The sequence below is a fragment of the Meriones unguiculatus genome, chromosome 2 (assembly GCF_030254825.1).
Source record: "Meriones unguiculatus strain TT.TT164.6M chromosome 2, Bangor_MerUng_6.1, whole genome shotgun sequence".
Taxonomy (NCBI): Eukaryota; Metazoa; Chordata; class Mammalia; order Rodentia; family Muridae; genus Meriones; species Meriones unguiculatus.
The window spans coordinates 179,990,020-181,143,452 of record NC_083350.1 but is presented as its reverse complement, the minus strand read 5'-3'; the positions used below and the strand labels follow the sequence as shown (position 1 = coordinate 181,143,452).

Here is a 1,153,433-nt window from a genome sequence, read left to right as displayed (position 1 = left end):
GAGATTCCATCTTACAGTTGTCACAATGGCTAAGTTCAATAACCCAAGTGACAGCACATGCTAGCACTGATGTGGAGCAAAGAGAACACTACTTTATTGCTTGTGGGAAAGCGAATTTGTACTGTCACTCTGAATGTTGCAGTTCCTTGAAACACTGGGAATGTTATGACCCAAAGGATTGAGCATATACTCAAAGGATTCTTAATTCTACCACAAGAACACTTGCTCAACTATGTCCATAACAGTCTTATTCATAATATCCAGAAACTGGAAATAATCTAGATATCTCTCAACTGAAGAAAGGATAAAGAAAATGTACACTTACACATTGAAATATTACTCAGCTGTTAAAATAATGATATTTGACATTTGTGGGCAAATAGATAGAAGTAAAAAAAATAATAATTCTGAGTGATGTAACCAAGACCCAGAAAGATAAATATTGTATATACTCATTTGTACATTAGCTGTAAAATAAAGTATACTCATGTTATAATCTGCAGACCCAGAAAGGTTATGTAACAAGGAGAGCTTAAGGGGGGGGGTACATGGATATCCTTAGGGAGAGGAAATAGAATAGAGTTTGCAGGTAGACTGTGGAAAGGAGGTGTGGGTTTGGAGGGATCAACTGGAAATGAGTAATGAGAGAGAGAGATAGACAGACAGACAGACAGAGGAGAGTATGGGGAGAGGCCTGGACTTGGAGAGCATTTGGGCATTATGTGGAAACCCAATGCAGGAAAATCTCCTTGGGATACCAACGCAGCAACAAAGCCCTCAGCCTATAATCTGTCCCACCTTCAAGACGTGCTAGAGCAATGGTGGCTCAGAGCTTGAAGGAGTGGCCAACCACTGACTGTTCTAATTAGAAGCCTAAGACTTGAGAGGTAGCCCAACGCCGGACACTGCCTGGCTGAGTAGGAACTATAGACTGGTTATGTTAGAGACCTAATGTAGAACCAAATACAGCTAGCAAAGAAAACAATGACATGAAATTATGCCTAATGATTTTCATCTATACTCATAAAGCAATGCCTAGTCAGCCCCATTGTTACCCCTGGTAGCAGATGGGAGTGAATCCAGAGACGCACAGCCAAACATCTAAGTAGAAAAACAGCCCAGCTTGGCAGGCTCCATCATGTTCTTCCACTTGGAGTTGGGAAAAGATCATAGAAGTAGGATAGGAGGAATTTGGGGAGCCAGAGTGGTCGAAGACAAGGAGAGAGCAAAGCCGAGTAAACAGCTAAGCTGAGTTCACAGGGCTCACAGAGACTGAAACGGCAACACTGAAGCCCACATTGACTTGTACTAGGTCCTTATATATACATGTTTATGGTGTTCTGGGGTGAGGTGAGGACTCCTGACAGGGGCAGTGAAGTTGTCTCTGACTCTTCTGCTTGCTTTTAGGGCCCATTTTCTCTTACTAGATTGCCTCAATGAGCCTTGATTTGAAGGTTTCTGTCTGGGCTTGTTGTATCTTGTGCTGTATTGGTTGATGTCCCTTGGAGGCTTGCTCTTTTCTAGGAGGAGGGGGGTTGTTTTTCATTTTATTTTAATTTTTCAAAAATGTTTTCTCAGGAGAGCGCTCAAGGAAGGGTATAGAGTTGGGTGGATTAGGAGGTGGGGAGGATATGAGAGAAGTTGAAGAGAGGAAACTATAATCAGAATATAGTGTATGAAAAAATCTATTTTCAATAAAAAACAATAAAATATCAAGTAAAACTTTAATTTTCAATATGTCAGGAGAGTTGGAAATGTACTACTCCACTTAATAAAACTAAAGCCAGCATGTCATCTTGTTTTCCAAAAATTTAAATCTCCAGATATACATGTATACTTTTCATTGCTTCAAGTGGTTCTATTAATATAGTTGTTAAGAGGTATCGTTAAATAATGAAATTATCCAAACAAAAAGTATTGAAATAAAGATGGAAATCCAATAGTTCAGGGATAATAAGTGTAACAAGAGTACACCCCGATATACAAGATAAATCAGCAGTTAGTATTCCGTGCTCGTAGACACGTACAGGGCAGAAACCCACTATTCGGATATGGAACTGTCCTAGCATGAGCGATTTTTTGCTTGGTCCTTTATATTTGTAACACCCAAGAGTGGAGCACAAGGTGATGAGAACTGTGTTACAGAGGTCCTCAGGATGAATGACAGGTAAGAGGTATTCAGTTGAACTGAGCAAGAAGTGTGTGGATGTGACATTCCTGAGCCTGTTCTGGTTCCAGTATCACTGTCCAGTTCATCTAAATGAACAACAAAGCTTCAAACTCAAGTATTTGTAATGTTTTGACAACTAAAATTCTTCAGTATTTTGCAAACACTTGAAACAATAAAAATACACAGAAATCAAATATTTTTGAGGACAGTATACAGACCATGATCTGTATACATAATCATGTATAGTTTTTTGACTCATGGTGTGAAGTAGATTTATAAAGTGACATTAATCCTAAGAAGGAAGGTGACCCAGTTTTGAAAAACCTGAAAAATGCTAATGAAAAAGTAAATATTTTCAACTTCAGAAAACTTGCAGCTATCAGAGTATTCTCCCATTCATCATGTACCTTTTCATAGAAGTGTATCAGTGTTCTACCGAGAAAAAAACAATGACATAAAAATATATAGCAGAAATCAACGGTAGATGGATCTGATTACTATTGGGTGTTGAGAACAAAAGATGTGCTTTTTCTATACTTAGTTTGCTGACAGTGTCAGCAGGTGGATATTGGCCACAGAGGACTATTTTTATCACAGAACTAGCAAGCACTAGACACTCACTTGTGGTTTCCTGGGCATGTTGTTTGTCAGAAATTAATTTTGAAATACCACTTTTGTTTATAATATTTTATAATTCTTAGATATTTCTAATTTTCTTGTGTGATTTTTTTTTTCATTTGATGCAGAAAACAGAATGCAATTAAGATTTATAACAGGAAAATTTTGGAACCAATGAGATTCAAATACTTTATAATTTATAATGCTCTCATGTGTATAAAATACTTTTAAGAAAAAAGGAGAAAGGAGGCAGCACTAAGAAAAATATCTGGTCCTAAAGTACAACAATAAATAAGTGGCTGATTTGGAAGAATCAGCACCAATTAATGTCATTTATGTAGGAAAACTGTGTGAAAAATAACAGAAGTCATATTTTGTCCAAACGGATGAAGGTGTTTAAAATCATCCTCCATCTCTTCTTTCCCCAGAATATTCATGGATGTGTATGCATCCCTATGTACACATATATGTATATTTATGTTGAAAACTTCTCACTTAAATAATCAATGTATAAAAATATAGAGAAACAAAAATACGTGTGTACCTACATTTATATTTATGTGAGAGTTTGTGCACGAATATGTGTATGTTTGTGAGTGTGTGTGTGGTTGTGTGTCATTTGAGCAAAGTTGTGGATGAAATACACTGTTGATTTATATTCCAATGCAAGTGTCTCATGGCAAAATAGATAGATTTGTAGTAGATGGATGGATACCTCATAGTTGGCAAAGGCTTGAAGATACCTGAAGGGAAGGAAACAAAGAAAAAAAGATTCTTTGGGTAATTTAAAAGATCGGTTAGGGCTGCAGAAGATGCAATAGTGTGAGATGGAAAAGGGTGAGGCTGGGGTAACATAGAAAGTTAACATTTAAGTTCTTCAATTAGCTGGAATTTGTGAGTATCTACTAACCGATTGCTATTCCAGTGCTTTTAGTGCAAGCAATTTATATTTCTGGTTTAATAGTGCTTTTTATTCCTAAAGGAATACCTATGATTTTGATACTTTAAAATTCAACAGGCATCATTCAATGGCATTGGTGAATGTTTTATATACATTTTAAAATGTATGCATATTCCAGTGGCATTTTGTGATGATCTGTAAGGTCAGTTTTCGTGATGGTGTTTTTCCTCCACCTCATACACTTAATTTTTAATAAAATATTGAATAATTCTATAATTCAATGTATAATTTATTCAAATTTTTCTTTCTATTTATCTTTCTATTTCTTGTATCCTGTAGCTCTAGTATCAGTTGCTTGCATACTTAAACTGTGTTCCTTTATAAAGTAAAATCATACTAAGTTCATATTTGATACTACACTATCATCTGAAACCTGTCTACCTCATTTGTTTAATGTTGAATGTGCATTTGGTTCATTTTATCTGACTTAAAATATGTAGCTGGCAGTGGTGGTGCACATGCCAGTATTCCCAGTACTCGGGGAGGCAGAGTCAGGCAGATCTCTGTAAGTTCGAGGCCAGCCTTGTCTATAAAGAGAGTCCAGTCAAGGCTGTCAGAGAAACCCTGTCTTAAAAAAACAAAAGAGAGAGAGAGAGAGAAAGAAAAAGAAAAACTCAAATAAACAAAAGCAAAACAAACAAACAAATGTATATTTACAAAGCTCCTGAAATTTTTTTTTTCCAATGCAGTTTATTCAGGAACCTTGAACAATCATCTGACCCTGGGGAAAGCCAGCCCACAGCTTAGATAGCCTCTGGGTAGCCAACCCAGGCGTGCCACGGGGGCAATGCAGATAGGTCCACATACATGGAAGCAAGCCAGATCCTCAGCCTTAGCCAAATGTGGAGTTGTTCGTGACAGAGAGCACTCACCATCGGGAAGGTGGAAGGCGGAAACCAGCTCCATCTTTAAGGCATAGTATTCCGCAGCTCTCTACAGTTCCCCCTTTTTGTTTTAGACGCATCAGGCAAGAGTAGAGGTCTGATCTCTGATATTAGAAATAAATTGGGACTTTGTACAGATGTTCATTTAGGTGTCACCCACCCAAAGAGCATCAGACCCGTCCGATACCTTTTTCTCAGAGGCGGGACCTGGGGCATCAACCCGCATGCTATCAGACATGCTCTTCTCTGGGTCAAAAGTGGCTGACCCTGAGTGCAGTGCTTAGCCTCGCATCCTGAGCGTATCATTTTGGCTTTTTATGGTAGCCAACTATGTTTGGGGAGACTGTCCTGCTTCAATGGCTGTAGAGGCCTGAATGGTCATGGCTGCATTACGCTGTTGTGAGACTTTTTTATACATATACAAAATGCATTCTGGTTACTTTCTTCCCTAACTCTATCTTAGACTTTTTATGTCCACTTAAATTTCCATTTCTCCCACTTATCATTTCCTAGATCTGTGATTTTTTTTTAAGAGATTTTCTTTGTCGCCTTGGCTGTCCTGCATGTTCTTTGTAGACCAGGCTGTCCTTGAACTCACAGAAGTTTGCCTTCTCTGCCTCCTCTAGTGCTGGAACTGAAGGCATGTGCCACCTCGCCTGGCTGTGGCCCATTTACCTTAACCAGAGACATTAATCTAAACACAAGATTGAGACTGTCGATTTTAGTCTGATGGAATATCAGTGGATACACAGCTAAAGGCAATGGCTTTCTCCCTCCATGAATCTATCCATAGTTCAGCAGTATGGGCCCTGTGAGTCCCTTCTCCATCCTTGCTTGACTAGTAATGGACTTACCTTGGCCTGACTCAGTGCAGTTAACTTTAGTAATTGAGGAGATTTATTATTATTATTGTTATTATTATTATTATTACTATTATTGTAAAGGCTATGCATTGCCCATTTTCTGTGATCATGCATCACTTATTGTCATACTTTTACTCATCCATGCAACTTTCATTCACTGTAGCTCACTCGAAATAAGCTTCATTTCTCAAGACTGAAAGCAATGATTGTGAATATACACATACATATTTAGAAGGTGGTTTGCTGCTACGTCAATTTACCTAAATGATAGTATTAGGCCCCCTTCTAGAACCCATGACTCCCTGCTGTGGGCTTTTGAGTAAGTTTACAGTACCACATAATAATTTCTTCTTGTAGGGTTGTCCTCAGATCTAAACAATGAGCAGTGTGTTACCTGCTTAACAACTGTGCAGCCTTGAACACATGGAAACATCCTTCCTGGCAGGTTGATCTTGCAGCTCATAAAGTTCTTGTCTAGGTAAAACCATAGAGTTCTTTTGTCATCTTCACTCATGACACAACTAGCCTCCATGGAGGAACCTTCCATCCGAGTACCGCTTAGTCTACTTGCACCATGTAAACAAGGCTTGTGGTATCTTCAACAACAGGTTATTCTCATCCAGTTCTTGTGGACCAAGAGGAGCAGTAATATTGGTATTGTTTTAGGATCCTGCAAACACACCCTGAACAAGAACACATAAAGAGTTATCCCACGCCTGGAACTGGAGATTTGTTTGCTAAACTTCAAGGATGACCTATGTCAGCCATGTGAGAGATCTCTTTCTTTTTTAATTTTAGTTTGGCTCCAGTCCTGAGTGTATGTTTCTGTATGCTGTTTCTTGATTTTAAATTATAATTTAATTATTTATTTATTTATTTATTTTTCAATGCAGTTTATTCAGGAACCATGAACAATCATCTGACCCTGGGGAAAGCCAGCCCACAGCTTAAATAGCCTCTGGGTAGCCAACCCCAGCGTGCCACGTGAGCAATGCAGATAGGTCCACATACACGGAAGCAAGCCAGATCCTCAGCCTTAGCCAAATGTGGAGTTTTTTGTGACAGAGAGCACTCACCATCGGGAAGGTGGAAGGCAGAAACCAGCTCCATCTTTCAGGCGCGGCATTACGCAGCTCTCTACAGTTCCCCCTTTTTGTTTTAGATGCATCAGGCAAGAGTAGAGGTCTAATCTCTGATATTAGAAATAAATTGGGACTATTAATAAAGAAAAATAAATTATTTTGAAAATTTGAGTTAACACAAAGGAAATGCTATGACAAAAATTACATACCATTATTCAGCAAGTTTTCAGTTTGTATTCCCCAAGCAATTTCCCCCAAACTGAATATTGTCATTTGTCACTAACACTGATTCTTTTTTTTTCAAGGATTTAAAAAAAAAATCTTATTGTTATTATCATTTTTTTACAATCCATTCCCTTTGTATCATGGGCACAGCCACCTCTCTCATCTCCTCACAGTACTACCCACTCTCCCTCCCTCCCTCGAACATGCCCCTCCCCTAGTCAACTGGTAGGGGAGGTCCACATCCCCCACTATCAGACCCCAGGCCACCAGTTCCCACTAGGACACCTGGATTCTTGACCCCTGTGGCCAGCAAAGCCACCTTGCCAGGAAAAGGGAATCAAACAGCAGGCAACTGAGTTCATGCCAGAGACAGCCCCTGTTTCCTTTCACTAGGAAACTCCTATGAATACCAAGCTGCCCATGGGCCATACCTGAGAAGGGGTACAGGTCCTTAGGTCTTAAAAGTTTAAAATTAATGTATTTCACTATTCGCTGTTTTCTTCTTTCTTCTTTGCTGTCTTCTTTACATCTTTAGTGTCTAGGAATACATATGTGTGCCCATACCTTCCATATTTTGTGACATAAATATTTTTAAGTGTATATCATGGTCACTTGAAAGTTATTAATTATTAAACTTTCAGGTTCAACGCAGAAAATGTATTATATTCTTCACTAGTTTTGTTTACACTGGAAGAAAGATGAAAGGATGACCATGTAGGACCCAGATGTAGATTTAGCCAATAAAGCTTGAAGGAAACCTCTGTCTACTACTAGGAAAACCTACTGAAAAAAATATGGTTAAAGTCCATCCAGAGCTGGTGCTTCCCTTTGCTTTTTAAGGATATGCATGAGAAGGAATTTTGTGTATATTGAAGTCCTCACCAAACAGCCATACAGGCATGCAATGCCCTTCAAATGTCTTGTAAAGCAGATACAGTCCATGTAGCTTTTCTTTGTATAGTGCTGCAATTATTTTATGTTTCAATTTCCATGGCTCTACTGGTGTTATTGATCAGGGGAAGTGCAAAGCAATAAGAGAGAAGAGAATACAATAATTGACGCTAGTTCTTTTTCTCCTAACTCTAGTGAGTATATTTCACAAGAGTATCTTTATATTCCTTAAATTCTGCTACATGTTATTTTTATGAGTTTCTTTACATGCATGTCTGGGGACTACATGCATACAGAAGACAAAGGTTTGGTATCAGATACCTGGAACTGGAGGTACAGATGATCATAAGCTGCTATGTGAGTGCTAGGAAGAAAACTTGGGTTATTTGCAAGAACATCAAGATCTCTTAACAGCCTAAATATTTGTTAGAGAAAACCACAATTCTGGACTACATTTTAAAAACTACCAGAAATGAAGAAACAATGGTTTGTTTTCTAACCCTACGTCTAGGAGACATTCCTGTAGTGGTTTCTTAACAGTGCCATCAATAGTGTTAGTCTGGTTTCCAGTGAAGTGTGAATGAATCTTACGTTGTATATTTAGGTATATTTATTTATAGAAGCTAAATGTGCAATTAGCATGTCCAGAGGAGGTAAAGTGGGTGTCAGCTTGAGCCCATTAAGTGTCATCTAATCAAATTCAAGAATTAATGCTCCCAGCACGTTGGATCTCCTGGAGATGAATTGGCTAAGGTGTGAAATGGAGAGGTGGATAAATTGAAAATCTTTTTTTGTACCAGATAATAGGATCTCAGGTTATTCTCATTGCAGATGAGCTTAAAGGCACTTTGGATAATAATATGTTAAAGAAATAAGATAAATGCCTTCTTGACCTGACTCATTATTTAATAATGGCCAAATTTCATAATCATGACCAGCTTGGAATTGTATGCCATTTATGGATAATCATATTACTTAAAATATGAAAATTTTGAAAACTATATTTAATCGTTATGCTTGTGATTATTTATTTTGCAACTTCTCTGATCACTGTTCTTTGCCACTTGTCTGGTAACCCTATAAATCCAGTTCACTTTTAAAATTCTGGAAGTGGACCTAAATATAGTTTTCAAAATAAAGTAATATGATTATCCATACATGGAATACAATCCCAAGCTGGTTATGATTGTGAAATTTGGCCATTATTAAATAATGAGTCAGATTCTTTCAAGTTCTCTACCCAGCAGGGTATTGAAGCAGATGTTGAGACTCATAGCCAAACTTTGGGCAGAGTGCAGGGAATCTTATGGAAGAACAGGGAGATAGAAAGACCTGGAGGAAACAGGAGCTCCACAAGGAGACCAGGAGGGCCAAAAACTGTGGGTCAGGGGTCTTTTCTGAGATGGATACTCCAACCAAGGACCATTCATGGAAATAACCTAGAACCCCTTCTCTTATGTAGCCCATGGGCAGCTCAGTCTCCAGTGGGCTAGTAAGGGGAAAAGAGGGAATCACTGCCATGAACTCAGTTGCCTGCTCTTTAATCACCTTCCCCTGGAGAAGTGACCTTACTATGCTACAGAAAAAGAGAATCCAGATAGTCCTGATGAGACCTGATAGGCTAGGGTCAGATAGTAGGGGAGGAAGATCCTCCCCTATCAGTGGACTAGGGGAAGGAAATGGAGGGAGGAAAGTGGAAGGGAATGTGAGACTGGAGGAGATGAGTGAGGGGGCTACTGGACTAAAACAGAAAATATGTAGTTGAAATGAATTATTTCCTAACTTGGAACACAGAAACCTTGTGAGACTTAAGGTCATGTAATATTCCTGTTTGACCTGGTGGCACATTTGATTGTCAGACAAAGCCTTCATTGAGTGAGACAATCTGAAGAGCTAAAACTCTGTCTGAGAAAGGTGATTACATAGTTCAGTTTTCCATTAATTCAAACATGGGCATCTGTAGGACTATATATATGGCAACCACTGATCAAGAATAGGAGTTTCATAAGCATAAGAAAATGATATCCATAAATGTTAATCAGGGTAAATAAAAGTTTTTAACCTATTACAAATTTTGTCTTGTACCTAATTTTTTTAAAAAAGGAGAAAGGTCGTACCAATAACTTTAACATAGGGAATAGCAATATTCAATTTGCTTTTTTGTTGCTCTTACCAAAAGCAACTTGAGGTGGAAAAAGATTATTTCCTTCTGTATTTCCAGGCAAAGCCCATGACCAAGGGAAGTCATGGCAGCCGTTTGAGCAGAAATCTGGAGAAAGGAGCTGAAGCAGAGAGCACGGCGCAGCGCGGCTTCCTGGGTTGCTCTCTGTTATGTTCACTTGGTGTTCTTATACAGCCCGGACCACCTGCCTCGAGAGGACTGGCGTCTCTCACGATGACCATTAATCAAGGCAGACCTGGAAAGATGAGGCAACAAGCCCAAGTTTCCGGGGCAATTATTCAATTAGCAAGCATTCCTCACAGGTGACTCTACTTGTTTCTCATTGATGAGAGCTCCCCAGCTCCCACTGTATTCCAGTATCTGCTCATGCAGTAATCCCTGCCTCTATATTATGACTACACATAACTGATTTGGCATTTTCCTGATATTTAAAATGACAAATATGCATTATAAGTCACTGGAATTAGACTACATTATGCGTTTTAAACTGTAACTTCCACAGTATATTCTTTGTATGCACACCCTACACAATTCCTCAGACCTTTCAAGCAAAATCCTACTCTGCAGGCAGAATTCCAGGTATCTGCTCTCATTCCTACATGGAAGTATCATTCTATAGGTAGTTATCCTATTTGTATTCTTTTTTTAGTCTTTATTTTTTATTAATTACAGTTTATTCACTTTGTATCCACCCATAAGCCCCTCCCTCCTTCCCTCCCGGTCCCACCCTCCCTCCTCCTTCGCGCATGCCCCTCCCCAGTCCACTGATAGGGGAGGTCCTCTTCTCCTTCCTTCTGATCTTAGTCTATGAGATCACATCAGGAATGGCTGCATTGTCATCTTCTGTGACCTGGTAAGGCTGCTCCCCCCTCAGGGGGAGGTGATCAAAGAGCAGGCCAATCAGATTATGTCAGAGGCAGTCCCTCTTCCCATTTTGTATTCTTATATAAGTTAGAATCTTTGATTTTATTTTAATACCTTTGTAATTAAATCCTAAAACTATGATTTTTAAAAACAAACAAACCCTATGCGTTACTTTTTGAGTTCAGATTTCTTGGTTCATCTTCCTAAATGTACTTGCTATAATAGGTGCTATCACCCTTAAGCATATAAATATCCATGAGCAATTTTTTTTGCAGTATGCATTTATTTATAAATAATTTTTGTGGCTTTTTAAAGTTGATTTTCCATAAATGTAGAAATTGGAGTTCCTAAATCACACTTTGATTTGGTCTGTATTTGTTTCTACTAGCCCTATAAAATGACATTTTTATTTCTGAAGCCTCTACTATTTCTGATGAGTAAATGGAAATTCATGGCACTGTTTCCTGGTATACAACATTTTCCCAGAACTTACTTAATATTATCTTTGATTTCCTTTTTTATTTACTTGAATATGTGTTTTGACTCATTTCTCTTATGCTTAGGAAATTACTCTCATTTTTCTTCACAGAGTGTTCTAACCTGTCCATAGTTTTTATTTTTATTTTTATTTTGGAACTCTTGTTCTATATACACTAAACTGGCTTATTCACTCAATTGCCAGCTATTTTGTGTATTTTTCTTTCAATGTTATTTTTCTGTATTATTTAGCTAGAATAATTTCTGGGAGCATACAAGTTTTATTTTAGTTATTGTAACTATCATTTTAATATTTTTCTTCTTTTTGTAGGTGCCATTTCCCTGACAATATTATATATAATTACACATGCATATAAATACTTGTATATATTATCTAATGTGTTATGAAATGTACTAGTAATTTTTTTTTCAATGCAGTTTATTCAGGAACCTTGAACAATCCTCGGACCCTGGGGAAAGCCAGCCCACAGCTTAAATAGCCTCTGGGTAGCCAACCCAGGCGTGCCATGTGGGCAATGCAGATAGGTCCACATACATGGAAGCAAGCCAGATCCTCAGCCTTAGCCAAATGTAGAATTGTTCGTGACAGAGAGCACTCATCATCGGGAAAGTGGAAGGCGGAAACCAGCTCCATCTTTCAGGCGCGGCATTACGCAGCTCTCTACAGTTCCCCGTTTTTGTTTTAGACAAGAGTAGAGGTTTTAAGTGTTGGGAAGACCCCACATTTACAGGGACTTTTAACTAGGCTAAAACTGGCTGTCTGCTTTACCTAAAAGTAAGGTATTGCTGGTTGATTTTCTACTGATTATTTTATTAGCTGATAGTCACAGTGTCCAATTTTCTTGCAAGTCTAGATTTTTAAATTATTTTGTGATAAATATTGCCCATGAGATATTATATAGACTCATTAATGTGCTGATTCTTGAAGCACACTTTTTTTTCTCTTTTACAGGTTAATTACTAGATAGATACTTAATCCTCACAGAGACTTTTTAATGTACTTTGGGATGAATTATGAAAAAAAAAAAAAAAACTAAAGTGGTTTTTGATACACCAAACTTCTTTCTGGTGTCTATACTAGTTATAATGCAAGTTAGATGATATTAATAATATACCTCCGCTGTGGCTAGGTTCCACTATTTTGCTTCTTGTGTTTCTAAATCAACCCAAAGTCTCCTGCCATTGCTGTATGCTAATCCTGCAATCTTATATTATATATGTGAATTCTAATCCATAGATTTAGGACTCTGCAGAAACCTCATTTTTGTTTCTGCTCTGAAATTACCCTCATTGGTGGCTTTACCAATAGCCTATAGCTGCTTAAGTAAAAGTAATTCTATCTTTTCCTTCTCATCCCTGTTTTCACTGCAGTTCTGCTTAGAGAGCAGCTTATATAAGCAGCAAATTTGTACTGACAGAGAGATGGGTGATTGTGGACCTCATCCTTTCAATTTTCACGAAAATCAAAGTTCACATTATTGTGCTGTTGAATGGTTGGATATGCAGATTATGCAATGATAATATGATTTGTTTCATTTTTTAATTATTTAGAGTTGGGCATGTAGGCTACTGCTATTCTATCATTTGTAGAAATGAATCCCAGTGTTCAAGTATAATATTGAGTTCTATTAAAGTATATGGGACTCAAATGTGACTACGGAAGAAGACAACCACAAAAAAAAATTAATAATTCACATAGAAACAGAAGATAATGATCATGTATGCCTGTTTTTGTGCTAACAAAGAAACAATAAATAATGCTTAAGTTTGTCTAAAATAGATTATAGTAATCAAAAATCAGGTGAGGATTTTAAAATACTATGCTTATTTCTCATTGACTAAAATAAAAATGAATATGAGGACAGTAATACCTTGCTAGCTCCTATGTAACAGAGACAACCACAAACTAAAAGAGCAATTCAACCCTACACACAAATCAAAAGATGGTGAAAAAACAACACAAAGGAAAGTATTTTCTCCTTTTTAACCTGCTTTCTAACTCTGTAGACAAAGTATATAATGTTATACAGTGAACTAGAATTTCCTTTCTATTTCTACTCGTTATATAATAATTGATAGATTTTTAGCTTACATGACAAAATGTTTGCTTTACTCTTTATTTGAGGGTTTCATGTAATCTTAAGTCATTTAAACGAATACATCATTTTTATGTTCAAAATGTTAATGAAATCAGTTTAATATTGAACAGAGTAGTTGATGTGAATTTTTTTTTTTGACTTAGACTTTTATCTGAGTGTTTTTTTTGGTAAATGTTTGAAAAGAGTGTATGTACAAGGTTCTGGTCCACCTCCTATTTCTTCACTGAACTGAGGATACTTATAAGTCACTGCCCCCAACATTATAAAAGGCACAAAACTGTCCACTAGTGCTCCGGTCTAAAGTTTTCCAGCAACGTTTTCTGCTTTGCCGTAGAGCCAATATTGAACCTTAGAATGATATTCAACATGTGTGTAGAACTATCTATTTAATTTGGTCTAATGAATAAGTAGTCATTTTAAAAATGAGACCAGTGGTGATAAGCCAAGAGGTTGGTATAATTTTGAATTTCATTTTCTCCGTCACCATGAGTGTGGTGTGATACATGCATCTCACTGGGCTCCTCAAGGTACTTAAGTTCTCAACTATCGAATGAGATTGTCTGCATCTGAAAAGGATTAATCTATGCATACTTGGAGAGCATGGCTTATGGTCTCATTTGGAAGATGGCAAGGTAAAATGTGCATCAAAATAGTGTTGAGACACAGTGGTCCATACCCCGTGTAACTTATCCTACAATGTGCTGTACTTATCTTTATATAGTAAGGCACTGAGTTTTGCCATAGATCATTGTGCTGGTTAGTTTGATGTCAACTTGACACAAGCTGGAGGAGTAAATTAAAGGAAGCCTCAACTGAGAAAATTTCCTCTGTATGTTCGGGCTGTAGGCAAACAAGCCTGTTGGGCATTTTTTAAAATAGTGATCAATGTGATAAGGGCCGGTGAGGTGCTGGTGTGGCCACACCTGGGCTCCTACTCCTGGGTTCTATAAGAAAGCAGCTGAGCAAACCATGGGAATCAAGCCATAAGCCGCATGCTTCTACGGTCTCTGCATTTGCTCCCACCTCCAGGCTTCTGCACTGCTTGAGTTCCTGACCTTACTAGTTTTGATTGGGACTTGCTATATGCAACTGAGAATATAAATCCTCTTCTGCCCAAGTTGCTTTTCATCATGCTGTTTTTTTCACAGCAATAGTAACTCTAAGTAAGACAATCAAACACTCTACTATACAAAATGAGCCAGTATTTTTAACATTCAGCTCTTTGCTATGCATTATGCTTTCTACATACTTTGAAAGTTTTTCTTTGCAGAGTTGCTGACACTTTACATTATTCATAAAGTTTTCACATCAAAATTTAAGTAGAAAGGTTCATTTTTCTAAGATGATTCTTGCTTAGTTTTATTTCGCACCACTCCACATTTTATGGCACAATATAAAATATTATAGGACAGCAGCATCCATGAATCATTTAGTGTCCTAGAATATATGAACATAATTGCCATCTAAGACAATAGGAAATACATTTAAAATCTTCAAAAACTCTCAGAATTCAGTGAGCATATCTTAAATCCGAAAAATATATCCTGCTCACAGAAATCTTCATCATGGTGTAATGAACGAGAGAATGTAGATTGTGTAATTCAATAATTATCTGCATTAAAAAATATACAGAACTCAGAGCAAAATAGTTATTTAATAGAGGAATAACTTCTATTCTTAATACTCAGAATGCTTGATATATTATGTGAGTTAGCCCAGTGTATTCCTCTGTGGTAAGATACACTTTACTTCAAGATTTCTTTGAGTTCATCTACAAGAAATGGGGAATTAAAACTGAAGATGCAATACTTGTTTCCATCATGAATCATACCTCATTGTAATGCACACTTTTACATACACATTTAAAATATATCCATCATCAATTTTTATGTTTTACATGAAAAAGTGGCTCATACTGCAAATAGGTAATAACTTAACAGATTATGTAGAAATGAATGGCACAAATGTGTTGATATCCATTTATTTTACAAGTACGCAGCAGTTCTATTCATCAAACAATCATCACCTTCAAACTCTTCCTTACCCGTTCATCACTGACTCTTATTAATAAACAAAGATGTGAGGGATGGAGTCTGGCTCCAGTGGGTTCTAGGGAACCAAGAATAGAGATGTGGCATCAACATAATAAAGGCAATGACCACCAGATTGCTGTTAAGGAGATGTCCCTGAATAGCTCAAGCCTCAAAGTATTCGTTTCACTTCAAAACCACAAGGCATACAAATTCAGTTTTATTTCATAAAATATGTTCCAAGAAACTAAGTAATAATTTTCTGGAAGTTTGTTTTTAAAAGTTTGCTTCTATAAGCTTTATTTTTCTTAGGCTCATATTTACACTTACAGCCTCATAGTCAAACACATATCCATGGTCACTGTGGTTAGCACACCTAGCTGGTATCCTATGTAATGAACTTTGCATGTTTTAAATCTGAATCTTGATTATATCTATATCTCTGTCCTGCACAACCACAGCCAAGATAAGGAAATTTATCTTTGTTGGTTGACTTTGGCCTGGTTGACTCCTGTTTTGTGACTGCCTGAGGTTCTGGTAACCTTCACAGATGAGCTCTTTTTTCCTGAACTAAAATCTTCAGGTTTATGTGTATTTATCAACTTCTCTGATTCATTCTTGAAAGGGCTACTTTTTGAGTCAGAGAATTCTGTGTGCTTTTCTGAAAATAATTATGTTCTTAAGGGACTGTATTGTCCCTATTTTTTCTTGCTTAAAACTTTTCTGGATTTTGAGTTGCTTCAGAAACATTATCTCAATGCAGTCATATAATTTTAATAAATCCACCTTAGAGTTATTAACTGATTTCTCAGAAAAATGACAAGTGTACAATCATGTGATTGTCATAGTTAAACCAAAAGACAAGCCTTGAAAACATTCATATTAAGAGTAATGAAAAAGATAGTGATGGTGGGAGCATTTTGACATGATATTAAATGTTATATACAACAATCCTATATCCAACATCATACTAAACAGAAAAATCTCAAAATTATCTCTTCCATGATTAGGAACAAGACAGTGGTATTCACTCTATAAAGTTCTGTTCAATATAAAGCTTGATGTCTTACCATTTTTCTTGTTCTCATAATTTTATTGATCAAGAAATATATACATACACACACATATGTAATCTGTTTTGGTAAAGTCCTTCATTCTCTCCCCTATGATCCTTTTCTATTACTTCTGCCATAGTTTTCTTCCAGTCTTATGTGTTTTCTTGCCTAGGTATCCATCAACTGATGAATGAGTAGTGAATTGTGGTACACATACACAATGGAATATTAATAAGTTGTAAGAAAATAAATTATTAAATTCTCAGGTGATGACAGAAGTAGAAACCATCATTCTGAGGTAAACTGAACCATGAAAGGCAAGAACAAAAAAGAATTATGAAGATATTTCTATTGTGCCATTGCCATGCCCATTTCCAACAAGTAAAAGAAAAAGCTAACAAAAGCACTCACAGTGTGACACAAAGGAAAAGGATCACCCCACAGCCAGTCCCAGGAAAATCAGCCACGGCTACAAATTCTGTCAGACCAGTCTTTGCCAGCTATACAGGACCTTCTCCTCAGGTGCTTTCTACAGGGAGAAGGCATCGGCGAAACACTTGCCTGCTGTTTCCTGGAATAGAGCCATGGTTTCCACCATGTGGAAAAAAAATATAAAGATTATGCAGTTTCCAACATGATTTTTAAAATATAGAGAAAATTCTTATCTGGTTTTTGTAACAAACATAACTAATTATTCCTTGTGTTTTTGTTTTTTCTTTTTTGTTTGTTTGTTTGTTTTTCCTTTTCTAGTGTCTCAGAATATGAGTAGAATTAGTCAGGAATAAGGTCCCCACTGAGGGATAGCTAAGGGAATTGGAAGTAAAGTCTGGAGTATTAAGCAATATTGTGGGTGAGATTAAATGCCACTGTTCATCTTGCATGTGTTCATAAACTGATGATTCCTTTCTTCAGATATATTTTCATACAGGAGTTCAAAATGTGTGTTATTAGCTTTGGGTGAGGCATGAATGGTTTCTTTGCTATTTCAGACTTCATATCTGAGGGCTCCACATCCTCTGATTACTATCTTTACAATACAGGGTCCAAGACCCTGTATTGTAAATGGCAAAAGAGCAACTTGAAATTGAATGTGATGACACATTGTAACAAAGTTGACCAATACTTGTTGAGAAAAATCATGAGCATTGCTTTATTTACATGCCTCAATTTAGCTATATATCACTTGTATTAAGGCAATAGGAAGGCTTTTTTATGATTATAATAAAATTTTAATGAGGAATTAATTTTAAGTGTCTTTGATTTTCTCTTAAAAATAAAAAACTCAAAAAAAAAAGTTAGTTCTTTTTCTATTAGATTCACTGACATAAGTGAATGATTCCTGATCTCCGAATGGGGAATTCCAAACGAGAGACATACCGGAAATTACACAGACAGAAAAAGATTTTTAGAAAGTACTTTCTTACCACAATATGCTGGTTTTTACTGAGAATACCGACCCCTCACAAGCTCATATATTTAAGTGTTTCATTCCCAGTTGGTACAACCTTGTTGGAAGGATGAGGAGAAGGGGCATTGTTGGAAGAGATGCATCATTGGGGATAGACTCCTAGGCTTCCAAACCCCACAGTACACCAGCTTGGTCTCTCTGTGCCTCTTGCTTGTAGCGGAGATATAAACTTTCAGCTACTGCTACAGCGCCACATCTGCCTGCTTGCTGTTGTTCTCTCAACAGTGATAGTGATGGACTCTAATCCAGCGAAACTGTAATCCCCAGACAAACTGTTTATTTCTATGATTTGCGGTGGTCATATTGTCTCTTCACTTCAATAGAAAATTAACTAAGACAAACATAATTTAAAATAGCATTAAACGAAGTTTGAAAATTATGAAAAAGGTATTGGATATCTTACATAGAGAAGTATTAAAAATAACAGGAAGAACTAAAAACGTTCTTAATATGTCTATGCTTCCAGTATTTGTGCTTCTGAATAATTGGAATTAACAAAAATGAAACAGTATGATAAGGTTACATACAAGACTTTAGTAAAGAACAAAAAGAGCCTCCCTGAAATGTATCTGATATGTATGATTTGATACCTTGATATGATAGCTAAATTAATACGTTTATAATGTATTATAGACTCAGACAAATCCTCTCTTAAAAATTATTTTATATTCTCTTTACCAGAATTCATCCTTCTGCACATAGTATACTTAAAGGATGTATTCTTCTGTTTTCACTAAATGGATAGCAACAAGAGTGATCTGTAATGACACACACACAAAAAAGACAGAATTACAAATGTTCATCAGATTTTGGGGTCACTTATGTACACAGTCACATCATCTGCAAATAGTAATACTTCGACTTCTTCCTTTTTGACTTGCTTCCCCTTCATCTTCTTTAGTTGTCTATTACTCTAGCTACAAGTTCAAGCAGTATGAAGAGATATTAAGAGCAGGCAGCCTTGCTTTGATTTCAGTGGGACTGATTTAAGTTTCTCTCCATTTTCTCTCCGTTTACTCTGATGTTGGCTATAGGCTTGCTGTGTATTTCCTTTATTATGTTTAGGTATGTGCCTTGTATCGCTGATCTCTCCAAGACTTCAAACAGGAAAGGATGTTGGAATGTGTCAAATGCTTTTTCAGCATGTAAAGAGATGATCATGTAGAAGATCATCCCGAGTGAAGTAACCCAGAACTAGAGAGACACTTATCATGTATACCGACTTATAAGCACATATTAGCCATATAATATATAGGATAAACATTCTAAAATCTACAGACATAAAGAAGTTAAATAACAAGGAGGACCCTCGGGAAGATGCTTAATTCTCCTTCAGAAAACATAGAACCTCTGCTCAGATGTAACCCATGGCAGCTCAGTTTCCAAGTGGGTACCCTAGTAAGGGGAACAGGGACTGCCTCTGACATGAACTCAGTGGCTGGCTCTTTGACCCCTCACCCCCACGAGGGACGAGCAGCCTTGCTAGGTCACAGAGAGGACATTGCAGCCAGTCCTGACGAGATCTGATAAGCTTGGGTCAGATGGAAGGGGAGGAGGACCTCCCCTATCAGTGGACTTAGAGAAGGGTAGGGAGGAGATGAGGAAGGAAGGAATTGGGACAGAATGAGGGAGGAGGCTACAGCTAGGATACAAAGTAAATAAACTGTAATTAGTCTAAAAATTAATTTAAAAAAAAGAAAAACAGGATTAGCATTGGAAGTGGCTAAAGAGAGGGATGCCTACTGTAGACATGCTTTGAAAAACTCCACCCATCGCGGACCGCAGCATATGCAGACTCACGGCCAAACTTTGGGCAAAGTAGGGAGTCTTACAGAAGAACACAGGGAATAGAAGGACCAGAGGGGACAGGAACTCCACAAGGAGACAAAGTCAAAATTCCTGGGCCCAGGGGGACATGCAGAGACTGGTGCATCAACAGAAGAACCTTTCATGGAAAGGACCTAGACCTCCTGCTCAGATGTATCCCATGGGCAGCTCAGTCTCCATGTGGTGTCCCTAGTAAGGGGGGCAGGACTCTCTCTAACATGAACTCAGTTGGGTTGTTTGGTCTTTGATCACTTTCTACTGGCAGGGCAACACTGATAGCCAACAGAGGAAGAGGATCCAGGCAGTCCTGAAGAGACTTGATGGACTAGAGTCAGATAAGACAGAAGGAGGCCTCCCTCTTACAGTGAAATAAGGGAGGAGTATGGTAGGGCAAGGAGGAGGTAAGGGAAGGGGCCATTTTCGGGATATGAAGTGAATAAATTGTAAAAACTAAATAAAATAAATAAAATAAAATAAAAACATTCATAAATAAGACAGTAAAATGCTCAAAAAACAACTTTGGAAGAAAAATAAACTTCTAAGAAAAACAAATATTTCAGAATTACATGTAATATAATCATGATAATGTTGTAAATTGACTCTTCATTTAACCAGTCATTAATCAAAGCAGTCACTACGTATGCAAAATCACATATCCAAGCAAATAAGCCTTCTCTCCCTTTTTTAATTAAATTTTTATTTTTTATATTAATTATTGTTTATTCACCTTGTATCCCAGCTGTAGTTCTCTCCCTCCTCCCCTCCCAATCTCACCCTCTCTCCGTCATCTCCTCCTATGACCCTCTCCAAGTCCACGGATAGGGATAGGGGAGGTTCTACTCCCCTTCTATCTGAACCTAGCTTATCTGGTCTCATCCGAACTGACTGCATTGTCCTCCTCTGTTTTAACTGTTCTGTTTTCCTTCTATCTTAAGGGATTCTGGATTTTTTACCTCAGTGTGTTCACTGAAAATTTTCAGGGTGGAATTCTGACTCTGAGGATTACTTTTCTACATTTTCCCTATGCAAAATTAGTAACATACATCCAAGAGCCTCTACTAGATATCACAAACTAGGTTAATAGAAAATCTTAGAAAATTTAACATCTCCGAAGTAGGAAAAAAAAAAAAAAGAAAATCAGAGATGAACCTAAGGTCTTAGAACAAAAGCAGATTAATTATGAGTACATTAAGCAGAGTTTAGAAAACAATTAGGATACTTTAGGGAATCACGAAGACAAAAGCAACAGAGTAAAAAAAATGTAAGTGTGTGACCCAATTCTGCCATAAACTCTGACCATTATCATCTGTATGTAACAAAGATGGGTTTCATATTTCCCACAGTTCGGGAAAAAAAAATACATATATATAACCTAATCCTAATTATGGATGCCTGATCTCTTTTTCTCTAAAGAGCACTTACTTTTAACTTACTTTTAAAAGCTTGCTCATAAATTATTTGTATGCTCTTTGATATGTATGAGCTTCAATTTTTTTTTCAAGATTTACAGTCTAGGCATGTGTTTCTCAAGGACTTGAAAACCTTACTTTTAGTAGGAAACATGTTATGGAAAGGGCTATAAACCTAATTGTTTTTTAGTTCTAAGAATTTCATGGAATTTTGTTTTGGGTAGTGGAAATGTGCATTAAATAAATTTAAAATACATTTCCATTCTATATGTGTATTCTACCTTGTAACTTTAATATCCTGAGTTGTGTTGATTTGGGGGTATGCTTAATTTTGGTATACTATGTTTTTATTAATTAAAAGTTTTTATTAATAGTATTTATAAAATCTAAAATAGAGTAGATGCAATGTCCAAATTTAGCTGTCTACATTATTACAAAATTCTCCAATTAAGTGCCTGTCAATTGTACATGAATTGCTTTCCTTGGAAATTTCATTATATGATACAATATTCAACTAAAAAATAAATAAATAAAATCTGTAGCCCTCCTTTATACAAGTGATTAAAGGGTTGAGAAAGAAATTAGGGAAACAACACCCTTCACAATATCCACAAATAGTATAAAATATCTAGGGGTAACTCTTAAAAAGCAAGTGAAAGAATTGTATGACAAGTTCAAGTCTTTGAAGAATATATCAAAAGATGGAAAAATTTCCCATGCTCATGGGTCAGTAGGATTAACATAGTGAAAATGCCCATCTTACCAAAAGCAATCTACAGCTTCAACACAATACCCATCAAAATTCCAGCATAATTCTTTACAGACTTAAAAGAATAATAGTCAATTTCATATGGAAAATTAAAAAGCCAAAGACAGTTAAACAATCCTGTATAATAAAAGAACTTCTATAATATCACTATCTCTGATGTTAAGCTTTACTACAGAGTAATAAATAATAATAATAATAATAATAATAATAATAATAATAATCATCTCTGTGGTTTAGTGTAAAAACAGAAACTTGGATCAATGGATTTAAATCTAAGATCTAATAGTAAATCCATACTCCTATGAATACTTGATTTTTGACAAAGAAGCCAAAATTATACAATAAAAAAATCTTCAACAAATGATGTTCATTTAACTGGATATTTGCATGCAGAAGAATGCAAATAGTTCAATATCTATCACCATGAATAATACTCAAGTCCAAATTGATCAAAGAACTCAATATAAAACAAGAAAAACTGAATCTGAGAAAAGAAATTGGGGAATAACCTTGAACTCATTGACATAGGAGACCACTTCCTGAACAGAACAACAATAATTCAGGCACTAAGATCAACAATTAATAAATGAGACCTCAACAAATTTAAAAGCTTCTGCAAGGCAAAGGACACCATCAGTAGGATAAAATCAAAAGCATCCTACAGAATTGATAAAGATCTTCACCAACTCCACATTCAACAGAGGGCTAATTTCCAAAACACATAAAAAACTCAAGAAGCAAGACATAAGCAAACAAAATAATCCATTTTAAATGTGTGGTACATATCTAAACATTGAATTCTCACCAGAGGAATCTCAAATGGCCAAGAAGCACTTAAAGATATCTTCAACAACAAGTGTTAGCTGCCAGGGAATACAAATGAAAACAATTCTGAGATTCATGGTACACCTGCCAGAATAGCTAAGATCAGAAAACAATTGACAGCTCATGCTGCTGAGGATGTGGAGTGAGGGGAACACTCCTCCATTGTTGGTGGGAGTGTCAACTTCTACAGCCACTTTGGAAATCAATATGGTCTTTTCCAAGACCTAGCTCTACCATTTCTGGGTGTATTACAAAGAACAATTTATCCTACTCTAAGGACAATTTATAGCAACTTTGTTCATAAACCCAGAAACTCAAAACAATCTCAATGTCCCTAAACTGAATAACAAATAAAGAAAATGTGATACATTTACACAATGGAGTATTACTTAACTATTAAAAAAATAAAAAAATACATCATGAAATTTGTAGGTAAATGGATGGAAGTAGCAATAATCATGCTGAGTTATGTAATTCAGACCAAGAAAGACAAACATGATATGTCAATGCACTTATAAGTAAATATTAGCTTTAAATACAAAGTAATCATTCTATAATTCACAGATGCAGAGAAGCTCACTGACAAGGAGAGCTCAAGGAAGAAGGCACAGATTTCATGTGTACAATGGGGGAAGATGGGGATGGAAGCAGAAGGGTTTCAGGTAGAGATGCATGGAGGAAGAGAATTATGGTTAGAGTCAACTGGAATTGGGCCCTTTGAGACACAAGGTAAAAACCTAGTGCAGTGGAAAGTCCCTGGAATCTATAAGGGTGATCCAACCAAAGGCTTCTAGTGATGAGGCATATGGAACACACTGTCTTCTGTAACCAGGCAAGGCTTCTAGTGGTAGGAGTGGGATTATCTGTGGACCCACAACAAACCTTCAACCTACAATTTGCCCTCCTTAAAAGATGTGCTGGGGTAAAGCTGACAAAAACAAAACAAAACAAAAAACAACAAACAAACAAACAAAAAGCTGTGGGAATGACTACCCTCTGACTGGTCCAGCTTTATAACCATGCCATAAGAGAAGTCCACCTCTGACACTACTTGTGGAACCTGGGCCCCAAGGTTGTAGCGTGGATATCTAGAATAGAACTAAAGACAAGTGGCAAAAATGAAAATTTAAAAAAATATTCCTCACAATATTCTGCAATACTCATAGACTGGTGTCTAGCCCAATTGTCATCAGAGAGGAATCATCTCGTAACAGATGGACAGATGCACAGACTCACAGCCAAACTAGGCAGAGCTCAGAGAATCATGAGAAAGAGTGAGGATAAAGGATTGTAGAAGACAGAGGGGTCAAGGACATCACAAGAGAACCCACAGAATCAACTAACCTGGGTTCAAAGCGGGTCACGGAGACTCAACTGCCAACCAGAGAACCTGCATAGGACTGACCTAGGCCCTCTGCACACATGTGACAGTTGTCCAGCTTGGTGTTCTTATGGCAGTTCTAACAGTGGGAGCAGGGGCTGTCTCTGACCCTTTTGCAAGCTTTTGGGACCCATTTCCTTATACTGGTTTGCTTCATCTAGCCTTAATATGAAGGCAGGTGCCTAGTCTTACTTCCAGTTGATGTGACAATGTTTGGTGGATACCCATGGGAAACCTGCCCTTTTCTGAAGAGAAACAGAGAAGCAGTTTGTAAGAGGGGCAGAGGAGAAGCAGGAAGGGGAGAGGGAAGAGACTGGGAGTAGATGAGGGAGCATAAACGACAGTCAGGATGTAAAAAATACTAATAAAATTTTTAAATAAGGTAACTCAGTCAGGCTTCACCCTAAAGCTAAGAAATGGTAGTCTTCGAATAATTCTATATTTGAAAAGAAACAAGAAAACAATTTGAGAATGAAAACTAACATAAGTTTAGGAGTTATTTAAAATATACTACACATGATATTTTCCATATTTGCTTTTAATCAAGACAAATGATTCATGAGCAAACTCTATAGAATATATTTGATATGTATTTGCTCACATGGAAGGACTGATACATTATGGATAATCATATGCACTTCAGTAATGCAAAATACTAGACCTTTATATTTCTGAGTCACCTATCATGCTAAGCAAGGCACCTGTAGGCATTGTGTGGCTATATTCAAAAGATATTTCTCTATGGCTGTGACTGTTGAATCTTGCTAATATACCCCCCAAAGCATAAAACTCACTGAGAGGTTTTTGTTTTATATTTTCACCAATTTCCTTCAGAGTCTAGGAGTATATTTTATTATCAGAAATATGTTACACATTTGTCTGTATACTATGATATAGGAGAGACTTCAGAAGGTTGTTTATCTAATACACAATTGTCAAAAACAGTCAAGTTTCACTCTATCTGGAGATTATTTCAATCTTTGTGATGATATATGTTTTGCTTTTTTAAATTATATATTATTTTATGAATTATAATTTATTCACTTTGTATCCCAGCTGTAGACCCCTCTCTCATTCCCTCCCACTCCTATCCTCCCTCCCTCATCTCCTTCTTTGCCCTTCTCCCAGTTCACTGATAGGAGAGGTCCTGCTCCTCTTCCCTCTCACCCTTGCCTATCGGGTCTCATCAGGACTGGATGCATTGACTTCTTCTGTGACTTGGTAAGGCTGCTCACCCCTCAGAGGGAGGTGATCAAAAAGCCAGCTTCTGAGTTCCTGTCAAAGACTGTCCCTGTTCCCATTACTACTGTGCCCACTTGGAGACTGATCTGCCATGGGCTAAATCTGTGCAGGGGTTCTAGATTTTCTCCATGCATGGTCCTTGGTTGGAGTATCAGTCTTCAAAAAGATGCCTGGGCCCAGATGGTTTTGGTTCTGTTGTGCACCTTGTGGAGTTCCTGTCCCCTCCAGGTCTTTCTATCTCCCCCTTCTTTTTTTTTTTTTTTTTTTTTTTCAATGCACTTTATTCAGGAACACTGAACAATCCTCAGACCCCGGGGAAAGCCAGCCCACAGCTTAAATAGCCTCTGGGTAGCCAACCCAGGCGTGCCACGGGGGCAATGCAGATAGGTCCACATACATGGAAGCAAGCCAGATCCTTGGCCTTAGCCAAATGTGGAGTTGTTCGTGACAGAGAGCACTCACCATCGGGAAGGTGGAAGGCGGAAACCAGCTCCATCTTTAAGGCATAGCATTCCGCAGCTCTCTACAGTTCCCCCTTTTTGTTTTAGACGCATCAGGCAAGAGTAGAGGTCTGATCTCTGATATTAGAAATAAATTGGGACTTCGTACTGATGTTCATTTAGGTGTCATCCACCCAAAGAGCATCAGACCCGTCCAATACCTTTTTCTCAGAGGCGGGACCTGGGGCATCAACCTGCATGCAATCAGACATGCTCTTCTCTGGGTCCAAAGCAGCTGACCCTGAGTGCAGTGCTTAGCCTCGCATCCTGAGCGTATCATTTTAGCTTTTTATGGTATCCAACCATGCTTGGGCAGACTGTCCTGCTTCAATGGCTGTAAAGGCCTGAATGATCATGGCTGCATCACACTGTTGTGAGACTCTAATCTTGCATATATACCACAGGCAAACCAAGGAGACCAACACCAGAAGGCCTGCTAACACTCCCATGCCCGCCCATTCCTTCAGATGATTCATGGCTGCAGCAATCCATGTTGATAATCCTGTGGCTAGTCCTGCATCCACTCCGGTAGAATTTACTGTGACAATGGCCACTCTCAGCTGCTCCATCGTAGTATCGAATTCTCCAGTCCAATTACCTAAAATATAGCTCGACAATTGTTTAGACAGATTTGCAGCGCAGGAAAAATTCTCATGTTGTATGCTAGTGACACAAAGTCCAGCATACTTTCATTGACAGCCAGGTTGAGCGATTTGCCATAGGGTATCAATTTGCTCCTGCAAGAGGTCAATCCTCTGATTGAACACCGTCAAGCTTCCTTTTAGTTGAGCATTAATTCCTTTATGTACAACTAAGGCATGAGCTACATTGGCTAAATGATTATTCAGGGTCTGAGCAGTCTGCCCAGTATGACTCATGGCTAATGCCCTGGTGGTAGCTCCAACAGCCGTCAATGAGATGGTAGTAACAATGGTGGCTGTAGTTCCAAGATCCCTTTTCTGTCTGAAGAGAGTCATAGCGTGAGGGGCATCAATGGGCATAGGCACCCAGTGAGGCATGCGAGTAACCAGGGCATACCTAAATTTACTAGCATTCCAGCATTGGGCAAAAAAGCAAGTATCATTACCACAATTACTTGGCTCTATCTGGCTAATAATGAATAAAAATGGGGGATATAGACAAACAGGTGTGGGCTTATAGGAAATATTATGAGAAGCCTTAACCCCTCGTTGGAACATCCTGCGTCAGTTCTAGAACTAGCAGTGGTGGTGTCCGAGGTCTGAGTAGGTTCAGGAGAACATTGCCACCAGGGGCGAGACGTGCTCCATGCCAATTGACGAACTCCATGTTTTCCTCCAATTTTGAAAGTCATTTAAGGTTCTTAAATTATTTTTTTCCCTTTTTTCTTAAATTTTTCATCAATTACACTTTATTCATTCTGCATCCCCCCATAAGCCCCTCCCTCCTCCCATCCCAATCCCACCCTCCCTCCTCCCTCTGCTTGCATGCCACTCCCCAAGTCCACTAATAGGGGAGGTTCTCAAGGAAGTCAAAGACTTGTATGAAAAAAATTTCAAATCTCTGAAGAAAGAATTAGAAGAAGATATGAGAAGATGGAAAGATCTCCCCCTTCTTATATAAGATTCCCTGCACTCTGCCTAAAGTTTGCTATGAGTCTCAGCATCTGCTTTGATACCTTGCTGGGTAGTTTTTCAGAGGTCTTCTGTGTAGGCTTCTGTCCTGTTCCCTGTTTCTCCCTTTTTTGATGTCTGTCCCATTTGCCTTACTGAGTTAGGACTGATCATCTTACACAGGGTCCTCCTTTTTTGTTTAATGATTTTTATTTTTTTACATTAATCACAGGTTATTTACATTGTATCCCAGCTGTAGCCCCCTTCCTCATTCCCTCCCAATCCCAGTATCCCTCCCTCATCTCCTCCCTGCCCCTATCTAAGTCCACTCCTAGGGGAGGTCCTCTTCCCCTTCCATCTGACCCTAGCTTATCAGGTATCATCAGAACTGGCTGCCATGTCCTCCTCTGTGGCCTAGCAAGGCTGCTCTTGCTTAGCTTCTTTAGTTGTCCAAAGTTTAGTGACAATACATGCTGTAGAGGAAGTGGAGAAAGGGAACCTCTCCTCCATTGCTGGTGGGAATGTAAACTTTTACAGCCACTTTGGCACTTTCTTAGACAATTAGGAATAGTGCTTCCTCAGGATCCCGCTATAACACCCCTTGGCATATATCCAAAATATGCTCAAGTACACAAGGACATTTGGTCAACCATGTTCCTAGCAATTTTATTTGTAATAGCCAGAATCTGGGAACAACCCAGATGTCCCTCAGTTGAGGAATAGATGCAGAAATTGTGGTACATTTACACAATGGAATACTACTCAGCAATTAAAAACAAGAAAATCATGAAATTTGCAGGCAATTGGACAGAACTAAAAAAGATCATCCTGAGTGATGTATTCCAAAAGCAGTAAGTCACACATGGTATATACTCACTTTTAAGTGGATACCAGACATATAATATAGGATAAACATACTAAAATCTGTGAACCTAAATAAGATATGTGTTTTAAACCATTCCTCTGAAGGCAAAGACAGCATAATCTCAATTAAACTGTCTGTGTAATAATGTTAATATAAAACTCTATTTCTGTTCATTAGCTTATATTATCATATATTTAACCTCAATACTTTACATTTAACTCAAACAACTTAATTTACCAGGGCAAATAACAAGGAAACATGCACGTGTTGAAGAAAGAGCAGATTACAATAACATTTGGTTAGAATGCCAATTTGCATATTTTGCCTGGAAAATTCTATCAAAATGAGCCCACCCACATCTAACAGTGCCCATAATAAAAACAGTTAAGTGACCAGAAGAGAATACTGGGAAGAATAATTAATCCCCTGAAGAAGCATCTTTTTGCTCTCATCATTGTCTCTATTCACATCTGTTTCGACATAAGTAAATATGCCTTTTACATGATGTTAAGAAAACAGAACTTGTTGCTTACTCTGGAGAGTCCCTCAGCTTGTCAATAATTTTCTTCTTAGAACTTAATGAGAAGCTTTAAATTTCAGGAAGAATGTTTTTCCTTTGGGGATTTTATGAAGACTTTACAGCAATTTACTCCCAGACAGTATTTCAGAGCACCACTGTGACAGAATTGCCACTAAGTAATTTTACCAAAGTAATCTGTAATGACATACTGCTGTAAAATTTATACTGATCTTAATAATATGAACTGACAAATATCAATCTTCAGAAATATTAGCACAACATTACTATGTTGTTGAATTTCAGATCCTACTTTTACTAATTTTCCTTTATCAATAATTCAGTCAAAATTAATTTTGCTAAAGACCTAACTGATTTTATTGTAAACTATATTGTGATAGACACTTTTATATCCACGAAAACTCTTTGTTTGTACTACTTAACTCACTTGTTTTCAGGTAAACATTGAAGGTATAAGATGAACTATTAAGGACCAAGTTTTGAGTTCTTACATCAAAGTAATTGAATCATATTATCAGAGCTAATAACTTAAATGCAATAATATGATTTCGTCAGATCATTCATTGCTTTCACTCTTTTATGCATTTAAATGATTTGTGTTACTTATGTATTTCCTTTGTATGCACCAAATAATGCTAAAATAATACAAGAGAAAGACAGACTTGAGACTCAGAACTTTTCTTATAATAATAAGTATACCTCATAATACAGTTCAAAGGCTAACCCTTGGAGAAGTTGTTTTGCTACCGTGAAATGCAGGTAAGCACACATTGAGCACAGCACTTATGAACATGGATTCTGGAAGAAGTTTATGAACTTCCACTCTGAGATATAATGGATAGTGTCTACATGACTTGACTCACCTGTTAACTACTATTCAGGGCACACTTAGTCTCTGTATGCCCTTTCTATTTTGTGAGGAAAAAATAATAGTATTTTAATTTGAAAGAAACCTTAAATTATATGGCATGACCATAATTACGTAGACATTTATTTTCTGGAAACCAGCTCCTATGTATCCCAGGCTAGACTTGAAGATATGTAAACTGGAATGATTACTGGTCTTTCTGTATCTTCCACCTACTAAAATTATATTTATGTAGCGCTGTTTATCTCCTGAAGGCCCTGTGCATGATAGAAAAGCACTCTGCCCACTTAATTATACTCCTAGCCTGTTTATATAAACTTTAGAAATAAAGAAAACAAACCTAGGGTAGACTCAGTATAGAAAGCTCTAATGATAGGGACTAACTGGGAATAAAGAGTAAAAGTTTTCAGTGGTAAATAAACATGTATTGGATCATGATACAGCAGTGAGCAATACAAAGGTCCTCATTAGTCAAAAGTCATCACTTATTTTTCATGATGTATCTTAATTCTTTATATGTCAATTTTCTTTAAGTTTTCTACATGTGATAAAATGTGCATTCATCTTTTTAAGCATAGAATAAATTCATCATAAAACTGAAGCAATGGATGAGTGCAGTGCATAGGAAGGACTTGACTGGCAAGTGGAACTTAACTCTTGGTAGTTCACTGTTTAATGATAGGAAAACATGAAACAATATTCCCCTAAACATTTGTTTGAGAAGATGTATGTAATCAAACTAAACAGTCAACAGCTATAACACTATTGATCCAAAATACTTAATTGTTTGCAGTTGTCAAATGGGGAAAGATGACCAATTAAAAATACAGTGACTAAGCACAGCATCTTACCAATGTCAGACATTGTATTTCACCTAAAACTTGCCAGATACGAGGAGCTATCAGGGTTTTCAACTTCTGAGATCTCAGTGGAGTCATTTTCATTCCACTGTGAAATGTGATTACTTATCCAGAACAATTTGAAAATCTAGAGACCGGTAAAATAATTTCTCTTTGGTCTCTTTATAGAGTTGCATATAAATACAGAGCCTCTGTGATATTTTGTTTTATGTTGTATTAGCTGTGGATCAAACAGGTACACCCCACTGAGCTCTTCGATTACATCTTGATAAAAACTAAGAGTTCTTCACCACTATACTTCAGGCCACAGGTAATTTCCTTTGAATCCTCACAGAGTCCAGCAATTTTACACTCTTCACTTGAGGGAGCCACTTCTGATGTTAAAACAAAACAAAAATAAAGTGTTAGAAAAGGGTTCAGTGTGGATGGAAAGTTACTTCCCTCCACAGACTGCACTGATCGACTTTACAGCTGTGAAGTCTACAGGAAAGGTAGCAATCAAATGTTTTCTAAAGCCTTTTTTCAATAGCTCTGTTCAGTCACTGAAGTTTGCCTTATGTCATTAAGTATGAAGAAAATAAGCAAACAAAAATTCCAATTAGTTTGACTGCATTACTGTACCAATAAAATATGCTGTTAATTGGCAAGGAACACGGAAATATGTTTCTATTTGCCTCTAGATGCATGCCAAAGAAACAAGCATGATGGGGTGGTGATAGCAGAGGCAGCACACACCTTTAATCGCAGCACTCTGTGGCCATAGGCAGGCTGAGCACTGTGAGTTCAAGGTCAGAGGTCAGCCTAGTCTACAGAGCAAGTTGGGCAGACAAGGCTACACTAAAGAAACCTTTCTCAAAAAACAAACAAACTAAAGCAAAACTCAACAATAACAAAAAAGAAAATAAGCATTCATTTGCATTTATCTGTGAATGGATGTAGAACATGTACAACACTAACCATATTCTATACTGTTGTGGTTCATTACAGAATGAAGCATGACGGGTACACATATTTATTGTGAAATACTGCTTGCTATGTGGCTTTCCTTTTTTTTAACATAGCATTTTTCTTGATTTTCTGGGATTTCAGATCATGCACCCCAAACACACTCACTTCTCAGTCCTTCCATGTCTGCCTCCCACCCATAAAATTCCCACAAAAAATAAAAATAAGAAACAATAAAATAGAAAAAAAAGTCTATTTCATGTTATCCATATACTTAATGGCGCAAGGTCAAACTCTCAGGGCCTGGCCCTTGCATAGAACTGCTTCTTTCCCTCCCATATGCCCACCAGAAGTCAGAAGTTGTGGAGAGCTATACTTCAACAAATCCACCACACTCTATAAAGAGTCCTCTTCAGTGGCATCCTGTCTGAGCTATTACTTTTGGTGGGAGGAGTCGGGTGAATAGGAGGAATCAGAGAAACCTTCTATGACCCCCCCTCTCTACTGCACAACTGCGGTCATCTATATCAGAGCAGAAGTTGCCTCCTTGCTCTCCAGTCAGTGGCAGCACAGATCATAGGCTTCCATGTAGTTTCTGGAAACAGCAGACTCTGGACATGGCCCCCACTCAGTACAACCACGGATCCAGACAAGGTCCTTGAAGTCAGCAGGGACCAGAGACATCAACGTGGCTTCAGGCTGCAGCACAGACCAGAGACCAGTGGCCCTGGGTGATAACAGGGACACAGACAACAATATCCCACCTGTTCGGGCAAATGCTGCATATGGCTTGCTTCCACCAAGCTTAGTATGACGGTCACGGCCTGGGGGCTATGTGGATTTCTTACGATAAGGAAACAATACCTGGCATATTGTTGAAAACTGTTTCTTCTTGTCCTTCAGAGGACCTTGCAAATTTGTCTGTTTTTAGGGTCAAGGTCTTTCGCATTCAGCAATTAACTTATGACCAGTTAAGATGCAAAGCAAACCTAAGTACTTGCTTTTATACAGAAGAAATAACTGGTGTTCAGTGTTTTCCTTTGAATATGCATTTCTCTGTGTTTACATACCAGGGTAGTGATTAAGAAAATGTTCATTCATCCACATAATAATTCTCTGTTGTGTGTTCTTTTTGAAAAAATAGTGAAAGATTAATTCCGTTCCAACCAGATGAAGAGAGTCACTTTCTTTTTTCTCTGAAAACAAACTTAATTAAAAGAAAAACAAATAAAATAATTGGTGTTTTCCAAATATTTATCAGACATCAAATATAGGACTGTAAATATCTGTGGAAGGTTCACGAAGATGCATGTTGGAGTCAGACAGAGCTTAGATTGGCTCTAATCTGTGTGACGACCTTAGAGAAACACTCTCCATTGAACAATTTGTCTGACTTTTGGTAATTTCTGTAATAGTTAAATTAACAGGCAAATCAGTAAAATACCTGCTGTCATTTCACCATTATTTTGTTTACTTTTCTTAAAAAGCTTAAACCATTCAGCCATGGGAAGCATAGTAGTTATCCAGGAAAACAAAGCAAAACATAACAAAACAAGAAAGACAAACAAACAAACAAAACAAAGCTTCCATGTAGGTGATCTTGGGACAGAAAACTAGAGGCCCACTTTTGTAGGGTTTCAGTCTTACAGATAAAGGAATTTTAAAATAGACTCAGAAGAAAGCTTGAGATCTACTTTTGTTTTAGAGTTTGAGAGAAAAACAACAGAAGTAGAAAGCTGTAATTACAACTGCTACCATGAGGAGGTATGTGGACAAGAAGATAAGGATAGCCAAGCATTTGGGATTTGAGATGATAAAAGTAGGCAAGCTCAGCCTTGGAAGTCTGTAAGCCCAGAACGTGGTGAAGGACTATGGACACCAAGAATGTCAGAGTAAGCAAACTTGGACCACTGCATAGAAAATGGAGAAAAAGGTTTTTTGATAATGGAAAAGTTATAGATTTTGAGTTACAGCTCAGAAATAAAGACAATTGTAGCAGCTTTGTCAGCAATGAGAGTGAGCAGGGCCTCCTGGGATATTATTGACACAAAAATAAAGTCTTTATCTCAAACTATAAGAAAGAGTTTATTCTGGAGCCAAATATGAGTGACCACGACATGGGAACATATATTTAATTACCTAAATACTATCTTCTTAGGTGAATTCATTTTCATTAACGTTTCATAGAGAAAGAACTAAAAAGAATCACCAAACAAGACTCTGTGTGTGTGTGTGTGTGTGTGTGTAGATATCAGGTTAAAAAGTTACAGAAAATCAAAAAAATCTTTGCTATAGGCCTCAGAGTTTATCTGATTATCTTCATAGTATTTAAGTTCACAGAAATTAGGAGCTTGTTTATACATTCAGAAGATAACTTAAAGAAAAGTTATAAAGAACTCAGGAGAAACACGAGTCGAACAATGGAAGGCAATTGAATGGAATGAGATAGTTTAAATGATTTGTCTTCTAGGTTCTAGGTTCTAGCTATTACAAATTGAAGTACTATGAACATACTTGAGCAAATGTCCCTGGAGAATGGTGGAGCATCTTTCAAATGTATGCCCAGGAATGATATAGCTGGTTCATCAGGTAGCACTATTCTCGATTTTCTGAGAAAGCACCAAATTGATTTCCAAAGTGGTTGTACAAGTTTTCATTCCCATCAGCAATGGAGAAGGGTTCCCCTTTCTCCACATCCTCTCCAGCATGTGTGGTCACTTGAATCATTGATCTTAGCCATAGATCATAGGGTGTAGATGGAATCTCAGAATTGCTTTGATTTTCATTTCCCTGATGGCTAAGGACATTAAGAATTTGGGAGGAGACGAGAGATGGAGGGGAGAATTTGGAGGGGATGAGGGAAGGAGCTACAGCTGGAATACAAAATGAAAAAATAGTAATAAATAAAATATTTTTTTAAAAAAGAAGAAAAAAAATAAATTAATTAAAAAAGAAAAAGATCAAAGTGAGGAAATAAAGGATGGATAAAATGAAAAAAAAAGAAAACTCTGTAAGTGTTTGTAATTTGATATTCCTCTGTTGAGAATTCTATATTTAGCACTGTACCCGATTTTTTTAAACTAAACAAACAAGGGGGATCTAGGAAATATGCTTAATTCTCATTCAGAAAGGAAAACAGGTAGACACTGGAAGCAGAAAAAGAGAGGAAACAGGACTGGAGCCTACTACAGATGTTCTCTAAAAGACTCCAACCAGCAGGGGATAGAGGCAGCTGCAGAGACTCACAGCCAAAATTTGGAGAGAGTGTAGAGAGTCTTATGAAAGAAAAGGTACATAAGAAGATCTGGATGTGACAGAAGGACTTACCAATCAGTGGACTGGGGAAGAGGGATGGGGATGGAGAAAGATGGAGGGCTGTACCATTAGGAAATGAGGGAGGGGGCTCCAACTGGGATACAAAATGAATAAATTGTAAATAAGAAAAAGAAAAAGAAGAAGAAAGAATAAAAAAAAATAACTGGACTTCTAACCTGTAACATTCTCTTTCATTAAAATCAGAGGAGTTCTGTTAAATTAAATACCTATTTTTTTTTTAACAAAGATGAATTCAATTCACATTGTACAAACATTCATCTCATTAAGGGGTTAATTTTTCCATGTTTTCTTCAGCATTTCTTTAGGTAAACCAGTTTTTATAAGTGATTTGTGTTATCTAGGTGATAGAAAGACATATTTGCATCAATATTTTTCTTTGTTTGAAACTGGATCTCACTCTGTGTCCCAGGGTGTCCTAAATCTTACTGTTTTTACCAGAGTAGACTCCAACTTGCAGTGATTCTCCTGGCTCAGCCTCCACAACTACAGGATTGGAAGCTTGAATCCTTGCTATGTTAGTTGCTATGCTTTCATCTGAAGTAAGTCAGAGAAGATGGATACTAGTTTGCAGTTTTTAAGCTGTTGGGCAGGGTAGAATGCCATGTTTCCATGCTGAGCCTGAGATATAATCCAGGTATTATTTTTTTGACCCCAAATCAAGTAACAGTGAAGACTGAAGAGAATTAAAGAAGAATTTCTATTTTCCTAGAAGGAAAAGCTTTGCTTAAATGGGCTTCAGCAATGCCCTGTTTACTTTGTTTTCCTTGAGTTCACATCATTTAAGTCCTAAAGAGAGATCACTGTGATGCTGCCTCTATTCCTTAAGTCTGTATTTCAAATTATTAGGAAAAGCATTATGATATTTTTAATTTCATAAAACTATTCAGTTATTAGGAAATTACGGAGTAGGAACTACCACCAATTTTGAGGGCTGGAGATAAGGGTGAAATTCATCCCCCAAATTATTCAATTCTATTAATTGTCTAACTAACCACCTGTTTCACTACTACTTCAGTCTTTTAAGTCTGTGTAAATGTATTGGTGATCCTACATCAACTCCCTGGAAGAAAAAAAAAGTTATTCAAAAGAGAGATATTATGCAACTCTTCTATCAGATCGTTGGTTTTCACTTGCAACATTCATGTGCTTATCAGTCATGCAGGACAGGGGAGCCTGAAGCTGACCCTCAAATAAAAAGTACAGCAGGTTTCTATTTTATTCCTGAGTCAGAAAACGAAGAGAGCATGGGTAGTTATACATAGGCTGAAGTATTATACCTGGCAACTTGTAAAACACACATTATCAAGTAGCCTAAGTTCCTGACTCACAACCCAGGGCCTAATGGCCTTTATAGTAGCCTTCCTGTTCATGTAGAGCATACCAAGAGCCTGAAACCAGAAGGTACTAAGGCAGCTTCTGACTTGTACCTTTCTCTTTGGTATCATCTTATGAACTCCTGCACAGTGATGTTTGAGCAGCATCTTCCCTTGGTCTTACTCCTGACCCTAGGGAGTTCCTCTTTAACTCTTGAAACTAGCTGATGTAACCTCATGAAACTTCTGCCTCCACTCTTTGTCATCCAGGGTGAAACAATTCAGTGTATGACAGTGCACTAGCATCCCTGGTTCTCCCAGGATTTGACAAATGACCACAAAGAATGAGTACCTGTACCAACCATCTCTCCACTGCTCTGTTGGACAGTGGGTCATGGATCTCTCTCATTCATCTTGGATATTCAACTGTCATTAAGAATATCTAATGTGGCAGCATATAATAAGACTCACATAAGCTGGCTGTGGCTGGTCTTATTCTATCCATCTCCTCTTCGGGAGTGGAAAGGAATATTGGTTAGCCACCAATTTGGTAATCTGTCAGAGTGCTTTCCACATTCAGTGGATAACAGAAGTATTGTGTGTGGTCAAGGCCACCCAATGAAAAAGGGAAGGTCTTTTAGCAGACTCAGACTGCACCCCTAAGAATGTGAATCTGGAATAATGTCTCTGTTTCTCTACACCCTGACCCCTTTCTTCTGGAACAGGGATTCCTCTGAGACTCACTCAGCAATCATCTTTCACTACACTTCTGTGGGGTGCCTCTTCTAATGGATGATCTGAGGTTTCCCTATTTACAATGAAACAATACGCTCTCTCACCAGGAAGAGATATCTTCCCTATCCTTTTCCAACTCCTGATAGAGAATCATGGTATCAACTTCTACACCTGCAAAATCTAGTATTTCTTTACACCTAGCTGGTAAAAGAAACAGGACATGTGTCAGGTTCCTACCTGTACAAGAGTTTACTCTGGGTCTCATAACCCTACACCAGATAAACTGCAGAAAGAGAAGGACCATCTTCACCCTGAGACTGAATCAGAAGATGAATTTTTCATGGCCACTTAATACATTGGCAATGAGTATCAGAAATATTGTCACGAGTCACTCTTCTGTGTAAGAAGTTAATTTGGACCAGGTGGGTAAGACTACTTACCTGTGCCATAAGAAACTTCCATTTGTATATCTTTGCTTCCTTATGCAATGACTCCGTCCATTTCTCCTTGGTACTAAAATCTGATTAACAGTCCACCTACTGTTATATACTACTGCATATATGTTTTACTCCTGCTGGCAACTTAAGAATTCTCTGGCAGTATACCTTTGTTCTTTGCTAGAAAAACTGTAACAGACAACGTAGTATGGATAAAGTAGAAAGTTTGAATGTAAAGCTCAAGAGTCCTTTCCCTGCATGGCTTGTTGGTACTAGAGTGCAATTGTGCTGGAATTCCTCAATCCAATCAATTCCCAAGGACATCATTAATTAAGCAGTGGATCCCTTCATGGCTTACACTTAGCAGGGAGTCAGAGGATGCCTCGACTCCAATTGATAGAACAGGATAAAAGAACATCTTTCCCCCTTTGGTGTTTTACAGCCAGGAAACTGAATCAAAGTCCAAATCTGTTTCTCCTGCCTTGATATGCATACTTAGGTACTAGGACAATTCGTACCCTTTATCCAGAACAAAATGTAAATGATGTTTTACTTTGTATTGGTCTAAATACAAATTAGGAGATGGAGAAAATGACCCTTCCAGAGGGATAATGTTATGAGTGTGAAAGAATAAGACATTTCAGAATATGCTGCCTAAACCAAAAATACCTGGACCTTGTCCTAACTTTCAACAGAATCAATGGATATTGGACCATCCTAAAGGATGAAGCCCCAGAGGGAGAAGAAGCAAGCTCATCCTGGTCAAGAAAGAATGGAACTTAAGGTGCACAGGAACATCCTAAAATTCCTCTATGAATATCTTTACATGAACCCAGTTAATCCTGTTCATGGAGAAATTAGCTTTAACTATTTTGCCAGATATGGGCACCTTCCTAACTCTTCAACACTTGAACTCTGCTGTTCTTCCTGATAGTAAAATCCTGGTAATGGTCCCAGGAAAGCTAATGACTTACTACCTCAATGAGGAAGTCTGAAAGAAAATTGTCCCCCATAGGCTCATGCACTTGAAAACTTGGTCCCTAGTTGGTGATTCTGTTTGGGATTGTTATAGAAATGTTTGGAGGTATAGTCTGATTTGCTTTAGGAAGAAAGTAACTGAAGGCAAACTTTGGGGTTTTATGACCTGGATCCATTATTATGTTCTCTCCAGGAATAGAACTTCCTTTTTGGTGGTGAAATGTTATCAGCCATCCTCTGCAGTTTGATACCATGTTTTCTCTGCTATGATATTCTCTATTTATTTAAACAAAATATATGTTTTTGTTGTTTTTTAGAGTGTTTCATCATAGCAATATAAGACTAAACAATGCATAAGTTGGTACTTCGAGTAGTTTGCTAGTGGTAAACCTGTATATCTTGAAGCTGTGGCTTGGTTTTCTTGGAAAAATGTGGATGCCTGTGGAACTTTAGACTACAAAATCCACCAATGAACAATTCTGGTAGATGCATAGAAGACAGAATTTCAGAAGTATATATAAAAGTTAAAGGACTAGATCATGAGGTTTCAGAGATGAGTCTAATTGTATAAAAGGTAGAGAGTGTTTATTTGATATTTTGGCAGATAATCTAGTTGCATTCTGCACATTTCCTGAGAATTTGCCTGAGGCACAATTAGAAAGTGATTGACTAGGAGATTCACGATGACAGCACCCAGCTCACTGTATCTGAGTAGCAGAGGATCAGAGACTGAGAACCAAGTGAGTGACTGGCTGCTGGTACCAAAATGCCAATGCCTGAGTTTCCCAGATGCACAGTTTCAAGACCCTCATGGACAGCTCCAGGCTCTAAGAGACACATGGTCCTTGGCTCCCAGCACTCAGCTCCTTCTGCCTACTGACTACTGAGTTCCAGAAATTGATATCTTTAGCATCCAGACCCCCAAACTCCTCCTGCTTCCCCAAGGACAGCTCCTGGATAAAAAGGACAGGGTCCCAACCTTACTGGTCCACAGTATTATCTATCCCCTGGTGGAGATGGTCAGAACAATAAAAGCAGACAGGGTCCTGTTCTAAGATGATGGTGCCAAGGGGAGTCTGAGTTCCAGGAATGCTGTGTCTGCAGGGTCAGCAAGTTGCTATGCTTCAAAAAAACTAGCATCAGTTCATATTTTGAGAAAAGAGAGGGTCCTGAGCATCATACAAGCACTATACCACCTTCAGATCAAAGATCTCAACATAAAACCAGACATACTAAATTGGTTAGAAGAACAAGTGGGGAAGAGCCTAGAACTCATTGGTACAGGAGACAACTTCCTGAGAAGAACACCAGCAGCACAGACTCTAAGATCAACAATCAATAAATGGACCTTGTGAAGCTGAAAATCTTCTGTAAAGTAAAGGACACTGTCATCAGAACAAAACAACAGCCTACAGACTGGGAAAGGATCTTCACCAACCCTCTATCTGACAGAGGGCTAATATCCATATTAGCAACTTAACAGCACACCCCAAAGGTTTAGAAAAAAAGAAGCAACCACTTGCAATAGAAATAGACAGCAGGAGATAAACTCAGGGATGAAATCAATAAATGAGAATAATACAAAGCATCATGCAAAGCAAGAGTTGAATTTTTGAGAAAATCAACAAGACAAACTAAAAGTATTAATTTATAAAAATCAGACATAAAAGGGGGACATAACAACAGATACTGAAGAAATTCAAAGAATCATTAAGTACTCAAAAAAATTGGAAAATATAAATGACATGGAAAATTTCTATAAAGATTCCACTTATCAAAGTTAAATTAAATCAGGTAAACAAGTTAAATAGTCCTATAACCCATAAGGAAAGAAAAGTAGTCATCGAATATCTCCTATCTCCCCCAAAATAAACAAAAACAAAACAAGAAAAATGGCCAGAGATAGATGGTTTCAGTGCAGAATTCAGCCAAACTTTCAAAGATGTGGTAAAACTCCTCAAACTATTCCATAAAATAGAAACAGAAGATTGCCAAACTCATTCTGTGAGTCACCTTGATATATAAACAACACAAAGACTCAACAAAGACAGAAAATTTCAGACCAATTTCACTTACGAACATTGATGCAATGATATGCAAGAAAATACAAACAGAATCCAAGAACATATCAAAAATTTCATCCACCATGATCAAATAAGATTCATTCCAGCCATGCAGCAGTGTTTCAATATATGCAAAAGCATCAACATTATTGTCTTGAATGTTTTCGAACAGTGAGGAAATTTGTGTAGGAATTTAATAAATTGTATTCACCATTGCTATTTCAGGAGGAGTCACAGGATTTTTTTAACTGATTTTTTAAAATTTTGATTATTAGTTACATTTTATTAACTCTGTATCCCAGCTATATCCTGCTCCCTCATTCCCTCCCAATCTCACCCTCCCTCCCTCATCTCCTCCTTGTCCCTTTCGAAGTCTACTGCTTGGAGAGGACCTCCTCCCCTTTCATCTGACCCTGTTTTATCAGGTATCTTGAGGACTGGCTGCAAAGTCCTTCTCTACTCCCCTCGGAGAGACACAGAGAGTAAAACTTTAGGAGGAATAATAAGAACATTATTGATACTATCCTAGATAATAATAATGATTCTGAATTCTTCTGTACCTGGTTTCATATTTAGACATTATATCCTAAGATAAAAACAAAGAAAACATAAACTATTAGAATTTGTGAATTAAGAATGCATTAATTCTTCAAGCCATTAAATATTGTAAGATGCTAAAAGAAAAGGCATCAACATAATCTACTATATAAACAAACTGAAAGAAAAAATGACACATAATCATCTCATTAGATGCCAAAAAAACATTCAACAAAATCCAACACCCCTTCATGTCAAAAGTCTTGGAAAAATCAGGGATATAAGGCACATACCTAAACATAATATAAAGTCAACATACAATAAAGCAACATAAAATTAAATGGAGAGAAAATTAAAGCAAACCCACTGAAATCAGGGACAAGGTAAGGCTGCCTACTCTTACCCCATATCTCTTGTACTTGAAATTATAGCCAGAGCAATAAGACAACTAATGGAGATCAAGGGGACAGAAACTGAAAAGGAAGAAGTCAAACTATCACTATTCTCAGATGACTTGAAAGTATATATAAGTGACCTGAAAAATTCCACCAGAAGACTTCTGCAGCTGATAAACAACTTTAGCAAAGTAGCTGGATACAAAATTAATTAAAAAAAATTAACAGCCCACCTGTATAGAAATGATAAACAGGCTGAGAAAAAAATTAGGAAAAGTACACCCTTCACAATAGCTACAAGTAATATAAAGTATTTTGGTGTAACTCTAATCAAGAAAGTCAAAGACCTGTATGACAAGATCCTCATGTCTCTGAAGTAAGAAACTGAAGAAGCTATCAGAAGATGGAAGATATCCTATGCTCATGGAGTGGTGGGATTAACATAATAAAAATAGCCATCTTACCAAAAACAATTACAGATTCAATAAAATCCACATGAAAATATCAACACAATTATTTACAGAGCTTGAAAGAACAGTTATAAACTTCACATAGAAAACAAACAAAACAGAATGGAAAAAGCAATCCTATATTATTAAAGAACTTCTGGAAGTATATCCACTCTTGACTTCAAGCTTTACTACAGAGCAGTAATAATAAAAAATGCATGGTACTTCCATAGTAATAGACTGGTTGATCAATGGAGTCAAATTAAAGACCCAGAAATAAGCCCAAACACCTACAGTCACTTGATATTTGACAGTGAAGCCAACACCACACAGTGGAAAAAAGACAGCATCTTCAACAAATAGTGCTGGTCTAACTGGATGTCTACATGTAGAAAAGTGCAAATAGATCTATATTTGTCACTGTTCACAAAACTTAATTCTAAGTGGATCAAAAACTTCAACATAAAACCAGATACACTCAATCTATTACAAGAGAAAGTGGGGAAGATCTTGAACTCATTGGCACAGGAGACCCCTTCGGGAACAGAACACCAACAGCTCAGGCTCTAAGATTAACAGTTAATAAATGGGACCTCATGAAACTGAAAAGCTTCTACAAGTACACTGTTAACAGATTGAAATGACTATCTATGGATTGACGGATGTGTTTGGGGGGAACTCTTCACCAATCTTACATCTGACAGAGAACTACCAGTAAAAATATATATAAAGAAATTGGACACCACCAAATGAAATAACCCAATTAAAATTTGAGGTGCAGTGCTAAACACAGAATACTCAACAGAGGAATATCAAATGGTTGAAAAGCACTTAAAGAAATGCTCCAAAATACACTCCACTGTACAGTAAAGACACTTGCTCAGCTATGTTCGTAGCAGTTTTATTCATAGTAGCTGTAATCTGTAAACAACCTTAATTTCCTTTAACTGAAGAATGAATAAAGAAACTGTGGCACATTTACACAATGGAATACACAAGCTGGTGAGGATTTGGAGAAAGGGTACCCTCCTCCATTGCTCTTGGGAATGCAAACTTGTAACACCACTTTGGAAATCAATCAGGTACTTTCTCAGAAAATTAAAAATAGCTCTACACAAGACCCAGATATATCCCTTCTGGACATATACCCAAAAGATGCTCTACCATTCAACAAGGACTCTTATATTTAACTATGTTCACAGCAGCTTTATTTGCAATAGCCAGAATCTGGAAACAACTCAGATGTCCCTCAATTGAGGAATGGATACAGAAATTGTGGTATATTTACTCAATGGAATACTACTCATCTATTAAAAACAAAGAAATAATGAAATTTGCAGGCAAATGGATGGAAATAGAAAAGATCATCCTGAGTGAGGTAACCCAGACTCAGAAACACACACATGGTTTGTATGTTCTCACTCATACCTGAGTTTTAGCCATATAGTACAGGTTAAGCATACTACGAGGCACAGACCCAAAACAATAACATTGAGGATCCAAAGGAGGATGCGTAAATTTCCCTTGGGAGGAGAGATAGAATAGTCAGAGGTAGAGGCTGAAGAGAGGGAACATGGTAGGAGAGGGGATAAAGTTAGTTAAAAGGGTGAAGAACAGACTTAAGGGATGTAATGGTGAGAGGACAGAAGGCCTGTAGAAAAAAGAGAAACTGAGGGTGGGGCTATCTCTGTTACAAGATAGAGACCTATGTCAGGGAAAGCTCCTGAGAGGAAATGAGGGATAATCAAGCAGATAATCCTAGTAGCAGGGTTTATGAAGAGAGAGACATCCTCTAAGTAAACAGGACTCCTAGTGGCGGGGGAGGGGAGGTGAACACCTATCCACCCACAAAAACTTTAATCCAAAATATACTCTGCCTACAAAATGTACAGGGATAAACACAGAACAGAGATTGAGGGAATATCCAATCAATGCCTGGCCCGACATGAGACCCACAGTATGAGTGAGAGCCAAACTATGACAGTATTAATGTTACTTTGCTATGCTTGCTATGCTTGCTGAGAGCAGCCTAGCATAGCTGTTCTCTGAGAACCTCTACCCAGCAGTGGATTGAAACAGATTGTGAAACTCACAGCCAAACTTTGGATGAAATTTACGGAATATTGTGGAAAAGTGTGGGGGGATAATTGGAGGACCTAGGGGAAACAGGAGCTCTAAAAGAAAGCCAACAAAGTCCACTAACCAGGACACCGAGGGGCTTGCAGAGACTGAAGCACCAACCAAGGACCTTGGCTGGACTGGACCTAAGCCCACCTACACAGATGTAGCCAATGGGCTGCTCGGGCTTCCTGTGGGTATCCTAGCAATGGATGGCAGACTGACTCTGACATGGATTCTGCTGCCTGCTTTTTGATCACTTCCCACTGGCAGGGCTGCCTTCCCAGATCACAGGGGAGCTGCTGAATACAAGGTGTAAAACCACCATAGAGACTGAAACCAAACCACCAAAACCTTATAAAGCAAACAAATGAATAAAACACAAAACAAGAAAAAATCCAGGCCTGAAACAGGTGTGGTAAAGATTTGACCTCCCACAAAACTCATGATTCTTTTCTCTTTCAAAACAAGCTGAACTGTCTGGCATTAAATTCATACATTTGTGCCTTTAGCTCATGACATTTATAAATTATGAGAATTAAGGAAAAATCAGACTTTTAAGTTCTGTAATTCCAATTTGGCTAAACAAAAAGAAATTTATTTTCTATAATGATTTCTACTTTCTAAATTCCTTGAAATGCAAGAAAGTTGAGGTTTTGATTTTGTGAACAGACCGCACAGGTATGGATCATTAAGTACACAACAGTGTTTTTGTTAAAATCAGCTAGTATTTACACCAAAGCAGAGGAAGTATTCATACAGTTCTGCACTTTCCTGATCAAGAAGAGCATTGTACACTATTTTACGATTATCACCGTGCATGGTTTTGGATAAATCCACAGTGACTTTTACCATGAATATCATTTATGATTTTCAAACAATAACAACTTTCCAGAAATGTACTTATTTTCAAATGATGTCTACTTGTTCACTGCAATACTCAGGATGACAAAGAAAATTATAAAATTATTAGAAATAAAATAATATGCCTAAAATCATTCATGTAATTAAAATAATTTGAACTTAATTTTGCAAATCAAATTTTGCTTTATTGGGGCAATACTCTAAGCTACTCATTTTCTGAAGTCTACTAGGTAACAATTGTTCTTTTCCTACTATGCATTTTATTTCATATGGAATATAGACTTTAATTCTATATCATAATAAAATTCTCATTTAATGGTTACTACTACTTGCTGGGTAGAGAATATAAATGAAAAATTATTCCAATTAGTTTTCAGAAAATCTATAAACGACATTAATACTACACTTTATATTATAGTAAGGAATTCACAGAGGTCATAGGCTTTATCATGATCCTGCAACCAATGTGAGGAAGATTCATTATTCAAAACCGAGTCTAACTTATAGTAAAGCATTTGATATAATCATCACACAATAAAGCATCCCAATCTGGATCCAAAAATGTAAATCTTGTGTCTTTAAGAAATGCTTCTTACCCAGAGTTGTCCTTCTTGCTTAGCTTCTTTAGGTGTACAGATTTTAATATGTTTATACTATAGTATATGTCTAAACACTTACAAGTGAGTATATACCGTGTGCATCTTTCTGCTTCTGGGATACCTCACTCAGGATGATCTTTTATAGTTCCCACCATTTGCCTGCAAATTTCATGATTTCCTTCTTCTTAATTGCTGAGTAGTGTTCCATTGTCTAAATGTACCACAATTTCTGTATCCATTCCTCAACTGAGGAATATCTGGGTTGTCTCCAGAATCTGGCTATTATGAATAAAGTTGCTACAAACATGGTTGAGCAAATGTCCTTGTTGTATACTTAAGCATCTTTTGGATTTATGCTTAGAAAGGCAAACAGAATGGATATCAGAATAGGGAGAAAACAGAGAACAGGACAGGAGCCTACCACAGAGGGACTCTGAAAGACTACCCTGAAGGGTTTTAAAGAAGATTCTGAGACTCATAGCTAAAGTTTGGGCAGAATACAGGGAATCTTTTGAAACAAGGGAGAGATAGAAAGATCTGGAGGAGACAGGAGCTCCACAAGGAAAGCAACAAAACCAAAAAATCTGGGCACAGGTGTCTTTTCTGAGACTGATCCTCCAACCTAGGACAATGCATGGAGATAACCTAGAACCCCTGCTCAGATGTAGTCCATGGCAACTCAGTGTTCAAGTGGATTCCCTGGTAAGGGGAACAGGGACTGTCTCTGACATGAATTTAGTGGGTGGCTCTTTGGTCACCTCCCTCTGAGGGGTGAGCAGCCTTGCCAGGCTACAGAGAAAGACAATGCAGCCACTCCTGATGAGACCTGATAGGCTAGGCTCAGAGGGAAGGAGAGGAAGACTCCCCTATCAGTGGACTAGGAGAGGGGTATGGGAGGAGATGAAGGAGGAAGGGTAGGATTGGAAAGGGATGAGATAGGGGGCTACAGCTGGGATACAAAGTAAATAAACTTAATTAATAAAACAATAAAAATTAAAAAAATAAAAAAGAAATGCTTCTATAACATAGAAGAGTGCACACACCTTTAGTTCTAGCAATTGGGGAGCCAGAGAGAGGCAAATCTCTGTGAGTTTGAGGCCAGCTTGTACTAAAAGCAAGTCCAGGATAGCCAAGGCTACCCAGAGAAACCGTGTTTTGAAAAACAAAACAAAACAAACAAACAAACAAACATCCAACCAACCAAACAAAATAATAATAATTCAAGCAAGAAAGAAAACAAGAAATACTTCTGCAGCATGAGCTGGCACTTACCTCTTCTCTCGCAGACAATTTATTAGTTATACAACAAACAATTATGATTTCTAGCTTTTATGGCTCCATTAGAAATATTTGAGAAGTGAGAAGCCGAAAAGGCAAGCCATCCCTTTCTCTGTTGCTTCTTTAGAATAATCTAGGCTGTTAAAATAGTCTCATTTGCTGATAACTTTCTTTTTTTTTCAATGCAGTTTATTCAGGAACCTTGAACAATCATCTGACCCTGGGTAAAGCCAGCCCACAGCTTAAATAGCCTCTGGGTAGCCAACCCCAGCGTGCCACGTGGGCAATGCAGATAGGTCCACATACATGGAAGCAAGCCAGATCCTCAGCCTTAGCCAAATGTGGAGTTGTTTGTGACAGAGAGCACTCACCATCGGGAAGGTGGAAGGCGGGAACCAGCTCCATCTTTAGGACTAATCTGAAGATTTTTTTAGGCAAGCAACATGAATTTTTGGACTTTTATACTTTGAATCATGCAAATAAAAAGATCGGCTCATATTTGAAAGTGTAAATGATTTCTTAATTAGGCCATCAGCTCAGATGTTTTATAACAATAGTGTAAATCTAATATTTCATGCTAAGTAACTATGGAAATTTCATGATGAAAGATATGTTGGAGCATTCAATAAGACATGACAAGGAAAGGTAAAATGTTTATTTCAATTACCCACTATGGGGTTCTGACTTTATTTATGTCCATTATTGTAAAAAGACATCACAAACAAAACATGTTAACAGAAAATTAAAGTTAAATCAAGTATGTAGGGAATGATGTAGCATGATTAAATATTCTCAAACTTAACTACGTTATACAATTAAAAATGTATATATTTGTGCCACATTTCTTACATCTTGACAGTAAATGACCAACCATAAACAAAGCTAGCAAACAGTTATACATGTCCAAACATAATTATAAGGAGAGAGTTCACATTTTCATTGCCATTCTTAAAAATAATCCCTTTGATGCTTATATTATACAGAGCATTAACTGCACCTAACATCACATTCACGTGTGATTCACTGCAGTTTTGTCAGGACTGTAGTGCTACGTCTAAACCCAAATCTCAAGTCATGACCTAAAAGTTAGACTTTGGAGACTGTTAACACCAAATCTGTTTGTTTCTCTTTCCAGTGTGGTCTCATTGAACTTTCTTCTGCTTTTCCCTACTACTTATTTGCCTAGTTGGGATACTGAAGAGCAAGCCTCCTCATTAATTCCTTGTTTTGCAAAGCTATTGTAATACACTCTATAATGGTACATAAAGTACCACAATGTTTTGCTGCAGCTTCTGTATGTGTTGTGTGACAATCTAGTTAAATCAGTATACCAATCTCCTTGAATTTTTACCTTTTTTTTTTTTTCTAGTTCAGTCCTCTTACTGGCTTCACAGATTTTGTTTTATTTTATTTTTACAAGTTATACATTTTATATCTTGATTGTAGCCCCCTCCCTCATCACCTCCTGGTCCCACTCTTGCTCCCTTCTTTCCCTATCTCCTTCCCCTAGTCTGCTGAATGGTGGATTCCTCCACCTCTACCATCTGACCCTATCTTATAAAGTCTCATCAGGACTTCCTGGATCCTCTTTTTCTTTGGCCTAGAAAGGCCACACCACCAGGGGGAAGTGATCAAAGATCATACAAAGGAGTTCATATCAGAGAACTCCTGCTCCCCTTACTTGGGAATCCACATTTAGACTGGGCTGCTGATGGGCTATGTCTGAGCAGGGCATCAAGGTCCTCTCCATGCATGGTCCTTGGTTGCTGCATCAGTCTATGCCAGTCACCCTGGACCCAGAGTTTTTGGTTTTGTTGGTCTCTATGTGGAGCTCCTGTCTCCTCCAGGTCCTGCTATCCTCCACATCTCCCTCCTTCTTCCATAAGACTCAAATTTCAATTGACATGGAAGGCGAGTTCTACAGAATAGATAGCACAGAGCACACTGTATGTAGGTCCCTCCTCCAGGTGCTTGTCTTTTTCATATTTGTACTTCTGATCACTTACCTGTGGCTTGTGTTTAAATGGGTCAGGAAAATTATAAACAAAAAGACAAAATTTACGTTATGTTTCTAGTTTCAATTGGAAAGATCCATTTAGGAGACTACGAGTGGCCATGGATGTGTGATGCCAACAAAGCAACAAAAAAATTGAATAGAAAATTGAAAACAGAGCTGGATGTTTTGGAAGGATGGGAAAGGCAACCAGAATGTAGTCCTGTAGCTAAGAATTTCTCCTCTGATCCAAACTGTTAACTCTCTTTGTTTCACAGATACATACAGACAGGTTAGCAACTGTTTCATTTTCTCCGTGAGAAAATGCCAAGACATCAGTGAGAAATATTTTCTGTGTTCACTTCCAAAGAGTCACTATTTCACACCATAATTATATTAATGCCCACCAAGGACAGAAAATGAATGTTCGAGTTATCAGCCTTGACTGAATTAAAAGCCTAGAACTTTTGGGAAGTAAGAACCTTGATCAAGACAGCCACCTGCTTTGAATCATTGCTGGTGTTTACAGAGCCCTTTGATTTTCTCTAAATGACTCCCGAGTGTCTGGGCTGCTGATGCTACACCCAAAGACTGACTGCATTGTAACTTGTGACCTTCACTCATTCTTAAATCCATTATATAAGTTGGCTTTTATGTAATGGAAAAGCTGCAGCTTTTCTCATGCTCTCATGTACACACTCAAGCTCAGGTGAAGCTGCCTTTCTTACCTATAATAGTAGGCTCTCATTGCTCATATTTAAATGTATATTTATTTAACTATATATGTATATAAATATATGTATGTATTTATTTATCCATATGCATGTATAAATATGTATTTGAAAGATTTGTTGTGATTCGTTAATCTCCTGTCTAAACTCCTGCAAATACTTAACTCCCTTTCAGTTGTTTTCCTCTGGTGAATTGTTCTAGTCACAGCTTGTGTAAAATATAAGAAATAAACAAAGCAAAATACCCACTCCTTCAGATTTTTTCTCCTGTATTATTCTGAAACCTCTGAAAATGAGTCTAGTAAATATTTTTTTCTTCATATTCTGTGTTATTATGTTCTTCTGGGAATAAATGATGTCAAAATGTCCCTTCTGTATTTTTTCTTTTGTTTTTCTACTGCTTAAATTTCCTTGCATTTAAAATAAGTTTTAAAATTTCAGTCAGTCCTCTATTTGTCACTTTCAAGAGGATTTAGATAAATCATTTATTTCAATTGACAAATAATTATGTCTGCTTACAGAATAAAACACAGAGATGTTTGCTTTGTTACAGGTGCACATTGAACAATGGCTGAATCATGTAATTAACTTCACCTGCTACTTAATATACTATTTGTTTCATGGTAAACACATTCCAAATTTATACTCTTAGCTATTTTTGAATACATTAAAATATCCATAATCATTCTGCTGTACACATAGTTTTCAGGATGTACTTGTTCTCTCTTAACCCCATTTACCAGCACTTCTTCACAGTCCAGCCTTCCTTGGGGATTCTAGTTACAACTCTGATCTCAGCTTCAGTAAGTTTCATTATTTTACATTCAACCATTAAATACCTACCATATCTGCCTGGAACAATGCTTTTCTGGCCCCCTCACACTTTGCAAGTGGAATTTCTTCATCTTTTTTGTCACTGCTCCAGATGTGGTGGTCCAATGAGAATAAAGCAAACAATGAATCAGACTAAAGTCTCATGCAATAGCCAACCCTATCAGAGCCTCAGACAAGTCATATTCTGAGGACTAAGAAAAGTCACATGAGAAAAGTTCTCAAGAGTTCAAGCTGTATATATAATGGAGAGAAAAGCTACACATTTTTTCCATAAAGGATAGTTTAAATATTTAAGTAAATAACAGCAGCATGCAATGATGAGTTAGGCTGAGTTAACTCACTCCTATCTGCCACACCCGGGAGAACAGAGACACAGTCCAAGAACAACTGTTTGTTTTGGAGAAACTAGGGTCCCAAGACTCTTGTTTTCTAGGAGTGTTCTTATAAGCACTTAGGTTTTGGCTCACAAAATTCTGTTGCCTAACAATGTTCTGACAACAGTGACAATTTTAGCTGACTCTGTCTCTGGGCTGTCATATCTAACCTTACAGGAAACTTCTGCATGCAGCAACTTCTTTGAGATACTGCAAGAATTTTCTTAAACATACTTAAGCACAAGATTCCTGAATACAGTGAATCCATCTTAGGGCACTCACTGGACATTTTCTGAGTAATTCTTTACAGTCTGTTACCTGAAACAGAGTTTTCCCTCTTTTGGAAAAAAAAAAAATCATGATTCAGTTGCATGGTCACCTCAGTTTAAATTAGTGAGTTGAAATTAAACAAGATATCCTAACTAAAAACACTTGACAGTGGCATGATTAAAGTCTCCCTTACAAGAAGTTGTCAGTCTTTATAGAGTGTGGGAATTAGATTTAGCTTTCCACAGTTGTGAAGCATCTTACAATGAGGAGTGGTGGTGGAGGCACTATGGTGAGTCAGCTGTTTCTTTTATTATATCCTCTACATTCCAGTGCTGGAAGTGGAGGCATGTAAACCCTTCCTCTTGTTTATGTGGGCTTCATGCAGGCTAGACAATCACCGTACCAGCTAAGCTATATTCTCATCGCAAAATACGTGTTTTGAGAAATCATTACAATCAGAGAACATTACTTGTAAATGTACAAACACATTATAGTAAAAAAGATTAATATCTGAACACACAGTACATCAAATAAAGCTACAAAGGTCTCTATGAATCCTTCAATAAAATAAAAAAAAAATCACATAAAGCCAAGAAAGTGTGAAAGAGGTGTCTGTGTGATTTTCTCCCTCTTAATGTACACCTGCTACTTACAACCACATTGACAAGCAACATGTTTTATACATTTAATTTTTATTTCTGGGAATAAGCACAATCCAAATAAAATTTTAAAAAGAAGAAAAATGTTATAAAACTAAATATAAATTTTTATTAGTTGAAAATAACAGCAAAAGATGTGTTAAAAACAGCAATGAAAAGATATGTTCTAGAATTATTTTTAGTAGAAAATAATTTCCTGGGTTTTACATTTTTGTGGGTTTTAATATGTCTTATTTACACTTTGCTGTGGCAATTGTGTTAGGCATTCTTAATAATGGCTGACATTTTGAAAATTAAAAGATGTACAAAGTCATATTATGGAATATATATATATATATCTTGAAATCTAAGAATTATAGTAGTAAGACCAGTTTCTTTGCACTTAATTTCAATTTAATTTGAGGAAGTAAATGCTAGCATTTTCTAGTGGAAGCAATGTCTTTTTTTAAATTTTCAATATAAGTATGTTATATGCCATTGAGCTTATTCATCATATGATAATTCTACTTAAAATGTCACTATTATACAAATATTGACTGTCACAGATTAGATGCTTGTATTGTTTACTAAAATATTATTTACTCTGGAGCTTTGGGCGTTAAAAGTTGCATATGCACATTCCAGTGAATCATCTTATCTTGCAGACGCATTTTAAATATGTGATTCAAAGAGTCCTTGCCGTGAACCATGTAAAAGCTTAATAAACGTATTTTTAATAATGTTTGTGGATTATCATTCAATATATTTCGCAAATAAACCGTTACATTTTTCATAGTGAGAGAAGTTTGCATATCCTATTGGTGTATAATAATTTCAAAGTTTAATGTCTTGAGACAGATAAATGTCATTAGTTTCTTGTTGAAAATCTTCAGAAGAAACTTGATGTATGCTAACTTTCAAATTTAAAAAAAAAAAAGAAAAAGAAAAACTACTGTTTGTTCAGAATTGGTGAAAAAGAGATAAAGAAGGCACTCAGGGGGATATTGGAGTTCCAGCATCCACTTTTGGATGAGAACATAAGCTCAATCCATCCTTGGGTCAGGCATTCAAATTATGCTTCTAATATGTCTGACATAATCACTTATTAATTATTGTTCATGTTTTATCAACTGCATCTTAAACTTTTACTATCATATATTTAAACCAAGACCAGATCAACTATCTGATCTTATACAAACCCATTCTCTTAATTTTTTATTTTAATTTTATATTAATTACATTTATTTACTTTGTATCCCAGCTGTAGCCCCCTTCTTCATTCCCTCCCAATTCCACCCTCCCTCTCTTATCTCCTCCCATGATAGGGGAGGTCCTCTTTCCCTTCCACCTGACCCTAGCCTATCAGGTCTCATCAGGTCTGGCTGCAGTGTCTTCCTTTCGGGGCTGGTAAGGCTGCTCCTTGCTCAGGGGGAGGTGATCAAAGAGCCAGAATAGCTAAGATGAAAAACTCAAGTGACATTCTCTTCATCTTTATGTTAATACTTTATATATATAAGAAAGATATTTGTTGTTTAAAACATTGTGATGGTACATGCTCACTTATAAGTGGATATTAGTCATATAATATAGGATAAGCATACTAAAAACCATAATCCTAAAGAAGTTAAGCAACAAGGAGAACTCTTGGGAAGATTCTTAACCCTCATTCAGAAGGGCAGACAGGATAGATATTAGAAGAGGGAGAAGACAGAAAATAGGACAGGGCCAACCTCAGAGGGCCTCTGAAAGACTTTAACCAGCAGGGTATTGAAGCAGATCCTGAGACTCAAAGTTAACCTTTGGGCAGAGTGCAGGGAATCTTATGGAAGAAGGGGGAGATAGAAAGACCTGGAGGGAACAGGAGCTTCACAAGGAGACCAACAGAACCAAAAAATCTGGCCCAGGGGGCTCCTGTAGAGACTGATGAATTAGCCAAGGACCAGGCATGGAGAGGATATAGACCCCCTGCTAAGATGTAGCTGATAGGCAGCTCAGTCTCCACATGGGTTCCCTAGTAAGGGGAGCAGGAACAGTCTCTGGCATGAACTTGGTTGCCTGTTCTTTTGATCACCTCACCCTGGCAGGTTTTCCTTACTAGTCCACAGAGAAAGAGGATACAGACAGTCCAGTTGAGACCTGATAGGCTTCGTTGAGATAGGAGGGAAGGAGGAACACCCCATCAGTGAGCTAGAGGTAGGGAATAGAGGGGAAGGGAAGATAGTTCTGGGAGCAGAAGAGGGATGGGGCTACAGCAGAGATACAAAGAGAATAAATTGTAATTAATAATAATAATAATATTTAAAAAAAACCATTGTGATTGCAATTTAGAAATCTTTCATCATAACACAACTCCTCAGCCTATTTGATTTGTATTGTCTGAATCAATCTATGATTGGAATTTGAGAGAAAACTCAATTAGAAATCACATGCTTTGTCTGGCCTCAATGGAAGAGGATGCACTTAGTCCTGATGTGACTGGATGTCTCTGGATGAGTTGGTATGCGGAAAAGTTCCCCTTTTCTCAGGAGAGAGGACAGGGAAGGGTAAGAGGGTGGGACTGAAAGTAGAGGAGGGAAGGGGTGCGTTCAGGATGTAAAGTGAATAAGTTTTTAAAAATCATGAAATTCATGCCATGCAACAAGGGCTTTCTGATAATCTTTCTTTCAGCACACTTATAACCACTCTTCTTTGATAAAGTGATGGGTTCCATAAGCAAGTGCTGAAACTGACCAAAGTATTTCCAGAGGGCCAGGATCTAATTCATCTTTTAGTTTACAGCTATTACATACCACATAAAACCATTATTGTTTTAGCCTAAGATGGCCTGATTTTTCTTTTACTACCACCCCAATGTTAAATTGGAAAGACAATGAATGAAAGATGAAACTCCCCTCCTCCTTCAATAGGTAGGTTTAAATACAAATAACAAAAGTTGTGCTCATTCTTCTTCATGCATATCAGTTCTCACTGATTAACAACAGCAGGAAAAACACAGGAACAAGTGAGAATCCTGTTTTCTGTGTGTACCTACTTCTGCTTAGTGACTCTGTCTCCTTTCTTTCAGTTTGGTTAATCCATTATCACTTGGAAATGGATAAACCTAATCTGTTTTCCAGAATTTACATATGTCTCTCATACAAGTGTGACTTATATTCTCACACTTCTGCTGTGAAGACTACATTCAGCAAGTTATTCATGACACTCTCTTTACACAGAAAGAATATCCTTATGCCTTAGAAGATTAAAGATGTATGCTTCTGGCAGTCACTGTTTACATATTTCAAAAAATGCAATAGAAATGCAATGCCAGCTGATAAAAATATTTTGATTGGAAAATGAACCTAAATGCAATTTGCCTTTTTTAATTGTCTGGAATATATGGCACATTACAAATCAATAAAAGCCAGAAACTAATATTACCCATATGCTTTTGCCATTTCAGGTACAAACTTGTATTACAAATGACCCTCTATTATTTTCTGTTTAGTATTATATCTGCATATTGTCTTATTTTGGCATTAAGTAGAGTGATATGTAATAATGATGAGGATACAATTCTTGTTATATGAAGTTATTTGAACGATATAAAAGACAATGATAATATAGTCAGAAGGATAGGGTTAGCCACCTATCAAAAGAAAAACACTTAATAAGATTTAAAAATTTTAAAAATTGAGCACTAGAAATTCACAGAAATAAGTAAAACCATCTTTGAGAATCAGTTGGCTCTGACACACTGCCAGCTAACTCAGGAAACACTGGAAATCTGACCATCCAATGAGACTCAATGGTGATAAAAGCATAACCCACCACAAAGGGACAGCCATGGATGACTGTCCAGGATTCTAAAAGCTGGAGAACTTGCATGAGAGAGTGTAGATGAGAGCCAACATTCAACCCAGCCTGCTTTCATACCCCCATCTCAACCTCAGATATCTCTTCTACACACATCCAGCTTATTTATGTAACACACACTGTCATTTTCTCAAGTTAACTCTGCCTCATGCTCTATATTACTTTCTTTCTTTAAAGACAGCATCTTCAACAAATGGTGCTGGACCAACTGGATGTCTACATGCAGAAAAATGAAAATAGATACATATTTATCACCCTGCACAAAACTAAAGTCAAAGTGGATCAAGGACCTCAACATAAAACCAGATAATCTAAATCAATTGGAAAAAAAAAGTGGGGAACAGCCTAGAACTCATTGGCACAGGGGAAAACTTCCTGAACAGAACACCAACAGCACAGCCTCTAAGAGCAACAATCAATAAATGGGACCTCATGAAACTGAAAAGCTTCTGCAAAGCAAAGGAGACCATCACCAAAACAAAGCGACTGCCTACAGATTGGGAAAGAATCTTCACCAACCCTTTATCTGACAGAGGACTCATATCCAGTATATACAAAGAACTAAAGAAGCTGAAAAGCAGCAAACCAAGTAATCCAATTAAAAAATGGGGAACAGAGCTAAACAGAGAATTCTCGACAGAGGAATATTGAATGGCAGAGAAACACTTAAAGAAATGCTCAACCTCATTAGCCATCAGGGAAATGCAAATCAAAACGACCCTGAGATATCACCTTACACCCATCAGAATGGCCAAGATGAAAAACTCAAGCGACAACACATGCTGGAGAGGTTGTGGAGAAAGGGGAACCCTCCTCCACTGCTGGTGGTAATGTAAACTGGTACAGCCACTCTGGAAATCTATCTGGCACTTTCTAAGACAATTAGGAATAGTGCTTCCTCAAGACCCAGCTATACCACTGCTAGGTATATACCCAAAGTTTGTTCAAGTACACAAAAAGGATACTTGCTCAACCATGTTTATAGCAGCTTTATTTGTAATAGCCAGAACCTGGAAACGACCCAGATGTCCATCAACGGAGGAATGGGTACAGAAATTGTGCTATTTTTACACAATGGAATACTACTCAGCAATCAAAAAGGAGGAAATCATGAAATTTGCAGGCAAATGGTGGGATCTAGAAAAGATCATTCTGAGTGAAGTATCCCAGAAGGAGAAAGACAAACATGGTATATACTCACTTATATAGACTTATAAGATATGATAAACATAATGAAATCTATACACCTAAAAAAGAAAATCAAGAGAGCGGGCATGGGGTAAGATGATCAATCCTCATTTAGAAAGACAGATGGGATGTGCATTGAACGTATGACAGGAGTCTACTGAGTGCATCTGAAAGACTCTAACTAGCAGTGTTTTCAAAGCAAAGACTCATGACCAAACCTTTGGCAGAGTACAGGGAATCATAAGAAAGAAGAGGAGTTAATCTGATGGGGAAAGGATAGGAGCTCCTCAAGGACCAAATATATCTGGGCACAGGGTCTTTTCTGAGACTGACATTCAACCAAGGACCATGTATGGATATAACCTAGAACCTCCACTCAGATGTAGCCTGTGGTAGCTCAGTAACCAATTGGTTTCCCAAAGTGAGGGGAACAAGGACTATTTCTAACAGGAACTCAATGACTGGCTCTTTGGTCTCCCCACCCCCGAAGGGAGGAGCAGTCCTGTTAGGCCACAGAGGAGGGCTTTGCAGCCAGTCCTGAAGATACCTGATAAAACAGGATCAGATGAATGGGGAGGAGGTCCCCCCCTATCAGTGGACTTGGAAAGGGGCACGGTGGACATGAGGGAGGGAGGGAGGGAGGAAGGGAGGGACTGGGAGGGAATGAGGTAGCAGGACACAGCTGGGATACAGAGTTAATAAAATGTAACTGATAAGAAAAAAATAAAAAAAAAAGAAGAAAAAAATGTGAATGTTGAAGAGGCAAGGTAGATGGCTTACAGGTCACAGCACCTAACCATTGCCTGTAATTGCATCATCAGCTGATCCAAAATATTGTATTTCCATGCAGGAGTCCATAGAATTAATATCAGCAAACTGGCACTTCTTTTTTCACCAGAAACATTTAAAAACCAGAAGGCTAATAATTTTATTGATATATTACAAGTTCTGAAAGACCACAGCTGTCAAAACAGAATACTATACCTAGCAAAACTGACATATTTAGTCAAGAAAGACGAATGGATATTTATAATAAATGTGAACACTTAACTAGCTCTACAGATGATATTTAAAGGATTTTTTTTCAAACTAAGGAGAATAATAAACATAATGAAAAGTCTTCAGAAAAAAAAATCAGATAAAAAAATGTTAGAACATTAGTCAAACAAATGTGGTTTAGGAAAAAGTTGAGCAAAACAGAGAAATCTCAGATATAAGTATCAGAAACCAACTGAAGGAATTCTTAGAATTTTGGTTGGCTAATTTAGAAAACCTTAAGCATATTACAAAGTATGTTTCTAGTAATAACAGTGCTGTTTCATAATGCACAGAGGACACCAGCAAATGACTATTAAAAGGCTAAAAGTGGACCATGATAATCTGGTTCTGTATTTCCAACATTCCAAGCTACCTACATCATTTAAGTTATAACCAGTCAATCAGTATTTTACTAACAGCCCCTTTCCAGGTACTCTAATTTGTATACCATGTATATCTCTAGAAATAACTAATTCAAGGGAGAAAGAACCATACACATAGTATGTTTGTGTGTGTGTGAGAGAGATACAAAGATATATACATACGTATAGGTACAGGCAGGCAGGCAGACAGACAGACAGAAGAAACAAAAAAAGGGACAGGGACAGCGGGCAGGAAATGACCTAGGTTGGGCTATCAAACCTCAATGTTCATTTCCAGTTTAATATTTCTCCAACACAGCTCCACCCCCTAAAAGTTTTATAAATTTTCAAAAAAGTACCACCAAGTAAGTAGTACACAAGTTCATGAGCCTATGGGAGCCATCTTTCAGAAAATCACTAAACATCCCAAGTACTTAAGTAATAAATTCACAGCCAATTTTTCAATCATTTTTATTGCACACTAAAATTGTACATTTTACTTGTCATCTACTTCTTGATATACATACTTCAAAAGCTTGGGTACATATTCATGAACATGTATGATTTAGGTATGTATTAAGAGGCTATAAGTACACCTGTATAAACTGAGGTAAATTTAATTTTTCAAGACATATTATCATAACATCTTTTGGTCTATGTGAAGCTACATAAATCTTAAAATACTATTTGTTAATGTAAAACAACATTGATTGTTCTCATAAGATACAACTTTTATTAAGTTATGTGATTTAACATTAGCTATGTGGAGTTAGGTAATAATTTTATTCCAAAACACATTCTGCAAACAAAATTCTATTTCATTTTTCATATAGTCATGAGTATAAGGAGCTATAGAAGGTAAAATGGTTTAAGATAATCAAAATACCTATGTGTAGTGTAATTTACATTAAAATTTCTTTTTATAGACAAATATATTTTCAAAAACAATCTTATTTGTAGTACAGCTGTGATATATTTAAAGTGATGGATATATATGATTGTAAAAGATCTTTGTGTTAAATTAATTTTCACAGCGGTAAAATTTAAAGTACATATAAGATTATTCTCTGTGTAATTAAAATTTTTATGATATTATATCTTAAGATACTAATTAACATATACAAATTTTAACAGGTGTATCCTATATTATATGTCTAATATCCACTTATGAGTGGGTGTATACCCTGTGTGTCTTTTAGCTTCTGAGATACCTCATTCAGGATGATCTTTTCCAGTTCCCACCATTTACCTACAAATTTCATGGTTTTCTTGTTTTTATTGCTGAGTAACATTCCATTGTGTAGATATACCACAATTTCTGTATCCATTCCTCAGTTGAGGGGCATCTGAGTTGCTTCCATCTTCTGCCTATTACAAATAATGCTGCTACAAACATGGTTGAGCAAATGTCCTTATTGTGTACTTGAGCCTCTTTTGGATACATGCCGAGGAGTGGTATAGCTGGATCTTGAGGAAGCACTATTCATAATTGTCTGAGAAAGTGCCAGGTTGATTTCCAAAGAGGTTGTACAAGTTTATATTCCCACCAGCAATGGAGGAGGGTTTCCCTTTCTCCACAACCTCTCCAGCATGTGTTGTCACATGAGTTTTTGATCTTAGTCATTCTGATGGGTGTAAGGTGAAATCTTAGGGTTGGACTCTGGCTAAATGCTCAAACCCCATACAGAAAGGCAAAGAGGATGGACATCAGAAGGAGAAAACAGGGAATAGTACAGGAGCCTGCCATAGAGGGCCTCTGAAAGGCTCTACCCTGGAGGGTATCAAAGCAGTTGCTGAGACTTATGGCCAACCTTTGGGCAGAGTGCAGGGAATTTCATGAAAGAAGTAAGAAATAATAAGACCTGGAGAGGACAGAAGCTCCACAAGGAGAGCAATAAAACCAAAGAGTCTGGACACAGGGGTCTTTTCTGAGACTGATACTCCAGCCAAGGACAATTGATAGAAATAACCTTAGAACCCCTGCACAGATGTAACCCATGACAGTTCAGTGTTCAAGTGGGTTCCATAGTAATGGGAACAGGGACTGTCTCTGACATGAATTGATTGGCCTGCTCTTTGATCACCTCCCTCTGAGGGGTGAGCAGCCTTACTAGGCCACAGAGGAAGACAATGCAACCACTTCTGATGAGACCTGAAAGACTAGGATCAGAAGGAAGGAGAGGAGGACCTCCCCTATCAGTGGACTTGGGGAGGGGCATATGTGGAGAAGGAGGAGGAAGGGTGAGATTGTGAAGGGTGGAGAGAGAGGGTCACGGGGGGATACAAAGTGAATAAAGTGAAAGTAATAAATTTTAAAAAGACAAAAATTAATATCTAATAAATTTTAATGTGTTAAATTAATCTGCAAACCTATTGCCCAACTTTTTGCAATCCTCTATTTAAAAAGTACGTTCATAAAGTTTATTTTCTTCTCTAACTTAAAAAGCAGAGGATGAAATATTATTTTAAAACCAATTTGTTGCTATTTGCTTGACATCCCGAAAGGTATATAGTTAATCAGGTTAGACCCTTGGACTTTGAAATCTATCTTATATTTGGCTGATGTCTAAAATAATGACTTTGAAAGTAAAGATTTTGATTAAAAGTAGTTTACTGCTATGCAATAAATATTAGATAAACAGTTTAAGTATATATGACAGTTGATTGATATGAGTAAATCTGTAAAATCTGCAGCATCTGTTTTTAATCAATTTTGGTATGGACTATTTATATGAATACATATGTGTACATATTCTGCATGTGTTATGTTTCTATATTATTTATCTTGTTCTGATTTTGGCTCATAAGTCAAAGATCACATATTATTAGATCACATGATTTAATACTGTTAAGTTACCCAACATTCATTTAAAATTATAGAAGTAAAACTATAAAAGAGAAAACAAAAATAGATCTGATCTAATAGGCTTAGAGAAGATATTATTTAGTTTAATGTTATCATAGATGATTCTAAAAGTGGTCTGAAAATAATCTCTATTCCTTTGAAAATTACACTGACTATAATGATTCCTATTTCAGAATAAATTTTTCACCTCATGTACAATTACTCTAATTGGGGCATGGACCTTTAATTTCTGCTATCCTAGAATCCAAAAACTGTGAAAATGACTTTGTTATATACTTTCAGCTTTCCTTGAGTAATTAATATGCTTAAAGAACAAAGATTCTGTTTTATCAAGACAACTGCTTATAATTTCTGATGAATGTATTAAGCTTCTAATTAAAGAAAACTGTCTTAAAGAGAATTGGAATTTATTTTAAACTTTGTTTCTATGAAGTCTTATCTGTGTTATACAAGAGCTAAATTTTTACTCTGATCTGTTCTTTGGTAATGGAACCATTTATCTTCTGGGTGTTCAATAATCATGCTTGTAGGCCAAAGCCAATGATTGTATGATTGTACCTGGACTAAAATGGTAACTTGTCCCTGCCCCCAAGTCAAATAGATCCCAAGGGAAACGATACAATAGGACCCCTGTTAGGTGACTCTATAACTCTAGTGACTCATAAGTCCTCTTTATCACAAAAGCCTGGGAGACTAAAAGCTTGTCTGCACACATTTTCTGTAAGTTAGTGCTCATGCTGTAAGAGAAGGGAAAACAGAGAAAAATGCCCTCACTGATTACCAATTGAATAACTTTGAGTTTCTTTAATGCTGGATAAAATTCTACTGTGAATATATACGAGACACTCATTTTCTATTTTTGTTTGTTTGTTTTAATTTATCTTTTATTAATTATAGTTTTCCGTTTGTATACCACCTATAGCCCCTCCCAATCCCCCTTCCCTCCCTCATCTCCTCTCATGCACTTCACCAAGTCCACTAATAGGGGAGGTCCTCCTCCCCTTCCCTTCGACCCTAGCCTATCAGGTCTCACCAGGACTGGCTGCACTGTCTTCCTCCATGCCCAGGTGAGGGTGCTTCCCCCTCAGGTGGAGGTGATCAGAGAGCCAGCCACTGAGTTCATGTCAAAGACAGTTTCTCTTGCCATTACTAGAGAACTCAGATACTGAGCTGCGTTGGGATACATCTGTGCAGGAGTTCTAGGTTTTCTCCATGCATGGTCCTTGTTGGAGTATCAGTCTCATAAAAGACCCTTGAGCCCAGATTTCTTGGTTGTGTTGCTCTCCTTGTGGAGCTCCTGTCCCCTCCAGGTCGTTCTATCTACGGCTTCTTTCATAAGATTCCCTGCACTCTGCCCAAAGTTTGGCTAGGAGTCTCAGCATCTAATTTGATACCCTGCTGGGTAGATCTTTCAGATTCCATTTGTGGTAGGCTCCTATCCTGTTCCCTGTTTTCTCCTTCTTCCAATGTCTATCCCATTTGCCTTTCTGAGTGAGTATTGATCATCTTATCCAGGGTCCTCCTTCTAGCTCACCTTCTTTAGGTGTACAGATTTTAGTATTAGAAATATAATAGTGGATAAACATACTAAAGTCTGTACAGGCACTCATTTTCCATTCATCAGTTAGTGAACATTCAGGTTGGTTCCATTTCCTCCCTGTTGTAAGCAGAGTGAAATAAACACGGATGTTACGTGTGTTTATGGTATGGTGCAAGGCCCTTTGAGTATATTCCTAGGAGTGGTGTACCTGGAGAGTACGGGTAGGTGTGCATTATGAGAAGTCTCTACATTGCTTACCATACTGGCCAGACTGCTTTGTGTATCCCTTGGCACTGATTCTCAGGTAGTCCTACCTCGCATACCTGTCAAAATCTGCTGTTCTTCGCTTTTTATGATAACCTTTTTACCTTGAATAAAGCAGATTATCAAATTAACTTTCATTTGCAACGTTGTTTGGCTAATCATGCTCACTAGTTCTACAAATACTTTATTGTTATGTTTCTTTCCTTCTTCTAACTACCTTCTTAGTTCAGTGCCCAATTGTTTTTTTTTAATTTTTTTGGAAGTTTTATATTTTGGTTTTTAATTTAGCAGTTCTTTCTATGCTACATGTTCACCCCCAGTCTGCAGTATACTAGCGAGGATGTCACCTGTTGTGTAGACTTTTCCGTTTGGGAAACTGAAACTCTTCAATTTCATGGTATACCATTTGTCAATTCTTGTATGTATTTCTTTGTACTGAGCTTTCTATTGAAAAGTATGTTTTTTTTCCTTTTGTATGTTTTTAACATCTCTGTAAAAAACTAAGCACCCAGAGCATTGTGGTTTTAATAATGAGTTCTATATATTTTTTTTACACTCATGCCTGTGTCTTTATACAGGGCTGATATGTTTTTATTACTATAGGTATGGTATAATTTCAGATCAGATATGATATATTTTACTTAGTTTTGCTTAGGTTAGTTGTTGGGTTTTTATCTTCAATATCAATATTTTTATTGTTTTTCCAATATGCTACATAAAATTAATGTTCCAGTCTTGACCAAGATTACATTGACTTTGTATCTATTTTCTAATATTAATTATTACAACCCAGGAACATGAGAGGCTTTTCCATTCTCTGGTGTCTTCATTAATTTATATTTTCAATTTATTTAACCTTTCATTGAAGAAGTATTTTATTTCCCAGGATTGGTTTCTTCTTAGGTACTTTTTACTATAGGGGGTGATATTGTGAAAGTGATGTTTTTCATGATTTTTTTTCAAAAACTTTAGTGTGAGCCTATAAGAAATTGGCTGATTCACTTAGAATGTTTATTATATGTAAATAAATTCTGTTGGAAGCAATACAAACTTGTAACTATGAAATCATGTATTCTGTAGATAAGTATAATTTATTTTTTTTCTTTCATATATATAACTATACATGTGTTTGTACATGAAAGTATATATATATATATTTGTTTTTCTTGGTGTCCAAGTCTTCAAACACTACAATATATGAGTGAAAGAAAGAGGACACACTTGCCTTACTTATTTTAAAGAAAGTTATTTGAGTTTTTGCACACGTAGTAGAATGTTGCCTATAAAAACCATCATCTATTATTTAGAGGTATGTTCCATCTTCTCCAAATTTCCTCAGGACTTATATCATGAATTCCCATTGAACTTTCTTAAATGTATTCACTGAATCTGTAGAGGTAATCTTGTGATGTTCATTCTTAAATTCATTATGAAAGACGTTACATTGATTTATTTGTATATGTAGATCTAATTTTTGCTGTTGTATTTGCTGAGCTGAAACTAACTTGGTCATTGTGTATTATCTTCGTACTGAGCTGTAAATTCAGTTTGCAGTAGGTTTTGAGCAATTTTATATCTATGTTCGTAAGGAAAATTGGTTTATATTTTTATTTTCTTATGTGTTTATCAAAATAAGTTATTGGAAAATATTGGCCTTATATAATGAGTTTGGTAGTGCTCCTTCCTTTTCTATTGTGTAGAATAGTTTGAGAAATGTTGACATTACATCTTCCCTAAAATTTACATAAGGTAATCAGATAATCTATACACACCTTAGCTTTTCTCTGTTTTAAGCCATAATTACTAATTCAATATATGTGTTATTTGTCCATTTAAATTTTTATACCTTCTGAGTATATTTTTAGTAGGTTATTAGATGTAAAAATTTAGATCCATATTTATCACCCTGCACAAAACTAAAGTCCAAGTGGATCAAAGACCTCAACATAAAACCAGATACTCTAAATCGGTTAGAAGAAAAAGTGGGGAAGAGCCTAGCACTCATTGGCACAGGAGACTACTTCCTGAACAGAACACCAACAGCACAGGCTCTAAGAGCAACAATCAATAAATGGACCTCATGAAACTGAAAAGCTTCTATAAAGCAAAAGACACTGTCATGAGAACAAAACGACAGCCTACAGATTGGGAAAGGATCTTCACCAACCCTATATCTGACATAGGGCTATTATCCAGCATATATAAAGAACTAAAGAAGTTAAAAAGCAATAAATCAGGTAATCCAATTAAAAAAATGGTATATGAGAGTTCCTCCTCTCCTTCCTTCTGATCTTATTCTATCAGATCACATCAGGAATAGCTGCATTGTCATCTTCTGTGCCCTGGTAAGACTGCTCTCCCCTCAGCGGGAGGTGATCAAGAAACAGGCCTATCAAGTTCTATCAGTAGACTTGGGGAGGGGCATGAGCAAAGAAGAGGAAAGTAGGGTGGGACTGGGAGGGGAGGAGGGCAGGGCTTATGGGGGGATACAAAGTGAATAATAAACTGTAATTAATAATAAAAGAAATTAAAAAGGTTTAACTAGAAAAAAATGGGGTATGGAGCTAAACATAGAATTCTCTGTAGAGGAATATAGAATGGCAGAGAAACACTTAAAGAGATGCTCAACATCCTTAGCTATCAGAGAGATGCAAATCAAAACGATCCTGATATTTCACCTTACACCCATCAAAATGGCTAAAATAAAAAACTCAAATGACAACACATGCTGGAGAGGTTGTGGAGAAAGGGGAACTGTCCCCCACTGCTAGTGGGAATGTAAACTGGTACAAACACTTTGGAAGTCAATCTGGTGCTTTCTCAGACAATTAGGAATAGTGCTTCCTCAAGACCCAGCTATAGCACTGCTAGGTATATACCCAAAATTTGCTCAAGTACACAACAAGGACATTTGTTCAACCATGTTTGTAGCAGCTTTATTTGTAATAGCCAGAACCTGGAAACAACCCAGATATCCATCAACAGAAACTGGGGTATTTTTACACAATGGAATACTACTCAGCAATCAAAAAGGAGGAAATCATGAAATTTTCAGGCAAATGGTGGGATCTAGAAAAGATCATTCTGAGTGAAGTATCCCAGAAGGAGAAAGACACGCATGGTATATACTCTGTATATACTCACTTATATAGACCTATAAGATAAGATAAACATAACGGAATCTATACACCTAAACAAAATAAACAAGAAAGAGGACCCAGGGTAAGATGATCAACCCTCACTTAGAAAGACAAATGGGATGTGCATTGGACATAGGAGAAAACAAGTAACAGGCCAGGAGCCTGCCACAGAAGGCCTCTGAAAGACTCTACCTAGCAGAGTATAAAAGCAGATACTAAGACTTATAACCAAACCTTTGCAGAGTTCAGGGAATCATATGAAAGAAGGCAAAGTTAGTATGACGAGGAAAGGATAGGAGCTCCACAAGGACCAAATATATCTGGGCACAGGATTATTACCTGAGACTGTTTCTCCAACCAAGGACCATGTATGGATATAACCTACAACCCCTGCTTGGATGTAGCCTGTGGTAGCTCAGTAAACAATTGGTTTCCCATGGTAATGGGAACAGGGACTATTTCTGCCATGAACTCAATGGCAGGCTCTTTGACCTCCCCACACCCCAAGGAAGGGGTAGTCCTGATAGGCAACAGAGGAGGACTTTGCAGCCAGTACCAAAGATACCTGATAAAACAGGGTTAGATGAAAGGAGAGGAGGTCCTCCCCAATCAGTGGACTTGGAAAGGGGCAGGGAGAAGATGAAGGAGAGAGGATGGGTTTGGGAGGGATTAAGGGAGTGGGATATAGTTGGGATACAGAGTTATTAAAATGTAACTAATAATAAAAGTAAAAATAAAAGCAAAAAAATGTAAAAATTTATAAATGCGTTGAGCATTTTCTAAATTTTGGGGATGTTTTTCTCAATGTAGTTCCTGGATATTTGGCTTTGAGTTGAGTTATTTTCTTAACATCTCCACTATCACCTCTATTTTTCTTGAGAGATAAATCAGTGTTGCTCTTCTTATGATGGTGACAGAGCAGAGAAAGAGAGAGAAGCACACACACACACACACACACAGAGAGAGAGAGAGAGAGAGAGAGAGAGAGAGAGAGAATAGATGCTAGGGACTGGATATAATCACCAAATCATTTATGGATTTATAGATTCAATCCTCATGTTGCAATTACTTCCCCAAAGCTCAACTATCATCCAAACACTAAGCACATAGTTTGAAAGACAGTTTAAACAAACCAAAGTAGATTTATTTTACATTTTTTTTCTGTTGTTGCAAGACTAAATATGTTACTTTTATCTGTTAAGTTATCAGTTTATAACTCAGGGACAGATTTTAAATTCCAAGAAAATACTTGATACTTGGCTTATATTTTCCTACCACAATTGTGTTTGAAGGAATGTTCTGTATCTTACGCAGGGCCACTGGATAATGAACTAGTTGAAATATAAAAAGGACATGAGAATTTTCCTCCTGGCAGCAAGACTTTTTTACTTGTGGAAAAGAAGGTAATGCAGTAATGCTCTGGTAACCAGGTAAACGATTTCTATCTACATCCAGTCGCTCCTTTTATTTTTCTTCTGATTCAAAAAATATTCAAGTTTATTAGCCACCATGAACACTAAAAATAAAAGAATGTGTTTCCTGCCATCATGAATGTTATCATATGTAGCTTGAGGACAGTGGCATAAGACACTGGGATTTTTATTTTATTTTATTGCAATTTCAAAGCCATTCCATTTTATTAATTTATTTTTTATTAATTACAATTTATTAACGTCATATCTATCTGTAGCCCCTCCTCAAAGCCATTCTTTTACTTCCTTTTCACATCTCTTCATAATATGAAAAAGGAAGAACCTATACACCTAGATACGTTAAGTCACTAGAGTGAAAGTGTAACGACTTCTCACACTGCTTTTTTAAATTATTTTTTTATTAATTATAGTTTATTCACTAGTTTATTCACTTTCTTTCCAGCTGTAGCCCCCTCTCTTATCCCCTTCCAATCCCATCTCCCTCCCTCATCTCATTCCATGCCCCTCCCCAAGTCTACTGATAGGGGAGGTCCTCCTCTATCTGACCCTAGCCTATCAGGTCTTGTCAGGACTGGCTCCACTGTCTTCCTCTGTAGCCTGGTAAGGTTGCCCCACCCCCTCAGGGGGAGGTGATCAAAGAGTAGGCTATGGAGTTCATATCAGAGACAGTCCCTGTTCTCCTTACTAGGGTACCCACTTGGACACTGAGCTGCCATGAGCTACATCTGTGCAGGGGTTCTAAGGTTATCTCTATCAATGGTGCTTGGTTGGAGTATCAGTCTCAGACCCCTGGGCACAAACATTTTGGTTCTGTTGTTCTCCTTGTGGAGCTCCAGACCCTTCCCCCTTCTTTCATAAGCTTCCCTGCACTCTGCCTAAAGTTTGGCTATGAGTCTCAGCATCTGCTTTGATACTTCCCTTTGATATTTAGATAATGGGGATTACTTGTAGGATTTCTAACTCACTGAACTGAATGGGAAGCACACCTACAAAACTGCTGAATTTAAATGAAGGAAATGAATTAGTATAGCCATATCTAACTAAATAAACACACAAAATAAACAAGTAACAACAAAATAAAACCCTGGGAAGCAGTGCCAATGATCTGAAGTTACCTAATATTAAGTTGCTTTCTTCACAGCATCTACTAAGTCCACACTATATATAACATTCCTGATCTTTTTAAACATGTTTCTTTTGTTCCACAAAGATGTAATCTTTGTGTTGAGGTTACTTTGTATACTCACAGAATATTAAGGTTTTGATCAATCAGAGATGTCAGAAAAAAAGTCTTTGTAAAATATATTTTCCTTATATGTGTTTGAATAGGTTCAGACTTAGTTCTGACTCAGTTTGCTTATATAAATATTTTTATATTGCTTTAAAGTATGTTTTATAGTTATAATCTTATACATTAATAATATTTTGTATGAAATTATTTTTCTGTTACTAAATAATCTACTGATAAAAAATATCTATTGTATTTCATAAAATCTAGTATAAAGTATTCCAGAAAATAATTCATACTCTTTTCATGTGTTGAAATAAACAATGATTGTGTTATATTTTAAAAATTAATGAAATTAGAGAATATTAGCTACTGATACATAACCATTCTAAATCTGTACTGAGAGAAAAATTGTACCTAAATGAATATATTTAAGCCTGTATCACCACATAATACATCAGCCAGATTGTGGTTTTAGAACAATTCTAAATGATTAAAGATGCATTATTCATACATATGACAAAGAATACAAATATAATATGAAATATAACCTGCACAGCTCCACATCATTTTTAAAAGAAAATAGAAAGTAAAACCATTTTTTTTAACAGAGAAAAATCCTAAAATCTCAGATGACAAAGAATTTACTTTATTGCTGTTAGGTGCAGAAATTAAACAATGAAAAATGAAAACCTTCTTATCTGTCAAAATAATTATGCTCATAATGAAGATAGAATATGAAAGCAAGGATGTTTATAGCATCACTCTTGATTCAATGAGTGCACAAAAGCTTTAAATAACCATTATCATCATGCTTTACACAGTTAATGATTTAGCCTAACATCATAGCACTATAAAACAGCACATACCTGAATGCCAGTGTCAATTACAACACTGCATTTGAAGAATGAGTTCAGAACGAAAGATTTGTCCCATTTTTATTATAACATTAAATCCAGAGGAAAAACAATCAACAGCAAGATGATTTTAAGGATGTGTGAATTTTATAGGTTTTTGTTACATGTTTACAGTGATTTAAAAAAAAAAAAAACAAGACATAACATATGCAACGTTAAATATAAAATACCTTTTGTTTTGTTTTTTACATTTTGGTTGTTTGTTTTCAACATGTGCGTGTCTGCGGGGCTTTTTCTTCCTTCTTATTTATTTATTTATCTATCTGTATATTTATCTAGTTATTTATTTATTTATTTGTTTGTTTTTACAATTTATTCTCTTTGTATCCCAGTTCTAGCCTCTTCCCTTGTTTCCTCCCAGTCCTACCCTCCCTACCTCTTCTTTCCCTTTCCCTGTCCCCTAGCCAGTGAGGGAGGAAATCCTCCTTCTCTTACTGTTTCACTCTAGCCTATGAGGTCCCATCAGGACTGCCTGGATCCTCTTCCTCTGTGGGCTGGCTAGGTCTCCCCACCAGGGAGAAGTGATAAAGGAGCAGGCAATGGAGTTCATGTCAGAGATGTCTCCTCGCTGCTTACTAGGGAACCCACATGGAGACTGAGCTGTCTATAGGCTACATCTGGGCAAGGGAGCCTGTGCACTCTCTAGGCAGGTCTTTCATTGATGTATCCCCTCTGGGTTCAGCTTTTTTGCCTCTGTTGGTCTCCTCCTAAGGCTCCTGTCCTCTCCAGGTCCTTCTATCTCCCCCTTCTTCCATGAGACTCTGTAGACTGTCCAAAGTTTCTCAGCGGGCGGGCCACTGTACCAAGGTTTGGCTGTTAGTCTCTGCATCTGCTTTGATCCCCTGCTGGGTGGAGTCTTAGAGGAGATGTGTGGTAGGTTCCTGTCCTGTTCTCTCCAACTGCTTCCAGAGTCTATCCTGCTTGCCCTCTGAATGAGAATTAATCCTCTTCCCTAGGATCCTCTTGTTGTTTAACTTCTTTAAGTCTGTAAACCTGACCTAATATATTTTAATGCAAAAAAACTAAGGAAAATAACATGAATTTTTTGTTTTTGGTTTTTTTGTTTGTTTTTGAAGAGTCAAATGTGTAAGTATTTTGATGTCAGTTTTAATTGTTCATAAGGTTGTGAATCTTATTTTTTCATGGCAGTTCTGTAACTTTCTTACTCAGCATTTACTTCTCATTCACTTTGACTATCTATAGATATTTATATGTGTTAACTGGGACAAAAGCTACCAAGCATAGCTCTTGTTTCGTTCAATCACATCCTCATTACATTTCCTGATAAGAGTGCCTGCTTATGATGTATAATATCCCTTATTCATTTGCCTCAGATGGCTTTATAAATGCACACATCTGTATTACTGACTTCTGTCATGGCAAAATTTTGGTTTTCCTTGAGTGTCTGAAGGGCATGCTTCTTAACGCCCACTCCGGGATGTAACTGTTGTGACAAACAGGCCTATTTCTTCTAGATGCTGCTCTTCATGCAAGCCGTTCTGCTTGGCACTAGTTGGGAAAGCTGGTCATATAGTTTTAATGCTTTGTTTTTAGGTGTAAAAAATATCATTTAAAAGAATCACCCCACAAAAAATTAATTTATTAAAATATCCAATTATTTGCAAAGAGATGTTGAATGCACTGTTGGCTTCTCTGTGACACTTTTTTTAAAATTTATACTCCAACTTATAAGACAATTATATATAATATCTAGCATTTGTTTTAAGGCCCTTATTTTCTGCCATGTGCTATGCTATTCTAGATTCTAGATACAAATTTGTTGAAGACAGATTTGGCTGTAAGGAGACAGACAAATGTATCAATGAAGACCATGAAGACCAAATGAAGACCATGAGCCTGTGTCAATGTGAGTCATTGTAATGGAACGCTTACATTCTTCATGAGAAAGAAATGCAAATTTTAGATGATGAAGGAAAAGAACATGCACTTAACAGAGAAGATATTTGTAATGCCAGAATGTACAAGATGAACAGGTACATTTTGTAATGAAAAAGGTAAGAGAGAATTAAGAAATGAGGCATGGCATAAAATGGGTTGCACCATTCTGCATCATAGCCCTAAAGAAGCTGTGTTAGAAGGCTCATGAGTTCATAGATATCTTGGACTTCAAAAGTAAAGAGAAATAAAAGAAGAAAGTGGATATATGTCAAATAGAATTGCACTGGCAGTATAAATACCTGTATGATTTAAGGTAAGCATTTTAACACTACTTTTTAGAAAAAAATATGTTTGCTTATCTGGGTAAAATAGATGAAGATGCAAGAAGTATAAAATATGAATCAAATCTCGTGTTTAAGCTAAAATAGTAAGAGGGGATAAAAAAATAAATAAATGAGCCAACCAAGGATATTGAGATTACAGAGTGTCACAATGACTAAAATGTGAAATTTGAAGGTGAGTATGCAGGAGAAATATAAAAAGGGAACAAGATTTCTAAGTGTCCAGGATAGTCAGTGGGAAGAAGTGGGACATTCTTGAACATGACAAATTCGGGGTCAGTGTGTGTTTGAGAGACATCATTTTGAGATTGAAATACATTCTATCTTAGCTGCCAAAGTGATGTTTCAGTGGAAATGTCGGGTGGACTCTGCGACAAAAGACAGACTTGGAATTAGGTTTATAGTTATCAGTACTGATCCTACGTTCCAATTAATTCACTAAAAAGAAAACTAGAAATGTACTAGAAATAACTAAGAAAAAATGTGAGGTGATTCACAATGAAGGAAAATGTTTTAATTTATCATTTTAGAAGTTTTGATTCATAGTTGGTTGGTAGGTCTTGTTTCTTTTGGACTGTGTTGGAACAAAAGTGCCCACTTCACCACAAGGAAGCAAAGGAGAAGAAAAGCAAAAAGTCTGGGGTTCCACTGTTACCTGGGACGGCACATGCAGTTTCCTAATGACCTCCTGCTTGGCCTTACCTTTTGAGTCTCTTAACAATTATTTGGAGCAATAACACCAGCTTAGAGGCTGAGATATACTGTTTCTTTTCTGAACATCAAAGTTCTAAAATATATCAATACTTTAAACAACCACATACATCTCAGCAATTGATTCTCACTGTATCTCAATGCTAGATCCTGAGCATTTGGGACAATGTTATTCTCTGAGAAAATATAAAGAAAGAAAGGCTGTAGGAGCAATGATGCAAAGGAAACAGATGAAAATAACCGCACAGCATTTCTGTGATAATTAGTGAAAAGGGGTTTTATCTGGCTCCAAATGTTACAAATGTCCATTATTTGTCTAGGTAAAACTAAGATACAGTTATGTATAATATAGTATATTTTTATAATATATAGGAATAGATAGATAATGTGTATATAGCTATATATGTATGCATTTATATATACCTTAACTAGATTCGTACAAGTATATACAATAACTATATAGGAGATCCATAGAATAATCACAAACTTGTGTCTATATATATATCATAACTATAAAAGTTTGTTATAATAACTTGAAACATACATTTCATAAGTGATAGAAAGTAACCTTCAAATATCTTGAAAACATATTTGAATAAATCTGATAGGACTTTTATTTATTCAGCTCATTTTAAATATTATTCTCTCCTGTTGCTCCAACATACAGACTAAATTGGCACACTCTCCTTTTAGTCAAATTCTTCTTTATCCGGTCCACTTTTTACCTAATCCAGACAACTTTGAAATATACAATGGCATAAAATTTCAATCCACTGACACAAGTTTCAAACCTGTTGTGAGTTCTTTTTTTTTTCTTCAGAATAAAGATGTCTCTTGCATAAAAAGAAGTCAACATAATCTTAGTTTGCATCTGACTTACTTTAGAAAAAAGAAAATTGTGCTTCTCCAGTATTATACAATGATTTTTCATAATGTATGCAGAATGAATAGAATAAGAGCAATCTATACCTCCTCATAAGAGCCTTTTATGTGTCCTGAATGAAGATTTGCTCTCTCATAAACAACAGATGATTATTTTATGATCTAATAGCTGTAGCCATCTGAGTGCACAGCTTCAATAGCTGATGACATGAGGCTGCTTGAAGTCTTCAATCAAGAAAAACCCCAGAGTCCTCAGGTCATAAAAAGTGCACTGCAATTAGGGTTTCCACTGGAGAAAATAGCTTAATCTTATTCCATTTATAAATAACAAAGGGAACAGTGACAGCAATTTATCATCACTCAGTGCCAAAGAAATACATAGAAGAGAATGAGCAGAAATACAAACTCCTGAAGGCTGTGTGCCAGCTCTCACTGTTGGTTTAGATCTCCAAATTTGCTTGCATTTCATTTGCTATTGAAAAAAAAAAAAAACTGAAACATCCTAGCTTTATTTGGGTGTAACTGAGAAAAGCAGACACATTCAAGATGTGCAATTTTTTGACATTGTGTACATTTTGGAGTGATTTTCAATACCAAGCAGGTTAACGTGGGCATTGCTTCACCTGTTTACCTAGGGGCATGTGTTTCTGCCAGGAGTCTTATAAAGTGTCTAAATCTGAAGCTCAATGGCAACCCACCTGGAACTTGCTTGTTTCCTTTCTCCTAAGCACTAGTCTATGACCACATAATAAAAACCCTGTCTAAAAACTCACCCTCTTGGTGCCCCTAAATTTTATTCTTGGAATTTGCAAGATCAATCTAGAAGACCAATCTAGAAGCACAGAGTGACTTTGGTGATTTTTGTTTTTCGGAGAGAGCCTAGGCCCCAAAATTATGGCTCACCTGAGACATGCACAAAAAAAAATATTTCACTTACATGGCCCCTCTTTTCTCCTTTATCAGTAGATAAGTTAGGGTCTTAGTTAGAGGGCTGGATTTTCAAACTCTGAAGTACAGGCTGCCTTGAAATTCGCTATGTTGGTCAAAACAGAATTGCTCAGATCCTCCTGTCTCAGCGTCCTTGGTATTATGTTTATTATAGAGATGAACAGTCAATCTAGGCACTACCTTCTTATTTTTAACAAATTTAACATCAACTGCAAAATTCCTTATAGCTACATTCTAATATATGTAGGATGAATAACTATTAAAGAAATTAAATATTGTTCTTTAAGTAAGATATACATGGGGTATTTCAAAATTGTGTTATAATTTTCTGCTTACGTTTTAAGATACAAAAACACATTTAAGCTATTGAAATGTTACCTAATTTTCTTTGCTTGTGCATGCAGTAATTTCGTTTTTTATGTTATTTTCTTATTTAAAGCCACTCTGACACTCCTCAGGCAATTCTGCACACCACTTCTTTTGGAACTGTCGAAGTTGCTCAGAAAAATCACTTGACGTGCAGACAAGTACACTAGTACATTGAAGTGCTCACCATGTGCATCTTCACTCAGACATAGGACATGTTCACCGCAGTGCAACCTCATCATGGTGCACAAGCCTGGGATTGCTAGCTCTTAGTGTGAGGCATTGCCAAGCATTCCCTCAAAGTGTGTATCTAGTTGTTTATTTATTGATCGGTCTACATGTTTTCATCTGGCACAAGAGCAAAGCTGATGTACATTCACTCTCAGAGGGCAGGACATACCCATTTCATCTCTTTCAGTGAAGAAATTACAATTGAATGGAGAATTTTTTTTTCACCTTTTAAGACTAAACCCCAATGTCATCGCCCACCCCATACCATACATATGCTTCCAGACCCTGGTGCTGTAGAGCCCATCTGGATAGTCTTTGGGCCTGTGTGACCACACAGGGTTAATCAGCACAGTGGGGAGAAATTCCGGAAATAAGGGTAGTCAGCCATATGGGGAATCCTTGAGACCTTTCTACTGAATCAAAAGAAAAATAAAATCTTGAAATAAGTATTCTGGCAGGTTGCATTTAAAATAATATTTCAGTGAATTACACAAAAACAGAAGTATATCAAAAATTTCCTAGTACCCTTTCCAGACTTTGCAAGAAACTAGTGAAAACAAACCTTTTGAGGAGTTAGCTTTCACTGTAAATCAAGGGTTCTATATCATTTGTATCACTAACTGACAGGTGAAATTCCAAATGATACCTATAATCTTAAGAATTTCCATAGATGTCTTTCTGTAGTTGGTAGTGAATTTAATGAGGGTTAGAAAATGTTATATTTTCCCAATAGTCCACTGCAGAGCAAATAAGGTTCCTATACTAGTATTGGAATTCTTTTTATTTTTCCCATAAATTAGTAAAACTGCATTTATGGTGTTTTCTTATATGTTTGGTTTAGAAAGTTCTGAAAAGAAACATGGATGCTATGAAAACAAAATATTTAAAACATTCAATAAAATATACCAAATTAAAAACAAACTTTTTATTTTATAGCATTTTTTACCAACTCCCCAAAAGGCAAGAAATTGCTTTGTCTGGCATCTAATTTTCTATATGAATATTGAAAGTCTATTCAGGTGTGAGAGGTAGCATAGTGGCAGAGTAGTTGTTTAGTGATTATGAGGCCTTGGGTCTAATTCCTATTAACAACACCTTACAGCTTTCCGCATCCCAGACAAGGAGAAAGGAGGGAAGCCCTACTGGACCAGAGAGATAGTTTAGCAGGTAATTACACTTTTCCCTGAACATTAGGTCCCACGTAGTGAAAGAGTAAAGAGACTTTTATAATTTGTCTTTTGTCTGCCTCTACCTATACATGTTCCTTTGAACCATGTCCCATCCTCTATGATAAGGAAATAAGTAAGGAAATAACTAACTAAGTCATTCAATAAGTAATTATTTTTAAAGTAAAAATGTATTATCCTTATCAAACCTTTACAATCTGTGTCTTCTATATCTCCTTACCTTTTTATTGTAAGAATCCTGTTTGTTTTCCCATCATCCAGGACTTTTTTTTTTAATTCTTTATTAATTACATCCCCCCCGTGGTTCCCTCCTTCCTCCCATCCCAATCCCTCCCTTCCTCCACCGTCTACATGCATGCCCCTCCCCAAGTCCACTGATTACGTATCCATTCTGTTAATCTGTGTCTTTTTATTGGAGAGTTGAGTCCATTGATGTTGAGAGAGATTAATGACCAGTGGCTGTTAGATCTCTTGATTTTGATGTTGGCTGTGGTCATCAGGTTGTGTGCTTGGTTGCTTTTTGTTTTACTGAAGTGAGGTTATTTATTTCCTGTGTTTTCTTGAATGTAGCTAGCTTTCTTGGGTTGTATTTTTCCCTTCCAGTGTCTTCTGTAATGCTGGATTTGTTTGTAGGTATTGTTGAAATTTGTTTTTGTCATTGAATATCTTGTTTTCTCCATCTATGAGGACTGAGAGTTTTGCTGGGTATAGTAGCCTGGGCTGACATCTGTGTTCTCTTAGGGTCTGTATGATATCCGTCCAGGCCCTTCTGGCTTTCATAGTCTCTGTTGAAAAGTCAGGTGTGATTCTAATGGGTTTGCCATTATATGTTACTTGGCCTTTTTCCCTTGCAGCTTTTAGTATTTTTTCTTTGTTCTGTATACTTACTGTTTTGATTATTATGTGGCGGGAGGATTTTCTTTTCTGGTGAAATTTGTTGGGTGTTCTGTAGGCCTCATGTATTCTAATTGGCCTCTCCTTTAGCTTGGGGAAATTTTCTTCAATGATTTTGTTGAAAATATTTTCTGGGCCTTGGAGAAGGGAGTCTTCTTTTTCCTCTATACCTATTATTCTTAGGTTTTGTCTTTTCATATTGTCTTGCATTTCTTGGATGGTCTGTGTCAGGAATTTTTCGGATTTAACATTTTCTTTGACAGATACATCGATTTCTTCCATTGTATCTTCTATAACTGAGATTCTTTCTTCCATCTCTTGTAGTCTGTTGGTTATGCTTACCTCTGTAGTTCCTGTTTTGTTCCCTAGATTCTTCCTTTCCATTATTTCTTCCATTTGTGTTTTCTTTAATTTTTCCAATTCTATCTTCAGGTCTTGAGTTGTTTTGTTTACTTCCTTCACCTGTCTGATTGTACTTTCCTGTTTTTCTTTTAGTTCCTTCAACTCTGTTTCTATCATTTCATTCAGTGTTTTAAGCATTTCCTTTCTAAAGGCCATAAACTGTTTGGCTGCAGCTTCCTCTATTTCTTTACGGATGGCAATATTCTGTTTGAGTTTATTTTCCTCTATGTCTTTACGAATCTTATTTGTTTCCTCTGTTATCATCTTCATGAGCATACTTGTTAGGTCATCTTCTTGGATTTCAGTTATGGTGGGGTGTCCAGGGCTACTTGCCCCTGGGTAAATGGGTTCTGGAGATGCCATATTGCTCTGTCTTTTGTTGCTTGAGCTTTTACGCTGGCCTCTACCCATTGTGTTATCTTAGGTGTTTGGGGTTATTTTCTGGTGGTTCCTGGGGATCCTGTGGTGGAGAGAATCCCCTTTGCAGAAAGCTGGTTTTTCCTGAAGGATGTCTTCTCAGTTTTTTGGGTATAGTCCCTGGATGGCTGGTGTTTTTTCAGGAGTTGCTCACCTCAGGGATATAGACCTGAGTGGTAACTGTGGTCTTTGTTAGTCGAGAGGGTTCTCCTCTCACCCAGGGAAGTCCTGAGGGCAGCTGCCCTGTTTCTGGGTTTCTTGTTGCAAATTTAATGATCAGCTGCTGTGACCCAGTTGGACATCAGGCGCGCCTCAACTGTTTGTGCTTGTGTCTGGAGCACAGCTGAGTGCTGGCGCCTCGGCCCCACTAGACTGCTAGACTTTTTCTAGGGAAGGATTGGGTGATTTAGATCAGTACAGTTTCCTTCCTTCCCTGTAGATTCTCTGGAGACATGGACTTCTAGTGTCTTTTTTTGCCCTGGTGCACACTGCTCAGTGTCCGCCAGCTGGCTGGCCGCAGAAATTGCCTGTGCCTGGAGCACAGCTGTGTGATGGCGCTCAGTCTCTGCCAGCTGTCTGGGGTGCAGAAATTGCCTGTGTCTGCCTTTGCGGCTTTTGGGAGCCTGAGTGGCTCCCTAAGCTGGGTAATTTTCCGGGGACCTTTTCAGGTTGGGGGTGAGCTGAGTGCTCTGAGATCAGACCCACTGTTTCTATCTCCGGTGGCGAATCAGGCGTGCAGGCAGGCAGGGCTCTGTGCTGGAACCTGGGTCCCAGGCTCTGGCTCCGGGCTGGCTCCTGGGGTGCCCGTGGAACCCACCCGAGTCTTTTCCAGGGGATGTCTGGGTGACCTAAGGCCGGTCCCAATCGTTTCCTGTACCCTGGGGTTATCTCTCGATTGAAAATTCCAGTCTCTGATAGTGTGGTGCCCATGGTTCAGTCTGGGACCATGACCGGAGACACTGGCTTGTGGCTCTGGGCTGGGGCTGGGGCTGGCGGCCGGCAGCCAAGCGTCTTGCGGAACCGGGATCTCTTCCGCCGTTTAGCCGGGTGAGTTAAAAGCTGATTGAATCCCCCACCGTGGGGTATCCTCTCACCTGGGAAACACAATGACTGTGTTTTATGGCCGAGAGTTCTGATTGCTGGTCACTGTGCTGATACTGCTGTGCTGCTGCTCAGAATGAGAGTCCTCCCGGCTCCGCCATCTTGCCCCTCCCGCCCAAGTCCACTGATAAGGGAGGTCTTCTTTCTCTTCCTTCTGATCCTAGTCAATTAGGTCTCATCAGGAGTGGCTGCATTGTCTTCTTCTGTGGCCTGGTACAGCTGCTTCCCCCTCAGGGGCAGCTAATTAAAGATCAGGCCAATCAGTTCATGTCAGAGACAGTCCCTGTTCCTATTGCAATGGAACCCACTTGCATACTGAACTGCCATGGGCTACATCTGTGCAGGGGTCTTAGGTTATCTCCATGCATAGTCCTTGGTTGGAGTATCAGTCTCAGGAAAGACCCCTGTGCTCAGAGTTTTTGGTTCTGGTGCTCTCCTTGTGGAGTTCCTGTCTTCTCCAGATCTTATTGTTTCCCTCTTCTTTCATAAGAATCCCTGCAGTCTGCCCAAAGGTTGCCCATAAGTCTCAGCATCTGCATTGGTAGTCTGCAGGGCAGAGCCTTTCAGAGGTCTTCTGTGGCAGGCTCCTGACTTGTTCCCTCTTTTCTCTTTCTTCTGATGTCCATCCTCTTTGCCTTTCTGGATAGAAATTGAGCATTTTAGCAAGAGTCCTCCCTCTTGATTAGTTTCTTTAGGTGTACATATTTTAGTAGGTTTATGCTACATTATATGTCTATATGAGTGAGTATATACCGTGTGCATCTTTTGGCTTCTGGGATAGCTCACTCGGGATGATGTTTTCCAGATCCCACCATTTACCTGCAAATTTCATGATTTCCTTGTTTTTTATTGCTGATAATATTCCATTGTGTAGATATACCACAATTTGTGCATCCATTCCTCTACCTCTTCCACTGCTGGTGGGAATGTAAACTTGTACAACCACTCTCGAAAGCAATTTGGCCCTTTCTCAGACAACTAGGAATAGCGCTTCCTCAAGATTTAGCTATACCACTCCTAGGCATATACCCAAATGAGTCTCAAGTACAAAAAAAGGACATTTGCTCAACCATGATTGTAGCAGCCTTATTTGTAATAGCCAGAAGCTGGAAACAGCCCATATGCCCTTCAGTGGAGGAATGGATACACAAATTGTGATATATCCTATTGTAATTTTAAGAAACCAATGACATTTATTTATTGTTATATAAATTACTTCTTTTATTTTTTGAGATTATAACAGTATTATATCATTTTGCCTTCATTTTCTTTTCTCCTGAATTTACCAGATACCTTTCCTTGCTTTCTTTTAGATTCACGGCCTCTTTTTAATTAATTGCTGTTACATACTTATGTACATGAATACACACATATATGCATGCTTAAGTATATAAATAAAACCCTCTTGGTCTTTATAATGCTATTCTTAATGGGTTTTTTTGTTTTGTTTTGTTTTGTTTTGTTTTGTTTTGTTTTCTTTAGGGCAGATCAGTTGGTATTGAATAACCAGTTGGTAAGCTATTCTTTGGTGAAGACTATTTATTCGGCTCTCAGCATTCCTTAAAAGAAAAATGAAATCATGAACTGTGCTTGTAAATGAATGGAAGTAGAAAAGGTTATATTGAGCGAGATAGCCATAGTCAGAAAAAAAAAATATTGTCTGTCTTCTCTCATATGAGGTGCCTAGCTCCAAATCTTCATTTATGAGGGCATATTCAATAGTAGCTGCAGAAACAAGGAAAGTAAAACGTGACCAGTAGGAGGATGTCATTCACTCATTATTTAATTAATTTAGTTATGTAACAAATGTTGATTAAAAGCAACTGTATGCTTATTCTAAGTGTCAATATCAGACTGAGATTTGGAGTCATAATCAATGAAATAACCATAGATGCTCATTCACTGAATAGTTTTGTAAGATACAGACACTTCTGTGGTAGTTACATTCCTACAGTCACAGCACTCAGAAGAGTGGGCAGTAAGAAGTACATTTGCCAGTTTTCATTCAAAATTGATTCTGATATGTCTTATCTTTATTTTCATCATATGTAAAAATAAAATTACCGAGAGAGAATGAAAAGAAAAAAAAAGAATGTCTAAAGATAATAAGCTAGTTGTATTTTCACCTTGAATTGAAACTTTTTAAGTGAATTTAACATAGAAGTACATGAAATAAGTTTTTCTTAAATAAGGCACTAAAATAAAAAAAAATTCTAAGAATTTTAAAATGCCTATTACATTGTTTGAGAATATTACCTTAAAAATGCCATGAGTTTTTTTTTTTTTTTTGTCTATGAGTATTGTTTTGGTCTAGGCTAGACTGATCCCTTTATGCCATACTTGATGCAATGTTTTAAATATGAGCCACTTACTGGGGAGCATTTTTAGAATCTATAGTGATACAGTGACAAAAAGAATAGTGAAAAAAGAAAAACACTGAGTGATAGAATGATGGTGACTTTTTCTTTGAAATATTGGACTGAACATAAGAAGCATTTCAAAATTGCTTCACCGAGCAGAACCTTATATCCTGCAAATTAGGCTATTGGGGTCCAGTCATATCTCCTCAATTACCCTCAAAAGCCACACAGAGACATACAGAAGCTTTTCTGCCCATGAAACTAGACAGACAAATTAAAGTCATGCTCCAAACAGCTCTTAAATAGACTGTACATCCAGGACTTTTTGTTCTGGAATGTTCCACTCCTTTTTTTCAGAGTAATTCCTACCTTCATTAACTATCCCTTTAACAGCACATTATTGATGTTTTACTCTTTCCATTTCGCCTTCTAAGGGCAAGGAACTTATGCCCTAAAAATTAGGTCCACTGCAGTACCACTGCAAACTCATAGAGATAAAGGCTTGTACGTTCACTCTTGTACCAATAATCTATCTTCCCAGTGACATGAAAAATGTTTAGACTATGACTGTTTAATCAACAAACAAGAACTATACACATTAATAGAAACAACATAGTTAATTATAACTTTTACCCTCTGCAAATCATTTCTGGGCTGCCTCTGCTCTACAAAACAGATTTTCTTCTTTTTCTTTCAATTTCTCTAATTAAGTAAGCCTAGCTTATACATTTGAAAATCATTTTTTTTTCTGTAATAAAAGAAATGTAAATTCACTATAAATATACAAAGTGTTCACACACATTTGTTTTAATGTTGTTTTCTGGTTTAATCTCCGTATACTGACCTAGTTATGTTGAGTCGGTATTAAATAATCTTTAAAATACACCTCATTCATAGTAGTTACATTATAGAACATGAATGGAAATGCCTGCCTGTCTCATAAATTGTCAAAAACTGTAGGTGATAGCATGTTTAATGAAACAACATGACAGAGGCTGCAAGGAGGCTAAATGAGGACCTGACAGCTTCAGAATTCAGTGACAGGTGGCAGAAAACTGGGATGTGAAGAAGACAGCACTCCCTGTTTAAAAAAATAACTATCCTTTGTTTAACGAACTGGTAGCTTAGTCGATAGCTTGACATGAGCATTGTTGGAGAACTGCACCATGAGGGAAAAGCTGAGAAGGCCAGAATGAACAAAAAGTCATAGAAAGTCCTGCATTTCTAGCAAACTATGTATTGGTAAGCATGGTAACAGAGAATATTATGAGCATCCTGTATCTTCAGATACAACAGTGAATAAGAGTTGACACCTTAGTCTAAAATGTCAGAGTCTCTGACTCCATTTGTGAGTTTTCTCCAAGCAGGTTCTAACTTACAGATGCTACATTAAGGTGTCAGATTCACATGGACTTATTTGTACACATATAATACTAAATCATTTTTTTTAACATATGGCTAGTCTGGGTTTCTTGGATAAAATTTATTGAAGAAACTGTATTTTTTTTAATCCAATATTGTTTTTGGCACTTTTGTCAAACTGGTGGTTGTAGCTGTGTAGCTTTATTTTTTGGGGTCTCCATCCTATGTTATCCGTCTACATGTTTGATTTTTGTTTGATTGTTTGTTTTTATCTACAAGTACTGTACAATTCATAGTACTATGGCTCTATAGTGTAATCTGAGATCAGACATTGTACTATTTCTGGTGTTTTTATTTTAGTTTATTTGTTTTGGCTGATTGAGGCCTTCTGTACTCTCACGTGAATTTTAGCTTTTTTTGTTTGTTTTGTTTTTGCTGCTTTTATCAGAGCATAATTAAAATTTTGAGACATTTAATTTTTATGTCACTTCCAATAACACATGGCAGTTCAGTGTCCAAGTGGGTTACATAGTAATGTGAAGAGGGACTGCCTCTGACATAATCTGATTGGCCTGCTCTTTGATCACCTCCCCCTGAGGGGGTAGCAGCCTTACCAGGCCACAGTAGAGGACAATGCAGCCACTTTTGATGAGAACTGATAGACTAAGATCAGAAAGGAGAGGAGAACCTCCCTTATCAGTGGACTTGGGGAGGGAGGTGCATGCATGCAGAAAGGGGAGGGAGGGTGGTATCAGGAGGGGAAGAGGGAGGGGCTTATGGGAGGATACAAAATGAATAAAGTTTAATTAATAAAAAATTAAAAAAAGAAAAAGAAATTAGGTAAAATTACATGTAATTAACAATAACGACAGAAATTCAAAGTATTTAGAAAAAAATAGAAACTTCTGATCAATAATTAAGAATATCTTTTCATTTTCTAATATAGTCTTCAGATTCTGTGTTGTTATAATGTTTTGGGAAAGAGGTCTTACATCTGATTTATAGGTACATCTCTAGATAGATGTTTGCTTCAAAATTAATGTTATAAGTCTAATATCCATTTATAAGTGAGTATATACCATGTGTGTCTTTCTGCTTCTGAGATACCTCACTCAGGATGATCTTTTCTAGTTACCACCATTTGCCTGCAAATTTCATGATTTCCCTGTTTTTAATTGCTGAGTAGTATTCCACTGTGCAAATACATCACAATTTCTATATCCATTCCTCAATTGATGGACATCTTTCTTGTTTCCAGATTCTGGTTATAACGAATAAAGCTGCTATGAACATGGATGAGCAAATGTCCTTGTCGTGTACCTGAGCATACTTTGGATATATGCCTAGGAGTGTATAGCTGGATCTTGTGGTAGGACAATTCCTAATTGTCTGAGAAAGCGCCAGACTGATTTCCAAAGTTGTTGTTCAAGTTTACATTCCCAGTGGCAATGGAGGAGGGTTCCCCCTTCGTATAATATAGGATAATCATACTAAAATCTGTACACCTAAAGACACTAACCAAGAAGGAGGACCCTTAGTAAGTCAGATGTTCAATCCTCATTCAGAAAGGAAAACAGGATGGACATCAGGAGAGGGTGAAAACAAAGAACAAGACAGGAGCCTGCAACAGAGGGCTTCTGGAAGACTACTCAGCTGGGTATTGAATCAGATGCTGAGACTCATAGCCAAAATTTGGGCAGAGTGCAGGGAATCTTATGAAACAAGGGAGAGATAGAAAGATCTGGAGGGGACAGGAGCTCCACAAGAAGAACAACAGAACCAGAAAATCTGGTCCCAGGGATCTTTCCAAAGACTGATAATCCAACCAAGGACCATGCATAGAGATAACCTAGAACCCGTGAACAGATTTAGCCAATGGCAGTTCAGCCTCTAAGAGGTTACCCTAGTAAGGAAAATAGGGACTGTCTCTGACATGAACTCAGTGGCTGTCTCTTTGATCACCTCCCCTGGGAAGAGTAAAGGTTTCTCAGGCCATAGAGGAAGATAATGCAGGCAGTCCTAATAAGACCTGATAAGCTAGGTTCAGATGGAAGGAGAGGAGGTCCTTCCCTATCAGTGGACTTGTGGAGGGGTATGGGAGAAAAAGAAGGAAGGGTGGAATTGGGAGTGAAGGAAGAAGAGGTTACAAGGGGATGCAAAGTGAATAAGTTGTAAAAAATAAATTAATTAATTAAAATTAATGTTAATGAAATGTTTCCCAGTTTATTGGTTAATAAGTAGGTAACTGGTATTAAAGAAACTTTTTTCTTTTTTAATTTTTTATTTTATCATGTTTTACAATTTATTCATGTGTATCTCAATTGTACCCACTCACTTTTCTCATTTTGGTCCCATCTCCCAACCTCTTTCTCCTTCCCTAGTCCACTGAAAGAGGGAGTCCTCCTCCCCTACTATCTGACCAGAGCCTATTAAGTCTCATCAAGACTGTCTGGATCCTCTTCTGTGTTCTGATATGGTCATGACACTACGGGGAAGTGATCAAAGAGCAGGCAACTGAGTTCATGTTACAGACTGCCCCTGATTCCCTAGACTGAGTCTATGGGCTCATCGGAGCAGGACGTCTATGTCCTCTCCATGTATGGTCCTTGGTTGACACATCAGTCTCTGTGCGGGTGGCATATCCTTCTCAATTATTGCTACACTGTTTGTAATAGCTGGGAAACAGACCCTAGATTCTAATCAACGGATGAGTAAGTGGAGAAATGTGGTACACATATAAAATGGAATTTAATTCATCGATAATGGAAAATTTAATCATGGAAATTTCAGGAAAATGAATGGAACTAGAAATTATTGTGTTAAACACAATAATCCAAAATTAGAAAGAAAAGCACTTCATGACTTTTCTTGGGAATGAAAGTTCCCAGAAAGAAACTGCAGCTTCAGCTGGACCTTCTGCAAGGCTAATTACTGATTGGAACGTCAATGCCTTATTGGGAGATTTGGAAGTCGAAGATCTGTAGCCTAATTACAATTCATTGTGGGCTAAGTTTAGCCTTTTACACAGCCATTTCTTGCTTACCTCTTTGTGGGACCTAATATTCTCTGACTCACCAATAAAATCTATTTAGAATGAATTAAACAAGATCACATTTCCACCAACCAAAAGCCTAACGATGCCACTAGGTAACATTTGAGGCCACAAGCAGAGGTTTCCTGACTTTTCTTCAATCTCTATATTTAATGTTTCCATCACTGTATTTTAAAAGTGCCTGGATTTATGATTTTCTGCTGGGTTACTACAAAGAACATCAAACTGTTACCACACTAGAGTATGAAATATGAGGTTACCAAAATCTATATTTCCTGGCTATTTTCACACATGTTTAGGACTTGAATAACTAATTTTTAAACCTCTTTAAGGTAAAAGTTGTGATTTTTTGTGAGGAGAGTCTGTCAGTTGCCTCTCAATAAGGTGTTCTATTTTGTGAGAGTGAGCATGTGTATGTGCCTGTGTGTGTGTATGTGTGTGTGTGTGTGTGTGTGTGTGTGTGTGTGTGTGTGTGCGTGCATGTGTCTGTGTGTCTGTGGTATGTGTGTGTGTCTGTGGTATGTGTGTATGTGTGTGTGTGTGTGTGTGTATGTGTGTAATTAGAAGGGGATCATGAGATAACAATAAGCTATCTTGAAAGAAGGGAATCAATGAGAGAATAATAGAGTATATAAAATTTGTAGACAGAAATAAGGTATAACAAATGGTACCATATAAAAAAGACTGGGGGATCATGAAGGTGAATGGCAAAGGGGGGGCAATCAAGAAATATGTAGATATAGATATAGATGAGATGAATATATATATTATATGATATAGTATATATGATGAAAATGTCAAAATTAAGCTCATTATTTTGTCACTAGCTTAAATATGTAACTAAGAAAGAAAAAGGTGATTGTTATTTGGAGCAGTGGAAGTGAAAGCATAAGAGATCTATTCACAATAATTTTTTTTTTCCTGAGAAGCAGTCCAGTCATGGAACAATTAGAAATGTTACATGTAAAACTTAATATTTAGACAGTGAATACAAAACAGTTTTGCAGGGATTGCCAAATATTAGCATGTGTATAGTTGCAGTGATGTAACAGCTGACAGTCCATAGATGAACTGTATTTCATTCAATCACCCAAGCTCTGAAAACCTCCTGCATGGGGCAGAACTCTTGGTGTCCTGTGGAACTGTTGGGCGAACGATGGAGTTCCTGTCCTGGAGGGGACAGGAACCCCACTAGAAGACCAACAGAGACAACTAATCCAGTCCCCATGGGGGCTTACAAAGACTGAGACATCAGCTAAAGAGCTTGCCTGATCTAGACCAGGTAGCCCTGCACACACGTAGCAGACAGGCAGCTTAGTCTTCATACGGGGTGGCTGACAAGTGTGAGTGTGTGTGTGTGTGTGTGTGTGTGTGTGTGTGTGTGTGTGTGGCGGGGGGAGGTTCTAACATGTATTCTATTGCCTGCTTTTGGTTCATTTCTCCCTGGCAGCACTACCTTTCCTGGCCTTAGGGGATAAAGATATGCTCAGTCCTGGTGTGACATGTGCTGGAGAAGGTTAATGTGGGGAGAGGAGAGCTGCCATTTTCTGAGGGGACAGAGAGAGGGGAAGGGGACAGGAGGGCAAATAGGGAGGGACTGCATGTGGGGAGAGAGGGGACACCCTTGGGACCAAAGTAAATAAACTAATATAAAATTAAAAAATAAGAAACTGAGAAAGGTACAAAATGTGTTCATGATCATAAAAAGTCACTAAAGACCTCACCATGGCACTTAGCCCTCTTTCTTTCTTGGAGGCTGGCCACAGGCAAGTAATGACACAACACCAGGCTCTTCCTTTTGTCCCCAAGAACAAAGTATCTCTATTCCTCTAACAATCCTTGCGTCTGTAGCATTCCCTCTAACAGACACAAGAACCCAGTAACTTCAGTTTCTGCCTTCTAGGCTCAGTTCCATGCCTGTTACATAATGAAAAACAAGATCCAACCACTTTTGAAATGTTGGAAATGCAGTCACTGAGAAGAGAACCTATATCAACAGGTTGGCAGTTGATGGGTGACAGATTGAACCTACAGGTTCTTGAACAAATCTAAATGAAACTAAAGCTCAGCCAGGAAACATTTATCCAGAGCAAACAATAGAACTGTTTGCTGACTCCGGTTTGTTGACTCCAGCCTGGTGTACAGTGTGTGTGCAGAAGTCTCTGTTCCTGTCTGTGTGCCTCTGTACATGTTTTAATGCTTTCTACTTGAAGAGCTCTGTGGAACTTAGTGGGCATGAAAACACATAAAGAACTCCTTGACTTGGGATAAAAATTGCCATTTAATAATGCTATTTGGAAAAACTGATCACAAATGTAAGCAGTCTCTAATACAGTTACTTAAAAAAAATAGGAATCTGGAATCTCCATCGAAAATAGATTTTTGAAAAGTCTGTTTTTTTTCCAAAGTGTGTGCAGTATGACATATTTTACATGATCACTCAGGGATTAAAACTCAATTGAATGAGTTGCATGCATGGTATATTTCTTGTGCTTTGCTTCCATGGCCTGTCAAAAGAAGGCCTGGTATTTGCAATGTATCAAAGAAAATCCCTGCTCTTTGCAACTAACTGAAATAATAATCATTAAATTTGCAGGCAAATGGTGGGAACTGGAAAGGATCATCCTGAGTGAGCTGTCCCAGAAGCAGAAAGACACACAGGGTATCTACTCACTCATATAGACATATAGGATAAACCTACTAAAATCTGTAAACCTAAAGAAACTTATCAAGAGGGAGGACCCTGACGAAAATGTTCAATCCCTATCCCGAAAGGCAAAGAGGATGGACATCAGAAGAAGGAGAAAACAGGAAACAAGTTAGGAACCTGCCACAGAGGGCCTCTGAAAGGGTCTGCCCTACAGACTATCAAAGCAGATGCTGAGACTTATGACCAACTGTTGGGCAGAATGCATGGAATCTTATTAAAGAAGTGGGAAATAGTAAGATCTGGAGAGAACAGGAACTCCAAAAGGAAAGCAACAGAACCAGAAAATTTGAACACAGGGGTCTTTCCTCAGACTCATACTCCAACCAAGCACCATGGATGGAGATAACCTAGAACCCCTGCACAGATGTAGCCCATGGCAGTTCAGTGTCCAAATAGGTTACATAGTAATGGGAACAGGAACTGCCTCTGACATAACTGATTGGCCTGCTCTTTAATCACCTTCTCCTGAGGTGGGAGCAGCCTTACCAGGCCACAGAAGAAGACAATGCAGTCACTCCTGATGAGACCTGATAGACTAGGATCAGAGGGAAGGGGTTGAGGCCTTCCCCTATCAGTGGACTTGGGGAGGGGCATTCATGAAGAAGGGAGAGGAAAGGTGGGATTAGGAGGGGAGGAGGGAAGGGCTTATGGGGGGATACAAAGTGAATAAAGTGTAATTAATAAATGTTAAAAAAAGAAAAAATGCAAAATATTAAAAAAAGAAATAAGAATGCGCTTCATAGTCACTGGTGATGGCTACATTAACAATAGTGGGAACTATTTTGTGAGGCTAACAGGAACTTCTGACAATGAGGTTTAAAATCTCTCATTCCTCGTGCACTAGCTTTAAGTTATGTGATTATTAAGACTTCCTCAGACTACAAGGCTAGCACCATTTGTTGCTTGATTCACTAACCTTATCCTGCTACCATTGTAGTCACTTATGAATGTCACTTGATAGTTTGCTTCTGTCTGTTCTCATCAAGTTTATTACATGAAATTATGAATTTTAATGTGAGTGTTTCCTAGCTGGAAGATAATTTGCATAGCAGTAACATTTTCCTATTCCTTTTTTCCCATTTCTGAGCCCCTTTTAATTTTATTTTCCCTTTTTATTAAAAATAGATTATTTTCTTAAAAATATATCCTAATTACAATTTCCTGCCATCCCTATGCTCCTCCAAGTTGATCAAGCCTCCTCTTCCATTCAAATTCAATCTCTTTCTGTCTCTCATTAGAAAAGAGCAGGCTTCTGTGTCCCCTACAACATGCTAGTGCCACAAGATTGTGTGTTTTGTATGTGTCTAAGTGAAGAGTCTACACTTTCTCACTGCTTTTACTGGAACAGCTCGAATCTTTTCAAGGTGCAGTTAAACATACACACTCCAGTTTCATCACCTTTTTCAACATTCTTCTTGCATTCATGTTGCTTTCTTTTCTCTATTCAGTCTTTTAAATTATATTAGAATCATCCTGCTATCATTTTTACCGACATGACATAGATTCAATAGATTAATAATGGCATGGCTCCATATTCAGACTCTGAAGAAAAGCCCAGGACTCAGGTATAAAGAGCCTTCATACACTCCTGGAGGAAGGGTAAACTAATGTAGTCTCCATGGAAACCAATTCAGTTAGCATATGATTCAGCTGTACCTTGTTCTCCTGGGGTTCCTCATCCCCTCAGGCTCTTACCCTCTTTCTGCCACCTCTCCTACAGTGTTTTCTAAGCTCTGGGGATGGATTTTATGGAGACATCTAAGGCATTGATCTATGAGTATAGTAGTGTATCATTAGAAAAGGAATCATTTTATCAATACCATTTTTTTTTTGTGGGCTTCAAGAACAACCAGACATTAATTGGTTACTCCAATCGGCTTTGCGACACAGCAGTGCTAGTGTATGTTTCAGACAGGACAGCATTGTAGATCAAAGGTCTTGTGGCTGGCTTGTTTCTCTTTTGGAAGCTGGCAGAGTACTTTCCCTTACCAAAGATACTAGAACACAGGAATGAAAGTTCTGTGTAGGCACCAGCTCTGTCTCCTCACGCATACTGAGTCTTTAAAAACAAGATCTTTGCATTATTTGCCAAGTACTTGCTTAGAATGACTCATTGCTATTCCCACTGGACAGAAGGAGTCGCTCATCTTGAGAGTTGGCCATCAAACCTTCAGATCTAGCTCAAATGAGTGAGGCCAGTGCCGAAAGACGGTCCAAATGATGAATTGCCTGAGTACCCTTGAACTTAAATCTTCTGAATCTAATCTCTCTCAAAATAGCATGTGTTATCCCTCTGTCAGATAGGGGGTTGATGAAGATCCTTTCCCAATCTTTAAGCAGTCATTTTGTTCTGACAACAGTGTCCATTGTATCACAGAAGCAGAAAGACACACAGGTCATATACTCATTCATAAGTGGATATTAGACGTATAATATAGGATAAACATATGAAAATTTGTACACCTAAGGAAGCTAATCAGGAAGGAGGACTCTGACTAAGATGCTCAATCCCCATTCAGAAAGGCAAAGATGGACATGAGAAGAGGGGGAAAACAGAGAACAGGACAGGAGCCTACCAAAGAGGGCCTCTGAAAGGCTCAACCCTGCAGGGTATCCAGGTAGATGCTGGGATTCATAGCCAAACTTTGGGAAGAGTGCAGGGAATCTTATGAAAGAAGTGGGAAACAGTAAGATCTGGAGAGGACAGGAGCTCCACAAGGAGAGCAACAGAACCAAAATATCTGAGCACAGGGATCTTTCCTGAGACTGATAACCCAACCAAGGACTCTACATGGAGATAACCTAAGACCCCTGCACAGATGTAGCCCATGGCAGTTGAGTATCCAAGTAGATTTCATAGTAATGGGGACAGGGACTGTCTCTGACAGGAACTGATTGGCCTGCTCTTTAATTACCTCCCCCTGAGGGGGAATCGGCTTTACCAGGCTACAGAAGACAATGCAGCCACTCCTGATGAGACCTGTTAGACTAAGATCAGAATGAAGGGGTGGAGGACCTCCCTTATCAGTGGACTGGGAGAGGGACACAGGGGGGGAATAGAGAGAGTGGGATTGCTAGGGGAGGAGAGAGGGAGGTACAGGGCGGATACAAAGTGAATACACTGTAATTAATAAAAACAAAAATAATTAAATAAAAAAGAAAATAAAAAGAAAAAACACTGGTGTCAAAACGAAATATATCATTTTACGTTTTTTACTGAAAAAAATAGCATGATTTGAAATATGATTATTTTTAATTTTTCTTTATGTTTAATGATCTGTTTATCAGTAGATATATTATGAGTTGTGTATGTGATTTAGCTCTGATATTTTTAATTAAACATAAAAACATTACTGAGAGAAATCACTTTTTAATCATAAATATGAATTTGTGGTAAGCATTCATTGACCATTACAAATTCCAAAGTTCAATATATACCAGTACAAAGACAAGTCATGCCCAATTCCATGATTGTTATTCTTTCTTTAAATATCAACAAAGCAGAGTTTATAAAGATTGATATGTTGACCCAGTTTTGACCTATGGGCATCTCCACAGATTTTAAACTTAATGTTTAACAAATTCTCTCTCATAAAGGGAACTATGAATGCCACTACAAAGTGCACTGTGAAAACCAATATTCATAATTCTTGGAACTTCCATTCCATAGGGGGTAAAGATCTTGTGTAGTTGATTATGCCTTCGATTATTTAATGTTAATAAACTGCCAGACATAAACATGAGGTGCTAAACAACATACAATGGATATTAGAGGAACAGTAGGAGTCTCAAGAGAGATCAAGAGGGGAGAATAGAAGAATGATCAGAGAACAAGTATGTAGAGATGGGAGTAATGATGAAAACAGGCTGCAATGAAGGACTGTGCAGCCTCAGGAGAAGTAAAGCAAACCTTTCTAAGAAGCCCACAGTGCTACTGAGCACTCAGACTAATGACTTCAAGCATTAAACTATGGTGAGTGCTCTCTGTCAGGAACAACTCCACATTTGGCTAAGGCCGAGGATCTGGCTTGCTTCCATGTATGTGGACCTATCTGCATTGCCCCCGTGGCATGCCTGGGTTGGCTACCCAGAGGCTATTTAAGCTGTGGGCTGGCTTTCCCCGGGGTCCGAGGATTGTTCAATGTTCCTGAATAAACTGCATTGAAAAAAAAAAAAAAAAAAAAAAAAAAAACAAACAACAGCTAAAAAAAAAAAAAAAAAAAAAAAAAAAAAAAAAAAAAAAAAAAAACTTTTGTCTAGCAAAACTATTCAAACTTTCTTTTGGAATGTTCACTTTTAACTATCATAAAGCATTTATTGGGGGATATGATTCAGTACATGTTCATTATCATCACAGAACCGTGGCTTCCTCAAAACATACCTATTAAGGCTCATAATAATTATAGCCATAGGAAAATAAAAAGACAAGATAAAACATTTTTCTGTACTTTAAAACCTGTCTCTTAAGGTATGAGTTTATTTGCAAATGAATCTTTTATAGTAGTCTCTAAGGAACTTGAAATACTTCTGCTCTTTGTCTTTCACAGGTGAGAAGTCTCAAGTGTCTTCTACCACAATTTCACTTGAGCTTTTCCTAGCCCTTCAAGCAGGTAAAGCAGAATTGAGGAGCTTTTATATTCATCACTTAGCACAAGTTTAATGTATGTAACATTGAAAGAATCATGAAAAATTGGATTGAGATTGCCTTTAAAAAGCACTTACGAGGTCTTTGTTATAGCTCAGAAATTTGCTTAATAGAGGCTATCTTATTGATATTTATAGTTATTACAAATACTTTAATTTCAAGAAAATTTGCTTAAACTCATATTGATTCACATTTAGAAATATTTTATTACTTTTATGAATAAATGGGGAATGTGAAGCTTAAAGTGAAACGCTATTTTTTTAAATTACAAGGAGTCTACTTTGACGGCACAACATAGTCCACAGATTGTGTGGCTTATAAACAGCAGGGATGTAATTCCACATTTGGAAGCTGACAAATCAGCCAAAGTTTCTGGAAGTGTTCCTCTCCTCTCAAGTTCGTCTACATGCTGTGGTGAAAGTGGTCATCCAGCAAAATGCTCACATGGCAAAGGAGAGAAACTGGGCATATATCCAAAAGAGGCTCAAGTACACAAAAAGGATATTTGTTCAACCATGTTTGTAGCAGCTTTATTTGTAATAGCCAGAAGCTGGAAACAACCCAGATGCCCCTCAACTGAAGAATGGATGCAGAAATTGTGGTACATCTACACAATGGAATATTACTCAGCAATGAAAAATAAGGAAATCATGAAATTTGCAGGTAAATGGTGGGATCTGGAAAGGATCATCCTGAGTGAGTTGTCCCAGAAGCAAAAAGACACACATGGTATATACTCACTCATATAGACATACAACATAGGACAAACCCACTAAAACCTGTGCATCTAAAGAAACTAAGCAAGAGAGAGGACCCTAACTAAAATGTCCAATCCCCATCCGGAAAGGCAAAGAGGATGGACATCAGAAGAAGAAATAAACAGGAAACAACCTAGGAACCTACCACAGAGGGCCTCTGAAAGCCTCTGCCCTTCAGACTATCAAAGCAGATGCTGAGCCTGATGGGCAACTGTTGGGCAGGTGAACGGAATTTTAGGTAAGAACTGGGAAATAGTAAGAACTGGAGAGGACAGGGACTCCACAAGGAGAGCAACAGAACAAGAAAATTTGAACACAGGGAACTTCCCAGAGACTCATACTCCAACTAAGGACTATTCATGGAGATAACCCAGAACCCCTGCACAGATGTAGCCCAGGGCAGATCAGAGTCCAATTGGGTTACATAGTAATGTGAAGAGGGACTGCCTCTGACATAATCTGATTGGCCTGCTCTTTGATCACCTCCCTCTGGGGGGAGCAGCCTTACCAGGCCATAGTAGAGGACAATGCAGCCACTTTTGATGTGAACTGACAGACTAAGATCAGAAAGGAGAGGAGAACCTCCCCTATTAGTGGACTTGGGGAGTGGCATGCAAGCAGAGGGAGGAGGGAGGGTGGGATTGGGAGGGGAGGAGGGAGGGGCTTATGGGGGGATGCAGTATGAATAAAGCGTAATTGATGAAAAATTAAAAAAAAAAAAAAAAAGAATTCCAGTGCCATTCAGAATCTCAACCATCATAAGTTAACCAGTCTCCTCAAGTCTCATCTCCTGGTCTTATTAACGTGTGTTACGATTGCAAGACGAATTGACATGACAGTGGTGTGCATGTTACTTTGTGTTAGTTACTATGAGTGCATAAGAATTTATGTCACTAATGTGACCAAACATTCATTGGCGTTATTTTTGTACCTTTATGCAATCACTATTAAAACATGAAAGATTGTTTTGAATACATGATTATATTTGTCATGGAATTTTGAAACTTAGTTGAGATCGGAATGGTCTTACTAAATGACTATGTACTTAATGGACAGTTAGTTTCACGTCCCTCCTCCCCCCCCCTTGGGAAGCTCAGAAATAACTATGGTTTGAATAATCCACTGGATTTATATATCAGTCAAATCACAGACATACTCTTTCAGGAATTGCTTGTCAATTATTAATGTTGCCAAATGCATATGCATTGGAATCAATATACAAGGACACGGACTAATTTGGTAAGCTCTGTATGTGGGGAAAAATCAATCTTTTATTGACCTAACAACATTCCTACTTTTTTTCTGAATTTCAAACAAAAACTTAATTTTTCTCTTTGTTCAGTGGCCAAGGCCTCTTTCCAGTATTTGTGTTTAGGGGATATATTCAGTTAGTCAAATTGTCAGTTGATAATTTTCAGTGAGCATTTTGTCTTTATGTGTGCTCCAAAATCTTTGATTAAAGAACATCAGGAAATAGGGTGAAGGCTAAGTCAACAGGGAATAAGAATCTAAGGAGAGTGCTTTGCTTTATAAACATGAATGTCCTTCTACCTCCCATGTGCTTATATTCTAAGGTGAAGAAGCTATGAAGATTTCTATCTATTACAATATATATATATAGCAGGGTTTATATTTCTACAAGACAAGATGCCTCAATACATGATCCACTTTATCCATACCCAAGTGTTAGAATTTCCAAATCCCTCTGCTGTGGCCAAGATCCATGCCCCTCACTGCCAGAAGGCCCAGCCAGAGATCTTTTGATTCGATCAAATGTATTTTTCTGTCAACTCAGGAAAAATAATTTTGGTTATAATTGTTATAATCTTTTAATAAATTAATAAATATATGGTCAGATTGAAGAACCCTGAAGATTCCTGACACAATACACCAAATTTTAGTGTCATTTCTCTACCACCCCTGGCATACCATTGTCTTCATGGATCCTCTTGCTGCTGCTATAATTTGTCAGTGGAAACATTTAATTATCAATTTTATGGCTTGTCAGACTTTGAGAGCATTTGCAGATGTAGTGATGGCCATGAGTCCTTCAAAGTAATTGACAGCGCTGACCTCATTCAGTGATTGATGATGGCTACCTGGATCCGACTCCCCACCCATTAAGCCTGGGTCCTGAGCCTATAGTTTGTAAGTAATTTGCTCATCTACTGAAACCATATTTGAGAATAAAACATTAGTATATTTGAGTTCTACTGTTTTCTTCAAAAACCAGGTCCAGAATGATCTTGAACATATGTTTTGGATCTCGCCACACTCATATGACTTTTTCATTGACATGTAGTCCCTACTTCAAACTGAGGAGTTCCTGGCTATGGAGCTTTCTGTAGAGATCAACTCATCTGTTCTGTACCTATAGACCAACCACGCTCAGTTCAAAAGACTTTGGGGTTTATGCACTGGAGCTACTGTAAACCATATCATTTCCCACATTGCTCAAGGCTGTGCTCTGATGCCCGATGTTCATGATATGGACTTGCTGTCCTGTGCCACAGTATGATGAGGCACACAAGTTTAACAGCCCAGTCCAGTTCCTGAAACTTCTCAATATCGCCTGTGTGGTCCAATGCTGGATGGCCGGAACCAATTCATTTTATTATGCTTTTAGGGCACAATTTAAAAACCAATGTTGATACTGTTGGTTTTGAATACAGGTTCATTAATTTTCTATTGCCAAAAAGAATTTTATAGCATAAAAATCTATTAAATAATAGGACAAATCTCATGAAGTATAAATTAGCATAAGAAAGTTAACTTTGTCTTTAGCTAGCCAAACTTAACCAAAATCTCCAGGGTTTTTATCCTTATAAGTGCCATGAGCATTTTACTCCCTAACTTAACTTAGGCAAGCCAGTACCACAAAATTTGAAGCCTTTGATGTATATTGCCAGTAGTACATTCAAGTAAAAAGGATTTTTTTCAGACATTCTAGGTGGTTTGTTTATAGTCTCAGTGTGTCAGAGGATGACCTTTCATGCTTTACATCTGAAATTCTAGAAACTCTATAGCAGAACTCTAAGACAGAAATGTTTCCTGCAACGAATTTCCTGGTGTGATGTTCAAATGAGAAATACTTTCCTACTTTATTATGCATAATTAATAAAATTTATGTTATAGTTCAATTATATATTTCATTTATCTAATTAAACCTTTTCGGAAATATGAACATATTCTTGAACCTAAGACAACAATTACATGGCCACCAATGAAATATAGTAGGGTACTTTGAAAATATTTAAAAACTGTTGACACTTATTTCAGCTAATTTACAAACAAGGTCAATGAATATTTATCATTATTTTCTGAAGTGTTAATTTAAATGTTTTCCCTGAATATATTTAGTTTATAAGCATCAATAACCATTTTAGCAAGAAAGCTTTATCCAATTATAAAAGTTAGTTAGAAAGCAATCTCATGCAAATAATTGCTGTTTTTCCCCTTTGTGCGTCCTTATAGTACAATACTCCTGGGTAGAAAATGAAATGTAAAACATAAAAGTTAATTTACTAATGCAAAAATTTACAAGCTTATTTAGCCTTTTATTCCTGGGTGATTAATATTTGTTTCCTCAGTCTTGAGTTATATAAAGTACATTGAATTTTCTACTAGAATAAAGAAATGTATGAAAACTTCCAGTAACTGCTGATAGAAACCACTTCCTAGAAATGACAGTTTTAGATTAGGGAGCCTCTATGGATGGCAGATAGAGTGAGAAGGAGAACATTTCAAAATTAAAGGAATTTCATGCAAAAAAAAATGTTTAGGTATAAAGTGTTCAGGTCAGTTTTACATAGTATAATAATAAAATATGAATATTATATTATATTTACACAGTGAAATTAATCTACCAAGATATGCATCCTTGTAGATATTGCATCCAGATCCATGGAATACTTAGTGCTTATTCTACTGTGTAAGTATTCCTATTTTTTTTTTTTTAAGATCTTCATAATAAAACATGAGAAAATTGGGAGGGAACAACATACTAAATAGTTATATCATTAAAATAAATTTTAAAATATATATTCTTCTCTTATACATTGCTTCCTGACCACAGTTTGCCCTCACTTTAATGCTCCCAGTCCCTCCTCCCCCCTCCCTTGTTTGACAGATCCACTCCTCTTCCATTTCCCTTCAAGAAAAAAAAAAAAAAAAAAAAGCAGGCATCCCTGAGATAGTCATTGAACAGGGCCTAAACAGATGTAATAAGTCTGAGCACACACCCACATATTAAGGCTGGATGAGGCAACCCAGCATGAGAATAGCCCCAGTGCTTTCAACAGAGTCAAAGACAACCTGCACTCCAACAGGAACACCAAGCTGTACAACCATAAGCTGTATACAGAGGACCTAGCTCAGACCCATACAGGATCTGTGTTTGTTGCTTTAGTCTCTGTGTGAGCCTTGCTTATTTGACTCTGTGGACCATGGTCTTGTGGTGCCCTCAACATCTCTGTATTCTCTCTCTATATTTTTTTCTTCCTCTTTTCAATGTCCCTCTGCCTTTGCCTAATATTTAGCTGTGGGTCTCTGTATCTGCTTCCATATGTATTAGATGTTCCTCCCCCCAACCCCCGATGGAAACTGTGCAAGACACTGATCTATGAGTATAGCAGAGTAGCATTAGAAATCCTTTCACTGCTGTTTGTTTGTTTGCCAGTCTTGTTTGGTTCTATCCTGGGTCTCTAGGCTATCCTGCTTCTAGCTCCTGACCATCCATGCCATGTCAGGCAGGGCTCCCTCAAGTTTATAGCAGTAATTTGTTGGCCACTTCCACAGGTTCTGTAACCACATCTTGCAGACAAGACAGATTGTACATTGAAGCTTTTGTGGCTGGGTTGATGTTCCAGTCCCACTGCTGGGAGCTTTGCGTGGTGATAGAAGATTGTCCCCTCTCCTATGAGACCATGCTAGGGCAGCTCTCATGGATTCCAGGGAGCTTCCTCTGCACCAGGTTTCTACAGCACCCCCAAATGCCTTCCGGTTTTCTCTCCCAGTAACCTCTCTCTCTACTCCCCACCCTCCAAACTCTCACTCTGTCTAATCCATCTTGTTCCCATTCCACGTACCCTAGCCCACCAGCAAAATCTATTTTATTTTCTCATCCCACGTATCTATCTTTAAGCGAAAACATTCTCATTAGGGATATCTTAAGCCATGTAAGAATTTATCCCACCTCAGGTTTGAATATAACCTTGTAGTCTGTCTTAATAATGCAGACACAAGTCACCCTATGCTAAATTGACAGAGGACACACAGAGATGGCATCAGTTAACCACTACACAGAGGATCTCTGAAAGGCTCTGCCCTGCAGACTATCAAAGCTGATGCTAAGACTTATGGGAAACCTTTTGGTGGAGTGCAGGGAATCTTAGGAAAGAAGTGGGAAACAGTAAGATCTGGAGAAGACAGGAACTCCACAGGAGAGCAACAGAACCAAAAATCTGAGCACAGGGGTCTTTCCTGAGACTGATACTCCAACCAAGGACTATGCATGGAGATACCCTAAGACCCCTGCACAGATGTAGTTCAGTATTCAAGTGGGTTCCATAGTAAGAGGAACAGGGACTGTCTCAGATGTGAACTGATTGGTCTGTTCTTTAATTACCTACCCCTGAGGGGGAAACAGCCTTATCAGGCCACAGAAGAAGACAATGTAGCCACTCCTGATGAGACCTAATTGACTAGGATCAGAAGGAAGGAAAAAAAGACCTCCACTATCAGTGGACTTATGCACAAGTCCTATCAGGGGCACATGTGCAGAGGGGGAAGGAAGAGAGGGATTGGGATGGGAGGAGGGAGGGAACCACAGGGGGGATACAAAGTGAATAAAGTGTAATTAATAAAGAATAAAAAAAAGAAATTCATTCCTCTTGCGAAGAAATAGACATCATCATTATATTGGACACAGTAAATGTTAAGATCCCACATGTTTCTCCTCAGGTATTATAACTTTGCTACTATGTACTATGTACTAATTCCATTTTATCTAAATAAGCTCAGATATTTTTAAGTGATTATGAGAAACAAAGAAAACTGAACTACAGTTATGAAGATCAGGTCAAATCAAATAGTATATCTATTCTATTCACAAAATTGCATACTAAAATGTATATTGCTGCAAACATAATTACTGCACTACAAAATATAGAGTGATTTTTTTTTCAATGCAGTTTATTGAACAATCCTCGGACCCTGGGGAAAGCCAGCCCACAGCTTAAATAGCCTCTGGGTAGCCAACCCAGGCGTGCCACGTGGGCAATGCAGATAGGTCCATATACATGGAAGCAAGCCAGATCCTCAGCCTTAGCCAAATGTGGAATTGTTTGTAGAGTGATTATTTTAAGACAAATAGTTATGCAGGATACCACGGATAGCTGAAACACAAAGGAAAAATTTTCTTTCTTTGATGTGTGGTATGCTAAGATGAGCCACGCTAACAGAAACACTATGAACTAATACTGGCTTCCTAAGGCTTTCAGCTATGGAAAAGAGAGCTGACTGGCAGCACAATTATCAACATCTTAAGATGAAATGAGTACACAGAGTTGTGAGCAAAACAGCTAGGTCTTGTCATCATTGAACACAGATTGCCTTTTTTTGGGGGGGGCGCTTTCTCAATAAATGTATTTATATAGAATTATTTTTACCTCACCTAAAACTGATTATAGACTCAGATTTCTGTCCCATGTATTGCTTCTCTACCACCTTGGACATAAATTTTAAAGTACGGTTGCTCTTATAGGCTGTGTTATGTTCAAAGAGCTAACACTATAAACTCTTGTTTTAAATTCACACGCAGGTTTGGGTTACTTTTCCTTTTCAACCTGGTTTGACACAAATCTCATTAGTGCTGTGTATTATGCCAAGATTGGCTTGAAAGACAATTGTATTGATCAATTTACAGGTATAAAACTATATTCAATTCATATAAAGTTTAGTCTCAGAGATTAAAATTCATGCTATCTTTATGACACAAATGTTATTGCTATAAGTGAGAATCTTATATATGATATAAAATCAAATTTTACTTCTCTACATATTCTCATTTCCTACTTAAAAACAGTTAACAGATTTGTTTTTATTTTTGCAGGTATCGCTATTATATATATGCTCATATAGTGGTTATGGCTAATAATTCAATTCTATTATTTAGTATTGTATCATCTTATTTTCATTACATTATGCAGTATTTCAGGTAAAACTTAATGCAATTAATACACTGACCTTTTGTGACTTTTCATCTTGTCTATTAGTGAAACCATCTCATACATATTAACGGTCACTACCGTGACATACATGACATAGGTCACAGGCATTCCTGTGAATGTGCCATAATATTTTGATCAGCTACGGCTGAACTTTCCCATCGAGTTTTGCCACATAGTTTTACACTTGGTGCTTGGCTTACCCGTTATTCCTGCAACAGCAATGAGTACTCTTACTCTAAGTCCCTGAATGAGACATGAGGACGTTTTCATGTCAAGTGTTGCCTCCTGAGGCCCAGAGTTCTGCAGTTGGAGAATTTATACTAACTTGACTCACAAATTCCCAACATGAAAAATTCTAAATACACTTTTATAAACATGAGCCTCTCAGTAGACATTCTGTCAGGAACTTCTTTTCATCACATCTTCAGGGCATTAAATTAATTGACTAATTAGGATTTTCTTGTCACAGTTCTGCAAATATTAATTTTTACTTCTATTTTCATAAAATCTGTGGCTGTCAGTTTAACATTTTAACAGTGCCATTGTCTTTAAGACACGTGATATCACCCAAATAGTCTATATCTTATCTACAAGGGAACTCTTCAAGATTACTAATGATGGAACAATAAAGATAACCAAATGAAGTTTTTTTAAAGAAGAGGTTATTGCTAGGACTTTGCTATGAGAAATAATAAGGAGAGTGTTTTAAATTGAAATCAAAGTGTATTTGAAAATAACTTTTGAATAATGAAATAATAAACATTAATAAAGATAATTAAATCATAACCAAAATGTGACACTTCTATTTCATATTTTTCTTTTTATGAATAAAAACACAGTTGTGTGAAATAATCAAAATAAAGCTGCATTGATTAGTTACAGTAGACATAGATGTAATTTGTATGATATAATTGACAGAGAAAGGAGGTAGACAGTAAACCTACATTAGTTAAAGGTGTATGTTTGACCTGTCACGGAAGCATGAAACTGACACGCTACCTACTGCACTAACAAGGCACCTCCTGTCATGGGAGCATAATACGGAGAGCTGGAAAGGAGGAGTAATGTGGACGGAAATGTAGGACCCACAATCACTTGAAGTAAAGGTAGAGAACAGGATTCAGTGTAGCGCTTGTACCAGTAGGACTTACCAGAAACAACAACAAAACTAAGAAAACCTTTCTTCTTGCCTCTCTTTCTTGTCACAAAGGCCTGTGCTGTAAGGGGGGAGGGCTGTCCCTGTCACTCTCTCAGCACTACTCTGGGAAACTCAAAGCAAATGCCATGGGACTGCGGTGGGCTCGTCCTCAAGTAAGCCCTGAAGTACCAATGAAAGAGAAGACAGTTGTCACCAGTAGACTGATAGCTCCTGAAAGCCTCCTGTCCTTGGTCTGGTTTATATTCTTTTATACACTAAAGGCATTAGGTGAGATGAAAATATTTAAGCAAGACTGTACAAAAGTAAAGGTGGCATCCATCGGCAGGTTGCTAAGGGCAACAAACCCTTGTTTCAGCTATTCCTCCATGTGGTTGTGTTCCACGTGCCAAGTGAAATCATGCTCAGCACGTAGGCAGTACAAGCAGTGCTTAAAGTAAACAGCTGAAGACATCAGTATCTTCTAACTGGTCTTTTCTATCTTATTCTACTTCAGGAAAATTCCTGAAAGTTGGCCAGCAGAAAATGCTAGACTATTGGACAGTGTGTAACCAGTGCTCCAAAGATCAGTAAGGTAGAACCCTAGTGAGAGGCAAGGAACACAGCAGAGCTTGCGTACATGGGAAGTGTGCAATGGGACAGAGCCTAAAATGATTGACACTTGATGAACCTTTGCTTCACATCAAGCCTTTACTGCACCTTCACTGTATGCCTACTTACCATAGAAAATGATTGCTGTTGAAAATAATACTTAGGGCCCTGAACACCAGTCCAGCAGGGATGTAAGGCTCATGGTTCCTATGTTACACCCAGTAAATGTTCAACAAATGGCAGCTATTTTTACTACTATTATCACTACTTACATGATGGTGTTAAGATAAAAGAGCACAGGATCAGGGAATGAAGTGGAGATGTCGTAAGCTGCTTCAATTGTCTGTGTTACCAGAGCGTTCCTGCATCTCTCTTTAGAGCACCATGAATTCATAAGATTAGAAAGCATCAAATAGTACAAAGGAGTGAGTTTGGTTGGAAAAAAAGAAAAGAAGCAAATACAATGAAAATTCCAGGAGAGCATCACTGAACTGATGAAGAATGTTAATAACTGCGAGATGTCTGAGGGCTTCAGCACATTTCAGCAACTTACCAAAGAAGGACTTCGTTCTAATAATGCTTTTCCTAAGGTGAAACATTATTTATCAAAATATTTAAATTGGCATTCAAAAAATCTTTGATGTCGTTGTTTTAGATTATGTTAAGTTAGTTTGAAATATCTTCAAAATAATATATTTGCTATTTTCACTTTTTAAATTCACATATCTTTGCAGTAATATATATATATATATATATATATATATTTCTGTTTTGTTTGCCAATATCCAAAATTGATAATGATAGCCATCAAAAATCTCATATAACTGGTGAAGAATAGAGGCTTCCAGATTCATGCAAAATTCTCGGGTGTCTGGGAGAGCTGTCTGCTTTTCTCTGTGGAAGGGAGGGCATGCACAGCTGATCCCACTCAGAGATAAAACCACTACAGTTTATACACCCGATTCCTCTTCATGCTTGCAGAGAAATCTCTGCCAAGGTGAAGTGAAGGGAAAATAGGCGAGGAAGAAAGGCTAGCAAAGACCCATTTTTCATGGCATTCCTTTAACAAAATACAAAGATTCAGAATCTGTACTCAGCAGACAGTAAATCACTTGGGAGCTACCTTTATCCTCGCAGACAACAGTGGAAGACTAAAGTTCCAAAAGCGCTTTTACTGCACATGTATAGACTCAAGATAAGCACACAATTTCCTCCAAATCCTCACTAAAAAATTAATGAACAGCCTGATAATGAGACCCTTTCCTCTGCAAGCCGAGTCAGGAAGTTATTTCTTTCACAACAGCAGTGCGAAGTGAGCTGGGCAACTGAGCACTCAAACTTCAGATAGAGGCTTTAAATGCCAATCAGGGTTGTCTTTCTTCACTGACATTTTGAGAGAAACAAAACAACTGAGAACACCTTCCTCCCATGATGGCTGGACAGACACAGTAAATGACATCCATTTCTACTTTGAGACTGGCTTTTTTTTTTTTTTTTTGCTTTATATGGAAATAAGATCATTATTAGATAGAAAGAACTTATGCTTAGCAATGGAAAACTGAAATGTTTTTATTTCTTAGAAAACAATGGAATAAATGGGACTGAGTAAACTTTAGAGAATTTGAAGGAAATATGAAAGTCATCACCTATCTTTAAATCTGTAAGAACTTGAAATTAGAGATATTTGTTGTTTTTTCAAAGTAGTTCAGTAATGAGCAATGTAACCTATATTTCCTAACATAAAATGCTGCCTTGTATACTTCTCAAATATCATGCAGTACCTTAGTTATAAATTATGCTGTAGCATTTGCTCTCATTCTGTAATCTCCGTTCCTCAGGGGCTATCACATTGAGAGATGTCTCCTTCAGCCACAGTGAACATAAAGGTGGTCACCATTAGTAGCATATTTTCACTTGAACTTCACCAAAAATTTTTAAAATTGCGGTTATATACTCATGTGTCCACTACTGTGTCATTGTGATATCTGAGTCTGGATTCTTTGCAGGATCTGACATGCAGGTGCAAACCGATCTTCCCACCTGCAGCAGAAGTGGATGCACACACCAGGGTGGACCACTCCCTTGGTTGTTGGTGTTTCAGGACAAGAACAGAAACTGTGCTGAGTTTGAAATGATTCCTTGTTCTTTAGAGAATTTTGGAAAAAATTCGATTTTGGTCAAACATATGAACACAAAGTTAAACTGAGACTTAATGCCCAAATGTTGATTATTTTCTGTTGGACTTTGAGCAAGAATTAACAGATTTCCTCATATAATGAAATCAATATAAGATCTACAGAAAAGCAACATTGACTCATCCTGTTGTCTCCTAAAAGACGAAATTTTGTTAAAACGTAAAAAATAAGTATTAAATGGAATTGCAGCCCAGGAATATCAGCTTAGAAGGGAGAAAATATAGTTACTACTGTTATAAACAGTAGCTGTTGTCTCTACTGCCATTCTTAAGTCAGACAAAGGTGTCTTTATCCTTGGCTTTATATTCTCTGTGCTGTTGTGTATCATCTTCATTTCCAAAGGGAGAATGAAGTTTGCGTTGGTGAATAGCATCTTAATACTTAGAACAACAGGAATTTGGGCCAAATGTTATAATTCACTGTCCTTGTACATTTTGGCTTTTGGATAATATAAACTATATAGATATTGTGCAATATATATATATATATCTTCTGAGTATTTATTTGATTATTCAATCTGAATTCTTCCAAGGCACTCCTCACTCAAGGCGATAATGATAGATGATAAGACATATCTTCTTTAACCCCTGCCAGTGGCTTTGCCCCAGCACAGAAGCATTGGCAGATTTATGCTGCATCAGTAAGTGAACATAAACAAAGTAAGATGTTTTATTTTACAGTGGTTAGAGAAGCTTGTTATAAAAATAAAACATAGAGTTCTGATTGATTGTTTTATATTCACTGAGTAGGGTGTGAGGTTGGCTACATATTTCATTGCAAATTAAATATCACTAATATTCTTGAAAACATTTATTTCTTCTACTCCTGCTGACTTGAAAAATAGACGTCTGGGTTAAATATATCCAGAGGATGTACCTACCATTAGTTTAGATGGTGAGTGCAACAAACAATGTATTGATGTTGTTTGGGAAAAAATGAACATAGTCATGCAAGTCATTGTCATTTTCTCTGTCATTAACAGTGTTTGTCTGAGGAGACTTCAGGCAGTAAAATTTGGAAAGCTACTTTTTTTGTTGTTGTTGATAAAACATTCTAGACCAGTGTTTCTCAACCTTCAGTAATGCTACTATCCTTATTATAGTTTCTCATGTTGTGATTCTCAACCATAAATTATTTTTCTTGCTACTTCATAATTTTGCTACTGTTATGAAACATCACACAAATACTTACGGAGATTGAGGTTTGTAAAAGGAGTCATGACCTACATGTTGAGAACCACTGTTCTAGGCCAAGTTACATATATAAAGAAAGGAAAATCATTCACTAAGAGTTTAGTGTGTACCTATTTATTCAGATTGTTTTTACATATAATTCTCTTTTCTTAGTCTCCAAGTTTTAGGAATGTCTCAATCACTATTCTATTGCTGTAAAGAGATACTATGATTAAGGCAACTCTTTAAAAGTATTTCATGGGGTCTTGCTTACAGTTTCAGCAACAAAGTTTATTATCATCATGGTAGAGAGCATGGGGGAAGGGAGCCAGAGTGGTGCTAGAGAGGAAGCTGAGAGCTACAACATGAACAGCAAGAAACATGACCAGCAGAAAGAGCAAAACTCCCCTGACTGGGCCTTGGAGATCCCAAAGCCCACACCCAGTAACATTCGTCCTCTAACAAGACCACATCTACTTCAACAAAGCCAAACCTTTTAATCCTAATTCTTTCAAACAGTTCTACTCCCTGATAAACAAGCATTTAAATGCCTTGGGTTCATTGATTCTTTGAATTATTTTATTTGTTTCTAATTTATTGATTTCAGCCCTGAATTTGATTATTTCCAGCTGTCTACACCTCTTGGGTATGTTTGCTTGAATAGCACTTCCTCAAGATCCAGCTATACCACTCCTAGGCATATATCCAAAAGATGCTCAAGTATTCAACAAGGACGTTTGCTCCACCATGTTTGTAGCAGATTTATTTGTAATAGCCAGAAGCTGAAAACCACCCAGATACCCCTCAACTGAGGAATGGATACAGAAACTGTGGTACATCTACATAATGGAATATTATTCAGGATTAAAAAACAAGGAAATCATGAAATTTTCAGGTAAATGGTGGAAGCTGGAAAAGATCATCCTGAGTGAGGTATCCCAGAAGAAGGAAGACACACAGGATATATACTCACTCGTAAGTGGATATTAGACATATAATATAGGATAAACCTACTAAAATCTTTACACTTAAAGAAACTAATCAAGAAGGAAGACTCTGACTAAAATGCTCAATCCCTATTCGGAAAGGCAAAAAGGATGGATAACAGAGGAAGGAGAAAACAGGGAATAGGACAGGAGCATGCCACAGAGGGCCTCTGAAAGACTCTACCCTGCAGAGTATCAAAGCAGATGCTGAGACTTATGGCCAACCTTTGGGTAGAGTGCAGGGAATATTATGAAATTAGTGGGAAATAGTAAGATCTGGAGATGACAGGAACTCCACAAGGAGAAAAACAGAACCAAAAATATCTGGCCAGAGTGGTCTTTTCTGAAACTGATACTCCAGCCAAGGACCACTCATGGAGATGGCCTGGAACCCCTGCACAGAGGTAGCCTATGACAGTTCAGTATCCAAATGGCCTCCATAATATTGGGGATAGGGACTGTCTCTGACATAAACTCAGTGGCTGGCTCTTTGATCACCTCCTCCTGAGTGGGGAACACCCTTATCGGAACACAGAGGACCACAATGCAGCTAGTCCTCATGAAACCTGATAGATTAGAATCAGAAGGAAGGGGAGGAAGACCTCCCTTATCAGTGGCCTGGGGGAGGGGCATGGATAAAGAAGGGAAAGGGAGTGTGAGACTGGGAGGGGATGAGGGAGGGAGCTACAGGGGGGATACAAAGTGAATAAATTGTAATTAATAATAATAATAATAATAATAATAATAATAATAATGAGTTTCCAGAAAAAAATGTATAAGCTTATGGGGGATATTGTTATTCAAACCACCACAGAAATGTATATATGTTTTATATATGGATATATACAGACACACACAAACATAATGCTTAACCTTTTAATTCATGATCATTTCCATATTTCATTGTTTGTTTAGACTATTTTGGAATTCACATACATTTACTAAGTAAAATCTGAAGGAAGCCATTTGTTGTTAAAATCGGAACCCTTGTTATTCTATTAGAAACAACTGAAAGTAACCTTGATGTACTTATCAGCAATTGAGGAGCAGCTGTCACATCGACCTTTGTCTCAGTCAAACATTAACTAGTCATAATTGGTGCCTGCTGTAAAACCAAGTTTATGTATGGGGTTGTGTGTTATTGGAACCTGTTATTCTTTGCCAACTCTTTTTCTCAGCAGCACTTGGAGGGAGATCCAACATTGTTGTCTCTGTGGCTTCCATGGTCAACTTGTTTCATTGGTTAGTGCTTCCAGTGACTTGGAGAAAAGCTCCCTCCACAGTTCTGAAATTTCAGCTTTCCTAGACATTCCCTCTCAGGTCTCACAAGACCTCTCTGCTCCTCTTTCCTTGAAGGGAACATTACACAGTAAAGTGGTCGACTGTAATCCATTTTAAACTGTACACTAACTTGAGAAACCCGACATATGGGCTTGCTATAAACTTGATATGATTTTTGTTCAAAGTTTTGCCTGAGTTTACAATTATAACAAGGCATATGTAAAAATTTTTAAACATGCCTAAGCAACAATTATTAGTTACATTCAATAAGTATATTTGTAATTATACATACATAATTTCTTGCTGGCAAAAAATGTAGTTTTGACTTTGCGATTTTGAGCAAGAATGAAACTGAGAAAGTAGAACTCAATTATCTTTACTTCCCCACCACTATAAATCTTTATGTTTACTTCAGTGACAGAACAATATGATGCCACTGCTGTTATTCACACATATTTCTGTTCACACTATCGTGTCCATATTTTCCTGGCTTCCCTCAACTAAAAGTAATTATTTTCATGAACTAAACATTTCACCTGCCATTGTCCTGTAAGAGGAAGACAATGCAGCCACTCCTGATGACACCTGACAGTCTAGGATCAGATGGAAGAGGAGGTGGACCTCCCCAATCAGTGGACTGGGGAGGGGCATGGGTGGAGAAGAGAGAGAGAGGGAGGGAGGGTGTGATTGGGAGCTGATGAAGGAGGGAGGCTACAGGTGGGACAGAAAGTGAATAAATTGTAATTAATAATAAATAAATAAATAAATAAATAAATAAATAAATATTACAATAAAAGCAATGAGCGCATTAGCAGTCTCATACACAGCAGCTTTTGGTTCTGAGCTGCCTTGCGCAAACCCCATTATTCAACATGGAACAGAGTCTTAGTTACAGAAAAACTCTCTGTCTTTTGCATTTGTGAACTTCCTTTGCCCATTGTACTACTACACCCACAGCTCTGAAATGGAGTTTCATCCAGCTTGACGTGCTCCCTAACTTAAATACTCAACTCCAGGCAATGAATTTTAAAACATAGTGGGAGCTGATAGCAGTCCTGGTGTTCCCCTCCCTTCTCTGAGTTTCCCACTACATTGAGGCCTTAAGTGGTGGCATCCCATAAGTCAAGTCTCCTATTATTTGTATGTCTTCAAGAGTTGATGGTCACTGGGCTATCACTCTCTCACATCTCAACTAACTTAACAAGTCTTTCTAGCCAAGCTAAACTACACATGCCTCTTGGAAACAGAGAAGTTTTCCGTGTAATGCTTTTCTGCCAGACCTGTCTTCCTTAATCGGGCTGTCCTCTCAGTTCTTGCACTGTTCCACCCCACCTGCCCCTGGTGTTCTTACCCTGGAGGTTTCTTTTCCTAAGATTTAGGCATAAAGTGAGATATGATCAAATGCACTACATTATGTTTCATAAATCTCCTAAATGATCCACTCTGGAGGCAGGATAAGCAGCATGCAAAACAATTTTAAGACGTATTTAAACATGACTTCCAGAGGTGTAGCTTCTTATTTTGAACAACAGGAGGTAATAGTTTATAGGAAGCTAATAATTACTAGCCAATGATTGTAAGACTAGTTCATCTTCTAAAAAAAAAAAAAAACAGTAACACTGATTACAAGGCCACCTAAGCTGCTCCTCATGCACACATGCCGAGCAACTGTTAATTTCTCAGCCAATTTCCTGGCCTATTGATTCAGTCCACACATTTTCTACAATTTTATGCAGATAAAAATGAGACAGTTGCATTACATGATGTTTGTGTGTGACACCTGTTTCTTCCATGTGATTTTCTTCTGAAAGCAAAAGTCCTTTTACAAGGTTTGAAGTAAATCAATTATAATATGTGTGATTTGTGCTTACATTTTGGCTTTATTTTGTAAAATGTTGGAATAGCAATAGTAATTTAAAATTTTAAAACAGAAAACACATATATTTAAGAAAGATATACAAAATTAATGTCTATAGTTAAAAGCAATTGCTTAATCATTTCATTATTCAAAAATAATCTGATGTGAATTCTATTTTATGGTTTCATGACTCTTTTTTAATTCAACTAATTATTTTCATCACACCTTTGAAGTCTGTTGAAAAGAATGGAAATATTAGACATCTGAATGCAGCATTCTGTAATGATAACATCAACTTTAGGTGGTTTTGAACATGTTTCTTCTGCTTTTTTTTTTCAAGAAAATATCTGTATCCAAGCATCAATATTCCTCTGTAATAAGTCTCTTCAGGTATGCACAGAATCATACATTGGGGTACAGAGAATTCTTAACAATGTTCATATCATTTTTATGTCAGAAAGGTTCAGGAAACCATCATCAACCATCACATATATGTATCTGGGTTTAATCACCAATATGTTCTGTGTTGCCATTACTGAAAAAAAAAAATAAGAAATATCTACTTACTCTGTAGCCTAAACCAAGGACTTTATTACATCATCACATTTATTGGAAATGTAACTAATATAAATTGTCTACAGATATAAATCCATCAATTGTGAAGTACCTTGATGTACTACAAATTCTGACTGAGGCTCCCTATATAGTTGTATGAATAATCTATCAAAATTATTCTAAGAATCTGAAAAAGACACATTACATACATATAAATATCAAATAAGAGATTAATTATGTTTTTGCAATACTATAAAAGAAAATAATTAGTCAGACCCCTGGTATTTTGACCATACTGAAGTCAAAGGCCTCAAACTCCTCATCAGTATATGGGCATCACAAATAAGACTTAGTAGTTTAAAAGAAAAGTGTGTGTTTGTGTGTGTGTGTGTGCGTGTGTGTGTGTATTGATTTAGTAGGCATGATGGATCTCAGAGGTGTTGGCAAAAATGTGAATGTGATCCAAATTCCCAGAGCAAAATTCTCTCTATTTTTTCCTCAAGAAACTAAATTTGTAAATCAATAATGCTATATAGCTCTGGACAATAAAATTTGAGAAATCTATACATCAAAACTTGGCAGATTTCTATTGGTCATCTCTTTTGAATCCTTGTATGAAATGGAGTAAAAGAAACCAGGCTCAATAATTAATAATGGGTCTTCTAAGTGGAACTGACCACTACAAATAGAATTCCAGTTGAACTATATACAATATATCCTCAAAAACGATAAATCAGTGTTTTACTACAATAAAAAATATTGATCTGAAATAAGATAAAATCACACAAATTCTTGATTTCCATTTATACTTCTTCAAAACTGAAATAGAATTATTGAGTAAATAAATTACTCTTTTACTTTCTATATACTATATTTCACAGACACAAAAAGTCCTCTGAGGCAGAGAGGAAATTTTTGTCTTGAGTTAGATAACATGAACAGATTCCTTCATTTATTTTGATTTGGTTACATGGGTTTGTTTATGTGTAAAATTAAAATTTCCCAAACAAAAATTAAATAGTTTTTTAAAATAATTTTTATATTAATCACAGGTTATTTAGTTTGTATCCCAGCCTTAGCCCCCTCTCTCATTTCCTCCCAATCCCACCCTTCCTCCCTCATCTCCTCCCTGTTCCTTTCCAACTTCATTGATAGGGGAGGTCCTCATCCCCTTTCATCTGACCCTAGATTATCTGGTATCTTCAGGACTGGCTACAATGTCCTCCTCTGTGGCCTAGCAAGGCTGCTCATCCCCCGGGGGTGGGGAGGAGGTCAAAGAGCCAGCCATTGAGTTCATGTTAGAAATAGTCCCTGTTCCCCTTACTAGGAAACACTCTTGGATACTGAGCTACCATGGGCTACATCGGAGCAGAGGTTCTAGGTTAAATCCATACATGGACCTTGGTTGGAAATACAGTCTCATAAAAGACCCCTGTGCTCTGATATATTTGGTCCTTGTGGAGCTCTTCCTGCCCTCTCCAGGTCATACTAACTCCCCCTTCTTTTATTTGATTCCCTGTACTCTGCTGAAGATTTGGTTATGAGTCTCAGCATCTCCTGTTAGGTAATCTTTCAGAGACCCTCTGTGGTAGGCTCCTGTCCTGTTACTTGTTTTCTCCTACTTCCAATGTCCATCCCATTTGTCTTTCTAAGTGAGGATTGGTCATCTTACCCCGAAGCTACAACACTCCTAGGCATATATTCAAAAGCTGCTCAAGTACACAACAAGGACATTTGCTTAACCATATTTGTAGCAGCTTTATTTGTAATAGCCAGAAACTGGAAACAACCCAGATGTCCATCAATGGAGGAATGGATACAGAAATTATGGTACTTTTACACAATGGAACAGTACATACTACTCAGCAATTAAAAACAAGGAAATCATGAAACTTGTTGGGAAATGGTGGGATCTAGAAAAGATCATTCTGAGTAAGGTATGCCAGGAACAGAAAGAAACACATAGTATATACTCACTTATAAGTGGGTACTAGACCTATAAGATAGGATAAACCTACTAAAATCTGTACACCTAAAGAAGATAAATAAAGTTTTAATTACTAGAAAAGACAGTCCCGAGGTACTTCAGAAACAGGAATACACACACGGTATATACTCACCTATAAGTGGATATTAGAAATATAATATAGGATAAACATACTAAAATCTGTACACCTAAAAAAGCTAAGCAAGAAGGAGGACCCTTGGTAAAATGATCAACCCTCACTTAGAAAGGCCAACAGGACAGACATAGGAAGAGGGAGACAACAGGGACCATGACAGGAGCCTACCACAGAGGAGCTCTGAAAGACTCTAACCAGCAAGGTATCAAAGCAGAGAGCCAAACTTTGGACAGAGTGCAGGGAAACTTATGGAAGAATGGGGAAGATATGAAGACCTGGGGGGGGGGGGACGGGAGCTCCACAAGGAGAAAAACTGAACCAAGAAATCTGGGCCCAGAGGTCTTTTCTGAGATTGATGCTTCAACCAAGGACCATGCATGAAGATAACCTAGACCCCTGCGCAGATGTAGCCCATGGGAGATCAGTGTCCAAGTGGATATCCTAGTAAGGGAAACAGGGGTTGTCTATGACATGAATTCAGTGGCTGGTTCTTTGATCAGCTACACCTGACGGGGGAATCAGCCTTACCAGGCCATAGAGGAAGACAACGCAGCCAGATCTGATGAGACCTGATATGGTAGGGTCAGAAGGAATGTGTGATGGACCTCCCCTACTAGTGGATTTTGACAGGAGCATGGGATGAGATGACAGAGGAAGGGTGGGATTGGGAGTGGATTCAGGAAGGGCTATAGCTGGGATACAAAGTGAATAAACTATAATCAATAAAAAATAAATTAATTTTTAAAAGAAGAAAAAAATGAATTAATTAAGAAAATTTATGTAGTTATAATGTTTCCAAAGCCTAAAGTACTTTTTGTCCAAGTACTGTGTTTTTTATTTCCTCCAAACTGAAATGTCTCCTATTTGTGGAAGAAAGGGAAAGCCAGAAGTTTTAGAAAGTAAGAAAAATGACAGTGTTCACAGGTTCATTACTAAATTTTGCTCCTGCAAGTTTTAGGTGATAAAGCTCCCGTGAGTACATGTTTCTATAAGAGATTCTTCACAAAGCTCCTGTAAACAACTACAAGAAATTTATTTTGACAAGAAGCTAGATATGGGTGAAAAAAAAACCTTTCTTTATTTCATCAGTTTATTCCTTAAATTGTCATTATACTAATATAATATACTAATAATGTCATTATAATATGTATATCTGTTATATATGTATATATAGTGCCTCTCTCTCTCTTTCGCTCTCCGTGTCTCCCTGTTTCTTGAGAAATGGTTTTCCTGTCTAGCCTTAGCTGTCCTAGACTGGCTTTGTAGATCAGGCTGCCCTTGAACTCAGAGAGATCGGCCTGCTTCTGCCTCCCTGAGTGCTGGAAATACAGGCATGCACCAGTGCTCCTAACTATATTGTTTCCCTCAATCCTTTCAAAACAAGTAAAGAAATACAGTGTAAATTTGGGGCAATTTGCTGTGAATTATACGATAGCATAAGTTTTAATTTTAAGCCTGTCAGATGTGCTTCAGCAGATGTGACAAGCGGGGAAGGGAAATAGAACTCTTGCTTGGATTCCATATGTAACTATGCAGATGAATCCTGTTACTCTTGTGATAAGTTTTAGCACATATATTCCATTGAATGTGATGAACTTAACCCAGCATTAGCCTTTTTTCTATGCTGCAATCCTGTTCCGATAAGTGTAAGTTCTAAAGTGCATTGGTAATGATTTTCTAGAGAAAATGTCATGGATGTGTGGTCTCAGGGTGGAATTCTGTATTTTTCTCACTTGTGAAAGGCAATGGAGATGGTGTTGAAATGCTGGAATGATGTATATGAGGGAAGTGAGAACACTCAGCCTGGAGCACAATAAGCGTAGTGTGTTAACTTCTTTTCCCATTCTCCACACACTGGTGCTGGAGTGATTTCCTAGGGGATTTCCAAAGCAATCCTCCCTAAAAAACACTGCGAGAGAAGGCTCGGAGTTTGTCTGTTACAATCAGCCCCTAGTCCCTAATTTACCTGCCATCTTCCTACACTCCTCGGCTCATTATCTAGATTTGATATTTAGTTTTTAAGCATCTATGTTTATTTGCATCTTATGACAGCGCTGCTTCATGGATAAAAGTATCTCTTCATTGGCAAGAGTCAATAGTACTGAGCGGATTTGGCTGACAAAAGAGACTTCAAAAGAATGCAAAACACCTGAACAAAGTAGAAACCCTTGAAATAAAATCTGTGCACAGTTCTGGAATATTTCCAAAACAAACCTTTCTTTTTCTTCCTTTCCACAAAGAAAACCAGTCAAGTTAGAACAAATGGTAGCATAAATGGTTGGAAATACACGACACAGAAACATTTTTGCTCTTCTCAAAGACCAGTTGCTCTTGATGTACTCCTTCCCAGTTTCACAGATTTTAACCTCCCTCTGCAAATATACTTCAAACACAGGTGCTGTATTATGTATCACTGTGGTTCACTTGCAAATGAGATATATTGTAACTTAAAGTAAGTGACCAACTTCTAAGGACTGCAGTTTTTGAATTTGGTGAACTTGAAAATGTAGCATTCCAGGTGTATGTGCCTGATGCTTAGACCCTTGTGACAGGCATTGAAGCAAAGTATGATATCCATATCGTGCATAATGATGGGAATTTATTCTAAAAGCACGTACGAGTGCTTTTGTCGTTTAGAATATCACAGCATCTTACTGAAGCACACTGTTCGCACGGGACCTCTGCCCCATGTGGTCTGTTATTAACTGAGAAGTGATTATGTAGGGCCTGTATGAATTTCAGGCTATACGATAAATTAATTTTTCTACTGTTCATGGTAAAAATATTGCAATATTAAAAAAAAAACCTCCACTGGGAATATCAGCTATATGATACTCCGTAAATATGAGTGCAATTTAAAGGGATTTAATATTGTGATATGGATGATAATGTGCATTATTTCATGATTAGGGAATAGAAAGAGGTTATTAAGAATAGTAGAAAAACAAAGCTGGCTGAACAGAATGTGAGGAGAGATTTGATTCAAAATTCAAGGGTCACACAACCATTTAGAACTGCTTGTTTCATTTGTCAAAATCCACCAAATAAATCCTTTCCCCAAACCATAATTTTTTAACCACTGTATGTCCATAAAAAGGATTAATATAAACCATATAAAATAAGATTATTTTGATTAATATTCTGAACTTCAAAGTATTTGGACCACAAATATAAAGAAGATAAATATTTTAAAAAGACAGTATTTTTTTTTTTATTTGTCTGTTATTTAATTCTACAGAACCTGTTTTTTTTTTTTTTTCAATGCAGTTTATTCAGGAACATTGAACAATCCTCGGACCCCGGGGAAAGCCAGCCCACAGCTTAAATAGCCTCTGGGTAGCCAACCCAGGCGTGCCACGGGGGCAATGAAGATAGGTCCACATACATGGAAGCAAGCCAGATCCTCGGCCTTAGCCAAATGTGGAGTTGTTCATGACAGAGAGCACTCACCATCGGGAAGGTGGAAGGCGGAAACCAGCTCCATCTTTAAGGCATAGCATTCCGCAGCTCTCTACAGTTCCCCTTTTTGTTTTAGACGCATCAGGCAAGAGTAGAGGTCTGATCTCTGATATTAGAAATAAATTGGGACTTTGTACAGATGTTCATTTAGGTGTCATCCACCCAAAGAGCATCAGACCCGTCCGATACCTTTTTCTCAGAGGCGGGACCTGGGGCATCAACCTGCATGCAATCAGACATGCTCTTCTCTGGGTCCAAAGCGGCTGACCCTGAGTGCAGTGCTTAGCCTCGCATCCTGAGCGTATCATTTTAGCTTTTTATGGTATCCAACCATGCTTGGGGAGAATGTCCTGCTTCAATGGCTGTAAAGGCCTGAATGATCATGGCTGCATCACACTGTTGTGAGACTCTAATCTTGCATATATACCACAGGCAAACCAAGGAGACCAACACCAGAAGGCCTGCTAACACTCCCATTCCCGCCCATTCCTTCAGATGATTCATGGCTGCAGCAATCCATGTTGATAATCCTGTGGCTAGTCCTGCGTCCACTCTGGTAGAATTTACTGTGACAATGGCCACTCTCAGCTGCTCCATCGTAGTATCGAATTCTCCAGTCCAATTACCTAAAATATAGCTCGACAATTGTTTAGACAGATTTGCAGCACAGGAAAAATTCTCATGTTTTATGCTAGTGACACAAAGTCCAGCATACTTTCATTGACAGCCAGGTTGAGCGATTTGCCATAGGGTATCAATTTGCTCCTGCAAGAGGTCAATCCTCTGATTGAACACCATCAAGCTTCCTTTTAGTTGAGCATTAATTCCTTTATGTACAACTAAGGCATGAGCTACATTGGCTAAATGATTATTCAGGGTCTGAGCAGTCTGCCCAGTATGACTCATGGCTAATGCCCTGGTGGTAGCTCCAACAGCCGTCAATGAGATGGTAGTAACAATGGTGGCTGTAGTTCCAAGATCCCTTTTCTGTCTGAAGAGAGTCATAGCGTGAGGGGCATCAATGGGCACAGGCACCCAGTGAGGCATGCGAGTAACCAGGGCATACCTAAATTTACTAGCATTCCAGCATTGGGCAAAAAAGCAAACAAAGTACCCCAAAAATTACTCTGATAGTGAACACACTAGTCATAGGCTGCTCCTATGATTTGGGGAATATTAGTAATTTACAGAGGGAAAACTATATTTGTGCCTAGTATCATGTAACTTCTTTATTTTTCTTTCTTTTTTAATTCATTATTTATTACAATTGATTCACTTTGTACCCCAACTGTTGCCCCCTCTCTCATTCCCTCCCAATCCTACTCTTCCTCCTTCTTCTCCCCTTTGGCCCCTCTCCTAGTCCACTGATAGGGGAGGACCTCCTCCCTTTCTATGTGACCCTAGCCTATCAAGTCCAATAAGGACTGGCTGCATTGTCTTCCTCTGTGACCTGGTAAGGCTGCACCACCAGGGGGAGGTCATCAGAGAGCCAGCCACTGAGTTCATAGCAGAGATACCCCTGCTCCCCTTGTTAGGCAACCCAATTGGAGAATGAGTCTATGGGCTACATCAGAGCAGGAGTTTTAGATCCTGTCCATGCATGGTCCTTGGTTGATGTATCAGTCTCTGCACGAACCCCTGGGCCCAATTGTTTTTTGTTTGTTTGTTTTTAGGCTCTGTTGGTCCTCTTTGGAGCTCCTATTTCCTCCAGGTCTTTCTATCTCCTCCTTATTTTATAAAATCCCCTGCTCTTTGCCCAAAGTTTGACTATGAGTCTCAGCTCTGCTTCAATACCTTGATCAGTAGAGTCTTTCAAAGGCCCTCTGTGGTAGACTCCTGTCCTTTTCACAGTCTTCTCCTGCTTCTGATGTCCATCGCATTTGTCTTTCCGAGTGAGGATTGAGCATGTTCCCTAGGGTCTTCCTTGTTGTTTAGCTCTTTAGGAGTATAGATTTTAATATGTTTATTGTATATTTTATTCTAATAACCACTTATGAGTGAGTACATACCATGTGTGTCTTTATGCTTCTGGGTTACCTCACTCAAGATGATCTTTCCCACAATTTGCCTGCAAATTTCTTTTTTTTTTTTTTTTATCAATGAGTAGTATTCCATTGTGTAAATGTACCACAATTTTTTTATAGATCCCTCCTTTGAGTAGCATCTAGGTTGTTTCCAGATGCTCGCAATCATGAATAGAGCTGCTAAGAACATGGCTGAACAAATATCCTTGTTGTATACTTGAGCATACTTTGGATATATGCTTAGAAGTGGTATAGCTGGATTTTGAGGTAGCACAATTCGTAATTGTCTGAGAAAGTGGCAATTGATATCAAAAGTGATTGTACAAGTTTACATTCCTACCAGCAGTGGAGGAGGGTTCCTTTTTCTCCACATCCTCTCCAGCATGTACTTGTCACTTGAGATTTTTATCTTAGCCAGTCTGATGGGTGTGAGGTGAAATCTCAGGATCATTTTGATTTGCATTTTCCTAATAACTAAAGACATTGAACATTTATTTAAGTGTTTCTCTGCCATTCAGTATTTCTCTATTGAGAATTCTCTATTTAGCTCTGTATCCCATTTTTTAATTGGATTACTTGGTTTGTTGGTGTTTAACTTCTTAAGTTCTCTATATATTATGGGTATTAGTCCTCTGTCAAATAAAGTAGATTAAAAACCTAAAACCAGACACACAAAACCTGTTACAAGAAAAAGTGGGGAAGAGCCTTGACCTCATTGGCCCAGGAGACAACTTTCTGAACAAAACACCAACAACTCAGGCTCTAAGATCAATAATCAATAAATGGGACCTCATGAAACAGAAAGGCTTATATAAAGCAAAGGACACTGTGTTCAGAACAAAATGACGGCCTATACAGACTGGGAAAGAATCATGTTACTTCTAAAGGGAATTTTTTTCCCCTGGATATTTTTTTTCTATATGCTAAGTAATAAGTTATCAGCATTAAGACTTAAAACAAATATGAACTTAGTGTCCAGACTTCCTAATGTTTGTACAAAATTAATTACTTTTGATAACTAAGTCAGTAATACTAAATGAGAGCTATATGAAACAACCCCAAAAATCCTTATGTAAATTCAAAACCAGAGACTTCTGCCAGATATAGATTTTATAATTAGCTTTTCTTTATCTTTACAACTTTGGAAAGCATGATAAACATGAGGAAAGCCTTATTTTTTAAAAATCTCACAGCAAAGACTATAAATCATACACTAATGTGATCTGAAACCACATGATGCTATTTAGCTGAATATAAACAATAAGCAATCTACCCAAACAACACCTGCAATTTAAGTATTTACATACCTAATAAAAACATTTACTTTATATTTTTAAAATATTGCAAACTTTAGAAAAACCCTAGACTTAGATTGATATCAAGGTTACACGCAGTCAAGTGACACTGTGGGATATTTCATGAACTCTTGAGATGAGTGCAGGAAAACCAACATTTTAACAATTCTTCCCATCCATAAATATAAAGTGTTGCTTTATTTACATACAAATTTATTTCATTAAATTTTCTTCTTGTTTTCAATAATGCCTTATATATAGTTGGCTAAATTTTAAGTTTTAATGCTCAAATTTTTAATGCTGTTTTAGACTGATGTTTTTTTCTCAATAATTAAAATTTCCATTTAAAGTACACATTAAGTTCTATTTCTATGTGTTGGCTTTGTATTCCTCAACCCTACAGAAATTATTATTCTGAATGTGTCCAGGGACTCTTAAGATCCTCTGCATAGAAGATAATGTTTCCTGCGAATATAGTTTTGCCTTTTATTCATATGTCTATGCCTTTTATTTATTTTTCTTGCCTAATTTCGCTAGTAAAAATGTTTTATATAGGTTAAGGGTCTCAATTTGTCCTGAGATTCAACTGTCTAGCAATTTTGTTGAGGTTAAAACCTTCTTTTTTAAATTCTTTATTAGTTACACTTTATTCACTTTGTATCCCCCCTGTGGTTCCCTCCCTCCTCCCATCCCAATCCCTTCCTTCCTCTGCCCTCTGCATGCATGTCCCTCCCCAAGTCCACTGATAAGGGAGGTCTTCTTTTCCTTCCTTCTGATCCTAGTCAATTAGGTCTCATCAGGAGTAGCTGCATTGTCTTCTGTGTCCTGGTAATGTTGCTTCCCCCACAGGGGGAGGTAATTAAAGAACAGGCCAATCAGTTCATTTCAGAGACAGTCCCTGTTCCTATTACAATGGAACCAACTTGTATACTGAAATGCTGGTCTAACTGGATGTCTACATGTAGAAAAATGCAAATAGATCCATACTTATCACCCTGCACCAAACTAAAGTCCAAGTGGATCAAAGAACCCAACATAAAACCAGACACACTAAACCACTTAGAAGAAAAAGTGGGGAAGAGCTTTGAACTCATTGGTACAGGAGACAACTTCCTTAACAGAACACCAACAGCACAGGCTCTAAGAGTAACAATCAATAAATGGGACCTCACTGAAATTGAAAAGCTTCCGTAAAGCAAAGGACACTGTCGCCAGAACAAAACGACAGCCTACAGATCGGGAAAGGATCTTCACCAACCCTATATCTGACAGAGGACTAGAATCCAGTATATATAAAGAACTCAAGAAGTTAAACAGCAAAAAAATCAAGTAATCCAATTAAAAAATGGGGTACAGAGCTAAACAGAGAATTCTCAATAGAGAAATATCAAATGGCAGAGAAACACTTAAAGAAATGCTCAACCTCATTAGCCATCAGGAAATTGCAAATCAAAACAACCCTGAGGTTTCACCTTACACCCATCAGAATGGCTAAGATCAAAAACTCAAGAGACAACACATGCTGGAAAGGTTTGGAGAAAGGGGAACCCTCCTCCACTGCTGATGGGAATGTAAACTTGTACAACCACTCTAGAAAGCAATCTAGCGCTTTCTCAGACAACTAGGAATAGCGCTTCCTCAAGATCCAGCTATCCCACTCCTAGGCATATACCCAAAAGAGGCTCAAGTACACAATAAGGACATTTGCTTAAACATGTTTGTAGCAGTCTTATTTGTAATAAAACCTTCTTAAGACTAGCCAGCCCACAGAGAAAGATGATCCAGAGGGTCCTGATGAGACCTGATAGGCTAGGGTCAGACAGTGAAGGAGGACCTCAGCTATCAGTGCACTAAGGGAGAGGGAGAGGGGAGAAAAAGGAAGGGAAGGTGGGACTGGAAGGAGATGAGGGAAGGAGGGCTAAAATCAGTATACAAAGTAAAGAAATTGTGAATTAAAAATAAATACATTAATTAATTAGTTAATTAAAAATAACAACAAAATATACCTTTTGAAGACTTAACGTATAAAGGGCCAAGCATCCTGTGTTAAGCAGAGGACAGCAGAACTCTCTAGAATAAAAAGAACAGCTGAGCTACCAAGAAAAGTCTAAGATTCACAGAGTCGCCTGGAAAGGATGCTTACTCTCAGCTGCTGAGTTGCCTGAAGGCTGGACACTGTAAGGTTCCTCGGTTTTGCCAGCTGCTATCCATATTCATGTGGGCTGTGTTGATACAACTGTCCTTGGAACATCTAAGTTCCTGTAAGTATTCCCTTGCCAATATTCCTGTAAGTTATCCCCCACCCCCCAAAAAACATAATTTTTCATCAAATTAAAATTTGGTGATGTCTGTACTATGGTTTGCTGCCATTTGCCTAGCTGAGGTTGTATGAGTTAGTGAGTGTGTGTGTGTGTGTGTGTATGTTTGTGTGTGTTGTGTCTCTCTGAGGAAACGCTCTCACACAGTAGATATATAAACAGTGTATGCATACAACTGATTGTTTTGTATGCAATTTATTACAAGGACTTGGCCTACACGATTGCGGAAGTGGCCTCCATGCACACTAGTACCCTGGAGATGTTGGGGAAGAACTGCTGTTGCATTCTTTAAGCAGATTTTATTTCCTTCCCTCCTAAACCCAGACTTTGCTTACAGAGTCATTGGAAAGTAGCCCTTTGAGCAGCAATACCAGCTGAGACTGAGGTAGGCAATTTTCACTCTCCATTAAATTCTCAACTTCCACGTCCAACCCTGCATCATACCTATTACAGCGGCATGCCCAGCCACTATTCACACTCTGTGGACACTGTGCTGGACCTTTGGAAAGACCCAGCTTTTCTATTTCCTGTTTCTTCTCTCAGTCCGCCTTCCTGTCTGAACCCAATATCAACAAACACTTTAGACCCAGCACTCCAGGAACCACATCTGGAAGGGAGTCAGCCTTTGCTCCTAGTCACCTCTGTTCTTCTCTGCCACCCATGAAAGTAAACCAATAAGGGAAGGGGAATAAATACCTGGTAAAGGAGAAAATAGTGGGAAATATAGCTAAAAGGAAGATACATTTGTGGAATCCCATGGGAACACTCCACAGTCAAAGTTTCTTAAACTAAATAGATATATGAAAAAAAAATTAAATCACCAAATAGTAATGGAGAGCAAGCAGCAACCAGACCATTTCTAATCACCAAATGAACGCTCTAGTGCCAGAGCTGGATTACATCTAACTGGGCCATTGGCCAAACCCATGGAATTTCCCCAATAATGTAGGCTATTACCAAATAGCCTTCACAAACCCATAATAAAAGCCCTATTGCTAAAGAAAATACTTACATAACTCATTGAATGTTAAGAAGTTGAGCTGGTACCTATCTAGAATCCTAACCCCTTCTGACTAGTGTTCATGGAACTAAAAGGTCTATCAGAGGAGAAAATAATACACCAAGTCAGCTACAAACCCTTTGATCTAGAGTTATGCTCTGCCTCCAAGATACACTGGTGAAACAGTGGCAAAAAGAGGTGGGAGTAAGTAAACACTTTCTGGTTGCATTTACGGTCTACTCCATGAGATTGATGTCATGCTTGACACTAATCAGGTGGTCAAAACCGCAGATAGATAGGTCATCAAACTGGAGAAAAACAAATGCCACTGTTCTGCTAAAGTAACATAGCAACAAAATGACTCATAACAATGTTCTTCAATACCCTTAGATCAGAGTGTGAGCGACTATGAGACAAACACAAAGTCCTAAATGGTATGTCTTTTTTTTTCAGCATTTAGGGAGTTCTGTAGAAAACACAGAAATATTGTTAGAGCCAGAGGGTTGGAATACACCAAGTAAAGTGCCTTCCATACACAGTAGGACAGGACTAAGTATTTATGAACTAACAGAGCCACATAGGCAGAACCTGAACAGTTAGTTATAAGCTGGATTGGATCCCAGTGCTGAGAGAGGAAGTAGACTTAAGACCATCTCCTTATTTTTAAATGGATTACTTGATTTGTTGCTGTTTAAATTCTTGAGGTCTTTATATATACTTGATAATAGTCTTCTGTCATATATAGGGTTGGTGAAGATCCGTTCCCAATCTGTAGATAATTGTTTTGTTCTAATGACAGTGTCCTTTTCAGTTTTATGAGGTCCCATTTATTGATTGTTGGACTTAGAGCCTGTGCTGTTGGTGTTCTATTCAGGAAGTTGTCTCCTGTGCCAATGATTTCAAGGCTCTTCCCCACTTTTACTTCTAAGCGGTTTAGTGTGTCTGGTTTTATATTAAGGTCTTTGATCCACTTGGACTTTAGTTTTGTGCAGGGTCATAAGTATGGATCTATTTGCATTCTTTTATATGTAGACTTCCAGTTACACCAGCAACATTTGCTGAAGTTAAACAGCAACAAATGAAGTAATCCAATTAAAAAATGGGGTACAGAGCTAAACAGAGAATTCTCAATAGAGGAATAGCGAATGGCAGAGAAACACTTGAAGAAATGCTCAACCTCATTAGCCATCAGGGAATTGCAAATCAAAACGAACCTGAGATTTCACTTTACACCCATCAGAATGACTAAGATCAAAAACTCAAGTGAAAACACATGCTGGAAAGGTTTGGAGAAAGGGGAACCCTCCTCCACTGCTGATGGGAATGTAAATTTGTACAGCCACTCTGGAAAGCAATCTGGTGCTTCCTCAGACAACTAGGAATAGCGCTTCCTCAAGATCCAGCTATACCACTCCTAGGCATATACCCAAAAGAGGCTCAAGTACACAATAAGGACATTTGCTCAACCATGTTCATAGCAGCCTTATTTGTAATAGCCAGAACCTGGAAACAGCCCAGATGCCCCTCAGTGGAGGAATGGATACAGAAATTGTGGTACATCTACACAATGGAATATTACTCAGCAATAAAAAACAAGGAAATCATGAAATTTGCAGGTAAATAGTGGGATCTGGAAAAGATCATCCTTAGTGAGCTATAACAGAAGCAGAATGACATACATGATATATACTCACTCATATAGACATATAATATAGGATAAACCTATTAAAATCTGTATACCTAAAGAAACTAATCAAGAGGGAGGTCTCTTGCTAAAATGCTCAATCCCTATCCAGAAAAGCAAAGAGGATGGACATCAGAAGGAGAAAAGAGGGAACAAGTCAGGAGCCTGACACAAAGGACCTCTGAAAGGCTCTGCCATGCCGACTCTCAAAGCAGATGCTGAGACTTATGGGAAACCTTTGGGTAGAGTGCAGGGAATCTTATGAAAGAAGTAGGAAACAGTAAGATCTGGAGAGGACAGGAACTCCACAAGGAGAGCAACAGAACCAAAAAATCTGAGCACAGTGTTTTTACTTGAGATTGATACTCCAACCAAGGACTATGCATGGAGATAACCTAAGACCCCTGCACAGATGTAGCCCATGGCAGTTCAGTATCCAAGTGGGTTTCATTGTAATAGGAACAGGGACTGCCTCTCATGCGAACTGTTTGGCCTACTCTTTAATTACCTCCCCCTGAGGGGGAAGCAGCCTTACCAGTCCACAGAAGAAGACAATGCAGCCACTTCTGATGAGACCAAATTCACTAGGGTCAGAAGGAAGGAAAAGAAGACCTCCTCTATCAGTGGATTTGGGGAGGAGCATGCATGCAGAGGGTGGAGGAAGGGAGGGATTGGGATGAGAGGAGGGAGGGAACCACAGGGGGGGGATACAAAGTGAATATAAAGAATTGCGAAAAAAAAAAGGACATATCCCTAACACAGAAGCTCAGTCCAAACCAGATTCATCACAATGAAAAAACAGTTTTCTTCAAGGGAGCATCACTATGTATTCATACTTAAGGAAGGTCTCATATCCAAATGTAGAGGACCTACACACACACACACAAAAAAAAAAAAAAAAAAAAAAAAAAAAAAAAAAAAAAAAAAAAAAAAAAAAAACCTTAGTGGTATTCTTGTTTTTAATTTTTTTTTATAAGACTTAGGGCATTTATTAACCTTGCTGGCCTTTTGCCTACATATTTTATGACTTCCTATTTTCTTTTTTTTATGGGTTCTCTGTATGTGTGCATGTGTATGTGTTCCTGACAAGTGACTCATATCTTTTTTTTAATTTATTTATTTTTTTTTACTATTAATTACACTTTATTCATTATGCATTCCCCCATAAGCCCCTCCCTCCTCCCCTCCTGATCCCACCTCCCTCATGCATGCCCATCTCCAAGTCCACTGATAGGGGAGGTTCTTCTCTCCTGTCTGATCTTAGTCTGTCAGATCACATCAGGAGTGGCTGCATTGTCATCTTCTGTGGCCTGGTAAGGCTGCTCCCCCCTCAGGGGGAGGTGATCAAAGAGCAGGCCAATCAGATTATGTCAGAGGCAGTTCCTCTTTCCACTACTATGTAACCCACTAGGACACTGGACTATCATGTGCTACATCTGTACAGGGGTTCTAGGTTATCTCCATGAATAGTCCTTGGTTGGGGTATGAGTCTCTGGGAAGTTCCCTGTGTTCAAGTTTTCTGGTTCTGTTGCTCTCCTTCTGTGGTTCCACTCCTCTCCAGCTCTTACTATTTCCCACTTCTTACATAAGATTTCATGCACTCTGCCCAACAGTTGGCCATAAGTCTCAGCATCTGCTTTGATTGTGTGCAGGGCAGAGGCTTTCAGAGGCCCTCTGTGACAGGTTCCTAGGTTGTTTCCTGTTTTCTTCTTCTAATGTCCAGCCTCTTTGCCTTTCACGATGGGGATTGAGCATTTTAGTCAGGGTCCTCTCTCCTGCTTAGTTTATTTAGATGTACAGTTTTTAGTAGGTATATACTATGTTATGTTTATATGAGTGAGTATACATCATGTGTGTCTTTCTGCTTCTGGGACAGCTCACTCAGGATGATCCTTTCCAGGTCCCACCATTTACCTACAAATTTCATGATTTCCTTATTTTTCATTGCTGAGTAATATTCCATTGTGTAGATGTACCACAATTTCTGCATACATTCTTCAGTTGAGGGGCATCTGGGCTGTTTCCAGCTTCTGGCTATTACAAATAAAGCTGCTACAAACATGGTTGAGCAAATGTCCTTATTGTGTAGGCTGGGTCTTGAGGAAGCACTATTCCTAGTTGTCTGAGAAAGCGCCAGATTGCTTTCTAGAGTGGTTGTACAAGTTTACATTCCCACCAGCAGTGAAGGAGGGTTCCCCTTTCTCCACAACCTCTCCAGCATGTGTTGTCACATGAGTTTTAATCTTGGCCATTCTGATGGGTGTAAGGTGAAATCTCATGGTAGTTTTGATTTGCATTTCTCTAACGGCTAATGAGGTTGAGCATTTCTTTAAGTGTTTCTCTGCAGTTTGATATTCCTCTACAGAGAATTCTCTCTTTAGCTCAGTTCCCCATTTTTTAATTGGATTACTTGGTTTGCTGCTTTTCAGCTTCTTTAGTTCTTTATATATACTGGATATGAGTCCTCTATCAGAGAGAGGGTGGTGAAGAATCTTTCCCAATCTGTAGGCAGTCGTTTTGTTTTGATGAGTCTCATTTGATTTAGAGAAGCTTTTCAGCTTCATGAGGTCCCATTTGTTGATTGTTGCTCTTAGACCCTGTGCTTTTGGTGTTCTGTTCAGGAAGTTGTCTCCTGTGCCAATGAGTTCAAGGGTATTCCCCACTTTTTTTTCTAATCAATTTAATGTGTCTTGTTTTATGTTGAGGTCTTTGATACACTTGGACTTTAGTTTTGTGCAGGGTTATAAGTATGGATCTATTTTCATTTTTTTACATGTAGACATCCAGTTGGACCAACACCATTTGTTAAAGATCTTGTCTTTTCTCCATTGTATGGTTTTGGCATCTTTTTCAAAGATCAGGTGTCCATAAGTGTGTGGGTTTATTTCTGGGTCCTCTGTTCAGTTCCACTGATCCACCATTCTGTTTCTATGCCAGTACCATGCAGTTTTCATTACTGTTGCTCTATAGTACAACTTAAGATCAGGGATGGAGATACCTCCAGAAGATCTTTTATTGTTGAGGATTGTTTTAGCAATTCTGGGTTTCTTGTTATTTCATATGAAGTTGAGAATTTTTCTTTCTAGGTCTGTAAAGAATTGTGTTGGTAATTTGACGGGAATTGCATTGAATCTGTAGATTGCTTTTGGTAAGATGGCCATTTTTACTATGTTAATCCTGCCAAGACATGAGCATGGGAGATCTTTCCATCTTCTGATATCTTCTTCTAATTCTTTCTTCAGAGACTTGATTTTTTTTTTCATACAAGTCTTTGATTTGCTTTGTTAGGGTTACTTCAAGGTACTTTATGTCATTTGTGGCTATTGTGAAGGGTGTTGTTTCCTTAATTTCTCTCTCAGCCCTTTTGTCTTTTGTATAAAGGAGGGATACTAATTTTTTTGAATTAATTTTATATCCAGCCACATTGCTGAAGGTGTTTATCAGCTGTACGAATTCCCTGGTAGAGTTTTCAGGGTCACTCATGTATACTGAATCATATCTTTAAATGCTTAATTATCAGGGAGCAGCACTACCTAAGAAGAATTAGTAGGTGTATGCTTCCTGGATGAAATGTGTCACTAGGGGCAGGCTTTTAGGTTCTTAATGTCTTGAGCCAGGCTCAGTGTCTGTACTTTCTTGCTGCCAACAGATGCAGATGGAGAATTCTCAGGTACTTTTAAATCAGTGTTTACCAATGGGCCACCAAGCTCCTCACCACGATGATAGTAGGCTGAACATCTGAAAGAGTAACCGAGCCCCAATTAAATTCTTTCATTTCTATTTAGGGTTACTATTGCTGTAATGAAACTCAATGTGACCTAAGCAACTTAGGAAGAAAGGGTTTATTTGACTTATGCTTCCATGTCACATTTCTTCATCAAAGAATGTCGGGACAGGAATTCAAGCAGGTCAGGAACCCAGAGACAGGAGCTAATGTAGAGGCCATGGAGGGGTGCTGTTAACTAGCTTGATCCTCATAACTTGCTTAGCCTCTTTTCTTATGGAACACAGCATCACCAGCCCAGAGATGGACCATCCAAAATTAGCTGGGCCCTCCTCCATAAATTACTACTTAAGAAAATGCCCCACAGGCTTGCGTACAGCCTGATCATATGGAGACATTTTCCCAACAGAGGCTCAGTCCTCTAGCTTGTGGCAAGTTGGTATAAAACTAGCCAGGACACTTTCTGTTATAAGAATTGCCATGGTGTCTCTTCACAGTGATAGAACAATAACCGCAACAGTGACCTTCTCTAAAAGCCAATACCTTAAACAAATATTGCAGATATCTCATTTACAGAACAGGTTCACCTTGTTGCCTAGTTCTAGAGGTTTCCATCCATGATTACATGACTATTATTGCTCTGCTTGAGAAACATCATGGAAGAAGAGGTGGCAGAAGTGATAACCTCATGACTAGGAAAAGAAAGAAGAGACTGGTGCATGTCACCAAGGGCCTAAAGACCATGATAAAGCTTCTGCCTCCTCCTCCAAACACCTCCCTGGGAATCATGCATTATCCCATTGTTCTGCAGAAAACATTTAAGGTCCTTTTTTATCCATATTACATAATGCCTTTTTGACAGTGCACAGCTTCACTGTCTCACAGATCACCTTTGAATTAGCTAAAGAAATAAAACTCACCCTTACAGGCCACCCTTTGTAGTCAGTATCATTCGTGTAGTCTACCTCACTTTCACACACCTAAACATGGATGTCACCTTTACGTGAGTACCACCGTCTCTCATGCATGTTTTTATTTTTCTGTATGCATTTGTTTTAATATTCCCTTCATTTACATCTCTTTATTTATCAATGTCAGTTCCTTCTTAGGTCTTTTGGCATTTTAGTTCATACCCTTTAAGTATGTCTTTAGGACTGTATTACTAAGCCTGTGCCTTTTGGTCAGTGAAATAAAAATTAAAATATAGCTTTGTACATCGAAATCATTGTGAGAATAATCAAGATCTCTCTACTCATCACCAAAATATGGAATGCTAAGAAAAAGATAACTGAGATATTTGCCAACATGACTACATTCAAAAGTATTATTTCACATTTCCAGTCATATTTCTAGGCTGAGAAAAATAGTTGTCACTAGGTGCAGCATAATATCCTCTCACTCTTCTCAGATGCTGCCCTCTCCCTGCTGGAAGCTTCTCTGGTCCCATATGACTTCTGAGCTTATTTCCTTTAGAAGCACACATTGTAATTCCCGTTCATTACAATGTGATTGAAAGCAATATTATGTCAAATTCTATTCATTTTAGATGAGCTATCTGTGTCAGAATTATAAATCTTTTTAAATAAACAAGGCCATTTTCAGCCTGCCAGTCAGCTCTTCTCTGATAGCTATTTTCACAGTCAGAGCATGGCCCTGGGTAGATTTTCTCTTTACCTCATTTGACTACTTGATTGTGCTCATTTAGATAGAGATTTCAAGAACAACTACAAATACGATTGGACAAAATGTTCAAATGTGTAAATTACATTTTAAAAAATTAGAACATTTTTCAGTCTAAAATAATACATTTGCATGAAGATAAAGTCAGTATCCATTAAAAGGACAAATGTTGAAGCTTCAGTTTGAATTGAGTTTTAACTGAATTGAATGTTACACATACATAATCACACCATTTTGAATATAAATGAAGTTGAAGGTGCTGAAAACAGAACAAAGTTTGAAGTGTAAAAGCATATGAGGTCACATACCATATTTTGTTATGTGGGTGGAAAATATTTCTCATTTCTCAGGTTCAAGGTTCATTTTCATAACTTCATGTTCATAACTACAGATGATATGAGAGCACTAAACAACAGTCCCATTGGGAATAAACTTTAGATTTTAATCAAGCACTCGGGGTATTTGATTTATGCATTCCTATCATTGCCTCACCCTCAATAAAATAATCACAAACCAAATCCAAGAACACATCAAATACATCAAACAACATGATCAAGTAGACTTCATTCCAGGAATGCTGGGTTGGTTTAACATGAAAATCCATCAACATAATCCACCATATAAACAACCTGAAAGAAAGAAAGCAAAATAAAACATGGTCATCTCATTAGATGCTGAAAAACCTTTGACAAAATCCAATACCCTTTCATGATAAAAGTATTGCAGAGATCAGGGATACAAACCACATACCTAAGCATAATAAAAGCAATACAAAGTAAGCCAATAGCCAATATCAAATTAAATTTAAATAAATTCAAAGCAAGTCCACTAAATTCAGGGACAACACAAGGGTGACCACTCTCTCCTTATCAATTTAATATAGCACATGAAATTCTAGCTCAATCAATAAGACAACTAAATGACATCAGTAGGATAACAATTAGAAAGGAAGAAGCCAAAATATCCCTATTTTCAGATGAAATGACAGTATATAAAAGGTAGCCCTTACCTATAGTAGTTCTATGTGGTTCTACCATAGAACTACATCCGATGAACAACTTTAGCAAAGTGGCTGGATTCAAAATTAACTTAATTAATCAGTAATCCTCTGGTGATATAAAGTCACAGATAATTATATAAAAATTATACTCTATATCTTACAGCTTATGTTTAGAACAGTTATCTTTTCTTCATTAATATAACCAAATTGTATTCTATAAATTAATAAATAATCTTAGATATAATGTTTGTCTATATGTAGCAATCCTTTATAAACATATGAAATATAGCAAGTAGCATAGAATCTCTAGAGAAATAATATCTATCTGAATTTTGCTATCAGTCACAGGAACCTATCATTAACCTATCATTACATCACTTAAATTTTAAATAGCTGAAAAGTCCTTGCTCTGAGTTTCTCTTTGAAAAAGAAACTTAAACAGAGCACAGTTACTTACATTTTTTATGGAAGTGAAGAATCACCTTTCCTCTTGACAATCATGGCAGTTTCCTGGCCTCTTTTCTTCATTAGACTTACTAAAATTTGATCACATCAGCCAACTTTGTCTAGTACTTTATTGGCTCTCCCACTCATGGTTACACAACTTGTATATCTAATACCTATATGTTAATCTATGTAATTCATTTTTCTTTATCAACAATATATAATCACATCACTCTTCCAGTTTTTCCTTGTTTTTCATAAAAAATATACTTTGAAACTTTCATATATGTTTTAAATGCATTTTTTTATTATATTTACCACAAATGCCTCACAACTACTTCTACCAGATCCATCCTCATTGCCCATCCTCTATCAATATTATGTGCTCTTTATTTAGTTTATTTGCTTGTTTATTTAGGGTTTATTTTTAAAATACAAATTTCTAAACAGATTGATAAAAAATAAAAGAGAAAACACAAATTAAGTCAAAATTGTCAATAAAAAGACAACAGAACTAATAGAATGTCACCACCTAGAGATTATAAACAGCAAAAGAAAGTATTATTTAAAACTTTGAGCCAAAATGATCAATAATTCAAATTAAGTACATCATTTTTATGAACTATACAAACTAACAATGTTACTTAATATAAAACTATAAGTAGTACCTTCCCAATTAGAATTCAGTTAAAAAGCTTATAAAGAAAACCCAAAGTCCCAACGATAAAAGAATAAACAATAACGAGTTTGCATCAAATCCTTAAAAAAGAGAGTTAAAGTGTACTTGACAATGCACCCTTTGGACAACATGGCTGATTATATAGCATAGAAACAACAAACTATAGAAATAAACAAGCAAAAATTTGATCTAGAAATCCAGAGAAAGAAAAATGCAGCACAGTGGCTACGTTCTTTTTTTTTTAATTCTTTATTAATTACACTTTATTTACTTTGTATCCCGTCTGTGGTTCTCTCCCTCCTCCCAATCCAATCCCTCCCTTCCTCCACCCTCTGCATGCATACCCCTCCCCAAGTCCACTGATAAGGGAGGTCTTCTTTTCCTTCCTTCTGATCCTAGTCAATTAGGTCTCATCAGGAGTGGCTGCATTGTTTATTTAGTTTTTAATGTCAAATTTGTACAGCCCATATAGTTACTCATTAGTCAGCATCTATTAGAGCCTCAATAGGTCAATATACCATGACATTTCCATATTTAGAAGTTATCGACCGTCAACAAATCCTCAGGTGATGTTGTAGGGCTCTTGAGACCCTAACTCCTTCATACTGGAAGGTTGATTGTCTTGTCTTGACACACACACAGCTGTTGTGAGGTTGTGTGTGCAGGAGTCTATTTATGTCTACTCATTCCTGACCTATGACTCTTAAAATCTTCCTACAAAGGTTCATGACCCATGAGGGAAGTGGTACTTATATCCAGTGGTATTTTATTTGCCCGTAAAAATGATGAAATAATTAATTTGGAAGTTAGACTGATAGAGCTAGAAAAATCAGTGAAGTAACAGACCCAGAAATACATACACCCTATTACTCAGTCATGGGTACATCTTAGCTGAAAACTTTAGATTGATTTGTTTAATTTAGAGTAGCTGTAGAATGCAGGAAACTAGAAAGGGTGTATGAATGGATAGAGTGAAGAAAAATCTTAAGGAAGATATCAGTAAAACATAGCTGATACGAAGGGAAATGGGAATAAAGGATAAAGTGATATCAGTGGGGAGAGAGATGGAAAGGATTTTAAAAAAACAAGTGAAAACCTATTGTTTTGTGAGCTTCCTATATGTAGCTACACACTGGGTATTATAATCATCCAAGAGCCAAAATGTTGATAACTAAAGACCTTTCCATGAAACCATCATACACCTAGTCCACAATCTTATAAAACATTCTACAAAAATAGCTTCGGATTACCATCCTCAAATAAGTGTTACAAAAACACATGCAGTGATTCAGGAAAGTTATATTACAATGTCAAAATAGAAAAGGTTTATGTGTGCAAGCTTGGTCCAGTGTTTGAAAATCATTTAACTCAGCATGTCAGAAAATTACAGAGGAAAAAAACCACATGATTATGTCAATAAATGTGGAAAACACCCTTGACAAAAATCTATATGCATAATAAAAAAGAACCAGACTGGAGTTTCCACAATGCTATGCAGAATAGCTGCAAGCACTCTGAAGCTAGTGTCATATTTACTGAGAAAATGAGTCTTTCTGACCAAAACGAGGAAAAGACAAACAGGCCACTCTTAGTATTTCTAGGCCCACAACTGTCTTAAATTATGCAATACAAGAAGAAATAAATGGTCTCCTGAAATGGGAAGAAAGAGGTAATATTTTATTTGTTTTTAGATGAAATTCACATCTATGTTGATACCCAAAATATTAAAAATAGTTTTGAAACTGGAGGCATAATCCACTGCCTTGGACCGCTTGGCTCGCTGTTAGTTTTCAATCCAATAAATGATTCTAGTAAAGCTGCAGAATACAAAGTTAGTTAATATACAAAAAACAATCTTGGGTAATTAGTTAAAATTGCCCAAGGCTCCTGCCAAAGACTAGAGTTCAAGTCCCACACACTACATTAGGGAGCTCAAAAATACTTGTAACTGTATCGTTATGGAAATCCATCAAGCTTCTCTTGCTTCTACAGGCATTTAGAAGCAATGCCTTAATAGATATCCTAATAGATAATAAATTAAAAAACATAATTTTATTTATAAAATCCAATTCTTTTCTAATTAGCAAAAGAAAAATGAGTATAATTCCCAAAACAGGACCGTCCTCAAAAATAAATACATGTAGTATATATTCACATAAAAAACACAATTCTTTAAAAAATGCTTAGGCATAAATCTTATAAAATTTATGCCTCATCTACAGGGGGAGTATATAAAATTCTGATACCTGAAATTATCTATATAAATGGAAAAACGTTTTGTGCTCAAAGGAAAATCAAAAATTTTAAAATCCTAGTCATTTGCAATTTATTTGCAATCACAGCCAAAACCATCATTTAATTTTTTTGTCTATTGATGAACTTATCTTTAAACTACACAGAAAACTTAAAATGAAAAATAGAATATCTAATAAGATGTTAAAATTTAAAGATGGTAACAAAATTTGAAAAATTGGACACAGCCCAGTTTCAAACTTTAGCATAAAACTATACCAATTTAGACAGTGTGTATTTTATGAAAGTTTATTCAAATAGCTCAAATCGAAAATAGAAGATGGGGAAGATTTTGACACAAATAACGCCAATGACAATAAGGTTGGGAAGATTCAGGCTTAAAAAAAAATTAAAAACACTAATCTATAGTATATCTTTCAAAAATGTTTCTTAAAATAAATCAAAGACCTTGTTGTAAAGCTAAATAATAATCTAGAATGTCATGTATAACAAATTTAACAATATTATTTAAAATATGATCATGAATGAAAATGAATATCAACTGAATTTCACTTAAGAATGATATCTATAAAAAAATTATTTTATTTCCCAGAGACTCATACTCCAACCAAGGACTATTCATGGAGATAACCTAGAACCCCTGCACAGATGTAGCACATGACAGTTCAGTGTCCAAGTGGGTTACATAGTAATGGGAAAAGGGACTGCCTCTGACATAATCTGATTGGCCTGCTCTTTGATCACCATCACCTCCCCCTGAAGGTGGAGCAGCCTTACCAGGGCACAGAAGATGACAATGCAGCCACTCCTGTTGTGATCTGATAGACGAAGATCAGAAGGAAGGAGAGGAAGACCTCTCCTATCAGTGGACTTGGGGAGGGGCATGCATGAAAAATGGGGAGGGAGGGTGGAATCAGGAGGGGAGGAGGGAGGGACTTATGGGGGGATACAAAGTGAATAAAGTGTAATTAATAAGAAAAAAATAAAAAAATATTTTAAGTACATGAAAAGTGAGAAGGAGAGAAGGTTGAAGAGATGACTCAGTATTTATAAACACTTATCACTCTTGCTGGAGACCTGGAATTGCTTCCCAGCACCCACAGTGAGTTTTACAAACATCCATACCTCCACCAAGAGATCTTATACACTCTTTTGTTTTTTTAATATGTAATGTATCTATTTTTTATTAATTACATCATTCACTTTGTATTCCAGCTGTATCCCCCTCCCTCATGCCCTCCCAACCCCACCCTCCCTTTGTCTTCTCCTCCCTTGCCCCTCCTCAAGTCCCCTGATATAGGAGGTCCTGCTCCTCTTCCATCTGACCCTAGCCTATCAGGTCTCATCAGGACTTCCTGCATTGTCTTCCTCTGTGGCCTAGTAAGGCTGCTCCCCCTTCAGGGGGAGGTGATCAAAGAGCAAGGCCATGAGTTCATGTCAGAAATGGTCCCTGGTCCTATTATTGGGGGACCCACTGGGAGATTAAGCTTCCATGGGCCACCTCTGTGCAGGGATTCTAGCTTATCTCCATGAATGGTCCCTGGTTGGAGTATCATTCTCAGAAAAGACACTTGTGCCAGATTTTTTGGTTTGCTGCTCTCCTTGTGGAGCTTTTGCCCCCCTCCAGGTCTTTCCATTTTCCCCGTTTTTTCACAAGATTCCCTGCACTCTGCCCAAAGCTATGAGTCTCAGGATGTGCTTTGATACCTTACTGGGTAGTCTTTATTTCAGAGGCTCTCTGTGGTAGGCTGCTATCCTGTTCCCTGTTTTCTCCCTCTTCTGATGTCCATCCTGTTTGCCTTTCTGAGTGAGGATTAATGATCTTACTCAGGGTCCTCCTTCTTGCTTCTAGCTTCTTTAGGTGAACAGATTTTAATATGTTTATTCTATATTATATGTCTAACATCCACATATGAGTGAGTATTTACCATGTGTGTCTTTCTCTTTCTGGGATACCTCACTCGGGATGATCTTTTCCAGTTCCCACCATTTTCCTGCAAATTTCACTACTTCCTTGTGTTTAATGCTGAGTAGTATTCCATTGTGTAATAGTACCACAATTTCTGTATCCATTCCTCAGCTGAGGGGCATCTGGGTTGTTTCCAGATTCTGGCTGTTATGAATAAAGCTGCTACGAATATGATTGAGCAAATATCCTTGTTTCATACTTGAGCATATTTTGGACATATGAATAGGAGTGGTATAGCTGGATCTTGAGGTAGCACTATTCCTAATTGTCTGAGAAAGCGCCAGATTGGTATCCAAAGTGATTGTACAAGTTTACATTCTCACCAGCATTGGAGGAGTGTTTCCCTTTCTCCATATCCTCTCCTGCATATGTTGTGCCTTGAGTTTTTGATCTTAGCCATTCTGATGGGTTTCAGGTGAAATCTCAGGGTCATTTTGATTTGCATTTCCCTCACGACTAAGGACATTGAGCATTTCTTTTTTTTTTTTTTTTTTTTTTTTTTTTCTTTTTTCAATGCAGTTTATTCAGGAACCTTGAACAATCATCTGACCCTGGGGAAAGCCAGCCCACAGCTTAAATAGCCTCTGGGTAGCCAACCCCAGCATGCCATGTGGGCAATGCAGATAGGTCCACATACATGGAAGCAAGCCAGATCCTCAGCCTTAGCCAAATGTGGAATTGTTCGTGACAGAGAGCACTCACCATCGGGAAGGTGGAAGGCAGAAACCAGCTCCATCTTTAAGGCACAGCATTCCGCAGCTCTCTATAGTTCCTCCTTTTTGTTTTAGACGCATCAGGCAAGAGTAGAGGTCTGATCTCTGATATTAGAAATAAATTGGGACTTTGTACTGATGTTCATTTAGGTGTCATCCACCCAAAGAGCATCAGACCCGTCTGATACCTTTTTCTCGGAGGCGGGACCTGGGGCATCAACCCGCATGCAATCAGACATGCTCTTCTCTGGGTCCAAAGCGGCTGACCCTGAGTGCAGTGCTTAGCCTCGCATCCTGAGCATGACATTTTAGCTTTTTATGGTAGCCAACCATGCTTGGGGAGACTGTCCTGTTTCAATGGCTGTAAAGGCCTGAATGGTCATGGCTGCATTACGCTGTTGTGAGACTCTAATCTTGCATATATACCACAGGCAAACCAAGGAGACCAACACCAGAAGGCCTGCTAACGCTCGCATGCCCGCCCATTCCTTCAGATGATTCATGGCTGCAGCAATCCATGATGATAATCCTGTGGCTAGTCCTGCGTCCACCCTGGTAGAATTTACCGTGACAATGGCCACTCTCAGCTGCTCCATCGTAGTATCGAATTCTCCAGCCCAATTACCTAAAATATAGCTAGACAATTGTTTAGACAGATTTGCAGCACAGGGAAAATTCTCATGTTGTATGCTAGTGACTCAAAGTCCAGCATACTTTCATTGACAGCCAAGTTGAGCGATTTGCCATAGGGTATCAATTTGCTCCTGCACGAGGAGCATTTCTTTAAGTGTTTCTCTGCCATTCAATATTTCTCTATTGAGAATTTTCTGTTTAACTCTATACCCCATATTTTAATTGGATTACTCGATTTGTTGCTTTTTAACTTCTTGAGTTCTTTATATATTCTGGATATTAGCCCTGTGTCAGATAGAGGTTTGGTGAAGATCCTTTCCCAGTCTGTATGCTGTCGTTTTGTTTTGATAATAGCGTTCTTTGTTTTACAGACGCTTTTCAGTTTCATGAGGTTCATTTAGTGATTTTTAATCTTAGGGCCTGTGCTGTTGGTGTTCTGTTCAGAAAGTTGTCTCCTCTGCCAATGAGTTCAAGGCTCTTCCCCACTTTTTATTCTAACCAGTTTAGTATGTCTGGTTTTATGTTGGGGTCTTTGATCTACTCAGCCTTTAGTTTTATGCAGGGTGATAAATATGGGTCTATTTGCATTTTTCTACATGTAGACATCCTACATCCAGTCAGCCTAGCACTACACTCCCTTTTGTTTAGCTTATGTAACCAGACTCACTGGTGGTTCATATACATACATTAGAATTAGCAAACATGGCTTTCCATAAACTCTTCATAAGTAAAATCTTTCCATAAACTCTTCATACAATACTACAGTCAATGATTTAGCATAAATTCACACATTTGGACATTTTCTTTCTAAATAAAAACATTATAGTATTTCTATTGTTGTGATAAAACATCATGAAGTAACTTGGGGAGGAAAGTGTTTATTTGTCTTACAGTTGTAGTCCAACATGAAGAGAAGTCAGGGCAGAAATTCAAGTTAGGGAAGAATGTGATGAAGAGGTCATGACAAAAAAAATAAAAAATGCTTATAGCACCCATGGCAACCAGCCCATGAGTCTCATTCTCACAATAGATTGAACCCAACCTAATAATCAATAATAATCTAGAATGCAATATAGGCATGCCTTATGGGCCAACCATATAGAAGCATTTTCTCAGTTATTTCTTCTACAACGTGACCCTTAGCTCATGTCAAGTTGACCTAAAATTATCCATCACCATTACCATGTGCACTGCCTGAATTTTTGTTCACTATAAAGATTTGTCTTTCCTACTGTCATTCGTACTTGTCTCAAAAAATAAAAGCTGTCGTGCTATAAGTGAACACTTTTGGGGTGGTACTTGCATCTAGTGAAAAGCCATATTTAAGAGAGGCACATGTCTTGCTTCCTCAATCAACTGGTTTTGGGCACACCCCAAAAGAGATGCTTAGGAAAAAAAAGAGCATTGTAGCAAGAGGAGGAATTAGAGGCAATGGGCAGCTTCTCCATATAACTTACTGTGTCTCTCCAATATCCCCTGTTGTGATTATATACATATCATTTCCATTTGATGATGGATTGCTGTTTTTAATAAACAAGTTTATGATTTGATTGACCAGAGAACACCCAGATCAGCTTACATGATAACTTGATATTCCATCATCAAACATTCAGATTTCAGTATGGCTCTCTTATAGAGAAAACAGTTGTCTGGAAATGACAGCAGAAACTTGTTCCAATATCTCAATAGCCTTAACTGAAAGCAAATATGAGAGTCTGTTAAAATTCCCAAACATCTTTTATTTCTGCCATTGAAACCTCAAGTACAATTAGGTTTAGTACCATGAATTCCTAGTGACAGAATAGCCTGTAATGACAGCGTAGACCTGTTGAAGAGCCTTCTCATTTTCTGAGTCCCACTCAAAACCAGTGACTTTCCAAGTCACTTGGCAAATGTGCTGTCACAACAATTACAGGTAAGAAATGTGTAGATCCATATCCAAACAGAACTGATAAGTATTGTACTTCTTTCATTAACATCCAAAGGCTAAAGAAACTGGGTTCTGATGTCAGTAAAGTATAGCATCCATAGTGTGTAGCTATTTCCTTTGATATAAAACACTCCATCTTAGAGAGGAAACTTGTTCAGGCAAGGGATCTTCCAAAGGAGTGTGTGTGAAACATTCCATCCTGTATGTAATTTCTGTAAGTTCAAGAAGTACCTCAACTGCTGCAGAAAGTACATGAAATCAACCAGACTTACCAGACTTCTCTATCTATAAGCATATAAAAGAAGGAATGCATACAGAAAGGGGGGGGGTAGGGTAGAATCAGGAGGGGCTTGTGGGGGGATACAAAATGAATAAAGTGTAATTAATAAAAGTTAAAAAAAAGGAGGAATGATCGCTGAGGAAACACTCTCAGAGTAGGTGGACTTTCTGGAAGAGGCAGATTAGCCAAACTGCCTAGAAGAGCCTGAGAGTAAACAAGGAACCTAAAAACCATTATAGCCAACACTTAGAGTCACTTGCAAGTTGGGTAGTGAGCTTTCCTTTTATAGCTTCAATGAGTCCCACTCATACTAAAGTGGTTTTTTAGTGACATAGCTATCATTGAGTCATTTTTCCTCTGTTAAGTAACCCCAATCATCTCATTGGCTCATTTTGATTTTTCACTGGCTTCCAATTTAGGGAGAGCAGGTGTTTGCTCATGTTTCCCCAGGAGAAACATCACACAATAAAGTGTGTCACCAGCCATAAACTAGATGCAGTCCTCAACAAGAAGGATTGTTGAGTAGGCAGAGGTAGTCCTTATTTTTTCTCAGATTTTTTTTTAATTTGGACATATTTCTTAATTGACTCTGATCTAATCAAAGTGACTAGGACCTTGGTTACCCATCACAATGCTAATAAATGTGACATCAATATCAGTAGACCAACCCCTTCCCTCTCTTTTCTGAACAACACTCGGTGACACACATCCTAATCTACTGTGACTCAGAAGGCCCAGAAAACTAGACTAGAAATCCTGGAAGTCATGAGGCAAAGGAAATAATCCCCATTTTAAGGAGATATTTCTTGGGAATTTTATCACAGTAATAGAAAGCTGACTAAAACAAGGTTGTTTAAAATTCTTCCTTTTACTACTTAGAAGTATGGTGAGCAAGTTATTAAACTTGTTCTTCTTTTTTGTTTATAAAACAAGGAAAAACAATAGATGTCCAAGAGAAATTTGAATGTATTAAGACATGGTCATCAGAAATTTGTTGTTTGTTTTAGATAGTCTCTTTTTAAAATTTATTTATTTATTTTCTCTCTGCTGGGCTCTATCCACATTTCTTTGACACAGTGGTTAATTTCAGCCACATGATCACTTCAGAGTACAGCACTATATAAGTACTATTCAAACAGTAGTCTATAGGACTTTGTCTATATTGTTTTAGTAGCATTCTTCACTGAAAGCTATAGAATGTATTATTTACTGTTTCTTTTATCCCAAAATAGAGTTAGTTAAATGCTATGCAGCCACAAATTATTCATTCAATCTTGCTCTCCAACACTACATTTATCACAGAAAATATGTGATTGTACACTTGTAATCTCAGGATTTTAAAGATAGGAAAAGGAGAGCTGCATGTTTCAGACAGCCTAGATTAAATAATAAGATTTTATCTTAAACGTTTCTGTGTGGAGGGGTGAAAAATTTGTCATGGAATAACATTAAGAGAAATGCATGACCCACTAATCACAGTATAAAAGTATTCATATGGAGAAGTAGTTTATTTCAAGTCATATTTAAATACTAAAATTTTTGTCAAAGATATCTAGGAATAATCTTTTTTAATGAAAAGTTAATAAATACAAAATTTATATTTTTAAATTGCCTGTATGCCACAATTGAACCTCGGTGTTATTAGTGATTTATGAAGAGAATAAATGCACTTGGAATGAAAAATCAGTTTTAAAGTGAATTAATGATCATACATTTAACGTACTGATATGAATAAAAATGTACAAAAGCTTAATGGGCTATGGGAAGGAGGAAAAAAAAAAAGCTTTTCGCCCCAGAGTCCAGTTGAAGACTCTTAGCAGCCGAAATTACAGCACAATTGACAACATTTTCTGTTGTGGTTACTTACATACGGACAATATATATTTTGTAAATATATTTTCAAATAATAATATTAAAGCTGGAGTGACTCATGCTTAATGCCAAAGGCCTTTCTCCTTGCCCGGCTCTAAGGTGCAGTTCCTTAGGAATCTCACCAGAAGCACTATTTGCAGTTAGCAGTGTGATTTCATGCCCTAGCCGGACATGTAGCTCTCCCCTTCATGTTAGTCCATCACAATCCTACCCGACATGTCTGTGTCCATGGTATGATTTCACTGATGCAAGAGAGGACAGAGAGAAAACCTTCTTAGCAATGCTTTGAGCTACAACTTGAAAGCTACAAAGAATGCTTTACATGGATGTTTTTAAGACACTTCGGTGTCGTGTTCAGTAACCTCAACCCATGCTCTTGGGTGTATTTTATTAGTTACCCGAGGGCCTCGCTTTTTATTAACCCTGTGAGTAAATCTATGTTAAAGATTTCTCTTTTTAATATGCTTCAACTTTGCTTCATACTGGCTTGTCCTCAAATTCTATTTGTGGCAAATCAAAGGTCCATCTTTGAGTGGAGGTCACTAAAGGATAATAGAGGTCTTCAGATCTCTTGAAGCAGCTGTAGGCTCTATCTCCTAATGCACAGCCACTAACAAAGTGAGGGGGCCTGTGAACAGTGTCTGAAAGTTCCCCTTGCTGTGTTGTCTTTCTTCACCCTCATTCTCATGATAGCTACAAATGCATCCTGCCCCCACCAACGCTGTTTTAAAAAAAATCAGAGGATCTCTGGCACCAGCAGATACCAGTCACTATCTCACAAAACAGAGGCAGTTCAATAAAGTGAGTGAACGTGGTTGGGTGTGTTACACATAACAGAAACAATAATTATACCAAATACAAATAAACCACAGAAAAATCACATAGCTAAAAAACCCACTGCTAAGTCTAGCTTGTGGATTAAACAACAAACAAAACAAAACAAAAGGTTAAGTCAAATTTCATAGATGGTAAACAAAAATCTATAGAACAAAAGTGATGTTATGAATGAAATAACTCAGAGGGTTAGCTTCAGTATGAAAAAATCTATTACAGAAGGTGATACTGTGACCACTCAGATGGCTTCATCACTCCTCTCCAAATTCTTCAAGAATGGTTAACAGTAGGCTATTCAGTGACCATCTACAGCAATCCCTATGGAATCATCATAGCTCATAGCTTGCCAAAGGCTGTTAAATCAATCCTTCTGCCTCACGCAGTTTAAATACAGTAAGACAACCCTGGAAAGCGATATGTAGGCTTAGATTTTCATCAAACCTACTTTATTTAGAGTTCCCAAATGCTACTACTTCCCTTCCACCCACTGGACAGAGATAGGGGAGAAAGAAGGTTATTAGGTAAAGGGGGTTGTAGAACATTTTAGAAGTAGTGCTTTGGGATGAGTCTATTCTTCATTTTCCAAATAACAGCAGTCCAGTCCAAAGGCCAATACCAAGCAGCAACATGAATCAACATGATTTAAAAAATTGGGACAAGTCAGCGAAATCCACAAGACTCAATAACTAATCCTTTGGGATGAGTCCACTCTTCATTGTGTGGATACCAGCAGCCCGGTCCAAAGGCCAACACCAAGCAGCAAAATTAATCAGAATGATTCAGAAAATCGGGACAAGTCAGTGAAAGCCACAAGACTCAGTTGGAGTGCCTGGAGAAGTTCTCTGGAACATTTCTCTCTTAAAAGTCAAGTGTCAAAGCGATGTCTCTCTGTCTGTGGGCTTCTATGTATCTCCTCTCCTCCAAGTCCATCCAAGAATGTTCTCAGCTGGCCAAAGTCGCACCCTGCTCATGAGAGAGTGGACAGCGAAACATCATGTGCCCCTTACAAGATATCATATTACTCAACTGAAACTTCAAAGAAAAAAGAAACTTCCATTTCAGTGATATCTTAACCTTTTCATATAGATGCACATTTTCGTGAAGGCTGAAAATGTAACGGGAGCTCAGTAAAGTTTCATAGCTTCATTTTTTACGTATTGTAGGCTTTTTTCATATAAAGAAAAAGGGTCTCTACACATGAGTGTCTGCATTGCAGGAACTTGTAATCTTTTATTGACTTTTTATGTAGCATTTTATTTACTTTTTGTTTAGTATGTTAATATTGTATAAAATAACATTTATAAAGCCATGCATGTTGTAGAATCACTCAGTTAAATCATAAGTATCCCCTCACATACTTATTTTCTTTAAAAATATTTAACATATATTCTGAAAGCAGTTATTAGGCACATGGAATATATTTATTGGAAGTAATCATTGTTTTCAATGAGTTTCTGGACTGTGTTTCTCCTGTCTGGACAGAAGTTTACCTTTAACTGGTGGCTTATCCACACACACTCCAGCTCTTGCTGTAAAGAGGGTCATTCTACTCTTGACTACTCTCAGCTCATGCTTTTAATATCTCACATAAGTGGAGTCAGGCCATATTCGTCTAGCTAGGTCAGCTTTATTTGTCCTAATCCTAACGTCCTCCGGTTTCATCTGTGCTATCACAAGCAGCACAGCTTTTTTTTTTTTTTTTTAGGTGAACCAAAGAGTTTTATTAAGGTTTATTGCAGGAATGTTTGTAAGGAGTTATTTACAGAAGCAGAAATGGCTCAAAGGCAATTGCACCACAAAAACCCACCCTACCATGGTGACAGTTTATGAAATTGAAATATGGAAACCAGTACACATGTATGGCCTGCAAGTAGCACAAGTAGCATGAGTGTCCTTTCCAAGTGGCTCAGTTGATTGAGCACCTTCCCGAATGTCACTCTCAGTTAACCCCAGCCACTTGGATAAAGCAAGGATGATCCAAGCAGCCTGAAAGAAGGGAATACCAGCAGAACTGTTCAGAAGAAACAAAGGCAGCACAGCTTTTTAAGACAAAAATGTTCTTGGTTGTGGATCATACTCCTTTCTATTTTAATTTATCTGAGAAACTTTTATAATTTATTCATTTGAGGTTGTACTAATTTATACCTCCATTGCTATGGCTTTGTATTAAAGGTGTGATCCTCAGGTCCTTGGGACGAAGATTTTACTGGCCATGCTGTAGACTGTTTATGGAATGTCATTAAGATTTGGGGCATTTCAGAGTCCTGGCTTTCTTCTTCAACTTTGCTTTTTGTCTTATGACCATAGCACTTTGCCTCACCTGTTCCACCCTTGTGCTCCTCTTGGGACAGACTAGCTGCTTGATAGGCCGGAGCCACTGTACATTGTGATTATTATGGAAAAATGGTACTCACCAGTGTAGGTGTTCTCTTTAGTCTTCATCCTTGCGGATACTTAGTACAACTTGTGTTTTGGGAGAAAAATCTTCAAATTCTTGGTCATTACTGATATTGAACACTTTTCTTGCAGTTTCCTATTCTGTCTCTTTTGAGATACGTTATTTTCATGCCTTTGCCCATTTCTTAATCAATTGTTTCTTTTTTTTTTGCCATTGTGTTGAGTTCCTTAACTATTTTGAGCATTAACTCATAATTACCCATGTGCTTACAAATATTTTTTCCATTCCTAGGTTGGCTCTTTACTTAGTTCATCTACTTGCTGTGAAGAATCTTTTAACTTGATGGACTCATTCATTTTCATTTCTTAATAGTCTTTATTTTAATTTAAAATATAATTACATCATTTTGACCTTTTATTTCCTCCCTCCAACCTTTCACATGTCCTCTCTACTTCCTTTTTCTTCCTCTAAAATTTAGAGCCCTCTCTTTGTTGTTTATTATTACTTCACACACATATACACATACACATCTATAAATATACCATCTGAGATCTTTTGCTGTTGCTTGAACATACATGGTATAAGGGATGAACATTTGGTCTTGCATAATTAATTAGGGCCTCTCCCCCTAATTGCCTAGGGTTTGTGGTCTAGAATGACCCCCCACCATGAGATTTACATGTTAGCACGTCTACAAAAAAGCTTTGCAGCAGATAGGAACCAGTATACAAAAACACAGCTTGCCAAAGTGATTGTGGATTGCTCGGCCCCAGTGGATACATCCACAACACAACTCATGGACCTAGGACCCAGAGTTCATGAGGATGTGGTGTAGAACAGATTGTAAGGGGATGAAGAGATACTGTGAGGTTGTATCTCCTGGAAGAGACAGAGAAGCGGTGCCTCTGATATCTCAACCATAGGGCTGTCTAACAGTCCTAAATAACTACAATACAAAGAGTCATTTATTTATTTTTATGAGAGCAAATAGCTGCCTGTGCTCCTCAGGACACATCTAAAACCTGTTGACCAACACCAATCTTAGGAAGCTTATCGGCCTAAGCAAGTCAGTCTTTCGAGTTTTGTCTTTTTATTTGTATCACATTATTTCCAAGATATAAGCCTAGTGCATTCATTTTTAGTTAAGGACTTGTTCTGTCCTAACAATAATCCTACTATGGGGCTATATTATACTACATACTGAGAAACTTACTCCAACTAGGACTTATGAAAAATTTCTAAAAGAAAATTTACTAGCCTTGAGAGCTGTGACAAAATTTAACATACACATACAGACTGTCAAAATGCTTCATTATTTAAGAAATATTACAATGCATTCGATTAATACTAGTGAAATCAAGTAATAGAATATTTTCCTGCTAATTCAGGGCTACTTATAAAGCTTGCAACCCCTGATTAAGAATGCTTAATTTTTTTTTCTTTCATTTACTTAACACGTATTCTAGAACAAAGAACCTGAAATGATTATAAAGCCTTGGGTTTGGAAACTTACTGATGTTCTAGTCACTAGAGTTTTCAGTTTTATTTTTATTTTAAGTTTGTGTGTGGATGGGGGGTACATCTGCATTCTATTTGTGTGTGTGTGTGTGAAAAATGGAAGGCTGTGTGTATCAATTTATTTCATTCTCTATTATATTTTCTTGAGACAGCCTCCCTCTAAACCTGGATTTATGTGGAAAGCCAGACAGCCCTAGTGATGCTGCCGTCCTCAGCATCCATAGCCCTGAGTTTGCAGGTTCATCCTTCACCAAGCCCTATGTGAGGTGAGGATTCGAGGTCAGGTTCTTCATGCTTTCACAGAAAATCCTCTTAGCTTCCATATTCCTGGACTCTAGAGTCAAAATTTGTTTTAAAAAAATTAAATTATTTTGATGAAATATTAGAAATGAATGAAACTCACTTGAAATGCTTCTTTTGTAGTTTGGAGGAGGTTTTTAAGAAAAGACAACACTAAACAATTGAGAATACTTAAAAACCATAGATATCCAGGAGATTTACCACTGTTAAGTTTTTACCTTGGATAACCTTATTTTTCTGTGCTGTCATTTTATCAGATAAGAACACAAGACTTTAAAATGAGATTAACCTTAAATGTGTTGTTTATGTAATGCATTGGGAGATACTTATTAATACTAGGACCTCTGTGATTATATCTCCCTCTCTAATAATACACATATATTTACATATTATTTTGACTACTGTACATTTTATCTTACTTAAGAGAACCTTATTTTATTAATAGCATAGGTAACAGAGAATGAATATATCACTATGGTGCTAATCTACAGTAGTTTTTTGTTATTTTCTCTAAGTAAAATACTATTCTAATATTCCTCTGTAGTCACTATCATTCTTTTCTCCATGAAATTAATTAAATTGATTTTAAATATCAATGCTATTATAAGAAAAATAGAAACAAATAAATAAAAATTACTCAGTGTATTTCTAAATAGGTTTAGGGATTTGCTTTGTGTGTCATATGGTCTTGGGATCAGTCCCATCACAGCAAAAATAGAGAAAGAAAGAAAGAAAAAAAGAAAGAAAGAAAGAAAGAAAGAAAGAAAGAAAGAAAAAGAAAAGCTAATGATTTTAACAAAAAGCAATTTGGCTATGCAATAGCACTCTGTGGATCTTGTATTATCATTTCTAAAAGGAAACATGTAGTTTTTATTGCAAAGAGAAGTAATGCTTAGGAAGTATTCCTGAACGAAAATAAAGTCATACAACCCCCTTCTTCATTGAATATTTAAGGCTGTCAATCACTGTAAGTGGAAAGACTTAGGGATGAGCCTGAGCTGGGAAAGACAATTTCTCAAACAGAGTTTAGAATAAACAAGAAGCGATACTTCAAGAAGCCATGCTGAGTTCTCTGAAAGAGCCTTTGTCTAGCTCACAACCAACAGCCCTGAACAGCATTCCTCTGCTGTATAAGTCAAATTTAATATCACTCTTTCATAAGAAATATTAAAAGTGCATTACCTGCAAAGCAGAGGGACTAGCTTAGTTTCAGAACATCCAAAGATTTTCTTGAGTCTCCCCAATTTCCCCACTTTACAGGATGGGAGAAACAGCATGAGCCAACACCTGGAGTAAAACACTAATGAAAAGCAGGTGCAAGACTGATGCTTTGCTCTGTGTCTACCTAGGAAGAAAGTGTAGGAATAAAATGCTTCTCTGTGATGTAGGAAAAAATTATAGCAATCATGAGGGAAATATAGGTGATTCTTTTAAAGTTATACTTGAAATGTCTTCAGATAGCATATTCTAGAAGATATTTTGATTTGAACTTTTATTTCTCACTGATCAAATGCTTTCCTTCTGCTTCTGAATAAAGTTAATTACTGATGTTTGGATTTTATGTGGTCACTGAATGATATAATGTAAATAGAGTAATGTAAATGATATAATTTACATTATATTGTATATATAATTTACAAATAATGTATATATAATTATATTGTATATATAATTTACAAATAATGTAAATGATATAATTTAAATAGAGTTAGAGAAATAGTTGCCATTGAGATTCAAGAATTTAGGAAGAAATAAAAACAAACCTCTACTAGGAATCTCAGCTAGAGGCACCCCCATATCTTCCCAGGAGCCTTCCCTGTGGCAGGTCTCCAGCATGTCTCAAAAGACGTCCCCACCCATGGTTTCTCTTCTCTCTGCGAGCTCTCTGTCCTTTCACCCCCAGTCTCCCCATATCTGATCCCCACCCTCACTTCTCTTTTCACATCCTCTCTGAGCTTGTTCTCTCTCTTCAACTACTTCCATTTCTGTTGTCATTCTCCTGAGAGAGATTCAATCATCCTTCCTTAGGCCCTCCGTATTAGCTTCTTTACGTCAGTGAATTATAATGTGGTTATCCTGCACCATATATCCACTTATAAGTGAGTACATGCCTTGTATATTTTCTGGGTCTGGGTTACCTCACTCAGGATGGTGTTTTCTAGTTCCATCCATTTGCCTGCAGATTTCATGATTTCCTTGTTTTTAATGCCATGCTCTAACCAGACAAGACTCCTTGAGGAAGAAAGGGAACACCAACCCAGGCACAAAAACTTTGACTCAAAATTTATCCTTCCCTACAAGATATGCAGGGATAAAGACAGAGCAGAGATCGAGGGAATGCCCAACTAATGCCTGGCCGAACCTAAGTCCCATCCTATGGGAGAGAGCTAACCACTGATGTTATTAATGACACTCTGCTATGCTTGCAGACTGGGGCCTAGCCTAGCCTAGCTATCTTCTGAGAGGCTCCACCAACAGCAGATCAAAACAGATGCTGAGACTCTAAAAATTGGGCAGAGCACAGAGAGTCTTGTGGAAGAGTGGAAGGAAGGATAAAAAGATCCAGAGGTTACAGGAGCTCCACAAAAAGACAAACAGAGGCCTAGACTAACCTGGGCCCAAGAAGTTTGTGATGACTAAAGTAAAGACTGTTGGGATCCTTTTTAAAAATATTTTTAATATTAATTACAGTTTATTAACTTTGTTTCCCAGCTGTATCCCGCTCCCATTCCCTCCCACTCCCACCCTCTCTTCCTCATCTCCTCCTTGCACCTTTCCATATCCACTGATAGGGGAGGTCCTCTTCCTATTTCATATGACCCTACCTTATCAGGTATCTTCAGGCCTGGCTGCAAAACACTCCTCTGTGGCCTAGCAGGGCAAAAGTAGGCATCTCTATGGCCGCCCCAAGGGATCCGATGAACTGGTTATCTGGCATCTGTGAGGACACCTGCAGAACACCTGAAACTACCTGCACATGCTCTGGGTTGCCTTATAAGAGAACTTGAATCCCCTCCTCTCTCTTTCTCTCCTGCCTGTCCAGAGAGGGTCTCTGTGACCCTTCCTCTTCCCCTAATAAACCTCCCACATGGAAATAGTCATGTAGCATGATTTGTGAACCCGCCATGTCACTCTTTTGCACAATCCTATCACTGACAAATTACCAAACGTGGACTGGAACTATGTACCTTATAGGCAGCTTGGTCTTCCTGTGGGTTCCCTAATAAAGGGAGCAGTGGGGACTGTCTCTGACATTGACTCTGTTGCTTGCCTTTCAATTGCTTTCCCCTGGTGGGGCTGCCTTACTAGGCTGCTGTGGAAGAGGATGCTCTCAGTCCTGATGTAACTTGATGTGTTAGGGTGATTTGGTAGGGGGACTCCCTTTTCTGAGAGGTAGGGAAGGGGAAAGTGGAAGATGGAGGGAGGGACTATGCAAAGTGAATAAATCAATATTTTTTTAAAAAAATAATTAGTTGTTAAGAAAAGGCAGGACATCCCTGAGTGAGCTATCTGAGAAGCAGAAAGACGCACACGGTATATACTCACTCATATAGTCATATAATATAGGATAAAGCTACTAAAATCTGTACACCTAAAGAAACTAATCAAGAGGGAGGACTCATGCTAAAATGCTCAATCCCTATCCAGAAAGGCAAAGAGGATGGACATCAGAAGAAGGAGAAAACAGGAAACAAGTTAGGAACCTGCCACAGAGGGCCTCTGAAAGGCTCTGCCCTGCAGACTATCAAAGCAGATGCTGAGACTTATGACCAACTGTTGGGCAGAATGCATGGAATCTTATGTAAGAAGTGGGAAATAGTAAGATCTGGAGAGGACAGGAACTCCACAAGGAGAGCAACAGAACCAAAAAATCTGAGCACAGGGTTCTTACCTGAGACTGATACTCTAACCAAGGACCATGCATGGAGATAACCTAAGACCCCTGTACAGTTGTAGCACATGATAGTCCAGTGTCCAAGTGGGTTACATAGTAGTGGAAAGAGGAACTACCTCTGACATGAACTGATTGGCCTGCTCTTTGATCATCTCCCCCTGAGGGGGGAGCAGCCTTACCAGGCCAGAGAAGAAGACAATGCAGCCACTCCTGATGAGACCTAATTGACTAGGATCAGAAGGAAGGAAAAGAAGTCCTACCCTATCAGTGGACTTGGGGAGGGGCATGCATGCAGAGGGTGGAAGAAGGGAGGGATTGGGACGGGAGGAGGGAGGGAACCGTAGGGGGGATACAAAGTGAATAAAGTGTAATTAATAAAGAATTTAACAAAAAGATTGTAAGAAATAAAAAAGTAGTGAAAAAAAAGTCAGGACAATGAAATAACAATCACCAATTAGAATATTTGCCTTAGTAGGACAATAGGTCTACAACATTTACAAATAGACATTTAACTGTTTCAAGAACAGTACTAGTGATCACACAGAGACTCATTCTTGGCTGTAAAATTGCACATCACACATAGATAACAAAATGGGTTTCGTGAAAACAAGTAGATGCGCACGTTCTCAAGATTGTTCAAGCGACTTTCACCTTTTATGTCTTTTCATGTGTATCATACTGGTGAAGAATAGCTGAAACAGAATTTAAAAACCTCTCTGTCACTTTATTTACTGACAGTAAAGATATAATGCATATTGTAAAATCAGAGCACATGCCAAGCCTGGTGACACACACTTTTAACACCTGCACTGAAGACAGTCTCAGGTGGGTCTCTGTGAGTTGCACATGGCTTAGGAGAGCCAGGCTGCCTGAGACCCTGCCTCAGAATAAAATAAAATAAAATAAATAAAATGAAATAGAGCCATTATCAGTTACTTTTCATGAATTTTGTATGCATGTTTTTAAAACTGAAGAATTTTGAGTGATATATAAAATTCAGACACACAGCTCTATACATCTCTTTTCACACTAAATATAGTTTTGAACCTGTCATTTAAGTTTCTTGCTTATAAGTAGTCATTTAAAAAATTTTAATGTACGTACTTGAGCTGGCTACTCTGAGTATATGTGTTTGAAGGACAGTTTGAAGGATGATGTAGTTTCACTGAAAGCCCAAAGATGACAGTGAACATATACTTCTCTGTCACTAATAATTTCCATCTCCATTAATAATCTAAATGAATATGATATGCTGACCCAAATGAATGATTTTCTGCAGTTGAATCTAAATGAGAACAGTTGCGTTCTGGGTCTGTATATTTTGGGTTTATGGACGACTCCGGACTCTATTATCTTGACCAAACTGAAATTCCAAACTCAGTTAGAATATGAAAATACCCAGAACTTCAAAATGCTGCAAGTAGATTTCAAAAGGGTGAGTAACGACAGGATAACTCTAATGGAAATGAATATAGATGAGATATCTAGTTCAGGACCCACTACTCCCAAGACTCAGGGATCACTGCAGAACAGGGTGCACGTGGAAGAGACAGAAAGCCCAGAGGCAGTGGACAACTACAGAGAAATAGATTTGCACTGAAAAGGCAGGTCAGGACATGCAAAGCAATTCACATGTGTTTATAGCTGCCAGACAAGGTTGAGAAACCTAGTGGCTCCTTCTCTTGTAGCTTCTGATTTGAATAAGCCAAAGAAACCTCTCAGTGCTAGCAGTGTGGTGTCACAGAGAATCACTGCAACACAGAGAACTACTTTCACTCCTAAGAGTGGCACAAGACTAGTGAGGAAAAACTCCTGCTGTGGGCAACTGGGCAAGTTCATTGGTGCAGTAGGCCAGCACTGAAGCTTGCGGCTGACAACTGGACAAAGAGATTTTAGTTTGGAAAGCTGAGAAACATGAATTGTTTGGCATGAGAGTGAGAGGGAAAGCAATCCTGTATTGCAGAATATTATAGATATTGTACGACACTGATGGGAGCTTTGTTATACCTGATGAAGAGTTCTCAAAGGAAGAACAAGAGTACTGAAGGAGCTGGACCATCAGAGCAACATCTGGATTCTTCACTGGAAAGTCTGTGCTTAACTATTAAGTACTTCCTGTTATTATTCTAAGAGGACTGACTGGTTTCTTTTCATAAGCAAAATTCAGCTCTTCTTAAAAGTGAGCTTTGCTAATTGCCATCTACTGCCAATGTAAGGTTCTCTGATGAAACCTGAAAAAAAAAAAGACCCCCACAAATGTTTAATATGCAGAGAATAGAAGACCATAGGATGTTCAGCCCTAAATGAGACATCTACAACACAACTCTTCCTCCCAAGGCACAGGGATCATCGCAGAAGTAGTGTGTGTGTGTCTCTCTGTGTGTAAGAGCCTGATAAACAGTAGGGATGGACAACTGCGGAGAAATAGCTTTGCTCAGACAGAACTGGACAATCATACACAAAAACTCACAGTGGCTGTGACTGAATGTACAAGACCCACAGATATAGTGGGTCTACAGTCTAAATAAATTCCCATCATAGACAGGGAAGGGGTCCATGAAGCCACACAACTAGGTGAGGAATTATGGGCAATTATTGCTTACCTTCCTTTAAACATATGGCCTCTGAGAAGCTATCCATTCATTCTCCAGTAAATAGCCCTATACCTGTCGATTCACATACTCATGACACAGAATGAACACAGTGGGTTTAAAAGAGAATGCATGGAATTAAAAGAGCACAATGGTGTTTTTTAATCTATTTGGTTCACCTGCCCAACAAAGAAGCAGTCAATAGGGTTCTGTGTGTATGCTGGTCAAGCTGATTGATTGAGAAAATATTTTTATGAAATATATTTAAGTGGACACCACAGACAAATGTAAAGACTCTATTAAATTTTAAGCTGACATGGAATCTTCGCAGAGAACGTTTTAACAAGTACATGTCCTAAGAATATGTGAGCTTCCATATTTCTTCCATATTTCATATGTAGTATGTAACATGACATAATATATATCTTTTCTTCCTTTTGTGCATGGAAAGGAAGGCTCAGACTTTAGACATTTTGGAACCTCTTTCAGGTCTTCCTCATAGTCAAAGTTTTTATCCAGTAAGAAAGTCTGAAAAGTTGCTCTGTAAAGCCATTTGGTGCAATGGTCAGTTGCATCCATCTTAACAGGAAGCAGCATGGTTACAGAACTGAAAAGAGAGTGTGTTGAGATTCTTAGATATTTAAGATGAAAAACACAATGAAAATTTAGCATTGTTCTGATGATATTCCCAACTATCCTCCAAATTCTTATGTAGTATATTTGGGGAAATGGGATGCATAGTGTTTTATTTGTTTGTTAATATGACAGCATTTTGTGGGATTTGTCCATATCTCTGGGATTTCAAAGGGTATCAAGTCTGATGTTGGTGTCGTTTAAATTACACTCCATAAATTTCTCTGCTTGGGTCCCTTTAACTTGCAGGATTCTCCTGCGCATTTTAAGTTTTCTGCTGATTGTTAGAAGTACAGCATGTAGGTGACCATGCTTTCGTATTATGCTAGATCTCTACTGAAGTAACTGATCAATGAAGACCAGCATTACCTTGGGATTTACAAAGCAGTTTATAACTGTCCATTGATATCTGAAGATGTTTTTCCAGCACTCTCATCTCTTTGGAGATAATATTCACTAGTGTATTTCAAAATGTAACTTTTTTTTTTATTTCCCCAAAACTACAGTATTGTTACTGAATTAATCAATGGGTTAAAATACTTAGTTCTTTAACTGCTGCTCTACACAGAACACTTCTAGACCAGTAGAATTCTTCAAAATGCCTTATCCTAAGCTGAGATTGTTCAGTACCTGATGTGTTTTTATTGATTTGGTTTTAGGGCTAGCTTAAAGTATAATGTGTGTGCAACATAGGTATTTTGTGGCAGTTTATTCTATAGTTCATGTTCCTTGTAGAATTTAAAGAAATCCCAGTTCAGTGATTAAGAAGCCAAAAGGAAGCAAATTACTAGTAATTGATTATACATACACACATTTTAAATTAGACAAGCTGAGAAGAGTAATTATAGCATGTAGTATTTCAAAACATAAATGCAAAATGATATAAAAATTGACATGTGTGAGAAAGAACACTCTCACTCTGTAATAACAAACTCATGAGACCACTAAAAATGAGGTGATTTTTATTATTTCATCATCCTTCAGAATCAGGAGTCAGCACAGACAAAAGCAAAACACCAGTAGTCTGTTTCCATTCCTTTCTTTCTTTCTCTTTCTTTCTTTCTTTCTTTCTTTCTTTCTTTCTTTCTTTCTTTCTTTCTTTCTTTCTTTCTTTCTTCCTTCCTTCCTTCCTTCCTTCCTTCCTTCCTTCCTTCCTTCCTTCCTTCCTTTCTTTCTTTCTTTCTTTCTTTCTTTCTTTCTTTCTTTCTTTCTTTCTTTCCTTATTTTTTCCAAGACATGGTTTCTCTGTGTAACCCTGGAACTCATGCTATAGACCAGAATGGCTTCAAATTTAGAGACTTACCTACCTCTGCCTCCAGAGCGCTGGCATTAAAGGAGTGTGCCACCACTACCCGACTAAATTTTTTTTGTTTTGTTTTGTTTTAGATTTAGTTCATGTGTGTGAGTGTTTCACCTGCATATATGTATGTGCAGCATGTGCATGCCTGCTTCTCATGGGGTCAAAAGAAGGTGTCATATCATCTGGAACTAGAGTTACAGATGGCTATGAGCCACCATGTGGATGCTGGGAATTGAACCTCCATCCTCTGCAAGATCAACAAGTGCTCTTAACCACTGAGCTATTCTAAATAAATGTGTATATTATAAAAATACACATCATTACTATGTATACACTTTTAAACAGTAATTTTTAGATTTTTTTTGTTACAAAATATAAATGCCTTCAAATCCATATAGGCAAGGTACTTCAGAGACTTATGGTATACAATATTTACCCTATTCTCCACTCCTAAATTCTTAGTCTCCTGGCCTGGAGATCCTCTCCCTTTCCTGATTACTGGGCTCACTTTATTTACTAGAGTGCTTCTAACTTTTCAACCCTAAGACTGAGAGCCCCTAAATAAGTGCACAGTAGCTGCCACCAGGGAAGTCAGGATTCTCATGGCCCCTGCTGAACTGACACTCTTTGATGAGTCCTAAGCACATCTCATTCAGAAAATGGACCATAATGATTATTTTCATCATTTGTTGCTCAGTTATTTTCCAGACTGCTACACTGGGATTAAAATGTACCCCACACTGTTTTAGCAAACACCTTAAAGTCTACTAAACACTATTCAACCAGAGGCAACAGCAGATACTACAGACTTACTATTTTCTGGGGTTACACAAATCATAGTAGAGGAAGTTGGTATCTAATATCTCAATGAGATATTTGTTTCTCTGTTTAAAAACATTCAACAGAACCCCACTGTCTCAAAAACACAAAAATAAACATAAAACCTTCAACAGATGCCCAAATGCTTCAATAAAACAACAAATTTGCTCAACAGAACTCAACAAATTGGCATGGCCTATCAATGGCTCAGAGATTCCAAAAGATGAAACCACTTACAAAATAGCAGTTGCCAAATGTTCAGAAAGAATCCAAAAAGCTCAAAGGTCCCCCCCTCCCCCACCCATAATGCAAAGGTACCAACAGGGAGAAACCTACCAAACATACGACTTTATTGAGAGCCTTGTCACAGAAGCCAAAACCCAATTTGCCTTCTGTAGGTCAAAAGCAGCTGATGCTGGTTAAAGTGTAAAGATTAGAAAAATCTTTAGAATAAAGTGATTGCAGCAGCCTCATGGCAATGGTGTCTCCTCTTCATAAGGGTCAAAGTGCTGCAAGTGGTTGACATCCAAAATGTGTCTTCTGTGACAGGACTTGACACAATCATGCTTTCATGAGATACATGGAGAAATTCCAGTGTCTTGGGAACTATGGTTTCACTAGCTGATACTGAAAAAGAATGGTGCAGAATCTTGCTTTAAAACATCTTCATTCCTGCTAAGATGGCTACTAGATCAACGAAGTACAGCAGAGATCAGCCGAATTTCAGAATACATATCTCTGTTTCTTTAGCCGTTAATATTGTTGGATTCCTACATAGCAATATCATTTCTAAGTATTCTACTATTAATAACATCTCACGATCCTATGAAGCTAGGGGCCATCTAGCTTTATCATTAAATGACAGTGGTTATGTTGCTCATCTTGTCCTGTAAGTTCCCTTTTTGTATTTTTAATTTTTTTTATTAATTATTTATTACAATTTATTCACTTTGTATCCCAGCTGTGGCCCTCTCCCTTGTCCCCCCTTTCCTCCTTCTTCTCCCATGTCCCTTCCTCAGTCCACTGATAAGGAGGCCCTCCATCCATTCTATCTGACCTTAGAGTATCAGGTCTCATCAGGACTGGTTGCATTGTCTTTCTCTGTGGCCTGGCAAGGCTGCATCCCCTCAGGGGGAGGTGATCAAAGAGCCTGTCACTGAGTTCATGTCAAATACAGCCCCTGCTAACCACTTAGACACTGAGCTGCTGTGGGCTACATCTGTGCAGGGGTTCTAGGTTATCTCCATGTATGGTTCTTGGTTGGAGTATTAGTCTAAGAAAAGAAACCTGTGCCCAGTTTTTTTTCATTCAGAAAGGCAAATGGGATAGACATAGGAAGAGGAGAAAACAGGGAACAGGACAGGAGCCACCACAGAGAGCCTCTGAAAGACTCCACCCTGCAGGGTATTAAAACAGAAGCTGAGACTCATAGCCAAACTTTGGGCAGAGTGCAGGGAATCATATGAAAGAATGGGAGATGAAAGACCTGGAAGGGACAGGAGTTCCTCAATGTAGATTAAATACAGAGCAAATTATAATAGTGTTCCAAAATGCCATGGTACCCAGTTAATTGTGGCAGTAGAGCCTTTTTATGTTAATTGGAACAGCTGGACAAAGAATGGGATACTTTCTTAGTACCCAACTGGTGCCTAGCTCCACAGAATGTCAGCTTTATGCTATTGTTCCAGCACGATACATGACTGCTTGCTGCCACACTTCCCACAACGTGGTCATAGACTAGATCTTCTCTAACTCTGATTCCTCCTGCTGTTTCATTATAGCAATAGAACAGTACCTAAGACAACCACTAAACATAGAGGAACTTAGGGTAGCAGCAATAAGTAGTTAACAAAGACTTGAAAACTTTTGGTTAAAAAATTTCAATTTCTTATCCTTCTAAATCTCTTTAGTAATCCTGTTTAATTTAATTTAATCTATAGTAAATTATATCATGAGTAAAATATCAAAGCACATTAACTACGGGGAACTATTATTCGGTTACCACCTGTAGGTCAGATCTGGAACTCCACAAATGTTATTCTTAGATAAATTGTTAGTTAGTCATTGTATTTGTACTTCGGGCAGGGAGAACTAATAACCTCTATTGACATAAGGATTATTACTCTTTGTTAGGGGATACGGAATAATAATTTTTATAGTAAGAACTAAAACATTCTACATTTTAAAACACATTCAGGTGTTTTGTAAACATACCTGGCTCCTGTCATTCTCACGTCCTAAATTCTAAGCATAAGCAATTATTCTTACACTTGTACTATATTTCCCATGATTCTGTGAAATGAAAAGGATCATTTCACATTAATCAGAGAAAAATTCAGAAAGATAAGTTTTTTTTTTTTTAAACCAACATTTAGCATAATGACTATGAACTTCAATGTAAATGCAAACTTCCACCTTAATCTCTTAAATTGGATTTTTTTTCTTGGACTGTGGATTCATTTTTTTATAGTTTTTAATTATTGTTACTACTACTGCTGCTGCTACTACTACAATTTATTCATTTTGTATCCAGGCTGTGACCCCTCCCTTGTCTCCTCCCAATCCCACCCACCTTCCCTATTCTCTCCCTCTTCCCCTCCCCTAATCCACTGATAGGGGAGGTCCTCCTTCCCTTCTATCTGACCTTACCCTCATCAGGACTGTCTGAATCTTCTTTCTCTGTGGCCTAGTAAGGCCTCTGAAAGCCTCTACCCAGCAAGGTATATCAAAGGAGATGCTGTGACACATAGCCAAACTTTGGGCAGAGTGCAGGCAATCTGATAGAAGAAGGGGGAGACAGAAGCCTGGAAGGGACAGGAGCTCTACAAGGAGACCAACAGCCAAAAAAATCTGAGTCCAGGGGGGACTGCAGACACTAATGAACAACTCAGGAACATGCACAAAGAGGACCTACACAGCCTGTTTAGAGGTGCCCAGAGGCATCTCATTCTCCATGTGGGCTCCTTAGTAAGAGAAACAGTGACAGTCACTGGCATAAACTTGGTTGCTTGCTCTTTGATCACCTCCCCCCTGGCAAGGACTGTGGATTCTTACTTTAAAGACCAGGAAGCTAAGGAAACAGTCTAATTTGTTCATGTGCTAGCTAAGACATGATTTATAATATAATTAATTTTTATATAGAAATGATCTCTAATCTATAAATACACAAAGAACTACAAAAAAAACCACAATACATGACTCTGAACATTTTGGTGTGATCTCTTCATATAATTTTTAGTTTTGTTGTATTAATGGAGGAAGGATCTGTTGGAGTTACAGTCAATATTGACAGCTGTATTCTCAGCATTATGTATGTACGTACGATGGTGTTATAATTCAAATTGTCAAATAGCACATTCATTTAGACATGTGGCGTGGTAAGTATTACATTTAATACCGAATCAATAGTGTCATTTTATTTTTAAGTGCTAACAGCACAGGTCAATAAATATTGTTTATTGGCCTGACCATTCATAACAATTCTAGAATAAATCCTGCTGATAGAAGTTTTCCAAAGAAAATTAACAATGCTAGTCTCTGTCACCTTCTAATCCGAGAAGCAAAGATATATTGCACTGCCTTTTTAGAAATGCAAAAAAAAAAAAAAAAAAAAAAACACAAAAAGCCCCAGCAGCTACACTGAGTCTGTAAAAGTCTGCTAACCTAGAAGTAGTTGACACTACATGATTTAAAATAAGAGCAAAATCACTGCGGGTAAAAGAAAATACATTGCATGTTAATTGGGTTTTGTGCCTAAGCTGAGAAAATTTGTATTGATATTGCAAATTTCTAAGATTACAGTCACTTTACTTATTTTTCTTAAAAGAAAGAAAGAAGCCATGAAAGAGTAAGTTTTTGAAAGCATTGCTTCTATACAGAATTCAACTTAAAGTGTTTTGTCTTCAGGTCACAAAGTAGCATGCCCTTTCAAAAAAAAAATCATAGTTTTTAAAACATTGTAGAGTTACAAATATTATTATCTCTAAGGTGACTTGAATTACATTCGTTTTTCCATGTTCACATATTTTTTGGCCTTCAAATTATATGACTCTTCTGACCAGAAATTTTTATCTGCCGTTCTCAGACAGCTCTGACATCTCTTGTTTCTTTCACATGTTCTAGCCCCTCCAGGAGCTGCATTTATGACTTTAATTTTCACTGTCATGTTCTTTTCAAATGGAATAAAAACTAACCTTTGAAATACAGTAGCAGGAATCATTGACTATGTTACTTTAATTGGCTTACTCAAAACAAAAACAGTGACTACTTATTTTTAACACAATAAGAGAAATGCTTGTAATATAGGAATTTGATTACCATTCTACCCTCTATTAAAATTCAAATCATACTTTAATTTCAAATGTCTCTGAAGAGAATCTGAACTTTAAAAACATGAGTTACATAACAGTTATGTTTATTTTAATACATCCCTAGATGAAAAGAATTAAACTATCCAAATACATAAAGAAATATTGATAATGTAAAAGTCTTTTATTTCTTTGAGAAACTTGAAGATTAATTACTATATGAATTTTTTCATTTATATGCTATTTTGAAACCCTGAAAACATAATCTCTTATAATTGATCTTTTATTTTACATTTTATTTTAAATGGTGTGTGTGTGTGTTTTATGGCATAGTATGTTTTATGTTTCAGGGGGATTGACAGCAAAGACCTCTACCTACTGAACAGTCTTAGTAAATCTGATTTCTTTTATTTAAAAAAAGTACCTGTTAAATGATATAATTTGAAAAATAAGAGTAAAGATTACATTAAATGGAATACCTGATATAATGAAATCTGAAATATTTATTTGGATGTGGTCATGATAGGACTCTTTTCGTCTGTTTTATGTTGATATGATAAAATGTTCTGACTAAGAGTGAATTGCTAAAGTACAGATTTATTTCATCTTATGGGTTCCAATCCATCATGGAGAAAAGACAAAGCAAGTAATGCAGGCAGGAACTTGAAGGAGATGCCACAGAACCATATAGGATGTCTGCTTACTGGCTTGATCATCCACCTTCTTATACAACTCAGGACTGCCTACACTGGGTAACCCTAATCACAGCAGGCCAGGTCCTCCTCCATCAATTATCATTAACAAAAATGCCCTCACAGACAGTATCTACAGGCCAATCTGATGAAGGCAATTCTTCAATTTGGGTTCCCTTTCCCCAGTATGACAAGTCGACGACCAAGAGTAACTAACACTATTACCCAAGTTTAGAGTGAGAATATGGAAGGATGGATTTCAAAAAGAAGGAAATACAGTTTAATGTTTGTACTTGGAAGATAATCTTCAAACCCAGTCCTCTCTGAGTGTAGTGATACAATCACTGATCTCAGCACTTGGGGCATGGTGGAAAGTTGATCAGGAATTTGAAAGCCATTGAAGATTATATCTTGAAGTTGAGGCTGGCAATTCTTCTTATGTCATGATACCTTGAATTATGGAGAAATGAGTAAAATTTAAATACTAAGCATAAAGTAGTGAAAGCTTGATTTTTATTCAAAATAAAATATGAAACTTCTTAGGAAAAATATAGATTCTCTGGAGCACTTTCTTGATGAAAGTTGTAATTTTTCCAACAGAACATTGCCTGTTCCCCACTTTCTCCTCAGGCTGAAGCACTACATAAATGGATCAATTTTATATATAAAACATCTTTCCAAATTTAAGCATTTTCCCTCAAAATATTTTGGGCTAGAAAAATAGAATTTATTCCCTGAGGAAATAAAAAATATATTATCAAGAGACTGCTTGAAACATGGATACAGATACAACCTTATTTCTTCCTCTTCTTACTTGGATAATGAGATCACATAGAGGCTAGCCAGGTTCAACTGTGACTGGACTGCAGAATTTGTTGAATGTGACTGGTCATCTTAACTCATGAACCACAACAGAGACTTACTTATGCTGTTACAGTTTGTGTTGACATATATTAGTGTAGGTATTGAAAATTCATATCTCCAGGATGAAAAAAAAAAAACTATGCAGATAATAGCAGGATACTGCAGGCATCTAAAATGTGTGCCCTTGGTGCAGTGGTCAGATAGTGGGCAGTAAGAAACTTCATATTGCTGGTTTTGTATCTGAAGAAAAGTGTTTTTATTTATGTTATGGTAAAATATGCAGTGAAAATGTTATCTAGAAAGAAGGAAACTACGCACCTTGCAATCCCTCCTCTGGGACAAGGGATGCCACACATGATTGTGTATTAGCTACCATTAGTACTTTTGTTGAGTTACTCAGTTTAAGGCAAGAAAAGATGTTATTTCTTGTTCAAACAAACTCAAGCATAAAATGAATACAGAAAAAAAGAAAGCCAAGGATAAGTGTGAGATGAGCTTATTCACTGTGAGATAATCACTGGTTGGGCCAACATCTATATTTCTTTCTGACATGTAATTCTGATGTGATGTATACATTCAGATTGGGTATGTTATAGTCTGAAGCATTCTCTAAAATAGCTTAGACAACTTATGACTTACACCCATAAAAATTTTGGAAAAGAGCTTTTGAACTCCAACTCATAACAGACATTGACTATGTATGAATCTCTAGAAAATGTTTAAGAGAAAGGCAGTGTCTTAGTTTCTTCTGTGATGGTGTAACGCAATGTCTGGGACTCAATCCTTCATGGAAAAAGAGAATTACTCACTTGTCATTTAGACAGGGAATGTCTCGGAATAAGGTCTGGAATCTGAGCTGAACCTCTGTTTGCTGCCCCATGACAAGTACAAGATTGGGTAGGGCTGTGTGTGTGAGTGTGTGTGTGTGTGTGTGTGTGTGAGTAAGGGGGTGGTGAACCAAACATGGCTGGTCTTTCTTATATTGTGATGTCACTATCATAATGATGAAGTTTGTCAATATGTTGGAGAAGGGGCTTTGGCAGTTCCTACGTGATTTTTGGTTGTCTTGAACAAATAACTGAATAGACACAGAAATAATAACGGAAGTGTGGATTTATTAGAACTGAAAAGGAAAGCATAAGTACATTTCAAGGTGGGCTTGAACAAATGTGTCACTCAAGAGCTCAGTTTTTCAGTGAGAGGGTTTTTGATTACTCAAGGAAGGGAGGAAGTTCACTGAGGGGTGAACCTTTATTTGGCTCTCAGAGGTGATTGATTTTCATTGTTTGTTAGAACTTTTCCACCATCCTTGGGGTAGTCTGAGACTAACCAAGGAATTTTTTTAATCTGGTTACTGTATCCCAGAGTTAACTTTCCAGTGACCCAGTCATGTGTATCTGGCCCTTCCTTCCTGTCTCACATTGACTCTGTCTTCAGACCATACTTGCTCATTAGCCCCATCTCCCAAAACTGTTGTATTGGGAATTACATTTCCAGGGCAGGTTTTTTGAAGGACACATTCAAACCATAGCTGCAATGACTCACTTGGTTTTTATTTGCTTTGCCAGTTCTGCAAACACAGTGTCAAGACTTGTAGGGCAAAGCTTAGAAAGACTTTTGTATTTTTTATATTCTTTGTTTGATAAGGCAATAACAAGTTTTGCAGCTCTACTGTGATATCTAACACCTGAATGCTCACATATTATCAGGCAATTTTTAACTCAAGAACTTAAAATTAATTTCCCATAGGATGACAAATTCTATAATGAAAAGTTGGACTATTAAAATATTTAAATTATATTCTTAAGAAAATATTTTCTACCATATCTTTTCTAAGACATCATAGATCTTTCTCGGATATATTGCAATAAACTTTTCATTTATTTCCACTTTAAGCAGACTTATTAGCCAACAGTTGTACAAAGCTTAACACAAAAGCATGGGTATAATATAGCTTAAAAGATTTCAGTCTAATAGTAGATTTAAAACAAGTTGCTAAAGTATTCTTCAATACAGAAAAAAACAACAGTGAAATTTTTTCACTTTTGTCTTGATTCTGCCTTGGTGTTTACATGAGACAGACACTGCTTTCTTGTTCTTTTGTTCACCATCTGTATTATTTTTATTTGTCCACTAGGAATAAATAACACCTGTACATATTAGTGAATGACCAAAGCAATATGTGAAAATAATGTTTTTTGAGGTCCTGCTTATGTTTGAATCTTAAAAATGATGTATACATAGCTTGAAGGTCAGTCTTGGCTGAAGGACTATTGTTTGAAAGGGAAGTGTCTATATGGTAGAGTGTTCATGGCTTAAAGTTGAAGAGATACAGCAGAATATTCAAACCCACTAGCAATCATAGGAATGGCTAATAACATAATTTGAAAAAAATCATCCTACATAAAACTTCAGTCTTTATATCTCATTTCTCAGAGTGTTTATCATGGTTTTCTAAACGTTTCTTGTAATTTGTCCACTGTTCTTAGGATGGGCTTCTTGAGGTTACTGTTTTAGAATAGAACAGCAGGAATGTACAAATCTACCTTTACTAAAATTAGAAACGCTTTTTTTAGGAATCCAATCATGATAAAGTGGCATAATGATGATAGTGGAAATAAAATCACTGTAAAGTGCTCATGCTGAATAAATGACTTGATTTTTGATAAACACATAATGAAGAACCCAAGGAACAGAGTCTTAATATTTTCAGGTTTATAATATGATCATCTCTTTAATGTTTCCATGACCAACAAACACCCAAAAGAAATTGAGGAAATTCATTTATTTTTTTTATTCTATAATAAAGGGAAAACACACACACATACACACACAAGCAGCAACAAGGGTCAAAGCAGCAGGAAAGCAGAAAAACATTCAGTCTGAAGATATGTTATTAATGTAACATACACACGTGCTCGCACACAGACACACATGCTTGCACACACACAAATTGTTTCTATGATTTTTTTTCTGTGCTATTTTCTTTAGGCATAATGTGAGCGTGGACCTGTTCCGTTAGAGTAGCTGGGTTTGCTTACATCAGAGGCTAGTGACACTGTTGCATGGAGGTTTGTGGGGACTCCTCAGTAGTGTATTTGCCAATACATTGAGCATGGCATTTCCCAGTGATACAGATGCCTTTTAATCAACTATGTTTCTACACACAACCCCCAACAAATTCTTTGATTCACCAAGGTGGATGTAGAGGGACTCCTTTCTTGGGTATGTTGGTAACCTTTCTATGTCAGGTGAATACAGACCCTATTGACATCGGCGAGGGATGTATTGTTGTATAATATATTTACATAATCTGTGCATATTTTTCTTTAGCTCTGTATGTGCATTAAATCTCTCTTCATTATTGCATTCACATGGAACTTCTTTGCTACAGCAAACTAAATTATAGCAGTATTATATTGATGGAAAAATTACCTGCTCCTAATATTACTTTAGTATTAGAAATACTATCTTATTATGCTATATCAAAATAGATTTTAAATGTTTCATCACAGATTGAACTGTTTTTAATATGCTTTACATTTTACTTTTCTTTGATTTTTGAATATCCCAGAATCTTATTTGGTTATATGCGGAGACCACTTGTTTGTCAGGCTGCTTTGTTACTGAGTTTTCAGAGAAACATGTTTCACCTTGGCCTTCACCTGGAGACAGAGATAAGCAGGATGTTTTGCCAAGTTCTGTTCCTTTTGCTCTGTGTGAGGATCACACAGATGGGTGGGTGAAGGTAAAGTTTGACTTCTTGATGAACCCCTTCATTGTATGAGGTGCTTTGCTCTTACTAAAGAAAAGGCATAAACCATGTGTGACAGTTTCTACTGACAGCCCTTTCGAATTGACCCCGCGTGTAGTGTATTATCATTTCTTCTTTAATCAACACTCCCCACTTGAACTTTTAGACGCTGCCTATGGGCTTCAGCAGTTTGGTGCCAGACAGGGAACCTAAGAGGTGGGGAAGAGGTGAAGGACACTGCAGTGTTGGCAAGCACAAACCATGAATAAAGAGAAATTGGCACAATGAGTAAAACTAGAGAGTAAAAATGGGAAAAGGCAGTAGCCTCATGTTTTTGTTTTTGTTTTTTTTAATACGGTGCTACATTTATTAAAAAAAATCCATCAAAAGAAAGTCATACAGAAAAAAAGAAGTAAGATTGTTTACCTTTTTTGTTTGTTTGTTTTAATCACAGGTCATCCACTTGTATCCCAGCTGAAGCCCCCTCCCTCTTTCCCTCCCAATCCCACCCTTCCTGCCCCCTTCCAAGTCCACTGATAGGGGGGGACCTCCTCCCCTTCCATCTGATCCTAGTCTATCAAGTATCTTAAGGACTGGCTGCAATGTCCTTATCTGTGGCCAAGCAAAGTTGCTCCTCCCTCGGGGGGGGAGGGGAGATCAACAAGCCAGTCTATGAGTTAATGTCAGAAATAATTCTTGTTCCCCTTATTATTGAACCCACTTGGATACTGAGCTACCATGGGCTACATCTGAGCAGGGGTTTTAAGTTATATCCATGCATGATCCTTTGTTAGAGAAACAGTCTCATAGAAGACCCTTGTGCCCTGATATATTTGGTCCTGTGGAGCTCCTGTCCCCCTGTAGCTCATACTAACTCCCCCTTCTTTCATATGATTCCCTTCACTCTGCCCAAGGTTTGGTTATGAGTCTCAGCATCTGCTTTGATGCACTGCTAAGTAATGTCTTTCAGGTGCCTTCTACAGTAGGCTCCTGTCCTGTTACTTGTTTTCTCCTACTTCCAATGTCAATCCTCTTTGTCTTTCTAAGTGAGGATTGATCATCTTATCCCTGGTCCTCCTTCTTGTTTATATTTTTAGGTGTACAGATTTTAGTGTATTTATCCTATCTTACAGGTCTAGTACACACTTATAAGTGAGTAAATACTGTGTGTGTCTTTCTACTCCTGGGATACCTCACTCAGGATGATCTTTTCTAGATCCCACCATTTGCCTGAAAAATTCATGATTTCCTTGTTTTTAATTGCTGAGTAGTATTCCATTGTGTAAAAGTACCACAATTTCTGTATCCATTCCTCCATTGATGGACATCTGGGTTGTTTCCAGATTCTGGCTATTATGAATAAAGCTGCTACTACAACCCACCATTTGCCTGCAAAATTCATGATGTCCTTTCTTTTTTTTTAATTGCTGAGTAGTATTCCATTGTGTAAAATACCACAATGTCTGTATCCATTCCTCCATTGATGGACATCTGGGTTGTTTCCAGATTCTGGCTATTATGAATAAAGCTGCTACTACAAACATGGTTGAGCAAAGGTCGTTGGTTTGTACTTGAGCATCTTTTGGTTATATGCCTAGGAGTGGTATAGCTGGATCTTAAGAAAGCAGTATTCCTAATTGTCTGAGAAATCATTAAATTGATTTCTAAAGTGAGTGTAGAAGTTTACATTCCCACCAGCAATGGAGGAGGGTTCCCCTTTCTCCTCAACCTCTCCAGCATGTATTTTCACTTGAGTATTTATCTTAGCCATTCTGATGGGTGTAAAGTGAAATCTCAGGGTCGTTTTGATTTGCATCTCTCTGATGGGTAAGGATGTTAAGCATCTCTTTAAGTGTTTCTCTGACATTCTATATTCTTCTACAGAGAATTCTCTGTTTAGCTCTGTGCCCCATTTCTTAATTGGATTGCTTGAATTATTGCCTTTTAACTTCTTTAGTTCTTTATGTATTCCGGATATCAGCCCTCTGTCAGATATAGGGTTGGTGAAGATCCTTTTCCAATCTGTAGGTTGTCGTTTTGTTCTGACAACAGTGTACTTTGCTTTACAGAAGCTTTTCAGTTTCATGAGATCCCGTTTATTGATTGTTGCTCTTAGAGCCTGTGCTGATGGTATTCTGTTCAGGAAGTTGTCTCCTGTGCCTCTTCCCCACTTTTTCTTCTAAGAGGTTTAGTGTATCTGGTTTTATATTGAGGTCTTTGATCAACTTGAACTTTAGTTTTGTGCAGGTTGATAAATATGGATCTATTTGCATTTTTCTGCATGTAGACATCCAGATGGACCAGCACCATTTGTTGAAGATGCTGTCTTTTTTCCATTGATTGTTTGCATTTATTTTTAAAATTAATGTATTTTTTATTAATTACAGTTTATTCACTTTGTATCCCAGCTGTAGCCCTCTCTGTCATCCCCTCCCAACCCCACCCTTCCTCATCTTCTTCCATGCCCCTCCCTAAATCCACTGATAGGGGAGGTCCTTCTTCTCTTCCCTCTATCCCTATCCTATCAAGTCTCATCAGGAGTGGCTGCATTGTCTTCCTCTGTTGCCTGCTAAGGCTGCTCCCCAATTAGTGGCAGATGATCAAAGAGCCAGCCACAGAGTTCATGTCAGAGACAGTCCATGTTCCCATTACTAAGAAATTCACTTGGACACTGAGCTGCCCGGGCTACATCTGTAAAGGGTTCTAGATTATCTCCATGCATAATTCTTGGTTAGCGTATCAGTCTCAGAAAAGACCCCTGTGCCCAGATTTTTTAGTTCTGTTGCTCTCCTTGTGGAACTCCTTTCCTCTCCAGGTCTTTCTATCTCCCCCTACATTCATAAGATTCCCTGCACTCTCCCCAAAGTTTTGCTATGAATCTCAGCATCTGCTTTGATACTCTGCTGGGTAGAGTCTTTCAGAGGCACTCTGTGGTAGACTCCTGTCATGTTCACTGTTTTCTCCCTCTTCTGATGTCCCTCCCATTTGCCTTTCTGAGTGAGGATTGATCATCTTACCTAGAGCTCTCCTTCTTGCTTAGCTTCTTCAGGTGTACAGATTTTATGTTTATTTTATGTTTCATTTTTATGTGTACTTATCCTGTATTATAAGCCTCATGTGTTTTGTACGGAATTTAATTAGAGATCATCTGTGTATGTGGCACCAGACTGAGAAAGTGAAACTTTAAGGGTTAGTGGGACAAAATGAGATTAAACCATCATCCCCTCCTGATGACAATAATTTCTTGTTAGGAGAAGACTTTGAAGATGATTTAGATCCTGATGAGGTTGCAGAGTTGGAGGAAGATGCAGCTAAGTATTATTCTGAGAGATACTCTCTGATTCAGGTTATGAATACTTAAAAAAAATGAGCCTTAGCAAAAAGAAATAAAGTCAAGTTGGGGCTTGGAGGAAATAAACAGAAAAATTGGAGAATTAACTACTAGGGAAAATAGGTTCAACCCTCCACTCCAACTCCATCATTGTTTGCAAGCTTGGATCCTCCTTCTCTGACAGCTACAGTTGCTATAACACAAAAGGGGAGCCTTTTCATTTGTCCCTGTGAGAGCAACTGTATCCCTATAAAGTTTCTTTAGAACATTCCCTTCATCCATTCAAAACTGTCAAAAAGCAGAATTGTGTGTTTAGTAACAACTGGTTCTAAGCATCAGAACCTTCCACGAAGTTAGAGTTAATATTTGTCTTCTTAGCCAGTATTTCTGATGAAGTTGTAATATGCAGCTGGTCCTGAACAGGTAATATATTTTTCTAATGTTTTTATCTTATGTACTACTTATGCCAGTTTTTAACTTGTACTGTGAATAAAGATCCTCTTATAAACAAATGTGTTACTGTGAAAGAAGCTGAATGAGGTGCCTGGAAGGAATATTATAATATTTATTGACTTTAAATATTTTCATTGTAAAATGTGACCATTAGAGATTCAGTATATATCATCAAGCTTGTCATTATTCTCCTGGTTGAAGTACACATTAGGAGTCAAAGCTTCAGAGGAAATCATTATCTGTCTTTATGTGTAATATAACTCATCTCTCAAAATGCTTTTCTTCTGTTTTATTTCAAAAGGAAGCATTCTTCCTATGTTTGGCTTCCTGCTGTTTAGAATAGTCTGCTTATATTAAAAAAATGAAGCTGTTATAAGTATACTGGATAAAAAAATCTTGTGAGGAATCTTGGAACTTCATTCCATCTGCTTCCCTAGATCATTGGATATTCCTGGGTCAGTACAACCCCCTCAGAGGCCTACTTATAAAGGCCCTCAGTGCATTTCTGTGTCTGCAGACTTAAGATGTTTGTCTTTCTAAAACTCCATATTCCACAACATGGATAAATTAGGAAATGTTTTCTTTCTGCAATCTCCCTTTATTGAGTGAAGGCTGTTTAAATGCTGTATTCTTTGTGGCTACACAGCCTCTAATTTATATGTTCCTTCACAGCTCCTAAAACTTTCCTAATTTATGAAAAATATTGTCAGTTTGACAACTTATAAAATGCAAAATAGATAAGCTTCTAAGAATATCTGTGAGAGATTATCTAGACTAGATTAATGAAGACTTACCCTGTATGTTTGCACCAAAATTTAGTTGACATAGTTCCTGGACTATACAACAAAAAAGCAATCTATAGCCCTGATTTAATTTCTCTGTGCTTCCTGTTTATTAATCCAATGTGGCCAGTATGCTGAAGAGTCTTTCAACATAACTTCCTCCCGTGTTGTAATGTTCACTTAGACTGTGAACTAAATTAGATCATCCCTTTCTTGGTTTGCCGTTGTCAGGCACTATGCCATATCAAGACATGTAACAAATATAACATTTGAAGATTATTTATTGATTAATGTTATATAAAATATTTTATATGTGCACTATAAATAGAACAAGATGGCACACTTGAAAAAATTAACTTGTATATATATATATATACAATTGTATAATATATATATATATATATATATATATGTATAATTTAAAAATAACATTGGACCAGGAGAGATAGCACATATAAATATTTCCAATCACCGTGAGTTCAAAGCAAGGTTGGAGTATATCAATAGTCAGATCCTGTATCACAAGACAAAAAAATAATAATAATGGGATTTTCTCACATTTTATTCTAATTTGTAAAACATGACACTTACTTTATAAGGTTATTATACAAATCAATTGCAATAATTTCTACAAATATAAGACTTAATGATCTCCTTGTTTCACTTCATAGTTCTGTAAATAGTAACTATTATAACACATGTGGGCTACCATGGTAAAGCAACTGATAGTTACTGACAGTTTCATCACTTGCACTGTATACATAGAAATCTGTTCAGTTGGACAGGATGTTATATTTCATTTTATTTTTTTATGAACTTGAACAGACACTTACTAAAAAATGTCAAAAATATTATTTTCCTAAAACTGTCAGCAGTATCTGAAAACAATATTAAGATTGTGGTTAAATTTTTTGACCATATTATGCATTTTTTAAATTCTTTATTAATTATACTTTATTCACTTTGTATCCCCCTGTGGTTCCCTTCCTCCTCCTGTCCCAATCCCTCCCTTCCTCCACCCTCTGCATGCATGCCCCTCCCCAAGTCCACTGATAGGGGGGGACTTCTTTTCCTTCCTTCTGATCCTAGTCCATTACGTCTCATCAGGAGTGGCTGCACTGTCTTCTTCTGTGGCCTGGTAATGCTGCTTCCCCCTCAGGGGGAGGTAATTAAAGAGCAGGCCAATCAGTTCATGTCAGAGACAGTCCCTGTTCCCATTACTATGGAACCCACTTGGATACTGAACTGCCATGGGCTACATCTGTGCAGGGGTCTTAGATTATCTCCACGCATGGTCCTTGGTTGGAATATCAGTCTCAGGAAAGACCCCTGTGCTCAGATTTTTTGGTTCTGTTGCTCTCCTTGTGGAGTTCCTGTCCTCTCCAGATCTTACTGTTTCCCACTTCTTTCCTAAGATTCCTTGCACTCTGCCCAAAGGTTGCCCATAAGTCTCAGCATCTGCATTGATAGTCTGCAGGGCAGAACCTTTCAGAGGTCCTCTGTGTTGGGCTCCTGACTTGTTGCCTCTTTCCTCCTTCTCTTGATGTCTATCCTCTTACATTTCTGGATAGGAATTGAGCATTTTGGCAAGAGTCCTCCCTCTTGATTAGTTTCTTTTTAAGTGTATAGATTTTAGAAGGTTTATCCTATATTGTATGTCTATATGAGTGAGTTTATACCATGCGTATCTTTCTAGGATAGCTCCATATTATGCATTTTAACCTGCCAGTTCATATATCTAATTTTTCTTTATTTATTATCTTTATATTAACTACCATTTATTTACTTTGTATCCCAGCTGTAGCCCTCTCCCTCATTCCCTCCCAATCCCACCCTCCCTCCCTTATCTCCTTCCTGCCCCTCTCTATGTCCACTGATCTGATGGGGGAGGTCCTTCTCCCCTTCCATCTGATCCTAGCTTATCAGGTATCTTTAGGGCTGGCTACAATGTCCTCTTTCTTCTGTGGCCTAGCAAGGCTACTCCTCCCTCGGGGGGAGGGAAGGGGGGAGGTCAAAGAGCCAGCCATTGAGTTCATGTAGAAGACAGTCCCTGTTCCCCTAACCTGGGAACCCATTAGGATACTGAGCTGCAATGGGCTCTATCTGGGCAGGGTTCTAGGTTATATCCATGCATGGTCCTTGGGTGGACAAACACTCTCAGAAAAGACCCTTGGGCCCAGATATATTTGGTCCTTATTGAGCTCCTTTCCTCTCCAGGTTGTATTAAATACCCCTTCTTTCATATGATTCCCTGTACTCTGCCAAAGGTTTGGTTATGAGTCTCAGCATCTGTTTTGATACACTGTTACACAGAGTTTTTCACGGGCCCTCTGCGGTAGGCTCCTGTCCTGTTACTTGTTTTCTCCTATGTCCAATGCACCTCCCATTTGTCTTTCTAAGTGATGACTGATCATCTTACCCAGGGTCTTCTTTCTTGTTTATCTTCTTTAGGTGTACAGATTTAGTATATTTATCCTATCTTATAGGTCTAGTACCCACTTATAAGTGAGTATATACCATGATTGTCTTTCTGCTTCTGGGATAACTCACTCAGGATGATCTTTTCTAGATCCCACCATTTGCCTGCAAACTTCATGATTTCCTTGTTTTTAATTGCTGAGTAGTATTCCATTGTGTAAAAGTACCACAATTTCTGTATCCATTCCACCGTTGATGGACATCTGGGTTGTTTCCTGGTTCTTTGTACAACCACTCTGGAAAGGAATCTGGCACTTTCTCAGACAACTAGGAATAGCGCTTCCTCAAGATCCAGCTATACCACCCCTAGGCATTTATCCAAAAGATGCTCAAGTACACAACAAGGACATTTGCTTAACCATTTTGTAGCAGCTTTATTCATATATCTAAAATTTTTACAGATTTTTAAGGCATAAATCTGAGTTTGTGGCTGTATAGCATCATGTGCAGGTAGGTACCTTTGCACACAAAAATCAAAAGGAGGTATCTGATATACTGGTGCTACAGTTACAGGCTCTACGAACCAAGTTCAGGCTCTGTAACAGCAGTTTATTATGCCCTGAGCCATCTTTCCAGCCTCTACTTAAACTTTAAGAGATAAAAATATGCAAAAGCTGATGTGTTACTTCCCCAATAGGAATGTTCTGTAAACTTTCTTCCTGGAATTTAAGGGGAACCAGTAGTATCTTAGAGTCATTGGCTCCACAGAGTTCTTATGTGAGATTTGTCTGCTAGCTTGGTCCACCACTGCCACACAGGAAAGATGCCTGTTTGCCAAAATGGACACTTTGTTTTTTCAGAGTAGCTTTGTATTGATAATCTTTCTCTATAAAGTAAATTCTTTAAAAGAATTGCTTGATTCTTCCCCTTCCCACAAGAGAAGTTTCTCTCTGTAGCCTCTTGTGTCCTAGACCTCATTCTATAGTCTAGGTTGACCTTGGATTTAAAAAAAAAAAAATCACTCATGTCTGTCTACCCATACTGGCTTTAAATTCCTGTGCCAACATACATGGCTTGATTCTTTTATTTTTCCTTAACTTTTTAATACATAGGTCTTAGAGGATTCTGTCTCACTTTGATTGCAAGCACATTGATAGTATGTATAAGCCGTAATGTACCAGCCCACTTTCCTCATCACAAGTCTATACTGTTAATTGTTACCTTATGATACTCAACAACAATTACTGAAAGTATTTATCAGTGTTTCTGTCTGTAGTCAGGCTTTGTGGCTTTGTTATTGGGTTCTTTTCCCTACCACCCTTCTCCATCCAAAACCTTCCAATCCCCCAGCACTAGGTAGAAAAGGAAGAAGAAAAGAGAAGAAAGGGGGAGAGCTCTTCAGACAGCTTCTTCCTACATAGGGGCCCCTAGTTTCTCGGGTCAAGTTCAGTCTTGTTGTCAGGACAGCTTCAGAAAACAAGCAGCAACCAGCAATCCAGGAAAGAGCAAAAGCAATAAGAAAGCAGTAAAAGCTGCAGCAAGATAAGCAGCACCTGGAACCAGCAGCTTCTGGAAACAATGGCAGGGGAAGCAACAGCTCCCACTGCTCTTGGGGCTCTAGCATTGACATTCCCTCTGTAGAGTCCCAGAATTTCAAATGTAAACTCTCTTCATCTGGCAAAATCATGCCCCTACAAGATCACGAGACAAGTTATAGTTAGCTGTTGTGGACAATCTGAAGCAGCTCCATATCCCACACCTGAGACTAAAAAACATATTCCCAACATAATCTGTGTTTTTTTTATTTTTATTTTTTTAAGGAACAAAAATTCTGACTACCTTTCTGGTTTAAGCCATTAATTGTGTTAGGATATATATATATATATATTTAAACGCCATACACTCAACATATCTGAAATGAAATAGATTTATTGTTTGGGGGTGAGAACATAGAGTGAGAGAGAGACAGAGACAAGAGAGAGATGGGAGGTAAGAGACAGAGGTAAGGCTCGCTCCAGACACAGAGAAGGGTAGAGAAGCCAAAGCAGAGAGGGTGGGTAGGAGTGGCAGGCAGGTTATGTCTCAAGCACCTGGCCAAGTTGATGACATAGTGACATAGGATGTTATTAGGAACTTAAAGGCTCCTGAGGGTGAGCAAGTTGAATTGTCTGCAAGAGAACATAATGTTCCTCCCCGTTTGTTTAATTAAAAAAAAAAAAAATGAGGAGCTGGTGCAGGGTGTGGCAAGGAGGGAGTTAGTATGTTGAACGGTTTCTCATGCAAGAAAAGTAAAATATATAAAGGTAAGTTCATTGGAAGCAGCTCTTGGACACCATGCAATACAGAGAGAGAGAGCAGGAGTACCAAAATATCCAGATTACATGGTGAAGCAGAGAGGGAAATCCCTTCCCTGCAAAGGACAGGGTAGAAGACTGGGTGGCAGAGATGATGGGGACTGGGTTATGTCAGCCTTGCTCTGCGGTAGATAGGGACTGAGGAATGCTGGGAGAACTTGGAGCTGTTCATCCTGGGTTCGAAGCACAGCAAGTTGTACTGTGTTTAGTGGGAAATTATAAAGGAGACATTTAAAATAAACTAACTACTTTTCAGATCAATGCTCAAGGTTTTCAGGAGACCTTTCGTACTTGATTTTAATCTTTATAAGTTTTAATGGTATCCATATCTTTTCATTCTCTGTAGAAACATAAACAAAACTACATCCCTAACACAAAATTATTACAGGTTTCCATTCTGATGTGAGCACACCCTTACAGCATATAGGTTGATTTAATACCACATTTTTGTTTTCTATAACCTCGTATCTCTCAGCTGCTGTTGTTCCTTTTTCATTAACCTTCAGAAAATGTAAAGTTAACAAGGCATTATTTAATATCTCCCTGGGGATCTTTACTCTTTCTTTTTGTTTTATAAACATGTATTTTAACATGTGATTAGATCTTTTTATAACTGCTTGTCTTGTGGGATTGTATGGTATACCCATAATGTATTTTACATAATAATAGGCAAAGAATTGCTTCACCTTACTGGAAACATATGAAGGGATATTGTCCCTTTGTTTTAATTTGTGTAAATATCTCCATAATAACCATTACGTACAATGAATGTGTAATTAAAGAATCAGCCTTTTCAGAACTCAAAGCAGTTGCCCTTTGAAACCCTGATTATGTATCAAAGATGTTGTTACAAACTTTAGTTTTCTAAATTCTAAAAAATAAAACATATCCATCTGCCATATTTCTTCTCTTTTGGTATCACTAGGGTTACTTCTAGCAGGCAATAGAGTTTGGTTATGCAAAGAGCAAGTAGAACATTTTCTACTAATATCCTTGGTTTATTGCCAAGTGATAGAATTTTTTTGTCATTAAACCTTCACTGTTAATATGGTGCTTTTCATGAAATTTGAGACTTCTAATACATTTCCTATTAATAATTGACCAATTTATTTATTTCCCTTTGCCAATGCACCTGAAAAACCTGTATGAGACTGACTATGACTCATAACTAATAGTTTCTCTTCTTGATTACCTGTTGCAGTTGCAAAATTAACAAGGTTAATTATGAATTCTCAGGAATAAACTCACCAGTTTTGAGAGCAAAACAACTCTTTCTTCATTTTGAAAGTCAGTATTTATATTAGAAGATTCAAGAAAAATCTAATAATACTCTAAGAATTTTATACAACTCTGTTTTTGACCTGAAATATATAGACTGTGAATTACTTTGTTTTGACTGATTTACAATTTGCTATTACTAACTTACTTACATCAGTACCTCCTTCAGGAGTTGGTGTTCCTTTTCTTTTTTTTTTTTTAAGATTTATCTGTCTATCTATCTATCTATCTATCATCTATCTATCTATTTATTTATTAATTTAGCATACAATGTTCTGCCTGCATGTATGCCTGCACGCCGTAAAAGGGCACAAGATGGTTGGGAGCCACCAGTTGGTTGCTGGGAACTCAGGACCTCTGGAAGAACAGCCAGTGTGCTTTTCTCTGAACCATGTCTCCAGCCCAGTGTATGTTTTCAGTATGTAGGAGAATCGCACTCTCTGTTTTCATAAACTGAATACTCTTGCTTTTATGATATTTGTTGTTAATTTCTCCTAAATAGTTACTACAAGCTCTTTGACAGTCTTTGTTGATTACCCATAATGACATAATGTCAGCATTAGTAAAAGGAACTACAATTTTGCCTGGGTCTGTTCCCATAAATTGATAGAGTCTTATTCTATCTTTTATGATTTAAGTCAGAATTTTTTCCATGCCAGCCTGTCTGTAGTAAGAATTTGTTACTAAGTTATTCTGTTGTTTTACTTTCCACCCTCCTCCTTCTAATTCTTTCCCATCCCCCAACATAGAGAAAGAAAAAAAGGGGGGAAAGGAGGAGAAGTCTCTAGAACACTTCCTACTGATTAGGGGTGTTCAGTGTTTTGGGGCAATGTCATCAGGGTATCTCCAACAACAACCAGCAAACAGCAATCCAGCAAAGAGCAAAAGCAATCAGACACCAGACAAAGCAGCAGCTGGAACCAGCAACATCAGGGTTAACAGCAAGGGAAGCAACAGCTCAGACCTCTCTTGGGCCTCTCCCATTATGATAGATCCTCTGTAGAGTTCCAGAATTCCAACCCTAATCTTCAGCTGGCAAAATCACACTCCTATCAGAGCATGAGACAAATTATTATAGTTCGCTGTTGTGGACAGTCTGAAGCACACCGGAGATTAAAATAAAAACATATTCTCCAAATAACTTGGTTTTTAAAGAAACCAAAATTCTCCCTATAGCAGTCTTCTTTACTTTTAAGTAATTTTTTTACATTATTTACATTTTATTCACTTTGAATCTCAGCTGTAGCCCCCTCCCTCATTCCCTCCCAATCCAACCTTCCCTCCTTCGTATCCTCCCATGCCCTTCTCAAAGTCCACTGATCAGGGAGGTCCTCTTCCCCTTCCATCTGACCCTAGTTTATCAGGTCTCATCAGGACTGGCTGCAGCATCCTCCTCTGTGGCCTGGAAAGGCTTCTCCCCTGGGGGAGGGGAGGGGGGGAGTCAAAGAGCCAGCCGTGGAGTTCATGTCAGAGATAGTCCCTGTTCCCCTTACTAGGAACCTACTTGGATACTGAGTTGCCAGTCTTCTTGCTGAACCCAAAAAGCAGTAGTAACAAAGGAAGGAAGTCTAAAGGTAACGGAGAACAGACGTGCCTTGGGTGCTTGTTCTTCTTTTCACAAGTTCAGCAGCTGCTCTTCACCCAGTAGCTGTAGCCAAGTTCAGCTTCCAGGTGCATGCTTCCTGCAACAGCACCTTTGAAACCACCTGGTGCCACTATGCTGACAATAGTCCTTTGAGGCTGAGCGACATTTTTTCAGTCTTCCTCATGGTAATTCCAACATGTCCCCGTTACTCACTGAGGCTTATGGGGCGGCTTGTTGTTGAAGTTGTGACTCATTTCGCTGCTGCCATTGTTTTACTTGTTTAACTCATTCTGTTTTGCATAACAGGAACAATTTCCGTTTAATTCCTTCATTGCAAATACATAACATGTTTCCAGGTCTTCCTGTCAGTTCTGTCATTTACTCGTTTTAGAATTTTGAATGAATCTGTATAAATCCCTCTGCCTGCCTCATCTCTAAATTGGAGACATTAAATGCAATACACATAAAGCTCACTGTGAAACTAGGTATTAAAATAATAGTTTGCATAGAATTATAAAATTGAAATTGCTGTCAGATAATTCTGTAGTTATTAATTCTTCTGTCCACATTTTTCTAGTCTAAAATACATGCTACAACAGAGATATAAAAATCTTCTACAAACTAGAAATATTTGTCTATAGAATTAAAGTATAAATGTTTCTGATAACCTTTTGCTTCTTCCAGGCTCTTAATTGGGTGGGAAGAGACCGTGCATTATCATTTCACACCCCTGGGGAACAGACACAGGGAAAAGAATTTTATGAAAATCTTTCTGCTTCATTTCTCTTTTGTGAGATGCCCTTAAAAGAAATATAAAAGAGTATGCTAAAGGGATGCATAATTTTGATACCACTCACCTAAGATATCTGATGATTTAGTTAAGGTGACCATGATGCTTTTTTCATTTAGACAATTTACTCGACTACTTAGGAATGAATTCCTCCTTTTACATTTTTTAACATCTTCAATGTTGTTGCTATTTGGTTGAGACTCTGTGTAGGACAGAATGATTATCCAGGTGATAACATAGATTCTTTTTTATTTTATTTTTAAGTTTTTACAACTTATTAATTTTTTATCCCAATTGCAGCCCCTCCCTCTCTTTTCCCCCATCCCCTTCCCCTAGTTCAATTAAAGGGGAGTACTCTTCCCCTGCCAGCTGCCCCTAGCTTATTTTAGAGTGTGACCATAAAATGTAGTTTGGTTAAAAATTTTCTAGACACTCATCTTTGGTTATCAGAATTTAATTAAAAGGAACTTTTTAAAATAATGTGTATCTTTAGTAAAACATGTGACTAGGCTATGTTTTCCAAGGAAGACAATATTTCGGGAAAACAGACAACATGATTGGCAGAACATAAAGAAGAAACCCCTGAAAAAGGAGGTACCTGATTCTTTGTTTTTCCTCCAGAAATATAAGAAAGCCCAAAGGAGTGGGAGAGATTTACATACATAGTGTGACAATGTGGTAATATTTGTGAGAGGTCTAATTAGGCCTTTCCTTTATATCCTGTGTAAAATATAATCCTTGCTGGAATTAACAGACCACTCTTCTTTCACACTGAAAATCAGCTACTATGGTCTCAACATCTCTGTAGTTTTCCATCTCTATCCTTCATTTTTCCTTGTTACAAACTTCTCCTCTCCCTTCTGATTATCGAATTATTCTACATGTTTTACTTATTTATTCTTTTTGAGACATGGTCTCTCTAAATAGCTCTTGCTGTCCTAGAACTACAATGTCATTTCATAAAATTTAATAGTATTTAATTTGGCAAAACAGCATGCTCTCTCAATATACAGTTTTTAAATATATTTCCTGAGAACACCCAAACTCTCCAAAGAAAAACAAATCAACAGAACACAGTGGGAAGACATAGTTATAGGGAAGTTGCACTTTGGAAATGATATTTATGTCCTTGTTTGTTAGTAATTCCTAAATTTGCCTCAGTCTATCCATCTTGAAGCCTCATTTCCAGCAACATTACCATGAAATCTGCTCTTTTTAAAGTTTGCATATGTTAAACCAAGGAAGCATTCAGAGCTGGGTTTAGAAAACATAGGAGAAATTGTCCTGCTTCATTGTACTCTGTTTTCTTGTATTTTTTAAAACAAAACTCAATACATCAAATCAAGAGAGGACAGAACATAAAAGTAAAAGATGCGGCCATAAAAGCTGCAAATATGTCCTCAGTAACAGCTTCTGGGCCAATCTGCATTGTTAGCTCTTGGTTGTTTATTCAACACAAAGGCTAATAAATCTGAGATAAGTCCTAAAAGAAGATCATTTTCAGAAAGAACAAACTCAGGCAAAAGCAATTGTTTCAGCAAATCCAAGTGACATGTGCTGTGATCTGACAGCACGTGCAGTTTGAGGAACAGAGTACACTTTGATTCATAAAAGTGTTGACCCACTGTGTGGAAGAACATTCCCTGCCTGAACTTATCTTGCTGCACTGTGCTGTGTAAGGGATGGACAACGTGTAAAGGGAGGAAGATGGCACGTTCTAAATGTCCCGGGTCTAGTCATTCCGCAAGGAAATATTATTATTATTATTTCCTAGCTCTTCATGCATATATTTGGGTGATACCCACTCTCCAACTTCACTTACTCTGTTGGCAGATAATTGTCTGTCACTACCTCCAGTTTTGTTTTTATGTGCTGCTAGACAATCATTAACAACCACCTACATTCAAATGGGTTTTTGTTTGCTTGTTTGTTTTTCTGATGTAGTTGTAGACATAGTCCTGCACTGTCTGTCTTATTCCACACTGTACAACGTCCAGAAACAAAACCAAGTCTTTGAGGAATTCCCTCACTGCAACCCATCCCTCTGCTTTCTATCATGCTCCAACTCCTACCCCATCACCAGTCCTTTAGAGTGCTTTTGCAAATGGATCTATACATCTCACTGCTGAAGCTACGTTCTCTTTATCACTTTTCTTCCTTGTGGCATTCACCTTTCCTTCCCTTTACCCTTAAAGCTAAAGTCCAAATGAACATTCACTAACATCCAAATAAACACTTAACTCTTTCGTCATTTTTAACTTGGTTTTTTAATTACATCAGTTACTAAATTTAGTCAGAATTGTGTAGGAGATAGTCATGTCTGTTTCTGTTGCTCCCTCAATTCTAGAATTTGGTTAGAGACGAAAACTATGCTATATCAAATAGACTAAATATTCAACTTCCTCAGACTACCCTAAATACAACATAGACATCCACTGAGGTTAGGAAAGGAACCTAAGATTCCATTTATTAATTATTGATCTTAGTTCCTGCACTATTGGTGTTTTGTTCAGGAGTTTGTCTCTTGTGTCAATGTGTTCAATGCTGTTACCCACTTCCTGTTCTGTAAGGTTTAGTGTATCTAGTTTTAGGTTGAAGTCTTTGATCCACTTGGACTTGTGCAGGGTGATATATATGGTTCTATTTGAATTCTTCTACATGCTGACATCCATTTATACCAGCATCTTTTATTGAATATGCTTTTTCTTAATATTTGATATTTTTTTTTACTTCTTTATCAAAATTTAAGTATTCATAATAACAGCCAATAGGAAAAGCATTGCACCAACTCCACATCTGACAGTGGGCTAAGATTATATATATATATTCAAATATATACATATTATATATATTCAAATATATACTCAAGAAACTAGACATAAACAAAGCAAATAATCCAATTAAAATTTGGATACAGATCTGGTCAGAGAATTTTCAAAGAGAAATCTCCAATGGCCAAGAAATATTTTCAGGAATGCTCAACATCTTTAGCCATCAATGAAAGTCAAAACAAAATTAAAATTCAACCTCCACTCAGATGTAGCCTGTGGTAGCTCAGTACCCAATTGGTTTCCCAAAGTGAGGGGAACAAGGACTATTTCTAACAGGAACTCGATGACTGGCTCTTTGGTCTCCCCACCCCTGAAGGGAGGAACAGTCCTGTTAGGCCACAGAGGAGGGCTTTGCAGCCAGTCCTGAAGATACCTGATAAAACAGGATCAGATGAATGGGGAGGAGGTCCCCCCTATCAGTGGACTTAGAAAGGGGCACGGTGGAGATGAGGGAGGGAGGGAGGGACTGGGAGGGAATGAGGGATCGGGACACGGCTGGGATACAGAGTTAATAAAATGTAACTGATAAAAATAATAATAAAAAAATGCAATTTTATAACTGCTGGAATGGCTAAGATAAAAAACACAAGTGACAGTTCATTCTGACAAGCATGTGGAACAAGAGGAGCTCTCCTACATTGCTGGTAGGAATGCAAACTTGTAAAACCACTTTGGAAATCAATATGGTGATTCCTCAGAAAATTGGGAACTGAACCTCAAGATCCAGCTGTACCACTCCTGTCCATATACCCAGTGGATGTTCCACATTACAGCTTTATTCATAATATTCAGAAACTGGAACCAACCTCATCATTGATTTTATGACTATTTTTTAAACAACTTCGTATCCTAGGATCAGGACATTTTGTTGCTTTTAAATTGAAGTTTTCCATGGAAGGCTGGGGCTCAGGATTTTGCGGTTAGTTAACCTGGCTGCACAAATAGAAAATAGGATTTAAGTATCCTGATTTTAGGATCCCAGCCTCTCAGACCTCTACTCATGTTTGTCTTCTACATAGCAGCATGTCATATTAAAGCACAATATAAGTGATTTACTGATGTCACCATTACACTAACATCAGTGTAATACTCACCAATATCTGCATTCCTCTTGTAATTGCAGAGTCATAGCTCCCCTTGAGAAGAAGTTCTGTGGAATGTGATTGAAACCCTGTACTCTACCTCTCATACTCGTTTTTTCTGCTTTCTCATTTAAGTTGATATTTACATTGCTCAGTACGGCAGAGTAATAAGAAGAGATACCACTGGAATATGTTAGAGTTCTTATGTAAGCAAGCATTTGCAGGTCATTTTTCTTTCAAAGAGTCAACTGCTGCTAGATAATGGATATTATTTACCTGTGGCCAAGCTGCCATGACATTCTCCCTTTTCTGTCTTGTTTCCGTTATTTTCAGCCCCTCTTCCTGCACTTCATGGTTAGGAGGAGCCTCATCTGAGAGGGAATATTAATTGTCTTCTGAGCTGAGTATGAAATGTAGCAGCTGAAAAGACAAAGGGCATTCAGTTGAGAGCTGCCACTTCACACGCTTGAGAAAAAAAAAAAAAATAGAGCTCTAACGTTTCCAAAGTGTCAGCGTTCAGAAATAGGAGTTTGCGGAATTTCCTCTGAAATATTTGCAGTCAATAATCGTGGAAGTTCGGAGAACTGCAGCTTCTCTGACCTGAATGTTTAAACCGGTGCTGGGAGGGAAATCACAGAGGAGCAGCTCAGGAAGCAAATATCAATGAGGCCGAACTTCCAATATGTTGGTATTTGAGACCTTTGTAATTTTCAGTGTCCATGAGGACTTGAGTTCAAGTTTTGTGATGGGATGAACGAACTCGTGAGAAGACAGAGCGCTCATTCTTTGTATCATATGAGAACCCAAGTGTCAATAGAGGCCTCACCAAGGACCCTCCCCCAACTCCCGTCGCAGCAGAACTGTGATAAAATATATTTAGGTAGTTGCCATGCGTTCTGCCATGAGGCCCAGAGACTGTTATCTGCTTTACTCGGACTGAAAACTCCCCTTTTCCCCCTGATATCCAAAGAAGACCATGTCCTAAGGTCTAGTTGTAAATGTTCTTTCTGCCTGGAAGAATCTTGGAGAAGGCATTTGCTTCCAATTCATTGTTTACAACCACACTTTCTCAGTAAAACCCTTCCTGCTTGCTTCTGTCACCACATTTGCAACTCAGGCCAGCCATTTTCTGGATTCTTAATCAACTCTGTATTTCTTGTGTTCCATATTTTTCATAAAGTACATCATTTACTAATTATGCTTATTCTTAAATGCATTTCGTGACCTCTGCACTATAAGGCTCATTTTGCTTTTTACTCAATGCATCACAAAAACCCATAAGAGAATAATTTATTATTTTTAATAATGAAATTAGAGTTTTTAGGTTAAGTATTTTTGAACTCAGAAACCTTTTTATAAAATCACTATTTATTATTGGAAATATTCATGATTTTTAATATCTTACCTTAAGCATTGTATTTTTAATTCTCGTTAACTTTAAAATGTGACTAGTTTCTTATTTTTAAATTTATTCTTGTTAACTCATAAAATATAATTTCTATAGGTTATTTTATATAGAGTATTGAAATTTCTCTGTCCTAAAGTGCCAATCATGTGTGACTGTGTGTATATAAAATCTAGAGTTACTATCATAAATTACTTATGTTACAATTAAAGCCATCTCCAATATATGTGATGAAACAAAAGTCCTTATTCTTGTCTTCATTATAATGCCTATATGTTACTTATTCAGTGGCTCAGAATTTCCAGAGTTTTCAATCCCAAACACAAATTTTCTCTTTTCATTCTTGTCAAAATGTTGTGTTAAAATGTCTTCTCAAGACATTGTTTCAATTATGTACATGGCATTTGTCTTACACTCTTAAATATAATTATCTTTTCATTTTTGTTTTGAGTGTGTGTGTGTGTGTGTGTGTGTGTGTGTGTGTGTCAAGGAATTTTTCTAAACTTTCATGTGTTTCACATAGAACTTTTGCTTTCTTTGTGTAAATTGTAAAACATTTTCTGTCAAGTAACTTAGTGCATGTAAAATAAGAAAGTATATTAAGATACACCTTTTTTTTCAGATCTCCATCATTTCCTTTTAATACTTCCTTGTAATACTACCTTGATTCTGTTTCATCTGATTTTGAGAATTCTAGCCTACTACAGAACTTGTCAACTATTTTTCAGTACTGTCATTCCTTTTATTTTCTTTCTTTTGTGAAGGTTCACTTCTTCTAAAACCTTCTTTTTATTCTATTATGAAAATGGATTTAAAAGATTTCAGCTGCATGCCTATTCTGTTGTGGTCTCAAGTCCCTGTCTGCGTGTGAATTAGGTACCTAGAGAAGAATGTGAGCACATGAGGAACACCGAATAGGACATGCATGCCTCAAGAGCCTGTCTCCTACAGGGCTTGACTTACTTGAAGTGGGGAAGCAAAAAGCAGGAAAAATAACGGGATCCTGGGAAAGTATTTACTTTGCTCTTTGTCTTTAAACAGATGGCTATCTGTTTTGCAGGACAGATATATTCTCATGATCATTTGAAAGGTACGACATTCATGATTCTTCTCTGCAAATTCACACAGCATGTCAGGATGACACACAGCAGTTGCTCCCTGATGCTTCAGAATAGAATGTTTGTCTCGGCGGCTTGCTGTTCCTTGAAAGGGCTCACGAAAAAATTAAATACTTTTCAGTACTCAGCTATAATGAGTTTGTTATTCTCTTCACTGAAAACATTAAGGACAGTCTAAGCAAAGCCTGTATGAGGCATGAAAAGAGTTCCTTTCTGCTTCTGACATTGAAGCCTTTGTGTTTGAAATATACAATTTTTCTCCTTTAAAGTGGCAGAGTTTGTGTCTATAAATATGCTAATGACTTCATTAGCTTTGTATAAAGATTAAATGAATAGATGCATATAAAAGTACCTAGAAGCTATAGGACACGCTTCAGTTGTGAGGCGTCTCTTCTCTCCTTTTTCTATACCACAGAGTTTTGTTTATGTAGCTATTACTGCGTCTAGAGCTTTAAGTCTTTGTTTTGCTTTGTCTGTTTCTCTTCTACTCTATATATTTCCTACAGAAATATGAAGTTCATATTCATGTTTTCATCATATTTGAAAAAGATAACTCAGAGCAAAATGTTGAGGTCTAGCTTATCATTTGTGATTATGCCTGCTTCAAGTATGAGAGCCCAGTCTATTACACTCTAGACTAGAGAATAATGAGATGACCTGTACTTCAAACATAGGTCAGCCAAATCACAAAGGCAGCAGTTTGTGGAGCAGAGACCACAGTGATTCCTAAAGGACCAGAATGTTTGCTACTCACGTTTAAATAATTTGAGCCACTGGCCAGCTTTGTAAACATGTTAACTCATTTTTTTTAAGTTGTAGTCAAGTCTTGTTTAATATTCCTCTGATTTGATCAAAGATTGATTTCCAAATGCTGTGAGTTACAGTTATATATAATTAAAAGAAACACATTAACATCTAAGATATTTAAACAATTTTTTTCCATTTTTGCAAAAGTGTTCTACTTTGACAGTATTAAAAATAATTATTATGTTCGCAAAGGTTGTGGTATAGAGAATTGAAGACTTGCTTTTAGAAGAAGAAAGGAACCTTCTAAGGCTCAGGAAACTCAGGAAGCTTCATGATTCACGAGTAGTTTCTTCAATCAAGCAGTAAACAAACTGTGGAGATTAGACTGTCTCCGTGGTTCTGAATGCAAGTTGTGTTGGGAGCCTCAGGGATGCAGCTTTGAATCCTCACTCAGGCTGGGGTGCACTTTTGACTGACATTGCTGCCTTTAAATAGTCCATGTTTCCATGGGTAACCCCACTGAACTCTTGCTTCATTAGGCTAGATTTGGCTGCAATCATTATTTTGGACTGTTGTCTCACTTTGCTTTTTATTGTAATGATTTCATGCTTTGAAGGTTACACATATTTATATAATATATATTGACCTAACCCATCCATTGCTAACTCCCTCCACGTTCCCTAGCACTTGTTACTACATCTCCTTTGATGGTGGGCGTTTGATAGAGATAACTTATCCATAGTGAGCACTCAGTGTTGTTTATGTCAGCATTTTGACCAGTCTCTATAATGACTATTTAATGTAAGATAAAGCCTTTCTGGCCAATGTTGAGTGCATTGCGATCCTATGGGTATTACATAATTATTTAGAATGCAATTTATCATCAAGATCAATTAGTAAAACAATACCAGCAGCTTTATTACTCCTTGGGGCCTATGATGGCTAGCCATGGGGTTTGACCAGATTATAGGAATAGACAGAAAAGATATCCTATCAAGCTGGTCTAATGTTCAGTCAGAGGCTGTTGGTTTTTCCATAACCAGCGTGTAACTATTGTATCAGCACATTTTGCTAGACAGTCAGTATTTTTTCACGCACAATTCAGTACTAGGTAAGATCATTGGTATTTTTGTCTGTCAACAGCCTGAATAGAACCTTCGAGCACTGTGTAATCTAGCCAGTATAAGTTTAAAATTTATTTATCTATGTAATACTTCCAAAGTAAATAGTGTTTTAGGGAATAGGGTGTTACAATGGAAACCAAAAGCAAGGGGAATGATTTTTGAATGTCTCTGAGGACTCACTGAACAAAAGCACATAGCAATGTTTTATGTGCTGGGCACTGGCATTTATATTTAATAAAGTGTCTTCTGTGGTGGCATCATTCACCTAGGCAAGGTGCTTCTGATCAGTCTCTGTCTCTCTCTCTTTCTCTCTGTGTATGTGTATGTGTATTAGTTTATTAACTAGTAAATTTCTATAAATTTTCTTCATTTATCCATAGTTTTGTTCAAGTCACCCCTACATTTCCTCTTCCAAATCCCAGTCTTTTCACTTAAACCTTCAACTTTCAGAATTCTCCCATTCACATTTCATGTCAACAGCAATCTCCTATCATTCTAACTGAACTTTGTCTTTGATCAGAAATTTATGTTCCCATACAACATTTTTTGTATCTGTCATTTGCACCTAACTACTCATCTTTCATTCATTTCTGTGACTGAAACTTTCTGCACCATTACTCTCTCTCATTTTACCTGCCTATTGCTTTCCACCCACCTTAAACCATCTGCCCTAATGATATATTTCTAGCTCTTGGGCTTATACATATCCCCCAGGTTAGGCATACAATTTAAACATGTAAAGATAGACTCTACGTACAATGGAGATATGAAGTGTTTGTTTTCAGGTTCAGGGGATTTTACTCATATATAATCTATTCTATTAATCAGAACAATTAATATTTAATATTTTGCAGATGAATAATACACCATTGTCTATGTGTACTACATTTTTATATCCATTCATAATTTGATGGTCATCTTGGTTGATTGCATTTACTAGTTTTTGTGACTTGAGCCACAATGAACTTGTACATTCATCTATCTTTTATTTAGTACACATAATCCTTTGGGTATATGCTTCAGACTATATTCCTGGATTTTACAGTTTTTATTTCTATTTTTTTAGAAACTAGCAGACTGATTTCTATAGTAGCTACATTAGTTTACAATATCACCACCATGTATAAAGATCTTCTTTTCTTCATACCTGTGATAGCATGTGTTATCATTTGTATTTTTGATCATGTTCATTTTGTAGAGAAGCCATTACTTATTTTCATGTCCTTACTAGATAGAAATGTGGAACACATTTTTAAGTACTTACTGGTGATTGCTATTGCTTGTGTTATTGTTATATATCCCATATTTTAAGAAGTCCTATTTAAAACTTCTATACTTGTGCCTATAACTTGAGGTATGCTCTCTACAGTCAAGTGATTTCAGAGTATCAGGTTTTGGGTTGAGTTCTTCAATTCATTTATAGTTGAGCTTTGTGCACCATTAGCAGAAACAGTCCACTTTATTTATTTATTTTCAGAAACCCAGGTATCCCAACAACATTCACTGAAAAAGCTGAATTTTTCTCCAATACGTATATTTTTGATTGGTGGATTTTTGTGGATTAGTATCTGAATCCTCTATTCTTTTCCATTGATCTAAATGTCTTTTTGTTGTTGTTGTTGTTCCATTCCTTGATGCTTTAACAATATGGATCAATCAAGTGAGTAGCAACTCCTATAGCCTTCTTATTTCAGTATTATTTTCACTACCTTGTGTGTGTGTGTGTGTGTGTGTGTGTTGCATTATATGTTTTTCATATTATTTTTTTCTATGCTCAAGAGAATGTTCCTAAATCTTTTCTTAGGACTTTAATGAGTCTGTAGATGACAGGTCTTGGTAGGATGACCACTTTCACAATATTAGTTTTTTTTTTTTTCAAATCTGTAAATTGAATCTGTGAATTCAAAAGTATTTACATCATCTAATGCCTTCTTCACTTTCTCTCTTCAAAACCGACATTATCTACACCCTATAGTTAGGTTTATTCCTAAGTATTTTGTGTTTTTTGTCTATTGTAAATAAGATTGTTTTCCTGATATCTTTAACAGTGAGTTTGTCATTGGTATTTGGAAGGCTACTCATGGGTCAATTGTTTATCCTTTCAATAACATCATAAATAAAAATCACCAAATGACATCATCAAATCATTCCACCCAAACAGTGAAGAATGTACATTCTTCCCAGAAGTCTATGGAACTTTCTCAGAAATTAACAGAATTAGGACACAAAGCAACTCTCAACAAATTTAGGAAAATTTCTTTTTTTAATCAATTTATTTTTTTATTAATTACAATTTATTCATTTTGTATCCCAGCTATAGCCCCCTCCCTAATCCCCTCCCAATCTCACTTTCTATCCCTCATCTCCTCTCATGCCCCTCCCCAAGTCCACTGATATGGGAGGTCCTCCTCCCTTTCCCTCTAATCTTAACCTACCAGGTCTCATCAGGACTGGCTGCATTGTCTTCCTCTGTGGCCTGGTAAGGCTGCTTCTCCATCAGGGGAGGTGATCAAACAGCCAGCCACTGAGTTCATGTGAGAGACAGTTCCTGTTCCCATTACTAGGAAACCCAAATGGACTCTGAGCTGCCATGGGCTACATTTGAACAGGAGTTCTAGCTAATCTCTATGTATGGTTCTTGGTTGGAGTATCAGTCTCAGAAAAGACCTCTAAGCCAAGATTTTTTGGTTATTTTGCTCTCCTTGTAGAGCTCCTGTCTCCTCCAGGTCTTTCTATCTCTCCCTTCTTTCATAAGATTTCCTGTACTCTGACCAAAGTTTGGCTATGAGTCTCAGCATCTGCTTTGATACCCTGATGGGTAGAGTCTTTCAAAGGCTCTCTGTGGTAGGCTGCTGTCCTGTTCCCTGTTTTCTCCCTCTTCTGATGACCATCCTGTTTGCCTTTCCGAGTGGGGATTGGTCATTTTACCCAGAGTCCTTCTTCTTGCTTAGCTTCCTTAGGTGTATAGATTTTAGTATGTTTATCCTATATTATATGTGTAATATCCACTTATAAAGGAGAATATACCATGTGTGTGTTTCTGATTCTGGGATCACTCTCTCAGCATGATCTTTTCTAGTTCCCATCATAGAATATTTCAATAACTCATTATATTAAGTCTGAACGCTATGGAGCAAAGTGAGCTGTCCACAGTTATAGAAACCACAAAAACTATACAAACACAATTCTCCTTTACATTCTGAGATATTTGTCTAGCTTAAGCTTATACAAGGCTTGTGCATAGTCTCCTAATCCTGGTAAGTTCGTCTGGCCACCACCATGTTCTATCTGGAGGGAATCCTTTATTTTATTCATCTATTGCATAAGCTCCAATGGTCTTTCTTCCTTCTCTTCTGAAAATGACACTTGAACTTTGGAAGAAGACATGATACATTTTTTTTGGGGGGATCAGCATTCTGTAGTCCCTTATTTTCTATGCCTTGTTCAGAGTGGCTCTTGCACTAATCATCTTCTACTGCAAACAGAAGACTCTCTGTCCAAAGCACGGGTTTAAACAAAGAGTTCCTTAAAAAAATTAACATGGAATTGTAAAACTTTTCAAAATAATGATCAACATTCTTGTTCATCAGGGAAATGCAAATGAAAACTACTTTGATATTTCATCTCCCTAGTCAGAACGGATAAGGTCAAAGCCCTAAGTGATGGAAACTGCTGAAATGGATCCGAAGAAAAATGTAATATTCACTCCCGGTGGAAGCGCAAATTGGTGCAGCCACTGTGTAAATCAGTCTGGAGGTGCTTTAAGGAACTAAAATATATATCTATCACATGATGCATCCATACCACTCAAGCATATACTCAACTGGATATATATCCTACTATATGCATTTATGTTTATTGCTGCTGTATTCAGAATACACTGGAACTAGAAATAGCTTAATGGTCCATCAGCTAGTAACTTGATAATATAAATGTGGTAGATATACACAATGGAATTTCATTCAGGGAGTAAAAAAAAAAAAAAAAAAAAAAAATTATAAAAGTCACCGGTAACTAGAAACAGGTGAAGATAATAAGTCTGAACAAAGAAACTCAATCAGAAAGACAAATATCATGTTTCCTCACATTTGTAAATGTTAATTGTGGATCTTCAAATGTATATGCTTCATTTGAAATACACACAGTGCTTATTAAATTAGTAAAAGTATCCTTGGGACCAGGAGCATTCAAGTAAGGTGAGAGAGGGAATAGTGGTATAAAGGCTTAAAGGGATTAATGAATAGGATGTGTTAAATTGGGTTGGGGATGTGAGGGCAGGGTAGAGGAGTTAATATCTAGAGGGATAATTAGCACTAAATACCTTTTGGGATAAGTCATATTAAAAACCAGCTCTTATCATAGAAGCTCAGTAATCTTAGTTACTGTTCTATTACTGTAAAGAGACATTATGGCCAAGGCAACTTATAAAAGGAAGCATTTTATTGGAAGCTTGGGTATATTTTCAGAGGGTTAGTCATGGTAGGGAGAATGATAGCAAGAAGGCAGGCAGAGCTCTGGGGTAGAGGCTGAGACTTCACATCTGATCCATAAGTTTCAGGCACAGAGAGAAACAGAGACCAGGCCTGACAGGTGACTGGGAAACCTCAAAGCCCACCCCCACTGACATACCTCCTCCATGGTCACATCCCAGCAGGACTTCACTTCCTAACACTTCCTAAAGAGTCCACAAACAGTGAAAAAATACTCAATAATGAGAGCATGGTGACCATTATATTCAAAACACCAGAACTGGAACTTACACACACAGAAACTAACGAGTTAAGATAGAGCTACTGTTTCGATGTTTTCAAATGTAGAACCTCAGAGAATTTACATTTGTGTCATCTTGATGAAATATTTGCAAATATTTATTAATATTTTAATAAAACTTTAAATTGTTTTTATAAGGGTGATTTCACGCTTTAAAATTTCATTTGGCACAGAATAAGGAGAGGAAATAGTATTCACTGGAAATGCCTTGAACTGCCAATGTAAACAACAAGATGAATTAATTGAAATAAACACCCAAAACGCTGAACAGTCCCCAGGCTTCAGAAAAGAGCACAATCCTCTCCCCAATTTATTTTCAGGAGTAATGACTTACCACGATCACAAGCACGATAGAAAACCAGAGTTTCATGTTATTCCACACAGGATTTGTTTGACCTTTGCTGTTAGGGGTAGCAAGGCAGTGCTCACTCTGCAGCCATTGTCTGAATGTACAGTGTAACAGAGACAGTAGTTAAGGGTGTAGGCTGTGGCCCTTGGAAGACAGCTCTTAAGAAAGAGCACTTTCTGTCAAAGCATTGTGACCTAGCTTTAAATCCCCAGCACAGGTGCAAAAGGGCTGGTGCAGCCATGTTCAACTATAATACCAGACCTAGGGGTGAGAGGAGCAGAGAAGGGAGGATTGCTGCAGCTTGATCTTTTCCAGCTTAACCAAAACATGGCAAACTTAAAGTTTAGCAAGACACATGTATCAAGGAAAAAAGGGTAATAGTAAGAGAGAGAGAGACTGTACATTTATTCTCCTCTGGCCTTCAAAAAAGCACATGAGTGCACACTCCGAATATGTGTGTGTGTGTGTGTGTGTGTGTGTGCATACACACACAAATAAATAAATACACAGATGATAGATTAGATAAGTGTATTTAAAATTAATGCAATTTTGAAATACAATTACACAAGTTCAAACAAAATCTTGGGTATTTATCAGTAATATGACATTGGGGAGTATTCCTTTTCTGTGCCTTTGTTTCTGCTTTTCTAAAAAGATCTTTACAATAGTGCAATCCCTCTTAGGATGTTTTTAAGCAGTCTACTTAATGTATGCTCTTTGAATGTAGAACAGCATTTAGCATAATAAGGACACAATAACTGTATAACAAAGATGTATTAGTTTCTTCCCTGTGTTATACTCAATAATGTGAAACTGGACAGGTGATGACACAAATGAATTCTGTCACACATTCAAGACTGAGAAATCTGAAATGAGATGGGAATGCATTCTTTCTAGATGCTCTAGGCAAAAATATCCATGGTGTTGTTCTCAAACCTGATACCCAGTATTCTCAGCTTGCAGACAAATCTCTGACACTCTAGTCTCACATTTTCTCCTCTTCTGTCTCTTTTGAAATACTTTTTCTGCCTCTCTCTTATTAGGCTATCATTCAGAGTATTCAGTACTCACAAGAGTAGCCTAACAAAAATGTTCCTCATCTCATGCTTCTTAACCATTTCTGCAAAGGCATATATTTTAAAAATACAAAATTATATATATATATATATATATAAATAATTTCAGTGAGTAGGGATTCACACATTTTGGCAAGCATTATTATAGGGCAGCAAAATTATACATCCCTACTCTTGTTTCTGAAAGAACTTCCTTTTGTTGGCTATGTGTTCTTTATCCCACATAACTGTCACATAAGTGCTAAGGTCTAAAGGCCAGGGATGTTCAGATGCATTCTGGTAGCATTCAATACAACAGTGAAATATTCTTTTTTTAAATTCTTTATTAATTACACTTTATTGACTTTGTATGCCCCCTGTGTTTCCCTCCCTCCTCCTGTCCCAATCCCTTGCTTCGTCCACTCTCTGCATGCATGCCCCTCCCCAAGTCCACTGATAGGGGAAGTCTTCTTGTCCTTCCTTCTGACCCTAGTCAATTAGGTCTCATCAGGAGTGGCTGCACTGTCTTCTTCTGTGGCCTGGTAATGCTGCTTCCCCCTCAGGGAGAGGTAATCAAAGAGTAGGCCAATCAATTCATGTCAGAGACAGTCCCTGTTCTACTACAATGGAACCCACTTGGATACAGAACTGTGCAGTTGTCTTAGGTTATCTCCATGCATGGTCCTTGGTTGGAGTATCAGTCTCAGGAAAGACCCCTGTGCTCAGATTTTTTTTTTGTTATGTTGCTCTCCTTGTGGAGTTCCTGTCCTCTCCAGATCTTACTGTTTCCCACTTCTTTTATAAGATTCCCTGCACTCTGCCCAAAGGTTGCCCGTAAGTCTCAGTATCTGCATTGATAATCTGCAGGGCAGAGCCTTTCAGAGGTCCTCTATGTTAGGCTTCTGACTTGTTCCCTCTTCTCTCCTTCTTCTGATGTCCATCCTCTTTGCCTTTCTGGATAGGAGGTGAGCATTTTAGCATGAGTCCTCCCTCTTGATTAGTTTCTTTAGGTGTACAGATTTTAGTAGGTTTATCCTATATTATATGTCTATATGAGTGAGTATATACCGTGTGCATCTTTCTGCTTCTGGGATAGCTCACTCAGGTTGATCTTTTCCAGATCCCTCCATTTACCTGCAAATTTCATGATTTTCTTGTTTTTTTATTGCTGAGTAATATTCCATTGTGCAGATATACCACAATTTGTGCATCCATTCCTGCACTGAGGGTCATCTGGGCTGTTTCCAGGTTCTGGCTATTACCAATAAAGCTGCTACAGACATGGTTGAGAAAATGTCCTTATTGTGTACATGAGCCTCTTTTGGGTATATGCCTAGGAGTGGCATGGCTGGATCTTGAGGAAGCGCTATTCCGTGGTTGTCTGAGAAAGCACCAGATAGCTTTCCAGAGTGGTTGTACAAGTTTACATTCCCACCAGCAGTGAAGGAGGGTTCCCCTTTCTCCACAACCTCTCCAGCATGTGTTGTCACTTGAGTTTTTGATCTTAGCTATTCTGATGGGTGTAAGGTGGAATCTTAGAGTTGTTTTGATTCACATTTCCCTGATGGCTAATGAGGTTGAGCATTTCTTTAAATGTTTCTCTGCCATTTGATATTCCTCTATTGAACATTCTTTGTTTAGCTCTTTTCTCCATTTTTTAATTGAATTACTTGATATTTTTGCTGTTTAACTTCTTGAGTTCTTTATATATACTGGATATTAATCGTCTGTCAGATATAGGGTTGGCAAAGATTTTTTCCCAATCTGTAGGCTGTCGTTTTGTTCTAAAGACAGTGTCTTTTGCTTTACAGAAACTTTTCAGTTTCATGAGATCCCATTTATTGATTGTTGCTCTTAGAGCCTGTGCTGTCAGTGTTCTGTTCAAGAAGTTGTCTCCTGTGCCAATGTGTTCAAGGCTCTTCCCCACTTTTTCTTCTAAGATGTTTAGTGTGTCTGGTTTTATGTTGAGGTTTTTGATGCACATGGACTTAATTTTGTGTAGGATGATAAGTATGGATCTATTTGCATTTTTCTACATGTATACATCCAGTTAGACCAGCACCATTTGTTGAAGATGCTGTCTTTTTTCCATTGAATGGTTTTGGCATCTTTGTCAATAATCAGTTGTCCATAAGTGTGTGGATGTATGTCAGGGTCTTCTATTTGATTCCATTTATTCACCAGTCTATTTGTATGCCAGTACTATGCAGTTTTTAGTATTGTTGCTCTATAGTACATCTTGAGATCAGGGATGGAGATACTTCCTGAAGATGTTTTACTGTAGAGAACTGTTTTAGCAATTCTGGGTTTCTTGTTGTTCCATAGAAAGGGGAACAGCAACTGTCCCTGACATGAATTCAATGGCTGGCTCTTTGACATCCCCCACCCCCAACGGAGCAGGAGCCTTAGTAGGCACAGAGGAGGGCATTGCAGCCAGTCCTGAGGAGACCTGATAAGCTAGTGTCAGATGGAAGGGGAGGAGGACCTTACCTATCGGTGGACTTAGAGAGGGGCAGGGAGGAGATGAGGGAGGGAGGGTGGGATTGGGAGGGAATGAGGGTGGGGACTATAGCTGGGATACAAAGTAAATAAACTTTAACTAATATAAAAAAATAAAAAAATTAAAAAAACAATTATCATTCTAGGTCATGTATCTAATCTATTCATTCCTATAAAGACAAGTACAATTTATCAGAGCACAAGTCATGATTGTCATGATCATTTTCCACAGATTATACAGTTTCACTCAATATTTCTTTCATGAAGGCAGAATCTCCTTATTGTTAAGACAATACAGTAAAGTATATTCAAATTTTCCTCAATAAGCGAGCACTCTTCCAAAGTTCCTTTTGCTGCACATTAAAAAAAAAGGCAGAAATGAGATCAATGATAGAATATTATGTAAAGCATAAATCCTAGCTTCACACTCCAGCTTTATTTAATAAGTGTGTCACCAAGGCCAGGAAATATCCTTCTAATGTCTTTCTAACAGCTAACACTCTTTCAGATTTCACACTTCTTTCAGCATTAGTATAAAAGATCTGAAGTTTCTATTCTCCTGCCCTCTTAAACTAGCGAGGATGGCAGACATTTATACATCAGAAAGACTGAACATTAGTCATAATTTGTGAAACACTCTATTATGGTAATCACCATTGCATTTTGAACATATTTTATGCTTGGAATTTTAAGCCCTCATCTTTATTCTTTCACCACTGCCCCCTCACATCTGTCCAGGACAACAGCAAACCATGTCTTACAGTTTGTAAGAAAGGCAGGAATGAACCCCAAGCTTTAATCCAAAGTTGCCTCAGTATTTCACAGTGCAGTTAACAGCAAGAAGAGAAATGCAATCTTTTTTTTTTCTTCCTAGCATTCTAATGTAGTCTAATGACCAGACCACCAAAAAATAAGAACATAGTCTTCATGCTCTACTAGGAATTCCACTTGTCATGGTAGACCTTCACGTGTACGCCACAGGAGATAATCAGCCCAATCAAGCCTTGCCTGCCTTTTCTCTTCTTTTACTCCTTTATCTCCCTGGAATTCTTCCACTAAGATTTTCCTAAATGAATTATAGCTCCCTTTGAAATTCATGTAAGCTAGATATATGGAGCCATGTCAGTAAGGTGCTTGTGAGAAACAATGGTACGGGTTTCTGAAACTTACCAATCCTCCTGTTCTGAAGACAGCAGCTATCTAAAAGCCAGCTCTGTTCTCCAGGATGCTCCCTTAGGGCCAGGTGGGCTCAGTCTTACACAGTTGTTGTTGTTAAGCTAATCATGAGGTATAAAGGCTGTGAATCAAATGTACATTAATATGTTGCTTTTAAGTCTCTAGAAAGCAATTCAAGTTACAAATAGAAGGTTTTTTTTTTTTTTAAATAAAATAATTGGTAAACTTGGGATACCACAGTATCTGTCAAAAAAAAATCAAAGTGTACCTGGAATAAGCAAATGGAGAGCTGAGCTTAAAGACAAGCCCTGTCTCCTGGCTGCACATCCAGTCTGGTTATACAAATGAGGGCTGAATAGACATTTTATCCTCATGCATTCTTCACGAAAATGAGAGAATATAACCAAGACCACGCTTAATTGGTTGATATTTAAAATAGAAATGGGCTAGTGTACATCAGTTAGTTCTCAGCCATAAAAATGAGGCACTGTGGGCTAAGGTTTTATCTTTTCAGTTCTCATGTAAGCATGCAAACACCACAACATTGAGGGTGGTTTCACTAACCACTAACCATTGTGTCTTTGCAATGACCAAAGGCTACCAGACTCCACCCTAAATTATACTCAGTAATCATTTAGGCTCTTCCTTGGATAGTAATCAATTCTAAATGTTTATAGCACCTAGCCTCTGAACTTCACAGTTTAACAACATAATACTACAATATTAAAGAAAGCTTTTCTCATGATGGCTGAGCAAGATACTTAGGAGTGAGTAGAGCAGGATGTCTTTAGGAGTCACTTCATTGCTACATTCCTTTACATTGTGCACGAAGGACTATCTTGATCCCAAGTTCTTCCGCCACAGATGATATTAGAGAACTGCCACTTGTTGCCACTTGTTGTCACTGCCCAAATCCATGCGTATATGCATATAGCAAACAAGAAATGATCAAAATTTGAAAATCCATTTACTGTTTTTATCTCTTTCTTATCATGGTGAAGTTCAAAAGTTTAAGTCAACCCATTATAAATTGAAAAATTATACAAAAGGTTAGAGTAATCAGAATACAAAGGAAACTTGCATCAGCTTGTGGACCTCATCAAAACTATATACTACTGTATCCCATGCTGCCAAAGAATATGGCAAGATAGTGCCCACTATGGTTTGAACACATTTCTCACTTGTTACATGCATACTGAGGAGTTGAGTACGCCATGCTTTTTGAACTCAAATCTACAAAATTAGAGAGCCCTCAAGCATATTTATTTATTTATTTATTTGGTCCCTCATTTAGATGTTTGCCTGTCATCAGAAAGCACCAAGTAAAAATTGAATGAATCTTCATTTTTTTTCATCAATTACACTTTATTCATTCTGCATCCCCCCATAAGCCCCTCCCTCCTCCCCTCCCAATCCCACCCTCCCTCCTCCCTCTGCTTGCATGCCACTCCCCAAGTCCACTAATAGGGGAGTTTCTCCTCTCCTTTCTGATCTTAGTCTGTCAGTTCACATCAAAAGTGGCTGCATTGTCCTCTACTATGGCCTGGTAAGGCTGCTCCCCCACAGAGGGAGGTGATCAAAGAGCAGGTCAATCAGATTATGTCAGAGGCAGTCCTTCTTCACATTACTATGTAACCCAATTGGACTCTGAACTGCCCTGGGCTACATCTGTGCAGGGGTTCTAGGTTATCTCCATGAATAGTCCGTGGTTGGAGTATGAGTCTCTGGGAAGTTCCCTGTGTTCAAATTTTCCTGTTGTGTTGCTCTCCTTGTGGAGACCCTGTCCTCTCCAGCTCTTACTATTTCCCAGTTCTTACCTAAAATTCCATTCACTCGGCCCTACAGTTGCCCATCCTGCTCAGCATCTGCTTTGATAGTCTGAAGGGCAGAGGCTTTCAGAGGCCCTCTGTGGTAGGTTCCTAGGTTGTTTCCTGTTTTCTTCTTCTTCTGATGTCCATCCTCTTTGCCTTTCCGGATGGGGATTGGACATTTTAGTTAGGGTCCTCTCTCTTGCTTAGTTTCTTTAGATGCACAGGTTTTAGTGGGTTTGTCCTATGTTGTATGTCTATATGAATGAGTATATACCATGTGTGTCTTTTTGCTTCTGGGACAACTCACTCAGGATGATCCTTTCCAGATCCCACCATTTACCTGCGAATTTCATGATTTCCTTATTTTTCATTGCTGAGTAATATTCCATTCTGTAGATGTACCACAATTTCTGCATCCATTCTTCAGTTGAGGGGCATCTGGGTTGTTTCCAGCTTCTGGCTATTACAAATAAAGCTGCTACAAACATGGTTGAGCAAATGTCCTTTTTGTGTACTTGAGCCTCTTTTGGATATATGCCCAGTAGTGGTATGGCTGGATCTTGAGGAAGCCTGTAGGAAGGGGGAATCAGAGAAAATAATTTTTAATGGCTATTTAATGGCCCTTGACCTATTTTTCGGTGTTTTTGTTGCTAGGAAATTGAACTCAAGCATATTTATTGTGCTTAAGTATCTTAGCAATGGGCTAAGAGAATTTAAAAAATAACCTACACAGCTCATGTTTAAAACCAAACAATATTTTTATTTCTTTGTTGCACATTTCATTTTTTGTGAAAAATGCATTTTTCCATAAAATATATTCTGATTACAGATTTCCATCTTCCAACTCCTCCCAGATCCTCCCAACACAAATCCTCACCCCTTCTTGGTCTAACTCATTAGAAAACAGAAAGAGATTTTACAACCACAGAAAAAAAATAATATAAGAAAAAAAAACAAAGAAGACGAAATATGGCAAAACAAAAATACAAACAGAACAAAAAAATTAGGCCAAGTAAAAAGCAAAAGAAACATAGCCATACAGACACACGTATTCACATAAAGAGAAATACCATAAAGACACAAAATTGGGAATTATAATATATAAACAAAAGGGATGTAGATGGTAAAAATTCCAAGACAAAGAATTATGAGGCATATATCCACAGTCTCTTTTAGTTCTTGTGTGCTTTGGCCTTGCTAGATTCAGAAGACCTGGTTTTCTGTTGTTTTCCTTCACCTCTAGCCATTACAAAGTATCTGCTTATTCTTCTTCAGTATTCCCTGAGCCCTGAGGGGAGGGGGTTGGTAGACACATCCCATTTAGGACTGAAAGTTGTAATGTTTTTCACTCTCTGTACTTTGCCCTTGTGGGTCTCTGTATTTGTTCCCTTCAACTGCAGAAGGAAGCTTTTCTCATGATGGCTGAGCAAGACACTGATGAGTGAGTAGAGCAGGAAGTCACTTTATTGCTACTTCCCTTTAGTAGTATTTGGTTTCTCCCTAGGCCTAGGGAGACTATCCTAGTCCTAGGCCTAGACTACCTCTCTAGTCTCAGACTCTTGGCCACACTATCGGGTTGGGACGTGGATTCCGTCTTATGGAGTAGACCTTAAATCTCATCAGATAGTGGTTGGTTACTCCAACAACTTAAAATTAATATGTTAAACACAATAAATTTTAACATATCCTATGTGATAAAATTATTCTATTCACAGGGAATCTTTGTAGTATTATTTCTTGAACTTCAGTATAAGCTGTAAAGCTATGTTATTGTTTAATGACTTTAATGAAGTAGGAAATGAAATTTGTCCTTGGGAAATACCCATGACTTAAGAATGATCAGAAAGAAGACTGTTTATAAAGACATCATTAGTATAAAAAAAACACAGCCATTCTGCATTTGAGAAATGTCATGTCTTTTTCCTTTCCCTGCATGCTGTCGTTGAAAGCTTCCACAGTTAGAATAGGAGAAAATAATAGGACTGTGTAGAAGGATATAAACATCATAGCACAAAAATGAGAAATGAGAATGGGCACAAGCACAGCCTTTGAAATCTCCAACAATGGTGCTGGAGGTGAGGGCAGAGGCTGTCAAAGTGACAGAGATAAGGCAGAAGTAATAGAAAAAAAAAAATCTTTCTGACTTTCTGTCCCTTTGACCTTTCTGGTTAAGAAAGTCTGTAAAGCAAGGCATAACCCATCTTCCTTTTTTAAATTGCTCTTCTTTTCAGGGGTTATTTGTTTGTTTGTTTTCTTTGTTTCTCCTAAAATATAACCTGATTAGTTTTCTCTCTATTCCAGAGCTAAAAAGGACAGAAAGGAGAGTTCTAGTTTCTGTCTAGCCAGACCAGCCTAGTCAACCAGCTCCAGATTCCAGCAAGACTGAAATAAAATGGATGGCTCATGAGGTCTAACACTTGTGCTTGTTCTCTCTGTAATTTATGCACATTGGTAAATGTACACATGCATGCGTGCACAGGCGCACGCGCGCGCGCGCGCACACACACACACACACACACTTTCTTTTTCCCTTTTCAAAAGTGGGCTCTTTGTGTAAATGTACCACATTTTCTTTATCTATTCTTCAGTTGAGGGACATCTAGGTTGTTTCCAGTTTCTGACTATTATGAATAAATCTGCTCTGAACATAACTGAGCATTTGTCCTTGAGGTATGATGGAGCATGTTTTGGGTAAATGCCAAGAAGTGGTATAGCTATGTCTTGATGTGGATATATTTCCAATTTTCTGAGAAATCTCTAGATTTATTTTCACAGTGCTTGTACAAGTTTGCACTTCTACTAGCAATGGAGGAGGGTTCCCCTTTCTCCACATCCTTTCCAGCATGTGCTGTCCCTTGAGTTTTGATCTTATACATTCTGATGTATGTAAAATGGAATCTCAGAGTCATTTTGATTTGTAGTTCCCTGGAAAATAAGGATATTGAACATTTCTGTAAGTGCTTCTCGGCCATTAGAGATTCCTCTGTAGAGAATTTTCTGTTTAGCACTGTACCTCCATTTTTTAATTGGGTTGTTTGTTTTGTTGGTGTTTAATTTTTTTTGGTTTTAATTTTGGATATTGGCCCTCTGTCAGATGTAGGGTTGGGAAAGATCTTTTACCATTCTGTAGGCTACTATTTTGTCCTATTGATGATGTACTTTGCCTTACAGAAGGTTTTCAGTTTCATAAGGTCCCATTTATTAATTGTTGATCATAGTGCCTGAACTGTGGGTGCCCTATTCAGGAAGTTGTCTCCTGTGTCATGAGTTCAGGTTTTTTCCACATTATCTTCTATTAGGTTTAATGTATCTGGGTTTTTGTTAAGGTCTTTGATCCACTTGGACTTGAGTTTTGTGCAGGGTGATAAATATGAATATATGTGCATCCTTCTGCAGACAACTAGTTGTTGAAAATGCTTTGTTTTTTCTATTGCATGTCTTTGGCTTCTTTTTCCACAGCCAAACACTAGGCCAAACTCACGGAGTTTTGTGGAAGAGTAAGATGAAGGATAGCTCTCCTTGTGGAGTTCCTGTCCTCTCTAGATCTTACTATTTCCCATTTCTTTTTTTTTATTATTTTATTATTATTTTTTTATCAGTTACATTTTATTAACTCTGTATCCCAGCCGTGCCCCGATCCCTCATTCCCTCCCAGTCCCTCCCTCCCTCCCTCATCTCCACCATGCCCCTTTCCAAGTCCACTGATAGGGAGGACCTCCTCCCCATTCATCTGATCCTGTTTTATCAGGTATCTTCAGGACTGGCTGCAAAGCCCTCCTCTGTGGCCTAACAGGACTGCTCCTCCCTTCGGGGGTGGGGAGACCAAAGAGCCAGTCATTGAGTTCCTGTTAGAAATAGTCTTTGTTCCCCTCACTTTGGGAAACCAATTGGTTACTGAGCTACCACAGGCTACATCTGAGTGGAGGTTCTAGGTTATATCCATACATGGTCCTTGGTTGAATGTCAGTGTCAGAAAAGACCCTGTACCCAGATATATTTGGTCCTTGTGGAGCTCCTATCCTTTCCTTATCAGACTAACTCCCCTTCTTTCTTATGATTCCCTGTACTCTGCCAAAGGTTTGGTCATGAGTCTTTGCTTTGAAAACACTGCTAGTTAGAGTCTTTCAGATGCGCTCAGTAGACTCCTGTCATACGTTCAATGCACATCCCATCTGTCTTTCTAAATGAGGATTGATCATCTTACCCCATGTCCGCTCAATCGATTCTCTTTTTTAGGTGTATAGATTTCATTATGTTTATCATATCTTATAGGTCTATATAAGTGAGTATATCCCATGTTTGTCTTTCTCCTTCTGGGATATTTCACTCAGAATGATCTTTTCTAGATCCCACCATTTGCCTGCAAATTTCATGACAATTAGGAATAGTGCTTCCTCAAGACCCAGCTATACCACTGCTAGGTATATACCCAAAGTTTGTTCAAGTACACAAAAGGGATACTTGCTCAACCATGTTTATAGCAGCTTTATTTGTAATAGCCAGAACCTGGAAATAACCCAGATGTCCATCAATGGAGGAATGGATACAGAAATTGTGGTATTTTTACACAATGGAATACAACTCAGCAATCAAAAAGGAGGAAATCATGAAATATTTCCCATTTCTTACATAAGATTACATGCACTCTGTCCAGCATTTGGTCATAAGTCTCAGTGTCTGCTTTGATAGTCTGCATGGCAGAGCCTTTCAGAGGCCCTCTGTGGAAGGTTCCTAACTTATTTCCTGTTTTCTTCTTCTGGTGTCCATCCTCCTTGCCTTTCGGAGTAGGGATTGAGCATTTTATTCACGGTCCTCTCTCTTGATTAGTTTCTTTAGATGTACAGATTTTAGTAGGTTTATACTATATTACATGTCTATATGAGTGAGTATATACTGTGTGTGTCTTTCTGCTTCTGGGACAGCTCACTCAGGATGAATCTATCCAGGTCCCACCATTTACCTGCAAATTTCATGATTTCCTTATTTTTCATTGCTGAATAATATTCCATTGTGTAGATGTACCACAATTTCTGCATCCATTCTTCAGTTGAGGGGCATCTGGGCTGTTTCCAGCTTCTGGCTATTACAAATATCATGCATGGAGATAACCTAGAATCCCTGCACAGATGTAGCCCATGGCAGTTTAGTGTCCAAGTGGGTTACATAGTAATGGGTAGAGGGACTGCTTCTGACATAAACTGATTGGCCTGCTCTTTGATCACCTCCCCCTGAGGGGGGAGCAGCCTTACCAGACCACAGAAAATGACAATTCAGCCACTCTTCATGAGATCTGATAGACTAAGATCAGAAGGAAGGAGAGGAGGACCTCCCCTACCAGTGGACTTGGGGAGGCAAATGCGTGAAGAAGGGGGAAGGAGGGTGGGATTGGGAGGCGAGGAGGGAGGGGTTTATGGGGGGATACACAGTGAATAAAGTATAATTAATAAAAGTTAAAAACAAAACAAAAACAAACCAAAATAAAAAAGATGAAGGATGGCAGGAGTGGAGGGGTCAAGGACACCATAAAAAGATCTACAGAGTAAACTAACATGGGCCCACAGGCACACAGAGACTGAACCAACAACCAAAAAGGCATGCATTGGCTGGACCTAGACTCCTTACACATATGTAGCAGATGTTCAGCTTGCTCAATTTATGAGTCCTCTAACAATCCGAGTAGGGCCTATCTGTGACTCTGCTTACTGCTGGTGGAACTCTTTCCCCTTGCTGGGTTCCCTTATGCCTCAGTGGGAGAGGATAAACTTAGTCCTACTGCAACTTGAGGTCCCAGAGCTGGCTGGTAGCCTCCCTGTCTCTGAGAAGAAGGAGGAGCAATGGAATTAAGGGTGGGTAAGGGTGGGACTGGGAAGAGAGGAGTGAGGAATATCAGGCTGGGATCAGGCTGTAATGTGAATAAATAAATAAATTTAAAACAAAAGCAGGCTGTTTTCATGCAATACATCCTGATTACAATTTCCCTTTCTCTACTCCTCCTTGTTCCTCCCCACACTCCTCACATCCAGATATGCTCCCTTTCTGTCTCTCCTTAGAAAGCATCAGGCGTCTAAGAGACAACAAGAAAACATAGCATAGTACAATGAGATAAAACAAAAACCATCACATCAAAGTTTGTCACGACAAATTAATATATAGAAAAAAGCCCTAAAAAGAGTCACAAGAATCAATGACCAACTGATTTACACACTCAGGTGTCAAAAAAAAAATTAAGATGAAAGCTGTACTATAGGTGAAAAAGATCTGATGCAGACCATTTGAAGGCCCTGGAATTGCTGCTTTAGATTCTTATGAATTCATATGAGCCCTAGTTGACTTAGAGGGTCTTATTCACCTGTTGTCCTCTATCCCCTCTGCTTATTCTACTCCTTATTCCTCCTCTTTTGTAGGGTTCCATAAGCTTTAAGCAGAGGTATTTAATTGATACATCCCATTTAAGGCTGACTGATCCAAAATCTCTCTGTCTCTGACTCTATCTCTTCCCTCTGTCTCTCTGTTTCACTCTCATAGTTCAGTGTGTGTGCGTGTTTGTGTGGTGTGTGTGCGTGTAATGTCTGGCTGTGCATTTCTGTATTTGTTCCCATCTATTGCAGAGCGAAGCTTTGTGACCCGCGCAATCGTCTCGCCAGCAAGAACGCACGCGGACACAAGGATCCTTCTGCAGTAACGTTTATTATGATGAATAGAAGAAGACGATAACCGCCAGAATGGTGCTGCTTAAATACACCCTATGGCGGCGTGTACTCCGCTGGTTGGCTGCTTGCCCATTGCCCCGTGTGACGCCCCGGACTGGGCAGTAACGCCCCCGGGCTGGACAGTGGCTTGGCGCGTTTTTGCAACTTGCAGACGTGGTCTATTGTTTGTTCATTAGGGCCAGGGCCGGGTGTCAGCGCCATCTCATAATGGCGATTGCACTCTCTCGGCTCTCCACAAAGCTTCTCTGATACTTAAATACTGGGCGAGTAAGGCACAAGTCTAAGAGTATAACAGAGTATCACTAGGAGTCATTTTATCACTACTTTTTTTTAAGACCATAGTATCTGGTTTTACAATAGGTCTCTGGGCTATCTACTCAAACAAGCAGCGTCATGTGTGGGTTCCATTCATAGTTAGGTCTTCAGTCAAATCAGGTCCTCTACGAGGGTAATGTTTCTATTAACTGCTGACCCCTCTCTCAAATATGGTGGCCTGCTTTTTGTGGTTGTTGTTGCTAATTTTTGCTTTTATTATACATTTTATGTATAATAGTTTAACCAAAGCCTCACATTAGCTCTTCAAGAAAATTTTAATTAAATGAATCAAATGAAATGACAAAAAAAAAAAAAAAGTATAGAGAAAGAATGCATGGACAATGAAGCAAGTGGAGTTGCTATGGAAGCAAACTCCTCCATTGATTCAAGTTACCAATAAAAGTAGCAGTGATTCATTTCTAAAGTAAAGAAAGAGAACACAGGCGATACCAATGAGATAGTCTGGAGTCAGCTGGCAGAGGCGGAGGGCGGTCCCTTTCTGGGGTCTTTAGGAGGGAGATAGAGAGGAAAAGGGAAGGAGGGTGGGGCTGGAAGGAGAAGAGAGATGGGTTTACAATCACGATGTAAAGTGAATAAATTATAAAAAATTAAAATTAAAAAGTGAGAAAAATAAAGTAAAATCATGCCAAAACTTTACAATTTTACTTTTGTTGTTGTTCCTTCCTAGATTAATAGGCCAAGGGCAGCAATAGTACTTCAGCGGCCCATGTTCCTGGTGTTAGAGGATAGGCAAGTTTATTAATTTAATTGAATAAAATATCTAGGAACCTTCTTCTCTGCCAGACTGAATAGGGGCCATCCTGGTCTCTGAAACAACAACAAAACTGTGGTGCTGCTACTTTTAATTTTTTTCTTTTTTTGCAAAAGCAGATAACATTAGCAAGATGTGCCTGTGATTTTGTTACCTTGACAAAGACACTAATTTGATCGCTTAAATGTTTTCCTGCTAATCCCATTACTTGAGGCAAGCACCACAATCAGTCTTGTCAGATGGCTGTTGCCACCCACTGCTTGACAGCATCTCAGTGCTGGTGGCTTTGTCGAGAAGGAGCAGTGACACTGATAATTCAATCACTTGGCTCTGAAAATTGCCTCTTCTAGCATTGTGAGGATTCCTTACAGTGAGGGTCTTGTGCTCCAGTACCTTAAGCTACAGTTTGATTTGTGCTGATAAAATATTATCTATATGAACCCACTGAGAAAGATAGAAGAATAGTAAGCAACAGGAGCAGAGAAACACACCTTAACAAAAACACCAGCTACACAACAATGCAGAGCCTTTGGATGTTCTCAGTCTCTCATGTCCCAGACAAACCTGTAATTTCAGAGATGACTGCTTAGTCAGAATCCCACAGGAGGGAAGAACAAGTCTCTGCATATGTGGACCTTTAAATGAGTACTTCTGGCTTCCATGCTTTTTTGGCAACTCTTTGTTTTTGATATAACAGACATTTAGACGTAAACTCAATTCAGTTAAGACTGAAATTAAAATTAATTTTAAAATTCAGATACTAGCTTGCCATGCTGACAGACCTGTTATCCCAGAACATAGGAAGCTGAGGAAGGACGGTCATGAGTTCAAGGCTAACCTCAGTTACATAACAAGAACAATGAGGATTTCATGCATGTACACAGAGATATTGAATCACTAAAGTATTCCCACCATGATACAATGATTCAGTTAACATTTATTTTCTATAGTATTTCAAGAATTATAAAACATGCTGTTTATTCTGAAATATATTAAATTTATGTATGAGAGAAAACAATAAATGTACATTATTTATAAAGTTGTAAGGTCTCCCACTCAATCGTTACCTACTGTCTACCTGTGGGACTCTTTATTTCTGTCTGTCTGTGGCAGGAGGAAACTTCTCAGATGATGGCGGAGCAAGGCACTGGTCTATAGCAGAATGTCATTAGGAGTTATTTCATTGCTGTGTTCTTTGAGTAGAATAGTAATATTTGGTTTTCCCCTAGGTCTCTGGGCTGTATAGTCCCAGGTTTTTGTTCCCCCAAACAGTGTTGGATATGGATACTCATGTTCCACCTTGTGAGTTGGGCCTAAGTCAAATCCAGTATTGGTTGGTTATTCTCATAAGCTTTATGTCACTACACTGTTCTATCTGGCAGGCAGGACATACTTGCTCTTCCCAGCTTTTGTGGCTGGGTTAGTGTTTATGTTTCTTTTGGGGAGCCTACAGAGTACTTTCTGTTCCAAAGACTCTATCCAAAAAAAAAAAAAATGTGGATGAAGGTCCTATGCAGACACCAGCTGGGCTTCTTTAATGTTCAATGAGTTTTGAAAGTGTTGTCTTCAGCAATAGGGTCTTGCATTTTTGTGCTGAGCAACCTATCTTCTTGACAGAAGCTTGGATTTTTGCAGGTTCCCATGGGAAAAATGTTCTCAATAACTCAATTAGATCAAACCCATTCACAGATTTGGAAACTTCATTTGGTGACAAGAGCTGTCCACTTGAGGCTTTTTCTCTCCCATTTTTTGGCAATTTCCTTTAGATCACCTTCATGTATGTACATATTTTAGCAAGCTCCTACTATTCTAGCTTTCCCTGCTTCTCCTCAAATGGCCTTAGTTTTAGCTGTCTCTCCCCATTTTCATCCTCTGTGTGCCTATTCCCATTCCCTCTCCACTAGATCCTCCCATTGCAGTAAATATGGATCCTCTACATCCATAGCTATCTATATCTGCATCCTGGGGAGTTCCATGCGTCCCTCCTACTATCTTACTTTTTAACTAATGTCTGTAGTTCTATGGGTTGTAGCTTGATTATCATCAACTTAAAAACCAATAACCACACATAAGCGAACACACACCATATTTGTCTTTCTGCATCTGGGTTACCTACTCAAAATGCCTTTTTAAGTTAACTTCCATTTAATTGTGAATTTCATAATTTCACTTTCTAAAAATGGCTAATATTTTATTATGTAAAGGGGCAATGATTTTTTTTTATCTATTTATGTTACATGAACTCTAGTTTGTTTCCAATTTCTGGGCATTAAGAATATGGCAGAAATAAACATGATTGTGCAAAATGTTTCTGTGAGAGAATGAAGGGTCCCTTGATTACGCCCATACATGTTATAGCTGGATTTTGAGGTAGATCCATTCCCATCATCCCGAAGAATCACCACAACGTTATTTCATAGGAAAATGTGCAAATTTGCAATTCCACCAGCAATGAATGAATGTTGACCTTACTCTATATCATCACCAGCTTGAGGAACAAATTGTTATATTAATTTTAACTATTTCAACTGCTGTAGGATGGAATTTCAAAGGAGGTTGGATTTGCATTTTACTGATGGCTGAGGATGTTGAACATTTTTTACGTTTTTCTGAGCCGTTTGAATTTAGGTTCTATTTAGATCAATACCCAATTTTAGTTTGGGTTATTTGCTTTCTTGATATCTATTTTGTGTGTGTGTGTGTTCTTTCGTATGTTGGATATTAATCTTCTATTAGATGTGTAGGTAGTAAAAATATTTTCCCAGTCTATCATATCATCCAAATGATGGTGACTTTTGCTGTGTAGACGTTTTTTCAGTTTCATGGGGTCTCATATAGTAATTTTTGATCTTATTGTCTGTGCTAACAGTGTTCTCTTTAGAAAGTTATCTTCTATGCCAGCGAGGCCAAGGCTCTTTATCAGATTCAGTGTATTTGGTTTTATGCTGAGGTCTTTGATCTATTTGGAGTTGTGTTTTCTGCAGGGTGGCTACTATGGATCTATTAGGATAGCTCTACATGCAGTCATCCACGCTGACCAACACCATTTGTGAGAGAAGTTGTCTATTTTCCAGTGTATGTATCTGGTCTCTTCATCAAAATTCAGGTGTTCATATGTGTGAACTTAGGTCTCTGTCTTCAAGTCAATTCACTGATCAATGTATTTGTTTTTGTGCCAGTACCATGCTGTTTTTACTAACACAGCTCCTCTCCTCCCAGTCCCAACCTCACTCACTCTCCATACATTCCCCTCTCTCATGCTCAGAGAAGGGCCCTGAAAGGTTATCAAACCACCTGTCGCCTCAAATCCCAATAGAACTAAGAGGATCCTCTTCCACTGGGAACTGACAAAGCAGCCCACCAAAGGGGAAGGGATCCAGAGGCATGGAAAAGAGTCAGAGATAACCTCTAGTCCATTGTTAAGGTACTCACAAGTTGATCAGACTGCACATAAGCTCCCTCTGTGTTAGTATCTAGGTCCAGTCCCTGCAAGCCCTTTGGTTGATGGTTCAGACTCTGTGAGGCCCCATGGGCCCAGATTAGTTGACTCTGTAGATGTTTTCGTGGTGTTCTTGACCCGACAAGCTCCCTCTATCCTTTCCACCACTTTTCTGTGGGACTCACTGAGCTCAGCCTGTTGTTTAGCTGTGGGTCTCTGCAGCTGTTTCCATCAGCTGCCCGATGAAGCCTCTCACAAGACAGTTATGCTAGGGTCCTGTCTGCAAGCATAGCAGAGTATTATTAATAGTGACAGGGTTTGGCTCTCCAATTAGGTCAGTCATTGGTTTGCCATTACTTCAATCTCTGCTCTATCGTTATCCCTACACTTCTTGAAGGAAATAAAAATTTTGGGTCAGAGGCTTTATGGGTGGATTTGAGCCCCCCTTCCTCTACTGGAATTCCCATCTGGCTACAGGAGGTGGTGAGTTCAGGCTCCTTAACCCCCTGTTAAATATCTCAACTAAGATCACCCCCATAGACTCCACGGAGCCCACCCTGTCCAAAAGATGCCCTCCTACCAATTTTCTCTCTCCTGGTTCTTCCTTCCACCACTTTTGCCCACACTCTCCCCACATCTGACACCCCCTGTTACTCTCTTCACTCTATCTCTCACCAGTTCCCTCTCTCCATCTACTTTAGATATCTATTTTATTCCCTCTCCTGAGTGAGATTCAAGCATCCTCCTTTGGGCCCTCCTTGGCTTCTTTGGCTCTTCTTTGTTGCATGGTTATCCTATTCTTTATGGGTAAATCCACTGAGTGAGGGTTACCTCACTCGGGATGATCTTTTCTAGTCCGCACCCCACCCCATTTTTCTGCAAATTGAATGATGTCTTTGTTTTAAATAGCTGAATAGTATGCCAATTTGTAAATGTACCACATTTTCTTTATCCATTCTTTGGTTGAGGGACATCTAGGTTGTTTCCAGTGTTTATGTTGAATAATATTTTTTTCTATGGGTTTAATCATTTCTCTATCTCTGGGATGATGCCTGCTTCATAAAATTGGATGAATGTTTTGATTTGTTGTTTGATTTGGTTTGCAAATATTTGATTGAGAATTTTTTTAATTTTTATTAATTACACTTTATTCACTTTGTATCCCCCCCATAAACCTCTCCCTCTTCCCCTCGCAATCCCACCTTGCCTCCCCCTTCTCAACGCATGCCCCTCCCCAAGTCCACTGTATGGGAGGTCTTCCTCTCCTTCCTTCTGATCCTAGTCTCTCAGATCTCATCAGGACTGGCTGCATTGTCTTCCTCCGTGTCCTGGTAAGGCTACTCCCCTTTCAGGGGGAGATGATCAAAGAGCAGGCCAAGCAGTTCATGTCAGAGGCAGTCCCTGTTCCCATTACTATGGAACCCACTTGGACACTGAACTGCCATGGGCTACATCTGTGCAGGGGTTCTAGGTTATCTCCATGTATGGTAATTGTTTGGAGTATGACTCTCAGGAAAGACCCCTGTGCTCAGATTTTTTGGTTCTATTTCTCTCCTTTTGGAGCTCTTGTCCTCTCTAGATCTTACTATTTCCCACTTCTTTCATAAGATTCCATGCACTCTGTCCTATAGTTGGCCATAAGTTTCAGCATCTGCTTTGGTAGTCTGCAGGGCAAAGCCTTTCAGAGGCCCTCTGTGGCAGGCTCCTAACTTGTTTCCTGTTTTCTTCCTCTGATGTCCATCCTCTTTGCCTTTCTGGGTAGATTTGAACATTTTAGCCAGAGTCCTCCCTCTTGATTAGTTTCTTTCTTTTCTTTTTTTTTTTTTTTTAATTCTTTTTGCACCTATGTTCATAACTAATCTGCAATTTCCTTACTTTGTTGGGTCTTTACATAGTTTAAGTGTCAGGTTAACTGTGGCCATATAAAATGAATTGGACAGTATCCCTTCTGTTTCTGTGTTACAGAATAATTTGAGAAATATTGGGGTTAACTCTTCTTTAAAATTAAAGTATGATTCTGAACCAAAACCATCAGGTCCTGGGCTTGTTTAGTTGGGAAACTTCTAATGACTGCTTCTATTCCACTACATTATGTGGCATCCACCATGGAAACTGCTCAGACACAGGTTTAAGCAAATAGAAAGTGTTTAAAAACTTCTCAGCACCTACACTGTGAGCTCAGTGTCCCACAGAACATTTCTCGGCATAAAAGTAAAAAAAAAAAAAAAACAAAGTTATAATATTTAGAGACATTCTCAGAACTATGAACTTTGTGGGATTAGATCTCTTTTTTTATTTTGGCAGATGATACTGTCTATGTACTGTTTTGTGGCTTGCATGGTATTTTCGTCATGGATTTCAGTTATGCTAAGATCTAGGGCCTTGTTATAAACAGGAGTTATAGACCTGTTTATATGACTTACCTGATCTTGATTTAACTTGGTAAGTGGTAGGTGTTAAGAAAATTATCCATTTATTTTGGATTTTCCAGTTCGGTAGAGTATATGCATTTTTAAAGTATATCTTTATGATTCTCCGGGTCACCTTAGTGTCTTTGTTATATCATCCTTTTTATCTCTATTTTTTTTTTTTAATTTGGGTCTTTTCTGTCAGCTTCCTTTTAGTTATTTGGCTAATTATCTGTTAATTTTATTAATTTCTCAAAAAAATATCAACTCTTTGTTTTATTAGTTGTTTCCATATCTTTTATATTTTCTGTTTTCAGCACTGAGTTTTCTTTTTCTCTCTGACGAGTCCTTATGGATGTGATTCATGCTTTTTTGTTCTAGAGCAGTGGTTATCAAATTTCCTAATGCTGTAACCCTGTAATAAAGTTGCCCATGTTTTGATGACTCTCAAATATAAAATTATTTCATTGTTACTTTATAACTGCAATTTTGCAAATGTTATTTATGAAAATCCAATTATCTGTGTGTTTTGATGTTATTAGGCAAACATTGTGAAATAGTACCTTAATCTCCAAAAGGGTCACAACCCCAGTCTGCTCAAGATCTTTCAGATATGCTGTTAATGTGCTAGGATAATCTGTGCTCAGATAGAATTCAGGGTGTTATTTTATTTTATTTATTTTCTTGTATTTGAGTACGTGCTAAATTTTGGAGAACATTTCCTGGAGCACTGGAAAAAGGGTATATTATTTTGAGTTTGGATGAACTGTTCTGCAAATACCTGTTAGCTCCATTTGGTTCACGATGTCAGTTAGCTCTAGAAATTCTTAGTTTAATTTTTGTCTGATGACCTATCTCTCTTTTGATAGAGTGGGGTACTGAAGTCTTTCAACATCAGTGTGTGAGTATAAATATTTTGAGTTAATACATAATAGTGTTCTTTTACGAACGTGGGTGATTTTGTGTTTGGTTCATTGATGTGATGAATGAAATGTCCTCTTGGTGGAGTTCCCCTTTGATGAATATGTGTGTCCTTCTCTATCTTCTGATCAGTTTTGATTTAAGTCTGTTTTGTCAGACGTTAAAATGGTTCTGCCAGCTTGTTTCTAGGGCCATTTGCTTGGAATGAAACTATTTCCATACTTTGTCCCAGAGGTGATATCTATCCTTGATGTCAAAGTGTATTACTTTCATGCAGCAAAAGGATGAATACTGCTTTCATACCCATTTGGTTATTCTGTATCTGTCTATTGAGGAATAGAGACCATTGGTATTGAGTGATAGATTTGTGGACCCCTGTCATTTTGTTGTGATGTGTGAATGTGTGTGTCCATGTGTGTGTCAGCGTGTTTGTGGACTCCTGTTATTTTGTTATTGTGGTGTATGTCTGTGTGTGTTTGTATGTTCTTCCTCTTTTTTTGATCTGTTCTTGATTATTCCTAGGGTTTTCTTGAGTGTGGTTAACCTTTTTACGTTAAGTTTAGATTTTAGCCCTTTCTGTAGAGATTATAGATATATATTGCTAAAATTTGGTTTTCTCATTGAATGCCCAAGATTATCTGTTCCCTCTGCTTCCGTGGTTATAATTAGCTCCTTTGGTTTGGAGTTTTCTTTGTAGTACCTTCTAGAGGGCTAAATATTGCTTCCATTTGTATTTTCCATGGGATGTCTACTTTTCTCCATCTATCATGATTGAAAGCATTACTGAATATTTTAGTCTGTGATGGCATTTCTGGTCCTGAAGATGCTGGAGAACATCTATCCTAGCCCTTCTGGCTTTTACAGTTTCCATTCAGAAGTCAGTTGTAATGCAGATAGGTCTGCCTTTATGGGTTATTTGGTCTTTTCACCTTGCAGCCTTTAATCTTCTTTCTTTGTTCTGTACATTTATTATTCTGACTATGTGCCAAGGTAGACCTTTTCTGGTCCAGGTATTTTTTCTTTTCATTTTTTTTTTTCTGTATGGTTCCTGTACCTTGACAGGTGTCTCTTTCTTTAGGTTAGGAATATATTCTATGATTTTGTCAAAAATTCTCTCTGTGTCTCTGACCTGGTTTCTTCTCCTTCCTATATCCTAGTATTCTCAGATTTGGTCTTTTATTATTGTCCTAGATATCTAGTATATTTTGAGTAATTTTTTTTTTTTTTATTGATCAGGTTCCCAGGAAATTCCAGATGCTTTGGGGGCTGGGGTAGTGTATCGAGTTATAGGAAGGAACACTGAAGGCTAAGATCTTTGTGATCATAAGCAGGTAGGGCAAAGAGGAAGGGGAAACCCCAGCAGTTTGTCTGCTAAAGAGTTTGGGATTAGAATGGGAGATTCAACAGATTTTCATCATCATTTCTACAAGCAATGTATTCACTGTTGCTCTGGGGATATCTTAGTTTTCTTCAGTTTTGAAAGGTGTTCCTTTCCTTAAACAACATTATTTGTTTTCAGTTGTTTTTGTATGCTTGTTTTCTGTTTTTTATTTTCATTTTTTTCTTTTTTTTTTCTGTAATTTTCTTTTTTTTTTCTTTTATTTATTTATTTATTTTTTTAATTTTATTTTTATCAGTTACATTTTATTAACTCTGTATCCCAGCCGTGTCCCGATCCCTCATTCCCTCCCAGTCCCTCCCTCCCTCCCTCCCTCCCTCCCTCCCTCCCTCCCTCCCTCCCTCATCTCCACCGTGCCCCTTTCCAAGTCCACTGATGGGGGGACCTCCTCCCCATTCATCTGATCCTGTTTTATCAGGTATCTTCAGGACTGGCTGCAAAGCCTTCCTCTGTGGCCTAACAGGACTGCTCCTCCCTTCGGGGGTGGGGATACCAAAGAGCCAGTCATTGAGTTCCTGTTAGAAATAGTCCCTGTTCCCCTCACTTTGGGAAACCAATTGGTTACTGAGCTACCACAGGCTACATCTGAGTGGAGGTTCTAGGTTATATCCATACATGGTCCTTGGTTGAATGTCAGTCTCAGAAAAGACCCTGTGCCCAGATATATTTGGTCCTTGTGGAGCTCCTATCCTTTCCCCATCAGACTAACTCCCCTTCTTTCTTATGATTCCCTGTACTCTGCCAAAGGTTTGGTCATGAGTCTTTGCTTTGAACACTCTGCTAGTTAGAGTCTTTCAGATGCGCTCAGTAGACTCCTGTCATACGTTCAATGCACATCCCATCTGTCTTTCTAAATGAGGATTGATCATCTTACCCCATGTCTGCTCAATTGATTATCTTTTTTAGGTGTATAGATTTCATTATGTTTATCATATCTTATAGGTCTATATAAGTGAGTATATCCCATGTTTGTCTTTCTCCTTCTGGGATATTTCACTCAGAATGATCTTTTCTAGATCCCACCATTTGCCTGCAAATTTCATGATTTCCTCCTTTTTGATTGCTGAGTAGTATTCCATTGTATAAAAATACCACAATTTCTGTACCCATTCCACCGTTGATGGACATCTGGGTTGTTTCCAGGTTCTGGCTATTACAAATAGAGCTGCTATTAACATGGTTGAGCAAGTGTCCTTTTTGTGTACTTGAACAAACTTTGGGTATATACCTAGCAGTGGTATAGCTGGGTCTGGAGGAAGCACTATTCCTATTTGTCTTAGAAAGCGCCAGATAGCTTTCCAGAGTGGTTGTACCAGTTTACATTCCCACCAGCAGTGGAGCAGGGTTCCCCTTTCTCCACAACCTCTCCAGCATGTGTTATCGCTTGACTTTTTCATCTTGGCCATTCTGATGGGTGTAAGGTGATATCTCAGGGTTGTTTTGATTTGCATTTCCCTGATGGCTAATGAGGATGAGCATTTCTTTAAGTGTTTTTCTGCCATTCGATATTCCTCTGTCGAGAATTCTCTGTTTAGCTCTGTTCCCCATTTTTTAATTGGATTACTTGGTTTGCTGCTTTTCAGCTTCTTTAGTTCTTTGTATATACTGGATATTAGTCCTCTGTCAGATAAAGGGTTAGGGAAGATTCTTTCCCAATCTGTAGGCAGTCGTTTTGTTTTGATGACGGTATCCTTTGCTTTACAGAAACTTTTCAATTTCATGAGGTCCCATTTATCGATTGTTGCTCTTAGAGCCTGTGCTGTTGGTGTTCTGTTCAGGAAGTTGTCTCCTGTGCCAATGAGTTCTAGGCTGTTCCCCACTTTTTTTTCCAATTGATTTAGGGTATCTGGTTTTATGTTGAGGTCCTTGATCCACTTTGACTTTAGTTTTGTGCAGGGTGATAAATATGGATCTATTTTCATTTTTCTGCATGTAGACATCCAGTTGGTCCAGCACCATTTGTTGAAGATGCTGTCTTTTTTCCATTGAATGGAATTGGCTTCTTTGTCGAATATCGAGTATTCATAGGTGTGTGGATTTATTTCTGGGTCTTCTATGCTATTTTCAGAATTTTAAATGTGACTTCCCTTAGCCCTGGGCTTTGACTGTTTGCAATTATATGTTTAGTATTCAGCTGTTTGGATGTCCTCTTTATAATTGAAACCTTGTGTTTCTGCTATGGCTGATTTTTCTGTCATTGGCTTTTTTGAGGAGATCCAGGGGTATGTGTGTTGTAGGCATGTGTACATATGTACGTTTGTGCATGGATGATTGTGCATGCAAGTGCATGGAGGTCAAAGGTTTAAATCAGACCCTCTCCTTATTTACTCTCTTAGTTTTTATTGAGACCAGGACTCTGGCTAAACTGGGAGTTTGTTTACTCAAATCTAGCTAACCAATGTGACCTAAGGATCACTGTTTATATTTCCCAAGGACAATATTAAAAGGGAGCTGGCATGCCGGTCTAATATCTATGTGGGTACTAGAAATCCAAACATTGGCTTTTGCTTGTATGGGAAGCACCATATTCAACAAGCCATCTTGTTCATCCTTATCAGGGGCTTTTAGCAGTTTTGGTCTGCTGGGTAAAACATGTACATTGTAGTATTTATACAGGCTGAAGTCATCATAATTTTTGAATATGCAGGTTAATGTTTTCTATAAAATTTGTGACATTTCCATTAATTTTTAAATTCTTTCTGTCTTTCTTTACTTTCATTATGTATGTTTTATATATATATGAAATAGTTTACTCTGGAGCCAAATTTGCATAACCTTGACCCAGGAATATAGATTTAAGGTATAACAAATTCCAAATTTCAACTTGGCATTAGTTTCACAAAGTTTTGAAAAAAACAGAATCAAGAAAATCATAAATCAAGACATTGTTTGATTACATAGATGGATGTGTCAGAGAAGCAGGTTAGTGTCAAGCAGAATTCTGAGCCAGAGACCTCAGATACTGTCGTATAACATTCTTAGCTTTGTGACTGGCAGAGAAAAAATGTTTTGTTAAATTACACATTTCAACCTATTTTTATCTTTTAGTCATAGGATATTAAGCCAGTCACAGAGACATTCAAAAATGGATATTTGGATATTTAGAAGGCTAAAAATAACCTAAGATATAGTGAGTCTCTGGACCTACAGTGTCTCCACCTCTCTTCATCACTGACATTCTGATCAATTAATATACCTTTGCTCACACAGCTTTTTCCTAGCAATCCCACCCATGCATTGAACACTCTTTCATGTGCATATGTCTTCAAGTACACTAGTGCTTTCTTCAGCCAGCTTTAATCTCTTCTTGTAAATTATGTTTTTCTAGTTGTTGAATCTTTGAATTCAAGTTTTACTTCATTTCCACCTTTGTAGTGATGTTTCCTTTTGATAAGACTTTGCTATATCATTTACTTATTTATACTCTGTTTGATTCAGCTTCAGAGACTGCAAAGCCTGCTCTGAGTGCCTTCCTCTCTATTGTACCTGGTCCCTGTCACAGTAGCTTTGTTGCTTATTTTAACCTTTTACAATTTTTTATTTTCCTTTTCCTTTGCATTTTCATTTTTCTTTGTATTAAAATAATATTAACACTGTGACAAAACTCAAATCCAACAAAGCATCCTAGTAATTGTTTATTTACCTATCACAATTGAGCTAAACTTTTGAGGAGAAATATAATTGCTGCAAATCATAAAACCTTCAGCATCAAGACTCAGTGGGAGCAGTCTTGGCATTTTCATAGTTACTACAGAATGTGATTAACTAGCAGGGTTATTTTTAGTTATTCCTTCATGAAAAAAAATGCTCTGTTTAGCTGTCTTTGCCTGTAGGTATGAGGTCCAGCTCTTAAGCTACACTGATTGCTGGCTCCTTTTGGTGTTGTAATAGTAACCCTAGGGGATAAATTGCTCTATAGTCTGTCCAAATTGAATTCCAGCCTGTCTGCAAGGGTAGCCCCTGAGGTGTACCTTTGCCCGTCATTCTGACGGGCAGAACGGTCATTTCAGCTAACTTTTTACCTGATTCTCTGTGGTACCACTACCTGGCTTGGAGTTTACAGTTTTCTTGCTGTGTGCAAGAATCTACCAGCTCCCACTTCATTGTGTAAAATAAACCTTCATCACTTTGAAAGTGTCGATGTGATTTTTCATCACACTCAGTTTACAGTTGTCTGATTTTCAGATGACGGAGTTTTCTGATGCCAATCTGCTCTTCTTAGACAAAACATCCAGGCACTGCTGGGGACTGCTCTGGAAGTGTGGGTGAGAAAAGTTTCTCTTTAGCCGAGAACAGCAGCAAAGTTTACTTGTCCAAGACACTGGTACTCTGAACTTACTTCTCCCCACATGAACCTCTACCTTTCAAACGAGTTGATGTTGGCCACCAAGGCCCCAATCTTCCCAGCTGCCTTGAGTATTATTTTTTTCTGACCTGTTAGTGCACTACTCATGCCAGCTGATATTGATACCCCTGCATACAATTTATTTATTTTATTTTTTTATTTTTTTCTTATCAGTTACATTTTATTAACTCTGTATCCCAGGCGTGTCCCAATCCCTCATTCCCTCCCAGTCCCTCCTTCCCACCCTCATCTCCACCGTGCCCCTTTCCAAGTCCACTGATAGGGGGGACCTCCTCCCCATTCATCTGATCCTGTTTTATCAGGTATCTTCAGGACTGGCTGCAAAGCCCTCCTCTGTGGCCTAACAGGACTGCTCCTCCCTTCGGGGGTGGGGAGACCAAAGAGCCAGTCCTTGAGTTCCTGTTAGAAATAGTCTTTGTTCCCCTCACTTTGGGAAACCAATTGGTTACTGAGCTACCACAGGCTACATCTGAGTGGTGGTTCTACGTTATATCCATACATGGTCCTTGGTTGAATGTCAGTGTCAGAAAAGACCCTGTGCCCAGATATATTTGGTCCTTGTGGAGCTCTATCCTTTCCCCATCAGAGTAACTCCCCTTCTTTCTTATGATTCCCTGTACTCTGCCAAAGGTTTGGTCATGAGTCTTTGCTTTGAAAACACTGCTAGTTAGAGTCTTTCAGATGCGCTCAGTAGACTCCTGTCATACGTTCAATGCACATCCCATCTGTCTTTCTAAACGAGGATTGATCATCTTACCCCATGTCCGCTCAATTGATTATCTTTTTTAGATGTATAGATTTCATTATGTTTATCATATCTTATAGGTCTATATAAGTGAGTATATCCCATGTTTGTCTTTCTCCTTCTGGGATATTTCACTCAGAATGATCTTTTCTAGATCCCACCATTTGCCTGCAAATTTCATGATTTCCTCCTTTTTGATTGCTGAGTAGTATTCCATTGTGTAAAAATACCACAATTTCTGTACCCATTCCACCATTGATGGACATCTGGGTTGTTTCCAGGTTCTGGCTATTACAAATAGAGCTGCTATTAACATGGTTGAGTAAGTGTCCTTTTTGTATACTTGAACAAACTTTGGGTATATACCTAGCAGTGGTATAGCTGGGTCTGGAGGAAGCACTATTCCTATTTGTCTTAGAAAGCACCAGATAGCTTTTCAGAGTGGTTGTACCAGTTTACATTCCCACCAGCAGTGGAGGAGGGTTCCCCTTTCTCCACAACCTCTCCAGCATGTGTTATCGCTTGAGTTTTTCATCTTGGCCATTCTGATGGGTGTAAGGTGATATCTCAGGGTTGTTTTGATTTGCATTTCCCTGATGGCTAATGAGGATGAGCATTTCTTTAAGTGTTTTTCTGCCATTCGATATTCCTCTGTCGAGAATTCTCTGTTTAGCTCTGTTCCCCATTTTTTAATTGGATTACTTGGATTGCTGCTTTTCAGCTTCTTTAGTTCTTTGTATATACTGGATATTAGTCCTCTGTCAGATAAAGGGTTAGGGAAGATTCTTTCCCAATCTGTAGGCAGTCGTTTTGTTTTGATGACGGTATCCTTTGCTTTACAGAAACTTTTCAGTTTCATGAGGTCCCATTTATTGATTGTTGCTCTTAGAGCCTGTGCTGTTGGTGTTCTGTTCAGGAAGTTGTCTCCTGTGCCAATGAGTTCTAGGCTATTCCCCACTTTTTTTTTCCAATGATACCCCTGCATACAATTTAAATCAAGTAGGGACTTTTGTCCAAGACAGTCAATAGTCCATCCTCTGCTATATGCAATGCTAACAAGAACGTGTTTTTCATTTAATAAATTCCAGGATTACTTTGGCTTAGCATGGCGGCAGTCAGGAAACTCAGGCAAGCGTATTACTGAAAGTTTAGCATCATGGACTATATATTGAGATTTTCTCTGACAAAAGAGAAACATGAATTCCTTCTGGCAGATGAAAAGCTATATACTCCAAGCTAAGAAGAAACCCTACATAAGACATTTCAATATCAGTAGGGCCATTAGGGCTGGTAAGAAAACATGTTATATTATTAGTTAATTGTTATCTAAGGCTTATTTCATTCATTTTCAGTATTATTGAAAACAAATTAGAAGATATATCTCTTAGGGTCTGCACTGACCCCCCTTAAATTTTCCCTGAAGCCTGCCCACCTCCAGAGCTTCTTTGTTTCCACCCTCTTCTGCACTGTGTATTTTTCTTCTTTACTTAATGTTATAAACACATTGCTTTTTAGTTTTTACAATTGAAAAGGAAATTTGAAAACAATACTGAATGAACAAATGAAGTGAGAGGAGGAGGATATGAGTAGTTCTAAAGTATGGATAAGATTTTTGTTTCAGTGTAAGGGAGAAAACAGGCAGAGGATGAAGTCCAGGCTGGACATGGCCAGCAGACTAAACTGGACCATGGGAGAAGGGAGAGAGAGCAAGAGGGAGAAAGGAAAGCAGAAGCCTAGCCCCTTGGAGAGTGAAGCACAGGGAAGAGATTAGGGATGAAAAGTACTGGGAGGAGCCATAGGTGCTGACAGAATCATGGACTGCTGCTTTGATATGTTCACAGACATTTCAGCGACTTATCCTGGGCTTCTTTGGGGTCTAACAAGTACTTCTGAAAATAAAAATTCTGCAAAGAAGTAAAGTAGAAAATGTTTAAGGAAGTAAAGATTACACATTTGAATTTTCAGAGAAAATGTATATTAGGATTAAAACTATGACGATCAACACATTTGTTTTTCTACTGTAATTTTTAAAGCAGTATTATTTTTGAGGTGGTGATTGTTAGTCTAATATTTATGTAGTAAAACTGTAATGCTATAAACAAAAGAAGAAAATGAGCTAGATGTAAAAGGAGAGATTAGATACACATAAATAACAGTGCACAGTTTTATGCATTTTAATAGCTGTTGTAAGAAACAGTTCTTCATCAAACAATGAAAATGCACTTAAATAACATTAGACACATCTTTAACACTTTCATTAGATTACTAGACAAATGTTTTATCATATTATTATAATAATGCAAACACACAGGGCAAAAGGAGCCAATTGTAGAAGAAGAGAGTAGGTGCAAATGTACAGTTTTAAGCATAACACATTGCGATGAGAGTTTGCAAAGATCTTAATAGATCTGAGAGACAGATCTTTATCAATCAGTGAGAATGAACTTAACTAACATTGGCTATATCTTTAACACTTAATTCAATAAATTAATGTAAGGAAATATTAATAATCATCCTAAAGTATATTAATATGTCTGCATTTGAAATCCTCTATTTCTTATAAATATTCTTATAAACATTCTTCATAAGCATTCTTTTTTTTTTCTTTTTTTTGGATTTATGTTATTTTATTTTAGAAAAAAAAGATGTTTTAACACAAAAAAAGAAATGCTTAAGAAGAAAACTTATGGCAGCAAACAAGGAAAATGTTTTAGGCATCTTCTAACAGGGCCACACAATCTTATAGGGGTTCAAATGAGAAGTGGCCCCACAGTCTCAGGCATTTAAACAATTGGTCCCCAGTTAGTAGTACTGTTTGTCACAGGTGGGTGTCACAGCCTTGCAGGAGGAAGTACATCACTGCAGGATGGGGAAGGGGCGGGACCTTCGAGATCAGAAGACTGAAGCCATTTCTAGTTTGCTCTGTGTGCTTTGTGCTTGCAGCCAAAGACATGAGCATTCTTATAGACATTTTTTATTTCAATAGAAAGTCATTAATAGGTAGCCTGGGACTACACTGTGTGCTCAGGTCCTGAGACTTTCTCAGAATGAGCTCTATTTTGGAAGGCTAATACATAAGAAAGAAATGAATCTAGAGACAAAATCCTGAAAGATTGTGGGATCAACTTAGACTTTTACAACACTAAGACAGTGTCTTTAACATAAAAATATACTTCTATGAACAATTTTATTTAAACACAGAAAGAAAAAAAATTTTAAATTGCATCAGCTATTCAAATAATTTTGTTACCTAGTTATGTTACTACATCAAAAAATATTAAACACGAATTATCATCAGTGTACTGCTGCTTTTATATATCATAGTTAAGAGTCAAGGTATAAATTTTGTCATAATGACTTGAAATATTTATTTATTTATTTTCTTATGCCAATCAAAAGTCTTTGGTAGGTAGCCTGAGACTATACTGTGTGCTCAGGTTCCCATGGTAGTCATGAGCCTTTCTCAGAATGAGCTGCTAAGCACAAAAACAAACAAACAAACAAACAAACAAACAGTGTTCTTGTTTTACATGTATTTTTACATACTTCAGTTATCAAGACCAGTTAGCCAGAAGCAGAACTCCAGAAGCTAAAAAGCAAGATTAGTATATTCAGAGACTTTCCCAGAACTATATGGACTTTGGTGGATTAGGCATTTTTTTTATAACTCAGCTGTTAAAAATGACACCAGGACGTTCTTATGCAAATGGATGAAAAAAATTATCTATACCCAGAAAGATAAATATGGTTTGTACTCACTTATAAGTAGACATTACCTGTAAAGTAAAAAACAATCATGCTATGGTCCACAGCCCCAGAAATCTTTTAAATTTTCTTTTTTATTTTTAAGTGTTTGTTTCATGTATTTAGATCCTATTGTTTCTCCTCCTCCAACTCCTCTTCACTCACCCAATTTAATTTTTTCTGTAGCTCTCTTAAAAACACTTACACAGAGAGAGAGAGAGAGAAGTCAAATTGAAAGTTAAAAATAAACTCAATAAGATAGACTACACCCAAACAAAATAAAAGAAAATGTACACACAAAAATAATAAACAACACCTCATGGAGTCTATTCTGTCTTGACCAACTCTAAGTGGGTGTGGACCAATCTGGAGTACGTTTAATGCACCAGTGACAATCCACTGTACAAAACTGATCTTCTCTTTCCTAACCAGTATTGATAACAAATAGTACCTCGGTTAGGAGGAAGAGATTGTCTCGGTTTCTCCTCTGTGCTTGGATTTTGACTAGTTTAAACCCACACATTCACCATGTTGCTATTTCATATGTGCTCTATTTGTCTGGGAAATACTTTTTCCTTGTAGTCACACAACACTTTTGGCTCTTACTTTCTACCGCCTATTCTATATAAATACTTGAGTCTTGAGGAGATGGGGCTTAATGAAGACATAAAATGTGCATCCGAGTGTTACAAAAATATCTCACTCTTTGTACATTGCTTAGTTGTGGGTCTCTGTGTTAATTTCATCTACTGCAAGAAAAAATTTTCTCTGATGAGGGGGGAGCAATTATTATATGTCACTTAATTTTATTGTTATGTTTCTTGAACAGAATTGTACTAGTAGGCTTTTCCCTAGTTTTTTAATCTCTCTAGATTCGGGTTCCTGACCACTAAATGTTAAATATAGAGAATAAAAAAACCCGAGCATTTGCTCATCTCATGTATGTTTATTGATTGCCTAATGTATGTTCACCAATCCCTTGTCTGAATGCAATGTAGCAAACAGATAAGAATCATGGTCGGTAAGTAGGCTATATGTAAGACAAATGCTATGATGACATAATAAGCCAAACTTCAATTTAGTAGACACTTAAATACTTATTAAATTAGGAAAGTACAATCTCAGCAAAATTAAAGTTCAATCTCAGCAAAATTAAAGTTATATTTTAGAAATTACAAAATAAACAAACAAACAAAAACACCCACATTGCTCATTCTACATGGAGCAGCAAAGAATTCTTGCTGGCAAGTTGGTATCTAAAGATTAAAATTGGTACATCTAAAGAAACTAAGCAAAAGAGAGGACCCTAACTAAAATGCTCAATCCCCATCCTAAAAGGCAAAGAGGATGGACATCAGAAGAACAGGAAACAACCTAGGAACCTGCTACAGAGGGCCTCTGAAAGCCAGAAGAAGAAAATAGGAAACAACCTAGGAACCTGCCACAGAGGGCATCTGAAAGCCTCTGCCCTGCAGACTATCAAAACAGATGCTGAGCCTGATGGCCAACTGTTGGGCAGAGTGAATGGAATTTTATGTAAGAAGTGGGAAATAGCAAGAGCTGGAGAGGACAGAAACTCCACAAGGAGAGCAACAGAACAAGAAAATTTGAACACAGGGAACTTCCCAGGGACTCATACTCCAACCAAGGACTATTCATGGTGATAACCTAGAACCCCTGCACAGATGTAGCCCATGGCAGTTTAGTGTCCAAGAGGGTTACATAGCGATGGGAAGAGGGACTGCTTCTGACATAAACTGATTGGCCTGCTCTTTGATCACCTCCCCCTGAGGGGGGAGCAGCCTTACAAGGCCACAGAAGAAGACAATTCAGCCATTCCTGATGTGATCTGATAGACTAAGATCAGAAGGAAGGAGAGGGGGACCTCCCCTATCAGTGGATGTGGGGAGGAGCATGCATGCAGAAAGGGGAGGTAGGGTGGGAGCAGGAGGGGAAGGAGGGAAGGGCTTATGGGGGGATACAAAATGAATAAAGTGTAATAAAAAAAGATTAAAATTTTTTACAAAGGTAGTTCAGGCATGTTTATCTCAGTCTCAAGCAAGAGGAAATGTTGAAGTCCAGAGCTCATATTACTAAGCCTTCCAAAAAAGAAAAAGTGGTCTCAGAGATGGTACACATGTGTTGTACACACACAAATATATACACACATATAAAACAAATAAAAGTAAAAATAAATATAAAACAAATAAAATAAGTTAAAAACTAAAATTAAAGAGAAAAGGAAAGTACTGCCCAGATACTGCCCCAGAGAGACCTGAGCTATAGGTGAGGTAGTGACTGATGACCTGGTAAGATACTATATAATTTAGTTTCAATTTTAAGGTTTCTGGCTCAGAAAGGCAAATACCGAAGGACAAAGACCATTGTTTGTTCTCCATTGTCCTTGTCATAAAAAGGAGTTTCCATTTTCAGAGTAGACTCCATGGTTGCTAGCTCTAAATTTGTGTCCACCGTTTGTTAGCATGGTGAGAGGGACCACATGAAGAGAATTGCAGATCGAGCCTGTTTGTTCCAAAAGAAATTGATGTGTTGGTAGCAATCAGTTAAGAGAAAGATGGTAGGTTACCAGGGCAACACTGTATATCAGAGATCAAGTCAGTATCCAGAGAGAGCCATGGCAAAACATAGCAAGGGAAACATGTCATATAAACTCCTAAGACTTCAAACTAGCCCAGCAGAGCAGTTGATATTATTTAAAGAACCAGTTTGTATCCCAAGATGTTTGGAGAAGGCAGAAAGATTGTAGGAGCCAGAGGAGATAGGTGACATCTTGGAACCTATGTTCTTCAGACACAGCAGAACACTGCACATATGAAATCACAGAGATTTTAACAGCACACTTGCCCAGCTTCCTTGGGCAGAACTGGGTCAGCAGATCAAGCCTGTTTCCTACAACATGTCTTGATAAAAGGAAGCTAGTTTTCTTAGTCTCGGCATGCTCTGATCTTTCTGTGGATACGTAGTGGAGGCCTTAAACAAGTTCCACATATCTGAGACATGACCCTTTCCGGTTTGTGAGCCCTCCCAGTCGTGATCTTCGGGAATTTAGGAAACTCCCACAAGTATTTCTTTCTTCATGCTGTCTCAGAGTAGAGTATGTTCTTGTCCTCACTGGGTATTAGTTTACTAGTGAACCTGCAAGCCAACTACTCATGTAAGTTCCTTATAACTTTGTAGACTCAGTTTTACTTTGTCTTGAGTAGGGAGTTTTCTTTGAAATCAAGAAGTAACAATTCCATTCTGCATTCTGAGATACTTGAGACCTACTTTGCTTTCTGCCATTCATTGTTTCCATTCATGTAACAAGTACCAACGTCAGGACATTCTGGGAGTATCAAGTTGATGGCTATAAAATACTATGTCTGAATATTTGTTTAAAAGTATGTGAGTATTTGTTTCTCTCTTTATACTACCTAAGTGATTACAACATTTAATTTTTCAGTGTCTTGATACTTTCATTTTTCATATTGTTTTTCTGAGTTGAATTTGTTTGTTATAAATGTAAAATGTGTATTAGTATTTTAAAAATAGCAGAGCAGTAATTTTAGATGTGTACATTTATAAATGCATATTATTTATTTGCTGTAGTTTGGTATTAAATTGCTCTCCCCACATGTGTGTGGGGCCACAGAGAAAGACTTTTTATTTTTCTTTTAGTTTATAATTTTATTTATTTTATAGGATGTAGGGGTGAGATTTTTTTGAGATTTGGAATCACACTGTAAACTTACACTAAGATTTTATAACTCAATACAAATTACATAAATTTATATTGTAGTTCTTGAAATAATAAGCATCTTAAAATGCTAATGGCGTACATTTAAATATTAAAATTTAATCCTCTATCAGCTATCTTCTCATTTCTTAATTATTAAAACTTAAACCCCAGTAGGTGTTCAGCTGAGTTAATAAATATACCTCTACAGTATATGGTAGGTAGGTTTACATAAAACAAGCAGTCATAACATGTGACTTTCTCATCTGAAATCAATCTGATGAGAAGTATAACGTTAACATGGTACTGAAGAAGCTTAAGAAATGTCGGGTTGGCTTGACCCTGCACCTCTGTCCCGTGGGATCCACATTGGCCTGTAAACAGATGTCTTCTCTCTCCTCTTGACAAAGTGCTCTACAGCACCAAAGGGCTCTCCTTCTCTACTGAGCAAAGGTCGTGAGATGTGAAAATAGTTCTGTATTTCGAGATTGGTTTTGTGTATTGCTTTACAAGATCAAAAGTTATATTGTAATGACCATAGTCCGCACCAGACGTGATGTTGCCGTGTTGAATTCTAAACATCCTGCCCAAGAGTCCTTCCCAGGCATGAACCTCCTTTTATTTATTTTTTCTTTTTTTTAATTTTATTTTATTTTTATCAGTTACATTTTATTAACTCTGTATCCCAGCCATGTCCCGATCCCTCATCCCCTCCCAGTCCCTCCCTTCCTCCCTCCCTCATCTCCACCATGCCCCTTTCCAAGTCCACTGATAGGGGGGACCTCCTCCCCATTCATCTGATCCTGTTTTATCAGGTATCTTCAGGACTGGCTGCAAAGCCCTCCTCTGTGGCCTAACAGGACTGCTCCTGCCTTCGGGGGTGGGGAGACCAAAGAGCCAGTCATTGAGTTCCTGTTAGAAATAGTCCCTGTTCCCCTCACTTTGGGAAACCAATTGGTTACTGAGCTACCACAGGCTACATCTGAGTGGATGAACCTCCTTTTAATCAGATACAAGACTCACTATAAATAAAATGTGGTAACCTCTAACTTTCTCACTTAAATTAATTCATCAGGGTCTCCATCAGAATTTCCCATGCTACCAGGGACTTAGCCTCGCTCTGTGCCTTGCAGGCCAGAGAGAAGTTTGCAGAGGAAGCAACCTCTGGCAGAAGATCCGGAGCCCCACTCCTCTATGAATCCTGAGAGATCAGCAATGACTGTTTTGTTCCTAGACACAAAATTGGTTAATTCCTCTGACACTCCTAAGAGGTAAGTCTGTACACTGAATTCACTTCCGGTTAGGAAGGAAGGTCAGGCCTGTTGAGGCGTCCTCTTAGGGTCAGTGTCTGAGATGAGCTTTCCTCTTGGGGAGAAGTCTTCTTAAGGAGAATCTTAGGGAGGAGGTGGTAAGCCTCTGAGGATCCTTCCTTGGGGAGGTAGGTCAGACTTCTTGAGAGAGCCTCTTTAGAGTTGAGGAGGATATACCCTCTGCACAGTCCTGTTAAGATTTGGGGGAAAAGTCATGACAAGGAGCCATCCTCGTCGTCTACACTGAGTTGGGGTGGCAAGAGCAGACACCCTGGTTTTCCTACTGTTCATCTTATGAGAGGTCTGATTTTGGTTTTATTCTGAATGAATGGCCAACCCAACTGTGCGACTAATTGAGAGCATACTTACTTCCCCTAGGAGCCTAAAATGTCCTTTATGTTAGCCCACCACTTACTTTAGCTTCCCCTGTGAGTGAAGAGTATCCCCACTCTTGGACCTTCCTTCCTAACCAGATCTTCAGTTTCTCCCCAGCTCTCCATGTCTCAGGGTCCCATTTCAATCTCTCTCATCCCTTCTGCTCTCCCCCATTCACATCCTAGTCCAGATCCCAGGCTGTCAGTTTGCATACCCCTTCTGTAAGGGCTCCTCAAGGACGCAGGAAGTGAAATATGAAGTCTTGCCTTCTGAAACTTGCAAGGTTAGGCTACAGCTAGGACAGGACTGCTCATGGAGATTGACTGATACCACAGGAGGCACAGAGCAGGGGCTGCTGAGTGCCGGAAGGGGCAACTGTGTGGACAGGAATGAAGCAGCCTCTACTAATTCCTTACCCACACCAACACTCCAGAACTCTCTGTCCCTTTGCCAGCCTATGTTTCTAGGACGAAACATCAAAGCGGCCACAAGTATACAGCAATCTTTTCTTTCTTTCTTTCTTTCTTTCTTTCTTTCTTTCTTTCTTTCTTTCTTTCTTTCTTTCTTTCTTTCTTCTTCTCCCTCTTTCCTTCCTTCCTTCCTTCCTTCCTTCCATTCCTTCTTTTTTTTCTTTCTTCCTTTCCATTTTTTCTTCATATATATTATTAACAACTTCCAGTCACACCCTTCCACCCTCTTCCCCCATTCCCTTCCCCTAGTCCACTGATAGGGGCAAGTTCTTCTCCCCTGCCATCTGCTCCTAGCTTATCAAGTTTCATCAGCACTCCCTGGATCCTCTTCCTCTGTGGTCTGGAAAGGCCCCATAGCCAGGTGCAAGTGATCAAAGGCAATTTAGTTCATGAAAGAGGCGGTCCCTGCTCTCTTTACTGGGGAACCCATATAGAAACTGAGCTGCATATAGGCTACCTCTGAGCAGGGGTCCAGGTCTTCTCCATGTAGCTTCTTGGTTGGTACATCAGTCTCTGCAGGGCTCTCTGCGCTCAGATTTTCTTTTCTTTTTTTTTTTTTTTTTTAGTTTTGTTGGTCTACTTGTGGAGCTTCTTCCCCCTTGGGCTCTTCTATTACCAACACCCTCCTTCTCCCATAAGACTCCTGTACTCTTCCCATTGTTTGGCTGTGAGCCTCACCACTTGCTTCGATACCCTGTTGGGTGAAGGCTATCAGAGGACACTCTATAGTAGACAGACATCCTGTTCCCTCTTTTCTACCGCTTCTGGCATGTATTCTGTTTGTCCTTCTGAATGAGAATTAAGCATCTTCCCTAGGGTCCTTCTTGTTGTTTAGCTTCTTTAGGTCTACAGATTTCAGTATAGTTAGCTTATATTATACATCTAATATCTGCTTAAAAGTGACTATATACCATGTGTGTCTTTCTGCTTCTGGGTTACCTCACTCAGGATGATCTTTTCTAGTTCCATCCATTTGCCTGTAAATATCATGATTTCTTTATTTTTAACAGCTATGTAGTATTCCATTGTGTAAATGTGCCACAATGTCTGTATCCATTTCTCAGTTGAGGGACATCTGGGTTGTTTCCAGTTTCTGGCTATTAGGAACAAAGCTGCTATGAACATAATTGAACAAATGTTTTTGTTGAATGGTGGAGTATCTTTTGGGTATATGGCCAGGAGTGGTATAGCTGAATCTTGAGATAGTGCTAGCCCCAATTTTCTGAGAAAGCACCTGATTGATTTCCAAAGTGGTTGTACAAGTTTGCACTCCCACCAGCAATGGAGAAGGGTTACTTTAACAAACCAAATAATCAAATTAAAAATGGGGGACGGGGCAGGAGGACAGCCTTACCAGGCCACAGAAAAAGATATTGCAGACAGTCTTGATGAGACCTGGTAGGCTAGGGTCAAATGGAAGAGGAGGAGGACCTCCCCTGTCAGTAGACTAGGGGAGAGGCATGGGAGGAGAAAAGGGAAGGAGGGCAGGTTTGGCAGGGGTTGAAGGAGGGGCTACAGCTGGGATACAAAGTGATTAAATTGTAATAAATAAAAAAAATTAAAAATTAAAATTAAAACAAGAAAAAATGAGTACAGAGCTAAACAGGGAATTCTCAACAGAGGAATATCAGAGAAACACTTAAATAAATGCTCGAAGTCCTTAGTCATTTGGGAAATGCAAAGCAAAATACTTCTGAGATCCCAACTCATGCCAATCAGAATGGCTAAGATCAAACACTCAAGTGACAACACCTGCTGGAGAGGATAAGGCAGTCTGTGCACGAACATCCCTTCACTGGGTTGCTCGTTTGAGAAAGCCAAGATTGCCTACAGAGAAAATGTGTTTTCTGAAAGCTATCTCAAATAAGAACACTAAAATACATTCCCTCTGCTTACACAGGGCCAGAAAGTTTGCAACCTTGAATTTTTTCATATTAACACTCAATTCTTTATTCTAAATAATACACTTCTCAAAACAATTTTACAATTTCATCTACAAAAGAATAGTCTGTAAGACAAATAAATAAGGAAGCCATCTCATGCATTTTTAACTTTTAATTTTCTTAAATTTTCCACTCTGCTTGCTCTTTTAGCCTTGTTTGGAAATTTCATCTCTTGAGGAAGGAAACCTAGATGGTATAATATCATTCATAGAGCCATTGCAGTTTTGGTTGTGAGCCTAGATTTTAATGGCTGATCCATCTCTCCAGCACATAGAGCCATTGTAAACACACTAAATGCCACTCTGGAGTGGCCCACAATCATTCCTTAGAGGCTTATCCTACCCTTTTTCTTATATGTGTCTGTGTAAATAATAAACTCACTAACTTTTCTTTATTCTAGCTCATCCCAAAATCTTTTCGGCCTTCTAGTCAAGTATTGCCGTTTACTGGGTAGGTGGTGGCTAAAGCTGGAAGCTTCTAGCAACCCGTCTGGAAGTGGTGACCACTCTCCCAATCTCTACTGCCTTTGACTCCTATGGTTAGGCTTTATTTTTCCATTTATTTTTTTCTCAATGTTCCATGAGGAACATTCCCCATTACTTAACATGTAGCTGAGAATTCCTGTGATATCACTTCTAGATTGTATTTCTCCATGAAATTGGTCAGAAGAGATTGTGGATGGAGGTGGCAGGCATGAAAACAGATATTTGAGAAGTAAGATTTTACCCTTTCAGAAGCAATGTCTTGTGGAAAAATAATAACCCCAACAGGCAACATCAGACCTGAGTGAGCTCTTCCAATTGTGCCTTTGGGTTTCTTCCCATATTACTGTTTATGAACACAACATTGTTCTTAAAACTTTTCTTATTTTAAAATCTTATGCAATATTATAACTTGTCAGATATAATTAAACACATTGTTTCAACCTGTAAAAACTTAATTATCAAATATAAAATTCAATTGAATTATCTTATTTCCTAGAAGAAAAGTCTCTAAAGAAAAGTCTGGAGGTGCGTTTGCCAGGTGATAAAGTTCTGAAATGAATTTTGTGTTTTTACAGTTTGTCAGCCTTACGCAGATGCAATTACTCAGATGGGTATAAGTCTTGGAAACAGCATAGATTTGCTGTGTGTGCTGACACTTCTCGGGAGTAGCCATTGTACACTGGAATTCTCTTTCTTTTTTATCCTAATGCTCGTTCTCTCTCCCTAAATCTGCTTCTTCCATCTCATCTTTTGAGGTTCTTTTGATGGTGGCCCATGCTAAGCCTATCATATCTGTCTCTTTTTATGACCCTTGTTTATTCAGATGCCATGTCAGATATGATTCTTTAATAAAGCCTATTTTCATGCATATTTCAATTTTATTCTCATTTTCTAAAGGCTAAAATCTGGCATTCTTAAAGTAGCCATCTAATTGATAACCTTCCTCTAAATTGTATCCAATTAAATTTTTATTCCATTAAAATATAAAGTTGTCAAGTGACACTAGCTATCAATAGGATTCTTTCTGTTTCTACTGTTACTACCACCACCATCATCATTAGTACTAGTGTGAATGTGTACATGCATGCTTTTGTGTGGTGTGTGTGTGTGTGTGTGTGTGTGTGGATGGATGGATGCTACTACCCATAGAAGACAAGGTCAAGATAAGCTGTCCTACCCCTGGCACCATGCAGCCATACACATTTGAGAAAGAACTGTGCAGGGAGTAGCAATTATAGTACCAAGGATAGTCTATGTGGGAAATTCTTTACAAACGTAGGCATAAACCAGCCCTGAAAATATTGCTGAGGCTCTGTTTTAGTCCAGCATTTAAAAATTTTTTAGTTTGTGTCTCCCTCTCAAATTCTGACCATATGCTTCTTCTTTTCTTTAGCTCTTCTGCCTTTCCAGTAACTGCCTACTTCTTGTTGGCTGGTCTTACTCAGGGGCCTTCCAGTGCATGCCTTTCTTTTCTTTCTATTGATCATTTCATTCTCTTCATAGTTCTAACCTCATTTTATACTGACTTTCACTCACTGATGTTGCAGCCCCTTGGAAAGGCAGGTTTCTAGTGATTATCCTGCTTTTCCTTTACCTTCAGTTTTTGCACAGGCCTGTTGAAATGGCAGAGTACAATACAGCTTTAGTCACTATCTGCAGAATGACTCTGATGTCTTGTTAGATATCCCCTCTCTGTCTTTGAAGAAAGAAGTGTCTATATCAAAAATAATTGCAACATAAGCATGTTACTTTTTGCTAGTATCCCAAGTATGTTTTTAGATCACTTGCCCCTAGCTGGGCTGCCTTGTTTGGCCTCAGTGGAGAGGATGTGTTTAGTCCTGATATGACTGGATGTGCAGGCATGATTGGTATCGGGCTGGGGTGGGGAAGTTCTCATTTTCTGAGGAGAAGGGGAAGGGCAAGGGAGAAGACGGTGGGAGGGTAGTACAGGGAGCAGAGGAGGGAGAAGGAACAATCAGTATGTACTGTGAATGAATGAATGAATGAATGAATGAATGAGTAAGTAAATAAATAATAAAGGAGCTGGGGAAGGTGTTTCAGACCTGTAATCCCAGCACTACAGGAAGTACAAGCAGGTGGATCTCTGTGAGTTCCAGCTAGTCTAGTCTATAAAGTTTGTCCAGAACAGACAAGGCTACACAGAGAAATCTTATCTCAAAACAAAACAAAGCAAAACAAAAATAAAAACCACAACATAAAACAAAACAAGAAAAGAGTGGAGTTTGGGGACATGGCTCACAGAGGGAGTGTGCATCATTAAGAGCTAGGACATTTGTCTAACAAAGCTGAGGCCCTGCTTTCCTCACCAATACAGAAAGAAATAAAGCTGAATGAATGTATCTATCATTTCTATATATGGGGGAAAAAAGTATTGCTTTTGAGTTTACTTCTGAGCTACTGTTCTGATATAATTCCTTTACAAGTGAGAAATTCTGCAGAAACAAACATCACAGGATATAGGTTTTGGAAGAAACCCTGAATATCGAAGGTGTGACAGAGCAGGACAGTGTAGAGGTTTCTCCTGGTATACCATTTCTCCTTCTGGTATTATTGCTGAGACCGTTTTAGGTTTGACTAGAATTTGATTTCTCTTACTTTATTTAGGAGGTCAAAATACCCCAGGAAATTTATCTTTGCCTCTACTAAATTTCTGGTATATGGAAGCCTTCCACTCCACCCAGCTGCTTATCTTATCATCTGTTTAACTGCTTGTTTGCACAAAGCCTCCCCATAAAGTTCCAGAGCAAGATAATAGAATCTAGTTATTGACTTTAAAAACCCCCTACTCTAAACACTCAGCCCTATACTTAGTTTTCTAGAACCTGAGTGTCATCCCAGCCAGTCGGAATAACAACTTTTGTGTGTGTGTGTTACGTCTTTGAGGGATTGCCTCAATTAAAAAAAAGTTTATTCATTATTGCAATTTATTTATTTTGTATCCCAGCTGTGGCCCCCACTCTGGTATCCTTCAGGATCCACATTCCCTCCTCTCCCCTTCTGACCCTCCCCTTGTCCACTGATAGGGGAGGTCCTCCTCCCCTTCCATCTGACTCTAGCCTATCAGGTCTGATCAGGACTGGCTGCATTGTCTTCCTCTGTGGCCTGGCAAAGCTGCAGCCCCCAGGGGGAGGTGTTCAGAGAGCCAGGCACTGAGTTCATGCCTGAGACAGCAGCTGCTCCCCTTACTAGGAAACTCACTTGGAGACTGAGTCTTTGAACTACATCTGTGCAGGTGTTTTGGGTCCTCTCCATGCATGGTCTTTGGTTGAGGTATCAGTCTCTGCAGGGCCCCTAGGGCCCAGTTGGGATAACGACTTTTAATTGGCAATACAATGTATCTTAGTGGTCTTTTCTGCTGGGATACCCATAACAAAAGAATATAGGAAGGTTAATATTTTATGAAAAGATAAGATAAAACTTTCTATGATTGGCCTCCATTCATTTTCCTTCCAAGACCTTCCTCACCATTGTGTTTACAGTAACATGGAGGACCAGATTATCTCTGAAGCCTATGGAGGCATAAAATATCATGCACACCAAATTATTTCTGAGCACACAAGCAATAAAACATAAGTGGTTTATTCTTTTATCAAGCAATGACAACAAACAGCATCCATATGGTGAAAGCTTCTAAAGGAAGATGTGCATGTACAGGACAGACTTACACTAAATCATTAACACAAAGACACAGCATGGTTCATGTTCACAGGGGGAGAACCTACTAAATAGTAAAACAGACTCAATCAGTAAAAACGTAAGCTGATCTTTGTTGTTTATTAAATCTATCTCCCTTAATGTTTCCTTAAGCTAAGAAGAAATCTCTAATCACACAGCTCATGGTGCTATATACACAGAAGAGAGTGTGCACTATAAAATTCCAAGTTCCTATGCAGTTTTACACAATTTAAACTTGGATAAAAGTTGTATTTAAAAAAAGATCTTATTGGAGTAATTTCAGCAAATGGATATTATTTCAATAGCTCATTAGCAGTTTAGCAAGAATAAGAAGAAAAATAAGTAGAAAAGATTCTCAAATCATGTGTGCTGTTCCCTTACACCTAGACAGTTTTGTCCTAGTCCAATAACCCAGCTTTCGGTATTAATCTATCTCTACTGGTCTTCTATGCTCTCCTTTAGTAAAAAGGATAAAGGCAGTAATTTTTACTTCCCTAGAGTATCTCAAGAGGCTCAGTTGGGTCATAGCTAGAGCACACAGTTAGGAGAAGATGCTTTACATATGCAGAAGTAGTCATTTTGGAAAGTGATAAAGGATGGGCTTCTTTACTAGACACATCAGAACAACAAAATCAGTGGAGACGTCCACCTTCACTTTGCGCTGTGGGCTCACCTTACCTGTTTCTACTAGAAACCATTCGGCTTATTTGGACCAGACAAGTGAATGTTGTCTGAAGATGATATAGGCCACTGTGCTACACGGAGTGGGTCCAGTTTTGTCTCACTGTCAATCTCCCTACCCGCTGTTCTTTCAGTGCAAAGAGTCATGCTCCTTTTCCAGAAGTGAGGAAGTTCTTGACTTTTGCGACCCTAGTCTGCACAAGAAAATCAATCCTGACAATAAAGGAGACCCTCTGTAAGCAGTTGAATTTCCAGATAGACTTACATCAATAATATACTGCACTCTAGTGAATGAAAGTAAAATGTGTACCTAATACATTGCAAACGTTTTTACCATACATAGTTTTCTCCCTTCCTGTCCATTTTCTATAGCAGGATGCACATTGTACAGTGAATGTTGGATAGCTTCTCATCTGTATACGGCCCATGGCCAAATTATGCCTTCACATGACATTTCATTGAAGGTCAAACAAATGCCTAAAGGCAGGATTTGGCTCAAGATATAAACATTTCTTAATGACAGTAGATTCATTGCTATGAGGTTGTCCAATATGCAGACTTTAGCCTTCCTTTTTTTTCCTATGACATTTCCTTCAAGGCACAAAAGATTTTAAACAGTGGATGGGACAGAGTATTTTGCATTTAGAATTTTTAAGGTTCCACATGACCTTTTATTTCCGATTCAAACATAGCAAAAGAACAGAGAAAAATAAAATGCTGTAAAAAAAAAAATGACATGATACTTAGGTCATCTGAAATTCCCTGCAGTTTATTTTTGTTTATTTAAAGAATTTTAAATATCATTTTATTGGTTTAAAATATAATGACGTTTTTATTCTTGTGAGTGCTGTAATTTCTAATTAAATATTGTATGAAATGTTTCTAACTGGTCAATATCACTCTTGGAAAAAAAAGAACAGCTTATTTAGCCAACAAAGGGATTTTGACTAGGTTATAAACTTGGAAAAGTTAAGCTGTAATTTAAATATGTATCAAGTGCAAGGTACTGTAAAACTCTTCCTTCATAATCAGGTAATAGGGCTCCTTATGCATCTCCAACCCAAACAACGGTGTTTCCTCTCTGAACCTCAGTGATCTCACAGTTTAATTTATTAAGGCGGCCATCCAGGATGAAGAGAGAATCTTTGGAGGGGGTCATCAGGTATTGTCCGAATAGGCCACTGCCTTGGATGTGCCTGTTTTTTGGGCTCCAGGGCCAGTCCTCTGCCTTGAGAGGTTCTTTGAGGCTTTTGATCATCTTGACCTTACCAGAAGAAAGCTCCACAAAGAGCACATCTGTTTGTTGGCTTGAGCTGCCATAGATGTTGTACTGGTGGGCTTCTGTGAAGGATGGCTGGAAGGCCAGGTCAGAGATGTGCAGGTTGGTGTGGATGTCAAAAGCATCCAGGATTTCTCCTCTGATGGTGATATACTGGACTCTCACAAGACCTTTCCCGTCATTCACGCTGACAAGATAGTGTCCATCTGGAGAGACGTAAGGGGTGCCTGTCACATCGCTGTTGAAGCCAATGACAGAATCAGTCACACTGTCCACCACAAGCTGGGGTGGAAGGGCTCCGGTGATGTCAGGCTTGCAGCTAATGAAGTAATATCCTCCCAGGTGAGTGTATGCCAAGGACAGAGGGATGCACTTTGAGTCCTTCAGGTTAATTGTTTTGATGTAGGACATGGTTTCAAGATCAATTTTGTGTAGTGCAGATTCATCTTTATGAAGAATAAATCCAAACCTGAAAAGATAAAACCAAAGTTAGGAATATAGAGCTGTTGGGCAAATATATACATCTCAGACAGATACAAGATCCACCCCAAGCCAGGGCCTTGACTCCTCCTGTAAAACTCTTCTGCATAACACTAATGTTAAATTAGTCTTTGGTATGTCCTATTCTGATGCTTTCTCAAAGTTAATTAATTTCTATTTACATCCAAATAATTATAAATCCTTCTGAAAAAAAAAAAAGAAAATAATTTAAAGCAATAGGGCTAGTTGATGTTAAAAAAATTGCTTTTAACATAGAGGAGAAATGAAATATTTTTATGTCTCTAAAGACGATACTCTATAAAATTCGTTAACTGATAATGAATCCAGCAAGAATAACAAATCTGAAAAATGATACTTTGTGTATTTACATAGGTACATATAACTTTACTTATTTCATTTGTATTTTTGTGTGATAGAAGTGTGTTCAATGCCTCAGAGATGGCAGAAAGAACTTAGCTACATGAATCTCTAGATTTTTTTTTTTACTATGAACTAAGTAGTACATACTATTTGAATAATCATCCAGATACTCACCAAATTTATACTGAGGATTATATTATAGATTCATATTTTTATTTTTGCATATAATATTTTATTTATATTCACTATATGTTATGAGCACCTTGCTAGACTACTTTTTTAATTTAATTTAATTTAATTTAATTAATTACAATTTATTCACTTTGTATCCCTCCATAAGCCCCTCCCTCTTCCTCTCCCAGTCCCATCCTCCCTCCCATTTCTTCACACATGCCCCTCCCCAAGTCCACTGATAGGGGAGGTCCTCCTCTCCTTCCCTCTGATCTTAGTCTATCAGATCTCATCAGGAGTGGCTGCATTGTCATCTTCCATGGCCTGGTAAGGCTGCTCCCCACTCAGGGGGAGGTGATCAAAGAGCAGGACAATCAGATTATATCAGAGGCAGTCCCTCTTCCCATTACTATGTAATCCACTTGGACACTAAACGGCCATTGGTTACATCTGTGCAGGGGTTCTAGGTTATCTCCATGCCTGGTACTTGTTTGGAGTATGAGTCTCTGGGAAGACCCCTGTGTTCAAATTTTCTGGTTCTGTTGCTCTCCTTGTGGAGCTCCTGTCCTCTCCAGATCTTACTATCTCCCACTTCTTACTTAAGATTCCCTGCACTCTGCCCAACATTTGGCCATAAGTCTCAGCATCTGCTTTGATAGTCTGCATGGCAGAGGCTTTCAGAGGCCCTCTGTGGCAGGTTCCTAGGTTGTTTCCTGTTTTCGTCTTCTTCTGATGTCCATCCAATTTGCCTTTTGGGATGGGAATTGTGTGTTTTTTGCTAGACTACTTTTGATTTTATCTTATTTATACATTTTGTGCTTTCCACCTTACCACATTTACATTGTCCTTATTTTGATTCCGTAAGTCCATTGCACTAGTTTTAATATTGAACAATGAAGAAATTTGGAAGTAACATTTTTATTAAAACCAATTTAATTTTCTCTGTTTTAATTAGTTCAATCATTAATCAGTCTGAGTGAAACCTTTAAAGATTTTTCAAAAAGTATACATATATTTGAGGATATGATTAAATTAAGTAAATAAGAAAAAAGAATATGTTATGGAAGTTCACATCTATATGACAATACTTCTGTGACTATGCTTGAGGACTGCCAGTTCTAGGCTAGCTGAGATACTTCGTGAAGACTCTGTATCAAAACCAGATATGCAAGAGGAAAGAAGGTCAGAAAGACATAGACAGAGACACAGAGAAAAACAGAGAGACAGAGACATACAGAGAGACAGAAAGACAGATATAGAGGCAGACTATTAAACAAAATTATAGCCAACAAGGCAGAATTAATTTTTTTGGTATCAATAATTTCAATAGAATAACTTTTACAATCTTCTATTTTCTTTACGTGTGAACAGAGAACAGTATTTTTCTGACATGTAATTCATGAGGCTTTTGAATTATTCTAAGGTTATATCCATGCATGGTCCTTGGTTAGAGAATGAGTCTCAGAAAAGACCCCTGTGCCCAAATATATTTGGTACTTGTGGAGCTCCTGTTCTCTGCAGGTCTTACTAATTCCCCCTTCTTTCATATGATTCCCTGTACTCTGCCCAAAGTTTGGTTATGAGTCTGAGCATCTGCTTTGATACACTGCTAGGCAGAGTCTTTCAGAGGCCCTCTGTGATAGGCTCCTGTCCTGTTTTCTTGTTTTCTCCTACTTCCAATGTCCATTCCATTTGTCTTCCTAAGTGAGGATGATCATGTTACCCCTGGTCCTCCTTCCTATTCAGGTTCTCTCGGTGTACAAATTTAGGTATGTTTATCCTATATCATAGGTCTAGTTCCACTTATAAGTGAGTATATACCGTGTGTGTCTTTCTGCTTCTAGGATACCTCACTCAGGATGATCTTTTCTAGATCCCACCATTTGCCTGCAAATTTCATGATTTCCTTGTTTTTAATTGCTGAGTAGTATGGTTGAACAAATGTCCTTGTTGTGTACTTGAGTATATTTTGGATATATGCTGAGGAGTAGCATAGTTTGATCTTGAGGTAACACTATTCCTAATTGTCTGAGAAAGTCCCAGAGTGATTTCCAAAGTGATTGTACAAGTTTACACTCCTACCAGCAATGGAGGAGTGTTCCTTTTTTTTCCACATCCTCTCCAGCATATGTTGTCTCTTGAGTTTTTGATCTTAGCCATTCTGATGGGTGTAAGGTGAAATCTCAAGGTCATTTTGATTTTCATTTCCCTGATGACTAAGGATGCTGAAATTCAATGCAATTCTCATCAAAATACTAATACAATTCTTTACTGAACTTGAAAGAACAATTCTCAATTCCACATAGAAAAACAACAAACTTGAATTGCTAAAACATTCCTCTACAACAACAGATTGTCTGGAGGTATCACCATCCCTGATCTGAAGCTGTACTACAGAACCATAGTAATAAAAACTGCATGATATTGGCATAGAAATAGAATGGTGGATCAATGGAATCAAATAAAAGACCCAGAAATAAACCCAAACACCTATGGATATTTGTTTTTTGACAAAGAAGCCAAAACCATACAGTGAAAAAAAAAAAAAAGACAGCATCTTCAACAAATGGTGCTGGTCAAATTGGATTTCTTTATGTAGGAAAATGCAACTAGATTCATATTTATCACCCTGCACAAAATTCAAGTCCATATGGATCAAAGACCTCAAAATAAAACCAGGCACACTAAATCTGTTAGAAGAAAAGTGCTGAAGAGCCTTGACCTCATTGGCACAGGAAAATATTTCCTGAACAGAACACCAACCGCACAGGCTGTAAGATCAACAATCAATAAATGGGACCTCATGAAACTGAAAACCTTCTGTAAAGCAAAGCACACAAAGGACACTGTCATTAGGATAAAATGACAGTCTACAGACTGGAAAAGGATCTTCACCGGCACTATATCTGACAGAGGATATTCAGAATATATAAAGAACTTAAGAAGTTAAGAAACAACAAATCAAGTAATCCAATTAAAAATGGGATACATAACTAAAAAGAGAATTCTCAGTAGAGGAATACTGAATGGCAGAGAAACACTTAAAAATGCTTAACATCCTAAGTTTAATTTTTTTTAAAAGGCATCATAAATACTTATACGCTGCGTTCTGCACAAAGATTGGCTGTGAGTCTCAGCATCTGCTTCAATTCCCTGTTGGGAGAATCCTTTCAGAGGGTCCTCTATAGCAGGTTCCCATCTGGTTTCCTCTTTTCCACCACTTCTGGTGTCAATCCTTTTCACCATTCTGCATGAGATTTAAGTTTTCTCCCTAGGGTCCTTCTTACTGTTTTGGTTCTTTGGGTCTATAAATGGCTATCCTATATTATGTGGTTACTATCTGCTTATAAGTTAGTATATAGTATGCCTGTCTTTCTGTTTCTGGGTCTTCTCACTCAGGATGATCTCTTCTATTTACATCTATTTCTCTGCAAATTTCATAGTTTTCTTGTTTTTAATTGCCGAGGAGTAGTCCATTGTGTAAATGTACTACAATTTCTGTATCCATTCCTCTGTTGAGGGATTCTGGCTATTACAAACAAAGCTGCTATTTACCTAGTTGAGCAAATGAGACTTAACAAGCAATTGGCACATGGCAATAATGGAGAACTCTCCCTTTCCGTGAACTAGGGGAAAAAGATGGAGAAAATACGGAGAGAGAGTGGGACACACGGGGGAGTTGAGAGTAGGCCCTCCAATCAGGATATATAATAAATAATATGTGAAAAAAAATTTTAAATTCAAAATACTTATACACACATAAGTGGAGATATCACTTCTCACCTAATAAAGATCTTATCGAAACAGGATAATATCATTACATAAAGGAAAATTTAGTAAAATTGCAAAGAACAACTGACTCTAAAGTGTCCTGTCCCTACAATACAAATCTCACATCACAGGTTCAGAAAACATCCCAGAAGACGGGGAGCAGAAGGATTTTAACAGCCAGATGTCCAGGAAGTATGCTGTGAGATTGTGCCTTCCAGTTTTGACAAGGAAACCTCACCCATAAAATCTGCCCCAAAATGATCTGAACACCACTCCAAACACGAACTGACACCCCAACATTGATAGGGAAATCTCTTTGTGCCCCACCCATAGATAAAGATTTACAAACAATTAACAAGTGTTGAGAAAGAGAGAATTAGTCCTCCCCAGGGATAAACACCCTGACTGTAATACCAAGTAATTAGAATCTATTTCTGAATATTAAGTCCCCTATTTTTTTTCTCTAGTCCTCTTATTCTGATATGTTGGCTACCTGGTTTATCCAAGAGATAAATGTGTAACTCAATTATGTTACATTTAGAGTGCATGGTTCTTGAATTTTAGTGAGTAACCTGAACCTATATATAAGTCACCATTAGGAATTCTATGCACATCATGTGTACTATAGACTGCTTTTCAAATATTAAAAACCTTCACCTCTTTCCAATTTGTTGAAAGCTTGGAACATAAAATGGACAAACCCTTCAGATGATGTTTTAGAAGCCTGGGTGAGCTTGTTTTTGTAAAACACATTAGCAAGCTTATCAGAGTGTCTTTAACGGGACATGTTTCGTGTAGGGGTTGATGAATGAACAAAATATGGCATCGTAGACATGGGCTAAGAGCGTAGGAAGATATCATTCATGGATACATGATTAATAACAGAAAAACAAGAAGGCAAAACATAATTGAAATCTTTTCCTTATGCTCAAGATCTTATCACTGAAAAAGAACATAAAGAAGCATCTTCTTAAATATTTGCCTAAAACTTTGATAGTGCATGTAGTTCAGTACACAAATACACAATATATCCTCAGTGAACTTTTCTTATCTGGGCTGACATCTCTCCCTCCAAGAACCAAAGACCATCTAACAAAAGCCGCAATACCAAACATGGTATGTATTCTTTTGTGTTGTTGGCCAGGAGTATCTAAAAGACTCCCCAAACATACATTCTATTGTTGTTGCTCTTTGTTGCCCCCCTGTGGTGAAAGGCACGTTTCTCTTTCTTAAGATGATGTGCACTTCAGAAACAATGCCCAGTGGCCTTGAACTAGAACTTACCTGAATTTCCTCCCCCTGAAAACTTGCTTACATGGTGGCTGAAGACATCATGCATGCTTCAGAAAACAGAGGCAACCAATTATCCTACTCAACTATGGCACTTATGTACTACATCAATGACATAATAAATATTACAGGTGCAGTAATGGCACACATACCTTGGCAGAAACCAACTACTCTCTACTTGGTCTTAAGACAAACTCAACAATGGAGATACTATATCTGGTACAGAAAATGTGTTAGTGAAATCATGCATATTAGAGGAGAATCTATAACTATGACTTTACTAAATCAACATAATGCTTAACAGTAATTTATAAACATCTGTCCTTATACCTTCATCACCTCTCATTTCCAACACAGATACTACTATAGAAAACCACAACTATCAATATGCAGAGTTGTGGAACACATCCCTATAAATACATCTATAAAACATTCCTACACCTAAAGCTCAGGAAACCTTGTGGAACAGAAAACAAAAAGATCTTAAGAGCCAGATGATCAGAGATTTTGTTGTGAGCTTGTGTCTCCTATTATCATCAGAAGCTATACTCTTAAATTGTCACCAACATGACCATGAAAACATTGGTTAAAGAAGGAGAACATCAATGAATATGCCAAACTTCATGAGAAAAAGACTGTGAGGCCTCAACATACACAAAGTATATGTGGTTCAACCCTCTAAAACTAGTGGTCTTCTGTGTGATTCAGAGATACAAAGTTCCTTATTTTATGACAATGCTTTCCAACTCTGGGCACAGGCTGACCACAATTGGAAAAGGGAAGGATGAAAAGGGATGCATTTTTTTTTTTATATGTGTTAGCTCATCAGTCGCAAAGTTAGTGGTCTTTAATAGCCTACATCTATTTATTTACCGTAATTTACCTGCAAAATAAAAATCCCAGACAGTTTAGTCATATGAACTAGATAGAAGAAGCAAAATCCCAAAGAAGATAAGCACTAGAAACTTCTACAGTAATCAAAAAGGATTTTATATGTTTACTCAAAAAAAAAAAAAAAACCAACAAAACACATTGAATTCCTGTTAAAAAATCTTATCACATTCTCTGTTTGATATCTTCATATAGAAATGGCAATACCCAGAGGCATCTTTATTTGGATACCCACTGTATATCCTGTTCTGTAAATCCTAGAGAGGATCTTCAATCTCCTTCCTGACCTCTATTTCCAATTCCCATGTCTTATCCCCAGCCCTGTAGCAGAAAAAATTCAATGGCCTTTCTTTTTGTTTGACTCCATTGCCCAGAGATTCTACCAAACCTCATGCTTTTTCCCTTCTTGTGGACTTTTTCAGAAACTGCCTATACATGTGTGGCAGCCCCCTGTGGCAACAGTGGGTAGGCACTCAGAAGCACTGCCTACCAAACAACCCACAGCTACCACACATTCTTAAGATGCAGAGAGAGTAACAGAAACCAAGGAATGGACAAACCACCCAACAGAGACAAGACCAGATACTAATAACTATCAGGTCAAAAGAAGGTGTCTTGAGAAATTAGAGTCAGTGTAAGAGTGAAGAAAAATTAAATAAAACAAGATATGTTTTTACAAGATATGCAGGTTTTTAACCATGTAAACTTTTTATCTATTTGACAACTTTTGTTTGAGGAAAAAAATAATTGAAGAAATTTGTTTACAGTCACAAGCATCCCAAACCTAGATACTGATTGGTCAGCACAAAAACACAATCATTAAGATCCAAGGTGATACACTTTCACCAGAACCCACCAAGGGAGCCTTCAGAAATGTAATATAGCTAAAGCCCAAGACAAGAATTTCAAATTCTACATAATAGTTAAAATGTCTCATGAGGAACCTAGCTTGACTGGAATTAGATATAATATGAGCTAGTCCAGTACTTACAATGTACCATGTGCAGCAACCTATGTCAGCCTGGTGAAGGAAATGGAAAGGAAGCAAATGGTCTATATCCTCAAGGAAAATGTTACTCAAGAAGCAGATGATTACAGATATAATCCTGGTTTTCTAAGAGGGGTTGGGAGGTTCTGAAAAGACAGGAGAAGGGATGGAGGTAGCTTTATTCCTGTTTTGACTAATAAATCATATTTCTATTGTGCCAGGATTCTTCTGAAGACTCTGTATCAGTCTGCATCCCAGAAGGAAAAGCACAATTTACAAGTAGAATAAAAGAGAGAGAGAGAACAAAATAAAGCAATTGTTTGCAGAAAATGAAAATCTGGCCACAGGGATGAGATAGTGGAGGAACATGGGAAGTGTATTAATAAAGCTGTTACATGACAGATCCTGGGAAGATGTAGTTACATGCAGATTTGTGTTTTGTGTAGAGCTATGAAGTCTGCTCTGATGAAACAGTTGATTATACATAAATCCACCAATACTGAGGGGGAGTAGAGGCAATGTAGTGTGGTCTCATTATTTACTATATATTTTTGTCAGGCTTCTCATTAATCAAACCAACCAGAAGTTATCTAGGTGTACAAATATATTATAAAATCTAATAAAATATGAAATGCATCACAATATTCTTTTCCAAATAAAAGTATTGCTGGAATAAATGTTTTAGAAGTAGGTAAGTGTCATATGGCTTAAATAAAAAAAAAATACTGTAAATGCTGTTTAATGTTATAGAGAAAACATTGGTTATATATAAGCTCCTAGGTCAGCTACATGATATACAATATGTGAATACTCAAACTTGCACAAAATAGTATATGCACAAGTAAAATAATAATAACTAGGATAACAATAAAAGAAAAAACAGTGGGAAATATGAGATCTCCATAAAAAAATAAAATGTTCTGCAAATAAAACTGATGATGCCTAATATGGGTAGTTATATCGATAAGTCATGTCCAGTGGAACCTAAAAGAATGAGAGAAATTTTACAGGAAATGATCAATATTCACATACATTATTAATTAGTAAGAACTTAAAGGTAAATTAACTAAATCAACAAGTGGGTACTCGCTTCCATGGGAAGACACTCCTGGCCTATAACATCATGGTTCAAATTCTGTAACCATGTAGGTGATTGTAAGTAATGCCAAATAATTGCATGAATTTGTAATCAGTGACAGTAGAAGATGCTAAGACTGAGAAACAGTGTTGATGTAGATAAACTGATATTCTCAGATAAATTTTTAGAAGTATAATCATTTTAGTTTTTCTGGAAAATAATGCAAACAATACTTGTAAAAGTAAATTAAGCAACTGTTTTAATAAAGCAATAATCCCTCTCTGAATGAGGATTGAGCATCTTCCCCACGGTCTTCTTTGTTGTTTAGCTTCTTTGGGAGTATACATTTCAGTATCTTTATCCTGTATTATATGTCTAATAACCACTTCTGAGTGAGCACACGCCATGGGTGTCTTTCTGACTTAGGGTCACCTCACTCGGGGTGACCTTTTTGAGTTCACTCCATTTTGCTGCAAATTTCATGACTTCCTTGTTGTTAAGAGATGAGTCGTATCCCATTGTGTACCCCAATTTCTGAATCCATTCCTCCATTGAAGGGCATATAGGTTGTTTTCAGATTATGGTTAATGAATAGAGCTGCTGTGAACATGGTTGAGCAAAAGTCCTTGTTGTATAATTGAGCATATTTTGGATATATTCCTAGGAGTGGTATACCTGAATCTAGAGGTAACACTATTTCTAATTTTCTGAGAAAGTGCCAGATTGATTTTCAAAGTGGTTGTACAAGTTTCTTTTCCCACCAGCAATGGCAGAGGGTTCCCCTTTCTCCACATCCTCTCCAGGATATGTTGTCATTTGAGTTTTCGATATTAGCCATTCTGATGGGTATAAGGTGAAATCTCAAAGTTGTTTTGATATGCATCTCCCTAATGACTAAAGACTTTGAACATTTCTTTGTTTCTCTGCCATTCGATATTCCTCTATTGAGAATTCTCTGTTTAGCTCTTTATCCCAATTTTTTTTTTCCTAGCTGTGGGCTCACCACTGATTATTATTATTTTTTTTTTCAATGCAGTTTATTCAGGAACCTTGAACAATCATCTGACCCTGGGGAAAGCCAGCCCACAGCTTAAATAGCCTCTGGGTAGCCAGCCCCAGCATGCCACATGGGCATTTTTTAATTGGATTACTTGTTTTATTGCTGTTTAACTTCTTAAGTTCTTTATATATTCTGGATATTAGCCCTCTGTCAGATATAGAGTTGGTGAAGATTCTTTCCCAGTCTGTAGGCTGTTGTTTTGTTCTGTTAACAGTGTCCTTTGCTTTACAGAAGCTTTTCAGTTTCATGAGATCCCATTTATTGATTGTTGATCTCAGAGCCTGTGCTGTTGGTGTTCTATTCAGGAAATTTTCTCCTATGCCGATGAGGTCAAAGCTCTTTCCCACTTTTTCATCTAACAGGTTTAGTGTGCCTGGTTTTATGTTGAGGTCTTTGATCCATTTATACTTTAGCTTTGTGGAAGATGATTAATTTGGATATATTTGCATTTTCTACATAAAGATATCCAGTTAGACTAGCACCATTTGTTGGAGATGCTATCTTTTGGGAAGATGCCCAATCCTCATTCAGAAGAGCAAATGCAATAGACATCAGAAGCAGGAGAAGCAGGGAATAGGACAGAAGCCTACCACAGATGGCTTCTGAAAGGCACTATTGATCCAGGTATTGAGGCAGAGGCTGAGACTAATAGCCAAACGTTGGGTAGAATGCATGGAATTTTATGAAGGAAGGGGAAGATAGAAAGACCTGGTGGGAACAGCAGCTCCAAAGGGAGACCAACAGAGCCACAAAAACTGAGCTCTGAGGGCCCTGAAGAGAATAATAACCTAACCAAGGACAATGTATAGAGAGGACCTAAAGTCCCAGCTCATATGTAGCCCATAGACTCAGTATCCAAGTGGGCTCTCAGTAGTGGGAGCAGGAGCTTTCTCTGACATGAACTCAGTGGCAGGCTCACTGATCACCTCCCTGTGCTTGTGGGTATTGCAACCTTGAAAGGCCAGAGAGGAAGACAATGTAAGCAGTCCTGATGCGACCTGATAGGCTAGAGTAAGCTAGAAGAGGAGGAGAACCTCCCCTTCAGTGGATTAGGGGAGAGGAATAGGGGGAAAAAGAGGGAGAGAAGGTGAGTTTGGGAGGAGACGAGGGAGGGGGCCGCAGCCAGGATACAAATTGATTGCAAATTTTATTATTATCACTTTAATAAATTATAATAATAATAAAATCTTAAAAAAAGAAAAGGAAAATTAAAAAAAATCATTGTCACTTCACTTCCTTAATGCACAAGGATTCACTCACATGAAGAAGGGTAATTGCTTCTACATTGACTTCAATAAGGGGTGTTTTCTTTTAATCTAAAGATCAAACAATACAGGGAAACATGAACTTTATACCAGTGAAACTCCATACTGAGTTATGAAAATAGTAATGTGTATGACTGACAAAGGTATTTATATTTTATCTTAGTGTTCATTTGTTTTGTGTGTGTGTGCCTTTGTGTATGTACGCATACTATATGTGTGTAAGGACCTGCAGAGATCAGAAGACATTGGGTTCCCTGGAACTGGAACTACAAATTATTGTTCCATATAGGTGCTATCAACTGAACCAGGCTTCTTTTTCCAGAGAAGTAATGCTCTTAAATATAAAGCTATTTTTCCAGCCCCACCTGTTGGATTTTTAAATAAATACTTCCTACATTGAAAGAAATGTTTTATAATTTAAAGCACTCAGCCAAAATTTATTCAATAATTGATCTCAAAGATCATTCAATAATCATCATCTTTCTGAAGATAAAAGTTCCATGTGCCCTTCACAGACAAAAGATGAGGTTATTGATTATTAATTAATACATTTCTGAATAGCTTGGCTACTGCATAGTCACATCCACCTATACAGAGAAAATGACTCATGGTTTTCAGTGTAATCCAGTGTTAAAGTGCTTACCTAGAATTCATAAAGGCCTGGAATCCATCTATACCCATGTGAACAGGAATCTGCCTGTGTGGGAGGGTGATACCAGTGTGTGTCTGTGTGTAGGTTCATATCCCACTTTTTTATTTGTCAGCTGAATAAAATTCAATAAATGAGAAACTATTTTCATACACCAAATTCAGAACATATGTTAAAGGTGCCACAAAGCTCAATTTTCTCACACTGCTAAAAACACATTTAGCACACATAGACAATAATTAGTTATTATCCTGAAGGATCTTTGTCATGTTTACAGGCTTGTGATAATAACTCACTCACTTGTTAACTACACTGAGGGAATAATGATAAATATGTAGGAAAGTTTCTGTGAAAATACAGTCACAGCTCCATTATGTACAATTTAAAAAGTTGTAAGCAATTCAAAAGCACAAAAGTAAGTGAATGTTTGCAAAATGCTGTTATATCCATGTGATATACTATGACATTCCTGTTAATTTGTTAATTGTTAGTTTTACATTAACAATTCTTTTAAAAAGTCATATTAAATAGAATAGTAATGTGTGAGTGGTGTAGATAATCTTTTAGAAATAAGATAAATACACACATGCATGAACTGAAGAGACAATTGAGTTTTCTTTGGTCATGATCACAGACTGGATGAAATTCGTTTTGCTTTATTGGTTTCAGTTATATACGCTTTATGAGCACTATATATATCTTTGACAAAACCCTCTATATTGAAATTTATTGGTATATAGATAATCAATAAACATAGAAATATAAGTATTTATTTTTATCTTTTTTACTCTATTGTATTTTAAAATGTATTAACTGTTGTTTTCATTCAGAGATATGTAAGATTCTTGAGGTCAAAAACTATGCATACATCAATGCCACAGTGCAGTACTTAATATAATTTAAAGCTAAAGTTGTTTAATAAGGTTTTTTTTTTTTCCAGATGTGCAGGGATAAAGATAGAGCATATAGAACAGAGACTGAGGGAATGCCCAACCACTACCTGGTCCAACTAAAGACCTACCCTATTGGAGAGTGCAAATCCGTATGAATGATGCTCTGCTAAACTTGCAGACAGGGGGCTGTCAGAGTTGTCCTCTGATTGGCTTTGCACAGCAAGGCCTCCAAACAGATACTCCTCCAAACAGATAGCCAAACTTTGGTCAATGCTTATGGAGTCTTGGGGAAATGTGGGAGGAAAGAAAAAAAAAAAAAAAACCTGGAAGTGACAGGAGCTCCACAAGAAGACCAACAGAGCCAACTAACCAGGGCCCAGAGGATCTTGCTGAGACTGAAGCATCAACCAAGGACCATGCATGAACTGGACCTAGGCCCCCTACAAAGATGTAGCAGATGGGCAGCTTAGGCCTCTAGTAAAGGAAGTGGGGACTGCATCTGACATGGACTCACTTGCCAGCTTTCTAATCACTTCCCTCTCATGGGATTGCCTTGCCAGGCCACAGGGGAAGAGAACAAGCTCAGTCTTGATGCAACTTGATGAGCAGAGGTGGATGGGAAAAGGAGCGCTTGTTTTCTGAGGAAAAGGGGAGGAGGGTGAGACTGGGAGAGCTGGAGAAAAGGAGCTTTAACATGAATGTAAAGTGAATAAAATTTTAAAAAATGCATGAGTATTTCTTAGTTCTGAATGAAACTTCAGTAGCTCTAATAATTGGTCAGCATAATTTTAGGCTTCCTTAATATGTATTACAAGTCATGCCGACATACGTAGAGACACGCATGATGCTTTAATAAAAAGATTCACACATGCAAAGCCTCACATTCAGATATAGGCATGAATATGTTTTAAGTATCATGTCTGCATATTAAATTAAATGGAAAAGATTTGTAAATACAAAGACTGTTCTTTGTACAATCAGTGAGCACGGATATAGAATGATGAGCTAACAGTGCAGCTAAAAAGGGAACAAGAGCTGATACTAGCCTGATAATCAGTACAAAGTGCTCCCGTCTGTAATGGTGTGAAAGAATTACCACAGCTGAATTAAACTAAAGCACCACCAGTGGAAAATGCTTGCACTTTTAGTTCTTATGGGGACAAGGCACATTAACAAAGAACTCTGGTGAAATGAAAACAAATGCCTTCCTCCTGATGACATCTTTCCATAAAATAAGCCAGGGATGCTATTTCATAATAGCATCAAGCTTTCATACAGTGTAAAGTATTTTTTGTTATTAAATTAAATATATATGTAAATTTTTAAAAGGTAAAACATAATTACAGCATTTCTTCTTTTCCTTCCTCCTATCCCCATCTCCAATGTTTCCCACATTTGTGGCCTCTTTTTCTTTTTCTTTGTTATTGTTGCAAATATGTATAAATGAAGAAAAATATAAATACAATCTGCTGAATCCATTTACTGTTGCTTGTATGTACAGGACTTTGGGATGATTAGTTCGGATTAAATAATCTTTCAGAGGTCTCGTTCACATGGAAGGCCCTTAGTTACCTATAGTTCTTTGTTTAGGAGTAGGGCAGAAAAATTTTTCTATTAGTGTTGTCATTACTTGGGTCCTGAATTAGTAGCCATCTTTTTGAGGTACCATAGATGTACTTTCTCTGTCATATTCAGGACATTTCCTTTTTTAAAAAAAAAAAAAAATTGCCTTGAAAGCCATCCTGTCCTTAACCCATGTTCTTTATTCAAAATTGTACCTATGCCAATTATCTGGATTCTAATTGTTAAAAGCATTTGAAGAACTTCAATGTTTAAACTTACTGTGTGCAACTAGATGAATTAATCCTATATAAAATTCAGTGGATTGTTCCTGCAATATTAGAAAAGGCAGAGCTTTGCATGTTCTGAACGGAGCAAACGGCAGAAGGAAGACTCAACAAAGTATAAGGTGTTGAACTTCCAACTGTGCATAGAAATGGGTCTTCCCGCATTCAGTAGCCTTCCCTTGGTGACCCTTCTTTTAATTTTTTCAATGATAAAACAGAGAAATGTATGAAGTACTATCAAGATCATTGTTGATTAGAAAACCCAAGGTGTTCCTGGTAATCCTGAAAGTCTTCTGAAAGACTATAATCTCATGGATTTAATTTCTGTTGGTATAATAGTGATTCTGCTAGATATGTCTCAGAATCCTCTGAGAATAAATTAATTTTAGGAACATCCATACTGACACTGCTGTGAAGGGTGAAGAATACATAGTGTTCATAACAATAAGCTGAAATTGGTTGCCATTCACTTAGAAGGCAATCTTACTGCTGTTATTCAAAAAGTATATAATTCATGCTTAAAAATTTAGAATATAATGTGAACCATTTTCTTAGTATTCTTAGATTGATGTATATGATCTTAATATTATTTTATTTTATCTTAGACTTTACTTAATATTTTGAAGTGTTGAAAGATCTATTTATATAGTTCTGGAAAATGTGCATAATTAAGAGCAGATGGGAAGCAAAAAGAGTGCTTCCGGATAAGTCTAGCTAATAGATGGAGCTCACATTTCTGATGAGAAGAGAAAGCAAGGAACGGAGGTGTATTTGACTGTAATCTTCAGAAAACATAGTTTCAAAATAAAAATGAATATGCTAAAATATTACAGAGAAAACATTGAACAATATATTTTAAAGTTTGTTCAAATAATGATATTGTTTTAAACAAAAATGAATTATAATAGCCTAAATTATTGATGTTAATTTTATTTTACTTTTAAACATTGTTAGAATAATCTTAAGAGCCAAATTTTATTAGATATTAATTAGGGAAATGTTGTTTATTTCTTCTAGAATGTATTCAGTGTCAATATTCTGCATGGCATCTTTTTTAACTCTTCGTGTAATATGTTAGCTTCCTTCATGTTAGAAATAGATTTATACTCTGTTCCTTTCCTCCGCGTGTTATGCTTCATTTATTATATCTTTATATATGGCCAGTACCTGAGGAATTTAGTCTTTGAACTGGGACAAACCAGACCCATTTCATGTCTGTCACCACCATTTTTTAAAGGGCTTTAAATTCATAGACTATTATATTTTGGCTTGTGAGCTGAGCCTTTAATGGCTGAGCAATCTCTGAACAAAGAAATTGTAGAAATTATCAGAAGATGAAAAGATCCTCCATACTCATTGATTGATAGGATTAATGTAGAAAAGTGGTCATCTTTCCTAAAGCAATCTACAGATTCAGTGAAATTCCCATCAAAATTACAGCACAATATTTTACACACCTGGACAGAGCAATTCTCAACTTCATATGGAAAAAACAAAACAAAACAAAAAACAGGATAGTTAAAACAATCATGAATGATAAAAGAACTTTTAGAGGGTATCACCATCCCTGATTTCAAGCTGTACTACAGAACACTAGTAATAAAACCTCCATGGTATTTTCCTAATTACAGACATGTTGTTTTCAATGGAATCGAATCAAAGCCCCAGAAATAAAGACATATACTTACAGACCCTTGCTTTTTGACAAAGGAGCCAAAACCATACAATGAAAAAAAGATAGCATATACAACTAATGGTGTTGGTCGAACTAAATGGCTACATGTGTAAGAATGTAAACAGATCCATATTTATCATCAGGAACAAAACTGAAGTCCAAGTGGATCAAAGTCCTCAACATAAAATTGAATCACTATATCTAATAGAAGAGAAAGTGGAGAATAGTCTTGAATATATTGGTAAAGGGGTGAACAGAACACCAACAGCTCAGGCACTAAGATCAAAAATTAATGAATGGGATCTCATGACACTGAGAAGCTTCTGTAAGGCGAAGGACACTGTCAATAATACAAAATATCAGCCTACAGAATGGATAAAGGTCTTCATCAACACTACATCAGATAGAAGGCTAATATCAAAATATATAAAGAACTCAAGAAATTAAACATCAATAAACCAAATAACCTAATTTAAAATTGGAGTACAGAGTGTAACAGAAAATTCTCAACAGACGAATCTCAAATGGCAAAGAAGCACTTCATGTTCAACATTATTAGTCATCAGGGAAATGCAAATCAAAACACCTCTGAGACTCCATCTTAAACCCATCAGAATAGCTAAGATCAAAAACTAAAGTGACAGGACATACTGGCAAGCAGGTGAAGCAAGGGGGAACACTCCTCCATTTCTGGTGGCAAGGTAAACTTGTATAACCACTTTGGAAATCAATCTGGAGGTTTCTCAGGAAATTGGGAATTGTTCTCCTTCAAGACTTAGCTAGACCAGTCCTGGGCATATACCCAAAAGATGCTCCACAATACCACAAGGACACTTGCTCACCTATGTTCAGATCTGCTTTATTCGCAATAGCCAGAAACTGGAAACAACCTAGAAGTTCCTCAACAGAAGAATGGATAAAGGAAATGTACATTTTCACTGTAGAATACTACTCAACTATCCAAAACAAGGACATAATGAAGTTTTCAGGCAAAAGGATGGAACTAGAACATATTCTGAATGAGGTAACCCAGACCCAGAAAGACATGAATTGTATGCATTCATTTGTAAGTAGACATTAATCATAAAGTGCAGGATAACTATGCTATGATCCATAGGCCCAAAGAAGCTAAGAAACAAGGAGGGGCCAAGAGAGGATGCTTTAAATCCACTCAGATGGGGAAATAAAATAGACACCTGAAGTGATTGATAGAGAGAACGGGGTTTGAGAAGGGGTGGGGAGGAGAAAATGAGTGGGGATCAGGTGTGAGGAGAGCTGGTCTGGGGAAATGGGCTGGGAGAGAGAAAAGAAGGAAATCTCTGGGACACAGGAGACTTCTGGAAGTCTATGGGGAAGACCCTAGCTGAGGCTCTTAGCAGAGGAGATGTGGAGCCTAAAGAGGCCTCCTACTGTGGCCAGATAGGACTTCAAGGGAGGGAAACACCAATCCACCCAGAAAACCTTTGACTCAAAATTTGCCCTGCCCTCAAAAAAGTGTAGGAATAAAAATGGAGAAGGAACCCATACTGAGGGAATGGCAAACCAAAGACTTTTTTGAACTTTTTCCCTGAGACCTACCCCATGGGAGAAAGAGAGAGCCCCTCAAACTTAATGAAACTCTGCTGTGCTTGCAGAGAGGAGCATAGCATAATTGACTTCTGAGAAAGAGCAGCTGATTGAAACAGATGCAGAGACCCACAGCTAAACAATAGGTGAAGCTCAGAGAGTCTTGTGAAGAGTGGGGGAAGGACTGAGGGGCCAAGAACAGCACAAGACCTCCAGAGTAAACCAACCTATCCCATGGTAGCTTGCATAGATTGAACCATCAACTAACGAGCATACATGGACTGAACCTCAACCTCCTACATATATGTCAGAGATGTACAGCTTGTTCCTCATGTGGGTCTCCTAACAATTGGAGTAGGGGCTGCCTGACTGTGTTGCTTGCCTTTGGATCCCTCTCCACTAGCTGGGCTACCTTGCCTGGCCTCAGTGGAAGAGAAGTGCTTAGTCCTGCTGGACCTTGAAGTGCCAGGGTGGGTTGTTACCCACGGGGCATCCCATTCTCTAAGAATAGGAGGGAGAAATGGGGCAAGGGTGTGAAGGTGATACTGGGAGGAGAGGAAGGAGGAGGTTGTGAACAAGCTGTAAAGTGAATAAATAAAGTAACAAAAATATTTTAAAAACCATAGACTCAGAATCTATTTATGCAATCCAGTATGTACATTTTCCTCAGTGCCATGTTATTCTGAAACATCAAAATTGTATTTGGAACTTCCAGGGACTATTAGAAATTATTAAATATAAATGAAAACCAAAATGTTGACTCATCATAACGTGACCTTTGAACCCTTTACCACCTGCGGAAAGCATTGCTACCTTAGTTAGCCACTTAGTGGTTTCTACAGTTTCCTTTTGTCTATGCATTTGCGACTCCAGGTTCTTTTTATAAAATTAACACAATTTGTTTCTATGTGAAAACAAAAAAGAAGGTTTATTTTAAATTAATGAACTTCATAAAACCCTTCAAATCTTAGGAGTTGTACTAATTGTTCTAGCTAGCGTATTCTAATTTACCAATATTGAAATGACTCATCAGCAGCACGTTGGTTTTCTTTGCTTGCTTCCCAGGAGACTCTCCAGAATTGGTTCTGCCTTTACTCTATTACTGATCTTGTTTTTCAAAATTTATCTCATGCCACTGAGTTGTCTATTTGTAAGCAAAACCAGTAAGAGTTTATAATAAAGTATTAGACATTGAGAACATCTTTGGCCCGCTGTTATATTTATTCAACAGAAGTTTAAAGAGAAACATACTATCCTGTAGAAGACTGTCAAAGCTGATAGGCATAGAAGCAAAACAAAGGTTGCCGATTCAGCTACACAGATGTTTGTTTGGAAAGAGTAAAGAATAAGCACATTTTAATGCATGGATGATAATGCCTCATGTTCATGTTATCTTTGTGCTATATACTCTTAGAATCATTTGTGTGACTGTAGTTTCCATTTCAGAAGTCATTTATGCATTGTAAGGATACCAATGTGTGTCCAGCCCCGTGTTATACCTCATGATTCATAACTGAGCATAGTTATACGCCTAATAGAAGTGACTGTCTAATATTCACTGATTAAATTTAAAATAAAAGTATAACAAGCATTGGTAGTCAAGAAAAAGTTAGACCACGAAAGACATGAATAACACATAAATAAAAATCATAAAAATATGCCTGCAACTCATGTAATTGTAATTGCAACTCATTTTGTCCTCCATTTGGACTTATCAGTGACTTGATAGTTTTGTCCTTTAAGAGATATGGATTTTAATGTTCAAAGAGAATATTCTGACCTTGTTACTTGTTCCTGTTTTCTTAGACACTGAAAAAATATGTTTTCCAATCAGGCTAGGTTTGAGTTCTGGTCTCTTACCTTGAAAAGGCTATCTTCTTTGAAATTTGGAGCTTTATTTTTACTGTGTCTTTTTACTACACTAATGATTCTTTGGTTTCTTTGTAATAATACATAATTAGTAAAAATTAAGAATCGTGTAGAGATTTGACATATTGTAGGTATTTAGTAAATTGCAGCTATTATCATTAAGAAAATAGTAAAATGTCAAGAAAATGTATTGAAATTACAAAGACTGAAAATATCAGTGAGTAGCTTATTCTTGGCTGGAATTTAGACCATTTTCCTGAAAAAGACAGATGCACAGAAAGACATAGGGGCACAACTTTCTCCTTGATTCATTTTCTTACATGCTTGCTTTTATGGCTCATTTAGAATTTTTAGAATAATTTTACATCTTTGATTACACAAAAGAGATATGTAACCAAGTCATGCAACATACACAGCACTTCAGAGCACTTCCTGCTAATTATTTTGACATTGTTTTTAATTTATGTCTACAATGGGCAGGAAATGATGCATGGCCAGTTTGTGTAATTTATTAATTTACAGCCATAAGAAAATGTTTCTATTTTACATATTTAAGTACTTGAGGCAGTATTTACATTAATTCAGTGCATATGCATATTTAATTTTGTTGATAGGCTTTTCCATAAATACCCTTCAATATCAGAATATAGAGTAGGAAATGATTCCCTTGAAATATGATCTATTGCAGTGATTCTCAACCTACGTATGCCTTGACCCTTTTACACAGGTCTATTATCAGATACCCTGCATATCAGATATTTACACTGTGATTCATAATGGCAGAAAATTTCAGCTGTGAAGTAGAAATAAAAATAATTTTATGGCTGGGGTCACCACAACTTGAAGAACTGTATTAAAGGGTCAGAGCATTAGGAAGATTAAGAACCACTGGGGGAGGGGGGAAAGAGCCTCTATCTATTGCAATAAATATCCTTATGATTGCTATTCTAAAGGAAAATAATTTAAAGCCTCATGTAATTGTGGGTAACCACACACTGTTCTGATCAGTAGGAAAGGCTTGGTGTGTTGTCTGACTGATGTGTACCAATGCATCAAACACTTAAAAGAACTGAGGAGGCTGCTAACCATTCATCCTGTTCCTTTAATGTCTTTGTGTTATCACTGAAAGCACTTGCTTCCTAAAAGCTTTTTGTTTTTTCTTAAGATTTTTGTCCTTGACTTCATCTGTGTTGCCATGACATTACATGGCAACTGGGTCGTTTATGAAGAACAGCACTCTGGAGGCTGTGAAGTGAGAGGGGGAACCCCAGTTTGTGATGTCTGGTGAGTCCTCCCATGGCGGGAAGCTAGAAGGATCAAGAGGGGATCACTATTCCCTCCTTTAGTTCTATTAATAAGGCAGAGCTTCACTGTTCCATCTTAAACATCCCCACAGTGATGCATTATGCTTAAATTATGCAGTGAAAATTTTAGAGGGCATGAAAATCAGTCAAGCCGTGGCAATGGCCGGTTTTTGTCTGCTTCATCTCAAATATTATTGAGACTCTTATCACAATCACATAAAGGGTATTATTTATGTCTCATTTAATAACTTATATTCTTCTTGACCTTTAATTTTCTTTTTCATTGAAATCTGTTCCAAAACTGTACTGGAGGCTAGAAATCTATCACTGGCTACTCTTGAAGATTTTACAGATAAAAGCTAAATATATAGGCTCAGGGATGACCTCTATGCTTCCAGATCTCACCACATGCTAAATTTGTATTTTGTGGAATCTCAATTTCTCATCTGTAAAATGAGATCAGCAAGGTGATCTCTCTCATAGAGGGATTTTGAAGATTGCATTAACTCAGTCAAACAATAACTAAAGGTGACTTGCATATACTAACTAAAATAAATTAAGTAAATAGATATGTTAAGATAGTCATGAATTCATGAATTCCTTTAATCATGTGTACATAATATTTTATTAGGTACAAAGTTTTACTGGAGCATTAGGGGTTAATACATACTCGTCTTAGTTTGGGTTACTATTGCTTGATGTAACACTATGACCAAAGTACTTGGGGAAGAACGATTTTATTTTGTCTTACATTTCCACATTGTTGTTCATCTTCAAAGTCAGGACAGAAACTGAAACTAGGCAGGAGACTAGAGGCAGGGATTGCTGCAGAGGCCATGCAGGAATGATGCTCACTGACTTGTTGATCGTGGCATGCCTATTTGTTTTTCTACAGGACTCAGAATCACCAGCTCAGGGATAGCAACACTCACAATGGGCTGGATCCTTCAGTATCAATCACCAATTAAAAAAAAAAATGTCCTATAGGCTTGCCCACAGCCTGATTTTATGAACACTCTTTCCCAATTGAGGTTCCCTCATCTCCAATGGCTTTAGTTCCTATCAAGTTGACATGAAACTATCCAGATACTCTTGGAGAATATTAATTTTTTTTCTTAGGAAATGAGACCATGAGTGACAAAGTGTGGGTCCAATGGAGAGGTGGGAAACAAATGCCCGAAGCAAGACCGGCAGCGTGTTCTAACAGCAAACAGAGTTCTTCAATTGCACAAGTGAAAAGTGTAATGTGGAGCTATTTACGTAAGCTCTTTTCTAAGCCCCTAGAGAGGTGCGCCTTGGGCAGGCTTATCTGCAGAAAGGATTTTTCCAGCGCTGAGCTCCAACAAAGAGACACTCATCAGCATGTATTATTTCTCCAACAACTTCCAAACAGCCTGAGACGCTCTGATCCATTACTTTGCTGGGCTTATACAGGGGTTCAAGAATAACTTGTGGTGCACACATAATCTTTCAGAAGAGTGAAGTATAGAGCTTCGGTTGCTGAGGATTATCAGCATTGGAGACACATCACTCTGTGATCACTCTGCATGTGTTTCTTGACTCATGGCCTCTTTATGCTTTACTTGAGATTCTCTGTTCTCTCTAAACCAAATGTATTTATTTTCCTGAACACAGAGTGCACATAAGTTTTCTGATAATGGTATGTACTTTTTGCTCATCATTCTTTGTGCATAGAGGTTTTTGAAGTACAGGAGGAAAAAGGAAGGGAATACCAGCAAACAAACAAGCAAAATACTCCTGAAGGCAGGAGGTGAAGGTCCAGTATACCAAACAGCCTCTTGAAAATGAAGCAGTACTTCCAATAATAGTTCTTTGCCAACGAACGTCAGGTTCACTCAGAACTCTCATCTACATCTGACCTTCACTGAGAAAGAAGCACTCCCAGTCCCACTTCTTCACTCTCACCTCCTATTTATAAAGCCACAATGCATCCTTTGCCAGAGAGCTCCAAGGAGGTGGCACACTGTGGATGGACCTATTCCCTAGTCACTGGGTCTGAGCTGTGAGACACTGAGATGAGAACAGTCAAGGGACAGAGAATGTATACAGTTATTCTCTCTGCTCTTGACTCTGGCTATGTCGAGAGTAGCTGTTTAAACTTCTTATCCTAACTTCTGTGCAATAGACTGTAACTTGGAATTTGGAGGATTCTCTTCTAAAGTCCTTTTCATCAGGGCATTTTTACCACAACAGAAACAAAACTAAAAAATTATCTCATTTCTCAGCATCAACAGGCAAAGAAAGGCAGCAAAGCTCCAGCTCATCCTAAATCCATTAAGAAACTGAGGAAACTGAGCTATTTTTTCCAGTGCAGAAAGGAGGAAGAGATGTAAAACATGAATGGGCATTTCTACTTAGATACAATCACAAAAACAGTCTCATACTGTTAAAAGTCCTTTTTTTTTTTTTTTTTTTTTTTTTGTTCTGACTGATCAAGAACAATCTTGGACATATGTACCTGCTTATGACCATAGCTCATGACTTGGATATCTCTGGTCGTATACTCATTGGCTTACATTGTAAGGTCAAAGAAAAACTATACCTTTCAATCATCATAAGGCTACTATCGATCTAGAAACATCTGAGGTGAAGTTTTGAGTCATTACAGAAGGATAAAATCACAGCCCAATAAAGTATATGCTGAAAACAAATGGGTCTATGTACTAGAATGTGAAGGAAGGCAGTTAGGGATAGAGAAACAGTAGCAGTGCCCACGAGGTCATGTAGACTTTTGCAAATACTAGCCATGTCTATGTGTCCACCTAGCCATGAAGACTGTAATGTCAGCTTCTTCTGCACTTTGCTATGATTATGTGTAAACAGGTACCTTTAAATAACTCTTTATTTCTTACTTTCTTATCATGAAACACTAGCTTGCATTAGCTTGCTGCCCTAATTATAGTATCTGCTTCCCTAATTCTTGTTTCTAACTCCCATTCAGAACTGGATCAGCACTTTCGTACTCTCAGGTCTGCAAACAAGCTTTCTTTCTTTCTTTCTTTCTTTCTTTCTTTCTTTCTTTCTTTCTTTCTTCCTTCCTTTTCTAATCTCCATACTGTAGATAACTTACTTGCAGTTACTTAGCCTTTACACTCATAGGAACAAGGACCTTATAATAAACCATATCCTGTAGCCTTATCCATGGCTGGTTTTTCTTTTGCGATCTTACCACAGCAGGCTTGAGATTACATAACTTGGATATTTAATTCTTCATTGATGCTTATAAATTCCTCCTGCATGGCATTATTGAGAACAGCTCAAGTATAAAATACTCAGTAGACTTTATTGAAACAGCTGATGAAACGGGCTTGTAGTAAGAGTTAGAGAGTAAAGGTTCTTGTTTCCAACTCAGGTGGTATGATCCAGTTCCTTTAAACCACATGGTAAAAGAAGACAACTCTGACAACCTACACACACATACCAAACAACTACAAAACAAACATACACACACACACCAAACAACAACTACAAAACATACACACACACACCAAACAACAACTACAAAACATACATACACACACCAAACAACAACAACTACTACAAAACACACGCACACGCACACGCACACACACACACACACACACACACACATACATAATGGAATGAATGTAAAACAAGCAAACAAAAAAAAAAAAGAAAGAAAAGCTTTGATTGTGCAATGCAAAAATAGAGCCCAGACCTTGCACATATGTAGCAAATGCTCACCACTGAGTGCACAAACTCAGTCCTTCTCTTTATTGGGCAGAACCTCGAAGTGCCAGATAGTTTTGAATTGGCATTGCAACCGCAGCTGGCTTAGAACTCAGGACCCTACCTCCATCTGCAAAATGATGGATACAGGTGGTTGCCAACTTAGAACTCTTAGTAGTCCTGCTACTGATAGTCTATAGAAGTCCTTGAGATTCCTAACAATTAATTCTTAGCTTTTCCTTTTGAGTTAATGAGACTCATAGCTCTAGCTCTATTTATTAATATTTATATTGCCCAGGAATGTTGTAAAAAGTAATTAACTTGAGAACAATAAAGGAGAAAAGAGTGGTATTCCTGGGGTGTAATGTACACACTGGAAATAAAAACAAATTCCTGAGGACCTAGGTATCCACAGAAGGCCTTAGAGCTGCTGACTTACCCTTGCTTTCTTCAAACAGACTGTGTAATAACAGCAACAACCACAGACATGATTTGAGCGTCCCTCTAGGACCCCTAAATGGTACACTTCAAAGTCCCCTAGAGAATTTGTTTTATTTTCAGAAATAGGTAATAATATAATGCATCACATTTCTTGCTTAGATAAAAGAAGATAGAAGAAGCCAGAGTGTTGCCTCAGAATAGACTGCTGGTCTGAAAACACTACCGTGCATTACAGCCTGATCGCATCCACACTTATCTATTTGGAGAGGCATTTATATTGCTCTTATTACCTAGTACCTGCTACAGCTGTTTATGGAAACCACAAGGAAGAAATAATTTTTATGCTCCTTTTAGTTTGCTATAAATTCAGAAACAATTTTGCTTGAACAGCTGATCTGTGAATTAATAATGAGAGACTATAACTTTTTTCACTACAGTATGTCAAGTACTTCCTTTGTGTTTAAAAATTGATGAGGCTCAAAACTCCATTTCTTTACATGAAACAGATTTCAAAAGCATATTGGGTAATCACCACTTCTCTCATATGGAAAGTTCTTTCCAAGCTCATGTCTTGGCTAGTAAAAATGAAATAAAAACAGCATTCAGCTCAATATAAAATGTGATAATCCTCGTTTAAAGACTTCCAGAAAATGCTGTCTTGAAAAATCATGCCAAGAATTATTTCTAGTAAAATGCCTCATGCTCTGTCTCAGAAACATTGTCTATCTAACCCAGCAGTTTAGAAACCTTTTAAAATAAATCTGCGTCAGTTCTAGAACTAGCAGTGGTGGTGTCCGAGGTCTGAGTAGGTTCAGGAGACCATTGCCCCCAGGGGCGAGATGTGCTCCATGCCAATTGACTAACTCCATGTTTTCCGCCACTTTTGAAAGTCATTTAAGGTTCTTAAATTATTTTTCCCTTTTTTTAAAATTTTTCATCAATTACACTTTATTCATTCTGCATCCCCCCATAAGCCCCTCCCTCCTCCCCTCCCAATCCTACCCTCCCTCCTCCCTCTGCTTGCATGCCACTCCCCAAGTCCACTAATAGGGGAGGTTCTCCTCTCCTTTCTGATCTTAGTCCATCAGTTCACATCAAAAGTGGCTGCACTGTCGGGGGTTAAGGCTTCTCATAATATTTCCTATAAGCCCACACCTGTTTGTCTATATCCCCCATTTTTATTCATTATTAGCCAGATAGAGCCAAGTAATTGTGGTAATGATACTTGCTTTTTTGCCCAATGCTGGAATGCTAGAAAATTTAGGTATGCCCTGGTTACTCGCATGCCTCACTGGGTGCCTGTGCCCATTGATGCCCCTCACGCTATGCTATGACTCTCTTCAGACAGAAAAGGGATCTTGGAACTACAGCCATCATTGTTACTACCATCTCACTGGCGGCTGTTGGAGCTACCACCGGGGCATTAGCCATGAGTTATACTGGGCAGACTGCTCAGACCCTGAATAATCATTTAGCCAATGTAGCTCATGCCTTAGTTGTACATAAAGGAATTAATGCTCAACTAAAAGGAAGCTTGATGGTGTTCAATCAGAGGATTGACCTCGTGCAGGAGCAAATTGATACCCTATGGCAAATCGCTCAACTTGGCTGTCAATGAAAATATGCTGGACTTTGAGTCACTAGCATATAACATGAGAATTTTTCCTGTGCTGCAAATCTGTCTAAACAATTGTCGAGCTATATTTTAGGTAATTGGACTGGAGAATTCGATACTACGATGGAGCAGCTGAGACTGGCCATTGTCACAGTAAATTCTACCAGAGTGGATGCAGGACTAGCCACAGGATTATCATCATGGATTGCTGCAACCATGAATCATCTGAAGGAATGGGCGGGCATGGGAGCGTTAGCAGGCCTTCTGGTGTTGGTCTCCTTGGTTTGCCTGTGGTATATATGCAAGATTAGAGTCTCACAACAGTGTGATGCAGCCATGATCATTCAGCCCTTTACAGCCATTGAAGCAGGACATTCTCCCCAAGCATGGTTGGATACCATAAAAAAGCTAAAATGTTACACTCAGGATGCGAGGCTAAGCATTGCACTCAGGGTCAGCCGCTTTGGAACCAGAGAAGAGCATGTCTGATTGCATGCAGGTTGATGCCCCAGGTCCCGCCTCTGAGAAAAAGGTATCAGACGGGTCTGATGCTCTTTGGGTGGATGACACCTAAATGAACATCTGTACAAAGTCCCAATTTATTTCTAATATCAGAGATCAGACCTCTACTCTTGCTTGATGCGTCTAAAACAAAAAGGGGGAACTGTAGAGAGCTGCGGAATGCTATGCCTTAAAGATGGAGCTGATTTCTGCCTTCCACCTTCCCGATGGTGAGTGCTCTCTGTCACGAACAATTCCACATTTGGCTAAGGCTGAGGATCTGGCTTGCTTCCATGTATGTGGACCTATCTGCATTGCCCACGTGGCACACCTGGGTTGGCTACCCAGAGGCTATTTAAGCTGTGGGCTGGCTTTCCCCAGGGTCTGAGGATTGTTCAATGTTCCTGAATAAACTGCATTGAAAATAAATAAATAAATAAATAAATCTGTAATTGAAAACAGATTCTTCTCTCATACAGTGTGTCCCAACCATAGTTTCCTCTTTCTCCACTCCTCAAACCCACTACTTCCATTCTCTTCCAGATAAACTCCCTCTTTGTTTCCTCTTTTAAAAAGAAAATGTCTCCTCCAGGTCTTTCTGTCTCCCCCTTCTTTCATAAGATTTCCTGCACTCTGCCCAAAGACTGGCTATGAGTCTAAGCATCTGCTTTGATACTCTGCTGTCAGAGTCTTTCAGAAGACCTCTGTAGTAGGCTTCTGTCCTGTTCCATGTCTTCTCATGATTCTGATGTCTGTCATATTCAGCCTTGTGAATTAAGATTAAGCATCTTGTGTTTTGTGGCCGCAGGGAATCTTATGAAAGAAGTGGGAAACAGTAAGATCTGGAGAGGACAGGAACTCCACAAGGAGAGCAACAGAAACAAAAAATCTGAGCACAGGGGTCTTTCCTGAGACTGATACTCCAACCAAAGTCTATGCATGGAGATAACCTAAGACCCCTGCACAGATGTAGCCCATGGCAGTTCAGTATCCAAATGGGTTCCATTGTAATAGGAACAGGGACTGTCTCTGACATGAACTGATTGGCCTGCTCTTTAATTACCTCCCCCTGTGGGGGAAGCAGCCTTACCAGGCCACAGAAGACAATGCAGCCACTGCTGATGAGATCTAATTGACTAGGATCAGAAGGAAGGAAAAGAAGTCCTCCCCTATCAGTGGACTTGGGGAGGGGCATTCATGTGGAAGGTGGAGGAAGGGAGGGATTGGGACTGGAGGACGGAGAGAACCACAGGGGGGATACAATGTGAATAAAGTACAATTAAAAAAGAAAAAAAAGTAAAAAAAAATAATCCATAAATTAAAAAAAAAAAGATTGAGCATCTTCCCTAGGGTCTTCCTTACTGTTTATCTTCTTTAGGAGTAAAAATTTTAGGATGCTTATCCTATATTACATGTCTAATATCTATTTAAGAGTGATTATATACCATGTGTGTCTTTCTGCTTCTGGCTTACCAACAGAGCCCCCGCCCCCCAAAAAAAAACCTGAGCCCTGGGGCCCTGAAGGTATTGATACCCCAACCAAGGACAATGCATGCAGAAGTCCTAAAACCCCAGCTCAGATGTAGCCCACAAACTCAGTTTCCAAGTGGGTTCCTAGTAAGAAAAAGAGGGGCTTTCTCTGACATGAACTCAGTGGCAGGATCTCTGATCACCTCCCCCTGGGGATGCAGCCTTGCCAGGCCACAGAGGAAGACAATGCAACCAGTCCTGATGAGATCTGATAGGCTAGGGTTAGAGAGAAAGGAAAGGACCTCCCCTATCAGTGGACTAGGGGTAAGGCATGGGGGAGAAGAGAAAAGGAGGTGAGAAGGGGTCCACAGCCAGGATACAAATTGAATAAACTGTAATAAATGATAATAATAGTAAAAAAAGAAAAGAAACGAGAATGTCTCCAAGACACGACAGCCAACAAGACAAAACTATGCAATAATATAAGGCAAAATAGTATGAATAATCTCCCCCTGGGTCTATACAGCTTATTCTGTGTCTTTATTTTTGCACGATAATTTGCTTACATTTACTTTATTCAAATAAGAAGCCTTTGCATTTAGGCCTACAGTGGGTCCTGTTCACTCTGGAATTGGCAGTGTGCCTCCCATCACAGAAAAAAGGACAGATCCAGGGCAGAATTAAACTCTTGTTTAAACTCCTGAAACATTGAAGTCAGCTCTGTGTAGTCACACCAGTGGCCGAGCCAAGTCAATCTGAAGGATGCCCAAGGCAGTAGACAGGTCTTGACTCTCTCTAGTGTTTTATACTGTGCCTCAGTAGAAACTGTGTTGAGTAGAAACAAAGTTGAAATAAACCTAAAAACCTGAGAAGAGCATCCAAAGGCAAATATTTCTTTATTTTATAATGAAATAGTTCTCAAATTAGTGTGAGAAATAGAGGTCTTCGGGGGGGGGTCATGCTTACTTTGTGCTGCTGATCTTCTCTTAACTCTTACCCCTAGTCGTCTGCTCTCTTACCCCTAGTCTGCCTTTTCCCTCTTGCTGATGCCTTTGCTCTGCACCAGGAGTCCTCTCCCTGCTTTTATGTCACATGTAGTTACATGTAGATTACCCTCTATTTCTTCCTCCCTCCTTCCTGCAACAACTCCTTTTTATCTTTCATGTTCCACTTTGTAGTTTCATCACCTATGTCCCCACAGGATATATACATGTGCACAGAAATTGAAACACAGGACCTCTATATGAAAGAAAGCATACGACATTGACGGTTCAGTGTCTGGGTAACTGTGCTTAGTACAATAAGGCAGTTGCATCCATTTCATAGAAAATGTCACAAAATTCCAGTTTGTAGATGTAACACATTTTAGCAAGAACAATTTCTAAATTTGTGTTACTATGATAGCTTTATCTTATGAATAAATGAGTAATATTTTTCAAAATGTTAGCTAGTCATTTACTGAGGATATAAGTCACTTTGTTAAGCAGCATAGAGTTGTAAGGTAACTGGCCTGTCATGCTTGAGATTTTAAATGTCTGAGATGTAGAAAAGTTTCCGAAGATGCTTGACTGGAGTACCTGACTATAATTATGCTTAAAGACAAAGCTTGTCTCTTCTCCTCTCCTGAGTCTTCTTACGGTTGGTGTTTTTTTTTTTTTTTTTTTTTTTTTTTTGGTTACTCTATCACTTTCTCAGCTTTCTTCATTATTTTTCTTGCTTTTTTTTCTATTTTCCCCTAGGATCGAATTTTAATGTTTCGCTATTTTGCACCTAAGGTGGTAAAACACCTTTCTTACAGAAAGATACTCTGCTAATGAGATTCAATTTTAGGAAGTTAAAAATTATAAGACAATTAAGTGAAGTTGAATGTTCTAGAGGCAAGCACTAAGGTTAAAAGGAAAATAGAAACAGGATTTTAAAAAAATACCCCAAAAGTCACTATATCAATGTTTATGTGAGCCATAGATAAACATTCAGTACGTTAGGGTATGAAAGACACCAGGTTCATAGAACCTGGACCTGTGTATTTCTGGTAGAATATCAATGGAACAAATTAAAACTGGGATTCATTTCGATTTAAGTGTGCCCTCAGGGAGCTGAGGTGGGGGGATGGTTCCATTGGTAATGCACTTTTTTGCATAAGAGTAAGGATCTGTGTTTCATTTTCAACAGCCAAATCAAGAAAAGTCTGACTTGGGGCTTGCTTGCCACAAGGTAGCTAAATCAGCCAGTGCCAGGTACTGGGAGAGGCTTTGTTTCAATTTATATATATATATATATATATATATATATATATGGAGTGGAGGAATTGAAAAGGAAATCCAATTTAACTGTTGGTCTTCATCTGTGCACACCAACACACACACACACACACACACACACACACACACACACACGTTTGCCACTATAGTAAAATAAACTACATTAGAGATGGTGTAAGTCTTTGAAAGCGTTGAATTGCCTTTTTCATGGTACTGAATTACACAGGGAGTTCTGTTGCACAGAATACATGTCACGTCTGAGTACAGCAACTGCCAAATCACATCCTGAGGACAACACAACTGGGGTATTCCTGTCGGAGGAGAGAGTAAGGCCTCAGAGTTTGCTTGAGCTGGAGAGCTTTGGAGATGATCTGCTACAATCCTTTCATTTTATACGTGGATATCTGGAGACCCAGAGAGATTAAAGAATGCGCCCGAAGTCACACCGCCTGGTTATTGAAGAGCTTCCATTAGATCCTGCCTCCCTAAGTTCTATTCACTTAGGACTGAGGTGGTCAAGGTGAAAATTTTAAAACTTACTGTGGGGACTTTCTTCAAGGAATCATACATTGCCCAGCGGAAAGTTAACGTGTTTAGGATTCTTGAACTTTCTACACTAAAAAGGGGCTAATATCCTGTATGGCTTACAGTTTGTATCTATACTGTCGTTACTGCACACAAGGAATAAGTATTAAACTAACAATGTACTACATGTAGTGATTTTAGTTAACAAAGGTTGCTGGTCATTGCATGGTGACCAGGTTTAATATTGCACTTTTAGAACCTTAAAATCTGAAAAATAAAATACAAAAGCATGTGATAAAAATACAGTATGGTCAATTGTGGAATGGCACTGTGTTCCCTAATGTCCCTCAATTCTATTTGCCTTCCCTCTCCCCGCACTCTGTCCTGACCTGATCCCCTGCTACCATCCCACCATCCCTGAGTCCACTGGCAAAATTTATTTTATTCCCCCTTCCCTGGGATATCCATGTGTTACCCATGTGTGACATTCTATTTATCTAACCTCCCAGGGTTTGTGTATTGTAGCTTGATTATCACTTATTTAACACCTAATTTTAACACTTATTTGAAGTTATGGGTATTATTAGAAAGTCTGAGCTAATAACTTGATTTTAAATGCAATAGTGAGTGATTTTTAAAAAGAAGAAAGCTTGGCCATATATATTGGTCAGACGATACACTGACATTTGGAGATTTTGTGAAAGTGTGAAAATGAGTTAGCATGTCAATTGTGCTTCAGACAGCAGTAATTACTACAAAGACTTGACAGGGAAAGGAAAGTGTTACATGAGGTTGCCAGTAAGTGTGTAGTCAGAAAGTGGCTTAGATAACACTTAAGAAGCACTGAGAGTGATAAAATTGGTGTGAAGAATCAAGTGTCTGAAGATGATTCTTCCTTCACCCTTCTAAAAAGGTTGTTGAAGGAACAAGGGTTGTCTTTTAACTTTTGTGTATTTATTTATTTATTTATTTATTTATTTATTGTCTTCACTATGTATCCTGGCAGCAGTTTCCTTCCTCATCTCCCCTCAATCTCATCTTCCTTCCCTTTTCTTGTCCCATGCTCCTCCCCTAGTCCACTGATAGGGGAAGTTCTCCTCCCCTTTTATCTGATACTAGCCTGTAAGGTCTCATTAGGACTGGCTACATGGTCTTCCTCTGTGGTCTGGTAAGGCTGCTCACCCCCCTCCCCAGGGGGAGGTCATCAGAGAGCCTGCCACTGAGTTCATGCCAGAGACAGTCGCTGCTCCCCTTACTAGGCAAGCCATTATTAAATGACTGCATGCTATCCGAAGAAAGGCAAACATCACCTCACATGCTCACAGGCACCCATATGGTCCAGAGGTAGCTAAGGACTTCTTTTTTTAAAATTCTTTATTAATTATACTTTATTCACTTTGTATGCCCCCTGTGGTTCCTTCCTCACTCCCATCCCAATCCCTCCCATCCTCCACCCTCTGCATGCATGCCCCTCCCCATGTCCACTGATAGGGGAGGTCTTCTTTTCCTTCCTTCTAATTGACCTAGTCAATTAGGTCTCATCCAGGTGTGGCTGCATTGTCTTCTTCTGTGGCCTGGTCATGCTGCTTCCCCCTCAGGGGGAGGTAATTAAAAAGCAGGTCAATCATTTCATGCCATAAATAGTTCACTGTTCCTATTACAATGGAACCCACTTGGATACTGAACTGTCATGGGCTACATCTGTGCAGAGGTCTTAGAGTATCTTCATGTATAGTCCATGGTTGGAGTATCAGTCTCAGGAAAGACTCCTGTGCTCAGATTTTTTGGTTCTGTTGTTCTCCTTGTGGAGTTCCTGTCCTCTCCAGATCTTACTGTTTCCCACTTCTTTTATAAGATTCCCTGCACTCTGTCCAAAGGTTGCCCATAAATCTCAGCATCTGCATTGATAGTCTGAAGGACAGAACCTTTCAGCGGTCCTCTGTGTCAGGCTCCTGACTTGTTCCCTTTTTTCTCCTTCTGATGTCCATCCTCTTTGCCTTTATGGATAGGAGTTGAGCATTTTAGCAAGAGTCCTCCCCCTTGATTAGTTTCTTTAGGTGTACAGATTTTAGTAGGTTTACCCTATATTATATGTCTATATGAGTGAGTATATACCATGTGCATCTTTCTACTTTTGGGATAGCTCACTCAGGATGATCTTTTCCAGATCCCACCATTTACCTGCAAATTTCATGATTTCCTTGTTTTTTTTTTGTTTGTTTGTTTTTTGTTTTAGTTTTTTTAATTTCTGAGTAATATTCCATTGTGTAGATATACCACAATTTGTGCATCCATTCCTCCACTGAGGTACATCTGGTCTGTGTCCAGCTTCTGGCTATTACAAATAAAGCTGCTACAAACATGGTTGAGCAAGTATCCTTATTGTGTACATGAGACTCTTTTGGGTATATGCCTAGGAGTGGTATGGCTGGATCTTGAGGAAGCGCTATTCCTAGTTGTCTGAGAAAGCACCAGATTGCTTTGCAGAGTGGTTGTACAAGTTTGCATTCCCACCATCAGTGGAGGAGGGTTCCCCTTTCTCCACAACCTCTCCAGCATGTGTTGAAGTAGGAAAAAGCCTTGAACTCATTGGCAGAGGAGACAACTTCCTGAACAGAACACCAAGAGCACAGGCTCTAAAAGCAACAATCAATAAATGGGACCTCATTAAGCTGAAAAGCTTCTCTAAAGCAAAGGACACTGTAGACAGAACAAAATGACAGAATATAGATTGGAAAATAATCTTCACCCATCCTGTATCTGACAGAGGACTAATATCCAGTACATATAAAGAACTCAAGAAGTTAAACAGCAAAAAATCAAGTAATTAAATTAAAAAATGGAGTATAGAGCTAAACAGAATTGTCAATAGAGGAATATCGAATAGCAGAGAAACACTTAAAGAAATGCTTAACCTCATTAGCCATCAAGGATATTCAAATCAAACTGACCCTAAGATTTCACCTTACACCCATCAGAATAGCTAAGATCAAAAACTCAAGAGACAACACATGCTAAGGACTTCTAAAGGCAAGCGGGAATAAAAATGCTCCCGAAAGCCTAAGTGCAGAAGGAAATTTAATTCCAATAACTTTCCAACATAATTTTAGCTATTTGAAAAGATTCTCTGCCTTTTAGCTGATCTGACTATTGAGGTTATTTTCATTTATATAGAACTGGGCCAAAGCATAGCACTACTATTTCCTGTCTTATGTATATAATGTCTCAGGGAGATAATAGTAACTGCTATTCAGGATCAGGTGAGCAGCTCATTATGCTAAAATCATGAATGGTAAAAATGAAAATCCCACTTCATCCAAATCTCTTTATGTGTTGCTCTTTTAATTTACACCTTCATCTCTTGTTGACGATTTCTTTAGAAGGCTATCTAGTTAGCTTCCTATAAGCTACAGAATAGAGTGTTCATAGTGCCTCATGATGAAAGTATTTATGAACCTCTAAGAAACATGTGTGTCAAAGACAGTCCCTGCCCCCATTACTATGGAGGCCACTTGGACACTGAACTGACATAGGCTACCTCTGTGCAGGGCTTCCAGGCCATCTCCATGAGTGGTCCCTGGCTGGAGTATCAGTTTCAGAAAAGACCCTTGTGCCCAGACTTTTTGGATCTGTTGCTGTCCTTGTGGAGCTCCTGTCCTCTCCAGGTCTTACTATATCCCACTTCTTTCATAAGATTCCCTGCACTCTGCCCAAAGGTTGGCTATGAGTCTCAGCATTTGCCTGGATACCCTGCAGGGTAGAGGCTTTCAGAAGTCTTTGATAACCTCCCTCTGAGGAGGGAGCAGCCTTACCAGGCCACAGAAGAAGACAATGCAGCCACTCCTGATGAGACCTGATAAACTAGGGTCAGAGGGAAGGGGAAGAGGACCTCCTCTATCAGTGGACTGGGAGAGGAAAACTGGTGGGGAGGAGGGAGGATGGGATTGGAAGGGGAGGAGGGAGGGAGGTACAGGGGGGTTACAAAGTGAATAAACTGCGAATAATAAAAATAAATTAATTAAAAACGTGTAATTATTTTTCAGTTTTACAGTACCTAAGTATAAATGAGTAAATTATACTTGAGTTGGATAAGAGCATATCATAATGTACAAAATAAAATTAATAAACTTATTTTTAAAATAAAAAACTTGATTACAAGTTCATTGCTTAATTTTAGACTAGTTTTCATATAAAAATAACATTTTGAAACAGACTATGTAGTATGATTTTCTGATTTCTTTTATTCTATAATATATCACATCCCAACTGCAGTTTCCTCTTCCTCCTCTTCTCCCAGTCCCTTTCCTCCAGCTCTCCTCTACCTCAATCCTCTCCTTTCCTATTTCCCTTCAAAAAAAGGCAGGCCTCCCAAAAATATCAACCAAACATGGAATATCAAGTTGCAATAGGACTAGGCACCATTTTCTGATTTGTTTTTTTCTTTTTATTATTATTTAATATTTATTCACTTTGTATCCTAATTGTAGCCCCCTCCCTCATCTCCTCCACATCCCAGCCTCCCTCCCTCTTCCTCTCCTATCCCTCCTCCCTAGCCCACTGATAGGAGAGGTCCTCCTCCCCTACTGTCTGACCCTAGCCTATCAGGTCCCATCAGGACTGTCTGGATTCTCTTCCTCTGCGGGCTGCCTAGGTCGCCCTACCGAGGAGAAGAAATTAACTTTTGTCATCTCTGAAGCTTATATTGGTCTAAGTGAGTACAAGTATGGATATCCACAGTCAATTTTTAATACATTGAAAACTAAAAAGGATGTTCTTAGATAAGGTTGAAAGTAATAATAATAAATTTTTCTTGCTAATGGGGTAAGAAAAACTACACATAGCACATTATTGTCAAAAAACCCAGGTATCACATAAAATATACTATAATCTATATAGCATAATTGGGTCAATGCCACATATTAGAAAATATTAGTTACCATACATCATAACAATAGGTATATATCAAAACAAAACAAGATTCAGGAATACGTAATGGTTTCAGGATGCCTTCATAAAACAAAACAACAACAACAACAACAACAACAAAAAACCCCACATAATAGAAAGCCACCATAGAACACAGAAAAGACAGATGTCAAGAGAATGTATGAAAAAGGTTGCAGCGGGGATACAAAGTGAATAAATTGTAAGAAATGAATAGAATGCATGGATGATCGCTTGATTGTGTGTGTACCTGTGTATGTGTTTGAGAGAGAGAGACAGAAACCAAGACTGAGACAGAGATATGTTTAGCCCTTGGTTCCAAGTGCATAACAGAGTCATTTAGAAGACAGTATCTGAGCTCCAGAGTATAGACTCTTGTTTTACAGGACCACCCTTTAATCATCATATGAAACCGAGTAATCTAATTTCTTTGATAATTTATTTCTTAATTTATAAAATGGGAAGAGTATGGCAACTCTAGTGAATAAAGAATAAAATCACAAAGGGTAAAAGCCTGCCTGGCAGATTAGCTCACAAACATCAAATAATTATTATATACGACACCTGCTCGAGGCAAAGCCCTGATGACTTCCTACATCTCTAAATGTGAATACAAACAAATAGCTCTACACACAGTATAATTTTTTTTGTTTTTTTTTATTTTTTATTTTTTTTATCAGTTACATTTTATTAACTCTGTATCCCAGCCATGTCCCGATCCCTCATTCCCTCCCAGTCCCTCCCTCCCTCCCTCATCTCCACTGTGCCCCTTTCCAAGTCCACTGATAGGGGGGACCTCCTCCCCATTCATCTGATCCTGTTTTATCAGGTATCTTCAGGACTGGCTGTAAATCCCTCCTCTGTGGCCTAACAGGACTGCTCCTCCCTTCGGGGGTGGGGAGACCAAAGAGCCAGTCATTGAGTTCCTGTTAGAAATAGTCCCTGTTCCCCTCACTTTGGGAAACCAATTGGTTACTGAGCTACCACAGGCTACATCTGAGTGGAGGTTCTAGGTTATATCCATACATGGTCCTTGGTTGAATGTCAGTCTCAGAAAAGACCCTGTGCCCAGATATATTTGGTCCTTGTGGACCTCCTATCCTTTCCTATGATTTAAAACAAGTCGATACTTGAAGAGTTTTATTTCTCAAAATCAGATCATTTATGAGCCAATTAATGGCCAAAGTTAAGCTGTCTCTGTGTTAAGAATTGTCCTGCTCGTAGCTGGGAACATTTTCTGGGAATGTGAAGTGAAGATGAGTAGTTTCTGTCCTCAGAAAAAGGTAGTGCCACCCCCCTCCCCATCTACTGTTACCGTCACAGGCACAGGAAACTGTAAGATGGTTTTCAGGTCACCGAGCAATGCCATGCTCAGTATTTACTACCTCTATGTTTGTGTAAAGGAGAATGTTCATAATGTACCATACCAATACAGACAATGGGTGCATGGTATTGGGCACGGATGAGATTCTAGTAACATTTGCCATCTTGTGAAGATAGTTATTATAACAATGAGCAAGCCTCAGGACCTTCTGGATGTCACAGGCTCTGTTACTTTTTTTTTTTTTTTATACAGGGCGCCCACAGAGAATAATATCGCACATCTGTACTTTTTAGTTCTGATATTTTCTCACAACCACAGACTATCTCCAAATACCTTGTTCTCAAGCTAAAGTGGGTTCCACCGTATTCTCTCATGGTACTCAGAGTTTCTGATGATCATTTGCCACACGGCTGAGATGGGTAGTCTAATAAAACACCAGTATGCCTCAGGACCTTTGAGATATCACATCTCAGTGATTGCTTTAGAGATTCTTGTTTTTGACACATTTTCTTTTCAGCCTCAAGGTCTCAAAGGTCTCCATCAAAGCCATATTTCAACTCACTAATGGTTTTTTACCTCAAAAGCTCTGAGGTGAATTACTGTACAACTGCTGTATAGTTTCAGACCAGTGGATATATTGTGTAATTCAGAAGTACCTGTAAGTGATGACTTTTGCATTTTCAATGCCTGGTGACACTCTGGAAACTGAGTAGTATGCTTTAAGAGTGTTTAAATATTTACATTCTTAATCGTTATAAGTACATGTTTGTTGTCTGATAGCTTCAATACTGATAACTTCAATATTAAAAAGTAATCTAGTCTTTGTCATAATTCTCCCATGTCATACTTGTTACATAGTTCCATCTCAATATTTCTGACCATATATAAGACATGGGAAAACTGCCACTTGCATCCTTTATATATCAATTTAAATTCCTAATTAAAATTAACAGATGAACAAGTTTCCTCAAGCTTTATAATTTTGCTCTGGTTATTGCTGTTGCTATTGGTAGAACCCAGGGCCTTATGCTTGTTAGGGAGCATCCTACTTCTGAGATACAGCCCAGCTACTTTATATAGATTAATTGATAAATGCTTCCAACATCAATTGCAGAAGGTATTTTTTCAGTGTCTTACAATTTGATATATTTCATTTTATAAAAAAGAAATTGCACATTTTCCAGAAATATTAGCCATGAGCTGGTAGATTTAGAGACTTACTTATAAGCCTAATTTATCATTTTTTTATTTTTATGAACTAGGTTGATATCAAATAAAAATAAAAAATCAATGAAATATTCACTCCAGTATGTATTGCTTTGAATAAGGAAAAAAAGAAAAAAAGAAAACCTCACTAAGTAAACATCTCCTAGGGATTTTAAGAATCTCATGAAAGACATAAATCTCAAACAAGCAGTCTGGAATATTTGTAATGAAATCATGCTTTTTTTTTTTTTAAGACTCTCTAAGGCTTAGAGAACTATATATTCCCAGTGCTCAAGGTTTTTTTGATCAATCACAATTTTCAGTAAAACCCTAAATAAAATAAAAATTGGTCTCTAAGAGAAGTCTACATGTGTCTCTTTTTAGTGGTAAAGTAGAGGTGATGTTTGGGAATCTCCTGCAGACAGAACCAGGTCAGTTCTGCCATCTGGGAAACTGACCTCATTTAATTTTCAAATACTATAGAAATAAATTGTGGCTATTGGTTAACATGAATGAGAGTTAGGATATTTGTGAAAATGCCATATGGAAATGAAACAAATAAAAAACTCACCAAAAGGAAGTCTCCATGCCAAAGGGAGAGACGAAAGGAAATATCCACATACGTGCCACCAAGTGTTGGCTCCTGTCCCTCCTGTCGCAGCCCACTCCTTGTCTTTTCTCAACAAGACAGCAACCACCTTCATTCATAGCTTCCTGACTCAGGACCCATTGTTTCCCCAAATAAACACTTTACAGTTTTTACTGTCAGTTTATTTCCATGTGAGAATGTGCCTCCTAATTTTCCAGCAGAAATGACAAACACAGTTATGTTTTTTTTTTTTTTTTTACAAGCTTCAGAGATTAGGGATTTAGATAAAGAAGAACAGTAGCTTACAGACACTGGTTAGAATTTAAAAGACACTAAGGAAAGTCCCAGAGACTGTATGTACAGTTTTACTCTTGAATTAAATCCAGTGACCCATGCTCAGCACTGGCTGCCACAATACCTGTCACACAGATAATTCTTTGTGGCAATTTTCTTTTTTATTGTTCTCAAAGCCACAGCAAAATAGGCAATATATTAACATTGCAGCTTAGTCCAACATCATTTTTTTCTTTCTTGAAAAGTGCTGTGCTAGTCAGATGTTCAGACAAATACTTTTTATTTTTATTATTATTAATTATAATTTATTCACTTTGAATCCTGGACGTAGCCACCCACTCTCATCTCCTCGCAGTTCCATCCTCCCTCAGTCATCCCCTCTGTTTCCCTACTCTAGTCCACTGATAGGGGAGGCCCTCCCCCCCTACTATCTGACCTTAGCCTATCAGGTCTCATCAGGACTGTTTGGATCCTCCTTCTCTGTGGCTTAAAGGCCCAGAAAATATTTTTGAGAATATTTCTAAATATTTTTTCAATGAAAAGATACTGAATTTTAATTACCATAAACCCTGTTCAAGACACTACACTGAACAATTATTATCCTATTTACTAGTGACATATTGTATACCAAGAACTCTACAGATTCGATATATAACAATGTCAAGTAAACGCTGTGAGCCAAAGGTAAATATACTTTAGACATTGCTTTTGAAATCATAATTTTAAAAATCCAAATGTTTTTAAATTAAAGAGAATTTAGCAACTCAAAGGTAGCATATCTGAATTTAGAATTAGGTCAATGATGGTTTGAATTTTGTTCTGGAATAATATAAGCAAAGCACATTCTCTTATCAACTTAGAAAGTTGTGTCTGCTGCCACTTTCACATCGGATAATCAGCTGCACATCTCAGAAGGCCACCTCCTGCTGGGCTGGACCACCATACCAAGCAGAGAGGAGACTCTGCAAAGCTTCTGCTGCAACATAGGGCCTTCCAGGTCAGGTATAACAAGGAAATGCTTTGAAGACTTATCGATACTTGAAACAATAAAAGAAAAAGGCACATATTTCTTTTTATTTTTTAAAAAACATGTTGTCTGTATATGATTGTCTTCATGAATGTCTGTGTACCACCTCTGCGAGTGCCAAAAGAGCTCAGCAAAGGACATCAGATCCCACAGAACTGATGCTAGTGACGGTTTTGAGTCAGTATGTGGGTGCTGGGAATCAAATCTGGACACCTTGGAAAAGCGGAGAGTGTGCTTATACACTGAGCCATATCTTCAAGCCCTTTCTAAATGTTCTTCACAGACTCCTTCATCTTAGGTTCTTTAAAAATAGCTTTTAGAAAGTTACACTCAGAAGCTTACATCTAAATGAAAATAATCAAAACTCTATCTCATTTAAATACCCCATGAATCTTTTTTTTTTTTATAGTTTCAAGTTGTAAAAATGATTATCTAACCAACACCAAACTTCCAAAGAGTATCTCTGACTTGGCAGTATGCTAATTTTGAATGTATAGAAAAAAAAAAGATACAGATGACATTTGTAAAAAAGAAAACATTCAGTCACATAAAGAGAAAATGTTATATTGTTTCTTTCCATTAGCTTATGTATATGTTCTAAATGAGAGTTATTTATTTAAAAAGATTTTAAATTAAATAAAATCTGGCATTTCAAAGGTAGCAAATCTGAATTTAGAATTAGGTCAATGATAGTTGACTATTGCTCTTCTGTATGAAAATAAGACCATAATTTGAGAAAGGTCATCTTATTTATGTAACTGAGGAAGCAGAATCACTAAAAGTTTCATATACCATTACAATAGGATGCTACCTCTGTGCAGGGGTTTCAGGCCATCTCCATGAATGGTTCTTGTTTGGAGTATCAGTCCCAGAAAAGACCCCTGTGCCCAGACTTTTTGGATCTGTTGCTCTTCTTGTGGAGCTCCTGTCCTCTCCAGGTCTTACTATCTCCCACTTCTTTCATAAGATTCCATACACTTTGCCCAAAATAGCAGTTCAGTATCCAAGTGGGTTCCATAGTAATGGGGACAGGGACTGTCTCTGACAGGAACTGATTGGCCTGCTCTTTGATCACCTCCCCCTGAGGGGGGAGCAGCCTTACCAGGCCATGGAAGAAGACAATGTAGCCAGTCCTCATGGGACCTGATAAACTAGGATCAGAAAGAAGGGGAGGAGGATCTCCCTTTTCAATGGACTGGGAGAGAGACATGGGTGGGGAAGAGGGAGTGTGGCATTGGGAGGGGAAGAGGGAGGGAGGTACAGGGGAGATACAAAATGAATAAATTGTAATTAATAAAATAAAAATAATTAAATAATAAAAAGATAAGATGCTTTCCTGAAGTATACCATGTTTACTTTCATGAAAGAGGAAAATAATCTTCCAAACTAACAAGAAAATACTGAATACTTCCTTCCTTTCTTCCTTCTTTTCTTCCTTATCTTTCTCCTTCCTTCCTTCCTTCCTTCCTTTCTTTCTTCCTTCCTTCCTTCCTTCCTTCCTTCCTTCCTTCCTTTCTTTCTTCCTTCCTTCCTTCCTTCCTTCCTTCATTTGCTGTCTTGCATTCTTTTGTTTGTTGTGTCTGGGATGAAAGTTATGCTCAGAGTCTTGTTCAAGCTAGGCAAGAAATATGTATTACCTCTTCCCTTCTCCCAATTATTTTTGTAGAGACCTATATGAGTTTGGTAATATTTTAATGCTTGATATCAGGATATCAGATTCTGTTTTATTAAGTTTGTGTATGAAATAGGCCATCCAATGTACACAGGAATTTATCAGAGAACTTGAGCTCTCCAACATTCAGCTCTCTCTCTCTCTCTCTCTCTCTCTCTCTCTCTCTCTCTCTCTCTCTTTTGTGGTGATACTTTGCATTGTGCATTCATTTCTCACATTCTGATGGTCCCCACTTTCTACTGTTGTGTTCACAGATTTTCAAATTTTTGATGTTGGGAAAAGAAAATGTATTAAAAAACGTTTTGAATTTTATTTTCCCTGCGACTGGCCATAGGTGCTGTGGATGTTGTCTTGGGGTGCTAGGGAACGAGAGCAAACCACAGTTGCTAGCTGGACAAGTAAGCATGTGGGGAAAGCAGCTCGTGTCATCTCACATACCTTATATATAAATGAACATTGGTTACTGAGCCCTGGTACATTTTCACACTTTCAAATTAATTTAATTTCAAGTTAATCTGGTTCTAGCAGGAAACAACTCCACTCTATGTTGAAGAAACTTCTGGATTTCTTTAGACATATTCAGTATAAACATATTCATTATCGTGTGAATGTGTTTTTACTTCAGAGTAAATTGAGCAAAGTAGTCTACAAAATACACAACTTACATGTTTGTAATAAAATTGAATTGCATTTCCAGAAAACAAAATGAAACAAACAAAAAAAAAAACATTATATGACAAAGGAAAGAAAGGACAGGAGTGGGTTACACATGTAGAGCTCTTAAGGAGCATATCTGGACACTCCTTCAGAGACACTCAAACATTTGCTTGGTTGTTCCACATTCAGTGTGGTTGACAATGAAGATCAGCCAACACTCCTGTGCTGTTAGTATAAGGACATCCCAGAGACGAAGGCAGACCCTTGCCACATCCGCAACAAAACCAAAGTGTCAGATGCACAATGTGGAGCACTTCTGAGTTCCATGATACTCCTGCTCAGATCTAATGACTAAATTGCTGCAGTATTAGTCTACTTAAAGTTTTTTAAATCCTTTTTATTTTTATATTTTACATTAGTTAAATTTTAATCACTTTGTATCCCAGCTGTAGCCTCCTCCCTCTTTTCCTCCCAAACCCACCCTCTCTCCCTCATTTCCTCCCACAGCCCTCTCCAAGTCCACTGATAGGGGAGGTCTTCCTCCCCTTCTATCTGACCCTAGATTAAATCCTAGAAGTCTTCTTTAAAAACTTCTACATATTTGAAACTAGTCTTCTTTTAATTTTTTTATTTTTCTTTTCTGAAAATAGAAGATTTGTACAACATATTCTGATTACAGTTTTCTCTCCCCAGGTCCCCATTCATATCCCTTCTCTATCTCAAAAGAAAACAAGCAAGCATCTAAACAATAATAACAATAGTAATAAAAATAATAAAAGAAAAAACGAAAATGGATCCACAATCTTCTTGTTTCTTCTTTGAAATAAGTAAGCATTTAAATAATAACAACAGTAATAAAAAATCAGAATAGGAAAAAAGCAAAATAATCAAAGGAAAAGCACAAAGAACACATATAGATGCAGAGACACATATGTCAGCACACAAAGAATCCTACAAAAACAGAAAACAGGAAGCCATTATGTATAAACAAATGACCTATTATATATATATTTATATATATATGTGTGTGTGTGTAAAATATATATATATATATATATTCTGTAACATATTGTGAATCAAAGTCCCTCCAAAAATGCCATTGAGTTTATTTTATTTTTGATATTTATTGATGGGCATGGGGATTTCTCCTAAGAGTGATTTGTTTCCCCAGTAAAATTCCCTTAGAAAAACTAATTTTTCATTTGGGGATGGTTAACAATTGGTTAACTATGAGGACATTCGTTCACTTCCCCATTTAACAACAGCAGCAAAATCTCTCAGAAAAGACAGGGTACCGTTCTAAATATTTCAAAATACTTTAAAAAGGTTGCTGGCTATCTACTTCAAATATCAGAACTATATGTATATGTATATGAACACTACATAAATATATATATATATTTAAACACTATATAAATTACATATATTAATATATATATATATTAAACAGGACTTAAGTAGAATTGAGAAATTTCTGGAGTTATAGGAAATTATCAGGAAGGGGAAAAGTGAGGACCCTCTTATTCAAGAAGTAATAAAAATAATAAACTGAATCTGTGTGTGTGTGTGTGTGTTTCTGTGAGTTGGTTTTTCACACATAGGCAACAATGCACAAATGCACATGTGCAGACACACGATTTGTCTTAAATGTTCAGATACAGTAGCATAGCTGTATTAAAGAAGGTTGAAAGCATGGAGAGGACAGGAGCTCCACAAGGAGAGCAAAAGAGAGAGAAATTGGGCACAGTAATCTTTTTCTGAGACTGATAATCCAACCAAAGACCAAGCATGGAGATAACCTAGAACCCCTGCTCAGACGTTGTCCATGGCAGCTCAGTCTCCAAGTGGGTATCCTAGTAAGGGGAACAGGGACTGTCTCTGATATGAACTCAGTGGCTGGCTCTTTGATCACCTCCCCCTGAGGGAGGAGCAGCCTTACCAGTCCTCAGAGGAAGACAAAGAAGCCAGTCCTGATGAGACCTGATAGAGTAGGGTCAGATGGAAGGGGAGGAGGACCTCCCCTATCAGTAGACTGGAGGATGGACACAGGGGGAGAAGAGGGAGGGCAGGTGGGATTGGGAGGGGACCACGGAAGGAGTTACAGTTAGATAAAAAGTGAATAATCTATAATTAATAAAAAATAAATAAATTTATAAAACAAAAATAGATCCAGTGATCATTATAAAAAGAGGTAGATGGAAACCATAGATCAAAGCCTAAAGCTTCTTTCTTGAGAAATAAGATGTCATCACCACTTTGGATATCATGAAAGCTTCTAGAAAAATATATTAGTGATGGTTATTATACTGAAGTCAGAAACATCCCAGAAATATTTGCACATTATTGCCTGTTACTATACTATTCACATGAAACAGAAAGTTTTAACAGCCTGAAAGTTCAGAAACATTTTTGTATATTTATTTATCTTATTTCTCTTCTCAGACGATTACCTTATAAGAATGAATAAAATAAGAAAAGTTATTGCACTGAATTGAGATTTCCATGTGAGATTTGCATTTAAAGATAACTCTGCTTTCCTTGTTTGTTTGTTTGTTTGTTTGTTTCTGAGACAAAATCTCAGTACATGGCTCTGGCTGGCCTGGAACTCTTGTAAACCAAGGGTGTCTTAAACTATCAAAGATCTACTTGCCTCTGCATCTCAAATGCTGAGATTAAAGGATATACTACCATCCTTGAAATGGCTGCCTGCGTCAGGAGGTTGTATTTTCATTAAGTGTTCTTGAGCAGCATACCTCCTCCTCCTTACTGCTACGTGTGTGCCTCCACACACCTCCTCTTTGTCTGACAAGAGTAGAGCTCTGCTTATCTATGTCTCACCATACATACATACACATTTGCATATGTCTATATATATAATTTTGCTTCAACATATTTCATAAAATATGAAAGGGAATGATGTACTTTAACTTTCAACAGATGTTTATTTTCCCTGCAGGAGAAATATTTCCTCCTTGGAGAAGTTTTAAGGAAACATATATCAAACCCAATGTTTTCTTAATCATTTCTTTGCTATCATTTGTAACAGGAAGTGAACTGTAGATGCCTTCAGATGGCAGTCAGTGTCTCCTGCATCTCACTTTAGAGCGCTGCTGTGTTGCCTGCTTTGAAGTCCTGGCAGTGGGCTGGGCTAGGACATGATCCATTTGTGACTTCAAAGGTCTTGAGTGTCTTACTGCCTGTTTGTACCTTAAACACATCTATGTACACTCTTAGCACACAAATAACTTTAAAGATCAAATTATAAAGGAATGCCTACCAACTTGCTTCATTCTTTCCAAATTGAAGGGTTATGCAATCTAAGAAATTCAGTCCAGAACAGCATCATATTGAGATAGAGAATAGGGAAGGGAGGAAAATTAGAGAAAAAAAAATCTTTCTACGTAAACTACAGTGTGTGTTTGCCTGCTGTACGTAGCAGTTATTGTCCGGAGTAATATAAAAGTGTGAAAACTGATTTTTCAATAGTCTGTGTTAATGTGTGTTGTTTTTAAAATCTCCGCATTATAATTTGCAGCTAATTTCTCTGATGAAAGAAGCCTACGCATGGGCATGTATACATTGAAACATAGCATGAATGAAAACATCTCTCAGTAATGAGAACAACAGTTTTGCAATGCAGTTTCCCTCACTATTTAAAGGACTTACCTTAGAATCAGGAACCTGCACTTTCTTGTCATTTCTATGTGTGTCACATGATATCAGCATATTCAGTCTAGAAGGATTATTTTTTTCTATTTGAACTGTAATATGGGAAACTAAAAGAAGAGAAAGGATGACTGAAAAGTGACACAAAGCCCAGGCGAGTGTGTGTGTGTATGTGTGTGTGTGTGTGTGTGTGTGTGTGTAATAAAAACCCAGTGACATTTAATTATAATTATTTCAAAACTAATATTTTAGTCAGTGAAACCATAAATAATTCTCACTGACCACACCATTTGACCCAAGCATTATCAATGTCTTTGAAACTTAGAAGATAACTTCTTATATGTAAATGAGTGTTGTACCAGCATGTAAGCGCCCTTTCTTCTTTCTCTGTCTCTTTCTTCTTGCCCCTCAACTGAAGAATGGATGCAGAAAATGTGGTACATCTACACAATGGAATATTACTCAGCAACGAAAAATAAGGAAATCATGAAATTTGCAGGTAAATGGTGGGATCTGGAAAGGATCATCCTGAGTGAGTTGTCCCAGAAGCAAAAAGTATATGGTATATACTCACTCATATAGACATACAACATAGGACAAACCCACTAAAACCTGTGCATCTAAAGAAACTAAGCAAGAGAGTGGACCCTAACTAAAATTTCCAATCCCCATCCGGAAAGGCAAAGAGGATGGACATCAGAAGAAGAAGAAAACAGGAAACAACCTTGGAACCTGCCACAGAGGGCCTCTGAAAGCCTCTGCCCTGCAGACTATCAAAGCAGATCCTTTCTTTCTTTCTAACTTTCTTTCTTTCACTTTGTTTTGAAGCATTATGAAAAACTCACAAATCACAGATGATCAACTTTACATGTACAGATATCCACTTGAACATTTAAACATAAAAAGTTCCAGGAACATATGTGCTCAGTTGAGGTAGTTTCATTGTGAATCTGACGGCTCGGTCAGTGTTTCCTTCTAACCTGCTTGGGGAGCAGGGACTGTCTCTGATATGGACTCTGTTGCTGGCTTTTTGATCACTTCCCTCTAGCAGGTCTGCATCATCAGGGCACAGGAGAACATGGGCTGTCCTAATGTATCTCAATGTGTTGGGACAGGTTGGTATGGGGAGGGGAGCAGCCCTTTTAGGAGAAGGGCAGGGAGAAATGGGAGAAGAAAGTGGGAAGAATGGAGGCAGGGGCCATTTTTGGTATGTAAAATGAGTAAATAAGTAAAATTTAAAAACTATAAAAAAAGAACACGGTGTAATGAAGACAAAATTCTGGGTTGTTCTTTCATATAATGAAATGCTCTGTAGTCAAAATGATATTTAAATTTATAAAAAAAATAACTTGTTTCATCAAGTATAGGTAAAACCTGACTGTACCATATTCTAACCTGCTGCCTTCAGAGACCATAGCTTGATGTAAGATCCCCTAGAACTGGAGTTACAAATGACAATAAGACATACTAATGTTACTGAGAATAAAACGCAAGTCTTCTGCAAGAACCCCAAGTGCTCTTAACAGCTTGAGCCATCACTACCGTCCCCTCAAAGTGTGATGCCATGACTCTCTTTCCACCATAATCCATTCCTATCTTGCATCTCTCATAGATCACACTGTCTGGACGTAATGAAAGCCTCCACTAAGTTTTGTCATCTCTTTCTCTGCTAGCACTTGCCTCTGGTTTCACTACAAGACACAGGTTGGAAAGTACTTTTGGAAACATTTATTTTCTGAAAAGTGCTATGCAAACAATGTAATCATTCATTCCTGGTATTTGCCCACCACTCCGTTTTTCTTCCACCTGTCAGTCCTCCTCATTCCTCTAATTTCAGACATTAGCATGAAATATGATATCATACCATGGGTTTCATTTCCTTTATGAAAATTCTGGTAGCGTCTGTGTGGGAAGCCACAATGCCTACACATTTCAGGTAGAAATTGAAATTTGGAGTTTCTCCTAAAATTAGTACCCCTGTAATGCAATTGATTATATAAAGTCTATAAATATCTAAAGATATTTTATTGGTTTGGGGTTTAAGACAATTAATGTTACAATGGTTTCTGAAAAAAATATTTTAAATTGATGTCTGATTTACTGACTAATAATTATTGAAAACCGCACATACTACGTATTTCTTGCAATTGCCTTAGCATAAGAAACTAAATGTGGTAGAAATAGCAAATTTAATATAATTTAAGTTTAATTTCACAATAAAGTCATATCATAATTTCTTTTGGTGCAAATTATAAGTGAAATAATAAAAATCTTCTAATACTTACAAACTTGTTTTTATTCAAGATTACTGGAATTTCATTCTAGTATTTATTAAATTAAGTATATACAGTTGATTCCTATAAGAATTGCATACGTTCATTTCAATAGTCTCTCCTTCAATTATATCTGTCTGTTTATGTAAAAATTAATCCTTTAGAGAAATTGTTTTTAATTTATACGTCTTGCAAATTACATTACTTTGGGTATACATAACCCCTTGAACTTTATTACCAATACTCAGCTTGCTAATTTGTTGCAAAGTTTAAGGCATTTAAAAGAGATGCTATCTGTACTGTAATTTTTTTTTATCAGTTACATTTTATTAACTCTGTATCCCAGTCGTGTCCCAATCCCTCATTCCCTCCCAGTCCCTCCCTCCCTCCCTCCCTCATCTCCACCATGCCCCTTTCCAAGTCCACTGATGGGGGGGACCTCCTCCCCATTCATCTGATCCTGTTTTATCAGGTATCTTCAGGACTGGCTGCAAAGCCCTCCTCTGTGGCCTAACAGGACTGCTCCTCCCTTCGGGGGTGGGGAGACCAAAGAGCCAGTCATTGAGTTCCTGTTAGAAATAGTCCCTGTTCCCCTCACTTTGGGAAACCAATTGGTTACTGAGCTACCACAGGCTACATCTGAGTGGAGGTTCTAGGTTATATCCATACATGGTTGTTGGTTGAATGTCAGTCTCAGAAAAGACCCTGTGCCCAGATATATTTGGTCCTTGTGGAGCTCCTATCCTTTCCCCATCAGACTAACTCCCCTTCTTTCTTATGATTCCCTGTACTCTGCCAAAGGTTTGGTCATGAGTCTTTGCTTTGAAAACACTGCTATTTAGAGTCTGTACTGTAATTTAACATAAATGCTTATTCTAAAAAATAAGAAAACTACTAATGTGAAATATGTTATTAAATAATCAATGGACCTTTTAAATAAAATTTTCCTATTCACATTTAAAACGTGAACCAAAAATAATACAATCATATATTGTTTTATATAAATGTATTTTCTTTTGATAAAGTCTTTTAAATTCATTTATAATACATGCATATGTATACACACACATGTGTGTGTGTGTGTGTGTGTGTGTGTGTGTATGTACGTATGTATGCACAAAGTTCATAGCTAGTATCCATCTGGGTCAGAAGAGGGCACCAGACCCTCTGGAGATACAGTTGGTTAGTTAGCCACCATGTTAGTACCTGAACTAAGCTTGGGTACTCTGAAAGAGCAGTAGTGCTCTTGACAGCTGAATGATCTCCCCAACCCCTAAATATATTACCAGTGAATACTTGAAGGACATCTCTGTGATATTCATGTCCTTTAAACCTATTTACAATTTTCCTTGGCAGTTAGAGACTAAATACATCAACTCAAAGTTTGGGTTTTGAAGTTAATGTTTATCAAAAATATGTTTTTCAGTAGCTCCTCAGGTTATAGGGGACATCGGAATTGGAAACATCCTACATTTTCTTGTACTCTCCAGAAAAGAGAATCAAGTGCAACTTCTTTAGGAAAAGAAAAGGTAGAGATATGTGCTTAATCCTTAAACCAGAACTCAAAAGCTTAAGGGAACTATGACAAAAATCAAATATTGTTTCCCATTAATAATCCCAGCTGGCCTAGGCTGAGGGTTCAACATACTCTCCTGATTTTTTCAGGGAAGAGTGAGAAATTTATGAAGACTAAAGAGGAGCTGGGAAAAGAGAGGGCACCTGGCCCCTGTTTTCACAAATCTGATCATATATAATCCTCTTCTAAAACATAAATTTCTAAATCAGGTCAGAAAGAGCCTGACAGGATTTCAAGATTTTTTTTCTGTGTGTGTGTGTGTTCAGAGTCTGAATTTTTATTAATTACAGTTTATTCATTTGTATCCCAATTGTAGCCTCCTCCCTCATCCCCTACCAATACCACTCTCTCTCCCTCATCTCCTCTCATATCCCTCCCCATTTCCACTGATAGAAGAGGTCCTCCTCTCCTTCCATCTAACTGTAGCCTATCAGGTTTCATCAGGAGTGGCTGCAGTGTCTTCCTCTGTGGCCTGGTAAGGCGACTCCAGACACGGCCACTGAGTTCATGTCAGAGACAATTCCTATTCCCATTATTAGGGAATCCACTTGGAGACTGAGTTGCCATTGGCTAAATCTTTGCAGGGGTACTAGGTTATCTCTATGTTTGGTCCTTAGTTGGAGTATAAGTCTCAGAAATGACTCCTTTGCCCATATTTTTTGGTTCTGTTGCTCTCCTTGTGGAGCTCCTGTCCTCTCCAGGTCTTTCTCTCTCCCCCTTCGTTCATTAGATTCCGTGCACTCTGCCCAAAGTTTGGCCATGAGTCTTAGCATCTGCCTCGATGCCCTGCAGGGTAAAGGCAGAGGTCCTCTGTGGTAGGCTCTTGTCCTGTTCCCTGTTTTCTCCGTTTCCGATTTGTATCCTGTTGGCTTTTCTGAGAAAGGGTTGATCATCTTATTCAGGGACCTCCTTGCTTAGCTTCTGACCAGTGACCAGTTTTTCTTTCTTTCTTTTTTTTTTTTTTTTTTTTTTGCAGTTTATTCAGGAACCTTGAACAATCATCTGACCCTGGGGAAAGCCAGCCCACAGCTTAAATAGCCTCTGGGTAGCCAACCCCAGCGTGCCACGTGGGCCATGCAGATAGGTCCTGGGGCATCAACCGGCATGCAATCAGACATGCTCTTCTCTGGGTCCAAAGTGGCTGACCCTGAATGCAGTGCTTAGCCTCACATCCTGAGCGTAACAGTTTAGCTTTTATGTTCTTTGACAAAATCCAACATCCATTCATGTTTAAAGTATTGGAGAGATCAGGGATACAAGGCACATATCTAAACATAGTAAAGGCGATATACAGCAAACCTATAGCCAACATCAAACTGAACTGAGAGAAACTTAAAGCAATCCCACTGAAATCAGGGACAAGACAAGGCTGCCCACTCTCTCCATATCTCTTCAACATAGTTCTGGAAGTCCTTGCTAGAGCAATAAGACAGTAGAAGGAGATCAACGGGATACAAATTGGAAAGGAAGAAGTCAAATTATGACTATTTGCAGATGATATGATAGTATACGTGAGTGACCCCAAAAACTCTACCAGGGAACTCCTACAGCTGATTTCAAGAATTTTTAACGTTTTGAAACTTTCAAATAAACTCTACACATTTTGAAGTTAAATAACTTTTGTGAAAAAAAAACAAAGGCTTTTTTTTTTTGAACCCTACTTGATATTTGGATATGATAATTCATAGAACTTCTTTGAATGAACATTCTTGAATACAGCTTTAAGTGAACATAAAAATGTGTGTTTTCTAGCAGCAGAGATATGTGACAAGGTGTAAAGATACAATGTTGTGGTTGGTGCTATGGTCCATTTTGTCGAACTGGGTTGCTTTACAAAAAAGCAAAGATTTTTTTTTTTTTGAACATAAAATATTTTTTTTTTTCAATGCAGTTTATTCAGGAACATTGAACAATCCTCGGACCCCGGGGAAAGCCAGCCCACAGCTTAAATAGCCTCTGGGTAGCCAACCCAGGCGTGCCACGGGGGCAATGCAGATAGGTCCACATACATGGAAGCAAGCCAGATCCTCAGCCTTAGCCAAATGTGGAATTGTTCATGACAGAGAGCACTCACCATCGGGAAGGTGGAAGGCGGAAACCAGCTCCATCTTTAAGGCATAGCATTCCGCAGCTCTCTACAGTTCCCCCTTTTTGTTTTAGACGCATCAGGCAAGAGTAGAGGTCTGATCTCTGATATTAGAAATAAATTGGGACTTTGTACAGATGTTCATTTAGGTGTCATCCACCCAAAGAGCATCAGACCCGTCTGATACCTTTTTCTCAGAGGCGGGACCTGGGGCATCAACCCGCATGCAATCAGACATGCTCTTCTCTGGGTCCAAAGCGGCTGACCCTGAGTGCAGTGCTTAGCCTCGCATCCTGAGCGTATCATTTTAGCTTTTTATGGTATCCAACCATGCTTGGGGAGAATGTCCTGCTTCAATGGCTGTAAAGGTCTGAATGATCATGGCTGCATCACACTGTTGTGAGACTCTAATCTTGCATATATACCACAGGCAAACCAAGGAGACCAACACCAGAAGGCCTGCTAACACTCCCATGCCCGCCCATTCCTTCAGATGATTCATGGCTTTTAAAACCTTTAAAAATCTAGTCTTCATTTTTGTATTTGATTATATACATTTAAAGTTTGTAACATGATGTAATGTATATGCACATTTATATCTTCATGGATCTCATGGTAACTATTTAGACATATACATGCACACAAATTAGTGTGTACATGTGTATCTGAAAATAAAAGAAATTGATGATAGTTACTTTTCATTAAAATTCAACCTTAGGTGTATGTGTTTCATTATATAGCTCTAAAAGCAATAAAAATACAAAGATGCATGCCACTTGGAAGTCAAACAATCATACCCACTTTGGTATTTTAAATTCTTCATTCTTGACCTACCTTAAAGACCCGACTAAAGAAGGCAGAAGATTATCGGTGCAAAAACAAAATAGGAGATGGAGAAATGGGGCAGGACATGAATATGTGAAATAAATAAGATCTGGAAATATACAGACCTTTAGCATAATTTTAACTAATCCTCAAATAACCCAGCATACCTGGGTTGACTATGAATTATCCAGAGAGCTATCCCTGGACAAAGAATTACTCCAGGTATATTTCAGGTCAGACTTTAGAAGGAGATGAAGTGGATGCTGATATACGGTGCCAAAGGTGCTGCTGGTGAGACAGAAGTTGGCTCACTACACTCAGTAAAGCCAAGCCTCATGAAACATTCATAAGCTGCTAACACGGATTTGACAAGAAAGAGAACAGAAGCCAATGTCAGACTATCAACACCTACAAGGGTGGTGACTGGCAAGGACAGCCAGTGTTGCAATGGCCACCAAGTTAACCAAGGCAAGGGAGAGATAAAGAGGGGGAAAGAGCTTTTAACCCCTCAAACTGGTCCTAGCAGTTCGTGTTTAGCCTTTGATTATGTTCGGGACTGGAAGCATATGCACAGAAAGCAAGAACCCACATTGACTGGGCCCAAGGTATGTATGGAGAATTAATGACCATTGTCTTAGCTTTTATCCACTTTCTGTGATAAATCCTATGGAACAGACAAGCTTTGTATTACAGCACTGTACCCCTCCTCTTGGGACTCTTCACAATCTTGGGAGTGTCTGACATAGTTCACCATTTCCATACATTCATGAATCCTGGATGGTCTGTGGTCAGCCTGTGTTAGATATGCATAAAACCAATATGCTTAAAAGACAGCTTTTCCTAAGCGAAATCATGGGAAATATGATACTTTCCTCTCCCCATGAGAAAAATAAATTAAGCATCCATCATTTTAGGAATTAAGAACATTAAATCCTGACTCTGTCCCAGGTGTATTTCAGGCATTAAGATACCATTTGTATGAAATGACAATGATGCAATCCAGGAGTAATGCCGATTAATGAAATACCAGATCAGAAGAAGAAAGCTAACATTCATCCAACACATATTATGTGCCAGGCCCTCTCCTCTGCCTGAAAATGTGTAAATATCTCTGAAACAAAACTGAGAAGAAATACTATCTAATTATAAACATGCAGTTTGCAAAATGTCAGTCCTACCACCGTTACACACATGTGAAATTTGGTTGATAATTTATTCCACAAAATCAGCAGAAAAAAAAAAAAACATACTTATTGTCCAGGTGTTTCAAGCACAAAGTAAATGTTTGTTGTTTTAAAGAAGCATTACATAACTAATAATTTAATTTGTGAAACAGAAGCCATATTTTTGTTGTTCTTGATCATCATTTTTGTAGTAATGTCGTAAATTTGATGATCACTTCTGTTCATTAAAATTGGGTCTATGTGGAGATAGGATTATTGTGCTTAATGTTTAATAATTGTTAATTTAAGTACTTATAGAGCACAGTTTAGATAGCCTTGCATGTGAACACACAGCCCTAAAGGAATATAAATGTTAAAAAATTAATAAATCATCAACCACAACTTTGAAATTATTTCAACAGTATGTATCAATGAAACAAAATCTTTTCTCTGTTTATAGACGATATTTGAGTGTTTTCCTATCATTGTTAGCTTTAATAACCATCTGTATAGAAATCATTCAAAGCCTAAAGCCGCACAATTCTCTGACAATACATTCACTACATGTAGTAATCCAGAATGGTACATTACAGTGATGTGAAAGCTCTTGGCACCTACAAGCATTTAAACCACTGCTGTGGGGCCTTGCACAGATACTATGGTGAGCTAACGCCACCTTCACACCTTGCAAATAATTGGAGAGACACAGAAAATGCTCCTTATAGAGCTCAGCCTTCAAATATTCCATATGAACTCGTTATAGTTCATAGTTGAATTTTATATTAGCCTCAACATGAGCGAGACTGAGCAGGCCTCCGAACCTGCGGTTATTTCTCACAGCACATTGAAGAGCACATTCTCTCTATCTGAGAAGTAATTCATTCATCAGAATCTTTTTTTTCCCCAGAAAACACAAACATTATATGATCCTCGGGGAAAACCATTAATAGCAATTTGGAAAAGTGTAAGAGTGAAACTGATACAAATAACAGAACACACTTCATTGGCTTGTGTCAGAAGTTTGTTCATTATAGGTGGGAAAAAAAAGGTTATGGTGGTGAATTCATCACTAACACTGATAAATAACATCAAGTAGAAATGAGAAGCTAAAAATTATTTGTGACTATTCTTTGCATTTGATTTCTAAATAAACTGTTTATTGATCATATGTGTCTTTTATTAGGATTAGAGAGAAAGCTTTTAAAACGGTAGCACTTACCTCATGTGGGTAATAATAAGCGTCGTGGTGGGAATGAAAAAGTCATCCACTCTGTCAAACTGCCTGCCAACTGGCTGTGTGTGGATGGTGTGGTGCGGCACATTCCCACTGGCCAGGGTTATCACCTAAACGGAATCAGCATGCTTAGAACCCAGCAGTGTAGAGCATGAGGCTTAATACTGGTCACGTCAAAACACATTTGCATGCATGGACTCTATTTTCCTTCTCAAAGCTGGTGTCTTAGTAGCAAACTGTGATGTGTGCTACGTAGCTAATTTCCCACTGGAAAACTTGCTTCTACAAGGAAATCTTGTAGTATATAACTTTTGCACAAGGTCAACAATGCCTTAGAACTTAACCTTCCCAGAACACATCTAACTGTAAAAACACACCTGCAGCTTGGGCATTGGAGAGGCCAGTAAAGTAGTAAAACAAACAAACAAACAAACATGGGACAATATAAAACAAATACTAGGGTACAATTTCTTCTATACAGCAAAGGTAGCAATATGGCCATGAAAATGAAAAGAAAACATTTTGCAGCATGATAACTTTTGAAACTCTTGGAATAAATAAAAACATATTTCAAAACATTTTGTTCTTTTTTAAAGTTCATTTACTCTTATGTGTTTGTTCATATTCGTGTTAACTTTTGAAACTCTTGGACTTAAAGCATATTTTTTAAAACTTTTATTCATATTTAAAGCTTACTCTTTTTCTGAGTGTTTAGGTGAGTGTTTTCATATTCATGTGTGTGAGCAATGCCACAAATATGGAAATCAGAGGACAACGTCTAAGAGCTGGTTCTACACAAAACATTATCATATTTAAAATCTGTTATTTCTCATATTATACTGCATATCAAGTTCTGAAAGTCCTCTTTATATTTCCTGTACCTTAAGTACCAAGGTGTCAAGGTATTTGCTTATACCTTTGTTTATTTAAAAAAAAAAAAAAAAAAAAAAAAAAAAAAAAAAACAAGCATGCAAGGGGCTGGGCAGGTGAGTGAGCAAGCAAAGGGGTTTGCTGCCAGGCCTGATGACCTGTGACACATGGGAAAGCCGATTCTTTATCTGTGTGAAGCTGTAGCATACACGCTCATCATGACTTTTAGAAAAGCAATTTCTACATTTTATAAGGCGTCAATGTCACTTTAAACGTATAATTCAACTGAACCTGTAGAGAATCACTAATTAGTATGACAGCTCAGAGGCTTTCTTAATGGTAAAAATTACAGAAAATTAATAGTTTTTCAGAAAATGTGTCAAAACTGTATAGCTTAAAATCTAGCTTAAAAATATAAGATGAAAATCCTCTAGCACTTGAGTAAAATGCTACAATACAGGGAAACCCTCAGAAACAATAAAAACATTGTTAATGACAACGAATTGGGACTCAAAATATTTGCATCAAAGTTACTTTATTAAAATATGTAAAAAGTTTGATGACTCCAGCTCTGCATCAGGGCACATTTCAGGTAATACTGTGTCACAGGCAGTGTGAGGAAGCAGTTCATAATGATTCTTCAGTTCCCCTTCCTCTCACTCTTAATCTTGTTGCTGAAGATAGGACACAGGGTCACAGGCAAAATGGCTATTTCCTGTCTCTGTTTCTGTAAAGTCATTATGTTAATAACCTCAAATGGATGCAACTGTCCCAAGGATAGCACTGTATATTCCCTGAATAAGGTGAGTCAGTCTGTGCTCTTATAACCAAACTCTAGGTGCTAGAAGACTATAAACCAGCCTTCATAAGTGGTCAGTTCCATAAATTGGTGTGTCCCTGAGTTCAGAGGAAAGCACACTGTTCATATGTGTCCTTACCTGTCTATTAATGGATGGGAGCTACTGAGATTGTGGCAGAGTTATATCACTAAACCTTCTCTGGCACACGTGCTCTGCTGCAGCATGTGCTGCTCATGACAGAAGCTGCCAGTATTTTCTGACAGTTCATATGCTCAACAACTGTGAATCAAAATAATCCTTTATGCTCTATAAATCACCCAGTGTCAGGAATTCTGTTATAGCCACAGCACACAAAGTTAAGTAATCTGTAATTTCTTTTCTAATGACATTTAACTGTTTACTATCACTTGTTATTTTGCCATATAGATGGAACCTTTAATAAATATTATCTGTGATGATCCTAGTCTGAAATAACTACTTGAATTTGACACATTTTTCCCTTTTCAATGCATAGATAATGCTGAGACCACAGTTCCCATCAGGAAGGCTGTCATAGTTAAATGCTCTTATACATATTTGAGACACCTAAATGATTAAAAAAATATATTGCTTTCTCAGATGCCCTGACATCTTCTACCTGTAGAGTTGGTGATGTCTTCTCCATGCTGCCCCAGCTCAGAACCCAGACCTGGTCATGTGACTTGTCATAGTGTAATTTAACTGGTACAGGATCTGTGCTCACTGCCTGCAATAAAAAAATTGAAAAAAAAAGTTTTAAACCTTTTGAATTATTGGAAAACTGGACTAGAAATGAAAGAAAAATCCAGAAACTCAGGAATGAGATTAAATAGTATTTGGACAGACACCTGATTTTCTAAGACCTCTTAGATTAACCTGAAAATAGCATAATCAACCTCATTTTACTTCAATATTTGCACAAGTTTAAATAATATTATTGTGCTCAACTGTCTGACTGTGAATTTTGAGTCAAGGAGAGCTGTTTTGAAAAATAAAGGCTTATAAAACATAGTCTGTATACTCATGGCAGTGATGAAACAGTTTGGCTGTGTTAATATTTTCAATTTTCACCACTTCCATTAAGGACCTAACTGAAATGGTGAGCAGGAAACAAAAGCAACGTCTGCAGGAAAGGTCTTATGAGGCCCAAGAAGAGACAAGAAGTCCATGATTGCAGTGCTGCAGCTACAAAGCTGAAGTGGCCTGGCTCATCTTAGCAACATTAACACCATTCATGGGTTACCTGTGTCTGAACTACAGCCTTGCAACCATCATATAAAACCATGCTTTCTGACCATAACCATTCATACAACCATTTTTCACTTTAGTACCTCTTATTCAGGACAATATGATTCCATGTTCCTAGGCTGAGTCTTCTTGTTTGGCTTAGAGTAAACAATTCTTATTTCTTTTGATCCAAGGACTATGTTACACGACATGATCATTCATGATTTCAAAATGGCAACAGTTTGACCACTGGGTTTAAATCTACTACCTCATTACATAACTAAGTTCTTTAATGAGAGGGACAATGTGTTACCAAACAAAATATGAGTGATATTTTTAAGCCATTTGTAACATTCTTGGTATAGTCAATGTACTATATCTAACAATATTTATAATACTAAGCCTCTACTAAATATTATTATGAGAAAACAAATTGTTGTTAGAAAGTTATTTTGTTCTCCCTATTTTATTATTATGTTTCTGACTATCAATATTATAAAACTAACAGCTGTAAGGTAATTTACTGTACTTGTTAGTAATATGTGCTTTCTAAATTTATAAAAGGAAGTAAATTATATTCGGTCTAACTTTATTCAGTAATGACAGTTTCGTCCCAAAGCTGTTGAATATTATCAAAATTCCCTAAGATGTAACTTACAGTAATATGCAGTTCTTGTGGGTTGGTCAGAGCTAAATTATATTTGTGACTGGGCATATGGAAGTTGATATTTCAATTTGTATTAAAAATTTAGGTTTACAGATCTAGTTCTTTTAAAATTATATATATATATATATATATATATATATATATATATATATATAACCACAGTATAAATATTTCTGTATTGATATTGTTATCCTTTCCTGGATATTGCAGTTATATTATACCTATATATAGATATATTATACTGTGGGCCAGCTCAGCAGAAATTTTTTGGTATGGGTATCATTCCTCTAAAACCTTGAGAAATACCCCTGCCCTTTGACAGATACTAAGCTTCCTAGCCTCCCAGGATTGTAAGCACCAAGTTGGTCCATGATTTTGGAGAATGACATACTTCATAAACTAAGACTGCAATGGGATGTCCTCCTTCCCCCATGCTTCAGAGCCCTCGTGTTTTGAAGGCTGTCTTGAGAGAATGTTACTCCAGGTTCCCAAGGCAATTATGAGTTGATGAAACACTACGTTCAAGTAGGAAAAGGCAACCATTTGAGGAGGTAGCAGAAAGAAAAAAAACTTGATTTTCATTAATGAACTTCAGTTTCTGCACAAACCTGTAGGAACTAGTCGGCTTGCCATTATTAGAGTAATTGAGAAGTTTTATTACTCATGGAAAGACTACAACTGTATTTACATCACTTTATTTGCATTAATGCCAGATGTTGCATCTGAATTACTTCATGCACTAATTAAAAACTTCTATTCACGTGAAGTAAAAATCTGCCTCCTATCAGTGAGGTAGTGACAAAGCAGGAAGATTCCTTTGGCTTTTTGTATTTTAAATTTCATCTGTCTATGGTTATAACAACTCTGTTTGCATGCAGTCTAAAACAAAATAATCATCAGGTCCATCACACTGTTAAAGAAACAGTTCACTGTAAGCAACAGTAACAACCAGGAAAATCTTTGTGATATTTAGTTTTTAAGAATACAGTCCTGATGGGACCTGATAGGCTAGAGTCAGACAGTAGGGAAGGAGGACCTCCCCTACCAGTGGACTAGGGAAGAGGGATAGGGGAGGAAGAGGGAGAATGGGACCTGGAGGGGATGAGGGAGGGGGCTACAACTGGGATACAAAGCAAATAAATTGTAAATTATTATTATTATTAAATTTGGGCATAAATGGAAAAAAGAATACAGTAGAACAGAAGATGAAGGTTTGTAAATGACTACTTAGGGTCAAAAAAGGAGTCCATTTTCTGAAATACCCTCAAGTAGCATGTCAACGCCTGACCGTTGCAGGTTCTGGAAAGACTTGCCATGCAAGTGCAGTACTGTGTTCAGTGCTACATTTATCGGTGACCTAAACTCATCTCTAATTTGTCTCGAAACATTTCTGAAAATAAACTGAACATGGTAAAATAAAGATTTTGTTTCATGCACTTATAAAGGCATTGACCAAAGCATTCCTCCTCTAACATTATTTTAAAATTAAAAAAAAAAAATGTTGAAGAAAGCCAAATTTCAGACAAGGTTCAGGTTTGATTTACGTTTTCATATCTGTTAATATCTTTGTTGACCTATAGACAATAACGTTCACACAGGTAAGTGACGTAATGAGTCATTAGTCTTTCTTGAGCCAGTGCAACAAATACACAAACCTAAATGCACAGCGCACGGCTAACGGGCAAGGGGCACAGATTCCGTGAAGATGTTTCACTTTGCCATGGAGAAGCACTGACAACGGCAGTGAGTATGAAAGAAAGGCTGAGACCCGGCATGAGGGAACAGTGAAGCACAGCTTGTTTACCAGTCTGACAAGGAGAGTACCAGCTGGCTAATTAAGTGAACCTAATCTAAACTAATGATGTAGATTCTCAAGAGAGTGTGCTAATGGCTGGAGGAGACTGCTGACGGCCCCAATACTCCTGGGGCATCACACTAAGCCACTTGTGCACTCAGGCAGAACAGATTCTTCTTCCATCCGAAAGAAAACGGTTCAGTTGTTTGCTAGTTATGTATCTATACAGCCAACCCTCTTCTGTATGTAGCTCAAGAAAATAATTGAAACTATTTGACGTTTAAAACAATAACAAGTTTAGAGATACTTTTAAATTATTGTGACTCTCCACTTTTAGCTTGAGATAAAAAAAATGATGCTGTTGGATTTACTGAAAAAATGTACAAATGTTTTCTGATCACTGACAATTTTAGACCAAAGCTAAACATTTTTCTGTATTATTATTATTGTTTTTATTATCATTATTATTTACAATTTATTTGCTTTCTATTCCAATTGTAGCTCCATCCCTCATCTCCCACCCTCCCTCCCTCTTCCTTCCCTATCTTTCTCTCCTAGTCCACTGATAGGGGAAGTCCTTGTCCCCTGTCTTACCCTAGCCTAACAGGTCCCATCAGGACTCACTGGATCCTCTTCCTCTGGTGTCTGGCTTGGTCACCTCAACAGAGAGAAGTCATCAAGGAGCAGGAAACCAAATTCATGTCAGATACTGTCTTTTCTCCCATTACTAGGGAACCCACATGAAGGCTGAGCTGTCTAAGGGTTACATCTCATCAGGAGGGGGTCTAGGTCCTCTCTATGTATAGTCTTTGGTTGGTGCATCATTCTTGCAGATCTCTGGGCCCAACTTTTTTTTTTCTTTGTTGGACAAAGCTGGACATTTTTATATTACAATAAATTAGTCACCTTTCTGAAACTAATATGTCAAAATGCAGCTTAAAGTTGAAAAATCTGTAGTCCTCAAATATGCATAGACCGTGGGACCACAAAGTGAAATAATGCAAAGAAAAAAGACACAAATGTGCTGTCATAGGTTAGTGTCTCATTCTGGGGAGGCTGGTCATAGTGTGTACACCTATAGTCCCAGCACTCCTGGGGAGCCCACAGGAGGGACATGCTCACGAACACCTACAGTGTCAGCACACCTAGAGATGTCACCAGAGAATCACAAGCTTCTTCCTAGCTTGAGCCACGTGTCTAGATCTTGTCTCAAGAAAAGCAAGGCCTAGAAATATACGTCTGAACCAGAGACACTTAGGATAGCCACGTCCTTTGTGTCAAGTACAGCCCCATAAAAGTCAGTGAGGACACACTCAAATCAAAGAAAAAATCTTTAAAGGCGCGTTTAATTGAGAGTACTGGCTTTACTACTGCTAATTGCAGGAACCATGCATCTGCTTCTGACTTCACAGTTCCATCGACAAACAGCACAATGAATTCTATAGCAACTTTTGTAGTGCTTAGGAGACAACTAGTTTTTATTACAACTACTATTTTGAAGCAGTATTCTACACAAGGGGCAGAAAAAGATGGGGCTACAGGCAGGAAGGATTTGAATTAAATACAGGCATTTGAATACGGGAAAAGGCTAGTGTTGGTTTAGAGCTCATAAGTAGTCAAACCCAGAAAGGATATTTCATAATATTTTCTTTACACTTTAAAATTCACAATAAGTTTTGTGTGATCTGTCTTTGGATGATGTTTTAAATGGAAACAATGTATTTTATTTAGATTTTAATGGGTAATAATATTGTCTTTAAATTTGAGTTACAAGTATTTCACTTCATCAGCCAGATTACTTTACTTATATCTATGAAATCAAACATTTTGTTATTTTTTTAATTAGAAAAAAATATGACAGGATTTAAGACCTTCAAAGCTACAGAGGGCAGGAATAAAGTCAGCAGGATATGCACAGTTTGCTTTTAAGTGTTCACATTCCACCCCTGAAATCCATACACTGCTAAGATAATTTTAAGTATAAAGATACGTTATTTCACTAAGCAGATAAGAGTTAGGAAACTCGTTATCTGAAGATATGAATGTGCTAAAATTGTATGTGGTGTGCAAACACAGATCTTAAATAGATTCAAAATTACCTAACTTTATTTATTTTTTAATAAAGAGATTCATGCATTCTAGTAGCATCTGTAAAATGAGAGGGTGACATTCTAGCTTAGTTGCAGGAGGGTTGCCTAGCAAACTCAAGGCCCAGAGTTCCATCTCTACTACCAAAGAAAAAATGGGGTGGGGGGTAAATTTGGGTTATTTAGAAATAATGGGTCTTAGTATATATCAGAAAGAGTAAAATATACATACTGAAAAGGGTGGGGGCAGGGAAGTTGCTCAGTGGTTAAGCATATACATCTATTGTTTCTTCAAGGTGTGTCTCATCTGCCTCCATCTGGAAGAGGCTGTTCTCATTCTTCCCTCAGCTTTGCTGGCCACTGCCTCCCCTCAGGAGCAGTGTCTCTCTGAATGTGCTCAGTTTGCCCTGCTGCCTCCTTTTCCCTATCCTCCTGCCTTTTGTTGGCCTGTTTCTCCACCTATGCAACTTCAGCTGCAGTTTTCTCCATGTCTACTTCTACCTTTAGACTGCACAACTTTTTAAGTTCATTGTTAAAGGAGTCTGTGCTTTCCAGGAATTTCCTCCTCTTTTCCTAGTGTCACTCCTCTACCTGAAGAAGCTCCGCTTTCAGCTTCCACTGATGAACCTATGGCTTGAGGACCTGCCTTCTAGCTGCTGTGTAGACCAATCGCACACCAGGCACCACACTCGAGCTGAGGATCTCACTGACGAGGTGGTTGACAGCTTGGCGGTAGAAGGAATGAGTGATAGTAATACTGACTCAGAGAGTAACAGTGCAACAGTGGAAGAGCCACCCACAGCCCATGCCAGAAGAAGGAATAAATGTTGCCTTGTTTTATAGGTAAAACTTTTTAAATGAAAAAAAAATGGTAAAAAAAAAAAAATATTTAAATCTGTTACACAAACAAGGAGATTGAAGTCTGGATTTCATAAACTTGTAAAGATGTCGGATGCTTATACTTCCAGTCTTTCAAGGTTAAGAAAAGGATCACTTTTTTAATGAGTGAAGAAAAACTCCATTATATCGTATCCCACATCTATCCACTGCAGGGCATCGGTGTTGGGGCCTTTCTCACTTTCAGTGCTGTGTTTATATATTGAGTCAACAGCGATGGCACTGCTGTGTCACAAAGTGTTGCCATTTAAATTGTGACAAACGGTGGTACTTCATTCCCAGGTAGCTCTGCTGTGTTCCTCCATACTTACATTGTGCAAAGGTACAAGTTTTAATACATTCTTGTCAATAGGTTCTGTTTGATTTGGTGATAAGTGTGAATTGAAGCTCACTCTAGATTTCATTTTTGTTTTCTAAATACCTCATAATAAAGAACATCCTTTTCTGTGCTTACTGGCTGCTTACATATATTCTTTTTTTATTTCTTATTTTTCTATTTTTCTATAATTTTATTTTTCTCATTAGTTACATTTTATTAATTCTGTATCCCAGCTGTCTCCCTAATTCCCTCCCCAATCCCACCCTCCCTCCCTCATCTCCTTCCTGCCCCTTTCCAAGTCCACTGATAGGGGAGGACCTCCTCCCCTTTCATATGACTCCCTTTTGTCAGGTATTTTCAGGATTGGCTGCAAAGTCCTCCTCTGTGGCCTAACAGTACTGCTCCTCCCCTGGGGGGTGGGGAGGTCAAAGAGCCAGCCAGTCATTGAGTTCCTGTTAGAAATAGTCCTGTTCCCCTTACTATGGGAAACCAATTGATTACTGAGCTATCACGGGTCACATCCGAGCAGAGGTTCTAGGTTTTATCCTCTCATGGACTTTGGTTGAGTGTCCATCTCAGAAAAAGGCCCTGTGTCCAGATACGTTTGGTCCTTGTGGAGCTCCTATCCTTTCCACATCAAACTCCCCTTCTTTCATATGATTCCCTGCACTCTGCCTAAGGTTTGGTTATGAGTCTTAGTATCTACTTTGGTAGACTGCTAGGTAGAGTCTTTCAGATGCTTTCTGCGGTAGACTCCTGTCATACGTTCAATGCATATCCCATTTGTCTTTCTAAATGAGGATAGATCATCATACCCCATGTCTGCTTTCTTGATTATCTTCTTTAGGTGTATAGATTTCATTATATTTATCCTATCTTCTAGGTTCATATAAGCGAGTATATTCCATGTTTGTCTTTCTCCTTCTGGGATATTTCACTCAGAATGATCTTTTCTAGATCCCACCATTTGCCTGCAAATTTCATGATTTCCTCCTTTTTGATTGCTGAGTAGTATTCCATTGTGTAAAAATACCACAATTTCTGTATCCATTCCTCCGTTGATGGACATCTGGGTTGTTTCCAGGTTCTGGCTATTACAAATAAAGCTGCTACAAACATGGTTGAGCAAATGTCCTTATTGTGTACTTGAGCAAATTTTGGGTATATGCCTAGCAGTGGTATAGCTGGGTCTTGAGGAAGCGCTATTCCAAAGTGGTTGTACCAGTTTACATTCCCACCAGCAATGGAGGAGGGTTCCCCTTTCTCAACAACCTCTCCAACATGTGTTGTCATTTGTGTTTTTCATCTTGGCCATTCTGACGGGTGTAAGGTGAAATCTTAGGGTCGTTTTGATTTGCATTTCCCTAATGGCTAATGAGGATGAGCATTTCTTTAAGTGTTTCTCTGCCATTCTATATTCCTCTACAGAGAATCCTCTGTTTAGCTCTGTTCCCCATTTTTTTAATTGGATTACTTGGTTTGCTGCTTTTCAGCTTCTTTAGTTCTTTATATATACTGGATATTAGCCCTCTGTCAGATAAAGGGTTGGTAAAGATTCTTTCCCAATCTGTAGGCAGTCATTTTGTTTTGATGACGGTGTCCTTTGCTTTACAGAAGCTTTTCAGTTTCATGAGGTCCCATTTATTGATTGTTGCTCTTAAAGCCTGTGCTGTTGGTGTTCTGTTCAGGAAGTTGTCTCCTGTGCCAATGAGTTCTAGGCTGTTCCCCACTTTTTCGTCTAACAGATTTAACGTATCTGGTTTTATGTTGAGGTCTTTGATCCACTTGGACTTTAGTTTTGTGCAGGGTGATAAATGTGGATCCATTTTCATTTTTCTGCATGTAGACATCCAATTAGACCAGCACCATCTGTTGAAGATGTTATCTTTTTTTCCATTGAATGGTTTTGGCTGCTTTGTCAAAAATTGAGTATTCATAGGTACGTGGGTTTATTTCTGGGTCTTCTATTCGGTTCCATTGATCCTCCTTTCTGTTTCTATGCCAATACCATGCAGTTTTTATTACTATTGCTCTGTAGTACAGCTTGAGATCGGGAATGGAGATACCTCCAGATGATCTGTTGTTGTACAGGGTTGTTTTAGAGATTCTAGGTTTTTTGTTTCTCCATATGAAGGTGAGAATCTTTTTTTCAAGGTCTGAAAAGAATTGAGTTGGTATTTTGATGGGAATTGCATTGAATCTGTAGATTGCTTTTGGCAGGATGGCCATTTTCACAATGTTAATCCTACCAATCAACGAGCACGGGAGATCTTTCCATCTTCTGAGATCTTCTTCAATTTCTTTCTTCAGAGACTTGAAGTTTTTCTCAAACAGGTCTTTCACTTGCTTGGTTAGTGTCACCCCAAGGTACTTCATGTTATTAGTGGCTATTGTGAAGGGTGTTGTTTCCCTAATTTCTTTCTCGGCCATATATTCTATAAGGAAATGTATACTCAAGTCCTTGGACTTGTTCAGGTCTAGTTGTCTATTTTTCCGTTTAGAAATTTTCTGTATGTTTTAGAAATCAATCCCTCTGACATAATCTGATTGGCCTGCTCTTTGATCACCTCCCCTGGGGGTGGGGCATCCTTACCAGGCCACAGAAGATGACAATGCAGCCACTCCTGATATGATCTGACAGACTAAGATCAGAAAGAAGGAGAGGACCTCCCCTATCAGTAGACTTGGGGAGGGGCATGCATGAAGAAGGGGAAGGGAGGGTGGGACAGGGAGGGGAGGAGGGAGGAGCTTATGGGGGGATACAAAGTGAATAAAGTGTAATTAATAAAATATAATTAAATTTAAAAAATGAAATATGAATGTTATGTTTACTTTGTATCATTTGCTGTGAAGTCTTTAAATAACTTGACTCTGTCCATTTTTTCTGCTATTTTTTGATTACCAACAGCTTTGATTTCATGTCCAACATGGTATCAGCAAATCTAGTCATCTAGCTTGATGCTTGGTTTCCTCTAGAACTTTATGATTTACATTTTTATTTAACTTCCATTTTTAGATGTGTATTGTTTGTGGTGTTGGGTAAAGGTACAACTTCATTCTTTCTTGTATACATATCCAATTTAGTAAAAGCTTAAAATATCTTCATTGAAAATTGATGATGCAAAATTTTAAAAATAATTTGAGCAGATATATAAGGATATTTGAACTTGAATTCTATTTCATTAATCTATATGGTACCTTGTGAGTGTTATTCTGGTTTATTTTGCTTTGCATAAAGTTTATAAATAGGAAAATAAAGTCCTTCAGTTTTATTCATCTTTATCAACATTGATTTGGCTCTTTGGGGTGCCATAAACTTTTAGGATGGTGTTTTCCACTTTTCTTAACTCTTCTGTTCAGATTTTGCTTGCATCCATTGACCACTCTGTTTGTGACTGACATCAGAACAATAAAGTATTCCAAAGTATGGGCATTATATATGGTTTTGTTTGCTTTTTTCTTTTAATTGCTTTTAGCGATTTGCTCTCACTTTGTTTATATAGATCTTTTTTCACTCTCTAAGTAAGTCAATTAGTTCTATGACAATCAAATTGTGTTAAATTTTTGGTTTATTCACTCCTGGACAATTTCAGTAATTTAAAATCTTTCTCTTTTTCTTTCTCTATCAGAGTAAGGTTGTTTGAATGTTGCTTGTCTTCTAGGATACTAAATTTCAGTTTTAATATTTACTTTCAATATTTGACTTCTCTTGTTATTCACTATTTTGTTTATTACTGTTTTGTTCCTTAAAGATTTATGATTTAAGTGTTTAGTGTTTATATGTGTGTTCATATATGTTTGTGAGAGCACACACGTGTGTGGTGACACCTCTGTGCATGCATGTAAAGGCAACAGGATAACATTGGGAGCCTTTCTCAACCTCCCCATTCTTATTCTCTTCATATAGGTTTTGTCACTAAACTTGAAGATTGTCTTTTAGCCAGGCTGCCTGGCTAGGGAGCTTGTGGAACATCTCTTTCTCCACACCTCATTCCCCCAACACTGGCCAAGTTCATCTTTTTAATTTTTTTTTTTTTTTTGTGGATGCTGGATATTCAAATTCAGGTAGTCATGCTTACACAGCAAGTGTTCTTTCTCCCCTGGCCTTCCCACTAATAGTTTTCATACTTCCATCTTACTTAGATACATTCTGATGAGATACTTGTTAACTGACTCATTAGGGAACCCTTGCTTGTTATTTCTCTTACTGCTTCTAAGAGTCACTAAGAATTGCATAAGACATCATGGTGTTCGCCACTGGAACTTTTCACTGGAGATTAATGAACTCCTGGTGTTTGTATTGAAAGTCGCCCTTGACTCTAACAATGTTGACCGATTATTGCTATAAATGTTCTAACATTTCATTTTTTGTGTGTTCATAATATGTATTTTACTTTTATTTTTATTTTTTATTATTGTCATTTCTTACAATTTATTCAATTTGTATCCTGGCTGTGTCCCCCTCCCTTGTCTTCTCAGGGAAGATGCTCAATCCTCATTCAGAAAGACAAACACAATAGACATTGAAAGCAGAAGACAGGGAAAAGGACAGAAGCCTACCACAGAGGTCCTTTGAAAGACTCTACTGATCAAGGTAGCAAAGCAGAGGCTGAGACTCATAGCCAAACTTTGGGCAGATTTCTGGGAATCCTATGAAAGAATGGAGAGATAGAAAGACCCTGAGGGGACAAGAGCTCCAAAAGGAGGCAAACAGCACCATTAAACCTGATCCCTAGGGGCCCTGAAGAGAATGATTCCCCAACCTAGGACAATGCATGGAGAAGACCTAACATTTCATTTTTACCTCTCTTTCTTTTAGAATTTTACAGGCAATATATCTGTCAGAATCGTGATTTCTCTGGAACACCATAGGCTGCATTAATGTGTCTTTCATCTGTTTTTTCTCTTTATCACAGTCAGCTATTTTGATTGTCTTAAGTTCAGTTACAGTATTTCCAAAAGTGTTACACGTTTCAATGCTTAACAATAGCTCTTAGACATTTAAAAACTTTTATTTAATGTGTGTATGAGTGTGTGTGTGTGGGGGGGGGTGTTGTGTCTCATGTGTGGATGTCAGAGGACAAATTTGTGGAGTACAGTCTATCCTACCATGTATGTTCTAGTAATCAAACAGGGTTGTCAATAATGGCCTTAACCCAGCATCCCATCCCACCAGCATTTGTATAATATTTAAATATATTTGTTGTGGTTTTCCATGCACTGTTAAACGCTTTTACAATTTAACCTCAAACAGAAACACTATCCTTTGGAGAGTGAAATTTTAATGTATATGTATGCCAATTTCTTTGCCCATTAGCACATGAAATTTGATGGTTGAGCAATTTTTTCTCATTCCTAATATAAGCACTTTCGGTTTCAATTTCAATTAGAGCTACTTTTTGTAGAAAACATATATTACTGCAAAACAGAAAAAGAAAGCAAACTAGGCTGTGGTTTTAAATTTGTCCCAATGTCCATCCCATTTGTATTTCTAAGTGAGGATTGATCATCTTACCCTGGTTCCTCTTTCTTGTTTATCTCCTTTAGGTGTACAGATTTTAGTAGGAAGTAGGAGAAAACAAGTAACAGGACAGGAGCCTACCACAGAGGGTCTCTGAAAGACTCTACCTAGCAGTGTATCAAAACAGATGCTGAGACTCATAACCAAATCTTTGGCAGAGTGCAGGGAATCATATGAAATAAGGGGGAGTTAGTATGTCCTGGAAAAGACAGGAACACCACAAGGACCAAATATATCTGGGCATAGGGTCTTTTTATGAGACTGTTTCCAACCAAGGACCATGTATGGATATAACCTAGAACCCCTGCTCAGATGTAGCCTGAGGTAGCTCAGTATCCAAGTGAGCATCCTAGTAAGGGGAACAGGGACTATTTCTGAAATGAACTCAATGGCAGGCTCTTTGACCTCCCCCCCCCCCACACACACACCCTGAGGGAGGAGCAATCTTGCTAGGCCACAGAGGAGGACTCTGTAGACAGTTCTGAAGAAACTTGATAAACTAGGGTCAGATGGAAGGGGAAGACAACCTCCCCTATCAGTGGACTTGGAAAGGGACAGGGAGGAGATGAGGAAGGGAGGATGGGACTGGGAGGGAATGAGGAAGCAGGCTACAGCTGGGATACAAAGTTAATAAACTATGACTAATATTAAAAAATAAAAATTAAAAAAAAATGTTCTAGTGGATCTGAATACTGCTGAGAAATTTTTTTTTCTCCTACTCAGTGTTTCAGGAATGTGGCATCATTTGCCTGTTTCCTGTATCTTTGCAGAAGCCCTTATCACTCTTCACTTCCTCTCAGCAGTGATTTGCCTGCTGCTTCAAGCTTGCCTGGTCTTGATGTTGAATATTGTGCCTGACCAATTATTAAATTATAACTGCTTTTTAAGGAAAATTTCCTTAAAAGTTTGGTGTCATTATTTAAACTTATCTAGTATTACTTTAGCATTTATTTCAACCTGATTAAAAATTTTAGGTTATACTTTAGCATTTTCAATTTCAAAATTGATTATAATGCAAAGATTGTTGTGACACTCAAAAATAGTCATATCCAGTTTAAAAACAGTATTATAAGAAAGAATCAATGTCTTTCTGATTTTAATAGCAGGTTCATAATAGTACTAGTTAAATTTTTTAAAATATTTAAATAGAAATAAAACACTAATACAAAAATGCTATTTTGAAATTGTTGTACACTATGATGTTTCCAATATTTGTCTATTAAAATTAAATATATGAACACAACCTTAAAAACAATGTTGCTTTTCAGATTTCACCGCATAGATTGCATGCATCTTTATGTCTAACTGGGTATATATACTTTTCTATATACATGATGTTTGTATATATGATTATGTATATAATATTGTATATATATGTAATTAATTATACCCATGAACACCAAAATAAAGGATACAAATATATAACTAATGACATTATTCATATTAGTTAAATTTGAATGGGCTCTAATTGTCCATTTATTTTAAACAATTAGAGCAATGTTTGATATATATATATATATATATATATATATATATATATATACTAATTTTAAATATTTGGAAAAATTATTGCCATCACTAACAGTAGACTACTGAATATTGGAACAATTCTTACTAACTTGTAAGGAAATAGAAGACCAGGTGCCTATATGGTTCTGGTTTCGATACTTTCTCTGATCAATCTCGTGTGTGTGTGTGTGTTTGAAAGTTACTTAACATATATTGATCATTTGCTAACACTGAGGATATGTACTGTAACACTGTGATTAATGCCTGGACATTGTTTACCTCTAAGTGTGTCACAGTCTTTTATTTGAAACTTAGAATCATTCTAGAAAATTACTTATGTGAAAAACTTTAGGTCCATGCATATCCACTGACAATATCTTCTCAAGTATGTGCCTACGGAAGACTGCTGAATGCCTTGATTTCAGATTTAAAGCTTATGATTGATTTCTACATAGATGAATATACAACTATACACTCTACAACTATGAATCATTAACTAGTAAATTTCTTACAGCAAAATAATAGTACAAACATAATCCAGATGAAAACAAAACTCTACTGCAGTAATAATTACCAGACATAGGAGCCAGAATCCAGTAATGCATGCATATACATTATATGCATTCTATGCATATAATGTTCAAAATCTGGCAATTAAATGGTAACAAAAATATATGCAATTATATATTTGAGCAGAATGTATTATGATGGAATAATAAAGACATAATTAATTCAATATCATGTTCCTAAGGACATTCGATCTTGACTCACTCACAGTTCTCTGAGTGTTGAACTTGAAGTTGCCCTCCTCCACTGCTGGTGGGAATGTAAACTGGTACAACCACTCTGGAAAGCTATCTGGTGCGTTCTAAGACAAATAGGAATAGTGCTTCCTCCAGAACCAGCAATACCACTGCTAGGTATATACCCAAAGTTTGTTCAAGTACACAAAAAGGACACTTGCTCAACCATGTTTATAGCAGCTCTATTTGTAATAGCCAGAACCTGGAAAAAACCCAGATGTCCATCAACGGTGGAATGGGTACAGAAATTGTGGTATTTTTATACAATGGAATACTACTCAACAATCAAAAAGGAGGAAATCATGAAATTTGCAGGCAAATGGTGGGATCTAGAAAAGATCATTCTGAGTGAAATATCCCAGAAGGAGAAAGACAAACATGGGATATACTCACTTATATAGACCTATAAGATATGATAAACATAATGAAATCTATACACCTAAAAAAGATAATCAATTGAGAGGACATGGGGTAAGATGATCAATCCTCATTTAGAAAGACAGATGGGATGTGCATTGAACGTATGACAGGAGTCTACTGAGCGCATCTGAAAGACTCTAACTAGCAGTGTTTTCAAAGCAAAGACTCATGACCAAACCTTTGGCAGAGTACAGGGAATCATAAGAAAGAAGGGGAGTTAGTCTGATGGGGAAAGGATAGGAACTCCACAAGGACCAAATATATCTGGGCACAGGGTCTTTTCTGAGACTGACATTCAACCAAGGACCATGTATGGATATAACCTAGAACCTCCACTCAGATGTAACCTGTGGTAGCTCAGTAACCAACTGGTTTCCCAAAGTGAGGGGAACAGGGACTATTTCTAACAGGAACTCAATGACTGGCTCTTTGGTCTCCCCACCCCTGAAGGGAGGAGCAGTCCTGTTAGGCCACAGAGGAGGGCTTTGCAGCCAGTCCTGAAGATACCTGATAAAACAGGATCAGATGAATGGGGAGGAGGTCCCCCCTATCAGTGGACTTGGAAAGGGGCACGGTGGAGATGAGGGAGGGAGGGAGGGACTGGGTGGGAATGAGGAATCGGGACACGGCTGGGATACAGAGTTAATAAAATGTAATTGATAAAAAAAAATTAAAATAAAACAAAAAAAAAACATAAAAAAAAGAACTTGAAGTTGAAAACCCTCTACAATCAGAGTTGAGCCAGAATGTACCTTTCTCTGTTGCACATGATCTTGTTATTTCCTAGCATTTCATAGCTACAATAGAGACTTAAAAATATGATTTATGTGATAATTGCATAGCATTTGGCCATTTTATTATTCATTATTTCTATTAATTTTTAATTTGACATCATTTTCTGAAGGCAAAATTCTATGAATAATAAGTGATATTGGCTTTTTCTACTTTTGAATATCTAGTAGAAAATATATATTCAGTAACTGTCAGTCTCTACTGAAATCTCAAGATCAGCCTGATTAGTCTCAGCTCATACATCTAATTTAAAAATTCTGGAAAAGAGTCCTCGTCATTTATAACCAAATGTCTTTAATTTATACTGGCCTATCTCAGAGTAAATCAAAGTAAAACCACCATTGTCAAAATTCAGCAGCCTCCAAATCATATGAAAATGCACTGTAACATATAGGCTATTTGTTCTCACAATAGGTAAGGAACCATTAAATTGGATCTCCATAATAAATGTGTAACCCTGGAAACTTTAGAATTTTCTAGTTGAATACCTGTTCATAATTTTATTCAGATTTCACTATTTCTTCTCATATCAGAATCTGAATCATTAGACTCAATGTCATCTGATAACTTAAAAGTCACCAGAGCCTTATATTAGAACTGATGCCATTCATTTATTTCTAATTAGCACATCTTACAGTAGCAATCGATCCATGACTATCACATGAGGAGATGAATGTTTGGATGGATGGATGGATGGATGGATGGATGGACAGATGGATGAAATAATATGAAGTTGTTAATGGCACAATTACTTATTATTATTATTTACTTCTTGGCATTTTTTGTTCTTTTGGATAGGAATCAAGAAATGTGGGTCAATTTCATAAAAACATTGACTACAAAATGTATCTATACATACCAAGGGTAGTTAGGCATTACTTTCTCTGAGGCACTTTGATAGATAATGTTCATATGACATGGTCGGCAGTGAATGCTTTACCTGCATGATTTTATTTTAGTTTCAATGTAACTCTAAATTGCAAATAGTCATCATTCCCACATAAGAGTAATATGCATTTCATAATGCTAGCTTAAGCTTACTTTTTTTTTTTTTTTTTTTTTTTTTTGCTGTACTAAAGCCAGTGATCTTAGTGGTCCTGGTCCAAATTGTGCACCCAGATAAATTCTCTAGAAATAATAAATTCTGTATATATATATATATATATATATATATATATATATATATAATTTTGAATTTAAACAAACTGACACAGACCATAGTCTTGGAAGGAGTAAAAGCTCCAACATGGTTCATACTGGAAGCATTAGGTAACCATATTGTGAATCTGTGTCCATGGAAAGTTTTAATAAATGCTGGTTGTGTATCATTGACCTACAGGCCTGTTTATTATTTATATAATCTAATAATATTTGTTAACATTTGGAATTTTGTGATAAATATTACTTTTTCAGTTTTTATTAAGATACTAACTATAGATATCTTAATTGGTTTAAAAACAGATTTTTTAGGTAGAATAGAAGAAGAATAAAACAAAACAAAACAGTCAAGTGAATATTATGAGACTTAAATTCAAATATTACAAAATAAAAGATGTATGGAATTTTTCACCTACTTTAGTAGATGCAAAAATAAAAAAGAGATAGAGGAAAACTCTTAGAAGATATCAATTTTTTTTGTCATCCAAGTAATGAAACAAATTTGTAATGACAATCAAATTTCAGTAGACAACTTAGGAGATACTCTAAGATTAAAGCAAATATCTATTTTATGTTTCATTGTCAAAAACAGCCATCAGTCATACCTGAACAACTTTTTGGGACTGTACATCAACAATCAAGACTCTATCCAAAGTTGGCTGAGCGACATAAATGAACTTGTCTTTGACATTCACAGCAGAAGCCCACACACATCTCTGCACTTCATCCTCTTCAGCTTTCGGACAGACTTCATCCTGTATTTTAGAAAGCAGAAAAGCAAATTGACATCCTAAAACATAGCATAGTAAGGGCACTGTCCTGAATAGAATTAATGCTTGGTGACTGAGTACACTCAACAAGAGATATCAAATGTGCACAGTAAAAAGGAATGTACAGCAAATTTAGGTTCCTGACGTTGTATAGAAGCCAGTGTAAATGAGATTTCTATAACATGGTTCCAGATCTCAATACTAAGTGAGGGAACAGAAAAGAAACAACTGCAATAACTTCTGAGAGTTAGGGGGAAGGTTATTATTGTAAATAAGAGAGAGAAAATATCCAGAGGCATGTAGAAGAGTCCAGAGCAGAGAGAGAAGCAGAATCGATATGGTCAACTCTACAGAACAAGAATTGTAGAGATCATGTCAGAGAAAGTCCCTAGCTCTTTGACTGCCTCTCCTGGATGGAGGAGCAGCCTTGCCAGGCCACAGAGGACAATACAGCCAGTTCTGATGACACCAGATAAGCTAGGGTCAGATGGAAGGGAAGTAGAACCTCCCCTATCTGTGGACTTGGAGAGGGGCATAGGAGGAGATGAGGGAGGGTGGGGAGGATTGGGAGGGGAGGAAGGAGGGGACTACAGCTGGGATACAAAGTGAATAAACTGTAATAAATATAAAAAATAAAGATTAAGAAAAAAGAATTGTTGAGAATAGCTAGAAAGAAAATAGTGATAGCTGAGGCAAGAGGAACTACCTTGACACTATATAGAGAATGAATACAGGCTATCAGGGACCCTGGAAGGCTGTGAATTACAATAATCTAGATGATGATTACGGGATGAGGCAGGGCTGGAGCCTAGCATGAATTTTGATATGCTGAAAGGCACCACAGGTTTATGCCAATAGAGTAATGGGTTCCTACTGCCAGAGACAAGGGAAATGACTTCTCTTGGCAGGCTGGCACCTGCTTCACAATGTCTGAGGATTGCTGGCTTTTATCTAACTGCCATAATTTTTTCTACAATCCAGCTTTAGTTGAGCCTTGACTCAATTCTGGACCAAGTCAGAAGGCCTGATTTTTGTGGGGGTGTTTGCATACCATTTGGATCTGGTATCAGTTACTGATATTAAAAAAAAAAAAAAAAAAAAAAAAACAGCTACTGATTTTTTCTGGTGAAATGCAAACCTTTTCCATTTTTACCACTTATTTATTAACACAACAGTTTAACAAAAACATAATAAATTTAATTTTCTCCCAAGACCTCCCAGTGTAAACAGTCTTTAACAGAACAAACATAATTCAGTTATATAATTATATTCAGTTTCTTTCTCTACTTTTTATTTTTATTGAAAATAGATGTTTTTTTCTCATATAATACATCCCAACCAGTTTCTTCTCACTCTGCTTCTCCTAGCTGCCTACAACTCCCCTCTCTCCTAGATCCACTCTCCCTCTGTTTCTTCCTCAGAAAAGAGGAGACCTCAAAGAGATGACAGTGAAACAAAACAAAACAAAACATAATGAGTCAAGGCAAAAGCCTTCCTATCAAGGCTGGACAAGGCAAACCAATAGAAGAAAAGAGTATCAAGAGCAGGCAAAAAAAAAAAAAAAAAAAAAAAAAAAAGTCAGAGACATACCCACTTTTACTGTAAGGAGTTCCATGAAGCCACCAAGCTAACAGCCAGAATGCCAGAAAATCTCTCATCACAGTACATTTCTAAGTGCACACACATGAGCACACATGAATGACCAGTACAGAGAAATACATGGGTTGTTCTTTGGGCCTGACATTTGATAACTAATGTCTAGCTTCTTTTATTTGTACATTCTTGCACATTATTTGCACACTATGAAATCCAAAACTACTTCAGCACACTTGCTTTCTTCTCTAATTCCCACAATGAAGTGTTACCTGGATGCTCCATTTAATGTCCTTGTTTAAAGAGATTTCGCAAAAAATCTATCATCAGCATAGTAGTGAGAGTAGACACAAGTGATTGTATTTACTATCTCATAATACAATTTGGCTCAGGAAGTACAGCCATGGCAGGTGGATTTCATGTTTGTCTTAAGATAATGGAAATAGCAGAGTACTTTTGAAAGATGTAGTCGTGGTCTACTGCTTAAATTTTGTCACTTCAGTTGGAACTCAAGGAGGACCTAGAGCATACACCAGCTCAAACCAGTTCAGTTAGTAAGACTGAAGAGCGTTTCTACTTTTCTGTTGTTAAAAAGCAACCCATGGTTCACAGAACAACCTGTAAATAACCTACAATCTAAGCAGTCAGTGTGGAATGATACAAACACCTCTGGGTTAGGAAATTAATGTGGCTTGATAAGGCGCAGCACAGTGGCTGTTTAGCAGTGGGGCCATGGAGAGTGTCATGGCGTGTTACGGAGGTCATGCAAACCTGAAGGCAAAGCCTCTTTAAAACAGGGTGCAATTTTGAAATTTCACTCATCAGTTCCCAGGAGACACCTGGGTAACTTCTTCAGAACTGTACTGAATGTCATTGAAAGACCCTGTTTCTTTTTTGAGAAATAAACACCAGATAAAATATTTATGGAGGTACAAACTGCTGGGAGGCAAGCTGGACCTGAAGTTAATGTCTCATGAAAGGCCCTGGATATAAGGAAATTGTTTACAAAAGTGTTGCCCTTGTGTAAAATCTCCCACCAAATCTGAAGAACTAATGCAAATGTGAACCTGACACACAGCTGTCAGTCAAACGATTTCCAGACCATGAGCAATGAAATGTTTACAGTGTTGGCTGGGAATGATCTTCTATTTGAATGCCATTCCCAAAAGGCACCCCTAGCTACACTTGCAATCATTTTTTATGAAGCCGTTCAGAATGTTCTCACAGACAACTTGGATTTCCTTCACTTTGTGCTATGTCGTTTTTTTCTGATTACAGTCTGTCAGGTTCCATTTAATAACAGCACTACTCTTTTTCATATTAAATATGTTAACACTTATTTGTGGGTAGTGGCTATAGAGAAATGTTATTCACGTGCATTAAGTATTTAATGGGAAAAGACAACAAAAGTATCACCAATAAAACTAACATTAAGGTAATTTATGCTAATAGAATAAGAGTTGGGAAGAAAAAGAATTCTGTTCAAAATTAGAACTTATTTCACTTGGGTCAGTTTCAAAATACGTCCTATATTTTATGTACATCTATTATGTTACCCTAAAATATTGAGTAAAAATTATTTTTGACCTTCACTATCAGTGGACTAGGGGAGAGGCATATGGGGAGAAGAGGGAAGGAGGGTGGGATTAGGAGGAGGCGAGGGAGGGGAAACAGCAAGGATACAAAGTGAATAAATTGTAGTAAATGATATAATAATAAAAGAAAATTAAAAAATATTTTTGATAACTCTTGCTGAACAAAATAAAATAGAAAAAATACAATCATTGCACAATGTATAAAGCATGCATAAAATTCAGTTTTTTACAAGTAGGTGTGGTCAGCCACTCTAACCTAGTTATAAAGGAGAAACTATGGCTCCTTTCTGCTACAGTAGCCATGACTACATGGCTGTAAAAACTAGGAAACTTGTCTGGATAGAAAATTTTGCTTATCTCTGACTGCACACAATCCTTACCCTAGTTATCATGTTAGTTCTTAATTACATTCTGTGTGGCTCTGGTGGCTTTTTATTTTTGCTTATTGTGGAAAGCCAGAGCTCAAATCTGGCTAGCTTGATCCATTTCCTGTATGCTAAATGTTCATCCATCCAAGGACCTACCACATTCTGACACTAGAGATAATCTCTGGCCAGCCAATCACCAGATCTTACAACTAACTGTTTCTAGAAAAATTGCAAATTGTATAGCATAGAACAAAAATCATACCTAAAAAAAGAATGAGGACTTAAATTAGTTAAATCTGTAATGAAAACTCAAAGAAAAGTTAAGATATTCGCCTGTGTGGGCATAGATAAGCAGATAGATTGAGAGACAAAATAAAACTTGCTTTATGCTAGGGAAACTCAAAAAAGAAAGAAAGAAAAAAGAAAGAAAAATAAAAAAAAGGAAAAAAGAAAGCTTACAGTTTCAGTTTTATGAAGTGTTAGGTAAAGGAAGAATGAAAATTTGAACATTAAAATAATTTCTAAAGTTATATATATATACATACATACATGTATATATGAGTTTGTATTTAAAATAGTTTGACATTAAAGAAAGTGTAAGCTGTGATATGTAAGGACTGGCAAGCGCAACAGACAGGGAAGCAAGTGGGCTGATACTAATTAAAAACCAGGCTAGGTTCTTTCAGTGTGAGGACAGCTTATATGCTTGTCTGATTAGTCTAGATGATCACTACCTAATGCAATTTACACAGCTGTGAATGAAACAAAAAAATGGCATTAGTATTATGGCCCATAACAGCACACGTGTGGCACATAAGATGTACACACATGTTTTGGACTCTAAATTAAGCAGTATCATGGATCATCTCAGAGTATGTTTCAGACAGCCATAAATAGAGAAGGAATAAATACAAAGATGTTGGAACAAAGAGGCCAGAGTCTGAAATTTTAAATAAAACTGGTACACATAATTTGCTTTATCTCATTTTTGTCCTTTTCAACCAAGCTGCTTCTCTGGTCATCAGAAGTCCCTCCATTGGCAAGAAGTAGAAATAGAATTGGGAGAGCTGTGCTCACTGCTGACGATTTATGTGTCTAAATGTTTCCTGTTCCTCAGTAGTACAAACTCCCTTGTTGGTAGAATATTCTTTTGAAATGTATACACCTTACCCTTGTTCATTCAAATGCTGATGCCCCCCCCACACACACACTCTCTAGTTTCAATCCAGATATTGCATTGTGATACTTATTCTAAGCATCACCTGTCTCAAGTTTGTGTAAACATCCAAAATAAAACAACCAGCCACAAGGTTGATTAATAGAGAAGGAGTAGGCAGGAGAGGAAAGGAGCCAGCAACAAATGGCGACCAACTAATCTAAGTATCCACACCATAACAAAACTGGCTGCTGCTGCAGTTTAACTGACGGGTATACAAGCATGGCTCCTTTATACTGTAGCTGGCTCAACTGGCTCAGCTCAGCAGCCTTGGCAGGAAAGAAAGGAACTGGAGACAAAGAAACCTCTAGACAGAGTTTGGCCTAAAACTGCATCTAAAAAAAAAAAAAAATTGACACAGCAGAGGGTGTTTTTAATCCTTTTGGCTGTCATAGCCATGGACCTGGTTGCAAGGTGTTTATCGGTGATGGTTCTTCTCCATGCTTTCTCCAAGAAAGTTCAAGGAGAAAATGAAGAAAAATCCAATGATTGGAATACTAAGTTACAGATAAGAAAAAGGCTACTCTTCCTAATAATTAGACTAATACCGTCTAAAATTCAAAGCTCTCTGGCTTCAAGATACTCGTCAGCTCTTTGTGGTAAGGGTCTGCCAATTTACTGAAACAACAACTAAATTAAAAAAAAAATAACCAACTTGGCTTTGTTTGTTACAGCGTAAATTGGCACAACTGACCAAAAACGTAAAATTTTCTTGTCTCTTTGCTTGATTTTCATTTAAGGGCTTTGAATTACAATAATATGGATTAGAGAAAACAAGTTGGTGAAGGCACATGTCTTTCTTCCCAACACAAAGTAAAAGAAATAGGCAGATCTGTGAGTTGTGGATCAAGCTAATTTACATAATAAAAACCAGGATAGCGACTCCTGCTGTTTAGCCACTCAGAAATAGTCTAAGATTCAAAATGACAAAATTTTCCTTAAGGTTACCTTGTAAATTATTTTTTCTTAATAATAGATGTTATGTCATTACTGATCTAAAGGTGGAATTCACATCATTTTTAGGTATGTAAAGAGAGATAATGTCACACTGCTCTGAAAACTGCCTTATCCTTTTAAACGTGAGACATTTTCATGGGTGAAAAATGTTGGTCATGCCTATGAAAAAAAACACAAGAAGCTTAAAGGTGGAAAAGTACATGCCAACCTAGTTTAGTCCTAAAGACTCAAAAAATTATATTAATATGTTTAATAAACAGAACTGTCCATCCCATATCAAAAAGGGGGCAAGCCAAAGAATAGCCAAAACCAATGTAAAAATCCAGGTACAAGATGCCTAGGGTATGTTTAATGCTAAAGGTAAGAGTGAGTTTAAATAAAGTTTGGATATAAAGGCATAACTGCCCATTCTGTATAAACAAGGGAATAGAACAAATAGCTACAACATATAAAAATCTAGGACTAAACCTTAAAACAGGTACAAGATACCTAGGGTATGCTTATCTTATATAAGGAGTTATCTTATTTTATAAAAAGGAGTTTATATAAAGTTTACTTAAAACATGTGTTTTCTGTTGGTGTTCTGTTCAGGAAGTTTTCCCCTGTACCAATGAGTTCTAGGGTATTTCCCACTTTTTTTTCAAGCCAATTCAATGTGTCTGGTTTTATATTGAGGTCTTTGATCCACTTGGACTTCAGTTTTGTGCAGGGTGACAAGTATGGATCTATTTTCATTTTTCTACATGTAGACATCCAGTTAGACCAGCACCATTTGTTGAAGATGCTATCTTTTTTCCATTGTATGGTTTTGGCGTCGTTGTCAAAGATCAGGTGTCCATAAGTGTGTGGGTTTATTTCTGGGTCCTCTGTTCGGTTCCATTGATCCACCATTCTGTTTCTATGCCAGTACCATGCAGAATTTAAAACTGTTGCTCTATAGTACAACTTAAGATCAGGGATGGAGATACCTCCAGAAGATCTTTTATTGTAGAGGATTGTTTTAGCAATTCTGGGTTTCTTGTTATTCCAAATGAAGTTGAGAATTTTTCTTTCCAGGTCTGTAAAGAATTGTGTTGGTAATTTGATGGGCATTGCATTGAATCTGTAGATTGCTTTTGATAAGATGGCCATTTTTACTATGTTAATCTTGCCAAGCCATGAGCATGGGAGATCTTTCCATCTTCTCATATCTTCTTCTAATTCTTTCTTCAGAGATTTGAAATTCGCATGCCTCACTGGGTGTCTGTGTCCATGGATGCCCCTCACGCTATGACTCTCTTCAGACAGAAAAGGGATCTTGGAATTACAGCCGCCATTGTTACTGCCATCACATTGGCAGCTGTTGGAGCTACCACCGGGGCATTAGCCATGAGTCATACTGGGCAGACTGCTCAGACCCTGAACAATCATTTAGCCAATGTAGCTCATGCGTTAGTTGTACATAAAGGAATTAATGCTCAACTAAAAGGAAGCTTGATGGTGTTGAATCAGAGGATTGACCTGGTGCAGGAGCAAATTGATACCCTATGGCAAATCGCTCAACTTGGCTGTCAATGAAAATATGCTGGACTTTGAGTCACTAGCATATAACATGAGAATTTTTCCTGTGCTGCAAATCTGTCTAAACAATTGTCGAGCTATATTTTAGGTAATTGGACTGGAGAATTCGATACTATGATGGAGCAGCTGAGAGTGCCCATTGTCACAGTAAATTCTACCAGAGTGAACGCAGGACTAGCCACAGGATTATCATCATGGATTGCTGCAGCCATGAATCATCTGAAGGAATGGGCGGGTATGGGAGCGTTAGCAGGCCTTCTGGTGTTGGTCTCCTTGGTTTGCCTGTGGTATATATGCAAGATTAGAGTCTCACAACAGTGTGATGCAGCCATGATCATTCAGGCCTTTACAGCCATTGAAGCAGGACATTCTCCCCAAGCATGGTTGGATACCATACACTCAGGATGCGAGGCTAAGCACTGCACTCAGGGTCAGCTGCTTTGGACACAGAGAAGAGCATGTCTGGTTGCATGCGGGTTGATGCCTCAGGTCCCGCCTCTGAGAAAAAGGTATCAGACGGGTCTGATGCTCTTTGGGTGGATGACACCTAAATGAACATCTGTACAAAGTCCCAATTTATTTCTAATATCAGAGATCAGACCTCTACTCTTGCCTGATGCATCTAAAACAAAAAGGGGGAACTGTAGAGAGCTGCGGAATGCTATGCCTTAAAGATGGAGCTGGTTTCTGCCTTCCACCTTCCTGATGGTGAGTGCTCTCTGTCACGAACAATTCCACATTTGGCTAAGGCTGAGGATCTGGCTTGCTTCCATGTATGTGGACCTATCTGCATTGCCCCCGTGGCACGTCTGGGTTGGCTACCCAGAGGCTATTTAAGCTGTGGGCTGGCTTTCCCCGGGGTCCGAGGATTGTTCAAGGTTCCTGAATAAACTGCATTGAAAAAAAAAGAAAACATGTGTTTTCTATTGCTTAAGGAAACCAGCTTGTCTCTCTAATGGGAAGCTTCTCTAGGGAAATAGGTAGCAACTTGGCCTAATACAACAGATACGCAAGAGCCCAAAACGATATTTTAATCTATCCAACCTTGTTTTGATTTCAACATGATAATGATTGTATGTTCAATAATAATGGTAACTTATATAGCTGATCCTGTTACATGAAAACAACTCTAAAACTGACTGAGACATAAAAACATGTCTCCAGCCAAAACTTCAACAATATTTGTCCAATAATATCCTTAAAATGTATTATGCTAAACTTTTAATTGGCATAGTTAAAATTGGCTTACAATTTAGTTTCATTCTGCGTATCTCATACATTTATAATTTTAGAACTCTATAATGCTTGTGAGAAATTATATGTTTGCAGAAAAAAAAAGAAAATAAAAGAACTGGACACCAGAGACACTGGATCAAACCTGACAGGATTCATCTTTCAGCATGCTGAGACATTAACACATCTGTTCCAGCATCTTGCATGTTCCAGCATTCTGCTTGTTCCTGCCTCAACTGCTTCAATTGCTGTTTCTCATCAAAGCCTGCTCCCAAAAGAACTTTGAAGAAAGCTACTAATCTTAATTGGTCCAGCATTTTAGACTGTTCCAAACAGGAATTTTATTAAGCCTGAAATTTCTCAACATTCAAAGACTATACTACAAATGTTATTGCTTGCTTAATTAACCAATGTTTCCCAGTTTTCTTTGGGCCCTCTAACAGGATTTCTATTTGTCCAAAATGTCAGCTAGAAGAAATCCATGAGAATGACTTCCAATTTTCCTTAAAGGGGGCTGAGTATGTTTTTAGTTGTTTTCAATGGCTAAAAATTTTTATTGTCATTGGGAGATGTTTATAAATTATTAATGGTCTTAATCAGAGTGAAACAAGGTTAGGCTCAGGGATTCCTCTCTTTTCCTTTTTCTATCTTCCTTTTTTTTTAGATAATGAGAAAAGGGGTTAATAAGAATGGCATATACAGGGATATCTTATAGAAATAAAACAAAAGGTAGATTATCGAATCTACTCAACTTAGGGTATTATTTGTTATTCTCAAATAAGGTTGATTTTAACTATAGTATAGGATTTTGCATATTGATGCAAAAATAATTATTTTGATACATTGGTATAAGCTTTAGTATATTGATAGAAAGTCAAGGTTACTTCCAATAATTTTAAACTGCTATTAAAAACTGCTTAGGATATTAGGTATCCAAGTTAATTACTAGTTATTCAACTCATAGTCATATCAGACACTAGTCTAATTTATCACAGGAATATACATTCTAGGTTTAACAGATAGATATGATTTTGTAGACAGATCAATTATATAAAGACAGAATATTCAATGATTTCAGAGACCTACAGAATATGGCATTTTAAAATGACTTTATTATTTTAAAGATTCTTTATTTTTAATTCTTTATTAATTACACTTTATTCACTTTGTATCCACCCCCCATGGTTCCTTCCCTCCTCCCCTCCCAACCCCTCCTTCCTTCCCCTTCTGCATGCATCCCCCTCCCCAAGCCAACTAATAGGGGAGGTCTTTTTTTCCTTTCTTCTGATCCTAGTCAATTAGGTTTCATCAGGAGTAGCTGCAGTGTCTTCTTCTGTAGCCTGGTAAGGTTGCTCCCCCCTCAGGGAGAGGTAATTAAAGAGCAGGCCGGTCAGTTCATGTCAGAGACAGTCCCTGTTCACATTACTATGGAACTGACTTGGATACTAAGCTGCCATGGACTACATCTGTGCAGGGGTCTTAGGCTATCTCCATGCATAGTCCTTGGGCAGAGTATCTGTCTTAGGAAAGACCCCTGTGCTCAGATTTTTTGGTTCTGTTGTTCTCCTTGTGGAGTTCCTGACCTCTCCAGATCTTACTGTTTCCCACTTCTTTCATAAGATTCCTTGCACTCTGCCCAAAGGTTAGCCATAAGTCTCAACATCTGCTTTGATAGTCTGCAGGGCAGAGCCTTTCAGAGGTCCTCAGTGTCAGGCTCCTGACTTGTTCCCTCTTTTTTCATTCTTCTGATATCCATCCTCTTTGCCTTTCTGGATATGGATTGAACATTTTAGCAAAATTTCTCCCTCTTGATTAGTTTTTTTAAGTGTACATATTTTAGTAGGGTTATCCTATATTACATGTCTATATGAGTGAGTATTTAGTAGGTTTATCCTATATTATATGTCTATATACCGTGTGTGTCTTTCTGCTTCTGGGATAGCTCACTCAGGATGATCCTTTCCAGATCCCACCATTTACCTGCAAATGTCATGATTTCCTTGTTTTTAATTGCTGAGTAGTATTCCATTGTGTAAGAGTATCACAATTTCTGTATCCATTCCTCCATTGATGGACATCTGGGTTGTTTCCAGATTCTGGCTATTATGAATAAAGCTGCTACTACAAACATGGATGAGCAAATGTCCTTCTTGTGTACTTGAGCATCTTTTGAATTTATGCCTAGGAGTGGTATAGCTGGATCTTGAGGAAGCACTATTCCTAGTTGTCTGAGGAAGTACCAGATTGCTTTCCAGAGTGGTTGTACAAGTTTACATTCCCACCAGCAGTGGAGGAGGGTTCCCCTTTCTCCACTTGTCCAGCATGTATTATCACTTGAATTTTTTATCTTAGCCATTCTGATGGGTGTAAGGTGAAATCTCAGGGTCATTTTGATTTGCATCTCTCTGATGACTAATGATGTTGAACATATCTTTAAGTGTTTCTCTGCCATTCGATATTCCTCTACTGAGCATTCTCTGTTTAGCTCTGTGCCCCATTTTTAATTGGATTACTTGATTTGTTGCTGTTTAACTTCTTGAGTTCTTTATATGTACTGGATATTAGTCCTCTGTCAGATATAGGGTTGGTGAAGATCCTTTCCCAATCTGTAGGGTGTCGTTTTGTTCTGACGACAGTGTCCTTTGCTTTACAGAAGCTTTTCAGTTTCATGAGGTCCCATTTATTGGTTGTTGGTCGTAGAGCCTGTGCTGTTGGTGTTCTGTTCAGGAAGTTGTCTCCTGTGCCAATGAGTTCTAGGCTGTTCCCCACTTTTTTTCTAATTGCAAGGGAACTCGGTGTTTCATTATGCTTCTTTTAAAGTTGTCACTAATGATTCCCTCCTAGTCCACACATTTTGTAAATTAATATTATTAATTTAGCTTAACTAATTTTAATGGAATGATTTAATTGTGAAAAACTTTAAAATAAAGCATCAGGCGACTGGATAATCTAGCCGCTCATGCAGGCAGTTGATCAAACCAGCCTGTACATCTGGATTAAACTCTAAACAGACACTAATTATGTAGACATCCACAAAACATGTAACTCAATTTATATTATTTTCAACAAAAATTGTAATTCTAAGTACAGTTTATAAGAAAAAGAAATACTTGTTTTCCTCAGCTCCTAAAAACACACCACCCATTTTATTACTCAGTATGTTTTTCAATCAAGTTGGCCACTATATTCCAGCTTCTGCATGTGAACATTCTATCAGTGTGTCTCAGGGATCTTCTTGACCAGACTTCCTCAGCATTTACATCTTTGTCCCACAGTTTGGGAAAAGTGTATTTAGTGATAGGCAATGAAAATATTAGCCTTTGACACATTTCGTAAATATGATAATAGGCACAAGTTGAAACATGAATACAAGCTTAAATCTTATTCGTGATAGATAATAAATGGGCCAAGGATTATTCTGTTAAGTACCACCTTGTTAAACTTGGGAATTTGTGTCATAGGATGTAAATTTTTCCAGTTGAATTATTCAATTTCTGATAAATAAATAATATAAATTATAATCATTTCAAAACTGCATCAGAATGTTTAGTTTTATGTTATCGTGAACATCTTATGCTCCTTTAGAAATGTGTGTTATATGATATACCAACCAAGAACCTAGATATTCTAGACCCATTGCTCAGACATCGTTCGTGGCCGCTCAGTCTCCAAGTGGGTCCCTAGTAAAGGGAACAGGGACTGTCTCTGACATGAACTCAGTGGCTGGCTCTTTGATCCTCTTTCTCTGAGGGGGCAGCCTTCCCAGGCCACAGAAGAAGACAATCAGCCACTCCTGATGAGACCTGATAGGCTAGGTTCAGATGGAAGGGGAGGAGGTCCTCCCCTATCAGGGGATTTGGGGAGGGTCATGGGAAGAGAAGAGGGAAGGAGGGTAGGATTGGAAAGGTAAGATTGTAGGGGCTACAGCTGGGATACAAAGTGAATAAATTGTAATAATTTTAAAAATGTAATAAAAAATAAAAAATAAATGTATGTATATAAAACTGCGTGTAATTATGTGTACAATCTACATGAGTTATTTATAAATGTAATGTTTTCTTAAAATTGCTTTGCACAATCAGTGAAACTTATATTCAATATAAGGCACAAAAATTTTAGTACCAAAGAACATTTTATTTTTGTTCTTTTGTTGTGAATGAACACTTGAGGATTTGCTTATGTTAGGTAAGGGCTCTACCATTGAGCCATAGATAAGCCTTCAAGGATAGCTTACACATTGTTTTTCTACAGAACAGAAAGTAACTGAGATAAAAATATTTTCATCTGCTTTCTAACTGGGATTTTTGCTTCTAACCCAAGCAATACACCAGAAATGGAATGCAATGAATTTGTAACATTCTATTAAAGGTTTAACTTACCTCACTGTCATCCAGAACTCTTGGATCTACAACTTATTGGTTGTTTTTACCTGAGTTGGGAGTACACTAGAATGCTGTCTTACAGTTTGATTTTGATTTTAGGAAATGAAAACACAAGGACTACAGTACAGAATTTCTTACTTTAACCCTAATAAAATACATTTATGCATTTTATGGTCGCTATTAATATTATGCTCAAGGCTGTGTGCAATCAGAAGCCAGGTCTAGAAAAGGTAAGCTCAGGTGTAGCAAAACCCTCACGTTGAACTTCTTTTCAGAAGCCCTGATTACCTCTTTAGTAAAATTCACATAATAATGTTTTCCTTCAGATAGAGTCATTGTGAGCATTAAACAAATTTCATATTTGCATTGTTCTAGCAATCAGTACAATTCACCTCTTATTTTTAGAATTTTTCTGTGGATTGCCCTTCATGAAATTACACTAGTCTACATAGTGTAATCAACCTCTACATAGACTTTGATTTTATTTCCCACAACTGGTTGCAGAGATTTGGTTGCACACATTGAAGAGTTTCTGAGTGATTTTCAGTGTGGCACATCCAGAGCACAGCGGGACACCTTTTTCTCTGTCATAGGCTGCTCTGACAGAATGTATTGAGACACTTTTTGTTTACTCATCTGGATTTTTGGTAAGTTTGAATTCAAATTCTAGCAACTAATTTTTAGTGCATGGGTAAAAATCAAAGGTGCTGAATGGCTTCAACTGTATCTAAATGAAAAAAATTTTTATAAAAACCTAAATTATATATGAGATAGTTGATTTGATAAATAATGGGTGTTAAATAATAAATGATTATAAAACATAATGAAAAATATAGACATTATTAATAAGTCAGCATGTTATACAACATTCTGGCCCTCACAGCCTTTGGAAGACATCAAAATTCTGGATTGAGGCCGAGGCTTACAGAGCTGAGTATTCTAGGGACAGAAATATCATGTGTAATGTACAGGTTTGTGTCTGAAGAAGTGAGAGAGAGTAACTCTCCAGGCCAAAGGTCTCAAGTTCTGTCATATAAGAAGAAAGTAGTTGATAAAATGCGTTGATCTGGAACTAATCCCAAAACCCTAGTGAGATGTAGCCATTATGGTGGCTGTCAGTAAAAGGGAACTGGGTGGAAGCAGGAGCTTCACATTAAATCAACTTGATTAAGAACTAGCACAAACGTTTGCAAATAAAAGCTCAGTTTAATTTTGTTTCTCAACATGATGAAGTTTTTATCTTAAAGGAGCAATAAATTCATTTTGCAAAGTGAACTTAGCAAGGTGGCTAGTAATAACACATAATAGTGAAAAATCTGTTGCTACCTAACATACGCACCTCCCAAAGCTTAAAGTAGTGGAAAGTTGATGAGAGTCACAGTGGAAAAGAGAAATAGTCAACCCAGGAATCTAGATACTCCCTTCAAATGCTTTGCATACCTCAGTCATCCTACAAAGAGCCTACTAACTTCAAAAACAGTGTGTACCCTAGATTTATATGTATTTGCCTAAGCACTCCAATTAACTGTCAACATATTCTTAGCATTAGAGAGATCAGTAAAATGTTGATCCCTAGCTATATGCTATGCAGTATGCTGTTCTGACTTTAAAAAACAGACCATTGGTTATTTGTCTATGTAGCTTTTGATCACAGCCTAGATCTTAACTTCAGAGTTTCCTTCAACTCTATCTTGGGTTATCCATTTATCTGATCAGTTAGTACTGCAGCATCACTTTAAAAACTGACAGTGGCTGTATCAATATGATCTGAAATCTTCTATTTGAAATAGATTGGAAAGAAAATTCTAGTCATTGCAGACATTAATGACTCCTACTTGGATTTAATTTACATTAAATGCTATAGCTTATTTGAAGCAAATTATTTCTCCTCATTATAAATCAATAAAAGAAAAGAGAAGCAAACTTTTAAGAGAAAGATAAATAATTTGAATGACCTTGAGTATGAGCATCTGGTCTCCTTCTGCTCAAAGCTCTTCTTTCCTAGCACATCACTGAGTGATTTTAGTGGTTCCTAATTTGGTGATTTTAGTGGTGGAATGAGATTCTCTGTCTAGATACATCGAATATCTGTATCACTCTTCTGCACACCATGGGAAGTATGGATTGAGTTCCTTGTCAGTCTGTTGACTGATCGGCATTTTTTCGGGCCATATAATACCACTTGAGAACTGCACTTTTCTCCTGCAGCACACAGTGTCAGAGGCAGATGGCCCCTTCATGAGGATTCTTCCATCCTCACATAATGTCCATCTAAAAAGTGCTTGGACATCTAAAAAGTGGAAGACAAAGTGAGTGGTTTCATGAACCTACTACTGATTGAAACAGATTCATTTCCTCAGATTAAAAATCTGCAGACATAATTACATATATTTCTATTTTTAAACCTGACTGCAGCTCACACAGAAATTTGTTCCATGTAAAAATGCTAAGAAGGAGCAGCACAGCATCTGATTAACCTTTTTCATCCCCAGAATCAGGGATGGATGCCTGAACTTGACACATGTGACACAAGCTACTTAGCACTCAACTGCATTCCCAGGCATAGGTTATGATTTAAAATAATTTTAAAGATTCCATAAAACCTATTGCTTGATTATTGTTTAATAAGACAAAGTTTATGTATTAGAGTTTATGTATCTTTAGATGGAAGCTTACTAGGTAGCTCTGGTTAGGCTGGACTCCTACTGGACTCTTAACTTAGCCTTGAAATACAACTGTCTTCTTACTTCAGCATCTCACAAGGTGGGATTATAGTACCAAATTTTACTGTGTACAAATTTATGGTAAAAAGATAATACAAAGATTATGTGCACATATATTTATTTTATTAATTAGAAAAAACATGTAAAAGGTCTGTTGGATATAATCACATTTTAAATTATTTAAAATATATATTTGTTTTTTCATTTATTATCATTATTATTATTTATTATTTATTACAGTTTATTCAGTTTGTATCCTGGCTGTAGCATCTTCTCCTCCCAGTACTTCCTTCCCTCTCTCTTGCCCCTATGTCTCTCCCCGAGGTCACTGATAGGGGAGGTCTTCTTCCCCTACTATTTGACTCTAGCCTATCAGGTCTCTTCAGGACTGTCTGGATTCTGTTTCTCTGTGGCCTAGGATCAAACACCTCAACATAAAATGAGACACACTAAATCTGTTAGGAGAAAAAGTGGAGAAGAGCCTTGAACTCATTGGCACAACTTCCTGAACAGAACACCAACATCTCAGGCTCTAAAAATCAACAACCAATAAATGGGACCTCATAAAACTGAAAAGCTTCTGTAAAGCAAAGGACGCTGTCAACAGAACAAAATGATCGGCTGGGAAAAGATCTTCAACAACCCTACATCTGGCAGAGGGCTAATATCCAGAATATATAAAGAACTCAAGGAGTTAAACACTAACAAACCAATTAATCCAATTAAAAAATGGGTTCAGAGTTAAACTGAGAATTCTCATCAGAGGAATATCGAATGGCAGAGAAACACTTAAATGCTCAACGTCGTTAGTCATCCAGGAAATGCTAATTAAATATTATGTTTATAAAATTATATCAGTGAATATGTGCACCCAATGTTACTTATAGGTTTAACTGTAATGAAACATTACTTATGGAATTAACAATAGTGAAAACCAGGCTGTAGGTGAAAGGATTTTTGACACAGCCTTATAATTTTCCTGTGTTCCTATCACAAATGTCACATTTTTCGTACTATGCTTTAAATTGAAACCTCTTGCATTTGAGTCTAACATTTAGAGGTGTTCAGGGGCGAGCATGGTTCCTGTGGAAATGCAGCCACAATTCCAGCAGCTGAGTTGTGTCACTCCTGGTGCCACTAACTGCCTCCCATGTTCTGCACAGCAGTGAGATGAGACTTAAAAAAGAGCACTGTTTGCATGGCCTCTTGCCAATTTTTCCTGCTATTTACTCTTGCACAGCTTCATGATGACATATTTTCCTGATCGGAAAGAGATATTAGCTTAGGGGAAATTCATCAGGGTTATTTTCCTCGATATGCTTCATTATTCAGATATCTCTAAGAGCAACTGCTATGCTGACACGTGTGTGTGTTATTTATAACTGATGAGTATCATCTTTTTTTTTCTTCAAGACATAATTAACACAAAATTTGATACAATGGAGGTTCTTAATAAAAATCTATGGATTAACAATTAAATAAAGTTCTTCAGATGTGCGTGTGTGGTAATATAGAGTTCAATACTAGAGAAGTTTATGTGAAAGCACAATGAATGCTTATGGAAATGGGGTACAGCATGCAACAGAATATTATTTAGCTCTAAAAATCCTGTGAAACTGCTATGTTTTAAGAAAATAGGTTGAACTTGATGCTGTTATGGTTAGTGAGATAGTTCAAATCCAGACACAGATCAATTGCTACAAATTTCTCTGATGTGGAAACAAACATACAAGCTGATGTGATATTCCCTGGAGAAACAGATGGGTGTTGTGTAGGGTAATGAACATGAGGAGTTAGAAGAGAAGAAACCGATCAGTATGGACCTGGTTCAAATTAAAGAGTCGTAAGACATTCTGGTTTTCTGCTGAAAAGCACAGTGACTATAGCCAATTTCAAAGTGCTAATAGAATTTGGACTGCTTGTTACCACAAAATGAAATCGTATGGTGCTGAAAAACACATATAATTGTATGTTATGTACATTTTTTAAAATAAATTCATATAAAATAACTTTTGGGTTCATCTGAAAGCTCCTTGATATTTTATCTGGAAACCCCTGCATGTCACCATTTTGAGTAATTCACTGGGAAGTAATTTTGAACAAATAAGTCAGAAACAGAATCTTATGTGTCTATAACTGCTATATAATGTGCTGTTTTGTACACATGAATTTACGTATAAGAACAGTATCCACTGTAACTATTTTCTTTTCTAAACTTTATAAATACATGAACAGTGTAGCTGATGGCACAGTTGCACCATGACCTAGCAAGTTCTAGGAAATATTGACTGCAGTCTTAGCATGTTGACAAATCTATGGTAACTGCTTACAAAAGGATGCAACAAAATTTTAAAAATAAATGAACCAACAAGCAAAAACTGAATTCTTCTGGTCAATATATTGGCTTCTTTAGGCAAGATTAGTGATTTTTTGATTTCACTCATTGTCGTTTGAATTCATTTTATTTTTGAAAGATTTATTATTATTATTTATTACAATTTATTCAATTTGTGTCCTGGCTGTGACCTCCTCCCTTGTCTTTTCCCTATCCCACACTCACTCCATCTTTCTCCCCTATGCCACCTCCCTAGTTCACTGATAGGGGAGGCCCTCTTCCCCTTCCATCTGACCCTAGCCTATCAGGTCTCATCAACACTAGCTGCATTGCCTTCCTCTGTGGCCAGGCAAGACTGCTCCCTTCACCCCTAGGGGCTGGTGATAAAGTGATGGCTACTGTGTTCATGTCAGAGACAGCCCCTGCTCCCCTTACTAGGAAGCCTGCTTGTATACTGAGAGGCTTATGGGCTTCATCTGAACAGGGGGTCTATGTCCTTTTCATGCATGGTCCTTGGTTGGAGTATTGGTCTCTGCAGGCTCCGCTAGACTCAGGGTTTTTGACTCTGTGGAGCTCCTGTCCTCTCCAGGTCTTTCTATCTCCCCATTCTTTCAGAAAATTCCATGCTCTCTGCCCAAAATTTGGCTATTAGTCTCAGCTTCTGCTTAGTAGAGTTTTTCAGAGGCCCTGTGTGGTAGGCTTCTGTCATATTCCCTGTCTTCTGCTCTGGATATCTATCACATTTGCCTCTGAATGAGGATTGAGCATCTCCCCTAAGGTCTTCTTGTTGTTTAGCTCCTTTAAGACTATATATTTTAGTATGTTTAGCCTATTTTATATCACTTATGAGTGAATATATACCATGTGTGTCTTTCTGCCTTTGGGCTACCTCACTCAGGATGATCTCTTCTGATTCCCACCATTTGCCTGCAATTTCATGATTTCCTTGATTTTAATAGCGGAGTAGTATTCCATTGAGTAAATGTATCACGATTTCTGTATCCATTCCTCAGTTGAAGATCACCTAAGTTGTTTCCAGATTCTGGCTTTTACAAACAGAGTTGCTATAAACATGGCTGAGAAAATGTCTGTGTTGTCCTGTTGAGCATATTTTGGATATATGTCTAGGAGTGATATAGCTAGATTTTGAGGTAGCACTATTCCTAATTTTCTGAGAAAGCACCAGATTGATTTCCAAAATGGTTGTACAAATTTACGTTCCATCAGCAATGGAGGAGGGTTCCCCTTTCTCTACATTCTCTCCAGCATGTGTTATCACTTGAGTTTATGATCTTAGCCATTCTAATGGGTATAAGGTGAAATTTCAGGGTTGTTTTGATTTGCATTTCCCTGATGACTAAGGATGTTGAACATTTCTTTAGGTGTTTGTCTGCCATTCAATATCCCTCTATTAAGAATTCCTTGTTTATCTCTGTATCCCATTTTTAATTGGATTACTTGGTTTGTTGAGGTTTAACTTCTTGAGTTCTTTATATATTCTAGATGTTAGACCTCTGTCAGATATAGGGTTGGTGAAGATTCTCAGTCTGTATGTTGTCATTTTGTTTTGATGACAGTGTCCTTTGCTTTACAGAAGCTTTTCAGTTTCATAAGGTCCCATTTATTGATTGTTGATCTTAGAGCCTGTGCCTTTGCTGTTCAATCATTTTAATTCTTAGGATAGAACTGAAAAGGTGGTTGGTTGACTAAAGAAATTTAATTTTCAATATTGAAAAGTTTTGTAGTATCTATAAATTTAATAATTTAATAAAATAAAATTAAAACTGTTAATTTGCTGAAATATGTTCCCCCCTTTCCAGAATAATTCAGATAATTGTGTAATCTGATACAATTTGTATTAAATTTTAAAAATGCGTGCTTAAATGATTAGTTGTCAAAACAAACCAACATAAAAAATGATATGTGATATTTCAAAACATGTTTTATGCCAAGGACAACAAAGGATTTAATTTAATATGTAGCATAGGACTGCACAAGAGGACACACACATGTGCATCAGTACTGCTTTTGATCATGTAACACTTCTACCCTTAACACTCACCGAGTACAAAATTGAAGTGATTTGACAACACTAATTATTCTGCTCACAGGTATTTAAATAACTTGGCTGTCGTTATCAATAGTACATTTAAAGGGGTATTACTATGATGTCTTCTATAACCTTGAGAGACCCAAGTCACAGTGGAGCTGCGCAGTTCGATCAGGACATAACTATATAGCTACATATCTAAAACCCCCTCCTCCAAAGTTCACTGTAGTGCAAGCTTGCAAGCAGATGTCCATATGAAACAGAGCAAGAATGGTCCAGCAGCATGAAATTTAAAAAACATCACAAGATCTCTTTACATCTAGCACCTCAACAATGTATTTCTTTTGAAATTTATTGAGTAAGCCCTGAAAGACTATTTAGGCGTTTATATTGCTCTCCCTAGGAGTTCTTTGCAGGATGTCACTGTACAAGCAAAGGGAAAAAAGCTTAAACTCTCGTCACTCCACAGTTCTACAAATGAAAGCCCATCCTGAGCACTGACCCACAGGGACAGCAATGTGCAGGTGAGTGTTTCGAGAATGCAGAGTGCTGCTCACTGGTAGATCTGGAAAAACAGTGTCCACACCACAGAAGAGGGATATTGATTAAACAAATGTTTGGATGTTTGGGGTAGCACAGATTGAAAAGTAGTAATCAGATTAGCAGCGGAACAAAAAAAAAAAAAAAAAAAAAAAAAAAGGAAACTGGAATTGTCACTAGTTGTTGGTGAGAGCCCTGTGGAAACTGGGTCAATCTTTCATCATCTGGGTAGTGTGCTCAGTAGGAATCTCCTACTCCTACATACACTCTTTATTCCTGTGCGATTTTGCAAGGGAACATGCTTTCAAATAAGGAAGTTCAAAAGTTAAAATTCAGGAATTTTAGAGGTCCATTTTCCAGTGTACTGCAGAAGTTCAGTTTTGCTTCTCAGAACACATTAAATTCGCATTGAAATGACTTTCAAAATTGGAGGAAAACATGGAGTTAGTCAATTGGCATGGAGCACGTCTCGCCCCTGGGGGCAATGGTCTCCTGAACCTACTCAGACCTCAGACACCACCACTGCTAGTTCTAGAACTGACGCAGGATGTTCCAACGAGGGGTTAAGGCTTCTCATAATATTTCCTATAAGCCCACACCTGTTTGTCTATATCCCCCATTTTTATTCATTATTAGCCAGATAGAGCCAAGTAATTGTGGTAATGATACTTGCTTTTTTGCCCAATGCTGGAATGCTAGTAAATTTAGGTATGCCCTGGTTACTCGCATGCCTCACTGGGTGCCTGTGCCCTTTGATGCCCCTCACGCTATGACTCTCTTCAGACAGAAAAGGGATCTTGGAACTACAGCCACCATTGTTACTACCATCTCATTGGCGGCTGTTGGAGCTACCACCAGGGCATCAGCCATGAGTCATACTGGGCAGACTGCTCAGACCCTGAATAATCATTTAGCCAATGTAGCTCATGCCTTAGTTGTACATAAAGGAATTAATGCTCAACTAAAAGGAAGCTTGATGGTGTTCAATCAGAGGATTGACCTCTTGCAGGAGCAAATTGATACCCTATGGCAAATCGCTCAACCTGGCTGTCAATGAAAGTATGCTGGACTTTGTGTCACTAGCATACAACATGAGAATTTTTCCTGTGCTGCAAATCTGTCTAAACAATTGTCGAGCTATATTTTAGGTAATTGGACTGGAGAATTCGATACTACGATGGAGCAGCTGAGAGTGCCCATTGTCACAGTAAATTCTACCGGAGTGGACGCAGGACTACCCACAGGATTATCAACATGGATTGCTGCAGCCATGAATCATCTGAAGGAATGGGCGGGCATGGGAGTGTTAGCAGGCCTTCTGGTGTTGGTCTCCTTGGTTTGCCTGTGGTATATATGCAAGATTAGAGTCTCACAACAGTGTGATGCAGCCATGATCATTCAGGCCTTTACAGCCATTGAAGCAGGACATTCTCCCCAAGCATGGTTGGATACCATAAAAAGCTAAAATGCTCAGGATGCGAGTCTAAGCACTGCACTCAGGGTCAGCCTCTTTGGACCCAGAGGAGAGCATGTCTGATTGCATGCGGGTTGATGCCCCAGGTCCCGCCTCTGAGAAAAAGGTATCAGACGGGTCTGATGCTCTTTGGGTGGATGACACCTAAATGAACATCTGTACAAAGTCCCAATTTATTTCTAATATCAGAGATCAGACCTCTACTCTTGCCTGATGCGTCTAAAACAAAAAGGGGGAACTGTAGAGAGCTGCGGAATGCTATGCCTTAAAGATGGAGCTGGTTTCCGCCTTCCACCTTCCTGATGGTGAGTGCTCTCTGTCATTAACAATTCCACATTTGGCTAAGGCTGAGGATCTGGCTTGCTTCCATGTATGTGGACCTATCTGCATTGCCCCCGTGGCACGCCTGGATTGGCTACCCAGAGGCTATTTAAGCTGTGGGCTGGCTTTCCCCGGGGTCCGAGGATTGTTCAATGTTCCCTGAATAAACTGCATTGAAAAAAAAAATTTTGCATTGAATGCAGAACTAGAATCTTTGGGCCATGCTCTACAGTATTGAAGCAGGACAGGACACGGCCATTGTCTTGAAAGCAGCCCATCAGAGTAATATTCTACCTTCTGTTCAGATTGGCAGCTGGATATAAAGAAAACTACTTCTGTAAGCACTGGAGTTGACCAAAACCTTAAGGTCCACATCGGTGGTAAATGAGAGTAACAGTTCTTAAATTCTGACAGAGTAAATTTAGTTATCTGAAAAGAGTTTAAACATTTTCCTAAACTTATTTCATTTTGAACCAAGAAGCCTGGGAGAGAAATATATGTCCTTGAAAATCATACCCTCCCTGACAAGATGGAATTGTGTGTACAGCTAGTATAAATATAGCAGGAGTCCTGCCTATCAGAGATACAAAACAAAAGACAAAAATCAAACAAGGAGATGAAAGAATAGCACAGTTCACTGAAGGAATCCTTGCCAACACGCTCCCACAGTCTGAAACCTAATGCAAGCTGACATTGCACCGAAATTGAATTTTTTAGAGCAAGCAAACATCACCTTTTGAAGGATTTGATGGAGGATTTGAAGTGTATCAGTCCTTATCTTCTCTTCACTCATCCATGTCTTGTGTGAGAACTGAACTGTTATTATCTTAATGTTGAAAATGACTTTGAAAAATATCATATTGATGTTTATTCTTTATTCATGAGAAAAGGGAATTCCAAAAAATGGCTCTCACATTGCTTATACGAAAGAAAATTATCCTCTACAATCAGATAAGATAGGTTTAATTTCTCTACTCCAAAGAAAGAATGTGTTAAAACATCCAAACATTACCTCAGACTTTCTCACCATAAATTAATAGACCCTTGAGATTATATTTATCCCCTAAAACTGTAGTGGTAAACTATTCCTGATAAACTACAAAAGAAAAACAGTTTTGGTGAAATTACAAAACAGGAACTAATGTTAAAATAGTGAAGACATAAGCTGCATCCCTCTTTAAAGTCAGAGAATGACTAGCCATGGTTTCATGTAAACGGGTTTTGGTTAGTCTTCCTGGTACTCTTGGCTATGTTTACGTACAGTAGAGTTTGAGATCATCGTGAATAAGCCCTTTGTAGTCACATACTAAGAAGAAGAAGAAACAAAGGTTGCTACCTACATCCACCTGACTAAACCGTGGTATCCAAATATATGAATTAGATATGGTGAAAATGTTTACCATCTAGACTGGTGAGTATGTGCCAAAACTCATGTGTCTCAACATGGATAAAATTCTATCTGAAAACTGTAACAATGAAATCTAGATTGAGTTTTCTATCTACAGTAAATTCCATGCTCAAGATTCCATATTCTCAACGATTTGAGTTTCTAGCCTGACAGACCGACCCATAACATTTTTAAACTTACTGATCTTCTTTCATCTATATGTTCTACTGTCAGTGACACTGGATTTAATATCTTAGCCCTTAGCTAAGAATCAATAATTCTTAACATAAATTTATGTGTAGAAAGACAAAGAGAGAAGGAAGAAAGGAAAGGAGAGAGTGAGAAAGAAAAAGGAAGAGGGAGACAGCGATACAGAAAGAGAAAGCAACAGACACAAAGAGACAGGTTCCCTAATGAAACATTGTCATTGCACATAATACTCAACTATCTTTGCATGAAATTACTTGATAATTGGAAACCTGAATCTGTGGAGGATAGTATCACAACATATGAACACACTGGCATAACTATATTTTCTATTTTGAAACATAGAAAAAGTTAATTCATGCAAAAATAATTATCTAATATAATATTTTATGTTTTCCAGTTATGTTTGCCTCTCATTCTAGGGCATTGCTTTCAGCTGTGAATTGCTTTCTTCATCTACCAATATACAGCAGCAACACTGGCCTCTGATGGGCTGACAAAGATTTAAAATACAGTTCTGTATATTGTCTTTATTATATTTAGGCATGGGCCTTGTATCCCAGATCTCTCCAAGACTTTTATTATGATGGGGTATTGGATTTTGTCAAAGTCATTTTCTGTGTCTAATGAGATGATCATGTGATTTTTTTTTCTTTCAGCTTTTTTATATGGTGGATTACAATGATGGATTTTCATATGTCGAACCATCCCTGCATCCCTGGGATGAAGCCTAGTTGGTCATGTGGGCCCACTAGTTAGGGGAGTGGGGCATATCTCTGACACAGACTTTGTTGCCTGCTTTTTGGTCACTTTCCCTTGATGGGACTTCCCTACCAGACCACAGGGGAGGAAGCAGAATTCAGTCCTCATGTGACTAGATGAGCTGGGGTGTCTGGGTAGAGGTCTCCTCTATTCTGAGGAATAGGGGAGAGGGGATGTGGGAGGAAGGATGGGCATGGTAGGAGAATTAGGAGGGGCCTATGAGTGAGATAAAAATTGAATTAATAAAAAAATGAAAGAAGGAAATAGAAAATTTAGAGTTAACAAAAATAAATTAAAATAAAGTTCTAAACCATGATATTAAATGTCTTCTTTAGTCACATGCCATGTCCTTGTCAACTTTAAATGTGGGTATTGGTAAAGCGTGTTTATTATAGTGTTTATTATATTTAAAATAACACATTCTAAGTATTTAGTATATATATACATATATATTTGTGTAAAGAAAATAGGTAAAATAATTTTAGTGTTACACATTCTAAAATGCATACATTCCAAAAATTATTTAAGATCATTTTTTTTAACTTTGTTAAATTCCACTCTCAGAAACTGCAGATATTATAAATTGAGAAACCCAACAGTTATTGAATCTTGTGCTCATTGTTGAACTTTCATGTCTATCAAATTCATTTAACACAAAAAGTTTTAAAATTATTAATGTGTTCTTCTTTCCCTTCTCATATATAAAACCTTCATGATCTCATAGACAACATTATGGAGTTAGAATTTTTTTTTTTTAAGAAAAATCTGATTTCATTCATTCACAGAGTCCACATCTGGTAAGTCTACAATAGGGGGCAGTCCATCTAATGAATTCAGTCTTTGCTCCAAGGTTATATAATTTTATGGAGTAGACACAGAAAATTCAAACATAAGGGATACATATAAATACACACATATATGTATATACAAAAAGGGAAGGAGGGGTTTGGAATTAGAATTTTTTGTCACAAGTTTTTCATAGTCATAGGATTCATTTTTTTTCCAAACTACAATTTTACTTTACAAAGTTTTCTTCATTAATCTTTATAGAAACTTTTCAGATACTTGCCTGAAATCCAAGGAGCTTTTCACTGGGCTTAATGTGCCTCTGAAATTCACATTCTGTGGGTTGTATTACTTTGATTCCATCTTCATAAAAAACATAGAACATGTTTCCAATTCCCAGACCTTAGGAATAAAACAAATTTCAAAAGTTCAACATAGAATTATCAAAAACTCAGACCCTACCATCTCCCTGGTAGGCATACATTTAAGAAGTTGTATAATACTAGAAAAACAAACTGCAGGTACCTCCTGTGTATGAGACACAAAAAGACATTTTGTTGGTCTTCCTGATCTTCAGTGAAGTGGATCCCTTTTTGTAAATCAGTGCATGTTAATTTTTCTTCAAATAAGGATAATGGAATTACGAGTCCCTTGACACAGAGATTATTTTAAAAATTCCTTCTTTAGTTATTATGGGTATTATTTAAGTGATAAAAGTCACTAATGAAGAACAAAATCCACTGTGGTATTATCATAGTTTCCCAGAAAGAAAGAAATTTCACTCATTTGAAGGTCACTGGGTATTATTATTTTTAGAAACAACAACAACAAAAAGACCAAAAGTTCAAGATTTTGGAGAATATACTGTCAAACATCCTACACAAAGGTCTTAAATATCAGTTTTAAGTTAACAACATTGAAAATCTGTTTCTTCAAACTGCAGTAAACCAATTAAGAGTCTGTTAAATTTTTAAAACAATTATTTTAACTTTTGTCTATTGTAGATCTGAGTGCACCACATATAAAATCCCTCTCATTTTAAAATCCACCCCTCTAGCCACAGGAGTTTGAGAGGGTACCACTGTGAGGTTGGCTGAAGTCCAAGCCCTGATCCCTAAATGTTACCAGATCCTAAGTAACACTTGCCCTGAGGAGGTCACTCTTTCCTGGGTCTTCCACGTCTTATGCACACTTTTTAAAGGCGTACACATCTGTGCAGGCCTCCCATGCAGAATCAAATTCTTATTTTTTCTCAGAAAGTACATACATGTAGTATGGACCCCATATATTAAAGAACAGCTATTGTCATTATTTGGATAAATACATGTTCAAATATTAACTTTGATTCCTTTGGTATTTATACATAACATGTTCATAATTTTTTCTTATAACACATGAACTTACTTCATATGATAACTCATATGGATTGAAATGACGTGATTATTTCAACAGTGATCTGTTAGTTTTAGTTCCAGGGAATACCACATTAAGAATCTTCCAGCTAGGCACAGTGGTGCATGCCTATAATCTCAGCACCCAGGGAGGCAAAAGCAGGAAGGTCTATATAAGTTTGAGCCAGCCTGGTCTACAAAGCAAGTCCAAGACAGTCAAGCCTACACAGAGAAGCTCTGTCAAGACAGAGAGAGAAAGAATGTTCCTGAACAGCAGCAGAGGGGACAAGACCTATGTACCAGTCACATTCATGACAAAATGTTCACAATACATAATTCAATCTTTGTCAGCTTTAAGCTATTTGTATACCAGTGCACTGCAGGATATAAATTTCATATACACATAACAAGGCTTGAAAAGTAGACTGCTTTTAGTGCCAAAAAATTTATTTGTATCAGTCAAGCCTGCATGTAAACACTAACTGCATTGATTTATGTTACTGTTTAATACCTATCAATTTATTATTATCAGTTCCTGCATATTGCCATTGAAATTTACAATCAAATATAAGACAGTCTTGCTGTGATGTCTTTCTGAGCTATGCAGGTTCCTCTGTATTTGGTATATGCTCCTCTCAGTTGTGAATGAATAACCTTCTTCCTTGAGTTGCTTTTCTTGACTCACATCATGAATTGGAACACATTTGGAACTGACAACTTAGTTACTATCCAGCCTATCTGTTAATTTTCTTAAAATATGTCCATCCTTCACCTCTCTAGATACTTTCATTATAGTTTTTTAGCCCTGTTACTTGCATAACAGAGGCAGTATGGTCCTACCCTGAGTTACTGGATTGTTCAGTTTTTTTAAATGAATGGCCCTTTAAAACATCTAATTTATCGAAATCACACATTTCAGTCTGTTTCTTACCTTTCAAATATTAATCCACACCAGTAATTTTATAAATCAAAAACATATCTCAGGATACCAGTCACAGGTGAAATAAATATCACCATCAGGGTTTTATGCTGTCTTAGTCATTTTGTTTAATTTTTTTCCAGTACAAAAACAATCCCTTGATGATTATGAAACTATTATGAAAATGCTCAAAATTTCTGGCAAAGAGTAATAATTGTGAGATCACTGCCCATATTATATTTAGACATTACATCTGGACCACACATGTATCAGCAGTAAACAAGATCTATGGGAACAGATTGATAGGTGCACGGGAATATTTAAAAAAACAGTTGAAAATTTCATGATACCTTCTCTCCTCAGGATAAACAATGCAAGTGAGAAGACAGTTTGTGATTGATTTCATTTTTTCTTGAACTTATTTTGGTTTCTCATTCTGTGGTAAACTTCTTTCTTACCAATGATATCAGTTTTAGATCTTCTTTCCCCAGAATTCATGATCCCACTAAAATTTTAATTTGACTTTTTAATAGAGCATTTCTCATAATTTGTCCTTTCAGAATGTACGAAGAGCTTTCCGTTCATGTTCACTGTGGAGTAAAATGTCTTTCATATTTTCTAGCTCCTTTTTCTACAAAAACTCTGTCTTTCCTCAAAGCTACAAGAATGTGATGTCATCTGCATCGTCACAACTCAGTTCATAAACAGGTAAGTAAGCTGGTACTGCTATTAAAAATATCTGAAAACGTAGAACAATCTAAGTCTGTTAATTACTTTAGAAATTATAAAGTTTGTATGTTCTTTGGATAAGATTTTGGCTTCTTTTAGCTTTTGGGTCTAGGACTGAACCTAGGGCCATGCCTACACTAAGCACCTGCTTTAAGGGAAAGCTACCTCTGGCCCCATGGGTTACTTAGACAAGTTAACCGTTACATACTCAGCTTTTATTCCAGTGATGATGCGTGAATGCATATTAGACACAACATGTGTAAACAATACGTACTGCTGTGATGGTGAAGTGGTACTGATTCTCAGATTAGAAGATAATCCATCACTAAGTTTTCAATTATACCGCATTTTAGTGAGTGCCTAATGCTACAGCACCTTAAAAACACCGCCATGTTCATTGAAAGCTTCTGCCATGTTAGTTCCAATAGCTGTTTTTTTTCTTCTCCACTTCTCAGACATTGGTGGAGACTAACACATGTATCATGCCTTTCCCAAATCAAGTGTTAATCTAGTGGTGTCTAATGACTCTAGAAAAGAGTTTATTATTACCTTAGTTCCTCCATATTGTTTCCTTTGTGTACAGAAGTTATAGCAGTCATAGAACGAATTCTATGCACTCTTGTAAGCAGAAAGTATTTCTAATGGATACTGAACATCTATTACAGTATTAGAGTCCTGAAGGACATATGGCTTCAGTGTTTACGCATTTCAAGCCCCTGGGGACAGGACACTGATAGAGTGATTCTGTATCCTCTTAACTCTGCTGTTAATTATAAACAGCATATACATGATTAATTTTGTTCCAGTATGGTTTGAGTCATTTATGGATGTTGGATGCATCCTAAGCTATAGGGAAAGAAATTTGTGGTGATACTGTTTCTGGATTAAATTGTCAAATGACCTTATAAATTATAACATGGAAAATGAAAACTTAAAATCTATTTTTATTGTCAATCAAATGTTCATCACTGGGTTGTATGAAACATTTAATTAATTAATACCATCTTTTCATTTTTCAGTGTCTTTAAATATATATTTGCATGTATGTATGAGGAAAATATATGAAATGCTCTCAATATATTTAGCTAAAAATGTATGTGAATATTTCCCAACTTGACTAGAATAATTTTTATATTCTTATATTATTTATATCATGATTTTGCAGCACAAACTGTTTTCAGACACTGAGATCATATTAGTAGATAAAAATAATAGTTTTATATTATGGTTATCCATAGTAAGTCTTGCTTACACATAAAGCCCTGAGTTTCAAGCATAACAGAACATATATGTATTGTGTATTATTTCCTTTTTACTTCAAAGGCTTTTCGAAGTTAAGGTGTCACCTGTCTTACAGGCAAGAGTAATACAGAAGAGCAGACTACCTCACTAGTGCATCAGGCAGAATTGTTTACGTTAGAGTTGCGTTCAATAGCTATCTGAGATAAGTCAGTTGGTAAATGATTATGATATTAATATTACATTGTAATTGTACATTGTTATTATAAGTTAATAACAGTGACATTTGTTAAAACATATAGATTTTTTTTCATGTACTTTAAGTTGATTCCCGTACCACAGATAGGAAGGAGGGCCCAGCATGTGAGAAGTACTGTAAGCAGTAGCTGGCTGAGCTAAGAGATAGAGCAGTTCATTCAATTTCATTCAATGAATTAACAATTCACTTTTCCAACAGTCAACTACTAGAACCATGATCTCCTGCTCTGTAGATGTGCTCTCCATCGCAATGACAAGTTGAAATAAATTTTTTCATGTCCAGATCAATATTTATTTGCTTTTAAGAGGACATATGGGATAAATAAACAGTAAAAGACGTGTCAGTGCTGATTTCAGCATCATTGAGCTAATTTACATATGAAGATGAAATATTCACATTGAATAAAAGGGAGGCATGGTCACATTAGAACTGCTTCAGCAAATCCTTAGTGAAAGAGATCATGAATAATTTTTGAAGAGCCTAAGGGAGAAAGCCAGAATGTCTTCTCGTTGGCAACAGAAATGAAAAGGCCATTTTTCCTAGTCTTTGTGACTAAGTGAGGAGGATGGTAAAAACCGTGGTCCTCAGTTTCACTGTGTTTATTCGGTGTCATTTATTCATTGCTGACCACTGTTAAAAAGCCAAGAGCATCCCGAACCATTAGTACCAGTTACACTTTTCCAGAGATAAATATGAGGACGTATACAAAGTGGTTGCCTTGTGCTTTGAAATGATACTCTTATGTGAATTATCATTCAACCTAGTAACTCATTTTCATATGAAATAATCATTTCATAAGACAGTTGTATAATTGCTCTTATTCTGACTAAACCAAGATTTTCCTTGAAAAGTACAGTAATTGCAATTGCTTTTACGACTTGACCTACTTTTAAACTTTTAAAACCACTTAAAACTATTAAAAGAAAAGATACTGATTATTATTAATGAGTCACAGAGACATGATTTAATAATTATTATGTTTTAAATTTAATGTAGGAATGGGTGTGTGAGTGTATGTGTGTGCGGTGTATGTGCGCACATGTGTCCGTGTGCTTCTGTGTGTGCACGTGTTTGTGTGTGTGTGTCACAGTATCAGGAGAAGGAAAGAGAACACTCTACAGAAGTTGGTTCTCTCTTTTCACCACGTGTGTCCCAGGGAACAATTTCTGGTCATCAAATTTGGTTTCAGGAGGCTTTACCTCCTGAGCTACTTTGATGTCTCATCCAATGATATTTTTTAGTAGTGCTAGGCGTATACTAGAAAATTGTTGTGTAATCAAATAAAATATTGAATCAAAGTAAAAATAAGCCCAATATTGAAATGTATGATGTTAAAAAATACAATAAAAGTCAAAGAAAGAAGTCACAACAATTTAAAAACATAATTGAATTTAGTACCTTCTTCTCTCCATAATATGTTAGCTACTGCAGCATCCAAAAAAAGAGAAAAAGAGAGAAGAGAAAAACAAATCAGGAAAAGTTAGTTATTTGTCAAAATATTTTTATTTAATAATAAATAGAGAGTAAATCAACACATAATTAAAATATCATGACGGAAGTACTGGAAAACGCTATTGATCTTTTTTTGAAATTATAAGTTAACAGTCTGTTTATTTTTGTGAAGAAACACTATACATTAAAAAATGATTAAGTAACAGAAATTTCTAACACTTCTAGTTATTCCCAGAGTGTTTTGACACTTTCATTTTCATTTTTCTTAAGTCCAATCTATGTGTATCAACCCAAAACTATACCTGTTTTTTTTTTTTTTTTTTTCTGTTTTTTTGTTTGCTTGCTTCCTTGTTTCATTGAACCAGGATCTCATGCTGTAGCCCTGACTGGTCTGAAACTGATCAGGTAGCCCACACAGGCCACAAATTCTTAGCAGTCTGCCTTCCTTGGATAGTTGTATGCTGTTATTACAAGTATGAGCTACCTTATTTAGCTAAGAAATACCTTCTAAAAGAAATGGGAGCTATGCTAAGTCACAACATTTAATAAGTACACATCAAGTTTATCCAACAGGATAATAATGTAGAAATATACAAAATAAAGGATGGTAAATTCATATTCCCTTGGAAGAACTAGAGGACACTGTAAGATGCTTTTTACAACTGAACACCAAAGTATATTGATGATTTGCTGCTAAAAAAAAAGAAAAAAAAAAAGAAAAGAAAAAAAGGAGTACATCAAATCCTATCCCTCTTTCCTTTTTATTTATTTAGTATTTATTACAACTTATTCACTTTGTATCCCAGTGTTAGCTCTTCCTACTCTCACTGCCCCCCACCCTGGTCTTTTCCCAGTCTTACCCTCCCTCCTTCTTCTCCCCCTATGCTCTTTCCCTAGCCTATCAGGTCTCATCAGGACTGGCTGAATCATCTTCCTCAATGGCACAGCGAGGTTGCACCCCCCACCCCTAAGCAGGAGGTGATCAAAGAGCCTGCTACTCAGTTCATGTCAGAGACAGCCCCAGTTCCCTTTACTAGGACACCCACTTGGAGACTGAGCTTCCGTGGGCTACATCTGCGCAGGGGTTCTAGGTCCTTAATATGCATGGTCCTTGGTTGGGGTATCTGTCTCTGAAGGACCCCATGCCCAGTTTTTTGTTGTTGTTTTGTTTTGTTTGTTTGTTTGTTTGTTTGTTTTTGACTTCTTGAGCTCCTTGTGAAGCTCCTGTCCCCTCCAGGTCTTTCTATCTCCCATTTCTTCCATAAGATTCCCTGCACTCATGGTTCAGCCGCTGAAGGCTCACAACCACAAATATCCTATTTTCTTAATATTAACCTGCTTGTTTTCAAGAGTGGGTCTACATATATGATACAGATAGAAAATATTCAGATATTGTGGAATTTCAAAGTGCACATTATGAGGATTGGAGGTGCAGAGCCCTGGCAGGGTAGTCACTTAGCATCACACCCTATAACTGATGGCCATAATGTGTATAAAAAGCCACTTTGACTCTGGTTGCTTTGATCAAATAACCAAGATTCTTCCCTTACACATCTTTCCATTATTTTTCAATGCTTTATGAAATATTCATGAATAGAGAAGAATTTTGATCCATTCATGAGTTTGTGATATAGAAATAAAAATTTGCAACATGCTTATTCATTGGCATTAGCAAACCCAGCCTGCTCGTCATATGTTCTGTATTATTCCGTTACAGTATATGGATTTCTACCCCTTAAAAAGTACCATTTTTTTTCTCATCTATCAGTCTAACTATGTTGCAGGGATTAGAAGTCAGCACAATGTGATGTGGATTTTCAAACTTCTGTCAGTCATAAAAGATTTATGCATTACATACCTAGTGCGTGTGTATATTTGATGTGGTATCTGCCTGTCAACATAGCTAATTCCTTTAAAATATGTTATTCTAAATAGCATGGCTATTTCCACCTATTGTTTTTTTTTATTAATTACACTTTATTCATTTTGTATCCCCCCATAAGTCCCTCCCTCCTCCCGTCCTGATCCCACCCTCCCTCCCCTTTCTGCATGCATGCCCCTCCCCAAGTCCACTGATAGGGGAGGTCCTCCTCTCCTTCCTTCTGATCTTAGTCTATCAGATCACATCAAAAGTGGCTGCATTGTCCTCTACCGTGCCCTGGTAAGGCTGTTCCCCCTCAGGGGGAGGTGATCAAAGAGCAGGCCAGTCAGTTCTTGTCAGAGGCAGTCCCTCTTCCCGTATTATTTTATTTATTTATTTTTAGGATATAATTATCTCATTCTTTCATTCTCTTTTTTCTCTCCAATCACTTTCATATTCCTGTTCTTGCTCCCTTTCAAATTCATGGCTTCTTTTTCATTAATTGCCACATACACACATTTTTGTACATTTATATTCCTTAATATAACCTGTTCAGTCTATATAATGCTCCTTGTGTGTATGACAAGTTAGAGATGGCTGTCCATTGTTAGATAACGGATTGGTATGCTCTTCTCTGCGGAACTGTTTCTTCCTATATGCTCTGAGAAGAACCAGTAACTCTTGGTGGAGTTCCTCATTGAGTTGTGTCAAGTATGTGATTACTAATATGTGACTTTGGGCAAACAAGTGTGAATAAAACTTGGTATATTTAAATACTTAAATATAAATTATATTACATGAATAAGCTTGAAAGTCAGTTATTTGAAAATATTTCCATATAATATGAGCAAATGCCATAATTATATGACCAACTCATTAATGCTATAATTGTGGCATTACTAATTGATTTATTTTGAATTTTATCAGACACTGATGTACTACAATGACTTTACTTAGCCATATGTATGTGTGTACAACCTAGATATATACACATGCAAACACAGAAAATATGTACTCCAAATTCTTTGTAAAACTGTTTTAAATGTTAACGTTTTAAATGTGTCTGCTTGTGTGTATTTTTATTTTTATCATTTATTAATCTAAATACATTTTCAGGGATTAGCAGATAGCACAAAATAGTGGAGCTCTACAAACTTCTATCAGTCATAAAGACATTTGAATTACATGTGAATGTGTGTTATGCACAACACCAGAAACAGAGGAATTGCCTACAGTCGGGATAAAAAATTAGTTTTCCTTAAATGTATTTTTTAATCAGGTATGTGGAAGGCAGTGAATGTGACATAGCTTATGGTATTCACCATTTAAATCAAGTATGTCTGAAGGAGAAGAGGCGCCACCAGAAGCGTTAGAGCTGGAGATACAAATGGTTGTGCTCTACCTGATGTGGGCGCCAGAAATAGATTTTTTTTTTTTAAATTTCTGAGCCACCATTTCAGCACATATGGACTACCATGATGTACTCTTTATTTATTTTTTTATTTATTTTATTTTTTTTATCAGTTACATTTTATTAACTCTGTATCCCAGCCATGTCCCGATCCCTCATTCCCTCCCAGTTCCTCCTTCCCTCCCTCATCTCCACCATGCCGCTTTCCAAGTCCACTGATAGGGGGGGACCTCCTCCCCATTCATCTGATCCTGTTTTATCAGGTATCTTCAGGACTGGCTGCAAAGCCCTCCTCTGTGGCCTAACAGGACTGCTCCTCCCTTGGGGGGTGGGGAGACCAAAGAGCCAGTCATTGAGTTCCTGTTAGAAATAGTCCTTGTTCCCCTCACTTTGGGAAACCAATTGGTTACTGAGCTACCACAGGCTACATCTGAGTGGAGGTTCTAGGTTATATCCATACATGGTCCTTGGTTGAATGTCAGTCTCAGAAAAGACCCTGTGCCCAGATATATTTGGTCCTTGTGGAGCTCCTATCCTTTCCCCATCAGACTAACTCCCCTTCTTTCTTATGATTCCCTGTACTCTGCCAAAGGTTTGGTCATGAGTCTTTGCTTTGAAAACACTGCTAGAGTCTTTCAGGTGCGCTCAGTAGACTCCTGTCATACGTTCAATGCACATCTTTATAATACAAACTCTTACACTCAACATTATGTCTCTCTGAATTTTCTACCAGACTTCTTCAGCTAGCATATTTTTTATGAATGTTGTGTTTGTTTCATTTTAATGTAGTTCTATTATATTACCTACAGCTACCCTATCTGGAAATGAGAGTACAGATATAATAACTTGTACTTCCATATTCTTATGAACAACAACTTACTCTGTAATATGACATTACAGTTCTTGGTTCTAATCCCTTGGACAATGCGCTTTTTAAAATTATAGACCTCAGTTTAAAACTTAATTATTAAATATCTTGAATATAAGATTACTTCAGAAGATAATTAACATCTTCTATTGAAAATGCAGATCAATAGGACAGATACCAGGCATTGATTTTTTTTTTTTAATTACTGATTTGCCTTACTCTATGTATTAGGAGGCTGTGATTCTCTTTAAAGCCATGGGTGTCATATTTTTATGCTCTGTGAGGAAGTACATTTGCAGAGTTGGAATATTATAAAAGCAACAATAGAAAGACAGTTAATGACATAACACTGTAGCACAGTACAGAAGAGCTGTTTCTCTTGTCTATGCCTGCTTAAATCTTCTGGGTTTTATCTAAGCACTTCTATTCCTTACATTTCTCCTAGAATGAAAGCTTACAGTTTTTAATGGCTCAAAGACAGTTTTGATAAAGTGCATTTGTGTGAGCATAACATTTTAAGCTACATGTCTCATTGTCTGCCCTCCTTCTAGATTTAAGAAAACGACTTAACGTTTACATTACCAAGCAGATGTAAAAAGACAAGCTTAAGACAAAAATTTAACATATCTATAAACGTTAGCATTATAAGACATGAAATTTCTCTGAATGTACGTATGGGAAATGAAATGATATATTTTTAAATGCTGTTTTTAGCCTAGAAATTATATTAGCTCTGTCAAGTTCACTGCCTTTCACATGCCTGATTAAAAGATACATTTTAAGGAAACTAATTTTCTTTTCATCCTGAATGAAGGCAATTTCCCTGTTGTTAGAGTCTAAACCTGTGTCTTATACAAACAGACTAGGCTGCAGCATCTAGCTTGTCTACTGGGAGATGAGCGTAACCTGGGCAGGAAATGGTAGCCCAGGTTTAAAGTGATGAGATAGACTAATCCAATTATTGGGTTGGAGGGGTTGTAATAGATATAAAGAAACTATTCCAGTAAACAGAGAGTCAAGAGAACAGACACCTTAAGATTTTATAGAAGATGGTATTGTGAGGCATACCTGGATTATGGGAAAAAAATCTATGCAAGCCAAGGGAGGCATCCACAAGACTGCGTAGTGTTGGCTTTCAGATACTGAGTACTGATACGAGTACATCACTGACTACTGCATAATGCCATAGAGTTCACAGAAGATTTAAAGTAAGAAGTAATTTATTCAAACAGAGCAAGTCTACTATGGGCATTTACATGAATGTGAATAGATCCCAGATGAGATGAGAGTTGTGTCTTTGTAAAAGAATTGAATACCACAAGATAAATAACAATGCCTCCAAGTAATCATATAAAATATGAAGACTATAATACTGTTTCAAAAAAAAGTCTAACCTACTGGTTTAAAAAAATGTATTGTGTGGAATAAGTATGGATGGGCGCTCCTGGGCAGCAGCCTCTTAATATTTGCAAGTCACCAATGGGGATGAGTGGTTCCAAGCCAGCAGCTCATCAACACACTATGTGGCATCAGAAAAGTAGGGTATCCTGGACAACATTCTTCCCTGAGTCACCTTTCCTGGAGGACTGAAATGGGCTGGGGAGTCAGCTTCTAAACAGGTTCATGCTAAGGCTGGCATCTTGATGCTGGATGATTGCAAGAGGTCTCACTTCTTCACTATCCCTCCACTCAGGGCCATGCAAGTGTTCTTCCATTCTGGAATAGCTTCCTCTGAAATAAACTATCTGAAGCTATCACGCAAAGGTCATATGATCTTATAGACTATCTCTAAAATCACTCTCCTACTTCCAACCTACCCAACTGAGATCTTCCCTGAATCTGTGTCACAAGTGACTCCAAGCTTGGACACAGAAAGATAGAAGACATTAGGTAATCAAGTGGTCAGTAAGTCATCTTAGACCTCACATGTTTTCAGTATAAGAAAACAAAATTTATGAGTACTTTTTAAGTAACACCCACAAATCCAGACTGCTAACACCCAAAATCCCCTAGATATGGAAATTCTGGCTTCACCACTGTCAGAAAGTAAGCATGAGCTTTCATCACTCAAATGATTGCTTTATGACACACAACAAATAGCAACATTAATACATATGTATTTGTGATTGACTATCAATAAACCAGGAGAAATGGTGTCATGCAGGCTGACTGTGTATCATTTGTTCTTCTATATCTAGAAAATACACCACAGTGGTAATCTAGTGGTAATCAGAGGAGCAAATAAAATGCTTATAAGATATCTTCAGTACTTGACATATAAACAGATGTTTAGAAGACATTATAAAGACATATGTATTACAGAAAAAATCAAGAAGATTAAACTAATGAAAATAAGTAAAATCTAGAGCATGGCAAAGAGTATATTGTTATCCAATAATATAGACATCTCTACTTTTATCAGTAAAGAGATAGAACTGTTAGAGAAACAGAGGATCAGTTGAATATTAATGATGTCTGCTGAATAGGAAATTGTTTCTTGAAAACTGTTGCATATAGTAAATAATTTGGTAAAAGACCATTATTTATAACATTATTTATTACTGAACATGTATTTTAAGATCCACACTACTTAACGTAACCATAGTGTATGTTTAATATAGTTAAATAGTAATATAACTTCATATACAGGTATGGTTACATAAAAACACAATGTCAAACAATATTCTGTAAAGAAAATTGACATCATTTAAAATGATTTATCAAGATAAATAAGGATTGTAAAAAATTTTTGTATGGGAAGTAACAAATTGTAATTTTAAATCAAATGAATTAAATAGACAAATATTTTGCCACTCTAGCAAAAACAATCTATAAATTTGTAAAACTGACTTAATATTACATTTATAAAACATGAGAGAGTAAAGGGATATAAGGTCAACAAAACATAAAGAGGGCAGTCTCTGAAGTAGGTTAGAAAGGTGCTTTCTGGAATCATTTGGATATACGATAATCACTAAAATGCATTTGGTATCACACTGAGTGACCCATGCTTGTATGGACAAAAGCATGTCTTAATTTTTAAAAAGGCTGATTTTGAAGTAACCTTGATGAACTTCATCCTAAAGTTCATCCTAAAGTATATTTTTGAAGAAAATATACTGCATGGACTATGAGAAATAAATAAGCTAGCATTTGCTTTATGAGCAATAATAAGATAAAATTTGAAAGTACTTACAACAGTGCTTGGGACACACACAATGCATGTGTAAATGTATGGATACCAATAAAAACATTTCCATAAGCATAGGTACGTAGATATTTTAAGCAAAATTGTCTACATGGAAAAAATTTTAAAGACAAAGGTGTTTTGCTTATGACTGAAATCTCAAGGAACTTGAAGGAAAAATATGTTTTACTGCAATAGCTGTGGACAGGCTCCTGGGCAGAGGAATTTAATAAAATGCACGAGATCTTAGCTTCCATTTATAACACATGGAAACATTTAAATAGAATTATATGGATTGTCTGGATAGTGAAGGCAGATGCAGGACAAGGGGCTTTAGAGTCTTCTAAGGGCAACCTTAGCTATTCAGCTATCCAGTGCTACATGTCTCTAAAATCTGAAGACAGGGAACAGCTTGGCAATGCAGCTCGGTGGCAGAAGTCTCACAAACATGCACAAATCCTGGGTTCTGTCACTAGTACAAATTGGGTAGGGCTTTTCTCTCTGAGCCATAAGTATACAGAATATACTTGGTTATTTTCGAGCTAATATCGGAGAGAGCAACATCTGCTGTTGGGCTTCACAAACCGCTCTACTGGGTTAATCTTTAGAAAACCTTCTTGAAAACCATACAGGAAAAGACAGCCCAAGTCAAGGTCAGTCATGGAAGTTTAATACAAGATGCCCAAGGCCAGGTCACGCTCAATCTGCATACATTAATAATCAAATTCACATGAATTTTAGAGGTGACCTTCTAAGCATAGGAAACACTGATATCTAAGACTCAGTAAAAGGAAGACACTCCTGTCACACAGATTTAGACCAGCAACTTAGAAGCTGAGTTTAAATTATGTTTTGTCTTCCGCTTTGAAAAATGAATGCTCTAAGTTCCTTGACTACTTCAACTTGTTTCACTAGAGAGTGGACGTTGAAAAATGGTGAAAGAGACACTCTGCCCTGTTCTATAGTTCTCGCCGCATCTCTCCACTTCTTTGCCAACCACGCTCCCAAACAACAGCATCTGAACTAATAAGAGAACATCACCAGCTGCTTCTTCTATTCTTGACGCCAGAAAGGGGTGAAAATAAGCAATGGCAGCAGTGACCCTCCAGCAGTTGTCATTACTGGGACAGAGCACAAAGGAAGAGGGTCAAAGATGTTTAAGAGAGAAGACAAAGACACAGCTAGAGCAAATAACCACCTGCAGCCAGCAGCCTGGAGGGAAACTTCTGCAAAAAGACTGCTGGTGTCTCCTGGGGGCAGGGCGGGGAGGGTAGGTTGTTTCAGTGCAACCTCCTGAAAGCACACAGACTCTAGAATTAAAATGTTATCCGGCACCATCTATAAGACACATAAAGCAGTTTCCCTCATATCTACATACATCCCTCAAATCTTTCATTTCTTATGCTCACACTATCAGAAGAAAAATGCCTATATTTAATGAGAGTATAAATCTTGTATTTTTTGAAATAAATTTCAAACTTCAAAAAGAATGTATTGTTTAAATATAAACCATAAAACATGAACTTAGTTACTTTGGTTTTTTTTGTTTGTTTGTTTTGTTTTGTTTTTTTTTTTCTTTTTTTTATTATTTTTTTTATCAGTTACATTTTATTAACTCTGTATCCCAGCCGTGTCCCGATCCCTCATTCCCTCCCAGCCCCTCCCTCCCTCCCTCATCTCCACCATGTGCCTTTCCAAGTCCACTGATAGGGGGGACCTCCTCCCCATTTATCTGATCCTGTTTTATCAGGTATCTTCAGGACTGGCTGCAAAGCCCTCCTCTGTGGCCTAACAGGACTGCTCCTCCCTTCAGGGGTGGGGAGACCAAAGAGCCAGTCGCAGAGTACAGGGAATCATAAGAAAGAAGGGTATCAATGGACTCAACTCACCAATAAAAAGACATAGGCTAACAGAATGGTTAAGGAAACAGGATCCAACATACTGTTGCATCCAAGAAACACACCTATGCAACAAAGACAAACACTACCTCAGAGTAAAGGGCTGGAAAACTGTTTTTCAAGCAAATGGTTCCAGAAAACAAGCTGGAGTAGCCATCCTAATATCTAATAAAATAGACTTTCAACCCAAGTTAATCAAAAAAGATAAGGAGGGCCACTATATTCTCATCAAAGGAAAAATCCACCAAGAGGACATCACAATCTTGAATATCTATGCCTCAAATACAAGAGCACCAACATTCGTAAATGGAACATTATTAAAGCTTAAATCATACATTGATCCTAATACCTTAATAGTGGGAGACTTCAACACTCCACTCCCACCAAGGGACAGATCAACTAGACAGACACCAAATAGGGAAATAAAAGCACTCACAGAATCCCTAAATCAAATGGACCTAATAGACGTCTACAGATCATTTCACCCAAACTCAAAAGAGTACACCTTCTTTTCAGCACCGCATGGAACCTTTTCCAAAATAGACCATATATTGGGTCACAAAGCAAGCCTCAACAGATACAAAAGGATTGAAATAATCCCTTGTATACTATCTGACCACCATGGACTAAAGCTAGACATCAACAACAACAGAAACAACAAAAAGCTGACACACACATGGAAACTGAACAACTTACTACTCAATGACAGCTGGGTTAAGGAAGAAATAAAGAAAGAAATTAAAGACTTCCTAGAATTCAATGAAAAGGAAGGCACAACATACCCATATTTATGGGACACATTGAAAGCAGTGCTCAGAGGAAAATTTATAGCACTAAGTGCCTGCAAGAAGAAATTCGTAACATCACATACAAACAACTTAATGGCCCAACTGAAAACCCTAGAAAAAAAAGAAGCAGATACACCCAAGAGGAGCAGACGGCTGGAAATAATCAAACTAAGGGCTGAAATCAATCAACTAGAAACAAATAAAACTATCCAAAGAATCAATGAGACAAAAAGCTGGTTCTTTGAGAAAATCAACAAGATAGACAAACCCTTAGCCAATCTAACTAAAAAGCAGAGAGAAACTATCCAGATGAGCAAAATCAGAAATGAAAATGGGGACATAACCACAGACATTGAGGAAATCCAAACAATTATTAGGTCATACTACAAAAGCCTATATGCCACAAAATTTGAGAATCTAAATGAAATGGATAATTTTCTTGAAAGATTCCATCTACCAAAACTAAGTCAAGATCAGGTAGAAAGACTGAATAGCCCTATATCTCCCAAGGAAATTGAAGCAGTCATTAACAGTCTCCCCTCCAAAAAAAGCCCTGGACCAGATGGCTTCAGCGCAGAATTCTACAAGATCTTCAAAGAAGTGCTAACTCCAATTCTCCTCAAGCTATTCCACGAAATAGAAACAGAAGGAACACTACCAAACTCATTCTATGAAGCCACAGTCACCTTAATACCTAAACCACACAAAGACCCAACAAAAAAGAGAACATCAGGCCTATCTCTCTTATGAACATTGACGCAAAAATACTCAATAAAATACTTGCAAACCGAATCCAAGAACACATCAAAGATATCATCCACCATGACCAAGTAGGCTTCATCCCAGGCATGCAAGGGTGGTTCAACATACGGAAATCCATCAATGTAATCCACTACATAAACAAACTGAAGGAGAAAAACCACATGATCATCTCCTTAGATGCTGTAAAAGCATTTGACAAAGTCCAACACCCATTCATGTTTAAAGTCTTGGAGAGATCAGGGATACAAGGCACATACCTAAAGATAGTAAAGGCAATATACAGCAAGCCTATAGCTAACATCAAACTCAATGGAGAGACACTTAAATCAATCCCACTGAAATCAGGGACAAGACAAGGCTGTCCATTGTCCCCATATCTCTTCAACATAGTACTTGAAGTCCTAGCCAGAGCAATAAGACAACTAAAGGAGATCAAGGGGATACAAATCGGAAAGGAAGAGGTCAAAGTGTCACTATTTGCAGATGATATGATAGTATACATGAGAGACCCCAAAAATTCAACCAGAGAACTCCTTCAGCTGATAAACACCTTCAGCAAAGTGGCAGGATACAAAATCAACTCAAAAAAAATCAGAAGCCCTCCTATATACCAAAGACAAAAAGGCTGAGAAAGAAATTAGGGAAACAACAACCTTCACAATAGCCACTAATAACATAAAGTACCTTGGTGTGACTCTAACCAAGCAAGTGAAACATCTGATTGAGAAAAACTTCAAGTCTCTGAAGAAAGAAATCGAAGAAGATATCAGAAGATGGAAAGATCTCCCGTGCTCATGGATTGGTAGGATTAACATTGTGAAAATGGCCATACTGCCAAAAGCAATCTACAGATTCAATGCAATTCCCATCAAAATACCAACTCAATTCTTTACAGACCTTGATAAAAATATTCTCAGCTTCATATGGAGAAACAAAAAACCCAGAATCTCCAAAACGATCCTGTACAACAACAGATCATCTGGAGGTATCTCCATTCCTGATCTCAAGCTGTACTACAGGGCAACAGTAATAAAAACTGCATGGTATTGGCATAGAAACAGAAAGGAGGATCAATGGAACCACATAGAAGACCCAGAAATAAATCCACACACCTATGAATACGCGATATTTGACAAAGAAGCCAAATCCATTCAATGGAAAAAAGACAGCATCTTCAACAAATGATGCTGGACCAACTGGATGTCTACATGCAGAAAAATGAAAATACATCCATATTTATCACCCTGCACAAAACTAAAGTCAAAGTGGATCAAGGACCTCAACATAAAACCAGATACCCTAAATCAATTGGAAAAAAAAAGTGGGGAACAGCCTAGAACTCATTGGCACAGGAGACAACTTCCTGAACAGAACACCAACAGCACAGGCTCTAAGCAACAATCAATAAATGGGACCTCATGAAACTGAAAAGTTTCTGTAAAGCAAAGGATACCGTCATCAAAACAAAACGACTGCCTACAGATTGGGAAAGAATCTTCACTAACCCTTTATCTGACAGAGGACTAATATCCAGTATATACAAAGAACTAAAGAAGCTGAAAAGCAGCAATCCAAGTAATCCAATTAAAAAAATGGGGAACAGAGCTAAACAGAGAATTCTCGACAGAGGAATATCGAATGGCAGAGAAACACTTAAAGAAATGCTCATCCTCATTAGCCATCAGGGAAATGCAAATCAAAACGACCCTGAGATATCACCTTACACCCATCAGAATGGCCAAGATGAAAAACTCAAGCGACAACACATGTTGGAGAGGTTGTGGAGAAAGGGGAACCCTCCTCCACTGCTGGTGGGAATGTAAACTGGTACAACCACTCTGGAAAGCTATCTGGCGCTTTCTAAGACAAATAGGAATAGTGCTTCCTCCAGACCCAGCTATACCACTGCTAGGTATATACCCAAAGTTTGTTCAAGTACACAAAAAGGACACTTGCTCAACCATGTTTATAGCAGCTCTATTTGTAATAGCCAGAACCTGGAAACAACCCAGATGTCCATCAACGGTGGAATGGGTACAGAAATTGTGGTATTTTTATACAATGGAATACTACTCAGCAATCAAAAAGGAAGAAATCATGAATTTTGCAGGCAAATAGTGGGATCTAGAAAAGATCATTCTGAGTGAAATATCCCAGAAGGAGAAAGACAAACATGGGATATACTCACTTATATAGACCTATAAGATATGATAAACAAAATGAAATCTATACACCTAAAAACCATAATCAATTGAGCGGACATGGGGTGAGATGATCAATCCTCGTTTAGAAAGACAGATGGGATGTGCATTGAACATATGACAGGAGTCTACTGAGCGCATCTGAAAGACTCTAACTAGCAGTGTTGTCAAAGCAAAGACTCATGACCAAACCTTTGGCAGAGTACAGGGAATCATAAGAAAGAAGGGGAGTTAGTCTGATGGGGAAAGGATAGGAGCTCCACAAGGACCAAATATATCTGGGCACAGGGTCTTTTCTGAGACTGACATTCAACCAAGGACCATGTATGGATATAACCTAGAACCTCCACTCAGATGTAGCCTGTGGTATCTCAGTAACCAATTGGTTTCCCAAAGTGAGGGGAACAGGGACTATTTCTAACAGGAACTCAATGACTGGCTCTTTGGTCTCCCCACCCCTGAAGGGAGGAGCAGTCCTGTTAGGCCACAGAGGAGGGCTTTGCAGCCAGTCCTGAAGATACCTGATAAAACAGGATCAGATGAATGGGGAGGAGGTCCCCCCTATCAGTGGACTTGGAAAGGGGCACGGAGGAGATGAGGGAGGGAGGGAGGGAGGGACTGGGAGGGAATGAGGGATAGGGACACAGCTGGGATACAGAGTTAATAAAATGTAACTGATAAAAAAAATAAAAAAAAAATAAAGTAATAAAAAAAAGAAAGAAGAGAGTTAGTCTGATTGGGAAAGGATAGGAGCTCCACAAGGACCAAATATATCTGGGCACTGGGTCTTTTCTGAGACTGACATTCAACCAAGGACCATGTATGGATATAACCTAGAACTTCCACTCAGATGTAGCCTGTGGTAGCTCAGTAACCAATTGGTTTCCCAAAGTGAGGGGAACAGGGACTATTTCTAACAGGAACTCAATGACTGGCTCTTTGGTCTCCCCACCCCCGAAGGGAGGAGCAGTCCTGTTAGGCCACAGAGGAGGGCTTTGCAGCCAGTCCTGAAGATACCTGATAAAACAGGATCAGATGAATGGGGAGGAGGTCCCCCCTATCAGTGGACTTGGAAAGGGGCACGGAGGAGATGAGGGAGGGAGGGAGGGACTGGGAGGGAATGAGGGATAGGGACACAGCTGGGATACAGAGTTAATAAAATGTAACTGATAAAAAAAATAAAAAAAATAAAGTAATAAAAAAAAGAAAGAAGAGAGTTAGTCTGATTGGGAAAGGATAGGAGCTCCACAAGGACCAAATATATCTGGGCACTGGGTCTTTTCTGAGACTGACATTCAACCAAGGACCATGTATGGATATAACCTAGAACTTCCACTCAGATGTAGCCTGTGGTAGCTCAGTAACCAATTGGTTTCCCAAAGTGAGGGGAACAAGGAACTTAGTTACTTTGAACAGTGATAAGATATCTAACATTTATAGTAAAATATTAAACAAAGAGTTGTACCTTCTAAAATGGGTAAATAATTTATTAAAATGCTAGACTTTAAAAATTTTGATACTAAATATAAAATAATTAATTTTTTTCTCTAAGAGTCTCTTATACAGAGTATATTGCTAACAGTTTTATTCATTCAGTAGTTTTTATCTATTATTTAATGTAGGACAACAATAATTGCAGCTGTGTGAAACATCTGACCTCTTTGCTTATGCTAGACATTGTGAAGGGTTTCAGATAGCCTGATCCACTTGATATTTATTTCAACAAATGTCTTCAATGACGTTAACCTATGCCCCAGTTAAATCTAAAATTTAAAATAGGATATGAGTTTCTCAAAATCTAATGGAGGAAGTACATAATCCAAATTAAATACATATACTGTTTTTAACTAAAGCTCTGTAGCCAAAAATATCCCTGTGTAAGGTTGGTCCAAGTCATACAGGAACAAGGAAGGTTGCAGAAAGATGATCTCCTAGGCTTTGTCACAGAAGGCTCTTTATGGAGTAAGAGAAGATTTAAGTTCACAATGAACTAAACAAACATAAGAAGCCTAAGACAAATATTTAGTTCCTGAATATTTGTATTTGCTTATGCATTATGAAGAAGTACTCTTGTAAAAATACTGATTTGCTTCTTAGAAACCTGAGTAAGGTAATAAAGAAAATTGTAGTATCTTTAAAAAAAAAAAAAAAAAAACTTGCATTATGCCAAACAATATTTTCTTCCTTTTTCATTGTGATTATTTGTAATTTATTTACTTTGTATCCCAGTTATAGACCCCTCCCTCATCTTCTCCTAGCCCCACTCTCCCTCTCTCTTTGCTTTTTATGTCCCTTCCCTATTCCATTGATAGGGGAGGTCCGCCTCCCCTACTATCTGACCTTAGCCTATCAGGTCTCATGAGGACTGTCTAGATCATCTTTCTCTGAGGCCTAGTAAGGCCACCTTGCCAGAAGGAGATGATCAAAGAGCAGGCAAGCAAGTTAATGCCATTGACTGCCCCTGCTTCCCTTATTGGGGAACTCACATAGAGACTAAGTTGCCCATGGGTTACATCTGAGCAGGGGGTGTAGGTCCTCTCCATACAAGGTCCATGGTTGATCCATCAGTCTCTGCACACAACCCTGGACCCAGATTTTTTGGCTATGTTGGTCTCCTTGTGGAGCTCTTGTCCCCTCCAGGTCTTTCAGTCTCCCCCTTCTTCTATAACAGTCTCTGTACTCGGCCCAAAGTTTGGCTATGAGTCTCAGCATCTGCTTTGATAGTGTGTACAAAGGCCTCTGTGGAAGTTTGTCCTGTTCCCTATCTTCTACGTCTGATGTCTATCCTGTTTGCCATTTTGAATGAGGATTAAGCATCTTCCCTAAGGACCTCCTTGTTGTTTAGCTTCTTTAGAATTCTAGACTTTATTATGTCTATCCTATATTATATGGCTAATATCCACTTATAAGTGAGTATATACCATGTGTGTCTATAGATGCATAAGCCACGTGTAATAAGTCAATGAAACAGGAAACTTTTATAATGAATTGATAAATCACCTCCACATCCACTGTTGGTTTAGAGACCTAATATTCAAGCCAAAGGAGAGACATGAAGCCCATTGTGAGTAGGAGTTAGCCACATTTTAATCTCCATCATAGTAAAAGAGTTTTCTCTTGTATTTTCTGTTTAATCTCGGGGGATCCTTAGAAATGCATTACAGCTTTTTTTTGTAATAAAATAATGTGGACTGATAGTATATACTTGGCTTCTCCTCTGCCCGTCTACAGACTGTTTGCCTGCAAATTCCATGACTAGAAAAGATCATCCTGCGTGAGGTAACATACGGAACTACCTTCTGGCTTTAAGGCATGTTTCTGTTAAAAGTAAGGAGTATGACAATTTGAAAAAGTGCTTTGGAGATTTAGGCTTCTTTGTCTCTGAAATCTACTTTTAAAACTACAGGAATTTTTGCATTTTGGTTGTATATAATTATGTACTATGTATGTATCTATTTAGCATAATATTTTTTCATGCATTATTTGTGTTACTTTATTCCTAGTAAATCTTGTAATGATTAGGATTTTTTTTTTCAAACACAGTAGCACTGTTTGCACTGCTCAGTATAAGGGAAGAAGAGCATGAATATAGGAAATTGAGGCTTTTCTGGACAACAACAACTCTATCTCAAAGACAAATACACAAACAAAAAAGATAACAGTAAGGATGCAGAGTAAACATCCTGACTGGTACATCCCTCACAGTCCATCCTTATCAGAATCAGAGGCAATGATGGATAATATGTCTGTCCTCCACATCCAGACTCTAAAACGTTGATTTAGTTAGCATGCCTAAAATTACATAAATAAACCATGTCATTAAATTCTAAATGTGCCTTTGGTAATATGGTAGTAGGCTAGTAAAATTTAATGCAAGATATATCCATATAAACTTCAGAAAATAAAATAAAATAAGGCAGATTTTATCTTTATCATGTGCAATAGTGATTTCTACCTGTCCACAATTGCTATAAACCAGGCAACTTAGTGACATTAACACCAGATACTATCATATTACATGGTGCAGTGCTATTATTGTATAAAAATGACCACATATTAGAAGTAAATTAAATTAATATCACTGGAAACAGAACTATTTTTAGAATTATAGGCTTCAGTTACTGAATGATGGGACTGTTAATTTGAGCATCTTCTGGTCAACAACATTTATTGTGCAATTTACTTCTTGGATGTGATAATAATGGCCAAGTTAAATAGCATAAATATTTTAACTAGTGATGAAAATAAAATCCTATATAATAACAAAAGCTTATCAGGCATTTAATGTATAATAAATAATAAACTTAATCTTCACTTGATTATATTATTTACATGCAGACATCTACAATATTTTTTTCTTTTGTAATTTATTTCTTTATTTTAATTTATTATTTTATTTCAATTTATTCACTTTCTTTCCTGGGTCTGGCCCCCTCTCTCATCTCCTCCCAATTCCATCCTCCCTCCCTTTCCCCCCTATGCCCGACCCCTAGTCCACTGATAGGGGAGGTCCTCCTCCCTTTCTATCTGACCCTAGCCTATCTGGTCTCAAATGGACTGGTTGCATTGTCTTCCTCTGTGACCTGGCAAGGCTGCACCCCCCCCCATATATGATATTTTATTTAATCCATACCTCCTTCATTTTATGTATTTCTCCTTTCTAATTAAAGGCTCATTAATGTGCTTGTAATGCCAGAATTTGCTCTTTCTCCAGATTTGTTATAGCCAAATAAGGCCATGCTTTATGCTACTATAAAACTGTCTTCCTCTTCTAAAACACACAAATATGTCCTAAAACTTTTCATACCTTTAAAAGGTTTAGTATAGCTGGAGAGTAGGTTCAGGAGTTGAGAGAGCTTGCTGTTCTCCTGAAGAGCCTAAGTTCAGTTCCTAGCATCTATTTTGAGATGCTCACAACCAGCTTTGAATCTCCACCTTCAGAGGCTCCTGACTACTGTGAGCACCTGCACCCATGTGGAGATACCCAAGTTTAGAAAACACACACCCATGCATACACACACAAATTAAAGAAACTATAATCTTCAATAATATTTTTAAAGTTTCTGGCATATACCTGCAATTGTCCTATATTTAAATATTTATAACTTAAATCACAATTATTGCAATTTTATATTCTTATTAACATATTTGAGTATCACATCTTAAAATGATTGATTATTGCTGTAGCTTAATCTTGCTGTAGAATTTAACCCACATAGAACATTCTTATAGTGTGATCAAAATGTTAACTTTTCTCTAGGAATTCCTGAGGTAAGGATTGAAAACTTTCTATGGAGAGTGGCACTGGAAATGGAGCTAAAGTGTGACAGATTGATGACACAAGAGAAAATACTGTTTCCCATTTCTTTCCTAAGATTTCCTGCACTCTGCCCAAAGGTTGCCCATAAGTCTCAGTATCTACATTGATAGTCTGCAGGGCAGAGCTTTTCAGAGGTCCTCTGTGTCAGGCTCCTGACTTGTTCCCTCTTTTCTCCTTCTTCTGATGTCCATCCTCTTTGCCTTTCTGGATAGGGATTGAGCATTTTAGCAAGAGTGCTCCCTCTTGATTAGTTTCTTTAGGTGTACAGATTTTAGTAGGCTTATCCTATATTGTATGTCTATATGAGTGAGTATATACCGTGTGCATCTTTCTGCTTCTGGGATAGCTCAATCGGGATGATCTTTTCCAGGCAGCCACTCCTGATGAGACTTAATTGACTAGGATCAGAAAGAAGGAAGGAAAAGAAGTCCTCCCCTATCAGTGGACTTGGGGAGGATCATGCAGGCAGAGGGTGGAGGAAGGGAGGGATTGGGACTGGAGGAGGGAGGGAACCACGGGGGGGATACAAAGTGAGTAAAGTGTAATTAATAAAAAAAATAAAAATAAAAAAGCAAAAAAAAAAAAGAGAGAGAGAATACATTTAAACTGGTCTCTAATGGCTTTGGGAATACTATGACCTGTTTTGTTTTTTAATTCTTTATTAGTTATACTTTATTCACTTTGTATCCCCCTGTGGTTCCGTTCCCTCCTCCCATCCCACTCTTAATTCAGAAAAGGAAAGAATTCGGAAAATTGTAAAAAAAAGATGAGAAGGCTACCACTTTTAGAACTAATGAACTTCAAGCTGGGCACAGTTGTGCATGTCTGTAGTTCCAGCACTCAGGGTGGCAGAAGCAGGAGAATCTCTTTGAGTTTGAGGCCAGCCTGGTCAACAAAGTGAGTCAAGGAGAGCCAAATCTACACAGAGAAATCCTGTCTCAAAAAAGAAAGAAAAAGACAAGTAGAAATAGTTTTAATAAAGCAATTGTACATGCATACTAATATATATGTACATACAGAAAATATGTATGTGTATGTATGAATGTCAACTTTTCTGTTGCAGAATGATAGACTGTAAAATTCTCTTGTATTTGTTTTTTTTAAAAAAACAAAGTGAAGATGAGACTTGATAGACTAGAGTCAGAGTGAAGGGGAGGACAACCTCCCCTATCAGTGGACTTGGAGAGGAGCATGGGAGGAGATGAGGAAGGGAGGGTGAAGTTAGGAGGGAATGAAGGAGGGGGCTACAGCGGGGATACAAAGTAAATAATTTATACTTTATAAAAATATGAATAAATGAAAAACAAAGTGAATAAACTAAAACAAAAAGAAATGGTTTTAATGTATTTAACTCATACAAGGATTATTGTAATAATCTAACATTACCAAAGGTACCAAAGGTGACAATGAAAAAGGAAAGGATATATATCATATACATCATCACAGCATATTTTCTATATTTGGATGACAATATGCTGTTTTAATACACTTAGATATCATGTTCTGACATGGTAAACTAGCTGTATTAACCCTGTTCTTCGCAACATTCTGGCCAGATGTGATGTAATGCCTGCTTGGATTTAAGTAGGCAGTAACTTAAACACTCCCTATGGCAGACAGATTGCTCTTCATGCACTTTAACCCTGACTGTGAGTCTTGTCAGCTGCACACTACTGGGAGTGGAGATGCATAAAATGTTTGCTAAACGGAAGATGTTTTCTTAAAAATAGCTTATGTCTTTTGTCTAAGCCTACATGTGAACTTCAGATCATTCTCTCCTGATTCTTGATATAAGCAACACACAGCACCCTATGTCATACCCATTAAATCTTAGTAACCATACTTTAACCTTAAAAAAAAAAATTAGGATATCAGCTAGAATTCCTTTTTACAATTCAGTTTTCTTTCTTTCTTTCTTTCTTTCTTTCTTTCTTTCTTTCTTTCTTTCTTTCTTTCTTTCTTTCTTTCTTTCTTTCTTTCTTTCTTTCTTACAGTTCACTCACTTTGTATCCCAGCTTAACCCCCCTTCCTCATCTTCTCCCAGTCAGACCCACCCTCCCTCTTCTCCCCCCAGTCCCTTTACATAGTCCCATGATAAGGGAGGTCCTTTTCCCCTCTATCTGACCCTAGCCTATCAAGTCTTATCAAGGCTGGCTGCATCATCTTCCTCTGTAGCCTGGCAAGGCTGCACCCACAAGGGGGAGGTGATCATCAAAGAGCCAGCCACTGAGTACATGTCAGAGACAGTACTGTACCTCTTAGTAGGAAACCCACTTTTAAACAGAGAAGCCTATGGGCTTCCTCTGAACAGAGGGTCTAGGTCCTCTCCATGCATGGTCCTTGGTTGCGGTATCGGCCTCTGAAGGTCACTCTGGGCCCAGTTTTTTTTGCTCTGTTGTTCAACTTGTGGTGTTACATTCCCCTCCAGAACTTTCTATCTTCCTCTTCTTCCATAAGGTTTCTGGCACTCCGCCCAAAGTTTTGCTATGAGTCTCAGCATCTCCTTCAAAACCTTGTCAGTAGAGTCTTTCAGAGGAATTCATTCTGTGAAGGCTCTCGTCCTTTTCCTTGACTTCTCCTCCTTCCTATGTCTATCCTGTATGCCCTTCTGAATGAGAATTAAGCATCTTCCTATGTTCTTCCTTGTTGTTTAGCTTCTTTAGGACTATAGATATGATTATCCTATATTATACGACTAATATTCACTTATAAGTGATTATATACCATATGTGTATTTCTGCTTCTGGGTAAACTCACACAGGATGATCTTTTCTACTTCCCACCATTTGCCTGAAAATTTCATGATTTCCTTGTTTTTAACTGCAATTCAATTTTTTATTTAAAAAAAAAATTCAGTATGGTTTACAAAAGAACAACAACAACAAAGAAAACATCAGTTCCTGTAGCTCAAAAGATTAAGGCAGAAAGATATTTCAGAATCGTTGCCCATCCAAAACTTTTCTCGATTATTCTCAAATATCATGATTTTAAGAAATGAACTATGAGGAAACTGTGATTGATAGTACTATACATTTTCTATCATGTATGAAATAGCTGGGTTATAGCTACCAGGCCAGTGCTAAACAAAGCACATATTGTAAGATTTATTGAACAACTGAATCTTTCTTCAATGTTAAACTGTAAACACGAGGCTCCACACTTCACCACAACTTCCAGAAGGAAAGCTGAAGATGAATATACTGCCACATTCATTGTCGGTTCTTAAATATTAAAGTGGTTGGACTTGTAGTTTTAGCTTCGACTCTTTCTGTGGAATAGTTGATCTTGTGGAGAGAACCTGACCTTATTTAAAATATTTTAATAGTCACATTAAAGGAAAATATGTGGGTTTTAAAGAGAGCAGAGTCCACACTTTTTTACATGTGAAAAGGAATGTCAAATGTTTTCTCATTAATAAACATATTTTATGTACTCATATCCTCCTGTAACTATGTCTACTTTATATTTATATGTATTATTTGGTGTAGAAACTCTGATTTCTATTAGTCACTGGATTTTCCATGTTTTTATTTAAAACAAACTCTTGCTAACAAGTATTCAGAAAATATTTTGATAGAGTTAGGGTGGTCAGAAGAATGTCACTGTGAACCTACCAGTCTGATAAGAATTTTACACATGTTATCTGACCAAAATATCTTATTTTTTATAATATCTTTTCTTATAATTTGTTATAAGAAAATTATAATTTCTTATAATATCTTTTCTCATTTGTATTTCCATTACAGTAGAAGAACAAAAGCTCAACATGAGCAAAGTGACAGGCTCAAATCACAGAACTGCCAGGTGATCCAACCCTGTCCTATTCCTTTCCATTATACCTGTTCTGTGTATGTGTGTGTGTGTGCTGTCACATCTAAAAGGAAATATTGCTTTGAAATAATTTAAGATAATTGGACAAGCTATTATTTTTCTCTTAAATTCATGAAGTAGGAAGAGAAAAGCTGTAGCTGACAGGAAATACAATGGTTCTCTTGGAGTTTTAAAAATTAAGTGTCTCAAGGACACTGTCCTCAGAACAAAACGACAGCCTACAGATTGGGAAAGGATCTCCACAAACCCTATATCTGACAGAGGACTAATATCCAGTATATATAAAGAACTCAAGAAGTTAAACAGCAAAAAATCAGTTATTCCAATTAAAAAATTGGGTACAGAGCTAAACAGAGAATTCACTGTATAGGAATATCGAATGGCAGAGAAACACTTAAAGAAATGATGAGTCCTTAGTCATCAGGGAAATGCAAATCAAAACGATCCTAAGATTTCACCTTACACCCATCAGAATGGCCAAGATCCAAAACTCAAGAGACAACACATGCTGGAGAGGTTGTGGAGAAAGGGGAACCCTCCTCCACTGCTGGTGGGAATATAAACTGGTACAGCACTCTGGAAAGCTATCTGGCGCTTTCTAAGACAATTAGGAATAGTGCTTCCTCAAGACCCAGCTATACCACTCCTAGGCAAAGAAGCTCAAGTACACAATAAGGACATTTGCTCAACCATGTTTGTAGAAGCATTATTTGTAATAGCCAGAAGCTGGAAACATCCCAGATGCCACTTAGTGGAGGAATGGATGCACAAATTGTGACATATCTACACAATGGAATATTACTCAGAAAATAAAAAACAAAAACAAGGAAGTCATGAAATTTGCATGTAAATGGTGGGATCTGGAAAAGATCATCCTGAGTGAGCTATCCCAGAAGCAGAAAAATGCACACGGTATATACACACTCATTTAGACATATAATATAGGATAAACTTACTGAAATCTGTACACCTAAAGAAACTAATCAAGTGGGAGGACTCTTGTTAAAATGCTCAATTCCTATTCAGAAAGGCAAAGAGGATGGACATCAGAAGAAGGAGAAAAGAGGGAACAAGTCAGGAGCCTGACACAGAGGACCTCTGAAAGGCTCTGCCCTGCAGACTATCAATGCAGATGCTGAGACTTATGGGGAACCTTTGGGCAGAGTGCAGGGAATCTTATGAAAGAAGTGGGAAACAGTAAGATCTGGAGAGGACAGGAACTCCACAAGGAGAGCAACAAAACCAAAAAATCTGAACACAGGGGTCTTTCCTGAGACTGATACTCCAACCAAGGTCTATGCATGGAGATAACCTAAGACCCCTGCACAGATGTAGCCCATGGCAGTTCAGTATCCAAATGGGTTCCATTGTGATAGGAACAGGGACTGTCTCTGACATGAACTGATTGGCCTGCTCTTTAATTACCTCCCCCTGAGGGGGGAGCAGCCTTACCAGACCACAGAGGAAGACAATGCAGCCACTCCTGATGAGACCTAATTGACTAGGATCAGAAGGAAGGAAAAGAAGAGCTCCCCATCAGTGGACTTGGGGAAGGGCATGCATGCAGAGGGTGGAGAGAGGGAGGGAGGGAGGGATTGAGACTGGAGGAGGGAGGGAACCACAGGGGGGATACAAAGTGAACAAAGTGTTATTAATAAAGAAAATTAAAAAAAAACAGGTGTCTCTATGTTTCTAGCAAGAACCAGAAATAAGCCTCATCAGGGAGAACCAAAAGCCAGCAATATCCTGAGCATAGTCTCTACATATGTTCAGATTTATTTTGTTGTTCAGAATTTCAAAAGGGTACTTGGTACCCGAAACACTTCCAGGACCGCAGAGACCTATCACATAAATGTAATATTTACATTTCTGGTTTATTAGGGAGCAGTACATGCTCACTCAGCTTCAGTTTGCATTCTCTTTTGCTACAATTACTAGTATAACCTCTGCAAACACTTTCCAAAATGGGTATTTTTACATCAACAACACATGCACGGCATTAAAAAGGAAGTCAGAATAATTAAGTAAATGTTTCATGAATACAATCATAAATAATAGTAAAAAACAAGTTTTCAGTTACTTATAATTAAGTTTTAAATAAAAGTTAAAATGGCAGTTAGTAGGGAAAATAAATGGAATAAAGAAATTATCAACTTTGTTTCTGTTATCAAGTTAGCTTTTATTTTTACCTTAAAAGTTTTCTATTTAAATATTTGCTTATAATAATGATTGCCCTTCCCAGAGAAAGTATAGGAAAAATTGCCAGGTCTGGGTACCCTCCTCCTTGTTCACTCATACTTACCTGAGATCATTGATCCAAGAGTGGGTGTCAGGATTATTATGAGATATTTCTGGTTTCATCAACATAAGTGTCAGAGAAATACACAGAAAACAATAGGTCTAAAACCTCAAAGACTTGCAAAACTTACACTAGTCAAAGATAATCAATGATCAAAAGTGACAAAGTGTTCAGGAGCTTAAATGCCTGGAGTTCCCTTAATAAATTGTAATAAGATTCCCTGCATTCTGCCCAAAGTTTGGCCATAAGTCTCAACATCTGCTTTGATAGTCTCCAGGGCAGAGCCTTTCAGAGGCCCTCTCTGGGAGGTTCCTAACTTTTTTCCTGTTTTCTTCCTCTGATGTCCATCCTCTTTGCCTTTCGGGGTAGATTTGAGCATTTTAGCCAGAGTCCTCCCTCTTGATTAGTTTCTTTAGGTGTACAGATTTTAGTAGGTTTATCCTATATTATATGTCTATATGAGTGAATATATATCATGTGTGTCTTTCTGCTTCTGGGACAGCTCACTCGGGATGATCTTTTCCAGATCCCAACATTTACCTGCAAATTTCATGATTTCCTTGTTTTTCATTGCTGACTAGGATCAGAAGGAAGAAAAAGAAACCCTCCAGTACTAGTGGATTTGGGGAGTGGAGTGTGTGGAGAAGAAGGAGGAAGGAAGGGTTTGGGAGAGGAGGAGGGAGGGAACTAGAGGGTGGATACAAAGTAAATAAAGCATAATTAAACTAATAAATTGTAATAAATGATAATAATTTTTAAAAGTTGAAAAAAATAACCTTTAGCTATCCCCTGCTCAGATATAACCCACAGGCAGCTCAGTCTTCCTTTGAGTCTCCTCGTAAGGGGAACAGTGACAGTCACTGGCATGAACTCCACTGCCTGCTCTTTGATCACCTCCCCTTGGTAGGGTGGCTTTATTACGCCACAGAGACAGAGGATCCAAACAGTTCCGATGAGGCCTGATAGGCTAAGGTCAGATAGTAGGGGAGGAGCACCTCCCGTATCAGTGGACTAAGGGAGGGAAATAGGGGAGAAAGGGAGAGGGAGGGTTGGACTGGCAGGAGATGAAGGAGGGAACACAGCTGGGATGCAAATTTAATAAACTGTAATAAATAATAATAATAGTAATAAAGAAAATAAAAGGAAAAAAAGTTCAGCTGAAGCCAACACATATGTGTTGCTTTCATCATTCCCTTTCTCTATTCACTGTCATGACCCAACAGGATGAATACAATTAACAACATTATGCCCCATATTACAGAATAGAGATACATTTAAAAGTAATCATGAAAAATTATAAAAAAAGTTTATACTGAAGGATATTCTAAATTGCTGTGTTTATCTCTAGCCAAAAGTACTAGAATTCAAATGTCCGTTCACGTGTACAAATTTGTACAAATGTATTCACATGAAATCAGCTTTAAATGTTTATGTATACACTGTTATCCTAAAGATAAGGGGAGATCACATGGCCCATGCCGTGAGGACAAGGATTTATATTACTCATAGACACTGGGGTGGAAAGACAATTGCAGAGGAGGTGACAACACAGCAGCTGCCCCACGTCTGCTGCTACACTAGTGGACGCAGAGAGAGGCAAAGCTAACACCACATGGGAACACAGTGCTGATTGTCTGAGGGCTTTAAATGTTGCCAAGTGTTTGGGAAAGGGAGTTCACGAGGGTTTAAGTTTTCTCATGAATACACAGAAAGCCTGGGTCTGGAACTACTTATTTACACTGACACCAATCCTGTGCTGCAGGGAAACTGCTCTGCTTTCAAACATCATCAAAATTGTTTCGAGCCTTTGAAGATTTCCATTCCTCCTGGACACAGAAATTGTTTGTTTTTATGTTCTGTGCATGTAGCAAACTACAAAGGACAAAGCTATAAAATAAATACAGTGTCTGTGGGTGTGTGTGTGTGTTGGGAGTGGGGCTCCATACGTACGCGTCTTCCTAGCAGAATCTTCCACAAAAAGAGAAGAGATGTCTTCATCCACGCCTGCTTCATTCCGGGCGATGCACGTGTAAGCCCCCGTATCTTCATAGCGCACATTGCTTATGTGGACCTCACTGCCGTTCGCTGTGAACAGAAGGGAGACGCAGCTGTTAAGCTCCAACTGCAGCTGTGGTGCAGCGCATTCCGATCATACAGTCAAAGAGCTCCCTGAGCTTGTCCTAATTAAACCGTTTCTTCCTTTTTCCGCACTTTGCAGACGTGCCAACCCGCTCCAGAGGCTCGCAAGTGTACATTGTGCTGTCACTCCAATGACTAGCGCTCAGTACTAGCAAACACAGACACTTTCACATTTTATACCATTTACTTTTCCTATATTACAAATGAAATAGTTCATATTAAAAACTAGCATATTTCTAGTTAAAACCCAATATTTTTTATAAAGCTTTTTAAAAGTAAACAACAGCAATCTCATTCACTCAAAGGAACACATGTAAAAATAGGTCATGGTCTGAGTGATTTACATCTTCAAGTTTATTGTCTGATTAAAAAAGTTTACAGTGAACATGAACTCAGTGGCAGACTCTTTGACCTCCCCCCACCCCTGAGGGAGGAGCAGTTTTGCTAGGCCACAGAGGAGGACATTTCTGCCAGTCCTGAAGATACCTGATATGCTAGGGTCAGATGGATGGGGAGGAGGACCTCCCCTATCAGTGGACTTAGAGAGGGGCAGGGAGGAGATGAGGGAAGGAGGGCAGAATTGGGAGGGAATGAGGGAGGGGGCTACAACTGGGATACAAGGTAAATAAACTGTACTTAATATAAAAATTAAAAATTAAAAAAAGTTTATAGTTTACCACTAACACTAAGGAACCATATTACACATTTGGAAATATTGAAGAAAGAGGACAGTCAGATAATTTCATAATTATATGAAACTTCACCAAAAACTTACTTGACTATTACACTAAATATAATTATTTTAAGTATGAATAAAATTTCAAATCTTGGTGAGAGAATATCTTAATCTTCATCCTATTTCTATTAATTTGATTAGCCTTTTGTGCCAGGCTAAAGGCACTGAAATGTAAGCAGCAAGAATAAATACATAAATGCCACAGGCTACTTCTTGATAGAAGCAGGTAAGGCGTCCCCAGACTTAGGCCATTGAGCCCAAACTTCTAATTAAGCGGCACTGAGTCCTGAACTCCTGGCCTACGTTTTCAGTTTTCCTAAACCCCTTGTATCTGGACTGTGGGCGGATAAGCAGTCCATAGACCGCCACACCCCAGTGGTGTAACCCTCTACTCTACCAGCTCCCTAGGTGAACCGTGCGGAAATGAAGCAACTGAGCACATAGGACAAGATGCTGCCTCCCAGAGTTACAATCCTGTGGTACCATCCCCCAGCAGGAACAGCTGGAAATACTCAAAGACAAGAACTCCAAAGAAAGATTACAACTATGTGAAGAGGATGTTAAAATATGACTGTGCTTGAAGCAAACAAGAACAAATAGATGAATGAATAATGAATGCAGTGCATTAACTTTAAAAGGAAGAAGAAGCTAGAAAGATGTGTTTTAAGTTTTGAAAGGCCACAACTAACGACCCAGACTATTATACTCAGGAAAACTACCTATTAATTTCATGAAGAAATTAAAAACAGCAATAACAAAAACTTTTCATGATACAAAACAAATTAAAGAAATTTTTAAACACTATGTTAGCTATAGTTCTACAGACATTCCTAGATGTGGTACTTCAATCGCACACTCAAGATGTCACAGAGAAGAAATAAACAATTGCAGGACAATTAATCAAAAGAGGTACATATTTACATAATTTATTTATCACCAAAATAATGCCATCCTATATTAATCTCTGTGATAAGATCATTACATACAACAATAAACATATTAGGGAATTGTATCAGTTTTGTCTTAGATGCAGCCATATTTTAATACTCCCAACAGTTGATGCAATACCTCATTGTTTTACATTTGCTGTGTACTGAAATATTCTTCAAAACTTTACTATAAAAGATTTGCACACCTTGGAGTGTGAGCTGTTTGGAGAGCTTCGGGGTAATGTCAATCCCATTCTTGAGCCAGCCAAGCTGAGGGTCTGGAATGCCCTCCGCGTGGCACCTAAGGCTGGCAGTTACTCCAGGTTCTCTGGCCTGACTCTCTGGATACACCCGGATGACTGGCGGAACTAGATGAGAGAGAAGAAAAATGGGCAAGTCATCAGAATTTATAATTTTATCTGGGGAAATGAACAAAAATTATAAGATGATCCCTTGTGAATTATACATTTTAATTAGGTCGTAGTGTTAGGGTGATTTTTTTGTACATTGTGTGGAGGTTGTCTCTGTACATTTAAATGTTGATTCTATACAAGCAAAGAGGTAAGTACTGGTCAAATTTTGAAATTGTTATTATTTGGTTGTATTGTATTTTGCAAATACTCCCTCCAACACTTTCTCATTGGTTTAATAAAAATCTTTACAACCAATTTCAAAGTCAGGAGAAAAAGGCAGGACTTCTGGCAGAGACTGGAACTCTGGGAAAGAATCAAGCATAGAAAGAGGTGCCAGACAGACATGGTGGAAAAAATAAGTGCAGGGATGAAGATTGTGAGATAACAGGCCACATGGCAGAAAGTAGATTAATAAAAAGGGTTAATTTAAAACACAGGCTAGTTGGGAACAATCATAATCTCTAACCAAGGACAACATCCCCTATCAGTGGACTTGGAGAGGGGCAAGAAAAGAGATGAAGGAGGGAGGGTGAGATTGGGACAGGATGAGGGAGGGGGCTACAGCTTGGATACAAAATGAATAAACTGTAATTAATATAAAAATAAAAATAACTATAAAAAGTCTCTGTGTCATTACTAGGAAGCTAGCCGTCCAAAAAAAGTCCCATTTATTGCATAATTAGTTTCCTGTTAAAATTCTCTATTAAATGTCTTGAAGTATTGTGTGGAAAGGTAATTCTGGGACTATGACAGGAAAAATACAATTCAAGCATGAGGTATCGTGTTTCAAACTATTTAATCTTGAAAAATAATATTAAAATAGGCTCCCACATGTCAACTTCAGGATGATTTCATCATTGAATTTACACTTAAATGCATTATAACAAATTAAGCATTATGGATTTAGCTATTTAAATAAATAAGCACATAGTTAGAAAGAAATACTTTTCCTTACCAGAGCACATATAGAGGTTAGTCCAAATTAGTTCATAATAGTATACCAACATGAAACTATTACCAATAATTTTGTTAAAAGCATGTAAGACAGTATATTCAGCACAATAAAACATTGTTGAAAAGATTTAAAGTAAATAAATGTACAATGTGACATATTCATGAGTAAAGACAATTGGTAAAATAAAAACAATTATTGGTAAAATTTAATATTCTCAAATTGATCTGAAGGTGTAAGGTAACATTTAACAAACCTATATAAGTGAACAAACCTATAAGTGAAGTTTTATATAGAAATGCAATAGCCACTGTTTAGGTTCATGAAGAGATATAGGGATCCCCAAGTGGCCAAAACAACCTCTAAAAAGTAGGAGGAAAGCTAAAGGAGCTGAAATTGTTCATTAGCACTGTGGGTCATTGACATGAGTATAAAGACAGAAGACTGTGGAGCATAGATCAAAGCACAGAAATGACTACACATTACTATGAAAGCACAGAAATGACCACATAGCATTATCCATTTTTCAGAAATGTCTAGTATCACATGGCAGGAACATGAACTTGAATTCTTACATGCACACACACACACACACATACATATGTATAATCAAAAGTACATATATAATTAGCTTCTTTAGGTGTACAGATTTTAGTATGTTTATCCTATATTATAGGTCTCATATCAACTTATATGTGAATATATATCATGTGTGTCTTTCTGCTTCTGGAATACCTCACTCAGGATGATCTTTTCTAGATCCCACCATTTGCCTGCAAATTTCATGATTTCCTTGTTTTTAATTGCTGAGTAGTAGTATTCCATTGTGTAAATGTACCACAATTTACGTATACTTTCCCCGGTTGAGGGACATCTGGGTTGTTTCCAGATTCTGGCTATTATAAATAAGGCTGAGCAATTGTCCTTGTTATATACCTGAATAATCCTTATTCAGAAAGGCAGACAGGAGATGGAGAGAACAGGGAACGGGACAGAAGCCTACCACACAGGGCCTCTGAAAGGCTCTACCCAGCAGGGTATCGAAGCAGATGCTGAGACTCATATCCAAATTTTGGGCAAAGTTCAGGGAATCTTATGAAAGAAGAGGGAGACAGAAAGACTTGGAGGGGACAGGAACTCCACAAGGAGCTCAGAAGTCTTTTCTGAGACTGATACTCCCACCAAGGACCATGCATGGAGATAACTTTGAACCCTTGCACAGATGTAGCCCATGGCAGCTCAGTCTCCAAGTAGGTTACCCTAGTAATGAGAACAGAGGCTGTCCCTGACATGGACTCAGTGGCTAGCTCTTTCATCACCTCTCCCTAGAGGGGAGAAGCCATACCAGGCCACAGAGGAAGTCATAGCAGCCAGTCCTGATGAGCCCTGATAGGCTAGGGTAAGATGGAAGGGGAGGAGGTCCTCCCCTATCAGGGAATTTGGGGAGGGTCATGGGAAGAGAAGAGGGAAGGAGGGTAGGATTGGAAAGAGAAGAGAGTAGGGGCTACAGCTGGGATACAAAGTGAATAAATTATAATAAATAAAAATAATATAAAAGGAAAAAATTTTGAAAAAAACAAATATACATATTTGAATCCAGTTAATTCATAGCTCTAAATGTACAAATTAAACATTATAACATATAAATAGCCTTTAAAACATAGATACAAGTTACATCTTATGTACTGAAAAGAATATATTTAGAAATACATAAAAACATATGTATTCAATAGCAATCAGTGAAAAAGCAGGCAATAAATTTGAAGAAAAGTGGGGAGTGGTATATTGGGTATTTTGAGGGGGAAATGGAAATGAGAGTTGTGATTGAATTGTAATCACAAAAATAACAAAAAAGTGAAAATATCAAATATTAGTCATAGGATATATTACTGTCTTTTTTAAAAGTATTCATGCATAACTATCTTCATTTATAAAACAGATGAAACATTTAATCAAGAAAATAGAAAAGACTGAAAGCATAAGAAGAACCATTGAATTAGATGAAAATTTCTTAGTTGTGACCCTGTAATCACAATCACAATGTAAAAATAAATAAATTAAACCTTTGTTGAATTACAAATTTTTGGACCATCACAAAACATTGTCAGAAAAAAAAATGAAGAGGACACTGGAAAATGTGGCTCAGTGGCTAATTTCAGTTGCCAGCACCCACATGGTAGTTCCCAACCATCTGATTCCAGTTTTAGGGAATCTAGTACTCTCCTCTGACCTCTGTGTGAATTAAATGCATACACATGATATGCATGCAAACAAAGAAGGGAAAAAACTCATGTACATAAAATAAGTAAATCTAAAGAAAGAATGAAAGAGTGGTACAAAAATGCTAAGAGACAGCTCAGTCTATAACGCATATATGTACAGTTCAACACAAATACACATGAACAGGTATACGTAACCACAGACACAAACCCACACACAAATGAAAGGTTACATGCAATTCACATAATAGAGAAAATAATTAGCAAATTATATTTGATAGGAAAGTGATATGCAAAATATATAAAAATAATTGCAATTCAGATGTCAAATGACAAAGAACCCATTTACAATATGGGGCACTGGGGCTTAAAAGACAGTTCAATGATTAAGAGCACATTGTTCTTGCAGAGAACTTGAGTTCAGTTCCCAAAGCAACAAGATGCATATACTCCACATATATACACACAATAAAGTACATGTTTAAAAATATATAAAGCAAAAAAATTAAAAAATAAATACATAAAGTAAAAGACAAGAATAAATATGTCTTACAATAACCAAACAGTAAGCACAAAGAAAGATGTCAAAAGGATAAAATAAATGAAAGTTGCAAGTCTTTGTTTCTCCCTCTCCCTTTCTCTCCCTGTGAGAATATATGTATGCAACTCTGTATACACATACACATATATATGTAAACATGCATATACACATGGCCATTGAAATAAACATCAAAACTGCATGTCCAGATGGGAGGTATGAAAATCATGGAACACTTGCACATCGCTGGTTGTGCTCTGAATGTATTTAGCCATGCAGATACCGTGAGAAATTGTGTGCTGGTCTATCAATATGTTAAATATAAAACTAGAATTAAGAAGAATTACAATTAACAAGCATTAATGGGCTCTTTCTGATATAGGCTTTCATCGGAAACTTGAAATTGGTGTAAAAAATAATTCAAAATAAAAATCTACTTCTCAAATTAAGGAAAAGTTAAAAATGCAAACGAACATTGACTACTGACTGATAAACCTGGTTTTGTTACATTCTACAATTATTTCGTTATACAAATACAACCACTTAAGCAAGGAACCTAAAGTTCTTAAAAGTATTATAATACAAACATTGAAGAGCTAGTGCTAAGAGAAATTAGTCTGACAGGAAAGAACACATACAGTAACAGTCCTCTTGTACGGAACAGCAGCAAAGTGGAAAAATATGTCAAAACAACTTTCCAGAGTGCTAAGAGGAAGTAACATAAAATTTACTAATTGGATGACTATAAGGTTTCTTTGGGAAGAGGTCATGCTGTTGTAAGCACATGGTGAAATTTCATAATATCCATTTTGTTTAATCAATGACATAAGTCCAATCTCATTCATGCATTCAGACTCTACACCTTAACCTCCTATTAGTCACTGATTGGGTTCCATGAATATCAAATAAGTCATAACAATATGTTGTTGCTTATTTAAACTTTATCACAGGTTTAGCGTCAATGTTTTATAAATTATAATCTATAAATAAAAGGGATATTGTATTAAGTTATTGCCTAGCAACTTGCTTTTGAATAACTGGTTGCTATGACATAAAGATATTCAATAAACCTCATGGAGATGTTCATGTAGAAAAGGCGGAAGAAAAATTCCAATGACTGCACCAGTAGAGCAATGTCTCCCTGGAAAGAGACTCATGAGGGAGTCTCTTGGAAACACACCCAACGCTCCACTCAAGTCTCCAGATGATGATAGCTCTTCTCAATTTACTTTCTTCCACTTGTTACCATGTTTCTACTTTTAAAAATTGTAACAAAATAATAAATACCCTTTCTTGTAAGCCAAAACTTTCAGGTAATTTGTGATATATCTTATGATATGCTCAAATGAAATTCCCATCTCATATGGGTATTACAAGAGAAAATAAATATTGTTTGTTTTCAATCGTGAAAATAAACTAAATCACAAACATAATATTTTAAAAGAAAATCCACCAAATATTAAAGTGATGACACACCACCACTTTATTATTAAAGAGATAAATTATTAGATTTATCAAAGAAAAAAATATAAAATCACCCAATATCTTTGATGCTACCCAATAGGCAGATGCAGAGATTGACAGCCAAATACTGGGCAGAGTCAGGGGAACCCCACAGAAGAGAAGAAGCCAGGATTATAAGAGCCAGAGGGATCTAGACACCAGGAGAACAGGCCTACAGAATCAACTAATCAAGGCTCAGAGGGCTCACAGAGACTGAGTGACAAACACAACCCCTGTCTGAGCTAGGTCCTCCACATATACCTTATAGTTATGTAGCTTAGTGTTTTTGTGAGACTTCCAGCAATGAGAGAGGGGGATGTCTCTGAAACTGTTGCTTGTGCTTGGGAAGCTTTCCTACCACTGAGTTCTCATGTCCAGCCATGATATGAAGGTTTGTGCCTAGTCCTATTGTATCATGTTAGGTTAAGTACATTTTTTTTCTTTCAGCTTTCTTTCTTTCTTTCTTTCTTTCTTTCTTTCTTTCTTGAGAAATAGAGGAGAGCTGGTCTAGGGAGAGGCGAGGCAAGGGGAAACAATGAGAAGGATGAAGGGAGGAGAGAGAAACTGCCATTGGAAGAAAAAGATGAATAAAAGTTTAAAAAAAACACAGCCAATATAGTTCATAAGTTCACCCAATATAGCACATAAGCAGTTTAAAGGCCAAAAGGAATCTGATTTCTTCAATAGTTACAGAAAGGTCTTGTATTTTTAGAACACAAAAGAAGAACATGTATTCCTATTATAATAAAAAATATCACAAAATTTCACAAATGGCATACTTGATAATTTACAGTAAAAGAGATTATGTGAATCAGTTTGGAAAATAAAGGAATTTAGAACATTTGCCTGAAAGATACTATATATTTGTCTACATCATTAACAGCCATTTAAAATACTTCAAGAGATAGTGGTTAATAAGTAACAAACTCATTATTTACGTATATGTTTAAGTATATGATGCTCATTTCCTTTCCATAAATATTATAAAATATAATTAAAAATATTGCTGAGGATGTAAAATAATACATAAATCAATGGAAGGATAAATAAAATTTTACTCATGGTTATCTGTGGCAAACGTTAAGTTTATTTTAACCATCATTATTTTTTTCATTTCCATTGCTATTTGAATAGATATAGAATATTATAAATATTATCTAAGTTCTCAGTTTTATTCACTTATTGGACAATCATAACTTAGTCAGATGATGTTTGTATTAATCTATAAAAGGATCAGTTGATAGAGATCTGGAAAACATGTCTCGTACCCTTAGAATAAATTCTACAATGGAAATAATAATAATAATAATAATCGAGTTCTCATACCACAGTGCTACATATGCTCCAACAAAGTGGAGAAAGGTTAAATGGAAGGAGAAAGACTGAGTTTTCCCCATGCAATCCTGAAATTTCTGAAAGATGATGGTATGGGTTTGGGGTTTATTTTATTTTATTTTTAGGAGTCCTTTAAGAACATATATAAATGTGGGTATGGGGCAGCAGAGACTCAGTGTTTACTATTTAATGTTGTTTTAATCAATATATAATTTTCGACTTGTATTTCATGTAGTAACACAAATGCCATATGTGCTATCCAATAGTTTCCTCGGATTTGAAACATTCCATACAGGAAATCTCAGGAAGTGAAAACTAGTCTTAAAATACTCAGATGTAAACAGTTTTCACGTTCACAACTTGCAGCAGGTTCCTGAAACATGCAAGATTCACAAAACCTGCTCCTCAGAGTTATAGGAGCAGGAAGAAGTGCTGGAGAAAAGAATATTTCTAAGTAGCAAAGTTTCTCACCAAAAAGTATCAAGAACCCTCTCCGTACTTTACTGGTTATCACCCGTGTAGCAGTGTAACTCTCAGTTACTAAGCTGCCTTGCACTCATCCGTGCTCCTGTAAGTGACATCTCAAAAATACATCTCTATATATTAGCAGCACTGATAAGCTCATTGGTTTCCCCACTTGGGATTTGGTAGAATCATTTTGATCAATCACTTGTGTCTTCTCTGGAGAGAATAGATGTTTCTTGCACGTCTACCCAGAAAAAGTCACACTATGTCACGGGCATGAAACAGAGGCTGAAAGAATAAAAGAACAGTGAGGATTAATGGTGGCAAATCCCCTGTAACTGGTGCTGAAACATACAACTGAAACTGACCCATTAGGGTGAAGCACCCATGAGCACTATTGTGATGGGGCCGCTTTGTCCTGTGTGGATCCTGTGGTGTGACACCTTATTGCAGTGGTGGCTGGAGGCTCCCTATGACCAGTGATAGGTCATGCAAACATTTGAGAAAGTTACTGTAAGAAATAGTTCAGGAAATGACAAAGGAAAAATAATATTGTCTAGTAGCATTCTTCACTTTGTTATATATATATATATATATATATATATATATATATATGCTAGTGTGGCACACCTAAATGAGAAATGTCCACCAAACATTAATGTCTTTTAACATCTGTTCCACTATTGATGGCTTTTGGAGAAGGTTATGGAGCCTTTAGGAAGCATGAAATCCTGGAAAAGGATGAAGGCAGACTTTGGGGGTTCATATTCTTGTCTTCACTTTCAGTTTTCTCTCTGCTTCATGTGGGTGGTTGAAACAGTGATCTTGCAACCTCCTATTCCCGCTACCTATTACCACTGTGGATTCTAATACCATTAGCAAAATCACACTAATTCTCCATACAGTGGTTTTTAATCCCAGAATTTCATCAAAGCAATGAGAAGTAACTAATGCAGAAGCTGATACCAACACAGTGAGATGTTGCTGGGAGAAACATGAGCTATGCTGATTTTTGGAAGAATACAAAAGACTTTGGGACTTTAGGCTGGAAAAACAGTTGAATGTCATAATAATCAGAGCTGAATAGGCCATTCTAGCAAAAGCCTGGATGATACTAGTGTAAAGAACAATTATTGGAGTGCAAGTTTAAGGGTTTCAGAGAGAAGAAAGGGCACTATTAACAGGGTTAGAAGCAGTTCTTGGAATATTTTGAAGAATAATATGGCTGGCAGGGGCTTGTTATCTATGAATTGGCCTGAGATTAAGTTAAAAATAAAGCAATAATGGAAGAAATGTATTTTTTTATTTATTTTTATTTTTGAGGTTGTAGGATCATAGTTACTGGTAACAGCTCTGAATATTTACAATTAAAAAGAATAAGTAGGGCAGAAATAAAAAATCTAGTTATCACAGAAGCAGAAAGACACACATGATGCTCACTTATACGTGGATATTAGACATATAATATAGGATAAACATACTAAAATCTGTACACCCAAAGAAGCTAATCAAGAAGGAGAACCATGGGTAAGATGCTCAGTCCTCATTGAGAAAGGCAAATGGGAAAGACATCAGAGAGAGGAAAAAAGAGGGAACAAGAGAGAAGCCTCCCAAAGAGGGCCTCTGATACCCAGCACAGTATCAAGCAGATGTTGAGACTCATAGCCAAACTTTGGGCAAAGTGCAGGGAATCTTATGAAAGAAGGGGGAGATAGAAAGACCTGGAGGGGACAGGAACTCCACAAGGAGCTCAGAGGTCTTTTCTGAGACTGATCCTGCAACCAGGGACCATGCATGGAGATAACCTAGAACCTGTGCAGAGATGTAGCCCATGGCAGCTCAGTGTCCATGTGGGTTCCCTAGTAAGGAGAACAGGGACTGTCTCTGACATGAACTCAATGGCTGGCTCTTTCATCACCTCCCTCTGAGGGGTGAGCAACCTTACCAGGCCAAAGAGGAAGACATTGCAGCCAGTCCTGATGAGACCTGATAGGTAAGGGTCAGATTGAAGGGCAGGAGGACCTCCCCTATCAGTGAACTGTAGGAGAGACATGGGAGGAGAAGAGAGGGGCGTGGAATTGGGAAGGAGCAAAGAGAGGGGACTACGGCTGGGATACAAAGTGAATAAATTGTAATAATTAAAAAACAAAAAAGGAAAACATCTACAGTTTGTAGTATAAAAAAAGTCACAGAAAACTTCAAGTTACAGCAAAGAGAACTGCTAAAAATGAGACTTTAACTGTCAAAAAAAATATTTTCATTAAGGGGAGGTCTCCTACTTTGTACTGGAACAATGGAAAGGGTAACACCATAGCAAGATCCTCACAATCAAGATTCAATCTTATAAGAGGAGAAAGAGTAAGAGGTTTCTTTCTGCCAGAAAGACATCAATTCCACATTCAAAAGTTGCTGCTAATGTGGTCTAACAGGACAAGGCTCTACACCAAGCAGGAAGATGAATGTGGATGGCGGTGAGTGTCATATTCTACTGGCTTTGTGGCATGAAAATGAGAGGATCATTATTCCTTCCTTCAAAGTTCCAGAGACTTTCTGTGCCAGGCAGATATGTGTATCATGCAGCTGAGGAATTGCTATGATAAGACCATGTGAACCTAATGTATGAAGCTGTGAACATGACTCCTGAGTTACAGTAGAGACTCAAATATGTTAGAATGCCAAGGCAGGGAGAAATCTGCCAAGGAGAGCTCTGTAGAGGGAGTGGAACCAACCCACAGAAAGATATGTACTACAGATAGCAAATCTTGAGAGGTGGGGCAACAGGAGATCTTCATGCCCTTAGACACTAGCCATGGAGTTACATAACTTGGTATTTGCCTTCTTGAGTTTTGGTCTTGCTTTGTTTCATCCAGTATTTCCTCATTATTCTCCCCATGCACATATATTGGGAGAGGAATGCATATTCGGTGGCATTGTTTGTTAGGTGTATGTCATTTGCTGTTTGATTTTGTCAGTGCCCATAGTAGCCTTGAGTCTCAGAAAAATATACGGACTTTGGACTTTTGAGGAATGTTGAGATTGTTAATGAGCAAGGGAACTTTTGGAATAGATACAATTTCATTAATGTTATGAGCATGAGGTTGTTGGCGCCCAGGGCTAGAATGTGTAAGTTCTAATGAGAAATGTCAGATGCCATATAAATAACATTATGTGGAATAGACAGGTTGCATTAAGGCATATATAATATGCACATACATGCACAGTGACAATTAGTGTAAAAACTATATATGATCTGGTAAAAGTGAAGAGTATATTAGAGAGGTTAGGTAGAGAAAAGGGAAGGGAGAAATATTGTAATTAAACTATATCCTCAAAAATAAAAAAAAAAAAAAACAAAAACAAAATAAGGGAAATGTCCCACATGGGTTTATGTATTTTTACACTTAGTCTCAGGTGTTAACACAGTGCGGGATGTTCTGGAACCTTTGCCATCTGTGGCCTTGCTGGTGGAAGTTCGTCATCAGGGGCAGAATTTAAGAAGTTTCCTCCTCACCCAACTTCCAGGTCAGTCTCCCTATGCTGCTTGCCCACACTGACATGGAAGTCTTGGGATACATGGGATACAGTTGTATCCCAACTGTAGCCCACTCCCTCATCTCCTCTTAGTCCTACCCTCCCTCCCTCTTCTCCTCCTACCTCTCCCCAGCAGTCCACTGATAGGGGAAGGTCCTCCTCTATTTTCTGACCCTAGCCTATCAGATCCCATCAGGACTGCCTGGATCCTCTTTCTCTGTGGCCTAATTAGGCCACCTTGCTTGGGGGGGGTAAGGAGGGAAGATGATAAAAGAGCAGGCATCTGTACCTGTTCCCCTTACTAGAGAGTACCCACATGGAGACTGAGCTGTCCATGGGCTACATCTGAGCAGAAGGTCCTCTCCATATATTGTCCTTGGTTGATTCATCAGTCTCTTTAGGACCCCCAGAGATTTTGGCTTTGTTGGTTTCCTTGTGCAGCTCCTGTCTCCTCTAGGTCTTTGTATCTCCCCCTTCTTCCATAAGATTCCCTGATCTCTGCCCAAAATTTGGATATGAGTCTCAACATCTGCTTCGATTACCTGCTGGGAATAATCTTTCAGAGACCCTCTGTGGTAGGTTCCTGTCTTGTTCCCTGTCTTCTCCTACTTCTGATGTCTATCCTGTTTGCCCTTCCCAATGAGGATGAATCATATTCCCTAGGATCCTCCTTGTTTAGCTTCTTTAGAACTATAGATTTTAGATGTTGGGCATATATCCAAAAGATGCTCAACCATACAATAAGGACATGTATTCAACCATGTTTGTAGCAGCTTTATTCATAATAGTCAGAATCTGGAAAAAAACTAGATATCCCTCAAGTGAGTAATGGATACAGACACTGTGGTACATTTACACAATGGAATACTACACAGCAATTAAAAACAAGGAAATGATGAAATTTGTAGGCAAATGGTGGGAACTAGAAAAGATCATCCTGAGTGAGATATCCCAGAAGCACAAAGACATAGACGGTATATATTCACTTATAAATGGATTTTAACCATGTAATATAGAAGGATTTGTTTTTCAGATTTGGTTAAAAAATTTGAACAAAGTTTCCATTGCTATCAACATTTTATTTCCTGTCTTTTCTACGTTAACATGTTGAAATGTACTGAGTTTACAATCGCTAAATGCAACAAGGAAAAATATGTAGTGTTTCTAAAGCAAATATTTGTCCTGATCATCAATATGGCTCCTTCTATGGTTCAACTGAGACCCAACTAGTTTGTATTAAAATGCCAAACTATACTTTATTTGTACTAATATGACATATTGGCAATTCAAACATATATTAATTTTTCATTAAAGTGTCGTTGTTATATAAATGAATGCATTTGTGGAATTTTGTTATGAATTGCAGTCCAAATTATCAAAAAAATTAATATTTTATTGTTCAGTTAAAATAAATATTAATATATAAATAAATTGGAGATAGATAATCAAAAGTTGTCTACCAGTCCACACTTAGGAAATTCAAATAAGTAGATAAACAGCTTGTCCATGAGTAGGCAAGGCATTTTAATACGTCGCGAAAATTTTAATATATAGGTGGAACTCATAATCAATAAGTAGAACTTAAAATATAAATAAAATAAACTATAACATTTATAATTTTATTCACTTAGGTCATTCTGAACATTTTTCTGTTAATATTAAAGTATCGTAAAGATTAGCAACTGAAAATAATACTGTATCCAATAAACATGGGTGTAAAATTACTGAGCAGATAGGTATTCTTTCAAAGGCTCACTACACTCACTGTATTTGGATAGACAGGTATTACCTCTAAGATGGAAAGCATCTAATAGAACAATTTTATCCTAATCATTTTTCTAACTTAACATTAGAAAATATCTAATGAGAGAATATCTTCAAAGCATTAAAAGATGCTTCTGCCACAATCTCCATATATTCAGACTATGATTTTTACTTAGAAGTTGCTTCACTTTGGCTAGGCAGTATGGAAGCAGCATAGCCTGGCTGCTATGGGAGCCAAATTTTAACTAGAGTCAGAGATCTAGACCAAAGTGATGACTTCATTCCCAGGGAAAGTCCATAGTCAGGTCACTGATTACTTTTCATTTGTTTGATGCCATTATCTTGCGCTCTTTTGAAGAATTCTATCACAGCTCTCCCACAAATTATTCAAACAGCTGCAACTGTTAGGAAGGATTCTGAGAAAGCTTGAGGGTAGGAATATAAATGTGTCTGAACGAGTGCTGATTCACAGCGGCATCTGGATGGCTCTGTTTGTATTATGACTTTCTTTGTCATTACAGCAACTTTCCTATGAAAAATTACAGACTGAGTTTAATAAATATTTTAAATGCTACTGAGCCTGTCCAATGCCTTTTGTCTCTGACATTATTAAAGCCATCAATTTCTCTTTAACATTGTCCCAAAGCAGTCTTTTTATATTCATGAGATTCACACTGCCTCTTGTCAATATTACAAAGCTCTCTGATCACATTATTGCAGTCTCCATGAACGGATAGACTGTAACAAATGTTGAAGGTAAAGTATAAAATTAAGATAAGTATACATATGGCTGTGAGATTTGTGTTCTGTTTTTGTTTGTTTGTTTGTTTGTTTTTTAGCTCTTATACTTTGCTAGGTTGAAAAATAACTCATTTTTTAAACTACTTTGACTGCAATAATTTATCTCAGTTTAATTAACTTAGTTCTGCTCTGCTTATTCTTAAAGTTGTGAATACTTTCACACTCCAGTTTCTACATTTCAAAACTATTATTTTCAGAAAATCTACCTGCAGGTTCTCTCTCTCTCTCTCTCTCTCTCTCTCTCTCTCTCTCTCTTTCTCTCTCTCTTTTTCTTCACTCACTCTCTGTAGACATTTTAGATAACACATAAGGTTTTGCTTCTCTGAACCTATAACAGAAAATAGTAATGAAAAAGAGAAAGATAGTGACATATATCCTATTAGTGTTTTTATTTTGTTTTGCTTTCTTAGCTTTATTTTTAACTGACTTACATATATGACTTAAATGGTTCAGTAATGGATCTCAAATCATTTAGTTAATGGTATCCCTGATAAGCCTAGTAAAATCTGAATTTTTTTTTCTCTCACTTACTGGTGTGTTCTAAGGAATAAAATATCTAGTCCTGACAAGCTATTGGCAGATGGCAATAGTGGAGCACTCCCCCTTCCAGTGGACTAGGAGAAGGGTATAGGGGAAGAGAGAAGAAGGTTGGGACTGGGGGAATTTGAAGGAGGGGCTTCAATCAGGATACATAATGAATAAATTGTGAAAAATAAAAATAAGAACAAATAAAACTAAATTAAAAGAATAAAATGTTCAATTTCTAGGTTGGAATTACAAGGTTGCATCATCAGGCCAGGCTTCAAACTGTTCTAAACAGAGCAGGTCTGTGACTTCCAGAAAACAAGACCATGAAATCAGGAACAGCCTGGACCTGTGCTGGTTATGTTATGTCACAGGTTGGGGTCATTTGCAAAAAGGAACCCTCAACTGAGAAATCATCTCCATAAAAACGGCCTGTGGGCAAGTTTGTGGGGCCATTTTCTTGACTGATGATTGCTGTGGCTGGGCCCTCTGAAGCAGTGACAATCACCCCCCAACCCCGCCCTCCCCACTCCCCACCCTCCCATTCCCCCATCCCCCACCCCTAAGTCTCCCCCCAGCCCCCCCCCCCCCCCCCCGACTCCCCGGCAGTGGGTCCTGAGTTACATAAAATTCAAGATGAGAGTGGCAAGGGAGCAGGTCAGTAGGTAGCACCCCTCCATCTCCTCTGCTTCAGTCCCTGCCCCGCCCCCTTCCTGGTTCCTGCATTCAATTCCTAAGGTGGCTCTCCTGAGGGAGTAACTATTACCTGGAAGTGTAAGATAAAATAAACCCTTTCTTCCCTGAGTTGCTTTTTGTCAATGCATTATCGCATCAAAAGAATCTAAAACAGATTGGTTATAAAAATTAATTAATTGATATACTCAAAATAAAATAATCTAATATTTCAATATTATATTAAAAAGCATGTCAAGGTGTATATAATTATGGAAAGTGGTATTCTTCCCTTACTTCCGCTGTGGCCTTACAAAATGTATCAGTTACTTTTCTGGCGTCTGTGGCATAGATCTGACGGAAAACAACTTAATGGGAGAAGGCTTGTTTGTATTCAAGTTTAACACTATTGCAGTCTGCTGCTGAGGGAAACCCATGTGCTCATTTTTATCAGTCTGCAGTCTCTTGTAGAGGAAAAGCCTGATGATCAGAGCATGCAGCACCTGGCAGGCTCTCTCCTTTTCCTTTTTGTTTTTTGGTGTGTGTGTTTTGTTTTGTTTTGTCTGGGACGGGGTATGGACAGCACAACTCACACTTAGAATTTGACTTAGAGTGGGTTTCTCCCCATTAGTAATACATGGAATGTCCTCACAGAGATAATCAGAAAGTATGTAGCATGAGTTCCATGGGCATTTCTTAATCCAGTGAAGTTGAAAATTTCACTACCATACTAGCTTTGTTCTATCATTTGTACAGAAGGAAAAGAATGTAACAAAAGCACAGATGGCATGTATCACAGAAAATTACTTAAGAGGCAGATTTCATGTCAGAGACAGTCCCTGTTCCCTTTTCTAGGGAACCCACTTGGATACTGAACTGCCATGACCTACTTCTAAGCAGGGGTTCTAGGTTATATCCATGAATGGTTCTTGGTTGGAGTATCATATGACTTGTTTTTACCTAGAAATGTAGTAGGATGTTACTTCAATTCCTTTTTTTCACACTTTGAAATATGAGCATTCTAGTGAAATAGTGTGTAACAGTACTTTAAGATACAAAATCCTGTACAGAGAAGTTGAAATTAAATCATGGACATTAATAAGACAATTTTCAATAGAGAATAAATAAAGATACTAATATTATATAACATATTTTGGATTTTTACAAGAAAACATATATAATAAACCAAAAATGCAAACCTCTGCTAGCTTAGAGTAAATTCATCTATAGATATACCCTATTGATATATCTAACCTATCATTCCAAGGAAATGGGTACAGTTTTGTGATAGGTTGAAAACATCAAGAGAGAGAAATAATTTGCACATTACCTATCTTTGAACAGTTTTAAATAGAAAAAATATTTTGAGAGTTATAAATATATTTTCCTCATTTCAGAATTAAATTTAATTTTGAATTATAAATGGTATTTGCATTGAGAAATAGTTATGATGTTAATTTTGTTAATAACCTGTATATACCAAATTTTAGAAGGCACTCTTAAATAAGGCTCTCAAAATTATTGTTGTAACTAACTAATGTTTAACACATTAAAAACACAACACATTTGCTTTCAAAGACAATCTTTATTATTATTATTATTAGTTACATTTTATTAACTCTGTATCCCAGCTCTATCCCACTCCCTCATTCCCTGCCAAACCCTCCCTCCCTTCCTCATCTCCTCCCTGCCCCTTTCCAAGAAGCCGGTGGTAGTTCAGTAACCAATTGGTTTCCCATAGTAAGGGAACAGGGACTATTTCTTACAGGAACTCAATGGCAGGCTCTTTGACCTCCCAACCCCCCAAGGGAGGAGTAGTCCTGTTAGGCCACAGAGGAGGACATTGCAGCCAGTCCTAAAGATACCTGATAAAACAGGATCAGGTGAGAAGGGAGGAGGTCCTCCCTAATCGAAGACAATCTTAACTAAGGTAATAAAAAGAAGCCTCAAAATAATATATCTGGGCACAGGGGACTTTTCTGAGATTGTTTCTCCAACCAAGGACCATATATGGATATAACCTAGAACCCCTGCTCGGATGTAGCCCATGGCAGCTCAGTATCCAAGTGGGTACCCTAGTAAGGGTAACAGGGTCTGTTTCTGACATGAACTCAATGGCTGGCTCTTTGACCCTCCGTTCTCCCTGCCCCCCCCGCCCCCCGATTGAGGAACAGCCTTGCTAGGCCACAGAGAAGGACTCTGCAGCCAGTCCCAAAGAGGCCTGATAAGCTAGGGTCAGATGGAAGGATAGAAAGACCTCCCCTATCAGTGGACTTAAAAAGGGGCAAGGAGGAGATGAGGGAGGGGAGGTGGGTTTGGGAGGGAATGAGGGCTGGGCCTACAGCTTGGATACAAAGTTAATAAACTGTAACTAATATAAAAAAATAAAAAATAATATATGGATCTGCTAAAATAAATGTAGGTGAACAAAGAGGAAATTTTATTATATGGTTTTTAAAATAGTAATGCATATTTTCCTCATTCCTTCACTACTACATAGAGTATGTTTTAATTTATTTAATAAACATATGTGTGCTTTTTCTTAGTTAGGGAATTATAGATACTCTTAATGAGTATCAGCAAGTAATAGGAAGATTCTTAATTATTTAAGAAAACACCTAATGGTGCCTAATCACCAGTACAGCAGGAGAGCTGGGAGGAAACTAGGGACTGAGATTTGGATTCCAAACTATGTTCCCAGAAGAATTCAGTAGCAGGGATTTTTGGGCCAGGGAATAGTCAAAGCCAAACTCAGCAGGCATTGGGGATTTAACTAAAGCTTAGCGTTCTGGACTAGAAGCACATGAAGCCAGGGCTCACCCTTTGTACCACAAAACAATGTACACACACACACACAGACAGACACGCTATTTTTTTGCATGGAGATAGAAGGTTAATATCAGTACATACTTACTTCTTCTATACCAAAAACCACTGGATTTTCCATCAAACGGAAGCTGGGGTCCCCATTCAACAGTACCGTTCTACATGGGGAGTCATGTTCCTGATCATTCCACATCCCAGTTTCTTCCATCATGAAGTCAGTTTAACAATGACAGTTACCTCATAGCATTTGAAATATAAATCATGGTTATAGAGAAGTAATTTCAGTGGTGTTTAGATCATAGTTGCCGTATTTTTTCTAAATTTTCTATTTAATGAAATTCTTGATGTACTTTGTTAATTTCCTCCCTCCACTTCAGTTTTTGAAATGACTATTTTTAGCATTTATTATGCTTTAATGTTTGACTGTATCCATATATAAAACACATACATATGTGCTCATTTAGAATGTGAGTTTTGAAAAGTCCATAGATAAAACAAAAAAATAAAAAACTATGTTAAAATATGTAATTCAATTAGAAAATTGCCTAAAACATGAAGGCCATTTTGCTCAAAAAGATATACAGATGGATCTAATTTTACAGAGATGTCTGATGTTTTTTCACCAGTAACTAAATGCAGAATATAACATTGCTAAGATATTGCTACAATGTATTAGAGTGTCTAAAATAAAGAGTGACATTCCCAAATAATGTTGTCAAGACAGTAAATCAACCTAATCTCTCTCACATTGCTAGTGAGAATACAAAATGTTAATGGTATTCTGTTTCTTTTTTAAAAAAAGTAGAATGCAAAATAAAAACCTGGCATATTATTAATCAATCAAACTTAATCGTTTATTTCATAAAATGTACTTTGGATTCACATAAAATCTGTACATTAGTGTGCTGAATTTTATCTGTAACAGGATACAACTAATCTTTCAAAGGTGAATGATTAGACAAACTTGTCTAATCAAACCGGGGAACTACAGCAATGACCTCTCATACAATAACAGTATGAATGTTATGGAGGTAGCCACCTGCTTTCTGGTTGGATTTAGGGCCTGTTCAACAGGAGGAATCCCATGCTTGCTACTGTTAATATGGCCCAGAATCCACAGTTGGGAATGTCACGGGACCCAGGCCTGACTTAACTACTAAATGGACAGATTAACATTATCAAACTGATTTCTATATTCTAATCTTTGTGTCAATAATTCCACCTATCAGAGCTTCTCAGAGAAACTTTGTGTACTACAGAGTGGTTAGCGCCAAAACTTTCAACTGGCCAGTGTGCATAAAAAGTATCTATCAAGAGGTTGTTCAGTCAAAAATGAGACAGCTATCTCACACTATCTCCTCATTGCTCAAGGACCACCATAGAAGAGGTGAAAAAAAATGTCTTCGAAGACCAGAGCAAAACAATCTTCTGGATATAAGACTGCAGGATTCATGAGCTCACAGCAGCTCTTGCACCAGATTTGCATAACATTATGACCGGCAACATTTTGGTATGGATGGATGGGGTTCATTATCCCCTCCACTAACTGAGGCCATGTCAACAGCTGATAGTTTCTGAGAGAGGAAATGTCAGTGTTCTCTCAGGATGGGGTCCTTGGTAGGTCAACCATGCTCAGTGGGTAGACCCGCATTCTTAATTACAGAAGTAATACAAACTGGAATCGGTCAACTATTTACAAAAAGGCAGGAAGCTGAAGGGGTGGAGAAGCTTTGGTGTAATCTTGAAGGAATTACTGAAAATAATTACTGAAATTCACAAATGATATATGAAATTCCCAAATGATAAAATATTATGTTCAGAAACTTTTACTCTTCTAAAATGCTTGATATCTCCCTAACAATTTGGCCAGAACACATACATTTTCTTCTTGCTAAATATTGCATAGTAAATTTAAAGATGATAAATTCATACTTCATAGATTTAGAAAATTACTTTAAATCAGATTGAAAGAGCCAACCTAATTTACAAGTTTCCTAGTCTATTACAAAAATATTAAGCTAAAATTTTTAAAAAGAAATATACAATGAAGCTATAGTAGTATGTTTAAAAGAAATAAGTTACTATATTTAAAAATTCAGATATGTTTAGCTAGATAAAAATAAAACTTTGAGTCATTCCTCATTATGATTGTATTCATTCTTTTTTAACAGAAAACAAATATTAAAATAATTTATATGCAGAAAGAGTACATGTACAATTCAAATTAATATTATTAAATTAACTGTAGGTAGCTTAATTAACTTTAAATACTAACTAATGTGTATTATCATAAGCATGGTCATTCTTAAGCATATGTACACATAAATCATTATTAATCCTATGCATGTATACATATATATGTAAATATATGTACATATATGATAGCATACATGCAAACTGTTTAGCACTGTTTTCATATTGGCCTGATCTAATAATGATTTAAAATGATAATCACAACAGCAAAGAGAACTTAGCTTCAGAAGCCTAGTCCTATAAAAATCAAGGTATGAATTATCCTTATTCAAAGCAAAACTGCAGTTTTCAGTTTTATCAATAGATGGCAGACCATTTACAACATGTTTTACTAAAATAACAATGTTTACTCCAACATATCAAATAAATAATATAACTTATATAAATAAGTGATATAATAAACTTAATGTACATAATTTGTCTTCCCAAAAATGTTATTGTCAGTAATGAGTTTATTTTTTCTTTCGCTTACCTATGCATTTCTTTATTCTACATATTACATTCACTTTTAGAAATGGCACCTGCAGTATGTAAAATGAAGCAGTTTATACGACATTTTCAAAACTCTTAAAATTGGACTTCTTTGAAACCATTTATTTTGTTCCTATATTCAGGTTTTTAATTGAGGATTTTTTTTGTGGAATAGATAGATAACCATTGTAAATTTCAGTACTTCTGCTATCATAGAACCTGAGATATTTATTAATTAGTTTATGTTGTTGTATCTTAATTTATTTTATTTAATACAGATCTCAATATATCACAGACTGTCCTATAATGCTCTTTTCAGATCAGGAAGCTTTCAAACTCCTAAACTTTTTGCCTTATTTTCGTGAGGTTAAGAGTAATGGCTGTTTTATTGTTAAATAACTAGGCACCCTCAATCCAAACTGAACTGTTCAACAGTATTTAATAGCATAATTAATAGCGACAGCCACAAATTTCATGCATTGTAAGCATATTGTGCTCAAAAACTTGAAAGCAAATATCTCAAGGTTGTTTAGTAGGTTTTAGACAGTTTGTTTATGTATAATGAGATAGCTTGGATTCTTACCCAACTATAAATACAAAACTCAGTTATGTGTGCCCTAACTACTCATGATGCCTGAAACTAACTTCATACAGTATCTCTGGTATGCCTCGCTTTCGTTTATGATTCATCACAGGAGGTTAGGTGTGAGATTCTCCATGTGTTTAACACATCAGCCCTGAAAATTTGCAGAATCTCAGCACTTGGGATTTCAGGTTGTGTTAGTGATGCTCAGTCCCTGATGTCTATTCTTAATCACACAGTGAATTGCGGACAGATTGAAATTCATTTTGAAGCAACTTCTCACATCAGTATTGGAGATCTTTTGGAGGTGCTCAGCAAAGAATCCCCTTTTTCCCTCTGGAAAGCAATCTTAAAGTATTGTGTATTAGTTGTTAATGTGCAAAAAAATAAAAATAAATAGAGAGAGCTTCGTATATCATAATATAAAGGATATATTATAAAAGCTCAGACTCAGTCTTCACGTGGGTCCCCTAATAAAGGAAGTGGGGGTTGTCTCTGGCATGAACTCAAGGACAGACTCTCTGATCACCTGCCCCTTGAGGATGCAGTCTTGCTAGGCCACAGAGGAAAACAATGCAACCAGTCCTGATGAGACCTGATAGGCTGGGGTCAGATATTAGGGGAAGAGGACCTTGCTTATCAGTGGACTAGGGGTGGGGCAAAGGGGGAGAAGAGGGAAGGAGGGTGCTGAGATTGGTAGGAGACTAGGGAGGGGGACACAGCCCAGATACAAATTGAATATATTGTAATAAATGATAATAATAAAACAATTTTAAAAAGCCATCAGAGGCTCATATTCATACTGACTTTCCCTGTTATTTTGGAATTTCATGGCTGTAAACATCATCATATTCATCATATTAGCCAGAAAAGCAGGAATTTTTTTTTTTCTGGATCAATATAAAGTCTTTGATTGCCACTAATTTGTTCAAGGTTAATTTGTCTAAAGATCTCATCTAAACTGAAACCCATTTGTACATGACATAATCTCAATAAACACGAAAATAAATTTACGTTAGGTTTTCAAAGGAAACCAAAATTCTGCAAGTTTGAAATTTCACCCAGATACCTATAACTATCTGTCTTTCTGTGTTGCAATCTTGTTTATTAATAGAAATTTTAAGGGATCTAGAGATATATTCTTGCCACATTTTGAGAGAGCATTCCTTTTCAAATTGTACACCTTTTTTAATTTGTTTGTCATATCAAGCTTCAAAAAGTCTCTTGAGAAGTATATTTTTGTTCATGCCAGAAGAAATATAGCATGGTTCCATGCAGTAAAATATATATATATATATATTTGATATGTTAAAATTAGTTAAATCAATAATATGAAGATTTCTAGTCCACTTAGACTGATTCTCCAACCAATAACCATACATGGATATAACCTAGAATCCCTGCTCAGCTTAGCATCCAAGTGGGTTTCCTTAGAAAGGGGAATAGGACTGTCTCTAACATGAACTCAGTGGCTGGCTCTTTGCGCTATGCTCCCCCCACCCCACCCCACCCCACCCCAACACCCCACCCCACCTCACCCATCCCTCCCCCCACCAAGGGAAGAGCAGCCTTGCTAGGCCACAAAAGAGAACATTGCAGCCAGTCCTGATGAGACCTGATAAACTAGGGTCAGATGGAAGGGGAGGAGGACCTCCCCTATCAGTGGACATAAAAGAGAGGGACAGGGAGGTGATGAGGGAGGGAAGGTGGGATTGGGAGGGAATAAGAGAAGGGGCTACAGCTGGGATACAAAGTAAATAAACTGTAATTAATATAAAACAATGAAAATTAAAAAAAAAAGAACACTCTGCTGTACTTGCAGATGGGAGCCTAGAATAGCTGAACACTAAGAGGCTCCCCACAGCGATGGATTGAAACAGATGCTGAGAATCAAAGCCAAAGATTGGGTGGAGGGCAGGGAGGCTTGTGGCAGACCGAGAAGGACAGAAGGACCTGGAGGGCTCAAGACCTCCACGAAAAGAGAAACAGCACCAAGTACCAACAGAGGACCATGCCTGGACTGTACCTAGGCCTCCTAACACATATGTACCTGATGGACATCTTGATCTTCATGTAGGTGTCTAGTAAGGGGAGTGGGAGCTGCCTCTAACAAGGACTTTCCTGCCTGGTCTTTGATCACTTCCTCCTTCCAGGGCTGCCTTGTCAGGCCACCTAGGAACGGGATGCCCATAGTCTTGATGTGATTTGATAACTTGTTATGCTGGGGTAGGTTGGGGGGCTCACCTTTTTTGAGCGGCAGGGAAGGAGGTATAGGAGGAACAGGGAGGAAGGATGGGACCAGAATGTGAGAAGGGAGTGGGCTATGATTGTAATGTAAAGTAAATAAACAAACATTAATTTTTAAATAAATTCATGGACAAGTCACTACATCTTATTAGAAGTTACTAGAGAGTGTGATAAAAGACCATGGAAGAGGATCTAGTAAAAACTATTAAAGAAGGATAAAAAGTATCAATCTGAAGAACTCATAAAACGTGAACATTTTAAAATGTGTTCCATTTTCTAGAGTAGCAGAAGAAAGTATATTCTTGACTGAGTGGCTACTGCAGATGGTCGATTTCTCTAAACAACCGATTTCTATACCCATCTATTTGACCACAATTAATAATAATATATGTACAAGAAAATAAAATCAAGTTTACTGATACATACTTCATTGAAGTATTCTAATCACATGAGAATTAATTACAGAAGTGTAGCTATAGATTGTCATAACTCCAATAATTATACAAAGTGATTGTACTGAAATTTTAAAATGTCATTGTAACTATTTTGGCTGGAACTACAAGTCCAATAAAACACAGAATAAATAACTATAAATTTTATTCAGTAGATGAAAAATCTGAGATATTCCACCAATAAGAGTAAGGCAAACCCATGAAGTGAAATATATTTTTAGATCATAGGTATTAACAAGTGCACATGCAAATTGCAAAGGGTGCTTAAATTCTAATTAAGCTATCCTGAGAATGTCCTCATGTTAAATCTTTAAGCTCAAATCAGCATCATTAACACATTAACCTCCTCTTGACTCTCTTGTTACACAAGTATCATTACATTAATTAGTCTTTATGCTGCTCTTAAAGAGTTGACCACCTCGTGATTATTTTAGAGTTTTCTCATTACTTCTAAACCCAGCAGCAATATACCCATGAAATATTCCTGTGGAGTTTTGCATACTAACCTAGTAAATTATATCATGCTAATTTAAATATATACCTCTAATTATAATCAGCTTACAGTTTCATGAACAAATGTGATACTAAAAGATCTAATCAAAACTCAGTACCTTTATTTGTCCCTGTTAAAAATAATTCTGGTTCAAAAGAAAAAAAGTATGAGTTAATCAAAGGTGAGAACAAGGTAATAGTGTCTGTGAATGAATTTCCTGCCCGAGAGATCTGCTTTTAATAACAAGACTATATTTGGAGCACTATCTTTATCTGTTTTGAACATGAGAAAAGAAGGAAACTTAGTCTGATACGGAGAGATTGGATGCAGTCAGCTCATGCTTTTGGATCTGCTTTGCTGTCCTGACAAATGACATTGTTGCAGCTGGAATAGCCACACTGTGATGAGGTCTGTAGTGAGCAGAGATGCCTGCGAGTCTCTGAGGAGCAGGGTCCAGAATGGAGATAACACTTGTCCTTGCTGTGACTTATTATTGTATTATACCCTTAGTTGGTTATTAAATTGAAAATAAGGAGAAAATAATTGTGATATTTTGTGATCCTCACACATAACACATGAAATTTTGAGAAACTGGTTAATATTTTCCCATTAATTTATAAAAGCACATTTTCCTTCGATGAAGATAATACAGATTTGGTAAAATTGACATCAACATCATAATTAGAGTCGTATTGTCACATTGCAATGGTATGCTGCTTAAGAGAATGATATATGCCACCATACAGTAAAGTAGCCTAAAAGAGCATCCTACATAAAGAAGTTCTGGAAGTCTCTTTACTATTGCCTACCTAAAGCTGCTACTCATGTCTCATCACTGTACTATCCTTCGTGTTTTGTAGCTTCAGTTAAAATCAGCTCTAATAAGGAGGAAAGGAAAACAAGCACAAAATCCCTCCCTGTCTATAGAAACATTTGCAACAAGACAATTAGTACCTTCCATCTACAATGAACTTATCTGTTTCAGCCTTATTTAAAATAACAGACCACACTTTATCGGTCCAACTTAAAACTGAATGATAAAAGCCTGTATATGAGGTGACCTGCTTCCTAATATCTGCATCTTTTAGACAGCTCTGACTACATGAACACAAATATTCTCTGATGATCAGTAACCCACTGGTATCAAATCTAATTAGCTCATATTTAAGAAGGCATAAAACTACCTGCTGAGACTGCACAATATAGAAATTCACACTAGAACAACCAAAAAAAGATCAGTTGCAGGGAGTACATCATCAGGAGTCTATCTCAAAATTCTCAGATTTTTATTTTATCACATAACATGTGCTACTTATGTCTACATTATCTCCATCAAAAAAATGTGCCTTTTTAAATAATGAGAAAATACTAACCCCAAACCATGGCTACCAAAGAGAATTCCTCATACCCAAAATATAATCCCTCAAAGCCAGAATTTTATGGAGAAAGATATAAAAGTCATCACCTACCATGTGTTCCTAGGGGCAAATAATGTCCACAACTTTTAAACCATTAACTGTACCTCAGCATAAAGAGTTTGATTAAGAAATAACTTCATGAAACCATTAAAAACTTGAAGCCTAAATCAGAATTAAAAATGTGTTGCTCCATTGTCTCTAAGAATATCTGAGAATTAAACTTCCTAAAGAAATCAATTATTAAAGAATGAAGACAAAACAAAAGAATAAAAATGGATTGTAACCTCTGAATTATTAAGAAAACACTTTCAAGAAAACAAACAAACAAACATAAATTGAAAGACTCATGACCAAACCTTTGGCAGAGTACAGGGAATCATAAGAAAGAAGGGGAGTTAGTCTGATGGGGAAAGGATAGGAGCTCCACAAGGACCAAATATATCTGGGCACAGGGTCTTTTCTGAGACTGACATTCAACCAAGGACCATGTATGGATATAACCTAGAACCTCCACTCAGATGTAGCCTGTGGTAGCTCAGTAACCACTTGGTTTCCCAAAGTGAGGGGAACAAGGACTATTTCTAACAGGAACTCAATGACTGGCTCTTTGGTCTCCCCACCCCCGAAGGGAAGAGCAGTCCGGTTAGGCCACAGAGGAGGGCTTTGCAGCCAGTCCTGAAGATACCTGATAAAACAGGATCAGATGAATGGGGAAGAGGTCCCCCCTATCAGTGGACTTGGAAAGGGGCACGGTGGAGATGAGGGAGGGAGGGAGGGAGGGACGGGGAGGGAATGAGGGATCGGGTCACGGCTGGGATACAGAGTTAATAAAATGTAACTGATAAAAAAATAAAATAATAAATAAATAAATAAATAAATAAATAAATAAATAAATGAAAGTTACTCTGAAGCTGCCTTGCCCAGCATATACATATACACAGCAAGGACTAATAAGGAGGATATCATTTGAATTTGATAAAATGTTTTAGTACAGTAGTTGATATAAGCATGTGTAAGACTCAATAATCTGAAAAGCCAGAAGAACTAGAAATCGCAAAGAACAGATGCAATGGTATCTTTAAAGCATATAGCACCAGGCATGAAGGTAAGCTATATATATATGTCTAAGCATGTGATATGATAGTATACATGAGTGACCCCAAAAACTGGACCAGAGAACTCCTTCAGCTGATAAACAAAGTGGCTGGATACAAAATTAACTCAAAAAAATCAGAAGCCCTCCTGAATACCAAAGACAAAAAGGCCAAGAAAGAAATTAGGGAAAAAACACCCTTCACAATAGCCACTAATAACATAATGTACCGTTGTGTGACTTTAAATAAGCAAGTGAAAGACCTGTTTAAAAAACAAACAAACAAACAACAACAACAAAATAAAACCCTTCAAGTCTCTGAAGAAAGAAATTGAAGAAGATATCAGAAGATGGAAAGATCTCCTGTGCTCATGGATTGGTAGGATTAACATAGTGCGAAAAGCAATCTACAGATTCAATGCAATTTTCATCAAAATACCAACACAATTCTTTACAGACCTTGAAAGAAAAATTCTCAATTTCGTATGGAAAAACAAAAACAAACAAAAAAAAAAAGACAACCCAGAGTTGCCAAAATGATCCTGTACAACAACAGATTGTCTGGAGGTTTCTTCATCCCTGATCACAAGCTGTTCTACAAAACAATAGTAATAAAAACTGCATGGTACTAGCATAGAAACAGACTGGTTGATCAATGGAATTGAATCAAGACCCATAAATAAATCCACACACATACGGACACTTGATTTTTGACAAAGAAGCCTAAACCATACAATGGAAAAAAGACAGCATCTTCAACAAATGGTTGTCTACATGTAGAAAAAAACCATACAATGGAAAAAAGACAGCATCTTCAACAAAAGGATGTCTACATGTAGAAAAATGCAAGTAGATCCATTTTTATCACCCTGCACAAAACTAAAGTCCAAGTGGATCAAAGACCTCAACATAAAACCAGATACACTAAATCTGTTAGAAGAAAAAGTGGGGAACAACCTAGAACTCATTGGCACAGGAGCATGTGTATCTCTTTAGGAAATATTGATTCATAAACATAAGTAAGGCATTACTCTAGGAACCTAAATGTAGTAAGATAGGAAGGGTGAAGGAGAGATAAGAAGAGAGGTATAAGGAGATATACAAAGAGAAAGGATGCATTTCTAGTGAGAGTAGTCTAAATAATCTTTTATTATATTTAATATTATTTAATTATATTTAAGTTTAATATTTTACTTAAATTCAATATGCTATCATTGATGTGAGTAGCTATGGACAAAAGAAATCACTTTAATAGCATTTAAGCTTTTAAAGAATTTATTAGAATGCATATTTTTAAAATAGTAACCTGAGAAGTAAAAAATATATAATTGTTGTACAGCATGCAAAAAGGTATAGTGTTCTGGATATAGGGAGGTGGTTGAGATTAACTGCAGAGAATGGATATGGCAGTTAAGTAGTATGCAGTTTTAATTTGTATAGGCCAGACTTCAATGAGAGAGAGCAACATTTTTTAATTATTTTTATTTTTATTAATTACAGTTTATTCACTTTGTATTCCCTCTGTACAGGGAGCAACAATTTTTAAGAAAATATTTAGGATTGAACCTCCTAGAGATCTGGTAGAGTGTCTGCAGGTTAAAAGAATTGCTACATAGAGACACGTGATGTTATGGTGTGGGAGGTAGTGAGCACCTAGAGCTGAAGGAGTGGGTATTCCTTCCTGGGGAAAGATGTCAACTGGCCACCTAGGAGGGAAACTGTCTCGTGTGTTCACAGCTTTGTTGGGTGTCTCTAACACTGACCTTTAATCATAAATGTGTTTTGGGGGATACACACAAAAAAATCCAAATTTGGGTGTGGGTATTTCAAAGAAAGAGATGGAGTAAAGGTTCTTGCCTCCCAGGCTTGATGACCCAAGTTTGATCACCTGAACCCACATGAAAGGAGAAAAGCAATATCCACAAATTATCCTCCAACTCCCTTATGAGGACAGTAGCATGCACGTGTACATATACACATACTAAATAAACAAGTATAATCAAATCTTTACTTTAATAGTTTTGATTTTTGAAAAATATATATCAAGCATTTACATAAACTGTACATAAAATTGTATGAAAAATTAAAAAGAACAGTGTGAAATTCTCTTAAAGTTTCTGAAGATATTCCAAAGTAAAAGTGATTGCAGGGATTGCATTAATTTCTCCTCTATGCCCAAGGGCACATGACTAGGAAATCTATGGAACTGAGACTCTATGGTTAGGAATAGCCAAGAAAAAACACACAAAATAGAAATCTGGGCAAGAAAATAATGGATTCTTCCTGGACATAGGTTACACACTGTTCTGATGGAAGAAAAGCCCCTGGGTGGGATTAGTCAAATCACCCAGGACAAGGTGGAAATATTTGCTTGAACTGTGAGTGCTTTGGGCAGACAGAAGTAATATTTTCCTATCTCTTAATGTGACAGATCCCATAGGACAAATAAGAGAGACACACACAAGTCCAAGGGTGTCTGAGTTAAAAAGCAAAGCATCAATAAAAGGAGGAAGACAAATTTCTTATAGACATCCTTTCCTAAGAAAAAAGGGAAGGTGCAGATTAAAAAAAATGGCTAACTTTCTGGAAAAGACTCAACTCTCCTGAGAGAGAGAATGGAAGAAATAAGAGAAACTGAGTATTATAAACAGAGGAAAGACATAACAAAATATGAAACACAATAAACACAACCCCAGGCCTTGAACATTTATAACTCAAGACAAGACTACATCAAGAAGTGTCAGAGAAGAGAATGTATGCAATCATCCCAGGAGAAATGGTCTTCAGAAACATTACTCACAGTTTTGGAGTAAAAAACATCCAAAGCACATGTGCCAGCTGAGTTCGTACGGGGATTTACTGTGATTGCTGTGCACCCAACCTCACAAGCATAGGGAATTCTACTGTAGCATTAGATCCAAAACTGCCTGCTCCTGGGAGACAATGTGAGAATCTTAAGTGTTACCTTAGGAGTAGCTTTGTCATTTCTACCTCAAGAAAGCTGGTAAACACAGCGTTCTTGGGGAAAACATCAGACCATATGCACACTGGATGTATTGCCTCTTCTATTATAAACACAATCTGCTCCCCTTCTTAGAAACTATGTGGTGGAATACAGTGATTGGCATCCCTGACAAGAGGAAAGAAATGAATGATCACTGTCAGGGTTCACTGTAAAACCTCCTCAATCTCTCTCAACCTGTTCTTTTGATTGTGTTCTGAGCAGAAGCAGTAATCCCCAAGGCCTTCCTTAGGAAAGTAATTTGGGAAAAAAATCTGTTGTAATTCTCTCCCACCCAAAGCTTCTGTAGTTAGTAGACAATAGAAGGTGAGACATTCTAAGCCTACTTTGACTTCTACACTTTACCTAATGGAAAGGTAACAAGTAGTTTCTAATATCTGGAATTTTGATGAGTAATTTCACCATGCTCTGTGGTATTGTCATCTCTGGGAAGGGGACTTGGTCACTCAAGACTGCTTAAACCAGAACCCATATACCATGAATCAAATGCTATAAATCTGTCTAAACAATTGTCGAGCTGTATTTTAGGTAATTGGACTGGAGAATTCGATACTACGATGGAGCAGCTGAGAGTGGCCATTATCACAGTAAATTCTACCTGAGTGGACGCAGGACTAGCCACAGGATTATCAACATGGATTGCTGCAGCCATGAATCATCTGAAGGAATGGGCGGGCATGGGAGTGTTAGCAGGCCTTCTGGTGTTGGTCTCCTTGGTTTGCCTGTGGTATATATGCAAGATTAGAGTCTCACAACAGTGTGATGCAGCCATGATCATTCAGGCCTTTACAGCCATTGAAGCAGGACATTCTCCCCAAGCATGGTTGGATACCATAAAAAGCTAAAATGATACGCTCAGGATGCGAGGCTAAGCACTGCACTCAGGGTCAGCCGCTTTGGACCCAGAGAAGAGCATGTCTGATTGCATGCGGGTTGATGCCCCAGGTCCCGCCTCTGAGAAAAAGGTATCGGACAGGTCTGATGCTCTTTGGATGGATGACACCTAAATGAACATCTTTACAAAGTCCCAATTTATTTCTAATATCAGAGATCAGACCTCTACTCTTGCCTGATGCGTCTAAAACAAAAAGGGGGAACTGTAGAGAGCTGCAGAATGCTATGCCTTAAAGATGGAGCTGGTTTCCGCCTTCCACCTTCCCGATGGTGAGTGCTCTCTGTCATGAACAACTCCACATTTGGCTAAGGCCGAGGATCTGGCTTGCTTCCATGTATGTGGACCTATCTGCATTGCCCCCGTGGCACGCCTGGGTTGGCTACCCAGAGGCTATTTAAGCTGTGGGCTGGCTTTCCCCGGGGTCCGAGGATTGTTCAATGTTCTTCCCATTTCTTCCTCATTTTCCGCTCCTTTCTCTGTTTTTTTCTGTGATATTTCTGTGAGAAATCTCAGAACAGGTCAACACATAATCTTGTATGAATAAACACTTCCATGTGCCTCATCCAAGCAGCTATTTATCTGTCTATTGCATTCATGGAACTGGTAACATACCTAGATTATGAACACATATCAATAAAAATCAGGCCTCACAGATGTAGTTTCTCTGACCTCCCATCACCCCTGATGCCAGAAATTACTCAGCCTGTAAAATCAGTTTATTTTATCATTGTCTGATGGTTGCTCCCCACATTCAATAAACGTTAACTCATTCATTCATAAAAAAAAAATGTAAAACAAAACTTAAAAATGGGGAATCATTAGACTGCAGAATATGGAAAAATACAACACGCAAAGCCTCATGATTAGGAGTAAGATCGAATAGTATTTTACTAACATGTATGCAGATCACCAGTTTGGTTAAAGAAATCCTGATTACAGTGTGTAAATAAGATTTAAGCTCCTGTGCCTCTAAAATCAGGAAGAAGACAATGTTGTATACTTTCACCATAACTATTCAATATAATAAATACATAAATTCTTAAATAGAGCAATAAGACAACTGGAGGACATGGAAAGAATACAAATAGGAAAGAAAGATATCTAAGTACCTTTATTTGCATATGATAAATATGAAAATATGATATGATAGTATACATAAGTGACCCTAAAAATTCCACCAGGAAACTCTTACAGTTGATAAACACTTTCAGGAAAGCAATTGGAGACAAAATTAGCTCATTAATATCACTAGATTTCCTATATACAAATGACTAAAGGACTGAGAAAGAAATAAGAAAATACATTTCACAATAGCCTCAAATAACACAAAATATCTGTTGGTAACTCTAACAAAGCAAGTGAAGGACTTTTAAGATAAAAACTTTAAGACAATGAAGAAAGAAAATAAAGTGAATATCAGAAAATGGTAATATCTGCTATGCTTATTGGCTGTTAGGCTTAATATAGTAAAGGTAGCCATTCTACCAAAAGCAATTCACAGATTCAGTGCAATACTCTCAAAATTCCAAAACAGTTCTTCATAGATCTTGAAAGAACATTTTTTAGCTTTATATGGAAACAGGGAAAGAATAGGACAGCTAAAACAATCATTAAAAATATAATAACTGCTCGAGGTATCACTGTCCCCAATTTGAAGTTGTACTACAAAGCTGAAGTAATAAAAACAGCAAAGTATTTGCACAAAGACACATACTTTAATGGAATTGAACTGAAGACCCAGACATGAATCCATACCCCTGTGAAAACCTGTTTTTTTATAAAGAGACCAGAAGTACACACTAGATAAAAGAAAGCATCTTCAACAAAATGTACTGGTCACTCTAGTTTGAAGAAGGAGAAAAGAGGAAACAGGACAGGGACCTACCACGGGGGGACTCTGAAAGACTCTACTCAGCAATGTATCAAAGCAGATGCTGAGGCTCATCACCAAACTTTGGGCATAGTGCAGGGAACCTTATAAAAGAAGGGGGAGATAGAAAAACCTGGAGGGGACAGGAGATCAGAAGGAGAGCAACAGAACCAAAAATCTTGGCACAGGGATATTTTCTGAGACTGATACTCCAACCAAGTATCATGCACTGAGATAACCTAGAACTCCTGCACAGACGTAGCCCATGGTAGCTCATTCTCCAACTGTGTTCTCTAGTTAGGGAAACAGAGGTTGTCTCCGACATGAACTCAGTGCCTGGCTCTTTGATCACCTCCCCCTGAGGCAGGGAATAGCCTTACCAGGCCACAGAGAAAGACAATGCAGACAGTCCTTATGAGACCTGATAGGCTAGGATCAGATAGAAGGGGAGGAAGATGTCCCCTATCAGTGGACTTGGAGAGGGGCAGGGAGGAGATGAGGGAGGGACAGTGGGATTGGGAAGGAATAAGGGAGGGGGCTACAGCTGGGAAACAAAGTGAATAAACTCTAACTAATATTAAAAATAAAAATAATTTTTTTAAAAAGAATACAAATAGATCCGTACTATCACCTTGCACAAATATCAACTCCAAATGGATCCAACTTCAATATAAAGCCAGATACACTGAATCTGTTAGAAGAGAATGTGTGAAATAGTCTTGTATTCATTGACACAGGAAAACTTCCTGAACAGAAGAATGCCATTAGCACAGACACTAAGATCAATTAATAAATGGAACCTTCTAAAACTGAAAAGGCAAGGATATCATTATTCAGACAAAACAGCAGGCTACAGAATAGAAAAAAATGTTTCCAACTATACACCTGTAGAGGACTAATTTCCAAAACACAAAGAACTCAAAAAACTAGTTATTGAGAAAACAAGTAAACCGATTTGTCCCGCCTCTGAGAAAAAGGTATCGGACGGGTCTGATGCTCTTTGGGTGGATGACACCTAAATGAACATCGGTACGAAGTCCCAATTTATTTCTAATATCAGAGATCAGACCTCTACTCTTGCCTGATGCGTCCAAAACAAAAAGGGGCAACTGTAGAGAGCTGCGTAATGCCGTGCCTGAAAGATGGAGCTGGTTTCTGCCTTCCACCTTCCCGATGGTGAGTGCTCTCTGTCAGGAACAATTCCACATTTGGCTAAGGCTGAGGATCTGGCTTGCTTCCATGTATGTGGACCTATCTGCATTGCCCATGTGGCATGCTGAGGTTGGCTACCCAGAGGCTATTTAAAGTGGGCTGGCTTTACCCAGGGTCAGATGATTGTTCAAGGTTCCTGAATAAACTGCATTGAAAAAAAAAATGGGTACAGATCTAAACAAATAATTCCCCAAAAAGGAAACTAGAAGCGCTCATAAACACTTAAAGAAATGTTCAACATTCTTAGCCATTAAAGAAATGCAAATCAAAACTACTTTGAGATTTTATCTTACACTGGTCAGAATAGGCTAATCAATGAAACAAATTATAATTGATGCTGACAAGGATGTGGAATAAGGGGAACACTCATACATTGATTGTGGGACTACAAAAATTGTGCAGCTACCATGGAAATTAGTGTGGCAGTCTCTCAACAAGATGGGAAATTATTTACCTCAAAATCCAGATAGACCACTCTTGGGCATATGCCTACATGATGTGACATCTTATCACACAGATACATGCTCAGGTGTGTTCATTGCTGCTCTACTCATAGAGGACAGAAATGGGAATTAACATAGATGTCTCGCAACAGATGAATGAATAAAGACAGGTTAGTACATTTATGCAGTAGAATATTACTATCTCATTAAAAAGAATAAAATCATGAATTTTGCTGGTTATTAAACATAACTAGAAAAAGTCATTCTTATATGAGATAACCCAGAAAGAAAAAAAAATTACGGTATGCATATACTTATATGTGAACATTATCTGTTAAGTCAATCATAATCAAGCTACATCCCTACAAACATAGAAGGTAAGTATAGAGTAGGGAGGGGCAGATATATCTCCCTATGAAAGGGAAATGGAATAGATAGTTATGGTTGGATAGGGAAATAGAATGGGATGATCAAGTGAGAAAAGAAGAGGTTTAGGGGGGTTAATTTGGTGAGAGACAGCTAAAATTAAGGGGCATGATGTAAACTTAATATTTTAGAAGCATATATGAAGGTCATCTAAATTAATTTGGCAAATAATGTGGTAAGTGGATCACCAATTGGTGATCTCTTGTCACCAAATGAAGATTCAATGGCTTAAATCTATTTGAGCTGTTTCCCCACTTTTTCTTCTAACAGGTTTAGTGTGTCTGGTTTTATGTGAGGTCTTTGATGCACTTGGACTTTAGTTTTGTGTAGGGTGATACGTCTGGGTCTATTTGCATTTTTCTACATGTAGACATCCAGTTAGACCAACACCATTTGTTCAAGATGCTGTCTTTTTTTTTCCATTGTTATGCTTTTGACATGTTTGTCAAAAACCAGATGTCCATAAGTGCGTGGGTTTATTTCTGGGTCTTCTATTCCATCGATCCACCATTCTGTTTCTATGCCACTACCGTGGAGTTGTTTGCCAAAGCAATCCTATGGAAATTTCCTACATGCAAACTGTTACCAAGAAAGTAGGCGGCTTTCCACAAACTGTTAGTAAAGTTCCAATGCTGAAAACAGCACAAGCCATTGAACATGGGGAATCTGAACTGGTGTGTACATAGAACATGCACCACTACTGACTAGTGTTCATGCTACCAAAGAGGTGGAAACACCAACGCAGCCTCAAACCCTTTGACCTACCATAAAGTGTATATAGACTAGTGCAACGGTGGCAAAAAGCTTTTGGGAGTAACCAACATATACCTGATTTTGATTAAAGCCCACTCCACTTTAATCCAGGAGATTAAACCTATTCCTGAAACTGTCTGGGGGACCAGGTGCCTACTAATAAATAGTCCAGAGACCTAGGGGAAAACAAAATTCTACTGTTTTACTAAGAGAACTATCAACCTAATGAATTCTAACGATATTCTGGTACTCATGAAGCAGTGCCTTGCAGAGCCATTATCAGAAAGGTTTCCTCCTGCATAAAATGGGGAACAAATACAGACTTCACCCAGACAATATGCAGAGACTAAGAAAAACTGGAACATTGAACATTTAGCGCTTATTGAGGTATCATTATCCAATTCCTGCCTTCAAAGCCCAGGGAATACTGACAAAGTTTGCAAAGTCTACTGTCCAAAGTTTGTAGACATATCTAAGAAAAATAGCCTATCAGTGGTCTAGGGGAGGGGCATGGGGGAAGAAGAGCCAGGCAGACTGGGATTGCGAGGAGACGAGGGAGGGGGCCACAGCACAGATTCAAAGTAAATAAACTGTAATAATTAATTAATTGATTGATTAAAAACATGTTTTTGAATATTTCTCATATTTTTCTTCCATTTTAAAAATTATTATTATTATTATTTACAATTTATTCACTCTGTATCCCAGTTGTAGCGCCCTCCCTTATCTCCTACCTATTGTAAGATTCCTCCCTTTTCCTCCCCTTTCTTATTCTCTAGCCCACTGACAGGGGATGTCCTCTCCCCAGCTGTCTGATCCTAGCCTGTCAGATCCCCTCAACACTTCCTGGATCCTCTTCTTAGGCGGGATGACTAGGTTGCCCCACAAGGGAGAAGTGATGAAGGAGCAGGCAACTGAGTTCATGTCAGAGAATGGAGACTGAACTGTCTTTGGTCTACATCTGAGCAGGAGGTCTAGGTCCTCTTTATGTATTGTCTTTGGTTGATGCATCAGTCTCTGCAGTCCCCCATAGGCCCTGCTTTATTTTTATTTTATTTTATTTTGGCTTTTTTGGTCTCCTTGTGTGGCTCCTGTCCTCTCTGAGTCCTTTTATATCCCCCTTCCTCCATAAGGCTCCCTTCACTCTGTCCAAAGTTTAGTTGTGTATCTTTGCATCTGTTTCAATCCCCTGCTGATTGGACTCTTTTAGAGGACATCTGGGGTGTGCTGCAATCCTGTTTACTCTCTTCTACCACTTCTACTGTCTATCCTGTTTTCCCTTCTGAATAAGAATTAAGCATCTTCCCTAAGATCCTCCTTGTTGTTTACTTCTTTATGCCTGTAGATTTTAGTATGTTTATCCTATATAATATGACTAATATCCACTTATATACCATTCATGTCTCTCTGCTTCTGGGTTAGTAAAATAAAATAAAGTAAGATACCAAGAATAAATGCCTCAAGCATATTGCTAAAGATTAAAATTTGTTTTCGTGATTTATTTTTTATTTACATTTATTTTTTATAATTTATTCACTTACATCCTTATTGTAGCTCCCTCCCTCATCTCCTCCAGTTTCCCACCCTTCCTCCTTCTTCCCCCTTATTACTCTCCTCTATTTCCCAGAAAGGGGGAGCCCTCTTCCTTACAATCTGACCCCAGCCTATCAAGTCTCATCAGGACTGCCTGCATCTTCTTCCTCTGTGGCCTGGAAATGGCCTCCCCACTACGAGGAAGTGATTAAAAAGCAGGGAACAGAGTCTGTGTCAGAAACAGTTCCTGATGCCCTTCCTAGGATACCCACATAAAGATTGAGCTGCCTATAGGCTACATCTGATAAGAGCTGTAGGTCCTCTATATACATGCTCCTTGGTTGGTGCATCAGTCTCTGCAGGTCCCCATGGGCTATGATTCCTTGGCTCTTTTGGTCTCTTGGTGGAGCTTCTGACCCCTCCAGGTCTTTCTATCTCCCCCTTCTTTCACAAGATTCTCTTCACTCTGCCGAAAGTTTGCTAGGAGTCTCAGTATCTGCTTCAATACTTTAATAAGTAGAGTCTTCCAGAGGCCCTCTGTGGTAGGATCCTGTTCTATTCCCTGTCTTCTCCTACTTCTAATATCTATACTTTTAGTTCTTCTGAGTGAGGATTGAACATCTTCCCTAGAGTGCTCCTTGTTGTTTAGCTTCTTCAGGACTACAAGTTCTAGTATGGTTATTCTATATTACATGGCTAATACGCACTTGCAAGTGAGTGTATACCATGTGTCAGACTGGTGGATCAATGGAATCGAATCAAAGATCCAGAAATAAAGCCACACACTTAACAGATTTTTGACAAGGAAACCAAAACCATACACTGGAAAAAATACATCTTCAACAAATGGTACTGGTCTAACTGGATGTCTACATGTAGAAAAATGTAAATAGATCCATATTTATCACCCTGCACAAAAGTAAAATCCAAGTGGATCAAAGATTAAATCTTAAAAGCAATAAAAATCGTAAAAGAGGTTGAAAAGTTGGAAATGTCGAGGCTAGGGAGGCAGATTGTTTAGAGAATTTGCGGGAGTGTGTAGACTGCTGGACCAGATGAGAAGGGAGAGGAGAGAGGAGAGTAAGCAAAATGAAAGAGTGGTAGTAGAATAAAAAGAAGAGGGGCAAGATAAGGGAGACTGAGAAAGAAAGGGAATGACAAGTGGAGAGTGGGTAGAAAAGGGAAGAGGAGAGAAAGTAGGGACTGGAGGAAGATGAGGGAAATATTAGAACAATATAACTTCCTTTAGAAGACAGGCAGCCAGAAGAAAATAGAACAACCACAAACAACAATAAAATCCCAAACTATATATCTAAAATTTAACATCCAAAAAAATATTATTCAAAGAAGTACAATTAAAAATATTGCTGAGAATCAAATGTTGAGAGAAATCAGATCTACAAATACCATGTCTAAATTTCATTACAGTGTGTTGGAAAACCTGGTAACTCCAATTATCACAAATTTACGAGGAATAACTTAAATCATAAGTTAAGTCCTTATGTTATAGTTTTGTATATATAAAAATCCCCAATGATAGTTGATATAAAAATAGCATATCATTTGGGCTGTAACATGCAAATAAACTATTTCACAGAAGTATTTTAAATAATATTAATAAAAAATCAAATACATTTCTTTAAGGTTTTTGGTCTTATAAAGAAATTAGGCAAACATTTAAAATTATTTTGCAATAAGTTAAATTTCTTTTTTAAAGTGAATCTCAGAGTTATATCCAACCGAATTATGGAAATAAATAGCGTATATAGCTAAAATAACAATAAAATTGAATTATACAAGTTATGTAGAATTAGTCATAGCAGCATGTAATTCCAGAAGCTGATGACTGAGAGGGAAGGATTACAAATCTGAGACAAACGTGGGCTACCTAGCCAGACCCTGTTTAAAAAGAATAATACCGAAACAGCTGTGAATTCCATAGAAGCTACTGTTCAATAATATAAATAAACCAACAGTAAAATTAGCTATGCTTAAAGCCATAGAGGAATGATTTAGCATCAAAATGCTTCAGTTATACCCAAGTCTTATGTTTGAGGCCCTCTCTTACTGAAAGGGAACAAAATGAGGACTTCAAAAAAATACTTATGGTGTAATGTTTTAGAGTGGCTTACAAGAACATACAATTTTAATTTTAGATATTAAATATTCTGTGATAATCTCTTTAATACTTTAACATTTTAAATATTTTTATAATTTTTATATTAATTACAGTTTATTTACTTTGTATCCCAGCTGGAGCTCCCTCCCTCATTGCCTCCCAGTCCCACACTCCATCCCTCATCTCGTCCCTGCCCCTCTCTAAGTCCACTGAGAGGGGAGGTCCTCCTCCCCTTCCATGTGACCCTAGCTTATCAGGTAACTTCAGGACTGGCTGCAATGTGTCCTCTTCTGTAGCCTAGCAAGGCTGTTTCTCCCTCAGGGAGAGGAGGGAGGTCAAAAAGCCAGCCACTGATTTCTTTAGGTGTATGGATTTTACTATGTTTATCTTATTGTATAGATCTAGTATCCACTTATAAGTGAATACATACCGTGTGTCTTTCTGCTTTAGGATACCTCACTCAGGATGATATTTTGTAGATCCCATCATTTGCCTGTATATTTCATGATTTCCTTGTTTTTAATTGCTGAGTAGTATTCCATTGTGTAAATATTCCACAGTTTCTGTGTCCATTCCTCTGTTGAGGGACACCTGGGTTGTTTCCAGGTTCTGGGTATTACAAATAAAGCTGCTACAAACATGGTTGAGCAAATGGCCTCGATGTATACTTGAGCATATTTTGGATATATGCCTATCAGTGGTATAGCTGGATCTGGAGGAAGCTCTATTCCTAATTGTCTGAGAAAGCGCCAGATTAATATCCAAAGTGGTTGTACAAGTTTACATTCCTACCAGCAATGGAGGAGGGTTCCCCTTTCTCTACAACCACTCCAGCATGTGTTGTCACTTGAGTTTTTGATCTTATACATTCTGATGGGTGTAAGGTGAAATCTCAGGGTCGTTTTGATTTGCATCTCCCTGATGACAAAGGATGTTGAGCATTTCTTTAATGTTTCTCTGACATTCTATATTACTCTACAGAGAATTCTCTGTTTAGCTCTGTACCCCATTTTTTTAATTGGATTGCTTGATTTGCTGCTTTTTAACTTCTTTAGTTCTTTATATATTTGGGATATCAGCCTTCTGTCAGATACAGGGTTGATGAATATCTTTTTCCCAGTCTGTAGGCTGCAGTTTTGTTCTGACTACATTGTCCTTTGATTTAGAGAATCTTTTTATTTTCATGAGGTCCCATTTATTGATTGTTGATCTACCTTTTAAATCTTAATTGTGAAGGTAGCTAATAATCATGAAGTTTGTGTATAAGGTTTGAGGAAAGTTGCCTTCTTGTTCTGAAGAGAAATTTTCAGGAAGAATAAAAAACTAAGTTTCTTATCTTCAATACTGTCTGGCCCTGGCTGATGAGAATATTTTGAATATGAAGAGATAAAATGTTGCAGATAAAGAAGAAGAAAGATAATCTTGAGTGATCTTCAGTTTCTTAAAAGCCACTTACAATCAGCCATGTGTCTGATCTAACATCTTCAACATTATTATTTAAAACTTTGTTTCCTGACACCTACTTACTCTCACTCTTCATCTAACAGGAAACTACAAATGTCATAGCATCTGAACCATTCATACTGTCTATTTCCAAATATCTTCACCATAATCTTTGGTGAATGTGTTGGTTTGTGCACTTCCTTTTGTTCTATGACTATAAAAGCCATACCATCACTTACTATATGTAGCTTCATTTGTATGTCAACTGAAATCCATGTTTGTTGGCTGTGGCCCTTTCCTAAGGTGTGAAAAAATGTAACTTATTCCATTTGGAGCAAGAAATGTGTTTTGTTTCCACATATTGGCTATTAGGTAAGTAGAGTATGTAGGAATCATGATGTAGACTAATTACAGAACATTTAAAGTGTTTAAAGTACTATTACACACTGTAAGTAGACACAGGTACCAATCTGTAATAGGTAATCCCAGGCCTCTTATTATTACACAATACTATGATGTTTCAAAGCCTTCCAAAAATTTGCATCCACTAGAACATTCCAGGAGGAGCAAAGAAAGAATGAAAATAAATATTATAGAAAGAACTTCTCTCATTCTGAGTATGTTAATAAACAGAAGCGAGAGAAGAATTTAGACTCTAATAGTTTATTTGAGAAGAAATAAGACAGCAACAAACAATCAAAATAATTAATAATAAATACCAAAGAGCAAAAAATAAATAAATAAAAATCACAAGCATCATTGTTATGGCAAAGAGCAATGAATTCCAGTGTTCACTTTCTGTAAGGCCACGTAGAATGCAATTCAAGATATTCCCTCTGCAGGAAATGAAAGTTGTACTTCCTTCCAACTGATGTGTTCACCATGGGGAACAAATGTCCCATGATATTCACATGCCTGCTTTGAGAACAGCTGATAGACATTTAGGAAGTGATACAGACACAGACGGACTCTCTCAGCAACTGGTTAGAGGCAGTGGTTATCCCATCACTACACTGCCTGGGCTGATCAAGGAGCCAGTCACACACACAACGTCTACCCCAGAGGAGAAAAAAAGAGTAAGACTGCACTTGGTTGATAGCACTAGGGTAAATATTCTCCTACTTCACTGTACGTTTAAGCATTCATGTCACAGTTCCATTTTCCTAGGCATAAATTATTCTCAGACTCTATTAACAAGCATAACAGGAATATTTGTTAAGATGAATAGCCATAGAATATAGGATTAACATACTAAAATATATACTACTAAAGAAGCTAAACAACACGGAAGACTCTAGTGAAAATGCTCAATCCTCATTCAGAAGGACAAACGTGACAGACATCAGAAACAGAGAAGACAGGAACAGGACAGGACCCTACCACAGAGGGCTTTTGAAAGACTGTACTGATCTAGTTATTGAAGCAGATGCTGAGACTCAGGGAATCTTATGGAAGAAGGAGGAAATAGAAAGATCTGGAGGGGACAGGAACTCCAAAAGGAGATCAACAGAGTCCAAAACAAACAAACAAACAAACCAAAAAAAAAAAAAAAACAAGCAAAAAACAACAATAAAAACCTGAGACCTGGGGCTCCTGAAGATAATGATACCACAACCAGGGACATTGCATGGAGAGGACCTAAAACCGGGGCTCACTTGTATCCCATAGACTCAGTATACAAGTTGGTTCCTAGTAAGGGGAACAGGACTGTCTCTGGCATGAACTCGGTGACAGGCTCTTTGATCACATTCTACTGGAGGGTGCAGCCTTGCCATGCTACAAAGGAAGACAAGGTAACCAGCCCTAATGAGACCTGACAGGCTAGGGTCAAATAGAAGGGGAGGAGGACCTCCCCTATCAGTGAACTAGGGGAGGGGTATGGGAGAGTAGAGGGAGGAAGGGTAGGATTTGGAGGATACTAAGGAGGGGGCCACAGCCAGCATACAAAGTGAATAAATTGTAATAAATGATAATAAAAAAAAGAAAAAGAAAGAAGAAAAAGACAAGTGGCTATTCACTGAGCGTGGAATTACTGATCTAATGAGAAGGGCCCTGAGAATATGAAAATTTGCATTTAAATCAAATTTTGATGCTGCTTTTTATTTTGTTTTCTTTTGCTTTACAAAATGACCAACAAATCAGCAACCAGAGGAGACTGTCATTGCGTATTCTTTATTAACTCACTATGTAGTAAGGACAATGAAGGGGAAGTTGGCTTTTCTTCTTTCTGCATTTGAGAGTTTGCAGAAATATTTTTTTTTTCTTTTCTGAAGTTTGACCATTTGTAGAAAGCTTAGTAGGGAAGGGTTTACTCTTAAACAGAGGTTTGTCTCCATGGGGTTGGAAGTATAGCAGGGAATTTAATTCCTTAATGCAAGAAGCATATACACCATGACTCTTACTTCAATCACTTTTTCCAAATTCCTTTGTCAGTAGTGAAGATCAGATTTTGGTGCTCCTCCTTTTGGATTTTCTTGAAAATATATATATTTTTTATTTTGATGGAGAAAATTGTGAATTTTAAATATAGACATTTTATTAAACCAACAAATTTTATTCAGGAGCTTTTTTATATGAATAGGAAAAGGAATCTGCTCAGTATTATTTATGTGTGAAGTCTTAAATTTGAATGGCAGAGCAGCGACAGGATATGTTTGAGTCTATTGTGAATACAGACAAGCATTTTGCCCATTGGATAGTATAAACACTGATGAATTTTAAATTTTTCAAGCATTCTGCATGGTACCAATAAGGTCTGGGTGGTTTGCTTTATGTAAAGAGAAAAAGAAAAGCATGAAATGAATCCCCCTGTAAAGTCAAGGTCCTTTGATAGAGATATAATGCTTTTCAAACAGGGACACAGGAACATGCTTACATTTCAATAATCTAATTCTACATTGTCAGGAAAGAAACATGAGAATTGGAATATTTTTATTCTGTCTGAACCTTGAAGTATTTAAATTAACTTTGCATTTCATAACACCCACGTATTCCAACATCTGTGGTAGTTTTCAGAGACTGCCATAGTAATAGGTGAAACTTTTTTTCTATTATTAATTGATAGATTACTGGTTGTAGTATTTTAAATTACAATGATAACTTGATTTCCTCAAAGTATTTTTCTTGTATTTTAAAAAACATGATAGAAAATTTAAAAGTATGAATAGGAATTTATTAGACACATAAATACTACCTGCTTTGTATCCCACTAAAGATTCTTGGTGCTTTGCCAGTGTCTCTCCTTGTGGGCAACTATACATTTTAATTGGCCTATATCAACTAAGTGATGCCAATCTTCCTATATGTATTTATGCAAAAAAGCACATGTATGTTTTAAGATACAATATCAAATGCAAAACACAATAAAATAAACAAAGAAAATAAAATGCTTAAAATCTTTATATTTTACAGTAAACTAATTTAGGGTTACTTTATATTATTAATGAATACTACCATCTTATATATTTCATTACCAATAAATGTTATTTAATTAACACTATAAAAAGTACTCTGACATACCAAATGCCTTTGGGATAATGATGGCATGTTATTTAACAATTTTTTTCATTTCTTCTTATTTATTAAAAATTTGTTGGTAGGATACCTAAAGATCACAAAAATGAAATATTTTTTTTCAATTTAAATATGGTCAATAACAATTTTTGGTGCTTTTATGAAAGTCCTCTTTAAGTATTATTTTTCATAGGCCAGTTGTCATCCCCTTTCTTTTAACTTTTTCTTTTTCTGTTCAAATGTGAAAATAATTTCCATGGCAATTTTAAAAAATATGGGCTGCCAGGGAGCATAGACACCCTGGAATTTCCAATAGGGAATATACCCTGTCTAAGCTACCAAGATGCCTCACTTTTCATAGGTAAGTAAAGTAGCTCTCTACCTCCTATCGTCTTTCCTCACTTTTGTTCTTGGGATGAGAGTTAAAATCTCCACTGCTATAGTTACATTTCATTGTATGCTCTGGTTCCTTCAAATACTTTTAAACATTATAATCCTTAGTATGTGTTTATTGTAGAAGTGTGTGGTCCATGATAGCTGCATTTGATCAATCAATATTACTTCACACTGTTTCTTTTTTTGGCCAAGGCTAGAACCAGCAAATTTAATTTAAAACATTTGAGCTGTTGAATTTCTTAAGAAACCTGTGCTGGCTAGAGTTTTTTTCGATTTGACACAAGCTAGAGTCATTTGGGAAAACATTTGAGCTGTTGAATTTCTTAAGAAACCTGTGCTGGCTCGAGTTTTTTTTCGATTTGACGCAAGCTAGAGTCATTTGGGAAAAGGGAACTTCAGTTGAGAAAATGCTCCTACCAGGTTTATATGCAAGCAGGCCTGTGGAAACATTTTTGATTAACATTTGATATGGAATGACCCTGCCCGCTGAGGCTTGTACTAACCCTGGGCAGGGTGGTGCTGAGTTATTACAAAACAATGACAAACAAATAAAACAGGCTGAGCAAGCCATGGGGAGCATCTAGTGAAAGCAGCATTCCTCCGTGATCTCTGCTTCGGTTCCTGCCCCCGGTTCCGGCTCTGAGTTCCTGTTCAGACTTAGTGACTATTACAGGAAAGTGTAAGATAAAACAAACCCTTTCCTCTTTGAGTTGCATTGGCTCCCGGTGTTTTATACCTTATTGGGTCATATGTCATTACTTTAAACCGTTTACTAGTAGCAGAAATTTCCAGATGCTTAGAGAAAATTTTTGAGACCCAAATGTCATATCTTTCTCCCCAGTACCTCTTTGAGTTAACATAAGCCTAAAGTGAAAACTCCAATTAACTTCATTACTCATCACTTTCATGTTGCTGGAGTTCATTCCCTATATTCCACATGGCTTATGCCTTCCTTATATATTTTCTTCATTTACTTTTCTGTGTCTTCTAGATGTTTACATGACAAATGTGATGCTTGCTAAATCTAAGTGTCTTTGCTCTTTGATTTCTAGTCAAGTACATTGGAAGGCAAGTACTGCAACAAAGACCACCTCAAGAACACTGCAAGCTGTGTTCATCATGCTAATGATACGTGATTACTTCTATCAATTGCCCTGCCCAGCAAAATAATTATTTACTTCTTTTTGAACCATTTCCATTTAAGATCTTATTCATTGACAGCTCCCTAGCAGGGATGAAGCTCTCTCGAGCTGACACTCTGAATATCCTCTCCTCATATGCTTGTCTCTGTCCAGGCTGCATCTCACAGAGTCTGCCTCCCATAGATCAATCATTCTGCATACATGTTCTTTAGCAGATGTTATGTTTAGTTCAAGTGAATTATCATCCTTTCTCTTAAGAATTGTCTGCTTCACACTTCTGGATTTCCCATGCCAACATAATAGATCATATCTACATTTTTTAATCCTATTCCTTCCCTTGACCCTGGCGTCAGTCTAGACCAAACTTTGTTAGTTTCTACTGACCATCAGGCTTCAGTTTGAAGAGGTCTCATCACTGCAAAATATTAAGATATTTCTATGTCTTATAATCCCTATCATAGAGATTTAATCATAATTTATGCCCAACACTTGACAAAAAAAATGGAAGAAGGAGAAATAACTAAGTGGGTAAAGCACACAACCTGAAAACCATGAAGACTTGAGTTTGTATTTCAAAGAGTACTAAAAGTCCAGGTACAAGCAGCTGTAGCTTCATACATTTAAAATCAGTGCTTGAAGGGCAGACTTGCTGATTTCCCTGGCCAGCTTAGCCTAGTCGGTAAAGAAGCTTCTAACTCAGTAATGTGGCCGTGTCTCAAAAGAAATGATTGTATAAATAAATACACCACCAAACAAGGAAAAAATTAGCATGGAGAACTACAAAGATAGAGCAGGGAATATTTTCTGTGCAAGACAAAAAAAAAAGTGTTCTAAAACTTCTAAAATAACCCAGATTCCAGGGTAGACTACTATACTCAACATAACTATCAAAAATACACAAGGGGAAATTAAAAAAAATAAGTTAAACTATATCTAACAAATCAGCTTTACTAAAAGTGCTAGAAGGAAAATGTACATCTGAAAAGGTTAACCACACCAAGGAAAATTCATGAAATAAATAATCCCAGAGAAGTAAATTTTATAAAAGGAAAATCACAAACAATAATAAAATAAAAAAATCAATAAATACTGCTCATTATAACACTCAATGGTGATGGCCTCAGTTTTTCCAGGATAAAGACATTTGCCAATAGATTGTATTGAAAAACAGTGTCCATCTTGCTGTTGCATCCAAGAAACACACTTTACCAGTAAGGATAAATAAGACCTCAGGGTAAAAGGATGGAAAAGATATTCCTAGAAAATGGACCCAAGATGCAAGTAGCTATAGCCATTTTAATATTTGGTATAATAGTCTTCAAACTAAAATTAATCAGAAAAGATAGAGAAAAACAATACATACATATCAAAGAAAAATCCACCAAAAGGATATTGCAGTTTTAAACATTTATGAGCAAAACACAAGGGCACCCAAATTCATAAAAGAAACACAACTACACAGTGATAGTGGGTGACTCTAATACTCCACTCTGCACAAAGACTCCTCATCCAGACAAAGACTAAATATAAAGAAATTCTACACTTAAATTATTTACTGTATCAATGGATCTAGTAGATATTTATGGAACATTTCACTTAAACATATAAGAATATGGCTTTTTCTCAGCAGCTCATGAAAAATACTCCAAAATTGACCACAAAGCAAATGTTAGCTGACATAGACTATTAAGAAATCCCTGGATTCTATCTGACCACAATGGGTTAAAGCTGGCTATCAGCAAAAGCAGAAACAACAAGCGGTATACTAACTCATGGAAAGTGAGAAAGTCATTTCTGAGTGAAAAATAGGTCTGGACAAAAATTAAGAGGGAAAGAGCATGACTTATAGCCAAACATTAGGCAGAATGTATGGAATTTTATGAGAGAAGGGGAGATAGAAAGAGGTGGAGAGGACAGGAGATCCCAAAGGAGACCAACAGAGCCCCAAAACTGAGCCCTGGGGGCCCTAAAGAGAATGATGACCTAACCAAGGAAAGATAGAAAATCAGAATGACATACTTTAAAAATCTGTACTCTACTAAACTGGAAAACAAACAAACAAAAATTTAAAAATGGGTAAAGTTCTCTATGTATGCAATATACCAAAGTTAACTCAATATCAGGTAAGCAATCCAAACAGACCCATAACCCCTACTAAAACAGATATAATATTTAAATATCTCCCAACCAAAAAAACCCAGGGCAAGATGGTTTCACATACAGAACTCTACCAGACCTTCAAGGAAAAATTAATGCCAATAAGGGGAAAAGAAATCAAAGTACAGGAGCCTACCACAGGGGGCCTCTGAAAGAGTGTACTTAGCAGTGTATCAAAGCAGATGCTGTGACTCATAACCAAACCTTCAGCAGACTGCAGGGAATCATATGAAAGAAGGGGGAGTTAGTATGACCTGGAGAGGACAGGAGCTCCACAAGGACCTAATATATCTGGGAGCAGGAGCCTTTTATAAGACTTTATCTCCAACCAAGGACTATGTATGGATATAACCTATCCATACCCCCTGCACGGATATAGCCCTTTACGGCTCATTATCCAAGTGGGTACCTTAGTAAGGGAAACAGGGACTGTTTCAGACATGAACTCAATGGCTGGTTCTTGATCTCCCTCCCCCCCTCCCCCTTGCCACACACACACCAGGGAGGAGCAGCCTCGCTAGGACTGCTAGCCAGTCCTGAAGAAACCTGATAAGCTAGGGTCAGATGGAAGGGGAGGAGTTCTCCCCTATCTGAGGACTTGGATAGGAGCAAGGAGGAGATGAGGGAGGGAGGGTGGGATTGGGAGGGAATTAGAGAGCTAGTTCCAGCTACAGCTACAGCTGGGATACAAAGTTAATAAACTGTAACTAATATTTAAGAAACAAACGAAAGCAAAGAATTTTTATCTGAAAATGACATAATTTTTTAGATAAAATACCATAAAAACTTCACAGAAAACTTGTAGAGATGATGAGCACTTTCAGCAAAGGAGCAAGATACAACATAACACACAAAAATCAATAGCCTTCCTATATAATAATGATGAACTGACTGAAAAAAGATTTCAGGGAAAAATGGCTTTCATAATAGCTTTTAAAAAGTGTGAGTGTGTGTGTGTGTTCTAACCAAGTGAAAGACTTGTATGTTAAGACTGGGGTTGGCTACCCAGAGGCTATTTAAGCTGTTTGCTGGCTTTCCCCAGGGTCAGATGATTGTTCAGGATTCCTGAATAAACTGCATTGAAAAAAAAAAAGTGCTTTGAGTCCTATGAAATAAGTGAATAAAATGATACATGAAAGAGTAAAAAAAAAAGAACTTTAAAATAAGAAGGAAATTGAAGGAGATATCAGAATATGAAAAGATTTTCCATACTAATAAATTTCTAAGTTTAAAATAGTGAAATGGCAATCCTACAAAAATCTTTCAATCGATTCAACACAATCCCTATCAAAATTTCATCTAAATTCTTCACAGAAATTGAAAGGACCATTTTCAGCATTATGTGTAATAACAAAATACTCAGGGCAGCCAAAATAATCCTAAAATAATAGAGCTACAGGAGGTATCAGTCTTCCATTTCAAGTTGAACTTTCAAGCTTTATTAATAAAAACTGCATGGTATAGGCATAAAAACAGACATGTTGATCGTCAGGATGGAGTTGAAAATCCAGACATAACTCCACACACCAATTGATACCTGATTTTTTACATAAAATGTGGAAACACACACTGGAATAAGGAGAGCATGTTCAAAAATTGCTGCTAGTCCAACTTTTTGGCTGTGTGTAGAAAAATGCAAATATATCCACATTTATCACTCTGCTAAAACTCAACTCCAAATTATGGAAGTATTTCAATATACAACAGGCCAGATACCATCTGATACGAGAGAAACCAAGAGTAGACCTGAGATCTACAAAGAGTAATCTTGAGGAAATAAATTTATGAGTAGGTACAGGCATTAAAAACAACAATTAGTAACGGAACCTCATAAAAGTAAAAAGCTTCTGTATGCCACAGAATATAATCATTTGTAAAAAGTGGCAGGCTAAGGGTTTTGAAAAGATCTTCACTAATTACAAATTCATTTCTGGTGGGAATGCAGGATTGTAGAGGGACCATAGAAATGAATGAGGCACTTATATAGACTGTTGCGAATAGATTTACCTCAAGATCCAGTTATGATCCTCTTGGGCATATGCCAAAAATACTCTGCATGCTGTTGCATTGATACAAGTCATTCATGTTCAGTGTTTCTCTATCCTTTATAAACTACCAGAAATTAGAAACAACTTTCATGTTCATTAGCAGATGAATAGACAAAGAAAATGTGGTACACTTATACAATGAAAAATTTTCTCAGCTCTGAAATCAATTAATCAATAATTAAAGTTGCACAGAAATGCATAGAACAGAAAAAATAAAAGAAAATCATTGCAAATGAGGTAACCCAGACACAAAAGACAAATGGAAACTATATTTGCTTATCTGGATTTTTGCTTTTAAGCCTTTGATAAACAGATCACATCCATACAGATAAACACAGAGTAAAGGTCTAGTCTGGAGGGAAGGATCTTTTAGGAAGAGAAAATAGAATAGATTGATATGGAGAAATTGTGAAGACTGGACTGGAGGATTAAACACAGATTGGGAGAGAAGAGGGTGTATGAGAGGTAACGCAGGGAGGGACAACTAACAGTTAGGGTTATTTAATGGGTCATGTGGATGGACAGCTATGACTTTTGAAACTTCTCAAAATACATACAAGTAGGAAAGAAGCCTAAATGTAGTCAACAAATAATGGAGAAGACAATGCCCTAAATAGACTTCTTTTGCCACCAAGTGAAAAGTCCAATGCCAGGTATGGCTATTTCTATTATAGGTATTGGCCAGTAGGGCCACATGGAAGTACACAGGGTATTGCAAAGGATTATGCTTGTGGTTGTATTTGTGGTTGCAGTTGTGCTCCACAAATGGATGGTGACACCATATTGATGAAGATAACACTTACACATTTTATTTAACATGAGGAAGTTGACCTCATGCTTACCTAGAGCCTTCACCCATGCTGACTAGTTTTCATATAACCAGACCTAGTTTTCATGTACACTCTACTACAGGAAGTAGGTATCCACCAACCCAGCTACTCACCTACAAAAGCTACAATCAACAGTGGTGACCTGCCTGTATCATAAGCTGGTTCAACAGTGACACAAGCAATATGGGAGTCACCAATCACTTTCTGATTAAATTTAAGACCCATACCATGAGATGGAAAACAGGTGGGTATGAACCTGAGACTACATAGGTCCAGGGGAAAACAATGCTACAAATACTATGGTTCTGGTAATGGAACAAAGCAAACAAAGGACCCCTGATGACAATCTTCTCATACATATATATACAGAGAAAATATGTATTCATAGAGAGAAAGAAGGTACAGATTGGATGGATAAGGTGGACTGGGGATTAGGAGTACCTAATAGGAGATAGGGGAGGTTAAGAATATATTTTATAAATTTCAAGTATAACTTAAAAGTATTAACTAGCCTGTCCTTTGTGCAACCCATTCCCAACACACAGCTCAGTCTCCATCCGCAGAGGCCTGCAGACACCTGGGACAAACAGGTGAGACCTCTGTGTTCCAGGCCCTGCTTGCTGGGTGCTCATGGACAAGCCCAGCAATGGTGAGCTATGCCCTGCTCACTGAATGATTCATCTCCCACACCACAACCCTACTTGCATCACCAAAGGCCTGTGGCCAACATGGACCACCAGAGGCTTGTGGTTATTAGGGACCACCAGAGGTAAACCACACCTGGGGCACTCCATTTTTCTGGCCCACAAATCAGCATGCTTTACTTGAGGCCTTCCAATACCAGAGACAACCAGATGGCTAAAAGCCAGCATAAAAATACAAAGAACAAGAGCCAGGGCAATATGGCACCACCACAACACAGATATCATGCTACAGTAATCCCAGGAATATTTTAACACAGATGAAGCACAAGAAAATAACCTTAAATCCAATCTTATGAAAATAGTACAGGCCTTTAAAGAATAAATGACCCTTAAAGAAATACAGAAAAAGAAATCAAACAGTTAGAGGCCTTTATAGAGAAAATGAATAGAACAGGAAAACCCAATTATACAGATAAAGAAAATGAATAATACTGTTCAGGATCTGAAAATTGAAGTAGATGCAAAAAAGAAAACAAAAACTCAGGGAATCAGGAGTTGAAAAACCTAGGGAAGAGAGCAGTAACAACAGAGGTAAGCAGCACAAACCGAAATCAAGACAGAAGAGAGAATCTCAGGCTTAGAGGATACAATAGAAGAAATTGATGTATCAGTCAAAGAAAACGTTAAATCTAAAAAATTCCTGACACAAAATATTCAAAAAATCTGGGATATTATGAATAGCCTTAACATGAGAATAGGAATGGAAGAAGGTGAAGTGTTCCAGCGACCAAAAAAATATTTTTAACAAAATCATAAAAGAGAATTTCCCCATCCTATAGAAAAAGATGCCTATAAATGTACGAGAAGCTTACAGAACACCAAATAGACGGGATCAGAAAAGAAAATCCCCCACCACATTAATAATAAGAGCTGCAAGGGGATAAGGCAAAGTAACTTATAAAAGCAGATCTGTCTGCATTAAACTGAGTTCTCAACAGAGCCTCTAAAAGTTAGGAGGGCTAAGAGAATGGATGCAAAAAAAAAAATCCATCATTTTACTGCATGCAGGAAACATACCTCAGCAACAAAGATAGCCAATACCTCAGAGTAAATGGCTGGAAAAAATGTTTTCCAAGCAAATAGAATGAAGAATCAAATTGGAGTAGCCATTTTAATATCTAATAAAATAGAATTGCATCAAAAATTAATCAAAAGAGATGTTGAAAGACACTTCATACTCATTAAAGGAAAACTTCACCAAGATGATGTCTCAGTTCTAAACACATATATCCCAAATGTAAAGGGTACCAACATTCATAGAAAAAACATTACTAAAAGTTAAATCACACATTGAACCTCACACATTAATACTGGGAGATTTTAATAACATCTCTCACCAATGGACATGTCATCGAGAAAGATAATAAACAGAGAAATAATGAAACTAATGGGCATTACTAATCAAATGGACCTAACATATATCTACAGAACATTCCATCCAAACCCAAAAGAATATACCTTCTTCTCAAAACCTCTTGAAACTTTCTCCAAAATTGACACATAGTCACAAAGCAAGCCTCAACAAATACAAGAAAATTGAAATAACTCCTTGTATTTTATCAGTCCACCTTGGATTAAAGCTGGATTTCAACAACAACAGAAATGTCAGAAAGCCTACAAACTCTTGGAAATTGAACAACTCTGTACTCAGTGACCACTTGGTCAGGCAGGAAATAAGGAAAGAAATTAAAGGCTTTCTAGAATTCAACGAAATGAAGGCACCACATACCCACAATTATGGAACACAATAAAAGCAGTGATAAAAGTACATAGAGTTACATGTCTTCACAAAGAAACTAGAGAGATCTCATACTAGCAATTTTAAAGCACACCTGAAAGCTCTAGTATCAAAAGAATCAAGCACGGCAGGAGTAGACAGCAGGAAATAATCAAAATCAGGGCTGAAATCAATAAATTAGAAACAAGGAAAACAATACAAAGAATCACCAAAAAACAAGAACTTGTTCTTTGAGAAAACCAACAAGATAGACAAATCCTTAGTCAAACTAAATAAAAGGCAGAGACCATATCCAAGTTACCAAAATCAGAAATGAAATTGGGAACATAAAAACAGATACTGAGAAAATAAAAAGAATCATTAGGTATTCTTCATAAGCCTGTACCTCACAACATTGGAAAATCTAAACAAAATGAATGATTTTCTTGATAGATACCACTTAGCAATGTTAAATCAAGATCAGGCAAATAATTTAAATAGATCTATCGCCCTTAAGAAAATGGCCCTTAAGGTAATTAAAAGTCTCCCACCTGAAAAAAAAAAAAAAAAAAAAGCACTGAGCCAGGTGGCAGAATTCTACCAGACATTCAAAGAAGTGCTAATGCCCATACTCCTCATACTATTCCACAAGATAGAAACAGAAGGAACATTGCCAAAATCATTCTATGAAATCACAGTCACTCTGATAAGTAAAGCATAAAAAGACTCAACAAAGAAAGAGAATTTCAGACCATTCTCCTTTATAAACATTAATACAAAAACAATCAAAAAATGCTTGCAAACCAAATCCAAGAACACATCAAAAACATCATCCACCATGATCAAGCAGCCTTCATCCCAGGGATTCTGGAATGGTGCAACATATGAAAATCTATCAAGATAATCCACAATATGAACAAATTGAAAGAGAAAAACACATGATCATCTCATTATATGCTGAAAAAGCATCTGACAAAATCCAACATCCCTCCGTGTTAAAAAGTCTTGGAGTGAGCAAGAATACAAGGGCCATATATAAAGTCAATAAAGACAATGACCAGAAACCCAACAGCCAACAAGTTAAATGAGAGAAACTTAAAGCAATGGAACTAATATCAGGGACAAGACAAAGCTGCCCACTCTCTCCATATTTATTTAATATAGTATTTGAATTTCTACATAGAATAAAAAAATATAGAGGAGAACAAAGAATAGAAATTGGAAAGAAAGAAGTCACATAAATACTGTTTGCAGATAGTATGATAGTGTACATAAGTGACCCCCCACAATTCTATCACAAACTCCTACAGCTTACAAACACCTTGAGTAATGTGGCTGGGTACAAAACTAACCCCTTTACAAATCAGTAGCCCTCCTCTATACAATGAATGAATGGGCTAAGAAAGAAATTAGGGAAACAACACCCTTCACAATAGCCAAATACAATATGAAATATCACAGCATAACTGTAACCAAGTTAGGGAAATTCTTCTATGATAAAAATTTCAAGTCTTTGAAAAAATAATTTAAAAATATATCAGAAGATAGAAAGGCCTCCCACATTCATGGATAGGTAGGATTAACAGCAAAAACGGCCATTTTACCAAGAGAAATCTACAGATTAATTGCAACGCCCAACAAAATTCCAACACAATTCTTTATACACCTTGAAAGAATAATCTTCAATACTATATGGAAAAATGGAAAGCTCAGGAAAGCTAAAAGAGTTCTGTACAATAACAGAAGTCCTGGAGGTATCACAATCCCTGATTTTAAGCTGTACTACAGAGCATAGTAATACAAACTGCATGATAAAACATAAAACAGACTGATTGATCAATGATTTATCAAAAACCCATAAATAAATCTGCACATCTACAGATAACTATTAACTAAAAGAAAGTATCTTCAACAAATGGTGCTGGTATGTGGCAGCCTTTTTGGAGTTATTGGCAAATTGGAATGTGCATCTGTGCAGTAGAACTCGGCCTTTCAGCCCCAGTTACTACCTAAGCTTGGAGGCTAAGAGATTGACCCTGGCAATTTCACAACAAGAAGGTTCTGACCATGAGAACTAGATAGTAAATTCCTTGCTACCATGGTAACCAGACAGCAGGCTCTGTGTAACCTTGAGTGAGCTCTCCTATGTTTTGACCAAGTTAAGCTCCTATGTGAGAAACTGCTTGTACTTTTTTGCCTACTGAAGTGTAAACCTGGCGTCCATTAAATCGACACTTTATGCATGTAGACTTGGTGTCCTTCTCTGTGTCGCCCTGTCTCTCTCTCCCCAGCCCTCTCTCAGGTGGTATTCAGGTGTCACTGCTGGCCGGTGACACTGGTATAACTGGATGTCTGAATGTAGAAGAATGCAAACAGAATATTTATCACCCTGCACTAAACTCAAGTCCACATGGATCAAAGACCTCCTCATAAAATTGGATACACTGAATCTAAGGGAAGTGGAAGGGAAAATAGCCTTGAATGTGTTGCTACAGGAGAAAACTTTCTGAACAGAACACCAACAAGTCAGAAACTAAGATCAACAATTAATAATGAGACCTCATGAAACTGAAAAGCTTCTGCAAGGCAAAGGACACTGTCAATAGGACAAAATGGCAGAACACAGAATGGGAAAAGATCTTCGCCAACTCTACATCCTACAGGGGCCTAATATCCAAAATTTAGGAAGAACACAAGAAATTAAGCACTAACAAACCAAATGAACCAAATTAAAAAGTTAAAAAAATGGGGCACAGGGTTAAACAGAGAATGCTCAACAGAGGACTCTCTATCGGCTGAGTAGCACCTGAAGAAATGTTCATCTTCTGTAGGTGCACAGATTTTAGTTCATCTTCTTTGGGTGTACAGATTTTAGTTCATCTTCTTTAGGTGTACAGATTTTAGTGTCTTCATCCTATCTTATAGGTCTAGTATCCACATATAAGTGAGTATATACCATGTGTGTCTTTCTGCTTCTGGGATACCTCACTCAGGATGATCTTTTCTAGATCCCAGATGATCAATCTTCACTTAGAAAGACAAATGAGATGGACATTGGAAATAGGAGAAAACAAGTAATAGCACAGTAGCCTACCACAGAGGACCCCTGAAAGACTCTACCTAGAAGTGTATCAAAATAGATGCTGAGACTCATAACCACACCTTGGGCAGAGTGCAGGGAATCTTATGAAAGAAGGGGGAGTTAGTATGACCTGGAGAAGACAGGAACTCCAAAAGGACCAAATATATCTGGGCCCAGGGGTCTTTTCTGAGACTGTTTCTCCAACCAAGGACCATAAATGGATGTAACCTAGAACCCCTGTCCAGATGTAGCCCATAGCAGCTCAGTATCCAGGTGGGTTCCCTAGTTAGGGGAACAGGAACTGTCTCTTACATGAACTCAATGGTTGACTCTTTGACCTCCCCTACCCCCACCTGAAAGAGGAGTAATTGTAATTATTATTATTTACAATTTGTTTACTTTGTGTCCCAGTTGTATCCCCTCCCTCAACTCTTTTTATTCCCACCCTCCCACACTCATGCTCAGTCCCTCCATTCTACCCTCTCCTTCTCTGTGCCAGGCCACAGAGCTGGACATTGTGGCCAGTCCTGAAGAGACCTGATAAGATAGGATCAGATGGAAAGGGAGGAGGAACTCCCCCATCAGTGGACTTAGAAAGGAGCAGGGAGGAGATGAGGGAGGGAAGGTGGGATTGGGAGGGAATGTGGGAGGGAGCTACAGCTAAGATAAAAAGTAAATAAACTGTAATTAATACAAAAAATAATAAAAATTTATTTAAAAGAAAGAAATGTTCAAAGTCCTTAGACATTAGGAAAATGCAAATTAAAACTATTCTGATATATCTCTTACACCTGTCAGAATATCTAAGATCAAAAACTGAAGTGACAGCACATGCTGGCTAAAATGTGAAGCAAGGAGAACACTCTTCTATTGCTGGTAGGAGTTCAAACTTGTACAGTCTTTCTGGAAATCAATCTAGAGTTTTCTCAGAACACTGGGAATAGATCTACCTCAAGATCCAGCTATACTTCTTCTGGGCATATACCAAAAGATGCTCCACCATACAAGGACATTTGCTCAACTATGTTCATAGCAGCTTTACTAGTCATAGCCAGAAACTAGAAATAACATAAATGTCCTTCAAGTAAAGAATGGATGAAGAAAATGTAGTACATTTACGCACTGGAATTATACCCAGCTATTAAAAACAAGGAAATCATGAAATTTGCAGGTAAATGCATGGAACTAGATAAGATCATTCCGAGTGAGATAACACGGAGGATGCTTGAATCTCAATGAGAAGGTGAAATGAAAACAAACATCTGAGGTAAATGGAGTGAGAGAAATGGATGGGAGGAGGGCTGGGTAGAATAAACCGAATTGGGATCAGGTGTGGAAGAGTAGGAGAGAGAGCATCTCTGGAACAGAGCTACCACCTGAGAGTCTATGGTGGTGCCCTGGGCTGAGACTCCTAGCAGCAGGGCATATGGAGCTCAAAGTAACCATCCTCTACTCAGATGGGACTTCCATTAGAGGGAATGTAACGCCAACCCACCCATCAAACTTTCCATCTAATTTGTCTTGCCTACAAAAAGTGTAGTGATTAGGATGGAACAGTGATTGAGGGAATGCCAAACCAACAACTGGCCCAATTTGAGATCCACCCCATGGATGGAGCCAACCTCTAACATTATCAATGATACTCTGCTGTGCTTGAAGACAGGAGCCTAGCATAACTCAGCATCATTCAGACAATGACGGAAATATATGCAGAAACCTACAGCCAAAAAATAGGCTGGGCTCAAGGAGTTTTGTGGAAGAGAGGGTACAAGGATTAGAGGTGCAAGGGAGGTCAAGGACACCACTAGAACACCTACAGAGTAAACTAAGCTGGGCCCATGGGGGCTCACAGAGACTGAACCATCATCTGAAGAGAATGCATGTTCTGGACCTAAACCCTGTGCACAAATGCAGCAGATGTGCATTTTGCTCTTCTTGTGAGTCCCCTAAGAATGGGAAGAAAGGTTGTTTCTGACTCTGTTGCCTTGCCTTTGGCTCCCTTTCCCCTAGCTGGGTTGCCTTGGCTGTCTTCAGTAGGAGAAAGTGCACTCAGTCCTACTGTGACTTGAGGTGTCCAAGGTGAGTTGGTGTGTCTGGGGGGGGCATCTTCTTCTCTGAGAAGGAGAGGGTAGAATGGAGGGACTGAGCATGAGTGTGGGAGGGTGGGAATAAGAAGAGTTGAGGGAGGGGATACAACTGGGACACAAAGTAAACAAATTGTAAATAATAATAATTACAATAATAATAATAATGGCTGAAGTTGCATGGAACTCATGGGAAACATCAAATTCTCTATAAATATCACATTTGTTAATTTTTATTGCCCAGAAATGAATAAAGTTCTACAAAATGATATTACCACACAAACACACTCACACACACACACACACACACACACACACACACAGAATTCGATAGAGGTGATAGCTGTTTATGTAGAAATGCTTGTAATTAATTCATAAGGTGGTGGGTGGGTGGCCTTCATTTCTGAGGTCTCTCCTTTTGAAACCATATTCCATCTTTGAGAAAAACGTGACATCAGACTACAAACAGTTCATTCACAGGAGAGAATAAACAAGGAATAAGCATAGTACCTAGACACAAATCCTACAACACAGAAACCCATATTTTGACTCAGATCCCCCAAATTCTTAGCTGGAGCTCAGTGAGGGGCTGACTTTCAGAACCTGCTTCAGTCAGGAAGGAGGAACAAGAACTGGTGAAGGGCAACCATGTATAGTGATTCTCCCATGTGACATAAGCTCCCAGCAACATATTCTCCAGTTTGTCTGAAAATGCCAACTGCAAACCGAAAGTCCAGAGTAACTGATGAAAATTAGGGCTTGCATTTTTGATCTTCTAAAATACAGTTCTGAAGCAGGTAGAATATCAACTAGGCTCATTAAAGAAGAACCAAGTCACTAGGCTGAAAGAAGTAGGAATGAGACTGACAGTAAGTGATGTTAAGAGATAAAAACTAATTGCTAGCAATACAGTGAAGTAGCATATTTGTGCTTTAATCACCAAAAATTTGAGAAAGTTCAGGGTACTGGACTTCTCTAGAAGTCAATTACTACTAAAAGGGAAATGAGGATGGGTCTTACTATGTCAGTTACATCAGTCCAGCCACAGGATGCACTAAATTGAGAAGTAGCTCAGGTGTTGTTCCAGTTAACAAGGCCTGAAACTCAACACAGTACACCATTGCTTTGTTTTCTTCACTGTTTCCCTTGGAAGCTGACGTCAAACTTGACCCAGGGCTAGGTTCTTACTGAGGTTACCCCAGAAACCAAAGACTGCATCTGTTACTCTTGTGTGTCAAGGATCATCAGACTCACTGTGTTGTCTAGCTTTATTTTATTTATTAATGTCTCTTTAAAAGAGAGTTCTAAGCCAGATTATTTTTAAGCATAAGAGATATACGAATATCTTTCCCACTACACTGAGAAAGAGCACGTAAGATTTCCCACTGCCACTTAGTAACTGTGTTAACAGAACAGGTAAAGAGCAATGAAGTCTAGTCACCAGACAACTGTGAGGACAAATATATATTTCACAGGTAGTTTTACAGCTGTGAATTTTAAAAACTATTATGCTGTAAATAGGTATGATGTTATAAAATATAGTGTATGTGAAGGAGCGCGTAGTAATTACAGTGTGTGGGAAATTAGGAAAAAGTATTTTAGTGACCTTAGAAAAAATCTTTTCCTCACATTTAAATATCCACACATGCACATATATAATTCAAAATTGCTTTATCTCTTTTCCTACACATTTTTAATGCTCTTTTCTCTCAGTCTGTATGCAGTTTCAATAGGATGACTGCTTCCTTACACTGTTTTGAAAGGTATTATCTAAATTAAACAAAATTATTGAAAGCAGAAGAGAGAGAGATTTCTAAGCTAGCATCAAAATCCCATTTACTGAGGAAGAATTGAATTTCTGATGTGCCTGCCTTCATGTCTGGAGTGCAGTGTCTGCTGGAGACTGAGCACATTCTTGCTTCTTGTTTTCTACACAAGTACTTTACCCCTAGCTACACAAGCTAAACCACTAACCCAAATTTTCCAGCAGTTTACTGTTTCCTTAATTAGTTTCATGGACATTGGCTCTGTCACACTTGCTGTCCCTCTGACTTCTTTCTCTTTGTAATTTTAGATCCAAGGCTCGGGCCTTGGATCCACATACAATCTACACACATTCCTAAAGTGATCCAATCAAGCTTGAGCTTGATTTGATTCAAACTTTAAACGAAGAACCTAAATATACAAGGATGACTGTAAGTCTTCACTCTTGAATATTTGACTTTGCATCAATAATTATCCCTAAATTAACATATTAAAAGCTAATCTCAACCAATGAGAGTAATCTTTCTGCGTGCTTGTGTTTTCATAGCAGTATTTACCTACTTCTCCCCTCACAGATCTAAGACTTGGGTTTTCGCTCTCTCTTGTACTGACATATAACTTGGCAGTGATAATAGCAGGTCTCCTTTTAAGCATCCTCCATACCTGACCTTTACCGTACCACTGAACCGCTAACTTGTGACACACAAGTTAGGGCACAGTCCTTTTTCCCCAGTAACTACAATACATTTTTTTAAGTATCCATTTACTTGAAATAGGTTACAATATGCTACTCTACAAGAAATCCTTTTATAGATTTCCAGAATACTTAGAAGGGAGACACCAATCCACAACACCCTAGGCTAAAGCACCATGCACATAGCCTGATATTTCTTTTATGAATGTGGGCATTCTAATGCCAGGTACACTGTCTACCCCCTCTAGGCAGCCTCTGCTTTGTTTTACAGAGTAGATAAACATTACTTATGATAAAGTATGGGACAGACTTCTAACAATAAATCACACATAGCATTTTATGTCAACTCAGGTGAAATCTGTGATAAATAAAGGGTTTTGATATGTTTATTTTGATTAAACTTACAACCACTCAATATGTGTTTCACATATATAATACAGTCCAAAAACAAACAAACAAACACCAAACAAACCTTAAACCTGAGACAAAGCCAATTTGCCCAGGCTAGCCTCAGTTTCTAGTTAAGGATGACATTCACCTCTGAATTTTTCTCCACAACACACGTATTGGAGTTACACCTGATACCAGGACACAAAAATAAGTAAGAATTTTCTGTAATGTTAGTAAGGGTAGTCAAACAGCTAAAATTATTTAAAATTCTAAATTGCTAATCTTACCAGTTTTTAAAATTCGTGTTTTCATAGTTATTGATATTTTCAACTAAAGCCAATAACTTAAATTTCCTATGCTTTAAAATGTTACTTTGCAACTCTTTATGATGACTAAATTGTTATTAACTTATAGTGTTAATTCACTTGAGGACGTAAAAATAAATGATACTACGCTAATGAAAACAGAAACAAAAATTAGAACCTTGCTAAAATTAACGTACTGAGCAATCAACTGTTAGGTCCATCATCACCTGAGCAAAAATAGCTACAGGAACCCTGTGCTTCTTACCATTCACTTGGAAGATGTGTGTCTGACGGACATTTTCATAGCCTTCTGCGTAACAGGTATAATTTCCCATGTGAACTGTGGTTACCTTTGTGATATACAAGGACCCATCATCACCGAAGTCCTACAGGGAAAAAAAATATATTACAGAGTTGGCTACTTAAGTAGTTATTTCTTTTCAGGAGCAAAACAAATCCATTAAACATTTTTAAACAATTGAAATGTCAATGTAAACATAAAAGATGTTGACCTAACTTAATAGTTACTTAAGATACACCCTCTCTTAAAGTGAGTTATCAATGATAAGGACTACTTTTCATGTTAATTTCAAATGTAAAAATGAAGTATGCTAGTATAATTTTATACTTTAAATGTTAGATGTATAAAGCTGTACCAAGAAGTTATCTTATAACTAAAAATAAATTGCTAATTACATGTTAGACATAATTTACTAATTTTTATATCATTTATAGATGTACATATTAAGAAAAAAAGAATTATTAAGATAGTATGTTCTCAGTGAAAGAACTTAGAGTCATATTCTGGAACAGAATATTTTGCTTTGTTTCATTTTGTTTGGAGACATTAAGATTAAATCATATCCTCACTTATGCTAACCATGAACTCTAACACAATACTAAACTCTCAGCCAGGATTTAATTTTAAAGATCATATACTGGCCATTTGAATAAATATCCATGCTATTTGATATTTGGGGGAACAAATGCGTAGCCATTCCTGAGGAAATGCACGAAAGACTCACCTTTGTTTATCACAACTAAGCCCAAACATTAGCCTTAGAACTGGAGGGTACAAACCAGAAAATCTCTTTATAAATCAATGTGTGCAGTGGGGGAATTTGTCAAATCCATTTTTCGTTTCTCTGGAAAAACTGCTCTTATAATCTGCAGAGTCTTTATTAAAGCACAACTTTCTGACCTCTGTGAGAATGCCTGTTTGTGGGCATTTTGACCTCACTTCCCCTCTCACCTTCGTATTTCCATGACAAGTTTGAATCAATAGCCTGTGCTTGTGCTACTAATGAATTTCACCATCTTCACAGACTGGTGTGTGTGTGTGTGTGTGTGTGTGTGTGTGTGTGTGTGTGTTTGTGCAGGGGGTGGGGATGGCTTCAAAATCTCAAATAGTGAGCTGTCTCTGTGGGACCATTCTACAGTCATCGAACTGTTATGTTTTCATTGACTTTGCTGTACTTAAACATAACATAGGGCTCACTCTGTGTTAGAGTTCTATACCATAGTCTTTTTGGGAAAATCAAATCACAGAACGTTTTTTAACATAACATTTTCTTAAATGTAGATACTAGTTTGAGATCACGATATGATAAAGGACCATTTTGAAAGCAAAAATTGAGAATGGAACAGCCATGTATCAATTAACACTTGACTTTTTGACAAATCATACAGAAATACACACTGGAAAGAAGAAACTATCTTCAACAAATGGATCTGGTCGAACTAGATGGGTACATGTGGAAGCATGCCAATAGATCCATATGTATCACCTTGAGCAAAACACACAAGTCCAAATGGATCAATGACATCAACACACACACACACACATACACACATACACACATACAAACAGATATGCTGAATCTGACAGAAGAGAAAGTATGGAATATTCTTGACATAACTGGCACAGGAAAAGGCTTTCTGGACAGTACACTTGTAGCAAAAACACTAGAAACAACAATTAATATATTGGACTTTATTTGACATTCATAGACCTCTCTCATTCCTCCTTGAATTGAAAGAAGGGAACATCCTCCTCCCTATGTTTCCCAGAGCCCCTACATTCTGTCTGTGTTGAGCCCTTTAAGAAATTATGCACGAGAGGACCTAGAACACCTGCTCAGATGTAGCCCATTGGCAGCTCAGTCTTCATGTGGGTTCCTGAGTAAGGGGAGCAGGAGCTGCCTCTGTCATGAACTTGATTGCCTGCTCTTTGATTGATCACTTGATTGATCACTTTCCCCTGGCAATGTGGTCTTGCCAGGTCACAGAGGAAGAGGATCCAGGCAGTCCTGATGAGACTTGATAAGCTACGGGCAGATGGCAAAGGAAGAAAACACCCCATTTCATTGGCTAGGTGAAGGGTTTGGGGGGAAGAGGAAGGGAGGGTGGGGGTGGCAGGAGTCAAGGGAGGGGGCGTCAATAGGGATATATTTCACAATAAATTGTGAAAAAATTTTTAAATTAAAATTAAAAAATTACTTTTGTGACTGTATGTACTTCTCGGCAGTGAGCACAATCTTCCCTACTTTAGTTGACTCAAATGTTTTCTCTCTAATAATTTTCTGTTGAAGAACAAGTTTGCGGAAAAAATGGGTTCAGCACATGTTTTATCAGACAACGTTTTCTGTGGTGATAACAACATACATAGGCATGTACTCACACCAAATGGGAATTCCTGCATAGATTCGAGAAGTCAGTCAAAGCCCGATGACCCTCAGTACACTTCTACCTGTGGGCACGGGCACGCTGAACACCACTGTACTGTCTTTGTACTACCTTAATGGGCAGCCGTGTAAGTCCCCAAAATGAAGGGAATTTCAATTTGCTTTGTTAAATTCTTTACACAATGATGATACTGTAGACAGCCCAGAAAACTCCTCATGAAATAAAACTCATTTAAATGCTTTATACTAAAGACTTAAACAATAAATGAGTAAATAATAAAATGAATTTCATGGAACTGAAAAGCTTCTGTATAGTAAAGGACAGCATAATTTGGATAAAGTGACATGGTACAGAAGAAAAATATTTACCAATTATACATCCAATTGAGAGTGAATATCTAAAATATACATAACTACAAACCAGACTTTAGAAAAACAAACAACATAATAAATGATGGGGGTACAGAAATAAGCATAATGTTCACAAAAATGAGAAAAGTTTTAAAATTTTAAACGTTTCCTAAATCATCAAGAAAGTGCAAATAAAAACTACTTTGATATTTATCTTATATTTGTCAGAATGCTGGATCAATTTAAAACATCACAGCCCATAGTACCATGATGGGGAGGGTATAGGGAAAGAGAAGTACACATCTATTTCTGATGGGCAGCAAACTTCTACATTGGCTATTTCTCAGGAAGCTGTGAATAGCTCTACCTCAAATCCAGCTATACCACTCTTTGGCATATACCCCAAAAGGAATCAACATGTTGCTAGAGAGACACCTTTTTATCCATGTTTCTTGATTTTCTATTAATAATAGCTAGAAATTAAAATGTCCATCAACAAATTATGGATCTAGAAAAAAAAATCATTCTGAGTTAACTCAGACGCCCCAAAAAAACAAACAAAAAAAACAAAAAACCCAAATGCAGTATGTGTACTCTTATATGTGGATATTTGTTATTAATTGTTTGGTTAAAAGCAATATAGCTACAATTCCTATAACCACAGAGTATAAGTATAAAGGACTAATGTGGAGGGTGAGATCTTCCAAGGAAGGGGAAATTGGATATATAGTTATGGAGAGACCAAGGACAGAATGGAATGAAAGGGTTAAGTGGAATGGAAGATGGTATATGGGAAAGAATGCAGTGAGAGATGACTAACACAGCCAGCCATTGGATGGGTCCTATGAAAACCTACTACATCAGAAGCTTCTTAAAATATCTACAAATATCAAAGAAATGTAAATGGAGTTGCCAAATAATGGGAGAGCTCATGCCATAAGAAGTGGAACTTCATCTGAGTTCTGGCCCAAGGAACATCTAGGAAATCCAAAAAACAAACAAACAAACAAACAAAGAAAATAAGCAAACAAACAAAAACTGTAGGCTACTGTGAACATTCTTGGATGTTCCCCACTAACTGGTGGTAATACCCTGTTAGTATAGATAGCACTTACATAACTCCAAATACGAAAAATTCAAGCTACTGCTTAAGCAGTCTGCACCCTTCCTGACTGGTGCTTACAGTACTGGAAGGTCCTCGGCATGCTACCAGAGGAGAAAGGTAATTACCAGAACAGCTACAAACCCTGTGATCTAAGTGGTTCCTGCGGGATGCGCTGGTGCAACTGTGACACAACGTGGGAGTAACCAACCCTTAACTGACTGGAATTAACTCCCACTCCACGGCATGGTATTCATGCCTGACACGGCTTGGGTGGTCAACAAACTGAGACATAACAGACCACGCGCCTAGGGAAAAACAAAATAATATTGTACTTCCAAATGAACACAGCATTTAAATGACTCCCTGTAAAATTCTGCTATAGCCATAGATTGATGTCTATGACATCAGAAGCAGGAGAAGACAGGAAACAGGACAGAAGCCTACCACAGATGGTCTCTGAAAGACTCTACTGATTGAGGTATAGAAACAGAGGCTGAGACTCAGCCAAACTTGGGGCAGAGTGCATGGAATTCTATGAAAGAAGGTAAATATAGAAAGCCCTGGAGGGAACAGGAGGTCCAAAAAGAGACCAACAGAGTCAAAAACAAAAACAAACATAAAACTGGACCCTGGAGGCCCTGCAGAGACGGATACTCCGACCAAGAAACATGCAATGAGAGGACATAAAACCCCTGCTTAGATGTAGCACATAGTCTCAGTATCCAAGTGGGTTTTCCCTAGTAAGGGGAGCAGTGGCTGTCTCTGGCATGAACTCAGTGGCAGGCACTTTGATCACCTCCCCCTGAGGTGCCAAGGGAGCAGCCTTGCCAGGCCACAGAGAAGGACAATGCAACCAGTCCTGATGAAATCTGATAGGCTAGGGTCAGATAGAAGGAGAGGAAGACCCACTCCATTGGTGAACTAGGGGAGGAGCATATGGTGACTAGGGAAAAGAAAGGAAGGTTTCAGAATAGAGGAGGGAGGAGGCCATAGCCAGGATACAAAGTGAATAAATTGTAATAAATAATTAATAAAAATGTTAAAGATCATCCCACTGTAGTACAGGACAGATATTAAGATGACAATATGTTCCCTAGTTCCATTTGGCTCCTACGTGCTGCTTTAAACCTAAAATAGATTAAATATAATGTAGTTTGATCTCTATGCTCCATACAGCACTGTCTTTTAAAGAAATAATTAAAGAAAAGAATAACACAGAAGATAGTTGAGACATAGATAATGAAAATAGTAAAATGCACAAGAAATATAGAAAGATAGGGTCAATAATGTAGTATAAACAGGAAGGTAAGAAAAAGTGGACACTGCTTTGCCACATGTAAGAAAAGACAGTTAACACAGACTTCAGTGGTTGTTTTAACTTCTAAGGTAGCAGAGAATAAACACCATCTACTTGTTATATATGACACTTACGTGACACATTTTCACTGCCTTTTAGGACATGTAATTATTCTTGGATTTTTTTTCCACTTTGAATGTCTTTACTATAAAGTTTTGTCTCCTGCTGTAGTGTTTGCAAAAGTTTCTGGTTGTTACAAATCTGGTGTGCAGTGAGAACTGGGGATGTCACCTAGACTTCATCAGGTGGGAACTGGTGTACAACTCTTTTTTTATTATTAAATTTTTATTTTTTATATTAGTTACAGTTTATTTACTTTGTAGCCCAGCTATAGTCCCCTCCCCCATTCCCTCCCAATCTCACCCTCCCTCCATCATATCCTCTCTCTGCCCCTCTTTAAGTCCATTGATAGGGGAGGTCCTGCTCCCCTTCCACCTGACTCTTGCTTATCAGGTCTCATTAGGACTGGTTGCAATGTCCTCCTAGAATCCCTGCTGTAATGTAGCCCAAGTGTGTATCCTAGTCAGGGGAACAGAGACTCTCTCTGACATGAACTCAATGCCAGGCTCTTTGACCTTTCCACCCCCCCGCCAAGGGCAGAGCAGCCTTGCTAGGCCATAGCAGAGGACATTGCAGCCAGTCCTGAAGAGACCTGGTATATGAATCTTAGGTCACATGAGTTCTTGCCATTGGGTGGGGAGGAGCACCTCTCAGGAGTCTCCAGAGTTTTCTGGAAACTAAAGTAGAAACCTGACTGTTAGCTTTCGTTTCCTGCTGGGTTAAGTGATTATTGCCTTTCACAAAGGCTGTTTCCATCATGATCCTACAATGAGGTCCTCAACAGAGTGAAGCTGAAGTCACTGCCATGCCCCTGAATTCCCCGAACTATGAGAATAGTAATAATAATCCCGTACTCTACAAAAGCTCAATAAAAATTTCTTATAGTGGCAGCTAATGAACTAAAAACTGATATGCTTTCTAAGAATTGCTATATAGTCATTCTTTTTCTGTTTAATTTTAATTTTGGTACTTTCATGTTGATCTCCAATTTTCAAATATGTTGTTCAAGTTTTAGTTTGTACTGAGTATCTTTGAAAGTAACCTTCCTAGTTACCTTTACCTGTATTGTGAAACTTCATTAATGGTATCAACACCATACATTCAAAAAATGCATTCCCTGAAAGCTGTGATTTTTAAAAATCATTCTCTTTAAAATGTTATGGATACTAGTAACATTCCAACATTTTTATAGCAGGGTCTAAAAGAATATCTGATAGATCAAAAACTTCTTCTGTATTTGTAATTTCTGCTAAAAATACCTTCACCCAGTACAGATTGAACCTAGGCCTCAGAGTGACAAAACAGTGTTTTAAACAGATAGAAGCAGTGTTGGCAAGATTTCTCAGCATGTAAAGAAGATGCCTGCGGTCTAACACGAGTTCCAATCCCAGCTTCTGAGTAAGGGGAAACCTGGTTCACAAAATCATCTTCCAGCCTTCCCATGTGCCCTTCAACACCAACCGTAGTAATGAATAATAATAATAATAATAATAATAATAATAATAATAAATATATATGTGAAGAAATAAGAGAGAAGAAGTAGAAATTAGGAAGGAAAAAGCTGAAGGAGGAAAAAGAGAAAAGGATAAGGGGAGAGTCAGGAGCAGAAAACAGAATAGTCAAGACATTACACACTGGCAACAAAAGTAGAGTATTTCATAAGTACAAGTACAACTATGTCATTATCATATGATATAATATATTAATATATCATTTCTAGAACTTTCTGAAGTAACTGATACTGTTACAGAGGAAATCTCATGAATTATACATTGGAGGAGAACCTGGAGCTCCAACCAAAAGACCTTGCTAAAGAATCACTGAGAAGTCTTCCATTAGAAATGTGGTTTCAAAGAACAGAAATCCATGAAAGAAGTAGTAAAAGAGGCAAACACTGTCTTAAGGGAACAGTGCTCAGGTAGTTGGCTTTTACAAAATAATTTAGAATATAAACAAAGTTTTTTTGTTTGTTTTGCTTTTTTAATTAGATTTTTATTTTTTATATTAATTAGTTTATTCACTTTTTATTCAAGCTGTAGTCACCTCCCTCATTCCTTCCCAATCCCACCTTGATAAGCTACGGTCAGATAGAAGGGGAGGAGGACCTCCCCTATCAGTGGACTTGGAGAGAATCAGGGAGGAGATGAAGGAGAAACAGTTTTATAAAATTGTAGTGAGAATATACCATGTGCATCTATCTGCTTCTGAGATACCTCACTCAGGATGATCTTTTCTAGGTCCTACCATTTACCTGAAAATTTCACGATTTCCTTGTTTTTTATTGCTGAGTAATTATCCATTGTGTAAAAATACCACAATTTCTGTGGGGCATCTGGGCTATTTCCAGCTTCTGGCTATTACAAATACAGATGTAGTGCATGGCAGTTCAGTGTCCAAGTGGGTTCCATAGTAATAGGAACAGGGACTGTCTCTGACATGAACTGATTGGCCTGATCTTTAATTATCTCCCCCTGATGGGGGAGCAGCATTAGCAGGCCACAGAAGAAGACAATGCAACTACTCCTGATGAGACCTAATTGAATAGGATCAGAAGGAAGGAAAAGAAGTCCTCCCCTATCAGTGGACTTGGGGAGGGGCATGCATGCAAAGGGGGGGAGGAAGGGAGGGATTGGGACAGGAGGAGGGAAGGAACCACAGGGGTGATACAAAGTGAATAAAGTGTATTTAATAATTAAAAAAATTGTAGTGAGAAACATTAGAGCTAGAACATTTGCAGAGTAAGAATAGAAACAACTACTGATGATCAAAAAGATCTCATATCTAGTGTGGACAAAGTAGACATGTTTATACATTTATACATATAAATTAAACTCATTATAAAGAAGGCAAATCACAGAGATCAGATCAAGTGAAACGTGTTCTTCCAGTGGTGAAAATAATTTAAAATGATAAGGGAGACGAAGAATATACCAAGTGTTGATGACCATTCTTATATACATACATAGTAAATTCTATAAAATTTGTAAGAATATCCTCACATATTTTCTGGAATTTTGCTTCTCAGTTTCTTTTATTTTTAATTTTCTATTAGTTGATTTACTTTACTTCCACAGTATACACCCTCCCTTCCCTCCTTCTACTCCTTCCCATTTTCCCTCCTTCCCCTTTTCCTTCCCCCCCAAAAAAAAAGGGAGGCCCTCTGCCCCATATCAACCTTTCCCAGCACGTTAAGTCACATCAGGACTGAACACATCTTCCTTCTCTGAGGCCAGGCAAGCCAGCCCCGCTAGAGAGAGGTGATCCAAAGCAGGCAGTAGAAGTCCATGTTAGAAACAGCCTTCCCTCCACTCACCAGGCACCCCACATGAAGACCAAGCCACCCATAGGCTACATGTGTGCAAGGGGTCCAGGTCAAGACTCTGCTTGCTCCTTAGTTGGTGTCCCAGTCTCTGAAAGCCCCCATGTGACTGGGTTAGTTGTCTGAGGTAGGGTTGCTGTACTTGTTTGGGAGAGCATAAGCTCATGCAGGCAACCCAATTTCTATCTGATCTTCTCTAAAGCTTGAAATGGACAAGTATTTCTTCATGTATGTATCTACCTGCACAGCATGAGGTTTTTTTCTTCTCTGGTTTCAGAATATCTTCCAAAGCTTTAGAACTGCAGTTTTAGAGTCAAAATACAGAGTTGTTTTTTTTTTTTTCAATATAAAACTATGCAGAAAGACACACATGGTATGTACTCACTTATATAGACATATAAGATAGGATAAACATACTAAAATATGCGCAACCTAAAGAAGATATACACGAAAGAGGACCCGGAGAAAGAGGACCTCACTTAGAAAGACAAATGGGATGGGCATTGGATGTAGGAGAAAACAAGTAACAGGACAGGAGCCTACTGCAGAGGGCCTCTGAAAGATTCTACCTAGCAGTGTATCAAAGCAGATGCTGAGACCCATAACCTTCGGCAGAGTACAGGGAATCATACGATAAAGGGGGAGTTAATATGACTGGGAGAAGACTGGAACCCTACAAGGACAAAATATATCAGGACACAGGGGTCTTCTATGAGACTGTTTCTCCAACCAAGGACCATATATGGATAGGATATAACCTAGAATCCCTGTTCGTTTCTAGCCCATGGTAGCTCAGTATCCAAGTTGGTACCCTAGTAAGGGGAACAGGGACTATTTCTTATATGAACACAATGACTGGCTCCTTTATCTCTCTCCCGCCCTGAGGGAAGAACAGCCTTGCCACACCACAGAGGAGGACATGGCAGCCAATCCTGAAGATACTTGATAAGCTAGGGTCAGATGGAAGGGGAGGAGGACCTTTCCTATTTGTGGACTTGGAAAGGGGCTGGGAGGAGATAAGAGAGGGAGGGTGGGATTAGGAGGCAATGAGGGAGGGGGCTACGGCTGGGATACAATATAAATAACCTGTGATTAATATAAAAATAAAAATTAATATAAATTAAGTTATTTCACCAAAGACAAAAAAAACCTTAAACAAAATATTTATAGAACAGATTTTTTCTATTAATTCAAATTCTAATATTCTATTGCTACTTTAAATAAAGTAAGGAATCTCTCAATTGGTATTTCAAGTGTGAGGCTTATTTTATGTAAAAATATGAAATCCCATCCTTTAAATAACCTATTTAAGAATTCTCATTTTGCAAATAAAAAGCTTGAAATGTGATGCTGAGTAACTTGTTGGAAGTACACAGACTTAGTCTCAGATGAACCAATTTCTTGTATAATTCTGAACAGGCTTTGTCCTCTGTGGATTCTTCATTAATTCTAGCTTAAATCTAAGATTAACTATTGCTATTTTACATCCACATCAGAACTCTTCTTTATCTAGTGCCACATCTCTAATCTTCCAAACTATTGCACTCTTAGCGCTTTTCTAATCTAAGTAGTTCACCTGAAGTGTGAGATTTTGTTGCTCAGCCATGGTTCAGAGCTATCTTCTGAGATGAGACATTCTTAATTCAGGAACCAAATCATGTTCTCATTCTGAATTTCATTTTGTCGCCACAGTCTCCCAGCCAATAGACATTCTGTAAGTATTTTTCTAGATATTAAATCTTTATGTGCCCCTTCACAATTACAAAGTATCCTCAAGCACTGTTGTCTGAGAAGATTTGATGGGAAAAAAAAAACAAATCATGTATTCTGTTGAGAATATTGCTTATATTCTTTTCAAAGCAATTCAAGCAGAAAAGAACACATGTAGTACATTTCAACAATTCTGAGAATTTTTGTAGCAATTCCACACTGACTACAGTTAATCAAGTAAAAGTAATAATATCAAGCACTTAACAACCAATGGATGATCAGCACAGATCAGAGCCTACAAGGAAACAATGTTCCAGTGTGGCTGTTCAGAAAATAACAGTTGTATTTATGGCCTGTCTATCTTCACAAGCTAGTTCTAATAAAAGGAATAAGTACAATCTGTTGAAAAATAATTTCTTTTCTGGGACTGATACTCCAACCAAGGACCATTCATGGGTATAACCTAGATTTCCTGCTCAGATGTAGCCCATCGCAGCTCAGTATCCAAGTAGATTCCCTAGTAAGGGGAACAAGGATGGTCTCTGACATGAACTCAGTGGCTGGCTCTTTGATCACCTCCCTCAGAGGGGGAAGCAGCCTTACTAGGCACAAAGGAAGACAATGCAGACAGTCCTGATGAGACCTGATATGCTAGGGTCAGATGGAAGGGGATAACGTGTTCAACAAGCCTCTTTCTCCTGGGTGCTGCGATTAGTGATGCATAACATTATTCCCCACTAGGTGGGTGATTTCAGCAGAGAAATAGAAAAAAGTGTATGTAATGAATGAAGAAATCAGTCCATGTGTGCACACTCATTAATAAAGCTATGGACATTTAGGAAGGCTCCAGTACACCTGACAAATACATGCAAAGAACTTAAAAATAGGGCTAGAGATATTATTCAAACTGAAATAAAAGTGCAATCTCATGGAAAACAAACCAAAAATGTTTTGCTCAGCACATAGGATGCCCTTGGTATAATTCCTAGCATCCACACATTAACAAATATATAAAGTTATAATTTCATTATTTAGATAGGTTACAATGGTTAAATTGAAATGCTATAGAAGATTATATTTCTATATATGTAGACCTAAAGACTGCATCACAGAATACCTTAATCTTAGAAGCCTCTAAGTGGTACAAAAGTTTCATGACTGACTTTCAAATAGATAATATTGATGAAAAACTGCATAAAAGTGCACAGTTTAATATTCTGCACTGTTCTTTACACTGTTCTTTTTCTTTAGGAAAAAGACCTTTGTGACCTGATGAGAAGTATTTCATAGCCATTTCATATATATCATATGTATATGATATCAGGATTTATCGCTTAATTTTATGAAACTTTACACTGGATGTAGATACATGGTACAACTTCTGTGGCTCTGCAATCTGTTAAAGTCAAAAGAGAGCCCTGCAGGCCAACTGTCAGGCAGAGTGAATGGAATTTTATGTAAGAAGTGGGAAATAGCAAGAGCTGGAGAGGACAGGAACTCCACAAGGAGAGCAACAGAACAAGAAAATTTGAACACAGGGAACTTCCCAGAGAACCATACTTCAACCAAGGACTATTCATGGAGATAACCTAGAACCCCTGCACAGATGTAGCCCATGGCAGTTTAGTGTCCAAGTGGGTTACATAGTGATGGGAAGACAGACTGCCTCTGACATAATCTGATTAGCCTGCTCTTTGATCACCTCCCCTGAGGGGGGAGCAGCCTTACCAGGCCACAGAAGATGAAATGCAGCCACTTCTAATGAGAACTGATAGTCTAAGATCAGAAAGAAGGAGAGGAAGACCTCCCCTAACAGTGGGCTTGGGGAGGGGCATGCATGCAGAAAGGGGAGGAAGGGTGGGATTGGCAGGGGAGGATGGAGGGGCTTATGGGGGGATACAAAATGAATAAAGTGTAATTAATAATAATAAGAAGAAGAAGAAGAAGAAAAGAGAGCGTGTGAGAGTTTTGTGTTAATTCTGACATATCACAAATATATATATATATATATATATATATATATATATATATATATATATATGTTTTAGTCTGTAGCAAAATTTAAAGACCATTGTGTTTGGATATGTGTATACAAAGTAAAGCATGTTGTTTGTGATTTGTGTTCTAATCTGGAATTATTGTGAACTTTCCAGTTCAATGTGTACTTTTCACTTAATAGAATATATTGAGTGTCCACCCAAAAGGCTGGTTTCATATTATACTTGTGTTGTATGAGGTCATTAATATTTACTATTGATTTATCTTTTAGTAAAGCTGCAGTTAATCCTAAACAGCGGTATAACTAAATCACCACACAGAGACTAGGATTTATTTAGTTAACCTAGAACACAATGCTGGGCAACAGTTACTCCATCTTAAACCTCCAAGCCCGCATAGTTCCTACAATTCAGATTCACCCATTATACTTGCTTTCAGTGATATCTCAGGTCCGGTTCATTTATCCACGTCATTCCAAAACCTTTCCTCCAGCCTCTGCTCTCCCAGCTTCTGCTGTCCAGTGTCTTCTCCTCCTCCTCTGCCTCCCACTCCTTCCTCCCTCCTGCTTCCTTCCTCTCCTCCCACTCTGAACCAGGATGCCCACCCTATCCTCTCCATTGTTCAATGTTGCGGCTAGTTGTTTTAATTGACAAATTGGAGAACAAATGGTGGCACGTTTACACAAACTTGAGACAGGTGATGCTTAGAATAAGTATCACAATGCAATATCTGGATTGAAACCAGATAGTGGGGGAGAGAAATCAGCATTTGAATGAACAAGGGTAAGCTGTATACATTCCAAAATAACATTATACCAACATACTTGAATGTTTATATAAGTTTATATTTCCTTCAACTGTGTCTGGATAATATATCTCAACCTTTTTTGTTGCAGTGAGCTTTCTGAAGAAGTCATGCTACTTTTGTTACCTTTAAAATTTTCAACAGCAGTTTTTTGTTTGGATAATAGAGATTTGAAAACACTGACCTGGATTGAAATACAGCTTTACTGCTGAGAAATTTCAAGAAATCTAAGAAATCTTTGTCTTTTCTCTAAGCTCAATTTCCAAACCTATGACATGGGAAATAAAGCACTTGTTCAATTAACCACAGAAAAACAAATAAAATTGATGCATGGAAAGCACTTAGGGAGTTACAATAAAACCTGTTTCATGATTAGGAATGAAAGTGAAATCCTATTACTATTCTCACATGGAGAATGCTGACGATGCAAGTTCACCAAAGGATGATTCAAGAATCAACCAGGAATCTGTTAAAATATTATAATAGGTTTCTGGAGAATGATGAATCTAAGAAAAGTCAGAGGAGATAGGGGAGAATGGGAGGGTGAGGAAAGAAAAGAGAGAAAGCTAGTTATATTGCAGTCTCAAAAGTTTATAAAATTGTGTAATAATGAATAATCAATAGCTATTTTTAACATTTTCTGCATTTAAACATCCCCAGTTCTTTCATCGTGAGCACAGATGCTGCTCACCTCACAGTCGCCAGTCAGTGCTGCAGAGGCAGCATGCAGTGAGCGTGCAAATGCATTAATCAATAGGGTCATTATAATTATGATGTTTTAGCTCCTGTTCAATTATTTGGAAAATGTTAATTATAAATAGTGTAAAACGTGTAGTTAGCAAGTCAATTTTATATTTATTTCCGAAGAAATGAATTAGTAAAAGCTCATCATATGGTTTTGTTATTTAAATTTTCCAGAATTTCTTATGCAACTATTTTAAGGATATTTATGTCATTATATGTATTATAATGTAAACTACACTATAATGTACTATTTTTCAAATAAGAAATTTTATATTAATGTGTTATTTCATTGTGTTAAATGTCAATATTTTTCTTTAGAGATTATAATAATTAACTTCAATCTCATGGCTCATACAGTTACTTTCCTAGATTAAATCAGTTCAAGTTGTCATGAAAAAGGCTGATTTTTATTTTCATACTTCTAAGCTAGTAAAGAATCCTGTCAGAAAGCAGGAGAGAAGAATAAGGGATCAGAGATAAAGAACTTGCTTTGTCATTGCACAAAATGCATTGTAAACTTGATGCTGATGTGTTTACTCTTGTCTTCAGACCAATGCCAACTGGCCTAGCTAAATAAACAGGGAGAAACTTTTCCTTTCTTGGATGCTTTGGTGAACAGACAGTTCTTTAACTAGAGTCCAGAATGAAAATGCCGAGTGTCTCTGATCAAGAGTTACAGAAAAACAGCAGAATTCATGAGAAAATGTTCTCCAAAAGCATTTTTTTTTTCAAATTAGCTTCTGTGAAGCAGTTTTATATGAGATTGAAACATAGCTTCCTGCAGGGACTCTCCTTAAACCAGAAGATTAACAACTTAAAATGTTCAGGAAGTCCCTGAAATTGACCAGGTTCACTGGCTCTCTCCTTGGCTCACTAAAGCAGTAAAACTCCTGGGAGTAGCCCTCAGCAAGACAAGCCTCAAAGAATAGTCTAAAACCAGAAAAGCTGCCTGGAAGAAGTAGAAATCCAAGAGGTTTAGACCAACTGACTTGGACAAAAACAAAAAACAAAAACAAAAACAAAAAACAAAAAACTTCTCCAACTTGTTGAACTGCCTATAGGCTGTACAGTATGTTCCCATTTCCCAACTTTTATGACTTGTTACGACTTGTTAGAAAACTGGGGTGGATTTTGGTGATGCAGTTAACATTGAGTCATTCCCTCTATAAGTAATCTTTACCCATATTCTCGTAAATAATACCAATAAATTTTATTGACTCACCAAGGAGGATTTCAGTAGTATCCATACTTTGGCCTGTTATGGGCTCCAGATACACTAGCATAATTGTATAATTTATATTCTTTAATGACCAGTGTACTTCTGTCAGAGCAGTGCATATGTATGGGTCAGAATTTAATTTAATTTAATTCCCTATTTAATTTAAATAGAGAAAATTTGAGCTTCCTATGTATTGTTCCAGTGAAATATATACTGGCTTGTTGAAAGTTCTTGCCAGTAAAAAGAAAAAAAAAAGAAAGAAAGAAAGAAAGCAGATAAGATAAAACGTCATTGCAATGAATGTGGTCTAGGGAGATAGCTCAGCAATTAAAATGCCTGCCATGAAGGCAAAAGGATCAGAATTCTGTATCCAGGATTTAGATAGGTGCCTGCCTAGGCATGGGAATACCTGTGGTTCCAGCCTTGAAAAATCAGAAACGGAAGCAAGCTGGCTGGAGGTACTAGCTGTATTGTTCAGATTAGCTTGATTAAGAGAGCTTGCCTCAGTTAATGTCTGGTGATATAGAGGAGGAGCACCAAACAGCTTTAGAACTCATGGAATACTCCTCACTGGTTAGCACAACCACGATGGATATCCCTCAGAAGGACTTCATGCTGTTAGGAAGCATCGCTCTGCTGGTTGCCCTTGCGGTCACCACCTCCTTCACAATATATGAGTTCTGTCAAAACTCTGAGAAGGCTTCCAGCCTCCTGCTGGGCAGTATCACTGGCACTCACGAAAATAATTGATTTTTCTCAGGCATTGATGCTGGAACAGATTAATGATTCAGCCACCGCCTTTGGAAAGAACCTAGAGATGTAGATTGTTTGCAATGACCATTAGCTTTAGAAAGAGAAATAGACTGTTTAGTAAGGTTAGGTTTCAGATGTTTTTGCTAGTGGCTCTGATATAGAAACTCTGAGGGAACAATTTGAAATTAAGAAAAGTACACTCTTAATAGTTGATCTAGGGGAGATTTGAGGTTGGCAAGCAGGAACAATACCCCAGTTAGCACTAGTTGGCCTGTTTCATTGAAGCTAGGCTTCAAGGGGATAAATTTCTTGTACTCATGTCTACCCTCATCTTCTAGATATGATTTAGTAAAAATTACTAATGAGTAGATATGCACCTTGAGGATTTAAAGTAGACATGACTGAGTTCTTTATATAAAAGTTTATATTTATGATTTTAAAAAGATTTTTATAATATTACTTTTAAAGATAATTGATTCTTTCTTTGTGATCCCAAATTGCATCCTGCCAGAAAACAAACAAACAAACAAGCAAAAAAACTGGCTGCAACAGAACCAAAAATCTGTGCCCAGAGGTCTTTTCTGAGATTGATACTCCAACCAAACCAAAGACTATGCATGAAGATAACCTAAAACCCCTGCTCAGACATTGCCCGTGGCAGCTCAGTCTCCAAGTGGGTTTCCTAGTAAGGGAAACAGGGACTGTCTCTGATATGAACTCAGACTCAGTGGCTGGCTCTTTGATCACCTCCTCCTGAGGGGGGAGCAGCTTTGTCAGGCCACAGAAGAAGACAGTTCAGCCAGTCCTGATGAGACCTGATAGGCTAAGGTCAGATAGAAGGGAAGAAAGACCTCCCCTATCTGTGGATGGGGGAAGAGCATGTGAGGAGGAAAAGGAGGGAGGGTGGGATTAGAAGGGGACAAGAGAGGGGGCTACAGCTGGGATACAAAGTGAATAAATTGTAATAAAAATTAAGTTAAAAATCAATCAATCAAACAAACAAACAAAAAACTAGCTGAAAAAATTATCTTGTTTACTTATGCTTTGCTAATCTACCACAGGTTGCTTAGTTATAAATGTATGTGGCTTCTTGGGAATAATTTGCTTTCCATATTTATTTCTCACCCATTATACATAGAGCACTTGCTTCTGTGAAGGTATTGGAAAACATGTTTTTTTTTTCCTATATATACTCATCGTTATAATTCACTTAAAGAAAAATAAAATGTAACCACATGGTGATTTTTGTACTGCATGAAAGAAGTTGATGGGATATACAAGCTATGGGAGAAAAATAAAATTGTTGGAGCTCACTCTTTTGGGTTTACTCCCTCCACCCAGTATATATGTGTGTATGTAAGTGAAGCAGTAGGAACCTGCCCAAGTCTGCTACATCTATTCAGTGTGCATGTGTGTATATGTACATGTATGTAAACTCGGTCGGAACCTGTTCTTTCAAGTTTGCCCCCAACTGTTCAGTAAAGGTTGAAGCCTGGTGGAACTTGTTCGTTGGTGCCTGTCTTGCTTCATCCATCTTGTGTCCCTTCCCTTTTTCTCAGTGCTGGCTACCAGCAGTATCAGCCTACTACAGGAGCCCTCAGCTCTGGCCCTTTGCCAGATACAATCAATTCTGGCCCTCACTTGTCACCATCAATGGAAGCCCCCGTCGATAACAATCATTTCCAGGATGGAGAATCAAGCTTTTTACTCTCAGAGAACTTCTGCTGGGTGATCATCCAGCCTCCTGTCTACACCCTACCTGAGTTTACCCAGTGGTGTCTAAGCTGGTTTTCAAATCAGGTATGATCAATCCCAGGTCTCCATATGCATGTACATACCATGTTCATGCATACTCATGGGCATCCACAAATATAAGAAAAGGCCATACATGAACATATGTGTCCTTCATGCATGGATGCATGTAAATATGAAAATTAAGAATTGAACATTGTCCTTCTGTCTTTAAAACTGTATATTTAAACTTAATATTACACAACTGTAAGACATACTTCTGTATATGTTAAATTCAAATGTTTTTGATCATGAAACTGTAGCCTATATTACAGAAATTTATTCTGGAAGCATAAATGAAGATATCTTAGTGATAGTGCATGCTATCAAAATTGTGTTGTATACATATTAGTACAGCTTGTACTGAAACTCTTAAAAACTCACTTCACCCACGAACAGTGCAATGCTATTTAAATCTGGGCACCCAGATGAGATTATCTAACTGATGTGAATAAACACAATTCTGATTTCCAAAAAGGGTAGTCAAGGCCACTCCCCACAAGGAAGTGGACAGAGCTCTCAGTGCAGAGGTAGTCTCATCCAGTCAAGGTAAACAGGCAAGACAGCAAACACAAGCAGAAATGGAAGCCCAGCTGTTTGGGGGAATTTCTTTCAGAACTGATAAGGTAGACTGCTGGTGCATTGATGAATATGTTTTAAACATTTACATCCATGTCCTCTAATGTATGTTTCATTTATACTGTAGCTGTTCCAAGAACATATCTGTACCATGATTTACATCTGGTAAAGAAGTGTCATTCACTTGCATTTAAATTAGGAAAACCATGAAGGCTGTACAGAATGCTAACTCAATTGGGTTACATAGTAATGTGAAGAGGGACTGCCTCTGACATAATCTGATTGGCCTGCTCTTTGATCACCTCCCTCTGGGGGGGAGCAGCCTTACCAGGCCATAGTAGAGGACAATGCAGCCACTTTTGATGTGAACTGACAGACTAAGATCAGAAAGGAGAGGAGAACCTCCCCTGTTAGTGGACTTGGGGAGTGGCATGCAAGCAGAGGGAGAAGGGAGGGTGGGATTGGGAGGGGAGAAGGGAGGGGCTTATGGGGGGATGCAGAATGAATAAAGTGTAATTGATGAAAAATTTTAAAAAAAGGGAAAAAAATAATTTAAGAACCTTAAATGACTTTCAAAATTGGAGGAAAACATGGAGTTAGTCAATTGGCATGGAGCACGTCTCGCCCCTGGGGGCAATGGTCTCCTGAACCTACTCAGACCTCGGACACCACCACTGCTAGTTCTAGAACTGACGCAGGATGTTCCAACGAGGGGTTAAGGCTTCTCATAATATTTCCTATAAGCCCACACCTGTTTATCTATATCCCCCATTTTTATTCATTATTAGCCAGATAGAGCCAAGTAATTGTGGTAATGATACTTGCTTTTTTGCCCAATGCTGGAATGCTAGTAAATTTAGGTATGCCCTGGTTACTCGCATGCCTCACTGGGTGCCTATGCCCATTGATGCCCCTCATGCTATGACTCTCTTCAGACAGAAAAGGGATCTTGGAACTACAGCCACCATTGTTACTACCATCTCATTGGCGGCTGTTGGAGCTACCACCGGGGCATTAGCCATGAGTCATACTGGGCAGACTGCTCAGACCCTGAACAATCATTTAGCCAATGTAGCTCATGCCTTAGTTGTACATAAAGGAATTAATGCTCAACTAAAAGGAACCTTGATGGTGTTCAATCAGAGGATTGACCTCTTGCAAGAGCAAATTGACACCCTATGGCAAATCGCTCAACCTGGCTGTCAATGAAAGTATGCTGGACTTTGTGTCACGAGCATACAACATGAGAATTTTTCCTGTGCTGCAAATCTGTCTAAACAATTGTCGAGCTATATTTTAGGTAATTGGACTGGAGAATTCGATACTACGATGGAGCAGCTGAGAGTGGCCATTGTCACAGTAAATTCTACCAGAGTGGACGCAGGACTAGCCACAGGATTATCAACATGGATTGCTGCAGCCATGAATCATCTGAAGGAATGGGCGGGCATGGGAGCGTTAGCAGGCCTTCTGGTGTTGGTCTCCTTGGTTTGCCTGTGGTATATATGCAAGATTAGAGTCTCACAACAGTGTGATGCAGCCATGATCATTCAGGCCTTTACAGCCATTGAAGCAGGACATTCTCCCCAAGCATGGTTGGATACCATAAAAAGCTAAAATGATACGCTCAGGATGAGAGGCTAAGCACTGCACTCAGGGTCAGCCGCTTTGGACCCAGAGAAGAGCATGTCTGATTGCATGCGGGTTGATGCCCCAGGTCCCGCCTCTGAGAAGAATGTATCAGTCGGGTCTGATGCTCTTTGGGTGGATGACACCTAAATGAACATCGGTACAAAGTCCCAATTTATTTCTAATATCAGAGATCAGACCTTTACTCTTGCCTGATGCTTCTAAAACAAAAAGGGGGAACTGTAGAGAGCTGCGGAATGCTATGCCTTAAAGATGGAGCTGGTTTCCGCCTTCCACCTTCCCGATGGTGAGTGCTCTCTGTCACAAACAACTCCACATTTGGCTAAGGCTGAGGATCTGGCTTGCTTCCATGTATGTGGACCTATCTGCATTGCCCACGTGGCACGCCTGGGTTGGCTACCCAGAGGCTATTTAAGCTGTGGGCTGGCTTTCCCCAGGGTCCGAGGATTGTTCAAGGTTCCTGAATAAACTGCATTGAAAAAATAAATAAATAAATAATCTAGAGAAACTAAAAAAAAAAAAATTAAAGTTAGAATTAAGAATGAGATTGAATTATCCTTATTATAACAAGTAACTTTTTAAACCAGACAGTACAAATATACTTAAATTTCATACTGCTTGTGGATACACTATTATTCTACTTCTGCACAACAAAATAAACCAATCAGATCTTGAATTCATCGTGTGCAAAGCCTTGTTCATGAAACCATTATGATATAGGCACATTCTTTATAGGTAAAATGCATGTGATTTTTTTCATTCTTTCTCTTTAATCTTCTCTTTGATCTGACCTAAAATTCCCTCATGCTATTGTTTTGTTGTTTTAAATATAATCTGTGTAATGCTTGCACCAAATGCTAATGGGTACTTTTATTAACATGTAGATTATTTCCTCTAGCTGGGCTAGTTGTGATATTTGAAGAGAGAACAAAGCTGAGCACTATCAAAAATTTTCTGAGGTTATTTGAATATATATTAATATTTGAGAACCTTTCCACGAACCTTTCATCTTTCTTAAAGAGAGCATGTCAAAGCTTTCTCCCATTTAGAAAAATGAAATACTCATTTTTCGTCACCATAGCATCTCACATTTTCTTTTTCTTAATTCTTTCAGACTGTCTCTGGTATCTTTAAGAGCTGCATAGCATGTCCTCTTCTGTCCACTCAAATAATCAGTTTTCCCATAGTGACAAAATGAAAATGTACCCGAGCCTCCATATCTGGCTATATTGTCCTACATCTCAGTGTTAACATTTCTTTTATATGTTGTAAACAGCTGTCTTAAAGTAACAGTGTGGCCTGGTACTGTTTTATCATTTGTGCTGATATTTTTCATATTTATATACTTAATACTGAACACTTATATATGGTTAAGTTATTTTGTTCTGTGGTGTCAGAAGTAGAATAATAATGCACAGTCAAGTGCATGAGATTTAAGTATACCTGTATCATCTGCTTTTAAAGTTTGTTTGTTAAAATAAGGATGATTCAATCCCATTGTCAATTTTAACTTTAAATTTTATTGTTCTATAGATATTGATATATATGTAAAGAAATATGTCCAATGGAAATATTGAATTTATAAGTATAAGCATTTTTATTATGTATATCAAGTATGGCTTATTTACTACTTTAATTCACACTGCAGAATAGGCGTAAGAATCAATTAGGAAATTTGAAATTGCTTACATCATTTGCCCATTGTTGCAATGATTACTTAAAAACTGTGCTATGTTGATATTTTGGCAAAGGAATGGTCACTTCTTTGGCTTGTCAATTAATCCAGAACAGTGAGCAGTTGTAATCAGTGAAATGCACTGACTCCTTAGACCTCATGCCAAGTGTCTCCTGGTGTGACATCCTCTTTTCTAAACACAGAAGTTATTATAGTATGGAGAAAAGGCTAAAGCAAGTAGGGAAAATGTAAACAGGTAAAATTAAAAAAAAATAGGTATCCACACTCATTTCACCCATTTCTCACTTTGATTTAGATGGACACAGCATTTGGGCCTGGCGAGGGGATTTAAACACTAAATCTTGAATCTAACTCATTTCTATGACTTCAGTATGTTCTCACCACACCCCGCCCAAACATCACCCTCCAATGGGACAGCCTGTCTGATCTTTGCGTGTTCCTTTGTGCACTGTACTGAAGAGACAACAGGGCTTTCCATTCCTGCAGGGAGTACAAACTGTAGGCGAACTTGGAGTTTGAGTTAATCAGATTGTCTTTTTTGTAATTAAACTGCTCATTTCTCAAAGGAAGCACATAAACAGTGTCTTGGCACTATTATTACTATTACCTAGAATTTAGGATAAAGAAGAACACATTTCTAAGAAAGAACATAAATCAAGAGTATTGCAAAACTATTATTATTATCTAATATCAGGTAAATGTCAGTTAGATACATAAAGAAGAGAATGAGGCCAACCTCAGGGAAATAAGATGAAAATCAGTATCAAGATCAGTAAAAACAGAGCATTAGATGATGTACTTATTGTAGTAAGTAAAGCTGGATGTTAGAAAAAATACAGATATAAGGAGCTAATATATAATTCAAATGGAAAAAATACAGTTATAAAGTTGAAAAGTCATTAAATTAATCATCTATGAGATACTTAGAATAATGTCGGTCATAAATTAAGGTAGCATTTACTTGGAGGAAAATAGAAATTATGCCCCCAATTGTTTTCACAAAGAATAAAATTAAGAAAGAAATCCAAATTTTAGTATGCTTATCGTATATTATAGATCTAGTGTCCACTTATAAGTAAGTATATACCATGTGTGTCTTTCTGCTTCTGTGATACCTCAATCAGGATGTCCTTTTCTAGATCCCACCATTCGATTACAAACTTCATGATTTCCTTGTTTTTAATTGCTGAGTAGTATTCCATTGTGTAAATGTACCACAATTTCTGTATCCATTCCTCTGCTGAGGGACATCTGGGTTCTATCCAGGTTCTGCCTATTACAAATAAAGCTACTTCAAACATGGTTAAACAAATGTCCTTGTTGTGTACTTGAACATATTTTAGATATATGCCTAGGAGTGGTATAGCTGGATCTTGAGGTAGCACTATTCCTAATTGTCTGAGAAAGAGACAGACTGATTTCCAAAGTGGTTGTAAAAGTTTATATTCCCAGCAGCAGTGGAGGAGGGTTCCCCTTTCTCCACGTCCTCTCCAGCATGTGTTGTCACTTGAGTTTTTTATTTTAGCCATTCTGATGGGTGTAAGGTGAAATCTCAGGGTCTTTTTGATTTGTATCTCTCTGGTGACTAAGGATGTTGAGCATTTCTTTAAGTGTTTCTCTGCCATTCTATATTCCTCCTCAGAGAATGCTCTGTTTAGCTCTGTACCATATTTTTTAATTGGATTACTTGATTTGTTGCTTTTTAACTTCTTGGTTACTTTATATATTTTAAGAAAGAAGGAGGTCCCTGGGTAAGATGATCAATCCTCACTCAGAAAGATAAACGGTATGGACAATGGAAGAAGGAGAAAACAGTAAACAGGACAGGAGCCTACCACAGAGGGCTTCTGAAATACTCTACCTAGCACTGTATCAAAGCAGATGCTGAGACTCTTAACCAAACTTTGGGCAGACTGCAGGGAATATTATGAATGAAGGGGAGATAATAGGTCCTTGAGATGACAGGCGCTCCACAACGAGAGCAACAGAACCAAAGTATCTGAGCACAGGGGTCTTTTCTGAGACTGATACTCCAACCAGGGACAGCTCATGACTATAACCTAGAACCCTTGCTCAGATGTAGCTCATGGTAGCTCAGTATCCAAGTGGTTTCCCTAGTAAGAGGAACATGGACTGTCTCTGACATGAACTCAGTGGAGGGCTCTTTGACAATCCCTTCCCCTGTGGGGGGAGCAGTTTTGCCTGGCCACTGAGGAGGACAATGCAGCCAAGACCTCCAATATCTGTGGACTTAGAAAGGATCAGGGAGGAGATGAGGGATGTAGGATGGGATTGGGAGAGAATGAGGGAGAGGGGCTACAGCTGGGATACAAAATGAATAAACTGTAATTAATATAAAAATAAAAATTAAATAAAAAAGAAAGAAATTCAAGAGTGTGTTCTAACTATAGCAGAAGAAAATATCAACAGCAAAGAAAATAATTGAAATATTAAGAGAGTTATATAGGAAACAAATCAAAAGTAACTATTAGGCTCAAGTTTGGATGACTGCTCCAGAGTACCAGTCAAGCAACTTAACGAAACTTAAACAAATATTCACTTGAGGTAGTGACAGAAACATTTAACAAATGTTAAATGAGCAAATATTCACGTGAGGTAGTGACAGAAACATTTAACACCTATGGATGGTCGTCCCGTGGGACAATCTCAAGACTTGTCCTCAGGTTTTCTTGTTTGGCAGCAGCTCACTGGCTTGACTTTGAACACTTATCATCCTCCCTATATCTTCCAAATAGCACCGTTCAGGCTTAGAAGTAGTTAGATCATAGTAGCCTTCTTAATATAACTTCTTCATAATGACTTCTTCAATATATTGTGTTTATACTGTCCTTCCACAAACAAATACAGGTTGAGAATGTTCAACAGTGAATCTTTTGAATGAACAAATATTAATGCTATACTGTTTTTGGGAGGGGACATCTCTTTTAGCATGAGACTAAGAAAGTCCTGGTATCATAGCATGAGTAAATTCTGAAGAGACTATGCAAGCGGAAATACATGAGGTCCTAAGTTTGACCCCTAACTGAAAAGTGTTGGGTATGGCAAACCAACTCCCCATCCCGGGTGTCTGAAATCCCAGTGATCCTTAAGTGACATGGGAGACAGGAAAATCCTCAGGTCCCCGCTAGCCTGGTATGTGCAGTGAGGAGCAATGAAAGGCTGTCGCAATGCAGAAGGCAGGGTCTGACACCTGAAGTCTGATGTTTCTCTCTGACTGTCACTTGTGTGCCATGGTAGTTGTGCACCTGCATTCACACACACAAGCAGTTTCATATACTTAGACACATGAATACCATAAGCACACACACACATACACAAATTTTTATTAAAAAAAGTATTGAATTATTACTCATGAATATGGACAATGAATATTTAACTCAATATTAGCAATTTAAGATAATAATATATGTAGGTAATAATGCTTAAATAGTTTTATGCTTTGATCAAACATGGTTATCGTAGCAGTAGAGGATGACTTGCTTACTTGAAAATCAAGCAATGTAATTTACTATGCTACCATAATAATGTGGCCACCTTAACTAGTGGAGAAAGCACCAGATAATTTTTAATTTTTGCTAATGGAACCATTTTCTACACTCCAAAAATAGAAAATATCTATCTTACTGTGACAAGGGTCATTTTGGGCATGACAGCATGTCACACAAACTTTGTTTAATGCAGGAGGTCAAGGTCAGTTTTTTATATAAAAAATGTCCACAGTAAAACTTAAAATAAAAATCATAAAACTTTGTGCATAACTGATGAGAAACCAAAAGTTTTATAGAAAGAAATCAGTAATATTTTTATCATATTCACATTTTTTTCTTTTTTTATTTTATTATTATTTTTATCAGTTACATTTTATTAACTCTGTATCCCAGCCGTGTCCCGATCCCTCATTCCCTCCCAGTCCCTCCCTCCCTCCCTCATCTCCACCGTGCCCCTTTCCAAGTCCACTGATAGGGGGGACCTCCTCCCCATTCATCTGATCCTGTTTTATCAGGTATCTTCAGGACTGGCTGCAAAGCCCTCCTCTGTGGCCTAACAGGACTGCTCCTCCCTTCAGGGGTGGGGAGACCAAAGAGCCAGTCATTGAGTACCTGTTAGAAATAGTCCTTGTTCCCCTCACTTAGGTTGATCTTTCCCAGATCCATCCATTTACCTGCAATTTTTATGATGTCCTTGTTTTTTGTTTGTTTGTTTTACAATTTTTTATTTTAATTTTTATCAATTACACTTTATTCACTTTGTATCCCCCCATAAAGTCCTCTCTCCTCCCCTCCCAAGCCTACCTTCCCTTCTCCTTCTCCATGCATGCCCCTCCCCAAGTCCACTGATAGGGGAGGTCTTCCTTTCCTTCCTTCTAATCCTAGTCTATGAGATCTCATCAGGAGTGGCTGCATTGTCTTCCTCAGTGGCCTGGTAAGGCTGCTCCCCTCTCAGGGGGAGGTGATCAAAGAGCAGGCAAGTCAGTTCTTGTTTTTTAAAAGCTGAATAGTATTACATTGTGTAGATGTACCATAGTTTCTTTATCCATTTTCCAGTTGAGGGAAATCTAGGTTGTTTCCAGATTCTGCTACTATGAACGTAATTGAGCAAATGTCCTTGTTGTATGGTGGAACATCTTTTGGGTATGTGCCTAGGAGTGATATTACTGAATCTTGAGATAGAGAAAACCCAGATTGATTGCAAAAGACGTTGTGCAAATTTTCACTCCCACCAGCAATGGATGATTCTTCTTTCTCCACAATCTCACCAGCATGTGCCATCACTTAAATTTTTGATCTTAGTCATTCTGGTTGGTGTAAGATGGAATCTCAGAGTCATTTTGATTTGCATTTCCCTGATGACTAAGGACTTTGAGCATCTGAGCATTTCTTTAAGTGTTTTTCAGCCATTTGATATTCCTCTGTTCAGAATTCTGTTTTAATTATATTATTTGGTTTGTTGGAATTTAATTTCTTGAGTTCTTTATATATTTTTTTATATTAGCCCTCTGTCTGATGTAGGGTTGGTGAAGATCTTTTCCCAGTTGGTAGGCTGTCATTTTGATCTATTGACAGTGTCCTTTGTTTTACAGAAGCTTTTCAGTTTTATGAGGCCCGTTTTTAAATTGTTGATCTTAGAGCCTGAGCTGTTGGTGAAGGAAGTTGACTCCTGTGCAAATGTGTTCAAGGTTCTTTTCCACTTTTTCCTCTAGCAGATTTAGTTTGTCTAGTTTTATGTTGAAGACTTTTGATCCATTTTGACTTTAGTTTAGTGCAGGGTGATAAATATGGATATATTTGCACTTTTCTATAATGTTTAATGCTCTAGCCAGCTTCCATCACATTTGTATGATTTCTTGGAGGTGCAATAAAGAAAGAGAAGAAACTTTTGGATGGAAGAAAATAACAAAAAAGATAGTGAGAAGGAAAGAGGGGAGAAGGAAATGAAGAAAAGAAAGTAAGAAGGGAAAAAGGAAGGAAGAAAGAAGAAAGGAAGAATGAAATGGCCTTCAAGTGTTTTTTCACAGAAAAGAACTTGAACTAATGCAGTTTCAACAACTACCAATTAGGAATATATTTAATAAGTATAAACATGCACTCAGATAAAAATATTATTGAGATCATCTTCCTGAGAGTTTGATTTAACTGTGCAAAACCTTAAAAGAGAAAGTCTGGTTTTTATCCTTATTCTTGTTCCTTGTTTCCTGGTAAACCCCATACAAGTTTCAAAAGGCGAAATGGATACAAAAATTTTGTTTTAATACATAGACAAATGTAAATAAACTCTCCTGAAATTGTACTGTGTACTGTACAAAAGAATAGTACCCAATAATAAATAGGATCTAATGATTATATTGGCCACTGTATTATTTTTATAATATACATTCAAAAATTTTTATAAATAATTATTCTGTTAACACATTCTCAAGTCTACTACCAAGAACGCAAAATGCTACCAAAAGACAAAATATCTTTTAGTACTTTTAAATTATATTTATAGATATATGTTTATGTAAATTTTAAATTCAAGGTTTGTTTGGTTGAAATGTTTATGTACTTAAGTACATTAATATAAATTATTCTTGTACTCCATGAAAGACATGATGTGATCATTGTTGTATGTTGAGATTACTTATAATTTACTTCCTGATTAATGAGATAACTACTTCTCAACAGTTTATACTGAATGTTGTGGTAACATTGAACTTATTTCCTATGTGATTGTGATAATTTTGTTATCTAAATTAGTTTTATGTTTAGGTATATTTCATCTCCAGGAAGTCACATTTGATACTTCAGGCTCTGTCAATCTACAAAGTTTACCCCATTTCATTCGTGTTCTTGGTTGATGCTTCACTATCAGCAAGCCCCTCTGAGCCCTGAGGTAGTCAATGGGCAGCTTAGGCTTCAAGTAGGTCCTCTAATAAGAAAAGTTGGGACTGTTTCTGACAAGGACTCACTTTCCAGCTTTTTAATCACTTACCCCTGCCAGGACTGCCCTGCCAGGCCACAGGGGAAGAAGACATGCTCAATCTTGATGCAACTTGATGAGTTGGGGTGGATGTGAAAGGGAGCTCTCCTTTTCTGAGGAATAGGGGTGGAAGGAAGGAAGGGGGTGATAGGGAGGGTGGGGCTGGGAGGGGAGGAGGAATGGGGCTACAACCAAGATGTATAGTGATCTTTTTTTTTAAGTTTACTCCTCAACCACATTGGCAAAAGTCTTTCGTGTAGTATCAAGAAAATTCTTGTCAAGTAAGTAACTAATAATCAGAATACACTTGAAGTTATCCTTGGACGATTTCAGGATTTCTAGATCAACCAAAGGAATCACTTAATTTTGCTTTTCCTGGCTTTCATTGTTCGCAGGAGGAAGGCTTCACTGTAGCTTCACTATAACTGATAGCATGTTGTCACTAGTGCTATACTAACATTTGGTAGTAAACCTAGGTCATCATCTCCATCCTCACCTTCCATTACCATTATTCTGACCTGCTTTTTGTGGTCACATGTTGTTTGCTAGATTTTTATGTTAACCTCAAATATAACTTCACAACTTAATTAAAAGTTTGGTGTTTAGACTCAAGCCCCTAGACTAAAGATGATGGGCACAGGATAAAATCCATATAAGAAAAAGAGAGCAACTGTGGACAAGATCTTTCAAGATACGTTGTAATGGGCTATAGCCATCACTCAGTAGCAGAGTGCTTGCTTATGATTAGTGAGCAATCCTATATTCAATCCCCAAACTACAGAAAAGCTAAATTTTATTGTAAACAGAGCTACAGATATAATTCACAAAACACCTTAAGATATTTAAATATTATGTATATATTAAAATGTAAACATGTTGCGTGGTATTATATTAAATACATCGAGCTCCACTTAAAACCAAAAAGAAATATGTAGTAATTAAGAAAATACAACATCATTTGATCCTTTGTAAGTAAGGTAAGCATTTAAAATTAATGGCATTGTTACAAAATTCCAATATAAACTCTGACATTTAATCTGTGTTTGTGACTTAGTACATAACTTTATTTTATGTTTATTGATTTTTATCCTTCCATATTTTGAGATACTCTCTCCTTTTTTAATCACAGGCTAGCTTCTAACTGGTAGTCATCCTGTGTCAGCCTCAAAAGTGGTGGAGTTGTTGGCATGAAACCGCTTCTCACAGCCTTGATAAATATATAATTTTTAATCTTCACAAGTCGGTTTCTGAGCAGCTGAAACTGTGTATGGACAAATTTGCATTCACAATTTTTTTTTACTTTTTTTTTTGCCAATCTTGTGCATCAGTGGAGCAGGAGTCACAGTGAACACCACGAGCAGTGCTGTAGGGAGCCCTTGGCCATCATTATGAGCAGCTGCAGTTGGCATTGCCTTAGGGAATACTGGATGCTATTCTAACTCTTCTCTGATGGCCAGCAGCATACAAGATTCTCTACTAATGAGATACCAGAATAATATACCCATCACACAGAAACAATAACCTTCAAAAGTTCCCTGCAGGAGAACCTACAACTATTGATTTCTAAATGGACATGGAAGCAAATTGCCTTATAAATACCTATCCTTATACCGCAGATTATTGCAACTCTCAGACTTCATCAGAAAAATTTCTTTTTTTGCCCCCAGTGGACAGTGGTTAATGCAAAGACTTAAAACTGATCAAAGCACAGAGAATAAGTGACTATAGAGGGCTCAGCCCTAAACTGGACATCTGTAACAGCCCCTCTTCCATCAAAGCCCGAGGAGCATCAAGGAGAGCTCAAAATACACATAAGAGCCACAATTTGGGAAGAAGTACAAAGCAGTGTTTTCTGGACAAGACACCTCAACTGCATCCATGAACTCACTGTACCTGTGATCACCTACATAAGGCCAGCCTGTCATTGGACCTATCAACATCTTGTCGTATAAGGGCAAAAAGCTCATCAGGCCCCACCTCCTTCCTTAGGGACTATGGATAGTTAAAGGTAGCTAGTGAACAGGTGTGACTTTCTTCAATAGTATAACCATTATATCTTTCCCATTTTCAAGTTGCCAACTTTGTTATTGTAGGCAATCTTACTTAAATATAGTTTGTCACACACATACACGACATGAAAGGAGAAGGGAGATTTGTGGGGAGAAAAGAAGCACTTCAGTATAAGGAGGGTGGATGAGGCAGGGAAATAAGGGACAAAGAGAATCTAAAATTTCTTAGATACACACATAAAATAGTGAAAGGAAAAAAATAAAATAAAATTATAAAATTAAAACGTTTGTGCTTTGAAAATCATGTCATAATTGTATTTGGTGGGTTCCAAATAAAATTTCTCACTTAAACGTTCCCAAAACCCCAACATCTTTGTTTCTCAGGTGAGAGGGTAATCCATGGGGATACTAAAAGTTCCTTATTCAGGTGACCTGGCTAAAAATCTCCCAGGCTCCCACCCAGCACTGCCACAGCCCTAGGCTATCAGCCCAATCCCACCAGCTGCCTCTATCTTCCTGAGACCTGAGGGACCTCTCTGAGCTCTGACCCTGCAGCCCTAGGCCACCCATTGGAACCCACCATCAGTGGATACATTCCTGGCATCTGCATTTTACAAAGAGACTAAGGTTGGGGCTCTCACCTACAACCTTAGTCCTTACACCCGCACACACACACCATCTGTCCATACCTTCTGGGACAGGCAACAGAGGGTCACACACAGATCTGACCCCTCAGTCTTAGGCTAACCACCGCCCAAGCCCATTTTCTGTGGACGTCTTCCTGGAACCAGAGCCTGGCAGCCCTGACCTTGGGGGCTCACTCTCACTGCCTGTGGAGTGAATACCTGTGGACACCTTCAGGGTACTAGAGGTAACTGTTTCCAAACCCGGGAGACCACACTCAACATCCTGTGGACACCTTCCTGGTCACAGAGGATAGTGGCTCTCACTCTCACAGCCCAGTGGAGGGGATACATTCTGGTACTGTGGGGGAGGCATGGCTTCATTCTGCCTGTTCCCCTCCTGCCTGGCTCACTTAGGTCAGAATCAGTTAATACAGCAAAGCTAGGCTAGGCTTGAGAACCAGGTTCCATCCCCACCATCTAAGGGAAGCCTGTGGGGACACTGGAACAGCTCTGGGCAAAGAGATTTATCTGCCAGTGCCCTGGCAGCCTGGCTCACTTCAGCCAGAATCAGCCAGCCAGGCACAAACAGAAAACCAAGTGGAGCTGAGCAAGGTACCTGACCCTAGTTCCAATGTTCTCCCCAAGGAGTCCTGTATGGCACTGGAGCAGCTCTAGGGTCAGAGAACTGTCTGCCTGCTCCCCAGCACCCTAGCCAACCTTGGTGGGAAACAACACAGCCAACACAGCCAGTGAAACCAGCGGAGCTGAGCCAGGCCTGGGACCCAAATTCTATTCTCCACCTACTTAAGGAAACCTGTGGGACACTGGAGAATCTCTAGACTCAGAGATCTTTCTGCCTGTGCCTCAGCACCCAGGTCACAAACAGTGAGCCAGCAGAAACAGTGATCCAGGGGAGACTACTCAAGACAGGTGGATCCAGTCTGCAGTACAGGCTCCAAGAATAATCAGTCAAGTCTACAGACAACCAGATGCTAGAGGTTGGAGTAAGAATACAGGCAACAAAAACCAGGACATCATGGCTTCACCAGAATCTATAAAAATCAATGGATTGCTGCTGAAACACAGGAACATGATCTTAAATCTATAATTATGCAGTTATTTGAGGCACATAAAGGAGAAATGAATAAAAAATGGAGGCACACATAGAGGTACATAAAAAGGAAATGAACAACAACAAAAAAAACTAGAGGCCATTATGGACACACAGGAATCCATATTCAAACAGATGAAAGAAATGGTGCAAGATATGAAAACAGAATTAGAATCAATGCAATAATAAAACAAAAATACATACAGAGAAAATCTTGGAGTTGGAGAACTTAGAGAAAAGTTCAGGGACCACAAAGATAAGCATCACCCAAAGATGGAAGACAGAATCTCATGTGCTAGAGATACAGTTGCAAAAACTGATACATATCTCAAAGAAAAAAAAAAGAAAATAAAACTGGAAAATTCCAGGTTCCAAGGCCCAGAAAATGTTTTTGCAAAAAATCATAGAAGAAAATTTCCCAACCTTAAGAAAGAGATGCCCATAAACATACAAGAGGCCTACAGAACATCAAATAGATTAGACCAAAAAAGAAACTCCTCCCACCACCTAATAATCAAAACACTAAGTATACAGAACAAAGAAAAGATATTAAAAGCAACAAGGGGAAATTCCAAGTAAACCTATCAAAATCACACCAGACTTCTCAACAGAGACTATAAAAACCAGAAGGGCTTGGACAGATATCATGCAGAAGCTTAGAGACCACAGATGCCAACCAAGAAGAATACTATATCCAGAAAAACTTTTAAACGTAGATGGAGAAAACAAAATATTCCATGACATAACTAAATTTAAGCAATATATACAAAGCAATCCATCCCTACAGAAGATACTAGAAGGAAAATTTCAACACAACAAGACCAACTGCACCCAAGAAAACACAGGATAAAGACCAGCATCACATCAAAAACAAACAAACAAGCAAAACAAAAAACAAAAATCAAAAGAAAACAAACATACAATCACAATAAATTCCACAAAAAAAATGAACTAACAATCATTGGTCACTATATATATATTAGTGACCAATGATTGTTAGTTCATTTTGATATATACATATATATATGTATATATCAAAATGATATATACATATATATATTTTGATATATATATATGTATATATCAAAATGAACTATATATATATATCAATATATATTGATATATATATATATATCAATAGCCTCAATTCTACAATAAAAAATCATAGATTAATGGAGTGGTTGCAGAAACAGGGTCCAAAATTCCGTTGCTGTTATGAAACACACCTCTGCCTCAGAGTAAAGGGCTGGAAAAGGGTTTTCCAAGCAAAGGGACATGAGAAGCAAGCTGGAGTAACTATCCTAATATTTAATAAAATAGATTTTCAACTAAAATTAATAAAAAGAGATGGACAGATACACTTCATTCTATTATTAAAGCTTAAATCACACATCGATCCCAACACCTTAACAGTGGGAGACTTCAACACACCAAGGGATAGATCATTGAGTAAGAAGCTAAAAAGAGAAATGATGACACCTACAGAGGTCTTAAATCAAATAGACCTGATAGATGTCTACAGAACCTTTCACCCAAACACCAAAGAGTATACCCTCTTCTCAGCATCTGATGGAACATTCTCCAAAATTGACCATTTGAGCACAAAGCAAGCCTCAACAGACACAAGAATTTACAAATAATCCATGGTCCAAAACTAGACCTCAACATCTGCCTTGATACCCTGCAGGGTAGAGCCTTTCAGAGACCCTCTGTGATAGGCTCCTGTCCTGTTAACTGTTTTCTCCCTCCTCTGATGTCCACCCTCTTTGCTTTTCTGAATGGGGATTGAGAATCTTAGCCAGACTCCTCCTTCCTGATTAGCTCCTTAGGTGTACAGATTTTAGTAGGTTTATCCTATATTATATATCTATTATACACTTATCAGTGAGTATATACCCTATGTGTCTTTCTGCTTCTGGGATACCTAATTCAGGATGATCTTTTTCAGTTCCCACCATTTACCTGCAAATTTCATGATTTCCTTACTTTTTATTGCTGAGTAATATTCCACTGTGTAGATGTACCACAATTTCTGTATCCATTCCTCAACTGAGAGGCATATGGGCTGTTTCCAGCTTCTGGCTATTGCAAATAAAGATGCTACAAACATGGCTGAGCAGATGTTCTTGTTGTATACTTGATTGTCTTTTGGATATATACCTAGCAGTGGTATAGCTGGATCTTGAGGAAGAAAGAAGTGAGAGATAGTAAGACCTGGAGAGGACAGGAGCTCCATAAGGACAGTGGCAGATCCTAAAATTCTGGGCACAGATGTCTTTGCTAAAACTTATACACTAGGCAAGGACTACTCATGGAGATGGCCTGGAACCCTTGCACAGAGGTAGCTTATGGCAATTCTGTATCCAAGTGGCCTTTATAGTAATGGGGACAGGAACTGTCTCTGACATGAACTGACTGGCCTGCTTGTTGAACATCTCCCCCCAAGGGGGAAACAGCCTTACCAGGCCACAGAAGAAGACAATGCAGCCACTCCTGATGAGACCTGATATACTAGGATCAGAGGGAAGGGGAGGAAGACCTCCCTTTTAGTAGACTGGGAGAGAGACACAAGTGGAGAAGAGGTAGGGGAGGATTGGAAGGGAAGGAAAGAGGGAGATATGGGGGGATACAAAGTGAATAAACTGTAATTAATAAAAATGAAATAAAAAAGAAAGGAAAAGAAAACTAGCCCTCAACAATAACAAAAATAACAAAAAGCATAAACATGCATGAGAACTGAACAGCTCTCTACTCAGTGACACCTGGGTCACAGAAAAAAATAAAGAAATTAAAGAATTAGAAATTAATAAAAATGAAGGTAGAGTTTACCCTATCAGTCACAAAGGAAATAGTGCTAAGAGGAAAGTTCATAGCACTAAGTGCCATCATAAAAAAGTCAAGGTTTCTCATACAAAAAACTTAATGGCACTCCTGAAAGCACTAGGAAAAAAAAAAAAAAAACAAGAAGAAGAAGAAGACATACCCAAGAGGAGTAGACTGCTGGAAATAATCAAACTCAGGGCTGAAATCAGTACATTAGAAAGAAAGAAAACAAGTCAAATAATCAACAAAACCAAGAGCTGGTTCTTTAAGAAAATCAAAAAGATAGACAAACCCTTAGCCAAACTAATTAACAGGCAGAGGGATATTGTTCAATTCAACAAAATCAGAAATGAAAAGGGGAACAAAACAACAGACACTGAGGAAATCCAAGGAATCATTAGGTCCTACTTCAAAAGCCTATATGCAACAAAGTTTGAAAATGTAAACGAAATGGATAATTTTCTTGATACAGTCCACTTACCAAAGAGAAACCAAGATCATGTAAATAAATTAAATAGTCCTATATCCCCTAAGGAAATAGAAGCTGCCATTAAAAGTCTCCCATCCAAAAAAACAAGCAAACAAACAAACAAACAAAAAAGGGCCAGGCATTTCAGCACAGAATTCTACCAGACCTTCAAAGAAGAGCTAACACCAATACTCTTCAAACTATTCCACAAAATAGAAACAGAAGTGGTATTACCAAACTCATTATATGAGGTCATAGTCACATTGATACCTAAACAGCACAAAGACCCTACAAAGAAAGAGAATGTCAGACCTGTCTTGCTTATGAACATTAACCCAAAAAATATGCAATAAAATACAACTCAAATCCAAGAACACATTAAAGACATTATTCACCACGACCAAGTAAGTTTTATCCCAGGCATGCAGGCATGGTACAACATACAAAATTCCATCAGTGTAATCTACCATATAAACAAACTGAAAAAAAAAAAACCACATGATCATTCCTTAGATGCTAAAAAAGTATTTGACAAAATTCAACACCAGTTCATATTTAAAGTTTTAGAGAGATCAGGGATACAAGGCACATATCTGAATATAGTAAAAGCAATCTACAGCAAGCCTATAGCCAACATCAAACTAAATGGAGAGAAACTTAAGTCAATCCCACTGAAATCAAGGACAAGGGAAGGCTGCCCACTCTCTCATTATCTCTTCAACAGTTATAGAAGTCCTAGGTAGAGCAATATGACAACTAAAGGAGATCAAAGGGATACAAATTGGAAAGGAAGAAGTCAAAGTATCACTATTTGCAGATGATATGCTAGTATATATGAGTGAACCAAAAAAAATTCTACCAGAGAATCCCTTCACCTGATAATACCTTCAGCAAAATGGCTGGATACAAAATTAACTCAAAAAAAAAAAAATCTGAAGCCTCCTGTACACAAAAGACCAGCAGGCTGAGAAAGAAATTAGGGAAAAAACACCCATCACAATAGCCTCAATTAACGTAAATTACCTTCATGTAACTCTAACCAAGCACGTGAAAGATCTGTATGAAAAAACCTTCAAGTCTCTGGATGAAATTGAAGAAGATATCAAAAGATAGAAAGATAAACAATGCTCATGAATCAGAACAATTAACAGTAAAAATGGCTCTCCCACCAAAATTAATCTCCTACCAAAGTTTATTCAATGCAATTTCCATCAAAATACTAACACAATTCTTTACAGACCTTTAAAGAACAATTCTCAATTTTATATGGAAAAACAAAAAAGCCAGAATAGCTAAACAATCATGTACAATGAAATGTGTTCTGTAGGTATCTCCACTCCTTATCTCAAGCTGTACTATACAATAACAGTAATAAAAATTGCATGGTACTGGCACAGAAACAGACTAGTTGATCAATGGAAACAAATCAAAGACCAAGAAATAAACCCACACATCTATGGAAACTTAATTTTTGACAAAGAAGCCAAAACCATACAATGGCTAAAAGACAGAATTTTCAATGAGTGGTGCTGGTCTTACTTGATGTCTACATGTAGAAAAATGCAAATAGACCCATATTTATTACTCTGCACAAAACTAAAGTCCAAATGGATTAAAGACTTCAAAATAAAACCAGACACACTAAACCTTTTAGAAAAAAAGTGGGGAAGAGCCTTGACCTCATTGGCACAGGACAAAACTTCCTGAATAGAACACCAACAGCACAGCCTCTAAGATCAACAATTAATAAATGGGATCGCATGAAATTGAAAAACTTCTGGAAAGCAATGGACATAGTCGTTAGAACAAAATCGCAGCCTACACACTGGGAAAGGATCTTCACCAGCCCTATATATGATAGGGGGCTAATATCAAGAATATATAAAAAACTGAAGAAGTTAAACACTAACAAACCAAATAATCAAATTAAAAAATGGGGTACATACCATGTGTGTCTTTCTGCTTCTGGGATACCTCACTCAGGATGATCTTTTCTAGATCCCAGCATTTGCCTACAAATTTCATGATTTCCTTGTTTTTAATTGCTGAGTATTCCATTGTGTAAAAGTACCACAATTTCTACATCCATTCCACTGTTGAGGGACAACTGGGTTGTTTCCAGGTCCTGGCAAATACGAAAAAGGTGCTACAAACATGATTGAGGAAATAAATGTCCTTGTTATGTACTTGAGCATCTTTTGGATATATGCCTAGCAGTGGTATAGCTGGATCTTGAGGAAGAGCTATTCCTAATTGTCTGAGAAAGCACCAGATTGATTTTCACAGTGTTGTACAAGTTTACATTCCCACCAGCAGTGGAGGAGGGTTCCCAGTTCTCCACAAAATCCCCAGCATGTGTTGTCACTTGAGTTTTTAACCTTTGCCATTCTGACGAGTGTAAGGTGAAATCTCAGAGTCCTTTGGATTTGCATCTCTCTGATAGCTAATAACGTTGAGCATTTCTTTAGGTGTAGAAAGACACACATGGTATAAACTCACTTATATAGTCTTATAAGATGAGATAAATATACTTAAATATGTGCACCTAAAGATGATAAACAAGAAAGAGGACCCAGGGTACAATGATCAATCCTCACTTAGACAGACAAATGGGATGGACATGGGAAGTAGGAGAAAACAAGAAATAGTACAGGAGCCTACCACAGAGGGCCTCTGAAAGACTCTACCTAGCAACATATCAAAGCAGATATTAAGACTCATAACCAAACCTTCAGCAGATTGCAGGGAATCATATGATAAAAGGGGGAGTTTATAAGACCAGGAGAGGACAGGAGCTCCACAAGGACAAAATATATCAGGGCACTGGGGTCCTCTATGAGACTGTTTCTCCAACCAAGGACCATGTTTGGAACCTAAAACCCTTGCTCAGATGTAGCCCATGGTAGCTCAGTAGCCAAATGGGTTTTCCTAGTAAGGGGAACAGGAACTATTTCTGACGTGAATTCAAGGATTGGCTCCTTTACCTCCCCACACCCCCGAGGGAGGAAGGCAGCTTGCTAGGCCACACAGAATAGGACATTTTCAGCCAGTACCTGATAAACTAAGGTCAATCAGATGGAAGGGGAGGAGAACCTCCCCAAGCAATGGACTTGGAGAGGGACAGGGAGGAGATGAGAGAGGGAGAGTGGATTTGGGAGGGAAGGAGGAAGGGGGCTATGGCTGGGATACAAAGTAAATAACCTGTCATGAATATTAAAAAAATAAAAATTAAATAAATAGGGTACAGACCTAAACAGAGAATTATCAACAGAGGAATGTCAAATGGCAGAGAAACACTTAAAGAAATGCTCAACATCCTTACTCATTCAGGAAATGCAAATCAAAACATCAAAATCCTCCTGATATTTCACCTCACACCCATCAAAATGATTAAGATAAAAAACTCAAGGATTGATGCATGCCAGAGAGGATGTGGAGAAAGGGGAAACTTTATACAATCACTTTGGAAATCAATCTGGTGCTTTCTCAGAAAAGTAGGAATATTGCTACTTCAAGATCCAGCTACACCACTCCTAGGCATATACCCAAAAGGTGACCGACCTTTCAATAAGGACATTTGCTCAACTATGTTCACAGCAGTTTTATTTGTAATAGCCAGAACCTAGAAACAGCCTAGATGTCCCTCAATGGAGGAATGGATAAAGAAAGTGTGGTACATTTTCACAATGGAATACTACTCAGCTATTAAAAACAAGGAAATCAAGAAATTTGTAGGCAAAAGATGGGAACTAGAGAAGATCATCCTGAGTGATGTAAACCAGAAGCAGAAAGACACATATGGTATATATTCACTTATAATTGGAAATTATCCATATTATATAGAATAAACATACTAAAATCTGTAGCCTTAAAGAAGCTAAACAACAAAAAGGACCCTAGGGAAGATGCTTAATTCTAATTCTGCAGGGCAAACAGGATAGACATAAGAAGTAGAAGACAAGGTACAGGACAGGAAGCTTCTACAAAGGACCTCTGAAAGACTACCCACCAGGGTATCAAATGTGAAACTGGACTCATAGCCAAACTTTGTGCAGAGTGCAGGAATCCTTATGGAAGAAGATGGAGATAGAAAGCCCTGGAGAGAACAGGAAATCCACAAGGAGAAGAACAGAGTCAAAAAAACCTGAGTCCATTTGGGGCATGCAAAGCCCGATACTCCAACAAAGGACCATGCATGGAGAAGACCTAAACCCTCTTGCTCAAAGGAAGCCTATAGGATGCTCAGTTTCCAAGTGGGCTTCCTAGTAAGGGGTACAGGGACTGTCTTTGACATGAACTTATTAGCTGGCTCTTTGATCACTTCCTTCTGGGAGGAGGGGAGGATTGGCTCTTTCATCACCTCTGCCTAGGGGCCACAGCCTTGCCTGGTCACAGAAGATGATGCAGCCAGCCTTGATGAGACACCTGATAAGCTAAGGACAGATAGAAAGGGTGGAGGTCTTCCCCTATCAGGTGAGTAGGGAGGACATATGGGAAGAACAGGGAGGGTGGATGGGACTGGGAGAAGATGAGGGAGTGGCCCGAAGCCAGAAAACAAAGTGAATTCATTGTAATAATGTGCTGTTACTAATTCTCTATAACTGTGTATTTTTTTTTTCAATGAAGTTTATTCAGGAACCTTGAACAATCATCTGACCCTGGGGAAAGCCAGCCCACAGCTTAAATAGCCTCTGGGTAGCCAACCCAGGCGTGTCACGTGGGCAATGCAGATAGGTCCACATACATGGAAGCAAGCCAGATCCTCAGCCTTAGCCAAATGTGGAATTGTTCGTGACAGAGAGCACTCACCATCGGGAAGGTGGAAGGTGGAAACCAGCTCCATCTTTAAGGCGCGGCATTACGCAGCTCTCTACAGTTCCCCCTTTTTGTTTTAGATGCATCAGGCAAGAGTAGAGGTCTGATCTCTGATATTAGAAATAAATTGGGACTTTGTACCGATGTTCATTTAGGTGTCATCCACCCAAAGAACATCAGACCCATCCATACCTTTTTCTCAGAGGCGGGACCTGGGGTATCAACCCGCATGCAATCAGACATGCTCTTCTCTGGGTCCAAAGCGGCTGACCCTGAGTGCAGTGCTTAGCCTCGCATCCTGAGCGTAACATTTTAGCTTTTTATGGTATCCAACCATGCTTGGGGCGAATGTCCTGCTTCAATAACTGTGTATTTTAATATTACTATTTCAGAAAAATCTTAAGGAAATTGTTTTTGATAGGAAACCTATCGAAATAAGTAAACTCATTTATTTCATTTCTGGTTTTGTAGTGTTGGGAATGGAACCTGAAATCTTGGGCTTACTAAGCAATTTTGCTGTAGCTGAGTTATGCCTTCAAAACAATAAATTAAAAATATAATTTGCTTCCTTGTTGTTGTTGCTGCTGCTGTAGTTTTTAAAAATATTTAATGATATGTTTCAGACTAAAATATAATTCTGATCCTTCTGTTGCTACCTCTTGAGTGATGGGCTTCAAAAGCTGGGCCACCACTAATCCAAAATTAATGAGCCCCCTTTTTTTCTTTTTGCTGATTTTCTTTCTTGGAGTGTTTAAAACCTTTTATATGTTTAGGCAGTGTCCAACCCTAGAGCTGCATCCTCAACTTAAACCACATATTGAGTGGTTTAGTTAAACGGAAGTAAATTTTTACAAACTATCTTTATATTGATTGTGGTTAATGCTGTGTTGTATATGATTAAATTATATCCCCTGTGATATCTTAGATTATTTTGCAATAAAACACTTCAGCATTAATGTGGAAATCAACCAAATATAATATTCTAGTTTCTATATATAAGTCATATAAGTTCACGTTTGGTATGCAAAATATTAAAAAGAATTTTAGTTTATGTTAGGATTATCATAAAGATGCAGACATTGGAAAAGATTTATGATACCATATGCAAAAATGACTAATTTATTAACTCAAATATGTTATATTAAAAAAGAAATAAGTTTGAATGGAAAAATTCCTACACAGACAAAATAAGCAGACTTTAGAACCAATATATCCAGCTTTTAAATCTGGATGTAAATCCAGTTCCTCTATTCTTGATTTTGGTCCAACAAATCTCTTTACCTTCCTTTCCTTATTCCTCAAAAGAAAAGGAAGACTGACATCACCATGGTGCTTTTCTTGTGAATACTATATTTATAATCTTACTGTTTCATACAGTTCTCTTCTACAGTTTTATTGTATATACTCAATGTGCAACTATAAAATCCCAAATTTTGTATTGCTAAAAGTATTTTTGACATCTAATAACAAATCAACAAAATATTTAGACTTATACTGTCTAGTAATACTGGAACTGTAACAAATCTAAATATTTTTATGCAAAAATATTATATGCCATACAGAAATATAAAGATAAAGATAGAAGTCACTTAAGGAAATATGAAAATAGATCTATTTTAAAAATTAGGTCTAATGACTATTTAACATATGTGAGCTTATTTCACTTTTTGGATTAACCAAAGATAAATGGCAGTCATAATCCTTTTAACGTGCAAAGAGATGCCAAAAAAGACATCTGAAATTACTTTAGATCATTAAATTTAACATTAAACTCCAATGAAATTTGTCTTTAATTTCATAATGCACATCAATTTGCAGTTTCCATGTCTAGTTAGTAATTCTTTTCTTTTAACTTCCTATCAGGTTGGTCTTGCCAAAAGTATTCCCTTGATCACACTTCTCACTGATTTCCAGTGTCAAGGTTCAGACTTAATGAACAGCCAGACAAGGAGGTCCCTGATCTCCAGAAACCACCAACCTCTATATTCTGATTGAGTATTATATTCAGGTCTCTAATATTTTCATAAATGTTATACGGGGAATCAGTTTTCATAATTAGTAATAGGGCAAGATAGTAAAGACCTAAGTATTTATAAGAAGCTAAGGAAACATGTTTGTAGATCCATTTAAAGCAATTCTCATCCATATTGACCAGTTAAATCTGAGGTACCTTAGCTCTCTAGAACATGGATGACCTTTGTGTTCCATTTGGATCACAGACTCATATAGCTTCCAGCAGATGTACCAGTGCATGTGTTTTCACTTTTCTTCATTTTGCTTTTTCTCTGTTCTTTGGTTTAGTTTCCTTTTAGAATTTCCTAAGAAATTTCATCATTGAGCTTAAACACCTAATACTAAATCTCAGTGTGTTCTGGAAACACATTGGCTCCAATTTATACTGCCTATATACTCTTGGGTGTGTGGCCATCCGCTGGAGTGTGATGGACCACGAGGGATCGCATCATTGATGAAACCTGACACTACCTCTCTGAGTAGCTATCAATTACTGGTGGTTCCTCAGCTAGGGGTGAGGCTGTTTCTAGCATGTACTCTATTGCCTGCTTTTAAATCACCTCCCTCTGGCAGTGCTGCTTTGCCTGGCCTCAGCAGATGAGATTATACTCAGTCCTGAAGAGACTTGACTTACTGGGGAGGGTTGATGCGGAGTTGGGGAGATGACTACACTTTTCTGGAGGGACAGGGAGAGGGAAATGAGGGAAAAGGAGAATTGGAAGGAGAGGCAGGAGGCGTCACCCTTGGGATGTTAAGTAAATAAACTGAAATAAAAAAAAGAAATCACAAAACTGAGATTCTGTGAAATAATAACAGTGATGCCATAACAAATATTATTATCACATTAACAAGTATTATTTATTACATGAGAAAAAATGTCTTACATGAAAAAAATGTGATCTGCCCTTCTCCACACCAATCTAATAGTTTACTAATAGATTGTATCACTATCTATTATACTAATAGTTTGTATCACAATCTTGGTAGATTGTGGTAAAATTCTTAAGGTGTCTGATTGACAAAAACTCATGAGTTATGTAAGCCATAAAAAATTATAAAACCTCAACCTAAACTTCCTTGTGAAGGGAGGCTCTCATTTTCAGAAAAGCGGGAAGCAGTGCCAGTTTATTACATATATTTCATATTAAATAATGTATAATATATTATATTACAGCTTGTTATTATATACTGGTCCCATAGGAAGTGTGGTCTAGAGCTCAGGATCTTTTCTTACTGCATTCCTAAGCAGGACCTTGTGGAGAGTCTTTGTCAGACTCTTCTGCTAAGACCTCACACTGGGGGAATAGAGGCCTGTGAGACAGTTTCCTACTATCTCTCAGCACTTCTCTGCTCCAAGCCCTTGTTTCCCATGCTAGAGCATTATAAAATGTCATGGATCTGTAGTGTAGTATCTCTGAAGAGTGATCTGGTTCACTCTCTTTATGTAAATTAATCTCATCCTTAACAACTGAAAAAAAAATTGCTAGATATGAACAACGGAGGTCTTAGCATGTTCTATAATCTAGGCTCTTGAGTATCTTTCCATTAAGTCTTTGGTGTTGCATTCATATCAGCTTGATTCTATCAACAAACCACATTGCTCTCTTCAGTTCAAATAAGACATTAAAAGTATTAGCTTTTGAGCATTTCTTGACTAGAAAATAAGGATAACTTGAAAGGAAGGACTTTACTAGTGGAATAAAACAATGGAATTGATCTCAGCAGGAAATTACCATTCAAGATTGATTCAGAAATCTCAGACACATAAATCTTGTCTCTTGCCCAGGAGCTAGCTGGGAAATGCTGTGACTGGGAACCATGAAGCTGTAGGTCATGTGCCTAGCACTGAACAACGCAGATCATCTGGCATTGCCTTCATTTGCATGGTGGAGATTGCATAACTGAAAAGAAAGTACATAATGAATCCCAAACTGGCCAGTCTGGAAAATCTGAGAAATTGCACACATGTGAATCACCCCTCTAATTTTTTTGAAATGGAGGCCTCTGCAACCCATTAGCTTCTGAAACAGGCAACATTATTGTTAATGTTCAAACTACTAGCTATTGTCATTTAATCAGTAAAACTGTTTTTTTTTTTTCTTTCTACCTTTTACAAAAGAGTGATTTCATTCCCAACCTTCCAGTTTCTTCCTTGATAAATTCCATGTAGCTTGTGTACAGGACAGCAGCATTTTTCTCCTCACAAATATAATAGTTATTATAGGATAATCCCCTGCTATGTGAAACATAAATAATGCTCATCTCAAAGTAATAATTAGAACCTTCAGTCTGGTGAGATGGTTAATCATCTACTCACAGCATTGGACAGATGAAGAACATTTAACAGTTGCTTAGGAATAGACTAAATAGCTGTGATATAACTTATCTCAAGATAACAACTTTTGTGAAAATTACATGGTAATTATGACAAAAAATAACTCACAAGAGTGCAGTGAGTTATCTCACCATCCCATAGTGAGTACTTTTTAAACTTAATTTTACTTATATATTTATTTATTACAATTTATTCACCTTGTATACCTGCTGGGACCCCCTCCCTCATCTCCTCCCAGTTCAACCCACCATCCTCCTTCTTCTCCCCCTATGCTCTTTCGCTAGTCCCCTGAGAGGAGAGGACCCCCACCGATTCTATCTGACCCTAGCTTATCAGGTCTCATCAAGGATGCTGCATCATCTTCCTCTGTGACCTGGCAAGGGTACACCCCCCGGGCAGAAGTGATCAAAGAGCCAGCCACTGAGTTCATATTAGAGACAGCCCCTGTACCCCCTACTAGGGAACCCACATGGAAACTGTGCAGCCAATGGGTTTCCTTTGAACAGAGTTCTGGGTCCTCTCCAAACATGGTCCTTAGTTGGAGTATTGGTCTCTGAAGGTCCCCCTATGCCAAGGTATTTTGGCTCTGTTCTTCTTGTGGATTTCCTGTCCTCTCCAGGGCTTCTCTTTCTTCCGTAAGGATTCCTGCACTCTGCTCAAAGTTTCGTTATGAGTCTCAGTATCTCCTTCGATACCCTGGTGGGTAGAGTCTTTCAGAGGTCCTCTGTGGAAGGCTCCTGTCCTGTTCTTTGTCTTCTATTTCTCATGTCTATCTTATTTCCCTTCTGAGTGAGGATTAAGCATCTTCCCTAGGGTCCTCCTTGTGTAGCTTCTTTAGGGCTACAGATTTTACTGTTTCTTCTGTTATATGACTAATATCCACTTATAAGTAAGTATATGTCACTTATATATTGCATACTAGTTTATTCTGCTTCTTGGTTACCTCACTCAGGATGATCTCTAGTTCCCACCATTTGCCTGCAAATTTCATGATTTCCTTGTTTTTAATAGCTGAGTAGTATTCCATTGTGTAAATGCACCACACATTTTTTTCCTTCTGTTGTGGGTCATCTAGGTTGTTTCCAGATTCTGGGTATTATGAATAGAGCTGCTATGAACATAGTTGAGCAAATGTCCTTATTGAATGGCGGGGCATCTTTGGGAATATGCCTGGGAGTGATATAGCTAGATCTTGAGGTACCAATATTCCTACTTTTGTGAGAAAGAACCAGATTTATTTCCAAAGTGGTTATATAAAGTTTCATTCCCACCAGCAATGGAGGAGGGTTTCCCCTTCTCCACATCCTCTCTAGCATGCATCAACCCTTGAGTTTTTGATCTTAGCCATTTTGATGGGTGTGAGGTGAAGTCTCAGGAAGGTTTTGATTTGTATTTACCAAATGAGTAAAAAGGATGTTGAGCAATTCCTTAAGTGTTTCTATGCCATTTGATATTCCTCCATTGATAATTCTCTGTTTAGCTCTGTACCCCATTTTCTAACTGGATTACTTGGTTTGTTGGTGTTTAACTTCTTGAGTTCTTTATATATTCTGGATATTAGCCCTCTGTCAGATATAGGGTTGGTGAACATCTTTTCCCTGTCTGTAGGCAGTCATTTTGTTCTGATGATTGTGTCCTTTGCTTTACAGAAGCTTTTCAATTTCATGAAGTCCCATTAATTAATTGTTGATCTTAGTGCCTGTGCTGTTGGTCTTCTGTTCAAGAAGTTTTCTCCTGTGCCAGTGATGTCAAGGCTTTTGCCCACTTTTTCTTCTAACAGATTTATTTAGTGTGTCTGGTTTCATGCTGAGGTCTTTGATCAACTTAGGCTTTAACTTTGTGCATGGTGATAAATATGGGTCTATTTGCATTTTTCTACATGGACAGAGTATTTTTAAGTACTGGTTAAACAGTATTGATTTCTGTTAGAATCTTAAAGCAAGTCTTGCTTTAGCGGGTGATTTTTTTTTTCGTGTTTGGGTCTCCTGAGTAAGAATCTGTCCTCACAATCATGCCTGCAGAAAGAACGGTCTCTCATATTCTTTTAGAAGCAGTCCATCTCTTCTGTACAAGACCAAAGTTTCAATTTCCTCCTTTTCTTTCTGTTGTCAGGTTCATCTTTCATTCTTGTATCGTACATTCAAAGTACATATTGCAGTACCGTGGTATTTTACACTGTTGTGTTTTATTTAATTGGCAGATTAACTCATACTTAAAGTGTATATAGGCTCATTTGGCAAACAAACTCTGTAACATTTTGAAAGACGCATTACTAATAGCAAATTCAATCAGTTATGAACATGTTTATTACAAGTTTTAGAAAATAATTTCAAATTCTCTGTGTGTGTGGTGACAGAAGAACATTTTAGAATGAGTTTCTAAATCTTTTTGGTGGGAGCTGATAAAAGACATCTGTACTGTAAGCATTTCATTTAAGGATACCTTCTGTTTCGTTTTGCTCACACAGGAGTAATTATTGCATACTGCAATATCTGTTCTAATTTTAACAATAACAATAATTCTTATGTTGCAATTCACATACAAATTACTGTATTTTATAAAGAAAAATGATTCAAGTGAATATTGTGATGATAGTATATTAGACACTGGAATGGACTTTTTCAAAGTCCTAAACATTTATATAATTTAAAGGCTAATAGCACTTTTATTTTGTAAACCTGGCCATATATACTTTTCAATTTACTTAGTTGTAGCATTCTAACTAGTATCCAAAAGTTACAACTTATGAATTCTGCCCTTTGAATTTATGTCAAGAAAAACATATATCTCTTACTGAGAAAAAATGAATACTTTCATTTTTATTTTTATTTTTTGTATTATTAGTTACATTTTATTAGCTCTGTATCCCAGCTGTATCCCGCTCCCTCATTCCCTCCCAAACCCTCCCTCCCTCTGTCCCTCATCTCTTCCCTGCCCCTTTCCAAGTCCACTGACTAGGAGGGACCTCCTCCCCTTTCATCTGACCCTGTTTTATCAGGTATCTTCAGGACTACTTTCTTTTTTTTTTTTTTTTTTTTTTTGTTCTTCTCAATGCAGTTTATTCAGAAACCTTGAACAATCTTCTGACCCTGGGGAAAGCCAGCCCACAGCTTAAATAGGCTCTGGGTAGCCAACCCCAGCGTGCCTCGTGGGCAATGCAGATAGGTCCACATACATGGAAGCAAGCCAGATCCTCAGCCTTAGCCAAATATGGAGTTGTTTGTGACAGAGAGCACTCACCATCGGGAAGGTGGAAGGTGGAAACCAGCTCCATCTTTAAGGCGCGGCATTATGCAGCTCTCTACAGTTCCCCCTTTTTGTTTTAGACGCATCAGGCAAGAGTAGAGGTCTGATCTCTGATATTAGAAATAAATTGGGACTTTATACCAATGTTCATTTAGGTATCATCCACCCAAAGAGCATCAGACCCGACCGATACCTTTTTCTCAGAGGCGGGACCTGAGGCATCAACCCGCATGAAATCAGACATGCTCTTCTCTGGGTCCAAAGCGGCTGACCCTGAGTGCAGTGCTTAGCCTCGCATCCTGAGCGTAACATTTTAGATCCCATGCTTGGGGAGACTGTCCTGCTTCAATGGCTGTAAAGGCCTTAATGGTCATGGCTGCATTACGCTGTTGTGAGACTCTAATCTTGCATATACACCACAGGCAAACCAAGGAGACCAACACCAGAAGGTCAGGACTACTTTCTTAACAATTATTTTTCATTATAAATGAGAATGAGATACATTCCTGTGAAATAGTCAGCTGGATTTATCTAGAATTTTATAATTTATGTAATTGATATTCAATCTTTTGATTAATAAAACATCCAACCACAGTAAATATTATTAGAAAATGCACAAGGAAATTTGAAAGAGAACAAATGAATTAGGAAGTCACCCCAAAAAAGAAAAATAGAATCACTATGATTTGCCTAGCGCTAAAGACATATTTAACTTATTGTTTCTCTGGAACAGTTTTTAGATATCTACCGTATCTTCTGTACACATGAGTAGGACGTGATATAAGGAGAAGATAAGTATGCCTTTATTCTGTTGCTGCAAATGGTGAGGTAATGGTTATAAATTTATAAGTTAAAATGTGAAATCTGGGTTTGGTTTGACATTGTCTGAAGATATACCCATGCTGTATAAGTAGTAGCAATGTTTAAGCCCACTAGCCAACATATTCTATTCTTATTGTTTAGTTTTATTACTAAAGCATTTAAACAATAGCTTCCTTTCCTATTCTGTTAAGTTACAGGGCATAAATGTATCCTTCCAAAATATCAGTATGGTTTAGAAATAAATCAAATGTAATTGCCGTAATAGGGCAATCTTGTCTACAGGACAGACATTATTTGCAGAGAGTTCATTGTTGCTACTAGCGCAAGTTCACACAGAAATCCACTGAGTCAGCTTCCTAGTTAACAGATACTAGCCAAAGGGACAGCCATGGAAGTTTCTAGAGCAGGAGTGTTAGAGCATTCACAACAACATTGAAAGTTATGTTGGCCTTTGATTCTTCCTCCGTTCTACTATTGCTTTAAAATATAAAATAGCATGTAAAAGCCTTAAGTACTCTCACCACACCTATAAAAGAATGACTCTGTGAATTTATTGGTGTTAAATAACTGGAAGTGTACTATAAAAATATATTTTTAAATTAAAATTCAACAAGGTTTGAGAAACATTCATTAAATTTCCTTCAAATATATCTCAGTTTTTATTTCTAAAAATGTTTGTTTACTTAACAAATGATAATGCCAGTCCATTAGATGTAATCTTTATTCTAGATATTGGAGATGTTATTTACACAAATGAGGACAAATATTAATTCCTTAAAATCTAAAATTGCAAAACCCTAAATATGCCTCATATACAAATATTTGTTAACTCTGTCGACATTCACAGTCATTTACTATTGTATTTCAGTTAATACGTTAGATATATCTATCAATTATTTTAAAATATTGAAATTAAAATAATTTTTATTACAGATAACAAGTGTTTTAATGTTGAAGTTACAGTAAAATCAAAACTCATTTTCTACATTGAAATATATTTGTGAGTTATGATAGTGTCAGTGTGCATTTAAACTGATGATAATTGCTAGTGATAACTATAGGAGATGTGATTTACTTTTAAAAGACAAAAAATTTCTTTTATCTGACATTTCCAGTCAACATTTATTTCTCTAACTTTACAATCACTTCTATATTAAGTTATTGTAGTGGGAAAAAGATCACATTCCTTGAATTAACTGCATTTTTTCCTCTCTATGATTTTAAAACCACATATAAATAAGAATAAAGGTTGGCACAATTTTCCAAATTTCTCAAAATCACTGTAAACTGAACAACAAAAGTACATGCAGGAGCCTGTAAGTGGGATGAAAGCTCTGGACTTCTGTCATTTGATCACTTGCTTCATCAGTTAATGTTGATTCCTTCATCGGTGAATACGGAGAAGAGTGATGGAGATAGTCCTGATGCATACAGTTCCATAACTAAAATAACTGGTATTTTCTACTCATGTACTAGGCAAAATATATAGGAATTAATATTAGTGCTAAGTGATTTTTTTTGCCTTCCTAGATTTTTTTGCCTTTCTAAATTGTCTATCATCTACTTCATTTTTAATAATGAAAGGATATATTTTATTATACACCTCAGGACTTTTGGTGATAGTGATGCAGTTAAAACATCATGACATTTTTTACCTGGCCCAAACAGTCTCATGCTCTATTCTCTTAACATGCTTTATGTGCACAGTGTAACATTAGCTAGACACATAATGTCTTACAGTGCGAAACTATTTTCCAGAAATTATCTTGTGAAACAGACACTGGTACTTATTCACCACATCAATAATTACTTTAAATGTAAATCGGATTAAGCTCTATAGAATGATAAGAAATGTATCAAATGATGATAACTATAAATTTTCTATAAAGACTTACTCCAAGGATTGGAAGTTATGTGTATCTGTTAACTGTGCTTTTCTAAATATAAATGCCTGGGTAAATAACCAAATATGAGACTAATTTTATTTATCTTATTCTAATCTTTTCCTGACATAGTGCCTTTGCCTAACTGTAGACATAAAAAGTGATTTGAAAAAAAAAGTGATTTGAATTTCATAGAACGTGGTGTGTTCAGTCCAGGCTCCTGTCTTTTCTCTGTCTATCAATCTATACCTCTATCATGTCTCCCTCTATCATTCTAACAAGCAAGCTGAAAGTGCCTTCTTAAAAAAGGTCAATAGCCTGCAGACTTCATGATTTCCTTGTTTTTAATAGCTGAGTAGCATGCCATTGTGTAAACATATCACACTCTCTGTATCCATTCCTCCAGTGAGGGACAGCTAGGTTGTTTCCAGATTCTGGCTATTACAAATAAAGCTGTAATGAACATGGTTGAGCAAATGTCCTTGTTGTGTACTTGAGCATGTTTCAGATATATGCCTAGGAATGGTATAGCTGGATCTTGAGGTAGGACTATTCCTAATTTTCTGAGAAATTGAGAGATCGATTTCCAAAGTGGTTGTACAAGTTTACATTCCCATTAGCAATGGAGGAGTGTTTCACTTTCTCCACATCCTCTCTAGTATGTGTTGTCACCTAAGTTTTTGATCTTAGCCCTTCTGATGGGTGTAAGGTGAACTCCCAGGGTCATTTTAATTTGCATCTCCCTGATGCCTTAGGACATTGAACATTTCTGTAAGTGTTTCTCTGTCGTTTGATATTCCTCTATTGAAAGTTCTGTTTATCTCTGTGCAGGCAAACTGTGGGAACTATGAAAGATCATCTTGATTGAGGTAACCCAGAAGCAAAAAGATATGTGGTATATACTCACTCATAAGTGGTTATTAGACATATAATATAAGATAAACATACTAAAATCTAAACAACAAGTAAGACCCTAGAGATGTTCAATCCTTATTCAGAAGGACAAATGCAACAGACATTAGAAACAGGAGAAGACAGGGAACAAGATAGAAACCTATCACAGAGGGCCTCTGAAAGACTCTATTGATCAAGGTATTAAAACAAAGGCTGAGACTTATAACAAAATTTGTGGGGGGAGTGCATGGAATTTTATGAAAGAAGGGGGAGATAGAAAGACCTCGAGGGGACAGGAGCTCCAAAAGAACAACAGAGCCAAAAACAAACAAACAAACAAACAAACAAACAAAAAATACCGGTCCCTGGGGGCCCTGCTGAGACTGATACCCTAGCCAAGGACAAAGCATGGAGAGGGCCTAGAACCTCTGTTCTGATGTAGCCCATGAACTCAGTCTCCAAGTGGGTTCCCTAGTAATTGGAACAGGGACTGTCTCTGGCATGAACTCAGTGGCAGGCTCTCTAATAACCTCCCCCTCAGAGGTGCAGCCTTGCCAGGCCACAGAGGAAGACAATGAGACATGATAGGCTAGGGTCAGGTAGAAGGGGAGGAGGCCCTCCTCTATCAGTGGACTAGGGGAGGAGCAAAGTTTGAGAAGAGGGAGGGAGGATGAGAATGGGAGGAGACAGCTGGGATACAAAGGGAATAAACTGTAATAAATAATAAATAATAAATTAAAAGGGGGCAATAGCCTTTGTGATTTAAAACTCTTTTTTACATTTAATGCTATATGTATTAAAAGAAATTAAATAATTTCATATCATATTATTTCTTCCCCCTTTGTCTTTTGCTTTATTTCTTCTCTGGATTCTGCAAACTGTGAGTTTTTTTTAAGGCAAAAATGATACCTCTTATGAACATAGATTCAGAAAAGATGTCGAAAAAAATTGTAGCCAGCATTTTCTAAATTCATCGAGAAAAAAACAAACAAACAAACATGATCACATTTGTGTTTCCCTCCTGTTTTTTTTATTTGCCTTCATACATATATTGAAAAGTAAATTGACATGGTAGTAAAATTCAATGAAAAAGATCTTCACCAACTCTACTTTTCAACAGAGGGCTAATATCCAGAATATATAAAGAACTCAAGAAATTAAACACCAACCAATCATATAACACAATTAAAGAATGAGGTGCAGAAGTAAGCAGAATTCTCAAAAGAGGAATCACCAGTGGCCAAGAAGCACTTAAAGAAATGTAGAATGAGCTAGGGTGGATGAGAAAAGGTGTTCCCCTTTTCTGAGAAATGGGAGTGGAGATGGGGAAAGAGGAAAGGTGAGACTGGGAGGGGAGGTGGGATGGGGATACAACCAGGATATAAAGAGAATTAAAAAACAACAAACAAAAAAGTTGAGACCAAAAAAAAAAAAAAGGTAGAAGGATGCAAATAGATCCTAATTTATTACCCTGAAAAAAAATATCAATTCCAAGTGGATTATAGACCTCAACATTAAATCAGATATTTTATCTCTGCTAGAAGAGAATGAGGGGAAGAGCATTGAACTCATTGGCATAGTAGACAACTCTCTGAACAGAACACCAACAGTTCAAGCTCTAAGATCAACAATCAATGAAAGGGTCCTCATGACACTGAAAAGCTTCTACAGGCACAGGCCACCATCAATAGGACAAAACATCAGCTAATAGAATGGGAAAATATCTTTACCAACCCTACATCCAACAGAGGGCTACTATCAAATATATATAAAGAACTCAAAAAATTAAACACCAACAAACCAAATAATCCAATTAAAAATGGGATACAGAGCTAAACAGAGGAATCTCCAAAGGCCGAGAAGCACTTAAAGAAATGCTCACCATCCTTAGTCATCAGGGAAATGCAAATCAAAATGACTCTGTGATTCCATTTTACACCCATCAGAATGTCTAAGATCAAAAATTCAAGTCGTTGAAGAGAGGGAACAGGGTAAGAGATGGAGCAAGGTGACAAATGAAGGTTGATATCAAACCTAAGAAGACCATGGGTGGGGAAGACAGAAGGTTTGCAGAGAGAAGAGACACCTTGGGCAGGGACTTCTCTGTGACAAGTCAGAGACTACAGCAGGGTAGGCTTCCGGGAGGATATGAGGGTGACTCTAGCTGAGACTCCTAGTAACAGGGGTCATGAAAACTGAGAGGCCACCTTCTAACTAGATAGGACTTAGTGGAAGGAGGAGAGCGCCAACCCACCCACAAAAAGTTTCACCCAAAATTTACCCTATAAGATGTGAAGGGACAAAATTAAAGCAGGGATTGAGGGAATGAATGTCCAACCAAGGACTGGCCCAACCTGAGAGCTACCCCATGGGAGACAGCCAGACAATGACATGATTAATGATACTCTGTTATGCCTGGCTCCACCCAGCATGTGATGGAAACAGATGCAGAGACCCACAACCAAACACTGGGTGGAGCACAGTAAGCCTTGTGAAAGACTGGGAGGAAGAATAGAAGGATCCATAGGGGGCAGGAGCTGGACAAGAAGACCAACAAAGCCAACTAACCAGGGCCCAGGGGAGGCCTGTGGGGACTGAGAGACCAACCAAGAACTATGCAATGACTGGACCTAGACCCTCTGCACAGATGTAGCCAATGGGCAACTCCATCCTCCTCTGACATGGACTCTGTTGCCTGCATTTAGATCAGTTTTCTCTGATCAGAGGTATCTCTCCTAGGGGTATCAGACCACATGGGTAGAGGATACACTAACTCCCGATTCAACTTGATATGCTGGAGAGCAGGAGAGGGTGGGGAGGGGAGGAGCTCACCTTCTCTGAGAAGTAGAGGAGGGAGGATAGGGAAAAACTGAGAAGGGGTGGGTCCTGGAGGAGAGGAGGAAGGTGGCTACAACTGGATGTAAACTGAATTAAAAAAAGAAAAAAAGAAAAAAAACCTCAAGTCACAACCCATGCTGGTGAGGATGCAGAGAAAGGAGACACTCCTCCATTGCTGGTAGGAGTGCAAACTTGTATAACCACTTTGGAAATCAATCTAGTGTATTCTCAGAAAATTGGAAATAGCTTTACCTCAAAATCCAGCTATTCCACTCCTGTGCAGATACCCAAAAAATGCTCTACAAATGCTCTGTGTATATATGCTCAGCCATATACACAGAAGCTTTATTTGTAATAGCAGAATATAGAAACAGTCTAGATTTCCCTCAACTGAAAAAAGGATAAAGAAATTGTGGTACATTTACACTATGGAATACTACTCAGCTATTAAAAACAAGGAAATTGTGACATTTGCAGGCAAATGGATCAAAGTAGGAAAAATCATCCTGAGTGAGATAATCCAGAACAAGAAAGACACACATGGTATGTACTCACTTATGAGCAATTTTAGCCATACAATACAGAATAGACATACTACAATGCACAGACCCAAAGAAGAGGACCCAAGGAAGGATGCTTAAATCTCATTCAGAAGGAAAAATAGAATAGAGAGCTGAAGTGGCTGAAGAGAGGGAATAAGACAGGAGCCTAGCATAACTATCCTCAGAGAAGTTCCACCCTGCAGCAGATAGAAACAGATGCAGAGACTCACAGCCTAGTATTGGGGAAAACAGAGGAAGTCTTGAGGAAAAGAGGGAAGAAGAAATGAAGTAGCTCCACAAAAAGACCAACAGAGCCAACTAACCGAGATCCACAGGGGCTTGGTGAAATTGAAGCCCTAACCAAAGACCATGTATAAACTGGACCTAGGCCCACTATGCAGATGTAGTTGATAGGTAGCTCAGGCTTCATGTGGATCCCCTGGTTAGGAAGCCAGGGGCTGTACCTGACATGGACTCTGTTGTCTGCTTCCTGATCACTTCCCCCCGGAGGGGCTGCCTTGACAGGCCACAGGGAAGAGGACTGATGTGACTTAATGAGCTCAGGTGGGTGGGTAGGGCTCAGCTTCCCTTATCTGAGGAATAGGGTGGGGGAGGGGCAAGAGGGAAAAAGAGTTGAATGGGAGGAGAGAGACAGTGCTATGATGGACTTAAATGTAAAGTAAATAATAAACAAATTCATTAAAATTTTAAAAATTCCACTAGGGAACTCCTAGGGCTACTAAATGTTTTCAGTAAAGTAGCTCACTGGGTATATAATAAATAATAATATAATAAATGTAACTCATATAATGTAACTATATAATAAATGTAACTCATAAGACTCAGCAGCCCTCTTGTGTATAAACGACAAGTGGACTGAAAAAAACCTAGCAAAAAAATCACCCTTCACAATAGCCTCAAATAATATAAAATACCTTGGAGCAACTTTAACCAAGCAAGTGAAAACTTTTATAATTATAATTAAAAACTTCAAGTCTCTGAAAAAAAACTGAAGAAAATATCAGAAGATGAAAGATCTCCCATGCTCACGTTTCAGTAGGGGTAAAAATGGCCATCTACCCAAAAGCAGTCTACAGATTCAATGCATCCTCCGTCAAAATTCCAACAATTATTTACAAACTTTGAATGCACAATTCTCAACTTCATATGTAAACAAGAGATGGGGAGGAACTGGGAGGAACAGGGGGAATGGAAACAGTAATTGGATATATTTTATGAGAAAAAAAATCTATTTTCAATAAAAGAAAAAAATGAAAACATGTATTTTTTAAAAACAGTTTACAGAAGAACAATGTCATGTGTTTTAGTTAATCAATAATTTTGATGGTTTGCTGTAGTAAATCTGATTCAAATATGCTGCGCTGCTTTTAAGATATCAAAGAGAAATCCTGTTAATTTGTATTTAATATTTTTTGGATCTTGTAATGTGATGTTAATTTGATATCCCTGGGATACCTGCTCATTTTTGACGAAAAATGGAAAACGGTAGACCTGAAAGAAAGGGGTGGGGGGTGTAGGTTGGAACTGAGAGGAGTCTAGGGAGAAGAGGCTGCAGTTGAGATGTATGAGATAGATATATATTTAACAAGAAGAAAACATAGTTTAATTAAATAATTTTTATATTAGTGATATAAACTTTGGCTCCGTAACAAATGACTACCTCCAAAGACAAAAACTGTCATTTCATATATATAAATAAAAGTGATAGATTATATATATTCATAAAAGCATGAATCTAAATATATATGTATAAAATATTTATTTATCTTTTCATAGCCTGATTGCAGCTCCTTCACTTCTTTCCTCCCAGTCCCTCCCACACACTCCCTTCTCACCATTCCCCCTCTTCCTTTTTCTCAGAGAAGTGGAGGCTCTCAAGAGGTATCAACCCACCCTGGCACCTCACGTCACAGCAAGACTAAGCTCATCCTCTCCCACTGGAGCCTGACAAGGCAGCCCAGCTACAGGGAAAATATCCAGTGGCAGCCAGTGGAGACAGTCTTTACACCCACTGTTAGGGGACCCACATGTTGACCAGTCTGCACACCTGCTACATCCGTGTAGGGGTCTAGGCCCATGCTCTTTGGTTGTTGGTTCAGTCTCAATGAGCCCCTATTGGCCCAGGTTAGCTGACTCTGTAGGTCCTCTTGTGGTGTCCTCTACCCCACAGGCTTTTTCTGTCTTTGCTCCCACATTCCCACAGAACTCCAGAGTTCAGACTATTGTGTGCTGTGGGTCTCTGCATCAGTGTCCATCAGCTGCTGGATGAAGTCTCTCAGAAGGCAGTTATGAAGGCCACTGTCTGCAATCACAGCAGGGTATACTAATACTGACAGGAATTGTTTCTCTCCCACTGGGGTGGGTCTCAGATTGGAACACTCATTGGCTTGCCATTCCTCAATCTCTCCTCCAACTTTACCCCTACACTTCTTATAGACAAGAAAAATTTGGGGTCTCAGATTTTATGGGGACATAACAACAGACACTGAGGAAATCTAAAGAATCGATAGGCCTTATTTCAAAAATCTGAACTCCACAAAATTGGAAAATCTAAACAAAAGGAGCAATTTTCTAAAGAAATACCTTTTACCAAAGTTACATCAACATTACTATTAAATAAACTATGTAAACTACTTAAATTGTCCTATATCCTCTAAGGAAATAGAGGCAGTCATTCAACCATTCATCGTCTTCCAACCCAAAAATCCCAGGGCCAGATGGTTTCAGTGCAGAATTCTACCAAACTTTCAGTAAAGAACTAACATCAATAATCAAACTATTCCACAAAATAGAAACAGAAGGGACTTTGCCAAGCTCATTTTATGAGGCCATAGTCACCCTAATACCTCTGTTGAGAATTCTCTATTTAGTTCTGTACTCCATTTTTATTTATTTATTTATTTATTTATTTATTTATTTATTTATTACAGTTTATTCACTTTGTAGTCCTGCTGCAGCCCCCTCCCTTGTTTTCTCCTAGTTTATCCCTCCCTCCCTTTTCTCCCCCGATGTTCTTTCCCTAGTCCTCTAATAGTCCTCCCTTTCTACCTGACCCTAGCTTATCAGTTCTCATCAAGGCTAGCTGCATCATCTTCTCTGTGGCCTGGCAAGGCTGCACCCCTGAGGGAGAGTTGATCAAAAGGCTGGCCACTGAGTTCATGTCAGAGACAAGGGAACACACTTGGAAACTGAACAGCCATGGGCTCCTCTGAACATTGGCTCTCGGTCCACTCCACGCATGGTCCTTGGTTGGTGTCCTCCGTTTTTAACTGGGTCATTTGATTTGTTGATGTTTACTTTTTTGAGTTTTCCATGTATTCTGGATATTAGTTGGGTGTACAGTTGGTGAAGATATTTTTCCATTCTGTAGGTTGGCATTTTGTCCTATTGACAGCGTTCTTTGTCTTACAGAAGCTTTTCAGTTTCATGAGACCCCAGTTTTTAATTGCTGATCTTAGTGTCTGAGCCTTTGGTGTTCTGTTCAGAAAGTTGTCTCTGGTACCAATGCGTTCAAGGCTATTTGACACTTTCTGTTCTGTTAGATTTAGTGTATTCAGTTTTTCGTGGAGGTCCTAAACACACTTTAGTTTTGTGTAGGGTGATAAATAGGGATTTATTTGCATTCTTCTATGTGCAGACCTCCAGTTAGATGAGCACTGCTTGTTAAAGGTGCTTTATTTTTTTCCATGTATTGTTTTGCCTTCTTTCTCAAAAATCAAGTGTCCATAGGTGTGAGGGTTTATTTCTGCATCTTCAGTTTATTTCCATTGATGTACTTATCTGTCTCTATCCCAATATGATGCAGCTTTTTTTACTATTATTCTGTACTACCACTTAAAAACAGGGATGGTGCTACCTCCAAAAGTTCTTTTTTTAATTATTTTTTTTATTTTTTTATATATTAATTACAGTTTATTCATTTTGTATCCCCGCTGTAGCCCCCTCCCTCTCAATCTCACCTTTCCTCTCTCATCTCCTTCCATTCCCCTCTCCGGGAGGTTCTCCTCCTCTTCCACCTGACCCTAGTTTATCAGGTCTCATCAGGACTGGCTGCATATTATACTGAACAAGTTTGTTTTAGCTATCCTGCAATTTTTTTTTTTTTTATTTTTCCATATAAAGTTGAGAATTGCTCCTTACAGGTCTGTAAAGAATTGTGTTGGAATTTTGACAGGAATTGCATTGAATCTGTAGATTGCTTTTTGTAATTTGGCCATTTTTTTTAACCATTTTTTTTTTAATCCTACCAGTCAATGAGCATGGGAGATCTTTCCATCTTCTGATATCTTTTTCAAATTCTTTCTTCAAAGACTTGAAGTTCTTGTCACGACTGTCTTTCATTTGCTTGGTTAAAGTTATACAAAGATATTTTATATTATTTTGACTATTATGAAGGGTTGTTATTTTCCTTTTATTGTTTGTATAAAGGAGGATTATTAATTTATTTAATTTAATTTTGTATACAGCCATTTACTCTGATGTAATGTCTATTTTTGTAGCTGAGGTGTTTCTTGTATGCAGCTGATTGATGGATTCTATTTTCGCATTCATTATGTTACCCTGTGTCTTCTTATTGGGGAATTGAGCTCATTGATAATTTAGAAATATTTATTACCAATGACTGTTAATTTCTGTTATTTAAATATTGGTGGTGTGTGTGTGTGTGTATGTGTGTGTGAGTGTGTGTGAGTGTGTGCTTGAATGCACTCTTCCTTTCTGTTTTTGTTCATTTGGAATTATTTCTTATGTAGGGTTTTTTTTTTTTTTTTTTTTTTTTTGGAGTATAATTAAGCTTCTCAAGTTGGACTTTCTTTTTTTTCTTCTAGTAATTTTTGTAGGGCTGGCTTTGTGGACAGATACTGTTTAAATTTTCTTTTGTCATAGAATATCTCTTTTTTCTCCATCAGTGATGATTGAAAATCATTCTGGGCTGGCATCCGTAGTCTCTTGGGGCCTGCAAGATATCTGCCTGGGCTCTTTTGGTGTTTAAAGTCTCTGTTGGGAAGTCTGGTGTAATTCTAATAGGTCCACCTTTATGTTACTTGGCCATTATCCCTGTGCTTTTTAGTATTCTCTCTTTGTTCTGTACATTTAGTGTTTCAATGATTATGTGGCAGTAGGAGTTTTTGTTGTTATTCAATCTGCCTGTTTATCTGTAAGCTTCTTGTACATTTGTAGGCAACTTTTTGTTTAGGTTAGGGAAATTTTCTTCTATGATTTTGTTGAAGATATTTTCTGGACGTTTGAGCTAGGAATCTTCAGACCACATGGATACTGCTAAATATAACTCCCTTTTTTGAGGGTAAAAATTAGAAAATAATTATTCCATTGTTCTAAACATTAAAATTAGTTAACATAATTAGCATATTCTACTAGTAAAATTCCTCCCACAAGCTGCAGATACTTGATATGACTAGCAAGTTCTAGTCGTAAACATAAACTACAGTACCTATTTTTGAAATATTTTTAATTCTTTATTAATTACACTTTATGCACTTTGTATCTCCCCTGTGGTTTCCTCCCTCCTCCCCTCCCAACCCTCCCTTCCTCCACCCTCTGCCTGCATCCCCAAGTCCACTGATAGGGGAGGCCTTCTTTTCCTTTCTTCTGATCCTAGTCAATTAGGTCTCATCAGGAGTGGCTGCATTGTCTTCTTCTGTGGCCTGGTAATGCTGCTTCTCCCTCAGGGGGAGGTAATTAAAGAGCAGGCCAATCAGTTAATGTCAGAGACAGTCCCTGTTCCTATTACAATAGAACCCACTTGGATACTGAATTGTCATGGGCTACATCTGTGCAGGTGTCTTAGGTTATCTCCATTCATAGTCTTTGGTTGGAATAGTAGTCTCAGGAAAGACCCCTGTGCTCAGATTTTTTGGTTCTGTTACTCTCCTTGTGGAGTTCCCATCCTCTCCAGATCTTACTGTTTCCCACTTCTTTCATAAGATTCCCTGCATTCTGCCCAAAGGTTGCCCATAAGTCTCAGCACCTGCTTTGATAGTCTACAGGGCAGAGCCTTTCAGAGGTCCTCTGTGTCAGGCTCCTGACTTGTTCCCTCTTCTCTTTTTCCTCTGATGTCAATCCTCTTTGCCTTTCTGGATAGGGACTGAGCATTTTATCAAGAGTCCTCCCTCTTGTTTGAAATATTTTTAAATAGCTATAATTCTCTATATTATGTGTGTAATGGCTTAAAATTTTTGCACAAATTAGTGATTTTATTCTTTCTATATGTAGCCTTCCTAGACTGCTCTCACTAACTTAATTACTTGTCTCAGGACTCTCTTTTTCTCTCTGCAACCTAAGAATGTGTTGAGCGGTCACACTGGTACCTGGACCTGTTTTGTTTTCACATGAGAGCTTCAGTTGCTTGTAATCGACCTGTGTTATGTTTCAAAAAGACACTTTTTTTTCTTTAATGGAGTGCAACTGTGTGACAAGCATCTTGATCACATGTCATAAACGGAGTTAACTTGACAGTGATTATGTCTAATATTTTTACCTACCTCTGGAATTGAATGGCGGGAGGCTCTCTAGCATTACATTTCTTTATTTGACTTCTCATTGTGGCTTAGACTGCCTCCAATATGATGTACACAATTATGAGCCTGGGCATTCTTTCCTCTTCTGATATCACAGGCAGAATTACCCATTTCTCCATTCAGTTGTTGTACTTATCATATTTTCATGCATAACACTTCACATCTAGTTTTTCTCTGTGTCTAGTTTATTAAATGTTTCTGTCATGAAAGCATGTTGACATGGTGAAATTTTTTACTACTTTTTCCAAAACAATAATTATAATAAATAATGGTAATCCTTAACACAAGTAAATATGGGAGAGAAACTAGAACATTTTCTCAAAAAATATACAAATTGTATGAGATATGTACATTGAGGTTTAACAACATTAATAGTTAGGAAACTGCAAATTGCAACCATAAAGTAGGACCAGAGAGATTGTTCTTGCATAAAGGCACTTACTCCACAAACCAGAAAACTAGTGTTCATTCTCTGCTAAGCACACAATGAGGGAACTAGATAACTGACTCCAGAAACTTGCCCTCAGCCCTCCACATATGCTCCATGGCACATGTGCCCACTGACACATCATATACACACAGTAATGACAATGATAGGTGTAATAGTAAAATTTAGAAAAATAAGTATTACCTCCTTTAGGATAACTTCCATGAGATAACTATTGCTCAATTAAAAGATAAATAAAAATATCATAATTAGTCAAAGATATAGATCAATTGAAACCCATGGACCCTTGCTCCCAATGTATAGATAGCAGTGTATCTATTATGAATGATAGCATGCAGGTTGTTAAAAATTATAAAATTAATTATCCTGTCTATAATCAATCCCAACGTGGGAGTACATACAAAATAACTGTAATCATGATCTCAGAAATATATCTGTATCCTCATGTACATTTTAGTGTAGCCAAGTGTCCTGTCTGGTTTTGTGTCAGCTTGACACAAGTTGGAGTCATCACAGATGAAGGAGCCTCCATTGAGAAAATACCTCTAGAGGAATCAGCTTTAAGACATTTTCTCAATTAATGACCAATGGGGAGAGCCCAGCTCATACTGGGTGGCATCATCCCTGGTGTTGGGATCTATAAGAAATCAGGCAGGCAGAGCAAGCAATGTGATGCGTGCCAGCAAGCTGCACCCCTTCATCTCCTCTACATCACCTCCTGCTTCCAGGACCCTGCCCCGTTTGAATCACTGTCCTAACTTCCTTCCGTGATGAACAGGCAAATAAATCATCTCCTCTCCAGCTTTGTTGTCGGTCATGGTGTTTTGTCGCAGCAATTGAAAACCCTAATTAAGACACCATTATTAAGTAGATGGAATCATTAAGTAGATGAAAGAGAGAAGGCATGCCATTTTTAGTTCTCATAATAGGCAACATTGATAAACCTGAAGGTCATTATGCTTAGGGAAATAAGGCAGTCACAAAATAATCTCCACATGATGCCACTTTATGAGGATGCTACAAAAGTCAAGATCATAGAAATATAGTGTAAAATAATCGTCTCTGTGGCCTGTGGGAGAGGAAAGACTTATTACCAGTGGTCTCTTATGGAAAATAAATAAGTTCCAGGGATGTGCTGTAAAACACTGTGCCTATTGTTAGCAAGATTTTATTGTGCGCTTAAAAATTTAGGAAGATTGATCTCAGAATGCATCTTTTCACCACAATAAAAAAAAAGAAAGAAAAAGAAAAGAAAAGAAAGTACAATGGGAGTCCGAAGCTTTCAGCACTTCTTTCCTTGCCAATCCACATGATTTTATGAATGGCATCCAACAAATAGCAAAGTAGGACAGGGAAAAATCATGGATTTGTTCGACCTGAGGTGCATATCATTTTAGTTGACATCTCCTTAAGAAAGGCAATATACAATGATGAAAACTCTGTCATGCTCTCTCTGGAAGAGTGTACTGTTTATACAGTTGAGACGTCCAGTACAGTATACCTCAGTATTCTCATTATCACGCATCTCTTCTAAGGCGGAAAAAATAACATTTGTTGATCAGGTGCTGTCTAAATTCTCACACACTACATATTTTTTACAGACTAATTGGCTCCTGAATGCCCACTGGACATAATATTTTGTAGCTATAGAAGTTAGAAGACAGTGTCTCAGACCTGAGCAGATCTGCCATATCTTAGGAAGAGCGTCCCTCGGCTCAGAGGAATCAAGAGCTCAGGCCAATGAGAGTCTATAAAATGTTAGCTACTAAAGTCAGGAAAGAAAATGACTGAATCCCAATGTAGGCTCTACTGATAGGTGACAATCAGCAGAGATAATCATAAAACAGATTTTCAGTTGCCCAGAGGCATATATTTTGTCTGATTTAAATTCCAAAAATCTACCCAGGGAGTGATATCTGCATTCCAGTCCAGTATTCCAGTGGTAAATTAGTACATCTGCATTTTTTCTTTTCCCAAACTAATCACAAAATGATTTATACTTCTTTTGAAACAGTATAAATTCTAGTTAAGCTACTTTTATTTGACAGCTGTATTAAGCTCAGTGTCTATAGGGTGAAAAAAAGAAAGTTATCCAAGGAAAGAAATATCATCCACAAGGCAATGGGGCCAGTAATTACAGAAAGTCCTGTTGGATAACCAAAACACATCAAAAAATGAATTCTTGTACAACTTAACGAAAGAAATGACATTTAGTGTTGCTAAGGTTTAAGCCAGATGGCTAATCATATTTAACCAGTGCAAAAAGCAAACAAAAAGATAGTATAAATTTGTGATATTTCCAGAAAGACTCTTTCAAGGAGAAGAGATAACCTTTCAATTGTTTTGTGATGTTCAGTGTAGAATCTACGGTGGTAAAATACATTTTGGTAATTACAGCCTTTACAGTATTCACAAACTTTAAAAAGTCCATAAAGATGAGAGATACAATCCTGGAATGTCAGAGAAGGCTGAGCTTCAGGTGTTTGCAGGACAATCAGTCCAGCAATATCTTTGTACTCACTTGTGCTCAGATGACTATAAGTCTCTTGACCTAGTTTAGATTGATACACAGAACAAGATAGTGAATGAAAAAAAATGGCCAAGGAATAGACATAGACATTGTTTATGTCTATAATTTGCTTCAGATTTTGTGAGTTAAAACTTTTGACACTACTGAAATAATCCAGAGCATCTTTTGTAGAAAAAGGACTTAATTTGGATATCATACCAGTAGAGTCAGACTTAGAAAGCAATGCATAAGTCAACCAGTTTCAGATGAATGACAAAAAATCATGAAGGCTTGTGTATAAGTATATAGTACTTTAAATAAAATATAATATATAGTGTGTGATTTTACCCAAACATTCTATGTTTATCTAGTACCACTTGTAAAGTTGTTGAAAATCATATTAATATAAATTATAATAGTATTTTATAAAAAATTATAACTATATATGATCAAAATTACCATATTGTATTCAGATTCTTGTAAAAGTAGAAAATAATATTTGGATATGTAGATAGTTTTGTGCTATATATCACTAATTTAACATGAATCTACCAATTATACTTACAGGAAAATTTCTCTATATTAAATTCATTATGTATAGTGAAAAATGGCAAACCTGAATTGCAATCTAGGTTACACAATTTGGTTTTACTTCAATGTTCAGTCTATGTGGAAATACAGTGTATATTAATGAATAGCAAGGTAGCCATTGATACTATAAGGTACTGCAAGACCGTGCGTGGTTGATAAATCCATTGTCTCTAAATTAAAAGCCAATGAAGCACAGTAAGAACATGTGATCTCTGAGGAATTGTTGACTGTGATAGTTCCAGTTTTAGTCCCTACAGTGACCACACAATGACTCTTCAGTCCTCAAACATGACTGCCATGTCTATCTGCCAATTCTGCATCACCTCCCTACACATTCCTGAAGATATAATTGTATTTATAGTTTTGCCTCCCTTCTGTTAATTCAACTTATCTGACCTAGATAATTTGAAAACCAAAAAGACAAAGTTAGCTTTTTCAAGAATTTGGCCAGCCCATTTAGAGGAATTACTATAATGACATTCTCCAGACATAAAAGGTTGGTATGCAGATATGACAGCGTGCTTCCTAAAGGAACATGGGCTGGCGCTAAACAATAACTGCAAGTTCTGTGAGTGTTACTATTGCATAAACTTGAGCCAAGTGTTTTCTGGAAAACCCTAACCTTCCTTAGCACAATATGTAACTTAACAGTAAATACATAGTCCTAGGCACAGTTGAGGACATCCATGCTCTTTGAAATACATAGAAAGAGGAGAAGAAAGAGGACTAAGATAACCAAGAGAGGTATAGGATATAAAACTCAACAAGAGACACTGTTTTGGGAAAAGGGGAAAGAGAGAGGGGGTGACCCTTGTAATGTAAAATAAATAAGAAAAGAAAAGAAAAATAAAATTAAAAAGATACAGGTTTTTTTTTTTTCAAAAAAAATACAATATAACTAAGTTTTTAGCTAAGTAGTTTTGAAACATGGTCTTGAACACATAGAGACCTACCTGCTTCTTCCTCCCAAAATGATGTAATTAAATATGTGATACTACACATGGCTCCATAGTCCACCTTTTTAATGGGTGTTGTAGTTTGATGCTATGCTTTATGAAAAAAGAAAGATAAGAGGAAAAATGTTCATTGCCTCATGAGGATCCTTTTTATGAAAAAAATGAAGGTAAGAGAAAGAGGTCATAGAACTTAAGAAGCATCTCCTGTCATGTTGATAAATAGGCACAGTACCCAGCTGCTTTCTAATTACAAATTCTTGTATGTATAACACAGTGTTCTTCTCAACATTGGTCAGAGAAGCTTCTTTTTGCTTCTCTTGTTTTAGGATAAGAGACTCACAACTGGTCAAATTGTGGAGAATAAGTTGACTATAGAGTTGGAAATATATTTGCACTCATTTGCTGCAAAACTCAAGTACTATTGTGGAAGGGGGCATGGGTAAAAGCCAGAGGACCTGGAAAACTGCTTTGAAATAGTGTCTTCTATTATAACAGGAATGTTACACAGATGAACTCTCAATGTCCGTGGCTACTTGAACAAGACCTGCATAAAATCAGACCAATCAATATCTCAGTATGGATATGAAGAGGGCTCACAATATCCCAGTCCTAGTTGAAGAGCTATAAGCCTTCAAGGACTACTGATGGGAGAAGGAGTCAGTGGGAATTTTAGAAAAGTGGAACCTGCCATTTTGCCATTTTCTGATGATCTGCTGAATAGCACTATTCATGAACATAATCCTTTAGAATAAATATGCATGAAAAAACACACACTCACATGTGTACATGTGTGTATATGTACTAAAAAGATCTCATCCTTAGTACCATTGCATACTGGGAATCAATTCAGAGAAAAACACTTAGATATGGCCAATAAACTAGCAATATTTGTTTTTAGGTTAATAGAAACATTTTATACTAAGGAAATATGTATTTTATAAACACGAATCTTTATTTTCAGATAATTAAATATTTCTTTTTTCCTGAAACTTTAATAATTCCAAGCATACACATATATAAACAGGCACATACACAGGCGTGCAGACACACACACATCATACAATCATATACATTATCACACTTCTTATGGTTGGTCGTCTTAACATTTTCTTTTCCTTGACTCTGAAGATGCAAATTTTCATCCATGCAAATTTGAGCTTATTTGACTGTGTTTTAGGGAATAATTATTAGATGTGAATTTACTAGGGAGACAATTTGCATTTTAAAACTAGAGATATTTATTAAAATGTTGTGCTAATGTATTTTTCTCACTAATGAACTGCTGCATAATCTTACTGTACCAATACAAGCGATTTGCATAATTACAACTGCTCTGTGGGACACCTACCAACTGGTAGAATGGATATCCAACCACCTAGTAAATCTCTACTGCTCTGTGTCCAGGGTTCCTTTAACTCCTCAGCCACCACAGAGACTGAGGCAAATCATGCAAGACGCATACATGGGACATCATCCTGGTTTCATGTACTCACATTGATGTCTTCCAAATCCAAATTGTTTAGAACAATGTTGTTCCTCTTCCATACGATAGGGGGTCTCAGAGCTCCCACAATGGCACAGCTCAGAACAGCACTTTGTCCCACAGTGGCTGCAGTAATGCTGACTCTCTGATCTTCAGGCAGACTCAACTGGATCACCTCTGCAATGAGAAAGTGCCAGTATATTATTGGTGAGGAGGACATTTTCCAAGAATAATTAGTATGAAGTCTTTGAACACCAGTGACTTTGGCTTCTAATTTGAATAACAGAGAAAAAATGAAATGGAGAAATGAGTAAACTGTTTCCAATTAAAGGTCAAATGACATTTCAATTTAGTTGACTGACAAGCATCCTCATGAGGGTATGAACTATTAAACATGAAATGAGTATCAGAAGAAGAGTTACAGTAAGCGTGGCAGATTGTACCTGAAATAGAGATAAATTATTTAAACACCAATTCAACATGTACTGTATCATCAGCACTGGAATAAAAATGATGTTGTTTATTGTTTATTGTCTGATAGATTTGTACTGTAGGTGAGGTGAGAACATTGTTGGTCAGCTTCAGAGAACAGTTGCAAAGCTGAATGTACAAAAGGCATCATTAAGCAGGAAAACATAAAATGACTCTAAATAAAGAGTAGATTTATTTGGGAAGTTGTAAGAGGAGAGGAAAAAGAAAAAAACAAACAAACAAACAAATTTTACCAACCACATAACAATGAAGTGGCATTATGTTGGCCTACCCTAAGTACTGATACACTATAGTCATTTTCAGGTCTTTGAATTTTACACTTAAACATTTCTCTTATCTAATAATTATATGTATGTCATTGATTTTGCAGAGTCATGAACACATTTTTGGAAATCTGAATGTGGCTTTATCTTTGGTCAGTTCAGTTCCCTCCATCTGAGAATTAACAGCCACTCAGCATTAAGATGACTGAAACAGTAGCTCCAGTTTCTGCATCCAAGTAGCTCTGCACTGTGGTTCCCACCTAATGTTCAGACTTGTACTTTTTTTAAAACGTTTATTAATTACACTTTATTCACTTTGTATCCCCCCATAAATCCCTCCCTCCTTCCCTCCCCCTTCTTCATGCATGTCCCTCCCCAAGTCCACTGATAGGCGAGGTCCCCCTCTCCTTCTTTCTGATCTTAGTCTATCAGATATCATCAGGAGTGGCTGCATTGTCATCTTTTGTGGCCTGGTAAGGACTGTACTTTTAACACACTGTAGTTGAATATTACATTTCAGCCAGCTTAGCCTGAGCCAACTTAAAAATATCACAGTTGGCAGATTGGGTTTAGACACTTCTTTTGGGGACTGAGTGACCCCAATATAGCTTTTAATTTGAACCTATGTATTAACTGTAATTTCTCCCCAGATACCTCTCATCTTTTCTTACATTCAAAGTTCTTTTCTTTTCTGTTTTTTTTTTTAACCATATTTGTATTGAAGAGAAAGACAAGTGAGTTTTATATGATATAACCATTCAACAAATAGATTTTTGGAGTTTGGGAACCTTATCAGTCCCAATACTGTTGATGGCATATTTTTACATTGGAAGACTGGGATTGACAAGAGACCTATACCTTCCTTATGCACATAGAAACTGCCCATGATAAGTGATTTGTGTGACATCCAGCACAGTCACACACACACACACACACACACACACACACACACACACAACACTAACTGAGGAAGTCAGAAATGGACTAGACCCTATGATATTACAGAATTTTCTGTCTCCAATACAGAAAGAATTGTTATTACTATTTTCATTGTCCAAGAAGAGAGTAGGATAGTCTTTAAGCTAAAATCTCCTATTACAGAGATTCAAACCAATATCCTTTTTTAAAATTACATCAGAAACACTAAAAGAAAAATAGACAACAATTACCTTTCTGAGTCATTTGTACAGACAGTTTAATCTTTCTCAATAAAATTTATTGATATTCACTTCTTTTGCCCGATGCTTCCCGAATAATAGGAGCATGAGAATAGTTTCCATGCACTATTATTTAATATTTTGCCAAATGTATACATATGTACATTTACTCACACACATGTAGGTAGGTAGGTAGATAGATAGATGGATAGATAGATAGATAGATAGACAGACAGACAGACAGACAGACAGACAGATAGATAGATAGATGGATGGATGTATATTACCCCTCTGTCAGATATAGGGTTAGTGAAGATACTTTCCCAATCTGTAAGCAGTTGTTTTGTTCTGATGACAGTGTCCTTCGCTTTACAGAAGCTTTTCAGTTTCATGAAGTCCCATTTATTGATTGTTGCTCTTAGAGCCTGTGCTGTTGGTTTTCTGTACAGGAAGTTGTCTCCTGTGCCAATGAATTCAAAGCTCTTCCCCAATTTTTCTTCTAACAGGTTTAGTGTGTTTGATTTTATATTGAGGTCTTTGATCCACTTTTGTGCAGGGTCATAAGTATGGATCTATTTGCATTTTTCTACATGTAGACATCCATTTAGACCAGCACCATTTGTTGAAGATGCTATCTTTTTTCCATTGAATGGTTTTGGCATAAGTGGATATTAGTCATATAATATAGGATACACATACTAAAATCTGTACACTTAAGAAGCCAATCAAGAATGAGGAGTTTGGCTAAGATGCTCAATCCCCATTCAGAAAGGCAAAGAGGATGGACATCAGAAGAAAGAGAAAAGGGAACAGGACAGGAGCCTAACACAGAGGGCCTCTGAAAGGCTCTATCCTTCAGGGTATCGAGGCAGATGCTGAGATTCATAGCCAAACTTTGGGCAGAGTGCAGGGAATCTTATGAAAGAAGGGGGAGATAGTAAGACCTGGAGAGGACAGGAGCTCCACAAAAAGAGCAAGAGAGCCAAAAAATCTGGGCACAGGGGTCTTTTCTGAGACTGATACTCCAACCAAGGACCATCCATGGAGATAACCTAGAACCCCTGCACAGATATAGCCCATGGCAGTTCAGTGTCCAACTGGGTTCCATAGTAATGGGAACAGGGACTGGTCTCTGACATAAACTGATTAGCTTTTTCTTTGATCACCTTCCCCTGAGCAGAGAGCAGCTTTACCAAGCCACAGTGGAAGACAATTCAACCACTTTTGCTGAGACCTTTTAGATAGGATCAGAAGGAAGAAGAGGAAGGCCTCCCCTATCATTGGACAGGGGAGGGATATGGGTGGAGAAGAGGGAGGGTCTGGTGGAGAAGGGAGGAGGAGGGAGGGTGGGATTGGGAGGGGAGGAGGGAGAGAGCTACAGAGGGGATACAAAGTGAATAAACTGTAATTAATAAAAACTAAAGAAAAAAGTGAAAAACAATTGAAATAGTTTGAAACTTTCAGAGATTTATTTTCATAGTCAAGAAAATAAAACAGAATATTATAAACTTAATATATTTAGATATCATAAAATTTTTAATAAATCTCTTTATATTCCTGAATTGCATCATCTAAGCTCCTCTTTTTTAAAGTTTTCATAAGTTTAATTCAACAAATATTGTTTAGTCATAAAATTTGCCATATAGAGTGAAGATTTCAATGACCTTTATTTTATGTTCTTAAACATTTTATTATTTTTATTATTATTTAAAATTTATTTGTTATGTAGCTCAGTTATAGCCCCCTCCCTCATCTCCTTCTAGCCCTGCCTTTCCTCTCTCTTCCTCCCCTTTCCTTCTTCCCTAGTCCATTGATAGGGGAAGTCCTTGTCCCCTACTGTCTGACCCCAGTCTGTCAGGTCTCATCAGGATTGTCTGGACCCTCTTTCTCGGTGGGCTGGCTAGGTTGCCCCACCAGGGAGAAGTGATCAAGGATTGGGCAACTGAGTTCATGTCAGTGACTGTCTCTTCTCCCCTTACTAGGGAACCCACATGAAGACTGAGCTGTCTATGGGCTACATCTGAGCAGTGGGTCTAGGTCCTCTCTATACATGGTCTCAGCTCCTCTTGAAATAACATAAAAGATAATGGAAATGCTAATCTTAGTAGCGTAATATTAACCTTGGCTCTTCAGACAATTCAAATCTAATTTCCACTAAGTCACCATGAAAAACTTTTCACCTGAAATCTGTATGACATTTGAAGTAGTTGTGCTTACTATAGTGATGTATTACATTGTTAATTAGATAACATTATCATCAATATTGACAAAAGGTTAGCCTTCTGAATTGTATTTTAAAGAGAAGCCATAACTCAAATTAAAATTTACTGTTTAAACAATAATAACAATAATAATAACATGTACAAAAAACTTTTTCTCTAAAAATAAATTTTTTCTATTATTTTTTACTAATTACAATTTATTCACTTTGTATTCCAGCTGTAGCCTCTCCCTCAGTGCTTCCCACTCCTACCCTCCCTCCCTCTTCTCCTTCCTTTCCCCTCCTTTTAAAACATTAGCTATAATTATTAACTATAAGAACATTAAAATATTTTGAATTTTATATATTCCTAGATATATTACAGAAATTTCTATTTACAAAGCAATCATTTTTATTGAAACTAATGAAACTCAGATCAATAGGTTTTTCTTAAATAAACTGAGTAGAAAGTTTTTCATCTAAGAGTCTACCAAGTCTGTTTTTAGTCTTTTTTGTATGATTCATCTTCCAATATTAACTTGCAGTAAGAATATTTTTGTGGTGAATGAAGTGTTTATGCAAACATGTACAATGTATAAATCATCATATCCTATTATAGTATATGTATATGGAACTAGCATTCAATTTAAAACTGTTTTCAAATTTATCTGGATAAGAGCTACATCTCGTGTGTGTGTGTGTGTGTGTGTCTGTATTAGTGCTTAGAATTATAAGCATATAAACAAAGATTCAAAGAGAAACATTAAAAATATAATCTTTTGTGTGTATTTTCTTGAATATATACAAATAATGGCATTTATATATCATTCTATCCAAAGTCACCTTTTGCTAGTTAGTTCAGGCTACTCCTTGCCACAATAATAGCAGCCATGTTAGTTCTCTTCCCTATATCTTTACTCTAGTGACAAAACATTTTAATGTAATAGGACTTAAGAAGAATCATGTGTAACATGATGGCAAGTATCTTGTGATGATGGACTCTATGAATCCCATGCTTGGAGAACTGAGTTAAGAGGATCACACTAAAACACCTTGATCCGAAAAGAAAACAAAACATCACATCACATCACTTCACCTCACCTCTCACATCACTTCACATCACATCACATCACATCACATCACATCACATCACATCACATCACATCACATAACAAAAACAACAAAACCCATGAGATACTCTGCTAAATCAAAACCTATGTGGAGTACACATAAGAATGTTTTGAAAACTTTTGCCTTTTACGGACTCATGAGTGTCAGGTCTCCCTGGAAGCTTTCTCTGTTATTCAAGGGAGGAAGCTGGAGTTCTGAGGAGGAGATATCTGGCCTTGCACTGTGAAGAATTTGAAGAAATGCACTTACACTGTTGCTCTTTTTATTTTTCTGTCTGATAACTTAGCAAAACAAAATCATGTAAATTCCTTGCTTATTGTAGATTATACTCTACTTTCTTTAAGAGAGCTAAAGAGATACTTGTCATGCAAACAAGAAAACTTGAGTTGGAACCTCAGTACCCTAAAGAAAAGCACATGATGACATATGCTTGCAACTCCAAAGCAAAGGAGGCAGATAGGATAGTTATTGCCGTTTGTTTTTCAGCCTAGGCTAACCAACCAGATCCAGAATCCAGTGAGGCAGAGGTAAAATGGACGACTCGTGAATCATGAGATTGTCCTCTGTGCATACTATGGATGTGTAAGTGCATACAGACACACACACTCACATTTTCTTCTTTTATCCCATTTTATTAAAAATAAGTGCATTTCTTATACAGGATGTCCTGATTAAAGTTTCCTTTCCCTCTACTCCTCCCAGAGCCTACCCACCTCACCTCCCATCTGGATACATTCCCTACATGCCTTTCATTAAAAAAGGATAGGCTTCTAAGATATAACAACAAAAAAGGACAAATAAAATAAAATATAAAACAAAACCATCAAATGTAGAAAAATTTTAATTCAGAACATGGCTGCTCTGATCACAATCAAAGACCTTCTAGGTCTGTGTGATACAGCTGGAATACAGAAACGCCCTTAGTACACACCTGTAATCTCAAACAGTGAAGGTAAAGATAACTGGTAGAAGGAAGTATCCATGTTTGAAAGTGATGTCTACTTGAGGGGCAGACAGAGTGACTAATCAGAGAAAGATTGGACTAAATAATATATGACTCTCTTTTTTATTAATTTTTTTATTTTTTATATTAATTACAGTTTATTTACTTTGTATCCCAGCTGTAGCCCCTCCTTCTTTCCCTCAGAGAAAGGAAAGAGAAGGTAGTTGATAGAGTAGGGGAATGAGCGAGTGAGTGAGATACAGACAAAGAGACAGAGAGAGAATGGAGGCAATTTCACCAGGAAAATTTTACAGAGACAGGTTGAAGAGAAAGCAAGATAGACACTGGTGAAGACAGAATAATCCAGAGAATGAGAAAGAGCCAGAAGATTAGAACAGATTGCTAGACTTGGTTTGATGTCAAGCAGTGCAATTCAGTCAGAAGCTGAGAAGCCAGTTTGAATCAGTCAGCTTGGAAAAGAGTTGGAGACAGAACAGCTGAGTTGAACCAGCCCACCAGAGTTCACAAAGAGTGAAAGGATGAGCTTAAACAACAGTAAGTCTCAGAAGCTAAAAACATCCTAGGCCCAGATTAGATTGTGCAAAGGCTAGACGCTTCCAGTACTAAGCCTAGGTTACCAGATGGAGACAGTAAGCCCCCAAGATGACAATTACATCAGAAGAATAAAAGTGACTCTTACAACCAGATTGAAGTTGGACAAGGCAACCCAAAAGAAATAAAAGAGCACCAACAACACTGTAGCCTCAGGGACACACTTGTTCATACATTCGGGAGTCCCATAAACGTACTAAACAGAAAGCTATAATATATATATATATATATACAGAGGACCTAGTGCAGACACATGTAAGCCCTGTTTTTGTTGCTTCAGCTTCTGACAAACATGTTTTTAAAATAAGTAAATAAATAAATGAACAAACAAAAAACAAATAAATAGTGGGAAACTTCCTCCTTAAGCAAAAGTGCAAAAGACAAACTGGTCTAATGCCACTGATATCTGAAATATTTGTGAAGTGTTCATTGTAATTACAACTAAATTTGAAGCTCTTTAAAAACATGTGAAGATAGTGAGGATAAGATAGAACTTCTGAATGTTGGTGGGGCTAAACAGAGAATGATGTTAGTAAGTTTGAATTATTTTCAAAACATACAAACTGTCCATCTTTACCAAGACTGCCTTACATTAACTACGGGTCTATTTCCCAGGAGCTAAGTATGGATTCTGCTATGTATCTAACTTATTTATCCTGTGATCTTACAGTCTCAATACTGTTGATATGCACATTATTCCTATTACTACAAAGAAGCATAAAATAAATTTAATTAGTGATATATATATATAATAACATAAACTTGTCCCTCCTTTTCTCTAGGAAAATATGCTCAATTAAAAGCAAATACTAATAACATACTAAGTAAAGTCCAAGTAAAAAAAAAGATAATTAAGTATCCTAGAGGAAATAAATTGATTATTCTCATAAGGAGTGAGCCATGATGACTCAATAACCTGATGTTAAATAACTCTTAAATTCAAATTATATTTTTTGTCAAGAATGAAATGATAGCAAAATAAAATGTGGTCTGGTTTAGATAGGGCAAGATATACACCAATTAACTACACTAAAGTGTATAAAATTATAGAATCAATGTATATAAAATGTAATTTATTCTTTTTATAGGTTGCATTATAAAACAAAAAAAATGAAGCAAAAGAGTAATAATGAACTATTTTTTTTCCTTTGGTTAAAACATTCTAGATCATTATGCATCTGCATCAGTGGAATAAATAAACTATGGTAAACAAGAAAGTTGTATCCGAATGGGTTTGTTTCTACAAAAGAGTGTGTGTAATCCCTCCTGGGGTTGAAGTTATAGGCCATTGTCTCCATCTGAGTCTCAGAACCAAACCAGTCATCTACTAGAGCAAAAAGTTCTTATCTTCCCAGGGATTGCTCTAGTACAGATACTGTCTGACCGCAAAGATATTCCTACCCTGTGTCCCAAGATAAGAGGGCTGTCCCTCACAGGAGGATTATACCTCGATTTTCTATTTAATTGATATCTACATAGCTAAATGGAGAATTCATAAAAAGGAAATGTGATAAAAAAGAAAGTTGACAACATGTAATTTTAAAAGACAAACATTTAAGAATAGATGATGCTAATGAAAATGAGCTTAGGTCAAATCCTGAGACTAAAACAATAAAACATAATAAAGAAAATGAGACAAAAAACAATATTTGAAATTGATTTTTTTATAAATGTAAAAAATACTTATGAGTAGATTGAGGCAGCTGCTTAGATCTTAAACGAAGGCAACAGAAACTAAATGAATCCACATCCATAAATTTAACAGTGAAATTAAAGAAAATAAGACAAAGATAAATCTTAAAATTCTATAAAGGTGTAAATTGCCTATGCAATACTAAGAACAACTTTGTGACATCTCATCAGCAACAGTAGAAACAGGCCAAGGGCATAATTCCATGGCAGTGATGATACAAAATAAATCTCATTTCAGCATTTTTATACACATCCAAATTGACAACAAAATAAGTACTTTCTCCAGAAGAAGAAAGTGAAGATTGGAAAGACACAAGGAAGAAAGAGGTAAATTTTCTGTCCAGACCCTACAGGATTAGATTGCAGTTAGGATTAGTGATAAAATGGTTAAAGAAGTATATGGACACATGCAAACTTTAAATACTTTAAACAAGAGTGTAATTTAAACAAATACTTCCTCCACTCACAGGTGAAGTCAAAGGCTTTCCCAAGGTAGTCAAGCCCATGTTTTACAGATGCCTTGACTAGTACAACTGAGTAGCAACTTTCAGATCTTAGGATGGGTTGGCATAAATGCACTGTAAAAGAAGACAGAACTCCACAGCAACAAGAATCTTAATGATTAAGACAAGCACAACTTTTATTTATATTAAGGAACAAACAGTGGTATATAGAATATTTCCTAAAATTGAATTTAGAATAAAATTATTTCTGCCAAAAATTTAAAAGCATTAAGTATTATGATAATAAGCATAGCAGAAAGTAATGAACAGATAAGAACAAAAAAGCTCCCTTCCTGGCATTGCTGGGAATGAGAAGATTTAGAAGAATGTAAATAGAACTGTTTGCACATGAACACATCTATAACACAGCCACATCCCATACTTATATATTCAAAAATCCACATACACAAAGGAGAGTATGAAAATTATAAATCCTACTGATGATAAAGACAAAGAATTAATAGCATGGGAAATATTATCAACAAAGTAATACCACATTGCTTCTACTTCAGTTTTTGTTTCTAATGACCTGGGACTCTTTAAGCAGACTGACCTCTGTTTCTCTAAATCTCCCCATTTTTTAATTTTATTTTTTCACAATTTATTTATTATATATCCCAAACAAAGCTCACTCCATCAACTCCTCCCAGTGCAACCTTTCCGCCCCCCCTCACCCCCATCCCTTTTTCCTAGTCCACTGAAACAGGGAGTTCTCCATTATTGCCATCTGCCCATAGCTTGTTAAGTCTCATCAAGAAAAAAGTCTCCCCATTTTTAAAGTAAAGGTGGTATCTAAACCTTTAAGATTGCTGTAGAGATTATGATGTGGAATGCTTATAAAGATAACTTCCAGTCCTGGTCTCAAATGAATTATACATGACTTATGCTGTCTTCTTTAATAAAGAGCAGCTGATAAATTTCTGTGTCAAAATGGGCATTAATTCTTCATGTTTAGGACTATATGCTATTTTCAATAATTCACTCCATGTAAAAGACAATTGACTTTAAACACATTAATGAGGCACAAACATAGCATTTAGCCTCTTGACCATAGGTTTCAGGTGCTTCACTTTGCATCTAATCTGTATAACTAGGGTCTCTTGGGGTTACTCTGAAGTGTATCTATGTTTGTAAACACCACTCAATATCATAATATTTCCTATTCCTCATTTAAAACAGCTTGAAAAATAACAGAACACTAAAATAACCAAGAATCTTTTTCCCATGTGATATATTTCAGAACCACATATTGTTTGCAGAAGATTAAACCTCTGTAATGTTTCACATATAAGAGAAGTCTATTCTGAAATAGACCTTCAAAGGCATGTGTGTGAACATGAGATGTTGACCCTGTCTGAAGAGCTTTGGGAGATCCTGAGAATGGTGCCCTGCTGGTGTAGGAGGCCACAGGGGCCAGATCTTCAAAAGCTGTATTTTACAAGCATCTCTTTCTCTTGGCCATGCAACAAGATGTGATGCTCCACCTAGCATTCTCAAGATCCATCCTCTTGTAGAAACAGCTCTTCTTCCCATTATTAGGGAACCCACTTGAAGACTGAGCTGCCATGGGCTACCTCTATGCAGGAGTTCTAGGTTATCTCCATGCATGGTCCTTGGTTGGAGTATCAATCTCAGAAAAGACCCCTGGGTCCTGATTTTTTTGGTTCTGTTGCTCTCCTTGTGGAGATCCTGTCCCCTCCAGGTCTTTCTATCTCCCCCTTCTTTCATAAGATTCCCTGTACTCTGCCTGAAGTTTAGCTATGAGTCTCAGCATCTGTTTTGATACGTTGCTAGGTAGAGTCTTTCAGAGGCCACCTCCTCCTGAAGGGGGAGCAACCTTAGCAGGCCGCAGTGTAAGACAATGCAGCCAGTCCAAATGAGACCTGATAGGCTAGCCTCAGAGGAAAGGGGAGGAGGACTTCCTGTTGTGGACTGGGGAAGGGGCATGGGAGAAGAAGAGGTAGTGAGAGGGGGTCGGGAGGGACTACAGCTGGGATACAAATTGAATAACCTGTAATTAATAATAAATAAATAAATTAAGTAAGTAATAATTAACCCCAAAACTGGAAAAAAAATATTCTTTTTCTTCTCCTGGTATTTTTCCATACAATGACAGAGTCTCCCAAAACAGACCTTTAAATTGCTTCTGCCAGGTATCTGGTTAGGACAATGAGAATAGTAACAAAGTATGATTTACAATTTTTATTATTGTAGAGGAACTTTAAACCAGCAAAATGACTGCTCTCTCAAGGGATCACAACCAAAGACCTTCCAGGGCTGTGTGAGCTGGCTAGAAAACAGATATGCCCTTAGAACACAGCTTTACTACCAAACAGTGAAGGTAGGTTAGAGTGTAGAACGAAGCAGCCATGTATGAAAATGACATCTAATAAAGGAGCAGAGGAAGTGATGAATCAGAGGAGGATGTGAGAGAATGAGTCAGAGATAGGATACACCCAACTCTCACAAGAGGAGAGCAGGAAAGAAAGGCTATTTAGGAGCAGTGTGGGGAAGAATGTGTGGTTTTAGAGTTTCTTACCTGTTTGTAAAATAGGTTGCAGAGAAAGTAAGTTAGACACATGTGAAACAGAAGAAGCCAGAGAATGTGAAGGAGCCAGAAGATTAAAACATGCCTCAAAAATTAGTTTAAGGCCAGGCAGAGCAATTCAGTCAGAAGTACAAGAAGCCAATTTGAATTAGTCAGCTTATAGAGAAGTCTAGGCCAGAGCAGCTGAAAAGAACCAGCCAGGGCAAGTTGAGAAATAGCTAAAAGGATTGGAAACAGCTCTCCTCTCAACCCCTCATCTGAGGAAATAACAACATTTACAATTATCACTTTTACATGGAATTCATTCACATCTTCGAATTCGTTGAGCCTAGCAATATAATGGAATTCAGCTTAGCAGATTATAAATATTAGTTGTGGGGATTGATAATAAGAAAACCCTAGCATCCATTTGGGAAAATTTTCTGTCAGTGAATAGCAAGCAGTTTATCAATACCCATTTCCTATTTATCAAACAAAGTGCCCCAGTGCTGTTTTAAGAGCTGTTAGAGGCCTGAGGGAAGAATTTGATCTTGTGTTTCTTCATTTCTAAATCTGTCTAAGCAAATCCCAGATTCCTGTGTTGCAGAAAATCAAATAGTGCGTTATGTTTAATTCTTTTCTGTCTTTTTAAAAATTATAGACAGGCAGAGAGGTAAATTACTCCCTGTTTCCTTCCTCTGGTAAGATAAAAATTTGTCATATTAGGTTACACAAAGCCTTTTATATTATTTTCTAATTAAAAGAAATCTTCGAGAAGATTGCTATTTGCCTAATGGATCACTTTACTACTGACACAGTGGACATGAGATCAGATCATTGAATTTCATAGGAAGCTGTATAAAAAATAGATGTGAAAGTCCTGGGAATTGAGAACAGCCTACTCAGTTTTGTCCACCCTTCACAGGATCCAAAGATGGGGTCTCAGCTATGCAAATGAATAAATAAATTTAACACTTCACCCAGAATTAATTAGACTACTGAGGGTTGACTGAAATAATCAAAATGCCAAGTTCATGCTGGAACATCACATCATTTATTGACAGTGGGAAAGCACCAGGAGTGGTCAAAAGCAGGAGAGCTGAAGCTAGGAATCTCCCTTGCAAGACACAGGTCAAATGCTTCAGAGGAATGATGAACCAAAACATACAGTAAAGGGAATGAACTATTCCCAGGCTAATGATCTGCTCTTTCAACTCTAGGACTTCTCTGTCTTGCATTTTTCTGTTTTACTTTCAAGGGTTTTATAAAAGGATATATATGTGACAAAGTCTTGGTTCTTTGCCAGCCTTTTTTTTCTATACACAGCACTATATGTGTGCAAATATACCATTAATTAAGGTACACTACAGAAGAATGGTGGAGAGGATTTGGGTTTTAGAAGCTTCTTCATTTCAGCAAGTATTTCTTTTTATTTAATTATTTTTATTTTCATTAATTACAGTTTATTCATTTTGTATCCCCCTTGTACCTCCCTCTCTCCTGCCCTCCCAATCCCACCCTCCCTCTGTCCCACCGGCGTCCCTCTCCCAGTCCACTGAAAAGGGAGGTCCTCCTCCCCTTCCCTCTGATCCTAGTCTATCAGATCTCATCAGGAGTGGCTGCATGCTCTTCTTCTGTGGCCTGGTAAAGCTGCTCCCCCCCTCAGGGGGAGGTGATCAAAGAGCAGGCCAATCAGTTCATGTCAGAGACATTTCCTGTCCCCATTACTATGGAAGCCACTTGGAAACTGAACTGCCATAGGCTACCTCTGTGCAGGGGTTCCAGGCCATCTCCATGAGTGTTCCTTGGCTGGAGTATCAGTTTCAGAAGAGACCCCTGTGCCCAGACTTTATGGATCTGTTGCTCTTCCTTTGGAGCTCCTGTCCTCTCCAGGTCTTAATATCTTCCACTTCTTTCATAAAATTCCCTGCACTCTGCCCAAAGTTTGGCTATGAGTCTCAGCATCTGTCTTGATACCCTGCAGGGTAGAGCCTTTCAGAGGCCCTCTTTGGTAGGCTCCTGTCCTGTTCCCTGTTTTCCCCCTCTTCTCATGTCCATCTTCTTTGCCTTTCTGAATGGGGATTGAGCATCTTAGCCAGAGTTCTTCCTGATTAGATTCCTTAGGTGTACAGATTTTAGTATGTTTATCCTATATTATATATCTAATATCCACTTATGAGTGAGTATATACCCTGTGTGTCTTTCTGCTTCTGAGATACCTCACTCAGGATGATCATTTCCAGTTCCCACCAAGTATTTCTAATATGCTTGTCGAACCAGGCCTAAGATCAAATGTGACATGCCAATCCTCGTGGTGATGCTGGAGCACAGCCACTACAATTCGACTTGAATTTCCTTGTTATCTGTGGCTGCTCTGAGCTATGCAGGTAACGAATGACAATACACAAAGCCTAGAAGTGTATACTCCTTGCCCCTGAGCAGATGCAGCCTGTTTAGGAACAAAGCTGCTTTCCTCTCCTTCCTCATTCTGTACTGATTTAAATAGGATCTATTTGACCCTGCCCACTCTTTATGACTGAACCATTAAACACAACTACCTAGAGAATACATGAAGATTATTCATATGCCTGTGTGGGTGGATTCACAAACCACCTTTTCCATCAGGAGGCAGCAGCGGCACAGGGTGCACACCTGCTTCTCCCATCACCCAGCAAACATGGAGAAAGGAGTGTTTGTCTCTTTGCAATGCTTTCCCAGCATTCACCAACTTCATTTTTCCCTATGTCTTAAACAATGATCCTTTTCTCTCTTTTCTGATATCCAGTCAAAATGCTATTTTTCAGGGAATGTTCTCAGCCCAAAAGAAAAAAAAATGTTAATTATGCATGTAAATTATTCATAGCAGTAATCGAAGGATGGGAACATGGTTGCTTCTGCTTAAGCATATTAACATGTTAATAGGGCTCATTTTAATTTAAATGCACCCTTTACCACCATAGTGTTAAAAAGAATGCCTAAGAGGGAAAACTTTACCACTTTCTATGGCCACTTTCTAGAACTCAGATGGACCAAGCTCTAAGATGTCCTCAATGATCTTCAGGGCCACAGACAGATTTATTCTTAATTTTAGGACTCTGGCCGCATGAGACATTTTTACTTTAGGAAACAACAACAACTTTGAAACATGAGGATCTTATTGCTTGGCAGTTTTTATTGGTGTAATTTAGTATTAATTAATTAAACCATTTGAAGCTGTTCATGCCAGGGTCTCATTATGCCAAGCAAGTATTGTACTGCAGAGCACCAGCTTCTGCACTGGACAGTTTTTAATCCCTGGATCTCTTTGTCAAAAGGTCTGTGGTATTCTGTAAAATTCCATCACTGAGGAAAATGCTTGCTCTATTTCAGTCTCCATCGGACATCAGGAGTCCCTCTTTACTGACCATCCATCTTGAACGATTAGCAACCACAGGTTACCCAGCATGCTAAGCAGTCTCACCTCACCCACACGGCCTGCCAGCACCTGCGCACTTGCCACCCGCAGCTCTAAGCAACCCCTAAGCCTTGTGAAGCAGCACAGTCCACGCACTGACGTGGCCCTCTCACCGCGGCATCCTGAGCTTCTTAGGGTGTCTGCGGGGACACTTCCTTCACAGTAAGAAATTAGGTTCTACATTCTAAAACTCACCTTTCCCCTTTTTAAATTTTCCCTCTATTCATACTTCAGAGGGAGTTTAAAAACAATTAATGAGCAACCAGAACCAATCCATTCCCTGTTACACTAGAAAAGCCCAGCACAGAGAGAATTACAAACTCCACTTTTATTTTTTAACATTATAGGCTGGAAATAATTGTTTAAAAAATAATAATTTTTATGTCATTGCTTTATGTACATTTTCAGCTACATGCATTGTTTTTATTTATTTTTCTTTATTATCATTATTATTATTATCATTTATTACAATTTATTAAAGTTAGGTCCTCTCCATACATGGTCCTTGGTTGGGTATCATTCTCTTCAAGGCCCCAGGGCTGTTTTTTTTTTTTTTGTTTGTTTGTTTGTTTGTTTTTTGCTCTGTTAGTCTCCCTTTGGAGTTCCTGTCCCTTCCAGTTCTTTCTAGCTCCCCTTCTTCCATGCATTCTGCCCCAAGTTTGTTTTAATAACTGTGTGTCCTTGGCATTTGTAAATTGACTACTACTTTGAGACTATAAGCACCTAAAACCCCAGCTCAGATGTAGCCCATAGACTCATCTCTAAGTAAGGGGATCAAGGGCTGTCTCTGGCATGAACTCAGTGGCAAGGTCTCTCATTACCTCCCTCTAGGGGATGCAGCCTTGCCAGACCACAGAGGAAGACAATGCAACCAGTGCTGATGAGACATGATAGGGTAGGGTCAAATAGAATGGGAGGAGGAGCTACACTATCAGTGGACTAGGGGAGGAATGTAGGGGGAGAAGAGAGAAGGTGAGATTGGGAGGAGACGAGGGACAAATTGAATAAATTGTAATAAATGATAGTAATAAAAAAATCTTATGTCAATACACAGTACCCATAAGTGCTCCAGAAAATGCAAGACTATCTAAATGTCAAATAAATCAGACTCTTGTCATCTGTCTTCATCCAAACAAATAAGGTGTGTGAACCACTGTGAGTTCAAAAGCGTGAACAGATGTTCTGAACTGCCAAATATAAAATACTGGAATTAAAGAATGTTAAGTCTATTAATGTTGCATTTATATAAATTAAACCTGTATGGTTCTGTCAGTAGGCACATGGGATTTTCTATCAATGTTTATTCATTTGAAAGTTTAGGGGTCTAGTGTGATGAAATATTAAGACCTGTGTATTGTCGATGTTTTTACATGCAAATTCCTTTTACATCAATTCATTATTTACCATAAGTTTTCCAATTTTCATGGAGACTTTTCTAAAATATTAAAACTTACTCAGTACAATGAAGTTTGTAGACATTATGCAATAGAAAAAATAGATTTTCAAAAAATGTAACTGAAGCCAACATATAAAATTAATAATTATTAATAATTAAAGTCTGAATAACTTGTAGCTTTCTACAACACAAAAATAAAACCTATACTTTATATAGAATATATCAAGTTTACATTCAAAAAGCTTCAGGACTCCATATTGAAATTATACTGGAAAAATACATATTAATTTGATACTTTATGTAAAATTCTAATATTTAACATACAACACTGAGTGATGCAAGTTATATAGTTCATTTTATCATAGGATATTAATTTAAATTTATAATTTATGTAGAATTTTATTTTTATTTTAAACTCATGAAATTACAACTGTCTTTAAAATTTCTTATAATCAGCAAGTTACTTTGATATACATTCATAATCTGTCAAGGAAAACACAAAGTACTTTAACATTTTTTAATATGTTTTTCCTTAGGCCATTTTAACATCTGATCAAATGATGTATTATGTATACAAATAGCAATGAAGATAATCTTATTTCAGCTGTGCATCATTTGTGGTTTTGTTTGTTTGTTTGTTTTTCAGAGCTGAGGATCAAACCCAGAGCCTTGTGATTGCTAGGCAAGCACTCTACCACTCAGCTAAAACCCCAGCATCATTTGATATAATGTTAAAGTTGAAGGATGGATAGAAAATATCAACCTATGGGTTTCTACTATCAATACAACTTTGAAAATGTAAGAATGTATTTTCGTAAGAAAGTAAAACTTGAAGTATTGACCTTACCTTAAAAAATTTATTTCTTCGAGAAGAAATTGGAAAAAAAAAACAGAAATAAGAAAAAAAAAAACTTTCTTGCAGCTGACTCAACACAAAGAATACACCAACACAAAAGGCAACAGAGAGCCTATCTTGTAGAGACCCTCTCTACCATTAATATAAATATATACTGGTTAATAAAAATTAAAATAAAAACTTGTTTCATTTTCCTTCCATGTAAGCACATGAATATGGACAATTTCCCCACGGTGTCTCCTAGGATGTGACACTTCCTAGTTAGTGTCTCCTCTTAGGAGAAATAAATACCTGAATTCTAAAAAAACCTGCTCATGCACATGCGCCGTGGACTATCTCCAGCACGCTGAGACATGTCAGGCTGTTGAATAGCGAACTTCACTGTCCCAAAGACACCTTGGCCGACTTCCAACATGGGCGCATGATGTATGTAAGAATGAAATAGTGGTGACCACACGAAGAACAAAGATATTGAACTTATCATTATCAGAGAGAATGTAATAAAGTCAGGAATAGTCAGGGCACACTGTGTCAGTTATTAACTTGATTAGAAAAATTTTGACTAAGATGAAATACGTTCTATTATACACAGATCTACAAATATATGGTTTCCTTAGGAGGGAGTAACACAGAACTGAACAGCAGTCTCTCTCTTTCTCTCTCCCTCTCTCTCCTCAAGAGACGTTTGATGGCTCATTTTTCTGAAATAAACTTTGAAATCTGGTTTCTATCAATTGAGAACTCTCTTACTGCATTTTTGGTATACAGAAGTGTAGAGGCCCAAATGGAACTTCAAGTAGTGCTTTATAGATACTCAAGCAAAAGGACTAGACATGACTTCAAATATATCTATTTAGATGCCTCACATCAGAATAAAAAGGTCTAAGAAAATGACCAATGGATTCCTAATTTAACCTCCTCAATAAAAACACACTGTAAAAAGTCAAGTGGGGAGACAGACAGATGGATCAGTGTGTAAAGACTCTTTGCCACTCACACCAGGCAACCCGAGTTCAATCCTAGGAGAACTAGTCTTCTGTCATCTTTACATGACTCATGAAATGTGTGACCCCACATGCATCATGCACATATATGCACATACACAGAAAATAAATATTTTAAAAGTTTAAAAATGTAGATGGAACTACGTTTAATGAAGTACCATATCCTCTTTAGAAACATCATGAATCTAAACAAATATTTTATTTTTGAATTTGTGCTATGAAATTGTCAAGTCATATTCACTAAAAACAAAGTAATTAGGATTTCCAATAACTAGTATTTGACTCATTCTGAGAAAAAATAATCTAATAAATAGAGGGTACAATATGTCTCCAGTGTTCCATTATTACCAATTTACTAAAATCTGACACACATATTAACCTTTCGCTTGTGCTAAACAGTCACCAGGAACATCGCAACACCTTAACTAACTTTAATGACCCTCATAAATGTAAAGCCTTATGAGTAACACAGCTACAAAGAAATATTTTATATCATCCATTTTATTTATCAAAATATTCATTTTTAGAAATAAGTATTAACTGTATTACGAAGGCATGAAATTAGATGTATTAATTTCCTGAGAAGTAAAAATATTAACCTTCTAATTAGACAATAAGTTGTAACTCTCTGTTATGCAATGAGATTCAAGTTCATTGCTTAAATGAACTTCAATGAAACACATTTCAAAACCCTAACCTTAAAACATGCTCTAATTTTGCTAATGATATGCTATCTGATAAGAAATCCTTAGAGTTGTTATTAGATATTATATAAATGATAAGTGTGAATGTTCTTAGAAAAATTAACTTTTAATTTTAATTAACTTATGTTTTTATTCACTTTGGATCCTGGATGTAGCTCCATTCCTCCTCCTTAGTTTGGCTAAGGGTTTGTCTATGTTTTTTTTTTTGTTGTTGTTGTTTTTTGGGAGGGTGTGGGGGGGTGTCTATATTGTTGAATTTCTCAAAGAACTAGGTCTTGGTTTTGTTGATTCTTTGAATTCTTTTCTGTTTCTAATTTATTGATTTCAGCCCTGAGTTTTATTATTTCCAGCTGTTTATACTTGGGTGCTTTTTCTCCTCCCCTTCTTCATCTTCCTCCTCCTCCTCTTTTTTCTCCTCCTCCTCCTACTTCTTTTCCCCTAGGACTTTCAGGTGTACTGTTAAGTTGCTTGTATGAGATGTCTTAATTTCGTTAGGAAGGTGCTTAGTGCTATGAACTTTCCTCTTAGCCCTTCTTTCACTGTTTTCCGTAAGTTTGAGTATGTTGTGCCTTCATTTTCAGTGAATTCTAGGAAGTCTTTAATTTCTTTCTTTATTTCTTCCCTAACCCAGTTGGTAAGGGGAGCAGAGGATGTTTCTGACGTGAACTTGGTTTTCTGCTTTTTGGTCACTTCCCCCTGGTGTGACGATTTTGCCAACCCACAGAGGAAGAGGGTTTTGTTTTATAATGAAAACAAAACAAAACAAAAACCAAATGTCATCCTTTCAAGTAGTTCCAACTTTACGGCACGATAACTTTGTTGTTTAAAATGAACATAATTATTTATAACATAAAGTAGAAAAAATATCCCATTTAAAATCTTACACATACATAATAGAGTATAGAAAAATATTTGCTTTCCTTGGAGCATATCAATGTTGCTATAAACTATTTATAGATTTAGTCCCTTTTTTACAGATATTAACAAATTTAATAATAAGTATTAAAATACATTTTATCAAAACAAATCAAGATAAAATTATTATAAAGTGTATTGTAATTTCTTGGTTAAGATAGTAATATTTTCATTCCAAATAAATCTAATGCCCAATACCCTTCTCTCCATTAAGTATATAATTATATAACTATTGAAACTTACTTTTGAATTGAAAACTCCACATCAACATAGGGGCTATATACATAAAATTAACGTATACTTTTTAATAAAAAATTTATAAAGCTATTTTAAACTATAGAAGACACTCAATTAAGGCAAGTACAATCAAGCCAGACATGGTGGCACATGCCTATAATCCCAATGCTCAGGGAAGCAGAGGCAGGCAGATCTCTGTAATTTCAAGGTCAGCTTGCTCCAAAGTGAGTCCAGGATGGCCAAGGCTACACAGAAAGTCCTTTCCAAAAAAAAAAAAAAAAAAAAAGACAGAAAGAAGGAATGAAAGGGAAGAAAAATATTTTAACATTTATTTAGCATATATTACCAAGAAAAAAAGAATGAAATATTGGGGGATTGCTCAGAAAGAATTGAAGATAAAAAATGAAACCAAACCGAGAGAGACACAATGAAAGAGATACACAGGAAAAAATTATCCAAAGAAAGAAAAATAACGTAAAGTTGTTTAAATAGTGCACCTTGGGGAAATGTAGAATCAATTACCAATTTAAAATAAGTTGCTTTATTTAAAAACAGTTTTTCACTAACATATTGACTGTGGTTTTGTTTTGTTTCTTTGTTTGCTTTTCTATTATACATTGAAGTAATACTCACCACTGCTTCTATTGATGAACTTACTAGTGCTATGGGAGAATCAAAGCGCAAAAATAAGGTTTTCACCAAGTGTAATATTGAACCCTGGGTCCTGTTGACTCATGGGAGTTTTTTGTTTTGTTTTGTTTTCAAATAGGGTAGTCTTGGTTGTCCTGGACTCACTTTGTAGATCAGGAGGGCCTTTAATTCACAGAGATCTGCCTGCCTCTGCTTCCCTGAGTATTGGGTTTATAGGCATGCACCACTGTGCTTGGTTGATTCATGAGAGATTTATGGATTCAGTTTGCATAATGAGTAGAGATGGTTGCTACTTGAATTTTGTCAAGAAATAACGGGTTTTAAATAAATATTCTCTCTAAATGATTGTCAAGCGTTTACTGATTTTTTTCAATGAACTTTTATACTTTTCACCCCCTTCAGCTGAAATGTTGTAACCTCTGATGCACATGTCTCCAACTTCATCACAAAGATAGATATGTTGATAGATATGTCAATTAATCGGGGTTCATAGTTCTATTTATGTATGTATGTATGTATGTGTTTATTATTTATTTATTTATTTATTTACTTATTTATTTATTCATTATTTACTAGGATGAAACAGGCTGACCAAAAGCAACTCAGACAGAAAAATTTCTTATTACAGCTTGGAGTTTAAAATTCATCAGTGCAGAAAGTCAAACCAGGAACTCAAGTAGGAACATGGACCACAAATTATGGAAGAATGTTGCTTGCTGGTTGGACTAGTGTCACGATTAGCTTGTTTCCTTATCTAGCTCAGTGTGACCTGCCCAGAGAATGATGGCCTCTCAGGTGGCTGGGTTCTCCTGTGTTGATTAATAATCACTAATATCATGCAGGGACATGTTCACAGTTCAGGGTGACACTGGGAATTCCTCAGCTGAGACTCCTTTCTCAGGTGCCTCCAAGCCGTGCCAGTTGATAGCCCAAACTAGCTGGAACACTTAAAGTTAGCAATTCCCATGAATGAAAATTTCAAAATAGCAGGCTGCCTGCCCCTAACTTAGATTTCTAAATAGATACTAATGAACATTAAATTATTAAAAATTAAAAGAAACTACAATAAATTAATATTATGATGTAAAAAATGACTCAATAAATAAACTGATGCTAGAGTATAATATATAAGTATGTTATTATTTCATTTTATACATTACAATCAATCAAATAAATGGTAGAGTTACATTATATACATTTGAAAGTACCAGTGACAAAACTTACTTAACCCATCTAAAGAGGAAATAATTTAATTAAAGACTCTAATATGGGTGTAAGTACAAAGAGTTAAGGGCATAATTATAAATACACCCTTTCACTTTTCTCTCATCAAAAACATAAAACAAAACAACAATGTCGTGAACAATCTTTGTCCTCATTTCTGAGTCTCTAGGGATCAGAGAAAAGAAAAAAAGGTAAAAAAGTGACAACAACAACAACCATAATGCGCTAAACTGTAGTTTATAGTGTTCATACTCATTCAAGTTTTGTTTCCATCATTATTTATTTTGCTGCTAAACTAAACTAAACAAATAAATCATTTGGATATAGAAAGTGTTTCAATTGAAAGCATCAAATTGGATTTATGAGAGTCTTCGATTATCAAGTTTCATCAACAGAAGAAAGAGTCTGCATTTATCAGAACTGCAGATCTAATTCCAAAAGTAACTACAAACCCAGAAGACAGTACAAGCTTCCTAGTGATGAAATGTGAGACATGGGAAAACAGCAATACAGGATGAGATTTAATTTAGATAAATATAAAGGAAAGAGACCAACGGCGGAGCAGTGACTAGAGACCATTACTTAGAGATTCATTACTTTTTAATTGCTGGGATTTTACTAAATTACAAAAGAAACAAAATGAAGTTGAGAGGAGGAGGGCAGTACTACTATTTATTCTTACACTGTTCATTTTAATAGAATAGTTTTTTTTAATAGAACTGTATTTTTTAACAACTATTACAATAGCTAAAATTTACTAAGCATTACTTGTATGATAGACACTAAGCTCGAGGTTAATAATGAACACTTGAGAAACTGGTGAGGTTAGTACTGCTACATCCATTTTATTGATGATAACTCTAGAGAGTTTAGTTTTTCACTGCTGGACCATTGTAGGCAGTGATTCTAAAAACATAAGCTTCAAAATTCACAGCATTTTTTTAAGTGGGAAAAACAACAGCATGTTAAGAGCCTGATTTGTTCATAGGAAAGAAGTATTTGTGTACCATGATTTGGAAAAGTAAGAATAGATAACACACACAGAATACTTCCTGTTTATTCCACAGTTCTTTTATGCTCTAATGATTTATTTAATTCTTTACCACATGCAAGATATTCAGTCTTTCATTTTTACTGTAGGGGTAATGATGCAGAAAGTAAGGATGTGACTTGATTAATGTCATACAGCTGTCATTAGGTGGCAGTGATTAGATTTGAATTCAACTCACACCCTGCCACCCATAAGAACACAAAGTAGTTGCTATGCTAGGCTGGGAGAAATGGTGATAACAGAGAAGAACACAAACACTAAAGCCCTGAAATGCAATGGAGGAAAGGAGAGGGATTGCTGGAAAGTATGGGACCAGATACTTAACAAAGTTTTAATGAATGCTTAATGAGTGCGCAGAAAATAACCTAAATGAGCTAACAAAGGTTTGAGCTAAACATTACCTCACTGATGAAGTGAAAATAATATGTACACATGGTTTCATCATTCTGGCAATATTTTGTTATGGTTTGTCTTGTCTTTGAGATAAATGGCCACTGTATAACCCTGGCTCTCTTGAAACCCACTGTATGGGTCGAGCTGACCTCAAACTCACAAAGATCCATCTGCCTCCAACTCCTGAGTATATGAAATAAAAGAATGCCCCACCATTCCTGGAAATGTTCATGTTTTCTAAGCATACACTCTGCTAAATACTCTCCTAGCATGAGGAAGTGCTGTTGAAATTGAGGAGGCATTGAGCTTCCTAAATCTGGAAATACAGAAACAACATTACAGCAACAAAACATACTTTTATTTCAAATCCTATCTTATTATTGTTCTTGAATGAAAATTTAATTTCAAGATATAAAATATAACATCTTCATGATGATACAAAAGATATTTAAATATATAATACAATTTAACATTTAAAAAACTGCCTTTAAGTATTTACTTGTGGAAATGATAAGTCAAATATGTAAATCAGATTTCAGATTAGTACTTTGAAGTTCTAACTTACTACTGTCATTTGATACTAGTTGAAAAGTCATTTTTTTACTTCTCACTTCACATTCTGAGCTCTGAATCTACTCAATGAGATCACTAAGGAAATGTGTACCTATCCTGAGGTCACATTATCTCAATAGCTGCTCTTTCTTTATCCTGTCAAAGCACATATGCTTACTTTTTCAATATCTGTGTTCTTTTTTAAAAAAATATCATCAGATTATAGGATTGTAAACCACCATGTGGTTGCTACAAATTGAATGCAGGACCTCTGGAGGAGCAGATGGTGCTCTTAACCTCTGAGACATCTTTCCAGCCCAACACCTGCATTCTTTTTTTTAATTATCTTTTAATTTATTTTTATTTTTATTATTAGTTACATTTTATTAACTCTGTATCCCAGCTGTATCCCTCTCCCTCATTCCCTCCCAATACCACTCTCCATCCCTCATCTCCTCCCTGTCCCTTTCCAAGTTCACTGATTGGGGAGGACTCCTCCCCATTCATCTGACCCTTTTTTATCAGGTATCTTCAGGACTGGTTGCAAAGTCTTCCTCTGTGTCCTAGCAGGACTGCTCCTCCCTTGGGGAGTGGGGAGGTCAAAGAGCCTGCCATTGAGTTGATGCCAGAAATAGTCCCTGTTCCCCTTACTAAGGTTACTGAGCTACCACGGGGTACATCCGAGCAGGGGTTCTAGGTTATGCCCATGCATGTTCCTTGGTTGGAGTATCAGTCTCAGAAATGACCCCTGTGTCCAGATATATTTGCAACAATCAATAAATGGGACCTCATGAAACTGAAAAGCTTCTATGAAGCAAAAGACACTGTCCTCAGAACAAAACGACAGCCTACGGACTGGGAAAGGATCTTCACCAAGCCTATATCTGACAGAGGACTGATATCCAGAATATACAAAGAACTAAAGAAGTTAAAAGCAATAAATCAAGTAATCCAATTAAAAAAAAATGGGGTACGGAGCTAAACAGAGAATTCTCTGTAGAAGAATATAAAATGGCAGAGAAACACTTAAAGATATGTTCAACATCCTTAGCCATCAGAGAAATGCAAATCAAAACGACCCTGAGATTTCACTTTACACCCATCAAAATAGCTAAAATAAAAAACTCAAATGACAACACATGCTGGAGAGGTTGGGGAGAAAGGGGAACCCTCCTCCATTGCTGGTGGGAATTTAAACTTGTACAATCACTTTGGAAACCAATCTGGCACTTTCTCAGACAATTAGGAATAGAGCTTCTTCAAGACCCAGCTATACCACTCCTAGGCATGTATCTAAAAGTTGCTCAAGTAGACAATAAGGACATTTGCTCAACAATATGTGTAACAGCTTTATTTGTAATAGCCAGAACCTGGAAACAACCCAGATGTCCATCAACTGAGGAATGGATATGGAAATTGTGGTATTTTTACACAATGGAACACTACTCAGCAATCAAAAACAAGGAAATCATGAAATTTTCAGGCAAATGGTGGGATCTAGAAAAGATCATTCTGAGTCAGGTGTCTCAATATCTGCATTCTTTACTCTTTATAAAGTCTATGAAAGTTAAGATTAAGACAAAAGAGGCTGGAATGGTTCAGCAAAACAGTACTTGCTCTTGCAGAGGACCTGAGTTTGGTTCTCAGCACCCACATCATGGCTCACACTCACATGGAGATCCAGTTCCAGGGGTCTGTAGGCTTCTCACATCCATGGCCTCCAGGCATGCCCATGATATAGGTACATACAGGCAGACCAAGCTCTAACACACACAAATAAATCTATTTTTTCTGAAATTTAAGCTAGATATTTAACATGCTTAATAAAAGGACAATTCTGAACCAGCTTAGGTAGAAATTACACTTCACTCTTTAGTATTTTACTTCTACTCTATTCTACAATGAGAGATTGTGGGAGGGGTTTAAGTAAATATATATGTACGGCATTTTTATTTAATAAATACATATATCAAACTTCTAAATTCCCATAGGAAAACATATCTAAGGAAGCATTTGCCAAAGAAGACAAGTATAAAGAGTTAACAGAAAGTTTTGAGAAAACAGTGACATTATGGAGGTCTGAAAATATAAATCAGAAGAAAATGAAAACAATTGTACAACTGCCTATTGTCACTCTGTCATTAACAGAAAGGGAAACAAAGTACATTAAATGAGCACAGTTGTGCGTGCTAACAAATGACAACCACGTGAAAAAGCAGAATGAGAAACAAACTGAATAACAACCTCAGCCAAAACTCCATTAAGTGAAAGTAACTATAGAAATCAATTAATAAAGTGGCTAAGTCAAGGCCTGAATCCATGAACGATAAAATTGGGCATTTTGTGTGTGTGTTTGTGGGCTGCCATTGAATACATGGGTGCTTCAATTGGAATTATCTTCACGTAATAGAATTTACCCCACTTAAAAGGTTTTAATTCTGGATTTTAAAATGAAAACTTAAAGGTCTCATTTATCTTTTTGCTTTCATTGTTTCCATTAGAGAAGAAAAAATCAGTGACCACAGAATGACATCACTGAAGATGTTAGGGATGTAAAATTTGATTAAAAGTGAATTTGGTGAACTTCACAGCTCTCTGCAGTTTTCTTTGTAGCTTATTACTTGGATGGAATGGGATGCTGTTCATGAGTTATAAACATGTGAAGCTCCACAGACAGTGGCATACGGAACAAGTTTTCCAGACACTGTGACCGTGACCAATGGCTACCTGTGGTCATCTCTGCACACCCACAGCAGAGCTGTCCAGTCCAGACCCTTGCAAAATCTAAACTTAGTTCAGTTGTGGAATATTTTCCTGATCTCGATTTAAACATGACTACCATGATGTAAGGACTACATATCATTAACTATTTTTCCAAGTATAGCAAACATAACATGATAACATACGTGGTTGTGATCTCAAGTTTGTCTTATTTTCTTTTCATGAGTAGCGCCCCCTTGAGAGCCTATACTGCTTCAGTAGATAATCCCACACACATACAAACAGCATCAAATGGCCTGAGTGTATTTAAAACACAGTTTATAGAGTTGAAAGAGAAATGTGAGGAGAAGAGGAAGGGGTTGAGGGGTCTAGAATTGGGAGCATTTGGTCAAACTCCATTATCTCCATGGACAAAATTCTCATAAAATAAGAAATAAAAAACTGGTCAATGCTAGTAATATTTTGATAACATATAATTTATGAAAGGTTTAAAATTTTGCTAAATGTCTGTGACTGTGTATGACTGAATATATAAATATGTTCTCTGTATATGCACATATATTTGTTCAATATATTCATGCATACAGTAAAATAAAACATATGCAACACTAAATGATATGTGTTTATCTAAACAAATGGCTTCCTGTTCTATAGAGTATTTTACAACATTTACTCCAGTTCAAATATACTTCACTGCTTTCTGTAATGCTGCATTTCCTTTACAATTTTTAATGATTAAAGACATTTCTTATGCTCTAATAGCTCATTTTATTACCTATATTTCTGAAATAATTCATATTAATGATCTTATATATGAAAAATCATAAAATATTGTCTTAAAATAATTAACCTTTACTTTGCATTAGTCTTTTGTATAAAAGCATGAGCAGAAAAGGTTTCTGTTCTCTCAGATTCTGAGAAATGTTGAGTGGTCTTGGCAGTGTCACCAGATACCTAAAGAGCATGGTCCGAGTGCCCCCAGCCGCGACATATGTAACAGAAGCACAACTTCGTCCTTGTGTGGGACCTCTAAGGCAGGAGCAGGGGCTGTCTCTGACTCTGTTGCCTACCTTTGGATCCCTTTCCTCTGACTGGACCACCTTATCTTGACTCAATAGAAGAAGCTGCCAATCCCTGGTTATTAATGATACTTTGCTATTCTTGCGCACGGGAGTCTAGCATAACTGGCCTCTGAGAGGCTACATCCAGCAGCGGATGGAAAGAGTTTCAGAGATCCACCGCCAACATTAGGTAGAGTTCGGGGAGTCTTGAGGAAGAGTTGTGGTAAGGATTTAGAAGTTCCCAGAGCAGAAAAGAACTCCTCCAAAAGACCAACAGAGTCAACTAACCCCAGCCCATAGGAGCCGACAGAGACTGAAGCACCAGCCAAATAGCATGCATGGGCTGGACATAGTCCGCCTACACATATGTGACTGATAGGCCCTTGGGTTTTCTCTAGCAAGTGGAACCGGGAGTGTCTGTGACAAACACTCTGTTGCCTACTTTTAGATTACTTTCCCCTAGCTGGGCTGCTTTGTCTAGGCTCGGTGGAAGAGGGTGCTCTTAGCCTTACTGCTAAACTGGCTGGTTGGGTTTGTACCCCGGATAGAGAGAGGGGGGCTCTGAGGAAAACGGGGTGGGGAGGTGCAGGAGGGCGGCAGGAGGAGAGGAGGGAGGGAGCTGCCATCAGGATGTAAAATGAATGAATAAATAAAATTAATTTTAAAAACGACTCACCCAGTCCTACTTAGTATAGCTTATTTTGAACTCTTTTCATAATCAATTACTTTAAAACTTAGTGGCTAAGTGTAAGAAACACTGTATTATTTGCTGTGCTCTATCTCAGACTCAGGTCTCTTGGGCAGATATTCTGTACTAGGATTTTAAAGTTCCTGAATTTTGCTGGCAAATTCCCAAAGACTGTGCTGTTGAGAAAGCCAGCTAGAACCACCTGGGAGGTTACAGATGTGATATTTTTCTGCCTCTGCCTTTAGAGAAGCACATTTCAAAGCATTTCAGCTTCTTACATGTGATATGGCTTAGTGGGGACAATATTTCCCATATTTAGAAATAAGCTTTCATGCTAACCATTACATAGAACTTTTACTTACAAATTAAGGAAAATCAATAGAATATAATATTCCTCTTAGTACAGACATTTCTTTCGATTTATTTCATATTGTTTTCTAATGTTCATGCTGGACTCAAAAATATTCCTTTTCTCAGCTTCCTGAAACAACAACCTTTTTTCTCATAATCATTTTACGTTGGTATCTTTAGACAGTGTAGATCAGCAGTTACAACATTTACAAACAACAATTGACTGTTTAAGTCCTATTCCTCACTTACAGTATTCATCCTACTGTGACCAGATAGTTTTGAAAGTGGCCAATAAAGTCATGAAATGTTTCATTCCAAAAAGCTCTGGGTTCTTTTGGGAAGTGTTTATGCCACTCCAAACAGCTATGGAACCTTTGTACACCATAGGGTATATTACTGTTATATATATATATATATATATATATATATATATATATATATATGTCAATGTAACAGACAAAAAGTGGAACTGCTTTTAGCAGAGTTAAAACTGTTCGCCTCAAAAAGTCCCTTTTATTTTTCCGCAATAAAAATGCTGAATTCCTCTTTCAATGTGTAAAAGTTTCCTCACAAAATAAGTCTGTAAAGAAAACTATCATTTATTACAGTGATGTTTGCAAAGGTGATGAGGTGATTTTTGTAAAGTTCCAAACCAAACATGGCGTTCAGAGTTTCTTTTTTATGTTAAATTTTTTATTAATGATAATTTATTCATTTTGTATCGGAGCGGTAGCCCCCTCCCTTGCCCCTCCCAAATCCACCCTTTCTCCCTCTTCTCCCTCTGTGGTCCTCCCCCAGTCCACTGCTAGGGGAAGTCCTCCTCCCCTTCCATCTGACCCTAGCCTATCAGGTTTCATCAGGGCTGGCTGCATTGTCTTCCTCTGTAGCCTAATAAGGCTGCTCCCCACCTGAGGAGGTGATTAAAGAGCCAGCCTTTGAGTTCATGTCAGAGACAGCCCTTTCCTCTTACTAGGGAACCCACTTGAGACTGAGCTGCCATGGGCTACATCTGTGCAGGGGTTCTAGGCTATCTCCATGCATGGTCCTTGGAGGATCAATCTCAGAAAAGCACCCTGGGTCCAGATTTTTTTTTTTGGTTCTGTTGCTCTCCTGTGGAGTTCCTGTCCCCTCGAGGTCTTTCTATCTCCCTCTTCTTTTTTTTTTAATTTTTAGTTTTTATATTAATCACAGGTTATTTACTCTGTATCCCAGCTGTAGCCTCCCTCCTTATTCCCTCCCAATCCCTCCTTCCCTCTCTTATCTCCTTCCTGCCCCTTATCTCCCTCTTCTTTTACAAGGTTTCCTGCACTCTGCTCAAAGTTTGTCTGTGACTCTCAGCATTTGCTTTAATACCCTGCTGGGTAGAGTCTTTCAGAGGCCTTCTGTGGTAGGCTCCTGTCCTGTTCCCTGTTTTCTCCCTCTTTTGATGTCCATCCAGTTTGCCTTTCTGAATGAGGATTGAACATCTTACCCAAACTCCTTCTTCTTACTTAGTTACTTTAGGTGCACACATTTTAGTATATTTATCCTGCATTATAGGTCTAATATCTACTTCTAAGTGAGCATATACTGTGTGTGTCTTTCTTCTTCTGGGATACCTCACTCATGATGATCTTTTCTCGTTCCCAACACTTGCCTGCAAATTTCATGATTTCCTTATTTTTAATTGCTGAGTATTTTTCCATTGTGTAAATGCACCAAAATTTCTGCATCCATTTCTCAGTTGAAGGACATCTGGTTTGTTTCCAGATTCTGGGTATTATGAATAAAGCTGCTATAAACATGGCTGAGCAAATATCTTTGTTGTATACTTAAGCTTACTTTGGGTATATGCTTAGGAGTGGTATAGCTGGATCTTGGGGTAATCCTATTCCTAATTTTCTGAGAAACTGCCAGATTGCTTTCCAGAGTGGTTGTATGAGTTTACATTCCCACCAGCAACGGAGGAGGGTTCCCCTTTGTCCACATCCTCTCCAGCATGTGTGGTCACTCGAGTTTTTGATCTCAGCCATTCTGATGGGTGTAAGTAGTTTCTAACATACATTTTTTTTTTTTTTCAATGCAGTTTATTCAGGAACATTGAACAATCCTCGGACCCCGGGGAAAGCCAGCCCACAGCTTAAATAGCCTCTGGGTAGCCAACCCAGGCGTGCCACGGGGGCAATGCAGATAGGTCCACATATATGGAAGCAAGCCAGATCCTCGGCCTTAGCCAAATGTGGAGTTGTTCGTGAGAGCACTCACCATCGGGAAGGTGGAAGGCGGAAACCAGCTCCATCTTTAAGGCATAGCATTCCGCAGCTCTCTACAGTTCCCCCTTTTTGTTTTAGATGCATCAGGCAAGAGTAGAGGTCTGATCTCTGATATTAGAAATAAATTGGGACTTTGTACAGATGTTCATTTAGGTGTCATCCACCCAAAGAGCATCAGACCCGTCCGATACCTTTTTCTCAGAGGCGGGACCTGGGGCATCAACCCGCATGCAATCAGACATGCTCTTCTCTGGGTCCAAAGCGGCTGACCCTGAGTGCAGTGCTTAGCCTCGCATCCTGAGCGTATCATTTTAGCTTTTTATGGTATCCACCCATGCTTGGGGAGAATTCTAACATATATTTTAAAACAGGCAAAAGACACCTGTAAACATGAAATAGTTAAAACTTGGCTAGTTTCACTTATTATATCTTGTGACTTAATACGCATTAAAAAACTATACAGATGTGTATCATTATCACATCACTCACACACCAAAATAATTGTTTATATTTATTTCAATGAAATATATTTAAATTCAAGTTTGTATGCTCTTTTTCAGTTTTATAATGCAAGAAAAGCTGGAATAAGACATAGATACCCTAAATGTTCTATAGAAAAGCTTTGTTTTATGGAGCTTTTTTCAAAAACATAATTCACAAAACATAAAGTTTACTATTTCAAAGTATACACTCCATTGCATCTGGTGCATTCACATATTGTACAAACCCACCTGTCTATAGTTTCAAACCTCGTTATGACTTAGGTGTACAACTGTCTATTAAGCTCACCATTCTGATTCTACCTCTCAAGTGCCTGGGAGGCACTCATCAACTTTCTCAACCTGTACAAGAGCCTGATCAAAACATTTCACATTCAGTAAATGGTCTTCTTGTCGCTGTATTCTTGATCAAAATACTTGATAAGATTTACAGTTTATAACATAACTTGTCAGTTTATTCCTGGATAATATCCTTGTCATTACATTTATATACTGAAGTTGCATTGCATACTCAATTGTAGGTGAACATTTGGAGTGTTTCCATATTTTTAACTATTTTTAAATGGGCCTGCTATGAACTTTAATAAAAAAAAAATTTTGGAGTACTTGTTCTCAATTCCTGAGGAGTATAAAAAGAGTGGAATTGCTTGCCATATGGTAATAGTTGAAGGTTTTGAGGATGCATCAAACATTTTTCCTCTATATGCTCAATTTCACTTTACCACCAGCAAAGCACCAGAGCCTCTGTGTCACTGCAGGCTTGCCAAATTACTTTCTATTTTTTGATTACAGCAATCACAGCAGGTGCACAGTGGTATGGAATTTGGATTTTGAATTGAACCTCTTTAAAAAATGAATGTTGCTTAACTAGTTTTCATGTGCTCATCACACGGGTATCTCTTTGTGGATGTCTATTCAAGTCATTTGATAATTTTTCTTTGGGTTGTTTGGCCTTTTATTATTTACATCTCTCTCTATATATATATGTAGATAGATATTGTATTTTGCATACACAGTTCTTATCCCAGTGCTAATAATGTAGCTCAGGGGTTTTGGAAAGTATGTAGGTTACTAACATTGTTATTCTGTATATTTTCTTCAAATGGCTTTATAATTGCAGCTCACTGTCCATGTTGGATTCCCTTGTAACTTGGACAGAAGACAGGGATCCTACTTCATCCTTCCACAGTGGACTGACTACCCAGCTGTCTTAAAAGCACTGATGAACACAGTTTTTTCCTCACCATATGTGCTCTTACAACACTGCCCCGGAAGGATTTGTACAAAGATATTTAGATTCATCTCTGATTGTTTTCTCTACTCTAGATGGTCTAGATGCTGACTTTGGGGCAATACTATACTTTTGACTATTATAATTTTGAAATGGAGATGTCTGAGTATTCAAATTTATTTCTCTTTTAAATTTTTTTCTTGCTGTTAATCAATATAACCCAAAAGAATTCAAAGTTTTATAGGAATTGTAGTCAGTATCACTTTTAGGTGGGTTATATTCAATTATTGCCTGAATAATAAGAAAAATACCTATTCTGTGTCATTGTCTTCTCTTCTGTAACTATAGTGAATTTGCTAATTAGTTGCATAACTGTTTCTTTGGATTACTCATAATTTCTTATATAGGCAATCAACACTTTAATTCTTCATGACCTTCATGTGTGACTTCATTGTAGCATGACTTGTCATGCAATGTTCAAAAGCGACAGCGGGGGATCCAAGATGGTGGCGACCAGCACACACAGTTTCTGAGAGGCAGAGGATTTGAAACTCTGAAATTGGTGACTGGAGGGGCAACTAAAGCCACAAAATTGACGTTTTGCTTCCTGAAAGAGAGGGGACATAACAGGAACAGAGAACATTGAGATTCAGGTCAATCATGGACTTCTCTGGGAACGGAGAGGGGCACTTCCCTTGTTTGGGCCTTCCTCTTCCTCAGAGGAACCAACCCACAGCACCAGTGATGAGGAGCACAGAACTCACTGCCTGTGGACTGAGACAGAAGAGGCAGGGTTCCTAGCTCCTCAGCCACAGCAGCCAGCTGTACCTGCCTGCCAAATACCTGCCTTCTGAGTCTCAGACACTCAATATAATCCTTCCCAGGTCCCACGTCTGTGATAGGCCGTACCTACTCCACAGGACCTCCCAGCCTGTATGGGCTGCCCAACCCCTCAGTGAGAGATAGCCAGCTGTACAGCCACCAATGTCCAGCAGACCTGCAAAACCACCGAGGTACAACGGGCTCCGGGCACACTTAGGCCATACACCTAAGTGTGTGGACCACTTTCGTGGCTCACTAGGACTTCCCAGAAGGCACCTGGGCACTCTAGTTCTGCATTTGCAGCTGGACTCCCTAGTCCAGTGGCGGCAGCACCACTGAGCTGACTGAGTTCAACCTGCCACATTTGACTCAGCAGGTCCAAACCAGCCCTAGGGAACAGGAGGAACCACTGTGCTTTACGATTTGACCTGCTAGAGAATGAGTGTGCCCTCAAGTGCCTACAGAGCCCCAGATATAGGGTGCTTCTACACTAGCAGCCAGACATCAGACCCCTCCCAGCCACATATCCACTGTGGGAAACAGAGGGTTTATTGGGACACAGAAGCCCCTGCCCTGTGGATCTATCAGTGGAGTTTAAGCAAATAACTCCTGGAGCTCAGTTAGAGACGAATCCAGTAGCCTGTAGGTCATTGACTTACCCAGGGAATTTGTGCCTGCAGTCATCACCAGTGCTTGCGATACCTTTAGCGCCTGCTACCCCTTAGATGCCTGAAAGGCACCCCTCCCTCATGCTGAAGGCCTCTACATTCTCTAGCACCCTGTCCCTCAGGACATACTTTCACGGACACACACATGCTTGCTCGCATTTGTCCTTCTGCATCCATAGACTCTCCTCCTACAGGCATAGCTGAAACACCAACGTACACGCTGAAACCACTGGACCTTTCTCATCTTCCTGAAGAATTCTCCAGACACCAGAGAAAGACAGTACCAGTCTGAACTGCAGAATCCAAGAACAAACAGTGAAGGTTACAGATAAGCAAATGGCAGTGAAAGAACACATCCAACAAAAATCAGGAAATCATGGCTTCACCAGCAACTGAAATCAATGAATACTCCAATTCATCGGAAACACGGGAAAATGACTTTAAAGATATGCTTATCCAGTTATTAGAGACACATACAGAGGAAAAAACAAATCTCTCAAAGACATTGCCACACAGATGAAAGCAAATAAAGAGGAAATGAACAAGCTCTCAAAGAAACGCAGGCAAATATAGCCAAACAAATAAAGACATGAGTTGAGGCACAATTAGTGGCATATAGAGAAGAAACGAGCAAAGAAATAGAGGCCATCATACAGAGACAGGAAGCCACATTCAAACAGGTGAAGGAAATGGTGCAAGGCATAAAAATAGAATTAGAATTAAAATCAATAAACAAAACATAAACCGAGAAAACCCTGGAGCTGGAGAACTTGGAGGAAAGATCAGGAACCATAAAGGTAAGCATCACCAACAGAATACAAGAGATGGAAGAAAGAATCTCTGGAGCTGAAGATACACTTGCAGAAATTGATAGTTCTCTCAAAGAAAAAGTAAAATCAGAAAACTCCCTAAACAAAACATCCAAGAAATCAAGGACACCATGAAAAAGCAAAATCTAAGAATAATAAGAATTGATGAAAAGGAAGATTCCAGGCTCCAAGGTCCAGAAAATATCTTCAAGAAATTCATAGAAGAAAATTTTCCCAACTTAAAGAAAGATGTCCATAAACATACAAGAGGCCTACAGAACACCAAATGGACTAGACCAGAAAAGAAACTCCTCATGGCACATCATAGTCAAAACATTAAATCTACAGAACAAAGAAAATATATTAAAAGCAGCAAGGGAAAAAGGCCAAGTAACGTATAACCTATCAGAATCAAAATCACACCAGACTTCTCAACAGAAACTATGAAAGCCATAAAGGCTTAGATAGATATCATACACCATTTAAGGGACCACAGATGCCAACCCAGACTACTATACACAGAAAAACTTTCAATCAACATAGATGGAGAAAACAAAATATTCCATGACAAAACTAAATTTAAGCAATTTCTACACAGCAAACCAGCCCTACAGAAAATACTAGAAGGAAAACTCCAATCCAACAAAAACAACTACACCCAAGAAAACATAGGATACAGATAATTTCCCCCCAAATTAAAATAAAACAAGCAATGAATCACCGACTCCACAATAAAAGGAAGTAACGTTCAATGGTCACTATTATCTATCAACATCAATGGACTCAACTCTCCAATAAAAAGACACAGACTAACAAAATGGGTGTGCAAACAGGATCCAACATTCTGCTGCATCCAAGAAACACACCTCTGCAACAAAGATAAATGCTACCTCAGAGTAAAGGGCTGGAAGAATATTTTTCAATCAAATGGACCCAGAAAATAAGCGGTGGTAGCTATCCTAATATCTAATAAAATAGGCGTTCAACCAAAATTAATCAAAAAAGATGAGGAGGGGCACAACATTCTCATCAAAGTAAAAATCCAACAAGAGGACACTACAATTCTGAACATCTATGCCCTATATACAAGAGCACATACATTTGTAAATAAAACATTAGTAAAGCTTAAATCACACATCGATTCCAATACCTTAATAGTGGGAGACTTCAACAACCCACTCTCACTAAAGAACAGATCTAGACAGAAGCCAAATAGGGAAATAAAGGCACTTACAGAGGCCCTAAATCAAATGGACCTAATAGAAATGTCTACAGAACTTTTCACCAAAACGCAAAAGAGTATACATTCTTTTCAGCCCCTCATGGAACCTTCTCCAAAATAGACCATATAGTTGGTCACAAAGCAAGCCTCAACAGATACAAGAAGATGAAAATAATCCCTTGTATTCTATCTGACCACCATGGACTAAAGCTGGACCTCAACAACAATGGAAATTGCAAAAGCCTACAAGCACATGGAAACTGAACAACTGCTATTCAATGACAGCTGGGTTAAAGAAGAAATAAAGAAAGAAATTAAAAACTTCCTAGAATTCAATGAAAATAAAGGTAAAACATATCCAAATGTATGAGACACAATGAAAGCAGTGCTCAGAGGAAAATTCATAGCACTAAGTGCCTTCAAGAAGAAATTTGTAACATGTCGTACAAGCAACTTAATGGCCCATCTGAAAGCCCTAGGGGGAAAAAAGCAGATATAACCAAGAGGGGCAGACGGCTGGAAGTAATCAAACTCAGGACTGAAATCAATCAATTAGAAACAAATAACACTATTCAGAGAATCAATGAAACCAAAAGCAGTTTTTTGAGAAAGTCAACAAGATAGACAAACCCTTAGCCAAACTAACTAAAAGGCAGAAAGAAACTATCCAAATCAGCAAAATCAGAAATGAAAAGGGGGATATAACTACAGACACTGAGAAAATCAAAACAATCATCAAGTTGTACTACAAAATCCTATACGCCACAAAATTTGAAAATCTAAATGAAATGGACACTTTTCTAGATAAAGTCCATCTACCAAAATTAAGTCAAGATCAGGTAGAAAGATTGAATAGGCCTATATCCCCCAAGGAAATAGAAACAGTCACCAACAGTCTCCCTTATAAAAAAAAAGCCCTGGGCCAGATGGTTTCAGCGCAGAATTCTACCAGACCTTCAAAGAAGTGCTAACACCAATTCTCCTCAAACTATTCCACAAAATAGAAACAGAAGGTACATTACCAAACTCATTCTATGAAGCTACAGTCACTTTGGTACCTAAACCTCACAAAGACCCAACAAAGAAAGAGAACTTCCAACCTATCTCTCTTATGAACATTGATGCAAAAATACTCAATAAAATACTTGCAAACTGAATCCAAGAACAAATAAAAGATATCATCCATCATGAACAAGTAGGCTTCATCCCAGGCATGCAAGGGTGATTCAGTATATGGAAATCCATCAATGTAATCCACCATATAAACAAACTGAAGGAGAAAAACCACATGATCATCTCCTTAAAGCATTTGACAAAATCCAACACCCATTCATGTTTAAAGTCTTGGAGAGATCAGGAATACAAGTCACATACCTAAAGATAGTAAAGGCAATATACAGCAAGCCTATAGCGAACATCGATCTCAATGGAGAGAAACTTAATCAATCACACTGAAATCAGAGACAAGGCAAGGCTGCCCACTCTCTCCATATCTCTTCAACATAGTACTTGAAATCTAGCTAGAGCAATAAGACAAATAAAGGAGATCAAGGGGATGCAAATTGAAAAAGAAGAGGTCAAACTTTCACTATTCGCAGATCCTATGATAGTATACCTGAGTGACCCCCAAAATTCAACCAGAGAACTCCTTCAGCTGATAAACACCTTCAGCAAAGAGGCTGGATACAAAATTAACATACACACACACACACAAAAAAAAATAAAAATAAATAAATAAAATAAAATAAAATCAGAAACCCTTCTGTATTCCCTGGTCAAAAGGGCTGAGAAAGAAATCAGGGAAGCAACACCTTTCACAATAGCAACTAATAACATAAAGTACCTTGGGGTGACTCTAACCAAGCAGGTGAAACACCTGTTTGAAAAAAAGAAACTTCAAGTCTCTGAAGAAAGAAATTGAAGATATCAGAAGTTTAAAAGATCTCCTGTGCTCATGGATCGGTAGGATTAACAGTGAAAATGGCCATTCTGCCAAAAGCAATCCACAGATTAAATGCAATTCCTATCGAAATACAAACACAATTCTTTATGGATCTTGAAAGAAAAATTATCAACTTCATATGGAGAAACAAAAAAAAAAAAAAAAAAACAGAATTTCTAAAACAATCCTGTACAACAAGAGATCATCTAGAGGTATCTCCAACCCTGATCTCAAGCTGTATTACAGAGCAATAGTCATAAAAACTGCATGGTACTGGAATAGAAGCAGAAAGGTGGATCAATGGAACTGGATATAAGACCCAGAAATAAACCCACACACTTATGAATACTTGATTTTTTTACAAAGAAGCGAAAACCATTCAATGGAAAAAAGACAGCATCTTCAACAAATGGTGCTGATCCAACTGGATGTCTACATCAGAAAGATGAAAATAGATCCATACTTGACACCCTGCACAAAACTAAAGTCCAAGAGGATCAAAGACCTCAACAAAAAACCAGATACACTAAATCGGTTAGAAGAAAAAGTGGGGAAGAGCTTAGAACTCATTGGCACAGGAGACAACTTCACTAACAGAACATCAACAGCACAGGCTCTAGGAGTAACAACTAATAAATGGGACCTCATGAAACTGAAAAGCTTCTGTAAATCAAAGGACACCGTCATCAGAACAAAACAACAGCCTACAGACTGGGAAAGGATCTTCACCAAGCCTGTATCTGACAGAGGGCTTATATCCAGAATATATAAAGAACTAAAGAAGTTAAAATGCATAAAGGGTGCTACGGCTGGGATACAAAGTAAATAACCTGTGATTAATATAAAAAATTATTACAAAAAGAAGTTAAAAGGCAATAAATCAGGCAACCCAATTAAAAAATGGGGTACAAAACTAAACAGAAAATTCTCTTTAGAAGAATATAGAATGGCAGAGAAACACTTAAAGAGATGCTCAACATCCTTAGCCATCAGAGAGCTGCAAATCAAAAGGACCCTGAGGTTTCACCCTACACCCATCAGAATGGCTAAATTCAAAAATTCAAGTGACAACACACGCTGGAGAGGTTATAGGGAAAGTAGAACCCTCTTCCATTGCTGGTGGGAATGTAAACTTGTACAATGACTTTGGAAATCAATCTGGCATTTTCTCAGACAATTAGGAATAGCCCTTCCTCAAGATCCAGCTATACCACTCCTAGGCATATATCCAAAAGATGCTCAAGTACACAACAAGGACTTTGCTGTTTGCAGCAGCTTTATTTGTAATAGCCAGAACCTGGAAACAACCCAGATGTCCATCAATGGAGGAATGGATGCAGAATTTCTGGTACTTTTACACAATAGAAAACTACTCAACAATTAAAAACAAGGAAATCATGAAATTTTCAGGCAAATGGTGGGGTCTAGAAAAGATCACCCTGAGTGAAGTATCCCAGGAGCAGAAAGACACACATGGTTTATACTCACTCATAGGACGGTACTACACCTATAAGGTAAGATAAACATACTAAAATCTGTACACTTAAAGAAGATAAACAAGAAAGAGGATCTGGGGAAATATGATCAATCCTCACTTAGAAAGACAAATGGGATAGACATTGGAAGTAGAAGAAAACAAGTAACAAGAGTGGAGCCTACTGTAGAGGACTGCTGAAACATACACAGTGTATCAAAGCAGATGCTGAGACTCATAACCAAACCTTTGGCAGAGTGCAGGAAATCATAAGAAATAAGGGGCATTTAGTATGACCAGGAGAAGACAGGAGCTCCACGAGGACCAAATATATTTGGGCACAGGGGTCTTTTCTGAGACTGTTTTCCAACCAAAGTCTATGCATGGATATAACCTAGAACACCTGCTCAGATGTAGCCCATGGTAGCTCAGCATCTAAGTGGGTATCCTAGTAAGGGGAACACAGACTATTTCTGACATGAACTCAATGGCTGGCTCTTTGACCTCCCCCCCAACCCGGAAGAGAGGGGCAGCCTTGCTAGGTATAGAGGAGGACTTTGCAGCCAGTCCTGAAGATACCTGATAAACCAGGGTCAGATGAAAGGGGACGAGGTCCTCCCCTATTAGTGGACTTGGAAAGTGGCAGGGAGGAGATGAGGGAGGGAGGGTGGGATTGGGAGGGAGTGAGGGAGGGGGCTATGGCTGGGATACAAAGAAAATAATCTGTGATTAATATAAAAAATTTAAATTAATTAAAAAAAAACATTAAAAAAACCCAAATGTCACAGTGGGCTCCTTCCACCCTTGTTTCTTATATGAGAAATAAAATTTCCAGTCTTTGATCATTAAATAGAATACTGACTATGCTATTTCAATACTGAAATACTGTTAGTAGGCTGAGAATATTCCATCTTTTCATAGCTTACTAAATATTTTTAAACAAACAACTGGTTATTTTCAAATACTTTCTTGATATTGGTTGTAGCATTATGATGTGTAGAGTCATTTTCCTTAATTCTACTGTAATAGTGTATTGCTTTATTTTCTTACATTTTACTTAAATGAATTCATATCTCAGAATTCATATCTTAAATCATATTTTAAATTCCTTCAGTGCATCAGAAAATGAGTACAGTAAGAAACAGGGTCTTCAAAGACATGGTTTAAAATGTTAAATTATCCGTAAAGCCCAAGCAACATCATTAGAATGGTTTCCAATCTACTCTAAATGGTACTTTGCAAACCAAGTGATAAAATCCAAGGTGGCTGTTCACAGAGAATGAGCATGTGAAAGAACCTTAAGTATGGAGCTGCCCACCCCTGTGCCAGTGATGAAGAAAAGCTGCTGTGGAAAAAAACGTCTTATTATCACTCCCTGACATCAAGCCTCCAGAAGGCAATCATCCTCTTTTGATAAGTCAACAAGCCTATGACATTTTCTTAAGACAAGCTACGTATATTAACAGGACCATGCCTTTACAGTATAAAGTGTAGGTGGTTGTGGATAATAATCATTTTAACATCTGCTGGACTCGATTATTCATATTTCACAAAAAGATTTCACATGTATGTTCATCACAAATATTCATATATGTTATATTTTTTATTTGTATATTCAGCTTTTAAAAACAGAAATTATGTCCCAAAAGAATGTGATATAGTGGTACCTGAGATTATGGTCCAGGCTCTTTATAAAACCCATCAATGCATCAACACACAATCCCAGCTCATATAACTTAAGTGTTTCTGTATACCCTGTATCACCAAGCTGTGGCAGCAGTGTGACAGCAGCCTGCAGTGAGGCGAGGAGGCACATGAAAACTACCTGAAATGGTCTAAGTGTTTCAAAATTTACTAACCTTCATTTGCCAGAGACGCCCTCACAAAATAGTGCCCATAGTCACTGAAAACAGATGATTCTGGTAGCTGATGTCAGCTCAGTAACTGTTCTTTGAAAGGAGAGACTTCCCAGAGATGCTTAAGTTACCATGTCTGTAGCATTCTGACTTGTGCATTCTATAATGTGATATTGAGAGCAATATTGAAAAATAAAAGTAAATCAGAGAGAAGGTCTAGAAATTTATAAACAGAAATGAAAATATAGAGTTAAGTGGGGAGTAAGACAATGTGAATCAAAAGAAGAGGACAATTGATTTGATGGGCAGTTTAAAACTCCAGAAATTGATGAAAGAAGACTTGTTTTTCAAAATAGTGACAAAATAGTTCATTTCTAAGCAAATAACTTTCACTTTTAACTACCAATTATGCACAGGTATGATCTACTGAACAGAAATTTTATGTGTAAAATTTTTTTTAATCTACTGAAAATATGGATAGAAAACTTAAAACCACAGTGAGATTCTGTGAGGTACAAACTAATTTGTATTACTTTTTCTACCTATATATATGGATTTTATAATGTCTGTGAAATTCTGCAAATTATAATATTAATAAGACAGAAATAATTTTACTGAATTCTTGCTATTGCATAACCTGTTAACAATGGCATAATTTGGAGTTTGTGGTTGCTTTTTCAAATTCCAATTAACAGTCTTTATAAAATAAATATAAATCTCAAAACTTACTAATTAGCCTAATGATAACATATTTATATCTGAAATAAGATTGAAGTAAACTTATTCATTTATTTAGAATGTAAATTAAAGAACTTAAACTCACAAAATCCTTTAACCTAAGAGCTTTCATACTTAATGAGTTTTATATCATCTGCATGTATAGAATTTTCACATCTTGCTATATTTAATATATGCCAAAGTAAAAGAAACATTTCAATGAAAGTTTTTTTGTTTTCAAGGATTTCAGATTTTATTCTTAGAACTAAGTTTCCAAAGAGGAAAAATCCGTACTTTTGTAAAACATTCTTTAAGAGTGATAAACTGACAAGAGCTTCCTTACTATGGTGAGTTAGATGTATCTCACAACAAAAGAGAATGCTTGGATTTTCAACACGATGACACCGTTTAGGGAAACAAACTAGGCATAGAAAGGGAACTAGTATATGATTGTACTTAAAAAAATAATCTAAAATAGTCAAAAATCACAAAAGCATCTAGAATTTTTTTTTATTACCAGGGTTTGTGGGTTACCCAAATGAGAAGGAAAATCTTAGGGAAAAGCATGAGATACACAAGAAGAATCAAACATTCTCCGATACCTGTTATAAAGTAAAGGTGAAAGCCTATAGCTGACCATATCAAAAATGGCTGTTTTGTTTCTGTTTTGTCCAAGTCCAATGTGTGATCTTATATTTTATTTACATTTTATTTAAATTTCATTTAAATCCCTTAGTATCCTGATTGTTTTCTAATGAGAGAGAGAAAAGTTCATCTGGATGGGAGGGGATGTGGGGAAGGACTGCATGAGAGGGGGAACTGGAAATTATAAGGATAAATTATAAGACAAAAAGATCTATTGTCAATAAAATGTTAGTGAGGGAAAGAAGAGAGGAGAGAAGAAGAGAAGGGGGGAGAGTAGAGGAGGAGAGGAGAGGAGAGGAGAGGAGGGGAGGGGAGGGGAGGGGAGGGGAGGGGAGGGGAGGGGAGGGGAGAGGAGAGGAAGGAAGAGGAGGACATTGGTCCTTCACCATTGTAACATATAATTTTATTAGTTATTCGAAAATAAAAGAACAGGAATGTAGAAGAAGGAAGAGTGTGGGGAGTGGAGCAAACCCTGAGTAAATGTGTAAGGAACAGATTGAAGTCCTGACTAAATGTATACTAATCACACAGGAGCATACAGCCATGTCAATCACACCATTGTCTCAGATCCACTGTAAATAGCAAAGCCTGCTCTCCTTAAGGCTTACAATAAGGGCAAAGCCTTCTCCTGATCTGAGTTGGAATGTTGATAGTGTATGTAAAACTATCAAGCGCAGTTTCCTTCCCTGGGCTTACTGTACCCTGATGCTGCTCCCCTGAGGAAGACCAAAGTTAGCTTAACATACCTTCTTATTCATCTCCATGCAGTTAAACAGCCTCTTCAATTCAGATGCATGAAATTACCACTTTGAGGCTCTGGGTTTTAAAAAAAAATTGCAAAAAAGCATAGATCCATATCTATATTAATTGTTTATGAATTTTTTTTTCTATATTGAGGTTCACCATATGGTTTTCTGGATCATGGAAAATAGCTCAGCTACTAAGTTGTATCATCAGCAATTTAAAAATTATATTTTGAGCTGTTAGCATCTGACTAAGGTACACAAGCAATCCTTGAATTCACTGTAAAGTTTATAGTGGTTGGGTTTACCTTACCTAATTCACTCTATCTAGTGGGTAGGATACTGGGTAACTGTCATATTTTTGTATGATTTTTTTTCATTAGTAAGTCAATAGAAATTAGCAATAAGGAGCCCTGGGGAAAACATTCAGGTGTGTTAGAGATATTCATAGCATTCATCATGTTCTTAATCCTGCGTGTGTGCTCATCTCCAAATTAAGTTGTAAATATTAAACATTGCAACATCTTGAATATCAATCCGGAAAGATATTTAATCATTTTTAAGTTAAACTGTCTGCTCATTGTGAGACACAATGATAGTTTTCTATTCCAGGTTTCTTCCAGTTTTCCAAATGCTCTCTGAGTTAGTTCAGTAAGACCTTGGTTCACACTTTGAAAACTTAGGCCTCATAAGTTAGAACAAAGTTCTACCATTCCAGAAAAAAAAAATGAAGTGAGAAATAGCAAATGAGAAGATTCTCACACGTGGGACTGCTGTTCTTTGTAATAAAGGTAGGTGATAGAAGTATTTCATTTTCTCCTTTTTAGCAAAACTTCTAGAGGAAATAGTGAATGTTACAGTATGTTTCAAAGCTTTATTAGAAAGATCATAACCAGGTATCATTGTAAGAATGAACCAGGGATCAAAGTAATTTAGTTTTTTAAAAGACACAAAGGGTATCTAGTGAATTACATTATAATTAGGAAGAGATAGCATCTTTATATCATGCATAATATAGATGCAAATATAGATGAAAAGACTTTGAAAATGTATTTTTTTTTTTCATTTCATTTCTCTTTCTATTTTATGACTAGTTTCTATTTCCTTGCCTTAAGGAATATGTGGCTGTCTGGGATTAGTTCCCAGAAATGTTAATATTACTTTATTTTCATTTTCGCAAAGCTACTAAAACACAGCTGGGAAATTAAATTCAACTGCAAACATTTTCCTTAACAAAATTCTTTCTTCTTTAGCAAAAGCCTCTTACATCTATTTGTTTTAATGATGAATCCTATTCAACATTTGTCATTAACTTTAATGAATTCACAACATGGATTTGATTCAAAGTGAATAGTTGGGTCGTCTAAATCTTTTTAGACTGCTGATTCAAAGGGTGTCTTAGCTACAGAAATCTGAGTTACAAATAACTCCTCTAACAGATGAATTGCATTTGATGTCAACTTACATTTTTTATATTTCCTTCCACTTCTTTTATTTTAGGTGATATTCCTTGACTGCATGTCGCTAGCATCTTAAATATTCTGATGTATGTAAATTGCAATGATGTATATCGTCATAATGACACTGCTGATCCATCTATATGCTGAACTAACCCGTGGCACTTACAGAGATATTTCCTCCATCTAGAGTTCTAGACAACTTTCATTTTAATAATTCTCACAGCTTTTATTCCCTTACTTAGACTGAATTATATTCTTAGCTAAACTATTTTTGAAATGGCATATCTCATTAAGCATAACTGATTGCGTATGAAAACCAGGTATGCTTAATGTCACAGGATAGAAACCACAGAGGTATGCTAATCCTTCTGGACCACTAACATGCCATGGACGTTTCTTTACCTTGACTAGCTACTGTTAAAATACATCTTTACTAAATATAATAAGAATTGAGTGTAGCTTTTTATAAGGTTATCCTTGCTTGTAAGAACTAACGTCATATCTTCTTAGAAAGTACATAATTTGTAAGAACAGAAATGAGCAATATCCAGTTATCCAATGACCAAGTCAGAAAGCACATTTCTTAACTGAGAATGCATGTTCATACTTAGTGTGCATATTTTAAATGTCATTTTCCTCGTGAAATTTGCAAGGAAATAAAAGACTATATCTCCATAGGAAGCTACTTGTCAAAATATCAGTTTATATATATTCATTTGATTAAGCACTTTCTCTTTACCACTAAAGTAATTATGAAGGTAAGAATATCTAAACCAAAGTTCGGAATGATTAGCAATGTTTTTAAGAAGTTTGAGTAAACTACCCTCAGTTGTCTGAGTTAGGCTTTTTCTAATATAAGCAATCACTTATGCTCTAACCACTGTCCTGAGTTATCAAGGACCTATACCAGCTATCTTTGAGACTGTGAAATGTCCTTATGATGGTGTAGATATTGTGAATTTAGGTGCTACCATTAAATATTGTTTCATAAAACACACAGAAGGAGGCTGCTTGACAAGTTGACAAGGAGGCAAGTTGGAACAAGAATTCAGACCTCCAGCACTCGTGTAGATGATGGGTGGGTACAGTGGCTCATCTATAATTGTGACACATGGAAGGCAGAGACAGGTGATAGCCCAAGCAAGCTACATGAGTCCACCAGGGCTCCATGTAAGCAAAGGGAGGTCCAAATGCACACCTGTGTATGCTCATAAAAGTGAGAACACTCACCCACACACACACACCTCTACAGATCTATGTGAGATCATATACAGTAAAAATGCAATTTCTGAGCTGGGAGCATGGCTCAGTGACATAGCACAGCTCTAGTGTCCAGTAGGCACTGGTGAACTTTCTGGCTCCACACATTAAACAAAGCTGGAAAAATAGCTCAGTATTAGGCTGTCGACCTGCCATAGCCTGCAATTCGACCCCTAGTACTAATAAAATATTCTAGCCAGGTGTTATATGCATAGCGGCAGGAGAATACGAAATTCAAAGACATCCCATTGTTATATGGCCATTGTTGTAGTAACCCTCATCCAAAAAAGATCCTGCTTCAGTAAATAAAATTTTGTTTTCAGTAAATTAACAATTAGGAATGTAAGGAAATGAATATTGATTGTGCACTACATGCTGGATTAAGAAACGACCTTAAGAAAATGAGCCTGCCCCATCCAAACCAACTGGTAGCATCAAGGTGTTAACAATATTGCCGTATTGTAGACATCCTATTAAGATGAAAATTCACACTAGCTATTAATCCCATGTGTAGATGAACATTGCCATAAAGGACAAAAACTGAACAGAATTAAGCTGCTACTAGATACAGTGAGAACCTTATCTTTAGAAAAGATGCCCATTGATCCTCCTTTCTGTTTCTATGCCAATACCATGCAGTTTTTATTACTATTGCTCTGTAGTACAGCTTGAGATTGGGGATGGAGATACCTCCAGATGATCTGTTGTTGTACAGGATTGTTTTGGAGATTATGGGTTTTTTTGTTTCTCCATATGAAGCTGAGAATCATTTTTTCAAGGTCTGTAAAGAATTTAATTGGTATTTTTATGGGAATTGCATTGAATCTGTAGATTGCTTTTGGCAGGATGGCCATTTTGAGGTTGTGGAGAAAGGGGAACCCTCCTCCACTGCTGGTGGGAATGTAAACTGGTACAACCACTTTGGAAATCTATCTGGCGCTTTCTCAGACAATTAGGAGTAGGGCTTCCTCAAGACCCAGCTATACCACTGCTAGGTATATACCCAAACTTAGCTCAGGTACACAAAAGGGATATTTGCTCAACCATGTTTATAGCAGCTTTATTTGTAATAGCCAGAACCTGGAAACAGCCCAGATATCCATCAACGGAGGAATGGATACAGAAAGTGTGGTATTTTTACACAATGGAATACTACTCAGCAATCAAAAAGGAAGAAATCATGAAATTTGCAGGCAAATGGTGGGATCTAGAAAAGATCATTCTGAGTGAAATATCCCAGAAGGAGAAAGACAAACATGGTATATACTCGCTTATATAGACCTATAAGATATGATAAACATAATGAAATCTGTACACCTAAAAAAGATAATCAAGAGAGCACACATGGGGTAAGATGATCAATCCTCATTTAGAAAGACAGATGGGATGTGCATTGAATGTATGACAGGAGTCCACTGAACGCATCTGAAAGACTCTAACTAGCCAGTGTTTTCAAAGCAGATACAAAGACTTATAACCAAACCTTTGGCAGAGTATAGGGAATCATATAAAAGAAGGGGAGTTAGTCTGATGGGGAAAGGATAGGAGCTCCACAAGGACCAAATATATCTGGGCACAGGGTCTTTTCTGAGACTGATATTCAACCAAGGACCATGTGTGGATATAACCTAGAACCTCTGCTCGGATGTAGCCCGTGGTAGCTCAGTAACCAAATGGTTTCTCATAGTGAGGGGAACAAGGACTATTTCTAACAGGAACTCAATGGCTGGCTCTTTGACCTCCCCACCCCCAAAGGAGGAGCAGTCCTGTTAGGCCACAGAGGAGGACTTTGCAGCCAGTCCTGAAGATACCTGATAAAACAGGATCAGATGAATGGGGAGGAGGTTCCCCCCTATCAGTGGACTTGGAAAGGGGCAGGGTGGAGATAAGAGAGGGAGGTTATGAGTGGGAGGGAATGAGGGAGGGGGATACAGCTGGGATACAGAGTTAATCAAATGTAACTGATAAGAAAAAAATAAAATTAAAAAAAAAGACTAGTGGCCTTATTATAAGGCAAAAACACAGTAAATTAGAAAAAAAAAAAAAAAAGAAAAGATGCCCAATGAGAGCAAACATAAATTTTGAAGTAATTTCACAAAAAATACATATGGAATACTTAGTTAAATTTAAGCAATATTAAAGCTATGAAAAAGATAGAGATTTAAAAAGAATAAAATATTGTTCAAAGGATAAAAGGTTGAAATGGGAGTAAAAGTAAGTAATTTTTATGTGAATAGTTTTTAGAAAGAAAATATTAGGCAAACATATTATTAGCCTAATTAAAAAACATAATAACAATAGTAAGACAAGGTGGTGACACAATCATATGTCCTATCCACAGAACATTGGTAACTCACGTTCTAGAAGAATGTGATTAATAAAATTTAAACTTTTAATTATTTATTTATATTAACATTTTCTTAAAAATATAGAGATCATAGATTTAATTTTAAATGTCTAGACTGCACTGTTAATTTAAAAAGGAGAGAAATTTACATGTTCTCAATTCATATTAGCTCATGTAATTCTAGGATAAACCTTTAAATCCACGTAAGTGGGCTCAGGATGTGCATCTCCAAGAGGTAGAGTGTGATTTTGAAAATTTCTTATTACCAATATTTTTTATTTTGAATTATTGATCACTAATTATTGTTCATATGTTGCTGTTTTTCTAAATAAATATAAATAGGAAATTTTAGTTTGAAATTTTATCACAATTTGACAAATTTTAGTACTAAAAAAATGTTCAATCCAAAAGCATACTGTATACAAGAGATACAGCAAGAAATAATATAAATTACCTTAGTATAACTTTAACTAAGCAAGTGAAAGAGTTGTCACACAAAACCTTCTATTCTTTAAAGGAAAAAATTTGAAAAGTTATCAGAAGATGCAAAGACCTCCCATGCTTATGGACTGATTGGATTAACGTAGTAAAAATGGCCATCTTACCAAGGCAATCTACAGATTCAATGCAATTACCACCAAAATTCCAACGAAATTCTTTACAGACCTTAAAAGAGCAATCCCCAACTTCATATGAAAACAAACAAACAAACAACAAAAAAAGAAAACAGGATAGAAAAAGAAAAAAAAAGCTTCTGGAGGTATTACCATCTCTGATTTCAAGTTTGTACTACAGAGCAACAGTAATAAAAAATAATTCCATACTGGAATAGAAGTAGACTGGATGACCAATGGAATCAAATAAAAGACCTAGAAATAAACCCACACACCCATGGACACATGATTTTTCACAAAGAAGCCAAACCATATAATGAAAAAAGAAAGCATCTTCAACAAATGGTGTTGGTCTAATTGAATGTCTGCACATAGAAGAATGTAAACAGATCCATATTTACTACTCTAAGCAAAAATCAAGTCCATGTGTTTCAAAGACCTCAACATAAAAGTAGATACAGTAAACCTAATACAAAGAGAAAATGGAGAATAGCCTTGAATGCATTGGTATAGATGACCACTTCCTGAACAGAACTCCCACAGCTTAGGTTCTAAGACCAACAATTAATAAATGAGACCTCATGAAACTGAAAATTTTCTACAAGGCAAAGCACACCGTCAATAGGACAAAATGGCAGCCTACAGAATGGAAAAATGTCTTCACCAACTATGCATCCAACATAGGGCTAATATGCCAAACATATAAAGAATTCAAGAAACTAAGCACAAACAAACCAAATCATCTAATAAAATATGAGGTACCAGGCTGGAAAAAGAGACAGTCTCTGACATGAACTCAGTTGCCTGCACCTTGATTACTTCTTCCTTGGTGGGGTGACCTAGTCAGCTCAGAGAGGAAGAGTATTCAAACAGTGCTGACCAGATCTGATAAATTAAGGTCACAGAATAGGGGAGGAGGACTTCACCTATCATAAGACTAGGGGTGAGGGACAGGGGAGGAAGAGAGAGGGAGGGGAGGACCAGAAGGAGACAAGAGAGGAGGCTACAACTCAGATACAAAGTGAATTAAACACAACAACAACAATAATAACAGAAATCACTATTTAAAAAAAGAATTCTCAACAGAGGAATCTCTAATGGTCTGAAAAGCACTTAAAGAAATGTTCAATGTTCTTAAGTTATTAGAAAACTGCAAGTCCAATTGACTCTGGGATTCCATCTTATACTTGTCAGAGTAGCTAACCTCAAAATCTCAAGGAATATCACATGCTGGCAAGAATGTAGAGCAAAGGGAACACTCCTCCATTGCTGGTGGGAGTGCAAACTTGTAAAGCCACTTCAGAAATCAACTAGGCAGTTTCTCAGTAAATTGGGAATAGATTTACCTCAAGACCCAGCTATACCACTCTTGGTCATCTACTCAAAAAAATTTCTACCATACCACAAGGACATTTGTTTAACTATATTCGTAGCAGCTTTATTTATAATAGCCAGAAACTGGAAACAGATGTTCCTCCACCAAAGAATGGGTTTATAAAAGTGTTTTATTTACATGACAGACTACCGCTTAGCTATTAAAAACAAAGATATCATGCAATTTGCAGGAAAATAGATGAAATTAGAAAATATCATCCTGAGTTAAATAATCCAGACACAGAAAGACACACATGGAATGTACTCACTACTAAGTAGATATTAGCCATAAATTACAGGATAACCATGCTACAATCCACAGACCCAAAGAAACTAAGTAACAAGGAGGGCCAAGGGAAGATACTTGAATCTTATTCAGAAGGAGAAATGAAATGGATATCTGAAGTAGATGGAGGGAGGGAGCTAGCTGTTACAGGGGGCAGGGAGGGAAAGGAGATTGGAATCAGGTGTGGGGAGAGCACGGGGTGGGGGAGGACCAGGAGAGAGAGGGAAATGGGTAATCAATGGGAGGTATCTCTGGGACAGGGAAGGCTCTGGAAGTCTATGGGAATCAGCCTATCTGAGACTCTTACAAGTGGGGGATATGAAGCTTGAAGAGCTACATTCTATAGCCATGTGAGACTTCCAGTATAGGCAAGGAGACATCAACCCACACATAAATCCTCCTACTCAAAATTCGTCTTGCTTACTAAAAATGTAGTGATAAGGATGGAGCAGAGATAGAAGGAGTGACATATCAATGACTGGACAATTGAGGCCCACCCCATAGGAGACAGCCAACCCCTGACACTGTTGATACTATGCTATGCTTTGTGAGCCTCGCATAACTGTCTTCTAAGAGGATTCATCCAGCAGCTGATAGAAAAAGACAGAGAGTACCCACTTGGATATTGAGCTACCATGGGCTACATCCGAGCAGAGGTTCTAGGATATATCCATACATAGTCCTTGGTTGGGGAAACAGACTCATAAAAGACCCCGGTGTCCAGATATATTTGGTCCCTGTGGAGTTCCTGTCCTCTCCATATCATATTAACTCCCCCGTTTTTCTTATGATTCCCTGCACTCTGCCGAAGGTTTGGTTATGAGTCTTAGTATCTACTTAGTATCTACTGCTAGTTAGAGTCTTTCAGAGGCCCTCTGTGTTAGGCTCTTGTCCTGTTACTTCATTATCCAAGTGGGCATCCTATTAAGGAGAACAGGGACTATTTCTGACATGAACTCAATGGCGGGCCCTTTGACCTCCCCCACCCCTAGGGAGGAGCAGCCCTGCCAGGCCACAGAGGAGGACTTTGCAGCCAGCCCTGAAGATACCTGATAAACCAGAGTCAGATGAAAGGGAAGGAAGTTCTCCCCTATCAATGGACTTGGAAAGGGCCAGAGAGGAGATGAGGGAGGGACGGTGGGATTAGGAGGGAATGATGAAACGAGATACAGCAGGGCTCCGAAGTTAATAAACTGTGATAGACTAAGATCAGAAGGAAGGAGAAGAGGACCTCCCCTATCAGTGGACTTGGGGAGGGGCATGTGTGAAGAAGGGGGAGGAAGGGTGGGATCGGGAAGGGAGGAGGGAGGGGCTTATGGGGGATACAAAATGAATAAAGTGTAATTAATAAAAATAATAAAATAATAAAAAATATTCAAATAAAAAAAAGAAAGAAAAAGACATAGAGACCCACAACCAAACATTTGGTGGAGCTCAGGGAACCTTGTGGAAGAGTGGGGAGAGCGGCTGAGAGAGCTGAAGGGATCAAGGACACCACAAGAAGACCTACAGAGTGAACTAACCTGGGCCCATGCGGCTCCTAGGGACTGAACCACCAACCAAAGAGCATGCATGGGCTGGACACAGGCCCCTACACATATGTAGCGGATGTGCACTTTGGTCATCCTATGGGTCCCATAATAATCGGGGCTGTCCCTGTCCCTGTCCCTGTCGCCTGGCTTTGGATCTGTTTCCCAGCTGGGCTTCCTTGGCTGGCCTCAGTGGGAGAGGATACACTTAGTCCTGCTGGGTCTTGATGTACCAAGGTGGGCTGTTACTCGGGGGGGGGGGCTCCCCTTCACTGAAGATAAGGCAAGGGGTAAATGGAAGTAGGGGGACATGAGGATGAGAACGGAAGGATCCAAGGGGGCTGCGATCAGGCTGTAAAGTGATTAAATAAACAAATTATCACAGAAAAAAATAGAAATAATAAGAGCCCATGATGGAGTTTAAATGTATTCATGTATGTTAATATACAAAGTTATTTAAAAGAGAGAACATAGCACATAAATAATAGAATATGTCATGTAATTAATTTATAAATACTTTGTTGAAAGATTCATTTTAATTGATAAAATTCTGCATCACTTTATGCCTGTGTGCCACTGAATCCATTAATATGAACTGTTGCAATGCATATTTAAACTATTTTAATAAGCCATTAACACAAAAATTTAGGTATTATTATTTAGAGAAATTACAGAAAGGAAAATTTTATCATTTGAATAAAATATTGAGTGGATACTATCTCATTTATTGATGTGATTATAACTGAGAAAATAAAACAAATGTTTGTACTCAATAAATTTCCTGAAGTTTAACTATTTTATAAAATAATTACATTAACACTGAATAAAAGTGGAAGAGTTTTTAAATCTGCTGACATCAGATTGTTATTTTTTAAAGTAACTGCTAATAAGAATTAAAACATACAAATTTTTCATTATCAGAAAAAATAATTTTTGAGCATAAGTAGCTAGCCAGAATAATATTAAATAATGAATTACAAAACATTGATTCAAATCTAGCCAGTGCTCTAGCTAGACACACACACACACACACACACACACACACACACATACATACATACACTGTGGATAAGGGGAGAAAAGAAGATATAAAGAGAGGGAGGGATAGAGGGAGGAAAAGAGAGAGGGAGAATGTGGGCAAGTAAGAATGATGGGGTAGCAAATGCACTGTTAATTTAGATTAAGTATACATTATCTCTGTTTCTGCATGTGCAAGCACACACAGGGGGTGTCTTTCAGCCAAACAAGAAGAAAATTCATTATTAAATAAGTGAAGGCCGTCAACTTCTCAAGTTCTTTCTATTCCCCTCACTCATATTCCAGATTGAACAGCCTAATTAATATTTTCAGAACTTAAAGCTCATGAAACCCTGGTTGATTTAAATCTGTGCTCTTGATTCTGTAGTTTCACAGAGAATTTGCTCTAATATTTACTACAATAAAAAACTAACTGTTTTGCAGTGTTAAAATGTGGTTGTTAGCAGTTTATATCTCTTCCTGCTATTGTTTACTACTAGGATTTTACTACTATAGGCACAGTAAAGAACCCAGAAAAGACTGCCTGTAAATAACAGCGAAATAGAAGGCTTCTTCTGTGAAGTGACTTCGCTTTGCAAACTTAAAACTAGAAACAAGTATCTGAGTACATGGAAAAGTGCCTGAGTCTTTTAAAAGTATATATATTTTTAGGTTTTTACTATCATGACAATTTATTCAATTTGTATCCCAGCTGTGTCTCCTTCCCTCCCCCCAACCAATCTCACTCTCCCTTCCTCACTTCCTCCCATATCCCTCTCATAGTCCACTGATAGGGAAGGACCTCCTTCCCTTCCCTCTGACCCTAGCTTATCAGGTCTCATCAGGACTGGCTGCATTGTCTTCTTCTGTGGCCTGGTAAGGCTGCACTCAAAATCATGGACCACTTCATATGTTCTGAGCAAAAGACTATGGGAGTGTGAAATGCTAAGTGTAGAAAGGAGGGAAACTCTGATGCTCACAAAGTTTGCTGACTCCAAGTGAAGCAAGTAAGCTTATTGTCTAAAATATCAGCGATCTCTGGAGAAGTTCTCAGCAAGAGCAAAGCAGAGTGCTGAAGTTTACCCATATATGTACCAGCAGCTTAGAAAGCAGAAAGAAGGCTGGGACTGCTTTAAGTAGGAACTTGAATTGTGAGACTTTCCTGCTAAAGTGTACACAGTGTGAAAATATACAAGTCCAAGTCAGAAATGAAGTAAATAAAAATGAGTTCTTAAAAAGGACACTCAATTAAGAAGACTTCTTTTTTCTTTTTTTGAGTCTTACCTATAGAAATTATCTGTAGAAGGCAAGGGCAATGAGAAACACATCGGATAATAATAATAATGTTTTCAGTTAATTTAGTTTTTGTTAAAATGCTTATAGAACAATTCAAAGGAACATATAAATCATACAATTATAATATATTTGCATTGTGTTTGAGCTCAGTTTCAGATGGCAAAGGAAACAATGTCGAACATCTTTATACAGGATTCAGTAACGTACACCATGTGAATGGTTTTCTACAGAACTACATAATTAATTCTAGGCTCATTTAAATTTTTTAAATGAGAAATATTTTATAAGTAGAATGATGCTGGTATGCAATGGTTTGTGATATTCTCTCAAATATATTAAAGGCATTTAAAGGTTTTAGAACTCTTCTCTAATAATGTGAATTTGGTATGCTGTTACAGTCAGTTAACACTGCTGTACTGTAATTCCTGTAAAACTAATTGGCTTATGCAGATTCCTGGTAAATCATCTGAGATTTGTGTTCAAACGTCTCAGAAGTCAGTCACAAGAATCTCATGAACCATCCGTAATATTCAGTAGTTTCCCTCCAAAACCAAACACTGGCATTTGACCTTTAGATGTATATGCTCAGATCTTTTCTTACAGAGTAAGAAAGTAGCTTTACAATGCTCTCCTTTGCTTTGTCACAATTTACATAAGTCTTAGCCATGCCTCTTCCCTCCATTTCCAGCTAACCAAGAATATCAAAATGCAAAGATATTAAATAGTTTTTATAAACTTTAGGTTTAAAATTCATACATAGTTTACTCTACCATTACTAAGTTTATTTCCCATCCCTCAATAGTGCTTGTAAAATAAACATTTTCCTGTCCCATTCCCTTCAGTTTTTATGTAATAGGCTGAAAGGCTGGAATAGAAATACTGGATTATTTTACAATGCTGAGCATGCAAGGATTGAAACTTTCTGAGTTTTAAACACATGGTTATGAATAACTCTGCCCTTATACCTGATCTTTCCAGCCGAACAATTGTAAAAGCTACAGCAATTACCATTTCATCACGTTCAGTGATAAATGATTTCTACTTTTAAAAAACTATATTCAGTAACCTAAAACTTTTTAGAAGGAATAGGTTGGTATTTTAGGCAAAAAATAAATAAACAAAAATCTATTAAAACATATATAACACCTCACTTTCTTACAGTTTTGAAATGAATGCCAGTAAATTTTTACTTGTCTGTACACATATTATCCTTTATGTCCATAACCATTTATGATGAAGAGAGCAGTAACAGTAGATCCTGGTTGAAAGTGAATCCCAGGAAATTTTAAGAATAAATAGGGAAGTGGCCCAAGATGGCTGTGAACAGCATGCACTGTATCTGATGGTCACGGGATTGAAAACTGTGAAATTGGTGAGTGGAGGGACAGCTGAAAGCAGAACATTGACATTGAGGCTTCCTGGGTAAGAAGTACGTCACCTAATCTGGGACAGTTTGGATCCAGGTCATCCTTGATGTCTCCAGGGGCTGAGAGCAGTGAAGAGTCGACCACTCTCCACTCACCCTTACCCCAAGCACTGGCCTCCCTGCTCCACCAAGGGGGCAGTGGTGGCCCCAAGCACTGGCCTCCTGCTCCACCAAGGGGGCAGTGGTGGCCCCAAGCACTGGCCTCCTGCTCCACCAAGGGGGCAGTGGTGGCCCCAAGCACTGGCCTCCCTGCTCCACCAAGGGGGCAGTGGTGGCCCCAAGCACTGGCCTCCTGCTCCACCAAGGGGGCAGTGGTGGCCCCAAGCACTGGCCTCCTGCTCCACCAAGGGGGCAGTGGTGGCCCCAAGCACTGGCCTCCTGCTCCACCAAGGGGGCAGTGGTGGCCCCAAGCACTGGCCTCCCTGCTCCACCAAGGGGGCAGTGGTGGCCCCAAGCACTGGCCTCCTGCTCCACCAAGGGGGCAGTGGTGGCCCCAAGCACTGGCCTCCTGCTCCACCAAGGGGGCAGTGGTGGCCCCAAGCACTGGCCTCCTGCTCCACCAAGGGGGCAGTGGTGGCCCCAAGCACTGGCCTCCCTGCTCCACCAAGGGGGCAGTGGTGGCCCCAAGCACTGGCCTCCTGCTCCACCAAGGGGGCAGTGGTGGCCCCAAGCACTGGCCTCCTGCTCCACCAAGGGGGCAGTGGTGGCCCCAAGCACTGGCCTCCTGCTCCACCAAGGGGGCAGTGGTGGCCCCAAGCACTGGCCTCCTGCTCCACCAAGGGGGCAGTGGTGGCCCCAAGCACTGGCCTCCCTGCTCCACCAAGGGGGCAGTGGTGGCCCCAAGCACTGGCCTCCTGCTCCACCAAGGGGGCAGTGGTGGCCCCAAGCACTGGCCTCCTGCTCCACCAAGGGGGCAGTGGTGGCCCCAAGCACTGGCCTCCTGCTCCACCAAGGGGGCAGTGGTGGCCCCAAGCACTGGCCTCCTGCTCCACCAAGGGGGCAGTGGTGGCCCCAAGCACTGGCCTCCCTGCTCCACCAAGGGGGCAGTGGTGGCCCCAAGCACTGGCCTCCTGCTCCACCAAGGGGGCAGTGGTGGCCCCAAGCACTGGCCTCCCTGCTCCACCAAGGGGGCAGTGGTGGCCCCAAGCACTGGCCTCCTGCTCCACCAAGGGGGCAGTGGTGGCCCCAAGCACTGGCCTCCCTGCTCCACCAAGGGGGCAGTGGTGGCCCCAAGCACTGGCCTCCCTGCTCCACCAAGGGGGCAGTGGTGGCCCCAAGCACTGGCCTCCCTGCTCCACCAAGGGGGCAGTGGTGGCCCCAAGCACTGGCCTCCCTGCTCCACCAAGGGGGCAGTGGTGGCCCCAAGCACTGGCCTCCTGCTCCACCAAGGGGGCAGTGGTGGCCCCAAGCACTGGCCTCCCTGCTCCACCAAGGGGGCAGTGGTGGCCCCAAGCACTGGCCTCCTGCTCCACCAAGGGGGCAGTGGTGGCCCCAAGCACTGGCCTCCTGCTCCACCAAGGGGGCAGTGGTGGCCCCAAGCACTGGCCTCCTGCTCCACCAAGGGGGCAGTGGTGGCCCCAAGCACTGGCCTCCCTGCTCCACCAAGGGGGCAGTGGTGGCCCCAAGCACTGGCCTCCCTGCTCCACCAAGGGGGCAGTGGTGGCCCCAAGCACTGGCCTCCCTGCTCCACCAAGGGGGCAGTGGTGGCCCCAAGCACTGGCCTCCTGCTCCACCAAGGGGGCAGTGGTGGCCCCAAGCACTGGCCTCCCTGCTCCACCAAGGGGGCAGTGGTGGCCCCAAGCACTGGCCTCCCTGCTCCACCAAGGGGGCAGTGGTGGCCCCAAGCACTGGCCTCCTGCTCCACCAAGGGGGCAGTGGTGGCCCCAAGCACTGGCCTCCCTGCTCCACCAAGGGGGCAGTGGTGGCCCCAAGCACTGGCCTCCCTGCTCCACCAAGGGGGCAGTGGTGGCCCCAAGCACTGGCCTCCCTGCTCCACCAAGGGGGCAGTGGTGGCCCCAAGCACTGGCCTCCTGCTCCACCAAGGGGGCAGTGGTGGCCCCAAGCACTGGCCTCCCTGCTCCACCAAGGGGGCAGTGGTGGCCCCAAGCACTGGCCTCCCTGCTCCACCAAGGGGGCAGTGGTGGCCCCAAGCACTGGCCTCCCTGCTCCACCAAGGGGGCAGTGGTGGCCCCAAGCACTGGCCTCCCTGCTCCACCAAGGGGGCAGTGGTGGCCCCAAGCACTGGCCTCCCTGCTCCACCAAGGGGGCAGTGGTGGCCCCAAGCACTGGCCTCCCTGCTCCACCAAGGGGGCAGTGGTGGCCCCAAGCACTGGCCTCCCTGCTCCACCAAGGGGGCAGTGGTGGCCCCAAGCACTGGCCTCCCTGCTCCACGAAGGGGGCAGTGGTGGCCCCAAGCACTATCCTCCATGCTAGGTGACTGAAAAGGCATAGTTAGGCCTCCCAGAGCCGCAGCTGCTGCTGGGAAGCAGCAAGTCCAAGCAGGACCCTCAGTGCTCTGTGACTAAGCTGCAGAGTCAGATATCCCGAGTACAGTTCTCCCTGCCTGGCAGCCAAACAGTGGACACCACCGAGCTGATGGATCTACAACACTCTCATTTGGCCCTAGTGGCCCAAATCTGAGAGCAAAGAACAGGGGCAACCTCTGTCCTTTCAGATTAGGCCTGCTAGAAAGTGAGTGCACCTTCAAGTGAATGTATGAGGAGCCCCAGGTCCAGGGTCCTTCTAAGCTAGCAGTCAGACATGAGATCCCTCCCACCTGCACGTACACTGTGGGCAGCACAGGGATTCCAGGGCTACAGTGTGCTCAGCACTGAAGGCCTGTTCTGTGGGTCTACCAGTGGAGTCCAGGCAAACAATTTCTGGAGCTCAGTACCAGGAGGACAGTAGGACAGACCTGTAGGCCACTGAGGTATTCAGGGCACCTGCACATGTGCATTTTGCCCCTGAACAGGACCAGCTCCCACACCCCACCTACACTTAAGCTCCACCCTGCCAGGCATCTACATGCTTTAGCACCATCTCCCTCAAGACACACTACCACACACATGCCCACACTTGCGCACATGTGCCTGTGACCTTCCTCCCTTAGCTACAGCTGAAACACCAACATCCACTCCCTAACTGGTGGAACTCTCCCATCTTTCTGAAGACACCAGAGACAGATGGACCCAGTCTGAAGTACAGACTCCAGGAACACACAGTGAAGGTTATGGATAAGCAGATGGTTAGAGGTGGAAGTAAGAAGACATCCAACAAAACAAAGGGCATCATGGATTCACCACCAACCCCAAAATCAATGGATATTTTAATCCGTCTGAAACACAGGAAAATGAATTTGACGCCATGCTTATCCAGTTATTAGAGGCACATAAAGAGGAAACAAAAAAAGCTCTCAAAGAAATACAGGCAAATAATAGCCAAACAAATAGAGGCACAGGTAAAGGCAAGTAGAGGCATATAGAGAGGAAAAGACAGAGCTCTCAAAGAAATCAAGGCAAATACAGCCAAACAAACAGAGGCACAAGTAGAGTCACAAGTAGTAGCATATAGAGAGGAAATGAACAAAAAAATGAGGACATCATGGAAAGACAGGAATCCAAATTCAAAGAGATGAACGAAATGGCACAAGATATGAAAACAGAATTAGAATCAATAAGGGAAACTCAGAGAAAACCCTGGAGCTGGAGACCTTAGAGAAAAGATCAGAAACCACAAAGATAAGCATCACCAACAGAATACAAGAGGTAGAAGAGATAATTTCAAGTGCTGAAGATACAATTGCAGAAATTGATACATCTCTCAAAGAAAAAGTAAAATCAGAAAAGTTCCAAACAGAACATCTTAGAAATCAAGGATGCCATGAAAAGACGAAATCTAAGAATAATGGAAATAGACAAAAAAAGCAGATTCTAGGCTCTAAGGTCCAGAAAATATTTTGAAGAAAATCACAGCAGGAATTTTCCCAACTTTTAGAGTGGGATGTCTGTAAACATACAAGAGACTTACAGAACACCAAATAGGCTAGACCAGAAAAGAAACTCCTCATGTTACATAATAGTAAAAACAATAATCTACAGAACATAGAAAATATATTAAAAGCAAGAAGGGGAAAAGGCCAAGTAACAGACAAAGGTAGACCTATCCAAATCACACCAGAGTTCTCAAAAGAAACTGAAAACCGGAAAGATCTGTGCATATGTCATTCAGACTCTAAGAGACCACAGATGACAAAACTGAGCTTAAACAATATCTACACAGCAACCCAGCCTTACAGAAGATACTAGAACAAAAACTCCAATCCAACAAAATCAACTACACCCAAGAAAACAAAGGATATAAATAACTTCACAACAAAGAATTAAAAGAAAACAAGCAATGAAACACAGTATCACCACCAAATCCACAATAAAAGGAACTAACATTCATTTGTCACTTTATCTATCAACATCAAAGAACTCAACCCTCCAATAAAAAGACACAGACTAACATAAGAATTACAGAAACAGGATCCAACATTCTGCTGCATCCAAAAAACACACCTCTGCAGCAAAAATAAACATACCTCAGAGTAAAGGGCTGGCAAAATGTTTTTCAAGCAAATGGGCACAGAAAACAAGCTGGTGTAGCTATCCTAATATTTAATAAAAATAGACTTTCAAACAAAATTAATCAAAAAAGATGAGGAGGGGCACTTCATTGCCATCAATGGAAAAATTCAACAGGAGGACATGATAAACATCTATACCCCAAATACAAGAGCACTTGCATTTGTAAATTAAACATGAGTAAAGCTTACATCACACATCGATCCCACACTTTAATAGTGGGAGAATGCAACACTAGACTCTCACCACGGGACAGAGCATCTAGACAGAGCTTTCACCCAAATTCAAAAGAATATACTTTCTTTACAGCACTTCATGGAACCTTCTCAAAAATTGACCATATAGTCGGGCACAAACCAAGCATCAACAGATACAAGAAGATGGAAATAATCCCTTGTATCCTATCAGACCACCATGGTCTAAAACTAGACCTCAACAGCAACAGAAATACAAAAAGCCTACATACACATGGAAACTAAACAACTCTCTACTCAACGACAGCATAGTCAGGGAAAAAGTGACAAAATAAATTAGAGATTTTCTTTTTTTTTTTTTCAATGCAGTTTATTCAGGAACATTGAACAATCCTCAGACCCCCGGGAAAGCCAGCCCACAGCTTAAATAGCCTCTGGGTAGCCAACAAATTCAATGAAAAGGAAGGCACAACTTACCCAACTTATGGGACACAACGAAAACAGTGCTAAGAGGAAAGTTCTTAGCACTAAGTGCTTCCAGAAAGAAGTTTCAGACATCTCATAAAAGCAACTTAATGGCACACCTAAAAGCCCTAGAAAGAAAATAAGCAGACACACTTCTATCAGTGGACGTGAGGAGGGGCATGATAAGAGATGAGGGAGAGAGGGCAGGATTGAGAGTGGATGTGGGAGTGGACCACAACTGGCACACAAAGTGAATAAACTGTAACTTATCAAAAAATAAGTTCATTAAAAAAGAATAAATAAGTGGTGAATATGTAGATGGGGGCATCATATGCTCTTGTGCACCACAGAAATAATTGAGGGATTAAATGAGCCTCCAAAAACCTATTAGCCAGCATGGACCATTCATTCCCTATGAAGGTTATAAAGCAGCAGCCATCATTTCCCCGTGTGTGTTTGCAAGAGTCTATACATCATTTTATCCTACAATATTATTTTAGCATTTAGTAAAATGTATATATGCATCTTACTCATTTTAAAAACAAGTACTCAGTCTTTTACACCAAACATGTGGCTTCGGTATCGGTGCATGAATAACTGTGTTTCATAATCTGAATCATTTCCAAGGAGCTTTTCTGTGATATGCAAGTAATGTTTTCTTCAGAAGTAGGAAGGGCCCATTACTGTATTGTAAACTTTGGCTTTAGACTATGGTATCAAAGGAATTATAAATGTGGGGATTACTTTTACTATTTTAAGGTAAATGGGATTCTTTTTAACTAATTTACAAAAATGTGAAATTGAGAATACTATTAAAGTTGTGGATTCTGGGCTATTTCTCACAGAAAACCATTTCTTTAAATTTTTTTTTTCTTGATAATAAAGCACAGCTGCTAATATTGATAGGGATTGTATAAAAAAATTGAAAACTGAGACTAAGGAGAAAGCTATCTCACATCAAAACCTCTTTCTGATGCTGTTTTCTACAAATTCAACTTATACATTTTTGGGCACGTAAAACAGGAATGTTATGCCAACATGAAATGTTTTTCTTTCAAATGTGATATTAAGATAATGTTGTTCTGTTGCAATGTAGGTAACAATAAATATTTATAGGCAGTAGTGTTATAACACTCTGTTTGTTAAACATATGTAATATGTACAAGGATATTTAATTATTCTTTTCAATATGACAAAATGTTTAAATGGTTACAAGAAAAATCACTACATTTAATAAGATTTCATTAAAAAACTCATTTATACAGAAAATGTGTCTATACTGAATACAGTCTTAAAAAACTTACTATCTGGACAAAATGTTTCCAGCTTATATATTCTAGTAATGATGTAATTATGTGAAAAATATTGGATTTTAATAAAATAATTTTAGCAAAGTTAATTTCATCAAACATAATACATTTTATACTTACAATGTACACCATGATTACTAGTTTATATCTTCAGTGTTTTCACCTAGCTTAATTTGATGTTATTACAAGCTACATTTTTCACTAGTAAGAGAAAATTAAAGCTTAAACCTTTAAATAGTTCATTTATTTTTGCCTCAGTAGAGTACATACTTCATAAAGGATCGGGAAGAATTCATTTTATTATGGCACATGTATAAATTATTTCCACTATAATAGCTATAACGTTTTTGGTTGTAATATGAATTGCTCTATAGCTCTATAATGATGCTTTATAAAGCAAAACATGGCTGGTTTATTTAAATGTCTCTATATGTTGTAGTAGTAAAGCTTGAAAGCATTATTATTAACTTAGGTTTTGTTTCCGGGATTAAATTACATGTATATTTGACATTTTTCTGATAACCTGAAAATATTAGTGTCAATATACAGCTCATAATGACATAACTGAAATAATGTACTGAACTCCACATTTCAGATATTCCAATTGTTCTAGTGCTACGGTGTAATGATGTGATTATACTTCACAACTACGTGTTATCTATTTTACAAATAAGAGAGGAGAGCAAAGGCTCTGAACACAAAGTGATGATAAAGAGAAATACTAGTCACTCTGATTTGATCAGAGAATAATGCTGAATATACCAACTGAAGTATCTTGTTTTACTGTTTGTGCTCAAATAATCATTATATATCAATTTTTTTACATATTCAAGGAGGATAAATAGTCAATCACTGTTATTTTATGATTACACACTGAATAAAGGTATTAACTTACTCTATCCTACATGGTGATGCATTAAAATTATTTTTCTAAATGCTCAGGTTTTGGTGCCAAGCTGAAGCCTCCATTAATGGCGAGAAGTATCACCTGCAGGAAAAATCCCCAGCTGTCACCCTCAAGAGCAACACCAAGGAAAAGTTGCTGAGCAAAATCAAAGCATAGTTATGTGAAATAGTCTAACAGGACTTACAAATTCCTGGGCGTCGTGAGGAAAGCCCAATGATGCAAGGTTTCAGAATTATACAAATTGCAATACAGGCCTCAGCCCAAGGAGTTTCTGAAAAATTGCTAGCAAGAGCATGGGTCTACAGAAAGCAAAATAGCATGAATTTTTCAGAAATGTATAAAATGCTGAACATTTTATATAGCGAAGCACAGTACATACTTTGGTGAGAACTAATTTTACTTAGTTGAATTTTTGGGACTGACAAGATACATCACACTGTATAAATTAGGGATAATTGATCAACTGACAAGTTATTCTTATTTTAATTTCACTTTGAGCAACAAAGTGTCTCCTTTTATCAATGTTTGTAAAACACAGGGAGCCAGTATGGTAAAAATTAAACATGGATGTTTCACCATAAATAGAAGAGAAACAAATGGTTCTGACTGTGTTTGCTTTTAATGTTACATAAATATTACACTAATATTTGTCAAAATTTGTTAATGAGCTACCTGTAAGTAGATTTTCAGGGATGAGAATGTACAGGAATCTGCACAAACAAAATATATAAAACAGGTTTCAAAAATCATCTTGAAACGTAAAATTGGAGAGCAAGGTGGAGAGGACAGGAACATTTTCCTTCCTTCCTTCCTTCCTTCCTTCCTTCCTTCCTTCCTTCCTTCCTTTCTTTTTTCTTTCTTTCTTTCTTCTTTTTTCTTTTCCAAAAACAAAGGGCGTTTATTCTGCAGAGAATTCAGGCATGCTAGGGTCACCACCTTCACAAAATGGCGGTGCCACCAGGGTGGCTTGCAGGCTCCTTTTCAAGCCGGAAGGGGGAATTTCTACTGTGACTACCTGACTTCAATTGGGATTGGCTAGTGTCCATGGAGGGTACCTGTCCGTTTGAGACTAGCTGGCTTCTTGGAACTAAGTCCCCTCTTTCCTCCCTTAAGTAGGATTTCACCTCAGAACCTTGAGGTGGGTTCAAGGGTGGTATTGGTGCTAAGACTCAATAATTAAATAAGAAATATGTTCTTTAACAAATTTAACTAAGGCATTGGTTATGTAGGGTCCATAAGTAAGAGCAAGCAACAAAAGGACCATGGGTCCAGCAAGAGCCAAGACCAGGGTTGTCAACCAGGGGTACCTGTTAAACATTGATTCATACCAGTTTGGAGACTGTTCTCTATTTTTCGTTCATGAAGCCTTTTTCAGAGGAATGCGATGGATTCTTTGACAACCCCAGAACGATCTACATAGAAACAGCATTCTTCTCTCAAGACTACAAAGAGGCCTGCCTTTTGGAGGAATAGCAAGTCCAGACCTCTTCTTTTTTGCAGCACTACTTCTCCCAGTGATGAGTAGGAGTCCTGGATATGGGTGATCGATTTTTCTAATTGCTCTATATCTTCATCTACAGCTGACATTAGGAGCCTATAAATTTTATCCTGTGAAACTAGTACTGAGGTTCTAGTACCTATGGTTCCACCAGACCCAGAAGGGAAGACAATAAATAGTATGGCTGTGATGTACACCTGATTTGCTTGTCTAGTAGGTGGCTCTAGCTGGTAAAGGACTTTTTCTGGGTAGTAGTGGACTAGCTCTACCAAGACACAAAAATATTTAATATGGTTTAAGACCTGGGTATGCACGCAGGGAGTCAGAGCAGTGGTACAAACCCAACTGGCATTAACTTGTGAGTTCCTGCCAGCATCTGAGTTTCATTGCAGAAATGGGAATAACCTTGGGGGAGGAAGTGGCAGGAGAGGGTTCTGTTTAACACAGAGACCATTTCCTGTCACAAGCTGTAGGGTTAGTATTTCCTTTCCTGATTGTTGCCATCTGCATGTCAGGATATCAGAGGATACAGATTCGTTTCCTATAATTGCAATTCTCTCATAAAATGGAGGCTTGATATCTAGGCACAGCCAGCAGGTCTTAGTAAGGTCTGGCCTAGAGGTATTTAAGACCTCATAGATAGCATCGAAGCATTCTAATGGTCCAGATTTGGGTGGTGGGGTTGAGTTTAGGGTAGGGCTTGTCTTGGACAGTATGGTTGTCAGTTCTTGTCCTGGGGTGGATTTGGGCTCAATGTGGAGTTGGTTTTGAGCTGGTCTAGGTAATTCTTTATTTGGGCCTAGGGGCCATACTACCTCTGTGGATCTTGAGGTCTGGCTAGTTTATATGATGGTGAACAGGGGCTGGGATCTTAGGGGTCTACTCAGACAGTGTGATCTTAAAGTAGAGAGACCTAACATTTCCATTTGCTTTTAAAGCACCATTTACATCAATATTGCCTCTCTGGTATCTTTTATGCGATAGATAGACAGAAAATAAAGACATTTTGTTTGAAGTCTAAAACCTTTGGCATGCACGTGTGAATCATTCTGTTCATGCACATTCTAAAGAATGCCCAAGAGGCAGACGCTATAGATTTTACATCAATATCTATTACAGTAAGCCCCAAATTAGGGTGAACTCAAAATTTTTTATGGTTTCATTTATCTATGCACAAATCATCTTTCATAGATAATTCATGAAGTCATTCACCAGAGACAAATTTAGTAACCTAAATACAGTCTTTTTTTTTCATAAAATAAGAATGTAAAACAATGACACACCATACATTAAATCATGAATCAGAAAACTCACACAAAAGGAAGAAACAATAGAAATCATCAAGCCTTCAAAGAAAAAAAAAAGGAATATTATGAGCAGCATCCAACATATATAGGACAATAAAGTTTGGCTGAGGGAAAGCGGGTGAGTAAGATGGAGGATAGGTGCCTCTTAAGGTGGAAAGGGTTCACCTTCCCCATTCTCTTACTCACAGGCCACAATCATGATGACTCTAAAGCCACATAGGAGCTTTAGATGTCTGAAAGTTTTAATAATATATTCTTTTCAATACATTCTTATAAGTACAGTTCTACCGCTGAACATTACTGTTTTTCAGGTTTCTTTAGTCACCTTCTCAATCACTAGTAATCTTGCTTCTACCACTGAATACCTGCTGAAAAATTTAGGGCCAATTCTCAGTGACTTTTCTGCTGGGAAAAGTAGACTTTCTTGCCTTGAGCTTAGCCTTGGAAAATGTTGAAAAATTTCTTCTTTTATTTTGTTTTCTTTTTATTAAATAATTCAATTTACATCTTGGTTATTGGCCCCTCCCTCCTTTCATTGGTCCCACCCTCTCTTTGGTATCCTTTCTCCCCTATTCTGAGGAATAGGGATGCACCTCTACCCAAATACCCCAGCTCATCTATTCAAATAAAGGCTGTGGTTTTGTTGGGAAGCCCCATCTGTGAGAAATGATCAGGAAGCAGGTTTGTTTCTTTACTTTCTACCCATCTACGTGCTTTTCATTTTTAATTACTTCTGATAATTTATTGTGGGCTTTCCTCCCTGTGATGATGCTTGTATCCTTTTTTAAACTCAACTTGACATGATATACAGTAATCTTTTAAGAACTTAAATGAGCAGTTGTCAAGGTCAGGTGGGCTTCTGCCCTCGTCTTTGGGGGATTGTCTTGATTATTAATTGATGTTGGAATACTCTAGGTAACAACATTCCTTAGGCAGAGGGTCCTGGAGTATATGGGAATGGAGAAAACCAGCAAGTATGTATTCATGTGCTTATTCTGTCTCTGCTCTTGACTGTGGATGTGATGCTTTAAGTTCCTATCTTGACTTTCTTTCAGGAATGGACTATGACCTGGAGTATAAGTGAAATAAACTTTTCATCTTCTATATTATTTTAAGACAAGGTATTAGTCACCGCAACAGAAATGAGGTAAAGCAAACTCTGAACTCTCAAGGAGTGGTAACTGCAGATACTCCATGAGGAGTTCAATAAGAGATAAGCAACCAGAAAGGGAAATCCATTCCAGTAAAAGTGTCTTTATAAAAAGGACACTGTATCCTCTCTCCACCTTTGAGGATACACTAAACCTGCAACCATTCTTTGGCATGTCAGGAATACTGCAATTGATTGACTGGGAGACTTTTCAACAAGTTTTCAGATTTAAAGGCTAATATAAGAAATGAAGCATTGTACTATGTATTGCATTGTAGAAGCTACTTAAGAAAGACCCCCTACTTCTGTTCCACCATTTCTTCTTATACACTCAAGAAAAAGACAGGGGTCGGGGTTAGTCTGTATCAGAGGACGCCAGGTCTGTTTTTCTGGCTTGGATCCCTCACTAGGGGATACATTACTCTTAAGTTAGATTTTTCTCTTTGAATACGCCAGGATATCCATTCATTTCCCAACTTGCTTTTCATTCAATGTTCCCCACTTCGGGGAACAACATCACTATTACGAAGCTGAATATCTACCAAGCCGCTGAGGAAAACTGGTTGTGCATATGAATTATTTCCCGGATATGGCCTCTTCTGGCACTTCTCAGTTGCTATTTGGTCCTGACCTCATCACATTTACAATTTAATGAGGTAGTCTTAATTCTATTTATTAACTGCATTATTTTTCTAAATTAATTTAGTTCTTCCTAAACTAAAAAAGGGTTAATATGATATTCATTCATTCTGCTACAGTTCTTAAATGGTTCTGACAACTAATATTTTAACATTGTGATTTCTTAGAAAAAAATGTTCTTTTTTATATTATTACAATTTTGTTCTTATATTATCATCATGGAATCATATAACATTACAATGATGAAATAATAGTTAATGATGCACACTGTTTTATCATTAATTTTCTTTGCTAACATGCAAATGATTAACTAGAACTCAAGAAACCTGTCTATTCTTGTACCATATTTCATTACTGATCTGGCCTTAGTTTATGGCTCTGGGTATTCACAAATAAACCTGCAAATTTCCTGAGCATCTGTTTAGAAGTTATATGGAAGATAATACCCCTGTATGAAAAAGATTGCCTAAATTTTCACTCTACTATATCTCCTAATATAATTCTCACTTTTATTGCATGTCTGAGATTATACATTCTAGGCATGAGGTGGGTGTTCTATTTAAATTGCATTGACTGTTGCAGCCTTCTAGATTAAAAGACACTTGGTGTATGTTTTTAATAGATCGATTTTCCATTATTGGTACACAATTTTATTTGTGATACCTAAATATTTTAAAATAAGGCATCTTTTTACATGCATACAATTATAAAAAAGCTTGCCACTAAACTTCAAAAAATCCAATGAAGAGAAAGAGACATCCACTTAAAATTCCCATTTTATTTCAACACTGTTTTTGTATACAGTTCATAAAAGTCTATTTCTTCCTTTTGAAGGTTTATAATTTGATGCTTGTTGCAAAGGAGGGTGAAAAATAGACTGTGATACCATGCAAAGGCTACTGTTTGATGAGACCAGAACAGAACTGAAATATCATCCAAAATTGCAGCATTGTTTAGAAAATTGTGCCCTTAACTGATGAGATGAATATCATTATAAAATTTGAATTGAATAGTTTACAATTATAAAACAACAGAACCTCATTACATGATGAATAGTTGGGGGCTGCAGAGATGGCTCAGCAGTTAAGAGCACTGGTTCCTGTTCCAGAGTACAATTCCCAGCAACCACATGGTGGCTCACAACCATCTGCAATGGAATCTGTTTCACATTTCTGGTGCGCATGAAAACAGAGCATTAATATACATAATGAATAGTTGCCAAATACATTTCTTTTGTTTGATTCCTTTTAATGTTGCATATCTTATCTTTTGTATGTGTGTGCATACGGGCGTTAGCAGATGGAAGCATTTGTATATAGATTCTTGTAGGATCCCAAGGTTGTATTAAGCTACCTCCCTCAATAATTCTCCACTTTATTCATTAACCCAGGGTCTCATTGTTGAACACAGACTACACCAGTTAGGATAGTTGAGCTATACAGTCGAGCTTTTCCCTGAGATGCTATGTCTCCGTGTTCTCAGTCCTGAAATTACAGGCAGGACTCCTTACCCTCTCATTTGCATGGGCATCTGAAGGGGAGTCCTCATGCTTGCACACAAGGTGAACCAGCTTTTGGTTGGTTTTTGTTTTGGTTTTGGTTGTTGTTGTTTTGTTGTTTGTTTGATTTGAGGCAGAGTGATGATACATAGCTCCAGATGGCTCAGTTTCAATCTCCCGATCTTTAATATTTGAGTTAAAAAATGGGGTTCAGTTGTTTCCCTTGTGAAGCTCCTGTCCCTTCCAGGTCTTTCTATTTACCTATTCTTCCATAACATTTCTGGCACTCTGCCCAAAGTTTGGCTATGAGTCTCAGTATCTCCTTTGATACCCTGTTCGGTAGAATCTTTCAGAGGTCCTCTGTGGAAGGTTCCTGTGCTGTTTCCTATCTTCTCCTACTTCCAATGTCTATTCTGTTTGCCCTTCTGAATGAGGATAAAGCATCTTAAGTAGGGTCCTCCTTCTTGTTTAGCTTCTTTAGGGCTATAGAGTTTACTATGTTTATACTATATTATATGGCTATTATCCACTTATAAGTGAGTAAATACCATATGTGTCTTTTTCCTTTCCTCGTTTTTAATTGCTGAGTAATAGTCCATTGTGTAAATGTACCACACTTTCTGTATCCATTCCTCCGTTGAGGAATGGATAGGTTGTTTCCAGATTCTGGCTATTACAAATAAAGCTGCTATGAACATAGCTGAACAAATATCCTTATTGAATGGTGGGGCATGTTTTGGCTACATGCCTGGGAGTGGTATAGCTGAATTTTTTATTTTATTTATTTCTTATTAATTTTTGTTTATATACTTTCTATCCCAGCTGTAGCCCCCTCCATTGTCCCCTCCTAATCCAACCCTCCCTCCTTCACCTCCTCCCATGTCCCTTCTCCTGTCCACTGATAGGGGAAGTCCTCCTTCCCTTCCCTCTGACCCTAGCCTATTAGGTCTAATCAGGATTGGTTCCATTGTCTTTGTTGATAGCCTAGTAAGGCTGCTTCCCTCAGGGGGAGGTGATCAAAGAGCCAGGCCATTGAGTTCATGTCAGAGACAATCCCTGTTCTCCTTGCTAGGTCCCCACTTGGAGACTGAACCGCCATGGCCTACATCTGTTAAGAGGTTCTAGGTTTCAGCCTTGATGAGACCTGGTAAGTTAGGGTCAGATAGAAGGGAAGCAGGACCTGCCCTATCAGGGGACTAGGGAAAGGGCATAGAGAGAGAAGAGGGAGAGTGGGTGGTATTGGAAGGAGACAAGGGAGGGGGCTGCAGTGGGGATTCAAAGTGAAATTGTAATTAATTAATTAATTACATTTAAATGTAATGTTCAAAGTCTGAGCCACCACGCTAGCCTGCCAAGTGCTTTTCCTACCTAACAGATTTCTATTTCTCAAATATTGAACATATAAACCCTTATGTTATCTTTATCTCTCACCTAAGGCCAGGATCTTTATAATAACTATTGAGTCAATTGCATGAGTTCCATTAAATTATGTCTGCAGTACAGTCTAATATTAAATGGACCCTCATAACTTTTCTCCTGGAAAGTAGATAACTACTTTTGTAAAGTAACATTACGAAGAGACTATCATGATTTATCACTTTTGAGTTTCATTGACTATTGATTTATTTATTATAAAAATTTATCAGAAAAATATATTTCACATCAGCACCAAATCATATTCCAAAACATGGGATGATTTCTCCCTGAAAATGACAATCGGCAATATGGTAGGCAAGATTCTTATCTTTTGACACATTCAGAGATTATTTCATAGACAAAACACAAATATTTTCCTTTAGTACTCTTCCCAAATGCCTTATAAACTAGGTATAATTCAGTTATTTCCAGCTAATTCTGTGGATTACTTCACTCATTATTACTTATTTCATGTTTTCTCCTAGTATAAAATAGGGGTAATGGTTGGAACATTAAATAGATGGTTAAGGAAACACTTTCTAAAGAAACAAAAATAACCTCTTTCAATAGAACTTCAGATGCTGCCACATCTTCTTTCAGACCACCTGCTGTCTTTCAGGTTGCCTAGCAACACATGACATCATCAGCTGCCTCCAAAGGATGCACTGCTGTAAAAGGACCCTCAGTCTCTCTCTCTCTGTCTGTCTCTCTGTCTCTTCTCTCTCTAACCTCTTAAGCTTTCCCACTGTCTCTCTGTCTCCCACTCTTTGCCCACATGGGTAACTCAGGCTCAAACTCTCCTTTCGTCCCTTCCCTCTCAAATAAACGTCCTTGTGCCAGACCTTTTGTGTGGTGTGTAAGTTATCATAAGAGAACATATTCACGTTGGACTTCTTCTCTTAAATACTCTCAACTCTCAGGCCCTTTCTTGATTGTGTCATTCTTTCTATTCTCTGACCTTTGTCCTCCCAAATTTAAAGCCTCTTAAGTGAAGCAGTAGTTGTAGTATTACAATGTTTGTAAAGACCCTTCCCACCAAAGCACAGATGACAATCTCTTATTATTATTTTCAGTTATCTTTTTATAAACTTCTGCCTTGTGTGGTATTATAAAATAATAGGTGAAGCGGGTTTATAATAAATTATATGTACTGGTTTTTCCTCATAAGCCATTTTTTTTTGCTCTTTTTTTCTGCCTCCTTGAGGTCTAAAAGAATGCCTAATATAGAGTGTGGATTGATGTAAAATGCAGTTTTAATAACAAAGATGACGTAGACTTGATATTATACTAAGCAATTTTTCTTAATCCCTATGTGATTCATTGTATTCCTATAAACTTGCAATGATTAACTTCTGTCATTAAAAATGTTTCAAGGCATATGGGCTTGAAATGTCGGTCACCCTTTGAAGTGACCAACAGTTTCCTGAGTCATCTTTCTTAGTAAATTCCACTTTCTCATTTAAAAGAACATGCAATTTCATGCAATTTGAATAAATTCCAGTACTATTTTTGTACCCAATCTTAAAATGTATAGCCTATGGATATTTTTAGATTACCTCTGAGTATGTGTATTATCTTTGTGTGAGTACTCCATGTGTGTATATGTTGCTGCACAGGCCAAAACCTAACAGGGGAGCCTGCGGAGCTGTTTCACCTAGGTGTTGGGAACTCAGCACAGGTTCTCTGTAAAAGCGTCAGCTGGTTTTAACTACTACGTCATCTCTTCTGCTTAATGAAATAATACTTTTTTTAAAGTAACTTCTTCCCAATCAGTCACCTGTAAGATGGAAACAGTTTAATTTTAAACAGATCATTTACAGTAATGTACATCATATTTCTATTTTTTTTTCAGCAAAGGCTGTCCATCTATAATCAAGCTCTCTGTCTCAAAGTTTGTTTTCATGTACTCAGTTGAATGCATAATATACTTTTTTAGTGCTTTGCAAGTCCCCATATCTGTTTATTTGTTGTTGGTTTGTTTATTTGTTTTCGTCTTGAGCATAACTTGATTCTTTCATTGTTTTTATTTTGTTTTTGGGTGGTTTTATTGTCCTTTTTTTGAAGTTATTTTTAAAGAATGGTCAAATAGGAAATTTATGTTGACTAAATAATTTTAAATTTTTTATGCAAAAATATACAGAAAGTACAGTTCTTTATTCTAAGAGACATTTAAGCAACTCAAACAAATATATGTTGTTCTGGAGTACCTTAGTATGAACATAAACAAAAAGAAAAAAATTCTAAAAGCAATAGCTCCTGGAATATACAGTAACCTCATCTGTTAATTTATTTTGCAATCCCAATGAAGTTGTAAATATCATTGCACAAGTAACTAAATAGTTTTTGGTACATAGAGACAACAGGTCAGTGTTCTTCCTCTAGAGTAGCCTCAAAGACAGCTTTGTAAACTGACTTTCACACTAAAGTCAGTAAGACACAGGATACTCTAGGAAAGAGAGCAATTCCACTGGGTTTTGGAAATGCAAAATCCCCTAGCTTTGCATACACTCTGGAGGAGCCAAAACCTTGATTTCTCTTCCTTATAACACTTCTAAGAAATAGCTTGTACTTTGGATCAAGCTGACAGATCATCTTGCATAAAGCAACAGGAAAAAAAAAAAGGAGCAAAATGAACTAAATATTGAGCCTGTACTTACGAAATGCTCTGTAGAATTCTTCAAGAGCAAGGTGCTTGTCAGCATTGAAGTCATCATACTTAAGCAGATCGTACAAAGAACAGTCAGAAAGGTCCTTGTAGAGTTCTTCCTGTTTAATCACCTGGCAACCAATACAATAAAATCTTTATAGCTGTGTCTTAATGTTTGTATATAATATAGTTAATTATAGGTAACAGTCACAGAATAGAATACTTTAAATCTGAAGAATAGTTAAAAAAAGAAATCAATAGCAAATATGGATTTTGGTTATTGAACAATTATTTTTCACCACTACAATGACAAAGCTAAGATACAGACTTTTCTAATGAAAAGCATCAGAGTATAATTTAACAAATCTTTTATGCTTTTTCTTTGGCTTGAATTATTTGCTTTATTTACACCAACTCAAGGAGACAACTGCACAAGAAAACCATGTTCTATGCCTCATTGACCTGTGTCAGAAGAAAACACAGTTCCATCCTGTTGTGAAAAGTGCAGCATGCTGTGACTACTTCCTTCTTCATATTGTTTGTGAAAAAGTGAAGTTAGATTTTGTTTCCTTAGGCCTAAATTTCTCTGTAGCTGGAGATGAGTCATTTGAGATTGGGCTAGACTCCCTGCTCACAAAAGAACTATTAAGCAAATGACTGTTTCCAGGAGCCAGACAGAATTAATGCAGCGATTGATAACAAGTCTATTCAAGCATGGTGAGGCAAACCATTATCGTCATTCCTACTCTGTCCGCTCCCATAGACTGAGGTTCAACACTTTTATGCTCTGCTGATTTTGACTGTTGCTTCTCAGAAAGCAGAGCTCACAAAATTTTGCCGACATTCCTATCCATAGTGTGCATTTGCGTTGTTGTGTCCACAATTCCCCATTCCTTACTATTCTACCGCATAAGGAGGAAGTAATGCCTACTGCCTGTAGCTTAGCCTCAAATTGCTGTTTTTGTTTTAGAGGGGAGGCAATATAATCAGAAAACAGAATCACTGTAATCATCAGCAGTGTATTTGGGTCCTACCCATGCCATTTAATAGCTGTTTAGTTTATATTGCAAGTCACTTCACATTACTCAATTAGAAAATAAATACAATATTATAGCTCTATTCATATAGAAGTGTTTAAGTGCAATCAAGCCATGTAGTATGCACTCAAAATGGTCATTTAACATTAAAAAGTAATTGCTCTTCATCTAATGTATATCATTAAAAAATTCTCTGAAGGGTTTCAGGGACCAGCCTCTGTGCATTCACAAGTATTTATCTTTCTTTGCATAAAACATAGCATTTCACATATATTTTGTTAAATATAAGCAGCTGCTGATTCTATTCTCAGGATCTTCTATTTCTTCTGACCTATGTTTTAACCCTTTGTAGGATACCCATATATTGGAGGTTTGGTGGCCCAAGTTGAATGAAGAGTGAATGACTTATGGGCTCTCTCTGAAAATGGGATCAACAGGTAGAGCTGCCAATGCCCCAGAGGAGAAGCTGAGATCAACATGTAATTTGAAATAGTAAAAGTGCATGTAAAACTCTTTGCACTATGCAGACAGTTAAGTATGTTGTTGGTAATGGTGCTGTTGGTAAAACATATATCCTGATATCCTACATGACGAAAAATCTTCCATCAGATTATGTTCCAATTGTTTTTGACAACTATGCAGTCAAGGTTATGATTGGTGAGGAGTCCATTGGACTTTTTGATACTGCAGGGCAAAAGGATTATGACAGACTACAACCACTGAGTTATCCAAAACAGATGTTCTTCTAGTGTGGTTTTCAGTGTCTCTCCACTGTCACTCAAAAATGTGAACAAAAAGTGGGCACCTGAGATAACTCAGCACTATCCAAAGACTCCTTTCTTTCTTGTTGGAAACCAAATTAATCTCAAAGAAGACCCCTCTACTCTTGAGAAACTTGCCAAGAACAAACAGAAGCCTATAGCTCCAGAGACTGTTGAAAAGCTGCCATGGGATCTGAAAGCTGTCAAGTAGCTGTCAACTATGTGTAATGCTCATCCCTCACACAGAAAAGCCTAAAGAATGTGTTTGATAAAGCAATATTGTTGCCCTGGAGGCTCCAGAACCCAACAAGAGACACAGGTTTGTGCTACTATGAACACTTCTCCAGAGCCCTTTCTGCACAGCTGTTATTTAAGCTGAACATACTTAAAATCATGTTCAAATCAAACTAAAAATTAAAATGTTTCTGCAATAATGACAAACACCCTACATCTACCAGCATGCACTCATGTAAGACAAGCACCATTGCTAAGCTCCCCTTGACCTTCCAGTAATAGTTAATTTTGAATAAATATGTGTGGCACTAAAAGTGATGAGTGTTAGCTTTTTTTTCCTTGTTTAAAACAATAAAAAGGAGAAAAACCATGGAGGACTGGGGGGCAAGATGGCGGTGCCGGGAGGACTCTCATTCTGAGCAGCAGCACAGCAGGACCAGCACAGTGACCAGCAATCAGAACTCTCGGCCATAAAACACAGTCACTGTGTTTCCCAGGTGAGAGGATACCCCACGGTGGGGGATTCAATCAGCTTTTAACTCACCCGGCTAAACCGCGGAAGAAATCCCGGTTCAGTGGCTGCCGGCCGCCAGCCCCAGCCCCAGCCCAGAGCCGCAAGCCAGTGTCTCTGGTCACGGTCCCAGACTGAACCTTGGGCACCACACTATCAGAGACTGGAATTTTCAGTCGAGAGATAACCCCAGGGTACAGGAAACGATTGGGACCGGCCTTAGGTCACCCAGAATCCCCTGGAAAAGACTCGGGCGGGTTCCACGGGCACCCCAGGAGCCAGCCCGGAGCCAGAGCCGGGGACCCAGGTTCCTGCACAGAGCCCTGCCTGCCTGCGTGCCTGATTCGCCGCCAGAGATAGAAACGGCGGGTCTGATCTCAGAGCACTCAGCTCACCCCCAACCTGAAAAGGTCCCCGGAAAATTACCCAGCTTAGGGAGCCACTCAGACTCCCAAAAGCCGCAAAGGCAGACACAGGCAGTTTCTGCGCACCAGACAGCTGGCAGAGACTGAGCCACCATCACACAGCTGTGCTCCAGGCACAGGCAAATTTCTGTGGCCAGCCAGCTGGCAGACACTGAGCAGTGTGCACCAGGGCAAAAAAAGACATTAGGAGTCCGTGTCTCCAGAGAATCCACGGGGAAGGAAGGAAACTGTACTGATCTAAATCACCCAATCCTTCCCCAGAAAAAGTCTAGCAGTCTAGTGGGGCCGAGGCGCCAGCACTCAGCTGTGCTCCAGACACAAGCACAAACAGTTGAGGCGCGCCTGATGTCCAACTGGGTCACAGCAGCTGATCATTAAATTTGCAACAAGAAACCCAGAAACAGGGCAGCTGCCCTCAGGACTTCCCTGGGTGAGAGGAGAACCCTCTCGACTAACAAAGACCACAGTTACCACTCAGGTCTATATCCCTGAGGTGAGCAACTCCTGAAAAAACACCAGCCATCCAGGGACTATACCCAAAAAGCTGAGAAGACATCCTTCAGGAAAATCCAGCTTTCTGCAAAGGGGATTCTCTCCACCACAGGATCCCCAGGAACCACCAGAAAATAACCCCAAACTCCTAAGATAACACAATGGGTAGAGGCCAGCGTAAAAGCTCAAGCAACAAAAGACAGAGCAATATGGCATCTCCAGAACCCAGTTACCCAGGGGCAAGTAGCCCTGGACACCCCACCATAACTGAAATCCAAGAAGATGACCTAACAAGTATGCTCATGAAGATGATAACAGAGGAAACAAATAAGATTCGTAAAGACATAGAGGAAGATAAACTCAAACAGAATATTGCCATCCGTAAAGAAATAGAGGAAGCTGCAGCCAAACAGTTTATGGCCTTTAGAAAGGAAATGCTTAAAGCACTGAATGAAATAAAAGAAATAGAGTTGAAGGAACTAAAAGAAAAACAGGAAAGTACAATCAGACAGGTGAAGGAAGTAAACAAAACAACTCAAGACCTGAAGATAGAATTGGAAAAATTAAAGAAAACACAAATGGAAGAAATAATGGAAAGGAAGAATCTAGGGAAGAAAACAGGAACTACAGAGGTAAGCATAACCAACAGACTACAAGAGATGGAAGAAAGAATCTCAGGTGTAGAAGATACAATGGAAGAAATCGATGTATCTGTCAAAGAAAATGTTAAATCCGAAAAATTCCTGACACAGACCATCCAAGAAATGCAAGACAATATGAAAAGACAAAACCTAAGAATAATAGGTATAGAGGAAAAAGAAGACTCCCTTCTCCAAGGCCCAGAAAATATTCTCAACAAAATCATTGAAGAAAATTTCCCCAAGCTAAAGGAGAGGCCAATTAGAATACATGAGGCCTACAGAACACCCAACAAATTTGACCAGAAAAGAAAATCCTCCCGCCACATAATAATCAAAACAGTAAGTATACAGAACAAAGAAAAAATACTAAAAGCTGCAAGGGAAAAGGCCAAGTAACATATAATGGCAAACCCATTAGAATCACACCTGACTTTTCAACAGAGACTATGAAAGCCAGAAGGGCCTGGACGGATATCATGCAGACCCTAAGAGAACACAGATGTCAGCCCAGGCTACTATACCCCGCAAAACTCTCAGTCCTCATAGATGGAGAAAACAAGATATTCAATGACAAAAACAAATTTCAACAATACCTACAAACAAATCCAGCATTACAGAAGACACTGGAAGGGAAAATACAACCCAAGAAAGCTAGCTACATTCAAGAAAACACAGGAAATAAATAACCTCACTTCAGTAAAACAAAAAGCAACCAAGCACACAACCTGATGACCACAGCCAATATCAAAATCAAGAGATCTTACAGCCACTGGTCATTAATCTCTCTCAACATCAATGGACTCAACTCTCCAATAAAAAGACACAGATTAACAGAATGGATACGTAAACAAAACCCAGCAATCTGTTGCATACAAGAAACACACCTAAGACACAAAGATAGACATTACCTGAGGGTAAAGGGTTGGAAGACGACTTTCCAAGCAAACGGACCCAAGAAGCAAGCAGGAGTAGCCATTCTAATATCTGATAAAATAGACTTTCAACCAAAATTAATCAAAAGAGATGGGGAAGGACACTTCATACTCATCAAGGGAAAATTCCACCAGGAAGACATCACAATCCTGAACATCTATGCCCCAAATACAAGGGCACCCACATTTGTGAAAGAAACATTGATAAAATTTAAAGCACATATAGATCCACACACATTAATAGTGGGAGACTTCAACACCCCACTCTCAACAAAGGACAGGTCAACCAAACAGAAATTAAACAAAGAAACAATGTCTCTGACAGAGGTCATGAATCAAATGGACCTAACAGACATTTACAGAACTTTACACCCAAACACAAAAGAATTTACCTTCTTCTCAGCACCTCATGGAACCTTCTCCAAAATAGACCACATAGTGGGTCACAAAGTGAGCCTCAACAGATACAAGAAGATTGAAATAATCCCATGTATCTTGTCTGATCACCATGGAATAAAGCTGGACCTCAACAATAACAGAAATAACAAAAAGCCTACACACACATGGAAACTGAACAACTTGTTACTAAATGACAGCTGGATCAGGGAAGAAATAAAGAAAGAAATTAAAGTCTTTCTAGAAATCAATGAAAATGAAGACACAACATACCCGAACTTGTGGGACACAATGAAAGCAGTGCTAAGAGGAAAGTTCATAGCACTAAGTGCCTTCAAGAAGAAATTCGAGACAGCTCATTCAAGCACCCTAATGGCTCACTTAATAACCCTAGAAAAAGAAGAAGCAGACACACCAAGAAGGAGTAGACGGCTGGAAATAATCAAACTCAGGGCTGAAATCAATCAATTGGAAACAAATAAAACAATTCAAAGAATCAATGAAACCAAGAGCTGGTTCTTTGAGAAAATCAACAAGATCGACAAACCCTTAGCCAGGCTAACTAAAAGGCAGAGAGACACCACCCAAATCAACAAAATCAGAAATGAAAAGGGGGATATAACTACAGACACTGAGGAAATCCAAACAATCATTAGGACTTACTTCAAAAGTCTATATGCCACAAAATTTGAAAATCTAAATGAAATGGACAATTTTCTTGATCGATTTGACTTACCAAAGCTGAACCAGGACCAGGTAAATCAACTAAATAGACCTATATCCCCCAAAGAAATAGAAGCGATCATCAAAAGTCTCCCATCCAAAAAAAGCCCAGGACCAGATGGCTTCAGCGCAGAATTCTACCAGACCTTCAAAGAACAGCTAACACCAATTCTTTTCAAACTATTCCACAAAATAGAAACAGAAGGAATATTCCCAAATTCATTCTATGAAGCCACAGTCACCTTGGTACCTAAACCTCACAAAGACTCAACAAAGAAAGAGAATTTCCGGCCAATCTCCCTTATGAACATTGATGCAAAAATACTTAATAAAATACTTGCAAACCGAATCCAAGAACACATCAAAGATATTATCCACTATGACCAAGTAGGCTTCATCCCAGGTATGCAGGGGTGGTTCAATATACGGAAATCCATCAATGTGATCCACCATATTAACAAATTGAAAGAAAAAAACCACATGATAATCTCCCTAGATGCTGAAAAAGCCTTTGACAAAATCCAACATCCATTCATGTTCAAAGTATTGGAGAGATCAGGGATACAAGGCACATATCTAAACATAGTAAAGGCGATATACAGCAAGCCTATAGCCAACATCAAACTGAATGGAGAGAAACTTAAAGCAATCCCACTGAAATCAGGGACAAGACAAGGCTGCCCACTCTCTCCATATCTCTTCAACATAGTGTTGGAAGTCCTTGCTAGAGCAATAAGACAGTTGAAGGAGATCAAGGGGATACAAATTGGAAAGGAAGAAGTCAAATTATCACTATTTGCAGATGATATGATAGTATACGTGAGTGACCCCAAAAACTCTACCAGGGAACTCCTACAGCTGATAAACACCTTCAGCAAAGTGGCAGGATACAAAATTAACTCAAAAAAATCAGTAGCCCTCCTGTATACAAAAGACAAAAGGGCTGAGAAAGAAATTAAGGAAACAACACCCTTCACAATAGCCACAAATGACATAAGGTACCTCAGAGTAACCCTAACCAAGGAAGTCAAAGACTTGTATGAAAAAAATTTCAAATCTCTGAAGAAAGAATTAGAAGAAGATATGAGAAGATGGAAAGATCTCCCATGCTCATGGCTTGGTAGGATTAACATAGTAAAAATGGCCATCTTACCAAAAGCAATCTACAGATTCAATGCAATGCCCATCAAATTACCAACACAATTCTTTACAGACCTGGAAAGGAAAATTCTCAACTTCATATGGAATAACAAGAAACCCAGAATTGCTAAAACAATCCTCTACAGTAAAAGATCTTCTGGAGGTATCTCCATCCCCGATCTTAAGTTGTACTATAGAGCAACAGTTTTAAAAACTGCATGGTACTGGCATAGAAACAGAATGGTGGATCAATGGAACAGAACAGAGGACCCAGAAATAAACCCACACACTTATGGACACCTGATCTTTGACAAAGACGCCAAAACCATACAATGGAATAAAGATAGCATCTTCAACAAATGGTGCTGGTCTAACTGGATGTCTACATGTAGAAAAATGAAAATAGATCCATACTTGTCACCCTGCACAAAACTGAAGTCCAAGTGGATCAAAGACCTCAACATAAAACCAGACACATTAAATCGGCTTGAAAAAAAAGTGGGAAATACCCTAGAACTCATTGGTACAGGGGGAAACTTCCTGAACAGAACACCAACAGCACAGGCTCTAAGAGCAACAACCAATAAATGGGACCTCATGAAACTGAAAAGCTTCTGTAAAGCAAAGGACACCGTCATCAAAACAAAGCGACCACCTACAGATTGGGAAAGAATCTTCACCAACCCTTTATCTGACAGAGGACTCATATCCAGTATATATAAAGAACTAAAGAAGCTGAAAAGCAGCAAACCAAGTAATCCACTTAAAAAATGGGGAACAGAGCTAAACAGAGAATTCTCTGTAGAGGAATACCGAATGGCAGAGAAGCACTTAAATAAATGCTCAACCTCATTAGCCATTAGGGAAATGCAAATCAAAACAACCCTGAGATTTCACCTTACACCCATGAGAATGGCCAAGATCAAAAACTCAAGTGACAACACATGCTGGAGAGGTTGTGGAGAAAGGGGAACCCTTCTCCACTGCTGGTGGGAATGTAAACTTGTACAACCACTCTGGAAATCAATCTGGCGCTTTCTCAGACAACTAGGAATAGCGCTTCCTCAAGATCCAGCCATACCACTACTGGGCATATATCCAAAAGAGGCTCAAGTACACAAAAAGGACATTTGCTCAACCATGTTTGTAGCAGCTTTATTTGTAATAGCCAGAAGCTGGAAACAACCCAGATGCCCCTCAACTGAAGAATGGATGCAGAAATTGTGGTACATCTACACAATGGAATATTACTCAGCAATGAAAAATAAGGAAATCATGAAATTTGCAGGTAAATGGTGGGATCTGGAAAGGATCATCCTGAGTGAGTTGTCTCAGAAGCAAAAAGACACACATGGTATATACTCACTCATATAGACATACAACATAGGACAAACCCACTACAACCTGTGCATCTAAAGAAACTAAGCAAGAGAGAGGACCCTAACTAAAACATCCAATCCCCATCCAGAAAGGCAAAGAGGATGGACATCAGAAGAAGAAGAAAACAGGAAACAACCTAGGAACCTACCACAGAGGGCCTCTGAAAGCCTCTGCCCTTCAGACTATCAAAGCAGATGCTGAGCCGGAGGGGCAACTGTTGGGCAGGTGAACAGAATTTTAGGTAAGAACTGGGAAATAGTAAGAGCTGGAGAGGACAGGGTCTCCACAAGGAGAGCAACAGAACAAGAAAATTTGAACATAGGGAACTTCCCAGAGACTCATACTCCAACCAAGGTCTATTCTTGGAGATAACCTAGAACCCCTGCACAGATGTAGCCCAGGGCAGTTCAGAGTCCAATTGGGTTACATAGTAATGTGAAGAGGGACTGCCTCTGACATAATCTGATTGGCCTGCTCTTTGATCACCTCCCTCTGGGGGGGGGGAGCAGCCTTACCAGGCCACAGTAGAGGACAATACAGCCACTTTTGATGTGAACTGACAGACTAAGATCAGAAAGGAGAGGAGAACCTCCCCTATTAGTGGACTTGGGGAGTGGCATGCATGCAGAGGGAGGAGGGAGGGTGGGATTGGGATGGGAGGAGGGAGGGGCTTATGGGGGGATGCAGAATGAATAAAGTGTAATTGATGAAAAAAAAAACAATAAAAAGAACAACAAATCTCCACAAATGTATTGTTTTGTTTAAAGCAAACGCAAGGCATGCTTGTGTTTGACTGTAATAAACTAATTCGAATTGTCAAAGCTGTTCGCTGGTTCCATTTTGGAGAGTGAAATGGGGCATGTTCATGTCTTTTGCTTTTGTTTTTTTTTACTCCAACCCATCCCTCCTTTTGGGGTGTATAGAGGGTTGTTTCTTACTCTTGTTTTTAGAAATTTGAAAACCAGAGGACAGGTTATTCCCACATTCTACTCCCTAGGTCTAATTTAGCAAATACGTCCCCACCTGGTACTCTTAGGAAGGAGTATAGAATTGCTTTACTTAATAACATGTTCCTTCTTGAATATGCCTTTTCTCTCCACCCTTAAGCTGATCCAGTCTTTGATGAAACTTGTGACGGTGGGTGGAAGCTGCCTTGTCCCTCTTTCTAGGATGCACTCTATATGTGACTGACTTTCAAGGGTATTTGTCTGCCATTAGATGATTTGGGGGAAATTTTTCTAACTTATTTCATTGATAAATAAAAAATATTGCAGCTTTTGAAGTACATTTAATAGATTGAGTTATTAATTAAAAAAAGCACTTTTGCCCCTGTCAGTCAGGGGCAAAATCTATGCTTAGCTGTGCCTAGATTAAGCTGAAGACTGGGTACATTCCTTAAGGGTTGGTGTTGGAAGACACATGGTTACTGATGAAGGCCATTTCCTTTCAGCTGATGAGGGGACAGGCTTGGTTCATTCAGAAGCTATGAGCATGTGGGCTGGGGTGCATACTATTAACCAAGTCAGGGCTATCTCCCCTTTTAATTAGGAACCCTTGAACAACTGGAGGAAGTTCTCTCAAGAAAATGGCAAGAGCCCCATGACTCTTCATAAGTGTTAATAGAGACTTTATCAGGCTGTTTTGTTTGCAGGTTCCCGTTTTTAAAAATGTTTAGGTACTCTCCTTCCCCACTCCTGATCTTCTGGATTCGTTAGTGCTGAACCATTGCTTTCTTGTGTCTCAACTCTTTGTATATGAATTCTTTTCAGATGTATTAAACAAACAAAGCCCTTAAAGAAATAAAAAGAAAATGGCATCAACATATACTAAATACCCTAAGCAATGACATATAATGACAATGTACTAAAGGCCAACAAGGTCCTCCCTAATGTATTTCTTTATTTTTATCATAATTTTATTATAAATAAATAGCAAATAAAAACACTATATAGAAAAATTAACCAGACACACCGTCTGGACCTCAGGGAACTTTTATAAGGTTAGACTAGCCATTCTGAAGCAGCATGCCTTCACTTGAATTTTACACTTTATCAAATATGTTCTTGTAGATAATTTTTTATTGATTTTTAATTTTTCTTGATTAAGGTGGTGTTTGTAAAATAGACAAGGGGAAGGTATAGGCTTCTCTTGGCTTAACTAGTCTCATACATAGATGCTATGGATGCTGAGTATTACACCATATGCTCTGCACTTTCTAGCTGCAGGGATCAACACTACTGCCTAATGGCTGAAGCAATCACAGCAATAAGCCTTTAGGGAAAATAAAGTCTTTCTTTCCCTTGAAGAAGCAAAAGACCCCTCAGTCATTATCCATCTGTTATTGATTAGACAACATATAATTATTTTTCTAGGGCCTGGGAGTTGGCAATGTATCTGATCTCACCTCACTGTAATTTTTCCTGATCACTCATATTGCTGAAGTTAGGACAATATTTAGGATATAGTAACACTGGAATTTATCAGACATTTCAATATTACTAACTTCTATGTCTCACATAAATTTGTAATTGGGTAGCTCAATCAAAGATATTAGTTTGTTTTTTCATTTTATGCCTCATATTTTTGTCTAATCTGTTGCTAAAATGAAATTAATTTTTATACCTAGGAGAGAAGTTTCCAGCTTTTTGGTATTTGCTTATGTGTTTTTGTTTTATCTCAGCTGGATTATGATTGTACAGCTCAAGGTCAGCATGCTGCTAAGAGTTTGTGTTACAGTGTGGATCTTGAATCTACATAACAAGCTTACAGAATTTTTATAAGCAATGTCATCACTCATAGATAATTCAATCCTTTGAAATTGTATTGTTTATGGTCCAGAATTTTTGCTTTTTACTTTCCTCTCAGCAAACTATTCTCCCTACTCTTCTCCATTAGCCATTTAGTCAACGGATAGTTTTTATCCATTGCCTTGGCTTGCTAACCACTGTTCCAAAGTTTGAAATACAGCATATAATAAGACAGACAAAAACTTTGTAATTGAGAGAAAAGCAAGACACTGAAAAAAAAAAAAGTCATCAAGATTAGTATATTTGGAGAAACATCAATTGGAAAAACTAGTTTGCAATAAAAATATTCATAAGAACTGTGGAAATAAAGCACTTTAGGAACTTTGGAAATACAGCAACGTTTTAGCATAATCATAAGCAAGGCCCTTTGAAGTTAAAAGGAAGAATTTTTCCACTTAAACCAAGCAATGCAACATGGGAAAAGTGGCTTCTTTGTTGGGGAGAGATTGTGAAATCCTTAACTTGGAATTCAGTTCCAGGAAATAGGGCATTGTAACACAGTGCTGGACCAGCTACTCCAATTTGCTGCAGGCTAAGGGAATGGATGAAGCCTCTATGCTCAAGTTAGCACTGAAAACCAGGGAAATACTCAACTATCAGCTCTTTCCAGAGTGTGGGAACTGAAGCACAGAGAAAATCTCCAGGAGGGTAAGATGGAGAATGAACTGCAGAAGGATTCCTTGAAAGAGCTCTGGGCTCTCACAGTGAAAGACAATACAAGCCCAAAAGATCCTGTATCCAGGATAGTCTGTGAAGATGTAGCATGATGTGAAAGGAGATTTGCACCCAGCAGAATAATGTTCCAGTCTACATTGATGAGAGCTGGGGTGTATGCCTGAAATAACCTAAAGAGACAATGCCAAATACTGGTTGTTAAAAGCCCCGTTAGGTGCCATTACACTTAGTGCTAACCTCAGTTATGAAGGCACAAAATCCACCCTATCTTCTTTAACTTTAGTTAGTACAATTTTTGATTGGTTCTGTGTGACATGGAATAAAATGGATGAGCAAGTTCAGGAATCGCTTTGTATTGCAGGGCTAGGCCTGCCGAAATAAAATCCAGCAACTGTAAGATACCATGACCCCTATCCAAAGGCACTGCCCTGAAGATGGCATGCTGAGATTCTTCCTGGTGACAAGCTTGTGCTTACAGCCTTGGCAGGACAGATTTACAATCTAACCTATACTGTATCTAGTAGGTATCTCTGGAGACGGATGTCTGCGAGTACATGATAATTAAATATGAGATAATTAAGTTAGGAGAAAGGCAACAAAATATGTAAAACGTGACCTCGAAATTGAACATTTGGAGATCAGTAGAGTACAATTATAGTTTGTAATTATGTTTTACCCTTTTGTTCTTTAATTTTTATAATCATTTAAAAATATCTGATTATAATCAAAGGATGGGATTTGTGGGACTCATGGGCATAACAAAGCAGAATCATATAGTTGACGCTTCACATTTGCTTTCCATTGCTGTGATAAAACATCAAAGCAAATTTTGGCATCCACTTCCACATTATAGTCCCTTGTTAAGGGAGGTCCTCATAGAAACTCAAGGAAAAACCTGAAGACTGAATCTGAAACAGACACCTTGGAGAAATGCTGTGTGCTGGACTGCCTTGTATGGCTTGCTCAGCTACTTTTCCTATACAGCTCACCATGCATACTTGATCTTGACTCTCTTACATTAATCATTAATCAAGAAAACGTTCGAAGAAAAAATTATTCAAGAAATTTTATCATTAATCGAAAAATGCCTGTAAGCCAATTTGATGGAGACAATTCCTCAAATGAGGGTCAGTCTTCTCAAATGTCTATATTTTTTGTGTCAAGTTGACAAAAAAATTAGAACATTGATACAATAAAATTATGAGACAAGAATCAAAACAAAATAATGAAGGAAAAATAACCATAAAAGAAAGAGGTGGGGCAGGGATGAGCAAGATAACCATAACACCCCTAAATTATAGAATAAAATTGCAATAATAAAAGATTTCCAGATCATAGTACAGTATAAATATTTTAAATTTTCCAATTAAAAACCAGAATGAGTAAATGAAAAAAAAAATAAGAATTCCCATGCACATGATGCTTTCAAGAACCAGAGTCATTGCTAAGAACACACATAGATTGAAAGAGCTCAGTGTCTGGCTCTCAGATCATCTCACCTAATGAGACCTGATAGGCCAGGGTCAGAAGGAAGGGGAAGACCTCCCCTATCAGTGGACTTAAAGAGGGGCATGGGAGGAGATGAGGGAGGGAGGAGAGTGGGATTGCGAGGGGAGGAGAGTGGGACAACAGCTGTGATACAAAGTGAAAAAACTGTAATAGATAAAAAAAATATAAAAAAAGAAAGAGCAAAACAAAAGAGCAAGAAAAATATTCTATTTAAATCTATGTTTTTAAAAGCAATAGTAATCATGCTTTTATCTACTGGAGTAAATTTTAATCAAAATCAGTAAAGAAAAAATATTAATATGAAGGGAGAAAGAAGTTGGTTCAGATAAGCCAAACAAACTCTAAATATAAAGGCACTGCATATGAGAAAACTCAATTATATAGAGAAAATATTAGTATAAATACAGTTACAACCTACAGTATAGGAATATCAGGAACTTCAAAACCTTATACACAGTGATGAAAAGAGCATACAGAGAGAAAATCAACAAGGATATCAGAATTAAATTAGAACTAAATGAAATGGACCTGACATTCATACATTCCACCGGGCACCTATAGAACCATTCCTTTGAGAGCACATGTTATGTTCTGAAGGATATCCCGTAGAATTTTCTACAAAGCAGTACTGATAACAATTTTAAAAACTAAAATTATGAGGAATTTATTTAGAAACCAAAATAAAGACAGAAATCAATAACAAGAGGATCCTTGGGGACTTTGCAGATATATTCAAATCAACATTATTGAAAAACCCACATAATTAATACAAAAGTAATGAATGCAGTTGAAAAATGAGACAAATAAAAATGGAAAATAATGTGCCCGAACCTTGAGGATATAGCAAAATCAGTACTAAAAGAGAAATTTATACCAATTATTTACTTCAAAAAACCCCTGAAAATATCCCAATAAATCAGCCTACCACTGTGCTTCAAGGAGCTAGAAAAACAAAAATAAAACTAAAAATGAGTAGAGAAAAAGTAATACAGAGTATCAGAAGAGAAATAAAATACCAATAATGAAAGACACAAAGATCAACAAATTAGAGTTGATTTTGTGTATCTTTCTTAAATGTAAGAGCTGGAGAGGACAGGAACTCCACAAGGAGAGCAACAGAACAAGAAAATTTGAACACAGGGAACTTCCCAGAGACTCATACTCCAACCATGGAGATAACCTAGAACTCTGACAATGCAGCCACTTCTGTTGAGAACTGATAGACTAAGATCAGAAAGGAGAGGAGAACCTCCCCTATCAGTGGACTTGAGGAGGGTCATGCATGCAGAAAGTAGGGGGGGGGGTGGTGCTGGGAGGGAAGGAGGGAGGGGCTTACGGGGGGATACAAAATGAATAAATAAATAATTAATAAAAGTTAAAAAAATATACAAATTTTAGTTTAATGAAGACAAAAGAAAGAAGACAAGGATAAATAAAAGCACAGATGAAAATGGAGACTTTTTCACAAAATAAATTCACTGGATATTTGGAGTCTATTAAGAATTACAAATTCCCAAAATTGTCAATGGAGGAAAAAAATGAGCAAATTTCTGGATGCACACATAAACACAATTAATCTGATTGAATGATATGACTCATGAAAAAAAAAAAAACCTGGCAGTAACAAGTAAGATAGTAATAATAAATGTTTTCTATCAAAGGAAACACCAAGATCTCATTACATCACTGCTCAATTCTGCCAAACATTTGCCAATAATACAAATTATTTCAGATCAGTCAGATGAAATAAGATGAAGATGATCTAAGTCTTCTGTATCACATTTTAACAGTCCTACATTATGCTGGTATCAGAAGTCAGACATCAGAAGGAAAGGAAGATGGGGAAAAGAGACAGGAAGGAAGAAAAGGAGAGGAGGAAGAATGGAAGTAATAGGAGAGAAAGAGAGGGCAGAAAGCTGAAAGCTATAGATAAGTGTCTCTACTGAAAATACTTACAAAGACTTCAACAACATTCTAGAAATACCAATCAAATTATACATTAAGATTATTCCCAGGGAGAATACCAAATCACCCACAAAAACTTCGACCCAAAATTTACCCTACCTATGAGATATGCAGGGATAAAGATAGAGCAGATAGAGTACAGATTGAAGGAATGCCCAACCAGTGCCTGGCCCAACCAAAGACCCACCCTATGGCAGAGTGCCAACCCCTGACACTATGAAGGATGCCCTGTTAAACTTGCAGACAGGGGCATTTCAGAGTCGTGCTCTGAGAGGCTATACCAAGCAGTGCTTCAAAACAGATGCTGAGACTCATAGCCAGACAATGAGTGATGCTTAGGGAGTCCTGTGGATAAGCGGGAGGAAAGAGAAAAGGACCAGGAGGTGACAGGAGCACCATAAGAAGATTAACAGCCAACTAACCAGGGCCCAAAGGGGCTTGCTGAGACTGAATCATCAACCAAGGAGCAATGATCATCAACCAAGGCCCCCTACAATGATGTAGCAGATGGGCAGCTTTGGCCTCATGTGGGTCCTCTAGTAAGGAAGTGTGAAGTGCATCTGACTGTGACTCAGTCGCCAGCTTTTTGATCACTTTCTCAGGGTGTGTCTGCCTTGACAGGCCACAGAGGAAGAGGACAAGCTCAGTCTGATACAACTTGATGGCCTGAGGTAGATGGGGAAGAGGGAGGGAAAGAGAGGAAAGGTGGGGCTGGGAGGGGAGGAAAGATGGGGCTACAAGGATTACAGTGAAAAAGGAAACCAACCAACCAACCAAACAACCAAACAACCAACCAACCAACCAACCAAACAACCAACCAACCAACCAAACAACCAAACAACCAACCAAACAAACAAACAAACAAACAACCAAACAACCAACCAGCCAACCAAACAACCAACCAAACAACCAAACAACCAAACAACCAAACAACCAACCAACCAACCAACCAAACAAACAAACAAACAAACAAACAAACAACCAACCAAACAACCAACCAAACAAAAAGATCCCTCCCAGGATCCACTGAGCCTCATATAAAGAATTAAAGGAACATTCATAAACATAAATTCACAGATACATGGTACCACAGGAACAAAATGAAGAATAGATATTATAGTATTATCTCAATAGACAGAGAACCCTTAATAAAATTCAGAATACTTTCATGATAAAACCTCAGAGCAAACTTTATACAGCTGTAACTGGTAACAACATATTGCAACATACCCTCTGTGACCATAACATTCAATAAGGGGGGATGGTAAGTTTTGTCTGGAGTAGCCAGAATGGGACAAAAGTGCCACTTCACTAAGGAAACACTGGAAATTCTACATGAAACCATCAGAAGGTCCAAAGAATCACAGGTATCCAAGTTGGAAAGGAAGGAATAAAATATTCACCATTTGATTCAATATCATCTTACATAAAAACAACTCGAAATTATACAAGAAAAGTTGTAAAATCCTTTTTACTAAGGGAATTTCCATTACTTGTAGGATCTATCTGCTGAAATTGACAATGGTAGTATAAGCCAAACACTGGATTCCCACTACACTATCTTGTATACATGGTAGGATTATGTCCTTTTGACATGAAAATATTTACCAATTCTCCATTAAGTGCTGATTTGGATAAATTCATTTGTACCTTTTACTCTTCTATATTAAACAGGATTAATCATCATAAAATACACAGGGGACCTTCACTCACCTCTCTCTGTTTTCACAGAAGTACTTGTTTGTTTGCAACTACTTAGTTCCAACTAAAATAGCTTTAGTCCATAAGACAAAACAATCCTTACTAATCTCACTGTAAATAAGTGTGCTAAGTGGCTCAGAATTAGAGAAAAGAGAGAGAAATATAATGGTTTTCATCGATTCAAAATAAGCTTTAATGGTCCCTAAGTAAGTATTTTAATTATTTAAAGACAAACACTTGCTACATGTAAATATTGCAAAATCATTATTACCATGTCTACCTTGTTAGCTGGGAAAACTCCTTTTATTTATTTTTACTTTTTATTTAATTTTGTAAATGTATTCACATGGGGTTTTCATTGTGCAAATGGAATTGTAAATCAAATTTGTATAGCAGAATAATCTAAATCATGTAAAGAGTAGTTCTCTCTATAATTTAAATAAAGAGTTGGCACATGTACCCATTCAAAAATATTTTATTTTAATATGCATTTATAATACAAATTGGCTTGTAAAGACGACAGAATCTAAATGGAGAAAAACTTAAATCAATGTACTCATTACTGCTGCTTATTTAAGCTCATCATGGCGGAGGGATTCTGTGAGCAAATCCCACACCTTCCTTTCTTTATTTTTAATGATTTATTTGGATATTTTAAATCTGGCATGTATGTACTAAATCCATGTGTACTACATGCATGCAGGCGCCTGAAGTGGCTAGGGAAGATATCAGACCCTGTGAGACGGGAGTTAGAGGGAGTTGTGAGCCACCAAATGTGAGTGCTGTGGATCTCCCCTGGATTTTCTGCAGAAGAAACAGAGCTCTTGTTACATGAACCACCTCTGTGTCCTCCTCACATTCCACAACAGTTATTCTACTATGTCAGGGAAGGGTCTATATTTCCAAGTAATGATCATTTTACTCCAAATGTCACAGACTTGCTGCTAGTGCAAATATATGCTTTCTGTTGGTGTACAAACATCTACTCAGACAAAACCAAGCTATGGAAAGAAGGGCTTCTTTTGGAAGTCATTTTAGCAGGAATTTCAAGCAACTTGTTACATTAAGCCCACAGTCAAACGGAAGGGAGAAACGAGGTGCTGTGTCAATGGCCTAGAGGACAGAGGACTGGGCTGTGCAAGTGTGAGGATCAAGATTGGGATTGGGTGCTGGCACACTGTTACCCACAGAAATGCTGAGCAGGCATGGACTACCTGTAATCCCAGCCTGTGGTAGCAGAGACAAGATCCACAAAGGGAAACGGGCTAGATTAAATGAATGGAGGCCTTCTGAGTTGAATAAGAGATCTTCCATAAACAAAGTAAAGAATGGTCATGGAAATTACTGCATATACATTTTCACTCACACTCATGCAAACATGAGTGCATACAACACACACAAGGTGAAGCAGAGACAGACACACACATACACAGAGAGAGATTGAGAGATAGAAAGATTCTTGCTCAACCATCTTCTTTCTTATGTAGTCCATGACTGAAGCCCAGGGAAGGGTATACCCCTTCTTTAGGATGGGTCCTTTAATATCAATTATCCTAAACAAGATGGTCTCTGAGACACAGACCTAATTTAAGTATACTGATATAAGCCTACTTTGAGGCATAGCTCCTAGGTATTTTCAGATCCTGTCTAGTTAATAATCTATACTAATCATTGTTAGCATTCTAACAAACTGGCTCTCATTTCATTTGATGAAAATAGTTATATCCTAGTACTCACCTATGTAACATTTTGCTGTCTATGAGTTTAGTTAGCCATGGTCAATATCACATCTGCTTGTGTGTGTGTGTGTGTGTGTGCATGTGTCTTTAATGGAAGATTTCAGAATGCTACCCATTTTGTTAGTGTAAATTTTAGTAATTATTCTATTTTATTATTTGTTTGTACTATTTTTGACTGACAAGCTAACAAACTAAGTAAAAAGTATGAATATACATGAAATAAGTAATATAAAGTTTAGAATTTGTTATTTTAGGTTCCAGGTTAGAGTCTCAGAATATAGTTCCACAGAGAAGGAAATACTGCCCTACAGAACACAGTATAGGACTTGATTGTTCTTTGTAATTCCTGATTACCCCTTTGGTCCTGCTAAAGCAGCTATAAAAGAAAGGAATGTTTTGAGGCCCCAAGAAGAAACAGGACCCCTCTTCTCCAATGTCAAGTCAAAGCCTTTTCAGGAAAATTAGCAGTAATCTCTGTGAAGGCTAATAATATAGCATGAATATTCCATTCACATACAAATACTGCACTAAAATAGCAATGAAATATGCTTAAGGCCTAAGCCTATATGATGTTTAAATGGTCTCATTTTTCTCCTACACAGTTCCTAGCAGTCTCACAAACAAAATTATTAACTTTGATTATATGAAGATATCCTAATTCCCTGCATCTCTATTTTGACCTTATCCATCATACTTCTGTCACGTGTACAGCAGAGCACCCTTACAGCATCCTGTAGGTTTTTGGGTAATGATTAGTAGATAATGGCTTTAAAGCATACTAGAATGGAGTCCGTGGCCACTGTAAATACAGTGGGGTGAACTCGCCTTTGAGAATTTCAGATTCCACAGAACTACATCTGACTGTTTCTGGGTGTCTTTTATTCTGTATGTGTCGCTTTTTATATTGTAATGTCTTTAAATAAATTCTCACCCTGTTTTATACTGCATGTTCTAAAATTAATGTTGTAAAGTTAAAAATTCTGGTTTTGGCTGAGTGCAGGTCCCTATATGAGAAATTGAAAACTCATTGACAGTGTGGAACCATGCATCAGTCCCTACTTATGTGACACTCTGAAGTCCCACTCTCCCTTTTTGATTTAATACATGTTTCTTATCTTCCAAGCCTAACTAACATTCCCCTCTAAGGAAATCCAGTATTCTGAACAAAGAATTATTTCGCTTCACTTTCTTGCAAAAGCTTGTTCTAGCTTGAGTCCGGTACACTGATTCACTCTAAAATGCTGTAACTTGGTACAAGAAACTGTAAGTTTTGGGTAAGATTCTGAGATTATGGAAACAACAACACAAAGAAAGCAAAAAGGGAATGTAAATGACAAGGGAGGAAAGTGGAAGAAAGAGAAAGAAGAGGGATAAAAATATCTGCCTCTTAAAAATTTACTTGGAAGCTCTTTTTTATCCTATATCCATTCTAATGTAGTAGAAACCAGGCAAAAAAATAACTTGGCATTTTAGATTATTTCTTCTGCACAAATTAACCTTCTCCAGAAGAAGAAGAAAGAAAATGGAAAGATGAATAGAAAATTGATATTTGGTTGATAGATAATAAATAAACTCACTTCTTTGAGTTATGAGAAATTCAGATAAATGACTATTCCCCCATAATTCAGAAATATCATTAGATTCTGATTTCTTCTTCTATCCACTCCTATTCCCTCGACATTCCTACTGTTTTCATTATCAAATGCAATGTTCCATTTCATTGGAAATGAACTCTTTTTTTTTTTTTTTTTGGCTTTTTCTCCAATGACACTCAACTGGAACAACCATTTGGTTAAGATTGCAAACACGGACGGGTCTGATGCTCTTTGGGTGGATGACACCTAAATGAACATCAGTACAATTTCCCAACTTATTTCTAATATCAGAGATCAGACCTCTACTCTTGCCTGATGCATCTAAAACAAAAAGGGGGAACTGTACAGAGCTGCGTAATGCCGCGCCTTAAAGATGGAGCTGGTTTCCGCCTTCCACCTTCCCGATGATGAGTGCTCTCTGTCACGAACAACTCCACATTTGGCTAAGGCCGAGGATCTGGCTTGCTTCCATGTATGTGGACCTATCTGCATTGCCCACGTGGCATGCTGGGGCTGGCTACCCAGAGGCTATTTAAGCTGTGGGCTGGCTTTCCCCAGGGTCAGATGATTGTTCAAGGTTCCTGAATAAACTGCATTGAAAAAAAAATAAAAAGATTGCAAACACAAACTCATTCTATGAAGCCACAATCACCTTGATACCTAAACCACACAAAAACCCAACAAAAAAAAGAACTTCAGACCTATCTCTCTTATGAACATTGATGCAAAAATACTCAATAAAAGAAAAAAAAAGAAAGAAAAAATACTTGCAAACCGAATCCAAGAACACATCAAAGATATCATCCACCATGACCAAATAGGCTTCATCCCAGGCATGCAAGGGTGGTTCAATATATGTAAATCCATCAATGTGATCCACCACATAAACAAACTGAAGGAGAAAAACCACATGATCCTCTCCTTAGATGCCGAAAAAGCATTTGACAAAGTCCAACACCCATTCATGTTTAAAGTCTTGGAGAGATCAGGGATACAAGGCCCATACCTAAACATAGTAAAGGCAATATACAGCAAGCCAATAGCCAACATCAAACTTGGAGAGAAACTTAAATCAATCCCACTGAAATCAGGGACAAGACAAGGCTGCCCACTCTCTCCATATCTCTTCAACATAGTACTTGAAGTCCTAGCCAGAGCAATAAGACAACTAAAAGACATCAAGGAGATACAAATTGGAAAAGAAGAGGTGAAAGTGTCACTATTCACAGATGATATGATAGTGTACATGAGCAACCCCCAAAATTCACCCAGAGAATTCTCTGTAGAGGAATATAGAATGGCAGAGAAACACATTTTTTTTGAAATATTGGAATACAGTTTTTATTTATTTACTTTTTGTTTTTGATTTTTCTTTTTTTAATTGTTTATTATTATTAGTTACATTTTATTAACTCTATATCCCAGCTGTATCCTGCTCCCTTATTCCCTCCCAATCCCACCCTCCCTTCCTCATCTTCTCCCTGCCCCTTTCCCAGTCCACAGATTGGGGACGACCTCCTCCCTTTTGTCTGGTCCTGTTTTATCAGGTATCTTCAGGGCTGGCTGCAAAGTCCTCCTCTGTGGCCTAGCAGGACTGCTCCTCCCTTGGGAGTTGGGGAGGCAAAAGAGCCTGCCATTGGAACTCAACGGCAGAGAAACACTTAAAGAGATGCTTAACATCCTTAGCCATCAGAGAAATGCAAACCAAACAACCATGAGACTTCACCTTACACTCATCAAAATGGCTAAAATCAAATCTCAAATGACAACACATGCTGGATAGGTTGTGGAGAAAGGGGAACCCTTCTTCATTGCTGGTGGGAATGTAAACTGGTACAACCACTTTGAAAATCAGCCAATAAGGAATAGTGCTTTCTCAGCCAATTAGGAATAGTGCTTTCTCAGCCAATTAGGAATAGTGCTTTCTCAAGACCCAGCTATACCACTCCTAGGCATATACCCAGAATTTGCTTAAGTACACAACAAGGACATTTGCTCAACCATGTTTGTAGCAGCTTCTTTTGTAATAGCCAGAACCTGGAAACAACCTAGATCCCCCTCAATGGAGGAATGAATACAGAAATTGTGGTATTTTTAAACAATGGAATACTACTCAGCAATCAAAAAATGAGGAAATCATGAAATTTGCAGGCAAATGGTGGGATCTAGAAAGGATCATTCTGAGTGAAGTATCCCAGAAGGAGAAAGACAAACATGTCTTTCTATATACTCACTTATATAGACCTATAAGATATGATAAACATAATGAAATCTACACACCTAAAGAAGATAAACAAGAAAGAAGACTCCAGGTAAGATGATCAATCCTCACTTAGAAAGACAAATGGAAGGTACATTGGATGTAGGAGAAAACAAGTAACAGGACAGGAGCCTACTTCAGAGGGCCTCTGAAAGACTTTCCTATCAGTCTATCAAAGCAGATACTAAGACTCATAACCAAACCTTTGGCAGAGTGCAGGGAATCATATGAAATAAAGGGGAATTAGTATGACATGGAGAGGATAGGAGCTCCACAAAGGGTCTTCTCTGAGACTGATACTCCACCAAGGACCTTGTATGGATATAATCTAGAACCACTGTTCGGATGTAGCTCAGTAACCAAGTGGGTTACCCTATTAAGGGGAACAGGGACTATTTCTGACATTAACTCAATGCCAGGCTCTTTGACCTCCCCACCCCCCCCCCCCAAGGGAGGAGCAGTCCTGCTAGGCCACAGAGGATGACTTCACAGCCAGTCCTGAAGATAAGTGATAAAATAGGGTCAGATGAAAGGGGAAGAGGTCCTCCCCAATCAGTGGACTTGGAAAGGGGCAGGGACGAGATGAGGGAGGGAGGGTGGGATTGGGAGGGAATGAGGGAGCAGGATACAGAGTTAATAAAATGTAACTAATAATAAAAATTAAAAAAAGAAAAAAAACATTGCAACCACATTTTAAAAAATTGTATATTTGTTAAGAATTTGCAGTGAGCAATGTCACACACAAATACATATCCACACTGGGTGTTAAGACTACTTGAACTATATTACTTCAAAGACAGTCTTCTGAGAAGCAAGTATTACTGAACTCAAATTTCATGAAAAAGTCAAAGAGAGTGTTGAAAACTTAGTGTTAAAGAAGAAAATTTAATGGAAGAGAGAAACTCAATGACAGATACCTGTTTAGATTTGGGGAGAGGAAGAAAGCTGGTGACCTTACAACTCCTCCAGCATAGATCTAAGGCAAAAGTGTGCATGGTTCTTTCCAGTTAAAGTAAGACCAATCACTCAGAATGAGATTCAGATAAGAGGTTGCTAATTTGAGAATATATGGAACATCACTAGAATTGAGCAAATAATGCATGATTCTACTCATTTTCAACCAAGGATGAGCTTTCAAACCTGAAGGAGCAAAATAATTTAACTAAAAATATGATCTGCATCACACAATATTTGACTGAAATCTGTAAGAGGAGTTCTGTTTTGTTCCCCTTAGAACTAATTTTGGTACCTTACCATCCTGCTTTGTATCATTTGCAGATACTGAAACCCTTGAGAAAAAAGTGCTCCAAGAGTGAGTCTTACTTAAGGAAAGAAGATATGAAAATGCCTCTCCATTTCAAATATCTACAAATGTGGCAGAAGAGATAGACCAGAGATGTCACTAGTTTCTTTGTATTGTCAGGTGAGCCACTTCAGGGGAGATGGCGGCAAGCATTGTCTTCAGATGTCATTTATTTTATACTCTTCAACTTAGTATGTACGGAACTTATGAGTTAGAAATTATAAAATGTAATATAGAATATAGTTAGCTATGTAAATTGCCAAGCAGATGATAAGGTAGAACTATATTATTTTGAATGATAATGAAATTGCAACCACAAGAAACAGAGATTTAGAGCTGACAGTTGTAGAAACTGTATCTTGGGTGTTTAAGCTTTTCAGGCTTCATGATCAACCTGTACCAGCATTCAACTGTAATGCATTACTCCATCAATGACATCAGAGGTCATTTGGCTGTTCTGCCTATCTGCAGTATCCCTTTAGCACTACATTGACTTTCCTACTGAGGTCACAGGCTACACATCCCAACCAAAATGGGATCATATAAACTAACCCTATCACAAATCAGTCTATCTCAAGTATCTTCACAACTGAACTTTAAGCACCATCCATTCAAGTCAAGACCAGCTAAGCCAAGACTGCTTGTCTTTGTCCTTAGTAAACTCTTTTTATATGAACGGTACATCCTCATTGTCCAGTTTATAACAAATACTCCTCATAAGACAACTTCTTTGTGTTCCTGGATATGAATATGAACAGGATTGTACAGATCCACCTTTACTGTCATGGTACTCTGTATCATACTGTAGATGCTTGGCTACTGAGAGCTCATAGCTGAGTACCTGTCAGAATTGCACCCTTCCTTTTCTGTGAGTTTCAGTATTTGGAAAGTTGTCCATGGGTCAGTTTCATCCTGGTCCAGCTACTTTTACTCTCCTCCAGATGTTGATCTAAAAGCCACTTCCTGACAAAATTTCCACATACTAATCTGAATTCAGAACCTAATCTGTGAGACATGTCTTTTTCATGATAAAAACGTAGCTAGAATCATATCTTAAATTTTTTAAAATTTTGACAGTTATACATATTAGACACCGGTAGATTCAGTGTAATTTTTTCTCATATTCAATCCCATAGTGCACTGCAAACAGTTATGTGGGAAAGGTCTGGCTGTACACGATCACTCAGAAATCTACAGTGCATCTTATAACTGACTACTTGTGTAAGACTAAAATAGAAGTACAAAGATAGAAGTAGAATCTGAAATCAGGTTAGACCCCAAAAGTGGTAGAAGACAGGAAACATTTGGGAGCCTACCACAGATATCCTCTAAAAGAAGTCACCCACCAGGGGATCGAAGCAGATTCAAAGACAGCCAAATTTTGAGCAAAGCTCAGAGAGTCTTATGGAAGAAGGGGGAAATAGAAAGACATGGAGGAGACAAAAGCCCCCCAAGGAGACCAACAAAGCCAAAAAATCTGGGCCCAGAGGAAACTGCAGAGACTGATGCATCAACCAAAGACCATGCATACAGAAGACCTAGACCCCTCCCTGCTCAGATATAGCCGCAAAGAATACTCAGTCTCCATGTCGGTTTCCCTAATAAGGGGAGAAGAAACAGTCTCTGACATGAACTCAGTTGCCTGCTCCTCGATCACTTCTTCCTTGATGGGGTGACCTAGCCAGCCCACAGGGAAAGAGGATCCAGGCAGTCCTGATCAGATCAGATAGGCTAAGGTCAGACAGTACAGGAGGAGGACTTCCCCTACTAGTTGACTAGGAAAGAAGAATAGGAGACGAAGAGGGAGGGAGGGTGAGACAGGGAGGAGATGAGGGAGGAGGCTATAACTGGGATACAAAGTGAATAAATTGTAAATAATAATAATAGTAAAAATAATAATAAATAAAAATAGAATCTGGATTATGGTAATGATAACTGAATATATACACACAGTAAATATTTAAATAATTAAATATATTTAATTAAAATGCAGTAATTAATAAAATAAGTCTCAAATTTAAAATAATAATTTCATTCTTTTTAACATATTATTTTAAATTTAATATTTTAATTAAGTTTTAATTTAGTATCTTAAAATTTTTTAGAGTTTTATACATGTATAAATTGTCTTTTGATCAAATATAACTTGATTTATAGGAAAAACTACATGTACATAAGTGTTTAAAGTTTAACATTATCAAGAAACACTTTAGCTCAATGTATATCAGCATCCCAAAGTAAAATATGTGTTATTTAACTTATGTTTGGTTCAGTTTAACATCTACCTATAAAGATATGACTACAGGTATTCTAGGAAACCTAGATCTCAATGGTTGCAGAGGAAAACATTTATGTGTCTCTGGAGAGAACTCTAGGATTTACTAACATGCTAATATATGGAATTGTTCTATGAGATCCTCAGGGATGAATAAAGTAGAAATCATGCTCTATTTCTTTTAATTTATCAGTATAACAAAATGTTTTTTATTTATATTATAATTTTCCATTATTAATCCATTACTTAAAATGTTTTGCATGTTTGAATCTGTGCACACATGCTGAGTTATAACTTCAACTAATATTTGATTGCTTTTACACATCATACACGAAAGATGCTAAGGTTAGGCATAATGGAAATATTTGTCTACTACTGACTCACTAGCTCAGAAAAGGTGTCCTCTTTCCCTCCATTATCATCCTACTGTGCCTTCATGAAAGTCTGATTTGGTGCTACATCCAATGTCATGTTGCCTGTGTACTTATTATCTTTATAAAAAGCGTATATATACTAAACCACAACAGGTGTTACATCAAATTTAAGTCATTAATGACTCTTGAGAGAGTATGAGAAATTGAGGATATGACTTGTCAAACATTACACAGCAAATAAGTAGCTTTATAATCAAAGTTCTTGACTGCAAATTTGTGATCACAAAAAAAAAATGATAATTCAAAGTATTGTAGGACATCTTTACTTTAAGCTCCAGTTCCTTTGCAAACAAAATACTCTGTTTTGATCTTGGGAAAGGAATATCCTGTCTTAATAGTCGTTGCCACTTATTGTTTAATATTGCCTTTTAAACCCTACTAGACCTTCAAAGGCAGTGATAAATCTCTCCAGTGGCCTAAAAACAATTTTATCAATTTCATGCAGTATTATCCCATTAAAATTTTAAGACTTTACATTAAATTTGCATTTTATTTGAACACATTCTACATAGCAAAATAAGTTGTGTGTGTTTATTATCATTTGTGTTAGGCTATAATCAAGAAGGAGGATTTGAATGTTTATCTCTACAACCAGTCAGCTCATTTTAGCTAACATTTTTCTTCCTGCTAACAAGTTCTTAACTATGATGCTTTCAAGTTGTTAACTGTAATCTTGTCATCTTTAATTACTGCTTTTTATTATGAATTTTCTCTCAACAAGACAAGGCTGTATCTGCTGATTCACTTTAAAATATGCACGAGAGACTCTAGAGTATATCTGCACTACAGGCAATAAAGACAAAAATACATGGAGACAACTCCCAGGCTGTATTTGTAAAATCTCACAGAGAAGGTATAGTTATTAATTATCACTTGTAACCAGCTATATCTTAGAATAACATATTGTATATTATTTGGTGAAAATGGTTTTTAAATTATTAACAGATATCATTAAAACCTTTGCACTTTACTTCTTAAAACCTAATTACTTTTTATATTTATTATTACAGGATATCTGTTAAATTTTGAGAATATATCATGTATATTAAACATTGTAACACTTGACATATAGATTGTTTAAATAAATAACCAAACCCTCAAAACAATAGGCAAAAACCTCTTAAAACATATTCATCACATATTTTCCAAGGATCCCATATGGTTTTTTTTTCTTATATTTTTGTTTGTGAGCCTAGCCTTTAATGACTGAGCCATCTCTTCAGCCCATGTTTTGTTTTATCTAAATAGTACTGGTGGGTGACATACCAACACTTTCTATATAAAAGAGAATCATTAAAGAGCCCATGAGTACTTATAGGTGGATATTAGCTATTAAGTAAATGATAATCAAGCTACAAAATAGAGACCCAAAGAAGATAGGTAAAGAGGAGGTCTCTAGGGGGTGGGGGGATGCACTGACCACCCTGGGAAGGGAAATAGAAGAAATTTTGTATGTGGACTGGGGATTGTTGGGAACAAGAGCAAGAAGTATGGGGAGGGGGAGGAAGAAAATATGGAGAGACCACTGGACTAGGGAGGTGGTGTGGAAACTTCCCGGAATCTATGTGCATGACCCTAGTGAGAACTCCTAGTAATAAAAGATACAGAATATGAACTGGCCATCTATTGTAGCCAGACAAGGTTTCCAGTACTAGGACTAGGTTATAGTCAATTGAGTTGTTGGCTTAGGGGGATCTCCCATGTAGATCTCTAAACAACCAAGGCTGATGCTAGGACAGAAGGTGACTCTCTAAAAACTGATAGTGGGGCCCCACCGCAGAGCAAAACATCCACATTGATGGCAGAGAGGTTGAGCTGGTGCCTGCATAAAGTCTTCCCCCATATGTCGTAGTCTCTGACCTGAGAAGGCCCTGCGGTGGCTATGGGAAGAGAAGCCTGGAAACCACCCCAGCCACAAAACTCTCCACCTACAATCTGGCCTGCCTGAAAGATGTTGAGGCAATGGTAGCAGAGAATTTGTGGGAGTAGCCAGCCAATGCTTGGTTTAACTTGAGGCTCATGCCTCTATAAGGAGTCTATGCTGTCTACTGGCTGAAAGGACAGGAACTACTTGCTAGATAGCCCACAGCTCAAGGATAGAACCAAAAACAACTAACAAAAGAAAAAATATCAGTGAAAGGAGAAACAATTCCCAATGATATTCTGCTATACTTAGATTAGTGCTTTGTTATCAGAAGCTTCTTCTAGCAATAGATGGGAGTGAGTGAAGAGACCCACATTGTACAGAGAGTCTGTATTGAAGGTGCCCAATCTGGTTCCTTCCTTTGGATATTGGGGAACCACATAGAAAAGGGTCTGTATGGGTCTGCACTAGGTCCTCTGCATAGTATGTTAAGGCTGTTAGTTTGATGATTTGGGGGACCCCTAACAGTGGGAGCAATGTTTCTATGATTCTCTTTCCTGCTTTCCTGCTCTTGAGACCCTTTTCCTCCTTTGGATTGTCTTGTTCAGTCTTTGTATGGGGGTTTTTGCCTAGTTTTATCTTTTTTTTTTTTTTTTTTTTTTTTTTTTTTTTGTCCTATTTGTCTGTAGCATTTTGCAGACCTGCTCTTTTCTGAGGAGAAAATTGAGGGGCAGGAGGATGTTTGGGGATAAAAGAGATGGGGAGAACAGCTGGGAGGAGTAGAGGGAGAGGAAACTGTGACTGTGGTACAGCGTATGAAAGAAGGATTCATACTTAATAAAAGTAAAAAAGAGTCCATGAAATTACAAAGGAAAATAAAGAAATATGAGGAATAATTCCATATTCTAAATTTGATAGCCTTGAAAATTAGATAAATTCTTGAAAGATATGATTTTCTAAAATGGACATGTTAAAATATATGTGTATCTATAAAGATATTCTCTCATCAGTTACTGATATTTCAAACTGGAAAAAGACTAGGCTGAGATGTGTTCTATCAAACACTTGAGACATAAATTGTTAACAAAGTTCTTTCAGAGGACAGAAATGAACACTTTCTCACTTATTTCATGAGCCCTGCATTGCTCAATATTCAAAGACAGACAAAGGACATAAGATTACAGGTAAATGGTCCATGACCATACGCAGCTTTAAAACCAATGATGACACACAGTAATCAACTTCTGAGCAGTAAAAGTTTCAGAGCTGTACCCCTCAGCAGCGTGCACCATTGTCCACAGTGGCAGTCTTCCAAGATCCACAACATAGCTTACAGTTTTGCTTAAGATATAGAATATATCACAAGCACATATTTCTTGTAAATTATAAAATAGTGCAGTATTAAGTAAATGTTTCTGATAAATTAGCTGTCTTTTGTATGTTTGTTGGTTTGTTTGACCCTGTGGCTTGGCGATAGAAGCCAGGCACACACACGCTTGCTAGCCCAAGTCTTTGACTTGCTAAGACAGAATCCAATTATGTATCTCAGTCCAGTTTCATTCCCACCATCTCTTTGCATATACCTCCATAACCAGTTATAGAGTCAAATCTTAACATTTAATTTCCACTCATTTGATCATATGAACTAAATGTATTATTAAATATAGAAATCTTCACAAATATAAAACTATGCTCTATATTTAAGAAAGGCATTTTATTTAATCATTGATCATACCTGAGTTAGTTCATTAATATCTACAAGTCCATTACTGTCTGCATCAAAATACTTGAACATTTGATCCACCAACGGCTTCTTCCTAGATATGTCATCACTGTTAGGATTCTCATTTTCTTGTGTAATGTACTTTTGGTTTTGTAAATCTAAAAGCATACTTTTCATCTTGCTGTACTCAGTGGCCAGGCAGTTGTCTCCTGTAACAAAAAATTTGAGTTATTTTTGAAGCATTTTATTGAGAAAAATTATTTTATTAATATGTAAATTTTGATCCTATATGGGCAATGTATGCAACATTTTCAATTTCTGATTTTGCATACTTTTAAACTCGGAAAAATGAATGAACTTCTCTCAAGGTGCTGGAAAACTTTTTTCTGCCAAGATGACAAAATATTCACTATGTTTTTTTTTCTTTTTTTGAGAAATACATTAATATTTGAAAACAGAAAAGTATATGACCAACTGGGTATAAAGTTTAAATTAATTGTACCAGTTTTTATCTTAACAGTAAACCTATATATTAATAAACTCAAATATGCTAATGATAATGAACTGGTCTGGAGAAATGGCTCTGCAATAACAGCACTTGCTTCTCTTGTAGACGGCTAAACGTTAGCTACTGCCACCCAGATGAGTTGGTTCTCGACAACTCATCTCCAAAGGATCTGCACCCTGTTCTGCTCTCTGCAGATATCCGCACTCAGGTGACACATGCACACATGAGCACACCCATAAATAAACTTTTAAAGAAAATGAGTTTCAAATAAGTAGGCAAAGGATTAGAATCTGACTGATTTTGTAATTAAACTTATTCATATCTGGCTCCCCCAAAATTTTACCACACCACACAGATTAAGTTAAATATATATATTTAAAACATTTGACTTATTAAAAAAAACCCTCCTGTATTTTGGTCTGTTTGTCTCTATTTAACACTTGCCCACCCCCTTGTAAAAATATCTTTACTGGCACTAAGCTCATATTAGGATCCTCCCACATTCCTTTCCTTACTGCTATGGTATCTCCTTAACTCCTTTTAAAGTACTGAGATTATTACTGAGATTATTGAGTCGTGTGTTTTCATTGTATACCTTGAAGTTTCAACATTTCAAATCTCAACTCCCATTTAAAATTAATTGTAATAAATATTATTAACATATTTTCAGTACCTCCTGTGTATACATCTTAATAATAGGGGCATTAAAATTAATTTAAATAATTGCATACCTAATGTTTCTCTCAAAAATAAAACCAAGCAAAAATTAAAACTAACACGACTTCTCTAGTATTTTCAGTTAATTATTTCACAGAGGATTTGGTTTTACACATCCCTGTGATGAGGCCTGTAAAAGTGGAATATTGAAAGATAATGTATCCTGCTGACAAGAAATGTGACATAAAACATATTATAAAATGGCAGTGATTGGAGCAATTATGAATGAAACAGTAGGTGCTATTTTAGATGGAAAATTTTACAAAATAATTTTATTTAAAAAAACTAGCTGTATAATTGAGCTGCTTTTGACAATTAGTCTTGACAGCATTGACAATTTTAAAAGAAGATTCCTTAATATGTGTAAATATATGCCTGGGAAGCCTTAGGTGGAGAAACAGCGTTTGAAGTTCCATTCTCTTTCAAGAGAAGATGGAAAACATCATATTCTAGAGAGAAAAAAGGTGATCTTACTTTTTTATAAAGGGCAATGAGAGTTCTACAATGCAGTTATTTTAGTGTTTAGTAATCCTGTCAAGACGTCCCTTTTTTTACAACAAAAAGTAAATGTACTGCTAGAGAATAAGTCAATTTAACATTATTCTCTTCTTACAGAACAATAATAATAGGAATGTTTTTATAATAGCAAAGAATTCACTTCAAAAAGAGTGAAGTGATTAAATCTAGAGCCATATCTGGCGAACTTCGTAAAAGGAGGAGCAGCACGAAATCAGTGCTTCAGGCATGTGTATAGTTATACACACATGTGCATCATGAAGAAGAGACTTCTGTGAGAAAGAATGAAAAAGCACAGCCAACTATTCTAATATCTCTGGCTTGGATTAATGTACAAAATAAAATACAAGATAAGTTCTTCAAAACAAATATAAATGTTTAGATGGTACTTCAGTTAGGAAAGGGTAAAGTAGAATAATCTTTTGAATCCAGATATAAATGATGTCTAAGTAGAAAATCTGCAAACGCTAACCTTTCACCCCTCTCAGTAGTACCTTGATTTCTCCTTGAGATCAGAGGGTGAAAAGTATGCCTTCAGAGGTTGAGTTTAGACTACAAACAACAGAGATTTCAAAATGTCAATGAGAATTGGAATGGAAGAAAAAGGAAAGCATGACACATATTCTAAGGAACATTTAAATTTGGACTAAATCAATTTGAAACTTTGATACTCTAATTTTTATCTAGTCAGGACTAGAGAGATAGATGTCTCAGAGGTTAACAGCAATTGCTGCTCTTGCAAAGAGGACGCAGATTCAATCCCCAGAAATCACTAAAGATGGCTCACAAACACCTGTAACGTCAGCTCCAAGGAATGAGACAACTTTTCTAGCCTCTGAAGGCAAATACATTTATTCGTTTATACCTACCTACTTTCACACCTACCTACATAATACACACACACACTCACAAACACACACATGCCACAGAGAGAAAGAGAGAGAGAACTAATTAAAATAAATTTATTTTTTAAAAGTATAATGTGTTTTAGTAAATTAGTGGTTATAGGGTCTTGTACAACAACAGAGATTTATTTCACCAGCATTGATCATTCAGCTAAGTTTTCAGTACCAAAGTATCAGTTTTGTTGAGTGAGTCTTAGATTCAATTACAAAGCCATTGGTTACCACCAAAGTATGTGTGCCACAACTTCTCCTGTAGAGTTATTGTGGCATGCTGGTCATTGATGGGGTGATGGAGACTACTGCAGAAAACCACAGTGAGTCAATATGCAAAATATGGAGCCCACCCCCAATGGATACATTTACAAAACACTCTCATACCTAAGTCTCAGGGGACATTGCAGAATAGGAGTTGGGAAAATTGTAAAAAATCAGAAGATCGGGAGGACTGCTTACTGGCTTGCTCCTCATTGCTTTCCCAGCCTGCTTTCTTATGGAATCAAGGATCATTAGGCCCACAGTGAGCTGGGCCTTTCCACGTACATCTTCAACAACAACAACAACAACAACAACAAAACACAAAACAAAACAAAACAAAAAAACAACCAAACAAACAAACAAAAACAACATACTACAGGCTAATCTGGTGGGGGCATTTTCTTACTGAGGTTCCCTCTTCTAAGATGATTCTAGTTATTCTCAAGTTCACGTAAGACTACGCAGCACATTCCCTCAGGAATCAATTGCCTATAGCCCATCACTTAGGAGTGAGGGTCAGGAACCCCTCCTCAGTCTACGCTAGAATGTTGGCTAGCTTTATCTTATATAAATATTTTGTAGATAAACATAACTGCTAAGAATTATTGAGTTTGGTAGTCCTATCAGCAAAATGTTTAGCTCTGGTATTAAATTATTTTTGGCTCTTAGAATCTTCCCGTCTCCTCTTCTCCAGTGATCTCTCAGGCTTCAGGAGGGTGAGGATAATATACAGATTTCCAATGTATTGATGAGTACTTCAAACCTATTCTCTATACTTTGACCAGTTGTTTCTGTGTTAAATATTTACTGTACAAAGATTTCTTTGATGAGGTATAAAAGCTGACTAATTTACGGGGAGAGATATATGAATCCAGAAGGCAGTTTGACAGTGTCTATTAAATAGACTAATAGTAGTAGGTTTGCTTCAAGGGTCTTTAAGCTCCACAACCATGGACTTTTGGTTAGATTAACAGTACCAGGTAGGAATTTCTTTCTATGGAGTAGTACTGAAATCCAATCAGAAAGCAGGCGGTTACTGGTTAAACATTGTGCCACTATTGAAGCCATTCCCAAAAATACAGAGCTTTCTCTAAAAGAAAATGCAATAGTGACTAGTTTATTGCAAGAAGAAATGATAATAGATTTTCATGTAAAATTACATATTGATGTATATTTTCTTGGAAAAAAACAATTAATCTGATCACTCCAAATTAGTTGGAAGAATATGAAGGGAAAATATGCTGCTTTCTTTGAAAATCCAAATTATTCCATGACAGCCGGACAACAATATAGTATTTTGCTCTCTATGAAAAAGTGTGTATACTTATTTAAAACATTAATACAAGTTCACATAGAGGTATAGTTCTTGAACGTGGTATTGGACTATGCTCAGAAAAAGCCTGTGAATTGCTTTAAGAAAACTCATACCAGAGAAAACGGCTATTTCCTTACCTTGAATTTATTCTTATCACTTTTTTTTTATAATTTTAAGCTAAATTTACAACATTCCCATGTAAATAATTCCCTAAGATGTACAAAGTTTCTAAACACAAATGTGATGTGAAATTTCTAATGTTCACCTTACAAATAACTAGCAGAAGGCCTTTGGTGTTTTCTATTTTTATGTTTGCCTTCAGGTGAAAAGGAACCAGAGACTTTTGCTTTAAAGTCAGTCATCTTTCCAAGTGAGATGCAGAATATTTTCTAAATACAGCTTCAAAAGAATATATAGGTGTCCAAGGCTCTTCCCTACTTTTTCTTCTGAGAGGGTTAGTGTGTCTGGTTTTATGTTGCAGTCTTTGTTACCTTTGGATTCTAATTTTGTGCAGGGTGATAAATATGGATCTATTTTCATTTTTCTACATGTAGACATCAAGTTAGACCAGAGCCATCTGTTAAAGACGCTATCTTTTTTTCCATTGTATGATTTTGGCAAGTCACAAAGATCAACAATCAATAAATGGGAACTCATGAAACTGAAAAGTTTTGTAAAGCAAAGGAGACTGTTGTCAGAACAAAACAACTGCATACAGACTGGGAAAGGATCTTCACAAATCCTATATCTGACAGGGGCTAATATCCAGAATATATAAAGAATTCAAGAAGTTAAACAACAACAAAAAATCAAGTAACCCAATTAAAAAAATGGGGTACAGAGTTAAAAAGAGAATTCTCTGTAAAGGAATATAGGATGGCAGAGAAACACTTAAAGAAATGCTGAGTCCTTAGTCATCAGGGAAATGCAAATCAAAACAACCCTGAGATTTCACCTTACACTCATCAGAATGGCTAAGATCAAAAACTCAACTGACAACATATGCTGGAGAGGATGTGGAGAAAGAAGAACCCTCCTTCATTGCTGGTGGGAGTGTAAACTTGTACAAGCACTTTGGAAATCAATCTGGCACTTTCTCAGAAAATTAGGAATCGTGCTACCTAAAGATCCAGTTATATCACTCCTAGGCATATATTCAAAATATTCTCAAGTATACAACAAGGACATTTGCTCAACGATGTTCTTAGCAGCTTTATTTCTAACAACCAGAATCTGGAAACAACCCATATGTCCCTCAACTGAGGAATGGATACAGAAATTAATCGTAGTACATTTATACAATGGAATACTACTCAGCAATTAAAAATAAGGAATTCATTAAATTTGCAGGCAAATGGGAGCCAGAAAAGATCATCCTGAGTGAGGTATCCCAGAAGCAGAAAGACACACATGGTTATAAGTGAATATTAAATATATAATATAGGATGAACATACTAAAATCTGTACACCTAAAGAAGCCAAGCAAGGAGGAGGACCCTGGGTAAGATGATCAACCTTTATGCAGAAAGGCAAACTTGATGGACATTGGAAGAGGGAGAAAACACACAACAGGACAGGAGCCTACTACAGAGGACAGCTGAAAGATTTTACCCAGAAAAGTATCAAAGGAGATACTGAGACTCATAGCCAAACTTTTGGCAGAGTGCAGGGAATCTTATGAAAGAAGGGGGAGATAGGAAGACCTGGAGGGGACAGGAACTCCACAGATCAAAAGGAAAGCAGCAGATCAAAAAATTCTGGGCATAGGTGTCTTATCTGAGACTGATAATCTAACCAAGGACATGCATGGAAATAACCTAGAACCCCTAAAACCCTTGTACAGAAGTAGCTGATGGTAGCTCAGTGTCCAAATGGGAACAGGAACTGTCTCTGACATGAACTCACTGGCTGGTTCTTTGATCACCTCCCCCTGAGCAGGGAGCAGTCTTATCAGGCCACAGACGAAAACAATGCAGCCAGTCTTGTTGAGACCTGATAGGCTAGGGTCAGATGGAAGGGAAGGAGGATCTCCCCTATCAGTGGACTTGAGGAGGGGAATGGGAGGAGATGAGGGAGGGAGGATGAGATTGGGAGGAAATGAGGGAGTGAGCTACAGTGGGAATACAAAGTGAATAAGCTGTAATTAATAAAAATATAAATACATTTTAAAAATGAATAAAATAAAAAATAAAAGAATATCTAGGTGTCAAGCTTGTAAGGAAAAAGGCGAAGATTTTACTATCAAGTATACTCCATATTTCTTTGTTTTTTTTTTTATTTTTCACTTAAATTCCATTTATGATGAAAGAAAACAATCATTGAAGGCTACATGTCAGTATTTGTTATTATATATATTTATGTGTCTAAATATTAATATAAAATATGTTTTTGCTTAATAATAAACCATTTATTTAACTTTTACCTGATTTTTAGGTTTAGTGAAATAAACAAGTATATTTTTACAAGCTTTGACCAATCATTGTTATTTTGTTTGATTTGAATGTTTTTCAGGCTGTGATATTTAATACAATTTGACAAATGTTAAAAATATGTAAATATTAGAACATGCTGTTTAAGCAAATTATTCATTGTTTACAGTATGACCTTCTAAGTTGTCTGATCACAGCCTTCACTTGTGTCTGAGGTATTTTACGACTCCATACATTGTGCATATCTTAGCAATGGACAGTAATTCTTGTCTATGGAGGTGCGAGTGTATTTTGGCTAGCAGGTATTCAGTTAACATCTCTCATTTCATGGAAAAACTAACTGTAAACATGTTTGTAGATTTATTTCCACCATTGTGTGTATGTTCATGCTATACAACTGTGTGTGTGATTACTCATACTCATCCATGAGCATGTGAAAATCATAGGTCAGTATCTGGATTTCTTCTTTAACACTGTTCACTGTCATCATCGTCATACTGAAGCTAGGTTGCAGACATGGCCAGAGTGCCTGGCAATCAAATATCTGGAATCCTTCTCTTTTCCCCACCTGCAATAGGATTCCTTGCATGCTGCTCTGAGCCAAACTAGTGTTAAACTCAGTTCCTCATGCTTGCTTAGGGAAGTAAATTACGGAATAAGCCATCTCCCCAAGTTCCTGAGATTCTTTAAGCTGTAAGGAGCTGTGATTTCTTAACTTTCTTGAACTGATGACATCTGATTTCTCTCCTAATTATGAGAGATGAAATACAATTTTAATGTTTTCATTTTGCATCTGTATGTTAGAAAAAAACATTTAAAGCACTATTTTAACTAACCATATACATATTTTTTGTAAAAAGATATCTAATAATAGCTCAAAATTCTATGAATTCTATACACATAAGTGATATACATGCTTTGTGACAGGAATTAATTTTCACAGGAATTCTCATAGATTAACTTAATCATGGCTTCAGAGAATAGCTTAGAATGCAAGAAGAAAAACAGTGCCCTACAGAAAGCAAATGGAGCTTATTTTAAATTTTCTAATACTTGAAAAATGTAGAAAACAAGTTTCACAAAGATAGAAGAACTCACTAAGTCAACACTAAACCATTTAAACACATGCCTGTTTTGACTGAGAAAGGTACCCATCTCAGAGGAAACAAGAGTAGAGTAAACCTCTGCAGGCAAAAGGCAGAAGTCCTCGCGTCACATGTTCACAGCTCCATCCTATAATAGCGGTCTTGCACACTGTCTAATGGTGTACCTCCGTATTTATTTTCATCGACTGCAGGAAGAATCTTCTCTGATGGTGGCTGAGCAAGATACTGATCTCACAGCTAGAGTATTAGGTCAATGGGTCATCTTAATGCAACATTCCTCTGTGGGTCTCAAGTGTGTATGAATATGTGTGTTTTTACATCTGCATGTTTTTTTTTTTGTGCTTTTCTTTAGTGCTTTTTCTTCTGTTTGTGGGTTTGTTTTTCCTATTTGGTTAGTTTGTTTTTGCTTTATCTTGTTTTATTTTATTGTTATTATTATTTAGATACCTTTTTGTTTTCTAAGGATAGGCAAGAATGGTGTGGATTCAGATGAGAGGGGAGACCAGTGATAGCTAGGAGGAGTTATGAGAGGGTAAACTGTACTGAGAATATATGCTATAAAAAAATCTATTTAGAAAAAAAAAAAAGGAATAGCAAGCAAGCAAGGCAGAACCCAGACTTCCTCAAAATAGTGTCCTCTTTGTTCACCAGCACAATCACTGATGAAAGCACTGTGCGGACATTTCAGTTTGCTCATTCAGAGCATACATTTTGTATTAACTTTGGAAACAGGAACCCTTGATTCCATGGATTGCTTCTTGTTAGCTGATCAGAATTTCCCAGAGAACAGAAAAGATTCTGGCTGGTAGTCAATTCTTGATTCAGAGCTTGTCCCCAGAACAAGTCCATGTCATTGGAAGTTTGCCAGATTAGAAACTGGGGAGCTATATAAGGCATTTTCATTTTATTTCAATGACTTTTAAAATTTTAAAGTTTTCCCACCAGACTTGAACCCTGTGAAGAAAGGACCTTGCATAAAATTTCGAAGCATTTCAAAGTTGTAAGGGAATAAAAAGGAAACAACAAAGTAAATGATGGCAACAGTCTTCAGACTGTTCATACAGAGGAACAGACTTGTTTCACCAAGAACATATTTCTCTCCATTCACTGATTAAATCAGTTTAAGTTGGGCATGGTGGAACATGCCTGTAATCCCAGCACTCAGAGAGACAGAGGGGATAATTATCTTAGTCTTACTGATCTAACATGCTTCACCAATGAAGCAGAATACAAGGACAGGGGAAACTATGGGTGTAGGGAAAAGAAAGGTGCCCCTATCCATCTGGATATGTATTAAAGTTTCTGTCCAATGCCAATTAGGATTTTCTATGAGGTCCCCTGAAGCTGACAGTATTCCCTTTTAAAATGAGATTTAAAATACATTAAAATATCTGGGAATCTTGCACATGCTGAAGTGCATATCCTTGGTCCTTTCTTTTTTTCTTTTTTTTTTCTTTATTAATTACAATTTATTCATTTTGTATCCCCCCTGTGGTTCCCTCCCTCCTCCTGTCCCAAACCCTCCCTTCCTCCACCTTCTGCATGCATGCCCCTCCCCAAGTCCACTGATTGGGGAGGACTTCTTTTCCTTCCTTCTGATCCTAGTCAATTAGGTCTCAGCTGGAAACAGTCCTTGGTTCTTTCTAAACATACTTACTGGTTATCTCACAAACGAGAACATATATATTTATTTATATTTAAAAAATGCTTCTTTTTTTTTAAAGGTCCAGAGTTTTCTTGTTTTGAATACATTCTGCAGCAGCCACTTTTGCATCCCACCTCACGGTCCATTCCCAATGCAGAATAAGGCTTGACCATGACCCTCCTGCCCACTTCTGGGGTTCCAGCTGGGAGGCAGAGAGGGGCTTCCATTTTGGTTTCAAGGGATCCCTTTCCTGTCCACTGACTCACCTACTCAGAGGCCAGACCCAGGGGTAGAGGCTCCTTGTGGACCCCCAAATCCCTGAGCTTTTGTAGCATTACCTTCCTCCCCGAGCCCTGGAGGTAAGGGCAGCTCTCTCAGTCTCCTCCCTTCCTCTTCCCTTTCTCCTCCCCACATTTTGTTAAAAATTACTTTGGCTTCCATCATCTCCAGTTCTTATTAACTCCTCCTTCTTTCACATGATTCCCTACACTCTGCCCAAGTTTTGGTTATGAGTCTCAGCATCTGCTTTGATACACTGCTAGGTAGAGTCTTTCAGAGGCTCTCTATGGTAGGCTCTTGTCCTGTTTGTTGTTTTCTCCTACTTACAATATCCAAATATATCTCAGCAGAGGGGTCATTTCTGAAACTGACTCTCCAACCAAGGACCATGCATGGACATAACCTAGAAACCCTGTTCAGATGTAGTCCATGGCAGCTCAGCATCCAAGGGGGTTTCCCAGGGACTGTCGCTGATGTGAACTGAGTGGCTGACTCTTAACCCGCCCTGACTCACCAGGGACAAGTAGCCTTGCTAGGCCACAGAGGAGGACATTGCAGCCAGTCCTGATGAGACCTGATAAGCTAGGGTCAGATGGAAAGAGAGGAGGACCTCCCCTACCAGAAGACTTAGAGAGGGGCAGGGAGGGTGGGATTGGGAGGGAATGAGGGAGAGGGCTACGGCTGGGATACAAAGTAAATAATCTGTGATTAATATTAAAAAATAAAAATTATTAAAAAAATTAATTCTGCTACCCAGGAGAACTATGCTTTTACCTTATCAGGAATAATTATGCCCAGTATTTACCAGAAACCACCCTATTATCTCATTCACTGAAAAGAGAAATGGAAATAAAATTCCTTAGCAAATTTTGAGATGAAATTTAAGAGGCACCAAAATCGTATGATTGCAGCTGTGTTAAAGATATACAATTTTGACTTTCTCCTGTGAAGTCTACGTATGCTTTGCTGTGTCAGATATTTTCTCTGAGCATTTTTCTTCTATTAGCCCTTTGCTGCTTACATCGAAATTAAAATAACTCCTTAGGACCTAAAAAAATAATATTTTAAGGTGTAGAAAGATTTTTTTAAGTTGATAAATACAAGATATGATGGAGAATGATTTAGATACAAAACTTTAAACTCATCCAAGCAGGGTAGATATGTTTTTCTTCAAGGTTGCCAAATACAAATGAGCTAAACATTTGAATGGAATTTTCACATATGACTTTCTTGATTGTTTCATAACTGTTCTTAATATATGTAGTTTATTATAAATAAATCCAAATCGGCTCTATACAATTTTAGAATTCCTTCATGTAACTAAGACTCTTTATAAATTTTTCTATTTGATATCTTTTTTATATTGACTGTAGATGTAGTCTTAAATCTAAACTAAGCATTTGCAATTTGTGATATACAAAGAATAGGAAAGACAATGAAATAGCAATAATATAAATCAGGTTATCTGAGACCTAAAAAGTGAATAAGAAGTTGAGGTGAGAAATGAGGTTAAATACGATCAAACACATTATATGATTTCTCAAAAAAGTAGCTAAAAAGATCTGATCTTTGCTTTTTATTTGTCAAGATTATCCTATTTAGCCAGGCATGGTGGCTCACACCTTTAATCCCAGGACTCTGGGAGGCAGAGACAGGCAGACTGTTGTGAGTTCAAGACCAATCTGGTCTCCTAAGTGAGTCCAGGACAGGCAAGACTACACAGAGAAACCCTGTCTCAAAAAAACAAACAAACAAATAGATAGATAGATATTTCCCCATTTATAATCATTGCAACATTCATCATCTGCAGCATAGTTTTTATTTTGTGCTAGAAGTTGAATTTGCTTTGTGTATTACCTTGCTGGATAGTTTGATTTTTTTCCTTCTCAGGTTCTGAGGGAGCATGTCATCATCTTTCTCTTAGATTTTCTAAAATTAATGTTGTTGTTGTTGTTGTTGTTGTTACTTAAAGTGCTTGTCCTGGTTACTGTATCACAAGAGCCTATTTCAGAGTTGCCTTTTATTGTTTTTTAATCTTTGAAAAATCTGTACTGAGTTTTATTTATTAGTAGTTGACGTGTTTTATAAGATCTTAATTTTGTTAGAGCTTTAAGAAGGGAGAAAAATCAGTACCTAGCTTCTCTTCTATTTTGTCTTCTTAATTTTTATTGTAAATTTCTGTTAATATTGAGTTTATACAAGTAAAATGTAGAACTTTTTAAAAAATTCACTTATTTTCTTCTAGCATTACTTTCTTAACTTGTTAAAGCTTCTTTCTTTTTTTTCTTTTTTTTTCAGTCTTGCCAAATAATAATCTGGTTACCACATTACCATTTAGTTAAGATATAGGAAATTTTCTTTTTTAGATTATTATTATTATTATTATTATTATTATTATTATTAATTATCATTTATTACAATTTATTCAATTTGTATACCTGCTGTGGCCCAGTCCCTCATCTCTTCCCAAACCCTCCTTCCCTCTTCTCTCCCTGTGTCCATCCCCTAGTCCACTGATAGGGGAGGTCCTCCTCCTCTTCTATCTTACCCTAGCCTACCAGGTCTCATAAGTACTGGCTGCATTTTTCTCCTATGTGGCCTGGCAAGGCTGTACCCACCAGGGGGAGGTGATCAGAGAGCTGGCAACTGAGTTCATCCCAAAGACAGTCCCTGAGCCCCTTACTAAGAACCCCACTTGGAGGCTGAGTCTATGGTCTACATCTGAGCCAGGGGTTTTAGGTCCTCTCCATGCATGGTCCTTGATTGGGGTATCATTTCCTTCAGGGCCCCCAGGGACAAGCTTTTTGTTTGGTTGTTTCTTTGTTTTTGTTTGTTTGCTTGTTTGGCTCTGATGGTCTCATTTCGGAGCTCCTGTCCACTCCAGGTCTTTCTATCTCCTCCTTCTTTCATTGAATATATTAAACCATTAAAAGTTTTCCATTCTTTTTCATATGGAAGTGGCACCGTGCTTTCTCATTAGTGTATTGATTATTCATTTTTATTGTGGTTGTTTCAAATACTTTGAAATTCCTGGAACTTGGCTTTATTTACTGGCTCATAAGTTATTTTAGAGAAGAATTCAAATTGTCTATTCAGCAGGATCATGGCACAAAATCATAATGAAATGTATAGTAAGCATTATATTTCATTCAATTTTGTAAAATATGCAAATATACTACAAAATTATTGTAAATTGGATATTTCTGTGTCCTGGAAAATATTTAACTATATTTACTCTGGTACTTAATTTCACTAAAATCATGTTTTGTTAATTTCAATTTACTCATTGAAACTCTTATATTCTTCACATGAACTATTATCAAGTCTTCTCAAAAAATTCAAAACTGAGCTTCATTATACAGTCATGTTACTGAGGCACTTTAATAATAATCTTTAATTTCAAGGCCCTTAGAACACCTACGAAATGAGTTTTCAAACCAAAAGCAGGACTCCTGCAGCACAAAGTGATTTGTCTACTATAGAACTCAAACCTTTGAAAACACTGCTAGTTAGAGTCTTTCAGATGTGCTCAGTAGACTCCTGTCATACATTCAATGCACATCCCATCTGTCTTTCTAAACGAGGATTGATTATCTTACCCCATGTCCACTCAGTTGATTATCTTTTTTAGGTGTATAGATTTCATTATGTTTATCATATCTTATAGGTCTATATAAGTGAGTATATCCCATGTTTGTCTTTCTCCTTCTGGGATATTTCACTCAGAATGATCTTTTCTAGATCCCACCATTTGCCTGCAAATTTCATGATTTCCTCCTTTTTGATTGCTGAGTAGTATTCCATTGTATAAAAATACCACAATTTCTGTACCCATTCCACCGTTGATGGACATCTGGGTTGTTTCCAGGTTCTGGCTATTACAAACAGAGCTGCTATAAACATGGTTGAGCAAGTGTCCTTTTTGTGTACTTGAACAAACGTTGGGTATATACCTAGCAGTGGTATAGCTGGGTCTGGAGGAAGCACTATTCCTATTTGTCTTAGAAAGCGCCAGATAGCTTTCCAGAGTGGTTGTACCAGTTTACATTCCCACCAGCAGTGGAGGAGGGTTCCCCTTTCTCCACAACCTCTCCAGCATGTGTTGTCGCTTGAGTTTTTCATCTTGGCCATTTTGATGGCTGTAAGGTGATATCTCAGGGTCGTTTTGATTTGCATTTCCCTGATGGCTAATGAGGATGAGCATTTCTTTAAGTGTTTTTCTGCCATTCGATATTCCTCTGTCTAGAATTCTCTGTTTAGCTCTGTTCCCCATTTTTTAATTGGATTACTTGGATTGCTGCTTTTCAGCTTCTTTAGTTCTTTGTATATACTGGATATTAGTCCTCTGTCAGATAAAGGGTTAGTGAAGATTCTTTCCCAATCTGTAGGCAGTCATTTTGTTTTGATGACGGTATCCTTTGCTTTACAGAAACTTTTCAGTTTCATGAGGTCCCATTCAAACCTTTGGCAGAGTACAGGGAATCATAAGAAAGGGGAGTTAGTCTGATGGGGAAAGGATAGGAGCTCCACAAGGACCAAATATATCTGGGCACAGGGTCTTTTCTGAGACTGACATTCAACCAAGGACCATGTATGGATATAACCTAGAACCTCCACTCAGATGTAGCCTGTGGTATCTCAGTAACCAATTGGTTTCCCAAAGTGAGGGGAACAAGGACTATATCTAACAGGAACTCAATGACTGGCTCTTTGGTCTCCCCACCCCTGAAGGGAGGAGCAGTCCTGTTAGGCCACAGAGGAGGCCAGTCCTGAAGATACCTGATAAAACAGGATCAGATGAATGGGGAGGAGGTCCCCCCTATCAGTGGACTTGGAAAGGGGCACAGTGGAGATGAGGGAGGGAGGGAGGGACTGGGAGGGAATGAGGGATCGGGACACGGCTGGGATACAGAGTTAATAAAATGTAGCTGATAAAAAAAATAAAATAAAAAGAAAAAAAAAGAACTCAAACCTTTGGTGAATACAATATGCTGAAAAGACTTTTTTTTTCTCATTAATACAAAAATCTATTTGCTAATGCATTGCTATTCTGATTTTCGATTTCTTTTTATCTCACTACATATATTTCAAATAAAGCTACCAGGAACACCATAATAAAATTTTTAAAAATATAAATATGTTTAGGTTTATTTAATGATTTTATTTATTTAATTGAATGCATCCATGCCTAGTTTGATAGAATTGATTTACCATTCCAAACCTTTCAAATCATCCCATATTCTCACCACTGCTTTTTTGTCTCAATTCCATCGTCTCCGTTGTTTTTTTTTTTAATTTAATATTTCCACTTAATGCTGCCAGTATGAGCATCGTTATAGAGCCATCTGCCAAAGAATGGATTTGTCTCCCACGAAACAAATCACTGAAGCAAAGTGACTTCCTCTTTCCCAGAAGCCAGTATCTGCCAGTAACCTTCTCAGCATCGGGTGGTACTCCATAAGCCCCTATCTCATCCATGCTGGGCTTTTTCATTGTCTTGATATTCCACTCCTACACATTAATGATAAGTGGCTTTAATACTGCACTTTCACCAATGTATGAGTTATTTATATAAATGAAAGGAGAAATGATTGAGCTAAATGACATCATTGATTTAAAGTACTTAAGAAATATCTACAGAAATACTTCTGTAAACACTAGGTAGTACGTATTTTTCGCAGTAGCTCTATGGAAACTTCACAAAAATTAAACTCAATATTGACAGACAAACAATTACAATAAAAATCAAGAAGAAAGAATAGGAAAGAGTCAGCTGAGGCGAAGTACTGATTTTCTCCCTTCTTAAAGCGTTAATAAAATTAAGGTAAAATAACAATCTTATAAAATCATCACCATTAATAAATAGAACTCTAAACAAATTTTTCAAAAAGAATGAAAAGAATAAAAGGTAATTCTGAAATAGGCCATGTGATATAGTACCCAGGACAAGCACTTTAAGGAAAAAAAGAAACATGAATTTTAGAAAATCTAAGAGAAAAATGACACAATACTCCCTCAGAAGCAAAGATAAAGATCATACTATCCAACAAGGTATTAGACTACAAAGCATCTCACAGGAAATAGAGAAAAACTGTAAAACTTCTTATATGTTGTTGGACTCCAGGGGGATAAAGCTAGACATTAACAGCAGTAGGAAAGCAAAGAAAATACACATGGTTATGGAAATTGAACAAAACATTTTTGAGCAATGAATGAATTGAAAAAAGAAGAAATAGAGAAGAAAATTATATATTTTCTAGAAATAAATAAAAATGAATCATAAGATACTAAAATCTATGGAACACAGAGTTCTATGAGGGAAGTTTATAGCTCAATGTATAAAATAAAATTTAGAGAAAAAAGTTAATAAATTAATGGAGGAGGGATGTGAAAGACAACAAATATTAAGTGAAATAAAGAGTTAGTTATTTGAGAAGAATAACAAGATTGATAAACCAACAAAAAGAAAACTAACCAAAAGAAAGAAAGAGTGAGAAATATTATTAATAAAATTGAAAGGAAAATAGGAATTATTACAAAAGACAGAATGGAACCCACAGACTGTAAAGACCTAATTCCAAGAAATGTTATTAAATTGGAAAACCCTAAGAAAATGTATTATTTGCTTAATGAATACAGTAAGCCAAAGTTAAAACAAGAACCGAAGAAAAGATTAAGCAGGAACTTCACAAAAGGCAAAGTTGAAACAATAAAATTCTCCCAATCCAACCAAGCCTAAGCAACAGCAAAAACAGATGAATTTACCACAGATCTTTACCAGAACTTTAAAGAAGAGCTAAACCCCAAACCTTTCAAACTACCTCTAAATACAGAGGAAAGAATGCTTTCAAATCTCTTGTGAACATCATTTTCATCCTATATTAATACGTATGTCAGAGTTTATCTGCTAAAAAAATCTTTAAGTAGAATATTTAATGTTAGATAAGGCGTATTTTTTACCCTTAATTAAAAGACTAAAGCTCCTGTACCATTGTGTATTCTATTTCTCATTACATGTGTCTCAACAATAAACTATCAACTTTGTATCAAAATTATCAAACTGTGCACATTCACTTACTTTTCCATTGAGATAGAATTGACCCACCCCCTACACGTTATGTACTGCTGACTTAAAATTAAAACTTTACTGGGCTGCAGTTTTCCTGAATTAATCCTTCTGGGTGGGAGTGTAAACTTGTACAACCATCTTGGAAATCCATCTGACTGTTTCTCGGAAAATTGGGAATAGCCCTACCTTAAGACCCAGCTATAGCATTTCTGTGCTCAAAATATGCTCTGTCATACAACAAAGGTATTTGTTGAGCTGTGTTCATAGCAGCTTTATTCGCAATAGGCTGAACCTGGAATCAGCCTAGCTCTCTCTCAATGGAAGAATAGATAAAGAAATTGTGGTACATTTACACAATGTAATATTACTCAGCAATTAAAAACAAGGAAATCATGAAATTTGCAGATTTCATGGATGCATGGAACAGAAAAGACTATCCTGAGGTAACCCAGACCCCAGAAAGGCACATATAGTATGTAATCACTTATAAGCAGATATTAGCCATATAGTATAGGAAAACCCTATTTACAATTCAACAGACACAAAGAAGCTAAGTAACAAAAAGCGTTCAAGGGAAGATGCATGAATATCACTGAGAAGAGGAAAAAGAAAAGCCAGAGGAAGTGCTTGAAGAGAGGGAACAGGAAAGGAGAGAGAGTGCTGATAGAAATGGGGTGGGGAGAGCTGGGGAGCTGGTGTGTGTGTGTGTGTGTGTGTGTGTGTGTGTGTGTAGGAGGACAGAGGGCTTACAGAGAGAAGAGAAACCTTGTCCTGGGGCATGTCTGAGACAGGCTGGAGATCTAGGATAAGGAGGCTTCTGGGAAGATATGGGGTGACTCTAGCAGAGACTCCTACTAGCCGGGACATGGAGCCTGAATAGGCCTCCCTCTAACAAGTCAGGACTCCTCCATGTAGAGGTAGGGGAACACCAACCACCTACAAGAACTTTGACCCAAAATTTACCCTGCCTGGAAGATGTGGATATAGAGCAAAGATTGAGGGAATGTCCAACCAATCCCTGGCCACACCTTGGGAGAGAGCCAACCCCCAACACTCTTAAGGACATTCTGATTTGCTTGCAGCCAGGAGCTTAGCATAGCTGTTTGCTGACACTCCACCCAGAGGCAGATGAAAACAGATGCTGAGATTCACAGCCAAACTTTGGGTGGCACACACAGGAAACTTGTGGAAAAGTGGGAAGAAAGACAGAAGGACCGGAGGGAACAGGATCTTCACAAGAAAACCAACAGAGTCGACTAACCTGGGCCCAAGGGGCCTTGCAGACACTGAAACACCAACCAAGGAGGACGTATTGACTGAACCTAGGCCGCCTACACATATACACAAAATGCACAGCTTGGTCTTCATGTGGGGCCTTCAAGGGGAACGGGGGCAGTCTCTGACAAGGACTCTCTTGTATCTTTTAATCACTTCCCTCTGGCAGGGCCGCCTTACCAGGACACCATGGTAGAGCATGCTCTCAGTTCTGATAGGACTTGATGTGCTGAGATGGTTAGACATTGGGACCCCTTCTCTGAAAAGGGGGGAAATTCAGGGAAGAAGGGAGAAGTGTCATACCTAAAGGAGAGGAGGGGGGCCCTACAATTGGGATGTAAAGTGAATGAATGAATGAATGAATGAATGAATAGGTGGACACAATCTTTAAAAATGATACAAACAGCAGCTGAGTACTTAGGAATACCATTTCTCGTAAGGTACAATGATGTATTGATTCAGAAAACAATTTTTCACAATTACTTGATGAAATAAATTATTCTTAAGGTGATTAAAAACAATAAACTATCAACCTTGATGTTATTGTTTATATTCAAATGAAGAAATACAACATAGTTAACACAGATAGTCAGTTTAGGAGGATTGAAATCATGAAGAAGACAAGCTTCTCTTCAAGTGTGTGAGAGATTTTCTACATGTTAATCGAATTGGGAAAGCCTATGCTACATATGGGTGGTGTCCTAATCTGAATGAAAAGGCAGAGCGCTGGGAAGCCACATTCCTTTTTTTCTGTTTCCTGACTGAGTTTGATGTGGCTAGCTAACTCCACTCCCTGCCATCATTCCTTTCTCAGCATTGCAGATTATTATTTGAAACTGAGCCAAACAAACCCTCTTTCCTTTAGTTTTGGCTGGATGTTTTGTCATAAAAACCAGAAAAGGAACTAATACACAGAGGTTAAGTAATTTAATAAGGGTTAATCTTATATAGTGAAAACCTGAATTCAAGACCTGTGGCCTAGACACTGTCATTATTGTAACCGTCTCTCAGAGTGTGCTTTCAGCAACTTGAAATAATGATATTTACAGAGTCATATTGGTGTGTAGCCACAGTAGCAATTCAAATATTGAAATAACAGGAAGACATCTGTTCAATTTCAGAATACCATAATCAAACAGAATGGCATAGATGGCTAACTTTAAACTTGACTGGTTATACTGGTTATTCAAAGGGTGATGTCTTATATTAAAGCATCAATTAAATATTTTACTTTCATCACAGAGATAAAGCCTTTTTCTCGTTTTCAACTTGATTCTCATCTTCACTTTAATTTCAAGATGTTCCCTCTAAATACCTGGAAAAAGTTGTTATTTCTAAAGTAAATAGCTATAAAATAAAATTTCACATCATATTTTTTCCTATAAATGATTAATTACATGCAGCAAGTAAGTGCAATATGAGGGCAGAAAACCTTCGTGAGGCAATGAGGTGCATCTTAGAGGCCGTCCGAAAAAGCACATTTTCAAAGACTTCTCCTTTAGAGCACAAGAACTAGATTGAAATTAGCCCTTCTACGATACTGAGACAAAATTGGAAATTTAGCACATTTATTTTCCTTCAGGTAGAGTGATTGATATATTAATACAAAGTGTACCATGAAATTTGGTAGATTAAAAAATATGGACAATTACCAATCACACTTGCTGACCTAGATTATTTTTCAGGTAATAAAATAATCCAGTGTTATGAGTATTTTAATTTTACAAAAGCCTACATAATCTTTGCTAATATAAAAGAATAAGTAATTACTTGCTACATATTTGGTAATGTATTGCAGTGGCTGTCAAAGTTAATAAGAGTCTATATGAGTTTACTTTCAGTTGATAGGACCCTGAAACTTCTCAGAACCCTTATGAAATCAGGATAGATGGTTAAATGTTTCATTATAACTGGCTGTAGAATTGTATCCTCTGATGAAAATTGTTACATTTTTTGACTCATAAGAGCAACAATAAGTAAGGTTTCAATTTCTAGTCCCAGTCAAAGATCAAAACTATTATAAATTCTCAAATATTTACAAACTATTTTGTCCGTTCATCTTGCTTGGTGTTGATGAGGGAGAGGTGTTTCTGTGGAGAAAGGAAGTGTCCAGGCTATGGGAAAATGGGCTTGCCTTACTAACATAAGAATCTGAGTTTATTGCCTTAGAACTCGTGTAAAACTAACACAGACAACAAGCTGGGAGGCAGAAACCAAGGAATACCCAAAAGTGCCCAGGGCAGATAACTTGGCATGCACAGCAGTGGCAAACAGAGAGACCCTTTATTGTACAAGGTAGAAGAACAGGAAAGGCCCAACACTTGAAACTCTTCTTGAACTTTCATATTCAGGATATGAAGTAAGCAAGTAAGCAAACACACATGCAATTTATAATGCAAAACTTCACATTTTATGTATAAATGACACTATTCCTTCTTATTCTTCTATGGCTAGCAAAACTAACAAAGTAGGGCTCCACATGTGTAGCCCTACACATTATATATATTATATATATATATATATATATATATATATATATATATATATATATAAAGTGAAGACACAATGTCCCTTAGCTTTGTGGTTTTCCAGGATCTTGAATTGTCTCTATAGGAAAATGTCCCTAGATACATACGGCAAAGTGCTGTCCTTGCTGTGTTAAGACGTCACTCTGGTTTATCACTCTATGTTCTTAATGAGAAAACAAAGTCCTGTATTCCTTCCAGACAGTGTAGATCCCAGATAGAAAATCCCTTATTCAGCAGAGTCTAGCTTTAAACATCCTACAATCAAGAGTTTTCAGAAAGGCTGATAAATACTTGAAAGATTGTGTTGAAAAATATCAATTTTTACTGTGTTGCATATAAATATTTATAAGAATGTTACTAGCCAATATGACAATTTTTAAAACAGCTTTTGAGAAAAAAAAAATGTCTCCCCCTAACCAGCATTCCATCATTTTTCTTTAACACCTGATGAGAAGAGATTGAAATGTATGAAGAAGTGATTAAAATGAGTTTCCTGTTGGTTTTCTGATACTAATATGTATGCTTCCCTTTTCTAAACAGGCAACTTCAGGCTCTGGCATTCTTAGAAAGATGCCTTTCTCTAGTTTGCACAATACTCAGCTGTTCATTATTATTATTATTATTATTATTATTATTATTATTATATTTTACTTGATGACTCTTTTTCAATGACAGTGTATAAACTTGTTAAAGATCTGTTAACTACCTAGTTAAAAACTTTTGAAAATATACTACTCTTCTTTTTAAATTAATATTTATTTATTTTTATTTTATATGCGTATTTACTTGGTGAGTGTTTATGCCATATGTGTGCCTGGTAACCACTAAGCGCAGAGGAAGGCATCACACTTTCTGCTATTGGAGTTGTAGATGGTTGTGAAAGATCATTTGGGTGACTGGTGATGAACACAGGTCCTAAAGTACGGCAGGAAGCGCTATTAACTTGTGAGTTGTATCTCAAGTCTACAAATGCTGTTCTTTAAGTGAGAAGAAAGTGTTACTGATCTTTAGTAGTTTTCTTTCTTTCTTAATTATATTTATCTTTATTAATTACAGTTATCCATTTTGTATCTGAGCTATAGCCACCTTTCTCTTCCCCTCCCAATCCCATCCTTCCTCCTTCTCCTCCCATGCCCTTCACCAAGTCCACTGATAGGGGAGGTCCTCTTCCCCTTCCATCTGACCCTAGCCTATCAGGTCTCACCAGGACTGGCTGTGTTGTCTTCCTCTGTGGCCTGATAAAGCTGCTCTCATTTTATCTTAATAGCATTAACCACTTCTAGAAATGAATATTCTAGAATGCAGCTATATTTTCTCTAGACTAAGCTATTCCCTAAGTAGTTAACATGTAGGTCCTATGTATATGTGTGGGTAGGGTGAAGAGGTTAGCTGTCAGACTCTTAACTTCAACTTCTTAAACATATTTATAATTACACAACCCGGGCTGGTAAGTGTCAAGAAGTGACAACCCGGGCTAATAAGTGTACACCTCGCCCTCTGCCATACTTTGAGTCAGTGCACTGGTCAGGAGAAGAGGAAAGCTTACTACCATCCAGCCTACCTGGTCCACTCTTCCCTTTTCACTGAAACTGAGCAAGCACTCCACCAGTTTATGTAAATATGTCAGGATGTCAGTGCTGTGGCTCAAAGAGGATCCTCCGTTTATGGCCAGCTGCTGTGAGAGCATTGTCCAAACAGAATGTAGACACCGTGAGTGAGAAGACGCCACCCACAAGCATGGCACAAGAAGATGAAACAGGATTATTCTGTAGGATCAGAGCAATCAGTATTACTGTCACTATACGGTCAAGTAAAAGATGTTGCCTAGAATTTTTAACTTGAACACAGAGCTGAGTAGAATATGTTTTGTGACCATAGTTTGGAAATATCTTTTGAAACTATAATTCACTACCTTTGTAAGTGTTCTCATGTATTTTATGGTACTAATCTGTAAATAGGAGTACAGTATAAGGTAAATACACTAAAATATGAAATTTCTTGGTTTCCTAGCATCCAATATATGTCTTTTACTTTTTTGTTTACAAACTTAGAAGTGAAAAAATTTGTTGCTGCATTCAAAAGAATATTTCATGGCTTCTTCATTAGGCCAAAAAAATTATTTACTCCTCCTTGCGTAATTACCATGTACATTGGTATGCAGTATTTATTGCTCCTTTGTGATTTATTATTGAGTAAAACTAATATTACAGTATAGTATGTTTCAAACTGTGGCTAAGAATACATATAAATAAAATATTAGCATTGATTAAGCATGCCAACATGTATTGTGTTTAAAACTGAGTTTGCAAAATATTGATGATCAAACATTTTTATCACTGACTTATCACAATAGTGAAAGTTTAGTTTAAAACTGGAAATACTAAAATTATATGTAGTAACCAAACACATCAATTAAGTTGCATAAGCAGATGGTGTTTCTATCTGTAAAGTTATCAATAAATAAAAAATATATGTAAAATTACTGATGAAAATGTCTGTTAATTCCAGCTGAGGAAAACACATCTAAAATTATGAATATATATTTTCATCTTTTAAATGAAGACTAGTAGGAACTGAATAAAAAATATTCATAGCAATGATTACTGTGTTCTAAAGAGTTGTAACTAAAATTTATACAATTAAATTCTGTTTCTTTGAATTTTTAAAATTATGTTTTTATTTATTGTCTGGTGTGGGGGGACAAAGGGTGAAGTCCTGCATACCCTTGCACACCTGGTGGAAGTAAAGGGACAGCCTGAAAGAGTCAGTTCTATCTTTACATCAAATGAGTTCCATGTACTGAGATCAAGCCTTTATCCTCTGAGCCACTTTGCCTCGCCAGGGACCCAGTTTCTTAAAAGTATGACAAAAATATCCTTCTTAAACATACGGAATGAGTGGCAAGGGTAAAAACAGAAACTAAAATAAAAAAAAAAAAACAAGACACTGATAATGACTACAGTACTGAATACATGAAATATCCATTATATCATATTTTGGAGCATTTGGCTCCAGGCTATTCAAAGTCTTCCATCATTGTTCTAGACATGAATCATCTTGGATTTCATGGGTAGCAGATTCTTGCACAAAGAACACTTCATGGAGATATCACTCTCAGGCTCTTCTCCCTCAAACAAAAAGGACTTTTCTGCTGCTATTTTATAGAAATAGAACTAAGATAATGATCAGTAGAGCCCACTTGACAAAAGCTTCTGCATGTTCTCTCTCCCTTATCCCCTACTCTCTAGCTCTCTCTTTCAACCTGTCAATACCTCAGAGATGCTTAATTTTCACCTTCCCACAGATGGACTTTAGGATGAAAATCTTTCCTACCCTTTCCCCATTATTTTTGTTTACTTTCTTTAAGGCAAACAGTTCAACTTTTCATGGAAGAATCCCCAAGGTTGGGAAGACATCTGGCCTACGACTCTAGTTACTGCACAAATACTAATCTCACAACTATAAACATATTTTATTTAAAATTTATACCTATTTTCAATTATCTGTCCAGTCTGCATCTGGGAATACTAGCTGAACTCTAGGGCATGACTGTTGCCAAGCTATTTTGACTTGACTTCATTAAGAGCATTCCTGGATTTGAGTTCTTGTTCAATAACAGAGTGCCAAACACGCACATGGCACTAGATCTGATCCCAAACACTGCGTAACCTAGATGTAGTAGCACACCAACTACACCATCACTTAAAGGTGAAGACAGGAGGACCAGAAGTCAATATTATCCTCTGCCACACAGAGAAACCTGGTAACCTTAGAATACGAGACTTTGTCTCAAAAACAGTGGAAGAATATTTCTCATTAATGGGGTATGGGATCAAGTAATACATGACATTGGCAAGAAATATATTTGAATATAATACAGTTAATTATTGATATGAATATTTTATCCTACAATTAAAGAAAAACAATGTTTTTATGCCAAAATTTATAAAATGTCAATGTAAATGAAAATGCCGTATCTCATCAACATTTCCTACATTTGTCAACCAAACCTGTTCATTGTGTCTCCTTCGTCCCAGTTATTCTGGCCAGTTATTAGTTGTTTTCTTAAATTAAAGACATTTAATAGTTGTTAGTATTTACTGGTAAAAGAATGTAAAAAGTCTTACAGGGATAAGAATATACTATCAACAATTTAGCACATAGTCATAGAAGCTCATTCTATTTCTTTGAATTTTAATTTGTACTTTTTTGTGATGAGGCAAAGTGGCCTGACTCAGTGCAATCCTTTTTACTATTCTTTATTGGTACTTTACATAGCTCAGCTTTACCTTTTAGAAATAAGACATCTCTAGAAATTGACTTATTAACATAGTTTACCTAAATGACGGCGTTATAAATCATTCCTTTTAGAGTGAAATGAAATAATATATTGTTATTTAAAATTAATTAATTAAAAATTTTAAAATTTATTTATTACAATTTATTTACCTTGCATTCCCACTATAGCCTCCTCCCTCATTTCTTCCTAGTTCCACCATCCCTTCCTCTTCTCCACCTATGCCCTTTTCCTAGTCTCCTGATAGTCTATTTGACCCTAGCCTTTTAAGTCTCATCAAGGCTGGCTGTATCATCTTCCTCTGTGGCCTGGCAAGACTGCATCCCCCAGGAGGAGGTGATCAAAGAGCCAGCCACTGAGTTCATGTCAGAGACAGCCCCTGCCCCCCTTACTAGGGGACCCACTTGGAAACTGAGTTGCCAATGGGCTACCTTTGAACAGGGCTTCGAGGTCCTCTCAATGCATGGTCCTTGGTTGGAGTATTAGTTTCTACAACAACCTCACTGGGCCCAGGATTTTTGGTTCCGTTAGTCTCCTTGTGGAGGTTCTGTCCCTTCCAGGACTTTCTAGCTCCCTCTTCTTCTATAAGGTTTCCTGCACTCTGCCCAAAATTTGGCTATAAGTCTCAGCATCTCCTTCACTACCCCGATGGATAGAGTGTTTCAGAGGTCCCTGCGGAAGACTCCTGTCTGTTCATTGTCTTCTGCTACTTCTTATGTGCATCCTGTTTGCCCTTCTGATTGAGTAGTACATTCTTAATTATATTTATTTCATTATTTTCTATGAAGAATTGGAAACTAAAATAATGTTTGGTTTTTTTTTTTTGTATTTTTTTTTAAATATTGTCTTACTATGACACCCTTGCTGGCCTGGAATACCCTCTGTAGACCAGAGGGAGTTGGAATCACTAAGATCTCCATGTCTTTGCCTCCTGACTACTGGAAATAAAGTACACACCAACATGCCTCAAAAGAATGCGTTTTGGTAAGGCTTGCTAATCTCAATAACTGCAGATAAAGGAAAAAGTCAATTGAAAAGAACATTTCATAGCATATTTTATCTAAAATCTAGCTCATGAGGGAGAAAACAAGAAAAAGGACACTAACCTACCACAGAGGGACTCTGAGACACTTTACCAAGCAGGGTATCAAAGATTCTGAAACTCATAGCCAAATTTTGGGCATAGTGCAGGAAATCTTATGAAATAAAGGGGCGATAGAAAGACCTAGAGGTGACAGGAACTCCACAAAGAGAGCAATAGAACCAAAAAATATGGACACAGAAGTCTTTTCTGAGACTGATACTCTTACCAAGGACCATGCATGGAGATAACCTAGAACCCCTGCACAGATGGAGCCCATGGCAGGTCAGTGTCCAAGTGGGTTCCCTAGTAATGGGAACAGGGCTGTCTCTGACATGAACTCAGTGAGGGCTCTTTGATCACCTAACCTGTGAGGGGAGAGCAGCCTTACCAGACCACAGAGGAAGACAATGCAGCCAGTCTTGAGGAGACCTGATAGGCTAGGTAGGGGAGGAGGGAAGGAGAGGAAGACTTCCCCTAACTTGGGGAGGGAATGGGAGGAGAAGAGTGAAGGAGGGTGGAATTGGGAGAGGATAAAAGAGGGGTCTACAGCTGGGATACAAAGTGAATAAATTGTAATTAAAAACTAATTAATTGGTCACTGACCTACCAAGGGCTACATCTGAGCAGAAGTTCTAGGTTATAGCCATACATGGTCCTTGGTATAGTGTCAGTCTCAGAAAAGACCCCTGTGCCCAGATATATTTGGTCCTTGTGGAGCTCCAATCCTTTCCACGTCATACTAACCTGGACTATTTCTGACAGGATCTCAATGGCTGGCTCTTTGACTTTCCCACCCCCCAAAGCGAGGAGAAGTCCTGCTGGGCCACAGAGGAGGACTTTGCAGCCAGTCCTGAAAATACCTGAAAAAAACAGGGTCAGATGAAAGGGGAGGAGGTCTTCCCCAATCAGTGGACTTGGAAAGGGGGAGGGAGGAAATGAGAGAGAGAGGGTGGGATTGGGAGGGAATGAGGGAGTGGGATACAGCTGAGATAGAGTTAATACAATGTAACTAATAATAAAAATTAAAAAAATAAAACTAATTAAAAAAATAAAAGAACCAAATATAACCAAATAACTCCAGACACTTCATTTTAACAAAGGACCAAAATCACACAATCTCTCTAACAAATGGTGCTATGAAAACTGTATTTTTTTTACATGTAGAAGAATATTCCTATTTTTTACCCTGAATAAAAATTCTAAATAGATAACCTATCTAAATGCAAGACTTGAAACTCTAAAACTGTTAGAGAAATAAACAAGGGGAAATACTTCAAGATATTCATAGGACAGTACTTTCTGAATAGGAATCCAATTTTTCAGGAAACAGTGTCAATCATTTCCAAATATAAAAATGCTTTACCAAGCAAATTAAAGAGAGAGTTGAGTGAAAAGAGAGATGACTGAATGATAGGAACGCTTTGCCAAGAATTTATCTGACAGAGGAAACTATGATATACAAAGAACTAATAAAAGTCTAAATAACTAGAAAAGAAATGCATGGTCAATAAAAGGGATAGTGACATGCATGTAATTCTCATTACCAATAAATAGACTCAACCTCACTAGAAACCAGAGAAATGTCAATCAAAAATACAGCCAGATCCAGTCCGAATGACAATCAGTATATGACAATTACTACTGAAGGCATGTACAAAAGAAAGGAGTTAATATCTTTAGAATGAATGTAAGTGAATCCAGCTACTATGTAATGGTTTCTCAATAACAACTAAAAACAGGTCTTAGACATGATCCAGATATACCATGCCTGTGTTCATCTGAAGGACTCTAAGAAAACATTTCACAGATATTTGCACCTCAGTATTCATTACAATTCTATTAGCAATAGCTACTCTATGTAGTCATCATAGCTGTTAAGTGTTAGTGAAGTGCAAGATGAAAACATGGTATGTAAATGTAATGAAATATCAATTGTCCATAAAGAACATAAGGTTATTTATTTTCATTAAAATTGAGACAACTAATCATATAAGCTAACCTTAGACAAATACCAAAGCATATATATATATATATATATATATATATATATATATATATATATATATATATATATATAAAACCTAGGAACTTCCAGGCCACAGGCCTGTGTAGACAATTTAGTTTTTAGCCTTCTGAACCTGCAATGCCAATTACCCAATCTCCACTCAATCACTAAATCAGACTGCCTGCAAGACTCCTCCCTCACTGATTCTGCTCCATGAGGAATTTTCAAATCTTTAAGGTAGATTCAACTGTCTTTCTGTGTACTCTCACCCAGCCCTCTCCATCCCTATTTCTTTGTGATAGATCCTACCAGCTAGAAATGCTTCCTATCAAGGACTCTAAATGTTCACACTTGACTGGAGACTCAGAAATACTTCCTGTCAGATAATCCATACCTACCACAATGTTCTAAGATCCAGACAACATAACAGAAGCTAAAACCATACATCAAAACCTAGAATTAGAAAGATCCCAAACCCGCATGCCTACACACCAGTGTAAAAGCACAATCAACTATTACCAGGACAATATGTCTCTACCAAAACCCATCAAGTCTACCCTTAAAAACTGAAGCACCAGGTAAGGACTTCAAATTACTTTCATGAAAATATTCAAGGACATTAAAGAGGATATGAGCAAATCTATTAGTGAAGTCCATGAAAGAAAAACAAACAATAGAATGGAGTGAAGAAAACAGTTAAAGTTATGAATGTGGACACTGAATCACTACAGAAAACCTAAATTGAAGTAAACTAATAAATGAAAAATCTAGAAGTTAAACAGAAATCTTAGAGGTAAGCACAATCAATAGAATAAAAAAGAAGGAAGGAAAACCTCAGGCTTTGAAGTCAAGAGGGAAGAAAAGGATAGTTCAGTCAAAGAAAATGCTAAATCTACATAGTCCAAGCACAAAATATCCAGGAAATTTGCTATACTGTGTAAAGACCAAATCTACGAATAATAGGAATAGAAGAAGGAAAAGAAACATCCAAGTAAATGATGCAGAAAATGCTTCCGGGAAAATCATAAGAAAAAATTCCATATTCTGAACAAGAAGATACCTATCAAGGTTCATGAAGCATACAGAACACGAAATAGACTAGATCAGAAATAACAAAAACCCTCGCTACACAAAAAAACAAAGCACTAACAGTGCAAAACAAAGAATAATTAAATGTAGAACAATATAGAAAAAAGCATATCCAAAAAAATATTAACCACATCCACAAAAACAACAGAAACAAATAATCCCAGACAAAGAAATCAAGGGGAAAAATTTTACACATTAACAACAAATTTACAGGTATTAATAAGCACTGATAGCTGATAACACCCAAAATAAATGGTCTTCTCCTCTAATAAAAAGACACAAAGTAACTTATTAGATTCAGAAACAAGATCCACCCCTTTTATATGTCCAAGAAACACACTTTACAATCAAGGACAGTTATCATTTCAGAGTAAAAAAAATGGAAAAAGATATACCAAACAAATTGACACAAAAAGCAATCCAGGGTAGCCATTTTCATATCTGACATGTTAACCTTCAAACTAACACTAATCAGAGGGATAGGAAAGACACTGAATACTCAACAAAGCAAATTGAAAATCAACCAAAAGGACACTGAATTCTAAATATTTATGCACCAAACACAAGGGCATCTAAGAAGCACTACCACAGCTAAAATCATGTATTGATCTTCACACTCTGATAGTAAATGACTTCATTACCCTACTCTCACCAATAGGCAGGCCATCCACACAAACACTAAGGAGAGAAATGCTGAAGTTAATGGCATCACTACTCAAATGGACAGATATCACAGAATATTTCACTCAAACACTAAAGAATACACATTCTTCTCAACATCTCATTGATCTTTCTCAAAAATTAAACACATACAGAACACAGAGCAAGTCTCAACAGATATAAGAAAATTTAATTAACTCCCTGCATCCAATATGACCACAACATGTTACAGTTGGAGATCAACAACAATCAAAATAACAATTATAGAAAGCCCATACCAAACAGCAAACTAGAGAGAAACTCAGAGCATTTCTACCAAAATCAAGACTAAGATGAGAATGTACACTTTCTCCACACATACTCATCATAGTACCTAGAGTTTTAGTAGTTAAAACAGAAAGAAAACAGAAAGAGATCAAGGGAATAAAAAATGGAAAAGAAGAAGTCAAAGTATCTTTATTTGCAGATGTCATGATTTTAACATGCAAAATCCTAAAAACTCAACCAAGTACATTCTACAACCATTAAGAACTTTTTCCCAAGTAGCAGAATGTAAAATTAAGGTGTGCGCGCACTCACGCACACACACACACACACACACACACATACACACACACACACACACACACACACACTCATGCACACACACTATATGTTAAAAACAAACTAAAGAAAAAATTACGAATTGAGTGGTTTTCAAATAGCCTCAAAAAATTGCAACAATTCTGAAAAATCAAAAGATGTATAATAATAACTCTAAGACAACGAAGTAAAAAACTGATCTTAAAAAAACGATATTATGAAAGGAGTAGATAGAAAGACCTGGAGGGGACATGAGCTCCACAAGGAGAGCAACAGAACCAAAAAATCTGGGCACAGGGGTCTTTTCTGAGACTGATACTCCAACCAAGGACCATGCGTGGAGATAACCTAGAACCCCTACATTGTTGTAACCCATGGAAGCTCAGTGAGTCCCTAGTAAGGGGAACAGGGGCTGTCTTGGCATGAACTCAGGGGCTGACTCTTTGATCACCTCCCCCTGAGGGGGGAGCAGCCTTACCAGGCCACAGAGGAAGACAATGTAACCAGTCCTCATGAGAACTGATAGACTAAGGTCAGAAGTAAGGGAAGGAGGACCTCCCCTATTAGTGGACTGGGAGAGGGATTCAGTTGTGGGAAAGAGGGAGAGTGGGAGTGGTAGGGGAGAAGGGAGGGAGCTACAGCTGAGATACAAAGTGAATAAACTGTAATTAATAAAAAAATTAATTTTAAAAAAGATAGGAAAATCTCCAGTGCTCACCTATAAGGATTATTATAGTGAAAATTGATGTCCTGCCAAAAGCAACCTACAGGTTCAAGATAATAAATTATGACACAATTCTTCAAACAAAATTAAAAGGTATATTCAGCTTCATATTTATATGCATATATATGTGTATATGTGAATGGATGCATCCATGTATATGTATATATTTATATGTATGTGCGCATATAAACATTCAGGTTATCTAAAACAATACTAAAATGAACAAAAGAAAACAAAAAACTTCTGTAGGTTTTTACTGTCCCAGATTTAAGTTGGTCTACAGATCTACAGTAATAAATACAACATGGGATTTGAGGAAAAGAAAGACATTGAACAATGTAATAAATTCAAGAACTAGATATAAATTCACACACCTATGGAAATTTGATTTTAACAAAGTAATCAAGAGTGCATACTAGAATTAAAGACAGTATCTTCAACAAATGGTGCTGGTCAAACTGGTTGTCTGCATTTAGAAGAATGCAAATAAGTCCACACTTAACACCCTACGCAAAACTTAACTGCAAATGGACCAAGAACCTCAACATAAATTTAAATACTCTAAATCTGATAGAAAACAAAACAAAGCAACAACAACAACAAAAACAAATGGAGAATAGCCTTGAACTCATTATCACAGAAAAATACTTTTTGAATAGAACACCCACTGATTGCAAAGGCACCAAATCAACTACTAAATGAGATCTCATGAAAATAAAAAGCTTCTGCATACCAAAGAATACCTTCATTTAGACAAGCAACAAGTTACAGAATGGGAAAAGATTTTTACCAAGTCCAAATCATATAGCTGGCTAATATATGAAATATATAAGGAACTCAGAACACCTGACATCCAGATAAAAGATATTAAAAGATAGTTCTTAAAATAGGATATACAAATGGCTTAAAAACACTTTAAAGAAATGTTTGACCTCCTTAATCTCCAGGTAAGTACAAATAAAAAATATTTGGGATTTCATATTATATCTGTCAGAATGGCCAAGATCAATAAAACAAATGACAGTTCATAGCAGTAAAGGTGCTCTCCTTCATTGTTGGTGGAGCCAGAGCCACTATGGAGTGACCGTGGCACTTCATTGGGAAGCTGGAAATAATTCTAAATCAATATCTTTCCATACTTCTCTTGAGCATTTACTCACAGGGCTCCATATCCTACTACAGAGATAGTTGCCCAACCATGTTCATTGCTGCTCTATTCAAAATAGCAAGACATCAGAAACAGCCTAGATTTCCATTAACGGAAGAATGGATAAAGACTATGCTATAGATGTACACAATGTAATAGTAATCCACTGATAAAAACTCAAATCGCAGGTAAATTGATAAAGGTAAACAACAACAACAAAAAATCCAAAGTGAGATGACACAAATCCCAAAAGACAAACATGGCAGCCTTTTCATTATATGTGCATGCTAGCTGTTGTAGCCATCAATACATAGGCTCTAATATATATATATATATATATATATATATATATATATATATATATATATAACCACAGAAGTTAGGTATAGATTAAGCTCTAAGATAGAGGGAAGGATCTCTTTATGAGGAGGAAATAGAATACATATTTATGGATGGACTGTTTGAGCAGGGCACTGGAGTGGGAGGAGAAAATTGGGAGGAAGAGGAAAGAGGGGAGAGAGAGGGATAATTTGGGTAGAGACAACTAAAACAAAGGCTCATTTGAGGGGTTATATAAATAGTTACTCCAGTAGTAAAAGCTTCACAAAATGTAATAATATATGACAGAATTATAAATGGCATCACCAAAGGGAGAAACAGAACCTGAACAAGACACCTCTCACAACCAGATAGAAGCTCCTATTCGAGGAATGGCTTGAATCTCCTTCCTGGATAAGATTCCTTGTAGATTTAGATAATTTCCAGATAATAACTTTTTTTGGTTAGTACACTAGTGGAACATCTATGGTACATCTACATGTGCTATGCTTGGAAAGGCAGATGCCTATGGGTACATATTCATGCACATATTTTATATTTTAATGTATAAAGATAAAATATTAATTGTGATGAGTAAATCTGCAGAAATATTAAAAATTTTCATTTCATGAATAGAAAATAAAAGAACAAAAATTAAACAATTTATTTTAAGGTTTTCAATGAATAAAAGTTATGCACTATCAATGGCAAATCAAAAAGTAAACAATGAAAAAATACGTTTAAGCTCAAAATCAACACAAATCACATTATGATGAATGCATAACAGTTGACTATGAGAGTACATAATTTACATTCATTCTGATTTTTCCTCAGAACTCTTGTTTAAGTGTTCATTATGAATGAAAATAAACCCTGGTATATTTTGTACCATCATATAACAAAGACCTTGTAAATGAGGATAAAATAAGAATCCATTTGGCTTCTGTGCAAAGAAGGACCTTAACAGCAGGTGATGACAATAAAGCTACCTTGTTGTTATATGGTTAACATCTGTGTTTTCTAAATGATAAAGTAAATGAAGATAATGGATACAGTTTGGGATTCACAATTTGCCACCTGCCTTTGTGTAAGTAGATACAAATCTTCAAATCACACAGCCCAAACCTCAAAAACATCTTGTAAATTCTCTGTGGAGATGCATCTGTGACTGGGAATAAGCACACTTGTGCCATTTTAGTCTCAAGGAAACAACAACACTTAAGTTTATTTTAATAAAAGGCTGAATTAGTGCATATTCATACATCTCCATAAAGACCATCATGGTGCGACCATCCCATAGGATATAAGAAACAAAGTTTTAAAAAATTTTATGAAAACATAAGATATGAAAAACTTAAGAAAGGAGAAGATCTTCTGGACTTTGAGTTTGAAATAATACAATTGATATGGCTTTTATTTTTTGTAAATTAGGTAATTTTATGCAAAAAAAATACTTTTTATGGTATCCAACCATGCTTGGGGAGAATGTCCTGCTTCAATGGCTGTAAAGGCCTGAATGATCATGGCTGCATCACACTGTTGTGAGACTCTAATCTTGCATATATACCACAGGCAAACCAAGGAGACCAACACAAGAAGGCCTGCTAACGCTCCCATGCCCGCCCATGGATGTGTCTAAAACAAAAAGGGGGAACTGTAGAGAGCTGCGGAATGCTATGCCTTAAAGATGGAGCTGGTTTCCGCCTTCTACCTTCCCGATGGTGAGTGCTCTCTGTCACGAACAATTCCACATTTGGCTAAGGCTGAGGATCTGGCTTGCTTCCATGTATGTGGACCTATCTGCATTGCCCACGTGGCACGCCTGGGTTGGCTACACAGAGGCTATTTAAGCTGTGGGCTGGCTTTCCCCAGGGTCCGAGGATTGTTCAAGGTTCCTGAATAAACTGCATTGAAAAAAAAAATACTTTCATGTTTACTTGTGGTCTTTCATTATTCTGAATAGAAAAATTCGCTCATTCATTCAAAATGTTTTCTTGTATTTTTAAAATACAGATAAATATTTCAGAAGTGTTTGTATTTCATGAATAAATAAATCTACTGCATAGAAACTCCACTCCAGAGACACTGTCGTTGCTTATGCTGTAATTTCTAAGTTTATAAAGGTTGAGCAACAGTTATCAGTATTTATAAGTGCTATAGGTACACTTAGAGTCATAGAAACAGTGATGTTTACTAGTCTTTAAAATTGCATATGATCAGACTTGTTTTGTCTATTTAAATGTTTGATTAACAATACAATTGTATTTTCAGTAGATATTTTGAATAAATTCTCAGTAAATTTATAGAATCTACTTATCTGATAAGGAGCTAAAGAAAACCACTTCAAACTTCTTGCATCTTAGCTGCAAAATAAAGGTTCTGATTTCATAGTATTATAAGCACTGTGTATAGAGGTGTTTTGTTTTGAAATCACATGATAAAATGCAGTATTACTTGATGAGATTTTTGGATAGTAATCATTTCACAGACTCTTCATAAAAAAATTCATGAACCTAATTAACACAGTAAATATAAATAATAAAATAAATAAAAGCACATTCACTCAAATGATTTGAAAATAGTGATACATCAAGAACAAATTAATATCTCTGGCCCTGATGATTCTGTCTTTTTATTTTAATTGAAATGTCATGTTAAATAACTATGAGTTCTTAACAGCAACAGGTTCTTGTGATGTTGAGAGTATTTGAAAAACTAACAGACTTACATGTGCCTCAGAAGGTTAAATGAGGCTGTCAGGTCTTATCCCAGACTGAGAAATAATTTCACCTTTTCCTTATTTATTCTAAAATCCAATCATTACTTACATGAAAGGATTTCTTTCTAAAATCAGAAATGTACTCCAGAAACTAAGGGTCCTCTTCTCTCTTTACATGTTTAGAATTTGCGAAAAATTATAAAATCAATTATGAAATCACTTCTAAAATTCTAAAAATATAATAAACATTCACAAAATATCTGATGGGGTCATCTGAGGGTTTGAATAAGGTTAAACATACATTTCTGACCTATGAAGTGAGTGTATATTTTCTTTATTTAAACTCTATATTGACTCTGTATTTTTGACATCACACAGCGAGTCTTGCTCATCTTCCCGTCCTCTTGAAACTTCTCCTTAACACACACACACACACACACACACACACACACACACACACAAACAATAAAAAAAAAAGGCATGGAGAATATCTTGTCATGAAAACTGTAGTGTGTCACAGTGCAGCCCACAGTATATCCCTCTGTCTACACATCTGCACTTGCAAACGTTCATTGCAATGAGTCATTGGTCTGGTTTGAGATCTCTGGCTTCTATGACACTTTCAATATTGGATCCTCCTCATCAAGCATCCTCCTAGTTATCCTTCTGTTGCTTTGTGTCATGGAGATCCTGCAGCTTTGCAACAGAACTGGCCCTTTCATGCATCGCAACCATTTGCAGATGATACAATTTTAGGGAGGAGCCATTCAAAGCCCTGGATCGGGCCTGGGTGGTAGCTGAGGTGGTCAGTCTCCCTGCTCTCTCCTTTTGCCACCACCAGGGCAAGTTCTCTTGTACTCTCTGGCTAGGCCAACCAATGCCACCATCACAGAAGACAGGGTCATCCCTCCTGCTCTCATGTCCTTAGGGTGGCTCACCTGCACCCACACCTCCAGAGCCAGCTCCACTGTGCTGCCCAGGGCAATGGGCAAGGTCCACTCTCCAAAATGCTGCTGCCTGTAAGGGGCTGGGAAACTCTCCCACTCTCACACCCTCAGGGCTGACCCACCCATCCCTGTTCCTTCAAGAGCAGGGCTAGCTCCACAGTGCTGCCCAGGGGAGGTACAGGGCCCATGCTCCTGAGAGCTACAGTCGGTGAGCGGAGAGGGCTAGCTCCCTTGCTCTCAGGACTTCAGGGCCAGATCTCCTGGCGACTGCAGGTGGAGAGGAGGGAGGGGAGTGCATCCCCCACAAACACCTCATACTACTGGTGTCTATTGTCTGGGTCCACTCTCCTGCACCTTGGGGCTGACTCGCCTGCGCCTGCTCTACCAGGGCCAGCCCTGCTGTGCTGCCCAGGTGAGATAGATGCAGAATCGATCTTGATTCTGCAGCTGGCGAGGGGCAGGTTCAGCTCACCTACTTTCATGACATCCAGGTTATCTTTCCTAACTGCCTCAGGTGGCAAGAGGTGAGGGAGTGGAAGGCATCCATATCCCTGGCCACTGCCCAGGCCATTTCATGGCTGAGGAGCTTCAGGGCCAACTCTCCCTAGCTCTGTCCTCCGGGCTGGCTTACCCACTCTCAATCTCAATGAGGACCAGCACTGATGTGCTGCCCAGGCAAGGCAGGATCAGCTCTCCTGAGCTCACGACCCTGTCAGCAGCTTTCCTGACTGCTAATGTGGCAAAGACAGAAGGAATAATCCCTCCCCCCACACACAAACACACACAAGCCACCTCACATCAAATAAGTGGCAGGGTCAGCTCTCCCACACTTACTTCCTCCGGGCTAGCTCATCCACACCCCAGAAAACAGGGGCAGTTCCATTATGCCCACTCTCCAGAGCACTAGTGTTGGTGAGGGTTAGGGCCCACTTTCCAGGGCACCACATACAGCAAGTGAGTGGTATGGCCAGTTAGGCCCAGCCCCTGGGCACTCACGTGGTCCCCAACAGCTGTCCAGGGCAGGGACATTCACGTGTTCTCTAGTAGAAGTATGAGTCGTGGCCATCGACAACAGCCCCTGCTGCTCCATAGCCATGTCCTGAGACATGGCTCTCAGCAGCTGCTGGAGCTTGCATGTAACATGGCCCCAGGCGGTGGTGCTGGCCACTCACTGCGGGCTACTTCTCTCCATCTGCAAGTCTCCAGTTGCAGCGCTCTTCATAACGCTCAAGGTGCTCCAATTCTCTTTCTCTCCCATCTGACCACCACATACTTGCGCACTGTGGTGGCTCCTGCTGCAGGCGGGCCACACAGCTCGTGGGCCCGTGGGTGACAGGTCTCTGCTGCCTTCCTCCACCTATGCTGCATTCCTGGATTCGATTTGATTATTTTTTCAGTTTTGAAAGCAAAGGCAAAAGACAAGATCATGAACCTCGACTAGAGAGGACAAGTGGAAATCTGTTTTTTGAGATGCTTGATTGAGGTGGGGAGGATGGAGAAGCTGAAGAACTCAGTCGGCAGCCCAGTCACCCTAGCTGCATCTGATCTCAGAAGCTAACCACACTGAGGCCTGGTTAGTTCTTGGAAGAAGGAACTCAGACTTTTGAAAAATCATGTCCCGTGTTTCATATTACATATTTCTGCACACACAAACACACACACACATACTGTATGCCTGCATCTCTCTACCTCTGTAGAGAGGTGTAGAAACAGACACGTTGCTAAAGAAAGCAGTGTTAATAACTCATCCTAATCTCTTCAGCATGTAATTTTGGAGTACAGTAAATGTGTAAACAAAGCATAGCTAGTGATCTACTGTTGTTCTGTTGGTTTGCTTTTCACTGACTGTTCTTGATGCGGAAGTGGTAGCAGTCCTACCCCATGGACGTTTGTATCTGCTCCCATCTGGGCATCTGTTCAGACGTAAGTGTGAGGAAGAACTGAATATATCATCTTTACAATTATCTTCTGTAAAAACACTCGTGGTTCTTCACTATGTCAACTGAAGGAGTCCTCTAGTAGAGCAAGGAGACCTTGTTACATCAATATAGCTAAAAAATTGGCAGCTGTTACCAAGTATTCAAAAATAAATGGCCAAATTTTCATTGCAATGTGTAATGACATGCAATGAAGGAGATTGAAGGTTCAATCTCCAGTTTTTCTCTTGTGTTATCAGAAAGGCTGTTTTCAATATACACAATAGACTCATTCCAACCCTCATCAACTTTCCCAAGCTATCTTCCAAGTCTGCCTTTGTAACTTCAAACATCTGCATTATACAGTTTTTTACAATACATACAATGAATAAGTTATGAGACTAAAATTGTCTTTAAAACTAATGCCAGAAGATAATTCAATCTTCTGTTTTTCCTTTGGTTACAAAATGATCTAAAATGAAACAGAAGTGTCTTACACAATAAGAAATTATGACATTTTATTTCATGTTTATCAGCTAATCCTAACTTGAAGTTTAATTCTAAGTAATGGCACTAAATTTCATTAATATGTCTACATCTCCCTAATCTTGAAAACCAATTTGTTCTTTAAATTAAATGTTGTACAATGAGAAAAGTATCTGTTGTTTTTTTTAACTAATATCAAGGAGCATATTTCTACCAAATAATGCTCAGTATCCAAGTTTTTCTCTTGTGTTATCAGAAAGGCTGTTTTCAATATACACAATAGACTCATTCCAACCCTCCTTAGTATCCTTGATTTTCTACCAAATAATGCTTAGTATCCTTAGTTAGTATCCTTAGTCAGAATCCTTAGTCAGTATCCATAGGCAGTATCCTTAGTCATCAGGGAAATGCAAATCAAAATAACCCTGACATTTCACCTTACACCCATCAGAATGGCTAGGATCAAAAACTCAACACATGCTGGAGAGGATGCGGAGAAAGGGGAACCCTCCTCCATTGCTGGTGGGAATGTAAACTGGTACAACCATTTTGGAAATCAAGCTGGTGCTTTCTCAATTAGGAATAGTGCTTCCTCAAGATCCAGCTATACCACTCATAGGCATATATCCAAAAGACGCTAAAATATACAAGGACATTTGCTCAACCATGTTCGTAGGAGCTTTATCTGTAATAGCCAGAAGCTGGAAACAACCTAGATGTCCATCAGTTGAGGAATGGATACAAAAATTTTGGTAAATATCACTTTTTTGAAAACACAGGATCATTATCATTTCCGAAGATTCTGGAAGCTTTGGTCTTAGGACCCAAATATAATCTATATAATCTCTGTCTCTTTCTTTTCTCTCTTTCTGCCTCTCTCTCTCTATTTCTCTCTCTCTCTCTCTCTCTCTCTCTCTCTCTCTCTCTCTGTATGATAAAAAGAAAAATATTCTCTGATTCGGAGAGTTATTCTCAGAAGACTAATATCTAAATTGTTTTCTGTAATTACATAGAAAGTGAACACACTTATTTTTGGTGTATAATTTCAAATTGTCTTACCTGTTTAAATTTTTGAAACTTTACCATATAATTTGGCATTTATTAAAGTATTGAAACATAGTAACAGTAATTTAAAATGGATTCCTTAAACATTTTTTGTTAGAGATTATATTAAAGATAACATGACTCATGAATATAGTTACATTACTAGCTAAAATGTCTACTTTAGCTATTTTTCCATATTAGTAATATGCCAGTAGTGATTTTTACAGTGCTAGTTTTTTTTTTTTTTTTTTTTTTTTCTGAGATCGTGTAGTCAGGTATTTGCTGCATAGATTTCTATACAAGGCAGTTTAACCATACCTAAGTGCAGTTAATATTTGAGTATTCCTTTTTTAATTAAATTTTTATTTTTTTAATATTAATAACAGTTTATTAACTTTGTATCCCAGCTGTATTCTGCTCCCATCCCAGCTGTATTCTGCTCCCTCATTCTCTCCCAATCCTCCCTCCCTCATCTTCTCCCTACCCCTTTCTAAGTTTACTGATAGGGGAGGATCTCCTCCCCTTTCATCAGACCCTAGCTTATCAGGCTTCTTCAGTCAGTCCTGGGTACAAAGTCCTCCTCTGTGGTCTAGCAGGGCTGCTCCTCCCTTGGTGGGAGGGGGGTGTCAAAGAGCCAGCCATTGAGTTCATGTCAGTAGTATATGCTATTTCATAGTTATTTCAAATTCTTCCTAAGAAATTATGAAATTATATTATTGAAATAATATATGTTAAACTGTGCTAAGTAATAATTTAAAGTCCAACTATCCATATTATTGTGTTAGTCAAATCTCGTATTTTTAAATAGGATTTAAGTGTTAGGGAATATCAAAGTTGGGATAATACAAAATTACATGTTTAATACAGAGAATTTTATAACAGCAGCCCCCAATATTATAGCTTGATGGATAAAATATCTGATATCAAAATTTCAGGGTAAAGCATTGTCAACTACATTTCACACATTTGGAGGGAAGGCAGGGCAATTAAGTAAGTTACTCAGATCCACACAGATACTAAAATATCAAGCTGAGAGCAAGCTTACTGGCTCCAGAGCAGACTGTTCTGTAAGTGGTTTGCTAATTTTTTACAGCCAGGACTGCTCTGAGGTAGTCCACAGTTACTTTGACAAAGTGTGTATGTTTATTCCAAGTATAATTCTTGAGCCTTTCATGTTATCTGTATTTTTACACAGGACATACTCTGTCCTGCAGCTCATGAACTCACTAGGTAGCCCTAGTCTAGCCCTGGATTTCTGTCTGTGCTCCTGTATTATAATTGAAGTCGTTTGCCACCATCAACAATTTAAAATTTAAATTAAAAAAAAATTAAAGAATTTTAAAAAGTAAAAATTTTAAAAGTTACCAACGAAGCTAACTGGGCGAAGATAACTTGACCTATCAGTGGACTTGGAGAGGGGAATGGGAAGCAACGAGGGAGGGGTGGAGGGGGAGGGAGGAAATGAGGAAGAGGACTACAGCTGGTATACAAAGTGAATAAATTGTAATTAATTAAAAAAATAAAAATTTAATTAAAAAATTAAGTTACCTTTTTAATGCCTATTCCCAATTATAACTTTTACGTAATACTAAATTCAGTTTGTACTTCAAAACTGTCCAAGATTTTTAGGGATTAAAATTTTCTTTTTCTTAATTTTTTGTAAAAAAAAAAAAAGAACCAAACAAATGAATAGTTTGTGGAATAGAAAATCACAGTAATGATAGCATAGTGAAATGGCTTACTATTTATCAAAAATGTATCTTTCTTAAGAATTATCCATGGTAATTCTTTTCATAAATATAATGATACTATAATGGGGGGATGCAGAATGAATAAAGTGTAATTGATGAAAAGAAAAATCATCACCCCAGTAATTTGCATGATGAAGATTGCCAGATGACTGAAGCTTTGATTTGGGAAAAACAAAATTCTTACTTCTGAAATTACATTTGAGATTACATTCATATTAGATTAATCTTTGATTATTTATCTAACCAATGTTATCTTAAACCTATCTATAAGGAAATTCAATAAAGGATCATTTTATTACTTTTTTCTTTATTTTCTTGCCATCATTTTTAATCATGCCAGGATAATTATTGCTTAATGAACCCCATTAGTATAGCCTTAAGAATAATATTTAATAATTTAATATAATATGTGTACATTCTAAATTATATTCTTTATATATGGAATGAAATAAAAGTTTTTGTACTATACCATCATCACTGAGAGATTCAAATTCTTGATATGCCTTTTACATGGAAAGCTGCAGATATTTTTGAAGTTGGGAATTGGTCAGTCCTTACAAAATTGAAAAACAGTTACCACTTTTGCTTTCATTAAGTCAAATTTAAGTGTCACAGAGCCATCTCAGTATATTAGAATGGAATTCAAAATGATATGTGCTCAAGCAACCTTGAAAACATGTGATGAGCGTTGACATAGAAGATAACATGAATACTATGACCTGAGAGAAAGTAGAAACACAGTAATATTTTCTACTTCTCTGACACGTATATGCATGTATATACATGTATGGGTTATGCTATATATTATATTAAGTATTATATTATATATGGATATATGGATTATTTAAGTTAATGGCACAAATACTGACATAAATTAGGTAAAGTACATTTTTATAAAGTATAGTAACAAAATCTTCCAAGTAGAGAGAAGGAAATATGATAGTTAATATCTTGAAAAATTAAAGTTAACTAGTTTTATGACACTGTCACTGTCTTTTAGTGTTCATAAGGCTGTGAGAGTTTAACATCTAACAATCACAAATATTATCTGTTTTTTTTTATATTAACAGTGCTATAATAAATAACATGATCAAAAAAAGATATTTGATGCCCTGTTGGGACAAAAATCAAGAAAATAAATACCTCTGCTCAAATACATATATTTTGCCTCATAAAAAATTGAATTCCTTGAAAGCACAAAGATAAGAAAAGAACAGTTAACTGAACATTTCCATAATACATATGCAATAAGCAGAACCTACAATGTCTAGTGAAATTATGCATTGTAAACTGTCTTCCATCCTACAAGTCCTTAGTTCCACGAATGTTCTCAGTAGTCAGTTACTAGTCTCACAGCTTCAGAGGCTGTTAGCCTAAAATAGTCAAAGTCACTACTTAGGCAGATGATTAATAATTTTCACTATTTCTTATTTATTTAGTATTTCTATGTGTATACAGATTATGGGATGTATATATGCCACAAGATGCACATATAGAAGCTACAGAACACTTTTGTGAAATCAGTTCTCTAAATCCACCTTTTTTTAAATGTTTTGTTTTTATTGTTACTTCTTGGCTCCAGAAGTAACAGTACAGTGGCATTATGTGTTACCCTCCATGAATATGCATGCTCAGTCACAGAAAACTGTGCTTTTGGTCATCTCTGTCTTCCCCCTCAATCTTTTCTTCTACCCTTTGCTTGTTTTTTTTCCACATTTTTATTTATTTAGTTATTTAGTTATTTATTTCAACTTACTCACTTTGTTTCTCAGCTGTATTCCCTCTCTCTCACCTCCTCCCAATCCCACCCTCCCTCCCTCTTCTCCCCCTTTGCCCCTCCTCTAGTCCATTGATAAAGGAATTCCTCCTCCCCTTCTATCTAGCCTATCAGGTCTCATCAGGAAGATCGGGATCCTCCTTCTCTGTGGCCTAGTTAGATCACCAAGCCAGGGGCAGGTGATCAAAAACCTAGCCACTGAGTCCATGTCAGAGACAGCATCTGCTCTCCTTACTATGGAACCCATTTGGAAACTGAGCAGCCTATGGGCTTCATCTGAGCAGGGGGTTTAGGTTCCCTCCATGCATGGTCGTTGGTTGGAGTATCTGTCTCTGCAGGCTTTCCCTAGGCCCAGGTTTTTTGGCTCTGTTGCTCTCCTCGAGGAGTCCCTTCCCCTCAAGGTCTTTCTGTCCTCCTCTTCTTCCATAAAGATTCCTGCACCCTGCTCAAAGTTGACTATGAGTCTTAGTAACTCATTTCAATACCCTGATGGGTAGAGTCTCTCAGAGGCCCCTGTGGAAGGCTCCTGTCCTATTCCTTGCCTTCTCCTACTTCTAATTTCTCTCACACCCATGGGAATGGCTAAGATTAAAAAAAAAAAAAAAAACTCAAGGGATGACATGTTGGAGAGGTTGTGGAAAGGGGAACCCTCCTCCATTGCAGGAGAGAATGTAACCTTGTACAACAACTTTGGAAATCAATCTGGTGCTTTCTCAGAAAAATTAGAAATACTGCTACCTCAAGATCCAGCTATATCACTCTGGGGCATATATCCGAAAGATGTTAAACTATAAAACAAGGACATTTGCTCAACTATGTTCATAGTAGCTTTATTCATAATAGTCAGACTCTAGAAACAACCTAGATGTCCCTCAACTAAAGAATGGATATATAAATCAAGGTACATTTACACAATAGAATACTACTCAGCAATTTAAAACAAGGAAATCATGAAATTTGCTGGCAAATGGTGGGAACTGTAAAAGATCATCCTGAGTGAGGTAACCCAGAAGCAGAAAGACACACATGGTATATACTCACTTATAAATGTATATTAGCCATATAATATAATATAATATAATATAATATAATATAATATAATATAATATAATATAATCATACTAAAATCTATAATTCCAAAGAAGCTAAACAACAAGGAAGAGTCTAGGGAAGAGGGTGAAACCTCACTCAGAAAGGCAAACAGGATAAATCCACCTTTTGTGTGGGTTCTGCAAGTTAACCTCAGATTGCCAGGCTTGTGTGTCTGCCCATTGAGCCATCTCTGTGGCCCCACATAGTGTGTTTCTAAAGTTGCCATTGTTGAACAGAAGTTGCAGTTTATGAAGGAAAAACAAACTAAAATATGATCTACTGTACTGCGCACTGTAGGTCTATTAATTACCACTTCAACTCTTGTTTGAAAAACAAATTAAAGAATTAAGCACGAGTTCTTTTATACAAACAAGCAGTGTGTGTGTGTGTGTGTGTGTGTGTGTGAGAGAGAGAGAGAGAGAGAGAGAGAGAGTGTGTTATGGAGATACAGAGACAGAGAGGTGTGTGTTTCTGTACAAAGGCACATGGTGCTCACACTAGTGCAGAGGGGCTCGTCACACATTCTACAGAGAAACATTTCTCTACTTTCACATGCTCATCTTCCAGGGTAAACCTGACAATAGGAAACATACACCTTATGACATCAGTGGAACCCAAGATGATTGATGAGTAAGTAGATACATATAAATTTCATGAGGAGCATAGATTTTAATTTTGATTTTTTTAATTTTACACAGATTATAAGGATACAATTATTAAGTAAAATTTTGTGTGCTAAGGAAATTATTCTGCTTCTGGTCTTCACATGGCAAAGCTGAAGCTACAACTCTAAATCGTTGCTCATCTACTTAAGTGATACCTGAGAAGTACAGGATATATAAGATCATTATCCAGACAAAACAGTTTGTGTATTTTCCTAAAATAAAATATATTTAACTAAAGAAACGATTGCTTTTTCAGCAGTCAAGCAACATAAATATAGAGGGAGTCTCTCACAATATGTTGCTAATTTCAGTCAGAGGAACCCAGCTGAGAGTGGGTATCCTCCTGGGGAACTGTTGTAGTACATTGCTGCTAATGACAGACAGCCACAATAAAAATCATATATATATGCATATTAATATATTCATATATGCATATGAATATTAATATATATGTGTGGTAATTTAAACTTATTTTACTTTTATGATATTTCCAACATATTAAGTGATTTAGTTCTTTCATTTTTAATTGAGAATTATAATTTGATTTGCTTCTTCCTGTTACCTAAAAAAAGGCTAATCACTTTGTTTTACAACTCTATTTTACCCAAATTATTAAATCAAGGTTTACAGTCTACAACTAAATGATATAAAGAAAAATTCAATTTCTCTCATACCTAAACCATTTTACTGCACTAAATTTGCATTTTTATTTTACTAGTAGCAATTCTTCATGAATGTTTTGTCATTTCAGTAACCCATAACATTATCAGAAAATGCACTGGCAGTTGACTAAACTACTCTCCAAACATACTCAGGAAGAATTTGTGTTTAAAAATCATTACTATTTCTTGTCCTGTAACTAAGATTAGGAGCACATACCCTAGGCCTTTCAAAGTACTCATTAATACATGCTTTTAGCATGGAAAATCTAACACATAAAATATGTGTAAAAATAGAAGTAAAGCCTGTCATCTATCATAATACCTAAAATAACTCATTAGAAGAAAATGGAACATAATACCAAACTATTTATATATTATTATTATTATATTTTCAACATATTACTCAGTATGTTTTGTATATTATTGAATACTTATTTGAAACATAAATACTTTCTTAGCAACTCCTCTGAAACTTTTAAATGTTTGGGTACCTTTAGGCATAGCTGATTCATATTGTGACAGTTACAACACTATTCACTTTTGGGGAATTTGCAATGAACACTGTACTCATACGGATTATGAGGGAGGTTAAATTGTAATATCTTTTTTATTGTTATCATTTATTACATTGTTTTCAATTTGTATCCTGACTGTATCCCCCTTCCTTGTCTCCTCCTAATCCCACCTTCTCTCCCTCTTCCTCACCTATACCCCTGCCCTAGTTCACTGATAGGTGAGGTTTCCCTCCCTTTTATTTGATCCTAGCTTATCAGGTCTCATCAGAACTGGCTGCATTGTCTTTCTCTGTTGCCTGGCAAGGCTGCATCCCTCAGGGGGAGTTGATCAGAAAATCTGTCACTGAGTTCATGCCAGAGAAAGTCCTGTTTCAGAAGGACAAATGCGACAGACATTGGAAGCAGGAGAAGACAAGGAACAGGACAGGAGCCTACCACAGACAGTCTCCGAAAGACTCTACTGATAGAGGTTTCAAAGCAGTGGCTGAGACTCATACAGATTTTTAACTGATTTTGAAATTGTGGATAATCTTTGAAAATAAGACCTTATTTAAACTTACCTAAAAATTAATAATATATGTGGCCTTTAGTTTGGTATACTCTCAAGTTTTTGTTTTTGTTTTTGTTTTTGTTTTTGTTTTTGTTTTGGGGGGGAGTATTTACCCTGAATTTCCCTTTAGAATGCAATAAAGGAATTGGAGGTGTTCAAATTGCATGAGGCAGTCAGGCAGAATGAATACTCTGAGCTTTGACTAGTAGGGCCAGCCTTAGTACTTGATTGATGGGTAGCAGAGCTGTAAAGATCAGAGATTCATATGATATAGTTATCTCTATTTGACATACTCAGATTTGAATAACATATTTTGCCTAAGGAGCCCAGCTTAACTGTCTTCTGAGAGACTTCATTTAGCAGCTGATGTAAACAGATGCAGAGACCTACAAGCCAAATAGGCAGAGCTTAAAGAGTCTTGTGGGACTGAGGAAGCCAAAGGTTTCAAGGCTACCACAAGAAGACCTAGAGAGTCAATTAACCTGGGCTCATGGGGTCTCACAGATACTGAAACAACAACCAAAGAGCAAGCATGGGTTGGACCTAGACCCCTACACACATGTAGCAGATGTGCAGACTGGTCAACTTGTGGATCCCCTAACAATGGGAGTAAGGGCTCTCTCTGACTCATTGCCTGCCTTTGCATCCTTTTTCCCTAGCTGAGCTGCTCTGTCTGTCCTCAGTGAGAGAGGAAATATTTACTCCTGCTGCAACTTAAGATGCCCGGGTGGGTGGTTTGTATCCCTTGTAGGCCTCTCCTACTCTGAGAAGAAGGACAGGAGGGGAATGGGGGAAGTGGACATGAGGGTGAAACTGGGAGGAGAGAATAGAAGGGTGTAAATTGATTAAATAAATAAATGAAGGGAAAAAAATTAAGACTGGGATTTATTACATTTAAGTGTGCCCCCTGTGAGCTGGGGTGGGGGAATGGATCCACTGGTAACATACTTTCTGACCAAGAATAAGGATTTGCATTTACCCAGCAGGGTAATAAAGCAGATTCTGAGACCCATAACCAAACTTTGGGCAGAATTCAGGGAATCTTATGTAAGTAGGGGGAGATTTAAAAAAAAAGAGTACTGGCTGCTCTTCCAGAGGTCCTGAGTTCAATTCCCAGCAACCACATGGTGGCTTACAACCATCTCTACAGGTGTACATGCAGATAGAGCACTCATCTATGTAAAATAAATACATGAATATTTTTTAAATTTTTAATTATTTTTTATTAATTACAGTTCATTCACTTTGAATGCCAGCTGTAGCCCTGTCCTTCAGCTCCTCCCAATCCCAGTCTCCCTCCCTTGTCTCCTGCCATGCCCTTCTTGAAGACCACTGATAAGGGAGGTCCTACTCCCCTGTCATCTGACACTAGCCTGTCAGGTCTCATCAGGACTGACTGCATTGTCTTCCTTTGTGTCCTGGTAAGGCTGCTTTCACCTCAGTGGGAGGTGATCAAAGAGCCAGCCACTGAGTTCATGTCAGTGACAGTCCCTGTTCCCATTACTAGGGAACCTACTTGGACACTGAGCTGCAAAGGACTACATCTGTACATGGGCTCTAGGTTATCTCCATGCATGGTTCCTGGTTGGAGTATCAGTCTCAGGAAATGTGCCAAGCCGTGGCTATTAGGCTATTAAGTTGCTGCACCTAAAAGATAGCGCCTGCCGGATGTACTGACTGCTGATAAACAAGTCCGTGTTTGGTCAAGGCAAGCGTGGCACTGGCCCATTGGCTGCCTGCTGCAGGTCTGATGAGTGAGCGTGGTTGGCTGTGATTGGCTGATGTGGTTGCCTATATAATTGGGAAGGGCCCGGGGCACGGGGGGGGGGGGGGAAGAAGAAGCTTGCAAATGCCTGAATAAACTGCTTGAGGAAGAGCTGGTGGTTGTGTCTTTCTTGCTGGACAAGACAGGCGCGACAACGAAAGACCCCTCTTCCTAGGTTTCTTGGTTCTGTTGATCTTCTTGTGGAGCTCCTGTCCCCTCCAAGTCTTTCTATCTCCCCCTTCTTTCATAAGATTTCATGCACTCTCCCCAAAGTTTGGCTATGAGTCTCAGTATCTGCTTTGATGCCCTGCTGGTTAGAGTCTTTCAGAGGTCCTATGTGGTAGACTCCTATCCTGTTTGCTGTTTTCTAACTCTTCTGATGTCCATCCTCTTTGCTTTTCTGAGTGAGGACTGATCCTCTTACTCTGGTTGCTCCCTCTTGCTTAGTTTCCTTGGGTGTACAGATCTTAGCATTATTAGTCTACACTATATGTCTCATATCTACCTATAAACGAGGATATAACACGCGTGTCTTTCTGCTTCTGGGATACCTCACTCAAGATGATTTTTTTCTAGTTCCCACCATTTGCCTACAAATGTCATGATTTCCTTGTTTTTAATTGCTGTGTAATATTCCATTGTGTAAATATACCACAATTTCTGTATCAATTCCTCAACTGATGGACATCTAGGCTGTTTCCAGATTCTCGCTATTATGATAAAGCTGCTTCAGACATGGTTGAGCATATGTCCTTGCTGTATACTTGAGCATATTTTTGATATATACCTAGAAGTGGTATAGCTGGATTTTGAGATAGCACTATTCCTAATTGTATGAGAAAGCACCATATTGATTTCAAGTGGTTGTATAAGTTTACAAATAAGTAAGTAAGTAAGTAAGTAAGTAAATAAATAAATAAATAAATAAGGACTTGATGAGACCTGATAAGCTAGCATCAGATAGAAGGGGAGGAAGTCCTCTCCTATCAGGGAATTAGGAAAAGGGCATAGGGAGAGAAGAGGGAAGGTGGTTGGGACTGGAAGGAGATGAGGTAGGGGGCTGCAGAGGGGATACAAAATGAATAAATTACAATAAGTAAGTGAGTAAATAAATCGATGGATAAATAAAATTAAAATAATAAACAGTGGAAGAATAGAAATAGAAACCCAGCTTGACTGTTGGCCTCCATAAGTGCATACACACACATCCACACATATCTGTGAGCCTTTGGGCACTCACAGTGACTGAAACAACAACCAAACAGCACACACGGGCTGGACCTAGTCTCCCTTCACATACGTAGCAGATGTGCAGCTTGGCCATCATGCTGTTTCCCTAACAGAGCAGGAACTGTCTCTGTTGTCTGCCTTTGGATCCCTCCTAGCAGAGCTGCCTTTCCTGGCTTCAGTGGGAAAGGATACTATCATTCCAAATTTCAAGTTTATCACAGCTCTACTGCAACAAAAAAAAATTTTATAGCATGCTACCAGAACAAAGAGACATTCAGATCAATGGGTAAAACCCAGGGCTCAAACTAAACACATTACTGACAGCAACCTGATTTTGGCCAATGCTGTTAAAAATATACATGGACGGAGGGAAAATGCTCTTTTAAAACTTTACTGAGAAACCTTGACATCCATGTAGAGTGAATCTAGATCACTATCTCATCCCTCGTACTAAAGTCAACTTGATGTGAATCAATTACCCATACATAGTGTACAACTTGAGAGTGTAAGGCTTAAACTCTGAAGCTGCTAGAGAAATAGTAGGTAAAATGCTACATGGTAGTCAACGGTTTTCTGAATGTGACATTAGCTCCTTAGTGATATAATGACAACAGTTTACAAATGAAGCCTGATTTTTACAAAGCTCATGAACAGCAAATGAAATAGGCAATAAAGTGAAGAGTTAGCCCATAGAATGAAATAAAGTCCTTCTAAGCTGTTTATCTGACAGAATTGACACCTAGAAGACACTAAAAATTGTTTACATGACAGAATTAACACCTAGAAGATACTAAAAACAAAATAAAATAAAATGAAAACTTAAATAAGAAATCAAATGAGTTAATGAAGCAAAGATACAGTTCTTAAAAGATGAAGTATAAATGGTAAATAAGAAAATGAACAAATGTTCTCATTTGTTATCAAAGAAACGATAATTAAAAGAACCCCGAGATTTCTCCTTACCACAGTCTCAAACCTATTGCCACAGAGTCAAAAAGGCAGAGGGTATAAGTGGAAAGGAAGGGAGAATAATTTGAATAGGAAAGAGGTATTGGAGAGTGGAGGGTGAATTAGATTCACATTTGTAACTAGAGATTATAATTTAAATATACTCAATGTATGATATACACTTATAAGAATTATTTTTATCCAAAACAGCATATACGATTAATTAGAACAGTGAAAGTTTAAATAATGGTATTCAGTGAGTCATGATAACTAATAAGGAAGATATTTAAAAATTTTTAGAATACTAGTTTAAATGAACATTACTCAGATTAAAAGTCCTATAACTATGACAAAAAATTAATTAACTTGAATCTGTTTCTCTATCAATAAATTCAGATAAACAGCAATGTTTCAGCATTAGCTCCCCATTCCCCATTGCAAGTTTACCGTTTCTGCTTACAGCCCGTAATAGTTTCAGTGGTTCTCAAACAAGATTGAGAATGCCCCTAGGAAATATTTATTACTTTCTGATATCTAATTGCTGTGAGTCACAAATGTACCATAATCTAGAATGGATGAGGAAGCTGTCCTACGATAAGGAGTTGCCTGCTCCCTAAATATCCGCAGTGTTTTTGTTTTTGGAAATTTTTTAGCAGTATTAGGCCAGAGGTACAAACATAAATATATTTAGAAAGCAGTTTGACAATGTGTTTGTATAGCAAATTAACAGTAGTAGGTCTCTCATCCCTCAAGGGCCTAAGACCTCCCAGTCATGGGCTTTTGATAGGTGTACAGTACAAGTCGTGAAATTTTTCCTGTGGAACATACTTGAAATCCAGCAGGAATAGTTGGTTGCCTTAATTGCACCACATTTTGCCTGGCAAATTAGTATTGTATCTTGAAAGATTCCCCATTGTGTTATTTTTTTGTATCCCAGTTGTAGTCCCTTCCCTCAGCCCCTCTCAATCCCTCCCCCCCCCTTTTCCTCCCATGCAGCCAGTCCTGATGAGACCTGATAGGCTAGGATCAGAGGGAAGGGGAGGAGGACCTCCCCTATCAGTGGACGTGGGGCGGTGCTTGGGAGGAGATGTCTGCAGTGTTTATAGTGAGTTTTCATCTAGGAGCCAGCAGGGGTATCCAGGCAGTTACTGGGTCAGTCTTTAAACATCAACACACTGAGCTCTTCCGCATGTTGCTGTCACATAATTTTAACTAAAATTCTATGTTCAATAATATGAAATCTATCTATACAACCATCTATCATCTAGCTGTGTATCTGTCTATTTTCTATCTCTCTGTCATCTATTATCTGCCTATCCATCATTTTTCATCTGCCTATCATGTGTGTATCTATTTGTCATCTGTCTATCATCTGTATTTCTATTTATCATCTATATATCATCTGTCTATCTATCTGTCTATCATCTATCTAACCTCTCTATCTACCCTCTGTCTATCTAGCATCTGTCTATCTATCTATCTATCTATCTATCTATCTATCTATCTATCTATCTATCATCTATCTTTTACTTGTTTTCTCAAGCTCTCTTCTCTCCTTTTTCATCCTTTTCCTCTTATCTTTCCTTTTTCTATAATCTCTTCTACTACTGAAAATGAAAATTGTACTAAAAATCTCTTCTGGAAGGTATCAATGGGAAAGGTGATGTAGGGAGTATGAAGTTAGCAAACATGTCTATGTTTCTGCAAGCTATTTCTATAAATAGTACATTAAAGCTTAAAAAATTCATCTCCAGGGTATTCAGCAACCACTGTATATTTTAGAATAAAAAAAGTAGTTTTCTTATTTTCTTGCTTTGATTTCCTATTAGTCTTTCTAGAAAAAAAATACTGCTTAAGAATGTTCTTCATCCATCAAAAACAAAAAGTTTATTATTTCCATAATGTAAATATACCATTTACACATCTACTGTCACAAAGTATTTTTTGTACATGTGAGGAAGAGGAAGAAGAGACTGTATTGTTGTAGCAAGGTTTTAAAAGGAAATTCTTTTTTTTTAACTCTGTGTATTATATATGTGTGTGCACATGTGCCAATTTGTATGAGTATTTGTGCAAGAGAGAGCCTGACGTGTTTTTCAATCACTTCTCTGTCTTGTGGTTTTTGTTGTTGTTGTTTTGTTTTGTTTATATTTTCATTTTTTTTAATTCTTTATTAATTACACTTTACTTACTTTATATCACCCTGTGGTTCCCTCCCTCCTCCCATCCCAATTCCTCCCTTCCTCCACCCTCTGCACACCTTCCCCTCGAGTCCACTGATAGGGGAGGACTTCTTTTCCTTCCTTCTGATCCTAGTCAATTTGGTCTCATCAGGAGTGGCTGCATTGTCTTCTTCTGTGGCCTGGTAATGCTGCTCCCCCACCCGGGGGAGGTAATTAAAGAGCAGGCCAATCAGTTCACGTCAGAGACAGTCCTTAAAATGAAATTCTAATCCTTGAATCTAATTTATATTATATCAGGGTGACATTCATTACTGCAAAAATCTTTTTTTTTTCTATTTAACAATCTAGAGTATGGGTATATCTGCAACACATTTGACATACAATGTATTCTCTTTTTCACACAATATATTATTTTTTCATGGTAATAAAAGTTTATTTTTTTAATTTAATTTAATTTCATTAATTACACTTTATTCACTATGTATCCCCGATAAGCCCCTCCCAATTCCCCTCTGGGTCCTACCCACCCTCCCCCTTTTCACACATGCCCCTCCCTAAGTCCACTGATAGGGGAAGTCCTCCTCTCCTTCCTTTTGATCTTAGTTCTTAATGAATAAAAAGCACCATTGAACTGTTTAAACAATTGCTGCTATAAATAATAATGATAATGCACACCTGAGATTATGTTAAAATCTAATTAAATAAAGCAGGTTAGTGTATTACATATGTTAAATGCATATTAACTCCTTTTCTGTCTTTATCTTACAACCAATGCTCTGCTTGAAAAACTTCAAACACTCCTGGACCCGATTAAGTGAACCAAATTAGTTTAGTTTTACACATACCCACCAGGGTATCTAAGGAGATACTCAGACTGATTTCTGTTGGCATGTCATACACATGGTATACAGTTACAAATGCAGACAAAGCACTCTCTATAAAACAATATATACACATAAATTTTTAAAAATACATCCAGTTAATTAACTTGTTAAATAAAGATTTAGCCTTTAAATTCTTTATGTTTGACCATATTAATACCAAATTTGATATTAATAAATTGGCAGAGATGTTGTTAATTATATTGTAAGATTTTTGTATTCAACACACATGAATATTTAACTTGTTCTTCTATTTTGCAGAGGTGTAATATTAGATATAAATATCATTACCCATAAACCTTTGAACATGGTGGTCAAGAGTATTTGGGAAGCAGCCTATAATAGCATGTTATATAATTTAATAGCATGCTATTGTAATTACCTGTGTCTCTATATAGTACATTAAATAATAAGTGAAAATCAATTAGGCATATAAATATTTTTGTCATCCTTATCTGAGATTTAGAAATCACAGTTTAAATTGATGCTGAATTTTCATGTTCCAATATTTGCTAGTTTTAGTTCTTGTTGATTGTGTTATTGCTTGTGGTAGTCAGCATTGCCATACTATTCTAAATACTCCAGTGAAAAGGGCACACGCTGTGACTGTCTAGTCACAGTAGGACACACATCTCTGTCTTTTAATTTTGCTTTTATGAGAGAAAACAGTTTTCTCCTATACAGACTTGTTGGCAGTCTGGTTACATTGCAGGCCCAAGAGGGATAGTCTATTCTGCACAGCCATCTAAGAATACAGACAGAAAAACCCTTCTCTATTCAATTTGTTTACCTGCCTGATACCCTAAATTTAAAGATAATAACATCTTAACTAGTAGGTCCCATTAGCCCTACAAGCCTGGTAACTATGCTTGTATGGGAACATATGATTACATTCTAGCAGGTAATCATATGTTTTATAACATGGTCTCCAGGTTATTCATTTAACTTCCTAAATTCATCATATTCACCTGATCATTTGAAACTTTCATTTGATCAGGCTGATTGGCACAGAAATATTCAATAAACTTATAATGTTCAAAATATAATGTTTATGTTCGGTGTGCTTTGTGAAATAATTTCTGGTTGTGTCACAGTCTGTCTTATGCAGCTCTCTGTTCTTTCAGCCTCTGGCTGAACGTTTTCCAGACTGTGAATCATCTATAATATTTTCTTCCTCTTATAAAACCTAAGCCAGTGGTAATGGGCTTTAAGCTGATCACCGTCTTATCTGAAATTGTTTCTCTTTAATTCAGGATTTGCTCAAATCACAGCTGACCCACGGCTTGGAACTCACAAATCTCCTACTAATTCCTGACCTGGAGGATTGTTCAGCAGCTTCACACACTCCTATAGCTTTGGAGACCGCTTTTAACATGATTTTTTTTTTTCTTTATTTTTGTATGTTGAATGCATGACGATCATAAGTACTATTTTTAAGATAGAAAAACCATTAATCCCAATGTATATTATTTTAAATCTAAAATAACTCTGTATTCATAAGGAAATGAAAGTGAAAAATGATATATAGAAACATTACTTCTATGACATTTCCCACGCGGATGCACAAGGAATTAATTTAAAAGGCTTCTTGAACATATTTGTCTCATCCACATATTTCTTATTCCTACTATTTTTTTTCACTTTCATAACAATCATCATTTTACAAAATAGTTACTCTTCCAGGAAAGTGAAGAGCCACAATAATTAGCCTCCATCATTTCTACCGTTTTCTGCATATGTATTAAGAAGATTCTTTTTAAAACTGATGTTTCTTTAAATGTATACACTTTTATTTTATTTTATATCCAAAATACATCTGATTATGTCCATAAAATTTGTCTTGAACAAGTAATGATCTGGGTAAAATAATTTCCTCATAAAACATATCGTCTAATTTTGTGTAATGTCAACAGAAGCTTTTTTTTCTATGTTTCAGGAACATACTACACAAGAAAGAATTATATTCTTACTAGATCACAAGACTACAGTTTTAAGAGGCTGGAAAATATGAAACTTGAAAAGAGTACAGAAGTACAGCCCATAACACTTTCCTCTGTCCACAAACTTTAGTTCTTTGGAGACTGTCATTAAGGGTTTGATTTGAGTAGAATCAAGAGCGCTTAGCTGAAAAACCTCATTCATTTAACATTAGTAAGAAAAAGTCCCTTAAGTGACTGACATCAATAATGTATTTTCAGGTTGTATGAAATTGTGCCTTATTTCCATCATGCTACTTAATGGGATCCTATCTCTATCCTGTCACTAGCCTTACCTTAATCACATGTAGCTTCTACTAAGTAACTTAAGATGCAAATGGAGATCTCACTTGGTACTTACTTTAATGAGTAAGGAAAACAAAATCGGCCATTTGGGATGATGAAAGTGCTTCTCTGTAAGGACTCTCTAAGTAAATAATCACAGGCTACTTTATCATTTATACTTTTTAATTTAAATGGATTTTAGTTAGTATATCATAACATAAAGTGGTACACATTGATGAGGTACTATGTGATGTTTTCATACATATATATGCTGTGTAATATTTGAGTCAGGTAACCAAGAACCTTTAACAGAAATGGAGCATAAAAGTCAATATAGTTTATGAGTTGAAAGCAGTTGCTGTTAGGTAACGATGTGAAGCTCTTCTGGGTCAGAGACGGAAGATTCACATGTCTGTGACACTCCCAAACTTTTCCCAGCTATAACATCAGTACAGCTAGTGACTCCCTTTTGCACCCAGTCTTTGAGCACAGTTCAGGGTGCACTATTCCATGATCTGTGTGATAATGTCCTTCTTGTTTCTTTGAACATTTTCTGTGAAATCCATTCAGTAATTTTAAAAGGAGGTGTGCATATTTTCACAGTCAAGTTGAGTATTTTATTTTACTCAGAAATTATGCTTAGTGTTGCAAATATAATGAATTATTTTATATTATTATTATTAACCTATTTTAGTTACCACAGTTGGAGCATGTAACATAAACAGGTTAAAATATAGGCTGGGGTTATTGGTGAACAGAGAAGTACTTGCGTAGCATGTGTGACACCCAGATTCAACAACTAACACAAAACAAAAAAGGCAAAGAATAAGTACAAATTATAAAGACAAAGAATAAAGGGAGCAGAAGACTATTCTAACAGGAAAGAAAGAGGACAAACATTTTAATGTAAGTGTGTGACTAGAGGAGGAATACAGTCAAAAGTTTGCCCCACTTTTATCACTATTTCTGCGTGCACTAATACACAAGTTTGCAGGATTTAATGTGAGCCCATGTCACAGTCGCGTATCTATACTGACATTTTAGAAGGAAGTAGCTTATAGGTACAAGTGAAAGTATTTTTCTCATGGTTCTGAAAGTTTCTGTCAGAATTGACCCACCCTTTCTATATTACCTTATCATGGAAAATAGCATGTGTTATAACAAAGTAATTACATCTTAAAAGGAGAGAGACATGGTCTTAAGGAAAGACCATCTGGAGTTAGGGCTCACTGAACCATGGCCTTCTAGCTAGGCTTCATCCCCTGCAGGTTCACCTGCTATTATTTTGGGGACCAATTTTTCAGCACATGGACTTCTGGAAGAAGCTCACCCAATCATGGCCTATGAGGTAATGGATTGATGTGCAAAGTCACTCTTGCCCCTTTGTCTCTCCCTCTACCGTGTTTCCTGATTGTCCAATGGGATGTGGTGGATGATACAATGTGGATCACACAGTGCTGAGAATCAAACAGTACAGGTACAATGTAACCAGTGCAATCTAAAGTTCATTCTGCAAAAAACATAAAAATAAAATAAAATTCATTCTGCTTAAATTTAGAAATTATTTAATTAAGCAAGTTATCATTTTCTTATGTAATAGTTATTTAGCAAATAATAAATTTATAAGCAAAAGGCATTTTCTAAAAAAGTGGTTTAATAGTCTTTGAATAATATTGCACTTTCAAACCCTATATACTAATTTCATTTATAAATCTCAGGAGTGTTCATTACCACACAGCCCAGGGTCCTTAGCACCATCATTTATGCAAATAAGAGCAATTGGTAATGCTATGACAAGAGAATTCTGGGAGTGTCAGAATGCTAATGAGCTTCTTCATTGTCTTTCTTTAGATTACTCTGTACTCTTGTGAAAGAAAAATGGCTTGAAATATGTGTCAAATAATTATATATTCAACAACAATTAAAAGATGTATTGTACTTTACTTCTCCTTTTTTTACATATTCTTATATAGGGTTTGAAATGGCATTTGACTTACTCTTTTAACTTAATTAATCGTTATGGATGAATATTGCTGAGATAAACATAAATGGGAAACTTCTAATGTAAATTTATAATTAATAGGTAGATTTATGATTAAGTCTGCTGAAAGGAAATATTATGAGAAGCCTTAACCCCTCGTTGGAACATCCTGCGTCAGTTCTAGAACTAGCAGTGGTGGTGTCCGAGGTCTGAGTAGGTTCAGGAGACCATTGCCCCCAGGGGCGAGACGTGCTCCATGCCAATTGACTAACTCCATGTTTTCCTCCAATTTTGAAAGTCATTTAAGGTTCTTAAATTATTTTTTTCCCTTTTTTCTTAAATTTTTCATCAATTACACTTTATTCATTCTGCATCCCCCCATAAGCCCCTCCCTCCTCCCATCCCAATCCCACCCTCCCTCCTCCCTCTGCTTGCATGCCACTCCCCAAGTCCACTAATAGGGGAGGTTCTCCTCTCCTTTCTGATCTTCTATATCCCCCATTTTTATTCATTATTAGCCAGATAGAGCCAAGTAATTGTGGTAATGATACTTGCTTTTTTGCCCAATGCTGGAATGCTAGTAAAGTTAGGTATGCCCTGGTTACTCGCATGCCTCACTGGGTGCCTATGCCCATTGATGCCCCTCACGCTATGACTCTCTTCAGACAGAAAAGGGATCTTGGAACTACAGCCACCATTGTTACTACCATCTCATTGACGGCTGTTGGAGCTACCACCAGGGCATTAGCCATGAGTCATACTGGGCAGACGGCTCAGACCCTGAATAATCATTTAGCCAATGTAGCTCATGCCTTAGTTGTACATAAAGGAATTAATGCTCAACTAAAAGGAAGCTTGATGGTGTTCAATCAGATTTGACCTCTTGCAGGAGCAAATTGATACCCTATGGCAAATCGCTCAACCTGGCTGTCAATGAAAGTATGCTGGACTTTGTGTCACTAGCATACAACATGAGAATTTCTCCTGCGCTGCAAATCTGTCTAAACAATTGTTGAGCTATATTTTAGGTAATTGGACTGGAGAATTCGATACTACGATGGAGCAGCTGAGAGTGGCCATTGTCACAGTAAATTCTACCGGAGTGGACGCAGGACTAGCCACAGGATTATCAACATGGATTGCTGCAGCCATGAATCATCTGAAGGAATGGGTGGGCATGGGAGTGTTAGCAGGCCTTCTGGTGTTGGTCTCCTTGGTTTGCCTGTGGTATATATGCAAGATTAGAGTCTCACAACAGTGTGATGCAGCCATGATCATTCAGGCCTTTACAGCCATTGAAGCAGGACATTCTCCCCAAGCATGGTTGGATACCATAAAAAGCTAAAATGATACGCTCAGGATGCGAGGCTAAGCACTGCACTCAGGGTCAGCCGCTTTGGACCCAGAGAAGAGCATGTCTGATTGCATGCGGGTTGATGCCCCAGGTCCTGCCTCTGAGAAAAAGGTATCTGACGGGTCTGATGCTCTTTGGGTGGATGACACCTAAATGAACATCTGTACAAAGTCCCAATTTATTTCTAATATCAGAGATCAGACCTCTACTCTTGCCTGATGCGTCTAAAACAAAAAGGGGGAACTGTAGAGAGCTGCGGAATGCTATGCCTTAAAGATGGAGCTGGTTTCTGCCTTCCACCTTCCCGATGGTGAGTGCTCTCTGTTACGAACAACTCCACATTTGGCTAAGGCCGAGGATCTGGCTTGCTTCTATGTATGTGGACCTATCTGCATTGCCCCCGTGGCACGCCTGGGTTGGCTACCCAGAGGCTATTTAAGCTGTGGGCTGGCTTTCCCCGGGGTCCGAGGATTGTTCAATGTTCCTGAATAAACTGCATTGAAAAAAAAAAAAAAAAAAGGAAAAAAAAAAAAAAGTCTGCTGAAAGACAAGAAAGAAAAAAACTAAAACGTTTATGTCATAAAAGTGAGATTTCCCAGAGTTTAAATTCTGAAACTGATCTATGTCTGGGTTTGAGATCCCAAACATTCTCGGAATCCAATTTCTGTCATTGACTAGAAAAAAAGTCTGGCTAAAGCTACAGATTAATTATTCCAGTGAAATTATTTGCTGTTCATTACAAGTTTGAATTATTTAATGAAGTCTGTAGGTAGAAGACAAGCCGTCTATGTTAAAGGTTTAAATGACCACAAGGATTTGCAAGGAGCAAATCTTCAAAATTTCCAAACTAAGCTCGTAGTACTAACAAGGGTTATTCGGGCAGACTTGGTGACTTTGCCAACTCAAGCAGCCTTCTTGTCCACAGCTTTGAGGGCACCCACTGCAACTGTCTACCTCATGTCATGAACAGCAAAAAGACCTAGTGGAGGATAGTCAGGGAAAAATCTCAACACACATGGGCTTGCCAGGAACCATATCAACAATGGTGCATCACCAGACTTCAAGAATTTAGGGCCACCTTCCAGCTTCTTCAGACACTAAACAAATATGATTCCCAACACCTGCCACACCAGTCTTAAAATTCTTCCACCCCAGTGGTGGAAGAACGAACTGTTTGTCTCAAATGGCCATTTAAGTTTACTGGTAAAAGACTGGTTAAAAATAACAACATATTGTAAAACCTTCAGAAAGAAGGAGAATGTTTTGTGGACAATTTTGTGTGTATGTGTGTGTCAGTTTTTAGTTATTAATTTTCAAAATATGTACTTTTTAAAAGAAACAACATGACCAAATGTCTGTCACAGAATTTTGAGACCCATTAAAACAAAGTTAATGAGAATTAAAAAAAAAGGGTTATTTGGAAACTTGAACTTGAAAACTTTATAGTAGTATAAAAATAATAGATTTAAATGCATAAAAACAATTTCCATATAATTTGATTATTCAAGTCTTTCTAAAAGATTGATCCAGAAAGAAAAAAATAAATAAGCATATGATCATACATACATACATGAAAGAATAAATTATTTCAAAATTGATACATCAATTATTATTACTTCACTGTACCTTACGGATAAAACAGCTATGTCACAATGAAACCCTGGAGTAGTTTACTTGATCAACCATGTTTATAGCAGCTTTATTTGTAATAGCCAGAACCTGGAAACAACCCAGATGTCCATCAACGGAGGAATGGGTACATAAATTGTGGTATTTTTACACAATGGAATACACATAGAATAACGATACTGTGGGTGAGGTTTCCTGTGAATTCAGAACTGGTGACTGCAAATACTCATTGACTGATGAGAATTTTATGAAGTTGAAAGGTTAGAACATTTCGAATGTGCAGCCAAATTATCTCGAGGCTTCTTTAACCCCTTAATAATTGTTTATTTCTTTCCTTTGTAGGTGACCTTATAATTATTGTAACCATTATGTACATTTTTTGGAATGTATAAACAAACTCCTAGTTTCTATGACCAGGACTAATCATGTTGTCAGATAGCAACTAAGGCTTGCAACAAATTTCTTACCCGTTTGATGTAACCTGCCTATGTACTATAGCCACCAGTGTATTGGAACAGTGGATTTTATGACTATCTTCTATTATTATAACATTTTTTTGAAATTTCTGTCTCATTCTAACTTGAAATTTGAGGTTATGCAAATCTGTGTTGCTACACCCCTGGCCACTTATCCTTAGCCTCAGAATAAATTATCTCTGTTTCCACTAAAATGAAGATTGTTTCTTTTACATTAACAAATTTATTTGGCTCATGGTTTAAGAAATCCATCTCTAATTGGTCAGACATTCCTTTTACTTGATGTGTGGGGACAACAGTAGGAATGTGAGGCAGAACAAAAATACCATGGCAAGAAAACGAAAGAGGAATTTTTTTTTTTTTCAGTATTGCGTTCATTTTTATTTTCACATAAAGCAATGTCAAAGTTGTGACAAAGATCCAACTTAGGGGAAGTCTCATGTGTTTGTTCTTTACCCTGCCAAATAAATACACCAAGGAGAATCCCCCCCGCCAACACACACATACATGAAAGAGGAAATTTAAAGGAATCCTCAAGGTATTAAATTGATTACCTAAAAAACTCCCACTAGGTTTCATCTCTTAAAACATCCAGCCCTGATCAGTAGTCTTTCAGAGGCCCTCTGTTAGGCTCATGTCCTGTTCCCTGTCTTCTCCCATTTCTTATATCCATCCTGTTTTCCCTTCTGAATGAGGATTGAGCATCTTACATAGGTCCTCCTTATTTATTAGGTGTACAGATTTTAATATGTTTATCCTATATTATATGTTTAATATCCACTTATAAGTGAGTGTGTGTCTCTCTGCTGCTCAGTTAACTCACTCAGGATGATCTTTTCTAGTTCCCAATATTTGCCTGCAAATTTTATGATTTCCTTGCTTTTAATAGCTGAGTAGTATTCCATTGTATATTATATGTGCCACGATTTCTGTATTCATTCTTCAGTCAAGGGACATCTGGGTTGTTTCCAGATTCTGGTTATTATAAAGAGAGCTGCTATGAACATGGTTGAGCAAGTGTCCTTGTTGTATGGTTGAGCATATTTTGGATATATGCCTAGGAGTGGTATAGCTGGATTTTGAGGTAGCACTATTAGTAATTTTCTGAGAAAGCACCAGATTGATTTCCAAAGTGGTTGTACAAGTTTACATTTCTACGAGCAAAGGAGTAGGATTCTCCTTTCTCTACAACTTCTCCAGCATGTGCTGTTACTAGAGTTTTTGATCTTAGCCATTCTGGTGGTGTAAGATGAAATCTCAGGGTCATTTTGATTTACATTTCCCTGAGAGCTAAGAATATTGAGCATTTCTTTAAGTGTTTCTCTGCCATTGGATATTCCTCGATTGAGAATTCTGTTTAGCTCCGTACCACATTTTTAATTGGATCATGATAAGACCTGATAGGCTAGGGTCAAATAGAAGGGGAGGAGGACTTCCCTTATCAGTGGACTAGGGGAAGAACATTTGGGAGAAGAGGGAGAGAAAGTGGGACTGGGAGGGGAGGAGAGAGGGGGCTATACCTGGGATACAAATAAATTGTAATAAATAATAAATACAAAAAGGAAAATACCATCTAGCCCTACCCTTATTAACAACTTTGAACTGCTTGTGGCATTCAACACCAAACTATTGCAGTTTAAACCTTACTCTCTAAATGTTGATGTAAGCTAAACTAGGTCTCAGTAACCTAATGAAATTTGATTTTTTTCTTTTTTAATTTAATTTATTTATTACAGTTTATTCACTTTGTATTCCCATTACAGCCCCCCTCCCTCGTCTCTTCCCAAATGAAATTTTTAAATTTCAAAAGTCTAGAATTCTTGCATTCATTCATACTTATAACCAGTAAGATGCATTAAGAGAAATTAGCTCTATCTTCTGCAGTCATGTTTGTATACACACGGAAACAGTGTACTTAAAGTTACACACAGACTTCTCAGTAGAACACAACAGAAGATGGCATTTTCATAGCGTTGCCTTTGACAGTACGAGAAAGCAAACAGGAGCGATTCATTCATCAGAAGGCTCAGTGTGTTTGAAAGATCAGTCACTGTATAAAAATATTACACTCCTTTATCAAGAGAACAAGGTACGGATTCATGATTTAAATATGAACATGCTAAGTTTAAAAAAAAAAACATGTCATGTATGATTTTACCAAGAATTCCCAGGCTCGCAACATAAGGACCAACATACAAGATCCTCTGCAAACTTTATATTGTAAAAGCTGATTAAACACTTAATCACTTAAACATATTTTCTTACTCAACCTAATTTTATAAATCTTAAATTGCAACTGTTAACATTTTGTTGATTTTGTACTTGACAAATTGTAGATTGTGTGATGGTTTTGAAAAAATGCCATGATACAAAAAAATATGACATGGTATAAATCATAGTTGGTACTTTACGTTTTAAAGCTATAACAGAAATGTTTAGGCAGAAATAGACATTGAGACTTTTGGCCAAGAAAGAACACTAAAAGCTACAAAAAAAAAAAAAAAATGCTACCTTATCAAACACTGCCAGGCTTAGCTCATCAATATTCGAGCACATCTTCTTGTGGCTTATGATTTATTACATTAGGTCATGTTTTCTACTAAATTGTATCCATCTGTCTCTAGCATCTACTTATCTACTTGATTTGTACTACTGAGCCCACCTACTTTGCAATTTTTTGACCTATGAAACTTTTTTATTGATTTATTATTACAATTTATTCACTTAGTATCCGGTTGTGGCCTCCTCCCTTGTCTCCTCCCAGTCCCACCCTCCCCTCCTTTTTCTCCCTCCATGACCCTCCCCTAATCCCCTGATAGGGGAGGACCTCCTTTACAGCTCAGAGTTTACATCTTTTCTTACAGAATCCTCAACAATAGATGATATGATTTTAATTTTTATGTTACTGGCCTTTCATAGTTTATATGTTTAATTTTTACTGTAGTTATATATGTATAAGAAGAAAACAAAAGATTATTGATATCTTTCATGAATAAATATATCATGTATATAAGGTATATAGAGAGATATAGATATCTGCATTATCAATCCTCCAATTTAATTCACCTTTCTTTAAAACTTGTCATTGTAAAAGTGAATACTATAAGAATTCTACCACAGAAAGTTGTTCTGTATGGACCATAGTAAAATCAATATATTTTAAAATGTATTTCTTTTATTTTCTTAAATTTTAAAACAATTATATCACTTTCCTGTGCCTCTTTTTCTCCTCCTAACCTTCTATATATCTCTTGTTGCTCTTTTTGAAATCATGGCTTCTTTGTTAATAGTTTTCACAGAATAATCTATACATTTTTAGAAAGAAGACACTGAAGTCTCTAAAGGATGACAAATTGTTTTAAAATCCAATGTTAAGGCCAGCAAGATGACTCAATGTGTTAAAGTCTCTTGATGAGTAAACTAGATGTTTTAAACTTAATTATGAAGTTGTCCTCTTATATGGACATGCACACCTAGCTACGCATTCATAGCACACATGTACATGCAAAACAAATAAACCAAATTAATGCAAAAATCAATACTCATCTATTTTCTGTGTATTTACTCTGCTGCCAATCCTCTTTTTCTTTTATGTTTCTTCCTTAACCAATTTCATAAAGTCTAACTGTAAGCTGTTGGAGTACTTCTTCAAAAAATAACTACAGGCATCTGGTAGCTCTACTAGAGACTGATGCTCATTACAGAAATTTTCCCCTTTGCTCACACTAATGCTAAATCCTCCAGCCACACCCACCGATAGGCACAGCAAGGTGATTGAATGGTACAGTAATATGTGCCATTTTCTGCTTGGCCTCTTAAGACCAATTCAGATTTACTCATTATCCTGCTACTTCTGAATGAACAGGATTTATGTGACATAATGTATAGCAGAAATCTAAGATGGAAGAAGTGTCTCTGAATTCAAAGAAGCAGGTTTACCTAAAGCTATAAAACAGAGGCTAGAATCTTGCAGGGGAAGGAATGCATCTTTTCCTGTATCACAGTGGATCTGAAAATCTTGCACATATCAAATAAACATCATCTCATCTTATAAATAACTTACTGAGGAGTTTCACCCTTGCTGATCTTTGGAACTTAATTAGAAATTTCATTGACTGTTCTACTAATGTATATGTCTTTATTCAAATAAAAAGAATATTCAAATGAGCAATGGAAAATGATGTTTACTTATTTTTATCAATTTTCCATTTAACTAGATAGAATTAATAACCAGTCATAATTTGATTTATGGGTCATGAACATGTGTAATGCCTATTTACTGAACAGTGTTTTGCTTTTGTCTTTTGTTTATTATTTTGTGGGTTTGTTTTGTTTTTCTTGACACACTTCCTAAACACCAAGGCTTTGACTGCTGCTTATTCAACATTTAGATTGTGTTAGGTATTATAAGTAATCTTGATTGAAACTGAAATTTAATTTAATAATGTAGATTTTAAAAGTGATATATTTCTCTAAGTGCCATTTTATACATAGTAAATTTAACCATATTTTAGAATATGGCCAACAATACTGTTTTCATTTTCTGCTTTTTCTCTCATGTCCATTTTAACTTGATTTCTGATTCCCTTTTTCGTTGGAAATTACAATTTGTTATTTACATTTTAAAATTACTATTAACATTATTTTAGTCAATAAAGAAATCCGAGATGAATTCTCTTTTATATAATTCATGATATTATATTTGGTTTGACCTCAGGAAACAAATATTATGGAGAGGAATCACTGTAAGTGGGCTTACGTTTTCTAAGTCTTCTTACTTCATGCAACCAGTATATGAATATCAACAAAGTTCTTAGTCACAGGAAATCCTTCAGAATAATGACATCAGTTGTGTCTTCCCATATAGACTAACTGTATTTGTAGGTTGAAAAGACACATTTAATACATCAATCCAAATAGTTGCCACAGCTCCTAGAATTGAAAAATTCAACCCTAAATGACATGGGATCTGTTGCCTGGTCCTGGATCACTTCCTGTGGAGGAGCAACCTTGCCAGGCCACAGAGGAAGAGGAAGAGGATGCTGCCAATCCTGATGAGGCCTGATAGGCTGTGGTTGGTTGAAAGGGGAGGAGGACTCCCCTTTTCTGAGGACTAGTGGAAGGGTAGGTGGAAAGAGAAAGGGAAGATGGGACTGGAAGAAGACAAGGGAAGGGCCTACAATACAGATATAAAGTGAATCAATTAAAAAATAAATTTAAAAAAATTTTAAAAACTTATATGAGCTTGTGGTGTTATATATAAAACCAGAAATGAGCATCTATATAAAATTTTATTTCTTTTTTAATTAAATTTTTATTTTTATATTAGTTACAGTTTATTAACTTTGTATAACAGCTGTAGCCCCTCCCTCATCCCTCATTCTCTCCCAATCCTACCCTCCCTCCCTCATCTCCTCTCTGCCTCTCTCTAAGTCCACTGATAGGGGAGGTATTTCTTTGTTGCCATCATTTGATTTGTAAAAATTGCTAATTTTATTATATATAGTATATGACACAAATGAAGGTCAAATGTCTAGACTTGTTAGTCTAAGAGCTTAGCAGTTGAAGAACAATCTGCCAAATGTAAACTCCTAAGAATTTTATTTGGAAAAAAAAGTTGTTATGGACTTCATACAATATGTATTATTATTATTTTATATCTTACTTGCCTTTTAACTAAAAGTATTCAAATATGAAAGTAGATATTTTTATAGCTTTATCCTAATTTTTATAGGGTACCTACATCCATTTCTGTGCCTTACAATAACTGAATAAATTCTGGTTTCAGGATGATAAAAATCTGTGTTTTCTCATCATAAGTAAATTTCTACTTAGTTGTATGGGAAAAAATGGATATATTCTCTCTGCATCCACTTACCATCTGGCTAAGCACACACATGTAATAATGCTTTTGCGTATGCGATCATTACCAGCTCACCTCAGAAAAGGCAGAGGCTGGACGCTAAAATGATGAGTGTACAGCTGTACTTGGTACAATTAAGGGTGAATAAAATCTTTATGTGCCGCTTGAATGGCAGGAATCATAATTAAAGAGAAGCACAAATTACTGAAAAAAAAAAGAAATGATTCATTTAGCAGTTGTTTTAAATTGAAGGCAGATGATAGAACACCTAAGCCATCATTAGCTTTTAACAAAGTAAGATTGTCTTTCAGTTCCATATTCCATACTAATATTAACTTTAAGCTTGTTATTTTACACAATTATTTTATTGTTTCTGCCTCATGTTTCCAATAGTATGATTGATGCACACTAAAATTATTTCAATTACTTTTTAATTAATATAAAATGAAAACTACCAATGTATTTCCATTTTAAAAGGTGTGCAAACACTTTCTCTTCCCTGGTAACTTGATAACTGTCTCTAAACACTGTACACTTACTGTGTTGTCTGTTAAGAGAGTAATTTTTAAGCACCCGACAAGCTCTATTAAGGTAGAGCAAGGGAACACGGCAATGTTTGTTCACTGTGCTCACTGTACTGTCTCCACTCATTCCTAAGCAGTCATCCTCAAAGTTTTTCTGTCATCTAAATCATCAACAGCAATTTTATTGATAGGCATTTTCTCTGTCTGTCAATTTCAATTATTCTGGTTATTAAAGATTTTAGTTTTGTCTCAGACTGGTAGGTGAAGACAACTGCTGGATTCTGAAGAGCTAATATTAAAAGGTTTTCTGAGAGAATTCCTGAGGAGATAGAAATACAACCGTCAGAGTACCATAGATCAGCTCCCTAGCAGTGCCTATGGGCTAGTTCGTAGAGTAACTGGACATGGAGGCTTGCTCTCCATTCCTGTGCTGAGTTTCCAGTGCAGTGTTTAGTACCACCAAATGAACACACCGTTGTACATGTGATTTGCCGTCATGCGCGACCTACAGTTTAATTTCCTCTATACCACAATGATGCTGTCACTTGTGGCCTAGAAAAACAGAGACAGGTGTGTGCAGGTTTTATATCATGCAATTGCTTTTAATTCATACTCATGTCATGGCAGGATCATTGCAATGCCCAGTATCTAGTAGAATTTGAGCAGCTAACAAACTTACATAGATTATTTATAGTATAATTATGGGTCTGCCTGTGAAAAACTTGTAGTTGTATCTTTCATAATATATTTGTGTAGACATACTTCTATACATACTGCTAATTTGTGTGATGTGTATTTGTTTCATGTTTCTTCTTGGACATGTTGCTTCTGTTAGAGAAGCCTTCATGACATTATTTAAGAATATGTACAATATTTTTAGTAAATCCATCTTGGATTCATTAGTATTTATCTAAATCAAATAAAGTTTAGATGAAACAACTATATTCTTAGCTCATATTTGCCTTATACTCACTATAACACAAGGATGTGCTTGTGATACATTATTTAAATATCCAGTAAATTTAACTATTATGTGAAGCAGGTATAATTATTATTTCTATTTATCAGAGAGGAGCATCTAGAATTGAACTGACAATTTGCTCAAGGTAAAGCCGATACTAGCAAGGGAGTGAGAACTGCGCAGTTCCTACTGCGAAAGCCATTGTGTTAATCTTTTGCCATACTGCTTTTCATTGTTTTATTTCAAATTATAAAATTATCTATGGTTCTTACTGTTTTTACAGAAGCAGTAATTTTAAAAAGTGGCATGTCCCTTTTACAGATATTGTACATAGTTGGATGGCTGTTAATCTGGTTACAAGTAGTAGGAACTTAAACTGAATGCCATAGTTTAAGTCTAGAACCACTTTAGTGAAATGCTCAAAGAAAAAAATATATTCTGTGTTGTTGACTTCTTTTCATGGTTTTGAGTTGGCTGCTATGGTTCTATTTACAGTGGTTGAATTGTGAAGATCCACATTATATATAATATCAATGTTTAAAGATTACTTTAAAATAATTAACTCTGAGACAGCCACTGAGATAAAGTCACACATACACACAGCACACATACATGTGTGTGTACATGTATATTAGTAAAGAGAGAGAGAGAGAGAGAAGGAAAGAAAAGGACAGAGGGAAATGAAGAAGAAAATGTTTTTCAGTATTCTGTTACAGCAATACCTGAGAAAATCAGCTTAAAAAGAAGAAACTTTTATTTTGGCTCAGTTTTGTAGGTTCAGTCCATGGTCAGTTGGCCTGTTGCTTTTGAACCTGTGGCAAGGCAGTACATCATGGTGGAAGCACATGACACACCAAGTTTCTTATTTCATTACAGCTGGGAAGTAAAGAGAGAGGAAGAAGAAGGACTGGGGTCCCATTATCAAGGACAGGCCTCCCAGTAGTCTAACTTCCTCCCACTCGGACCCGTCTTGGAATGCTTCCATTCCCCATAGTACTACATGAGTTATACCTCAGGGAACATTTCAGATCAAAACATATCGGACCTTAATTTTCACAAAACACTATATGGTTGTGTTTCACATGTCACCTGCTTTTCATATACGAGTCATTGAGAAGAGGACCAAAACTTTAAAGTACAGTGAAATCACAACGCCACTGACAAGGTGGGGAAACATTGCTGCTGCCTTCTTTATTATGTTCCTTTATATTATGGAAGATACATAACTACCAGTGGCAAAGACAAGGGAGGAATACTTCCTTCTGTAACACAATTAAGAATTCATTATTCAGTTCTTGATTAAAGTAAAATGATTGATTGAATGATTGATAGTGAAACATTTACAATATTGTTTTCAGGATAATGCAGAGAGGTGGTTCATGGGCCCCTTAGAACAGGAGGCATGATTGCTAACATGAAAGCAAATGGATCAAAGTTAAATGTATTTATGTTTCAATAATTTCAGAATATAACTTCTGTGGGTAGATGTAATCCTTCTTGACTTTCATATTATTCCCTCACATTTGAGACTCGCCACTGCTAATGTTTGTAAGTGCTCTCACGTAGTTGAAGAGTAAGATCTAATTAATGTAAACAATTTGTTCCTCATACTTGAGAGGCAGTTGAAGGTACACTTGTCAAACACTTTTCACAGACTTTCATGATATTGCTTTACTTGATCATTTCCTACCTAATGTAAAATGCCAGGCTTTATTTTTTCATGTTCTTCATTCATTATTTTTTTATTAAACCCTCTGGAAATTACTCTCCTCATTTTATGTGCCATCGTTTTAAATAAGTTTAAAAGAAGCTCTTGAAGATACTGGCCCCAAGTGCTCTTCTGAAACATAATTCTCATTTTCTTCTGGAATAAAATGATGATTTATTTCTAAAAAGAAAAATTGCTATCAAAACCATTACATCTTTCATTTCTGAATGTCGGTAAAATTACAAATGTTTTGTGAGTCATTTCTTCATCTTATTACATGAACCTCTGTTTTCAATTTTTTTTACCCTGTCATCATTTAACATATAATTTATTAAAATGAATTAGAAATTTAACAAGATGCATATTATAAAAACAACAAACTTGAAAGTATGTTATCAAAAGCCTGATAGTTCAAAATTGGACATATCAGTGGATTTTTCACACAGAGAATAAACCCATGCAATTTTACTGAGCATATGGAGTATTGGAGACTATCTACTAATACAATAGTCTCTCTTCGGGAAATACCACAGATTCTCCCAAGACTTGGCAGCCTATATTTCTCTAGATGCATAGGAGCACAGACTAACCACTAATTGAAAACAAACCTCAAAGTTTTTAAAATGTCACTCTGTGGCTGATGAATCAAACAAAAGGACCATGCATGGAGAAGAACTAGACTCCATGCTCAGATACAGCCCAGGGGCAGCTCAGTCTCCCTGTGGATTCCCTAGCAAGGGGAGAAGGGGCTGCTTCTGACATGGACTCAGTGGGCAGCTCTTAGATCACCTCCTCCTAGGGAGGTAGCCTAAATAGGCCACAGAGGAAGAGGATCCAGACAGTCCTGATGAGACCTGATAGGCTAGGGTCAGATAGTTGGGGAGGAGGACCTCCCTTATCAGTGGCCTACAGGAAAGACTTAGGGGCAGAGGAAGAGGGTGGGAGGGATGGAAGAAAGAGGGAGGGCAGGACCAGGAGGAGCTAGGAAGAGGGCTACAGCTGGGATACAAAGTGAATAAATTATAATGATAAAGAAAAAAAGTTTAAAATGTCACTTTGTGGTTCCACAAACCTTCCAGATTTTCAGCTCTGTAGCAGTAATAATGGTAATCAAGCCACATAGTTAGAAAAACATAAAGCTAGCCCTATATGGGGAAATCTGTGTCTACAGATTTAAAGTATAAATGTTGAAATTTAATTTTTTCAATTTTCGTTAGGAGCTCTGAGTGTGATGTCTCAGAGATGCTCAAGCACATATAATCTACCAAACCCTGTACTTCCTTTCAAACTCCAAGACTTAGCTTTTAGTTACTATTGGGATTAGCTCTGGGATTGTGGGTATGGATATGGTGGTTCTGTGTCTTACCATAGCTAAGAGTCACAAATTTCATTCATTAAAAGTATTCACAACCTCATATGGTCAAATGCCTTAGGAGTTAATGATTACAAATAAGACATGGCATATTTTGAAAATAAAGCCTTTGTAGTTTTATGCTAAGAACTAATATCTAAAATATCTCATTAATTGTTTTCTTGGACATAAAATTTTATTATGAAAGCTGTATTTCCTTCTCAAAAAATTGAATTTGTGTTGTTCGGTTTACAAGAGAAAGTGACTTTTTGCTTATTTAAAGAGAAAGCAATTTCATATTTAATAGGAGTTCAAATTTTAAATTTGTGCTTCCCTAGAATAACACCAAACCCATAAAATTGTCATGTAACACACACACACACACACACACACACACACACACACACACACATATATGTTATGTGTATATTAACAGAAAGTGTTAAAAATCACAATGGTTTGCAAATTCAAACAAAATAAATATACATGTGCATTTACATTTCTTTTTACTGTGTGGATAACATGATTGGAAGACTTCATTATGGAAGATTACAGCCTAAATTAATCAATATGTGTTTAGTTTGAAAAATAACAGAGTCAAAATACAGCTCCTCCTGTTGACGGAATTGAAGCCAGGAGGCTGGGATCTCAGGTACTAAAAATGACAGTCACAACCTCATCCATTGATCCTCAAACTTATGGAACACAGTGGCTGAATAGGCAGTCAACCACTGGGATTGCAAAACAAAAAAGGCCATGGAGCTGTGAAAGCACAGCCAATATAAGGAAGAGAGCAAAGGCCAGGCTGTTTCAACTGTGGCCTTAGCAACCACACTTTAACAAAAGATGTTTTAACTGTGAGTCCAGACTCTGAAATTAGAACCCAACATATTCAGTCATGTCCTTAGTTCTCAAAGTTGATAATCCCAGTGTCCAAGTGAGTGGAGATGTAGGTTTCACATAGAAGAAACAAACAAACAGAAACCCAAGTGCCCAGAAGATGAGATACACATAAGTCCATTCAGTAAACGGCAGAAAAACAGAGTGGGAACTATGAAGCTATGATGTGACCCTTTCCCCCACCAGCACACTGCAGCACATCCAGTCCCATCAGGACTGAGCTTATCTTCATCCACTGAGGCCAGGCAAGGCAGCCCCATTAGGGGGAAGTAACAGAAAGCAGGCCTGCCTAAAAGATGTGAAGAGATAAAGATAAAGAGTAAGGGAACGTTCAGCCAATGCCTGGCCCAAACTAAGAGCCACCCCATGGGACAGAGTCAATCAATGACATCATTAATGATACTCTGATATGTTTAAGACAGAGGCCTAGCCTAACCATACTCTGAGAGGCTCCACCCAACCGCTGATTAAATCAGATTCTGAGACTCACAGCCAAGCATTAGAGTTCAGGGTGTCCTGTGGACAAGTTGTGGTGGTCATGTATAGAAGGACCCAGAGGGGACAAGAATGTCACAAGAAGAGCAACGGAGTCAACTAACCCATGGGGCATATAGAGACAGAAGCAACAATTGAAGAGCAAGCATGAACTGGACCTACACCCTCTTCACATATGTAACAAATGGGCAATTTGACCTTTATGTGGGTTCCCTAAGAAGTTGACCAGGTGCTATCTCTGACATCCTGATTTTTTATTAAAAACACTATAGAGATGTCATTAAAACATGGCTTATATCTTGTCTTTCTTAAAAAAAATGCAATGACACATTTTTACAATTTTCCTACATTTTGGATCTGAAATGTCCTCTGAGGCATATGATAGAATCTTGGTCTGAACTTGTACCATTAGGAGGACATACAGCATTTAAGGGGTGAGTGAAAAGAACTTAGGACATTGGGATATTAATAATGCTAATTGTCAACTTGAGAAAAATTTAGCATCACTTGGAATATGTGCCTCTGGCCATGCCTGTAGTGAAGATCCTTATTATGGTACTTGAGATAGCAAGACCTGTCCACTAAGGATAGCCAATTTTCCTAGCTGGGATTCTGGACTGTATAAATAGAAAAAGATGAGCACCAGCATGCGTTTCCTCCTCTGTTTCTAGACAGTGGATGAAATAAGACCAACTTCTTTCAGTTCCTGTGACCTTGAGTAACTCATGAAGTCAAACCGTATACTCTAGCTGTGAGCCAGTGTAAACCCTTAAAATAAATATGGAAGTTTCTTTAGCCATGGTATTTTGTTGTAGCAATAGGAAAAGTTAATAATGGATGTGCCCTAGAAAAACTTTGGAGGTACCAGGACCTTCATCTTTTTCCTCTCCTTACCTGACCACCATGAAGGGAAAAGTCTCCCCTAGCACATATTCTGACCATGATGTGTTGAGTCCCCACAGGTCCAGGTTACAGAGCCAAGTGTAGATTGAGACTCCAAAAACTTTTAGTCAAATTAACCATTTTGTAAATATGTAGTTTATATTATGGTTTAAAAATGACATATTGTCCCAAACGCTCATGTGTTGAAAGATTGTTCATCATGTTGAACCCAGTCACTGAAAGGTAAAAGTATCCTGAAGGGTCTTATTTAATGAGTGTCTTATTCCATTGATTGATTCATAGTTGGATGACATCATAGGACATGAAGGCAACTAGAATGTGGGGCTTAAGAGAATAAAGGATGGTGGGTTACCTTAATTTGAAAGGAGTATAATATTATCCCTAACCCACTTACTTCTCTCACTTCCTTTCTGGGCGTTGTAGGCAGGACCCTGCTCCAAATGTTTCTGCCAATGCGATCTTCCTATTTTCCTCAGGCTCAATGAAATGGAGCCATATGAGAGTGGGGTTGAAACAATTGAAACCAGGTGCCAAAATAAATCATTCTTTTAAAATTATGTCAGTATTTTGTCATATTTTTGAAATACCAACTAACACTCGACAGCTGTTCTCAAAATTCAGAAAACAATAGTACACTCCCTGCCTGGGGAAATGGAACCATCCACAGGGGAGATTTGGGGGCACGGGGCAAATAGAGTCCTTGTCTCTGAGCAACAAAAGTAAGAATATTGGAATGATATTTATATTTAATATGACCTGGAGATAAGTTCAGCACCTATTGTTTATAATACAATGCCTAGCTATATGGCTGGCTTGTACTAACTTTTTGTATTTTAAGCAAAATAATGAGAATTTCATTTAAGGGGAGTGACATAATCCTTCTCTATATTTATAGATGTTCTTTGATTATGCTGACTTTCATGCCTGCTGTTGCCAGTGGATGTGGACTCAGCAGTCAAACATTTATAGAAGAGTTAGTTTGCATGTTTACTGTGGAAGCAATGAACAAATTTGTTGCTATGTTGTAAACCAGCTCCTTTTGAGTTGTGGAGATTTTACTAATGTGTCATGTAAATGTTTCCACTTGTCAAAATTTCTAAAGGCCAAAACATGTGTTATGTTACCCAGGAATATTTTTCTCTAGGATTTGAAAGAAATTTTGACATAAATTTAATTAAATCGCCAAATGCTGCCGTTATGTTTTGTAGACTGTCATTACAACTAAATACCATACTTATTATTCCGATCCTAAAATCACACAGCATTCAAGTTTACACATTCTTTAATATTTCACAAAAGTACCATTAATGAAAGCCCAGGAATATTTTTCCAAGAAAAATAGATCTCTCTATAATATTTGTTCAGTTGCCTTACATACTTAGGTTACTTTACATGCACAGTTCTCTTTAAAAGACATTTATATACGGGGATATATAAATGAAATATTGGTTTCTGATAAGCCATAAAATGTGAGCTCTGTAGTTCTTACTATATTTCAGTGGAAATGCAGGGTGTAACATAAATGACCAGGTGCCCTAAGGATGAGCAGATTAAAATCTCCCTGACTCGTAATGTTAACAGTAGTTAAAGCTATATTAACCAGTCAAGATTCTCCAGAATTTTTACGCATATATACATCTGGACATGTATAAACTTAGCCTACTCCACCATTACTGCTGTCACTTCCTAAATGTAACAGGGTGTCTGTAGTTACCTTAGAAAGGCGAGATAATCATCACTTTTCAAAGATTTTTTTGTATGTGTATGGGTGTTTTGCCTGCATGTATGACCATGCACTACATGCAAGCAGTGCCTACAGAGGCCATGAGTTGGCATCGAATTCCTGGAACTGGATTATAAATGGTTGTGAGCTGCCATGTGGACACTAGGAGCCAAACTTCGGTCCTCTGGAAGAGCACTTTAATGGCTAAGCCATCTCTCCAGCCCCTAAAACATGCATTCTTACTAAACAACAGTGTCTGCTTATTAAAGCAATACTTTATAAGTCAAAACTATGCTCTCTGTCACGAACAACTCCACATTTGGCTAAGGCTGAGGATCTGGCTTGCTTCCATGTATGTGGACCTATCTGCATTGCCCACGTGACATGCTGGGGTTGGCTACCCATAGGATATTTAAGCTGTGGGCTGGCTTTCCCCAGGGTCAGATGATTGTTCAAGATTCCTGAACAAACTGCATTGAAAAAAAAAAAAACTATGGAAAATTCATATACATGATGATAGGCACTGATGCTGGAGTGAGTTTTTGAGGGATGCAGCTGCCTTCATGCAGCCCAAGCTCCTCTAAGTACAACATCATTCTCCTACAAGTCACCCCCAAAACCTCATTGGCTACCAAGTTTTATTTTGGAAGACCTATGTTTTTGTATCTTGTTGTTTATTTATTATTTATAACAATTTATTAACTTTGTATTCTGCTGTAGCCCCCTCCCTCGTCTCCTCTCAGTCCCACCCTCTCTTACTCTTCTCCTTCTATGTCCCTCCACTAATAGGGGAGAACCTCCTTTCCTTCTATCTGACCCTAGCCTATCAAGTCTCATCAGAACTGCCTAGCGGGTGAAGCCTTGCCAGGCCAGAGAGGAAGACTATTGTCATTGGTACCCTACTGGCTTTAGTAAATGTTTGTTCGCAAATTCTCAGGAAAGGTCAAACAATAAGCATATAGCATTTTGAACTCTTTCTTATTAAAATTGGAGTCTTGCTGAGCATGATGGCACAGGCTCCTGAGGGAGAGGTAGGTGGATATCTTCGAGTTCAAAGCTAGCCTGGTCTAAAAGGAGAGTTCCAGGACAGCCAGGGCTGTTAACACAGAAAAGCCCTCTCTTGAAAGAGCAACAACAAACACTTGGAATCTTGGCTAAACTTCATTTTTATCCTTTTGGTGCCTTAACATAAGCAACAGTTGCTCTTTGAAGAAGAAATTCACTGAGTTTATAGGCAGTGGTACTACACTCCAGCTCTGGGAAATATTGTTTGACTCACCCTTCTCCCACTGTGGGAAACAGTACTTGATCCCACCCCTGACCCCTGACGCCATGGGAAATCTTATTTGATCTCCATTCTCTTCTCTCACTGACTGTTTTATTGTCTCCTAGCATTTCTCTCATTCCTCAAAACTGCAAGGAATTTCTCCACAGTTAGTTTCATTCAAAAATTAATTAGTTTAGGTTAAAAATTGATGAAAAAAATGGCTTTCATGCTGTAAATTGTACATAACTGAATGACCCTGTTCCTCTTTTCAGGTAGAGAGTGGGTAATCAATGTTCCTTGCCGCTGTGCCCTGAGCCCCAACCTTGCTGGCCAGCGGAGATACTTCCTTCTTGAATTATCTCTAGTTTCTGTGTCCTGCCACCTTTTCCCTTGGCTACTTTCTTGGTCCAATAATGTACCCCTCCTGGCAGTGCATTCTGACACATTCCCATCCTTACTGAAGGAACGCATTCTAATGCACTTGGAATCTCATTTTCTTGGGGCTAATGTTTTATCTCTTCCTTCCTTCCAAAGTCACATGTAACCTTATGCTTTTCCCAACCGTTAGACTACTCAATTTCAGAAACACCTAATATAGTTCATGATTCTATCCACTTAAAAATTTTCTTTCTTTAAGCTCTATGTCTTAGCACTGTCTTGTTGGACATCATGTTCAACCAGTAAGCTTAGGGTCCTGTCCTGTTGGCAAGTCCTGTTCTGGGTTCCTCCCATCCTCTGAAGTATAAAGTGCATCATATTACGTCCTGAGCTCTGTGACCTTCCTGGTCTGTTTCATTTCCAACTACATTTCAGTGGTAGAAACTCTTTCTTTTGTACCTCTCCATCTATAATTCCCAATTGTATGTTTCCTACTTCAAGCTCTCCGTCAATGTCCTAACGCACATCCAAATGTAAAAATTAGCATTTCTGTTTTCTTGCCTATAATGTCATGTTAGCCAAATCATCATAATAGATATTTAAAATGTCTGAGCCCTCTACTCTCTCAGGTTTATCTATTCATGATTTAACACCGTAATCAATAGAGGAAATCATTTATGGACATTTGTAAGTGTGCAATTTGGGTTAGGCCAAGAACAAAAGATAATGAAAAATATGTATTGACAAGTAATGTCCAGATTTTATGTGTACCTTAAGAAAGTCATTATTCCCAACATTGGGTATTCATATTTTGAGTAGAAATAGTCCTTGGGGTGATTACCATGTAAAGAATATGTTAGACGTGATGATCTAGCAGAGTACATACCACACAAGGTATTCAAGCTATGCTCTAATCGTGACTGACAAATCACTGCACATAACACTCTGATTCTTGTTCCAAACAGCACGGTATATTATTGAATTACATTTATTTACATTAATATTAATTAACCTGAAGACATTCTTCATTTACTTAATTGTTACGTTTTTGTTGTTTGATTGTTTGTTTTGTTTTTGAATACATTTTTCTGTAAGACTAGCCTTAGACTGGCAAGATAAGGTATGACAACCTTCAAATCCTGATTCTTTTTTTTTTTTAAAGAGGCTTCACACACACACACACACACACACACACACACACACACACAAAAAGACTGACAGCAGCACAAATCTGTGGGAATAATCTAGTTTTTAAAACACTATTTCACTATATGTCCTTGGTAAATTACCAGAAATAAATTTCAGTGTAACAGTGTACCTTTTAACTGTATTTTTTGAGAATTTCTGTGCTTTAATTATTTTTGTTTGTTTATTTCTTTTTTATTTTTTATTAATTACATTTTTTTCACTTTGTATTGCCCCTGTGGTTCCCTCCCTCCTCCTGTCCCAATCCCTCCCTTCCTCCACCCTCTGCATGCATGCCCCTCCCCAGGTCCACTGATAGGGGAGGACTTCTTTTCCTTCCTTCTGATCCTAGTCAATTAGGTCTTATCAGGCAACTCCTGATTCTTCTACAAATAATTCTTGAATGTTGGGATTGCAGATATTTTGCTACCATCACCAACCTGAAGATAGTTTTTATATTTTTCTTAACCTAGTCAAAAGAGTAGCACTGATAATTAACCATAATAAATTTATATCGTGCTGGGAAGTATATAATTTTCATTATTTAATACAATTTTGTCTAAATGTTTTTATTCCACACAGCTGTCTAGAAGATACATGCAAAGCTATTTCCTTTTACAATTGGTTTTAATTTTTATCATTAATAAATTTTCAAATGTTCCCTGAAATACCTGGGGCACTTTAAAAACCAATTTAAAAAGCACCATAACTCACACTAATAGAGAACAATTTTCAAACTCATTTACAAAATATTCTATCCTCATGTCATGTGGAATGTGATAAGTTATTATTTTTATTATCCTGAGTTTCAAAGACACATTTAAAAGTGAAAATTAGCTACATTGAAAGTAATAGTTTTTTTAGAAAAAAAAAAACATTTCTCTTTTTTCATATTTTAAATATTATACCAAGCCTATATTTGGCAATTGAAAACAAGATAGTAAGAAAATGAGCATAATAGTAAAGGTGCTATTGATAAATTATGTCCATAAATGGCATCAAGATAGTTGTAGTGGTTGAATTAGTAACTGGGTTTGAGTTGTTGCCTTCTTTAATATTATGTTCACAACTATTAAAGAAAAGTTCATACAGTCACAAAAAAGTAAAACTTGAAATAGTAAGATGCAGTACTTGAAAAATCTGAAACTGGAAATAAGTTATAGTTTACAAATACATCATACTAAATTAAGATTAAATATTGGAAAATCAAACTTAAATCCTATATATATCACTAATAAGGAAAAATATGAACAATATTAAGTAATAACAACCTCCCTTCTCAGCCTTTAATATTGGCTAAAGAATGGTGAAAAATAAAATAGTAAAATAGCATTTTACATATCCAGTAAGTATTCTATGTATGATATAATTTAAGCACAATTATCTTATATTTGATGGAAAATACAAAATTGTGGTTTTTATGCCAATAAAGAAGCATATTTCCAAAGTCATGTTTTCTGTTAATGTTCTTATAAAAATCAGAAAATTTACCATAATTAGTTCATTATAAACTGGCAAAGGCAAATTTGGCTTTTTTGTTGTTTTGTTGTTTTGGTTTAGTTTGGTTTTGGTAGTTTGACCTTACATAAGGCTAGACTACATACACACCTAAAATATATGTGTGACTTTGCACATAACTGTGAGTTGTATTCAAATTTAATGTGTACAGGTACTCAAGCCTTACTGATAACTTCAGGAATTTTCTGCCACTGTGTTATTCCATTACTCAAGAACCTTTAACATATGATACATTCTCCACATCTACCACTAAAGTCAGCGTGTTTTAAAGTGATTGTAAATGTTTGCATGGGGTCATTGCTGGAGGGAAATGTGAGGTGCAAGAAATTGTATGATGGACAGTAGCTGAATACAGAAGACCTACTGCCCAACCAAGTTCAACCTTCGCTTACAGCTTGATGCTGTCAGGTCATTTACACATTCCAAGCTTGTGAAATTCTGCTCATTACATTGATTTACTATAAAGAATTAGCAGCTCTGGCGGCATCCATCGGGTGAGCACAATTTCATCCAGGAGCTGTGGAGGAGGAAGCAGTCTGATTTGATGCGCTTTCTTCTGAAGGTCCGCCCCTGGAAGTAGCACCAGCTGTCTGAGCTGCACAGAGCTCCCGCCCCACTAGGCCTGATAAGGTGCAAAGGCTGGGATACAAGGCCAAGCAAGGCTATGTCATTTACAGAATTTGTTTTCCTCATGGTGGCCGCAAACGCCCAGTTCCTAAGGGTGAAACTTAAGGCAAGCCTGTCCACCAAGTGTGTCGCTAAGGAGAGAGCTGGATGCCATTGTGGGGCTTTGAGAGCCCTGAATTCCTACTGGGTTGGTGAAGACTCCACATATAAATTTTGTGATGTTGTCTTCATTGATCCATTCCAGAAAGCTATCAGAAGAAATCCTGATACCCTGCGGATCTTCAAACCAGTCCACAAACCCAGCGATGTGTGGGGTGACATGTGCTGGCCTTAACAGCCATCGCCATGGAAAGGGCCACAGCTTCCACCGCACTATTGGTGGTTCTCACTGTGCAGCCTAGAGAGGGCGCTATTCTCTCCAGCTCCACTGTTACCGCTAATACAAGTAATGTTTGTAAAATTCATGACCAATAAACAATTTAGGATAGTCAAAATTAAAAAAAAAAAAAGAATTGGTAGCATAACCAATGATTGACTATCGCTGCTGTGTACCCTGTCCTCCTCTGCCCCTTTTTCTTTTTTCTTTCTTTTTGTTTCCTTTTCCTTTCCTATTTATTTATGACTTTTCACACACACACACACACACACACTATTCCTATATTATTTCCTTGTTTCTCTTTCTGTCTCCCTGTTTGATCTGGGTGTTGAAACTTGGTTCCCGGCAGGACAAGCAAACATTCTCCCAATAATTTATCTTCCAGGCATTGTATTGTACATAATACATTTGTTGAGTAGCTCTCATACAAATCCCTAGTAAATGGCTATTTAGCCTAAATATGATTTGAATTTTATCTCATTTTCATATTATATAAAACATCTATATATCATGAATGTAATATTTATTTATAAATGACAGGAAAATTTATAGAATATTTACATTCTAGCAGGTACATTGCACAGCCCTTTAAAATCTTTAAGGAAATATTGAATTAGGCTAATTTTAAAATGAAGTTAGGAGAGAGGAATGCTCCTGTTATCTCAGCACTCAGGAAGGCAGAGGCAGGCAGATCTCTGTGAGTTTGAGGCCAGCTGGTCTACAAAGCCAGTCTAGGACAGCCAACCTGTCTCAAGAAACCCTGTCTCAAAAAAAAAAAAAAAAAAAAAAAAAAAAAAAAAAAAAAAAAATGAAGTTAGGTAACTATTTTATATGAGCAAATTGAGAAAATTTTAACATGAATTAACAAACAAAAATCTGCATGTTAGTCCTTCAAGTTTACTTTCTCATAGGATGATCTAAAAGAATTTGTAGACATCAAATAAAACAGAGGTTTTTAGATGGTGTGCTTCTCAAAAGAAAAGCAGCCTAAGTCTTTATGCAAAGTAGCTCTTGATATTCACTTATGTGTTTGAAAATACTACTTTCATATATTCTCAGCTGTCGTTTCTATGATTCTTTGATGTAAAATTCATGTCAAAAGCACATTAAAATGGTATGAAAATGCCTGCTCCGATTACACATAGAAAACTTAAACAATGTGAGATTCCATTCAGATAGCGCGTGGATAACTGACCACCGCCAGGTTGACAACTTGTTACTGTTCGTGATTTTCATCTCAGGGCACAGAACGTTTGCCTTTATGGCAGTTTTATCCCCAGCACTCTAAGTGGCAGAAAAGGTTTCTGTTCAATTGACTTTCACTTAAGTAGTTTTAATTCCCTCTTCTTGTTGGCACTTCTGCATTCTGAGTAAGCAAACTCCACTTTGTGTGAACAACTGGCCAAGTGTCAGGAAATGGCACTTGTGGTGCGGTGCAAAGAGCTGCAGGTTGCAGGTTAGATGCTCCTCACAGGAGAAATGATGCTCAGGGGACAGTCTCTTAGCACAAAACTAAACAGCTAGGAAACGGAGCATTTTCAGTAATGCTGAGCATTACCACAGAGTAATGGTTAAATCATTTATACGTTTCATTTTTAGGAAATGCTGGATTGTACAGAGACATTTCAATACTTCATAATAAATAATAAATGAGACACAGAAAAACTATATAAGATATTTAATAAGAGGCAGGTATCTTTTACCTGCATTCTAAGTGCAACTTACAGCAGTCAATCAATATATGAAGTTATACAAACTAAATCTACCTTCTGTAAATATTGGCTATTTTCTAGTATTTTTCAAAACTTTTTAATTTATTGTAATAATTGTTGATTCACATACATTTGTAGAAATTAATATGTTTATCCTGTGTGCCCTTTACTTAGCTTCTTTTAAGGGCAGTGTTACTCCAATGATGGTATTACATTATAATTAAGATGCTTAATCTCATCCCATCCCCACACATGACTGAGATTTACTAATTTTTTCAACCTTGTCTGTGCTTTGCTCTATTCAAATTTATGTTACATGGCAATCCTCTTACTAGCTTGAACATTCAGATTGATACAAACATAAATACCTAATACAATTTAAAAAGTGGATTTATAATAATAATATTTTAAAGCAATGATCAAAAAACATTTTAGTCTGTGTGCCATAAAATGCATAGTACATAAAGCACTAAATCTCTACTTGTATAAAGGTGCTGAAAAACGGGTGTGGCTCCGTCCTGTTAAACTTCAGAGAGATAAAGGACTCTGAGAGGACCATAAAAATGTTTACTTAAAAAATGTGGATTAGCCAATAGATCTTTATTAATTACTTATCTAAGATTTTCACAGTAATCATTATTTAATCCTAAGAAACAAATGTGCTGTACATTTGATTTCTTTTGACTTGGTTTGATTTTACATTTGCAGCATCTAATTAATTACAAGATTTTTCAGTTTGAGAATTTGATATGTTTGTTGTTGCTTCTAATGTGACACTGTAAGAAGCATGGTATCTGGTTAAAGTTCCAGAAAAAAATTAACTCACAATCACAGCATCTACTGCAGAATATCTCAGCAAGTAGTGCTGCTCCTGACAGTGGAATCTTATTTCAGCCCAAACTGACCACATGTGCACTCCTAACAGCACAGGAAGGGCTCTGTTCTTGTTGTTGTTTATTTTCCCATTATCTGCTAAAAGAAGGCATTTTAAGAACTAACTGTTCCTTAGTCAAAATACTAAAGCAAACAGAAATCCTCAACTGCTGGGCATTGGAAATACCTTAACTCATAGTCATTAATCTACGTAAAATTAATGAAATTTCAATACTCTATGACGAGAATGTATTTTGAAGGATAAATAGATCTGATTGAACCTACTTGGACACTGAACTGCCATGGGCTACCTCTGTGCAGGTGTTCCAGGCCATCTCCATGAGTGGTCCTTGGTTGGAGTATCAGTCTCAGGAAAGACCCCTGTGCTCAGATTTTTTGGTTCTGTTGCTCTCCTTGCAGCATTCTTGTCCTCTTCAGATCTTACTATTTCTCACTTCCCTGCACTCTGCTCAAAGGTTGGACAGAGACTGTCTCTGACATGAACTAATTGGCCTGCTCTTTGGTCACCTCCCCGTGAGGGGGAAGCAGCCTTACCAGGCCACAGAGGAAGACAATGCAGCCATTCCTGGTGAGACCTAATTGACTAGGATCAGAAGGAAGGAAAAGAAGACCTCCCCTATCAGTGGACTTGGGGAGGGGCATGTGTGGAGAAGGGGGAAGAAAGGAGGGATATTGGGAGGGGGAGAGGGAGAGAGCTACATGGGGGATACAAAGTGAATAAAGTGTAATTAATAAAAAATTAAAAAAAAATAGATCTGATTAATCCTCAGGATGAATATAAGGAACTGAAGTTTTTCACACAACCATTTTGTGGTAAAATTTGAAAAGGCCCGGGTTATTGTTCACACATTTTGTGTTGTTTTAAATATTTGGTGGCACTATAAACAGATGTGCAGTTATCAGGTAGAACACTGAATACACTGTGTTACCTTCTATCATGATATTGAATATCACATATTTTTCTGTGTTCAATTGTACATGTTAGATGAACAGAATCTCAGTTTGAAGTAGTATTGTGTACTTAAGAGTAGACTCTACTCTTCCAAAGGTCCTGCGTTTGGTTCCCAGCACCCAAACTGGATAAGTCGCCCAAGCTTCTGTGGATCTGAAAGCCATAGCTGTCTTGGGCACTGTAGACATGGGTACATGTAAATATGTCAATGCGTGCTCGCGCACACGCACGCACGCACGCACACACACACACACACACACACACACACATTATTGAAAAGAAACAAGACAGGAAGTAATATACTTATTTAGTTATATATTATACATAACTTACTTTTATGATACTGTGGCAATTGAACTTTCACTCTATCACCTTAGATTAAAATGATAAAAATATATTTTTTCCTTTCAAGACCTAACCTAAACAACTAAGTATTAATAACGCTGACTGAATTGATTAATTCCACAGCTTTTCCCATTTGGTAAAAGGAGGAGAATGAATCTACTGTGATAAAACTGTTTGAAAATGTGCTCAGGCTGCAGCATGTAGCTATAGTATTCTTGCTCCTTCACAACATGTTGCTTCTAGAAGACACAATGACCTGTTTAGCTCAAACTCAAGTATGGAATGCCCTGTAATTTCAAAGTGTGAACACAGTGAAGGGGTATTCTGATTAGCTGAGATGCAGGAATTCACCAGTTTTCAGGAATCACCTTGATCATTGACCTGTTGGAAATGTGGATGTTTTATGCCTGACTTTAGAATTTAAGTGTCATAACACTGAAAAGAAAATATTTCCTCCAACTTAAACAACAGAATAACAAATCAAGGAATAAATAAATAAGTGATGACAAAGTCATTTGGTGATTTATTTATAGAACACACTAAAATAGCATATCTAATTACTAATTCAGACGTACTACTTACAAAACCATCATTGAAATTGTATGAGTAAAATAATACTTTAAAATGTTAAGCCATCATTGCCTCAGATTTGCTAAACGAGTTTCTTATGACTTTATTTTTATTGAAGTGGGCAATTAGAAGTCTCATATAATTTGAGTTGTGTGCTACAAATTGAAATTATTCTGTAGATCATGAAGAAATGAGAAGCTACCACAGTCCAGCTTGGCATTCCCTGTGCCCCCAGCAGCATTCTAGGTGCTTTGCACTGGTGAGATTTGGCCTGCAGACTAAACTGGCTAACCCTCAGTCCTTATAATAACTCCATGATTGAGAAGCCATATGGTGCAATGAGGAATTCTATATTAAATTGTGAGTCAGACTTTGGCCAGCCTTATTTTCATAAATGAATATCAGAATTCTCTTCATGCAAATTTCTATACACTGCTGCGTCTTGGTTTTTGTTAAGCTTATTTTTTTCCTTTTTCTCCTTTTAGGAGCTTACAGAGATAAAAGCATAATGTCTTTAAAGCTTAAAGCCACTAATAGGGAAGAGGAGAGACGAGACTCTGGCACTGTTCGCCTCATCCTGGTCCTACCTTTAAAGAAGCAGTCTTCATTGTGAACAATGGTGATCTTTTGCTTTTTTAAGCAGGCAGCTCTGTGTGCTTCGCAGTGGTTTTCATAGAATTCCCCATCCGATCCACACACAGGTTTGTAGTGCTGTTTGCAAAGGTCCATGCAGGCACACTCTGCACGTCGTGCCTCTCTGCTGATAACACAGTGCCTCCCCAAGCCACAGTACTTATTCTCACAAGATCCAAAAGGTCCGTCCTGAATCAGAAGTTCTGGAGATAAAATAAAAAGTAAACCATTGGCTGTCTTGTTGAAAAAAACTAGTGCATTTAGGAATATCAGATGAAAAATATGTTCAAGAGCTATCACAAAAATTCAGAGCCCTGCTACGTGATGGAGGAACTTGCAACACAAGAGCCACAGAAGATACATTTCAAATGCCACCAGAACCTGCTCTAACTCTTCTCTTCCAGTTCTGTTTTCACTTCTCAGAGTAGAGTGAGATTTGGGGACTTTTAATTACATTAATTAGTTACAGTATTAGACACTTTTGAAGATGTTATACAATGTATATTGATCACTTTCACCATTCTTACCTTACCTCTTTTTACTACCCTGCCTCCTCACAAATCCCGTTCTTGTTTTCATGTCTGTTATTGTTGTGAGGCACTGAAGTTATCCAGGTCTGTCTATTTGGCTGTGGGTTTGGAGTTATTCTGTGGAGTCTGATTGAATCTACTTGATACTATCATGATCATGATGATTACAAGAATAAATCTGTAATCAGAGCTCAAAGTGTACCTTGAATAATATTAGAGAATTTTACATGTGTGGAACTCTATTTGCTAGTTATTGTTATTGACCATTCAAAAAGAAGATTCGTGAGACATACATTTAGATGAGAAAAGTTTAAATATCAGGTTGATTTTATAAATTAAATCCACCTATCGCTTTAATTTCATCTTCCTACATTGGTTCCAAGTCAAATTTAAATTAGCTGAATTAAAATTACACAAAAGTATACCAATATCAATGGAAAAGTAACAAACAGCAACCTAACCTGGGACATACATAGACTAAACAAAACTTTGGGATGTATAGTTCTAACAAGTAGCTGAATCACAGATGAGTAGAAACAGCCCATCAATCAGAACAGCCACCAACTCATCACACCATGTCTAAACTAAATAACAGCTCATCACACTATGCACAAATTTCATGGTTGCTTATTGATTGCCAATAAGATAATTCCTCTGGTTTGCTTCCATTGGGTCTATAAAACCTTCCTGATCACATTGCAGCAGAACCTTCAGCCATTGTTGATTTTTAGTGACATACAGCTCATGAATCATTACGTATTTGAATGGAGTTTCTTCCTCTGCACATAATGTGATCGGTCCAGCACCATCTTGGACTAGATACTACCTTGGCTCTGTATGCATGGCAGCTAACTGAACAGAACAGTGCAGAAGAATGATAGCTTAGCTATTGGCAAAAGAAAGGAGGGAAGCAGGATTCCAGCCACTACTCCACTCTCTTCCTCCACCTGCAAGGGATCTCTGGAGATGGAAGACTGTATGCTGTATAAAAAGTGCTAGTCAAGGCCAGAAAAAGAGCTGATATGAAATTACTCTTCAGAAAGATTGTTGGTAAGGATCATGATGTGGTGAGAGACATTCTCGTGTTTGGGAGGGCATGAATCACCAATAGCAGTGACATAATAGCATGCAAGCATCAGTATGATGATGATGATGAGAGAGAGCCCTGCTTTCTAACTTGAAGAGGGCATGCATTATAATAGATAGCCAAATATATCTTGTTAGAGGTCTGGAAATAACCAGTTCTTCAATTTCCAGAAACCAAGAGAAGTTTTTACTTTTGTAGGCTTCGTGGAATTCCAGAAAGTTTATGCCAGATCTTTCAGTATGGCCTAGTCTACATGTCAAGGGACATGGATGATGAGAAATCCTCCATGGAGCTGAGGGCTGGATTTGCATTCCCCAGCCAAGGTCTTTGGGTTAATTTGTAGAACATTGAGTAATGGGGCATGGGTTGATTTCAGAGACAGGAAGGAGGTAACTAGAGGGTCTGCAGTCTTACCGTAGATAAAGAGTGGAAAGTAAGCAAACTGGGACTGCACAAAGCAGCTTTGATGAGTCATCATCCATGATGGGACAGGATGATGCAGTGAGGCTGCTGTTTTAGTGCTCACTTATCACACTACGGTAAGTCCTCAACCACGCTTATAAACATGGTGGGTCACCAAAGAAGAATGGCTAAGTTATTACTCTGACTCTGACGGATCTTTGGTACCTAATAAGCTCCCCAAAGCAAAAGAAAAACAAAAGAAGAAGAAAAGAAAAACTTAACTAGCACTCTCTACTCAGAAAAATTCAGTGAATTTATTAGCCTAAAACTTTCTCTTAACAAATGTAATACGTTAAAGTAGACAATCTAAATTTATGTCATATATAGCTATAAAATAATTAGTGATTTAAATGAAGAAATAACAGTAATACACTTATTCTTATATTTATACTTAAGCAAATTATCAGTGTAATGTTAGATGCTAGATGGCTACCATTACAACAAAAGAATTAAGTTACACTTTATTAAGAAGTATTGATTTTACCCTTTAGTCTTAAATTGAGACAGGTCTTGGAAGTGTTTAGTTTCCTTTGGCTGAGTTGTGGTGGGGCACTCTCTGGAACACTGCTCTTGGTGTGATATCAGGTGGCTCTCTGATACACTGATGTTGATATGAAAATATGGACTACCTGAAACATGAGGCTGATGTGATAGTAGTGCTATCAGGCACAGTGACGTTGGTGTGGTAACAGGTGGCAGGATCTGGCACATGAGGTTGCTATAATAACAGGTGACTATTTGGTACAATGATGCTGATTTGGAAACAGGTACCTCTTTCTGGTACACTATAGGTAATGTGTGTCTGTGTCTCTAAGGGTTTTTCTTCCTAAATTCTTACTCTGATATCCCGTTCTGATCAGAGATTCCAGTTAAAATATTGTACATATTAATAAAGTATTTTCCAAGTCTAGTTAAAAGTTCTTTGTTACCTATTGCTGCTATATTTAAGGGAAATGCAATTAATTTATATGAAATTCACAAGAAATTCTATTTATGTAAATTAAAAGCAAGAAATATCCTTTTTGATGGTAATTAACCATAACCAATGTTAAATTTAAGTTTCAGCTAAGGTTAAATCAATTAAATGTGATCAGCATGTCAAAGTTTTTCGAAGTACAATCAGATAACACATTTAATTAATTTTAATTAAGGATTATAGCATGCTAACTTGTAGCTTGATAAAGTAGCATTTAATTTGCCAACAATGGAGTATATATTTGCATCATTTGATAATTTCTGTGTCTTCCTAGCATTACTAAATGTTCAAATTACAAAACATTGAAACACTAAAAGCTTAAAAAATGCAGGAAAACACAAAAAGCAGATTTACCTAATATTAGTTAAAGATTTTTGTCCTAAGTAACCAATCATAATCAACTTTAAAAATGTTTCTGAATTTAATATCTCTATATGTTAATATAAATGCCATTAAGAGATGCATACTATAACAAGGCTCCATACCTTAGTAGGCCCCCAGACCTTATCACAACTGACTACATGATGGAAAAACCATTCAGGCTGTAAAACTCAGCACTTAGACAGCACCACCTGAGAAAACTAAAACAAAGGCCTAATCCATCAAAGTCCATTCAGTTCTGGGAAAGTCTCACAAAGTACTATCCTTGCTTTTAACTTCTGCTTCTAATTAACTATTTGTGTTAACTGAAGCATGAACAACCAGACCAAGATTTTTGTACTTAAAAGCTCACCAAAATATTATATAGCTAATATCCACTAGTAAATGAATATATACCATGTGTGTCTTCCTGCTTCTGGGTTACCTCACTCAGGATGATCTCACTCAAGATGATCTTAAACATTCTAAAATTTATAGCCCTAAAGAAGCTAAACAACAAGGAGGACACTAGAGAAGAGGCTTAATCCTCATTCAGAAGAACAAGCAGGTTAGATATCAGAAACAGGAGAAAACAAGGAATAGGTCAGCAGCCTACCACAGAGGGCCTCTGAAAGACTCTACCCAGCAGGGTATCCAAGCAGATGCTGAGAGACTCAGCCAAACTTGGGCAGAGGGCAAGGAAATCTTTTGGAAGAACTGGGAGATAGAAAGACGGTAGGGGGGAGGAGCAGGAGCTCCACAAAGAGATTAATAGAGTCAAAAAATATGGGCTCAGGGCCTCCCGCAGAGACTGATGAGTCAACCAAGGACTATACATGGAGACTACCTAAATACCCTGGTCAGACTTAGCCCATAGGTAACTCAGTTTCCAAGTGGGTTCCCTAGTAATGGGAGCAGGACAGTCTCTGGCATGAACTCAGTTGCTTGCTCTTTGATCACCTCCCTCTGGCATGGTGGCCTCACTATCCCACAGAGAAAGAGGATCCAGACAGTCCTGATGAGACCTGATAAGCTAGGGTCAGAGGGAAGGGGAGGAGTTCCTTATCAGTGGACTTGGGGAGGGGCATGGGAGGAGAAGAGGGAGGGAGTGTGGGATTGGGAGGAGATGAGGGAGGGGGCAACAGCTGGATTACAAAGTGAATAAATTGTAATTAATAATAGTAAATTAAGGGGAAAAAAAACACACACACACAGAAAAAGCTCACCCCGAGAAAGTCTTGGAGCTATACTGGGATCCCAAATACCCAGCTAAAACAGACTTTCTATTGACTTAAACCCATGGCCGAGAGCAATCTTCTTTAGTGAATTACCACAATAAATATTTAACATTGAGTGAAACTTTTGAAAATGAATTTCTTTTTATGTGTAAGTTGTGATAGTACCTGTTCTGGAATGCAACAACAACAACAAAAAGTAGTTGGTAATCTTTTCAAATGGCTTACAGAGGGTATGAGGAAGTACTTCAGAGGATAAGAGCCAGAAGACTGGAGTGGGGCACAGAATAAAGATCCTGAGACACAGCAACAAGTCAGATGCTAGAATGCATCCTACCACAGCTGAGAATATTTAAAGAATGAGCATTCAAAAGGCTGACCAGGATAAAACACGGGGAAAAGACTGAGCCAAGATTTAAAATGTTAGCAGAAGGAGGGAAACAACAGCCTATGATGACCTGAATTAGTTATTATGTATTAAATAAGCACAATATTTAATTACTGTCGTTATCTCCCATGTTGTCTCCTAACATGTGCTATGTGAACGTGCACTAGCAAATCTAATTTGTTAACAATTTGGGAGTAGAAGATGGGTGAAATTTTAGTGTTCATATTCATATTTTTGTCTCATCTGGTATCATAGTAGAAAATCAAGAGGTTGACTCACAAATTGCTTTTAGTCTCTCAATAACATAATCCCTTTGTTTAAACTTGTACACTAAAGAACAATTCTAATTAAAGATAGGCCATGTAAAATTAACCCAGGTGTGCTGTATAGAATGCCTGAGACATATTGTTCAGTGCATTGAAAAATCACACATGGGTTATTCTCAAATTAAAAATATTTACATGATCTAAAATGTCCTCAACTATACCAAATACAAACTAATTCAGTCATATATATTAATTAATTAATTTTTTTTACTTACTACATTTATTCATTTTTGTATTCCAGCTGTAGCCTCCTCCCCTGTCCCCTCCCAACCCCACCTTCCTTCCCTCTTCTCCTCCTTCAGTCCAGTGATAGGGGAGGTCCTCCTCCCCTTTCATCTGACCCTAGCCTATCAGGTTTCATCAGGAGTGGCTGCATTGTCTTCAACTTTAGCCTGAAAAGGCTGCTCCCTCCGTAGGGAGAGGTCATCAAAGAGCCAGCTATTGTGTTCAAATCAGAGCCAGGCTTCTTTCCCATTACTAGAGAACCTACTTGGAGACTGAGCTGCCATGGGCTACATCTAAGCAGGTAGTTCTAGGTTATCTCCATGAACAACGGTCCTTGGTTGGAAAATCAGTCTCAGAAAAGATCCCTGTGCCAGATATTTTGGCTCTGTTGCTCTCGTTGGGGAGGTACTGACCCCTCCAGATCTTTCTATCTTCCCCTTCTTTTATAAGATTCCCTGTACTCTACCCAAAGTTTGGCTAGGAGTATCTTTTATTCTAAGGCATTGATGCTTAATTTATTTCACACTGGTAAGTGTAGCTTAGGCTTTAAAATCTAAAATTTTATTAACAATCCATCCTAAGAATGGTGTTAGCAAGCTCATTAACTTCACAAGTCTAGTTTTACTAATCAAATAACACATATATAAAAGTCTATATTTATTACTTACATAAGTACATAAAAAAGAGAAATGGCTACAAAGTTAATAATGCTGCCACACAGTTGATGAGATGATTCAGTACACATAGGAAATGTAGTTATTAAGATTAAAAATAATTTACTATGTATTTAGCACATAAAATGCATGAATAACATTGTTATAATAAATAAGTCTTTCTCAACAAACTATGTTAAAAAGCCTGTTGGAGGTGGGCAGGTGGTACATGCCTGAATCTCTTGAAATGTAAGTAGGTTGACACTAAGCTTGAGGCAACATGGTCTACACAGCAAATCCTATTACAAAATAAAGATGCAAACAAAGTACATCAGGAGAGTGTTGGAATGAATATGCTTCAAAATATCACCCTTAAAATTGCCAAGAATATCTAACACGATATTTTTCTCTGCTGCCAAAAAGTTAAAAATAATTAAGAAATTTTTTAAAAAATTGAAATTAAAAAAAAGAGAGAGAAAAAGAAAGACACAAAGGGGGAGGGAGATTCAAAAGTACCCATTTGAATAATTTTGTATTTTTGAATTAGAGTCACAAGCATTCCTTTTTTTGGTACTTTACTACCCACATATAGGCAATTGGAAAAACCAAACATTATAAAGAAAAAAAACAAAACACACAAACAAACAAAAAAAAACCTGATTCATTTCTCATAGATTTCATGGCTAGTGATAGTGATACAAACAACTGCAAGGCATTCAGAAGATTGCACTGTGGGACCTTTCTGTGACCTCCATGATTGGGGTCCGGGTTTCCAAATGCTGCTCTGCTAATCTGGCCGAAAGTTTGCACCTGTGTCGCTGCTGCAGACACCTCGTTTGAAGAGAGCTTCATCTCCACCTTGAATTTGGAACAGTCTTCCTATCTTATTTTGAACAACCTATTATATCTTTAGCTAATCTGCAAGAATGTATTTTAAAAGCAAAATAATCTGGAATGCAGCAAATTCTCACACAACCTGCCACCACCCCAAATACACAGGCTTCTAGCATTAGCATATTGCAACAATACCCTATAGCAAGTGCTTCCCCATGAGCTGATGTTGTGAAGTCTCATCACTGACAGTGATTCTACTCATCCATCTCCCCTTTCCCTGATCGCCTGAGGCCCTGACAGTCACCAATCTTCTGAACACATCTCCATAGTTAGGGTGATCTAGCGTGTACTGTGCTTGAAATTAAACACTATGCAGACATTTTTAAACAGTTTTTTAAATTATAACACATAGCTCTCATCTTTTTCTTACCTCCAAAACCTCCCATGTACCTCCTGCCAAATCGCTATCAAATGTCTGGTCTTTCCACAAATAGTTATTAACTATACATATATGTATTTGCATATACATATATATTCCTAAATATAATCTGCTCAGTCCATATACTATTATTTGTATGTATGTTTTCAGGACTGATTTAATGTTGGTTTTTTACTGGAAAAAAATATCCTAATGCTCGCCCCATATCTATTCACAAGTGTTTAGGTAATTTTATTTTTATTGCTGAATAATATCCTACTGTGCGGATTATAAATTTGTTTATTTTTTCACCTATTGGAAGATATCTGAGTTACTTCTGATTTCTTGACTTTAAAAACCCCTTTCACAGGGGTTGCCTAAGACCAACAGACAACACAGATATTTACATTATGATTCATAACAGTAGCAAAATTACAGTTATAAAACAATGACATAAGTAACTTTATGGTTGGGAATCACTGCAACACAAGGAAATGTTCTAAAGGGTCACATTAGAAAGGTTGAGAAACACTGCTTTAGTAAATAATAGGGGCACGCATGCTTTATCCAATGGTAAGTGGATACTTAATTTGTAAGATACTATACTTTTATATTTCTGCAAATAATAAACATCTATTCTCATAGCTCTAGCCTGCAATGTCACCGTGAGTTTGAATTTTTTCACTTAAACTGAAATTCGAATATATTGCTTTATTAGTGTTCTCAAGAGTGAACACCACCTTATTATACTTTTCATGTCGTAGAAAACACATTTGACCTATGCTGTGAGATTAAAGTGGTAAATCTCCCGCAGTGAGTGTCAAAGAGTTCCACAAGAAATCCTTGTTCACCAAGGAAAAGATGTTTCCTCCATAGCAATGTCCCTGCTGTAGAGTACAACCAAATAGCCATGGTTTCTCTAGAATCTGTTATTCCAGCACCAATAGACTGTTATCTTTGACTCTTTGAGATCCAGGCAATGTAAGGCACCCTAGCTGCCTCTGGAGTCCCAGGACCATCTGTGTGAATTGGTACTGCCCTGATATTCTCAGGACCATGGTTTTGAGTGGGGTGAAATGATAGGTTTATATCAAGAATACAGGAGAATATGATTGAATGGCACTTGGTCATAAACCTATGTTATCAAACTTCCTCTTTAAATGATGTTGGTAAGGGCAACCCAAAGAAAACTCGTCAGTCATGGTAACATTTAGAGAGAAGCTTGGTGCAAAGGCATGAGTTACTGTCATCCTTCCCTGCACATAGGAAGGAGTTTGCAGATGGAAGTAGACACTGTCGCTTTCTTGGGTTTCTCCTGGCACTTTCTGCTGTTAAATGGCAGTATTCTACCTCTCAGCTCTCTTAGGTAGCATTTCCCAGCTTTTTTCAAAGATGACTAAAAAAACGGTAAAAGAGAGGGTGAAAGGAACAAAACAACTATAAGACAAATAAGAAACACAAAAGCCAAGTGTAGTGCCATGTTTATAACTGAAAGTGGCTGAAAACACTCCAGGCTAACAGAAAATATGACACACAACTAAAGTGTGAGGTGATGGGAAAGGGCAGAAGCCACAGGCCTACACCAAGAGCCTTTCAGTAGGCCGCTGAATGGAATAGTGCTGCTGCTTTAGTGGAGAGCTGTCTTTCTTTGTGACATAAGAAGTGATGACAGGCCTGGAGACCGCATGGGCACGGGTACGTAGGGGCATCTTTGTATTCACACAGCAGTGCAAGATGTAGGACAATCTCTAGGGCTCAGCACCTGCTGCTGTCACTATACAGACCTTGCTGGGACTCAAGAATGGTCTACACCAGACAGACTGAAGGACTGCACGGTGATAGTTAGGTTTCTCTGGTCTTCTTTTCTGTTTTTCTGTAGGGGACATCTGTGAATATTAATTTTAAAAACCCTCATAATATAAGTTGCCTAAAGTAACTGCACTTGCTAACTTGCCTTTCTAACATCATCTTTTGTAAGGTCTCTATGCAAGACTTTTGTGTATCCTTAGAAATCACGCGATTTTGTTTTATTGATACATTAAAAAGCCTCAATATTTCATGAAGTACAATGTGACATTCTGCAAGGCCTGATAATCAATTTCAGTCCTTTTGAGGCTTCTATGGGCACCTGCACTCATGTGCATATACCTGCCCCCAAATACATTTAATTAGAACTAAAATACACTGTTATAAAAAAAATGATTTGTAATCGTTTAGCCAAACTAATCAAAAGAAACAGAAGACTTGAAGCAGTAAAATTAGAGCTGAAAAGGGAGATACTTTACTGACACTAATGAGGTTCAGAGGATCATTATTATGTGCTTTGAAAACTTAGGAGCAAACAAGTAACAGGACAGGAGCCTACCACAGAGGGCCTCTGACAGACTCTACCTAGCAGTGTATCAAAGCAGATATTAAGACTCATAACCAAACATTCAGCAGAGTACAGGGAATCAAAAAAGGGGTGGGGGTGAGTTAATATGACCTGGAGAGTACAGGAGTCCCACAAGGACCAAATATATCTGGGCACGGGGTCTTTTGTGAGACTGTTTTTTTTTTCAAACAAGGACCATGTATGGATACAACCTAGAGCCTCTGCTCAGATGTAGCCCTTGGTAGCTCAGCATCCAAGTGGGTATCCTAATAAGGGGAACAGGGACTGTTTCTGACATAAACTCAATGGTGGACTCTTTGACCTCCTCCCCCTCCCCCAGGGAGGAGGAGCTCTGCTAGGCCACAGAGGAGGACTTTGCAGCCAGTCCTGAAGATGCCTGATAAACCAGTATCAGATGGAAGGGGAGGAGGTTCTCCCCTATCGTGGACTTAGAAAGGGGCAGGGCAGATATAAGGGTGGGAGGATGGGATTGGGAGGGAAGAGGGAGTGGGATACAGCAGGGATACAAAGTTAACAAAATGTAACTAATATTAAAAAATCAAATTTAAAAAGAAGAAAAACAAAACAAAAAAAGAAAACTTACATTCTAACGAATTCATAAAATCACAAAAAATTCTCAAATTCACCAAAAAAAATGTACCTGAATTTCTAGATACATGTGATCTAATAAGTAAGCAAAATTACACAAAAAAAAGTAACAACAATGGAATTGCAGCAATAATTTAAAAGAAAAACCACACAATAACAACAACAAAATCCCAGGCCCAGGTGAACTTATTGTTGAATAGCACCAGATCTATAAAGAAGAATAAGATCAATGATTCTCAAATTGATGAGACCTGTTAAGCTAGGGTCACTTGGAAGGGGAGGAGGACCTCCCCTATCAGTGGACTTGGAGAGAGGGCATGGGAGCAGATGAAGGAGGGAGGGCAGGATTGGGAGGGAATGAGGGAGGGGTATAGCTGGGATACAAAGTGAGTAAACTTTATATAAAAAAATTTAAAATATTAAAAAAAATCCACAAAATTGAAAGAGGAAGAACACTGCTAAAGTCTTTTTACAAAGCCCAGTATTACCTTGAAATAGCAGAAAACAGGCACAAGGAAAATGAACGCAAATGAATGTTCAGGAGAAAACTCTAAGCAAATATTTCTACACAAAATATCCAGAACTAGCCTCAACTCATCAGTGATGAGAATCCACAAAAGTCAACTGCTCATGATGTCTCTGTGAGTGCTACACACTGTCGCGCTGACCACCTACTCATGACTCCGCACCCACGTGTGAGAAGGTTGGTGAATTTTATCCACATCTATTACAAAAATCTTATTGCTCAAACAAGCCAGAGACACCACAATGAGCTAGCTGCTGTGGGGCTGTTGCATAAGTCTTCTCTCGGGGTTGCTCTGTGGACGCTTGGGATCTTTAAACTTAGTATCAAGTGTGAACACATTCTCAGTGTCCCCACTACATGCGATTCCTTTTCCCTGACATCTGATATTCTTGAGTGATTAATAGGATGATTCCAACTTTGCTTTATAGTTTTATGTTTCCTACTTATATGTTATAAATTTTTATTTGAAAAAGTACAAGGATACTCTTACCTAGTACATAATTTCATAAATGAAATATGGATTCATTTTATAATAAGTTTGACTTTGGAAAATTGTAAACATTTAGAGACCAATGCAGAATTTTTAATCCCCATTTTTTCTAAATATACATATGCATACACTGTCACAAATATATTTTTATCTTGAGCTAGTTTCCCTCTAGTATGTAGTATCAGATACATAAACATAATTATGATATTTTTAAACAGTTTGAGCCCACTATAATATAGTTATTTGTGTGTGCGTGTGTGTGTGTGTGTGTGTGTTCTCTGGAGAATACAAACAAAATAGAGGCAGCCTGTTATATAGATAATGGGGATTTGTTTAGTGGTTCTGTCAAAGATGACCCACCTAAAAGATAAGCTTTTAGGTGACTTAGCTGGAAATATACCTACTGATCAGATTCCCTTTGTTCAAAAATTTCATGTACCTTGACGCTTAAAATCCCAGGCCCAGGTGAACATACCATTAAATAGTACCAGATCTATAAAAAAAAAAAAAAGACCAATGATTCTCAAATTAATAGTTATCTCTAAAGCTCAGATCAGTCATTAGATTACTAGTTCCTGACCAAAGCACAATCATTTTAGAACTCTACAGGTGTAAACATTCTGAACAGAGATGGAAAATGTTAACTTTAGAAGGCCAATCTAATGGGTGTCAGGTGAAATCTCTCAGGGTCGTTTTGATTTGCATCGCCCAGACGGCTAATTAGGTTGAGCATTTCTTTAAGTGTTTCTCTGCCATTTGATATTCTTCTATCGAGAATTCTCTGTTTAGCTCTGTTCCCCATTTTTTAAGTGGATTACTTGGTTTGTTGCTTTTCAGCTTCTTTAGTTCTTTATATATACTGGATATTAGCCCTCTGTCAGATATAGGGTTAGTGAAGATTCTTTCCCACTATGTAGGCTGTTGTTTTGTTCTTTTGTCAGTGTCCTTTACTTTACAGAAGCTTTTCAGTTTCATGAGGTCCCATTTATTGATTGTTGCTCTTGGAGCTGTGCTGTTGGTGTTCTGTTCAGGAAGTTGTCTCCTGTGCCAAAGAAGTTGTCTCCTGTACCAATGAGTTCTAGGGTCTTCCCCCTTTTTCTTCTAACCTATTATATATGTCTGGTTTTATGTTGAGGTCTTAGTTTTGTGCAGGGTGATAAGTATGGATCTATTTGCATTTTTCTACATCTAGATAACCAGTTAGACTGGTACCATTTGTTGAAGATGCTATCTTTTTTAAATTGTATGGTTTTGGCATCTTTGTCAAAGATCAGGTGTCCATAAGTATGTGCTTTTATTTCTGGGTCTTCTGTTTGGTTCCATTGACCTGCCATTCTGTTTCTATGCCAGTACCCATCAGAATGGCCAAGATCAAATCTCAAGTGACAACACATGCTGGAGAGGTTATGGAGAAAGAGAAACACTCCTCCACTGCTGGTGGGAATGTAAACTCGTACAATGGAATATTACTCAGCAACGAAAAACAAGGACATCATGAAATTTGCAGGTAAATGGTGTGAACTGGAAAGGATCATCCTGAGTAAGCTGTCTCAGAAACAGAAAGACACACAGTATATACTCACTTATATAGACATATAATACAGAATAAACCTACTAAATTTTGTATATCTAAAGAAACTAATCAAGAGGGAGGACTCTAACTAAAATGCTCAATCCCCATCCCAAAAGGCAAAGAGGATGGACATCAGAAAAAGAAGACAACAGGAAATAAGTTAGGAACCTGCCACAGAGGGCCTCTGAAAGGCTCTGTCCTGCAGACTATCAAAGCAGATGCTGAGACTTAGGGCCAACTGTTGGGCAGAGAGCATGGAATCTATGAAAGAAGTAGGCAATTGTAAGATCTGGAGAGGACAGGAACTCCACAAGGAGAGCAACAGAACCAGATAATATGAACACAGAATTCTTTCCAGAGACTCATATTCCAACCAAGTACCATGCATGGAGATAACCTAGAACCCCTGTACAGATGTAGCCCATGGCAGTTCAGTGTCCAAGTGGGTTACATAGTAATGGGAAGAAGAACTGCCACTGACATAAACTGATTGGCCTGCTCTTTGATCACCTCCCCCTGAGGGGAGAGCAGTCTTACCAGGCCACAGAAGATGACAACACAGCCACTCCTGATGAGATTTGATAGACTAAGATCAGAAGAAAGGGGAGGGGGACCTCCCCTATCAGTGGACTTGGGGAGGAGCATGCGTGAAGAAGGAGGAGGGAGGTTTATGGGGGGGATACAAAGTGAATAAAGTGTAACTAATAAAAGTTAAAAAGAAATAAGAAGGCCAAGATAATCTCTATGTCAATGCCTTGTCCTTCAGAACCACATAATACACTTCATGTCATAGCATTAGGTTTTATGTTAAGGACCCATGGGCTAATTTGAGTGTTCTCTTGAAAATGATATTCGGAGTTTACTAAAGAGTGTTCACTAGTCATCCACAGTCAATCTTACACTTGAAGATATTTATTTACCCAATGCTCTGACATACCAAGGCATTAATTTTGCCTTTCCACCTTCTTTCATCTTCCTTTTTTAGAAGTAGGTTTTTTCTATGTAGCCCATGACAGCCTTGAACTTGTAGTCATCCTATGGTTCTGCCCCTACTGTAGCCTATCATAGCCTCCTGAGAACTGGCTTGAAGGTGTGAACTATCAAGACAAAGTGAGTCCTCTCTTTAGCAAGATCTGAAAGACCATATGAACTGAACATCTGAGAAAGCCCTTACATGAACCATCAGGTCAAAGGAAACATGGAAACAATGTAAAATGAGATTAAACAGCGAACACAAGTACTGTAGAAATAAAACAAACAACCCTGTAACATAGATTCACACTCACAGAAATGAGGTCACAGCTAACACCTGAAATCAAACAATAAAAGTCTTTGAGAAAAAAAAATAGATGAGCTGTTTAAATTTATTTAAAAACATATTTAAATACATGTTTAATAGAAATATATAAAATTAAGATCATATAGAAAATAAACAAGTGACTATAAAAGATAATATAGAAAAGAGAAAATATCAAATCATGTAACTGTGAGCTCCTGAATTTCTAAAGCCAAATAATAGGAATCCAGATGGACAGGGAAGAAAACAGATGGTAGGAAGTAATTAATAAATTATTAAAGTATTTCCCATAACTGGAAAAAAATGGATTGCCAAATTTAGAGGCATCACCCAGCACACAACATGAATGAAGCATAGTTTATACTTATCATGATATACTATGAAATTTAGAAATAATGAAGGTATAGAGATTTTGCTACAAGTCTGTGGGTAAAAAATGAGAAAATGTTCAGTCACATAAAAATGAGCACAAATTCAGTTGCATTTTATCTCAAAGCTGCAGCAGACAGCTGAAAGACAGACAGTACACAATTCCGAAGAGAAAAGACCTTGCTCAGAAACCATTGCCCTAGTCTGGTCTCCCCACAAGTCTTCCTGCTGCAGAGGGAGAGCTGTTCATTTCCTTCTTTACCAAGAGGAACTTCAGCTCTGAATTTTGCCTGACATTTGGAGGAAGGAAGTGATAAATACACAAACAAAACTCACAGGCCTCTCCTTACGCATCCCTGTCTGATGATCTTCTTAGTGTATGATCTACACTGCCAGTCCCACTAGCCTACAGTCTGTAAGATGTAGGTGCCCAGCAACAGATGAGTGAATAAACTAAATGCTTGTGTAATAAAGTCATTGACACATCACAAAAAAAAAAAAAATCATTCACCCCAACCAAGATGGAATCCTTCCATGTTGCAAAGTTGGTTCCTTATATAAGACATCACATAAATAGAAATCACATGATGACATGATAGATACAGGAAAAAAAAACAACTTTGATGACACCCTTCCTGACCCAATTACACTCAGGATGCGAGGCTAAGCACTGCACTCAGGGTCTGCCGCTTTGGACCCAGAGAAGAGCATGTCTGATTGCATGCGGGTTGATGCCCCAGGTCCCGCCTCTGAGAAAAAGGTATGGACGGGTCTGATGCTCTTTGGGTGGATGACACCTAAATGAACATCGGTACAAAGTCCCAATTTATTTCTAATATCAGAGATCAGACCTCTACTCTTGCCTGATGCGTCTAAAACAGAAAGGGGGAACTGTAGAGAGCTGTGGAATGCTATGCCTTAAAGATGGAGCTGGTTTCCGCCTTCCACCTTCCCAATGGTGAGTGCTCTCTGTCAGGAACAATTCCACATTTGGATAAGGCTGAGGATCTGGCTTGCTTCCATGTATGTGGACCTATCTGCATTGCCCACGTGGCACGCCTGGGTTGGCTACCCAGAGGCTATTTAAGCTGTGGGCTGGCTTTCCCCAGGGTCCGAGGATTGTTCAAGGTTCCTGAATAAACTGTATTGAAAAAAAAAAAATAAATAAATAAATAAAAAATACTCCAGAGAATGTTCCTCCTGTAGGCAGGAATGTGCAGTCAGGAACTGAAGAAAAAACCAACAAGAAAAACTTCTTACTGGCACACCAGATTTGGTCAGCCATTATTTTTCTTAAATAGCTCAGGCCCACTAACCTAGCCAGGAATGCCACTGTCCACAGTGGATTGGACCTTATTCTATCAATTAGCACTCAAGAAAATGGCCCCAGACATGCACACAGGCTAGTAGGATGGAGGTATTTCCTCATCTCAGATTTCCTGTTCCCATATGTTAAGGTTTGTGTCAAGTTGACAAAAAACTAAGCAGCAGGGAAACAAACAAAGATAGAAAATCTTGATTGTGTGGTAACATGGCTTTCCCCAGGGTCCAATGATTGTTCAAGGTTCCTGAATAAACTGCATTGAAAAAAGAAAAAAAAAAAAAAAAAGAAGGCCTCTGAAAGGCTCTGCCCTATAGACTATCAAAGCAGAAGCTGAGACTTATGGCCAACTCTTGGGCAGAGTGCATGGCATCTTATGTACGAAGTGGGAAATAATAAGATCTGGAGAGGACAGGAACTCCACAAGGAGAGCAACAGAACCAGAAAATTTGAACACAGGCATCTTCCCAGAGACTCATACTCCAACCAAGTACCATTCATGGAGATAACCTAGAACCCCTGTACAGATGTAGCCCATGACAGTTCAGGGTCCCAGTGGGTTACATAGTAATGGGAAGAAGGACTGCCTCTGACATAATCTGATTGGCCTGCTCTTTGATCACCTCCCCTTGAGGAGGGAGCAGCCTAAACAGGCCACAGAAGATGACAATGCAGCCACTCCTGATGAGATCTGATAGACTAAGATCAGAAGGAAGGAGAGGAGGACCTCCCCTATCAGTGGACTTGGGGAGGAGCATGTGTGAAGAAGGGGAAGGGAGGGTGGGATCGGGAGGAGAGGTGGGAGGAGCTTATGGGGAGATACAAAGCATATAAAGTGTAATTAATAAAAATTAAAAAAAATATTTCTGGCAATAAACCTCTTTAAAAAAATAATGAATAAGGTTTGAAAGACAGCTCAGCGGTTAAGAGAATGTACTATTCTTGCAAGTAACCTAGTTTACTTTCCAGCAATTATTTTGAAAAGTTCATCTGGATTCCATCTCTAACCTCAGGAAATCTCGTACCTCTGGCCTCAAGTGTACCCCCATGCAGATCCATGCCTACACATAATTACAAATATAAAAACGGAGTTCAAAAGATAAATCTAAATTATGAGTTAGAAAAACAAGGGATGTTTTTCCCTTCAGCTGTGACCCGGCTCCCAACATTTTCTATCTGTCACCATGAGATTCCTGGGGAGACTCTCGTTTCTTGGTGCTACTGTTTCTATGGTATGACAGTGTGAATGAAGAACACAGACTCATTTTAGAATGTCCTCGTTTCTGCCAGTTATACACAAGATGTTTATTGTTTTCATGTCATGTCTGTCTCCTTTACTATGACTCACACTCTCCTGCCTGATTCACTCTTTCTGTTTCATTCTCCTCCACCTCAGGAAGATTACAAGCACAGAAATAACTCATTGTTCAATCCTCTTCAGTCACCTTGGATTACAGAACAGAAAGAGATTAAAAGTAATCCCCAGGCAGAGGTGAGCCTTCGGGGCAACTCAGTCCTGATGAAAACAATTACCTATGAGGACTAGTCACTTTGTGAAGCAGATGTGACAGGAGCGCCCTTCTAGATGTGACAATGATTACAGATTGACAATCTATGTGACACTAGGCAGGACCCCAGCAGAGAAAATGCGGGTACCATGTCTTGATCAGAATTCCTAACTTATTCATACTTCTTGGACCTTACTTCAGTCTTTCATCTGTTTTAACCTATAGCTTAAGTCAGTTCTCAGATTAGCTTAAGGTATGAACCCCTTCTACTCTCTTTTTTCCCAAATGTGTCCACATTGAATGATCTCTCATTGCTTTTTATCATTACTCATCTTTGTGAAATGTGAATGGGTAGTAATGGCTAAACCTATTGTTTGGAAATGCCTATGGAGGCCAGAAAATGGCATCAGATCTGGAGTTACACTTATCAGCTGCAACAGGGATGCAAGGACCAAATATCTGCAATATATATCTTCTGCAAGGTGTTTAAAATATTTACATTTAAAATTTTAAATATTTTTAAAACACAGTCTTAAGGAACATCACAGAAGAAGATTCAGAAAGACTGTAAGAACCCAGGAAATCTTCTGTGAGATTGTGTCTCTGAGAAATGATTTACCTCTACAATTGCCTGTTCCTTGATCACTTCTCCCTGGTCGGGGGACCTAGCCAGCCTACAGAGGAAGAAGATCCAGGCAGACCTGATGGAACCTGATAGGCTAGGATCAGACAGTAGGGGAGGAGAACCTCCCCTATCAGTGGACTAGGGATGAGGGATAAGGTAGGAAGAGGGAGGGCAACTGGGACTGGGAGGAAATGAGGAAGAGGGCTACAACTTGGATACAATGTAAATTAATTATAAAATAATAATAATGTTTTTATTAAAAGGTACACCATGATACCAAAAATGTGGCTGCCTAATAAAACCTGAAGAATGGCAACATGAATAGATATGCTAACTTAAAACTATTTTACAGGATCTCACCCACAGGTGAAGAATTACAGGCAGCTAGTGATTGTTGAAAGAGGAAGAATTAATCTTTTCAAGGGATGAACCCCTAATCGGTTAGCCCATACCAAAAGGTCAGTCCTGATATCATACACACACAAATAACAAAAATGGATTAAGTAGATTATATCTATATATTGATGTGTTTAAACAGACAAATGTGGAGCAATAATAAAGAGGTAATTATATTTTGTTTCATATTTTAATTAAAATTTAAGTCCTGTAAATCTAAAATTATCTCAATGGACTTATTAGTTAACTATTAATTATTAATTATAAAGTTAAAAGTTATATTTCAATCAATCATTGACTATGTATCCACCTATTTTATTGCTTTAAAGTATGGTAAGCTTTATGAATTCTCTGATATATAGTTTTTTAACAAAACTTTAAAAATAAAAATAAATGTATTGTTGAAGTCTTGGGTTATGATTATATAAGCATGTTTTCTTTTAATCTCAGGTGTGGGATATGGAACTGAGTCAGACTGTCCACAGCAGCAGACTATTTGCCTTGTGCAAGCTCTGAGAGGGGCTCTTTGACAGCAACAGATAGTTTTAATTGGAGGATTCTGGAGAGGGACTGAATGCCAAGGCCCAGAAAAGAAAAGAACTCCGAGAAAGAAGGTACTGCTGCTGCTCCTGGCTGCTTGTTGATGCTGTGTAATGAGAAGCTGGAGATACCCTAAAACAAAGATTGGACTTGCCCCAAGGAACCCCTAGGACACTAACCTGCAGGAAGCAGGCTAAGATAACTATGTGCTCTCTCCCCACAATTTTTTCTCTCTGACCTGTTGTAGGTGTGTGGAAGGGATTGAGGTAGAGAAGGGAAGAAGAGACGTTAGAAATTAACATTAAATAGTTATAAAAGTGTGGTAACATAGGTATGTCTGCTCCCTTCTGCAATATTTCCAGGAGCTCAGTTACACTCATGTTTGCTGCCTGTAGTTTGCCCACAAATAGCTAAAACTATTTTTTCTCACTATTATCTGCATGTGTTTTATTTTTTTTCGTTTTTCATTTAACTTTTATTAATTACACTTTATTCATTTTGTATCCCCCCATAATCCCCGCCCTCCTCCCCTCCCAGTCCCACCCTCCCCCCCCTTTCTGCATGCATGCCCCTCCCCAAGTCCACTGATAGGGGAGGTCCTCCTCTCCTTCTTTCTGATCTTAGTCTATCAGTTCTCATCAGAAGTGGCTGCATTGTCAGGGTTCTAGGTTATCTCCATGAATAGTCCTTGGTTGGAGTATGAGTCTCTGGGAAGTTCCCTGTGTTGAAATTTTCTTGTTCTGTTGCTCTCCTTGTGGAGACCCTGTCCTCTCCAGCTCTTACTATTTCCCACTTCTTACATAAAATTCCATTCACTCTGCCCAACAGTTAGCCATCAGGCTCAGCATCTGCTTTGACAGTCTGCACAGCAGAAGCTTTCAGAGGCCCTCTGTGGCAGGTTCCGAGGTGGTTTCCTGTTTCCTTCTTCTGGCTTTCAGAGGCCCTCTGTAGCAGTTTCCTAGGTTGTTTCCTGTTTTCTTTTTCTTCTGATGTCCATCCTCTTTGCCTTTCAGGATGGGGATTGAACATTTTAGTTAGGGGAAGATAAAACCAAACAGATCATGGCTATCCGTAAAGAAATGAAGGAAGTTAAAGACAAGCAGATTATGGCCATCCGCAAAGAAATTCGGGAAGCTGCAGCCAAACAGTTTGCGGCCTTCAGAGAAGAAATAATTAAATCACTGAAAGAAATAAAAGAAACAAAGTTGAAGGAACTAAAAGAAAAAGAGGAAAATACAATCAGACAGGTGAAGGAAGTAAACAAAACAACTCAAGACCTGAAGATAGAACTGGAAAAATTAAAGAAAACACAAATGGAGGAAATAATGGAGAGGAATAACTTAGGGAAGAAAACAGGAACTACAGAAGTAAGCATAACCAACAGACTACAAGAAATGGAAGAAAGAATCTCAGGTGTAGAAGATACAATGGAAGAAATCTGTCAAAATGTTAAATCCAAAAATTCCTGACACAGACCGTCCAAGAAATCCAAGACCATATGAAAAGACAAAACCTAAGAATAATAGGTATAGAGGAAAAAGAAGACTACCTTCTCCAAGGCCCAGAAAATATGTTTTATTTTTTCTATACTCTGCTATTACATATTCAATGTCAGAAACTTCACTTTCTGATGTATTTCCTTCCATTGTATTTTTTTATACTGTGTGATGTGGTTTTCAATTTACATTTTAGTTTCATGTTCTATATTTCTGATTAACACACTAAATCTTTCTCTGAATGGTTTGAATACACGGAATGAGTTATGATGTATTTACAGTGTTCTTAGTTACTGCTTTTATCATGTCTGTCATATAACGAGTTATTGTAATTAATATTAATTTTTATTCTAGTTTTCTGATTCTTTACATAACAGATGAATTCATTCTTTTCTTCTTTCTGTTTTTGTTTTATTTTTGTTGTTTGTTTTGTAAGGCAAGACCTCATGCAGCCCCAAATAGCCTCCAACTTACTATGTGCGTAGTCAATGCTGACTTAGTCCTGCCTCTGCCTCTAGAATGCTGGAATTATAGCTGCCATCACATACAGCTCTTGCCTGTTGAAAACCAACTGCTTAGAAGTTATTATATACACTTTATAATTTTTATTTAAATATTTTACACAATATTCCAGCAAGAAAGTAAGTCACTTAGAAACAATTAGTAAACTTTTAAACTATGTCCATGTGGTCTAGAACTGTCATGACTATATCTGAACTAAAGCACAACTAATGAATTCTAGCAGTGCTTGCTTTCCTGGGTTGTGAAATGTTTCCTCTGAAAGGCAGGAAAAGTATTATTCCAAGTCCAGTGCAGGATCCAGGGATTGTACCATCAAACTTTTACTTATTTTTACCCTGCCACAGAGAATCTTCTCATATCTACTGTAGAATGCAGTGGAAACAGGATTAATGGTAGACCAGACACCTTAAAGAAAACATTGCAAACCCTGAGGAGTCAGACAAAGACTAGAGTAAGAACTTCTGCTGGTGCCCTTTTTTCCCCTCTGCAGCTCTTTCCAAGTAATGTGTGCTTTGAACTCTTACTGTCTGAGCCTCCACAGACTCTCTCTGTTCAATTTCAATTCAGAAAAAAATGCTGTATTATCCGTTATGATAGTCGACAAACTGTCTCATCCATTCCCCACAGAGCCATAGATCTCACATGGGTGATTGCCTTTTCTGAGGGCCACTGCCCTTTCTTCCCTGAGGTCCACATCTTGTAAAAGCTTTCATGTATATGGCCTCCATTTTTCAGCTGCTTTCTTAGGAGAAGAAATACTTTATCTAAGCTAGCAACACAAGTATTATAAGAAATTGAAGTTCTACTCTCATAAAATAATCCTGTCATAATCAGTGGCAGACCATCTTCAGACCAGTAAAATGTTGCTTGATATAAAGGGCTTTCTCTGGCGTGAACTCAGTGGCTTTCTCTGGCGTGAACTCACTGGCTTTCTCTGGCGTGAACTCAGTGGCAGGCTCTCTGATCATTATTCCCTGGGGGAGGGAGCAGCCTTTCCAGGCCACAGAGGAAGACGGTGCAGACAGTCCTGATGAGACCTGATAGGCTAGGGTCAGATAGAAGGGGAGGAGGTCCTCCCCTATCAGGGGAGTAGGGGAAGGGCATGGGGGATAAGAGGGTGCGTGGCTGGGATTGGGAGGAGATGAGGGAGGGGGCTACAGCTGGGATACAAAGTGGATGAATTGTAATGAATAATGAGGATAATAATAATAATACAACCTGCAAAAATATATGAAGCTTACTGATTCATTCTAAGAGATATATTTTTAATTTCAGTATTTTATTATATTGTTAGTGTGAAAATAAAATCTGACAATTAATTAAAATTACTTTACAGTTTTAAATCATGTTATCTCAGACAATTATATTTTTATGTAATTAGTTATAAAATATAATGTATATGGATAGCTTTTATGTTAAAATGATAGAACTCTTACATAATAGATGTTATAATAATACTGATAATAATGGTATATTGAGAGCACTAGTTATCCTTTCATTAATTAACATTTTAGAAAACCAGCACTTCCTAACTTATTTAACATAAAGTACATGTGTATGAGAATAACATTTATTTAGATTTAAAATGATTCTTTGTATGTTGATTTGGGGAATCTGTTCCCAAAATTGTTTTAGCACTTTTATAATTTGCAATTTATATGTGTAGGAGTGGGCTGTCTAAAAAAATTAGTTCAGACATGTAATGTGGAATCTGCCTTGATTTCAAATAATGATTCACTAAGTAGTATCTTGGTGGCTGAGATGGAAGAACTGTGCTGTAAATTTTTAGTGACGAGAGTTAAAGGGAGATCAAATCTTCTTGTTTTCTTATAAAAGCTAAGTTGGCATTTTAATATGGTACCAGTGCCAAAGAAAGCCATGTTGAAATGTTACTTTGAAACTTATGTATGTGAATATGCATAATCCACTGATGAGCTGAGAATGGAAAGGTTCATTTAGCTGTTTGATGATTTATGTTTTAGTAGTAAATATTTATATTATAAAATATACAAACTGAGAAAGCCAAAATATCATAATTCCATGCCATGAAATTTTAAATATATATTCAAACATGCTCAATAAATATGTATGGTTGGTTATGATATAGGAACATTTTATTGTATAGTTGATTAAAAATACCATGATCTATAATATGGTATATATTGTTCTTTCTTAAATAATTTAATTCAGATTACTTGGTATACAATTATTCTTATGAATGTTGATTCTTCCTACTTTTTTCCAACAAGGTAAAGAATTAGTAGTTAAAGTGTATGATTTCCGTCAGAAACAGTCATGGTTTCATTAAAATATTAAGGCTGTCCAGAATAAAATAAGAGCAAGAACAACTTCAGAAGTATTAGACAGAAATGGGGAAAAAAAAAAAACAGCTAACCATTTAAGATGAAGAAAAGTCACTACACTATCCTCTGCGGAAAAAAAAAAAAAAATCAGGGATAATAGAAAATACAGTTATAATCAGTACTAAAGCCTCCAACTTTAATATTACTTTTTATCTTTTATTTTTCTTATTTAGTCTGAAAAGGAGCGGACTTCATTATGACATTTCCAGTACTACAAACTGTTTTCCTTGACTCTTCTTCCTCCTTTGATTGCCCCCTGCATCTCTGCTTCCTGAAACTCTCTTCTCTAACCAATTTAACCCTTCTAATTCAATCTTACATGCATTCCATTAAAAGCATCTCTTTTTAGGGATTCTGGCTTCCTTTAGGCCTTTTTAGTCATCTCATACCTCATCAAAAATATACACATATATACGCATGAAAATCAAAATCTGGGATCTCCACATAAGTATAAAGCAGTAGGTATTTCTGATTCTGGGTGACTTCTCTGAGTATAATACTGATTTTTTTCCTTTGTCACTCAAATCCATGACTGCATTTTTATTGATAAATAAAATTTCATTGTGCTTTATACCATGTTTTCTTCAGTTGTTTATCCATCAATGGATATATCAACTTGTCCCATGTCTTAGAAATTTTAATAACGTAGCAATAAACATGGATTGCAACAGTCTGGTACTTCTTAGACTTCTTTGGTACGGCCGGAGAAATGTATTTAAAAGGTTTTACTTTTTGATTTGTTGACAAACCTCATTATTCACTTTCATAGTGGCCTGAATAGTTTATGTTCAGCCAGCAGCTTGGAACAGTTCTCGTTGCCCACATCATCACCAGCTTTTGGCATTTTTTTTTCTTACTGATTAGCATTCTGCGCAGTCATACCATAAAACCAAACACAATTGACAAAAGAAAAAAAAAAGGCAATAGAGTGATTCCTAATTATATTCTGATATATTCAATAGATTGATGACTAGCCCAATTCTCATCAGAGAGAAAAGCAGATGCAGAGACACACAGGCAGACATTTGATGGAGCTTGGGAATCCTGCAGAAGAAGTGGAGGAAGGATTGTAGAAGAGAGTAGAAGAGAGAGGTGTCAAGAACACCACAGAGCACAGCCTAGACAATCAACAAGGCAGGGCTCCTAAGAGCTCACAGAAAGTCAAGTAGCAATCACAGAGCCTGCATGAGTCAACCAGGGGTCATCTGCACATATGTCATAGTGGTTTATCTTGGTGCTCTTTTGGGACTTTTTACCATGGAAATTGGAGGGGGCTCTGACTCTTTTGTCTCCCCCAAGGATAAATAGTTTCTAACTATGTTTTCAGAAAAGGCTCCCAAGTAGTAGCATTGCTTTCATGTACTTAATGCCAACTAATAGCCTTGACTATGCATAAATGCAATAAAAGTAAACACTCTATGTGGAACAAATTCAAAGTAATATTTTCTATCATGGTGATGTATGTATAGCTGTAAAATACAAAGGAAATGATTTATTGATTCGTGATCTATGAGAACACAGGGTATTGATTTTAAATGATCATACGAGAGGGTTTGCACTTAGTACTCATGAATTAAATTATGCTTATGATTTCTAGATTATAAGTGGATATCTGTTACTAGGACAAATCATTTTAGAAAAAATGGGGAATTCTATTCAACATGGCATATTTCTCCAGTTTTTCGTAAACTCTGAAATTGTTACTTATTTACATTTAATCACAGGTTGGGGCTGCACTGAATTCTAATGTCATAGATAATGACTTTTAATAAGAAATAAAATAAAGATGCTTTCATCACACCATGAAGACTATTTATAGGACATGTTCTGAGTTGGCAGTCCTTTAATGAAGATGAAACTTTCAATTCACAATATCAAGTCCTATTTCATCGTAACTGAAAAATGGCATTTGCAAATGTCATCTTGCTGATTTTTAAACTGTTATTAAATTATCAATCACGTTTTCACATTTTCCACTGGACTCCACTGAGCGTTTCAGCAGCTCTGTTACTGTCGTTTACATTTCCACGTGGATTGCTTACCACGTGGCTTTCTTTTCAAATCACAACACTATATAAAGTTTTACATAAAACATTAGAGAGTAGTCATTTATTATTTACCTCAGGATCTATGTGGAGTAAAATAAGAATTAATAGAATCTGGGGAAAATATTTAAAAATAGCTAATTTTGGCTATTATTTTTGTTACTATAAAATTCATGTGATATTATAGGTCAGTGTACTGTGTTCTCTTACATGGAAGATAGCTTATAATTTGTAATGTCTGCTTCATTTTTATTTTATAAATATTAGCAATGTTTGATGTCTCCTACAACATAGTACGAGAGTGATAGAAGATTGTGGAACAAGTTTTTTGTTTCTATTTATAACAGTTATATTTTGAATTAATTATCTCCTGATTTTACAACACATGCAGTCACAATTTCATATAATTACTTTGCTTGGATTCTACACAGTATAATGAAGTTTTTTTAATGAATAAGATCCACTTTAATTGTTTCATTATACCATTGCTTTGTTGGATTCTACAGCAAGATAATGCTTTCTTAATTAAAAGGGAAGCATTTGCAGTTGATTAAAAAAAGAAGAAGAAAAGAAAAGCACAATTTCCTCAAAGCATTAAAACACCTTAAAAGAAACATATATTGTTTGGACACTTTTTATAAAGTATATGTATTCATTGGAATATTAAGTTATTATGTTCTCTCTAAATATCCTGTCTCTCTTTGGTGGGCCAATTTCCCTTGGCCCTTGTATTTAACTTCCATGTAACAACTCTGATTTCTCCAAGATTTATTTTCACAATCACTTGCACATGCCTCCTGCTACACACTCTTCAATGAGCCCCAATTAACCAGGACTAGAGAATGCTTGACCTCTTACTTGACTGTGGGAGTAAAACCGTCTTTTATCCCATTTGCAGGTAAGATCAAGAGCATTTCAATGAGTTTCCAAGTTTTCTACATGGGATGGTATATTTCCCAACAATACAGAAAGAACTATTAATATTGGTTCCTTATTTTACCTTTGATGTAATTTTAATTCTGTTAAGTATATAGGTATAGCAAACCACATGGGACATGGGGTTCCCAGAAAGGATGCAATTTTTCTTACCAGGAGATGTTATGCTTATATTTAAGACCTGATGATGGAAGGGCATCATTTTTTATGCTCTTGCTACTCTTTTTTAAACAGAACATTAATTAGTTAAACTTTTTATTGATAAAATTACTTTCAAAAATTCATGGATACATGCATTTTTATATATAAAATGAGAGTACCGTGTGATATTTCAACACATAAATACATTGTACAATGCTTAAGAATAGCTAGGCATATATAAATGTGTGTGTGTTTGTGTGTGTTTGTGTATTCAAAACAGAATCATTTCTTCATGGTGAATATTCACAGATGTGAGCCCATGATAATAACTGACTTGTTGCACACAGCTTGTTAGATGCTCACACAGTGCTCATTATCCCCTTCTTTCTGTTTTTTGGTGAAGGTATTAAATGGGTGAGAAGGGATGATTCAGAAATGTATTGTTGATGTCTACTAAATAACATTCTCTTTTCATCACTTATCTCTCATGCACGCAAAGACACACATATGCAATTCAGGCCACAAAGATAATCAAGCCCTACTAACCTCTTGAGTAATAAAACAGAGAACTACAATAAGGAAATATTATGCTTGTTCCTATTCATGCTGAAGTTTCTGCAACCATGTCAGAAGAGGATTTGGAAGCCTAAATTTTAAATCACTTTGATGCTCAGCTTACAGCTCTACAATTAAGTCCTTTTTGTCCATTTTAAGTCCAATTAAGTCTAATTTTGTTTGGTACAAGCTGTTTGGTCTATCTTTTATTATGCTCCTCAGTTGATACAACTAACAATAACAAACATTAAACAAGGTATTAAGAATATTTTTAGAGGTATTTTCACAGCATTTAAATAAATGTCTGAAAAGACATTAATAATGGAATAAACTCCAGCTAAATACTCATATGTCCAGGTACACTTTGTGAACTTCAGAGTACAGACAAGTCTATGCAAAGGTCATTGACTTTAAGGAACTCATTGATATGGATCTAAAAGAACAAGACTAATGTTTTGGTGGCCTGAAGACAATGTTGCACAAGAAACGACACAGAGGAAGAGATTATATGGCACAGACAGAGCAGAGTAATTTGGGAGCTGAGACCAGCTTGAGAGAAAAGCAGCTAACTCAAATGGCATAAACCTTAAGAAAATTAAATATGAATACTCATATATATGTATATAGATGAGAGATAGAGAAATAGAGACATAGATATATTGGATTCATGTATATGTATATATATTTATATATGGAGCAAGAGATTAAAGAAAGAAAAATATAAAGAGACATAGATATGTTGGATATCTGTATATTTTTATTTATGTGCATGAGGGTGTGTAAGTAAAGTTATGACACACAGATGATAATGCTTTAACCAAAGGGCCTTAGATTATTTAACAAAGAACCCAGTGCCAGTTATAAGAAATCTTCCATGGAGATTTTGCTCAGGGTATCCGAGACACTACCAAAGCAACAGAAGCCATTTCCACTGTCTGTGGTTGCTCTTAAGGAGCACTTCACACACTTCAGACAAAGGACTTGGAGGAACTGACATGTAAATGGCCTAGAAGCCTATTTGAAAACTAGCTCTAATAGATGATATGCAATCTGCCAAAAAAAAAAAAGACAATGAGTTGTCATCCCCAGATGTAAAACCAAACAACCACAATAATGACCAACAAGGCAAGATGTTACCGATATACACTACACTACACTGCACTGATACAATACAACAATACAATACAATACAATACAATACAATACAATACAATACAATACAATGTGTCTCTTTTATCTTCTGGGTAAGGAGAAACCATCTAAATGTATTTAAGTACTACTCGAAGGGAAAGGATTAATACTTAGTACTATTTACTTAGCCAGAGGTCATAAAATCTCTAGGAGAAACTATTGCTTCCATCTTCCTAAACAAGTAATATCTCTATGATTTAAATACAGTCTTTATACACATAGATGAACAAAACTCTCACTCTTCATCCCAAAAGTTCTTTTTGCAGCAGATGGAAGATTTTAGAGGGACTAATGGTCTAAACATAGAAAATCAGTAACCTGTAGAGTGTCCAGCCCCCCAGTTTGTATGTCTAAAATGAAATCCCTACATGTACAGCTTAGGAATCATTCGTGGACTAGAATGACTAAAGATTATAAGAGCCAGAAGACTTGGGTGTCTGCTGCTAGATAAACAAAGAGCTACATGCAGCTGAGGTATGTTGAGTGGAGGATTGACCATGAATGAGAACCCAATTGGTTCTCCAACCTGATCCCAAGCAATCAACCCTGGAATCAAATACATACAAGTAACACAAAATTTCCTGAGCAAGCTGAAATTATATATGCAACTATAGTAACTAATGGGATCATGATCTCAAGCAGGAGCAAGATGGGAGGGTGCATGACAGGGGTTAGGAAGATGAGAGAAAAATAATATGATTATATTTTGATTGAAAATAAGTTAATGGATGATGTGAACTGGGAATACAGAAAGATAAAAATATTAAATCACCTAAAGTTACTTTAATTTTTGATTAGCTAAATAATAAAAAGATACACACATAATCAAGGTGATTTTGTGTTATGAGAGCAATTTAAAAAGAAAGAGAGGTGCTGGTGAGATGGTGCAACTGGTAAAACTCTTGTGTAAACATCAGTACATGAATTAAGAAAGCAAAAAGCTAAGTAAAACCCCTAAAGTGGCTGTGGGTCCACAATCCCAGCCCCAGGGATGAGGAGACAGAGAATGCTTGGACTTGCTTGCTGACTAATTTTTTTCTAAATTTGATGGCATCCATGATAGATGAATCACAAATTAATATTGAGAGGGATGGAAAAGAAGTGCAACATATACCTCTGCACAGACACACCAACCCCACACTCCCAAAAGTCCTCACACATGAAGAAATAAGTACTCACACATTACACCCACATTAATAAAAATAAAAATTATATTTTAAAAATAGTAATTTACAGTGATGGTTATAGCTAGAACAAGTATTTTTTTTTTCATTTTAAAAGTAATTAGTAAGGACTGCAGATATGGCTCCTTGGTAGCACATGTGTAGAACATGAGCAAATGTCTTGGGCTATCTCTCTCTTTCTCTCTCTCTATCTTTATTTCTCTCTCTCTCTTTCTTTCTTTCTTTCACACACACTCTCCAAATATAATATCTAAATGAAATAAGCATCAGATGCAATTGGTTCAAAGAGCCTTTGGGTTGAATTGTTAAAACCAATAAAAAGTTGCTAAAAGTACTGACTAAGGAGTCTTAAAATCTCCAATTTACAGATACACTACAGCATTATTATATTTTGTTTGCAATTTAGACAAATATTAGTTACAGTAATATTGTACGCTAAAAATAGAGAATTTCTCCCAAGAAAGGGTTTGAATCAATATTTTTTGTTGTTGAAAGAAGTAATTCTCTGTTTCAGGGGAAGTTGTCGAAGAAAATGACTTTGTTGCACATTCTACTTTGTTCCTTACCCTGATCATTCTATAAGCTGTTCAACTTTAATACTATATCATTTACACATTGATTTTCTCAATGTGAAATGCATTTTTCTGTAAGTTAAATAGCATACAAGCTAAGATCAGTGTCTCTCAAAAATAATAGAAATAGTAAAAATATGTCCTCATTATTTGTTAGGTAAAATTAAATGCATTGCACACTGCACACATAATCACTTTGAAAGCTGTTATTCTTATTTATTTTTGATGTAATAGAATTCAAAAAAAGATAAATTTTCTGAAAATGAAAATAAGTGCACATATAACAAATAAATGTATAATTTTAATTAAGGACAAAGGGACATAAAGACATGTAAAATCTTCTTTAATTGACATAAAAGGCAGGTATTTTGCACTAAAGAGTTTGAATTTTTATGGGGCTACTACAGTGTCTCTGTAGGGAAATTGCTCACCTTGTGAGTCCCCCAAACACAACATGAGTTTGCATGCCAGAATCTATACCATCTGGAAAGAAGGAACTTCCTCCAAAGACAGTTCTCTGATGTCCATACATGTTTAGTGGAATATACCGAGGATCATATGTGTACAACATGTGCCCATATAATAATAACAATATTATTATTATTATTAAGAATATATTAAAATTTAAACAAAGATTGAAGCTTTGGGAAGAAGATACTATTGTAAACATAAAGTTTTAAGAGCTTATAATCATCAGAGATATTCCAAGTCAATTATTAATTTATTTAATATTTCAGCTATCAACAGCAATCTAATTAAGCTAAAATCCAAACTATGTTTGATCCCTGCTGTGAGGGTAAGGTGAAAGACACTGTTAAAAGGAAAAAATGACTGCCTAAAGAATGGGATTTTTTTCACCGCATCCAACAGAGGGCTGCTTTCCAAAATATATAAAGAATATACAAATTAGACATCAATGAATCCAATAACTCAATTCAAAAACGTGGTACAAATCTAAACAGAGAATTCTCAACAGTGGAAACTCTAATGAGAAGTGCTGAGAAGCACTTAAAGAAATGCTCAGGTGGGACCTGGAAAGGATCATCCTGAGTGAGCTGTCCCAGAAGCAGAAAGACACACATGGTATCTACTCACTCATATAGACATATAGGATAAACCTATTAAAATCTGTACACCTAAAGAAACTAATCAAGAGGGAGGACCTCTTGACTAAAATGCTCAATCCCTATCCTGAAAGGCAAAGAGGATGGACATCAGAAGAAGAAAAAAACAGGAAACAAGCTAGAAACCCGTCACAGAGGGCCTCTGAAAGGCTCTGCCCTGCAGACTATCAAAGCAGATGCTGAGACTTATGGCCAACTGTTGGGCAGTGTGCATGGAATCTTATGTAAGAAGTGGGAAATAGTAAGATCTGGAGAAGACAGAAACTCCACAAGGAGAGCAACAGAACCAGAAATTTAAACGCAGGGGTCTTTCCAGAGACGCATACTCCAACCAAGTACCATGCATGGAGATTTCCTTGTTTCTCATTGTGTAGATGTACCACAATTTCTATATCCATTCTTCAGTTGAGGGGCATCTGGGTTGTTTCCAGCTTCTGGCTATTACAAATAAAGCTGCTACAAACATGGTTTAGCAAATGTCCTTATTGTGTACTTGAGCCTCTTTTGGATATATGCCTAGGAGTGGTATAGCTGTATCATGAGGAAGATATTCACTCATATAGACATGTAATAAAGGATAAACCTACTAAAATCTGTACACCAAAGAAACTCATGTAGATGGAGAACTCTGGCTAAAATGCTCAGTCCCCATCCCAAAAGGCAAAGAGGATGGACATCAGAAGAAGAAAACAGGAAACAAGTTAGGAGCCTCTCACAGAGGGCCTCTGAAAGGCTCTGCCCTGTAGACTATCAAAGCAGATGTTGAGACTTATGTCCAAACTTTGGGCAGAATGCAGGAAATCTTATGAAAGAAGTAGGAAATAGTAAGATCTGGAGAGGATAGGAGGTCCACAAGTAGAGCAACAGAACTAAAAACTTTGAACATAGGGGTCTTTCCAGAGATGCATACTCCAAACAAGTTCCATGCATGGAGATAACTTAGAACCCCTGCACAGATGTAGCCCATGGCAGTTCAGTGTCCAAGTGGGTTCCATAGTAATGGGAATAGAGACTGCTTCTGACATGAACTGATTGGTCTGCATTTTGATCACCTCCCCCTGAAGGGGGAGCAGCCTTACCAGGCCACAGAGGAAGACAATGCAGCCACTCCTGATGAGATCTAACAGACTAGGATCAGAGGGAAGGAGAGGAGGACCTCCCTTATGAGTGGACTGGGAGAGGGACAGGGATGGGGAAGAGGGAGGGTGGGATTGGGAGGGGAGGCAGGAGGGAGGTACGGGGGAGATACAAAGTGAATAAACTATAATTAATAAAAATAAAAATAAATAATAAAAAAGAAAAGGAGTTCCACTTACACAATGGAGTATTACTCAATTATTTAAAGTAATGATATCATGAAATTTTCAGGCAAATGGATGGAACTAGAAAGATCCTCCTGAGTGAGATAACCCAGACACAGAAAAACAAACATGGTATTATTCATTTATGAGTGAATACTAGTCATAAAATCTAGAATAACCAGGCAATAGTCCACAGATCCAAAAAAGCTAACTGGGGGACACTTGAATCTCAGTGACAAGGAGAAATAGATGAAAAGTCAGGGGTAGTTGGAAGGAGGGTACTGGCAGGTGAGAGGGCATGGGAACAGGAGGGATCAAATGTGGGGAGCATGGAGGGAGAGAGCACTGGGAAAGACAACTGGAATGGGATGAGTGCATATCTGGAACAAAATTAGAAACCTAGGACAACGGAAACTGCCAGGAGTTTATGAGGGTTGCCCTAGCTAAGCCTCCTAGCAAAATGGAGCTATGTAGCCAGAAGTTGCCATTTGAAGTAACCAGGCAAAAATTTCTTTTTTTAATATAATTTTTATTTATTACACTTTATTCACATTGTATCCTAGCTGTAACCCCACCCTTGTTGCTATCTAATATCACCCTCCTTCCCTCCATCCCTCATCTCTTCCCATGCCCCTCCCCAATCCACTGATAGTTTAAGACCTTCTCCCCTTCCATCTGACCCTGGCCTATCCAGTATCATCAGGACTGTCTTTAGTAGTCTTCCTTTGTGGTCTGAGGGGTCAGGGGGAGGTGACCAAAGAGCCAGCCACTGATTTCATGTCATAGACAATCCCTGTTCCCCTTACTAGGGAGACCATTTGGAGACTGAGCTACCATGGGCTACTTCTGTGCAAGGGTTCTAGGTTATTACCATGAATGGTCCTTGGTTGGAATATTAGTCTCAGAAAAGACCCCTAGGCCCAGAACTTTTTGTTGTTGTTGTTGTTGTTCTCCTTGTAGAGCTCCAGACCCTTCAAGGTCTTCCTATCTCCCCCTTTATCCATAAGATCCCAGCACTCTGCCCAAAGTTTGGCTGTGTTTGAGCATCTGTTCTAATACCCTGCTAGGTAGAGTCTTTCAGAGGCCCTTTTTGGTTGGTTCCTGTCTTGTTCCTTATTTTCAACTTGTTCCGATGTCTATTACATTTGCCTTTCTGAATGAAGATTGATTATCTTACACAGAATCCTTCTTCTTGCTTTACTTCTTTAGGTGTACAGATTTTAGTATGGCCTTTATTTTATGTCTAATATCCACTTATAAGTGAGTAAATACCATGTGTGTCTTTCTGATTTTGAGATAGCTCACTCATGATGATCTTTTCTAGTTTCCACAATTTGACCAGGCAAGAATTTCAATGGAGGGATTGGGACGCCAACGGAGACACAAAACCTTAGATCCAAAATTTGTCCTGCTAACAAATATGCAGAGGTAAAAGATGGAGCAGAAACTGAGGAGATGGCCAATAAATCACTGGCCCAGCTTGAGACTCATAAGGGCCCATAGAGACTAAAGTGCCAAAGAGGGAAAATGCCTAGGCCCTCTACATATATGTAACAGATGTACAGATTGGTCTAAATGTGGGACACATAAAGAGGGAGCAGGGACTGTCTCTGACTATATTGTCTGCCTTTGGATCACTTTCACCTAACCGGGGTGGTGCCTTGTCTAGCCTTAATACAAGATGCCTGGAGTCTTATTGAAACTTGATATCATTGGGAGACCCCCTTTTTTTTTCTGAGGAGAAGGGGAGGAGGCATGTGGGGAGGGTAGAGGGAGGAACTGGAAGAGGAGGGAAGGGAAGCAGTAATCCAAATGTAAATAAATAATTAATGTAAAAAATAAAAAGCACGAAAAGAATTTGATTTTTAAAATAGTTTGTTTGGCACTGATCTTAAACTGTTATGTACATGAGACTTTGCCTTTTCTGACACACGCAGACGTTAGTTTGCAGTTCTTTTGTTTTTAATTTTAATTCATATATTCACCTACCATCCTGATCAGAGCCTCCTCTTTCCTCTCTTCCCAGTGCCTCCCTCCCATCTTCTTCCTCATATTCCTTCTCCCTACCCCTCAGAAAAGGTGAGCCCCACCACAAAACCACCCCAACACATTAAGTTGCATCAGGATTGAACTCATCTTCATCCACTGAGGCCAAGCAAAGCAGCCCTGTGAGGGGGAAGGACGCACACTTCCTGAAAATCTAATAAGAAAAGTGTTAATGAGAAAGCTGAGTAGATCACAAATGTCCCTCTCTGCTAAGATCCAGATGCGATATCAGAATTTCCTCAGCTGAGGGTCACTTACATGTGCAGCATACTCTCCATCCTGCACTGCAGATCCATTAAAAGATAATGAAAATTCTCTGCTGTTATAATGATGATCATCATTTCACAATATTATTATGGTAAGAAAACAGAGTAAAGACTTCCAGGGCTTATCTTGAGAAGCACGTTGTCTTTTGATAATTTGCCATCAGAAATTTAAGACTGTTACAGTCTAATGTCACTGCTCAGCTCAGGATTACCTCTGTAACTCTGCAGAGCTATTAAATCTATATGCAATGGAAGATTTTACATGTATATTCAGCACATATCTCCTATGTTTTCTTAAACTCCTGGGCCTTCCATAATGACACATGCATTCTCTACACAGGTACACAACAATAAGCTCTTTTTAAAAACACTAAATAGCAAAGGCCATTTTGCAACTTTTCTCTTTGACTCTTGAGCCTCGTCCTATCTTAGTGACTAAGAGCAGGTTGTTGTTTTTTGTTTTGTTTTGTTTTGTTTTTTCAATTAACAATCTTCATTCTAAATATTCTCCTAAATATTGATATTGAATAGGTTCTTAAATTGAATGTATTTTATATATGCTTAAACGCCACATTTATCTACTAATTCTGGACATAAACGATCCATGTAAAATTTTTGGCTATTACAGTCATCCCTGAAAACATACACACAGGTATCATTATACAAACTGAACATATGGTAATTTGATATATATATAATGTTTAATTACAGATTTATACACATATCAATATATCATTCAATGACAATTAATGAATAAAGAGCTCATAAATTGGGAGGAGAGTGGGAGTGGCATAAGGGAGAAGTTTGGAGAGTAAAAGGGAGAGGTGTTGTAATTAAAATATAATCCTAAAATTTTTAAATTAAAAATTATGAACTGCTTTGATAGTCTGCAGGGCAGAGGCTTTCAGAGGCCCTCCGAGGCGGGTATTTAGCTTGTTTCCTGTTTTCTTCTTCTTCTGATGTCCTTCCTCTTTGCCTTTCAGGATGGTGATTGAGCATTTTAGTCAGGGTCTTTATCTTGATTAGTTTCTTTAGATGTACAGATTTTAGTAGGTTTATCTATCAAAGCAGATGCTGAGACTTATGGCCAACTGTTGGGCAGTGTGCATGGAATCTTATGTAAGAAGTGGGCCCTTTTACTCTCCAAACTTCTCCCTTAAACCACTTCCACTCTCCTCCCAATTCATGAGCTCTTTATTCACTAATTGTCACTAATTGTCATGTTGATATATATATATGTACATATATTTATATCTACTGTAAGTGGATAAAATGAACTGATTACTATTAAAATATGTAACATTCTTCTTTAGTTATAAAAGCTTTCATGATATTATCTTATTGAAATTCAGACAAATACCCTACTATTGTAATTCAAAAACATGAAAGACAAAAGAGAATATCATTATAGCAAATGATAAACTAATCCAGTGAAAGGAAACCCATTCTAATTCCTGTATATGCTGTTCTGGCAAATCAGGACAGAATGAATGAAAAAAACACGAAATGTAAACTCTTCAGAAAAAGTTCAATCACCCCTGCCACTTTGTCATGCTACATTAGAAGTGACCTCAATGGGTAGCAAGGATACCTGCTCTCACAATCCCACCCTCCTTCTTCTCTCCCTATGCCCCTCTTCAAGTCCACTGATTGGAGAGGACCTCCTCCCCTTCCATCTGACCCTAGCCTTTAAAATCATGAAAAATTCTATAGACTAAACTGATATCATTTTCAAATCTAGAAACATATTTGATTAAACTAATTAGTAATTATTTAGGATTAAATTTTATCAGTTTCTCTGCTATGGATTGTGCTATATATTTTCTGTACCAGGATTCAACTTGGTACAATATGGATATTTGGACACTTTATTCTTACCTCCCTTTATTTATAATACAATTATTTTTATCAATTTCTACAGAATACATGTGTATCATTGTTTAGTCGCAACTATTATGCAGAGACTTGGTACGATAAAATGAAAACACACAAAAACACATCCCATTAACATTAAAATTTGATTTTTAAACTCTGTGTGTGTGTGTGTGTGTGTGTGTGTGTGTGTGTGTGTGTAACAGAGCAACTTTTCTGGGAATTAGTTCTCTTCTACTGCAATGTTGCTTCCAAGGAATGACTTCAGATCACCAAGCTTGGTAACATCTGTCTTTATCTGCTTAGCCATATTGCTGACCTTCTAGAAACTGATATCAATAATGATTTTCTACTAATCTTAACCAACCACATTTCCTCAATCCTCAGTAATCCCCAAAGGATTATAGTAACACTAAAAATAACCAGTGAGTACTTTTTTTAGTATCTATGAAAGTGATTAGAAACATTGATGATACAATTATTACAATAACTGTGGTTGTACATATCTGAACAACCAGGGAAGTTTTTAGGTATCTATTTATTTGTGTTTCACTTTGAACTTCAAATAAAAATATCAAATAATGCTGTGAGTTCAAAGCTGACCTGGCTGACATAGTGAGTTCCAGGACAACCATTGCTATGTAGAGAGATGCTGTCTCCAAAATTAAGTAAGTAAGTAAGTAAGTAAATAAATAAATAAATAAATAAAGATTAAGAGACCAAAAATATTTTATGGTATGTTGTCATAGAATTATCTTTCTTTAAGGGAATTCTAACAATAGACATAGGGTCTCTTTCTCAATTCCTCCTGTCTCCAGTATGTCCCTTGAGTGACTCCTAAGTTTATTTATGATTGTTTTCAAACTCATATTTTAAAATCAAATGCCACATGTTAGCAAGCTTGTTGTCCAGGCTCTGGTTCTACTGGCTGAACTCTGTGATGGTTTTAGGTCCCTGAGGACTGCTCTTGAAGTGATTTTACATGAGTCTCCTCCTTCTGTGCTGTGCTTTCTGGCTACCACCAAACAAGAGCTTATTTTGCTACACAGCCCTGTCGTGATATGCTGCATGAACACAGACTCCTAAACAAACCAACTCATTGAGCTGAAACCTCAAAAACTCTGCAACTCAAACAAACTTTCTTTATAAGTTGGTTTATCAGGAAAGCAGGTATTTCATGTGAGAAAATTGTCACCAAGAATTATTTTGTTATTTCCTCTCATACAATAAAACATATTTAAGATGGCAGTCTCACTGTTCAGTTAGGAAGATTTTAGAAACTCATAAAACTCCATTAAAGAAGTAGGATATAATCCTACAGTTGGAAAGGGGCAGGGAGAAGCTGAGGGAGGAAGGGTGGGATTGGGAGGGAGTATACAGCTGGGATACAGAGTTAATAAAATGTAACTAATAATAATAAACAATAAACAATCAAAAATATACTACAAAAACGAAATAATTGTAAAATTCTAATATTTTGGTATTTTAAAGTGTGTTACTTCTAACATGAATTGGTGATTTCATTAATTATTTTCTCTATTATGTATTGCATTTATCCATCACAATTTTGAATTTTCAAAATAAATAAATTTCAAATAAAAGATTTTGAATATACAGTTAACTAAAAAATTTTACCAGAATGAATAAAAGCTTATAGGTGAATATTACTTTGGATATACCTAAACATTCATGTATATATGTGTGTGTGTGTGTGTGTGTGTGTGTGTGTGTGTATAAACAGTGTTATATTTGGATGGTACAGTATGTACCATCTTCTTATATAAATGATTTTATAAATGATTTTATAATTTTATAAATCATCTCCAGGAATTATAGTTTATAAACATTTACAGACTTTTATTGTTACAAACTTATCTGTGTTTCACATGCATGATTTTTTAATTAATATTCATGTCTTCCTGTTTTGTTGTAATATTCATTCCCTTAGCTGTGATATTATCTGTGCAATGACTTTTACTGGCCACCTCATACCATCCGTTCTTTTGACTGTCTTATTATGGTTCACAGATATTTTGCTATGTTGATTTTTTTTTTGTCAAATATACTATTTAACCCAAAACAAAGGACAACCTTCAGTAATTTTGCAAAAAAAAAAGTTAATGGAGCAGAGAGGCTAAGAAAATTTTAAGCATAAGGAAGCCTCATGAGATGAGGGAGGGAGGGTGGAATTGGGAGGGAATGAAGGAGGGGGATACAGCTGGGATACAAAGTTAATAAACTATAACTAATATTAAAAAATAAAAAAGTAAAAAAAAAGAAGCCTCATATTTCTAAAGTAACAACTTAGTACATCTAAAAAATATCATCGGGTTTACATAGGTTATGACAAGAGCTCATACTCATCAGAACACTGAGGTCAATGTCTCAGACAAATGCTAACCTGTAAGCTACCTGTTCTCAATAAAAGGCATGACCCACACGTGAGCCAAAATGGGTTAAAGCAAATACTAAGCTAGAGAGCTCCCACCTATAAGTTGTCTGAAAGATCACAAAGATGTGTACTACCAAATCCAAATTTATACTTTTCAGATTTAGCAAATAAAGCTAAGAAGAATCTTACTCTAAGTTTTACAGTGATAAATCTTACTCTAAGTTTACAGTGATACAAATTTTGTCATAAACTAACCAATGATTGAACTTTAAAAAGATTTTAAAAGCAAACAAATGAATTGCAAGATGACTTAGCTGATAAAAGCTATTGTTATTCAAACCTTGTGGTCTGAGTTTGATCACTAACACTCATGTAAAAGCAGAAGAGAACCAACTCCACAAAATTGTCCTCTGACCTCCACAAAGAAGTGTGGCAAGCCTATGTTTGCCCAATGCCACCATACATCTCTCTCACACACACACACACCAAATAATTTTATAAATATCAGCTAATGAGAGATAAACTATGTCTTTTGTGTAATACCATGTAAGCCACAGATATTTTGTTAGTGTCACAAAAAATTAGGATGTTATACACCAAGAATAAGTGGATATGTTTTTTTTCTGGTGCAATTATTAATAAGATATATCAATTTGTATAACCTGCTGACCTAAGCCATAAAAGATCAAATGGAAAACTCATGTAGAGCACAACAGGCAATGGACTCTTTTTTGCATAAGCTAACAGAAAAATTGCAGAGGAATGATTTAAAAATATAGGTTGATATAAGACAAAACAATAACAATAGAGTAGATCGTACCAGAATAATAGTTAACGGCACTTAGTTATCCTCGGAGCAGCACTATAATTTCTAAGATAAAACTATTGTATAGAAAGCAGAGCTTGGAAATTGATTATCATTTATAAAGTGTAACAGTGTTACTCTCATTTGAAGCTAGTTGAGTTCTATTAATATATCAGAAACTTCCAGGAAAAATGAGCTCCTTCAATGCGTACATTCTAAAGATTAAATGAACCAGGAATAAGCTAAAATTTTTGAAAACATATTTACATGCATAATCCACCTTTTATGAGCAAAGAAGCTATTTCTTAAATATTTAAATTTTTCTCCTTTCCTAGTGATTTTTTAATTAAGAAATCTAAAATGCTACATTGGTTTAATTTAAAGTTGCAGTGAAACTACTTCTAAAAATGAAGCAACCCTTTACAGCATGTCTTTGAATTATTAGAGGATTTTAAGATAATTTCTTATGAATGCAAACAAGATAATCATAGAAGTGCATATATCAAGCAGCCCTTTCTTCAAACACCAGTGGTCATGCATATTCAACAGAATGCAAATATTGACTTTTCTGATAACAGTAGGAACAGAATGAAAAGGTGTCTGATGGGAAATTATAATCATTTTGTGGAATATGACAATGACCTTCACACCCTCTAAGCCAAGTGCATTCTACTTGAACAATTCCTGCAGCTTCAGAAACAAAATAGAAATGGGGGGGGTAGTAGTCTATCTTAGCACAATGAAGGCTGCCCAAAAAATTAAATAAATAAATAAGCAAGTTCTGTGTCTGTTAATGTTCCTTAGGAGATTTCAGCAAGAGAGAGCCTTGAGTTGCAAGTCACTTCTTAATATGACACAACGGTACAAGGATAGCCCACTCTCTTTATATACAAAGTGAAGATAATAAGAAAGGTCAGCAACTGTCCACCAAGTGCTGCCATCTGTATACTCCCGAAAAATACAACCCTCATTGTACTCTTAAATAGTTACTAGACATTTTAAGGGACAAAATAAATGCTCCACTGGTGAGAAGAGGAGATAGCAACTAGCCAGATAAGATAGGAAACCAAGAGCAGAGAATGTGAAGAGCTGTCACTCTGGATCCTTTAGTGTCTGATCCTGGGGCTGTACTTGATGATGTTGCTGAATCTAATAGGAGGCACCTGGATATTTTGGGGTTGGATCAACTAGGCTGACCTCTCATTATCCTTTCATACTCATTCACATTTCTGCCTTAAGCCCTTAGGTCTGAATATTAACATTTTCAGGGTATCTATCATAGGACCCCACCTTTGAATCCACACTGAAGACAATTCAAGATGATTAACCCCTGTTGAGCCCTCACTTTTGAATAAATACTGAAGACATTGCAAAAGTTCTAACTCCTCTCCTACCCTGACCATGGAATCAAAATTAACTTTTGTTCCAATCTTTATCCTCTGTTATCATGAATTTCATGCTTTCAATTTGGGAGAAAAGAACCCATGTGCTAGTCACTGGTTCTGAAAGTTTTGATAGTCTGAGTTTGTATGATCCTAGCCCTCAGACCTATGCTCACTAAGAAAAGATAAAGATGTACTTTGAACTCAATACCCTAAAGTTTACCATAACACAAGATCTTTTCATTTTATTTTTGTTTCAAAAAACCCAAGATTTTTGAACTTTCAGCACTATGCAAAGCATAAATATGGAATCAATTTTTAATGCTAAGAGGACTGACCTTAACTTTTACAAAGGTTTCTCAGCACATTAAAAATATGTTACTTTTCTCATTCTGTAGGCTGCCATTTTGTTCTGTTGACAGTGCTCTCTGCCTTACAGAAGCTTTTCAGTTTCATGAGTTCCCATTTGTTAATTGTTGATCTTAGAACCTGAACTGTTGGTGTTTTCTTCCAAAAGTTGTCTCTTGTGCCAATGAGTTCAAGGGTGATTCCCACATTATATTCTAATTGACTTAGTGTTTCTGCTTTTCTGTTGAGGTCTTTGATCCACTTGGACTTGACTTTGGTGAGGGTGATAAATACGGCTATACTTGAATTTTTCTACATGGAGACATCCAGTTAGACACCATCTGTTGATGATGCTCTTTTTTCCATTGTATGGTTTGTCTTCTTTGTAAAAAATTATGTCTGTAATTGTATGGGTTTATTGCTGTGTCTTCAATTTGATCCCACTGATCAACCAATCTGTTTCTATCCCAAAAACATGCAGTTTTAATTACTATTGTTTTGCAATACAACTTTAAATCAGGGATAGAGATATCTCCAGTAATTTTATTATGTAGGATTGTTTTAGCTATTCTAAATTTTTGTTTTTTCATATGGAGTTGAAAATTACTTTTTCAAAGTCTGTATTTTTCAAAGTCTGAATTTTTTTTCAAACAAGTTTTTCACTTGCTTAGTTTAGTCACACCAAGGTACTTTATCTAATTTGTGGTAATTGTGAAGGATGTTGTTTCTCTGATTTCTTTCTCTCCCCTTTGACTTTTGTATACAAGAGTGCTTCAGATTATATTTAGGTCAATTTTGTATCCAGCTATCAACAGCACAGACTCTAAGATCAACAATTAATAAATGGGACCTCATGAAACTGAAAAGCTTCTGTAAAGCAAAGGACACTGTCATCAGAACAAAACGAGAGCCTACAGACTGGGAAAGTATCTTCACCAACTCTATATCTGATATAGGGATAATATACAGAAAATATAAAGAACTCAAGAAGTTAAACACCAATAAAGCAAGTAATCCAACTAAAAAATGGGGCACAGAACTAAGCAGAGAATTCTCACCCAAGGAATAGCAAATAGCAGAGAAACACTTAAATAAATGCTCAATGTCCTTAGTCATTTGAGAAATGTAAATCAAAATGACCCTGAGATTTCACCTTACACCCAATGGCTAGAATCAAAAACTCAAGTGACAATACATGCTGGAGAGGATGTGAAGAAAGGGGAAACCTTCTCCATTGCTGGTAGGATTGTAAACTTGTACAACCAATTTGGAAATCAATCTGCCACTTTCTCAGACAATTAGGAATAGTACTTCCTCAAGACCCAGCTATACCATTCCTAGGCATATATCCAAAAGATGCTCAACCATTCAATAAGGACATTTGCTCAACTATGTTCATAGCAGCTTTATTTGTAATAGCTAGAATCTGGAAACAACCTAGATGTCCCTCAACTGAGGAATGGAAACAGAAATTGTGGTACATGTACACAATAGAATACTACTCAGCAATTAAAAACAAGGAAATCATGAAATTTGAGGGAAATGGTGGAAACTAGAAAAGATCATCCTGAGTGATGTAATCTAGAAGCAGAAAGACACATATGGTATGTACACACTTATAAGTGGATATTAGCCATATAATATAGAATAAACACACTAAAATCTATAGTCCTAAAAAAGTTAAACAACAAGGAAGACCCAAGGGAAGAGCAAACAGAATAGACATCGGAAGTAGGAGAAGACAAGGGAAAAGACAGAGAGGACCTCTGAAAGACTCTATTCATCAGGGTATCAAAGGAGATCCTGAGACTCATAGTCAGTTTGCAAGTGGGCACCCTAGTAAGGGGAGCAGTGGCTGTCCCTGATATGAACTCAGTGGCCAGCTCTCTAATCGCCTCCCCCTGAGCGGCTAGGAGGACAGCCTTGCCAGGCCACAGAGGAAGCAGATATAGCTGGCCGTGATGAGACCTGATAGGTGAAGGTCAGATAGAAGGGGAGGAGGTCCTCCCCTTATCAGGGGATTAGAAAAAGGGCTTGGGGGAGGAGAGGGAGGGTTGCTGGGACCAGGAGAAGAAGAGGGAGGGATTACAGTGGAGATACGAAGTGAATAAATTGTAATAAATAAATATTTAAAAAGAATTTAAAAAAGAAAAAAAACTCATATACAGCTCAAGAGTATCTGGAAAGTGACAGGGATGTCACAGTGATAGACTTTTTAATATTTTACTAAAGGCTCAGTTTTTGTACTTTTTGAGTAATATTTTCAGTCTACATCTCTGAATTACCATGATCTTATATAAAGGTGAACCAAATGAACAGCTATCTTCTGAGTTATTTCCTGTAAAAGAAATGTATGAAGAGAGTCAGTGCACATATGTCTGAGCGACATGGCCATGTGCTCACTCTGCCTGGGTGTTAGGCATACATACCCAAGCTTGCTTTAACCCAGTTACTAGTGATGAGACTACATATCTAAACAAATGGAAATATGTTTGAAAAAAATTCTCCACACATGGGCCAAATTCCAGCATTAATTTTCCATCAATCTGCATTATAATCCTATTGATTCTTAAATATTGTTAAGACATAAAATTGGAAGATTTTTGTGATTCTGATTTCATCCTAGAAATACTACATTTTAATTTTAAATTATTGTGCATTTCTTTTTATGTAAATTAATTCACATAACTCACTGGATTTTCTATCATCTTGATAATGGTTGTCATTTTATAACTTCTATTTTTTTATAGCTGGAATAATCAAACTTTGAAGAATCAAAACAGAACTTAGATAGTGAAGAATTAAGAAATGAAGAGATGCCAAAGTCAGGAAATCCGCCACTCTGTCTCCTTTTCTCTTAATCACTGTGGTATGTGTGATGGAAAAATGTGATGTGGAGAAGTACATTGTAGACACAAGCATAAAACAAACATTTACAATATTAATTCGTTAAAAATATCCATCCTTGATACATTATGTGCCCAGAAAGACAAGATGCCTGAGACAGGGACTACAGCAATGAATGAGCCAGCTGGGACCTCTGACCCCAGGAGACAGCAAGTGGGATAATTTAGCATAGTTTTGTTATAAAGTAAAAAGGCTATGGTGAAATAAAAAGCAGACACAGTTGATAGGAAGTCCTAAGAGAATGAAGAATTTTCATTATAAGTGGGACAGTCAGAATAGATCTTTCAATGTCCTTGGCCTTGAACTTTGAATCTGTAGAATGAATCTGAGAAACAAGCCTATAACAGTGAGGAAGAGTCAGATACATAAGACACAGGGAATGAACTCAGCACACCAATGAGATATTTGTGGTTTGTGCTTAATGCAGCAGGTTTTGCAATAACTGAGATATGGAATTCTTCTACCTACACATCTATAGATGAATTGAAAAAGAATATATATATTAAAGTATACATGAGGATTAAACTGTGTTATTTGAAGCAAAATGGACAGAATTAGAGGAAACTGTGATGTGAAATACACAACATACAGAAATACAGGTCCTTCATGGATACACTCATGAGTGGAAGCTTTACAAAATGATTTGAAAATAGAATATTTGTTGTCTATAAATTAGACATTGTTTTAGGGGAGGGAGAGAAAAAAATAAGTTTACATTTTATCCATACAAGTCACATGAATTCATGAATACATCTCTCTGAGTCCCACTAATATGCATGATTGAAGCATATTAGTGAAAGATACCTCAATACATAATTAGCTTTACATGTCTCATTGTTAGAGTAGAAATCAAAGCCCTTTTGGGAAAACTCCATCTCCTTCTTTTGGGGAGAATAGATTCTCTACCTGGGTAGATACACAACTTTCCAGCTGGGTATGCTCAATCATCTTGGGACCACCCTAAGAAGGCAGGCTCACCTTTAGTCTTTCTAAACACATAGGCAGGATAATGATTCCAATCCCTTCCAAATTACTGTCTTTTCATAAACTCCTTTAATTTCTCATTAGACTAAGAACCCCCAAGGATGATTTCCAATTTTCCTAGTGTCACCTGGTGACTATAAAAGAACTCCCTCAAATTCTGGTAACAATATTACAGATTTCACCATGTTTCTTGTGTCCTAAGAACAGACTACCACACTTAAAAACTTCTCAAAGCATAGCTATAAAACCAAAGCTTAATAAAAACTGGCTGGCCATTAGATTAATTTTATATATGTGATTTGACACATTAAAACTAAATTCTACATATCAAGTGTCAAATATGTTAGAAAGAGTAAAATTTTAATTCCACGGGCTTGAAAATGTCTTTTAATCATTGGACCTGGCAATTTCATAAGAAGAAATTATGCAGACATCTGCCAAAAATAAACTATTCAGAACAAAAAAGCATTGTGAAGTACAAAAGTTCCAGGAAATAAATTCAGCATTCTAAGTAGAATTACCCAATAGTTGAAATTTGGTGTCTATATTTACTTTTATGCTTTGGATATATATCAATAAAAAATATTTTTAAAACCAGAATATGGTACTTAGGCTCATAGAGAAAATGGCTTTTTTTTGGAGGTGGGGGGGGCAAGTCTCACAAAGTAGCTCAGGCTGGAACTCTCTTTGAAGTCACAGAGGTCTACCTGCTTCTGCCTCTAGAGTAGTAGAATTAAAGGAATGTGTTCCCATGCCTGCTTAATGGTGGCGTTTGTATTAGCGATCTTGGTACATCTGTACACCCTGCAGGAATGATAAGCTGAGGCAAATTAAACAATGAAATATTATGCTTGGCTAGTTTTCAGATTTCATCATAGGTTTGTGTGTGGATATTTTTGTCTAATTAGGAATGTATAATTGACTCAAAATATCTATAATTTCCAAAGCAATAAGCATATCATTTAAAGAGGTCTGCTGTGATAAAAAGAAAGTTCAGGAAAAGTAAAATCTAGATAAGCAATAATGATGCTCAAATAGTAATGACTTTTTATGTACATAGCATCAAATTAGATAAGGAGATACATATGTTTATACCCAAAATGTTTTACTTGTATCCACTTTATCAGTTAATATGAAATTACTTCTTGCAGATAAGAAAGGTGAATTGTGCAGCAATTTTCTCAGTTCCACAAAGTGAGCAAACAATGGGAGAACAACTCACACCAGTCCTGGACTGGTGCCTGCTTCTGGGTTGCTACAATCATGGCACTCTCTGGGTTCACACATCCCTTCGAGCAAATGACTCTCTCTACATAAATGACATCTTAGTACATAAAGTGAAGATTATTCTTGGCAAACTTAAGCAGATGAACCAGGGTCCTCTCATTTGTCAGGTCATAGAAAGACAGTAGCTCTCAGCAGCACTTATCTCTGAAAGCATACCTTCCCACTGAGGCAGGGCCACTTAAACACTTAGTCAATAAATAACTTTCAGTTCTTTAAATGCTTATCAACTTGAGAGGTTTCCCAAATATGTATTAACATATAATGAGGTGTTTTTTTTAATTATTTGATTTATGTCATCCTCAATATCTGAAGAAAGCACAGTTTTTCTGAGTTTATCAAAAGAAGTCTCTGGAACCTACCATTCTTTACTCCTCAGAAGCTTGATGCCCCTCAGGTTTCTTGAAGAACTTCATGTGAAAGAGTGCTTGCTGGGTATGGATACATAATACTTTATTAGCAAGAATCAATGTCATGAAAACCTATTGACTGAGGCCCAGAGGAACCACTGCGGAAGCTTGGCATGTGGGTAAGGAAGAGATAAGTATGAAATATTATTTCTTCTGCACCAATGAAGGCAAAGCACAGACAAGTTCATTATCAAGGCAATATGCCATTGAAAACCACAGCTACCTGGCAGAGAGGATGGTTCATTTTCAACAGTGAAATTTGCTTTGTGGAACTCAGGTATAGCTCAGGGGCAGAAAATTTTGCCTAGCATACATCAGCTGCCACACATAGGAGCCTTGATTTGAATAAAAATAATTCCCCGGGAAGATTCACTTTCACAAAAGTAAAAAACTTCCAGGCATCTTAAAGTCATTTATAACATGCCTCCTTTTCCTTGTATATCTCAGTGTCCACCATCAATTCTTACTCCTCCAAGGATTTTAAAACCTCCACAGTTCAAACTTGATTGCTTTTATTATTTTGTTCTGCTTTCCTGCATCATCTCCCCTGTTCAGTTCACCCTCCCTTTGCTGACAGTGTATTCTTCCTAACATGAGCTGATCAAAGCCACTCAGTTGCCTTTGCCTACAGCATAGCACATTTTCCTTCCTGGAAGCACATCCCATTTCACACTGCCTGGTGAGCCATTTTCCCACTGCAGAAATATTGGTCTAGTAATTGTTTTATAAAACTGTCAGCTTTCTTTGTTTCCTACAGTTATTTCACCTTGCGGCTATATATTGTACATGACTTGAAGATTTGATCATAACTAAGTAATTCATCTGTACTCTAAGAATACTTACTGCTAACTAGAAAAGCCTTCTCAATTCACACACACATAAACACACACACACGAAAGAAAAACTCTTTAGGGGTAGTAATAGAGTCGTGTTATTTTTATGATAATTCACAATGTGATATCATCCCTTAAATTCTGTATGAATAAAATGAAAGTACATAAAAATAATATACTTTACTAAGGTGGATAGGTTATATCTTTCTGAAACATCGGCCAAAGAGCTCCAATAGACCTTGTAACGTTATAAGATAGTGCTAAGGGGGAACTGTAGAGAGCTGCGGAATGCTATGCCTTAAAGATGGAGCTGGTTTCCGCCTTCCACCTTCCCGATGGTGAGTGCTCTCTGTCACGAACAACTCCACATTTGGCTAAGGCCGAGGATCTGGCTTGCTTCCATGTCTGTGGACCTATCTGCATTGCCCCCGTGGCATGCCTGGGTTGGCTACCCAGAGGCTATTTAAGCTGTGGGCTGGCTTTCCCCGGGGTCCGAGGATTGTTCAATGTTCCTGAATAAACTGCGTTGAAAAAAAAAAAAAAAAAAGATAGTGCTAAGGCTCAGAGAATTGTACAGAAGAGGAGGCAGAAAGACTGAAAGAGAAAGAGATGGTAGATGACTTAAATGAAGCAGTGTCCTGCAGATAAAACAGGACTGATGCACACATTAACTAACACATAGTGTAAAAGCAAGCAAAATATCTGCACAGGTTTGAAACAGACCAATTTCCAGAAAAAGAAGGGGATGTTGGCACAACATAGCACCCCTAGCAAAGAAGACATTTCTAGTAAAAATCACTGATAAAAGAGTGAAAATTTGTTTGTTTGTTTGTTTGTTTCCAAAGGAGTGACATTGGTTATATCAACCATGCTCAAGGGTAGGATTCATGCTCAGGAGTGCTGGTCAGCACAAAAAAAAAAAAAAAAAAAAAAAAAAAAAAAAAAAAATTCCATGCTTGTTTGGTTTTGTCTCTGTGTTTTCTTGGCCTTGTTTTTTCTTTTCCTCCTCTTTGACTTTTTCTTTTTCTCCTCCTCCTCCTTTTTCTTCATTATAATTTTAGAAAGACAATATATGGAATTGGGTTGGAAGAAAGATAAGACAGGTCTGGGAGAGGGAAAGAATCCTATCAAAATGTATTGTAAGAAACTCTCACAGAATAAAAACATTTCTCAAAAACCTAAAAAGTATGTTTATCCTATATTATATATCTAATATTCACTTAAAAGTGAGTATATACCATGTGTGTCTTTCTGCTTCTGGGATAACTCACTCAGGACTATCTTTGCCAGTTCCCACCATTTGCCTGCAAGCTTCACGATTTCCTTGTTTTTAATTGCTGAGTGGTATTCCAATATGTAAATGTACCACAATTTCTGTATCCATTCCTCAGTTGAGGGATACCTGGGTTGTTTCCAGAGTCTGCTAATACAAATAAAGCTGCAACAAACATGGTTGAGCAAATGTCCTTGTTGTATACTTAAGCATATTTTGGATATATGCTTAGGAGTGGTATAGCTGGATCTTGAGGTAGAACTATTCCTAATTGTCTGAGAAAGTGCCAGGTTGATTTCCAAATTGTTTGTACAAGTTTACATTCCCACCAGCAATGTAGGAGAGTTCTCCTTTCTCCACATCCTCTCCAGCAAGTGTTGTCAGTTGAGTTTTTGATCTTTTTGATCTGATAGGTGTAAGGTGAAATCTCACAGTTGTTTTGATTTGCATTTCCCTGATGGCTAAGGACGTTGAACATTTCTGTCAGTGTTTCTCTGCCATTCGATATTCCTCTATTTAAAATTCTCTGTTTAGCTCTGTAGCACATTCTTTAATTGGATTACTTGATTTGAAAAATAAATAAATAAACCTATAAAAGGAAAATGATAAGCACCCCAGAAAAACTGAAAATAATAATAAATATTATTCTGTGCAGGTTCAGGTGTCCTTAAAATACTGACAGAAAATAAACATCAAATAATTCCTGAAAAGTGAAGTTTAACTTCAAAGATGTAATATTTACATTACCTTGGTAATATTAATTTAGATTAATGAAAAACAAATTTACTCTGAATTGTCTCCTTTAGTACATAGTAAATCTCTTTCTAATTATCTCCATATAGTAAATACTTCACGATGCCATTGACATCTGTATTCATCAGCAAATAGAATGTCTAAGGATGTCTCAGGAGATGATAACTACACTACTGGAAAAATTACACTAGCTTATGCATTCACAAGTGATCTTGTGAGTAGGACACTACAATACAACTGAATTACTGATGTGAGGGTCTGTAAATTACATTCACGCCTTAATCACGTCTTAATTTTCAAAACAGAACCTTCAAAAGAATTCATCTTCATAAAGACAACAGCATAGTGAAACGATGTTGTAAAATATCCTCCTGGGCATGCTTTCTTCAACAGTTTCCACAGAGACAACCAAAGTATGTGCTACTACAGTTTACAGTTAGAAAATATTTTAGGGGTTAGCTTTTCTTCTCTTTCCCAATCAAAACACAAGCAGATTTCAAAATAAACATAATTGCGTCTGCTGATTTCACAGACCTTGTAAAGCAAATCTGTTTTGGATGACTGAAGATTGAGACTGACTTTGATGAGGTGAGCCAATCTACTGGGATTGAAGTTGCTTTCCTAAGGGCTACCAGGGGAACAGGTGGCAAGAAGTTTGACATGGGAACATGAGCTAACGTTTGTGCTTATTCTTCTTGCCAGACACAAAGACACAGATATCTATAAGACTGAGTATCACTACTTTTAAAACTAATGATTCCAAAAAAAGAAAGAAAGAAAAGAAAAGTGAACCATATAAAGTTTCCCAAGACCTTTTAAAGGTCTACTTTATACATGAATGACATTTCTTTAAGTTCATGTTACATTAAATAACAGAGTTAAGGTCATACACCTGGGTAATTGTGCAACATGTCCATGATGACCTCTGATATTAAGGGGTGCTGAGAAGCTGTATTTCCAAAAGAAATGGCATTATCTTCCACAAGAAGGCTGTGACCATAACTTCCATTAAGGAGTTTGGGAAATGGGCATAAAATAAGTCATGGACATTGACACAAGTCACAGCTCTTAGCAAAAATTGAAAAAATAGCTTAAAAGGGCAAATAAGTACCAGGTAATTCCCAAAAAGTGAAGTCAAATATTAAAGATGTAATATTAGCATGAAAATGTTAATTTAGATTAATGAAAAAGATAAAACATTCCTGAATTGTCTACTTTAGTACACAGTAAATCTCTTTCTAATCATCTCCATATAGTAAACATGGAGAAAACATTGGGGACAAGGATGGGATGAGGAAAGGGGGGAAAGGGGAAAGGAAGACAAGAGAAAGAGTGAAATTGAGACAGAGAAAGAGAGGTTGATACCAAAGGAGTGGATTCTTTCAGTGTTCTGAAACAGATTGGGAAAAGTGTCCTGTGGGGGAGTACTCAGAGGAGGAATTTCTTCTTTTTCAGGCACTGATCAGACCAACAGTCGCCACCGATAGCACATTGTTTTCAGGTACAGTAATTTATTAACGGTGAAATAAATCCTTTCCTCTGGAATTATTTTGAAGCAATGTTTTCATGTGAGTTGGTGATAAAAGCTATGCCATATGTCCTCTCACCAGATATTAAGCATGAACACAAGAAACCAGCAAATACTGGTTTGTCTGAATTGCCTTTCAAGTGTTTTGTGTGACTGTAAATCTTAAATTTCTGACTCAAACCAGATAAATAATTGTGTACATTTTTTGAGAAACAGTAGGCAGATTAAAAAATTCCTCCTCTGAGCACTGCCCCACATAATCAAACTGTAGAATAACTTTTTGATAATTCTGATGACTAAGCAAATACAAAATGGAAGATACTGCTACCCATGTTCTATGGCCCTTACATAAGGGAATACCAGCTTTTAGTGCTGTATCCATATGAGAAACTCCATGAAAGCAAGTACAGTGACTGTTTACTGCTTAAAACTGAGTATGTTTACTTCATGTGAGACTTTTCCATTTTAAGGGATCACTTATTTCTAATTTCTGAATTATTTAGCTATAATGAAAATAAAATACAATGATAATAATTATTGGTACTAACATTAATAGTAATAATTCATTATTTATTCTTTTATATAGTCCTAACTTTGTTTTTATGAACATTAGATTATGAAATGATATTAGCAGGAGGCATTCATAATTTTACTCATCTGTTTATTCGTCTGTCATACTTCCACATATATTTACATTTACTGAGGGCAGCTATGTTTGTGTCCCCAAACATTGTGATGACTGTATGGGAACTACTACTAGAGATGATAAGACAAGACATAGAACAATTTCAATGAAATGCCTCCCATTTGTTACAATATGCTTGCTCATTCCTCCATTCTGTAGTAGTGAATACTGAATGCCCAGCAGGATAGATAGGCGATATGTAGAGCCTTGAATAAGAATGTTAGAAATTGTTCGCTAGGAGACCAGCGAGGTCTGGAGAGGATACTACAAACGTCAAAACCGAAGAAGCCTGGAACCTGAGAAGCTACTGGAGGAAGGAAGAAGCTATTACAAGCTTCAGTCCTTTTCTCCTATTTTTTTTTTTTTTTTTTTAGGGAAAAAATACACAGAAACTAGTCTCAAATGCCAAGCTCAATTCAAACTCCTTTCTGTAAACTGTCACTTTGGGGAAAAACAGAAAGTGGCTAAAATTGGGTTTCTACTGAAAAGCTCACTCCCTCACTCAGTGTGCATGGCTTCTTCTGTTTCTATTTACAGATCCTGAATGAATGTGGAAGTTATTTTATGCTTAAGTTATCACATGCTTACCTCAAATAATATGTATTCACATGCATTTACACCACCTTCTGACATACATGATTAAATGTCGGCAGCTTCACAGGCATCTGAAGTGTTAGGCTCCATTATGGCATAAATAAAGATGATATAAAATTCAATGTTAGCTGTTATAAATCATGAATACGAAGGATGGTGAGGTGCCTTAGTGTGGCTTTATGAGAACCAAAATTATACTTATATATCTTGTGTATTTGGGGATAGATTCCTGAACTGTTAAGACACATTCTTTTTATTGCTCACAATATATTAATTATTTTAATAAGAATTAAAATACTTCCTTAAATTTTTGTATTGTTCATTTAGGTTCCTCCTAAAATGTGAAGAAAATAAAAGAAAAATTGGTAATAACAGTTTTTAAATATTTTTTGCTTTTCATCTGTAAAATTATAACTAATGAAAATGTAAGAATTATAAAAATATATAGGATAAATCTACTAAAATCTGTACACCTAAAGAAACTAATCAAGAGGGGGGACTCTTGCTAAAATGCTCAATTCCTATCCAGAAAGGCAAAGAGGATGGACATCAGAAGAAGGAGAAAAGAGGGAACAAGTCAGGAGCCTGACACAGAGGACCTCTGAAAGGCTCTGCCCTGCAGACTATCAATGCAGATGCTGAGACTTATGGGCAACCTTTGCGCAGAGTGCAGGGAATCTTATGAAAGAAGTAGGAAATAGTAAGATCTGGAGAGGTCAGGAACTCCACAAGGAGAGCAACACAACCAAAAATTTCTGAGCATGGGGGTCTTTCCTGAGACTGATACTCCAACCAAGGACTATGCATGGAGATAACCTAAGAACCCTGCACAGATGTAGCCCATGGCAGTTCAGTATCCAAGTGGGTTCCATTGTAATAGGAACAGGGACTGTCTCTGACATGAACTGATTGGCCTGCTCTTTAATTACTTCCCCCTGAGGGGGACGCAGCATTACCAGGCCACAGAAGAAGACAATGCAGCCACTCCTGATGAGACCTAATTGACTAGGATCAGAAGGAAGGAAAAGAAGACCTCCCCTATCAGTGGACTTGGGGAAGGGCATGCATGTAGAGGGTGGATGGAGGGAGGGATTGGGACAGGAGAAGGGAGGGAACCACAGGGGGGATACAAAGTAAATTAAGTGTAATTAATAAAGAATAAAAAAAAAGAATTATAAAAATTAAAATCAGATAAATTATATTGAAAATGTGCTTTAGTCAGGACATTATATGAGTTCTTTTCATACAACTGAAATAAATTTCTGATAACCTAGAACCCCTGCACAGATATAGCCCATGGCAGTTCAGTGTCCAAGTGGGTTACATAGTAATGGGAAGAGGGACTGGCTCTGACATAATCTGATTGGCCTACTTTTTGATCAGCTCCCCCTGATGGGAGAGAAGCCTTACCAGGCCACAGTAGAGGACAATGCAGCCACTTCTGATAAGAACTGATAGACTAAGATCAGAAAGGAGAGGAGAACCTCCCCTATCAGTAGATTTGGGGAGTGGCATGCATGCAGAAAGGGGAGGGAGGGTGGGATTGGCAGGGGAGGAGGAAGGGGCTTATGGGGGATACAAAATGAATAAAGTGTAATTAATAATAAATAAATAAATAAATAAATGAATTCTGATAATTGGTAAATTTGCTAAACTAAAATGTGTATTCTCAAATTAAAAATGTTATTTTTTTAAAGATTCACTTTCACTCGTGTATGTGTGTGTGTGTGTCACATGTGTGTAGATGTCTGCAAAGGCCAGAAGAGAATGTTTGATCCCTTGGTGCTGGAATGACTGGTAATTGTGAGCTGTGTGATGTAGGTGGCAGGAGTGGAATTCAGGTCCTCTGGAAGAACAGGAGGTGCTTTTGTTTGCAGAGCCACCTCTCCAGTATCAAATATTACTCCTTGAGTAAGAAGAAAGATTGTACATTATCTACATTCCAGTATTGTTCTAAATACCTTAGCAAAAATACAACATAATTAGTGTTTGTGTATATATGTGTGGGTTTGTGATTGTATATCTGTGTGTGTGCCTGTGTGTGTTGCCTAACATATGGTTTGACAAACAATACATTTTTGTGAAGCCTGTTCACTAGCAAGAGACCATAGCCATTTTGAATTTATTCAATCTGTAATACAAGATGACATCCAAGTGACAGAACCAATTAAATAATGTCCTTGTTCTTAGTAGGATTTGCTTAGTATTTAAATTATCTCATCAGTAATGAGAACTTTTTAGTCCAATGCTGAATCATAAGTTTTCTGCTCACAGCTCATGTTATGTTTTTCTTGACTTGTTCTGACTTCAGAACAGATTAGCTCAGCTTTATCACTTAGTCAAGTACTAATTGACTCAAGCAAATGGCTCCATTTTTCTATGAAAACCAACAATGCTTGATAAAATACATTTCTATAAAGAAAATGAAAGAAATAGAAACAACTGCTACTCAGCATACTAAGACTATTAATCAAGCAGGACAACAAAGAACTGTTATATATTTAATGGCTATTGTTACTAAATTTTACAAAAAATCAAAAAAATTAAATAAAATACACAGATAGATAAAATGAACATGTGTATCGTTTCCAAAATTTTCTTATTGTTGTTTTGTTTGGGATTCAAATCTCGTTCTGAGTCTGGTCAAATTTATATTATAGCTACATGTATTGATCTTCCATGTTAACTTTGCAGTGCCTGGAATATAATATATCATATCACTCAATTCATTCAAAAAATAGAGGAGGAGGGTTTATTAAAAGGTAATAGACAAAAAGCTAAAAGTACCAGACTTTAACAATCAAGTCATGGCCATTTGTTCTTGATCTTAACAACATAATAACTCTATACAAACATCATAAAATAATTTCTAGTGACCAGCAGTGACTTAAACAACCAGCCACAAGAAAATCAACTAATGCTATAAAATTTAGTACCAAACAAAATCATAAAAGCTCCAGTTTTCTACCCAAAGTAGAGAGCCTTCAAAAACAACTGACCAGGATAACATCAAGTAACTTTGTAACTGCTATAAAATGTTTTCCTCCCTCTCAGTCACCGAATTCTCTCTTTCTGGGAGCTCACTTGCTGCTTCTTGAAGCATATTTTCATAAATTCACTTTTGTGCCTTTGGTAAGTTTTAACTGCCCACATGACAGTAGTATAGACACAAGAGATAAATTCCTGCTGTATAAGTGACACATACTTCTCAACAGTTCAATGAGTAAATGTACTGGTCTTTATTCATAGAATGGAGTGCTACAGAATAATGAAAGTAAACACAGCCCTAAAAGTAACTTTTATTCACCTGATTTAACTTTCTCCTAGGCCTAGTCCTGGAAGGTTCTAGCCTCCATACAATCTAATTTAGGCCTAGAATGTTTTCAACCTCTGAGACTCACTGCTGAGTAAGATCACCCTTTCTGTCTCTGGATCTGCATGGCTGGTTTAACTCAGCTGTTGTGGCTCAACCTCCTCTTCAAACTGACCGATTCAAGGTGGCTTTCCTCAGTTTCTCTCTGAATTGCTCTGCTTGGCCTCAAGCTATCTCTAGTGATCTGTCTTAATCTTCTGGCCCCTTCTCATTCCCTGGCTCATTCTGTCTTCACCTGTGTCTAGCTTGTTCTCTCTCTTCAGCCTCTCTCTGTAAAACTCTCCCCAGTAAAAACCGCCTCTGAATTCCATGAACTGCCATGGACTCAACCTCACTGCTCTGCCTCTCAACTCACTGACTAACTGAACCTCCTGAAGAGCAATCAGAGATCTGCATGTCTCTGTCTCCTGAGTGATGGAATAAAGGTGTGTGTTGTCACACCTGAACCTAAGCTTTTGTTTACCTGAAACTTGTTGGCCTTGAATTCAGAGATCTGATTGCCTCTGTCTCCTGGGATTAAAGGTATGTCTGTATTTCAGCCAGAGCAGCCAAGTTCTGAATTAAAATTCCTCTACACATAGTATTTATAAACTTGCACAAAAATCACTAAATAAAGAACAAAGAGTAATCTGGATAAATAACTCCATTTCTACTTATTACAACTAAAACTGGAAATTAAACTAGCATCAGAATCCATGAGAGCCATAAATCTTTAAAGTCAGTAATAACCAGACTATGAGCGATTGTTCTGTGTATAAAGGAATTTCATAAGATCATTAGTACTCTGTTAATAGATGAGCTGTGTAATAAATTTCAACAGTTTATGCATATTCTGTTATTGAATGGTGTCATTCCAAAATATATCCTTATAATATGGTTTCAAAATAAATTATTTAAAAAGCTATTTGGTTAAAATTTTTGGCAACTTAAAAAGTCATCTGGGGAGACCAAAGAGCCAATAATGAATGAACCATTTCAACTTTGGAATGTTTAGAGAGAATAGGAGGCATAAAACTTATTTGTCTTCATTTTTTATATTGCAAAAAATGAGAATGTGTTTATAGTCAATGAAATAGACATGGATGAATTACATGTAAGATAATATGATAATCAGAGCTAAAGGTCACATGGCAATGAAGAGAATCCTCTATGAAGAAAACTATACTCTGGTTTGAACACAGGTGTCTTTCCAGAGACTGATACTCCAACCAAGTACCATGCATGGAGATAACCTAGAACCCCTGCACAGATGTAGCCCATGGAAGTTCAGTGTCCAAGTGGGTTCCCTAGTAATGGGAACAGGGACCGCTGATGACATGGACTGATTGGCCTGCTCTTTGATCACTTCCCTCTGAGGGGGGAGCAACCAGGTCACAGAGGAAGACAGTGCAGCCACTCCTTATGAGATCTGATCGACTAAGATCAAAAAGAAGGAGAGAGGGACCTCTCTATCAGTGGACTTGGGGAGGGGCTTGGGGGAAAAAGGGGGAGGAAAGGTGGGATTAGGAGGGGACGAGGGTGGGGTTTATGGGGAGATACAAAGTGAATAAAGTCTAATTCATAAAAATAAAAAAAAAGTCATCTGGGAAGAGCCAGAGTCATCTGGGAAGAGGGAACTTCCATTGAGAAAATACCTAGTGACTAATATAAGAGGATTTAGCCCATTACGGATGGGATGGTGACCCTGAACAGGTGGCTCTGGGTTGCATAAGAAGCAGTCCTAGCAAGCTCTGTATAGCAAGCCGGTAAACAGCTTTCCTCCATGGTCTCTGCTTCAATTCCTACCTCAGGTATCGAATCTAACCTCCCTTCATGTTGGAATGTAACCAGTAAAATGAAATAAATCCTTTCTTTCTCAAACGGTTTTTGGTCATGACCTTTATCATAGCCATGGAAAACAAGCATGGACATAAATACTTATTTGAAAGATAAAATCAAAACTAAGTAGATATTTATTGGATGTTTATTTCTAAAAACAAAATAAATTTATAGATTACTAATGTCTATAAGAGCAACACTTCTTAACTATTATTTATTTTGATCCCTGTAAATATAAAATATATGGCAAAAATAAATATAATATAAATATTTCACCATCAAAGGAACAAGCCATACTAAAAGGAAATGATAGTATGACAAGACTTTAGCCTATTGAAGTTAGGATCCAATGATTAAACTCACTCTTTTTAATATTTTTATTTTAGCTATTGTTGATTTATCTTAGGGTGCTTAGAACCCCCTCGTTTTTATTAACAATCAGTACGATTTAATGAAAGAACTGTTTTCTGGCTAATCATGTTTTGATATAAAATCATGTTTTTAAGGCTCTTCAGTGTGGGTAGTGTTAGTTACTCCTGCAGCTTCTCCTGAGTGCTGGCACAGTCTGACTGGAAGTTTCTCTTTTGTAGAAACAATGGCATAATTGTGGAGAAATTCACTCAGGTTGGTAAAAAGAAAAAAAAAGAAAGGAATTATTAAATGATTATTAAATATAATTTCATCACTGTCAAAGGAACAGACATTACCTAAAGCACAATAAACTAGGTAGAAAATTGGGCAGCTTTGATGTCTTTTAACATAAATGTCTACAGGCTATTCTTTGCCAAAGATGAGTAGCCAAACGTTAGCTTTAGTTACAGAGTTTTTAAAGATAGTAATTTATGTTATGTGCTTTGCATTAAAACGGTTTCACCTTCCAAAAGTCAATGGAAAGGCGGCAACATTTTTCTGTTTAGCCTTCCTAACGATGCTTAATTTGAGGCCTGTGAGATGTCTCAGTGGGTAAACATGATTACCTCCAAGTCTGGGAGACCTGAATTTGGTTCTTGAAAACCAAACAGGAGAAACTCCTGTACATGTAAAGGAACATGCTAACACACACACACACACACATGCAAACACACGCACACACACAATCAATATAAAAAGAAAGTTTGTTTAAATGTTTTCATATTATTGACAAAATTGTTGGGAAAATGTTATCCTGTTTATTATCATAAAGGGAAAAATTAATTTGAGTTAACAGAAATATGTGATATCTATAAAAATATTCTCATAATTATATACAATTAAACTACTAGTTAATAATAGATGTGTTTTAAAGCCTCTTAAAAATTTTGTTCCTTTCACAATAATCAAAACTGACACCCTCACCCACCTTTGACACTAATGCAGCACACAGCCTTGTTAAGCTGACCCACTGAATTAATGAAATATGTATAAATGTCCAGTGTAATTGTTAGCAGTAGCATTTTAGTAAGGCTTAATTTAGACTTCACAGCAATATCTCATCACAAGCCGGATATAAATGTTAACCGGAGCAGGCACTTTTAATTGCATGCCCAGATCCAAGGAGCAGGGCAAAGGCATGAACTCAGAACTAGGGGAACGACCTTCATTGTTAATGAAATGTGATGGTTCTAGGAGAAACCAAAAAAGATGATAATTGTTCCAATAGAAGTATGCACAATGCAAGAGGCCATGATTATAAAGCATGCCACATGAAAAGCACACTTGGACTCATATTTCAAAGTTAGATAACAGTTGCCATTTATGTTACCAGTAGACATTTAATAAGAAGTTACATATCTTAATATAATTAACAAAAAGTTGAAGTATTCACTCATGATTTCCAGTTAACAATTGTACAAATAAAACTAATCTGCTACATCCAAAATAGAATACTTTTATTCCCATAATATTTATCAATAAAAATAGTTTAATTATAATTTTATATTTTGAGTTTCTTCTTGTGTACATTGTAAAACAGTTCATCAACTCAATAAAGCCAATCCAAGGCTCAGGGAAAACAAAGCAAGATGAGCTACAAAGAATATAATAGCCAATGGGGAGGAGGTATACAGGCTAAGAATTTTATTTTTATATCATATAAATCATTTCCCCTTTCATTCTTTTCCTGTTTATTATACAATAAAAGATTATTTTATTCATGATCAAAACTACTCATTTACTTAATGGATATTTTGTATCTTTTCCAGTTTCCCTTATGATAACGCTCCATGAATATTTGTTGAAAAACTTTTGCGTGAGTTTATTTTATGGGGAGGAAATAGCAAATAGTCGAATGGCAATGTAAGGTAATAAATCTGTTTTCAAGATAACTCTATTTTGATACAAATAATAAAACATAAAAGTAAAGACAAAAATCTTATGAGCAGTTTGTAGACACAAAAAAGTTATCTGATAAAGTTCAGCATGCCTTCATGATAAAATTCCTGAAACAAACTGGAATAAAAGGAAAAAAATCTCAGCCTAATAAATTACATATGTGATAAAATTATAACTAAAATTTGGGAAAAACTGAGAGTATTTTCTTTATTTCTTTAATTTTTTCAAACATATTTATTAAGGAATTTGGCTTAAGTTTAAGGCACCTTGATTGGCTTTTATGAATGTGTTATGCATTTCAGCACCCAATCTGTGGTATACTCTACTGTTCTTTGTATTTGCTTTCTCAATATCTCTGTCTACCCCACGCTATATTATTATTTTACCTCTTAACTATAATGTTCCGTAAGGTAATGGGTTTTTAAAAAGTGGATCCTAAAATTATCAAAACTATCCCATTTACTTTTCTCATGTGGACTTTTTTTCAGTTGATCAAATACTAGTGCCTATCATGGTATTGCCTTTCATTAGCTTCAATTTCTAACTCAACTAGCTGATATATGAACAACTGAATGAAACAAAGGATGTTAATACAGGATATGACAAAATTCAATTTTTAGAAGTAATAAAAACTAATGTTCAAATTGAAAAAGCATATCAAACTAAGTAAAATTTTCAATTATGTTAAAAATATAGCATATACTAAGTAGAAGACAGAATAAAAAGTATAGAAGAAAAACCGGATATTCAACGGTGACAATGATAAAACAGTGAGAAAGTTTAAGTGTCCCATACAAGACTGTGTGAAAAAATTGAAAGACCACATTTGCAAGAGAAATTTTCCTGACTGTAGGGAAGGACATGGACATATTGATTCAGAAGGCACTGAGATTGCAAAACAGACAAATCAGAAAAGAAACACCAGTGGCTTAATGTAGTTGAAACTGTAAGCTTGAAGAAGAGACAAAAACCCAGAAATATTGGGGAGAGCATCACCAAGTAACATGCAAAGGCCACCCATCAAAGTTGTACCATATATTTCAATAGAAACGCTAAAAGCCAAGAAGGCAGGCAATGATGTATTCCATTCTATTAAAGCCAATAACTGTCAATAAAGACTTCTATCCAGTGAGACTACCTATTACATTGACACAGAGAGAAAAATTTCCATAACAATCCAAACTATACAAATTCATAGTCATTAAGTCACCGCTATAAGAAAATAAAACTACTTTGAAGTCATTGAAAGCTTTCCTCTGACCTTCACATAAAACCCATGGTACTTGCATCCCAAATGTGTGTGTATGTGTATGCATGCACATATGCAATTAATAATAATAATAATAAAATAAAAATTTATGAATAGAGTTATCCAGTAAAAATGTATTCTTATAATTCTTACATATTATGTAATTCATAATATATTACATCATATATTATATTACATAATATATAGAATAGGGTTATATATTACATAATATAATATAAAAAATGTTTATATCACATGATATATATGTAATGTATTCTTGTGATTGTCTCAAAACAAGCACCACTGGATTAAAAAAATGGATTAATGCCAAGACAATGAAAGAGGATGGTGATAACACCCCAATGTGACTAATAAAGTAGTCATCCTGACAAAATGTAGATAAACATCTCAAGTAAATATCATCTAAAAAGCCTCTGCAGAATGTCATATACAAAATCTCCAGAATATCCAGTTTTTATTTTGTCACTGGAACTTTTCTAAAATGAGTTACATAATAGTACAAAGAAAGTTTTAGGAAAAAACAGAGAAATGGAAAATATATTGTGTCACATATAATCATATTGGGATAAAATTAAATTGAGCAATAAGATGAACTACAGAACATTCACAAACTCCTGAAGACTAAAAAATACAATATTCTGTGCTGCACAGAACACTGAAGACATCAGAAAGAAAAAAATAATAATGTTTAAACTGAAGGGAAAATGAAAGTGCAACATAGCAAGGCCTTTGGGATAGCATTCCAGAAGGAGATGTTTAGACCTACAAGTGCCGATATTTAAAGAAGAAGAAGAAGAAGAAGAAGAAGAAGAAGAAGAAGAAGAAGAAGAAGAAGAAGAAGAAGAAGAAGAAGAAGAAGAAGAAGAAGAATGGGAATTCAACTAGATAACATAATGATGTCCCTTAGCTACTGAAGCAGTAATCAAAACTACCTCCCTTTTGCTGAAGGGAATTAAGCACCTGCCTAATTCACTGTAAATGAAGTCAGTCTAGTCCCTGCCCAGAGACTTCACCCACACTGACTAGTGTTCATGGTACTGGAAGACAGTCTGCAGCTACGGGAGGAGAATAGTAAACAGCTACAAACCCTCTGATTTACACCGGGTGTCTGGCTGCAAAGTGTGGTGGGATAGTAGTAGCACAAACCTTGAGGGAGTAACCAACCGGTGTCTGCTTGGAACTAAGATCAACTCCATGACTCGGGACACAGTCCCAACACAGCTCATGTCTCCAAAAGATAGATAGGGAAGTACAATGCTTTAATTATGGAAAACAATTTCTTTTAATACTTTACGACAGTCACTAACCAGCACACAGGCATCAAAGTGGCATATCTTTGCACTGCATTGTATTGTACTGTATTGCATTGTATTAGAATGTTTGATTTTAAAAATTTACCCATGAGATGCTAAAGAGAGCTTTGTAAAAATACTGTTAAATGGATTTTAAATTAGGACAGAATTTCCAACAATTTCTTAATTGCCTTTGTTATAATGAAGAGACAGAGAGAGTGACAGGTTTGAGAAAAGGGCATGGCACAAAAATTAGGAGAGAGAGCCTCAGGACTGTTGGGTCAGGATTACCTCTTGAAGTCTAAGACGAAACTTCTTATAGGAAATAGCAAACCTTAAAGGGAGAGTGGCCTTAACACCCGAACCGTGAAGAGGAGAAATAGCTTTAAAATAAGAGTAAGTGAGACAGGCACCAGGGTCAACATAATGCTACAGTCTGGATAAGAAAGAGTGTTCAAAGATGGGAGTGGTGGTTCAGTGACACACGCTGGTAATCCCATCACTCTGAGAGGCAGAGGCAAACATATTGCTATCAGTTAGAGGCCAGCCTGGTCTACAAAATGAGTCTAGGATAGCCAAGGCTATACAGAGAAATCCTATCCTGAACCTCCTCCAAAGAAAAAGAAACAAGGCAGGTAGGCAGACAGGAAGGCAGACAAAGAAAGAAGGAGGGAAGGAAGGAAGGAAGGAAGGAAGGAAGGAAGGAAGGAAGGAAGGAAGGAAGGAAGGAAGGAAGGAAGGAAGGAAAGTTGTTCAGAGAAATCCCAGTAAAAAGGAAACACCTGACTTATCCAGCTTTCAGAAATATGTGTTAAGTTCAGCACCATGTGATGTACATGCCAAGAAGATAGGTAATTGGTAGGACTAAAAATAAATTTATCTTACAGCTACATGGCAGAGGGAACATGTTTGATACTCCCCGCTTCCCACTGAGAACTTTCACAGCTGGGGCCTAACAGCTGCAGAGAGCGTGGCCTGGTTTCTGAGATTAGGGAGAGCTGTAGAGTCTGTGATGTAACAAACCTCAAAGCAACTTCTGCCTTCCTCTACCATGTACTTATGCAACATGATATCGGCAAGAATAAAAACAGGATGTTACTTTTTTCAGGAAAACGCCGAAGAAGATATTTTGCAGTATCAATATTTAACTAAGACTGATTCCTAATATAAAAATGAGCACATCACATTAGTATGCAATTTTGCCTTCATCTTTAATAAATAATAATATTGTTATAGTTATACTAAAGCGGTTTAAATACATCTCACTATTTCTAAGTAAATGTTTTTACTTGCATTCCAAAATTTATAAACTTAAATAGTGAGGATTCTATAAAAAAACGTTTAAGATCTATGTTACTCAAAATGATTCCAATCTGCCACTTTTTTTATTAACTCCAAACTTAATTAAACTGATCAGCAGCTGACATCTGAAATGTGAGCATGCTCAAATGTATGAAAGGCTGCAAAGTGCATTTTCTTATATATATGGACAGGCTTCCCCAGTAAAATCTTTTTGCTGGCTGAGAGTGTTGCTTTGTGGTTGATTCCCTGAGCTTCCCTACCTACAGGTGATAAAAACTGTTCTTACTATTGACCCTGATTGTTTTGGCTTTGAATTTACCAAAATGCAAAGCACTGAGCTTTGGTATAGAAAGATTCTACAACTATAGAAAACTGCTACAACTTTACCTGATAGCTGAGACATAAAATAATGTATGAGCTTTTTACCATAATAAAACAGTATTTGATATGTCCAGGTTCAGCACATCAAAATATGGTGAATGTTATTTGTGGCTAGAAAGTGACCCTAGGATGCAGACACTGAGATAGATTTGCAGCAGATTCTGTCAGACTAACCCTACTTTCCATCGCCATTCTGAAGAGTAACTTAGGTAGACAACTAGAGATTTTCTAGGCTTTTGTGCAATTTGTGTGCTTTCTCGTTCCCAGCACATCTTTTAGTAAATCAGCATAATACAAGTATTGGAGAATGGAGCCAACAAGAGCTACAAGATGATAAAGACTGAAAGAGCAAAATGAATACATGCCACATGCTCACAGGAAGCTATAGACCCCAAGTTTTCCAAAATGTAATTTAATCCCGTGTAAGCCATTGTTTTTCTCCGTGTAACCTTTCCTCTAAGCTTATACCAATACTAAGCTGCCTGTTTGTTGCAACTTCCTTCATCCATTCTCCTAACTCATTAATTAATCCCAGGCTTCAGGGATTCTCCCAGAGGTCCTTGTTTCAGTAGATCTGGTATCCACTACTTTGACTGGCCTGTCCTCGCAAGGAAGCAGTCCCAAAGGAAACTGGGGCCTGTAAAGTTTTTGGCTTAGTGTTGTCCCAGGAAATTAGATGGCAATGATTTTGTTTGTTTTGTTATTCTTTTAATTTTTTTAATAATTTATTCACTTTACATCCTGATTGTAAGCCACTACCTCATCATCTTCTCCAGGTCCCACCCTCCCTCCTTGTTCCCCCCCATGCCCCTCCCTCTTAACCCTATACCCCTCCCCTATTTTACAAACACGGGGAGGGGAGCCCTCCTTCCCTACCATCTGTCCCCAGCCTACCAAGTTTATCAAGACAGCTTCAACTTCTTCCTCTGTGGCCTGGCAATGCTTATCCCCCTACACTGGAGGGAAGTGATCAAAGAGCAGGCAACAGAGACCATGTAAGAGACAGCCCCTGCTCCCCTTACTAGGGTACCTAGATCAAGACTGAGCTGCCTATTGTCTATATTCGAGCAGAGGGTCTAAGTCAGTCCTCTTCATGCATGGTGCTTGGTTGGTGTATTAGTCTCTTCAAGTCCCCATGGACCCCAGTTTTTTTTTTTGGCTCAGTTGGTCTCCTTGTGGAACTCCTGTCCCCTCCAGGTCTTTCCATCTCCCCTTTGTTCCATAAGATTCCCTGCCCTCTGCCTAAAGTATGACTATGAGTCTCACCATCTGCTTTAATATCCTGCTGGGTAGAGTCTTTCAGAGACCCTCTGTGGCAGGCTCCTTTCCTGTCCCATGTCTTCTACTTCTGATGTCTATCCTGTTTGCCCTTCTAAAGAAGGATTAAGCCTGTTCCCTATGGTCCTCCTTGCTGTTTAAGTGCTTTAGGACTCTGGATTTTAGTATGTTTATCCTATACTATATGTCTAATATCCACTTATAAGAGAGTATATACCATGTGTGCCTTTCTGCTTCTGGGATACCTCACTCAGGATCTTTTCTAGTTCCATCCATTTGCCTGCAAATTTTATAAGTTTCCTTTTTAAAAAAAATATTAAGCAGTATTCCATTGTGTAAATGTACCACAATTTCTGTGTCCATTCTTCGTTTAAGGGACATCGAAGTTGTTTCCAGATTCTGGCTATTAAGAAAAAAGCTGCTTTGAACATAGTTGAGAAAATGTCCTCATTGTATGGTTGAGCATCTTTTGGATATATGCCCTAATTTTGGGATATATTCCTACTTTTCTGAGGAAGTGCCAGATTGATTTTCAAAGTGGTTGTACAAGTTTATATTCCCACAAGCAATGGAGTACAGTTTCCTTTTCTCCATATTTATTTTCCCTTGAGTTCTTGATCTTTGCCATTCTGGTGGGTGTGAGGTGACATCTCAGGGTCGCTTTGATTTGCATTTCCCAGATAACTAAGGATATTGAGCGTATCTTTAAGAGTTTCCCTGCCATCTGATATTCCTCTGTTGAGAATTCTCTGTTTAGCTCTGTACCCCATTTTTTGAATTATTTTATTTTATTTTTATTAATTACAGTTTATTCACTTTGTAACCCAGCTGTTGCCCCCTCCCCGACTCTCTCCCAATCCCACCCTCCCTCCTTTTTCTTCTATGCCCCTTCCCCAGTTCAATGATAAGGGAGGTCCTCCCCCCTTTCATCTGAACCTCGTCTATCAGGTTTCATTAGGACTGGCTTCTTTGTCTACCTCTGTGGAATGGTAAGGCTGCTCTGATTTTTTTTTTAATTGTATTACTTGGTTTATTGTACAACCCTGTACAAAAAAAGATCTTCTGGAGATATAGTCACTCCTAATCTCAATCTGTATTATATAGGAATAGTAATAAAAAAAAAACTGCATAGGACTAGCATAGAAACAGACTGGTGGATTAATGGAATCAAATTAAAGATCCAGAAATAAACCCACATACCTAGGAAGGCTTGATTTTTGACGAAGAAGCCAAAACCATACAATGGAAAAAAGATAGCATCTTCCACAAATGGTGCTGGTCTAACTGGATATCTACATGTAAAAAGACCTGATAAGCAAGGGTCAGGTGGAAAGAGAGGAGGAACTCCAATATCCATGTACTTGGAGAGGGGCATAGGAGGATATGAGGGAAGAAAGGTAGGATTGAGAGAGGAGGAGGGAGGGATCTACAGCTGGGATACAAAGTGAATAAACTAATTAATATAAAAAATAAAAATTTAATTAAAAAATGAAAATAGATCCATACTTATCACCCTGCACAAAACTAAAGTCCAAGTGGATCAAAGACCTCAACCTAAAACGAGACACACAAAACCTGTTAGAAGAAAAGTGGGGAAGAGCCTTGAACTCATTGGCACAGAAGACAATTTCCTGAACTACACACCAACAGCACAGGCTCTAAGAGCAACAATCAATAAATGGGATCTCATGAAACTGAAAATCTTCTGTGAAGCAAGGACACTGTCAACAAAACAAAATGCCAGGCTACAGATTGGGAAAAGATCTTCACCAACCCTACATCTGATGACAGAAGGCTAATATCCAGCATATATAAACAATGTTTTCTTTTTTATTTATTTATTTTTTTGATTTTATTATTATTTTTTTTATCAGTTACATTTTATTAACTCTGTATCCCAGCCATGTCCGGATCCCTCATTCCCTCCCAGTCCCTCCCTCCCTCCCTCATCTCCACCGTGCCCCTTTCCAAGTCCACTGATAGGGGGGACCTCCTCCCCATTCATCTGATCCTGTTTTATCAGGTATCTTCAGGACTGGCTGCAAAGCCCTCCTCTGTGGCCTAACAGGACTGCTCCTGCCTTCGGGGGTGGGGAGACCAAAGAGCCAGTCATTGAGTTCCTGTTTTCTAATGGTGGTTCTCAGCCTGCATTCAGTACCTGCACAGCTTCTTTTCTAGGGCAGATAGCATTTGTTCTTTGTAGGCTTATGGTTACTTGTGAGTATAAATTACACCATATTATGTGTAGGACAGTAGGAGAGCAAGATGAGATGTTCAGACAGATGCAGAAGGGCAAAACCCTTGACTCAAACAGAGAGTTGGACAGAGGTTGGGCATGGGTCCAAAGGAGTGGAGGCATGGGCCAGGCTCCTAGGCTGTGCAACAATGACTGGAGACCAAGAGTCTGTTTTGTTTTTAAAGATGGGCTAATGAGGTCTGCAGTCCTGTGGGAGCAGTGGTTGGGGACAAAGTCTTGCCTTTGTTGCCCTCAGGCTTGGAGAAAGGTCACAGGAATGAAACTCCAGCCAGCTTCTTTCCCCTGTTTGGCCTTACAGGACTTAGAGTTGGGGACCAAGATGCCAGAGACAACGAAGCACTACATGTGGTATGTAGCAGCAGTAGAAACCATTTTCCCTGTGGCACAGAGTATCTGCATGTTCTGCACATGGGATGAACTGCCGCCCTACACTATGTGCAAGCTGCCTCTTCCTGCCATTTCGTGCTTCCGCCTCATATTCTTCATGACGTTCTCCATGTACAGATTGGTTCAGTTACACATATGCTCCTTGAAGGCCTCCAGCTGGTACTTAAAGCCTTCTGTGTACTGGCAGCTGGCCATCTCAATCTTAGAAGTTTATTTATGCTTCATGAACTATTCACAAATATTTTTATGTAACTTTGGTGAAAATGACACTTGCTGTGTGTTGAAAATGATATGGAAATTTAAGTCTTGACTTTAACCATTTATAGAGTGTTTCTTTGAACATGAGATAATGTATATATTATAAAACAGAAGCTTTCAAATATTAAAGAGGCGATTTTATAATTTTGCTTATATAAATATGTATTAAGAAATATATTTAAAAAAGAAAGAAATATATTATCTTATTTTTAACAGATTTTGTTTCTGTATAATTTTATAGAAATATTTAAATTATAGATATTTCACATATAGTATAAATATGCAAATATGTAGAACATAGATAGTTATAATCTGATTTTATCAGCAGCTGTTACATTCCAGTTGATATGCTAAGTATTATCGCATACATTGTCACCTATTTTATCCTCCTTGAACTTCACAAGACAAGCTTATTCTGTATCGAACATATAAGAAATGAATACATATATGATTTCCTATTTAAATTAAAACTCTGACTAGTTCTTCTCATGATTAACTAGAATTAAGGGAACAAAATCTTATGGATAAATTCATATGGTAGACAGAAATAATTGCTAGGTGGTGAAATATAGAGTTCAGACAAATAGGACTGCAATATTACCTGTGAATTTTAAAGAAAACATCTGATTCATGACTGCACAAGGAGGAAAGACGCAAGAAAGGCAAGAGAGGATGCAACCATGTTAAACAGCATACTGTGAAAGATGACTCACATTCATATATCTTTTGGATTTATGCCTAGGTGAGGTATACCTGGATCTTGAGGGAGCACCATTCCTAAATGTCTGAGAAAGCACCAGACTGATTTCTGAAGTGGTGGTACAAGTTTACATTCCCACCAGCAATGGAGGAGGTTTCCCTTTTCTCCACAAGCTCTCCAGGATGTGTTGTCACTTGAGTTTTTGATCTTAGCCATTCTGATGGGTGTAAGATGAAATTTCAGGGTCGTTTTGATTTGCATTTCCTTCATAGCTAAGGGTGTTGAACATTTCTTTATATGTTTCTCTGCCATTCAATATTCCTCTATTGAGAATTCTCTATCTCTGTACCCAATTTTTTATTGGTTTATTTAATTTTTTGCTTTTTAACTTCTTGAGTTCTTTATATATACTGGATATTAGCCCTCTGTCAGATATAGGGTTGGTGAAGATCCTTTCCCAATCTGTAAGTTGTCGTTTTGTTCTGAGGACAGCAAAGTGGCTGGATACAAAATTAACTCAAAAAAAAAAAAATCAACAGCCCACCTGTATACAAAAGACAAATGGCTGAGAAAGAAATTAGGGAAACAACACTCTTCAAAAAAAAGCTACAAAGGACATAAAGTACCTCGGTGTGACTCTAACCAAGCAAGTCAAGGACTTGTATGAAAAAAAAATACAGTCTCTGAAGAAAGAATTAGAAGAAGATATCAGAATAATCAGAAGAGGGAAAGATCTCCCATGCTCATGGCTTCACAGGATTAACATACTAAAAATGGCCATCTTACCCAAAGCAATCTACAGACTCAATGCAATTCCCATAAAATTACCATCAGAATTCTTTACAAACCTTGAAGGAAAATTCTCAACTTCATATGGAATAACAAGAAATCCAGAATTGCTAAAGCGGTCATCTTCAATAAAAGATCTTCTGGAGATATCTCTATCCTTGATCTCAAGCTGTACTATAGAGCAATGGTAATAAAAACTGCATGGTACTGGCATCGAAACTGACTGGTGGATCAATGGAATTGAATAGAAGAATCAGAAATAAACCCACACACATATGGACACCTGATTTTTGACATAGATGCCAAAACCATACAATGAGGAAATAAAGAGAGCATCTTCAACAAATGGTGATGGTCTAACTGGATGTCTACATGTAGAAAAATGCAAATTAAACCATATTTACCACCCTGCAAAAAAACTAAAGTCCAAGTGGATCAAATACCTCAACATAAAACCAGACACACTGAACCTGTTAGAAGAAAAAGTGGGGAAGAACCTTGAACTAATTGGCACAGGAGACAACTTCCTGAACAAAACACCAACAGCACAGGCTCTAAGAGCAACAATCAATAAATGAGACCTCATGAAACTTGAAAATCTTCTGTAAAGCAAAGGACACTATCATCAGAACAAAATGACTGCCAAAAGATTGGGAAAAGATATTCACCCATCCTATGTCTGACAGAGGGCTAATATTCAGTATATATAAACAACTCAAGAAGCTAAACAGCAATAAACCAAGTAATCCAATTAAAAAACAAGGAACAGAGCTAAACAGAGAATTCTCAATAGAGGAATATCGAATGGCAGAGAAACACTTAAAGAATTGTTCAACCTCATTAGCCATCAAGGAAATGCAAACAAAACTACCCTGAGATTTCACTTTACAACCATAAGAATGGCTAAGATCAAAAACTCAAGTGACAACACATGCTGGAGAGGTTGTGGAGAAAGGGGAACCCTCCTCCACTGCCAGTGGGAACGTAAATTTGGACAACCACTCTGGAAACCAATCTGGTGCTTTCTCAGACAATTAGGAATAGAGCTTCCTCAAGATCCAGCTATACCACTCCTAGGCATATATCCAAAATATGCTGAAGTATACAACAAGAACACCTGCTCAACCATGTTTGTAGCAGCTTTATTTGTAATAGCCAGAAGCTGGAAACAGCCCAGATACCCCTCAGTTGAGCAATGAATACAGAAATTGTGGTATATCTACACACGGAATATTACTCAGTAAGAAAAAGCTAGAAAAATCATGAAATTTGTAAGTAAATGGTGGGAACTGGAAAAGATCATCCTGAGTGAGCTATCCCAGAAACAGAAAGACACTCAGGGTATATATTCCTTCATAAGTGGATTTTAGACATATAATATAGGATAAACCTATTAAAGTCTGTACACCTAACGAAACTAATCAAGAAGAAGGACTCTGGTTAAAATGCTCAATCCACATTCAGAAAGGCAAAGAAGAGGGACATCAGAAGAAGGAGAATACAGGGAACAGGATAGGAGCCTGCCACAGAGGGCCTCTGAAGGGCTTTGCCCTGCAGACTATCAAAGCAGATGCTGAGACTTATGGCCAACCTTTGGCCAGAGTGCAGGGAATCTTAGGAAAGAAGTGGGGAATAGTAAGACCTGGAGAGGACAGGGGCTCCACAAGAAGAGCAACAGAACCAAAAAATCTGGGCACAGGGGTCTTTTCTGAGACTGATACTCCAACCAATGACTATGCCTGGAGATAACCTAGAACCCCTGCACAGATGTAGCCCATGGCAATTCAATGTCCAAGTAGGTTCCATAGTAATGGGAGCAGGTACTGCTTCTGACATTAACTGGTTGGCCTGCTCTTTGATAACCAACCCCTGAGGAGGGAGCAGCCTTGCCAGGCCACAGAGGAAGACAATGCAGCCACTCCTGATGAGTCCTGATACAGTAGGTTCAGCAGGAAGAAGAGGAGGACCTCCCCTATCTGTGAACTTGGGGAGGGGCTTCCATGGAGAAGGGGAAGGGAGGGTGGGATTGGGAGTGGAGAAGGGAGAGAGGTACAGGGAGGATACAAAGTGAATAAAGTGTAATTAAAAAAATTAAAATACACCTAAAGAAGATAATCAAGAAAGCGGACACGGGGTATGATGATCTATCCTCATTTAGAAAGACAAATGGGATACGCATTGAACATATGACAGGAGTCTACCGCAGAAAGCATCTGAAAGACTCTACCTAGCAGTGCTCCAAAATAGATACTAAGACTCACAACCAAACCTTCCGCAGAGTGCAGGGAATCATATGAAAGAAGGGGAGTTTGATGTGGAAAGGATAGGAGCTCCACAAGGACCAAACGTATCTGGGCACAGGGTCTTTTCTGAGATGGACACTCAACCAAAGTCCCTGAGAGGATAAAACCTAGAACCTCTGCTCGGATGTGACCCGTGATAGCTCAGTAATCAATTGGTTTCCCATAGTAAGGGGAACAAGGACTATTACTAACAGGAACTCAATGACTGGCTCTTTGACCTCCCCACCTCCAAAGGGAGGAGCAGTACTGTTAGGCCACAGAGGAGGACTTTGCAGCCAGTCTTGAAAATACCTGACAAAAGGGAGTCATATGAAAGGGGAGGAGGTCCTCCCCTACTAGTGGACTTGGAAAGGGGCAGGGAGGAGATGAGGGAGGGAGGGTGGGATTGGGGAGGGAATGAGGGATACAGCTGGGATACAGAATTAACAAAATGTAACTAATGAGAAAAATAAAATTATGGAAAAAAATTAAAATAAAAATATATTTAAAAAAAAAACCAGACACACTAAACCTGTTAGAAGAAAAAGCAGCGAAGAGCCATGAGCTCATTGGCACAGAAGACAACTTCCTGAACACAACACCAAGATCATAGGCTCTAAGAACAACAATCAATAAATGGGACCTCATGGAACTGAAAAGCTTCTATAAGATTACTTTTATGATGATTGATTCTTTCTTTGTAACCGCAAACTGCAGCCTGCCAGTAAAGAAAAGCTGGCTGAGAAATCACCTTGCTTGCTCACCTTGTTAATTTATCACAAGTTGTTTAGTTACAAACATTTATGGGTTCTTGGAAATAACTTGCTTTTCATATTTGTTTTCCACACAAAATACGTAAAACATTTGATCATGTGAAGGCATTGGGAAACATGTTTTTTCTTAGGTATACCCACTGTAATCACTCACTTTAGGAAAACAGAATGTAACTGCAGTGTGATTTTTTTTTACTGCCTGAAAGATCTTCCTGGGATACATAAGCTGCGGGGAAAAGAGTAAAAGTGTGGTTTGGAACTTTGTCTCTGAAGCTTGTTCCATCCACCATGGTGTATGTATTGTAAGGTTGGGTTGGTCCTCACTCTTTGGAGTTTGCTTCATGCCCCCAATATGTGACTGTGTATGTATGTAGGTATCTATGTATGTTTGTGTGGATATATATGTGTGTAAAATAGAAGAAGCCTGTAAGAGAAGCCAAATAAAGAAAAGAAGCTTGTTGGAACCTAAGCTTGTCTTATTTAATCATCAAGAGTAAGTGTGTGTGTGCGTGCGTGTGTGTGTGTGTGTGTGTGTGTGTGAACTTTTTCTCTCCTTTCCTTTTCTTTTTAGATACTTGCACAAGTGGAAACAGTTGCTAGGAGCCACAGCCCTAGCCCTGTTTACATAGTCGCTGTCAGCCCCTGCTTACTTCCCACAATCAGTGGAAGCACTCCCTAGGAACCAACAGACTTAGCCCCCACATACATGGTTGTTGTCAGCCCCTTCCAGGAAACTATCAGCACTAGCCTGCGGCCAGCAATTTAATTCTGGCCCCTCAGTTCACCTCTATCAGCGGAAGCCACAGTCAATAACCATCAATTCAGGCCCTGAAAAAAAATACCCTCAGAAAAAGTTAGCCTGCTCACTAGCCAGGCAGCCACCTGCTGAATCTACTCCCTGAGTAAGTTTGCCCCACTTGAAATGTGTAAGCTCGTCTGAGATAGAAAACCTGAATGAAAATCCAGCATAAGCACACTTGATGGTAAACTTAGCATATGTAAATGTCTCTGGTCAAAGAATGCAGAAAGACATTTTGTGTCAGTAAAAGAATATCCAGCTGTGAAAGCAAATGTGCATGCTGGATCTGACACATGTATAGAAAGGACCACCACTCAGCACATGTGGAAGATGTGTGAAAACAAGGAGTGTATTGTCCTGACCAATTGGCACAGACTGAATTTTGGAAACATCTGTGGGAGGATGGGATCTCGCACAGCAAGTCAATCCAATCTAATCTAACCTGTCTGACCTCCAGAGAAGTTAGTAGCCCACAATTGTATGTATGTATGTATGTATGTATGTACATATATATACATGTATTTTTTGAAGCAGACAGTAAGAATACTTACATGTCTGCAATGAAGAAATACATAGCAAATGTGTCAGAATCTCTTCTGAAAACAACTCTTCAGAAGCAATGAAAACTAGAAAATTATAGAATTCAGTAGTTCAAGCCCATAAGTAACTAGCAATGGACATTATTAAATGTAGCTGAGATATCCTTTAAAGTCAGTCAGAAAATAAGAATTTCAAACATAAGTTCAAAGTAAATGAACAGCCACTACCCAAGCATTACAGAAGCTACACTAAGGAATTGTATAAAGAGGAGGAAGAAAGACAATCGTCAATGCTTAGGGGAAAAAAAATCATGATAAAAAATAAATAATTGAAACTAGGATAAAAATCAATATGTCCAAATCAGTGAAATTCTAAGGTGAATTGAGGGAAAGAAGACACCAGAGATTATCAAATACAAAGTTCAAATAAGAAGGTAGTGGTTTCTACCTTTAGAACAGTTGGTCAGTAAAATCCTGTAGACCCAGGGACATTATTAGGTATGGTCATTGCTCTTTTTTTATCCTACAAAACTAGAGAATAAGACCTTATGTAAAGTCAGACCCTGTCGAAGACACCATGTACTTGACTCATAGAACAGGGAAAAATCAGGCTAGGGACCTGGAAGCTTTGTTCCTACTGGATAATTGTAGCGCTGGAGGGTTCTATGTGCACCAAAGGAGAAAAGTCATCATCAGTCATTATCAGATTTATCTGTAAATCCTGCAAGCTACAAAAATGGTGGGCTTGTAACATATGGCTGCTGACGCAACAGCATTATAAACATTATGCACGTAACCAACTGCTTTCTGACAGAATTTAAGGTCAGCTATACAAGACAGAAGCTGTGTGTGGTACCATCATCAGGGCAAGAAACTGTTGCTAGATAGGTCAGAGACCCTAGTGTGAACAGACTCTGCCAAATGAGCACAATGTTAAATCAATTCTATTTGTTTCTTTCTGTAAAAGTAGATTAGTGCATTTCACAATGCTCATCAGAGAAACTTCTTGTTGCAGTCAATGGTGACTTTAAAAAATAAAGTCCAACCAAGGACTATTCATGGAGATAACCTAGAACCCTGACAATGCAGCCACTTCTGATGCGAACTGATAGACTAAGATCAGAAAGAAGGAGAGGAGGACCTCCCCTATCAGTGGACTTGGGGAGGGGCATGCATGCAGAAAGGGGGGAGAGTGGGACTGGGAGGGGAGGAGAGGGGCTTATGGGGGGATACAAAATTAATAAAGTGTAATTAATAAAAGTTAAATAAATAAAAAGTCCCACAAGTGGTCAGTGTGGAGAAAATATGAGATTATGGAGGTCCAACCCTAACTTGGATGTCTTTATCATGCCCCCTTCTTCTGAAGCTCAGGGACCATTGCAGAAAAAGGGTGGGAAGACTGTAAGTTAGATATGGAATATAACTACAGCAAACGCTGCATTAGCATTTTAGACACAAAAGGGATCTCACACATATGAGTTCACAGTGGTTTGGCCAGAACCTACAACACCTGCCTCAGACAAAATCTTAGCAAGAAAGTGGAGGTGATCATGAGCTCCCACCCCTAACTGAGGAACTACTGACAGTTGATAGCTGCTGACAGGCTCATGCTGGGCTCAGCGGTTACAGCCAGCTCTGCTTATGTCCTTACTATGTCCTCACTACTCAAAGTAATTACAATCTCAGTATAGTGCCTTTCATCATTCAGAATGTTCTAGATAGCACCGAAAGGAATAACTTTAAGTTTGAATTCTAGGTTCTAAGGCCATCTGGAAGGAAAAAAAAAAAAAAAAAACAAATTAGAAACATTATATTACCTGAGTTCAACATAAACTACAGAATTAAAAAAAAAAAATCAAAACAGCACTGTTCTTTCCTAAACAACAGTGATAAAACAGAACAAGATTAGCAGTAATCCTATTTACCTATCACCAGCTGAAGTTTCAGAAATGTGACACAAACACAAATTGCAAAAGATGTTTTTTCCAATAAATGATACTGAGAAAGTTGAACATTGCATGGACAAGAATGAAAATACACTCCTGTATCTTGACACTTAAAATAAGATTCCAAAAATGGATTAAGCACTTAGATATTAGAATAAAGACTGGGAAACTATCACAGGAAGCCTTAGGTAATAGGCTTTCCTTTGAAGAATCAGAAAAGGGCATATAAAATTTTTCCCACTTCAGGCATCATTCTGACAGGTTTTAAACAAGTTAGCAAAATAGTTTGCGATGTGGGGTAAGGTATTGGTAGTAGTCTGCACAACACATTTTGGAAAAAAGACAAAGAAAGCAAATCACAGGCCATCACTCATGGTTGTACCTATGTTGGTCTAGGAATGTAATTCAACATTAGAATGCTCAGGTACATATGAAAGGCTTTGACTTTCATCTACAGCACCAAAAACAAAAACACCATTACTGCATAAGAGATATTATTTAAAGAATATATGGTAACATATACACTACCAAAATGTATTTTATATTATATGCTAGCATGTTATTAAAACAAATGTACATTACAAAAGCTTTTTATCCCAACACTCTTAAAGAGAAAATTTTAAGAAGTAGCTATTGAAAATTGAAAGATAATATCCTGCATTGCTCTTGGGAAAACAGTAAATTGTATAGTAATTGCAGAACACTTACTCTATTGAAAGTTCAAAAGTCATGGTATCTTCAGAAGTAATGCTAAGATAGACTAGTGTGTGCTCTCAGGCTTACTGTGCAGGACCTGTTTCTAATCCTGTTTAGATGATAAAATGAAAAATAAACATGGCCAGCAGTATGAACGGAGTCCTTGGTGGACTTACATGAATTATGAAAATAGTAAATTTGACATGATTCTGAGACAGTGGGAAGAGTCCTAGGATAAAATAAAGAGATTGGTCATGGTTATCATGGTATACAAGAAAACCTGCCTGTTCTTTTGAGAACAGTTTAGTTCCTTTATGAAAATGCTAACTCTTCTGTGTTGTGAATTCATTTTCAAGGATCACTTCTCTAAGATCAACTGAAGAATAATTTTTCATCTTTGCCTGATTACTGCATTCTAGTAACTGTTGCTATATTAAAGAATAGCTTAGCCAGGTGTGACAATGCACAGCTGCGATTCCAGCACTCTGAGAGCCAGAGGCAGGCACATCTCTGTGAGTCTGAGGCCAGCCTGATATACAAAGTGAGTCCAGCCAAGACAACAGAGAGAATCCTTGTCTTGAAAAAAAGAAAAATAGCTGATGTTCAGCATCTAAGTTTGAAAGAGTGACATGTGAACCATCCTTATGTCTGACTTAATAATTTCTTACATTCTGTTCCTATGCTGAATTGGTCAAACTTATTTTTACCATGTACCTGAAAAATGAATGTGTTTCTGGTTGCCTACATGAGCATTGTACGTGAGCCTGCTTCCTGGACTCTTTCCCAATGACCAAGAAAGTCAAATAATTATTTTTATATTAATTACAGTTTATTCACTTTGTATCAAAGCTGTAGCCCCCTCCCTCATTCCTTCCAAACCCCACCCTCCTTCCCTCATCTCCTCCCATTCCCCTCTCCAAATCTACTGATAGGGAAGGTCCTCCTCCCCTTCCATCTGTCCCTAGCTTATCAGGTCTCATCAGGACTGGCTACATTGTTTTCCTCTGGGTCCTGGCAAGGCTGCTCCCCCCTCAGGGGGGTGGGGAGGGTCAAAGAGTCCACCACTGAGTTCAAGTCAGAGACAGTCCCTGTCCCCGTTACTGGGAAACCCACTTGCATACTGAGCTGCCATAGGCTACATCTGAGCAAGGGTTCTAGGTTACTTTCATGAGTGGTCCTTGGTTGAAGTATCAATCTCAGAAAAGACCCTTGTGCCCAGATATTTTGGTTCTCTTGCTATCCTTGTGGAGCTCCTGTCCTCTCCAGGTGTTTTAATACAGTTTAATTAAAAGATAATTATACCACATTCCTCCTTCTCTATCTTTGTTACATCCCCTCTCTCCAACCTTTTTTCTTTAAAAGTACATGAGCTTCCTGAACTATTCAAATTGAAACACAATAAATAAAATAATTAAATAGCATAAAAGTTAATATGACTCATTCTTTAATTTTTGTATTTTTATGAGTATAGGCTTTTGTCACAAGTATGTTTCTAACATTTTTTAGTAAACAGAATTCTCTACAAAAACTAGCCAATAGATAGTTCAGTTTCCATGTGGGTTCCCTAGTAAGGGGAGCAGGGGCTGTCTTTGACATGGATTCTGTTGCCCACTCTTTGATCACTTTCCCCTGGTGGGTGAGGCTGCCTTGCCAGGCCACAGGGGAAGAGGAAGCAGGCAGTCCTGATGAGAATTGACAGGCTAGGGTCAGATAGCAGGGGAGGAGGGCTCCCCCTTTCTGTGGACTAGGGGAGGGGAATAAGGGGAAAGAAGGAGAAAGGGTGGGACAGGGAAGAGATGAGGGATAGTCCTAGAATCAGGATAAAAGGTGAATAAATTATAAAAGAATAAAAAATAAATAAAGTAAAAGTTTACAAAAAACAAATGTCATAAAAGGGGATTATTGGCTTAATTTACAAAATAGAAGTGGGTGGTTCACAGTAATCGTCTGTGTGTCAAAAAATTAGACAATCCAGTCATTACTCAGTCCGAGAATCTGAATGTTTCTTTAGTCTAGATGCAGGGCTAAAAGGCTCACACCTGAATAGGTCCACTGATACATCAACTCCATACAATGAGGCTGAAAAAACTGGAGCTTTCTGCTGGTAAAAGTCTACAGAGATAAATGAGCTTGCCCAGCAAGATGAGGCAAACGCAGACCTGTGCACACACCATTTCCCTTGAACCCTGCTCCATCTGTGATGCTGTTTGGAGGGTACCACCCATAGTCGGGGCCAACTTCTCACTTCAATTACTCCTTTCTGACATCCCCACGGAGGCACCCAGAGTTGTATCCTAAATCCACTCACACTGCCAAGATCATCCATCAAACATGAATATATTAAAAATGAGTGCAAAGTATACATTTAATAATATGTGTATAATGACACATAGAATCTAAGAGTATTTCATTTTATTCAAATGGGTCAAAAAGACAAATGCTTTACCCCCATTTAATCCTTAGCCCAGCATCCCTTGGCATATTTACATTAACAGTGAGAAGAGATAATGCAGAGGGCTTCACAAAAGAATAAATAATTGAAGAATGCAGCAGGAATCAGCCTTTCTCAGAATGTGAGCTCAATTACACTAATGCTATGAATCATGACCGCAGTTTCCTGGAAGGTGGGTAACAAGGAAGAAGACACTTGATTAACCTAAACCCTTGAAATATGTGGTGAAAGAAAGGTAAGCACGCTATATGAGCATGGAGAAACCTTGCAGGTGTATGATGCATACTTTGAACCACATGTGCATTAAAATATTCTTGTGCATTAGGATAAATGCAACAATCATTTCAGAAAGTAATCATTTTAGTGTAAACGTATAAATTTGGTCACTATTCATATTATGTATGATTTTAAAGACCCACATTAAGCACAGTAATAGGAATGTATTATAATTTTAACGGGATATTGTTATGTATTGACAAACGGCATAATAGACCACACAAGCTGCAATAGCTTGACAAAAATATTTAATTAACAGCAGAGAAAAAACGAAATATAAGATCACGTTTCAATACAACATCTAATTTCTTTTCATCGAAACTCAGACACCTCACATAACATCTAAAATTGATGTTATTAAATTTTAAGTTCTTGGACAAGAAAAAAATAAATACATATTCCAAAATCAGGAGATAATACACTTTTTTTTAGTCATTTTAATGTGCCTGAAGTGTCAAAGTAAAATAAGAAAGCAAAATGAGTAATGGGCCGTAGAGTTTTTTTTTTATTTCACCTATAAAGCTGGGATTTTTGCACAACACAAAATTCAAACATTCAGCCACATGAACATTTTAGAAAATATTCTTTAAAAAAATTATGGGTATCTTCAGGACTGGCTGCAAAGCCCTCCTCTGTGGCCTAACAGGACTGCTCCTCCCTTTGGGGGTCGGGAGACCAAAGAGCCAGTCATTGAGTTCCTGTTAGAAATAGTCCCTGTTCCCCTCACTTTGGGAAACCAATTGGTTACTGAGCTACCACAGGCTACATCTGAGTGGAGGTTCTAGGTTATATCCATACATGGTCCTTGGTTGAATGTCAGTCTCAGAAAAGACCCTGTGCCCAGATATATTTGGTCCTTGTGGAGCTCCTATCCTTTCCCCATCAGACTAACTCCCCTTCTTTCTTATGATTCCCTGTACTCTGACAAAGGTTTGGTCATGAGTCTTTGATGAATGGGGAGGAGGTCCCCCCATCAGTGGACTTGGAAAGGGGCACGGTGGAGATGAGGGAGGGAGGGAGGGACTGGGAGGGAATGAGGGATCGGGACACGGCTGGGATACAGAGTTAATAAAATGTAACTGATAAAAAAAATAAAAAATAATAAAAATAAAAAAAAATTATGGGGGGATACAAAGTTAATAAAGTGTAATTACTTAATATTTAAAAATTATTCATTGCAAGTGTATTTCTTAACACTAAATACATGAAACAACAACTATAGAATGGGTTTTTTATTGAAATATTAGCTACATAACTATATCAAAAAACATTAATCATGTTTTAAAATAAAATCTTTGCTGAAGTCACTTACCTTGTTATTAAGCTCTTAAAAAGTAGTTTTACTTTAGAAAGGAAACACCAATGTTGCTATGTCAGTATACGGTTTAAAATGTATTAAATCACAAAAAATGCTGACTTAAATATCAAAATATTATTTTTATATGATTCATTAAATTATTGAGGAATGATGATATTTGGAGTCTGTTTTCTCAGCATCTCCAATCCTGTTTTGTTTTGTCATCTTTTACTTTGCACTGTCTCTCAGTGGGCAAGGATCTGCAACATAATTTGCTTTGAAATTAAAATAAATGGTGTTTTGGATGACATGATTTATTGAAAGCTTTGGGAAGCTACCTTATGTATGCAAAATGGATACAAAAATAGGCAATGAGTTTAACATAAAGTAAAATGACCTGTTTTCGGCATAAGTAAGAAACTTGATCAGTTGCTTTTGGATTGTCTTCTACTGGCAATCATATAGTCATTCAACAAAATAATAAAGTCATTTTATAGAAAAGAATGCTTAGCTTCTAGGTTCATGTTGCAGGATGGCACGAGTCAGGATCAAGACTGACATTCAACCAAGGACCATGTATGGATATAACCTAGAACCTCCACTCAGATGTAGCCTGAGGTAGCTCAGTAACCAAGTGGTTTCCCAAAGTGAGGGGAACAAGGACTATTTCTAACAGGAACTCAATGGCAGGCTCTTTGACCTCCCCACCCTCCAAGGGAGAAGCAGTCCTGCTAGGCCACAGAGGAGGACTTTGCAGCCAGTCCTGAAGATACCTGATAAAACAGGATCAGATGAATGGGGAGGAGGTCCCCCCCCATCAGTAGACTTGGAAAGGGGCATGGTGGAGATGAGGGAGGGAGGGAGGGACTAGGAGGGAATGAGGGAGCGGGACACGGCTGGGGTACAGAGTTAATAAAATGTAACTGATAAAAAAAATTTTAAAAAAAGTGTAACAACGTATTTTGATGAATATTTTTATTTTTTTCATACAATGTATTTTGAGCATGTTTTCTCTCTTCAGACTTCTCAGGTCCTCTCAACGTCCCTACAAACACGATTAATATTCTTTCAAATATGTGTGAGTGTGTATATACCCACTGTGATTGTGATGTATGTATCTGTGCAAGTGTAGTTGTGTTTCCACCAATGTGGGAGCATGATCAGACTCAATGTTATAGTAGGATGTCTTCCTCAGTATTCTTATTATATATATATATATATATATATATATATATATATATATATATATACTATTATATACAATACATATATATCAAATGAAATGGGTAGATACTCCATAAATGTGGATATTACATCTTATAGGTTTGGGTTCTGGCCTAAATAAAAAGGAGAAATTAAGCTGAGTAGCAACATTCATCACTCTCTGCTTCTTGACTGGAAATAAAATTTGACCAGTGGCTTCATACTTTTGTCACCATACATTCTTAACCATGATGGATTTACAATCTAACTGTAAGTCAAAACAATCCCATTCTTCCTTAGGCTGTTTTGGTGAGATATGTAGCAAAAAAAAAAAAAAATCTAATAGAGAGCCTTTTAAGAATTACAGTGCTTTGGAGGATGCATAAAATTATCCAAAGCTTTTATTGAATTGTAAGATCTAAAATTTCAAATGTGTCAAGTATTTTCTTACCATGAGATACTATTTACCATAAAAAAAAAGGAATTGTACATAAGCCAGTTAAGTTGCTTGTTAAAGACTGCAAAATATAGTTTGTTTTGTCAGCACAAGACTTAAATAGATCTCTAGAATAAGGTTATGCTGCATTTTATTAGTGTTATTTTAAAATAGTATTTTTAAAAGATTGGAATATAAATACATCCTTTTTCTTTTTCTTCCCGTCAAACAATCTTATATACTCTCCTTGTTCTTTTACTTTTTTTTTGCTTATTTTTAAAATTTTTTGTTACATACATGTTCCTAAATATATAAATAAAGCCTACTCAGTATACTGCATGTTTTCATTCACTAAATTGCCGAGTCTTTGGAAAAATTGAATTGCATGTTGGACAATATTTGCAACTGTGGCATAAAGAAAAAAATAACAAAAAACAGTAAACTTCATTCTTTCAATTTGAATATAGAAAAAACATTTTTAATTAAACATATCAAACTTCCTGATATAAAACTAATAATTAGTTAAATACATTGGAATTTAATTAGAATAAAGCCCGTATCATGACATTGATATAAATCATTTACTCTTGATGTGATTTCTCAATATTTTATAATTTTTGAACACTAAGCCATATTTAATAATATTCGGTTGAGGATTGGAATGATGTCATGGGACAAATAGTTCAGCACAGTGTCAGACATTTATTAATAGTTTAGCAAATAATCACACCTCCCATGACAGTAACTTAGGGCTCAGGATCTCTTCACCGTAGGATATTAGATTAACCAAAACATAGCTAGCTGCAGAAGAAGTACATACTTTATCATTTCTTAATGAGAAAAACAGTGTGTTAATTAAAAAGATGAGAAAGGGAGCTCATTCTGAGAGCCATAACGTCACTGCTGTGGATAGGTACTTAGTCTTTTATTTACAGAGCAAAAGCAAAGAATATGTTCAAAGTTTCACCAACAGATTAACACATTGAAACTTCCCATAAATATTTCAACAGGCGTTTTAAATGATTTCAGCAATCTAAAGCATTGTCAAGTTGGTAGCAGTGTAAAGTGTAAATATTACATTTTATTCAAAATGTTGTTTTAACACTTTGGTCTAAGGAAACATTTATTTTGAAATGAATAGATAAATAATAAAATTAAGCTCTTCTGTGAGAAAACTGGCAAGTTTTAACTGATTTATTTTAGAATAATATTGAAAATGAGTTAATTCTTAACAGTATTTTTATAAACCTTAGCGGATTTCAAAGGAATATATGATGTGCTAATATAAGATATACATAACATCCATGTGAAAGAGTGTAATAGATAGTCTGACTGCAACAGACTTACACAGCTCTGTCTTGATCTCCTTACTGTAATCTTCAGCACAATTTCAAGTAAGAAAGACTATATTAAACTATTGTAAAGCTCACAAATTAGAAATTAAATATAGATCCAACCCCTAACTTACTACATATAGAAAGTTTATACACTAAAATTATTTACAATTCAAAGAAATGCCTTTTCTCAGTTAAGTTATATAAACACATAATTTTAGGAAATTTAAATATTATTTTTAGAATACTTCAAAGGGAGATCATATTTTATAAATATAAAGCTGTTATACAACTAAAAGCTTACAGGCATTTCAAAATTTCTTTCTATGTACATGAAAACGTAATTTGTTTATTGACAATGACTGGAAACATTAAGTTAGAATCATTAAGTTGGGGTACTTGTTATGCGCAAAACCAGGCAAAATTACAGGAAATTAGATTAAAGCCTTTCTCTGGACTTAATTCTATGTATTAAATTTGTTTGAGTAAATGAGATTAGCTATGACTCAGGAAGTCTACAGAACTACTGGATGAAAATAAGTGACAAAAATATTACACTAAATTACAATCTTTAGTCTCTAAGAACCATTTTGTATTTAATTTCTAAAATTGTTTAAAAATTTCTGATAAGCATTGGCGTCACTCTGTGTTGTTTGCTTTTGCTTATTTAATATTGATATTATAAAAATATTCCTCAGAAGATGACATTATTCCCATACTCAAGGAAGCAGCAGTCCTTCTAGCAGAAATAAGCAAGTTCTGGTGTCACAATTCATCTCTCAGTTACATACAAGTCAGTAATTAAAAAAAATCCTGTGTTTGTGAGTTTTGAATCATATGTTAGCTAAGAACAGGGGAAGATCTGGCAAACATCATCTCAAATATTTTATTATACTGTTAAAACATGTTCCCAGACAATGCTTGCAAAACATAATTTCTACTTGAGATCGTGTGATTTATATGTCCAGGGTAATAAAACATCAAGAAGAATGTTTCACTAAACTTATTTCTGCTTCAACAACAAAGCTACAAATGTGATTTAATGATAACCTGATACACTGGAGCTCTTCATGGCAGGAAAACAAGCAATCAGTATGCCATAAATCCACATCATTTGAATACATATCAGACAGCACATCTTAGAACACAGATTCTCAGTTTGCAACCCAAAAGTATGCACTTTAAATCTAGCATTAGCGTTGTGGGCATAAATGTGGATAACAATTTCACAGTCAACATATCCCATACTTATTGCCAAAATTTAATTTAGTTAGTTTGGAAGTGCCTGAGTTGACAATATTATGTAATCTGTTTGAATGGAATGTATCACACACACTTACACACCTATGCGCACACACACACACACACACACACACACACACATCAATTTTACTACTTATTAATGTATACATAAACAGAAAATATTACAGTAGTAACTAGCTGTTGAAGTGCATTTAGACTTGTTATTTGAAAGCAGCATTGACCTTGAGAGTTGGTTCAGTAGAAAAGAGCAAAAGATATTCGTCCAGAACACCTGGGTAGGATTCTCAGCACCCACGTGGTGGATTACAACCACGAGTAACTCCAGGGCCCAGGTATCTGACACATTCCTCTGTTGTTCAAGCTACCAGACATACACATGATGCACAGACATGCACGCCAGAAAAGCAGCCATAGAAATAAAATAAATTAACATTTTCTTTTTTTCTTTCATTGTCTTTTTTAATTAATTACACTTTATTCACTTTGTATCCCCCATAATCCCCTCCCTTCTCCCCTCCTGATCCCATTCTCCCTCCCTCTTCTTCACGAATTCCCTTCCCCAAGTCCACTGATAGGAGAGGTCCTCCCCTCCTTCCTTCTGATCTTAGTCTATCAGATCTCATCATGAATGGCTGTATTGTCATCTTCTATAGCCTGGTAAGGCTGCTCCCCCTCAGGGAGAGGTGATCAAAGAGCAGGCCAATGAGATTATGTCAGAGGCAGTCCTTCTTCCCATTACTATGGAACCCACTTGGACACTAAACTGCCATAGGCTACATCTGTGCAGGGGTTCTAGGGTATCTCCATGCATGGTACTTGGTTGGAGTATGAGTCTCTGGAAAGACCCCTGAGTTCAAATTTTCTGGTTCTGTTGCTCTCCTGGTGGAGTTCCTGTCCTCTCCAGATCTTACTATTTCCCACTTCTTTCATAAGATTCCATCTACACTGCCCAACAGTTGGCCATAAGTTTCAGCATCTGCTTTGATAGTCTGCAGGGCGGAGCCTTTCAGAGCCCCTCTGTGGCAGGTTCCTAGCTTGTTTCCTGTTTTCTTCTTCTTCAGATGTTCTTCCTCTTTGCCTTTCAGGATGGAGACTGAGCATTTTAGTCAGGGTCCTCTCTCTCTTGATTAGTTTCTTTAGATGTACAGATTTTAGTAGGTTTATCCTACATTGTATGTCTATATGAGTGAGTATATACCCTGTGCTGTGGGAATGTAAACTTTTACAACCACTCTGGAAATCAATCTGGTGCTTTCTTAGACAACTAGGAATAACATTTCCTTAAGATCCAGCCATACCACTCCTAGGCATATATCCAAAAGCGGCTCAAGTATACAATAAGGACATTTGATCAATCATGTTTGTAGCAGCTTTATTTGTAATAGCCAGAAGCTGGAAATAGCCCAGATGCCCCTCAACTGAATAATGGATGAAGAAGTTGTGGTACATCTACACAATGGAATATTACTCAGCAATGAAAAATAAAGAAATCATGAAATTTGCAGGTAAATGGTGGGACCTGGAAAGGATCATCCTGAGTGAGCTGTCCCAAATTAACATTTTCTAAAAAAAAAAGTTTAAGAAGTTTCATAATCTAAAGATACTCAGGAGATGACTGTCATTCTGTCATGTCAGGATTAGATGCTAGTTCATTTATTTGTTAGTTGTAAATTTTTATATCTCTTAAAAAATCATCCTATGCAAGAAATAAGGAAGAAAAGAGCATACTTGTAATTTATTCCATAGTAATGATTAATCTGGAATGTTTTAGGGAACAGAGAGGTAGAAAAAATTCTCAAATGTAAAATAAAAACTAACGTATAAATGGAGAGTCCATACACTCCTTGCTAGAGTCTTTCAGAGTCTCTCTGTGGTAGGCTTCTGCCCTGTTCCATGTTTTTTCCTTCTTCTGATGTCCAACCTCTTTGCCTTTCTGAATGGGGATTGATCATCTTCCCCAGGGTCCTCCTTCTTGCTTAGCTTCTTTAGGTGCACAGATTTTATACATATACTATATTATATGGCTAATATCCACTCAGAAGTGAATATATATCATGTATGTCATTCTGCTTCTGGGATACCTCACTCAGGATAATCTTTTCTAGTTCCCACCATTCGCCTGCAAATTTCATGATTTCCTTGTATTTAATAACTGTGTAGTATTCCATTGTGTAAATGTACCACAATTTCTGTATTCATTCCTCAGTTGAGGGACATTTGGGTTGTGTCCTGATTCTGACTATTATGAATAAAGCTGCTACAAACATGGTTGAGCAAATGTCCTTGTTGTGTACTTGAGCATGTTTTGGATATATGCCTAGGAATGGTATAGCTGGTTCTTGAGGTAGAACTGTTCCTAATTGTCTGAGAAAGCACCAGATTGATTTCCAAAGTCGTTGTACAAGTTTACATTCCCACCAGCTATGGAGGAGTGTTCCCCTTTCTCCACATCCTCTCTAGCATGTGTTGTCACTTGATTTTTTGATTTTAGCCATTCTGATGGGCATAACGTGAAATTTCAGGATCATTTTGATTTGTATTTCCCTGATGACTAAGGACACTGAGCATTTCTTTAAGTGTTTCTCTGCCATTTGATAGTGCTCTATTGAGAATTCTCTGTTTTGTTCTGTACCCAATATTTTAACTTTATTACTTGCTTTGTTGCTTTTTAACTTCTTGAGTTCTTTATATATTCTGGATATTAGCCCTCTGTCATAAATAGAGTTGGTGAAGACTCATAGTCAAACTTTGGGCAGAGCACAGGGAATTTATGAAAGAAGGGAGAGATAGACTTGAAGGGGACAGGAGCTCCACAAGGAGAGCAACAGAACTAAAAAATATGGGCACAGGGGACTTTTCTGAGACTGATACTCCAATCAAAGAACATTCATGGATATAACCTAGAATCCCTCCACAGTTATAGCCCATGGCAGCTCAGTGTCCAAGTGGGTTCCCTTGTAAGGGGAATAGGTACTGTCTCTGACATGAACTCAGTAGCTAGCACTTTGATCATCTACCCATCAGAGTGTAGGAGCCTTGCCAGGCCCCAGAGGAAGACAGTGCAGTCACTCTTGAGACCTGATAGGCTATGGTCAGAGGGGAGGGGAGGAGGACCTTCCCTATCAGTAGACTTGGAGAGGGGCCTGGGAGAGGAAGTAGGAAGGGAAGTGAGATTGGGAGAGGATGAGGGAACAGAGTACAGCTGAGATACAAAGTGAATAAACTGTAATAAATAAAATAAATAACTAAAAGGAAAAAAAGAAAAAGAAAATGAAAAGAATGGAGAAGCCATAAGAATTAACCCTAGAATACACTGTATTTTTCCTCATTATTTTCAAGAAGCATCCTTTTGGTAAAAGCCTACAGCCAGAAAGGGTAACTTCTTGTAACAATAAATGAACATCAAAACAAAGAATGCATCTGTAGGAAATTCTTCTTTTTCTTAACTAGACACATTTCATTCTGTGTTATTACAAATTTAAAATTATTAACTAATATCTTCAATATTTTATATTTAAATAAGGTAAGATAGCAATGGCCAAAATCTCAGTTCTCCATAGGACTATTTTGAAAAGTATCATTTGTCTATTTATAGATGAGAGAGAACACTAAATCTTCGGGACAGTGCCTGGGTGGGGGAATTTATGTGGACAGTGTAGAAAACAGAAAATTATGCTGAGAATACCAGAGTGTCCTGGGGACAAACACTTTCTCAACAAAAAGGCCTGCTGGCCACATGGAGTCTCCAGAGGCTCAAGTGATGTTAAAATTACATTTCAGATTGTGAATTATGCTTATTTAACTATATTTCCAAGATGGTATCACTTCATTTTTATTTAACCTTTGAAAGATAATTTTAAAATATTCATTTCTTACCTTTGATTCTTGAACCTTCTTGACTTTTTTCCTGCTGAAATGGAAACAGAAATAGGTCAAAATCTTTAAGTACATATGTTACTGTTACTCTGAAACAAAAAAAAAATATCATCAACATGAGTTAAATTATCTTTATATATATACCTCAAAATATACTTTTCAAAATTATCTATCATAGTAATGATAACTGTTCTTGTACATGTTTCTCTAAAAACCCAATATATATATTACAGATAAATAAATGGTGAATAAGTAATAACTATTCATGCCTCTTCAATTCTTATTCTACGTAATCTCAATAGATACTCAATAATATTTCTAAATGTGCTTTCAACACAATAGTAATCATAAAGTATTGGCAACGGTAAATACTTTAGATCCAATATAATGAAACTCACTAAAATGGTATAAAAGACTGTTCAACTGCCTTTAATTTTGAACTAGAATTTAAACTAGCCTCACTTGAAGGCTAATGTTGGCAATACTTTTTTTAATATTAAAATGTTGTTACAGTCAAACCATCAACTTGACAACCTCTTTTTTAATTTATCCAATAACTTCAAACTATTAGTTTATTTTTTAAGCTTTAAATTGGATATTGTGTAAGCTGAAACTTCTCAATTAATATTCAAGCACAAATTTCCCTCAACCAAGGAATGGATACAGAAATTGTGGTACATTTACACAATGGAATTCTACTCAGCAATTAATAACAAGGAACTAATGAAATTTGCAGGTAAATGGTGGGATCTAGAAAAAAATCATCCTGAGTGAGGTAACCCAGAAGCAGAAAAACACACATAGTTTATACTCATTTATATGTGGATATTAGACATATAATACAGGATAAACCTACTAAAATCAACAGTCTTAAAGAAGTTAAACAACAAGAAGGATCCCAGGAAAGAGGCAGAAACCTCATTCAGAAGGGCAAATAGAGGACAGGACAGGAGCCTACCACAGAGAGCCTCTGAAAGACAGCAGGGTATCAGAGCAGATGCTGAGACTGTTAGCCAACTTTTGGGCAGAGGGCAGGGAATCTTATGAACGAAGGGGAGACCTGGAGTGGACTGGAGTTCCAGAAGGAGACCAACAGAACTAATAAATAAATAAATAAATAAATAAATAAAACTGGGCCCAGGTGTCCCTGCAGATACTGATACCCCAACCAAGGACCATGCATGGACAAGACCTAAGACCCCTGGTCAGATATAGCCCATAGACTCAGTCTTGAAGTGGGTCCCTAGTAAGGGAAGCAATGGTTGTCTCTGGCATGAACTCAGAGGCTGGCTCTCTGATCACCTCCCCTTAGTGTGTGTGTGGGAGGGGGGTGCAGCCTTGGCAGGCCACAGAAGAAGACAATGCAGCTAGTCCTGATGAGACCTGATAAAGTAGGGTCAGATAGAATCAGAGGAGGACCTCCCCTATTAGTGAACTAGGGGAGGGACATAGGGGGAGAAGAGGGAGAGAGAGTGCAGTTGGGAGGAGAAGAGAGAGAGGGCCACAGCTGGGATACAAAGTGAATAAACTGTAATAAATAATAAAGAAAGAAAGAAAAAATTCAAGTATTAAATATATATTAATATTCATAATGTAGAATTACCTTAATGTTAATCATTTTTTCTAGTAAAAACGAAAAAGTATGTTGTTTCAATCATTAATCCCAAATTTCAAATTCAAGAAAAAAATCCATTGAGAAGTTATATGTATATATATTTATATTTATTATCATATAGTCATTTGACATGTTGATGGTTTCATAAATATTATTTTATACGTGAATATCATGTACTTTGAACATATTCACCCAACTTTTTTCTTTTCTTCCTTTAAGGTATTTCCATTGTTTCTCCAGTATAATCTTGTTTCTAGCTTTATTTCCCATATGTAAATTATTTCTTGAATCTACATAAAAAATTGAATCCCACACTGAAATAAAACAGTAGCATTTGTCTCTCTGTATCTGCCTCATTACACTCAAGATTATGCTATCAGGTAGCGTCCTTGTTCCTGTAAATAACATAATTGTGTTCTTCCTTACAGCTTTAGAAAGCTGTACTGTAAGTTTACACTCCACCTTTTTATCCCCAGTACACTTAGACTGTTTACACTTATTTGACATTTTATAAAATGTAATAAACATTGATGTACACATAGCTGATGTTATCATGCTCTCACCCTGAGTCCTTTCTGCTTGTACCCAAATTATGTGTTTGGTGTGGTAGTTATGTTTTTCAATTTTGTTTTACCTTTATACACATTTCTGTGGTATACTAATTTCAATCTCCACTAGCCCCACATAAATTTCCCACTTTCTCTGCAATAGCATCAGCATTTATTTTTTTTTCTTTTCATTTTTATTTATTTTTTGTTTATTTATTTATCACTATACCAACCAGTCCTAGACCCCTCTCCTTTCCTCCTGGTAGCACCCTGCCTCCTGGTGCCCCCCCCCAATCTTCTTTCTCCTACTCCTCAGAAAAGGGGAAACCCACCACCCTACTCACCCACTCCAGCATATCAAGTCGTATCAGGACTGAGCTCATCCCCTTTCCCTGTAGCCTGGCAAGGTAACCTCACTAGGGGAACGTGATCAAATAGCAGACAACAGAGTCCATGTCAGAGTCTGCCCTCACTCCTCCTATAGGGGATACATGTGAAGACCAAGCTGCCCATCAGCTACATCTGTGTAGAGACCCTAGGTCCAGTCCATGCATGGTCCATAGTTGGTGATTCATTATCCACAGGACACCCTGGGCCCTGATTTGATGACTCTCTTAGTCTTCTCGAGGCGCTCCTGTCCCCTCTCCATCCTTCGATCCTTCCTCCCACTCTTCTACAAGACTCCATATGCTCCACCCAATGTTTGGCTGTGGAGCTCCGCATCTGTTTCCATCAACTGCTGGGTGGACCCTCTCAGAGGACAGCTATGCTGGGCTCCCTTCTGCAAGTACAGTAGAGTGTCATTAATAGTGTCAGGGGTTGGCTGTCTCCCATGGGGTGGGTCTCAGGTTTGTCCAGGTATTGGTTGGACATACTCTCAACTCTTTTGTCCCTGCACATCTTATAGGCAGGGTAAATTTCAGGTCAAAGTTTTTGTGGTTGGCATGGTGTTCTTCTCCCTCCACTAGGATTCCTGTCGAGTTAAAAGGTGGCCTTTCAAGGCTTCATGACCCCTGCTACTAGAAGTCTCAGCTAGAATTGCCCTCATATCCTTCAAGGAACCTCCCCTGTCATAGGTCTCTAGCTTGTCACAGAGATGCCCCCTCTTTCTGCAAGCCCATTGTTTTCCTGGCCACACTCTCCACAGGTCTGATATCTCCATGCTCCCTCTCTCACCCTGTTCCTTCTCTTCAACCAATTCCACTGTCCATTCTATTTCCCCTTCTGAGTAAGATTTAAGCACCTTCTATTGGGTCCTACTTGCTACTTATCTTCATAGGGTCTGTGAATTATGCTATGTTTATGGCTAAAAACCACTTATAAGTGAGACCATATCAAGTGTGTCTTTCTGTGTCTGGGTTACCTCACTCAGGATGATAATTTTTAGTTCCACCCATTTGCCCTAAAATTTCATGATGTTTTTGTTTTTAATAGCTGATTAGGATCCCACTGTGTAAAAGTACCACAGTTTTCTTATCCATTTTTCCTTTGAGGGACATCTAGGTTGTTTCCAGTTTCTGGCTATTATGAATAAATCTGCTATGGACATAATTGAGCAAATGCCCTTGTTGTATGGTGGAGCATCTTTTGGGTATATGCCCAGGAGTTGTATATCTGTGTCTTGAGGTAGAACTATTTCAGATTTTTGAGAAAGTGCTAGATTCCAAAGTGGTTGCACAAGATTGCACTCCAACCAGCAATGGAGGAGTGTTTCTCTTTTTCCACATCCTTGCCAGCATGTACTGGCACTTGTGTTTTTTATCTTAGCCATTCTGATGGGTATGAGGTGGAATCTCAGGGTCATTTTGATTTGCATTACCCTAATGACTAAGGATGTTGAACATTTCTGTTTTAATTTTAATGTTCCTTTTTATATTAATTACATTTTATTCACTTTGTGTCCCAACTGTAGCCTCTTCCCTCATTCCCTTCCAACCCCACCCCCATCCCTCATCTTCTGTGGCCTGGTAAGGCTGCTCTTCCCTGAGCAGGCCAATCAGTTAATGTCAGAGGCAGTCCCTCTTCCCATTACTATGGAACCCACTTGGACACTAAACTGCCATGAGCTACATCTGTGCAGAGGTTCTAGGTTCTCTCCATGCATGGTCCTTCGTTGGAGTATGAGTCTCAGGAAAGAGGCTTGTGTTCAAATTTTCTGGTTCTGTTGCTCTCCTGGTGGAGTTCCTATACTCTCCAGATCTTACTATTTCCCACTTCTTTCATAGGATTCCATGCACTCTGCCCAACAGTTGGCCATAAGTCTCAGCATCTGCTTTGATAGTCTGGAGGGCAGAGCCTTTCAGAGGCCCTGTGTGATAGGTTCCTAGCTTGTTTCCTGTTTTCTTCTTCTTCTGATGTCCATCCTCTTTGCCTTTCAGGATGGGGATTGAGCATTTTAGTCAGAGTCCTCCCTCTTGATCAGTTTCTTTAGATGTACAGATTTTAGTAGGTTTATCCTATATTATATGTTTATGTGAGTGAGTATATATACTGTTATTCTATAGTACAGTTTGAGATCAGGGATGGAGATACCTCCAGAAGATATTTTATTATAGAGGATTGTTTTAGCTATTCTAAGATTTTTGTTATTCCATATTATTCCATATGAAGTTGAGAATTTTTCTTTCAAGGTATGTAAAGATTTGTATTGATAATTTGATGGGAATTGAATGTGGAGATTGCTTTTGGTAGGATAGCCATTTTCACTATGTCCATTTTATCCAGCCATGAGCATGGGCGATCTTTCCATCTTGCGATCTTTCCATCTTCTGATATCTTCTTCAATTTCTTTCTTCAGAAACTTGAATTTTTTTTTATACATATCTTTCACTTGCTTGGTCACAGTTACATCAAGAAACTTTATGGTTTTTTGTGGCTATTGTGAAGGGTTTTTTCCCTAATTTCTTTCTCAGCCCTTTTTTTTTTGTCCCAATGAGCCCCACCACAACACTCCTTTTGTCTTTCTTATACAGGAGGGCTACTGATCTTTTTGAGTTAATTTTGTATCCAGCACTTTGTTGAAGGTATTTATCAGCTGTAGGAGTTCCCTGGTAGAATTTTTGGGGTCACTCATGTATACTATCATATCTGCAAATAGTGATACTGTGACTTCTTTTCTGATTTGAATCCCCTGATCTCCTTTAATTGTCTTATTGCTCTAGTAAGGAAAAAAAAAATCTACCTACAATTTTGACATCTGCACCCAAATATCTAACAATATGGCTGAGTGGTTATATCCAATGGAAGTTTGATCTTACCCAATGAAAGTGTTGATCTTCCCTTCTTTGGCCATCATACAAGAGGTAGAAGTAACAACTCCAACATTTTATTTATTCATACTTAGAAATCCACCTTTATCACACTTTCTCTCGAGACATAACAGATAGCAATATTTTTGGAATATTTTTAAATGAGTGACTATGATCCTAGGCCAAAATCCTGATAGAATCTGAGGCATCCTAACGCCCTCTTCTTAGCCATCAGACCCCAGAAAAAATGAAACATAGATAATGAAAAGTTTCTTAGAAATAGATGATGGGGAAAAGGAAAGACCTAGTAGCACCCAGAGAAAGAAGTGTTCTCACAGGAAAAAAAAAATTCACACAGTTTTAAGAACTCATACATGTATTATGTAATGATATTATGTACACATATATGTATATAATGCACTTTTATACTGGTATACATATATACTTATGTTATGTGTGTTGCATAATTTCTTAGAATTTTTCATCTGTTCTATAAATGGCATCGTTGCTGTGGAAATAATGGAGAGAAAGTTACAGTCTTTCTCTGACTTAGCTAAATTGCAACTAAATCCATTTCCCTCTAATTTCTGCCTAATAACTGAATATACAGTGAAACAAGATAAATGCAGTGAAACAGTGGTTCCAATAAAGATAGATTCTAACATCTAAAATTCATGGGAGACTGTTACAAGAAGACATGTATATTTTAATGTCATTAGCTTCTGTATAGATAACCATAGTCTTTATTCAGAGAAAAAAGTTAAATCAAATAATCTAGAATTAAATATTCAAAATAAAGAAAAATACAAACTTTAATTATCCAGTGAAAGATAATAAAAAGATAAAGAATTGTAGGATTAAGATTCCTGAGAACAAAGTATCATAGACTCCCAGGTAATGCATTATTTATGAAGCGAATTTTCAATTGTATAGATTCTTCTCAGAGGTCAAGTACAATTATCTCTTTAAAATACCCATTAGAGTTACTGAGCTAGTTGGAATCATTGCCTTCAGATAAAATACTACTTTGTTTCTCTTGTGGGTTTAGACATAATACTGGAAATATTTAAGTAAGGAAAAGGATACTATGAAATGTACACACTTATAAAAATTTTATGATGAACCTAACTAGGAAAGAATGACTTTCACAGGCTTCTGTTTCATTTTTTCTAGGTGTCATTTAGTTCTATGTTGTTATTATTATTATTTTACTTATAACAGTAGAGTTTGGAATTGTCTAAATAATGGAAGAAAGGTAAGATAAAGTGAATGGCAATATTACTGATTTTATATTATTATTAACACGGACCATAAGTAGAAGAAATGTGATAGAAGGAAGACCAGTTTCTGTAACACAATATATAGGAAAAAAAAAGCTGAGGTATGAAGGGCTGGTCAATTAATTAAGTTATGTTCAATGTTCGATGTTCTTGCCCCTAGCAATAATATACCACCACATGGATCCAACTGGCCATTCTCCCTGGGGTACAGATATCCTTGACCCCTCCTAATAAACAAGTTCTGACATGGTCTCTAGGACTTCTTTTCCATCGCACTCACTGGTGCTCAGGATCCTCTTCCTGAGCTGGGCCATTTCCCACCAACCCCCAGCACCCAGCATCCTGTCAGGCTTGTGAGCAGTAAATAGTCTGTAAATACTAGGACAAAGCAGTACTCAAGCTGGCACATATGTATCAATAATGTATTTCCATTTACTGTTAAGCAAAAAAAAAAAAACAAAAAAAAAAAAAAACATAAAACTATCAGAATGACAATGCTTTGAAATTTATAAATCTACGGAAGTCGTTGATAGGAGAGTTATTTAGCATAATTAATTCATATGATTTGATAACTCATTTCTTTTTTGACATTCCCTTATATGAATACACCATGATAGACATTTTTTTAACCTATTGTCCTAACCATTCTCTCAATTACATTCATTTTTCTGGTGTTAACTATAAAAATACCTGGCAAATAAAGTACATTGGTAAGTATGAAACAATACTTATGTCTTTCTTAGTCTTGACTCTATAAAAATTGTCAGAAAATTAAGATGATAAAATTTTAGTCATGATTTTATTATATTTTATTTCATATACTTTTTCTTGGCATTTCAACAATAGTCCTGTTCCACTGCTTCCTGAGAAGGGCCTTCTTTGGCTAGTTAGTCTCAAACAGCATCTCTGTTACTTGATTATCATAAACCATTTGCATTCTTCACAGATGATACTGCTCCCTTTAAGGGTGTGTTTCTGGCCATGCCTGTTCCTCTCTGTGGAATGGTGATTTGAATGGAAAAGAGGATTTTGAGGTCTTATAGAGCCTTAAGGTCTAGATGAATATCTACTAGAAAGTGGCCTCTCTTCTTCATGTCTCTGGCTCTACAATTCAATACTTGAACATCAAGAAAAGTCACGTGCACGCATGCATAAACACACACACATGCAACAAGAAAAGTCACGTGCATGCATGCATAAACACACACACACGCAACATAGGCACATTGGTATATGGGAAAATATACCAATCTGTGGTAAAAATACCCTACACTCTCTGGAACAAATTCAGGGAGGATGGAGGGCCTCTGGTGATTTGCATGGGTGAAGGTAAAGAGTAAGTAGTGAGAAACAGGAAACCCTTGAAAAGAGAAGAGATTGTAGAGGAAAAGTAGGCTCTTCACACAGTTAAGAGAAAGAACAGAGGATATCGCATTATATCATGATCTCAGAAATGTAAATTATAAAATGTTCCCTTTCACAAGTGGAGCCTAGCTTTAAATACTGAGATTTGCGTGTTCAATTTTAGTACCTGAAGCAAGATAAACTAATATATAATATAAGCATTTTTTTCAAAATGCAATCAGAACAGGCCTTTTACTTTGTTTACCCACAATGACTTATGTTTTGGCTAAATATGTACTGATGAGAAATCATTAGTTCCTCTGACAATAATATTCTTATTGTAGATACCTACTAAGCCCTTCAGCAGACAGCAAACAAAATAGCAAGAACTTGCTGTTAAACAGATGAGAGTTTTCAGTATCCAATTATCAAAAAGACGGTAACAAAAGACATATGATGGGCTTAACAATTATAATCTATAAATGAATTCATCTACTCAATCTCTTCTATACAATATATATATATATTATGTGAATTATTATTTTATTACACATGTTCCAATTTTAAATGTTTACCTATTGGTTAGAAATTTCCTAAGATGAAACTTTCAAATAAAACCAATGGCATTATAGAAATACATAAAAAAATGATCCTATGGTTTAAATTTACTTGCATCCATTAAATGTTTTAGTTGTTTGCTTTTTACCAAGATCCTGTGCATTAAAATTAAGTCCATAACTCATATCTGGAAACAATCAATATATACTGTGCCAAATACAATAAACTATAATCCATAAATGCCACAGAAAATACCTTTGCTTTGTGGACTTTGAAATGTGCGGAGGCTCTTAAACTTCAATGTCTTATCCGTGTTTAACAACATTAAAAAAATGGTCAACATCAGATCAGAAAAATAATCATATGAAGAAATTAAAGGGTGATATATGTTCAAAAAGACAAAGAGACACATATTAGACAGAGTAGATGAACAAAAGAACCAAAAAGATAATCATTCGCCAAAAGTGTATACTTGTTAGATATATATGTAAGCAAGGTTCTTCATAATAAAGTAAAAAGTCTTTGTCATTTCTTTTATTATTTTAAACTTAAGGATTAAAAGTTTGATGCAGAAATATTTGACCTAAGATCAAATTTTAAGATAATGATAATTTTGTGTTTGAATAGTAACATTATTTTCCACTATTATATTCTGACTTATTATATTCTGAGATGGTTCCCTCTTTTCTCCTTCTTCTGATGTCCATCCTCTTTGCCTTTCTGGATAGGGATTGAGCATTTTAGCAAGAGTCCTCCCTCTTGATTAGTTTCTTTAGGTGTACAGATTTTAGTAGGTTTATCCTATATTATATGTCTATATGAGTGAGTATATACCATGTGCATCTTTCTGCTTCTGGGATAGCTCACTCAGGATGATCCTTTCCAGATCCCACCATTTACCTGCAAATTTCATGATTTCCTTCGTTTCTGTTGATGATTAATATTCCATTGTGTAGATGTACCACAATTTCTGTATCCATTCCTCCACTGAGGAGGATCTGGGCTGTTTACAGCTTCTGGCTCTTACAAATAAGGCTGCTACAAACATGGTTGAGCAAATATCCTTATTGTGTACTTGAGCCTCTTTTGGGTATATGCCTAGGAGAGGTATAGATGGATCTTGAGGAAGCACAGGAGCCTGACACAGAGGACCTCTGAAAGACTTTCCCCTGCAGACTATCAATACAGATGCTAAGACTTATGGGCAACCTTTGAGCAGAGTGCAGGGAATCCTATGAAAGAAGTAGGAAACAGTAAGATCTGGAGAGGATAGGAGCTCCACAAGGAGTGCAACAGAACCAGAAAATTTGAGCACAGGCCTCTTTCCTGAGACTGATACTCCAACCAAGGACCATGTATGGAAATAACCTAAGACCCCTGCACAGATGTAGCCCATGGCAGTTCATTATCCAAGTGGGTTCCATAGTAATGGGAACAGGGACTGTCTCTGACATGAACTGATTGGCCTGCTCTTTAATTACCTCCCCCTGAGGGGGAAGCAGCGTTACTAGGCCACAGAAGAAGACAATGCAGACACTCCTGATGAGACCTAATTGACTAGGATCAGAGGAAAGAAAAGAAGTCCTCCCCTATCAGTGGACTTGGTGAGGGGTATGTATGTAGAGGGTGGAGGAAGGGAGGTATTGGGACTGGAGGAAGGAGGGAACCACCGGGGGGGATACAAAGTGAATAAAGTATAATTAATAAAGAATTAAAAAAAACAAGATGGTAAAAATAAATCACCCAATGACAAAATAATATTCTATTTCCTAGTAAAAATTCATATTCAGTTAATTATTAGAGCTGAATCTATTTGCAAACTTTCCCCAAATTAAATAAAGATAACAATCATTATAACAGCTTTGCAATGTACTTTAGGAATGAGACATATAGTGTTGATATTTTAGCATAAATAAGTAATTAAAGAATTTGTTATAAGTGAAAACTCAATCACTAATTAATGAGTTTGTCATGGAAATTAGTGCTACTGCATGATCTTAAACTCAGACATTCACATTATAATTTCTTCTACTTTTGTCTTTGTAAGAATTTGTGTTTGTAATTTACTAAGTTTATAGGCAGTTGCTGAGTAGTAAATGTTATAGCAACACAATCATTAGCTTTTTTTAAACTAATTTCAATAGTTTGTTTTATTTATATATTAATAATCGAAAGCAAAGAAAAATACATTTATAACAAATAATTTATATTTTGATATTGAATCACAGGGAGTATTTCTTTACTTTTGGAGTCGTAGTTCATCAAATTTCTCTGTTTAGTCTGTCACCTTTTCGTGTTTTAAGCAGTATATAAAGATAAATATTTATAATGCAGTTAGAAATTTACTGCTTTAGGGAACTGCCACTTCCCTAAATCATTAGCTTTTTGATAATACATAATTAGGGGTATAGCACAGCTTACATAGTGATATGTTTTTTAAGATGTTACAATTATAATTTATTATTGAGAATAGGTTTTGTGAGAGAAAAAGAGCTGTACCGTGGTGTATAAAATATAAAGTTGTGTTAAATATCTCTGGCTAGACAAGAATAATGAGAGACAACCTGGGCACAGTAAACTGAGAGGCTTTCTGGAAGAGAGTGGTGTGATGATGGGTAGGAGCATGGAGCATGGAGCACAAACATACAGAGTGTCCATCTCTAAACAAAGAAGATTGAGACTCGGAGACATTCAAAGAAGTGACAGTATGTGCTGTTACTTTCTCAAATCTGTTCACTCTCTGTGCTATTTTTAATTTTTATTTTATTTTTATTAATTACAGTTTATTTGCTTTGTATCCCAGCTGTAACCCCTTCCCCCATCTCCTCCCAATCCTACCCTCCCTCCTTCTTCTTCTCCTATGCCTCTCCCCAAGTCCAATGTTAGGGGAGGTCCTCCACCTCTTCCTTCTGACCCTAGTCTATCAGGTCTCATTAGGACTGGCTGCATTGTCTTCTATGGCCTGGAAAGTCTCCTCCCCTCTCAGGGCAAGGTGAGCAAAGAGCTAGCCCATGAGTTCATGTCAGAGACAATCCCTGTTCCTATTACTGGGGAACCCTCTTAGACACTGAGCTGTCATGGTTTACATCTTTGCAGGGTGTTTAGGTCCTCTCCATTCATGGTCCTTGGTTGAATATCAGTCCCTTTATGCACCCTGGGCCTAGTATTTTTGGCTCTGTTTCTCTCCTCATGGAGCTCCTGTCCCCTCCAGTTCTTTCGATCTCCCCCTTCTTTCAGAAGATTCCCTGCACTCTGCCCAAAGTGACAGAGTCTCAGTATATGTTTTGATACCCTGTTGGGTACAGTCTTTCATAGGCCCTCTGTGGTAGGCTAATGTCCTGTTCCATGTTTTCTCCAGGAGCCTAACTGTGTTCTTAATCCTCTTCCTTACACCAGAATAAAAATACTCATCCTTATCCAAGATGCAACTGAAGATCTTTACAAAAAGTCACAGCTCTTGAAAATGCAGAGAGCCAATTGCCATGGACCCCAGTTGATAACAAACCTTATATCTAAGGCTCAGACATCATAGAAGGAACAGAATAATTGAGTCAGAAGACCAGGATGTATTTGGCCAATGTCTATATGTGACAGAGAAACGTCGCCCATGAACTATCAACTATGTGGTTGCTTAAACAAAGCCTGAATAATGACTATACATATTGCTATCCCAAGGTGGGCAGGGGAAATTCCACAAAGCTTCACTCCTAGATGAAAAACTACACGCAAAGATGTCTAAGAAGGTGAAAATCAATTTTACCTAAAGATGAACTTCCTAATTGGTTATTCTAGACCATTGGCTAAGTCCTACAAACATACACATATGAGCAACAGTAAATGAAATCAGCAAGTTGCATTTTTATATTAACATACATGTGTGTGTATAGTAACAATTTTTAAAAGAGACCATGAGTTTGAGAGGGATTATGGTTGAGGATGTATGATAAAGATGCAAACATAGTACACATATGTGAATATTATTTTAAAAGAAGAAAAATGATAATTATAGTAGTTAAGACATATCAGTCTTACAACATAGTAATTGTTTTTAACACATTATTTTTAAAACCTAGTGGGTGTTTTTTTTTTTCAGTGCATTTCATTTATATTTTTATTTCAAGTGCCTAAAAGTCAGAGACTAGTTTTTCCTACATAATCCTAACCCTAAGCACCCATGGGAGTCATCAAACAAAAGGGGTTTTGTGATGCTAAAGTATAAAAAATGTTTTTATCAAATTGCCATATAGAAATATGATCTCCACATCTGGGATCTTCATAAAATAAACAGGAAATTTTAACAATATTCCCTTGCCAATTTGGCAGATGGGTAGAAACAGCTACTATTAAAATAAGCTAAATTTTATACTAAGGTGAGTGACATCAAAGGAATTATATTTACAACTGTCCATAATAAAGCTTCTGCCAAAAAAAAAAAAGAAAAGAAAAGAAAAAGAAAAAGAAAAACTTACTATCTGCATGAAAGGTATAAGGAAATGAAAAAAGAAAAAAAAAAAACTCATAATAAACTATGTGGCTAGACCTCAATAATATTACGGGAAAAGATACAATTTGCTTACTAAGAATTCACCCCCAAGTTTCTACTAATGCCAGTACTATTTGTTCTTTTAAAAAAGGTGAACTTCACAAATTCATTTAATATTGGAAAACTTCACACATGGTTTCACGAATATTTTTGTTGTTTTGGATGAGACTCACAGGCAAACTTTGGTAAGAGCAAAGGGAGTCTTATTTAAGAATGGTGGGGGGAGGATAGAAGGACTCAGAGCAAACAGGAGCTTCACAAGATCAATAGAACCAACAAATCTAGGCCCAGGGTCATGCAGAGACTGATGCACCAACCAAGGGCCATGAATGGGAGGACCTAGATGCCCTGCTCAGATGTAACACATAGGAAGCTCAGTCTCCATGTAGGTTCCTTAGTAAGGTGAGCAGGGGCTGTCTCTGCCATGGGCTCTATTGCTTGCTCTTAGTTCACTTCCTTCGGGAGGGGTGGCCTTACCAGGCCACAGAGGAAGAGGATTCCAGCAGTCCTAATGAGACTTGATAGGCTGGCTTCAGTTGGTAGGGGAGGAGGGCTCTCCCTTTCTGAGGACTAGGGGAAAACAATAGGGGTAGAGGGATGGAAGATTGGACTAGGAGGAGACTACAATCAAGAGGTAAAGTGAATATATTTTTAAAAATAAATGTAAACTGAAAAATAAAAAGAAGGCATAGACTATTGCAGCCCTCGCCCCTTATCAGACAAGCTTCACTATGTAGAAAATCAGACGCACAATTGATTAAAGTGCAGAAAATAAGTGACATCAAAATGTTTAGAATTTAATTAGACTTCTATATCATACCCTCTCCTCGTAATGTTCAGGAAACCACAAAAAAGAGCAGTAAATAATATTGTAAGAAAGTTGGGGAAGATTCTGTGAACTGATGTCTTCTGGGCACAATAGGTCATAGCAATCATTAAACCACACCATCCTTAGTTGCCTATAGGGGCCAATCAACATTCCAGCATAGAGAGAGAAGGAGCTAACGAGGCAGCACAACATGCTCAGGAGCAAATGACAGTTGATAGGCAATGAAAGGTGAAGGGTAGAAGGAGGAGAGTCAGTTTTCATCTATGTTGTCACAAATGATGTGCTGACCATGTTCCAATGGATGGTGCCCTATACATCGCATGTAAATGGGACATGCTAATTAGTTGTGGATAGAAAAAAAAAAAAGAAGACATGAAGCTGGGATTGCGATGAAGAAGGAGTCTAGGTGAGACAGAAAGTTGGAAGCCAGAGGTGGATAAATAAATGTATAAATATATCTAAATAAATGGATTTTTAATTTATTATTATTATTATTATTTACAATCTATTCACTTTCTATCCTAGTTGTAGTCCCCTCCTTAATCTCCCCCCAGTCCCACCTTCCCTCCTTATTCCTCCCCTATCCCTATTCCCTCATCCACAGAGGACTAATATCCAGATTACATAAAGAATTCAAGAAATTAAACACAAACTACATAATCCAATTCAAAAATGTGGTGTAGGTCTAAACACTTTATGTATGAAATTTCCAAGCAATAAATAAAAATTTAAAACATTATTTGTTCTGCCTTTCATTAGAATCTGTGATGGACTGAATAGGTATGGTCCCTACAGACTCCTGTGTTTGAATGCTTGGCCTTTACAGGGTGGCACTAGTAGGTGTGGCATTGTTGGGGTATACGTGGCCTTGCTGGAGAAAGTGGGAAGAGTGTCACTCTGGAAGCAGGCTTTGAGGTCTCAGAAGCTCATGTGAATTATCTTCCTACTGCCTGCAGATCCAGATGTAGAACTCTCCGGTCCTTCTCCAGCACGTTGTCTGCCTTTCCTGCTGCCATGTTTCCCACCATGATGATGATGGACTAAACCCCTGAACTGTAAGCCAGCCCAAGTTAAAGGTTTTCCTTTACAAGAGTTGTCATGGTCATGGTGTCTCTTCATAGCAATTGAAACACTAAGACAGTATCCAAGCCCAAAGTCATATGAGTGTGCCTTCAGTATCATACATCACTAAACTAGGACCCTTATAATTACAATGCAGGCCAAATTGACCATATTTGCAAGATAACCAAGCATGCTTGTCCCATCCTCCTCAAATCAGCTGTAACTATGCAAAATAATGACTTCAAAATGAGTATGATCTGCATGTTAAATATTTAAATTACAAAAGAAGAAAAATAAAAAAGTCAAGAACATAAGAGAAGTGTTCAAGCCAAATGAACCTAAGCTGTCATGAGAAAGCTGTATTAGACAGAGAATATTAGAAAATATGTCCTGAAAAGTTAGTGGATAGTAAATACACAACTGAGCTCCTGGCCTCAGCCTCGTGTGTGTCTGTGTGTCTATGAAGGGACATGTGTCAACGAAGCTGTCAGCCTTTGGAGGTCAAAGGACAACCGTGGATATATTCTTTATACACTGTGTCTTCAAGATTGGATGTCATGTTTGCTACTTCATGCACCAGGCTACCTGGCCCACTCTGGTCCAAGTCCTACTTTACATGGGCCAGGAGGATCTGACCTCAACAATAAGCACTGTATCTCTTGAGCCAGCTCTCTAGCCCTGAAAGCATTTCTTTTATAGATTAGTTTTAGTAAGTTTACAAAATGAGTTTTTAATGACTTTTTCATATTGTATAAAATTAAGCTTTTATCATCACTCTTCCTCATCACTCTTAGTTGTATCTACTTCTCCCTCATACCAGTTAACTTCTCTTCCTCCCACAAATATGTCCACTTCTGTTTTTATGGCATGTGTGTGGGTGTGTGTGTTTGTGTCCATGTGTGTCCATGGAGTGCATTTTTCATTAAGATTTGGTTCAAAGATAAGAGACAACATAAAATATCTATCTGTATATTTTTCTTCCATTATTTTTCCATTTCCTAAAAAAACAAAAGTTTTTAGATCAATTTTGACATAAGAAAAATTCACAACTGTAAATAAATCCAGCTTTAAAGAAATTGATTATAAAGATATATATTTATTCATTTCCAGCAGAAAGTAAATGCTCATAAAGAGAAAGGAATTATCTATTATCAGACTTTCCCTAACAATATTTTTATAATAAGATGGCTGGATATTACTTTCTAAATAGGAAATAAATAAAATGCTTTTGACTTTTATATTTGCCTTTATACCACATATATCTTTAGGTATAGAAGCAACACAACTATTTTGAATACTTTCAGTTGCCTAAATTGGATCACAAGCGAGCTAAGGAGATGAGCATAAGTGAGCTAAAGTGATGAAAAGCACCTGCTGTTCTGACTAAGAACCTTGATTCAATTCCCATCACCCACAAAGCAATTCACAACTCTCTCTAACTCCAGTTCCAAGGGGTTTGATGTTTTCTCTTCACCAAAGGCACCAGGAAAGTGTGTGGGACACAGATATACAAGCAGGCAAAGCATCATGTATATAAAAATTAAATAAATATATATTTTTAAAATTCAGCACAGTTTTTCACTCTTTGTGCAGGATACATTCTCTCTTAAAATGTTGAAAATCATTCATTAAATACATATTAAAGAGAAGCTAAGAAAATTTGACTTTAAAATAAGTTCATAACTTCAAATGTATTATTTTCTAAATAAATGCAAAAATGGTATTAAATAGCACAAAAAATAAGTTGAAATTATATACACAGCAATATTGTGGCATCTTTGGAATAAAGGGTAACAGAAGGAAAAGTTTATTCCCAAAGACTGCCTTTAGATAGGAAGATATAAACACTAGTAATGTTCATAAATCAATACAGAAAAAAAAATAAATTCATTAAGCTTAGATATCTGCTGTGAATTTCATTATCATAGAGAAAATATGTTGGTACATGGAGATATTTGATTTTGTGAGTCTTCACAGGAGTATGATTAAACGACTGTTTCATATTAAAAGTCCTGCATGCAGCAGGTGGCAAATAGGTCATGAGGGAATGCAGAAGGCAGATGAGTGTACCGTCCATCTGCCTGATGGCAGCTGACAGCAGCTTAGTTTTCATCAGGCTTCTAAATTCTTCAAACCTCACCTCACTCAGCATAGCTTTCTAGCTCAACTAGAAAAGCTTTCTCTGTCTGACCTTTTAATCTAGGTTTTTCCCAAGATTACTGCCCTTGGAAGGTTGCTGTATTAGTAAGCGCTTCCATATCCTTGCTATAACATTTTTTAAAAGCAGATCATTTGAGTAAAAATTAAAATGTGTCTAATGGTTAGTTTACCTAGTGTTCACTCTTGTATAATGTTATTTTAATACATTCAAGTATTACTATTTCATGTGTTCTATAATTTGTGAATTATGCAAAAATACAGAAGAGTATGCAAAATTAATACAATTACAAGTACGTTATTTTGCTTAAAGACTCAATAAAAATGTAACCATAAATGTATTAAGTATTCTAACCAACTTCTTTTAAAATATCTTGAAGTAACTTATCCAGCCAAGATTTCTATGATAAAAACTTCAAGTCTTTAAAGAAATAAATTAAAGAAGTTATCCACAGAATAAAAAGATCCTCCATGCTCAGGGATCAGTAAGATTAACATGGTAAAAATGGTTATCTCACCTAAAGCAATCTACAGAAGCAAGATTAAATTAATCAAATTAAATTAATCAAATTACTAACAGACATTTTACAGACTTTAAAATAACAATTTTAGCTTTATATGGGAAAAAACAGATAGCTAAAACAATTTTATAGAAGAAAAGAACTGCTTTAGGTATCAGGGATGGTGATCCTTGATTTAAAGTTGTACTACAGAGCTCTAATAATAAAAACCACATGGTATTGGCATAAAAGCAGACATGTTTATCAATGGAATTGACTTGAGGATTCAGACATAAATTCACACGCATATGCATTTACTAAGATGAATTCTTAGTAAAGAAGCCAGAAATAGATACTGGAAAAAAGGAAACATTTTCTTTTTTGTTGTTGTTATTCTTTTTTTTAATTTTTATTATTATTTTATTAACTCTGTATCCCAGCTGTATCCTGCTCCCTCATTCCCTCCCAATCCCACCCTCCCTCCCTCATCTCCTCTCTGCCCCTTTCTAAGTCCACTGATTGGGGAGGACCTCCTCTCCTTTCATCTGACTCTGTTTTATCAGGTATCTTCAGGACCTTCTGCAAAGTCCTCCTCTGTGGCCTAGCAGGACTGCTCCTCCCTTGGGGGATGGGGAGGTCAAAGAGCCTGCCACTGATTTCCTGTCAGAAATAGCCCCTTGTTCCCCTTATTATGGGAAACCAATTGGTTACTGAGCTACCACGGGCTACATCCAAGCAGAGGTTCTAGGTTATATCCATAATTACTCCTTGGTAGAGTGTCAGTCTCAGAAAAGACCCCTGTGCCCAGATATATTTGGTCCTTGTGGAGCTCCTATCCTTTTCACGTGTGGTATTTTTCCACAATGGAATACTACTCAGCAATCAAAAACTAGGAAATCATGAAATTTACAGGCAAATGGTGGGATCTAGAAAAGATCATTCTGAGTGACGTATCCCAGAAGGAGAAAGACACACATGGTATATACTCACTTATATAGACCTATAAGATATGATAAACCTAATGAAATCTATACACCTAAAGAAAATAAACAAGAAAGAGAACCCAGGCTAAGATGATCAATCCTCACTTAGAAAGACAAATAGGATTTGCTTTGGACATAGGAGAAAACAAGTATCAGGACAGGAGCCTACCGCAGAGGGCCCCTGAAAGATGCTATCTAGCAGTGAATCAAAGCAGATACTGAGACTCATAACCAAACCTTCAGCAGAGTGCCATATAGAAATCAATATGGAAGTTACTAAAAAAATTGGAACTCATACTCATCAAAACACAAGCCATACCTTCTTGCAGGTGTTCCCAAAGGATGTTTCATCCTACCAAAAAGACATTTGTTAACTATATGTATTACAGTTTTATTCATAATACCCAGAAACTGGAAACAACCTAGATGTCTCTCAACATAGATAAAGATATGTCTCTCAACATAGAATAGATAAAGAAATTGTAGTACATTTACACAATGACATATTTCTCAGCAGTTAAAAAAAATGACATTATGAAATTTGCAGGCAAGTGATGGCAACTAGAAAAAAAAATCATCATGAGACCCAGAAGACAAATATGGTTGTATTTACTTATAAATAGATATTAGCTATTAAATAAATGATAATCGAGCTACAATCCACAAAGCCAATGAGGTTAGGTAAAGAGTGGCACTATAGAGGGATACATCGATCTTCCTGGGAAGGGGAATCGATTCTGAGAGTAGATTGGGAAGGGCGGTGACAGGAGCGGGATGGATTTATTTGCCTGGATGAAGGGAGAGTATGGGGAACAACCAGGGAAATTGCAAGTCATTTAAAGAATGGACTGTATGAAAACCTAGCACAGTGGGAACTTCCTATTATCTATGATTTGACATTAGTGAGAGCTTCCAGTAACAGAGGATGCAGAGTCTGAACTGGCTTTCTTTTGTAGTTAGGCAACACTTTCAATGGTAGGACTGGGTAACATTCCATTGAGTTGTTGGCTGAGGAGTCTCATGGAGATCTCTAAACAACCCAAGCTGATGCTAGGATAGAAGGTCACCTGCTGGTAGTCCCATTGCCAAGGAACGTTCCCCTCAGCTCATTGAATGAAGGAGGTTGAACTAGCATGAGCTTGGAGTATTCACCCTCACATTCTAGAATCTTTGGTGCAAGAAAGTACTTTGAAGGATATAGAAAGAGAAACATGGACACCACCTCAGCCACAAAAGCATCAACCTATATTCTGTCCAACCTGCAAGATATGCTAGGTCTATGGTGGCTCAGAACTTGTGGGAGTGGGCAACCAAAGACTGATCAATTTTGAGGCCCATGCCATGAGAAAGACCTCATGCCTGTCACTGCCTGGGTGGCCAGAAATTGGAGACTGGATAGCCCAGAAACCTAGGGTATAACCACACACAACTTGCAAAGAAAAAGAAAATATTACTAATTATATTCTCTGAATTCATAGGTCGGTGCCTTATCCAGTTACCATCAGAGGATCTTCCTCCAACCGTGGATGGTAGCAGGTACAAAGACTCACACAGTCTTAGCTGAAGGTCTCCATTGGGGGCCTCCCCTCAGAGATGGGGGGATCCCATGGAAGAGGGGGAGAGAAGACTATAGGAATCAGAGGAGATGAAGAACACCAGAAGAATATGAACCAGCAAATCAAGTACCCAGGGCTCACGTGGGCTCATAGAGACTGAAATGACAAGCTCAGGGTCTGCATGGGTCCATACCAGGTCCTCTAAATATATGTGATTGTTGTGAGCTTGGTGTTCTTGGAAAAATCCTCACAGTGGGAACAGGTGGCTCTCTGGCTCTTCTGCTTGCTCTTGAGACTCTTTTACTCCTATTGGGTTGTTTTGGCTAGCCTTGATATGAGGGTTATTGCCTTGTCTTAGTCCTTATTGTATTTTATTTTGTCTTCTTGGAGAACTGCTCTTTTCTGAAGAAGAAATGGAGGGGGAGTGGATCTGGGGTAGAGGAGAGGTGAAGGAAGAGAAGAGGAGTGGAGAGGAAAAAACAGTCGGGATAGTGTATGAGAGAAGACTCTACATTCAAAAATTAAGTTTACAAAAATTGTCTTTAATTTTATTTTAAATAAATGTATTTTTATATTTTGAAGGTACAGTGTTGAAAGTGATGAACAATGTTTGAATGAGAACTCTGAAAAATAATGTAATAATATAATGTAATATTTTAGAATTTAGTCAATCATGTATGTTGAGATAATTAATTCAATTTGTCTAACAATTATGTGGCTGAGTGTAGGTAATAATATAACTGAAGATGAGGATGGTAGAAGATAAACTATATACATTTTATATCCTATGTGATGAAAAAAGCCTGTTTTTCAAAAGGGAACAGCAAAATTAGACTTTGAATATGGAGATTTACCTGAATCATTGGTTCATAAGAAAACAAAGATGTCAAATGGCCAGAAAATGAAATCAGACTCAGATGTTTGTTTTTGGAAAGTGAGATAAATATGATCTACTTAAATATGTTGTGCTACTGTTTATTGCATCAAAATATTTATTTTGATAAAATGTTAAATGGAGTCGCATTTCTGGACTAATACAAAGAGGACAGAGTTCTTGCTCTGAATAAAACAAATAAAGAAAATCACCCTATTGGCATTGTGCAAATGACAGGACAGAAAACTGAGTCTAAAAGTTATTAATTATAAAATCCTTTATGGTGTCCAAAATGATGTAACCACTGCATTTGAATTATATATATTTTCAATATTTGAGCACACTTTTCAAAAAGTTAAAAATCTCACAATATTCAAAATGATTAAAAGCAACGAGATGAGTAACAAACATTTGAAATAATATCCCAAATAACTAAATAACTGTGAAAGAAAGAAAAAAAAGAACTCAAGATTTTGAAACATTCTAATATTGTTTGGTAAGTTAATGCCAGCAAATGAAAGTGACATATTTTTAATATAAAGACAGGCACAACTCCTGCACCTAAAGTGGAGGGCAGAAAAGTTGGGGCAGAAACTATAAGGGTCAAAGAACCATGATGTCTGCTGCAAGATTGTGTCTCCTAGAAATAAAAAGGAATCTACACCCCTGATACTTCAATACTGTGGCTGCTGAAACAAGGTCTGAGCAGTGAAAGCACCATTATACATGTTCAAGTAAACACAGAGCTACAAGCAAGTAATGACTGCTGAGAGAGAGGTAGTTTTCCCCAGGGATGACTACCCTAATTTGTGAACTATCCTTCATTAATGTACATGTAAGCAACACTATATAGACTCAGCAGGTTGCACGTATATACATATATGTGTATATATATTCATATATGTGTGTAACTATAATAATCAAGAAAAATGCCCACAAAATAAATTCAACAGATTATATTTATGTGTTTATTCATATGTATATGTGTATGTTTCTGTGTCTATATATACTACATGGAAATGTAATGCATATATTTACATATATGTGACAATAATCAGTGAAAAAGTAAAAAATTTGAGAATAAGGGAAAAATGATGAGATGAAACGAAAAAGGAAAGATTATGTAATTATATTTCATATACATTTTTTAAAAATGTTTTTTTATAATTTTTTTATTTTATTTTATTAATTACACTTTATTCATTTTGTATCCCCCCACAAGCCCCTCCCTCCTCCCCTTCCGATCCCACCCTCCCTCCCCTTTCTGCATGCATGCCACTCCCCAGTTATTATATTTTATTTTTACCTAGAAGTACCATAATTATATTAAGGCATTTAGATTTTTAAATTAGTTCACATTCAAATAAAACTCAACTTGTTTGTCGACTAAAGTAGTTGTGGTCAGAGCTTCAATATTTACCACCGAAGCCCCGCATGGTAGCCCACACCTATAATCTCAGCACTCTGTGAGGCAAAGGCAGGAGGATCCCTGTAAGTTTGAAGCCAGACTACAAAGTAAGTCTACAAAGCAAGTCGAGAAAACAGCCAAGGCTGCACAGATTAGTCTTGTCTCAAAAAAAAAAAAAAAAGATTGACTACCACATCATCAACAGTTGAGCAAAAAAGGTACAATGTGTTAATGTGCCATAGTGTCACTGTGTGGGTGGGAGCAAGAAGGCAAGAACACTCCTCACCATGAGAAACTGTGAAGCAGAGATAAGGCCAGAACCAGGGGCAAAATTAAGCCTTTAAGTCCTGACTTCAATGACCTGCTTCTACCAGCAAAGTCACACATCCTGGTAGTTTTCAGACTCCCAAAACAGTACTTCCATCCTGGGAACAATCATTCAATACAGACCTACATACTGCCATCAGTCTTTTGAAAGTGTTTTCCATTTTATAATGAAGCAGTATCATATTGTTAACAAGTCAGTGTAAAATAACAAAGGTCAGGAAGTATCAAGAGCCATTGTGGAATAATAATGCTATTAACAGTCCTTAAGTTGCATAATCTATAACAGTGACAACTGAGAATTTGTTAGGTCTGTAAACAAGAGGAAAAGATAAAGAGCAAGCCAAAACCTTACATGGACTCTGGAGGCCATGTTAAAGATCAAGGGTAAATCATTTGAAAGTTATTCAAAGACATCTGGCTTCTGGAAAAAAAAAAAAAAAAAAAAAAAGCTTGGATCTAGAAACAAAATGTTACTCAAATTTTAAGTATTCTAATTTTCATCAGGAAACTGAAAAATTAGAATTTCTTGAAATCCAAAGATCAAAAATGAGTTGATCCAATATGTTTCATCTAAATTGGCTTTAATTTTTTCAGGGTTATAGTTTGTTACCATGTTTTAAAACCATATTAGAAAGCTAATGACATCACAGCTGAAGGGGAATTGATTTTGCATTTTCAGTTCTGCCACACATTTACTCTTAAACTTTTTCTTCTAGTATTTGGTATACTTACTTTCCTTAAAATTGCATCTAACTCATGAATCATCATGAAAACACTGTTAACACTTAGAGATTCAATCCTTTTCAAGCCAGAGTGACCATCATCAAGATACAAATGTCCACAAATACTGGAGTGGATTTCATGAAAACAAAAATCATGAACCTGTTGCCACACACCTAGCATACTGCTGTCACCATATAAATCAGTCGAGGGCTTTCTCAAACTACTGAGAATAGAACTATCATATGACCCTGCTCCGAGTAGCACAGACCTTAAAGGACGTTAGAACCTATTCCACAAACACTTGCTCATCCATACTTATTGCTGCTTTAGTATAGGAGATAAGAATTGGAATGCCAGAAGATGGCCATCCACTGATGAATGAATAATGAAATCCTGAGTGTATATATTCAATTCAGTTTTATTTGGCTGTTAAAAATAAAATTATAAAACATGAGAGGAAATGGTGGTGCCTAGGAAAATAGTACTGAGTGGTCATAAAGTAAAATTTTAAGATTCTATCACATGTAGATCATTACCTTTTAGTTTTTAGCTTTGTTTCTTTATGTTGGACTGTCTGGAGAAGACTGGAAACAGAAGAGGAGAGATTATGGTGACAAAGTTGAAATAGAGATATATAGGATAGGAAAGATGATGTGGAAGACAGAGTAACATAAACTAAGGATGTATAATGAAACCACAGTGAAACTACTACTTCATAAGGAAAATGATTATGTATCTAGAAACACATATGTATATACATGTACAAACATAACAACAATAGAGATGAGGCTATAACTCATCTGTGATCGAGAGCAGGATGGGTGTATGTGAGGGTATGAGTAAGGAAAGAAAAGGAAAAAGTAATGTAATTATGTATAATCTCAAAAATAAAAGAAATAATATTTAAGGCCACTTCATAAATGATAGGCAAATGAATACATAACAGATAACAAGTAGTGACAGACAGATGATAGTTCTAAAAAACATAATTAAAGCCAGGGCTGTCTCTGGCATGAACTCAGTGGCAGGCTTTCTGATCACCTTCCACTGGGGGGGGGAGGGTGCAGCCTTACCAGGCCACAGTGGAAGATAATGCAGCCAGTCCTGATGATACCTGACAGGCTAGGGTCAGATAGAAGGGAAGGAGGACCTCCCTTAACAGTGGACTAGGGGACAGGTATAGGGGGAAAAGAGGGAGGGAGGGTGGAATTTGGAGGAGATGAGAAAGGGGCCACAGACGGGATACAAAGTGAATAAAATGTAACAAATTATTATTATTATTATTATTATTATTATTACTACCTGAGAAAGAAAAGTTTTGAATGACTGTAGTATATTGATGGATAATGTCAATCCCAGAAGCCATGGGTTATTTAACAACTCCATGTATAGGGTATCTTATTAAGAATTGCTGACCAAGCTGGGTGCGATGGTGTGCTCCTGTAATCCCAGCACTCAGGGAGGCAGAGGCAGGAAGATCTCTGTGAGTTCAAGGCCAGTCTGGTCTACAAAGCAGTCCAGGCCAGCCAAGGTTACACAGTTACACAGAGAAATCCTAACTCAAAAAAAAAAAAAAAAAAAAAGGATGGTAACACTGTATTGATTAAAACACTACACATGTTGGTTTCAAAATAAAGAGAAACTGTTCTGTAATTAAGCTGGAAGCTTTCTCCCCCATAGCTGAAAGTTGCTATGCAGACAACAGATTGAGAGGAAACTCTTGGGATCTACCATGCTACAATGACACCCCCTGCGGATGCAGGAATGGTGCTGCTGTCCTGTAGCTAACTGATTTCTATTTGGATCAGAAGCCCATTCCACATTAAAAAAAAAAAAAAAAAATCATGCCTGGTACTATGGACTACGTACAATCTCATGGCTGCAGATGTCATGAATACTAGAGGTGAACCTACTACGCTGTTTTTCTAAATGAACATGTTTTCAAACTACCACCTAAATACTTGCTGATACATACAGACAAATGCTGTCCTCAGCCTTTATAAAAAAATAAAAAGCTACTATTTTTACATAGCAATAGATAATGCAGAATCACAGCTACTCAATGTGCTGAAAACAGTGACTGTTAAATTTTCAGCCTTAAATAGGAAACCCACTTACCTGCTTCAAAGCTCAGAGAATACTGCAGAAGACTTGACAGAAACAATGTAAGAGCCAGTCAATAGGGATAAGAAGTGTGATATGTTGTTTAATGGGCGTGACATGGCCATAGCACTCATGAAGTCACAAATACTGTGGTTGTCTGCACAAGCTTATGCCAGCAGGCATTACTGAGGTAGAGGATTATTGGGCCCCATCCTGCTCAGGGGAGCTAATGACAATTAAGATGGCTTGAGGAAAAAAAATTAATTGTCTTCAGTGATGTATCCACTGATAAGGTTTTCTTTTTTTCCTGTGATTGTGGATAGCCTAGTGAAATGCAACAAAAACAGAAACAGAACATAAAGATATGCAGATGAGATAAATATCCATGGGGGTGTAGATCAGCTTGGTGGTGGTGTGAAGGAGATAAGAAAGAACAGAGGGATGGTGATGACAGCAAGATATTACATACATAAGAAATTGTCAAATGGAAAAGTAACACTTAATAAGCAAGTAAAATGTTTGTTGTAATGTTTAATCTTGGTTGTCCATTTGAATATCTATTTATTGCAATTAGAGTCTGTCCCTTCAAATGTATGAAATTTTGTTAAAGATGATATAGATGATGAGTCTCCTTACTAGGCTCTGGTGTGTGCAAATGGTCTGTGTGTTTGTGAACGTGTTTCACTTAAATAGCTGAGTAAAGCAAAGTGCTCCCTCCAGCATTGGTTTTACATCACCCAATTCACAGCAGACCTTAATAGAGTGAAAAAGTTGCCTCTTGCCGTTTGAACCTCAGAGACCATCAAGAGAGAAGGGAATGGAAACAACATAATACCCGGTAAATTAGGAGAATGGTGAAGTCCTGAGCTCTGAGCATGAACAAATAATCAGCCGTGGTTACCTGCCCAAGAGGAGCATAATAGCAAATTCCAGCAGGATGAGGAAGGAAGCCTAAAGCCTCCATCTACATCGTGGAGCTAATGGGTGGTCAGGGCTTTGAGGAGTTAGCCTCTAGCAGGTCACCATCTGCAAATGGGCAATGCTAATTGGACTCAGGAGATTAATAACAAAAAACAAATAGATGAGGTCAAAGGGAACTCAGAGCAATGTGATGGAGGCAGTAGGGGATAGGAGGGGGCAATGTTTGATAGAAATGACTAATATACATTGCATTCATAGATGAAATTTTCAAAGAAAGGAAAGGTAGACTAAGAACTATGTCTTTTGCCTGCTGTATGTGATCTCATTTGGATGTCTTCCTGCTGTAAGTCTCAGAGGGAGACATTGTCTCATCCTGACTCTCAAACCTGTCAATTTTCAGGTGAGACCTTCACATCTGTCAAGTCTCCAGCTGGCCATCTATAAATCCTGATACTTCTAAGACTTCATAATTGAGTGAGCCAACTTCACAATTTACATGATTTATATATTTTCTGAAGAACTTTGTCTAATAACTTTTGTAAGAAACCCCATCAGCTTAGCAAAGGTTGTAAATCTTTAGGAAAAATAATATGAAAAGGATCATGCTCTGCCTAAAATATTTTAACACTCTGTGAACACCCAATCCTATTATTATTGAAAAGACAATTCTTTCTTCACTCCGCATTCTTTGTATAATCAACACTTTTTTGTGTGGTTTTTAAAATGTGTATTTTGTTATTTCATGGTGATTTATTGTAAGGCTTGTTGGGTTTTTTATGGAGGAATGTAGTTCAAGTATTTGTGACTTCTCTCCTACCCACCTAAGACTGAGAGCAGTATTGAGAGGAACAGGCTAGCTTTACAGGTTTCTAAGTTCTCCCAGCACTTTTCCAGAAAGCAGGAGGAGGAGCAGGTGAATTGAAACATGACCCGACCCCTTTGCATTCCCTCCCCGCTGTGGAAGAGTGTCCAGATCTGCAATAGGAGATAATGTTGTCTGGTAACTGCTCCAGATGTCAGAGTTCCCCCACCCATATCAGGGCGGGACCAGATGTGCCTAAGATGAACCAATCATTTTAAAAGTCAACTACCCAATCCAGTGTTGCCAAGCTTGCAATCTCCGAGATTCCTGTGCTCCTTCTTTTAACCTCAGCCTTCTGTCTCTCCCAGCCTTTCCTCTCTGGTTTGGGGGGAGTGGGGCAGCCACATCAGGTGATGGCTCAAATAAACCTCTTGCAAATTGCATTGATCCGGACTCCTGAGTTCTCTTCATTGCCCTCTAAAACTTAGGGTCCCCCTTGGGCCTAATAACATAAAGACCTACTTTAATTGTAGGCTTGTCCTTGCCTATGCTTCTTTCAGTACATAAATTTGTACCTCATTTATTTGGAAATTCTATTAATAATAAATTTGACAATTTATAAATATTTGCATGCTTCATAAACTTGATTTTTAATCTTTTACAAGTAGTTTTTAAGCTTTAAATTGTTAAAAGATTGAATGTATTCCTGACATGATGATTTATACATAAAAATTGACTAAAAATAAATTAATTGACATATTTATGTAAGATTTATAGAACTTTTATTGTTTATGAGTGAATTTCTGTATCTTTGCATAGCATGTCCCATTTCCTCCACCTCTCGACTCTTTTAGCTATTCTAATCTGACTTCATCATAAGTTGTTATTACATGCATGTATATGATTGTATGTGTATATGTATATGTGTATGTATATGCATATTTATATAAACATATAGAAATATTTCTAGCTATAAGCTACTATGTATAATGTTACTTCTATGTATGTTTTCAAGTCAGACCATTTGATAATTAATTAGTGTGTTTTTCTCTGGAGAATCCTATTTTTCTCTCTCTCAGAATTCTTTGGTTCCCTATAGTTCTGTGGAAGGTTGAGGCATCATAGGCTTTTCTCTTCCACTTTAGTATGTCTGTTGGTGTTGTCCTTATTCAGCTCATGTTTAGGTAATCATGCTAGATTTTTTAAACAAAAAAGATAGAAAATTGGCATTGTATTGCATGGTGGTTGTACTAATTTATATGTGTCATTGAGAAAATATGACATAAATATCAACAAAAATTGATCTGGGAAACTATGTTATAGTAGTTATGTGGTTCATAGTCTTAAGTCTTGTTGCAACACACTGATAGATGAACATAAAATGGTGGAATCATAATAAAATAGCAGTTATCTTTACTTGTTATTCAGAGGTGAGTTTCAGTTTAATTGACAACAGTTCAATGAACAAAACAATACATAGTTAATAATGAAACATATGTAATTGGAGTTTTTAATGATCCCTCACATCTGAAAGGCCAAAGTGCTTACTAAAGCATATTCTTCTTTGTATATTACTAAGCATGCAACTATCAGCAATAATCTCTTTTATTAACAAATGGTTTTAAAAGCAACCATTCATCAACTACTACTTTAATGAACATATATATGAAACACAAACATATACACATATGTATATATACACACACACACACACATATGGAAATAGTTCTTAGAAGAGACCCAAGTTTTATAGTTATCTGACAAACACTGAAATCTTTATAGGCCAGAACTAAGATACACATTTAGACCACCTTTCTAAGACTCAGTGAACAGAAGAATGATGGAAAGTACATAAGATCCAGAGATAGGGTGTAGGAATGGAAAGTAGTCATTTTTGAGATTCATACAACCATTGCAATCTTTAGCTCACAACAACGGTCGTTACTTTCAATAGACTCAAAAAAGACAGCAAGTATCAGTCAAGGAAAGGGGAGGAACTCATGGTGCCCCACGCTTTACCTCTGAACTATTGGCAGATCTGGAAGACAAGGAACCATGGACATTAGTTTTGAATTCACTGAATCCAGCAGGCTCAAACAGATACCTCCAAGCCCACAGTCACACAGTCAGCCCTGCTTAATCTCAATGGATTACAAAACAACATGGGTAGACATGAACATGGGAAATGTGCATACGGAGAGAAGAAACAGAGAGGGGGGCAGATCATGGTCAGGCCGAGAGTCATCCTTGTATATTGTGTACTTGTCAGAAACTGTCTAGAATAAATTTAATTTAAGAAGCAAGAAATGAGTGTGGTGATGCACACCTGTAATCCCAGCACTCAGGCAAGCAGAAGCAACCAGATCTCTGTGAGTTTGGGGCCAGCCTGGTCTACAAAGTAAGCCCAGGTCAGCCAAGGTGACACAGAGAAACCCTGTCTCAAACAAATAAATAAAACAAACAAAAAAGCAGGAATTGCTCAAAATAATTTAAACAGATTATTTGCATTTGGATATGATAGCAAATACCTTAAATCAAGATATATTTCATCAATTCAGGGTATGTTTAATTTTTTAAATTAGCATGTATGTAGTTAATTATATGTGTCTACTTGACTGAATCATACAATGTCCATGTTTGTTCAATATTATTATAAACATTTCTAGGAAGGCATTTATGGATGTTTGGGGGAGGTTTATGATGTGGTCTTAAATCAGTAATGTAAATACTGCCCATTATTCTCAGTTTGGGGGACCCCTTCTAATCATTTGGAAGTGTGGCAGTAGAAAAGTACTGACATTCCCCCTTTCTGGTTACATTTCAGCTTGTATAGCAGTTGTCTTCTACTTTGGCTTTAGCTCTTCCTAGGTGGACAACTACACCCTCAGCCATCCAGGCTTCTAAACTGCTGACATGTCATGCTGATGCTGGGAGGTGGGAGGGAAAGCTATTTGAAACTGACTAGATAGAGAAATATGCTATGAAGAGACACCATGATCAGTGCAACTCAGTAAACAGAGCATTTAAGTGTGCATTATTTATTAGAGTGTTAGACTGTGACCAACATGGCTGGAAATGGTGGTAGGCAGCATGGTGCTGTAACGGTGGCTAAGAGATTATAAGCAGATCCTCAGACAGGAAGCAGAAAGAGAAAGTCAAAGAGACAGCGACAGAGTAAAACTGGGCCTGGCATAGACTTTTGAAACTTCAAAGCCCACCAGCAGTGGCAAACTTTCCCCAACAAAGCCATACCTCCTAATTCTGCCAGAATCTGTTCTGATCACAGGAGATCAAACAAAATGCCTTGGGGGACAAGGGGGAGGCATTCTTTTTCAAACCATCACAATTTGTTTCTTATTGTGTTGTTTCTTAACTGACAACTGTAAACACCTGATAATATGAAGGTATATCTAAAGTAAAATCTGACAAATTTTGTACTTTGTTTTAATTGTTGCAAAGATAAGAGAATTTGAAACCAAAGTTCATGTTACAAATCAGGAAATTCTATAACCTGAATAGCAGTTTTTAATTTTTTTTAAAGAAAAAGTACACAACTGACATTTGATTACAATAGAATGATTTTTAAAATGAACCCTCTGCTCACTCAAAAATGTTTTAAACAAAATACACACAAGGAGAAAACTTGTAGTAAATCAATCATTCTTGTTTAAAAAGCTCCTTTTTGTACTCTAAGCAGACATAATATTGCCTTTCAAACATACTTTACCTTTCTTCAAAGCATAATGTTAAGGCATCGATCTAAACATGGAACAACCTTGAATTCCAGGATTAACAGAATCTCTCAAAAGATCCCAACCCTCAGACAAGGTCAATTATTCATGAACAGGAGGTTGCACTGTAAGGTTGTCGTAGAGACCATCTGAGAGCTACCTTGATCCCTTCAAATAATGATGGTAGTAAGGACTTAAAGAAATAAATTAAAACACCATTTCAAAGAGATGAACCAATGTAGCAAACCATTCCTTTCCCAAGGCTGCTCAGTTGTGTGTACATTTTTATCCATACCCCAGTTCTTTCTCCAAACCCAAAGCTCATGTCATTACCTCAAAGATAGAACTGGGAATCCCTGGACACATTGTTGCTCTTCCTGGTGTAAAGACATTGATTAATCTGTTCTTTGCATTTCAAGATCACTTGTCCATTTAATTAGCATGTTGGGTGGCCGAGCCTAGCTATCTAGGATATAGACCTTTTCCTTAGAAACTCTAGTAGGAGATAAAATTGAGTAAGCTTTGGTATGGATGTGCTGTGTAGCAGAGAAAAGGCATTTATGTCCCTCCACGATCTCAATGTTTATTGAATATCAATATACTAACAACATAGGGTGATTTATTTAGTATTAACCTGCCACATATCACTTGTCTTGGTATTCCTGCCAAGGCAAACATAGATTCTTTTATACAAGTCTTTATAACTAACAAATCACACATGACATAGTAAATCTATACATACATGTATGTTTATTACAGAATAACTGTAAATAGTTAAGGTGTCACAGAATAGTTCAAAAGATTGCAGAGATCTGATAAGCAGGGAAACTGATAGTGTCATAAGTAGAGTCAAACAATGGGGAAAGATAATTCTTAAAACTGTCTTGGCATTGGTTAAACATGGAGAAGTTGCTAAGGCTGCAGAATCAGAGTTGAGCTGTAGAAGAAAAGTGCCATGTATGTTAGAGTCTTCAGGCACAGCACTACCAAGAGCCTAGTCATTCATCTTCTAGCTAAGAAAGTCAGCTATGTGGCAGTCTTAATAATTTTCTGATATCAAGAACTGGAGAGTCTGAAAGAATGTTTTCCCTTACATGCTAATGAGGGCCTTCCAATTTTGCTGGGTGCAAGAGGTACCAGTCTCCTGCATCATAAGAAAATGATTAAACTATTAATGATAAAACAGAAAGTTTAAGATTCAAGAATTTTGCCATGTGTCATTATATCCTATCTCTTCACGTCATGTAGTGATGAAATAGCCAAATAGAGGCTGTATTTATTTTTTTTAAGAATAGCTACCATGGTGACCGGCTAATAACAGGTTACAAAATCTGTCATCCTTCTGCAAAACTAGGCCACCCTAGAACTCCCTTTGAGAATAGCCAGGACCCATATTTCATCCTCACTATGAATTAACTCCTTCCTCTGCACAGTCCTGTCAGTATTACTACATACTGATGATTTTCTCGGGACTTTTCCAAAAAGAGAACTTCAAATTTCAATCTTTGCAGAAAGTTCCAACTGGAGACATATTATATAGCAGACAGAAAATAGGCATGATTGTTGGTAGCCCTGTGAAAAATTTTACTGAAAAGAAACTGCATGTTCCACCAGGCCTTCTGCAAGGCTGATTAACTAATTAGAACTGTAGTGGTCTTGTACTCTGGAGTATTGCAGTTCCAGGGGCTCATTTTCTTAGGCCATCTGCAGCACCCTCACTTGCCATTTATTGTCCTCTATATCTTACCTATGATCTTTGTGACTGTTCTAGACATCTTTTTGGAATTTACAAACAGAATACTAGTTTCCAACTAACAAAAATAAATAAAAAATAAAGGATGCCATCAATTATTTTCTGGACCTAATAACAGATGTTTTCCCACTTTGCTTTAGTGTACTTACTGAAGACTTCCACCAATGTATTTGGAAAATGATTCATTTATGACGTTCTTGTTTGTTGCTGTTGAAACTTGAGCCTGCTTCCACATTAGAACATGGTAATTGTGGTAAACTAAATCTCTGTTTCTGGACCACAATCACTCAAAGTGAGTACCACAATACACTATCTCTTACCCTTTTGGGGTGATAGTTGTGTTTTTATATTGACAGCACAAATACAGGGGCTCTTCAATACAGGTGGAGTTTTATCCCAATAAATGCATAATAACTTAAAAGTACATTCTATAGACCAAAACCACCACATTTCAGAGATTAAACAAACATTACACTCTGGCAGGCTGATTGTTGCCTTTTGTGGTAGCATAGCCCATAATGAAGCTAGTCACTGTGGCTATGTGCTGTCTGGGGAGTGCTTCAGATGACTTGTCAGTAACAGAGGAAAGATCAAACATCAAAATCTGAAGAATAAGCTCTACTGGTGCTATGTCACTTATGTTCCACTGCCAGATGTTACCTGTATGTAAACCTAGGTTTGAGACATCTACAGAACCACTGAAGGACTGAACAGATACAGCTCTGGTGTTGGAACTGGAATGCAAAGTACAGACACCAATGAGCTAAAACATCAGAATCTGCAGCAGAGCATAGGTCTTCACAGAGCTGTGGGATTTATGTGTATTTCTTAACAAGAAACTAAATGCTTCTTTTTTTTTTTTCTTTTTGCCTCAAAAAGTGACATGTATTCAAAAAGAGAGGAAAAAAACCACACAAAATGCCCATCCATTGGTTCCCTTCCCTTCCCCCACCAGCTGTTCCTTAGCACCCCCAAACCCAGGACTGAACCCTGGCTAGGGTCAGGTAGCAGGAGAGCCCCTCAAATGAGGTCAGCAACATTGAGAGGCATCTCTACAATAGAGGGGTTGTACAAAGTAGCAATGTCTCAAAGAGTCCTCTTGTCTTCTGTCAGTAGCCACACCCTCACTTGATCAATTCTGTGGATGTGCTTTTCCCTATTAATGGAAATTGATGAGTAAGGAGACCAACTGCACATCAATGCCTCTGGCCAACAGGTCAGTCATAATTAATACTCTGCAGGCACCAGACCAGAACTCCCTCATGGTCATATCTTGTTCCTTTTGATCCATATCACCATGCATGGCAGAAACAGTGAAATCCCGGGCATGCATCTTCTCAGTGAGTCAATCCACCCTTCTTCTGATATTAATAAAGATTATAGCATGTGTGATAATCAATGTTTCATACATGTCACACAATGTGTCAATCTTACAATCCTCTCATTTCACATTGATGTAGAATTGGCAGATACCCTCCAGGGTCAACTCTTCTTTCGTGACAAGAATCTGAATGGTGTCTCTCATAAACTTGTGGTCACCTCAAGGACATCAGAAGGCACTGGCAACAAAGCTACCAGTGTGCTACTCTTGAGCTTCTGGACTATATCATAGACTTGTTCCTTGAACCCACGGCTTAAGATTTCATCTGCTTCTTCCAGTACAAATATTGATGTATTTGGGGGACAGGTATCTCTGATTAAGCATATCAAACACCCAGCCAGGAGAGCCCACAATGATATGGGGAGCCTCCATTTGTAGCTTTTGCACCTCAGCATGCATATTGGTTCCCCCAATACACACATGATAAGAGGCACCCAAATTGTCGCCTAATGCCATAACCACCTTTTGTATCTGCTGAGTTAATTCATGAATGGGTGCCAGAACCAAAGCCTCAGTAGCTTTTAGCTCTAAATCAATTTGCTTCAGAACTGATATGTTAAATGTAGCTGTTTTCCCAGTCCCAGATTGGGCTTGAGCAACCACCTTGAGTCAAGAAAGAATAGCTCACGGCTGCATGGCAAAGAGTGTCACAAAACCATACGCATACATACCATAGAGGAAGACTCCAGATATTCAAGGCCTCAAAGCTCTCCACAGTCTCATTTCAGTTACTCTTCATGATGCTTTGGACCCATTGTCTCTTGATTGAGAATACTGACTAGCAGACAGGATCCTTAGAATCTCATACTTTATGGACACTATCTTCTCAAAGATATTTATTTAAAAAAACACGAGGTTTTAGAAAATAAAGATAACTGCTTATATTTGTAGCAAAGAAAACCTTTTCCCCTTTGTGCTCGTTGTTTTTAAGTCAAGCTTCAATTGGTTTACTGCCAGCTTTGGATGTTTGGCTAAGAATGGCCTCCATATGCTCATGTACTTGAACAGATGGTGGAATTGTTTCCAAAGGATTGAGAGGTGTGGCCTGGTTGGAGGAGATGCTTCACTGGGGGTGGCCTTTGAGGTTTCAAAAGCCCATGTCATTCTCAGTTATCTTCTCCTTTTAGCCTCACACTTGTGGCTCAGCTGTCTTCCCTCCACTATGGATCCAGCATCATCCCTGGCTGCCTGTTGCCATCCTCCTTGTCATAGGCATGGATGCTGACCCTCTGGAACCATGAGACCTTTATTAAGACTTTCCTTTCTAAGCTACCCTGATCATTGGGCTTTGTCAAGCAATAGAAACATAACTATGACAAGGCTACTACAAAAGATTTGGGATTATAAAATGTGGGGCTTTTAGTTGGGAGGTCTTGAAGTCTTAGAGGCAAATGTTGACATGAACAAGTCTCTTACATCACATCCATTTACATGCCATTTACTTGAAAGTAGAATCAATTTTTCAGTGGGTGAAATGGCGTCTGGAATACAAAATGAAAAATAAAAATATGGAACTGAATCATTGGCTACTTCTGATTGCCTATAATAGAAAATACTCTAAAATAAGGGCTTTTGTACTCAAATAAAAGAATAAAATCACAATAAGGAATATATAATATTGCTCTAAAATGTATTCTCTTCCATGGACAGGTTTAATATTGCAAAAGGATCAGTGCTGAGACCAAACTTTATGGTGATGTATACATATGAATTTTATTTAAATGATTTATGTACCAATAAGTAGAAGCAGGTCTTCACAAACTAAGATTGATTCAGCTGTATGTCCTGAGATGTTCAAATCTGTTAAATAAGCTGATTTAACAAAATTTAACAAAATCAGCCTATTTATTTTGTTTGCTATAACAGAAAATCTGAAACATTGTTTGGTACAGAAGAGTAATACTAGCTTCTGGGAAATGAGTAACTTCTTCCATGTTTAAGGATGATGTAATAATCCCACTTGAGCTCACAACCATACAATATTATGTATGATATTATATATTATAATATACATAATATTATATGTATGTATTTTATTGGTGCATCTTAGAGTCAGTATAGATTAGTAGAAAAAATAAAATGCCTGTGAAATAATTTATATCAACAAAATTCTGATTAATTTGTATGGTGATTAACTTCAAGAATAATAGGTTGGAAAGTAAGAAAATAACTTTATAAGTATTTATCAATTCAGTTGTAATTGCGAGTATTCTATACTTGTTGGACTAGCTTTAAAATATGACTGATAAGTCTTTTGCTTGATTTATTGACCAAAGCAAGAGTGTTCAACAGAGCTTTAAATTAAATAATGCTAAGTGTCCTCAATGTCCTTGCTTAGTATGAAAGATTAAAGAAAATTTCAAGGTAGTAAAGCTAGAATAGGTTTCCTTTTCGCTACATATTCAAGATATTTAATAATAGTCCTTGATAGACCAGACCACAAAAGCATTATGAAGGCATTTGTGACTAATCACAAGAATCCTTAAAATCTGCTAATGATGACATATCAGGAAGCACCACTAAATTCTTGATATAGAAGCTATATGTACAAAGACTAATTGGCTACTCATAGTAGGTTGATTATACTGAGCATATTCCAAAATGGAGTAAATAGCATTTTCCATACCAGAATGGACAATCATCTGGATATGGATATATTCTGTCTTTGTTGTTGTTAGTTAGTACTATTTTTGAAGCTGTCTCTTATTTCAGATTCAGCAAACGCCTCATTTACCACTATAGACAGCAAACAATACAACTGATGGAGCCAGTAATTCGTTTTCCAGTAAGAGGTTTTCAGTGTGGCAATGGATTGTGCTTGTTTTACCAGGAATTCCAATAACTGAAAGAAGCTAGTTCTACAAATAAAATTAACCACATATTGAATACTCAGTAACAGTCCAAGCTAAGAGGAACAACCATTGTGAATTTGTTTTACAAATTGATAGATGCTATAAATTCATAGCTCACATACCTTATTGTTGCATATTCTATAAAATAAGGGTGAAATAAGGAATGTGGGATGTGTTTCTATTATTATTATTATTATTATTATTTACAATGTATTCACTTTGTATCTTGGTTGTAGCCCCCCTTCCTCACCTTCTCTCATTTTTCTCCCCATGTCCTTCCCCTAGTCCAGGGATAGGGAAGGTCATCCTTCCCTACTATCTGACCCTAGCCTATAAGATCTCATCAGGACTGTCTGGATCCTCTCTCTCTGTGGCCACTTCTCCAGGGGTAGGATATCAAAGAGCGGGCGACAGAGTTCATGCCAGAGACAGCCCCTGCACCCCTTACTAGGAAACATGAACACTGAGCTGCCATTGGGCTACATCCGAGCAGAGGGTCTGGGAACTCTCCATGCATGGTCCTTGTTTGATTCAACAGTCTCTGCAGGGCCCCCTGGGCCCAGATTTCTTTGGCTCTGTTTGTCTCCTCGTGGAGCTCCTGTCCCCTCCAGGTCTCTCTATCTCCCCTTTCTTCCATAAGATTCCAGATGCATTATTAAATACTAATAGAAAGTGAAGGAAATCTAATGAAAGTAAAATCATTTAGACATTGACTAGTTTCAGGAAAGAAATATAGAGAGAGCAAATACAGGAAATAATAACAAAACCTACTACTCAGTGATGTGTTATCAGGAAACAGTGCCGGATCTTTCAGGTACTTACTGTGTCACTGTGATCACTTTAAGCTGGAAGAAGCCACAACTCATGCCTACTCGATAGCTGCTGAAAACATCAGTCAGCTTTCTCTCATGTTCGCTTCCTCATTTCCAACTTAATTTCACCTGTATGATTTGATAAGGTAACAAGTGACCTAAGATTCCAGATAGAGCATATCTGGTGTAGGTTCCATGCTCAATTAGCAGATAATAATATAAAAATATTATGAATATTATCCAGAGAAGCGCCACATTATACCACCATTCAGTGTGTCCTTCTGAGCATGTAAGTACAGACAGATTGTTGTGGACATGAGGGAGAGGAGCAGAAAGAGGATAAAGTCTTATTTGTATGTATTTTAAAAGACATGCAAATGGAAATTGTTTTTAAATGTTAATGAACACATAGATTTTGTTATATTGTTGTTTTTGTTCTCTGCTGTTAAACATATAAGATTTTTAAAGCCCATTATATGTGGTGAAAACATCAAGGATAGATATGTGTTTAAAATTGTCTTATATTTCTATATATGAATATACTGATATGCCAAAAACTGTCTTTCATTTGTATAAATAGTGCATCTTCAAAGCAGAACATGGCAACACCAAAGCATTTTGGTTTCCCAAGTGGAAAAATATTTATAAAGGATAAAGGCAGCAGGATTTGAAATGAAAGGCATAATTAGGTTACAGAAAGAAAAATTATCTAAGATATTTCTTTATAGTTTTTTTTTTAATTAACAGATCTTAGAGTTATCTAAGTAGAGTTGGTTTAGCTGTAATGCTGGACTCCACAATGAAGAGAAGTATATCACTATTGATCTTAGGAATACATCACATCAGTTAAATAGATGAAGTATGTAATCGTACTTTAGGAAAGTGAGAAGGGATTTCAGGCAGTCATATCTGATAGTAGTTGATAGAAAAGGCAATGTCTGCATACCTGCCTGAAATGATTATGCTAGTTTAACAATGGAATGAAACAGACTGAGCTAAGGAAAACTACAGTGGTCCCCCCCAGAATTAATTTGTTTTTAATGTTATTCCTGTGAACATTGAAACACTCCATCTAGTTTTCCTTGCATTGAGCAAATTTGCTTGACCCAGCATGATGTTGAGACTGTTTTATGTTTGATAGATTCTCTGTGCTATTTAAGATTCATTGCAAACATCTTTAATGATACTTGTATTTAGGTCTTGATGATATTTATTTTTCTATAAAAAACCATCTACAGATTTATTCTGATTAATATATTTAATGTGTGTTCCAACACTGACAAGGGTAATTAAAATCTCATGCTGCAGGACAAAAGCTCATTGCTAGAGGGTTTTAAGGAGGAATGATGTCACAGCACTCAAAATTCTGCAATGATGGAGAGCAGAACTCTGTAAAATTCCATGTAAGAGTTTAATTCTTCACATTAATGTAAAGTCTAATGGTGTATACTCTGTAAAAAGTGTACCTATTTGCAATTTAGTTACTTATCTTTCAGAGTTCCATCAGTTTCATGTATGTTATAGTTATTATTAATTTCATCACCTTATCTCTAAAACCTTATTTTTTATTTTATGTATTAGTAATTTGAAACTTATCTGGCAAAAATCTTTAGTCTTTTAAATATGCTCATTGCCCTGTTTCTTATTAAAGTTTTTAATGTAAAATTGACAAATTTTGTATAGTAGATTGAATATTGAGGTCCTTAAATACAATTTCTTTAGCAATAAAGTCCTAAATACATTGACTAAGAGGACCCTAGTGTATTTAAGCTGTTAAGATCTAAAAGTAATGTTGTGCAATAACATTATTAAGCCATGTTGCTTTACATAAAATTATTCTCGGCAAATTATGCCCATGGGATTCCTCTTTCACCAAACTGCAAGATGAAATTTCTGAGACTAAAATACACCATTTGTTTGATTAAGCTGGAAAGTTCTGTTTATGACAGGTGTTTACCTAGCCTCTGAATAAACTTCATTTTAGGAAGCATTCCAATTATTTAATAATAAGTATGTAATCACTTCCTATCTATTGGCAGAGCTCACAGACCAGCACCATTGAGGTTTATCCAAGGTTCTCCTGGGTCAGAGACAACAATAGACTCTTAACCAGCCACATTCCTTTAACAGAAAATCAAGACAGACAGGATATAATGGATCACAGTGCAACTCTGAGTTCAAGGGGCCATGAAGCTCTCTGCTAATGAAGTGGATCAGAGCAAGAATCAGAAGATTTAATTCCTCTTTATCTCTGCCCTTGCATTTGGCTAGTCAAAGGCCAATTTGCAAAGTGATTATCTTTGTCTATAAACAGAAGCAAGATAAACAATGTGCAGAAAAAACAAATCAAGGTCAATATTTCATCTTTGCCTTCCAGAAGCAAAATACACGTGAATAACAAACAGAACAGATACTTTTTTAAAAAAAAAAAACTAGAATCAAGCAGTAGTAGTGAAAGGGTGGTTAAAATATTCCTGATACACACAAACACACACACACACACACACACACACACCATCTTAGCCAGCTAAATTTACAAAAGTACAAATTTCAAAGATCTATAGAATTCACTAAAAAAAAACCTAATAAAATCTAAATGAATACTTAAAATATTCTTCAAAATTATTTTGATCTATAAGTCTTTTGTAAGATTTGAAATAATCTCCAAATTTAAAAATTAATGTGTTATGTATTAATATGAATATTTTTCCTTTACTTTTCTTTGAAAAATGATACTTTAATACCTCTAGTCCTATCAGGTATTTTTTTTTATTAATTTTTTGTATTCATTACAGTTTATTCATTTTGTATCCCAGCTGTAGTCCTCTCCCTCACCCCTTATTCCTTCACAATCCCACTGTTCCTCCCTCATTACCTCCTATGCCCCTCTCCAAGTCCACTGATAGGGGAGGAAAGTTAGATTTCATTAAATTATGATAGTCAGTTGTGAAACTATTTGTTCCAGGTGCCTTTGTCAGTATTGACTTATGACCTCCTTTCCATTCTCTTTTGGAACTATTTATTCCAGGTGCCCTTGTCACTACTGACCTATGACCTCCTTTCCATTCTCTACTGTGAGCTAAGAAAGAAATTTCCACTTTCATTCATGTTACTGTTGTGAATTTATATTTTTTAATGAAATCATCCATTTTTCTCTAAATTTTTCAAATTCCTGCAATTGAGTTTCTTTAAGAACTACTCATGATTCTTTTTATCTCTGCTGGATTTTCCCCATTACTCTTCCTAAATCTGGCTTAAGTATATGGTAGCAATTTAAAGGAATAGCTTTATGGTTTATGTACTTAATTCACTAAACTTATAATTTGTTTGTTTTAATACTTTATTAGTGTCATTTTATTTTTTGTTTGTTTGTCTCATTTTTAGGTAAAACTACTTTATTTTTTCAAATCACTTTAAGCCAAAGGACTTAACACTCCTTTTATTGGATTGCCTTGTCCAGCCTCAATATGAGGGCTTTTTACCTTGTCTTATTGTATCTTTTGTCCTGTTCAACTGTCATCTCTTACAAGCCTGCTCTTTTCTGAAGAAGAAATACAGGGGAGTAGATCTGAAGGAGGGGAGAGATAGGAAAAAACTGAAAGAAGTGGAGGGAGGAGAAACTCTGGTTAGGATGTATTGTATGAGAAAATAATCTATTTCCAATTTAAGAAAGAAGTCACAAAGAAGTAACTTGATTAATTTAAAGAGAAAGAATATAAACGCCTGAGTGATGTGCAAGAAAGCACTGACATCAGGCTGATTGACATGATGAAGACATTCTAAAATTTAAAAATAGAATTCAATAAAGAGAGACATTGAAAAGAGCTCAAGGTTAAACTTCAGTGAAGATATAACTGGAAAAAAAATGTTAGCTCAACTAGAAAACTCAAGGGAAAGCCTTACAAGTTGACAAAAGCTAGGAGTAGGTAGAATTTCAGAATTGGAAGATAATGTAGAGAATGGAGACAAAAATAACAAAATAGCTTATCAGGTCTCATCAGATAGAAAGGGAGGAGGTCCTCTCCTATCAGGGGACTAGGGAAAGAGCATAGGAGAACAAGAGGGAAGAGACCTAGGAGGGGGCTGCAGCAGGAATACAAAATAAATAAATTGTAATAAATAATATTAAAAAAATAAAGAAGTAAACTGTAGTTGAGATTTATTGTCTGAGAGAATAATCTATTTTCAAAAAAATAAAAAGAAAGAAAATTTAAAACACACTAAAGGAACGTGCAAGAAATGTGGGACAAAATTTTTAAAACATAGGCATAAATAAAGGAGAAGAATCTTGGATCAGTGGCATAGACCAGATCTTCAACAAGACCTAATAAAACTTTGACAAACTAAGTCATACTTATACAATACAGGAATCACATAGAACACCAAATAGAAAGTACCACAAAAGAAATTCACTATGTCTTATGTCTTATCATAAAATACAGGACAGAACAAAGAAAAAGAAGCTGCAAGTCAAGAACAAAGTCACATAGAAAGACCTGGAGGGGACAGGAACTCCACAAGGAGAGTAACAGAACCAGAAAATCTGGACACAGCTGTCTCTGATGGGATTAAAGACCAAATAGTTATAGTTCCACAATTAAGCTTAAGTTGTATAGAATTTAAGAAAATGTTTTCATATAGGTAATACCCATAAGGATAAAAGTTAATTTAGGCATATAACTCTAAACTTGTCAAGATAGGATAGATAATCAAATACTTTCTCCTTAGTTGCTAAATGCACATGGACTAGACATTGCGCATATAAATCTTACCTAATAGTTTTCATAACTTTTATAATTATTATTGTATTGAAAGAACAGGAGCCTTTTATTGGACTTAAAGGTGGAAATGTTGGTATAATGTTGTTTTGGAATGTATACAATTTACCCTTGGTCATTCAAATGCTGATTTCTCTACCCCACTATCTGGTTTCAATCTGGACACTGCATTATAATGCTTATTCTAAGTATCGCCTGAATCAAATTTGAGTAGACATGCCACCATTTGTTTTCTGTATTGTCAATAAAACAACCAGCCACAATGCCGAGCAAGGAAGAGAACAGCATCTAACATCCTGGTCCTGAGGGGAGGAGAAGGAAGGGAGTGGGAGGAGAACGACATTGGCAGGAGAAGACTTCAAACCACATGGAGAGATAAACTGTACCTAAGATATGACTAAAAGCAAGTATAATGGGTAAAATCTGAATGGTAGGAAACTATGCAGGCTTGGAGGTTTAGCATTGTGCTTTAGGTTAATTAAATAATTCCTAGTCTCTTTGAGGTGATTTGGGTATACAGCTGGTTTAGGAATAACCACTGCTTAACTAAAAGATAAATCAATGATAAATATTATTAACCCACAACAGACAGCCAAGGCTACACAGAAACTCTGTCTCAAAAACAAACAAAAGTGCCTTGTGAATATGGTGATAGCTATTTTAAGCAATAATTTGTTAATCAGGAGAAATGAGTGGTCATGTCCATGAAGTCAGTATACACAATTGGAGCGCCTCTGCAAGTAAATGCACAATGTGCTCATGTTGAAGATACTCAGCTTTTGCAGAGTGCTGATATTTCCATGCACCTCAGTCAGAACTTATATTTCAGCCTGAAGGAAGCAAACCAAACTATTGAATACAAGATTTTGTAAGCAGGAAATTACATTTAAATTCAAAGTCAGTCCAAATGTAATATGGTAATGGTAGGTTCCTTAATTGAGCCTATGAAAACCTACCTCAATTAATAAAACTAAGTTTTGCAAAGTGCATTTGGTGATTAATTAGTTTATAATTTTCTATCAGCATGCAAACCTGAATTATAGCCACTAAGAGTGATAAAAATATTTTCCATCAGGTGCAACGATGCGGTTATTTTCCATGTAAGGAATAAAATCAAAATCTCAATGTATATAATGGGTAAAGAGGTACAAACAGAGACCCTCTAAAAGCGAACTAATTAAAGCTAGCTAATGTTCCTACATTCTGCCCTTCAGCTTCTGTAGAAAACATGAGAGCCACTGGTATTTTGGGGGCATCTTTATAGGCATAAATAAAATATGCCATCAATATTCTGCTTTGCAGAATACTGTTAACATATCTGAAGCAAATTACTTGTAGAGTTTCTATTGTTCTTTCCATTAGTATAAGGCATGGCACATGACATACTGGAGAGTAACTCAGTTTCACAGTAAACACACATAAATCTCAGTACACACACACACACACAAACACACATGCTTAACAAAATCACTAGTGAAAGTCCTGTATCACTGAGATAAATTCAGCCAAAGTTGCAGTCACATAAACTGCCAAGCAATCACTGTCATGTTCCTGTTGTCAGCGCTTATCTTAGACCATGATGATCCATACTCCCTACCACTATGTCAATGGTTTAAGACAAATCACACACACACAAGGTACGGCTTACATTTTACACATGTTCCAAAGATGTTAATAGAGGCTATAGCGAGGATAGAATGGCATGGAAAATTAAGAAGTACAAAATATAAAAAAAAAAAAGAAGCACTCCACCATAGAAATCTGGTTTCTGTTTCCCACTCACTCCCTGAATGGAGTGAATGGTATGAAGGTGGCCTACTAGGACTAAGCTCATTTTTCTTTGCAAAAGACCCCCAAAATAGTGTTGAAACAGCTAATAAGGTCTCTTTAAAGCTAGATTGTCTGTAATCCTTTACAGTCAAAAGTACTGGTACTATCTTTCATGAGTAAACCTGAGCAGTTAAATCCATAAATCAAATTATTATTTCATTTACAAAAAAAATTTTTTGACAATAAATATAAATAAGCTAATTTATATATGCACTTGAGTTCTTAATTCTACATAATATTATAGATTTTCTTCTTTAAATATGTATGTCTTTACATAATGTAAACACCAAAATTTCTAACTCTTTTCATTATTTTATACAAAACAGACTTTCACTATGGTAGTTCATACTCACTTAACCATTTTATTTTTTGATGTGCTGGGAACAAACCCAGGACTGACACACGAGCATATATTTATACTCTTTGAAAAAGGGAAATTTTAATTAGCTGTCCAATAATTTTTGTTGGGATGGGCTTTGATCTTGAGTTTGTATAGTATTTGCCAATGGGGTGGTTTACATTAAGTGCCAACTTGGCACGATCAGGAATCACCTGGGAGACCAGGCCCTGGACATGACTGTGCGACAATATCCAGCTTGGGTTAACTGAAGTGGGAAGATGCATCCTAAATGTGGGCAGCATTACTGCAGGGCAAGGTCATAGACTGAATGAGAGGAGAAAGCATGGAGTGTGTCTGCATCCTGATTGCAGAACAGCTGCTACATACTCTATGCCTGTACACAGAAGCAAGCCTTCTCTAAATGGCTCTTGTCTGGTTATTGTATTTCAGTAACAAAACAACATAAGTATACTGATAATTGATGAAATTAGACCTTACTGTAGAAAAATATTCTCTCTAATAGACTGAGTGCCCGAATAACACCTTATTATAAAGAAGTGTTGGCATTTCTTGAAAGATATTTGAAATTTTTTTTTACTAACCAGATTTACTAAGCCAAAAACATCATCTAAGAATCTAAAAATATTAAAGCAATTACAGAGCCAACAAGACCAAATAAACATGCAAAATTAACTTAAGCGCTGTCATCTTTGGGTGGTTTTTATTTGTATTAATTGAACATCAAATTCTTACTGTAAAGCTAAGTTCTCCCACCTATCCTGTTAACGTATTTTTCTGTTGAGTGATACTTAGTATTTACTTTGTCAGTTATCATAGTTTTATTTCCATTATTAGTGGGGACTTAATGAATGAGCATAACAGTTCATTGGCACCAGCTTAGCTCTTTAGATCTGAACCCTCACCATCAAAACACATGACAGTTATTGTATAAGGAACTTTTAATCTCTTGGTTCAACTGTTGTCTCAGAGGTTTACTGGCTCTGTCTGCTAACCTAGACCTAGTCCGAGAAGCTTCTAGCAGCCACATCTGAGCAGGGGTTCTAGACCCTCTCCATGCATGGTCCTCTGTTAGTGCATCATTTTCTGCAGGACTCCCTGGGCTCAGAACTTTTAGTTTTGTTAGTCTCCCTGTGGAGTAACTGTCCCCTTCATTTCCCTCTAATCCCACACCTGATGAACACCTGATTGTTTTACAAAGAAGGCAAAAACATACAATGGAAAAAAGATAGCATCTTCAACAAATGGTGCTGGTCTAACTGGATATCTACATGCAGAAAAATGCAAATAGATCCATACTTATCACCCTGCACAAATCTAAAGTACAAGTGGGCCAAAGACCTCAATATAAAACCAGACACACTAAACCTGTTAGATGAAAAAGTGGGGAAGAACCTTGAACTCATTGTCACAGGAGACAACTTCCTGAACAGAACACAAACAGCACAGGCTCTAAGATCAACAACCAATAAATGGGACCTCATGAAACTGAAAATCTTCTGTAAAGTAAAGGACATTGACATCAGAACAAAACGACAGCCTACATAGTGGGAAAGCTTCTTCACCAACCCTATATCTGACAGAGGGTTAATATCCATAATATATAAAGAACTCAAGAAGTAAACAACAAATCAAGTAATCCAAATAAAAAATGGGGACTGCCTCTGACATGAACCGATTGGCCTGCTCTTTAATCACCTAACCCTGATGAGGGAGCAGCCTTACCAGGCCAAAGAGGAAGACAATGCAGCCACTCCTGATGAAACCTGATAGACTAGGATCAGAAGGAAGGAGAGGAAGACCTCCCCTATCAGTGGACTTGGGGAAGGGCATAGCTGGAGAAGGGGGAAGGAAGGTGGGATTGGAAGAGGAGGGAGGGGATTATGGGGGGATACAAAGTGAATAAAGTGTAATTAATAAAAATTAAAAGAAAAAAAATGGGACACAAAGACAATGCAGCCAGCCCAGATGTGACCTGATAGGCTAGGGTCAGATAGAAGGGGAGGAGGACCTTCCCTATCAGTGGACTTGGGGAGGAACATAGGAGAAGATGAGGGAGGGAGGGTGGGATTGGGAGGTAATGAGGGAGAGGGGCTATAGTTGGGATACAAAATGAATAAATTGTAATAAATAAAAAATATTATAAAAAGTAATAAATAAAAAACAATTATATAAAACAGTTCTAGAATAAGTGAAATTCCAAATTCTTGCAAAAGTGGGGAACTCTACTCCACTGTAGATAGTACTTTGAAATATAGTTTAACAATTTCTGCAAAGGTAAATGCATACTTACTGTATGGACCAGCAATCATGATGAAAATTTATACCCACAGTCAAATGTAAACATTTGATATTTACAGCAGTTTTCTTTAAAAACTATGAACTGAACAAAGTATCTTTCAGTGGGTGAATGAATACATAAAATGTGTACATGCAGGCCAAGGAATATTATTTAATTATAAAGCAGAAATATACCATGAAGTCTAGTAAGAAACCTTGAATGCATGTCACTATGTGAAAGAAGCCAACATATGTAACCCAGTTACTAAGTGATTCCATTTATGTAGTGTTAAAATTATGAAAACACAAATCGTCTTTGAGAAGGAGTGAATAGGCAAAGTGCAGAGCTCAATCCCCATCCTGAAAAGTAAAGAGGATGGACAACAGAAGAAAAAAAAACAGGAAACAACCTAGGAACCTGCCACAGAGGGCCTCTGAAAGCCTCTGCCCTGCAGACTATCAAAGCTTATGGGCAAAGTGCATGGAATTTTATGTAAGAAGTGGGAAATAGTAAGAGCTGGGAGGACAGGAACCCCACAAGGAGAGCAACAGAACAAGAAAATTTGAACACAGGGAACTTTCCAGAGACTCATACTCCAACCAAGGACTATTCATGGAGATAACCTAGAACCCCTGAACAGATGTAGCCCATGGCAGTTCAGAGTCCAAGTGGGTTACATAGTAATGGGAAGAGGGACTGCCTCTGACATAATCTGATTGGCCTGCTCTTTGATCACCTTCCACTGAGGGGGGAGCAGCCTTACCAGGCCACAGAAGATGAAAATGCAGCCACTCCTGATGTGATCTGATAGACTAAGATCAGAAGGAAGGAGAGGAGGACCTCCCGTATCAGTGGACTTCATGCATGAAGAAGAGGGAGGGATGATGGGATCGGGAGGGGAAGAGGGAGGGACTTATGGAAGGATACAAAATGTATAAAGTGTAATTAATAAAAAAAGAAAAAAAATGTGCTGTTCATGTTACCTCATACTTATCAAAGTGCCACATGGCCTCAAGCCAATGCCACAAGTGAATATTTTTGCAAACTGGGCTTTGGATGATAATCAAGCATCACTGGATGATAACAAATGCACCACTCTGCTCCACCACCCAAATAACAGAGAAAGGCTATTTAGACAGAAATGTGAACATATAGGAATCTATGTATTGTCTTATTATTTTTGTTGTTAACCTACACTGGCCCTATGATTGAATTCTATTACTAAAAACTGTGATAAAAGGAAGAGAAACCAGTAATACTTCTAAAATTTTTGAGCAAACTTTGGACTGACTTCTCATTAAAACAGACACTTATTATTAGACATCTCTATTACAATGGCTGACAGCTCCTTTGGTGAAGAAGGTCCTGTGCTTAATCCACCCAGTTGATGAATACATTCTCAGCCAGAATCCTTAAGCTCAACACCTTTAATCTAAGCTGTTTACACAGTTAATTGCCTCATTTATTTTCCTGTAGACAGCTTACTATAAAGCAAACTTTGTTCTGGCTCTCCCTCAGAGACACTTGCCTTATTACACATTTCAATACATATTGAATCACATTTTCATTGAATTATGGTTTCAGTCAATTCATTTGAGATGCTCACTTCACTAACAGCCATGTGATAAATTAAGGTGAGTTATGGAGAATTCAATATGGAATCTTTTGTGCAATGCATGCATGTACTAGGCTCTTAATAAATATGTGTTACAATAACTAAATATGATTTTTCTGGTAAAAGAATACATGCAGAAACGTTTGTTTGAGGCTAGAAGGTTGAACACAACAGAAAGGTGAGACATAAGGGTTCCAGTTTCATGTTAAAGCTCCTCCCTGTATCACCTTCAATAAAGACTGTGGGGTTCAGCCCTCTCTTTTCCTAACTGCAGTGTGTGTTTATGTGTTTATGCCTGTATGTGAATGTGTATATATATTTATATGTATACAGAACATGTTATCTATCTATTGTTATAATTCTAAAAAACAGGAAAGCTCAATTCTAAAGAATAACAGTAAGTGAAAATAGCTTCACCTTTCAATTATCTACATACTACAAGGTTTTTAATCACTGAAACATGGTGACTATCAAGCTCATAAATTAAGAGATTTATTCCCATTTGTAATACAGATTTTTTTCTAATTGCATTCAGAATGTAATCTCTGAATTAAAAATGCAAGGAATAATACATAATTAATTTGAAGTAATGACTGCAAATGCCAATTTGAAATTCTAATAATTTTAAAGGTCAGATCAGTATATCTTTTCTTTACATTATAGCCATGCTTTCTTGTATTATACACACACACATTCCAAGCATACATATATACTTAAAGTATTTGTTTTCTAAATATGTGGTAGTAAAATATAATCAATTTATATAGATTCAGATGAGTTTTATATGTGATCTTGCATCATTTTTCCCACAAAAAAATAACAATTAGCAGTCATATTAAGATTTGGAAATTAAACAGAAAAGAAAAGAAAACAATGACAATAATACTTTATAATACCCATGTCTTAATACTCTGGTGATCATACATGAAATGATCAATGACTATTCTGAAAAAACAGGAAAAAGTCATATACTACACACACACACAGAATTGAGTGCCTAAGAAACAGAAACAGACTCAGGTATTTAGATAAATACATATTTGTGTGAAAGAAACCTATTATATTTACCCAAACTTATGTATAATGGAATATATTGGATTTGTAACAAGCCAGTTTAATTTTAATGTGCTATATACTTGGTTTTCTTTGACTACATTCTTAGTTCCATTCTATTTTAGAATAAATAGAATGATAATTCATCACACTTTTGCATTTCAATAGTTGAAATTTCAAAGAAAAACAGTACTTTTTCAATTCATAAGTATTTTTAAAGCTTTAAGTAACATAATCTCATATGAGATCATAGAGGTAAGAAAAGCACCATTTTGATATAACCTAGAACCTTTGCTCAGACAAAGCTCGTGGTAGCTCAATAACTAATTGGTTTCCCATAGTAAGGGGAACAGGGACTATTTCTGACAGGAACTCAATGGCAGGCTCTTTGACCTCCCCACCCCCCAAGGGAGGAGCAGTCCTGCTAGGCCACAGAGGAGGACTTTGCAGCCAGTCCTGAAGACACCTGATAAAACAAGGCTAGATGAAAGGGGAGGATGTCCTCCCCAATCAGTGGACTTGGAAAGGGGCAGGGAGAAGCTGAGGGAAGGAGGGTGGGAGTGTGAGGCAATAAGGAAGCGGGATACAGCTGGGATACAGAGTTAATAAAATGTAACTAATAATAATAAACAATAATTAAAAAATAAAATGTAACTAATAATAAGTAAATAAATAAATAAATTTTAAAAAATGGAAAAACACACATAAAACCTCAGTAATATCATAATGACATCCTTTTTAGTCTTTTAACATAAGAATAAAAAGACTAAAAGAAATCTTTACTTACCAGTAATCTGAGCAGAACACATTTCTAAAAAACAAATTCTATTTTATATGTTCTTCTTCTTCATTTTTATTGACATGTTTGTGAAAAAAATGTGCACTTCTAAAACACAATTCATTACCTCAATACACATCTATAGTGAAGTAATCATTACCCCTGAGCTACTGAAGATACTGCTACTCAAATGTTTATCATTTCTTCTGCATGTCTATATTTGTATGAAGTTTTTTTAGATCTGCCCCCTCACTAATAATTAGAAATTCATTACTGTTAGCTCTAGCCAACATATTACACATCACATCTCCAGAAGGTAGCCACCATGCATGGCTATAACTTTTGCAAAACACATGCTAAGCAAGTGTTACACAGTCTTTTAAATAGTGAAGAAGACTTTTTCTTGCTTATGAATTCAACAAAGGTATCACACTTAAGATGGTATAAATGTCACTTTGTAGCACAGGCTGGCCTAGAGGTCATGGCACTCTTCTCCTTCTATATAAGAAAAGGAATTTTTGTGAAAATCCATGATATTTCTTAGACTCAATCTTTCTATCAATAAAGATTATGGAATTGTTAATGTTCTTTGGTTGTAAAAGTCAGAAATTTAAAAAAAAAACAGTTCTTGCACAATCAGATGACTAGATAGAGGAGGCATTCGTTGATACTGGGATTGATTTCCTTGGAGAAAAAAAATGCATTAAAAATCCTCACATTTCAAATGCAAAGTACTTATTTGAAACAATTCTAAAACTTAATCATATTCAATCTTCTTTATATATACAGAATAAATTTATGCATGCATTGTAACTAGTGTGTCCTTTAACATTTAGTTAACTAATTCTTCATAGTAACTTTTTAACTCCTCTCAGCCCTGCCCTCAGATTTTCCTTCAAGAGGAAATCCATATTGTTTCTTGACCTCAGAAAAATCAATTAGCATTTAAATCATCTCTCTGAAATTTCCTGCTAGCAGCAAGACAATTTCTAAGACTTGCCACCAGTCTTCCTGTAAGGAAATAATGGTCTTGGTTCCTTTAGAGGTCCATGCTTTTGAGCTCTGGGAGTCTGAGGTCCCTTTAATGTTTATCTCTTTCTCTATGCTTCTCTCCTGCTGCTTTCCATTAGGCAACATCTATCAGAGTTAGTACAAAAGCAAAAGAAAAAAAAATCATATCTCACAAATCAGTTCTTTGAATTATATTGTGTCACTCTGAACAGCTACAATCTCATGAATGATTAAATTTTTCACACTCTTTGCTTCATTCACACACTGATCCTCACAGAGAAATACTTTGATTTCAGAAAAAAAAATCCTAGATCAACTTCAATTTGCCAGATTAGCTGGACATATCACTCTTGTCAAAGAGAGATACAAACACTTAAGGGACTTAAGTGGTCCCATTAGATACACTCGAAGAACACGGCTTTGAGTGGAATACAGTTTTCCATCAGCCAATACAATAACAGCATGATCGGCACTATAGAACAGAAGAGGTGAAGATGGGTGCTAAAGGAGGGAGGGTGTATAGTCAGACAGTTAAGTGCCTGTTAAGATTTGTACATGTCAATACATGCATACCATGGGTTATCCAAATAAGAGGAGGCCACTTGTTATAGGAAATATATATAAGTATGAGGAAAAATAAAAAGGATAAGTGAAGATCAGAAAGAGTCAAAAATGAAAATGAAACAGAGACAAAAAGAAAGAGAGAAAAACCTTCCCATAGGATTTTGTGTAAGTAGGCATGGGAAAGAGTTCTAGTTTCTCTTTATGTGTAAGGAGAAGCAGAGAGCGCACTGAGATAACAAACAACGCCCAAATTCAACAATGTAACATCAAAAAGGAGGTTTCTTCCACTCCTTGTTCCATGATTCAATAATTAAGAGAAGATAGCATTCACCCTGTTTTTCAGACAAGCTGGAGAGTTAAATGCTTACCATTTGCCATGCTATAGGGTAAAACAGAGTTCTGGGAGATTTTTCAGTTATTGTAAAATATTTATCCAAATATGCTCCTCTGTTCCTAACTTACAGGCCACAGTATTACCTGATTTTCTCAACAAGTTTCTTTCTTTAACCTGCTAGAATAGGACAAGGCACATACAGAGAGGTTTTTATTTTTTTATTTTATTTTATTTTTTTATTATTAGTTACATTTTATTAACTCTGCATCCCAGGTGTATCCTGCTCCCTTATTCCCTCCAAATCCCACCATCCCTCCCTCATCTTCTCCCTGCCCCTTTCCAAGTCCACTGATTGAGGAGGACCTCCTCCCCTTTCATCTGATCCTGTTTTATCAGGTATCTTCAGGACTGGCTGCAAAGTCCTCCTCTGTGGCCTAGCAGGACTGCTCCTCCCTTGGGGGGTGGGGAGGTCAAAGAGCCTGCCATTGAGTTCCTGTCAGAAATAGTCCCTGTTCCCCTTACTATGGGAAACCAATTGGTTACTGAGCAAAGGTTCTAGATTATATCCATACACAGTCCTTGGTGGAGTGTCAGTATCAGAAAATACCCCTGTGCCCAGATACATTTGATCCTTGTGGAGCTCCTGTGCTGGAGAACTTGGAGAAAAGATCAGGGACCACAAAGGTAAGCATCACCAATAGAATACAAGAGATGGAAGAAAGAATCTGTGGAGCCAAAGATACACTCACAGAAATTGATACTTCTCTCAAAGAAAAAGTGAAATCAGAAAAGCCCCAAACATAAAATAGCCAAGAAATCAAGGATGCCATGAAAAGATGAAATCTAAGAATAATAGGATTGAGGAAAAAGAAGACTCCAGGCTCCAAGGTCCAGAAAATATTTTCAAGAAAATCATAGAAGAAAAATTTCCCAACTTAAAGAAAGAGATGTCCATAAATATACAAGAGGCCTACAGAACACCAAATAGTCTAGACCAGAAAAGAAACACATCAAGTCACATCATAGTCAAAACACTAAATCTACAGAACAAGGAAAAGATATTAAAAGCAGCAAGGGAAAAAGGCCAAGTAACATATGAAGGTAGACCTATCAGAATCACACCGGACTTCTCATCAGAAACTATGAAAGCCAGAAGGGCCTGGGCAGGTGTCATACAGACTATAAGAGAACACAAATGTCAACCCAGACTACTATACCCTGAAAAGCTTCCACAGAGAGATTATTAAGCAAAGAGATAAGACTTTATTCATTGGCCAGTAAAAGACCGGAACTGGAGTCAAACTCATTGCTGCCCACACACACGTACACCCACTACCAGAAGGCTTAGAAAGTCCTATACTTTCATAGGGTGAGAAGATCAAAGGATTGATAAAATATTCCTAAAGTCTCTAGGAAAGTGCCATAGTGTCTCCAAGGATTCTGTCCTACTCTTCCTGCTTGATTGTTTAGTCTGTTTCAGGAAACTGTAAATGATCCTACCACTGGAAAAGAGAAATTTATAGCTCAAAGAAGTAGTAATGAATAATAAATAATGAATACGTAATGAACAAATAAGTAAAGAAGCCAGGCATGGTGGAGCATTCTTTTAATCCCAGTACTTGGGGAGGCAGAGGCAGGCAGATCTCTATGCGTTTGAGCCCAGCCTGCTAGAACAGGACTGCCAAAGCTACAGAAGAAACCTTGTCTCAAAGGAAGATGAAGAAGAAAAAGAAGAAGAAGAAGAAGAAGAAGAAGAAGAAGAAGAAGAAGAAGAAGAAGAAGAAGAAGAAGAAGAAAAGAAGAAGAAGAAGTAATAATGAAACTGAAGGACACACAGAAGTCAGAGAAGTGTATTTGAACTGATATAGCTTGTTCTAGTTAGCATCTTGCTTTTTACAGATATTGACCATTAAAATACAGCCAAGTACTGTGGTGCATATGCTGACCATGCAAGGACACTTTGGCAGGAGTGAAGAAAGGAAAGCAAAGAAAAAAAAATGAAGGGGTGAAGGAAAGACTTAACCTGGCAAGGAAGGGTAATGCAGCTAAATCACAAAGAGATCAAAACATCTATTCCAGTAGCTGGAGAGAAGGCTCAGCAATTAAGAAGACTTGTTGTTGTTGTGACCAATTCTAATTCTATTCCCAGCAGCCATGTGTGATTTATAATCATCTCTGATTAGTTCCAGAGGTTCTAATACCCTCTTCTAAAATTCATAGACATCAAATAGGCAAGTGATGAATATACATAGATGCAGCCAAAATATTCACACATTTAAAAATAAAATGAAAAAGTACAATAAAACGTTTAATCCCACTTTTGCAAGAAGCACAATATGAGAATGTAACTAAAGTTGTCAATTCATGGCAGAGAGGCCATGAAAACACTCATTTTATTTTTTAAGTTTGTATTAAATTATTTAAACTCTATTTTAAAATCCTAATCTATAATCTTGGGTGACGTTACAATAAAAAATTCTAAACATCCATGAAATCATATCCCCTTATCTATAAAATAACCATAAACTCATTCATCCATGAGAATGTACATACAATTAAAAATCTAACATAGAAAATAAAGTTAGTAGTATAAAATAAACACAATACTCAGCCACTCCTGATGAGATCTGATAGACTAAGATCAGAAGGAAGGAGAGGGGGACCTCCTCTATCAGTGGACTTGGGGAGAGGCATTCCTGAAGAAGGGGGAGGGAAGATGGGATTAGGAGGGGAGGATGGAGGTGTTTATGGGGGGATACAAAGTGAATAAAGAGTAATTAATAAAAGTTAAAAAATTAAACATAATACAATGAAAGGACCTAATACAGAGAATTAAGTGGAGTGGCATCTGATTCCATATGCTAATTGCATCTGACTGATTCTCAAGTGTTACCAATGTTTCAGAATTTGGAAATTCTTCACAATGTATATGGTAGCCAAAAGTTATTGCACTATATGTAAAATGCAGATTTCTGATTACAAAATCATCTGTGTTCCTGGTGATTTCTGTTTTTCCAACTGAGTCTCTGCTAGAATGCTGTCTTAAGCCAACCTAAACCCACCATCCGTAGAATCGCCCTTCAGAAAACAATATGAAAATGCAGCTGTTTTGCTTTGGGGGGATAAAGAGAAACAGTCTAAAAAGCAGACGTTTCTCTCTCAGAAGTCACATTGCTTTAAGTTTAGGGAGAACTCCACATAGCCTACCCTGCCTTCTTATTTTTCTTATGTTATTAATAATGATTTTTGCATTTTCTTGCTCTTAGGAAGGCAACTTCACCTCTCTGAATTTTAATGACGTCAACCAAAGAAACAGGAAGAGCAGGCCTGTGTCTCAGGCTACGACACAATCAAATGACAATTTGCAGGAAAACAGCTTCTGCAATATAAAGCACTGCATGTCTAAGTTTTAAAACGTGATGAATAAAAGCAGAATTTGGTGGAATTTGGATGTAGTTGACAGCGTTCTGCCGTTATGGAGTGCCAATGAATTGCCTCAGATGATGTTGCGTAGACGTAGTGGGATAAACACATTAGTAAAACATACAATCAGCTCTCTCCCAGACATTTATTTGTAGAGCATAATTAAGGTTTCTATAATTAGCATGGCAAGTTTATTGTCACTCATTTTTACTACAACATACAGACAAATTTTAATCACATTTTCGGGTACATACAGCTGCAGATGATGAAATATGTATGCATTTGCTCATATCTGTACGATTTCAATATGATCTGACAAATCAGTCCTATATTTTTTGTTTCAAAATGAACTGAATATGTAGGTTGCATTAGTTTGCTTTCTTTGCTCTGATAAACACCATGACCAGAAAGCAACTTGGATGTTATTTGGCTTACTTGTCCAATCACAGCTGCTCATTGAGGCAACTCAGGTCAGAAACTCAGAACTGGAACCGGAAGCAGAAATAATACTTTCTCTCTTGCTTCCCATGGTCTGATCAGTTTATTTTCTTTCAGTCTTATTAAATATCCTCTTACACGCACACACACACATGAGCACACATAGGTTTACATACATACAAACCCTTATTAAATGCCTTTTGTAGATTAATCATGGAGCCACAGAAAGCTGTTGAAAATGATGTATTTTAATGAGAATTTCTGTCCCGTTTTTTATATACCAACAATCATGTCATTCCTAGTGATTTAGAAATAAACATATAATGATAAAAACATTATGGCAATTTTTGGAGAGTACGTGTTCTTCTCAAGCTTATTTCATTTAATTATATCTTTTCTTTTAAAATCTATTAAATTGCCTAGATGAGTATATTGTTATTTTAACATGTAATTTTAACTGAAGAATTTCTCAGAAATGTTCACAGTGATGCACAAACTCGTGGTCTTGTATTTTGTAGAAAGCCAATGAGACATAATTTAGCACTTTACCCCCCAACTCTCTTCTACAATTTACTCCAACAATATCCCATATGCACACAGCACCAGAAAAGGCAGAGATATAGTTTCTGCCCTCAGGATATACACTTTAAAGCAAAGAAATAGCACACAGCTAATACTTACTAGATATGTGACTGTGACATCATAAAGCAAACTGTTGTTTATTTTAAGGTTGAAAAAGTTAAACATGAAAAACTGTGCTCTCTAAAACACTTCTCATTTTTATATCAAGGAACCTAAAATGTAATGATTTTTTAATAAATTCAAATTTCTATTCAAGCTCAATTTTACCATCACCAATGTATGTACGTGCGCATATATATCTTTGTATATCTTTGTAGAGCAATAATACTTTGTAGTTTAAGATACTCTATGAAAGTATGAAAGTAATAGAAATTAACTGACTCACTCTTAACTCTTGGTATATAAATCATTACTTATACTCGGGAAAAAGTATTAATGGTGTGTTTTAATGAATACTTTTATTTTTAATTATGTGCATATGTATGTGTGACCCAGTAGGCTAAGGCACATGTGTCGGCAAGTGCCATAGACTCCAGAAGTGGTTGCTAGGTCCTCAGGAACTGCAGTAGCAAGTGGATGTGACTTTCCCAAGAAACTGTGAGCCAAACTCAGGTCCTTCATAACAGCAATATATGCTCTTGACCGCTACCCTACCTGCCAGCGCCTACCGAGTGAACTGTGCTCTATAACTAGACTGCACCTATTCATCATTGAGAAGGTATCTTATTTACCAAACTGTAGGTGGTCACTTGCTGCTATTTCCCATTTCAAAGCTTCAAATTATATACAATAAAAATTATTGAAAGCATGTTCAGAAGTGAGTGGCCCTAAATGAATAGAAAACTCACATCTAATCTTTTAGTTCACAAATAGAAGGCACTGGAGCAGATTGACAGGTTTGCCATACCTTGTGCCGTAGTCTTGTGAGAGGCTGATAGGATTTAAGGCCATATCCTGATTCTTTTGTTGGCCTCCCTTCGGACTCCAGAAGGATGAATCCAAGAATCAAAATGGCTGACCAGCTCTTAAACATCCTTATTGATTTTCACCTGTCAAAATTACAATTTTGAAAATCAGAGAAATTGTTATATGATAAACAAATGCATTGAAAACTTTCAATGTCATCGAAAAATCCTTATACACTGAATTAGATCATGTGAATATGTGATTGACAGACTTTGACCAATCAACACTACTCCTTTTTTCATAACAAACACTGATATTTTTAAGATCAGCCTGACAAAAGACAAACTGATAAAAAAAAAAAAAAAAAAATAGTAGGGCTGGATAGAAATCTCCCTGGCTCCATTTAGTACAAGGCACAGTAAAGGAAGGAAATAAACCGCGGCTGCTATTCTATGTATTTGTACATAATACAAGTGTAAATATACTTACACGCTTGAACTCCTCTTTTTTTTTTTTTTTTGCTTTCGTAGGTAATGGAGATTTTTTTTGAATGACTTTTTTTTATTTTTTTTTATCAGTTACATTTTATTAACTCTGTATCCCAGCCGTGTCCCGATCCCTCATTCCCTCCCAGTCCCTCCCTCCCTCCCTCATCTCCACCGTGCCCCTTTCCAAGTCCACTGATAGGGGGGACCTCCTCCCCATTCATCTGATCCTGTTTTATCAGGTATCTTCAGGACTGGCTGCAAAGCCCTCCTCTGTGGCCTAACAGGACTGCTCCTCCCTTCGGGGGTGGGGAGACCAAAGAGCCAGTCATTGAGTTCCTGTTAGAAATAGTCCCTGTTGAACTCCTCTTTAAATACATTGGATGAGAAAGTTTTTAAAACCTTAAACAATTTCAGTTCTCAGTTAAGAACCTTTAGAAGTTCATATAACCCTTGTCTATGGCACAAACTCAATATAGTTCAGCAGAACTTATACAGACCAAGCCTATTGAGTTACAAATAATTGTAACATTATTTAAATCTTAGGAGAGGGTGTGCAGACAATTTACACTAATGTCCTTTTATAGTGCTCTGTATTTCGGATGAAGCAAAGAAAATACAAAATGGCATAAAGATTTCAGGTAATCACTGACTGACTTTCAAACATGCAGTCAGCTTAGGTTTGAGTAAAACTGCATTTTATTTTACAACTTTTACCAGGACATTTCCTTGCTAATTGGCAGATAAGTGTTTACTCAAACCAATGGTATGAGTAAATATTTGAGAACTTAAATCAATTAAACTCCATGTTGTGGTGTATTTTACTCTCTTATCAGCTAATATCTTCCATCTTTAATATACTGAAATCACTCATATATTAAGATAGAGTTTCTCTGCAAGGCAGTAGTGTTGCACACTTTCATCCAGTACTTGCATGGCAGAGGCAGTTGGATCTCTGTAAGTTTGAGGCCAATCTGCTCTACAGAGTAAGTTCTAGAACTCAAGAGACAAGACATGTTGGAGAGGATGTGGAAAAAGAGGAACCCTCCTCCATTGATGGTGGGAATGTAATCTTGTACAACCACTTTGGAAATCAATCTGGCAGTTTCTCAGACAATTAGGAATAGCGCTTCCTTGAGATCCAGCTATACCACTCCTATGCTTATATCCAAAATATGTTCAACTACACCACAAGGACATTTGCTCAACCATGTTTGTAGCAGGTTTATTTGTATTAGCCAGAATGTAGAAACAACCTAGATGAGAAACTGAGAAATGGATACAGAAATTGCGGTACATTTACACAAAAGGAATACTACTCAGCAATTAAAAACAAGGAAATTATGAAATATGCAGACAAATTGATGTAACTAGAAAAGATCATCCTGAGTGAGGTAAGCAGAAACAGAAAGACACACATGGCATATGCTCACTTGTAAGTGGATAGTTGACATATAATATTGGATAAACATACTAAAATCTATAGTCAAAAAGAACCAAAATAACAAGGACCCTAGGGAAGATGCTCAATCCTTATTCAGAATGACAAATGGGATAGACATCAGAAGCAAGAAAAGACAGGGGACAGGACAGAAGCCTACCACAGAGGACCTCTAAAAGACTGTACGCATCAGGTTATCAAAGAAGTTGCTGAGACACATAGCCAAACTTTGGGCAGAGTCCGGGGAATCTTATGGAATAAGGAGGAGATAGAAAGACCTGGGGGGGGACAGGAGCTCCAAAAGGAGACCAACGGAGCCAAAAACCCTAGGTTGAGGGGACATACAGGGACTGATACTCCAAACAAGGACCATGCATGTAGAGGATCTAGACCCCCTGCAAAGATGAAGCCCATGGCAGCTCAATCTCCGAGTGGGTGTCCTAGTAAGGGGATCAGGGGCTGTCGCTGGCATGAATTCAGTGGCTGGCTCTCTGACAACATCCCCCTCAGGAAGGAGCAGCCTTACCAGGCCACAGAGTAGGACAATGCAGCCAGTCCTGATGAGACCTGATAGGCTAGTGTCAGACAGAAGGGGAGGAAGATCTCCCTATCAGTGGACTAGGGGAGGAGCATAGGGGGAGAAGAAAGAGGAAGGATGGGACTGGGAGTAGATGAGGAAAGGGGCTATAGCTAGGATACAAAGTGAATAAATTTTAATAAATAATAAAATTTCAAGCATGCTGAAAATTTTTGTTAGCATTTACTTGTAATTATCTATAACCATTATCATGCTTGATAAACACCAATCATTTCTTGCAGATAATGTGTCTGTCTTCTCTAACTTTCACACACGCACACAAAATCGCTTAATTTTGTTTTTCTTCTCACATTTTTATCATTACATCACCTGGACCTAGCAAATACCTGGTATCTAGGAAGGACTCAACAAACTATTTTTTTCTAAAAAAAAAAAAAAAAAAAAAGACTCTCTTTGTATTCTTAGGATAAGGAAAAATTGTGTATCTGCTGTCAGACATTGGGAAATGCAACTCTCTTCTGCACTGCTGCTACAAGTCATGTGGGAAACTGAGAACACTATATATTTTCTTTTACATTCACCTCTTTTGACTCATTTTCATGCATACTGTAATGAATAATCTAAGTATATACAGAAAATACAATTAGAAAGAGGCTTTTTATCAACAATTTATAAAACATTCGTTATGACACAATTTAATCATTTCTTCAGAGTAAATATTAGTTTATGAGACACTGTATGGAACATTCTAAATATAAGAGGGAACAAATGGTTAAAAGGGGTCAGCTCAGGTACAGAGATAGTTTCCACAACACTTATTTTGTCCCTGAACTTGACCTAGAGGGTAAAGAAGAGTGCAAAGGCCTTGTCCCGTAATTACTCGATAAGGTGAATGTAGACATTGCCTAAAGGAGTCCATTTAAGGTCATCTTCCTTAGTCCACTACCAATCTCTCCCAATGGCATTCTTTTACTGTGTTCTTCATATGTGTCTCTACATGCACACACACACACACACACACACACACACATACACAGTTTAATTCATTTAACGCATTGGGCCAAACATCATTAACATTTGGTATATAAAATTGTACATAAGTATGGTTAAAATAATGTTCTTCTGTAATAATTTTTGTGACAAATAGCAAGGAATAAGGAGCATTTACTTAAATTTTACTGGAATCCCATAATCAGTATGTCAGCATGCACATTTTGCTTCAAGCACAGTCATACGCAAAAACAATTCAGTCACAGACAATGGTTATGATAGTTGTCCCATAAGATAAAAATAAAACTGTAAGGCCACTATTTCCAGCTCTGTCACAGCAGTCCTGCTATAGTGCAAGTCATTTTTCCTGTTCATGTGATAATATTGACATATTTGTACTGCTACATATATGACTACTTTGTTGCCAGTTACAGCAAAGACTAGTACAGCTGATCTGAGCATCCAGTTGGTGATGCCCGTTAATGACTGCATTACTTGAGTATAATATATATATAGATATAGATATAGATATAGATCATTTATTTTTCTTCACCCAACTATTCTTTCTAGATCTTTCTTACTCACCCAATTTCATGATCTTAACTTCTCATTAAAAAAAAAAAAAAAAAACTCAAAAAATAGAATCTATTTTGTGATGGCCAATCTCTGAACACCATGAAGCCTGTAATGTGATTCAAAAGCTAATTTACGTAAACTTTATAAACCAAAGTGTATACTGTAGTCAAACTACGTTACGGTTGAAGGAAAAAAAGTTGCTGAGTAAAGAATAAGTGTGGAATATTTAAAAGTCTACAGTCATATTCAGGATTGTCCAAAGCTTTTCATTTGCTTATCACTCATTCACTGACTCACCCAAACAACTTCAAGTTCTGCAAGATCAGTTCATGCTGAGTTCCTCATAAAATTGCTCTGTTTTATAATCTGGTGTGAAATTTTTGACTAGACTTTTCTACATTCAGGTATGTTTAAATATACAAGTGGTTACCATTGTGTCATAATAACCTACAGTATTCAGTACTAGTACCTGCTAATATAGTTGTGTAGCTTGTGAGAAAGAGACAACAGTCTATCATAAAGCTGTGTATACCTCCTGTCTATATATTCTAAGTTTTTTTAAGAATGCTGTGAGATGTTATACCATATAAAACATGATTTAATGATAGGTAAATCTCATCATTAATTGGTGTATGAATATTCAACATATTTTTCTTTTCAACCTATAGCTTTCAAAAAAGTTATTATGATTATTTTCGTTGATGCCTTTCAAGCCCAAAATCTTAATAATGAGGAGTTAAGCAAAAATGCTTAAAAATATATGATTCATTTCCTCAAAAGCTACATGACTAGAGTTCTTTTACTTAGCATCATGTATATGGAGAAAAGGTTAATATTAAAAGCCAACTAACTTCTTCTTTGGTAGAACTACAGTTTTTATTAACAAATAAGTGTTTGATTTTATTGGTGTAGACTGAACCATTAGAAGACAAAACAAACATTACTTATGTTGATCCTTTTACTGTACAGGTATTTTGGGGGTTTTTTTGTTTTTTTTATTTTATTATTATTATTTTTTTATCAGTTACATTTTATTAACTCTGTATCCCAGCCGTGTCCCGATCCCTCATTCCCTCCCAGTCCCTCCCTCCCTCCCTCATCTCCACCGTGCCCCTTTCCAAGTCCACTGATAGGGGGGACCTCCTCCCCATTCATCTGATCCTGTTTTATCAGGTATCTTCAGGACTGGCTGCAAAGCCCTCCTCTGTGGCCTAACAGGACTGCTCCTGCCTTCGGGGGTGGGAAGACCAAAGAGCCAGTCATTGAGTTCCTGTTAGAAATAGTCCTTGTTCCCCTCACTTTGGGAAACCAATTGGTTACTGAGCTACCACAGGCTACATCTGAGTGGAGGTTCTAGGTTATAACCATACATGGTCCTTGATTGAATGTCAGTCTCAGAAAAGACCCTGTGCCCAGATATATTTGGTCCTTGTAGAGCTCCTATCCTTTCCCCAACAGACTAACTCCCCTTCTTTCTTATGATTCCCTGTACTCTGCCAAAGGTTTGGTCATGAGTCTTTGTTTTGAAAACACTGCTAGGTAGAGTCTTTCAGATGCGCTCAGTAGACTCCTGTCATACGTTCAATGCACATCCCATCTGTCTTTCTAAATGAGGATTGATCATCTTACCCCGTGTCTGCTCAATTGATTATCTTTTTTAGGTGTATAGATTTCATTATGTTTATCATATCTTATAGGTCTATATAAGTGAGTATATCCCATGTTTGTCTTTCTCCTTCTGGGATATTTCACTCAGAATGATCTTTTCTAGGTCCCACCATTTGCCTGTAAATTTCATGATTTCCTCCTTTTTGATTGCTGAGTAGTATTCCATTGTGTAAAAATACCACAATTTCTGGACCCATTCCTCTGTTGATGGACATCTGGGTTGTTTCCAGGTTCTGGCTATTACAAATAAAGCTGCTATAAACATGGTTGAGCAAGTATCCCTTTTGTGTACTTGAATGAACTTTGGGTATATACCTAGCAGTGGTATAGCTGGGTCTTGAGGAAGCACTATTCCTAATTGTCTTAGAAAGCGCCAGATAGCTTTCCAGAGTGGTTGTACCAGTTTACATTCCCACCAGCAGTGGGAGGGTTCCCCTTTCTCCACAACCTCTCCAGCATGTGTTATCCCTTGAGTTTTTCATCTTGGCCATTCTGATGGGTGTAAGGTGATATCTCAGGGTCGTTTTGATTTGCATTTCCCTGATGGCTAATGAGGATGAGCATTTCTTTAAGTGTTTTTCTGCCATTCGATATTCCTCTGTCGAGAATTCTCTGTTTAGCTCTATTCCCCATTTTTTAATTGGATTACTTGGTTTGCTGCTTTTTAGCTTCTTTAGTTCTTTGTATATACTGGATATTAGTCCTCTGTCAGATAAAGGGTTAGTGAAGATTCTTTCCCAATCTGTAGGCAGTCGTTTTGTTTTGATGATGGTATCCTTTGCTTTACAGAAACTTTTCAGTTTCATGAGGTCCCATTTATTGATTGTTGCTCTTAGAGCCTGTGCTGTTAGTGTTCTGATCAGGAAGTTGTCTCCTGTGCCAATGAGTTCTAGGCTGTTCCCCACTTTTTTTTCCAATTGATTTAGGGTATCTGGTTTTATGTTAGGTCCTTGATCCATTTTGACTTTAGTTTTGTACAGGGTGATAAATATGGATCTATTTTCATTTTTCTGCATGTAGACATCCAGTTGGTCCAGCACCATTTATTGAAGATGCTGTCTTTTTTCCATTGAATGGATTTGGCTTCTTTGTCAAATATTGAGTATTCATAGGTGTGTGGATATATTTCTGGGTCTTCTATGCGGTTCCATTGATCCTCCTTTCTGTTTCTATGCCAATACCATGCAGTTTTTATCACTGTTGCCCTGTAGTACAGCTTGAGATCAGGGATGGAGATACCTCCAGATGATCTGTTGTTGTACAGGATCATTTTGGAGATTCTGGGTTTTTTGTTTCTCCATATGAAGCTGAGAATCTTTTTTTCAAGGTCTGTGAAGAACTGAGTTGGTATTTTGATGGGAATTGCATTGAATCTGTAGATTCCTTTTGGCAGAATGGCCATTTTCACAATGTTAATCCTACCAATCCATGAGCATGGGAGATCTTTCCATCTTCTGATATCTTCTTCGATTTCTTTCTTCAGAGACTTGAATTTTTTCTCAAACAGGTCTTTCACTTGCTTGGTTAGCATTACACCAAGGTACTTTATGTTATTAGTGGCTATTGTGAAGGGTGTTGTTTCCCTAATTTCTTTCTCAGCCTTTTTGTCTTTAGTATATAGGAGGGCTTCTGATTTTTTTGAGTTGATTTTGTATCCTGCCACTTTGCTGAAGGTGTTTATCAGCTGAAGGAGTTCTCTGGTTGAATTTTTGGGGTCGCTCATGGATACTATCATATCATCTGCAAATAGTGACACTTATATTGAATATTTGCCATAGTTACATCACTAAGAAAAATGAGGGTAGAATGAACACATTGAGTCTGAGCAGATAGGGTTCCAGACTAACTGCAAAGGAGAGTGAGCTGAGCACCAGCCTCACCTCTTGCTGCTTCCTGACTGCTTGGGACCAAGGGTATACCACCTCTGCTGACACAGTCAGAGCTGCTAGAGTCAGCCTCCCCTCCCCCCCATTAGGGTGAATTGTACCACTAATGCATAAACCAAAAAAAAACCTTTCTTGTTAAATTGTCAGATTGTTCAGATATTTAGTGACAGCAATGAAAAATAAAAGTGACTAGTCAAAAAAAAAGGAAAGAAGGGGAGGGAAGGAAGGAAGGACAGAAGGAAGGAAGGAAGGAAGGGAAAGAAAGGAAGAAAGAGAGAAAGAAAGGAAGAAAGAGAGAAAGAAAGAAAGAAAGAAAGAAAGAAAGAAAGAAAGAAAGAAAGAAAGAAAGACAGGAAGAAAGAAAGAAAGAAAGAAAGAAAGAAAGAAAGAAAGAAAGGAAGGAAGGAAGGAAGGAAGGAAGGAAGGAAGGAAGAAAGGAAGAAAGAAAGGTGAGAAGGGGAGGGGAGAGAAGGGAAGAAAAGAAAAGGAAAGGGAAAGGAAGAGGAAAGGGAAGAAGGAAGAGGAAAGGGAAGAAGGTAGAGAGAAAGGAAGGGAAGGGAAGGAAAGAGAAGTGGAAAGGAAAGAGAAGAGGGGAAGGGAAGGGAAGAAGGGAAGGGAAGGGAAAGGAAAGGAAGGAAAGAGAAAGGAAAGAAATGGAAGGGAAATAAAGAAAAGGGAGAAAAAAGGAAACTGGGAACAATAAAAAAAATTCTCATGATATTTTAGAGAGGAAGAGGGACTTTGTTGGGAACATGGATTAAGCCGGCTCCTGTTATGTTCTGTCAAAGAATGTGGGTGCATTCCGTTTGGGCCTTGAAATTTTCAGTGACTTCGGACACTAAGTGATCAGATGCTTCATGTTCCTCAAGCTATATCGACAGCTGCTGTACTGCCATGTCCTCCCTGCCAGGACAGACTATACCCTCAAGAAACTCTTCTTGCTGGGCACGGCGGCGCATGCCTTTAATCCCAGCACTCTGGAGGTAGAGGCAGGTGGTTCTCTGTGAGTTCAAGGCCAGCCTGATCTACAAATGGAGTCCAGAACAGCTGCGGCTGTTATAAAAAAAACACAGTCTCAAAAAACCAATGAGGGAGACATACAAACAGACAAACAGAGTCCCTTTTTTTTCCTTAAGTTGCTTGCTTTTGTTAGATGTTTTATCACAGCAACCAGAAGAATAATTAGTGCATCTTCTTAATGTGAACAAAGCAACAATCCGGATTATCTCATTGCTCTTTAGGGTAATGTTGCATCTTCCAAAGTTAATTCATCTCCACAAGGAGTACTAGAAATTGTAAATGAGCAGAAATCAATCCAATAATTGAACATTTTTACCTTAGTGACTTCTGACAACCTGCTAAATTTAACAGTTAATTGGCACTTTGTTTGACAGCACATTGGGAACACTGAAAAGCATGTGAATAAAATGCCATCCAGAAGCATATGATACACTCTAGCCCTGTGGCCTTTTGTAACCCTTCATTTATGCAGAAGCACAAAAATACTTAGTTATTAACTGATAGAAATTGCGTATGTATCTAAAAATTATCATCCCAATTACATTTAACATTTTAAATGTAATTGTAAATGTAATGTATTTTAAATGTAATATTTTAAATGTAATTAAATGTAATTTAAATATTTTTTCAATGGTGATGAAACCTGATATTCCAAGTACTTGGATGGCAGAGGCTCGAGGATTGCCCTGATTAGACTAGGTCACTATAGTCAACACAGGTGCTCCTAGGCCAGCTAGGCTACACGGTAAGCTCCTGATCTCATACAGAGCAGACACAGACAGCCTCCATGGGTAAGTCCACATGCCTCTGTCTTGTTCTGGACCTAACTCCAGAGGAGTGCACAGAACCATCAGGGATAAGAAACCCCTGTCCTACCCTGCCACCTGCTCTGGGAACAAACCTTGACAGTCACACAAATGGCAGCTAGTATCAGACCACTTAACCCACTCAGATGCCCAATGTCCGGTGTTGCTAAAGAAGCTATTAATGTTCCCAGTGGGTTATAAGACTCCTCAGTCCCAATCTTCAAACTGAGCAAGGACCTTGATCCAGCAGCCACACATAACCAGTTAGGAACTCGGTGACACTTCCTCCTCAAGTGGTCACTGAGTTGGAATCACTTCAGCCCCCACACAAACCAACATACAGTAATCAAAGTACTGAGTTTGAGACACATTTTCCCCGACTGAAAACCACTCAAACTGGGGTTACAGCAAAAGAAGAACAACAACAACAAATTCCACTTAACAAATATGGCCTATAAATCCATGTCATAAAACACAACCAACAAAGTTGCTCAGGTTCCGTGACAAAAAAGTTAATAACATGAGAAATGAAGACAATCATTCCTCTGCAATATCATCAATCTTACAGCAATGTGCTGAAAGGAAAACAACTTAAGAAATCTCAAAACACACAATTTAAAGGAACAATTATAGAAGCATTCAAAGAGTTCAAGGAGTTCAAAGTAGATATTAATAGACACCCAAATGAATTTAGAATAATCTTCTGATTGAAGCCCAGACATAAAAACAAATGGCTAACTGAAATAATGAAGACAATTTAGGACATTAAAAGTAATTCCAGTAAAAAGAAACACTGGAAATCCAAATGAAATGAAATTGCGTATGAAACTTGTAATATGTCAAAATAAACTGGGTAGAAAACCTGATCAACAGAATAGATTATGTAAAAGACAAAAAAATACAAGACTTGAAGACAGGGTAGAGGAATTAGTTCATTCATGGAAAATGATAGCTTTTACAAAAGAAACTTCATGGATGCAACATTCAGGATCTTTGAAAAACTATGAAAAGTCCAAATCCATGGGCATAAAAAGAAAGTAATTCTAGGTCAGTAACATATAATATATTTCTTAGAATAGGGTTGTTACCTTTATCAGAGAAGTTTCTGATGACAGCCGGTAGTGTTTAATTCAGAAACTCATAATGTGCCAAAGTTCTCAGAATAAGTGATGGAGCCATGCCGTCCAGAATGGAAAGCTTAAATATACCTGATCTAAGCCTTAGAGAGAATTATGAAAGAGGGGATGGAATGAAAAAAAAAAGGCCCAGAAGATGGGAAGAAGGGCTATGGAATATCTTATTCTAGGAATGGTTCTATCTTTACCAAGGTGAACTCAATGCTATAGTGCTTAAGGTACACAGCACAAAACAAGGTGGAAAGAAGATAAGAGCTAAAGATGGGAAGACATACAACACAAAGTTGTCTTTAAGAAATGAAATGGCCATTTTACTCAGGAACTTATGGAAGCCATCATTATCTGCAGAAGACTTGCACAAGCTTTGTCCCATCATGGAAGAGGAAAGGGTCTGTTATAGATGTTTACTTCAGAGGGAAAGACACAAATACACTGCCCTTCTCCCACTGAATAACTTCCCACCAAGGCTCAGGGAAGTGACTCTAATTACTCTGTGGGTTACACTCAAAACGGGGACATGAGAGTAAGAGATGAACTTCTTGAGAAGGATGTTGTCAGAAGGAAGGGAGTAGAATGAAAAAATATTACCTTAATTAGGGTCCCTATTGCTGTAATGATAAACCATGACCAAAGCAACTTAGAGAAAAAGGTTTGTTTGACAGCCAGGTCACAGTCCATTGAGGGAAGTGAAAGACGGAACTCAAACAGAGCAGGGACCTGGAGACCAGAGCTGATACAGAAGCCATGGAGGAGTGTTGCCTGTTGGCTTGCTCCCCATGGCTCGCTTAGCCTGCTTTCTTACAGCACCAAGGACGACCAGCTTAGGGGTGGCCCACATCCACTGTGGACTTCCATACCCACTCCATCTGTCACTAAATAAGAAAATCTCCTACAGCTGGATTTTAAGCAGGCTTTTTCCCAATTAAGGTTTCCTCCTCTCCAATGACTCTAGTTTGTGTCCATTTGACATAAAACTAGGCAACACAGGTATGGAAAGTGAAAATGACCAAAATTCCTTATTTAAAAGATGTACAAACTTTCAAATAGTTAAAAACTGGAAAATTACAAAGTAATGAGTAAAAATTATTTTCACTAAAAATTATTTATGCTGCGTTTCTTCTTCCTAGGGAAAACCTTTTGCTCTGTTCCGAAGCAGTAGAGAAGACTATTTGACAGCTAAAACCCTTTACCTTGCTAGGTCAGTTACATGGCTTCAAAATTCAAAATTGTTTGCTTTGGATTTATTTATACTTCCTTCCTTTCAAAAATTCCTCCTTATGGTTTTGTAAAACAAATACAGTATCTCTTCTTAAAAATAGAAAATACAGATTTATAATTTAAGATGTTGAAGGAATCATCATGCAATATCTATGATAGGAGGAAAATGTGGGTCAAAGGATGGAAACTTCCTCATCTCATTAAGTGTGGCAGACAGGGAAAGCAGTTTGCAGGCTCCAGCTGTGGGGATTTAAGCTGCCTTTTGCTCCACCATAGCACCTCTTAAAACTGTCTTGAGGAGATGGTAGAGTTTCAAGGTGCTAGCTTCAACACTTTCCTTCAGCCTCTGACAATGTCATACCAGATTTTCTGACCTCTGATGGGATTTTTCTATAACTCCTTTAAGTGTTGTTTCCATGGGGTGGTTCATTTCAGACATGTTCTCATTCCCATCCAGGTGAAAATGAAAGTGGATTGTTAGTATTGGCCTTGTGCCCTGTGTCCATGTTCTCCTTATGGCAAACCCTTCGTTCCGTTCTGAAGCAGGATGGGGACTACCTGATGGCTAAAACCCTTTACCTTTCTGGGTTCTTGAATTCAAAAAATAGAGGAATTGACGCCTTTGGTTTTCAATGTATAACAAAAGCAGAGCCATTAGTCTAATCACCCCTGCCAGCTCATCATCTCTGAGTAGACTCAAACCACAGATGTGTGAAAATGAAGGCCTGAGAGAACATGCTATAATCTCTTTTTATAATCTCAATTCCAAGGTGCCTCCAAAAAGAAGATATCAACTAGGTTTTAAGATATAGAAAATTGGAATTCAGAAAGAATATACTGGCAAATGTTACTAATCAGTGTTCTTGGTGTTAATGCTCCTCTAATCTAGATATAAAATGAGAAAGAATGTGTCTGAAGAAGAGAGAAAACCCAAAAATGAATATTCAAGTAGGTTTAATTCAAATAGAAGGTTAAATATTTCTAAATGTTAAAGAAATTTAAGATAGTGAAATGGATATTTTTGAAAATGATAAATGAAAATTTTATTGTATGAGAATTACTGGAAATCACAATCCTTGTCAGCATTTGATACACTATGAATTAATTGGTTTGTTTTTCATCTGTATTTAAATGAAAAATTAACCGTGACTCAGAACTTTCTATTTATTTCTATGAATTAGAGCAGAAGTTAACACAGGACATACACATAAATATATTTGGATAAACAAATCAATGATTATTAGTAATTAACTTTAGATCCATTAAGAGGCTTAATATTCCTCACTTCATTGAAAACACTAAGTTGAGTTGACTATGAAACCAGCCAAGAGCTGAGTTACTGTTCTCATAAGTTTTTTCTTTTATACCTTACACAAAGCTGGGCTTCCTGTGGGAGTTTCATTTAAAATCTCCCCTATGAAAAGGAAACAAGTTTTCTTCTTTGGTGCACTTGAAATTAGGCAGAGCCAGAGAGGCATTCCTTGCATTCATTAGACAAGTTGTTGTTATAACATTGTCATTTTGTTTGACCACTTTAATTTCACACTGATATGCTGAACTATATGTGGAACTGTATATTTAGTACCTGTCTTAAAAATGGTTGAACATTCTTTAAAGTATCCAGTTTATTAAGATAAATTAATCCATTCATCGGGGAGTGGAGTCTCATCAAAAAGATATGTGCTCTCTAGCATCTCACCTGCTTAAGACATTCTAACTACCCAATATCACTGAAAGCAAAAGCAACTTAGAAAACTAAAATTGTCTGCTTCCTTGTGGTAAGCAATAAGAAGCAGAAGGGGAAAACAGAACCTATATATCCTATTAGGTATATGTCAGTGATGCTGCACAGTATTTAATTCTAAAAATAAATGTGGGGTATTTTAATATTATTTATTATATATGAGTAACATGTAGAGAATTTCATAAGAGATGGTGTGCCCAAGTTCAGAAAGGCAGTTATTTTTCAAGGTGGATGACACCAGTAAATCCAACCATGTTTCACTCAGGCTTCTGTTCTAATATCTTCTCTTTATACATGTGCTAATGCTTCTTAAAAAGCTCCTACACAAAAGAAAAAATGTAATTCTCTCATTAAAGAACATCCTGGAATGGAGGTTTTCTTTTATTCGAGGTTACATCTAGGTAAATGAAATAGGGACATACAATGCAATCTTTGGGACTGCATCCAAATAGGATGTGGGCAGGCTTTTGAATCCACGCTGACACAGAATTTCTTAGTTTTGAATTCCATCTTTTTTTCATGTGGTATAACTGTCTAGATATTTTTCTTTGTAGTTTGCTGAACTGAAAAATTATGAACTACTCCATTTTGCCAGCATGTGATAGCAGAAAAATTAAGTATTAAGGAAACAATGATGACCATTATTTTAATTCCACTTTTCAAAACAGGAGTCTTTACTTCAGTGACTTCTTAAACATTAATTGAAAACAACTGCCCAAATTCTACTTGATTAAACCTTTCAATAGACAGCTTCACCGGGCACTAAAAGAATATGTAAATTTTTTATGAAAATACATTACTATTTCAGAAACAGACTGCATGGTGAATGTATAGACATTTCAGTTTACACTAAGAGAATGAATTTTTGCTGAATTCTATTAATACATTTTTACAAAGTTATGTGAATTCTGAAACATATATGGTTTATAAAATGTCACGTTATTAGGGAGGGTGTAATTAGGAGGGAATAACAGAGGGGCTACAGCTGGGATACAAAGTGAATAATCTGTAATTAATATAAAAATAAATTTTAAAAATATGCTATGTGATATTGTAAAGCAAAAAATAAAAATAAAAAATAAAAGTATGTTGTGTGGTAAATGTTTGTTTTCTCAAAAAAGTCTTAACACATTTTTCAGGGCCAGAGAAATGGTACAGAGGGAATTAAAGCTGACAACCCAAGTTTGGTTCCTAGAACACATAAACACGGAAAGAGAGAATTGAACTCTCTAAGTTTTCCTGTAATCTTGACATGTGACCCATGGCACAGGCACTCACACACATATCATTAACAAACATAGAAGATAGATAGATTCGATAGATAGATAGATAGATAGATAGATAGATAGATAGATAGATAGATAGATAGATAAATGGGTAGCTAGACTACTTCATAATAAAAATCAAATAAAATAGTGAATTAGGGAAAGATCAAAATTTGATGAAGAGCAAAATAGTTCAACACAGAACATAATATCCAGTACAAAATGACCCAAAACCCTGCAACATATGAGGAAAAGGACAGCTGGTACTGCATGAATCCATCATATAAGTTGTGTCTCCTGGGTCTAGCTGTTCAAATGTACCAATATAACTAACTAGGACATACACATTCTCTGAAAACCCAAAGCGAATCTCAAAGTGCCTACCCAGGGTATTCCTTATAAACTCTACAACTCAACAGATTATATCAGCCTTATTTTATAAGAAACACCTGAGATTACTGCATGTATTCTCCACTGAAGTGTGGAACAAATTGAAAGAACACAATATCAGCTTCACACAATCAGACAAATTTAAATTTTATAATCATTTTTGTTTCATCATTACATAGACAGTGATAGACAAATGATAGCTGCATAGATTAGGTAGATACATAAATATACACACACATACATAGTTGGATTATACATAGTACATAGAGAGAATATGGGTGCAATTATAGTTAGCTTATATAAATCTTTACATATATAAATATCTGTTGATACACAGAAATACATACTTGTGCTATCATATAAAATTTACTAAATTGCACACATAACTACAATGGTTCAAATTATAATTTTAAGAAACAGTAAGATCTGGAGAGGACAGGAACTCCGCAAGGAGAGCAACAGAACCAAAAAATCTGAGCACAGGGGTCTTTCCTGAGACTGATACTCCAACCAAGGTCTATGCATGGAGATAACCTAAGAACCCTGCACAGATGTAGCCCATGGCAGTTCAGTGTCCAAGTAGGTTACATAGTAATGGGAACACGGACTGTCTCTGACATGAACTGATTGGCCTGCTCTTTAATTTCCTCCCTCTGAGGGGGAAGCAGCATTATCAGGCCACAGAAGAAGACAATGCAGCCACTCCTGATGAGACCTAATTGATTAGGATCAGAAGGAAGGAAAAGAAGTCCTCCCCTATCAGTGGACTTGGGGAGGGGCATGCATGCAGAGGGTGAAGGAAGGGAGGGATTGGGACAGGAGGAGGGAGGGAACCACAGGGGGATACAAAGTGAATAAAGTGTAATTAATAAAGAAAAAATGAAAAAAAGACATCTTTCAAAGATGAAAAACAAAATAAAATTTTGAATTTAACTAAATTAACAACAAAAATTTAAATCTATATAATATTGCCATATACACTAGAACCTCATTTTATATATAGTAATGTCTCAATTTTTCCCATAACATTTCTGTATTTTCCTTTTTTGCATTTTTATTAATTATTATTATTTATTACCATTTATTCACTTTTTATTCTAGTTGTGCCCCCCTCTCTTATCTCCTCCCCCTCTTTCCCTCTTCTCCTCCTATGCCCTTCCCTAGCCCATTGATAGAGGAGGACTCCTCCCCTTTATCTGACCCTAGTCTATCAGGTCTCATCAGGACTGGCTGCATTGTCTGCTCCCCCTACCCCAAGGAGAGATTATCAGAGAAACAGTCACTGAGTTCATGCCAGAGACAGGTCCCCAACCAAGGACCACGCCTGGAGAGGACATAAAACCCCTTCTCAGATGTAGCCCATTGATTCAGTCTCCAAGTGGGTTCCCTAGGAATGCCTCAGTTTTAAGTAGTTTTATAGAAAACAAATGACAACAGCTCATTAACTGTTTCTCAGAAGAGCTCCTCAGGCATCGCTTTGACGTCTACCATAACTGGATCATTAAACTATCATATATTTAGCCTCAAATGAAATTAATTCTAGTGACACAGCATTAAACTCCTTGCCTTCTAGGCTCAAGGCCTGGATCCACTCGCCAGTACTGAAATTATCTCTATATGTCTACTTTTAAAATAATTTTCAGTAGACAATGGCTTTCTTCAGTTTGTTACACACCTTATTAAATCAACTGTCATTGGTTTCATCTTCACAGTAAACAAACATGCTAATTTTAAAATGGTTTAAATTTGAAATAAATGCCATCAGTTCTGCTAAGTGATATAAAATGGCTAAATAAAGCACATGTCAAAGCATATTCAAGACAAGGTGGAATATATCCTTACACTGACAGTGGAATTTTCCCTTGGATACTTCCTGGCTGGCATGCGATGGTAGGAAGAAGAAACTATTTTTGCTTATTTATTTATTTATTTTTATTAGTTACATTTTATTAACTCTGAATCCCAGCTCTATCTGCTCCCTCATTACCTCCCAAATCCTCCCTCCCTCCCTCCCTCATCTCCTTCCTGCCCCTTTCCAAGTCCACTGATTGGGGAGGACCTCCTCCCCTCATCTGACCCTGTTTTATCAGGTATCTTCAGGACAGGCTGCAATGTCCTCATCTGTGGCCTAGCAGGACTGCTCCTCCTTTGGGGGGTGAGGGGGAGGTCAAAGAGCCTGCCATTGAGTTCCTCTCAGTAACAGTCCCTGTTCCCCTTACTATGGGAAATCAATTGGTTACTGAGCTACCACAGGCTACATCTGAGCAAAGGTTCTAGATTATATCCATAGATGGTCCTTGGTGGAGTGTCAGTCTTAGAAAAGACCCCTGTGCCCAGATATATTTGGTATCCCAGAAGGAGAAAGACACATATGGTATATACCCACTCATATAGTCCTATAAGATATGATAAACATAATGAAATCTATACACCTAAAGAAGATAAACAAGAAAGAGGACCCAGGGTAAGGTGATCAATCCTCACTTAGAAAGACAAATGGAAGGTACATTGGACGTAGGAGAAAACAAGTAACAGGACAGGAGCCTACCACAGAGGGCCCCTGAAACACTCTACCTAGCAGTGTATCAAAGCAGATACTAAGACTCATAACCAAACCTTCGGCAGAGTACAGGGAACCATATAAAAGAAGGGGGAATTTGTATGATGTGGGAAGGATAGGAGCTATACAAGGACCAAATATTTTGATTTTGTAAGAAATTTATTTTACTTATTTAAATTTCTGGGTTCTAGTTTACTTTCCCCAAGTTTGGCATTAAACCACTTGTTACTGTAGATAAGCTAAAAATATTTCTTTGTAAATATGTTCCAATTCAGGACAAATGTTCACAATACTTGGCAGCAAACTTTTGACAGTAGAAAGAACAGTAGGAAAAAGTCAAGAGACCTGACCCTTAGCAGCTGGTCTAGCACTGGCCTTGCTGCCTCACTGCACTGCTCTCCCACTAGCCCTGCACTAACACACATGCTTGGAGGTCTCACTTTGTTTGACCTCCTGTTAGCTTCAGTCACATTATTTCCACAAGGTTCCCATGTGCATGGCATGCTTCCTCTTGTCTCCCACCTTGGCACTTTCCTCCATTCACTTCTGATTTTTTAATTGGGGAATAGAACCTCATGTGAAACTGATAAAAAAAACCTGTAAGGAAAACGTGTGTCGAATTTTTTTCTTATGTTTTATTACTAATAGAAAAACTATGAGAAATGAAGTGGAATTAGTGAGAAGGCCCTTGTTTCATTGCAGAATAAATCCAAAAGAGGCATCAGTGTGCAAATTAGAACTACCCATTCACAAGCTCTGTTATATATTTTCTCCAGTGCACCGCAGTTATACCTCACTGAACAGCTCACATGTTCTCTGTGTGGAAGAGTTATTACCTGCTTGTGTCTGAGCTGCATGCAAGATGTGCCCATAGAATGAATGAAATGATGTTTTAAAAGTTGAATGAAAAATGATGTTTTAAAAGTTTAAAAATAATATATTATATGACCTTGAAAATCTTGCCCTGGTTAAAAAAAAATGAAAAAAAATTATTACAGCCTTTCTCTTCTGGATCCATTGCTCTCAATCATGATGAGCACTTAAGATGTAAATTAAGGAGGAATACAGGTCTGAGGACTGACTTTGCTTGAAATCCCAAAGGCACCATGTTACACGTTTTATTTGCTATTAAAGAATCACTGCACTTCTGTCAAAGTCAGATTTCAAATTCAACCTTATAACAGCAAGCCTCTTACAACCGTTGCTCCTTAAGTCTGGGGCAGTGTTTTTTATCAAAGAAAAGAAAAATTGCCAACGGTTTTTACAGTGAAGCTGCACAGGGAACCACTTAATTTTCTCTCTACTTAAAACTAAATGTCATGGGGGAAACGGCCTAATCATGGGCATTAGATGAGTTTCAGAGGCATTTTGCTTTAGTCTCAAGAAACTGTGGAGGAATATGAGAAGGGAGTCGACAGTTACTGGAGGTCATTACCACCCAAAGTATTGCACAGACAGCAGTCTGCTAGATGTGCAAGGCAAGAAGAAGAAAAAGACAAAGAAGAAGAAGAAAACAACTATGAAGCCCTACAATCAGATGTCAACGTTCTTTGTGTCATAAAGGTGTACATGGAAAGTGGAGAAGAAACCAGGCCTGAGATAAAGCTGGCCAGTCAGCAGATACTTTGAGCACATTCCTAATACCCTGAACAAAACAGGCAAGAGGAGCTGAAAAGTTTAAAACTAAAGCCTGAAACATTGTCACCAAGCTCTGTAGCTGCTGTCATTGTGCCTTGTATTTCTGTGACCAACAGAAGCCAGTGCTGAAGAACTCACAAGCAACTGTCACAGAAAGGGGAACTTGTCTTCAAAGAACAGATCTTATACTTTCTTTCATACCACTATTCAATTTTACATCAATGCACATGGAAAATCATGTCAAATTTGAAAAAAAATCTAAAACAAGACAGAGCGGTGACTCAGTGATTAAGGGTGCTTGCTGCTCTCAATTTGGTTTCCTGTAACCATGTTGTACCTGTGCCACGCTGGGTTGCTCACGACTGCCTGTAACCACAACACCAGGAAATCTGCTTTCTTCTGTGCTCCATGGATATCCACATAAGCGTGACATACATAGAGACACATATATGCAGAAGAAAATTCATGTGTGTTTAATCAGCATACAATATCCACTTTCTAAGGGACGTATTGCTATGGTTTGGGCAAGTACCCCACACCCAGATTCCATAATATAGGTATAACAAAAGTTCTTGGCAAGAAACTACACCTTCTGCCAAAACTCCTGTAAGGCCAAATAGCTAAGTAGAATTTCAATAATTGTGAAGTTACAATGTTATGGGACCAATGCCTAATTAAAGCTTATCTTGGGCTATTTTTAGTCCCGCAAATAGCTATCATTGCCCACTTCTGTGTTTGACCTAGCATCATGTAACTAACAAATAAAACTTTTAGGAATTCATTTACTTAACAAAGCCCTATTTTAAATAAACAAAAAGCTTAAAATGCCATTAGACAGCATTTGATACCTACAGCTGAGGTTTCCCCTGATTTACTATAACTCTCCTAACTAATGTTTTCACCAATCTATTTGAATCATGTCTTGATTTATGAGTTTCTTTGTTATGTTTCCAAAAATATTTTACCAAAATATTATCACCTTAAATTTGAAGTAATCTAAATCAGTGTTCTCAGGCCTTGGTCACATTTGCCTTGAGAATAAACTAATCTCTTATCATCGCTAAGGTGAGAGCTGTGATTTTTGGCACCACAGGACTGGCTCCATGGACACTGTAATGGAATGTTCTGTACCTTTAACATAGGAGACCTAACGAAGGTGCTTCCTTCAAAGGAATTTGGGGGCCTCCCTCTTTCACTGTCTCTTCCCAAGCTGACATGTGATGTACTGCCAGGGTGCACACTACCACTAGACCCTGCTCATCAACAGAAAAACACAACACAGAGGGAAATAGGATTTTATATCTATCAAGTTAGTTGCAACAGGTATTACATAGTAGTAATGCAAACCTGAAAAATAATGTGTCCAGCAATGTATCTGAAAAATGATATGATTTATGACTTTCTTTGTTCTGTTACTAGAAAAATTTTTTTAATCAAATTGTTACCATTTTAGAACATGAAATTTGTAGTAACCTAAGTCTGTGTTCTTGGGCCGTGGTCATTCATCTTTGGCTTCAGAATAAACTTTTATTCCCTTTGAGGTGAGAATTGTGAATTCACTATATAACAGAGGGTGACCTTGAACTTCTGATCCTCCAGGCTCTGCTTCTTGGTGGAAGGTTACAGGTGTCTGCACTAGACATGGCTTCAAGAATTTTACCTTCAATGAATTTCTCGAGCATACTTCATTATTTATTTTCTTTTTGTCTATAATATGTCTTTTAAATTTGTTTAAATGTCTATAGGTATTCTTGTCAAGACTTCAACTGGTTTGTTTTTCAAAAGTATCAATTATTTTATTTTATTTATTCTGACATCCACTTAGTAAATTTTTATTATTTTTGATCTTATGTTTTCTTTTCAACACAATTCAGATATATCCTTTTTTTATTTCCTGGCCTTTTCTTTAATTCCATTTTCATGATATATTTTTTACTTGTTCATTCATTTATTGTCTGGAAATTTTCAGAATGTGCATGCATACCGGTGTGCTGACAGACAACTGCATTTTCTATGCCTGCTCTCCCTCCACAGCGGGGGTTCTCTGTGTGGTCCTGCTGAGTACCTCAGCTGCAGCTCCTGTGCTCACCCTGCCTGTTCAAAACACCTTTTGTTCTCTGCATCCATCTTGCTCAACACAGGTGTCACCCAACTGAATAGATGCCTTCCCCTTAGCTAAAATGAATGCAATCTCCAAACTTGGATTTAAACCGTTTCATTACAGCATCTTCCAAGAAACGGCATAAAAAGTTTTCATTCTCATTATCTCAGAGGATGTCACTTTGCATGCTGCTGTGCCAATTTACCTGTAAATCCTCAGCTTTTGTCAGTTGCTCTAGCTTCCTCAATTATGCTCCTGCTATTTCTTTTTTATGAGTTTTCTAGTGTTATTTTTTTCTTTTATATTTTGTAAAAGCCTCAAAGGATAAATAAAATTATTATGATATTTTCTTTATATTTACATTTTTACTCTACAAGATTTATGATCATATTCTAATTTGATTGACAAAATATAAAATCTTTCAGTAAATGCAAAAGTTAATTGAACACTTATGAAAATTTCAAAGAAATTTGGTCCCAGAAACACAAAATGTGTTCATAGAATCCCTTATAATTAATAATAATTTTATTTTTTCAATGTACTTAGATAAATCAATGAAATTTTGTTCTTTTATGATAACAAAAACTGTTCACCTTTTTATATGAATTTATGAACACAAAGACTAATTTGAATACAACACGCACATACATATATGTGTTTATATAAACATTATAAGCATATAAGTGTTGTCCAGTTCTATGCTTCATATTTAAATTAAAAACCTGTAAAAGAAAGAATACATCAACTTATATCTTGACATGTTTTTATTTTATCTCTGTATTGAACACATATGCTTGGGTGAAGAAAATTGATGACATTTGCACAACAATTCATTGCATCTTCAATCTTGTAAATAAAGCCACTAATAGACAAAAAAAAAAGGTTATTTTAAAAGAAAGTCATTGTGAAAAAAAAAACTTATAGTTTACCTAAATTAAAAATCTATGGGATAACTTTAACTTCGTGTCAACATGAGTGTTTTTGTTAAACATGTAACACTAAAATTTTACTCTTGAAGGTCACCTTAGAAATTATGTTGCTAAAATATATTTCTCAGAGATATATAACAGGAGTCAGTAGGACTGAGTGCGCTCTACTGCTCTACGTAAATTCGGTGATTTGCCTAGAACATAGGTAGATTCGTGTAGACTAGTGTATATGTGTATATATATATAATTATATATTATACATAAATATATAATTATATTATATATAATTTTCTATTAGAAATTGTTCAAGTTTTAATTGAAGATTTTTCTTTGGGCCAAATGTTTATGCTGCTCACATCTTTCTATGATGAAATGAGAAGTGTAGGAGCTGTCTTCTAGGTGAGGTGGATAGGTCATAAAAAGGCAGCCTGAAGAATGAGACTGATGCCCTTAAACTAAGATGCAAGAAAACCTTCTTCCTCCTTCTGCCATGTAAAGACACAGTGTGAAGCCACTTTCTATGAACCAGAATGTGGGATGTCACAAAAACCTAATTGGTCTTGATACTGAATTTCACATGCTTCAGAAATAAGATTTTTTCATCTCTAATCTCCCCCATGTTAGCAGCTCTAACAGACTGAGATGGAGTCTCACACAAGATTATTCTAATACAGACAAGATTATTCTAATGCAATAAAAGGTGTAGACAAAGGCCAGAGTAAGGTAGATAGATCCACTAGTATGTTATCATCCTGAACTTCCTAACAATATATTCTATTATTTATTATACAGTATTTACAAACTACAACCTTTTAAAAAGTGTTAATAAAGATTTAGTTTTATTATAATTCTTCATTCTTCAAGATTATATACTCTTAGGTTTAACTCATATGATTGTTGATATGAATGTCTAACCTGAAATTTGATCCGTTATATATAATGGTGATAATTTACTTGATAGCGTTTGTGCTTCAAATTTTAACAATATTTCTAGGTATGGAATAAGTCTCTGTGGGCTACCATGTTATTTACAAAGTAATACAGGAAACAAAAACCTTTGATTTATATTTACACAGTAAGTTTCTAAAGTTTAGAGAATATTATATACCTACTAATCAAAATTACCAAATTAATATTGCTTGGAGTCCTCCCTAAAAAAGAGAAATAAGTATTGTTGTGCATTATAGCATTTCTATTTCTAATAATACAATACCAAAGCCTGGCTAGGTATGGAAAAAGCTACTTATTTTGGTCTGTTATTCTTGAACACATCTGAGGCCTACATCTCAGGATGGCATCCTTGCTGGCAAAGCCCTAGGGTAGCTGAACATCATGTTACAAGAAGAAGAAAGTGTGTGTTTGTGTCTTAGGTCTCTGTCTTCTTATAATCATATCTATTTCCAGTGGGGCTCGACTTTCATGACCTTATCAAAGTTAATCACTCCTCAACTCTCCCCTTCCCATCTCTATAACAAGCAGAGTTGAGTTATGTTTCTAACCTTTAACAACTCAAAGTAGAAGTGAAACTCTAGCATGAGTTTCAGAGGGCACAAAATATACCCAAATCATAGGTAACATTTAGCTATAAAATCTTGAAAATTCATTAATCCTTCATAAGAAAACATCCTAAGTTATTTATTTTAACAGAATAAAAATAGAAAAAAATACTCATATTTGTCTTGACAATTAACATGGAACCAATTATCCATTTTTATAAATATATTATGCATATTCTGACAAAAATCTATGTAATAAAATGTAAATTTCAAGATTCTCTAACTCTGGATATAATGTTCAGAAACATATGCCATGAAGGCTAATGGAGGTGCTCATTCAAACAAAATCATCCAAAACTGCTACACATGAGTCACAAGACTTTAAAATATGCCCTATTTTTAAGGAAGTAGCTCATTAGATCTGTAAATGTATTTTAGAAGGCAGCAAAGTAAGAACCCATGGAGAACTCAAAGGCTCTAAGGAACCCACAGTTTAACCAGTTCTGAGCATTTGTCACTGGCTGAAATGACACCATTTTAAGTAATGAACTGAAGGTCTCCTAAGATGATTGTGGTTTTACTCCTTTGAAGCACTTGGCAAAGGTTATGTGAGAGGAAAGAAAAATCATTATTTGGTAGTTGAGTTTTTAACCTTTTCCTTCCCTTTTGTTTTTACTGTCTGTATCATTTTAATCTTAAGAAGAAATATTTCCAAATTCATCACAAGTTGCATCATTGATAGAAACAAGGGTCTGATCAGATAAAAGAGGAGGAGGTCCTCCCCTAACAGTGGACTAGGGGAGGGGCATAGAGGGAGAAGAGGGAGAGAGGGTAGGATTGAGAGGAGACAAGGGAGGGGGCCACAGCTGGGATAGAAAGTGAGCAAATTGTAATAAATAATAATAATTAATAAAAAAAGAAGATATTAATCTTTAAAAAGCTCAGTCAAGAACAAACATGTGAGCACTCCATATAACTGATAAGGACCAAGCATGCACTAAACACCTATGGTCTTTGCAGAATAGAGCTCATATTCCTGACAAGAGAATTTTTTCAAATTACTAGAAGTTAATATTAGATAAGAAAAAAGCTCAAGTGGCCAGGAATTCTTTTTAATTATTGGTTTTTATGTGTATATACACTACATACATCAACAAGAGATATTTAAAAGTGTCCCCTGGTACAGAAATCTTTACAGAGTTAAAATAATATAATAATTATTCTTTTAAATGATGAATATTTATGTTAGACTCCATATTAAGAGGCATTATGCACAAATAAACCTGATTCTAGACAAGAAAAATCTTAGGATTTGGAAATATGCAGGTGATTAGCCAACTTAACTACACTGACAAAGGATCTGAAGACTTGTTACTTATGATAACCAAAAATAGAGAATTTTCTAATGATCAGTGAACTATGAATTTCTAAATGTTTGCACTGTCAATATTTCCATAATATAAATTTTATATAAATATTCAAAACAGCCAATAGTTATGCACTAATCATGTGTCCTACTAATTTGCATGGCTTATGATAGTCTTTGTCAGTACATTCATTTCAATCTCATAAATAGCATCCTTAAATCATACTAATCATTAATAACATAAATACAATTAAATTAAAAAAACTTACTTCTACCTATGCTGTTTTATGCCCATATTTTCTAACTCAAAGATCTGTAGTTTAATAAATATAAATTTGAATCACAATAAAATTTGCATTATGTTCATCTCAAATGTGGCTGTATAATGGGTATACATGCAATTGTCCACTTTTTAAACTATAATGTAAGCCCAGTAGATGCATTTAAATGAATTTAAATAAGCTGCTCATATAACAATGGAGTTATACCTTGAGTAGAATTACGATCTCAAATACTATTTAAATCATTTGAATAATTACAGCATAGGTTTCCTTGTTGGAGAAAGAATGAGATGTCCTGTTAGTTGTGGAAAAATAATAAATTTCTGAAGGCATATTACATTAAAGTAATTAATCTACTAAAATATTTATTTTAGTTTGTTCAACTGTGTTCATAGGAGCTTCATTCTTAATAGCCCAAAACTGGAAATAACCTAGATGCCCCTCAACCGAAAAATGGATAAACAAAATGCAGGTCATTTACATGAGTATTACTCAGTTGTCAAAAACAATGATATCATAAAGTCTTCATGAAAGTGTATGGAATTAGAAAAAAAACATCCTGAGTGAGGTAACCTAGACACAGAAAGACAAGCATGGTATGTACTCACTTATATAAAAATGTATATCTGTAAAGTAAAGGATGTTCATGCTACAGTTCATAGGCCCTGAGAGGCTAAGTAAAAAGAAGGGCTCAAGGAAGGATGCATGGATCTTCCTGGGAAGGGAAATAGAATAGACATTGCAGGTGAACTAGGAGATGGAAACAGGAGGAATCAAGTGAGGAAAGGATGGAGAGAGAGAGAGAGAGTACTGGTAGAGACAACTGCAATGGGGGAGGGGTAGAGTCAATTACAAGGTAGAAACTTAGTGCAATGGAAACTCCCAGGAATCTCTTGGGGTAGCGCTAGCTAAGACTCCTAGTAATGCGGAGCCTGAACTGACCATCTTCTGCAACGTGATATGCCATGTTTCATTGATATCCCTGGGAGTCCTGCCCTTTTCTAAAAAAAAAAAAAAAAAAAAAACAGGAGTGGATGGGGAGGAGGTGGAAGGGGAGGGATGCAGCATGGGAAAAAAGGGAGGAAGAAAAATCTACAGTCAGAATGTAATATATGAGGAAATTAATAATAAAACAGAAAAATGTTTACTTTTTATGAAATCATAAACCATGACAAAAATACAGATAGTAACTAACATGTCAAAACTATCTAAGATAGGTAGCAGAGAGATTGCACACTTCACAACCTGAATTCAATACCCAGAACCAATGTGTTGGAAGAAAAAAGCTGAGTCCTACAAGTTCTCTGATCTTCCACATCCTCATAACATGCATACATGCACAGCAAATAAATTAAATATTAACATCTGTCAACTATTTTTAAAAGTAGATTTAAAAGCAGAAGACTCCTAGTACTATGGAGCCTGAACTGACCATCTTTTGCAACTTGATATGCCTAGTTTGTTTGACAGCCTTGGGATCTGCCCTTTCCTGAAAGGAAACAGAGGAGTGGATAGGAAGGAGGTGAGAGGGGATCAAAAACCATGATCTGGGCCACTTCAGAATAAGTTCCTGGAGTTCTAATGGACTAACGGGCAGTGTCAGCTGAAAGTGCAATCACATTCCAAAAGACACACTTTGGGTCTCTGAAGAACATAGCTAACAATTGAAATCTATTTACAGGATTATAATAGTCAAATGTTCCATGGATATTACCTAAGAGAGCAGGAGCTTCACACTGAAAAAAGAAAAGAACAAAAACCCACGCCAAAAATACAAATGCCTCGACAGAAAGGCAGATCGATACAGCGGATTTAAACCAAGGCAGTGCTTGTGTCCACGCCCACACTGGAATGCTCTCTCCCCAGCTGCTCCAAACGTTACTGTTCTCTGAACTCAGACATTTATGTTATGTCAAAATTGAGACTTTGGTGAACAACACAGTGAATAACAGTCAGTGCTTGCAGAAATTACCTATAGACAAGAAATACAATTTGATTCCAGGGGTCATAGATGAAAAATCAAATGCGGACAGAAATTTAAAATGTGATACTAACAGATTTGAAGCCACATCCACTGAAATCTCCGTCCTGTAGTATGTTTTGTAACCTGAAAGAAACTGATATACCCCAAATTACATCATTTAAAAATTGGACATGAAGATCTGGAGAATATTTGCGCATAATCTAAGTATAATCTAAGAAATAAAGAGTGGAATTTTGGAGCCTGAATACTCGATTTGTTCTCTACCTAAACTGACATAATTACCAGTTATAAATAGTGAGTTCCAAGTAATCGTGAGCTATGGTGAGCCACATATCAAAAAACAAAAGCAAAGAAAAAAATAAAATAACACCCTTAAAACTTAATCAAACAAACAAGCAAACTAAGACCTAAAAAGGGGAGGAGGGTCAAGTAGAGGTCATGGGATTTTTAATAGGAGCGTTGTGCAGTTTACTTTTCTACTCCTACCACACCTGTGATCCATTAATTGCTCAAATAGGATGGAGCATCTACTTTTCAGAACATAGTTGAACAAATGTACCTGAATGGGTCAAATCTTCTCAAAGTCATACAGTAAAGATAAGATAACCCTTATCTCAGACCAGTCCAATTCTAACAGCCACATGATAAAATAGTGACAGGTGAATATGCTTAGCCTTGATAGGTTTCCTTAAAATAGTAAAACTTTCTGTATTTGACAATTGGTGCTATAAAATCATGCTACATTGTTCCTGCTTCTAAGTAAGATGCTGTAAAATGATAAAGGACAAAAGTAATGCCATGTATAGAGTGAAAGTCTCAACCTTTCAATCTTCCAAGGGAAGAAAGAGCAGTCCAGATGTTCCCTGGATTTCTCTGATTTATCTCCCACATTCGATAGAAAGTGTAAGTGAATTTAGACTGATGGAAAAGAATTGGCAAATAATTCAGAGACTCCTAAAGGTAGGCTGTCCAGCCTTACCTAAAGCCCTGACTACTGCTACAGCCAATATACTATTCATTTACAAGAACCTAGGTTGCACTTAGTGTGACCAGAAGGATATAAATTGCATTCCCATTGATCTGTGGTAGAAAAGTACGTTACTTGTTGTTATGGGCAACTCTGATTTGCAGGAACACCTTGTCACAAGTGTGGTATATATAGGTCAGAAATAATGCATATAATGAAGTTCCATCAGGCAAGTAAATACCTGCACACTTTTAAAAAGAAGAAAAGAAAGTGGATTTGGTGTTCGCCCTAGAGGAAATAAAAATGACTAATCCTGAAAACCAGGAACCTGTGATGTCCTCTATGCTAGGCCTTGTTAGGTAGAGGAGTGCAGTGGCTCTGGTGCATTAATGTTAAATACGGAGCCCAGAAGAGATTGCCATGCTTCTTAAGGCCTAGAATTCTTATCACTAACTTACGCTTCCCACTATTCCTTTACTTTGTAATATAGTTTGTTTTCTCTTGCATATGTATCCAGATGGTAGCATTAAGTATTCTGACAGATGAGAACAATCCTGTACACTCTCAGAACCTACAGGTTTGGGGGCATATAATTTGTGAGACCTAGACAGAGATGGACTCTGTATCACAAAGTAATCAATTTTTATAGTATGTGAGTTCACTGCTGTTCTCTGCTCCCAGAGATTCACATTTTAAAAAGTGTTTATCAATGTGAAACTGCTTAATGGCCAGCAATTACACACTACTTCCTATAAAAAGACATGAAATATGTTTTGAACTATTTATTTGTGAAAGGCACCTTGAAAAGAACCTTAATAGCTTATGATTTTCTAGAGTGCTTTTAATAACATGATAACCTTGGAAGAAATGAATTTAACCTTTTCTCATTTCACTTTTGCAGATTGGAATCCTGTGGTCCCGCTCACAAGCCGTAGAAATGGAGAATAAAGGTATTATCCTATGTAGTTCCCTGAGGAGTTATTTTAATAGAACAGAATCAAGGCTGATGAACTCATTTTCCCATAAAGGTTCACAGCTCACTCTCAAGGAATGGCCGTGTTTACCATCATGGTTGCTTCTAATGTTTGTAATCAGTGTTAACACAGGGAACCTGTACAGTGAGACAGGCAGCCTTTCTCTTCTGTTGTTAACTAGGCTTGTTATTACTGTTTCCTCAATTTCCTCGAGGATTCATGTACATAATCATGTAGTTACTAAACTGCTGGGAATTGAAGCTATTCTACATTTGAAAGCATTAGCATCTGCCAACGTAGGAGCTACACAAATTACTGCCTGACTTCCCACTCTTTGAAAACTTCTATGAGCTCTTAGCTTCATGGATATGTACTGTCAGCTAGAACTGGAGAATTTAGGCAATTACCTTCTTAACCAGAATATTACAGCAACAATCACAGCAATGAAGGCCTTGCAGTGAGTTTGCTCAGGTTTGTTACTTGTAGTTATTTAAATAATTGTGTCCTTTTTACAATTACCATATTAAATCTATAAGCACCATCTCCCCATCTCATGTAATAAAATTCACTTGAACAAGGTACATTATACTTTATATTTTTCTTATTATTAAGAAATCTATGCTGTCAAGGAAGGTTCTTATTCAAATATATGTGAGTAAAATGCATAGAAGAGAAAAGGTATAATTATAAGTCAGTTGTAGTACCTGGGGATAATAATGTTGAAAATCAAGCTAATCCTGCCTCATACTCCAAATAATCCTACTTCTATAGTCATTTCATGTATTTATTGTTGTAGCACTTCATAAAGACCTCTAAATGCATTCATATGCATCTTCAGTTTTTAACTATGCAACTACTATTGAGCAGTTCTAGCTTCATGAGGTCAGAAAATAAACTTATTCTTTTATCATTGTAGCACTCTTTGGACATAGTACCTAGTACTTAGCACACGGTCCATGAATTTACATTGATTAAATAATATACCTAATTTCAATCTCAGTTTTAATTTAAAGCAGTAAATTAGACTTTCATGACTAACAGAGAGGTGGTCAATCACTTTCATGATTTTGGAGTTCTATAAAAATTTTTATGGCCAGAATTTTTTGCTTTTGATTCCCGTCATTCACGGTTTACCTGACTATTAATGTGGTCTTCCTTCCTCAGTTTCCATATTTAAGGTAAACTTTCTTAGATCAAAAGACTTCACAGATTACAACATGTAGATGAAATCACCATGTATCAGTTTCCACACTGCTACAACATCTCACAAATAAGAGTTAAGGTCACTCTCTCCATCCACAACCCCTTTAAACTGTGTAGGGATAGTCAAGCTGAAATGACCTTGTCTATGAAGACTGAGGAGATTCTATATGTCAAATAAAAGAAAATAAATTGAAAACAAGTCTGAAAGACTAAAAAAAATCCATGATGTTTATAATTGTGAAAAATGTACTAGAGAGCCAAACATACAGAATGAAAGAAGAGCAGATTTAAGTTTTACAACCATACTGCTAAAGGCTGTGGACTCAAGCATTCCTATATAAATGATTAGGAAAGAAATGAAGATTGGTTAAAGTAAGAGCAAGTGAGCATAGACAGCACTCAACAGTGACAGAATGGATAAAGTTCAGTTAAGTTAAAAAAGTAGATAATTCCATACAAGAAAATTCAATTTGCATACACACACACACACACACACACTCAGACACAAACACAATTGTAAAATTATATATTTTTCCCCAATGATGTTTTAAAAAATTTAGAGTAGTGGATAAACTTTTATTTGACTTATATGAGAAGGCAAGAGAATAATATAAACAAATAAAAATTTAAAAAATCATAAATCTCTGGTAATGTTCAGACATTGTCACAAACATGCCATTGTAGTCAGAGTGTCCTGGGTAAATTTAGCAAAAGTTTCTATTATTTTTTTAAATACCCATGTTAAAGAAAACAGCAGTATTTGCTTCAGTGGTTGCTGTGATAAAACATTAGGAAAAGTGACTTGGAAAAGAATTTATTTTGGCTTGCAATTCTTAGCACCACCCACAGAGGACCAGGTGTTCAAACTCAACAACATCCCATCATGGAACAGGAAGAAGAGCATGAACCACACCACAACTGGGGAGCTGTGGAAGGTTGAAGCCTTCTGGAGGAAAGAGAAACAGCTCTCTTAAGAACGGTCCTAACCAGGGTCTCCACAAGGAGAGCAACAGAACAAGAAAATTTGAACACAGGGAACTTCCCAGAGACTCATACTCCAACCAAGGACTATTCATAGAGATAACCCAGAACCCCTGCACAGATGTAGCCCAGGGCAGTTCAGAGTCCAATTGGGTTACATAGTAATGTGAAGAGGGACTGCCTCTGACATAAACTGACTGGCCTGCTCTTTAGTCACCTCCTCCTGAGGGGGAGCAGCCTTACCAGGCCATAGTAGAGGACAATGCAGCCACTTTTGATGTGAACTGATAGTCTAAGATCAGAAAGAAGAGGAGAACCTCCCCTATCAGTGGACTTGGGGAGTGGCATGCATGCAGAGGGAGGAGGGAGGGTGGGATTGGGAGGGGAGGGAGGGGCTTATGAGGGGATGCAGAATGAATAAAGTGTAATTGATGAAAAATTAAAAAAAAAAAAGAACGGTCCCAACCTTGCTATGGTGGATATGGCCCCATATCCACAAGTGTACAGACAGCATTGGAGTGGATTAGTTATTATAACAAAAACAGAAAAGGAGGACACAAAGTTGGTGTGTAGAAAATGGGAGTGGACCTGGCATGAGCTGAGGAAATTATCTAGAGTGAATATGATCAAAATATATTGCATAAAATTCTGAAAATTTAACAAAAATGTGAATATATAAATCATGCATATCTATATATAAGATATATATGTAATCTAATTTTGAAATAGAAATGGAAACATAGCCACATATAGTGAATTCTATGGAAAAAAAATAAGAAATGTACTGTCCTACAAAGAAAAGAGAAATGCTAAAAATATTCTTTAACATTTCACAGAAATAATCACAAATATTACTTGTTTATGGTTCAAATATTTCTACATTTATGTTTAATTGTTCTTGAATGCCAAGCTTACCAAAAATTATTTAAATCACAAAAAAGCAAATTCCAATATTCAAATATATAGTGCACATTAACTAACATTTGACAGATTTTAAAAAATAATTATAGTAAAAATGTATCTGGGGGTGGTATTCACAATGTCCTGCACCCTAAGTCATTATGTGAATGAATAAACAAGCACAGAAAAATAGGTAGCACATGATCCAACTCATCCAAAATCTGAGTTTCTGGTCTCAAAAGTTTAGAATAGATGGTGTCCAGCGTAGGATGTTAGGGAAAGGGAAATATTGACCAGGGAATACTAAATCACAGAAAGACTGCAAAACGAAATTCTATTGCATAGTAGGTTACTTATAATAAAAACTATTGCATAATAAGCTTACTTGATAGCAATCAGGTACTGATTTTTCTGAAGCTAGAGGATTTCAAATGTTATAATTGCAAGAAATATATAAACATTTGGTGCAGCAGATATATTATAAATATTTCACCTGGCATCAGTGTAACAAGGCATCATTAATTAATATGTACACATTCTGTCTTTTAAGATAGAAGGTGAAAATGTATTGATACTTTTGACAGACAAGGAGCACCACTGTGAAAGTAAAAGTGAAAAGTTGAATAGATCACACATTCACATGAACATGAATGCACATAAATATGAACATGAGTCTCTCCTTTTTCCAATGTATGAAAGAATAGATGAAGTTTTCTTTAAAGAAGCCACCTCTAATCTGAATTGGAAGTAGTTTTCTGAGAAAGGTTAATATTATAAAAGAAGCCTTCAGAGTCATAAAACTTTAATTAGGCATTTAGCTGGATTTAATACTTTGATAAGCATTTATTGTAATACACCCTACTGGCAATTAAAGGAGAGTGACTCTGGTACCAAAAGTCATGCAGGTAAATTTAGCAAAGTCGTGATACAAGGTGCACTAATCAAAGAAATGACATTTAATTTTTAAAAATTGTGAGAAAAGTATCAAGAATGGTCATTCGTATTGTAATCTTTTAATAAAATAAGCATTTTGAAAGATATTTGCGAGTCTCCCTTATATTAGAATGATTTGTAGGCCTATCCAGTGTGGTGAACTAAGAATTTCTAAAGTGAGGGACAGAGCAATTGAAGACTGCCAGCAGAGGTGAGGACCGCCCTAGAACCCTCAGAATTAAGCTAGTTCCTGGGTGCCAGCTCAGCCTGTGGTCTCATGGAGAGTGTCCATTGGAGGCAGAGGTGAGGTCTGTTCTATGACTTCCACGCACCAACAGCCAGCTCTGCTGCACTACCAGGGACAGCAACCATTGTAGACTACCAGGGGAGACGAGGCCTATATCAGCACCTACCTAAGGTGACGGTCATCAGGGACTACCAGGAACCTCCAAGCCTGCCAACACCAGAGACAACCCAGTGGCTGGAGGACAGCTTGAGAATACATGCAACAAAACCCGGGGCAATACAGCATCACCAGAACCAAACTATCTTGCTACAACAGACCCTGGATATCCTAACATACCTGAACCTCAGGAAACAAATGTAAATCTGATCTCATGAAGATGATAGGGGCTTTTAAATAGGAAATGAGGAAATCCCTCAAAGAAATCCAGGAAAATACAAACAAACAGGTGAAGTAAATGGCTTACTTGAGTGTAGACACATTTATGTATTTGTCTTTTATACATTCATTTTTCTTTTAAAAATTATTACAAATTATTTATTTATTTATTGACTACTACTTATTCACTTTTATAACAAAAAAAAAAAAAACAATGTGTTGGGCAGCTTTGTAAGTGATGGCATAAAGAGTAATAAATTGTGATCATTCACGCAAAGAAAACCATACAGCAATGTGTTAACTACCAATGCACATTGTTACATGGTATATTTCAAAATCACGGAGTAAAGGAAGATGTACAAATGCTGTTTGGACTCCATGTATATAAAAATTTTAAAACAAGCAGAATAAAGTATAGTACTAGAAGTTGGTAGTCATCCTTACAGAAATTGTGTTAGTGACTATGTGAATATTTGATGTTTTAGATTTACAGTATTAAACATTTTAAAAGACAAAAAAAAATGGCCATCTTAGAAAAAGCAATCCACAAATTCAATGCAATCACCATCAAAATACCAACACAATTCTTTACAGACTTTGAAAGAACAACTCTTAACTTTATATGGAAAAACAAAAACCCAGAATAGCTAAAACAAAACTGTACAATAAAATATCTTCGGGAGCTATCTTTATCCCTGATTCCAAGCTGTACTGCAGAGCAACAGTAATAAAAACTGCATGGTTCTGACATAGAAACAGACTGGTCAATCAACGAAATTTAATTGTAGACCTAGAAATAAATCCACTCATCTATGGATACTTGAATTTTGACAAAGAAACCAAAAGTCCAAGTGGATCAAGGAACAACATAAAACCAGAGACACTAAATGTTTAGAAGAAAAAATGGAGAAGAGCCTTAATCTTATTGGCACAGAAGACAACTTCCTGAACAAAACACCAACAGCTCAGTCTCTAAGATCAAAAATTAACAAATGGACCATTTGAAAGTGACAACCTTCTGTAAGGCAAAGGACACTGTCATCAAAACAAAACGGCAGCCTACAGACTGAGAAAACATCTTCACCAACCCTACATCTGACAAATAGCTAATATCCAAAACATAGAAAGAACTAAAGAAATTAAACACCAACAAACCAAATAATCCAATTAAAACATGGGACACAGCCAGGCGCAGTGGCACAAACCTGTGATCCCAAAACTCAGGGAGTCAGAAGCAGGTCACTGTGAGTTTGAGGCAAGCTAGTGCAGGGCAGCCAAAGCTACACAGAGGAAATCCTCTCTTGGAAAAAAAAAAAAAAAAAAAAAAAAAAGGATACAGAGCTAAACAGAGAATCTCAACAGAGGAATGAGAGGAATGTTGAATGGTTGAGAAACACTTAAAGAAATGCTCAACATCCTTAGACACCAGAAAAGTGCAAACCAAAATGACTCTAAGATTCCATTTTACTATTGTCATGTGGCTAAGAGCAACAACTCAAGTGACATGCTGGCGAGGATGTTGAGAAAGAAAAACATTCCTTTATTGCTGGTGAGAGTGTAAACTTGTACAACCACTTTGGAAATCAGTCTGGAGGTTTCTCAGAAAATTGGGAATAGTTCTACCTCAAGACCCAGGTATACCACTCCTAGGCAGATACTCAAAAGATGTTCCACCATAAAGGACATTTTCTCAACTATTCTCATAGCAGCTTTATTTATAATGCCAGAAACTGGAAATAACCCAGATATCCCTTAACTGAATAATGGATACAGAAATTGTGGTACATTTATACAATGAAATACTTCTCAGCCAATAAAAAACAAGAAAATCAAGAAATTTGTGAACAAATGGATGGAACTAGAAAACATAATTTTGAGTGAGGTAATCCAGACACAGAAAAACACACATGACATATACTCACAGTATATAGAAGCAGATATTAAACCTATAGTACAGGATAACCATACTACAATGCACAGACCCAAAGAACCTAAGTAACAAGGAGGGCCCAAGGGAGGCTGCATAAATCTTACTGAAAAGGGAAAATAGAAAAGACAGCAGAAGTGCTCCAACAGAAGGAACAGAATAGGAAAGGGAGTGCTGAGGGAAGTAAGGGTGGGGATCTGACCTGATGTGTGGAGAGCTAGAGAAGGGAGGAAGGAGGACAATGGATATGCAGAGAGAAGGGAAACCTTGGCCAATGACATCTCTGAAACAGGCTAGAGATTTAGGATAAGGTAGATTTCTAGGTGGATTTCAGGCTGACTCTAGAAGAGACCCCTACTAGCAGGGGACATGGAAACTGAAGAGGCCATCCTCTAACCAGACAGGACTCCAGGTGAAAGGGCAGGGGGGGAGGGAACACCAACCAACCCACAAAAACGTTGGCCAAAAATTTATCCTGCCTACAAGATGTGCAAGGATAAAGACAGAGCAGAGATTGAGGGAATGTTCAACCAAACCCTGGCCACATCATGGGAGAGAGCCAACCTTTAACACTATTAAAGACACTGTTAGGCTTGCAGACAGGAGCCTACCATAGCTGTCTTTTGAAAGGCTTCACCCAGCAATGAATGTAAACAGGTGCTGAGACTCACAACTAAACACAGGGATGAGGGAGCCTTCTGAAAGACTGGAAGAATGATAGGAGGATCCTGAGGGAACACGATCTCCCCAAGAAAACCATGGAAGCCAAATAACCTGGGCCCAGGGGGTCTTGCAGAGACTGAAGCAACAACCAAGGACCATGTATGGACTGGACCTAGGCCCCCTACACATATTTACACAATGGACAGCTTGGTCTGTGTGTGGGCTCCCTAGTAAGGAGAGCAGGAGCTGTCTTTGACAAGGACTCTCTAGTGATCTTTTTGATCACTCTCCCCTGATGGGGCAGCCTGGCTAGAGCACTGTGTTAGAGGATGCATTCAATCCTGATATGACTTGATGTGCTGAGATAGATAGATTGTGTAGGGTACTGATTCCCTTTTCCTGAGGAAGAGGGGGAAAGGGTTCAGGGAAGAGAGAAGGAGGGTGGGATGGTTGGGGAGAGGAGGAAGAGGTTACAATTGGGATGTAAAATTAATAAATAAATAAATTTTAAAAAGGAAGAATTTCAGAAGCAAGGACTAAAATTATTGTTTTTAATGAAGTGATTGTTTTCATGTAGAAAACTTCAATTTCAGTTTTGTTATTGAAATGAATGACATAGCCCATGGTAGCTCAGTATCCAAGTGGGTTCCCTCGTAAGGGGGACAGGAATTGTTTCTGACATGAACTCAATGACTGGATCATTGAGCTTCCCCTCCCTACCCCCGAGGGAGGAGCAGCCTTACTAGGCCACAGATAAGGACATTACAGCCATCCTGAAAATACATGATAAGCTAGGGTCAGATGGAAGGGGAGAAGGACCTCCCCTATCAGTGGACTCAGAAGGGGGCAGGGAGGAGATGAGGGAGGGAGGGGAGGATTAGGAGGGAAAGAGGAAGAGGGCTATAGCCAGGATACAAGTGAATGTATAAAATTATTTAAAAATAAAAAAAATATTTTAAAAAATTAATGAGGATGAGCAACAAAACACAACATTAAGCAAGTTATACATCTTTAGGGTAAAGATACAAAAAATGTTTTAAACTTTTCACAAAGTATCAACAAAAGCACATTAATACATCTTATGAAAACATTAAAATTAAAGAATGATACTGAGTGTATTTTCTCCAGAGGACTCTAACATACTTCGTTACAAAATCAATGTTACTTCAATTACAATTCTAAGAATATTTTTAACTTTTTGTTACCAGCATTTATTACAATTTATTCAATTTGTATCATGGCTGTGTCCCCTTCTCTCATCTCCTACCAATCCCACCCTCCCACCCTCTTCTCCCTGTATACCCCTCCCCTAGTCCACTGAAAGGTAACATCTTCCTCCCCTTCTGTTTGACCCTAGCCTATCAGGTCTCATCAGGACTGGATGCATTGTCTTCCTCTGTGGCCTGGCAAGGCTGCACCTCCCACCCCCACCCCTACCCCTACCCCCAACCAGCGGGAAGTGATCAGAGAGCTTGCCACTGATTTCACACCAGAAAAAGCCCCTGCCCCTCTTATTAGGAAACCCACTTGGAGACTGAGTCTATGGGTCACATGTGAGCTAGGGTTTTACATCCTCTCCATGCATTTTCCTTGGCTGGGGTATCTCAACAGGGTCCCCAGGGCTCAGTTTTATTGGCTCTGTTGGTCTACTTTTAGAGCTTCTGTCCCCTCCAGATCTTTCTATCTCCCCCTTCTTTCCTAGGATTACCTACACTCTGCCTAAAGTTTGGCTATGAGTCTCAGCATCTGCTTAGAAACCTTGATCAGCAGAGTCTTTCAGAGGCCTTCTGTGGTAGGCTCCTGTCCTGCCGCCTATTTTCTCCTGTTTCAGATGTCTATCGCATTTGTCCTTTTAGATTGAGCGTTTTCCCTAGTGTCCTCCTTGTTGTTTAGCTTCCTTAGGAGTACAGATTTTAGTGGGTTTATCCTCTCTTTCAGGTTTAGTATCCACTTATAAGTGAGTATATACCATGTGTGTCTTTCTGCTTATGGGATACCTCATTAAGGATGATCTTTTCTAGTTCCCACCATTTGCCTGCAAATTTCATGATTTCCTTGTTTTTATTAGCTGAGTAGTATTCCATTGTGTAAATGTTCCACAATTTCTGTATCCATTCCTCCTTTGAAGGACATCTAGGTTGTTTCCAGATTCTGACTATTACAAATAGAGCTGCTACTAACATGGTAAAGCAAATACCCTTGTTGTATAGTTGAGCATATTTTGGATATATGCCTTGGAGTGGCACAGCTGGATCTTGAGGTACCACTATTCCCAATTTTCTGAGAAAGTGCCAGATTGATTTCCAATGTGGTTGTACAAGTTTACTTTCCCCCTAGCCAATAAAGAATTTTTAAATTGTTGTTTGTTCATTTGTTTTTCAGTATTGAAACAAGGGCTTTGTATATGTTATATAACTATTTTAAAATTAAACTATTTCTCCAGCTACTTTTTCTTTAAAACAAAACAATACAAGAGTAACTTAAATTGCTCTTTCTTTGAACTCCATGTCCAAATGGTTTCTGCCACTAGGCCTAGATTCCAAATGAGCTCTTACTTGAAATTAATAATATGATTTTGGATTAAATATGAAAATGAAGTCACTGAAAACTATCACTTGTTTAACAAACGGTACTAAAAATCAGATAGTTTCATGATGCTGACTGAATGAAGGGTCTTATCTCTCATCTTGCATAAAATCAACCCCAAATATATTAAAAGTATCAACCAAAGACTTGAAACTCTGAAGCTACTAGGTGGAAACATAGAGAAAATACTCCAAGGTAAGGACTCCAGTTCCTCAGATAAAAAGGCCAATAATTGAAAAATGGGAGAGTGGAGGAATCTTGGGAAATCATTTTTGTACAGAAAAGGAGAGACAACCTCCATAATGTGAGAAAATACTTGACAACTATACGTCTAACAGAGAATTGCTATCTAGAATATACAAAGTATTAAAAATAGTAACAATAAAAATATAACTAAACAACACACAAAAAAAACCCAGTTGAACAATGGACTAAAGGTCTGCACAGAAGATTCTCACAGAAAACACACACATAGAGAAGGATAATAGCTATCTTTTAAGCCTTCAGCACCTTTAATCATTATGAAAATACATTTTAAGCATGCTTTGCAATTGCATTTCACACAAATCACATTAGGTTTCAACAAAACTACAAATGGAAATGAAGATGTGGTCAGAACAGAAACTTTCTTTGCTTGGGTTTTGAGTGCAAACTCATATAAAATATGAAGATAATTGCAGAAGCTTCTCCAGAAAGTGAAGTAGAACCACAACAGACCCAGTTCTGGGCATATCCCCTAAGGACTTTACATGGTACTCCCTACTTCCCATCTATATTTATTATGAATTTACAATAGCAAGGCATAGAATAAGGCTAGATGCTCACTGAATAGTGAATGGATAATGAATATGTATCACATAGACACAACAAAATTTTATTCAGCCATTAAAAAAATGAAATTTTCCAAAAAAGATAAAACTAGGAAATATGTAAGTTAAGTGATAAATTTAGAAGAGAAAATAAATGTTCTTATATGTGGCTCCTAGATTCTAATTTTTATTTAAGTTATTTATTTGGAAATCTGCTGGTATAGGGACCAAAAAATAGAGGGCAGCCCATAACAGGTAGAAAAGGGGGGTTTAAGTGGAGAGCAGAGGAACAAATGTTATATGGAAACCGAACACAAAATACTAAATATGAAAATGTTCAGGAAGGATAGGAGTGGGGAGAAGAAGAAGCCAGGGATGCATGGAAAAACCATAACGCAATAACCCAACCTAACCCTTGTGTCACTGCCTTCAAACTGAAGCTGCTTCCAGGAGCCACACTTTTCTGGTTTTACTATTTAATAGGATTTTAGATATACTGAATGAAGTTTAGTCTTTTTCATCACCCACCAAACCCTGCTCTCATTTCTCTTTCCCTAAAATCCTCTTCCTCACAAGTCCCTTTCAATCCCTGTGTCTTCTCATTTCATGTTACTCACTGGGTTTAATTAGAATTTCTGGACAGAGCATGAACAGGATATGATTTACTGGAGCAATGGCAACCTATCAGTTGCTAGGCCAATGAATATATTAACACCGGGAACAGATCATTATAAGCAGCTGACATTTTAAAAGACCAATAATTACATATAAGGACCATCCAGAATACCAACTACCATGAAGCTTTCATTTGGTGTAATGTCCTTAGAATCCTAGTTTGTCTAGCAGGGTTGGATACATATATACTCAGCAGCTCTAGATTTTTATTTTGTTTTATGAGCAAGTAGAAAACTAGTGCTGAGATGTTTAAAGCAGCCCTGACCTTTTCTGGAAACAAAATAGGAGGCCACTGGAGAACCTGGAGCAGGAGTATCCTGCCTGTGAGGATTTTATAATGCCTCCCAGAGCATCATTTTGGTACCCAAAGGAAGAGCTAAAAGCAAGGAGGCTAATATTCTGAAAAACAAATGGGTGTGGTGGCATGCACCCTTAGTTCCAGCACTCAGGGAAAACAGATTGCTGTAAACTTGAGGCCAGCCAGGTCTACAAATGACAGTTTCTTGAAGGAAAAGATCGTGGTAGAGAAATATTTGGGTTAAACATCTACAATGATATTAATCTCATATAATTACTGAATGCGCATTCAGAGGGGTATAAGAGAACATTAGGAAGGTAGAATGGCCATAAGACATTGAAGTATTTAATAAAGTGGAGAAATCTGCAGAGAAAGGAGAATGTTGATCATTACCATGGGAAGATGGGAAGCATCTTTACCTGTGACACAGTAAGTTCAGGAGCCTTTACATATGTGGACATAGAAGAGGGAAGCAATTTCCTTGAGCCCCAAGAGATGGTATGAGGGTCTCCTAAGAGCTGAGATACTCCAGAACTTGTTAAAAGCTAAAACATGAAAGTGTAATCAATGACTCTTTAGTATGTATGCATACTTAGGTGAATGGTGTTTGGACTCTGCCAGTTATAGTTATTGGACTTTAGTCCTATTGTGCTTTTCCTACTTCAGCTTTTAGCAATCATGATCATATGAAGTTATTCATATGAAGTTCTGTTAGGGCTAAATGTGGTTTTGCACACATAATAGCTAACAAGTGGCTTTGGCAAACATTAGGCTATCAAATAACAAAGACTCGAGTATTAGTAGAGCTTTCAAAAGAAAACAGTGCCAATAATCTTTGTATCTCAGACCCCATTTCCAGGAAGCATTCTCTGGGAACATCCTTCCACACACTGACCAGGGAAGAGGATAGTTTAACTGCAGCTGTTCATCTTTCCCTCCTTTTCTCCGAATCCAACCGTCCAGTCTCACCGCCAGCTCTCTGGGAGACCACCTGCTGCAGCCTCTCTTCCTGCACTACCTCCATCTGCAGCATAGCACACAAATTTTCTCCTTCATTCTTTTCCCTCATTCATACACATACCCCAGTGTCCATATTCAGCAGTCATTTCCTGGGAACTTACAGACCAAGAAATTAGGGGACTTACTGCAGATCTTCACCTCTGCCTCTCCTCCAAATCCAGTCTTCCAGTCTAATCCACCCCATTTCTGTAGTATACCACCTCCTGCAGCCTCCACTCCCTGCTGCTCTGTTTTCCAGTGGAAAACCCAGATCTTCTCCAACTTTTCTCCCTACTCATCCCTTTGTATCAACCACAACTCTAGAAGGTGTTCCCTGGAAACCCCCAGCCAGACTGCCAGAACAACAAACAGGCCAGTGAAGCAGGCAAGCTAGCTTCAGATCTTCACTTTCTCTCTCCTCCTCCTAATCCAATCTGTCAATCTCAATCACTATTCTGTAGCAGACTACCTACTGTGGCTCTTATTCACTGCTCCCATTGCTGGGGGACTAAACAGATCCTAGCAGAATACACTGCTTTCTTCCCTCCTATGGACCACTTCAAATACCCTCACCCCATCTAGCACACACCCATTCCTCAATATTGGTTCCTACCTAGAAATGCATTATACCCAGAATACAAAGCGGTGACAACTAGTGCTATCCCATAAACATTCTATAGCAGGCAACACAGCAACTATGCTATCATAAGAAATAGAGAGAACAACAGAAACCAAAACTAAACAAAACACTCACCAAACAAAGGCAAAACCAGATATCAGCACATAGAATTGAATCATACTAAACAAGCCAACATAAAAACACAATCACAATCATGAAAATATGTCCCAAATAGAACCCAGACACCCTAACACAGTAGGCCTTGAGAAATCCACGTGACTAAAGCATAAAATGAGAATATCAAAATATATTATTTTAAGAATATGATAGAAGACTTTTTAGTCGAAAATAATGAACTTACTAAAGAAATCTATCAAAACACAAACACTGGAACAATATAAATAAAATAGTTTAAGACCTGAAAATGGAAATGGAAATGGAATCAATGAAGAGAACCCAAATTGAAGGAAATAGGAAATAGAACTTTTAGGGATTTGAACAAAAGCAAGGCAAGATTCACCAAGAGAATACAAGATGTGGAAGAGAGAAACTCAAAAATTGATGACAAGACAAAAGAAATTAATACAATAGTCAAAGAAAATGCTAAATATAATATGCTACAGGCAAAAAAAACATTTAAAAAAGTCTTCTTGTTATGAAAAGACAAACTCTGCAAATAAATGAGATAGAGAAAGTCAAAGGCAGAAAAAATATATTCAACAAAATCATAGAATGGACATAGATCCATCTTTATCAACCAACACAAAACTCAACTCAAAATGGATCAAAGGCCTCAACATGAGGCACATGCATTGGATGATAGAATTAAAAAGTTAAGAATAGTCTTAAAATTATTGGCACAATTTTTTTTCTGAACAGAATAGTAATAGTACATGAACTAAAAACAAAATTTAATGAATGAGACCTCATGAAACAGAAAAGCTTCAATATGCCAAAGGACACCATAATTTGGACAATGCAGTATTCTATAAGATGGAAAAAAAAATTTACCAACTACACCTCAAATTAGGAGCTAATATCTAAAAGATATAAACAACCCAAAAATACTTAACCTCGAGAATACAAATAACCCAAAAAGAAAAGGATACAGAGCTTAACAGAATATTTTCAAAAGGGGAAATGGATGATTTGATAAATATACTGTGGTAAATTTACAGCTGTTAAAACAAATGAAATTATAAAATACACAGGTCAATGGGTCTAGCTTAAAAAAATCATTCTGAATGTGTTGATCCAGACCCACAAGAAAAATTACTGTATGTACTCACTTATATATGGATGCTAGTTTTGAAGTCTTTAAAAACAAAAAACAAAACTAGCTCTAACTCATACTCCAAAGATGTAAAGTACCGACAAAGTAAGGCCCAACAAGGCAGGTTAGATCACCATAGGGAGGGATAAGTAGAACACATATTTCTGATGAGGAATGGGAAGAGCAATTGTGGAAGTGGGCAGAAGAGGGGGTGAAAGAGCAAATACAGTGAGAGACAACTAAAACTAGGGGCCATTGGAGGGGTCATGTGGAAGCATAATACAGTAGAGGCTTCATAAAACACAAGCATATGTGAAGGTTCCCTAAATGGAATTACCAAATATAGGGGGAGACAGAGCATGAATTGGAAATTTCTCATCACCAAACAGAGCCTCCATTCAGGAATCTGACCAAAAGGCCACCCAGGAAGCCCTAAAAACAAAACCCCAAACTATTGTCAAGGCTACTTACACAAACTGATGGTAAGGAACTATTGTTGAAAACAGCACCTACGCAATTAATTAAACATGGAAGAGTGAAGTTTGTGCCTATATGAAACCTTCCTCCTAAAACTAATACTAATGGAATTAGAGGGTGCTGTTCATGCTACCAGCAGAGAAAGGTAAACATCATGCTGCCCACCAATGTGCACGATGACTTCCTCACCTGCAATGTGGTGAGAGAGTAAAACCCTCCAGTCTTCAATGATGACCTGCCTGAAGGATGTCCTAGTGTAACTGTGGCACAAAGGCTCTGGAGTAACCAACCATTATCTAGTTTGACTTAAGGCACTCTCCCTGAGATGGAAACCATCCCCAACACTGGGCAAGCCAAGAACCCTGAGATTGCATAGGGCAGTGACCTAGGGGAAAACCACATACTGTTGTTCTGCTAAAAGAATATGGCAATTAATTGACTTCCAACAACATTTTGTTATACTCATAAATCAGTGTCTTCCTCTGCTATCATCAGAGAAACTTCCTCCTGCAGTAAAAGGGAACAAACACAGAGACACAATAATTGATCAATGGGCGCTGAGTGAAAAACATTGGAATTTAGGACCTAAAGGTCATAAATGAGATATTTCCATCAATGCACTGTCTGCGGGAGTCAGGAAACCTGCAGAAGAGGGGGAAGAAATATTATAAGAACAAGATGGGATGTAGGATGCTAAGAACACATTACCTTCTATACACAGCAGGACCAATGCACATAGGAACTCAGAGAGAGTATGGCAGTACAAATATGGCCTGCACAAGCCTGGGCCACATGGGTTCCCAGTGTTTGGACAGGAAGTAAACACAAACCTACATCTCTAACCGATAAATTATCTCCAATTAATAACTGCTTGAAAATGAAAAATTATATTTTTCCAACTAAGTCTCATTCTGTATTAAAACCTCTTATAAAACCGCCCCATGCTCAAGAGTAGACACCCAACACTAAATGAACTTTGAATTCAAAAACATTTAGTCCTTATTGTGTACTTGAGCCTCTTTTGGATATATGCCTAGGAGCGGTATGGCTGGATCTTGAGGAAGTGCTATTCCTAGCTGTCTGAGAAAGCACCAGATTAATTTCCAGAGTGGTTGTACAAGTTTACATTTCCACCAGCAGTGGAGAAGGGTTCCTCTTTCTCCACAACCTCTCCAGCATGTGTTGTCACTTGAGGTTTTGATCATGGCCATTCTGATGGATGTAAGGTGAAATCTCAGGGTCATTTTGATTTGCATTTCCCTGATAGCTAATGAGGTTAAGCATTTATTTGTTTCTCTGCCATTCGATATTCCTCTATCGAGAATTCTCTGTTTAGCTCTGTTCCCCAATTTTTAATTGGATTACTTGTTTGTTGCTTTTCAGCTTCTTTGGTTCTTTATATATACTGGATATTAGCCCTCTGTCAGATACAGGGTTGATGAAGATTCTTTCCCAATCTGTAGGCATTCGTTCTGTTTTGATGACTGTGTACTTTGCTATACAGAAAATTTGAACATGGGGGTCTTTCGAGAGACTTATACTCCAAGCAAGTACCATGCATGGAGATAACCTAGAACCCTTGCACAGATATAGCCCATGGCAGTTCAGTGCCCAAGTGGTACCATAGTAATGGGAACAGGGACTGTCTCTGACATAAACTGATTGGCCTGCCCTTTGATCACCTCCCCCTAAGGGGGAAGCAGCCTTACGAGGCCACAGAAAATGACAATGCAGCCACTCCTGATGAGATCGGATAGACTAAGATCAGAAGGAAAGAGAGGAGGACCTCCCCTATCAGTGGACTTATGGAGGGGCATGCGTGAAGAAGGGGGTGGGAGGGTGGGATTGGGAGGGGAGGAGGGAGGGGCTTATGGGGGGATACAAAGTGAATAAAGTGTAATTAATAAAAGTTAAAAAAATAAAATAAAATAAATTAAAAAAACATTTAGGAAGGTTCTTTATCTCATAATGCTTTCTCTCTCTCCTTTTTTTTAAATCATATGGGTCCTTTGCATAGGTATTATGGTTTCCAGCTTTGTGGGTTTGTAGGACTTCTCTGTGTGCAAACATGGATTTCTTTTTCTATATATGTTTCCTAAGCTTTCACTTTGCCCCCTTTTTTGTTATTGGATTATTCGTTTTGTCATATTCTGTCTTGTTTACTAGATTTTCTGTATTTTGCTTGATTATTATTATTTTTAGATGCCTGTATTCAAATGAGAGAGAGAAAGAAAAGACATGGATTTGGGTGAGTGAGAAAGTAGAGAGGATCTAGGAGAAGTTGTGGGAGAGCAACCCATGATCAGAATATAATGTATATATAAAATCTGATTTCAATAAAAAATAAGGTAGAAAATAAAAATAAATATATGTACATGAGAGACTATCTTTAATGTATATAGTAGTCAACACAACTGACAATATTTCTTGCTAATGGAATCTGTACTTAATATTATTATCAATTTTGTATTCAAAATATGTCACTTTTCCTGTGTTTTTTTTTTTTGTGTGTGTGTGTTTTTATTGAAATATTTTCCTGGCTTTTATCATGAAAAGTATAAACCAGTCACATAGTTTTTTTTGCAGTAATCAGATTTTCTTATATCACTTTCCACTGCTTAAAATACTAAATTTTGGAATCTTAAAATTTAACAGATGATATTACATATCATATCAATTGCACACAAGTACACACACACACTCACACACACACACACACACACACACACACACTACCCAGTGCAAGCTTTTGAATCTACAGTGTTTCTAAGCTAAAGAACTTTTGTCTAAAGCTTTTTGTGTTTTGTCAAGATTTCAAAGCTGAATCATAATACTTCTTTTCTCATGGTATTACTTCCTAGGATATTTTAAAAGAGTGATCTTCCTAGGGGAATGTCACAACTTGAAAAATATCTATAATTATTTCTGAAACAAAAGCAGCAAACTTTAAAGCTTCGGATGTAGTTAGGTAATAGTAGGCAAAGCCTCTGTTGGTCAGTAAGACAGATTTGCCTAGCCACTCATCTGTGAAAGATAAAGTGTATTCTAATGTGGCCTGTAGTTAGTGAACTTTAAGGCATGCAGAGAAGGATCAAAACTCAAATGCACACATCAGTGATTTATGTAACTATAACCTAATTATTCGGAAAAGAATTTCCATTTGTGTTATATGTTCTATTATCGATGTAACTCAATTAGATTGGCTTTTATATTTGCATTTCTTTGCACTAAGAGGATTTAATTTGAACTTTCCTTTTACAAAGCTACTCCAAATGGGAATTTATTTCTGTTACTATTTAAGCTACATTATATTCATCAAAATTAAGCTATGTCAGAGTGGCTATGTCACATACAATCCCTTGAGCACATGATTAGGATGAAATCAAGTTAAAATTTTAAACATCCTTGTTGGCTCTGGAAGAGGTACATTCTCCATGATTGTTTGTAAACAACCAATCTGTTGAAAAAAAAATGATTAGTACAAAGTTTCAGTTAAGAGGGATAACTTTGATAATTTTTGGTAAGTTGTACAACATGCTGATTATCTCCAGTAACTGAGTTCTTCAAAGTTTAGTATCACCAAATCAATAAGTTTCTAGAGTTTTTGTAAGAAAAATAGCCAGAATTGAAGGTGATAAAAATGCTAGTTACAAAGTATGTTCAAAAATACAGCATCAGCTTTTATCCAATACGAATATATATATAATATATATAATATATATACATATATAATATTATATACATATATATATTTCTATAGAGAGAAGTTAATTTGTGAAGAGTAAAGACTCCTTCACCTCATCCTTTGTCTTGCCCACCAACACCCAAGGCAGGCAATCCCTTGAAACCTACTGGTTTCAATACAGGCAATGTTTATTCTCTTTCATAGGCTCCAATTCCAATTCCACAATCCCATCTCTAGTCCTATAGCAGATCGCCTATAGGTGCCTGTTCTTCTCTTTCTCCATTGCTGGGGGACTGTAACAATGCCCTGCTAGACACAGTTTTCTTCCCTTGTAGGTACTTTCTCAGCCCCCACCCCATCCTATGCAATTCCCATTCCTACATGTAGCTCCAAATACCTAGAAACAAGTTCTACCTGGGAACCCAGGGCTTATAGTTGTCAGGAATCCAGGAGCACTTTCTAGAAGAAAACCCATAAAACATCATGCTCCAACGGTGCAGTAAGGGCAACAGAAATCAAGGAAGAAAACATCAACCCAACAAAGACAAGACCAAATATAAAACCTTAGAATTACAGTTTTCCCAAATCCATATGTCTAGACACTACCATAAAAACACAATCAGTTTCAGCCAGAACAATGTGATCCCTAGAGCTGAAAAACCCTACAACAGCATATCCTGAGAAATGCTATATAGTTGAAGCATATATAGGTGTTATGAATATGCTCAAGTTCCCTAAAGAAGATATTAATAAATCCACTGATGATATCCACAAAAGCAAAAAATGAAAGGAAATTAAGAAAACTGTTTAAGACATGAAAGTTAAAATAGAATCAACAAAGAAAACCTAAACTGTTTTAAATGGAAATGAAAAATTTGGAAAAAGGAACAGGAACCACAGAGGCAAACAGAGAAATGCTAAAGTTAATTGCTATCATAAAACAGATGGACCTAACAGATATTTTCATAACATTTCTCCTAAATACAGAAGAATATACCTTTTTTTTCTTCAGCTCATGGAATTTCTCTAAAATTGAGCACATCCTCAGAAATAAACAAGAGTCAACTAAAAACAAAAAAAAAATTTAATGACACCTTGAATCCTATCTGACCACCACAGATTAAATATGCCTATCAGAAACAACAGGAAGTTTAAGACTTGTTAAAATTCATCAACACACACACACACACACACACATACACACACACACACACACACACACACACACACACACTGAATAAAAAAGGATTCAAGACAGAAATTTAGAAAGAAATTAAACTCTTCCTGTAGTTGAATGAAAATGAAATGACAACATATCAAACTTAAGGGACAAAATGAAGGTGATTCTCAACCAAGGGCCATGCATGGAGATGACCTGCACCCCTGCTCAGATGTAGCCCATGAATGGTTCAGTCTCCATAGGGGTTCCCTAGTAAGGGAAGCAGCAGAAGTCACTGGCATGAACTTGGTTGCCTGCTCTTTGATCAACTCCCCCAACAAGGTTTCCTTACTAGACCACATAGAAAGAGGATGCAGACAGCCCTGATAAGAACTGATAGGCTAGGGTCAGATACTGGGAGAGAAGGTCCTACCTATCAGTGGAATATGGGAGGGACATGGTGGGAGCAGAGGGAGGGAGGAAATGACTGGGAGGAGATGAGAGAGGGGGATACAGTGGAGAAACAAAGTGAAAAAATTGTAATAAGTAATAATAAGAAGAGGGAGAGAATGCAGCCACTCCTGATGAGACCTAATTGACTAGGATCAGAAGGAAGGAAAAGAAGACCTCCCCTGTCAGTGGACTTGGGGAGGGGCATGCATGCAGAGGGTGGAGGAAGGGAGGGACTGGAATGGGAGGAGGGAGGGAACCACAGGGGGATACAAAGTGAATAAAGTGTAATTAATAAAGAATAAAAATATTAAACTTCTTAAAAAAAAGAAAGAAATCTCAAAAAATGAAAATGATTCTAAAAGGAATGTTCATGGTACTAAGTGGAAATAAATATATATATTTATACATAATATATATAATATTCATGTCATAAGAGGAAGCCCAATCCTGACACTATTAATGATATTCTGCTTTACTTGCAGACAGGAGCCTAGCACAACTGTCATCAGAGATGCTTCACCCAACAACTGATGGAAACATGCATAGATGCACAGACACACATTAAGCAGACCTTGAAGAATTCTGTGGAAGAAGGGGAGGAAGGATTTAAGGAGCCAGAAGGGTCAAGGACACCACAAAAATCAACTAACCTGGACCCATAGGGCTAAAAGAGCCTGTTTAATAAAAACTTTAAGACATTAAAGAAAAAAACTGAGGAAGATATCAAAAGATGGGAATATCTACCACTCACATGGATTATTAGGATTAATATAGTTAAAAACAGCCATCCTATAAAAAACAATCTACAGATTCATACAATGCCATCAAAATTCTAACACAATTTTTCACAGAACTTGAAAGTATAATTTTCAGCTTTCTATGGAAAAACATATATGCATACACATACATGCACTAAAAATTAAATAAATAAATAGATAGATAGATAGATAGATAGATAGATAGATAGATAAATAGAACAGGATAGTTTTTAATGAATCCTGAAGAATAAATTAACTGTAAGAGGTATCACCATTCCTGACCTCAACCTATACTACGGAATTATATTAATAAAACAGCATGGTATTGCCATAGAAACAAACACATGAATCAGTGGATCTAATTTAAGTCCCAGACATAAATCCATACATATATGGAGATATAATTTTTATAAAGAAGCTATAAATACACACTGTAAAAAAGTTTCATCAACTAATGGTGTTGGTCAAACTGGTTGGCTGGATGGCAAAGAATACACATAGATCCATCTTTATCACCCAGCACAAAACTCAACTCCAAATGGATCAAAGATCTCAGAATAAGACGACATTCACCTAATCTGATAGAAGAAGGAATGGATTTTGAACTGACTGGCACAAGAGAAGACAAAACAATAATAAGATCAATAATTAATAAATGGGACCACATTAAATAGAAATGCTTCAGTATAGCAAAGGATACCATAATTTGGACAATGTTGCAAGTTATAGAATGGAAAAAACAATACCAACTATAACTCTGATTCAAAGATAATATTTGAAATATGTTAGCAAATAAAAACCTTAAATTCATTTGAGTTTTTGATCTTAGCCATTCTGATGGGTGTAGGGAGAAACCTCAGGGTTGCTTTGATTTGTATTTCCCTAATGACTAAGGATGTTGAACATTTCTTTAAGTGTTTCTCTGCCATTTGATATTCCTCTTTTGAGAATTCTCTGTTTAGCACTGCACAGGGGAACACTCCTCCATTGCTGGTGGGAATATAAAATTGTACAACCACTTTGTCAATCAATCTGGCTCTTTCTCAGAAAATCTGGAATGGATCTACCTCAAGACCCAAGTGTACCACTCCTAGGTATACGTCCAAAATATGTTCAACTATACAACAAGGACATTTGCTCAACCATGTTCATAGCAGCTCTATTTGTAACAGCTAGAATCTAGAAACAACCTAGATGCCCCACAGTGGAGGAATGGATACAGAATTTGTGGCACATTTACACAATGGAATACTACTCAGCTATTAAAAACAAGGAAATCATTAAATTAGCAGGCAAATGCCAGGAACGAGAAAAGATCATCTTGAGTGAGGTAACCCAGAAACAGAAAGACATACATGGCATGTACTCACTCATAAGTGGTTGTTAGGCATATAATATAGGATAAACATACAAAAATCTATACTCCTAAAGAAGCTAAACAATATGGAAGACCCTACGGAAGATATTCAATCCTCATTCAGAAGAAAAAAATGGTATAGATATCAGAAACAAGGGAAGACAGGGAATGGGACAGGAGCCTACCACAGCGGGACTCTGAAATACTATACTGATCAAGTTATGGAAGCAGAGGCTGAGACTCACAGACAATGTTTGGGCAGAGTGTAGGGAATCTTATGAGGAAAGGAAGAGATAGAAAGACCTGGATGGGAGAGGAGCTCCAAAAGGAGACCAACAGAGCCAATAAAACTGAGCCCTGGGAACGGGGGCTGAAGAGAATGATACTCCAACCAAAGACAAAGCATGGAGAGGACCTAAAACCCTGGCTCAGATGTAGCCCATAGTGTTGGAATCCAAGTGAGTTCCCTAGTAAGGGGAGCAGGAACTTTCTCTGGCATGAACTCAGTGGCAAGGTCTCTGATCACCTCCTGTGGGGAAGGCAGGGTTGCCACTTTGCCAGGCCACAGAGGAAGACAATGCAGCCAGTCCTGATGAGACCTGCTAGGCTAGGATCAAATAGAAGGTGAGGAGGACCTTCCTATCAGTGGAGTAGGGGAGGGGCACAGAGGAGAAAAGGGAGGGAGGGTGGCTTTTAGAGGAGATGAGGGAGAGGGCCACAGCTGGAATACAAAGTGAATAAATTGTAACAATTGATAATAATAAATAAATAAATATAGAGTACAGATCTGGTCTCAATATAGGGAATACAAATGGCTGAGAAGCATGTAAATAAATGTTCAACAAATAAATGTCATCAAGGAAATACAAACTGAAACTATTAGGAGATCTCATTTTGTACCAGCTAGAATAGCCAATATCAATGAAACAGACAGAGCTCATGCTGGCAAGCATGTGTGGAAATGGGAAAGCTCAGCCGCTGCTGGTGGGAATAAAAACCTTTGTAACCACTACAGAAATCAGTGGTTCATTTCCTCAGGAAGCTTATAAAGATCTACTTCAAGATCCAGCTATACCACTGGGGTTTGAAAACAAACAAAGAATTCTACATTGTACTATAGAAACAGTTACTCATCTATGTTCATTGCTGCTCTATTCATAATAGCCAGAAAATGGAAACAAATCAATAAATAAATGGAAAAAGAAAATCTGTACATTTACACAATGAAAAATCACTCAGCTGTTAAAAAAATAAATTATGAGATTTAAAGGTGAGTGAGTGAATGGAGATAGAAAAAAAAAAATCATCCTGAGTGAGGTATCCAGACCAAAGGACAAATACATTGTGTACTACCTATATATGGATATGGGTTGTTGAATCAACAATAAGGGAGATACAATTCCCATAACCACAGAGGGTAAATGTCAAGTAAGGGAAAACAGTGGCGGTAGGGTCACCTTGTGACGGGAAAGTAGAATAGGAATTTACATGTAGGAGGTGGAGACGGGAATAGGAGGGTCAAGATCAAGGAAGAGGGAAGGTTGTTAGGGAGCACATACAGGGACAGCTAAAACCAAGGACCATTTGAGGGGTTGTATGAAAACCAGAGTAGAAGCTTCCAAAACTATATGCATGTATGAAGATGATCTAAAAAGAATTGCTAAATAAGAGGGGAGATGAAGCATCAACTGAATATCTCTCATCATCAAATAAAGCCTTGAGCTCTAAGGATGAATTACATGCAATTGAGTTATTAAATAAAAGGCCCTCTTAGGAATTCACAAACAACCCATGTTATTACCAAGGCTATTGGTTGCTCTCCACAAAATGAATCTGAGGCCCTTTTGCTGAAGACATCACCCACACAACACATTAAACATGAAGAAATGGAACTGGTGATGTCCTAGAGCTTTCATCCCTATTAACTAGTATGCATGGTACTAGAGGTTACTCTGCATGGTACTAACGAGAAAAGGTTAACATCAACCCACCCAGTAATCCTTCATTCTACATTGGTGACCCGCCTTCAAGAAGCATTAGTGCAATAGTGGTACACAGCTTACAGGACTAATCAACAAATATCTGATAGGATTTAAGACCCACTCCAAGAGATGGAATACATTCCTGACACTGCTCAAGAGGCCAAGAACCCGAGATTAAATAACCCAGGGATCTAGGAGAAAACCAAATACCACTGTACAGCTAAAGAAATGTAGCAATATAATGACTCCTAATTACATTCTGCTATACTCATAGATCAATGTCTTCCTCACCCGTCATCAAAGATGCTTCCTGCTGCATCTCTTAGAAATAAATGCAGAAACCCACAGCTGGACATTGTGTAGAAAGACCTTGAACTATTTGTTTCTTAATGATATATCTCCATTAATTTCCTCCCATTCAGGCTCAAAGAACACGCCAGAAGAGAGGGAGGAAAGATTATAAGGTTGTAAGAACCAGGGGTGGTGGAGGACACGAAAGACACAAGGATTTCTAAGCACAGTAGGACCAACTCACATATGGACTCTCAGAGACTGCCCAGCATTCACAGGGCTTGCATGTATCTGGACTTGATGAGGTCTAGTGCAGAAAGTCTGAGGGCAAAGGTGGACAAGCCTACATCCCTAATCCATAAGCTGTCTCTAATTAATAACAACTCCCAAATGAAAAAAAAAATAGGATTTTTTTCCAAAGGATTATAAAAACCACTGAGTATAAAAACCACTCCTTAAGGCCAGTCCCCAGGCCCAGCAGTAGACAGCCAAAGAACTCTAAGGTATTTTAGGGAGTCTTCTTTTATTTGAGGTGGAGGTTGTTGGTACAGGGTTTCTCTTTGTAGCCTTGGTTGCACTAGACTCACTTTATAGAAAATGCTGGCCTGAAAATCCCAGAGATCCACCTGCCTCTGTCTCCAGGTGCTGGAAATACAGGCCTGCGCCACCATGCTCAGCTCTGTCATTTTTATCATATATACTATGTTTTTAGATTACGGGCTTTCAGGGATTCTTGCTCATGTCAATGTTTGTGTGTGTCTGTCTCTATATTTTTCTTGTGCTTTTTATTTGGGTCATTGTGTTTCTCTTCATTTTTTGGTTTTGTCCTATTCATGCTTGTTTGTTTGTTTCTTTCTATGTTTTTGTACCTGTCAACTTGTTTTCTAATGAAAGAGAGCAAGAATGAGCATTGCTTTAGGTGGCTAGAAAGGTGAGGAGGACGTGAGATGACCTTGGGATGAGAAACTACAATTACAATATATTGTATTAGAATTTATATTTTCTTTTTGCCCCAACATAATATTTTTACTACTTATTTGGGAATTTTGGAAAAAGAGTGAATGTCTCTGAGATGAGGCATCAACACAGAGAGATAAGAAAAGTAGAGGGTGTATTCAGGTATTATTATAATCTATTGCATTGAATAATTTTTAAATCTATTTTTATTTTCAGATTTCTTTCAGCTAACAATTGATTTTTCTTAGCATGTCCAATAATTAAGCCTGTAAGATTTCTTGGCAATGCAAAATTATACATTTGTACCAATGCATATGAAAATAAAGACCCAGCGATAAATCCAAACTAGATTCACATTTTTATTACCGCGTAAGTTAGAGTTATCTCTTTACCCTGCTTAAAATAGACCTTCTGTAGAGTTTAATAAAATATGTCAACTGCACTGCTGTCTTCCTCCAAGTATTTCTCACCAATCTGTACTTATAAAACTAATTTTTAAAATATAGAGTCTACTTAGGCTAATGAAAAGCATGTTTCTAGTTGGTTTACCTCATTAGCATAATTTTGTTATCTGAGATGAAGTCTGATGAGTTATTTTAAATCTAGCAAATTTCTAGGCAATTTTAAAGAAACTTGATAGCTAAAATTGACAAATACTCACTTAGTATTACTATAATTTCAAAAAAAACTTTAAAGTGAACAGATAAGATTCACATTTTATATTTTAGCATGATAATTACTGTTGCACTAAAGTTCTTCAGAGCCCTGCTTTGAGGTTCAGTAAGCACAGCCTAAAGACACACAATTCCAAGAGTCCAGTGTATTTGCAAGGCTTCATATATCAATGCTGAGCTATATTAAAACAAACTTATCTTTACCTCAAGTATGCAAATTCCAACTGACTTGATAGTTCTAGATGCTATTTGTACACTATAACACATTATAAAACTATAATATTATATATTTCAGGCTAACAGCTAAGTTAGTGTCTATTGACAAAAAAGAATGATCGTTTATACTGTTCACAATTTCACAAACTATATTTGTGTTCATTTCAACATGTAAAACTATTTTGTAGTCCCACTCACAACAACAACATATGAAACTTCTCCAAATCTAAGTGATTTATGACTCTACCTGAGTCAGGCATTATTAACTTCCATTTTACAATGAAATAATCTGTCAAACCATTTTAGAAAGGAATACAACTTATTTCATCTGGGATGAATTTGAAGTGTAATGATTGCACATTATAAACAGTGGGTGGAAATACCATGTTTAGTAAGCTACCTAATATGTGTGTGTGTGTGTGTGTGTGTGTGTGTGTGTGTGTGCATAGAACAATCCAGTAAACAAACAAAGCAACATTTAGGTTCGTTCGCCTGAGGTCGTCTGAGGAAAAATAGTGCGGAGTCCGAAATAGAACTGTTCATCTGTACCATGCTCCATTCATCACCCATCCTTGTGGAAAGCTCCAGCATTAAAGTAATTATGAAAACATTCCCCAAGTGAAGTGGTTGAATGTATCTGACTAGAATTTCCCATAAATCTGAAAGTGTGTAGAAATTAAAGTGAAATCCACATACATCTTGTGGATTTCACTAATCCCACACAAAGTGAAATGAATACTTATTACCGAGTTAAACAATAACAAGAAAATATGAATGTTGAATTCTATGTAGATTAAATTTTCCTCCCCTTTTGTATCATTTATATAGAACAATAAGTCAATCAACATATATGTACATGCATGTCTATATAAATAAGATAAATTTTTAAATTTGTAGAAAGGCTACCTTCTGGTATTAATGAGAAAGACAAATTAATATCATATTCTCCTTAGCATCTGTCAAGATAAAATATTTGTAATATGCCAAAAATAGAAGTTTTAATATTTTTTCATTTAGTAATAAAACTTGCACACAACAGATCCATAGGCTCAGTAGGGTTTACAAACATTTAGTATGTTTTATGAAAAGAAGAAGCAAAGTTTGCCAATACAAAGAAATAAGAAGTGTTTAGGAAATGGAAATGTGGGACTGGAGAGATTGCTCAGTGGTTAAGCATGAATCCTACTATTGCAGAGGACCCAGGTCCTATCTCCAAAACCCACATGGCAGCTCACCAACACCTGCAGTGCCAGATCTGTAACACTCCCTACTGACTTCCACTGGCACCAGGCACAGACAGGTTCATAAAATAAATAGATAAATCTAAGCAAGTGTTTCCTTTAAAAGAGGTAGAAGCAGGTGCGGCTTCTCTGACTTATCTGGGAGACACAATCACACAGCAAACTTCCTTCACTTCTGACTCTTACAATCTTTCCACTCCCTTTTCTGAGCTTTAGTTGCAGTAGCTGTATAGAACAGGCATCAGTTGAGAACGGGTTCCACAACTCTACCTTTGTGGTCTTCTGTAATGGCTACTCTCTCTTGCAAAGAGAAGTGTTCTTTGATGAGGAGTGAGGATGTGCCTGCCTAAAAATGACCTACATGAGAATGACACCAGTAGACATGCTAATGTGGAAGGCAGAAAGCCCATGATTTCTAAACTCTTACAGGTAACTAAGAAGTTTGCACAGCAGAAGAAATAAGGTTTTTATCAGGGAAGAGCATACCAATACTGAATGATCAGCCCTGAAACTATATTCATCCAAGAAACATTATACAGACCTATGTAATATAAGTTGTGGTTTCTTTAAAAACAACCTAGATATCCCTCAGTGGAGGATACAGAAATACCGGTACCTATACACAATGGAATACTATTCAGCAATTAAAAACAAGGAAATCATGAGATTTGCAGGCAAACCAGAAAAAAAAAAAATGAGGTATCCCAAAAGCAGAAAGACACACATGGTATATACTCACTTATAAGCGGATATTAGCCATATAATATAGGATAAACATACTGAAATCTATAGTCCTAAAGAAGCTAAACAAGGAGGACCCTAGGAAAGAGGCTTAATCCTCATTCAGAAGGACAAACAGGATAGATATCAGAAGCAGGAGAAAACAGGAAACAGGACAGAAGCCTTCCACAGAGGGCCTCTGAAAGACTATCAGGGTTTCAAGCAGATGCAGAGACTCATAGCCAAACTTTGGGCAGAGTGCAGGGAATCTAATGGAAGAAGAGGGAGATAAAAAGACCTAGAGGGGACAGGAGCTCCACAAAGAGACCAACAGAGCCAAAAAAAAAAAAAAAAAAAAAAAAAAGGGGAACAGGGGCAGTCACTGGCATGAACTTAGTTGCCTTCTCTTTGATCACTGTCTCCTGGCAAGGTGGCCTTAAGAGGCCACAGAGAAAGAGGATCCAGACAGTCCTGATCAGACCTAATAGGCTAGGGTCAGGTAGAAGGGGAGGAGGACCTCCCCTATCAGTGAACTAGGGAAGGGACATAGTGGGGAACAAGAGAGGGAGGGGCCCAAGGAATGGAGGATAGGACCACTGGGAGGAAATCAGGGAAGGGGCTACAGCTAGGATACAAAGTGAATAATCTGTAATAAATGATAATGATAAAGAAAAATGCAAAAACACCCTCAGTTATGATATGTAAATATATATTTGTTTTAATCCCAAATATGGGATTTTAGTTAGGCTTCCGTTTGTCCACAGCTCTTTTTTTTTTTTTTTTTTTCAATGCAGTTTATTCAGGAACATTGAACAATCCTCGGACCCCGGGGAAAGCCAGCCCACAGCTTAAATAGCCTCTGGGTAGCCAACCCAGGCGTGCCACGGGGACAATGCAGATAGGTCCACATACATGGAAGCAAGCCAGATCCTCGGCCTTAGCCAAATGTGGAGTTGTTCGTGACAGAGAGCACTCACCATCGGGAAGGTGGAAGGCGGAAACCAGCTCCATCTTTAAGGCATAGCATTCCGCAGCTCTCTACAGTTCCCCCTTTTTGTTTTAGACGCATCAGGCAAGAGTAGAGGTCTGATCTCTGATATTAGAAATAAATTGGGACTTTGTACAGATGTTCATTTAGGTGTCATCCACCCAAAGAGCATCAGACCGTCCGATACCTTTTTCTCAGAGGCGGGACCTGGGGCATCAACCCGCATGCAATGATACTTGCTTTTTTGCCCAATGCTGGAATGCTAGTAAAGTTAGGTATGCCCTGGTTACTCGCATGCCTCACTGGGTGCCTATGCCCATTGATGCCCCTCACGCTATGACTCTCTTCAGACAGAAAAGGGATCTTGGAACTACAGCCACCATTGTTACTACCATCTCATTAACGGCTGTTGGAGCTACCACCAGGGCATTAGCCATGAGTCATACTGGGCAGACTGCTCAGACCCTGAATAATCATTTAGCCAATGTAGCTCATGCCTTAGTTGTACATAAAGGAATTAATGCTCAACTACAAGGAAGCTTGATGGTGTTCAATCAGAGGATTGACCTCTTGCAGGAGCAAATTGATACCCTATGGCAAATCGCTCAACCTGGCTGTCAATGAAAGTATGCTGGACTTTGTGTCACTAGCATACAACATGAGAATTTTTCCTGTGCTGCAAATCTGTCTAAACAATTGTCGAGCTATATTTTAGGTAATTGGACTGGAGAATTCGATACTACGATGGAGCAGCTGAGAGTGGCCATTGTCACAGTAAATTCTACCGGAGTGGACGCAGGACTAGCCACAGGATTATCAACATGGATTGCTGCAGCCATGAATCATCTGAAGGAATGGGCGGGCATGGGAGTGTTAGCAGGCCTTCTGGTGTTGGTCTCCTTGGTTTGCCTGTGGTATATATGCAAGATTAGAGTCTCACAACAGTGTGATGCAGCCATGATCATTCAGGCCTTTACAGCCATTGAAGCAGGACATTCTCCCCAAGCATGGTTGGATACCACAAAAAGCTAAAATGATACGCTCAGGATGCGAGGCTAAGCACTGCACTCAGGGTCAGCCGCTTTGGACCCAGAGAAGAGCATGTCTGTCCACAGCTCTTAATCGTCTTGTGTGGGGCACAGCTTTTGCCAGCTGGTAACCTCCTGCCAACTGCAACACTGACAGGGGAGTGGTCTAGGGCTCTGAAGATATAAATATGAGAGCCCAGAAAGAGGTGTGGCGTGCAGCAGTTGAAGAGACCAGAGACGGATGGTGTGGCGGTTTGGAACAGACAGAAGGAGAGACAGGCTTAGCAGTGCAGGGGCTTGGAGCAGGCTGCTTGTCACATCTGCTCTTGACACAGATCGGCAGAGTGCTAAAAGAACCCACTGACTCTAAACACCCTGGAGAAATAAAGAGGTCTGTGCCTCCTCTCCCCACTAACCTTCTCTCTCCTACCTAGGGTTAAAGGGTTGGTGGAAGGGAGATGGAGACCTTAAAGGCCTCAAAGAAAATAGAGTTTTAAAAAATGAACATTACAGACCTAGCTGGTTATATTTATAGATTTAGGAACACACAACAACAACTAATGAAAAAAAAAGGCCATAAATTTGAAATAAAGCTGGAGTGAGTGCATAGAAGGGATTAGAGGGTGGAAAGGGAGGCAGAAACTAGTATAACTATCTAATAATATAAAAAATAAAAATATATTTTAAAAAATATTTAATTAAAAATGTGATATAGAAATAATGATCTGCCTGATCACATACTGGCTCTGGGTCATACTCACATGGATCCAAAGCACATGCCAATTAAGGAAAATGTGGGAGAGATATTTTTTTCAAAAAGACACTTAAATAAATAAAAAAGATTCTTGGTTTTGGCTAGTACTTTGGTACTCTGTAATCAAACAATTTTTGGTAGTCAGAATTACATCAGAATAATATATTTTATTTATACTCAAATTGTTATATGTTACTTTGAATAAATGTCTGTGCCCTTGAGAAATCCAAGTTCTTTTTATAAATACAGACTGAGCAAGATGATTTTTAATGAAAGTATTATATACTAAAAAAGAAAATTCCTCTTAGATGTGAATTTTCAAGCTGAAATTTAAGAGTCCTGCATATAAGAACACAAAATTTTTTGAAGCCGGTAGAGCCCTCAGTGAGCCTGTGTGCTTCCTATCTACAGCAGTTGTGACCCTCAACCTTCCAGGGATCCTCGTCTCCACCTTTGTTTCCTAAGATCATATACATCTCGTGAGCCTCTCATGTATTTCAAGCAAGGTGTTAAGCTGACACGCACTGCAACGATTTCGTAGTTCACTTTCCAGTAGTCTGCACATCCAGCTCTGTTTCTCTTGAATTGACCAAGAAATGGTCAAGAAACAAAGAAGTGTTTCAACTTCAAAAAAATAAAAAAACAAAAAATTGCCAAAATACTATAATTACTACTAAGCAGATACAGGTAAAAGTCCAGAAGTTTACCTTTCATATTAATAAAATCTCAACAAGAAACTGTGGTCCACTAATAGGGGAGGTACTCCTCCCCATCTGGGGCAGGGGTGGGAGGAGAAGAGGGAAGGAGAGTGGGATTGGGAGGGGATGAGGAAGGGAGCTACAGCTGAAATACAAAGTGATAAATTGTGATAAATAAATAAATAAATAAATAAATAAAAAGTGGTCAAGTAATATCATAACTCTAAGCCTGCATGTGTGAAAAAGTTGTCACTGGAATAAGTGCAACATTTAACTCTTCTCAGCCTTTAAAAAGGGGATGTTTCCAAGTGGGTTCCCTAGTAAGGGGAGCAGGGGAAGATAATGCAGCCAGTCCTAATGAGACCTGATAAGCTAGAATCAGATGAAAGGGGAAGAAAACTAGGGGAGGGGCATGGGAGGAGAAGAGAGAGGGAGGGTGGTATTGGGAGGGGAACACAGCTGGGATACAAAGTGAATAAATTATAATAAGTAATAATAATTATAAATAAATAATAAAATAGAAAAATAGACACATGTTGATGTCATAAAGAAACAGCTAATTTATTTTAAAAGTAACATATCAAATTAAAACTATTAAAATGCCAAATAAGGAGTTAACCATACCTTCACCATGAAATTATATATACAAATTATTAGGAATAAAAGGAGGTTTGTGACACATTATTGTAACCTCAACAATGAGGAGGCTGAGGAAGGAGGATCATGAGGTGCAGGACACCTTGACATCACTGTGAGCTGAGGCCAGTCTGTGCCACACAGTTAGACCCTTTCTTCAACAAACAAAAAGCAAAATTATTATACACACACACACACACACACACACACACACATATATGCTCCATTTCTTTTTCATGAATCATGCTATGTCTTAGCTAATTATGCAGCATTGTAAGTGTTCAACTGAACTCTAAGAATGTATTCAATACCTTTTGATAGAAATAAGTTTTAAATAGAAAAAATCTTTAAATTGAAAATGTTTTATATTTTAAAAGAGACTTTTGAAAAACATGCAGGAAAGTCTCAATAAAGTACAACTTGAAATGTTCGCTACCTTGAGGTTCACAGGTATTGAATGCTTCAGACATGCTTAATAACTTCAGACAACTTACATAAGTTTTATGTAATTTTTTTATTTCAAAAGTAGTGCTGGAAAACAGTAATTAATATTTATTTACAAATAATTTATAGAGCTATACAACAAACTTTGAGAACCAAACCTGCACTATTTTTCTGGCCAACAGAGAACTTAATTTAATCTGTTAGAGTTTCTTCAAATTCTCTTAATTTAAATATTTTTACAAAATTGACCCAGGTAACTAGGCATGGTGGCACATGACTTTAATCCCAGCACTTGGGAGGCAGAGGCAAGCAGATCTCCATGAGTTGGCCAGCCTCATCTACAAAACAAAACAAGTCCAGGACAGCCAAGGATACACAGAAAACCCTGTCTAAAAACAAACACATAAACAAAAACAAAAACAAAAAAACAGACCCAGTGAGAAAAGCTATAAAATGGGAAGATCAATGACTAATGACTCAGTGAGTTGGTCATACTTTAAGTAAGTGAAGCCTACCTATGTACAGATGACAAACAGGACAGAGCCATTCCAGAAGAAACACTAGAGCTCCTGCAGGTGTTTAAATGGTGGCAGATTTGCAAACTCATAAGGGCTATTTTGCATTTGAAAGTGTCTTTTTTTTTTCTATACCTGAAGACTGTTTTTGAAGAAAAACACAGTGGTCCGATAAAGCTCGTAACAAAACACCCTTAATACCTTCCTTAGTTCCCTCTACTGATTTGGAGGCAGTTGTTCAGAAAAACATATATAATTAACGGATGGCCAGGAGAGTGCTAGCCCCTGAGAGCAGTTCTCACAGCTGGCACACAGTTGTCTCCAGATTTCATCAGCTACTTTGTGCTATTCACGTGCAGACAATGAGCCTTTCACCTTCTTCCAGCCTCCAGAAACAAAGAAAACAGGGCACTTGTCAAAAGAAAATTAATGGTTTCAGAAAGTGTTTATTTCCAACTGTTTTTTGTGAAACGTAAAAGCATATATTTAAAGTAAAGAAAAAAAAGTTTCTAGAATTTTGTTTTCTCTTTTTCATTAAAGGTTTTAAGCTTAAGGAATTATAGCATTATGAGAGCTCTCACCATCTCACCAAAGGAAATAATTCAGGCAAAACTTTGGCACAATTTGTGGTAGTTCTTTCAAGCCTTACTTTGTGCAGAGACACTAATTTTGGTATCTTGCCAAGGAACAGAAAAAAAAAATGTGCATTTAATTTTGATACAAGATACTTTTGGTATCTTGCCAGGGAACAGAAAAAAAAAATGTGCATTTAATCTTGACATTTATTTTGTAAAGTTATAGATTTTTTAATTTAACATTATTTTGTTTTGTTTTGTTTTTACATGATTTCATGGTATACTACTCTCCAGGAACAGGATTGTATAGTAACGTTAACATGAATACTAGTTCTCAAGCAGATACACAAACCCAAACATTCTAGGCATCTCTGTCTCCCTTACAATGCCAGAATGTCTGGAATACTAGGTCATTTTAAAGAAACACTGGGGCGGAAGAATCATAGATTTTAGAATATGTAGCTTTTCTACTAAAGTGTAAAACTCTGAATAAGTTCAACATGTCATTCAGGAAGAACAAAAAGAAATTTATTTTCAGATATTCATTTAAAGCCATGGAATTTCACTCTGATTTTGACAGAACATTTGAGAAAAGCCAGGCATGAGAAGATGGACTTATTTGGCCTCAGTGTTTCAGGAGCAATCCACAGAACTTTGTTCCTGATTCACAGTATGTTCGAACATCATGGCTGCGGGAAGCAGACGGCTGAAACTGCTCACTTCATTGAGTTAGAGAGCACACACAGCTGGAAGAGTGAGAGAAAGATGCTGCCCCATGTATAGCCTTTGGGACCTACATGCTTTAGCTAGCTTCCACCTTGGGACAATTCCAACCCCTTCAGAATACACCACCAAAGAGGAAACAAACTGTCAACCTGTGCCCATGGATAGCATTTCATTTACCTTTAAATGAAATTTAAATTCTAAATATTTGTTCTTTCCTCCACTGCTCCCAACAAAAGCTAATAATGGTCATTTGTTTTGTTTTGTTTTGTTTTTATTTTATTATTATTATTTTTTTATCAGTTACATTTTATTAACTCTGTATCCCAGCCGTGTCCCGATCCCTCATTCCCTCCCAGTCCCTCCCTCCCTCCCTCATCTCCACCGTGCCCCTTTCCAAGTCCACTGATAGGGGGGACCTCCTCCCCATTCATCTGATCCTGTTTTATCAGGTATCTTCAGGACTGGCTGCAAAGCCCTCCTCTGTGGCCTAACAGGACTGCTCCTCCCTTGGGGGGTGGGTAGGTCAAAGAACCAGTCATTGAGTTCCTGTTAGAAATAGTCCTTGTTCCCCTCACTTTGGGAAACCAATTGGTTACTGAGCTACCACGGGCTACATCTGAGTGGAGGTTCTAGGTTATATCCATACATGGTCCTTGGTTGAATGTCAGTCTCAGAAATGTCCCTGTGCCCAGATATATTTGGTCCTTGTGGAGCTCCTATCCTTTCCCCATCAGACTAACTCCCCTTCTTTCTTATGATTCCCTGTACTCTGCCAAAGGTTTGGTCATGAGTCTTTGCTTTGAAAACACTGCTAGTTAGAGTCTTTCAGATGTGCTCAGTAGACTCCTGTCATACGTTCAATGATGGTCATTTGATAATGCAAAATGAATACAGAAATCCCCATAATCCCAAGAGTTTCAAAATTGTTCTAACCTAGAAGTCCAGAGGCTTTTCTGAGACAGAGGAAACTGTGCATATTTATAAGCTACAGTTGTACAGAGTAAACATTTCTTACAGCAGAGAGACTTAAGAGGATGAGCAGCAATAAGCAGACCAAACCAAGGCTTACATCCAGTAGGGAAAATACTAAATTTTTATCTCCATGACCAACATCAAAGACACACGGTATTTTGATGTAAGCTTCCAAATGTCTGGGCAACTCCTGCCCTGTGCCTTTGCTGTTTGCAGCTTCCATAGCCTGATTCTGGGATAGCTCTGCCTGCAGATGTGGCTTTCCTTTCTGAGCACCTGTGAGCTAGAGAACTGCACATGAAGCCAGGGCCATACCTGGGGTAACAATCTCCCAGGCAGGTTCACGTGCAGGGAAGCCAGGGAACACTCTTCAGAAAGTTTCAAAGAACTTACCCTTTCACATCATGCAAAGGATGATGCCTAGCCAATTTCTAAGATATGCTCAAAAATCCTTACCTATTGTCCCAGCGCAAAGTACCTGGTTTCTAGTGTTTCCCTTAGGAACAGTGCCTTCCTCTTCCTCAACTTTGCACACATTGTTCCATCCAAGCCACAAGTCTATCAAGTCTTTCTTCCCTGGCTGCTACTCCTGATTTCCACTGTGGCGCTATCTAAAAGCAGCCAGAAAAAACTAAGCTAAGGCCTGAATATCATGACATCTTCTTTGTCATATTAACTAGTCTGTTACCTTAAAGTCAGCCTGAAACAAACACTATGAACGTCGATAAAATGTAGACAATTTTTTTTCAGGATATAATAATAGCCTCTACTCCTCTAAGTATTTGTTCCCACCAAAAGCCCCATGAGTACAGCTTTATTGTCTTTATTTTGGGGGAGTCTTAGTCTTCTGAGCTCTCCTCAGAATCCTCATTAAGCACTGGAGCTTAATTAGCATTCTGGGCTTTTTCTAGCCTGCACACCTGCAAACTCTTCCAAATTTCTCCCACAAATATTCCCCAAAAGCATCAGATTCACAGGGTCAGATTTAGTCACAGCAGTGAAAGCAATTCTCTAGTATCAGGGTTTTAGTTAGTGAAATTTTCAGTAATTATGATAACTATATAATACAAAGGAGGAAATTTTAACGGTGGCTAACGGTTTCTGAGGATTCAGTCCACAGTGAAGGAAATGGGTGCAAGAACAGAAAAGATCACACCACAGTTACCAATAAGATGAGAGAGACAGGGCCCATGCCAGGCTGCCTGCTTCCTTTCCATCTTACCTCATTTGCCCCCTAGCCTAATGGACAGTGCCACTGTCACATTAGTTAATATCTATATAAACAGATTTTTTACACTATCAAAGGTGTTCTTTGCTAAATATGTACATATAGATGATAGATAGATAGATGTGTGATATACATAGATATGCACACACACACACACACACACACACACACACACATATATATATATATATATACGCACACAAGTGATAGCCAACTTTATCTATCCCACAAATTCTCATTACTGACCTTGGCCATTTTTTCACTCTGATACAATACATATAAAGCGCTGTGCTTCTTAATAAACTTTCTTGGCCTAGGAAATATATTATACAATATCTCCTGACCCCAGCTTATCTTCTCTATCTTTCTCATCCCTGGTATCTCCCATCAGAACCCTGTCATTGAAGAACAAACAGGTCGTCAAATGAAAACAATAGTTGGGCATGAGCCTTCACAAATTTTTCCATAATATAGCCCTGAACAGTGTGTACTATTTTACAAAATGATGTCCACTCTAAAGGAGTTTACTACAGCATGTCAATTAAGATTTCTGATTGTAGTGTTCTTTTCTATAAGAAGGTGTCCAGTACACAACACTGTCCCAGCTTAAACCTAATTTACTATTAATTTAAAATGAAAGCTTGATTGCCTGATAATTAAAATCTCAAGTCCCTGAAGTCGATTAATGTTCTTTCCTTCAGTATCAAACTTAATTAAATGAATTAATACAATTTACAAAAGTATATTTTGAGGAACACAAGTGCTAAGGGTGTAAATCAGTGATGGGCATATGATTAGCACATATGGGACCTGGGTTCCAAGTAGAGACAATCTCTTAATCAAATCAATCAATCAATTAATCAATCAATAAGAGTATTCTTAACTTTGGGCAAGAGCTTTTTATTGGATACCTGTAAATGATACTTAAGATAACCCCTCTCTTAGGTTGCACTGTTTTCCTTTAGCCATTATTCCCTTGTTTCAGTTTTATTGTAGTAATTATACAGTCAATGGGATTCTACTTTGCATTTATTGATTTGCCTATAGCCTGTCTTTCAAAAGAGTCATCAGACCAGGTACTCTATCTCTGTCATTCATGCTCATTCCTAGCACCAAAGACTATCTGCCAAGTGGTTGGGTGCAATGCACAATGCACTCATTGAAATTAGTTGCACTAATAAATATGGTCTGAAGTGTCATTAGAAAATTACAATTTAGTTAAAATTTAAAATTGAATTATGCACTAGCTAATTTCTGTTAGATTGTATCAAGGTAAATTCCTTGCATTGTAAGTAAATTTCAAAATATATAAGTGCAATATCATGGTGACATAACTTGTAAACACAATGGTCAAATCATTTGCCAACCTGTAACTTAATAAGGAAGAAAATATCATCACATGTCTGATAGTCTTTTAAATAACATCTTTTGAAATGTGATTTTTTTCATTGTAAATATAAAATACATTTATACTACTTTTCCTAACCCACAAACCTAAGGTGTCATTTCGCCTTCTGCTTCAAGTTTATATTATCTGCTAACTTAATACATATTTCTAAGTTATGTTGCAAGGAATAAGGTAATAATGAAACATGCTTTGTGTTATTTTCAGTTAGCAACTGAAAAAAAAATAAGAAAATTATATATTGTAAGACCTTAGAAATCCAAAACTAAAGCCCAGCATGGTAACACACGCCTGTAATTCAAGCACTCAGGGAGACAGAGGCAGGGGAATCAATGAGAGTTCAAGGCCAGCATGGCCTACAAAGTGCAGGACAGCCAAAACTACACATAGAAACCCTGCCTCAAAAAAAAAATCTAAATACAAATTCATCAACACATTTTTCTATAGTCTTACACCTACAAAACACTTAACAAATTTATTCCAGCTTTGTATGAACTAAATGTAGCAAATATAAAATAGAATAAACTTCTCTGAGCATTAGTGACATAAGTATACAATCATTTTGTGTGCTTGACATGTGTGTGTTTATGTATCTGTGTGTGCACTTAAACATACCTGTCTGTGTGCATGCATACCCATGTGTGTGGGAGCAACAGAATAATATCAGGCGTCTTCTTCCTTAATTTCTCTCCACGTTACTCTTTTTTTGTCCTGGTTCTTTCAGTGAGCATGAGCTCACTGATTCAGCTAGACTGGCTAAGCAACAAGCCCTCATGAATCTAAGTATCTATGCTGTTCTTGGTATACACTGCCACAATCAACTTTCCTCAGACACTGGGATATGAACTCAGGTCTTTAAATTGTACTGCAAGCAATTTACTGAAATAGCCATCTGGATAAAAGCTATGGATTTTCAAAGTGTCTGTGAAAATACAACAGTTTTACTCTGGATTGAAAATGCTTTTGGTGAGGAGGCAGAAGGTTGGTTCAAATGCATGGTAGATGCAATGGATTAAATTTTCCAAAATTATTGATATTTTGTAGCAGGTTCAATCTTAGGAAACAATGCGCATTAGACAGCAAAACAAGTCCTATTACAATTTTGCCTTAAACTTTTCCCACATCTCCACAAAAAAAAAAAAAAAAAAAAAAAAAAAAAAAACTTACAACTTTTTTTCCCCCTTTGGGATCCATTTGTTAAGACAAGCATAAACTTGCATAATGAGAGTGCACTTGGGAATGTGATTCAAGTCTGTGTCTCACCTGGGATCTAACCTGTAGTCACACCAACAAGGTTTTCTTCTTCACCTGAGCCTCTGACCTTCTGAAAACAAAGAGCCCCAGCTAGTGGTCAGTATGAACTTTTACCACACACAGGACTGAAAACAACAGTCTGATTCTGACCTAAGACCTCCCCTTTTGAAACCTTGCTTCAAGCCTGGGAAGTTTATTTTGATTATTTTATTTCATTTTGCAGGCTATTAAAAATCTGGCAACTTACTGACCTGAGGGCTTGAAAATGAGTAGCAGCCTTCAAGCATAGATTGCTTAAATGGGCTGAACTTACTGCTGAATTTGTACTTAAATTTCGTTACCTAGTTAGAAAAAAGATAATGGATTTTTAGACTAATTGTCCTATTCTGCAGTTTCTTCTTCTGTCAGAGGCAGAATGAAAAACATTTGCCATTGCTAATACTTTAAAACTATTTAAAGTATGAGGTTAGACAATGCAGCATCCTTAATAACATTAAATGTAGAGGAAATTTTCTGCTAGACCTTCAGAACCATGCACTCAAAAGTGTGCGTACTCAACAGCAATCTTTATAATAATTGCAATACATTTAACAGGTAGAGATATTTCTTAGGGAAATAATGAGAGGCATTCACTGTAACAAAGAGTGTAAAACACAGACAAGCACACACCAGCTGAACAAGTGACTACACCAGGCAGATAGACACGTGCAATGGTCTGAGGAGCCTGCTTCGCTGATCCTAGCTCAGGGTGAACCTACTCATCTTCCCAAATTACCATATCTGAGCATGAACGTAACCATACACAAGGAACAAAAAATTATATATATATGTGTGTGTGTGTGTGTGTGTGTGTATGTGTGTGTGTGTATGTGTATGTATGTAGACATGGCATACTACCAGATGATAAGGAGGAAATAATAAACCTGTATCTTTCTTTTACAGGCAGTAATCCTCTAACTTTTTAAAAATTTTCTCTTTTTCTCAGAAAAAATTATGGAAATGTTTGACTTAAGTTTCTTGGTTTTCTATGTAAAGTGACAATAGTTCCAGTCTTCATAACATTACTACATTAATGTAGCCATGCACCGTGGCACACAGAGGGAATCCCAGAATTCCTGGAAGCAGAGGCAGGCAGATCACTGAGTTTGCAGCCAGCCTTGTGTACAAAACTAGTCCTGGACAGCCAAGGCTACACAGAGACACCCTATCTCAAAAAAAAAAAAAAAAAAAAAACCAACCAAATAAACAAAAACAAGATACTATTAAATGACAAGATGAATAAAAGTGACCTAAGATAAATTTAAAATAAGGATGGTTTCTATTTTGAGAGTGGATGGTGTGTGCGCGCACGCACGCATGCGTGTGCGTGCGCGTGCGCGTGCGTGTGTGTTTCTTTTCAGAGATGAATAAGTAAATTCTGCCTCCCAGAACACAGGTTCAAATATCAACAGGTAGTTCATGGCGGAGCAGCAAGTGAAACTGTTGTTAGCAGCTCCTAGGTTTTGCCTTAGAAACATGGAGGACTCTCCTCCTCATTCCTCAGTAAGATAGCTCAGGCCCTCCCGATCCTTGCTTGTGGCATAAGAATACAGATTTCAGAGCACATGATCCCAAAACATGAGGCATGCTTTTTTTATGAACATAAAGAAATTATAAGGTTTTACAGACTAAAAAAGGCCTTTGTAGTTTTTTAAACCACAGCTAATGTGTTGGAAAGGTAAAATACTGTCATTTGATCATCTATGAGGAGTGAGTTTTCTGGATATTTTTGAATTCTCACTGTATGTATGTAATTGTTACATTGGTGCTACTTAGCAAGGAACATTTGTGTAGTATGTTTCCCTTAATTGTCAATTATAATTAGTACATTGAAATAAAACACAATGACAAAGTATTTCTAAGTCTTTTTCATTATGTCTTAAAATTGTTGGCAGTGCTATGAGACAGTTATGTGGTAGAATAATATTCCAGTTTGACGTTCAAATAAACTCATTAAGCAACTTTACTTATAGATTTACATCGTTTGAAACCAAAAGCTACTTTTAAGGAGTATTAATTACTTGGTTTTATAGAAAGTTCAGAGTTAGTCTAGGCTTCTTTACCAAATAATATATAAGAAACAATCATGCATAAGAAGTAAAACTTCATGTTTTGAAATGTCCAGGCCATTTTCTTTTAGAAGTATATGACTTACTATCAGAAGATGTAAAGAAATCCATTTATTTTTGTAACTTTCTTTTACATGCAATAATTTTCAAATTATTTACCAGAAGTGTATTTTCTCATATGTTCTATATAACTTCTTCATTGTGAATATATCCATTTACTTATTTCTACAATTACTTAATTTTCTATTGCCATTTACTCTAAGAGCTTCTGAAAAATGTTTTTGTCCAAAAATAAATAAGTGAAAAATCCCCCTCCTAAAACTAATGTTCTCTCAAGTCAACTAATCTAAATTTCAAAATGACAGAAATTAGAAGGCACATTTTGCAAAGCAAAAGTATATAATTTATTAAGGCCTATGATTCTTATTACTTCTGTATTAAGTAGCTTATCTTGAACTCACATCTTTCAGATCATTTTTCTCCCCATGCTTCTTGTAATTCAGCAGAGATGAAAACAAACACAAACATACACATACACATACACACACACATACACACACACAGACACAGTGACTCTCATTAAATTAACCCCCAATGACATTGTTTGTTTTTTCTCTTTCAAAGCCCTCATGTTAAGACTCACAGGAACCCTGGATTTACCAAAACACTATTCCAACCCATATAACAACATTTGCTGGTAAATACTAAGCTGATTTAAAGCACAAAGGGATCAATTACTTGGTTATGTATAGTGGTTATATTGGAACCACTGGTAGTTTTCCACAAGGGACCCTCTATCTCACCTTAAGGAAACTGTACCCAAAAGACAATGGTGGCCCTGGATCAGAAGGTGATTAAGATTGTTTAGAAGAGATAATTGGCCACCTGGATGGTAAAATGATGATAACTATGGAAAGTGTTTTCCTGGCCTATTAGTTCACCACAAATTTTGAGCTTTATAATATCATATGTGATAGCATTACTATAGTAATTTGGCAAAATATGAAGGACTAACAGTACATATAAGTTCCTTATGAACATAATACTATGGTCAGTCTCAAAAATATACATAGAATTTTGTCATATATGTATAAAAATAAAATAAATCCACCTAGCAAGTTTCATTTTATTTAATTTTTACCTCAATGCATTTTTAGATAAAACAATAATTTACACACCTGCTAAAGGTTATCACTTTAAAGTAAACAACCTTGCACTTGCATAGTTTCTGTAATGATGTTATTATTTTAATAATATATCTAATGTTTTATTTTAAATATTGTTTTTATATTGTCCTGAATAACTTAAAATATAAATTTATAATGTATGCAATAAATTATAATTATCTTTCTGGAAGAGCAATTAGTGAATTACCACATTTAACTGTCTTCTCAGTGCCTTTAAATCCGGTAATTTTATTACTTTGTACTGTGTGTTTTATTCTCCATTGAAATAAGATCTTTTAAGTGCAAACTTTGGGCACACTATGTGAATCCAGTTATCTTACCTCATAACTAAGACATAAAAGCTAAATGTGTATAAAGTCAAGGAATGAGTTGATTTGTCCCACTGAGTTAACTTATCAGTGACCTAGAATGTCATAATTACCACTAACACAGTTTTAGCTTTATTTAAATATCAAATTGTGATAATAATAACTTCATCTGTAAGAACACTGGATATTCATGATTATTTATATCTGAATAAGGACAGAAAACTTTCTGCAAACAAAAACCAATGGTGTCTCATAAACATTGGAACAAATTTAAGGTTCACGTATGACTGCCTTTCAAGCAAGTTGTAGAAATAAAGTATGCAGGAATGTCTCAAGATTAATAAATACGAAAGCAACCACCATTCTACTTGAAATTCCAAATTGAAATATTTATTTCACTATAATTAGTTTTTAAAAGAAAACTTTACAGTGAATAGTAATGAAAAACAATTATACAAAACAAGGTTATGTTTATCAAAACTTCCCGGATATTTCATGATTCTTATTTATTGTTGTGCTGTAGATGGTGTGAATTTATGTGTCTACTTGTTCAAAATTTTAATTACTTATGAATATTTAAACACAGGATCAAATGAATAACATGAATCCTCCAAAGAATATTTGTTACGATGGAAACAGGGAACAACTTAAGAGAATCACTTTTGCTCAGGAGAATCTACAGCAATATATTTCTTGTAACAGTCCCTCTCCTAGAATCTATGATGTAAATACAATGAAAAATCTCTGCTCCGGTGAATGACTTAACATCATATGTACCAAAACTTCATCGCAGTGACTCTAATGCAACTATAGTGCAAATGCTTAAGACATTTTAAAATCCAGAATACATGACCTTAGTCTACTACCCGATGGTGCTGTGCACAGCACACCCTTCGTGAGTTCAGACAGTTAAGCATGAAGTAGCCTTACAGTCTAGCTACTCCAATCAACATGAGACACCTACCTGCAACCTGAACTGTAGCCCTGAAATGTGAAGAGGCAAGCTCTGCCTTTATCCAGGCATGATTTCCCTTCATGGAAAGTCACTGGATGGCATAAACAGGGACTCACAATGCCATTTCTGAGACAAACCTCAGTTATTTGGTACATGCATGAGCAGTATCAAGACCTACGGGAACATCAAGTAACTTCCACCATTTAGCAGCTGCTCACTCCAAATAGCCTTGTTCCCTGTTTATCCACACTGAGCTCTTCCACCAAAGCACACTCAGATCGCACTGCCGAATGGCAAAAGGAACACAGCTTCAAATGAAATCTCTTATGCAGAAAAATGTTCTCTGTTAAGTGTGCAAGAGGTTAAAAATTGATGAAACAGCAAGACAGCGTCTCAACCCAAGCTTACCTGCTCTATTCAATCACCAAAGCAGTCAAGACTACAATGAAAGCTAATACTGTATTATTAAATCAGTAAATCTCATTTACATTCACCTCTGACCTGAGGGGGTGGGGAGAGATGACACCCACTAGTCAATAGAAGAACAAACAGTCCCCAACTTGGAAATTCACACGACCTTGGGTGTGAAATTCTCACAGACTGAGTTTCAGGAGTTCTATTCGCATCCACAGCACAACAACATATGTAAATGAAGCCATCCTGGCAGAAATATTCCTATCCCTCCCGTCTTCCCTCCAGTACATGTTAACAAGCTCTGCATTTCGCAGTCCACATTCTGGATATGGAAAGTATTATTTATTAGCCAGGTAACAGGTCATTCAAATATGTTTTTAAATTAAATGTATTATAAAGGACTTGGAGAATTTTATGACATACATACACATATCTGTGGGCTTGATATTGATCCCTTACTAACCCAAGCCCCATCAGAAGTGTTCACCTAAAATATTTTCATTAATAAAGTGATACGTATTACAACATTAACTTCACAGAAACAAACAGCTCTCAACTTCTCTAACACTTTAATAATCACTGTCTCCAGTATTATTAGAAGAGCGTCTCGTATTGTCCCAAATTATTAAATTCTTTACAATTATTACCAAAATCCTCTCTCAAATTATAGAAACAAACATAACTTATTTTTAAATTTTTTGCACGGCTGTCTGTTTTTCTCACGCACTTGCAATCATTTATAACAATATTCTATTCTTACCTTAAGTCAACAAAAATAAAGTCCCCAAAAAGACTCCTAAACGTTGTGGAAATACGAGTCACAGTTTTAAAAAGAAGAAGAAATAATGATGATGAAAAACCGTCTTAGGTTGGAAAAAAAAAATCAAAATACTTAGAGTTAAAACTACAGAAATCTCCGAAGTCACGCTTGAGTGGGCGCCCAGATTGCAAACACAGGAGTCTCTCCCACGTCCGAGTCGCACTCCTTTGTCAAGTTAAATGGGTCCTGCTGGTGGCGCGGGTCCCACCGGGCACAGAGGGCTCCCGTGGGCGTTGCCTCCCGGTGCCCACGCAGGCGAGGCGCGCACAGCCCGGGTTCAGCACCGACACGCTGTGGACAGCACCAGCTCCGCTCACGTCCAGTTCGTCTCACTCCCTGAAGCAGGCTGATTCTCGCGCCTCCTCCCTCGGCAGGACCCGGGCTGCCCGTCAACCGGGTGTGCCCCGCCCCCACATCTGACGTAACTGCTTTGCATATCAACTCTCCGGGCGGTGAGGGGCGGCCCCTTGCCTGGGTTTCGGAGGGGTTCGACCGCAGCGGGCCAGGCTTAAAACCTGCCTGGGCATTGTCGGACTTGACGCTCGGCTCGCCGAGCCCTGCGGAACCAGAGGCTGCGGCGGTGTCCGCGCCTCCGCCTTCGCGGGGACCGCGGCTCCCGGGACTGGGCCCCGCCGGGAAGCCATCCAGCCCTGCCCCGTTCATCACGCCCTTCTGATCTTCCAGACCAAACTTTGGTCCTAGATGGGCGCCTGATTCAGAGTTCTGCTCCTAGGTTCTCGGGGCTGTTGGAGGGAGTCCCTGCTGCAGAAACTTGAGTGGATTTTTTTTTTAATAACTGAGCGCAGGAAGAATGTTAGAAAGCGTGTAATGCTTGTCACCACTAGGAAACAGGATTTTTTTTAAGTCATGTGACTGCACCCTATTTAGTTTATGATAAGCCTCATCGATTTGGAGATCCCAGGATTTTTTTTTTAATCGTTTTAAAATGACGTTTTGTTTTAAAGTTCTCAGTTTCAACTCTCATCGCCAAATCGAGAAGCCTGTGCAACATCTATCATGTCAAATAAATCACGTGTTCTAGGAAAGATAGAATGCGCTGGAAAAAAATGTCATAGTTTTTAGCAGTTTTCTTGGTGTACATGATCCTCCTTCTCCCAGGAGGCTTCAAGAGGACTTTGACAAAGCAAAGGGGCCTGTTTGGTTAGGTTCACAGCGATCTCCAACTTGTAAACAAACGCTCCTGAATCATTCACACACCTTCCACATACACCACCTCCACCGAATGCTAATTGCACAAAAAGAAAGTACTGTATAGAACTAATCTCAAGGGGTTTAAATTGCATAAAGCTTTTCCATTGAAATGTGCATCTTTTTAAAAATGCATACGATTTAACGCGCTGTTTTCTACCAGATTGCACCAGTGTGTCGTCGTTTCCCAGGAATCTAAGCTAACTTAACACCAGACCCACTCCTGCGCCCTCAGCAACGTTAATTAGAAGATAAACTTGAGTTTCCTCAAACAGCGTTAACACACAAAGACAATAATTCTTAAACTCAGAGCAACCTGCCATGCTTTATTCTCCTCTGACAGCTACCAACTTTATGTTGATATATAAATGACAAATGTTATTTTGAAGTGCTCAGTATGTATGCACACATACACACACACACACACACACACACACACACACACACACACACTTATTGTCTCAGATCCCAGTACACTTTTAATAGCAGACACCACTGCAGAAGATGAAAGGTAATTCATGGGACCAGGTGGCTATTGTCAATGACAATTACAATAGAGCTCGTTGACTAGCCTGCCCTTAGGCTGGTTGTGCAAAGAGAAACAACCCAGACATTGCTTTGATGTCCTTCCTGTTATCATGTCAGAGAAGATTAGATGGTTCGCTGCAGAAATGCATAGGATATCTTATACATTCTTGTAAAAGTCAGGAAGACATATGGAAATTATTTAATCGGCATCAATTTTCAGCTCACTCTAGTAATAAGACTTTAAGGCTTGAATCCAAATGAGGCAATCATAAAATTATTCAGCAACTAAAGATGACAAAACTGGGAAACTTCCAAACATAAAGGGGAAAAGCTAATTGTTTTCTCATTGTCTCTAAAAAGAATGGAAGAGAGCAAAGAAGAGAGGAAAAAGAGAAAGAGCAATAGGAGGAAGAGCAATTTTGGCAACCATACATAGAGACACATATCAGGAGCAAAGCACCCATCAATTCTTTTGTTTGTTTAATTTTGTTGTTTTTTGTAATATTCTAATGAAATGTGGTGAAATTCAAACTATTCTGAACCTTTCGTGACTTTCCGTATTAGTATGTTTTGATGTCATTTTTTTAAATCTATAGAAAAAAATCAGAAATTTCTATTTTAACATCTACAATTCTTTATAAAGTTTCCTCTGAGCATTGCTCACTATGTTTGTAAAAACAGACCTCAGCATAAATATGCTGGGCGAGGCAGAGAACTGAGAAGGAAACTGACTCGACTAGTCTCTGAGAAGACACGGAGGAAAATGTAGAATGGGGGCCTCCTGACTAGTCCCTTATCGTGTCAACATATTAATATTATTTATGGTCACATATGGTCGTGAAGCTCAATGTGTAATGGCTTATGAGTTCAGATAGCTTTAGACTCCTGGAGAGTCATATTATTTCAAGTTTATTTCCAAATTATAATATCTTACTGTATATACTATTCAAAATTATAATCACTTTAGCCTACATACTATGCCATAATTGTAAATCCTCTAATGAAAACAATAATACATGGTTTTCTTTATGCTTTATTTTTGAGTCTGCTGACTACTATGTTTCAGATTGTTTGCTTTGCTCTGTTTTGTTGTTTTGTTTTGTAAACTTGACATAAGCTAGGGTCATCTGGCAATAGGAAATTACATCGGAAAAAATGTCTCTGTGAATAAGGTAAACCTGTGATGCTTTTTCTCTTTGAATGACTGATGTGAGAGGGCCCAGCCCGCTAAGGATGATGCCACTTGTGGGCAGGCAGCCATGGGCTTTTAAGAAAGCATGCTGAGCAAGCCAGGAGGAACAAGCCGGGTTCCTGTAAGGCCTCTCTGCCTTGGCTTCAGCATCCAGGCTCCTGCCCTGTGATTCTATCCTGCCTTTCCTTCATGAGGGACTACAACTGTATGCTGAAGTAAAACCTCGAGTTGCTTTTGGTCACGGTGTTTGTCACAGCAAGAGAAAGCAAAGCAAGACGTCTTCCATGACATCTGTTGCAAACGAAGAATGTGTTTGCTGTGACAAGCAGAGGTCTGGCACTTCTTAGTCTATGATCTTCTCTTAGTCCCAAGAACAAAAATAGAACAAGGTAAAGAGAAACCTCATAGCCACAAATGACCTAATTAATTAAGATCAGGAGGTTGTGGCATAGCATGAATGTTTCAGAGTGCCCAAATGCCTACCATGTGGCATGTGCATAATGACGCTGTCTCCTAATAGCCTAAGAGTGCATGTTTTCAAGAAGTAGATGGTTAATTACTGATTAATTTTGTTAAGGAGGAATGTTTAAAATTATACCTTTGTGTTGTGGCCTTTTCTACCAAGAAATACAACATACAAAAGATTTTATATTTGGCATTTGAAAGTATATACTTTCTTCTTCTTTTTTCTACTATGATTTCCTTTTCCCCTTTCTTATTACCTATTCTCCCAAGCCAATTTATGTTCTTTATTTAAGTGCAATTATATTCTAATGCACTATTCAACTAGTTCACTAGTTATATGTGTGTTGTGCCAATAAGATTCTTAAATACACAGTCATGTTACTAAAGAGAATAGAGATTTAGCTCATTTTTTAAACATCTTTACCTAACCCCAAATTGAAACTAAAGGAGTTTTGCATATATGTGTGCATAATAGGTTGTTATAAACAGATTTTCAAGCTTGTTTTCTTTAAAATATGGACCTACAATTTTAGATATAAAAATAGGAAATTCAGTGCTGAGGAGATGCCTAAGCAGGTGAAGACATTTGCAGCCAAGCCTGAGGACCTGAGTTCAATTCCTGGTTCCCACACAAGGGACAGAGAAACCCAGCTCTCATAAAGTGTCTTCTCACCTCCACCAGTACCGTGGATTGTATCCCCAAATAGAGAAATAGATACACGTAATAAAAATGCTTCGACGGTGACTAAGCTTCAATGAGGAAATATAAAGTTACACATTGGAAGATAGTAGTTCACCGTGTATATATATAGCCATTCATTCTAAGTATAGTTTGTAACTATTACATCCTTTTTCATGAATCACATTATTTAATTTTAAAATTTCCACTGCATGTTACAAATGGAAATCAAATTCTGTCCTATCTACCATAGTACAGAAATTTTCATTGGTTTTAGGTAATAGATTTTAAACTAAATTTGTAGCAATAAAGTTCTTTTCTTTTTAAGAATATTTAAAATACTTAACTGATTTTTATTGTATAAATGTTTTCCTTCATGTGTGTTTGTTTGTCACATGTGTTCCTGGTCCATGTGGAGGAAAATAGGGTTTCAGGTTCTCTGGAATAGTTATAGTGGCTATGAGTGACTGTGTGGGTACCGGGAATTGAACCCAGGTACTCTGCAAGAACAGCCAGTGCTCTTAACCATTGAGCCATCTCTCCAGAAGCCAAGGTGTTTGCATATTTGTGTGTATGAGACACAGACACAGAGACAAGAACAAAGAGAGACAGGGAGAAAAAAGAGACACAAAGACACACACACAGAGAGAGACAGATATACACAGATACAGAGACACCGAGAAACAAAAATAGAGACAGCGACATGGAAAGCAGACACTCAGAATATGCACATGAAAGTCAGAGAACACCTTACTAAAGTTGGCTTTCTGGGGATCTAACCTAGGTGGTTGGGCTAGCAGCAATCATCTGTATTCACTGACCTACACTGCTGGCCTTAAAATTATCTTATAACTAATATTTTCACTGACACATAAAAACTTACATCAGGATCGTTTTTTGTAATCATGAATTTATCAACATAACAGTACCGTTCATCAAGGATTAAAGGTCATTCTCAGAAACATGTGTTCACTGTTGCACAGATCAATGCAAGCATTACTTTAGTTCCTAGTGTGTAAAGAGGCCTTTTTAAATTTCACAATAGCAAGAGCAAATGTATAGTACAAATAAAAATTTGAGTGAAGAAACTCAACTGGCATCAATCTGTACTTAAGTAACATTAAACAGAGAAAGAATAGAACATATGATACAAATATTGCCTAACTGCAAAGCTAAAAGTTATCACACTTAATGACATGTCCAGACTGAGCTTTAAGAAATAAATTTTTTCATGCTCATCAACATGTGTGGTGAAAGCCAATTCAGAATTAAACCCTATAGTGAGCCATTCAAAAGTCCATAAAAGACTGCATTCAAATGCTTGCAAGGTCAATCAACAAGGGAAATACACGTAAGCATGTTTCCTTAAGATATGCAGATAATTGCATACTCTGATCTTCTGTTGTTCCACGTAACTTCCTAAAGGAGCAATTCTGAGCTTCCCAAAGGCTCCACGGATCTTGTTTGAGAACAGTAAACAGTTCTTGCTTTTCCCAAACCAGGCAGTAACAATGGAAGTAAGCATTTAATGACAGTTGGTATCTATGTGTATGACCATACACAGAATTCTCAAGCATCTACAATTAGATTTAAAATACATTGCTCAGTTAAATGGAATATATTAATTGATATGTCTTATTAAGGAAATGTTTTCAGAGCAAGCATAATTAAAATATCAATTTAAATTATTTTTATGTCTGTATATTTTTGAATTTTGAAATTGCTTTATTAACAGAATGCTTAATATGTACACATCATTTAACCATTTGCTTAGTAAAGAAAAACATCTGTGATCAAATCTTTAAAAACTAAAGAAGAAAAAAAACTAAAAGAGGAGAAAGAAAAACACATTTCTATTTTTCTAGATACATATATATGCAAATATTGATGAATAATGTTTATGTAAAAGACTAAATGTTATCTATAAATCAAAATCTATAATTAAGATCTTATCTCGTATCATGTTTCTATGTAAACTCTAATAGTTACATTGTAAAAAACTGAGATAAAAGTAAATTCAGAGACACAAAAACAAAGCAACTAATTCAATAAATATTGTACAATTCAGCCTCATCTGCCTTCATGAAAATTATTCCTACAATTATGTTTATGCAGCATAATAACAACACTACTGGGCACATTTACGAAATTAGAATAATCAGATGGATTGCTGCCTTTATTGCAGTTTTGAAAATCTATTTTGCAAATTTCCTTTTCTTCTTTGACTTTAATAAGCAAGATTTCAGGAAATAATTCAGAATTTGGTAATCTTAACAGTCTTTAGAATGTAAAAATATGGTTTGAAATTACCATTTCACAAGTGTAATTGAAACTGAAAACAGCGAGTAGGAACTTGATGTTCAGACACAATTTCTAGTTGTAGACTTCCCATGTTTGGAGCTCTTCTCCCATCTAATGGCAGAACTTAATATTGCAAGGGTGAATTTACCTTCTTTTGTCTCCTTTATGTATTTCTAAACAATTTTTAAACCGTGTACAGATTGAAGCCAGATGGGGTCCCAGTACTGAGAAGAGACAGGGGACAGGATCTCCCACCTTCACCAAAACTTTGTTTGCAGTGTAAACCTGCTGGAAAGGAAGAACAAGTTTTCTCCAATAGACTCTTATTGGAGAGACAGACAGACAGACAAGCAGAGACAGAAAGAGGATAGATAGATAATAGATAGATAGATAGATAGATAGATAGATAGATAGATAGATAGATGATATTTTTTCTTATAAGATTAATTTTTTATTTATATGAGTACTCAGTTTTCATGCACACCAGAAGAGGGCACCAGATCACATTACAGATTGTTGTTTAATGCCATGTGGCTTGCTGGGAATTGAACTCACGACCTCTGGAAGAGCAGCCAGTGCTGTTAAATGCTGGGCCATCTCTCTAGCCCTCTTTTTTTATCTTCTTTTTCTTCTTTTTTAATTCTTTATTAATTACACTTTATTCACTTTGTATCATCCCTGTGGCTCCCTCTCTCCTCCCATCCCAATCCCTCTCTAGCTTTCTTATTGGTTATATTAACTACACTTTAGGGATAGTTGGCCAAAATAAAGAGAATAAAATGGTATTTTTGTAGGAATTTTTGTTTCACTTTGATTTGGGCATTTTCTTTTTTTTTTTTTTTTTTTACTTTTATTAATTACATTTTATTCACTTTGTATCCCCCATAAGCCCCTCCCTCTTCCCTTCCTAGTCTCACCTTCCCTCCCCCTTCTTCACGCATGCCCCTCCCCAAGTCCACTGATAGGGGAGGTTCCCCTCTCCTTCCTTCTGATCTTAGTCTATCAGATCTCATCAGGAGTGTCTGCATTGTCATCTTCTGTGGCCTGGTAAGGCTGCTCCCCCCTCAGGTGATTAAAGAGCAGGCCAATCAGATGATGTCAGAGGCAGTCCCTCTTCCCATTACTATAAAACCCTCTTGGACACTAAACTGCCATGGGCTACATCTGTGCAGGGGATCTAGGTTATCTCCATGCCTGGTACTTGGTTGGAGTATGAGTCTCTGGGAAGACCCCTGTGTTCAAATTTTCTTGTTCTGTTGCTCTCCTTGTGGAGTTCCTGTCCTCTCCAGATCTTACTATTTCCCACTTCTTTCATAAGGTTCCATGCACTCTGCCCAACAGTTGGCCATAAGTCTCAGCATCTGCTTAGAACTGGAAAGGATCATCCTGAGTGAGCTGTCCCAGAAGCAGAAAAACACACACAGTACATACTCACTCATATATACATATAATATAGGATAAATCTACTAAAATCTGTACATGTAAAGAAACTAATCAAGAGGGAGTACTCTGGCTAAAATGCTCAATCCCCATCCCAAAAGACAAAAAGGATGGACATCAGAAGAAGAAGAAAACAGGAAACAAGTTAGGAACCTGCCACAGAGGGCCTCTGAAAGGCTTTGCCCTGCAGACTATCAAAGCAGATGCTGGGCATTTTCTTATTAATCTTTTATTTATTTATTTTTAGTTCTGTCTTTGTGTTTTTATGGGGTTTGTGTGTTTCTTGTTTTATATTGTGGTGATGTTTTGTTTTTGTTTTGTCTGTTGGTTTGTTTGTTTGAAAGACATAGAGATAAAGAGAACATAGCAATGAGTGAGTAGGGGAGTGGAGAAGATCTGGGAGAATTTGGGGAAAAGGGAAATATGACTAAAATATACCCTATGAAAAATCTTCCAATACAATGTTTTTAAAATATGTGCTGATGAAAATATCTAATATTTATTATCATATTTACAATATTAAGTAAGTACACAAAACAAGTATGATATGGAAATCAGTCCAATAAAACACTGGTAATACAACATTGGCCATTTTAACTTTTCAAAATGTATTGTAAATATCATATAGAAAACATTTGAACTAAAGTATCAACAATAAACTACTACCTCAATATTCAAGCTAGTAGCCACCAGTTTTATTTAAACTTTTGGATTATATTGGGAGATCAGAATTTCTTTTCTCTCACATTCAAAAAGTAGTATTTGACATTGCAGTCTGTGAAAGTAGAGCATACAAAGACATCGACCTTATAGTTGTATGTTGTGCATTCATGCAGATTATAATTGAAAATAAATATAATACTAAGAAGGGAAATTATGAAATATTTGAGCTTTTACGTTATTTTTTGCTTATCACAATAACGATTGCTTAAAAGGAGAGGGAAACAAATGACAAAGGATAGGAAAGGGCCCAGATCCTAGCTTGCATCTTTTATGATGTTATATAGAATACTAGGTATTAAGTAATATGTATTAATTAACTTTGTAAGTGAAGTCCTAATATAAAATTATTCAAATACAAATGGTAATAGAAATTCAAAAAATTACAGGTAAAAAATAGTTAGGTCTCATGCCCTAAGCTACAAATCCTAAAAGAAAAAAAGAAATTACCCAGTTTGATAAAAATGAACAAATACTGTAATTTTTTCCTTGTTATTTTCAGTTTTTCATATACAGAATATCCTTCTAGAGGATATGGCCCAGCCTCTGAATCAAAATGGCACTAGGACTGTCTAGGAGAAATGTGCTAACGGACAAAATGAAGATGCTTCTGCTACTTTTTGAACTTGCATTCCCTTAAGATTACTTTTCTCATTTGTTGACGTGGATTTGAACAAAAAGGTAAACAGTGCCACCACAAGCCTTCAAACTGCAAGTAACCAGCTGCATTTTTATGCAACATGTGTCTCTTTGGAGTTTGCTACTATTCTTCACCCCATAATTTAGTCTCTATCCTGTGAGCCAGCCAGTTCAGACGCACTGCAGTCTCTATGGCTTAGGTGCCATCTCTATCACTTTTGGAAAGATCACTCAGCCTAGGTGGGGAGCTGTGTGGTTGCTTCTATTGGAGACTAGAATTCCATTGTAAAACTTCTCCTAAGGCAAAGACTGTTGTTTTTCAAGGATCTGTCTCACACATATCAAATAACTGACCTCTAGGAGTGAAAGTAAGCTGGCGTGCTCCACACTTCCGTATTATACACAAGCTTTACAGCAGCCAGGTGGATACAGGTTACTTTCTATTAAGCATCTAAGAATGGCCAAACAGTGTCTGTTCCGCTGAGCATTGTCATTTGCTACATTGCTTAAATTTCAGCCAACTAGTACTGAGTGTAGGCATGTGTCTACATTTATGTCCACATGTGCATGTATGTGTATGCCTGTAGAGGCTAGTGTGTTGTTCTCATTTTCTACATTAATCTTTGAGTAAGGGTCTCTCACTTATTCTGCAAGCCTACCCTCTGGATATCACAGCTGAGCACCACTGGGCATGAATTTACACATGGGTGCTGAGAAATTGAGTGCAGGTCCTTCCACTTGCCCAAGAAACTCTCCCAAGCGAACGGGCTCCCGAGCCTTCGGGATTATGTCATTAAAGCTGGTTTGTTGGTTTCACATTCTTTTACTCTATGCCAAAACTCATCCAAGCACAAATTGTTCTCAAGAACTAATTATTGACCAAATATCCATACCAGTGAATTTTCTCATTCATAGAAAAAATACTTGAAAAATGCATCTTGAAGCAAGAGATTTATTTTAATCCAGAGTCGGGGGTGATAGAGACCATCATAATGGAGAAGTCATGGTAACAGACCTGCAAGACAGCTACTCACATTGTATCCTTGGTCAAGAGGCAGCAAGAGGCCACTGGGGTGGCTCGGCAGGCCAGAGGACTTTCTGCATGAGACCTGAGGTCATTCCCTGGAACTTATGAAAGAAAACTGATGCCCCTGAGTTGACCTCTGCACTATACACATATGCCATGACATGCATGGGCCCACTTTCACACATGGTACTTTATGGAAAAGGAAAAAGAAAAGTGAATAGGGATGCTCTTTTCACTATGACTACCAACACCAACACCCTTTTAAGTAAGTGCAGAATCCTAGCCTATGGAGTGGGACCGCCCAAATTCAGGATGGGTCTTCTCTTCCTCTGAACCTCTCATAAAACTCTCTCATATGCATCATAGACACACCAAGGGATGGGTTTACATGGTGATTCTAAATCCAGGGATGTTGATGAGGAAGGCTCACCATGGCAGTATCTAAGAAACTTAATTCAGAATACTCTGACAAAGCATAGATAAGGACAACAGTTTTTTTTCTTTTTTTTTCCATAATTTTATTTTTCTCATTAGTTACATTTTGTTAATTCTGTATCCCAGCTGTATCCCTCATTCCCTCCCCAATCCCACCCTCCCTCCCTCATCTCCTCCCTGCCCCTTTCCAAGTCCACTAATAGGGGAGGACCTCCTCCCCTTTCATATGACTCCCTTTTGTCAGGTATTTTCAAGACTGGCTGCAAAGTCCTCCTCTGTGGCCTAACAGTACTGCTCCTCCCTTGGGAGGTGGGGAGGTCAAAGAGCCAGTCATTGAGTTCCTGTTAGAAATAGTCCTTGTTCCCCTTACTATGGGAAACCAATTGATTACTGAGCTATCACGGGTCACATCCGAGCAGAGGTTCTAGGTTTTATCCTCTCATGGACTTTGGTTGAGTGTCCATCTCAGAAAAGACCCTGTGCCTAGATATGTTTGGTCCTTGTGGAGCTCCTATCCTTTCCCCATCAGACTAACTCCCCTTCTTTCATATGATTCCCTGCACTCTGCCGAAGGTTTGGTTGTGAGACTTAGTATCTATTTTGGAGCACTGCTAGGTAGAGTCTTTCAGATGCTTTCTGCGGTAGACTCCTGTCATACATTCAATGCATATCCCATTTGGACAACAGTTTTAAATGAGACAATGTTTCATGGTAAGCACAGCTAGGTCCTTTTGAACTGCTCCTTTTATAACCACAGTTACTACAACCACTGATTTACAGAGGAGGAAATAAATTAATGTTTTCAATATTGAAAGTCAAATAGAGTTCAATATACCAGAATTAGGATAAATCTGTCTAAAACATCATCCAATTTGCCATGATACTGAATCTCCACAACTCTCTATATTTCAGAGTGCTATTGTTCAGGCAGGCAAAAAGGACTATGTTATTAAAAAAAAAATCCTGAGACAATAAATTTAAAAAAAGAAATAACTTTTAGGAGGTTCATTCCATGGTCCACCAATTTCACCGCTTTGGGCAAGGTAACACATCATGGTAGAAAACTACAGTATTGAAATCTGATTAGGGAAAAAGGGGGCAAGGAAGAGTTTAATGCTCAAAGTCCCTGTAAAGAGCATTCCTTCAGGGACCTGAAAACTTCCTCCTGGGCCTCACCTTTTATATGTTCCAATATATCCCAAGATGCAGGCCTGTAGGGATACCTATCCAAGCCATAGGCAGGAGTGAGAATATGATCAGTTTTCTGCAAAGAAACTAGTGATTACTTCACAGAGGAGAAAAAAATATCATTTTAAGAAAGAAAGAAAGAAATTAAGAAAATTGGGCTTAAAAATAGTGCTTTATGATTTATGAATCAATCCAGTAGAAAAGAATTGGCCCACAAGATTTATGGAAAAGAGTACAAGATAGGAAGGGCTTCATTTAAAAGCCCATTTCCAATGATAATCTGTACCTTCATCTCTTACATCTATTTCTTCGTATACTCTTCCCTTTACTGTGTCTGCTCCAAGAATTCTCCAGGAACTGTCATAGTCAAGATCAAAATGTTCTCTCAATTATCTCAAGGATGTTCTATGTTTCAGAATATATTTTTTAAATTTTTTATTATGTATACAGTATTCTGCCCACTTGTAGGTGGAAAGGCCAGAAGAAGGCACCAGATTTCATTTTAGATGGTTGTGAGCCGTCATATGGTTACTGGGAATTGAACTCGGGATCTCTGAAAGAACAATCTCTTAACCTCTGAGCCATCTCTCCAGTTCTATTTCAGGATTTCCACATTTCTGACTGAAAACACAGTCTCCATCTGGTCTGGAAAAGCCACATCTTACTATTTTAATCAAACTATGAGAACACTTTCCATTTGCTCCTTTGTCTTCCCTTAGTTTTCAATTCCTTCTTCTTTTTTCTCTCTTCCTTTCTCCATTTTTCTTACTTTCCTTTGGTACTTCTTTTTTTGCTCTTCTCTCTCATGCACCTGTAATGATATTGCACATGTTATGTCATCTGGTACTGTGTATGTAAGCATGCTTTCTGTTTTCTACCCAAACTCAGCAAAGAAATTGAATTACTGGAACTTCAATATTAGCTTATATCAAGCTTACACTGTAGAGTGAATGTGTCAGCTTGACTCAGCTGGAGTCATCAGAGAGGAAGGAGCCTCAGTTGAGAAAATGCCTCCAGAAGATCCAGCTGTAAGACATTTCCTCAATTAGTGATAAAGGGGAGGGCCCAGCCCATTGCGGTGGGGCCATCCCTGCAATGGTGGTCCTGGGTTGTACAAGAAAGCAGGCTGAGCAAAGCCATGTGAAGCAAGCCAGTAAGCAACACCGTCCATGGCCTCTGCATCAGCTCCTGCCTCTAGGTTCCTGCCCTGTTTGAGCTCCTGTCCTGTCCTGACTTCCTCCAGTGATGGATTATGATCTGGAAGTGTAAGCCAAATAAATCATTTCCTCCCCAACTTGCTTTTTGCTCATGATGTTTTGTTGCAGTAATAGAAACCCCGATTTAGATATATGGCAAAGCTGAGAAGGAGATAAAACATTGGAGGCCTTCATAGGCAAAGATTCCTTACAAACTAATTCAAATTAGTGACATTTGATGTTATTGCATTAAATAAAAACACCTACACAAACAGACATAGTTGGGGAGTTACTTTTTTGACAAACATATGAAAAAAGCACATAAAATTCATCCCCAACATTTAAAAAGAATATTCAAATTATAGATAGAATTTGGTATAATAAATCTTTTGTTTTTTGGTTTTTGTTGTTGTTGTTTCAAGACAGGGTTTCTCTGTGTAGTCTTGGCTGCCCTGGACTCTCTTTGTAGACCAGCCTGACATTGAACTCACAGCAATCTGCCTGCCTCTGTCTTCCAGGGTGCTGGGATTACAGGCATACACCACCTCAGGTAAAAAGTTTAAAATTGCCTTTCAAAGATAAATTATGTGCAAGATACATTAGTAGTTTGACACTAATAGCCATAGGTATAAATAAAGCAGAATGTGTAATTACGAAGATTGGACATGAATTCTTTTCAGAGATGAAAGAGTCGCAGTTAATGACAACAAGATTTTGTAACAAAGACATTTAAACTTCAAAGTTCAAAAACTTCGAAGTTTCAACCATTGTCTTAATAATGGATGAAGTAGATAGAAATATGTACTAATATCAGTGGACATATTCAAAATAATTCTACAAGTAGGTTTAGTTTTTGTTCTTAATTAAACTTCAATGGCTGCAAAAACTTACATATTAGTGGGAATCACATATGATATTCTTATGTATGTTTATATTGTGAAATATGTAAATCAGAGTTAGCATGTGTATATTCTCAAATACAATTTCTTTTTTTCTGGATTGTCCAAATACCTTCTTCAAACTTCTTCAGAACACACGTGCCTTCCGGATAGCTATTGTCAATCAATGGTCCGCTGGCACAACAGGACTCCTTACCTCTTTCCAACTATAACGTTCTACCCTTTGATCAACCTCCCTCCATCTCTCTTTTCCACCCAAAAATATTGTAAAGCCAGGACTGAGAGAAACAGAATGAAAATGAAAGATTAGTGGGGATACAGGAGAGTTAATGAGATGAGAAACATAAGCTCATGATGAGATGAAGAAGGAAGAACAAAGAGAAAGAGGAAGAAAATAGGAAAGAAGAGAAATATAAAGAAGGAGGAAGCTCTAAAGAGAAGAAAGAAGGAGTAAAGGGGAGTACAATTTAAAAGATTAAAGAATTTCTGTTTTCAAAGGCACATCTCAGGCAATGACACATTGATAAATGTATGTGCTGTCTAGAGAGAGAACATGTTGAAAAAGAATAAATATTTCCATACCACAGAATTTAAATATTATGCCCATCCTAGTTATTTTACATAAAATAAAAATTAAAGCAATGCAACTATTTGCAAAAAGAAAAATGTAGAACAAATGCAATATAGGTGTCATACATAAACATAATCATTTAAATTATTCTCAATGGTGCATAGCGATTATGAGTAAAAATACAGTATTATGAAATAATTTCATAAAATGTTAGCCCAAAGAATTTAATAGCATTACAGATTTTATAGAATGCTGTTTAAATTACTGAAAATAGTTCTGTAAGGACATATTACAATGAATAAATAAGAGCATTGTGTTAGCCAGCAAAATAAAAGAAATTAAAACATAAGCAAAGAGAAATATATCTATTAAAGTGAGCCCTGAAGATTAAAGTTTCCTGTTTCCTATATCTATAACTTCAGGATAAATTATTCCAAAAAGCTGCGGAGAACATCTGTGAAGAAATGCTTACCCAAAGCCACAGACTCGTAGCTATTCAGGACAGTGTGGTACAATGTTGTGTGTGGTTACCCCATGTGTATTATTTCAAAGAAGGTTCTACTAGTGGAATACCATCTTTAGACCATGGCTCTGAGCTAGGGACAAACATCTCTCAGAACCCCAGCATACATCCCGAAATAATTGTAGATGATGTCACAAAATTATTTTTTGTCTCAGTTCACAGATACCTTGTCTTTTTACCCATTCTAATGTCAATTAATGGTTCCAGGTCCCTTCTTTTATTTGCACATAAATATTTACAATCCTAAATAAACTTGAAATCAAGTTTTTTGAGTATTTTAGCTGATCTATTATAGAAGCTCATAGTATTTTTTCCAACAAATGCCTTTCATATTTGCAACAAACTTTTTGTCATAAAACACTTGGATGAAAATTTTTCTTGATAAGTCAATTTTAATGGTTTTTCAAGTCAATTTTCCAGTTTGAAAAAGAATAGGTCATCAGTGAACATAACTTGATTCTGAATTACTGTACATACTTGCTCTCTTAATGAGCACATTTAATTAATATCACCGTTTACTTAAAATTAAATTATGCACTTACAAATCTCCAAAGAAGATCCTGACATAAGCTATGAGAAAGAAATTTTGTTACTCAATTTTTTTTATAACTCATTACAGAAATGCCAAGTGTGGACTTTTCTCCAAAAGGAACTGACAAGAATAAGGCATATTCTTTTTAAGTTGATGAAATGTTCTTTGAGTATCTGCTTTGCCCATTTGGTTTATCCAGGTACTGAGCTCTAGCATCTCTGTGGTTAGTTTTGTCTGGATGACCTGTCTGTTGGAGAGAGAGGGGTATTGAAGTCTCGCACTATCACAACACGAGGGCCAATGTGTGATTTCAGTGTTAGCAGTGTCGCCCCCAGGCTGGTTGTTTCTGCAGAATAAACACTCTTTGCTTTTAGATACTATTTGAGTCTGGGGACTTCCTTCAGTGATTATCAAAGCCTTACACCCTCCTGGAGTAATAAAAACTCAGTAAATAATATAGATCGACTAAAATAACCTTTTTCTACTTTATAGCATAGATAATGAAGCATATAGTAAAAGGAGTTAGGTGTAAGTATTTGCTATTCATAAAAGAACTGGGTTTAGATTTTTTTTTTTTTTTTTTTTTTTTTTTTGTCTAGGGTGCTCTCATACTACCAACATTGCCAGCCTAAAAGCAGGCTGTCATATATTAAATAGATTTGCTTTGGAAGAGACATTCTTTAGATTCTTTAAATTGGACTTATAGGGCTAAGAATAATAATAAAATCTGTTTTATTTGTATTTTCTGATTGTAACTGAACTTCTATCTCTGGACATGAAATGAAAAGTCAAATACACACCCTGTACCACTCGGATAATCATTAGTCTGTCTTTGTTCTGTGAAACTTGTATAAATAAAGAAGTGTCTGATTGCTAGGAGTCGAAGCCACAGAAGTGGCCTGATTGCTAGTCAGTCATTTACAAGATTTCCCTGACATTTCAGCCAAGCTCACTCCCTCCCTCCATCTTATCTCCTCTACAGGCTGTACTGCCAGGCCTCTGTGGAAGGCCCCTGACAGGTATAGCCTATAATCTTTTGTTTTTTCTGCTTTTATGAGTAGGGACAAGACATGCATCCAGAGCCAGCCTCTAACACACTGTGACACGATGGCTTCCAAAGAGTGACATTCCATCCTTAACTTCATAGTGCATCACCAAACCTGGCCCAAAAGCAAGGTCTGAAACATTTACCTTGGATAAGGCAAGCAGGGATATATGTGTGTCACATTAAGCTACATGCCATGCCTGAAGATTTACCTATAGGTAGACTGAGTGGGGTCTGCATGGGCTGACAAATCTCTAAGAGCTTAAGCAATGACTCTGGTCTCCATTATTCTGACATTCTCCATTGCCTTCTCTGAGATTTATTTTTGTTTGACTTCCTGCTTTATTTTGTGTGTATAGTTTTGATATAAGACAGGCTATCAAGTTTTCAAGACTATCAGTTAACAGTACATGTGACTGAAGGTGACCTTGAACTTCAGAATCTTTTCTTTCCAAATTCCAGGTATGTGCCACCATGACTCCGCACAGCCTAGTGTGCCACCCAGTCCTGACCAGATTCCTGAATTCTTAGCCAGATCATCCTCCAGGGCTCTTAGCTAGTCTAGGAAGAGATCACATCAAATATGTCATCCAGAGGTGGCAGGAATTAGAGATGAAGTGAAAGCAGGAGCTCGTTCGTTGAGCTCGTTCATTGACTGAAAATTGCTGATTCTTGGCCTTCATATGAGAATTTGGGAGGGGGAAAGCCTGACTGGGCTCTATGAGATCATGTTTCACAAATACATATATATTAAAGAGCAAGATCAGCAGCAACAATCAGCTGAGGGAGATGTTCAGTGTTGGGATTTAGGAGACTGAGCTAAGCTGAGGGAGATGTTCAGTGTTGGGATTTAGGAGACTGAGCTAAGCTGAGGAAGATGTTCAGTGTTGGGATTTAGGAGACTGAGCTAAGCAGCGCAATCTAGGAAGTCACACCACGAGCCAGGCCTCTTGTGAGAGGTTTATTAAAGTGGACACAAATGCAGCTTCTGGGGGAAGGGAGGAACTGGGGAGAATGGGTCCTTTTACAAGGGACTCTGCGCTTGCGCAGGAGGTGGACCTGTGCTCTGCAGTAGTCATAGAAGTATCTGCAGTGGGATTCTGCTATTGCCAGGTTTCAGTCCGAGCTGCCTGGTTGCTAATATTCAGTGTCTCCGATTCAGCCCAAGTTGGACCTGGAGTAGATGAAACAGATGCAGAGGAGGACAAGAACCCCTCTGACTGGAATGTCCTCATGGCCATGTTCCTGCTTGAGCCACTGTATCGTCCTTTAGAACCTCAATGTCACATGAGATGGGGTCCCAAGTGATAGCATGGCATGGAGACCTGGTTAGAGTGTCACTGTTTCTCTACTGGTAAATTAGCCCAGAGATACCTAAGGCCATATCTGACTGCATATGTGATCCACAGGACTTCCCTGAGAACATGCTAGGCTGTAGGAACTGATCTTCATATGTAATATAAAGCTACTTGGGCAGTGATAAACTATGTCCCACAGTAGAGTGCAAGTCTGTGATATTCAGCCTCTGAAGGCTTTTGTGCTGTAAATGATATGCAACACTTCTTAGCAAGTATTCTTTGTAAGGGGATTGTGTCTGCTATGCTGGCAGAATCTTACATGCAGCTTTTCCTAGAGTTAATTTTATAAGTAAAATTTTAATACAGGTATGTCTGTGTTTAGGGTGGGTTTAGCATCTGAGTACAGGTGTCTGCAGAGGCCAGAAACTTTAGATACCCTGGAGCTGGAGATACAAGTATTTGTGAAGCACCTGACTTAGGGTCTGGAAACTAAATCCAGGTCCCAACACTCTAGGCCTCTTCTGTCTTATTTTGAGTATTTGTTTTAGTGTGTGTGGTGTGTGTACCAAGTGCATGCAGTGCTTGTGGAGGTCAGAAGAGGTCCAGTCCCTTGAAACTGGCGTTACATAGGGTTGTGAGTCACCACATTGGCACTGTTCCCCCGAAGAACAAGTGCTTTTGAACTTTTCAACTCTCTCCAGCACTATTTGGTTAAGATTTTAACTTTTGTTCAGAATGTAATAGGTAGCCCTAAAACCATACATCAAAGTGACACTATACAGATGGGACAGGATATATTTGGGGATGTTTATATCTGTGCATATAGATGCATCTAATACCAATTACTGGAAACAGAGGCCATGATTTAAAGCAGCAACAATGAGGGGTATGTGGCAGGGTTTGTAAGAAATTGAAGGGAGAAATGTGTAATTATTTTCATTTTCTGTCTGTACACACAGCACAATGTTCTTGCCATTACCTGCTTGTTGAGGTCAGAGGTCAATATTGGGAATGAGCTGTTCCCTTCCATTATTATTCCACTGTTGTCAAGTTTGGCCCCAAGTACCTTTTGCCCATTGAGGAATCCTAGCTACCTTATTTTTTTTAATAACTTAGCAATAAAAAAAAGATTTGACACAAATATTTTTATTGCTACCTGATTATACAGACACAAGGGAACACAGCACTCTGGAACTCATTAACAAAATAGAATTCACCACTGGACATTTATTATGCAGTTCCTAGGGACTGGCAATTCTTTTAGACAGGACAAGGACCTTTGTTAATCTCCTGAGAGGCTTTATGTAGAGGTTGGGAGCCCTGAAGAGTAAGGACACACAGTCAGATGGTCTACAAGCTGGGCTTGGAGCTATCTGTCACTGACCTCATTGATCTGTAAGTGGAGGGAAGAGGACACAGAGTCCAAGGCCAGCCTGGGCTACATGACACCATTAAAAAGAAAAAGAGAATAAAGAATAATATTGCTTAGCACCCATTCCTTTGCTCTTTATTGTCTTGTCTTTGCTTCAGAATCTTTGATGTCCCTACAACTCCTTCTAGCCACAGTACCCTGGATTGCAATCTGCTGGTCATTCACCAGAACTTCCTTCCTCAAACCTTGGCTTTGCTTTGAAGACTTTACATACAACCCACTGGGCAGAGACAAAAGTGGGAAGTTCAGAATAGCTTCACTTCATGTTGAGGGGTCTTAGGGAACAAGAGCTTAGACAACACAGCATCCACTTCTATATACCATCAAAGGACTATCCTGACTATGATCCTGAAAACCAGATTAATGACTGAGAAACACCACAGAGAAGAGATCAGGTTCTTAGGATCTGATCATGACTTTATATGTAGGAGAAAGCCTATGTATAAAGGCTTCTTGCCATATATGTGAAATGCCATATCTGACAGGAGCTACATTTAGAAATGTAGAAGTCTTTGCCTCTACAAGACACTTAACCTCACTGTCCTGTTGTGTTCCTCATCAATGTGAGACCTCGCAGTCTTGCCCTACTACAGATGACTGAGAAATGTCCAAAACCATATCTTCTGGATCCTCTAGATGAGACCCATCCCTAGGCATTCATTTCTTAGTAGGCCAGAAGGAATATTATTGTATTTACTACCAGCAATCACAAAGTTTGCTCTTCTTTTCATAGACATGACATTTACCACTGCCATAGCAGGCAGAGGAACCAAAGCATACTGACTTGCGATATCTTACAATGATGAGTATGTTCATGAGTTCCGCACAAAGGTGAGAAAATCTCTCTACTATGACATAACTACAGTCATCATAGATCTCTGCAGGAGCAAGGTCTCATGCATGAGCAGAGATCTCATGCAAGATCTCTGCAGTTTCATAGTCAGCTGGCCCAGGTTGGCAGTGTGGTGCAGCAGGTCCTTCAGGGCAGCCATGGAGATGTCATTGTCATAGAAATTGAGCCTGAGAGCATTGGATCAGGGCAGGCAGAAGGAAACTGAGGTAAGAGTAGTTCATCCTGCAATCTTCCAACTCCAGGGTCTGCAGAGAAAAATTTGAGAGGCATGGCATTGACTTTAATTAAAATGACACCTCTCAAGTACAGATGATTAAGCTGACACTGGTTCCAACACTGAGCAAATGACTCCAAAGTCTGACTGTGAGAACTGGAAGAGTTCTGAAAGAGGGACTATAAGGGGGACTTCAGGCACCCAGGGAGAGATCCAGAGGTTAGTTTGTCACATAGTAATCGTGTTGATCTAGAGGTGTTCAGCCTTACACAGTATAGCAATTAGGACAAGACAAAGGCCTGTTCTCCCAGGTCTAATCTAAACACAGAGATCACCTGGGAAACTGTGCATACCTGAGCCACCCCCCCACCTCCACACAGTGTCCTCTTCTCTTTCCTGTTCCTTCACATTGGATCAGATAGGATTGCCTTGGAGAAAACTGCGACCCACTCTCTCTAGACAACATACAATGCTGGCCTCCTATCATGGTGGTTCTCTCCACACAAGCTACCCCACTTCATGCTTGGCTTTGTGAGAGGTCAGGTGAGCCCTTGATTCGGTTAAAATGGAAATAGATCATGCTTACATATTCACTGTAAAATGCACAGTGGCCTGCAGATGTCAGGCCACTACTCTCTTACATGAAAAAGAGAGGTTTGCTCCGATAGCAGAAACAGCTCCATTCTTTTTACCATGTGGCCTTTGAAAAATTAGACATCATCTATAGTGAGAAGTTGAAAATAGTTGAAGTTCAGAGAACAGAGAAATGATCTTGGTGACATTCTTCTCCTCCATGTGTGGAGGTATTTCTTCTGAAGATGTTACCAGCTTGAGTTTATGAAGATGTCTCATCTTGCTGATGAGGTACAAGACTGGCCAGTGCCAACAGGCTCAACACTACTCAGTTCCACCTCCTTGATGGACTCTGGCTGTAAAAATTTTAAGACCTTCCTGAACTTGTAGACTTCTAACCCCCTGATCTCCAGCTTTACACAGCACAGCTGCAGGGAACCCCTTCTCTTCTCTGCCCACTCCAACAGCTGTATTTGGTATTCATTCAGACTTAAAAGAAAGGTCAGTGGCCACCTTCAAATGCTGCCTCTGTATGTTCCCAGAATGGCCCTCTACCTCTTGCTTCTCAAGCAGAGCTTCTACTGATCAGTCTCTGTCCTCCCTTCCAGCCTACATGTTCCGGAAGTCATGGTGCACTTTCCTCAAGCCAACCATTTGAAGCTTCTGCCTCCTGTGGATAAAACAGGAAAAGTATCAGAAGGGAAGGTGACACTCACCACTGACACCAGCTGTTCCCTCTTCTGCTCAGTCTGCTACACACTCCTGGTTTTCAGTGCTTGGATCTTCTCAAGCTGGTGAAGCCAGGGCTCTTTGGAGCTGCATCTGGAGACCTGTTTCCCTCCATTCAGTTGCTCTGGGTTTCTTTTAGCTCTCATTTCTGTTACCTGCTGGAGACATGGACACGTATGATCATTCTCCTCTGGCTACAGCTGTATCTCATACTTAATTTGCTACAAGTATTCAGCAGGTTCCCGGGCCTCTGTGGCCCTCTAAGATACCAGTAGACGTCTCTGATCTACCGTTGACCCCACTCTAAGCCCGGATGTTTCCCTACACCACGCTGTGTGCTACCAGCCCACCTGGTTTCTTTTTATGTCAGTGTGAGTAAGTGAACTTGTCAAATTGGCCAGGCTGAAGCAAGTGCACCCCTATAGTCACAGCCCCCAGAATTGCTGTGTCTGTGGACCCTCTTAATAAAACCATCTCCAGGCTTGTTTTTAGACACAGTCAAGGAGGCTGGAAAGATGGCTCAGAGGTTAAGAGCACGGGCTGTTCTTCTTAAGGTCTAGAGTTCAATTCCCTGCAACCACATGGTAGTTCACAGCCATCTATACTGGGACCTGGCATCCTCTTTCTGTGCGCAGGCACACATGCAGGCAGAATGCTGCACACATAATTAATAAACCTTTGAAAAGTAACATACTGTTAAAAATAATTTCAAGCTGGGTGTGGTGGTACATGCCTTTAATCCCAGCACTCAAAGGCAGAAGCAAGCAGCTTTCTGTGAATTCACGGCCAGGATGGTCTGTAAAGTGAGTCCTGGACAGGCAGAGCTCTGTTACACAGAGAAATGCTGTCTTGAAAAACAAAAACAAACAAACAAAAATTTCAACTACCTGGGCTACATCTTTTATCCCAGGCCTTTAGAAGCAGAGGTAAGTGATTCTGTGAGTTTGAGGGGAGCCTCGTCTACAGAGCAAGTTTCAGGACAGCCAAGGCTACACAGAGAAACCTCATTTTGAAAAAAACAAAAAAAAAAATTTTTTTCGATTAAAGCACAAAACTGCAACCCGTGAAGGATATTTTGTGGGATAACAAAGAAGTTATATTACAGTAGCAGAGAAATGGGACAGACATAGAAGCCCAAAAGTAGAAACCCAAAAGTACAAGACCAGCATTGGCTCTGTGAAGTCCTGTCTAAAAAAAAAACCTAAAACTACTGAACAAAGTAAAACTTAAACTACAGTCTATCAGCCATTTCCCATTTAAAGCTAACTAAATCCAGCAGGTGTGGTGGTGCATGCCTTTAATCCCAGCACTCAGGGGAGGAAGAGGCAGGTGAATCACTGTAATTACAAAGCTACAAAGCCAGGATAGCCAAGGCTACACAGAAAAACCCAGTCTCAAAAAACAAAACAAACAAACAAACAAAAACAAAACCTAACTGAAGCAAGACTAACATATAAGCAAAAATTTCCACAAGCCTTCTGAAGACATTGTACCTCTGTTTTTACGTGTTGTTTATTTTGTGTGTATGGGTATTGGGACCGTGTGTGCATTATTTGCGTGCAGTGCCCAGGGGCTCAGCAGAGAGGTTTAGAAGCCCTACAGATGTCTGTGATCTCTGATGTGGCCACTTAGATAGGAACCCAGGACTCCTGGAAGAGCAGCCAGTGTGCTGTCTCATCTTCGGGGGCAGCTCTCCAGCCCTTGGAGAGATTTTTAAAGCCAGGGTCTTGACATGGAGCTGAGTTCCTTAGACTGCTTGCCTAAGCTTCAGGAGCCCGTGGCTTTCACCCCACCCCTATATTCACCTGGAATCCAACAATGAGGGCTGTAACTGAGAAGATCACACACTCATGTCAACCTGGGGGCATAGTGGCATGAAGGCCAGAATGGGCTACACGAATGAGCTCCTGTTTCAAACATGAAAATTTTAGAGAAAAATATGAGGAAGCAGGACAGCTCTTCTGAGGAACAAAGAGTAAGACTGACAGTTCAAAGTCAGCTTAAGTTAAAGAGAGTTTGTAATCATATAGGCAGCCTGCTTCTAGGTTGCCTAGTTACCTATGATGTCATTACCTGTCGCCCACCAGGTGTGTGCAGGCACATGCACAAGCTATAAAAGGACCAACCCACCACTTGGTCTTTCTCTTACCCTCATCTCTTACTCTCTCTGCCTTGCTGGGAGCCTCCCACCATGCCTCTCTCTTTTCTTTCCTTTTCCTTTCTTTTCCTCTCTATCTTTCCATCTCTATCCAACATATCTCTTTTATATATCTATTGTGTGGGTGGCATCATTTTAAAATAAATACTGCAGAGTTCATGACTAAATGAGAGTCCATCCAAAATAAAGATTCTAAAAATTTTTAAATGAATACATTTTACTCCACGATCATAATACATAATAATCACGAAGTAGAGGCAGGAAGATAGTTCAAGGTCATCCTGTGTTATATATGATCTCTAGACAATATATCCTATAGTTAGTTTCTCTGTCTCCAAACATGAAGAAGAATTTTAAAATACATTTACGATTTCAGTCTGCACCCAGGAGGATGAGGCTAGTGATTTCCTGCAGGCTTGAGTCTAAGATGGACTACAGAATCATACCATATTTCAAAAACCGGAGAAACAAGTATCACTGTGCAGCAAAGGTTTTTTTAAATGATTTTTAAATTGTTATTTGTTTATTAATTACAATTTATTCACTTTGTATCCCAGCTGTAGCCCCCTTTCTCCTCCCCTCCCTATCCTACCTTCCCTACTTCATCTCCTCCCATGACCCTCTCCAAGTCCATTGATAGGGGAGATTCTCCTCCCCTTCCATCTGACCCTGGTCTATCAAGATTGGCTGAATTGTCTTCCTCTGTGGCCCGGCAAGGCTGCTCACCCATCAGGGGAAGTTGAGCAAAGAGCCAGCCACTGAGTTCATGTCAGAGATAGTTCCTGTTCCCCTTACTAGGATATCCCCTTGGCGACTGAGCTGCCATGGGCTACATCTGTGCAGGGGTTCTAGGTTGTCTCCATGCATAGTACTTGTTTGGAGTATCAGTCTCAGAAAAAATCCCTGTGCCCAGAGTTTTTGGTTCTGTTGCTCTCCTTGTGGAGCTATTGTCCTCTTCAGTTCTATCTCCCCTTCTTTTGTAAGATTCCCTGCACTCTGTCCAAAGTTTGGTTATGAGCCTCAGCGTATGTTTTGATACCCTGCTGGGTAGAGTCTTTCAGAGGCCCTCTGTGGTATAGGCTCCTGACCTGTTTCCTGTTTTCTCCCTCTTCCCCCTCTTCCGATGTCCAGTCTGTTTGACTGTCTGAGTAAGGAATGATCATCTTACCCAGAGTTAGCTGCACTAGCCAACAAAAGCTGCCAACTGATCAGATGATTTTGCTGCAACCATTTAATTTTATATAAAACTTCTTTCTCGGTAGTCAATGAACTAAAGCTCTCTGGGAAAAGAAAGGAACAAACAAAATCCTGACCCAGGGATGAATATCAGTAGTCCATGCATGAGTTCACTTCACAACAGAGTTAGTTTGCTTATCTATCTATCTATCTATCTATCTATCTATCTATCTATCTATCTATCATCTATCTAGCTAGATAGCTATCATTTATTTGTTTATTTATTTGTTTGTTTTCTTTAAGAATGGTTTCTCTGTGTGGACTTGACTACAGAGTGCTGGAATTAAAGGCATGTGCCACCACACCCTGCTCACTTATTTTTTAAATCCTTTCAAATACTTGTTTATTTATATAGTTGCTTTGCAATTATAGTTTCCTTTTGTGACAGTGCCTTACTCTGGATCAGCATGCAGTGCAGGTGCAATGTTATTATGTGATTAAAATGCTGGTGTCTGCATTGCCCATATCTGGTTGCAAACACTGTTCAGAGAATCTCAGACCTAAATGTTGTGCAAGCTCTGTTCTCCATTTGTCCCCTGACTTGTCAATAAAGCAGCTGATGGCCAGTCACTGAGCAGGGGGAAGAAATGGGGCTAGACTGCCTTCCAGCCAGGGGAGGAGGAGTTAGAGGAATCACAAAAGCTCCAAGCTCAATGCAAGATCTTTGGGATGTACCATAGGAGGAAGCCAGATTAGCTTAAAGGGTGTTATTGTGTTATGAAGCTTATTGTTAAACAAATATAATAGAGTCTCAATTATTTGTGTGATAGCTGGGTTAAGAGAAAAACTAAGGACTGGACAGATGGCTCAGAGGTTAAGAGCACTGATTGTATATCCAAATGTCCTGAATTCAACTCCCAGCAACCACACGGTAGATCATAACCATCTATAATGAGATCTGGTGCCGCCCTCTTGCATGCAGGCGTATATGCTTACTGTATAAATAATAAAATAAATAAATAAATAATTTTTTTAAAAAAGGAAAAAAACTGAGAAACAAACACAATTTAATAACAATAACCTCAACATTTTTTGGTGTACCAAGTTTGCCAGAACTTACATAAAAAGTAAAACTACAGAGCAATTTCTCAGTTCTGTTAATTAATAGAGCACCAACAATTTCCAAGGCAGAAGCTCACAGCTTCCTGATTAGACTAACCCAAACCCCACCCAAGTTAAGAGTTTGAACTATTAAGGGTCTTACAGACCATTTCAGTCGCAGGTCTCCTATCAGTCACTGATTTCTAGTCCCAAGGGATGAAGGATCAGATTTACTGAATCTCCCATGCAAGGAGAAGGCCCTTGTGTGTATGCAGTGGTAAGCAGTCAGAAGGTGACTTTCTTTTGGAGTGTGTTATCAAGGTACTCCTGAATTTACCACATCCCAGACATCTGTCATTTGATGGCATATTTGTTGCGATCAGTCCCATGAACCACCTACGATCCCATGTGGATGAGTATGGTTGGGATTGAGAACCAGTCATAATTTTTCATCAATCAGAATCATTTGTTCTTTCATGGTTAGGAACAATTATTCTGTTTGGGGGGGGGGAAGAATATGGAAGAAATTGGCTAGCTATGTAGAAAGCTCCCCTAGAGTCTGGGGAGCTTGAGCTTAATTTCACTTTATGATCATGGTGGAGTCTGAGAACAAACTGGCAGTGTTTAGGATAAGTCTCATGTGTTTGATCCCAACAGTGGAACTCATTACATAGACCATGATGAATTAGAACACATGGAGATCTGCCTACTGTGCCTCTTGAGTGTTGGGATTAAAGTGTGCAGTGCTATGCCTGCTGTATAAGCTCCTGCCTAGCATATCGGAAGCCCTGGATGCTGTCCTTAGCACCTTAGAAGAAGGATCTAAATAAATGACAGAAGAAAAGATGGCAAGGAGGAAGGGAAGCTAGTATCTGGAGTATTGGATAGGAATAGTGTGTGTGTTCAGGGCTCCTCTTCAGAATGTTGAGGCCTAGCTGGGGTTAGGGGAATACTAACATTCTAGAGGCTGAAGGACAAATCTCTAGAATTAAGAGGTGGCTTGGGTTACATGGAGCAACCCAGTATCAAAAATCAAAACATTAAAAAAAATACCAGTTTCTGAAAAATCCACAAAAGCCAGAGGAGTATGTACATTCCACAGGGGTCAATTCAAACTTGTTTGTTTTTTTTTTAATATAGGAAAGGAGAAGGAAAAGAGAGCACAAGAGTCTATGGTAGAAAACTGGTAATGTGTAGACTGGGTGTATGGGTGTAGAGGAATTTTAATTCAGAACATGGATGTGCTGGCAAAAGATCATATTGAGAGAGCTTCTCAGTCTATGCTATCCAGTCTATGCAGATCTCTGTGTTCAAGACCAGCTTGGTTGTTGTGTTTTTTGTGTTTCTGTTTTTGTTTCCCTGTGTAGTCCTGGTTGTCCTGAACCTCACTCTGTATACCAGGTTGTCCTCAAACTCAGAGATCCTCCTGCCTCTGCCCCCTCAGTGCTGAGATTAAAGATGTGAGCTACCACACCCAGCTCAATGCCAGCTTGGTATAGAGAACGTTTCAGGTAAAGAAAAGCTTAGGTCCAGGCATGGTGGTACATATCTTTAACCCCAGCACCTAGGAAGGAGACTGAGGCATGCAGTGTTGTGCCCAGATCTTAAGGTCCCCAAAGACAACCAGGAGCTGAACCATATATGTAAGAGCAAAGAGCTTTATTTGGGCTTAAGCTCCAGTCTCTCGACCATCACCAACACAGAGGATCAGAAAGGAGAGCCCCAAGCAGCTGCATGGCAGGGTTTTTATTTGGGGTTTGAGCAAGAACCCGGAATTCCCATCTCAGCAGTTACAGAATTGGATGATATTCAGCAAGGGCAAGCTTGTTACAAAGTGATTGGCTAACTAATGTAACTAACGTTGAGGGGCTATCTATAGACCTCAGGAATGTTAGGTCAGTGGGCTGTCCAGCATAGATGCCCCACCCTGAGATAAGATACCTTCCCATTCTTTTTTTTTTTTTTTCAATGCAGTTTATTCAGGAACACTGAACAATCCTCGGACCCCGGGGAAAGCCAGCCCACAGCTTAAATAGCCTCTGGGTAGCCAACCCAGGCGTGCCACGGGGGCAATGCAGATAGGTCCACATACATGGAAGCAAGCCAGATCCTCGGCCTTAGACAAATGTGGAGTTGTTCGTGACAGAGAGCACTCACCATCGGGAAGGTGGAAGGCGGAAACCAGCTCCATCTTTAAGGCATAGCATTCCGCAGCTCTCTACAGTTCCCCCTTTTTGTTTTAGACGCATCAGGCAAGAGTAGAGGTCTGATCTCTGATATTAGAAATAAATTGGGACTTTGTACAGATGTTCATTTAGGTGTCATCCACCCAAAGAGCATCAGACCCGTCTGATACCTTTTTCTCAGAGGCGGGACCTGGGGCATCAACCCGCATGCAATCAGACATGCTCTTCTCTGGGTCCAAAGCGGCTAACCCTGAGTGCAGTGCTTAGCCTCGCATCCTGAGCGTATCATTTTAGCTTTTTATGGTATCCAACCATGCTTGGGGAGAATGTCCTGCTTCAATGGCTGTAAAGGCCTGAATGATCATGGCTGCATCACACTGTTGTGAGACTCTAATCTTGCATATATACCACAGGCAAACCAAGGAGACCAACACCAGTAGGCCTGCTAACACTCCCATGCCCGCCCATTCCTTCAGATGATTCATGGCTGCAGCAATCCATGTTGATAATCCTGTGGCTAGTCCTGCGTCCACTCCGGTAGAATTTACTGTGACAATGGCCACTCTCAGCTGCTCCATCGTAGTATCGAATTCTCCAGTCCAATTACCTAAAATATAGCTCAACAATTGTTTAGACAGATTTGCAGCACAGGAAAAATTCTCATGTTGTATGCTAGTGACACAAAGTCCAGCATACTTTCATTGACAGCCAGGTTGAACGATTTGCCATAGGGTATCTATTTGCTCCTGCAAGAGGTCAATCCTCTGATTGAACACCATCAAGCTTCCTTTTAGTTGAGCATTAATTCCTTTATGTACAACTAAGGCATGAGCTACATTGGCTAAATGATTATTCAGGGTCTGAGCAGTCTGCCCAGTATGACTCATGGCTAATGCCCTGGTGGTAGCTCCAACAGCCGTCAATGAGATGGTAGTAACAATGGTGGCTGTAGTTCCAAGATCCCTTTTCTGTCTGAAGAGAGTCATAGCATGAGGGGCATCAATGGGCACAGGCACCCAGTGAGGCATGCGAGTAACCAGGGCATACCTAAATTTACTAGCATTCCAGCATTGGGCAAAAAAGCAAGTATCATTACCACAATTACTTGGCTCTATCTGGCTAATAATGAATAAAAATGGGGGATATAGACAAACAGGTGTGGGCTTATAGGAAATATTATGAGAAGCCTTAACCCCTCGTTGGAACATCCTGCGTCAGGTCTAGAACTAGCAGTGGTGGTGTCCGAGGTCTGAGTAGGTTCAGGAGACCATTGCCCCCAGGGGCGAGACGTGCTCCATGCCAATTGACTAACTCCATGTTTTCCTCCAATTTTGAAAGTCATTTAAGGTTCTTAAATTATTTTTTTCCCTTTTTTCTTAAATTTTTCATCAATTACACTTTATTCATTCTGCATCCCCCCATAAGCCCCTCCCTCCTCTCCTCCCAATCCCACCCTCCCTCCTCCCTCTGCTTGCATGCCATTCTTAAGGTAACCTCCAGGCTATTTCTTGGGTAGGGAATTTTATGGTTTTCTTATTCCTGGAATTGGTGACCTATGGCCTAGTTCCTGGGACTGATGACTTTTGGGGGAAGGGGGTCAGCCTGGTCCTTTCAGCAGTTCTGAGCTCTGTTCAGGCAGTGAGTCAGTGAGTTGAGAGGCGGCACAGCGGAGATGAGTTGGTGGCAGTTCATATGCCCAACCACCCACAGTCTGCTTTACACAGATTGAATCAGCCAAGACAGGCTGAGCCCAGTCTCTGAAATGTCTGGCCTTACTCTATTTTTGATGTCAATAGAGGCTCCTGTGGGGATGCTGGAATTTATTATACTATTATGGAGAATGAGGTAAAAGGTATTTTAACTAGTGGCCACCTGGCTGCTTGTCCAGACTGTGTCTAAAATTTAAAGCAAACCAAAACTTGAAGCTTTCCCTCATTTTTGGACTCTAAGATTCAACCCAGGCTTCACACATGATAGACAGGCACATCCCAGCATTTTTGTTAAGGGGCTGGGTCATTTTTGTCCTGTGGTCATGTCCCTCCTCTAAAACCAGCTTTGTCTCCAGGCCATTTTAAGTAATTAATCAACGACTTGATTTGCTGACTTATGTAATTTACTTTTCTGAGGCTGACCTGAAAGTCCATATGTAGCCTTTCCTGTCTGAATTTTTTTTTTTTTTATCCACCTGCCTCAGACACTGGAATGCTGGGATGACAAGCCTGTACCACCCAAGTTTTTCTCATTCTCTTTTTGAGGTGGGGTCTTGCTATGTAGTCTATACTGGCCTCTACTTCACTCTTGCAGACCATTTCTCCTGCTTCAGATTCCCAGTTGCTGAAACTGCTGGTGTGAGCTCCTGAGACATCTTTTTGTTCACTTCCATTAAGTCTCTTTTTCTGAGTCATGGTCTGAGTCATTGGCAATCTCTTTGTTTTTTCACAACAATTTATTTTTATTTAATATGAATTAGTGGTTTTGCAGATATGTCTGTGTGAGGGCATTAGCTCCCCTTGATCTTCAGTTACTGACAGTTGTGAGCTGCCTTGTGGGTGTTGGAAATTGAACCTGGGTCCTCTGAGAGAGCAACCAGTGCTCTTTACCACTGAGGCATTTCTCCAACCCCAGCACTGTCTCTTTTGAGGACCTTGAAAGGTGATCAGTGTCTTTTTGCCATGACAAGAGGCTGGTCACATTGCATTCTCCTCAATAACCTTTCCAAAGGGGAGTGAGATTCAAATCAGAAGATCTAGTACCTGGGGGGAACAACAGGTAATTGTGTCTGTGTTGGTTCTGATGAGAGACTGCACATGTTGAGACTGATGAGGGTTTAGATTTGAGATGGCTGGAGAGGACAACAGGGCACAGGAGTTCCCTGTTGTGGAGTATTCTCCAGAAGAAACTGCTCAGACACGAGTTTAAGCCTGTAGAAAGTCATTATTACCCATGCTCTGGTCTAAGTTCTTTTCCTGGGTGGAAATCTGCTCCAGTCAACCAAGACACCATCTGAATCCCAAAAGCCATGAGATTCAGTTAATTGAGTCACACTGCAGGCTTTGGCTGGGAGGGCATGGCTGTGGGCTCTGTGGAAGGGGAGGTTCTGTGGAAAGGCACCTAAGTCAGAACAGACAGAGAAACCTGAGGCTTGGAGCCTGCAGTCACTCGGAGTTAATGCCTAACCCTGCTAGGATCTGCAGATTCAGGTTAGATAAGTCCCTTAGCTCCATCAAGACACCACAGCTCACTGAGTGGAGTCTAGCCTTGAGTCATCTCAATATCCCATTCATATCCTTTCTTAGCTTGTTGAGATAAGGACAGCCTACACAGCCCTGCCTGCCTGAAATTTACAGAGTCTGCTGCCTCAGCAACCTGTGGGCTGGCTAACCTTCAGAGCCAGTGTGTGTTGTTTATATCAAGTCATTATTTGAGTCTGTAGCTTCTGTAGGTTCCGCTCTGAATATCAGGGTGACCTTGAACTCCAGGAAATCCTGAGGAAGTTATAGATATGAGTCTTTCAAATGCCTTGACTGTGCTGATTTTTTTCCTTGGGTAGGGGACTTGAGACAGGACAGTCTCTGTGTAGCCCTGGTTGTTTTGGAACTGGCTCTGTAGACCAGGCTGTCTTGTACTCATAGAAACTGTATCCTGAATGCTGAGATTACAGACTTGTGCCTTGTCTACCACTACCACCTCATGGCTTGTGCTAATCTTTATGTCAACTTAAATCTGGCTATCTCTATGAGTTCAAGTCCAGCCTGGTCTACAGAGAAAATTCCAGGACAGCCAGTGGTGAAATTTTTATAACAAAAAATTCTCTCTGGTGGTCAATACATGGCCTCATTGTGGAGACCAGGTTGTCTGCAAACTTGCATGAAGCAGTCTACTTCCCTTGTCAGAGTGTTCAAACTAAAAATATAAACCATCATTTTACACTTAATTCCAAGTTTCATCCTTTTTTTTATCTTCTCCATCTTACAGTAAAGAAAATCTTAAGTCCAGGCAGAGTGGTAAATTCCTTAATCCCAAACAATGAAGGTGAAGTTTAGTTTGTAGAAGGAAGCACCTGTGTTTGAAATATCTAATTGAGTAGCAAAATCAGAGATGTCTGATGAATCAGAGAAAGATTTGAAAGAAAAGGATATGCCCAGTGCTCATAAGAAGAGAGAGAAAAGGGAATCTACTTAAGGGAAAATGCAAAGAGAGACAGAGAGAGGAAGCAGTTTTTACCAGAAGAGTTTTACAGAGAGTTTGAAGGCAGAACTAGACAGGGAAGGAGGAACCAGAAGATTAGAGCAAATTACTGGAGTTAGTTTGAGGCCAAGCAGAGCAATTCACAAACCAATAGAGAGAACCCAGATTGAATAAATCAGCTGGGAGAGAAGTTTGAACCAGAACAGCTGAGTTGAACTAGCCAGCCCAGAGCTCAGTAAGAACAAGAACAGGTGAGTTTTTTAAGCAGTAAATCTCAGAGGCTGAAAACATTGTAGGCCTAGGTTAGAGTGTATGGAGCCTGGAAGCTTCCAGAACTAGCCTAGCGTTAGCTGACAACAACTAAAACAGTCAAATAAAAGTTCCTTTTACAGTTTTTTTTTTTTTAAATTGTTTCTGGGTTTTTTCAAGGCAGGGAGACAGGGTTTCTCTGTGTAACAGCTCTGACTGTCCTGGAACTTGCTCTGTAGACCAGATTTGCCTTGAAAGTCACAAATATTGGAATGCCTCTGCCTCCTGGGATTAAAGTGCTGGGATTAGAGACGCATGTTCTCTTTAGTCTTTCGTTTCCATCCTGTTCTTTGTAACTTGATGAGCACAAACTTGCAGCCCTCCTGCTCCCTTCCCTGGAGTGCCAGGACATGTGATAACCAACAACTGAAGTCAATAACTAATAATGTTCATTTCACAGATTCCCTAAATTACTTAAAGGAGGTATCAGCTGGGAGAAGGATGACTATGGGAAGCTTGGGAATGGGGTGTTTGCTTTTATTTTGGTGAGAGCCTTGAGAGGTAAAAATAGTCTATTCATCTTTAAACTGTGGGCTGAGCTTTCTGAAGAGGCTTTCTTGGTGATCCCTTCTCCATAGTATGTATTAACCTGAGCTGTGGTTGAAATTGGATGGGGTTATTGGGAAAGACCATGCTGTGGGGAAGCTTCACATCAGAGAGAAGTATGGCTTTAAACCCAACAGTGATCAAAATGCCAAAACTGAGACCTCCACCATCACCACAACAGTGATCTTGTCCAGAAAGGTCTTTGTGTGGGAATAGGAAAGGCTCTGTGAGTTTTCTGAATGGTGTCTTCTATGTTTCCCCAGGATCATCTTCCCTGAAAACCAGTCTCAATGGCAGGCCGGGCCCCACCCACACAGCTGCAGCTGGCAATACAGGCACTGCTGCATGAAGAGGACTTGGCCATTTCTTCTTTGGCACAACTGCCCATGGAGCTTTTCCCAGTAATGTTTGAGGATGCCCTCACCCAAAGACGTACAAAGGTCCTGAAAGCCATGGTGCCTGCCTGGCCCTTCCCGTATCTTCCTGTAGGAGCCCTGCTAGAGGAACCCGACCTGGAGATTTTGAAAGCACTGCTCGATGGGGTGGATGTGTTGATCACACAAGGGGTTTGTGGCAGGTAAGCAGGACTCCTCCGCTAGTGTGGAGGAAGGACCTATGGATTCAAAGAAGGAAGAGCTGGGGATAGAGTATTTGGCAGAAGGTGGATTGGTGAAAGGTGGATTTGAAACTTCTGATAGAGTCACCATGGAGGGTTGTAGAGGCCTGGGATCAGTCTCAGCCACCTCAGCAAATGTAGAGGACACTGCAGAGTGGATACAGCCACTGAGGCATAAGCCTGTCTCTGCTTGCCTCACTGGCAAGAGGCTTTGATTAAGCAGAATGGAAGGAAGAAAGAGAGTAAAAGCTACAGCTGCTTCTCTTGAAAAGATTCCCTTTTAGCCAAGCAAGAGACCCTAGGCTTGATACTAAGCATAAGAAAAAATCCAAGATTTGAGGGAAAGCTGACATATGAGTTGGGGACAAGAGGTGGACTGTAAGGCATGTCTTGTCTTATCTTCTGAGAATTCTTCTCACTTTATCAGCAGGAGGCCAAAACTCAAAGTGCTCGACTTGAGGAAAGTCTACCATAGCTTCTGGAGCAAATGGGCTGGTTCCAAAGAAGGTGAAAGCTTACCACAGGTCAGGGCACAGAAGCAGACAGTGGAGAGCTGTCCTGGTCTTGGTGAGAAGATACAGTTTAAGGTGGTAACTAATTTTATGCTCTCGGAGGCCAGTTTCAGTGAATATACCCAATACTTGTTGCAGTGGGCCCGAGGGAGAAAAGATTACATTTGCCTGTGCTGTAGGGAGCTGGGGAGTCATAAATTACCCATACCTACTGTCATAGAGCTCTTCAAAACAGTGGATCTCGACTGTGTCCTGGACCTGGAGCTTTGTTTGTGGTGGATTGATTGTGTAGTATACCTTTATCCTTACCTGGGGCAGATGAGAAATCTCCACACTTTCAGGCTAAACAGCTGTAGAGGACTCTTCAGTCTTGATGTTTCTGCAGAGAAGGAAAAGGAACTGACAAACATGTTGCTTTATCAGTTATCCAAACTCCACAGTCTCCGGCATCTCCGTTTATATGGAGCCTACTTTCTAGAAGACAACCTTGCAGAGTTGTTCAGGTAAGGAAGAATGGAGAGGATCCTCCAGTCCATAGAAGAGATATCTCCTTTTCTTTACAGCTTAGTACGCCCTAGATAGTCAGGGCACTGAAAACCTAGCAGTGTTAGAGACATAGAACAGCTGAGCAAATGAAGCACATCTGTGCTCAGATATGCATGGCTAGGTACCAGCATTCACCTAATAGATCATGTGAGAAAGGTTGTTTTGAGTCCAGAAAGGGGTGTAGATGGGAAATATGTTATATAGGCTTGAAGATGGGGGAGTGGGACACAGCTGTAGTGGGGAACAAACCAAGGGACTCCAGGGATGAAGCTGAATCCATCATATAGACAGACCTCCATCATATGAACAGACTAAATTTGACACAAGTGTTACCTGCCTTGCGTTCAGTCCCACTAATGCTCTTCAATACCATTTGGCAGAAGTAATCTCTTGGTGTCTCTCTCCCTAGGCACCTGAGGAACCCCTTGAATTCCCTGTCAATTACTTACAGCAAAATCTCACAGTCAGACTTTAATTACCTGACCCTTGGCCTGAATGTTTCTGAGCTCAAACATCTGTTCCTGAGTGGTGTAGTGCTAACTGATATTTGCCCTGAGTTTCTTGGGATTCTCCTTGAGAGAGTCTCAAGTATCTTGGAAACCCTGGATCTGGAGGAGTGTAAAATGAGGGACTCTCATTTCAATGCTATGTTGCCTGCCCTGAGCCAGTGCTTCCAGCTTGAAAAGATCCTTCTCGAAGATAATGATATCTCTCTACTTGTCCTGAAAAACCTTCTACATCACACAGGCAAGCTGAAAAAACTGAGCTTAGAATACTACCCCGCCCCTCTGGAATGCTATGAGGGCCTCAGAATACTAACAGAGAAATTTCTGCAATTTTGTCCAGAGCTGCTGGGGATAATCTGGGCCCAAAGGGAGCCCAAGAAGATCTACATTAATACAAAAACATGCCTAACCTGTTTCGTTTGCTGTTCATATGGCTCGATAACCACCCTTTGCCTTTGTAAGTAGGATAAAGTTGCTTCTGGTGCTGAGAATGAAAGCCTATTGTGTAAATGTAGGTACACTGTGTGTTCTTAACTTTATATAATAAATACATTGAATTTGTGGATTGCTAGTATATCTCCATCAACGCACAGCCCACTCCATTCAATACTCCTTTCTTTCTTGGTCACCCTAGTCAGGTCAACCTTAAAGTTGTGCAGGTCATGGGACCCTATAGGTAAGTCTCTCATCGAGGGAATCCACAGCACATAGCTTCACTATGTAGACCACCCTGGCCTTGAACTCACTGCAGCCTCAGTCTCCCACAAAGAGACCTTATCTTAGCTTCTCTGTGCTCTCAGGAAACACTTGCCTGAAGATTTTTATCAAGTGATGCTGGTCTCTTCTTAATCATCACTAATTTCTCAGCTCTAGCTGACCAGCATCAGCTGTCCCAGCAAAGCAAAGTTTCAGTTTAGTAGTTCTGGTATCTTGCTAATTATAACTTGTTCTTTAACCACAGCTAACCAGAATACAGAATCTCAATTCAAAAAAGCAAATAGCTCTAATATAGTTTTTAAATTTCCCTCTACAACTGAGCTCTCAACGCCCAATGGCTTTTCTAGCTCAAAGTTCCAAAGTCCTCCTACAGTCCTCCCCAAAGCATGGTCAGGTCTGCCACAGCAATACCCTACTAAGCTGGTACCAATTAATATAATCAGGATTTCTATTGCTGCAAGGAAACACTATGACCAAAAAGAAAATTGTGTAGGGAAGGGTTTTATCAGCTTAGACTTCCACATAGCTGTTCATCACCAAAGACAGGAAAGGAACACAAACAGCAGAAACCTGGAAGCAGGAGTTGATGTAGAGGCCATAGAAGGGTGCTGCTCTTCATGACTTGCTCAGTCAGCTTTCTTATAGAACCCCAGACTTCTAGCCCAGAGATGGTAACATCTACAGTTGGCTGGGCCTTCCCACATTGATTACTAATGGTGAAAATGCCTTACAGCTGGATCTCACAGAGACATGTGCCCAACTGAGGCTCCTTTCTCTCTGAAGACTCAAGTTTGGGTCAAGTTGACACAAAACACCAGCCAGTTACAGCATCCTCCATCTTACATAATGAGCCCTCTTCCCCACTTCTTCTAACATATTTAGTGTGTCTATTTTTATATTGAGGTCTTTGATCCACTTGGATTTTAGTTTTGTGCAGGGTGATAAATATGGATCTATTTGCATTTTCCTACATGTAGACATCCAGTTAGTCCAGCACCATTTGTTAAAAATGGTATCTTTTTTCCATTGTATGGTCTTGGCATCTTTGAAAAAAAAAAAGCAGGTGTCCATAAGTGTGTGGGTTTATTTCTGGGTCTTTTATTTGATTCTGATTATATGCCAATACCATGCAGTTTTTATTAATGTTGCTCTGAAAGACTCCACCCACCAGGGTATCAAAACATATGCTGAGATTCATAGCCAAACTTTAGGCAGAATGCAGGGAATCTTATGAAAGAAGGGGAGATAGAACTGGAAGCAACAGGAGCTCCACAAGGAGAGCAACAGAACCAAAAAATCTGGACACAGGGGTCTTTTATGAGACTGATACTCCAAACAAGGACCATGCATGGAGATAACTTAGAACACCTGCACAGAAGTAGCCCATGGCAACTCAGTGTCCAAGAGGGTTCCCCAATAATAGGAACAAGTACTGTATCTGGCATGAACTTTGATCATGTGGCTGGCTCTTTGATCACCGCCCCCTGAGGAGGGAGCAATCTTACCAATCCTCAGAGGAAGATAAAAAAGCCAGTCCTGAGGAGACCTGGTAGGATCAGATAGAATGGAAGGAGGACCTCCCCTATCAGTGGACTGGGGGAGGAGCATAGGAGAAGAGGAGGGTAGGACAGTGGGATTGGGAGGTATATGGGAAAAGGTTACAGCTGGGATACAAAGTGAATAAACTGTAATTAATAAAAATTTTAAAAAATTTAATAAATTTTTAGAATAAAAGAGTAGAGAACTGAACCTTTTATCACGAAGACACATGAAGTCGTCCTTCTTCACGGAGGACAGGACTATCTTCCTTCTTAACACAGGGGGATTATCATTGAGATACAAAAGCACTGAGAATCCTCCATGCTATGGAGACCACACACCAGTATCATCAGCCCACCTGACTTTGGCTTTTTCATACTGTTGTTGGTTAAGTCCAGTGGCTTTACCAACCTCTGGAGGAGATTAATTTTATACCTATGAATTTTGTTTGTTGTTATTACTGTTTTTTCAAGATAGGTTTTCTCTGTATAGCCCTGGCTGTTCTGGAACTTGCTCTGTAAGCCAGTCTGGGCTCCAAACTCAGAGATCCACCTGCCTCTGTCTCCTAAGGATTGGGATTAAAGCTGTATGCCACTACAAACTTACTTTCTTTTTATTTCTTTTTAGTTATGTGTATTATTGAGTGTCTGTACAGATAAGTGCAAGTCTTCCCAGAGACCACAGAAAATGTCAAGTCATTTGCAGCTGGAGGTACAGGTGATTATGTGTACGAGACACCAAACGCTTGTCCCCAGGAAGAACAGCAAGCAATCTTAAACTTGGAGTCATCTTTCCCAAAGAATCTGTGTAATATTTTGAACAGGTTCTTGTGAAGCTGAAGTGTATAAACTCTTGATGCACTGCACATGTTGTATCATTATTGACAATGAAAACTCAGGGGGTGGGGAGGATGGGGAGAAGCAAACACAAGATTAAGGGGAGGGCCCACACAGAGCACTATACACAAGTATGAGATCGCCAGTGAAGCCACTCAGTAAACTTAAAGGATGCAACTTGCTTTTATACAAAACTGTTTTATTGGAACCTATAGGAAATTATAATGCTAAGGATGTGGGGAAAATAATATCCAGCTTCAGCATTTCCCCAAACAAGAAAATAAAACATCACGGCTGGACAGTGATAGCACTATAGGCCATGTAAGTCATAATACTATACATCATACTACCGGTTCATGGCATTAATCAATCCTCCATCAAAGAAACAGACATGGTCATATATTAAAGATCTTTAAGTAAGGTAGGCAACCAGAAACAGAGACAGGAGGTCCTCCTGTCCCAGTCCCTTTTGCTTTTTTTAGTGTTATTTCATTTTATTCCCTTCCCTGTGTCTACATCTCTCATATCCTGAGTGTGCTGGTTACCATTTTCAAATCTTTTTTGCTGTGCAAGGGTAGCTCTATACTGTTGGTCTTAGGAAGAAAATAAGCCCCTCGTTCTCTATGTCAACACTTTCTCAAATAGGAACCAATGGAACGATCCTATTTCCCAATTCCACCTGAAAATGGTTGAATACACATGTTCTTTGTCTCTAATGAGTGACCTTTCTTTATTTACTGCCAACAGGAAAACAGTGTGGCCTTCAAGTTGTACACACAAAATCTATGACAACCTAGACATCTGTTACTCACAAAGTAGACCTCTTTTGGCTGTCTCATAAGCTTGAGTGCGTTCATAAGCTCAGAACAACGTTGTGCAAATCTTTCTGGTAGGATATCACCAGTGTTGTCATAGACCTCAGTTGGAGCAGGGTAAATCTTCCTGGTCAGCTGACTCAGGTTGGCAGTATGCTGCAGCAGCTTCCCCAGGCTGCTCAGAGACAGGAAGTTCTCCCGAAAATTGACCTCCATGAGTTGGGAGCACTGACTTAGGGCAGGCAGGAGGACACTGATTTGGAAGTCCATGATCAAACAGTTCTCCAATCTTAATGTTTGCAGTGTAGCTATCAGTCTTTCTAGCAATCTTCATACAAGTAAATGACTTAAATTTAAAAAGGGGACACCACTCAGGTCCAGGTGTGTAAGCTGATGGACACTTGGACACTGAGACAGATAACCCATGTCTGACTGTGATAGCATGCAATGAGTGATTGCAAGGGTTTTTAAGGGACCCTCTAAGTACCTAGAGAGAGATAAAGGAAAACATGTCAGTGAAGTTTAATAGTGGTAGAGAGAAGGCTATAATTTCAAGGTAGCAGAGACCTTTCAGAGGTCATTCTGAGAGCATCATGAAGGTAAAGCCAAGGATGTCCCCTGATATAAGAATACTAACATAAGTTTTGTCACTCTAGGCAGATGACATATTCTATCACTGTAACTGTTTCTGCCTGTAGATCTACAGTTCCCTCTGAACGTATGAGCACAAAACCACATTAGTGGACAGATGATGTGAGGAGGAAAACCCAGTAAGGCCACACTCATGTGACTTACAACCATCCCTGAGTGTGCCAACCTTGAGCTCTCTGAGCCCAACCGCCATACACAGTCTCTGTCCTGTGAATGGGCCTTCCCTGTGGGTATAATCACTATCACTCACTTCCCATCTACTACAGCCCCAACATGTGCTCAAACAGTCATTGATCCATGTGGAATCAGAGGCAGATAGAAGCTGTACATAGAGTTCTGAGGTTGGAGCTCACATGGAGCAACATGTAATGTCAGACTCGATACCCTCTGTAGATCTGTTTTTCTTTCATCTGAGTCCCAAGCAGAGACCTTGTCTAAAATATGGACACACGCATAACAGTCAGAGTTTACTGAGGTGACGACTCAGGATGCTAGAGCAGCAGAAAGACTACTAAATCAATCATTCTAACGTCACATCCGTGTGAACTCAACCGTGGTTGGAAACCAAAGATGTGCACTGAGGTTTCATATAACACAGAAAGCTTTGCTCTCGCCTGTGGAGAATGCTTTCTCTCTCTCCTTACTTGAGCACTTGGTCCAGGCATTCATTCAGGAAGCAGACATCATTCAAATAGAGATGCTGGAGCTTATGGAGTTTGGAGAAATGGAGAGTGAACTCTGTAAAACACCTCTCTTTAATCTCTCTGTTCCAACGGCATGTCTATTTTACTGAGAAGTTTCTGAAGATTTTCCATCTGTCCCAGGCCAGGGGCTACCAAGACAAGGATTCTCAGATCCCAGCTTGTACACACTTCCAATTCTTGAATAAAGCCTGGCTCAATAACCTCCAACAGGTCTAGGAGGTTAAAGGCAGGGATGGCTCCAGACTCCAGCTTCAGACAGATCATCTGGAGTACACTTTTTCTCTGCTTGGCCAACTGGTAAATATACTTTTATGCATGGACATGGATGGCTGGACTTAAGAGAAAGGTTCATCAAAACAGTCATGGCCTGTTTTTCCTCTCGTGTAGGATCATACAGCACTGGTTGGTTCTTGCTAATGACATCTGGAGAGCAGACACCGCCCTCTATTCCAGCCCACACATTACAGAAGTTATGATGGGCATCTCATCAATAGAGCTCTTGTAGCTTTCACCTGCTGAGGGTCAAACGGAAAGGAGATTCAGATGTCAGGAGACCCAATTTATTATCTGGTTTGACCTCACATTTCTTGTTCCCTTACTTAAATCCATTCCTTGAGGGAAGAGGCAAGGACAGATGTAGTCATTGCATACTGACTACATCTGTTCTCAGGAGTGCAATACATACTACTAACCTTTTTCTTTGTTTCCCTTTTCCGTGATGGTAGCATGAGAAGCCCCTGATCACCTTGGACCACATTCTGAACTCTGTAGTCACTTCCCTCTATGCTATCATAGGTTGAACCTTTTCTTCCATCAGCAAATCCAGACCACCCAACATAGCCTTCAAGGTCTCCAGGTGGAAAGTCTTCATCAGGGCTCCCACAGGAAGGCATGGGAAGGGCTGGGCTGCCACCATCACCTTCAGGGTTGTAGCTTGTTTGCCGGTGAATGCATGCCTGAACAGTGGTGGGAAGAGCTCCATGGGCAGGCTCTTCAGAGCAGAGATGGTCAAAGCTTCATCTTTCAGCAGACTTCTTCCTGCCAGCTGCAGGAGCATGGGTGGGGCCTGGAGGCTCATCCTGACCTTCAGGTAGGCGGATACCATGGAAACCTCCAGAGGAAGAAAAGTTTTCAGGTAAAACACTTTTAATTTCCCATTACACAGTATGTGTCTTTGTCATAGTCACAGTTCCTTCAAGGGCCTCCTGAGGATTCATCAGCACCTACTCCAACCGATTTTCCCTGTTTTTCTGCCCAATCACATCCACTGCTCTGCTAAATCCTACTCCACTGAGAAGGTGATAAAAGGAGGCTCAAACCTGAATCTCACACTTTTGCCGGCAACCATCTTCAAACATCAGTCTCAAGAGCAAAGTTAAAGATGCAACACTGAAACTATGCTTTGAGTTCAGTCAATGGAACTAATTGGGAGAAGAGGTTTAGGCACTGGATCCATGTTGATCTCTAGCCTGCTTTTTATGGGGTTGAATACCGACAATTGCCAACTTAATACTTTTCTGAGATTCTATAGAATATAAAATTCTATAGAATTTTCATTTCTCACTCAATAAACCAATAATCACTCCATTTTTTTTTAAATTAAGGTATATTGTAGATTTGGGTAAAAATCGAGAGTGCTTGTCCAGTGGGCCTGAAGTCTTGAATGTTGCACGTCAGCTCTCTATAACACAAGGCATTTCAACTTCAGCTCTCAGTACTCAGGAGGTGGAGGCAAAAGGAACAGTGGTTTATGACAGGAACATATAGAGTTTTAAGCTAGCCTGGGCTAAATGAGATTTGCTATTTCAAAATAGTCCCACACCATCCAAAGAAGCAAACAAAATGCAACAATAATGACAAAATATCCAAAATGTTAAGATGAAATGAGACACTGGCTAGCCTGGGTAAAATGGGGTGTCCTGATGTAGCCAGTGACTTACCTGATCTGGACACTGCTATCAGGTCCTACCCCAACAAGAACAGGCAGCAACTCCTAGCTCCAAGGCTTAGAGTGCCTTGTCTGACCATTCTGATCCTTCTATCCACCTGCACTGCTCTCAAGCCTTTCCTTTGTAACTCCAGCTCTCAGCCACAAGTTGCAAGCTGATTTGATGAAGTTCCCGACCTTTTGCCCTTTAATCCTATTTGGACTTTGTTTTTTAAGCAAGTTTCTCTATGCTATAAAGCCCCTGCAGGACAGGCTCGCCACAAACTCACAGAGATCTGCCTGTTTCTGCCTCCTGGGTGCTGGGATTAAAGGTGTGCACCCCCACACCTGGCTGTAAATTCTGCCACTGAGGACCCAGGGGTCAGGACGATCACTAGTTCTTTCCAGCCTGAGCTACTATGGCCATTTCCAATGCTAACTAGCCAAGACCCAAAAATGTATGTCAAAAAATCAGAAAGCGTGGGTTAACACTCACAAGGACCAAATAGTATTTCAGATGAAGTCAAAGCCGCATTTTTGTTCAAAACCAGCCTCTGCTCAGTAGAAGAGACAGATATGAGAATTCCACGTGACATCTGAAGTCTAATGTCCCCAATAGAGACTGCCAAGCCTAGGTGAGATGTAGTGTCCGGAGAGGAGTGCAATACTTACCTTATCTGGACACTGCTATCAGGCTTTTCAACTCCAGCAGAGTGAAGCAGTTACTCCAGGCTCCAAAGCTCCTAGCGCCTTGTCTGGCCTTCTGACCCTTATGTCCCATTTCCCTCACACCTTCCTCTGCAGCTCCACCTCTCAGCAACAAGCTGCCACCTTATTGGATGATGAAGTCTCCACCCATTTAATACTATTTTAGCTTTGGCTTCTAACCTTTCTTTTTAGCTTTTGTAGTTTCTGCTTCTGGCTAACTGTTTTGTTAACTGAAGTATGTCAACCCAGATGTTTTTTGTTTGTTTGTTCTTCTGCTTAAAAGCTCACCCGGAAAAAGGCACAATGCCACACTGGGGATCCCCAAAACCAAGTATAGTCACCAAGACTTTCTGTTGGCTTAAATCCTTGTCTGGGCAGTCTTCTCTGGTGTGTACCCCACAACATTTAAGACACAGTCAAAATTCAGGACTGCAGAAAGAAGCAAAGACCCTTTGAGTGACAACAGAGATGGTTGAAGCCAAATCAATCCTTTAAAGGGTTTTGTTGTTGTTGTTGTTGTTGTTGTTGTTTTCTTTTTCTTCTTTTTCACTTACACAATGTCTTATATGTCCAGGCTGGCCTGGCACATGGTAGGTAGCTAATGATGACCCTGAACACCTGTTCTTCCCTCCTGTACCTTACACTTCTAGACCAATCTCGAACTCACTGTATAGTGCAAGCTGGTTTTAAACTCATTACGAATCCCTGAGTTACCTTTCCAAATAACTCAAGTATTAGATGTAGTTGAGCAATAAAGCCTGGCTTTCCTTCTGCTATCCCTGGCCACATTGCATCATGGGAGACTGACTGATGCTGACCAGAAAGGGTCTTCTAGTGAGGCAGAGTGACTTAGGAAAGACAAATGACATCAAGCACACACTGATTTATCAGCACAGGGAACACTGAGGAGCAATCACAAGTGAATGGATGAAGAACAGACATCTATTTCCATTCTCCCTTTGACTGCAGTTGGAGTGGGGAGGACTCAAGCCATCGCCATCACTGGCTCAGTTCACAGTTCATATAAAGTGCTTTGAGCTCTGGTGTGACTACATTTTGACACTGTAGGCCCTTCTAATTCCTGGGGGAAAGTGATCCTACAGCCTGGCTCTTCTTTTTCCTACTAATTCCTGCAATAGTCAGTGAAACTTTCTGTGTCACAAACTCCTTGATGCTTTGACTTTGCCTAGTGTCTGTACATCTAAAGAAGCTAAGCAAGAAGTAGGACCCTGGGGAAGATGATCACTCCTCACTCCAAATGGGATGGACATCAGAATATGGAGAAACAGGGAAGAGCACAGGAGCCTATCACAGAGGGCCTCTGAAAGACTCTATGCAGCAGTGTATCAAAACAGATGCTGAGACTCATAAACAAACTTTGGGCAGAGTGCAGGGAATCTTATGAAAGAAGGGCTAGACAGTAAGATCTGGAGAGGACAGGAGCTCGATAATGATAGCAACGGAATGAAAATATCTGGGCATTGGGGTTTTTCTGAGACTGAAACTCTAACCAAGGACCATTCATGAAGATAACCTAGAACCCCTGCTCAGATGTAGCCCATGGCAGCTCAGTATCCAAGTTGGTTCCCTAGTAAGGGGAACAGGGACTGTATCTGACATGAACTCAGTGGCTGGGTCTTTGACCACCCTCCCCCCCAAGAGGGGAGCAGCCTTGACAGGCCACAGAGGAAGACAAATAAGCAGTCTTGATGAGACCTGATAGACTAGGGTCAGACGGTTAGGGAAGAAGACCTCCCCTATCAATGCACTTGAAGAGGGGTATGGGAGGAGATGTGGAAGGAAGGAGGGTAATGGGAGAAAATGAGGGAGGGGGCTACAGCTGGGATACAAAGTGAATAATCTGTAATTAATATAAAAATAAAAATTTAATTTAAAAAAGAATGTAGCTGAAGATAAGAGGTCATACAGGGTACATTCCTGGGGGAATAAATTTCAGTTATGGCAGTGTAGTATCCAAGTGGGTTACATAGTAATGGGAACAGGGACTGCCTCTGACATGAACTGATTGGCCTGTTCTTTGATCACCTCCCCCTGAGGGGAGAGCAGCCTTATCAGGCCACAGAAGATGACGATGCAGCCATTCCTGATGTGATCTGATAGACTAAGATCAGAAGGAAGGAGAGGAGGACCTCCCCTAACAGTGGACTTGGGGAGGGGCATATGTGAAGAAGGGGGAGGGAGGGTGGGATTGGGAGGGGAGAAGGGAGGGGCTTATGGGGGTATACAAAGTGAATAAACTGTAATTAATAAAAATTAAAAAATATATAAATCAACTGAAATAAACTTTTCCTACTCTATAGTATAGATGATGATCCATATGGCAAAATAAATTAGGTATTAGTATTTGTTATTCATAAAAAAAAAATGACCTGTTCAGATATTTTGTTTGTCTGGAGTGCTTTCATGCTACAAACATGGCCATCCTAAATGCAGACTGTCATATATTAAATTTGTTTGCTTTGGAGGAGACATTCTTAACTGCTGAGCCATCATCTCTCCAGCCTCAGAGGGATATTTTTTAGATTAGAGTTATAGGGCTAATAATCATAATAATAATAACAACAACAATATCTGTTCTGTTTGTGTTTTCTTGTTGTAACTGAACTTGTAACCCTGGAAATGTAATGAAAAATCTAGCACATACTCTGTACCACTTGGGTAATCATTAGTCTATCTTTGTTTCAGGAGTGTACCCTGTATGACCTCTTATTTAAGCTACATTCTTTAGAGACCCGTGTGTTTTATTGTGAATATAAATTTTTTAGTGTATATATGTGCATTAGTAGATATGTTCATTAGTTTGTCTTCGTTCCATGTAACTTGTATAAATAGAGAAGCACCTGATTGCTAGAAAAACAGAGCCACAGAACAGAGCCAGCCTTGCTGCTAGAGAGTCAGATCCACAGAAGAGTCAGCTGCAAAGATTCCACTGAGCATCAGGCCTGGCTTACTTCCTCCTCTGGAAGACTTCTTATCTGCTCTGTGGGCTACGCTGTCAGCAAAGACCCTCATAACTCCTCTCCATGCTGGAGAAGGCCCCGCATAATATTAATAAGGAAATACCTCACAAAACAATGGAATTTAACATATAAATGATTTCTGTTTATTGAAGTCTTTTCTGTAGGTAGGAAACAATGAGGCACCCCAGTTATACAGGTTAAAAAGGTGAGGTCAAGGAATCTGTTCAATTATTTAAAGTCCTACGTGTTGTGTTTGAAATGAGGGCAATTTCAGATCCAATGTTATTTATAGTTTATATATTTCTAAAAAATTACCATTTCATGTGAGGGTGTTTACACATACTGCTTCCCATGAGCAGCCAAACTGTGGCTTCACACTCGCTCTCGTGAAAATGAGTGAGAGTTCTGGTTACACAAAGCTGTTCTAGTAATGTGAACTAAGAATTTTGGCTATTTATCACTTACTAATTTTAATTTACTCTTACTTTTTGAATTTTTCTTCTTACTTTTCAATTTAAAATATAAAATAATACATAAATTATAATGAATTTGTGCCAAGTAGAAATGATTCTCCATGACTTATAAATGGAACCTTGTTAAATTTTTCCAAATGCTTATTTAAAATCTATACTTATAAATGACTATTTTTACTAACTTAGTGGTAAATTACCATATAAATGCTATGGATGTAACATAGTTGGTAGAGTGATTGCCTTAAGGAACATAGACCTGGCTTTGATCCCCCAGCACCTTACAAACAGATATGAAACAGCACACCTGTCATCCAGAAATTTGAGAAACTTGGAGACAGGATGAGTATAAGTTTAGGTTAATATTTAGCTATGTGACATTCATGGCCAGACTGGGACACACAAGAGTACATGCCACCAAAATAAATTAAACTTACTTTCTAAGATGTGGCAACTTGGAGCACAGATTTAGAATTTTCCACATCACCACAGAGTTTTTGCAGCTTCTGGGTATTCTGATTGCTTTTTCTTTCTTTGAGTTACTACTGAAAAACCATTAACTATCACACAGGAGGGAAAACATTTGCTCTGAGGGGAAAAAAGCATTTGAACTTTACTCTGCATCATTAATATGCTTTTAGCTGTAGAATTTTTGTGTCATCTGGAAACTTAATGTAATTATCTTTTATTCTTCCTTTGCTTAAAATTTTCATGTTAAAGTAGACTAATATGGAATTTCTTTGCACTCATTAAGTAGATTGTGTAATTTGATCCCTATTCTGTTATTTTTTTTCTCGATAACCTCAGTTTTATTTACTTATTTATTATTTTTTTTATTAATTACACTTTATTCATTGTGTATCCCCCCATAAATCCCTCCCTCCTCCCCTCCTTATCCCACCCTCCCTCCCCTTTCTGCATGCATGCCCCTCCCCAAGTCCACTGATAGGGGAGGTTCTCCTCTCCTTTCTGATCTTAGCCTATCAGTTCACATCAAAAGTAGCTGCATTGTCCTCTACCGTGCCCTGGTAAGGCTGCTCCCTCCTCAGGGGGAGGTGATCAAAGAGCAGGCCAATCAGATTATGTCAGAGGCAGTCCCTCTTCCCATTACTATGTAACCCATTTGGACACTGAACTGCCTTGGGCTACATCTGTGCATGGGTTCTAGGTTATCTCCATGAATAGTCCTTGGTTGGAGTATGAGTCTCTGGGAAGTTCCCTGTGTTCAAATTTCCTTGTTCTGTTGCTCTCCTTGTGGAGACCCTGTCCTCTCCAGCTCTTACTATTTTCCACTTCTTACATAAAATTCCATTCACTCTGCCCTACAGTTGACCATCAGGCTCAGCATCTGCTTTGATAGTCTGTAGGGCAGAGGGTTTCAGAGGCCCTCTGTGGTAGGTTCCTAGGTTGTTTCCTGTTTTCTTCTTCTGGCTTTCAGAAGCCCTCTGTAGAAGGTTCCTAGGTTGTTTCCTGTTTTCTTCTTCTTCTGATGTCCATCCTCTTTGCCTTTCCGGATGGGGATTGACCGTTTTAGTTAGGGTCCTCTCTCTTGCTTAGTTTCTTTAGATGCACAGATTTTAGTGGGTTTGTCCTATGTTGTATGTCTATATGAGTGAGTATATACCGTGTGTGTCTTTTTGCTTTTGGGACAACTCACTCAGGATGATCCTTTCCAGGTCCCACCATTTACCTGCAAATTTCATGATTTCCTTATTTTTCATTGCTGAGTAATACTCCATTGTATAGATGTACCACAATTTCTGCATCCATTCTCCAGTTGAGGGGCATCTAGGCTGTTTCCAGCTTCTGGCTATTACAAATAAAGCTACTACAAACATGGTTGAGCAAATGTCCTTTTTGTGTACTTGAGCCTCTTTTGGATATATGCCCAGGAGTGGTATGGCTGGATCTTGCGAAAGTGCTATTCCCAGGTGTCTGAGAAAGCTCCAGATTAATTTCCAGAGTGGCTGTACAAGTTTACATTCCCAACAACAGTGGAGAAGGGTTCCCCTTTCTCCACAACCTCTCCAGCATGTGTTGTCACTTGAGTTTTTGATCTTGGCCATTCTCATGGGTGTAAGGTGAAATCTCAGGGTTGTTTTGATTTGCATTTCCCTAATGGCTAGTGAGGTTGAGCATTTCTTTAAGTGCTTCTCTGCCATTCGATATTCCTCTACAGAGAATTCTCTGTTTAGCTCTGTTCCCCATTTTTTAAGTGGATTACTTGGTTTGCTGCTTTCCAGCTTCTTTAGTTCTTTATATATACTGGATATGAGTCCTCTATCAGATAAAGGGTTGGTGAAGATTCCCAATCTGTAGGGAGTCACTTTGTTTTGATGACGGTGTCCTTTGCTTTGCAGAAGCTTTTCAGTTTCATGAGGTCCCATTTATTGATTGTTGCTCTTAGAGCCTGTGCTGTTGGTGTTCTGTTCAGGAAGTTTTCTCCTGAGTTCTAGGGTATTTCCCCACTTTTTTTTTTCTAGCCGATTTAATGTGTCAGGTTTTATGTTGAGGTCTTTGATCCACTTGGACTTCAGTTTTGTGCAGGGTGATAAGTATGGATCTATTTTTATTTTTCTACATGTAGACATCCAGTTGGACCAGCACAATTTGTTGAAGATGCTATCTTTTTTCTATTGAATGGTTTTGGCATCTTTGTCAAAGATCAGGTGTCCATAAGTGTGTGGGTTTATTTCTGGGTCCTCTGTTCAGTTCCATTGATCCACCATTCTGTTTCTATGCCAGTACCATGCAGTTTTTAAAACTGTTGCTCTATAGTACAACTTAAGATCAGGGATGGAAATACCTCCAGAAGATCTTTTATTGTAGAGGATTGTTTTAGCAATTCTGGGTTTCTTGTTATTCCATATGAAGGTGAGAATTTTTCTTTCTAGGTCTGTAAAGAATTGTGTTGGTAATTTGATGGGAATTGCATTAAATCTGTAGATTGCTTTTGGTAAGATGGCCATTTTTACTATGTTAATCCTGCCAAGCAATGAGCATGTGAGATCTTTCCATCTTCTGATATCTTCTTCTAATTTTTTCTTCAGAGACGGGAAATTTTTTTCATACAAATCTTTGACTTCCTTGGTTAGGGTTACTCCGAGGTACCTTATGTCATTTGTGGCTATTGTGAAGGGTTTTGTTTCCATAATTTCTTTCTCAGCCCTTTTGTCGTTTGTATACAGTAGGGCTACTGATTTTTTTGAGTTAATTTTGTATCCAGCCACTTTGCTGTAGGTGTTTATCAGCTGTAGGAGTTCCCTGGTACAGTTTTTGGGGTCACTCACGTATACTATCATATCATCTTCAAATAGTGATAATTTGACTTCTTCCTTTCCAATTTGTATCCCCTTGATCTGTTTCAACTCTCTTATTGCTCTAGCAAGGACTTCCAGAACTATGTTGAAGAGATATGGAGAGAGTGGGCAGCCTTATCTTGTCCCTGATTTCAGTGGGATTGCTTTAAGTTTCTCTCCATTCAGTTTGATGTTGGCTATAGGTTTGCTGTATATCGCCTTTACTATGTTTAGATATGTGCCTTGTATCTCTGATCTCTCCAATATTTTAAACATGAATGGATGTTGGATTTTGTCAAATGCTTTTTCAGCATCTAGGAAGATTATCATGTGTTTTTTTTTTCTTTCAGTTTGTTAATATGGTGGATCACATTGATGGATTTCCATATATTGAACCACCCCTGCATACCTGGGATGAAGCCTACTTGGTCATGGTGGATGATATCTTTGATGTGTTCTTGTATTCGGTTTGCGAGTATTTAGTTGAGTATTTTTGCATCAATGCTCATAAGGGAGATTGGCCTGAAGTTCTCTTTTTTTGTTGGCTCTTTGTGAGGTTTAGGTACCAAGGTGACTGTGGCTTCATAGAATGAGTTTGGTAATGTTACTTCTGTTTCGATTTTGTGGAATAGTTTGAAGAGAATTGGAGTTAGCTCTTTTTTGAATGTCTGGTAGAATTCTGCGCTGAAACCATCAGGTCCTGGGCTTTTTGTGGATGGGAGACTTTCGATGACTGCTTCTATTTCCTTACGGGATATAGGACTATTTAATTGATTTACCTGGTCCTGATTTAGCTTTGGTAAGTGGAATCTATCAAGAAAATTGTCCATTTCATTTAAATTTTCAGATTTTGTTGTGTATAGACTTTTGAAGTAAGTCCTAATTATTGTTTGAATGTCCTCAGTGTCTGTAGTTATGTCCCCCTTTTCATTTCTCATTTTGTTTATTTGGATGGTGTCTCTCTGCCTTTTAGTTAGCTTGGCTAAGGGTTTGCCTGTCTTGTTGATTTTCTCAAAGAACCAGCTCTTGTTTTCATTGATTCTTTGAATTGTTTTATTTGTTTCTAATTGATTGATTTCATCCCTGAGTTTGATTATTTCCAGCCGTCTACTCCTTTCTGGTGTGTCTGCTTCTTCTTTTTCTATGGTTTTTAAGTGAGCCATTAAGTTGCTTGAATGAGCTGTCTCAAATTTCTTCTTGAAGGCACTTAGTGCTATGAACTTTCCTCTTAGCACTGCTTTCATTGTGTCCCACAAGTTTGGGTATGTTGTGTCTTCATTTTTATTGAGTTCTAGGAAGATTTTAATTTCTTTCTTTATTTCTTCCCTGACCCAGCTGTCTTTTAGTAGCAAGTTGTTCAGTTTCCATGTATGTATAGGCTTTTTGCTATTTCTGTTGTTATTGAGGTCCAGCTTTATTCCATGGTGATCAGACAGGATACAAGGGATTATTTCAATCTTCTTGTATCTGTTGAGGCTTGCTTTGTGACCAACTATGTGGTCTATTTTGGAGAAGGTTTCCATGAGGTGCTGAGAAGAAGGTAAATTCTTTTGTGTTTGGCTGTAAGGTTTTGTAAATGTCTGTTAGGTCCATTTGATTCATGACCTCTGTTAGAGATATTGTTTCTCTGTTCAATTTCTGTTTAGTTGACCTGTCCTTTGTTGAGAGTGGGGTGTTGAAGTCTCCCACTGTTAGTGTGTGGGGATCTATATGTGGTTTAAGTTTTATCAATGTTTCTTTCACAAATGTGGGTGCCCTTGTATTTGGGGCATAGATGTTCAGGATTGTGATGTCTTCCTGGTGGAATTTTCCCTTGATGAGTATGAAGTGTCCTTCCCCATCTCTTTTGATTAATTTTAGTTGAAAGTCTATTTTATCAGATATTAGAATGGCTACTCCTACTTGCTTCTTGCATCCATTTGCTTGGAAAGCTGTCTTCCATCCCTTTACCCTCAGGTAATGTCTATCTTTGTGACTTAGGTGTGTTTCTTGTATACAACAGATTGCTGGGTTTTGTTTACGCATCCATTCTGTTAGTCTGTGTCTTTTTATTGGAGAATTAAGTCCATTGATATTGAGAGAGAGTAATGACCAGTGGCTGTTAAATCCTTTGACTTTGATGTTGGCTGTGGTCATAAGGTTGTGTGCTTGGTTGCTTTTTGTTTTACTGTAGTGGGGTTATTTATTTCCTGTGTTTTCTTGGATGTAGCTAGTTTTCTTGGGTTGTATTTTCCCCTCTAGTGTCTTCTGTAATGCTGGATTTGTTTGTAGGTATTGTTGAAATTTGTTTTTGTCATTGAATATCTTTTTTTCTCCGTCTATGAGGACTGAGAGTTTTGCTGGGTATACTAGTCTGGGCTGACATCTGTGTTCTCTTAGGGTCTGCATGATATCCGTCCAGGCCCTTTTGGCTTTCATAGTCTCTGTTGAAAAGTCAGGTGTGATTCTAATGGGTTTGCCATTATATGTTACTTGGCCTTTTTCTCTTGCAGCTTTTAGTATTTTTTCTTTGTTCTGTATACTTACTGTTTTGATTATTATGTGGCGGGAGGATTTTCTTTTCTGGTCTAATTTATTGGGTGTTCTATAGGCCTCTTGTATTCTTATTGGCCTCTCCTTTAATTTGGGAAAATTTTCTTCAATGATTTTGTTGAAGATATTTTCTGGGCCTTGGTGCAGGGAATCTTCTTTTTCCTCTATTTCTATTATTCTTAGGTTTTGTCTTTTTATGTTGTCTTGAATTTCTTGGACGGTGTGTGTCAGGAATTTTTTAGATTTAACATTTTCTTTGACAGATACATCTATTTCTTCCATTGTATCTTCCACACCTGAGATTCTTTCTTCCATTTCTTGTAGCCTATTGGTTATGCTAACCTCTGTAGTTCCTGCTTTCTTCCCTAAGTTCTTTCTCTCCACAATTTCTTCCATTTGTGTTTTTTTTTAATTTTTCCAATTCAGGTCTTGAGCTATTTTGTTGGTTTCCTTCCCCTGTCTGACTGTATTTTCATGTTTTTCTGTCAATTCCTTCAGCTGTTTGTTTGAACAATCCACTATTTCTTTTATTTCATTCAGTGATTTAAGCATTTCCTCTCTAAAGGCCACAGACTGTTTGGCTGCAGCTTCCTCTATTTCTTTTCGTATTTTATTTGTTTCCTCTGTTATCTTCCTCATGAGCATAGATGTTAGGTCATCTCCTTGAATTTCAATTATGCTGGGGTGTCTAGGGCTATTTGCCCCTGTATAACTGCGTTCTGGAGATGCCATATTGCTCTGGCTTTTGTTGGTTGAACTTTTACGCTGTCCTCTACCCATTGGGCTATCTTAGTTTTTTGAACTTAGTTTCTGGTTGTTCCTGGAGTCTTGTAGTGGAGAGAATCCCTTTGGCAGGAAGATGTTGTTTTGTTTTTTTTTTTCCTGAAGGAAGCCTTCTCAGCTTTTTGGGTATAGTCACTGGATGTCTGGTGTTTTTCAGGAGTTGCTACATCTCACCTCAGGCATAGAGACCTGGGCGGTAACTGTGGTCCTGATTAGTCAAGAGGGCTCTCCTCTCACCGGGAGAAGTCCTGGAGACAGCTGCCCTCCTTCTGGGTTTCTTGCTGTAAATTTAGTGATCAGCTACTCTAACCTGTGTGTCCCGTTGTTTGGTTGGTTTTGTTAGGGATAACTGGTTGCCCCTTGGAACAGTATCTGGGGGTTGATCTCAGGGTTCCCGGTCTTTTGTAGGTCTGAGGTTGGGGCTATGTGCCCCAGAACCCAAGAGGTAATCTGTGGTGGGTGAGTACTGCTCTCCTGGTAACAGCAGGTTATCCGGGGTACAGCAGTTCCCTGGGTTGGGCCAGTCTGTGGGACCTTTTCCGGGGATATACTGGGTTGCCTAAGTCTGTCCCCTTTGCTTTGTTCCTTGTTCCTTGTGACGGTTTCTCCAGACAGTGACTCTAAGACTCTGGTGTCTTGGGGCAAACAGTTCTGTCTGTAAGGAGTAGTTGGTACAAAGCAGGCCTCTGGGCTGGCGGAGTGTGCATCTGCCTGCTAGTCTGCGGGGGCTGGGTTCCCAATAACTCTGTGCTCCCTGCTTGGGCCCTGATCTGTGATGGCTGGGCGTACTCGCCTGTTTGTGATCTGCAGTCTGTTAGACTTTCCCCAGGCACAGCCTAGGTGACCCCAGCAGCACGGTTTCTTCCTTCCCTGTGGGGCCCTCTCCGGGCATGGGTTCCCAGTCCCTGTTGCACTGGGGCGCACAGCTCATCTGTATGGGTGAGCTGGGCATGCAGCTCTCAGCGCAGCGGGAGCTCAGTTGCAATGGCGGAGGGTACCCGAGGTCCGAGAAACCTTCCGGGGAAAGACTGGGTGACCCATGATCAGACTGGCAACTTTGCTTCCCCGTGAGGTTTTCTTGCGACTGGGACTCCAAGTCTCAGGTACCCTTGTGCCCACTGATCAGCCTGGGAAAGTGATCAGGACATGCAGGCTTGCGGCTCCAGCCTGGAGACCCAAAGCCTGTGTTACCCGGGATTTCTTCCGGGTTCTGGCTGGGCAACCGAGAGTGGACCCGACCGATTCCCATGCCATGGGAGCCTCCCCTCACCTGGGAAACATGATTGCTGTAGTTTCAGGGCCCAGAGTTCAGTCTCCTGGTCACTGCACGGAGAGTGCTGTCCTGCTTCTCAGACACAGTGCTCTCCTGGTGCCGCCATCTTGGCTCCTCCCCCATTCTGTTATTATGGGAAAATATTTTAATTGTACTGCCAATCAAATGGGTAAATCCCATTTTACACTATCATTTCACAACTTTGTGTATTGCTAAATTTTATTTGTTATTATATGGTGAAAAACATTGTATTTGTATTCATGAACAATATCTATCCTTGCTAGCATTAAAAAGATGAAAAACTGGTTTCATAATGAATTTCATAATGCTTTGGTTGGGTTTGTCTATAAGATTTGTCATCTTAACAATTGTGAAAAAATCAATATGGCAACCATCTTAGTTTAAAGTTTGCATTCTGAGCAAATATAAATCCAATTATAAATATAAATCTAGCAATATAACCTGTGCATAGTCCTAATTATATTTTCTACCAACTTTCTCCTTTCCACTTTTCTATTGCTCTATTGTTATAAAATATTTTAATTTGTCCTTCCTTCTCTGATATTTAAAATTAAGCATCATGAGAGGTCATAATAAGCTCACGCTTATGCATTTGGCCTATCAACAACTTTAAAGTTCACTGTACAGGTTTTACTAATGGTTAAGGATGCTTGGGTTTTATCAGTGTGTTCTTCACGATGAAAATATAATTTCTGGGGTCTTCATGGCATTTCTTTGGAATAAAAACGGAAAAGGAAGCCTGATTAAAAATTAAAAAGTGAGACTCTAATCTTGCATATCTACCACAGGCAAACCAAGGAGACCAACACCAGAAGGCCTGCTAACGCTCCCATGCCCGCCCATTCCTTCAGATGATTCATGGCTGCAGCAATCCATGATGATAATCCTGTGGCTAGTCCTGCGTCCACTCTGGTAGAATTTACTGTGACAATGGCCACTCTCAGCTGCTCCATCGTAGTATCGAATTCTCCAGTCCAATTACCTAAAATATAGCTCGACAATTGTTTAGACAGATTTGAAGCACAGGAAAAATTTGGTTTGCCTGTGGTATATATGCAAGATTAGAGTCTCACAACAGTGTGATGGAGCCATGATCATTCAGGCCTTTACAGCCATTGAAGCAGGACATTCTCCCCAAGCATGGTTGGATACCATAAAAAGCTAAAATGTTATGCTCAGGATGCGAGGCTAAGCACTGCACTCAGGGTCAGCCACTTTGGACCCAGAGAAGAGCATGTCTGGTTGCATACGGGTTGATGCCCCAGGTCCCGCCTCTGAGAAAAAGGTATCAGACGGGTCTGATGCTCTTTGGGTGGATGACACCTAAATGAACATCGGTACAAAGTCCCAATTTATTTCTAATATCAGAGATCAGACCTCTACTCTTGCCTGATGTGTCTAAAACAAAAATGGGGAACTGTAGAGAGCTACTGAATGCTATGCCTTAAAGATGGAGCTGGTTTCCGCCTTCCACCTTCCCGATCGTGAGTACTCTCTGTCACGAACAATTCCACATTTGGCTAAGGCTGAGGATCTGGCTTGCTTCCATGTATGTGGACCTATCTGCATTGCCCACGTGGCACGCCTGGATTGGCTACCCAGAGGCTATTTAAGCTGTGGGCTGGCTTTCCCCAGGGTCTGAGGATTGTTCAAGGTTCCTGAATAAACTGCATTGAAAAAAAAAAATTAAAAAGTGAAACTTTCTTCATGTGCAGATGGCAATAACATGATAATGTACTGAAATATCTCAATACAGACTTACATTTAATCATTCAATCAATTTTACTCTAAAGACTACAAAATAAAAGAGTATACATTTGTCAATGAGGACCTTAAAGAGATGAAGTGGCATTTAATGTTCACAGATAAGAACTTAATACTGCTTAAATCACTGTATTTTCTAAATCCATGTACATACTTATCATAGACATCTACTGTAGGACAAGACCACCCTATCTCATAGTGCATGTGAAAGTCCAGATGAACTATCAAGTTTAAAATGAACAAAATGAGTGAACTCAGGGATCCTGATATCAAAAGTAAATATAAAGCTACAATCAGATGGTCGAGTTCTGAATAGAAATTATAATACAGATCAATAGAATAGAACTGAAAGTCAAGGACTAAAATCTTACAATTAATGTCCATTGACTTTTCAAGTAGGTAGGAGGGAAGTTCAGTGTGGAAAGATTATTTAATAAATAGTGTTAGACAACTATAGATGCATCAGTAAACAATAAAACCAGATTCATATATTCTACCACATGAATAAATGAACTCAAAACACATAATTCACTTGAATATAGAAGTTAAGACTTTCACATGATAGAAGAAAATAGAGACAAGTCTTCATGACTCTGGCTGAGGCTCATTTATCCTGGGCATCTTAGGCATATTACAGAAAGTACAAACGACAAGCACATAGGTCAATCAAATTCCATCCAATTAAGCAGCAAAACAATTTCTCTTTAAAAAAACAAGAGAAATTATGATGATAACAAGCGAAATTGCAAAAACAATCTTGTAAGATTATTTAACAGCTAAGTGTTCAGTTAGTAGACAGCCACAAATAATATACACCATCCCAAATTTTTTTCTATAGTCACTGGAAATAGGAACCTCAGAAATATATTTCAAGCCTCCTTAGATGACTTAGCTTTCTATACTAGACTGATGTTTTGTTGATGTGGAGAACTTAGAACATTCTTATGTTCCCACTGGGTTCACAAAATCCCCACTTACTTTTGGAAATGTATTGGCAGTTACTCATGCACAGTATTGTCCTATTTGTACTCCATAAGCACATAACCAAGAGAATTAAGAAACCATGCTCAGGCCAATATTTGGGTTTTATTTGTTTGTTGTTTTGTCTTCCTTTAATTACTTTATTTATTCACTTCACAAACAGATTGAAACCCCCTCCCTCCTCTTTTCCCAGTCATACCCTCCCCTTGTCTTCCCCCATTTCTCCCTCCTCTTCTTCGCAGAGAAGGGAGCCCCCTCCTCACAAGCCATTCCACACTGCCACTTCATGTCAAAACAGCTACTAAACACATCCTTTTCCACTGAGGCCACACACAGCTGCCCAGCTAGGGGAAAGTGCTTCATTAGCAGGCAAGTGTATCCATGTCAGTGACTGCCTCCATTCAAGTTGCTAAGGGACCCACATGAACACTGAGCTGTCAATCAGCTCCATTAATGTAGGGGGCCTATGTCCAGTCCACGCATGTAGTTGGTTGGTAGCTCAGTCTTTGTGAGCTGCCATGGAGGACTAGGTTAGTTGACCCTATTGGTCTTCTTGTGGAGTTCTTGTCCCCTTTCGGGTCCCTCTATCTTCCCCTAACTCTTCCACGAGATTTCCAGTTGTCTATCTAACATTTGGCTATAGGTCCTAGCATCTCTTTTGTTCTGCTGCTACGTGGAGCTTCTGAGAGGACTGTTAGTTTGGCTCATGTCTGCAAGCACAGCAGGGTATCATTAATGGCGACAGCTGTTGGCTCTCTTCCATGGCCTGGGTTTCAAGTTGAGCTAGTCAGTGTTTGTCAGACCAACATGTGTATACAAATGTTTTAATCAATAGTTTTTTTAAATGCATAAATCTTGTACCAAAGTTAATAGCTGATAAATTGATAGAGCATGATACATACATAAGATAAAAATATTACTTGACAATAAAATATGTTAATATCTTATTTCAAGTTACAAGAATAAACATTGAACATGTTAAACTAAATGAAAGAAACTAATAGTAAAATATCATAGGGTATTACATGAGGCATAGATTATGGAAATCTGTGTAGTTACAAAATATATTACTAGTTAAGGGTTGAGAGAGAGAAAATAGATAGATCTGTTTTTTGTTTGTTTGTTTTTAATGAGCTCTTTGAGACGTCCTTACACTGTATTTTGGATCACATTTGCACTCCTGACCATCCAAGATCCACCCTCTCCCCTATCCATCCAAATCTGTGTACATTTTGTTTTAATTCACCAACTTCAAATTGCACTACCCATATATTCTTACATGGGTGATCTTCTCAGGAGGGTGATCACCTGCCAGGGTCAGCACTCAACAAGAAAACTTACTCTCTATCAATGCTGAGACTTGGTCTGGTGTGAGCTTGAATAGAGTCACGCATGCTGTCGTGGTTTCTAAGTTTGGGTGCGCAGCTTCCCTACTGTGTCTGCAGGACGCTGTTTTCCTGTAGTCATCCTGCTCCTCAGGCTCTTACAGCTTTTCTGCCTCCTTTCATGCCAAGATCCCTTAGCCTTGGGAGAAAGGAATGTAATGTAGATGTCCCATTTGAGGCAGAGTATTCTCCAGGCTCTTATTCTCTAACCATTTACTAGTTGTAGGTTTCTGTGCTAATTATCATCTTCCACAAAGTCTTAGATGAGAGGGCTTAATTTATGGGTGTAAAGATAAGTCACTGGGAGTCATTCTAATACTACCTCAATTTAGTAGAATAGTGGTAAGTTCTTCCTTAAGGCCTTTGACGTGCCTCGCTGCTGGTTCCTGGGCTGACAATGTTGCCCGGCATAGGCTTCCTCTAGGAGATCAGCCTTAACTAAATCAGAAAGTATTTGATTATTCTCATGGCATCCATGTTACTATTCTACAAGCGGGCATTCTTTCCAGTTCAGACATGATTGTAGCTCACAGAATTCATAGCTGGGTAAGACTGATGATTATTTTTTCCTTCAGATAGCAGGTATGGCACCTTCCAAACTAGGAAACGCTTGCCAGTAGGGACAAAGCTTCCACGCCAGTACCAGTCTGAGAGCCCTATACTCAAACAAACTGCTCTACATGTGGAATTTGTTTTCTGGAGTGGACAATATTCCATAGTTCTGGATGCACTTTCAATTCCACTTAATTGTAAACTTAGAAAAGGTGAGTTCTATCACATTCAAGCTGTATATTAAGAACATGTTTATTTAGCTGGATGTGGTGGTACACACCTTTAACCCCAGCACTCAGGGAGGCAAAGGCAGGAGGATCTTGGTGAGTTCGAGGCCAACCTTATCTACAAAGCAAGTCTACATAGAGAAGCCTTAAGAAAGAGATGAAAATACAATCAAATATCTATTAACTCTTTGAAATAAAGAGGATTCAGAAAATGGAGGATGTTTTAACTGACAATAAGTTTTTTAAATATTGTTAAAAGGAGAATTTAGAGTCATTTACTCATTTTGACAATGGGAAGTTTGAATCAAATTGACCTATTCAGGAAGTGCCTGAGCTTTCCTTGCTTTGCTCTTTGAGGCCCTTCACAGTTTTATTTAAAGCTGTTTACCCAAGGACTTTGCTACTGCTAATGAGTGGTTTGCTCATATTGATCTTTCTGAGATGGTATTTTATCTGATGTGTTAAAGACCTTATTTCAGCTCCTTGTGTTCCCTGGGTTATTGTAATGCAAATTTGAAGATAAGACATCTTTTATGAATCTATTATTTTCTTTTAGTCTTTGGCTGATATAATATTAATTATGCTTTTTAGTTAATTCTGTGTAGACATCATTATTCAACAAACTTTAGCATTAAGAAATAAAGATTAAAAATGAAGCCATTCTGTTGCAAAAGCACAAACATTTATATAGTAATTGTGAAGGAATAAAATCAATACCAGAAATGTGTGTGTATATATCACTCTATTCTCTATAATTGATAGTGTTTTTAGATATTTAAATCTTAATATATTTTAATTGGTTATTCAATACGTGGATGGGGACTTTTCTTGAGCGCAAAGCAGAAAACAGTGTAATATACTCTGTTGCTAACATATGTGGTTGAATACTCATAAGAAGAAATGTCTTAAGAAACAATTTAAAAATAATGCCAGTGGTTGCTAACTTTTAATTTTCTTTATCCATTTCATGTAATCAGTAGGAACATTTAACTTTAGTGAACAGATACCCCTATATACACACATACATGTGCACACACAACATTTTAGAAATGGAAAACTGTAAAATAGACTCTATTAAAGTCAGCATGCAAGTAAGGTTTTGTGTTGTTGTTGAAATAAACACATGCCAAGGTCATCTGGGAAGAGGAAACTTCAACTGAGAAGATGACCTCTGTGCAGATCTGTGATTCAGTTTCTCGATTAATCTTTGATGTGAGAGGGCCCAGCCCATGGTGGTCGGTGCCACCCTGGAAAGCTGGTCATAGATTGTAAGAGCAAGCCATTTGGAGAATGACAGGAAGAAGTGTTCCTCTGTGGTCTCGCTTCAATTCTTGCCTCCTGGTTCCCAGACTTCTTGAGTTTCTACCTCAGCATTCCTTAATGATGGACTGTGATCTGTGACCTGGATGTTTTATCTAAATAAATCTCTTCTTTCTAACTAATTTTTCGTCATGCTCTTTACCACAGAAATAGAAACAAAGATAGGACAGAAATAGGTACCCAGACCATGGAGTTTTGCTGTGACGAGCTTTCATACCTTGGAACATTTTATAAATGAAAGATGAAGGATTTTTGGAGATTTTGGACTGGAAAAGTCACTGAGTGGTCAGAGCATAATAAGCTGTTGTGGGAACTTTATTATTATTATTATTTATTACAATTTATTCACTTTGTATCCTCAGCTGTGGCCCCCTTCCTTGTCTCCTCCCAATCCTACCCTCCTTCTCCCCCTATGCCCCTTGATCATGGTGAAGGATCATTTTTATGTGTACTTGACCTTGTTTTACAAAAATTTTACTGAAAATTTTCATTTATCTTCATCAAGGAGATAAACTTACAATCGTCTTTGTGCCTTCAGTTTTCTTATGAGTGGTGCTGGCTGGATAAGAAATGAAGGAATAATATATTAAATAATAAAATAAATAACAATATATAATGAAGTATTTTGAAGCCAGGCATGGTGGTGCATGCCTGTAAACCCAGCACTTAGGAGGGAGAGGCAGGTGAATCTTTGTGAGTTTGAGGCTAGCCTGCTCTACAAAGCCAGTCCAGGGCAGCCAAGGCAACACAGAGAAACCACATCTCAAAACAAACAAACAAACAAAAAACAAAACAAAACAAAAAACATAAAAACCCAAACCAACCAAACAAACAAAAAAACGCAAAACAAAACGAAAGAAAAAAGTATTTTCAGAGTCTCCTTTTCTCTTTGCATTTTGTTATATAGGTTAATGAACATTGGTACTGCTTCTTCTGAGTCTACCTGGAATTGAATGTTAATTGGAGGAGATATATATGTATCATTACATACATTTTAATACATTTAATGTTTATTTAGTTTTCCATAGATTTTGATATATCATGTAATTCTTACTACATTTTATGAACTTGAATTTCCTTATTTTTTATAATTTTACTGAAATTTTATATTTTATATAATATATTCTGATTACACATTGCCCTCTCCCAACTCCTATCAGATCCTCCTCACTTTATCCCTACCTAAATTCATACCCTTTCTTTTTCTCTCATTGAAATAAAAATAAGCATCTAAAAAGTGATAATAATAAGACAAATAAGAAAAAAACAGAATCGAACAAAATAAACATAGAAAAGGAGCTAAAGATAAAGTATGAGAAACACACATAGACTAGGCAACACACCCATTTGACACAGAGATATCCCATAAAAACAAAAAACTGGAAACCATAAGACTTGTAAGATAAACAAATGAACAAACGAAAAGCCCTGACAAGACAGTATGAGACAAAGAATCTTCAAAAATGCCGTTGAGTTCATTTTGGTTGGCCATCTACTGCTACAAAGGGGCCTGACTATAAGAGAAGCTTTGACTACCCTGTGAGATATGTTGGAGTAAAACTACTCTTTTATTTTTATTTATAAGCAGTTATCAACAGGAGACAGATTCTGGATCAAGGACAGAGGCTTATGTCCACTTCCCCTCTAGCACTGGGACCCTATGTGTCTCAGACCAGTGAATGCCTTGTTCATGCTGCCACAGTCTCCGTGTGATTCTCAGTGTTGCTATCTAGTTTTGCCTTCACTCGCTGGATTTTCTGTTTCTTGGTTTCTGTTGGGTGTATGTAGTGGTTGTGCTTTGTATGGTAGGGAGTAGTTCTGAGTCCCAGTCAGGTATGGCCACTGGTGGTCCCAGGTAGCTTGTGTTTCTATGTATGTATTGGGAGCTGACATGAAGGAATTGTAATTTGGCAGAAGGGCAGGGGGGGCAGAAAGGGTCCATGGGAGGAAGGACAACTGGGTCTGCCAGAAGTATCTGTAGAGTAGAAAAGACAGAAAGAGAAGCCGGGCAGAGGCTGGGATGGAGAGTGAAGAGTGCTTACCTGGTTCCCTAGCTGGAACATCCAGCAGGTTTCCCAGGAGAGTGTAATGATAAAATTGGAAATCCTTAAGTTCTTCTGTGACACATTTGTAGTTCAATAGTGTGTTGTTTAAACTCTGTGACTTCATGAACTACCTGTGGTCAATCTTACCGTTGTTATCTCTCTTTATTCTACTCTGGTCAGGGTAAATACAAGATATTACTACACTTCTTATTCTGAATTTTTTTGTGTTCTAATGTGATATATTTTGAAGAAAGTTCCCTCATATGCTGAGAATGCATACTATTCAGTGTTTGAATGGAATATTCCATAAATGTCTCATAAGTCTATTTGATTTATGAGTTACTTAACTTCAATTTGTCTCTGTTTATTTTCCGTCTAGATGGCCTGTGTGCTGTTGAGAGTGGAATATTGAAGTCACTCAATAATATGTTGGATTCAGTCCATGACTTTATATTTATTTGTATGTTTTATGGCACTGGGTATGCCTGTGTTTGGTGTATATATATTTATAATTGCAATAGAATCATGATGGATTGCTGCTTTCCAGGGTGTAAAGTGACCTTCTTTATCTCTTAGGAATAGATTTTGTTGGAACTTTTTATCAAAGTAGGAGAATAGCTACCCCTGCTTATTTCCTATGGCTCTCAGTCTTCCTGTACAAACTGACTTTCTGTATATGTTAATTTTGATGTGCCCTTTTCAGTCCCTATATTATTATCATAGGGAGCTTAATGGAAGAAAGAGATACATAACCTGTAGTGGAGTAGGGGTCCCTAGGATTGGAATATCACTGAGGGTCGCTTATTGAAGTTCATAAAGCTTTACTAGATAAAAGGTGGAGGGGGAATGAGCAGACCAGATCAGTTTCCATATTCCAAGAGCATTGTTGTTTTAGTCATATAGTCTCAGTTTGATTTCAGGAAAGGAATGCTCTCTTGTGGCGAAAGAGATAAAGGACAATCAAGTTAATATAGCAACTAATCACATCCAAGAGTCTTTTCACCTTTAAAATAACATAGACAATTTCTTATATCTTCTCTTTTTATTATTGGTCAAAACCCCCAACCTGCAGGTCCACCTCTTGTATTAAAGTTCGACTTTATCATACGCCATCCCCACCACCTCCACTCCATTCTTGAAGTTTTCATCACTGACATCCCATGGTTCCAGCATCTAAGAAAACTGTGGCCTCAACTGTGATTTAGAATTCAGCTTTATAGCTCCAAAGTAAAGTTTATTGACATAGTCTTCTTTCCCATAACTGATGATAAGGGCATAATGACAAGGAAAAAAGTTAATTCTTAACTGAGAAATGCTATGCTAACTATTTTTTTCTTCTAGTGGCCAACAACATCAGAAACAAGAAATAGCTCAGAAATTGCCAGAACCCAAGGAAATATAACCGTTAAATAGAATTTATCTTAAAAGGCATTCTGGCCATGGAGAAGAGGCTATAATGTAAAAAACAAGGAAATACTAAAATGGCATGAACTTACTCAGTAACATGGGGTAAGGAATTGTAACATAAAACTCATTGAAGTAAGGTTTATCACAGCTAGACTGAACAGAAATCAACAAAAGGGGTTTTTACTGGCTTCTCCTCTCCCCAACCCCCATATATCTGATACCTTAAGAGAACAAGCCTTACAGGTTGTTTATCGGTGATAGAACCCTCACCTGAGAGACATACGGATCAAGCACCACTATATATATATATATATATATATATATATATATATATATATATATATATTACATATATACATAGACATATATACGTATATGTATACATATATCTATATACATATGTATACAGATATATGTATATATATGTATACAGTGTTTTACAGGGATTATAGCTCAGACCTCCACCATAAATGCCAGCCAGTCATGGGGCCTTTATTTAATTCCAGCAGTGAGTAGTCAGAGCCAGGATCCCAGAGCAAGCCAGCTCGGTAGACCAGCCCAATCAGTGAGCTCTGCTTCCGCTTAAGACATTTTGCCCCAATTAATGAGTCAGAGAGATAGGGAGGAAGACTCCAGAAGTGAGCCTCAGGTGTTCATGTGCATCAGCCAACCATGAGCTCTCCTGCCTGTATGTGCGCATGCACCATGTCACACACAGAGACATGTTAAAAATAGGTAATAAACTCCAATTAAATAGCATTCTAGAATGTGATTTATGGTGTTTTAAGCTATCAGTCTGTTCTATTTTTGTTACCGAAATTTTGAGACACTAATTCACACTTCCTCCTCCTAAGATAGGTCATGCCTTGCCATTTCCTTGGTTTGGTTCTCTCTCTCTCTCTCTCTCTCTCTCTCTCTCATTTATTATGTTTTAAAATTAGCTTACTTCCCATACTACCATTTCCTGGCCTCAGCCCTTTTTCTCTCTGGTCTTCTGCCTCTTTTCCTTTCATATCACAATGCCATATTACCCTCTCCTTTGTTGTTGAAAAGAAAAACAGAGAAGCTTTCAAGCCAACAGCTACATTAACATGTCACTATAAACATGATAAGAACAGGCACAAAATTTAATTGTAATTCATTGCCAATTTCCCTCTTTGTTTCTCTTAATTAAAAGAGGAAGTTAATGACTCCCTGAGGAACATAACAAAATATTAATAGTAAAACGATGAAAAATCAGTTTGCACATAAGCACAAAGCACACATTTCTGAGTACACAGTGAAGATTTGATCATTACCATTATTAGACTGAACCTGTATTAAGGAAAATGACATATGGAAGAGAAGATGCTGCTCACCATTGCTATCAAGAGAAGGATAAGTAATATGCAAATTTTAACTCACATCTTGCTTCTAATCTTAATGTAAATTGGGGCAAGAATGAAACAAACAAAGAAGAAACACAACTTACCAAATATTTTATGAAAAATAATAGAAAAAGACACAAGGACACTCCTAAGATAATCAGTGAGATATCAGAGACGGTAGGAGTGTTGGTAGTCTCATTGCTACAATGCACACTTGGCTGGCTAGGCCTCTGAAGGAGGAACACCAGCACAACTAACCACAGTTCAGCCATGGACGAGTCCCTCTCTCACATGAAGAAACAAGGTGAGTTTGAAAATATCATTAAGTTTCATCTTTTATTCTTTGCCCCGTTAAGGATCATTAGCAGGCAGAGAAAGTAAATAACATAAAAGCAGTGGACATTGGTAAGAAAACAGCTTAAGTGACAAAAAAAAAAAAAAAAAAAAAAAAAAAAACCTCACAAATACTGCCTGGTATAAATATGAATTACCCAAGTTCTAAGAAAATAAATGATAACTGGAAGAAAATGAAGAATTCTAGTGTGAGTTTGATGTTTACAACTCCTGTTGTTCTGTGTCTAATCTAAAAGTTGGATTCCTGTGGAACAGACTCACAAAAAAATAATTGGCATTTTTGTGTGGAGCTGTACTTCTCAAATGAGGAAGCTATAGGAAAAAAATATTAAGAAACATGTTTCATGCAATGGTTGGACTGGTTCGTTAAAGAACAATGCGGAGCCACAAGTTATAACAGAAAGTGATCTGGACGCCTGGACTCTTTGAGACTTCACATGGCAGCCACTTACTTTAAGGAAGTTTTCTTTCTCTCAATGTTAATATTAGCAAACTGGACCAAAGTCCTTTAGAGTAAACCTGAATGTAGTTTTGACAAATATGAACACAGTCCCTTTCTATATGACATAGGATAGTGGAAGAAAAATTATTTTGATTAGACTAATATTCAAACACCACCTTCCTTATTACCTAATTGTGGGCCTTGTCAATTCCTCTTATGTTGTGAAAGTCAATGACTTCAATAATAAAACAAGGCTGATAAAATCCTGCTGTGCATCTGCCGTAACTTAAGTGAAACAGTATTTCAAAAGACAGCATCACACCTTGCTTATTACAATTACTGCCCCTCTATGATCATCAGCCTGGCTCTCATCAATCTCTTTATCTATCATCTAGTATTTTAAGATTATTAGATGTGTCCAGCCAAATAATGAATAGTTGGTCTTTCCAGTGTTCATAAATTATTTAAAATTAACATTTATTCATTGCATTTTGTTATGTTCAAAGATCATCAGAAAACCTAGTGCACATGTGTGTATATACATGCTTGTGCACATCAAATAATATATATGTGTGTGTCACCTATATATGTGCTATATATGTAGTAAAATAGCACATATAATGGATAGAACATAAACTCTATATATCCAAATGCATATATATCTAGTAGGATAATTAGTCTACACAAAACCAATGCGAGTACTTTTATTTATATATTTTTATTATTTTTGCATTCACCATATGTCTTTATACAATTAAAAACAAGATTTCAGGAACAAAGCAAAAAGCAAGTAAACTGTTGACACTAGAATCACCTTAGAAGCAAGTCCAGGCACACCTGTGAGGGATTATCTAGATTAGGTTAATGGAAGAGAATGATCCACCTTAACTAGGTCAATTGGGGAAAGAACAGTCATCTTAACTATAAATGGTCCTGAGATTCCACCTCACACCCACCAGAACAGCTAAGATAAAAAACTCAAGTGATGATACATGCTGGAGAGGATGTGGAGAAAGGGGAACCCTTCTCCATTGCTGATGGGATGTAATCTTGTACAACCACTTTGGAAACCAATCTGGCACTTTCTCCAAAAATTAGGAATAGTGCTACCTCAAGATCCAGCTATACCACACTTAGGCATATATCCAAGATATGCTCAACTATACAACAAGGACATTTGCTCAGTTATGTTCATAGCAGCTTTATTTGTGATAGCCAGAATCTGGAAACAACCTAGATATCCCTTAACCAAGAAATGGATACAGAAATTGTAGTACATTTACACAATGGGATACTACTCAGCAATTAAAAGCAAGACTAGTTTTAAACTCATGTAGTCAAGTAGAAGAAAGTTTCACTTAAATGTGATGAAGTTTGACATTAAAACTGTAACATTTTATTTTATTTTGTTTTGTTATTATCATTTATTATAATTCATTCAATTTGTATCCCAGCTGTGTTCCCTTCCCTCATCTCCTCCCAATCTCACTCTTCCTCCTTCTTCTCCCTTAATGCCCCTCCACTGATAGGTGAGGTCTTCCTCCCCTTCTATTTGATCCTAGCCTATCAGGTCTCATCATGACTGATTGCATTGTCTTCCTCTGTGGCCTGGCAAGGCTGCACCCCCTAGGGGAAGGTGATCAGAGAGCCTGTCACTGAGTTCATGCCAGAGAGCTCCTACTCCCCTTATTAGGAAACCCACCCCACCCGGAGACTGAGTCTATGGGCTACCTCTGAGCCAGGGTTTTAGGTCCTCTCCATGCATTGTTGGGGGTTGGGGTATCATTCTCTGAAGGACCCCCAGGGCTCAGTTTTAATGGTTCTGTTGGTCTCCTTTTGGAGCTCCTGTCCCCTCCAGGTCTTTCTATCTACCCCTTCTTTCCTAAGATTCCTAAAACTCTGCCCAAATGTTGGCTACAAGTCTCAGCCTCTGCTTCAAAACCTTGATCAGCAGAGTTTTTCAGAGGTCTACTGTGGTAGGCCCCTGTCCTGTTCCCTCTCTTCTCTTGCTTCCAAAGTCTATCACATTTGTCCTTCTGAATAAGGATTGAGCATCTTTTCTAGGGTCTTTCTTGTTGTTTAGCTTCTTTAGGAATATAACTTTTAGTATGTTTGTCCTATATTATATGGCTAATATATACTTATGAGTGAGTATATACCATGTGTGCCTTTCTGTTTCTTTGTTACCTCACTCAAGATGATCTTTTCTAGTTGTCACCATTTGTCTGCAAGTTTCATGATTTCCTTGTTTTTTAATAGCTGAGTAGTATTCCAATTTGTAAATGTACCACAATTTCTGTATCCATTCCTCCAAACAGGACTTCATTGTGTAGCCTTCACTATCCTGGACTTGCTTTTGTAGACCAGGCTGACCTTGAACTCACAGAGATCCACCTGACTCTTGCTCCCCAAGTGCTGAGATTAAAGGCATATGCCACCATGCTTGGCTTCCAACTGTGATATTTTAACCATCATAAAAAAGTATTTCATTTCATAAATTTATCATTTTCCTTCAACTTTTAATAATTGATTCAGATTAAAAGTCTACTTCAATATTCACCAACTATAAGAAGTTGTCATTCAATAAAGTTAATTTAGAAATTAAAGAATCAAATGTGTAAATGCTTAAATTAAGTGCAAATAATGTTTAAAAAATATCAAATCCATGGTTGTAGTATTTGTTACTCATATATTTGATATTTATAACATCACTTACAATGAGTATTATCTAACCAATCTTGAGCATTACAATTTCCAAGACTCTATTTTGTTCTGTTTAATTTTGTTTGTTTGGTTTTTGGTTTTTGGTGTTTCTTGTGCCTATCTCCAGAGCAATCTGGGAAAACCTTTATTTATTTTGATGCAGTTGTTGTGATCAAGAATAAAAAAAAAAATACTAACTGTAATTATCTTTAAATGATTTTATTGATAGCTTTAACTTCATCAAAGTAATATCTAACTTGAAGCACTTTCATTTTATTTACAGTATTGTCATTTATCACTGTGGTCAGTTAACCCTTTAAAAATCCTTTAAAAATAGTTTACACATTTACACAATGGAATACTACTTAGCAATTAAAAACAAGGAAATCATGACATTTGGACACAAATGGGTGGAAAGGATTATTCTTAGTGAGGTAACCCAGAAGCAGAAAGAAACACATGGCATATACTGATTTATAAGTGGATAATAGCCATATAATATAGGATAAACATAGTAAAATCTATAGTCCTAAAGAAGCTAAATAACAAGGAGGACCCTAGAGAAGATGATTAATCCTCATTCAGGAGGAGAAACAGAATAGACATCAGAAGTGCGAGAAGATAGGGAACAGTACAGGAGCCTTCCACAGAGGACCTCTGAAAGACTCTACCCACCAGGGTACTGAAGGAGATACTGAGACTCATAGCCAAACTTTGGGTAGAGTGCTGGAAAATTTATGAAAGAAGAGGGAGATAGAAAGACCTTGAGTGGACAGTAACTCCACAAGGAGAACAACAGAGCCAAAAAACTTGGGCCCAGGGGGCCCCTCAGAGACAGATACTCCAACCAAATATCTTATATGGAGAGGACCTAGACTCCCTGTTCAGAGGAAGCCCATAGGATGCTCAGTTTCCAAGTGGGTTCCCTAGTGAGGGCAGCAAGGGGCTGTCTCTGACATGAACTCAATAGCTGGCTCTTTGATCACCTTCCCCTGGGGGGTGCAAGCCTTGCCAGGCCACAGAGGAAGATGATGCAGCCAGCGATGATGAGACCTGATAAGCTAGGCTCAGAGAGAAAAGAAGGACTTCCTCCCCTATCAGGGGACTAAGGAAAGGGCATAGGGGAGAAGAGGATGGGTGAGGGGGACTTGGAGGAGATGAGGGAGGGGGCTGCAATGGGGATACAAAGTGAATAAACTGTAATAAGTAAATAAATTAAAAAAAAATAAAAAATGTTTACAATATAATATACTTATGAACTTTCCTATGTAAATCCCATATATTTAAAATTTTATGCTTTTTATTTTTTTTCTTTCAGTTCAATATTTTTTTCTTATGTTTTCTTTATTAATTACACTTTATTCACTTTGTATCCCCCCTGTGGTTCCCTACCTCCTCCCGTCCCAATCCCTCCCTTCCTCCACCCTCTGCATGCATGCCCCTCCCCAAGTCCACTGATAGGGGAGGACTTCTTTTCCTTCCTTCTGATCCTTGTAAATAAGGTCTCATCAGGAATGGCTGCATTGTCTTCTTCTGTGGCCTGGTAATGCTGCTTCGCCCTCAGGAGGTAATTAAAGAGCAGGCCAATCAGTTCATGTCAGAGACAGTCCCTGTTCCTATTACAATGGAACCCACTTGGATACTGAACTTCCACGGGCTACATCTGTGCAGGGGTCTTAGGTTATCTCCATGCATAGTCCTTGGTTGGAATAGCAGTCTCAAGAAAGACCCCTGTGCTTAGATTTTTTGGTTCTGCTTTTTATTTTAATGCCTTTTATCCAGATGTTATGTAAAAGATACTTTGTATGTTTTCATTGGTATCTATTTAAAATCAAAGGGTGCTTAGAGAAAAATATGAAAATACTACAGAACAGCATATTAAATTATATATATTGATGTTTGTAAAAATATTCTAGATGTAGTTAAAGTTCCTTAAAAAAAAGGAAACATGAAATAAACAATTCTCAAAATATCATAGAAACTAAAAAATATTATTTTCATCTTTTTCTTTTCATTTTATGTAACTTTAATTATAAAAATCTACCTGTTGGACTTCTATATTTCATTTTGTGTAGCTCACTTTGATATTAAGATGATTCTTCATTTTGTATCTTCATCTAGTCTGAAGTTTTGTGAAATCTAATTTTTAGCACTATTTAAAAACTACGGTCTGTGCAGGGGTTCTAGGTTATCTCCAGGAATGTTCCTTGGTTGGAATATGAGTCCCTGGGGAGACCCCTGTGTTCAAATTTTAGTCCATGACAGCATAGTGTCCAAGTGGGTTCCATAGTAATGGGAAGAGGGACTGCCTCTGTCATAATCTGATAGGCCTGCTCTTTGATCACCTCCCCCTGAGGGGAGAGCAGCCCTACCAGGCCACAGCAGATGACAATGCAGCCACTCCCTATCAGTGGACCTGGGAGGGGCAAGCGAGAAGAAGGGGGAGGGAGGGGAGGGCTAGGAGGGGAAGATGGAGGGGCTTATGGGGGATACAAAGTGAATAAACTGTAATTAATAAAAAATAAAAAATTTAAAAAAACCTAAGGTCTGATTTTTCCTTAGGTGAAAATATTTATTGAAAGTTCTAGGTGAGCCACTGCCACATGATCTCTGCGATATAAATAGTTATATCTTTGAAGAAGATGCAAATGTGATGGATATGAGTAACGGGGACCGAGCAGGTCAAGGCAGTCTTTTCTCTGTAGGCTTATGATGTACATTGCAGTCACTAGATCGTTCCGTTACCAGACAGCTGGTGTATGGGATATGGAAACTGACTGGCCTACTTGCTGAATTCTGGCTGCCCAGAATCTCTCAGTTGCTTTCCCAGATCCTGGACCCCTGTCTCATCCCTGGGAGTTTCTGCCTCCAGGAACATCCTACCTTCCCTATAGACTTTCATTTAGCTGATTAATTCACTGGGGTAGCCATACTACATGGGCAGTAAAGCCATACTCTTTATTCACAAATGCCAAGTGACAAAAAAGCTGCTAGAGTCAGGACTTGAAGACCTTATTATTGCCCTAATTTCCATCTGTGTAGAACAAAATGAAACCTCAAGGTACTACAGTTGCTAAGACTCATTTCAAAGTGTGTTTTGGTTTATAAACATATTAACACAACACTTTCATGTCCTTTATCTTTTACATTTGACCTTTGTTCATAGATGCTTTTCCCCTTAATTGGAATGCAGTCTTCTTTCCCTCTGTTATACTTTATTCGGTTACTATAACAAATACCCAAAATTATCTATTTGTAGATAGAAAATATTATTTTTGCTTCATCATGAAGATTACAACCAACAATAAAATTATCCCATTGTTTGAAGGCCGAAAGAGATACAATGGATCAAGCCAGGATGTGTGTGCCAAAGGAAAAACTGAGTGGCTCAGGAGCAAAGGATAGGAGGGAAAAGTGACTAAAGTCTCAAAATACCCATGAGAACCACAGCTCCAATGATCTAAAATAAAAACTTTTCACTAGGATTCAGCTGTTAAAGGGTCCATGGATTCCTAGTCAGCACCGCAAAGGAGGTCAAATGTTAAATGACTGAACTCTTGGGTAACATTTAAGGTCCTAACTAGAGAACGCTTATTCCCACACCTCATGGCCTTCTGGATTGTCTGACATGTACAATAGTACATAATGTTATTGTGGTTTTTGTAGGATTGTCACAACCAATAATGACCTAAGTAGCAACAAGCTACCACAGAGTGGGATTTTAAAATATCCTGTGATCCAGGCACAGTGGCACATGCCTGTAAACCCAGCACATGGGGAAGTAGAGGCAGGGGGATGGCTGTGAGTTTAAGGCCAGCCTGGCCTACAAAGCAAGTCTAGGATAGTCAAGGCTACACAGAGAAAACCTGTCTTGAGGAAGCAAAACAAAAGAAAATCCATAACAAAAACAAAAAAGAAAAAAATATCATGATAATGTCTTCATAACTACTTACTGTGTTATGAAACATGCTTTTCCTTCATTTAGGATTAATTTTATTACCAGAGAAACCCATTAAAAGAAAGAAGCATGGAGACTTATTAGAAATCTTTGACTATTTTTACTTTTTCTTTTGGTGTTAAAAAGATCTGTGGAAATGTATCCTATGTATTGATCTTAGCTATTTAACATAAGGTTTACTATACAACCCTAGCTGTTATGCACATTGAAGTGTAGATCCATATAAATATAGTGAGAATGTTCTTATTTGAAGGAATGATGGTAATTATTGGTTCAAAATTGGCTTTTCAGTTGATAGTGCTCTTTCAGCATTTAAGACCTTGAGAATCTTACTCGAACTTGTCAAAAGTCAGGTATTTTATTTACCTGCTGGAAAAAGAAATTATCTGTCCCTGTACTCATCTCTAAACATCATTTATTTGGTGACCTTGACCAAAGTGAAACTTGTTGAGTACAACACAAATTGGTATTAGAGTTAGAAACCAAAAGATGAATTGTAGGCAGCAAGTCATTGAAGTTGATAGGAATAATTTATCTTAACAGCATAATAAAATAATAACATCCTGAGAGGGTATAGAAAATGCTCAAAGATGAATTTGAAGACAAAATGCAGGACAATTTCCAAACACAGATATTCTTCCATATTTGTATATATTTTCTCCAATAAGCTAATATTGTTCTTTGGGAAGCATATCTTTGTATTCATAATATGGCAATTACAAATAACTGACTACAATTAGAGTCTGATTCCAGCAGGTTCTTCTGAGTTAAGTAATGTGAAGTACATGATCTCTCTGTTTTTAGGCTAATTTTGTGATTTTAAAAAATGTCCAAAACTTTATTGTTGTCCTTTCTGCCTGCTGTTCCTTTTTACCTCTTACCTTTGTTCTATTTTTCTATAAAGTGTTGGTATAATGTTCTTTTAAAATGGATATGCCTTACCCTTGTTAATTCAAATGCTGATTTCCCCACCCCCAACTCTCTGGTTTCAATCAGATATTGCATTGTGATACTCATTATAAGCATCCTGTCTCAACTCTTGTGTAAACAGGACAAAATAAAGCAACTAGATACAATGTTGTGCAATGGGAGGAGCCAGAGGACAGGAAAGAGAGGAGGAGCCAGAAGGCAGGAGATGAGTGGGAGAAGAAGGGGTGAAGAGAGCTAGGAGAGAGCTGGAGGAGAGATCTTGGAGGACGTGGAGCATGAACCAGACCTAAGATTTCACAAAAAGCAAGTATAATGTGGGAAATCGAAATGTTAGGAAACTGAGGGCTTGGAGGTTTAGGAGGGAGTAAATATTACCCAGCATTGTGTTCTAGGTTAACTAAAAACCCAGTCTCTGTGTGGTGATTTGGTTATGCAGCTGTTTAAGATTAACAGCAAGCTTTATTAGAAGATAAACCAAAAGTAAATATCAATAATCTCACACAACAATAAAGTATCGCAATTATCATTGCAACATGGTCTCTACAGTAGGGGGAAACACATTAGCAAATTTTTTCATGATGTAATTTACCATCTCATTTTTTTATATTGATCAATAATAACTTTTTATTTTATGAAATGAGAAAGTATAAAAGGCACAAAGCAGTATTAATATAAAAGAAAATTGATACCTTTAGATTCAAGGTAACTTCACCAACAGCAAGAGAAGTACATTGTTCAAAGAAAGACAACAAAATGCACATTACAAGTTTTCATAAAAATCATCTCATTTTTAATACAAATTTATTTCAATATATTCTCACAAATTATTTTTACCTGTTCATTAAAAAAGTGTCAGAGAAATGTCAGTTTGGTTAAGAGGACCAAGTTTTGTTTTTAGAAATCACAAGGCACAAATAAGAGCATGACTGTGCATGCCTGTAATCAGGAAGCAGGGATAGGGGTTCACTACAAGTTTGAGATTGACATGGTCTACATCATGTCCAGCAGAGAAGTATAGAAAGATACACTGTTTCATACCAAGCAAACAAAAAGACAAAAGCAAGCAAAATCAAAACTCCAAAGTGACAGACAAGATCATACATATTTATTTTATTTTGTTATGTATTCGTTGACATAGTTATGGCCTTTATAAAGATATTTCACTAAAGAATATTATGAACCATGACCATTTTCACCTCCCTTTGCTCTCTATCCTCTCCTACATTTTGATAGTCTTCTTTGTCAATTATATCTTAGTTCTGTTTTTAAGTGTGTGTGTGTTTGTGTGTTTGTGTGTGTGTGTGTGTAGTTTTGTGAATCTATAACACTTAAAATCAAGAAACAAGAAAGCATATGTGTTGGTGTAATGTTCTTGTGGAATTTATACAGTTTACCCTTCTTCATTCACATGCTGATTTCAATACTCCACTATCTAGTTTTTTAAATTAATTTTTATTTTTTATATTAATCACAGGTTATTTACTTTGTACCCCAGCTGTAGCCCCCTCCTTCATTCCCTCCCAATCCTACCCTCCCTCCCTCATCTCCTCCCTGCCCCTTTTCAAGTCTACTGCTAGGGGAGTTCCAGTTTCAGTCCAGACAGTGTATTGTCATTCTAAGCATCATCTGTCTCAAGTTTGTGCAAACATGCCATTTGTTGTCCTTATGGCCAATAAAACAACCAGCAGTGCTGAGCAATGGGGAGAATAGGGTGGGACATCCTGGTCCAGAGAGGGAAAAGAAAGAGCCGGGTGGGAGGAGTGTTAGAGAAGAAAGGTCTGAGAAGAGAGGACCTGGAAACGCCAGGAGAGATAAACGGGACCTAACCTATGACTAAAAGGCAAGTATAATGTGGGAAATCTGAATGGGAGAAAGCTATGTGAGCTTGGAGGTTTAGGATGGAGTAATTATTGCCCAGAATTGTGTGCTGGTTAATTAAATACATCCTAGTCTCTGTGTGGTGAGTTGAGTACATAGCTGGTTTAGGAATAACTACTGGTTAACTAGAAGATAAAATCAATAATAAATATTAATAATCAGCAACACATGCTGTTTGTCTCTCTGTATCTGGCTTATATTTTTCAACCTGATCATCTCCAGTCTATTTCACCAAAATATTCCTTATTCTTTTATTCTTTGTGACATATCCCACATTTATTTATTGATTCATCCATCGACAGGAACATAACCTACTAACCTGATTCCATAACCTACTAAATTGAAGTGTGAGGAGCTCTATGGCATGCTTAGTTAGAGTCCTTTTGAGTATCTTTGCAGGAATAATATACCTAGGTCATAGAGTAAAGCTATTTATTTTCAGCTTTTGAGGAATGTCCACCATGATTTTGGTAGTGGCTGCACTAATTTATATTTCTCCTAATACAGAATGTTTACTTTCTATCCATTAACCTGTTCCCTAAACTCCAACCTGAGGAGGATTTGTTGTCTGTTTATTTAATGATAGTAGTGATGACTGACCTGAGATAGAATCTAAGGCAATTTTAATTGGCATTTTGTCAAAGACTAGAGACTTTGAATGAGTTTGTTAAACATGAGTCTCTACTTTAAAATGATGGTCATGAGAAGTTGGTCAGATTTCTCATTTCCTAAAGAAATCAGACCATGACCGCCTACAACCTCCCTCTCTCCATCTCTCCTCCCCTCCCTCCCTTTCTTCCTCCCCAACTTGCGTGTGTGTGTGTGTGTGTGTGTGTGTGTGTGTGTGTGTGTCAGTTAAGCAGTCCTTGTGAACTGTGGCCTAACAGTTTCTAAGTAGCAGTCCTTCCCATGCTCTTTGTCGTGTAGGCTACACTGAACTAACTCACATGGTGTGTATCACCTCACTATCACCCAAAAGATAAAATGTCTGACACTTAAAAGTGTTTGACATCCTTGATCATGAAGGAAATGCAAATTAAAGCTAATAGGAAGATTTTATCCTATCCCAGTCAGACTGCTAAGATGAAGAAAACAATTCACAACAAATACTGGCAAGAACATGAAGCAAAAGCAACCACCATTTACAGTGAATCCATATACAATGCAAATTGATTCATAAAGAAAAATAAAATTATAAAGTTTTCAGATAAATAGATGGAACTAGAAAATACTGCAGTAAGAGGAGTAGCCCATTTAAGAAAAGTAAATGTAGCCTGTTCTCTTTCCTTTATAGAATCTAGCGCCAAACCCTTTTAAATAAGAACATATAACCTACATTAACCTCAAAAGCCAAGAAATTACTAAAGACAACAGAAGTTCAGGGGAAAGGGAGGTAAGTTATCTGGAGAAGGGAGTGAGGACAATTCAGAAGTATAGGAAGAAAGGGAAGATAGATAATACTAAGATATTTGAAAAAGACATAGCAAAACATTATTGTACATGCTTATTAAAGGAATGTATTCTGTTATGTTTGGCCCTAGAGCGGAGGCTCAGTGCTTAACAGCACCTTCTGGTCTTGCAGGGGATCAGAGTTCAGTTCCCAGCACTCCCTGATGAGGGAGAAAGTGATCAGTAGTCCTCTTCAGCTATTAATACGGGAACCACAATTACCTGCTTGCTACATCTTGTGGAATTCTTGATTCTCACCTCCTGAGAGGTTTCAACCACTCTCCTTTTCCTTATGGACCTTACTTCCCGTCTTTCTGTTCTCTTTCACTAAACATATTGAACCTGTAAGCAAATACTTATCTAAATACTGAAAACCACCTAATAATTATTTGTGGAACTATTGTATTTTCTGTCATATTACATTTTTTTTTGCTATTTCATTTATTTAGATAAATGCATTAGTAAGATGACCAGAAACTTATGGAAGAATGTAAAGGGCGTAAGGTCTATGTACACAGATAAGCAATAGGGAAAACAGGAATGTTAAATGTTTTCTGAAACATGTCTTCATTTCACCCAGAAAACTGAGAGTGGTTGTTGCTAAAGATGATCTTTGTCATCTGCAGAACCACACTTCACCCAACTCCCCTACAATGTTTATTTCAGACTCTCTTTACCTAGACTTTTACCTTCAGCTCCCAGATAAATGAACCCATCCTTAGAGGAAATATATACACAGGAACTGTATAGCCTCTGACCTCAAAGACCAAACCAGATCCCAGGTCTTTAGGCTATAGAATGTATCTTTGAGGTCATATGTACTTTGCAAAGGAATTTCCATGTAGTCATGCCATAAGCTTTATTGTGCACCTGGAATTGGAACAATTGTGGCCTGGAAACTATTTTCCAAATTGAAGTGTGTTTAAATATGTTTACAGTAAATCACCTGTCATCAGACCCTCTAGAAATTTGATCCAGCCTAAGTCAGGCTGAACCAAGTTTTCATTCTCACCTCTTCACGGATTGTTTCACTACCATCTATGACACCTGCATGGATCACCACAGTAGAAGAAATTTTGACAGGTTTCAGACCACCCAAACATTCTACTTATTATGTGTTCCTTCTTTTTCAGATCCCATCTGATTTTAGGACAATCGTCAAGGCTACTGAAAATACACTGTGTCTTTGTCTCTCTTCTGTTCAGCCCTGACTATGTATCCCATTTCACGGACTAGAGTTTCTATTTATTTTTCCATTTGTGATGTTTTCATTTCTTTGATGAATTACTTTCATATTTAGTCCAGAGCCCTTCAATGCCAAGTATTCAGCTTCTTTTCTAATAATGCCAACATAAGGGTCACTTTGGAGCGATGCTTTTCTTCTCCTTATAATGACTCTATTTATATGACTTTTCATATGCTAAGTAACTTGGGGCTGTTCTCTAAAATTTATGAATGTTGATCATGGGATCTGAATTATTTTATTTTATTTTTTATTTTCTGAAAGGAGATGGTATTGTTATGTAGTAAAAGCTAAGTCAAACCCCAAATCATCTAAATTTGGTGGTTAGGAACTCGATTTTGTAAACCAGAATCTTTTTTTTTTTTTTTCAGGTTTTTGAGACAAGGTTTCTCTGTGTAGCCTTGCCTGTCCTTGATTTGTTTTGTGGACCAGGCTGGCCTCAAACTCACAGAGATCCACCTGCCTCTGAGCCCCCAAGTTCTGGGATTAGAGGCATATGCCACCACACCCGGCCCAGTATCATTTTTAATGAGTCATACTCATACATCAGACACTAGATCTTGTGTTCAGAGTTTGCTGGGTTTTTTTTTTCTGCTTCTCTTTGAGGAGAACTTCTGATCACACACAGCTGATACAGACTCCTCAGGCACTTCTCTTAGATCTTGAAACCTGAAATACAGCTGGGCTTTTGATTAGCCACACCTATGATTAAATATAAAACATCCATGAAATTTACTTTCTATAAATTTCAGCTTTCTCAAACTTTGCTTGTACGTATTCACTCTTCAGAGCCAGTAATCTAAAATGACTCTAACAAGTATCAAATAATTCATGTTCGTTTTAGAAAGTTGTACAGCTCCCTGTGAACATTAGTAATAAGTGACTACTGGTTTCATCTAGAAAATTCATAAAGTATCTATTTAAATATGATCTTTTTTATACTATTAGTAACCTAAGGAATATTGACAATGTTAGAACCTTAGATGTGGAATGCTTACTTGATATGTCTCTATTTAATAATACGTATACTTCATAGGTAGGGTTTCTGTTGCTGTGAAGAGACACCATGACCACAGCAACTCTTATAACGGAAACCACTTAATTGGGGCTGGCCTGCAGGTCAGAGGTTTAGTCCATTATCATCACGGTGGGAAGCATGGTAGCATACAGGAAGCCATGATGCTTGAGAGGTAGCTGAGAGTTCCACGTTAGATCAGGAGACAGAGGAAGAAAGGGTGACACTCAGCCTGCCTTGAGCTTATGAAACCTCAAAACTCACCTGCAGTGACACATTTCTTCCAACAAAACTATACCTATTCCTATGAGGCCATACCTCCTAATAGTGTCACTCCCTATGAGCTTAAGGGGACATTTTCATTCAAACCATCACATGTACTTAAAGCCTGACACAGGTATATGCACTCAGAAACTGCTCATCAAAAATGTTCTCACATTAGCAAGTATTTTTGTGGACAATTTTTAGTTTGGGGAGATAATATATTATTTATTTTTATTTTTTTTTATCAGTTACATTTTATTAACTCTGTATCCCAGCCGTGTCCCGATCCCTCATTCCCTCCCAGTCCCTCCCTCCCTCCCTCATCTCCACCGTGCCCCTTTCCAAGTCCACTGATAGAGGGGACCTCCTCCCCATTCATCTGATCCTGTTTTATCAGGTATCTTCAGGACTGGCTGCAAAGCCCTCCTCTGTGGCCTAACAGGACTGCTCCTCCCTTCGGGGGTGGGGAGACCAAAGAGCCAGTCATTGAGTTCCTGTTAGAAATAGTCCCTGTTCCCCTCACTTTGGGAAACCAATTGGTTACTGAGCTACCACAGGCTACATCTGAGTGGAGGTTCTAGGTTATATCCATACATGGTCCTTGGTTGAATGTATATTATTTATTAAAGATGCTTGCTCTTTATTATATTGTCCTTATTTTATTTTGTAAATATTATTGAAAGAGAAATACATATAAATTAAATATTTGTCTATCATTGAGAAGTCTCACTTGATAAGAAAATGATTTAATACAATGCATAATATATATCAAATGGTATCTTGTACATATGTTTTTTTTCATTCCCAGACTTCATTCTGAAAGCAAATAATATGAAACTATTTCATTTAGTATTTTTGTAGTTTAAAACAACCTTTAATCAGGACATAATGGCACACGCCTTTGATCTCAGCACTTAGGAGGCAGAGGCAAGGGGATCTCTATGAATTCAAGGCCAGCCTGAACTACAAAGCAAGTCTAGGACAGCAAGAGTTACACAAAGAAAACTTATCTTGAAATAATAAAACAAACGAACAAACAAAAAATGGTCTTTAATATGCTTCTAAATAGTTTATAGAGTCGTAATTTTTATCGAAACTCTAAAAGACATAATCGTTCTTAAATGCCAAATACATTTAAACATCTTTCAGCAATGATACCTAATAGTTTTAATTTTCCTTAGCATAACTAATATTTATAGCGGCTTGCTTCCTGCTCCTGTTGGTAATTTGAAGCATTCTGATGTCAAATGGTTGGGATTGTTAGCTCAAAGAGCTTTTTATCTTACTGTGATAGTGTTTGGACATTATAAATCAAAGCAGTTTTGCTGTTGTTTTTATGGGAAAGAAAATGATATTTATTAGGAGCTTTCTATTTGAAATAGAATACTGTAGCAAATCTGCATTACAATGTCCTGTCCTTTTTTACAATATGTGTGGTAGGACAAAGCTTTAATGATTTTTCCTATGACTTTGGCAGTGCATTCCATGTATAATAGTGGCTTAGTGATGAATCAATTGAGATATTTTAGAAAAATATTAATCAAATAACATAAAATAAATATGTAATATACATATATATAATGTACATATATATGTATGCACACACATATATACATATATATTTAACCATCTTTTTTAATTATTTCTTTTGCTGGCATGATGGCACACACTTACAATCGCAACACTCAGGGAGACAGAGGCAGGAAGATTGCTGTAAGTTCAAGGCCAGTCTGGTCTACAAAGTGAATCCAGGACAGCTAAGGATACACAGAAAAAAAACCCTATCTCAAAAAAAAAAAAAACACACACAACAAACAAAGATAGACAGATAGATGGATGGATGGATGGATAGATAGATAGATAGATAGATAGATTCTTTTCCTTTTCCTGTGGTCCTGGAAAGAAGTCTCAACAGCTACGTGCACATATAGCTTTACAGAGTACCTGAGTTTGTTTCCTGGAACTGTAATCTAGTAGGATCTAAAGCCTCTGACATCCAAGAGTAACCATGCATGATCCCATGCTAACACACACAACTTCACACAGGGCACCCATGCTCACACACATTCACACTCATACAAACAAAAAAATTGAAATGAAATAAGTCTTCAATGCATTTTGAAATTAAGTAGATGAAATGGTTTAGTTCTAAAATGTCAGCTTGTACAAGAACATATACCAGCTCTATGTTGACATAATGGGTGATAAAGTGGTTATTTTAGGAAAAGGGAATACACAAGAAAATCATTTAATTACATTCAACCCTGGTATAATTACCAGTGAGTAAACAGGGAATGATGATTTTTTTGTTTTTTTTGTTTTGTTTTGTTTTGTTTGTTTGTTTGTTTGTTTGTTTTGTAGTATACACGCTGAGTTTTAGGAACAGTCATTACATTGCATAGTAGGATATAGAGGTAGTTGTGAAAGGTACTAAACTGGGACAATTTCATTTTTTTCTTTTGCAAAATTCTTATCAGTTAACAAGTATTTGTTGATGTCTGGGCAATTAGTCAGGTCAAAATTCTGTAGCAAATGGAACAGTATAACTTCAGGTCACATGAAATGTAATGCTATCTGTAGTATACAGAGTGATTAAATGTTGAGTTATAAATTTTCAGTGCTATGATGGAATGGTATCGAGAACTATGCATTCCCATGTCTGGAGCATCTGTTGTAGTCTTAGCTTCAATGGATGAACGGAAAGACAAACAGGAATTAGCTCAGGATATAGTCAAAGTTTTTAGCTTCTTAGAGACAGGATACAGAGGTTTTAGAAGGCTAAGTACGGCATTCTTGAGAAACTGTGATGAGTTATCTTTGTAACAAGGATTAGAAAAAAGGAGAAGACATGGACAATAAAACCCTGAGGAAAATAAGATCAGAATTTAACCCTATGTTCAGGTCTGACCTTCATTTATTAAGTTATAAAAAGCTTTGTGTTTTGAAGGAAGAGGCATGTGACTTTCATGCTGCCATCTCTCTGCGGCCTTCCCTTAGCTTCCCAGTCTTTGTTATCTTTGTGGAAAGAATTCAGATGAATCATACAGATTACAGTATAGAAGAGAAGCTCGCTGTAGTACAAGGCAAGGTGTTTGCCCCACCGTGAACTCGGGCAAAAGCCAAACAGACCATTGTCACAGTTTCCTTAATAGTCTTTATACCGTCTCTTAACATCCTTGGGACAGATGGCTTTCTCGGAAATCATTTTCCTATCCACTGGCAGGCCCATTCCAGCCTTTTAACCTGGAAAAAGGCAACAATATAGCAGGGTGTGAAGAATTAAACTAGGACAGAATTAAAATGAATTTATAAAAGTAAGCATCCCTTGCTGGAACTCAAAAGGGCTAACTGCTAACTCATTGTTCTTCTTTTCATCTGGTCTTTTTATGAGGCTCTTCATGTCTAAAGAAGGTGAAATTTTGTTATTTCTTTTAAACTTTTTTTTTTCAATGCAGTTTATTCAGGAACCTTGAACAATCATCTGACCCTGCGGAAAGCCAGCCCACAGCTTAAATAGCCTCTGGGTAGCCAACCCCAGCTTGCCACGTGGGCAATGCAGATAGGTCCACATACATGGAAGCAAGCCAGATCCTCAGCCTTTGCCAAATGTGGAGTTGTTCCTAACAGAGAGCACTCACCATTGGGAAGGTGGAAGGCGGAGACCAGCTCCATCTTTAAGGCATAGCATTACGCAGCTCTCTACAGTTCCCCCTTTTTTGTTTTAGACACATCAGGCAAGAGTAGAAGTCTGATCTCTGATATTAGAAATAAATTGGGACTTTGTACTGATCATTTAGGTGTCATCCACCCAAAGAGCATCAGACCCGTCCGATACCTTTTTCTCAGAGGCGGGACCTGGGGCATCAACCCACATGCAATCAGACATGCTCTTCTCTGGGTGCAAAGTGGCTGACCCTTAGTACAGTGCTTAGCCTCGCATCCTGAGCGTAACATTTTAGCTTTTTATGGTAGCCAACCATGCTTGGGGAGACTGTCCTGCTTAAATGGCTATAAAGGCCTGAATGGTCATGGCTGCATTAAGCTGTTGTGAGACTCTAATCTTGCATATATACCACAGGCAAACCAAGGAGACCAACACCAGAAGGCCTACTAACGCTCCCATGCCCGCCCATTCCTTCAGATGATTCATGGCTGCAGCAATCCATGATGATAATCCTGTGGATAGTCCTGCGTCCACTCTGGTAGAATTTACTGTGACAATGGCCACTCTCAGCTGCTCCATCATAGTATCGAATTCTCCAGTCCAATTACCTAAAATATAGCTAGATAATTGTTTAGACAGATTTTCAGCACAGGGAAAATTCTCATGTTACATGCTAGTGACTCAAAGTCCAGCATACTTTCATTGACAGCCAAGTTGAGCGATTTGCCATAGGGTATCCATTTGCTCCTTCACGAGGTCAATCCTCTGATTGAACACCATCAAGCCTCCTTTTAGTTGAGCATTAATTCCTTTTTGTACATCTAAGGCATGAGCTACATTGGCTAAAAGGTTATTCAGGGTCTGAGCAGTCTGCACAGTATGACTCATGGCTAATGCCCCGGTGGTAGCTCCAACAGCTGCCAATGAGATGGCAGTAACAATGGCGACTGTAATTCCAAGATCCTTTTTCTGTCTGAAGAGAGTCATAGCATGAGGGGCATCAATGGGCACAGGCACCCAGCGAGGCTTGCGAGTAACCAGCTAGTAAATTTACTAGCATTCCAGCATTGGGCAAAAAAGCAAGTATCATTACCACAATTACTTGGCTCTATCTGGCTAATAATGAATAGAAATGGGGGATATAAACAAACAGGTGTGGGCTTATAGGAAATATTATGAGAAGCCTTAACCCCCTCATTGGAACATCCTGCATCAGTTCTAGAACTAGCAGTGGTGGTGTCCGAGGTCTGAGTAGGTTCAGGAGACCATTGCCCCCAGGGGCGAGACATGCTCCATGTAAATTGACTAACTCCATGTTTTCCTCCACTTTTGAAAGTCATTTAAGGTTCTTAAATTATTTTTTCCCTTTTTTTTTAAATTTTTCATCAATTACACTTTATTCATTCTGCATCCCCCCATAAGCCCCTCCCTCCTCCCCTCCCAATCCCACCCTCCCTCCTCCCTCTGCATGCATGCCACTCCCCAATTCCACTGATAGGGGAGGTTCTCCTCTCCTTTCTGATCTTAGTCCATCAGTTCACATCAAAAGTGGCTGCATTGTCCTCTACTATGGCCTGGTAAGGCTGCTCCCCCTCAGGAGGAGGTGACTAAAGAGCAGGCCAGTCAGTTCTTGTCAGAGGCAGTCCCTCTTCACATTACTATGTTTAGTGTGTGTGTGTGTGTGTGTGTGTGTGTGTGTGTGTGGACCTCAGAGGTTGGGGTCAGGATGTATTCCTCATTTGTTTTTCTGTCTTACTTTTATGAAACCGGCTCTCTCATCAAGCCTGTAGTTTTCGGCTTAGCTAGACAACAACCCAAGGGGTCTGCCTGTCTCTGTCCTACTAGTTTCGTATGACCAATGCTAAGTCAAGTTTATATGAGTGCCACGAGTCCAAACTCACATCTTTACGGTTGTGTGGCAATCAATTTACCCACTTTGCCCCCTCCACATCCCCAAATATATTTTACCTGTCACCACTTTTCTTTAGCAAAATCAGTGTGTAAACAGGACACAAAAATGGTCCAAGGTTAATTTTCAGTTGAAAGGTGGAGCATGTGTCTGCCCTATAAAATTTTCCAATCAGAAATGACAAAATCATCCATGATCTAGAGACAAAGCTATGCCAAGCACAGAAATCTTACATTCACAGCAGCATAAACCTCCTCGATCATTCCCGTTTGGAAAATGAATAGCATTGTTTTGTTGAGAATGGCCATTTTTACCCATTTTCCCATGTTCAGCCTGAAGGAAATCTTTTTTCTAAAATCCACTTGCTGGTTTCTTTCAGCTATGGAGGTTCTTAGGCCCTCCAGGGCCCATTAACAATTAGAGCCTTGCAGTCTCTGCTCTTTATTTTATCAGCCAATGATCATGAGGAAAGCACAGATCCTCCACGAGCTTTGAGTCTGTTACCACCTGTCTATCACCTACCAATGTACTCTCACTTGATATGTGTAGTGACCATGGTGAATAAACAGATGTAGATGTGATAGAAACTCATTAGGTGGCTGCTGTTCCCATCAGAAGGACTGCGTGAAAGAAACAAGGCAATAGTGTACAGGAGAGAAGGTCATTTACATAGAGATTATTTATTAAATATGGCAGACTGGGAGTGCACACTCACTCAGGCCTTCCTCTTTTAGAAGGTTTCTAGTTTACAAAACAAGTTCATTTGCTATGGCTCTTAGGTCCATAAACTCACTGCTTTGTTTCCCTATATCCTGAAGAAACCAGAAAGTGAAATTGGCACAAAGGAAAACTATAATTTACTTCCTTTCATTCCTTATGTGTAACGGAAAGCCAGGAGACCAAGACTTAAACCTCCTTTAACTGTGGATTTGGTTGTGTTTTTCTTTCCTGGGATGAAGGGGCCACAGACTGCAGATTACTGGTATCATCTCTGTTCTGGTACACAGAGAATGTTTTATTCACTTTGACCGAAGGAAAAAGAATGGTGTTCTAATGATTCCCCCTACTTTGAAAAAGAACTGAGTCAGAACTTGAGGCCTTTGTTCTTAAGCCCATTACTTTGACAGGTGAAGTAGGAACATTTTTTATAATTTCTTTGGAAATATCTTCAAGTTCTGATTCCTGCAACTCCATTAAAAACAATAGTTCCACAAAGGACAGAAGATGATGGACTGATAGCCCCGGGAGAGACACAGTGTCTCTTCAGAATACCCACTCTTCTACCAGGGCAGCAGCACAGGACCGTGGTTACACTTCCATGTTCTTACTATTTCTAAGTTATTGGTTTGGAGTACAGACAATGTAAAGTGTTACTGAGAGTAATTAAGGTGGAAATACAATTGTTATGACAGCATGTACAGGAAAATACTTCTGCCTATGGCAAATATAATGTAGACCCCAATGGATGCTGAGACTGTGGATGGATCGCAATTATCTATTCCCTTCCTATATATTAATAAGCAATAAGAAAATAATTGTATTAATAAATCACACTACAAAGTAGCTGAATGAGATCTTCATTTCTAACAGTATCATATTACACTCTACTTGACACAGGATTGAAAAGACAAGAAAAAAATTTCTTCCCAGGGAAGTAAAAAGAGAACCCTCTCCCCATCTTTGAAGTCTTGTCAAATTCTCTTGACAGCTAAGCATCTATAATTCCAGCACCTACAGGGACAGTATTCCCTTTATATAGGGATATTTCAGATAAAAATGTTTAAGGCCTAAGCCTATGTGACCTTTCACCACAGCCTCTTCTTTGCCCATGTGCAAACCTTCAGTTTTCAGAGAATCTCACAAACAGGATGATGAGCTTTGTTTACAATATAACCACATCTATATTCCTGTGTGTAAGGCTTGTAACATGAATTTTATAGCTTTATCATTTCTAATCCTACTCTAATAGTACCCAAGAAACTACCATATGTTTCATTTAAAATTCTTAGTACATCTTTAAGATTTAACTTTGGAAGCCATCACAATCATACAATGAGTTGTTATAAAAACACTTAAGCACAGATCTCTCTCTTTTGAGAAATCCAAAGCCATGTTTAATTGTGTGTACGCCTTTCCTAGAGAGTCTATTATTTCCATCCTCAAATCCACGTGAAAAAACTCTCCATACTAAGTTCTGGCTGCGTTTCATCCTTAGTCACTCAGAAATTATTTTTCATGACAAAGTCGCGAATCTGACCTACACCTGAGGAGCGCTCACAGAAAATAACTCAAGCTACCATATTTTGAGGCATGGAGCTGTGTCTCTGGCCCATAGTCCAGCGGCACTTAAATATTTCTTGGCACAGATGAAGGGACATTCCCCAGAGTAGTGTTGGTGAGTTGTTGCTGACCTACCTCATTCTATTCTGACTTCCCTGTTACCTCAGTTTCTGGGAGAAAATCAGCTACTATCTCCAAGAGAGCCATTTGAGATCTTGTTGAGGTGAACCCATTCTAGAGTGGCGTCCATAAAAGTGAGCCTTGGTCAGCTATGCATTTTTGGATGCAAAGCACATTAAGAATGGCTACTTTTAGGCATGACACACCCCAATTCCTGTTCTGATCCTTACATTTTCCTATGTGCACTGTAATTTCAGTCCAGCTACTGTGATCTGAAAGGCTGAAAACGCTGCTTCCACGTGAACCTAACTTCTAAACTCTCACATCAGGCATAACGTGGCATACTAAGAAAAGGCACCCCACAAATTCCAGAGGAACATTTTCCACCTAAACAGAACAAGAAAAAGAAAACACCCAATGCCATGTACGTAGCTGGTGACCCAGCTCTGCTCCAGCCATTTCTGCTCCTCTGAGTCACCCCAACAAAGTGCATTGGTTAACCAAGGTGGATTTGGGGGGAGGTGTCCTTATTTGGCTGTCATCACTTTCCTATGTGAGGTGAGCAGACATCTGTTCGTGTCTCTCCAGGAACAAGGACAAACAATGTTGACACCGTGAAACTGTCAAAGTGAAGCCTGAGCTGCAGTTGACACTCCAGAATGTTGATGTTAGCAAGGGCTTAGGCAAGAGCTTTGGCCGGCCACCAGGAACGCTGCACGCGCAGAAACCACTGTTGAATACACACTGGCTCTTGAATCTTCTAACCCTCTAAGGAGCTCTTGGTGTGTATGCTCAAAAAGCAGTCAACCTTTGCCCTTCCAACTCCCAACATAAACAAATACATAATAAATAGCACATCTTCTCCACTGCAATAGTGTCCGTTATCCTTGCTCCCAGGCTAAGAACTTGCAAATTCAGCTGTATCTATGAACTGAAATTACATCACTTTTGTCTTAATTTAGAAAAAAAAAAAACATTTTGAGATTTCTTCTAACTAGGTCTTAACGGTCTTGTCACAGGACCCCTCGATACAATGCAGGAGGAATTCTCTATATAACTTAGTAAGTTCTTACACTGATCTGTCTCTTATAAACCCATCCAGAGGACATTTTTCATGACCCTTGCTTTGTGAGCTCGGTGTCCTTACAAAGTCTCCAGCTTCTCTGCCTTGAAATGCCCATCCACATCACAGCTCTTCTCCTGCTTTCCCCTCTCCTTCCTTTCCTCTTCTTTCTATTCACCCTCTCCAATCTCCATTGGTTGAATTCTCTCCAGTTATTCTGCCTAGTTATCTAAATGTTCTTTCTCCATCACACACTCACTTGGGAATTCCAAACTGGGAACTTGGAGAAAAGTTCAATTATCTACCCTCTCCTCAGAAAACATCTCTCTACTTCTCAAGGTGGCTGTTGGGATTCTGAGCAGTCCCTGAGACCTGATCCTTTCCCCGTGTCTCAGCTGTCCCAGATACAACCAAACCAAGGCATTTAGCCAAAACCTTGCCACTTTCATTAGAAAAGCCCCAGGAAAAGCTCAATGCCGGGTTTTTATTGCATGCTTGGGTATGCTCTCAGGTGGGCCTGACACAGAGCTCCACTGCTCACATCAGACACTAATGTAGGAAATGAAGTGTGTCTATGTGTCGGGGGGGACATGATTAGTACTAGATGATAAGCGTGATAAACTAGGCAGCAGAAAGAGGATGTATCAGACTATTAACTAACTATATTTGAGGAAAAAGATGCAGAAAGTGTCTTAAGACTAGGATCAGAAGGAAGGAGAGGAAGACCTCCCCTATCAGCGGACTTGGGGAGGGGCATGCATGGAGAAGGGGGAGGGAAGGTGGGATTGGGAGGGGAGGACAGAGGGGGTTATGAGGGGATACAAAGTGAATAAAATGTAATTAATAAAAATTAAAATAAAAATATTTTTCAAAAAGTATTCCAAATTTTACACTAGAAGAGCTGAAATAATGTACAAATGCAAGAATCTGTCCTCACAGAGTCCATATTGATGAACCGTCCTTGATTTATATTTATTAAAAAAAAAGCCTCTTCAAACATTAGGCAAAACTACAGACAAGCACACACACACATGAAATCCTATATTTATTTATCTGTTTTATTAAACAGAACTTTCAAGACCTTTAATAATCGGGAGGAGGCTTTGTGAGCCAGGAACGCCAAACAGCAAGGGGAGAAAAAGAAATGGGTATGGGGGGAAAAAAATGGGTAAGAGGCACCAGAAGTTAATAGCAGTGTTTCAGGCCTCTATACCTATCTCAAGAAGTCCTAGGCCGCCATCTACTGGCCGCTCAGTGCACCGCAAGGGAATTAACCAAGCCTCACAAAAGGACACCTGCTATCATCAGTTTGCTAGCCAGCAAGGAGCACAGACTACAGGAGTCCCTGAGGGTCTGCCTAATTTGCAAAGCAGGGAACACTAAAGCAAGAATGCCCTCCTCTTCCCCATGATAGGCAGGAGTCTCATCCAATGACCCCAAGCTCAGGTAAAACCTGAGAAAGGACAAATCCCCTTCCTTCCTCCCTGCACAATAAGGACCCCAACAAGGAAGGTAGTTCCCATCTCTTTATGAGCTATTGGGGCCCTGAGACCATAAAACTCCCACATTCTCTACCACTATGGGTGAGCTTAGATAATTTTAGATGAGACAACGTGGCAAAATTAACTTTGTTGCGGACACTGGGCAAATTGTTGACCCCTGATCACCTTCTCCAATTTGACCTTTTAGTCTCTGGCTCTCTGCTCTGCTAATGACAACAATGTCAGATCAAGCTGGCTGGTACCACTTCTAAACTACGTAATGGCAGAATACCCTCTCACTCATTCCTTCCTGATCCTAAATTTTCCCAATTTTCTTTTAGAGGTTGATAGAATTCTAAATTTTAGGTCTGATTAAGACTCTTTGAAGCCGGGCACGGTGGTGGAGCACACCTGTAACCCCAGCACTCAGGGAGGCAGAGACAGGTGGATCTCTGTGAGCTTGAGGCCAGCCTGGTCTACAAAGTGAGTCCAGGACAGCCAGGGCTACACAGAGAAACCCTGTCTTGAAAAACAAACGAACAAAAGCATAAAGCTAAAAAGACTCTTTGAGACCCCACGGGGCACTTGTAACATCCCCAGCACTGCGTCTCCTGTCTCATGATGGGCCACGTCTGCCTGGGGCTTCAAAGGCCTTTGCTACAATACATGTCTTCATTGCCCACAAGTTCACCCTGAAGTATGGGGTATCTTCACTAGCTCATTCACTAACAACCACTCCTACCACATTTTTCCCAAAGGACTCTAACGTTTTTTTCCTCTCAAAGACACCTATACTCTTGACACATGAAAAAAGGAAGATTTTTTCCAGTCTCTCATTGACACAGTTCTCACTCACTATTACACCCCATAACTCTCTTGCAGCACCCCTATATTTTCATTAAAGAAGTTAGATGGGTGCAATGGATAATAGTGTTTTTGGCAATTGCCTTTGATAATTCACAGACGAGGTTTTCAAAATACCAATCTGGAATACAAGTATTAAATTAAAAAAAAAAAAAAAAAAGAAGTTAGAGGGGTCCTACAGAATGGTCCTGAACCTGAGGGCCATAAATTAAGCTGTTGTTCTAATCTATGCCAGAGTTTATAGTATACCTCTAATCTTATCTAACTCAGTCTTAGATTTTGAGGACACTTTTTCTTCTGTGTGCCTGTATTCCCACACTCCCAGTTCCTATTTGCCTTTGAATGACAGTTGACAATTTGCCTGGACTGACTAACTGGGATTTTGAAATTTCTGGACATGCAAATACCTATATTCCCTTACACTCCCCTCCCCCATAGCAGGCTTCTCAAGTGTGTAGATGACTTAGTGAGCTGCACCCTATACAAGCCCCCTTTACATGAACCACTTTTCTAGCTCTTCCAAATTTTGCCTTGTGTGGATATAAAGTTACTAATTAGAATAAGAAAATCTCCCAAGAAAAAAAATCCAGTTTCTTGTACTTCACCTGTTAACTGTAGGTGAAAGAGGCCTTTCTAGCCATCATGAAGATATCATTTTTGCTACGAGGAATCTTCTACAAAACTAATGGAACTGTCTTGATATAAAGGATTTTGCAGAATTCAGATGCTGAAGCTGAATTTTTGTCTAACCTCCTTTGTGAGGCCTAAAAGGGTGGAGAAAGAACTGTTCAATTGGGCTCTTGTAATCACTGGGCTCAGACCTCTCAAATCAGGTTCCTACATGTGTCCCAGTGTTAGCTCTCCTGGATCATACTGAATCCTTTGGTCTATACGTACGTATATGTGCAAAATTTTTACACACTGTTGAATTTTAACTGAATTTTTGGGCCTTCCAAGTACCATGCCATGCATCTCTACAAATTATTAGAGCTGTAAGCAGCACAGCGAGGCCTTCTGGCCTAGGGGAGCCATTGTGCTGCTGTGATTGGTAAATTTCTACAGGAATGTTAATCCTTGGAGAGAGTAGGATGGGTTATATGATTCACTAGCTACTTGAAACCTAATTCCAGGTCTTTGCTTTGATTCTTGGATAGTAGAACCAACAAGCACCATATTCTTCTCTTTCAAACTTCAGAGCTGACAATTGGATCTCACCAAGCTAAAACCTGCTGGATTCCAATACCATGGAGTCTCTACAGCATCCCTACAAAGAGATAATAAACCTCACCTGAAGTCCAGAGCAGCTTCATGAAATTGCTCACTTTCCCAAAAGGGCCACCTGGTTCAGAGATGGACATGATTTAATGGTGGTAGGACAGCGGTTTCAGAGACTATGACAGTGAGTATAACAGAGGTCACAGAACATGAGGTTCTTACAACTAATTCTGAGTCAATCCCAAATCAGAAGTAATTATTCTCCCTTGAGATATCCATGTGGCATCAGAAATGAGTAACAATGTATTTTTATCCAGATTCTGTCTGTGCTTTCCAGGTGATCCATACCCTAGCAGCCATGTAGAAATAAAGAGCTCTTTTCTCCATCACCCATCACACTCCAAATAAACTTGTCCTTGAGATTTTTATCCTACTAGAAGCCATTTGTATTCCAAATCATGTCATCATTATATATTACAAGGGACACCAAAAGGACCACACTGACAAAAGACAACCAACCAACCAACCAACCAAACAAACAAACAAACAAACAAAATATCTGGGTAAAAACCATGCTGATCAACAAGTCAAATAGGGAGCTTGGATTTTTCTTTAGTTTTCCATAATTCTCTCTTATTCCCAATACCCTTCACAGGAAAGCCAGCCACTGTTACAACAGGGCTTCACAGCACAGGGCTTCACAGCCTTCTTAGAAGGATGGCTATGCAATCCAGAAAAAAATAAGTGGTTATTGCCTGGATCCACTGCCGTGAAAAATGCCACCTGAGATTATTTCATGTCTATGAATAGAATAGAGGGAAAGCCTGGTGTCCCACAATCCTATTCAAGAACACAGACACTCAATGATTAAAGCCCCCACTATGGCTCAGTGAAATGAAAGTTCTTCTATCTTCCTAAAGCACCATAAAAATGAGAAGTCTTTAATACATGGATTTTGGAAAGCATTACACATGAAAAAAATATAGCTTTTTTTTCATCTAAACCCACACATTATTTATTATAGACACAACATATAACCTCAAATGAGACATCTAACTTCCCAGACCAAAGCAGCTGCTCTTCTTCTAAGGCTTGGGTTTGACCCAGAATTCTTGACACATGGAATACCCCATACCAGGAGTCACGACCCCCACCACAAAGCCCTGGGCAGCCACGTGCATGTGGATTAAGTGAATGGACATCATTGTATTCCCCCACTCTTTAGTTTGTATAACACATATGCAACAATTGCTGCAAACCCTGCCATTCCAGAGGGGACAAAATGTGTCTCTTTAGCTTTCTGAATAAACTTAGACCCGATGTTCACCATATGAAGAAAGAGAAAGGTCTATGTTGTTTGGCATTGTGTCTTCGGAGACACCCCTTCCAGTCACTCAAGCTTCTCAAAAATAAAGCATTTCATTTCATTTTCTGAGACTTCAGCTGTTATTCATTTCATTTTTTGAGACTTCAGCTGTTATTCCATGAGGTTAATCAATTAATGTAAAAGGAAATTTTATTCGCCTTAAGTAATTGTTGTCTCAGGGGATTACTGCCTCTGTCTGCTAACCTAGGCCTAGTCCTGGAAGCCTCTATCCTCCTTACAATATAACCTAGGCCTAGAATGTTTCAGCCTCCGTGACTTACCTCTTAATAAGTTCACCCTTTCTTGTTCTTACTGAGCTCTGGGCTGGCTGGTTCAACTCAGCAATTCTGGCTCAGATTCCTCTCCCAGGTGATTTATTCAATCTGGCTTTCTCTCAGCCCCTGAATTGCTTTGCTTGGCCTCCAACTGACTCAAGCAATCTCTTCTAATCTGGCCCTTTCTCATTCTCTGGTTCACTCCATCTTCACCTGAGTTGTCTGTCAGCAACCTGAGTCTATTACTGTCCTGGTCAAACTGCCTTCTCTTTCTGCATTGCTCCTTAAGTAGCTTCCCTTCCCTCTCTCTTCTCATGAGAGTTGGGTGTATCCTATTCTGTCAAATCTTCTCTGACTTGGCACCTTTCTGCCATTCAAGTAGACATCACTTTCAAACATGGGTGCTTCCTTCTACAAACTAACTTTACCTTCATTGCTTGGGATTAAAAGTGTGTACCATCATGCCTGGATCTAAGCTTTTCTTTACCTGAAACTTGTTCTATACCAGACTTGAACTCACTTCTGCTTGCCCCTGTCTCCTGGATTAAATGTGTGTTTGTATTCCAGCTGGATCACTCATACTTAGAAGGCCTTTGGTTGTGATCTCTTGCCAGAACAGCCATGTTCTAAATTAAAATTCCTCTACAATTAATCAGACATGTGGAAAGATCTGCACGTTTCTCTACTAACTTCCACATGAGTAAGCTTGAAAGAGGCCCTCACAGTCCAGTGAACTTTTTAGATGACTACACCCTCCGCCAACAGCTTAGCTGAGACCAAATGTCAACACTGAGTCAAAATTAATTATTTAAGTTTCCTCTGAGATGTGATCTTCAGAAACCTCAGAAAACAAATATGTGATGTTTCTAGTCACTGTTTTTGAAAGACGATTGTTTACACAGCTATAGATTAACGCTATTCTTCTGATCTGCAGCGTTCCAAACCCTGGGACAGGGCGTGGAGATTTTAAGGATCGAAATGGTGGGAGGCTCTTCAGTTCCTCGACTTGTAACCTCAGAGGGATTTTTAAGATTTTGGACCCTTTCTTCTCTTTTGTGTTTCTTCACTGTGAGGTGAATTATTCTGTTCAACCATATGTATCTGTCCCTCCATAAATCTGAAGGTGTATAGATGCACATTTGCTCATGGACTGAAAACTCTAAAATTGTGAGTGAAATTAACTTAAGTTGATTATCTCAGAAATTTACCATATGCTAGTGGAAATATAATGAATGTTAAATAATCCTTAGTCTGCTTCTGGGAGGAGGAATTACAACTTAATTTAAAAAAGGAACTGTTGAAGTAGATTTAGATACTGAAAGTATTTGAGAAAGGAGTTTGGAAGTGGACCGTGACATTTGGGTTAGCCAATTTTTAGTAGATACCTCAAGGCTTCAGATGCAATTTTTTAAAAGCCTCAGATCAACAGTCATAGAAAGAAACTTAAAACATCACCGGAAAATGGAAGCAGCAGGATCTTTGCTAGGACATGGAATAATGTTTGTAAACAATGTCACTAGTGATCATGGAAAAAATCGAACAGTAACTCCTAAAATGAATGATCCAGCTGTGAAGACTGTATTGGGTTAAATGAGAAATGTCCCCAGTTGGTGGCACTGCCTGGAAGTTTGGATGGTGCTGCCTGGCTGGCAGAAGTGTATCACTGAAGGGGGAGGGGGTTGTGAAGTGCTTACAGCCTTACTGTACTTGCATGTGCTCTCACTGCTTTGTGATGATGGTTCAGGATGTGAGACCTCATCTCCTTACCTACCACTTGATGGCATGCTGGCATGTGTCATGAATGGACTCATATCCTTCTGGAGTGCTAGGCTCAAATGAACTCGATCCTCCATGAGCTGCTTTTGGTCATTGTGCTTATCACAGCAATAGAAAGGTAACGAGGAAACAGGCTTCAAGACAAAGCATCACAGTGCCACCTATCAGTCTTGACGCTTGTAATAAAGAATGATAAAGGAGACGGTGAAAAGAGTGGGAACTGAACACTCCAGACTGGGTCATTCACATGCTCTTCATTTAGTTTTGGCAAGTAATGTTCCTAAAAATAGTGCTGAGGTATAGAAATATTCACCTGAAAATAATATTAAATTGAAGACCTATGTGAAAAAAAAAAAACCTAAACATCTGTGTAAGTTTTGGTTAGGCAAATAGTCTTTGAGTGCAATACATACAAATTGCAAAATAAAAACTGATAAGTTGGACTTTATCAAGTTTAACTTTTATCAAAAATAAATATATTGCTAAAATCACATTAAATTGGGTCTAAGAGAAATATTTAAATCTCATGTTAAGAACTGTTAAAATGTTATTTATATCTAGTTTTGCTGAATCCTGTGGAATCCTGATTATAAGAATTAATAAGCTGGACTGTTGGTGGCACATGCATTTAATCCTGTCACTTAGGAGGCAGAGGCAAGTGGTTCTCTGAGTTCAAGGCCAGCCTGGTCAACACAGAGTTCCAGGACAGCCAAGGCTACATAGAGAAACCCTGTCTCAAAAAACCAAAGGAAACAGAAAGAATTAATAAGTATGTGTCTATGTTTCAAAATATTTAATGAATGATTCCTTTATTCATATGAAGAAAAATACTCTATTTCTAAAAACATTTTATTAGTTCTTTGAAAATTTTGTAAAATGTGTTTTGATAATATTTTATTTTAGAGAGAAGTATTTGATATTTTTCCATGTACTCTCTTTTGAGTGTTCGGTAAGTCTCTGTTTATTTCATTCTTTTCTTTGGCTGTTTTAATACAGTCTTGAAGGAAGTGTTAGATTGACTTAGTGTTTTTCTTCAACTTATTTTTATATGTCTTGAATTTTACAATAAAAATTATTCAATTGCTTTTTACTCTGTTATTTGATAAGTGGTTGTTTATACCTGCTGGATTTTGAGTGTTAATTTCATATCCTAAAAATATTGCCATTTTTCAATTACCATTGTTACTCTACAATTTAATACATGTATTTAGTACATCTTTACCTCCTGTTTCTTTTTCTCATTTCATCCCTCTCCCACTAATTTTTCTCTGCTCAATAAGCTCCCTTCATATTTTGATGTCTTATTTGTCACCCACTGAGTTTAGTAATGGTTTGAAGGAGTCTGAGTATGTGTCTGGGGGAGTCATTTACTGGATTACTGGCAACTTGTCAGTGGCTACATTAGTAAAGAAAACGATGCTCTTTGCCTTAGCAAGGATTAACATTCAGAAGACCTCCAACAGAGGAGCCTCAAAAACTCCCACCCTCTTCATGGTGGAATATTGATGGTCTCAAGCACAGCTCTAGAAAGTTGGTGAGTGCAAGAGTAGTGACGTGTTCTGAAGCTGCTGGTTCCTACCACAGACTCCCATTGCCTCAGTTTTCTCTACCACTTCCGCTGTCATGTTTCCTGAGCCTTGGGTGCTGATGTGGTATAAATGTCTCCTTTAGGACCATGATATTTCTCCTAATGTAATAAGGCCTCAATCTTTCCTCAATGCTGTAACATAAAACTGCCTTCATTATATTTCCATTTGCCTAATGCTGTTTTGAAGTAGGCAGAAAAGACATTTCTGTTAGAGCTGAATCACTGAGTTATCCATTTGATGCCAATAGATATGAGTTTAATGATATTCTTGGATGCATTTGGAAGGGGGCCTTTTATATACCTAAAATACAATTACGTTGTTACCGCTCACTCTTTTCCCTTTAACATCTTCCATAGCCCTCCACTCCTGCTCCCTTTCAAATTCACAGCTCTTGTCCTTTATTTTTGTTACGTATGTATATGAATATCTATAGTACATATGAACATATAAATGCACGGGCTGATTCTGGGTAGTGGTGTTCATAGGTGTGCATTTAGGGCTCCACTTAGTGTTAGCTAACCAGTTGGGGGCTCATCTCTGAGGACAACTGACTCTCTCTCTCTAAGTGGTCTTCAATTGTCCGTAGATTTTTCAATTAAGCATGGGGACCCATGAGATTTCCCCAGCTAATGCCGGCTTATCAACTGTTGTTTTCATTGATTAAGTCTCCTTTAAGCAAACATATTGTTGAGATGTCATGAATTTAGCTTCCATGTCGTGTTCTAGAAGACACAGTCTCATGACAGTCTTCATTATCCTCTGGCTCTTACAATCTTTGTACCCCCTCTCCCATGATATTCCTTGAACTGTAGGGTAGAGGTTTTGTGGATTTATCAACTGCAGATGAGCATCCCCTCAGTCAGTTGCTCTCTGAATTTGATTAGTTGTGATTTCTGTCATAGTCTCTTTTCTATGAAAAGAATCTACTATGATGAGGGGTCAGAACAAAAATTGTCTGTAAGTATGAGTACTTTTCACGTATTTAGGATGTATAATGGCTTATGAAAGTGGCAGTAGTAGGTTATCCTCTGAGCTTTATGATCTCATAGTACAGGTGAGTGACTAGGTTTATAGACCGAGAACGAAATCCCTCATTGTGAAGAGGACTTAAGTCCAGTTAGGCAGCTGTTGGTTACTGCCATGCTGGTGATTGCTGTGGTTTATAAGCACCACAGCTGGTGAGGACCATCCAATGCTCTCCTTTCGTGGCAGCGTGCACAGCATCTTTCGGTATTATGAAAGCTAGTCCTCAAGAAGGAGGCTTTGTGCTCAGATCGAGCTTGATTTCTTTTGTTCTCAGTGTATGATCTCTTCAGGAATAGGAACCTCTGTCCCACCTCTGGGAGACAACCAAGGGCAGCAGCAGTAGCTTATATTATTTTTTAGTAAAAAGCCCTAAATTTTTATTGCACATGAACATATTACCATTAAAGTGACAGTAGTCTTATTGTAGCCTTTGAAAAAACAAACTGCAAGGAAGCGAAACATTTCCTTTTACACCTTGAGAAAAGTAACATTTTTTAAGTTCGTGCATATGAACTTTTTCATCCTTTTTAAACACTTTAATTTTTTTGAGGTTATAATATAATTTCAACATTTCTCCCTTCACTTTCCTTCCTCTAAACCTTCCAACATATCCCCATCCAGTCTCTTTCAGATTTGTTTCCGTTTTTTCCTTGTCATTTGCACACATATTTGCCAGCAGGTATGCATCTGTAACTTGTGCCGTCGTCGCCTGCAGAGGGCAGAAGAGGGCAACAGATGATGAGAAAACGCAGATGGTTTGGAGCATCCTAGAAACAAACATCCTCAAAAGCAGCAGCAGGCGCCACCTTCTCAGCCTTCTTGCCAGCCCCTCGAGAAATAAGTCTAGGAAGTTTCTGGGATGTGTGTATTACTCTGTGTCTTTTTAGAAATCCTCATGTTTTGTCCACTATGTTACCACTTCAAAAAGGACATTCTCAGAAGTCTAAAACTGACTTTGTTACTTGAATTTCAAAAGAAAAGTTGAGCAGACAAAACTCACACCAACACAAACACTTTCTAAAGAATAATCCTTCATCTATTTTGTGTGAAAAAGATATTGTCAAAGGCCAAATGAACTCTTCTAGACGATGGAAAAACTAAGATTTAGGAAACAGGTCAATGTATCCCCTCCTTTGATTCCTTTAAATAAGCCAGTTTAATCAGACTCTTGAACATACCCTACAGGATGAGTTTCTAAAAACCATTACACTCACCATGGATCAGTAACAATTGGTAGAGGCCTGTAATACCACTTCGAAATGCAACACTCCCAGAAATATGAGAGTGGGTGTCATAGTTTCGCTCCAAAATAGAAAGGAAATATCTGAACTGGGGCTTCTGTTGCTGTGCTAATACACCACTGCAAAGAACAACTCAGAAAGGATGGGGTTTATACAGCTTCTAGCTTGTATTTCAGCACCCAGGGAAGTCTGGATGTTTAGGGGGGAACTGTTATTCTCTTCAAGCCCAGCCATGCCTACCCCATTTTGCCCTGCCAGGTATAGGCTGTTTAATCAACCAGTCAGGTATGTCTTAAGCAGGTTTACACAAACAAGGATGCTTGTATCTGTCAGTCAGTAATCAGATCTTCAGGGCCAGTAATTAGCACAAGACCAACCTCCAACAAGCTCCCAAATAAATGACACAGATACCTATTACAAGTTTTAAGGCACTGGAGCTAGGCAGATGCCAATCTATTCTAATCCTCTATGCTAGTTCTACAACTTCACAGCCACATGCCCTGAGTTTCTTGCCATATTGGTCTTGCCTGGGTTGTTTCTGCTCCATCATGTCAGTCCTCCTTTTTCTACTTCCTTCTTCTCTTTCTACCTCATGGTCCCTACGTGAGACCCCTCTGACCAGGAATGCATGTCCCACCTGCTCTCTCTAACCTAGATATAGGCTCTCAGCAACTTTGTTAACCAAACAGAGAAAACTGGAGAACAAATTTTACATATATTTGATCAATGAGCTTGATGCTGCCAATGTCCGGATTGCAACCAGATTCCAGGACACAGAAATCAGCATCTAAATATACAGCACACCAGACTAACCCCCAACACAGGAAATGATACAAAGAACATGAAAGAGTGCTGCTTACTGATTTGCTCAGCCTGCTTTTTAATAGCTCCCAGTATCATCAAACCAGAATGGCACCACCCACAATGGGCTGGGTCCTCCCACAACAATCATTAATTAAGAAAATGTACTACAGACTAGGCTACAGGCCAATTTACAAAGATATTCATTCAGTTGAGAGCCCTTCTTTCCAAATAATCCTAGCTTGTCTGAAGTTGGCATAGAACTAGCCAGCACAGTAAACAAGCTTAAAAACTTAGCACATGTATTTTCTGTATTATAAGCCATAATTTCTTTTAGCATGTGAACACAACTTTGTCAGAAGGAAAGAACCTTATCTGTAGAGTTAAAAAAAAAAAAAAACTCAAGAGTTAAAAATCAAGTGAACAGGATTTCTCCATTGACACTTGGCATAATCAGCTCTGCTATGTTTCTCAAAGGGTGATATAAGCATTCTTTCCTTCCAGTTCACCACACAATGCTCACTACAGTAAAGAGGCCTGGATTGCTACTTCAAAATGCAATATTTGAAGAGCATAACACTGATTTTGTCTGGATATCTTACAAGAGAGAAGATAAATGTGCAAAACTCTAAAAGCTATTACAAACACTTCCTGTGGAACAACCTATGACTCCTTGCTGCAAGTGAACATGTCAAATGCTAAAGAATCCATGAAACTGCAGTTACAAGCAGTTGTGAGCCATGTGCGTGCTGAGAACTGAACCTAGAAACTTGGCAAGAGCAGCAAGTATCTTAGCTGCTGACCCATTCCTTCAGTCCCAAGAGAAAAAACTTTCTTAAGTTCCTTCCATATATCTCAAAAGTTGATTGTTTTATCACCTTTCCTTTGGATTCACGATATACTCTTTTTTTTTGGTGGTGGTGTTTTTTGTTTCTTTGTTTGGGTTTTGTTTGTTTGTTTTGAGACAGGGTTTCTCTGTGTAGCTTTGGCTATCCTGGACTCACTTTATAAACCAGTCTGGCCTCCAATTCAGAGAGATCTGCCTGCTTCTTCCTCTGTGAGTGCTGGGTTTATAGGCATGTGCCACAGTGCTGGCCTCATGCTATATGCTTAACTATACCGCCTCTTCAAAAAGAAACCGAATTTGTTACTTGAAATCTCAAAGAGAAGGTAAACAAATGAAGATGCAACAGCCAGGGCAAATACTTTCTGAGCAATAAGCCTTCACTTATTATTGAATCTGAACATACTATAATCCTAGAGGAAAGAAGCTGTTTGTGCCCTTTAAAAGGGAACAGATAGGAAACACGTGAATGTGTGTCTTTTTATTTTCTCCATGAGATAAGTCAATATCATAAAATATTTGCTTTTTTGTTTTTTTTTAAATTTCATATGAGTGTTTCGCCTACATACACACACGCACACACACACAAATCTGATATGGTTGCCTATTGCTCATCCGTAGCCTGGAGAGGACAGAAAGGGGAACAAATCCTATGGAACTAGTTACAGACAGTTGTGAGCCAGCATATGGGCACTTGGAAATGAAATAAGAATTTTTGGCAACTAAAACTATGATTTTAGGAAAAAAGTTTAGACTATAGTAAGGACTGAATGCTGGTCTATCAACGTGGTGGAAGTAGCTGATTTTTGCAAGGCCCACCACATGACGATGCCCAGGAAGCAAGCTAGGTTTCTAGCACCAAGTATGACCTCCTTTTTTGTAAGCCTTCAGTTCACATAAACATCTGTTGGTTACTTTCAACGTGTGAATGTCTTTTACTGATGGTTATTTCTATCCATGGTCCATACATGTTACAGCTTGGTTAGACTGTTACTAGCTTCCCTCCCTTGGAAGCTTGCATAGTGTCTTCTGGAACCACGGAAGCTGGACCACCAGATCGGACTTAGCTGTAGTGATCCTAAGTGTGTCCTAAGTGTGTGGTATCTGGCAACAGTGGCCTACCTTCAACCTCTGAGAGGCAGCAAAGTGCTATGTTAACAATATACATCGCTTTATTTTAAATCTTATCCCAGTCCTAGAAAAGTGTAGCTACCACCCTTTACAAAGGAAGCTTTTCTTTACAAAGAAGGCAGACTATCACACACACACACACACACACACACACACACACACAAACACTCCTGAACACAAAGCAGAGGTCACAGGCCATGAGGTCCCAGGCCCAATGGACACAACACAGCTCCTGCATCTACAGCACAGGGAACATCTTGGAAGATTGTAAAAGCCAGAATAACAGAAAGTCTCCTGTGATACAGTGCCTCTTCAAAACTGCCGCATGAGTGTCTCTTAGAAAGTACTACATAAACCAGACTGAAACAGTAACTGTATCAGTGAACATGATAACTAGGAAGGAGAAAATTTTCTTTCACAGGTCCTACCTCTAGACAGAGGTAGACATACCTCTAGACATAGCTATTGACTGCTGGAAAAGAACAATTAGCCTCTCCTATGCATGGACATCATTATTGCTTGCCCAGCGTAGAGTAATCAGACTTGAAACGATATACACAAACAAGAAAAACTGGACTCTGAAGGTTTTACATATATATATATATATATATATATATATATATATATATATATGTGTGAGTATACACATATACATACACACATGTAACAATTACAATTTTTAAAACAGGCTATCAACTTTAGAAAGTGGGAAGTATGGGAAGGATTTGAGGGAGGACTACTGGGAAGGACAGATAGGAGGAGAAGTGATATTAAAAGCCTCTTTAAAAACAGACTCCTGGGCAAGACCAACAAACAGTCTTAGCTGAGGAGCCATTTTTCCCACACCTAACAGACTCAGCTTAGTAAGTTTGTCAGATGCATGTTTTGTTAGCAGTTTTTCTTCTAATTCAACCTTTTGTTAGTTCTTCTCAAAAAGAGGAACGAGAACCACACCTGAAGTTAGCTACAGACAAGTTGGAAGCACCTTGGAGTTCATTGTCCTCCTTTATCCTGGGTCCCCTTGACAGGGAATACAGTTGGGGCCAGCCGTGGGAGCTGGAAAAACACTTCAAGATGGAGCCGTACCCAGATCTCAAGGCCCGAAAGGTCCTGACCACCAAACTCAGTTTGAAGGAGGAACACGTGGAGATTCGGTTCATCCATCGTTCCTTGGAGCAGGAGCTTCATTCTACCTTTGCCCAGCTGCAACAGTCTGGCCGGGGTAACAGCGCTTCTGCTTTCCACAAAAGCCACGATGCCGGCCACCGAGCTGGATGGACATGCTCATTCCCACACGGCCCTCAGACTCTTCAGCACAATCACTGATCCTGGTTGCTCCATGGGGCCACTCCAACAGGTAGCATGACCACCCTTTCTGACTCCTGGCTGCGCCAAACTACCAAAAGGCTGGCTCCATGCTTTCCAGAGACTCAGGGTCAATGGTTCAACACCTGGGTGCCAAGAAAGATGGCATTGGACAGAAATGACATGGCAGATGACGAATCAACCTAAATCTCCAATCGGGCCTTCCCAGAGACCCTGCATGGCCACAACTCACAGGCTGGAGGTTGTGGTTCCAATTCTTTTAATACCCTCCCCCTAGAGGCCGCCTGTACCCCAAGCTAGTTATCAACCCAATATGCAGCAGATGACCCTGATCTTCTTGCCTCCATGTCCCAGGGGTTGATTACAGGCCTGTATGTACCACCAGTACAACCGTTTTTCCCTGGGTTCTTTTCCTTTTGGCTTTGTTTTCTCATACAGGATCTTACTCTGTAGCACAGGCTAGCCAGGAACCTGAAGAAGCCATCCTGTCTCAGCCTCCCTGGTGTTGAGGTTAACTGATTAACACTGCTTGCTTTGTGACTTTTCTTTATCATGCTGTGTCTATGAATATTCTTGGTTTTTTGTTTGTTTGTTTGTATGAGTGTGGGATGTTTACTAGTGCTTCTCAAATTGTTTCTTAGGGACCTGTTTAGGGAGGTAGATTTGTGAGTGGCAGACTGATAAAATAAAATTATTAATAAATAATATTTATTTCTTAAAAAATAATAAGTGAACATATCTCTTATAGGTAGCACATATACGTTTTGGGTAATAAGCCTTCATTTCTTGCTTAATGTTAATAGGTTACACAAAGGGAAAAGAGGAGGAAATTAAACCTATTTACTTCCTTCATTGCTTGAGAGGAATAAGTTTACTAAGACTCAGATGCACCTCAGAGTTGAGTGGTTCTAAGTGGCCTCTTCTTTCAATTTTCCATGCATTATTCACCTTTAGTAAAGATGCTGATGTTGACACTTCCAAAAACAAGTTCCTGAAACCTGAGATTGACTTTGTTAGATGCACTTCAAAGATAAGTTAGGTGGAGAAAGCTGTATCTCCACACAAGTAATTTCTAAGTAACAAACATTCATTTCTTGTGAGACATGAACACATCACTGTCACAGAGAAAGGCAGCCTATTAGTGTAGCCTTTTTAAAAGCAAGTAGGTAGGAAGCAAGTTATCATGTTCTCTCCCTTGACTCTGAGAGAAATATTTAATGCACTGCTTGAATGTTTATCAAAGGGTGGCTGTTTTATCAGCAGTCTGAGTGCCCAATCCATCACACATTTTTACTGTAGGTAATGAAATCTATATTCATAATTCAAAGAGCAACACTCATGTAAGCCTAAGAATGATATATTTAGCTGCACCCCAAAAGAGAGTTAACTGGACAAATCTCTAACACTTAGCACAAATATTATCTGAGTATTGAAGCTTTGATTCTTGCTACATTATGAATACATTATTGACAAATGTACAAGAGGCCTTCTGTAGCCTTTGCAAATGCAAACAGGAAATAAGTGGACATGTTGCCTTTTTTGACTCCTAGTGAGATGAAGAGTTATTAAGTTTCCAGGATGAGGGTGAAAAGCTGTTTGTGTTAGAAGCAGTGTTTCCTTCTGGTTCCCCTTGGATTATTTACAGTAGGTAAAAAGAGCATTCCTGCTTCAGAAAGCAATACTCCTACCAGCCTAAGACTGATTTTTGTCAGGTGCACTGCAACACAGTAGTTTCATTTGTTGACTCAGGGAGAAAAAGGCAAAAATATTTTTTAAAAATCACCATTATTCTTTGGCTGCATATGAACGTGTTATTGTCAAAGAGAAAGGGAACTCCAAGGAGCCTTTTAAAAGACAAACAAGAGGCTTGGGGAGGGGCAAGATGGCGGCGCCCGGAGGACTCTCATTCTGAGCAGCAGCATAGCAGGATCAGCACAGTGAACAGCAATCAGAGCTCTCGGCCATAAAACACAGTCATTGTGTTTCCCAGGTGAGAGGATACCCCACGGTGGGGGATTCAATCAGCTTTTAACTCACCGGCTAAACCGCGGAAGAGATCCCGGTTCCGCCAGACGCTTGGCTGCCGGCCGCCAGCCCCAGCCCTAGCCCAGAGCCACAAGCCAGTGTCTCTGGTCATGGTCCCAGACTGAACCTTGGGCACCACACTATCAGAGACTGGAATTTTCAGTCGAGAGATAACCCCAGGGTACAGGAAACGATTGGGACCGGCCTTAGGTCACCCAGACATCCCCTGGAAAAGACTCGGGCGGGTTCCACGGGCACCCCAGGAGCCAGCCCGGAGCCAGAGCCGGGGACCTAGGTTCCAGCACAGAGCCCTGCCTGCCTGCGCGCCTGATTCGCCGCCAGAGATAGAAACTGCGGGTCTGATCTCAGAGCACTCAGCTCACCCCCAACCTGAAAAGGTCCCCGGAAAATTACCCAGCTTAGGGAGCCACTCCGATTCCCAAAAGCCACAAAGACAGACACAGGCAGTTTCTGCGCACCAGACAGCTGGCAGAGACTGAGCCGCCATCACACAGCTGTGCTCCAGGCACAGGCAAATTTCTGTGGCCAGCCAGCTGGCGGACACTGAGCAGTGTGCACCAGGGCAAAAAAAGACACTAGGAGTCCGTGTCTCCAGAGAATCCACGGGGAAGGAAGGAAACTGTACTGATCTAAATCACCCAATCCTTCCCTAGAAAAAGTCTAGCAGTCTAGTGGGGCCGAGGCGCCAGCACTCAGCTGTGCTCCAGACACAAGCACAAACAGTTGAGGCGTGCCTGATGTCCAACTGGGTCACAGCAGCTGATCATTAAATTTGCAACAAGAAACCCAGAAACAGGGTAGCTGCCCTCAGGACTTCCCTGGGTGAGAGGAGAACCCTCTCGACTAACAAAGACCACAGTTACCACTCAGGTCTATATCCCTGAGGTGAGCAACTCCTGAAAAAACACCAGCCATCCAGGGACTATACCCAAAAAGCTGAGAAGACATCCTTCAGGAAAATCCAGCTTTCTGCAAAGGGGATTCTCTCCACCACAGGATCCCCAGGAACCACCAGAAAATAACCCCAAACTCCTAAGATAACACAATGGGTAGAGGCCAGCGTAAAAGCTCAAGCAACAAAAGACAGAGCAATATGGCATCTCCAGAACCCAGTTACCCAGGGGCAAGTAGCCCTGAACACCCCACCATAACTGAAATCCAAGAAGATGACCTAACAAGTATGCTCATGAAGATGATAACAGAGGAAACAAATAAGATTCGTAAAGACATAGAGGAAGATAAACTCAAACAGAATATTGCTATCCGTAAAGAAATAGAGGAAGCTGCAGCCAAACAGTTTATGGCCTTTAGAAAGGAAATGCTTAAAACACTGAATGAAATGAAAGAAACAGAGTTGAAGGAACTAAAAGAAAAACAGGAAAGTACAATCAGACAGGTGAAGGAAGTAAACAAAACAACTCAAGACCTGAAGATAGAATTGGAAAAATTAAAGAAAACACAAATGGAAGAAATAATGGAAAGGAAGAATCTAGGGAAGAAAACAGGAACTACAGAGGTAAGCATAACCAACAGACTACAAGAGATGGAAGAAAGAATCTCAGGTGTAGAAGACACAATGGAAGAAATCGATGTATCTGTCAAAGAAAATGTTAAATCTGAAAAATTCCTGACACAGACCGTCCAAGAAATGCAAGACAATATGAAAAGACAAAACCTAAGAATAATAGGTATAGAGGAAAAAGAAGACTCCCTTCTCCAAGGCCCAGAAAATATTTTCAACAAAATCATTGAAGAAAATTTCCCCAAGCTAAAGGAGAGGCCAATTAGAATACATGAGGCCTACAGAACACCCAGCAAATTTGACCAGAAAAGAAAATCCACCCGCCACATAATAATCAAAACAGTAAGTATACAGAACAAAGAAAAAATACTAAAAGCTGCAAGGGAAAAAGGCCAAGTAACATATAATGGCAAACCCATTAGAATCACACCTGACTTTTCAACAGAGACTATGAAAGCCAGAAGGGCCTGGACAGATATCATGCAGACCCTAAGAGAACACAGATGTCAGCCCAGGCTACTATACCCAGCAAAACTCTCAGTCCTCATAGATGGAGAAAACAAGATATTCAATGACAAAAACAAATTTCAACAATACCTACAAACAAATCCAGCATTACAGAAGACACTGGAAGGGAAAATACAACCCAAGAAAGCTAGCTACATTCAAGAAAACACAGGAAATAAATAACCTCACTTCAGTAAAACAAAAAGCAACCAAGCACACAACCTGATGACCACAGCCAACATCAAAATCAAGAGATCTAACAGCCACTGGTCATTAATCTCTCTCAACATCAATGGACTCAACTCTCCAATAAAAAGACACAGATTAACAGAATGGATACGTAAACAAAACCCAGCAATCTGTTGCATACAAGAAACACACCTAAGACACAAAGATAGACATTACCTGAGGGTAAAGGGTTGGAAGACGACTTTCCAAGCAAACGGACCCAAGAAGCAAGCAGGAGTAGCCATTCTAATATCTGATAAAATAGTCTTTCAACCAAAATTAATCAAAAGAGATGGGGAAGGACACTTCATACTCATCAAGGGAAAATTCCACCAGGAAGACATCACAATCCTGAACATCTATGCCCCAAATACAAGGGCACCCACATTTGTGAAAGAAACATTGATAAAATTTAAAGCACATATAGATCCACACACATTAATAGTGGGAGACTTCAACACCCCACTCTCAACAAAAGACAGGTCAACCAAACAGAAATTAAACAAAGAAACAATGTCTCTGACAGAGGTCATGAATCAAATGGACCTAACAGACATTTACAGAACTTTACACCCAAACACAAAAGAATTTACCTTCTTCTCAGCACCTCATGGAACCTTCTCCAAAATAGACCACATAGTGGGTCACAAAGCAAGCCTCAACAGATACAAGAAGATTGAAATAATCCCATGTATCTTGTCTGATCACCATGGAATAAAGCTGGACCTCAACAATAACAGAAATAACAAAAAGCCTACACACACATGGAAACTGAACAACTTGTTACTAAATGACAGCTGGGTCAGGGAAGAAATAAAGAAAGAAATTAAAGTCTTTCTAGAAATCAATGAAAATGAAGACACAACATACCCGAACTTGTGGGACACAATGAAAGCAGTGCTAAGAGGAAAGTTCATAGCACTAAGTGGCTTCAAGAAGAAATTCGAGACAGCTCATTCAAGCACCCTAATGGCTCACTTAAAAACCCTAGAAAAAGAAGAAGCAGACACACCAAGAAGGAGTAGACGGCTGGAAATAATCAAACTCAGGGATGAAATCAATCAATTGGAAACAAATAAAACAATTCAAAGAATCAATGAAACCAAGAGCTGGTTCTTTGAGAAAATCAACAAGATCGACAAACCCTTAGCCAGGCTAACTAAAAGGCAGAAAGACACCACCCAAATCAACAAAATCAGAAATGAAAAGGGGGATATAACTACAGACACTGAGGAAATCCAAACAATCATTAGGACTTACTTCAAAAGTCTATATGCCACAAAATTTGAAAATCTAAATGAAATGGACAATTTTCTTGATCGATTTGACTTACCAAAGCTGAACCAGGACCAGGTAAATCAACTAAATAGACCTATATCCCCCAAAGAAATAGAAGCGGTCATCAAAAGTCTCCCATCCAAAAAAAGCCCAGGACCAGATGGCTTCAGCGCAGAATTCTACCAGACCTTCAAAGAAGAGCTAACACCAATTCTCTTCAAACTATTCCACAAAATAGAAACAGAAGGAATATTACCAAATTCATTCTATGAAGCCACAGTCACCTTGGTACCTAAACCTCACAAAGACTCAACAAAGAAAGAGAATTTCCGGCCAATCTCCCTTATGAACATTGATGCAAAAATACTTAATAAAATACTTGCAAACCGAATCCAAGAACACATCAAAGATATTATCCACTATGACCAAGTAGGCTTCATCCCAGGTATGCAGGGGTGGTTCAATATACGGAAATCCATCAATGTGATCCACCATATTAACAAACTGAAAGAAAAAAACCACATGATAATCTCCCTAGATGCTGAAAAAGCCTTTGACAAAATCCAACATCCATTCATGTTCAAAGTATTGGAGAGATCAGGGATACAAGGCACATATCTAAACATAGTAAAGGCGATATACAGCAAGCCTATAGCCAATATCAAACTGAATGGAGAGAAACTTAAAGCAATCCCACTGAAATCAGGGACAAGACAAGGCTGCCCACTCTCTCCATATCTCTTCAACATAGTGTTGGAAGTCCTTGCTAGAGCAATAAGAGAGTTGAAGGAGATCAAGGGGATACAAATTGGAAAGGAAGAAGTCAAATTATCACTATTTGCAGATGATATGATAGTGTACGTGAGTGACCCCAAAAACTCTACCAGGGAACTCCTACAGCTGATAAACACCTTCAGCAAAGTGGCAGGATACAAAATTAACTCAAAAAAATCAGTAGCCCTCCTGTATACAAAAGACAAAAGGGCTAAGAAAGAAATTAAGGAAACAACACCCTTCACAATAGCCTCAAATGACATAAGGTACCTCGGAGTAACCCTAACCAAGGAAGTCAAAGACTTGTATGAAAAAAATTTCAAATCTCTGAAGAAAGAATTAGAAGAAGATATGAGAAGATGGAAAGATCTCCCATGCTCATGGCTTGGTAGGATTAACATAGTAAAAATGGCCATCTTACCAAAAGCAATCTACAGATTCAATGCAATGCCCATCAAATTACCAACACAATTCTTTACAGACCTGGAAAGGAAAATTCTCAACTTCATATGGAATAACAAGAAACCCAGAATTGCTAAAACAATCCTCTACAATAAAAGATCTTCTGGAGGTATCTCCATCCCTGATCTTAAGTTGTACTATAGAGCAACAGTTTTAAAAACTGCATGGTACAGGCATAGAAACAGAATGGTGGATCAATGGAACCGAACAGAGGACCCAGAAATAAACCCACACACTTATGGACACCTGATCTTTGACAAAGACGCCAAAACCATACAATGGAAAAAAGATAGCATCTTCAACAAATGGTGCTGGTCTAACTGGATGTCTACATGTAGAAAAATGAAAATAGATCCATACTTGTCACCCTGCACAAAACTGAAGTCCAAGTGGATCAAAGACCTCAACATAAAACCAGACACATTAAATCGGCTTGAAAAAAAAGGGGGAAATACCCTAGAACTCATTGGTACAGGGGGAAACTTCCTGAACAGAACACCAACAGCACAGGCTCTAAGAGCAACAACCAATAAATGGGACCTCATGAAACTGAAAAGCTTCTGTAAAGCAAAGGACACCGTCATCAAAACAAAGCGACCACCTATAGATTGGGAAAGAATCTTCACCAACCCTTTATCTGACAGAGGACTCATATCCAGTATATATAAAGAACTAAAGAAGCTGAAAAGCAGCAAACCAAGTAATCCACTTAAAAAAATGGGGAACAGAGCTAAACAGAGAATTCTCTGTAGAGGAATACCGAATGGCAGAGAAGCACTTAAAGAAATGCTCAACCTCATTAGCCATTAGGGAAATGCAAATTAAAACAACCCTGAGATTTCACCTTACACCCATGAGAATGGCCAAGATCAAAAACTCAAGTGACAACACATGCTGGAGAGGTTGTGGAGAAAGGGGAACCCTTCTCCACTGCTGGTGGGAATGTAAACTTGTACAACCACTCTGGAAATCAATCTGGCGCTTTCTCAGACAACTAGGAATAGCGCTTCCTCAAGATCCAGCCATACCACTACTGGGCATATATCCAAAAGAGGCTCAAGTACACAAAAAGGACATTTGCTCAACCATGTTTGTAGCAGCTTTATTTGTAATAGCCAGAAGCTGGAAACAACCCAGATGCCCCTCAACTGAAGAATGGATGCAGAAATTGTGGTACATCTACACAATGGAATATTACTCAGCAATGAAAAATAAGGAAATCATGAAATTTGCAGGTAAATGGTGGGATCTGGAAAGGATCATCCTGAGTGAGTTGTCTCAGAAGCAAAAAGACACACATGGTATATACTCACTCATATAGACGTACAACATAGGACAAGCCCACTAAAACCTGTGCATCTAAAGAAACTAAGCAAGAGAGAGGACCCTAACTAAAATGTCCAATCCCCATCCTGAAAGGCAAAGAGGATGGACATCAGAAGAAGAAGAAAACAGGAAACAACCCAGGAACCTACCACAGAGGGCCTCTGAAAGCCTCTGCCCTTCAGACTATCAAAGCAGAGGCTGAGCCTGATGGGCAACTGTTGGGCAGAGTGAACGGACTTTTAGGTAAGAACTGGGAAATAGTAAGAGCTGGAGAGGACAGGGTCTCCACATGGAGAGCAACAGAACAAGAAAATTTGAACATAGGGAACTTCCCAGAGACTCATACTCCAACCAAGGACTATTCATGGAGATAACCTAGAACCCCTGCACAGATGTAGCCCAGGGCAGTTCAGAGTCCAATTGGGTTACATAGTAATGTGAAGAGGGACTGCCTCTGACATACTCTGATTGGCCTGCTCTTTGATCACCTCCCTCTGGGCGGGGGGGGAGCAGCCTTACCAGGCCACAGTAGAGGACAATACAGCCACTTTTGATGTGAACTGACAGGCTAAGATCAGAAAGGAGAGGAGAACCTCCCCTATTAGTGGACTTGGGGAGTAGCATGCAAGCAGAGGGAGGAAGGAGGGTGGGATTGGGATGGGAGGAGGGAGGGGCTTATGGGGGGATGCAGAATGAATAAAGTGTAATTGATGAAAAATTTAAGAAAAAAGGGAAAAAAATAATTTAAGAACCTTAAATGACTTTCAAAATTGGAGGAAAACATGGAGTTAGTCAATTGGCATGGAGCACGTCTCGCCCCTGGGGGCAATGGTCTCCTGAACCTACTCAGACCTCGGACACCACCACTGCTAGTTCTAGAACTGAAGCAGGATGTTCCAACGAGGGGTTAAGGCTTCTCATAATATTTCCTATAAGCCCACACCTGTTTGTCTATATCCCCCATTTTTATTTATTATTAGCCAGATAGAGCCAAGTAATTGTGGTAATGATACTTGCTTTTTTGCCCAATGCTGGAATGCTAGTAAAGTTAGGTATGCCCTGGTTACTCGCATGCCTCACTGGGTGCCTATGCCCATTGATGCCCCTCACGCTATGACTCTCTTCAGACAGAAAAGGGATCTTGGAACTACAGCCACCATTGTTACTACCATCTCATTAACGGCTGTTGGAGCTACCACCAGGGCATTAGCCATGAGTCATACTGGGCAGACTGCTCAGACCCTGAATAATCATATAGCCAATGTAGCTCATGCCTTAGTTGTACATAAAGGAATTAATGCTCAACTAAAAGGAAGCTTGATGGTATTCAATCAGAGGATTGACCTCTTGCAGGAGCAAATTGATACCCTATGGCAAATCGCTCAACCTGGCTGTCAATGAAAGTATGCTGGACTTTGTGTCACTAGCATACAACATGAGAATTTGTCCTGCGCTGCAAATCTGTCTAAACAACTGTCGAGCTATATTTTAGGTAATTGGACTGGAGAATTCGATACTACGATGGAGCAGCTGAGAGTGGCCATTGTCACAGTAAATTCTACCGGAGTGGACGCAGGACTAGCCACAGGATTATCAACATGGATTGCTGCAGCCATGAATCATCTGAAGGAATGGGCGGGCATGGGAGTGTTAGCAGGCCTTCTGGTGTTGGTCTCCTTGGTTTGCCTGTGGTCTATATGCAAGATTAGAGTCTCACAACAGTGTGATGCAGCCATGATCATTCAGGCCTTTACAGCCATTGAAGCAGGACATTCTCCCCAAGCATGGTTGGATACCATAAAAAGCTAAAATGATACGCTCAGGATGCGAGGCTAAGCACTGCACTCAGGGTTAGCCGCTTTGGACCCAGAGAAGAGCATGTCTGATTGCATGCGGGTTGATGCCCCAGGTCCCGCCTCTGAGAAAAAGGTATCAGACGGGTCTGATGCTCTTTGGGTGGATGACACCTAAATGAACATCTGTACAAAGTCCCAATTTATTTCTAATATCAGAGATCAGACCTCTACTCTTGCCTGATGCGTCTAAAACAAAAAGGGGGAACTGTAGAGAGCTGCGGAATGCTATGCCTTAAAGATGGAGCTGGTTTCCGCCTTCCACCTTCCCGATGGTGAGTGCTCTCTGTCACGAACAACTCCACATTTGGCTAAGGCCAAGGATCTGGCTTGCTTCCATGTATGTGGACCTATCTGCATTGCCCCCGTGGCACGCCTGGGTTGGCTACCCAGAGGCTATTTAAGCTGTGGGCTGGCTTTCCCCGGGGTCCGAGGATTGTTCAATGTTCCTGAATAAACTGCATTGAAAAAAAAAAAAAAAAAGACAAACAAGAAACATCAAATATGCTTCTTCCTTTGCCCCCTTGATAAGAGCAACCTTAATATGCATCTGGATGCATTCTGTGGGTGAGTGTATTACAAGTGATCTTTCCATCCAAGTCATCATGCAGAATAGAGTACAGGAAAGTAGTCCTATATTTCCACTTAAAACAGTATCAGTCTCAGAAAATGCAGACTGATTTTATTAGTTTTACTTCAAAAAGAAATAATGTACTCAAAGCTGCCATCACAAATACTTTCTGTGTACTTCAAATAAGCCTTCATTTCTTACTTCATATGAACATATTATTGTCAAAGAGAAAAGATGCATATTTTAGCCTTTGAAAAGGAAAACTGTTGGAAAGCCAAATAAATAAAACCTTTCTTTGAGTACTTGACAGATATAAATTTTGTGAGGGTCTTCAGTGTGTGTTGAGGGATGGCATAGTTAAAATCAGCTTCCTTTTGATACCCTATACATTATTCACTATTTGTCAAAACACCTATGTTATTACTGGGAAAAACAAAACCTCAAGAAATCAAAGGTTGATTTTGTTAGCTACATTGCAAGAAGCAGTAATATACAGATAACTCAAATAGCCTGCACAAATATTTTCTCAGTAATAAGCATTCATTTCTTGTTGCATGTTAATATATTTTTGTCAACATGAAATGCTACATGATGTAGCCTTTTGAAATGCAAGTCATCTGGCTGCCTGCCTATTAAGCCACTCCATGACCACATAGCATCCAGCCTGTAAGTACAGTGAGAAAGCTGCCCTCTATCTGATCCACCCACCCCACCTACTGTCCAGCTCTGCTACCACATGGATTCCAGAAACCTACAACACCAGTTAGGGATCTGCAGAGCCCATCTACTTTCCTGCCCGTCAGCCACCTCACCAACCATACTACTCAAGTCCGACATGGGTTCCTGTGACCCAGACTTCATGCAGGGGTCCCCAGACTTTATCCACCGCACAACATCTACCCAACTTCATAGATCAGCCTAGGAAACTACATGGATTCTGCTGTTTCTTTCCCCAGATAGGGAACCTCAGGATGGCTTTCACTCCACCTACCTCCACCTGAAGATAGCACGGCTTTCTACATTCCACCCCACAGACCACACTCCAGCGGAATGCCATGCATCCAAAAATATTCGTGCAACATAAATTTGTCTTGAAGTTTTTTTTTTTTTTTGAGTTTTAAAATCTGTTTAGAGTTTTGGTGGAGAAGGGGGTGTAGATCTGGAAAAGCTGGGAGAACATGGGTGAATGCAATCAGAACTCAAAATAAATGGATAAATGTGATATCTTGGAATGAATCTAACCAGGGAAATAAAAGACTTATATAATGAGAGCTTTCACACACTGAAAAGAGACTCTGAAGAACCAGGAGATGAAAAGACCTCCCTTGCTCAAGGACTGAAAATGGCCGTATTACCAAAACCAATTTGAACATTCAATGTGATCTCCATCAAAATTCCAATGCAGAAACTGGAACTGAAAAAAAATCACAAGAAAATAAAAAAGCTTCACAGAAACTGAAAAAGAAAATCTTAAATTTCATATTGAATCACAGAAACACCCAGCTAGTCTAAACCATACTGAACAATAGAAGAAAAGCTAGAGGTATCAATGTCACTGATTTTTAACTCACATTACAGAGCTATAGTAGTAATACAAACATCAAAGGACTGATATAAAATATACATGCTAATCAATGGAATAGAACTGAAGAACAACATAGGAGTTTACTCACCTATGGCCACCTCAAAACATTTACAGACTATTGTCATTGCTGTTTTACCCTAAAGAGCTTGACTATAAGAGTGTGTTTTTGAAGCCACCACATACTTGAGTCACAAACCATACAAAGATCAGATGGATACTAACCAGAAACTCTCATCCTTGCTGTTTAGCCTTCATAGTGACAGATGGTACAGATGTATGTTACTGGAGGAGAAAGCAATCATTCATCTCCTCCATGTGAATACTGAGAGCTGCAATAATAACTGGCAAGGCAAAATAAGCCCTGGTGCAATGATGGCACAACTGTTGTCGGAGATCTTATAAGATGTAAGCCCACTCCACAAGATGGAACCCATCCATGGCACTATGAACAGGGCCAAGAACCTATAGCTAGGATAGGTCATAGGATCAAAAGAAGACTCTAATACCATTGTTTTGCCAAAAGGACAGAGTATTAAAATGACCCCTAATGACTTCTTACTATTCCCACTGATTAGTCCATTGTGCCTTGTCATAAAAGCTTCTTTCTACAGCAGGTGGCAATTAACACAGAGACCCACAACTGGTCAATGCACAGAGAACAGGCATCTTTGGACTTCTCAGCCCTAAATAGGACATTTGATTGCACCTGTACTGGTCAGTTTTATGTCAGCTTGATATAAGCTAGCATTATTTAGGAACAGGGACTTTTATTTGAGAAAATACCTCCATAAGGCAAATATAGTTTATTTTCTTCATGTATTGTTGGTGTGGTAGGCCCCTGCTCATTGTGGGCAATGTCACCTTTAGGCTGGTGTCACAGATGTTATAAAAAAGCAGGTTGAGCAAGCCATGAGAAGCAAGCCAGCAAGCAGCATTCTCCCACGGTCCCCGCATTAGTGCCTGCCTCCAGGTTCCTGCCTTGAGTTCATGTCCTGACTTCCCTAGATGGTGAAATACACGTTCTAAGCTAAAGTAAATGCTTTTCTCCCCAAGTTGCTTCTGGTTACAAAAACCAAAACACCAGAATAGAAACTCTAACAAGACTCCATCCATTTTTTCCAAAACTTAGGGATCTTCAGAAAAGATTTAGAAAAGAAGAAGAAGGAGAAGAAGAAGAAGAAGAAGAAGAAGAAGAAGAAGAAGAAGAAGAAGAAGAAGAAGAAGAAGAAGAAGAATGTGAAATTCAGTGGTGAGAGTTGGTCTGGGAGGAGATGGTTGTATGTGATCAAAAGACATTGTATACCATTTTCAAAGAATTAATAAAAATGACATTTTATATAGAAAAGCAAAAATATGTTCTCTTTAGTGACTTCTGTATGGAAGTTTAATATGATCCCTGGATATGTGTCAAAGATGAGCTGTATTTAGGCAGTCCTCCCTTGCAATTAACCTCAAAATCAATGGTCCCAGAAGCCCTAGACTGATTTTTATTAGTTGTACTCCAAGAGAGATTTTAAGTGTACAAAGATCTAAGCCACAAATAAATTCTGTGTTATAATCCTAATCCTTCTTTTTCACTGAATATGCAAAAGAGGCCTATTGTAGCCTTAGAGAAAGCAAACATGAAGAAAAGTGAATATTTTCCCTCTTTTGAATCATTGAGGAGTAAGTTCCTAGGTTTATCTCAATGGGTAGCTGTGATATTAGCCGTCTTTCCTCCCAATTCACCTTGCACTTTCATTGTAGGTAAGAGGGCATTAGTGTTACAAATGCACAAACTGCACTCAAGAACCCTAAGACTGGGTAGGCTAGTGGACAAGCGGGCACAACTCTAAAAGCAACCAGAAACAGTTTATGAGTAATACACCTTTGTTTTCTGTGCATATGATTCCCTTATTTTCAAAGAGAAAAGAAACCTCTGCTGAAAATCAGTTAGAGAGCAATTAAAGATATTCTATTTTTTGACTCCTTGAAAGAAGTAAATGTGTACATATCTTGGATGTCTATCATTAAGTAGTGGCTGTTATATGCAGCCTAGACTTGCAGTCCACCACGAGTTTTCACAGTAGATAAAGAGGCCCATTTGAGCATTTCAGAAAGCAGCTCTCCTGGAAGCCTAACAATGACTTGTTAGTTGTACTCCAAAGAATAACTCCTGTTATAGTCTTTGAAAACACAAAGGTTAGGGATGGAACCTGTTTTTTTTCCTTGAATACCTGAGGGAAGTAAGTTTTAAATGCTTTTGACTGTGTTTCATTGGTTGGTTGTGTATGTTATAAGGAGTCTTTCTTTCTACTTCATCATACACTGTTCACGAGAGATAAATATTCCTACATTTCAACTTCAAAAAGCAGAACTCCCCGTCATTTAAGAATGCTTTTGTTAGGTGCACTATGAAAGAGAAGTCAAGTAGACAAAGCTGTAACACTCAGCACAAATTCTCCTGAGTAATAATCCTTTGTTCCTTGTTGCATGTGACCATGTTACCAAACAGAAAAGAGAGGCAACCTTGTTTCTTCTGTCCTTTCATCTTAAGAATGCTCCAAGGCTTTACCTTTTACCTCCCACTCTTCTCATTGTACATCCTTAATCTGTGTAACATCAACAATTCCCTTTCATGTTTACATACTTAGAACTCTCAATGCTGTACCTCCAACCCAGAGACAACTGAATGACGCAAGCATCACAGCACTGACCTTAACTGTACTTCCCAGTTATCCTTTTGTTTTGACTGGATCTTCAGAATTTGTAGAAGGAACTAAGATAGAACAAAAAAAGTTATCCTTCATTTCTTTTCTTTCATTCTTGCTATGGCCAAACTATCCTGAACATGCCTGATCTTGCCATTTATTTTATCCTTGATGTGATAATTAATTTTATGTGCCAACTTGACTAGGCCACAAGATGCCCTTTCATTTAGCTACTCCTCTGGGTGTGCCAGAGAGATCTTGGGATGAGATTAGCATTTAAATTAGTAGGATGAGTGGGCTCATCTACTGCAAGAGAGGTCTGAATTGAACAAAAGGCTGAGAAAGAAACATTTTTTTTTTTTCTGTGCCTGTTGTCTTCAAAGACCTCTTTCTTTCTCAGACTTATTCTCAGACATGAATTTTCCCTTTTGGTCTTGCTGATCCTCAAGCCTTTGAACTTGGACTGGAACAATAACATTAGTGCTCTTATCCATCTTTAAGACTCAAGGACTTGGACTTTTCAGCCTTCATAACCATGCAGACACTCTTTTACATTAATTTTAGTTCTGTGAAAAAGACATTTGAATATCCTCTCTGTTCTTTTCCTCTGGAGAAATGTGTTGTCTCTGAGTTTGTAGGCTATGGTTCTTGCCTTGTTCTAAATGTGTTCCTCCAACATTCTCATGTTTTAGGTTAATTGTTAATGTGGCAGTTTTAATAGATGAGACCTTTTTGTGGGACATTAAGTTATGAGGATTCTGATGATAAATACTACTGGCAATCTTATAAATGAAACTTAAGGGAGCATATTTATCTTTCTCACCATGGAAGAGAAATTCATGAATCAAAAGAGATAAGTATTTTATGGTGCTTGAGCTATACTGCTAACTTGCTTTCCAGAAGATGTGTCCTCGTTTAAATTTGCTTTTAAATTATTATCTTTTTCAGATATTTTACAACACTAAGCCATATTTGATACAAACTTTAAAATGTAATTTTCTGTCATTATTAGTAATAAAAAGATTAATAGTGTTGAATTAAATTACTAAAGAGATTGAAAAAATAAGTATTTTCTTATTTCTCTTTTATCAGTTATACATTTCTGAAATGTATAACTTTCATGAATTCTTTGTGTTTTGCCAACATATATTATATTAGGCTATTAAACTTATGTGTATTTTATCTATACAAATGTTTTCTTTTTTGTTTTTTGTTTTTTGTTTTTTTCAAGACAGGGTTTCTCTGTGTAGCCGTGGCTGTCCTGTACTCATGTTATAGGTCAGGTGGGGCTCGAACTCACAGAGACCTGCCTGCCTCCACCTCACCAAGTGCTGGGGTCACAGGTGTGTGCTACTGTACCTGGATACACAGGCTTTCTCTTTAAAGGAGTATATATAGTTGTTTCATCTGCGTGTGTGTATGTACCACCTGTGTGCCTGGTGCTGCAGAGAAGGGAGGAGGGGCTTTGGAGCCCCTGAAACTGTCATATGGGCAGTTGTAAACCACCATGTGCCTCTCCCATTCAAAAGAGCAGCAAGTGCTCTTAGCCACTGGGCTGTCTGTCCAGCACCCCAAATGTCTCCTTATGTGTTATTTACATTTCAGCACTATCAGCACCATTTGAAATGAAATAGCTTAGCTGGTACCATGCTTTAGAGCACTTGATGCTCTTTCTGTTTTCTTCATCTAAGTCATGTGGCTCACAACTACCTGTAACTCCAGCTCAAGAAAGTTGAGCACCTTCTGGCTTCTGCAGCCACCTGCACACACAAATGCACATATTCGCAGACACATGCCCATGTACACATAAACAAGTAATAAAACTTAAGATTTTTGAGAATTTGAAGTGCAATAATCTAGGCATCAAACATTCTAATCAATCAACTCACATCCTTGTTATTCATTCCTTCAAACTTGTCTCCACTTACAAAGCTGCACTAAACTTAAAACCCAGATTTTCACCCCTTTTTCTCTGCAGAACTTTAGTATTTGTTCTTTGATTTCTTCTCCTTTGAACATTTATTTTTAATGGTTCCGTTTAAGGATCTTTTAAGCTCTTAACATTCAGCACGAGTAGAAAACAGATTCCACCTTCCTGGCAAAGTCTGTTTACTGAGAAGACACTTACTCGTAGTTTGTTACACACCAGGCCCAAGGCTAGCTGTGACTACAAGAGGCAGGGGTTGGAGGAACTACTTAAAATACATTGCAAATCATCTGGAAAGTGCACTTGACTGAATATTAGGATGGACGCTGTGGCTACAATTTTAAATGCTCCTCACAGGCTCTTGTTTTAAACACTTTTCTCCCCATTATTGTTTAGGGAGGCTATGTAATCTAAAAAGTGGACCTGGATGATAAAAGCAGGTCACTAGGGCTGGTTCTTGGAATACCATAGATAGGCAGCTGCTTCCAGTTAATGTTTTTGCATCCTGATGCACTTCCACATGAACAGGTGCTGCCATTATATTAAGACACTCTGTCAAACCCTCCCCACTCTGAAGAACGGGGACCCTCTGAAATTGCACGATGAATTAATTTTTTTTCTCTTACTTGGCTTCTGTCCGCCAAGTTTTCGCATCAACAAGGCAAATAACTAATGCAAGGAGAGAGGAAGGGAAAGAGGACAATGTGTAGAATAATAGCTCAAGTACTGGGAACTTTGCCTGTAATATATGCTGTAATATCAACTCATTACATGTAGAAAACAGGCCTTAAAACACAGGGTATGCTCAATAATGTTAAAACTGTAAACTTGAAAAATTCATTATTATTTTGGATAGCGTGGATTTACATAGGTAACTGATAATATTAAAAACCTTTATCTTGTCATAAAATTACCCAAATGTCCTAAGCTTAAGAAAATACTTTTCTACATTATTAGTCATATTGCTCATACAAATTTATGTTGTAGTTTTGTTCTTTAACATGGTGAAACATTTGCATATGTTGCACATTGAGAAAGAAATTAGACATAAGGATTTTATTAGCCTAGTCACTTTGTCAAAGCAGACTTCGTTTCTCTATTCTTAAATATGAATGTTGCGCAGATTTTGCCTTTGTGATACTATCACTCACTCATGCCCAAAATTGGACATAAATATTTAATGAAACTGAATAACAACAAGCATCTAAGACTTTACATCTTCAAACAAACTTTTTGTTCAGTTTCTCCAGGATATGTCAATTTCTTCTTAATGCTCTTGAAATAACTTCTTTGTAAACCTTCAAACATAAAACTCAAAACAAGATATATTAGAATATATCCATGAGTAAGAATGGTCTACACACTATGTGTTAACTTCTTGAATTTTTAAATTGTTTATCTTTTTCTTTTTGTTATTTTAATTGAAAATAATTTTTATACAATATTTTCTGATCATGGTGTTCTCTCCCTCATCTCCTCTCAATCCTTTTTACTGCCACAGCCTTCAAATTCCATGCTTTCTTTCCCACTCTCCTGAGAACAAAAAGGAAAATTGAAAAGAAAGTAAAACAAAATGAACACATTAACATAGAAAAAAGGAAGGTAGAACACACAAATTACAGACACATGTAAGAAACACACATAAAAATATCAAAACAAAATCTGAAACCATAAATCACAAGCAAAAGATCAGTGAGGTTGAAAACAAAGCCTAAACAAAACAATATGAGATAAAATTTTTCCAAAATATCAATGACTTTGCTTTGTGCTGGCTGTTCATTGCTGGGAATGGGGTCTGTTCATAAGTTTGAGAAACTAAGTCTTCTGTTGCAAGCCGTTGTCAGCTTTTTGGCTATGGATTGTGGAACCCTGCTTTTAAGGTTTAAGGCTGGCATTTCCAGATAGCCTGTGAGCTCATGAAAATATGATATATTTCCCTTCTTAGCTAGGTTTCCTTCTCTATTTAATCTGGGGAACCCAAGATCTTCAAAATCATGTTACACAGTTCTCAGGGAGATTACAAGCTCAACCCTTTCCTGATGAGCCATTGAGCACCTGGGTATTGCTGGACGCACCCGCCCTATGCTAATGAGATGCTTTGGTGTCTTGGCTTTCAACCAATGCCTTTTAACCATACCCGGAGTTCTTCCTCCACCCATAAGATAATTAAGTATTGCCTTTCACCTTTCATGATAGAACAGTATTACTGCATGTAAATCAAGTATCCCTGGTACCTCTATCCCCAGCGAATCAAACACACTCAACCTCAAAACCCCTCCCACTGTCCAAGGTTTATAAGACTCTGTTTCACACACAATAAAAGAGCCAGCATCATCTATTTCACCACAACAGGCTGAGAGTTATCATTTATTCTGGGGAAGATGGGCTCTCTTCCCCCCCAAAATTTATCACTGGATCTCTGGGGCTTGGCTGCCAGTCGTCAGCCACATGTTGCTGGTCACTGCAAGCTTCCTGCATTCAATGGCACAGCTCACTGCCACCAAGTTTCCAGTGCCACTCTGCTCACCACAGTCTCAGTCTGTTGGAAAAAAAACTGGGTTCTTGGACAAAACTTTGTTCCCACCCTCTGCCTCTCTTGGTTTCAGAGCTCACAAAGCAGTCACCAACTGCCGAAGCCAGTTCAGCCCTGTTTTGTGCTTGACTGGGCTCAAGCTTCCTGGAGAGCACCCAACAAAGCCCCGGCTCCAGGCAGATGCAGAATGATAACAGATTGGAACTTGTGTCCATTTCCTCATCTTATCATAGAAAACACATTTGGTTTGACAAATGGAGGCCCTGTGCGTACTGCCATAATATTTATGAGTTCATACCTGTGTCAGTCCTGCTGTGTCTGGAAAACACTGTTTCCTTTGTGTCCTTCATACCCTCTGGCTATTACAACATTTCTGCTGCCTCTTATGCTTGGTCCCTGAGACCTGCAGGGAAGAGTTTGATGATGACATCCCATTTAGCACTGTTTGGTCCAAGGTCTCTCACTTTCTGCACACTGTCCAGTTGTGGGTCTCTGTGTTTATTTCCATTTACTGTAGAGGAAGCTTTTGTGATGATGGCTGACCAATACAGTGACCTATGACAACAGTAAAATGCCATTAGGAGTAACCTTACTGCTACACTCCTATAACAGAACAATAGTATCTGCTTTTACCCTAGGTCTACTTTTTGGCCTATCTAATCTCAGGTTCTTGGGCACCCAAGCATTGTTAGGCATGATTTCCATCCCATGGAATGGACCTTAAATCCAATCAGATAGTGGCTGGTGTGCATACAAAGTTTGTGCTATTTTTGCACCAGCATATCATGCTGGTAAGTCACCCTTATAGGCACAAGGCTTTGTAGCTGGGTTGGTTACGTTTCTCCTCTAGTAGTATGCAGAGCACCCTCTAGTACAATGAACACTGGTCAGTAATGGTAAAGGCTTTAGGTAAACACCAGCTAGACATCTACATGTTCAATGAAATATGTTAAATTTGTCAGCAACTATAGGGCCTTACCACCAGTTTGTAGAGACCAAATAATAGCCTTGGTATTAGCTATTGTTTGGAAGTTTTCAAGGGGCCCCCTTCAGTCAACAACCCAAGTAGATATATCACATTCCCTCCACTGGGGGGTTCACTCAGAGGATAGAGATGTTTAGTTGGCCCTTTGTCTCCCCTACTATTTGAGGACTTTATTTAGATTTATTTCATAAGTGCCTGTATTTTGAGATGCTTCTATGTAGTAGGTTTCCGTATCACACTTCAAATGGCATGTCATGTTAGCTGTTCCTACCCAGGTTGTCTCCTTAACCTCCTTCTTCCCTCTGCCTCTCCATTTAACACTCCCATGCCAGTTTCCATGTGTGTCTCACTCTTTGTTCAATTTCCCCTCCCATGGAGATTGTGCCCTCCCCCATATTTCCTTCCTCTCTAGCTATTTTCTGTGGTTTTACTGACAATAGTAGCCTTAGTGAAGGCTTAAAAGCTAACATCCACATATAGGGAATACATACAATATTCATCTTTTGGAGCATGGGTTCACTTGGGATGACTTTTTCTAGCTCCATGCATTTATCCATAAATGCTTTATTTGTTTTAACTGTTGAATAGCATTCCATTGTGTAAATATACCACATTTTCATCATTCATAAATCTACTGATGAACATTTAGGCTGTTTCTGCCTTCTAGCTATGATGAATATGTTAGCAACAAACATGGTTAAGCCAAGTATCTCTTTAGTATCATGTAGAGTCCTTTGGGTATATGTCCAAAAATGATATAGCTGGACCCTGAGGTGTTTATTTCCAGCTTCCTGGATAAACATCACACTGATAAGTGCTCTTCTCTTCTTACTGCACATCCTCACCAACATAAACTTTTTCTTTTCTTGATCTTGGCCATCTTTTGTGTTATAAGATAAAATCTCAAAGTAGTTTTGATTTGCATTTCCCTAATGACTAAAGATGTTAAACATTCTTTTAAATATTTCTCACTCATCTGTGTTTCATTTTTTAGGATTCTATTTCTACATCCCATTTTATGTATGTATGTATGTATGTATGTATGTATGTATGAATCTTTTCTTACCAGGGCCCAGAGGGGCTTGCTGAGACTGAAGTATCAACCAAGGACCATGTATGAACTAGACATAGGCCTCCTTCAAAGAGGTAGCCAATGGGCAGCTTAGGCTTCATGTAGGTCCTCTAGTAAGGGAAGAGGGGATTACATGTGATCTGGACTTATTTTCCAGCTTTTAAAAAATATTTTTATTACAATTTATTCACTTTATATCCTGTCTGTAGCCCCCTCCTTTGTTGCCTCCCAATCCCAACCTCCCTCCCTCTTCTCCCCCTGCCCCATCATTTCCCCCTGATGGGATTGTCTTGCCAGGCCTCAGGGGAAGAGGACACACTCAGTCCTGATGCTACTTGATGAACTGGGGTGGATAGGAAAGGGAGCTCCCCTTTTCTGAACACAATTTTTAATAAGACTAAATGTTTTCTTGATGTCTACCTTTTTTTTTTTTAGTTCTTTATATATTTTTGATATTAACCCTATACTGGATGTGTAATTTGTAAATATTTTTTCCCCATTCTGTACCTGGACTTTATCTGGATGAATTTTTTTCCCCACACAGAAGCTTTTCAATTTCATGGTGTCCCAGTTATTAATTGCTGGTCTTAGTGATTATGTTATCAGTGTCAAGTTTGGAAAGTTCTTTTCTGTGCCAATGAGATCAAGATTATTCCCCACTTTCTCTTCTATCAGATTCAGGGTATCTGGCCTTATGCTGAGGTCTTTGATCTATTTGGAGCTGGTAGTATACAAGTTATAATATGGATCTACTTGTGTTCTACATGCAATGATACAATTTGACCAACACTAATTATTGAAGATGTTATCTTTTCTCAGTATGTATTTCTGGCTTCTTTTTTCAAATATTAGGTATCCATAGATGTGTAGATATATGTATAGTTCTTCAATTCAGTTCCATTGATCAATATGCTAATATCATTCTATTTCTATTACTGTAGCTCTGTAGTACAAACCTGAGTTTAGGAATGGTACATCTTTAGAAGTCAGTTTTCATTATTCAGGATTGTTTTAGCTATCCCAAGTGTGTGTGTATGTTTTGTGTGTGTTTGTGTGTGTGTGTGTGTGTGTGGTGTTTTCTTATGAAGCTGATAATTATCCTTTCAAGTTCTCTATAGAATTGTATTGTATTGGAATTTTGATGGGGATTGCACTGAGTCTGTAAATTGCTTTTGGTAATTTAGCTGTTTTCTCTATATTAATCCTATCAATCCATTAGCATAGGAGATCTTTCCATTTTCTGATATCTTCTTCAGTTTCCTTCTTCAATGTCTTCAATTTTTATTATACAAGACTTTCAGTTGCTTGGTTAGAGTTACGACAAGATACTTCATATTTTTTGTGGTTATTGTGAAAAGTGTTACTTCCCCAATTTCCTTCTCAGTCCATTTGACGTTTGTATGCAAGTCAGGCTACTGATTTTTGTAAGTAAATTTTGTTGATTGCTACTTTGCTGAAAGCCTTCAGGTGTGTCCTTAAATTGTTAATATGAGATATCTCCATCATTTTTTTTTAATGTTAGCAATTAGTGGTGTGAAGTTGCTCCTTAGATATCCCTTAAATGTGTCCCATAGGTTTGGGTACATAATGATTTTTTTTCATTCAATTCTAGAAAGGTTTTAATCTATTTATTAATGTGTGCCTTGTCTCATTTTTTTATTCAGTTGCGAGTTGGTTTTTTTAAATATGAGTTAGTAAACTTTCTGTTGTTGATATTCAGATTTAATGATCAGATAAGAATTATTATATTTTTTAAATTTCTTATATCTTTTGAGACTTGCTTTGTGATCAGGTATGTGGTCAATTTTTGGAGAAAGTTCTATGAACTGCTGAGAAGGTATATTTTTTTGTGTTTGGGTGAAATGCTATGTAAATATCTGCTAGGACCATTTGATTTATGACATTATTTAACTCCAACATTTATTAGTTTTTTGCCTGAAAGACCTTTTGATTGGCAAGAATTGAGTATTAAAATCACACACTATGTGAGCAAACTTGTGATTTCAGCTGTAGCAGTGTTCTTTTATGAACTTGAGTTCCTATGGGTTTGGTGTGTAGATGTTTAGAATTGCAATATACTCTTGATGGATTTTTTTCCTTTGCTGAGTTTGTAGTATCTTTCCATATCTCTTTTGATTAATTTTGGTTTGCAATCTATTTTCTTATACAGTAAAAAGTGTCACTAGCTTGCTTTGGGGGTTCATTTGCTTGTAATGTCTTCTTCTATTTTTTTTTTTAATTTAATTTTTTTTTTTGTCAGAGGTGATATCTGTCCTTTATGGTAAGATGTGTTTCTTAAATGCAGCAAAAAGATGGGACCAGTTTTCTAAGCCAATCTGTCTTCTTATTTGGGAATTGAGAGTATTAATATTGAGTGGTGTCAATGAGCAGTCTGTATTTATTCGTGTTATTTTGTTGTTATCTTGTCGATTTCTTTTGATAGTCTGGGATTATTTATTCTCTGCATTTCCTCAGGATGGTTATCCTATTCAAATCGAAGTTTTCTTTCTGGTGTTTTCTGTAGAACTTGGTTGGTAGATACATACTACTTAAATTTGGTATTTATAGAATGGTTTTATTTCTGTCTTTTGAGATTGATCGTTTTGCTGGTTATAGTGCTATGGCCTGGATTTTGTGGTCTCTTTCATTTTAGAACATCTGTTTAGGCCACTCTGGTTTTCAGAGGCTTTATTGAGAAGTCAGCTGCTATTCTAATGGGTCTGTCTCAATAGGTTATTTGGTCTTTTTTTTTTTTTTTTTTTTTTTCCTGCAGCTTGTAATATTCTTTGTTCGGAGTGTTTTGTGTTTTGATTATTATGTGTTGTGGGAAATTTCTTTTCTGGTCTAGTGTATTTGGATATATGTATACTTCTTGAGTCTTGATAAGCAATATCTTAGGCTAGGCAAGATTTCTTTTGTGATTTTTTTGAAAATATTTTCTGTGTTTTGACCTGGGTTTCTTCTTCCTCTCTTCCCATTATTTGTATGTTTGGTCTTTTCAGAGTCCTATATTTTCTTGAAGTTTTGTGCTTGGTATTCTTTAAATGAACATTTTCTTTGACTGAGGTATTCATTTCTACTACCTTGTCGTCAGCTCCTGAGCCTCTCTCTTTCATGTCCTGTACTGTTGATAAAGCTTGTCTCTGAGACTTTTGTTTGACTTCCTTAATCTTTCATTTCCACTTTTATTTCAGTTTGGAGTTTCTTTAGTGATCTATTTCTTTGTTAAATTCTACTTTCATGTTTTAAATTTATTTTAATTATTTCATTCCCCTGTTTGGCTGTGTTTTCATGGATTTCATTAACCGATTCATTAGCATCATCTATAAGGTCCTTGAACATATGCATGATAGTTATTTGAAGTCTTTTTTCTTGAGATTCAGCTGTATTGCATTTCTCAGCACCTACTATAATAGGGTTCTTGAGTAGAGACATACTGTCCTGGCTGGCAATGTTTGTGTTTTTTGCTGGGGTTGGGATGGTTAAGGTAATTTTAGTTAGTTGGTCTTGTACTCATTGGATGGGTGTTTCATTTCTTTGTTTCTGTTGCTCTCTTAGGAAAGTGTAATGGCTATGGATTGCATGGTAGGGAGTATTTCTGCAGGTCAGTGAATAGCAGAGAGAATAGAAGGGGGCTAGGAGAAAGGGTTGAGAGAAGCTTCAGGAAAGCCGTAAAAGGATCCTTTTCATTTCTAGAGGCAGGGTCCCAGGGATCTGGAAGTGTGTTGGGAAGAGGATATCCTCCATGTAGGTTGTGGTAAGGCAAAGAATTCTCTGAAAAGACAGGGGTGACAGGACCATGGGGACCCTTGGTCTGAAGACAGAGTTGGAGTCTCCAGTGAATGGAGTTGAGAGCATCTTGTAAGAAGGTTGTTATTGGGCTGAGAGTGAGAATGGAAAGATCATAAAGGAGGTCAGGAAGGATAGTATGATTCACCTACCTGAGTCCCTGCCAGGTGTGGCTACTGGACATTCTGGGTAGAAAGCATTTCTAGGTATGGGGGACTGAGGACAGAATGCAGATGTGGAAAGGTGGGGATGGGATTAAGAGTGTGCACTGGGAGAAAAAGATTTTGTTGAGTCAGTAGGGGGTGAAAGTAAAGATAGAGGAGAGGCTCCTGGAATAGTGTGCTATAGAGCTAGGGAGGACACTGGAGAGATTGTAATCCAGGACAGGAAGGAGAGTGAAAATTGCCTACCTGAGATCAAGTCCAGAGGGACCATGGGTAATCGCAGGTAGCATGTGTTGCTAGGTATAGTCTTCTGACACAAATGACCAGGCGTATCTTAGGATCTCTAAATGTAGCACTTGACAACATTAATCTGTCCAGCCTTACTTGATATTTACTCCCTTTCCCCAAATCAACAACCAGGCACCATCTGCCAGCCAAAAGCAAATACAAAAGCAAATCTTATAAACAAAACCTCAAACTAGTGTCTTCCGGAATCCACACCCACTTTTCTCTCCTTTTAGTCAAGGACCTGAAGCGTCAAGGACCCCCAGCCTTCCACGCCTATTACTTCACATACCTCTTACCCTTTCATTCCTAGACTGTAGTTTTCTTTCTCATCAACAGCACCTCCACTCCTCGCCTCTGGAGAGTTCTCTTCTCAGTCCCTTGTATTTCTACTTTCTACTTTCCCTCTTTCTTTCTTTTGAAATTTTACACACTGTGTATGTTTGTATAAATGTGCCATGGAGCATATATGGTTATAGAGGGTGGTGATTGGAAATCAGTTCTCTCTTCTCACTGTATGCGTCCTGGAGATCCAACTAGCATCATGAGACTTGGTCATAAGTTCCTTTATTTTCTGCACCATCTTGTTGGCTTCCCCTCCCCTTTTATTTTTCCATAACTGATTCCTTTTTCTACCTCCTTAGCTTTTAATCTAAATGACTAATAGCAGGAAATAACTCCAGCAAAGCCACTCATTAGTTTAAAGGTGGTTCATCCCTCTGGGTGAATAGGTATCCAAATCCTTTCCAGAAGACCCCTGGCAAATGAAGTACTATCTGTTAGGCCTATACTTACCTACTGAACTAGGCGGAGCTTGGTGATGCTCTGATAACTGATAATGCAATCGCACTTGCCATTTTAGTTGTGTGGTACAGTTCAATATTATGTGAAATAAGAAATATTGGATGAAAAATAGTTGTTTCTATAGAAATTCAGATGAATGCTTTGAAAAGCTTCACGGTATAAATGGTAACTGTTAGAAGAACACAATTAAAGTAGGTGGAAAATAAGAGCACAAAAGCATAATGCTTGCAATCTGGCATGATTTTAGACTGAAATCTCCTTACCACGATCGACTCAATGAAGCTACAAGTAGAATTTGTGAGGGACACAGCATGGCTGAAAAGGCAAAGCTGGGTTTCAGCTAACGAGGGATTCAGACCTGCAAGTGAAGGCTTGGCCTCACATTCCAGGGAAACTTAATGAAAGCACACATATATGCTTTAAGGTGTCTGTGTGTCACTGACTTGGCTTTCACTGACTAATTAACCAGCTGCTTGAGTTAATTGTCATGCCTATGAAGCTGCCTTCCTTAGGAGTCCTGACTGCACCATGAGGCCACTTCTGTTTCTGTTCTTTTTCTTTGAGCAATTAAAATGTCAAGATCTTCAGTACAGTTACTGACATAAGCCCTACACCTGCAAGTTCCATGCAACAAGGGCCCCCCTTTGTTCTGTTACTATATCCACCACTTTCCTTCTGCCCCTCTACCACGCGCTAAACACAGCAGCTATTTTTTAAAAGTTGAGATGTACTGTCAACTGAAAATATCAGGTCATGCACTGTAACCTAAGAATTAGCAGTCCAGCTTTAATGAATGTAAGTCACTGTGTTGTGAAATCCTGTTCACCAGTGAAAGGAAGATGCTCAGTGAGGGAGCAGCGTTACATTTTTAATTGATGAGCTGGAGCTTAATTTTCAGAAAGTCAAATGTGGACAACCTTAAGTCTCAGCCTTCCCCTTTCACGATTTTTGAAACAGGCTCTAATTTTGTACCTGCCTGTGCCAGGTTAAGCCTGTGAGCTTCTGGGGAATCTTCCATCTCCATGTTCCAACTCACAGAACTTACAGATGCAGAAGTTATAGATGGCTGCTACCAATCCCAGTGACTTTATGAGGGTTCCAGACATCAGAACTAGGACCCATTGCCTACATGACAAGTGCTTTACCCACTGAGCAATCTTGCCAGTCTAGTTTGCTATTGAAAAGGATTTGACTTAATGAGGACTGATTAGCCATTACTCCTTCGCCCTCCTCAAATAAAAATTACAAAGGTAGCCGTTTAGTACAGACCCAAGAAAGGCACCAAGGCGTGCTGAGTCAGGGAAACCATCAGTTACACCCTCAGTCCCATGCCTATGTTTTTTGCTTTATTAATCTACTGGCAGTTACTGCCAAGCCATTAACAAAACCTTGAGAGAAAGGAGCTTGAACATATTTATCACAAAACTCTCAAAATGTCCTTATTCCTAGAGCAGGTATTAAAGGTGACAAGAAGCAAGGCAAATGTACTAAATAGGGATTAAAAATAAAAAAGAAAAGAAAAGAAAGAAAGAGAGAAAAGAAAAGTAATGAGACATAGGGTGAAAGTTAAGAGATAGAAGAGAGTTTTTTTTTCTGTAATTGTTATATGACACAATTCAAAGTGTGAGTTATTGACACTTAAAAGCCATTTTGCATTTATTGATTGCACTACTGGTTATTTATTTACTGTCCTAGAGTCCTTCATCTTGCAGTGATAAAACGCCCTAGCCAAAGGCAACAGTGGGGAAGGAGGTCAGGCTAAGACGGTAAAGCAGAAACCACAAAGGGGCACTGCGTGTTGGCTTGCCCAGTGGTTCTTGCTTAGCTAGCTTTCTCAGGGCAATCTCTGTGTGAATGTTATAGTCTGCGGTGGGCTGCAGTGTCCTACACCAATTAGCAAGACAGACAATTCTCCACAAACCTGCCCGCAGACAACTCTGGGCTAGTCTTTCCGATGATTCTACGCTGTGCCAAGTTTACAATTAACTAGGGCCATGTATGTTAGAAACTGAGGCCCCAGGTTTGCACAGGCAGGTGTTGTAACACCAGCCTACACCTGAGCTCCCAATTTAAAGCGCTCAGCACTCGTTTTGAGTGTTTGTCTCTCCAACAAGTTATTAAAACAAATTGAATTCTATTTGTAATAAAGATATTTCGATAGAAGTTTTTGTGAAATGGGTATTACTTTCTCTACATTTCTATATATTTATTAGATTGTTCCAAATTATGCATCAGTTGACTTCCTCAAATTTGTTTCCCTAACCGCTCCTTTTTGGAACATCAGCATGGTTGAACATAATTCAGTTAAGCTAGGGAGTGTGCTAGGATTCTCAAATGTTATCTTAACTCTTCTCATATGTAAGGTTTTGGTTTTCTTGACGTAGAAACAAAATATTAAGTGGGGGCTAATTCCTCCGTATTGGCAATTTCTAAATTATATTCTTACACTGTAAAAATATATGGTCTATAGATATTTATTTATGCGGGTTTTTTTAAACAATAAAGAAACAAAACTAAAATATAGCTAACAATAGACCTTCCAAGACCAGTGTAAGTAGCTCATATATTATACTTTACCCAAAGGCAGTGCTATGTAAATTTAATTTGTAGGCCCTGGATGCTCCCATGCCGGCTGCTCAAAAACTCTGTGTGTGTACATTCGAATCAGAGGCATCGTTCACCTTGAAAATGTAATATTATAAAGACACTGCCATTAGTGATTTTATGTACTTCTGCAAACCCTTCATGAATTTGAAATAATGAATAAGTTCAGGTAATAACTTCCTTCTCTTTCAAATTTTATGACTAAAATATTGAGTTGTATTTTATGGCCTTCATTTATTATATTCTGTAGACTCAGCCATCTGCTTTGGGCAAAGAAGACCTTGAGAAACTGGAATGGAACTGTTCCTAAGATATCAGAGATTTAAAACGAGAAAGCATGAATTCTGGAAGCACCAGAATTTCGAAAGGTTGGAAACACACCAGAATACCACGTGCTATGTAATTTGTGAAAAGTCTTTCCACATCTCCTGGACTGGACAACCTCGGTGTGTGTGTGTCTGCCCAGAATAATCTCAAATTTAAGTATAGGCTAAGATCATTGCTAAAAATTTCATGTTCTTTAGAGAAATTTGGGCAGAGATTTTGCAGAGCATATGAACAAATTCAGTTCTGAGGAATTAAAAAGTAATCCTACTAATTACTCTCAATTTCTGAGAGCAAAACAGAAGGAGGAAACCTTACACAATCGTAAATTCCACAAGACTCAAGACTATGGGAATTACAGCTTTACCACGGAACAAAACTAGGTTTCTTTAGCTTACCTACTCTTTAAATTGGCGTTCTTTCTGTCTTCTGTGTCTACTACACTCTAGGTAGGTGTTTTAACACTGAGCTGTCATCTCTAGCCCTGCCCCTTTTGACTTTTGGTTTCAGACAGGGTCTCTCTGAACTGCCCAGTCTGGTCTTGGAATCATGATGCCTTGCTCTCCCAAGGCTGGGGTTACAGGTTGTACCATCAGGTCTGGCACAGGCTGACATTTTAACGGAATACAGTTCTTGGTTACATGTTTAAATCGAATGATGATTTGGTTTCTGTAGAAAAGATGGAAAGGGTAACCATCTGATAGATTCTTCTATTGTGAGCAAATACCTTTTTTATAAGGCCTAGAAGGTCCTACAACTATTATTTTCATATTGGTTAAATTTGGTTTCTTTGTTTCCAACATGTAAATCGCCCATCCTGGGTAGGTCTCCTCATAAGAGCATTTGAACAAGGTAATGTGATTGTTAGGTAGGCGCAAACAGCAATCCTGCTTATTTTTACAGCGAGATAAATGCCCCAGTCTGCCTGTGTGGCTCTTGTTACCCCGTGATTCCAGAGTTGACCTAAAAGCGTCCAACACTGGGTCTGTCTTTAAAATGAATCTGGTTTAAGCAGCTCTTCCTTCATTGTAAGCACTCATTCCCCATAATTGATGGTGAGGACTAAAACCCAGTCTGGATGTCACAAGAATTATGCAAAATGTAGTAACTGCTACTGCACAACTGATACTTTTTTCCAGAAGTAATGTATTTCCTTTAGAATTCAGGTCAAGAGGAGAAACAAAATTAACACTTATGCATAACCTCAATTCCACACCCCCTCTTATTGCATTGAAGAGGCAAATGCAGTGTGGATTTCTTTGAAGTGATTTGGAGTTATTATGCCTGCTAACTTTTTTTTTTTTTAAACATAGGGGGTTTGTTGGCCTTGAAAATGTAATTTAAAAATGTAGTTGATGCATTTCTGCCACCATTAAGAGAAACACACATAGCAAAATGAATGCATACTCATTTCAGCCTGTAAGATTTGTTTTTAAATTATTCCATTTGCAGCCAGAGGAAACATATGAGATCATTTCTTTCCCTCTGCCAACAAAGTGATTTCCCCACCCCACGTGGACAGCCAAGTGAGCTTCGGGGTCCCAGCTCGCTTCCTTCCATCTATGGTAAGCATGCATATTAGGCTACTGTCCCTAATGGTACAAGACTCAGTAGGCAGCCCTTGAGAGACTGCAGAAAACAGTGTCCGCAACCTGAGCTCACTCACAGGCTGGGAAATGAGCAGGGCTTAGCAGAGTGGGTGCGCTGCTGCTTTGCGGTTCTTGGTGTGAGTAAGCGCTGTGCTCTCTCTCCACGTGCATTCCAAGTGCTGGGACATGAATGCTCACACATGCACACACGTGCGCAATGATCACCCCCCAAGCCTCAGGCCCGGACAAGTGCCCAGCACTCCCAACCCGGCTCCTCCGCCTCTCCGCACCCACCCGGGCACCACTTGGGCGCACCCAGGCGCCAGGCGGCCGAGGGGCCCACGGAGTCCAGAGCCTTCCCGGAGCTGAGAGGGAAGGCGCGGCCCGGGGCGGGACGGACAAAGCTGGCGTCCAATGGAGCCCAGCATTAGCTCCCCGAAAGGAGGGAGCGGCGGCTCGCGCGGGCCCAATGAGCGGGGAGCCCGAGTGGGACTTCCTCCCGGAATCCCGTTGGCCATGATAGCGGGGCCGTGGGTGACACGTAAGTTGGGTGGGAGGTGGCGGGCGGCTGGAGCTGCCGGATCAGTGACACCGGCCCCCCCGGTCCTCCTAAGCCGACCAGACCAACCTGTCCCCATCTCTCCACTATCCCGGTGGACCGTGCGCGGGGACGCCGCCGGGAGCCAGGTCCCTTTGTTGGGCGCGCATCCCCTACCAGGGGTAGCAAAGTCCGGCAGCTCGAGACGGCGCGAGGGGCGGGGACAGACCGTGGGGACTGCGAGGCCAAAAAGTGGGGAGGAGGGAAAGCCGGGCAGGCGGCGAGCGGGGACGAGCAGCTAAGGCATCGGGCTCTGAAGTATGCGAAGGGACTCCACGCGGGCCCAGCCACTCGCGGAGATCGGACGTCGCAGAAGTTTGGTGGCTGCTGCCTGGGCGGCGTCGATGGCCTGGCGCCCAGCCGCCCGCGGGGGCTGAGCGGCCGCCTCTTCCCCTCTGGCCCCGCTTTTGTGTCTCGCCTCTTCTGCTCATGCCGAGTCCGGCTACTTCTCGCGGTGGCCGCTCCTGAGCCGCCCGACGCAGCCGAGGACACCAGGACACGACGGCTCCCGCCGCCGCAGCGCGGGGCGCAGGAGGGACTATGGGAAACGGAATGTGCTCCCGAAAGCAGAAGCGAATCTTCCAGACGCTGCTGCTACTCACGGTGGTCTTCGGCTTCCTCTATGGCGCGATGCTCTACTTGGAGCTGCAGACGCAGCTGCGCAAAGCCGAGGCGGTGGCGCTCAAGTACCAGCAGCACCAAGACTCACTCTCTGCCCAATTGCAAGGTACAGTTAAGGGGACACGCGCGGCCAACTTCTCTCCGTGCTGCTGCTGGGGCTAGAAAAGTAGCTTGGTGTACAGTTGGCTTTGCAGGTACCACCCATTGACCTTCTGGGGCATCCGAGGGAGCGGCCTCAGGGCTGCTGGCCTCTGAATGTGTGTGTGTGTGTGTGGGGGGGGTGATATCCCAGTTTCCTTCTTTCCACCCAGGAGTTATCTTTGCAACCCACGAGACCAGAGCATGGTCCTGCCCGGCTTTTGGTGGGTGCGTACAACAGTGAGTCGTTGGCCGGAAGCACTTGTCCAAGGCCCAGCTGCAATGTAGGCAAACGGCCCTCCTGCTTCATCTGCCAACCCTTTCCCCAGAGGCAAGCCCTGGTGTGTAGACACGGAGAGTTATGAAGACATTTCCTAGCCGGTGCTCTTTTTCTATAAAACAATTAGGCTATACACCAGTGGCCCATGAATGGAACACACTAGCCTTTATTGTTATTACTGCTCTTATTATTATTTGGGTTTAATAGTGAACTTGAGAAATATTGGGTGTGATGGAAAAATCCACATTGTTTGATTGCTAATTATCCTGCAGAGAATTGTTTTCTAAAAGGCTTGTCTTCTTGGGAAAGCCTTTCTTTTAGGTGGTCACAGGGCCAGGTGTGTGCATCTGCGTGAATGCACATGTTTGTTTTACAGTTAGCTTTGGGGAGTCAGAAAGGTGAAATTCACTTTGCCAGCCACAGAAGACACAACTTGTGCAAGACGTTCAGAGCTTGTATCCTTCTGTTTTAAGAATCACATTGTGAATTTCTAAGGCCCAGATGGTTCATGCTTGAGTGCATGTTAAACACTGAGTGGTTGGGTTAAGAACGTACTTGTTGTATGTGTTCTTTATGAATACTTTCACTTGCCCTGCTGGTTTGTGTTCCGCACTCATGGAGCTCTCTCTCCCACACAAAGGGAGTGAGAAATAAAAAGTTCTACCTAAGCAGTCGTACGCTGACCGTCCTTGTTGATAATGCAAATACGGCTTATTAAATCTTCCTGGCAAGGTAGAAGCTGAAGGGCTGGTTCTGACAGTGGATGTGTATACAAATATTAAACAGGTATCTTTGCTTGATCTAGCTCTTCAGAGCATCTTCTAGTAAGACACTGACGATGGGAGAAAATGATATGCAGCTATTTGCTCGGTCTGATCTGCTCTTCTCAACTTAGAAGAAAAGAAAGTATTTTTAGCTTCTTCAGCTTGAATGGCTCCAGCCAATGAAAGTATGTGGCTGGGCTTTCTTCAAAGGGGAAGCCTGTTTTTATAGTCACTTGGAGTAAAAAAAATATATATATATATATATTGCATATATATTTCCATATATATATGTATGGAAATTTACAAGTTGTTGGTATGAGACGAGTGGTTCTTGGCTTGTTTTCTTGGAATAGTGGCTTCTCCGTGGATTTGAGTGTGTGTGTATGTGCATGTGTGGACCTGTCCATTCATTTGCACAGAGGTGAGGGCCAGAGGTTGATATCAGGAAGTCTTTCTTAACTGAAGCGCTCTACTGAGATTCTGAGACAGATACCCTAAATGAACCTTGAGTACCTGTTTTGGCTAGTCAGCTAACACCTGGGATCTCTGTGTGTGCGAATGTGCGTGTGTGTATGGGATAATATAAGTGTGTTTCTGTGCGAAGGACAGAGGTTGGACTCTAGTGTGTTTGTTTTTCAATCTTCACCTTATTTCTTGAGATAGAGTCACTCATTTCAAGCTTAGAACACACTGAATCAGCCCTACTGGCCAGTGAGCCCCAAGTACCCTCTGTTTTCACAGCCCACCCCCAACACCCAGAATGCACTCATACATCACAATACTTGGGTTCTTACACATGTCCTGGGGTTCCGAACTGAGGTCCTCAAGCGTGCACAGCAAGCAAACATTTAGCTGGTGGAGCTGTGGTGTACCAGCCCCTGAAATGTTTCTTAATTGGTGCTTTTGCCATTTCCTTTTGGCTGGCAGTGCAATGGTAGCAAAGATACAGTGTAGGATGAATTACTTCACAGGCTGGCTAAAGTTTCTGCTTTTCTTTTTCTTCAGAAAGAGCATTCACACTTGCCTTTAGCAATGTTCATTTTCACATGTGCAGGCTATTTAGTAGGGAGCATTTTCGGACAGCTTGCAGCTCTTGTTTTCCCTTCCCCAGGACAGATGGCGTTTTACCTAGTGGTGCCACTCTTCACAGAAGAGTGTTCAGAGCATCTGACTTCTTCTTCTTCATTGTCATCAGCTTATTTTTGATGCATATGTCTCCATGTGGGTGCGCCTGAGAGTGTCGGTCATAGATTGATGTCAGGTTTCGTTTCTTGTTTGCTCTCCGCCTTTACTTTTTGAGACGGCGTCTTACACTGAACCCGAAGCTTATTGATTCAGCTAGGCTGGCTGGCTTTAGGTATCTGCCTGTGTCTCCTCCACAGCCATGGAGTCACAGAGCAAAATGTAGGTCTACAGGCTGCACTTCACTGATTGAGCCATCTCCCGACACCCCACCTCCTCCTCTCCCTCCCTTGCACCTTTGCTTCTTGTGTAGTTAAGTGAGAGCTCTTGGCTTGGCTTGGATAAAGGTCACAGTTGATTTTGAGTGGCTTTATTTTAAAAAATGACCCTTGAAAAAGTTGAAGTGAGTGTTCCTGTATCAAATGGTGCACCTTTGTTAAGTGAGCACAGGTAGGTTATCTTCATTTGAAGAACAGGCCGTATTCCAGAATCCTTTGAACGCAGATGACTCTTTTGTATAATAGTCCCATAATTGGGGCTGGAGAGTGGCACGGAAAGGCTCAGAGACTAGACCACCTTCTCCACAAACATGGCAACATCTTCTGCATCTGTGTAGCCATCTATATATCTGCCTACATATCTTATCTATCATCCATCTCTATCTATCTATCTATCTATCTATCTATCCAGTCTACCTATCTAATCGATCTATCATCTGTATATCTATCAATTATCTACGTATCTATCAATCATCTATGTGTCTAGCTCCTGTACCTGTGCCTTAATTATACCAAAGACTGGTGCAGAGATCCCATGCTGGTGGCAGAAGGAGCAGCCTTTCCCCAGAACAATGTTTATTTAACATTTGACTGTTTTCTCTCACTGCTTTCAAGTGAGCCATCTTGTTCTGCAAGCAGCCTGCCTCTGGCTAGACTGCCCATTTAGAGCACCTTGCAACTCCCACATCAATTAAATCACATCTGTGGGGGTGGAACCCAGACTTCAACCAACAGCCTTTAAAGCTCCCTAGGTGATTCCAGGAGCAGCCATGGTTAAGAACCCTGGCTCTCTAATCTTAATGCTAAAGCCACTTCAAACATCCTCTTTACATGCCTGGCCCCAAGGGTGTTTTCATCTCTTATCTTGGGCATATGATTAAAAGCAGACCCATTTCTGGACTGTGTTTCAAATTCTAGTTCTGCAACTTTTTGTGTGAAGTTGGGCCTAATTTTTATAAAGTGGAAATTAGAGTGACTCATTTTTCAGGGTTATTGTATTAATGAAAATAATGTCCACAGAACTCTCGACACAAACATGGAATACAGTAGAACTGTGTGATCCTCTGGCTCTCCCTTTGAGACAGATAATTCATCTCTTATTCTCTTCCCAGCTTGTTGCTGGGCTCAGTGCTGAGACTGGCGAAGTTCTTCATACAGTTGTCTACATGCCTTTGTTTCTAAGCAAGTATCAGGAAAGCAGATAAACTAACACAAGCCCATGTACTTTACCCTGAACAAGGAACGGCTCTTCCTTGACAACACTGGTTTAGAGTGTGGTTACTGATTAACCCCTCCGTAACATGTTAGATTAGGAGAGGTGTGCAGCTTCTGAGATAATGACCGTGTGTAGTAAGGTCTGGGATAAGATGTGACTTCTACACATTTAAGAAATATTAAGTGTACTCTCCAGAAGCACAGTGTCACAGTGATGACCAGATAGCACCAAGGAAGATTTATACAACGTTTTACATATGCTAAGTTCAAGAAAATATGCTGTAATTATTTAGAGGAAAAGTGTTCTGTGTAAGAGTTCCATTTGTTCTGTAAGTTTGCTGCCACTGGGTCAGTAGCCTAGCCTGACCAGTAAGGTATCACCGTGTGCTATGACCTTTTTGTTTTCCATAGCTCCTAAACTGCTTTAAAACAAAAGCCCTTCAGTTCAAGCTCAGGCTCTCCAAAGTTCTTCCTCTTTCCTCCTGGTGCTAGGCGTATAATCGGTTCTTACTAACAGCAGGTGTATAAAGAGCTGTACTTGCTGATAGTGGAGACAGTACTGTTCCAGATACTGGCTAGTGAGGTGAGAGCGTCAATTCGTTGTGCTTTCTCCTTTCCTTGTGATCTTGGACGAGCTGATTAACCTCTTCATGGCACTGTTTCTTCTCACATAGCTCTCGGGATACTTGTCTTATAGGTTTCCATGTGGTCCGATACCTACTGTGCTATTCGAGATGAGTAGAGCTTGCTTTTGGATTAACATCGGAGGCTTCTGTGCAGCAGAGTCCTCCACAGACTTCAATTAATTCAGTCCTCAGGTGTGCAAGCATGGACGCTGTTTCATAGGTCTAATCATTTCCATGCGCCAGGGTAAGACTTGTAGCATCAATTAAACGTTGCCTTTAAATAGACATCTTTACTAAAGTATATATCACATGTAAAAAGAGTTGCTTTAAAAATATTGGTGTGGTGTAAATGTGAAATGTGTCCCTGGGGCCTAGGTGTTTGGTCAGTTGATGGTCAGGTGACACTGTGGTTAGACGGTTGTGACACTTTTAGGGAGTAGAGCCTAACTGCAAGTGAGTCACTGTGTGGAGGGGTGAAGGTGACCGCTGCCTCTGATTTCAGGGGGGGTCTCCCTATTTTATGGTTTTTGGAGATGAGGAGTCCCAGTCTCACTACCCATCACCTGAATACAACAGATGGACTGTACTCTCACTAACTGTGAGGAAGTTGTGTCTGTGAGGTCTTCTTTCACAGCAACAAAGAAGGCAATTGATGGATGCTGATACTTTAACATGTAAAATCCATCCTCTAATTAAAAGGTAAAAGCTTCTCAATACTTCATGCAACTCCAATTAAAGCATTCTGTCTCTTGAAAATGATAGCTACAAGAATCTACAGCCGGGGCTGGAGAGATGGTTCAGAGTTTAAGAGCACTGGCTGTTCTTCCAAAGGCCCTGAGTTCAATTCCCAGAAACCAGATGGTGGCTCACAACCATCTATAATGTTTTCTGCTGCCCTCTTCTGGCTTGTAGGGTACACGTGCAAGCAGAGTACTGTAAATAAGAAAAATAAATAAATCTTAAAGAATTTAAAAGAATTCATAGCCATCTGTCATGCTTGCATCAGCCATCCCTACTCTGTGATAAGGGAACCACTGGTTGAGTATGTGAGAATTGTGCAGGACACAGAGACCTCTAGTGTGAGTTTCGGAGAGATGGGAACCTCACCTTGACTTTGCTTAGTTTTCCTGTCTTTGCAAAGGACATTGTCCCCTACATGAGAGCTAGGGTTAGGGGACTGAGGACTGAAGATGAAATAGACCAAACCCAGAGTTTTGGAGAGGAGCCAGAAGGGGCAGATACTGGAAAGCAGCTGGTGAGTGTTCAGCATTAAAATTCTTGCGTAGAATTTCACGTTCTTAAAAGGGAAAGCCGTGGGGAATGGAGAAGGGAGACTGGGCTTTGAGGTCAGAGGTGGCGTTGAGGCCACTCTAGTAATACTCACATGAGTGCAGAGTATTTGACTGGCAGCATATATTAGCACAGTAGGCAGTGGCTGCTGGATTTGTTGGGCTTCATCTCATTGGCCTGCCTTTTACTGTATGTAGTTGGTGTGACTAGTCCAAGTTTAAATGGGACAGTTTTAGAGTGCCGTGTTCAGTTTTGCTGAAACTTTATGATGCTCTTGTTATCTTACTTTTTCTTTCTTTTTTTTCTTTCTCCCTTCCTTCCTTTCCTTCCTCCCTTCATTGCCCCCTCTATCCTTCCCTTCTCTCACTTTTTAACCCTTATTTCAGGGAAGAAAGAATACTTGCAAACACTGCACACAACAGCAAATTAGAGTTGTTGCTCTTCATTTTAACCAAAAGGTGCTGTGTCCTGTCATGGAGGACAAAGCATGTTTGTCACTTTCACTGCTAGGTGGTTGGTGGAATTCATCGACCTGCTTAGAAGTGAAAGTTTTCTGTGTCTGTCATGTGGTCAAAGAAGAGTGGTAAACACCTGCGAGGAAGCCTACAGGCTTGAGCTTTAGAGCTGCACTCACTGATCAGATCTGATAGGAACCCAGGATTTTGCAGTACCCTAAATTCTAAGATGGATAACTCACCATGTGGCTCAAGCTGAGCCTGGAGCCCAATACCATTCTGCACTGAGAAGGCAGCCTTCTCCATTGCCCTGTGTACCCTGAAGACTAGAAGCATCCCTTTCTCAGTCTCAACTGTAATGGCATTGCTGGTTTTAAACAATGCTGTCTATTCCTGAATGGTGTGTTTATGCTCTTTGTTTTCATTGGCCCGTGAATGCTTATACTGAAACCATGTCTGTCTGTCATTGCACTTCACTAATAAGCCTTTCCTAAATGCCCTCGTTGCCTAAAGGGAAAAGGCTGTGAGACAAATTGCGTTGTGACTGTCTGCCATTTAGAAAATGCTGCTTCAACTGTCTTTCACACATGAATTGACACAATGTGACAGTGAGCACACCCTAAAAGCTGTGGTGTCATTGTGAAGGATGGCACTGTGAAATATTCGAATGCTATAATTTGCTTTGCTTTGAGGATAAGTGAATCAAAAAATTAGAATCACTTTAGTGGAGTCAAGTCCTCTATCTTCGAGTTTTCATTTCATTTAATGGGCACTTTTTTAATTGAGGTTTTCGTTACAAACCACAAGATCTTTTATAAATAATGATCTTGAATAGAGCGTTGACATTGCTTATGAGCTCTCTTAAATTTAGGTGCAATGCTAAAAATAAATATAAACATCAAAGTCGGACCAATAATGACTTGGTTACTTAACTTTGAACACAGCAATTTATCATGTTCATATTAGGGAGATTTTATTTATAAATCTAATTTCTGTGATACGATTCAACTACTCAGCCACTTTGTGTGCATTATATTGGGAGGGTAACTGTTCATATATATGTGTGTAGAGGTCAGATGCCATCACCATATTCGACTTTTAAAATAAGTGTGTGTGGGTCTATGTGTGCAATGTGTGGCTATGATGTGTGTCTATTGGCATGTTCATGTGTGAGTGCAGGTATTCATGTGTCACAGTGTGCAACTGGAGGTCATAGGACAACCCTGGGTATCAGTCCATAACTTCTGTCTTGTCAAGACAGTTTCTTTAGTTTTACCTCTCACTACACTAAGCTTGCTGGCCTTTATACTTCTAGGGATTGTCATGTTTTTGCCTCCTATCACACCACACTGGGATGTGAGCTACTGCATCTAGCTTCATGTGGGTTCTGAGGAGTCTGCCTCAAGCCCTTTTGCTTGGGTGCCCAGCATTTTCACCCATGGAGGCATCTCATCCTTGCCTGGTTTGGGAGATCAAACTCTGGTCTTCGAGACTGTTACCAACTGAGTTATAAATCCAGCTCCAAGCTTTTCATCAACACTGAGAGAGATTTTTAAATAGACTTGAAGTTCTGTTTAAAGGTTCCAGTGATGGTGTAAAACCAATTAACTAATACTCATGTCATGAATCACTTTATTCATGCAAGTGCACCAGCTATGCAGCTTCCAAAAAGCAATTCTTATTGAATAAATGAGTAATGGGTCAAAATTCAGAAATCATTCAAGTTCAGTCTCTGTGTGAATGAGGCTCCTTGGGTGTCTTTTGATATAGTTTCTTTAATGTCGCTCTTCAAATTTAGACCCTCTCTTCTTTAGCATTTCAAAAGGAAAGGAAAAATGATCAACTCAGCACCATCAACCTTCACAAAGACGGGCAGGAGAAACTGAGGTATTTGCTTTCTAAAGTGTCAGTGGAGGAGAGGAGCAGGGAATTAGCTATCCACAGACATTTCAAAATCTAAGCTGACATACTCAGTTAGGTCCCTAGGTTGCACGTCACTCTCCAGGACATTTGCACCCCAAGGCTCCTGGATGTATTCCTGCAGTCATGCATCCTGCTTGCTTTTGCACAGCGTTCGCTGTCAGTGAAATGTGGGTGGGTCTATAGACTCTTCTTGTTTTGTCCTGTCTCTTTCTCCTTTGGTCCAAGCTGGCAGTATTCTTTTAAAATCTTCTCAAAGATTCTTTGAATCTTCTCTTTGTAGAGTGTTGTCTATTCGAGCCTGCCCTATCCGTACAGCCTCTAGAATGGAATCCTCTCCTTGGTGATCATCCTGCGGCAGATGAGAGGTGCATCTCTTAAAGGCCTGCCTTCTCTTTAAGCTCATTGGTAGTCCGTAACGGTTCTTAAACCCAAATGTCTGTGAAGATTGTGACGCGAGCTCCTTACACCTCTGTTGAGAGGGTCTCTGACAGTCTTGGGAGGCCTGGTGCTGTGGCATTCTTTTTTAACCTTTCCATGGCCTTAACAGAAAGATTTCATAGCTACATGCTGGGTTTGTATCTAATGCCATGGTTTTCTTATAGTGTTACGGTGTGACCTCAGTTTCTGGTCCTGTCTTTAAAAAATATTTATTCATTTCATTTTGAGTGTGTGTTCTAGAGTACGTGTAAATACACTAGATGGAGCAGGAGCCCTTGAGTGCCTGGAGAGTATGTCCCATCCCCTGGACTGAAGCTAAAGATGGCTGTGAGCTGTCATTTGGGAACTAGGAGCCAAACCTGGATCTTCTGTAAGAGCAACAAGTGCTCTTAACTACTGAGCTATCATCTCTCCAGCCTTGATGCTGTCTCTCTTAATTTTATAATTATTTGGCTGCCTAGAGAGACTATGGATTTCTTTTATTAGCTATCCATCCCTCAACTTACCAAGTTTATTACAATACAATAAAAAGAAACGTAGTGACATTTTCACTATTCTTTTTCTAGGCAATCTCTTTAATTAGATCACTCAGTGTGTTTGGCAGCTTTTACTCTCACTCTACCTGCCAGTGGCTGTGGGTCACATAGCTACATGAAAATGTGGGCATTGAAATTGTGTGCTTCATCATTTCTGATGTCCAATAAACTTTTTCTTACCTTTAAAAAAACCGTTCATCCATCCATCCATCCATCCATCCAGATAGTCTTAAATTTCAAATTTCTCTGAACCACGTGATCCAAACTAGCACTTTTAAAAATATACACAACTCTAAGCCCATTGTCACATCTATATTTCTTTATTTTTGAAGAAGGGTCTTACTATGTAGCCCTGGCTTGTCTGCAACTCACTCTGTAGGCTGGGCTGACCTCAAACTCACAGAGATCTGCCTGCCTCTGCCTCCCAGTTGCTAGAGTCAGAGGTGGGCACCGTCATGCCCAATGTCCCACCATTAGCTTTTTATGGTAGCACCTTTTTCTAAAACCTGAAGTAATTACTTTTCCTGTAAAGCACATTATCCCTAAGCTAAATTGGCCCCCAAAGATAGTCTTTGCCCCTGAGGTTTGGTATGAAGTGATTGAGTCAGTCGAGCACAGGCATTGTTAGGCGGGATTTGAATACTTTCAGAACGTCACTGGAATTGAGGACTGCTGCAGGGTTTCCTTGGGTTGCTGCAAGGCCTGGGAAGATTCTCTTCCAATGCTGTACTCATCCAGGCCCCTTCACGGGGCTATCTCAAAACATAATATTGGAAAGAAATCGGAGAAACCCTGGCCAAGTGAGGCATGGTGAAAAGACAGGAGAAGTGTGCATGGAAGAAAGCAAAACTTCACCTTGGGCTCTAGTTTGTTTTCTGCTGGCCGAGGGTTAGAAACTTCCACACAGTCAATAAAGACAAGCTTGCTTACAGAGACAACATTCCCTTTTCCCAGAGATACCTCCCGTCAGGACGTTATACTCAATAGAGCTATGCTTGTTTAGAGCTAGAATGTCTGTGACCCACAGGCGTAACTATGCCCCCCCCATCCCTTGTTCTGAACAATGTGCCTTATGAAGCCATATTGACACAAAGAAACACGTTAGGAAAAATAAGTAAACGCCTTCATACTTTTGCACTTAATTTCTGAACTTCACTTAATCTTTAAAACTGATGCAGATTGCATCCTTTGAGCAGTGTAAGTTAAGCCACAGACTCACATATGTGGCTATAGTAAGATGTCTACATGTGACATTCTTAAGAATTGTAACTACACTGGAGTGCATACTGTCCTTTTCTGTATACCTCAGTTGATCAGTGCTGGCCCTTAAGTCCATGTGCTGTCTCTTATTTCTGCGTGAAAATCTTGGTAATTTCATTCATGCTTCTTTCATATTTGTTTGGAAATTCTTTCATGTGACACAGTCAAACGTCTTTATCCGAATGAGGTCCCTGAAGGCAGGACACCTCAGGCTACCTGCAGCAATGCTGGCTGCCTGTCTTCCAAGTGCCCACGATGAAAGAGGAGGTGTTTTAATAACTGGACCGTGGAAATCATTTCTCATCATTTTGCTATATTCTGTTAGTTTGAAATAGACCGTTGAGCTCTGCTTACAGTCTGCTTACCGTGACTCTAGGATGTGGATGACAGGAAATTAGCACCATCAGGAGTTAGCATAATGTGAGATACATTTGACTATTGCCATTGTTGTCATTTGACAATACCATTAACACTTAAGCTGTCCCGGGATGTATTTATGGAGCTCTGCATGGGTACCAGCCACTGCTCTAAATTATTTTCTTGGATTATCTGACTTAATGTTTTTATGAAAGTATTTTAATAAGCACTACAGTGTGATTTTTAATTAAATTTGAAGCATATTAGCAATAAGTGGATAGACAAATCTTGCTTTAGAGGGCAAGTATTTAATGTTTAAACCTTTCAAACTTGGAAAGTTAAATTTCTTTGTGATTGCTTGTAGTGTAAACACAGCTTAAAGGCTTTCACAGTCAGTATTAAAGGAGAAGGCATCCCATACCTGGAAAGTCTCAAAGTTTCTTGGTAATGTGTGTGAATGTTCGCCACAGCTAAATGTGACTGGATTATTTTGGCAGTAAAGCGGAAGGCAGTGCCTTGTGTGTTCATTGAGTATGGTTTTCATCTACTTCTGGTTTACGGATTACAGTCCTCGTTGAAGGTCTGATTTGGTTAAAGCTCTTTACTTCATAGCCTTTACTGCTCTTGGAAAGATATCTTTGACTTAAGAAAATAGCACCAAACGTATCTGGGCACAGGGTCTTTTCTGAGATGGACACTCAACCAAAGTCCATGAGAGGATAAAACCTAGAACCTCTGCTCGGATGTGACCCGTGATAGCTCAGTAATCAATTGGTTTCCCATAGTAAGGGGAACAAGGACTATTTCTAACAGGAACTCAATGACTGGCTCTTTGACCTCCCCACCTCCCAAGGGAGGAGCAGTACTGTTAGGCCACAGAGGAGGACTTTGCAGCCAGTCTTGAAAATACCTGACAAAAGGGAGTCATACGAAAGGGGAGGAGGTCCTCCCCTATTAGTGGACTTGGAAAGGGGCAGGGAGGAGAGGAGGGAGGGAGGGTGGGATTGGGGAGGGAATGAGGGATACAGCTGGGATACAGAATTAACAAAATGTAACTAATGAGAAAAATAAAATTATGGAAAAAAAAAGAAAATAGCACCAATTGCATGATGGGTAATTCCAACTTATTTATTCACTCCTACTTTGAAAGTCAAGTTTAAATATTTCTATAAACAGCCTTGTATAGTATTAATAAAACAAAGCTGGGTGTAGTGGCACAAGTCTTTAATCCCAGAACTCAGGGAAGCAGAGGCAGGCAGATCATTGTGAGTTCAAGGCCAGCCTGATCTACAAAGTGAGTCATGGAAGAGCCAAGGCTACACTGAGAAACCGTGTCTCAAAAAGCCGAAATAAATGAATAAGTGAATAAATAAATAAATTAATAAACACAAAAGTTGAGTCTAAAAGCCTATCTGGAAAAACCATTTGATGTTTTGTGAATAGTTATAATTCTAAGTTAATAGTTTTCTCATTTTTCTTAACATATTTTTGTAATTAAGATTATGTGAGCTAAGTGAATCTATTTTCGATTTGACCTCTGTTGAACTTGCTAAATGTATTTTTTTTCTCTGCTTTTGGGTCTGCTAAAATGTATTATCTGTTCTTACCAGGTTAATATCTGACATGTCCTCTAGCTGAAATTATTTTTATTAACTTTTAAGTCACCACACACTATAATGGATTTCAGTATAGTGTTTCAATAGATATTAAGGTCTATTTCAGGTCTGAGGAAGCGAGTGCGTGAATAAAGTGCTTGCTGTGTAAGCCTGATGACCTGGAGTTCGGATCCCCATTACTCACTTAAAAAGTCAGATCAGTGATACATGATTGGAACCCCACGGCTGAATAGGTATTTTGTTAAAAGTTGTGTGGGCCTGTATTCCAGTCAAGACTCAAGGAGAGTTGTAATCAGTAAGAGGGTGCTGCTGGTTTTCTGTAGAATCTGCCTTTCCACTGCCACCGACCAGTACTGTGTGTATGCAGTGGTTGCTATGATACCAGCTGACACAGCACTTGACTTGCTGTGGTATTAACATGGATAACTTAGGTTCCTTTGGGTATGTACTATTTTTTTATTTTTAGTTTTTTCTGTTCTGTGTTCCAGAAGTCAAAACTGGGGAAAATTCTCTTCATGTTCTGTAATATTGTTTTGAGATTATGTAGTGTGGCTTTTAGAGACACTGGCATATGGTATTTTTCTTCTTAGTTCTGTGTTTGGCTGGCGTCCATCTGGCTTAAGCTCCGGGATGCTCTGTTTTGTTGAAACTGTCCAAGAAAGAAGTAGCAATTAGCTAGCTGCGATGATGGTATTTATGAATGCATGTGAGATCTTGTATGTAAATTCCAAAAAGTCAAATCACCTGAGGATTCCACAATAAGTGCTGTGAATGGGGCTTTGGGGGGCAGGGCTAAGCCTTTACAAAGAAAGTCTGTTCTGTTCTTACCTGTGGCCTCCAGGTGTTCACAAAACACCTATTTCGAAACGGCTGTTGCCCAAGTTGACTATGAGTTCCTGACCTGTTACCTCCTTTCCCTTAAAGGTGATACTTTCAGTGTGGGATCTGCGAGAGTCCATGAGCCTTCTGAAAACGTGCTTCAGTTCTCTATAGGTTCCCATGTATAAGACGGGAACCAGTGTTTAAACCAAATCCTAAATAGATCAGTGACCTGAAGAAGGTTAAAACCTACTGCTTTAGGGCACATTCCTCCTTTTCAGGTTTTTCAAGTACATCTTAGAATTTTACCTCCTTTGTGTCCAGATCAGAAACACGGTAGATGTGGCTTCCTGAGGCATGGGTCTTTACTGGATGGTTAATGTTTTCTGTTATTCATTCACACAGAGCCTTAACCACCTAACTTCCGTTCCTTGCTCCCAATTAAATAAGAATCCTGATTGGAAATTTACATGGCATCTAATAAACTGAGTTCCTCGAATTGATTAATAACTATTCAGTAATTTAATAATAATATATAATACATGATAATAAAAGAATTAATAATTGCTTAGTAATTTAATAACAACAGTAACAATAAAAGAATTGAAATTTCATGAAAATTCATTATTTTAAGTGATATTTTTGACTTGAAAGTAAGCCTGTATGTTATTGTAATTACTATTTTAAATTTAGGAAAACTGCAAACACACAGCGTGATACTGACATATTTAAAACTGATGTACAGGCTGCCAGTTTGTAACAAAGAATTCTTACTAATATGATCAATCCTCAGTTTCCAACACTCCCCATCCTGGAACTAAAAATGAACTTTTAATAGTTTTCACAAAATGGGATGGATGCCCAGCTTTGTCTCTTGTGAGAGGAGGTTAGACTTCTCCGATTCTGCCAGGGTTAAGGGCAGTCGCAAAACGAGGCAAGGCAGAGCACACTTACACACAATCCAAGCACTTAAGGGTGAAGGCAGGAGGGTTATGAGTTTCAGGTTAGCCTGGTGCACATGGTGAGGAAATGCACCTGGAATTACTCTAAGAGCTCGTTTCCTTGGAGATCCCGTTCCATTTTTATTAGCTGTGGTCTTGGGCAGTGCTGATGGCCACTCCAGCTGCAAGGACTCGCTGCTGCCATGGCTTGCTGCTTCCTGTATCATCTTTGTATTGTTTTTCTGGGGATTCCCACATGCCCTCTAGGAGACACATGCTTCCTAGGGACCAGGGCCTAGGATAGGAAGGATGAGAGTTCGTGTGTGAGCTCAGCTTGAGAGGCTTTTACCTCTATCTCTAGCCAGAATTTATAGGCTCAGACTGTTTTTAATACACGAAATGGCCTGCTCTATATTGCCCTTTTCCTTTTAGACAGGGTCCTTCACTGAACCCAGGGGTAGGCAGGTGATGAGGGAGCTCTAGCAATCCTCCTGTCTCCACTCTCCCCAGAGCTGTGGGGACACTCAAGTGCTAGGCTATATGTGACTGACTTTTCATGTGGGTGCTGGAATCCAAACTCAGTTCCTTTTGCTGGCATAGAAAGCATTCTGACCATCCGAGCCACCACTCCAGCCCCTAAATAGAATGATCTGTAATTTTACAGTCACAGTTTCTAATTTATGTTGCCTTGCCGCTCCTGCCCTGTAATGGTTATTGCTGAAACGAACCATCACAGAAATAGCTAATAATTGGAGAGGTTCTTTGAGAATATCAGATGTTTGCAGAAGTACCTTCAGTTCACTTGGAGGACTGTTGGTAAGTTCTGGAAATAACCGAGGTTAAAAAATCAGAACTTGGACTTCAAGTTCGTTCGTTCGTTCTTTCTTTCTTTCTTTCTTTCTTTCTTTCTTTCTTTCTTTCTTTCTTTCTTTCTCTCTCTCTTTCTTTCCCTCCCCCTCCCTCCCTCCCTCTTTTCCTTTCTTCCTTCTCTCTCTTTCTTTATTTTTTTATTTTTATTTATTTATTTATTTGAAGCAGGGTTTTCTCTGTCCCTGGATGTCCAGGAACTCTCATAGATCAGGCTGGCCTTGAACTCACAGAGACCTGCCTGCCCCTGCTGGAAATAAAGGTGTGCGCAACCACACCCGGCTGGCTTGTTTCTGTTTTTATATACTCAGTGTTTTAAGTCTGTCATGTAATAGTGGTTCACAAGAATAAAATAAGAGACCTAATTTTGTCACGGTCTGTAATTTGCCTGTGAATGAGGTCATTGTAAGACTCCTCTGCTCTCTGTACCACAGACTCAGTGTGCCTCCCTCTCCCCCCACCCTCACCCAAGGCTGTAGTGCCTAACTGGGGCTGAAAGGATTGTGATGTGGGGATGTTCTTTCCTGGAAAGATGACACAGCAATGGACGGTAAGTACTAACACCTTGAATGTGTCACATTGTCACCTCTGTCACATTTCCTTGGGCCACATGTCACAGAGATCAGCCTAGGAATCACAGAATGGCGGAGCCTGCCAAGTGGGCTGATCTAACTAGACCAGTGAGGGCCCATGTAGTTACATCCCACCTACTGTAGTCGCTTTCAAAGGAGCTGGGCTTTAACATCGAAGGAAAAAGTGTATTCGAAGCATCACTTTATAGTTACTTGACAGGAATTTAATAAAGAGTAATGCCAAGTAACATAATTTAATCGTATCTGTATATTTAGGTAGAAGATGCAAATTTAAAATGAGCAAGCACCTGGCATAATTTCTGAACAAAAGAAAATAGGCAAACTTTTCCTGGAACGCTGTAGATCACTTGGGCAATAAACATTTTTATTCAAGTGCTGCCATCAAGAATTGCGTAGGGATCAGAAAGCAGCTTCAGTCCTGCTGTGAACCTGAGTTTGGTTTTCAGCACCCAACTCACATGGACCACAACTACCCATATAACTCTATATTCAGGGGATCTGATGCTGTCTTCTGGCTTCACAAGCATGCACACACACACACACACACACACACACACACGTGTACACAAACACACACGTGCACACACACATACGCATATACAGACAAATAACTCAAAATAATAAAATATTTTGAAAAACAAGAAAGAAAAGAAATAGAGTATAAACCAGAGTGATAGTTCATGACCGTAATCCCAGCTACTCAGGAAACTGAGACAGGAGGGCAGTGAATTTAAGGATGGCTTGAGTTGCAGAGTGAGTTCAAGGACAGCCAGGTCAATTTAATAAGACTATGTCAAAGAAAAAAAGTACAAAAATTGCTGTGATTGTTGCTCAGTGGTAGAGTGTTCATCTAGTATACCTGAGGAATGGGGCTCAATCTTAACGAAGAAGAAGAAAAGCCACGAGTTAAATGTTTTCCTAGTGGGGTTTTACGACAGTTCTTTGAGTGACACAGAGAAAGTGGAACATCCATTCCAGATTATTCCATCAATTAGCATTCTGACTTTATCAGCATAAGATTTGCTAAGGCATTGGGTTTATTTTATGTACTAATATATACAAGGTAAAACAAAGTAGAGAAGGTTAAAGTATGTATCTACAGATGGGTTTGGACATTTGAAAGTTAGGTAAGATTCTATTGGATAAATGTACTGCTTTTCTTTAAAAACCAATATTCACTTAAATTCTTCTGTAAACAAAATTCAACAAAGTAATGATGCCGTTGCTGTTTATTTGTGGCTGTAGCACCTAGCATGACAACTATGTCTGCTTATAAGTAGAGCCTTGGGAGAGGATTGTGGGAAACTCAGAAAGGAACAGGCCTTGCCTATGTCTGTCTTTGAAAGAAATCATGTGAATTTTGAGCATTTCTACTTTTCAAGTTGTACATTTATTCTCATGTTCTGTGAGAATTCTCTGTGCATATATAAGATGTCTGTGTACACCAATATGTGGTTATCATCTGTGTGTTTATGGCAGTTCTTAATCATCACAATAGTTGGGTAACCTTAGTAGCTATTTGTTTGTGTTTTCTTTGTAAACCTCAGTTCTTTATGTCTCAGCCGAAGAATGTCAGAAGCTCAGTGCTGGTTTCAAGGTAGACAAATACAGACTTGATTTGGGATGAGTATTTCCTGCTAGTCTTCTTTATATCATTTTTGTATGTGTAATAGAAGAAACTGATCTTTTTAATATACCCTTTGTGAATACTGTCTTCTAAGAAAACTTTCAGAGTGAGGACGTGTCTGTTCTTGTTATGCCCTGTGGAATGGAACTCTAAGTCCTCTATAACCCAGCAGCAGTGAGTCCCCCAGCACTCTTCCTGGAAGATTCCTAACCTTAGTGTAGTTCCATAGAAGTATGTTGATGTGAAAAGGAAAGTCTAGTCTCACCTTTGATATCCTTTATTTTATTAACTTATGTTTTGTTTTCTCCTTTGCTATTTTTTTTTTTTTTGCTTAAATGTTTTTTCAACAGTTTTGTTAGTACCAATTAGAACAGACACCAATGAGGTACTTCTCATTAATCCTTTTAAATAAAGAGGACTTTCTTTCTGTGCCCTTAAGCATTTCAAGAGATGTTTTTCCACTACCATGTCTACAAGTCTTCTGCTTGTTTGTTTGTGTGTCACACGGAGGGACAGCCAATACCAGCATTGTCTAGGATTATCTTGTTGACTGAGCCACTGCAAAACCAGAACCTATTGGCTGGGTAGAGGCTACAAAATAAGATTTTGGTATAATTATAGTTGCACTTCTTTTAAAATACTGTTACATTGTATGCATGCATGTAAATGTCTGGACAAAACCCATTATTTTATGTAATTACTATATGCTAATAAAATAGAGGGATATGTTGCATCCTGCCAAGCCAAGGTATTTTTATTGGTAACGTTTTGTGTGTTGGTCAGGGAGAAGCTGGCATGTGGAGGACAAAGGGCAATCTCAGGGCTCTTTCCGCAGGATCCACTGACCTTGTGTTGTGAAATGGTGTTTTTCTGTAGCCTGGAACTTGCTAGGTAGGCCAGAGTAGCTCAAGGATGTGCATGTTCTGCTTCCTCAATGATGAAATAAAAAGCGAGCACCACCATACCCGGCTTTCCCCTCTTCATATACACGTGGATTGAAATCTAATTACATCACTATCCTTTTCTCTTCCACACTTCAACCTATCCAGTGTACCCTCTTGCTCTTCCTCCCCAGATTCATAGATTCTTTGTCTTTAATTAGCTATATATGTTCCTAAATGTATAAAAACAACCTCTGTAGACTGTTACTTGTATGTTCATGAGTTCAGGACTGACCACTTGGTGTTGGGTAACCGGTTTGGGTGACTCTTCCCTGGGAAGGATTATTTTTCCTGCTGTCAGCATTTTATTTCCTATAGTGCTTTGTCTGGGGTGGGGAGACCCATGAGAGACCCATGAGCTTTCCCTCTTCCCTGCTAGCATGTTGTCTGTTGCTCTAGAAATGTTAGGAAAGCTACACCCATGAAGTCACATTAAAATGGTTGCTCAAACAAGACCTGAACAGAAATGCCTAGCATTTTTTCCTAGGTTTTCAGGTCTTAATTTGGGTCTTCAAACTTAGATGGCAAGTATTTTACTGTCTGAGCCAACCCTTCAGCCCATTTTTAAGGTTTTACTCTGAGTTTATGAGAGACAAATATGAAAATCTCTCAATTAGACTAAGAGAGTAGGTGTCCACATGGTTTGTTTGTTTACTTCCCATGAACAGCGTAGCCCAGGACTTCATAACAGTTGGTTATGGATATAAAATACACCTGCAGCTTTTCATTTTCCTTGAAGTTTTAGTTTATTCTACCTTTACTGGATTGTTTTACTTTAGCACCATGATTCCCTCAACATGAAGCTGTCAGTTATTTCATGTCCTTCTCAAGATCTCAAGCCCTATTCTGTTGTCTGTCTAGAGTGTTCTTCCCTGTTAAATTGTTAGTTGTTCAACCCTTTGCTCAGATTTCAACCACAGAGGCCTTTTCTTGAAAAGACACCTGCATAACAATTACTGCAAATCAGAGTTCTTTCAGACACCATAAACTACCACATTTGTTATTTTATGCACTCTCCCCAAACCCCATAAATCTAAAAGTAGCTAGTCTGAGTTATCCTAACATGGGAATTTTCATAAGGTCATCTTATTTGTTGCCTGACTTATTATCATGGGGTTGAAAGGACTCGATGTGGAAGACTGGTGTTTCATCTCCAGTATTCTAGGGATCAAGTTTAGAATAATATCTTAAACAGAGTAGGTAATTAGTGCTTTTGATAAATACATGTATATAGGTTTATGTTTTAGCCCAGTTTTATGCTTTTTAATTCTAAGGTTTTCTTTTTTATTTTATTGAAAATAGATTTTTTAAATACATATATTCTACATATTTTCCCTGCCCCCAACTCTCACAGTTCCTTTCTGTCTCCCTTCCTATCAAGAGCCACCTTTTTTCCTGTTTTTCATTAGAAAACAAATAAACAGGGATTCTAGGTTATGGAACCCCTGCTCAGATGTAGTTATGGCAGCTCAGTATTCAAGTGGGTTCCTAGTAAGGGGAAGAGGGACTGTCTCTGACATGAACTCAGTGGCTAGCTCCTTAATCACCTTCCCATGAGGTGGGAGTAGCCGTACCAGGCCACAGAGGAGGACAATCCTGATGAGATCTGATGGGTTAGGGTCAGATGGAAGGGGAGGAGGACCTCCCTATCAGTGGACTTGGAGAGGGACATGGGAGGAGATGAGGGAGAAAGGGTAGGATTGGGAGGGAAAGAAGGAGGGGACTACAGCTGGGATACAAAGTGAATAAACTGTAATTAATATAAAAAATAAAAATTAAAATAAAAAATTTTAAACAAAAAAGAAAACAAATAAGCAATAATGAGATATAATAAGAACTTCGGAGTGGTCCTGGACTGCGATGGCTGCTTTTCCTCGTGCACGGACGTTCCCTCAGGTTCTGGCGGACCAGGCACCTCCCCATAGTTAACAGTTGGATGGTTTGAATCCCTAGAGCTCATGGCAACTCCCCATTGCCCCAACGGCTGTATGAAAATGCTTACTGCTCCTCAATAAAATTAGAGTTCCAGCTGAAAAACATATATATAATAACACAAAACTGAAACAAACCAATTGGAATAGAACAAAACAAATTAACAGAACAAAAAGGAGCAAAGAAAAAGCACAAGACACATGTATACACTAAAATACACATGTTTGCAGCCACAGGAATCCCATAAAAACACAAAACTTGGAAGGACCAAAAATACACACATACATTATATTATATATTGATACATACTTTATACATAGATATATTATTTTATGTCTTGATATATAATATACATATTATATATTTATATGTTTTATATATATATGTATATATATATATATATATATATATCAAAAGGACATATAAGGTTTAAAAAGATGCCCTGATACAACATTATGAGAAAAAGACCCTCCAAAGATGTCTGTCACTGAGTTTGTTTTCTGTTGTCCTTATACTGCTGAGCATGGAGCCTACCCTTAAGAGTATTTTTTCCAACTAGGTAGTTTCTGGGTTAGAGGAAGAGGCATGTGTCCATTTCTCCTTTCAGCTCTAGGTACAGATACTTGCTGGCCCTGTGCATGCTACCATTGTCTCTGTGGGTTCATATGGCCTTCTGCCCTATTGTATTTAGTCTTGTTTCCATGGTGTCTACCATCCTTTCTGGCTCTTACATTCTTTCCTCTGCCTTTTCAGTAGGGTAGCCTGAGTTAAGAGGGGTGTGATTTATTGGAGACATTACATTAGGGATGACTTTTCCAAGGTCTCTCACTCTTTGCATATTGTCAGTTTTCCAGTATTTCTGGATTCTCTATTAGAAAATCAGGTTTCTGTAGGTGTGTAGACTGCTGAGTTTCCAACTGAGTTCCCTAGTAAGGGGTACAGAGGCTCTTTGATCACCGCCCCCTGGATTCCCCGGCAACCTTGCCAGGCCACAGAGGAAGATGATGCAGCCAACCTTAAGGAGACCTGATAGGCTAGGGAGAGATAGAAGGGGAGGAGGTCCTCCCCTATTAGGGGTCTAGGGAAAGGGCATAGGGGGAGGAGAGGGAGGGTGCTGGGACTGGGAGGAGAAAGGAGGGCTGCAGCGGGATTAAAAAGTGAATGAATTGTAATAAATAAATAAATAAATAAAATTTAAAAATATAAATAAAATAAGAAATAGAATTTGATAACTCATAGAACATATCTTGGCCGTGTCTCACCATCCCACTTCCAACAGCTTCCAGACCCACCATCACCACATACCTCCTCCCACCTTTGTGCCTTATTCTTTCTTTTTAAAATAACCCAGTACCTGGATGGGGGGGGAGGTGTAGGATCTACTTCTTTTTTTTTTTTTTGTCTTTAAAAACTTCATTTCACAGACAGGTACAGGAGATGCACCGGGGAAACCAGGAATGCTAAACACACAGGGTTGTGTCTTCAAAGGGAGAGATGATATAGACCCTGCTTTCTGCCCAGAAAGATGGGATGGGAGTAGAGGTCATTTATATTCTGGTGACATTTGCACTATCTGTGTGGCTGTGACAACACCAGATCCTCCTTTCTATACATTGTCATTCTCAGTCAATCTGTAGAACCTATTTTTATGGAAGGTGTCACATGTGCTTTACAAAGAGCTTTGGTATAGTCATGTCTTGAGCTTTACTGTGCACAAATAACCGAGTTAATTTACCACCAGGATTTTTTTTTTTCCAAATGTGCTGTACTTAGATATGCCTAAAATAAAGTGCCCACTGCAGACTCACTCTGGCTACTGAGTCATGTTTCAATAAAATTTCCTTTTTGTTTTGCCTGGGTCAACACTCTGGTGGTGCTAGCGTTTGCAGAGACCCCCACAGACAGGATCTGTTTCCTGAGGTTTTCAGTTTCACCTTTTGTCTCATCACTATCATAGTCAGCTTTGTAGAAAGACAACCTCATAGCTGCACCATGTTCAGTTGTTTAAGCAATTGTTGAGTCTTTTCTGAAAGTATCAGATGTTCCTCATAGAGTTGGTGTAAATAGTGGATGGGTAAATTAAGGACAGCATGCTTCTTGACAATTCATTTCCTTCTCCGTTAATTCCTTTCCAGGGTGAACTGAGTTTTATTCTCTGACTTGATAACTAGTGCCAAGTGCCTTAGGAGGCGGCATCCATGAAGCTTGCCTCCTTGTTCTGCAGAGATGCTTTGCATTGGATCCTGCAATGTAGGTCTGGAACAGAATACTCGTCTTTAAAGCAGCTTTCTTTCCGAAGATTGTGAAGGGCCGCGGTGGTCAATGTTGATCGCAAACTAGAGAGACTCTGTAGCTTGGTTGAAATGTGACAACAGCACCATCCTTATAGGCTGGTGCCTTGGGCCAAATGAAGAGGAGACCACAAATGCAATGACAGCATTCGTCCTTCCCTGTCCCTTTTCTCTTCCTTACTCCTAATGTGACCAGCTGCCCCACACACACGCCTGTTGTTTCCACTAAGGTGCCCTGACTATTAGTTCACTCAAACACATTAAACCCTTCCATCCTTAAGTGAACTTGTCTGGTAATCTGTTACAGCAAGGAGAAATGTAGCAACACAGGAACCATGTTAGTTGAACTTCACTGCAGTAGTACCAGGGGTCTTATCCTATGTAAAATATCAAGTTCGGGGCTGACCATGGGACTGGGCTCATTCTTTCCATCTTCAGAGTATAGAAGCTTATTTAACTACTACACTGCTCATTGGCCTCTCCCTATGGATTATCACAACGGCACTGTGCAGGCATCCGGGCTCAGAGAAGAAAGGCCTAAGTGTGTTTGTAGGAGGATCTACTGGTCACAGCAGGTCCACAAAGTCAACAAAGCATTCAGAGGGAGGAATTTTTTAATTAAACTGCTACACCATGCAATCATTACTTACATTTCCCCACTCCTTCACATGTTTTCTCAGGGTCTCCACCTTCTTGATTCATTTGGGAGTAAAATCAAATGAAGTCAGCATTTTCTTCTGGTCGTCGAGCTGAACTGGGTCACCTGCCTGGCTTACTAGATAGTGACTGCCCAAACAGCCTCATCTCTGCTTAGCCACTTCCTGCTGCTATGTTGCAGGAGTTCCCCCTTGATCCAGTTTTTACCGCCCATCAGAATGTGTCACAATGACTACCTCTCTTGAGAATGTGACATTGTTTATTCTTTAGTCCCCTGTGCCCTGAGCACACAAGTTGAGACTCAGCCCCTGCCTTACTCTCAATTCATCTGGAATTTACTGAATGTCTATTGTGGGTTGCAAAATGAATTAGAGCATTACACCTAACCTTATGAGTAGAGAGGAAAAAAAAAAGGAAACAGCAGCAGCAGCAGCTCATAAAGCCTATGTCCAAAATTACAACAGTAGGCACTGCCAAGAAGGAATACAGTTGCATTTTTAGCACCAGAGTCTTGGAGCAGGAGATTGTAAATTTGAGGCTAATTTGGGCTTCACAAGAAGATCCAGCCTCAAAAAAAACAAAACTGTAACAAAAACAACTTTTCCTGGAGAGACAGGTCACATGCCATGTCCACTCACCCCAAATGGAAAATCCATGTAATTCTAAGACCAGTATGTTAACCAATGAGTTTATTTGAGTTACTTAGAAGAGTATGCATGAGGGGTTACAGGAACAGGAACAACTCAAAAGCAACTACATCAGTGAAAAGCCTGCCCCAGGGCTAGCAGTGAGTCACAGAAGCATCAGCCTTGAAGTTTAGAGTATAGTTTGCAGGCAGGCAGCTAGACAGGTCTTCCTCCGCAGTTGCTTATGACTTCCAGTATCTTGGAGAGGGACCCTTGGGCACCTGAGTTTCCACCACCTCAAGGTAGTTTCTATGGGTGGAAAAGCTGACAAGTTGGCCAACTGAATTATTGGAAGAGAATAGGAAGAATAATAATTCGTTCTGAGTTCCTATGTGCATTTTTTAGTTCATCTTTGAGTCTATATTTGACAAAACATATTACTTGAGGGGGTTTAACTGAAGCCATGGTGTGAAGCCATGCCCAGCTCAGGTAGGTAAAAGAGACTACATGCCTCCCCAATATTTGAAATTCATATAAACCTGAGTTCATATTTTTTACTCTATTATATATATGCATATGTATTTATGCTATATTAATATATGATATTGATAATATAATATAATAATATAATATATGTATATAATAACATATAACCTTTGGCAAGCTTCAAATCCACATAGCCTGTAGCATGTTTACTAAGAAAAGATTGTTCTTGTTTTGCTAGAGTTTGGGATATTGTAAAAGTACCAACACTGTACACTTCACATGATAGAAACATCAATCATCCCCACTGACTGCTTAGGAAAAAGCTGACAACTGAGGAAAAAGCCAGACCAACAGACATGTACCTCAGGAATGCTCCTCGAATTAATAACCTCATCTTTACATTCTGGAGTTTTATAACTGCCCTTGAATGGTTGATCTCTAACCGTTAGATGGAATGATTTTAAGTGAGAGTGGCTTGGAAAGTAAAATAGAGATGCAGTAAAACTCTAATGGCCCTCTTAGGATCTCCCTAAGGAAAGTCAGTTTAGCATATTAATACATTCCGTCTCCTGCTGAATATTTTGGAGCAATCTTTGAATGCCTGCTGTTCCTATCATTAATTCATTTTACTCAGATATTCTGAACATCAAAGCAATAAAACTCAGTTCAGTAGAGTAGCAAGGAAATGGAATATCCTGGTCAATTTAGGTATCTGTGTTAAATAATAAACATACTACCTTCTGTTCCTGGGTGGCTCCTGGTCTCGGTGTTTAAATAATTCTGTTGCATTCAAGTTTATACTGAAAGTTCTAATTTTCTTTTTGCAAGTTTTAGTGAAAGTCCTTAGAACCTGTATTAATTACTTTTTGTTATTGGAAGTAAGAAAGGTTGTTATCAGAAACATTGGTTTTCATGTTGTGTTAACGTAAGTTAGATGTGAAGATTCAGCACACTGTGTATTTTCCCCTGGGTATAACACTTAACTGGCCTTGTTAATAGATGTTGGTCTTTTTCTTCTAAAAATTGGATGCAAAAAAAAAAAAAATCCAACAAACAAACAAAGACAATCAGTGACAGCAAAGTTAGAGTCCTATTATTGACATTACACTCTAAATTTGGAGCCCTGGCTCAGGATGCACCCACATTCAGACAGCGTAGAGGTTAGGAAGGAAAGGCACTTTCAAAGACTGGGACTTCTGGCAGATTTTCTTTACACAGCAAAGTAAAAAATAGATCTTCTTATCCTGAGTTGCTGCTTTGACTTATGTATCTTGTTTTCAGTTTAAATTTTAGCAAAATTATGGCAAGAGTTAGATGACAACAGAAATAAAGCTTGTCTTTCTGGTTTAAATGTCTGCATTTACTCAGCGTCTAAGGGCATCGCTCAGTGTAGGGAAAGAGGAACAAATAATAAATGAGTTGTCAGCGCTTGTATTCTGCACTAAGTTGATACATTTAATAACAATGTTTCTTTTCAGGTTTCCAAAAATAGTCACTCTGAAAGGGAAACCAGGAAAATGCCAAATTTTAGTAATTTTTTTTGTTTTCCATTTTGGGAGTGTTGAGATTTTCATCATAACCTTGTGTTAGTTCTCCTCTGTGCTTATCGTGGCAAAGAACATAAACCTTGCAGGAAAAGTATTCCTGAATTATTTATACCTGGGGAGAGCTGTTTTAATTTTTTAGTGCAGTGTTAGTATGCCTTTCTATCTGATGTTGGTATTTTGTTAAAATTTAAATTCATAGCATCCTCTATTTCTTAGTCCTGAAGTTAAAAGAACTCAAAAAGATTTTGTGTGTTCCTAATGAAACTCCGGGCTAGAAAATGTTAATATATTTTATTGTATTTCATCTCTGTTCTTTTTTGAGTCATGAAACCCTGGATGAATGATGGAAATATCGCTTTCTGCCCCATACGTAAATGCCATATATATTCCGCGTGTTGGTAATGTAGAGCTGTCCTTTCTGTCTTAGAGGAATTCTTTATGAGCTCCAGCCTCATTTTTTTATCTCTCAAATGACTGTCATATCCTCTGATATGTTAGTATCAGCCTGATTTACTGAGTTCTGTCAGTATTTCGATGACTACCTTTATATCAGAAGCTGTCTTCATCTTTGTGCGTGTGCATGACCGAGGCTGGATAATTTATAAGATACACAAAATTATTTCCTTCAGTTGTGGAGGCTGAGAAGTCTTGAGGGGCCTGCATCTGTTGTGGAACCACACACTGCACAGCTTGCCACAGTGAAGGCAATGGAGAGAGGGGGCGGGGGAGGGAAGAAAAGAGTCTGGGGGGAGGAGATAGAACGGAAACAAACAAAAACAGAAGACGGAGTCTACAAGCCTCAAGCCCTCTTTTACACACCAAAACTATATGCCTGAGTGTGGAACACCTATGACCTAAGCCATTTAAAGTGTTCTATCTCTTACTGTTACAGAATTCAGGATTAATTGTCCACTAGGTGCTTAGGGGAAAAATTAAAATCATATAATACTGTCCTATACACTCCAATTTCATGTCCTCACATATATAAAATGCATTCATCCCATTGTTATAATCCCCAAAGTCTTAAGAACTTTCTTGCATCAACTCAAAATCTCAAAAGTTCGTGCTCTCATCTAATCCAAGAACCAACAAGACTATTGATGCACAATTTATTCTGGGAAATGCTTTGGTCCAGCTGTGAGCCTCTGACATTAAACTAGTTACATTTTTGCAGAATACAAAGGTAGATATGCATTTGTTCGACTGTAGGAAAAATCAGACAGGAGTCCTATGTAAATTCAAAACCCAACTCAGGAAACAACATGAAATTAAAGTTGCTGTTTAATCTCCTTTGATGTTACAACCACATACTGCACAGACTAGCAAGAGGTTTGGACCCACAACGGGTCAGGTGGCCTTGTCCCGATGACTTTGCAGGGCAGTTCATGTGGTCGGAGTCTTGTACCACACTGGTCATAGGCTAGATTAGTGTATTCTAGCTCTACAGATCTGTGGACTCATGGCCTGTTCCACCCCTCGACTCCACTGGCACTTCTCTATTGGCATCTGTCAATTCTGACTGTGCCCTTGGAGCATGTTTTAAAACATGCATTTTTATGTGGCCCTTGAAATCTAAGAGTCACTGCCATGGATCCGTAGCACATGTGTAAACTGAGTCATTTGTAGGCATTACTTGTGACTTCTGGAGCTGAACCTGGGCCCATTTGAGGTGTGGGTGCAGGTCTGAGGAGCACAGTGTCTGTATGTAGCCCTGGGCAGTGAATGCTTTATACTACAGGTGGATGGAAAGTTTGCCTTAAAGTCCGTTGATATTTATACCCATTGCGTTGGTAATAGACTCTCTAACACATGTCCTGTGGAAACAATCAAACCACTACAGAAAGGGCTTATTTGTACTTTCTACTATTTTTATATTGTGTGAATTTTATTGATTTCTGAGGTATAGCTAACTTTCCAGAATTTTTGTTTGCCTGTGTATGATGCTAATTTTATCTCCCTTTAGATAACTACTCAAGGTGTGTTCCCAGGCTGACTGCTTTGGCTTAGAGTGGGAGGACTCTTGTTTCATAAATCTATGGTACTGAAGGATTGGATTACATGTACGCTCAGTAATTTTCATGACATCATCGAATAAGTAGTAAAGGAGCCGCAAATTTATCCTGATTAAAATTAGCACTCAAAAGTGGGTCCTTTACAGTGTCAAACAGAAAGTTACTGAGTGTATTCTCAAAGTTCTGAAGGATGCGAGAGGCAAATGTGAACATTAACTGCACATTGTCCTGTCTTTCTTATTTGCATTAATGCACATTTATCATCTGGGTGACGTGGCATATAAATGATTTAAAGATAAATTTGAGGACAATAGCCATTTTTCTTCCCCATACTGTCAATGACCCAAAATTGCCATAAGAAGTAGTTTAAACAGAAACTGTGAATAAAAGACCTAAACCGTACTGACTCACTGCCCCCAAATGTAATGATTTTAAGTAATTACATTTTTAAGTACTATAAATACAAAATGAGCTAATAGCTCACGATTGATTCAAGATCCTCTAATGAGCACATAGTCATAATTTCTAATTATCATCTTACTTATCCTCCTCTTAATTAGAGTGAATTGGACATATACTTTTATGTATACACACTGAAATGGACCATAGAAGTGTAATTTATTCTGATTACTACTGAAGTGTGTTTTAAAGGGCATTTTTCTTCTGAATACATGGACACTCATCTGCAAATATGTTTAGCCTCATATTGACAGTTTGTCTACAAGGTGGTAAAGAATCTGAACAGGTCTTTGGGGTGTGTTGGTTTGATTTCCCTGAGAAATTCTTATTTCTCTTTTGTCCGTGGAAAAACAATATAAAATAAAGGTGAAATGTCAGGTGTGCTAATGAGTCTTTGCTTTAAGTCTTTGACTATAATTTGTTTAACTCTGGATTGCTTGAAAATGAGTATGTAACATAAAAATGAAAGCCAGCAGGGCTAGAGAGATGACTCAGAGTTTAAGAGCACTGTCCGCTCTTCCAGATGTCCTGAGTTTAATTCCCAGCAACCATATGGTGGTTCACAACCATCTATAAAGGGATCGGACACATTCTTCTGCATATCAGAAGACATGCAGATAGAGCACGCATATACATAAAATAAATAAATAAATCTTAAAAAAAAAGAAAGCCAGCTACACCAAATGGATTGTTTAACTGCATAATCTGAACTTATTTTGTGCCAGAGCTTTCCTGTTTTCACCTTCTTTGCAATTTTTTGCAGCTGTTAAAAAAATATTTTCCAGAAGTCATTCAGCTCTCACCACAGACCTTAAACTATCCGCTAAAGTGATGTTTCTTCTTGTAGCTTGGATTTTTCTTCCTTGCTGAATCCTTAATTCTTCTCAGAGCATCCTTGTTTCTGAGCTGGACTATTTAGGTTAAAGATCAAACTATTTACCCATGTCCTTTCATAATTCTGGTGTCTGTATCTTTGCCTGGTAAGCCATTTAAAAGAATAAGAATGACAGAGGAGGAAGAAGCCTTAGAAGTTACTTGATGGGTCCTTCTGTTTTGCTGATGATGAGATTTGAGGCATTAAATACTTTAATACTTTAATTAAATACAAATTAAGGATTAAACCAAACCTCTGGGCATGTTGTTTTCAGCACATCTCACTGTGACACATGGCTCACAAAGGCATGCCATTTGACCTGTCAGAATCTCTACTTGGCCTGTGAAGAAGCACTTTGCACTTTTCTACTCCTCTCTCCAGGCAATCGACCTCATGTACTTGGCTATTTCCCAACACATGATGACTAGTTTAATTTCAAACTTGACACTGCTAAGAATCACCTGGAAAGAGAGTCGCAATGAAGGACTGCCTGCAGCGTGGTGGCCTTTAGGCACATGAGTGGGGGCTTGTCTTCATTGTTGGTGGGGGACATACAGTCAAGCGTGGACACCAGTCCCTAGGCAAGGAGTCTTGAATATGTGAGAGTATAGAAACTGAGCTGAGCACAAGCAAGTGGGTTTGTATAGATTCTTTTATTTTTCTTTCTGGCTGCTGACTGTAAATGTGATATGGTCTTGACTTCCTCACAATAGTGGAACTCTAAGATGAAAATGAACCCATTTTTCCCTGAGCCTGCTTCTTGTCAGGGCATTTTACTACAGCAACAGAAATTAAATAATGATAGAGTGTATAGAAGAGTTTTTTGTGAGAAGACCAACTCATAGGTAAGAAAGGGTAAATCCAAGAAGGGCCACTCATTCAATTAGAGCAGTTACATTTGTGTGATCTATCATTTTATTATTTATTATCAGCAAAAGAATAATGTGATACACACACACACACACACACATATATATATGTATATATATATATATAGAGAGAGAGAGATAGGTGGTAAATAATTGTAGGTGATAATTAAATTAACTGTCTTCCTTTGTCACCAGCCCTTTCCTAACAATCAGACCCTTCCGTGCCCGTGTTCTGCTAAGTCATTGGGAATGCTCACAGCAGTTTGAGTTGAATCATTTCATTGGTTCTGCTGCTACTGCTGTAGCTACACCTTGGTACACAATGGGATCACCCAATAAACTCATTACAAGTTGAGAATATCACAAGTCAGTGATGGATTCAACACAGCTACCCAAACTGAGCAAAACAAGACATGCTGAGTAGCTGTCATTCACCCTTGAGACCATGTGGCTGACTGGGAGTGCAGTGGTTTGAATGAGAATAGCCCCGTAGGCTCAAATATTTGAACAATTGCTTTCTAGTTGCTGAAACCATTTGGAAATGGTTAGAAGGTGTGTCCTTTTTGGAGGGTGTGTGTCACTATGAGTGAACTCTGGGGTTTCATCATTCCCAGTTAGCTACTACTCTTTCTCTGCCTTCTAGTTGTTGCATCAGCATATAAATTCTCACCTACTGCTGCAGCATGATGCCTGCTTATCTGCCTGCCACGTGGACCCCAGTGGACCCCAGCATGATTATCATGGACTAACCCTCTGGAACTTCACAAAAACCACCATTTAAATGCTTTCCTTCATACGTTGCCTGGTTACAGTGTCTCTTCACAACAACAGAATAGTAACTAAGACAGGGAACTTCATCTCTCACTTCCAGAAAGCATCACAGGGTATTGATGGCCTGGGAAATGACCAGAATTTGGCAGGCCCTTCCCAGCTCTTTCACACAGTTGTAAAGTTGAAAAGCCCACTCTTTGCTGAGTTCTACCTTTTAATACACTCCCTTTTCATTACTACAAATATGTGTTAACAAATTTTAACATTGCTGACTCAGCTTTCTACCTACTTAATACTATTCCATAGAAAACAGACATAGAAAAATGAAATTTTTTAGCCCTGTGCTCAGAACTGCTCAGTGTCTGATAGCTCTTGGCTCTGGCCAATGTTATTTTCTTTAGACTATTTGAAAGTCCTCACTTAGTGGTCTCCTGGCACTATGTGCTACTGTCTGTATTTGTATTTCTTTTTCCTTTTGTTTTTCATTCATAGGTTAATCTATTTATTCTACCTTAACTTATCTTCAGTAGATTTTTATCTGAGTTCTAAGTGTGAAATAAAGTTGAAAAGAAATCTAGGCAATCTCACTAGAATGCTGATGTACTCAAAGAAGTAGTATGTTATCTATTCATATACTTTCAGTAGATCTCATTTTTGATCATATTGTACTTCTTTCAAAAACCCCAAATGTCCCTTATTTGATGATGCAGAGATTTTTATCTATCTTTCATAGAGAAACATTAGATATAATGTTTCTGTATATATACAAAATCATAGTATCTGTGTTGGTAGACATAAGATGTATAAACTTTAAAGCTGATTTAAGTTGGACTCAGAATCCATCTTGGTGTGTAGCCATCTGTATTCCTCAGATTTAAATTTTAGAGGTAAAAATTGACAGGAAGCCTGCATTGCTCATGGGTTTTGCTTTGCATTCAGGCATTCTTCAGTTTGTGTTAGTCTGGTCACTTAACAAACATTCTTTTATTCTAAAACTTATTTATTGATTGATTGTGTGTCTGTGCACTCGTGTGCGTTTGTGCATATGTGCTTGTACATGTGTTCATGCATACACCACAGCACATGTGGAAGTCAGAAGACAGTTTGTAGAAGTTGTTGCTCTACATGCAGTCACATGGATTCCAGGTATTCAATTCAGTTCATCAGGCTCTGGGACCAAGAACCCTTATCAGCTAAGAGTCTGCAGAAAACTGCACTGTTTTCCACTCCAGGTTATACAATTGCACAGATTTATAGAGACTAACATTTTTCATAAGTAAGGAAATGACCAGTACATACATGAAGTACAGTGCAAAGGTTCTAGACAGACAATGTGTGGGGTCCTAAAGGGGTTGAGGAAGGGAATCTCTGTAGCCTCTCTAAGCCTGGGTGACCTCCAGTCTGGAGGTCACAGTCAGATGACTGTTCACTGTGCATGGCAGTGTAAAGGAAGTACACAAGCCTGCTCAGAGGAAGCTTTCCAGAAATCTTCCAAATCCTCAGATTGTCATTGAGAATCTCCTATAATCCTCTCTAAAGACACATGTCTTATAAAGACTATGCCCTTTCTTAAAGGAAGAAAAAAGAGAACTCTTGTGTTTGACCTTGATAGGTCTTGCCCAGTGACCTCAGCTTTCTACACTGCAGGGCTTTTACCAGTAGTGTAAGGATTGGTTATTGACATCTGCTCCTTCCTTTGACCAAGCTCTGCTTGGGATCTCAGGTAGAAATCAGTCATAGTCGTGGTTCCATGTGTCCTTAGAACCATCAGGAAAATGTCCATCTTCTGTAGTAACAGAAGAAAAAGAAAGAATGGTACAGAGGTGTATGGGAGAGCTCTCTACCTTTTGTTAAACTTTGTTATGTGAACCTAAATGTTCTCTTTCAAAAGTCTTAGAAATTTTTGCTTAATCAGCCTGTCATCCCAAAGGAGTTTGGATCCAAAAATGAGCCAAGAGCAACGGATATTACTGAGAATTTTAGTCAAGCTGTTGAAATGAGTTTTAGATATCTACTGCCAATTTGGGCCTCCCAGTGTTTACTCTCCCTGACTTTCTTCTGATGCATAGGGTTTTAAGACTCCTTAGTAGTAAACATTAGTAGCTAAGCAGCTTTTCAGGAGTGGGACACCAACTGCCAAGAAGAATAAGCAGTGGCTAGGCGGTTGGGTGATGGGGTTGGGGGGTTGTGTATTCCTCTCTCTCTTTCTCTCTCAGTGGTTGTCACCCATGCTCACATACTAAATTAAGTTACCTTCTTGCAAAATTAGCCCTCTGAAAGGAAGTCATTTCACACTAGAATCAGGACAGAGGCTTTGCAATCCCTGGGTACCATCTCCACTGCTTCACTTTAAGCAGCAGATCTGTATGAGGAAGATACTTGAGCTCAAAATGACCTCATTTAATGCAGTTAGATATTTATGGAAGGCACCTGACTGAATCTTTTTTTTTTTTTTAAGCCTGCAGGAACATTTAAAAACAGTGGATATTTATTCCCAGGAATGTGTCCTCAAAATTGCAAATACAAAATGTCTTTGGAAACAATGTTTCCACAAAAATAAAGTAAAATCAATCTGTCTAGGAGTTGGCCAAACACAAAGCATGACTGTGCTCTTACCGGACAAATAGAGGTCGGCCATCCTAATTTTGTCACATCACCCTGAGACAGAGAGCAAAGTTTCCAGAAAAGGCACATGACATAACTCTCCCTGTGTCTATATCAAGAGAAGATTTGTGTCTTCTAGAAGCCGTGAGAACCAAAATCTCAGCTTATATCGACATTGATGTCACTCATACATATGACAAGTTTGAATCTAATTCAAAAAACAGACAAAATGACACTTTAAATGTATTCTCCCCCTCTGTCTCTGTCTCTTTCTGTCTCTGTCTCTTTCTGTCTCTCTCTCTTGGCTTTTCAAGACAGGGTTTCTCTGTGTAACAGTCCTAGCTGTTTTGGAACTTGCTCTGTGTACCAGGCTGGCCTCCAGCTCACACACACACTGCCTGAGTTGACCTACTGAGCACCGAGATTAAAGACGTGCTCCACTACCACTATCTGTGTTTTGGCTTTTGTAAAAGAGAATTTTATTTCATTTCAAGTGTTTTTGAAAGTTTTTTCATGAGTCTTTTTGTTTGTCTGATTGTCCTTGAGAGTTCCTTTATTTTCTACCAAAATGAAGTCTTGAGTCAGGTGCAGTGGTAATCAATCCCAGCACTCAGGGAGACAGAGACTGGCATATCTCTGTGAGGTCTGGGCCAACCTGGTCTACAGAGTGAGTCCAGGACACCAGGGCTACGCAGAGAAACTGTCTCAAAAGGAAAACAAAAACCTATGGGTTCAGGAATAGCAACACACTGACCACTAGAACACCAGAATCAGATTAATGGAAGTTTATTGAACGCAGAACAAAGACTGACCTGTCAGGGCCGTAATCTGGACTCAGAAGCCCATTTGTTTTTGAGGCAGGATTTTTATACAAAAAAAAAAAAACAAAACATTACCAAGTAACCAGGCATAGGAAGTCGAGGGAGGAGGCAGCATTACATCATTTTGACTAGCTAAACATATTCGATTTTTTTTTTCAAGTGTATTGTGTAGTATCTAGGTAGCTAGATAAAGCACTTCAAGCTGATTGGCTGGGAATTAGGCTAGGGGAGCTCTTGGGAGCTTTTCAGGATTCTGGGAGTCAGGAACATAGCAGGATGTTGGGATCTTTAACTCAAGTAGAACATGCATTTATCATCTATTGTTTTATTCTAAGCAGCAAGTATTGAATTGTTTCTTGGTCTCAGACATGTTGGCCTGAGATTTTTTTTTTCTTTTTTCTTTCTTTTTTTGGCCTGAGATTTTTAACTTAATTTTATCTTATGATCAAAATGGAGACTTGGAGGCAAAATGGCTTCTAGTATGCTAAAAGCTACAGGAAGTGTTAACAGAGGAGCCACAGTTCTGCTAAGAACTAAAGTAGGTCTCAGTGGAGGGGCAATAGAGCTTAAGCTGGTTATAACAGAAACAAACAAACAGAAATATGAAGTCTTGATGACAATGTTTGTGTAAATAGAGAAGGTAAGATCCAAAGAGCAGAGCTGAATTAGATTCTCTGTGTTTGAAAAAACATTTCCTTAAAGCCCCGTCACTAATAATGATGATCCTGATGCCAACAAATGTTTTGTTTGTTTGAATGGCCATTTGTTTGGTTGGGTTTTATTTGCTTAAATTTTGTTGTGCTTATTCATTATGTTACATACAAGCATATATTATGTGTTGATCATATTCTCCCATAACTCACCTATCTCCTTGCCTCCCAGTTATATTTGTTCCTCTGGATAGATTGTCTCGTTGCCATGTCCTAGATACATAACCTGATTTTATGTATGTGCAACTGGACAGTGCCATGTTAAATCAATCAAGCCAGCCTCAGAAGGATAAAAACACTGTATTTTCTCCCACATGTTGTTTCTAGATTTTTGTATAGACATGATCCAAGGTTTTGATCAACTATCAAATTATATACTCATTGTTCTTGAATGATGAGGACAGTGCATGATTACTTTTGGAAAAACAAGCAGTACAACTGGCCCTTCAACTGAGGCTCTAACCTCCCCACTACTTGAAACCCTTCCTCCTGGCTGCCTCCCACAGCCAACCACACACACAGTCTTAAACACTAGCCCATGAACATTCATTTTCTTTCCCTTGGACTTTTTATGAATGGAATTATTTGGAAAGTACCATCTTGCTGCCTCACTTAATTTCTTTGTGAAAAAATTATTTTTGATAACTTTATAAACGTATTTTGATCATATTCACCCTCACTTCTTCCCTTAACTTCTCTCAGATGCAGGTCCAACTCACATCTCTTTTTAATGTTACCCACCAACTCGAATTTGTGCCACCAATATATTCGTAGGTGTAAGACTATCCTCCTGCATGTAGTTGACCTACCAAGAGCCACAACCTTAAAGAAATCTGACTTTCCCTCTCCTAGAAGCCATCAACTGTTCACCACTCCTCAGTAGGGAGGGCTCTGAGCTCCCTCACACCTTCTGCTAGAATGTTGTCTGTTGTGTCTTGCTCAGTGGAGCTTCTTACAGGAACATGGATGAGGGGTAACACTGATGAGCATGGGTGCCTGAAGGAAAGCTGTATCAGCAAACAGTCATGCTAGCATGCATTAACCACAAAAGCGACATTCCCAGACCACTCTCTGTGACTTGCAAGTTCAATGAAGCTCCTCTCTGCAGCTGTTGTTCATGTTCTTTCCTGGAGAGGAGCAGTGTGGGTTTTGTAACTGACTGAGCTCCTGAGACTCTTAAGTTATATTAGCTTTTGAGTCTTGAGCATCGTTCTCTCCTCGAAGAGGGAATGCTTCAATTTAGAAGAAATAACTATACAACACCCTGATTATATCTTGTACCCCATGCAGTCTCATTAATACGAAGTTCCCATCACATTTCTGCTCAGAACAAACCAGTGGTTCCCCATGTGAATAATGGTCCAAGTTAGAGGCCAGTGGAAAGTTTCCTCCCTCCCTTTCCCCAAGCCTTTGCCCTCCAAGCTGGCCAGGATCAGGGGCTCAGACTTCTGACCTTCTGTCTTTTAGCACAAACATGCTTGTGGTCTTTTCTCTGTCTGCAACTCTCTCTCTCTCTCTTTCTCTCTCACTCCATCTCTGAAATCCTTTCAAAATTAGTTGCCAGTGGGTCCTTTTAAAAGAGGCCTTAGAAGGAAAACCTGCATCCTCATCTCTCTCTACACTTTCAATACCTTTTAGTCTTTAGTCTCTTGCTCTTTTAATTTATTTTACCATCAATTTATTTTGTTCATTATTTATCATTTCTGCATCTCTTTCAGACCAGAATATTATTTTGTACAAGGCAGATTAAAAATAAACTATTTTTTGTTCATGGCATAGTCCCAGATGTCAGAACAATGCCTGGGACATAGTGTGTACTCAATAAATATTTGTTTGTAACACAGAAACCACTTAAAAGCTGGTATTGGAAACCTGAACTCTAGGCTTTCCATCTTTAGTAGAATTACTTAAAGTGTCTGCAGAAGCAACTTCTCATAAAACAAGTTACAGATGACTTATGAAAATTGACTTTTATGCTTGCTTCAAGCACAACAGTTGCAAAGAATATAGATCCATTATTTCATTATAAAATCCGTGTGTCCTTTACACTGGGTTAGATACTTTGCTTGTTGACGTGGTAATCCCTGAAAACAAACAGTTTAAAGAATTAAGAATTTATTTTGGCTGATAGGTACAGGAGACACCACCCATCATACTAGAGCAGGCTTGGGAACAGTAACTTAAGGCTATTAATGTACATGCAGTAAGGACACATAGAGCAGACAGCCAGTGGAGCTGGGCTCTGAAGCATTCTCTGCTCACAATAGCTCCACGATCTTCCAAAACATCAAGTAATCAAACAAATAAATGAACCAGTGGGGAGCATTTTACATTTAAACCAGAAAATATGCTTAGTCACTCTTAAGAGAGTCTGTATGCATCTTTGTATCTATTTCAAGGACTAGAAAGAATCCCTTTCTCCTCCCCTTCATTCACCTCCTATATCCTCATGTTTCTCTTTTTTATTATTTTCCTGAATTATTTTAAAGTGTCTGGCTGAAATCCTACTGCTAGATAAGTAGGTTCTATATACAATATGTCTCTTTGTAATGATTTTTTTTGCTTCTATTCCCACAGCTCATAAACTGTTTTCCATTGATTGATTTATTGATTCACTTTACATTTTGATCACAGCACCCCCTCCCTTCTCCCCTACCAGTCCCTACTCACATCCCCCTCCTTCTACTCATTCCTCCCCTCCTTCTATTCGTTCCTTCCCTTCTTCTCAGAGAAGTGGATGCCCCATTTGAGTCCCAACTCACCCTGGCGTATCGAGTTGTAGCAGAACCAAGTGCATCCTCTCCCACTGAGGCCAGACGAGGCAGACCATCGAGGGGTAAGGGATCCAAAGGCAACAGAGTCAAAGGCATCCACACTAATTGACACACATGATGACCAAGTGGCACATCTGCTATGTATGTGTATGAAGTCTACATCTATCCCATGCATGCTCTTTGGATGGTTGTTTACTCTGTGTAAGCCCCCATGGACCCAGGTCAGTTGGCTCTGTAGGTTTCCTTATGTTGTCCTTGACCCCTCCGGCATCTTCAGTCCTTCCCTGCATTGTTCCACGAGACTCCCTGAGCTACATCTAATGTTTGGCTGTGGATCTTTGCATCTGTTTCCATCAGCTGCTGGGTGAAGCCTCTCAGAGGGCAGTTATGTTAGGCCCCTGTATCAATCATAGCAGTGTATCATTAGCAGTGTCAGGGGTTGGCTCACTCCCATGGGATGGGTCTCAAGGTGAGTCAGTCATTAGTTGGCCATTCCGTCTATCTCTGCTTAATCTTTATCTCTGAACATCGTATAGTCAGGCCAATTTGGGTTGAAGTTTTTGTGGTTGGTTGGTGTCCCCATTCTTCCACTATAAGTCCCGCTTGGCCACAGGAGTTGGCCACTTCCTCTTAGCACTGCTTTCATGGTGTCCCATAAGTTTGGGTATGTTTTTCCTTCATTTTCATTGAATTCTAGAGTCTTAAAATTTTTTCTTCCCTGACCCAGTGATCACCGAGTAGAGAGTTGTTCAGTGTGTAGGTCTTCTGTAGTTTCTGTTGTTGAAGTCCAGCTTTAATCATGGTGGTCTGATAAGATACAAGAGATTATTTCAGTTTTCTTATATCTGTTGAGGCTTGCTTTGTAACTCAGTATATAGTCGATTTTGGAGAAGGTTCCATCAGGTACTAAGAAGAAGGTATATTCTTTTGTGTTTGGATAAAATGTTCTGTAGAGATCTGTTAGATCCATTTGATTCATAATGTCTGTCAGTTTATTTCTCTGTTTAGTTTCTCTCTCAATGACTTGTCCATTGGTAAGAATTGGGTGTTGAAGTCTCCCACTATTAATGTTTGCTGTTCAATGTGTGATTTAAGCTTTAGTAATGTTTCTTTTATGAATGTGGGTGCCCTGGCATTTGGGGCATAGATGTTGAGAAAAATCCATCTTGGTAGATTTTTTTTCCTTCGATGAGTATGAAGTGCTCTTCCCCTTCTCTTTTGTTTAATTTTTTGAAAGTATTTTATTGGATATTAGAATGGCTTTTCCAGCTTACTTCTTGGGTTCATATGCTTGGAAACTCTTTTCCAGTCCTTTATTCTGAGGTAATATCTATCTTGTTGCTGAGGTGTGTTTCTTGTATATAGGAGAATGATGGATCCTGTTTTTGCATCCGTTCTGTTAGCCTGTTCCTTTTTATTAGGGAATTGAGTCCATTGAGGTTGAGATATATTAATGACCAATGATTGTTAAATCCTCTTATCTTGATGTTTATGGTGGTTGTGTGTGTGTGTTTGTGTGTCTGTGTGTGCGTGTGTGTGCTTCCCTTTGGTTTTGCTGGTATGAAATTACCTATTTCCTATGTTTTCTTGGGTATAGTTAACCTCTCGTTTGTAGTTTTTCTTCTAGTATCATCTGTAAGGCAAGATTTGTGGATAGATATTGTTTAAATTTGTTTTTGTCATGGGATATCTTGTTTTCTCCATCTGTGGTGGTTAAAAGTTTTGCTGTGTATTGAAGTCTGGGCTGGCATCTGTGTTCTCTTAGTCTGTAAGATATCTTCCCAGGCCCCTCTGGCTTTTGGAGTCTCTGTTGAGAAGTGAGTTATAGTTCTGATAGGGGTGTTTTAATATGTTACTTAGCCTTCTTTTCCTTGTACCCTTTAATATTCTTTTGTTGTTGTTCTGTACATTTCATGTTTTGATCATTATGTGGCAGGAAGATTTTCTTTTCTGCTTCAATCTATTTGGTGTTCTATAGGTTTCTTGTATGTTTATAGGTTTGTCTTTCTTTAGGTTGGTGACGTTTTCTTCTATAATTTTGTTGAAAATATTGTCTGGGTCATGGAGTTAGCAGTCTTCTTCTATTCCTAGTATTTTTAGGTTTGGTCTTCTCAGAGCATCCCTGATTTCTTGGATATTTTGTGTCAGGAGCTTTTTAGATTTAACATTTTTTTGATCAGGGTATCAGTTTCTTCAATTGTATCTCCTACACCTGAGATTCTCTCTTCCATCTCTTGTATTCTGTTAGTGATGCTTTTTTCTGTAGTTCTTGTTTTCTTCCCTAGGTTTTCCATCTCCAGAATTCCCTCGGTTTGTCTTTTCTTTATTGCTTCTATTTCCATTTTCAGGACTTGAACAGTTTTATTCATTTCCTTCACGTTTGTTTGTGTTTTTTTTTCCTGTATTTCTTTAAGGGATTTATTCATTTCCTAAGTTTTGAACTTCTAACCCCATGTGCCTGTACAGTCATGCATGTCTTTAAAAATGCAGCTTTGTCCTATATAGACCAAGACTTCCATGCAGCAGGACATTTTTCTTTCATCTCTGAAGACTTTCCATAAACAGGATGCCAGCTTAGCCTCTTTCTTTTAGGGGTTTACAAGTGGATCCTGATACCTGAGCAGTAAGCACTGCTGCCTACTTAGCCATCTCCCCAGCCCTGAGAAGGTGAGAGGAATACAGAAACTACTTATTCAGATACTTGAAGAAAATGCAGTTAGAATTGTAATGAGGTAAATGTCTATCTGGCGTGTTCAGGGAGAAGTGAGAAGGCCATGGGGCTGAAAGATGAGCCAGCATGACTAACTAGGACTCATCCAGCATGTGGATAGAACATGCACGGGGTCTTACTCATGCAGGAGAGTCAAATAATAACAAAATTAAAGTGTAAAATTATAAAGAAGGCAGGGAAGGCTGTAATGGACAACATGTCTGTTAGTTTCCTGCCACTACATCAAATATCAGAGACAATTAACTTATCTAGAGAAAAGGTTTGTTTTGACTCAGTCTCCTGAGCCTCAGTCTACAGTGCTTGGCCCTGTCTTTGTTGTTGTTGTTATTTGGTTGCTTTTGGACACGTGGTATAAAAAACTGCTTACTGCTAGCCAAGAACAAATAGAAATCACCTTCACAGGACACTCTGGTGGCCAAGGGACTCCTCAATAGGCTCACCTGCAAAAAGTTCCACTGCCTCCCAGAGGTGTCCTTTAACATGGGGATCTCAGAGCATATTCAGAATCCAAATTTGAGCAGCACAAACTCAAGGATGAACCAAGGATGAAGTGAGAGGAAAGAGTTTGCCTTAACAGTGTAGGGGTCATCTAAATGAGAAATCAAGAAGATGGACCATAACGCTGTGCCTTAGTGATGCCCTCTTGCTCTCCTGGGAGCGGAGGAAAGGCCCAGAGTGAGGGTCAGATGCAGCAGTTACTCCCTTTGTCCCTTCAGGTTCTTGTTTGCTATGGATTTTCTAAGATTTTTCTGTCTTCATCCTCTGACTTTGTATGAAGTAAAGTTACAAAAAACAAGAAAAAAATGATAACAAAAAAGTACATCTGAAGTGTTATTTTCATGTTGACTCATCATCTTCTGCCTCCACCCCACTTATAATGAATTGGTACTACAGGTTAGTAGTTCTTACAAACTATCATAGTGGGACTGGGGAGAGAACTTGGTTGGTGAAGTACCGGCTGCACAAACATGAAGACTTGTGTTCGGCTCTGCAGCACCTATACAAAGGACCAGCTGCCAAAGAGCATTCATGCACTGGGCCTAGCCCCTTAACACATATGTAGCTGACAGGCAGCATGGTCACCATTCGGGTCCTCTAGTAATTGGGAGTGGGGACTATCTCTGACATGGACTCTGTTGCCTGCTTTCTAATCACGTTTTCCTAGTTAGTCATGATGCATCTTGATGTGTTAGAGCAGGTTGGCGGAGATGGGGCTCCTCTTTTCTGAGGAGAAGGGGAGGAGACGATAGGGGAGAAGGTTGGAGGGTGGGACTTTGGGGAATGGAGGGAGGGAGCTGCAATCAGGATGTAAAGTGAATAAATAAATAAATAAATAAATAGAAACCAGGTTGAATGGAGCAGGTCTATAAGTCCAACACTGGGGGTATCACAGATGGGGCCCCTGGGGTTCATTGGCCAGACAGCATAGCTGAATGGAGAGGCTTTGGGTTTAGTGAAACAAACAGATAGCTATCAGGGAAGACACCTGATATCTGTCTTGTCTCTACATACACATGTATACTCACACACATCCATAGAAATGTGTATAAAACACACTCACAGGCAGAGCATCATAAATACCCAATGTTAGTCCTGAAGTTACCCAGAAACCCTTTATAACGTTCTGTCCTGAAAACTATGTATTGCTCTGAAGTTATTTTTCTTTTTCTTACTTTTTACCTAATTATCTTTCTATAGCTGAAAAATTTTGAAATTACATATTTATTCATTTAAAATCTGATTACTGACAAACCTTAATTATTCCACTAGCTATACTGTGTGACTCTCATCCAAGTTTTAGGCCTTGTTTTGTAAAGGTAAAGTGTTATATTGTAGTCAGATCTGAAGAAGTGAAAAAATTATGGGCCATTGTTGGTTCTGCCAAAAAAGCAATGTCCTGCCCTGGCTTAAGGAGCTAAGACATTTGGTGATACTTTCTGAAGGACTTTTGAGTGTTACTTTCTTTAATTTTTAAAATATTTATCTATTTTATGTGTCTGAGTGTTTTCTGTGCAAGTACGCAAATGCACCACAGGCATGTTTGGTGTTTTTGAGGGGCAAAAGGAACACCCTGATCCTCTGTGGAGTAGCTGGTGGCTGTGAACCATCATTTGGGTTCTGGTGACCAAACCTGGGTCCTCTGCAAGAGCAACAAGAGCTTGTAAACACTGAACCATCCATCTCTCCAGCCCCAACAAGAATTGCTTCTCAGTTCTGAGCTGGAGTGTTTTGCTCTGAACTTGTGAAAATACTCTTTCACCAAGAAGGAAGGAAATGCACACAGCATTTCTTTTGTAACTTTTAGATGAAAGTCAATGTTAAAATGCCAAATGGTTGGAGGAAGCTTGAATGTTGTTTTAAACCCCTAAGAGGTTTTTCTTTCATTCTTTCTTTTTTTTTTTTTTTAAGTGGAAACGAGCCCTCTTTTCATTCTTTACTGCATGGAAAATATTACATCCTCTTTCCACAAACCTGGGAGGAGATGAGTATTACAGAGGGTTTTTTTTTTTCCCATGCATTCTTATGTTTCAAGTCCTTATTCCTGTGTAGGCTTACATCAGATTAATAAGTTTGAATGGCAGGTTTGAATCATTGTTTTAAACTCCTCACCATTAGACTTGCTTGATTCTATGAGAATATCCATTATATGCCATTGTGTAGCTTTAGTTCATCTTGACTGATGCCCTTGGCTTAAAAGTATAAATAGAACTATAGAGACAAGGATTGATTAGTGGTCTTTCTTCTAACAGAAACAATAAACCCACTAGATAAATCATCAGCTCAAAAGCTTGAGAAATGCATGGCAAAAGAATTGAGTGTGTGTGTTCGTGTGTGTGTGCGTGAGTGTGTGTGTGTGAGAGAGAGAGAGAGAGAGAGAGAGAGAGAGAGAGAGAGAGAGAGAAAATAGTGATTGTGTTTTCTAGAAGGATGTAGAGATTCTATCTGGTCTATCTTTACTATCTGAATTTTATGGAAGATGGGCTTCCAGATTATAATCTACTGAAAAAAAAGTTTAATTGCCATTTCTTCAACAGCGTTTTTCAGTAGAAAACTAGGACAATATTATTAAAGAAATAGGCTAATATTAATTGGCAATGAATAAACAATATACATATCTTAATTGCTAGTATAACATTTACCTCTTCCTGCCTCATGCCAGAAGTCATTCAGGGTGAGGTCTTTTGTATCAACCGAGGCCGAGATGGAGAACAGCAGTCGCTAGTAGCAGGATGCTGTGACTGAGAAAGGGAAGAGGGAGAAGCAGGCAATCCCTTCAGCAGCAAGGGGTCATAGGAGGAGACAGAAGTGGGGAGTTCCTGGGATCCTGATAACTTTGGCAGCAGCCATTTGTGTGGAGACAGTTCTTGTGTTGTATACAGACAGCTGTTGACCAATGATGATGGAATTGTATATAGCCAAGGGGTGCTTGGGTGTGATCAAAGAATGGAGTAACAGAATTGGCTTAGCCTGCTGGAGAATGAGGTCGCAGCTGACATAGTGCTGAGCAAACAGGAGCTGGAGGGATTTATCCCTTTCTCAGCCCTCACAGCCTGTTCAAACCACTCTGCAACGGAGGCTTCTGTTCCCCTAAAAAGTCTGAGACACATTTGTTGGTTTCTCGGGCTCCTCTGAGAATTAAAATCAAATACCCCTGCATTTTTTAATAGCTTGTACCTCTACACATAGCATTGATTATATCTGATCTAGTCTAGTGTAAAAGTCACGTTTCATTCACTCGAAGAGGAAGTGTCCCTCGCTTGTAGCTTCTGCTTGCTGCAGATACCCATCCGCCAGTGTATTAAGAGCTGTGGTAAGCACTGTTCCCTGTTTCCCTCCACAAGTCTGTTCCTCCCTCCTCTCCAAACACCTCTGACACCGTCCGAGTATATGAATCAGCAGAAAGCTGAGAAGCCAGGAAGAGCCTCCAGAACAGACATCACTCTGCTCTCACAGACCGTGAATCTGACTCTTCGTGAGCACTTTTCAGGGGTTCTTCGGGAAGTGTCTCCACCCTTGGCTCCACATGTCGGAAGTGGAAAGAGATTCTCGCCTTTCATCACGGTGTGCTGCTTAGCTGTCCATGGCAGTTGGCTTAGCTCATTCTGGTTGAAATGCAGAGCACACTGACTTGGGGGATATTAGAGGACAGTGCTCCTCTGGTGCAGACTGATTGAAGTCGGGCCGGTGGACAGTTGCCGGGAAGAGATGTGGTGGACCTCCTAGCGACACTTGGGCAAGGGGATCCTCGAAAAAAGTTTCTGGCTACCTGACATACATCAGCATTTCCTAGGGAATCCGCCCAGAGTTATTTTTAATTACATGTGTGTCACTTGTGCATGTTACTTACACGGAATCTGGATCTTTGACTACATCTACCTGTTTTCTTTACCCCAAATGGGAAACTTTTATGTTTTTACTTTAATTGGATGTGGGCCCAATACTGCTTTATGGTTTTTAAGTTGCAATTAACTTTACTCTGCGACTTTTAGTTCACTGACAAATTTTAACCCTTTCTTTCTCAGTTGTATATGAACACAGATCAAGATTAGAGAAATCTTTGCAAAAAGAAAGGCTTGAGCACAAGAAAGCAAAGGAAGGTAAGACAACATGAGCTTGCACCCTGTTGTTTCTTCTTGCCCTTCTTTGATGTAGCATGTCCTTGATCTATGATGCTTTTTGGCTTCGTAATTTGTTCTAAGTTGTTTCTCAAATCTGTCTGAAGCCAGTGCCATAGGTGGGCAGAGAAAGAGCTGTCAGAAAATGTGTTAGGCATGATGCAGACACTTTATACAGTCTTGGTGATGAGGAAGAAACCCCTTCTTCCTCTTTGGGAACTCAAGTCAAACAGCAAGTGTAAGAGGTGTGAGCCTCATCATCCAGGCTGTGACTGAGAGGTCTCTGTTCCCTTCAGTCCCATAGAGAACCTTCTGTATTAGAGGCTCAAGATCAGATTTAGAAGCTTCCATTCTGTTTCTGCACCCTTCGTGGAGGTCTTACATTAGTGAATAGATTATTTCAGAAATAACACCAGACTTGCCTTCTGAATATTACATAGGTATATTACTGATGCATCAAATCTCTGCTGACAGTTGGGGTTTGTGGAAAACATGCATTGTTTAGAACATGCCACTTTTTATACATTCCTCCTTAGGTCTGTAACTTAGTGACCCAGTACCCACTACCTGGAGTCTTTTGAATGAAGCAGATATAATTATTACCTCATGAAAAATTTTACTGGCAACGTTGTTCAGTTAGAAATTAACACGTGACCCAGGCAGTGGTATTGAGTTTTACCAGAGCTTTTGAAGAAAATACGCACCCCAACATCCAGCTCCTGAACGTTTCCTTCATTCTTATTTTTTTATTTATTCATGTTTTGTGATGAACCCTGGAACTTAAACCCTTGACTTCCTTGGAGAGTGTGGGGATGGGTGCTGGGTACCATGCTATACTCTCCAGACTCTTAGCTCCAACAGACCGTAGAGCTCTGAGAAATGCTCTAAGACTTATCGCTGCCCTGTCTTCCACTATTGAGTGGTTTTATAGAGCCATCTAGTGGGTAATAGATGGCGTAGACTGAAGATGGCATAGATGGCTTAATTGCTTTTTTAGTTCCTGAAAGAATTCCATGTGCCCTCTAGTGGGAGGCTATAAATCACCCTTGTCTCCACGTGCACCCTCTTGCCTCTCAGTTTCAAAGGCAGATTTCACAGAGATATGGTAAGTGTCCCATTATTCACTGACATGGATTCTGGTGATGCTGGATTTGCAGATAGAAGAGAAAGTGGAAAACTGTACGCTTTGATGTCTGTTTTCCAAAGCCTTGAGGGGTAAAATGAAATACATATATCACCAAGAAGATTGATTTGAACTGAAATCATTTTTGGAAGCCTGAATAAAGTAGAACTTTTTTCTATGAGACATTTAAAAGTTTTTAAGTGAATTAACTTATTCTTTACTTTCTCCACTTTTATCTTTCCTAGATTTCCTTGTTTATAAGTTAGAAGCACAAGAAACACTAAACAAAGGAAGGGTAAGACTTTTTTTCTGTTTTGGCTTTTAATTTCTTTTCAGGAACTTTGAGGGAGATAAAAATATTACTGCAAAAAAATTACGCTATCACTGGCATTATAGGGTGTACAACGAACAGAAAAAGAAAAGAGAAGAAAAAAATACAGAGAGGAAAATGTTAAGCATTGCGTATTTAAAACTTACCTTTTCTTGCTTCTTGATACATGGATGCCAATGAGTGATAAACTGAGATAGCCATGCTGTGTCATATGAAGTTGTTTGGTTGCTCAGTTTGGTTCTGGAGTTTTGAAACAGGTTGAAGGCCTCAAAAATCATTGAGGAGCAGAGGATGACTTTGAACTGCAGATCTTCCTTCCTCTACTTTTTTTAATGCTGGGATTACAGGTATGGCCAACAGGAAGGGTCATTTTTATACACTCTTTTATTTGCTGTCTCTTTTCTATGACATGTAAGACTTCTTTTGCCTTTACAGTGTACTATCACATAGGAGCCCTATCTCAGAGTTGACATTTGCAAGTATCTGGAGAATGAATTATGGACAAAAGGAGTGATGTTGACATTTTAAAATATTTTAAAGTTAAAATTGAATGGAGAAAAAGCTAATCTTTCTCTTACACTAGAAAAATGTATGAGTGTTGGGTAAATAAAACATTAATGTTTAAGGGTTTCAAAACTGGGAAAAGTCAGTTCTTGGCCTGCCTGAGCGAGGTATTCAGCTTTCAACTCTAACTTGCTTTTAAAAGCCCAGTAAGACCTGTGTGCACACCTTTGTGTATTTTGTAATCTAATTTCTTTATAAACTAAAAAAGAAAGGAAGGAAGGAAGGAAGGAAGGAAGGAAGGAAGGAAGGAAAGGACAGGGGATGAAATGATAAAGCAAAAGTGTAGTTTATTTTTGGAGCTGTATGAAGAAAATGTGAGAGTGCCCGAGTGCAGTGATAGAGCATAGAAGGGTGTGTGGTGCAAAAATAAATCAGCCCCACAAAGGGAGGCAGAAGGCACCAGGTGTCTTCAGTATATTGATTGGGATGTTGGAACTGTAGGGTTGTGGGGACAGCTGCTCCCATAGACCACGGGGAGGTTCAAGAACATGGGATCAGAAGGGAGAGCTCAAACTCCATTTCTCCCTCTGCTGCTGTGTAAAGTACCTGCTGTTCTGGTTTCTCACTGTGGTGGTAAAGTGAAGATTATGGAATACCCACTCAAGCTGAGGGAGGAATGGCCTTTCCTCCCTCCCTAACACATAGAGAGCTGTGAAGCCTGCTCTTAAGTGATATACCCTCCCGCCCCACCCACCCATCCCTGGTGCTAAACACTGTATGAGCCATACACAGTGACTTCCAGAAGTCCGTGGGCCTCTAGGCTCCTTTAGATTGTAAGAAGCAGACCCAAATAATTTCTGAGAGTCCTGCCAACCTATAATTTTGTGATGATTCCATTTCCGTTCTTTCCATTAATAAAATCCAACAACCCCCACAAGAAAATTGGAACCTCATTGTTTCTGCTGTTAAATAAAGAAATGGGAGTTCTTAGAGAGTGGGTGGCCCAGTGGTAGAGTAATTGCCTAGTATAAGCAAGGCCCTGCGTTCAACCTCCAGCAGTGCTAAATAAATAAATAAATGATAAGGCCCCAAGGACATGCTGTCTCTAACACAGAATTGATGTTAGCTTGAAAAAACAAAAGTGAAAATCTTTTATTAGGCAATGAAGCTGTCCGCAGCAAAAGAACCATATCAGTTATCCTTTGATTTTCTTTTATTTGCAGCAAGATTCGAATAGCAGATACAGTGCATTGAATGTCCAGCATCAGATGCTGAAAGTAAGTACCCTAAGACCTCCTATATGAGCGGAGAAAGCCGCAGGCCGCACTTGAGCTGATTAGCCATACACAATATGATAAAAGGAAAGGTTTGTAGAATGTGTACTTAGTATATATAGCCATAGTTGTTTATAGTTTTAATGTCCCAGCATGATTATTACCTTTTTTCAGGAATAAATGTGGTTACGATATTACCCATTTTCTTATATAATATCAGGCTTTCTTGTTACCTACTTCTAAAATTTTGTTTTCTTTGATATCTTTAAAGTTCTTTTTTGCTTAGTTTCTTACAGTGGTTTTCTTGTATTTTACACAGACTGTAGTATGTAGAACTCAAAAGCTTCATCTGTGTTACTAATGTTTAAGAGATATACTTTTAACTACTCCAAGAACACAACTTATTATTTAAATGTTTTCCTTCCTTGGGCCTTGGATACAACTTACTATCAAGTGTCGAGAAGAGCAAAAGCACAAGTAAGAGAGCTGTTGATTCTCTTAAGCTGGGAGAGAGTAGCATAGCATTCAGCACCATGTGAAAATCTTGCTGAGGTCTTTTCTCCACATCAGTGTTAAGCATTTGCTACACCTTCACATCAGCAAGGCACACACTTTCTGTTGAAACTAGAACGTGCCCTTTCTCCAAGAGTTTAGTACATTACTTAAAGCAGGCCATCCTTTCACATAAGCATTTGTAGACTCTAGAATTTAACTAACTTGTAACAAGGTATAGAACTGTAGTATAAGATCAAACAAATAAAAATGAATCCTAAAAACAATTCATTACTTTCCCCAAACGAGCAATAGTCTCCTCTCCTCTACCCCAGCCACTCTAAAACCGGGTTATTAGAAGACTGACAATCAAAGAGATATTGAATAGAGTGGTCCCTTGTGGTCAATGGTCCTGCCTTTGAGTATTTCTAAAACATGTAGAAGAGACTTGAGTGCATACTAATGGTAGGCAGATATTTTTTGCCATCATTTTTTTTTTACAGTGCAGTAATTGTAACACCAGTGAATTATAGTGAATTAGAGAGAGAACAAGTAGTCTCAAAATGATGGAAAGCATGGTGGCAGAAATGTACAAATAGGATACCATGAAGAGTCTTGAGCTTTTTTCAGATTTAGGTAGCATATAACCTCGAGTTGTCCTGGAACCTCCCTGAATACTGTGGAGCCTTGGTCTTGCTTGTAGAGTAGAGAAAACACACAAAGTAGCCAAGGCTAAAATTACCATCACCTTTACCTTCTTTGCACAGTTCTTTAACAACAGGGAGATAGCCTTAGATTGCCAATTTCCGTATCTTGTGTCAGCTTCTTACCCTTATTGATGTTTAAAACTAAACTTTATCTCACACTATTCTGTTCAAGAGAAAAGGAAATGAAAGGGAATCCCGCAAATGGAGCACAACCTGAGCTCAGCCCTTCATGTGTTCTAACCTGTGTTAAGACAGAGGGCACTGAGCCAAGAAACAGACTCTTGTGTCCTCGGGTATTCATATTGCAGAGTCAGCATGAGGAGCTGAAGAAACAGCACAGCGACTTGGAAGAGGAACACCGTAAGCAAGGGGAAGACTTCAGCAGAACCTTCAATGACCACAAACAGAGGTACCTGCAGCTGCAGCAAGAAAAGGAACAGGAACTCTCTAAGCTAAAAGGTGATTGGGTAGGAGCCAAAGATGTTTTTGTCTACCATGTCAACAAGAACACACACAAATGCTATGGTGCTGCCCTGCTTTAAGGTCTTGTATGTTTAGGGCATTTCACAGTAATAACTGCACGGAAGAGCAGTCTCCCTTATGCGTAATCCACTCGTTTTATTTCTTAATTTTTGTTTTACGTATGTGGTGTTTTGCCTGAATGTATGTCTGTGCACCACAAGCATGCCTCGTGTGTCTGGAGGCCCCAGAGAGGCATTAGATCCCCCAGTGACTGGAATTATAGATGGTTGTGAGCTTCCCTGTGGGTGATGGGAATTGAACCAAGATTCTCTGGAAGAACAGGAAGTGCTCTTAAACTCTGAACCATCTCTCTAGCCTTTCATATCATTTTAAAGCAATATTTTATATATAGTAAAAATTTAATAATATATATAGAAAAATATCAGAATTATAGAAAATAGGAGGATACAAATATGTCATTCCTGACTACTAAAGCTTTTCAGCCTCAGAATTTTGCACCCAGAATTTTCCACAAAAGTGGAAATACAGGAAGCATGCTCATCAATAAGAAAAGAAATCTCTCCCTCCCTCTCCCTCTCTCTCTCTCTCTCTCTCTGTCTCTCTCTCTCTCTCACCACTTGGGAGAGATAGAAAAATTTCTTGAAAGGATCTGAATCAACTGAGTATAGAAAGTGCCTTTGACACTTTGCTGGACACTTTACACATCTGTACATGTGTTTGATTATAATAATTGTGTTACTGTGATAATTGCTGTTAATTGTCAACTTGAAACCCTCTAAAATCTCCTGAAAATATCTCAGTGAAGGATTGTCTAGATTGGCCTGAGAGTGTGCCTATGATGTTTTTTCTTATTTGGGTTAGTTGAGATGGGATGGCTCCATCTAATTGTGGTAGAGCCCTGTAGGCATGTATTTTAATCTATTTTATTTGGGTTCCTTATGCCTCTACCTGCCTTCTCCAACCCAGTCCCTTGCAACACCAGATAGGAGAGAAAGGGTAATGGGAAGAGGGGCCATAGTTCTGCTTTCACGACTTCCTGTTGTTTAGGGCTGTCAGGTTCCTTGGGGCAAGTCCAATCTTCATGGTCAGGTTATCACCAACTTCTGATCAAACTGCAGCAACAACAACCAGGAGCAGTAGGGGGGAAGCCTTTTCCTTCCTCGGAGGGACACCTTTCTCTGAGCGCTGACATTTATTCCCTCTCCAGATTCCTCAGAATTAATCTGCAACTGTCAAAGATCACGCCCCTTTCAGAGCCTGCACAAAGGCAAATAGCCTGCTGCAGTGGACAGTCTAAAGCAATCCCACATCCCATCCCGCACCTGGGACTAAACAAAAACATGTTTATGTAGCATAACTGAGTTTTTAAGGAAACCAAAATGCCCATTACACAGCATCATTTCAGGGCTGAGTCCTGGACTAAATGGAAATGATTGATGGTGCTGAGTACAAGTATCCCTTCCTTTCTCTCTCTTGCCTTTGGATGCTTCAAGCTCCTGTCACAGTGGCTTCCCTAGAGGGATGTGCTATAACCTGGCTGTGTGGACTGAAATAAACTCTATCTGCCCCTGGTTGCCTTCATCAGGGCATTTTATCACAGCAACAGAAGTGGAACTAAGACATGATTCTGGATAAAAGAATTAAGCAATAAAGTTAACGCATTTTGTGATTGATGAAGGTCAGTGGTGGCTAGAGGCCGTAAGTGCAGGCAATCTTTGGTAGCCTAATGTGATACCAGGAGAGTATTTAAACCTCCTCCTCTCCCAAGGAAGACTGGCAAAGTGGAAACTTAATTTCTCTTCATCATTGTGAATGTAATAGCTAATGATACATTTCTATAATGTATTAAGATCAGGTGAAACCCTTCTGTTGATGGTTTTGCTGAATTTTCTTCACAAACCTGGAAGCAGGCAAGCAAGGGTCTTGTTTCACTTAACATATGAAGAACTGGACTTGCTAGTAGAACAAAACTTGCTAGTAGAAACCCAGTGAAAGCATAGAAGCCACTGCCAGTAAGTTTGAAAATTAAAAAAAAAAAAAAAAAAAGGAATCAGAACTACTCAAGTTTAGGTCTTTCAAGTATTTTTGTTAAAAAGCCCCATACAGCTTGCAGTACACTAAATGTCCTTGTAGATGGGCAGTGGTGTCCTCTTTTGACTGCTGCTCTGATGTGAAGGCCAGATTGTTCTTAACTCCCCCACCTCCGCAAATGTAATCATAAATCCTGTGCCCGGGAGTCAAGAACAGGCAATAGGAAATTAAAAATGTACCAGGTGTGGTAAGAGGAGGGGGCTGACTGTTTCCTTTGATGCTTAACTTACCTGCAGAAATGGTTGCCTGTCAGTAGAGGTTATCTGTATATGGGTACAGTTTGCCTGGTGCAAGCCAGATTTATTTAATGCCTGCTGTCCCAGCTCATGCATTAACTGTGCCCCCTTTCTTTCTCACAACCATCACTTCTTCCAAAATAAATCATATAACCATGAAGCCAGCACCTAGCTTCCCTTGTGTTATGTATTGCTGTGCATTCACTGGCCTAATACTGCCAGATATTGTTACGTCCATTTTTAAACAATGAGTGCTCAAATATGGACGCTGGTACCTGAACAGGGACGGGAGGGTTTGGGACGTCACTCTAAATTGACACTCACATCCCAGCTCTGAAAAGACTACTTAGAGCTGAATTTAGATTAACCAAGACCTCAGTGACAGGAGTAAGAAATAATTAAAGGTTATCATCAGAGAAGTGGGTTTCTGTTGTCTCTAATTAAAGTACCCTCTGAGGTGATGTGAAAACTATTCGTGCTATGGGAAATAGCCTGTTCTGTTAGTAACGACTTTTCATTTGAGAAGATCTTCGATGCTGAGACCACCTGCCCATTACATTCAGCCCCACGGACTCATTTATTAACAGAAATATTCATTTTCAACACCTGTGTGATTAAATTGCTGGTTTAGTATGCACTGCATAGTCTGCTTCCAAAGGCTTAAGCCAAAGCCTCACATCATTTTGCAATGAGCCTTTGAACCCATGCTATATGCTATATGCTATAGTCTTCTCCTGATTTGGAATAGCTTATAGTTGAAGTTCAACGTATATATTTTGTTCTTACAAAACAGAAACTGTGTATAATTTGAGAGAAGAGAATAGACAACTAAGAAAAGCACACCAAGATATTCACACACAGCTTCAAGATGTCAAGGTAAGATGAATCAGACATTTGGCTCTGGGTTGTTTGTACTTTACTTTGCAGAATGGCTTCAAAAGTCATTCCTGGGAGCTGGAAAGATGTCTCAGAGATTACGAGTGTTTGCTGCTCTTGCAGAGGAACCGAGTTTTGTTCCCACCACCATTGCTCACAACCACCTATAACTGAAACTCCAGGGAATCCAATGTCCTGTCTGTCCTTTGTGGACACTGCATTCACATGCATACCCCATGACCACCACCGCCACCACACACACACACACACACACACACACACACACACACACACGATTAAAAAATAAAAATGAAGTTCTTTCTTTTAAATTTTTTCCCCTGATTGATCTGGTTCACAAACCCAGATTACAGTCATGGGCTGTGCATATCTGGAGTATCCCTGATACTTTTGGCACTTTGGCATCCTAACATCCTGGTGGCCTAGGACATCTGCATATTTGTATCAATACTGTGCTCATTATTTTGCTGGATAATTACGCGTTGAGGTAGTTTTTACTTCCATAGGCTGACTACTAAGGTAAGGTTATCTGGGTCGCACTCTTGGTAGATATTAGTATACTCTATAAACCATACCTCTCTCCAAGAATTTTTTGAACTTAACAAATGCTGCTGCAACAGCTATCAAGCATGCAAATAACACTTGGGCGGCCAGACCAAAGAATTTTGTTTTGTGACGTTAATTTGGCTCACCATGTAAACTTCTTTTTTGTGTAGCAACAGCATAAGAATTTACTCTCGGAGCACGGGCAGCTTGTAGTGACTTTGGAAGAGCACAAGAGTGCACTGGCTGCCGCACAGGTTAGGAGGGAAGCAGCCTCCCGGGGTCCTTTCGAAGCCCGCTTACTGTCTCTGAATTCCTTCACGCGTGGAGTCTCTCACCACACAATCTTCAGAGGGCACCTTATGACAGCACTCCTAATCCCAGGGAAAATGCATGCTTTCAAAGTCACTGAAGACACTACTAAATAATAAACTTTCCGTCGCCTTCTGTACATGACCGTTTCTGCTTCTACTGCGTCCTTCATGAAAGATTTGGTTGCTTAACTCACAGTGTGGCCTGTGAACCTGGTCGTTTGCATCTCTCTGGCCTGTGTCAACTCTTAGTAATGTAGAAATCATTCCCAGACATTTTATTCTCTCCTTCCCTTTTTCCCAGGATCCCAGCCTGTATGTATATACTCCTTTTGCAACAAGGCTTACATATAGGACTGTTTATACTACAGAAAAGCAGAAGGGTCAGTGAGAAAAGAAAAACAAGAGCCACGATCTCCATTTGTTCAGAGAGTAGAGTAGCCACTAGCATAAGCCACGCTCTTGGTATTTGTCTGTTAAATGAATAATCCATCTAATACAGGCTATGGAGAGCTTGGTAAGGTGATGTCTAGATGAGTAAAGTACTTTACAGAGAAGTAGGACTGCCTGTCTTTGTCACTCAATTTTGTCTTCATGTAATTATCAAAAGCTGTAATACATTGGGCTCACACTTATTTACATCTCTTTCAAGGATTTGTTTTTGCAATTAGGAGACTACGGGTTTTTGTACATCACAAAAAGAATTAATTTTGCTTTACACTTTCTAAGTATGCTCTCCCATTATGGTGTTCTTCACTGTTTTAAGTTAATCCTTGAAACTTTCATAGATGTATACAATATATGAAGATACTCACGCAGATTTCCTCCGAAAATCCCCTTGAGCCCCCAGCCCATCGCCCTCCCAACTTTATGTCCTCTCCTTTTTGTTTTTATCTCACTGCACCCAATCTGGCTGCCTGTGTGCGCACGGGTGTGGGGCTATACACTGGAGCACTGGAAACCTAACTGTGGCCACACTCACAGACAGAATGATTATCTCTCTTCTGGCCATCATCAGTTGCCCTTAGCTTCCGCAGCTAGGGGTAGGGCCTTGTGAACCTCCTTGGAGACCTTTGTCAACTGGTGTCTCTCTACTACTCTGTTGCCCACGGTGATTTTTATCTGTTAATGAACTGATTGATTCTAGACACAGTTATATTCCAAATCTTGCTCGTCGAGTTTGTCAAGTGGGCTTGTGGTAAGGTGACTGGAACTCAGTGCTGTAACAGGCATAAATATTCCAGTCAGCAATGGTCTAAAATGCACAGAAATAGAATTGAAACGGTTGATTTCATGACCTAAACAGAGCTCTGAAGTAGCGGTAACATTGAGCCTGCTCTTGAGGTTTCTGTTATCATATGCATGTTTGTGTGCACATGTGGCTTGGTGGAAGCAGAGGGTCAACCTCACGTATCATTCCTCATGACAGTGAGGACAGTCTCCACTGTGAGACAGTCTCTCGCTGGCCTGGAACTTGCTGAGTCTAGTCACACATACACATACACACCCGCCCCAGGAATCCATCTAGTTTCCCTTACCCAGTCCTGAAAGAGTTTTAAAATAGAAAAAAAAAAAAAAGGAGTAATTTTATACAAAGAACCTATGTATAGGTCTCTGTTCAATTATCTAGTATATCTAACTGCTTTTGTAACCTTAAGTATTTTGATTTTGATTAGGAGGCTGGTCAGAGTTCTGCCTTTTGAGTGTGTTGGTTTGTTTTGGTTTGTTTGTTTTTTGTCTTAATACTTAGGCTGTAACTAGTGTATCCCTTAATTAGAGCCGTATGTTGCCATTAATTTTGGCTGATGTAATAAAATACTATTGACTGGCGGCTTATACAAGTTTGTCATAGTTCCAGAAGCTGAGAGTCCTAGATTACGATGCCTACATTCAGACTCTTGTGGGGACCCTCATCTGGGGTGGTGGCTCCTGGTATCTTATATTGTTGTGTTGTGGAAAAAGATGGAGAATGCTTCCTAGTTTCCTTTATCAGGCCACTCTCTTCATTTATAAGGAGTCTACCCCTCAGGACCTGAATACCTTCTAATGCACTGACCTTTGATCTTTTGTTGCCATCACAAAAGAGATTAACTTTCAGATATACAAATTTTGAAGGCTACATACATTCAGCAAGTAACATCATATCACAAATCTATCCAAAACTCCAAAGGAGGGAATATTGCCGTTTCTGGCCTCTTTTATATATACACACATATATAATATATATATATATATATATATACACACACACACACACATATATATCTTATATAAAATCCTCCTATCAGATTCTTTCTTGAAAAGTTAACTTTTAAAATGTAGTTGAGAACTTTATTTACTCTTCATAATCCAGGATTTATGGCTGGTTCCATGGCTAAACGCTTGCCACACGAGCTTTTCAGCAAGAGTTTGATCCCCAGAATCTACTAGAAGTAGAAGGAAAGCCCTCTGACACCCACAAACACTGTGGCATGCAATCACACACACACACACACACACAAAGGCTGGGGGAGACAGAGGCAGAGAGAGACAGACACATATATCAAACATACACAATAATAAAATTAATTTTTAAAAATTCCTCATAATATAAGATATACCCTCTGTTCCTTTATGACTAAGTAAACTAGAGTTTAAGTAAACTGAGGCCAAAAGGAAGTTAAGGAGTTAGCCTGAAAAATGTGCCTGGTAAAAAGTCACAGTCTTGAGTGTGTTTATGAGAGTTGGTCAACAATAAAGGAGGTATGTGGCACTCTCCCCAGACTTTGTGAGCTGTAATTGCTTGGGCTTGGGGAGCCAGCTCAGCAGTTAAAAGCACATGCTGCTTTTGCAGAGGACCTACATTCACTTGAGGCTTATTCTACTGTAGCTCCAGGGAATCCCACACCCTCCTCCAGCCAGTCAGCTCTTACACCTGCTGTACACATCTGTATACAGACACACACAGTGTCAGGCACTTTAAAATTCAAATTTAATTTAAAATATAAAACAAAATATTCTTAAGTATAATTTCTGAAGTGGAGGACACTGTATAAATCAACTAAGGAGAAGGTGAACATAGGCAGGTATATAGATAATAGATATTCCATTAAAATATGTAAGTCAGGATATACTGGTAATGGGTCTCAATCTGAACAATTATTTAACTCTTTCAGTAAGTTTTTAATATGATAAAAAAGTTTTTAATATGATAAAACACTGATTACAGAGCTGTCTTTTAATGATGTTTATGACAGAGTGATTGACAAAGTTCTTAATTTGTCTCACATGGCCTGGGAAGCTAACCTGTTAGGTAGTTTTTCCGTCTCTTAATTCTGATTCTAATTTGCATGTGCTCATCAAGCATGTTCAAAGAGGAAGAATTAGTGCATGAAGGCACTCTGCACTTTTGCTTACAACTTAGATTTAATGTTTTACTAACCATCCAGTGAACATTGAAGGCCCGTCTAATTAACCCGTAAATATTGTCTTTTTTTTTTTTAACTACTCAATTGTGCAATCTCCTCCCAACTGCACAACTGATATACAGACTCAAGTCGCAGAGTATAAACAGCTGAAGGATACGCTGAACAGGATTCCAAGCTTTCGAAACCCTGACCCGGCAGAGCAGCGAAATGTCACCTTCACCCGGGGCACTCCTCCCCCCCAAGGTTCGAACTTAAGAGAGAAGCCAGCAGGAGAGCTTCAGGAGGTGAGAGCTGTGACTTGGGACACCTGGTAGATGACGTTCCCTGCGGCACTCTCCTGAGGAGAACTTCTCTCTCCACAGCCCACTTTTCTACCAAGCAGGTTTCCTAAAAGTTTTCATGCATTAGAATCCTCAGTTTAATCATAGGCTTCTCAGCCACAGCTCCTTTTCCAATGCAGTTAATTTGGCCCAGGGATTTGTATTTCTAAACAATTCAGCTAGTCTGTGGGAAACACTGATAATTAAAGCTATAGCATTTACTGGGAAAAAAATGTTTCTGGCTTTGTATCCATGTACATTCTCTTGTGTTAAAGGAGCTGCGGTGTCTGAATATTTGAAGATGAGATGATTTTTTTCTCCTTTGAACAGTGAACAGGTTTTGGATAGCATGAGGATATGTGTGGCATCCCAATTGGTATTAAAGCTAACATAATGGAACCTGGTACCCTGCTGGGTCTGTATAGAACATGACAAAATCATATTAAAACAGCTGTGTAACCTGATCACTCTCCACTTTATTCCTGTTCTTCATGTAATCAAGACCTGCTTGAGTATATTTCAAAATTAGTGCCTCACCGAAGTGGTTTTGCTTTTCATTAATTCTTACAAAATTATTTATATGAACTGGCAAAATGGCTCAGCAGTTGAAGGCCTTGCTCTCAGGATTGGTTAAATGAGCTCAGTTCACAGGACCCAAAGGGAGGAAGGTAAAGAGTTGTCCTGTGACCTCCCTATGCATTCTACGGTGGGCTTGTAGTAAACGTTTGTTTACTACAAAGTAGTAGTCTCCAAGTGTCCATCTTAGGGAGATAATGATGTCAATGTGAATGGAGTTCTCACGTGAACGTTTTTCAGCATGACCAGAGCATTCCTTCAACAGCAGGCTCTAAGTCCTTGCAGTCCAGTTCTTTCCTGGGGATTTAAATCCGTGGATTTAAGACAGCACGATAGGGTCACATGCCCATCTTACGATGCTGTGCCCTGCTTGTCTGACTTCCAACTCCTCGCTGGATTAGCCATCTAATAGCTCAGAGCTTGGTTTGCTCCAACTGTGAGGTGAAGGTAGTATTTATCTCCCTTAACCGTCCTCGTCCTCGAAGGGACAGAGTGGGGATAAATGGCAGGTGTTTGAAAGTCCTTAGAGCCTTTGAGAGAAACATTTTCTGCAAGGCAATTTTATGGCAACTTTGCCAGAGGACTTTGTCAAAGGTACACCTCTGGAAGTTCTTAGATATTCAAAGAAGAACTTTTCTCCCCACTTCATGATTTAGACTCTTGACTTTTACAAGAGTGATAATTATATATTTCTATTAGATTCAGAATAGGGCTTCCCATTTCAGCTTGGTCATGATATGGTGGCCTAGGCATCTCAGTTATAAGAAATTAATCTGACCAAAGAAGTAACTTTTTTTGATGAAGAAGAAGGAAAGGAGGTACAGACTTTCCCATCAGTGTTTTCATCTTCCTAATATGGATCAAAGAAAGGTTGGAAACTTACAGAGTATATGGCTATGACTTAACAGATTTTCCCCTCCGTTTAGAGTTCTGTATTGACAGTGCTTACTGTCAATTTATTATACATTATACTTACAATAGTATATAGTAGATAAATGCATTATATTTATTATAATAAATACATAGACTGCCTTTGGTTTACAAATAGATGTAATAAGATACACTAATATATGATTGGGGCTGGGAAAGTGATTCAGTAAAATTCCTGCCACCTGCCTGAGTTTGACCCTTAGCACCCACATCAAAAGTCAAGCTATAATTCTGTGCCTATAATACTAGTGTTGGAGAAGCAGAGACAAGAGGATCCCTGGAGCTCGTTGATTACCTGGTCTAGTCTTAGGGTCCTATTGAGGGACCGAGTCTCAGCAAACAAGGAGGCCTCCCGAGAAGTGTGAGAGGAGGTCGACACCAGGCTTCCACAGGCTCTCCCCAGGCTTCCACAGGCTCTCCCCACATAAACAGCTGTGTGTCTGTGAACTCACCAACACTGGAATGTTGTAACAGAGACTGTTTTGTGCTTTGTTTAGCTGAAACTGTTTTAAACTAACGTAGATATTCATTAGTAAGGCAAGTCCCTTTTGTTTCCTGGTAAATGAAGCTAATGAGAAATCAACCCAATGCCTCTTCAGCTGAATCTGAAATCGTATCCTTAGGCTTTTTAGATATCTCCTGAGAAGAAAGTTGACCTTGAAGAAACTTTCATAAATGTGAGGCTTGAGGATTTCTGGTTTTTACTGTTTTACTTGTTTATTTCCTCTCCAGTCTAAGGAAAACTGGAGTCAGATTGCCTTTGAGCGAAGTGTTTTCCTAATATGTGTCGCTGGCTGGGAGGATTCACTTTCCTGGTCAGAGAAAATTTTCCCAAGATTTTTTTTTTTTTTTCTGTCTAGGGTAAGATGATGAAGCGAGAATGAGATAGCTCCATCACACCTGTTTTCTTTTTTAAGTCACGGCTGTGTATATTTCTACATTCTAGGATATGGTGATAAAGAATAATATCACTACTTGTGAAATTAAAAAGTGTTGTTTCTTGTGATGTGCTTATCTCGAAATAACAAGGTGTGGCAGAACCAAGAAGAAGTGCCTGCCAGAACAGAAGAGAAACCTTTGGCTTCTGTGCAGAAGCTGGCAGGATTTCGGGCTCCCGAGGAACAGAATCAGGTGGAACCCAGACAGCCAGAGGCACATCAGGTGGAAGAGGAGCACAGGAAGGCCCTGGAAGAGGAGGAGATGGAGCAGGTGGGACGGGCTGAGCGTCTAGAGGAAGAGCATGACCCATCGCCCGAGGAGCAGGATCGGGAGTGGCGAGATCAGCAGCGACAGAACGCAGCCCACCTTCTGGATGGCCGCCCTCAGGCGGAGGTGCGTGGGAACTCACTACAAGTTCTCTCTGATGGGGAATTTGGCTTTAGTTTTAGATACTAATGAAATAATAATAATAATAATGGAGCCACGGAGATGCTTAGTCAGTGAAGTACAAACTTGAGGACCTCAGTTTTGATCTCCAGATTCCATGCAAAAAGCTGGATGTAGTGGTGTGCTTTAGTATTCTTGGGCTGGGAAAGCAGACAGATGGACCCCTGGGGCTCACCACCAGCCAGCCTAGCCTAACCATAAAGCACAGGTTTCAGAGAGAGAGAGAGAGAGAGAGAGAGAGAGAGAGAGAGAGAGAGAGAGAGAGACACGACCATGGCTATAAAAACAAGGTGAATAGCATGTAAAGAAGAACACTTGATGTACCCACACGTATGTGCATACTTACATACACACACACACACACACACACACACACACACACACACACACAGAGTAAAGAAAAAAGCCTCCTTATGAATCAGTCTCTGCAGATGTTTTGAAAAGATTTCACTGCATGTTCTTTGCATGTATTTGAGTTTTCTGTTGTAAGATTGATGGCAGAGCTATGGTAGAGCTCAGAAAGCTGTGAAAGTGGTTGGTGAACAGAGCAGCTGCTGGTGGTTGACCCAAAATATTCCCATCACCGGTGGTGCATAAGAGACTCGTCCTCAGAGAGCTGAGAATACAGTGGGTTAGCTCCCAAATGGGTGCCTCCCAGAAGATCCCTAAGTCCCACATACGGTATCTTGATGTGAAGAAATGTCTAATTTTTTGTGACAAAGTGTCCTCCTCTATCTGGTCATTCACCACCTGATACAGTGCTAGCTTTTGCCCCATTGCTGTCAAAGATCAGTCAAAAGTACTTACTATCTTACCAACACACATGCCCATGTGTGAGGACCTCTACCCAGTGCCTTCTCAGGTCTAGCCTCCTCAGCATGTCACCGACATCTGAGATCCATCCCTGCCGTCAAGACAACCAAAAGCAGCTGGTGTCCTCAAAGGAACTTAGTGTCAGGCAGCACCCAGTGTAGCCAGGGACCTTTCTTCAGTGTTGTATTTGGTAAAATCCCAGTTGCTCCATTTTTCCAATACAGACTCGGGATTCAGATGCCAGGGTAAAAGCCTGCTAGCTCAGAGAGGCAGAGAAAGCACCCTGCTGACCTTCCTTCTCAAGCAATGTGCTAAAAGTTGGAAGCTTCCTTCCCCACACTGTTTCAAAAATCCCTCAAAAATGAATTTCTTCCCTCCTGCTTCTTGTCTCTCTGTCGGTATCCCCCAACCCGACTTCCTCTCACTCTCTTTTCTTCCTATGTTCACTTCCTGTCAACTGGTTGCTTGCTCCACCTCTTGACTTAGGTCAACTTTATTTATTCCTGTTTACAGTGCTAAAGCAGACAGCTTTTGGATTAAAAGTGTGGGCTAGAGCTATGCCAGACTACAACTAGAAACAGGTTACTTACTTCAGTAAAAAGTTTAACTCCAGGAATTCACAGTGTGATGAAATATCCTGAAACACTTCGGTTGCCAAACTCATCCCCAACAATAGTGCATCTGGGTGCAGGTCATTTCTTTTTAACTCTGAGGCTTCCTCTGTCCTCTTGTTCTCTGAGACTTGAACCTGTGTGAAACTTCAGTCCTAGTAGGTTCGAAACCCTCTCTTGTTGGCCCTCACCATCCTTGCAAGCTTTGCCTTCCAAGGCCTCTGCTAGCCTCCCCTTGATCCGCAATGCTGCCTGTCACTTTGCAGAAAATTGAGTGTGTGTATGTTAATTGGGGAGGTAAGGGGAGAAAGGTTCAGAATTTTAAGAACGGCTGTCATCAATTTTCCTGTAATCAGAAGGGATTCTGTCTGCATCCAGACTGAGTGCATTTAAACGAAACCTCTTCTTTTGGGCTGGCAAGCTAGCACAATCAGTAAAGTGTCCACTGGGCAAGCGTGAGGTCCTGGTTCAGTGTCAAAGAACCCAAATACAAAACAGTATAATTTTGTCCTAGTTCTGGGGTGCCAGAGAGAAGTCATCTCCCTGGGCCTCACAGGCTTTGCCTTAACTCAGCAAGTCCCAGGCCAATGGGAGACCCTGTCTTAAAGGAAAAACAAAACAAAACAAAACACACATGAGGCAGCATCTAAGGAATGACAACTGAGGTTCTCCTCTGGTCCCAGCAACACTCACACCTGAACAGCACACACACACACACACACACACACACACACACACACACACACACACACACACAGAGTCTATCTGTCTGTCTGTCTGTCTGTCTATCTATCTATCTCTCTCTCATCTCTGCTTCACCGGCATAATCTGAGGTTTGACACTTTCTTTGACACCAAGCATGGCATATACATTGTTGAAGTTAATTAGCATCCTTTGGTCTTTAACTATTCCTAGACAAAGCCTCAGCCTCACAAATTGTGCAATTAGTGTGGGATTACCAAGGGCCAACTTGATTCAGAAGGTAAGAGCATAGATTTAATTAAGGGTGGAACTGATTTTTTGTACTGTGCTCTGTTCCAGTTGAGCTGGAGCACACTGCAAAACTGCCTTCCAGCTGGCAGGTCCAGAAGACCAGTTGCTAAAAGAAGGCCAGGGCCATTCAAAGACTCCCCCATTTCCACACACACACATACTTCCTGAGTTTGTCCTGACAAGGGAAAGGAGAGAGGGCCAGAGGGCCTAAGGGTCTAACCCATCCAGCTCAGCGTTTACTAATTCTTTTCCAGGTGGAGCATTCCACTAAGGCCGTTGCAAACTTCCGCTCCCCATATGAAGAGCAGCTGGAACAGCAGAGGCTGGCAGCAAGGAGGGATGAGGAAGCCCAGCGGCTGAGAGAACACCAGGAAGCTTTGCACCAACAGAGGCTCCATGGACACCTGCTACGGCAGCAGCAGCAGCAGCAGCAGCAGCAGCAGCAGCAGCAGCAGCAGCAGCAGCAGCAGCTGCTTCTGGCCAGAGAGGTGGCTCAGCAGAAGCAGGCAGGGCATGTGGAAAGCCAGCAGCAGCACCAGCTAAGGTAGCCGGCTCCTTCCCATGGTAGGCGTAGACAGTCCTTCCTCTGGAGTCAAATTGGCATTGTGTGTTCATGGCATTCATAGTCCATGAACCTGTGACAAGAGGGCAGGCTCATACTGTTCAAGTAGACAAGGTAGAAAAAAATATTGGGGAGTTAAATGAGAGCTACTTAATTCTAAGCATTTGTTTGTTTGTTTGCTTTTTGTTTTTTGGTTTTTGTTTGTTTGTTTGTTTTTTTCCTGCCTAAACGAGATAGATATGGACTTCGAAGAGGGCTTGGTGATAAAGGACTTGCCACACAAACATTAGGACATGAGTTCAAATCCCAAGAATCTCTGTGAATCTAAGTGCAAGGAGACACAGTCTGTAATTCCTAGGCTAGTACAGGAGAAAGTGTGGGGACAGAAGAATCTCTGCAAGTTTGCAACCAGCTAGCTGGGAGTATGTGAAGGCAAACAAAAAGGGGGCTCTGTGCAAAACAAGGTCGAAGGTGAGGAAAATGTACAGGGTTATCCACTGACCAACTGGGGTGTGTGTGCTGTAGCATGCTGGAGAACTGCCCCCAAGTCGTACATGCACACACATTGCACACCCTACAAGAAAAGTAAGTGATCTCAAAATAGCCTAGCAGTCTTGGTTCCAACTTTATTTTGTCAGGGAATGACCACTTACCTTTTAGAGGTAGGCTTCGAAAACATATACAGCATACTATTACACTTTATTGTGTATCTAAATCTCAGAAACAAGTTATGGCTTATTTGATCAGTTGAAAATCCTCACTTATTCCTGTCTTGAAAGATAAATGGCCTCTGTCAAACTGTGCCTGTTCATTTTTATCTCCGAATTTGTGTCCCTGGCAGGCAGCAAGTTCATTACAATGCTGTAGAGAATGACATTGTGCAAGGAGCCGAGGACCAGGAGATTCCTGAAGAAGAAGGGGGTGGTAAGATGCCTTAGATGATGACTCTTTGCTCAAACTCTTTGGTCATAGGTCATCAAATCGTACAAGGGGATTCTGTAGCGGCAACAGGCAGAGTACATTCCTGAGTGAATGCAAAGGGCAGCTCCGACTCATGCTTCTGCTCCTGTCATGATTGGTCTGTGTCCTGGCAAAAGCATATATCGCTACTGAAAATGGCCCAAGATAGTGACCCTTTTTACATCATTTCCCCCTCTGTTGAATCTCTTTGTGTGCTTAATAGTTGTTTCTGGCAATCACAGGATTTGTATTCTTCAGGAAGTTTCTATATTTTCTACTTAGCTGGAAATCTTGCACCCTTGTGTATGTTTATGACGAACATCTAGTGCGGAGTCTGTAAGGTCCTGCTTCCTGTGGAGAGGGAGCTGAAGTTAACTCTCCTTGGTATCACTGACTGTCACAAGTGTTTGATTTTTTTCTAGAAAGTGCCTAAACAAAAGCAAAGGCACACACTCTATCTGCAGCCTGTTGTGGTATTTTATAACCCTAAGAGTCAAGAAAGTGTTCCCCCTATGTCCCCCATGGGTCACTTTAATATCGTACATTTCTTGTCCATAAAACTAAGGGCTGTTTGCTCCCTTCTTTTTTAATAAGTCCCTCTGAGCACTTGTAGCTTGCCAGCAGGCTTCCTGTTTCTTTATTGTCTCCAAACTAAACAACTCTTTATGTATTTAACCTTCCATCTTATGTCTAATTTACAGTTTTTGTGAACTCTCAAAATTCTGCTAATCTGATTCCCCACCCCCCAAAAGAATAGCAAGTAACTAGCTGAGCAATATAAACACAGGTTGCATTTTCTGGCAGCTTCTGGCTCACAGTTGTAGTTGTCCATTTTTAAATGTCTTAACCTTGGAAAAACTCTTTTTTTCTGACATTCAAAAAATTAATTATGTCAAATATCTTTTATTATGAAAGTTTTGATTATTGTTTTCATATGTGGTGAGGGAAAGCCAGCCTCTGCTGTAAACATTCCTCAAGAAGGGTGGAATGGAACATTTAACCCATCCCTTTGACATGCAGCCTGGGGAAAAAGCCATAACTGTTCAGAGAAAAATAAACACAAAACAAAGCCTAAAAATCTGGAGACCTGCCAGTACCCGAGATGGAGGTGAGATAGACCCGCTGTAGGCTGATTTTCTAGAGAAAAATCCTGCTGATTATGGTTCAATTGCTTTGTCAGCCTATGACAGAGATAACCAACGCCAAGATGAGGCTGAAGGAGACCTAGGCAACAGACAGGAACCTCATGAACCAGGACGCCAAGAAGGCGACCCAGAAGCTGAGGCAGATGTAAGTTTCCTCCACTGCTCCCAAAAGTTACTAACTCACAAGATAAGCAGGAAGAAAGGGTGAAAGTGTGTCTGACTCAGGCTTCTGGCTCCAGATGTGCCTTCTCATCAGCCACCTGGAGGCGGCTTGTGTAACTATGTAGAAACAAAGAAGAAACTGCAAACCATGGGATGGGGTGGTGTTAGGGCAACGTATCCCTGCAGGAGTCACCCTGGCAGGGAAACAACCACAAAGAACTGGGAAGGAAAACTTGGTCAGTCAGACTGGATCAGAACTTCTGGAGACTCTGACATACATAAGAGATAACTGTTCTTACGTACTTAAACACAGTATAACTTTGGGGAGAAAGTCTCCATGTGATAGTTCTTATAACCAGGCTTCAGGGATGGCTACATCAAAATCCCCTTGCAAAATCCACTGCTTCAGCGAAGTACCTGAGACCTTTATTGTAAGAATGAGTCCTGTTGACTGGGAAACAGTGCCCAGGGGCTCAGATCTAGAGAGGTAAAACTTGTAATAAGCATATTCTGTTGATGGGGGATGAAAAGTACATGGGGACTCTTTAGGATGCGTTCTGTTCACTGAGAACAAAGGCCAGGATTAGGGCCTAAGTAATTCTCGGGATTTTGGGGAAGTTCAGGTGGAGGCTGGTTCCTAATAGAACAGCAAAGGAGTCCCAGGTTTTTTTGTCCACATCAATCCATCATCCCAGGTGACCAGGCATTTTCCTTCCACTAAGGAAAGCAGGCCTGAGAGCTTAACAATTCTGGTTTCTCCAATGATTACTCTAGGCTGTGTTTCCTACAGAGAGGGTGTGAGGAGATGGGCTGGAGGTTGCTCTCAGGATTAAAACAAAAATTCACTTTGGCTTTCTTTAGGTTGAGTAAAGTTAAGCTTAGAAGAGCAAAATTGAGAAGCAATGAAAAATACAGTGACTCTCAAAGATAAAGAGGAAACCAGCATAGAGGTTGGAAATTGGAGCATAAAAAGGATTTCATGTTTGCTGAGCATGTTGTGTGGTCTATTGGGGTGTCAGGAGTGTTAGTCTAGATACCATCTTAATAACAGTGAGTAAGGGTGTGTGGCTTCAGGTTTGAAAAGAGGTGATCAGGAATGAAGACGCTACACACAATTCAGAATGTTGAAGCCTGGTTAGTCTTTGTGCTGACTGAAAACAAATCCTTTCTTTTCAGCTTGGGCAGTCTAGGCTCTTAGCCCTACACAGGAGAAACACAAGCAGTCGTAGGGTGGATCCAATCTTGTGTTTTGTGTAGATGATGTTTGCAGTCTGCTTTAGTTCTCCTATTGCATACTGATAATAAATCTGTAACTATGTTGGGGCGGTATTTGGCCCCTGATGTTTTGTGAGTTCCCTCTAAATTGATCCAGAAAATTGAAAAGAAGATCCAGGTGTTTTTGATCATCAGCACCTATGTTTTTCTGATAGTTGCTTGGAGAACCTTGACACAGATGGCTTTTCTGCTTCCCTTGCACTAAGAAGGAGCAGAATACCTTCTCTTGCCCCCTCTGAACTGTTTCCAATAATGGAAGCAGAAACATATGAGGGGATGAGGAAACAATCCGTGAGAACAAGAGAGCCAGAGCACAAAAGCGTGCAAGTATAGAAGAGGAGATTAAGGCTGCCAGTGGGGACAGGGTGGGTGTGACAGTCTCACTTAGGTTTGTGATCTGCTGTGGCATCTGATCCCTGGCTTGTATTATCCTTTACTCTCCTGACATCATTTTGTTCATTCTGTCCAGTGCACTGGAAAAGATAGGAGGCCTTTTACCATGTCTTCTTTTAACTAGAAATTCTGAGTCACCTCTTGTCCAATTGTGTGTTCACTATTTTATTTGATGAAACATTTTTTCCCTGTAACCCCCTTAATTGTTTCTTGGTTGGATTGGGGCTAACATTTGCATTTTTATGAACTTAATAAAAAAGATAGTTAGCATTATTTTTCTGCAGGGAGCAGGTTACATTTTCTTCTTTATCTTCCACACAGATGACTAATAATTTATACATGAAAGCCTATAAGGCAAGAGATTGTAGAGTAATTGGAATTGGATGTGAAGGTGACGGCTTATCATTTCTATTGAGAGCAGTGTCATTTGCACTTGAAGCTTCCAGCCAGGGCTGTGCAGTAATAAACCCCCTGACACTACAGGGAGCTCTTGACCATGGTCAAGCCACTCAGAGAAAGGTAGAAAGAGCCCTTTGTCTGCACAGTGCTGAGAGACTGAATCCTGCTCTGTGGCTTCCGCAGCTTGTGGAGAGCAGTTCCCACTTCAGTAAGTGTACCATAGCTTAGCAAAGGATGAGGGATGCCCATAAGAAGCAGAGCAGCATCTGCCCATCTCAGGACCTTTGTGAGGATGGGTATTATTTAACAGGTGGGCTGGGAGCTTAAGTGGATAACTGAAGTAATTGTGAAGTCAGTTCATTTGAAAGGCATCTGTGGAACAGTTACTGAGAACTGCTGTGGAAATATCTTTGATGATGTATTATTTTATTTTTTTTCTCTTTCTAGAATAGGATTTATTCTGTTTCATGGTCACTCTAGTTGATAGAGAAATTTGGCCATGCTACACAGAGACCATTTTCTATGGGGTATGAGCTTTCTTTCCCATCAGCTACTCTCCATCTTTTTTTCATGTTAGAAATGTCTTGCAGGGGGCTGCAGAGTGACCTCAGTTAGGAAAGTGCTGCCTGCTTAGGCGTCATGGCCTGAGCTCTGTCTCAGCACCCACACATAAAGCCTGCTGTGATGGTGCATGCTTATAACACCAGTGCTGGGGAACTGGGAACTGAATACACACCGCTCGATTACAAGCCAGTAGCCTCATGTCTCACTATAAGATAGCCTGTCTAGAAATGTGATGTGAACTGTTCATGAGGAACCACACCTGGGGTTGACCTCTGGCTTACACACTGGTACACTCCTGGTCAGGTACATATATGTGCAAGTAAACAGACTTGTACACATGTAATCAATGCACATGCCACACACACAAACATACACATTTCTCACAAAGGGGAGTTTGTGGTGAAAACCAACATAGCAGAAAAAAGGAGTTGTTATTTGCCCATCTAACTCTCCCCTCTTGGTTATTCCTGATCTGTTTCTCTCCCCTTGGCCCTCTACTGTGTCTTGGCACTACTGGACATAGGGATACTTACATCACTAACTGCTAGAGTTTCAAGGAATCACTTGCACAATGAGGTACTATTTGTACCTCCTCAATCGATCTGATTCTTCAGCCACTGACAAAGCAGGAGTTCCATCTTTGCAAGTCTTGGGAAAGATTGATCTGAACAGACCAGTGAAGGACAATTTTATTTTCTGCCAGTGTCTGACCTTTCCAATGAAACAGAACTTGAGCCTTGGTTTTGAAGTGGCTGATGCTTTTCATGAACATTTTCCAGAGGGCAGCTGTGGAGGACATAAACCCAGCAGATGACCCCAACAATCAAGGCGAAGATGAATTTGAGGAAGCTGAGCAAGTGAGAGAAGAAAATTTGCCAGAGGAAAGTGAAGAGCAGAAACAAAGTGAACCAAAGCAAGAGAATGCGGAAATGGATGAGCACTTGGTCGTAAGATAATGCTTTTTATGAAGAGTGAGTTCAGCCTGGCCATTTTAGTAAATGCCTAGTTGATAAAGAAGGCAAGTGCTTGTGGGAGTTAGAGAGGCTTTGCCGCATCAGCAAGTTTTAGACCCTTGTATGAGATGTTATGCCTGTAATCTGAGAGCAGGGTAAGGGATGACCCATTCACTTCATTTGAGAAATGAACATTCAGCATTTTCTGGTCACTGATGCATTTGCAAGTATACTTCCCATAGTGGCATGCTCACTCTTTGACCCAGCATTCTTTGAGGCGGTTCTCCAGGGTAACATGAACCTCTCCTTTTGTTTCTCCAGATGGCAGGGAACCCAGACCAGCAGGAGGATAATGTTGATGAGCAGTACCAGGAAGAAGGAGAGGAAGAGGTATAAGATTAGAGGTGTGGGGCTGGGCACACGGGGCGTGATACCAGATACCTATTCATGAGATCTGTCTGAGAGTATCCACACACGCATTTTCTCACATGAAGGAGAGAACAAGGTTCTGCAAGTCCAGGGAGTGTGCACTGACCTCCAGAACTTCTTCTGTGGACTCTTCCCCAGGCCTGTCTCAGGGACAGCCCACAGAGTGAACTGGTACCCAGCTAACCCACTCCAAGTATTTCTACATATTTACCAATGTTTCCTTCTGACCTCTTTCCTCATGAATTCAGCGTCTTAAGCTCAATAATGAGGGTCACCTGGGAAGTGAGGGGCCTTGAGTTCAGTCTCCAGCACACCTCCTCCACCGAGAGGGGGGGAGTGAAAGATGGAAATGACTGAGATTAATTTGAATAAAATACATTAGATGTAATTTTTTAATATTAAATCTTAATTCACTTTCCACTGTAAACTTTTGGCATACTATCACTAGTGAATCTTACAGAAAACCTGTCACAGTATCTCATTCCTGGGATTAGTTCAACTGGTGAGTTCCGTGTGGGAACTCCTGTCTGTTGCAGCCATCTCTTGAGTGGACGCCTGTGTACGGGAGTGTCTGAGTGTTTGACTGCCGTGAAGAGACTCCATGAGCACAACTCTTATGGAGGAAAACATTTAACTGGGGCTGGTTTGCAGTTCTGTGGTTTAATCTGTTACCGGTACAGGGGGAAGCATGACAGCTTTTAGGCAGATACAGTGCTAGAGAGGCAACAGTTCTGCATCTGGCTCTGAAGGCAGCAGGAAGAGCAAACGGGCTTGACTCGAGCTTCTGAAACCTCAAAGGCTCCGGTGGTGATGTGCTTCCTCCAGTAATGCCACATTTATTGCAAGGCCACATGTCCCAGGCCTTACACATGTCCTATTAGCCTAGGGGGCCATTTCCATTCAGACTACCACAGAGAGTATGGTCTGTATCAGGTCAAGACCACATTTACTCTCTCTGTAGACAAGCCAGTGTTTCCCAGATTAAGCCCCAGGAGCCACCACATAACCAGTGTCCTGCAAACACAAGGCTATCTCCCTGAGGAGAATGGGCAGGTGGGAAGGTAGCAATAAGACTAAGGACAGGCCCCCATGCAGAGAGCAAGCTCAGAGTTTGGGCTCTGCTAGCACCCTCAACTGCCCTCCTGAGTCACTGCCTCATTCTTCCTGCCTCTGGCAGCTTTTTAGAGCCAGTGCTTATTCCAAAAAAAGTGAACAGTGTGCTGTCCTTTATGACCACAGTGGTGTTCTGTGTAGCAGGCTTGATCTCTGCATTCCCTCACGTTACCCATCCCACCATCCATCCTCATGAAGACCCAGAGATTCTCTTTCCAGAAAGAGCACTGGAGAAAGGAAGAGCCTTGAATATTAAAACATTTGCAGGAGAATGCTATACGTCAGGCCTGCCCTTGTAACAGGATGTCTAGACTAATAGCTCTTTATTTCCTTATGTCAGATACAGGGGGAGCTTTGAGGGATTAAGAGAGAAAGGGTTCACCTTGACTTCCTTTTAAAAATTCAGAAGGGTAAACATGAAAGTTTAATCAGTGTTTGCTTATTTCTTCTAAACTCTGTAGTATGATCAGTTAAGGAGGAGAACAGTCCTGGGATGGGAGAGGGATGGAGGTCAGAGAGATAAGAAACACAGGCAAGAGCAGACAACCAGGCGGAGGCTCATGCTATTCCACTGCAACCTTCTCCCAGAGGTGGTCCTTCTGCATTGCCCCATTGTTCCTCTCCCTGGGCTCTGCTGGCTGGTAGCACTGTCTTGTTGCACAAAACTACAGGCCCTTCCTTGAAGCCTTATAGCAAGGTCAGTTTCTATACCTTCTAACCGCCTCTTGCATTTCAGGACTACACATGAGAAGTAACAGTGCTGAGATGTCTTTGATAAAACATAGTGCCAGCATTAGCTCCAGATTATCTCACACACACACACACACACACACACACACACCTGTATTCGGGACTACTTTCTGAAAGTCTCTGAAAGCTTTTCTTTCAGGTATTAACTGCCTCTCTGTCCACTGAGCATCACTTGCATACATCGGCTGAATTCTGGAGCTCTTTCCATTGTTCCCAGACGTTCTACAATGTGGCGAGAAGAATAGAGCCAAGTCTGACATTTCTTTTGAGCATTACTCATAGAGATGGGCTGCTGAGCAACTTGCAGCAAGAGGAGCAGTGAACTAGAAGCATGGATGCATTGTTATAGTGTGTGGGTCTGGGCAGAATGCATGGACCATTAAAACAGTGCAATTCCAAAGTGCCTTCATCCCCCTTATCTCTTTGTAGCCTGAGTGTTCCAGTTGCTCTATAACTGCTGGGCTGTGGAATTATAATAGCCCTCATTTTCCTTCCCTCCTGGCAACACTCAGATGTGTTGCTGTTAGTATTTGCTTTTTGAGAGGAACCATACCCTATCAGCCTGCACCTGTCAGAGCTGCAATCATCAGACTTAGTGGCTTCAGCACACACCATGAACGTCAGACTGACTATACAAAGTCTGTACTTAACCTACCTTCTTTGCCTTGTTCAGAGAGAGGAGGAAGCAGTGGAAGGGACAGAAGAAAAAGACGGAGGAGGTAGAGAGAGTTTGTGTATGTGTGTTATAACGAGTGGGTACACATATGTGATGGAGGTACACATTCGTATGTATGCCCCATGAGTGTGGTGGTCAAAGGGCAACCTTAAGTGTACCCAAGAGATGGCATCCACTTTTGTTTTCTGCAATAGGGTGTGTCATTTTCCCTGGCATTCATTAGGCAAGATGGCTACTCTTGCCTAGCCCCAGGGATTGCCTGTCTCTGCCTCACCAGTGCATGCCACCACGTGAGGCTTTTGAACACAGGCGCTCACGATTAAAGTCCAGTTGCTTATGTAGGAAGCACTTCCCTGATTACACGATGACCCCAGCTTTTCACTACCTTCTTTTATCCCAGCCATGTTACCTTTCTAAGACATCAAAATGATTCCTGTCCAGCACTCCTTGTTTGTTTGTTTACTATTTTTAGAGTGAAAATACTTATTGTCATATTTCTCTCATATTGTTAGCATTCTAGATGTTTTATCTTTTGAGTGAATAGACATCAGTATGTAACAAAAAATGCTGGGTATTTTAAAGCATTTAAATGTTAAAAATAGTTTAAATGAGTGCTTAAAAGATCTGTATACTTTAATGCATCTGATACAGCAAAAAAGCTTAATATGAACATTCAACAAAGAGAAGTAAAAGGATATTTTCCCACCTTCTGTAGCCAGAGGCCCACACACCTGACACCTGATGTGACCTGCTGGGAGAATGGCTCAGCTAGTAGAGTTCTTGGCCAGAATGTAGGAAGTTTACAGCCCTGTCTCAAGAAGCACCTGACTGACTGTGCTGTTACACACCTATAATCCCAGCATGTCAGGATGGAGGCGGAAACATCAGAAGGTTGTTCTCAGCTATACAACAAATATGAAGCCATGCAGGAATATGCTAGGAAGAGAAAAGGGAGAGAGAGGGGAAATGGAGAGTGAAGGAGGGAGAGAAGGAATGAGAGAGGGTTAGGATCTCTTTCAAATGGGCACAGCTTTAAACCTTGCAGATCAGCCACTGTAGCCTTTGGCTGCGACTTGCCATGACCTCTGGATCCCATGCTCAGCTCTTGTTTCCTAGCTAGAAGCACAGTTTCTACTAATTACAGTAGTACAGGATAGCTAGCTAACACCAAGTTCACATGCGAGTGTCCGCTTGCTTTGCTTTAACCACTAAGCAAGGTTTCCTCCATCTGGTAGAACTATTTTCTGCAGTTTCTAAAGCACAGATTTTAGGGCTACAAATGAGGAGTAGCAGTGTTGGGATGTCTTTGATAAAGCATAGTGCCAGCTCCAGCAGGATGTTAAGGCAGACTGTTGAACCTTTGACCTGGGGCTATCAGCTTAAGCATATTGTAAAGCTCAGAAACACAATATCATCTGTTCTTATTTAGCAATGCAGTTCAGATGAGCTTGGGTTATTTCTTGCCTCAGACATGAATGCAATATTATATTTGTAAGAGTCTGTTGTCTCTTTGACTAGAATATTACAGAATGTCATTTTTTTATTCCCAAAATTATAGAGCCATTTAAATCATCAGTTCACAGCTATAAGTAAAATGACAACTGGGACAAAATTTCTACAATAGATCCAATGAGTAAAGAAAGAAAAGACATTCTTAGGGAGGTTGTTATCTCCCCAGCCAGATGTTCTTAACCAGCATGCACTGCAATCCAGGAAGTAGTGTCCTTCTCAGCTCTGACCAAGATTCACCTTGAGCAGTTCATGAAAAATACAAATTCCTAGACCAAAGCTGCCCTGGGGAAATTTGGATCTTATCTCTCAAGGACTCTAAAATCAGAGCCCTTCAAAAGCTGTACCTTCCACCAAGCTGATAGATAGATAGTCCTAGGGAAAGCAGCTATAGATGGACTTTGTTAAGTGTGACCTCTTGAACTTATGTGGGTGGCTAACCGATTTGCTAAACATTTTCTTACTAAATGCTTAAAAGGGTCCACAGCTCTCAAATTACCCAAAACACACATAAATACCAAGGGTCATGGACTTTTATTTAACACTTATTCTATGCATAAGAAATTTGAGCTTCAGAGAGGTCAGTTAAGTTATTCAGAATCACATAATTTGTAATTTATCGTCGAATTATAACTACAGCTTACCCAGGCCTGGCATAAGGTTGACATTATTAAGTGTACCAAGAATTGGAAGTGTAGCATTAATGTGGGAGAATTCTTGGAAATTACTATAGAAAAAAAGATAAATCAGAAAGTCACCGTGCTGTAACCCTTACATACAATCAACCGACGTAAGATATAGTCATCAACGAATGATGTCACTACGTGAACAGAGGTCAGGGAACTTTCCCATGGAGTGACTGGGCTGTCACCATCTGAAGTCCCTGACTAACCACAGCCTTGCTGTAATTAGGGTAAACACGTACAAGATGCAGGCTGATGAGCTGAAAATAGCCGCCTCTGGACTCTTTGTCCATGTTCACTTTAGTTTCCTCTCGTGTTGACTACTCTTTCAATGTCCTCATATTTCTTCAGTTCTGTAGTTCCCACCACAGCTCAGTCCTCCACATGTGCTCAGAATACAGCATTGTTTTGCATCACTGTAGCTGAAAAAAAATCAAGTAACCCAACCAGCACATGCATACATTTGTACTTATACATAAGCACATGCACACACATACACGAATGCACACACTTGCACACATGCACACACATGAATGCATACATACACATGCATGCACATATACATATGCATTCATTGAAAAAGGTAGACATCGTAGATGATACAAGTATGACCATGTTGAGATAAATGGCTGTAAGAGTCTCAGTAAGTGATTCTTTTTATTGGCATGCACTTGAGGGTTTTCACGGTGAAAACTGGTTTCCCCACATGCTGAAGTGGATCTGTATCACCGCACTCCAGGCCTGAGGTGGGGGATTTGCGAATTTGAGGTGAGACCCTGTCTAAGACGAAAGCAAAACAAAGAAACAAGAAGATTGACCTTGCAGTTTATACAGGAAGAAATGTTCAGAGACAAGGCTTTGGTGCAGTTTGTCTGACCATACAGTATATGTTAAGAGTCAGAGGACTCCAATAAGCACAGTGGGTTTTGTGATTATAGTTTGATTAGAACAGAGCCAGTCCTGTTTGTTTGTATATTGTGTACAGCTGGTTTGTTCTACACCGGTAGAGTTGTGATGGGTGATGGAGACAGATGGTTGAGGAAGCCTGAGCAGTTACAATTCCCCACAAAGCATAGAAGCCTCTGGTTTAGGGATTTTTCTCACTGCTCTGCAGTTTCTAAGCACTTCTTCCATTCTTAACTGACAGGCAATGCTTTCTTCATTGAAGTTATAAAAAGGTTGTCTTTGTTTATCTAAATTAACAGGAACACTTGAGTCATTTACTGATGGTTTCATTGGTCTGACCTCAACATAATCAGGAATATATGTTTCCAGCACCTTCACCCCAATGTCCTCTGGAATGACACTGTGAGATTCTGTGACTAATGGCAGAAGAGATGTCATGACCATTGATAAAGCTATAAAGTGAGGCAAGGGTGTCTTTAGCTCACCTTACCAGGAACTGTGAATCGAAAGGATGTTCTATGCCTCTGACCTAATTATTTTGAACCAATACAGTTTAGGGGCTCTACGACCAGCTGACAGTAGAATGCCCAGAGAAGACTCATGAAGACTTCCTTCTGGCCTGGGTGTCTTGGAAAAGGCATCTTTGTAGGCTACAGACTGGCCATCAGGAGGAAGAACTAATCTCATTTCCCTCACCTTTTCTGGGTGCTTTTAGTCAGCTCCTGAACCACTTCTACTTGATGATAGCCCCTCACCCATTCTGCACACTGGCAACATCTACCTTCCAGCCCTTCTCCCCTGAAATCCCTCAATCGTATACTTCATCAGATGCCGTGATTCTAGAAGAGACCAGCTTGGTGTGAGCATAAGTCTTTTCCACCAAACTGATGTTCTGAGACTCTGTGTAATATATGCAAATAACTTCTGCCTTTTTGGCATACATATGGTTTCAGAAGTTAAGTTAGAAAGTGTTAGCATTTAGTTCTCAAAGATGTAACCATTAGGGGTTATTTAGTAAATATATTTGGATGTTTTGTTTTACATTTTGAGATTACAAACTTTTGATCAATGTAATAGCAATAGTGTGTACAACAGAAATGTGCTAGAACATTAGAAACAGTAGTCTGAGAGCACTTAATTGAATATTTCATGGAGAAGTTGAAATCATTTTGTCCTAGTTCCTATGCATTTTAGCAGGATACATTTCTTAGATATGTCGGTTTCTACCTCATTTTATGTAGACGATGACATCTTTTGTATGCTGGGAAAGAGATGCTTTTTGCATTTATTTGTTCATCTACCTCATTGCTCAGTTGTTACTTATTTGAAAATTCTGACTTACCTGAAACATACTTGGTTATTGATGACAGCACATAAGACAGGCTGTAGACTTGTAGAGTTCTCCAATTTGGAAGAGGAAATACAATAGTTTATGGAGAGCTGGATCTGTCTGTTGACTTGTAGAATTAATCCATATCCACAAATAAGAAACATGAATTCAGGTTTCTTTCTTGGAGAATCACATTTTTTCAATTTTTTTCTTATTTTGTTGACACTTTCACATATTTATATGATGAATTTTAATTACTTTTCTCTCTGTTACTATTTCTGTCCTCTACCCTCATTCTACTTCCTTTCCCTCTGCAATGCTTCTTTTCAACAAGTCTACTTCCTATTTTCATGTCTTCCTTTTGGGTGAGGCCCACTGAGACTAATAAGAGTTTCCTTCCCAAGCATGAGTGGAAGATAATTTACTGGAGCAAGTGCATCTTATCAGTGGCTTATCACTGAAGAAAATGACACCTGTTCACAACTGCCAACAGATTCCACGGAGCTCTATCACACACTGCTTCACACATAGACAAATCCAATTTTTACTATCATTCTCAACTTTAATTTAATTCCTTTTTGTAAAGATTGCTATTTTGAATGAATATCTTATAAATTGAAACATTTTTTGCAAGTGTTTAATTGGGAAGTTATCACTCAGTATTTGTGGTTTGTTTTAGGTTCAAGAAGATTTGACTGATGAGAAAAAAAGAGAACTAGAGCATAATGCTGAAGAGACCTATGGTGAAAACGTATGTTTATTTCTTTGAACATGTGCATGTGTGTGTATATGTGTCTGCATGTATGTGTGTGTGAGAATGTGTATGTATGTATACATGCATGTGCATGTTTGCCTACACTGCTCTGGAATGTTACATGTGCATGTATAGATCATACACATGCACACAGTCAGGGACCAGCAGCATATTCCCGGTACCATGAAGGCAATGCCAAATTTAGCAGGCCCAGCTAGAATGAAGAATTTCCCAGTTATCATAACTGGAAAATTGAGAGGCTTGTAGCAGTGTCGTTTGTGCACTTATTTTTCATTATGTCTTTATTTCCTCCAAAATGAAATACTTTGCATCCTTTGTTAGAGAGAATTATCAGTCATGAACTCTACATCTCTCTTATTACTTTTTTTCTTTTCTCTTTCAGCCTGAAGATAAAAATAATGATGGTGAAGAACAAGGAGTTCAGGATGGCGTTCATCCCAAAGGAAAAGAGGAGCATTATGAGGAGGAGGAAGATGAGGAAGATGGGGCCGCTGTTGCTGAGAAATCACATCGTAGAGCTGAAATGTAACTGGACCCAGTTTCTAGACTCTGCTCAGCCAACAATTTTTTTTTCCAAGCTGCTCTAAAACAAATCCCACCTACTGAATTTGAGAGTATTTAATTACAAGTACAAAAGTAAGGGTTTAGAATTTTTTAACTTTTATATTAGATATGCTATACATTTATATGAATATATTTTGATACCTTAGGTAAGAACTTATTTTATAGTCACGTTAAACATGGACAAGAAGAAAAACAATCAGACATGCCTTCCAGTCTGACTCTCATTTCTCAGAGCAAGATATTGTGATTGGCTTTTGTGCGCATCTCAGTTCATTACTTTTCTGTTTTCCACCTTCCTGGTTGTCTACTGTTTATCTCAGATAAAATGCAGGATTGGGGAGGGGGGAGACGTACGAGAAACACTGTCCAAGGGAAAGACTGGTGGCCTCGTGGCTGCTCTTGCAAGTTCGTGTGTACAGCTCTGTAGGATGCCACTACTACATGCCACAACTACAGGGTGTTGGGAAAAACGACTCATCTGCACAGATCAGTTAGAAGAATTTTTAGCAATGCTTAAAATCACAGCTGTTGTGCTTGAGAGGAATCAAGTATAAAAGTGGAGTAATGTTAATACCCCTATGAAATTATCTTGGACTCAGTCTTATGTTACAGAAGCCAAACAAGCCGACACATCAGTAGAAACTGGTGTAGTATGCGTGATGGCGCTTCCTGGTGAACGTCCAGTTCATCATTTCTTCTCTAAAGTCTCTTAGTTATATATTCATCAGTATCCATTTTCTACAGCGAATGTTTCTCCCTTCAGTTCTGTGCCTTGGGATCTAACCATTCGGTTCACATTTATGGATAGGGAAGCATGCAAAGCTACAGTTTAATAGGATTATCTTTCAGAACTCTATGGTGAGTTATTTATACACTATGATAGGCATCCCACCTTCAGCAGCTTTACTATTTACCCAGGATTGACCTGCCTTTGCCTATGTGCAAGGCATTTTAGTGGCTATGAATTATAATACATCACTTAAAAGAAAATTTAAGTAGAAATTTTTCCCTGAAATGAGCACATATTGTAGTTTCAACCATCAATATTGCTAAATACATAGAACTGGGCCACAACTCATCTGTGTGTGGTTTTTAAATACTACTTTCAAACTAATAAAAAACAAATTTAATTTTCAGCGATTATTGTATGAATTCAATTTTCGTTTTTAATAACCATACTCACGTATGGTTTTGATTTTCCCAGCTGAGCAGTTGAGTATGTATGCATAGAAATGTTCTGCTCAAATGCATTTTGGATTCCCGGTAATCATAAATCAAATCTCATCTTTATGTATAAAAGCCCCATATGTAATGTAAAATGTATAATATTGTACATAATACTCAGAATACAATTATTTTGGTAAATTAGTTTGTATTTTTAATGTCCCTGTTGCAGTATTTAATTATTTGAAACAGATTGAAACTTGGGTAATAATCAATAAAGCTATAAAAAGTTATTGGTAAGTCATTTAAGGCATATAATTTCATAGTGATTTGTGATCTATAGTTTTTCTTTATAAGAAGAATATAAATTAATGAATTATTAAATACCTTTCCCAAACAGCTTCATTTTTCTTTCTTTTTCTACTTTGTCACTTGACTTTTCATTCCCTAACCCCTTACCTAAAGAAGAAGCTAAGGACTTTCTTTGTCTTTAAGCTAATGTTGGAAGCTAGAAATAAGAAATTTGGCTAGAAAGATATCAAAATTATGAGTGTCATGTTCACATTGCATGTGTAAATCTCTCCATTAAAGCAACAACCACAAACCATCCTGGAATATTTCTAACAACACAGTATTAGAAGAACATTCTAGTCAGAACTAAATCTGAGCTGATCTTCATTAGTGACCAGAACAGATGTAAATTATCACATAAATTTGTCTTGCCAATGAGTCTATAGCTTTTGATTGAGCAGAAGTCTGAGCAGGGCTGGGGGTATGATTCAGTGGGTTCCCAGCATCCTGTCCAAGCATGAGTGCTTGGGTTCTAGCTCTAGCACCTAAGCAAAAAGGTCAGGTGCACAGTCATCTTAGCATCAGGAATGTGTGAACAAGGGGATCCCTGGCGTTTGTGGGCCAGCCAGTGTAGCTGAGTCAGAGAGAAACCCTGCCTCCACAAATAACAGTGATAAATGAAGATACCTAGTGTGAATTTCTGGTTTCCACATATGGAGAAGTCAAAGTCTTTCATGCCTGTGAATTTATTAGAAGGAACAGAAAGAACTCAGACACATGTGCAGTGTAGCACACAAGAGTACAGATGTAATGACTGGTTATTTGCAAGAGTGGTCAAAGAAGATCTAGCAATGTAGTGTATAATGGTAGCCACAGGCACCAGTGACACACATCCAAGGAAAATGACTTACATGTATTCAGTGTGGGAAATAGATGACCTGGACCCTCTTCAATTCCCAGTGCTTCTTTAACACTGAGGACATTTCTCTTAAGCTTGATGGAACTGCTTCAGGAACATTTGACATTGTTTCCCTCTTCTGTATCATTTTGTGTGTTTAGCGATTTGGTCTCTTTGTGATCCCTTCATAATATGGCAGTTTGCACAGGAGTGGGGAAGGTTACTTCCATTGAGATAACTTTCTGCAGCTGTTCTGTCTATTCCTTGTTTCCTTCACATGTACTGCCAGGCTGCTCTCTCAGTGAGCTTGCTTCTTACACCTCTTCCCCCCTTCCCCCTTACTTCAGGGCTCTTTTCAAGTTGTGCCATAGACTGTCTTTGTTTGACCCTCCTCTCATTCATTTTCTTAGCTCAATTTTCTGTGTCCCATTCTACTACCTCCAAAGCCATAATTTTCAAAACTGCATTAGCTTGTATCTTACAAAACCTACTTCTTTGTCTAAATTATGCCTCCTTTTACTACATTTCACCAAATTTAGGAGCATGAAATCCATCCTTATTTCTGTCTTTCTAACCCACTCAGTACTATAAACATACCTTCCATCTACCCACTGTCCTGATCCAGCCCTCACTTATCAATATTCACCTGGAGAGTTTACGAGCTCCTTCCTTCACTTCTTTATTCCTAATCCGTAAAGTCTGAGCCAGTAGGACTTTCAGGCTAAGGCTAACACTACTCCATTGTGCAATTATTTAAGAAGTCCCCATTGCATATGAGAAAACTCTCAAACCTTTGAATATGGTCTGCACAATTCTTCAGTTCTTTTTGTTTGCTTGTTTGTTTTTATTTTTGTCTTTTGAGACAGGGTTTCTCTGTGTAGCCTTGGCTGTCCTGGACTCACTCTGTAGACCAGACTAGCCTCAAATTCAGAGATCTGCCTGCCTCTGCCTCCCCAAGTGCTGGGATTACAGGTGTGCGCCACCACACCTGGCTGATTCATCTCAATTCTTCAGCCTGGTAACTAACTTATGTTCTAACATGAACTATAATAAGTATGGTTTATCCATGTCAAACACATCTTCCCCTGATTTTCTGATAACAGACCTTGGCTCTACTCTCTGGATAGGAAATTGACTAGCAAAGCAGATGGTACTATCCCATCTATTTGCAAAAAGCACATGCTCCAGGCAGGACAGATAATTTACTCAACAAGTATCAAGTTGATTTCCTCCCTGGGACAGTTTGTTGAAAGGCAATTTTAATATGGTATCCCTGCACACCTTGTCATAGTGATTATCATGCACTATCTTTTCTAGGTTATTAGCAAAACAAGCAGCCTTCAAAGCCAGAGAGACAGATAAATAACTCTAGGCCATAGAGTGGGTTTATCTTCCGATTTGGCTTAACCTAAGAATTGGACAAGTTTGCTAGAAGTTTCATAAGATATGGGATCATGTGTTACATCAGGAGCTCACAAGCGGTCAACACATACTTAACCCTGGGATACACGGAAGGGTGGGGACTGGTGTGAAGGTGAAGCCAGTGCTGCCTTTGACCCAGCTGGACAGAGTTCTCTCCTTTGCTGGATGAATGCTTTGAGTCTCACCATAGCGACCAGTTCCTTTGGAGACTGAGTTTTAAGCTGAAGTGTGCTTAGTGAACAGTTGTGACTCACAGAGACCTGCACTGAGGAGGGATTGCCACACAGTGAGAGCTGATGGATATAACGCAATGAAATGTAAGCATGGTTGTGTTCTCACAAAACTTTATGTAAACAGAAGGCAGGTGGTTCTGGCCTGTCACCTAGAGAATGCTGATCTGTGTGACCAAAGTACTATGGTAAAGCAGTATTTCAATAGGAAACAAGATTTTGAGTTCTTCAGGTATGGATTTCTATTCTTCTGTTATTATCCCTTTTATTTTTCAGTTGGCAAGCACTCAACAGTGTCTGGGCTGCTACATCTGTACACCATTTTAAGTAATTGGAAACGAAATATTTTTGCCCTTTACCATCTTGGCTGACCTTGTTCTCCTCATTCCCTGTATGTTACTAATGGAGCTTGAAATTAAATGTCATTTCTGTTTATCTGTTAACACATTTCTGTTTTTTTCTATTAACACGTATACAGCATTACCCAGAAAGTACATGTCTTCTAAAGAACTGGTTCATTGGATAACATAGACCCGAGCAAGATGAGATGTCTTTTGATTTGATATGTCCTTTCCTTCTGAAGACTTAAAGAATGTGTATGTTGTACTGGGTAGCCTGTTCACTCACTACAGCTTTGAGAGCTTTTGTTAAATCCATATACTCTACTTAGTCATTAAATTTTTCATTTATTTACTTATTTTAATTTTGAGACATGGTCTTGATAAGTTATCCAGGTTGGACTTGAACTTTCAATTCTCCTAACTTTAGTCCTCTAGTAATTGCAATTAGTGGCCTGCAAGCCAATAATTGGGTGTGTCACAATATATATGTGTGAATATTTACAGATGTTCACGTGTAGGTCCGTGTCAATGGGGGGGTGTATAAAAAATGTTTACACATGCGTGTGGAATTCAGTGGACAACCTCAACTGTCATTGTTCAGGAGTTCTCTACCCTACTTAAAAAAAATCTTTCATTTGCTTTCATGGGCTTGGAACTTGTCAAGGTAAGCTAGGTTGACTGGACATTACATCCCAGAGACTTGCCTGTGTTTACCTCCTTATCGCTGGGATTTCATGAGAGTACCACTATGCCTGGCATTTTAAAAAGATGGGGTCTAAGAATCTCAGGTGTTCATACCTGTAAAGCATGCACATTACCAACTGAGCCATCCTTTTGGCCCTACCTTAGGCATTCCGATATCTTTTATACCCTAGCCAATTATGTTCTATGATGGTTTCAAAATCTGTTGTATTGCAGAATTATGACTTGTAATTTAAATAAGACGCAGGATTTCTATAACGTCTCTAGTTGGCCTTTTGATGGGAAAGTCTGTCAGCTAGCGCTTCTCAACTTACCCAACTTCTTCACCATTGCCTCTCTCCATGTGGTCCTCACTACCTGCTTACAGTTCTGTTCTATCCCTTTTGCTCTCTTCTGTGTCTCTCTCTCTCTCTCTGCCTTCCAGGTCTCTCTCTGTTTCTCTCTCTAACTCAATCCTGCCAGCTCTTAGCTTTCTGCCTCTACAAGAAATAACAATTGAAAATACAGGGACACACCTACTCAATATAAGGAAGGTCACCCCAGTGCTGTTGAGGAAATTTCTGAAGTCTAGCTTTCCTTTTCTGGAGTGTGTAAAAGATTCTGTTTTTTTTGTTGTTGTTGTTGTTGTTGTTGTTTGTTTGTTTGTTTTGTTTCATTTTTTATTGAAAACAATAAAATTTAATCTCAGTAACCATGTAGGAGTCAGAGATCAGATCATAAAAGATAACGTATACTCCTTGCTCTGGCTCTTAGATCACTGACTTTGAAAGCACCAGTCACTATGTCCCTAGTAGGCTTTTCAGCCAGCCTTCAGAGAAGCCCTTACCACATAGGAACTGGTGTTTCCTGACAATGACAGCACGAGAGAAATTGTTATTGAGTGACTCCTCAAAATCCTGACAAGTCTCAAGATGATGCAGTTTGGTTGTATGTCATCAGAAGCTCAGATAGAACAACCCAGAAGAGTTATCTCAGACCTCTCTAAAACTGGGTACACAGCAGTAGCTAAGACAGATCTGTCTTCTGAGCAGTTGACAAATGAAAAGTGAGGGGGCTGTGGTGACTGGTGTACAGCTACACTAACAGTGTCCCTGGCCGTCTAGTCAACTGTCCCAGTGTGTTAGGGGGAAGCCAGAGTGCAACCCAATGAACTGAGCAAGTTTAAGTGAAATTGTTTGTTGAAAATTATTGGACAGTTTTAATAGAGACTGATAGTCTCTGGAGATTGCCTATACAGTTGATAATTTTTTTTTATTTTGTTTTTCTATCATTTTGTTCAAGAGATTCCAAGCCCTTTCTCAATATAAATTAGATGAAGATCACTGAGAGAAAAGCCTAGACACTAGTATTCATTAAAAAAATTATCCTAATAAATCATAGAAATATGTAAACAAACTGTAAAATTATGTAAATATGAATTATATATGTGACATACAAATTTCAAGAAACAATACTCTGGCCTTCCATATTTTATTGGAGGTCGCCATCTTGTAAGGCATCTGTGGAAAGGAAATCATGACTAATATTCCCTGGGACATCTCTCCCTCTTCCTGTGAGGAGATGATGTAGCAGCACTATTATCACAGTTGCTCCACGTTCTGGTTATGAACATTGCACAAACTCTTTGGTCCCTTCATGTTTGCCTTACTCAAGTATAATGTTGGTATAATTACAGCGTCATTCAGATGGGGGTTGAGCGCTACTAAGTCATGTAACCCACTCACTCAGTCCCTTTGCTTTCTTCCCTCCTTCCACATTCTCACTGAGCAAGAATCTGAAAATTAAAAGCTAATTCTTACTTTAGATGCCCAATGGCTGAATCTGACTATGTCGTCTTCCTCCTTTAAGTAAGGAAATGCAGTAATTGAAGCCTCATTAGAACTTTTAAGGTTTGAAATATTGAAAGATATCAAAGGAAGTAAAAAAATAATTAACTTCTGTGATTTCAAGTGTTTTGTCTGGAAGGAAAAGAAAAGCCTAGGTAGTTCATTTGACAAAAGAAAGCTGAAGTAATGCATGCTGACCTGTTCTATCCAAGCCTTTAACCTTAAAATAATCAAGCAAGTTTTGTTTTTATGGTTGTGACTGATGAAAAAGTAATAGCAAATTTTAGGGAGAATGGAAGGACAACCTGTGCTAAAGTAAAAGGTTGTAGTCTCTATGGATGGATAACACATTCCTACAGCCCTGGTAGCTTTCCTGATCCTTCAGTCCCTGTCAGGGCTCCTGAGGCAAATCTGGAGTTAGCAAACTCAGTTTATTTGGATTATTTGCTAGAGAACTTCAGAAACTTTAGAGGCATTCAAAAATATGCTCTGCACACATGAAAATAAATCACTGAAAATGTAGGTAAATACCAAAAAGTAAAACTGCAAGTCACTGGCAGCTGTGTTTTTTTGGCCTCTTGATTCTGTTATTTCTGGCAAGGGCAGAGAAGGCATTTCTCCCAGCAGCCATTTCTGCTGCTTGTTCACACATTAACAGCAGGTCAAATTCCCAAGCATATGCTCTCAGTCCAACATCTGTCTAATTAAGCTTGAAACAGAAACTATTTTGAGACATGGAAGAAAACACTGTGGTTTTAATACAAAGGGTGTGGACTTGGGAGGAGCTGGGCAAGGGAAAATAACAGACTACATTGTATGGAAAAATCAATTTCCATTTTTTAAAGGGTGTGGTTAAGTTTCTGTTGTGGTAACTGAAACTCCCATGGCAGTTTTTAGATTATAAAATCACATGCCGAAGTTGATATAGTAAGATAGCCAAAGGTATGATGCTTGTCTAATAAGAGTTAGAGTGAAAAAGCCTGGGAAAATGCTTAAGTTATACATTTACAAAAGGAAGCAATATTGGCTTCTGTCTTAAAATGTGCATTCTATTTAATGTGCACATGTCTGTTAAAGTTTTGACCTTTGGATAATACAAGTGAGTTACATCAAAAGACAGTCACAGTCGAGTTCATCTATGTCTGAATGTCCTGGGATCATTTTCCTGGCCTTATGGGTAATATCACAGACAATTATTACAAATGTCAGTGAACCACAATAACGCATGTTCTCTTTCTTCATTTTTCCCCTTTTGCTAATGAACTTACTGAGATTTAGAATTTTCTTGGCTGGTCACTAAGATTAAAAGACTTAATGTGAAGAACTACAGTCAAGCTAGTTGGCCTGGGTACTACAGTAGCTAAGCTTTTTTACCGAATCCTGCAGGGCTGGGGTACTGCTGAGTGGAGATGTAGTGGTTGCTGGTTGCCTGAAGGTGTGGAGTGAACAAGATGAGAACCGAGTCTTAAATCTGCCCACCCTGTTTGTCTTGAGCAGTGAAGAGTTACAGAGCGATCTTGTGCTAAATTTGAAAGACTGTGTGCCTTTGCAAACTCTGATCACTTCCATCCTGGCACATCTTGATCTGGATACCCATGGTGCCATCACACCGAGAGTCATGTTTAACCATTTAACCGTTTCAGTGATGTCATTCTGCATTCCTCCTTCCCGGTGGCATTCACAATACTCTGTCCTCCCTTTTTGTAGCCTGTCGGTTCCCATTCCTTTATTGCTATCAAAAGTCATACAGGCACAGACCAGAAGAGAGACTAGGATATCAATAATGTCCCTCCCTTCAGCTCCATGTCTACCAATGTCCTTTTTTCTTCTACAGTAGACCCACTAAATTAACAAATATTTGTACATCTGTACATGAATCAGATTACACATGTGGAACCTAATTCTTCCAGCACCCCCCGCGGCATGTTCCTAGCATTTGAGGTGATATGTGATTTTACTTTCCAGCAATACTGCTATAGCCCACTGCTGCCCACCCTACCTCTCATTCTCCTAGACTGTTTTCCATTCGTCACTTAAGATGCTGTACATACTATGGTTTCTAGGCTGTGTTCATTGGGTGTTTTGCCTATATGTATGTCTGTGGTATGTCTATATGTATGCATTCCTAGTGCCCATGGAGGCCAGAAGAGGACCTAATCCACTGGAACTAAAGTCACACATACTTGTGAGGAGTCATGTGGGTGCTGGGAATCAAACTCAGGTATTCTGGAAGAGCAGTCAGGGTTCTTAACCACCAAGCCAACCATCTGTCCCTCCAGCCCTTTTTCAAATTTTGTCATCACAAGTATAACAATAAAAAGGACTCATAGCCAAACTTTGGGCAGAGTACTGGATTCCTTATGGAAGAAGAGTGAGATAGAAAGACCTAGAAGGGACAGGAACTCTACAAGGAGAACAACAGAGCCAAAAAACTTGGGCCCAGGAGGTCCTGAAGAGACTGATACTCCAACCAAGGACCATGTATGGAGAGGACCTAGACCCCTTGTTCAAAGGAAGCCCATAGCCTGCCCAGTTTCCAAGTAAGTTCCCTGGTAAGGAGTATAAGGGGAGTCTCTGACATGAACTCAGTAGCCAGCTCTTTGATCACCTCCCCCTGTGGGGCAGGGGTGAAGCCTTGCCAGGGCACAGAGGAAGATGATGCAGCCAGCCTTGATAAGACCTTAGAGGCTAGGGTCATATAGAAGGGGAGAAGGACCTCTCCTATCAGTGGACTAGGGAAAGGGAATAGGCAGTGAAGAGAGAGGATGGGTTGGACTGGGAGGAGCTGAGGGAGGTGCTGCAGCGGGGATACAAAGTGAATACATGGTAATAAATAAATAAAATTTTAATAAAATAAAGTTTACACTAAGCCATTATTTACCTTTTTTTCTGTTTTTAGACAACATAAAAAAGGTATTATGGCTTGATATCAATAAATTTTGCATAATGTCGTTACAGTGAATTGTTTAGTGTAGCTTAGACATAGCTTTTAAACAACTACTTTGTTTACAGTTCTTAGACACCTTTACCTCTCTTACAACCCCCAATCTTAGGTAGGAGATTAGTAGGGAAAAGAGCTGTAGACTTTATCTACGTCCTGCTGATTAGGGTCAATGGGTCTTTCGGAGATTAACAGACTCAGAGGCCAGGCTACCAGCAGTCCAGCCCAACAGCCAAGCAGCAAACCACAGCAGCAGCAGCAGCGACAACACTCTGCAACAGCAGTGGCACTCAGCAAATTGGCTATACTTTGTCCAAAAAACAGCAGCATGAGCATTTCTCTGGAGCGTTACTGTCTGCTAAGAGCAGCGAAAGATGGAACTATTGCAGAGTATACTAATGAAAAAACATAGAGATGCAGAAAGCTTTGTCTCACCGTCTGTGGGCTTCTATATGTCCCTTCTCAGAGTCCCCACAAGGATGTTTTGTAACTCACAAAAACCACACTCCTCACAAGAGGATGGTTTCAGCTGACCAACATCATGCTCCTTTTCATGGGGGCCATTTTCCGAAGGGTTGTTTTCCACAGGCGAAAAATATTCCCACATCCCATACTTGGGACTAGCAAAAAACAAAGTCACGTGACACAACTGAGTTTCCAAAGAAACCATTAACTTGCACTTCAGTATAGAGCTTTTGATCCTTAGTAGCCACTAAGGATCATCACAGACATTGTTAAATCAGGTCACTGCATCATGCAATGTCACTGAGAACTTGAGAGAAGCACTGAGGGCTTTTAATAAAGAGGAACCATAACAAATCTTATACGTAAAGGCAATGATGGAGATGAATTTGCTTGCATATATCCCCTGGCCTAAAATTTGAAGAGAATATCATTTTAGCATTTTGTTGTATCATATTGCTGAGAAATTGTAGTCATATCATTATCTTACATCTGAAAAATTAATGAAATATCATATATATTTAAAAATTTTATTGTAATGATCTCACAAATAAAAAATTTATATTTTCATAGCTAAAAAGGAAGCATTCAGAGTTTATTTCATATTCTTCTTCACATTCTTTCCCAGATACTTTCCATCAGGGACAAAGTGCCAGGTGATCTTTTTTTTTTTTAATTAAAAACATTTTTAAAATTTATTTATTCACTTTACATCCTTATTTTAGCCCCTCTCCTCCTGGTTTCACTCTCCTCTCTTCTGCTTATTCCCTTTCCCCTACTCCTCAAAAAGAGCTCCCCCACCTCCTTACTAACCCACTGGAGCATGTCAAGTCAAACCAGGACTATTTGAATCCTCTTCCCTTGTTGCCTGCCCATCGGGGGAAGGGGAAGTGATCAAAAAGCAGGTGACAGAGTCCATGTCAGAGACACCCAACTCCTTTTACTAGGGGACCCACAAGAAGAACAAGCTGTCCATCTGCTACATCCGTGTAGGGGGTCCAGCAGCATGCATGGTCTTTGCTTGGTGCTCCAGGCTCTGTAAACACCCTCCCCCCGTCATTGGTCTTTTTTTTTTTTTTAAAGCTCTGTAGATGGTACCAACAATAGGCAAACTTTACCAGGATATTAAGCACATATCATTCCTAAGGTAACATTTGAAAAAAAAAATTCAAATAGTAAATATTACTTTTATACCAATTGGAAACTTTCTTCCTGTTACTTGGAAATACATTTAGTCTCTCAACTACTGTTTCTCAAAAATATCAAGAAGTTTCTAAAAAAAGAGAAAAGCAGCGTAACTGAAAGTACTAGTTAAAGCTGTGTTGTGTTTAATGTCTTTATGTTGCATTTTCATAATTTAATATGGTTGCCAAGTTATAGCAAGAGCAAAACATAGCTAAGAATATATTTTTTAGCCTTTCAGTTCAAGGTAAAATTTCTTATATCAAAAAGTAGGAACATCTGTGTGTCAGAAAATTAGACGTCTTTGTGTAGCTACTCAGTGGTCTCATGTGATCAAGAATGATTTAGCAATTTCTGTCTTTTGTTTCCTTAATAAAGCAATTGATGAATTCATTGTCCAATAATTTTACATTTAATTGTTGAATGAGTTAAACTCAGCCTTGAAAATTATTACCGAATTGTTCTCTGACCTTGAACGGAGAAAGCAAGGTCATTGTTTTGGAAAGTTAGTGAGCAGATCTGCCCTGCCCTTCCTCAAGAGCTCTATGAAATTAATTGTAGGATACGAGACACTTGAAGCATGATCTGTCATGTAGAAGCAAAGCAATCCATCATCACTGTGGGTGGAGCAAATATAACTGCATTATATTTATATAAGGAACTTATATAAGGAATTGCTTAAAGTCCTAAGCAATGTTTAAATAGCTTTGAAGAAGCTCATTTTAGATAAATTAAGACCATGTTTATATAAAGAAGAAGCAGTGACTCTTCAAAACTATATGTGTTGCTGATGTTTAAACAACTGATATTTTAGAAAATTTAAACCTATAAATGGACAAGTATTGAATGTTGATATATGTCTATATGTCTATACGTGTCTATATGTCAACGTTTTCTACCATTCCCATAGCTACCTAACAACGTAGTAAGTCCAAACTATTCATATTTATTCCCTCACACTGCTGGTATATAGACCTCTAAAACCAGGCATCTGCAAGATGGAGTCGTCTGCTCTGGGGGTTGTGGCCATACTTCCTATGTGCCCTTCCTTACAGATGCCTCATTGAAATTTTAGTCATTGAATCACATTATAACAATTGCAGTCACTTAGATCTGCAAACACTATTTCCAAGGAAGATCACATGCTTCTGAGGATTCAGCTGAACACAAAATTGGGAAAACAACACTCAATCCAATACATAGGTTTGGCTCTTTTCTCCTCAGCTCTCTGTTTTAACTTTTACAAAGAAAAGATTTACAGTTAAAAATAATCTTCCACAGACCCAAAGAAAGTAAGTAACAAAGATGGCCCAAAGAGGGGTGTTTGAATCTCCCTGAGGAGGGAAATAGATTAGACATGGGGGGGAATTGGATGGATGGAGGGGTGTAGATATCAGTAGGGGGGAGGCATCTCTGGGCCGAGCTGGAAACCTGCCACAAGGGAAACTCCCAGGAATCTATGAGAGTGACACCAGCCAAGATTCCTAACAGTGGGAGATATGGAACCTGAAATAGCCATCTCCTGTAACCACAAAAGTTTTCCAAGGGAGGGATTGGGACACCAACCCAGGCACAAAACCGACCCACAGTTTGTTCTGCCTCCAAGCTAATGCATGTGTGAAATTGGAGCAGAAATTGAAGGAATGGCCAACCAATGACTGGCCTAGCTAAGGCCCATGCCATGAGAGCCCACCTCTGATACTTAATAATATTCTGCTATCTCGCAGACAAGCACCCAGCATAATTGTCATCTGAGTGGCTTCACTCACCAATTGCTAGAAACAGATGCAGAGACCCACAGCCAAACATTAGGTGGAGCTTTAGAGAATCCAGTGGAAGAGGAGAGGAAGAATTGAAGGAGCCTAAGAGGTAAAGGACATCAAAAGAAAATTTACAGAATCAACTAACCTGGGTCCATAGGGGTTCACAAAGGCTGAACCACCAAATGGAGAGCAGACATGGGATGGGCCTAGGCCCTCTACACATACGTAACAGTTGTGCAGCTCTGTCTTCATGTGGGACTCCTAACATCATGAACAGGAGCTGTATCTGACGCTGTTACCTGCCTGTGGATACCTTTCCGTTAAGTGGGCTGTCTTGCTTAGCCACAATAGGAGTAGATGCCCTTGTCCTACTGCAACTTGATACCCAAGGTAGGCTGATAACCATGGAAGGCCTCCTCTTTTTCTGAGCAGAAAGGGAGGACAGGAGGATGGGGGAGTGGGAGGTAAGAGGGAGAAAAGGGAGGAGTAGCTTAGATGCAATTGGGATGTAAAGTAAGTAAGTAAACAAATAATCTTGAAATGAATTTTTAGTGTTTGCCTACTTGAACTGACAGCTTTATTTAGGTAATATGCTGCTCAAATTTTATCAAGATTTTTGGCAAAAGTGTTAGAAAATAATGCATTACAAATCTTTGGAAATGCTTGCAGAATTTCTATATTCTATAGCAGAAGTAATCCCCAAATATTCATTGGCTTTTAGTATGTCTGGAATCGATTTTCAAATACTTTGCTGTTTCAGTTGTCTGAAAAATGACTACTGATGACTATGTTATTGTATCTGCTGTGATGGCTTCTAGTACCGAAAGGAAGGCAGGTGACACTGGAGACAGCGGTACATGATGTTTAGTGCTTATCGAAAGTGCTCACAGAAACTAGCACGGGGTGGGGGGCTCCTTAGGAAAGAGTGTTCAGCCACCTACTAGGCCAGTAATCACTGTGGAAAATGGTCAACTTCCCTTCCTTGCACTCATATGTAAATGGCACAGTGAAGTTTGCATCAATCTCAGAAAACTCTTAAAAGAGACCTGAATAAAGTGTGTAAAATAAAAGGAGCGGGGGGGGGGGGGGGGGGGGAGAGGATGCACTTAGTCCTGATGTAACTTGATATGCTGGGGTGGGTGGGTGTGGGGGCTCCTCTTCCCTGAGGAGTAAGGGAAACAGGGAAGAAGGGCAGGACTGGAAGGAGAGGAGAGAGGGCTAAGACCCTCATGTAAAATGAATAAAAATTAAATTTAAACAAATGGGTGCCTAGAAGTGTAGAAACTTTGAATAAAGGTTTAATATTGTTTAAAAAACTTTCTAACATGTTTTTTAGCAAGTTTTTACAGCAAAGAAAAGATCATTCCACTGAATGGGACAAAAATCTTCATCATCTATTTCTCAGACAAGAGTGATATTCAGAATACACAAAACTGCCAAAATTAAGCACGCACACAAAAACAAATTGGGAAAGGCAACAAATAAGCTATGAAAATAAATAGATTCTTCCCAATAGAAGCAATGCAAATGGGCGATACGCATTTTAAAAGGTGCTCAACATCCTTTATCATTAGAGAAACGTGATTTAAAACTACTTTGAGACACACCTCACGCCAGGCAGAACTGTTATCAAAAAGAAATCTGACAAAAATGCTGGTGGACCTCATTTACTGCTGTGGGGTGTGAAAACAAGCAACACCATTATGGAAATGGAGGTCCATCACATCCTGAAAGAACTTCCTGTGACCCAGCTATGGCATTGCTGGGTACATATTGTTAATCTCACTAGTCAAGAATAAGACCATGACCACAGTTTTGAATTTGAAGCTAGCTTTAATTAAGCACAGGCTTGGATGATGGGCTCTGGCAAGGCCATTCTGGGCTCCCAGAAAATGGCAATGAGTCACAATTTTCAGATGGTTATAAAGGCAAACTTATAAGGCAACATATACGTATTTCCCACCAGGTCCACTCGGGCAAGTGTACATCCCGATGTCCTTCTTGCTTGCATCCAGTCAGGGGCCAGCATACACCTGGTGTACTTCCTGCCTGTGAAACACTTGTGATCAAGCACACTAGGTGCAGTTGAGTCAAACTTTAGAGGAGAGAAAATATATATCTTGTTATTGTACCGAAAAAAAAAATAGCCTCCAGCATTTCAGGAAGTATCTGTCCTCGGACTAGAAGCTTACAGGTTAGAGGCATTTTGTTTTATAGATCTCTTAGGCACAGTAACTAAAACCTCCAGACAAAGCCATAGTCCTGTTTATTGCTGCTCTTTTCAGGACAATGAGGGAAGCAGCCTAAATGTCTGCCAGCAGGTGAGCGGATGAGGAAAATGTGGTGCATGTACACAGTGGAATTCTATGAAACTGAAAGGGGAAACAAATTCATGTAACTTGCAGGAAATATAAAAGGATGGAATATAGCGAGATGACCAAGAGTAAAAAAGGCAAAAAACATTTTCTTTCTCACATATGGGTCTGAGTTTGTAATGTAGGTGTATATAAAAAAATGGGTGTAAATGGAGGCAAAACCAACCAACCAACCAAACAAACAAACAAAAACTAGAAAGGAGACAAAGAGAAGATAAGAAGAGGTGAGAAGGGAGGATGGGATGGGCAAAAGGACCTATGAAATGTGAATGAGGAAGCGACTTAGTGGGCAAAATAAGGGTAATAAGGGGTAGGTGAGGTTAGGGGAAGGAGAACCTACTAAAACATACTTTGTTCAAAAATGCCATAATGATAGATAATAACAACAAAATGATCTCTCAACCACCACAAGAAAAGGAAAAATAAAGTAAGCCCGCTCCGATGAGTGTTTAATGATGATGCTAATTAGCAAAGACTGGAATGTTCTTGACCCCAAACTGACTCTCAAGTGGCTTCTAGTGAACACCAAGTAACTTGGTAGTTACAAACCTTTGGAAACTGCATTTGATTTTTTTCTCTTTTTGTAGAAGGCTTTTTAAAAAGGGGCTTTTGTTTTGTACCTCTGCATGTATTTCTGAGCATGCCTGTGCGCCACGCGTCTATCGTGTCCCTGGAGGACAGTTCAGGTCACAAGATCCCTTGGAACTGCAGCTGCAGTAGGCTGTCAGCCGCCATGTCAGTGCTGGACCCTGAAGTCGGTCCTTCACAAGGGCAACAAGTGCGCTCAATCACTGAGGCATTTCTGAATTTTTTTTATTGGCGGAAATTTCATAAAAGTGTACTGAGTAGGTTTTTGCTCAGATAGTATAGTGATGTATTTTCTTGTTGTCTTTGGTTTTAAAGGTAATCAAGTTCATCAAGTAGAGACAGAAGGATCACAAGCTTACAGCATGCTTTGACCACTTAGTCTGGGTCACATCACATGCTCTAGATAGCTTGATTTCCAGAGTAATATTCCATTAAAAAAAAAAAAAACAGAAACAATAAGCACGCTGGAATTAGTGTAAACATTAGATATTATTGGTGTTGGTATGGTTTTGACATGTATGGGTTCGCACAGTTCCCTACATAAAGTCCTATAATCCTGGTCATAATAGCTGTCTAGATTGTTCCTTTAAGAACTCATTTAAAGTGATACTGTCCCAAATAAAATTTGACCGTTACCTTGAACACACCTCAGTTAAAAGTTTCTGTTTCTAAAGAGGAATCCTGTGCCATTGCTGATACCTCAGGTCAGCGGTACTTCCTGGGACATCTGCAGCTAAAGAAAAAAACATGTCACCTAGAGCAGATGTTGAACAGCGCTGCTAGGGTGATGAAGAGGAGGAAACGGACTAAATAAATGTGGACCGTCTCCCAAGGAAGAGGATGTTGCTCCTGCTGCTGCAGAGTGCAGCTGTAATCCAGCCAGGCTGTTGCAGCCCAGCTGTTCTAGGGCGGGTTCTACCCTTCACCACATCGAGGTGGACCAGATGTTCCTTGATGCTGATTCAGCTGTGCCCTGGGCAAGGCTGCACACTCACATTTCCTCTCCACGAGCCTCAATGTTTCTCAATTTTCTTATATCACATGTGCTATCTGAAAATGAGTTTTATGTTCACTGCCAAGAGGATGTCAATAAATTCTCATAAAATTAGAGTGATAAAAGACATTATCTTAAGTACTAATTAGAAAAGCTATAAACAGCATCTCCTAGGGAAGTTGGTGAGTCTGGCATGAAGAATGGTTTTCTGGGTGGAGAAATGGCAGCTTAAACTATGCTACTGAAATTATTGGGGGTAGCCAAGCAACTAGGGGTGTGACTGAGAATACTTGTTGGAGACATCAGAGACACACTGATATTTATGCCAGAATGAAGATTAATACCTGAGAACTCAGGATTGCCCCTGGTTGTATTCACAATATCTGACAAGAGGAAATGTTTTTCTCTTTTTTATTTTTTATTTTTATTAATTACAGTTTATTCACTTTTTATCCCCCCCGTACCTCCCTACCTCATCCCCTCCCAATCCTACCCTCCCTCTTCCCCACCCGTGTACCTCTCCCAGTCCACTGAAAAGGGAGGTCCTCCTCCCCTTCCCTCTGATCCTAGTCTATCAGGTCTCATCTGGAGTGGCTGCATTGTCTTCTTCTCTGGTCTGGTAAGGCTGCTTCCCCCTCATGGGGAGGTGATCAAAGAGCAGGCCAATCAGTTCCTGTCAGAGACAGTCCCTGTCCCCGTTACTATGGAGGCTACTTGGATACTGAACTGCCATAAGCTACCTCTGTGCAGGGGTTCCAGGCCATCTCCATGAGTGGTCCATGGCTGGAGTATCAGTTTCAGAAAAGACCCCTGCGCCCAGACTTTAGGATCTGTCACTATCCTTGTGGAGCTTCTGTCCTCTCCAGGTCTTACTCTCTCCCACTTCTTTCTTAAGATTTCCTGTACTCTGCCCAAAGTTTGGCTATGAGTCTCAACATCTGCCTCGACACCCTGCAGGGTGGAGCCTTTCAAGGCATATATCCAAAAGACGCTCAAGTATACAACAAGGATATCTGCTCAGCCATGTTTGCAGCAGCTTTATTTGTAATAGCCAGAAGCTGGAAACAGCTCAGATGCCCCTCAGTTGAAGAATGGATACAGAAATTGTGGTACATCTACACAATGGAATATTACTCAGCAATAAAAAACAAGGAAATCATGAAATTTGCAGGTAAATAGTAGGAACTGGAAAAGAACATCCTGAGTGAGGTATCCCAGAAGCAGAAAGACACACTCACTCGTAAGTGGATACTAGACATATAATATAGGATAAACATACTAAAATTTGTACAGCTAAGGAAGCTAATCAAGAAGGAGGACTCTGGCTAAGATGCTCAATCCCCATTCAGAAAGGCAAACAGGATGGACATCGGAAGAGGGAGAAAACAGGGAACAGGACAGGAGACAAGAGGAAATTTAAAAAGAGTAGGCTTAATCTGGTTTAGGGCCGAGAGGATACTTTCCATATGGCAGCCAGTCACAGTGGGGAGAGGAAGTGAAGTGTAGCCATGAAGCCCCACTGCCAGCCACTAATTTCAGCACATCTCCACCTCCTAAAAGTTCCACACCTTTCTTTACAATACCATCAGCTGGGGAACAAATGTTCAAACATGTAAGTACTGAAATAGGATCAAAAAGCCACAGTTGTGTTAAAGATTCCACAAGGTTGATTGACTGACTAAACCTTTGTCTTTGTGGAAAGATGGAATCTTGCAGACCTAGAGTCAAATTATCATGAGTTACCTTTAACCATCTTAATAGTCATTTATTGTCCATGTGTCTCTGACATACCATCCTTGAAACTATCACATAAAATATTTCATTTTTGGATATATTACTGTAAAAGACCACCAGCCCCAAGAATGTCACCTTACATTGCATCTGAGATCTATAGCAAAGATTTTCTCACTTAGCTATAGCCCAACTATCTAATATCTCCACCAAAAGTATTTGAAAAGTATCTTGATTCATGACTCTCATCAGTTCTGTATGTACAAAAACTTCATTAAATTGTTAGAAAGTTGGGAGATGGAATTTGGGGTGATCTGCATCTGCATTCCTGAGCATGGTCACACATACTGGCTGATGAATGAACCATCACTTATTCCCATTGGAGTGAGATCTGCTTTGTGTGGATAGGTTAATTTATTGAGTATCGAATTTATAGTATATATTTGTAAATCTTTAAAATGATAGTGAATTCTTGCTTGACAAAGAAATAGTGGAGTGTTTTCCCATAATCTGTTTGTAACATTGCCAAGGGTTTGTATAAAACTGAGTTAACATTGCCTTAAAATATGTACCTAGAATGCAAAGCTCTGTGTTCATGTCCTTGGCTCAAATGTGAAAGGAAACTTCATAAAATCCAAAAGGGGAATTGTCATTTCTGTATAAGTTTAAAAGCCTAGGGATGATGTTAAATTCCTTAATGAGGAGTGTAATTATGCAATATAAATCCTTGAGAACTAAGGCTTTCTTAGGATGGCTGATATCATTAACATTTTAATAACTCTGACGGACTCCAGGAGAAAATTGGGTTTATTTCTAAAGATGTTAAAACAAAGAGCCCGCTTTGCCTACATGTTCCTCATGGTGACTTTTGATTCTAAGAATCTTCAATGATTGTTTTGGGAAAATGCTTTATTGAATGTCCTCTCCATGTACAGACATAAGACCATCTAAGTGCAGACGCCCAGCTGCAGAAAATGCCCCCTTCTAATTCTAGTCTTCAACTTTACAAAATGAGAATGTGAGTTTAATAGCTCTCTTCACCCTCAAGGAAAAATGGTTTCTAGTGCATTAGAGATGCCAAGATAGCTTTTCTCAGAAGATAAGGAACAAAATTGACCCCACTTCTCAAGCTGTTATTATCCAGTAGATAATAGGTCATTATTTCTTAGCCTGTTTCAATCTGTTTCCAAGGGGTCTGAATTCACTAATTAAGATTTCTCAGGCAGAAGAGAACAGAATCATGGCTTAAAGGAAAGCACAAATAAAAGAAGACACTAATTCACAAGAGAATCAACAATCTTTCCAATGATGTGGACGGTTGTTTGCTCTATTTATGGGCCAGGATAAAGCAATGAGGATACAGGGAACTTCAGAATGGTAGGGGGTAGAAGGATGTGAAAAGGTGCTGAGGGAGGGAGTGGAAGAAATAGGTGAAGCTCCACCCACGTTAGGATGGCAGCTGAGGTTTGGCATGTACTCATGGGTGTCTCACTATTCACTAGAATTTCCTAAGATGGTGAACAGCTCACAGTGATAAGTCCTTTCATGGTATTCTGCTAATACTAAAACATGGATTTGAAAATTCTAGCTGATTATGAAGAAAACATAATAGATCTAGAAAATAGATTCTAGAAAACTAGAATAGATCATTTTTTCTTAAATCATAAAACTGTGAGGAAAAAGCATGTGTTTCCGTCCCTTTCCCCTTAAGCCAACCATCACGATTCAGGTTCTTTCCAATTTTAGACCACTGTATTTTGTTTACCTTCCTCAGCTGACTGATGATCATATCATACAGTTCATTTAGATGCATTGTGCAAGCATGCTGGACTACTACTCCTTAAGGGGAGATCAATGATCTCCGGTGCAAACCTTATTTTCATGAGCAAGTAATGAAAGATTTACTTGTGAAGGAGGCGCTGGCAAAGTACTACATGTGTGTAAGCTCTTAAGAGAGTCATGGTAGTAGTCAACTCAAAAATTCTCCATAAATCTGAGAGTCACCTGGGTAGCATTTGTGTTTGTCTATGACTTCTTTCAAGAAATTGGTTTAGTTAGTCTGGATAGGCTCAAGGCACTGGATGTTTTTTTTTTTTTTTTTTTTTTTCAATGCAGTTTATTCAGGAACCTTGAACAATCCTCGGACCCTGGGGAAAGCCAGCCCACAGCTTAAATAGCCTCTGGGTAGCCAACCCCAGCGTGCCATGGGGGCAATGCAGATAGGTCCACATACATGGAAGCAAGCCAGATCCTCAGCCTTAGCCAAATGTGGAATTGTTCGTGACAGAGAGCACTCACCATCGGGAAGGTGGAAGGCGGAAACCAGCTCCATCTTTAAGGCATAGCATTCCGCAGCTCTCTACAGTTCCCTGTTTTTGTTTTAGACGCATCAGGCAAGAGTAGAGGTCTGATCTCTGATATTAGAAATAAATTGGCACTGGATGTTTTTAAAGCCCCTGTTCCCAGGGGTTGATTCTAAAATCCATTGTAGATGATTCTATTATTGATAATCATTATAGGCCAAAGACAGAGTGTAAAGAATATAAAAGAAAAAAAAACATAAGATAGAACCTATGGATTTTTTCCTTTCATAATTTGTCACATATCTGCTAAATATCTGGAATCTCATGTTCTAGCATGGCATGGCACATTGATAAATAATACACGTGAATCTTTTGTTTTTCTTGACCTTATATTCTATTTTGAAAGATGGGAAAGAAATAAAAGTTTTGATTAATTTTTTTCATTTCTATTAAAGTATGCTGGCAAATAAAATGTATGTGCATATTGTTCACAACATGATACTCTGATAGATGTTTATGTTACAAATGAGTAAATTGACTCATAGCAGATCTTTCCACAAACTCATCATTATGTGTGTGACAAGCACATCCTGAACTACACCCGTCCACCCTCAACTGTATAAAGCACTAGTATTAATTATAGTTGGAATGCTATAAAATAAACCACCAAAAACTTAGTCCTTCTGACTGATTAAAAGGTTGTAGACTTTGCCCAACAACTGCACACTGGCCCCAGTACAAATGTTACCTGCAACCACCATTCTACTCTCTGATTATGTAATCCTGACTTTTTTTAGGCCACTTGTGTAATATAAACTATGTTTCCATACCTAACTTATTTCTCTTAGCATTATGTCTGCCAGGTTCATCTATGTTTTTGCAAGCCACATAATTTCCTTCTTGTTTAAGGAAGGACAGTACATGTATGTTTCACATTGTCTTTGCCTGTTTACATGTTGGCAGATACACGAGTTGATGCTATAGCTGGGCTGTTGTAATAGTGACGTAATGAGCATCAGAACTCAGGTGTCTCTTCAACATACTGATCTCATTTCCTTTGACTAAGTATCCAGAGGTGGGATTCCTGTATCATACAGTGGCTCCATTCTTTAAGTAACTTCCAGACTACTTTCCATTGTGAATATCCTAATTTCCAATCCTCCTTACAGCGTGCAAAAATTCGCTCTTCCACATTCTGACCAACACATGTTGTATCTCCTTGTGGTTTCAGCTTTCAGTCCCCTGAGGATTGGTGGCTGTGGCAGTTTCAATGTGAATGTGTGTGAGCTTCAATGTGAAGCTCAAATATTTGAATGCTTATTCACCAGAACCAGTGTCTCCATCTGTGCCCTTTGCCTAGGGATCAGATGTAAAGCTCTCAGTGCCACTCAAGTCTGCTTCCTGCCATGATGATCATGGACTAACCCTCTAAAACTCTAAGAAAGATCCCAAGAAAATGTTTTGTTTTGAAAGAGTTATGATATCTCTTCACAGCAATAGAACAGTTATTAAGACAATGATATCGAGTATTCTTTTTCAGATATTTTGACAATTCACACAATTTTTTTTTATATTTCATTGACTTAAAAATACATACTTCCATAACTAAATCTATCACCAAAGCCATTCGGTTTTCATTGGATATTATATGAAAAGTATTGAAATATGCAGTTAACACACACATACATTATCATTATCCATAAGGGTAAATAGTATAATGGTACAGTTTAAATCAGTGAGATCCTAGATTTAATAAAGAGTAAAACTATAATTGTAGGTTGAATAAAAAAAAAAAAACAACTTGTTTACAGTAAAAAAAGAAAATAATCCCCCAAACCTTTCAAATCGTAGTGAAAAAAATGCAATTTACCAAAGGGACATTAAATACACATATCATGATGTGGACATGGAAGACAAATAAACTCCCTCCTCCCAAGTTGCTTTTGGCTAGAATGGTTAATCCAACAATAGAGAGCAAACTAAGACAATCAGTAACAAAGTGCTCATGATGACAAAAAAAAACATATTAGTTATTCCTTTATTCTAACAATTTATTGAGGGCACTTTGCCTGGAAACTAGTTTTCAATATGGTGTTCAAAAATTCAGGAATCTTTCTTTACCACAATCTTTCTTCACTTAAAACCATGAAGATCCCTTTAAAAATTTTTGGCTCTCAGTAGGTATTTGTTAAATGCTTTTATTCAAATTTTATGACAGTATATAATATAGCTTTTTATTATCTTTAATATTCTTTAAAATATTTTATCATACACAATATTGATATGCTAGGTTTATTTGTAATCCAAAGACATTTAATAAGCAATTCAAGTATTTTAATGGAGCATAACTATTCTAGAAGTAATTAATTCATGCGTTAAAAATAGGATCAATAATCCAGATCCCTGATCTACAGCAGTGTTTCAGACATGCCTGTGTGATTTTCAGTCAGGGGCTCATACCTTAACATAAGAATCCAGCAGGCATTTTATATTGATAGAATGAGCAACATTTTAAATGTGTTGGTCAAGGGGGAAATACTCTGCAGATACCTGAAAACTTGCTTGGATGTTATATGTCAATCAGAAAAGCATGTAAGCTAGCAGCCCAGTATCATAACTTTACCATGTGTGTCATCTACACATGCTTGATGTGAGTGAAAATATCCAAGGAAAGTCCTACTGTATTGCTGAGAGATAGCTAAGTGTTGCAAAGGATGGTGAGACTCAGTCTGAGCTTTGCTATCACGTGCTACAGATACCCAGAAAGGGGACAAGTGTGGGCAGAGTGCCAAGTACAGAAAATACCAGTGTCCTACCTTATAGAGCCAGAGAGGAGTAGGCAAAGCCACAGTAAAAAATTGTCAGCACTTCCCCTATTCTGTAGATGAGGAATCTAAGGTTTAGAAAAAGGAGTAATTTATCTAGGTGCCAAAAAAAAAAAAAAAATGATAGAAGACCTGGGATGGAAATCTGAGTGTCCTAGCAGCCATCTGATATCAAAATATATTACTATAGCCTTGGGAGAAAAATAGCACCAAACCAATTTCTATGTATTTAGAGAAATCTTAATGACTTCATACTAAACTTTGATTTCTTTTTGAAAGCATTTTTGGCTGAGATGATCTGTTTTTTCCGGTGTTCCTAAAAATAGATAACACAAAGATAAAAATACTCTCCAGACAAATCACGCTTGTACCCTAACTTTAACGTGCATTTGTGTTATATACACAAACATTTTGGAATGCAGAGAATCCTGGCCAATGCTTTAGTATTGTTATTAGTGCATTTTCAATTTTTATAGTTCACTCATTTTAAAAAGGGGGAGATACCAGTTTTGTTAAGTAAAATAAAGTTGTTTCCATCATTTAAATGCTGCATCAAAAGTAATGTTAAAAAAGAACAGAAGTCCAATATTTGTGTTCTATTTTAAATTTCCTTTTGAATATTTTCTGTGAGCACAATAATAAACTGCATTATAAATCTTGCTAAGCACACCCTGGGTGGAAGAGGAGGTTATATTTATGTTTTTCCATTGTTGTTAATAACAGCAATGTGCCAGTATGTTTCACTTATATGCAGTCTGGGTTTTTTTAAACTGATGAATCGGTAAGTAATAAATACGGATATACTGACATTATGATAAACAACTCCAGTGTGTGGTGCTCATTTTCTGAAATTGTCTTCAGCAGAGCAGTCCTTAACTCAGCCTTGTACTGAGTTACTGTTTGGTGTGAGAGCTATTTTAAATTTTTGTTG

The 1,153,433-nt window shown here is 38.0% G+C and overlaps 3 protein-coding genes and 5 pseudogenes across 9 annotated transcripts; 4 read left to right on the top strand and 4 right to left on the bottom strand.

The window, feature by feature from the left end:
• Positions 1-221,749: 221,749 nt before the first annotated feature.
• Fstl5 (follistatin like 5) lies at positions 221,750-914,711 on the bottom strand. 4 transcript variants are annotated; one of them, XM_060378448.1, is made up of 17 exons: positions 914,126-914,707; positions 839,255-839,396; positions 781,393-781,423; positions 691,846-692,094; positions 605,734-605,930; positions 575,210-575,330; positions 501,286-501,452; positions 434,271-434,391; positions 373,116-373,277; positions 371,056-371,190; positions 344,626-344,652; positions 338,974-339,092; positions 313,037-313,186; positions 295,856-295,963; positions 293,534-293,658; positions 228,068-237,779; positions 221,750-227,683 (listed from the first exon to the last, which is right to left on the bottom strand). In XM_060378448.1, exons 2-16 carry the CDS (start codon positions 839,378-839,380, stop codon positions 237,077-237,079), a joined length of 2,541 nt encoding a protein of 846 aa, XP_060234431.1. In that variant the 5' UTR covers positions 839,381-839,396; positions 914,126-914,707; the 3' UTR covers positions 221,750-227,683; positions 228,068-237,076. The 4 variants fall into 4 exon arrangements, with proteins under 4 accessions (XP_060234431.1, XP_060234430.1, XP_060234433.1 ...); XM_060378447.1 differs by having other exon boundaries at positions 781,393-781,426; positions 914,126-914,703; XM_060378450.1 differs by lacking the exon at positions 344,626-344,652 and having other exon boundaries at positions 914,126-914,711.
• On the top strand, positions 576,758-577,208 carry LOC110540465 (cell division control protein 42 homolog; annotated as a pseudogene).
• LOC110544510 (large ribosomal subunit protein eL15-like) lies at positions 682,442-686,849 on the top strand (annotated as a pseudogene).
• Positions 815,390-819,356, bottom strand: LOC110542723 (eukaryotic initiation factor 4A-I-like; annotated as a pseudogene).
• Positions 914,712-947,827: 33,116 nt separating the features above from the next.
• Positions 947,828-950,182, top strand: LOC110541366 (oogenesin-1-like). Its single transcript, XM_021628127.1, has 3 exons — positions 947,828-948,114; positions 948,584-949,168; positions 949,621-950,182. Exons 1-3 carry the CDS (start codon positions 947,828-947,830, stop codon positions 950,180-950,182), a joined length of 1,434 nt encoding a protein of 477 aa, XP_021483802.1.
• A 3,361-nt stretch (positions 950,183-953,543) lies between these two features.
• On the bottom strand, positions 953,544-956,057 carry LOC110541368 (PRAME family member 12-like; annotated as a pseudogene).
• Positions 956,058-1,007,938: 51,881 nt separating this feature from the next.
• LOC110542704 (HIG1 domain family member 1A, mitochondrial-like) lies at positions 1,007,939-1,008,217 on the bottom strand (annotated as a pseudogene).
• A 42,065-nt stretch (positions 1,008,218-1,050,282) lies between these two features.
• Positions 1,050,283-1,130,028, top strand: Golim4 (golgi integral membrane protein 4). 4 transcript variants are annotated; one of them, XM_021626361.2, is made up of 16 exons: positions 1,050,283-1,050,471; positions 1,095,199-1,095,273; positions 1,096,660-1,096,709; positions 1,098,473-1,098,526; positions 1,100,031-1,100,181; positions 1,103,326-1,103,408; positions 1,104,143-1,104,226; positions 1,107,810-1,107,971; positions 1,110,543-1,110,845; positions 1,113,571-1,113,860; positions 1,114,720-1,114,802; positions 1,116,019-1,116,128; positions 1,119,556-1,119,720; positions 1,120,051-1,120,119; positions 1,127,805-1,127,876; positions 1,128,283-1,130,028. In XM_021626361.2, exons 1-16 carry the CDS (start codon positions 1,050,285-1,050,287, stop codon positions 1,128,427-1,128,429), a joined length of 2,085 nt encoding a protein of 694 aa, XP_021482036.2. In that variant the 5' UTR covers positions 1,050,283-1,050,284; the 3' UTR covers positions 1,128,430-1,130,028. The 4 variants fall into 4 exon arrangements, with proteins under 4 accessions (XP_021482036.2, XP_021482035.2, XP_021482037.2 ...); XM_021626360.2 differs by having other exon boundaries at positions 1,119,556-1,119,723; XM_021626362.2 differs by lacking the exon at positions 1,104,143-1,104,226 and having other exon boundaries at positions 1,119,556-1,119,723.
• The last annotated feature ends 23,405 nt before the right edge of the window (positions 1,130,029-1,153,433 follow it).

Coding starts and splice junctions, on each gene's coding strand:
- LOC110541366 (XM_021628127.1), top strand. CDS start 947,828: ATGGCAGGCCGGGCCCCACCCACACAGCTGCAGCTGGCAATACAGGCA. Junction 948,115..948,583: donor ACACAAGGGGTTTGTGGCAG/GTAAGCAGGACT, acceptor CTTTATCAGCAG/GAGGCCAAAACTCAAAGTGC. Junction 949,169..949,620: donor AACCTTGCAGAGTTGTTCAG/GTAAGGAAGAAT, acceptor CTCTCTCCCTAG/GCACCTGAGGAACCCCTTGA.
- Fstl5 (XM_060378447.1), bottom strand. CDS start 839,380: ATGTTTAAGAGCTGGTCAGCCATTTTGATTCTTGGATTCATCCTTCTG. Junction 501,453..575,209: donor AGAATTCTACAGAGCATTTC/GTAAGTACAGGC, acceptor TTCTCATTGCAG/AGGTGATCCAGTTGAGTCTG. Junction 373,278..434,270: donor ACACATCTTCCAAGTGAATG/GTAAGAAGCACA, acceptor TCTCTCATCTAG/TTCCGCCAGTCATCCGGGTG.
- Golim4 (XM_021626360.2), top strand. CDS start 1,050,285: ATGGGAAACGGAATGTGCTCCCGAAAGCAGAAGCGAATCTTCCAGACG. Junction 1,103,409..1,104,142: donor CACAGCTTCAAGATGTCAAG/GTAAGATGAATC, acceptor TTTTTTGTGTAG/CAACAGCATAAGAATTTACT. Junction 1,114,803..1,116,018: donor TCCTGAAGAAGAAGGGGGTG/GTAAGATGCCTT, acceptor TTGCTTTGTCAG/CCTATGACAGAGATAACCAA.